We start from the raw sequence: 997,342 nt of genomic DNA, 5'->3' as shown, positions 1-997,342 counted from the left end.
TCCTTCATCCATCCACTTATGTATTTATTTATTCTATTTATTTATTTACTTATTTTTTATTTAGTTACTTATTTGTTTATGTATGTATTTATTTATTTGATTATGTATTCATGTATTTACTTACTCTACTTATTATCTCATTTATTTGTGTATCTATTTATTTATTTAATTATTCATTCATTTATTCCTTCCTTCATCCATCCACTTATGTATGTATTTATTGATTCATTTATTTGATTATTTATTTATTTGATCATGTATTTATTTGATTATGTATTCGTGTATTTACTTACCCTACTTATTTGTTTATTTACTTATTTATTTATTTATTTATTTATTTATTTATTTATTTATTTATCTATTTATTTATCTATTTATTTATCTATTTATTTATTCATGTATTTATTATTATTATCTACTCTTCATTTATATCACGAAGAATAATACGCTTATTATCTACAGAATTTCTAGTAATTTCTGTTTAACTACGTTGTATCAACTACTGTGCTATTTAGCGTCAAAGGAATTGGTGATAGCCAGATGATGTTTGACGCGATGAGGCCGAGGATTCGCCATAGATTACCTGACATTCACTTTACAATCGGAAAATCCAGCAACATAATCATCTCAAGCGGGAATCGAACCCACGTCAGAGCGCAACTCCGGATCAGCAGGCAAACACGTCACCGCCTGAGCTACGCCAGTGGCTCTCTACTAATAATACAATGCATATTTTTTAGGTATACTCTTTCCAACTAGTTCAATGTACTTCTTTATCATTTCAGAATCATTCTATTATTGCAGCTGAACATTCATTACAAAAGCAAATGAATGAATGAATAAATAAATAAATAAACAGAGAGAAGAGGGAAATATATAATTAAATAAATAATAAATAAATAAACAGTGAAATAAATAAGACTTAAAAACATAAATCATGTATAAAAAAATTAATCAATCAATAACAGAATTAATAAATTAATAAATAAGTAAAACAGTCAACATCATTAAGCATCATGAACTACACCTAGACTAGAACAATTTTTCCCTTGAGATTATTCAAGTCAACTTTACAGGGAGGTATACCTGAAAGCTAGATTTGCATAATTACGCGTTACTGTTCCTTACAGATCCCTCTTCGACTGATTCTCTAATTGGAATTTTTCCGAGGTTTTCTCCAACTATAAGAGGAATTACTCGTAAACAGTTATAAGAAACAATAAAGTCTGTTACAATACAATACGAGGTGTGTGTGAAAAGCTCATGGCCTCACACATAGATGGCATTGAAAACGTGTCAACAATGCCACCAATGTTAGCGGCCATTTTACATTAGTTCAAGCACGAAAAATCGTAATTTTCTTTGACTATTTTATGTAGTTTAATTTTTGAAGTTAGTGCGTGGAACAGATTGGCAAAAATGGAAAATGTCGAGCTTCGTGTTGTCATTAAATGTTTCGTAAAAAATGAACGAGTCCAACAGAGATTAAAGGAGACATGAATGCTACACTAGGGGAATCCGCTCCAGCGTTTTCGACTGTGAAAAATGGGCAGCACTATTTAAACATGATTGAGAGAGGATGGACGCCCACCCCCACAGTGGTCGTCCAGTAACAGCACAAGTGAAAATATCCACGTTATGGTATTGAACGACCATCTACTCAAAGTTCGGGAAATTAGCAAGGTTATGCGTATCTCAACTGAACGGGTGCGCCACATCTTAGTCAGTGTCTTGGACATGTTCGCAAGGCGGGTTCCGCGATTGTTAACATCTGAACAAAAGCACGTCCTGTGTCAAATTTCGAGAGATTGGCTCGTTTCGAGAAAAATACGCTCGATTTTTTCAGCGGTTTGTGACCACTAATTAAACTGGATTCACTACTACATACCAGAGACAAAACAGCAGTCGAAACACTGGAAGCACAGTGATTCTTCACCTCCTAAGAAAGCAGACCGATACAAAATACAATCTTAAATAAGATAGAATCTTAAACTTACTTACTGGCTTTTAAGGAACCCGGAGGTTCATTGCCGCCCCCACATAAGCCCGCCATCCGTCCCTATCCTGAGCAAGATTAATCCATTCTCTATCATCATATCCCACTTCCCTCAATCCATTTTAATATTATCTTCCCATCTACGTCTTTGCCTCCCCCTAAAGGTTTTTTTCCCTCCGGCCTCCCAACTAACACTCTATATGCATTTCTGGATTCGCCCATACGTGCTACATGCCCTGCCCATCTCAATGTCTGGATTTAATGTTCCTAATTATGTCAGGTGAAGAATACAATGCGTGCAGTTCTGTGTTGTGTAACTTTCTCCATTCTCCTGTAACTTCATCCCTCTTAGCCCCAAATATTTTCCTAAGCACCTTATTCTCAAACACCCTTAACCTATGTGCCTCTCTCAATGTGAGAGTCCAAGTTTCACAACCATAAAGAACAACCGGTAATATAACTGTTTTATAAATTCTAACTTTCAGATTTTTTGATAGCAGACTAGATGATAAAAGCTTCTCAACCGAATAATAACAGGCATTTCCCATATTTATTGTGTTTAAATTCCTCCCAAGTATCATTTATATTTGTTGCTATTCCTCCAAGATATTTGAACTTCTCCACCTCTTCAAAAGATACATTTTCAATTTTTATATTTCCATTTCGTACAATATTCTTGTCACGAGACATAATCATATACTTTGTCTTTTCGGGATTTACTTCCAAACCTTTCTCTTTACTTGCTTCCAGTAAAATTGAAAACGAAATTTATCTAGCTATTATTACAAAATAAAACAGCATAAGATAATAAATTGGAACTGCAATAAATTGACGAATGGCTTCCACTTCAAGCTATGCAAAACCAAAAGCTACCATGATCCAAACTCTACGTGTATATGTGATCTTTGCGAGTGTTTCTGTGACAGATACCATGTACTTACGTGCAAACAAAGGAAAGGATCACTAACACAATTCTGTAGTGAGTGAACGGCAAGACCAATGTGTCAGATTAAGTAATTTGTGCTACAGTGACATCTATACACATTTGTGAGCAATTTCTCTTTATTAATAATTGACGAGGCTAGGGAACTCTGCATGGACTTGAGCCGCTGTTGCACTGCCGCTACCGGAGGGTACAGTCGCTTTTCCCACTGTCAATCAGCACTCAACCGGTTTTCAATACTCCTTACTATGCCTGGCCAGCCGGCGCTTTTTAACACGGCCTCGGTCCTTGTTTCGCGCCTCACCTGTGACCCCTACACTTGGGAGGAGGAAGTTCACATTCCTCTTTTAAATTTCACACAACGAACACTTGGAAGGGGGCAGCCTGGGGAATGGGTGGAACACCACTGACAAGTATTGCGTGTCGTGGGTCAAATACGTCGTAATAGACAATGTAGGGCTAGGTCCACCAACCTTTGGTTGCGGACAGAAAGAATGACAGTTCTGGTATTGCAGTTGTAACCCCAGGTAGGACAAACGCATAGGTGGCCCAGGTTTACAGCTTCTGTTAAATGAATGACATTCACCAGTGCATTATTACGTAGCATGAAATATTATTTTTGTTATTTTATTGTTATTGTTGTTGTTATTATTATTATTATTATTATTATTATTATTATTATTATTATTATTATTATTATTATTATAATCATCAATATTATTAACATCCGTTTTAATTACTGTGTAACCAGACATGGTATTTTGAATCTATCGTACCACGATAACCGTTTCTATTCTACCTTATGTGATAACTTGATAGGTACAGACCCAGAAACCAAATTTGGGGCCCCTGAATTTTCCAAGTTCCAGTTATAACATAAAGCTTACTTAAATTTTCCAAGTTCCAGTTATAACATAAAGCTTACATAAATTTTTCAAGTTCCAGTTATAACCTAAAGCTTACTTAAATTTTCCACGTTCCAGGTATAACATAAAGCTTACATAAATTTTTCAAGTTCCAGTTATAACATAAAGCTTAATTAAATTTTCCAAGTTCCAGTTATAACATAAAGCTTACTTAAATTTTCCAAGTTCCAGTTAAAGCATAAAGCTTAATTAAATTTTCCAAGTTCCAGTTATAACATAAATCTTACTTAAATTTTCCAGTTCCAGTTATAACATAAAGCTTAGATAAATTTCCAAGTTCCAGTTATAACACTAAGCTTATTTAAATTTTCCAAGTTCCAGTTATAACTGGAACTTGGAAAATTTAATTAAGCTTTATGATATAACATAAAGCTTACTTAAAGTTTCCAAGTTCCAGTTATAGCATAAAGCTTACTTAAATTTTCCAAGTTCCAGTTATAACATAAAGCTTACTTAAATTTTTCAAGTTCCAGTTATAACATAAAGCTTACTTAAATTTTCCAAGTTCCAGTTATAACATAAAGCTTACTTAAATTTTCCAAGTTCCAGTTATAACATAAAGCTTACTTAAATTTTCCAAGTTCCAATTATAGCATAAAGCTTACTTAAATTTTCCAAATTCCAGTTATAACATAAAGCTTACTTAAATTTTCCAAGTTCCAGTTATAACATAAAGCATACTTAAATTTTCCAAGTTCCAGTTATAACATAAAGCTTACTTAAATTTTCCAAGTTCCAGTTATAACATAAAGCTTACTTAAATTTTCCAAGTTCCAGTTATAGCATAAAGCTTACTTAAATTTTCCAAGTTCCAGTTATAACATACTGCGCACGCTCAAGAAACTTACTTAAAAGTAAGCACTATGCATGCGCAGTATGTTATAACTGGAACTTTGAAAATTAAGGTGGCCCAAATTTTGTTTCTGAGTCTGTACTAGATTAATTTTCATATCAATTACAAAATCTTCTTAAGAAAATGACAACAGCAACAAACGACTGTGAAAACAATAAACGTATATTATTTCTGTTATAGTTCTAAAAAGATAGATATGTATAATCTGAATGTTTTAATGCGTACATTATTCTTATATTAAAGGAAAATGCCAAGGCTTAGATGGGAGGATAATATTAAAATAGATTTGAGGAAAGTGGGATTTTATGGTAGGGACTTCATATTTTATAGACTTTATCCCCTTCCTATAAGTAGTATTCTTGCATATAAGGTTAATTATGGTAAGACGAATAGTTTTTGAGTTATTAAAATTTAAAAATCTACCTCTTCTTACAAAATTTAAGTTTCATGCATGACTTTTTGTTCACGGCATTTCTGATATGGTTAGAAAACAATCAAGTATTGAGAATTTTAAATTTACATATATGAAAACTTCAAAATGTAAATTTTTAGCGTCCACTAAATATATTTTACTTTTTAATTTTAAAAGTATTTATTTTTTAAAAAGTGTTATTGAGTTTTGTTAACCACAATATATAGAACATACAGTAAATTTCATGTCTCTAGCATAAAAAATGTGACTTTACTCTTTGAACAATGACGAAACAAAGTGTGAGAAAACAGCGTGTAAAGTTTGGATGGAATTCAAATCAAAGAGTACAGCCAATTAAATATATGGCATAACTTTTATGCTTCCAAGCGCCGAAGAGTACTAAAATGTGATCAACATATAAATAGGGAATCCTGATTTATTAAAAAAAAAAGCTGTTTTTTTTTAATTGAAAATGACCAAAATTTCACCACTTAAGTTTTTCGAATATGAGGTAAACACTTCCATAGCAACCAAAGTTGAAAAAAATATATACACACGTACATAGGCCTATAGGTCGAATATGGACGTTACATGTCAAAAGCATGTAGCGTAAATTCATAAGCGTCGTTTTAGAGCAGATTTCTGCTCAGTAGGTTTAGTAATAGCTATGAGAAGCTTTGTGTTCTATAAAATGTAGCACTTTACATACGCAACGACATTATCTGGATGCTCTTGTTCCTCTCCAGTGTTTTTAAAGCAGATATAAACAGCGGATAGCTTCTTAGCAGTTGAGGCTTACGTGCTCCAGTTAAAGGCACGAGGAGTAGTAACATTTCCACACTAAAGATTCAAAATCTCCTTCCCGGTGTTCAGATGTGTCAAAACCACAAACTTATGTTACAGTAAAGATCCCTTTATTGAAGTATTATAGATTAAAATAACTGAACAGTTAATTTAATTATTATGTTTTATATCATTAGGAATCCTTGTTCAAAACTCGTTATTTGTTGCATACAATTAGCATGGCTATTACACTTTACTTTATCCGTTTGATACAGACCAATCATAAGCAACAAGTGTTAGATATCAACCAATCATGACCCTCAACATCGCTAATTCTGGATTATACCACATTATTGCTCAGCAATTAGCTATTTCATGTTACCTAGGTGTAAGACATACTAAACGTGTGCGTAGAGAGGTCAAGCACTATCTTCTAAATGTAATTTCACTGAGGGAAAGTGATCAGAATCCTGAATATGTGGGGTAGAAATTTGAATCCAAATGGAAGAATGATCCAAGTTCTTGAATTGTATGGAAGAATGTTAAAAGTCCAATAATTTTAGTGAGACAAAATAAGAACATGGTTTATTGGCATGTTTGAATGAACCTAATACATAATGTTGTTTTTTATTTTTTTTTATTTTAGTAGGTTATTTTACGACGCTTTATCAACATCTTAGGTTATTTAGCGTCTGAATGAGATGAAGGTGATAGAGCCGGTGAAATGAGTCCGGGATCCAACACCGAAAGTTACCCAGCATTTCCTCATACTGGGTTGAGGTGAAAACCCCGGAAAGAACCTCAATCAGGTAACTTGCCCCGAACGGGAATCGAACCCGGGCCACCTGGTTTCACGGCCAGACTTGCTAACCGTTACTCCACAGGTGTGGACCATAATGTTGTTAGGTTGACCAAATTGTATTGGTGTTCAATTAAATATTGTTACCATTGCTGTTAGTGTTTAATCTATTTCTGCAAATATCTCAATTTTTTTCAAATTGTCGGTTGGTCTATTATTGCATAACAGTCCAATTCAAGTCACACAGTAAGTGTGCACTCAATGCTGCTTTCTGACATTGTGTAAACCGACTTGAGGTATGTGGATATAAGGGGAATAATTGAGCCGGGACCTGGTACAGTTCCTGGCTAGCTCAGTCGATAGAGCGTTGGCACGCTCAGTCAAGTTCGATACCCGGCCCTGATACAAGTTTTCTCTTGAAATTATTCAAGTCACTTTACCTAAAAGCCAGATTTGTAAAATTGTACATGGTTCAGAGAACCTGTCAAGAAATGTTCATGCAAATAGGCCTCTGCAGTCAGCTGTTTCGGACCGCTATTCATAGAAGGATGCAGCTATGAATGGCCCTTTAAACGTCTGCTCCTCTCTAAATGCTGCAGTCCATCTTTCTTACATATTGCTTTACTTCTTCTCCAAATTTTGTATTATGTGCATGACTTTTTATTTGTTTTCTTAGAAGTGTGGTTAACAAAACTTGATGTCAAGAATTGCTTCGAGTCTCAATTTTTTTTTTGTAGACATAGTAATTTTTACTAGTGTATTTAACTATATAAAATAAAGCTCTTAAGGAACAATCAGTAAAAAGTAAATGTCAAGTAATGAATATTTCAGGGAATTTGAAAGTTGTGTGGAGCAAATTGCAGGTAAAAATGTTGAAACTTGGAGAAGTAGTAGTGATTTTTCAAAATTAAATTTAAATTTACAAAAAAATTTAATAATCCATACAATTTTGGACCAAATTAGCTGAAACTTTATATTATGAAGATTATTTATACGCAGTATGATATCAGTAGAGGGCGGAGTTCAGCATATTTGCATGTTTTATTCCTTAGTTCCAAATCATATGCTACCATTATATAAATGCATTTCAAGTTATGCGTAACTAAAGATCAAGATTTTATAGTGCATACATATGCACATTTAAAGGGTCAATGCATATTTCAGCTTTTAGCGCATATATAAGCATATTTCGTTTTAGCAAATTCATGCTTAAACCAAGATTAAGAATAAGGAAAATCGCATTAATAGAATGCAGAAGAGACTCAGGAGTTTTATTTTATTTATTTGCAATCTGACAACATGCAAACAGTGCTTGTTGTAGGCGAACACTTAGGACAAATCCTTGGCAATCAACAAAGCACTCAATTGATGAAGTACATTGCTATAGTCCCGTCGCTCTAATTTCCGGCAGCCAATCACGTTGCAGATCGGCTACATTTAAACGTGTGCGTCTTGCGATTCGCTGATGAAGACATCATGCATTTCCTAAGGCTCGATAAGTACTTAATATAATCGCCCGCCATTTTGGCTCTTTCGTTGGCATTTGCAGAAAGCACACGAGGACGTTATTTACCGCTCAATTATTTGCTGAATTACAGTGCGTTTGATTTATTATCATTGGAGCTACATGATAATGTTTAACGGTTTGGCAAATAGATCCCTCGTCTGGTAGCTCGGCAATGAAAGAACAAAAATGGCGAACGATACTACCTACCTAGACTTTATAGAGCCTTCACTTCCTAAGACGTAAGCAAAGAGGAGGAGTCACGCCGGGAATAACAGCGTCGCGACTATAACTCTGTGCAAATTTACAATATTGGGATTTTATGATGGATGAAAGATGTGATTAAAAGAACAGTTATTCAAAACAAGAAGCACCTTATTGTCTATGCACATGCATAAGATTTTGACACTAGAACGGTGCAATATGACTGAAGCAAACGTTACAGGATCCTTAATCTATGAAATGTACGTTGTTAAAATAAGGTCCGAACACACTTTAATCTAATATTGCTTTTTAATGTATTATTCCTGTAAGTACCTCCCGCTCCACTTCTACCATTATTCGAAAGAGTACTATTCAGGTATCTCTCAACACCCACCGAACTTAAGTCATTATGAATTAAAATGTGCGACTTAAGTAAATCGTACAGTTCCACAACGTAAACTTCAATGTACTCTAATCTAGGATACTACTTGGTATGTCATGAAACAGGAAAATGTGCCGGGAGTATAAATCATACGCACTCTTGACATAAATACTAACCTAATCGAATCTAGAATAATAGGCATACTTTGTTTGCCTTTCTCATTACGTAATAAAATATATAGTTCATGCAAAGATTAAACATTCATGACATAAACTCTAAACTAAACTGATCTAACGTAATACTTCCTGTATCACTATGCAATAAATTGTGAGATTGGATTTTATCGTAAACGATATTAACATAATTAATGTTATTCTAATTTATCATACTACTTTCTTTGTATTATATGCAATGTCGTTCAAAGATCCTTGCTTTCGTTTCGACGTCGTTACAGATGCCTAAAGTTCGCGCTAAAAAGTTCCTCCATACTGTTTACAGGTGTTCACACTTCCTACAAGATCTTAGAAGAAAAATTAGTCGAGGTCTGGAAAACGTGGCAGCCAAGTAATAGGACCTTCTTTTCAGATCCATCTTCCAGGATAACGTAGTGCGTTTTAAGTAAATCATAAGCATACATGACATAGGTTGTAACCTAACTTTACTTAATACAATCTAAGATACTGATTCTTATCTCATTGTGCAATATAATGTGGTTTAAAATAAATTGTGTCAATATTACAAGCGCTCACCTAACATACTCTAATCTATTCTAAATAAATCTTAAATGATCATAATCTAAAATCTACTTGATCCAAGTTAGTGTAATACTTCATATCGATATGCGAGACATTTCGATGCAAAAATAAATAATAGACATTGACTAGATGTGCATTAATCACATTAACGGCTGAAGATAGAGAATATTCGTGTCTTACACTGAATTCGATAAATCCACATAGACTATATTAATCATGTTCATCACATGACTCAGTAATTCTCCATAGTCTCCTGTAATTTTCCCCCAATCAACAAGCGCGTAATGCTGATAAAATTGTCAATTTCGTTGCAAGGAGGTTAAACATATGGAACAAACTTAAGGCTATAGAAGTTGCCTTATTCCGTTAGAGAATTTCTTTCATGCTGACAAGCAATTAAAGTATGGCAGAAGGTTATAAAAATTACATTTATTTTAATTTACTATATTATGGTGATTGTTATCTCTGGGTTTGAGCGGCATGGGTCGTCAGCATGACCTTATTAACTGGAAAATTAATACTGTTTCAAGCAGCATCAAAGCGACGAATTTGCATACATGAGTTACTTAACATGTAGACTGCAATAAATTTAGTAAACAGCCTCGCATAAACGCATTTACGACCTCTGCGTGACGGCTCCAATATGCATCGACGTTTAAATGTTTTCTCATTAACTACTGGAATTAGCAGAGCACGTGAATATGCATGTTGATTGCAACTTGTTCGTAGCATGTACGAAGATTTAGGGCATTCTGGAATAATTGTGTGTCTATGACATGTTGCTTTTGACTAGGCTATCTTATATTTTGCCAATAATAATAATAATAATAATAATAATAATAATAATAATAATAATAATAATAATATTATTATTATTATTATTATTAAAATTATTATTATTATTAATATTAATATTATTATTATTATTAATAGTATTATTATTAATATTATTATTACTAATATTACTATTATTATTAATTTAATTACACTCTTAATAATATCAACATAATAAGGAAAGACTGTATTAGAGACCTGGGAGTTCTACTCGATACCAAATTACACCTTCATAATCATGTCCAACATATTTATAATCATTCCATTAGAATGCTCGGACTTATAAGGTCTGTAACTTATTCTTTTTCTACTCCAGCTACTCTTGTAATTCTATACTATACATTAATCAGATCTAAACTAGAATATGCATCTGTCGCCTGGAATTCTATTACTTCTAATGATTCGGGTAAATTGGAAATCATCCAAAGAAAATTTATGTCTCTATGTGCTTTTAGGTTTTTACCAAATTCGTCTGTTTTCAATTATGAGCGTAGTTGTAAATATTTTAACTTTTTTAGCCTTCATGCTAGACGTCTTGAACTTGACTACTTATTATTTTGTAAGGCCTTAAAGGGTAATATTGATTGTGAATCCTTCATAAGCAATATCTACCTTCGGGCCCCTAAGAATGGTTTAAGATTTCAAAAAAAATGTTTATACCTATAAGCCTAAATCTCTCTCTCCAGTCGTCAGATGCATGAAAGCTGTCAATTTACATTATATTAATTCAGATCCGTTTAATGCAGCCGCGGCGAAAATGCGACTCACGAGCACATTGTGGCTCTCAGTGCTTTTCTCTCGCTTCCTACCTACAACCCCCACCCTCTTACTCACTGGAGTCAAACTCCATTCTATTTGTATTTGTCTCGGACCTGCGAGTGGCGTATCGTCGCAATATCTCTCTCGAAACCATGTACCTCTATAAAAACGAAAGTTTCAAGTAGGATGGGAGGATGCATTCTTTTGCTTACAATATGATGAAAATATTAAATGTATGATTTGTTCACAAGTATTACTAGGAAAACGGCTGTATAACATAAAACGGCATTATAAGTTACTACATGTTACTGATGAAACATTAAAAGGTTAAGTGTTATTATTGTTATTATTATTATTATTATTATTATTATTATTATTATTATTATTATTATTATTGTTATTATTATTATTATTATCATCTCTGTACGTCGATTCTTTTACAGCATATGTACGAATAATGCGGTTAGATTTTCAATTTAAACTCACAGATTTACAATGTGACGTTAAATGAAAGCTAGATGTAAGGACTTGACAGATATTGAACTTTTCAAATCTTTGGAAAAAAATAAATATTTGAAGCTTCGTTCTTTCGCTTGCTCTGTTGAAGCCATGTTCGCTGTAACTTACGTTTGTGAAAAATTATTTTCAACAATGAAAATAGTAAAAATCAAATTTAGATCACGACTGACAGACAAATACCTTCGTGATCAACTACGATTGGCAGTAAGTGACATAATTCCTGATTTTGAAACTTTGTCGCAGAGACATTCTGAAGACAGTTAATTTTAGGTTGTGATAATGTGTCCTATGTTTTCTTGTTCATTTCTTTCTTCGTTACACGTCCTAAACATTAACTTCCCCTTCGGTTGTCCGCCTCCCTCCATAGGTGCTATGCACGTTGCAGCTTACACAGTGGCTCGGCGCACCATGGCCTTTTCGCCACGGCTGGTTTAATGTATAGTTTGTTGTTTGGCTATTCTTATATTAAGCATATTCATTTCAACTCCATTCGTTTGTGTTGTTTTTAGCTTTTCTGTATCATGTACGAGTATTTTTGTAATTATCTATTCATTTTCTCATTATTGTTTATTTGTATTTGTCTGTAATTTTAATAATTATTTGTATGCACTGTTTGGTTATTCCTTGTACACTGTAAATCTTGTGCTAACTCTTATCTTGTGCTGAACTATTATTGGCCCCAGGCTGTTGTACAGCACAATAAATATTAATAAATAAATAAATTAATTAATATTATTATTATTATCATTAATAATATTATTATTATTATACATTGTCAAACTGGACCAAGAAATGTTCAGCAATGGGAATACCTGTTGCAGGTGAATCAATAAATATGTTGTATATATTATTGTTTGCAGATGATCAGGCGGTAATTGCACAAGAATATGAAGACATGGAAATTATGTTCCGCAAATTGTTAGAAGAATGTGATAAATGGAGTTTGAAAGTAAATCTAGAAAAAAACATTTTATCCATGACCATAACGAAAAACATGCCTTTACTAAGTACTTTTGCGTATGTAAAGTAGGCTATTATTAAACATTACTTTATTTCACTAGTGAGATAAAGACTTTACCTCACAGTTCATTAGTATTTTCCTAGTACCCGGGTACACACGTATACTTTTCCATTGAACTATTACTCAAGGAGTTAATATATTAGTTACTAGATGTCACTACCTCTACTTCTTTATTACCATTTCTTAAATATACATACACTCAATCTCCTTCTCTTTTCTCTATCTGCTACGTCGTAATTTGTACATTACATCCATATCTAATATGCATCTTTTTAAAATGTTGTAATAATTTACTTTTTGGGATGCGAGGAGACCTGCGAAGTTGGGTTTATAGGATTTTAAAACAACACGCGTTAGTCAGCTGAGCTAAACAGACACGATGATTAATTAAGTTTTAATATTCCTCTTAAGTTTACAGAAGTAAAATGTGAAATTATTTTAATCACAATAGTCCCGTGAAAACTTCTAAATAATCCCTGAAACTTCAAAAAGACGAAAATACACGTTTAAAATGAAAAAAATATATATATTAAAATTATATAATTAATTATAATTTGTTATTTATCCAACGCCTTAGATACCATTCTTTACTAATCATGGCCTCCTACATCATGGCCTACCTAGTACACGTATTGATTCTAAAATCCATGCCATGGTATGTGATTACATGAGGACTTATTTTCAACATATTTTCTTTTATAAAACATAATTTTTCGTTATGGTCATGGATAAAATTACGTATGGTACTTGTGAGCGTGATCTTTATTGCACTCGTGTAATTCAAGCACTCGGCTGACGCCTCGTGCTTAAATCTTTCCACTCGTGCAATAAAGATGCACTTACCTCACAAGTACCATAAATAACTATTATATTATAGAATGGGAATAAAAACTGAGGATTTATTATTGGAAGATCAGAAAGGTGATATTAGGAAAAGAATTACTAAAGGCAGAATAGTAACAGCAATGTTGAATGGTATTCTATGGGAAATTGCAAATATATAATTCAGTAGTCAAAAGTACTGTTGTTACATGTGATGTTGAACATGGAAATTTAATAGGTCTAAAAAGTTACCATCAAAACTCATGATAATGGAAATGGATTTTTTAAGAACAGCGAGACTTTCGAAATTAGAAAAAAAGTAAGAAATACAGTTATACGTGATGAAATGAACATTCAACATTCTGTTTTGGATTATGTGAGATGTGTGGGCATGTGAGAAGAATGCCAGAAGGAAGGTTACCTAAAATGGTGCTGGAATGGTGTCCGCCTGAGAGAAGAAAGAAAGGGAGACCTCGAAATTCATGGTTACAAGAGATCAGAACAGGGGTGAGAGTGTGCAGACTGAACGACATGGATTGGATGGACAGAGAAGAGTGGAGAACAAGGATAAGAGTTTAAGAGTTCAGGCACAGAAAGATGTGCAAACATTAGAAATACTGTAAGTATATAAACAAAAATTATTATTATTATTATTATTATTATTATTATTATTATTATTATTATTATTATTATCATCATCATTATCATCATCATCATCATCATCATCACCATCGTCTTCATCATCATCCTGGGGTGGCTCAGTCGGTACAGCATTCGTGCGCTAAGCGAAGGGCCCCGGGATCGATACCCGGCCCCGGAATAATTTTTCCCTTGAAATTATTCAAGACTGCTTCACAGGGAGCTTCTACCTGAAAGCAAGATTTGCATATTATTATTATTATTATTATTATTATTATTATTATTATTATTATTATTATTATTATTATTATTATTGTTATTATTATTATTGTTATTATTATTATTATTATTATTATTATTATTATTATTATTATTATTATTATTATTATTATTATTATTTATCATAATCCACAGTATTATTACTATTATTTCAGATGTTATTTACTTACTTCTAACCACTTGACCAGGGTTTGCCAAACTACGGCCCGCGAGCTACTTTTGTTCGGCCCATTTACTATAGTCCCGTCGCTCTAATTTCCGGCAGCCAATCGCGTTGCAGATCGGCTACATTTAAGCGTGTGCGTCTTGTGATTTGCTGATTCATTTTTTAAGGCTCGATAAATACTTAATATAATCGGCCGTCATTTTAGCTCTTTCGTTGGCGTTCGCAGAAAGCACACGAAGATGTTATTTGCCGCTGTTATTTGCTGAATTACATTGCGTTTGATTTATTATCATAGGAGCTACGACATGATAATGTTTAACGGTGTGGCAAACAGATTCCTCGTATGGTAGCTCGGCAACGTAAGAACAAAAATGGCGAACGATACTACCTACCTAGACTTTATAGAGCCTTCATTTTCTAAGACGTAAGCAAAGAGGCGGAGTCACGCCGGAAATAACAGCGTCGGGACTATAACTTGAAAAAAAAAATTAAAAGACAATAAAAGAAGATTAATTCATTCACGAATTTCGATCGATGAAATCAAATTAGAGGCCCAGATTCTTAAACAAATTGCTCATATAATCTGGTAACAATGATGTTGCTACAGTATAGGCTACTGGTCGCAATCGTTCAGCCGACAGGCGACCGTGGGTTGTTCAGCCCGAGCGCGAAGTGTGACAACAGAGCAACCAGAGATTGCACCGCTGTAAGCTGACAACAGCGCCTTCTTTCGGTACACGCTCACACATAGTAGAGCAGTGGAAATGTGAAGTGGTAAATATTATCCAGTTAAAAATAGTATTAGCACTTCGAGTTAATCCAGAAGCATTTAATAGTAGTTCTTACAGCGTAACTTAACTTCAATTATGGAAGGGAAAGAAAAATAGAGAAAATGGACAGTGAATGTTCTGTGTTTAAACAACAATGTAGTTTGGACTATTTTATGATTAAAACTGGAAATAAATTAATTATGCTTGATTTGTCAGTTGTTGTCTTTAAAGTATGTATTATAATATCCGCAGGTATTATGAAATCAAAATTTTTTCAAAATTTTCACAATTTACGGGAAAGTAACGGGATGATAAATTTGAAGCAATGAAAAGTGGACTATCATCTCAACAGAATATTTTCAAGAAACAGAGATCAGACAATGAAGCAGCAACAGTGGCTAGTTTCGTATGAACTGGCGAAAAGGGCGAAATCTTTTAGTGATGGTGAACTTATTAAATCGTGAATGATAATGGCGGCAAAGGAGATTTGTCCTGAGAAAGTAGATTTATTTAAGAATATTAGTCTTTCAGTACATACAGCTGTTCGTAGAGTGGAAGATATTGCAAAAAACATAACTTACCAGTTGAATGAAAAAAAGAAAGCAGTTTGAAAGTGTAGATTTTAGGTCAATAAAACACAAAGTTTGAATACTAATTTTATTTATGTGCTTTGTTTATTGGACATAATTTAAACTTACGTGACTTGGTCCGTGATTCTTTCTCGGATGGTTAATGTGGCCCTCGCTATGAAAAGTTTGGCAAGCCCTGCACTTGACTCCAGGCGTCAGCGCCACTTCCAACTTGCAATGATTCCGACGATAAGCTTCACGATATAAAGAGGGGAAGTAATATAACTGCATAGTTTAACAGCTTATTTCTTGGGTAGAGTATAACAAAAAATTCTAACACCATATTAGTTCCAAATGAGTACATTTCTCAGAATTTTTTTTTCTCCTAAACTTTAACACTGCTTTACTTGATAAGTAGGCCTACTATCTATACGATTCTGATTTTTACTCTTATCATTAAAGAAACTGGTAAGGAAAGATTTATTCCTTCGAAGTTTTTTTTCTATAAAAATTACGGTTTTCTTGTAAATTAAATAAAAGACTAAGGCGTATCATTATTTCCTGTCATTAGGAAGTCTGGCAACCCTACTGGCGTGACTAAGGGACGGAACTCAGCTGTTCAGACCGAGTGCGTGTGTGCTTTTCTACGTGAGTTGGATTATCGCATCGATGCTTGTCGCATCACACATGGCGCTCATACCGAATTTCACTAATGAAACAAAACCTGGGTACCTTCTGGATCATATGAACCATCAAACATTGCCTGAGGTAAGACAGTATTTGAATAAAAGAATTATTAAAGTGAGATTTACTTCAGAGATACTAGAGTCGACGGCAATTGGGAAGGCGGTAGACTGCTAGCGTTTGCGTCGAGAGAGACAGATAGAGAGAGCAAGGTAGCGTACAGCATTGCCACATCGTACTTCACCCGCACGTGTAATACAAATAGCGCAGGAGAGAATTTTATTTCGACACTGGTGGTATTTTTCAGCGTCTGTGGCTCAAGGGCTAGCGTGCTGTTCTATCCAAGCGGTCCTGATTCGATCCCCGGCTAGGTTGGGATAGAATTTTTTTTGACAAAGACGTTGCAGGTTTTTTCTCCTCGGTATATTCCCGTTTCTCGTTATCATTCCACCAACACAATCCATTTTCCTCTCATTTCATCTGTCACCTGCTGTACTTAAAAATAGACAGGGGTTATGTCTTCGGGATAGTAGGCCTACAGGTTTCCAATGCTGATATGAGAAGGATTTGAGGTTCCGAATCCTGTGGCTTTTCTGGGGATGGGACCTGGCTCTGTCCTTTTACCTTCAGTGGTTGTTCAGTGTCCGGAGGGTAGCTGTGAATATATTGAATAAGCAGTCGCGGACAGCCGATGAGGGGTGGTCCTCCAGCTTGGGGGTTGGGCGAAGGGCTAACAACCCATCACCGTAAAAAACAGCTCGTTACGAATCCTTCAAATAAACCTCGGAATGGGACTGATTCTCTGGCACGACCACAGCAAAGGAATAAGGTTTTGAAACTTGGTACTTGGAATGTTACAAGTCTATATAGAACAGGAGGGGTAACATTAGTAGCAAAAGAACCAGCTAGATATAGAATAGACTTTGTGGGAGTACAGGAGGTTAGGTTAGATGGGAACGGCATAACACAAATAGGAGATTATTTGTTGTATTATGGGGAAGGAAACGATAATCACCAATTATTCATAAAAGAATAAAATCAGCAGTAAAAAAGATCGAATTTATCAGTCATAGGTTATCGTATTTAGTACTAAAGGGTAGATGGTGCGATATCGTAGTTATAAATGCTCATGCCCCTACAGAAGAGAAAGACGACCATATAAAGGATAGCAGCATTGTATTCTTCACCTGACATAATTAGGAACATTAAATCCAGACGTTTGAGATGGTCAGGGTATGTAGCACGTATGGGCGAATCCAGAAATGCATATAGAGTGTTAGTTGGGAGGCCGGAGGGAAAAAGACCTTCGGGGAGGCCGAGACGTAGATGGGAAGATAATATCAAAATGGATTTGAGGGAGGTGGGATATGATGATAGAGAATGGATTAATCTTGCTCGGGATAGGGAGCAATGGAGGGCTTATGTGAGGGCGGCAATGAACCTCCGGGTTCCTTAAAAGCCAGTAAGTAAGTAAGTAAGTAAGTAAGTAAGTAAGTAAGTAAGGTTGTTCAGTGTCCAGATTCAACGTAAACGAGAAGTGGCCGATAAATTTTGCCTGGAGCCCTCTATCAGAGACAGGATTATTTTTCGTGCCGCAAATCTACGACACGGGATCCACAGCTTTATTCTCTCTTCCACATAATTTTATCGTCCAGTCGTGTTCGAACCCGCGGAAATCAGGTACAACGGTTAGTATGGTAACCACTAGATCACCGAGGATCACAGTACAGTATTCATAAACTGGGCAGTCATTATATTTTAAAAAATATCAAATCCACTCTGCTTCGGCATGTGAACGTGTGGCCAGCAGCCGGGAGGTCGGTCATGTTCGTTCATGGGCTGTCTGTCGTGCCTGGGATTATTATTATTATTATTATTATTATTATTATTATTATTATTATTATTATTATTATTATTACTCAGTTTCTGTCAGATGCGTTTGCAATTCACTGTGGGCTAAAGCAAGGAGATGCACTATCACCTTTACTTTCTAACTTTGCTCTAGCGTATGCCATTAGGAAAGTCCAGGATAACAGAGAGGCTTTGGAATTGAACGGGTTACATAAGCTGCTTGTCTATGCGGATGACGAATATGTTAGGAGAAAATCCACAAACGATTAGGAAAACACGGGAATTTTACTGGAAGCATGTAAAGAGATAGGTTTGGAAGTAAATCCCGAAAAGACAAAGTATGTGATTATGTCTCGTGACGAGAATATTGTACGAAATGGAAATATAAAAATTGGAAATTTATCTTTTGGAGAGGTGGAGAAGTTCAAATATCTTGGAGCAACAGTAACAAATATAAATGATACTCGGGAGGAAATTAAACACAGAATAAATATGGAAAATGCCTGTTATTATTCGGTTGAGAAGCTTTTATCATCTAGTCTGCTGTCAAAAAATCTGAAAGTTAGAATTTATAAAACAGTTATATTACCGGTTGCTCGTTACGGTTGTGAAACTTGGACTCTCACTTTGAGAGAGGAACATAGGTTAAGGGTATTTGAGAATAAGGTGCTTAGGAAAATATTTGGGGCTAAGAGGGATGAAGTTAGAGGAGAGTGGAGAGGGGTGCAGAACACAGAACTGCACGCATTGTTTTCTTCACCTGACATAATTAGAAACATTAAATCCAGACGTTTGAGATGGGCAAGGCATGTAGCACGTATGGGCGAATCCAGAAATGCATATAGTGTTAGTTGGGAGGCCGGAGGGAAAAAGACCTTTAGGGAGGCCGAGACGTAGATGGGAAGACAATATTAAAAGGGATTTGGGGGAGGTGGGATATGATGATAGAGAATGGATTAATCTTGCTCAGGATAGGGACCAATGGCGGGCTTATGTGAGGGCGGCGATGAACCTCCGGGTTCCTTAAAAGCCAGTAAGTAAGTAAATTATTTTTATTATTATTATTATTATTATTTTTATTATTATTATTATTATTATTATTATTATTATTATTATTATTAATTTATTTTAATGAGATGAAAGGACTTCGAACTCACTTTAGTGTAATAAAATTCAAAGCATTGCGATAATCACGAAACGAATGCTCTTTTTTCTGTTCAAAAAATCGCAATAATGAATATTCAGAAGCAGTTTCGACATTGTCGAATTAGGACGCTCAACGTGCTGTTTTGTGTTCATTAATCTATTTCTTTAGCGTTATAAGTTATAACTTCATTAATTTTATAGTGCAACGTTTTGGATTTTTATTTATTTTGAAACAATATGTCATCTTGGAATTACAGTCATGTTTATAACAATAGCATTAATATTAATAATACTGCGATCGATAAAAAGACAAGTGAATGATAACTGCAGAACATAAATATTAGTCTGTATACATAATAACCTTATGCATTCTCTTCACTATCTTCTTATCAGAAGTGGGCATTTTATAATCGATTATACGATTACAGTCACAATTGCTAAAGCTATTATCAGAAGTGCGAAATAGGTAAGAATAAGAGTTTCAACATTGTTTTAATGTCCTCTAATTGTTTACGATTAATGATCAACTTTATAAAAATTAGCATTTAACATAATATTTAAAAAATATTTATTTCAAATAAACTAACTTTTTTTTTAATAATTAAATTTTGCTCATTAATCAGCCCGTTCGAAGTTTCGATCTGAAAGCCTGTTGGCTTGTGGGCTATTTAGGCTATCATTGTGGCGAAAACGGTTTTAAGCCAGTTGATTGTATAGCATAGGTAATCCTCCCATCACAATTGCCGGTAAGAATTGTCATGAAAATTACATCTCTACGGGTCTATTGTGCTGCTTTCTGAGTTTGGTTTTTTTTTTTTTTTTTTTTTTTGTAAATGAATGAAGGCAAACTTTGCTTAATACCCTCTCATCAATGGCAGGGTATTTCTGCTTGCCATAAAACTACGTGTTACGAGCCTCCCAATTTCACTTCACTTCTGAGGAAGCCATGCTAATGAAGTTTATCGCCCTTAAAAATAAATCGCGAGAAGCGGAATTGAATCATATGGTAGTGTTGTTAAATGTATTAGAAAATACTGTAGTATGTGATAATAATATATTGCGATACATTTCCGAGTTTCTGTAACACTTAACACTTGCTGGGTAACTTTCGGCGCTGGACCCCGGACTCATTTCGCTGGCATTATCACCTTCGTATCATTCAGACGCTAGATGATCACAGCAATTGATAAAGTGTCGTAAAATAAACCACTAAAAATCTCTGATTTATAGTAGTACCGTAACCCACTGCAGGATAACCCATCATGAAACTTACTATTATCAAGGCCAATATGTCTTTAGAATTAAGGGAAAAGACAATAACGAATTTATAAACAGATCTATGAAAACTTGTAGGAGAGATTTTGCTTTATACAGTAGGCTATAGATGTTGTGGATAATGTATCGGTAACTATTATATTCACATAATATGTACGTGTATCCTTTTATGATTAATGTTCTTCAAAAGTGAGATGCTTTGTCTTATTGTTTGATAATTTAATTCCTTAATAAAGTAGATGTGTGTTTGTTTCCCATAATTTGTTATGTATTGATTTTAATGCAACATGAAGTATTCAGTTAGGCGTACTTTAATATCAGAAGGCACTCTTAAGTTCTTAAAAATCAAGTTATATTCGTTTCAAATTCCGGTAGGGAAAGTAAACATTCCAGTTACTGTCCAAGAGCCTCGAAGTAAACCCCTGTGTAAAAGGGGCTGCAAGGGTTTCTGTAACAACTACGCATCAGTATTGTGGTTTAGTGCGACAAAAAAAAATTCTTTCTTCTTCAAACTTGTTTATTGTTGTACTCGGTTGACGATTGTTCAACAGAGCTTCTTGATGTTGAGATAGTATTTCATTAATTTAATTTTTTTTACGTAGGCCTACTTCAAATAAAATATATGCTGGTTAATTGATACAGTAATTGACTAATACCGGTACGTTTATCTTTTCTCTAATTATATGTGGTCCATTTAGCCACTTTCTACTTAACACACAACTGACTATAGTACATCGATCTGGAAAGGATAGTCTTTTTAATAAAATATGACACTCATGTTTGAACGAAATGGATGCTGTTGTATTATTCAGTAGATTACATCAAAAACTTTTTTCATACTTATTTTTACTTGACTGTGCTTCATCAAAAAGAGAAAACCCTTCGCAACGAAGTTTCTTTATCTTTTTCATAAATATTTTAAGTTTGAATACTTTTTAAGTCTGTCACTAAGGTGCTGATATAACAACAATAATAATATAAACTTAAATGTCAAAACTCGTTATATGGCTTATACGCCATTTTTGTTTGCTGTAAATAAAGTAATAAAGCTGAGTTTGAAACTATGCTGTGAAATTACATTTTTTTAAATCTCAGTACATTTAATTACATGAATTATATATTTATAATTGTGTGATTTCTTTGCTCTTAATAATAGGTTATTATAAAACTACAGTTTGTAATAAAATAATACGTGAGATTAAAGATTTTAAATGTTTATTTATATTTATAAATGAATGTGTGTTAAAACACATTTTAACTTCACAGCTCACCTATGAAATTTTTATGCTACATGTAAGCTGAAAATCACTTCCTTCACTATTAAAAATTTATAGTGCTATCAGCTGTTCGAAATGGGTCTCTTAAAGTAAGTATGTGACCATATAATACTGTCATTTAAACTACTAATTGATCTCGTAATATTGTAAAGGAATGTCAAACAACGAAATTTATTCGCTTATACGTAAAGGAAACGTAAACTCACATCTATAGTAGCCGTTCAGCATGCCTCCAGCTGATGGCTCTGAACCGATGTCATAGTCACCAAACACTACCATATGTTAAATTCCCCCAGAAAATTCGCTTCCATTAAAACACCAATACTGGCGTAGTGAGGGCGTGCCAAAGTTGCTAACGTTGCAATCACTTGATTTATTGTGATTTGAATATAAAAATGCCTTAATGTATGATACGTTGTTCATTATGGTGTGAAATATAATTAACGTTCAGGGCAACAGTAAGGATTTTACTTAACGAAGGTTTCATTAGAAATAATATACAAAATAGAAATGCACGTATTATATTAGACTAATTGAGAAGTAAATAAACAAATTATATAAACAATGTAGAAACTATATTTGGTGTAGCAGCCGAAAGTTGTATTATTACCATTTTGTTTTGATTCCTGAACTCTTGTTCCGACGAATCCTAGACAATTTTATTTATGATGGACAAAGACTACGTTGACGTAGATTTTCTCCTCACTCTCTTCTTTACACAAATAGTGTAATAATACCATTTTTATTTTTGTGTTTATTATTAATCATTACCCATCTAACATCGAAGAAATGTTTCCAGTTTTGGAAAAAAAATTTTCACATCTTTATTCTTCTTCTTTGTCGCTGATGTCTTTTTTTCTTTTTCTTTCGATTCAAAATAGTTTCGGAATAGATGTGACCATTTAGTTGATCATTTATTCTTGTCTTCAGAAATATATACTTTTAATTCGTTAAAGACATAATAATAATAATAATAATAATAATAATAATAATAATAATAATAATAATAATAATAATAATAATAACAGTAATAATATAATAATAGTTCGAATGTTTTTTCATCTACTCATTGATAATTCTGTATTGTCTCTTAAGCCATACAGGTAATATTGTTTCGTTCTACTGTTATTATTCACGGTTCTTCTAATACCAGAACGGATAGAAGTACGAGCTCATAAAATTTAAATATTATTATGGCTTTACATATTTTTATTGCTTTATGCCTTGTTTAGTCATAGACACTGACTTTTCATTGTTAAATATCTCTCATGTAGCTTATCTTATGAAAAAAATGGCCGTTTTCTTTAAATTTCGGTTAGTCATTTACCTCCTTTATGTAAATAAAGTGGTAAAGTACAGTATTTTAATATTAAACACTATTGTTCCTTTAATTTTCTTAAAATAATGAAAAAATGTTATCTGTTGATAGTTCTTTGCGTAATTTCCAGTGATTTGATATCAGTACATGTACGAGAATTTTTATGTTAATAATGATTAGTTTAATAATAATTATTAATATTATTAATTTCAGTAATACAATGTATTTTCCATTCAAGAATAAAAATGGAAATATTTTTTTAAACTGTAAACCACACATAAAAACCGTCGAAATTAATTATTAATTATATGAAATAAAAAATTTACTTCCAAAGATAAGAAAGAACAGAAAAGTGTCTACATTTCACATTCTACACAAATGATAATTGAGCAGACATTTGATGACATTAAATATTTATTCTCGTGGAAGGAAATAATATTTCTCCATCAAAACTTGAACGTGATACTGTAATGTATCCATATACTTCTGCTGTTTTTCACTTAATACAATAGTGTAAAGTTGCTTAGAAGTAGTGGTAAAAGTCTTCATTCCTTATAATACACTTAATAACTGCTAGATTTCTTATTTATATCAATGTACAATTTTCTTTATTAAGTTAAGTATAAAAAGATACATTCATAATAAGAATGCAAACATACAGCTTCTAATGCATTATAGGGCACACTCTGATCGCACCTTCCGAGGAGAAATATTGACAGAAAATTCCTCTATTTCTGAACAACCCTGTAATCTATAATAAGAATTATGATTTATATGTACATTCGTATGTTCATGTCTTAAAGTTTAAAATGATACACTTGCAATTACTGGTTTTCTTATTTTGTGTTAATTAATGTAGGTCTATTATTATTGTAATGTTGGTTCCGCAGTACTGGTATTTTTAATTCATGGATTGCAAATATTCTTGTATGTTCTTTCCATGTAAATAAAAAGTAGACATTTTAAACATATTCTCCTTCCTTATTCTGTTATTCTCATCATATAACATGTTTCGAATTATAAAATCGTTGGTTATTACTTGTGTTAGTGAATTTCTCTCTCGTCCGGTGGCTACCCTGCTGAACTGCTGCCACAGCCTTGTTCGTTTTCATACTATGACATCGTGCAGTAGTATTGTATTGACTGGTGTTGAAAACTGAGCAATAATGTGGTAAATTGTGTGGTATTATTACTCGGACTTTTGTACATTTTAGAATGGTAGTAATGTGGTGAGTGATGTGTTGATGATTTTACGAGAAGAATGTAAAGACTAGGTTGCGGCCGGCGGATGGATACGCGGCCATTTTAGGAGGCGATGCGGCAACCGTGTATATTCCGCCATTCGAAACAATCAAAGTGTTTTTCTCCAGGTGCAAGTCCTGGAATTTTGGCGAATAGTTTGTGCTATTTATGAAGTTTGTGATATGTGATACGTTCGGATCAATCTGGAGGTTTTAAGGATTACAGTGAAGTGAGAATTTTGTTTGTATGTGGTATACAGGATGAGGTAGGGCGATGGAAAACGAAGTGAAGCAGCGGAATCAAAGAAATCGTCGACGTGAACGGGCGCAGCGCATGCAAGCTCAGAGAGAAAGCAAAGCGAAGGATGGAGATAGTGCAGAGGACGAATCTCCAGCCCGTGAAAAACCTCAGAGACCCCCTAATAGAAGAAAAAAATCGAAAGAGCCAGCGTTCGAAGAGGACATCATTGATGGATTTGCCATTTTAGCCTTCCGCACGTACGAGGATCTCGAGGTAAGACTGGCCATTGTTTGGGTGGCCCGATTTGCTGTCATGTCATGAATTTTCCGATATATTTAATATATGCGAATATTTGAATTTTATTGAATGCTATAATATTATCAGACAGCAACAGATCTGTACTGTAAACGTATAATGGGTCTAAACGTAATTCTGGTATGGAAGTGTGGATTTGTGTGACATACGGTTAGGAATATATTTTTAATGATTACATTTATTCACTAGTGAAGTTAAGAAGCTGTGTTTTCTAAAGTGAACGAAATTCGCATTTAATTGTTCAGCTGCATGGACTGAATCTTCAAGACAAAAGTTTATTTTGATACTGAAAATTATATTTCAGTCACAAGTTATGTTGCTTTGAATATTGAGTTTATTAAATTGAAGTAAACGGGTTTTCTGAGTGTTTTATAGAATATAAACAAGAGCTTTAGAATAAGCTACTATGTGAATAGAGTTTTCTAAATTATAGGCTATATAATAAATTATGGCATGACCTTTCAAGATAGGCATTGTTGTTATGATACTGCCACATTGATTGATTTTACTTCTAATCCTCTTTCACAGTGCAAGTGAAATTAATGAAATGGAATACATTCAGGCAAAATGAAGACTAAGTAAAATGCTCCCTTTAAATGACTATACTTAGTTGTTTATGTTTTAAATCTAGTGATATAACTAAGGCGTAATTATAGGCCTATGAAATCCAACTTTTGTTCATAGAGGTTAGAATTAAAATGTTGGGCCTAATAGAAAATATTCATATTGATACAGACATTGATGAAATAAATAAAACAATTTCTGTACCAAAAAAAAGTTACAAAAATTTATCATCGTCACAGAATTAGGCCTAATTAGGACTATAGGCTAATAAAAGAAACGTATAGATAGAGCATCTTATGGAGTATTCCTGATTGGGTAATAAGGCTTACAATACAGATCCTTTGTACTTAAGTGCAAGACGTTAAAAGACTAATTTTCGAACATGTAGGAAAGAAAGAGTTTCATTTTTCGCTGGAAATATTTGTAAGTAAGTCTATTGTAATCGGAAAAGTATCTCAGATAATAGAATGTGAGTTCGATATATTTCTGGAAATTATTTATGCATGCATTTTAATATTTGTCAATGTAGGCCTACAAATATTGAGGAAATCTGGTGAGTCTGTAGGCTGTTTTTGTTTTTATTCCTTACGAAGCAAGGAATTAAAATGATTGGGTTATTACGCCTACGAATTACATGTTAAATGCCATTAATGTGTAAGATTTATGTAAAATATTGAAATATTTTGCTATCATTCTGTTGAAGACTAGAATGTTTATGCGAAAAGATTTAGGCAGGCCATTTATTATTATTTCATACCAAAAGCGAATTTTTAAGTTACCATCCTTTTTATGTTAATGAAATGCGAAAGCATAGCCTTATTATCTTGAGGAGGGGTGAGATGAGGACATGCTATTAAGCAATTTATGCTATTAGAATTCTACCCATATCTTTAAGTCAATTTTACCATTCATTATTGAATGATTTAAGTTGGTGATTGTCCTTGAAAGATAAGAAGACAGCGAGTTCATATTAATTACCGTTTAGAAGCATACATTAAATTTGCATGATGTAAGCTTTATGCTACGTTAATATAGGCTACTAATAGTATTATATAAACACAACACTCAGCACTGTGGCAATATATAGTTTTTTTTTGGGATAAGTTAATTACTGCTGAAAGGCATTTTATTGTATTGATTGCGGCATCTGAATTTATCACATTTATAATTTGTTAGAGAAATTATGTAACATATGATTGAATATGTGTTGTTGGAAGAGTTTCAGTTGGCGATCTGGTGTAATATTCTGTAATTGCAGCTCTTGTTTACTTAACTGTGTGATGTTGAATCTACTGCTCTTACTGCGATACTGGTACGTAAGAATAAGCCTCCCCTTGTTCTTGATCTTGACGTGATATTGATTGAGGTGAGTGGTCAGCTTGACGCTGTGGCAGCTTTTCTCCTCCTGTGGAAGGAAGGTTTCCTCTTTTACTGACTTGAAGGAAGTTCTGTTTTGGAGAAGCAGACGAAGAGGATGATTTCAAGTGTCATAATTCTTTGAATGCATTATTTATTATTATTATTTTCCTCTGCTCGTCTCTTTACATACCTTGAGCATTGAGTGTAAACAAAATATTGTGAAAGATATGGCCTCCATGCAGTGTGAGAATATCTTTGTCTTGAACTGTATTCAAACACAGTACGTAATAGGCCTATATGTGCGTGTGTGTGTGTGTGTGTGTGTGTGTGTGTGTGTGTGTATATATATATATATATATGTAATGCTTGTGTATGTATGTGTAAGTCTATAATGTCTGTGTGTAGGCTGTGTATGTAAGTATGTGTGTGTGTGTTTTTTTTTTTTGTATATTATTTGAGTACATGAGTAATATCGGTACATGTATGATTTACAATTATTATATACATTATTATGGATCATATGCGGAGACTAGGAGGGAGATAGAAAGAAGGAAAGTTTGGAGAATGCTGGGTTTGTAGTGAAAGACGTATCCTTGGGCAGAACACTATGAATGAATGAATATACATACATTATTCTGCAAGTGTGTGTATGTATATGTGTATAGCCTAAATGAGGTGTGTGTGTGTGTGTGTGTGTGTGTATATATATATATATATATATATATATATATATGGAGCCTAAGTGAGTTTTGTGTGTGTGCGTGTGCGTGTGCGTGTGCGTGTGCGTGCGTGTAATCGTAGTGTGTGGTTGTAACATGTTCTCTGCATCTTAAACTGCCTGTATTGGATTCGACAGTTTTACATAATATAGATAGGCTATGTACAGGTGTGTAATATTTGTTTTAAAAATAAAATGTAACGATGATAAAAAAATTGTTGTATTTTATGACAACATGAAATGAAAGAGAAAATATACTTTGCCTAATGATAATTGTGATGTGTCTTGTAAAGTTGTCGGACCTATTTTATAGGCCTAATTAAATTACCATATTTGTGGACTGCGAGGTTTTGGGAAAGGACAATGTAAACATGAGCAAGCAAACGAAAAAGTTTAGCCTATAGTTTCTTTTACAGTTAGGCCTAGTACTATACATACATATCTGCAGACTCATTGAAAATTATTGGCGTTATTGAGCAGTTGTTAGTAGGAGTATTAATATTGAAAATTAATGTTCATGTACTGTATAAGGACAGGTCATAATTTAAATAAGCAGGCCTAATTATGTACAGTGATTGGTTAGGATTTGAGATTTACAGTCAGTTCTCTAGTTTTCAATTCATCTTTGAGAAGTAGGCCTGCGCAAATATTGCCTTATTGTGTTCTAATATATTTTCATCTTTCTCGCTTATGGTTACTCGTAAAATAAATTATTGTACTCTTTGGGAACCACTGAAAAGATTTCTTCTCGTATCATCAGTTTAGAACTATTTCGCACCTGTGCAACGTTTTTCTATTGGAAGTTTAGTGTGTAAATTATTTACAAATAATCTCTGACCTTTGGTAAGGAAGAAATTGTTATAAGAATGTGTTTTCTGGTCAGTTAATCTGCAGTTCATAGGTGGAGAACAATGTAGTTAAATTAGATGTATGGAAGCGTTGAAGTCATTGATTGCTGAGTTGTGTCTGAGAGTTTCAGCTGCTTGGAATACGGTTATCTTTTGCCAATTGGCAAGCTGTTCTGGGAGCGCTTGAGTCCAAGCACAGAATGTATATGTAAACAACTTGTCACATATATCTAGTAGGTAGGTCTTTGCTCCTTCTTGAAACTGTAAGCTTAAAGGAATTTAGGAAGAAATGTTTTTGTTATTTGTAGGAGCTAGCGTTGAGATCAAGTTGTGTAGCTTCAGATTCAAAGATTTAAAAAGCTTGTCTGTGCTGATTAATATAAATATAAAACGGCCGTAATCTTTCTTGTAGTAATAGAAGCATTGTAGAGCGCCATAAAATGTGTATACAAAAAGACTACGTGTCATAAAATGTCTTTCTTTTTAATGCATTACAATGGAATATAACGATACAATAGGCTTAACGGCTTAAGAGATGAAAAATAGAAGAATTATAGAGCATAACCTTCTTGACTATAAGAGAAACAAAGGAATTTTACATCACTTACTGATACTAAAGTAATTATAGAAAACACCAACCTGCCACTGTAATTAATGTCACAATAACGTTTCACGTTAGATTATGAAATATAGTACGATTCCCCATGACATAAATGTCTCTCTTGAAAAAAGTTTGGAAAGGAGGAAGATTATATTTAACCCTTAAATACACAAAGTATCCTATAGGATACAACAAGTTAATAGGCTATATGCTATAATTTTAATAGAACAATAGAAAAAAAAATGGTAGGAAAATTAAATTTAACCGAAATTTCACAATACTATAATATTGTACAACATATAAAATATGGACATCGCGATAGTTGTTCTCTTTACAGTCAGACACGGTTTAATAAACTAACTTAGTGTGAGAAATGAAGTTTTGCCAATGTAAGGGTTAAACTTCGTGTTAAAATATTGTTTCTTGAGAAAAGAGATGCAATTATTTCTATTTTTCTTGACTCAAAGTCAGTTTAGAGAGACTGCTTCAAGTGAACAGTTTTATTCAGGGTTGCCTAACATTTTAAGAGTACAACATGGAGGTTTCTTCGTTTTCCAAATAACAGAAATACCTACTGAGTAAACTGAAAGTATGAGGATAAATGTAATTATAACTTTGTTACTAGTTGTATATTACATTTAGTAACCATTATAAAAGTTAGTTTTCTTTTCCTTTCCGTTAATTCATTTAGTTTGAAACTTTCCTACAGGATATTGATTAGTCTTAACATAGGACTACTTACAGCATGAATGGTTTGTGGTATTCCAGTCGTACGTACATTCCTTAAGCGTTTTCGGAAAGAAGTTTTTGTAAATATTGAACACATGGATTAATGTGTGTCAAATGTAACACATGAGTTGAGGAATAATGTAATTTTAAAGGCAGTTTCTCAACCGATGACCCACGGACCTTTACAATCCATAGAAGGAATAAAGACGGACGAGAGTATTTCGCCTTGCTCTATTTCAACCCACGTTTTATCCCTAGCTTTCTTCTGTAGTACGTTTGCAGAATTGCAACCAAAACAACTTACGGTACTGAAAATTAATGTTTGAATACATAGGCACTAAAAATAATTCGAAGGACCACTCTTACCTGCAAAGAATCTCTTTAAACAACTGACTTTGGGAAACGAAATTTATTATTTCTGGAGGTTTATGGCTGGTCATAATGCTTGGGTGGAGGTAATACGTGCAAAACTGTACTATAAAGGCCTGCGATCTCTTATATTCTGTTTGTAGACTGCAGTGTTCTTTGATGTGTAGAGTGCCATACCACAATGCAAAGCAGTTACTTTATAGTAGTAGTATTAATTTATATGAATAATACATTCAATAATTTTAGCGTAATAGATGCAATTTTTAATAAAATAATTGTAAGAATAAGTATGTTTATAAGAACTTAATCATAATCATTTATTATATCCACTGATCATATACATGATATGGGACATGTCATATTTACAAACTAATAATTAATTACATAATATACATAAAAGTAATAACTATAATTAAATAAAACACAAATACAAATATAAAAAACTTGGAACTTGATTGAAGAAAACTACAGGTCAGTCTATTTCGGCTATAAGTCTCGTTTGCACTATATCTTGAAGTCAGGAGTCAATTTCAACCATCGCGTCTTTCATGAGAAGACATCCTTCTCGAAGTCAGGATCTGGAAAAGAGGAAGTAAAATTTTTTGAAGTAAGGGGTTCTTTTTCTATTCAGTTATGACAGTTTTCAATAAATTCGTTCATACTGTAAAAGCAGTTTTTGATTAAAATTTTACAAAGAGCTTTCTTAAATTTCTGATGTGCAGATATTTCTTTAAGATAATTTGGTAGACTATTGTACATAAGAAGACCAGCATGAATGAAACTGTTTTTATATAGAGTTGTGTTAAAACTTTCAATAAAAATATTATCTTTATTTCTTGTATTGTACTGGTGTGTGTGTCTGAATTTGTAGGAAAGCTATGCAAATTATATTTGATAAAATTTAAGGTTTCATAAATATAAATACAGGGTAATGGCAAGATATGTAATTTTTTGAAGAATGATCTGCAGCTGGTAGTTTGAGACACTTGAACTATATCTCTAATAGCTCTCTTTTGTAGTTTAAATATTTGGCTTGCATTGGGTGAATTACCCGAAAAGGTTACACCATACGTTAGGATAGAGTGAAAGTATGCAAAGTACAATGTTCAGGATAATATAGCCTATGCGTAGAATTTAAAAAAAAAACTCTTTAAATAGTCTCCAATTTTAAAAAAGAGTGAGAAACTTTGGCTTTTGTATTTGAAATTACGGGTTCCGTATTCCTTAAAGGACAACAGAAAAGTAATTATTTGTAGGATATTAACCTCATAACCCAAGGTGTGAACCAAGAACTTCCTAAATACATTTTTGAATAAAAAAATTACAGTCAGATGTACAGTTTGTGTTTGGTTTAATGAAAACTCTGGATTTGTTGAAATACGTGTTTGCAAATAAAGGGTGATTGCCCAGAAGGTCATTAACCTCTGGACAACAGTCTTATGGAACCTTGAAGATAGCCTTCGAATTGAATGGATTATTTGGCATGACATAAGCAATATTCAACAGAGACATCAGTAATTGTTACAATAGAAGCAACTTTTCTAGCCAGGCCATTTCGAATAATTGCTTGTGATATTCAGAAATACTTAGTAATTGGTGACATATTGTGCCATTCTAAAGGCAATTGATAAGAACCCCTGTATATTATTTCTTACGATCAGATAACTGCTTTCATAACTGGAGAATGTATTTTTATGTTGCGAGTAAGGCAATAAATTATTGATTTATAGGCCATAATAGTTCTCTGAAACAGGCAGTCTAATGATAATTTAAGTACTAATGAAATATAAATTGAAAACATGAAGTTACGGTAGTGTTTATTATGAAGTAAAGACCTCATTAAATAAGTCAGTTAGATTTAAGTAACTGATATTTTAATTAATGCTATTGTACAAGGCTAGTGAATGAGGAATTTTGATTACACAGGAATTTCAATACATCATTCTTTTTATTTAAGTGTAAGTACAGCAAGGGCAATTACTATGCATATCAGGTGTACATTTCTGCAGCAGAGATTCGATGGGATATCTGGTTTTGGGAGGAAGGACGAACTTTGAGGTTATGAGACTGGTTTGTTTATTGCTTAGGTTAATTTATAGTAGCATTATGTGATTCTGCTTAATATTGTGAAGATGGGGGAAGGTAAGATGGAGGAGAAGAAATTATTTTTGTGGTGATTTTGGTGCTTATGATGATGGGACAGAAGAATAATACGAGTAAGATGTAGAACGAGAACACCATGATGATGTGGTAGTTAAAAAAATGAAAATAAGGTGGATGAGGACAAATAGTTTACACACATTGTATTTAGAAGCAGAGTCCAGGTTTTATTTTTAGGAAGACCTTAATTTATTTCCCGAAATTTATTATTCTAGTTGTTTATGACAGTCCATATTTTCCTTCATATAAATGTTTGGATAGATTATGATTATTAACTCATTTGTTGGTTTATACAGTGGATTATGCGAAAGAAATACGTAAAAAAAGTATTATTATAGGCCTACTTATTAAAATTCATTTTGACAAGTTTATAATTTGTGCTCATGATTGAATTTCTAATTAGCTGCTTTGACAATTGAATTGATTCTGTTTTAATTGATGAGAGAAGGCACTTCAGTTTGCTGTCTAATTCCAAGACAGACTGATGCCTGAATTGACCACTGTTTGTTAGCAGGATGAAGGGAAAGACTTTCTGTATACAATAGACAGAGTAAATATTTAATAAGGAGAAATCTTCAAATATAGAGTGAAGTGTTTGTCCAGATGTACATGTGCGCATGCTTCGGTATTTCAGCTTGGAATTGAAGAATGGCTAGTTTTATGTGATTTGGAATGTGTTGACATTCGTCAAATACGAGGTAGAGTTCGACTGGCATGTACTGAGATGTTCTGGATTTAGCTTATGTCCAATACTTCTCTGAGAGTTAAAGTACTAGTGTGTAGTACCTTATTTAGTAGTTTACTGTTTTTTAAATTCTTAATTTAGTGCTGAGTATTTATTTATCTTCTTACCAGGCTGCGAAAGCTCACTTCTACATCTTGGAAATAATTTAAGTTTCAGATGTTCATTGTTTTGGATTACACCTGTAAACAAACTTTTTGACAATAATTAAGCTTGTATTTTTGAGAGGGGGAGGTAACTATAAATGTGTTAAATGTACAGGCACCTTGTTTGTTTCTTATGAAGTTGTTGCAAGGTACAATGTTTTGTTTGGAATATTGAAAAATTTAATTACAGTTTTGAAATTAATCTCTGAAAAAAATATGTAATTGAATGAAAGTTCTAATAATGAAATCAATCGTTGAGCATGATTAGGCTACTTGTTTTTGTAACTTTCAACCGAAAACTTTGCATTTGTCCTTGTAATGTGTACTAAATTCATTTCTACCCATCTATTTCAGTTTGGAAATTAAAGTGTAACATTAATGAAAAAAAAAGAGAATATGCATTGCCAGATTGAAGTTTTGAGAGAGATTGTAATACTGATAACAATAAACTATTTTTACCCCTAATCATCTTAGTACGAATTTGAAAACATGCCTTGAAGTTTTATGTGTGATAGTCTGTGGACTAGAAGACTGCAGGCTTGATTCTGGATGAAGACAAAGAATTCGTCTTCTCACTATAATTTTCAAGATGAACCAGTTAAATTCTTGTTACATGATTATCAAAGGGTATTAATTATTCCTAGAAGTAAAATGGATAGAGTATGACAGTAGCTGTGCTTCTTTGGTGTTAAGGTTATGAAAAATGTAGAATCTCTGCTTCCTTGCACTCCATTAGCCTTTTTATGGTTTACGTACTCTGGTAAACTTGGACATGATTTTGTGTGTGTGTGTTTTTTTTTTCCTTCTTCCCTCTCTTCCGCTCCATTTCATGAAGTATTAATGGTTTACAATTTTAAATTTCTTTTCAAAATGTTCGATTTATTTTAACCAAGATGAACTAAAATTGTACAAATTGGAGACCAGACCTTCAAAAAAGCGTTAGAGTCGATACTTAAAGAAAAGTTTGTCTTATACCTGTAAACAAAAATTAAAAAAAAAAAAAAAATTAGTTTTGGTTGGAAAATTCATGTCCTGGTTGTTTAATATAAACTAAATATTTACTTAAATAAGTTAATTAAACTCAGTATAATGGTTAAATAGTTTAAGTTGCAGAGAGCATGTTGAGTGAACATTGGTGATAACATTTGGATGTCATTGGTTTACAGTGATGTAAATGTATTGGTGTGATGTGTAATGTTACAGCAGCAAATGTGACATTTATTGAGCTTAATTTTGCTTCAGGATTACTAGTAGTAATGACCGGGAGCAATTTTATACAATTCAAGCTTCATCATCTTTATTATCAGCCTACGAACTCCATGGTAAGTGGAGATACAGGCAATGAATTTTTCTCTCTGTTGTGGGTGTTTGGAACCCTTGCAGCAGCCAGAGCGTGATGCTAACCACTGCACCTCGTCTTGTGCTGTGTCTTCTTGTCTTAATGTAGGCCTATTTCGAAAAAATTGGGTTAATTGCATGTATCAATCTCTTATCCACTCTTCATAACCTGAAAGTTGTATGATGCATACGTTTTCGCTGGTTTCATAAAGTTCTATTTAATACTAGGCCTATCTAAAATAGGCTGCTTAAAGGAGCTAATCTGGCTCTGTGAAACACAAAATGGTCAATGTAGAGTATCCACCGGCCACTGAACGAATATTGCATACTTCTGTCACTGCCAATGTGGCGCTATAAACCAATTTTCAATACTTTTATCACAACCACAACATATTTCAATTCTTATATATATATAATTATTACTACATTAACACATTTAGTAGGCTATATCACGAAACATGTAAAATGTAATTATTATGAAAGTCGCCATGCTTCTTCTTCAAATTAGTAGTGTTAGTATGATCCACTTCCACTAGATGGAAACCGACACGATTGGCAAAGCCGGCAATACATGAAAATGAAATGATACTAAGTGTGAGGAATGTTACTATAGGTTGGGTTAGGTTTTTAGTAGGCGTGTATTATGTGACAGGTTAGGTTAGGTTTGATTAGGTGTGTAGTATTATGAGAAAGGTTAGGTAAGGTTTGATTAGGTGTGTATATTATTACAATGTTGGCAACAGTGAAACTCACTGTTACATTAAAGAAATATGGCGGTATTCTTCAGGTCTCCCAGTAATTACATCAGTTATCTATTACTCAATACTTTAAATCCAAGGCATTATGAAGGTATTTTATTAAGTTCCTGTAGTGGCTGGGACATAAGTAACATTCACCTACACATTAAAGGGAGTAATTAACACATTGTATACACACTAATACTTCTTGGCATATATTTCAAACATTGTTACCATTAACAGTTCTACCATAGTAGATCTTATAGTAAACTAGCAGATATTTTTATTAAGTTGTCGACTAAAATATTGTAAAGTTATGTTGCTGAGGCCTGAGAACGAAGGTTCAGCAAGTACTGATGTTATTGTACAGTATTTCAGATTAGGCAGTGGAGTTTTACCTTTAAGCTAGTTTCAATATGTCAGCTGCTGAACGAAGATTCTTCAGTCCTGTGTTCTTCTTTAAAACTTTGTCCAATTTTGTTTTCTCTTTTTCTCCAACTTCTTCAGGCGCTTGAGATATTTCCCGTATGGCTGTATTGAGAAGCTCTGTTCATACATTAGTTTTTTTCTCAACCCTCGAGAACCGTAATAATTCCAGAAAGCAAAGTGTAGTTGCACCTTAAGTACAGTCAATTTAGGAAATTGTCACGATTGCCGAAATAAAACGAATTTAATTGCATATAAATGCTTGCTAGATTTAAATTCAATAATAAAAGTATGCAGAAATATGTCCTAATGTTAAAATCGGTACTTTAGGTCTTATAAAACCTACATACTATTTGGGCTTAATTTACCATAAAAAGAATGTGTACAATTTCTGCTTAAGTACCTACTCATGGAAAAGAGCTTTTTACGTGAAATCCGTTGTCTGATGATACACAGGTTTATATGAAACTTTGTCTAATACTGAGAAGATTGATAATAAAATGACCCTAATTGAAATAATCGTATTGTTTTTATGAAATTGCGGTTCAGTCATACATATAGCTCTGTTCACTTTGGACTTTTAGATGCTTGTTACAATACTGTACAAGGTTTTGAAACTTGAGATCATGATTGTATGCTGTATGCTGTATGCTTGTATAATGAATATAATGGGAGAGTTTTTGTCATTAACGCTGTCTTCGGTGGTAGACTGTAATGTTGTAATAGCAAGTAAATTAACGTTGCTTCAAATAACATAATTAAGTAAACAAGTGTTAAAAAAATATCAGCTCATTGCAGAGCTGCGAGGACACTGAGAATTACTCAAGTTTTTCCTCCAATTTGTTTTCTTCTTCCATTACCTTCTTTACCTATCCCCCTTTTTTTCCTACTATTTTCTTGTCATCATCTTAAATATTTTCCCCTTCCCTTCTGTCATTTACCTTTGCACATTTTTGTTCTATTTTTCTGTCACATTTACTTCGTTTTCTCCTAGCCCTGTTTCTTTCTTATTTCTCTCTGTTGCTCATTTCTTCATTTTGATCATTCTTTTTCTATTACTTCTGTTTTTCTTCTTAATGTCTTCTTTTTTCACCTTTTTTCTACTACTCTTAGTCTACATATGTTTATTTCCTTTTCTTATTTTCTTCTCGTTATTTTTGGATTTTCTCCTTTTGTTGTAATTTTTTCGCCTCTTTCTTTTCTCCATTCTTTTTCTTTTCTGCTCCAGTTGCCCTTTATCTTATCACAATCACCAACCTCTTACCCTCTACTTTCTTTCACCTCCACGTCTTTCTCTGTATAAACTTCTCTGTTTTTGTTTTAATCTTTCCATTTTGTTTGCTTCGTTCCCCCCCCCCCCTGTTTTCTGTTCCTTTTCTCTTCATGTGTTCAATCTTAGTTTAGTGAATTAGGTTTCACACCCCAAACATATCAGTGTCATTAAATACGTTGAATTGCTTGCGTATTATCTATCAAAGCTCGTGTGAGATATATTGGATGACGTACTGGGTGAAGTTATTCTGAATCATAACGCAGGGAAGAACAAAGTACACCCGAAACTAAATACCGATCTTCAGTAAGAGATAAACTGGACCATGACCCAACATTAATGAAGGCCTCGATAAATATAGCAGTTAAGTAGTTAGTATTTAGTATTGATAACGATTGTGATATCAGTTTTGCTTCTGAGAAAGTTATATGTTCCATTCTGATGCATACAATACAAAATTTGTGTACCCCTGTTTGCTTGTAATATGGTCGTAGTGGTAACATGATATAGTCTGTTAATCTTTGTGTAGCAACGTGTAAAAGATCTTCTTTGATGTCTGTTGTTGATGTGTACTTGTCATGAGGCTTGCTAGTCGCCAAGAGACAAACAATTATATACAGTACTTCCTTACTACGTATAATTTTTAAGCATTGCTTTTCCGCAGTTATATTTGATATGGAAATAACTGCCGTGTAATGTCTTATAGAGCTAATGCACACTTCATGAATGTATGTATGGATGGGTATCTTAGTTGCCTCCTTGAAGTCGGTGACCGACAATGTTGCCATGTGTTAGCATTTAACTTATAATTTGTTTTTATTGCATTGAAACAGCCAATGCTACTTTTACTTAGTTGAACTGCTGAGCTTTAGCATTGCTTTTTATGGGCTATTAATTCTATCTGCGTTCTTGTATAATTTATTCTGTATCGGTGGAATAGAGCGAGTTGGCAAGAGACAAAGAGTTTCCAACCTGGTAGTTAATTTTTTTCTACAACTAGTTTCAACAATAATAATTTAAGACGTGTTTTTTGTTCGTTTCCCTATTTATAAATCAGAAAAACACTTTATACATACATACTATGAATATAATTTGAATAGCCTGAGAAGTTCAATTGTATTAATTTATTCCCAAAAATTAGTACACATCATCATCATCGTCATCATCATCATCATCATCATCATCATCGCTCAATATTACGATTCGAGTCTTCAGCGTCCTACCCTTCTGGTTTGTAGTTCGTGTTACTTTTGGTAATCACTTTCAGTCTTGTAATGTTTGATTAATTTACGAATGCATCGAGTGTTTTAATTTAAATTAGTACTCATAAAATGATACTATTAATAAACCGTAGTAAGAAATAAAGATTCGATTTCCTTTTGAAACCAATTATGAGTTCGAATATCATTTAGAACCTTATACTTTCTGTATTTTTTTATAACAGCTAATCAGAAACTTATAAAATAGGCCTACGTGGAAATTAATTTCAGACTTGGAACAAAAGTACTGTAATAATTTTAAGTAGTTTGTTTGACCACTATTACGTCACTCCGTGACATTGTGTAGCACTGGTATATTATATTTCTTGGATCACTCAGTGCTTGTTTGAATAAATGAGAAGTTCCAAATAAAAGAGGATTATCTCAGTTTTTGTGTGTTAATCATTTGCTGGTGTTGAACATAATTTATTACGTGTTTTATAATGAGGTATTTAACAGTAAACGTCTAATTAAGTTGTATTAGCTGCATCTATGATGTCATAGTTCTCAGAAGTTGTAGTAAGCTATGTGGGATAACGGGATAGTAGCATAATACCGTCTCCCTGTTTTTGAACGTCATACAGTGTTGGAATGCTAAAATGTTTTAAGATAATATTTAGAATCAAAACAAAACATAGCCACAGGAAGTTTATCCATGCTTTGTTAAGGCATGACCCAACATATTTTTTTATTTATCGTTTCATATAGCTTACTTTGACGTGTATTTATATTGTTGTAAGGCATAACCTTCAAGTTTCCGCCTACATTGACCATTGATGGATATTTATAGCAACTTCATGCTTGCTAAATTACGTGTATTGTATGACTGGGGTTAACGTGTAAAAAACTTTCAGGCACTTTCACCTGCCAGGTTTCTGTTTCAGCAAAATACTAGAAATTATTTTCAAAAGAGTCACATCGGGAAAATTGAATTAAAAATTGTATAATTTCATTACTTCACACATATGGATTAAATTTAATTATATAATTGTTTTTATTATGTACACGTAGGCTATTAATATTTAGGCTATTACGTATCATGTAACTCATGAAGCACAACCGGTGTAGCTCATGCAATAGGGCGTTTGTTTGCTGATTCGAGGCTGCGCTTGGACCTGGGTTCGAATCCCTCTTGGGCTGCTTACGTGTTTTTTCAGAGGCTTTCCTCAGCTGCAATCCTCGGGACTCATCTCGCTAAATACTATATTGCGATCAACAATTCCATCGACATTATATAACCTATAGGCCCTAATGCTTTTCACTCTATTCAGTTCGTACGTCTCGACTTCTTCGTGGCTATAATATTTTGTCTAGGCGCATGTAATATTTAACTTACCATAACTAACTGAGATTGAGTCTTAACATTAGTTTGGCAATGTTGCTTAAAAGAGTGACTGGCTTGTGCTGTTCTGAGCGGCTAAACAGCCACGATCTCCATGAACGAAGTCGCATGAAAAGGGGTATAGTAGTTGATTCAGCGTAGTTAAATAACCGATAAACTAAAGATTTTTATAATAATGAAAGAAAATCATACTGATACAGTATCTACACTATTATTTTCTGACAGCGAAACTGATGTTGACAAGTTTGAGAACGACCTTGTGTAAAGATAACGTCAAACTTGTCATTTGGTAATGTATCAACCTACACTACATATGTTGGTATGTTCAATAGAATTCATCCTCTCGGCTATCGAGCGCGTGTGACAGCTCTTTGTTCTTGGGGTGTGTTATTTAGTTTTATTTTGAGAAATTCCATTATCGAAATACCCTAGTAACAGTCTTTATATTTTTTCTGTTCTGTCTATTAAATAAAATGTAACTTACCCAGTTCTCTTTCACATACATAAACGTCATTATTTGTCTAAAAGTAGGTACCTCTTTACCGAATGTAAGCACTTCATTTCGATTGACTCGATATTTGATGTGCGTGTCGGTGTACATATCTAACATGGTATTTTATTTGAATAAACTTTTTAGGTTATGTTCTTTAGAAGAGAGTATTTCTTAATGTCGCATAGAAGAAGATCATCTTTCCAATATTACTTTCTTGTGCGATACTTTTCGCACTCATTTCTCTTGGAGCTTTGCAGCAATTAAACAACTACTGTAAGTTGCCATAATAATCTGTTTAATTTCTGTAATTGCCAAATTAATTTCTTTTATTTATTTTGCTCCCAATACGAGAATAAAAGCAGTCCTAATCCTATTTTATTTTGTTGTATCGTTTGCAATTGTACCACAGTCTAGTGTATACAGTCACGAAGCTTGAGTTGTGAGGGTGCTAGGAACAATAGACTGTGCAGGTACTATTTCGCATTGTCTGTAATGAGGCGATATTAGCGATCCTAGTGGTTAGCAACTGTTTATGGATGCATATTTACTACGTATTGAGCTTCGTGACTGTATATACTAGACTGTGTTTGTACCTTGCAAAAGCTAAAATGCGAATTGCAGTTTCTAGTAGAGAAGTTAGATTCTTAGTTTTTTCACAAGGTTAAATTGTTTGTCTCCCTTACGTGTGTTTTTTTCAAAAGCGGTCTTGAACTACATGACCAGAAAATTCAGCTGTTCGTGAATATTTAGTATTGTCCACCGCTGTGGAGTAACGATTAGCACGTCTGACCGTGAAACTAGCGGGCCCGGGTTCAAATCCTGGTTGGGACAAGTTACTGGTTGAGGTTTTTTCCTCAACACATTGAGAACAAATTTATTTATTTATTTTGCTAATAATTGTAACATAAAATATAATATATACAGAAAAACTTTAGCTCGGGTAACTTTCGGCGGTGGACCCTAGACTCATCTCACTCAGACGCTAGATAATCGTAGAAGTTGATAGCATCGTAAAATATCCAATTAAAAAATATTAGTCTTGGTTCATGTTCCTGAGTGAAGTGAGGACGGAATGGTCTAATCTTTGAAGGTAGATTGTGGTTATGATGTTGGGATTTATAATTATAAAATAAATTCCAGTTTTGTGTGTCTTTCTTGTAATACAGCATCGCATTTTACAGAAGCTTTGTAAAATATTAGTCCACACAATTGTGGAATAGACTGAAGTTTTATTGTGTTTACGTTGGTTGTTACTTGTGTTACTACTATAAATATTTTTAAGACTATGGATCAGTTAAAATAACGAAAAAAAAAAAAACGTTAAAAAATGGAAATTTTGTTTTTAACTCTAAAAAATAAATGTTTCAGTTTTCTAAATCTATGCTTATTTTGGCCCTATGGCAATTTAAAGTCTCTCATAACGAATTTATGGGGACCAGAGCGTGCTTGGGGCTGCAGTGCTTTAAACTGACACTCAGCAGTTATTCTGACAGACTTTGTTCTTCATTCTAACTAATTTTACTTTTTAGTCAGTTCATATTTCGCGCTGTTACGTGGGAGAAAAATGTGATTGACCTGTAATGGAAGGAAGGATGTCGATAGTAGCCTATATTATATATATGCTGTACTTTGATATTAATTTTCTCGATTTTCCAATTTTCAACATTTTGTAACATTCAAAATGCTCTAATAATTGCAGTTTTCTCCAATCTCAGTCAAATTTTGCACAGAAGTCCACATAAGCATGTGAAGTAAAGTGACACATGTGTTTTCTTCTGCTATTGAAAGTATTCAAATCACCATGTGTTGAGGATGTGATTAGTTTAAAAAAAAAATTGAAAAATTAACTAAAATGGCAAATATTTTTTTCCTCAAAAGTAATTGCAAAGATATGAAAAGTATGTGTCATATTTTACATACATCTATCAAGAATAAATTAAATATAGGTAAATTTAAAGAAAAATTATGTAAACTTTGAAAATTTGGACAGTTATAATTTAGTATCAAAAGAACAAGAATAACAAATATAAGTAAACTAATTGAAATATGAAAGTGAAAATTTGTATATTACATGTCCACGTTGTAACACATATGTGGCAAAAGTTTCAGATTAACTGGTGTAAAAATGTAGAAGTTAGAAATTTCATAGATCCGTAGCCTTAAATAGTTTTTAATTTTAAGTAGACACGTCAATTGGGAAAACTTGACTTTCGGAATGGGTAAATCAGGGGAAATTTTCGACTAGTGTGTCATTTCCACTTCGTGCTCTCACATTAATTCTCCAGTCTCGTTCCCTTATAATGGTGGTTCTTCCTCAGATGTGAAGTGGCCCATGTTGACACTTCTTCCTCCTCGTGTTAGAGAGTAGGAAGCATCAAGCATTGCCTCCCTTCTCTTCTTTACCCGTACTAGCTTCTTTTAATGTTATAAGATACCCTGTATCTTCTTTTGTACAATTAGCTCTTCTCTTTGTTGTATGTGTTTCTCGATTGTATTAACTTCTTTCTTGCAGAGTCATCACTTTGTACTTCTTCCATAATTAGTTGAGTGGAAAGTGTTTTAACAAGTGAAAAGACAATATTGGAGATTGTTTTCTTACAAGCTTGGTGATTCAAGACTTTTTTCTTATGTTCAAATAGAAAACAATTCTTTAATGCTCTTAGAACAGCTCTTATTCTAAGGCTGTGCTACCATCACACATTTTCATTGTTTGAAGTTATGATAAACGTAATTGATGTTTATGAAACAGTAAATGGAGTAATTAAATTTCCAGTATTGAAAACAAAGAATAATGTTAATTGAATAAACATAACAGTGGACTGCGAGATAAAAATTGTTTACATTTACACGTTTTTTATGGTCCTTTCATTAACTAGTTTGGTCGTCTTTGCATGTAGCACCTACCTAAACATCATTAGTGTCTTTTATTGTAGAGTTGGTGTAATTACGTGTGAATCTTCGAGAATTTTCTAGTTACTGCTTAATCATTTAGAGTACGCTTACTTATATAATTCAGCTCGAATTTATTGTCACATAATTAAGAGGAGAATAAATACATGATTGATCTTAGAACCTGATAGCTTCTCATCATCATCATCATCATCATCATCATCATCATCATCATCCTTCACGAATTAGGCCTCTGTAGACCTGTTTCGGCCCCATCTAGCAGTCTTCTAAATGGTCTTCCTGGTCGACGATGTGCTCTAGGTTTATACTGCATCATAATTTTTGGGATTCTTGAATTTTCCATTCTTCCTACATGATCTAGCCAATTGAATATTTGTATCTGTTGGTTTGTATCTGACTTACTTCTAATTGTTCTAAAATTTCTTCATTCCTTTTTCGGTCTAAAAGAGTATATACTGCTGTGCTCCTGAAAAATTTCATTCTGCTTTGATTCTGTTCATGTCTTTTTTTCTTTAATGTCCAAATCTCGCTTCCGTATAAAAGGGAGGGTAATGCTAGTGTATTATATATTTTTATTCTTGTAGATTTTTGTACTAATTTAGCTTTTAATGTATTGTTTATTATTCCTAGAATTTGTGTACATTTGGTAATTTTCTTGTTCACATCTTTTTCATTTTGATAAGATATTTCACAACCCAGATAACTGAAATTTTGTACTTGTTCGAGGCATTGGTTATTGTGTATTATCTTACTTCTGACTGGGTCTTGTTCTAAAAATGCCATTACTTTTGATTTTTGTGCTGAAATTTCCATCCCTAAATCTTTTAATATTTTATTTAATGTATATAATCCTCTTTGTAAATTATCCTCTGAATTGGAAATTATGACTTGATCATCGGCATAGAGTGAGGTATTTAATGTTAGAGCACTGGTTATTTTGATTCCTGATGTGTAGATTTGGTTCCATTTTAAAATAATTTCATTTATATAAATAGCTTCTAGGTTTCTTTATTCCATACTTCAGTTCTGTTATACCGCAGATGTACATTTTTCAAGCTTTAGAATTAAATTGATGATCCGGCCGATTGATTTACTCCTAAAACTAAAACATTTTAATACATATTAAAAAGTTTTGTGCTTTATGCAAAGTTGTGAAAAACTGGTTTTTATAAGCCCAACTGATGGCTTTTATAGAGTTTTAATTTGGAGTTTCCATTTTCAAAGTTGTTTTTTATTATTTTATGCAGTTCTGTTTCTTATTGATTTTCTTCTGAAGTGTAATTTTGTGTGTATGTGCATTGTTACATTGTGTGTTCTGCAATTACAAGTAAAATGTGAATTGTTTTGTCCTACAGTGAACAACGACCCGTTTAATTTACTTCAGTAATTATTGCTTAATCACACTTCTCTGGTAGTTTTGGTTGGCAAGTGGAAGATTAGGTATTGAAATACTTTTATTTTCAGTTGTTCAGCCTATAACATTGAACTCGAAGTTTTTCTACATTACAAAGTAGGTTTTTATGTGTTTTTGTCACTGGTTTTTTAAACCTGAACGAGTTTTATTGGTTCAGGTTAAATTGCAACAACCCTGGAATTACATTTATTTGCAGCAATATTAAATCATTTAAATGGACAGTTTTTTTGAAACTGCTACAGATATTAAATAATTTTCTCTTCTTTCATATCTGTGTCTCTCTTTGTATTTCTGTCTTATTTCAACCATCTCTTTGTGACGACCTCATTCAGCACAAACTATCCACTTCGACAGAAAATTAGTGTGTCAGTGTAATTTCGTTGGCTTGTCTGTGGTTTGTTCATCTACATTGCAACACTTCGTTCTCAAAGTTATCATCTCAGATGTAGTCATAGTATTTGCATTTGGGTACCTTAAAGGCTTCGTTTTGGTAGTTGTTTTGGTAGTTGATAAGGCTGAGTTATAATAGTAATTTCAAGTTGTGAATTGAACATGTCATTAGAGATGTATTGCTATTAGCTGTGAAATAATTGTTTGTTGATCATTGTAGGTAATTCTTGAAGTGTGTTAAGGCTAGCTTTTTATTGAATGGTGTTCTGAAGGAATGAAATATCCACACACACAAAAAAACACTAGGGTCTGTAACTTTTTCCCTCTGTATTTATCACTTTTTTGCCTATTTCGATATTGAATAGTTTTTTTTTTTTCATAAGTTTTAGCGACCTCACAGTTAACCGACATTTTTTTTCTGATTGTAGTATTAACACGGTAACAGTCTCACAGATCCTGCAGAGATATCTGTCCACAAAGCAGGGGACCTGAGCAAGGTAATGGGGTCATAATTTTTCCTGGAGATCTCTTATTTAGGGACGCATTTTGTGCTCTAAAACTAGAACTCGATCCTTCTAGCTTCACTTCCCCTCCAAAGAAAACCTTAAAAGTATTGATATCCGATCGCAAGTATGGTAATCACTTAACATCGAGGACTTAAAAACTTCTGTTGTCGTTACTTCGGAAGGCGGCCTGTTTTAGAACGTTTCTGCGCATGTGGTCACTTCATGTCGTTTGTACCAATCAGTTTACATCAGATTCTAGCTTCATTACATATAGACCTGGTGAAATTATAATTGCTCACAAATTGATTTTGTATTAAAATCATTGTTTACTGTTGATTATTAAATTTTGTCATGGAAATTGAACGAAAGAGGCATTATGTTCTTCACTGAAAACTGATTTTCTGTTATCACTTTTTGTAACATGAAACAGACAGTGGGCTGTTAAAATCCATCGTCTTGGGGTGCAGAAACTGTACTGCTGCAGCATGTGGAGTGTGTCTTGAGTTTCACTGTTCTATAATCTCATTCAGACTCTTGCTCTCTCTGCCGACTGAAGTGGCAACTCAGCATTTGTACTGGATCTCCATCCTTTTCCTGTGCACTATCCGCCGCCATCTCATATGACGCGGACTCCTAAAGCCTCGTTCACACTTTTCAAGTAACTTCAATTCAAGTCACGTGATTTCAAGTAACCGGAATTCAAGTCGCAATTCAGACATATTCAAATTATTTTGTTTTCAAGTAGGATAAAATGGCGTTGATGGAAATTGTGCAGTTAGGAATTTCTATAGTAGCAAGCCTCCGTGCCAGGGAAATGATAAATATATTGAAGAAATGGAAGACGCGTTGTTCAGTATGGGTTAGGAGTTTGGATTAGTAAAAGAAATACACGTCCATTGACCATTACAAATAGAATAAGTGAAATCTTCAAGCAGATTTAATAATTCTGAATGTAAATGTAATAAAATACAAGCAGGTCTGATTTATCATAATTGAAAATGTTTATCTTAACACTGTTACAGTTCTCACCCCCCCCCCCCAAATCAATTGACCACACTGAACTACGCCAGTTTCGGCCGATAAATGTCATCCCTTCAAGCAACACTCTTCTTAATCCCTCCTATCTTCCTCACTTCTTCTCCATCTACAGTTTAATGGTTTTTAATTCTCTTTCATATCTCATCTGTGTCCACGTTAAAATCTGTGCTGTTCAATTCTTCAATGAACTCTTCCTTCCTTGACAGCTTCCTTTGCATTTATTATAATCCACAGGCCTTCGTGAGTTTTATACAACTTCAGAAACTCAAATATTTGGTCATTATTTCACCTACTGTTGTTTCCTATTATTTTTATGTTCCTAGTAGAACAGAAAAACAATCAGCTGTTAATTTAACGATCGTAAAACAGCTGTTCCGCGTTTTCCCCTTGAATTCAAGTTACCAAGTGACGTTCACACTCTTCAAGTTATTTCAAGCGTCCTTTCAAGTCAAAAAGTAGAAAGGGATTAAACTTCACTTGAAACTTGAAATCAAGCCGTTACTTGACTTGAAGTCAACTTGGAACATACATCACACTTTTCAAGTTCGTCGAATCAAGTGACTTGAATTCAAGTTACTTGAAAAGTGTGAACAGGCTTAACTGTGAAAAATTATCTTTATTAACTTGTTTTTTTCAGTCCACTATCGTGTGAGTTCGTTCTTGGAAAGTATCATCCACCTGTACATTAAGTTTGCTTGAAGTTTTCAGTAACGTGTATTAATTTAATCGAAGGCTGTATTGATTTTCAGAACCCGATTCAGTTCATGTGAAATCATCGTCGCAGTTATCATGATGTTTGGGGTTTCCTGTGGTTGGCTAATATATCCCCTCTTCTCTTTGATGTCCCAAACTAACGTGCTACAGGCAATATTGATTAGTGTCCTTACATTTATCATTGCTGTTATCAGCTAGATTATCTTACTGCTGTAATATTTGGTTTGTGGCTGCAGTGTAATGCCCTATATGTTGTACTAGGTATTGATTTGTTTAACTGTACTATAATCACTGTTAATTGTCTACCGATATGCGATATCGGTGTGCATGTGACATGCTGTTAATTATGATGTATGGTTCGTGAATTAATAATGTCCTTTTATGAGAATCACTACAAGAATTAACTTCTGGCCAGCATACAGCCATGGGGAGTTGAGTGTGTTCTGTCGAGCGACGGCCTATATATTAAAGGAGTCCTGGTTCAGTTTATGGCCAGAACGGCCCCAAGATTTACCCAGTATCATGTAATATTGACGACAAATTTTTTTGTGCGAGATCGTGCGTATTTGCTTGGTTTCTACACAAAACCAATCCGCGGAAAGTCTAAAATTCCACATTCAGTATTCCCAACCTAACACACATAACAATTTCCCTCTTCTTACCGCTTAAGTGACATATTGATTTTACTGCTTTAGGCTTTTAACATATTATTTTTAGAGACGTTCAATGTAGTAATAATTATAAATTGGAAACTTACCACTGCAATTTCACCTAAATTGCACTGTTAATTATTGTTTTTAAATATTTGCAAAAATTAAGTAAACTCTACAACTTCACTAAAGTTACTGCATTCGTGATGCAAGTAACATTAAGGAAGCCGTGAAAAAATCAACAAGATTCCAGACTCATCATAGGCTGGGGGAAAAAAAGGACAGACGTATATCACGGCCTGCTGGAGTATAGTAAACACAGAAAACATTTTAAAGCAACAATGTTGAAGATAGATATTTTTGTTTTGCAAATTTTCCGTCATTGAACAGAAACCAAGATGGAGATATCATTGCAACTAATTAGAAATTCCTCTTTCAGGTATGTAATAAACGATATTCGCACAAAATAATGTACGATACACGAGCGGTATGTTTTCTTTAAATTCTCAGAAATTAAAAAAGCTCAACTACGTTTCGCTTTTTCAAACTTTTCCTTGAACATGAAAACTTCAACATACCGCTCTTGTAACGCATATTACTATTCCGGTGTGGGGGTGGGGGAGGGGAGTAAAACACAAGGGTGTAATTTTATTATTTATGTAAGTAGCCTATTTCTCCGTAATAATGAAATTAGGGAATATAATTTCAATACCATTTCACATTATTTTATGCAAGTCATAGATAAAAAGGACAGTCGGCGTAGATGTTCACTATACCTCCTATTGCCGAGGTTCACATAGCACGGGAACTCTACCGCCCTCTCTTCTACGCTTCAATGACGTGTATATGGGTGCATTATATTCACTTCTAAAACAAATTAAATTGTTTTCACATATATTCTGAAGAAATAAACGTGACATTTTAATATATAATTTTATTTTCTTTATCCTTCAACTAAGTTGTACGCATAAGGAGTTTGGCTTGACTTTTTCCATTGCTAGTGTAGTATATGACATCGCAACATTTGGAGTGCTGGATTTATCTTCGAAGCGTTGTGATTCTTTATAGGGTAAACCTTGGTAATTTCGTGGCAGTGGTTATTTCGTGATATTTTTTCCTGGCTCTTTCGTGAACTATTGTAGTTGCTTCACAAAGTGTAGCTATATGTTTCAGGAAACCGGACAACATATGCAATCTCTTGGTGGAAATTTGAATCTAAGACCATTGGTTAGTTCACGAAAGAGCCAGGGAAAAATTACGAAATGACTACTGCAACGAATTTACCAAGATTACCCTACTCTACTGGGAATTGAAATAGTCCCAAATATTCCGAATAATTCAGTATTAGTTTCTCAAGTCGAAATAAGCATGTAATGTTCTCTGTGAAACACAACGTCCACAGAAATCAATAATTTTAAAAACAATTCCTGCTATTTTTCGCCTGTATAGATCGCGGGAGACCTTAACCTTACTCACAATTTACCTATTTTTTTTTTCAACTTATGTGGCTCTCAGATCTTTATATAATTCTCATACCCATCTTTTCCTCGGTCTTCTACGCTTTATTTTTTGTTCCATTTCACCATGCAACAGGCTTTTGAAATATTGGAAGTACATTTTTTTTTATCGTTTTCATTTTATTTCTGTATTATCACGCTTCCCTTTGTTACACTTTAAAGTGAGGTACAGAATAAATAAGTTATAAAATTTAATAATACATACATCGTTAAAAATAAAATTAATATTAATCTAATCACATTAAAGTTATCGGTTGAGTATAGAATAATACGTAGTAAGTCATTTTATCTCGGCAGGGTGTTGTAACACATCTCATCGCATATTGTTCTTAAAGAGAACCCTGACCTTGTAAAATAGTGAAAATTATGTACTACTTCTGAAGAGCTATATGCAGCTAGGAGGTACCAAAAGTTTTGAAGGTCACTTTGAAAAATAGTGTAAATGTTAATTTCTTTTTTACTGCATTATATTCTCTGAAGTTTCCTCTTTGTAGTAATTAGTACCGAAACGCACAGGCCTACACTGCTCACTTCTAAAGAGCTATTTTTTTTTGTAATAATCCGCCATATGCAGTTGGGACGTACTGTCATTTTCCGCAAGTTTATATTTTGTGTACAAAATGCACATTTTCTCAGTCACAGTTACTTCAAACTTTCAGGGAACATTCATTATAGCTTAATGCATGACTTAATGTAGGCATTCTATGAAATTTGAATTTACAAAGGAGTTAACCCTAAAATGTAGCAAAAATAATATGAAACTTTGCATTACATGAAAAAAAATTCATGACTTTGAGATTAAATTAATTTTTCCAAAACCACCTGTTAAATTAACGCTAAGAGTGCTAGGAATAAGCTGTTAAAATTTAATCACTGCATTCCCAATAGTTCCTGCGAAAAGAACCATTAATTTAACATAGAAGGATTTGGGTTCTCTTAATTTGCTTTTGGTCGTCCGATAACTTCTATGTGAAATTCAGTTGATAAAATCAATCGACATCTGGAACTTCGTATATCTCACGTTTTTGAAAATGTTGCGACACATTGAAAGATTAATTTTTTTTTTTTAAGTAGAGTAGGCTGTCCTCAGTACATAATTCGGTATTCTTGAAAGCAGGAACTTAGTCTTTTTAAATATTTTAGAATTTTTGGCGCACATGGTAAAGGTTTTCTGTATCATTGCGAAATTAACATATTAGTGAAATAGAATGTTGATATAACTGAAGTAACGTCTGCACTTTGTTTATGGCAGTCGATACTTATAAAAGCTGTAACTTTTGTGGTGTAAAGTGAACATCGATTTCATATGCACTTAGTCACACATCAGTGATACATGCTTATTTCTATAGAAATGAATGCCATTTAACGGCTATTTTATAGCTCTAATCATTACTACATCAGTTGTATAAACGTGCGTTACAGAAGTATATAATTGCTGCTTCGAGAAGTAAATAAAATTCAAGGTTTTACGATAATTACAGTTAATAAGAATCACATATTGCCAACTTCTCTTTCAAATAAGCACTATAAGAATACAGATTTAAATATTTGTTTTTCTCTCCTCTAAAGCTCTATGAAATATTTTCGTACTACATCTCAGTCGTCATTGTCATCATCAAATGCAGCGGTTACATTTCAGTCTATTTCAATTTCAGTTAGTTTAGAGTTCGTTTGTCCAACTGCTCTTTTTTGCCATCCCATTTATTTCCTGTCATTTGGATTTAGTTAATTGCAAATTGTGGTCAAAGTTTAAAATGTACTACGTCAATTTTGGTCTGTATTGCTATATTTTAATGTTTAACTTTTCAACCGAATGTACCGTTTGATCTATTTGGGAAGACGTAAAATAAAATCGCTGTAAAAATTACATCAGGAGTGACGAAAGGTTTGGAAGTGCTTTTCACAAAACCGAGAAAAAGTTTGTAAAACCAGCTCTTATCTCGATATTTCCCGAAGCAAACTTAATGTTAATGGAAATTTTGGAAAATACAATTGTTTTGAAATTGGAGTATTAACTCTGTTTGAATATTACTTTCCAAATAATTAACATTAAAGGTTCGTTGGATTCTGGTAAAGGTGCGATATGGCCAATAGACAATATTTGTTGGATTGAGACTGTATTTAACACACATTCATTAAAAAAAAACTTACAGCCCTCAAATTAACACTTTATAATTATTAGTGAAATGTTGAATTCTCACGTCTTTTGAGTTCACTAATGTAATCAGAATACCTGGAATATGTAATGTAGCCTATTTGGATGTATAGCAAATTCAAATGAAAAAAAAAAAAGATCCGAAAAAAAAAACTTATGAAATTCGCTATAAAGCGACGCAATAGTAATAATTCGCGAATGTGTTCATATTTCGCTATCAGAACTCTATTTCGCGATTTGTCGTGATTGTTTTATCCGCATATTATTATTAATCAGAATCACTTAATTCGTAAAGATTAGTAAAAATCTAATGTATACCTATTATGTTGTGAGTTTCGCGATATCTCCATAAATACCCGGTCCTGACAATAAGTCTCAGGCTGCACTGCAAGCCTTCGGGTCCCTCCTCCTTACAAGAGGGAGAGAGAAAAAAAAGATCACACATGGGAGGGATTAACTTCACGATGCGAATTGTGTTCCGTGGGTACGTTGGGGTTTAATGTGGTCAAACTCCCATTCTTTCGTTATTTTGTCTTCCCAAACTGATCACACTTTACTTTCCGTATATCTAGCTTATGATTAGGAGGCGAATGTTGATGAAAAGTCATCTTATTTTTCGCATTAGGACAATGCCTATTAATATAGAAATCCTTTCTGTGTCAATATCAACGTGAAAAAGTAATTTCTTATATTGCATTTTTTTTACATTTTTGAACTAATAGGTAATTTTTTTATATTGTTTCGGCATTTTTGGTCATTTTTAATACTTTGAACAACTTTTAGATAATTTGGAATGCATTTCACTTTCTTCTTTACCGATAGGTCTGTTAAATCATTTTATAACCAAATAGATCATTAGTAATTACCTATTGAATACGCGAATAACAGTGAAGTTTGAGTTTTATAGTTTGGAACAGACTCTGAAGTCCATCCCTCATTCCACTGAAGGCTTCACTTCACATAACGTAGGTAATATAAAATGCTTGACAGCAGCTTAGTTTAAGTGAGGACTTTGACCGCTACTGTTCTTTTGTTAGTAAGAGGGTGTCTTTAGAATTTATGTTTGGAAGGGGGGAAACTTTCACCATGTCCTGGACAGGACGTTGTGTCCTCAACATGGTTCGGAAGGGATGTCTGCTGTAGTGGACAGTATTTTTAACACACTCCCTCATCTGGAAGATCTGGTAACAAAAGTGAAGCGCGGGAGGAGGAGACGGAGAATGAAGGCACTGATATGGACCATCCCTGATTGAAACACATTGTAAATCCTCATTAAAATCTGTAGTTTTCCCTTAAAACCGTCATTTTGTTGCATGTTCTGTCCCTTTATCTTAGCCAAATTCCATGAAGTTGTCTCCTCTCCAAGATTTGCAGGGCAGCCATTGAAACAACGTGACTAATTTTTAAGAAATTGCGGTGCGAGTACGGTGAATAATATTTAAATGTCATTTTATTTTAATTTTATGTCATTTTTCCATTAATTTAAGGGCATTTTAATCGTCATTTTAAGTAGATTTTTAGGTCATCAACATCCGCCCACTAATGTTATTCTCTGTTGCATTTTTTGTGACCTTTGGTTTTCTTATTCTAATCGTAAATGCTTATGCTAAGAGCCTTTTAAAGGAAAGCCGCTGTTTATTATTAATGTAGACAGTATGATAGGTTTGTTGCTGACGTTTATAATAGGTTTGTTCAGTCTCTCTCCACCCTCAAAGTATTATCGAAATGATATCTAGAAAACCGTGATCGTATCTTTACGCGTGACTTCTCGCTTATTCCTAATCTTATCATTTCATCTGGCACTACACAATTAGAACTGTTACTACAATATTGTTAAAGGAACCAACAAATGACTAGCGAGGTTTGTTATTGCCATATAACTTCCAGTTTTATGAGTGTATGAAGGTTTTGTTTTTCATATAATTCCTTTCATTACTTACACTGCATATAACATTTTATGTACAGCCACATGATATATGTTGCACATAACATGCTGTTCAGTCATTAAGTGTTATTTATACTGTGCTGGGGGAAAACTGTTCACCAAAGCACGATTTCATTACCCTGGTTTCTGACTGTTTAAATGATCAAGTCCCATAACTATTTTATAGTAAATAGATATTCCGCAATTTAAGTTGCTTTTAACTTACTGTAAGATTTAGTAATCACGTTGAAAGAGAAACTATGAACGATAACAATGTTATTAAACATTTTTAAACCTAGTCAGTGGTCCAGACCAATGGCGTACACAGAATTTTATCGAGAAGGCGGTCATTATTAAAATTGTTTACAATTTACATTATCAATATTTTAAATTTTGTGTATTATTATAACATTATTATGTTACGGTATAGTTATTAATATTATTGTATACTATTTATGTTAAAAATATGAACTGTCAAATCCACAAAACGTTAAACAAACATTTCATAATAAAGTCAAAACTCAAACTAATGAACGGGTGAATACTGCTCTTAAAATGAGTTTAAGATCGATAAATTATCTCTTGGGATAGTTTTCTTCTTTTGGAGGTTTTCACCAGCCTTAAGGCGAAAGTCGGATAAACCCATGACGAATGTTCGGCCTCATCTTGTTAAATACCGTCTCGCTATCACCAGTTCCATCGACGCTAGTTAACTTCGCAATTGATACATTGTCGTTAAATAACAGATAAAAACAAGAATAGTAGAAAAGAAACTTTTTTTTTTAAGGTAACACAGGATTGCAACAATTACGGAGGCAAAGCCTAAAGGATGTTACTTGCAGAATTAATGTAATTTGAGAGTACATTTTGAAATAAAAACAATAGGCCTATGACTTTAGGGGAAAAAAAGTTTTGACTTTAGGAAAAAAAAAAGTTTTGATTGTATATTTACACTGTAACAGCTTATTGAAAAATAAAGTAAATATAATTTACCAGCACTAATATCTTCTTTAGATTACGAAAAGGTGTCTGATAAGTTATCCACGAACAAATTATGAATAACAATGAGAAATACAGGATTTTTCCAACACATTGTGTCTGCATTACAAAGCATGTATGAAAATATTGCTAGAAGTATCTATTGACAATGCAGCCCGTTGCTATTATTGATCAAGATGTTAAAAGAAGGGTGTCCTTTTTACCTAGTTACATTTCCCATCTTATGTGATATTACAAAAGTGATACAAAATTGTTAAAGATTGGAAATAAATTATACGTTACCTTCTGTCCTGCGTTTAATTTCTTGTTATATACGTCGCGCGTAGAAGCAAGATAGCAAGCGTTCCGGTATTACGTCATAGCGAATACGTCATTGGTTTTATTGGCTATAATAAGCCGATTACGAACGATATTGGATGTAGTAACAACCTGTTTATAATGCTAGCATGGCATAAATTAGCAGTATGTCCAATGCTGACGTCTGCATTCCATGGTTTCCGAATACAAGAGAATAGAATGTTTTTTTTTTTTTTTTTTTTTTTTCGCTGGCAGAGTTAAGACTAAGGCCTTCTTTTCCATTCAACCAGTCTTAATCAATATAATAGTGACATACATATTTAAATTATGAATATTTACAATACACTAAAGATTCTCCAGCAATAATCTTCAGTTAAATTTTAACGACTAGGAAGTCGCTGTGGGCTAATGTGCCCTTTTATTTGTTTTTTTTTTCTGGATTACAATCGCGCGCCTGATTGTGAGTTGCGTGCTAGTGATCTCTAATTAATGTCTCATAATTTTAGTTTATTTTACTCGCACTACAATCACTCACACAAACGTACGTATTCATACAGCGATTTTCATGTCTTTTTTGAGCAAAGTACAAACATTGTTCGCTAAAAAAAGATAAACAAGGGAACGTAGAGGCCGAAGGAACCGTGGACCCAAAAAGGCTGATATTCACCTCACGTAAATGGTTCAGAACGTACTTTATGATACGCTGAATTTGAAATCCAACCTTGATGACTGTGTGAATATGCCTGCAATATATAGATGACTGTTACATGTATTATGCAAGTAACGTACTAGAATTTGCTGCGTTTGAAGAATCTCTGTCTCCGTTAAAGACTCTTATAAAATGTTGGCGGTAACATTTTCACATGTTAATACTAGTTCATATTTATTGTAGAAAAGGAAACGACATTAAGAAATGGACCCAGTAGTATTTGAGGGAAGGGCGTGTGAGCTTTGCAGCTGTGTGGTCGAATTTTTCTTACTCAACGACTCGCGCGAGACATGAGCGAGTGGCTCTCCAAGTCGCTTGAGAAGTGGCCGAGAACGTGGCGTGGTGGGGGTAACCGCTCCTTGTCAGTCATCGCTTCTCAAACGTTTCTTGTTATAGTCATGTTTCCTTTTTATTATCGACCTGAATGTTGCGTTCACTTCGCTTATTGATTTTCATACACAGGGTGTTCCGCATTTATTGGGTGCTTTGTTATGGACGTGCCTATTATTTACTTCAAGGCATTATCTTCGAGATGTACTATATGCTTGAAAATGTTATCAAGAGCACAACCTGCAATAATCACGCTTATCGAAACTGTGAGAATATAATCCCGCTAGAAATGTATGCAATACGATCAACAGCAAGTGTGATAACTAGTAATTTATAACTAGATGGCGATTTTTAGTACAAAAAATAAAGTTTCAGGTGCCAAAAGTAGTTTACTTCGTATCATAGGCTCAGTAAAACTAAATATGGGCCTTAAAACTTGTTAAGCAAACTCTAAAAATGATTAATTACTGAAGTCAGCGACGAATCAAAGATATAACTTACATATTAGACACATTATTATTGTTGTCATTACACTTTACACCTCGAATAGAAGAGAACGCATAAATTGTGGTTTAGAATGTTTTAGGATTTCTAAAGTTAGCGGTAAGGTAGGGATGTCAAGGTCAGAGCACGTGAAAAACTGTACGTGCTACCAAGCGCGCACGGGTTCCAATGAATCTATTCTGCAGGCAGTAGCGGTGAAAAAAAAGGGGTGAGCAAAATTAATTCTATTGGCCTACTACTGCAAGATGAATTAAATTGCTCTTCAGTAATAGATAATTTGTTACGCTCATACAAGAAAACAAGAAATAAAAGCATGTTTTGCAACATGTACCTCTCTAATAAATGCATTTAATTATAAAATAGTAAGGATGTAACAAATAATAAACATAGCTTCTTTTTAACTTTAGCAGTTTTACATATTGAGGCCTATAAGTAGCCTAATTATTGTTATTAACTGTTACATAATTATAATCTGGACATTTATAATCGCAACTCGTAACTGACATGTAACGCCATTAGCAGCACACACTTTGTTTGTACTTTATTCTGTAAACATAAATACAGTGCTGTGAGGAAGAAGCTCTACAATACATCTTCACATATATTTACTACTATTTAATGTCAATAAAAACAAACTAATTTGAATATTATATCAATCTGTAGATGAACTAATAATTTCAGGTGTTCGACACTGCTTGTCTTAGTAACTAAATAATTTCCACAAACCTACAAAGAGCATCTCTTCGTCTTTCACTTACATAAGAAGTCAAGAGTCTTGTCAGCCTGAAACTTACTGAACGACTTCTTCGTCAATGTGTAATGTACAACCCTTGTGTTCATCAGTGACTTGTACCTGCTTGCTCTGATCAGCGCGCTGCGGTAAGGAGTGGGCAAAGGTTCCTTTAGTAGATTATCGTCACTATAGGACAAAGTATTTGACAATTTCTTGGAAATACCGAAGTGGAATGGAAAGGAGTTGCTACTTGCAAGTTGTAAATTGCTACATTTCTTGTTCGCGAAGTTTAACGAGGGTAAAATTTTGTCACTAAATAGACACTATATAAGGTCCTCATATTATTAGGGCCTACTGCCCTAAAAGAAATGGGCCACGGACCACTTCCCTTCCCCCACTCTTTCTCTTCTACTATCACAAAGAACGTGCTAATTTCTTAGATAACCTGTACTATGATGATAGGGGAAAATAAATATAGGTACTGTAAGTTCACAGGGCTAACGGCTTCGAAGCTGGGTACCTGGTTCTAATGAAGTGCACTGGAAGCAATTTAAAACATGGAGGCATGAGATAGTTACTCTGCCTGCCATAAAAATCCACTTAAAAAAAAAGCCTACTGTTTGTTGCCAGCGTGCATGCATAGTGTAAAGTGTGGAAATGACAAACAAATGTAAACAAATGTTACTTAAACATGAAGTACGACGAAGAGCAACAACTGGCATGGCGATATACGCTTATTGATACGGAGTTGCGCTCGGGAGTGGGTTCGATTCCCGCTTGGGTTGATTACCTGGTTGGGTTTTTTTGTCGAGGTTTTCCCCAACCGTAGTGCGAATATTAGGTAATCCCATGTCGAATCCTTGGTCTCATATTGCCAATTATGTCTATATCACAAATCCATTCTATTAGTTGATACAGCGTTGTTAAATAAGAGATTAAAATTAAAAAAAACGACAAAAAGCTAGTGCATCCGTTATCAGAGATATAAACGTTGTAAACATATAATTTTTTGTGTATATTTTTCTGCACTTTTTCTCCCATTAACGTCGGATTAATTATGCCCGTTTAACCTTGTTTCTGTAGGCGAAAATAAACATTGTGTCATTAATATAAAAGTGTTTGTGGGAATGTCTCGCTCAACGGGAAAAAATCAGAATATGTTTTTACATGGAAATGAGATTACAAGTAGGTTATACATATACTCGTATTTTGCTTTTTTGTTTTACTATTGAGCTCTTTGCCTAACATCGTTGCCACAGTTCTGACCATTTACTCTTAGCGGGCAGGCTCACGGTAATCTCGGTGCATGGACACTCTTCAGACAACTCAGAGAAAATAAAATATAGAGAACGATTACTCATTCCTCTGGGGTGTATGATGAAACTTCACTTCTTTCTGCAGTGCTCGAGTTGAGGCAATGTGAAGTAAAATAATGAAGTTCTGTTTTATTTTAGTCAGTTATTTAGTAACAATGGAATTGGTGATATCGAGATGAGGTCGAGAATTCACCATGGAATTACAGGACATTTGCCTTAGCAGATGGTAAAAACCTCTGAAAGACCCAACTAGATAATATACCCAGCGGGAATCGAACCCACTCCCGTACTCGGCCTTGGATCAGCAGGCAACCCGTGAAGCTACGCCGGCAGCTTACTTCTTCTATCTAAAGCAGCAGTTTTTTTTGTAGCTGATGTAGATCACTGTTTAATTTCTTAAGTAATAATCCATTGTCTGTTTTAACGTGTTAGTGTGAAATTGCAGTCAATTGCAGTGGTTATAGTATTCAGTATTGTTGAGAAATAATGAATCGCGAAGTATGTAAAATTAACTGTTTTGGTAGCGGTCAGAATTCAGATAATATTCCCATCCCTCCTGCATTAAACTAATCAGGAAAACCACCGTTTTTAGTTATAGTAGTGATTTATCTGTTCATATACATAATTTATGAATACTGTTGAGCCGTCTTTTACAAAGAAGTCTTGGTCCAGAAGTAAATACTTCAGACAGGGAAAGAAAACAGTATCCAGAGTCGCATTTGAGTAAAGGATTAACTCGCTTGGCTGTGAAAGTTTAATTCAGAGAATTTACGCTAAAGGGAATTTTAATCCGACGGTCAATTATTTAAAGTGTAATTTTGGGCTGTGTCTGTTTCTGTGAAAGACACGTCAGTTGAAATGATTTACTATGTGTCGCCCGATTTAATACTGCCGTGTAATAGTTACGTAAGCGTAACAATTTCACTCGAGTTAAAAAAATGCGTTTTGAAAGAGAAGAGATTGTTTTTCTTTTATTTTCGTGCTTTTTAAAAGTCCAGAATATTACACTTCATATGCATTTACGAGTACTTCAGTGTGTTTGATGAATATATTTTTTGTAAGACAATATAAATATGATTTGTGATTGCACAAAGCTTTCTATTTAAACTGTATATATCAGATTTAGTTACATTAATGGGATTTTGTATATAAGCTCGTTGAGTATTACGTTCTTTGCCTTCGACTTATTACACATTTCCATTTCATCATCAGTTCAGAAGGATAATGACGCCCTTTTTACATTACAGCTTCTTTCGTTACTTCCTCCTCGTCACACAACAATAATAATAATAATAATAATAATAATAATAATAATGGGTAGCTCAGTTGGTAGAGCAGCTGGCTACGGACTGGAAGGTCTGGGGTTCGATCCCAGGTGGTGAGGGATTTTTTCTCTTGCCCCGAGGTTCACTCAGCCTCCTATAAAATTGAGAACCGGGTCTTTCCCGGGGGTAAAAGGCGGTCAGAGCGTGGTGCCGACCACACCACCTCATTCTAGTGCCGAGGTCATGGAAAGCATGCCCCCCAAATGCCTTCATGACATGTTACGGGGATACCTTTACCTTTTTTATCTTTTGTTATTATTATTATTATTATTATTATTATTATTATTATTATTATTATTAAAGTTAGAATTTATAAAACAGTTATATTACCGGTTCTTCTGTATGGTTGTGAAACTTGGACTCTCACTCTGAGAGAGGAACATAGGTTCAGGGTGTTTGAGAATAAGGTGCTAAGGAAAATATTTGGGGCTAAGCGGGATGAAGTTACAGGAGAATGGAGAAAGTTACACAACACAGAACTGCACGCATTGTATTCTTCACCTGACATAATTAGGAACATTAAATCCAGACGTTTGAGATGGGCAGGGCATGTAGCACGTATGGGCGAATCCAGAAATGCATATAGAGTGTTAGTTGGGAGACCGGAGGGAAAAAGACCTTTAGGGAGGCCGAGACGTAGATGGGAGGATAATATTAAAATGGATTTAAGGGAGGTGGGGTATGATGATAGAGACTGGATGAATCTTGCACAGGATAGGGACCGCTGGCGGGCTTATGTGAGGGCGGCAATGAACCTTCGGGTTCCTTAAAAGCCATTTGTAAGTAAGTAAGTAAGTATTATTATTATTATTAGTATTATTATAATAGTCACCACCACGTCACGAATACTAGATCGGGTAATCAGTTTTGACTAGCGCATTAACATAGAGATTATATTAATTTACTGTTTCCTGTGGGTCTGTAGTTCAAAATTTCTACAAAAATTATTACTCATCTAGAAGAAGAATTTTAGGCACCCAGTCATACGTTAACGACTTAATATATCCCAAATTTATTGCAGTGAACGAAGGTATGCGCGATTTAAGTTAAATGGTCCAAATTACAAAGTTACAATTCTTCAGAAGTATAGCTCTAATACGCTTTTCTGGGTAGGGGAAGCCCGTGTAGAGCTTAATCGTGATAATTCCTCTTTCCGAAGTGTCAAAAATACAAAGTTTCAGAACTGCCAGTTGCCGTTTACTTTAAAGTTTCTGTCTGTCTTTGTGTGAAAATCTATTTTCCACATCCATATGATACTGGTGCATTTCCTTGGTCTAATATTTTATTGCATCCACCCTTGTTTCCTATGAATTGACTGGAAAAGAGCTCTTTTTATTTGTAGCTTATGAAATATATTTTCGTACCTAACATGTGTAAATTTTATCTAGAAGAAATATTCATGTTCGTAAATTATGCAGTGAGATAGAGGTGATTACATTATCGTCGACATGTAATAAATTATTTCAGGGTGTCAACCGGTAACGAAAGCAACAAAAATTAAAGTAATTAAAGTACTTGGTAACGAAAATAACAAATTTAAAATAGACTCGGATGATAGTGGGTAACGAAAGTACGCATGTTCTGCCTCATTTCTTTAATCTTGGCTAAGGTGGAGCTGAAACAGCAACAGTTGCAAAAGTAAACGTTATTGGAAGAAAACGCTGAGGAGTTGAAGTCAATTGAAATGATCAGAGAACTTAAGAAACAAGTCTGATAATAGATCTTAAGATGACTGAATGTATTTGCTTATGAGTTTAACTATTAAGTTGTGGTAACTAAAAAGTAACTAATTTTTGTTTCACATTATCGGTAAACACCCTGAATAATGAATATTTTAGTGTTATATGAAGTTTTTTTTTCTGTTAGTTTTACAATAAAAAGTGTTGTTTGGGTACAAATGCTATTGAAGAGGAGGACCGTATTCAGCCTGCGATCTCTACTTGAGTCATGTTTTAGATTTAATTTGGATTGAAAGCCCTGGTCTCACAGTACGCTGTGACGTCACTCACAACGCTCGAGGGAATCCAAGAACGTCAATAACTGCAGGACCGAGATAAGACACGTGTTGTAAAGGACAGTGCGTAGACTTCCGGCAACATTGGTGCAGATGTAATGTTCATGTGACAACTGTAAATTGTTGTTTATTTGACCAAAAGGAATTACACGACAGTAAAAGGGATGTCTAGAACTTCTACATACGAAAAATAAAAACATTTTCCTGTTTCTTGCTTCTAGAATGACTGTGAGTAGATCGAGAGTTCCAAATCATAATTTTAATGCTCTCCCACGTTGGAAATAACATTTACCAAAATCAGGTGTTCTTGAAAATTGAAACGAATAAAATATTGCAAAAACAGTCATAATTTGCAGATGGATTAAACAATAAATTCTGAAGTCGGGTTAGTGTAATATGTAGCTAATTAGCGAAATATGCAGTGGAGGGGGAAAGAAACTAACCACCCTACCCTATTATCTCCTGGCTTAGTTGCCTCATAAGTGGTGCTTTGTTGGTATCACTTATGAGGTTCAGACCTGTCTTCGGACAGTTGATTAAACAGAAAAAACAAACATTTAATTTCAGAATTAAACGTTTACATTATGTTTAATTTTTCTGGAAAATTGCAGGATAAGCTGGAAAGTAACAGAATTAGGTGGTTTGGACATGATTTGAGGATGAATGTTGTAAGATTACCAAAGAAGATATTACCATTAAAAGTTAGTGTACAGAGAGCTTTCGCAAGACCTTGGACAAGATGGATATGTAAATTATTATTGACTATTACACTTTTACTACGCCATGCCACTTTTGACCAATAAAACGATACGGAACGATGTGTTTCAACCAATCATGGCTGCTTATCCTACAATGTTTATCACTTCCCTAGCATATGTTTGTTTTTAACACTCCCTGGCATTTATTTCTTTGTTTGCCAACATTGTACTTTCAATAACTGTACTTTTTAAATGATTCATGTTTATTTCATCATTAATTAAAACTTTTGTATCATTTATCTGTTTATATTATTTAGGTTGTGTTATAGCTTCTGCTGTATGAGATTCTAGACAGTCACATATCAGATATTGTTTAATACGAGTATATACCTATTGATAAATTGAAGTGGAATGTAACTGATTTAATAAAAATGAAACTGAATCAACAAAGTCTTCTTGACAAATAGTAATAATCCGTAGAGTTCAATGAAGATTGTATAGTTGGTTGGCACGACTGGTAATGAGAGAACAGCCGATCGTAACACATTACTGCCATGTAGCGGAATATTTGTAATGATGAGATGGTACAATAATACATTTTCGAGACAGTTTAGTATTTTGATAAATCAATTAATTTTTTGTTGTTTTAGAGTACTTTAATTTAATAATCTATCCCAATATTTTGGGTTTGCCTTGTGACACAGAATAGCTCACAATAAAATTTAAAATGAAAAATTATATAAGCAGGATTCAAACAACAGAGATTAAGACACATAAGGAAAAAAAAAACCTAGTGCAATTTAAATTGTGTGTGCACTATAAAGATGGCAAAATATCGCTACAGAAAATTGTGTTATGGTGGTGACGATGACATCTTGAAGATCTCTCTTCAGCCTGTATTTCTTCTAATGTTTATATACTATCTTCTAATCGTGTAATAGTCAATTAAACCTCACTAAATTTTTGATTTTCTCTAGATAAATCAAAACCTCTAGTGAGATTACTGTAGATAAACCGATTGAGCAAAGTAAGTCAGCTGAATTCTTATATTTCCGTCTAGCATGCAAAGGAGATATAGTCCACAATCTACCCTCACAATGATTGTGTATGACCTTTCTTATGCGAGAAATAATATTTCATAACATATTCACATCAAAATTATCTGAAAGAAATTCCAGGATTTCACAGAAACACAATAAGCACAACTTACTTTTCTTGAAACAATCTACACACTAAGGAAGTGTCTAATGTCAAGAATAATTTCTATTATTTACCAGTATGTAGGATACGGCCTATATAATGTATTTGTGACCTCAAAGCAAGTCTAAATATATGGAAATATTTTCAATGCTACGGACAATAATAATAATAATAATAATAATAATAATAATAATAATAATAATAATAATAATAATAATAATAATAATAGTGAAATGGTGCAGACCCATTGTGATGTGCCTGAGGGTCTGATGGTCGATTTCAGACGCAGCTACTGGGGGGATACATGACTTGGTGTAATATGTCGAGGGGATAGGCCAAACAAAAGCATCTTACTTCTCTTTCGCTCCTTCTCCCTCTCCCATACTTGCAACTCATAGGGAAAACAGTGAGTGTTGATGTACGTATGTCTGGATGTGGATGTTTGTAAATGTTCATGTACATTAGAAGTTTCAGAATGTACTACTCTCATGAAATATGTGTTGCACATAGAATAACGTTTACAGAATAACGTAATATGTTATGCATGCATTGGAGTGAGATTAGCAAACCAATTTCATATTTTTTCCTTACATATTGCGTCCTTCAAATACAAAACCACAAAACGTAATATTGTATGTTTTTTGAACATAGACAAACGGAAAAAAAAAAAAATAGAACTGCATGTTTTTGTGTAACACATGCTTTTACAAATTTCGCTTTCTCCCTGTGAAACTGACTTGAATAATTTCAAGCGAAAAATTGTCCCGGAGCGGGTATCGGACCCGGGACCTTTGGCTGAGCGCGCCAACGCTCTACCGACTGAGTTACCCAGGAACTGTACCAGACACCGGCTCAACTTTTCTATTTATATCCTCATATATATCATACAAGTGACAAGACCCAACATTGTGCGTTAACAGAAAACCACAATTCAAGTCACACAAAGTTTGTGTACCCAGAGACGTAATTATGCAAATCTGTGAAGTTGATTTGAATAATTTAAAGGGAAAAATTGTTCCGGAGCGGGTATCAAATCCGGCTGTATATGCTTTATATTTTACTTTCCTCCGGTCTGGTGAAAATTGTAGGGTTTAATGACAAAATAACATCTGTGTTGGGGTGATTTAAACATGTAGCACTCAATATTACTTAGGAACGGTCACGATTTTATTGCAGTAATACATCTAAAATACGAAAAGATTCAAGCGACTTGAAAGCTGTGTGCCACTTGTAAACGAACTCTACCCATGTAATCAAATGGATTATATTACTTATTTATTCACAATCTTCCGCATATTTTGTATCACTCTAATGTGAATCAAGTATCTACATTGAGATGTTCGAGCGTGTTTTCAAATAATCGCGATTTCTGTGAGCTGATGCGCCGAAGGTCTTCTGGAGATAAATGAAAAGCCGATAGTTCTCCTTGAATTTAACAGCATAATATGTAGCAGATTTTTTTTATCTTGCTTTGACATAATTTAGTCCCAGCAGGTTGGCGACACCGACGACGACGACCTTCCTGTTTATTTAATAAAATTCTTTTTACTAGTCCTATTCGATCCATACGATGTTTATGTTATCGTATTCTCATGTTGGAATTCTGAAAAAAAAAATGTTATTTAATTTAAAAGCAGATCGTTGCAATTATAGCTTGTTACAACAACTGATGTGAAATATTTTATGTTTCTCACAGACATGTCACTCGCGAACGCACTAATAAAGCATTTGATTGTTGTTTTTCTCCTTTATAATAAGACGTGGGGAGGTTGCAGCTTGCGTCAGGGGTTTTGTATGTAGGTCTGTGTCCTGCGGAGAGTAGTGCTTGCTAGCCAATATCCCTTCACGTCCATACGGCACGTTGCCCCGTATGTTTAGCTTGGAGGGGAGGGTGTCGGGGGCAGGGGAGGTTTGCCATTGGGTCGGGTTTGGGGTTAGGGGAAGCTTTGCTTGTATGGGGTGTGTAGGCCAGGTTGGCTAAGCTATCGATCAGCTCGTACTACGAGTCTTTTCGTAAATATTGGTTCCCTCCCCCGGAAGAGATTGGCCGGTTTGCAAAAGGATTTCTTCTTATGCTGTAGGAAAGAAAGAGGGGAACAGAAACGAGGAAAACGAAAATAAAATTCCTACTTCTACATCACGTGCCAAATAAATGTCATCGCATTTCCTCACGGAGCATATTTTGGAATAAATTGCAATGCTAGCACTTCCCTGTTGTGTGAAATGAAATTCGAGAGTTTTGATGAAAAGTCATGTTATTATACTAGCAGTTTTTTATATAGGCTAATTACATGTCCTTTTGTATTCATTATTATCCACAGATAGAAAGTCGCCTTCGGTGGCCTAGTGGATACCATTTTGGATAGCATTATCATTAGTGGATAGCATTTCACTCCAATCATACTGACTTAAACTATCACTGTCTACATTGTTACTCCTTCCTTTAGACATGCATCCTGATAGTGTCTCAAAATTGTCTCATAATAATCTCTTTCTATTATCTAACATTATTTGAAATATATTAACACTCTATGTATTTTAGCTTAATTCTGCTACATAGTTTGTAATTCAGTGTTTAATTAATAGTTCATAATATTTTGTTGTTTAATTCGTAAATAACTCTTATATACATGTAGCACTTATCTAAATCAAATTGTTGAATTCTTTGTAAGTTCATACATATGTATGTATACTTTCTGCTGGTTGAGTGGAAGAGAAGGCCTTACGGCCTTAACTCTGCCAGCTAAAATAAATAATAATAATAATAATAATAATTTATTATTATTATTATTATTATTATTATTATTATTATTATTTTAGCTGATGGATCCGATGTTGGTGGGTTCAAATCCTGCCGAGGGCAGTGGGTTTTAAAAAGCGATAATGCTTAGTATGGAGGGAAGTAAAGCTGGAAGTTCGTGTCGTAGGTTTACGGCATGTAAAAAATCATATCCTCATAGAGGGCTACAAACAAACGTTTTTGGTTATTTTTTGCCCACGTAGAATTTCGACGCTGAATGACCTGTGTAGTTGAAAGCAACGTTAAACAAAATCTGCTACTGCTCCTCTTCCCTCTCCTCCTATTTTTTACCACTACCACTGCATATAGAAATCATAAATATATATGCTATTTGAGATAATATTTTCATACATTAAAATGCAGTGTTATAAAATTGACATACTGGACTCAAATTACACATCTCAATGCGAATTTACATAAAACTATTTTTAGGCTGTATTACTAAAATGATCCAGCTTTTTTTTAGAAGAACCAATAGGCTTCTTCAAGAAATGAGAATTGCGACTAACACATTCAGGCTGCATTTATTATTCTGCAGAGGCTATTATTTTATTGTTGCTCTCACTTCTCTCGAATCAAAATTATTGTACGGCACTTAAAGAATTATTGAAATACGTTTGGGATTTATTAACATTTGCAATTGCACTTTGGAAGATATTACCTACACGTGACAGAAGAAAATGGAATGCTAAACTTTTTTTCGGAAAAGTAACCTTTTTGCCAATTGCGATTTTTGAAGGGTTCTACAGCTGTGAAATATCAGTATTAAGATAACCGAGAAATCAGGGTCAACAGTCGCAATAAAGATAATTTAAATTGCTGTAAAATGAGGTTTTCCTTAATTTTTGTGGGCGATTAAATAGAAAGTTAACAGTTTAAGTAAATTTCTATTTTTCTTTCAGACACATAGCTAAATAAATTCTATTACTTTAACGTGAATATTCATGTTCCCTTTCTATTCTCTCCTATTGTTTTTTAAAATTCGCCAGCGCCAGGATCTTAATCTTTTAAAATAATTGGTATCTAGATTTGATTAGAAATGTGAGGTTATAATTTTCGGAATATGTATGATCAGACTTTCTTGTGTTAAAATCTTGTGTACCTTGTTTACATGTTTCAACCTATTTATGGGTAATCCTCAGAACAGGTCTTTGTTGGTCTTGGCGCTCTTGTTTTGTTTCCTGTGAGGGTGTGTTCGTATGGTATAATGTAGAGTCAAAGAGTGTGTGTGTTCTGAAATTGAGTTGTGTGTTGAGAATTTCGTTGGGGTGTGTTTTCACATGTCTGCATATTTCATACTGCTCTAGTGTGTTTAGTGCTAATTACACCCACAGAGACATCAACACAGACATGGAAATACTACACATCCAACCAAAAAGCCAGAAACTAAACACACTAGAACAATATGAAATATACAGACACACGAAAACACACCCCAACGAATTTCTCAACACACAACTCAATTTCAGAACACACACAGTCTTTGACTCTACATTATACCACACGAACACACCCTCACAGGAAACAAAACAAGAGCGCCAAGACCAACAACGACCAGTTCTGAGGATGAGCCATAAATAGGTCGAAACATGTAAACAAGGTGCGTTAGAATTTAACACAAGAAAGTCTTATCATACATATTCCGAAGTGATACAGTGTTGAAAGTTGTGTAATCAAGATGTATTATAATTTTCTTATTAGGTGCAGTACTACGTCAACGTTTTTGCTACATTTTTTAGAGAGTTTGCTACATGTTTATGTATGTTATAAATTATAATCCAGAAAGAATCCGGACTGTAATGCACGGTATTTGCTTTCGTCCGAGAACATAGCTTTGTTCATATGCAGAAGGCGACGAACTTTTTGTTAATTGGAGAAGTCACGCATCCTGCTATCTTCGAATGCCTTTACGATGTTACAACGTCCTGGTTTGTGAAAGTGGGCGTGTTGTTTGAAATCACAACTATGTATATTGACACACGACGCTATATTCTCCCCTCATAAATGTTGGTAATAATCGCAAGAAAATACATCCTGTTCTAGAACAGCTTGTTCTACAAATTTAATGAATTTCGTGAGAATATCGTTTCATGGTCTGAAATCCCGCGCCCGAGCCCTAGTTACTAAAATTTTAATTCCAGGAGTATACGTCTGTTAGTTAGAACCAATACGGAAAGTTTGTCCATTACGCGTACTCAGGATATCCTGTTAGCGAGCCTTCTTATGCTTTCCTGTGCAGTTTTTAGTTTTGAAACTAAGATACTCATAGTAAATAATAATTCATGGTCTTCGTTTTATTCAATAAATCGGAGTTTAACACAATTCGAAAGAACAATTTATGTATAAGCACCTGGAATATATGACTTTTCATAACATTTTTAAATATCACTTTATTGTCAGATCTGTAATGCGTGTCGTGGATTGTCTGACACGTACAGTAATTTATTTTTTTTACATTGCTACCAACAAACAGCGGTCTGTTTCATTAAACATCACTCCATTAAATAGCAGTAATTCCCTGGTGAAAGCTAGAGTTATTTACCAGGCTTGATTTCAAATTACAAGAGTGTAGAAAAAAACATTTAGGCCTAACTCGTAAAATATTATTTAGCTTACTATTTATTACTTTTTACTACAAACCTGCTCGTACATGTGGATTTTCTTTTCCCTTGGTGTTATACTGGGTTATTAATTAAGAGTTGTTTGATACAAGTAGGGCATATTTTTTCACTTACGTATGATATTCCCGTAATTTAAATGGCGTGGTACAGTTACAATGACAGTATTTTACTGAACTGAAAATAAGGAAAAGTTAGATGTTTCACTTTGATTATATCTTAAAAATCGAAACTAATTTAAGGGAGGAGGTCACCATTGGCCTGCAAAAATTTAGCGAAATTCATTTTTTTTATATCCCAGCTACTATAGAAGCTAAATGAACACAACTTATCATGCTTAATATGCATACATTACACTTTATAAAACACTATTCAGAATATTAAAATAGCTTAATAATTACCTGTGAAAATAATATCAAATTTGCATATTTTTTTACAACTGTAAAGCATTTACATAATAAAATATAGGTACAGTTCATTAAATATCTGCAGGATTATTTTACTGGAATGTTTTAAAGACCTACAACAACATATTCTAGGATCTTTTACATATTCCTTCACGAAATATTTTTGTAATTGTTACCTTCAGTATTAAATTTTCTAAAATTTTTTATTAAGAAAAAAATATTTACTGAAAGAATAGATAAAAGACCCTAGACTATGCTGTTGATGTAGATCTTTGGAATATCTCTGTAAAAGAATCGTGAAGATATTTAAATTAATTGTACGAGTAAATTTTATTATGTAAATATTTTACGGTTGGAAAACAAAATTATGCAAATTTGATATAATTTTTACAGGTAATTATTAGCTATTTTAGTATTCTGGAAGGTGTTCTATAAAGTGTAGTGTATGTAGCCTCTATTAAGCATGAAAAGTTTTGTTCATTTAGCTTATAGTAGCTGAGATATATATATATATATATATATATATATATATATATAATAATTTCATTAAATTTTTGCAGGCCAATGGTGTACTTCCCCCCTTAAGTGATTTGACATTAATGTGGTCCCATGTATTTTATCTAAAAAAAAAACCTGTATAATTTTAATCAGTTTTTTATCCACCGTAATGCAGCTGCATAGTTGCTTATTGCATTACATTTGTTTTGTGCTTCGTGTAATTTCGTTAGAAAATTTCCCAAATAGGCCTATTTATTTTTTTCCTTCAGTCAATTATGAAGGAAACAGGTTTAATTTCTTTTTCAGTTAGTGTTTGAAAATACACTCTTTATTTATCATGTAGGCCTACAAATAAAGCGGACAGGTAAGGTTGCACTCGTATATCGCCGTATGCACTTTACTGTATTCTGTAGGTGTATATTAGGTTTAACAGCAGTGATAAAACACTATGACCGACAGCTGTAGTAAACATAGCTGTATGAAATAATGAAATATACTCACAAACCTACGAGTTAATGTGGCTCAGTAAGTTACTGAATCAGTTTACTGAGGTATGTTTATGGAATAATAAAATTTATGTAGTTAGATTGATCTAGCACGGTAAACGATTGAGATAATTACCGGAGTTACGAAATTGGTCCCAGAACATTCTTTCGTGCAATAGCATTTGGCCTGTTAGACAAATACGAATTTAAAACAACATAGCGTGTTAATTTCGTTCTTATTTTTTTAGACAACCAGTGCTAAAAGTAGATATTTCAACACTAGGCTAACTATTGACTATTATGCGGTAGCGTGCGAAAAGTACTTTTAACGCTAATGCGAAAAGTATTTTTAACACTGATTTTCTACTGTTTGCGCGGATTGTCAGTTTCCCACCAGCAGTCAAGGCAGCAACCGATCAATAAAACAGTTCAAACAATGGTAGGCCTACTTAAAATGGCTGTTTTTGGTTAAGAAAGATACAAAGTAAATTGCTTGCTAACTATAAGAAACAGTTTAAAAACAGGCAGAGGACACTCGGGTTTCAGCCGGGGATCTTCCATTTGTAGTCGATTGCTCTACCATTGAGTTATACCGCCGTTTGCTTTTAATGTGATAAAGTTTCAACATTACAAGGAGAAGGAATACAGAAGTGGAGAAGACGAGAGAATTGTCTCTATGCGAGCAGGGACGAACAGCTTCTAAAAATTAGTGTAGGGCACACATGTTGAAAGTGATTGTTTCACTCTGCCTGCGGTCTTGTTTTGCAAATATCCCTAGTCACAAAATAAAATGCCATTTTTAACACTTTTATCGTAAATAACTATTCATTTACAGTTATGCAGAGGGTAATTTGTAAATGAGGTGTTCTTTTAATAATAATAATGATGATGATGATAATAATAATAATAATAATAATAATAATAATAGTAATAAATACAATTTTTGCGTCTTCTTGAAACGAAAACAGTTCATTTATTCTAGGGAGGTAATGATATTGAAATTAAGAATCCAGAATACCCTGTTACCTACAAATTTCTATACATTAACCGAAATTAGTTGTTACCATTAGTGAAGTTCTGTAATTTTAAAAGCGATAAAACAAAAGACAAATGCATGTTATAATGATGTAAATTATGTACCTCATTTACGTAAACAACTTTAACGAAAACGAAACAGATTCGATAATCCCACGCGAAATTTTCTCAGCCAATAGACGAGCTCTTTGACGCGAGAATGAGAATCGAATTATACTGATAGTTAAAAGTATGTTGCTCAAAATTAAAAAGTGATAGTCTCCTTCTACGTTCATTTGTTTTATTGGTATCGTCTCTATTTGGATGTATCAGCAATCAAGCGATAACGTGAAACTCGCAGACTCAACATGCAATAGTAATTAATTATAGTAATTGCAGAATTAATTACTGTGAACAAAAATGTTTACAAGAAAATTAAACATGTTGAAAATTATAGATAAGCAATGATAAGCAAAATGAAGTGTTGTTATAACCTCATGTTCAATTGTTTTTATTCCAAGGAGCCTTTTATTCTTATCATCTCTGCTTCGATTCGATTGTTTTTCTGGCTTTTATTTTATAACCTCGAATGTTTAGATGTTTAGTTGTTTAGAATTACAGTTGTTTGCATTGGGATTATCTTGCCGAATACAATTCGTGATAATAGTTATCCTCAGGTAATTTAATTTCGCTTTTTAAATTAATGTTTGCTGTCATTAGATAATCATTTCTCGACCTCCGGTCTTGTAATAATTATCATGATAACAAACATTCTTTAAGCTCAAATTACCGGAAAACTATCAGCACTCGTATTATAGAAGATAGTGAATTTTAGCTACCGATATGTATTCGGTAGTACACAACACTTAATTCAAACTTTGTGTCATTGTACTGCGAGTAAGTTAATGCTACTATATTTTGAAATTGTATATTACTGTATCTACCGCAATCGTTTGCTTCTGCTGAACTATTGCAAAATTCGGACGAAAGATGGTTTTAGGAGGCAACTTGTTTTATTGCCATCTCTTATCCTACAGACGAACCATAGTCATGAATTAGGAAGCTTTTATTGAACATAGGGGAACTGAAGAACGTTGTTATCCATTATCTCTACGGTGCGACAACGAATTGTACTTATAGTCACATTTCCTATCTTGTTAAAGCGCGCTGTTTAAATGTCACACATTGAAGTGTGAATTTGATAGAATGTTGAGAGAAGTTTGACTTGAAGCCAGTTGCTATTGTAGTTAGCCCTGTGTCTTGGATGAAATCCTCATTGTTCTCTTGCGCTCTATCTTGTTCTTGCTAGATCGTCGCAGACGTTACTCGGCTCTGCATTTGAATAACCCCACTAACGGGTAGGCGTTATTCCCCCCGGACGTGTAAGTAGGTTAAATGACCGCCCTGGTAATGTGCATTGCATGCTAAGGGACTTTAAACAAGTAGATCGGATGGGACTCGTCCCAATACGGGCCTGTTTGCTTTCCTGCGGAAACATTACCGCAGAGGATGCCACCAAATCTATGCCGATACACGATACAGTAATACATGCATGTGAATTATAACTCGTCCCTCGTGGAGGTGCATTGGGACACATTTTTAATGCCGGTCTTATACATATAGTATGTAACCAGATTCATTGCTACCAGCTGGTTTTATAGGAAGACACTTTTACATTTCGAAATTATTAGTTTTGATGGAATTGTAAGATGTTTCAAATATATGGTGCAAATTTATGCTGAGTTTGAATTCTGTAGCGGCCTTTATTTTCGTTAATACCTTTCTTCTCTTACTTTTTTTTTTTTAATTTTTGTTTGTTTTCTCTATCGTTATCTATTTTCTGTGTATTTTTTCTTTATTTATAAGTGTCGAAGGGCGAAAATTTTAACTAATACTATCCTCATTGTTAAAAAGGAAAAGGTGTGCAAAAAATTCCCAAAACTATTACCATGCTATTATAGTACATTATGCAACGAGCCTATAATGATAGTAATTAAGACGCGAGTATTTTCATACGCGCGTCTTAATTACCATTATAGGCAAGTTTAATACGACTTTTTATGCTCGACCATATATCTAACTTGAAATTATTCAGAAGTATTAATTTTATTTGTATCTCACTGAAGATCGGAAGTGACCTTGTGCATAGCTCGTATATTGTGAGATGTGCGCAGACGCGAAAGTATTGATTTTTTCCGAGGAACAATAATGTCATTGACCTTGACGTAATGTAAAGAATAACATGAGCTAATTTTGATATAACCTGGAAATTGGTTTAGAATTGAAAAACGAGATGACAAATTGAAGTTATTTGAATATTATTTACAATTAACGCTAATTATTAGGGCTATAGTAACAGAACATAACCTTCTGGGACAGTATTGTATTTCCAGCCTCCGTGACGTTTCCCTCGACTTTCGATTGCATATCCGAGAATAATCGAAAACCTGAACTTTAATGAATAGGTGTACTTTAATGACATGCATTAAAGGACTGCTACCAGGTGTATAATTACTACATTTCGGCATGGTCGAGCATAAAATAATTTATAAACTTCAGTAATCCGGGGGCACTGTACAGTAGCGGCAAAAAAAAGACCGGACCGACGGAATAATCAAAGTCCCCGAAATGAGCCACTGCGCATGCCACGCCCGCATTCACAAGATAGCGAGTAATCTATTGAAATTGTTGTAGTTTCGACTGCTGACGTAGCCCATTTCGAAAGCCATTAAAAAATAAGCTGGTAAAATTCATGTTCTGGGAATAATAAGTTAATTAAGTAGTAAAATATCGCTACAATCAAAAAGTATTGGGAATAAATTTGAATAAGGAACAAAAAAGAGTTTCCTTCCCAGGCAGGATTCGAACCACGAAAGTCTTAGTTACCAGTCTATCGTTGCTCTGGAGTGAACAAGGCTCTGAAATCAGCTACAAGGGTCGGTACGGTTTTTTTGACACCACTGTACACATATGGAGAATTAGTGTTAATTTTGTTACGTAGCAAGTTCTGGTCTTTTTTCTTATTGGTTATTTTACGTCGCTTTTTCAACTGCTTCGTTTTATAACGTCTGAATGAGATAAAAATGATAATGCCAGCGCAGTGAGTCCAGGGTCCAGCACCGAAAGTTACCTAGCATTTGCTCTTAATGGGTTGAGGGAAAACTCCAGAAAAAACCTCAACTAGGTAACTTGTCCCAACCAGGATTTGAACTCGAGTCCGCTCGTTTCACGATCAAGAATGTTAACCGTTACTCCACAGCGGTGGACAAGTTCTGGTCTTGACAGAAACTTTTTGAATCACTTTAATCTTAGGTACAGATTATGCTTAACTTTACTCCGTATTCGTTCATTTAATCCTTTTACTTTATCTCTTTCTGTCCTTTGAAATGATAGTCTGACCTGTAATACCGTAGAAAATTTTAAGTTAGGTATTGAAAGACTTGAAACTCACGTTATTGAGGCAAGGATTGTCGAGCGTAGTTAGTAATTAATAAGACAGGGAGTTAAACTCCCCTTTTACTCAGCGAGAAGCGACTTCTTGCCATTGGAAAAAGAAATTATTTCTTAATGATCTACAGTTTCCTTCCCTTATAAAGAAACAATAAGCGGCGGCCTTTAAAAAGAGTCAGTACGCAGCTGTAATACACAAATGGTACCTCGTATTTCCTTTACGGATTAAAATAATAGCTCATGGTCTGTACATTGCTGTTTTAGGATTGTGTAACGACCTTAGATTTTTAATCATTCTTGTCATATCCGGGTTTTGTAAAAAGCTTTATGAATATGGTGTACGTTGTGTGTTACGAGTAGTTTGTACTCTACATGGATTATGCGATCTTGGACTCGAACCCTGGTTGAGTGGTGGATATATTTTATGTCATTAATCTGATATACTGTCCCGCATTGTGGCGTCGTGGCCTTAAAGCATCCTGCCTACAATACGCGTTATGGAATGCGTGCTGGTTCGAGTTCACATAGGGGAAGAATTTATCTCATGAAATTTCTGCTAGTGTATGGGACCGTTGTCCACCCAGCATCGTGATGCACTTGGGGAGCTACGATAAATAGCAAAATTCGGTTACGAAAGCCAACTATAACGGCTGGGGGGATCATATAATTATATATAATTTATTTATTTATTTAATCTGGCAGAGCTAAGGCCAGTAGGCCTTCTCTTCCGCCCAGCCAGACTCTAATTCTAATTGAATACAATTGGTTACATAGTTATTACATTAATATCTAGACCATAAAACAACATGAAAATAAATAATGAAAGTTGGATAAGTAATGTTAGTATGACAGTAATAAACATGGGTAAGAAAAAGTGATAATAATAATAATAATAATAATAATAATAATAATAATAATAATAATAATAGAGATAATTTAAATATTTATTTATTAGCTATATATATATATATATATATATATATAACCATTAAACATTGAGAAACCTGAAACAGCTATTACTGTTAACAAGAATTGTTAGAAAAATATTTCATTAGTCTATTCTTAAATTGGTTTGATGTCTGACAGTCCCTGACATCATCGTGGTAACCACACGATACCTCTATTCTGGTTAGATGATCGTCCACCTCTCCTACGGCATGTGGACGTGAGGCCAGGAGCCGGCTGGTCGGTCTGGACCTTTAAAGGGCTGTAGCGCCACGGATTATTATTAATGTGATATAACTGTGTTGCTTCAAGTTATGTATCGATCAACGTACTGTTGTGATCAAACGCTTCTTTCTCAATCTGCGAATATAGTTTTCTCATGTTTTGCGGTTATTTGAAAAGAGATCCGAATTGACTCCATTCTCTTTCCGTGCTCATGTCGTTTTCATTACGGAATTCTGTAATATATCTAGCATGTTTGTTCCTTGAATCGTAACATTTTATTTGAGCATCAAAGACCTGAAATACGATATGAATTAAATATTACAAAGTAATTTAATTTTGTCCGCATATATTTGTTAGCGACAGTTAAATTTATGACCTTGGTTCAGCACTGCAACGACTAAAACTACATACAATTTTTATTTTATGTCCCTGCGTACTTTTTAAAAAATTTGGATCCATTTAATCGTGCACATTGTGTTTTTGTTAATTTTATTGCCAGTGTTATGAAAAAAGAAGATAATGCAAGGTTCATTTATGTTTTACTTTATTGCGCAAGATACCTGCATTTTTACATACGAATCTCATGGTGTATTTCCGAATGTTGGTGGACCGCGTTCCTAAATGTGTGGCGATTGTGAACAGTTAAAATTGTTTTCCAGGTATCCCGAATTCACGGCGACCGCACTCTGTCGGTTCGTTTGTCTGTGGAGTGCATTCACTTTTCATCGTCAAAAGAATTTCCTGTAGCTTCAATATGGTGAGAGGGAGGGGAGCTTCATCCCACAGAAATTTGTTCAAGGTCACGACCGTCATGAACCACGAGTAATCTTATTTCGCCAGTTGCAAGAAGTAGCAGCATCGCCAAGGTTACCGTGTAGGAATTGGGCTAGAAGAAATATTCAACGCTTAAGGAATTGCAATATAAGTGTTATAATGTTTCACATTAATGCTTTTCTACACCTTTTCCAGTTGTATTTCAGAAAATATCAATTTAATTTCAGATAATATAATTTGTATTTCAGATTAGTCAACTCAGTTTCAGATAGTATCAATTGTATTTCAGAAAACATCAAATTGTATTTCAGATTTGTCAATTGTATTTCAGAAACTGTCATTTATATTTCAGAAGTTAGTGGTGATTGTGCTCGTGGAGTACAACACAGTACAATTCATCATGCTGCAGGTTTATACTGTAGCTATGGAGAATATGCCTGTCGGACACTAAAATGCAATAAAGTTGAGGATTTTTTTTAAATCCATTTTCCATTTCTTTAAATATATGTTAAAATCTCAAGTAGACCCACATTTGTTATTTTGTGAAATAAAAGTGACTACCTGTATGTAATCTTAAATGCATTGCTTATTTTTAAAATTAAATTGACTATGTACAGTATTGTAGGCTACTGAACAGTAATACATCTGTCAAATTATATTGTTCGGATGTATATAATAATTCGATAAATAACTTTGGAATTTATTACTGCATTAAGAAATACAGTACTTCACAATACAATACAGTATATTTTTACGTAAAAATCCTTATATGAAACCCAATATACTTTAAAAGAATAAAAATAAAACAAAAAATTGAAGCTACAAAATCTGAAATACATTTAATACCATCTGAAATACAATTGACAAATCTGAAATACATTTGATACCATCTGAAATACAACTGATACTATCTGAAATTGAATTGACAAATCTGAAATACAATTGATAATATCTGAAATTCAATTGACTAATCTGAAATACATTTGATAATTTCTGAAATTAAATTGATTTTTTCTGAAATATAACTGGAAAAGGTGTAGGCTGATCTGGACTTCAAAAGTAGCTAAGAAATCTAAATCTTTTGAGTGACGTGTTTCAGCAAATAGCCCTAATATATTGCCTTACGGAATATGTAACCGCACGATTGTACAATATAAATTATACGTCATTTGTAGGGCTAGAATTTCTATATGTAATATTTTTATCCTGGTGTTTCTTTACACACATTTGTAGCTTTTCTGAATACGATGACACGATTCTTTTATTGGTCATATAAATGCAGATTTTGCCATATCTTAACATAAGTCATATTTGACCGAAAATTATGTAACACTAGTGATACTCATATTACAATAATATTATTTTAACAGTTCTCAAAGTATTATTCACACATTTTGTGTCAATAATAGCAAGAGATTTTGAGCTTGGTGATTTATTTTGGCGTTTCTCCTCCTCCTCCTCCTTCTTCTTCTTCTTCTTCTTCTTCTTCTTCTTCAGTACGGATCAACAAACCTAATCGTTGATGGTTTTTTATAGAAACTGTACTATCTCAATCTCATTTGGGATTTTCCGACACTTCTTCGTCCAGATGGAATGTACTGTAGTACTGTATATATTTGGGTATTCTGTTATCCGTCGTCCTTAGAAGGTGTGAGTGCCAATATTCTTGAGGGATGTACTGTAGTACTGTATATATTTGGGTATTCTGTTATCCGTCGTCCTTAGAAGGTGTGAGTGCCAATATTCTTGAGGGATGTTTAGTTCTTCTCCAATTACCTGGTTATATTTTTTATCAATTCTTCCATTCCCTGAAACTGGTCTTAAGAACGTCATTTCAGCTACACGTATCTCTGATTTTTTTTTTGTTCGCTTTCGTTAGTATCCAATAATAAAGAAGGTTTGGCTAGTACTTCATAAAATTTTAATATCGTTTCAGTTCTTACTTTTCCTAGCAATGACCGTTTTATTTTTTCGCAAAGCAGCTGAAATTTATTCCGTTGTATCCAAATTTTGATTGTTGTGCTAATCTTATATCCAAGATAGTTTAAATCTTTCAATTTTGTACTAATACTAGTTTTGCTCTTATTAGTTCTTTCCCTTTAAATGCCAGTGTTCTTGTTTTGCATGGGAAATATTCATATTGTACTTCATGGCGATTTTATTGAGCTTATAAATACATCTCTGTAAGCCATCTTCCGTTGCCGCAATAACAACCTGATTATCGGCGAAAAAGCATAGTGTTTAATTGCATATCTCCAGCATTGAATTGTGGTATTTCTTTTAACCAGGTTTGGACATTGAATATTATGAATGACAGTGGATACCCTTATCTAATTTCTTAGTTAATTTTGTATTGAGGTTTTACTTCTCTTACCATTGTTGTCTAGTCGCCCTGGTTGGCAAGTTGGTATAGCGCTGGCCTTCTATGCCCAAGGTTGCGGGTTCGATCCCGGGCCAGGTCGATGGTATTTAAGTGTGCTTAAATGCGACAGGCTCATGTCAGTAGATTTACTGGCATGTAAAAGAACTCCTGCGGGACAAAATTCCGGCACATCCGGCGACGCTGATATAACCTCTGCAGTTGCGAGCGTCGTTAAATAAAACATAATATTTAATATCCATTGTTGTCTATAATTTTCGTTTCTGTTTAACAACTTTGAATCGCACAAATCAAATGTTCAGGTAATCTAATTTCAAATCAAATGTAGCAGAGCATGTCTCTGTTTATTTTGTCAAATGCGTTGACATAATCAATAAAAGATATAAATATTGGTGAGTTATTCTCTTTCCATTTCTCTATCAGCTGCATTATTATGAAAATGCAATCTCTACAGGATCGCCCCTTTCTGAATCCACATTGAGCTTCGTGTAATTTGGTCGTTATGAATGGTATCAATCGGTTGTTTAATATTTTAGCATAGATTTTATAACTCGTATTGACTAGGTTAATTCCTCTGTAGTTTGTGCAGTCATTTCTATTACCTTTTTTAAAGATCGGTATTGCCATTGGCAATTTCCATTCGTCTGGTATATATCTCGTTCTAGAATTTTACCTCCATGCCCCCCAAGTGCCTTCATGGCATGTTACGGGGATACCTTTACCTTTACCTTTTACACTAAATACTATATTCACGTATTACAGGGGGCTGTGGTCATGTGGTCAATATGGGGTGTTATTACAGGAAAAGCACGAGACAAACTGATACACCAGATCTTTGTTCAAAGGAGATAGATCTGTATTTCGCTGCCGGGAGGATAATCCTGGTACTTAGGAATTACTGTTGGAAGAAAAGTTAACCAGTTGGTACAAAGTATGGCATCGAATTTTCACTTTAAATTGGAAAGTAGCTACTGCAAGGAACCCCAGTGCCAAGGTCATAACGTCATAACTAACAGAATGGAACGCCATAGAAAAAAGCGTTGAGCTGTGAACCCAGAGCACAGAAAAATGTGAAACGTTCTAGGTTAGAGTGGGAAGATCATTGAATTCGCGTGTGAGCGGAAGATATTTAATGGACCTTGACTGTTATTATTGGAGTTAAGTTTAAATTACCATCAGATAGACTAATCTAGAACTGTGGCGAAAGTAAATTAGTTTTGGATGAAGAAAATTTATTACATAATTATATTGGAGATGATTAATAAATAATATAATAATATTAAATAATTGTTTTGAAACTATTCTCATGTATTTTTTAACTATAGACTTGCAAACTTTGGACATATCTGAACTTTTTTTTTACCTCAAACAGACGATCACATCAACTCCAGTGGCGTAAGGTTAGCAGGATGTCATATCCCCACGTAACATACATTTCTTTGGCAGCGAATAAACTGTTAAGCCCAATGCGAAATACGAAGCATGGATTTCCTTGCAGTTCTCATTCTAATGTTTATCCATTAATTTTTCGTGACTTTATATCTGAATAGACTTTGTAGTTTTCTTTTTAATGAATTTTTGCCAGCACCACTGTCTTTGTGGTTTAAGGATTGTATTACAGCAGACAAACTGGTTTAATATTGATTACAATGTCATGGAAGTAGTATATATGGACGTCTAGTACGAGTAGGAACTGTGTTTTGATTAATGTTTTCTGGACGTTTATGAATTCTTTCAATATGACCTATAAATTATCTTTGAAAACGGAATAGATGATCACGAAACCATAGAACTGACATGCTTTTACGACCACTCTCCAAACGGTTTCTTATCATAGTTTAAACAGCTATTTTGCTGTTTCAAAGTAATGAAATCGTTTGGATTACCAGTATTCCAGATCAGTCAGAATTATAATTTGTCAGCGAACGGATGACTTACCCTTTTCGGTCTTTGTGAAAAAGCATGCATGTTTGTCTGGGAAGAGTTAAGTAGTTGAATGGAAGATTTGGGTTGCATTAGAAATTATTTGATTATTCGTTCTGTTCTAATTCGATATAGTAATGTTAGTTTAACGATGTAATATGAAACTTTCTTGTTTCTTGGAAGTTCTATTAAAATAATTCATGAATTGCAAGATGTACGATGTCCTAGTCTGTAGAAGGTCATGGAAGCCCACATGATAATTATATGACATACGGGCTGAAAGACAAGTCACCAAGCCGAAGTACCGCAGTATTTGGAATAAAATACGATTACAAATACGGCACTCCGTCAGCTGATAGTTTTCAAAGCCCATTATCATCATCAGTCTTGTGTTCTCGTGGAATGTATGTATTTACCCTTCGACCCACGATAATTTCATGTTAATGCGTCCGTTTTGAAATAGCTCTTTGACCAGCATACGTAATATCTTCTGAAACTACGTACGTTAGGTTTAATGTTACCGAAGTTTGCGCCGTACCGAAGAAGCTAACACGGTTTTTGTCAGTCACTACCAGATGTAAAAACTCTGTTGTTAGCGACGCACACTACGAATTATTTCTGTTACTTGCTGTATGGAATGAGACGCAGTTTTTCTCGTGGCATAAGAAGTGTAGTAATTTTTCCGTTACTTTCTGTATCAGTGAGACAGACTATTAAGCATTTTTTTTTTTAGAAACTGTAGGATTGTGTGAAAACAGATAGTGTACTCTTAGAAAATTTGCTATTTAATGCTTTTGCCTGAGTCAAAGTAAACCAGTAAATTTTTGTGACAGGAAATATTATTGAAACGTTTCCAAATTTCCAACAAACTAAATATTGGGTGCCCAAAAGTCACGTCGATTAGAATTTGTTGATTGTTCTCTTATTACAAAGTGTGTCGCATTTAAAAGGAATGTTACATTTTGTTATACAAGGTGATTTAGGACCTCTGCAACAAACTCTGGGGATCGATAAATCCTGCGATAAGAATCATTTTTCGTAAAACATTCTATGTCTCCGATGCCTAGTGTAGGAGGTACGCGACATTGAAAAAAAAAATACAGGTTTAGTGACATTTACAGTTAATTATGAAATTAATTATTCCTTTATTTCTTCAAGTATCCTTGCGGATAGGTTACAAATGTCCTGTCATTTTGCTGCCCCGTTTGAATGGAGCGATCTTCGGAACACGCTTCCTCTGCTCATCGAGGATGTACGCTTCACAATGTGAGGGGACATGTGATTCAGCTTGGTTGCACGAGCACATCTGAACAACATCTACGGGGAGCAATGGTTAGGGAAAGCCGGACCTGTTGAGTGTCCAGCGTGATCACCCGATTTCACGCCCTTATTTTTTTTCTTTTGGGATATGTGAAGCAATACACCACTCGAATTGACACCAGAGAGGAACCGACTATGCGAGCATTAGCTGCTTTTGATCAAATTCGACACAGCCATGTAATCAGGTTCAGGGTAGACACTTTGAAACCTGTAACTTGTCAGCAAACATACTTGAAAAATAATTCATTTCATAATTTTATTGTTAATGTCACCGAAAATCTATCTTTATTTCGATGTCGCTTAGCTCCTAAACGAGACATCGGAGAAAATGGGTTGTTTTAAGAAAAATGATCCTCGATCTATCGATCCACAAAGTTTGTTGCAGAGGTCCTGAATCACCCTGTGTAATAGAAAAATGATGTGATCATAAAAATGTCCTTCTATCCTTCATCACCCTGTGGGAATGCTTGACCTGACACGACCAATATCAACATGAAAGAAGCCTCACAATTTTGATAAGAAGGTGTTGAAGTGACCATGTGATTGAAATTGGAAATGGGTTCTGCCAAATTGAGTAATGAGAATGTAGTGATACAGACTAAGAAGTTACGACATGTAAGCCTAACATTGACTTCGCGCAATAGAAAACGGAATACTGAGTTTTAATTAGTTGCCATTGTAGCCATAACAAAAGTGCTTCTATGTAAAACAAAGCAACTTCTGCATAGCGATACAAAAATTTAGAAAGGAATAAGTTTATTATTTTCATGGTAACAAAATATTTTTGAGAGAAAATTTTTAAATGGCATCCTATAGTTTTTCTATCATCATCTCAAAGAGCAAAATTTAAGGTTTGGAATGTCTGAGTTTTTTTGTGCAAAATCTCCTCATTCAAATTTAATAGCAATTCATTATTTTTTAATAAACCCTGTATAGGTATTGTTTTGAATATGACCTCTTATATCATGCTCTGAAGAATGCATTTTTTTGACATCTTTTCCATTGCTGATGATGAAATTATTTGTTAACGCTTCGAAGGGGTTTTTTTATACTTTTGTCTACACGTGAATTAAAAGGAAGGGATAACAATCATATTCTACTCGTTAGTGTCGTTACAAATACTAATTCCACTAGACTGGTTACGCTCCCACCTTTCGCACACTCTTGCATTTTTACATTGAAATGTTGAGTTGCTGGTATCACCATAGACATATCTTTCAGAATTCATGCAACTTTGAAATTAGTGGTTTCATATTTATGTTATTGCTGACATTATCTGAAATATGTCTAAACACCCTTTCTTTAAAATAACTCCGGAGGAAGTAATCGTAAACACGTCAGGCGAATTTACAGGCCAGGGAAAATCAATTTCGAAACGAGATTGCATAAGTGAATTCATTTTCAACGTAGTGAAGGTATGCTGTAAACAATAGGACACTCAGTGGACTTAACTGCATAATAAATTCACTTCATTGTAAATTTACACTGTTAAAATTTCCTCTGTCGCATTCTCTGTAAGGTCTTGAGGCATTTATAACTACTTTGTCCATTACTTTTAACTATGCATGTGGTCACGTGATTGCGAATGAAACCAGCTTTAATTAGTAACTTCGTTGCTATATACATCGCTTTAAAAAAATTGTTGTTACAGTGTTCTGAATTCTGAATTTTACTCATGAACTAGTTTTTTATTACAGATATATATATATATATATATATATATATATATATATAATTTGAACTGGTAATGGAAATTACGGGAAAACGGCTGAATGGATTTTAATAAATGGCCCCTCATTTTTTAGCTTGGAACCCAAAGTTTTTCGAAAAAATAGTAGTTTTCAGTGAAATGTCAATTTTCCTATATAATTTTCCTATTTTCCAAAATCCATTTGTCGTCAGTTTTGAGAACTAGCTAATTGCATTCAGGAGAAGTGAAGCGAGCATCAAGTCGGCCGTGTTGCATTTCAGAATAAAACATAACACACACTACAGTAAACAATATTATACGAAGGCCATGATCTGCAAGAATGCTGACATATTTAGAGCTAAAATTAAATTGGTTATTAAAAACTAAGCTTATTAAAATAATTTACAGGTTCGATTCCGTGGTGTGTAATTTTCTGGGTACAGCTGTGTATTGGATATTAAAAACTATAAAACTTTAGGTGGTTTGATGACATTATTACCATTAGAAATGAAATATTATTTGTAGTTAATGCCATGATGTGACTATTTTTCATTAATTATACATACTGTATTAATGCTATATTGATGATATGAAAGTGAAACATTTTGGGGTTATATAAGTAGATGTAGAGAATAACTTAAATTAGATTTTGATTTCTCTATTTTACTGAATGGCGGCTATATAGTATATGTTACTGAAAGCTATAAAACTTACGTAAGATAATAATATTATTAAAAATCAAATATTTTTATAGTTATTAATCAAGTGGGGTTAGGTCTTTTTCATATATTTAATGGCGGTGTGGTGTAAATATTTATATGCGTGGTTCTCTTCAGTATTGGCTCGAGAGAGAGTATCTTTCATTATTATGGAAGCAAATAACTTTCAGAATGTCTGGTATTCTTGATTGAAAATAAATCTGAAAAATGTTTATTTGAACATCTAATGAACTTAGTTTGCAGCATTTGCTGCACAAGCCACTAGTATTACTATAATTTATTACATTTTGCTATAGAAAATGTAATGAACTTCAGATTTAATAGATGGACAAGATAATTGGTTTCCTCTTTTTATCGCTTCCTTCAGAAGGAAACATATTGTTAGATATTCCTATTCATAATTACTGAATTCTGATATGTACTGTTGAAGTTGTAAAATGGATCAAGAGTCTATACAGAGAGAGAGAGAGAGAGAGAGAGAGAGAGAGAGAGAGAGAGAGAGAGAGAGAAATTGTAACTTCTTGCATTAAAGGTTTACTTTCACGTCACCCTTACTACCATAAGAGTAAGATGAACTTCGTGCCTGTTGGTTGTCCACACGATACGTCTCGCTTCAGCCTCTTCAGTGTGCTTCAAGGTTTTTTCGTACAGTCATCTCCCTTATATGATAGCTATTAGATTACGTCCGTTTTCGACTTTTCACTTTCAAAATTCTCTTACATTCCTTCGAAGAAATAGTAAAAAAACGGAATGAGATAAGTGGCCAACAAGCTTGGAGCTCGCGTAAGTATATCCTTTTTCACAACTCAAAATTCCCTTGCAAGAATCACGTACTTTTTAATTATTTGGCTTCCCATTTCCCCTCCCTTCATTGCGTCATTCCACACGGTCCGTCTGGCCTAATTATCAAATTATTGGAAAGAGTGTATTACTCATCCTGTCTGTAGTAGTATTTATCTAATACTTAAATCTATCCTTACCTAACTTAAAAATTATATATAAAAACAATATAAGCCGTTTCATGCAATCCAAGGGATTTCATATCCCATGTTCCTTTTTTCTTTCTGTTGTCGGAAGTGACAACATCGCATTTTGTATCTCCATAGTTTTTCTGTACGTCGTCTGTTTTATAATATTTAAATATAAGTATTACTCTTATCTGTACAATGTGATCATTCATGCTTTTGTGAAATGTTTGTTTTGTTAGTTATTATTTTCGGGTAATTTCCGTAATGTTCATTGTTGTTTCCTAATTGGTTCCGTGTTAGATTCGTCACTCTTATCAATAGTGTGTAAAGATTCCACCGTTAAACGGTCTGAGCACATACTGCATTATGCTAAAACAAAATATCTTATGGAATGGACTTTTTTTGTCGAATATTGTCAAATACCTTACTACAGTGCGAGCGATAAGTTTCTCCGCAGTGCTTCTGTAACCACGGTGCAGCCGAGAATCCACTAGGCAGAAAATTCAAGTGGCAGCACTGACCGCTAAGCATATGATTGACTGAGGATGTGAGGTTGTCAAACCGGAATTAATGGGGAAGTGTCAACTTTCTACAAGATTACGTACCAGCTGTCTACAGGATTACTATAACTAACGGAGCTGCGGAGGGACTTTTGGATCGCACTGTATAATAATAACGGAGAGCTGTATACTAGCAGCATTGGCGTGAGTGCGAAATATCGCGGACCTGACATCTAGCGGAGCGGGATGGAATTACGTCCACATATACAAATATTAACATACCGGGATTCTGACTATGTTTAAAACGTGAGTTACTAATATGGAGTAATATATGAAACACTTAAGAAATGTTGATTAATATTTAATGTAAAATTATTATCTTATATCAAAGCTGCATATTATGAGAAATATTGCATACTTCATATTACTTTCCGTAATTAATTGTTACATATTTTTTCTTTGGTTTAGTGAGACAAAATCAATTCTGGTATTAGGAATTAATTTACAATAATGCTTTATATACGCATTGCTGACAACTGCAAAGATAAAATTGATAGTAATCTGATGCTTGTAATAATTAGTAAAGGCATGTGGACAACAATAAAACTTAATTTAATAAAACCTTAAAATGTCCGATACATTTTAACTTCTATTCATTTATTAGGTCTAGATAAAAAAGCCAATTTGTATTTTTCTATCAACACAAAGACGAAGGAATTAGGCCTACTAAAGAATTTTGTTGACTCACGTTTTATGATCCCTCGGGAATCGAAAGTACGATTTGGAGCAATTTGTAATGCTGTAATTTTGTAGCAATTATAAAAGCACATAATATACTCGTACACCCTGACATTTTAACACATCACTAATTAATAAAACTATTAACTAGCCCAGCAACAATATACATTGCAGTTGATTACAGCTTGTTTCACGAGTATCACCACACCGGCCGCCTAGGTAGCAGCACCAGCGTCGTTCGCACGTAAAATTGCTAGCTGCCCGGTATTATTATATTGAGGTATTTGATATTGTGACTGAGTAAGAAATGAGAACCATTTGAAAATCTTGTGTTGTTTTTGAAACCTTAAAACTGTGTATTGTAAGTTTTATTCTTGAACTGTCGTTATAGCAACTGCATGCTTCTGATGGCGTTTTGAATGGTTGGCTTGGAAATATCTTTTTTTTTTTTAATAATATAGGCTGTACTTACATACGTTTATAACGAAGGATCACTAAAGAAATTCAGGAGACGTCTCGAGTAACGGAATCTCATAGTGCTGGATATTATAGTACCTTTTCCTAGTTTCATATTGAAGTATTAAGAAATTTAGTAGCTATAATATCATCTTATGATGTGTCGTTAACATTTTGAGTGTAAAACGTCGTATAACATGCAAACTTGACATGGAATACCGTGTGGGAAGCTCTAATGTTATACATGACTTTTGGTGAATACAAAGACAAAATTGCATCCTTTTGTTACAAAATTTCCCCCTAAAATACTCGGCAAGGCATACATAATTAGAGGTATAATGTTAGTGATTTTGTAAACTGCACAACCACAAGAGTACAGGACTGTACAAAAAAGACTGCAGCTGTTCGTGAAGCTTGCGAGTTGTACAGCGACACGCCACGCTGAATATAAATTTCATTATCTCCCGTGCTAGATGTATGTGGGTGTTAAAACGCCTAGCTATTGCGGCAGAAATAAAGTTCTTTGCTATTTATGGAGTAGTTATCGGGGAACTTTCAGAACTCGTGAAGGTACGATAAAGAGTGGCTGTGACATATGCTACTGTGTTAAGGCGCAGCTCGTGGTAAACATGGTCGTGGGTTCGAATCGCACTTAGATGATGCGTGTTTTTTTTGTATGTAATGTTCAGATTATGTTTACAGTGCCGTAACTTTGGAGAGACGTATAACATTGTCTAAAGTACAAACATTACCGTGTTGGTAATTATAAATGGCAATTGAAGAGTTCAGAGCCATAGTGGGCCAAGCGCCATTTATTAAAAACTGAGAAAGCAAAGGTTAAAGTTAAGTGAATACCATAGTTTAATTAAGATTGACATATCATTTAGTTTGAATGTGTATACTTTATATTACTTGCTGTATGTTTCCATTAATTATGGTAATAACTTCATTTTAACCCTTGTTTTCTACGGTTTTAGTAAATGGCGCTTGGCCCACTGTGGTTCTGAACCCTTCAATTATTGTGGTATAAATGGCAGTTGTGGTAGTAGTAGTGGTGGTGGTAGGGGTAGTACATTATGTCTAGTTATGGTGGAGTTTGAAAACGATTAATTATTTTGTTGGATTGAAACGAAGGAGACAAATGAAAGACCAACTCGCCTAATTTTCCTGTGAATGATATTGAAAACTAGAGACAGACAACAAATTGAACAAATGCAATGAATATCCATTCCATTGTAACGATTGTACTCAAGATGAATGTTCAAAGAAATGTGTTTTGTGGCTAGAAAAATTTGAAACTCTGACTCATGAGTACCTATCGTCGTGTGTTTAACGAAGAATTACCACACGAAAATAACGTCCATCGTTGGTATAGACGGGAAGAGATTGGTAACTTATTGTACAAAAAGTGTTCAGGAAGCTCATCCACTAGTGATGACAATATCTCAGCAAGATGACACTCTTTCACATTATGTCTACATTGTTAAGGAATTACTTGGTGGGACATTTCAGTGGCGCTCAGTTGAAAGGTGCGAATTGAAGCGATGGCCCTCACGCTTTCCGGACATGAAACCTTTGAATTTTTATTTTTAGAGGTATGTGAAGAAAAACGTTTACGGTGTTCGTATTAACTACATTCAACACATGAAACAGCGGATCGGGGAAGCGTTTAATCTGTCACTCATATTGTTCGAGCGTGGCAGGTAGTTGAACACCGTTCAGACATTTGCAGATCAACCAGTGGGGCTGATATGGAACTTCGATAAACATGTGAGGAAAACTGTTTGAGTTGTATTTAAATGGAGTTCATGAATTATGTGTGTACTAGAGATGAACAAAACTAACTGCCGCTCTCGCTCGCTGTGTTCTCTGCATATTTTTTCTTTCGAGTCTCGTCTCGTCATTCTAGATATAGCATTTGGTCGGCGTGGAAAGATTTCGTAACTTTGAATAACATACATCATTGAAATAAATAACATAAATGTTTAAATGAAACAAAAAGACAAAACAGAACAGTATTTTAGTTATCCAAATATTCTGGTTCTATTATATCTGCAGTGCCTGGGAAAAGTGACATAAATCAGTTTCCACAAACCTTTTTTGATAATTTATTGACAACTGGTTTATGTCGGTTTGATTTTTTTCTGTATGAATTATTGTAATGGGAGAAATACTTATGTGTCTTTTTTTCCAAGCGAGCAAATGTTCCGTAAGTTGTCATAAATTATCAAAAGAGGTTTATGGAAATTGACTTATGTCTCTTTTCCCAGGAAATGCAGATATATTACCTATGGTTATATAAATAAATAAAAAATCTCAAATAAATTTGCATTTCTAAGAAACATAAAACATTACATAAATATCTCTCAAATAAATTTGCATTTCTAAGAAACATAAAACATGACATAAAGATCTTTTTTACTTGAGATTGCACACTTGATCTTAAACATATGAAAAGAAATTTTCTAGCCTTTTAATAAGGGCCTAGTAATTAAATAAAGACTGGGGAACGGATTATTATACACTGAAAGGTAGAGATGATGTTTCAGATAGGCTTCTTGATTGTTTATACATATATAACAGTTGCCAAAGTAGATAAAAGTTCAGTCAGGTATAAACAACTGCTGACTTCGGGACTTCATCAATATCGAGTCTCGGAAGACTCACAACCAGTCTTTACGTCAAGGACGCGACGTAATACGACATTGCCTGCTGGTTTTCGGCTTTGCGGGCGCTGTTAGTCTCGTTTTCTCGATCGTTGTTCATCTCTAGTGTGTACCATATTCCGTTTAATAGATAAAGTCTTTCGAAATCCTACCATGACTTTTGAGATACAATGTACTTTTGACAGTTATTTGATTACAGAGGCTGTTCAAAAGGGAGTTGATAATATAGCGATAATAAAGATGTGAAACAGTCTTAGCTGGTTTTGTAATAACTAACATTTAACGTCTATTAAAAGTTACATATTTTATTATTGTTTTTATTATTGAGTAACTGTTGTGTATACATGGTGCGAAATATTTAGCATTTTGCATCGTGTTATAATGTCAAAACAGCCAATGTTACAGAGTTATATATCGGCTACATCATTAGAAAACGCAAGAGAAGGGGAACGTGTCGGATCGTTACCAAGAGGTATTCTGTAGACTGGATCTATCAGACAGGTTCCCCTTTCCAAGCCATCCTTGAAGATGGAACCTTTTCAAGCCATCCTTGAAGATGGAACCGATACGTAGTGTCGGAACATTGGATGGTTCTAGATCCAATATTCTAAGATATCGAACCTCTGTGAACGCTGTAAAAATTTTAATCCTGCTTTATTGGTTGTTCATTCGTTAGATCACTAAACTTGTAGGGGTAATTTGTATTCTCGTAACATTTTATAGCCAATTTCCATTTCCTGTAGAACCTCGAAATTTCTTTAGACTACCGGTCGTGAAGGCAAGACCACCAGGACAGTCTATGAAACAGACGGCATTAATTTGTTAAATCTATTGCATTCAGTCTTGTTAGACAAAGGATCAAATTAAAATCAATCTGGTTCACTCTGGCAACACAACTCTTGTAGATGATGTTCCGAAAATGTGAGAGGGAATGTTATTAGAAAGAGAGAAAACTTAAAATTAAAAAGTATTGATTTTATGTTTATTGAGTCATTGAACTAAACTAGTGTGGAAACAATAAATTTAATGTATTGTTCTGCATATTCGTAATGGTAACAAAAATTATGTTGAACGTCGGAGGGTTTACTTTCGGTACAAATAACTTGCAAGGACAACTCAGTAGCTTCAAGCAGTTGCGGATGTTCCTAATATGTTGAAGTGCTACAGCGCATGAGCGGTTTTGTTCGGATAACACGTATTTTCTGTTCGGAATTTACAGCTTTCCCCGATTGATATGAATACAAATTATTGACTGCTTTGCTCTCTAATCAGTTTTTAGAAACATTGCTGTTTATTTCTTTCTAGCACACACAAAAGCTAACATTCGGTTTTTGCCATGCCTTTTCCTCATTCTCTAATGCATGACCTTCGTACGCATTAAACTGTTGTGCTATAATACAAGATTTGCAGTTACGAGTTGACAGGCTAGGACAGTTATTCTATGCTTTCGTGACGTCATTCTTTTATTTAAAGGCTCTGTTATCAACTGCTATGTTATTTAATGTCAGTGGAATTGGTGATGGCGCCTTGGTATTTAGTGAGATGAGACCGGGCATTCGTAATAGGTTACCTGGCTCTCACCTTACGGTTTGTGAAAATCACGGGAAACGTCCAATCAGGTAATCAGCCCAAGCGGGAATCGAACCCACGCCCGAGCGCAACTTCGGATCAGCAGGTAAACGCGCTATTCCGGACATCATTATTCTACAAATTCTTTGTGTACGTAGTTCTTATTATTTTTTTTTTTACTAAGGTCGTCGGAGCATGAAAGAAGAAATTATTTTAACTTTGAAATACAGTAATAGTTTTATCGACACAATTTTCGAAAAAAAAAAAAAAACTGTTAATAGGGCATTTTAATACAGCATTATTGTTCTTAATTTCAATAAAATTATATAAGTTGTGGTTGATCGTTTCTGATGTAGATCACCTGACAGTCACGTTTTTGGCTTTGTTTAACTGTAGAGATTTCACGTTAAGAAAAAAAGTATTTGTTTTATGGGTCTTATTATGGATCCACGTTCTCTCTCTCCACTTTTTTTCCGCCAGAGGTCTTTGCAATCTCATCGAGATGAAATCTGTTATCAAGAGTTGAACGGAGTTATGGCTGGGATGAACATAAAATATTATCTTAATCTTCTATATGCAGTAATTCTCCTGTTAGGAGGAAAGCACAGTAAAACTATATCACTGAAGAGGCTGGTATAAACTATAAAGTGTAGCCGCCACTGCTTATTATTCACGAGGCGCCACTGGATATAATTAACATTGTCAAAGGATTATAGTGGTGTTGATGTTGATTAAATGTTATTTGTTGGAATATCAGTACGAAGTTTTTTTTTTTTTTTTATTTAATTTAGGATGGGAGAAAGAGTTTAGTTCAGATATTCTGAAATGAGAATTGAAGGAGAAAACGTCCTCTGTGTTGATCACGAATCTCACAGGATTCATCCTGGTTCAAACTTCGGTCGTCTTCGGTCAGAAACTGTCGGTTTGGTGGGAAGTCTGGGGCGCCGAGATTGTCAGCTCTGAAATTGTGAACATCAATGACGACCATAGTCACAGAAATAACTCGTGCTGCCAATGTGTGTAATTAGAAACAATCTGGAAGAGTTAGCTGGCAACGGACCATTGATAAACAGATCGTGACCCTTTAATGACCGTAAGTTCACTGCATTCAATCCGTCTGTCGTCACACGATGTGGACCGTAGCCATTGCAAAGGCGTGTGTGTTTGTATTGGCTGCTGTCAGTTTGTAACAGAATTTATTAATCTTAAATCTGCTGCACCAAAGTAGCGTTTGTGTGGAATGAATCCGTTTAGTAGAAATTCAGTACCGTCATTGTTTATTATTTACGGTATCCCCTGACTGGGGAAATGGCTTTGAAACGAGAACGCAAATTACGTTTTAAAAGATTTGTCGGATTATTTCTTGGTACCGTAGTGTTTAATTTGTAATGAATCGTTTCTGTGCAGTTCGTGATACTCTAACATAAAAATAATTACATTGCTGATATCTCTGTTTGCCTTGTGTCTCTCTCTCTTCTAAAGAGTTAGCACCTCGTTTCTCCAATTAGTATTCAGTATTCATACTGTAAGAATGTTTGCTGGCTATGTACTGTACACCTACTAAAATATGTTACTAATTAAATTAACTGTTTACAATTGAAATTGTTTGTACTGTATTGGTTTCTGAATTTGTGGAAATGAGCTTATATAAACTTAAGAATAGTGCTTCACCAACTATTTATTTCCGAGATCTGCTCTTGTAATGATGTTATAATTATATTATTATGTATTGAGGTAGGAACTGAGGTTAAGGATGTTTGAGATTAAGGTGCTTAGGAAAATACTTGGGGCTAAGAGGGATGAAGTTACAAGAGAATGGGGAAAGTTACACAAAGTAGAACTGCACGCATTGTATTCTTCACGTGACATAATTAGGAACATTAAATCGAGACGTTTGAGATGGGCAGGTCATGTAGCACGTATGGGCGATTCCAGAAATGCATATAGAGTGTTAATTGAGAGGCCAGAGGGAAAAAGACCTTTGGGGAGACCGAGACGTAGATGGGAGGATAATATTAAAATGGATTTGAGGGAGGTGGGATATGATGGTAGAGACTGAATTAATCTTGCTCAGGCTAAGGACCGATGGCGGGCATGAATGGCCAGTATGTAGTGAAAAAGTGACTATGGTGTGATGTTTCTCGTAGAGCGATCATTGGTTCCTAAATTTTTCAAGATTAAAATGAGAGCGTAGAGAGTTATTACAGTGAATAATGAAAGGTATCAGCAAATGTTACAGAATTTGGTCTCAGCAAGATGGGGCTATGACCCATACTGCCGGAGATATACTGCGGTTGTTGAAGAATCTTTTCTCTGGATGCTTAATGTCTCGGTTTGGCAGTATCAACTGTCCAGCTCGATCGCCAGACCTTACAGCTACTGATTTTTTTTCTGTGAGAATACTTGTAATAAAGGGTGTTTTCAGATCAGACCACGCTGTATACAGAACCTAGAGAATAGGATACAGGCAGAAGTGTCATGAATAGTTTCCGTGAGAGATTCCAATAAACCATCAGATACCGAGAGGGTCGTTTGAAATGTGTCATTTTCAAAAAAATAATGAGTTAATAAATTGCACTGTTCAAGCCATATCTTATGCTATTTTGATATTATTTCTAAACTTTATGGTCACTTTAGAACAGCATGCTAGAGTTCGTCAGAACTTGAAACTAAGAAATAAAGACAATTTAATGAATCTGAATCTTGCATTTCATTGCGAGTTATGGTGTTAGGACGACACTGTATTGCATTGTAAACATCTCGATTTTGGTCGTCCTCAGAAATTCTAAGAAAGAGATAATTTGTTTTCAGTAGATGGGTGCGACGTGCACACGAATTGCGAAATTTGAGTTACACTCTATTTTGCCGTATTAGCGAATGTCACAACATTGAAAGAAGTTACCGTTTTGTTGTGCTTACAGTGAAATCAGATTATTTTAAAATGCCAACTCTGAATCATTTATTACCAGTAGGTAATTCGTGCGAACACTTACTTCAGAACCAAACTTGAAATGGAAATTATCTTTCTTTTGAAATATTATCTATGTGTAGGGAACAAAGGAAAACTCACTTTTTATTTTGGTAGAGTTTGATTTACAATATGACACACATTGCGCAATATTTAGAAATTTGCATAAAGCTTATTTAAATAATTACACTTAACTTGAAAAATATAATGGCATGCTTCTGTTCGCTGTGTTAAAATACTGGTATTTTTTTTAACGCTGCATGTAGTTTGATATGACATGTCACATCTGGCAGGGATACAAAGAACCCTGTAGAGAATGCATTAGCTGAAAACTACCGTATCTTTCCGACAAGCAACGGTATATCTCACAGGCAATAGTATGATGCAGTGAGATGAAATTAATCAACCAGCAGACAATATTTCAACATAAATTTCAGCTGATTAATTTTGAAGTAAAGATTGAATGAGGTGTGAGGGGGGGGGGAAATTGAGAGGAAAATGGGACTGTAGATGTATGTGTCGTCTCGTATTCTTGGCAAGGGGTTCGGCTCTGTTAGAATATCTACAAGAGCTCGAAGCCTGTTGGCCGCGTCTCGCTCCGAAGTACAGTTCCCACAAAGAGAAATTATGTCATTTTGGAAGGGAAAAGCGGAGAAGAGAACGTAACGTACTGGAATACTTGACCGGAGGAGGGGCAGCTTATCGCCAAGCACCGAGCCACGAAACACACTCTTCAGCCGCAGGGCTGGGCCACTCCACTCCACAGTTTGTGGGTGTGCAGCGCAAACACTCACAGTGAGTACCGTCCATTACAAGTCAGGATTCAAACAGAGGCTATTGTGAACTTTTGATTTGTTGTATCAAGGTCAAAGGCCAAAAAAGTTAACACTTGAATTTGAAATGAGTTTAAGTAATTTCTACGTTATTTTTATGTTTTATTAATGGCACGGAATCTGTTAATGAGTTCATATCGAAACTCTCCTCAAATTGCGCATACGTACACATTTTCACAGCAGATGTGCAAATGTAGAAAATTAGCAGCCCATACTACAGTGAGGTTATTTGGGGACGCTCGAGTTTTCGTACTTAATGGACTCGTTTGACCTAGGCGCACATTATCGGCGACTGTCAGGACTAAATAATCGTACTGTACATGCCTTTTTCCGTGAGAGAAATCAAGCTGCCTATATCGTGTCGTAGATTTACGGCATGCAATAGGTCCAACTAGCGGTTGAGTTCCCAACCGCGCACAGATCACGAATGTTGTGTAAAGTTGTGACAGGGAATCCCGGAGCAATCAACAGCCTAGTTCGGTGAGTGTGTATGTGTTGATCGCGTGTTGTGTTCATTGTTACAATATTTGAGAGTGTTACTATTTGGCAAATAAATGGAAATGGCTATCACTACAGTACAGAGAATATTTATTGTGAAACATTTAGTGAGGGAGGGAGGTTAGAAGAAGAAAGTGAAGCGATGTTATAGACGAGAATAGCCTACTCAAAAAACGAGTTCTTTCACATTCACACTCTTACAAACTTCTTCATAAGTGGATATCTACGGGATCTGTGTGTAATAAAAAGGGACTGTTTGAGGCCTTAAAAACACGAGTCTCGAAAAAATCTTTAAGACGTTTGTCCCCAGAGAAACCTTGTTATCTAACGTCAAGTAGGTCTTAATGTCATGCTTTATTTATTATTTGAGGAGTGGACTTCCCAAAACGCAGTTTAAAAAAATTGCTTCAATGTAATTTTCAAAAATATGTAAGCTTCCATATTAAATGCATGATTTTCCCGTCAAAATGCAGCATTTTCCGCTGTTATATAGGTGTGAAGTTGATTTGGACATTTGTTCATTTGCTATAAAGCTTTTTTTTCCTGAAAAAGAAAACTTGTACAGTAGTGGCAAAAAAAACCGGACCGACCCTTGTAGCTGATTTCAGAGCCTTGTTCACTTTAGAGCACGATAGACTGGTAATTAAGACATTCGTGGTTCGAATCCTGCCTGGGAAGGAAACTAATTTTTGTTCGTTATTCAAATTTATTCCCATTACTTTTCGATTGCTGGTAAAATTCATAGTCTGGGAATAACATGTTAATTAAATAATAAAATATCGCTGCAATCGAAAAGTATTGGGAATAAATTTGAATAAGGAACAAAAAAAAGTTTCCTTCCCAGGCAGGATTCAAACCACGAAAGTCTTAGTTACCAGTCTATCGTGCTCTGGAGTGAACAAGGTTCTGAAATCAGCTACATGGGTCGGTCCGATTTTTTTTGCCACTACTGTACAAAACTACGTCTTGGAAGTCACACCTCATTTATTCATTTGGTATAATTCATATTATTCATTAATTTATTGTCTATGTATTTATTTATTTAATAAAATATTTTGTATATTATATAGGACGAGCAGTGCCGAAGTCTGACGGCTGACTGCAGACCATTGCTGCTGCTGCTGCTACTACTACTACTACTACTACTACTACTCCTACTACTACTACTACTACTACTACTACTACTACTACTACTACTACTACTACTACTGCTCGTCTTGTAAAATTATCATCAATCATTAATTTCAACGACGCTGATAACACAGTTGATACAGCATCGTTAAATACCCGATTAAAATAAAAGTAGCGATGTTTTTATAGTTTAAGAGTGACGTTTATTTGCTCTCCTCTTTTTGTTGTTTGATATAGGTAGCATAGTGTAATATTGATGAGTTTGGGGCTGAGAGGTAGACAGTCGTGGTCTGTTGAAACTGCCATCCTCAGTCATGTCTGAAAAGGCTTGAAAAAACTGGTAAGCTCCTGTCAGAACAGCCAGTTACAGAGAACGTGGTGTAGTAACTTATCCTTAGACTTTAATATGTTATCACCTGCCGCCCGCAGAGGATGCCAAAGCGTTGGCATTGTACAGGTTGTCGTATAATCCGCTCTAATCGCAGTACTTGGACTAATGGGTGTTTAGCGTGTTACAGGCCGGCATATCCATTGCAATACTTCGCTCATATAGGTACAGTATGTACCTCTCTGTACATTCGTTGTCCTTTCTGAACATGCAGTTTTTAGATACTGAATCAGTATTCTAGGACTGCAGTTCAGTTATGTATATGTGCCGAGTAGAATTTGATACTCCTGTACACTATATTATTTCAAAGGAGAATAAGAGGCCGCATTGTAACTAATAGTAGCTTCAACTATAACATGTCGAAAATTAATTCTTATCTGCTACGTTACAGGTCTATTAATTTTCTATGCTCGATTATTATAAATAACAAAGCCTCGAACACATATTTAAATAGCTTTTCTAAAGTTGTTTCGACATCTGTTCAGAAAAGAACGCTTACGTTTTATTATTACACATATGTTTTGACATTAAAGAATCGTTTTTTTAGGCTCGTAAAGATGCAGTTGCAGTGCACAGAGTTAACAGTAAGTCATGCCATTAATTTAAGGCGGAGGAGGTTAATCTTTAGGATGTCTCAAATAGAAAAGATTAATAGTTTTTGGCGTTTTTGCTTACATTTCGAGATAAAAAAAGTTTTAAATGAAACGTGTTGTGTATGTCTAATGCCTACCCACTTCACTTGGCGTGATTTGGGTTCCGCATATTGCGGATAGATGGCAGAACTGTGACCCATTTTCAAATTAGACACCACTTCGGCGGGCCACGTTATGCATGATATGTATCTGTGTAGAGTTATGTCGTGTACTAGAGTGAGTGTATCTTAAGTGTTCGTGTAAGTGTAGGGAATGGGTGAGGATGATGATGGAGAGGAAGGGAGAAGGAGAAACCCGATGCCGGCACTTAGCCTACTCCTGTCGAATAGCACCAAGGGAGCCGTCAGGCTTAACGTTCCCATCCGAAAGTGTACGCCGGAGTTGCGCTGTAATCTAGTTTTTTTTTGTCGTAAAATAAAATTATGAGAGCACTGTATAAGTACAGCACGTCGCACCTTGAACTGAACCCGGCTATAGTATGGATGATATGTGAATTTATTATGGAGAAATGAGTCCGAGGTCCAACGCCGAAAGTTACCCAGCAATTCTGCTTCAATTGGTTGAGGGAAAATCCCGGAAAAACCCCCAATCAGGTAACTTGTTCCAACCCGGATTTGAACCGCTCGTTTCACGGTCAGACGTGCTAATCGTTACTCCACAGCGGTGGACATGTTTTGTTTATTATTTTTGTACAGTATTCGAACGATGAACAAGTGTGAATTGTATAATTAGTAGGCCTATAGGTTATATTAATGTTTTGTTCTTCAATTAAATTAGAAACAAGTGATAAATTTAAAATCATTATGACCAAAATTGAAAAATGTTATTTGCCTTTTGACATTAATTGAATTACTGTTTTTAAGTACTTTCTAAAAGAGGAAGTATAAGTGATGTATAGTCACCATACTCTGTTGGATCCGTAAGTCCATTTCGTTTCATTTTTCAATCTACCATTGCTTCATTATTGCCGTATCATTTTGTTTCTGAATAGACTAGTTGAAGAGGAAAGTTTTTTCTATTAGTATGTTACAGTTGTGTTGCAGCGCAGGCTACTTAAATAACCGATTAAAAAAATAGAATAGGAATAGTCCCCGTGGTGCTAGACGCAGTTCATGTGCTTTACAGAGATCTGGCAACGTGTTGATCACATGTCACGGAAGTCTGACTGCATGCGACAGTATAGATCGTTCGTGTTTTTTGTACAGTTTGTTAGGATGTAGTTTACGATAACCAATAACCACTGAAATAGCACTAATGTTTAATTAATTTTATGGTACCCTAGAGGAGATGTTCAAAGCCACTGCCGATGCCGTCAATTTCACTGCCATGTCCTCTAATGACTGCTGCTGCTTTTGCATTACGAGCAGCAAGATTAATCTCGTCCTCCACTTGTGTATCGTAAATTGTTTTTCATGAATACAGATAAGCGGCAATCCGACGGTGCCAGATCGGTGACCTCGGAGACTAGGACAGAGGTCTAATTTGACGATCTGTAGTGTCGGAAGGAAGCACTTCCTACTTAAGGTCACTCATCAAAATATGCTTGTTTTGATTTCTTCCATCACTCTAGAACAGGCCTGCAGAACTGTAGCTCTTGAGAGCGACTGCTTTCCTCCCCTCTTTTACCCCACCCACCTTTTCTACCTGTGCGGTCACGGCGTTCTAGTTACGCTCGTCTGCATCAACATTCATTCTCGGGGCGGAAGTCGATCATCCCCAATAGAAGTGGAGTGAGGCTGACGTCATAGTTCCCCTACTTTGCAAGTTCTGCAGGCCTGCTCTAGAAAGTTTGTCCAGACACTTCTTCTGAACGCTGCATAACGAGTTATATATTATTTTCATAGTATTTCATAACATTTCGTTGTTCCTGCAATAACTCCTATGTGATATATTTATCGATTTTCAGATTTTTGTTCTATTAAATAACTGAAATAGTGATACAGCAAATAATAAAATCTCCTATATGTAATTATATATCTTTGTTTCGAAAATGTAAGAATTCACAGTCTCCTATGTACGGCTGCCATAGGATGAATAAATATGTTTTTCCTTCCTCCTGAAAGATTTTATATTTTGCACATAGGAGTTATTGTAGGAACAACGATGATTTGCTGGCTGCCGAGTAGCTCATTGGTAGAACAGCTGGCTACGGACTGGAAGATCCGGGATTCGATCGCGGGTAGTGACGGTATTTTCTCGTTACCAAACTTCCAAAACTGCCCCGAGGTTCACTCATCCTCCTATCGTACCGCGTCTTTTCCGGAGGTAAAAGGCTGTCTGAGTGTAGTGTCGACCACACCACCTCATTTTAGTGCCACGGTCAAGAAAGCATGGGGCTCTACGTCCATGTCTCCCAAATGTCTTCATGGCTTGTGAAGGAGCTAATTTTTACCTCTATGAGAAGTACCAACCGTGTTAAATGGTAATATTTAGAATTTCTAGTAATACTCTGATGTTAGGTGTATCCGCAGCGGTCACGTGATCCCTCATAAGGCTGATTCAGAATAAATCGGGCACGGAAACGAGAACAGATTTTTTTTTAAATAAATTTATTTAAATATGAGCATTCACAATTAACGAGAAGCTTGTCGAAACCCGGGAACGGAAACGGAGAGAGTTGGCCAAGTTTTAACTTTGCCGTTCTCGTTTCCGATCACATCCTACTAGATTCATTCTGTTGTCATCAAAAAGCTATTTGGTCGTATATTTTGTAACAAGGAGGCCGTGGCATAATATCTTGTCCATTCATTGTTTGTAACTAATGCAGAAATTCAGTGGAATCACTTTCCAAATATGCTATGTGAATTAATTTTTTTAATATTCCGTGTCTTAAATTTCGAAGTTAGTTAACCTGTGTTTATGTAGGCTGGCATGTACCTATGAGAGAATGCCATTGGTCGAGTATATAGTCTACAAATAACATCAATATGCGTAATATCGACTTTACATGTCGTTATTGACATACATATCGATATGCATAGCAGTTTCCGTTCTCGGTTTATTGCGTATAAAAAATCTTCACGTTCACGTTCTTCGCTTCCCGTTCCTGTTCTCGTTCCAGATCTTTCGTGGACCAGCCTTTACTCTTTCTCGGGTTTTGACGTAAAGCGTCTTACAATTTGGTATCTATAGCTACAAGCATGTAAAAATGTTGTTCCAATAATTACATGTAATCATTGGAATTCTGTTGCAATACTTCTTGCTAATGGTGAATATACTGTTCAACCAGCCACCGGCGTAGCTCAGTTAGCTAAGGCGCTTGCATGCCGATCAGGAGTTGTGCTCGGGCGTGGGTTGGATTTCCGCTTGGGCTTATTACCGAGTTTGGTTTTTTCAGAGATTTTCTCGGCCTCATCTCGCCAAATACCATTTCGCTATCTCAATCCCATCGACGCTAAATAACCTAGTAGGCCTAGTTGATACAGCGTCGCTAAATAACCAAGTAAAAAAAAACTGTTCATTACCTGCTTCTGTTTCTACTGCACTTTCATTTATTATTTCAGAAGTATTTTTCTTCCCATTCTTTCGGAAATTTTTTCATAGATGTTTATAAATCACGGCGCTCGCCTTTGACTTCTACGACTTCGCAGTTTAACACGTGCTTCGCGCCTGCTTCGACTAGAATAGTAAACGATAAATCGTTTGTAAGACAAGGAATATATGCACAAGCTATTAAAAAAAGGAGTAATCGAATAATCTTGAAAACTGTCGAAATCGCAACCGTGTCAAAATCACCTATGATTTTACACTTACCATCTAAAACATTTCATATCTTGTGAACTACTTACCACACACAAAGGAACAAATATTGTTTAGAAAGCTTTCATGGTGCCTAACAACATGCAGAAATGAAATTTAAGAAAAAAAACTTAAAAAAATATTTCATAAAATTTTATCTTCGAGTTTCAATATATCGAGCCTGACGCACAATAGTTCTCAGTCTCTCTCTCTCTCTCTCTCTCTCTCTCTCTCTCTCTCTCTCTCTCTCTCTCACCCTACCCTTTCTCAAACAGCGGAAACATTTTAACACCCGCAGAAAAGATTAGACCCTACCAACTTGTCGGAGTTACGTTTTACGTAAAATTCTCTGTTCAGTCATAGTTTGAACCCTGGCGGCTTTGTTCTTACTGTATTTTAAACTCGGCCATGAACAGTTCGAGCTGAAGAGACATGATTTTGTGTTTATTATGTCGTTAGCTCATAAAAAATGAAAGGGTTTTCTTACAGCTCCAGCTGGTTGTATTAACATAAAACGGGTGATAAATATAATAAAATTTTGGGTTATAAATCTCATGGAGGTTACACATTATACTTCAGTAGTTTATTAGGTTATAACTCTTTGGGAAGGAATTGTATTGACATGTTAACAGCTCTTACTTTACATGTTGATCCATAAGCCAGGATTAGAATGCTTGTCTTTCCTCACGGAATTCCAGTTCCGAACATTTTCTGAGTAAAAGATTCGAATTATTGATGAAGCTAGTTTATCCTTTCACTACACTCACGTTGTTATGTTAACAAATGACTCTCTTAATGACTGCAAAAACACAACTATAGTTATCCTTGTAAGGCAAACACACATTAAACACAAGTTTTAACTGCTCGTTTAACAGATGATCAACTCTGTAGTATCCTTGAAGCGACATAATTTTACTCGCCGAAGAATGTGGCTGGTGCAGATAATTTTAGTTTAATGCGGCGTAATTTGGTGGCTAATTAATTGGCAGGATTTAAGGAAGGAATCGATGAGTTCATCAGTAGTAGGCTTATTCTAAACAATATTAACTCAAATTGAAACTTAATACTTGAATAACTTCTGTCTTCACTGTCGTGTTCCAGTGATCATTTCTTCTTGGAATTTTCAATCAAAACATGTGTTGGCCATTATGCGTACTTTAGTTTAATTAGTGCAATTATGCGTCCCGAGATCTCTGTCCCTGCTCTCCAGACATGTTAGCAGAAATTGTGTGAATTCAATGCGTTTATAGCTTTATTTCTGCGTTGAGTACCTTGCCAGAAAGAAGTTGAAGTTGCCGTTGTAGCAGAGAAAAATAAACTGTCAAAGTAATAATGTACTATATTGGATTTTACCAATAAAATACGAGTAGTTTCAATCACGGTTGTTATTTTGATATTTTAAGTTATTTCTTTTTCAGTTATATTTATCATAATATAATTATCAGGGAGATTGACTTTAGCCACACGAATTATAAAAATGATTGCAAGTGGACATTATTTTTAAACGTTTTTCTTCGTACCTTAGAACACGACCAAATACTTCGATACGCCAAATTGGGACAAATATATCTGTAGTGCTCTGGAAAAGGAACAAAAGTCAAAAATGTTAATGTTACAGGAGAAGAAAAAAAAACTGTCTTCACGCTGGTTTATATTGATTTGATTTTCTTCTGTATGAATTATTGTAATGGGAGAAATACTTATGTCTATTTTCCCAAGCGAGCAGATGCTCCATAAGTTGTTAATAAATTAATAAAAAATGTTTGTGGAAACTGACTTACGACACTTTTCCCCAGCATTGCAGATATTATAGCGACGCTAGAATAAGGTGCTTAGGAAAATATTTAGGGCTGAAAGGGATAAAGTTACAGGAGAATGGAGAAAGTTACATAACGCAGAACTGCACGCATTGTATTCTTCACCTGACATAATTAGGAATAATAAATCCAGACGTTTGGGATGGGCAGGGCACGTAGCACATATGGACGAACCCAGAAATGCATTTAGAGGCCGGAGAGAATAAGACCTTTGGGGGAGACCGAGAGAATAATATTAAAATGGATTTGAGAGAGGTGGGATATGATGGTAGAGATTGGATCAATCTTGCTCAGGATAAGGATCGATGACGGGCTTATATGAGGGCGACAATGAACCTCCGGGTTCCTTAAAAGCCATTGTATGTAAGTTAGTTGTAAGTGTATAGTAAATACTAGAAAATAAATTTCAGTTCTCGTATATAATCGAGTGAAAATTCTAACGCAGATTAGTTCACCGCTATAGGAAAGTTAGAGCTTTCCTTTTATCAGGAGATCTTTGCCTTTTACGGGACACAATAGGCTACCTTTTGTTATGGAATTGGAACAGTTTCAGCTGCCTTTCATTTCCTACTACTTTATCTTGTTTTCCTCCTTTCTGCTATTCATTATCTTACTCTCTGTTACTTCTCTTCTTTTTCCTCGGTGCCCTTTCCTTCTACCCTTTTCTCCCTTATTATAATTTCCTTTTGATCGCCCTCTTCTCTTTCAGTCATATCTAATATCATTTTCTCTTCTTCATTCTGGCATTTCCTCCGTATCCAACTCCACTGACGCTAGGTAATCCCACAGTTGATGCAACGTCGTTAAATAATCTAGCTAAAATTTCTCTACTTCTCTTTGTCTTCCTCTTTCCCCCCTCTTCTCTTGCTCTTTTTCACTCGCTTCTATTGCTCTTTTCTCTCGCTTCTCTGCCTCTTTCCTTCCGCTTCTCTTGCTCTTTTCCTTCTGCTTCTCTGCCTCTTTCCTTCCGCTTCTCTTGCTCTTTTCCTTCTGCTTCTCTTGCTCTTTTCCTTCTGCTTCTCTTGCTCTTTTCCTCCCGATTCTCGTGCTGCTGATTCTCTAGCTCTTTTTTTCACCATGGTTCTCTTGGTGTTTCCTTTCTGATTCTCATGCTCTTTCCTCCCATTTCTCTTGCTGCTTCCTTTCCGATTCTTTCACTTTTTCTCTCCTGTTGATTCTCTTGCTCTTTTGCTGCTGATTCTTTTGCTCTTTTCTTCCTCAGTCTCTCGCTCTTTTCATCATGGTTCTCTTTGTGTTTCCTTTCTGATTCTCTTGCTCTTTCCTCCCAATTCTCTTGCTCTTTCCTCCCAATTCTCTTGCTCTTTCCCTCCCGATTCTTTTACTTTTTCTCTCCTGTTGATTCTTTTGCTCTTTTCCTGCCGATTCTTTTGCTCTTTTCTTCCTGATTCTCTCGCTCTTTTCATCATGGTTCTCTTGGTGTTTCCTTTCTGATTCTCTTGCTCTTTCCTCCCAGTTCTTTTGATCTTTTCCTACCGATTCTTTTACTTTTTCTCTCCTGTTAATTCTCTTGCTCTTTTCTTCCTGATTCTCTCGCTCTTTTCATCATGGTTCTTTTGGTGTTTCCTTTCTGATTCTCTTCCTCTTTCCTCCCAATTCTCTTGCTTTTTCCCTCCCGATTCTTTTACTTTTTTCCTCCTGTTGATTCTCTTGCTCTTTTCCTGCTGATTCTCTTGCTCTTTTCCTCCTGATTCTCTTATCTTTTCCTCCAGAGACGATGAGATATGCTGCGGTAATAGAGATATCGGAATGAAAATGACAGTGAGAAACCGAAGTACTCGGAGGCCTGGTTTATCTACGAAAAGTATCTCTGTCTACCTCCCATTATCTTTAAGATGCTGTTTACCGACTGTGGTATAGTTGGGGCTCTAAGTGGAGCATTGCGACCACTGTGTCAATTGTAACTTACAACAGTGATTATTGAGTAGTCCGTTGTAAAATACGGTCTTTTCAATCTCTTCATTGGCTGTTATGTTGGCAGTTTTGTTAACTTCGAGTGAGTTCCTTGCTCTGGCCTCGCAGCCGAGAGCCATTACTTAGAATGTTCTGAATATTCATCGGATTTGGTAAACTTTTCCATGTAAGCTCGGGTGTACAGTAGTGGGATTACACCGTGTGCTGGTGATCTTGTGTTCGTTACAGGTGGTTACCTGCCCGCCTGACTGTCCCCAAGGTGATCCGGCTGGATCTGCAGTCTGACCTCTCTTTCTTGTGGTCTCTGTCATTGGACCTTCCGTGCCTTGCCTTTCCAAGCGGACTGGGTTCTCTCTCTCTCGTGGAGATTCTAGCGGAAATAGCGTCCCCGTACGAACACTTTGACTTGACTGTACTCCGTAAGTATAGGGCGTGGCGTCAGAAGGCATTGAATATCTTATGTTTATATCGGACATGGGTGGCCAACGTTAAGTTCCCCAGGAGTTGGTGTTCCAAGCAACCACTGTACGCACATGCAATATACTAAAAATCTGAAAATCAGTTCCGCAGGAAACGTAGGGGAGAGTAGAAATGATTGATGTATAACAAAGTTTGTTAATTTACATATATTCACATAGCATATTGTTCCGTCTGGAGAAAATTTTAATGAACGTTTCACGAAACAGAATGGTTTTGACTCACTGTATCAAATAGGCTAGCTAAGGAAACGGATGAAGTAGTTAAATTGTTCTACATTAAAGTGCTACGTACTTTGGAGCTAGTGCTTCCAGCTACAAATCCAACTATTCAGGGTTCATTTTCCGGTACAAAAGTAGAGATTTACCTTTTGTCCATAGGGGCTGAGCATATCCCTGGCTTATGTTTGACCTGTGCAGTCTTAACTTTCGTCGTCCAACCACGTGATTAACAAGTCCCTCTATTTATTTCTAAGGTTTAGCAGACGGATCGCTTGAATTAATGAGTATCTGCTGTTAGGAAAATTATAGATTCTTATAACTTGATAAGTGCTTTGTAATTAATCATAATATGATCATATACGGTACACGGTGTAATTTTAATTGTCATTGCTTATTTTTAATCAGTTGAAATGATTGCTTCATTTATTTTTTGTGTCTAATTTTTAAACGTGGGTCTATTTGAAAGATGCATATCAGTGAATTCTGTAGATTGTGCATATTATTTATTCTTAAATAAAAAATAAAATTTGGTGATAATAATAATAATAATAATAATAATAATAATAATAATAATAATACTTGCTTACAAATGACTTTTAAGGAACTCGGAGGTTCATTGCCGCTTCATATAAGCCCGCCATCGCTTCCTATCCTGAGCAAGATTAATCCAGTCTCTACCATCATATCCCACCTCCCTCAAATCCATTTTTATATTATCTTTTCATCCAGGTCTCGGCCTCCCCGAAGGTCTTTTTCCCTCCGGCCTTCCAACTAACGTTCTATATTATAGAATCTATAGTAATAATAATAATAATAATAATAATAATAATAATAATAATAATAATAATAATAATGGTAATAATCTGGCAGAGTTATTGTCATAAGGCGTGGCACAGTTTTGGCCATAGGGCCTAACACTTAACATGAGTGAAACCTCGTTAGGAAGAACATTATAAGTTAATCTATGAAGTACAGTATACAAAAATAATGCGATGTAAACAGCAAGTTATTAGAAATGAGACGCATATAACATACTGTCATAGAAGGAAAGAAAGAAAGGACGAAAGAAACAAAGAATACATAATAAAGTGTAAACAGTAAGTCAAAATGAGTGAGCTGTATACAGTGTACAGAAATACGATACTATTATAGTAATAATAATAATTACAGAGCATACAATAAACACAATTTTTAGGTCACACATACACAGTAGCACGAGTTCTGACATGATAGATATAACATGATGGGCATATGAAAAAAATTAATGAAACAAAAAAACAAATGAAAAATAAAATATCTCTAGAATATCTAAATGTGAGGATATGTTGTAACAGTAAGACAATTTGGCAACTTGTCACGAAATAATTTTGCAACTTGAATGTAAAAGATTTCAAGGATCGGCAGCCCTTAACTTAAAGCGACAGAGTTTTGCAGTGACGAGACGTAGCAATTGTGAAGGATGACGAATACAGATGATGTGCGGAGTGGAATTTCTAGCGTGTTATAGTTTGTGAACGAGTGTTGTTGATATGATAGCGAGAGAGAGAGAATGGAAACGGGCGAATAAATAAGATTGGATATAGTCATAGTAAAAGAAAATGAAAACGTACATGTTCCGCGGTTGCAATAGGCCTATATTATGTCTTTTTGACGCTTGGTAAATTTTTGGAAAAAAAAAATCAATGATCTATCACCACCATCATCACCGTAGCCCACTCCGTTGAGTACATTGTGCCTGGTTAGTCGCACAAGAAGTTCACCAGTTGCATTACCTTCCATTTCTCAGTTTACCATTGCTCCATTTTCTTACAAATTACTTCTAAATAGATTTTAGTTTATTATTATTATTATTATTGTTGTTGTTATTATTGTTGTTATTATTATTATTATTATTATTATTATTATTATTATTATTATTATTATAGCTATCACGCAGTGCGACCTCCATGACATGTGGTCAACACATTATCAGACTTTCATATTACACTAGTGCGAGCAACTCACAAATATCAATGCCATAGGCGGGATTGCAATTCACTGTCGTGGTCCATTAGTAGTCTGAAAGCTGTTCTTAATATGTAGTAGGGTATACCACGGTAGTAGTTCTTTCTTCCTTTTTTAAGTCTGTTTTTTTAAGGATGCTGCAGTAGCTGCGCAGTTATTTAGCGTCGATAGATTTTGTCGATGACGAAATTATATTTTGACGAGATGAGTCCAAGATTTTGCCTTAGGATTACCCGACGTTCGCCATAAACTTGGAGAAAACCTCGGATAAAAGCCAAGCAGGTAATCAACCCAAGAGCAACTCGAATGCACACCCTTGCGCAATTTCGGAGCACGATTCCCGCTTGCTCTATACCGAGCCAGTAGCGCAGCGTTTTTCAACTTTTTTCAACTTGAGGCACACTTACATAATCTTAAGGTAGCGGTTGGAAGTTTCTTTCCAACCTTAAGAAATGTGTAAATGATGCAAGCAAGAAATAAATCAAGTGGTTAACACCCATTACTGATAGTTCAGTTAAAGGAATTTGTTTTATTACTATGAACACTGGGTACAAGATTTGCCCTTCCCCTCCCGAAATGAATTACTACGAAGGAGATTGAACTGCCGGTTGCTTGAGGTTGCGGAGCAGGTTAACTGTGGAACGCGCCCGGGTATTTCAGGGGTGACCGTTTGCAGTTTCTGCCGTGCACTTCATTTGTCGAGACTCGTTAGCTTGTGTGCATATAGTGCCGTTGACTTACGAATAAATAACGAGTTTGTGCGTTCGACCGCGAACGCTCTGACAGTTGAAAAGTAATGTAATTTTTATCTCCCATACGATCATTACAAAGCACCGAGTGTTGTGCTGTGTAGCAACTAGTTCTCCCGCAATTTGCGCGACAATTAATACTTCATTGCTTCATTAATAATTTTGGTTTCACGAAGGCTGCTGCTATTATTTTTATTATTATTATTCCGCGTCTATAGCCCAACGAAGCGCGCTGGCCCTCATCCGGGCGGCCCTAGTTTGATACTCGGCCAGATCGTGATGGAATTTGTGACGAACAAAGCAGATTATTGTAGAGGGTTTTCTTGAGGTACTCCCGTTTTCCTTTCATTCTACCAGCACATTCCACTTCCTCCATTTCATCTATCACTTGCAATAGTTAAAAATTAGCTGGGGTATAAAGTCCTGGAGTAGTACTGCGTTGAAAGGAAAGACTTGACACAGGTATACGTTCTGTCGGGCAGGATACCTCATATGTCAGCATCGGATTCATGAATGCCACACAGGTACCTTTCAGACTAATGTAAGCCTAAATGCAAGAATCAGTCCTGAGTCCTGCCGTTGATAAGGCGATCCAACTATATTATTATTATTATTATTATTATTATTATTATTATTATTATTATTATTATTAAATACTTACTTAGGGCTTTTAAGGAACCCGGAGGTTCATTGCCGCTCTTACATAAGTCCACCATCGATCCCTGTCCTGTGCAAGATTAATCCAGTCTCTATAATCAAATCCCACCTCCCTCAAATCCATTGTACCGTTATCCCCCATCTACGTCTCGGCCTCCCCAAAGGTCTTTTTCCCTCTGATCTCCCAACATGCATTTCTGATTTCGTCCATATGTGCTACATGCTCTGCCCATCTCAAACGTCTGGCTGTTCTGCGTTGTGTAACTTTCTCCAGTCTCCTGTAACTTCATCCCTCTTATCCCCAAATGATTTATTATTATTGTTATTATTATTATTATTATTATTATTATTATTATTATTATTATTATTATTATTATTAGGCCTACTACTATTACTCTATTGTACTACCATCAGTATCATCCTCACTGGAACTTTTAATTTCTGATATTACTGTTGTTCGTTAAAATTGAATGGGAACGCTTTCAAAGGTATTTACATGTTTAGAGCTGGTTACAAATCAGAATAAACCGGAGACGATGGGAATGCAGTTTTATTTACTTTCTGTAGACACTCAATGTGTTTGTCTGAAAGTATTGTCCTTTCATTATACTGACCTTATAGTAAAAAGATCTTCAATTGTTATTGGCTGCCTGGTATCGATTCAAAATAACTTATTTCAACGATATATGTGCCAATAGTTACCATGCCGAAAGATGCTAATTTTGTTGTGACTACTGTTCTCTCAGAAGGCAGGAGGAAGTATAAGTCCAAAGTATCCATTTTCAGATATTGTGAGATGAATGTTCCACTTTGTACACAGCTTTATGATTTAAGTGGAATGCCCCTGAGCACGAGTAACTTACTCTTTCTGAGGGTGCTAGAGAGTTCTTATACACTGGTCAAAAAAAGTTAAGCATAATTAGGCATATAACGGTTTTTATTAATTAAAATAAAATAGATAAATTATAATTGGGTTTCTTGGTTCCACAGAATAAACTTAAAAGTAGAACTACACTATTTGTTAACAATGGACTCAATATGAAATATAGATATCAATATATTGATTTATTTTTATACACTGGTCAAAAAAAGTTGCATTGTTTGGAAACAACGAAAAAGATAAGGGAAGTATATGTATCTTTTTCTGGCAATAAAGTATTATTATTATTATTATTATTATTATTATTATTATTATTATTATTATTATTATTATTATTATTATTTCCTTTGAATATCGAAACATAAGTTATGCGTAATTATCCGTCCCGCAATTCGGGAATACTAACTTCAAAACAAGTATCAACCATAACCTAAAACTCCATCTTGGCTGTTACTTTCTTTTGCCTTCCTACGCAAGTACTAATATGTTTGAATGGTCAAGTTATTTATTGTAAGGACTGTATTGGAAGGGACATTATGTTACTACAATAATAATAATAATAATAATAATAATAATAATAATAATAATAGATGAATATTTTATGAGAAATTACATAATTTTGTTGCTTACGTCTCTGGTAAAGCCAGGTGTAAATTTAGTATCTTTCAGAATAAGTGATTACCCAGAAGAGATTTGTAGTGAACTTTCCATTGCCGATGGGGGAGGGAAAAAAAAAAAAACTTTGATGTTGTGAAGGTCAGTCACATCGATTTAGCCATGTACTACAAAGTTTTTGACAAGTAGAATACGTTATTCTCTCACCCCGTTTCCTTTAATTGAGGACGAATGTAAGTAAATCAGCCATCCAGATGACCATTTCATAACTCTCTGTAGCCTACAGCTCCAGGTTTTGCGTCATAACTCGGTAAGTTGTTAGAAGAAAGTTTTGGAGTCTAATAGTCTTTGCCCTGTGAATATTAAATATTTTTCTTTTTGTGTATATTTTTAAACATGTGGTCTAAGTACTATTTTCTTCAATTTCTGTGTTCGTTTTTTTCTAAACTTGTACATTTGTAAAGAAGATAATAATAATAATAATAATAATGATAATAATAATAATAATAATAATAATAATAATAATAATGTATTAATACATCCTTACTGGTTTTTTAGTTTTCAATTTGCTGTTCACGTAGTACATTCATTGGAAACATCAAATGATTTTATTACGAAATATCTGATGAAGGACATTGCGTTGTAGTGGAGTTATAATGAGGTACGAACCTTCATTACTGATAAAGAAAACGGATATGTTGTAAGTTACGTTTTGAGGTCATTATTTTAAACAAGCGACTCGTTCAAGCATGCATATGAGCTTTTGTTAGCTAAAGTCAGTGGAGTTTCATTGTAGGGTGATTATTTTTCGTAGAGAGGTGAATATTATTCAGTATGCTACTTATTCATAAGGGAAAATTTCCAAGTTACTTGTATATAGTAAAATGACAAAGTATTGCCTAATATTCGTTCTTATTTTCCTCACGGAACTGTAACGTTATGTAGGTTATTCCGAAGTTTGTTTCGAACTTCCCTATCCATTAATCTACTGGCACCATCAGATTTGATTCAGTTTACGAAGTCTTGTCAGCTTTACGCCTAAATGAGTACAGAGCAAATACGAAACAATGACGACTCACTCATTTGCCTGTAAAATATAAATAAATTTCCACTGCGTGCCGGGAATTGAAACCGGATTCGTTGATTTTGTAGACAAACGTTACGATTACGTAAACATAAATCGATGAAACATTTATTAATTGATAGCGTACACAAGAGTTCGGATCGATTCTTGTAATATAATTATTAATTGAGATTATTACAATCGATATTGATTTGAAGAGCAAAACCTGAAGAGTGTTTCAGAGCGGAGCAAAAAATATCTAGCATTATTGTTATATATTTTTGTTAGAGCCATTTTTTTTTGTTATTATAAAGTACGCTAGAGGTCAGTAACAGATGAAATATTTTTTTTGAATATTTAATGTTCTTCAGAAGTTATTCGTCGTTAAATTTATTATGTGAATTTGATCAATATCTGTGAATTGTGTCACTGATGAAGTATTAAATTTAATTAAATACGCAAATAACGATTATTTTATGAGAATTTGTGCGGAATTATCATAATATTATACAACATTAATTTGGATTAAGCGTAAATTAAAAAAAAGAGAGGTTACATTACTTTAGGTGAGATGTATTTACTTACCCTGACGAGTTATTTCTTTGGTTTGACTTGTAACTTATTTTAAAATAGCTTGTAAGAGAGTCTTAGTCTACAGATGTTCAGTTTAATGTAGTTCTGTTTATAAGTATGAATAAGGGTGCAATTGTTTTCTTATTTGAACTTTTGTATCAGTGAAGCGTAGTGAGTCAGTGTAGTTATGGTTTACAGTGGCAGTGAATAGTTTCAGTCAGTGATAATTTGTAGTGTGTTCTGTAGTATCAGTGAAATGTGTTATATAGTGTCAGTGAAATGTGTCTTAGTGCCAGTGCAGTGAGTGAGATGTGCTATAATGCCAGTGCATTTAGTGAGATGACTTGTGGAAAGGTTATTAGTATCAATGTGAAACTTATGTAGGGCCTGTACATATATGTGGGTTGTAATAGAAAACTGATGTGTAATGTCTTAAATGTTTGTGTTGTATCGGAGGTGGCCCTGGCATTGAGCTTATCCCTCATCCGGGGAGGCCCTCCATGTCCTTGTGTGGTCAAAAAGGTATGTATGTGATCCATAGCTTTATACCTCTCCCGACAGGTCGCGGCCCTGTAAGGCCCGGGTGGCGTGGGTCGTGTAAATGCACCTAGAAGGGAGAGGTTAAACTGAGAGAAAGAAAGAAAGAAAGTAATAGCAAACTAGGTTGACTTATTAATTAGGTTAGTTTATGTATTATTATTAATGTAATTATTGTGTATTATTTGTATTGTGTATTTTAATTGCATTGTGTATTATTCTTATTGTGTGTAATTAAATTACAACTGCCACCGGGTGTTTGCCCACTTGCAGTGTGTAAATACATACATACATACATACATACATACATACATACATACATACATACATACATACATACATACATCACCATTTTTTATATAAAATGTCTTTACGAGCTATCCAGAAAACGAAATTTTAACGTCTTATTTGTGCCTACAATTAACTATTTAATTACATTTGTCTTTAAAATAATAATCCAAAGAAATGGATTATGAAAGGGAATTTAATTCGAAACATGATGGAAGAACTGAATTGTTATGAAACGCATTTTAGATTGTAGTGAGAAAATGTCATCTTCGTAACACCTTTTATTTTTGAACCGTGATTTACACCACAAATTGCTTCCAGGACCACAGTTGTCAACGAATATAATTTTTATGCACTTCAGAATGTTATATCGGATATAAATGTACAAGGACAACATTTTATTTTTACTAACATTTTTAATATTAACCTGGGTATACCTTTGCATTAAAGGTTCACAAACGTGAACACAGTTTGCCACCCCTTCCACGACTGGGGTTCGATGATACTGACATAAAATACAAACAGATCACTTTACTAGGTAGTCTATAGGAGGGAAGAAAAGTAGTTCATTTACGTAAACTAGAAAATATCGCGATTTTGAGTTTGATAATTTTCATTAGGTTTTTGTTTAAACAAAATACAGTACTGTATTAACAATACATGTTTTACTCACGAACTGAGCTATCCATTCGGACGTATTCATTATGTAGTGTATATTATACTGTCTATAGCACATTAGCGTACAATATAGAGAATGAAGTTAAATTGAAAAATAATCATAATATGGATATTTAAACACATTTTTGAAAATGGTGGCCGTTCATTTCGATACAGACTTCAGTTCTTTTTTGCATATTATCGCACTATAGACTATTGTACCAGTTCCAATTACCAGTTTCGGCATTCGTACTAGTAACTCATGTTGAAATAATTCTGTACCTACTCTATAAAAGAGTACCTTACGTACTATAAATTCACTCTTCACTTCTGCCCGATCCGAAAAGATCTGTCCGTCCAAGTGGTTAATAACAGGGTCGTAGAAAGAGGGGAAATCACGTGACAGTTAATTACTTAATGAGGCCCTTTTATTTAAGTTATTTTAAACAGTTGTATAATATTACGTAAACGTCCAATTCCTAACAGAAATTAATGTTTTCGGCAAAGAGCTATGACAGCCTAGCCACTAGCCTTTACAGAAAAGCGAGAAGAAGCGGGTGGGGGAAACAGGGATGCGACGTAAGTAAACGGATGACAGTACCTGTGCGAAAATATGATTCAATATTGAAAGTTCTTTCGTCACTGGAAAACGCGAATATATTTCTGGAACGTACTATACTCTCTAACTCAATACTGCTTAATATGACCGCATACGCGGCCTTGGTTTTGTGTGGTTGGAAGTTTACTAGTAGAGGGGGTGGGAGTGAAGTACATTAAAAAACTCAGGTACAATAAAAATTGAAGTAAAAATAAAATGATGTCCCTGTATAAACCTGACCTTGACTTGTGGAATCAGTGTTGTCTATCACAATTACTGTACTACTACTTCCTAAGAATTTGTTTGTAGACGGATGCTTTATTGTTGGGATTGATTTGCTACTCCTTCTGCTGGAAACGTTTCCTCCCTACCCCCACTCTGACATTCATTCGTCGCAAGAAAGAGAGATGAAGAGGAGTTGGGAAACATGAACTCCTTTTAGTAAACCATTCGTTTCTAGGGAAAAGGTCATAGTTCAACTTGTTTTATCTTAAAAATAAAGGGAATATCACTGGAAATCTTGAGGTAGTCTGGAGAGATTCGAGTGAACCTGATAGATTGCCACGTACGGGAAGAGAGAAAACTGTGTGCCGTGTTATTTATTACAGTAGCGCTCGAGGCTGAGAACAGTAGACGGAGCGAGGTTGTTGCGGACTGTACTGACCCATGAAGATGGCGTGTGGTCACAGTTGAATGCATTGCCATTATAGTAATCACCTTGTTACACGATTAGACTCCAGTTTTCTCGTAATTGGTTAGAATTTAGATTCCTTTGTTGTATAAATCAAGGCACCGAGGCGGCGAAGTATGAAAGCTGTGAGGCAGTTCACGCAACGTCTTCACCCAGTTTCTTATCGACGGCTTCGAGTAAAATTTGCATCGATATTTTTAAAGAATCTGTTTTCCTTGTAACTTCAAGATTATCTTAGTAACGCATACTACAGACCAGGGTGCAATTTTTAGATTGGATAAGGGAGATTCTTCCCCACTACCAAAAGCAACCCCTCCTCTACTCATTCAACATTGATCCTTCTCATTGCAGTTTCTGTATTTTTTTAATTATACAGGGTGGAAGTAAAATAATTCAGCAGATTGAAAGGGACTATAGGGTAAACTTAAATGAAAAGAAAACCTATATTACGTTTTGTGATTAAATTTACGGTTAAATAGAAAATTAAGTTGGAAGTTTCACCATCTGGCAACAACGCCGCTAACATACTGTTCTTTCTTCTCGTAATACAGATGTATAAGAGGTCAACGAACACAGGTCTCTCTTCCTAGGTGGACAACCTCCCACTTTCCTCTCTGACTACAACGTTGCAATCTGTTCGTATCGTTCACTTTCTTGAAATTAGTGGTTTTTAAATTAAATTTGCACGACAACCGTCCACGCTATTGAAATATGTCTTACTTATTGGCTCTTAAGGAACCCGGAGGTTCAATGCCGCCCTCACATAAGCCCGCCATTGGTCACTATCCTGAGCAAGATTAATCCATTCTTTATCATCCATTTTAATATTATCTTCCCATCTACGTCTCGGCCTCCCTAAAGGTCTTTTTTCCCCTCCGGCCTCCCAACTAACACACTATATGCATTTCTGGATTTTTATTGGGTTATTTTACGACGCTGTATCAACATCTATGTTATTTAGCGTCTGAATGATATGAAGGTGATAATGCCGGTGAAATGAGTCCGGGGTCCAGCACCGAAAGTTACCCAGCATTTGCTCGTATTGGGTTGAGGGAAAACCCCGGAAAAAACCTCAACCAGGTAACTTGCCCCGATCGGGAATCAAACCCGGGCCACCTGGTTTCGCAGTCAGACGCGCTGACCGTTACTTCACAGGTGTGGACGCATTTCTGTATTCGCCCATACGTGCTACATGCCCTGCCATCTCAAACGTCTGGATTTAATGTTCCTAATTATGTCAGGTGAAGAATAAAATGCGTGCAGTTCTGTTTTGTGTAACTTTCTCCATTATCCTGTCACTTCATCCCACTTAGCCCCAAATATTTATCTAAGCACCTTATTCTCAAACACCCTTAGGCCCTAACCTATGTTCCTCTCTCAAAGTGAGAGTCCAAGTTTCACAACCATAAAGAACAACCGGTAATATAACTGTTTTATAAATTCCAACTGTCACATTTTTTGACAGCAGACTGGATGATAAAAGCTTCTCAACCGAATAATAACAGGCATTTCCCATATTTATTCTGTGTTTAATTTCCTCCCGAGTATCATTTATATTTGTTACTGTTGCTTCAAGATATTTGAACTTCTCCACCTCTTCAAAAGATAAATTTCCAATTTTTATATTTCCATTTCGTACAATATTCTCGTCACGAGACATAATCATATACTTTATCTTTTCGGGATTTACTTTTAAACCTATCTCTTTACTTGCTTCGAGTAAAATTCCCGTGTTTTCCCTAATCGTTTGTGGATTTTCTCCTAACATATTCACGTCATCCGCATAGACAAGCAGCTGATGTAACCCGTTAAATTCCAAACCCTCTCTGTTATCCTGGACTTTCCTAATGGCATATTCTAGAGCAAAGTTAAAAAGTAAAGGTGATAGTGCATCTCCTTGCTTTAGCCCACAGTGAATTGGAAACGCATCTGACAGAAACTGGCCTATACGAACTCTGCTGTACTTTTCACTGAGAGACATTTTAATTAATCACATTGAAATATGTCGGTATGTTAAATTATTCTTTATTGAATTTTCTATCGGTATGGACAAAAAATGACGATTCTACTCGCAATAGTTACCGAACAAGAGGGTGTTAAACATTTGGGGAGGGGAACATTTTTTTCTGAGAAAACTGTGAACTTTCCACCAATATGTTATTAAACTTTTTTGTTATATGCAACATGAGCTCTTTGCTCTGAAAATCTACAGAGTTATTTCATTTCCACTCTGTATTTTAAGACTACAAATGTTCGGTGTTCACACATTTTTTTTTTTTTTTGCAGCATAAGAGAGGTCGGTAAGCCACTGGCATATAGCCTGCTACTACTTGCAGTATAGCTCGTACAACTTTCTCGTGTGCATTAGTTCGGTGACTTCTTTGAACGCCGTACTCAAACAACTCTGACCACCCCCATTTTTTTTAACGATCGTCGACCGCTCAGTGATTGCTACTTATGTTTATTCATAAATATGACAACTCTCCCTCCACATGGCGATGAAGAGAAGGTGTCAGTTTTTTTCTAAACGAGGATTGTGATTACCTATTAACAGGCAAAGAGAAAATTTCTGTCGCAGTAAGAAAGGCATTTATTACAACCAATTAGTAGGGGGCGCTGGACTCGTGAGTCGGTGAAGTCTTTTCTGCGAAATTGCCCTCGAGGAAGTTGAAAAGACTTTATAGTGATATCGACCACTCTTTTCTGATGCTTCTTTTAGGAGCATAATATCCTAGAGTGCTGTTCAGTTGAATGGTTATAATTTTGGCAAACATTTTATTTTATGTTAATATTAAAAAAGTGCATTATACTTAAGAGTTCAGAACGTACTTGAATTTTATGTAGGTCTACATTTGAAGTACGTTTTAGTGCCATCGAAGGTACGAAAGAATTGACGTCGCAATAAACTTGTGTTGCTAGAAGAAAAAATAAATATAGTTCATAAAATCCAAATAAGGAATACATTCACAATATTGAATATATTGTGTACACTAGATTAGATTTATATATCTTCTCACCATTCGTGAGCTGCCACAAGGGACAAAGAGTAGTTGACCATAGAAATTTTTACAAGTTCATGAAAAACCATTAATTTTGTTTTAACAATGAAATTCTTACAAGTACAGAGCTGCAAATAATTTTTTTTGAGATTAGTGGAAAACTCTACACCGTTCTTGATTATTTTGAAAAATGAAGATACTATACTGGATTGTATAAAAACAGTGAAATCCGGTGTAAAATGAATGAAAACTTAAAAATTATAAGTAAAAGAACGCAATTTAAATTTGAAAGAAAAGAAAGGAATTAACCAAAATTTTGTTTCTACAGCCAGAACTTATCATTCATCCAAACGCCATTGCCAGAGTCTTATACTTCCTGAAAGAATGGTTTGTGTTATCTTATTCTCATTTTTTGTCCAGTTCTCCACATTTCTTAGAAAAATGTAAAAGATTTGGAATTTAAGTAAATAGAATAAAGTGTTGTAATATTTGCCAAAGAAACGCATGGTGAAGTGCTTTGTTCGACAATTTTATACTTAATTCTATGTATGTTTGCTCTGCATATGCATTTTTTTCATTCATTCATAGTGTTCTGCCCAAAGGGCAGGTCTTTCACTGCAAACCCAGCATTCTCCAATCGTTTCTATTTTCTGTCTTCCTCTTTGTCTCATGTGATCCATATATCTTAATGTAGTCTGTCATCTGATATCTTCTTCTACCCCGAACTCTTCTCCTGTTCATCATTCCTTCCAGTGCATCCTTCAGAAGGCAGTTTCTCCTCAGCCAGTGACCCAGCCAATTCCTTTTTCTCTTTCTGATTGGTTTCAGCATCATTCTTTCTTCATCCACTCTTTCCAACACAGCTTCGTTTCTTATTCTCTCTGTCCACTTCACAGTCTCCATTTTCCTCCATATCCACATTTCAAATGCTTCTAATCGCTTCTCTTCTGCCCCATGCAATGCTACACTCCACACAAAGCACTATACATGGTTATTTTGTGCGCTGTTCTTAAACACTTTTTTGTGTTAGAATTTGAAATTTAATTTTGGCATCTGGAGATTTTCTTATGAATTTGAAATATATCATTGAACATTTGTGTTTCTCTTTATCAATTTGAAATATAAATTTTCGCATAGAAAGGTCAGGGACAGGGATAGAGGAATGTGACAAAGAGAGACAGCCAAGGACTTGGAACGGTACATATTTTTCTAGAGGGTGGAAGACGCTCTTTCTCTCTATCTCTCTATGAAAGTGGTGGTGGTAATGCTGATGATTACGCTGTTAAATTAAAAATGAATTGGTTTCACGAAGATAATACACGTTCGTATGCACAGCTCTTTCCAACACTTTAATTCTTTTATCTGATAGTTAATGATATTTCTGTTCATAGTACATCTTTTATCTTACAGGGAATATTATTGTTCATAGTCCAACAGTTTTCGGTATGCTACTCTAAACCATGACGTGAAAGTTAATCGCAAATCTTCTGTAGTCCTCTTGTTCCTTTTGTACAGTACAGTACACATTGCTTTTAATAGCATGTCACATTAAATATTGATCCGAGGACAGAGGGAGAGAAAAAAGATGAAGTAGTTTCGTGTTTTATATATAGAAATCCCAAGCCTGCTGAGAAGCATGCAAGTTTAGTCATTTTAAATGCCTTGAGAAATGAAGGCCGTAAATAAATAGGATAAAAATATAACAACTTGTGTGTCACATGACAGCGATTGCCATATTCACGCAGAACGCTCTTGAATTGGTATGCTTGCAGTGTAATGTTCATGTTTGATGTAATAGGGACAAGGCTGTTACTTCTTAATTTTATTCTGCGTGTTGAGATTTGTTTCAGGCTTCGTCGGGAAGGGCTAAGTAACTTTACGTAATGGGTTTTCTTTCCCCTTTTTTGTTCGCTACACTTCGGGATATTTCGGCGGAATTCGGTTTTCGATTCATGTTGCTAGGGAATCGCGAGGTAGTCTCCGATGTAGCAGTGGCTGCAAGACTTGGGGAGAATTGGGTTTTTATTTCATGGTCAGAGACGGTTTTCACATTACGTAAAAATGATAAAAATATTTAGTTTATTTAATTTCTTGTAATGAATATTTGATGAATGTTGAGAGATGATGGAGGTATAGATAGTTTTTTATACTTAGTATCCATTAAAGCCTTAGTTCTTCTTTAACATTTTGTTACATTCATTAATTCATTCGTTTCCTGCCACAAGGGCAGGTCTTTCACTGCAAACCCAGTATTCTCCCAGCTTTCCTATTTTCTGACTTCCTCTTAGTCTCCACATAGGCCTGTAGGATCCAGAGTTGTTGTTTAGTCAACTATTCGAAGACAGGTCTGAACCTCACAAGTGATATCAACCACTTATGAAGCAACTAGGCCAGGAGATAATGGGGTAGAATGCCAGTCCCTTTCCTCCTCCATTGCATACATCGCCGATTAGTTACATAGTACACTAATCAAACTTTAGATGCATACAAACAGTTATTGTTCTTCCTCTGACACATATCGTCAAGTGAGATGTACTGCCTGATAATATAATTATGTATATATCAGCCAGAACCTCACTCGGAGGCAATGATCCGTAGGTATATCTTAATGTCGTTTATGCTCGACCATGCCGAAATGTAGTAATATACACCTGGTAGTAGCCCTTTAATGCACCTCATTAAAGTACACCTATTCATTATAGTTCAGTTGTTCAGCCAATGAGAAATCACCATTGTAGCATTATAAAACCGCAAGTATCGATTATTCTCGGATGTGCAATCGAAAGACAACTAGCGAAACTTCACGGAGGCTGGAAATCCAATACTGTCGCAGAAGGTTATGTTCTGTTACTATAATAATTAGCGTTAATTGTAAATAATATTCAAATAAATTCAGTTTGTCATCTCGTTTTTCAATTCTAAATCAATTTCCAGGTTATATCAAGATTAATGTTCATGTTATTTTCTAGATTATATCAAGGTCAATGACATTCGTGCCTCGGAAAAAAATCAATACTTTCGCGTCTGCGCACATCTCACAATTTAGGTCAGTTCCGCTCCTCACTTAGATAACCATAACATGAATACTTACGAATAATTTCAAGTTAGAAATATGGTCGAGCATAAAAAGTCGTATGAAACTTGCCTATAATTGTAATTAAGACGCTCGTATGAAAATTATGAAACTCGCGCTCGTTTCATGGACAAACATACTCGCGTCTTAATTACTACCATTATAGGCTCGTTGCATAATGTACTATTATCATCTGATACATTCTTCTGCCCTGAACTTTTCTTATTTCGTTACAAATATGTGTAATTTTCTTCTTAAAGACAACTGACTCAGGAAGTCTATACGCCTATGCTTTGTAAAGCGATTTTTTTCTCAACTGTTGCACGGATTTTGTTCATATTCAGTAGGCCTATCTGCAAGTCAATTTATTTGGGAATGAATCAAATGAAATATCTCTTTACTGCACTACTACTACTACTACTACTACTTATTATTATTATTATTATTATTATTATTATTATTATTATTATTATTATTATATCATGTCTTGGCAGCCGGGTAGCTCAGTTGGTAGAGCAGCTGGCTACGGACTGGAAGGTCCGGGATTCGATCCGAGGTTCACTCAGCTTCGTACAAAATTGAGTACCGGGTCTTTCCCGGGGTAAATGACGGTCAGAGCGTGGTGCCGACTACCACCTCATTAAGTCTACACCTGTGGAGTAACGGTCAGCGCGTCTGGCTGCGAAATCAGGTGGTCCGGGTTCGAATCCCGGTCGGGGCAAGTTACCTGGTTGAGGTTTTTTCCGGGGTTTTCCCTCAACCCAATACGAGCAAATGCTGGGTAACTTTCGGTGCTGGACCCCGGACTCATTTCACCGGCATTATCACCTTCATATCATTCCGACGCTAAATAACCTAGATGTTGATACAGCGTCGTAAAATAACCCAATAAAATTAAAATTAAAACCACCTCATTCTAGTGCCGAGGTTATGGAAAGCATGGGGCTCTACCTCCATGCCCCCCAAGTGCCTTCATGGCATGTTACGGGGATACCTCTACCTTTATATCATGTCTTTATTGAATAGGAAGTGTACAGGTAATTGTTTCTTATTTGTATAAAATTATAATACTAATGAAATGGATGTAGAATACGTTGCTATCGAACACGTCATAACATAGCAATTACTGCATCTACTTGCTTTGAACGTTTTTATGTCCGTAGAGACATATTGAATCAATACTTTGAGTGTTACTCTCTGCCACTGTATTTAAATCTCCAGATCTATTCAGTATATTGATTTTGATGTAATCTTCCTACATATGTATGTTCCTGCGATTTTTGTTCTTGTTTCATTCGGACTTTTTGCATTGATTTAATTGAATGGATTTTCTCCCCCAACCTCCATCTCCCTCGTTCACATGGATCCCCACGCTGCTTCACTGTTTTAACGTTTTCGCACATCGTTTCTGTTGGAGTGGGTTTAATAATTTGTTACGATAACTTTACCTTTGTTATTTTTTATTTCATTTTATCCGTTTTCCGTTCTCCGTTCAGAGGTCATATAATAAATAGGGAATATCTACAAACTTTTTTCCCCCCGTAGTGTTAACATCTGTATATGTGGTCCCCTTGTTTAACGTTTCTTTGTACTTCTCATTTTCCATTTGCAATATCGTTTCTAATTCAAATAAAAATAAAGCTTGCTGCTGCTCTTGAATTCTTTTGTGATCCGTCAATTTTATAGAGAATTCCATCTCTTTCCACTCTTACGCACTTCACTTCCACCCTCTCCCCCGAGACTTCTTTCCTCTCTATTCTAAGCCCCATTATTTTCAGGCGCTGCTGTAACCCAACGAGGGGCACTTTGAACGAGCTGGAAATCTCGATAAGTTCTCAACTACCCTTACTATAATAGAACATAGCCTACCTCTCATTGTCTCAGGTGATATAATGTACTCGTATATGTACAGTCCCATGTTTAACTCTTATTGGTATAATATATTCACTGTTCAGCTTCGATGTTATTGGAAAAAGTTTCATTCGATATATGATGAAGGATGGATATAACAGAGAAAAATTCTCTCTGGCACCGGGACTCGAACCCGGGTTTTCAGTTTACGTGCTGACCCTTTATCCACTAAGCCACACCGGATTCCATTTCCGATGTCGGATCGAATGCCCTCAGTTTAAGTTCTGTCTCTCAGTTTTCCCTTTGGTGGCCTGCCCTCATGTACTGTGTCACAGAATATGTGATAGTGGCACTGTCCAACGCACTATGTACAGAGTGGCACTCATTACGAGTGACTAAGTGGCCGGGATCCTCTACGGGATGAGCGCCGTCTTGAATCGCTAAGTGATTAATTACACAAATATTATTATGATGTACCGAAGTACCGAAGTACATAAGCAGTAGCACGTAGAGCTGAAAACCCGGGTTCTAGTCCCGGTGCCGGAGAGAATTTTTTTCTCTGTTGTATGCATCCTTCATCATATGATAACGCAGAATTCCTGCGCGGAAATATCATGTGTACTTCTGTACATCATAATAATTCATTTTATATGCCAAAAATTTGGGAAATTATGATATCAGACTTTCACAGTGTCCAACGCAGTGATAGATTTCAGGGTTTTAGCACCGTCAAAACTTCTTCTTTCCCTCTCTTCTCTGATAACGGAGCCATTATGCAGTTCCGAAACGTTACCCTTGTTCTGCTTGTGTACCCCTTGTTCTCATTGTATTCCCTTTATTTTATTATATTTATCTTGTTTTCCTTGTTATTCCCCTTGTTCTCCTTTTGTTTCTCTTATATTTTTCTTGTTCTCCTTGTATTTCTCTTGTTTTCCTTGTATTCCCACATTTTCCTTGTGTTACCCTTGTTCTTGTATTTCCCTTTTTATCCTTGTAGTCCTCTTATGCCTTGTTCTCCTTGTATTCCCCATTTCTGCTTATATTCCCTTTGTGTTCTTCATATATCCCTTGTTTTCCTGATTATTTCCCTTGCTCTCCTTGTGTTTCTCTTATATTTTGCTTGTTCTCTTTGTATTTCTCTTGTTTTCCTTGTTACCCTTGTTATTGTATTTCTCTTGTTAGCCTTGTGTTCCTCTTACCCCTTGTTCTCCTTGTGTTATCCTTGTTCTCCTTGTATTCCCCATTTTCTGCTTGTTTTTTTCTTGATATTTCTCTTATTTTCCTTGTATTTCGCTTGTCTTCCCTGCATTTCCCACGTTTTCCTTTTGTTAACCTTGTTCTTGTATATCCTTTATTATCCTTTTATCCCTTGTTCTTGTGTTACCCTTGTTCTTCTTGTGTCGCCCTCGTTGTTATATTCCCCTTGTTCTGTTTGTATTTCCTTGTTATTGTATTTCCCTTGTATACGCCTAGCTATACTAAGGTCCAGGGTTGCCATATGTACAACTATAGTCGTACGCATACGAATATATATTGATTAATTGTACGAGGTACAATCGAACTTTATGTTGTACACAATTTTGTATGACTTTTTCACTGAAGGGAAAAAATTATTTTGGAACTTACAATATTGGTTTATAATTGAAATAAAATTGATGGTTAATTAGTCCCTTTTACACAAGTTTTCTTCATTCAGTATATCCTTGATTAATGTGAAAGAAACACGCTTTTTAAGGGAAGAAAAATGGTTTGAAACTCGTTCTGGTAACTATGGTTGCCATGCAAGTCATAATTTGTCATCTTGAGCTGTAGGTTTCACGTATACAGCGCGGTTATATCAAAGTAATACATGTTGAATTTTATTAACTTTTTTGTTTGTTCGACAAAGGAAGTCTTTTGTCAATGAAATAGTACCGCAGTAACATTAACGCGCCGACATTATAGAGGTGTCGGGTTTGAGTCGACTGTAGATGAATTAATTTGATATGATTTTCAGCCGCCTCATTAATTGATATTAAAATATCTGCCGCCGCGCCGGTCAAAGATCAAATTTCTGCTGACTTTAAATATAACAAAGTTGTTTCTAACTGTCATTGTACACGCTTTATTGAGATAATAATAATAATAATAATAATAATAATAATAATAATAATAATAATAATAATAATAATAATAATAATAATGTTTAGATGAAGAAATGGGTGGTGATTTGTTTCAGCCTTGAATGTCATTGTGGATGTGAACAATAATTAGTAGTAAATTCTTAAAATTTGGAACTGAAATTGAAAAATATTTTCAAGGTATGTAGGTATGGACGAAACCTTTCATTACCAAATGAGATAGAGAAACCTATTAAAATGCAAATATATTTAGTTGTACATACATAAGAGTTGAAAAAGAACAACTCGGGTAATTCCGCAACAGTGCGGATAAATCCGCAATAGAACTTGGCTAATTCCGCCGTAGTAAATAATTATGAAATACATTATGAAAGTAACATAAAAGGAACAATTTATATGTAACAATGCTCACTTTCTTCACAGCTGTGTAGCAAAACACGAAAAACAGCCAACTTTCGATGTTTCACTGTATTGTCGACAGAGGTGTCGACCAATATCCTTGATTTTTTTCTACAGCACTGCAGAGGACATGCTTCCTGTTGACAGCCTCTCAAAACTTACGTTCACGCTATTGTAAAGCCGCAGTAAAATCATATATGCACTACTGCGGAATTAGCCGAGTTTCCCCTATGTATGTATTAGGAAGCTGAGAAATGTACGACAATTTTATGCTGAAGTACGACAATTTTGATAAGGTGGTACGACAGTTGGGATTCCTTTATCTGGCAACCCTGGTAAGGTGTCTCACTCGACAGGGAAGTGTACACGATAGTAGACTTAATATTAATAATATTAATAATAATAATAATAATAATAATAATAATAATAATAATAATAATAATAATAATAATCCGTGGCGCTACAGCCCGTGGAGGGCCTAGACCGACCAGCCGGCTGCTGGCCTCACGTCCACATGCCGAAGCAGAGGTGGACGATCATCCAACCAGAATGGAGGTATCGTGTGGTTAGCACAATGATCCCCCCAGCCGTTATAGCTGGCATTCGCAACCGGATTTCGCTACCTATCGCAGCTACCCAAGTGCATCACGATGCTGGATGAGCACCGGTCCCATACACTGGCCGAAATTTCATGAGAAAATTTCTTCCCCCATGATAACTCGAACCAGCGCGCATTCCGTAACGCGAGTCCTAGGCAGGATGTCTTAGACCACGACGCCACGGCGCGGGACCGATAGTAGACTTAAGTTTCAGATTTGTTTATCTCATATTCACTTTTTTTTATTTTTAATCCTCTCTCCAGTGTAGACTGTAAACGCCTTATCCGTTTGATTAAAAGTGCGCGCAGAACATCGCCTTACATTTGCTTTGAAAAGAGTGTGCTTGAGTTTCGTTTTGATGAACTTACCTCATTCCGCTAATAACACCTGTTCGACACTACATCCGTACAGTATGAAATCCACCACTCACGTAGGGTGCGCCAGTCATTAGAAAGTATAATGGTAGTTAAAGAATGAGTTGCCACTTTTTATGTGTGCTTTTTTTTTTTTTCACCCCATTCTGTTTCGTCTCTTCGTGACGTCCCCTCTTCTTTTTCCTTTTTCGGTGCGTAAAGAAAACATGCCATGTGGGAAAGGTCGAGACCTAGTCAGTTGCGAGTTTAGAAGTGGATTTTGTTGACACTGTTCGGTTAAATCGTAACTTTAATCCCTAAGATGGGACCGTAGTTGGAATCGTTTTGCTGCTCGTGAAGGAAACATGAATACTTAATGTATTTTTTAACATGTAGAGAAAGAAGAGGCATTTTTGAGGTTCATATTTTAATTTCGATAAATGTTTGTTCATTTTTCTTCATGTTGCGTCCACTTGAAAAAGTGAGAAAGCGGCGTGGAAACCAGACGATTTGGTTAAGATAATGTTCTTTTTTTTATAGAACTGTCACCAGAATCGTCTAGATTATATAGCCTGATTTAATCGTTGCCCCATCCTCCATTCTTTGTCTTGCTTTCATCATTATATTTTAAACAGATTTAACGGAACATTTAAAATGTTGTTTCAGTTTCGAATCAATTTTCATCTATTTATTTGTCTTTTCTTGTCTAATATCTTTATTTTTCATGATATTACTCATATTGCACCTGTTATCGCTATTTCAGTATTAGGCCTAATCCTTATTGAATACATTTCTTTGTGCCATCCTAGCATTATAAACTGGTTGTTATTATATTCAATATCGTGCGTAATAGGCTTATAGCACGCGTGCCAATGAAAGTAATGACATTCGCGATGACGTAATACCGGAACGCTTGCTATCTTGCTTACCGCTTCTACGCGCGACGTAACAAGAAATTAAATGCAGTACAAAAGGTAACATATTATTCATTTCCTTTAAACAATTTTGTATCACTTTTGTAATATCACATAAAACTATTTTGTTAATATAGTTTATCTGAACCACAGAACTAAGTATCATTTGTAACATAACCTGCAAGGTCATCAATTTATCTTTATTCATTGTCAATGTCAAGTGCAACTAATCGATACTAACATATGAAGACTCTGTCAGCAATGGATCCCGAATTTATTTTATAATTTATTTCCTACAATTTATGATGCTAAGATGCCATAAAGTGTTGTATCCAACTCGTGGATAATCTTATTATGACACTCGTGAAAATTGTCGCACGAACGATAGTGCGACATCCACTCATCAGGATTATCCACTTGTTGCATAAATAACTATTGTGCAGTATTTCGCCAGCATTGAATTATTGCTGATAAAATTTTGTATGGAATGACCCAGTACATATTAAGTATATGCCAGCGATGTCATGAATTTTTTGGGGCTTTTAATATAATAATGTTATTATGAAAATAAATTAAACTGCCAACTATGACTGCCAGATCATTAATACGAGTACTTTAGTCATACGGATGACTGAAAAATGGGTGGTAGTTACATGTTATCCATAATATAAAATATTCTATACAGCCTATATGAAGTGTCATCGAAACTAAACAGACGCCATTATAAACCTGAATAAGCATATTTTAATACCTTAAAGACTGATCCTAATAATATTAAGGCATGCTCATAAAACACCTTATTGAAAAAAAAATAGTTTTATATTCGAATGCAACAAATTAAATTCATGCGAATTTCATTCGCATTAAAGAAAATCTTATTCTTAATCCATCTCCCAAGTTTTATGGCTTTATCTAAAAAAGCTTGTGAATAATTAAATTAATAAAATTATTAATTTTATTTCCGACGGTTGAAAATCGCTTGCTATGTGTGGCGGTCGCAGCGTTCGCGAGACTTCATAACGATGAGTAATCTCAAACGTCCGTCTCCCTAACCTTGATCGCGCAACATCCTGTACGACGGGAGAGCCTACCTGCTAGCTCCTTTCTTCAGGTGAGTTATTTTTATTAAAAACTGACACGATATTAAGTCAACTTTCTGAAATTTTCACAGTGAAATCAATATAGCCTAAAGAATTAAATACAATGCATTTTGTGTTCCATATTTTTTAAAATTATTTTACGATGGGTAACTATTTAAAAATATATATTTCTTTCATTTTAAGGCATTAAAAGTTCAATGAGACTTTTGTACCACCCGGTATATTAGAATTAAAATGTATTAGTAGTAATATCAATTTAATTCTGCAATTTATTCTAAGTGAAGTTATAAAATACGTGTACATTTTGCTACAGATTAGAATAAGAATATTAATGTAAATGGCCAACGAAGGTATTTGCTGCGACTTTGTAGATTCGCGGGATCAGTAACGTCGAGAAGGTAATACAAGGTAGACTGAAGTAGTAGCGCTTCTCTGCATTTTGTTAATCTCGACAAGAGGGGCGAGGGAGCAGTTAGCGTTACGACCTGACCTCTTCGCCTCAAAGACAGGAGTTGCTGTGAGTTAGTCCTCCTCTCCTCTTTCATTTAAACATTCTCTCTCGGTTGTAATTGAAATTAGAAATATATTTAAGGTATGTTACAAGGAAGTTCTCCGCTGTGATTCCAATTGCAGATACTCCGAACACAAATGCATGGAATGGATTTAAATTCCGGCAGGAAATTAAAGGAAGTAGAGAAGTACCGGTAGGCATTTTATTTAAAACTTAAATTCAGTTATGTAATTAATAAGCTTAGACATATTTTTCTACTGGTCTTGTGCTTGTTTTGAATTAAGTGTAGCTTCGTGTTATTTCAGTGATATATAGGGTGATTCAGGAGGACTAGAAAGTATTTTATGGGGTAGTAATATGGACTATTCTGAGTGAAAAACTTCATATAAATACGTATGTGTCCAGTTTTCAATGGATGTAGAGATAGGCTACGACTGTTTGGATGTTGCTCATAAAAGCCTTACAAGTGGCAAGAAGAAAATACAAATCGCCTAATGATTGCATTTATTGCTTATTCACATGGTATCAGTACGTTTCAACAGTTCAGTGCGCTTTTCCGATCTGTTGATAACAGTAGGCCTAAATGTTCTTCTGAGATCGTCTTGACCTTTTATGAAGGCTTAGGCTAATGCGAGCGACCAATTCGTCCCTTGTATTTACTTTGTTTTCGTACACTTCGCCTTTCATCCATCTTCACAGACAAAAATCGACAGGAGTAAGGTCTCAATACTTTGGTGGCAAAAGCTTGTGACCACCACGGCCGATCCATCGTTTTTGTACACTTCATCTTTCATTACCTCCCCCCACAGACAAATATCGACAGGAATAAGGTCTGGAGACCTTGGTGGCCAGTGCACTTGGCCAACGCGGCCGATCCATCGTTCGGGGAATGTGAGATTTAGATGATGTGTTACCTGACGGCTCCGTCATGCTAAAAAGCATGCCCATCCTTGTAGCCAAGGGGACTTAAAACGGCTGTTTCTCTACACCCGTTGTGAACAGTACTGCTTTCACACGATCTCTGAAGAGCGACGTATTCTATTCCTTTGCATGTAATCATTTATCATTCCTTCATACCATTTATTGTTTTGCATAACATTCAAACAGCTGTATCTTCACACCCATTGAAAATTGGACACATGTTTATATGAACTTCTTTTACTCCACAGTCCATACAACCTCCTAACACATTTACTATTCCTCCTTCATCACTCTGTATAAGAGTGTCTCGCTACTGTGTTTGTAAATGTCTACGCTTGGTTAAGAATTTAAGCAAAAACTTTCAACAAGGAGTAAACTTCTTCGCCTCATAAGGGGTAATAAATGATAATAATAATAATAATAATAATAATAATAATAATAATAAAGGCTGGAATAATAATAATAATAAGTAATAACCATAACTATAAGAATCGATCATCTTAGAGGCTGCCCTGACTTCATATGTGTTTCTCTTGTGTTTGTATTCTGAAGCTTCGTAAACAGTAGAATTTACTAGGGTATACATTACAGGAGAGGTTTTCTTCATATTTGTCAGTTCCTACAAGTCACTTTGTCAGGACATGTTGCACATGAAATATGTTTGCATAATTTAGGTGCAGATAAATATAATTCTGAGTGGGAAAGCAGTGGTAGCTTATGCAGAAGTATAGGTTGAAATTTTTCCGTTGCTGATTAAGTGTAGAATAAATGTCAACGGTTACTGAAAAAAGAATGATGAGAAAAGTGCCCTGCTTATTGGATCTTTAATTAATAAAACCATAGAAAATTATACAATTTAATTAAAATCGTTTTGTGCTTTATTCTCGAATTTTCTTTTTATATTATATAGGAAGTTCCAAAATTCACACTCACGGGAATCCCGGATAAAATGGAGACGAAAATGTTAGTGATAAAATTTCGGCCGTAGAATTTTCAATTGCACAATATGGCAACATTGTATTTTGCAAATAAATATTACTATTTTGATCATGGCGTGAACTATCCGTACTCCACTTTAAATATTCATATTCCGAACAATCTTCCTCAGTGTTTAATCATCATGAGGTGCAATATGCCTGTTCCGAGATCAAGCATTTTACAGATGATCACGCCATTTTTACATTGTTCATTATATTATATAATTATTTTTCTGTAATGTAGGAATTATTTTTGTGTTACATTATATTCTTTCATAACTTAGTAATAAATTGTCTATCCATTACTTAGGATTTCATTGCTTACTGGTTACAGTGACAAATATAGCAAACATTACATTGTAATAAACTACTGAGACATTCTTTGTTGTGCAGTGTTGCTCTCTTGTGCAGTTAAAAATTCTTTGGGAAAAATATTGTCACCAATATTTTCGTGTGTACGAATTTCGGAACACTCGGAATATGAGGTTGTTGTTTTTAGTCAACTGACCGAAGACAGATTTGAATCTCATAAGTAGCAACAATAAGGCATCACTCATGAGGCAACTAGGCTAGGAGATAATGGGGTAGGGTGGCCAGTTCCATTCCCCCTCCAATGCATACATCGCCGATTAGCTACATATTCCACTAACCAGATTTCAGATGCATACAAACAATATTGTTCTTCCTCTGACACATATCGTTAAGTGAGATGTACTGCTTGATAATAGATGTACATATCAGCCAGAACCTCGGTCAGAGGTAGGATATGAGGTGATGTAATAAAAAAAAATTGTGTCAGGCATGTTAATTATTATTATATGCTTGGAAAATAACGCAAGAAGTAGTCTTTGTAGATTTATGTCACGTGTGTTACTATGATTTTTTTTTCTGTTGCCGTTGGTGTCCGAAAGGCTGCCCGTAAGGTTGCGACAGAATTTGAATGTTAACGTTATTGTATGATGTAAATTTCTGTCACAGTAGTTGCAGTAGTGGATGTATTGAATTTCGGAAATTAAAGAGATTGTAAGAAGTTGATAGAGCTCTTCTTATTTCTGTAGTGATGATTTTAATAAATTCTGTCATGTATAATGCGAAATTGTCATTTAGTGTCACTCATTTTTTTTCTTCCAGTATGCAGGGTATGAAATAATTTGTGTGTTATGCTTTGGGTTAACGTTTTTGGTAAGCTGGCGGCAGCGTTTTTGGCGTGTCCTAGATATATAGTGCCCAGTTTGTGAGCATGTTGCTAGTCCAGCTGAGAATGGTACCACTTCCTATACACGTCACATCAGCCATTTGCCAAACACAGTTGTCAGACTGACTGCGACAAATGTAAAACACTCGCACTTAACGTTCCCATTACTTTTCTCACACTCCAAAAACGGTGACGCGGACACGTGTTGTATCGAATGAAAAATACGTTGAAAACTGACAGGGAATTGTTATTCATCGGAGTTGTAATGTAAGAGAAATATCTATGTCTTTTCCAGTAGTCGTAGTCGTGTCCCTTGAATAGCTTTCCTACGTTCTTCCTTTAGGTCAAGAATCCGCCTTCATTAAAGTTTGATAATTTCTTCGATTTCTTTCCTTCCGTGTAGAGACTGAGGATTCCGTGACGTGATGAAAGATAACTTTGTCGACGAAACGCTCTCTTTGCTTCTATTTAACTTATTAAGTGGAAGATCGGATTTGAATAGCCTATAAGCTCGTGAACTACGCGACTGAAGTTTTTCTCCTCCTGGTAACCGTTTAAATTCGAGTAGTCTATGAACTTTGTATTGTAAATTTAGATATGACGTATGTAACCTGAATTTTGTTATTCCTGAAGTGTCTTCCACGTTTTCCTTTAATCGAGATGTCTTGTTAATTGACTGGCTTTAGTGCTGCCGATGTGGAAAGAAGGCGAGTCATAAATACCTATTACGGCAATTATTCGTAAAACTGATACGACATCTCTTGAATTGTCGGGTTGTCCTTGTGCTACGATATTCTACGGGTTGCAAAACACGCTATGTAACTCGACGTTGGTATCAACTATAGACTTAAATGAGATTCTTGCAGCACTGCCAGTTATGGAACAGTAATTGGAAATTATTTAACGTATCATTTCATTGATAACGATTACTGACCTGCTGCCAAATAAACATCTGAGTAAGGATTTTATTTAGCCTATAAAATTTGTTATCTGAAATGTATTATTGCAAGTGAAAGTTGACAAGTTGAAAAAAAAAGTCTAGAAGCCACAGAAATGTGGATCTGATGTAGGATGCAAAAAAATCAGTTGGAGAGGAGAAATGTCAAATATTGATGTTCTACAGAGCATAAATAAATAGAACATTAATAAAAAATTAGAGTAAGGAAAATGAAATACGTTGGCCATACAATCGGGGAGCGCTATATTGGCGTGGCGCCACAAACCAGAAGGACGCGGGTTCCATTCCGATAAAGTTTATGGATTTTTGCCAGTAATATAATCGTTTCGGTCGCACTATGACTCTGGGATTCACACAGCGTGTAGGAAGAATGAATATGAAGGGTGGAAAACCGTTAACACGTAACACTAAGTTCAGATTTTTTCTTGAGGTGAAAGCCATTACATACCGCCTACCTAAGGATTTTTAGTGGGTTATTTTACGACGCTGTATCAACATCTCATGTTATTTAGCGTCTGAAATGAAGGTAATAATACCATTGAAATGAGTCCGGGGTCCAGCAGCGATAGTTACCCAGCATTTTTTCATATTGGATTGAGAGAAAGCCCAAAATCTCAACCAGGTAACTTTCCCCAACCGGGATTCGGACCCCGGCCACCAAGTTTCCGCGGTCAGACGCACTAACCGTTACTCCACAGGTGTGGACCCGAATGATGTTTTGGGGCTTGTAATGAAAGAGCGTTTTGTCATACAGTGACATTGTTGTTTAGTCAAATGTTCGAAGACAGATCTGAACCTCACAAGTGATATTATCAGTATTTTTACAGTGACAGGTGCAGACGGCTGTTATACACTGGTTCTAATCCCAGGCGGCAGACTTCTACGACACAGGGATACAAAATTTGATCCCACGATATGATAAATATCTCAGTTCCGGTGGGGAATATGTTGAAAAATAGCTCAACAATTGCTGTATCATTTCCAATAAATATTTCTATGAAATTGTGTTTTGTTTCTCTAAACGGCCCCAGAGGAACTTATTTTCTGGACGGGCCTCGTACATATGTATTGTTCGTAATTTTTTTTCAAATCACATATCTGCACCATTTTAATCAAAATATACTCTAGCAAATATTCTGCCAAAAATGTAGAGCGTACTGCTAATATAGAAAAGAGTTATGAAGTACACGCTTAGTAGCACTTCCATTACTCCTGCTATCGGCTGATTCGTTTAAACGACTGTATTGCTTTAGAGTTCAGAACCTGGTAAATTTACGGCTTTGAGTTTATGTTTACGTCGAGCCATTGAGAATGGTCACGTTTGATAACATGATTGTGTGTTTACGTTACGATTACTCTTACGTTTGCTATGTGAATGGCCCATAACTCCATTAAAACCAATAAGGAGGACAAATGTTATCAGTAATGCTATTTAATACTTGGCATTGTGCAGTGTGTACGCACAGCAGGAAACAATAAAAATCCATAGATTACATACAGTAGAGCTCAGTCAGCTGCGACTTATTACCACGCTGGAATTCGACGGGAATACAAATACTAGTATCTGGGCTAAACATAGGATTTTTTTATTTTATGCAAAAACTACTCGTCGTACGATTGCAATTTTAGTGTTTGTAGAACATTACGGAGACATACGTGGTAAAGTGGTTTCACTGGCTGCCTCTGGACTCAAGTATCGCACATTCAAAGCCCACCTATGGCAAAAAATTCGAAGTACGGCTTTCTTCGAAAGTAACATACATCAAATCTGTTATACTAAATAATAGTATTTCATCAGCGACTACAAATATTTAAATCGGAGAAGTTATTCAGCGTAGAAATTCCACGTGGGGGAGAAATGACCGACAAATTTTACCTAGAGCCCTCTATCAGGAACAGATTTCTTACGTGCCGTAATGGAAATTAGATTGTTAAGGCCCTTAGTAGCAATTACACTCAGAGATCGGGTCAGAAACACCGTTAGTCTTTTAAGGGACCAGCTAAAAATATTTAATTATACAGAGTGTTTCAGAATTCAACCGAAGAAATGTAAGGGGTTGTGTAGGGGTCCTACGTAAGTATTTTGAGATAGGGAGGGTCTGCGAGTTCAAACTTGTACGTAATGTCATAAAATAAAATATTTTCCTATTTTCAGACTTTCTCTTTGTCTCCGTATATGACCTATATACTTATCTTAATGTCGTCTATCATCTGATATCTTCCTCTGCCCCGAACTCTTCTCCCGTTCATCATTCCTTCCAGTGCATATTTCAGTAGGCAGTTTCTTCTCAGCAGTGACTCAACCAATTTATTTTTCTCTTCCTGATCAGCTTCAGCATCATTCCTTCTTCACCCACTCTATCTAACACACCTTCATTTCTTATTCTGTATGTCCACTTCCGCGTTCCATTCTTCTCCATATCCACATTTCAAATGCTTCTATTTGCTTCTCTTCACTTCATCGTAATGTCCAAGTTTCTGCTCCATACAATGACATATTTTCCTCTTTAGTTCTTTTTCCAGAGATTCTAAGAAGATGCTCCTTTTTCTATTAAAAGCTTCCTTTGCCATTGTTATTCTCCTTTTGACTTACTGGCAGCAGCTCATGTTACTGCTTATAGTATATCCTAAGTATTTGAAGCTGTCCACTTGCTCTACTGCCTCGTTTAGAATTATCAATTACATTATATTACATTATACTACATTATATTATATTATGTTATGTTATATTATATTATATTATATTATATTATATTATATTATATTATATATTACATTACATTACATTATATTATATTATATTATATTATATTATATTATATTGAGTAGTTATTTCGTCCACTCATTCCCAATCTTTTAATGTCCTTTTATGTTTTCCAAACCTTCAAGCTCGATGTCAGTTTTATACACGTTTCATGGGACTGTACAAGAAAATGTCGCTACACGCTTCATTCTTCTTTTGATGTAACCATCGCCACTATGTATTACGGCGTTTGCATTTTTTATTTTATTTTATAGATTTTTATGAACTCATTTCCCACAAGAAGGATGATTTCATTCGTTTTGCTGATGGCTTCTCTTTTTTTACACATGAAGTTCTATCAACTTTTATTCCTCTGAGAAGCGGATCTCCTTGTTACGCAATGGCGGGCAGGATCTGAACTCTTGCTTCGGAAACAATAAAACCAGCATAAAAGAGGCGCACTGTCCTGCTTTCTTGCCTGAGGTTGTAAAAACAGGAATCTACCAACCGGACCGTTTACAGCCCTCTTCATGTAATATTACAGTTCCATTTAATACTGTAATTTATTTCAAAGCAAAGTGTTGTGGTTATTTATTATTGAAATTACTTCTGAAACCCTTGATTAAAAGATTTAATATGGACACACTGCCTCAAACTCTTTTGTCTTCATCCTTGCGAGAGATCTTATCGAAACGTATGTGGAAACACTAAAATTAAACTGTCTTAATTCATAATTTCCGGAACAAGAACATTAATCGCTGTCTGCTTTTTTAATTAAGTTTATACATTTTATACACGCGGTCAGTAGTGTGTCAAGTCTTATGCTGATTTCTGTATGCTAAGAAGCTTTTTCCCTTTGTGCTTGCAAAATATAACTTAATTTTATGGTTATGGATGGTGGCACTCACTGTAGTGTATCTTGGATTCCCTAATTTATGAACTGGCTTTCAGACGACTATGTTTTTTAATGTAGGGATAGGTAGGTGTTTCGCCCAAAAATTTTACGGCAGTTTCATGTTTTGTGGAAATCTTTTGAATCAGAAGCTTGTACAAAATAAATACCCTTTAATGTTTTTCTATTTCTTTAACAGTTATGTTATGAGTAGAGTTCGAAGTATCTCTTAAGTTATATGCACACAGAATAGAACAGTGTTTACAAAGCAACTGGCAAGGTAATGCTCTGCCCTCGTACACATACCATGTCAGTCGAATGGAGCTGTTGTAATACAGGCCCAGCAAGGGGGGGGAGATAAATCTTCACTTGAAGGGCAAACGTAAATAATATGTTGGATAGAATACAATGTATTATCGTTTCTCAGTTTTCTTAGGTCTACAGACAGTTATTTAGACCAACACTATTTACAAAATATTTCGTAATAATAATAATAATAATAATAATAATAATAATAATAATAATAATAATAATAATAATAATAATTTATTATCAGAATATCAGAACATGCATTTGTAAATGTACATGAATTTCAGTATAAGGAAAAGAAACGACATAAATACAGTAATTATAAAGTGTAAGTCACGGAAATAAACTTGTCTTTTTTTTAATTGGGTTATTTTACCATGCTTTATCAACTGCTAGGTTTTCTAGCATGTGAATGAGATGGTGATAATGCCAGCGAAATGAGTCAGGGTTCAACGCCGAAAGTTGCCAGCATTTACTCTTATTGGATTGAGGGAAAAATTGTCTTGAAATAATACGATTAATATTAAAGAAACAACTTTTAGATCAATATGTTCTATTTAATATAAATCTAACCCCCGTACGAGTAAAACTAGTGTGCGGAAAAAGCGAAAAAAATTCTTCCCAATGATACCGAAGCAATGAATACATATTTAATCTAGCAATATTTGCCATGCTGATTTGTTTAGGGAGAACTACATCCTTCCGATTCATCACATTTCTACTTCTGCTCACGTGCTCAACAAAATCAGACACCTTCCAGGAATTTCTTCATTCCTACAACCGAACTATTACAGGATATTTTGAACTATACCCACCTCATGACATTCAAAACTTTAACTTTCACGCTACACGAAAATTAAAGAAATATATACCGGTACGTAACAAATACAGTGCGTTTGTAGCCCGGCCGGACCGTTCCGCGGCTGCCTTGGATATAGGGAATGTGTTCGAGTTGAAGATCATCACTTTCAACATCTGTTGTGATGCAGGTAAGCCTAATGTTAGTAGAGTAGTTACTGTTCCGTACCCATGACTTGCCTGTCTTTTACGTGTAACTCTGGCGCCAGGCGCACCAATCTTCACCCAGTCCGGCCGAGCTACGAAGCACCATAGAAATAGACTATTTTAGTGTCTAAAACCTTACAAATAGGTCTCAATAAGCAAAATAGGCATTTTAGGCAACATAAAACAGCATTAAAACGTCCATACATATTTTATATAAAATATGAAAGTATTTAACTAGTTTTAGTTTATCCCTACAAAAAACATTGCCATTAAACTAAAATTCGAGCTTAGTGATTAGCAGGGAACGGATTTATATGGACTAAAAATATATGAAATATGTAAATATATATGTAGTTATTTTTACCAAAATATGGAATTAAATATGGATTTTTACCAAAATATGGAATTAAATATGGACTTAAAATTATAAAAAAATGACTATGTACGTTAAATATTGGTACATTTTAATCAAACTAAACAAAAAATATAATGGACGTACCTTATCTTCCAATGTAGTTTCAACAAAACACAATTTTTATTGTCTGTTACCATAACAATAGGTTACAAACATTTCTTTCAAGTGCTGAAAAGTGAATCTTCTTCTATTGTCTCTGAGGATAGATTTATACTGACTAAAAGAGCGTTCGACGTCACAAGAAGTAACTGGTACACAATTCAATTTCACAATGTCTGCTGGGGATAAGTCCAAGTTAATCTTCACTGTTGATTCACCACTCATCACAGCAACAACCTTTTGTAGTTCTTCATATTCAGGGTTTTTTGAAAGTACAGTGTCCACCTTAGCTCTTACTGCATCTGCAACTTTACCTCTACCACGATTCAGTTGTTCCACAGTACTATTTATAATTTCAAAACTTTCAGATAGTGAAAGGTGCCTATTTTGGAGACTTTTGAGCGTTTTTATGATGCATGAAAATGTATGCTGAATGTGAGCTAAGTCATTCTTCACACTTATGTCACAGGTAACTGTTTTCGCAGTATCAATTGAGACTGCATCTTCAGAGTCCAATGCAAGGAGAACATTGTTAATAGAGTCTATATGTTCGGCATAATATTCAACTGCTTCTAGCCATGTACCCCATCTAGTTAAAATTGGCTTTGGTGGCAATGGAATTTCAGGGTACATTTCTTTCAACACGTTAACTCTACTGGGAGCTTTGAGAAATACTTTTTTCACTGATGAAATCAACAAATCTACTTTAGGGAAATTGTCTCTGACCACTTCTGCCACACGATGAAATGCATGCGCCACACAAGTAAAATGAGTCAATTTAGGATATACAACAGATAATGCTTGTCCAGCTTTGACCATATAAGGGGCAGCATCGCTAATAAAGAATAACACATTATCGTACATAATACCCTTTGGCCACAGGATACCCATAGCTTCGTTGAACAGTTTAACTATAGTTTTGTTATTGCACTTTTCTAGAACATCACAATGTAAAAGAATTCGTTCAGAATATTGTTCACTTAACAAACCGATAACTACATTACCAACAAGTCTACCTTCTTTGTCGGGAGTCTCATCAATGGAAACCCAAATTGAACTATCTTTAATTTCATCTCTTATCTTCTGTATTGTCTCATCGTAGATGGATGGAGCATACGTCTTCCTAAGTGTTGACTCATCCGGGATTGTATGTTGAGTATATTTTTCAAGGAATTCCCTGAAGACCTTATTCTTTAGTTTGTAGAGAGGAATATCAGCAGAGATGAGAGAACGGCACAGGTCGATGTTAAACTCAGATCTTACATTCGATGTTGTTGGTTGTGTTAAAAACAATTGTCTCTGCTTGGAATTTAGTTGTTTGTTGGCCTGATGTTTACTAGTTGTAATGTGTTGTTGCACCAGGAACTTTTGTGTAGATGATACTGCACACTGACACAAATTACAAAATAATATTTTATTGTCAGTTGATAAACCATCTTCTTTAAATTCTGAAATGTAACTTGTTAGTTTTGATTTTAAATTGACTGAATGACGTACTTTTGGCATATTTACCGTCTTTATAGTATGATTTACAAAACTGAACCTATGTGTACTCTGACTGGCATTTAACTGTTGAGCTGCACAACTGAAGTCTGTTAAAAATTTTAAATTAAATTAATACAGTTTTGTAACTTACTTTCCCATTGTTGATAGGACTGCTAATTTTCAAATAACTCTGATGTTAAAGGGATTACTGAACATGTGTTTAAATCTCTATTGTTGAAATGTATTTTTAAAAGTTAATGGAATTTTGTTTTGTTTTATTGTTAAACCTAATATAATATGGACTGTTTTATATGAAATATGGAAAATATATGGAAATTAACGAAAATATGTACTAAACTCTAAAATATGGAAAATAAAAGTAGGATTTTTCAACCCTACACATTGTGAAACATAAAGATAATGCAAAATATAAATTATATTAGCTTTATAAGTAAATATGTATTTACATATAAATCCTTTCCCTGGTGATTAGTAAGATTCCATATCAGCTCCGCTAATTAGGTGTCCTGTGATAATATATTGTATTTTAGATTTATCATGGCTTTTGCAGTGTGCAGTTAACATTAGTATTTACAGATATGTAACGTTGCGATGGTAACCCATGGGACTACGGTGGACGATGTAATAGGAGCGAAATTGGCTCCTGGTTTAATATACACAATTTTCATTCTGCCGAGCACTTCGCTCCAGAGCGATAGAGGTCTCTCTCACGTCATAACTCGCTGCCGTCAAGTTCCTTGTGAACGTGGGAGCTCACGGCAAAAGAAGAGCTGACTTGGTGTTTTGGAACGCAGATTGCGCTTGGGCAGAGCCTTTAAATTTTCCTGGAGGTGAAGTTTAGAAGCCGCGGCAAGACTCAGTCAGCAGCCCTATAAAGAGAAATGCGTCAGTACGCTACATCGCCGAAGGCGAACGCATTTTCTTCTATGAAATTTCGTGTAAAAGTCTGACATTCTTCTGTGGCTTTGCGAAATGTGTTAGTCATAAGAAGTTTTTGTGTGAACTCGTGTTCTGGTTCGTTGACAGATAGCTGTTTTGAGTCGGGGACCCCCCCCCCTTTCAGAGTGAACTTTTAGAATGATGGATCTCAGTCAGCTTCTTATCAGTTAATATCAGGACATTTTTCAAAGATGTAGAAATGTTCAAGTGTAATTCTAGTCTAAGAAGTTTTCAAATTTCTTTGTAGCTCAACTTCCTTACAATTGCTTTAGTCACAGTCACAGTCTCGTGCCATATTGAAGTGAAAAATTGAGTTTCTATCTCATGGATGTCCAAACGCCTGTAGAACCAGGAGGTATTGCACGTCAAGCATGCTCTGCTAAGGTCAATAACTTTTCATATAAAATAGGGAAAACGACCTTAAAGAATATGCGCTGCGGGTTGCTTACGCCAGGAGTTACCTCGTACGAGTTACAATTGGACGTCTATGCTCTATCGTATCACGTTCCGTGAGGGTATATAAACACAATTCAAACAGCGGAATTCTATATTGTGGTTAGAATTAAGCAGATCGGTAGAATAATATAATAGACTAGAGACGAATTAGTCCTCAGCATTTCAATTCGAATGTTACCTTTTTAAAGTCGGATATCAGTATATTGTTGTTAATATTGTTGTCCTTTGCCACTAGTTTTGACAACTCCTTAGAAGTTTTCACAATCTTGGAAGTAGTACTGGGAAGTAATGTTCTCTTACACCAATCGATGGGAATTAGCAGTTATAGCAGTTACTTCAAATTGGAGAGAATTTGTTTAAATGTAACATTTTTTCAAAATAAAAAATATTTTTCTGTTGCTCATATAACACGACTTGAATCTTATATGAATAACACTAAGAAAGAGCTACATGTTCAAACTCTAGTAAGGACTTATATGCGAAGCAATGTAAAACAAAGAGCAAGGGTCGGTAGTGTCATTTTCCGCGACACAAAAGTTTGGCGAGAAAATTACTGGTAATTTATCTGTAACTCTCTTACTTGTATTCCTAACTATAGTTACTGATTTTTGTTTCGTAAGTAATGGAAAAATCGACTACACTTTATTTCTGAAGGAAGCCGTACTAAGGATTTTCTCTTCTAAAATCCATCGCTGTGAACCGCATTTGAACCTCGGACCAGGTTTATAAAAGCCAGTGTTTTAAAAGGAGACTATTGAGAAATGGGTTTACGTATGTTCCTATAATAATGCGACATAAATTCCTGTAACGATAATATCGCTTGTGAGTGATAAAACATGTCATTACTAGACCTCGGATTTTTTGGCTCGAATAGGATAGGTTGCAACTGTTTTATGTAAAAAAAAAAAAACCTAAATGTATGCAAAACGAGAAACTCTCGAGCGATGACATTGCCTAAAACTAGGTGCATTAAAGAACGTATGTTTCAGTCTACGCTAAACGAGTCTAAAAATCCGAGGTCTATCATTACTCTTGAAGTATCCATCGTACTAGACTAAAATGGTCAGCAGTTGATCACTTTTTAGGCGGTTATTTAACAATGATGTATCAACCTACTCGTAGGATAGCGAGGATAGAATTTGTGACGAGCTGGTAACTTACTTGGCGAGATGTGGCCGAGGATTCTCCATGAATTATCTGATATTCGCTTTAGTTGGGAAAACAGGGATTCGAACCCATGCTCGAGCGCAACTTCGGAACAGCAGGCAAGCGCGCTATTGTCTAGGCAATGTTGCTGGCTTGAGCAGGATCTCTTTTTGAAATGAGGACTGCATACTTACACCTCTTGTACACCTCTTGGTCGCTATGGAGGGGAAATATATTTGATCTTTCAAGAATTGTAAAAGAAAAGAGGTAAGCAGGCGGTAGATGTTCAAATTTTACGAAGGAAATTGAAAAGGATTGGCCACTGTTTAAGGAAAGAGAAGTCTATTTAGAATATAAGCTTTGAGGCTAAAGCGACAAAGCAGTAACAATCTGGGAAACGGAATAACGCATGGAGAAATGTGGGAAATACGATGATAAAGCTGGGAAATAGTGTTGCTTTTTTTTTTACCGCTCTTACTCTTATAGGAAGCCTGGGATGTAATTGAAGTGGGGGTTGAACTGGATCCTCTTCGTCTTTATAGGTATGATGATAAACAAGACATTTGGAATCTTGACATATTTTGAAGGAGATATTTTCGCAACGCGTCGTGTTGACCACAAAGACAAATAAAGCAGAGGTAGACATAATTATAAATACACCCTTCTTGCCACAGCACTAGGAGGTGCACAGAGTGGAGGCTTTTTGAAATAATGCCAACTTTAATGGGAGTTACAGTTCCATTAATAATTTTTTCTTCCTTTCTCTTTCGTTCTCTCTCTCTCTCTCTCTCTCTCTCTCTCTCTCTTAAATATATCTTCAGCCGAAATGGATCGTTAAATTTGAAGACCTTGCAATATGCCGAGAGGTTGTTACAGTCTTGATTGGTGAGATCGGACATCACCTGATGGTGCCATGGGGACTTGATACATTGATGAAGGGGAACGGATATGCTCAGAAAAAACTCCTTCAGAATGAATATTAATACCAACCGAATACTACCTGTATTATCTCTAACTTGAATCAGAATCTTCTGCGTTAAAGGCGACGGTATTGTCATTCGGCTAGCAGTACGTCGACAGAAATGAAATAAATTAATCTCCTACCTACCACAAATAATAATTTCTGTAGTTCACTTAATTACATCGATACACAGAGTGTGAACTATGTGGAATGTTTAAGAAATAATTACAGATTCCCCGCCCCCCCCCCCCCGCAGGGAGGATTGGTTGGGTTTAGTAATCATATTCCAAGTAAGGAAACATGGATCCCCGACACGTAATGTCGGCACTGTGCAATGTATTGCCGTCTATCTGTCCCTGAAGATTAGGCAGCTGGCAGGTCTACTTCTGTTTGTACCAGCTTTCGAAGACGTGTTGCTGTGCAGTTTATCAGCTGACTGCTTATTTCATGATGTATTACTCGTCTCTACGGATGTGTCCTGGACTTTTCTTTTCCTTAATCGACTATCGTCGGAGGTTTGTATGATCTCACGCACTTTGAGGGGAGGTTTCGACACGAGCTCACTGGCAGTTCCTTCGTAAGTTTACAGTCCCATGCATCGTTTCTAATAAACAGGAACCTGTAACGTCTTATGATGTAAAAGCATAGTCTAGTATGTACAGTCACGAAGCTTTAGTTTATGAGGGTACTAGAAACAATAGACTGTGCAGGTACTATTTCGCATTGTCTGTAATGAGGTGATAGTAGCAATCCTAGTGGTTAGAAACTATGGATGCATATTTAGTACGTATTGAGCTTCGTGACTAGGTATATATACTAGACTGTGGTAAAAGTACATTTTCGCCCAAAAATATCTGTGACAGGCAGAGCAGTTTTTATCAGGAGAAACACTGCAGTGACTTCTGTTACGTACTGCAACAATAGAGAATAGAGTAAATTCATTGACATGATAGGTATAGGCCTACATTTGATTATACAACAAATTCAACGGCGGAAGAAATCGAATAGACTGTTTTATAGCATGTACATTTGCTGTACATTTTAGAAGTTACTTTATGCTTGTGTAATGGACTGTAATGCGAGGCTTTTTTCTGTTTAAAGACTAGCCTACTTCATGTCTACATTTAATATTTTCCAGGAAAAGTTACCGTTTTAAACATTTCCGAAGTCGTTTTTTCATGAACAAAATGCAATCGAAATAACTCTACTAATAAATACCATGAGGTACCAGAACTAAAATTATATATTTTAAACATGTTTTAATGTCTGATTAGCATCTTATCTTCATATTTTTTCATATGATTCATTAACTTGTTTAAGTAAGTTTAAAATTCCTTCGTCAGTGATATTGAGGGTGGCAATGAACCTCCGGGTTCCTTAAAAGCCAGTAAATAAGTATTTCTACCTACCTTAAACGTACATTAAATTTCCAATTTTTACTCATTTCCTTTTATTCAGTAACACTCTAACTAAAACTCCCGTTGCATCGTAAATGCGTCATTCATATATCTAAAATGAAATTTACAAAAATATTGGAATTTGAAAACCACGCTTAACAGCAGAGTCCTCGTAATCGCTTAGTCTTAGTTGTTTCAATACCAACTTAGTTCTCTGAGGATTTTGAACCATAACTAGACATCCAGAAGTGGCAGGAATTCCTGGCTATGTCAGCAGGACTCAAGGTCATCCCTTAAGACAGCGCAGCACAAACAGAAAACAAAGGACACGCACTCAGTCTCTGACTACAGACTTGACAAACCCGTTGTTTGCTCTAAACCAGTTGTTTGGTTTAGTCAGGCATAACGGAACAAAGGCTTCCCTTTAGATGCTGATGATGGAACCTGAAAGTTTCTTCCGAAATGTTGGAGGTGTAATGTGTGTTACTACATGGTTGAAAATCTCTTCTTCTGAACATAATCGCCGCGAAAGCCTAAAATCTCGTATCAATGAACTCATTCAACTATATAGGAGTAGTGGCAGAGATAATGTCTTGAGGATGCCGGACAACAGACATACTGTACAAAGGTTTGTTTGGAATCAGAATTATGAAAGATTTGCTATAATTTAACAATAGCAATGGAAAAATTAAACAACACACGAACTAATTCTTGGTCAACAAAGATGCTTTTAACTGACTTGATGTGCGAAGGTAAGTTTTGTCATACTTTCTGTAAGAACATGTCGCCTCTTTATCGCTAGTAGACGGCATTTTGAACGAAGAATCCCAGGGAGTTGTTCCAACGTTGTGCTTGTTACCTCTATATCCTCACTTGCCGAAAGAGAAAAACAATATTATTTTGAAATTACAGAATAAGGATCACGACCAGGACCATGATAGGGATCACGACATGGACAGTGGTGCTTGTCGTGATCCTTGTTGTGACCCTTGTTATGGTTCTTGTCGTTGACTTTATTCTGTAGTTCTTGTTGTCTTTGTCATGGTCCTTATCCTGAATGTTGTTGTCTTTGTCATGGTCTTTTTCCTAGTCTGGTCCTTGTGTTCACATCGTGGTCCTTGTTCTTGTCTTTATCCTTGTCGCGGTATTTGCCTTTCTTGTAGTTCTTAATAGTGGTCATTGTCTTTGTCATGGCCCTACATTTGTTGTTTCAAAATAATAAAATAATATTGTTTCCCCCATTTGGTAACTCTTGGTCACACGGTACCTTTCATACTTTCATAAAGATAAAAGATAAAGGATCATGCACGTAAACCGTAGCAACTGATAACATTTTGCATTGGTGTGAACTTTTGGATAGATTTGCGACTGTAGTGGGGGGGGGGTGAAAATACAAATGCTCTGGCAGACGTCTTCTTGCAGAGTGGTTCAAAGAAAAGGTCAAGCGACAAAGAGGTGGAACAGATTAGATGTATAGGTTAGAAAAAAAAATGTTTTTATTATATTTTATTTCAACAGTTATAGTAGATCAAATATTTAATTCACAGTTAAGGTGATTTATTTGTTTACGATTATAATAATATTAGTAATAATACCAATTTATCCTCTGTTCCTTCTATTGGAGCAAATGCTCAAAATGTTCTCTTCTTGCACGCAAGCGTGTCTGAGCGCGTTCTCTAATAACGATGTGCATAGTATTCATCAGTCAGTTTTGTTGTCCGATGTATCAAGTTGTTGCAGCAGAACATCTCTGTATGTAACCTCTATAACGTACATCTTTTCATTCATACAGGCCCATAAAAAGAAGGTATATGCGTTAAGTCAGGGTACCGTGCTGGCCAAGCCACAGGACCTCCTCTCCCTATTCATCGACCTGGATAGTGTTCATTCAACCACCGACGAACAGGAAAGCGTGAAATGTACCGGTGCTCCATCCAATTGATATCACGTGTGCTGACATATATTGACAGAACATCGTCCAGCAATTGTGCAGTGTTTCCTGAAGGAAATGGAGGTAATGTGCCCCACCTATTATTCTGTATGCCAGCACGTATGGACCAAATTTAGCTGCCATCAACTATTCAAGCCCAGGCGTTGACATTAGATTCCCTTAATTGTGAATAGGATGTTTGACCTGTTACAACTGTGAAATAGTTGTTCTAAATATCATTGTGATCCACCTTCTCGCCTGTTAATCTCACCTTTTCAATCATCCTGTATACCTACGCTGCGATCTATGAATTAAGTTGTCAGCAGGCAGGTGACCACAGTTCAGCTACCGGTAAGAGCACCGTACATTGAGTGCAATAAACTGTTATGAAACAAAGTCGCCAGGGTCTTATGTTTCATGGCGGCAGGATCGGTCTTACGCCTGCGAGGCGTGGTGTTCAGTCGCTAGGCTAGAGGAATGATTTAATCGAGTGTAATGGTTCCCTCCGACGGAGAGCCGGAGCGAATCCAGCTTAGAACCTCACGCTCCAGCGGTCACGACGCAAGGCACGGTAGCTTCTACAACGACCACCATCGTATTTACGAATCGTCAGCTCGGAAAAGAAACTTGTTACTTCGTATTAGCACCGTTTTTATCCAGCTTGAGTTAATTAGTGAAAAAAGATGAGAATCCGTAACGTAACTTGGATTAGATACAGTGACGATTACTGAATACAGCTGAAAGAGGTGTGAACGGAAAATGTGAACTAAGGAATCGTGACGTCGTCGTCATCATGTGCTGCCAGGATTAGCCTTCTCGACCTGTTACTGCTAAAAAAGAAAATCATCCATCTTGCCATTGCCCAGTAGTTCTGCTTCAATTGGATTTAAGGGAAAATCCCGGAAAAGAAACCCAACTAGGTAACTTGTACCAAGCAGGATTTGAACCCGGGCCCGTTCGTTCCACGGTCAGACGTGCCAACCGCTAGTACTCACAAAAAATAATATGTTCTATTAATTCTATTCCTCCATATCCTTAAGCCCCGTTCTGATGAAATTGTGTGTTTAAGTATGAAAATTTATTTTCGATCTAACAGCAAAAATACTTGTCTACGTAAAACGTTTTTGGGTTTGTGAATTTTCAAATTTTTCATTTTGCGATTTGTGTCAAATTGCTACTTAAAAATTATTCCCAAGATTTTAAAATGTTTTTAGTAATTCTACAGTGCCTGGGGAAAAGTGACATAAGTCAGTTTCCACAAACCTTTTTTGATAATTTGACAACTTACGGAACATCTGCTCGCTTGGAAAAAGATACATAAGTATTTCTCCCATTACAATAATTCATATAGAAAAAAAAAATCAAATCGACATAAACCAGTGTAAGTTGTCAATGAATTATCAAAAAAGGTTTGTGGAAGCTGACTTATGTCACTTTTCCCAGGCACTGCAGAATTATTTGTTGCCTTAAAGATAGCGATCATATTAACAAGCCTATGTCAATGTTTAGAATATCTGTACTGCAAGAGGAAGAAATTTGTTTTCTTCACATATTTAAATTTAATAAATTTTTCATTGATTTTTTTGTTTTGTTTTCTGTTTCTGTCAAAGATAGGTTAAAAACGTAGCTACAGTTTATTGCATCTTACTAAGAAAAAGAGCCACGCAGAATGTCATATCTTTCGAAATGGTTTATATACTGTAATTACATGATCTAAACAGTTTTGAAAAGTACTGTTTTGATGAAATGAGCGATGCAATTACATATTGCTGAATGGTGTTGTGTTTGCAGGAAATTTTAAAGCATAACTTGATCAATTTATATATAGGATTTTTTTTTCGCAGATATAAAGCTAAAAGTTTATATAAAATGATATAGGAGAAGTTAAAAAAAATTGCTGGTTGGAATTGTTTGCACGGGAAGACATTTTAATGCATAATTTCATCAATTTTGTAGATAACTTAAAATAATAATAATAATAATAATAATAATAATAATAATAATAATAATAGTCTAATAATAATAATAATAATAATAATAATAATAATAATCCTGAATTTCAAAAACAGTTGGACGTTATCTTTTCCCAAAAAAAATTTAGATAAACTCCTTTCTTCTTTCAAATCCGAACAAGACATTGCACGTCTCCTAGCTCTTCAAGAGAGTGGGTCTGGAGCTTGGTTACACGCATTACCTTCTCCTCACATCGGCACCCTAATAGATAGTACATCCTTTAAAATCGCAATGGCTTTACGCCTTGGTTGTAAACTCTGCCAGCCACACCAATGTATTTGCGGAGGAATTGCTGATATTTACGGCCATCATTCACTCAGCTGTGCGAGGAGCAAGGGTCGCATTCCCAGACATACATCACTCAATGATATCATTAAAAGATCTCTGACTTCTTGTGGCATCCCGTCTCTTTTGGAACCACCAGGTATTAGTCGCGCGGATGGTAAACGACCGATGGTCTCACCTTAATTCCATGGTCTGTAGGAAAATCTTTAATTTGGGACTCCACTTGCGTTGACACTATAGCTCCATCTCACCGAATACCTCCAGACGCTCAGCATCTACTGCTGAATTAGCCGTGAAAAAAAAAGTCAATAAGTATGCTCATCTTTTAGACGATTATATCTTTGTCCCATTTGTTGTGGAAACCTTCGGTCCTTGGAGTCATGACGCTAAAGTTTTGGTATCTCAAATCGGCCAAATTTTGATCTCCATTACTGGTGATCGCCGTTGCACTACTTATTTGCGTCAATGCTGAAGTATTGCTATTCAACGCGGAAATGCAATGAGCATTTTGGGTACTCTTCCAGAGTCCAGCCCTTTGGACGAACTTTTTCTCCTGTAAAATTTATTATCTCTATGTAAATGTTCATATTTACTTTTTATATATGTGTAATTGTAACGGTGAAATATTGTTTATCAAATATATATTTTTTCATAAGTGTATATTATTTTTGGGAGTATTTTTGTATACGCAAACTCATTATTAATTTGGTTATAACTTTTATATCACCTTTATAAAGGTAAACACGCTTTGAAATATTTAAGTGGTTATATACAGACAACAATAATAATAATAATAATAATAATAATAATAATAATAATAATAATAATAATAATAATAATTTTTAAGGATGAGAGAATAAACATTTGAAGAATACAAGTCGCCATACTCTGGTATGTCTTGTAATTGGAATTCCGCTTGTTTAAAGGTAGTTATTCCCGAGTTCAAAACCCGTCTGGCACACACTTGAAGGCGTCGTATACGAGGTATCTTAATTTTGTGCTGGCGCCTGAGCACTTAGCCTCTGTCTGGGAAGAAATTACAGGATTCACACCCTCTTGATAAAAAGAGAGCGGAAAGGAAGTACAGTGGTCTTGTCTGTGCTTGTGGCTAATTACATACAAGCTTCGCAATAAAATATTAAAACGGCGCCTGCTTTGCATAAATTTATGTAATAATTTGCAAGAGCTCTGCGGAGTACTCCTTCATGCAGAAATTAGTTTTCTGCTTTGAACTTTAATTAAATTAAAATTTGTATGCGATGGAGTTACTAGTGCAGTGTTATGAACGAGATTTTTTTCTGATCACAAAATCCTTTTATTAGATTTTTATGTCAATATCAATTAAACTCCACAATTATTGGCATCGTTTTTCATGTCGACTCGTATTTCCTTACCTTTACTGGAGGAAAATACTGAGTTGCTATGGAAACGCAAAGGCAAAAAATCAATGTTTTGCACTGAAGAGGTTAATGGAATGTTTAAAGAGATATGAATTTGCTTTATGTGTAGTTCAGTGAGTGAAAGTAAACAGAATTTGCTATTAGAATATTTAAGTCTGATACTTTGTTTGAAGGTACGTCGCTGCGGAATATGACAAGAAGGGGAATGGGAAAACTTACCAATTCAACATACTTTTCTTGTATCTTCTGTATTATATCAATAGAGACTTTGTGTCATGCTGAATTCATAGTTAAAGATTAATGTACTCTATGTATGTTTAGTATTTGTAAGGAAAAGGAGAAATGATCTCTTGCAGCCATATGGTTATAATAATTATAGTGAAGTGTTTTCGTAAAGTTCCTAAAGTAATTTAGTTTTTTATTTTAAAAATTCTGCATATGAACTATGTAGTTTGCTGTTGTGCAAGTAACAGTCTCTCTTCAATGCATACAGGAGCTCTGAGTTCATGTTCTGAAATATCTACCATAGTGTGTGTGAAGTCGTAATATTTTCGTACAACCAATAATCTGCTGAATTAATGTCTGGTGATCTTGCAGGCCAAGTTACAGAAAAGTGCCTACCGATAATAAAACCAGCAGAGCAATCAGAAAGAAACTACCACGTTGCCATTGTGATAAAAAAATTCCATTTCTTATGTAATAAGCCAGTTCACAATTTTTAAGATTGTGTTGAAAATGACAAAGTTACCTCTTATTTTGAAAACTCCTGTATTTCTTTGCAGTTACATATTAAACATTTTTGTTTTCCTTGTTACTAATTAGGCAAACAGATAGGCCTATAGGAAAAAGATTGTGTTCTCAGTTAATGCTCATCTGTTTCCTGTTACAAGTCTATGGATCTTGTGTTCTATTTACGGCCGGATAGCGGAAATTTATTATATTCCTCTACTAGGGACTGGTTGTGTTTAATATTACTGCTGCTGCTGCTGCTATAGCAATTGAGTGTATTTTTTTCAAACGAAGTTGAACTTAATTTTTGGCTGACAGAAGGAATCTTATAACGGAGTGTTATTGTAGTAAGATCTGTTTACTGAACTCTTAACTTATTTTCCGTCCATTTTATGTCCTTATCGCAGTGCGTAAATCATCCCTTACAACGAAGCATTAATAAAATTGTCCTAGACGTTAGATCGATTCGCAATGCAGCTCTCGTTTACTTGCAATTAGGTAAACACTCTCTTCTGTTTGATTTTTCTGTAGAGCCACCTGTGTAATTAATGGCATAGATGGAAGTGGAAAACAGAACAAACATAGACAGGAAGGAAAAGATGTATTCAAAGCTTTGTTCGTTTGTATCTTAGACCTTCGTGATGCTATTCAAAATACTTTCAATTACGAAAATAATTTAGATTTAGGAAATTATGTGAATTTCATCTCTAAGCATCAGTTCTATCTTTCTTAGTTTTATTACGTCAAGCTGTAGTAGGGGTGAATAGGTTTGGCGGAATGCATTCAATTTTGATTATAGACATCCGATACGGCATAATTGACAGTCAGAAAACAAAATAAATTTTCACCCTGGTTCTTTGGAAATTGTCTTATTACCATATTTTGCTCAACGCAACGTTTATTTAGTTCCTTCAGTAAACATCTGTCAACACTTCTTAAAAATTTCATCAGCTAACATTAAATTCTCTCTATAGATATTTCTTAAATTATTAGTTTCATTTTAATAGTACAGACATTGATATCGCCAGAAAACACGAGACTTTGTCAGTTGGCTGCCATTTATGTTCTTTAATGAAATACGCCTCACTCTCCCATTCTATTCCAAAAAGAGGTTACCGTTATAATCTAAAGCCATCATTACCTACTGTATGTTACACTCGTCTTCTTTCTCAGTAAACGGTAATATGTTATACATTTTTTGTTGCTTTGTTCAATTTTACTACGGATCCAGGTTCGATTCCCGGTGGGGAGATTTATCCCGCACAGGTACTGCATGTGTTCCTTGTCTTTTGTTTGCCTTGTTTTTGGTGATATGCTAACTACAAGACGAAATTCCTGTGTTTGTGAATATCCGACGTTTGTTGACAATCCATACAAGAGTGAGAAAAAAGAAGATCAAAGGGACCATTGCTTAAAAATGAGTAAGAAAATAATGGTGGCGATGATTATGATTAGAGACCGGATTCTTATGTAATTACATATTGCATTCCTTTACTTGTAGACTAGTTAAAATGACAAATGTCGGCGATTTGTGGTTCTGATATGGTTGTAGTTGAGTTTCATTTTACATATTTTTACATATTCGTAATAATATTACATATTTTACATATTATGTAAAGAATGTAACATATCTAGGCAATTATTAAGTTTTATTTTTTTTTTTGCTAAATTCTTTTTATTTTTCAGAGTAAATTATTGAATTTTTTTTTCATAAACTTGGACACATATCTTAACGTCCTTGTCCCATTACTCCGATTGGAGGGCCGCTTTTTGTTCTCACTATAGTACATGATACTGATTAAGAGGGAAGGCTCCGAAACTGACGTCGTTATGTTTTGTTCACAACTATAGAAAATACTTCAATTTCTAAAGCTGGCTTAAGACAATGGTTCTTTTATAAATAAAAAAACAAACAAAACTAGGGATTTCAACTCTTTGTCTGTAAAACATAATAGTTCGGAGTGCCTCAACTCTATACATTTGCCCTAAGGCTTTCTCAGAATCTGGGATGGTCAGGTGCGCTGGTAATCCAACTATGTTACAAATTGAAAGTAGGCTATTAATAATAATATGAAAATTGCGCACAAATGTGCAATTACGAGAAGGGTGTCACTGTTCACTAGCGTAAAGTAGGCTATTAGCGAGGGGTTTGGGTCGGGTGTCAGGCAAAACAAAATACCATTTTGTGTGTCACAGAAAAATATTTTTCTAGGAAATCTTAAGGCCAAAGAAAAGAAAAAAAGCATAAATTATGGCAGAGACAGTTGTATTTGCAAACTATACAATGAGGTGAAAATGGAAAGTCATTTTCCAGGCTATATCCTCCCACTTCAACTGACCAGTTAAATTGTGACGACATTTTTGTGAATTTAATGTATTAATAAATAGTAATTTTAAAGTACATATTTTATTAATACTACATATTTAATTACACATTTCCCCGATATTTACTACATTTTTATGTACATATTTCGCACTTTGATGTTACATAAAAATCCGGGGCCTAATTATGATGGTGGTGAAGCAGGAGAAATTGGAACTTAATTAAAACAGCCTGTTTTAAAGTTCGATTCAACGTTATTGGCCTCTGTCCTTGGTTGTGTGGCTAGTGAGCGAGCTGTGTGTTGCGTCATAAGAAAGAAATTTAATCATAAATGTGCATAGGAGGGGAAGAGTAAATATCTTATTCTAAGTGTAATAAATTTGATGGATAAATCTGTTTCTATGCGAAAGAAATACAACGTCTTTTAGTTGAATAAGCAAAGAAAACGGGCAGACAGGCAGAATGTAAGGAGCATGTGCCAAGAAGTTGTAGGACTGTAAGTTGTTGCCATGTCAGTAAATGTGTCTGGGTCCTGCGGAGTAGATTATACAAACTCTCGGCAGGCAGCGAAGTCCTCTTTCTTCCCCAACTCCGAGTTTACTTACTGCTCGTTCCTTGTTCCTCGTACTCGACCTCTCTCCAGCTGCTAGTTCGCTGAACTGCTTCTCCATGACTGGAAGCAGGCAAGATCTCTCACGTGACTTAAGTTGCTGGACCCTTCATCATGCATCACCGCCACCAGGTGCTTCGAAACTTACTCAACACTTTCAGTTTTACACGGCGACCGGTTTCTCCTTAGCCTTTGAACGGATGACCGCCGAAAGGGATTCGATAATTATTTTATTCTTTGAAGAACGTTTGCATAAGTGATCTCATCTGAGTGAATATCATAACTCAGTCATAACAGATCGCAATTTATTAATAATCGGATGTCAAATGTGTATTGTATGGAGAAACACATACTGAAGTACGGATCGCATGGAGACAACACTTTACTAAAATGTAGACAGTGAATCTACAATTAAATTACATTTTAAAACGATTTCTATGTGTTACATTGTTCAACGTAATAGAACATTTTAAGGTCTTCGCGCGGTGTCACATACATAGAGATCCAACGTTTCAGAGCTACGTACTGGCTTCATAATGAGAGAATGCAGGTTAAGGAAAGTATGCAAAAAAGTAAATATATGTTGTATCCGTTATCAAAAGCTATTCTGCACGACTGGACGTCTCTGCACGTATGACACGGTGCGAAGACTCTTAAACATCCCACTGTTATATATTTAATAGTATTTTAATATCAGCGTCTACAGAAATAGTTGAAGAGAACTGTGTAGAAACGAGGACATCGAAGTCGATACACGAAACTTTGGACACTAACTTTCTTAAAGGCACAATACATGTTAAAACACATTGCATTGGTAAGGTGTCCCGCGCCGTAGCGTCGTGGTCTAATATATCGGTACTGTTATTGGGGAAGATAGGGAAAGGGGACGTACCGTACCTAAATGAAGTGGTGGATTCCAAACTGGCCTAAGTCCAAATGACAGTTCTGAGAAAATTGACAAAAACTGATAAAATAAATTTGACACACTTAGATCCGTTTATAAAAACATTTGCAGACTCTTTAAGTCAAGACTTAGGAGAGTCTCTTAATTAACTTGCACAGTTACATATAGGGTTGAAAAGGATAAATTAAAACGTGAATAATGCAAGTTAAAATCTTTAAAATGGAACTTAGGACACTTTGGAATTCACCTCTTTAATTGTAACTTGAATACGTCTTTATTTGAGGTACAATTAATGAGAAAATCGGACAGTTCGAGAAGTCTCTGCTAATAGATGTTGCACATGGCATAGCTTCCGCCCACTGCTCTCTGAAGAGTGTTGCATAATTCCTGATCATATATATAGCAGATAGACCATCCCCATGTTAAAAACAGTAACATGTGGAAGAGAACAACCACCACAATCGCCACTGTCGATTAGTAACGACCGCTAGATGGAAGTACAGTTGCTCCATGGAATTGAAATGAGAGTTATGACGTGACTTCTTTTGCAGTCGCTAGATGACAGCATAGTGAATATGTTGTCTTCAAAGTCAATAAGGCTGATCAATCTGTTATATGTGATCTGGGGCGTAATCTACTTGCAATAAATAAACGACGAGAGTTATCTTATAAACAACTAGCATTATCTGCATGTAACCGGATATTGCCACGGAAGGTATGACCAGACAGAAGATTTTCGGTCTCGATACTGAACGTTAAGTGCACGTCAGTTGTAGGGAAATCATGGAACTCGTTGCTACGCTCCTTTTGTACGCCAAGAGACTTGACGTCTTGTCGCTGTGTAGTGACCGAAAATCCGCTGTCTGGTTTTGACGTCACTGAACGTGTGCGTGTAATGGAAGAGATTAAACTGAAAATGGAAGAGTTTATTATTATGTGCAAGGAGTTAGACTAAAAGAATCAATAATGACATATTTCTTATACAAAAGTTTGTGTATTGGTAACATATTTGGTTACATAAAATAATATGTTATATCTTCATAATTTATATTTTATTTGCAAACTAATACTTTGATCATATCTTAATAATAATAATAATAATAATAATAATAATAATAATAATAATAATAATAATAATAATAATAACCAAAAATAGAGTGCAGTAAAATATTAAACAATAAAAAACAATATCCCTAATAAAAATAAAGTATAGAACAATAAAGAGACCTGTTCACAGAATCCGTGTTCAGCAAATCCTCTCTTACTTTTAAATCAGTTATTTAATAACTTTTTTTTCTGCTGCTGAGTCGGTAGAATTGGTGATATTTGGGCAAGATGAGACCAAGGATTACCTGAAATTTGCCTTGCAGTTGGGGAGAACTCGGGAACTCATGAAATCAAGATGGAATGTAGAAATATTGATGGAATAATGTCGATGTCTACGTATACTAAGGAAACGGGTGAATCCCTAGAAGTCAATTGCGATCTTGTACGCTAAATTGTAGCATAAATCAAGAAAATCCCAGGCCTGACAGGGGCTTGAACCCTCAACGCCTGAGTGATAGGCAGGTGGTCTAAACTACGCAGGGGTAAGCATCAAGTATTGAAATTATTTAATATTTCCTCCAGTATCCATCTTTGTTGCGAACCTATCAGTTCACCTCCCGTTTTCTTACCTTCCCTGACGATGGAAGAGGCATAAAGCTCCGAAACTTTGGATGGTACATCTGTAACACGGGTCTAAAACCCTAAGCCACGTAGCACTTGAAAATTTAAAACACACTTTGAATTTAAAAAAAATATGTTCTTAAACTTGCTGAAATATGAACTGTGATACCCAAGCCTCGATTAATGTAGTTTAAGAGATCTGCGTGAAAAAGGATACGCTTACGCAGTGGTCAAACGGACTAAGAACTTCCTATTTACGTTACCTTTACAGCACAGTAATTTGTGAAATCCTTGTCGTTTCATCTACCAACGAACGTGGTTTGTAGTGTTACTAGCTTTTGGTGCCTACGTTACACGCCTTTGAAGCGGAGTTATTCTTCTCTGGAACAGCTTTTTAACAAAGGCATACTGTATTTGTGCTTCTGATTACCAAGGCCTCTCGGAAAGTGTTTATTACCTGTTTCAGTTACATTCATTGAGCATCATCTTTTCAAATCATGTCCTCGTTAACTGTTATACCTGAGAGGGTACGATAGGGTTTTCGTTTCGTAGTAGACACGGCATAGTCTTCACCTGAAGACGGATTGAGAACAACTCTAATTTTGAAATACATTTTCTTACTGTGTCCTAGAACCAATGATTGGGGATATTATTATTATTATTATTATTATTATTATTATTATTATTATTATTATTATTATTATTATTATTATTATTATTATTATTATTATTATTATTTAAAACTATTAAGACTTTGTGTTTATATTTTCGAATTTTTAACTAAGATTAGACATTAAAAGTAGTATGACAGTCATCTAGTGTGGCACTCGTTAAGACTTTACAGACAACTACAGAGCAAACTTTCTTATAGTCTAGGGAAGGAATTTAGGCGAGCAAGGTTATTTGACTTTGCGTTTTTTTTCGGAGAAGAAACCGTAGGCAACCTTAGGCTTATCACCTTACAGTGAGATGATTTTTTTAACTCCTTGTAGGATCGCTTTTCAAGCACGTGATTCACTGCTTGGTGCCATCGTATCGATTCAGTCACAGCATCCAGTTCTGACTGGAGACCGTTCCTGGTCTGTCTGTGATATTATTCTGCAGTCTCCTCAGATCGATGGCATCTGTTCACAATTCATGTTCCTCAGTCTGCTGCATCCTTAACCCAGATATGCCTACTGTCCTATTAAAAGGACGGTTGTCAATGTTTCAAATTGCCCTCCCTACAGTTAACACATTTGATTTTTCACAGGTGTCACTATTACTGGTCTTAATTAGAGGCTTGCTAGGTGTGTTAAGACTGGTAATGAGAGTTCTGGTCATCGTTGAGTTTGAGATGTGGACGTGAGAATTGTTCGTTTATTCCAGCTATGGCATCCGAGACGCAAATCAGATAAGAATGTTAAATATTTTTACAGTTCGGAATTATTTTACAAATTGTTGCAGATCAAATGACTCCTAATAAACGTAAATATAACGTGAAACCACAATGCGTTCGAAATATCTATTCATTGCGACATGACAATGACGAAAACTTATGTGTCCTTTTAAAAGGACAGTAGGCATATCCCCATATATTTTGAAATTCTTTCGCTATTTCAATTTTAGTGGATTTTCCCTGCATGAAATGCTATCTACATTTGAAAATTATGCTACGGGAGAAATTACATCTCAAATACAGACATATCACTATAATGCAGCCTACAAATGCCACACAGAGTTCGTGTGCACTCAAAATTGGGTTTCTGGCGTCTTGTCAGCCCACTGAGGTGTGTGGATATGAATGGAAAAGTTGAGACAGTTTCGGGTGTAGTTGCTGGGTAGCTAGTCGGCGGAGCGTTAGTTCGCTAAGCCAAAGGTCCCGGGATCGATACCCGGCTCCGGAACAATGTTTCCTTTGAAATTATTCAAGTCTGCTTCACAGGGAGATATACCTGAAAGCCAGATTTGCACAGCAAGATCTGTTTACAAGTGGAGGACTGGTGACGTTCTGGAGGGAGGTATTGAACGGACATAAGTTTCTATTGTTTTTCATTTAGTATTTTTGGAAGAGGTCTTATTTTCTATCTAAATTGTCATTGTCATAACAATGTAGATTTTAGAAAATGAACTGAAACCTGTCTTTCGACATCGCCACAGCAACTGCTTCATTATATGTATCGCCACTTCTCTCCCAATATAACCTCCTCCTCAAAACTTCAACACTCTTTTCGCCTATTACTTATTTTTACGTATCAATAGCAATACGATACTATTTAATGACGAAAGCATTCTAGAGTTAAAACGAATTTAGCCACAATGCATCATTCTTCAGAATCATATTAGTAGTAATAATAAAGAAACTATGATAAAATAGTAACGCAATAATTTGTTAATAATAATAACAATAATAATACTTATAAATTACAACAATTACATTGTTTCCTTCCATGTAAGCATAGTAGGCTATACAATTATTCCTCAAAATGTATGCTCATATGCCTACTGTCCTTTTAAAAGGACACCTGTTTCTAGCTCAACCAGTTACAACTAGAATGTTTCGACATCATACAAATACTTCAGTTATATACTGCATTAAATGAGATTTGAAAAATACACAAAAATTGCAAAAAAATATTTCAGGCATATCTGGGTTAACCAGAAGTTCTTGCCACCGTCGAATCCACGACTCACCAAGACGTCATCTATTCGAGCGAGCTACACTCTTCCAGTCAATCTCAGTCCGCTTATTGAAGCCCCTGCGGCTTCACTGGGGGATGTGCAGCTCCCGCAGACAGATGCCGCCTGTAGGCGAATCCTGGAACCACGTCCGCCATGTCTTCTAGTCAACCTGTAACTGTTAAAGATGATGATAATGAAGGCGAAATGAGCAATTCTGCTTCAAGCGGTTGAGGGAAAACCTCGGAAAAAACCCCAACCAGATAACTTGTCCCAACCGGGATTTGAACCCGGGCTCACTAGTTTTACGGTCACGCAGGCTAATCGTTACTTTACAGCGGTGGACTTCACTTTGCGTTACATCAATCTGTCTCACTGTATCGAATTTAATGTTTCTTCACAGGGTTCCATCTGAAAACTTGTGTGCTGAAGTATACTGTTCATATACGTAAAACGCACTGAAAATAACCAAAATAATAGTTCAGAGTGCAAGTAATCTCAGTAAACAAATTACTTCGCTACACAACAAGAATTCATGTTCTCATTTATTATCGTTTGTAGCTAAGTTCATATATGTACAATCGGCCAGTATTCCTTCTCTGGATCATCGTTTCTATGAATGGCAGAAAAACTCGCTTTTCTCGAGAGAATATAATTCTGTTGGCTGATTTTATATGGCTGGACATTTTATTTTTCCACGTAGACCACATGAAGGAATCTGTGATACAAACTAAAACAAAATAAAATAAAGTAATGTAGTTACGTGCATTTCTATATGTGATAATTTGGGCACCAATGCTTTCACTAATGTTCATACTTTGTTAGTGTTTTAAAACGTAGATGTTGATAGGCTTACTGAACGCTGTAACGTATCGTCGTCATGGTCATGGATTAGGCCACTAAGGTCTGGTTCGGTTCCTAAAATTATGCCCGTGTACTTTTCTAGAGTAAAATCTTGCCGGGTGGACGCAACGACTTACGAAATAATAATGACAAGGGCGTGATATTTTGTAACAATATTTTATATCCTGTTCATCACATCTGTGTACCTACCTCGAAACAAAATTTGGGCCACCTAGATTTTGTAAGTGCCATACTGCGGATACTCAGTAAGCATGGGTCTGTACATGTTTCTGTAAGTGAATCGGGCACTGCAGAAACAGCACATGTCATGAAAACTAAATTTTTCATTAGACATAAAAAGCTATTACTGGTGATAGACCACATCATTGGTTATAGTAATGGCGTCTTCAGACAGAAGCCTAATAGATGTGTTGTTTTATACCAAATTTATTGCAATCTAATGAATTGTTAATGAAATAAATCAATATATATTAGCTTGACATATGCTGTTTCTTCAAGGAATCAAAATTGTAGTATAACTTCGGTGCAAATAAATTTTGTCAAATTAGGGATATAATATATGCCTAGACCTACTGTGTACTTAATATGTAAGTTCAGAATATAAATAAACCTATTTTTCCACAATAGGCCACTGAAGAATATTCTTGATATTCATATGGTATGTAACGCATTAGTTTGTGTATATCGTCAAGATTCTCTCTTTGAATTGGCACGATTTTCACTGGATATGCCATTGAAGGAGATAAATATGGTATTCTCCTTTCTACTTGTTTTAATCCATGGCACTACAGCCTATGAAGGGCCAAGACCGACCAGCCAGCTGCTGGCTTCACGTCCACATGCCGAAGCAGAGGTGGACAATCATTCAACCAGTATGGAGGTATCTTGTGGTTAGCACGATGATCCTCCCAGTCGTTATAGCTGGATTGCGAAACCGGATTTTCACTACCAAGTGCATCACGATGCTGGATGGGCAACCGGTCCCATACACTGGCCGAAATTTCATGAGAAAATTTCTTCCTCCATGAGAACTCGAACGAGCGCGCATTCCGTAACGTGAGTCCTAGGCAGAATGCCTTAGATCGCGACGCGGGACCTCCTTTCTACTTACAAGGAAACATTCTCATGGGGGCAGATTAAAAAATCAATCCTTTTGCTTCCATCATTTTAAGAAGTGCTTACACAAATTTTGATCACTCAAGCGCAATTACGAAGGCAGTAAAAATAAGTTTCCCTGGGGCCGTTTACAGAAAGAGAACAAAATTTCATGGAAAGTTTTATTGGAACAGATAGCAATTGTTGAGTTATTTTTCAACATTCCCCACCAGAACTGAGACATTTATCATTCAGTGGGATCAATTTTTGTATCCTTGTGTCGTAGATGTCTGCCGTCTGGAATCGGAACCAATGTGTCGGCACATGTCTTTGACATGAGTTGTTTCTGCGCGCTTCCAGGATTTCACAGGTCTCCAAATGTGAGACGGCTATACTGACATATGTGGTTTCTGCATGGAATGATAGCCCTATATCAACAGTCCATGAAACTCGAATAAACTCATTTCGCCACAAATAGTGAATGAGCTGTTTCTGCAATCCCTAATTCAAGTGTATTCTAGCTTTATAAGGTTTGATTTGAACAATACTTAAATCGCTTACGGTTTTTTAAATGTTCATAATTATTATTGCAGTTTATGCTGTTGAAATAAACCATAGGCTAAATATTACTGTATAAATATTATTGTATTAAAAAGGTTTGTTATTTGATTTGTAAAAATCAATTACTACTGCTGCGATGCTAAAAAAGTAATTTATTTCCATTAACTTAACTGATATAATTATTTTATATTTCTGGGATTATTTAATTTTTTTAACATAAAATGTCGGTACCTAGTCTTCACGACGAAACAGTTGATTCCAACTTCATGATCTCTATCTTCAGCCACAAAGGAGGGGGCAGAAATCAACCATGATTTTTGCCACATTTTATGAGTTTTCTGCTTATGCTCTTGTGATTCGTCTTTGTACATCAATACGTGCAATAGAATTACGTGTACTGCTTCCTTCCAGAAACTTTCAGTAGGCTTTTGCCTGGTCAAAGCGTATACATAATACATGAAACAACAATCAGTTCTTCAAGATCATGCCACACAAACTTTCTGCGCTGCTCGTGAAATGTAAATAACCGTAGCGGCAGAGTATTTGAAGCGACCTATACCTTTGATCTCGCTTTCATAGCCTTGTGATCATGATTCATGTGGCCTCTTTGCTTTGAACGGTTTATTTATTGTTTCATAGCTAGCTAATTTACCCATGTTTGATCAGTTTAACTTGTTAAGAGGGACTGGCGCTCTAGTGGAAACCGTTTATATGCCTATCCTTCCATTCATTATTCTAGAAAATACTGTGACTTATGCTAGCAACTTTGTTAAAGAGCATTACTGGTATTTAAATCACTATTTCCACAAGCACTAAAGTATCCATTTCATAATTACAATTTTTGTCATATTTTGAGAGTTGGCTACCTCTTCCGGAGGAAGAAACCTTGCGGGTTGGTAAGTTGAGCGAATATTTATATGGGTCTGATTTAAGATATTATGTAAGTTAAACAAAACAGATGTATTAATTTACGCAACATAATTTATAAATTAAAATATTATTATGTACATTTCTCAAACGCCGTCAGATATTCCGCAAGGAAATAAAAGAACAAAACTTCTCTTCCCATTTTGACAGTACATATTTTGGGAACATTTTCATTTGTTAATATTAATATTATGTTTTATTTAACGACGCTCGCAACTGCCGAGGTTATATCAGCGTCGCCGGTGTGCTGGAATTTTGTCCCTCAGAATTACTTTTACATACCAGTAAATCTGCTGACATGAATCTGTCGCATTTAAGCACACTTAAATGTCATCGACCTGAGCCGGGATCGAACCCGCAACCTCGGGTACAAAAGGCCAGCGCTATACCAACTGCGCCACCCAGGCGGGCTTTTCATTTGTTGAAAATTACATCCAGCAGTACATCTCACTTGACGATATGTGTCAGAGGAAGAACAAGACGTGTTTGTATACATCTGAAGTCTAATTAGTGAAATATGTTAGTAATCAGCGATGTATGCAATAGAAAGGGAAATAAATTAACTACCCTACCCCATTAGCTCCTTCTTTAGTTGTCTGATGAGCAGGGAACGAATTTCTAGTTCCGTACCTATTTTGTTTGCTGCGTCCTAGACGTATTTTATTCATTATATATGTTTCTTGTACACAGGATCCCCCTGTTAAAATTATACAGGACCTAAAACTCCTACATGAACCATAAACTCCTATGCCTAAATTAATATTTGAGGAGAAAAATTCTCTCCCGCGCCGGGAATCGAACTCGGGTCCTTGGTTCTACGTACCAAGCGCTCTGATCACTGAGCTACGCCGAATTCAGTCCACAGCACCGGATCGAACTCTCCTCCTACAGTGTTTCCCTTTTGTGGCCTGAAATATAAACGTCAACGCAGGCCTATATGCCCAACTTGGAGTCAGGCCACAAAAGGGAAACACTGTAGGAGGAGAGTTCGATCCGGTGCTGTGGATTGAATTCGGAGTAGCTCAGTGGTCAGAGCGCTTGGTACGTAGAACCGGAGCGAATTTTTCTCCTCAAATATTAATTGTCATTATAACAGATATTATTCTGTTGGACCAATTAATAACATATTTAGTAAAATCCTATGCCTAAAGCTATGTTTGTGCCTGAAAAGCGTCTTTTTAGTATTTTGCGTATATTTGCATGGTACTGAGCAACGCAGTTTTAAGATTGTCATTGTAGAAGGCGTAGGCCTACTTGTTAGATACTGGCGTGAAAGGTAATGTACAAGCTTGATTCAGGGATTCTGGTCCTTGCAAAAAGTAAGTAGATAGACTAAGAAAGAGTTACACTTCCTTCTTAACATATCGCGATAACTCCGTCTTAAAAACACAATCTCCTTCCACGTGTCTAGTTACTAACCACTACGTCTGTTGACTAAGCAATGTCACGATGACTTATATTTTCTTGACATGGAGTGTCCCTCAGCTACGAGCATAGGTATTGTTTTCATTCTTCCTCTTCTTTCTTCCCTTCCTATGCACGTGTGTGATTAAATTTCTTTATTATGACGCAACACACAGCTAGCTCACTAGCCAAACAAGCAGGCATAAGGGCCAAGATCGTTGAATCGAACTTATACATTATGTAATTGTTAGTATCAAGACAAACCTGTAGAAATGAAAAATTAGGAGGTTCATCTTGAATGGATTAATGTTGTTGAAATAAATATTTCCCATAGGCCTACTGTATTTCCATACATGCGTTGACATGGTTAGAATGGGATGATCGATTGCCTAAACTGAAATAATTTAACCCAAACAACCGAATTAATCTTAACAACACAAAAATAAACTTATTAATCTAATCTTATCCTAGCTTTGTCTAGTATTCTTGACCTGTCGACCGCAAATATAGTCCAGGTCAGCTTACTTCATACCCTAAGGGTGAAACCTAACCATTTTTCCCCCATTACTACATATGCTAGTGCATTGTGGTGATTTTATAGCTTGCAGGTTGAATTTTCTTTTGCCAACTTCGTTTCGAATTTCGATACTACAAATGATAGTGATTTTTTTAATTAGTATGTTGGCAGCTGAGACAAATATCGACAATATTTGTCGGTACTGGAGTTCCATGAAATTAAAATTGCACTAGATTTCTGAGCCGGTTACTGGAAGCTAATGAAATTTGAACATACTAATAATTAATTAATATCAGTATTAATAATAATACATAATAGTTACTTTATGTGTTGCGTTGTGCTTATAATTAAAGACTATAGTCAGGTAAGTTTTTGGGGTTAGTACTAATAATTTCATGTGGTCAAACAAAATACATTTTTAGGTTAGGTCTCGTGAGTCGATTGTTTAGTCGAAGCAATGAATTTCGTATTGCCAGACAAAATACTTGACATGTTGATCCCTTTCTTGTATAGTTTGCCTACGAAAATATGTTACAAATTATTGAATTATTTAGAATAACCTTCCAACATAAAGTACGGTAAGTAAATAAGTCATTTAGTAGGCTACGTAGGATCTTGTGATATCTGGAAACAATTGGCAACAGTGACAAGACGGCAATATTTGCTGTTTAGGAACTGTTCTTATGTGACACTCACTATAATTTGAAGCTAATTGTAAGATCTCTGGTGTACGGAGTGGCGTCCATCAGACCACAACCTTTGGCATAAAGAATAGTTGCATTCTGCCAACTGTTACGTAGTGACCCGATAAAGATAATATGTACTGGAACTGGACCCCTTCTGCGTCCACAGTCGAGATGGTATGAAATTTACAATGGCGTATTGCTTAAATTAGAAGCAGACAGATGGTCCGTTGTAACGGGGTGTCAACATGTGCAGCCGTACGAAGCTCGCGCCTCCGGATTGTAAGCATAGCTGACTGCTTTGTTTTACAGCCCTTTAGAATGTTAGCAAACTGCCAGTTGCATTTCTCTTAGCATTGATGTTCTGCGCATATGTACGCGCCGCGCGCGCCGCATGCATTGAATAGGTTTTGCAGTGCTGAGTCTGCCACAAATCTCTTCCAAAATTGCAGGGTCACTCTCAAAGCGCTTTAGTATATCATCCCATAAAACGAGCCTTAAAACAAGTCAGCTCAGTGAAAGAGTGAACTGAATCGTGAGTAGTTTATAATGTGGTTGTATCACTTGTAAACTTAACTACTGGGTGTTCATTTCAAAATGTGTCATGGCTCGCTGTATGCCGTCACGTGGCTAGCCGATGAGCCTAGAAAATTCAATCTTCCTACACTTCCGCAGATGCGTATTACCTATATGCCAGAGAAGTTGCCTAGCAAGTACGGCGTTCATTCTGAAGAGTATTTACCGATACGTACGGTAACGCCGGTAGTGGCAGGAATGTGAACTGTTTGGAAGCATGTACTGAGGTGAGTTTTTTCTTACTGTCGGGATATGGGGAGAGCGTTAAGACGATTACTTACGTACAGTATTTGTTGACATTAATTTCGACGGTCAACATGGACACGGAGCATTTGATTTGTATTGTGGAATGTTGCCGTACGCAACCTATGATAACAAATACCCTGCGACGACTTGCCCGCGCAAAACACAGTCGAAAGAGGTTATGGTAGCACACAGACAGTACAGACCGCCATCTGTTGCTACGACGTTCAAGTTATACCGTACACGTTCTCAAGTTCAGATTGAACGCCTTGATTAATAGGCAACTTCTCTGACATAAAAGCTGAAACTCGTTTCAAATCGCTGACTCACAACAGTGACGTCATGACACACTTTGAAATGAACACCCAGTATAGTTGAATCTGACGGCTTCCCATCAAAAGGAAGAAACGGGGTTCGATCCAGGACAGATTCTGTAAGGTTTGTGGTGAACAGAGCTGCTGTAGAGCAGTCTTTCTTTCATAACCCGGTTTCTTTTGTTGTTCTCGGGAAAAACCAGGACTGATGAGTCGATATATGAAACTTCGATTTCGACTGGTTATTAAAAACTCACATACCAACCCGTCCTGAATAGCAGCGTTCCGTCTCTTAAGCTTTGATTTTTCTGAATCGACGCATGCCAGTTGCGAGGTGCGTGGCCCGCCTGGCACAAATCCGGACTACACGAGAGATAGGTCTGCGCACCTCGCAGCCATAGAAACCACTCACTATCTCTCTCGTAGTCCGGATTTGTGTGAGGCGGGCCTTACACCTCGCACGTCGCATACGTCGGTTCAGAAAAACCAAGGTTTTTACACTGCAGTAAGACTGCCAGACTTCCCAATGGTACGAAATAACGATAAATGCTAGTCTTTTTGTATAATTTGTAAGAAAACAATTCATTTTATTTAAAACACTAGCCGTACCCGTGCGCTCCGCTGTACCTGTTAGAAATAAATATAAAGTAATCACATAATTAAAATAGGACGTTTGATCCATGGAACATTCGTGTTTGATAGAAGGATAAATCGTTTAATATGTTACTTAATTTAAATTGTATTTAAATAATTAAAATGCGATCATTTTGGTCCAGAGAGCACTCAGAAGTTACTGTAATAACATTATAGCATTATGTCCATCTAGAGAAACTACACTTTCCAATGGTGAAATAATAATTAATTATACAAATCGGTTAGCTTTCGATATTACTTTATACAAACACAGAAACATTCTCTGTAGGCTATGTTTCATAGCTTTCGATTGTTGTTGTCCAAGGCCCCTTGTAGACGTAATCATTTTTCATTTCATTACACCGCCTTAGATGGCATTGTATTTTAATTTTAAAACTCATTTATTTCATTAAATATCAGTCCTATCAAAATTTTGCAAATAATAAAACTTATCGGAAATCATTTTTAAAGAAACTTTTGTTATGTAACATATTTCACAAAAATCAGCGAGATATTTCGATTTCTTTAATTCAGGCCCCCTTATAACCCCCCTTTTAAATAACGTATTTTGAATATCATATAGCCTAAAATCTAAGTTACAGCGAACTTAATTTATATTCCAATTTTCATATAAATCGGTTCAGCCATTATCGCGTGAAAAGGTAACAAACATCCAGGCAGACAGACAGACAAAAATTTCAAAAAAGCGATTTTCGGTTTCAGGGTGGTTAATTATGTATGTTAACACCAATTATTTTTGGAAAATCGAAAATTACCAGAAAAATTTCGGTTACAGTTTTAAGTTATTATTAGTATAGATATGAGCCGTTGAGAGCAGAAGTGATGAGACGAAAATGGGTAATGTGAGTTCAACTAAACATTCTGTAAAATACAGGGCAAAGTAGCAATTAATCTTCAATTTATTTAAACTATTAGTAGTCAGTGGATAGCACAAAGAACATTAATTGCTACTTTGTGCTATATTTTACACATATAAAGGGATAAATCATTCCTTACCAGCTTTCTTCTGGTGATAAGAGTAAACATACGTACGGATAGTCTAAACACGGTTAACATTTAGGGGGAAATAATTTTTTTTTTCTGAAAAAAAAAAAAGTATTCATTTGGGACTAATTGGTATTAGAATTTTATATTGTACTTTAACCAAGGAATAATTTCATTTATGGCTTTTAAGGAACCTGGAGGTTCATTGCCGCCCTCGCATATGCCCGCCATCGGTTCCTATCCTGAGCAAGATTAATCCAGTCCCTACCATCATATCCCTCAAATCCATTTTAATATTAAGTTATCCTGCCATCTACGTCTCGGTCTCACCAAAGGTCTTATTCCCTCCGGCCTCCCGACTAACACTTTATATGCATTTCTGGGTTCGCTCATACGTGCTACATGCCCTGCCCATCTCAAACGTCTGGATTTATTGTTCCTAATTATGTCAGGTGAAGAATAAAATACATGGAGTTCTGCGTTGTGTAACTTTCTCCATTCTCCTGTAACTTCATCCCTCTTAGCCCCAAGGAATAAGCTATTAAAATCCTCATAGTTACATCACTTCCATCCTGTAGATCTCGAAGAAAAAAGAACCGAAGCTGCATCTTACTGAAAAAGACTTCAATTCTGTAACAATAAATGTATCTACTGTTTGCTTCATTTCATTTCCCATGTGACGATGCTGTTCAGCTTTCAAACTGCATTCGGTAGCTACGAATGGGAAATGAATGTAGATTAATTTCATGAGATACGAGAGCTGTAATTACGCCAAAGCAACTGCGGGCGGATCTCGATGATCCCCCCCCCTTCCACTTCAATAGCATTGTCAGTCTTCTGGTGATTTGATGTGCTGGTGTCAGTTGGTAGTTTAATTACGAGCTTCTGGTGCCCGCCCGCATCTCCGCACACAGATCGTCTGTTCTTGAGGTTGGATCCTGTGGGATATCGCGTACTTTGGCGGATTATTATTGTCTGCAGGGAGAGCCCCCGCTCAAGTTCACCCTCGTCCCGTCTCTTCCCGACGACGTTAAGAAGTAGTGAGACTACGTCAATATCAAAGGAGTTCTACATCTCAAAGACGTTAGGTAACATTGCTTGCATTTGTAAATTGGTATAGTCTAGCTATATATTTACTGTGGCAGAAATGTTGTCGCCTCTTAATCTAGCCGATCCGGTTCGATTTCAGATGGGAAAATGTATTTTTACCTTACTCACGGTCTCGGCATCTGATCCTTCTCTAGTGTGTGGGATGGAACAGTATGAATTAGAGTTGGACAAAGATAGAGAAAGCAAGACTAACAACGCCCTCAAAGCCGAAAACCCGCACGACAGTATTGACTACATCGCTTCGTTGACGTAAAGACTGCCTGTGAGCGTTTCAAGACTTCGGGAATTGTCGAGTCTCGAACGTCAAGCAGCCTTGAATAGTCACAGTTGTTTATACTCGCAGACCAGACTGAACTTTTAGCTGTTTTGGCAACTGTTATATGTATAAATAATCAATTAACCTATTTGAAACATCATCTCTACCTTTCAGTGTATAATAATCCGTTCCCCAATCTTTATGTAATTAGTAGGCTCTTATTAAAAGGCTAGGATTTTTCTTGTGTGTTTGAGATCAAGTGTACAATCTCAAGTAAAAAAAAAAAATATTAACGCTTTATTTAGCGTTATATTTTATGTTTCTTAGAAATGCAAATTTAGACGTAGATGGGAAGATAATATTAAAATTGATTTGAGGGAGATGGGATATGATGATAGAGACTGTATTAATCTTGCTCAGGATAGGGACCAATGGCGGGCTTATGTGAGGGCGGCAATGAACCTCCGGGTTCTTTAAAAACTAGTAAACAAGTAATACACTGATCCCTTACATCAATGGGTGCCAAACATCATGAAATTGTGACGTTATAGAAATGCAACCCGCACACCACTATCGCAGGGGGAGGGGTGGAGTGGGTATCTCCTCAGGTAATGCAGTGAATAACAGTACAGAGACGGACTGTGATAAAAAAACAAAAGCGATATAATATTCTTCTACTTATTAACTATACACACTCTTTCCATGTTAATTTTTTATCCTCCTATTCATTATGTTTGTATTATTAATAAAATAAAATAAATAATTGATTAAATGGCGATCTTACTCGTGTTAATTGTGTAACCATGTGCGGCTCCCTTTCTCAACATGAAGCGAGAATAAATGTATTTTCTTATTTACCATAGAAAGAACGTGTACTTTACATCAGCAGATATTTGAAATTAGAAAAACGTACCAGGCTGGTCACGAAGTTTTAAATTACACTACATACTTTAAAAAAAGTCGAAGTGTTTTACTCCTATTAAAACATAGAAGCCGATACTTTTTATTGTTTTTATTAATTAAATATTCAAATTACACTATATACGTCGAAAAAACGTGAAAGTATTTTATACCGATTAAGACATAGAAGCCGATACTTTTTATTGTTCGCTTATTAATGAAATATTCAAGTTACAGGTAAGGGCGTGGTAGTCTTCATAACAAGAAGAATAATGACGACGTGCATTGTTCTTTTATATTTCATTTAAAATTTTACAACAAATTAAGTATCTCATATTTTTGCCATCTGCACAAAATAAATACTGTTCCTCCCATGCTCCTTAAAATTAAGTTTTTCTTATTATCTGTTTTTGAAACGACACCGAAACATATTATCCTACACACTTGTAACATTACATGTGTACGTCCGCTGCTGATAAATGTCTTTAGGCCTGCTTATATCGAAGTGATGGCTGTAAACAGAAGATGGGGTATGATGCCATGGTTACGCTTGAGTGGAGGCAGGGGCATGTGTTGCGACACAGCTTTTGGCGATCACTGTCTTAAATTTACTGAGCATATGGGAAATTAATTCAATCACGCTTTGAAATGTTTCATGTAAAACAATTTCTATCTTGAAAATGAAGTAAAAACGAGCAAAATTGTATTTAACTTTTTTGTTTGAAATATTTCAAAGAATAAACTCTCGAAATTAATGACATTACTTACGATTCACTCAGTACACCGTGCTGTGAAACTCTTGTCTACCTGGTTGTGGCACCATTTGGCAGCACACAGAATGTAAGTAGCTATAGAAGGTCTTGTCATGTTCTATAGGAGCATTTTCACATGAATAATCACAGTCACATCCATGATGCCGATCTTCGGACCTTCAACGTCAGTTACTGGTGATTGGTAAGCAGTGAGCTTGACGTAATCTCCACATGAAGTGGTGTTACGTCTGGATAATTACGAGCGAAAAGACTTGAACCTTCACTGCCGAGATCTATCTCTTAGAAATTTCACGCTCAGCAAGCCCGTGCTGTCTGCAACTCTATTTGCTGCTCGGCAAAGAATTTAAGATGTAAGCCCTTCCGCTTAACTATTGGATGGGTAAAACGAAGCTTCTGCCACTCTGCTAATAATATTGAGAACAATTCGGTGGGAAGTTTTTATACTGTTTTTATAACAACGAAGGGTCACTGAGCTAATAAATCTTTTTGACAGGCGCTACAGATATGATAGTATAGCTTTGCCTTTTTTCCAACACCGGCTTCAAAAATCACAGCCGCACTTGAAACTACTTATATTAAAGAAAATATATATGTATGCACTTCCAGATTCGTGATGGTTGGAATCTTTTTCAACTAAACTCAATTTGAACACCACCACGGTTAACCACCAGCTGACTGACTGAAGCGGCACGGCAGCTAGGAAGGTGTGACAACAAACAGCGTTCAGTTCTTCCGGAAAAAATTCTGATCCTTAATGAGAGTTTAGCATTGTGATTCAGTATGGGTGGAAGTAGGTCGTTTGTGGGGGGGGGGGCAACATAGACCAAAAGAAGTATAGAACTCCATGACAGAATGATAGTCGAGACCAGGGCTGGGTACCAAGAGCGGATTCTACTCTCTCACGGGGAGCCATGTGACTTCTCTTCAACGCCTTTCTTCCCCGCCGAATACCGCGCAATGTTGATACCGTGACGGATGAATATTAAGCGTCCTCGTTTAGAGCTGGATTCGCTCCCGGTGCTCAGCCCTAGTCTAGACCATTGATTCTCAACTAGGGCACAGCGGCCCTCTGAGGGTCAGGGGAGCCGCGAAAATAGTAGTAGTAGTAGTAAATAATAATAATAATAATAATAATAATAATAATAATAATAATAATAATAATAATTAATAATAATTTTTAAAAGTCATTCTATGAGAATATAAACATTCGACTGTTGTGCGTAATTGTTTTGATACTAAATTTCACATTATATATTCTACATTCTACTGTGCACCTTAGGCCATGCCACCGAGGTGACTCGGCGGTAGCGTGTTTGTCTGCTGATTCGGGATTGCGATCGGGCGTGAGTTCGATTCCAGTTTGAGCTGATTACCTGGTTTGGTTTTGTCCAAGGTTACCCCAACCGTAAGGCGAATGTCAGATAATCTATGGCGGATCCTCGGCCCCATCTCGACAAATACTATCTCGCTATATCACCAGTTCCATCTACACTAAATAACCCAATAGGCTAGTTGATACTGGTCGTTAAGTAACCAATTAAGAAACCTAGGCCTGGGGCCCGCACTAAAGTAATATGAGGAAAACAGGGCCTCATCATCAAAATGTTTGAGAAACACTGGTCTAGACCAGCGTTTCTCAAACTTTTTTGAAGTGGGGACCACTTTTTTAAGTCAGAACAGTTCCACGGACCACCTTACTCTTGTTCCCTTCGAAAACAAATTTATCATTTTCGTAGCATATTTTAATACCAGTATACTTATATTTTAAAATTTAATTAAGGTTCGGTACTTCGGTCCTCTGTTACGAATTCGGGTGATCCCTGGCTGGATTACAGGCGCGGCGCCAGATGTGCAGGGAAAAGATGTCGAGAAACATCACGTATATGGTGCTTTAAATCCCTCTTTTGTTGCTGAGAGTAGAGTGGGAAGTCGATAGACTGGTAGGGTAATAAATTTCATAAAATGTCTGTACTAGGAGAAAAAGTGAAATTCGATTGCCATGTGTCATTTCCAAACTCTGAGATTTTAAGCTATAATGTGATACGCAGTTTGTTCGAATTTTATTTTTTCTTATGTCTTTTTTGAAGGACCATAAGGGCAGATCTCGAGGACCACATGTGGTCCGCGGACCATAGTTTGAGAAACGCTGGTCTAGACCATGCAGCCTCACGTGACTTGTTTTCCTTCTGCCCCTCACTTCATGAGCCGCCGATGTTGACTCTAAGTATTTAATGAAGATATGACGTCCTGTGGTAGTCCGGAAGATAATTGCGTAAACTGTCAAGAATTATGTGAATTTTTGAACAGAGCTCTTTCTTTCTACGTTTTTGTTTGGTTCCGGAAATATGTCAAAGTGTTGTTTTTTGTGATAACATTGTCAGTGCTTTACAATCGTACTGTTATTGCTGAAATGAGAAATACGTGCATTTTTAGTGGAAATTGAAGCTATCAAACGTATCCATAATTGAAAACAGGTAGAGTATGGAAAGCAATTTGGCAACACATGTTATCTGAACAGAGTGGTTAAATTGTAGTGTATATACCGCCCAGAGCCCTGAAGTTACAACTCTTTGTTACGGAGCAGAAATCATTATGGTTGCATTTGTGGTCATTCCGCGCACAATGAAGGAGAGTCTGGAGGCAGGTATTTACAGAAAAGAGGAGCGTGTCTAATATGGCCGCTCCATAGAGCATGCACAAAGGGAAGAGCTAATGGTGTCTTCTGTGAAGAGCTGTAATTACATGGTTCTCCTCTACGTGTTTTTATAGAAGCGTTACATAATTCGAACTCTTGTACCACTGCTAGCTGCGACTTGTCAGCTGGCAAGCTGTATACACCTGTTTGTCGGTTGTCGAGAAAATGAAACTACGTTATGTAGTGGCTTTCTTTGCTTTTATTGTACGCCCCTCTGAACAATAGCAATTGCCCTTAGTCCATTGCCACACAATGCAGGTAGTTCAGCATAAATAGCTATTTTATTACTTCTTTAATAGTGGGATCAAGCCAGTGATTCTAGATCACTTACTGCTCGAACTGAGTTTCGTGATCTATATAGGACCTGTGCATTCGATCAGTGTTATTGAAATATTATAAACTGCAACAGTACAGTCTGTGTCAGAAAAATTGTATCATAGGTAAGGCAGATATCGAACCGGATTAATTAGACTTCAGTCTGTGTATTGCCATCAAGGAGACAATATTGTTATTAGTAGGCCTATACGTTGTTACATTAAAGCGACGACGTAAATAAAATAATATTATTTCTTTCTATGGTGCGATATTTTGGATTTTTAGACCGTGGTATGGATTTAGAGTCCTGTTCCGTGGCGTCGTGGTCTTCTAATGCATCCTGCCTAGGACTCGAGTTACGGAATGCGCACTGGTTCGAGTCCTCATGGGGAAGAAATTTTCTTATGAAATTTCGGCTAGTGTAAGGGACCGGTGCCCACCCAGCATCGTGATGCACTTCGGGAGCTACGATAGGTAGCGAAATTCGGTTGTGAAAGCCAGCTATAACGGCTGGAGTATCATCGTGCTAAACAAACGATACATCCATTCTGGTTGGATGATCGTCCACCTCTGCTTCGGCATGTGAACGTGAGGCCAGCAGCCGGCTGATCGGTCTGGGCTCTTAAGGACTGTGGCGCCACGGATTATTATGGATTTAGAAATATTCGTTTTCATATCGGATACATTGTTAAGGGAGATATATGTATGTAATGTATGTATGTATGTATTAACACTACAATTGGGTATACACCCGGTGGCAGTGATATATAATATAGAATAATACCATTACAATTATACAATAATTACAGAAATAAAAGAAAAATAAAATAAAATAAACCTAAATTTACAGCAATAAAATAAAAATAAAATAAAATAAAATAAAATAAACCTAAATTTGATTTCTAACTATAAATAAATAGATGCAATAAACATAGGACTATAAATAAAAACTATTCTATAATAGCGCCTACAGTAAGCAAAAGTAAACCTAACTTATAAGTACTTCTATTTCACCCAACTATTACCAATTTAAGTAATTACATATCACCTTAATTTATTTACATATCAACTAAATTACATCTCATCTTAATTAATTACATATCAGGTAAGAAAGGGAAAACGTGTCTGTAGGATCTGTTGCTGAAATCTATTTTACAGTGCTTGTAACTGACTCAGTCAGTAGGTTCCCCCTTTCTAGTCTTACCTGGTAACTCCGAAACGTTGTATGTTTCTACACCTATGACGCGAGGAAAAATTCTCATAATGTCCGCAATATATGGGACATCTTGAAAATTTTAAATTACTACTATTTCTAATAAAGATGTAAATTCTCCTTAAAAATCGTACCTTAGTAAATGAAAGTTTCAAATTCCTCAACTGAAAAACGGCTTTCTAGACTATTTTAAAATCTGCACTTGAATAACCTTTTGGTCAGGCTGTTGAATACACGCGCTTGATAGACTTTCCGTAATCCGTCAGTTGTCATTAGCTAGACAATAGATGAGTCTGCTTTTTGTTAAATAACTCCTTATTTCGGTGCTATACATACTTCTTTTTCGATAAGTATTCCATGAAATAAATAGTCACTGTAAAATATTAAATAGGAAAGACTGGAGAATGCTGGGTTTGCAGTGAAAAACCTGCCCTTGGGCAGAACACTAATGAATGAATGAATAAATAAATGAATAAAATATTATTTAAGATGCCTAGTTGCTTAAAATTTTACACATACAAACACAAATACACCCGTAAAAATACACATCTAATATATTTTTTAACATATCTGCACGAAGTGTTGTGCAACAGTTTGTAAACATTTCAATGTATGTAGGTTGCAAAATGAAAATGTCAAACACAGAGAAAGCCAAGAGATATGAATGCTACCTGGCTGTCGAAAAATTAACTACCATAGCAGCCCGTGAATGAAAGTTTTAAACAAAGCATCTAGGTAGGGGGGCAAAAAATATAAATAAAGGCTAGATTCGCACTGAATCATGTTTTTGGGGTATATTTCGTAACTTTTTTTATACAGGGGTCTTATTTCGCAGAAACCGACACATTTTGCTCAAGCGAACAAATTTCGCAGATTCATTTCGTTTAATTATATATAGATACATGTAAAGGCGAAATACCGCTAAAATGACATTTACATGTAATGCTTTCGCGTTTATCGTTGTTATCAAAAGGCCGCTATACGAGTATATAGACCAAAGCAATCTATGTTCGTTCATAGTGTAAGATTTGAAGCATCTCGCATGTCTCCGTAAGAAGTATAAAATGTACTTTTTCCCCACTTGGAAGTCATACACTAACAAACTTATATTTCTCTGCATGCGACCACGAAACTTTTGATGGATGTGTGCAGACACTCGAATTTAACATTTTTTAAAGAAATTAGAAAAATCCGATGGGAATTGTAATTTTTATTCATGTTTATAAAGCTTAAAATCTCGCAAAAACTAATTTTTTTTACAAACTTTTTGTTTCAGTCGAAAATCGAAACCGGTGTAGACACGCCTATTAAACATTTTCTGAAAGAATTAGCACAGTCTGTTAGAATTTATATATTTTATTAACGTTTATACAAATCGCGTTTTTAGCTCGAGAAACAAGTAGAGAAGAACATTTCATGCTGTGTGTTAAACCCATTTTGTGTGTTAGAAAATTCATATTGAAAGTTACATTTTTGCTGGCCAATTTTTACAGTATTTACCCATACACAAACATCCAGAGAGGACATTGCCCTCTGGTATGGAAGGCTCCTTATGAGTTAAAAAAAAAAAGACCAAAGTGGTATTTTGTTGATGTGTAGTCAACATTTGAAACAACAGAAGATGATGGACACACATTCTTACCATATTCGGGATTTGAACCCTTGTTCATAAATTCCACGCGGCGTTAAAGCTGCACCACTACCTTTGTCTAAAGACTGAAAGTCCGTAATAAATTAATTGTGTAAGTTGTTATTATTTTGTTGCGATTGAAGTTTAGTTTTTTATCCTCTAGAGCTGTCACTGCGGGACAAGGAAAACGTTGTTAAGATACATGTATAGATAATAACCCGCATGAAATTTAACTTAATGGATAATTACAAACACTGTATTGTCATTCAGTTGTGTATCACAGTACCACCCATCATCAGAACGGAACCATGACGTACGAGAGGGGAAGGGGAGGGCTGGCACGTCATTGGAGCTGTGTAGTGGGCCGGAACACGCCAGTGTTTGTACTGTTCGAGATTAAGAAAACGCGATGTCAGTGGGTTACTTTTCAAGAGGGAAATGACCGATTCCTATGTGAAGCGGCGTTGTATTTGTGTTGGCACAGCGATTTTCTACGTTATATGAGTTCAAACCCCGGGTAGTTCCACTGACATTAAATTTGTTGTAGTAAATGAGGGTTATTGACCGTGACTTCTTGGAGTATTGTTGTTTGGTCTTTACTATTCTGTCAGTTTTCCGTCACTGTGAAACTTGAAACGCAGCGTTCAGATTAAATCCATACCATCACTTTGATGTGCATGTTGGTTGAATGGCAGATGGAGCTGTTATCGATCTGTAAGGAGTTCTAATGGGTTGTCACTTAAGTTTGACGAAACCAAGTACGGCATCATTTAATGCTATCACCCTTTTCTCCTGTGCTCCTCCATTCTGTCTGCTTCTTTTCTTGCCCATCTTCCTCTCTTCTCTTTTCGCTACTTACCCTATTCTGCCTATATTCTCTTTTCCTTTCTCATTGTATCTTTCTCCATATCTCATCCTTCCTTCTCTCCTGTCTTTTGTCCCCTGATATATTATTTAATATATCATTTTCTGTTACTCTTATGTCTCCATTCATTCTGTCCACAGCTTTGGATTAACGGTTAGCGCGTCTGGCCGCGAAACCAGGTGGCCCGGGTTCGATTCCCGGTAGGGTCAAGTTACTTGGTTGAGATTTTTTCGGGAGTATTCCCTCAATCCAATATGAGCAAATGCTGGGTAACTTTCGGTGCTGGACCCCGGACTCACTTCACCGGTATTATCATCTTCATCTCATTCAGATGCTAAATAACCTAAGATGTTGATAAAGCGTCGTAAAATAACCTACTAAAATAAAATAAAAATATGTCTCCATTCTGTTCTTAATTTTGTTCCCTTCCTCTTCTCGCTCCTTTGTTATCATTTTCGTTGTAATCTTTCTACTCCTCCCTTTCCCCTTTCATTTCTGTTTTAATATTTTATTTCTACTTTTCTCACCCTCTTCCTTCCAATCTACTTTCTCCTTTCCGTTTATATTTCATATAGTTATCACCTTTTCTTTCTCCTGCTCTTGTGCTCATTGTGTCCTTCTAATAAATCCTCATCTACTTTCGTCTTTTCCTGTTTCTTCAACCCCCATAGTACTTCTCGCCTTTTCTTACGTTGTTTTCCTTCCGTTCTTTTGTTTCTTTCTTACGTTCCCATTTCCTTGTTTCTCCTACACCTTACTGATTAGTTCTCACCTTTCCTTCCATTGTCTTCCTTCTGTTCTTGCCTTTCTTCAGCTCTTCTCTTTCTTTTGTTCTTATCATCCTTTTGCTCTTATATGACTTCCTACTTTCCTTGTTTCTTCTACGCCTTGATCTCTACTCGCCACTTTTTCTTCCGTTTTCTTTCTGCTCTTTTAATACTTCCCCATAAATTTTATTCTTTCTCTGTTTTTTCTACGCTTTCCTACTCACTACTTCTCACCTTTTTCTCTCACTGTCTTCCTTTTGCACTTTTTCTTTTTATCTTTTCCTTCTGCTCTCCCGTTTCTTCAGCTCTTTTCCTTTGCTCTTCTTATCCTTCTGCTCTTGTATTACTTTCCAATTTACTTTCTCCTTTTCCTGTTTCCTCTACACTTTAGTCTACCTTTTCTTCTGGTTTCCTTCTGCTCATATTTCTTATGTTCTCTTCCTCCTGCTCTTCTATTACTTCCCGTCAGTTTTCTCCTTTTCTGTTCCTTCAATTCTTTGATCTCTACTTTTTACATTTTCTTCCGTTGTCTCCCTCCTGCTCTTCTCTTCTTTTCATTTTCTTCTTGTGTTGTCCTGTCTTCTATTCTCTTTCTTCTGCTCTTCTGTTACACGTTGCAACCCCCATCTACTTTCTCATGTTCTTTCTTCAACAACTTCATATGAGTCATTTTTCGGTATTTAATGATTAATGAGCACTACATATAAACTGACTTTTTACGCGTAGGTGAATATCCCACAAACATTTATTGTTGCAGAGTTCTTTCGGGATTATAAGGGATTCTTGTTCTGTTGTATACAAAATAATTTCATCTGTGCATGTATATTGAATTATTTATTATCTTAAACTACAGTATAAATAGTAGCATCATTCGTATCATGATAAATGATCTGAAATGTTGCGAAACTCGTAAAATGTATAATAAGAATGTTCATGTTCTGCTTGAGATAGTTGTTTCTTTCCAATTAATTAGTAAACTGTCTCTCTACAGAGTCGAGAAACTTCTTTGCTTTGTGTATGTACCTACCAAGTATTCGTCTAAAATTATTTCAGCACTAAAATTAGATTGTAGCAAATTCTATGTTGAAACAGCCTATTGATGGCAACCACACCGTATGTTAGAGTTCCCATACGCTGTAGAAAGGCTGTGTATACTGCATTACCATTGTAAATGTGATGGATGCAAAGTTGCCCCTGGTTAATAAGGTAAACATAAAGGAGGCAGAGCCCCAGTGTGTTCATAATCTGAGTGCTATCGTCCGCTCGCTTCAAGAACACACGAGGCAGTGTTATCGGATCTGTTTCCTCTTTCCTTTGACTACGGCTGGCGAGAGTTGTCAACGTTAACAACTCCACATTCAGCTCTCAGATTGAGCAATGCACAAGAGACTCGATGTTGTTTGCCGGTAAGAGTCGTTGAGGTGTAACAGTGTTCACTCAACGCGCATGCGCTACTTACACAGCTGATCTATACTATTATCTACACAGGAAATATCGCTCACCGTAACGGCCAGGCCTTGTTGATTCGTTGTGTTCACGTATTTACTGTGTCATTTGTATTGCAAGTAGTAATTTGTTTATTTAACGTACTTTTTGAAACCACAGACTGATAGAGGCTCTAAAAGTTGAGCTCTTGTAAAGAGGATGGTTCTAAGGCTGTTGACGTCTTCGTGTAGCTAGTGCTCTGCTCCGAGCTTCCTGAAAATAAGTTCAGTTTTTCAACACCGATTATTTAACTATTTTCTATATGAAGTCCCCCCCCCCTCCCCTTCGATATTCATAACGGATATCATTATACTAGCTTTCAAAAGTAGTTGGTGTAATATTAAAGCCTTGATATAGGCTATATTTATGTAGAAGTTTTCAGCTTAGAGACATTTTGATCATTTTACAAAAATTATTCTCTTTGTTGCACGTTCCTACAACGTCTGGATATAACGTCAGTTTTTTTTAATGCGATCGTAAATGAAGGACGCTTTGTATATTCAAGCACTAGCGTTTTTATCTAAAGAATTTTTAAACTGTAGGCATAATTCTATTGTGCAGACTAATTCACTAAGAGCCGTACAGGATAACGCAAAATTATCACAATATACAAATCATCGTGCCTAACTGGCAGTTTTTTTTTTTTTTGTCGGTGGAATCCAATACTATCGAAAGCTAAGTCACAATAGAAATCAAATGGCTTACCAATCGTGCAAAGATATATAAAATTATTAGGAGCGCAAAGCCTTGTCAATTTAAGTTATTCCTTGATTATTTTGAATGGCTTTTAAATGCTTTGTTCTACATTTATTAATAATCTTCCAACAGTTGTGTTTCAATAGCTTCTTTATATGAAGTAGGGCTAAGAATAAGAAGTTCGTATCAAAATATAGCTTTTAAGTTGACTGCAGTACGCATATAGATCACTGTCTTCTGTCTATACTATACTATACTTTACTCAAAAGTATATCGGCATATCCGCAAGTGTAGATGGATGATTTTTGTAACTACGTGCAGTAGAAAACAGTTTCATTTCTCGGTGTCAGGGAGTCTGAGAACACTTCCTGATACGAATTTTTCGAAATGTATTTTATTCAGCTTTACGGTACGTTCTATTTTTATTTCGTATGGTGGGAAAATAAAATGTTATTTTGAGATTTCTGTTGAAATGCACGTTCTAAGTGTTCCTGAACACGTATTGGATATCGATTTATGACGGAAAGAAATAGTAGTTACTTATTGATGAGAAGTAGTTTAGAGTTTCTTTTCGCATCGGTGGTGGGAGTGGTTGTAAAATTACGGGAAGCGGTAGAAATAGACAAGAAAAACTACAGTAACTCGAGAAAACGTACTTAATATTACTATGGTATACCAAACGCTCAGGATTAGAACATAGGTTTCCGGTGTGGTCACCACACCGTTCGGCTATGTACTATTGTGACCTGTATGTGTGCTTATTTGTAAATTTATTGTTATTACCTTGAAGGGAGAACGTGAACTTCTAGCGCCACGTCCATCGTTGTATAGAATTACGCCAGCCCCCGGCTATGTACAGTAGTGGCAAAAAAAAACATAACCGACCCTTGTAGCTGATTTCAGAGCCTTGTTCACTCCAGAGCACGATAGACTGGTAACTAAGACTTTCGTAGTTCGAATCCTGCCTGGGAAGGAAACTTTTTTTTTGTTCCTTATTCAAATTTATTCCCAAATACTTGCTGGTAAAATTCATGTTCTGGGAATAATAAGTCAATTTAGTAGTAAAATATCGCTGCAATCGAAAAGTATTGGGAATAAATTTGAATTAGGAACGAAAAGAAGTTTCCTTCCCAGGCAGGATTCGAACCACGAAAGTCTTAGTTACCAGTCTATCGTGCTATGGAGTGAACAAGGCTCTGAAATCAGCTACAAGGGTCGGTCCTGTTTTTTTTTTTTGTGCCACTACTGTACATTCTCACTTGACTTGACTGTTTTAAGGTTCGCTACGTATAGGGTTACAATGAGAAGAAATTCTATAGGAGGACATTGTCGAAAAACAAGGACTTTTTAAAAATTGGTATGAACAAAATTAAAGACAGAACAATGGCTTACCTTAGTCAGTTTTCTCATTAAGTTAGTTGCTGGATCAGTATTACATCTGTACCCTACTTAATCGGTGGAGCCCACTTTGTGCACAAGAGCCTGAAGGGACCAACTTATATCTTGTAACAAATAACTATGGAACTGTTCACAGGACATGTCCTTGAAATTATATTTCACCATGATGATACCTCTGACTGTCTTCTTTAGCATGCGAATTCGTTTTGTCCATGCAACAGATATTAGGGAAAATATTCTCGCAGCACTTCCATTGTGACTTGGGATAAATAAATAGAATTGATATATTTTTAAGAGTTCTGAGGAAGTTTCAGTGCTCGCAGAACTATTAGAATTGAAGAATTTGCACCATTGTTTATCTAAAATTAAATCTTTTTCCAAATTAACTTGATCGATACATTTTTGTACATTGCAGAATAAAATTGATAAAATAGCTTAGAATCATGAATAGTGACATTTTAAGTGTGTAAGAATTCAATGCATGTCAATAGGTCATCATATTTTATGTTTTTTTTTATGTCCTCCAGCTTCAACCATTGAAAACAGTTAAATTCTTTAATAGGCTTTCACCATTTGTTTAGATATTCTATGTATCATCATCATCATCATCATCATCATCTTCAAGGTTTAGGCCTGATGGCCTGTTCCTTCCTCTTGGAAAGTGTCCTCCCATCTGTTGCGGGGTCTTCCGACATTCCTCTTTCCTTCCGGTGTGTAGTTCAGTATTTTTTTTTGGGAATCTGTCTTCATTCATCTTAAAATATGTTCTTTTCAGTTTTTCTTTTGTCTTACTGATCTGTCGTTTAAGTTGAAAATTCTCAGTTCCGTCCTTATGTCTGTGCTTCTTTTCTGGTCCAATAGAGTGTAACATGCCACTGATTTCAAAAATCTGATCTCTGCAGCCTCTATCCTTCTTCTTTCTGATCGAGTCAGTGCCCAGTTTTCGCTGCCATACATAAGAACAGGGACTGCCATTACTTTATAGCATTTTAGTCGGGTCTCATTCTATGTATAATATCGCATATTATTCATTATTAATATTAATTCTAGTTGAAATGCGAAATGCCGGACATTTCAAATTTTTTTTAAATGCCTGCCGGACAGGATAAAATGATTAAAAAAGAGAACATGTCCTCCTTTTGTCGGACGGATGGTAACCCTAGCTACGTATCTAGGGTTCATGCAGGCATCTTCACGTGTCCCTAGATCAGCCTTCCCCGCATATCACCAACCAGTGATCGAAGAAATGCTGTGCATATGAGAACTGAATGGAGATCGGCCGGATTGAGGCCAATGCCCATTATGCGGAAACGAGAGAAACCCGAGAAAACCTCTATTGCAGCCTTATCCGCTTTAATGGAAAACCTCAGGTTAGACCGGAAGTCGAACCCAGACGTCTGCATGACAGGCTGGCGGTTTAGACCACGTGCTCATCGTAGGGACTGTTATAATAATTATATTGATTAAAATTTTTTTTTGAAATGAAACTATGATCCCAAGCTTTAAAATGAAGGATAATACAGAATAAAGAAATACTGAGAAGCAGATGCCTAGCTCGCGTGGATAGGTTGGAAGACAAAAGAGTGCGAGAACAGTTTTTAGAATAATGACCTCACGGAAGAAAGATCCTGGACGACTCAAAAAAGATGGCGAGACAGACTGTTTCTCAGCACGCATTGGATGCCTGAAGCTTGGAAGAAGTTAAGTCGTGGCTCTTTCTCTGTGAAGGATAAAACTTGGACTGTCCGAGAAGAATCCATATTTGTATTCAGGAGATTCATGTTGTATTCAACACATACGAAAGATATATCTTTCAACAATTATTATGTACCTTCAAACACGATTTAGCATGTATTTGATTACATTTTTATTTTCTCCTATACTTCACGAATTGAACGAACCACTTTCCTGATTGTTTATGAAAGTGAGTAGATTAAAATTGTACTTCTTCAATTCAGATTCCTTTCAATTATAAGCCCTTTTCTCTGCGATAATTTTGTAATATATATATATATATATATATATATATATATATATATATATATATGTATATGTATTTTATTTTCCTTTTCCTATTTCTTCGTTCTCTTGATCAATTGATTTTATTATCATACCCCTTTTTATTGTGAATTTAATTTAAATTTCGTATTTTTTCTTTTTTATAATTATTTTATTACATTCCATTTGTTGTACTCTTCCTTACGTTTTCTCTGTTAACTATTTGTACTGAGTTGCTTTTATTATATTCCAGTCTTTAGATCTGTATTTTACTTTCTTTTTCTATTATGGTATTATTTTCATGTTGTTTAGTGTCAATTTTGTTATGCTATTTTTTGTAATAATATGTTGGTATTCTGTTCTTTAACTTTTTGTTAAAATTTCACTGCTTGTATACTTTGTAACCTGGTAGAGTGTAAGAGAAGGCCCTATGGCCCTAACTCTGCCAGTATAAATAATAATAATAATAATAATAACTTACGGCTTTTAAGAAACCCGAAGGTTCATTGCCGCCCTCACATAAGCCCGCCATCGGTCCCTATCCTGAGCAAGATAAATCCAGTCTCTATCATCATATCCCAATAATAATAATAATAATAATAATAATAATAATAATAATAATAATAATGATAATAATAATTTATTATTATTATTATTATTATTATTATTATTATTATTATTATTATTATTATTATTATTATAAGTATGTAGTCTGGTAATTACTTTGAGTTTGTTTAATTATTATGCTTAAGTCCAGTAATTGTAGGGTTTTAATAAGACGAAGTGTGAAATATGTCCCTTTCGACTTAAGCGACATCATCCAAGAGCATTAAAGCACCAAACCTGTCGATAAATCACGAACGTCAAGAAGCCGTCCACACTGAAAGGGAAACGTCAGCGACGAAATTAAACGCTCGATTTACGACGGTGTTAATGTCCATTGCATAGGAGTCTCTGCATGAGATCGCTATGCGCGCCGGCCGCGGCCTTGCGCCATGCACTCGAGGAATGAGGCCTGGAGCTACATGATCAGTACCGAGGTCATTGTTCTCCTTCGCGGTGCGCTTCGAACCAGACTCTGAACTCTCAAGGTCTTTCTTCCTTCACTCGCAATTAGGCGCTATCCCAACACTTCATTGTTTCCTATGAATGAAATGATTCATCCATTGTATCCGGAGTAATAATACAATTTGATAAATTAAATGTGAATATACTTTGTGTCCTTCGTTGTGCCTCAAGGGGTAGTTTTTCAAGTAGTAAATCCAGCGTGCCCAGTTTCGTTTCCCAGGAAAGATGTATGTGTTTATTTTCCATAGACTGATTGGTCAGCCTCTTGGATTAGTGTTTAGTGGTTAGCAATGCTGGCTCCTAAGTGGGTTTCAGGTTCGATTCCTGACTCTGCCAAGGGATTGTTCTTTGGTTGGGAATTTTTCTTTCGTATGTATGGCCTGGGTGTTTGTATTGTTCTTAGGTTTAAGTTAGATTTGTGTTAAGAGGGGACTGGCGCGCCCTACCAAAAATCCGCTTCGAATACCCCCATAATACTCTTTCGAATTCTGCACACCTCAACACCAAATTACTTTCGTCTCGTTTCTCTTATCTATACTCTAACCACGACGTAAATACCAGATCACTTATCTGTGGCACGCTAAGTATACCTCTTCATAGAACATCTTGTTATCCATCATCTTTTACAGTATCCACCTCGCGTCAATGGAATTCCTTGTCACAAAGTATTAGGGGCTGCAAGACAATAAACACCTTTAAAAACAAGCTTAAAAGATAACCATATTAGCATTTCACTCCAGTCATACTGATTTAAACTATCTCTGACTACATTGTTACTTCTTTCTTTAAACATCATCCTGATAGTGCTGTATTTTCAAAATTGTCTCATAATAATCTCTTTCTATTATCTAATATTATTTGAAATATATTAACATTCTATGTATTTTAGCTTAATTCTGCTACACAGTTTATTTCAGTGTTTAATTAATAGTTCATAGTATTTTGTTTAATTCGTAAATAACTCTTGTATATACATGTAACTCTCATCTAAATCAAATTGTTGAATTCTTTGTAAGTTCATGCATATGTATATATACTTTTTGCTGGTTGAGTGGAAGAGAAGGCCTTACGGCCTTAACTCTGCTAGCTAAAATAAATTATTATTATTATTATTATTATTATTATTATTATTATTATTATTATTATTATTATTATTAGGCAGCTGTTCCCAACCTGTTGTCCGCGGACCATTCGAAGAAGGTCCGCTGAACAAAGATGTGCTTTCAAAAGTATTTCAATTAAGATTAACTTAATCGCATTCTATGATATTTATCAGCTTATTTTCATGTTGAAGGTAGTCTTGGCCGATAAGCAGGGATAACTTTAAGTTTTGGTATATAAGGCCGTCTTATTGCTTATCAAAATGGTAAATAGTGCTAATAATTATATTACATATTTATTGTTATGATAAACGTTTTCGGCATGATATGCCATCATCAGATCATTCATTGATTCAATTAAACATGCTTAATACTAGAACAACATGGCATGAATGCGGTATTACAAAGTGACAATCATGGTTACATTATTAGTTGTTTGAGAGTGATCATTAATGTTGGTTGTATCCTGATATACACAATATTAAATTGGAGTGGATGTCAAATAGTACAATAGCTTAACATGTTAAAATTTAAGTTAAAAAATAATAAAATATTTAAAATGAATAAAATCGACGTGAAGTACAAAGTTGGTAGTATAAATTATCCAAAAGGAAGATGTCACTTCTCGAGGTTCAATCTGCCGAGCGTACTGTAAACACGCGAGAATAAAAATGAATCAATTTTCAAAATTTTTAATCTGTCTCGGGTTAGATGGTTATAAGAATATTGACTTACGTGAAGGTGTAGCTTATTAAAGTTGATGTGTACTTGTCGGCTGCTCGGCTGTGACTGAGACCCGGGATGTGCTCACATGTTATAAGCTTATGCTGACGTACACTAGCATAAGCTTATAACATCCCTCTAATTACCTCTGAAATTGAAAGCGTACTTAAATAAAATACTACTATCACAGTCTAGTATATACAGTCACGAAGCTTTAGTTTTGAGGGTGCTATGAATAATTGACTGTGCCAGTACTATTTCACATTGTCTGTAATAAGGCGATATTAGCGATCCTTGTGGTTAGAAACTATCTATGTATGCATATTTACTACGTATTGAGCTTCGTGACTGTATATACTAGACTGTGCAACTATTATGACTACTACCACCACCACATATAAAATCTGAAATATCTCAAAACACTTACGTACGTGATACAGCAATTCCGAAGGCCGTTTCTGATTCTACAAGAAAAAATTGATATGAATTAATATATCGCAAATAGCTGTTAAAAGTGAATTACAGTATATTATCAGATTCCTAAGCGCTTGTCTATTGTATTTGTGTGAAAAGACGGTATCACGGCATGATCAGGGAGCCTCTGTTTTTGTTAATAGTCTTATCTGTTCTAAGAGCATATAACGTAGTACGCATAGAGGAAACCTTTCCCAATATCGTCTTAGTTTATAAATTGCTCTTAGTCTCGCCGGATTTTGAACTTGGTTCTCCAGAGCGGAAAGTCGGCTGGGTAGCTATTTGAGTAACGGTGCTCCTTGCTCAGGGTATCGATGCGATACAGAGTGTACCAACTGGTTATTGACAGGCTCTCCGGTCAGGTTATTAGTATTTGGAATTATTTGTTACATGTAGAACCCAAATACAGACTGTAGGCTATACCTTCCTCCGAAAGCTCTTCGCACTTACATAATATAACCAGTCCACCATTCATTTCTGCCGGACAGATGTAGTTCATTAAAAGCGAATTTACGAACAGGTTTTACTAAAAACAAATGGTATTCCCTTGTCAATATGAGCCATATGATTAATGGATCACTACATTTATTTTAATACTCTTTACATATTACTTTTGTCACGATGCATTTTGTGTGACGTTGCTGTGTGATTCTGACATTTTGATTTTGTTAATCGTGATTAATTTTTAAAATTAATTAAGCCATTTAATTGATTTATAATTAGCAACTTGATTTGTTTACGTACAATAAGGCATTGACGTCGCATTTCTAAATAATTATGGTTACTACTGGAAAAATCTGAGTGCGGCAGGACTAGTGATAAGATAAGCCAGCGGATCTTATTACATTTTAATTTGCTTGTTATTCTTTTCTAAAGTGATTAATCCTTGTGGCATCACTGGCAACTAGTTCACTGCTGCGAAGTAATGATCAGCTTGTGGCTACAAAACCATTATAGCTGGTTGTTGTTTAGTCACTCACAAGTGATACCAAGAAGGTGCCACTTATGAGGCAAGTAGACCAGGAGATAATGGGGTAGGGTAGCCGGTTCCTTTCTCCCTCCGTTGCATACTTCGCTGACTAGCTACATATTACAATAATCGGACTTCAGATAGCTAGTAAAGGTTTATATTTCAATTAATACCTTACAAGTAGGCTAGTTGAGATTTTTCCGTCGATTTTTCTCAAACCTTGTATATTCTGGACTGTGGATCTTCAGATTCATTTCACTGTCACATTGGCTGTCATCTCAAATAAATGGGACACAATAGGTCCACTGCATTGGGATTAGTGCCTGTTGGATCCGTTACTTACGGTCCGTCCCAGGAATCTGTGGTATGACTTCGCGCATATGGGGGCGGAGTCTATCGTGCCGGAGTGTATTGCGGCTAGTATCAGCTCGAGTACGCTAAGGGGTAAGATGCTCGTGATAGAAGGTAGAGTAGAGTTCAGATAGAAATTATCCCTTCCTGCAAGCGGTTGCTAGCTTCGTTCAAGCAATGCCTCCCCCAAAGCAGTGTCATTGGTCCTATCCCTCCCATATATCACTCGCTCAGAGGTCTTGTTTCGTCTTTCTACTTCACAGATTCCTGGGATAGACCATAAAGCTATTCGCTGGTTACAGGCTTTCCTCGTCTTCCCTGATGGAACCGATACATGACTCAGACACGTTGGATATTTCTTCATCTGTGACATGTGAACCAAACCAATTTCGCTGCGCAAACTATAGAGGACAAAGGCCTAACATGCTTCATCAGAGGTGAACGATCAACCAACATTACGGAATAACGTGTGGTTATCACGATAATAGATCCTTCTAGCTGTCACAGCTGGTTTACGAAACCGGATTCGCTGCCTACTGTACTGCCACGATGTGGGGTGGACACTAGAGATGAACAAATCTAACTGCCGCTCTCGCTCGCTATGTTCGTTGCATTTATCTTTCGAGTCTCGTCTCGTCTGGTAACTCTCGTGCGCTTCGAGTCTCGCTCATCATTCTCGAAATAGCATTTGGTCCGGGTGGAAAGATTTCGTATGTTTAAATAACATACATCATTTTAATAAATAACATTAGATGTGTTTAATTGACACAAAAAGACAAAAAAACAGCATCATAGTTATCAAAATGTTCTTATTCTATTGTCAGATATTAACTATGGTGTCATAAATAGAAAAAAAGTTCTCAAATAAATGTGCATTTCTAAGAAACATAAAACATAACGTTAATATATTTTTTTTTACTAGAGATTATACACTTGATCTGGAACATTCGAAAAAAAATCCTAACCTTTTAATAAGGGCCTAGTAATTAAATAAAGATTGGGAAACGGATATTATACACTGAAAGGTAGAGATGATGTTTCGAATAGGCTACTTGATTGTTTATACATATATAACAGTTTCCAAAATAGATAAAAGTTCAGTCTGGTGTAAACAACTGTGGCGATTCAAGGTTGCTTGACGTTCGAGATGTGATCACTCCCGATGTCTTAAAAGTTCACTTAAGCAGTCAACGACGTACACAATACTTCGTGCGGGTTTTCGGCTTTGCGGGTGCTGTTACTCTTGCTTTCACGATCGTTGTTCAACTCTGGTGGACGCTGATCCCACACTGACTGAAGTTCTATGAGTAACTTTCTTGTTCCAAGAAGACTCACATCAGTCCTTATTCCTTAACTTAGTCCAAGGCATGCCGCCTTGGCTGATAATGTGGGTGAGCCCGCATATTTGCCACCATAGCGATTAATTTGTGAAACAAATTCTTGTACAGTCTTTCGTCATAAATGGATGGTATTGTAAAGCCATATATACCTACTTGGAGGCCTATAAAAGTGTTCAGGAATTGATTCAAGGCCAGGAAAAAAAATTAAAGCTCATATACAAGATGTTTCAGTAGAATTTGACGGTTTTCATAGCCTTATTGTGGGACAGTCAGATTGAATTAACCGAGAACACTTTTACTGGAAACATTGTTGTAGAATGCAATTTATTAATCTGTACTTATTTTTTAAAATTACATTTTTAAGTGACCTCCACGATAACGAAGACATTCTTGCAATCTGCTCTGAAAGCTCACCATTACTCTCTGCAATAAATCATGATCATTGACTCTAATTTCATTATTTATGTTTTCTTTTAACTGCATTATGATGCGTGGTCTGTTACAGTACACTTTACTTTTCAAATATCCCCATAAGAAGAAATTGGTTGCCGTAAAATCAGGAGACCGTGGCGGCCAAATCATAAAATTATGCGCCCAGGTAACAAGATTCGCCGACAGTTCATTGATTCACGTGCAGTGTGTGCTGTCACCCCATCCTTTTGTAACCAAAACTCATTATGGTGATCCATCTCAGGCAGTTCCACTGTTCCCAACATTCCACTGTTCTTCAAAGAAGTATGGGGCGATAATTCCAGAGGCAGAAACGCCACTATTACCTTCTCACTATGTAGTGATTGTTCGGGTTGATCTTCTCTCCAGTACCGGAAATTTTGTCTTATGTCGGATGAGGCACACTTGCACCTATCCGGGTTCGTTAGAGTTTGGTCAGAATATTCGGATTTAGACTCTGTTACTGCAAATACACGTTCTGCCACCGTTCAGTTAGCCATAATATCATTTCCTGCAATCACAGGAGAAATGACATGTTTTGAAGGTCGCTAGCAACCAATATTTCCTCCAACGCACAAAATTGCTAGAAACGGCAGTGTTCTGAAAACCGTAACATTCTACTGGAACACTTTGTAGAATTAGTCTATACCTGAAATAGCTCTTAACATACGTTCTCGTTGTTTTTGTGTTGAAGCAACAATATTCTCAAAGGAAATGTTTCTTGAATTTTGATTTAAGGATACACTAAAGTGAAATTTGAATTTTCTTTACCATTTGAGCTAGATCTTTGAAAATCTGTACACATATGAGTAGCCTCTGTACAAAATATTATCCTGTTGGTCCAAAATGAATTACTAAAATTTTTGTAAATTTAAATTGTATTTTTAAAAATCAGTACTCGTATATATTTGATTTTTTTGCCTGAAATTTACTGCACATGCCTTTTCAAACTCCCTGAAACATAACTTGCTATTCACTTACCGGTATTCTTCAAGAGCTAAGAAAAAAAAATATTTTATACTCGTATAGTCAAATATAAAAGCAGATAAAAATTGTAATGTCTAGCAGAAAAAAAATAGTATTTTCCTTAAGCTTCAACATTCTTGGAGGAAATATGATTGCAAGTTTTGTTAAACACATCTTTAAGAAGACATACAGAAAATCATGCACATAGTACAACATTTTGGAAGAGTACTCGTAACATTTGTAATAAAGTAATAATGTCACAGTCTAGTATATACAGTCACGAAGCTTGAGGTGATGAGAGTACTAGGAACAATAGACTGTGCCAGTACTTTTTCGCATTGTCTGTGATGAGGCGATAGTAGCGATCCTAGTGGTTAGCAACTATTTATGGATGCATATTCCCTACGTATTGAGCTTCGTGACTGTATATACTAGACTGTGGTATTACTCGACCAAGGTGAGTGGAGCCGCGGGCGTAATGTGAACTATCGCGATGCGGTATTACGAACGCAGGAGCAGTAGTGCCACAGCTCCGGGCTGCAGGACTCCACTGGCCTTGGTCAAGTAATAATATGTAAGAATGCAAATGGAGAAAATAGATTTTTAAAAGTTTAAAAGCCATCCAGAATATACAGTCTTTCAATTAAATGTCGGACGAAACAGGTGATTGAAGGGGCCTCTCTGTATGAAAATTTGTAAAGAGGTTCTCTGAATCATATATAATTTTTAATATTCATTAAAAATATTGTTTTTCAATAAAATTTACAAAATTTCACCTCAGGGTATCCGTAAGTGCTGTCAACAAAAAAACTTTTGTGCGAGATCGTGCGTATTTGCTTGGTTTCCGCACAAAACCAATCCGCGGTAAGTCTAAAATTTCACATTCAGTATTCCCAACCTAACACACATAACAATTTTCCTCTTCTTACCGCTTAAGTTACATATTGATTTTACTGCTTTAGGCTTTTAACATATTATTTTTAGAGACGTTCAATATAGTAATAATTATAAATTGGAAACTTACCACTGCAATTTCACCTACATTGCACTGTTAATTATTGTTTTTAAATATTTGCAAAAATTAAGTAAACTCTACAACTCCACTAAAGTTACTGCATTCGTGATGCAAGTAACATTAAGGAAGCCGTGAAAAAATCAACAAGATTCCAGATGCCGATGTTATTACTGCAATATGTTATATAAATAATATTGTTAAAATATTAAAATGAAAAATAAATCATTACATAACCTTACCGTTTGTTTTAAGTTCGCATTTATAGACTGGGGGGAGGGGGGAAAAGACAGACGTATATCACAGCCTGCTGGAGTATAGTAAACACAGAAAACATTTTAAAGCAACAATGTTGAAGATAGATATTTTTGTTTTGCAAATTTGCCGACATTGAACAGAAACCAAGATGGAAATTTCATTGCAACTAATTAGAAATTCCTCTTTCAGGCATGTAATAAACTATCTTCGCACAAAATAATGTACGATACACGAGCTGTATGTTTTCTTTCAATTCTCGGAAATTAAAAAAGCTCAACTACGTTTCGCTTTTTCATACTTTTCCTCGAACATGAAAACTTCAACATAGCGCTCTTGTAACGCATATTACTATTATACGCTATTTCTGTAGATCGGTCGGTGCTCGTGGTGTGCATTTCGTGACCTTTGTATTTTCTATACACACGAAGTCGCATTCACTGGAAATGGTGTGCTGAATTTTCATAACACCTTTCTCCATGTTAATATATCAACAACAATTAAATATTGATATATGTGCAGGAATTTGACGATAATGTAATAGGACTTAATTTGTGAATGGGACATTGACAGGAGAATTCTGTTGCAATTGAAGAATTACTTCATGTAATCTCTCGAATATCATTTAAGCACGGGGATGTTCCACGTGGTTTAACTTGTAGTTGCTGGAAATTTCATTTAATGTAAGCATAGGCCTAGTGTTGAAACACAAAAACGACTTTCTTCGAAACAATATGATTTTAGATGTAGATTTATGTCCGTACATGAAGTGTCTTCAACATGTTACGAAACATTCTCTAAATACTCTTTATACGAATTTTGTTTATTTCTATGGCACCATATTTTAACTTATGTAGGACCTATACATAATTATGTAGGTTGTGTTGTAAAATTAGGTGTTTTATTTTATGTTTTATTATTATTTTGTTAAATTGTATTGTGTATTCTTATTGTATTGTGTATAAAATTGTATATGTGTTGTAAATTGTATTATGTATTGTAAATTTTATTGTGTATTGCTGATCATTTTAACTGTGTATTGTTAATATTGTATATACCACTGCCACCGGGTGCTTGCCCGCTTGCAGTGTAAATAAAAAAATACATACATATTCAAATGTTTAGTTGTGGCATTAAGTCTTGAAATACCCGTGGTTATTTATTTCGCAAACGTTCGCTGCAGGAATTCTTTAGTTTTCTATTGCCGATGAAGACACGATAATGGCGGAATAATCGATTGTAGCTACTCCAAAACAGCTTGTCGTACATTCTTTCGCACGAGAAATTTTACTTGGACTAGGCGGGATTTGAACATAGTATGCGACCTATTCATTTGTGTAATTAACAATTCACCTTGTTACACCCGTTTGGAATGTAAGAAGTAACTAAAACCCTAGAATTCCGAAAACATTACAGAAAAAGAAGAACACAATTGGGAGTCAAAATATTAATAACTTTGATGTGTTTCGTGATTAAAGTAAGTTTCGCGAAAGTTCTCCCATGCCTTGCGTGTGATGTGATGGGAATTAATAGGGCAAGTCAAAACATTAATTTTATAATGTAATTTATTCGTGGTTTGCGAAAAGTTGGAAGGAAGTCGCTTTCAGAGCTAAGGTGGTGCTAGTAGATTGATCACTTGTTGTAATTAGTGAAGTCTGTTATCCATTATTTGGTACCGAAAAGTGGAATCCATCATCGTCGACGAGAAACAACAAGGTTTTTAATTTATCACTACGCAAAGCGCACATGTCTTCAGTCTCTTTGTCACGCACACACTCTTCTGACTTATATACAAAAGGTGTTCTTTTGCAACTTTTAGACTCTGTTACAGTAGGGATTGTTTTTGTCTTGAAAACAGAGTATCTAGATGTGACAACTGTACTTTGCATAATGCTTTGTTTATTTATTTTTTCCTTTATCTTTAAGTGTTGTGCGTTGTTTGTCCTGTAATCCTCTACGTTTAATTAATGTAAAGGACGGCACGTTGGCTGTGTAGGCTGTGAAATGTGGTTACTAAGAGTAATGAATTTCAAGTAGTAGAACTTTACTTTGTTAGACTTGTTTGTAAGCTGGGGATAGCGTTGTTTGTGAAGTAGATAAAGATGCGGGAATGCTTTACATATACTAAAAACATTGTTGAACTTTAATTAGCACAAGAGGTGATGTATAATCATCATAATCATCCACGTCTAGGCCTTTTAGTTCTATGCTGGCCTCCTGAAGTTTTCAGAGTTAAAATTGTTAAAAATATAATGTTTAGACAGCCATTTCTTAAAGTAATCTTGTAACGCTAGGCAAGCATGTTAAAATTGACTATTATACGGTAGCGTTAAAAAACTGTACTTTTTTTTTGTACTCAGTCAGTAAAGGTGTTGCTTTAGAGACAGATAACACTCCGTAAAATGAACTTTTGTAGGAATCAATCCTATAAAGTCTTCATGACGACACTTTAGGGATTGAATTTGTCGTAACTATGACAACGCATTATTCAAGTGATCACGATAACGCATTATTCAAGTGACCGCCTTTGTAAAATTAATGTCGGAAGTAGGCTACATTGTAATAAATAGAAGGCCGTGTGTTGTGCCAATATGAATAAATGTATGTGTATGTATTTATTTACGCTGGAAGTGGGCAAATACCTGGTGGCAGTGGTAACTAATTACATACAATAAAATAATACACAATACAATTAAAATACACAATACAATTAATACACAATAATTATGTTAATAATAATATAATAATACATAAAATAACCTAATTAATAGTCTAAGTGAACTTAATTTTCTATTACAACCTACATATGTACAGGTCCTACTTATTTCACATTGATACTGATAATCTTTCACTTCACTCTCATCTCACTCACTGCACTGGCACTATGACACATTTCACTGACACTAGGATATATAACACATTTCACTGACACTATAGAACACACTATAAACTAACACTGATCGAAACTATTCACTGCCATTGTAAACCATAACTTCACTGACTCATCATGCTTCACCGATACAACAGTTCAAATAAGAAAAACAATTACGCTCTTATTCATACTTATAAACAGAACTACATTAAACTGAATATTTGTAGTCTAAGACCCTCTTCTAAGCTATTTTAAAATACGTTACAAGTCGAACCAAGGGAATAACTCATCAGGCTAAGTAAATACATGTCACCTTAAGTAATGTAATCTCGCTTTTTTAATTTACACTTAATACACAACTTTTTAATTAATTTTTAATTTCCTTAAGGAAGGACAGCCCTCAAAGACCGTTGCAGGTAGGTCATTCAAATCATTGGGATGCAGTTGAATATCAGAAGACATAAAAAAGCAGGATGTAAAGTTGTAAATTATTTAGTAAAGCCTTTTCAGAGGGGGAATGAAGCGAACATTCAATATCATAGATTGATGGCACGTAAAATAATCTTGTCCCAGAATGAGAGGTCTTTCCGCGGACACCAAAAATATAGAACCTATGCGGGGATGTTCTAAGGAGCGAATAAATACAAAAATTTGTGGAATAGATTCCGATACCGAGAGTATTCGGGTACAGGACCATTCTAGCTAAGAAGGAGTTGTAAATGTGAAGAAGAGGACCCGAGGAAAACTCAACACGTCTCACATGCCGGTCATATGCCATTCTGATTTTGATGCAATGTAACAAAGCGGAAGTGACATAGACTGCCTTAGCCAATGAGCGTAAATCAGTTTGTGTGTGCGTGTGTGTGTGTGTGTGTGTGTGAGAGAGAGAGAGGTGAGGGAGAGAGGAGAAAGAGAGAGATAGTCTATTTTGAGTGTTCCATATTTTTTTTTATTTTGAAACAGTGTTTCCATATGCAACTGAGAGTCATAAACGTGTAATAAAACAGAAACGAGCCCGGTAATTTCTGCAGTAAATGTAACAGTTCTTCAAAACACCATCTCGCTCCAAGTGGAAAATGTTCTCGGCTGCTGTTTCAGTATGTCTTTAGCGCATACGTTCTGCTTGTTGACCGAGCTTCGCATGGTATAGAAAATTGCAAGAGAAGCTATGTAGAGCTTCCTTTAAAGACATTAGATAGCTTTTTTTTTAAAGGTCACCTCAGGAAACCGCAGTCGGCGTAAAGAAATATTTTATTTCTATCGGTCATGACTAGTTAATATGGTAAGTCTTTTTGACGAAATTTCCCACTTTCTTCACTTCGTATTTCTTTTTAGAGCGCAGATTTTCTCTCAGCTTTATGTCGGTCAAGAACAATAACCAAGATAATCAAAATTGGGAACGACAACTCCAACATGTAGACTAGGTATTAGAGATGAACAACAATCGAGAAAGCAAGACATACAGCGACCGCAAAGCCGAAAACCCGCACGACAATGTTGTGTACATCGCGTCGTTGACGGAGAGACTGCTTGTGAATGTTTCGAGACGTCGAAATTGATCACTTCCGAAGTCCCGAACGTCAAGTAGCCTTGAATCGCCACAGTTGTTTATACCTGACTGAACTTTATCTACTTTGACAACTGTTATATATGTATAAACAATCAAGTAGCCTATTTGAAACATCATCTCTACCTTTCATTATATAACAAGCCATTCCCCAGTTATTTAATTACTAGGCCCTTATTAAAAGGCTAGGAATTTTCTTTTCATATGTTTGAGATCAAGTGTGCAATCTCTAGTAAAAAGATATTAACGTTATGCTTTATGTTTCTTAGAAATACAAATTTATTTGAGAATTGTTTTTTTTTTCTATTTATATAACCGTAAGTAGTATCATATCATAGAACCAGAAAATTTTGATAACTGTTTTGGTTTTTTGGCTTTTTGTCTAATTTAAACATTTATAATGTTATTTATTTCAATGACGTATGTTATTCAGAGTTACGAAATCTTTCCACGCCGACCAAATGCTATTTCGAGAATGATGAGCAAGACTCGAAGCGCAAGAGAATGCCGAGACGAGACTCGAAAGACAAATGCAACGAACACAGCGAGCGAGAGCGGTAGGTAGTCTGTATAGTTATGAATCAGATATGTAGCCCTCAAATGTTGGATGTTCCTCAATCTATAACAGGTTGGAACAACCAAAAAAATGTGGTATTTCTGGATCGTTATCATCGACGACAGTTGAGGTAAAAATTGCCGGCGAAATACAGTGATTAAATCTTGACCGTTCGAAAACAATGTGGTCGGCGCGGAAGAAGTTAAGGTCTATCGCTGTTCTTTGCGATAATTTACAGTATTTAAAATTGCACACTGTTTTGAAAGCATAAGAAAGAAGTTAAAATCTTCTATTAACTTTACTTAAATTAATACACTTAAACCAACAATAAAAATAAGTAAATCCTGGAAAGCAGTGTGATCGTCGCGGGAGAAGTTACAGACCTGTCGGTCTTTTCGCTGATGTTAGTTACGCGATAATACCACCGTTTTATAAACATTTTCACATTTTGACCGAAATTGAATGGATGTCTTTTTGACTATCGTTCAACTTCTTTCTCAGTTCTTCACATTCAAATTTCAAGAAAATGTAGTTCAAAGTAATTGTTAGTGGCATTCAGAAGTTATAGTATCTTACACAACTGGTTAAATAATATTTTTTAAACATTAAAGAATCTGTTGTTGAATTATTTGTTTTATTTTGTCAGAGACGTCTAGTTCATGTTATATAAATAAATATTTTGCTTCCTTCAAAACTCGTAGATTTCCCAGAAATACAGACAGCATAATCAACATTTCCCTATTTCCATTTTTAAAATTGTTAACTCTATATTTCTCCGAAAAAGTAAAATTTCCCTCGACTTATCACTGAAGTAGATCATCGTAAATATAGCGTTGTCTTACTCATGCGCGAACAACATTTGTTTACCTGCAAAAGCGTGCTTTACGTACCCTACCTACCCTTCTTGTCATTATCGTATGTGAGGTTAATAATTTCAGTAATTAAGAATCCCCATCATGTATGTAGGCGTGTCTGCATGCATGCCTAGTGCACAATATAGATTCCTTGTGCGCGTCCTAATTTTCTATTAATAATGTAGATGGCACGTCCTAATTATATATTAATGATAATGGAGATAGAATGAAACATTGAATATTGAGAAACCCTGACGCAACATCACTTTCTCCATTAATTCCTCTCTCTCTCTGGGTCTTGAACTCTGATCTCCAGATTAGTTAGTACAGACGATTAGCATTTAGCGTATAATAATAATCTTGAAGTTCTGTCGCCTCTGAATAGTTACTAGGCCAGGCATGGGCATTAATAACTCAGTCGAGTCAATGCAGACAAGCCCTTAACTTTCCACTCCACCTTCCCGGCAGAGACAGGTAGTTTCGAGGGCAGAGCATAGTTGCGCCCCACGGTCAGATAAAATGCAGCAGATAAAAAAGGGTTCCTGTTTTGTGGGCATAGTTGCGACCCGTTCCCATCAGGTAGAGAAAAGGGGATGGCATAGTTGCCCCCCGATGAAATAGGTAGAGAAAAAGACACTTTGGAAACTCGAGCCTCGTAATCAACCAACCTTATTGATTTCTTATGCGATTTAATATTCATTATCGATACCGTTAAAATGAACACCGTGAAGTTGGCAGTATTTTATTAACTGTTTTTCTACTGTTTATGCAGTGATTATCGTTAGCCTACCGTTAAAATGAACACCATGAAGTTGGCAGTACTTTATTAACTGTTTTTCTACGTTTATGCAGTGATTATCAATAGCCTACCGTTAAAATGAACACCATGAAGTTGGCAGTACTTTATTAACTGACATATTCCAATGAGTGAGCCGTTGAAATATGGGGGCTTAGCAGTCTTTGACATTTTATTAATGATTTTCACACTGTCTATGGCGTATAGTGAGGTTAATTTAAAATTAATGTTAAGTTTAGTGAAAAGGGTGAAGAGTTAATAATTCACAATGGTTCTAAGTTTCAATTTTCGAAACCCTGTACCGTAGGGTTAAGATATCGATGTACAAACAAAAAATGCAGTTCATTTATTGTGTGTGAGCGATAAAAAAGTGTTATTTTAAATAGTAAAATTGATCATATGCTAGCCTACCTGATTTCAATGCAGCTATCATTGTAATATTTGTAAGTAATTTTTTTATATTATGACAGTCACTTTCGTGTGTACTATGCCTATCGGGGCGCAACTATCCCATGTCCATTCTGCTACCTGATTTCTTCGGGCCGCAACTATGCCATGTCCCTTCTGCTACCTGATTTCTTCAGGGCGCAATTATGCCATGCCTAGGTCTCCCAATTGACCGCGGGGCGCAACTGTGCCATACTGAGTTTCGAACCGATACGAGTAGACAGGTAGGCATACATTGCTCAGTGACGGATTGCATAAGGCAGACATAGCTTTCGGAACTCGCTGGTCGCCTAAAAATCCACCACTGATGCACATGCCTTACTGTGTGTTTGTTTCTAAAGCGGAATAAGCGAAAAGGATATGGGCGGGAGTATCTCTTTCTTTGTTCCTTCCCCTTAATGCCCAGGGATAGGTGAAAATGAATGATTTCAAAATACAAGTTAGCCGTATATCACCGGCACATATTGTATTCAATCAATCTTCATTAAGTCGAGAACCTCAAGTTAGAGGGCATGGACTTCGTTAAAATATAGTACATATAGTACAATAAAATAATTACTGCAAACACGTTAAAAGGCTGTGTTTACAATGGATTCTAAATATTCATGAATACTATAAAAAGGATTTATAATTAACCAGCAATAAAGGATAACTTTGAATCTTTGGAAGGTTAGATAGTTGGCCGCCTGGAGTAATTTATTGTGTAACTCATTAGCTGTAGAGTGTAACCATCTGTTAATATTTGATAATTCCACTCGAGGTGATATAAGCGAGTAATTTTACATCGTTGAATAATTATCTCTTACAAAATTATTACTGTATAAATTAAGAATTTTTTCATCTTGATGAAACATGACTCATTTATAATTCGCAACACCTTTTAATTTTAATGGAACTACCCCAAATAAATATACCATAATATCAACTGTGAAACAAATTTTCTTCTAATACTCCATTTTATTCTGTTCTTATGATTCTATCATTACTCCATTATCGGCGTATCACCCCATCATATCAAGTAGCACCAGCAGTTTAAAGTAGACAAATTAATAGGCTTATTTGTAAATTACGAGTCGATTGCAAGCAGATCCTGTGAATGATGAGCAAGACTCGAAGCGCAAGAGAATGCCGAGACGAGACTCGAAAGACAAATGCAACGAACACAGCGAGCGAGAGCGGTAGGTAGTCTGTATAGTTATGAATCAGATATGTAGCCCTCAAATGTTGGATGTTCCTCAATCTATAACAGGTTGGAACAACCAAAAAAATGTGGTATTTCTGGATCGTTATCATCGACGACAGTTGAGGTAAAAATTGCCGGCGAAATACAGTGATTAAATCTTGACCGTTCGAAAACAATGTGGTCGGCGCGGAAGAAGTTAAGGTCTATCGCTGTTCTTTGCGATAATTTACAGTATTTAAAATTGCACACTGTTTTGAAAGCATAAGAAAGAAGTTAAAATCTTCTATTAACTTTACTTAAATTAATACACTTAAACCAACAATAAAAATAAGTAAATCCTGGAAAGCAGTGTGATCGTCGCGGGAGAAGTTACAGACCTGTCGGTCTTTTCGCTGATGTTAGTTACGCGATAATACCACCGTTTTATAAACATTTTCACATTTTGACCGAAATTGAATGGATGTCTTTTTGACTATCGTTCAACTTCTTTCTCAGTTCTTCACATTCAAATTTCAAGAAAATGTAGTTCAAAGTAATTGTTAGTGGCATTCAGAAGTTATAGTATCTTACACAACTGGTTAAATAATATTTTTTAAACATTAAAGAATCTGTTGTTGAATTATTTGTTTTATTTTGTCAGAGACGTCTAGTTCATGTTATATAAATAAATATTTTGCTTCCTTCAAAACTCGTAGATTTCCCAGAAATACAGACAGCATAATCAACATTTCCCTATTTCCATTTTTAAAATTGTTAACTCTATATTTCTCCGAAAAAGTAAAATTTCCCTCGACTTATCACTGAAGTAGATCATCGTAAATATAGCGTTGTCTTACTCATGCGCGAACAACATTTGTTTACCTGCAAAAGCGTGCTTTACGTACCCTACCTACCCTTCTTGTCATTATCGTATGTGAGGTTAATAATTTCAGTAATTAAGAATCCCCATCATGTATGTAGGCGTGTCTGCATGCATGCCTAGTGCACAATATAGATTCCTTGTGCGCGTCCTAATTTTCTATTAATAATGTAGATGGCACGTCCTAATTATATATTAATGATAATGGAGATAGAATGAAACATTGAATATTGAGAAACCCTGACGCAACATCACTTTCTCCATTAATTCCTCTCTCTCTCTGGGTCTTGAACTCTGATCTCCAGATTAGTTAGTACAGACGATTAGCATTTAGCGTATAATAATAATCTTGAAGTTCTGTCGCCTCTGAATAGTTACTAGGCCAGGCATGGGCATTAATAACTCAGTCGAGTCAATGCAGACAAGCCCTTAACTTTCCACTCCACCTTCCCGGCAGAGACAGGTAGTTTCGAGGGCAGAGCATAGTTGCGCCCCACGGTCAGATAAAATGCAGCAGATAAAAAAGGGTTCCTGTTTTGTGGGCATAGTTGCGACCCGTTCCCATCAGGTAGAGAAAAGGGGATGGCATAGTTGCCCCCCGATGAAATAGGTAGAGAAAAAGACACTTTGGAAACTCGAGCCTCGTAATCAACCAACCTTATTGATTTCTTATGCGATTTAATATTCATTATCGATACCGTTAAAATGAACACCGTGAAGTTGGCAGTATTTTATTAACTGTTTTTCTACTGTTTATGCAGTGATTATCGTTAGCCTACCGTTAAAATGAACACCATGAAGTTGGCAGTACTTTATTAACTGTTTTTCTACGTTTATGCAGTGATTATCAATAGCCTACCGTTAAAATGAACACCATGAAGTTGGCAGTACTTTATTAACTGACATATTCCAATGAGTGAGCCGTTGAAATATGGGGGCTTAGCAGTCTTTGACATTTTATTAATGATTTTCACACTGTCTATGGCGTATAGTGAGGTTAATTTAAAATTAATGTTAAGTTTAGTGAAAAGGGTGAAGAGTTAATAATTCACAATGGTTCTAAGTTTCAATTTTCGAAACCCTGTACCGTAGGGTTAAGATATCGATGTACAAACAAAAAATGCAGTTCATTTATTGTGTGTGAGCGATAAAAAAGTGTTATTTTAAATAGTAAAATTGATCATATGCTAGCCTACCTGATTTCAATGCAGCTATCATTGTAATATTTGTAAGTAATTTTTTTATATTATGACAGTCACTTTCGTGTGTACTATGCCTATCGGGGCGCAACTATCCCATGTCCATTCTGCTACCTGATTTCTTCGGGCCGCAACTATGCCATGTCCCTTCTGCTACCTGATTTCTTCAGGGCGCAATTATGCCATGCCTAGGTCTCCCAATTGACCGCGGGGCGCAACTGTGCCATACTGAGTTTCGAACCGATACGAGTAGACAGGTAGGCATACATTGCTCAGTGACGGATTGCATAAGGCAGACATAGCTTTCGGAACTCGCTGGTCGCCTAAAAATCCACCACTGATGCACATGCCTTACTGTGTGTTTGTTTCTAAAGCGGAATAAGCGAAAAGGATATGGGCGGGAGTATCTCTTTCTTTGTTCCTTCCCCTTAATGCCCAGGGATAGGTGAAAATGAATGATTTCAAAATACAAGTTAGCCGTATATCACCGGCACATATTGTATTCAATCAATCTTCATTAAGTCGAGAACCTCAAGTTAGAGGGCATGGACTTCGTTAAAATATAGTACATATAGTACAATAAAATAATTACTGCAAACACGTTAAAAGGCTGTGTTTACAATGGATTCTAAATATTCATGAATACTATAAAAAGGATTTATAATTAACCAGCAATAAAGGATAACTTTGAATCTTTGGAAGGTTAGATAGTTGGCCGCCTGGAGTAATTTATTGTGTAACTCATTAGCTGTAGAGTGTAACCATCTGTTAATATTTGATAATTCCACTCGAGGTGATATAAGCGAGTAATTTTACATCGTTGAATAATTATCTCTTACAAAATTATTACTGTATAAATTAAGAATTTTTTCATCTTGATGAAACATGACTCATTTATAATTCGCAACACCTTTTAATTTTAATGGAACTACCCCAAATAAATATACCATAATATCAACTGTGAAACAAATTTTCTTCTAATACTCCATTTTATTCTGTTCTTATGATTCTATCATTACTCCATTATCGGCGTATCACCCCATCATATCAAGTAGCACCAGCAGTTTAAAGTAGACAAATTAATAGGCTTATTTGTAAATTACGAGTCGATTGCAAGCAGATCCTGTGAAATTCGTGGTGGACGGTGAGACTTTTGAGATACTCGCAGGTTTTCGAGCACTAACAAGCAAACATTCTGATGAGGGCAGATGAAAAGTTAATTTTTTTTTCTTTCACCACGTTAATAATGTCAAAAGAAGTGCTTATACAAATTTTGGCCACTCAACTGCAATTACGAGGCCGTCCAGGAAGTGATTTTTCCTGGGGCCGTTTACAGACAAAAAGCACAATTGCATGGAAAGATTTATTGAAACAGATACCGTAAACTGGGGTTACATTGAACACAGAGGAAACTTTGACAATTTTTTCAGAAAATCATATTTAGGTTTCTACATGCTGTATTTGTTATAGATGGAGGTAAATTATCATAAAATCATTCTCATACCAAATTTACCTCCATCTATAACAAGTGCAGCATGTAGAAACCTAAATATGATTTTCTGAAAAAATGGTCAAAGTTTCCTCTGTGTTCAAAGTAACCCCAGTTTACGGTACAGCAATCGTTGCGCTATTTTCAACATATCCCCCACTGAAATTGAGACATTTGTCATACCATGGGATTAAATTTTGCATCCTTGTGTTGTAGAAGTCCTACGTCTGGGATCTGTGTGCACCTCTCTGTCATTGACAAAATAATGGCTCAATTCTGGTGTGGAATGTATTGAAAAATAGCTCAAAAATTGCTGTGTCTGTTCCAATAAATTTTCTAATGAAATTGTGTTTTCTCTCTGTTAACGGCCCCTGGCGAATTAATTTTTTATAGCTCTCGTAATTGCGGTCGAGTGGTCAAAATTTGTTTAAGCACTTCTTTTGACATTATTAACATGGGGAACGAAAAAAAATAACTTTATCTGCCCCCGTCACAATGTTTGCCTGTAAGATTTACTCCACCATTAACATAGAATAGTCGCGTAGGCCTATAAATATTGTCGTCCTCATCTTGAGAATGGAAACCTTTACGTTACAGAGGCAGTTGATATTGAAATGTCTTCCATAAAGCAGTTATTTGTGACAAAGAAATAAAAGAAAACATTATTTATCTGCCTTTCTGCAAGAAGCTTCTTTTAAATACCCCAAACAAGGATTGCTTTGTGTCCGTCATCATCTGTTTGCGAAGAAAACCACGGGATTTTACCTCGTGTAAGTTTATATTGTGTGATAGCATTGCTGCTGCATTTCTTGTTTGCAGCTATTATTCAAACTTCAACAAGAATTGTTATAGATTTATCCTGAATTCTTTTATTAAGCCTGTACGTCAGATTTTTAATTTGCCCCGATGAAAGAGGTTTTAAAGTGGATAATACTTTCTGCACTAAGGCACGAAGGCGTGTAGACGGCAGTGACGTGGTTACACGCATTCTGAAACCGGAACGAGATGAAGGTGATTAAAATTGTTATCAGCTGAAGAAATCTTAGTAAAAGAGAAGCAGGCGGATTGGATGTTTCAAAACAAGTTCCTATTCTGTATTTTAACACGATGTTAACATACGTATTTAAGGTCTTTTAGTTTGTGCTTAGCATTAAGAATAAGTGTGGAGAAGCGAGTGTCAAGACGCCAATAAATCATTGTTACTTGAAACCCGTATCATATCTTTGTATGCTGATCTAATACCAATGATATGTTGCACGTCATTTATTACCCTTGTCTTTTCATGTACTATTAATGGCGCTAGAAAAAAAAAAGATGTTGGCTTGTATGAGCCGTTACTCAGTGAAGTTTTGTAATGATGTATAAGCTGATTCTTGAAAATAGTTTGAACGTTATCATAGTCAATCAGTTCCCAAACTGTGGGACGCGAACTGAGGAGGAGGCATGTGTTCCTAGGGGTAGCAGGGAAGAGAGTGCGGTAAAACGAGCTTGAAAGGAATAATTAAAATATCTTCAGTAAATTTAGCAGTCTTCGTACTATAATTACAGTAAAATGGGGACCAAACATTACAGAAGAATAGGCCTAATAGAGAAATATCCCAAGGTATCAGGCAGATGCCAATTGACTTTAATTTTAATTTTTGTTTTATAGTATTTATTTAACACTTCCTAGCATTGTAGACTGCCTACCCGTACAAAGACAAAGTATAAACAAGGAATACAATTTTATAACACATACAGGTATTCTAATGATACATTTTGATGACAAGGAAAACAAATAATAGCTATAAATCAATTTGGGTACTATTCATAGACATTTCGCAGCACGCGCTACGAGCGTATTAAGCTAGCCCCGGCTATCCACTGGTTACTAGTACAGAATTAAAATCATATCCTATCGCTAACACTGGTTTATGAATACGAAAAACGCTGATAATCCACCGAAAGCCCGCGCTATAAAGTCTATGAATACGGTCCTTTATCTTTAAAAATTTGAAATTAAACCTTACAAATTACTAACTCAAAGATTCGACAGTTAAAAGAAATGCTCAAACAGTGGTGAAAAAGGGAAAATTTTAAATTTTAAAACATTGATTCTTATAAATTTGAAGCGGCCCCTTTATGGCTAACAGAACTACAGTTTTCAGGTTCTGGAGTTCTGGGTGGCAAATTTTCAAATTCTGACCAGGTGTTACAAATACGTATTACTATTAAGATAATGACAGATGAATTTGGGGTTTAACAATTCTATTTATTTAGTCCTGACAACTCAGCGACGCGAAAAAGGGGAAGTAATAGGAGGAGTGGAGAAAGTTCCGGAGTAGAGATAAGGGTGAGCGGTCGGTAAAGGAATGCAGTACAGCTTAATTGTACTGAAAACAGACCGCTCTACCGCACGCATGACATCCGATCGCTCCGAAGGCAAGCGAGTGAATAACCCAAACACCCCATGCCGTAACTAAGTGGACTCGCCTGACTCAGGCGCACATCTCCGGCGACTGTCAGGACTAAATAATCGTAATGTAAGTAGTAGGTACTTGCTGAAAGTGAAGGCGGGTGACAGACAACGCTCTCCATACTTATTCTTAATGCCAAGCACAAACTAAAAGACCTTAAATACGTATGTTAACATCGTGTTAAAATACAGAATAAGAACTTGTTTTGAAACATCTAATGCGTCTGCTTCTCTTTTACTAAGATTTCTTCAGCTGATAACAATTTTAATCACCTCCATCTCGTTCCGGTTTAAGAATGTATGTAACCACCTGAGTGCCGTCTACATGCCTTCGTAAGACCATAACATCTAAATATCAACACAGAAAACAAAAGTAATGAATGTCAAGGCAAATATCGTAATTTAGGACAAGTGAATAGACCTACTTGGAATGTAATCTTTAATATATTTTCCATATTGATATCGGTATTAAATAAATTATGGAAGTATCTGAAGCTTGTCGGTAGAATTAGACACATCTCGCCGAGGAAAGTGAGAAAGAAATAATAAGTAAGGTTTTAAGAACAGTGACATTTACCAATTCTCTTACGTGGATCAGAAATGTGAAAGTTAATTAAACAACATGCAATAATTCAAACAACGGAAATGGAACTATTTAGACCTATGGTGCATGTTTTTCAATCTTTTCGATGATGAGGCTTCCATTTTTCTTCGCATTACTTTATTGCAGTGCGTGGCCAAAGCTCTACAGTGGAATGTAGAATATACTATAATACGAATAATGTAAAATTTGGTATCAATTTAAATAAAATATTGAAATTTTGTTTTTATTTTACGCAAAATAGTTGGATGTTTAAATTTTCATAGAACTTAAATTATTATTATTATTATTATTATTATTATTATTATTATTATTATTATTATTATTATTATTATTATTATTTTGTTCGAGGCCCTTCGGTTGAGAATCACTGCTTGTATGCATTTCACTTCTGTAATGGCACAATACCTTTAATTTTACACTGAACTATAAATATTGTATTTTATTAAGAGTCAATTATCACAGTGCACGCTCTGACTTTTAGAGAACATTAAAAGAAGTGTGTGTTTCTTACCCTTATCTCAAACCTACCTAGTACCTATACTAATGTACTTCTGACTGTCGGTAAATTAGTCTGCACAACTGACTTCATATGGGTAAATGACGAACATCGAAGCACCCGCCAGCAGTTAAAAAAAAAATCTGTCTTTTTGCGCGTGCTAAGTCCGTAATTCAATTGACTCTATCGATAGAATAATATTAATGATGAACAATTTTTATGCAACGTGTAGACATGACGATATTTATAACTTCATTGAAATAAAAAATGAGATCATGTCAATTGCAACCATTCTTCAGGACCCGCAGAGTTGGAAATATATGTGCTTTCCAAAAATTGTAGGCCGTATAATTCAAGGAGTGGGAGATGGTCCAAAGCCACACTTTTAAGAGAAATAATTTTTTGTGCGAGTTCATTTCTTACATATATGGGAAAGCTACTAGTAAAACGTTATAATATTCACTCAAGAAATAACATGAGTAGATGGTGAAGAAATTACTATACGGCACCGAATAACATTGGACTCTGAACTTTTAATACGCTCTCCCGTGAAACTTTGTCTTTGTGGCCTAGGATTATATAATTTTCAACCCTTCACTTGTTTCTAATTTGTTAGTAAATTGGATATTTAATTTATGTGGCCTATTCTTTTTAATAAATATTTAGTTAACATGTGATATGTATTTTTTTTAAATTGTACGATAGTTCTTCACGAAACTTTTTACACTAGTATTTAATATCTGACACATTGTTAGGATTTTACAGTGATTTTGTATTTTATCACATCAATTTTAATAAATTTTCAGGCACTTAAAAAACACGCATTTTATGTAATTATCCAAATCTTAACGGCACCACACTTTGTGATTATATATCAGATTATGTGATTGCTGTAGAATTTGGAATTTATTTTGTCTTTGGTTAGATCAATTTAATACTACTTCGGGACTATGAAAACGTGCTTATTATAATTATTTACAAAAGATCAGTTAAGTTACTGTTGTACGACACTTAACACAATGACATTTTACATGATTCTTAATTATTTAAGTCGTATTTATTTCTCGGTCGATTGAAGTGAAGACAATGTCTAAAACTTTTTAACGTGAATTCATTTCCTCACATTCTCAAACAAAATTAATTCACATCCATTAATTATTTTGAACGTTTATTGAAGTCGATTTTTACTACTTCCGCAAAAGTCATTAAATAATAAATCAGGCAGTCACTTCACAGTCTCTCACTCATTCACAGCAGACAAATGAATGCACTAAGCGGTGTCGTCAAGATCGTGACCAAAACCGAGTATTCTGTGAGGCCTGTTGGTTAATGAAGTAGCTACTAATAAGGATGCAAGGTCTGGAGCGCGAGACTGCATGAAGAAGTCCACTCCCTTCTGCACGATCAACAGCACTGAGTGCGAACCTGCGTTCCCTATCTACAAGGGTCGCGATGGAGACGTCCTCTGGCGAGATGGAGCAGAAGCTCTATAGTAACGTAGAAGTCTTTTGTTCGCTTGAATGTATCGACGCAGGCAAGCACGAGAGTTCTCTGAACCCCATCGATTCTCTGTTCTCTGAGGCATCAAAATGGTGTGCAAGGAATGCAAGACGTAGGTTTGGAGTCGTTTCTGGATTTTATTGTAATAGCTTTGAATCTCGTATACGTTGTGAGTGTCTGAATCGTCTTGAGTATGATGGGTGTCGTGCTGATGTTTGTACAGGAGACCCACCAGGTGTGGACACTGTGTAAAGTTATAGATCATACTACTTCGTGGGTGGTAAATGAAATCAAACGAAATTAAATTGAAATTGGTGGGAAGAGGTGTAGTTTCAGTGGAAAACCTACATTTTTAATCGGTTATTTGTCGACGCTATATTAGGCCCTATTGTACGTTTACTTAGCGTCGATAAAAAAGACGACATCTCGGATGTCTGGATGGATAGTTTCTTTCTGCTGGAAATGTTGCTATGCACATGGACTCTGTTCTTAGCTATGACCTTATTTTCATTCCACGATTTCCCCACTTGTTTAAATTCTCTGTCGACTGTTCCTTGCGTCTTATTTTTGGTCTTCCTATTCTTCGTTCTTCTTGTGGATTCCAGTTCAGTACTCGTCTAGTTATATTTTCTGGTTCTCTTCTCATGTAGGTCCTAAAGTCCTATCCAGTTCAATTTCCTTTTGTTGGTCTATTGGAGACAGATTTCTTTCCCAGAGTATTTCGTTACTAATAGTTTTGGGCGTCCATATTTTTAGTATACGTTGGATTGTAGAATTACAAGTACGTAAACCTAATTGAACCAATTTACGGAAATAAGAAATTTCAGAATTTCTTTAGACTTGTTTTCAGTGCTCTATTTCTTGCGTCTATCAGTTAATCTACAGATTTTTCTCATGAATGTTGAGAAGGATTTTGACCGTAAGATTTGCGATTCAATTTATCCCGGAAGTATACACCTCAAGTACTAGAATTGTTTGCTACTTAAATCAGTACAGAGTAAATAGTATTGTAAAATCTGCTTTTTCGCTTATGACGTAAATAGACCTATATGATCATTTTTGTGTTCTTAAAGAAATTGAAACAACAGAAATTAATCCAACTTTGTTGTTATAAGACTGATTTAAATTGTCTACAGTCCGTCCCAGGAATCTGTAAAGTACAAAGACGAAACAAGATCTCTGCGCGAGTGGTATGTGGAAGGGCTAGGGCCAATGATCGCTCTGGGGGAGGTGTTGAATGAAGCTACCGGTCGCTTGCAGGAAGGGGATCATTTCTATCCAAATTCTATTCTACCTTTTAGCACGAGCATCTTACCCCGTAGCGGCTTCGAACTGATGCTACCCGCAATACACACCGGTATAAATGGACTCCGCCCTCATATGCGTGAAGTTACTTTACAGATTCCTGGGACGGACTATAGATGATCAGTTTTTATAACAGTCCATTCGGAAGGCTATTTGATCAAGGACGTAGAGATTTTGAGCACAAAAATTTACGTCACTTGAATTACATTTTTGCGGGTTTCATAACTTAAATGTGCCACTGGCGTAGTTCAGCCGGCTAAGGCGCTTGCCTGCCCATCTGGAGTTGCGTTCGGGCGTGGGTTCGAATCCCGCTTGGGCTTATTACTTGGTTGGATTTTTTCCGAGGTTTTCCCCAACCATAAGGCGAATGTCAGGTAATATATGGCGAATCCTCGGCCTCATCTCGCCAAATACCATCTCGCTATCATCAATCCCATCGACGCTAAATAAGCAAGTAGTTGATAAAGCGTCGTCAAATAATCAAGTAAAAAATAACTTAAATTCTAGTGAATCATAATTCTTAAAACTCACTGTGCAGACTATTAACAAAACGATGTCGTGCAGACCTGTTTATATTCTGGTATATTTAGAAAACGTCTGGAAGGCCTGACTAGATGAACTTTAAGCTGGAATAATTTAGGATGTACAAATTGTTAAGTAACTGAAGGGGAAAAAAATAATACAAAATAAATTCTGCCGTACATGATTGAACTTCAGGACGTTATGTACAGCAATTTAATTCGCTAGCTGAATGTGTGTGTAAATTGCATGTATATTTCATCACATCTGTAGTTTATGGCTCCAGTATAATGAGCTCATGAGGTTGAGTTTAATTCATATTGCCCATTAAAACCCGACTGCGTTGAAACTGTATAACGCTAAATAGGCGTAAACTGATAACATCTCAGGATCAATAATTATTGTTTCCATTCGTAATTACAATTTTTACTTCAGAGTCAGTTATCCCATGCCGCATTATTGCAGTCTTTTAATAATTATAGCCTAGTTGTTAGAATGATATTAAACATCTCAGTCATTTTATATCAGGAAGTTACAGTGAAGTTAAGGCTAAAAGCGGCGTTTGATCTTGTGAATAGTGATGTTTCCAGAATAATATCATTCTTAACATGTGTCATACACGATTTTTTTTTTATCGTTTGTCCAGAGAATTCTTCCGATATCTCGACTGATGTATTCCCTCTCATTCTAATAGTGCTGTATTCCCTCTCATTCTAATAATGAAAATTGTTAAAACCAAGAGGTGGCACACCTCAATGATAGAGCATTCGCCTGCAGATCGAGAGATTTCCGGTTCGAACAGGGTGCCCCTAATTTGTTATAACTGCACTGCCTTCAAAAAAAAAAAAGAGTAATGCCTTGAAATCTATTAATATATTCTTTGTTGTCCACACCTGTGGAGTAACGGTCAGCGCGTCTGGCTGCGAAACCAGGTGGCCCGGTTTCGAATCCCGGTCGGGCCAAGTTACCTGGTTGAGGTTTTTTCCGGGGTTTTCCCTCAACCCAACACGAGCAAATGCTGGGTAACTTTCGGTGCTGGACCCCGGACTCATTTCACCGGCATTATCACCTTCATATCATTCAGACGCTAAATAACCTAGATGTTGATACAGCGTCGTAAAATAACCCAATAAAATAAAATGAAAAATATTCTTTGTTTGCTGTCTTAAAAATTGTTGAATGACGTGTTGAAATAAAAAAATCAACAATGGATTTTATAAATGCATGTTTGAAATTGTTGAAAATCTCTCTTCCGTCGGATAACTGAGTTTCCTGTTCGTATGAATTAAAACAACCTACATGTTACGCTCTTTTTTTAAGGGCAGTGTGTATTTAATTCTAAAGTTATCAATAAAGTAGTTTTTGAAGCAATTTATTTTAATTTGTGTACTTGTTTTTAAGGAAAAACAGTCCTCAAAATGGCCTACCATTGTGGCATTGTTTGCACCTCTTTATTGATCGGTTGCGATTGTTGCCGTACGATATGTGGAGAAAAACAATTGAGAATCGGCGCAAACATTTGAAAAACAGTGTTAAATAGTAAGCTAATTTATATTAAAAAAAACACACAAGGCGACTCATTTTTGTACGTGTGAGAGTTTATTAACAAGCCGTCAGGTGAGGTGAAAAAACTCAGTAATGTTGTTTTGTTGTATAGGTACGGTAAATGATTTTTTAATAAACAGTAGGTCTGAAATTTTTAGTTCCTGTAAAACTTACAAATACCAGTAGGCCTATTGAAGTATGAATTAACGAGAAACAATTGCGTTAAGATTGACTTTGCCAAGGTAACAAATAATCTTCAGTTGTCATTGTTTGTTGGAAGAAACAGTTAACGCCATAAATCTGTGGATATATTTATTGTAATTATCTTCAGTTATGAGTTAAGTATTTGTGTTTATCTTAAACTGCATATGGTGCGGGTATAAATTTCAGTAACGTCACCACAATAACCAATAACATTATATTCCTTAAAATTGAGTTTGTGACACACTTTGGACACTCAAAGCAGCGTAAAAAATACTTTTCGCACGCTATTGTATAATAGTGTTAACACGCATTCCTCGCGTTAATACATGTACGAGTAGTTTTAGGACAATAAGTAGAGTTATCGCGAAGGGGAATAGCCTTTCCAGCCTACACTGTATTTCTTCTCTGGAGTCAGCCACGATAGCGTACTTGGTATAGCGCTGCTGGCCTTGTATGCTCGATGTTGCGGGTTCGATCCCGGACCAGGTCGATGGCATTTAAGTATGTTTAAATGCGACAGGCTCATCTCAGTGGATTTACTGGCATGTAAAAGAACTGCGGGACAAAATTCCGGCACACCGGCGACGCTGATATAACTTCTGCAGTTGCGAGTGTCGTTAAATAAACCATAATTTATTTATTATCTTCTCTGGACTTTAGAATAGAAAATGGCTATTGGAAAGATCACGACTTTGTTGAAGACACCAGGTGCTTCAATATTTACAGGAAGTTAGGAGTTAGGAGGGTGTGGAAACTGCTAGTGGTCGAGCCAAAAAAGGAAAAAAAGTTCGTAGGTTTTTTTTAATAGCATAGGTGCGATGCAAATACCGTAGATGGTATTTACTGTATAACGTATATAGGAAAATAATGTAATTTAATTATCAACCTTAAAAGACTGGAAACTTTACGCCAGTATAACGAAAGCAACTGCATAAAACACAGGTGGCCAAAACTCGCGATGACACTTTATTCGCAGCAACTGGTCGGCTTTTGTTACCTGCAGCACATATAATCTATCCTTTTCATCGCTTCTCCTACACAACCCTGCTTTGCGAGAGTAGCAGGTCTATAAGTGTGTCTCTCTGAAGACATTCTTAGAAGAAAAGTAAGTTGCTTATGAATTGAAAATATTTTTCTGTAGGGGAGTGTGTTACAGTAACAACTGTACCTATGTTAGTTATATTTAATCACAATGACATCAGCCGAAGAAAATTGGTGACCATAGAGATCCTGAATTACAGAAAACTATTTACAAAGTAGGCCTAAGTGATTAAAAAAATTATACGAATAACATATAATTAAATAATATGGATTTGTACTAAATAATTTTCACTGGGATTATAAAGTCTGAAGAAATAGAATTATTAATAATTCAATTATTGTTAGGTTGGTTGAAATATAAATGATGGTGAAGAATCTTCAAGGAGTCCTTAATTATTGAAACGGAAGTTTCATACAGCCAGTTGAGAGGAACTTTAAGATTTTTTATCTTCTGTAGTTTCACTTGGTAAAAAAAATAATTTCCTCATTTTGTAAAAATATTACAGAGAATTGTTTAGTCAGGCTGGAAACTCTTACGTAACACCAATAAGATGATAAGACTCATGAGATAAGGTAGGATGGCCAGTTCCTTTCTTCCAGTGCATAGATTTCTGACTTGTAACATATTTTACTAATACTAAAATATGTGCAAACAGTTGTTCTTCCTCTGACACATCGTCAAGAGATGTACGGCCTGATAATTGAATTAATGCGTTCTCTGGAACAAGAACGTGACTACAAAATCTTGAATTTGAGATGCAGAGCATCAAACGTTTTTAGATCTGATATAACAGCATTGCACAGAACGACATCCAAATGTTTCTAAAGGGCGGTGTGTTTGTTGCAGGGAAATAATATTTTGTCAGGAGGAAGATACGTTATTAAAGGAATCAATATTTGCTGGGAACGAAAACACGGCGTAACGTACGTTAAGTTATTCCAGGAAACGTTCCATTTAAGACTGGTTCACAATAAACCGGGAACGGAAACGACACCGAGAATGGAAATATTGTTGAAATGAAAATGTATTTAAATGTGAGCATTCACAGTTAAAGAGAAGCTTGCCGAAGGTAATTTATTTTAACAATATTTCCGTTCTCGTTCTCGTCGTTTCCGTTCCCGGTTTATTGTGGACCAGCCTTAACAGGGGATATATTGTATAATATTATTATGTATAATTTCGCTCTACTGTATTATGATATGAGTATCTAGGTGGGGTATGATGTTAGAGACTGGATTAATCTTGCACAGGATAGGGACCGCTGGTGGGGTTATGTGAGGGCGGCAATGAACCTTCGGATTCCTTAAAAGCCATTTGTAAGTAAGTATCTAGTTAATATTTGATAGAATATGAAATAACATAATGGCGTCCCTCTGCTAGTGTGATTAACAATAGTTAAGGCTGGTTCACAATAAACCGGGAACGGAAACGACAACGAAAACGAGAACGGAAATATTGTTAAATAAATGTATTTAAATGTGAGCATTCACAACTAACTATTGTGAATGCTCGTATCTAATTGCATTTATTTTAACATTATTTCCGTTACCGTTGTCGTTATCGTTTCCATTCTCAGTTTATTGTGAACTAGCCTTTACTGTTTTTATTACCTGCTCCTTCGATCTTCCTTTCCGCACTGTGACGATAAACGGGTTGCATTTTGAATAGACTCTGAGTTCATTTTAGTTTTGGACATCTCCATTTTGTAACAAAACATAAAACAGACGCAAATGGAAGGGAGATTTTCCACTCTCCTGACGGGAGTCAAACCCGGATTCGCGGCATTTGTGGCCGGAAATTCTGCCTTTTGAATTATGCGAAACGGTAGAAAATTAAGCATATTATTTGAGGTAAAACTTGCGTGCATTCTGGTGTGGGTGAACTGGCTTTAAGTAGGACATCCTGAGCATGCCTCTGGATGTTACGTTGCTATGTTTAAGGTTTGTTTTGGTGTGAGATTTATTTTAAGATACTGTTCACGTAAAGCTGAGGCGATCCATGGAAAGGCTCGGAATAGCTCCCCCCGTAGACATTCCTAATATGAGGCAGACTCATTTTTACTCGGTGTGTATGTATATATTTTTTATTCCGTCGGAACTGGGTTCATTCGTGTGTGATAGTCGGACTTAATTGTGCATGAACTGCGCGGTCTAGCACGCCCATAAGTAATTAATCACAAGCTGGCGTGCTGCGGAGTAATATTTCAAGGCGCCGTGATGAGCTCTTGATAAGTTAATAAAATATCATCCCCGCGCGCCTCATGCTATGTTTATTATTAGCAGCTCTCGATTGTACTGGCTTTTAGCTCAATTTCCGTATTCATGAAGTAACGTGTAATATAAATCTTAATCATGTAGTAGTCATATTCGAAGTAAATTACCTTCATTTCATTGCAACACTTCTGCGACTCTGTGCACCGTTACACCAGTGGTTAGTTCATCGGGGCCTGCGGTCGGTTGCTCGGACTGTTTCTTTTGAGGTTAGATTATGTTTGATTTTATACACAGGGTGTTCACGAAGTTCGATCCGTAATAAGAGTTCATGAAATATTTCACGTGAAGATGGGGTCCAGTTTCCAGTAGTGCTCAGAAGAGGCGTGGATTGAAGTTATTTCAATTGCTAGCATTGTGAACTTATCATTGAGTCTACTTGCCTCTTAAATGTTTCCTTTTTTCATTTTCTTTCCCTATTTTCGCATTATAGAAAATATTCTGATGTTGCAAAATGTCTGTTTCGAGATTTTCACCTAAACACACGATTTCAGCATCTTTGATATAAAAAAATTAGTTTTGGCCATCCATTTTTGTCTTTCGTGCACAGAATCATTTTTGTCTTTCGTGAACAGAATTTGAGTGAATTCTACAATTATTTTCTGTCTGGCTCCAAAAAAAAAAAATTATTGGCATTTAAATGTTCTATAAATTTGTCAGCGCTAGTGATTCTAAACTTTTGATAGGATTTCATTCATATTCAGTGTCTTTGACTCAGTTTATTACAGGGATGAGTGGAATGATTAGGTCTTTATTAAAAAAATGGTAATGAACTTGAAATTGGTTAAAACGCTTTTTTAAATCTATTTCTAGCGTAAGATGAACTGCAGATCCCAGTGTTTCAGAGGAATTTATTATTATAGGTAGAATAATATCTAGTTTTCGTTGCGAATTTATTTAAAAATTTTTAATTACGGTTTTTAACGACGCTTGCAACTGGAGAGGTTATATCAGCGTCGCCGGTGTTCCGGAATTTTGTCCCGCAGGAGTTCTTTTACATGTCAGTAAATCTATTGACATGAGCCTGTCGCATTTAAACACACTTAAATGCCATCGACCTGGGCCGGGATCGAACCCGCAATCTCGAGCAAAGAAGGCCAGCGTTATACAAACTACGCTACCCAGGCCGACGAATTTATTTATAGATGAAGTCAAATGTATTTGGAATTTACAGAGAGTGTCTTTTGTGCCTAATTCATAAAACGAAGCGCTAACTTAATTTGGGTATATACTAAATTATTTAATTTAGCCGTGACTTTCATCAGTTATTCATGGAAAAGAAATATAAACGGGTAGGTCTGGGTAGGACAGTCGGTATGACGCTGGTCTTTTGTGCTCGAGGTTGCGGGTTCGATCCCTGCCCAGGTTGATGGCATTTAAGTGTGCTTAAATGCGACGGGCTCAAGTCAGTAGATTTACTGGCATATAAAAGAACTCCTGCGGGACAAAATTCCGGCACACCGGCGACGCTGATATAACCTCGGCAATTGCGATTGTCGTTAAATGAACCTTTTTTTAATATAAAACGGCAGTATCATTTGCATCATGATAAAGGAACTGAATTGTTGCGTAACACATACAACGCATAATGAGAAAATTTGTAACACCTTCATGACACTGGTTTCATTTTTATTGACCTTAAAACTAAGACGTAGCCTCCGAAAAGTTGACAAGTTACATGTTTTTCTGTCAGCAATGGAAAAAGTCTGATTCAAACTCCGCTTTTATTCTTCCTCTAATTTAGGATTGCTGAAATATGAAGAAGGTATCAATTACGAAACATAGAATATGTTATGTGGACATATACTTTTTGTTTATACATTTTAAAGGTTATCTATTAGATTCCGAAGTTTGTCAGTGTAGTTTAGAGACACCATATAGTGTGTGGTATTTCCACATACAGTAGAATCCCGATTATCCGTCACCCCATTAACCGATCGGTGGATTAACCGTCTTTTCTTTCTCTCGTTTTTTTCTGCTGCAGAAATATATGAAGTACTGTACATTGTATTAGCGCGTTATTTTATTCTAGAGAGTGTTATTACAAGCCTTTTCCCTTACATAGTATAGTCTATTGTTCGAAATGTCGTACTATATAACTTCTATATGAAATGTTTTCTACGAGTGTATCAAATATCTTATAAGATTCATAACCAAGGACAAACGAGTACTTGATATTCCATAAGTAGGAATCTCATTGTGCTAAGAATCGAAGAAAAAAAGTCTAAATATTTGAGTGGTCTGGGGAAAGAGATTTGAGTGTATAAACAACAACACGAGACCTCCACTACGCATACCTTTCCACAGACAGCCATTGCAAGGAGTTTCCGTGGCCCTTAAAAACCCGTCATTGACAACCAGACTTAAATTAATGAACTTCTGATCCATTATCTAGCATGTTAAACATAACACCACGAAGAGAATTACGAAAGTGTAAATATTATTCATTAAATTTACGCAAATATTTCATGGTACGGATTATCCGATTTTTTCGATTAACCGTTCAGCCCACCCCTTTCATTACCACGGATAATAGAGGTTCTACTGTATATGGCATTCAGTGACAGATGAGAATTTTACCTTCTGTGAACATTATCATGAACTAAACTCTCAATAAGTAGGCCTATTAAAGAAATGGCGGTGGAGGTGGAATGTTGATAGTTGCTGTGGTAGTAGTAATACCCTACTATTTGAATAATAAAATTAAGATTCGGATAAAGTAGCTGTATAGTTGTATAGGAAAGGGTCTTGACTTGTTTCAGACTAAGTAAAGACTACCCCTTTTTCACTAGCTAAAACTCTACCTGCTGGGAATAGCGCTCCCCACCCCTAGCTAAAACACCAGTGAATGGACAATACAGCCGATTGGAACTGAATATACGTCGCTACTACTGTCGGCTGGGGAACATGCGACTAGTCAATGTTTGTAAACAAAACGCAAGGACCAAGGATGCCTATCCCGATACAGCTACTTTATCTGAGCCTTAGTAATAATTCTTCAAAAACGTGCTTTTTGAACCGTTTCGATCTCTCTCTCTCTCTCGTGATGATTTTTAATCAAAACTAGGCATCCGAAACTAGTGGCAAGGCTTAAGACAACCGCTCTTACAACATGGGACAGAAGATAATTAAGGGACACACACCCAGTCCTATGAATGGGAGATAAATTTTGTTTTCGCGACCGGAATCGAATTCGGGCCTCTGGATTTGCACAACTTATGATGATTATTAGGGCTCGGAAGTTGATGACCAAAAAATCACAGAAAAGTGACGTATAAAATGACCTTAAATTTCTGAAAATATAACATTAAAATTTAAAAAAAGACTTATTTTAACAGTAAAATACAAACAGAATAGTGTACTTCCATCAATGGAAAATACGTTGCCACCAAACTCTATTATCACAAAAAAACTTTGTCTGCTTTGTTTTACTTTTGGCATTTTTACGTCTTCAGTTGTGTGATACAGTATGCTGACTGCGGGCACTGCGATCCTGGGCCAGGTCGATGGCATTTAAGTGTGCTTAAATGTGACAGGCTCATGTCAGTAAATTTACTGGCATGCAAAAGAACTCCTGCGGGACAAAATTCCGGCACATCCGGCGACGCTGATGTAACCTCTGCAGTTGCGAGCGTCGTTAAATAAAATATAACATTTTAACATTTAAGATTCAATCGAATTGCATAAGCAATCTGCAATAGGTTCTCGAATTTAGGCTGAGACTACACCTTAAAAAAAAGACCGTTCATAAGCAGAAAAGGGGTATATGCAACAAAAAGTAAACACGTCCTAAAAATGACTAATTGACAACAACAGATCGAAAAATGCAAGATAAAAAGTTTGTATTGCAGGTTGCATTGTCTGTGATATCTCAGAAAAAAGGTATGTCATCAACTTCCAAGTCCTAGGGATTATTAATATTATGCAACTACTTCGAGCAGATTTACATGAAATACTGTCATTCAGTCATTTCTCCACCGTAATTACAACTGTAACAACTGCCATCTGCCGGTATGAAAATAGACACTCTGGCATATATCTGACGAGTTTGCAATTATAAAATAGACGTAAACTGGTTGTTAATAGACACTGAAAAGCAGCTTACAACAGGCTATGCGAACATAGACCTACCTAGAATAAACCATTTATGTCGCTCAAGAGTTGAAAATCTCAATGTCCACCTAAAGTGACATGCAGTGGTGGTTTTCACGCTGCCTGCATACCGGTAGTGCACGTTAGAACAGTTTCCAGGCCACGTGTCCTTCGTACTGTACATGCGCATGAGTTGGAGTTTGGCTTGTGCGAGAGCGTTACGAAAGATCACTGAAGTAAATGTTATGAGCTTATTTCTATTAGTACTGAAAGATTTCCGGAAGTTTTGGGAACGAATTAGTTGGACATCACTTGTAGAATAACTCAAGTTGTGAGTTGTCAGTTTTAATGGCAAACACATGTAACGCCATACGTACAGACCGTCTTGTTTGTGATGTCTGTCTCGAGTTACATGGAAGACAAGCGGTCTTAATAATGAACACTGGAAATGAAACTCTTGTGTGTTGTGCTTTCTTTCTCTTCTTGAATTCTGGCACGTGATTGCTCATCAAACGGTCCTTGTTTTTTTTTACTCATTTGCTGTACATCGCCGTTCCTGTTTTGATGACGTGCTGCTGTTGTAAATTGGGCGTGAAAGAAGAGAAGTAGAGTTAATTCATAGTCTACTGTACTTTCGCGCAGGCCATTGCGATGTGATTTCTTAAACACTTTTGTTTATAAGGCGTTCGGTGACCAGCGGCGTAATTAGGGGTAGCGAACGGGACTCGTGCTCCAAAGTTGCTCTCGGGCGTGGACTATTTTTTTTTACTTGGTTATTTTACGACGCTATATCAACTACGAGGTTATTTAGCGTCGATGGGATTGGTGATAGCGAGATGGTATTTGGCGAGATGAGGCCGAGGATTCGCCATAGATTACCTGACATTTACGGTTGGGTAAAACCTCGGAAAAAACCCAACCAGGTAATCAGCCCAAGCGGGAATCGAACCCGCGCCCGAACCCAACTCCGGATCGGCAGGCAAGAGCCTTAGCCCAGAGAGCTACGCCGGTGGCTTTGGACTAGTTATGTGGTCGGATTTTCTTCCCGAGGATTTTGCTAACTTGGCTTATACAGTAAGAATCGTGAAAAAATCTGATTTTTTTTTATTGTCTTAATCGATAAAGTATAATCTTCTGTATGTATTTCCAAATTTTCAGGTATATGTTGACAGGGAGGGTGTAACATATGCAGCAAGTGCTTTTTAGTGCAGGATGTAAGTATAAGTGTGTCCTAACTTTAGACTAATTTTCCCGATAATTACATTTTTCGGTACAGAAAACGTGATATCTCAAGAACAGTTTGATTTCATTCAAATTTTGTACAATTGTCCTTTATAATAACCTCTAGGGATTCTATTATAATGATTAAATGTGAATGAAAAATGAGCAATTCTCTAGTAAAAATACATTGAAAAAAAAAAACAATTTTTAATGCAAATTTAAAAATCTATAAATTTAATATTAAGTCAGCTGTAATGCTCATTGAGGACCAATCTTTAGACTATATCAGATTTAAGGAAAAATAGTAAATGCCTATTATTTTTTCAGCTTAGATTAAATCATGTTTTTAAGGCAATTTTTTTACTTGAAAAATTCAAACTTTCAAACATATTCATGATTACTAGATGTATTATATATCAAATTGAAGCTAAAATCATGTAGAAAAAGTGTGCAAAATGGGAAGAATATAGATGAAGTGGTAGTCAAATTATTTAATATTCTGTAGAAAGTGCAACCGCTATTGTATGAAACTCCGTAAGGCGAATATTTGATAATACCATGACGAATCTTCCGTCTCGTCTCGCCTAAACAATATCCCTCTAGTTAGTCCCATCGACGCTAGATAACGGTGCAAATTATAACAACTTTAAGTAATAGTTTTTAAAAAGTTATTATAAGCCTGTTGAATGATTTGGAAGATATCTGCTGATGGCTTCTCAGCAAGGATTAGAGATGGTAAATTTTAGCTACTTAATATTAAAAATTTACCACTTTAAAAATCAAATTTAGAATTTTGGAGTACTTTAAATGTAAATTACAATGTAGCATTTTGTAGCGTTTGGGATGAAATATTTTTATGGAACGTTTGGTGATTTAAATTCAATGTCATTTATATGTTAACACGCACATTTTCTAGATTTCCCAGTTAAAATGCTTGAAAATAATAAATAAGCAAAGAAACATTATAGTGAAATAATATTGTGAACATTAAAAGAAAATCATGCCAAAATCTATTTTGTGATTTTATCCCGATCTATCTTATTACTCAGTCACAGTCATCAGTCATCACTACCACATACAATTTGTTTGTAAATGATGGGCCTAAAGAGATCGCATAGGTGGGCAATATTTCACCACTAACACCAGAATAGTTAAAAACGCGAAAGAATGGTACAGATAATGACAAAGAGGGTATCAGGTAGGTCACACACCTGTCTGTGGTATTCATACTGTAAACGCCAACATAAAGGAGTGACCAAACTATTAAAAGAAATGTAAAAACTTCTATGTGGCGGGGCTTTTAGATAGATGCGGATTTTTATTTACAAAAAAAACAAAAATCTCATAAATTGTAATTTCGTTCTTGTTTCGCAAAAACACTTATATTTCGAATTAAAAAACTAAACTACAGTAATAGTAGTAGAGTCAGAAAGTACCGGAACTTCGGGTGGCAACGCCATGCTCTGTAGACAACTTCTCTGCCTTGTCCGTGTGGTATGTGACCTACTCTCCAGGCGTATAGACTCAGTGCGACTGCGCATGAGAATGGGGAAGACAATCGAAATACAGAGCAGCTCTCAGCTTCGTTTAGTGAAGTCGTGTAATACAGTGCAGCTTTCCGCTTCGTTTAGTGAAGACGTGTAGGTAGGCTACATGTGGTGAAATGAGCTTGAAAGAGCAGAGAAGTAACATTAAATTTTGTGTTAAACTCGGTAAAACATTTACTGAGACTTTGGCACACATGCGCCAAACGTATGGAGAAGCAGCAATGTCTCGGACCCGAGTGTATGAGTGGCACAAGCGCTTCACAAGTGGCCGTCTTGCAACGGATGATGATCCTCGTTCAGGAAGACCCAGATCGGCAAGAACGGAAGAAATGATAGCTCGAGTTGCACAAGGAATCAGACGACCGCAGACAGTCAATAGATGATGTGGCTACTTTGTTAGGCATTTCGCATGGTTCTGTGCAGTCCGTTCTTCACAATGGAGAACTTTCTGACTGCTTAAATATAAAATGATTTATTTTAACAGCATTTTGATACATTTTGCATTAATCAGGTTTTCTGCATGTACAGTCATATATCGATAATAACGAACACCACTTTAATGAAGTTTTCAGTTCAACGAAAAAATTCACAATCACCATCAGTGCCTCCATAAGGCGCAATGTAATTATTCCATATATATAATCTTAAGACAGAAATGACCGACTTTCATATGCAAAGTTCCCTACAGAAGACTTCGATTATTTCCGTGACACCTTAGGTTTACACGTAAACGAATTTCTTACGCACGACTCCGCTGTTTTTCCTTTGTTGTGTTTGTTGCTTTTCTGTGTTGTGACTGTTTTATATCAAGTGTTATAGTTATAACTAATCTATAACAAAGATAAGAAACAACGAGTGAAAGTCAGGATAGGAGAAGAAATGTCTGAAGGAAGTAAAATAGTGGGAGGAGTACGACAAGGATGCCCTTTATCATCTACTTTGTTCAGCATTTCCTTGGAGGATTTGGTGAAGAACTGTTTTCAGAACATGGGAGGGGTAAAAATAGGAGAAAGATGAATAAAGTGCTGATGATATGGCGTTGTAAGTAGAAGAGGAGATGATACAAAGGGGTATGCTACTGGAGCTAAATGACAGCTGTTAATAGTATGAGATGAAGATAAATGCAAACAAGACGAAGACCGTGATTGTCGTAGGAAAAATAAAGAACGTAAACTTGCGAATTATAAATGAGGCAGTAGAGCAAGTGAACAGGTTCAAGTACTTGGGATGTACTGTAAGCAGTAACATGAGCTGCAACCAGGAAGTCAAAAGGAGAATAGCAATGGCAAAGGAAACATTTAATAGAAAAAAGCATCTTTTCCAGACTTCTGGAAAAAGAACTAAGGAAGATACTAGTGAAGTGCTTTTGTGTGGAGTATTGCATTGTATGGGGCAGAAACATGGACTTTACGACGAAGTGAAGAGAAGCGACTAGAAAGATTTGAAATGTGGATATGGAGAAGAATGGAGCGTGTGAAGTGGACAGACAGAATAAGAAATGAAGCTGTTTTGGAAAGAGTGGGTGAATAAAGAATGATGCTGAAACTGATCAGGAAGAGGAAAAGGAATTGGTTGGATCACTGGCTGGGAAGAAACTGCCTTCTGAAGAATGCACTGGAAGGAATGGTGAACGGAAGAAGAGTTCGGGGCAGAATAAGATATCAAATGATAGACGAGAGTAAGATATGTGGATCATATGGAGAGACTAAGAGGAAGGCAGAAAATAGGGAAGATTGGAGAATGCTGGGTTTGCAGTGAAAGACCTGCCCATGGGTAGAACACTGATGTATTATAGAGGTAAATAGACGGCAAATGAACATCTTTTCCCTAGTCGTGAACAAGGCGCTCTCCGAAGTGCACTTACATAAGACTGTAATTTTTTGTGTCTAAGGCTGTACGAAGCAAGTACGAAAATTTCATATATTACTCTTTTTTGTAACACTCAATTTCAATGATTTTGTACAGCATTGTCTCTCTCTCTAACATGTTATAGTTTAGAGGTTGTGAGAAATATCTGTCTCATACATCTAGATGTCCTGATGAATAATGTATTTTGTGATGATGTAACAGACATTCGAGGAGAAGATGTTTTACATTTTGTCTGGGATGCTGACAGCTGAGTATCGTACTGGCGTTCATTTCCAAATAGCTTTTAAATTTTCCGTGTTGAGTCGTGAATATCAGGCATTAACAATTCACCTTTGCTCCATTACTCACTTTCCATTATTTAGTTGTCTTTGCAAATGCTGTGTTTGAAAGGGGACTTTAAATATTTACCATTACTATTATTGGGTGTACGTTAGTTCAAGTTGCGGACGAACGAAAAGCTTAAAATGAGCGCTGCTACAAAGTCGCGGGAATGCCGTGTAGAAAGTCTATTAAGGAAAAATTTAATTTTATGACGTGTCACATAACGGGACTGGAACAATAGTTAATAAATATTTTTTAAAATATGTTAAAATTGATGCCTTTGAGGATAATAATAACCAATAAATACGAGGTTTATGATGAGTTTATGACGAATACATAAAACGCTTGTTGATGTTCAGATTAAATTTATCGAAATATACGTGTTAAGATTTTTTTTTTAAGAACATCGACTCCCGTTATTTTGACTGGCTAATGATGTGAGAGAGGCCGTAGCTTTGTTTTGTGTTTGCATAGCAACAATAACGAAGTATGAAGTATGGTGCATGCAAAACTGCACGGCAATGTTTTCGTGATCTGTATCCCTCATTCTTTCGAAGCCAGTATTCCTGGAGATGGGGCAATAAAGCTGGCTGTAACAATAAAATGTAGCGCTGTATTGAAGCATGTTTGGTTTTGCGCCCTTAGGTTTTATGCAGACATAACCTCATTATTTATATTTAATTGCCTACCCTGTTAACAACTTGAGAGATTCTGTTTTGTGTAATTTCAGATTACTCGCACAAGTCGACAGATTGTTTTAATTTCATTTTAACGTAACTGTTGTTATTAGCTTCGTTAGAAGTTCAATTTGTTTGGTTAAAAATAAGCCGAATCGGGTTGAATTCCCTGCAAGAGAGTGGGGATTTGTTTGAATTTGTAGAGGCTGCGTATATGTTCCTCGTTTATTCTCTGCTGTTTGAAGCTTGTGGCCTCAAGAGAGTCTTTCCACTTGCTAATTTTAGTGTTCGTTCGTGATCCTCATGACAGAATAGTCCCAAGATCTTTGAAATTAGGTGTTGAATAATACACCACCACAACCACCACCACGCACATCTTCGCCATCGTTGTTATCTTTGCAGTACTGAATACTTTCTCTCTCTGTGTTTTTACAGTAATATTTCGGGCTTCATTATCCTACTAGTGTTAACTGCGCAGCAAGCATATCTAAATTTGAAAGAAATATAAACAAAACACATTGGAAACCAGTTTCTGAGATACTGTTCGCTTCCCTACATGTACAGTCAGTCTATTAGTTCTGCCTTAATTATTAAGTCAATGTATTCATCCCTCTGTCTTTGTATAGGCCTACATTATTTTTTCTTGGTTATAAATTGTTCCTTGGCATGTATACCCTGGATGTTTGTTTATTCTTAGGTTTAAATTTGATTTAAGTGTGTTAGATGGGGCCAGGAGTACACTACCAGAAATCCGCTGAGAATGTCCCCGTAAAGAATCGCCAGGGAAGCGATCCTCCGGACTTGTTCATATATTGCTCTCATTTTACGGGAAACTAGATTACAGAGGAAGACCGGCGTACACTTTCCTGTGTGTCGTGCTTGCACCGACGGTCAGCGTGTTCCGTTACTACCGGCAACTACAGTATAAAATAAGTCCACGAATTTAAATTATTATTAAAAATACATGTGGCGGCCGGGTAGCTCAGTTGGTAGAGCAGCTGGCTACGGACTGGAAGGTCCGGGGTTCGATCCCAGGTGGTGACAGGATTTTTTCTCGTTGCCAAACTTTCAGAACGGCCCCGAAGTTCACTCAGCCTCCTATAAAATTGAGTACCGGGTCTTTCCCGGGGTAAAAGGCGGTCAGAGCGTGGTGCCGACCACATCACCTCATTCTAGTGCCGAGGTCAAGGAAGGCATGGGGCTCTACCTCCATGCCCCCCAGATGCCTTCATGGCATGTTACAGGGATACCTTTTTTAAAAAATACATGTATACAGGTTTATTACTCACCATTTATTTCAGATACTGTTGAAAATGATCTCCTACCGCAGTAAGACATGCCTCACATCGTTAAAAAAATTATTTGCCACTTTCTGTAATTCCGCTTCCGTAATAGGCTGTATTGCACGTGTTATTTCGGCTTTATGTTCTTCTATAGTAGCCTATGGGGATTATTTCGGTAAACTAAATTTTCCAATCGATTACTTAATACACAAGCAACAGTCACACACACGTTCCGGTACAATTATCAGAAGCAGCTAACTGCTGGGATGTTTTGTAGAACTGGCTTCCCACGTTGCGGTCGGGAGAGCAGGAAGTCGGGCGGCTGCGGACTGATACGAAGTTTCCTAGTAAAATGAAAGCACTATACTTGCTCGTATATTAGAATTTCCTAGGTGTTCTTCTGTACATAGAAGTTTATAATAAATTTTCCATTCGTTTTTTTTCTGTTTTAGTGCCTCAATTATTTTGACAGTGATGTGTTTTATGTTTTTCAATTCTAAATTTATGTATTTAATTTGGCATTAGTTTGAGTGTTCCATTATTCGTTGACCTAAGTTTCTTTCTCCTTTATAGGTTTGTTTAATACAAAGTTTTATGAGGAAATAAATACAAATATTTGAAGTAATGAATCAGTCATTCAGAAGAGAATGTTGTCCCGTGCAGCACGACATAATATTAAAAGCTTTTGTGTAAGCTTCTAATTTCTGACTTAATTTAGAACATAGGAAGGAACTTGCTAATAGCAAAATTGCGAGTTCAGTACTTTCATAAAAACTGCAGTTGAGGATCTTTTAATTGAAAACTGAAATGAATAAAGTGTTGTACGCCTGGAAAACCTGAATGTCGAGAACTTTTTCACCAAGTGTGTTATAAACTCAGGTGGAACTAGTCAATCCGTTAACTGACCGTCCTGAACATTTATTCCAGTACCGTGACAACTTCTCCATGGTTTGCGAACGTCGAGTTTTTTTCTCTGGGCTGATCCATTTTCATTATTGTATGTTAGTCTGTCTTGATTTTCCGGTTTTGTCCACCTGGGGGAACATCGGTCTCTCAGGTTTGTGTCGTTGCATGCACGTCTGACCTTCCCATGTTCTGGAATTGATCCACGGACAGACGTTGAAAGCACTGCAATGTTAGCGAGTTGGAACACGTTTCTTGGTCAGAGCGCAGAAGTACACTAGCTTGTTTCTTTAATTTGAGAAGCTCAATTACATTCCAATCCTGGACGGGTTAGGAAGTTTGTTTTTCAACGCAGTTCCCGAAAGCCCCTTTAAGACCATTCAGCTCCCTTTAAATTAGTTCGGAATGTGGCCTATTCACTCATCCTTTCGTGCCGGGATTAAGAATGCATTGTGGTCTTTGTTCAGAAGTGTGACCTTACCATTCCACGTAAGTAAGCTGATGTCTTCTTACAAAAGACGAAGGAGAAATAAACCCAGGGAATGCCCTGTGAAATTCTTAGACAGGTTTTCTTCGAGTACTTTCATTCATTCATTCCAAATGTAAGGTATATTAACAGAAGACAAAGCTTTATCTACTTGTACTACATTTTGTTCTCTCTATTGACTGCCACTTTCTTCTGGTTTTTATATAGTAGCCTATAAATGTTATGAAGGATTAGTGGAACAGAGAAAAATTCTCTCCTTAACCGTGATTTGAACCCAGGTTTTCAGCTCTACGTGCTGACGCTCTATCCACTAAGCCACACCGGATTCCCATTCCGATGTCGGATTGAATCCTCTCAGTTTAAGTTACATCTCTTGGGTTCCCTCTAGTGGTCTACCCTCATGCACTGCGTCATAGATATATGACGGTGGCACAATGTCCATACATGTGCAGAGGTGCACTCGTTATGAGTGACTAACTGGCCGGGATTCGACGGAGTAAGCGCTGTCTTAAATCACAAAGTGATTATTTTTCGCATATCATATATTATTACGATGTACCGAAGTACATATGATATTTCCGTGCAGAAATTCTGCGTCATCATATGATGAAGGATGAGTGGAACAGAGAAAAATTCTCTCAGACATCGGGATTTGAACCCGGGTTTTCAGCTCTACGTGCTGACACTCTACCGACTCATCCTTAATCATATGATGGCGCAGAATTTCTGTACGGAAATATCATATGTACTTCGGTACATCGTAATAATCTATAAATGTTATGTTTTATTTAACGACGCTCACAACTACCGAGGTTATATCAGCGTAGCCGGTGTGCCAGAATTTTGTCCCGCAGGAGTGCTTTTACATGCCAGTAAATTACTGATATGTGCCTGTCGCATTTAAGCACACTTACATGTCATCGACCTGTGCCAGGATCGAACCCGCAACCTCGGGCACAGAAGGCCAGCGGTAGCCTATATGAGATATCCAAGTGGTAATCCAATGTAACTATAATTATAGTTTTAACAGATTTTCTTTGATCATTATTATTATTGGTGACGGTAATGGTACATAACACTTTGGCCATGTGATCGACGTGGTGAATAGAATTGCCAACTATTTTGAAAGAGGAGTCAATGGAATAAAAAAAAATAGACTATTATTGACATGTAGTAATTGACACGAGAATTGTTTATAGTAACAGATAATATAAATAGAGATAGACCAAAAGTCACTACCCATTGTTTTTCAAATTGTTTTCCTGCTGTGTTGATACATACAGTAGCTAAAGACGGTTAGGAACATTACTTGTACTTTTCCGAACAGTATCGGATACGAGTCGATCATCAAAAGCCTTTTCAATGGCTGCTTTCAAGTCCTGAGTTGTTGTTGAAATGGGCACATTTTTGACCCATTCTGTATAAAGAAGTCATTTTGTTAGTAGAAAATTTGTCTGACACATGTTTGCAAAGTCCTATGGGGGAAGTCGTGTGAAATATAGCTTATTTGCCTAATATTGCACTGTTGCGCCGGGTTAGACTATACTCTTGAGATAAGTGAAACTTGTGCCTCTTGTAGACCTACAAGCAAGACACTTCAATTATGCCCGAGTGTCTGCGGGAGAAGAGCTATTAGCCGTTTTACAGTTCATGAGTATGTGGTATATTCGGCGAGCTGTGTTGCGAGAGCTGTATCAGCTGTAGGCCTAATATAAGTACTGTTTTCATGAACGACCCGGTACTACACTCTTGCGTTAAGTGCGTAACAGAATCTCGACTTCGCCTCGTTTTTTCAAACTCTTCGCTCGGTTTTGTTACGAGGTACTTTGTATCGCAATATAATTACTATTCCTAATCAAATATTCAAGCTCATTTTCACTGTAAACTTACCTTTGATCGGTGTTTGTATTAATGAGATGGAAAGATATCTTGTGTACTGCATTAAGGGAATATGTACGTGAACGACCACAAATATTATAAAAAAATGCAGTCTCTAAATTACTAAAATTTTATAAGGAAATGAACTCACAATTGGACAAAAATTACAAGGTACCACAACAAGACTTATTAGAACTTAAATATCTGATAAAAGTATAAAAAATGTTACTAATAATATTTTTTAGAATTCACTTTTTACTTTAAATTAAATTTTCCAAAATTTGAAAATTTTCACAACTCTACATATCTGAGAGTAGTCTGCTTTTCAGAAATAAATGTTTATTACATGCAGGAAAAATATTAAAGATGTCAGAGACCATAACAATGTTATGGTTACCAAATTATGTAAGTGCAGATATTTTTTTTCATACTTTGTTAAAACTGGTTTGAAAAATATTATTAGTAAACTTTTTAATATTTTTATCAGATATTTAAGTTCTAATAAGTCTTGTTGTGGTACCTTGTAATTTTTGTCCAATTGTAAGTTCATTTTCTTATAAAATATTAAAAATTAGAGCCTGCATTTTCCGATAATATTTGTGGTTGTTTACGTACATATAGCATTAATTGTGAGCGAAGTACTGTTCATTCTCTCATTCATAGTTTTCTGCTCAAGGGCAGTTCCTTCACTGTAAACCCAGCATTCTCCAATTTTTCCTATTTCCGCCTTCCTGTCAGTTTACACATAAGTTATATGATCCATTACATATCTAATCGTCTGATATCTTTATCTGACCCGAACTTTTCTTCCGTTCACCATCCCTTCCAGTGCATCCTTCAGTAAGCCAGTGACCCAGCCAATTTATTTTTCTCTTCCTGATCATTTTTAGCATTGTTCTTTCTGACACAACTTTATTTCGTATTTCTGTCCTCCATTTGACACGCTCTGTACCTCTTCAAATCCACATTTCAAATGCTTCCATTCGTTTCTCTTCTCTTCGTTGTAATACCCGTGCTTCTGCCCCATACAGTGCCACATTCAACACAAAGCACTTCATTACTCTCTTCCTTGTTTTTTTTCCAAATGTCCTCAGAAGATGCTCCTTTTTCTTTTAAAATCTTCCTTTGTTATTGCTATTCTTTGTTTATAATTCCAGAATGATTCTTAATATTTCGTTTGTTTAAAAAATGCCGATGTATTATATTAGAAACACATTTTTCAAATAGACATATCCTGTTTTTTAACTTGAAAATTTCTACTCTGGTATCATGAAGAGAAGTCGGAAAATTTGACAGAGTTTCTTTATGCAGTCTATTTATGTATCTGTCACTTTCGTCTATAAATTTATTAGCGTTTTTTCATCATTTCATTCGTAAATTACGAAATTAATAAAACATGGTCGTTACAATAAATTAAAAATTTTTAACGAAATATTTACGAAGCCAAGCTTCTGATAGAAAAAAAAAGTTACTTTACACAGTACAGTAGCTTAAATACGAGAGAAAGCCAGAGAAATACGGGAGACGTGAGGTGAAATACAATAATATGAAATGTGGTAGTTGGGAAGCCCATTAGCGTAGATCTGCAGTGTAATACAGCTCATAACAAAGCAAGAAAGAGACATACTCTTGGGATAGAGTTTTCTTCCAACCCATAATACACTTTATTGATATGAGTTCGCTTTGCATGGAACATTCTTTGTGCAGAACACCGTCTTAATACAGAATTTAATATGATCGCATTAGACTTCACATATAAGGACATGTGTTTTCGTAATTGGGACTGGAATTCAGTCGTCAAAGAAAGAACAAATTCCACTGACTAGTACTACTATTGGTGAAAACATTTTTGTCATGCAGACGAGCTGGTAATAAATATAAGCTCCCATTTACAAAACTTGTTTTGTAACTGACGTGTTCAAGAACATTAGTCACAGTGACCGAGAGAGTTAATGATATTGCCAGTGATTTAAAAGACCAATTAAGCACTGTCACAAAAGGTTTCTGAAGCCGTCTTCCAATAGCGGGAGGTGCCAACAGATTTTATTAAATCACTTCTCACTTTGCCTGCGCAGTCGTAACTCCGGGGTTCAGATCGCCTGTAATTTTCATAATGGCGCGTGGGAGGAGCGGTGATTATCTTGTATGACTTCACTTCATTGATAGAGGTTAACCAGCTCTAATGTCCGTCTTATTAAGTCATTAAGTCAAATATAAAGAAATCTGTATGCATCGACGCCCTCTAGCGTCTTGTAATGGATTCTTAGTCTGCGGTCGGAGGAACGCGTCTTTGTCTCTGTTACAGTGAACCTAAAACGTATTTTTTTCGGATGTTGTACTGTAAAGTTTGTCATCAAATTAATTGAAACACTGCGCAGAAAAATTAATTAATTAATTTATTTATTTATTTATTTATTTATTCGAATGACAGGTACATAGATAACTTATCTTTTACCTAAACACAACCTCAAGATTAAGACAATTAACTTAACTTAATACAACTTAAAATTAAATCTAATGAAGGAACTAAACAAAATCCTTAAAGAACTAAAAACTAAATTGTATTATGAAAATATAGTTCGTACTATCTTGAGGAGTCATTATTATTATTATTATTATTATTAGTATTATTATTTATTTGATTGGAGACCAATTAATGCTAGAGTTCGCCAAGGTTGTGGTTTATCACCTCTGTTAGGCTAGTTGTAATATACAGAGTGTTAAAAAAAAGTACCCAATATTTTAAGAGGTGATAGTATGCATCAAGACAAGAAAATAATGTCAAACAAGCATGGATCCTACGACATACTTTCTGAGATCTGAACACTTGTTCATAGGAGGTGCTCAGTGTGACGTCCATTCATGGCAATGCGTTTTTTTTTTTTTTTGCCCTATAATACAGCAGACTACCAGGTAATCATACTGTAGTTAACATCCCTGGCATGGAATACTGATACGTCGCAAGGAGTACTGAAAAGAAAAGTCTGGTTGCGGATATGAGCAGGGTTGTGAATTTTCGTAATCAGCATGTGTAGGCTGATGAATATCCCCATCAGTTGTAGAAACAAGGCATCAGCACCGATTCTCAATCAACTTCTGGGCAGGCGTTCTTGGTGATAGATTAATAGGGCCATACGTGCTACCTCAGAGATTAGCTGGGGATCGTTATCAGGACTTTATCATTAACGTATTAAAACAAATTTCAAAGAGTGCGTGATTCCTTACGCCGAAGGGCAGAGGAATGCATTGCCATGAATGGTCGTCACATTGAGCACCTCCTATGAACAAGTGTTCAGATCTCAGAGAGTGTGTGTTGTAGGACCCATGTTTATTAGAAATTATTTTCTTGTTTTGATGCATACTAACACCTCCTAAAATATTGGGTACTTTTTTAACACTCTGTATATAAATGCAATTATGGAAGAATGGAAACCGAGGCCTTACTGAAAAAAACAATGAAGAGAAATTTGCAAATCAGTTCTATACTTGTCTCTGATGATCTGGTACTACTAACTTCTTCAGAAGATGATTTACAAAGATCGCTTCATATTTCTGGTTAATACAACATGGAAGTTTCATCTGATAAAACAAAAATTATGTCATCTTCTGGCAAAGACCCAATTCGAAGTAAATTATGTTTGGAAAACAAAATTGTGGGAAGGGTGAATGAATTCAGTTACTTGGGCTATAATCTATATTTTCAATCTGAAAGCGATATCTCGCAGAAAATCAACAAATTATACTAAAACTATGAGCATAATCAGTAATTTCATAATAATGATGGTTGGCCGATAAGGAGAAATGAATTATAAATATAATATGTATTATTATATAAGGGCCGTCTATTTGCTTTAAATACAATATAGTGTTAAGTAATATAGTACATTTATTAAAGTATGCTTAACGTTTTCGGCATTATAATGCCATCTTCAGATCCGTAGTACTTAACACTATATTGTACTTAGATAAGCAAATAGACGGTCCTTATATAATAATACATATGTTTATAATAATCAGTAATGTTTAAAGCCTGCATTTGTTCAGTGATATACCTGCTTACGCCTGTATAATATTCTCGCAAGACTAGTTTTCTCTTATGGAAGTGAGGCATGGACCTTAAGAGCTCATGATATTAGCAGAATCACAGCATGTGAGATGAGATTCATGAGGAGGACTGCGGGATGCACTAAATTCGACCACAAGCGGAATGAGGATATCCTGGAGGACCTCAAAAGAGAAAACAAGATCGTAACAGGCCATCCAGTCTAATACTTGTCAGGATGATGATGATGATGTATTTTTTGTTATTTGTTTTTTCCCCCGTATAAGACTTACAAAACAGCATATGCTTAACTCAAGTACTATGTTATTTTTTATGCCTTGCTTTTACAATATGATGCAATTACTATATTCTATTTTATATCTTCGGAAATCTATGTCCTCATACATATAATGTGCATGCAAAAGTTTTCTTTCTATAGTAGGTGTATTTATTGTGACTGCTTTCTGTATATTACGGTGCTAGTTGCCATTTGTTTTAAGGTCCCATAATTTTTGCTTAGTATCCATTGTCTAAAGCTGTACTTAACGCAATGCAACGTGACATGACTTGACGGAAAGAAATGCAGTAATATCGGGTGTTTACGATGCACTTAACGTAACGTTATTCGACGAACTCTGATTTGTGGTCGTGCTAGACTCGGCTGGAATAAACATGTCTGACACGCAGAGAGAAAGAGAGAGAGAGAGTGTATAGGTATATACTGTATAAGCTATTGCTGCTTTCTGGACATCTTTATTTAAAAATGAAAAGAAAAAGTGACTAGGGATTCATAGGATCCCTGTAATTACGTGATATGTTTATGCTGTGCGTTAGGTGTTACTATGATGTTTAGATTTCAGGAATTGGTTCTTATTTGTAAAGATTTTGAATATGAACGGGAGTGGAATAAATATAATGCAATAATTTATCTCTTGTATTATTAACGATTAGACTTCGGATACTCATGCATTAAAGAGTGAAAATATGTTGGTATGTACTATAAATTATGCATTAACAACCCAGAAAATATGTAGGTACTATCCGAAACCTCCAGAAAATTATGAAATAATGAAAGAATCAGAATTACGCTCTTTTGTTATCCATTATTTTTGTCATTGAAGGTCAGTCGATTTCTGTTTGCTGCCAACCTATTTAATTTACCTCTTAACTTAAACATGTTACTAACAATAACATGTTATTATTGGTTATTACTTAGTAATACGGTAAATTGGTAATTAATATAGGTACAATTAATTAAATATTAAGTAGTATTTTTCTTTAATTTTTTCTGTGAAAGTCGAAATGGTGCAACTTAACGCTACAAATTTTCTCACTGTTGCCTACCTATCTGTTACTGATTTAATAACATTTTTTGTAGCATTTTTCTATGAAAATTGCAAACTATGTTTATTGCAACCATATCCTTTAAATATTATGTAATTTAAAAAAAATCAATAATATACAAAAATGCAGTATAAAAATTGTATTTTCTGAATGAGAAAAGATTGTCTAGTGCACACATTACAATTGCATATCGTCGGCTTACTTCTAAAACCCCGTAAGTCCAATTTTCCCCGAATGTCTAAATCTGTATGTACTCTATTTTTAAAATTTGTCTGCTGATAACACCTCGTAAGTATGCAAATGTTTCTGTATTTTATATATAAAAATACATAACAGTTATTAACTGGGGTATAAAAAGAATAAGTTATTTTGCTCTTTTGCGCAATTTCCTCAAATGTAGTTAACGAGGTTTTAAAAGTAAGCCAACGATATGTTTTAATAGAGGAGCAAAAAGTATTACATAACTGCCCCAGCCCCATTAATAATTATTTTAATAGGTTTATTTTACAACGCTTTATAAACTTCGGTTGTTATCTTGCGGCTGAGTGAAATGAAAGTGATAATACTAGCGAAATGAGTCCAGGATCCAACGCCGAAAGTTACCGAGCATTTGCTCTTAACCTTTCCATACCCAAAAAGGTTTTGTTGATAGAAAAAAAATCACTTTTTATTAACATCGGATAGTAAGAAATATTTCTGACAGCGTATATCTTGCTGTGCAGTCAGCAGTGTATTATGTGTACGTTCACATTTTAGGAAAGAGTATAGAACTCTTGTCTTTGCGCGTAGCTTTTATCTTCATTGGAATACAGAGCAGTTGTAAGAAACAATTAAGTCGTAATGCGAAATGACTTACAACTGTCTGTCGGCCCATTCACAGAGAGGCGTAGGCGGAATGCGAAGGCCACAACTGCGATAGCTTTTAATCTGTTCTTGAGGTCTTCGTAGCGTAGCGCCCCCTTGTTGCTTTGGTTGAGTTGGCTTTCTCGTTCGGGTATCTTGCTTTTCGATTAGTGCAGATATTATCGGTACCACAATCAAGTACTGTTACGACCTAACGTGGGTGATTGGCAATTATCTACACGAGATTTTTCATTTGTTGAGCAAATTAATGTTATAAAAAACGTGTTCTTTTTGAGCGGAGATAGATCATAATTATTGCTTTGCATCATCTGTACATTGTTTCTACATCCACGACTAATGAAATTTCTCAATCGAGTTTAGGGGCGTCCAGTCCTTTCTTACCATGGCTTTTCAAGCAAATAAAATGCTGTTTACATCTCTTTATAACTAACTGCATTGTATGGTTGTCGGTTGGCAGCCTTTGTAATTCAGTTGGCAGAGCATCGGCTTACGATATCTGCGGACCCGGGTTCGAATCTCAGTGATTTGTCGTGTACAAGGTTAAGGTTTCTGAGGTTTTCTTCGATTTCTCCCTTTCCCCTTCATTATTTTACCATTACTCTACATTTCAATATTCGATATCATGAATTAGTTGAAAGAAATGAGATATTTGCACAAATCTGTTGATGGCAGGCAAATTTAACTCTGAAAAAATCAAGAATGCAATATCTGAATTTTGTTGCTATTTATAAGCAAAAATTCGTTTATTGCATAAAATTCATTTATTTATTTTGCTTTGAAATATTAATTCAACTGCTGATCTCTTATTCAAAATCGGTTAGATTTTTTTTGGTATTATTTGTGCTAGTTTTTGTAATAGTATGAATGTCATAGTACTTCTTGCATAAAATGTTTTATAAAAAAAAAACAGATTTATTGCAATGGCTAATATCTCAAAACAGGTTTTTGGCGCTTGGATCACTGTTGCTTATCACCGTCCAATTATAACGACATCAAGTTAAACGGTGTCAGCGTGATGTATTGTGACTGGCGTACAAATGGAATCTGTCTGAAGAGGTTTAGTACGCTTTCTGGAGGAGGAGGGGGGGTTGTGAAAGAATACTCTAATGCAGCGGTCTCAAGGTTAAAACTGCACTGGGCAAAGCATCGTTAGTCATCGCGAAACCGAAGGAACCCGATCGTAGAAAGATGTAACCTTGAGAGCGCTGACTGACTTCATCTGAAACTTAGGTCTTCGTGGCTAAATCGACAGATAGCACCACATTAGCTGAGTTACGATATCCATAAACAAAGCAGCTGTTCGGAACTAACAAAACATTCTAAGGAAAGAAGTGGTAAGGCACACTAAATCCATTCGAGGCCGCGGTACTAGCCTTCGGGTTTCTTTTCCGTACAAAGGTGGGGGGTACAATTACGTACAGAGTGATTCAGGAGCAGTAGTAAATATTTTAGGGGTGATAGGATGTGAGTAAAAAAAGTTCATATAAAGACGTGTCCAATTTTCAGTGGGTGTGGAAATACAGCTGTTTGAATGTTACGCATAGCAATCCTTAGAAAGGTATGATGGAACGCCAAACGACTACTTACAAGGGAATAGTACAAGAGTCGTTCTGAAAGTAATGTCTCCTATTTATTTCCATGGAAATTCCAGCATATACAGGGAACATAATAACAGAGTTACATAGAGCAAGGTTTCAGCTACATACAGGTATTTTCCCACATGCCACCATCATTCGTTTTGCACTTTTTCCAGCAATGAAAAAAAGCCTCGTAAAAATCCGAACCCGCAGAGGCACTCCTTTTTTCTTACAGCTGCGACGACAGCTGGAAACTTTTGCCCACGTAGTCCATCTTTCGAAGGCCCAAAGAGACGGAAGTCTGAAGTCTCCAAATCCAAACTACACGGTGGATGTGGTAGGATAGTCCAGCCAAATTTTTCAACGTCTTCGGTTGGTCGCGAAACTGGTCTTACGGTGTTTCTAGTGAAAGTTTTTCTTCTCTGGTCTGACTCTGGAAGTTCAGACTTTCAGTAGCCAGCGTCTTCTTGTAGCGTTGAGAATTGGCAGTTTCTCCACGCTCCTAGGATCCAAAGGAATCACACCCCGCCTGTCCCAAAAAACTGTCATTTCCGCCACTGTTGAAACGCACTACCCATGGCCTCATTGTGCTCGCATCCACTGTATGGTCTCCGTACGCCTTCAGCAAGCGTCAATGGGTGTCAATGGCTGCAATTTGTTCGGCAGTGAGGAATTCAATAACATACCTCTGTTTCTTATGAACCTCTGTGCACCTCTATGTCAGATGCCATTTTTGTAGACTGCCCTGCTGCCACTATTTCTCGCATGACAACCAAACTAACAGGACATTAGAGTGAAGGTTCAACCTTTACTACAACACCACTAACATCCGGCTCAGACGTTACAGATCAACACAAAAAAATAGGAGGTATTAGTTTCGGAACGACCCTCGTACGACCAAGATCGTCTGAGGGCAGCATTGTTCATAATGAGTGTTGAGAAACTGCTCTTTGCACGCAATAAAGCCGGTAGTGGAATTTTTTAACCATTACGTTACTTTTAGCTGTTGAAATGTATTGATACCATATAAATAAGCAATAAATGTAATCATAAGTCACTTATACTTCCGTTTTGCCATTTGTAACGCGTTTTATAGCCCACGTAAAATTCAAACAGCTGCATCCGCAACCATTGAAAGTTGAACACATGTTCATAATATGAACTTGTTTACTGAGAATAGTCTATACTACCACCCCCTAAAATATTTACTGTCTCTCGTGATCAACTCTGTATATTTTAATTCTTTGTTAATAGTAATCTCTATTCAAGTGATATTTAGAATAATTACAGTTCATTGAAGTGAAAATTTATTTTCGTCGAGTAAGAAATGTGCTTCGAGCGATTTCATTGCGTTAGCTGGCTGTGTGATCCAACAGCTTCTGAAAGCATATTACTAGTTGAAAACTCTTACAAGGATGAGAGTGGAGTTGTGTAAAAGATCTAATTAACTTTTTTCTGATAATCAAATTGTTGCAACGACGAAGGAGATCTGAGAAAGTGGAAGTTTAGTATTTGAGGAAAGTAAATCAGTGAAAGCAATAAGTTAGGGACTGTAAAATATGACAACAAACGAATAAAAAAATGGAATAAAATTCAAATTTATAACAATGTCTTATTGAATTTCGTACACAAAAACCGTAATAATAGGTTATATTCAATTCGTATTCGTGTAAAATAAAACTAAAATATCAGACAACATATGCTTGACAGAATCTAAATGTACCGCAACTGTAGCATATAATCACAATAATAACTCCGGTCCAAGGCTTTACAACAAGATAATAGCTACATTGCCAAACATTCAATTTGCTAATGCTTCTTATTTTACAAACAAAATCAATTAAAACTATCATTGTTTAGGGAAGCAATATAAAATTTCAATTACTGTAATATCTGTGTTTTTTTCTTTTTCTCTCTCTCCTTTTTATTTTGTTTTAAAATTGTGTGTAATGTCCCTGAGTACGAGTATGTATTCCTTCTGGAGGTGCTAGAGTGATTTTATGTAAACAATAATATGTATCTTTATTCTAGCAATAATAATAATAATAATAATAATAATAATAATAATAATATAAAAATAATAATTATTATTATTAATATTATTATTAAATAAATAAATAAATTCCTACTTATTTGCGATATATTATAATAAATCGTACATTAAAAATTCTTTCTCTCCAACATTTTATAAACTCACTACAATATGTTTGTTAGTGAATGTGAAAAATGTTGGACACTGATCTTGAAAACCTGTGGAAGGATACAGAACAATAGATGAAGGACGAAATCGGACAAGAAGAGACAAATCAGAAATACTACCAGTTTGATCTAAAATGGAACTTTATTAGGGAATATAGGCCTATTTTTAGCAACTTAGAATTAGAGATAAGAGAATAACAAAAATATTATACACCACATTCTACAAGGGCTGCAGTAACAAAGGGAAACTTACAATGAGATGGGAATAGCAGTTTAATAAGTTAAACAGACCAACACGATCTAATCATTGAAGATAATAATAGGCCTAGTAGTGGTGCTTTTGCAATAATAATAATAATAATAATAATAATAATGTATTTCTGCTAGACCTATTATTATTATTATTATTATTATTATTATTATTATTATTATTGTTGTTGTTTCAGTAGGATATTACAGTTCTAATTTTATCAGGATTGCAAACTCATCGAAATAAATTTTAAATTTTTAAGCAAATTTTAGGCATATGGTTTTAACATTCGTGTTTAACTTTAACTTTATTTATGACACTGGGCGCTGACCACATATGTGCGTCAAAGTACAGACAAATAATTGTACCCTACTCCGTCTGTACAGTGAATTGTATTCGTACAGTATTGATGAATTGGGAATTTCCTCTCTGAAATATGGATTTCTGTTTGTTACAGAGTGCGATGAAGCATGTCGGCAAGAACAACCTTAAGAGTGTCAATTCCTTGACATTAGGTGATGAAAAGCCGAAAATCGACACTGGCCAGAAGATTATTACCAACCATCACATCGGTCCGAATCCGGCGCAGGTAAGAAGCACGAAATTGCTACTCGAGTATGTTTTGTGCCTCCTTTATCGATAATTGCACATGTTTTTATTTACAGTAGAATGACAAGCATGCCGGTACTAATGTTGATTGTCGAGCCGTAACCTCCCTATTCCTTGCAGGCTACCATGACCTGTAACATTTACGTTTTCATTCAGAATAGACTGTGTCTTTGAAACATTTTTGACGACGAACCCCCTCCCCCCCCCCCCTTTTCATCACATTGCTGTAGTGCGATTTGAGGTGTAATGTAAAACAAAATGTAGAACGTAGCAATGTGAGGTTTGCTATTAATTTAAAAAGAAAACTATTTAATTGTGTTTTTATTTAACGCTTAAACGCAAAATAGTCGGATGTTTAAATGTTCACTGAACAACTTTATAATGATGATGGTGATAAAATAATAATAATAATAATAATAATAATAATAATAAATAATACCGTATATCGGTTGTTATATTGTTAATCACATCTTCTGATACCCCGGTCTCCATTCTTTTTTGTGGTTTTACTGAGCCTCCTCTAGATGTAGTTTTAGCATAGCGCGCCTTATTTCACCCCTCTACGTTGTTCTTGGTCTTCCTTTCTTGCGTTTACATTGAGATATCTATTCTATTGTGCTTCTCTATAGTTGTTTCTCTTCCATTCATTTACGTGATGATGATGATGATGATGATGATGATACTTACTTACAAATGGCTTTAAGGAAATGCGCAAGTTCATTGCCCCCTCACATAAGCCCGCCATCGGTCCCTATCCTGTGCAAGATTAATCCAGTCCCCATCATATTCCACCTCCCTCAAATCCATTTTAATATTATCCTCCCATCATGTCTCGGCCTCCCCAAAGGTCTTCTTATCTCCGGTTATTGTAAGGTTTCGTAACAAGCTGTTTTACGGTGATGGGTTGTTAGCTCTTCTCCCAACCCCCAAGCTGGAGGACCACCCCTAATCGGCTGTCCACGACTGCTTATTCAATATATTCGCAGTTACCCTGCATATCTGAAGGCAGTCTCCTCCATGCCGTGGTGATAGGGACCCACAATACATGGAATAATAATAATAATAATAATAATAATAATAATAATAATAATAATTACTACTGTTATTAGCAGTCCACCAGTAACTGCTCGTCGAATCTCCAGAGATTGGATTCGCGCCCCCCGGTTGAGCATCACTGTCCTAGAGGACTTGCAGAAATGCCAATTTAAAGTTATCTTCTGTCTCTAGCCATCTTTCTCCGTTTTCGCTTATTCGTATGCTTCTACATATTTCCTTCTTAACAAATGCTTTTCTTGTTTTACTTCCGCTTTCCACTCACTTTCACTTTTTCTTCTGTTTCTTTTTATCTTATTTCCTCTGTTTTTCATCGTCTTCTGTACTTTCTTTGCATTGTCTTTTCTGCGTTGTTGCCAATATCAGCACTCTCCCGTTTTCTTGACTTTCCTCTTTTCATACTTTTTCTTTCCCACTTTTCTTCTCTACTGTGCTCTTTCCATGATCTTTTATAATATATTTATATGTTGTCTTCGTTTCTTCGTTATTTTCTGGTTTGTTTGTTTTCTTTCTTCCTCAGTTTTCTTAAATTCCTTGAGTTGACTTTCATTTGTTTTTAGTATTCCCTTCATTTCCCACTTACTCCTCTTTCTCTCCGTCTCTTATCCTTATATTGTCTTTACTTCGTTATGTTTGTCTCATTTTTTCCCCCTCAAATTCTTCCTTTCATTATCTCTTTTTTCTCCATTTTTTTCTTTTAGTTTACATTTTTTTCCTTTCCTTCTCCCCTCTTCCGTTCCTTTCTTACAGTCGTAGGTTTTCTTTCTTCCGTTATCGATTTTATATATATATATATATATTTTTTCCTGTTATGTTACTCTTTTTGTAGTCCTGTGCCTAGGGTTGTCAGATTTTAAAAATATCGAATCAAATAGTGTAGCCTATGTATGTATAGGATAATTATAGTCCCGTCGCAGCCAATCACGTTGCAGGTCGGCTACATTTAAACGTGTACGTCATGTAATTCGCTGCTGATTACGTAATTCACTTCCTAAGGCTCGATAAATATTTAACATATCCGCCCGCCATTTTTGCTCTTTCGTTGGCGTTTGCAGAAAGCACACGAGGACGTTATTTGCCGTTCAATTATTTGCTCAATTACAATGCGTTTGATTTATTATCATAGGAGCTACGACATTATAATGTTTAACGATGTGGCGGTGTGGCAAATAGATTCCTCGTCTGGTAGTTCGGCAACGAAAGAACAAAACAGGCGAACGATACTACCTACCTAGACTTTATAGAGCCTTCACTTCCTAAGGAGTAAGCAAAGAGGAGGAGTCACGCCGGAAATAACAGCGACGTGACTATAAATACTTTTCAACATTTTAGTGAATATCATTGCATTAAATTGTAATTTATAATATTATATTATTTAATGTGACAATTTAATAGGCCCTATAAAAAATAAAAAAAAAAACATTTTCGTTAAGTAAAATTTACATTAACATATAAACATCAAAATACAAACTTTAAAATGGTAGGAGAGTATTCTCTTAAATCTGCATGCCCCTCAAGTCTGAACACGATGCTTGGTTCATTTATTCCTCGTCGTCCGCGAATTTCAATTCTGCTTAGTAATGGATAATATATTTAAAAGCGGGACATTCTGCGTACCGCGACGGGTATGAGCGGGACACGGGAAAATTTCCTGAAAATCGGGACAACCCTATCTGTGCCCCATCTCATGTGTTTTTGAATTCGTGGTTTGATGTTTATTTAACATAGTGCATGGAGATATAATTCTGTTCAAGCGCTTATATCATTTGTAGCTCTTCTAAGTGAAGTAGCAAAATGCACAACAAACATTCTTAACAGATACATTCAATTAATTGAATGTCACGTGAAGAATAGCTGAATCGAACAGTATCCGTGGCAAGTAATTAAAAGTTTATAAATTGGTGCCATCGCATATTATTTCTTGCCTTTTTGTTCCATCACAACTCGTTTCTTCATATAATTTAATGTTTGTATAAATTAGCTCGTAAATAGACGTGAATAGAGAAGACCGCAATTAAGAATACAATCGTGTGAGAGTGTCTGTAATTTGGAACACTTCGTCTTCTATCAAAACAAATTAGCGTTCTCATTGTTGGGAATGTTGCCGGCAGATGGCAGACCAATACAGGATCAAGTTACACCAAGTACTCGATTCCTCCGACAGATGGCAGGTCTGTCAGTTGAAGAGGGGTGGGAGATTTGTGTGAATTGATTCCGGAGTGAGTAGCATCATGCATGGAAACTACTCCATTACATTAGTTCTTGTAGTACCAGAGCGGTGGTTTGTTTGCATGGTTTACTTTTGAACTATTTATTGAAGCCGCTTTCGATATTATACCGCCATTCAATGAAAATGAATCCACAGAAAAACTTTAATGTTCTTTCCCAAAGGATGTGGTTTTAATTACCACTTAAATTAATTGGTTGTCCAGTTTATGGTGATGAAACATTGATTGGATTGTACAGATTGCCTTTTTTATGTCGTTGAATTACATTTTTTTTTTGCTTTCGTTTGTTTAAAGAAAAAATAATCTATCCATAGTTTTCGAAACGCTGTTCGAGATTACGTTGGCGTTTTTTTTTTATTATTTTACAAATGTACATAAAATGATGCTGCAAAATATATTATTTCGAGTTTTCGGCATCCATTAAACCGAAAAAGTGGTTTTGGGTTTTTGTACTGATACGGAATTAAAAAATGGGCCTAGTCTTGGTACCGGCCCTCCTCTTTGTATGCAACAAGCTTCGTAATACTGACCACAAGTACCATACATTTAGGCGTCCATGTTTACTGCACATGCGCAATGCTTTGTATCCGGAACTTAGTAAAATTAGGTGGCCCAAATTTTGTTTCTGGATCTGTACAACAGTTCATCCTAACCTACGAGATGAATTTTGTTCATATTCAATATTTAGAAGTTAACTTACGTAGGAATAATGAACATGAATTATAATAAATTGTTAGAAAAAAAATAGTCGTATTTTTAAATAACTTATTTTTTATTTAATATTTATTTAATACACTAGCAGTCTTACTAATAAACCGTGTATAGTTTTTATACGAGACTTATGCAGAGTTGATACAGACAACGTTACTAATACACCGTGAATAAGCTGTGGACGTATAAACAGGCTGTAACTATACAATGGGAATTGCTTTGAAGTAGTTATATACACGAAACCCCATGTTTAAGCATTGTATATAGGGAAAAAATGGCCGCCCCTTTAACAGCTGTCGTATCGACTGTCATTTTATGATGATGTTTACCTTGTAACCACAGAAGAACAAACCAAAGATCATAGAATTATTAGAATAATATTGCTGTAGCTTGTACTCTTTGACCAAAATGTAGTGTGGTAATCGATTAGAGCCAGTTGTACTATCGATATTTAACACGCCACACTAGAGCGCTCTACCGGATGAAATAGAGAACGTCAGATATTCTATTACCTTTCGTAACGAAGTAATGACGAAACTATGACGTAGCTGTGTAACAGTTGTACTGTTATACACGACGTATGTAGTGATTATTAGTAAGGAATTTACACACGATTTATAAACGAGCTACTCATTGTATAAGTATAAGACAGTTAAACGTCTGTATATAGAGTTTTTATTAGTAAGACCGTAGGTTTACACTACATTAGGCATTGCAGCAGAAGCTCGTGCTCGGGCACAGTTCAGTTTAGTTATACAAAATTGAAGAGTGTTCATTCAACACAGTAATATAGTAAAATACAAACCATGTAATACATACAAATATAAAAAATACAAAAGTACACGAGTATTAGATTACAAAAATAAATGCCAATGGTTTCCTTAGTCATTTCTTTTTGTTGCGTACACTAATCTGGCAACTTAAATAGTATAATTGATATCAAAGGGAAAATGATTTTTTTCAGAGAAATTCGTTATCTACAGAATTATTTATACTTTTCAGTTGGGATTTCCAAGTTGTACTGCACTCATTCATCACAATAGAACACGTGACCTGTCTGTAACCAAAGAGTCACTTTTCCATGAAGTTACTAAAATTTGATATCTCCTGTTGCATGGGAGAATGTCTAAAAATAAAATCAGTGTTGCAACGATCATTTCAGTGACGTATAAAACACTTAGGTACATGATCTTTGAATAGTCGTATCGCTTTTGAAAGTGAAAATAATATCACAAATAAAATTATAGAAGCTAGTTTATCAGTTGGTTATTTAACGACCGATTGTCACCGTATTTACAAGAAAAAGGAACTTAAATGGTAGAAATTAATCATTCTATAACCTAATTAATGTAAAATAATCATCATCAGCAGCATTAGAGCCCTGTTCCTCGGAATATTTCAAGATATTCTTCTAGGACTGTCTATTCCTGGCAGCCATCCTCCAAATATAATCATTAATCATATATGGTTCTAAAAATATATAGGTCTATATATGTATTTTTTTAATTTAACAACTTTATTCCACGCAAAAGCAAAACGCGTTCATAGTATCATCATCATCATGGTTTCTGTCCTTTGGATTCGTCAGACTTTTTAGGTACTTTAAAACATTAGAGGTCTGTAAATAGTGGGACTCCGTCTCCATATATCACGCAAAATTACCGCCTGAGACAATGTACAGTAAGTCGTCACTTTCTGTGTTCCGTGTGTGCTCGTTTCACCGATATAGTCTAACCCGCTTTTTGTCATCTACAGGTTCGTACTTAGCTGCTTTTCACCGCCATTGGCAGTAGAGTAAAAAGCATTTCAAGTGTTATCTTTACACGTTTTCAACGTTAAAGGAATTTTATTTCGTAACAGCGTAAATGTTTTCAATGTTTAGGGGATTTTGAAATAATGCTAGCGCGCGTGTGCATGCATGTTGATGTGTGTGTGTGTGTGTGTGAATGATTAAACAGGTAGTTACAATGTGAGTAAATGGCATAAATGTATATGCAGATACATACTAAAAGACTGTACAGTGTACATATTGTATTATTAGACCTACAAAACCGCATATAAAATAATTTAACAAACTCGGAATATAATGAGTAAGCTGTTATTTATAATAAACAGAATTCATGCGGATGGTGACAACGTAGGTACCAAAGTATATGCGGTGAAGCACATTTGCGAAATTTAACTAGAAACTCAGCCTGGTTGCGAAAAAATAAACGACCCACTTGCTAATCGGTTTTGCAATTTTTGTGAGTCCGTTTGCGAAAGGCCGGAACGGGATTTTCTTTCTCAGTTTTAAATGGCTGAGGAATGTACGCGGAATTGTTTATATGTCACTTTCTTGGGACGTGTAATATCAGCTGTTTGTTCCTGCACACATTTCACATAAGCCTAACACGAAGATCGTAGTCAGTTTTCCTTTTTCTCGCAGTTATAACAATTTCTAAAAGGAATTTGTAATCATTCAAAAGAGGATTACCGTATTATGTGGGAAATTTTTAATTTCTAATACTTTACTCACGAATTTATTTATTTACGAGGGTGTTTCAAAAAGTAAGGTTACAAGAGCTCTCGTGAATAAACTCTATACACAGTAGTAGGGCACTGGTACGCATTACTTTTCAACATAGTCACCATGCTTGCCCAAACACTTGTTTCAACGGTAGACCAAGGCATCGGTGTCGGCATAGTAAACATTTACTTTAAGTCCCGAAGCCACGTCATGACGGCTTGCTGAACGGCCGTATCGATATTGAATCTCTTATCATCCAAGTGCTTCTTAAACGGTCGGCATAGATGGAAATCACTGGTCCAGGTCGGGGCTGTAGGGACATTGGTCCAGTACCTCCCACCGGAAGCACCAAACCCATACCTGTGTCCGTGACATCACATTCGCACCGTACACCTCAACAAGTTGACTATGGATTTTTGCTGGTGAGGTGGCCTTCAATCGCAAAAAAACCGAATCACATTACTCCCATCTTTGACCACGTTTCCTTTCGCGTAGCCATCTTACAACTGATATTGCGAGTGCCCGACGCAACATACGCGTCATTTAATGGCTGCGTGATAAAGTTGTGGTCTCCTCTGCTGCCGTGGTAGAAAATTCGAACAGGAGGGAGAATATGTTACCCGTGAGAGCTGTTGTTACCCTACTTTTGTAATCACCCCCGTGCATCACAGAAGCTTGACAACACTTAGTAGTGTAATAAAAATGTGTAGGTTACACCATTTTTTTTTTAACTATGCACATTTTTAAATTTGTAGTTTTCAACAATTCGTATTTTTTTAAATTGTCATTTGTTTTAAAATCCATGTTGACTAAGTGTATGGTATACTGTGCATTGGTTCCGTATGTCCTCCGACGAATATAATAATAATAATAATAATAATAATAATAATAATAATAACAATAATAGCTTTATTTAACCTGGCAGAGTTAAGGCCGTTAGGCCTTCTCTTACACTTAACCAGGATTAAAGCTTGCTTACACAGTTAAACATAAAACTGGATCGGAATTAAGTAATTACATACTGATACAATTTAGGTACATAATGAGATCAAAAGAAGTAGTTACATAAAATTTACCTCATAAAATAAAAATAAACTTAGTGAAATACATATTAATGTTGTTAGAATCAAATACGAATCACATAAAAACAGAAGCCGATAATTCAATAACAAAATGTACACAGTAAAATAAAAATAAACACATTAGTATACATATTAGTATTAGATTACAATTAAGTAGGATTTACATAATTAAACCAGAAACCGACAATTGAATAAAATGTACACAGATTAATAATACAAAAACAACACAGTGGGATACATATTGGCGTTAAGTGATAAATAAACACGATTTAGATAATAAAAATAAGAAACAAAAAAACAATGGAACACATTCCATTAAATATTTGCAACGCGTTAGGTCTGGCAACTCACCATAAGATATTTTTCTAATTTACATTTAAAGGAAATTAAAGTTTGGCAGCCCTTGACTTCAGGCGGCAGAGAATTCCAGTGACGAGAAGTAGCAACAGTGAAAGATGAAGAATAAAGAGATGATGTGTGCAGTGGTATTTCTAGCGTGTTATCATATTGTGACCGAGTATTTAAGTTATGATACCGAGAAAGACTGTGGAATCGGACAGATAATCGGAATATACATCTTGCGTAAAGGAAACTGAAACTCGTGTATCTATATTTGCATACCTAGATAGGCCATACACAGACATTCATAAATCTTATATTGTACCGGTAATTTACAAGAAATATGATTATTTCTTTGTACACTCTTGAAGCATTTTAGGTCCTGAAGGTAATTTTCACAGTTTCGCAAAAGAGTCGTGCACTTCTTTCGCAAACGTAACATGCATTAATCAGTAGGATCAATTGACATTTCGCAGACGTGCCAAGTGTTATTGCGTACAGACTTCAAGAGAATCGTAACCTCCCTATTTCCTCTAGCGTCAGTTGTTCCATATTAGAGCTTTTCGTATTCACGATGTTTCATGGGAATCTAACCCCCGCCAGTAATGAGAATAATTGGCTGTAGTAGAAGAAACGAAACATGTTTCAAGGATCGGCTGTCGGACCATTTTTGTTTTTAGTCATGGTTAACGACCTATCTTTAAATATTAGTGGCAACTCCATCCTATTGTCGGCCTGGTTGGCGCAGTTGGTATAGTGCGGCCTTCGATGCCCGAGGTTGCGGGTTCGATCCCGGGCAAGGTCGATGGCATTTAAGTGTGCTTAAATGCGACAGGCTCATGTCAGTAGGTTTACTGGCATGTAAAAGAACTGCGCGACAAAATTCTGGCACACCGGCGACGCTCATATAATCTCGGCAGTTGCGAGCGTCGTTATATAGAACATAACATTCCAATCCTATTTACTGTTGACATTACTCTATTTGTTCGGATAATAACGTTACAGAATTCAAAGGAATCTATGACCGGACCATTGAATGAAGCATGTAGGTCACAGCACTCGCTGAAATGGGTAAAGGGTGTTCAGAGCAACGTAATATGCCCCGTCGTGCAGTAGCCAGAGAGGGAAAGAGCATACCCGCCAGCAGCCACGGATGCACCATAGTGCAGTCTCTTATCCGCGGATAAGAGGCGCTAGCCCGAGGGTGCAGTGTGCTGATGACCGCTGATCTAGATGATTCGAGGCTAATAGTTTTTGTTTCAATGCAAATGAAACACAAAATATTTTCTTTAAGTAAACTTGATTCTCACTGTCAGGTGAAACTTTTAGAAATAATTTTATATCATAAAATGGCATGGCTGAATCAAAATCTGTCAAGAGTTCTCAACTAGTAGCTCTTAAAATGTTTTAAAACTTTCGAACCAAATATGTATTTAAAAAACGCCTATTTTGTTTTTCTTACAAATAGCTTGTTAATCGTTCCTTTTATAATAGTAGGGAATATCTTGATGGTAGTGTAAATATTTTTCACTATTTTATTTATTTTATTTGCTTTTACATTTTTTATGTGTTATTGAATAAATTTTAATTACTATTTTCTTGTTTTATTACACTGTGTATTTTATTGTATTTTAACCATGTCTATAGCATATCGACGACGTAATTCCAGTAGCCTACCACGTATGTAAAAAAAAAAGGTTTTAGGAGAAAGAAAAGTAATCTGTATTTATTTCGTTTCCTAATATTAACTAAATTGCGATTTGAGTTTCACAAAGAAGTTAAGAAAATGATTATCTTAATTATTGAATACAAAATTGAGTTAATAATAATTTCCAATCTTCCTGAACTAGGTGAGGTTGCCAAAGGCAAAGAATGTTAAACAGTAACGTTTAAGGTGTGACATTAAAAACGTCTTACAAGAAATTGGTTTACAATAAACTGAAATTTACAGTAGATTATGTTTTACAATTTAAGATAATGAAAATTTGTAGTAAATAAAAAATACAGATAAAAATAAAATAGACTGAGGAAATTCAACTGTAATTTGAATTGAAGTGCAAGTGTCGCCGTAAAATCTGCAGAGAACCCTTCAAAGCTATCATAGATATTTCCTTAATTTTTATTGCTGGGACTCCAAATTTGTGACAGAATGACACGAATTATTTTGTTATGGTCCCTGTAGTGAGAAACATGGAATATTAAACCAAAAATACCACATAATGAATTTTGTGTAATAATTCAGATTAAGTGGTATTGGAATTAGAACGACGTTATGTTCATGTTCTTGACAATAAAGATTGATTGATTGATTACACACACCCCTTATTAGAGAGAGAGAGAGACTGACAGAGAACGATCACTGCAACTCATTTCCTACACCTCTTATCCGGATATATGTATGTGTTGCAGCCTAATAATTGAAAATGACAATTATGTAGTCGCATATTCTGTAAGCGTTGAGTGTGAACTCTGACGCGCCTGTTCTGTCCAGCGCGCTAGGTTGATTCCCCATCTTTCAGATCTCATGAACGTTTCCACGTTTTATTTATAGGGAACATAGTTTGCCAAAGTTGCACTTGACGCTTGATGTAGCATCAAATCTAAATTTGTCGGACACGTTCTCCGGCCTAGTTCTGCTGCTGCTGCTGCTGCTGCTGCTGCTGCTGCTGGTAGCTCGTTAATTAAAACTGTTTGAATCGTTTTGTGCCACGTCGGAAATCTGTAGTTCCGTTTTATTTCAGTCTTTCGCCCGAAAGTAAATTTTAGTAACTACCACGATTTATCGTAGACATGAGTGTTTTATTTGTTACTGGATAGAAGTAACTCGTATCTCCACTCTCCAGTCCCCAGGCTTTTCACGTCACTTCCAGCAAGGACACATGCTTTCCTTGTTACGAACTGAACCGCAATTTCATGCTGTAATCTCTTAAACTTCTCAATAGTTTTGAACTCCCATACTATTTTCTTATTTTCTGTTAGTGTTATTTTAACTTATTCATTTATTATTATTATTATTATTATTATTATTATTATTATTATTACTGCATCAACCTTTGTATGTATTGTAATCGCCATTATAATGCGTACCGTACCCTCGTCATAATTACACTCCATAACTAATCCTTATTTAATACAAAAAGACTTCGCATATCGACAAACAATGCAAAATCCTTCTGCGCCTCAACCCCTGATTAGTTTAGTTTTGAACTTCCATACTATTTTCTTATTTTCTGTTAGTGTTATTTTAACTTTATTATTATTATTATTATTATTATTATTATTATTATTACTGCATCAACCTCTGTATGTTCTGTAATCGCCATTATAATGCGTACCGTACCCTCGTCATAATTACACTCCATAACTAATCCTTATTTAATACAAGAAGACTTCGCATATCAACAAACAATGCAAAATCCTTCCGCGCCTCAACCCCTGATTGGTTCTGCGTCGTAAAATGGGACATGCATCGACACGTGTGGAGCAATGACAGATGACGTGACATAACAGACAAATTTTAGACTAACAACCTAACGTAAATGATTGGATATAATGTGAGATTTTTACAAGAATGTTCTTACATTATGAAGCTTCACGAACTACTTCTAAAGGATTTCCCCTTACGATGTTTGAGTCCTGAATTACTGACAATTAGCTCAACCATTATAGCCTGCACTATCACGTGTGTTACAAGGACTTAATAGTCCACAATTTTAAAACAGCACAGCACTGATACCGTATTCTGCATAGTACACGGACATACAGAAACTGACTGATCGACCGCGGTTCCCATCTCCATGCTTGTGTTATGTTGTGAGTTGTGGTGTAGCCATATGTAAATTACGCAACCTACCTTCTTTGTCCTGCAGCCATCAGGGACGGATGTTTAGGCATTTATTTTGGTTAAAATATGTCGGCATATAGACACTAAAATAGTAAAAATAGGCAATGAAATAGGCATTTATTGTATATGGAAACAGATAAAAAATAGACAAATACTTGATAAACTATCCCATGCGGTACTCACTTTCCTTGGTTACATGTCACAACAAGATGCTTTTTAAGTTGTCAGCTGCCATAGTGAGCCGTCTATCAGAGAGAACGTTTTTCATCGTGGAAAAAGATATTTCTACTTCTACTGAAGTGATTGGAGCAAACTTAAAATAACTTATTTCAGAAGGATTGTCTCTACTTTCTTTCAGAGATCGGGTAAAACCGACTGTGTATTGTCTCAAAAAGAGGGGTGTGAGACTTCAAAGTACGCGTTACTTGGGCGTGCAAGCACAGTATAGAGAACATACAGTAAAGACACCTAAGCCATTTCGTGGGAACAAATTCTGAGTGCGCATGTCACGAAACCGGGTGTATTATCTGGAACCTCCACCAGACGGATCTGCATCTACGCAGGGCTGGCATAATTTAATATTAACTAAAACATTCATTACTCATCTTTTAATAATTTTAAAGACATGAGGCAAAGGAATGGTAATATAACCATAATAATAATTACTTCCGTATGCAATCATCATGAAAATATTCACTAGTTGACGCTAACGTTCAAGTCACTGTTTGAGGCTTATGTTGGTAAAATTGATCCAAGTACAACATAATACATCATGGCGTCCGTTGCGGTGAAGTGCGAACATGAACGTCAACAATGGATATAAGTATTTTGAATCCTAGCGACATAATATTAATGATAGATAATATACATACAAGATTATTCGTATTACTTATCAATAAAATAAATAAATAAATATTTGACTAATATTTTGATAGTGGTTTGATACTAGCGACATAGTTGGATTCATTGAGAACTAGACCTTACTGAGCTTGAATTTAGTACCAACAACATCAAAGGTGCCGACAAGAGTTGTCCCTACTGATTCTTCTTATACTGTGGTGCAAGTGACAACAGTAACGGGACCTGGAGACTTGCTTTTAATATTTCCCTCATCCCCTTTCTTTCCCTGGTAATCCCCGAAATGACCTGAGCACTGAGGGTTATACTGTTCAAACATCTTTGATAAGTGACAAAAAAAAAAAAAAAAGGAATCGGTAGGGGAGAAAAGTTTACGGCTTCTTGGAAACATAATGTGTATTGTTGGAGAATAGGATTCTCAGCAAATATTTGTAATTTTTAATTTGTACAACCGTTCTTTTTTGTTTTATATAATTTATGTGCGGTTTATTTTAAATGCATTAAAAATATAGAAAATGTACAATAACGACGTAAAAAAAGGCTAAAAAAAGGCATTTAACCTTAAAATAGGCAACGGGAGCTAAAATAAGCAAAAAAAGGCAAAATAAAAATTGGGCCTATCGTCCCCATATGTATGGAAACTTGTTTATCTCTAATAGATCTTTCATTCATACACTCAGTTTACAAAAGGCATTTTGCCTAACATCCGGGCTCTACTTATAACCTACATATCGGAAGGTCCTGAATTTTATTCAGCTGTATAAACCAGTTCTGTAGTAGCTGATGTAATGCTCTGAGCTCTTTATCCCGGTTTGACCTTATTAGACTACATTTTATTGTGTCTGCAAGAGACGCGTTTGTTTCTATATGCATCTTTGACATATGCAGCTGGGCGTGCGCAATCCGTTGCCACAAAACAAGATTGATTCGGTCCATTCACTCTGACATATGGCAGGACAAATGGACGAGGGCATGGAATCATATTATTCCTTACTCGATACAAGAAATCCATAACAGCTCTGTTGTGTAGTCACGCTCTTAATTAAGACTAATTGCAGCAGCAGCAGCGAGGGGGGGGGGAATATTCATGCACCAGGGGTGCACAGTATCGTGCGTGTTTTGTTTTAGTTTGATTCTCGACGTTGTCATGGTACCGACCTATGGTTTGTTGTCATGACTTTAATTTGTTGTCAAGACTACCTACTTTAATTTACTTCGAGATACAACGATAAGCACTAATGAAGCCTGTCATCAGGCCAGACTTTGGCTTATTTGACCTACAAGGTAAATTATACCCGTGTCATTAACAGTCTCTGCTGCTGTATACGGGTGTACAACAAACACGTACATTTCGAATTAGGGGAGGAAATATTACAAATCAGTCGTCCTCTATAGTCGAGTGCTTTTCGTGTTCGCCCTTAAGCCTCTAGGTTCGCGCGTTCAAACCCGGTGAAAGGTCATGGCTTGTAAGGGGGGGGGGTTGACTTAGCATGATGTCTTAGCTCTGTTCCACAAAGATTGTAGGTTCAATAATACACAAGTTTAAAAAATGTTCTTACATATGGCGAGAATAGAATAGTGAAGATTAGGTATTTGGAAGCTCAAGAATAAAGCGGTCCACGTACGCTCTCTCGTGAGTTAACTTTTGAATGCACACTCCAGGCGTTTCAATCTATAATCTTTTCACTGTAAGAAAAATCCTAATGTAAACAATAACACGTGATTGAAGTGAGACTTCATTGGCCGCTGTTTGGCGCCATAGATTTTCAGTACATGATCCCGCCATTGTTGTACATTCTGTTTCATGTTAAACATTTCCCGTTACTCGTCAAGTAGGCCTAACCTCACTACTATGCATTAATTTCCTTAGGTAACTTTTACTTTATAATTACTGTATTTAAATTATTTTAAACTTACGTGTAAGGTCAATCGCTGCCGGACAAAGGAGTTATTCTTTCCAGAATGCAGAAGCCATACTACAGTACCACGTGCTTACGTGAACAACTACAAGCTCAAGTGACGCCAGCTTGTTGCAAGAACAGACTACCTCAGTATTACTCTTGGTATTCATCCGCGTTCATAATAAATAACAAAATATAAAAGTAACTTTTTTTTTTTTACATAGTGTTTTACTTACAATTGAAGTTATATGTTTCATCGTATTTAAGAACCAGAATTCAAATGTTTATTTTCAAATAATATAAGATTATGGTTTCCAAAAAGGGAACTATATTTTCCTGCGTCGTTTGAGTGTTTCGAATGGGAGCCAATCAAGAGTGTGATAGCAACGTGCTTGTGTTTACATTAGGATTTTTCTTACAGCGAAAACATTATAAAGTGTGCGTTGGAGATTAACAAAACTGCCTCTCTCGCTCGCTGTGTTCGTTGCATCCTAAATCATATATACCCAGATTGCTCGACGTTATAGATTTGACAGTAACAACTTTTGGCAGTTTACTATGCTGCCATCTAGTTGTTACATAAGGAGTCACGTCATAACTCTCATTTGAATTGCATTAGCGACTGTATTGCCATCACGTTTACGGCGGACGGGCGGCGATCTTGACAGTTGTTCTCTTCAAAGTGCTACCGATTTTAACATAGGAATGAGCAATCTATATATTATGATTTGGGGTTGCATTTGTCTTTCGAGTCTCGTCCAGTCGTTCTCGTGCGCTTCGAGTCTCGCTCATCATTCTCGAAATAGCATTTGATCGGCGTAGAAAGATTTCGTAACTTTGAATAATATACATAATTGAAAATATAAAATGATAAATGTTTAAATGAGACAAAAAGACAAAACATAACAGTATCTAAATTATCAAAATGTTCCGGTTCTAATATATGAGAGGTTCACAACAAAAGTGGACCAAGTCCATCTGGAGCAGTTCTGAGATACTGAGTCTTAAAGTTCCTGGCTCACGCTTAGCAACCTTCACCTTCCATAGGAAATGCAGTCCTCTGTGGAGTAACAAATGAGGTATGGACTTTGTTTGTTACGGCAATGAATAAAGTTAAGTTTTCTTCATCCGAGATTGTATTAATCCACAAACTGACCATAGGTGGACTTGGTCCACTCTGGTTGTGAGCCCCTCATGTATTACCTATGATTATATAAATATAAAAAAAATCTCAAATAAATTTGCATTTCTAAGAAACATAAAACATAACGTTAATACCTTTTTACTTGAGATTGCACACTTGATCTCAAACACATGAAAAGAAAATTCATAGCCTTTTAATAAGGGCCTAGTAATTAAATAAAGACTGGGGAACGGATTATTATATACTGAAAGGTAGAGATGATGTTTCCAATAGGCTACTTGATTGTTTATACATATATAACAGTTGCCAAAGTAGATAAAAGTTCAGTCAGGTATAGACAACTGTGGCGATTCAAGGCTGCTTGACTTTCGGGACTTCGGGAGTATTCAGTCTCGACGTCTCGAAACACTCACAAGCAGTCTTTACGTCAACGACGCGACGTATACAACATTGTCCTGCGAGTTTTCGGCTTTGCGGGCGCTGTTAATCTTGCTTTCTCGATCGTTGTTCATCTCTAATGTGCGTGTATGGACGATATCGGGCAGTGTGGTGTGGAGTGAAGTGTGGAGTTGAAACCTGCTGGAATTCTTGAGGGCACATTCCTGGAGTAAACATGGCAGTAAATCGGCAAATACCCAATGAGTTGATGCGTGACTATAAAACTCCAACAACACGAATCTTTGTGGAAAGTAAAATCTCCAGCTTATGCTAATAAGAAGAGTTGTAGAAAATGAGTTCTAACATGGAAATAAAGCGTTTGCGGAACCATGTTCATATAACATACTTTCTTCTTCTAGGTGTGAGGAATGTTTTCTGAATGTTTGGCTGTACCGTCTTGTTACACCCTGTATATGCGTGCCATCTTTTGCTGCAATAAAGATACTGTACCATCAGGGTGCACAACATATCGCAAAATCTAATTTTCGCCAAAAATTTACATTATTACCTTTTGTCTTGGAACCATAGTATAGGCGTTGTACAGATGAAATATGGCTGCAATCGACTACGTCTGCCTGCCTATTGCGGTTTCGGGCATCGCGAAATAGAATTTTCGACTGGTATCGAAGTCATGTTCCGTTACGAGAGCAGCTGTCCGCCTTAAATTCCTGGGAAAGTAGATTGCTGAGAAGGCCCCGTTATGTCAAGTTAGTCTCGGTTGCTAGGCATGTTTATGTGAGGTGTACAGATGCAGTATGGGTCCAGTGATTGAAGAGAAATAAAAATCGAAAAGCCCCGGCCTAGGCGTGTGTGCCGAGTTCGTTTGGAACCAATTTAGACGTGTGACAGTTACAGGGACACAGGCTTAACGCGAACCCGATTTAATGACCGTCTCCTATTGTTTTATATCTTTCTGAAACCCGTCTGGACGTGAACGTGCTGTGGAATGTTGAACCCCTCTTATGTTACGGGCCGTTAATATTGGTTTCATGTTGACCGGATGCAAGCGGTGCAAGACAGCAAGTGTAGCGTGATCTGCGTTATTGTGCAGGAACTATGAGAAACTCGTTCCTTCACAGCGGTTATGTTTACTGTACAGAAGTTTAATTTTTTTAGTAGGTTATTTTACGACGCTGTGTCAACATCTTAGGTTATTTAGCGTCTGAATGAGATGGTGATAATGTCGGTGAAATGAGTCCGGGCTCCAGCACCGAAAGTTACCCAGCATTTGCTCAAATTGGATTGAGGAAAAACCCCGGTAACCAGGTAACTTGCCCCTACCGGGATTCGAACCCAGGCCATCTGGTTTCGCGGTCAGACGCGCTAACTGTTACTCCACAGGTGTGGACTAGAAATTTAATGGCCAGCTACATATATATATATATATATATATATATATATACTAGTAATTGGGGACAAATTTCACGTTCTGTGTGACACTGAGTCATTAAAATGAATACATTTTACTGCCTTAATGAAGTATTTGGTCGCATGAATTGAGGAACGGAGAAGTGCTGAAACGACTTAATTTCTGCTGTAACTGGATGGTAACTTCTGCACCAAAATGGAACTGGTAATAGATCATTAGGAGAGATTTTAAAAAATCTAAATAAATTTTTTCTCTAACATTCACTGTTTTGGAGGAAATCGTTATGTTTCTATGAACCATTTGGCAACATCACGGCTATTGCAATAACTCTAGTTAGTGTTGCTTGCACTCCTTACCTTCCTTTCCCCTCTGCTGTACTCAGTCGGTGACACGCGACAGTGCCTGCCCTGCGTTGCAAAAAAAAAAACATTTAAGACGTTAATTGTTCACATTATTTTTTACCCCACTGCTCGTATAGCAATCAACCATTTCTCTCGAGCCATTACCGCAATAGAGCACTGCAAACATTGGACCAAGACTGTTCTTTCCCTCCTTAACGATGCTTCATCGAAGGAAAAGTGTAATAAAAGTTTTGTTATATTTAACATGTAGAATCACCTCTTAAATTCTGGTGCGTGGGCCCCCTTCCACTCTGTATACAGTGCGTACTTACGTTCGGGCATCGGCACAAACTGCAAGGATCCTGGTGATTACTTTCTCCGTAGATGTTCGTCTTAAATTGCTTTTAATAGACTTTTAAACAATTTATGTACGTACCAGTCCTATAATACAAGGATTAAAGTCCAGACTCGTTCTTTTATGGATTTTAGGCCTATAGGCGTGTGTGTTCCAATAGCTTTAACCTGTACGTATTAGGACTCGTTTTCCTTCGAAGTTTGACATGTTGAAGTTGTAACATGTTTATATAGGCCTATTTTTAATGTTATTTCTTACATAAAATTACGTGACCATGAAATTGTATAAACAGTACGTTTCTAAAAACGTTTATGTCACAAAAATTAAATATTAACACACAACTACGCGTCCAATTGAAAACTTGTACAGAGAAAAACATAAGCAAACCTATCATCACGAATTACTTTTATAGAGTAACATATTTGTTGTTACAAAAGTAAAGCAAGGCTAAGATTTTGTATTTTCAAACTAAGATAACATGTCACAACACCGTCTCTTTCAACAACGCATTCCATTTTAGTTATGCTAGTGTGTAAATGTGACGCTGGAGCCGTTAAACTTTCCTGCTATAGTTTAAAAATGATTTGGAACTAGTAGACCTATATTTGTAATTTATGCATAGCTTGCTCAATAAATAACGTATAATTCATTCATTCATTTGGTTTGAAGGAACGCAGAAGTAATCTGACTTTGGATTAACTTCTCTCTTCTTTCCGTCCTGTGCAAACGTCAGTGACGTCTTATCTTCAAAAGGATTTACGCCTCTAAGCTATTGGAATACATTCCCTCACACTTCTTAACCTTGTTCAAATATATTTTCCTTTACAGAATGTGTTAGGTGCATCCTAAATACACTCTGTGAGATATTTGCTTTTACTCCACGAAGCGTTGGTACCGCTTCTTAAGGACATCCTTCTACCACTAGAATACTTAAGTATTCGTCGGACGGATTGACCATATTGAGCAGGCCGAGAAATCGTTTGAATATTGAGTTTTGAAAGGGTATTATAGTTAATTCTAATAGGAGAAATGGACAAAGGAAATAAAAAAACGAACATTAGAGAAAAAGAGGAACGCTATTAAGGAAGAGGAGTAGAAAAAGGAATATGAAGGAATGAAAGAAAATCATAGCAAGACAGAAGAAAAGCTGAAGTAGCAAGAGAAAGCAAAGAGAATGGTGAAGGAAGAAGACATGAAGAAATGGAGAAAGAAATAGGTAAAATAAAATATAACATAGAAAATAATGTAGGTACATAAAAGAAGATGAGCAGAATAAATAAAAGTTATAGGAAGGCAGAAGTCTAGGAAGAAGGGAAGAAATGATGAAGGAGTGTTGCAGGAAGAAAAGGAATAGTTGGGGGGAAAAAGGAAGAGTCTGAGGAAGGAAAGGAAGAATTGTAGGGAAAAAGGAAAAGTTTGAGAAAAGAAAGGAAGAATTGGAGCAAAAAAAGGAAGAGTTGGAAGAAAGAAAGGAAGAGTTGTAGAAAGAAAAGGAAGTGTTGGAGGAAAGAAAGGAAGAGTTGTAGAAAGAAAAGGAAGTGTTGGAGGAAAGAAAGGAAGAGTTGTAGAAAGAAAAGGAAGTGTTGGAGGAAAGAAAGTAAGAGTTATAGAAAGAAAAGGAAGAGTTGTAGAAAGAAAAGGAAGTGTTGGAGGAAAGAAAGGAAGAGTTGTAAAAGGAAAAGGAAGTGCTGGAGGAACGAATGGAAGAGTTGTGAAAAGAAGAAGGAATGGTTGAAGGAGCTAGAGGAGGAAGAGGAGGAGGAGAAGCTGGAGAAGGAAAGGATGAGTCGGAAAAGGGAAAGTAGGATGTGGATTGTGAAACATGGAAAAGAAGATATCGAGGAGGGAATAAAAGGGAGACAGAAATATTAGACATGAAAATAGAAAAAAGTCAGAAGGAAATTTAATAGATTCAAGAGAAGAAATAAAAAAGAGGTAGAAGGAAAAAAATGATTAAAGAAAAGAAATAGAAAAGATAATGAAGGAAGGGAATATAAATTAACAGAAGTAATATTTGTACAAGAAGAAGAAAAGGACAAAAAAGATGTAGGAGTATACAGCAAAAAAGAACAAGAAATGAATAGATGATGATGATGATGAGTAAGGGTCGAGAACGATAACGATAACGACTTACGTGCAGTACATTTAAATTATATTTGTGGCATTGTTTTTAAGACGAGACTTATTTGTATTTTCTATTAATACAGTATTTCAACTATTAAAAAAATAATACTTTCTGATTTGCATAGAAGGATTTTCAACATTCTCTGACATTCTATTTCATGTTAATTGTGCAAATTTGTAATAGTTTGATCAGAATCTCTGGGTTTTTATGCACGTGGTAACTTAATTCCACTTCCTCTAGCTCTAGGTCGAACTGGCTACATAGAATGTTGGTAATGGGGTAATTCTTTAAAAGTGTAGTTTTTGTAAACGTGTCGAGCTCCAGACCCCTGAATTTACTCCACTTCTCGCTGTCACCTTGAAAATGGGTCGAGGGTGGGAATTTCCATTTGCAACCACGGAGAAAGAATGGAGTCGGAATTGAGAGAAGGTTGCAATAAATTGCAGTTTATTGCGCGAGCAAACGGGAGCCGTGCGCGGAGGGGATTCAAAGCACACGTGCCCAGCAGCTGCGAGGAGACCAGACAGGTGGAGTGGAGTGGAGTGGAGTTCATCCTTCTGCCTGCCTAATTCGGACTCTCCAAACACGTTGTAAACATTATTCATTGTCCTACAATTTACCACTCAGGAAATGGACGCAAATGTTTTAAATTCGCTTTGAAGACTAATGTAATAGCAACTATGTGCGAGGCGGTATTGGTAAGTTGTGAGACTAACATGGGAAATTAATCACTGAAGCCACATTTAACACGAACACAATGTGGACAAAGGCGGAATGTGCGTCTGGGTACTTTGATATCTCTTATGTGCCATATAAGATGCAGGTACAGTATAGTCCTTTGACACAATAAATTGTATACAATTGAATAGCTAAGCGCAAGAGACACATTAAAATTTTAGAGGAACAGAAAAAGAAATACTTGATGCCTAGCATTGTAATGTTTTTCCACAACTTCCTGCGTTTTACAGCCTATATTGAAGATTCTACTTACATTTTCAACCAAGAGAGTTCACTACAATATAAAACAGAGTACGTAAAACGTGTTTGTATTAAAACAATGCAATAGGAACAATTAATATTACTTACTTACTTACTGCCTTTTAAGGCACCCGGAAGTTCATTGCCGCCCTCACATAAGCCCGCCATTGGTCCCTATCCTGAGCAAGATTAATCCATTCTCTATCATCATATCCCACCTCCCTTAAATCCATTTTAATATTATCTTCCCATCTACGTCTCGGCCTCCCTAAAGGTCTTTTTCCCTCCGGCCTCCCAACTAACACTCTATATACATTTCTGGATTCGCCCATGCGTGCTACATCCCCTGCCCATCTCAAACGTCTGGATTTAATGTTCCTAATTATGTCAGGTGAAGAATACAATGTGTGCAGTTCTGTATTGTGTAATTTTCTCCATTCTCCTGTAACTTCATCCCTCTTAGCCCCAAATATTTTCCTAAGCACCTTACTCTCAAACACCCTTAACCTATGTTCCTCTCTCAAAGTGAGAGTCCAAGTTTCACAACCATAAAGAACAACCGGTAATATAACTGTTTTATAAATTCTAACTTTCAGATTTTTCGACAGCAGACTGGATGATAAAAGTTTCTCAACCGAATAATAACAATTAATATTAGAGGAGAAAGATTCGTTCCGGCGCCGGGGATCCAACCCGGGTCCTTGGTTCTACGTACCAAGCGCTCTAACCATTGAGCTACGCCGAAGTCCAATCCACGGCACCGGATCGAACCCATCTCCTCCAGTGTTTTTTCCTTTGTGCCCGACTCCCAGTTGGACATGTATGTTGACATTTTATATTAAGTCAACTGCCATTTGCAAGTTTCTTGTTTGTGTTAGTTAATTAGTTAGGATACAATTAATTATGATACTTAATCACTCATTTAAAGTTTGTGTGACTGCAACCTGTGTATATTTTTGTCCGGCTTTACTTTGTTTATAGTGTTTTTTTCTCTCTCTTTATTTCTTGTGTAGCTTTACTTTGTATATAGTGTATTTTTTTTCTGTTTATTTCTGTTATTGTATTTGTATTCCTGGTGTTGTGGAAGAGAAGGCCCGATGGCCTTAACTACACCAGAATAAATAAATAAATTATACAAGGAGCGCACTCAGTTGAGTGACTTGGTGGCCGGGATTTCACAATAATATGACATTAATATGTACTGTTGCTCGAAGAATCTACGTAAAGATTATTATGTTTTTGTTGCTACAGAATACATCTGTTATGGTAACAATTAATATTAGAGGAGAAAAATTCGCTCCGGCGCCGGGGATCGAACCCGGATTCTTGGTTCTACGTACCAAGCGCTCTAACCATTGAGCTACTCCGAATTGAACTACCTGTTAGTTTTTGGATCTGTGTTTAACCTGTTATTCTGAAGGGGGAGTGCGAACAGTAGCGTTACGTCCATCTGAGAGAACTTTTACGCCAACCTCAGGTAGGTCCAGTCCCCTCCCTGCGTTACTGTCCGGAAATTTGAAAATACTAATGAATTGAAGATAGGGCAGAATGATGCTGATGCTTAACGTGGGAAAGGAACCAGGTCTATGTTTACTAGAGTTTATAAAAAAATATTTTGGCGAGTACTAACAGCATGAAAGTTTGTAATCCTTTTCTGGACACTGTGTAGCTTTAGTATTTTGCAAATGTCCATTTTTATTTTTTGTATAATGCCATTAGCACACTGTGCTGTCATCTGTTTATTAACTTTGTAAATTAATGTTAATATTGTAAGTACTGTTTTAATCATACAATATGTCGTTATTTGTCGCGTATAAAAGCAGTGCATGTATTGTTTCTATTATGCAAATTTTAATTAATGCCTTGTTTATTATTGCGCCAAAATTATTATTGTTAGACATATACATTTTTAATTTTACTGTGAACATTGGAATTAAAAATTTGATGACAAATTGCCAACGCAATTAAGCATTCTCTACTTTTTGACAAAGAATAATTATGTAAGTGCGATCAATGCGTGAATGAATGCATTATTTAGCTCAGCTTTTCATATTCCACGAGTGCTGAATATTTAAACTATAGAATCTAAAAGAGAATTACTTGTTGGATGCTGCATCAATAACAGTGCAGTCGTAATGTTATCTCCACTAACACGTCGCTGCTTTGAGGTTTAATCGTTACAGCAGTAAATGTACCTCAGTTACATGCAAGAGTTATTTGTGCAATGAATCAAACTGAAAATGTGCTATAAAATGTATATTAGCCTAATTTATACAGGGTGTCCCAAAAATCTCCATACATTGGGAAATATACATAAATTCAAAATAAAAATGTCACATAGTGTGCACAATGTGGCCAACCTCCTCCGCAAATCTCACATTCCTTGATTTTTACCGCTGGGGTCATTTTAAGTCGTAGGTCTGCCAGAAGAAAACCCGAGACTCTTAACACCTGAAAGGTGTCGGGAGAAAACAGGGAATGTCATGACACATCATTAACGAGAAAAATAAGTTTTAACACCCGAACATTCCTTGTTTTTAATCAGTGTACCAAATGTCTAACGTTACCTTACACGAACATTTCCACTTTTGATTATTTTTCTGTGATTGGATAGTTCTATAGTTCCAGTTGCCACCTGTAGAATGCGCTATTACCATAAAATCGCTAAAAATGGACATTTCTTGAAGTTCCCCAACACCCTTCATCTGCAAGCCCTTATCTTCGACGAACCTGTTACAGCTTTTGCATCGGAACAGGTTGAAACGGTATTCACCGACCTGTGCCTGAACTCGGAAAGTCGTTATATTGGTCACATTATACAACATTTCTATTTTGAACTGATATTCCATATGTATGGAACACTCTGTATAATACACCGTATAATTGGGATCAGTAACAATATTTGATACAGTTATTGTATCAGATATCTTTAGACACAAGCATTAGAAATATGTTAAGAAAGAAATTAATGTTACGAAGTAATGTACGTAGCCTACGTATGTACAAGGGGTACTCGATAGTTACCGGACTGCCCTGAATGTAGGCAATACACAGGGCATAGAAAGCTGAAAAGTTATCTAGAACCGTGGAAACACGTGGAATTTATACAAAATGCCTCAGTTGAAAGGTAGGAAGACGACTAGCTGTAAGACGTGTATGGAGAGATTCCATGGAAAAATCGCATTAGGTTCTTGACATGTTTTCGCAAAATCACATGTAGATGCTCAGTTCTTAAAGACAGTCTGACGCTGTTTGATACTGATGGCCGGTTTCACTAAGCTTCAATAAATCAATTCAAATGAAACATTAATTAGTGAACATTAAAATATTTAACAGTTCACTAAAATGCGAGCTGTTCACCAACCAAATTTTCTTAATATTTAATGAACAGTAAGTAATGCTTCATTACGGATAAATGTGTTCAATGATTTTTTCATAACTATATCACAAAATTTTTATGAATCACAGCCTACTATATCGCAAATCGTGTACCCGCTGTATCATTTGCATGCGATCCCACAATGAAGCAACGCGGTTACAAAATATAGTAAATGGTGGGAAAAATACTGTTGTTATTATTATTGTTATTATTATTATTATTATTATTATTATTATTATTATTATTATTATTATTATTATTATTATTATTATTATTATAGCCATAATTATAGCTGTTGTAATTACTGCATTCCTGATTCCAGTGTCACCTCGTTTGAAGGAGGATGATATATGCAATAACTGCAATTTAGGTATAGGTAACATTATTGAAACATATTAGGCCTATACAAAATTTAAAAAAAATTAAAGACTTATGAATTTATTGTACTGTGAAGTATAGTTGCAGAGCTGAAAGAAATAGAAACTTGATCCCTAACACGCTGTGTTAAATAACTATTTTCAAGGTAGACGCTCAATGTGTGCGTAAATTTAATTTTCATAAATGGAAGTTAATATAGCCCTACCAATTAAGTTTTGTTATATTCGAATGTACGTTGTGTATTAATTACTAATATTTCTTAGGTATATAGTTATAATAACCGATTTCATGTTTTAAAATAAAATTAAGTTGTTGGCCTATAGTACCTAGTTGACTAGTTTCAGCTTTGTCTCAGCCATTCTGACCTGTCGTATGATCAGTTTCTTCCAAAATTTTGAGTACCACGATTTTCGTGACGCGGTATCTTTCGTGAAATTTTGTGTCATTCAAATTTTCCAAATGATCGTTTATAAATGGTTAACAGTATCTCCTTCTGGCTCTTGATTTTATAGCAGTAACAGATGTAACAATTCTGCGTCGAAACGTTCCGCCATTTTGTATTGCAACTAAAAATTTAAAGACGGAAATTCGTATCACTAAACTAATGATAGCTTTACTGGTTCGTTAGGGCAAAAGATGCTTGGTGAGCTATAAAAATAATTTAATGAACCAGTAAGTAAATTAAAGAATCATTAAACATGGTGAAGCTTGTGAAACCGGCTATGACTCAACAGGCATGGAAGCAGTGATGTTTAATTACACGTGCATGTATGTTTAATAGTACAATAAATACAAGTGGAGTTTAGAAATATGTTGATTGCACCTTGTATGTATGTTTCCACTGCATATGCGTGCATGCAGTGAGTTCTTTCCTACTTTATTGCTGTGTTCTTCTGTATTAATATCTTATTAGGCGTGATTTTCTCTGCCTCGAAAATAGATCTCCTGTCGTTATAATGTCCCGACTTATTTTTAACAGTGCACTTTTACAAGCAATCCATTCGCTGTCTGAAGCTGAACTTATTTCAGAATTGAGAGTCAGATCGATCAATGCCGTCAATCGGTCGACAAGTGTGAAAGCTCCCATTTGAAATGCTGCTTCGTCACAAATCTGTCTTACATCAGTCTCGCCAATTCTTTACGATAGTAAGAAACTGCAGGCAACTGTTAGCGATCTAATCGACTGCATTCCACTCGTGTGAAAACCCCTGTGTAAAAGAATACCTCATGAGAAGTTTCATCAATCATTATCGATGACCTATTGTGAAAGGATTCTTAATCTGCATTCAGGGTTTTAATCTGTGTACAAAGTGCCGCTTTATTAAAGGCTATACATTAGAGGAGATCTATGTGCATCATATTAAACCAGTTCGTTTCAATACACACATAACACCATCGTAATTATGAAAGCACTAAGCGTTCAGAAAACATGTCATGTACATAGACGATGGATTTTTTTTTTATTTTGTGAATCATTTCAACCCCCTCCCCTTCCATAATTGTTTGTTGGGATGTTTGGCTCTCTGGATAAGTGTTGTTGAACAGTAACGTAACTGACGGTGTTGCAGAATACATAATTCCGTGGAACTTGAATCAGCTGTGCAAATTCACAAGAGGCTTGTAGAGCACTCTTCAATTTTAGAGCTGAAAGGTGTTAGTGGCAGTCAATCCCACGGAATTGGATTTGTATGCGAAGTGTTGGTTTTGGAGACTGGATTTTAGCACGGCTGCAGTCTATTTACCATTTACAGGCTCATGTAGACTACAACAAAGGTTTAGTTGAGAAAATTAAATCTGGAGAGAAACGTGCTATTCTGTTTTAGTAGTACAATTTTGAAAGGGAGGATATTTGTAATTTTTTGGAGCGGGGAAATACCTTCTTTGTCATGCAGTACAGCGGCGAAACTATGCATATTACAGTTCATCCGCTGAAGATAGGGGACACGATTCTGAAACAGCCATACGGCATAATCAGGTATAATGTAGGCCTATTAACTTTTTAAAACTTATTTTTAACAGATTTTAGTACTGTGATGTTTCTTTTTATTTTATGCTCGACCGTGCCGAAATGTAGTAATTATACACCTGGTAGCAGCCCTTTAATGGACCTCATTAAAGTACACCTATTCATTAAAGTTCAGGTGTTTCATCAATCAGAAAATACCATTGTAGCAATATGAAAGCGCAAGTATCGATTATTCTCGGATATGCAATCGAAAGACAACAGTAAATAAATAAATCACCTATATTTGAAATAAAGTCAGTTCTGTTACTATAATAATTAGCGTTAATTGTAAATAATATTCAAATAAATTCAATTTGTCATCTCGTTTTTCAATGTCAAGGTCAATGTCGATATCTGTTTCTCGGAAAACATCAATACTTTCGCGTCTGCGCACATCTCACAATTTACGAGGTATTGCACAAGGTCAGTTCCGTTCCTCACATAAGAATAACATGAATACTTATGAATAATTTCAGTTAGAAATATGGTCGAGCATAAAAAGTCGTATGAAACTTAACTATAATGGTAATTAAGACGCTCGTATGAAAATGATGAAACTCGCTTTCGCTCGTTTCACAAACATACTCGCGTCTTAATTACTACCATTATAGACTCATTGCATAATGTACTATTAAAGTTCTTAAACGTTATTATAATTAAATATTAAGTGAAAGTGAATTGATAACGTAATAATAATAATAATAATAATATACTTATGATAATAATAATGTTTATTTATTAAGTTATTGATATTTATGTGCTGGACAACAGCCATTGGCCAATAAAAGTCCAGCACAGTGATACAATTAATACAATAAAATGAACAACAAAGATACATCTTAAAAGTATTTATTTCAGTCACTGACTTCACAGCATATGTTTAAGGTGCTACACCTTTACATTACGTATTTAAAGACGTATGAACGTTTTCGTTGGTCTACGCCAACATCATCAGATACGAAGTACATTTCAGCAATATCAGTGCTCTCTACATAATATCTACAAATACAAAACATATTTAGTGGCATGCAAAATGAGACATATTAAAAACCAACATGCCAGTCAGGCAAAAACGTATAGGCAATATATGAATCTCAATGTAAAACTACAATATAGACTTCTCTGAAAATTAAAAATGAATTGCAAAACAAAGATACAGATTAATTATATAATTGTCACAGTAACAACAAAATGAAGAACATGGATTACAATGGTTAATTTAAAACAATCAATACTATTAATTTTTTTAGAGAGGAGTTAATTCTTATAGAAATTATCAGTTTATGTGGAAAAATTGTGCAAATAATATAAAACAAACGACGTTGTCATGTTTTAATACTTCTATATATTGAATGGATCGAAATCACATACATACCAAGTTAGCATTTGTAATGCATCTGGAGAATGGAGAGAAAGATTTAAAATTTTTAATATAGAAAAGTTTGTGATGTCTCATGTTCTTCATCGGAATACGGAAGCTGACACTGTTTAAGAAAGATTCACAATTAATATCACATTTAAGGACCTTACATAAGAATAAGTAATCGAGATCATGACGTCTAGCATACAAGCTTCGACATTTAAAGTGCTCTCATTTTTGATCATAGTTATACTCGGAGTTATTAGGCAGAAATCTGTACGAACATAATGATATAAAAGTTATTTGAATATTTTCCAGTTTTGTCGAATCGGTAATTGCAATAGAGTTCCAAACTACAGATGCATATTCGAGTTTCGATCTCACTAATGTATAGTATGGTATTAAAAGAGAAATCAGGCGTTGAAAAAGGATAAGTAATTGACCATATTATTCCTAACATTCTTATTGCATGGTTATAAATGTAATGAATGTGGCTGTGAAAATATAATTTGTCTATTAATACACTGAGGTCTTTAATACAATCTTTTCTGTTAATTAATATATTAATATTTAATATTAGAGAGAAAAATTCGCTCCGGCGCCGGGGATCGAACCCGGGTCCTTGGTTCTATGTACCAAGTGCTCTAACCATTGAGCTACCCCGAAGTTCAATCCACAGTACCGGATCGAATCCCTCTCCTCCATTGTTTTTTCCTTTGTAGCCTGACTCCAAGTTCGAATGTGTATTGACATTTTATATTAAGTCAACTGCCATTATGCATGCCAACATGTAGAACTTGGAGTCAGGCCGCAAAGGAAAAAACACTGGAGGAAAGGATTCGATTCGGTGCTTTGGATTGAACTTCGGCGTAGCTCAGTGGTTAGAGCACTTGGTACGTAGAACCAAAAACTCTGGTTCGATCCCCGGCGCCGCAGCGAATTTTTCTCCTCTAATATTAATTGTTACCGTAACAGGTGTATTCTGTAGGACCAAAAATTAATCTTTACGTAGAATTAATATATTGTTTAGATGATAGTTATATTTTAGTGTAGAGTTTTTCTGTGAAAATTATATTACGTAAGTTTTGGATTCATTAATCATTCCGTTATCGACTGACCAATTGACAATTGAATTAATGCCATCTTGAAGAAATTGACAGTCAGCATTACTTTTGATTTTACGAAAAATTTTAAGATCGTCAGCTGTGATGATGATGATGATGATAATAATAATAATAATAATAATAATAATAATAATAATAATAATAATGAAGATGAACACAATACTTCTTATAGGCTATTCACGCTATCTTTAGTACTTATCTGGAAAAAGTAATTATAGATTATAACTTAATATCAGATAAATAACAATAGTAAGTACGAGTACTTGCCTTTACCGGAAAAAAATGAATCGTGCAAGATAAAAATAAACAAGATAATACAACATGTGTAAATTTTGATTTTGTCTTAATATGGTTTACAAACAGGAGACAAAGTTCAAGCCTATAAATTCCAGAGAATATACGTCAGTACAAGAAGAACATTGCGACAAAAAGTGATAAGCACCCAGCTTAAACCATGAAGTGATGAAAATAACTGTATTGGCATTGAATGTAAAAACTAAACTCTAAGAGGAAGTTTAGAAAAGTCATGGTGGGTTCACAGGATCCCTTTAAATGCGTGAACCGTTTTATGTCCTCGATTGATGTTAATGTGATATTTAGATTTTCAACGAATTGGTCCTTATTTAAAAGGATTGAGAATATGAGAGTAAAATAAATTTAATGCAATTTAAGTTTGCAGTAAAGTTTCAATGTTGCAGTAAAGATTCGATTATTCTACCTTCCGTTTAATCCACTACGGAAACAATATGATATGAATAAAAATGTAGACCTACCGGTATTATTACTAATATTAAGTGAGTTTATTACTGTAGGCTTAAAACATTTTGTATTCTACAGTACAATAATAACTTAATATTGTATCTGCCTTTTATTAGTGATGGAAATTATCAGGAAAGTTTTCCTGAAAAATTTTCTATTAAGCTTCTTCTCCAAATATAAATGTACTATTTTCGCTTTCAAAATCACCTATATATTAACTGTAGCTGAATACAAATATCAGTATTTTAATATAGCCTACACACCACTACGAAATTAGAAATACAACATTTAGCGCGCTCGTTTTGCAAGCATGATTTCAAGTTTACTGTCTCCGTGTGATAATAAATATGGCTTCAAGTTTAGAGGATTCAAGTACTTGACTCCTGTAAACTATCTCTGTGTGAATCAGGCCTTAGAGTAGTATGTAGTTCCCATGTATAAAGTGGTCTCAGTGCAATGGATTCCCCCTCCACCTCGCCTAGGAGAAAGGAAATATATTCCAAGGCTCAAGACTGAAAACTACTGATTCACAGTCATAACCATCGATGAACATAAACAGTAAATATTTTTCAGGTGTATACTAATGTAATTGGGCTTAAATTCATGAATATACAACTTGTCGAAAAACGCTTATTTTTCAGCCCAACCCACTTCCCTCGTTTAACGTTTGAGAAATGCAATCTCAAAATCGTTTACTTTTAATCTCTGTGTATTGTGTAATTAAAATGTGAAGTGCAATATGTACAGTACGTCTGTTGGCGTATGAAATTCAACATACAAATGGATAGTGGTGCAGTTGTGAAATATGAAGGGGATGTACTCTTGTTAGTCTTTTTCAGTCATACAATTTCCGATAATGTATTTTGTAAGGTCTGCTATGAGGATTTAATTAAATTGAGGCACTTACGCGATTTAAAAAGAAAAATCTAAACAGTAGCCCATTAACCAATACTTAATCAATTTAATATTAGCTTTGTATAGTCTATTTCCATTACTTTCATTATTTAAACCTTAGTCTCATAGCTGCGAGTACAACACTTCCATTGGTACTTACATGTATGAAGAACATTATATACTGTGTGTATGTATGTATGTATATATGTGTGTATATGTATATATATATATATATATATATATATATATATATATGAAGAAGATGAACGAATAATGCTGAAACTGGTGAGGAAGAGAAAAAGGAAATGGCTAAGAAGGAACAGCGTACTAAAGAATGCAGTGGAAAGAGTGGTGAACGGAAGAAAACTATGTTTATATTAGAGGAACGCGAGAAAAATCCAAGATATATGGCGCTGCTTAAAATTTGCCGAAGGGATAAGAGTGAAGGTAATTTTCAAAATGCGAACTTCGGATGAATAAGCTGAGAGTTCACATTGATGGAATAAACAAAGTTTTACGATTTATATGGTCATATAACCTCATTACAGCTGTATGAATGTGGAATGTAATGCGATTAAAAAAAACAGCTTAACAAAATACAGTATGTTAATTTTTATTCTGCATTTTAAGCTTTTGAGGAATATTAGGCTTATATTGAAACCGAATACTTTCAGTCAAAATGTGAAATGTGCCATTTTATTGGCATCAGAAGGTTAGAATAAATACGCTGCAGGCGACAGAATTGTTTAAATTCGGTGCAGCCCATGAGCTTTCTGCTTGACGCAAAGAAAAATGTACCTTGTCGTAGCCAACACTTGGGTTATTCGTTCTGCTCGGGGAATGTCATGATCGGCACGTGACCCCGCGCAACCCAGGAGAGCGAATGCGACGAAAGTCATTTGGCCTGCAGCCTAAATATTTATTTATGGAATGTAACACAGCAAGAGGAACGATCAGATGATTTAATCCGCCGCAGGCGTGTATGTAAATGCTGCGGCAGTGACATATTCAGTACTTGCGTGTTGATTAACTGCACACTTTTATAAACTTCCTTGTTGGCCGCTGGATGTTTTGCTTGGAGATAGAGTCGAGAGTCCGTGTATCATCGCACTTATTTATCGAACCTCTTCCCTTTCCTAGACCGACCGTTTAAATATTTTTATCCTGCATTTAATTGAACTTTACTATGCGATGAGAGGAAGCACTGTGGTGTTACAAAATTTATTTCGTCATTTTCACGGAAATATGCGGTTTTATTATTCTGGGTAGGTACCGAAAAAGTGGTTTTTAGCATGTCATCTGTCCTGTCTGTGTAGTCGTTTTTCCTCAAAAGTTGGACGGACTGTCAATTGAACAGGAAGTAATTTACTGGATGAGCAAATTATCTCCCGTCCGAATAGCGGTAAGGTTGGTTATCGGCGGGCGTGCTCCCAAACGCTGTTTATGGACACAGCGCAATATCAGTGATTCGAAAAATCACTCAATCCCCTGACCAACAACCAGTGACTTTTATCTCTGGAAAAAAACTAAAGGAGAAAGTGCACAAAAATAATACAGTTATTGTGGAGGAACTGTAAAATATCATCCCGGAAAACATCGCTTCTATGTAAAAAAAAAAAAGTACTATTCATTCATTCATTCATTCATTCATTCATTTTATTCCATAGATCTTACATGAGCAATGAAGCTTTAAGATGTGGAACATGTCAACATTTTACAATATTACAATTACAATTTTTACAAATTTTTATAGTTTTACAATTTAGTAATTTTCTACAATTTTTACAATTTTGTACAATTTTTTTACATTTTTTTTTTTTTTACATTTTGGCGAGATGTAGTGAGATGAGATGAGGTCCGAGGATTCGCCAAAATATTACCCGGCATTTGCCTTTTCGGTGGGGGAAACCTCGGAAAAACCCAACCAGGTAATCAAATCAAAGGGGTTGATGCCAAGGACTCGCCATAGACCATCCGGCTTCAGTCCCACGGCTGGGGAAAACCTCCGAAGAAACCAAAGTCCAAAGGGGGATCCAACCCAAGCCCGAACGCAGCTCCGGATCAGCAGCCCAGCGAGTCTGTCGACTGAGCAACATCGATGGCTCTACTAAAAGTATACAATACATAGCCAATCAGATTATTAAATTTACAAACGCAAACGATCATTCATAAGTTGAGCTATATTATAATACAAAACAATTTAATTAAATTTAAGGCATAAACAATTCAACCAGTTGTGATATACAGAAATTGATAATACATATCATGCAAACTACTTCAAATTACAAACACAAACAATTTATCAGTAGAGCTATATAGATTACTATTCAATTTAAAGCATATACAATTCATCGGCCAAATCTATACAAATATATACAATACAAAGTAGCATACTTTCATTAAGCTATACAAATTTGTGCAATTAATATCAAGTAGATTAATTCAATTTATAATCATAAACAATTCATCAGTTGAGCTATACATATTACCATTCAATTTACAGTAGGTCTATATACAATACATCAGTAGAGCTACACAGACTAGTAATCATTTTAAGAACATATACAATTCATCAGCCAAACTATACAAACATATACAATCAAATTAGTATTTTCGTTAAGCTATACAATTCATATGAAGTAGATTATTTCAAAATATAAGCTTAAACAATTCATCAGTAGACCTATACAGTATACTATTCAATTTACATTTATTAAGAAATGCCAAGAAATTTATAATAAGAAGGAAGACAGCTTCAGTTCATCATTCATAATTTTGAGCTAGCAAATAATGTTTCAAATGTTTGCTTTTAATAATATTTTACATTAACTGTTTTTGCTGCACTGCCTCTGAAACCATCGTGTAGGAGCACGCCCGCCAATAGTCACAGTTGATGTTTTTTCGGGTAGTAATTTGGTTTGTATTACTAAGCTATAAATACTTTTTTTTTAGAAATTATTATTTACATAATTATGTTTCTAGTCGAGATCTTCGTCTTTAAAATAATTAAGATCCTTAAGCGCTACGTAAATAAAGACAACCGCAATAATTTTTTCTGTAAAGAAGTAAACGTCTGCAGAATTTTGCGTGCAGTTGGCACTTTTTTTTTAGATAATTGTCGATCTTATTTTTCTTAGATAAAACTATATCCTTTAGAAGCCATTAATGTGCATAGAGGGCATGAGGATAGAGGTCATATTTTCATTACCTCTGCACTGGAATGAGGTGATATGTTCAGTACCACGCTGAGTCCCTATTTACCCCTTGGAAAAGACTAAATTTGATAGATGACTGACACGAATTATTCTGTAAATCTAATATAATCACAGTCGTTACGGAAATAACTTTTTTTCTTTTTTTTCTGAATGCTGTACTTTGCTGTTGCTGCAGTTGAAGTTTATTCTCAGTATGTGCATTTATTTCATGCTAGAAGTGGCAAAAAAAAAAAACTAGAAGCTAGGACTGGTATTTAACCCCTTTACTCCCACTGTTCCCAAATAGGAACATGCATTATTTACGACGTAAATGATTTGAGAGGACCAATAATCATCTTATTTTGTTTATTATGTGTCAATAAGTAGGAATATATAAGAAACATCATTTTTAATAAAAAATAATTTGGGCATAAATGGATTAATATCAATTCTGAAATATTTATATTCCAACCATTGAAAGTGTCTTGGGACCAAATGGATTAAAAAGGCTTGTTTTTATTTCATAGGACTACTGTTGCTACATCGGGTCATTGTAATATCTTCGAAAGAAAGAAAGAAAGAAAGAAAGGTTATGAATGCTAATTCATTACAGGCATACTGTTGTGTATTTTCCAAATATATATATTGGAATGTGATTATAAACAAGTGATACTTTTGTTGTTATTATGTAGATTTATCCTAAATGTAATTATTAAAATTCCCAAGAGTAGTGCCTTCTACGTAAACATTTCTTGAAAAGAAAAATGGAACGCGGATGCGTTTTCAAAGACTAGATTAAGATCATCGCGGAAGACTGCGAAAGTATGTTGCAAGTTCTGTTCAGCGCTTTTTTTTTCAATATGAAGATTTAATTTATTATGATTCGTATATCAAGGGACATGTATCACTTTCTTATATAATTAACTTTGTTTCTTTCGCACGTTTGAAATAACTAGAGGAACCTGGTGGTTCCGAGGTTAATCTGATGACTTTAAGACATGTCTACGGCGACTTCAGAAACGTTAAGTTGGCGTCACTTGCTACTAATAGCTTTCTCACAGGTAAAAAAACTATCAAGGCAATAAACTTGAAGTGTTGCTCAAATAGTCATTCGTTAATAAGGCTTACATTTTGCGTTATGGAGATTCATTTTTCTCCGTAAAGCTCCGTTTTTTTTCTTACATTTCTCGTTATTGTTTATAAAATGTTTTATTTTGCTTTTTCAAAACATTCACACAGTATCAGAAACATCTAAGGTATCTTTGAATAAAGTTACTAGAAAAGGTCGGTTTTATTGTTTACGCGAAGTTCCTGATGATGATACTTCAAGTACTCGAGAGGTGTAGTAATAACAATCCCCAAAATCGGGCGATAAAGAACGTATAATTGACATGTATTTTGCTTGCTTGTTCGAAGTCAGTGGCGTGGAAGGCAATCTGTTCCTCGCATGCTCTTATCTGGAACCCGTGGCAACTCTGCACTCGCACGGTATCGCGAAGGTTGTCAGACAACATTCCCTGGTAGAGGACGTCGTCTGCAAACATGAAACTAGTTTGAAGATATTACATCCGTGACATGTGGTGGATCTGACAACACCGCAGGTCTTGTTTCTTTATCGTGATATCATCGAGGTTGCACCACATTCGTGGAGTCCTTTTTTAAATTCCGAGCCGCTGCTTATACCTCTCTTACGCATATAGGCTAGTTGTCTGTTTTATGTATGTAATTTCTTCCGCCGTGGTTCAGTAGTAGCACAGACAATTGTACCTGGATACGATTTCCTTCTTAGTAATTCTATGGCTTAATTCAGGAACAATCAATCTCAATTTTTCATCATATTGATATAAGTTGTGCAATCAGCTGAAACTACTGTGTGCTTTTATATGCAAGAATAACCAAAGTTGGTAAAATCTTGAAAGAATGCTTAAGTGCTATATAGGTAGTTTAAATAATTACAGAATTAACTGTATTTATAATCAACAGTAATAGTGCAAAGTGTCGGCTTTCAGAGAATGACATTGTTCGTTACTGCATCAAGCCCCAGAATTACATCAATGTAGCTCTGAAATATTTCTATATCTGTCATTGTTGCAGAACTTAAGAAATTCCGCTCCAAATAATTTTTCGCTTCTTATGTTGTATGATACTTTATTATTATTATTGTTATTATTATTATTATTATTATTATCATTATTATTGCAGAATAAATATGGGAAATGCCTGTTATTATTCGGTTGAGAAGCTTTTGTCACCTAGTCTGCTGTCAAAAAATCTGAAAGTTAGAATTTATAAAACAGTTATATTACCGGTTGTTCTGTATGGTTGTGGAACTTGGACTCTCACTTTGAGAGAGGAACAGAGATTAAGGGTGTTTAAGAATAAGGTTCGTAGGAAAATATTTGGGGCTAAGAGGAATGAAGTTACAGGAGAATGGAGAAAGTTACACAACGCACAGCTGCACGCATTGTATTCTTCACCTGACATAATTAGGAACATTAAATCCAGTCGTTTGAGATGGGCAGGACATGTAGCACGTATGGGCGAATCCAGAAATTCATGTAGAGTGTTAGTTGGGAGGCCGGAGGAAAAAAGACCTTTGGAGAGGCCGAGACGTAGATGGGAAGATAATATTAAAATGGATTTGAGGGAGGTGGGATATGATGGTAGAGAATGGATTAATCTTGCTCAGGATAGGGACCAATGGCGGGCTTATGTGAGGGCGGCAGTGAACCTCCGGATTCCTTAAAAGCCAGTAAGTAAGTAATGGGTGTAATATTTAAACCCATTATATAATTTTGCAGCTGTAGAATTCAAGTTCATTAAAACATTGAGACCAATATTGGGTTGTTAGTTTCCGGGTTCGTGCCGCGTTAGCTCTAGCAACTGAGACAACGCGGTACAAGCCCGAAATCTCACGAGACCAATTATTTTAATGAGTCTGTCGATTAATTATTGCTGTTACAGTCCCTTTTGAATCATGCCGTCTCTCAGGAAACGTCTTAATTCTTTAGCGATTTTGATCTTTTCCCCATGAGCTTCGCATTCCTAAAATCATTTATTATAATAGCCCTGAACGACATGGAAAACATTTCAGCATGAATTAGAACTAATAATTCCACAGCTCTCTTGTTCGAAAATAGTAATATGCGTTACAAGAGCGGTATGTTGAAGTTTTCATGTTCGAGGAAAAGTTTGAAAAAGCGAAACGTAGTTGAGCCTTTTTAATTTCCGAGAATTGAAAGAAAACATACCGCTCGTGTATCGTACATTATTTTGTGCGAAGATCGTTTATTACATAGATGAAAGAGGAATTTCTAATTACTTGCAATGAAATCTCCATTTTGGTTTCTGTTCAATGACGGCAGATTTGCAAAACAAAAATATCTATCTTCAACATTGTTGCTTTAAAATGTTTTCTGTGTTTACTATACTCCACCAGGCCGTGATATACGTCTGTCCCCCCCCCCAAGTCTATAAATGCGAACTTAAAACAAAGGATAAGGTTATGTAATGATTTATTTTTCATTTTAATATTTTAACAATATTATTTATATAACATATTGCAGTAATAACATCGGCATCTGGAATCTTGTTGACTTTTTCACGGCTTCCTTAATGTTACTTGCATCACGAATGCAGTAACTTTAGTGGAGTTGTAGAGTTTACTTAATGTTTGCAAATATTTAAAAACAATAATTAACAGTGCAATTTAGGTGAAATTGCAGTGGTAAGTTTCCAATTTATAATTATTACTATATTGAACGTCTCTAAGAATAATATGTTAAAAGCCTAAAGCAGTAAAATCAATATGTTACTTAAGCGGTAAGAAGAGGGAAATTGTTATGTGTGTTAGGTTGCGAATACTGAGTGTGGAATTTTAGACTTTTCGCGGATTGGTTTTATGCGGAAACCAAGCAAATACGCACGATCTCGCACAAATGAATATTTCGTGTTTTGTTTGTAAAAAAAAATGTACAAAATAGAAAAGCAATCTGGTTTTGTACCTGTATGTAACTTTCAAATTCAATCTTTTTTAACTATGAAACTCTTGTAATTTGTCCACCAGAACGTGAAACAAAGTGAGATGGAAATTTCGGGATTAGCGATATAAGAATAGAACGGGTTGGAATGTAGGAATCGGAGCCCTAAAGTTGACCAGAAGGAGAGCACGGCATGGAATACGAAGGTGGGTGCAATTTTGTTGGAGCTCCGACTGCCCCGCGCCTTCGTTAAGCTGTGATGAGCTTTTAATCTGGAAAACTAATGCCATGAGTTGATGAGCGAGCTGCTGCAAAACACATGAATAAATGAAGGCTGTACCTAGTTAAGCGTGTTTTGAGCCGAGGTTTAGCGATAATAATTGATGCACAATTTAAACCTTCTTTAAATATCAATGACTGATGCACAGTAATCGCCGTCACTTCGGTAGCTTTACTGGAGCGCAGAGGCAGGATTGAGCCGGGGAGAGTTTTGATGAAATGCGTTTAATTGATCGTGCAGTGCACACGACATAATCTCGGATATTTATCCAACTTGTGGAGGAGACATGTTTGAAATGCGTTGTGCAAATTGTTAATTTTGTTCTACCTCGCGCCCCTAATGTATGGAACGATACGGCCTATAATTTAACCGTACAGCGTGCATGCCTGCCACCGATTGGTCGGTTAAAATAGCGACCGCCATATTTTCAATGGGTTTGTTTCATTAACGGAGTGCGGGTCGCATGATTTTTAACCTTTCAATGTTTACTGCTTCTTTAGTTCCTCAAATTCCATACAACAGTAATACGTAGGCCTATATGGAGGAAAAATATGTTTTAAATACAGAGGGTGCGAAAAAAATGTATACACTCTTTCAATGACTACAACGTTAAGAATTATTATGATACAGAAAAGTTTCAAAATTAAAAATAATGTGAACCAATGTAGAAACCAGTCATTTATTGAAAGTGTTCAAATTGTTGGCCATTTTGGTCCAGGCACAGCTGATAACGCTGACCGATGAAATACAAAACATTCCTAATCATTTCGATTGGTATTTGGGCACATTCTCTTTCAATGGCCGCTCTCAACTCATCGATTGTAGCTAGTTTTGTGCTATAAACATTGTGCTTGACATGTCCCCACAGAAAAAATCCATCGGTGTCAAATCCGGTAAGCGAGGGAAGTACTCGGTACTACCTCTTCGTCCTATCCATCTGTTCTGCAGATGGCCGTTAAGATAGGTCCTCACGTCGCTTGGTAGTGGGGAGGTGCTCCAGCATGCTGAAAGTACCATTCTTCATTCCTAAACATCTCTTCGATGCATGGCATCGCGGATTCCTTTAGCAAGTTGAGATAAATTGTACCAGTCACGGTACCATCAAAAAAGAAAGGTCCAATTGAACCCAATGCTGACAAACCACACCACACTGTAACTCCTGGTAAGTTCACATGGTGTTCCACTGTCACATGAGGATTGTTAGATTCCCAGTAGGTGCAATTATGACGATTAATTGAGCCATTTAACTTAAACGTGGCCTCATCACTCCAAACGATCTTGTATGGAAATTGATTGTCCTACGCACATTTTACTTGGTACCACTCACAAAATTCAATTCTCCGGTCATGATCATCTTCATTGAGAGCGTGGACTAATCTAGGAATAAAACTTTTCCATTGAGCACGCTTCAAAACGCGATGGACACTCGATTTTGAAAGTCCTGTCTCACGAGCCGCTTGCCGAACAGATTTTCTAGGATATTGCTGAAACCTTTCGATGACTTCTCTTTCTCTTGTGGAATTGGTAGCTGTTCGTGGTCTTTCGGAATTGTTCTTTGGATATTCTGAACAGTTCCTTTATCTTCAAACCTATCTCGCAAACGAGCAATTGTCAGTCGCGTTGGTGAATCTCATTGAAACTCCATTCTAAACCGTCTTCCAGTAGCACTTTAGAATGAATTTTCTTTCCTCAAAGTTTAGTCTGACTTCAGCCATTATTGTAAACGGTCAGACTTGAAAAAATGTTAAAAAGTGAGTTATTTTTTGGCACCCTCTGTATTTACCTGTATCATAATCATCATGATCATTTCCGTGAACCTTCAGCGCTCATGGTTGATTTGAAGTATCTACGTACATAAATTGAGGAGGTGGATGCAAAAAGGTTGTGAGAGGGCTATGGATGGTTTAGAGCAGGGGTTCTCAACCTTTTGAAGATTGTGAGCACAACCCTCGTGTAATCATAGTGAGTGAGCACCATGAAGTCGAATAGGTTCAATAGGCCTATATGAATACATAAATAAACAAATTTATTTTAATAGTAATATACGTTAACAAGAGCGGTATGTTGACGTTTTCATGTTCGAGGAAAAGATTGAAAAAGCGAAACGTAGTTGAGCTTTTTTAATTTCCGAGAACATGAAAACAAACATACCGCTCGTGTATCGTACATTATTTTGTGCGAAGATCGTTAATTACATACCTGAAAGATGAATTTCTAATTAGTTGCAATAAAATCTCAATCTTGGTTTCTGTTTAATGACGGCAACTTTTAAAAACTAAAATATCTATCTTCAACATTGTTGCTATAAAATGTTTTCTGTGTTTACTATACTCCAGCAGGCCGTGATATACGTCTGTCTTTTTTTTCCCCAGTCTATAAATGCGAACTTAAAACAAACGGTAAGGTTATGTAATGATTTATTTTTCATTTTAATATTTTAACAATATTTATATAACATATTGCAGCAATAACATAGGGATCTGGAATCTTGTTGATTTTTTCACGGCTTCCTTAATGTTACTTGTATCAGGAATGCAATAAGTTTCGTGGAGTAGTAGACTTTACTTAATTTTTGCAAATATTTAAAAACAATAGTTAACATTGCAATTTAGGTGAAATTGCAGTGTTAAGTTGCCAATTTATAATTATTACTATGTTAAACGTCTCTAAAAATAATATGTTAAAAGCCTAAAACAGTAAAATGAATGTCGCGCTTAAGCGGTAAGAAGAGGGAAATTGTTATGTGTATTACGTTAGGAATACTGAATGTGGTATTTCACACTTACCGCGTATTGGTTCTGTGCGAAAAACAAGGAAATACGCACGATCTCGCACAAAACACTTTTAAATTAGCCAGTACAAACTATGAAATAGTCATATTAGCAAGAATGAACAGAGCCCAGTAGTTCCAACATCGGTTCTCAACACCTACGCGTAGTGAGTTTCCAAGGCTCGGCCACTCTTCTTTTTTCCTTACCCCGATGAAACGCCATCACGCGACTTGCACTTTGCAGAGGATCCAGTTGACTTTAATTATCATGTTTCATCACGTGATGAACATAGGCGAGCTTCGAGGTGGGAATAACTCACTCATCCACCAACACGCTACCAGCTGGGTGGTCGGGTTTATTTCTCGGAGGGAGCAATGTATTGTTGCGTCATCATCTACACCACGCAACCACGTGACATTGCTGGTTCGTACAACGGATCTGCTCATGGAGATGTAAAGGACGCTGTAGTGTAGTAATAACCCATCCTATTCCTTCCCGAATCTCGCTTATAATATAATTTTTCTGTTACTGATACGATTATAATACTCGTTTAAAAGTAGGTTCACTTTAGTATGTGTAGAGAGTATAGGACTGCAAAATTGTTCTTCCAGTGGCTGGTATTTGCGAGTATGGCGTAAGATTGTGGTGGAACAGCCACTCTTTTGTATGCGGGTAGTGAACATATTTTTACTTTTCCTGTTATACGAAGTATGAGACAATATTGAGTAAGGTGTCAGTAAATTTTGCTGACAACAGTGGTAATAATAATAATAATAATAATAATAATATAATAATAATAATAATAATAATAATAATAATAATAATAATAATACACTGCTCCGTCGATATAAGAGAAAGCCAATGTCTACCTACTTATAACAAGCGAAGCAAGTCCCTTGCAATCTGCGAGCTCGTGTATAGGTACAACATGAGAATCCAGGAATGTTATGAACATAAAAAGTCGACCATATGGGAATTGGTATTTAAGAATTGTTAATTCATTAAAAAAAGTGAATATGATACAACATTAATGTAAATTACTTTATTACCTAGAATATAATCTATAAAACACAATAATAAATAAATAAATAAATATTACCTTAAACTGTCCAGCAATATCTTTAATATTTGCGCCGTTTTCAAGGTGTTGAATAATATTTAATTTGTGAGAAATACTCAGACGTGAACGTGTTTGTGACATGATGTCTTACCGGTATGCTCAGATTTGGATTTCCGTCACAAGAGACGACGTTGTACTTATTTTGCTGTTTTATTTAGACTGAAACGCATTTTGCTACGTCGGCGAAGCAGTGTAATAATAATAATAATAATAATAATAATAATAATAATAATAATAGTAATAGTATCGATTCGTAATGCCAGATCTGTGAGAATCCGGTGATAAAATTTGTATAGAAGATTCAGCCTATGTAGGCCTATGTAGAATTAATTTTAACATTATAGTTAAGCTCTCTTGCATGGCCTGAGTAAAATCATGTACAAGAATAAAACCATGTACAAGTGTTTTATATTTTCTGAAACTCGGCGATCAATAAATTTCAATTATAATGTATGGTTCTTTTGTCACTAAGGTTACCCATTATTTACAATACATTATTGTTATTATGGACAGTAATCCCTTCGTTGGTCCGTAACGTGCAGAAACTTGCAAGGAAACACTTTATATGATAATCTGATCGTAGGTAGGGATTCGAACTAAGAACTAATAGAACTAAGAATATTCTTCTGTTACTTGATTTTCTGGGTTCAAAGACCTTGTGCTAGACGCTGTCTTTCTTTTCCTGCTGCAACCAGAAAACCTTGAACATTTTACTGCGACAGTAATAGAGCTCAAGAAGCTCATGCATATCGTTACACAATTTTATTTTTTCTTTCTTATTGAACGAATTACATGATGAAAATGTTGCAATTCTGTAAAAAATCCTTTAAGAACCAAAGAGAAAGAGCCTAAATCCCAGAAACAAAATTTTAGAAAAATTACAAAAATCTGATTTTCTGATTAATAAATTTACGAAATTATCTGAAACCAGTGTGACTAGTTAGTAAAAGTTGTAAGCTTTCTGTTGGCTAAGTTATTTTTTAAGTCCGTTTGTACCATTTGAGAGAGTTGAAATAAATTCTGGACTTGGAAACCTTTTCCTTCGTTTTCAGTAAAGAGAATTTTCACTGAATATTAAATTAACCAGTTAAAATGCACAATAAACTGAAAAGCAAATAGAAATAGCCGCAGGATGGTTTACACCACGACCTTCTACGCAATAATAGCGTTCAACTTGGGGTCTTCCTCTCCATTTTATAATCTGACATGCCACGTCCCAGGATCTAGAACCTATCTCTTTGGAACAGAGACACAGGCAGGTTCACATCGCCATTAATGCTAGGAGCACCTAGGCCCTTTCAATGTGGTAGATATTGTGTCTATCAAGAATGATCATTTTTACCCATTTTCGCATTTAGGCTCTTTTTTTTTTTCGATGTATTAGTACAGTGAAACCTCTCCTTACGGACACCCCGAAGATATAACACTCATCATATATGGACAGATTTCTTTGTCCGAACTGAAATAATATAGAAATAATTATAAATTAAACTCTCGTTTACGGACACTCTCAGACACGGACACGGACAGCTGTTTGACAATCCTAAAGCTTGCTTTACCTCCTGATTGCGGACAGAACTTGGATTTCAAGGGCTAATGTGTTACAAAAATAAAAAAAAAAATAGTTTTGAGAACTGTACAGAAATTCCTTAACATGAAAAAAGACTGTAAAGATCTCGTAGGCTACCACTAGCCAAGCCGGCTACCCCTTGTTAGCTGGAAGCGGGTGGATAAACAAAGTCGTTAAATTTAACCTGTCTGATGGGTCCAAGGTTTCCACGATCGTGAAATTGTATTCGACACAGGATAGGGTTAGTAGGATTATTCTCTTCACTTCAATCAGTTCTGTTTCGAGAGACATGGCACCTGGACGTAAATGTTAAATTGAAAACTCTAAATTACAGTGCTACATAACTGTATACCTACGGTCTTACTAATAAACCGTTTATAGTTTTCATACGAGACTTATGCAGCGTTGAGACAGAAAACGTTACTAATAAACCATGCATAAGCGATGGATGTATAAACAATCTGTAACTATACATGGGAATTGCTTTGCAGTAGTTAGATATACGAAACCCCTTGTTTAAGCGTTGTATATAGAGAAAAAAATGGCCGCCCCTCTAACAGCTGTTCGTATCGACTGTCATTTTATGATGATGGATGCCTTGTAACCACAGAAGAACACACCAAAGAGCACAGAATAAGTTGAATATTATTCCTGTAGCTTGTACTGTTTGACCAAAATATAGTGTGGTAATCGATCAGAGCCAGTTGTACTATCGATACTTAACACGGCACACTAGACCGCTCTACCGGATGCAATAGAGAACCTCAGATATTCTATTACCTTTCGTAATGAAGTAATGACGAAACTATGACGTAGCTGTGTAACAGTTATACTGTTATACACGACGTATGTAGTGATTATTAGTAAGGAATTTATACACGACTTATAAACGAGTTACTCATTGTATAAGTATAAGAGAGTTAAACGTCTGTATATAGAGTTTTTATTAGTAAGACCGCTAGAATAAAACTGCATGGCACAGTACTGTATTTTCCTTTTTCGGTCTTATCTACTGCAGTTCAAAGTTGCAAAGAATGTACTGTAGTAACTTATACTGTATTTACAATTAAACTATAGTAATACATTTTATTTAAAGCGTGAAGGGATACATAATGCATATTAAAAAATTTATTGTTAGATTGGGGAGCCTTCCTTCCAGATGCGGACAGATCGTTACATCTCTTCGATGTCCTTAAATGAGAGGTTTCACTGTATAGTTTTACTGAAATTTTCATCAAATTGCATGAGGGCTGTTTTGCATTTAAATATTTTTAGTTAGGTTAAGCCATGCCTCTAATCTTGTAGACGCACTATTCAGTCAGTTAAAGTTACTCGTAATTAATAGGAATGTGTAAATGTATTATTTCAGTGTATATAAACAGAAACTCAAGGAGGTTATGCACATCTCAATATACGTCTTGTTAACTTCCGGATTAAAGCTGAATCCTCGTAAATGCATCCTACTTCGTGACACAAATATTCACCCCAGCAGTACGATCACACTCAACTGAATTGTATACTCGTATTCTCCTTCTTCTTTCATAGTCGTGTTTGAATTTACTCCTAGTTTGCGAACTTTGCTTTATTTTCTGCTTTTTATACATTCAAAACTACTTTTATTCGTCTCCTCTTACATGAAACAACGTATAGCTTGTAATCCATCTTTTATTTATGGATTCAAATTTAGTTGCGAGTCTTACGATTTTTATGATGCGGTATTTTATTGACTACATTTTATGTTAACGTTTGTAAATTCTCTTATTTTACGATACGTTTATCACCTATTCCCAATACGTAGAGAAGCACAGTTCGCTGCATTTCACGAAGTTTGAGTGTTATGCCCGTCAAGCAGGAGTACAAATTCTTCGGCTGAAGTGCTGGATGCATTGGCAATGACTGCGAGCAACTCTGTTTTTATGTGCAACGCTGTTATTCTGAATGCAGCGAACTTCTGAAATTTCTTCAATAGCATACGATATTCTACCCTTCAGGGACTCCATGTCTGTGACATAACTCTTAAAAAATATACTCTTGAATATTTGGTGCACTTGTGTTTTATGTAACAGCTTCTGTCAGCTTCGATACTTGAGCGTATAAAAAGAACAAGAGCAAAAGGAAAGAGACGTGCAAAATGTATACTTTGTATTGGGAATGATGAAACCTTACTTCTGTAATACTTCCAAAGTGCTTCTCCAATATACAGTGTGTCCGCAGAAACATTCCGGGGATATAAACTGATATAGCGTCGCTGTCAGTTGCCGGATTTATACGAAACTGGTATCATTAGAAAGAGAAACATTCAAAACGTTCACTGTGCAGTGATGAAGCGTTTCCCTCATAACTTATAAACTTGTTAACTTTTTCATGTTCTCTCTCTTTTATTTTATTGCTGAAACTCATGTTTACGATATCATGCTCTTTGAAATACATTTCTTAATAAATTATATATATATATATATATATATATATATATATATATATTACTTTGTGTTAAAGAAAATACTGATATTTGACGATTATTTTAAATGAATTTATTTTTTGTCAGACAGTCTATTAAAGGTAGAGAAGTGGTTTTGCGTCATATTGTAGATATGACATGCATACATACACACACAAAATTTCATCACAGAATGTTGGATAGTTTTTGAGTTATGAGGGAAACGCTTCATCACTGCACAGTGAACTGCCACCATTTTGAATTTTGGAAAAAAAAATATGTATATAGGTATATGTATAATTTTTTTAAATCGTAAAAATATTTTTATCATGTAGCGCAGGCCTGCACAAACAGCCTTCAACGAGCGCGCGCGCTCCTTTGGAGCGGGAGAGCGGCGTTTACCGCTCGCCGAAACGGAGAGGAAGATACGTCAGAATGACATAGACTTGCTATAGGTAGAGGAGAGGAAAACGACCACTCAGTTATCTAGTGGAGTGCAGTGTGTAGGCCTATTCTCAGTAACTGTTTCACGTTGCTTACCTACTGCTACAGTACAGTATGGAGGAATCTAAAAGACGGAACATAACATTTAACGATTTACAACTCGAACTTATTGATCTTCATTGTGACCTAAGGGCTGAAGATCGTTTGAATAATACTACTAGCCTGGTTGAGTTTTACAAGACTAAACATTAGCAATAATATCCACGACTATAAAGGCTGGCTGTGAAAATGATTGCTATGTTTTTCTCAACATTTATATTTGTGAGCAACTGTTCTCTATAATCAACTTTAATAAAGGCAGGCATAGAACATCTAACTGATGTTTCATTATGATCATTAGGCTACTGTTCCTTTCAGGTGCCAACAGGTTAAAACCCCGTTTTGATGTACCGGTACTGACAAATAAAAATATAACAAAATGATATTGTACATTTAAGTAGCTATAGAATTTCTATTATTTCTATGAAATAAATATCTCTTTATTAATTAATAATAGTGCAAGATAGTTTTGTAAATACTGAACGGGAATTCATTTCATGAACACCTTGTGTACATTTTGTACGAGATCACCCCTTCTTCTAGTCCACCCTTATACAGAGCGCAGCTAATACCTGGATTCCACTCATGAGCTGTGAGCCGGCTCGGAGAGCGCAAACCTTGTGCAGCCTGAAGTAACAGAAGTACAGTGTTTTACACATACTAATTTTCATTATTGTACAAGATACAGTAATGGAGGAAAAAATGTTGAATATTTCCAAATTTTACTGCTGTAAGCTATATCTAACTCCTTAAGTGTCTTATTTTTTAAATAATATAACATGAAATCGAAGCCTTGTCTTTCTGCTAGCCTATATAAGCTAATATAATAAGCATTTATCCAAGCACTTCTATGTACGGTTCTTACTATTGAGATATAAAAGTATATTTTCAGTTTTGCAACATCGACATTTATTTTTTTTACTCTGTGAAAAATACACAAGAATGGATATTTATGTAAATAGAAAAGTATCTTAATTTTCACCAAAGAATCGCCTGGTGGGAGTGCGTGTCCTGTAATTTTTTGCACTTGCTTCATGTAGATTTACGCTGTAGCTAGAATCAATCAAATTATAGGAAATTATAAGCAACCAGAGCGGACTATCGGATTTGTATTATGAATTTAAATTGAAAATTAATATGCATCGTTTCCTGTTTTTGTCAATTATCCGATCATGTGAGGCATAAACTGTATGATACGCTATATATTCATAATAATTTTAAACAGACTGATGCTATAAGGGAGGGAGGAGAATGAAAAGCTCTAAATTCGAGACATTTTAAGTAATTTGGGCAGTAAGTTACTGCAGTGTCTTGTATTCGGCGGAAGTTGACGAGAGGCTGCGGTGCAGGATGATGTTTTATGACGCTACAGCCGGTTGTCAGATACGCACACATAACAGGGTCACAAAGTCGAGATGATTGTGTTGACTGGCGAAATTGAAAATACATTGAGAAAGTTTAGCAAACAAAATTTTGCTTGGAATAATGGTGAATAATAAAATATATGTATCGTCTTTTATTAATAGTATAAACAATAATGAATAGGAGGAGGGGGGGAGTTTACACGGACAGTGTATATGTAGCTAACAAGTAGAAGCATATTATATTGTTTTCGTTTTCCGGTCACAGTTCGTCTCTGCACTGTCATTCACTGCATTACCCGAGAAAATACCCACTCCACCCTCTCTTTGGGATAGTGGTGTGCGGGTTGCATTTTTATTACGTCACAATCTCGTGGCGTTTGGCAACAATATTAAGATATAAGAAGAGTGTCACGAAGGTTTATTAGTTATTGCCTTAAAACAGGGCTCGGCACCGAGAGCGAATCCAAACTCTAAACGGGGACGCTTAATATTAATCCGTTACGGCATCAACGCTGCGCGGTGTTCGGCGGGGAAGAAAGCGGTTGAAGAGAAGTCATATGGCTCCCCGTGAGAGAGTAGATATCGCTCTTGGTGCCCAGTCCTGCCTTAAAACCTAGGCCTACATATAGTAAGAAAGTATTCCTATTTACATGGGAATGGTTTTGTGTTGAAGTCTGCAATTTTTGTAGACATTTTTATGAATAATTTTGGTGTAAGCCAGTGCGACTTCCTTCTTTTTAAAACTCGAAACACACAACAAAATCTGAAATGAGTTTTACGGTGTAATATACCGACGATGGAAGGTTTTTATCCTCTCACAAATGTGTTTCGTCCAACAAAATGAGGACAATTAAATTAATCGCTTCAAAAATCTCCGGCAGTGTTAGTGTATGAGTGTTTGAACTCCATAATATTAGTATTTCTTTCTTCTCCATTTTAATAGTGTCAGTGTAATTTAGATACTGAATCCTTATCTTTGATTGGCTGGACATTCTGTAAGTGCTTCTCATATAATAATGGATTTAGACATTTGTAATGACCCCAACGAGTAGGAAATCCTTATCTCCTTCTTCTTATCTGTTAATTTGAAGACTAAGATAGAACCAACCTTCGAAACGGCTTGTGGGATCTTTTCTTCACTATCTATGGAAAATGTATTCATATTGCGAAATGTCTGTAAAATTGTCACTTGCTATTAATGCTTAAAACGATACGCCACTGGCTGTTATTCCCCTAACGTTGTGTCAAATAAGGCAGTAAACTAGTTCCACGGAATTACTGCAGCAGTAAAGTGGACGTTATGTCCGTAACATCCTCGTTTGTTGCTTATTGAGTTTTTAAAAGGCGTACGCGTTGTTTTTATTTGCTTCGGGATATTAAGTTTTTCATCACGGTTTGCCTTTATCGATACAAGCTGTCAAATGTGGTATTTCATTCAGAAGTTACCGCTCGTCATGCAGCGCTTCGTATTGTAAAGCAGGGATTTGATGACAGCGTAGTCATTTGTATCTTATGATCTCAGATTGCATGACGAATACTATAGACTGCCACTTATTTTAAGGCTTGGATTATGAAACATGACGCTAGAACAGCTTCCAAACCATCGGTGTGGCTCAGGCGGTAGCGTGTTTGCCTGCTAATCCAGAGTTTCGGTCGGGCGTGGGTTCGGTTCCAACTTGAGCTGATTACCTGGTTGAGTTTTTCCGAGATTTTCTCCAACCGTAAAGCGAATGTGAGGTAACCTTTAGCGAATCCTCGTCCTCATCTCGCTCTCACCCATTCCATCGATGCTATATAACCTAGTAGTTGATGCAACATAGTTAAATAACCAAGTAAAAAACATGTTCCAAATGTATGAACTGTTCATCTATGATCAGCTGTCAGTTTATAATCTTCAAAGCGCTACCGCCTGAGCTACGCCGGTGGAAGTGTGTGTTTTGTAAATGCACGAGAGCCTAGATCAGGGACGAGAGGCGAATCATTCAGTTGATATAATTGTCGTTTCAATTTGTAAGTGATTGAAGTCTCACGAAGTATGGATAAGATTAAATTTTGGTAATTTCCTTTCAATTTAATCTTCATGCAATTTGAACGTCTTTTAATATAATTCGAGACAGTATTTTATTTAATATCAATATAGACTTTTTTCATTAAAGAAAACAAGGGTTCATTTTACCTTTCCATTTCTATCATACATCCATTAAATATAAAAACTGCTGCTAAATACAGCCCTAACAAAACTGTTTTCTTCCTTGATAGTTTTTACTAATACAGACGTGGACAAAGTATTAGAAAAATTGACGATTTTTATTATTTATTTTTTACAAAATGTGACTTTTCAGTTTAGACTACAGTTGACATTTTTGCACATTTCTACCATTATAATAGATAGAAATATGCAAAAATGTCAACCGTAGTTTAAATTGAAGAGCCAATTTTTGTAGAAATATATAATAAAAATCTTCAATTTTGCTAATAATTTGTCCACGTCTGTAATTTGAGAATCGTATTCTTTTAACACAATATGTAGCGGGACTCCTATCATGTGATTGCTAGCATGGAAAAATATCCTGTCAAAAATTTCAGAACGTAATAGTCAATCCGTAGAGAAGGGAGACACATCAACTCTTCGTTTGTAGGAATCGAACATAGGTTCACCGGATTTACAGTCTGACGATTCAAGTAGATGAGTGTTTGAGAGACAGTAATACAATTAAATCTCGCTACAGAATCGGAAACGTTGCTGTCAGCATAACGTCTGAAAGACCTCTTTCATCTCGACCATTTCTTTTCATTACTGCTAAGTAGGCTCTAACAAGCCGTGTGGTCACTGATGATGAAAGGGTTCCGTTGCGGTGATGGCCTCTATTGTCCACTAGTTAGCGACTGTTGTTCGTTTCTTCCTTTTTGGATCTCTTCCAGATTGAGATTAAACCTCATATACGCTCAGAATCCCAACAGTTTTATATGAATCGTTTCCATTAGCACTAATACAGGAGCGGCTTGTTTCATGCATCGCGTGATTAGACCTCCCACCCCCCCCCCACACCATCACCCGCACATACACTCCGTCGTCGTCCCGCCCCATAAAAGCGACTAATACACAACAAGACTATTAAAATACTTGGGTCTAGTACGTATAGCTGTCTTGCAGAAACTAGTGTTGCAGCTGTACTCCTCCTTCCTCATCTTTCATGTTAAATTTTTATTTTCTCCTACGATCATTATCTTCATTTCTCTTGGACGTAAGCAATGAATGCTATACTTCGGCCGCTGAAAGGACAGCTCTTGATAGCACACTGTGTATCCTCGTAGGCTACCATGGTAACCACCCAGCGCTGTTACATTTCTGTGAAATAGAAACAGCAGTGGCTCATTATTGAAGTGAGTCGGAGAGTTTATGGACGTAGAACTACGTTTGTCAGCGAGGGCCTGTCATTCCGCAACCGGTCTATGTGTCTTTGGTCTCCACGGTTCCGGTTCAGATGGTGTCAATGCTGCCACATGCTGCTCCGATTGTTTAACGATATAAGATGTATGTGCAGAGACCTGAAGTATAGTGTAATATACTTGCATTAGTAACCTACAGAATTTGTTCACCATTTTTCCTCATTTCAATGACTTTTTTAAAGTGTAGAATTGTATTGAACTTTAAAAATAAAACAACAAATGTCTTAGGACTCAGGAGGGTATAGTACCCGGATTCACCGTTTGAGATTATGTAGACACGTCTCACCGTTCTACAGCCACACGCCTCCCGCTCTTATTGCGCTCTCTCTTCTGTCTCTTATATTCCAGCAGCGGTGGTCTTGGGCTTGTTAGATTTGTCTTGTGATGGCCGTTTTTGTTTTTGTTTTTGTGCTCGTCTCCACTTTGTATTCTCTCAAACGTTTGAATTTCGAGGCGTTTTGGAAGTTTTCCTTACAGTTATGGAAAATCTCGGGGAAAGGTTTCCAGAGCGTACCTGTGCTATGCTGCAAACTTTTAAACGTGGGACTGCAATGTGCTACTAAAAGTAATGACATGAATTGAGTTTCCCATTTAATTCCCCTATTGCTTACGATGAAAACAAATAAAAAACTACAGAAAACTGAATCACAGAAACATAAGAGTGAGAATGATATAGTCCTAAGCCACACAGACAAAATTTTACAGGAGAGCGTGCTAAGGTTTAGAGTCCAGTGCTAGTAGGTGCGGTGTCACAATTTCTTCAACGTATACTTAGGCCTGCGACATTTGTTGAATAATACATTGTATGATTAATTACTAGTAGTTTCCCCATTTGTATAAGAAATGAACTCGCACAAAAAAAAAAAAAACATTTTTGTTAAAAGCGTGACTTTGGGTAATATGTATCTAGTCAGCGATGTATGCAGTGGAGGGGGAAAGGAACTGACCACCCTACACCATTATCTCCTGGCCTAGTTGCCTTATTGGTATCACTTATGAGGTTCAGATGTCTTGTGATAATTGATTAAACAACAATACAGACTCGCTGCTTCTCAGTGCCGGTTGTTTGCAAGGGTTGGACCTTTAGCCTCTTGCTATCTTCTGAGCTTCCAGATCCTGTAGGCCAGCGGTGGCGAAAATGTGATCGTGCGCCGAGCCACTGTGTAACCTGCAACGTGCATAGCACCTATGGAGGGAGACGGACACCCGAAGGGGAAGTGAAGCAACTGTCTGACTTATTAACGGATTTTCATTTTCCTTACGTCAATCACTTTAATATAATTTTATACAGTAGAAGGCTACAAACTATGCTTAGTACGTGTAACGAAGAAAGAAATGAACAATATCACAACCTGAAAGTAACTGTTTTCAGAATGTCTCTGCGACAAAGTTTCAAAATCAGGAATTACGTCACTTACTGCCAGTCGTAGTTGATCACAAAGGTATTTGTCTGTCAGTCGTGATCTAAATTTGGTTTTCACTATTTTAATTGTTGAAAATAATTTTTCACAAACGTAAGTTGTAGCGAACATGGCTTCAACAGAGCAAGCGAAAGAACGAAGCTTCGGATATTTATTTTTTGGCAAAGATTTGAGAGTTCAACATTTGTCAAGTCCTTACATCTAGCTTTCATTTGACATCACATAGTAAATCAGTGAGTTTAAATTGAAGAGGTAACCGCATTATTCGTACATCTGCTGAAAAAGGTTCGACGTACAGAGATGATGATGATTATGTTATACAATCGTTTTCCTCATAATACTTGTGAACAAATCATACATTTAATATTCTCATCATATTGACTGCAAAAAAATGCGTCCTCCCATCCTACTTGGAACTTTCGTACATTGTTTCGAGAGAGACATATGCCACTCGCAGGTCAGAGACAAATACAAATGGAACGGAGTTTGACTCAAGTGAGTGAGAGGGTGGGGGTTGGCGGAGGTTAGAAGCAAGCGAACTGCATAGCTATCACTGCGAGCCACAATGTCTCGCGAATCACGTTCTCGCCACGGCTGCTGCAGGCTAATAGGAATAAGTTTACCTTTACCTTTAAAGGGGGATTTATTGAGAGACCTACACTAAGATTACATCGGTGACCTTTAGACACATACTTTCCCACAGGTTCATTAAAATGCTTGTAAGGACAAGTGATACGTTTCAGATTATGGCTCATAGAGGATAGCTGGGTTTTAGTGGTGGGCGTTTTGAACTGTCTGTTCTGTTTCCGCGGAGTTGGCATTTTCGTTAAAATCAGAATCCTGACATTAATTACCACGGCCGGAAACTTTGTTTTCATCAGTGCGCTTTCGCTTTGACTTTTTTTTTTCCCCATACCCCTTCGTCCCTTTTTTAAAAAAGGTTTCTTTGTGAACATGTCTAAACCTTCTCCCTGCTCAAAACACAGGCACACTCACTTTTACCACTCTAATTCTCCCTAATTCCCTGCATTTAAATTATTTCCATGGAGGGAAAACCTTTATCATCTGTCCACGATGGACTGTATGGGTTTGTGTTAGATAATGCGAGATTGTAATTGGCGACCCGTTTTTGATTGGCTTAACTGGTTGATTGTGGGGGTAATTGCATCGGGCTTGTAGTGAGCAGCCTCATCCGCCCTCCCCCGCCGCCCCTCGCCCCTTCCCAGGCCCGGCTCTCCCTTTCACTTTAAGCCCGGCATTTGCTGGTTATATATTTTCAATCAAACTTCCAACTTGCAGTGTACTGTCAAAGCTGTGGAATAATTTATAATCTGGTATAGCGTGTCCGTCGGTGGGGAGATGAGAGAGAGATACTCGTTAATAGCAGACTACACGCCAAGTTACGCCGCTCGCACGCAACACAAAGCATTGAATAAAAATAGTCTATGTTGCCCATATTTATTTATTCAAATCCAATCTGGAGAAGATTAACATATTTTGGCTACACGACAAGAATGATAAATTTGACGTGTGGATTAAAGCTTTTTGTTCGCAAATTTTTGTTTAGTTTTTTTGTCAGTTTGAGTTCGACCATAAATACAGTTTTAAATTCAAAACATTCTACACACATATGATATATTTTATTTGGAGGTAATTCTGCTTTTCACAGTCTGTGGTTTGGGAACATTGCGGCGGTATATTCGTGACAGTGATCTGTAAAAACGAGAATATGGAATCTCTGCCGGCGAGCCATCGTATTGTAAACCTCAGTAAAGCGCATATTGAATTATAGCTGTAATATTTTGTTGTACCGTTCATAGCTTAACATTAGACTATTATTTATTTTAAATCTCCAGAGTTACATAATTGGGTCGTTTAAAAGTTAAAACACTTCGAAAGCACACTTACTTAATTGAAAATAAGTTTTGCATAAAAATGGAAGCACAATTTAATTTACTACTGAATGGGTTTTAACGTCATGACACTCGTTTTATTTCGGCTGCATTGGCAATATTTATTTCAAAATGTAACAAATCAAAGCTATTCAAGATAGAGTTGATCTACTGCGGGATTTTCTCACAAATTTATTAATGGAAATAATGGTTTTTCCCTTCGTAGACTTGAATTGATGTTTTTCGTTCTGTAAATGAAGTTTTCAATGTTACATTTGTTCGGATCTAATTTCTGCACATTCAAACAACAAAACTAAAATTATTTCAATAATTTATTATCATAATATACTGCTTTCTTAAATTGACCGAGCATATTGGGAATTCAGTTAATGATTTTCCCAGGATACGTTATGAAATGTTTCAATTAAAACAATTTTTATCTTGAGAAAAATTCTCTTGAACTTTTTATTTTGAAATATCTCAAAGAATAGCCCCCTGAAATTAATAACATTACTTACGGTTCACTCTGTATGTCCGACTATTATCCAGGGTGGAATTAATATAACTGCAGATTTTAACAGCTTATACACTGCGATCGAAAAGTCCCTCCTCAGCTCCATTAGTTCTAGCAGCCTTGTAGAAAGTTGGCACTCACTCATTCCGGTTTGACAACCTCACACCCCCAGTCCATCATATGCTTAGCAGCCAGTGCTGCCACTTGAATTATCTGCGTAGCGGATTCTCGGCTACACAAGCACTGCGGAGAGATTTCTTGATCGCACTGTACCTTGGATAGAGTGAACAGGGTACAACAAAAATTATAGTGCCATATTAGTCCCAAAATAAATGCTTTTCTCAGAAATAAATAACTTTCCTCTAAATGTTAACATTGTTTTGTTCGATAAGTACTATCCGTACGATTCTGAATTTTATTCTCATCATTAGAGAAATATCCTCTGGCTGATAGGTGCATCTGTTATCACACAGTACATTTCAGTTGACGATATGAATTACAGAAAGAACGATAAAATTGTTTGTATATAGCCGAAATCTGATTAGTGTAATATGTTACAGTCAGAGATGTATGCAATGCAGAGGAAAAGGAACTAGCTATCGTATCCCATTATCTTCTGATTATTAGTTGCCTCAAGAGTGATGCCTTATTGGTGTCACTTATGGGGTTAAAATATGTCTTCGGACAATTGACTAAACACCACTACCATCATTAGAGAAACTGGTAAGGAAATGATTTATATTTTTGCAATTTTAAAATAAAATGCACAGTTTTCTTGCAAATTAAATAACAGGATTAACAGATATCGTTATTTTCTGCCATTAGAAATTCAGATAATTCTACTGTAGTGACTAAGGGACGGAATGCTGCTATTCAGACCTGAGTTCGTGTATGTATTTGTAGGTGAGCCGACGATGCGTTATTACCAAACTACGCAGACTTTCAGCCTAATTTTATAATTAGTCATACGCTTAATTACAAAACGTATGGCTTTTTTATTTATTTTAATGTATTCTATTACTCTTTTCAGTTTGCACAGTTATATTACGTTCACTCTGTATTTGCATTTATATTTGCATTGTGAATGTAGCCTAACTGCATTATCGACACGAGTAAGGTGTGCGCTCTTTATCTCCTGAATTCTTTGCTTTTGCCGGACTGTTCTCGGGTCTTATTTGGTTTAGTCTTTTATAATAACTTGCTTCATCTACCATATCAGCCACCGGCATAGCTCAGTCGGCCAAGGCGCTTGCCTGCCGATCTGGAGTTGTGTTCGGGCACGGGTTCGATTCCCGCCTGGGCTGATTACTTGATTGTGTTTTTTCCGAGGTTTTCCTCAACCGTAAGCTGAATGTCAGGTAATCTGTGCCGAATCCTAGGCCTCATCTCACTAAATACTATCTCAATATCACTAATTCCATCGACGCTAAATAACCCCGCAGTTGATACAGCGTCGTCTTTTGTCATCCATTCTACTCTCAAAAAAAGCTGAAAGAATTTGTAAAACAGTTATATTACCGCTTGTTCTGCATGGTTGTAAAACTTGGACTCTCACTTTGAGAGAGCGACAGTTAAGGGCGTTTGAGAATAAGGTGTTTAGGAAAATGTTTGGGTCTAAGTTACAGGAAAATGGAGAAAGTTACACAACGCAGAACTGCACGCATTATATTCTTCACCTGGGAAAATTGGGAACATTAAATTCAGTCTTTGAGATAGGCATGGCATATAGCAGGTATGGCCGAATTCAGAAATGCATCTAGATTGTTAGTTGGGAGGCCAGAGGGAAAAAAGACCTTTGGGAAGATGGGAGGATAATATAAAAATGGATTTGAGGGAGGTGGATTAATCTTACTCAGGATAGGTACCGATGACGGGCTTATGTGAGGGCGGCAATGAACCTCCGGATTCCTTAAAAACCGTAAGTAAATAAATTGATACAGCGGCGTTAAATAACTATTTAAAAATGCCATATCCGGTCACCTGGACGTTGGCTGCCAATTCAGGGATTTTCTACCACCACAGTCATATCCTGAAATTGTAAGTAATTTTGGCGTTGGTTTCGTAGGGTAAGTAGTATGATGATACATTGAGAAATTATGGAGTGCCGTTAGGGGAAACGGTAGTAACTGTGAGAATTTATTACCATTTGAAGAGTCCACTGCAAGAATGATGGATGTCATTTGGAATACATTTTGCAGCAGAAGCAATTGAAAGTTTGAAATGCTTAGCGCTCAAAGCTTAACTGAGATTTTCCGACCATTACTGGACAAGGACTATCAGTGTTAATGCTATATAACTATGTATGTACATTCTATATGTCTTAAGCTATGCATTGCCAGTCTTGGTTCATTTTCGACAAGAAAGTGACATCCATCATTCTTGCCGTGGACTCTTTATATGTGTCCACCAAAATTCCACTTGGACTCATCGGGATTTGAACCACAGTCTCCAGCGTAGAAAAGCCGACTTTCTAGGCATTTGGCTAACGATGCGTCCGAACAATGGACTGCTGCATTTCGTGACTTTAAGGCAAACATAGGCCACACACACGTGTGTGTGATGACTGCCTTCCGTTGAAATCGATACTCCTAATTACTACTTGACACCGTAGTGCGGTCGAAGCAAAATGAACTCAAGCCGAGTACTAATGTGAAACGTGCGTTTTGAGTGGGAACTGTTCAGAGCTTTAGCTATATGAATAGTTCAAGTTCATATTGTTACGAGCTCAGCGCATATAAGTTTTCTGCGGACAGAGACGAATTCCACACTGGCAAGGCCACATGCAGAAAATTCCACGTGCGTCTTTGCGTATGGTTAGGGAATAGCTTCGTGACGTGTTATACAGGGACATCATTTTATTTTTACTAACATTTTTAATATTAACCTGGCTATACCTTTCTATTAACGATTGAAACAGGAAACACCGTTTGCTACTCCTTCCACGACGGAGTTCGATGATACTGGCGTAAAATACAAATCACTTTACTAGGTATAGGAGGGAAGAAAAGTAGTTCATCCATTTATGTAAACTAGGAAATATCGCAATTTTGAGTTTGATAATTTTCATTAGGTTTTTGTTTAATCAAAATACAGTACTGTATTAACACTTAGTGTTTTTACACACGAATTCAGCTATCCATTCGGAAGTATTAATTATGCAGTGTACTGTATATTGTACTGTTACAGCAAATTAGCGTACAATATAGAGAATGAAGTTAAATTGAAAAATAATCATAATATGGATATTTAAACACAATTTTGAAAATGGTGGCCGTTCATTTCGATACAGGCTTCAGTTCTTTTGTGCATATTATCGCACTATAGACTATTGTACCTAATTCCAATTACCAGTTTCGTCCTTCGTACGAGTAACTCATGTTGAAATAATTCTGTACCTACTCTATAACAGAGTACCTTACGTACTGTAAATTCATTCTTCACTTCTGCCCGATCCGAAAAGATAAAATCACTCAGAAATGCTATCTACTGTCCGTTCAAGTGGTTTTGTCGCAGGTTTGTAGAAAGGGGGGGGGGATCACGTGACAGTTAATTACTTAACGAGGCCCTTTTATTTAAGTTATTTTAAACAGTTGTATAATATTACGTAGACGTCCAATTCCTAACAGAAATTAATGTTTTCAGAAAAGAGCTAAGATAGCCCAGCTACTAGACTTAACAGAGGGGCGAACAGAAGCAGGTGGGGGAAACCGGGATGCGACATAGGGAAACGGACGACAGTACCCGTACGAAAATATGATTCAATATTGAAAGCTCTTTCGTCACTGGAAAACACGAACATATTTCTGAAACGTACTATACTCAGTAACTCAGTACTGCTTACGCGGCCTCGGCTCTGTGTCGTGAAGGGTTGGAAGTTTACTAGTAGAGGGGGTGGGAGTGAAGTACATTCCAAAACTCAGGTACAATAAAAATTGAAGTAAAAATAAAATGATGTCCCTGTACAAGAGTGAAATATTAGCATTAATATGTTATGCTCATTCACTACGTCAGTGCTGTCACGCGGGATTATTCCACCAACTTGAGTTCGATCCCCGATTTTGATTGGATGACGAGGGTTTCCGCCGGGAGTTTTCCAGTTTCTCTATGCAGCATATTTAATTAAACAACACTCCATTTAATTCTGCTTTTCATTTCATGTTATTGCATTTTATGGTAATGTGTATGAGCTTCGGTGATGCCGTGTGGCGATAACCAGCCGGTTTAGCTTACTGTTTTTTTTTTACGGCTGTGCTCAGGTGCCGGAGGTGATCTTAAACCCCCCCCCCCCCCACACACACACACACACACTACGGAGTATATTCCTGATTCTGGACGAACTACATCTTGCTACAACTCTTGGGAAGGTCGTATCAATCGGATACCGAAGTTGCATTCTGCTGGTGTTCGGAGAGGAACTGTGTTATAGTGGCCGTTAGGGAGTCATTTCTGCTGTATATCCTGGTTGAAAAGTCACTCGCAGGATATCCCATTCACCTCATCCTTGTCTCCTTGAGGTTGTATGCATAATGGGCCTGCCAGAGCGGTCTACATTCAGGACATATTATTATTATTATTATTATTATTATTATTATTATTATTATTATTATTATTATTATTATTTGTCTTTCTAGTATAGGCCAGCCATTTTCAACCGATGTGCCGCCGCGAAAGATCCGCTGGTGTGCCGCGAGGAAATGAAAATAGTAAAGGTTGTCGTAGCAAAAATTGGGAAAGTAAAAGTGAAAAGAATAGTAAAAAAGTGAATCTATAAGAGTCAGCTTTCAGCGAAGTTAGCATTCAGTAAACACAGTGTAATGTGCGATCGGCAGAGAAGAGAAAGACTGACGCGCAACCAGAATTGCCAGGGTTTCCAGGTCAGTAAAGTTATTAAGATAACGTCAAATCTTGAACTGAATTGAATTTGAATTTAAGGGAGAGGGTACTATGACCTATCTCTGCGACCTTATTAGAACTATTGCGCTGACCCTCAAGCTAGGCGCATTCCCAACCTACACCGGCTGACTTCACTAAGGTTCGCTGTATACCAAAGTTTCTTCGTGCGTCGTCAGCTGGCGTTCGGGGAATGCTGTGGAATGATGACGAAATGGAGAAATATTAACAGAATGATGTAGATGTCTAATACGTAGAAACGTGAGAGCCCTGAGAAAAAACCCCCAACTGCGACCTTGTCCGCCACAAGTATCACTATGTATCAACCTTTAAGAATATCGTATTTACATGTTTTTTTATGAATAAATTACTCCTACCTGGAAACAACTGGTTTAGATTATTATAATTTTAGTGTGCCACATGTTGAAAAAAGGTTGAACGCTGTATAGACTAATGCCTTTTCCGGCTTCAAAGGTCTTTTTATCTTTTCATTGGTCGTCCCCAACTTCGTTCTTGCTTGGTACAGTAGTCTTTTGTACTTGGTTATTTAACGAAGCTATATCAACTATTTAGCGTCGATGGAATTAATGATAGCGAGAAGACGCCGGGATTCGCCATAGATTACTTGACATTCGCCTTACGGATGGGGAACACGTCGAAAAAAAAAAACAACCAGATAATCAGTCCAAGCGAGAATCGAACCCACGCCCGAGCGTAACTCGGATCAGCAGGCAAACACGGTACCGTCAGAGTGCAGTACATTTTTTTTTTTTTGAAAGTATAGAGTCATTCTTTCTGTACACATGCTCCCTCCAATCCAGTCTTTAGTCTTCTATTTTATTATCGAGGGAACATATTTTGTACTTCTAGTTTAAGTCTTCCTTTAGAATTTCACTCATTCTTGCACATCCTTTTACATTGCGCAGAATTCTCACCTCAGCAGGTTTTATTTTATTATTACGGTTTTTGTATAGCAACTAATTTTTGACATCGATACGATTATTAAAAGGTGGTGTTATAAAATTTTAGTCTATACTTCGTTCCATAATGTCTGACAGGAGAAGTAAACGTTGCCGGCAAAGGAGGAGAGAAGTATAATTGCTATCCAACCAATGGCAGAGGTCTCATTCCTTATTTATCTTGAAGTTGTACTGGGGTAGAATACTTCAGACCATCCAACTTCAAGACAAGCGTGGAATGAGACCTCTGCCATTGAATAGCAATAGGCCTACATCTCTCCTCTGCCAGCAATGTTTGCATCTCCTGTCAGACATTTTGGAACGAAGTATAGCGAAGTATAGTACCTAATCTAGTTTAATTTTATGGTTCTGTTGTACCGCATGTTGTCTGGAATGTCCGTAATTTTTCATTAATGCAAATTTAATTATTTGAAAATAAGTGTGCACTAGTATATATGGAAATACCTTTTATATATGCAATGTTACTTTGTGTAAGTAAAGGAAAAGGGAATATTGCGTCAAAATCTGCAATGACGTACATGTAAAAGTAAAGTATTTCCCTGCCCGCAGGCATATCTTGTTTCTTACGCAACATGTGCTGATATTTTTAATGTGCTGAAATTACTTGAAATGATGGGGAAAAGATGGGTTAGACGGAGAATGTCGGTGTAATGAAATTTGTGAAGTTCGGGTAGACCGAGTAACCCCGGAACCGGATTTCACACAATAATGAGCATTGAACTATCGGAAGACAGGTCTTACAGTTTGGTATTGTTTGACATCGCTGTTATGTTTAAATCTGTCATTGAGTACTGAGTTCACTGTTATAGCAGTGTTTATTTTGCATTGTTTAGTGTGTCATAAAATGTATCGAATGTGATTATTTTCTTGTTACGATTTACCTGTTTCCATTATGTACTTGCCCTGCGGTTATTTACAACATTTTAATTAAAGCTTTAGCAGACTCGTTAAATACGGTATCTCGAAAATAGGCGATGTATTTTAATTGATGGCATTGTTTAGCATTACTTTTCATTGAATCATTTTTCATTTTAAATATAATGCTTGTAGATATACGTACAGTTGCTGGGCTGTTATAATCCATGATGTTTATATTGTATTCCATAGTGCTGTTTCTGAAATGGGTGGGAAATGTTGCATCACAATTTTTCACATCTCTTATTCTGGGGAAAATCTTGTATTTTGCTTTAATTCCTACATCAACTTCTTAATTAAAGCATGCTGACTCCTCCGTGAATTTTATTTTTATTTTATTGGGTTATTTTACGACGCTTTATCAACATCTAGGTTATTTAGCGTTTGAATGAAATGAAGGTGATAATGCCGATGAAATGAGTCCGGGGTCCAGCACCGAAAGTTACCCAGCATTTGCTCGTATTTGGTTGAGGGAAAACCCCGGATAAAACCTCAACCAGGTAACTTGCCCCGACCGGGATTCGTCCTTCGTGAAGTTATGGTCTGCAGGAAAGTAGTGTTTTTTCAGAAGTAATATTTTATATTTGTTCATTAAACAATATTTATCTAGCTGTGTAAGAATAGCCACGCAAAACTGATCCCAAATTGAGTGAAGTCTCTATTACAACCTCTACTTGTAATTTTATTGCTCATATATGCGAGGGGAAAGTAGGTAGGCCTCTGCAGTTAGATATAAGATATTAAACACTCTCAAAACTGCTTTTCTGACGTTTTTGAAGTCCTGAAGACACGAAACACATCATTTCTGTCTTTGGTATAGGGAATTGGAGACAACTTCAGTAGTCGTTGGCATATGCTGTGTACACTGAATTTAAAAAGAAGAAAGATACATTTAAACAAGATATTTATATTGCGAGAAACATAGAATAATTTGGGAAAACCTCTACAATTGAGGGTTGGCGGGGAGAACGATTTGTGTCCAAATAACAAACTTTAGAGAAAAATGAATTTTAAACTTTAAGGGCCGTATTCATAGACATTTTTAGCGCGGGCTTCCGGTGGATGATCAGCGTTTTTCGTATTCATAAACCAGTGTTATCGATAGGATATGATTTGAATTCTGTACTAGTAACCAGTGGATAGCCGAGGCTAGCTTAGCACGCTCGTAGCGCGTGCTGCGAAATGTCTATGAATAGCACCCTAAAACACTCTGCTTTAATTCGTATGTGTAACGTCACTACTGGAGATTTATATTGCACCTGGAGATTTTGTAATAACCATGTACGCCTCTATTAGTTCTCAACCAAATCCAATAGATGGCACCTCTAACTAAAAAATTTCGTTTTATGGACCCTCTATCTTCAGAAACTACAAACACATCCTAATCCACTTATTAAACCATAATTACACATAGCATTCAGTGAACAATCAAGTAATGTTAACTTTTCTGCAAAAATCATTGACTCTGAAAGTTTACCTACATATCCAGCTTACCAGTCTCCGTTTCTGATGGAGAAGATGGTCACACTTCATTTACGTAGGTACTCATGTTATACTAAGCAGTGTTCTTGTTAAGGCAAGGGTCCACATGACCTGGAACTTGTAATGACATGTGTCTTTATTGACACCACCAAATAAATAAATAAAAAATGGACCCTCATCGTTCTTGTTGCCAACTCTTCAATTTTATAATTAATCACCTTTGCAATTTTCCGATGAGGAGAATCGAAACATTTTAGTATGTCAAAAAGGGGGAAACCAGGATCAAGTTTCAAGTGATGAATGGAAAATTACGCCACTGATGCTGCCTGTTTGGTTGAAGTTTTACCCTTGTTATCATAATGAGGGTTTCGAAGTGGGTAATATTGCTATCTCTCTCTTGAAACTGCACAAATGAAACCTCGCGGACTATAATATTTTCCTTTGAAGTAGGAGAGGAAAAGATAAAAGGATCCATCCAGTCCCAGGAGACAGATGGTGATTTTCTAAGTTTTACAGCAGCGTGTATCAAGCTGGTTCCGGGGCAAATGCCCCGATAGCCTCGCGTCGTGGTTCTGCGCAAGAAGCAGCTTCTGTACAGCACGCATGAGATCTGGTTACTCGCGTAAGCCTCATTATCGTCCGCTCGATCTGCGCGGTGCGCAGTCCGGTCGTCGCCTGCATACCGAAGCGCTGCGGCAGTGACGAGGCCTCTGCTAATTTTGTTAGCGAACAAACAACACTGAAACGTTAGCTCCATAATTGGATATTAACTTCGAAGGTGTACGATGAGATGAAAGTTTTCTGCTTTCTTTGCGTCGGACGCAGCAGTAAAAAGGCAGCATATACCGCTCTTCTTCTGTGCTTTATTGCTTTAGCATCAACTGCCTAACAATTTTACTGAAGGTCAGAGGTACCGAAGAGAGCATTCTGCATGTACGATTGGTATGCAAATGGGAAACGCATTGATGTGCATTACAGTATTGTAGAATTCTCACCTTTATTACCAAATAACACGTTACGAGAACTAATGATAATGAAGTTACTATTATGATTCATTTAATTTGAAATTGGAGTTAACGCTTGTTCGTAATTGTAATCTTCTATTTTTTGCCATAATACCCTAATGTAATAAGTAATAATAATAATAATAATAATAATAATAATAATAATAATAATAATAATAATCTCTCTCTGTACCTTAGTTTAACCTCTCCATTTTAGGTTCATTTACACGACCCACGCCACCCGGGCCTTACAGGGCCGCCACCTGCCGGGAGAGGAATTAAGCTAGTGGATCACATACATACTTTTTTGACCACACAAGGACATGGAGGGCCTCCCTGGTTGAGGGATCAGCTCTATGCCAGGGCCACCTCCGATACAACACAAACATTTAAGTCAGTACACAGCATTCACTCACACATATGAAAGGATTAAGGGAAGGATCGCCGTCCATGGCCGGACTTTCAAGAGGTACAATCCCGGCATTTGCCTGGAAATAACAGAGGAAACCATGAAAAACCTCAGTTAGGATTGCCGGCTCCTGGGATCGAACCCCAGACCTCCCGAATACAAGGTCAGCCCTCTACCACGCCGCTAGCCCGCTATAATAATAATAATAATAATAATAATAATAATAATAATAATAATAATAATAATAATAATAATAATAATCTCTTTACTCATTCTTAATCGATTCTGAGAAGGTATTCGACCAAATCAATATATCATAATTATTGAAAATGCAGAATAATAATTATAAACAACAAAATTGTACAACATAAACATTTTCCGAAGAGTTTCAACGTGCGACAGAAATGACAGGTAAATTCAGGAACAAGGCAAAATACAAAGTCTCTCTTAAACCGGTTTTGATGCTGCGTTAGACGAAGTGAAGGAATGTTTCTCGTGAATTGGCAATTTTGTGTTTCCTCGGTCGATAATGAGTTCCGTTAGCACATAACAGACAGTACGCCTTTGCTATCAGTTTAATCAATGAAAAATCTCAGAGGAACAGGAGTACTGTACCCCGAAAGCAATTGCCATAATACCGTTTTTGTCAACCATAAATTTCACTTGAAGTCGCGTCTCTTACTTGGAAAGACTACTTTACAGACGTTTGATAGCAGTATGCCACGGACTAGGATACTAATATACCTAACTACAACACTAACAATGTGGTTCATTCCTTGTATGTCATCACGGTCATGTTATTACAATCATGAAGGATCGTCTATTTTCTTGGTTTATTGGAATCCTTGAGTCTCCGAAACGTCGGAAATTAAGTTTGAGAGGCCGGCACAGTGTGGATGTCTCAGTTCGCTTGCCGTCTCTAGTTTCTGTCATGGCAAGCTGACGGTAGGCCTACCCATTCTCTTTCGCCTTTTTGTTTCCTAATCTTTTCACATTTTTACGTCCAAATGTCAGCCTCTCATAGGTTATTCTCAAGGCTTTCTGTGTTATAGAAGTGTAGTGTCTGTAGTGTAGAAGAACTATGTTGTACAGTTGTCTGATTTTGGATTTTTTTTTGTTTCAGTGTCTGGTGACGCTGAACCACGACGCCGCTGGTACCAGCGACGACAGTGGAAGGGCGTCTGAGCGGCTAAACGGGCCCATCTCGTCCCGAGACCGGGATAGTTCGCACGACAGACTTAGTGATGTAAGTTGCTGCTTAAATTATAAACAAACTTCCATTTCATTTCTTAACTATGCAGGATGTTTTACTCACCATGTTACATACTTGTAGGGTTGGTGAAGGTCATAAGCAGGAAGCGAAACTTGTTGCCCGATGAAACAGGTTTTCTTTGCTTTACTATAGGTACGAGTTTGTTTACTTTCGCGTGAGTAGGGTCATGGTCAGCGATGGAGAGTGATAGGTAGAGGCCACAGATTTTCGCATAATGACCTGAGGTATTGAATTAATATAGTAATTTCTGGTAATGTAGGAGAATCGGTAGGCAAATTAATTAACAATTTCAGTTTGTGAACATGTCGGTAAACTACTGATTCAGAAAATTGAAAAATACAACTTACAGGATTCGTATTCTTTGTTTGTAAATTTAAATGAATTATTCAACCAAGCAAATATTGTATAGATAAATGTAGATAATGTTAATGCACTCACTGAAAGAGAGAGCAATGAGTTACTGCAGGAATATAAAAAGTACTGACTGCAGTGTAGTATTTCTTACTGTGAAAGAAATAGTTTGAAACAGTCATCCAACACTTCCAATGTTAAAATTGACGTAATTGAGACATTACGAGCCCTCATGTTGAATTATCCTGAATTTAAATTTGCTGTGTTGAAATGAGTTTGGAGTTCCTTGTGCATCTGTTGACGAGGAAAGATTTTTCTCAAAGTACAATTTAACTGGTACTGACCATAGCGCAGAATGAAAGAAAATAATTATTATGACTTCTACTATGCTTTCATTTCACAAATAAAAATAGAATATAATACATAATACAAAGAATGTTTTTTCTCGTTATAAAGTTGTGTTTAATTATAATAATATCACAGTTTAGTATATAGTCACGAAGCTCAATACGTAGTAAATTTGCATCCATAGATAGTTGCTAACCACTAGGATCGCTACTATTGCCTCATTACAGACAATGCGTAGGGAGTGGAAATTATGATCAATGCTGTGCTTGGGCAGGAATTGCAATATCACTTGGGCTGATTACTTTGTTGTTGTTTTTTTTTTTTTTTTGCGAAATTTTCCTCAATTATGGGACGAATGCAATATAGCCCTTTGACGGCAAATTCTCGGACTAATTGCTTCAAAATGCTATCTCACTATCACAGTTGAAACTAGATAACATCGTAGTTGATATAGTATCATTAAACAACTGGTTAGGAAGCGCTTTAGTCACAATTTATAATTCGTAATAGCTGAAACTAATACTAGATAGATAGATAGTTGAAACCTGTTGCAATCATGCACATTGGGTTGCCTATCGCAAGGCGAACTTAATGAGCAGGTTGATAATAATAACTACTAACACTTTCAATATCCGCAAGAATATACTGGCGACAGAGTGATGTCCATTTTTCACGGAACTAGTGCTTGTAAATTCTCTCTTCAGTGGTCAGTGCAGTTTTTCGATTATTGGAAGAATTATTGTTACCTGTCTAATGGAAGAGTTTCATTGTGGGACCTCAGAAGCCAGAAGGAAGCAAGTTCAAAGCCTCCATTTTGAGACATGGTGTGATGAATGTTCCACTTTGCATACAGCTTTATGACTTACTTCCTTTGAATATGAAATATATACGCAACTATTCAACCCTGGAATTCGGGAGTACCAACATAAAACGAACTTAAATTAGTCTATTATTTATGAATCAATCATAACCTAAAAACTCATGCTTTGACACTTAGGGGAGAGTTGGGTAGTATCAGACATCGGGTAATATCGAACAGTGATGTTTCTTTCATCTACCACCAGATGGTAGTAGCAGTGCTCAGATGTCACATACAGATTTATTTATTTCTTTATTTATTTGACGGTGTCAATAAAGAAACGTCATTACAAGTTCCAGGTCACGTGGACCCTTGCCTTAACAAGAATATTGCTTTGTATAACATGAGTACGTAAATGAAGTGTGACCATCTTTTCCATCAGAAATGGAGACTGGTAAGCTGGATATGTAGGTAAACTTTCAGAGTTAATGATTTTTGCAGAAAAGTTAACATTACTTGATTTTTCACTGAATGTTATGTGTAATTATGGTTTAATAAGTGGATTAGAGTGTGTGTGTAGTTTCTGAAGATAATTTTTACGTAAGAGCTGCACATAGTCACTGAATAAAATGATTTCCAAGTCACTGTACAATTGTGCGTTAGTAATGTAAAAATCAGCTCCTGCGATGGTTCTGCATACAGAAACGTAACCATGTCACTTAGGTACTACCATCTGGTGGTAGATGAAAGAAACATCACTGTCCGATATTACCCGATGTCCGATACTACCCAACTCTCCCCTAATTCTTTTTGCCATCTGACTCAAGATCTCTACATCCATGCAACAAGTAATATATTAGTGAGAATTGTTAACAAGTTGAATAAAACTCACGGTTCAGGCGTTTTCGAACATTGGTACTCGTTCTCAGATTGCTCCTTACGACCCTCTGTCAGCCCTACAAATTTGTATCGTGGTCACTGATAACAGAAAGAGAAAATATATAAGATTAGGGGAGAGTTGGGTAGTATCGGACATTGGGTAATATCGGACAGTGATGTTTCTTTCATCTACCACCAGATGGTAGTAGCAGTGTTCAGATGTCGCATACAGAAACGTAACCATGTCACTTAGGTACTACCATCTGGTGGTAGATGAAAGAAACATCACTGTCCGATACTACCCAACTCTCCCCTAACTTTTGATATTTACATTGAGAATATTTTGGATATCGCAAATAGTGAGACAGGCTGACTTGAGCACTACAGCGCCTGTGGTGCGAACACACACTTTACTTTATCTTCTAATTTGCCAGTGATACTATTCCGAGGAAGGAACGTGTAGTCCTGAAACGTTGGAGGAATTAAACCTTACACGGTTACAAAGCCTGAAGTTTTTTTTTTTTTTTTACTTCCGTAATTACAGGCTGATTCAAGGGCTTGGTCAGAATTTCGGAAGCGTGCACAGGAATCAAAGTAGAACAGCCTGATTCAACCTGCGGTCATTGGCGGCGCCAGGATTTCTCATGTGGAAGGGCTTTCGAGTTGGCAGAACTAAATCAATGAGGGCAATACTCCTTCCTTTGCCCCATGCATACAAATGCCTATTGGATCAGATTCTTGTCATTTTTAGTCGGTTATTTAACAACGTTATGTCAACTACTAGGTTATTTAGCGTCGATGGAATTGGTGATAATGAGGTGGTATGTGGCGTGGAATTGCTTGACATTCGCCTTACATTTGGGGAAATCGTAAAAATAGAAACAAGAACTGAGTAATCAGCCCGAAGTATTTGCAGTTTGTACTTCACCTACACATGGAATAAAAGAAAATAAGTTGAAAATGAACATTTAATGAAGATTTAATAATAATTACAAACATAGACATTGTTCGTGCACAGCGGTAAGCTCTGAAGTAACTGATAAAGAAAACTTGTGAACTGTTTATAAAATATTGAATCTTACGAATAAATTGAGATGAAAGTTTAGTGAAGCAAGATGTAATAGTATTTTGAATAATTATGAGGAGTGAACAGGAAAAAAAAAAAAAACTGAGCATGGGCTAACTTTTGTTAGTTTGTAATCTCGAAGCGCCTGCCATATCTCATTAGTTGAATCTGAATGAATAAGTTTCCGTTGTATATAAGAAAAATATAGATTATTTGACATACTTCCTAAATGCCAGGCTTTGCTCTTGTCACACAAAAAGTTAACGATGTACCGCATATCACCTCTAGCCTCTTATTCATTTGTTAATGTTGGCAAAGATATAATTTGAGGTTTCAAACTGCGTCTGGAAGGTCGTGCACACTCATCTCCTCCCCCCCCCTCCTCCTCAAAGGATTAGAGTTATTTCTAGATTTAAAACGTTACCAGATTCACTCAGTATCCAGATATTGTCAACTAACCTCCAAATTTTAGAATGCAAATCTCAAAGTAGTTTCTTTTTCGATGTTTGTTATATAACTTTATAAAGCTCCCAAAAACACCAACGTAAACTTGTAACTGCCAATTTCGGCTTTGCCCCTACACCAAAATTAGTTATTTTTAGTTTCTGTTGTGTTTTGTACACGAATACAAATTGAATACAAATTATAAATTAACAATTTGCAAATGACATGTAGAAGATAACATTTAAAAATGCTTGTAAACTTTGTTTCACAATACAAGTTTATTAATATTTGTAAAGTTTGATAAAATCAGTTAAATGTACAAACGCGATTATTTATTAGTCTACACAATGTCGCAAACGACGTTTACGAAATATCTACGAGGAGCAGATCTAAAGTAGCTGCACTATCAATGGAGTGTTTATATTTTATCCTAAAATGGATTATATAAACTCGTTAAATCATATTTCCACAATAAAAAATATCTCCAAGAAACATTTACAAATCTATAGATTCCGCTATATTGGCGATCCTGGAATTTCATGATGTAATTGGTCGATTATACCAGTGAATTGAGTGGTTTACCATTTAAATGACATTAGGGGAACCTCCAAATTCAACAGATTCAGAATCGTTCAACATGAATCCTTTCCAGGTTACTAATGACAATAAAATTGCAGTTTTGACAGAGATAAGGAAGAAAAAGGATATCTGCGCACTGAAGGCTTAGAAACTCCATGAATATATGAGTTTTTGGACTTTCACAGAGACTGTGACCAGAAATACGTTATTGGGTGTTCCACCGTGTTCTGAAACTTCACATTTCCAACTTTTCGGAACTACTTACAGGTTCCGTCATCAGGTAAGACCAGAGGGATCGCCTACTCTATATGGCTCGTTACGCCAGGCTATTCCGGACGACTGTATATTTATTTGCCCTGATGATGGAACCTGTAAGTAGTTCCGAAACATGGAGATGTCAAGTTCCAGGACACGGCGGAATACCCAAAAGCCTAATTATGAAATTTATGAATGTCTGCTATTGCATGGAACTAACACCCAGTACGCATCCAATGAAAAACAATACGAAGTTGTTTTAAGGTTAGGCTACACTTTTCGTTGTCACTATAACCACGTCATTGTTACCACCCTACATTATCGTCACCATAACTATCACATCCTCGCCACTGAAACCAACACCGTATCGCCACCATAACTACTACAATTAGTCACAATCTCCAGATATTTGTCATCACATCATTGTCACTATAAACGCGTCGTCATCGTCATCACATTACTGTCACAATAACTACCACCAGTGATCGTTACCAAAACCAACTATATCATCTTCACTATATCCAGATATTTGTCATCACATCATTGTCACATTGTCATAACCTTACCGTCTTCACATCACCATAACCGTCGCCACTTCATTGTCATAATCTCCAGATATTTGTCATCATATTATTGCCATTATAATCTTATTATCGCCACCATTACAACATGTAATCGTCACCATAACCACCACTATCATAGTTACAATCTCAAGATGTGTCATCACACCATTGTCACTATAACCACTATATCATCTTCACCATAACTATTGTATCATCGTTACCATAATCACCATATTGTCACAATCTCCAGATATTTGTCGTCACATCATTGACACCCTACTCATTTCATCATCACCACATCATCCTCACTATGATTACCATAACCACATCGTCATCATAACCACTACCATATCATCGTCACTACCTATATACAAATATTTGTTATCGCCGCTATAACTACAGTCTTGTCACAATCGATATATCTTCGTCACAATTACAGAATCGTGGCCATGTAATTATCATCGACATCATTACTTCATTCTATTCATAAGCTTTGACGTCATCATTACATTACCGGCATCGTTTATCAGATCTTTACTACTTCTGCTGCTATTATCATCTGTAAGGCTGGAATAAAGTAGCTGTAACAGGATAGGCTATATAGCTGTATAGGATAGGGCCTCGACTTGCTTCAGACTAAGTAACCATTACCCCCTTCCACTAGCTAAAACTCTATCTGCTGGGAAGAGCGCTCCCCACCCCCTAACTAATACATCAGCGATTGGACAGCACAGCCGATAGGAACTGAATATTTGTCGTCACTACTGTCGGCTGGGGAACACGCGACAACTACGAGTAGTTAATGTTTGTAAACAAAACGCACGGACCAGGAATGCCTATCCTGATACAGCTATTCGAACCTTAATCATCACTACCATAATATTACCATCACAATAGTCCCGTCGCTCTTATTTCCGGCAGCCAATCACAAGTCGGCTGCATTTAAATGTGTGCGGCTTGTCATTCGCTGCTGATAACGTTATGCACTTCTTAAGGCTCAATAAGTACTTAATATAATCGCCTGCTATTTTGGTTCTTTCGTTGGCGTTCACAGAAAGCACATGACATTATTTGCCGCTTAATTATTTGCTCAATTATAGTGCGTTTGATTTATTATCATAGGAGCTACGACATGATAATTTTTAACGGTGCAGCAAATAGATTCCTCGCCTGGTAGCTCGGCAACAAAAGAACAAAAAATGGCGAACGATGCTACCTACCTAGACTTTATAGAGTCTTCACTTCCTAAGGCGTAAGCAAAGAGGAGGAGTCACGCCGGAAATAACAGCGACGCGACAATAGCAACCTCATTGTTACTTATCATCACCAACTATATTATCGACACCTCTAGTATGGTGATAGCCATGACACCATCATCGTCGTATTATCTGAATTTCCACGATTATCACTCATCACCATCAATATTATTACCAGCACATTTTTATTCACCACCGTTATCATAATCGTTTGTAACGATAACACTGGCCAACAAAAAATTTTTTTTGGAATGTTGCCTGCACTTTATGAGTCAATTCTTACTAATTTTGGGTTGAAAAAAACGAATATGACAAATCTTTCTTAGCTCTAGTTTCTGTGATACACAATAGGTGGAAGTATTTCAATTTAACGGATTAAGAGAAAACGATACATTTTAATTACATACGCCAACAACATTGAAAGTGCATTTAATTTTTTTTTAAATGGCAGTTACATTCTAAACGTTCTAAATTTATGTAACAATACCTGCCAGATGGTTGAGTCTGAAGAGATTCATGTGTGGCTTCATGAGATCGTCGTCTTTTAGCTTGCCTCGTGTGAGTTTGCTTCCGGAGCATCCCTACGCAAAGACCAGCAGTAATCCGCAAACATTGTTTCATTCCAACGGCCCTCATATCTTCGTTCCATAACAGAAATATCGTGATGGAATCTTTCTCCGTGTTCATCACTGAAACCTCCACAACTAGGAGGGAAAAAGTCTAGGTGGGAATGGAGAAAATGGATTTTAAGGGACACATAATCATAAAAATCTTTACCACTGTAATAAAATTATTACTATTATCACGGCTAGCACTGTCATCATCATAATCGGCACTGCCACTACCACATCCACGCGGTCACCGATCGCGTCGACAATGTCAGCATAGTCGTTGACATCTTTCGGTAGTGAGTACGGTCAAGTTTGTAAGAGTTGAATAATAACTACAGATTTATAATTTTTGCTTGGTACGGTGTATTTATCATATTTGATGTGACTATAATTGTTATGAATGTTGGAAATAAATTTAGCATGCATTACTGATACACGTACACCAGCCACTGTTATGTATTCAATGTCTCGTTCTCTTCTGTTACAGGCCAGCAGTCATTGTAGCTCAGGAAAAGGCTATATCGTAAGTAATTATATCACTTTATTTCCATATTTAACGATATGCGACTACAGATGTAAAAGCATTTTCATTTAATGGTGGTTTTGACTGAAATAGCAATCATTAAAATAATTTCTTGATTGCTGAAGTTGTCGGAGCAATAAAGTAGGAACATTAGAAGGCTCCATATCCGTCGCTATTAGGCCAGTTACCTACCAGGTTGTGGGTTTGTTATCTTTGTAAGTTAACGACGGGCGATGGAGTTATCTTTGAGCGATATTGCGAGAGCTTTAATGGCGACCAAGTTTCCAGCGCTTGCTCATATAGCGGCCCGAGCCCCAACTTGGCTATCACCAGATTAACTGCGGAGTAAATTTTATCACCTCGCTGAAGGAACATAATCCATATCCGCTAAGAGTAATTAATGGATGGATAATTGGCAATTTTGGCTGGAAATCAACCCTGAGATTTAATAGCTACAGCTTTAAGTTCGGTATTATCGTACGTGGTTAGCTTTTAAGAAGGTGATTTGCAGACTTTAGCTTTAATTTTTGTGCGCTTCAAAGTAACAGGGGTATATCTACCCTCTTTCGGTCAAGCGGCGGTTCACAGGCGAGCGAGCATTTAGCTATGCAGATACTGTATACGGATCAGTATCTTCCGAGTCCAGGTTCCTGTTTCATAGAGAATCTGGATTGACATTTCTACACCGGGGACAGAACAACTAGAGACTTCAGTGACGTCAGTACGGAAGAACCCACACACAGCAGAATTGTTCGTTGCACTACAAACTGAAAACGTTGACCATCTACTTTCACTGATCCAGCTGCGCTCTCACAATACAATAACGTCTGTTCAGAAAATGTTTTGCAGATGAATGGTACCGTATACCTGCTTGTGCGGGAGGAGGGGACGGTCGGTCAGTAAAAGTAGTCGTCTCCAAGCTTCTAGATGTTCTGTTCCCAGTATACGAATGATAGGGAACGACAGAAGGGGTATGAGACGACATTTCGCAAGATAGTCCCGTTTTACCTTAAAATATTCCATTAGTTTATCATAATTATGATACAGTTTACTTTCGTCTTCCATGTTGAACTATAGGAAATGCCTTTAACGGGAAAAAAAAAATTATTTTCGGTATTTCTTTCGTAGAAGAAATGCTTGGGTCAGTGGTAAGAATGTAAGTATCTTTGGGTTGTATTCATTATTGACTTGAATACACTGTTGCAAATATATTACTGCTCCACTACTGCGTGAAACAACTACTATTATGTTTACCCGCACAGATATGTAATTTTATTTTCTCGTTTATCTCAGATTATGTAGCCTTTGTGGTTTTTATTTTCTAAGATACATTATTCGGAGCTTATTTTGTTACTTATAAATATGAAATTAATATAACTTTTCTGTCAACTTTTAATCCTACTACATTTGAGTAATTTTGACTAATAATCTTCCATTCGTTGGAATAATTATCATTTTAAAATAGTCCTATATACGAAGAAGAATAAAAATAGTATAAATCATCTTAAAGGTATTATTTGTGGAATAGAAAATTATTCAATCGAATAATTTTATCTTGACAAGATAATGTTATTATTTTAACTAGAGACTGTAGAATCGCAGATCCTGCCTAGGACTCGCGTTACGAAATGCGCGCTGGTTCGAATCCTCATGGGGGAAGAAATTTTCTAATGAAATTTCGGCCAGTGTATGGGACCGGTGCCCACCCAGCATCGTGATGCACTTGGGGAGATACGAAGGTAGCGAAATCCGGTTGCGAATGCCAGCTATAACGGCTGGAGGGATTATCGTACTAACCACACGATACCTCCATTCTGGTTGGATGATCGTCCACCTCTGCTTCGGCATGGCGTGAGGCCAGCAGTCGGCTGGTCCGTCTAGGCCCTTCACGGGCTGTAGCTCCTCGGATCATCATAGAATCGTAGAGCGACTTTTCATAGCTGAAACTGCACGCATATAAATAATGCCTCGTAACATAGTATTTGGGCAAATTAAACATATTGATGAAGTTATTAAAAGAATGATTCTGAATTTATGTATTTGTAGAACAGTTTCCGCGTTTGAGTGAAACAAAAATAAAGAGTTTTTCTCGGACCACACATAAGAAAAATTATGTATAACAATATATCCGATTCGACTTCGATTGATTGATTCGGGTAGCAATGGAAGATGTATGTAGAAGGTTTCTTGGGAGAATGTAAATCAGGCATTCGCCACTTACTAGGAAAACGTGGAACTTAGAAGAGCGTTTTGAAAAATAATACCTCTTAACTTTTTATGTTATTGTTAACAAATTTCGGAGTACTAGCTGTTATACATTCTATTCAGTTAACTTTCCTGCTTCCCTGACGCAAGTTTCGTACCTCTACCGCTAGAGAGCTCAGAATTATAGTGTGAAACATGGCGGCATGTAACAGCACTATGTCGGTGCGTCTGAATAGTTTGCTGTGATAAAGTTTTTGACGACAGAAAATGCGTTGTTTGAAATTCATCGGGAGAATGAAGGCTGTTTATGGAGATGAATGTGTAAACATCAGTATTGTGCGACGTTTGTCTGTTCATGCTTGTAATGAACCTGGTGCGACTCTCAGCTTGTATGACAAGAGACGGAGTGTGTACAGGCAATAATCGCAGAACTGGGATTCCGAAAATTTTGTGCACTGCGGAACTTGATTTCACTGTATTTGATTGCATTCCATACAGTCCCGATCTCGCGGCATCAGATTTTCATCTGTTCTCAAAACTTAAATAACACCTGGGAGGACTACACCTTGATTCTGACAATGCAACGCAGACACTTGGTTTCACTGTCTTTGATCATCCTCCGTACATTCTCGACTTGTTGCCATAAGATTTTCATCTGTTCCCAAAACTTAAATAATAGTGAGAGAACCGTCCCTTTATTCTGTCGATGCATTGTAGACAGAAGTGAGGCAGTGATTCTGTCGTCAAAGTGAAATATTCAACAGTGACGGTATCAAAACACTGGTCTCTCGTCGGGAGAGGTGTGTTGATCGCCAGAGCAACTATGTGGAGAAATAATTATATGGATATTAAGAATAAAGTTGTAGTAAGTTACCACTTTTTGTTTTACTCTAATTATAGTTATTTTCAAATTAGAAAAGTATATTAAATTGTGAAATAAAAAAAATACGATGTTATTTCAGAAGTTCATTATTAAAAAACATTCACGTGTACACAGAAGGAGATATTTTGTTCAACATTTTGTGTATCAGTGTATGAAAACATTAAGTAATGTGCAAACTGCGAACAATGTAGTGAGTGAGGCGATTAGGTACAGTAGTGGCAAAAAAAAAAACCGGACCGACTCTTGTAGTTGATTTCAGAGCCTTGTTCACAGTGACAGCACAATAGACTGGTAACTAAGACTTTCGTGGTTCGAATCCTGCCTGGGAAGGAAACTTTTTTTTTTTGTTCCTTATTCAAATTTATTCCCAGAACATGAATTTTACCAGCTTATTTTCTAATGGCTTTCGAAATGGGTTATATCAGCAGTCGAAACTACAGCAATTTCAATAGATTACTCGCTATCTTGTGAATGCGGGCGTGGCATGCGCAGTGGCACATTTCGGAGACCTTGATTATTGCGTCGGTCCGGTTTTTTTTTTTTGCCACTACTGTACATTCTGTTTTAGTTGTTGGGCTTTGTAACTGATATGAAAGATCTAGCTGTGATTTCAGTAGTTTGTCTTTCAATAAATGAACTAGTGATGAAGAAACAATAAATTCTTGCACTCCCGTGATTTATGACTGAGTTTAGAAAGCTAGAATATTTTTGGTTCATATCCCATCCCCTCGTTACTTTAATTAACTTTTCTTGCGACCTAGAATATAATACCACACTGTTATACAGAGTAAAGCCTTCGAGAATTAAATTAGGTGATAGATTTTACATTGTTTTTGTAGACCATAAAACTAGTCTCGTAACTACAATTGTGAAATGTCTTTTAACATCTCGAAAGGAAGCACTAAAAACAAAGTTGGTTAGAATTCCGCAGTATTTCTTCATTCGCACTTGTTCAGAAGTTTGAAAACGATATTTTAATACAGTCGAGAGAAAAATGGAAATTCAACTGGGCACGATGCTGGGGGTTGATAACAGTATCCGTGTCCTCCCACTCCTCTCGCACATATTGCTCACTTCACTTCTGGTACAAGGTTGGCATGATCTCTGTGTGAAGCAAATCGTCACGTCTTGCAGCCATTCTGTATTTCTTCATATCTGCGGAATTGCCTAACCATTCATGCTTGGAATTAAATAGCAATATTATGCAACACGATGTTGAATTGTGGTCGTTACAGTTTATATACTTGTATACTTAAGTGTGTGTCAGGTTATAAATTAGTATTACAGGTATTGTATGCAGTTTTTCTTGAGATAGTATGTAGACTACCGTATGATCGAAAGAAAGGTATTTGCAGTCTTCTTTGCCGACTTGCGTGCGTTGAGTGGAAATATATCTTAAATTGGACGGAGTTATGTAACAAGAGACCAACCGACAAAGTTAAAAAAAATTGAGATATTTGCATAATCTGTTGTTGGCTGAATTATTTAACTCAGAATAAATGAAGAATACGATATCTGCAGTTTGCTGATATTTATAAGCAAAATTCGTTTATTGCATAAAATTCATTTATTTCTTTTGCTTTGCAATATTAAATCAACTGCTGGTCTGTTATTTAAATTTTAATAGTACATTATGCAACGAGCCTATAATGATAGTAATTAAGGCGAGAGTATGTTTGTTTATGAAACGAGCGCAAGCGAGTTTCATAGTTTTCATACGAGCGACTTAATTACCATTATAGGCAAGTTTCATACGACTTTTTATGCTCGACCATATTTCTAACTTGAAATTATTCAGAAGTATTCATTTTATTCGTATCTGACTGGAGATCGGAAGTGATCTTGTGCATAGCTCGTAAATTGTGAGATGTGCGCAGACGCGAAAGTATTGATTTTTTCCGAGGAACAGTAATGTCATTGACCTTGATTTAATCTAGAGAATAACATGAACTAATTTTGATATAACCTGGAAATTGATTTAGAATTGAAAAACGAGATGACAAATTGAATTTATTTGAATATTATTTACAATTAACGCTAATTATTATAGTAACAAAACATAACCTTCTGCGACAGTATTGGATTTCCAGCCTCCGTGACGTTTCCCTCATTGTCTTTCGATTGCATATCCAAGAATAATCGAAAAATGAATAGGTGTACTTTAATGACATGCATTACAGGACTGCTACCAGGTGTATAATTACTACATTTCGGCATGGTAGAGCATAAAATATTTTTAAGTATTACGAGTATTTGTGATATTTTTTGTAATAGTAGAAATGTTACAATATTTGTTGCATAAAATGTTTAATAAAAAAAAAAACAGATTTATTTCAATAGTCAGTATCTCGAAGGCAGTTTATTGACCGTTGGTCTCTTATTACGTAGCTCCGTCCAATTTGTACTCTACTTGAGGCCAGAGAGCAACTTAATATAAGTGCAAAAGCTATACCGTAGTCAATTATCTGACCTAAGTAAAATGAAGAATTCTGTTCGAATTAAATTCAAATAACATAACTAGGGATTCTATTTTACCGTAATAAAATCTTAAATTTCATTTAGCTTTTATAATAGCTGAGATATAAAAAAAATGAATTTCATTAAATTTTTGAAGGCCTGTGGTGTACCTTCCCTCTTTTACTCGTACTTATTTTTTAAATGTCTCGTGCAGTTATGCAGATTGTATGAATCCCCCGCCATATATATAATATATTGTTGATGTTGAAAATAAGTACATCTCGAAATCTAAGTTTTACAATAGCGAAATACATTTTGATTGAAGTTCTTAATATAAGAAAGTCAAACATGCTTACTGTTTTGTATTCGACATTTAAAGCCTTTCGAGATGTAAAATGTAATAACCATAAAGCAGCTAATAACAGTTCCTAACTTCTGGTTGTTACTTTTAGTGACCATGTAACTGCCTACCTTAAGAAAATTAATGTTGCTGCTTTACAATGCCTACTGCACAAAACCCATCTTTCATACATTGTTGCCTAATTTATTGTCGTAACATGTCGGAATGGTACCATCTTGTATCTCATGCTATGTTCTAAATGTCATATTACAAGTTTGGAGCAAACTTACGAAATAGTCTGTTAACTAAAATGTCATGTCTAGAAGTTTACACAGCAGTATCCGATGTTGTACTAATTTATTGATGTGATCAATATAAGATTTCCGTGCACGATCATCAGAATCCCACGACAACCGTATCTAGCTAATAGTTACACAATCAAAGCACGAAGGTAATACCATGTTTTATTACGAACTTTATGACTATCACATCTGCCTTGAATAAATTACACTACCTCCGTTTATTATTAAGACGTACACATAGAAGCAGACCATTTTCCCTTCTGCTTACATGATTTACAGTTCAACTAAATATAAATCAAGCCTGAGGAGTTTAAACGTTGCGTGGAAAGAACAGTCATATGTTCGAATCCCTCTTAGAGATTGTATACTTACTCGTTCTCAGTATGATGTATGCTGTGTTAAGTGGAGGCAGAACGCCGCCTTGCCGATCCCACGTCCAGTGTTGCCACGACCTACTCACGAAAATCAGGAGAAAATCATCGAAAAAAAAAAACAGGAGATTACAGTAGATTAATTAAACATGAATTTCCTCTTTATATTATAATATTAATTACAAAACAGTGTACTGTAAGAAAGATGATACTGTTGTATTACTATATAGGACATCCCTAACCAATGAAATAGAACAACTTTGCTATAATCTTTTCGCTGTAAGAAAAATCCTAATATAAACAATAGCACGTGACTGAAGTGAGGCTTCATTGGCCACTGTTTGGCGCCATGGATTCTCAATACGTGTTCCCGCCTACTGTTGTACATTCTGTTTCATGTTAAACATTTCCCGTTACTCGTCAAGTAGGCCTAACCTCACTACTATGCATTCGTTTGTTTAGGAAATATTTACTTTATAATTACTGTAATTAAAACTCACATAACTTATTGTATACATTTAAGACTATTTGAGAGGGTTTCCACTCTTACGATTAATAACCACACACACCGAGGATGCAGAAGCCATACTTCAGTATCACGTGCTAACGTGAACGACACGCTCAAGGGACGCCAACTTGTTACAAGAAGAGACTACCTCGGTATTACTGTTTGTATTCATCCGCGTTCATAGTACATAACAAAATATAAAAGTAGCTTTTCTTTTACATATCGTTTTACATATGAGTGAAGTTATATGTTTCATTGTATTTAACAACTAGAATTCAATTTTTTATTTTTAAATAATACAAGATGATAGTTTCCAAATACGGACTATATTTTCCTGCGTCGTGTGAGTGTTTCGACTGGGAGCTAATCACGGGTATGACAGCCACGTGCTTGTGTTTACATTAGGATTTTTCTTACAGCGAAAACAGTATAAATATAATTACTGTCATCTCTACTCAGCGTACGTAACTAAGTCATGCAATTTTGTTTTTACACAGTAATGTCTTATTGGCAATGTTTCGCATTAAAATGTATTAATCAGGAATTTTTCGTGTATTCACAAAAGATTTTCAATACAACGAGATTTGTTTTAAAGGTGATATTAAATACAGTAGGCATACTTCATTAGCTGCAATTATAACAAACGAAAAAATTATCCCCTTTCTTGCCTTTACATTACTATCCTTTAAATTGTTCATCTTTTCCCACTCCGATTTATAATATTCTGGGAGTATTTACTTTTCTTTCTAGCTGGGACACTTTCACTTATTTTAAAAGATCGCTGTGCAAGATATGTAACACAGTAGTAATATACGTTACAAGAGCGGTATGTTGACGTTTTCATGTTCTCGGAAATTAAAAAAGCTCAACTACGTTTCGCTTTTTCAATCTTTTCCTCGAACATGAAAACAAACATACCGCTCGTGTGTCGTACATTATTTTGTGCGAAGATCGTTTATTACATATCCGAAAGACGAATTTCTAATTAGTTGCAATGAAGTCTTCATGTTGGTTTCTGTTTAATGACGCCAACTTCGGAACACCAAAATATCTTTCTTCGACATTGTTGCCATAAAATATTTTCTGTGTTTACTATACTCCAGCAGGCCGTGATATACGTCTGTCTTCCCCCCCCCCCAAGTCTATAAATGCGAACTTAAAACAAACGGTAAGATTATGTAATGATTTATTTTTCATTTTAATATTTTAACAATATTATTTATATAACATATTGCAGTAATAACATCGGCATCTGGAATCTCGTTGATTTTTTCACGGCTTCCTTAATGTTACTTGTATCAGGAATGCAATAAGTTTCGTGGAGTAGTAGACTTTACTTAATTTTTGCAAATATTTAAAAACAATAATTAACATTGCAATTTAGGTGAAATTGCAGTGGTAAGTCTCCAATTTATAATTATTACTATGTTAAACGTCTCTAAAAATAATATGTTAAAAGCCTAAAGCAGTAAAATGAATGTCGCGCTTAAGCGGTAAGAAGAGGGAAATTGTTATGTGTGTTACGTTGGGAATATTGAATGTGGTATTTCAAACTTACCGCGTATTGGTTCTGTGAGGAAAACAAGCAAATACGCACGATCTCGCACAAAAATGCCATTACCTACACCTCACTCTCTCACTGTTTCACGTGCACACAATCAGAAAAAATTTTACTACTGAATAAGTTTCATTCTTCCTCTGTTCCCCGAGTCCCCAAAACAATAATGAAATGACTTAATTCTGTCGTCGATTTGCAAAAGTGGATATGTCCAAAATAACAAAGTGTTGGAAAACCGCAACAACAAAAAAATCATAACAGACTTAAAATATTAAAATGTTCATGGATTCTGAATGTATGTAACTATAGTGATCTAATTAGAAGAAAAATATATGAACATTTTAATTTAACTTCTAGTTTTCGCAATTTTCCAACACTTTGTTATTTTCGACATGTCTCCTTTTGCAAATTGACGATAGTTATCACATGCTTACGTTGCATGAAGATTATATACTTTTATGTGTGTGTGAGGAAGAGGGTGTGCATCCTTTCGAGGCGACTCCTTGCTTCTTGTAAGCATCATTGTGGCGACGCGTTATGAGCAGGGAGACAAATGAAAACATTGACTTATGTATAAGATACAAAAATAAGACATGATGACATAATATATGTGTACTAAAGTAATGAGTTGAAAATCCTGGCATAGAACTAGGTGACTGCAGCATGTCAAAAAGGCAGGAGAAATTCGGACTTTTGACAAAAAAATCAGTAGAGCAGTAGATCCAATGGAAAAACAGGAAATCTCCTGCTAAATCAGTAGGTATGGCAACACTGCCCACATCACGTGGCTCCTAATATGTAGTCCGTAGTACAGTCGTTTTATTTCTACAGTGAATCACAGAACAGTTCTGGTCGGCTGGCAGATGGACATTGGTTATCGATGACGCTGAGCCCGTGACAAATGTTTCCTCGTTGGCAGGTCCACTCATCTGTTGTGATCAACTGTTTACGAAGTATGCGCTGCCTTGTGAGCCGATAGTTTTTTACTCCTCTGGCATTTCATGAATCAAAATCCAGCACTTTGTCAGTTTACATACGAATGTGGGGCAGTGTACATCGGTCAAACGGGTCATAGTATTGAAACACATAGGAAAGAACGCTCACATATTGCATTAGGTTATGACAAGCTGTTAAGTCTGCTATACCGGAACAAAGCATCAATCTGGGAACTGCAGATTTTGTTTGTTCGGAATGCGTAATTAGAAAGGTCATTTAAATCACTGTATGTCCCAAAACAATTTACAGATGGAGTAGTTTGATATTGAGAGAGATGTGGAAACAGATTTTTCTTATTCTTAAACAAATACATCACTCAGTTTCGGGAATGAAAGTACAGTTGTGTTGTTTTCAATGTTTTATTTTTGTTTCGGTTTACAAATGGTGAGTATGGGTGTGTGATAAATAGAGAGCGGAATTTTATGTTCTAAAAAGTGGAATTTTAGGCGCCTAAAATAGGCTCTTAAACTCCCTTATTTAGGCTCTATGAAATAAAAATGGGCTTTTTATTTTTTGTTAAAGAATGTTACTAGTATAAGAGTGTTTTTCATTCACCAATCACATTTCTATAGTTTTGTTCACAGTAGATGATCAGTACCTATTGCGACTATTGTGTCGCTCACTGCTGTACTTAAAAATGGTGAGAAGAAAGGAAGAGGTTGTTATCTGTCTTGGAATGTAAGAGAATGCTTAATCGGGTACAACCCAGCGAGTTTGTGTTAAATTGCTGACAGACAGAGGAAGATATAATAATAATAATAATAATAATAATAATAATTTGTCCCCCAGGAGTTTTTACATGCCAGTAAAGCTACTGACATGAGCCTGTCGCATTTAAGGACACTTAATTGCCATTGACCTGGGCCGGGATCGAACCCGCAACCTCGAGCACAGAAGGCCAGCGCTATACCGACTACGCTACTGAGGCCGACTGAAAGTTGGAATTTTAGGATTGAAAGATTGTAAGAATGAGAAGGGGTGGCCCGGAGGTACTTCTCTATTGTGTTGTTCACTGCTAGGAAGGAGTTGTTGTTATCCGTCTTGGAATGTAAACGGTACAGGATGTTAAGAAAAACAGTAAACAGTTACGAAAAATGATGCAAAAAAAACTTAAAAATAGGCACTAACTTCGAAATAGGCATTTTTAGATATTATAAAACCCCTTTATTTATACCTATATTTCCATGAAAAATGTAAAAATTAAATTTCAAGCCTGTATGCATCAAGGAAAAAAATAGGGTTGTGCCTAAATTCCTCTGTCTAGTGATAAGAGAAGTAAATAATGCATGGTATGAAATATGTTTTCTATCCATATGAATCGACATACCGAAATTAGTCCCAGCTCACAATATATTTTTTGCTATGGTTTGCTTGAAGTGAATCGTACGTACCTAGTATCGTTTTAATATTGCAGAGTTCGCGATTAAAAATGAAGCGAGTGGTCGCACAAGCCTGTAGCTGCTGTTGATGCTGAGATATTACTGAGAGAGATCTCGCGACATGGCTAAAGTTCTATCAGAAATTAGGTAAAACCGCTATAACCGATCATAACTGGAGACAAAACATGGTGTTTCCTTTACGATCCGCAACTGAAGCGACAATGCTCCACTTGGAAAATACCATTATCGTCAGGACAGAAAAAACCGCGACAAGACAGGTGAAAAGGCAAGGTGATGCTTGATCTGTTTTTGATTCAAATGGAATTGTTCATATGGAAATCACCCCACAAGGTGCAAACAAAATCCGCTACAAGGAGATTCTTGGCCGTTTACGCGATGCAATTCTTCGTATGCGTCCTGAACTTTGACGGAAGAATTGGCTTTTGCTACACGGCAACACCCCTGCACATCGCTCTGTCCTTGTCCAATAGGAACTTGCAAGACAACAGGTCGCCGTTTTGCGACACTCTCCGTACTCACCCGATCTCGCACCATGCGATTTTTTTCTCTCTCCCGCATGAAAGCAATCCTACGTGGGCGTAGATTTCATTCGCCCGAAGAGGTCATGACTGCCACAAGAGAAGCCATAAGGACCTTTCTGCCAACATCTTTCAGCGTTGCTTCCAGCAGATATACCAACGTTGGCAGACGTGCATAGCGGCCAACGGCGACTATTTTGAGAGAGGATGTTGATCTGTTTAAATGCACGCCGTGGTACGCGGCATCTTGTGAGACATCCAGATTCTTGTGGGTGCCTACTCTCCAGGCGTGTCTCAGAACTTAATGATTGTGTCACGTAGTATTCTACCTTACAAGAGTTTGACTTCCAGTACGAGTAGTGAGGCCGTGAATTGGCTAACAAGAGAATCACCATCACCACTAGATTAAACGTTATCTGCAAACATTTATTTGACAAATAAGAGTTGCAAGATACACAATGTAGGTTTCAAAGTAACGGAATGTTAACGTTTTGCCAGTACTACAACATGTCACGTGATGCTATTACAGGGACGTTACAGCGTTATTCATTTGCTGATTTTCTTGTGTGCACATACTGGTGAAGTTGTGATTATTTTATTAACACTTCATAAACTATTCAATTTCGTCAGGATAAATGATCGTAGAAGACGTCAGGTTGTTTCTTCATAGAGAAGCCTGAGTGTTTGTTTGCTTTGTGTATCGTTTATTACAGCGAGGAAACAGAGAACTATTCATATTCACATTCGAGCTACCAGCGTGCAAATACGTACTGCTTGAATGCTGTTGAGTCTTGTAGTTTTATTTCTGTATATATTTATTTGCGCCGATCGCCTAATATGACTGGGAACATATCTGATGCTGTTGTGTAAGAGAAATAAAGAATTGTTACTAATGCTTAACGGGGTAAACTCCTTATTTATGTAGTTTTTGTTATTTGTATGAAACACATTTGATTATTTAATTTTAACTCTGTGTGAAGGACACATTTATAAATTCGAATCTCTGATAGAGCATGTTTTTTGTGTTGTCAAGTGTGCCTATCTTTGTTACTAAAAAAAAAAAAAAAAAAAAAAAAGATACGGCTTTACCCTAGGTTCCTACAGGACGACTAACAAGCATATAGGTTAACTTTTTTTTAGGGAAATAGACCGATATCTGATAACTGCGAAGAGCCGTATTTCCGTTGGCGGCGATACAAAATGTAGGCCTATTTAATTTCTTCACATTTTAGGATTGAATAGAAATAATCGCGTAATACGTCGCCTGTAATATTGACGGCCCTGTTACTTGCCTTACTCCTGTGTTTGAGAAGTTGCCGCAACTGCAAGGGGTTTGAGACTACTTAATGTGCATATCTTACGAAACATGATAGTATATGCAATATTATTTCATTTTTGTGTTACTTTACAAAGCATTGTTAGCTCCACTACAACAACACAAATCACATAGTGAACGGCAAAGCTATTTTAAACGGAGGTGGAATTGATTGTCGTCATTGGCGGCAAGTTTAGTTAAGGTATATACATACAAAAAATTTTGTTTTGTATAATGTATACAATTGAGAATGGTACCAGAAAGAGAATGAAGTGAACAGATCCCTTGAAATTATGTCTAAATTGTTTTTAAAAATTATTTTGTTTATAATTTTGACATGCAACTTGAAACATGATACCTCATGCAGTTTTTAAGATAGAGCCACAGTTTTTTCACTGTTTTATAGCTAAAACTATTCTTTAGTGCCTGACATAGAGCTATTTTTTTATTTTTATTTACATCAATTAAATATTACTATATATGTAACTTACAATAATATTTTATGTTGCATAAATCATGTAAAAATCCATAGATAATTATTAATTATATTAATGTTATTTTACTCATTGTCAGGCACTGGGGGACATTTCAAGCTTCAAAATGACACCAATATCTTCTTGGTATCACCATATTTGACTGAGATATCATGTTTGAAAGAATTAAATATTCTAAAATTACTATTTACAGGAAATGAGCCACAAACTTTGAGAGCCTAGAAGACTCCATCATCATATGTCACCCCTTAAGCAGCTTCATGTCGGTCCAGTTTCAGCTTCTTTCTGCCTCTCAAATACCTCCGCCTTGTTTTAACTTCAGGTGTTGAACGTTTTTTTTTTTTTGGCATTTTTGTCCCTATTTCCATTGATGCAACAGATCCTACGATGGTGTTTGTCCCAGGGTTTATGCCCATCCTCCTCAGAATTGTAATTTCTTCTTTTGGACTCTTATTAAAATAACGTACAACATCTTTGACACACAAATTTACAGTTTTATGACTAACAGTAAAAGATTATAAATTACTTCAGTATGTAAAAAAGTTTTTTCAATCTAATGATCACGCCCAGATATCTATGCATCTATTTCGGAACTAGAAAGAAGTTTGTTTTACAAGCATTGCTGGACGAGGGGATTGACTGCTACGAAGATCACTCCAAAAGTAAGTGACCGTGGCTGATGACGGAACATTTTGGAAAATGGGACTTATCTGAAAAACCATAAGGCATAAATGGAAAATTTTTATATCAAATTAAAGAGGAGAAAATTCTCTATTCAAATAGTTATATTTTGAAAATTCTAATTTTTCATAATTTTTTGCTTCTTGTGGGTGTACATATACCTTAAAGAAGACATTCGTAAGCTCGTTATTTGCTACGACAAATTTGTCATGATAGCCTACATAGAGAAATAATAGTTTCCATTCATAAGTCATATATATTTTACCCTTTGATGGACGACCATTTCTTACTTTCTAAACGGCCTTTACATATTCCTATTTTGAGATTTGTAAATTAATAAAGCGTGGGTTGTATTTTGAAGAATTTTGAACTATGAATTTGGACTGAGAATGTTTCATAGACAACTGAAAGTAAATATTTCACCAGAGAAATTTGTTCGGTTAAAATAGTTGAAGTAATGATCCTGCTGATTAGGACCGTATTCTACCGTAGGGTAAATTATTTTGATCCTTTTGATTGATGTATAATTTTTAAACACTTTAAAATATATAATATCTTAAAACATTGGCCTTTCTCAATATATGCATCACTTACTTACAAATGGCTTTTAAGGAACCCGAAGGTTCATTGCCGCCCTCACATAAGCCCTCCAGCGGTACCTATCCTGTGCAAGATTAATCCATTCTCTATCATCATACCCCACCTCCCTCAAATCCATTTTAATATTATCTTCCCATCTACGTCTCGGCCTCCCTAAAGGTCTTTTTCCCTCCTGTCTCCCAACTAACACTCTATATGCATTTCTGGTTTCGCCCATACGTGCTACATGCCCTGCCCATCTCAAACGTCTGGATTTAATGTTCCTAATTATGTCAGGTGAAGAATACAATGCGTGCAGTTCTATGTTGTGTAACTTTCTCCATTCTCCTGTAACTTCATCCCGCTTAGCCCCAAATATTTTCCTAAGCACCTTATTCTCAAACACCCTTAACCTATGTTCCTCTCTCAGAGTGAGAGTCCAAGTTTCACAACCATACAGAAGAACCGGTAATATAACTGTTTTATAAATTCTAACTTTCAGATTTTTGGACAGCAGACTGGATGATAAGAGCTTCTCAACCGAATAATAACACGCATTTCCCATATTTATTCTGCGTTTAATTTCCTCCCGAGTGTCATTTATATTTGTTACTGTTGCTCCAAGATATTTGAATTTTTCCACCTCTTCGAAGGATGAATCTCCAATTTTTATATTTCCATTTCGTACAATATTCTGGTCACGAGACATAATCATATACTTTGTCTTTTCGGGATTTACTTCCAAACCGATCGCTCTACTTGCTTCAAGTAAAATTTCCGTGTTTTCCCTAATCGTTTGTGTATTTTCTCCTAACATATTCACGTCATCCGCATAGACAAGAAGCTGATGTAACCCGTTCAATTCCAAACACTGCCTGTTATCCTGAACTTTCCTAATGGCATATTCTAGCGCGAAGTTAAAAAGTAAAGGTGATAGTGCATCTCTCTGCTTTAGCCCGCAGTGAATTGGAAAAGCATCAGATAGAAACTGACCTATACGGACTCTGCTGTATGTTTCACTGAGACACATTTTAATTAATCGAACTAGTTTCTTGGGAATACCAAATTCAATAAGAATATCATATAATACTTCCCTCTTAACCGAGTCATATGCCTCACTACAAAAAATAAAAACTAATTGAAATGGAAGATTCACATAATATTCGTAGTGGAACTACTGTGGCAATTATTGGCCGACCCTTGCTATCATCAGCCCAACAGCACTGTTGTCTTCAGCTTACAAAGCTTTGTAGTCATTCATACAAAGCGGGCAGTGAAATTAAAGAGTCGTGCTGTTTGCTTAGAGCCGGTAATCAGCGCCACTGGGAAGCGCTGGTAAATGACTGAGAAACGGCACTTCGATTGTTTAATATCACGTTATTGTCACAATTCTTTCAATTGTAAAATATATGCTTAGCGGTAATATTGGTTTTAGTTAGCATTGGCGTAGCAGAATTTAGCCTTTACGCAGCGAGTGTTAAATGTGTAAAACTCTGTTTTGAGAGGGTTAATATCTGTTAAGTGAAATCTGATTAATCTCGAGCCAGACGAGTGTAATTCGCTTTCTCAAAGAGTGATGTGTTATACTGTGGATGTAATATTAAAGCCAATTACTCGCTGGATTTCTATTATGCAGTCCTCTCTTGTGTGGCGTTACGGCGTGCAGGCCGGCCTCTCACTCCGGCGCTTTTCTGCGGTCGATGTAGAAACAAAAGCCCCTCCTTCCCCTCTTTCCTCTTGACAGAGGGCATTCAGAGAGAATATTGAAACTTTTATACACCGTAAATTCTTGATAACTTGCTATGAAGTGGGATGCGTTTTAGATGCCATTTTCTTCTCTTCTCGTTTTCTCTACATCTAATGCTCTCACTACGTACTCCGTCCGCATGGTATAACTCGTAAAAGTTTAAAGCCGGTGATTATGCTGTTTGTTAGGAATTTTTATAGGTGTTCCCATTTCTAGAGTCATGCATATTTCATCTCGCAGTTTCTGCTCGCCGTAGTGTTTTGTTTTGTGCTTGCTTCGCCGTGTCGTCAGGTTTACACATTGCTTAGGATGCTGTTGCAGTACACACTGTAGCACACTCGCAGCAATATTAAAATCGTTCGTCCGTGATTAAAAAGCTAACAAACTTGTTTATTACGAGTTTTATTCAAAACTGCGGGAAATGTTGAAAGAAAGGTTATTTCGCGCAAGATAAAGCAATGCGGAAATCTTTTGTGCTAATATGAGTGTCTACAAAACCTTGGACTCCGTTGTAATGAATGTCGTTCGAGAAACTGCTGCTGAATTAAATTATTCCGGAGCTCCACTTTTAATTTGTGAAAGCCATCATAACGCTCGCAGCGATGTATACAGAATAAGTGTAGATATTGTGAGTTCGAAATTGCTGAAGGCTTCATTGTCTGTAGCTGATATAATGACCTATATAAAACATTGGGGACGGATGCATTTTGTACCCGTGCTCGGTGGTCTAGTGGTTACCGTGCTAGCCGTTGGATCTGAGTTTCCGAGTTCAAACCCAGCCGGGGGTGATGAATTCTAAGGGACTATAAAATCTTTCTCTGGATCCGAGATTTTCGGAATCAAAAAGGGCTCTATCTATATGTATAGGAGGAGTTCAGGGAAAATATCGTGCGAAGACAGCTGGGAAATGGATCTGAGTAGTATTTTTAGTAGATTATTTTATGACGTTTTATCAACATCTTAGGTTATTTAGCGTCTGAATGAGCTGAAGGTGATAATGCCGGTGAAATGAGTCCGGAGTCCAACACCGAAAGTTATCCAGCATTTGCTCATATTGGGTTGAGGGAAAACCCCTGAAAAACCCCAAACAGATAACTTGCCCCGACCGGAAATCGAACCCGGGCCACCTCGTTTCGCGGCTAGACACGCTATTACTCCACAGGTGTGAACTGGATCTGAGAAGTGCCAACTTCTTGGCCTCTGAAGTCTCCAGACTTGTAATCTCTAAATTACTTTTTCGAGGTGAGAGATGGGGATACATGAGGGATTGATTCTGAAGTTCCTTCTTGGCATTTCTATCTTCACAAATCATGAAGCATCCCTGGAATTTTCGAGCGAACACTGCAGTCTCTTTTTCGCAGTTGTGAGGTTTGTCTGCAGTTTCAAGATAAAAATATTGAGACTTTTTTGTAGATTTTGTATTCTAAAAGTAAATATTCTTACGCAGAATACTTTTTTTTTATTATTTTGCTGTAACATATCAACACAGCATGCATTCATTCATAGTGTTCTGCCTTCCTCTTTGTCTCCGCATATGATCCCATAGCATGTATATATACCTTATCATTTATTTTATTAATATTTCTTGTCAATATAAATTTTATCATTCGATAACGTAGTTTATTTTTACTTTTATACGAATCATAAACAGAAAATAATGTGATATTAAAAAAAAAACAAGAACTTTGCGGAAATACGTGTTTACAATACGCCTTTTAGTTTTGACCTTTAAATGTCCAGGAATGTAACTTTCCGGTCTGAAAAAAAAAATTAAATGTTACATATGTTAGGATCGAATTTCTATACATTTGAAGAAAAAAACTGAAATTATTTCAATCATTCATTATCATAATACACGGCTCTCTTAAATTTACTGAGCACATTGGGAATTAAATCAAGGCTTTCCTAAAACACGCTATGAAATGTTTAATATAAAACAATTTTTATCTCGAAAAGGAAGCAAGCACAAACGACCAAAATTGTATTAAACTTTTTAGTTTGAAATGTCTCAAAGAATAACCCCCTGAAATTAATGACATTACTTACGGTTCATCCTGCTTACTGCTTTTGGGCCCTTTTTATATTCTTAAAATTCTAACAGTTTCCTGTGTCCTTTCTTCCGCTGCCCAGCTCTGTAATATATTTCTCTATACCACTGTGCAAATCTTCTGTTGGTAATGCGATGGAGCTACAGGATACAGCTCGACCAAGCTAAGTCTGCGAGCCGAGAGGGGAAGTTGGATACAGTTCTGTAGTGAAAGGAGGCGGTAACGAGAGGAGACCAGTACAGTCTCATATGACAGCAAAGTTTTCCTACTGCGCTTCAGTTCATAGAGCGGTAACAATTTAAGACGCTTTGAAATAGACTGTACTTCTACTTCTGCTTGACAGTGAGGTTTGGCGTTCTGATTGGCAATCGTGGAGAAAGTTGCATGAGGGGGAGGCTAGGAGACAGCGTAACTGTTGCCTTTATCGGAAGACAAGGACAAAAAATGCGTGCGCTCCGTAGTGTATTTTAAACGATGTGCACACGTTGAAATCTGAGCGTCAAGTGACCTATGTGGCAACTGTGTTTTGCCTCTACATTCCATCCCGATATCCCCACTCGCAGACTTGACTTGAGCAAGCTGTAGTATAAGCCATAGATAAAATATGTAGGTCTAGTGGAAAGTGTTCCTTCAGATCCGTTCTGTTAATGGATTTATTTATCGTTTGAGAATTTTGATTATTATTAGTCTGTGAAAATTTTGCTTTTGTCTTACGCCAGTTATTTGGACAATTTTTATACAGTTTGCACGGATTGCGTTATTGCAGTAATTAGTGATCAGTTGTTTAAAATAGCGACCAAAGAGAATAGGTGTCCCGAGAGCGAGGTCTTGCTATATTGCTGTGAAAAGAGACCAGTATACATTTCCGAAGCATTGGAGATAAGTTACGTCCCAGCACATGGTGGATACCCAAAGGTCTGCTTCTGAATTTGAAAATGCTCGTTCCCCCCCAAAAAAGACTATTAAGATACAATTCAATGAAAATAACTGTTACAAGATTACCCAAGAGAGAAAATGTTTGCGTGTATGTACCTGCAGTGTTAAGGTCATGTCTGAAACAACTCTATACCCCATTAGCCCTTTCAGTGTTACATGGTACTGCAGTCAGTGCATCGTTAAACTTTCCTACTGTTCTAATCTTGTAGTGATCACCTATCACTCCTAATGGATAAAGTACCATATTAAGCTTAGTTTCCAGGAAGTCATTAGCCAAGGATAGACTCAAACAAGTATATTTCACAGCAGTTTCATGTGTAAAAGACGTTAAAGTGTATGTCTTGAACGGACATAAATTTGTGTTGAATGAACCGGAATTGTTATAGGAACTAAACACGCTTAAGTATCTTAATATAATCTTTCGTAACACGAGGCATGACTTATCAATAGTCTAACGTCTCGTACAAAACAGCAATGCGTAAGTTCTTAGCCTAGTTAGAAAAAAAAGTTACCGTCTCTCAAAAACAAATTTATATTTATTCAGCTTAATCATAATTTTCTTTAACTCTATACTTAGCACAAGGTCAGATATTCAAATTGTTTGCTTTGGTCTGGAAAGCACTCCTCCACAGTAGCTTACTTATTTTATTGCTTCATTCGATGAAGACTTTTATATATTTTTTTATTTATTTTTTAGTTTCGCACATAAGTGACGCAGTTTTGTTAATTGGAATTAAAGTTTCTCCATCAATAAATTTGTATATGTTTTTTTTGTTCATACCTACGTTGTATTAATAGCAAGTGCTTATAAATTGCAGATCGTATGAGTCAAATAAGAAGTTAAAAGTAGACCTGTGGAAACTGGAAATATACTGCAAAGTGGGATGAACTTGACCATAAAACAAAAGCGTCAGTAAATAAATCATGACATAAGTGCTATTTGTGAGTTAAAATAATTAAAAGGGGCTCAAGAAATGAAGAAAAGATAATTAGTTTTAAAAATATGTTCAGTGCATCTGATGTGGTTTAAATCTTTTTTATGGTGAAGTTCATCCCAGTTTATGGAAAGGAAAATAATTCATTTCAGAGGAAATAAGAAGGGGGTACACCCCACGATATATATCCTATACGAATTTACCTAAAAATCTTGTCCATCTCTCCAAAGAAATCGAAATCGGAATGATGCCTCTGATTAGGCCTAAGTACTGTGTCATGGTGAAAGCAACGTTGCTTGAATTATGGATATTTAATTAATCGTAATATTTCTTTACTTCAGCAATGGCTAAAGTATCAAAGTTGACTAATAAGAACTTCATAGTAAAATAATATTTTAAATATTTATACGTGTACAGTAGTGGCAAAAAAAAAAACCGGACCGACCCTTGTAGCTGATTTCAGAGCTTTATTCACTCCAGAGCACGATAGGCTGGTAACTAAGACTTTCGTGGTTCGAATCCTGCCTGGGAAGGAAACTTTTTTTGTTCCATATTCAAATTTATTCCCAATACTTTTCGATTGCTGGTAAAATTTATTTTCTGGGAATAATAATTAAGTAGTAAAATATCGCTGCAATCGAAAAGTATTGGGAATAAATTCGAATGAGGAACAAAAAAAAAAGTTTCCTTCCCAGGCAGGATTCGAACCACGAAAGACTTAGTTACCAGTCTATGTGCTCTGGAGTGAACAAGGCTCTGAAATCACCTACTGTCCGTTACTCAGGAGAAGACGAGCGGAAAGAATGTGACCTTCTTGACTATCGCTGTTGATTATTATAAACATCGCTCAGATAAGCATGCCAGTAGCCAGGTTATTACTCGTGCAGGAAACATGAGTAACAATGCGTATGGAAATTAAAGCTAAGTTGAACACAAGGAGACCTAATGATTCCGCTTACTGAATTACAAATATTGGACGTGTTGTACGTTATCTGTTCATATCCCTTCCTCCTCAGTCCGCTCTCGTCTTCTCTTGAGTCACCGACAGTACAAGGGTCTGTCCGGTTTTTTTGCCACTACTGTACATCAACACGGGCAGCAAGGATGTCACACACCAGACTAAGAAATAAGATCAGTAATGACGAGGACGAATATTTTTATAAACGGCAATGACTTTATAATTACGGAACGTGTTTCGTTGTGCGATGACTAGAACAAACTATTTTAGTATTTTTAGGGCTTTTCATTGTTGATTGCTTGTTCCTACTTTGCCACAAAACTTTCGATTACGAGCGTGAGACAAAAGGGGCTAACTTCTCAAAATTATCCTTGAAATTTAGGGGAGAGTCGGGTAATATCGGACATCGGGTAATATCGGACAGTGGGTTTCTTTCATCTACCACCATATGGTAGTACCTGAATGACATGGTTATGTTTCTCTATGCGACATCACAGAAACGTAACCATGTCAATCAGGTACTATCATCGTGTGGTAGATGAAAGAAACTCACTGTCCGATATTACCCGATGTCCGATACTACCCGACTCTCCCCTATGTTCAAGTGATTGAGATTTCGTATAATGTACTCACGGGAATTGTTATCTAATCTAATCTGTCGGGTGTTCATAGACCACGAAGCTAAAGACGTTACACACAAATTATTCTTGAAGCGGAGTGAAGCGTCTGTTATAGAACTTGGTAATTTCTAGATGGCCCTAATGCAAAGAAGCAGTCCGCCTGTAGACACACACGAGTCAGTGATTTGCCTTCACAGCTGTTGGGTAATATAATGAAGATAATTAAACCTTTGTCATGTTTAATTGGATTAATCATAGCGCATCTGTGTGGGGAAGGAGCACTTTGTGAGCTCTTGTAGTGGGACGCAACCATTAGTCAAGGACTGTGTTCGGTGTATCTTTTCTTTTTTCCGCATAGTACGTGCTTCACCTCTTCAGCGCTTTGTCTTACATCCATGATGACTATTTACTCTTCCTATTTGACCGCCTTTTAGCCCACAGTTCTTTGCTTCTTCCTTTACTACTTCATCTATTCTTCTCTCCCCTAAGCAGACTTTCCTTTGTTGTTTTTCCGCTGGGAATAATGGCCGGGCCTCGGGATTGTTGAGTGGAGGGGTACGGCGAGTGCCCACGATCAATAGCTAGAAAGTAATAGGTTGTTTTTACTGCGGTAGCCGTGTTCTTTTGTGTCATGGCCGGAACAAATTGTTTGCCAGTGTAATACATAGATGGCAGCAATGCAGTAGGAGACCTTTCTCTCATCCCCTCCACACCCTTTTTTACCCTCCTTTGGTGATGAATGGATAAAAGACACGACAGCTCACGAAATGGAGTATTGATTACCATTTACTTTGGATGTTCTCTCTCTTTTTTATCGATAAAACGTCTTGAAGTGTGGTCTTTTATTTTTTAGCTACCTACCCTTTGAGGAATGTAGCAGGAGCTGTTTTATGATGTTAGTGAAGTTTGATGTAGGAAAACTTGGCTCTTTTCCAAGCAAGCTGGCAATCCGGGAGGCAGTCATCCAGAAAAAAAGAGACTAGAGAGAGAAAAAAGTTGACAATAATAAACACAACCAAAATGCTACGTTTTATGTGATAATAACTTTAACGAAATGGCGCCAGCGAGTAGTTAAACAATTGAACACTGTCAGAGATGATGTCAAAATCCTGCTGCAGCTTTTATTGTAGCGTGCAAAAATGTATACACAGAATATTAGATCGAAACAGTGTGCGTATATTGGATGTGAGGCCATTCTTCATGCGGGATTTTAATGTTTGACGTGTTTATTCCGGTGTAGTTGCTGAACAAACAGTGCTCGCTGTTGTCTCCACAAAGAAGTTACCAGCGGCTTCTGATTATATCAGTGCGGCGATTGATCCAGCTAAGGTTTGTCATGGAATTATTAGAAATCGCTGCGAGGGACTTCAAAGTGAGGCTCAACAAATTGTGTGCACATTTCATATATTGTTTGTCTCGTGTTGATAATGTTTACCTTCAGTCTCTTCTCTTCCCTCCGATCACATTGTCATGCACTGGGCTAGCTGACGAATATCCATCCTCTGTACTGCTGTACTTCAAACTGCCAACTAAAAAAAACCTCTTCTCACCACCCCTAACATTTTTTTCTCGGATTACATTAATTTATTTAATCCTCTTCATCATTTTAAAAGTGTTGGGATTTTATGGTTCTGCTCACAATAATCAGAGAAAAAAATTAAAAGAAATTAATGTTTTACAATATTTGATTTAGGCCTATTAGTTTTCATTGTTTAACATTTTCACAATTCACTTTTCCGCTTTAAAAAAAGATAACAATTGTAAGTGACAGTAGGAGGAAGAAGAATAAAGTGTATAAGATTTGCTAATGATATGGCGTTGTTAGCAGAAGAGGAAATGATACTAAAGGATATCGTAGTTGTTCCTGCAATAACTCCTATGTGCAAAATATAAAATTTTTCAGTAGGAAGAAAAAACACATTTATTCATTTTATGGCAATGGTACATAGGAGATTGTGAATTCTTACATTTTCGAAAGAAAGAAATATAATTACATATAGGAGATTTTATTATTTGCTGTATTTAATAGAGCAAATATCTGAAAATCATTAAATGTCACTTAGGAGTTATTGCAGGAACAACGTCGATATGCTACTGAAGCTAAATGACAGCTGTGAGCAGTATAGGATGAAGATGAATGCAAATAAGACGAAAAGCATGGTCATAAGAAGAAAAATACAGAAGATAAACTTGCGAATTCGAAATGAGGCATTAGAGCAAGTGGACAGCTTGGGGGGTGCTATAAGTGGTAATATGAGCTGTTGCCAGGAAGTCAAAAGGAGGATGGCAATGGTCAAGGAAGCTTTTAATAGGAAAAGGAGCACCTTCTGCGGACCTCTGGAAAAAGAACTGAAGAAGAGACTAGTGAAGTGCCTTATATGGAGTGTGGCATTGTATGGGGCAGGAACACGGACATTACGACGAAGTGAAGAGAAGCGAATAGAAGCATTTGAAATGTGGGTATGGGCACGAATGAAACTTGTGAAGTGGACAGACAGAATAAGAAATGAAGCTGTGTTGGAAAGAGTGGGTAAAGAAAGAATGATGCTGAAACTGATCAGGAAGAGGAAAAGGAATTGGTTGGGTCACTGGGTGAGAAGAAACTGCCTACTGAAGGATGTACTGGAAGGAATGGTGGACGAGAGAAGAGTTCGGGGTAGAAGAAGATATCAGATGATAGACGACATTAAGATATGTGAATCATTTGCGGAGACAAAGAGGAAGGCAGAAAATAAAAGCCTGGAGAAAGCTGGGTTTGCAATGAAAGACCTGCCCTTGGGTAGAACGCTAAATGAATGAATGAATGAATGTACTTATTGATGTCCACGTTTTTCTTCAATGAGATGGTACACCGCAGCATAGAATAATGATTCCATAGAGAACTTGATTTCTCCTTTTCACTTTTCATTGAAAAATATGCCAGCATAACCTTTTCAGAAACATTTTCTATCTTTTTTTTTCTTACACCAGTGTCCAAACTTCTGATATTCCTCTTCATACGTTGTTGGAATTAATAATCAATGCCAGCATTTGCTGCTAATTCAATATCATTAATACTAATATTTGTAATATTTATATTGACTAGTCACGGTAACAATATCGACAATAATAGCATTCTTCAGATGTTTCTTGTACAAGGCTCAGCTACAAAAGCAAATGTATATAGCCGGCCATAAAAATTTTACATTTAGACAATATTCAATTTTACATTAATTTATTTTATCAAAACGGATAAACATTTGTATGATACACATGTCGTAACTTCATATTACAATACTCGACTGACCACCTCTGTGGTGTAGGGGTCAGCATGCTGATCTCTTACACACAGGGCCCGGGTTCGATTCCCGGTCGGGTTGAATTTCCTAGTTGAAGTTTTTCAGGGTTTTTCCTCAACCGTAAGGCAAATGCCAGGAAATTCGGGCCACAACATCCCTGAAAATCACCGGCCTCATTCATCACCGAAATCATATTCATAACAAATCAGTAATATATATATATATATATACAGTCGCCATCTAGTTCACAATAATAGAACCAGTCTCAACAATAGTACACAGGCCTCCGGATTTCAACCAAAGATTGACTCGCGATATGACCAAAGATGTTAAAGTGAGTATAAATAGCAGCGAGAAAAAAATACTCGACTGGTTAGCAAACCCGGCCTGCGGTCTCGTTTGACAAATATCCAATCTCGTGTTGTGAAATTAAACGTTACGACAGTAGTATCGTAAGTAACTATTATTATACTTCAGTTGTAGTTGATAAGTTTCAGCGCAATCATTGAAATTTCCTTAAATATCCTATCACTGTTTTTTTGTGTGTGTGTGTGTGTGTGTGTGTGTGTGTGTATTTTGCTGCAAAATTCGAAGGCAGGTTTTGACATTACTCATTAACAGTTCCCTTTTCTGACTAGTAATTGTAGTATTTATTCATGTCAAAGCCACAAGATAAACGAGTATCTAAAGTTATGTGGATTAGAAGAGAGCACACAAATTGTCTCACAAAACTTTTAAGCCCCATGGATTATGTAAAGTCAAAAGATCAATGGTGTAAAAGGCTTGCATTAACAATAGTTACACGTGTCTCTTTCAGATCGTCTGTGTCGTGAAGTCTCCTCCCGTACTAACTTTTTCATCAATTCTCCGCAACCAAACAAGCCAGATATTATTGACATGTCACGTCAGTAAAGGGACTGAAACTTTCACATGACTGCCATCCGACAACTTGGTTGTCGGCGTTGTAGGAAAAAAGCAAAAAAGGACGTTCCGATCGGTCTCGATCGATTTCATCTGTAGCGACGCGATTTTGGCCGGCAGCTGTCAGGAAATATTTACCTTCTCTGTGGTTTTAGATTTCGAGAGCTTGTAGAATTAGTAGATACAGTACATCCATTCGTTCGTTTGAAGATGTGCACCACCATACATATTTTTTTTCTACCTACTGTATATAAATTAAATGTTTACATTTCATAGTTACCGTATTTTCGTAGAATCAGTTTAAATGACGGGGAATATTTGGACTTCTCTTTTTACGCTCATTGCACCTGAAATACTGAGAATAAATATTGGCACACCAAAATTGTAGACTTTCAAAAGTAAAATCATCACTCTTGAAAATATATACTGTAGCATATGAAAGGACATGTCTCCTTTCTTTCTTTCTTTCTTTCTTTCTTTCTTTCTTTCTTTCTTTCTTTCTTTCTATCTATCTATCTATCTATCTATCTATCTATCTATCTATCTATCTATCTATCTATCTATCTATCTATCTATCTATCTATCTATCTATCTATCTATCTATCTATCTATCTATCTATCTATCTATCTATCTATCTATCTATCTATCTATCTATCTATCTATCTATCTATCTATCTATCTACCTACCTACCTACCTACCTACCTACCTACCTACCTACCTACCTACCTACCTACCTACCTACCTACCTACCTACCTATCTATCTATCTATCTATCTATCTATCTATCTATCTATCTACCTACCTACCTACCTACCTACCTAACTACCTTCCCACCCACCTACCCACCTATCCATCCATCCATCCATCGATCCATCGATCCATCCTTCCTTCCTTCCTTCCTTCCTTCCTTCTTTCGTGCTCTCATTTCTTGTAAAATGTTAACCTAAATTCATGTTGGACTTCTTGACATTCTATGTACATTTTAGACAGGTATGTGTTCGATAAAAAATGTTATTCTAACATAAATTCTCAATTTGAAATGGCTGTATCTTCTGTATTCATATTAACAATTTGGTTCCATATACAGGGTGTTTCCGGGCTGGTGTTACAAACTTTCAGGGACGATGGGAAGGGCACATGTATCAATTTGAGATAAGGAACCATGGTCCGGAAATGACTGAGTCGAACGTTATAAGCAAAAATAGTTGTGTGGAAATGGAATTGTAATTTGGCACCACGTGCCCTCCTTCCCTTAACCTTTGGAACAGTCGTGGAAAGATGGTATGGGCCGGATGTCTTCTACGTAGGTACTTAGCCCGATACAATCTGTGAGCTTGTGTACTGTTCCCATTGGCTCATCCGTATTCGAAAATCAGGTCTGCATATTCCGCTCTCGTGTATTTCTCCATTTCACTAGGACTGATCGACTGGACACTGCACCTTGTACACATACACTGCTGTCTACAAATGTGCATATCAGGGCCGCCCATGTCCATTACACATTATGCTATCTGCATTGCTTTAGTGTAGTTTCTTGTCCCCACCTCTTAAGACAGCTCACTGAATGGAATACTGTAAGTATACAACGTAAACAACGTCAGATGAATACAGTATGTGTAAGATGTACAGATAAATACACATAAATAAGGTTTCCAGACGAATAAAATTATTTCATTTCCACACAACTATTTTTGCTTGTAACTTTCGACTCAGTCATTTCCGGACCAGGGTTCCTTATCTCAAATTGATACATGTGCCCTTCCCCATCATCCCTGAAAGTTTTTAACACTAGTCCGGAAACATTCTGTAGATACCATTATGCTTTAGAGTTCCCCCCCCCCCCCCGGTATGCATTTTGTTGCTTTGGTAACTGTCACACTATAAACAGTTGTGATTAAGAATACAGACAGCAATAATTTTTACAATGATTTTGCCTTTATGAGTTCGTATTGGCCTCGTTCAGTGTATTAAGAATGCAATGTACAATATCTCAATGCATTGACAAGATTTCGAACTTCACATGGATTGAGAAATGGATCGTGCTCCTTAAAATCATTTCGTAAGCTGCTGAATAAATTTGAGAAAATGTGCAGAACGGGTGTTTCTTATTAAACAACACGATGGTGGTAATATTTAACTTCTTTGTTTCTTGTTTCTTCTTCTTGTAATAAACTCCTATTTCTTTACGAACAAATTCATGTTTTTATTTTTGTGGAATCTAAACATTTGCCAAGTTATGGCCATTTGAAACTGAAACTTACTTTAGAAAAGAGAGAGGGAGGGAGAGAGAGAGTGGGTTGGGATGTGTACTCGTATGTGCGTGTGTGCGTGCGTGCGTGCGTGTGTGAACCTATTACATTAATTCACAAAGATAAATAGATAAATTCAGTACGAAAACTCAAATTGTTTGAGTTTCTTCTCTTACTTTATTTATTCGTCATCCGTTTTTCCCAAGTATAGGCATACATTTTTTTTACCACTGGATTTTATTTCATACAACTTTATCATGTAATACAACACAATGACCCTTCATCATGTGTCCCGATCTTCGAGTTCAGAAGTTGTTTCAACATCTTTGTACCCCTGCTGTAAGATTCTCTGCACATATCTCGAATCGGAGGGCGTGACAGCTCGATGTCGGTATCCGAATTTTTGGGATGCGGGAGTGTCGGTTTCATCCCCATTGCTGACGCAAGGAAAGACACATTTGTTCGTTTCGCCTTTTTGTGTAGTTGAGGAAGCAGAGAGCATGACAGACGGCCTGCACTTGTGACACGCATTATCTGTGTCGACAGACGTGCCACGCATAAACCACCGAGGAAAGAATGTGAAGAAGATGTATGAGGTCGGCGGGTTATACCTAGCTTCAGGGCTGCCTAGGAAGCTTCAGCAGTTTTATTGTGAAGTGATAACGACATTGTAGACTTTTGATGGTTTCAGAATTGCAATTAAGAATACAGGTTTATTTTTCTATCTAATTAATCGGTGTATGTCAAATGGTAAATGATTTTGGCTGCGATCACGGCGGGCGCGCGTTCGATTTCGGGCTAAGTATGGAAGGTTTTTCGAAAATAACCGGTTAACCGGTTATTTTAATATTAGATTAACCTGAAGGAAGTTATTCGATCAAAAATAACCGGTTATTTTCCGGTTAAACGGTTATTTCAATATTAAGTTAACCTGAAGGAATTTAGTCGATCAAAAATAACCGGTTATTTTCCGGTTAACGGTTATTTTAATATTAAGTTAACCTGAAGGAAGTTAGTCATTCAAAAATAACCGGTTATTTTCCGGTTATTATTTTTTTTACTATTTAAAGTCAGCAAATTAGTCAGGTAAACAAAATGAGAGGTTATTTGCAATAAAAATCAAAGAACAGTTTGCAACTGTAAACCAACCACAAGATAGCTAAAGTAACACCATTAGATGCTGAAGAGAGTAAAATTAATAATTAGAGTTACCATTTGTTTGTTTGTTTGTTTGTTTATTTATTTATTTATTTCATCAATCTTTGCTCACGTCATGGCGGGTTAGATGTATTCCAGTTCTTAATCCGCCATCAATCTCTGTACAAATATAACAAAAACTTAATACATATTGAACCTATAAGTATACTCTATTTACAATACTACTACTACTACTACTACTACTACTACTAAATAATAATAATAATAATAATAATATAATAAACTAATAAGTATAGCTCTTGTATTTAAAACTCCTACTTTAGCTTTTTTTTATGCTCAATCTCTTAGGAATTCTGTTAACTTCATTGACTACTCTTCGTAGTTTCTTATCGTGTGACTACTCAACATTTATAATTCCATCTCCGTTAGAGCTTTGACTTTCTCTTCCCATCTAATTTTAACTCTAAAAAGAAATTTTCCTAATTTATGCAGATTGCTGGCGTTTAGGTGACCATTTTTTATAAGCTGCTATAGCGTTTAACCATTTGTTATGTATAATCTCTGCATAAATAATAAGGCCATGAAATTGCATCTACTTGATTATTTCACTCACATTGGGATTATAGGTAAGATAAATAAAAATTAACACAAATTGCATAATTGTTACGATTATAATCTTGATTATGATGCTTTTCGACGGACTGTCTATTCTCCTATAACCAATAAATAATAATAATAATAATAATAATAATAATAATAATAATAATAATAATAATAATCCGTGGCGCCACAGCCTGTGAAGGGCCCAGACCGACCAGCCGGCTGCTGGCCTCACGCCCACATTCCGAAGCAGAGGTGGACTATCATCCAACCAGAATGGAGGTATTGTGTGGTTAGCACGATGATCCCTCCAGCCGTTATAGCTGGCTTTCGCAACCGGTTTTGGCTACGTATCGTATCTCCCCAAGTGCATCACGATGCTGGGTGGGCACCTTCCCATACACTGACGGAAATTTCATGAGAAAATTTCTTCCTCCATGAGGACTCGATCCAGCGTGCATTCCGTACGCGAGTCCTAGGCAGAAAGCCTTAGACCACGACGCACGGCGCATAAAGTCGAAGTTTCTCACCTTATGGACAGAGAACATCTAAGACAAAGTTTATCCCTGAAGTCCACTGTGAAAGTGATCGCTATTGGGAAGCTAGAGACCTAATGAGACAATGAAATAAAAATATAAAAGAGTTTCTCGCCGTTTGAAATGGTCCAATTCCCGCAGAAAGCCTATATGTTACAAGCCAATGAGATAAAGTCAGCGATTAAGATAGGCATATGTTATTGACATTGATTCGATGACTTTAAGTTCAGATAGGCAGAATGCTTTTTTTCCTACACAAAAACGCTAGAAACAGCTGTGTTGTGAAGGCGTCAAATTCCATTGCCGCATCCGGTATAATGTTATAGTGCGTGTAATGGAGAAATATCTATTTTAGGCATTTTTCATTACAGAAACATCTGTTACAACAGGTGTAACGTTGCTGGTGAAGTACAGAAAATCTCTGTGTTGTGACAGGGGAATGAAAGTGGAGAGTATCCTACTCGTTGGGGTTCTTACGAACGGTTAAATTCACGTGACTGACCTTCTTGTTTACAGGGCCCTCATGAGTAGGATTCTATTGTCATCTATTTGTTTACCCGAATTTTAAGGTAGATCCAAGTTCCAACTTTCGAAACGTTGTGAGTTTCGTATACGTCAGGAATTGAAAGAATACGAGCTGCATCTCTTCTAATTATGCTACCATTACTTTTCTCCACATTTATATCGGAAAAAAATATTTTGCATATTTCCATAAAATTAAGTTGAAATCAAAATAAAGAAGAATATATATTATCTAAATCCATCTTGTTTAGGTAAAACTAGAGGAGGACATAATATTACTGCTTTTATCTTTAGGGGTCTAATTTTTAGTTTAATACCTATTGTCAACGAAAGTAACAAAAAATGAATATTTGTAAGATTATACTAACCATGTCAACTTAGGTTTTTGACCTTTGATGTCTATACGAACATAGTGGGTGAATCGAAACATCTCCACTTACATAGCTGTAACTTATTTTTTAGTATTTATCTAGCCAGAAGAGAGGAAACGTTTCCTTCTGTAGATCTCTCGTACGTGGAATAATAAAATTTAATATGCAAGTGACAGCGTAATATGATTTTGTCGGTACGCTTTATCTCAAGTTTCAAAATCTTATATAGTCTGACAACTCGTCTGCTATGTGTGTAGAGTTTCCAATTCACGAAGGCTCGTTTAGAACACAGAGAAAGACGAACTGTATCTAATTTAGCTTGTCGAAGTCGACTTTTTCTCTGTTCTCTTCATTCATTTTTCTGTTTCCATATTTCTTTCTCTCTCTGCAATGTCATCATTTTTATTCTCCCACTTACCTCGTTCAATTCTCCTTGCACTTGTCATCATTCTTGTTTTCGTTTGTCTCTCGTAAGTATGAGCAACATAGTTTGGAAACTTAGGAAATTTTATAGCATTGTTTTCATCAGTAAAGTTGTGAAAAGTTGGTAATGCTCCGCACAGTGTCTTCCTTTCTCAATCGACTGTGTTATAAATTCTCGTCCACTAACTAGATCTTTGCGGATAACAAAACTCTCACGTTTTATGCGTATGACCATAGAAGTCTGAAGTGAAGTTGGAGTAAAATAATTAAGAAAATATTACCAAAAAATTGAGTGAATTCTGAAATAATAATAATAATAGTAATTATTATTATTATTATTATTATTATTATTATTATTATTCGTTACATAAATCGGTCAGTACTGTTCTGAACAATATCCTGTCTAAATCATATAATATAGAAAAATCTTTCGTTCAGTAGGTGTTTGCAGGTAACAGAACTCTAATTTTTTAAATTTATCTTCATCCAAGTGTGCAGAAAATTTGGAGTAAATTAGTTAAGGAAATATCATCAGACAATATTTAATGGATTCTGAAGATTGAGAAATGAAAGTGATACTCACGTGAAAGTTTTATCACTAAAGAAAGTGAATCAGCTGTTTTTTTCCCCCCCTTTTATTTTGAAACCGCCTTAATAGTAAAAGTATTAGCTTATATAAGCTTGCAGTATAAATGATAAATAAATTATCCGTGGCGCATAGCCTATAAAGGGCCTAGGCCGACTAGCCGTCCACATGCCTTAGCAGAGGTGAACGTTCATCCAACCAGAACAGAGGTATCGTGTGGTTAGCACAATAATGATTCTTCCAACTATTAGGATAGTAGGTTTTCGTAACCAGTTAATGCTGCAATGGTAGATCACCAAATTCATCACGATGGTGGGTAGGCACCGGTTCCTTACACTGGCCGAAATTTCATGAAAATATTCTCTTTCCTTGAGAACTCTAACTACGTAGTGTGAATTCCGTAGCACTACGCCTAGGTGTGATGCCTTCGATGTTATTCGTAGAAATTGTCTTAACGGAAGATTTGGATACTAATGAATTTGTCGTGGTGGTCCTGTTACACGCCAGCCATGTCACCTGACCTTAGACAGATGAAATTAATTTCTTTGTGAGGGCAATTAAAAAGCTTTGTGTACAAGACTTCTATTGAAATTGAGCTGGCCCTTGTTACTTGTACACTATTCTCGCTACAGGATGTTTATTTCGGTATTCAGTATTGGCTTAACTGGTTCAAGCGTGAAGTATCCTGTAATAAAATGGCTTACATATCTCTGAAGGAATCCGCCATTAAAGAAGGCTTGTCTGTTTACGTTTAAAATACAAGAATTGTCGGCGTCTCAGACTCTGAGTACATCTGTAGTTGATAGTCAGTGCGGTATTTGAGTTTGTGCAAAATGCACGTCCAACTTAATCGTAAACATTTGCTACAGTGATCGACGTTTTTGTGTCCATTACGCATTACTGCGATAACACTTGAACCTCACTTCTTTATTTATTTACTTACTTACTTATTTATTTATTTTTTTATTTATTTATTTATTTGTTTATTCTGGTGGAGCTAAGGCCATGAGGCCTTCTCTTCCACACCACTAGAAATGCAATATAACAACAAGAGAAATTATACACTTAAGGGGATATGTCAATGAATTTATTTATTCACCCATACTTTTCTGCTAGAGTCAGGTCTTTTAATGGAAACCCAGCATTCTCATATGTTTCCTATTTTCTGCCTTCCTCTTAGTCTCTGCATATGAATCATGCATCTTAATGTTGGCTATTATCATGTGAAATGATCGAAAAAAAAAATTTTCTGTAATGTTTAAAGATTAGATTGCAAAATTTTATTATGAAATTGCATCAGGAAGTGGCTCAAAATAATTATTCAATGTCATGGTGCCACACCACTCATCTTTATAATCCTAAACTTTACATTTATTTGTTGGAAAGTTACAATTTTCTGTAAGTAAGAAACGTTTTCTCAAAAACGATTTGAGATAAAGTAATGGAATTTTGCACATCTCTTTATTATGCAATAATATAAATTTCCCTATTGGGAGATTTTGTGTGTCAATTTAAAGTACTTTACTTTTAGATAAGTTGTAATATTTTATATATTTTAATTACCTTTAAATAAGTAGTAATATTTTATATATTTTTATTATTTTTATTTAAGTAGTAATATTTGTTATATTTTTTAATAATACATATTAAAAATTACATAAAAATCAAATTATATTTTAAAATTTTGTGTACAGGAATGTGTTATATATATGGGGAAAATGTGTGCAGAGTTTTACATACATGTCTGTAACAGGTCTTGAGAAATTGTTCGTTATTTTCTGTAATATCATATTAGGTTAGGTCGGTTCATAGCTGGACTTTCTGTAATGCTACGAAATTGTAATAAGACCCACAATACATAAATTCACTTTAAATAATCATACCAAATTTCAAATCGTTTGCTCAAAAACTGTGGTATCTGTGATCAGTTAAATACTTATAACAATACATTTGGACAGACGTCTCCTCTTAGTCGGGTAAGAGGCCATTCGTGTCTATAAATTTCTAGTGGTACTTTGGAAATGAAGTGTCTAATTACACACGTCAACCACAAAATATTGTTCTATATGCAAAGCCGCATGGCAACTGTAGATACTACGCAATGCAGGTGGTATTTCGACAGCGAATATATTCTTTAAAATCTTAGAGCAGCACACGTGTCACGTTCCCTTACTTCTCACGTCTTCGTCGCTCCCCGTAAACCGAGTGAAATATTCAGCACGCCTCACTTGCGTGTCATACTCCACTTCCCGGCCGTCACTGTGTTTATCTCTTCCATTTTTCAATCTACTTTTGTAAGACAAGAGTCAACATCGAAATGCTGTCAAGTCAGAGCTGTCGACAATCTACCAGAGGTTCCAAATATTTTATATTCATAGCCGATGTTCAGCTTTACTTAATAAAAGCGCGTTTTTCATCGGCCGATGACAAATTAGCTGTTTATATCCATGCAATTTGTAGAGAAATTCTCCGATATTCGACCTCCAAATAGAGGTACAGTTCGAAACCTTGTCATTAGATTAAGAGAAACGGGATCGCTGAATTCTAAAATTCGTATATGCCAAAACGAATGGTTCTAACAGAAGCAAAACTTGATGATCACTTGAACGTTCTCATAATAAATCTTTACGTCGTGTTGCACAAGAAATAGGCGTATCTAAAACTTCAGCCCATGCGGCTACTAAACTTTTAAAATTGAAGCCTTACAGAGTTACCGTAGTCCAAGAATTATGGCCGCATGACAACGAAAGTCGAGTGAATTTCGGTAATGTCTGAATGATAATGGTTACCGCTTTCAGCAACTACTATAACACAGGTTAGTGAAATAAAATGATGATGGTGTGGATGCCATTAATTAATGAAAGTTATATGAGTGCAATACGCCGGAGATCTAAAACGCCGCGTGTTACCTTTCGCTCTACAGGCTTGCTCCCAACCGCGTTCTTCGGATCAAGCGTGACGCGACCGCAATGTACAGTGTGTAACGAAAATAGTAGGCAAAACTTCAGGTAATGCCGGAAATGCCTGGTTACCGCGCTACAGGGGTTACAAGGAGGATCATTGTGCATTACAAAACTTAGATATTAGTTGATTAATGTTTTAGTCTATGTACATTTGTTTTCAGGAACTGTTAAAAATATCCACCTCTTGCCTGAATACAGGCCGCAGTCGCATTGACGTCCGGACCTGCTCCCAAATTTCTGGCGTAGCACGTATTGTTGCTCAATTCGCACACATTTCAGTCTGGATGTACGTAGACATCTTAATGCAACATTCCCTGGCCGATGGATAAGGCGAGGTGGAACAACTGCTTGGTCTCCACGCTCACCAGACCTCAACCCACTGGACTTCTACTTGTGGGGGGGCACTTGAAGTCGCTTGTGTATTCGACTCCTGTGAACGATGTGGAAACTCTCCGCCTACGAATTTAGCGACACTCTCGGACAATATGTGCTACGCCAGGAATTTGGGAACAAGTCCGGATGCCAACGCGACGAACTGCAGTCTGTATTCAGGCAGGAGGACATTTTGAACAGTTCCTGTAAACAAATGTACATAGACTGAAACATTAATCAAGTAATACCTAAGTTTTGTAGTGCACAATGTTCCTCCTTGTAACCCCTACAACGCAGCAACCAGGCATTTTCGGACCCATGTTCATATAATCGTTTTTTTCTTCTTCTCTATATATATGACGAATCCATACCTGAAGTTTTGTTCACTATTTTCGTTACACTCTGTATATACAGAATAAATAACTTTTGCGTTTTGACGCGTCATTAAATAAAATGCCACTACTAATGTTGGCAGTAGATTGCAGAAGTCTTATTACAATCAATTCGTAAGCACTTGTAAGTATTGGGAGTCATGTTATATCTCCGAAAAGGAATCTAGGATACTTGTACTTTAGAACATGATGTTACATGGTTAATTCGTAAGCACTTAGGTTTGGATTAGTGTTATTTCTTATAATTAAAACTAGAAAACTTGGTCTTTTTTATCGTTGCGTTACACAATCAATTCGCAAGCACTTTAAAGTTTAGGATCCATGTTAACTTTCTGAAATAGAATATAGAATTTCGCGGATCGTTGCGACATGTAAATTGTAACTTGTAGAAAATTTCGCAATTGGATCGGATGTAGGCGAATGTCTCCCGCATGGACGCTGTTGCAGAACTCGACTAAATAGAATTATGGGCAGTGAGTGTAACGCGCTGTTGACGAGGCGGCTGTTGGTAGACAACTCCCGGGGCCTGCCGAGAGGCTTACCTCGCGACAAGAGGGGAGACATGCGGTCGATATTAATCGCCCTACAAGGGGAGGAACATCTAAAGCAAAGAATATTAAGATGTAACCTGATTTACACTGCAGAAATTCATGTAATGAAGGTTTTAGAATTTATGTTCTGCATATCACAATGAAAACTTGTAATTGCGTAATATATTAGCCAAACACTTGCAACGCCTTACTATGGTTCGAGTATGAATGTATTCGGCTTCAATTTAGTGGTTGAAATATTGTAATTTGTAGCTGGAGTCTGAATTTTACGTGAAATTACCCTAGTAGTATAATGCGATACGAGTATGGTAAGTGCATTATAACTAGGGGGCAGATGTTGATGAAAAGGCATCTCATTTTTCACATTAGGACGATGCCTATTAATATAGAAATCATTTCTATGTTAATATCAACGTAAAAATTAATTTTTTATATTGCAGTTTTGACGTTTTTGAACTAAAGGTCATTTTCTACATTTTTTTTCTGACTTTTTTTTTGTTATTTTTAATATTTTGAAGAACTTTTAGATCATTTTGAATGAATTTTACTTCTTCCTTTACATATAGGCCTCTTTAATCTTTTTCCAAGCAAACAGATGGGTACTAGGCCCTGCTAGTAATTACCTACTCAATAACAGTGAAGTTTGAATTTTATAGTTCGGAACAAACTCTAAAATCCATCCCTCATTTCACTCAAGACTTCACCTCACACAACACAACAGAAGTAACATAAAATTATTGAAAACAAGCTTAGTTTAAGTGAGGGCTACTGTTCTTTTTTCCTGCACGAGGGTGTCTTTATAATTTATGTTTGGAATGGGGGGAAACTTTGACCATTTCCTGAACAATAGGACGTTGTGTCCCCAATATGGTTCGGAATGGATGTACTGCGGTAGACAGTATTTTTAACACAAGGACTTCAAGAATGCACGCTGCGCCCGCAATTTGTTTTGTCATTTACACTCCTCATCTGGAAGGTCTGGTAACAAAAGTGAAGAACGGAGGAGAATGAAGGCACTGACATGGACCACCCCTGATTGAAACACATTGCAAATCCTCATTAAAATTTATGGTTTGCCCTTAAAACTTTCATTTTGTTGCATGCTTTTTTCCTTTATCTTAATCAAATTCCAGGAGTTGCCTCCTCTCTCCGACATTTGCAGGGCAGTCATTGAAACAAGGTGACTAATTTTTAAGAAGTTGTGGTGCGAGTACGGTGAATAATATTTAAATGCCATTTTCTTTTAATTTCATATCATTTTTTCATTATTTTAAGGGCATTTTATTCATCATTTTAAGTAGATTTTTAGGTCATCAACATCCGCCCCCTAATTATAACAGAGTCGAGGAAACTGTTTGAAAAAACGAGGCAAAACCGAATGTTTTCAGTTTCCGAGATATTACGTGAAATTGTTGCCCACATACAGGTGGACTCCCATCAAGACTCGCTTCAAATTTTAATATCGTATCTGTACATCGGCTCTGCAGGATTGGTTTCAATCTCCGTAATAATCTATTTCGCTTCATACACATACGCAATCAAGGGAGTGACCTTTATAGTTGGTGTCATAGATCTTGAAGCCGCTTTGTTCAAATGCGTTGTTTTGTGGTAGAGTTATTCTCGTCTGTTTTCACTCCAGAGTTAACCCCACGGGCAGGGGGCGTGCCTCACCGCTCTTTAAGAGTCATTGGTCTGTGTAATGCCCTTAATTGTCGTAGGTGTAAACCAGGCGTCCTCACGACGCCATGTTACGTGAACCCCGTCCCACGTCAGTCTAGCGAAGGTTTATATAAAAAAAACTAGAAAGTTAACCCTGTTGACCATTGGCAGGATCTAAAAATGGTTCTACGTCGTTACAACTGAAATGGTGGCGTTCTGGACACAGACGTCGTTTGCAGCAAAATACACGTTAGCAAATTTTAGTCTTGGATAAATTCAGATTGTAAGTACGTAAGATTTTAATCAGAAACTTCGAAGTTCCACGTTCAGAATAACATTTAAAATAATTATGAGTCGCTGGTATATTTTCAACCCTCCAAAAGTCGAAAGACGCACAAAATAAGACTTCAACTTGATATTTTCTAAATTAATGTTGTAATAACTGCAAGTGAAGTAGCCTTTTTTATTGCATATTCATACTTCCCGTGACTGAGATATTCGGTCCTGTGAAGGATATTGTGTGGTTACATAAAGCATACTTATATAGAGGTTTTCGAAGGTAAGAGGTAACTGTAATTGCTCATATTTTCTTCATTTTATACATAATCTTAAAAATTCTGGCACTGGTATATTACACAAAAAATTGGATTTTTTTTTGCATCACCAACCATTGCCGTAACTTTATAGTAGATGTATATGTCCACCATTTTGTTTTTGTACATAAGTAAAAGCCTCTTGCTCTATACAATGCTGTGTTCTGGAAAAATCTGCCACGGTGCTCGCGATGGAGTCCTTCAACTCATCAATTTTGTAGATTTGCTTAAGAACTTTCCTTCAGCTAGCCCCCCAACCAATAATATGCTGGCCAAGTTACACGAAAGTGCCTACTGATAACACGGCCACCAGAACAATCAGAAACAAAGAAAAATTGTTGTCATGGCGATACAAGACTTCCATTTTTGTAATAATAATTTTTAAGATTGTGTAGAAAATAGGCTATGGCAATTAAAGTTACAGCTTACTGTTGGAAAAACCTTATAATAATCTGAAGAATCACTATCATTGCAAGACATATATAAACAACTGACTTGGGACTCAGAGAGAACCCAATTTGGCATTTTATAGGTAATTATTTATATTAATGGTAATTTAATGGAGTAACACGTGCAAGAATGCCCTAAGTGAAAATAATCGGTGAGGTTCTTTCTTGTTAAGAAATGAACTTAATATACCTGATAATAGTTTGTAGTCTGATAGTGATTCGTCCGTCGGATGGGGACGTTAAGCCTGACGGCCCCCTTGGTGCTATTCGACAGGAGAGGCTACGAGCCGGCACCAGGTTTCCCCTTCTCCCTTCTTCATCTTCATCATCATCACTCATTCCAGATACTACACTTACACGTACACGACATAACTCTCCACAGATACTACACATGTATAGTGTGACCCGCCGAAGTGATGTACAACTATAAAATGGGTCACGGTTCTGCCATCTATCCGCAATATGCGGAACCCGAATCACGCAAGTGAAGTGGGTAGGCATTGTACGTACACACACACACACCCACACCCACACACACAGTTTGTTGTCTGTCTCGTTATACCACGCGGTGTTTAGATTTTCATATGCCAGCCACCGGCATAGCTCAGTCGACTAAGGCGCTTTGCCTGCCGATCCGGAGTTGCGCTCGGGCGCGTGTTCGATTCCCACTTGGGCTGATTACCAGGTTGGGTTTTTTTCCAAGATTTTCCCCATCCGTAAGGCGGTTGTCAGGTTTTCTTTCGCGAAATTCTCGGCCTCATCTCGCCATATACCATCTCGCTATCACCAATCCCATCGAAGCTAAAAAGTGAAAGAGTTAAGAGGGTCTACTACATAGTGAAGAGATATGGGGGGGTCCTGCTAAGGGTCGTGTATCACGTCATGATAGTATTGTAAAATAAAAGCTCAGTGGAAACAGCTGTGAGAGATCATTTTAATGAATGTAAAGCTGTGGGTATGTCTTCTTCTGAAAGGACGTTTCGTATAGTTCCATGTACTAGGGTGCTGTCCCTCACTGTGACTCGTGTAATAGTACATACGGTTACGAAGCCAGTGGTTCGGGTTCAATCCCCGGCAAGAAAGTGGAGTTCGTATAGTTTTGTTTTCCTTCCACGTGGATTGGGTATAGCCTATGTGTGCGCTCTTTATCTTGAGCTTGTTCTGTATTGCCTTAAATGGTGACCAAGCAATGCTAATCTCCGAATCAAGAGGTTTGCTAGGTGCAACTTGCTTGTGAGAACAATAATTTTGAACATCATCCTTGTATTTAATAAATATCAATTACGTAAATTATTAAGATATAAATGTTTGAGTGTCTTGAAATATAGAATAAGTTGGGAATTAAGGTCTCCGGCGCGGTCTAGGAGTAGAGAATGTGACTCGTACCTCGAGGCTGCGGTAGATCGTAGGTTCGATTGCCCCTTTTGCTGATCACATGGTCGGGTCTTTCCGAGGCAAATGTCATGTAATATCATAATGTCGAATCTTGGGAATTCTCCTCACAATCACTAATTCCACCGACTCTAAGTAACCTAGCAGTTGATACAGGGTAGTTAAATAATTAGAGATTAACGTTGAATACGTTTTCTTTCGTCGTGCGTTATTAATGGACGAGAAAAAGATCTCGCCCGGGATCGAACTCCGCTGATGTTGCTGAAGAAGTTATCTTATCTCGGCTCTGAATGCTTACAACAATGGTAGGATAATTAATGGTTCTGCGGAGAGAGATTAGGCATGGAGAAAAGTCGAGGAAGTGAAGATGGGTGGGAACACATTAGGTCTGTAAAAACGAGAAGTAAAGTCGGATATCCGACACACAGCCGTCCAGTCTTAAGACGAAAGTGGTACAACTAAAGAAAGAGATATAGCAAAAAAAGGGACTAGCAAACGGCGGGGATAAGAGAGGGGAAAGAAATAAAATAAAAAAGCCGATTCTGGATAATGGGATTGTTGGGAAATAAAGTGGAAAAACTCGTCGGAAGTTAGGAGGAGAAGTGAGAGGAAGTGTAACTAGAAAGGGAAGGCGTAAGACATTGACAGATTGCAACAGTCAAGCCCTTTTCGTGGCCTTGGTGTGATACGGATCTCACAAGAGCAATACGGATTCTATGAGGACTCCCCTCAGCCATCTTTATTGAAACTGGACAGCAAGAAACTTGCCTTACCGCAGCTTCGTAACTGGTAGACGGAGAAGCAGTCTTCGGCAAAGCAAAACGGCTGCGTGGATGCTTTTCTGAGTACTGTATTTTCGTTGTCGTTGTAGGTTCTTTGTTTCATTATTTTCAACATATAATTGACGTTGAATGAAGCAATCAATAAGTGTGGTATTGCTCGTGGCAAGTGATTGGTTTATGTAGCTTACAAGCAAACGTTCTGATGGGGGCAGATAAAAAAAGTTAATTTTTTCTCTTCCACCATGTTAATAATGTCAAAGGAAGTGCTTATACAAATTTTGGCCACTCGACCGCAATTACGAGGCCGTCCAGAAAGTGATCTTCCCTGGGGCCGTTTATAGAAAAAAGCACAATTGCATGGAAATATTTATTGAAATAGATACAGCAATTATTGCGCTATTTGTCAACATATCCCACACTGGAATTGAGACATTTGTTATACAATGGGATCAATTTTTTGTGTCGTAGAAATCAGCCGCCTTAGGTCGGAACCGCGTTTAACTGCGTCTGCATCTCTCTCTCTCTGTCGAGCCCATGATATGGGAAATGTCTCTATTCCGATGGAAAATATGTTCAAAAAAAGCTCAACAATTGCTGTGTCCCAATAAATTTTTCCAACGAAATTGTTTTTTTTTCTGTTAACGGCCTCTGGCGAACATATTTTTTACGGCCCTCGTAACTGCGGTCGAGTGGCCAAAATTTGTATAAGCACTTCTTTTGACATTATTAAGATGGTGGAAGAAAAAAAATTAACATTTCTATCTGCCCCCATCAAAACGTTTGCTTGTTAGAGGTGACTAGGGCTAGGATTCTTAGGTAAATAAATATTTTATTTGCACTGTAATAGAAACTCGTAATTGAGTTTTAAATGTCGGACAAGGTCACCTGAGCATATATTTTAAACTTTATTTCACATAAAAACACATACTTTGACTTTTTTATGTAAATACATATTTTCAAATATTTACATAATACATAAAACACATAAAAATAAAGTTCTCATCAAATTATTTTCGACAAAAGACCCATTTCAGATTAATAATCACTTGAATGTTCAATGCAGTTGCTTAGACGTGACAGCTGGCAACTGTATCTCAGAATTGTCTGTGGAACTGCAGTCTGCTTTCTCATCAAAAGCGGTAAGAGTTGGCACCACTAAAAAATTGTATTGTAACTTACACACACAAACATTGATATGTCATTTAGTATTGCCGTATAAATTTATCATAACTCTGATTCAGAAGCAATTATAATTTCATAAACATCTGCTGCCTCTGTTTTCGTTTCCAATCATAAACATGTCTCTGGAGAGTGTATATTGTTTCTCAGTGGCCAGGGCGCTCTTTTTTCCCAGTACAAGGCAGTGTTCCGCGATAATCGTCAGTCATTTGTGAAGGACAACTTGAGGATGAATCTCATTGTGTACTGTAAATCTTTAGAAGTTGCCGAGACAGCATAATTTATACTGGTGTCTACTACATATTATTTATATTCATATAAAATAATTGAAACATAATTATTTTTTCCTTTCTTGTCACATATTTTCCCGATTTTTAGCACCTAAAAATCCGAGCACTAATCATGACATTCGGACATCCCATGAACATGTGAATAAAAGACTTTATAAAGTAGTAGTATTAGTGTATTTAACGACGTTTTTGACTGCATAGGGTATTCAGCATCCAAAATCAAGGTGGGTTAGAAATGTCTGACATATTTCTCTCGGAGCACTGTGTCACAGATAAGCTTCATTTACCTGTTGTAAATATACGACACAGACTGACAGCTTTACTTTCCTTTATGAGGAAGCCATGCGAAGAATTTTATTGCCCTCGAATCGGGTTTGAATCCGCGAACTTTATATCGAGGGGCAAGGAACCACCGAGGAAAACTAAACATAAATGGGAAAGGAGTTTAAATAAATTACACTTTGTGTTTAGGAAGCTTTGTAACAAAAAATATGACATACATTATTAAAATACATTAATTCGATTCAAGGACACTTGGCAAAGTCTGCTATCTCTTCCGTGTGCTTTACCGTACCTGTAAATAACTTAAAATTTTTCCAGAACTATAGCAGATAGTTGAACAAAAACTTTCATCGAACGTCGAGTTGATTGATACAATTAGTAGGATCATTTTCTTTCAATTAATGATAATTAAACACTGGTTTGAAAATTTCTATTTTTTTCATCTCCATTTTTTCAGAACTTAATGAAAAAACAATTTTATAGACCTTGTTTATTAGTAATTTGATAATGCATCCATAGATAATTGCTAACCACTAGGATCGCTAATATTGCCTCATTACAGACAATGAGAAATAGTACCGTCACACACTATTGTTCCTAGCACCCTCACAACTCAAGCTTCGTAACTACTGTATATACTAGACTGTGCTATTACTATTATTGCTACCACCGCCGCCGCCGCTGACTTTCAAAACATAGTATTTATACTCCAGTAGAAATGAAAACTGTAAAGCTCGATTCAGATTATACGGAACATCAACGTCATTGACCGTCACCGTCACCGTCACGTCCAATGCAAACTCATTCACGTTTAACGGCAAGTGACCGTCAATTTGCCGGCGTCATCAAGAATAGAGAAGTAGTCTATGCTCTCAAACAATGTCGTAGCTACTATGTGAGACAATCAATTGCACTGTAATTTTTTAGGATTCATTATATAAATGTCTAAGGAAAGCATAGAAAAAATTTGCAATCAAAATCTTTTTTTGGACAGTGAGAAAAAAAATACTAACTTCGAAATCACCCGTTCAAAATAGACATTGACATATCAAAAGTTAATAAGCGACAAACTTTTATATTTTTCACGTTAGATGGGGTCAAAGCGAGAGAAATGTTTAGAAAGAATGGAAGTTACTTTGAGAAGTGGCTGATATTCAAAACCTGTAACGGTTTGCGAGTTTAATGGAGGGGTTTGCGTGGCGAACTTTCTTATGCAGAGAGACAAATTTTGTCTCTTAGAACTGCGGATTCTCATAGAAATCATCGCTCTGAGTGTAGCTGTCTAGCAGAAAAAAATCGTCAACGTATAGGTTCCGTCACGTCAAAACATTCTCCTCGATAATCCCAGACGGTCCGTGCCGTTGACGGTCCGTGAAGTTGCCTGTATATGAAGAGTCCACTGCAAGAACGATGGATGTCATTTGGAACACATTTTGCAGGAGACGCAATTGAAAGCTTGAAATGCTTAGCGCTCAAAGCTTAACTGAGATTTTCCGATCATTACTGGACAATGACTATCAGTGTTAATGCCATATAACTCTCTATATACATTCTATATGTCTTAAGCTATGCATTGACAGTCTTGGTTCATTTTCGACAAGAAAGTGACATCCATCATTCTTGCAGTGGACTCTTCATATGTGAACGTTACCATACAAAACGCGTTGTACAATGTTTTGCTGTAACGCTGCTGGTCCGTGACGTGACATTGATGTGACGTAGGTTATAATGTGAATCGAGCTTAACAGTGAAACATTTTCAACCTACGTAAACCTCTTATCGACACCAGACATTCCCAGTAGCGAAATGCCCCCTTCTAATCTGCCCCCGAGTACGAGCTTCTGCTCTTTCGGGCTGCAATGCCTAATGTAATGTAAACATAGTGTATTAGATAAATAAATTTGAAATTGGAAAAAAAAAAAATCAGGATGGCTGAAGGTCACGGCACGGAATTATGAAGTTTTCATTGGCATTGTGCGAGGTTTTCATAGTCGGCGTCGTTATCACATCTACCATCGCCTTTGCATTTTTATTTATCATTCATCAGGCAGCCGTTGTGTTCCTTTTCATCAGTAATGACACTTTTGTAATGAAATGAATGTAATGCTTCCTGCGCAGTATGAGGTAGCATGTTATGTCTTGGATCGAGCCATTAATTCCATCGTGAATTTCAAGTCTCAAAGCCCTGTGTTTCTGCACGCAAAGTGCTTTTTCTCTATCGCTTGAAACAGTACGTATCGGAAATAAAAGGTTACACCACGCGTGGGAAAAACATTGGCTTGTGTAGCACAAACAAGGCAAGAAATTAATTAATATTTCACATGCTAGTCGCAGATATCGAATAGGAAATAATACTGTGTTGACCTTATTTCCTTCTATGTGTTCTGATATAATTACGATGTTTATCTTTTCCTTTTGTCTTTTATTTCATTGGTAAAGTTCCTAGAAAAGGAAATGTTAAAACTACTGGTTACAGTATTTTTTTTAATCAATACTTGGTACTTTGAGTAGAAGACAAATTTCGTCTAATGTAAATGTCGCTATGATTGTATACTCATTGATGTGTGTGAATCTGAGGCTATTTACTGGCTGATTTCAGTCTCGTCCTAAATGCTAACAAGAAACCTGTTTTGCAATAGAAAACAAATTGTGCTGGTTATAATACTTTTATTATCTTCCCTATTTTGTCATGAATACTTCTTTACCGAAGGCACAAAGAGGTAAAATGTCACATTTTGTGTGTAACTGGAAGCAATGATGTCATGCAATGATAACAGTGCATCCGGAGTAGTATTACAAAACGTTAACATTGAAACAAATAATGGTTATAATACTTTTATTATCTTTCCTATTTTGTCATGAATACTTCTTTACCGAAGGCACAAAGAGGAAAAATGTCACATTTTGTGTGTAACTGGAAGCATTGATGTCATGCAATGATAACAGCGCATCTGCAGTAGTATTACTGTCGGTTTATGTAATGGTAGTAACATCAAGGCGCCATGTACTGCACAAACACAAATGTAGGACGAGATCGCATCGTACTAAAGGAAAACAAATTAAACAATTGGACGAATTATTTCATACGAAAGGATAAGGTTCACTAACTAAAATATGTATAATTAACCCAACATAATTAATGCACTAATATAATATGTTCCCCGTGTCAAATTCCACCGTTACTCCATTACTCATACGGTGCTATGTAGCTCAGCTCTAATGGCGCATCAAGGGCAACGCCTACTCGCGACTAGAAGAAGTACAGCAGTGATGTCAAAGCAAGCGCATTTTTCTGATCTTGACGTCGTGCGCGGGCATTAAGCGCTAGGTATGCTAGGAGGAATAAGCAACCTGAGTTGGATTAAGAAAACAGTGGTGCACAAACTTCAAACGGAAAGTGAAATTTTATGTAATTTTTATATGCCTTCTTTCTATTTTTTATTTTCTATATTGTCTGTAAAACAAAAGTACTAACACCTATTTCTTAGCCTAATATTACAGTTGCGTTTTAAACGTTAATAACATAATAAAGAGTAAAGACGGAATATTCACACAAATTTCATAATAACTACAACTATACTGTACTAAGTGAATTAAACACATCATTCATAAAGAAAGTGTTATCCCAAAGAAGACACTGAATATGACATGATAAGTTGAAATTGATATTGATGGTATCTTTAGCTTTATAAAAGTAATCAAAATGATATTATAGTACAAAGCAAAGTTGTCTAGGTATATGTTTTAACTGTAACTAATATTACATAATAAAACTCTTATCGCATTATGCTTTCAGGTGGTATTGGTGCGCAACTTTCTGTTATCAGAATATCGAAATTTGCTGAAGCTATAGAGCTGACGTTTTACCAACACATAAGCACATAGCCTATATTTTGTTTGTGATATAACAGTATTTGGTTTGTTAATTCATTTCCTTACAAGCATTTTCCATGCGAATATTTTCAAACATTTTGATACACTATCTTCATTAATACGTATTTACGATATATTAGATTTACGAAAACATTGTTTTAATATCTGTAAGGCTACTAAACAAACATATCTGAAAATTTCACTTTTCTGTAAAAAAGTTGAGAGAATATTCCTTTTGAATAAAAAGCAAACTTGTGAAAAATGAGCATTAAAATAAAATTTACATTATTATAATGCACTTATACTTCTCAGACAAATCTAAAAATTAACATAGATACAGTTTTAAAAAGTTCTCTTCCCTTTATCCATTGAATCAGTGCTGGCCGCCCCTATATATAGCTCGACCAAGTGGCATAATATACTACCTCTTTCGTCTGTCTCTTTCATTTCCGCTGTAAAGCGCTCAGGATCTCCTGGGCTCTAAAGCGCGCACTTGCTCCTATGGGCATCAGTTGACATCACTGAACTACAGCTTCGGTGCGTCGCCTACGAAGTGGACACTTGGTTGAATGAAGACAGCGGCAATTTTGACCTGTAACCTCCCGTAGTCTCGCAGCACGCGGCATAGACAGCGGCATTTTCGATCTGTAACCTCCTGTTAGTTTCCGCGATGCACTGCATAGACAGCGCCAGTTTCTCTCTGTAACCTCCGGTGGCTATTTTGACTGTAACCTCTCGTTAGTTTCGCCGCGCGCGGAGTAGACAGCAGCGATTTCGATTTGTAACATCCCGCGTAGTTCAACGCAAATAACTTGTATTAATAATAGTATGCCCATTGGACAATTTATTATTATATTTTTATTTCATAATGAGTAGGCCTACTAACGAGTGTTACAGAAATTGTGGAAAGTTGCACTCTGTAAGATTTCAATCTTAAAAGCCTAATAGACGTATGGTCTTGAGGTTTTTGAAGCACCTACTTTCTATGAAACACGACTTGGAGATTTTTTTAAAGAATGTTCCAGTGATACACCAATTTCACCAAGATTTTGTTCTGTTAAAATCTCTCTTTTTAGGCTAGTAATTCTAGCGTTTAGCGGATCCCTTTCCCTTAATCCCTTAATCTAAGTACAAGTCTGTTTCTCTACTTGGAACTGGAACGCCAGGAAATTTCGGCTAGCATTCAATGGTCTAACAATCTAATTAAATGCATACACTCTGGAATTACAATTGAAAGAACACTAAAAATGACGACACGTCTTAATTTTTAAGAGACTTATCAATAGAATGTAGTATACGGAACTGAGCCAACGGCGAGGCTCAGAAGGTTAAGGCACTTGCCTGTCGGTCTGAAGTTGCGTCCGGCGTGGGTTCGATCCCCGCTTGGCTGATTACCTAGTTAGGTTTTTTCCGAGGTTTTCCGCAACCGTAAGGTGAATGCCAGGTAATCTATTGCGAATCCTCGGCTTCATCTCGCCAAATACCATTTCGCTATCACCAATCTCATCGACGCTAAATAACCTCGTAGTTGATACAGCGTCGTTAAATAACCAACTTTAAAAAAACTACGAAACTGAACTGTGCAACATTGATACGCATTACGTGCCCTTGAGTTGGCTTGGCATTAGCCGACTGTGATTCAACCCGCTCTTTCGGCCAGGACCTGAAGCGAACGCTTCGTGTATTTCCTTTCATAAACCGAAGTAGTTGCAGAGATCCTGTCTTGTAATCGTATTGCCTGTCTCAAACGCCACACAATCAGTGCTACAACCGCTTTAGTGAGCTGCTCTCAACGGGCTGAATTATAGCTTGACTGCGTTGGCTGTATTTTCCTAATTTCCCTTTTCTTTAGTCATTATAGCAGCCTGTTGTGTTCCTTACAAGCGTTGCTGGAATGTGTTGGGACGATGTCTTATTGCATGTCAGCACGCCTGCAGATGCTGAAAGATCAAATTAACCTCTGAGTAAAGGAGGTTAGACTTAAATGGATACATCAAATCTTTATTAGAAAGATTTCCCAGCTAATAGATACCGCGGCTGCAATCAGCGAGAAGGTTTCGCTGCTTGCTGCTTGCTAATTAATACATATAGAGGAAGGAATCTCGGGTGATTGATAAATAATGAAGGTAGTTATAACTAGGAACGTCGTTTATGGGATCCTTCTCGTGGAGTTTCTTGTTGATTGATTTAGCTAGGAGCTTCAAGTACCAATTCGTGTTCTCATTGCTCTGATAATTTGACTGCTAGTGATGAAACTTAGAAATTTCATTAACTGCTCGTGACTAATATCTCTGGAGAGCCGCATTACGCAGGGGAGTGGATTTGTAGCCGCGGAGGGGTTATTTCCCGAGACTCTTGTACCGCCGCATCTGTCAAGAGTCTAAGAAGTTGTTGATACTGCAGTGCAGTAGCGACCTAAGTGGTCTGAAAGAAAGAATGACAGGTTAATATGCCCGTTAAATGATCTATTGAATTCGAGTAATTTACCCTTCATGCTCTTCATTACTCTGCCTTTACTATATTTACCGTCACACCTTTTTTGGTCCGACTTGTGCTTCTTTTCACAATTGAGTTCTTATCCCTTATTATTACGATTCTATTTTCCATACGATCTAGGCCTATATGATAATCTCTCTGTCTCTCTCTCTCCTTTTCGAATCATATTAAGATATTTGACTTTAAAAAATCTGTCTTATTTTTTTACTTCTGACTTTATTTCTTAACCCTTTATTACTGTTGTTCTTAAAACTCATTTCACTTCTATCTGGCTTAGTTTCTGTTGTGTATGAAATAATTGATCAAACGACTGATCTGAATATTCTTACTTTTGCATTAAACCTATCAAACCTTAAACCTTTATTTTAACCGAGCGAGTTGGCTCATGCCTTCCGCGCGGGACTCGCATTCGGCAGGTCCGCGGTTCAAATCCCCTGACCGATCAACCTGACTGTGGGTTTTCCGTAGTTTTCCACAGTTACTTAGACAAATGCCGGATTGGAAATTTTCATTGTCACAGTCCATTTCCCTTCCTCTTTTCTATAGAAAAAGAATTTAGATTTCATATCATATATGTCATTCATCTTCATATCTCATTCCATAGGCATATTCAGGTCATGATACATGTCTTCATCTGCACACGGGAAGGGCATCTTCTCCGAAACCGTCTCTGGGTTCCAAGCCTTTCGCAATATCTCTGCCAGGATTCATTCCTTAAGAGCACTTCCAAGAGCGCTTTGAAACCTTGGAAGGACCGTTGAAATGGATTCTGTGCTGCTTGGTTACCTTGTCGGTATGAACTTAGGGAGAAGTGAGACGTAGAGGGCACATTGGGTGAGCGTGTGAGGAGTCTCATGCAGCCGGTGGGCTGGTACATCTCATTTTCATTCATCTCATAATTCGAGGTGCACAATGGGCTTCAGTCTGGCCGAAGTGCTGAAGTTTAGTTCCTGATGATACAAGGAAACTGATTATTGAAGTACCTAATTAAGATTTTAAAATTTTATGGAAATAATTAAAATATATTACATACATCAGTACACAATTTATGGTCTCGTGCCTAGGATTGGCGTTACGTAATGCGCCTTGGTTCGAATCCTCATATGGGAAGAAATTTTTTCATGAAATTTCGGCCATTTTATGGGGCCGCTGCCCACCCAACATCGTAATGAATTTGGAGCTACGCTATTGTTAGGTAGCGAAATCAGTTTTGGAAAACCAGCTATAATGACTGAGGGGCTCATGCTGACTACATGTTACTCCCATATTGGTTGGATGATCGTTCACATCTGCTGAGGCATGTGGACGTGAAGCTAGAACACGGCTGGTCGGCTTTGGTCCTTCATGGGCTGTCTCGCAAAGAATTAATTTTACTCAACTTAATGTAATAGACAGGAGAAATTACCTAAATAACTCTTTCGGTATCAGATGTCCTGAAAACCTGTATTTCCGAGAAAACCTCGAAATGATTTTCTTCTGCAGCATCAGAATACTGTGGCTTTATGGTCTGTATTTGTGAGGAAAAGAAAAGAATGAGAAATGGAAGTACGGACAACCCGCAAACCGTTTAATTAGTGTCCAGATACTTCGTTTGCAAAGTCATTATTTTGCTGCTGACTCATACAGACGTGGACAAATTATTAACAAAATTGACGATTTTTATGATAATTCTATTTACAAAATTTGACTTTTCAATTTAGACTACAGTTGACAATTTTGCATATTTCTATCATTACAGTAGATAGAAATATGCAAAATGTCAAATGTAGGCTATTCTAAATTGAAGAGTCAAATTTTGTAAAATATATATAATGAAAACTTCAATTTTGCTAATAATTTGTAATTATGCAAAAATGTCAACTGCAGTCTAAAGTGAAGGGTCAAATTTTGTAAAAATATATAATAAAATATCTCCAGTTTTGCTAATAATTTGGAACTATCCAAAGTGTCACCTGTAGTTCAAATTGAAGAGTCGAATTTTGTAAAAATATACAAAAAAAATCTTCACTTTTGCTAATAATTTGTAAATATGCAAAAATATCAATTGTAGTCTAAATTGAAGAGTGTAATTTTGTAAAAATATACATACAAATCTTCGATTTTTCTAATAATTTGGAAATACGCAAAGAAGTCAACTGTAGTCTAAATTGAAGAATCATACTTTCTAAAAATATATAATAAAAATCTCCAATTTTGCTAATAACTTGTCCACGTCTGTAGAATGGCTAAACCATTAGGAAGTAGTAACATTATTTAATTTTCGCTTTAAGGTTTTATTATTATTAAAATGACAGAGAGGACCGTCAATCTTATCTGCTGCAAGGCTACATTACCGGATGCACGCTTCTAAATTTATATTCTGTACACGAAATATTAAAGATATCTGTAAAAGCTCGTAATGTTGTAGAGACCTAGAATTAACCTCCCAAAAATTAATCGTTCTTGGCTAAGATTGAACCATCATATTTCGGATCACCTGGATCACTGAGGGCAACTGCTATCAGATATTCACTTGTGCAAATTTAACAAATTGCTGTATGGTGTTATAAAAATAGTTTCCATATACTGACAAGTGTTGCTCATTATCTTATCAAAATGAGAGACTAACGATGTTTTATTTGTTTCATTTCAGTGTGATAGTGAAGGTGAAGACGATAAGGTAAGTGCTAGAACTGAATGCTGCTGGGTGCTATTAACGGTAAGTGGGCTTAGTCACGGCTTTGTGTTTTGAGGAAATGTCATTGAAATATCTCTCAAGTGCTGCATTTATTTTCTGATAAATTTCTCCTGTTTACTACCGCAATGATAAAACACTTAAGAAGTACTTGAACATAGTTGTTGATCAGTTGCTAATCTTATCTCCAACTAGACGTTCAAATTCTAACAAATACTGCACGACCCATTTTAAGCTCTGATTGAAGGCCGAAATAAATTACAAAGCGACGTGTAATCGATTATTTTGGAGTGCGATTTATCTCGCTTTTTATTTATAGGGTGGAAGGTATTCAGTGACGGTCCGTTTAAGAGACGAACTCTTAACATAGTATGAATGGAAAAGTTATCGACCATTTTGTTTCTTTACGCTTGGATTTCCCAGAAATAACTATTATGCGTGGCAGTTTTTGATCCCATTATCTTGTAAACACATTTAGAAATACATATTTTAGAAACGTGTATACATTAGAGTTGTCAGTTTCAACAAATATTTTGTACATTTCTGTTAAGTTTACGGTTTAATAGTATTTCAATACTTTAATTTTATTAATAAATCACTTTAAGTAATGGATGTTTGTCAACGCTGTTACTGAAATTTACACACGTGCTTCATTCTAAGGCCAGAGTTCCGCAGGACGCAGTAACTTAGGTCGTAGAGCATTCTGCATAGCAGAGCGTGCAGCAGACAGTGCTTGCTAATATCTTTGCCCCTTATTGCTGGGAAGAAGGGGTGCCAGTGCTACTGAATTTACTGCAATGTTGCTATAGTGGGCGTTCCACTGAATGAAAAGAAATAACTCAAACTGATAAAAGGAAATTTCTGTTTCTTTTATCTTACAGATTCACTGTATGACGTTACTGCCACTAAACATCTTCCACTCGGTATATAGAGGCACACAATTTTGATTAAAAAATTGAGAATTGTGACGTTCTATATTAAGAATAGTTGTTTAATGATACCAGTTCGTAAAGGTTCTCTTTTTGACACGAGTTTAAAGTTTGTGAAACGAGGCGAAACCTAGTTTCACAAACACAGGAGGGCCAAAAATATAACTTTGCGAATGTATATCATACAATTTTTTCTATGATATCAGAAATTTACATTAAATAAATATTTCAAGTTGGAGAGATTAAAAGATCGCGATTTCACGGCCGTCTAAACTCAGAACCATAAAGAAATACAGTAGGCCTAAGTGTCCATGGAATTATAACCTGTTTTGTTTATGATCAAGATTTCATTGTCATCTAAGCCGGCTATAATCAACAAAGCGGTTAGGAAAATCTGATTGCTACATCTTTTACAGTGAGTACTACAAATGTAACTACAGAATAATACGGGTTAAAATGTAAATATGAATGTTAAATTTGTAACTCATTTGTGTTACTTGTAATATTTACTCATGAAAGATCGATTCAATGCATTAATTTCTTACTGAATGAAGTTTGTACATTGAATATTGCACTTTCTTTGGCAGTGCGCAAAATAAATAATAGTGCGTAAAGTGATTACTTACTTTTTAGGCACTGGTGTTTTAAAGACGTTACGCGCTGATAACAGTAGGTAAAAATGTAACTTTTTTTTACCTTGTACGGAAGAGGGACCCGAAGGCTTACACTGCAGCCTCAGGCTTATTGTGCTTACCACTATTCTGTGAATGATTGGGTAGCCGAACGGCGCGCTCTTGTACAAGTACAGCATGCCGCACCGTGAACGTAAAACCTGGACTTTTGTATGGATGATGATATGTGAATTAATGATGGCGAAATGAGTCTGAGTCCAACGTCAGAAGTTACCCAGCAATTCTGCTTGATTGGTTGAGGGAAAACCCCGGAAAAAATACCCCAACCAGGTAACTTGTCCCAACCAGGATTCGAACTTCACGCACTATCATAGAAAAAAAGGAGTAATTTGAGATTTTAATTTAAGGGTAGTTGGGGTGTAGTGTAGTAGCTCGTTGACGTACAACCACGTGGTAAAGATCTTTCAGTTCTTCTTATGTATTCTCTCTTCAGGAACAGCACATCATATTCACAGAGTTCTTCGTAACGCTTTTAATTCATTTTAGAGATGAATTCAGGGCCTAGAACTAACGCGAATTCATCTTAACTTATATCCGAAAAGATTTTGATTCCAAGTTTGTTTTTGTGTTTCGACAACATTATACCTGAAAGTGCCAAAGTTGAGTGTGTTGTGCCTCGGTAGAATCCTTGCAGTGCTCGGAGGTCTAGCGGCTAGCAAGCCGCGAGGTTCGCGAGTTCAAACCCTGCCGAGAACAATTGATTTTTAAGTGCGATAAATTTCTTAGTATGGTTTCCTACAGGAGGGAAGTAAAGCTTTATTTCCCGTATCGTAATTTACTGCATGGAACATAACTCTGTCCCAGATGGAGGGCTTCATGCAAAATTTTACGTCCATTTCTAATTTAATGTCAACGCTGATTAACCTCTTTAGTTAAAAACGTCATTAAATAAAATACGATTACTATTTACTGCTGGTGTACTACTACTATTACTACTACCACAACCACCACCCCTGGAACGCTTGACCACAAACCTCACCCGATAAAAATTGCAGGTGTTGGTAGTTTCAATTCCCTGATAACCTTGTTCAACACGTTGCAGACGCATTTCAACGTATCAATTGTGTTGAGTAAACAATGAGCTTAAAATGACCCCACGAGTGGAATGGAAGGGAATGGGGGGATTCAGGTTCTGGGAGCGTGCAGGTCAGACAATGGGTTCTTCGCGACCATTACATTTATTTGGAAATCTATTATCCACATTTCTAACACGACTAAAATGTGGCGGAGCACCAATGTGTACAAACCATACGTGGCAAAATAAATGAACCGGCATTTTTTTTTCTTTGAGTATCTTGTTCAGATTCCCTCTTGGAAAAGTTGCATTAGAATTTTATTCATCCCCTAACCAGAACAGGCCCGATTAAATTATCGATCATTATTCCTGCCTATAGATTAATACTGAATTTTATGAATATTCTAATATCAGAATATCAACGGACTCAGGACAGGCTATCTAATCCAGGTCGATATACGTTTGCAATATATATGACTTGCCAGTGTTAGGTATGTCCATCAAGATAGAATCAGTAACCAGTTACGAATTTTCCAATTCACTGTTATGGAAAACACAAAAAGTACAAACGTAGTACCTACACATGAGTGTATTTTCTTTTATGTGTAGTCCTGATACTAGACTAGTTGGACTCCGGCGCCCTTCAGCTTATCTGGATACTTGTCTGTGAAAGGAACCTGCTTCTGTCTGGGGAAGAGGTAGAATGGCCCGCCTGTCATTGACGGATACACATATTCCGCCCACCTAGGCCACCTGTCGGACTCGGGACAATCATCGCATATACAGGTTGGAAATGAAATAGCTTGCAGATTATCAGAGCGAATAACTCCAGTTGTATGTAACATAAACTATAATATCATATTGGTGGGAAGTTAATAGTTTTTTTTTTTTCTCCCAGAAACAAATATTTTCTCTCAAATGTTTAACAACTTCATATTCGATAACTATTGCGAGTAGGATCGCGATTTTTGTCCATATCGATAGGAAAACCAATAAAGAATAAATTATCTCCCTGGCTTATTTCAATAGTATGAAGGATTTTCGTGTAAATTTAATTTTAAAAACCTCTAAAGGCAGGCCACTGCACGGTGCGAGTTGGTTGCAACATAGCGCCAGAGAACAGCTCATCTATAGGCATCCAACAAGGAAAACTCAGTGCGCAGAAACCAGCGGGCGTGACTATCTCGCACAGATGACGTATGCTCCCGTTCCCAGCAGGCTGTCACGCTTACTGCAGGGGAGGTTAGAGGGGTATAGCATGCGCGCCACGAGGATTCCGAGCTGAGTTTTGCTTGTAGGAAACCCTAGATCATATATGTGATCTGGGAGGATATCTATAGTGAGACACACCGAATTCGTTGGCCTCTTACATCTGTATCACGAGAAAAGAGTGTTAGCGGCGATGTTGCCGAACTGCTCGAACTTTAAACTCAATTGTCTAATTAAGTGTGCATTTAATCACAAAACGTAATATAGGTTTTCTATTCATTTCAGAGTACTCTATCGTCCCTTTCAATCTGGAAGGTTATTTCACTGCCACTCTGTATAGGGCGCACAATGGGCCAAAGCAAGCCTATGTGTAGCCACGTGGTCTAAAGTGCTTTGCCTTAGGCTAGCGATATGCACTGAGCGCTGGTTCCAGTCCTCATAAGTGAGAAATTTTATAATACAATTTCGGCCAGTGTATGGGACCTATAACCTCCCAGCATCGTAATCAATTTGGGGAGTTACATTCGAGATAGTGAAATCCGATTTGAAAGTTAATTATAACGGCTGAGGGGATCATCGTGCTAACCACACGTTGGGTCTACCCCTTTATTGCGTATTATTGGATGACCTTTCACCTCTGTTAAGGCAAACCGTTGTTAAGTCAGTAATAGATTGGTCGGCCTTTGCCCTGTATGGGCTGTTGCGCCATGCTTTATTTTTTATTATGAATATTTTATTTATTTGTGCTTTAACGGTCTTACTAATAAACCGTGTATAGTTTTTATACGAGACTTATGTAGCGTTGAGACAGAAAACGTTACTAATAAACCATGCATAAGCGATGGATGTATAAACAATCAGTAACTATACAATGGGAATTGCTTTGCAGTAGTTATATATACGAAACCCCTTGTTTAAGCGTTGTATATAGAGAAAAAATGGCCGCCCCTCTAACAGCTGTTCGTATCGACTGTAATTTTATGATGATGGATGCCTTGTAACCACAGAAGAAAACACCAAAGAATAAGTAGAATATTATTGCTGTAGCTTGTTCTCTTTGACCAGAATATAGTCTGGTAATTGATCAGAGCCAGTTGTACTATCGATTCTTAACACGGCACACTAGAGCGCTCTACCGGATGCAATAGAGAACCTCAGATATTCTATTACCTTTCGTAATGAAGTAATGACGGGACTATGACGTAGCTGTGTAAAAGTTATACTGTTATACACGACGTATATAGTGATTATTAGTAACGAATTTACACACGACTTATAAACGAGCTACTCATTGTATAAGTATAAGAGAGTTAAACGTCTGTATATAGAGTTTTTATTAGTAAGACCGTAAGTGTATTAATTCCAGTGTAAGTTAATAAAATATTCAAACTCCCCCGTTTCAAGGAAGTTATAGTATTTTGTGCACTTGTATTCAGATTCATTTGGGGTTGTTAGTGACCGGTCGCACGAACATTTTTACATCTGCATGTCAGTCCTTCTGTCACGTGATGTGTTGCCCACTACCACAGCGCGATCGATCAAACATTTCGTCATCCGGCGCATAGTGCAAATCGTATGTGGTGTTTACTTTGTCATAGAACACCAAATGTCATTTTGTTTTTGCGTCTCAGTGCACAGCCCTTCATTTCGTTACCATGAATAACAAAGGTCGTCTGTGTGTGTCACTGGGTGAGCTGCTGGTTTTCAGCGAATACCAGTAAGTTGAACACATTTAGGAATTTAGTGCAGTTCCAATTGGTTTTACGAAATACGTTTCACACGTTTGAACGCATAGGATATATCTAAAGAAATGAACTAACAAGGGAATCTTCTTCAACTTTAAATCGAAAGCCCGCTTGAATGTGTGCTTAGAGTAAAATTAGCGTTGTAATAGTAATATGCGTTACAAGAGCGGTATGTTGAAGTTTTCATGTTCGAGGAAAAGTTTGAAAAAGCGAAACGTAGTTCAGCTTTTTTAATTTCCGAGAATTGAAAGAAAACATACCGCTCGTGTATCGTACATTATTTTGTGCGAAGATCGTTTATTACATACCTGAAAGAGGAATGTCTAATTAGTTGCAATGAAATCTCCATCTTGGTTTGTGTTCAATGACGGCAAATTTGCAAAACAAAAATATCTATCTTCAACATTGTTGCTTTAAAATATTTTCTGTGTTTACTATACTCCAGCAGGCCGTGAAATACGTCTGTCTTTTTTTTCCACCAGTCTGTAAATGCGAACTTAAAACAAACGGCTTCCTTAATGTTACATGCATCACGAATGCAGTAACTTTAGTGGAGTTGTAGAGTTTACTTAATTTTTGCAAATATTTAAAAACAATAATTAACAGTGCAATTTAGGTGAAATTGCAGTGGTAAGTTTCCAATTTATAATTATTACTATATTGAACGTCTCTAAAAATAATATGTTAAAAACGTAAAGCAGTAAAATCAATATGTCACTTAAACGGTAAGAAGAGGGAAATTGTTATGTGTGTTAGGTTGGGAATACTGAATGTGGAATTTTAGACTTACCGCGGATTGGTTTTGTGCGGAAACCAAGCAAATGCGCACGATCTCGCACAAAAGAAAAATGATGTACAGTAGTTAAGAGAAAAGGCTAGACATACATGTCGAAATTCTGAACATTATTTCTATTCCTCCTAGCTATGTGACGTGCTTTTTACTTCGTAAATAGAAAGCATGTACGAAAATAAAATTACGTTCTTTAAGAAGTAATTCATTTGGTGGTGACAGCTGCTGGCACTGTTAGATAAACAAACATATATTTCTTGCTTTGAATTTTGTCCAGCGAAATTGAACATTGACAAATTGAATTGCGTACAACTATATTGTTGTTTATACTAGCATATAAAAGAATTAGTCTTTGCGACAGACACAAGCACTTAATTCGGAAATCAACAAATTGCTCTGCCTTCTTTGTCTCAGAAATGTATACGTAAAGTGTTTTTATGTGTGCTGTGTTAAAAAAAAAGTTCTATGGTGTGATTTTAAATTTTAATGCCTCTGTTACTTCTTTTGGTTTCATATGTCTGATCACATCGCTCTTGACTTTATTTTCCTGATTATGGATTTATTAATTTGTCCTACAGAATAATCTCTGTAATGTTGACAATTAATATTTGAGAAGAAAAATTCGCTCCGGCGCCGGCGATCGAACCCGGGTCCTTAGTTCTACGTACCAAGCGCTCTGACCACTGAGCTACGCCGAATTCAATCCACAGCACCGGATCGAACCATTCTCCTCAAGTGTTTCCCTTTGTGGCCTGACTCCAAGTTAGGCATATATGTTGTCAACATTAGAGATTATTCTGTAGGATAAATTAATAAATCCATAATATTCTCATAGCTAGCAATGCATCATAACTGCGGAATCCCGGCCAATTAAGTCACTCAACTGAATGCGCTCCTAGTGTAATGGCAGTTGACACTAGACATACGTCAACATATATGCCTAACTTGGAGTCAGGCCACAAAGGGAAACACTGGAGGAGAAGGGTTCGATCCGGTGCTGTGGATTGAATTCGGCGTAGCTCAGTGGTCAGAGCGCTTGGTACGTAGAACCAAGGACCCGGGTTCGATCCCCGGCGCCGGAGCGAATTTTTCTCCTCAAATATTAATTTATTCTCCTTGTTTTTTTAATATTTTCATTATTCACTCGTCATAGGTCTCTCTGATCTATTCTAGATTGACTATTAAGCAAATATTCATTAAATACTTAATATATTCACCATACGTAAATGTGACGAACACCGAATCACTGCCAGTGAAATTAAGTTTTTAAGAACTGCTGGCTATACTAGATTAGGCAAGAAGAAAAATTTGGATATTTTAAAAGAATTAAATATTGACCCAATTTTAGAGAAAATTCAAAATTATAGACAGAAATGGAAATCTCATACACTCAGGATGCCTAGAACAAGCATTAAATTACCGCCCTTTAGGAACAATATCTTTGGGCTGTCCGCTGAAACGATGGAGTGAGACCGTAACAAGCCACCAGGCTTAATACGTGATAGAAAGAAGAAGAAGAAGAAGAAGAAGGAAATATTCCTGTGTAAAAGTTATAATCTTATTGTATTGCTGATGTTGGCAGAGTTCCCTTACGGAACTATCAGCTGCAGACTGTTAAAACCCGGATTCTATTCCGGATAAAAGCAATGAATTTGTGTTTTCATCACACCTGCAAACGACGCTGGACATGGAGTCTGCTCTGTGTTGATTTATGATCCTGGTGGGACAGAGGACTTAATAAGAAAAAAGGGCCCAATTCTTGAAGTTATCATCCTCACCTCATCCTTTTCCTTCTCCTCCTCCTGCTATAAAACAAGATTGGTTTGATCCATCTTCAAATGTCTTGGTTCTCCATCTCTTCTTCGCTGTACCCACATTTCTTCATCCTCTTCGTCTGTGCTTTTTCATAACTTTTAGATCTTTTGTTTCTGTCATTCTTTCTACGTGTTATTTTCATCTTCTCGTATAATTTCTTATATCTTTGACCAGGTTTGTTATACCAAATTCTTCTCTAACTTTAGTATTTCGTTTTTGATCTCAAAGTATAATCTTTTGCTGATGTCAGAAATATCATTTCAGATCAACAATTCTTTTATCTTAATCTTTTGTAAATGCCGAACTTTCACATAGGCATAACAGCGTTGAAATTTCCAGCCCATCACTTTATAGAACTTCAGTGTAGTTTCTCTGTTTGCATTTTTAAAGCATCGCTTAATCGTATCACAAATGCTGAAATTTTTGCAGCTTTTTGGTAACATAATACTACTGCTACTGCTGCTGCTTTATTGCTAGAACAAAGAGACATATTTGTATATAATATAATATAATAATAATAATAATAATAATAATAATAATAATAATTACTTTAGCACCCCCAGAAAGAGTAAGATCTTCCATAATACTAGTACACTATGCAACGAGCCTATAATGATAGTAATTAAGAAGCGAGTATGGATGTTTATGAAACGAGCGCAAGCGAGTTCCATAATTTTCATACGAACTTCTTAATTACCATTATAGGCGAGTTTTATACGACTTTTTATGCTCGACCATATTTCTTACTTGAAATTATTCATATGTATACATTTTATTTGTATCTGACAAGATCAAAAGTGACCTTGTTCTAGGTCGTGAATTGTGAGATGCGCGCAGACGCGAAAGTATTGATTTTTTCTGAGGAACAATAATGTCATTGACCTTGATGTAATCCCGTTAAACTTGATATAACCTTGATTATTGAATTCAACATTGAAAAACGAGATGACAAATTGAATTTATTTGAATATTATTTACAGTTAACGCTAATTATTATAGTAACAGAACATAACCTTCTGCGACAGTATTGGATTTCCAGCCTCCGTGACTTTTCGCTAATTCTCTTTCGATTGCATATCCGAGAATAATCGATACTTGCGGTTTTATAACGGTACAAAGCTGACTTGTCATTGGCTGAGCACCTGTAAGCTGAGTTGTCATTGGCTGAACACCTGTACTTTAATGACATGCATTAAAGGACTGCTACCAGGTGTATAATTACTACATTTCGGCATGGTCGAGCATAAAAAAATTATGTAACTGAGATACAGAAATATGTTCATTTGCACGTTATTTTATTCTTAATAATAATTTTGCCTTCGGCGGTTGGTATCTTTGAAAGTCATAACTTTAGTTTTGTTTGTGGAGATCTTAAGATTATATTCTCTTGCAATAAATATATTCCTTTGTAAATTGTTTTCCGACGATGGTAATATAATTTAGTCGTCTGCATAAAGCACGGTATCGGATAAATTTTATAGTAATCTTGATTAATGTGTTACTTTCTTCCTTTCTTGATCTGCTTATCTTCTTATGTCAGTCTTAACAATCCATTGCGGGTCGGGGAGAGGTTCATTTGACCGTGCACTAGACATTTCACAATTTCTGGTTTCTCGCTCATGGGGTCGGTATGACGCAAGGCCACTGAGTTTGTTATATGAATCGTTATCATCATGTGGTTTATAAGTGAAAACTCGTTTACATGTTGTGTTTATACATTTGTGGAAACTTTCGTTTATAGTTCATATGATATATGTAATGTGCATATAATCTGTAATTTATTGTGTGTGATGGTTAAATTGGTGATGCTTTTAGAACATTTGTGTGTGTTGGTTTAAATTGTTTAAAGTTAAATTATTTATTTACATAATCTCTTATTATTTGTGAAATAAATATTTTTTTTTTATTCTTGCACGATTACTTGTTGAGATTATGGAATTTTATCTAAAACGGAGAGAATGATTATATGTATGTTAGGTTCGATTATTATAGAGATATCTCTTGATAAGCTAATTGTGCGGTTAAACTTACGTGGTTGTTTATGAGCAACTTTATAGTGGTGTTATCATGTATGTAAGTTGTAAGTAGATTCGGTTTTATCTAGAGTGAACAGAAAAATGTTTTATTGATATATTACTGAAGGTATTGAATGCAGATGAATGATGAGTTTGACATAATAGGCGATGGTATTTCCACATATATATGGAGTGAGAAGCAGAGGTCAATTTTATCTAAAGAAAGTGAAGGTATTAGTTAGATTGTGTTCTTTATATCGTTGTTATTATATGATACTTACGTATTATCTGCTTCGTGTTCGTGTGTTTTTGTCTGATAAGTCATTGACGGGAATCTAACAAAACATTTATTTAAATATTATCTATAGACTTATCTGAACATCTCCAATATAAATTGCAAATATGTATTTATAAAGCTTGTTCAAGTAGAATAACTAACGACGAAATCACAGATAATTTAAGCGAGTCTCGAAATCATGCACATGAACATGAAGGTATTGACTGGATAGCCATGGATACGAAATACAGAGCGTTCGCTTATATCATGTAGGTCGACCAGCTGGCGCGCGACTTGCACGAAGACCATGCAACACGCGGCAAATTGTACTGCGCACTTTCGGTAATCCAGTTGTCTCTCTGTAGGAGTGGTTGTATTGACGTTAGAGTGCGTGTTATTCTCCTAATTGTGTTAGTATACATCTATTTTTTCTTTCGAAACTATACCGTACAGTACAATCGTTTCATTGTAGATCATGTTTATCAACAGTAATCTCACTAGAATAGACGTTTTGATTTTATCGATAAATATGCGAGTGGAACACGAGCAGATTTTTCTAGAGAAAATCAAAACTCGAGTGGGATTTAATTGACTATTACACGATTAGAAGAAAGTATAAGTACTCCAGTACAATAAAATATTAATTGACTTACGAAAATACAACTGTCTTCAAATGTATTATTGTACCATCTCAACATTACAAATATTACGCTAGATGCATGCGAGATGGCAGTAGTGAGCAATGCCTTCTCGTCGAGAAGTTCCCGATCTACTGTATACACGATGGCAATGTTACTAGTCAAGAAGGCTTTGTTGATTCAGTTTCATTTTTATTATTAAAACAGTTGCATTCCACTTCAATTATCCGAATCCCAGTAATCAACGTCACTTGACAGATGATTTTCAATAAATCTTAATATTAAACAATTTCTGATACGTGACTATCCATAATATCATTTAGCAGAAGCTATAACATAACCTAACTAATATACTGTACACAAGTGTTAGAAAAGTTTTAATTAACGACGATGACATAAAAAATAAACATGAATAATTTTAAAAGGAATAATTATTGAATGTACAATTTTCAAATTTGAATGTGGTTGGTGGTTCAATTGATGTTATATTGGACGTGTGCGTAATAGAAGTGGAACTCGTTGATTTAGGCCTACATGGTGTATTCAACTTATTCAGGATTTCCGAATGGTGCTCTTCATTTATTTGTAAATCGGATTTCAGAAGATGCATAGGTATGATCAGTGATTTTTATTAATTCTTGTTCTTGAATGCCAATGCGATTCATATTTGAAACTGCTGTGCATCGACTGGAGTGGTTTGTAATTTTATATATATTTTTGACGTCCAGATCAGCGCAGTTTCAAATGTTGGCAAACAAAGAAACAAATGCTAGGGACGCGATAAAATTAAACAAATGCTAGGGACGCGATAAAATTGTGCGATAAGCAGCCATGATTGGTTGAAATACGTCCTTTCGTACCGTTTTATTGGTCAAAAGTAGTATGACGTAGTAAGAGTGTAATAGTCATACTAATCGATATGTGAGTAGAATTAGCTTATTTCCGCACCTATGTTGCCGAATTTGCATTTCTGTGTTTTTACATGTGCTTTACTGTGGCACGTAAGTACGTTGATGTTAGCGCTTTTTAATACGGTCATTGGCTCTTATGCAATCTTTTCTCCCATAAATTGACGCTAATGATCGATAGCCAGTACGACGTGTTTACATTCTCTAACTATCCATTGCACTGGCTGTATAACTTATGGTTGATAAATGAATATATGTTAATGGTTAATGATGCGTCGATCGATTTCTGAACGCACAGGATTCACGCAGCTAGCCCACATGCTTCTTCCTTATGTGGCGATTGTAATAACAGTAGCAGAGCATGCCTCTGCTTCCAGTCTCCTGAGCTCACATCAGTACTGTGTACTATGGCTGTAGATTACGAAGTCGAATATATTTTCTAAACGTGCAAACAAGCTTCGTTCTCTCGCACGGATATGCCTTTCGTATTCTACTATAGTTTTCGGTGTACGATTTGGAGTCGACCTGGTTGGCGAGTTGGTATAGCGCTGGCCTTCTATGCCCAAGGTTACGGGTTCGATCCCGGGCCAGGTCGATGGCATTTAAGTGTGCTTAAATACGACAGGCTCATGTCAGTACCTAGATTTACTGTCATGTAAAAGAACTCCTGTGGGACAAAATTCCGGCACATCCGGCGACGCTGATATAACCTCTGCAGTTGCGAGCGTCGTTAAATAAAACATTAAAACATAACATTTAACGATTTGGAATATAAGCCTAATTTTATAATAATAGTAAAAGAACATTTTTTCATTTTAAAATTTATTTCTCTTATGTCCAGAACTAATTAAATCCACCCTCTTTCTTTTCATGGGTATTTCAAGCCGCTTTTTTCCGGCTTTTTCATTTCGCAACATCTTCACGCAAATGTGCTCCCATAAATCCACTCCTAAATATTTCGCGTCCATTGCGTTCACATGCTAAATACAATTAATTGACAATTCAGAAGAAAAAAAAGCTGAAATCTTGAAATACATCCTTTACAACGGGATTTTTTTTTTTTACCTTCACGGCGCTTGAGAATGACAAAAATGCATCGACATGATAGAAGCAACAACTGAATAAGAGTAAACTATAAACGCGTTTTCGTGCATATTAAAGACTTCACTTTATCGCGTTGTCGATTCCACACCAGTCATTCTGCAATATACGTAGGTAATATATGAAGTGTGTTGTATCACACAATCCCATTTACACGCCAGTCATTCTATAAATATTCAGTGTAGCCGTGTTTGCAGAGACAAAGGACCCGGTAGATAGTGCGAATGGTTATTTAACGGCTTTCTGCAAGCAAATACGCATTTTCATTTAGTCCATTTTACGTCCCTACAATATCCAGGGTATAAATAAAATAGGCCCTCAAATACCAGGCTTTATTTGATGCTTGTAATTTTACGATCTATACCTACTGTCATATCGCAGGAGGAATTCCGAGTAGAAATGTTTTGAGACTGGAAAATTATAGCTTGTGGTCAAAAGGCTGTTTTCATTTTGTTACCAACTTACGTTTCAAGATGCACATTTGCCTCGTTTTATAGCTATCTTAGGTCATTTCATCATGGTCTATAAATATGTATGAATAAATCTAAACTTTCTTGATTGTTCTGGTTTCCAGATGGCGTGTAGTAAAATGAAGGCACATAATTATAGTTGGGCAAGATACATTGCTGATGATTACGATGACGATAACAAATGACAATTGTTATACGATGTTCAGACTCCAGTTTTAATATCATTTTGCATTTGGTGTTATATAGACAACCTTTTATAAACGCGGATTATACGATATGCGGCAAAACAAACGACGCTGAAATTATTGCTCATCTGCTGTTCACATTTCTCTAGCAACGAATATTTGTTATAGGCTATCTGAAGTCTGACTAGTGTAATGTATAGCTAGTCGGCGATGTATGCAATGGAGGGAGAAAGGAACTGGCCACCCTACCCCATTATCTCCTGGCCTAGTTGCTTCATAAGTGGTGCCTTCTTGGTGTTGCTTGTGAGGTTCAGACCTGTCTTCGGATAGTTGACTAAACAACAACAACTATATAATATAATTTCGTCCCTTATGTAAAATTTTGAGAAAACTACAGCACCTATCACGATGGGAAATGTCTAATTCGATTCGTTATTTAGATCTATTAACTCTAGAGATTTGCAAAAACACTAAAGACTTGAAATATTTGTTTATAAATGTTATAATTTGACAAATATAACAAGAAATGCGTATAAAGAAGGGTTATGTTTCGTTCGTAAGGCTTCAGTTTTCTTCGTTCATCATGAGGTATACGTACAAGGAAGACTTTGGTTTCGTTTATTCAACGCCATCTTATGTGACGCGAGATTCTAAAATGTTGTAGCAGTCTAGTTATTGCGGCTAAATCACAGTGTTCTTTACAACCAAGTTTACAATCTGAAGTGAAAAGATTTTGTTACTTTGATTTCAATAACTGCAACTTTTATTTGAAGCGTTTTTTTTTTACTTATAAACCTCAATAAATTAAGTTTATATAGGCTAAACCAGAGAGATGAAGAAGGCCAAGATTGTGATATATCATATACAGAAATATTGTTTACTAATAAATATTATTGTAATATGTCTCATTCTAATTGTATCAAGTTATGTTTTTCAATCAGTGTGGTGTTTGACTCAGTTGTTCGCATATGCAGTATGTAAAGTTAGATTTTATACAAGGAATTGTGTTTGGATCAAATTGCTGCCTTCAGTGACATTGTATAAAGCTATTGTGTTTCTCATTGCTTTACTTTTTAGTATAATTGTATATTACTTATTTTTAAATAGTCATTCAATATTATGCAAGCAGCTATTGTTGATTCAGGCCACTAGAGTCGACGGCAATTCGGAAGGCGGTAGTTTGCGTCGAGAGAGACAGGTAGAGAGAGCAAGGCAGCGTACAACATTGCCACATCGTACTTCACGCGCAAGTGAAATACAAAGAGCGCAGGAGAGAATTTAAATTATCAAAAGACAATAATGACCTTAGCCGTTGATTACTGTAAGCATGACACCAAACAAACCCTTTTTCCTTCACTAACAATATTCTTTGAACGTTCCTCAATCCCACACCACATGCTTCTGAAGTAATTTCTTGCGCGTTGGCAACGTTGCAGTCAGCATCAAGATGGACGGCACCGTTCTGCTCGTCAGCGTTTTTAAAATAATTATACACCTTAAACACTATTTTCCGCGCCTACCTGTGCAGTACTTGTCTTTGTACAATCTCTTCTTCCATTTATTTATCTTACATACACAGTAAATGTTGTTCTCCAACCAGGATATAAACCGTGAAAGGAATGTGCTTACTATTGCGTCATCTATTGGAGCGAAGTAGATAGATAATATTAGAGTTATAACGTCAGTTTAAAAATAATGCGCTCTCCTGCATATGTTATTTCCTGTATGGAGGGATTAAAAGACCAGGAGATTAACCGTGATCTAATTTTGTAACTAGGGTAGTATAAAAATGTGTATATCAGTGTTATTGTTTGTGCTGTGAGAGCTAGCCAATAGAGATACGAATACCCACGTGTGTGACCTTATGACATCAACATTCATTCACAGCATCACCCCGCTCCGTTTCATTCTCTGGAGACTTTCTCGTGGTTGGAGTACGGGTAGTTTTACTTATTCAATTCATTGAAACACTCACACGTGAACAAACGAACTCTTGGAAGTACTTGTTACAGACTGATTCTCATTGGTTCTACTGTACAAGTTTGTGACGTCGCATACCAGAAATGCTACGGCGCATGTAGCAGCTGACCGTCTTCCAAAATGGCGTCTAGTCTAGTTGTATATAATTGTTCGACATATTGTGAATTCAGGGTTGTGTTGATTTCTGAAATTATGGTTCTCACAACAGAGGAGAAGGTGTTTATCGTCGAGCATTATTTCCAGTCGTGCGGAGCGGGGCGTCGGAATGAACCGAGCTTGTAATATCACCTATGATGCGGGATTTATGGGACATTCTGTACAACTCAAGTGACCTCCACTACGTCCTGGCATGCTTTTGTATTTTATCAAACATTTTTAAGCGTAAATAATATGCAGTAATATTGCAGCGGTATTAGTCACCTCTCAGAATCTCATACTGTATTTGGTTCCTGCCTTACGAGCCAGATACTAGTTAAATATCCATCTACTTCATAGACTGGGCGTGGTTGCAGAACAGCGGGAATAATGTAAAGGCGGCAGCGTTGAAATAAGTGGCATATCCTATACTCCATTAGCGGTGAGCAGCGTGTAACTACCCTGTTAACACAGCTCGTATTGATTCGTCTCATTGAAGAAACACCGTGAAGTACGGCCGAAATTATATATATATATATATATATATATATATATATATATATATATATATATATATATATTGTATTCTGCACCACAGTTTATTCCGTACAGTACCGATCAAAAAACGATTCCAGTACCTTCACGGAATGCACGATATTTTCGTCGTGAAGTTTGGTATTTTTATTTCATGGCGCTTAAAAGTGCTGAAGTTATTCCGAGTCGAAACTCAGCATGGACTAGAAATGGCCGATATATTTTGTCTGGAGCCCTCTATCAGGGACAGAGTTCTTTCAAGCGCGATAAATCTACGGCAAAAGCCTTCTAGCTTTACTTACTTCTCTAATGAAGCCATGATAAAAATTTTATCGTCCTTCGAATCCAACGTACCCGGCAGGGTGTGAACCCGCGAAGCTCTTATGCAACAGCTAAGCTGGGCCACTGGAAACACCTGTTTTCCTGGTGAAGGAATATTGGCACATTATTGGGAATATTGCTTATATATCATTATTTTAAAACAAATAAGTTAGTAAAATATACAAATTAAGGAACTTAGAACTTTTAAAAGATACTAAAATTGTACCAAGAAAGGTAATATATAAATTTTAAATTTAAACATCAGACCAATAACATTGGCAGACCACAAGGGTTTTGAATTCGAGAAAACAGAAATTTCTGAGTGTTTGAAGAACAATAAGCGGTATATTAATTTTGAGAAAATTGATAGCAAACTTCTAATTAAAACTGAACATTTTGAATCATGTCCATAAAAATATTAATCAGATACACTAGATATTATTATAACAATGAGACATACATACATACATACATACATACATACATACATACATACACATACATGCATACATACATACACACATACATACATACAAACATACGTCGACCTGGTTGGCTAGTTGGTATAGCGCTTGCCTTCCATGCCCAAGGTTGCGGGTTCGATCCCGGGCCAGGTCGATGGCATTTAAGTGTGCTTAAATGCGACAGGCTCATGTCAGTAGATTTACTGGCATGTAAAAGAACTCCTGCGGGACAAAATTCCGGCACATCCTGCGACGCTGATATAACCTCTGTAGTTGCGAGCATCGTTAAATAAAACATAACATAACATAACATACATACACACATACATACATACACACATACACACATACATACATACATACATACATACATACATACATACATACATACATACATACATACATACATACATACATACATACATACATACAACAATTAAAATGTATATCAGATTAAATTATTGGGATTTAAAATAAAGGTGATAGCCTAATTCAAAATGTTCAAGGCATCTTTGACGATGTCTATAATAATTTTTTCCACAGTTTGGTTTTGAACACAAAACGTTTTTTGCATGTCCCCTGTAAATTTAGATATACTACCCGCACTACCGAAATGTAGTAGTAGTAGTAGTAGTAGAAGATTACCTGATATTCGCCTTACGGCTGGGGAAAACCTCGAAAAAACCCAATCAGGTAATCAGTCCAAATGGGAATCGAACCCGCGCCCGAGAGCAACTCCGAACCGACAGGCAAACGCTTTAGCCGACTGAGTTACGCCGGTGGCTTGAGAAGTTATTAACTTTAAACGTCTATGATGGATGTTATTTTAAAAGAAGAGCGAGATGGCTTTTCTAGATAGCACATGCCGTATTTTGTAGCGAAGATACAATGTAAGCAATCGCTGAAAGAAAAGGGGTGTCATATGCACTAATACTATTCATCCCTTGAGAGGAAGGGGGATTTCTCGTATGGTTTGCCAAAACAGGGACGTCGTTTTATATACGACTGCGGAATACTGCAGGGGGTATATGTGTAAGATGGGCTACAGATTTTATGAGTGTCAGGAATAAATTTATTCGCCTTATAAATGTACATTGTAGTCCAAATCGAAAGAGATGGGAGGGCGGGGGAAGAAGATGAAATAAAAAGAAGGCAAAGAACAACATGATATAGGTTTATCGTGTCGTTAAAACGATTTTCTTTACACGCCAAGGACCGAAACTTTTTAACGTAGTTTTTATGTTATTTCTCTGCCTTTTAGCGCTATCAGCGTTCGCCCGTACATAAAACGTTCCTCGGAGACGCTGGCACGACATTGTGATAAAGTATCGAAACGTGAACGTAAAAAAGTCGTCCCTCGTAATAAAAAACAACTAATAAAACATCAACATCGGCTAAACAAAAAAGTGCAGTGACAGGCTGTGGAGGAGGAGCTGGAGACGGATCGCATGCAGACGCCAATTCCCGGAGTGTATTGTCACATCCTGTGGTGGGCGAGTAATTGTTTCTGACTAGGAATTATCTCTGCTTGAGGTACCGGTGTTTCCCCGGCTGCGAGACAGGCTTGTCCTTCGAGCGTGTAGGCCTGGTCACAGCTCAGGATCTCGTAAGGGTCTCCACTAGGGTGAATTTTATCAAAATATTTCGATTTCCTCTTCTTTTTTTCTACAATTTCTCCATCATCAACGTGTTTATATCTAACCAAGTTGAAACAGAATGGCTGAAAAGCCTTACACCAAACAGTAGTGTGTAGGCTTATGTACAGCTGAGCCCGCGCAAGCAGGGTACAGACCAGGAGTCGTCATCTCGGTGTACTATCACAGTCTACTATATACAGTCACGAAGCTTGAGTTTTGAGGGTGCTAGAAACAATAGACTGTGACGGTTCTATTTTGTATTGCCTGTAATGAGGCGATATTAGCGATCCTAGTGGTGAGCAACTATCTAATGTTGCATGTTTACTACGTATTGAGCTTCGCGACTGTATATACTAGACTGTGGTACTATGGTACAGGCACCGTTTGCTCTCTAGCTCAGTTTTATCCCTTAGACATCAGCTGTGCAGCAGGAGTTGGGGGGAAGGATTCAAGTGATGGCAGTGGCGTCCGTTCACTTGTTCAACCCTTTTAATCAGTCTCTAATAATTATAATGAAAATAAAGACGGTAGAAGCATGTACTTAATTTATTTTAACAGTAACTGTGTAATAAGTACATCACTTTTCAGTTTAAGACAAGAAACAAATTGTATTTTTCCGTTATGGATTGTAACGGTTTTGAAAGTAAATAGTTCTTTTTTCATATTAAAGTAATTGAAGAGTCCACTGCGCCGACGTCTTTGAAATATTGGGGGTGGGAGGCAGAACACTGCACAAAAGCTCGAGAAAACTTTATTGAAGCGTTCGGCCGAATAACGGTCTGTTACAATCTGCTAACTTTGCAGGAGGAACAAAAATGTACATCGTAATCCCGCTTATAAATTTAGCCTACTATCGGACTGGTAACATAGATCGTTATTCCATCAATATGTTTTGTACACTCTGCGGCGAAGTATACGTGTGCATGTTATTGAAAGTCATATTAAGCATGAGTTTGTAACATTTTTAACTCCACAGAAATGCTACCGGGGAATACAGACAATAAACAGTTGTATACAATGAGAATATTATGAAATATACAAAATCAATAAAGAGGTTAAATTATAAACAAAATGATATGACATTCATTTTTAAATGCTATAGATCAGTGGTCGTGAACATACCCGCTAGCAGCTACGGAGTGCACCCTAGTGCACTGCGTTTTCCGCGGGTAAGAGAGGCTAGCCCCAGCGTGCTCTGTGCTGACGACCACTGCTATAGATTAATATAAATTAACTTACTTACTTACAGATGGCTTTTAAGGAACCCGAAGGTTCATTGCCGCCCTCACATAAGCCCGCCAGCGGTCCCTATCCCGTGCAACATTAATCCAGTCTCTATCATCATACCCCACCTCCCTCAAATCCATTTTAATATTATCCTCCCATCTACGCCTCGGCCTCCCTAAAGGTCTTTTTCCCTCCGGTCTCCCAACTAACACTCTACATGCATTTCTGGATTCGCCCATACGTGCTACATGTCCTGCCCATCTCAAACGTCTGGATTTAATGTTCCTAATTATGTCAGGTGAAGAATACAATGCGTGTAGTTCTGTGTTGTGTAACTTTCTCCATTCTCCTGTAACTTCATCCCGCTTAGCCCCAAATATTTTCCTAAGCACCTTATTCTCAAACACCCTTAACCTTTGTTCCTCTCTCAGAGTGAGAGTCCAAGTTTCACAACCATACAGAAGAACCGGTAATATAACTGTTTTATAAATTCTAACTTTCAGATTTTTGGACAGCAGACTGGATGATAAGAGCTTCTCAACCGAATAATAACAGGCATTTCCCATATTTATTCTGCGTTTAATTTCCTCCCGAGCGTCATTTATATTTGTTACTGTTGCTCCAAGGTATTTGAATTTTTCCACCTCTTCAAAGGATAAATCTCCAATTTTTATATAAATTAACACCATGTAATTTATTGAAGTTATACTCATTGTCATTATGAATAAACATATAATATTAACCAAATAATAACACTATTATTAGAAAATAACTGCAGCATTGTGATGTAGAGACACCATTCAATTAATCAGACACAACGAAACAAAATTACTTCAACTACTCCTCTTGTGAACCAGATCGCACGTTCTCTGATTGCGCACTGCCTCCTTTCTGGGGTTTATAAAGTGTCTGTGCGACAAAACTTTTTTCTAAGACTGTACATACTGGTACAGCTGCCGTAAAGATCAAGGAAAAAATGCCGATCTTCATTAAATAGCACATCATCTTTCATACACAAAAAATGTTACGATGAGGAAGACAGTGGCTGCGTCTAAAATGAACTTCAAACATATGGAGCGTGCCTAATGCGTAAGGATGTAATTAAACATTTAATGCTCCACGCCTTTTCTTCCACTTCTTTGTGGAGATTTCTCGTATGTGGCGATGAATTTTGTCGAGGTTTCTTTTTCCTTCCCTTTCTTTAAATGTTTCTTTTCCTTTCCTTAGTCATTGTCAAGCTTATGTTGCCTGTACAAAAGTACAAAAGTAGAAAAGTAGAGGCCCAAACCTTTTGTCAAAATTGTTACTTATTTACAGATCATCTCCTTCATTCATATGTTCTACCCAAGATCAGGTCTTTCACTGCAAATACAACATTCTCCAATCTTTCCTCTTTCACGCTTTTCTCATAGGCTACGCATATGATATATATGTCTTATGTCGTCTATCATCTGATATCTTATTCTGCTCCCAAATCTTCTTCCGCTCACTATTCCTTCCAGGCAGTTTATTCTTAGTCAGTCAATCAGTCAATTTCTCCTCCTGATTAGTTTCAACATTATTTTATTTTCACCCACTCTTTTTATAGTCCCGTCGCTATAATTTCCGTCAGCCAATCGCGTTGCAGGTCAGCTACATTTAAACGTGTGCGTCTTGTGATTCGCTTATGAAGACGTTATTCATTTCGTAAGGCTCGATAAATACTTAATATAATCGCCCGCCATTTTGGCTCTTTCGTTGGCGTTCGCAGAAAGCACACGAAGACGTTATTTGCCGCTTAATTATTTGTTGAATTACAGTGCGTTTGATTTATTATCTTAGGAGCTACGACATGATCATGTTTAACGGTGTGGCAAATAGATTCCTCGTATGGTAGCTCGGGAACGATAGAACAAAAATGGCGAACGATACTACCTATCTAGACTTTATAGAGCCTTCACTTCCTAAGACGTAAGCAAAGAGCCGGAGTCACGCCGGAAATAACAGCGTCGCGACTATAGCATAGTATATTTACAGATCATCAAGAAAATTTGTACACAAATACATTGAATAATTGTGTAAAATAAGATACTACATGCTCTCTCACACAGGTTTGAACTCTTCTTGTGGCCTTAATTAATTCTGAACACAGCAGCAGCAGCAATGGTAGGTTCCTCGTTCGTAAAATTTGGTAAATGGATTTCTTTAAAGCGTTTTAAAGGACATTTCGGACTACGTTTGGTGTAAGAAGAAATTTAATGGAATAATGCTATATATAGTCTTACACAGCTGTCACATTTTTTTTTTTTAATATCCGTATCAGAGGAGCTTCTACACGAGTTACAACCATGAATTTCTTGGCTGGAACAACAGTCTGTGTCACTAGTCACTTCTAACGTATCCAGTTGTTTACATCGTATCGGGAGTTATTGCACGGGAGTTCGTTCTCTTTACGAATACTGGGTACTTGAACTCTGTGCATCAGGTTTCGGTTGATCTATTACGTAAAATGGACGACTGCAAGACAGTGACGATTTCTGCGGCAGATATTGACCGGCTAAATAAATCTAAAATAAAAAAGGGATCCAGAAAAATTAATATTAATAAGTGGAAAGATGTGTAAGTCGTTGAGAGATAGTGGTCTCGAGTATACAAGGAAGACGAAGTCGCAAATTTGTGCGAAAGATTCCCCTAGTAATGTAAGTTCTTGTCTGTTATTTTTGTAGTATTTCATTAGTTGTATTTTAATTTACACTTTACCTAGTGTTAGTTGGTCTATGTTGTGTTTTGTCACTACAGTTTATCTTAGAATTTTATCAAGATATTTCGTTTCAGTAACAGATTTGTGGAAATTCTTGTACGATGTGCTCACAGCTTGCTTTTGATGTGAGAAAGGAGCTGTTTAAAATGTATTACTCTCTTACAGTCAGCATTTAAAAACTGTGATTGTTATTGTCTTCATTGTTAATAAAATTTATACTTAACAGATAAGCCATCTGTTGATATGGGTAGCCTACTTCATATTCGGGACAGGAGTTCGAATTCCATCCCCCAACAATTTCCCAACTAAGCTTGTACAGAAACATTTTGAACTGTATTTCTTTTCTTCTATTCCTTCTTTATCGAGTGCATTTTCAAATCAGTATAAGGTAATTCGGGGGAAGACGCCACACTTAAGGTATTTCTTGGCTATAGAACTCAAACCTGAAGTGATAAGGCAATACAAACAAATTTATCGTATTTTTTCAATTATAATTGGCTCTGTATAATGATTCGTTCCTTTCCAAGTACGTGTATTATTAACAATTTTTCATGTTAAAAGAACTCATGTCAGGGTGGCATCTTCCCCCGGGGAAGATGCCAATTGGTATGGGGTAAGATGCAACAACACAGTAAATGGCATACATAAAATAAAAATTGAAATATTATGTATATTTTATTACAACTATGGAGAAACATCTATGAAATTAATTACATATTTGTTTCATGAAAACATTCATTAATAAAATTAGGACACAATTCTGAATGTTAGTACGAGCCCGCACCACTTTTCATACAGTGCAAATTATCACCACTGCAATCTTCGTGCAACCATTTCTTGCATGCGATGCACTGAATCCAGTCACACTTGGGACACTTCTTAACGTAAAAGTGTCCATTACAAACAATACAAAAATCACCATCATCATCCTTATCAAAACTATTGTCATTTCATCGTGACTAATATCATCACCAGAGGAAGAAGATGAACTTCCACATCTCTTTTTCTTCCTTGGTTGGGAAGGTTTCTTTTTATTTCTGGCCTTTATCCGCTTAGTTTCTCTTCTCTGTGCTGTAGTTAAGACCTACGCTGTTTGTTTTTTACGTCCAGAGGGTTTAGATTTTCTTACTTGAGGAATAGGGCTGACTGTTTTCACAGTTGAAATTCCATTATCCGTTCTGATAGGAGCAACTGTTGATGTAGGTCTACCGCCACATGCTCCGCTAGTGGAAGGACGTGGTGAACCTTTAGTAAGGTTTGAAGATTCCATCCGTCGTTTCAGAGTTCTGTATAGAATGCCATACATCCTCACTGTAGCCCATAACGTTTTTCGTCCATAGTTTACATCTTCAGCAGCTCGAATTAAATTTTATTCTGACCAAGATGTCTGATCTGTTTTTCTTTTGTAGTCTCGAATCATCGTCTGTATAGAAATGAAATGTGAATTACATTTTTAATCACTGACACCTTTTGTAAAGTATCAAGAATATGTAAAATAATATAATGTAAAATGTTATGAAATAATAACCTTTCCACAACAAAATCTAGGGTTAAATAATATATTTCTTAACCATGTTGCGTCTTCCCCCAGTTGCAAGGGGAAGACGCCACTCTCACTTACTTGCCTACTGCCGCAAGGTTGCTGCCGTAGCTGCATGCCTCGTGTGCGTAACAGAATGCACAACTCACGTATAAGGCAGATATTCCATTTAAAATAAAATATCAGTCTATGAACCTTAACTATAAACAATGAAATATTACAAAGTATGTACTCACCGGGCTATATGCTCACAAGATCCAAAATAACGGCGATGAAAATCGATAAAGTAAGACAAATGCACACGCTACGTGTCCACCCCGTCAACACTCTTCGAACTAGAAGGTCCGCGTTGACCACTCATGACACACAAAAGAACTACAAACAAAGTTGCATCTTCCCCCGAATTACCTTACACATCATACAGGCATTATAATTTTCATTTTTTTTTAATTACACTGGATTTATAAATATAATGAGAGGGGAAATTGGAGTGCCTCATGTGAAACTTTTCGTCTCTGTGGCCATCATAAATTTATCTTGAAATCGGCTCTCTAGCATGAAAAGGCCACGCTCTAGCCGGTGCGCCGTGCAGGTTTATTCTGTATTCGCAGTAAATTTGAGTTATTCTCTCGGGTCCAAATGCTGTAGTGTTGTGATATTCGGATGTGCCTTGGGACAGAAAACTTGGCGCAGCACTGCAGTTCACAATCGCATCCCAATTTCATTACATCTCACACAGGACTTGGAAATGACAGTCGACGTACAAAAGAGAGGAAATTAGTATGTGGATGAGATCCTTCTGCTAACTCCGCATTGCTGGTTGTACTACTGCGATAATGCCTTTTTATTTCTTTTGTTGCAAGTGACGGCTGTTTCTTCAAGTCATTTTCTAAATCTTTATTCGCTCTCTCTTCTCGTTCTCTCGTTTCTTTTTTTATTTACTCTCTTGAATGTTGCGGTTTCCATGGTAACCTCCCCTCCACACGGTTCCTATATCACATTAAATCAAATTCGCCCCCGAGGCTCTCGTCTCAGATTTGCCTTGCTTGACATTCAAAAGGCGATGATGCCTTATTTCTCACCCTCTCCGCGCCTTTCTTTACCCGTCAGCTTAGTGCTCCTAATGCGCTTCCCCTTTTATTCACCAACACCCTCGTCTGGTCCCCGCTAGTCTCCTGATGATAGTGGTGGTATGTTCTCGTTTTGTTTTTACCCGACGTTGTGCTGCTGCTTGAACGTGCGATGCAGCTGAATTGAAAAAAGATGAACACCCTCCCTCCTCCCCGGGACGGGACGGGACGGGACGGGACGACGCGTGCTCGGATTATTTGCTTGGCTTTTATTTCGTTTGTACATGGCAAGCAGCCAACTTTTATAGCTGAACTGAGGAATAATTGAACCGTACTACTGGGTTTCTGTGAAAACGTTTTCTGTGGTTTAATCCATCCAAGTAGCTACTTTGCTTGCAAACTCCAGGAATTAAGCGGTGTTAAGGTTCTCGCTAGTCCATCACCCCGTGTTTTCGATTGTGGTTAGCGGTCGTCATTGAAAATTCCTGAATGCCAAGTTTGAGTGTTACTTCACCAGACACTGTGTTTTGTGCCGGTCGAAGTATGTTTTACTTCATTGATGATGAGCGAGAATTTTTCACCTTTCAAAGTTTTGCAGCAACTTCTGATTAAAAAAAAATAGACCGGAGATCTGAACAGAGCCACAGTAGTAAATACAGACAGACAAGTTTTTTGAAATGCAATCCTAACCGGTTATTGTGTAGGCCTAATAGTTTTTGTAACTCAGAATAGTCTTCTCTACTATCCATTTCAGTGGAATATACATTTAAACTATGGATAAATTGTAAGAATTTTATAAAGTTAAATAAGCACATAATTTATTAATATTCTTGCGGTATGTGTGTGGAAATTCCCCACATGTGACGAAGAAAATGAATGGGGAAAAAAATCTAACTACTTGTGGCAGCAGTGAGTGGGAAAATAATTCCAGTGGCAATTAAATTTGACGTCAGTTTAAACAATCACGTCATGCGTTTAATTTTTTTGGTTTATAGTAACAATTTTAACTTTTTTTTGACAAATATTGAGTGTGTGTGTGTGTCTAATGCCTACCCACTTCACTTACGTGATTCGGGTTCCGTATACTGCAGATAGATGGCAGGACTGTGACCCATTTTCAAGTTGTAACCACTTCGGCGGACCACGTTATGCATGATGTGTATCTGTGAAGAGTTATGTAGGGTGAGTATGTGTTAGTGTTCATGTAGGTGTAGTGTAGGGAATGGATGAGGATGATGATGATGAGGAAGGGAGATGGGCAAACCCGGTGCTGGCACGTAGCTTACTCCTGTCGAATAGCACCAAGGAGGCTGCCAGGCTTAACGTCACCATCCGACGGACGAATCGCTATCAACAGTGACTTCTTTTCATAACAGATTTACCATTTTCTTGCGATTTGAAAAAGAACATTTATATTGTTTCTTGATGAAAATTGAGTCGATTTTTACATTTTTATGTTAGAGATTTAATATACATATACAACAATGAGTTCTAATTTATTATTATTTAAAAAATCAGTAAGTAGTCTTATTGCTTGGGCCTGAAAATTAAGAATTTTTTGTTTGTTATTTGTTTTATTTCGCCGCAATTTTAGACAATGTTCAAAGCAGTGTATTCAGATAAATATAAGCACTAGAAAATTACAGCTATCAATTAAATGTATTATTATTATATTATTTTAGTGTTGTATCCCTGATTGATAGATTGATTAGCCTAATGCACTTTCAGGACAAGTACTTTAATTTCACTATGCTGCCATCTAGCGACTGCAAAAGATGTCACTTTCTAACCCTGATGAAATTGCATGGATTAATAGCTTGCAGCTGTACTTCCATCTAGCGGTCGTTAACAAAAAATTCAATTTCTACAGTGGAGATCCCAGTGGTTGTTTTCTTTTCTATGTCGCCATATTTTTATTAAAGATATTCCACATATTTATATAGCCTACGTACTTCACAATACACTATTATGTAGATAAAGGTTCTTGACATCACATTGACAGAAAAACGAGAGTGCTCGAGATGTGATTCGAACCAGCAATATTAGCCCTGCTTTCAACGTCAGAACTGGATTTAAATTGGTGAGAGTGGTGATTAAATCTTATGATAAAAATTTTGGTGCAATTTATTATTTATTTTCTTCTTCGCCACTATTTTCGTAAGTGCTGTTGAGACCTGATTATCACAATTCCCAAACATGGTGGTGATTATATCAGGTTAAAATGACCGCTAGTGAACGAAATGGCGTGCTGGGCTCCCAACGGAATAGTATGTTGAATTCGATTCTGGACGCCGACTGGCGTGACAGACCGTCATTGTCTGTCTCTGTGACTCTCACTCTTTATCCTTCCCTGCAGGAAAATTCCGGTATCGTACTTCATCGTCGATCAATACCGCTCATTTTATCACAACCGTGCTATCATCTCATTAAAGCTCAGTAACCTGTGGAATTGAAAGCGTTGTTAAATCACAAAAATGATGGAGCGATCGAAGCGTGAAGCTCAACAAATCTCAGTCTCGATCTCCTGCATGGTGATTATCGCTCACTTTCTTTCTGTTATACTTTCATGCCCCTGAGGATCGACCTAGAACATACGTGCTGTAATTATTGCGTTGGAATTCATTATATAGGCTAATGTTTCATTTAGATACAAAGACTATTCAGAGACGGTAACATGGTCGAGTTGTACAGAGTGATTCTTATAAAATCGAATCCATTGTCTTGCGTACTGTTCATAAATGAATGAAAAATGGTATACTGCGTAGAAGATTTTCCTTGGATCATGTTAAACGCGGGCATCACATCAAGTGTTTAAGTGATCGCCGTTCTTCACTAGGTACATTTCGACGCGGCGCTTCTTGTTTTCTTTAGCGTTTGCCAACATCATAAAATCAGTGTTGCTAATTTCCCTAAAAAATGTTGTCCTCCGGCTGTGTTAGGATTGGGACTTATCATGAAAACCCCTATCTTTAAGGTAGCCCCACAAAAAGAAATCGCTTGTCGGTCTGAAGTTGCGCTCGGGCGCGGGTTCGACCCCCGCTTGAGTTCATTACCTGGTTGGATTTTTTACGAGGTTTTTCCCAACCGTAAGGTAAATGCCAGGCGGCCACATCTCGCCAAATAAGTTACCATCTCGCAATCACCAAGCTCATCGACGTCAAATAACGTCGTAGTTGATACAGCGTCGTTAAATAACCAATTTTTAAAAAATAAATCACAGCTATTAAAATCGGACGAACGTGGTGGCCACAGATCAGGAGGGATGTTACGGTTCTCGAAATAACTGGTTATTGTTTCCTTTAATTCTTCGGACGTATAACAGGTCGCCCCGCCCTATTTTCTGAGATAATTGATGTAAAGACTTCTTATGTTAGGTAATTTTACAACCTATGACCCACACAGTATCTGCTGACATTCATACAGAAAAAAACATCTTTCGACTTTTCGGGTCAAATCATGTAGGTGTCGACTTAGTGGGACTTCCGCCATCGAAATTTGCCTTGAACTATCATTGGGTTTATGGAAAAGATCCTTTGACTCAGTAAAATCCCACAATAATCATACGTTCTATAATGGAATACTATGGTATCTTTATTGTCCTTGATTTTTCAGTTTTTAACGGACTGTAATTGTCATCTCTTGATAATGTAGGTGGGCTTGTTTTGAAAATAATCTGTGTTGTAGTTTCCATTTTGTAATATTTATCGGATTAGGTTCTATAAGAATCACCTTATAGTAAAATAATGCTGAAGTTAAAATGGAAAGAAGAATTGAAATACCACCACTCTTTGCGGGATCAAGCCCCAAACGTGCCTTTCCGGCCGGCTAACATTGCATCCAATGTCTTTAATGTGGCAAAGGAACTACGATACATGTAAGATACAGAATGTAGACTAAGGAAAATGCGATCCAAGAAGCATAAAACATGAGAAAAAGGATTATGGAATAAAATCAGAATAGGATCTTACCCCTAACTCGAACATTGCACTTTTGAAGGTTAACGTCTAACGTCTTAAGCTGCGGTCGAAATATCGCTTTGAATAGCTCGGAGCCGATTACGCTTTATGAAGCCCAATCAGTGATATAAATGACTATTTAAAAGTTATGTAGAAAGAATAGGCAACTAATGGTGCACGCACTACAGTATATGAACCAGCACAACAATAGGAAACACAATGTGTTTTACTAAAGCGCAACGAATGAAGACATGTATGAACTGAAGGCTGGCAGGCAGGTAAAACATTGCCCAGCAGTGGTATTAAAAAGTATTTGCGTTTGTAGATGCAGGTTCATTCAAGAACATTAACATCGTGATGGAATGCAGTGTAACAGAGTACTGCGATATGCATGTTGAAGCCCGGTCATTAGCTCGAATCCTGACTATTGACTTTGTACATTTGATACTCTGTATTGTTTGAAGGGTCAGTACTGACTGTAACGCACAAAAAGAGTTTAAAACCCGCATTTGAATAGCCTGTTTGTTAATCTGTTGGAGCACAGTGTTTGACACGGCTCTCCGTCATCCTTTATTCTCTGCTTGGGCTGAGGATCAAGTATAAACATTTTGTGTGCGCTTTTATTTGAAAATAGTTTTAGCAGACAGTGTGGGATAGTCTTTACAATTATTTAAACGAGAATGGATCAAATTATGTAAAATAGACGCTGATGTAGTTAAATTACCGTGTACAGTGTAGGCAAAATACTTCCGAGCCTGGCCTACGTAACAGAGAAAGGAAGGTGAGATAAGGAGAAGCGAACAAATAATAAATGATTCTGTAATGCGGATTGTTATGCGTGTATGTTAAAACTGAAAACATCTACTATTCACCGCTGTGTGTTGCTTCCCTATCCCAGTGAAGTAATTGAGTCTGACAGTGAGAGTGAGCGGATGGTTTTAATTTAAGCAATGTGAAGGATTTGTTTTTAAACAGATAATATCACTTCACCCGTTTCTTCCTCCCGCAAGTCCGCTTCTAACAATAGAAATCGTTATCGTAACGGTCTTCAGACTTTGAGATATCCTATGGCCACTATATAAGCTACACGAGTTTGCTGTAGCGTCCGTTGTGACTCATCTGGCTTGCCTTTGCTAACTATAAGTAACTTGTACACCGGAACATTTTACATGAGGTATATTTCAAGCCTGTTTTATTTATTAACAGCCATAACTTTTATTTTTTAATCAGTTTAGTTACTTTTTAACGGTATTCTTTTTATTCTGTATATATTTTACGTTACAACAGCTTACGGCATCGGAATTTCCGTCTTTATACAGTGTCTATCAGTCTTATTCGTACATATCTAATTTAAACCAATAATAACCTTATGTACAAAATAAAGATATTCATATACTAATAGTAGTGTGTCATACTTTAAAATCCATTTCTTAGAAGGTTAATTTACAACCAGTTTTCATTTTAAGCCCTAACTAACAAAAATATTAATAAAAACATTACTTTGAAAGTAAAACTGTATGTCATTTATATTCGTACACTTGAGTAATGTTGACATATTCGGGGGTGCCGAGCCTTAATGGTAACAGCGAGTGTGCATTACCGCGTGCTCTAGGGTTTGTTTTGCTTCAGCAGTCAGTTCTGTTCAAAATGGGCAAGTCGAAGGAACTAAGTGGCGAGCTGAAGGAGGCGATAGTTAGACTGGCTCTTAAAGGTTATTCTTTAAGGAAAATAGGCAATATAGTAAACAAAAGTCATTCCACGATACAATACGTGGTTAATAAATTCAAATACCGTGGATCTACTGCAAATCAGAAGAGGAAACCAAAAGGAAAAATACTAAATAAGAGGGAAGAACGTTTTATAATAAGACAGGTAAAATCAAATCCACGGTTAAGTGTGCCGAAACTACGTCCTCTCGTAACAAAAACCACAAGGAAGACTGTTAGTGAATCAACGGTGCGACGTATCCTATATAAATATGGATTTCATGGTAGAAGGATAAGAAAAAGGCCCTTTGTAAGTAGGAAAAATCGAGCTTTAAGAATTAAATTTGCTAAAGCTCATGTAAATAAGGAACAAGAATTTTGGGACAGTATTATTTGGTCGGATGAGACCAAGATTAATCTTTTCGGATCCGATGGTGCCCATAGAGTGTGGAGAAAGAAGAATGAGGCCGACAAAGTGGATAACATTCTTCCCACTGTGAAATATGGAGGTGGCTCCATAATGATTTGGGGCTGTATGTCCTCGAAAAGCGTGGGTAACATCGACTTCATTGATGGAATTATGGACAAAGTGGTCTACAACAATATCTTGAAAAATAACGTCAAGGAAAGTGCAATAAGAATGGGTTTGCCGCCTGTCTACATTTTCCAACAAGACAACGACAGCAAACATACGGCCGAAATGAACAAACACTGGTTGATATGGAACGTCCCGAAAAAACTCCATACTCCTCCTCAATCACCCGATCTGAATCCTATCGAGCATTTGTGGTCCAGACTTAAGGAAAATGTACATAAAAATACAGTTTCTTCCAACGAACACCTCAAAACTGTTGTGCTTGAAGAATGGCGACAGTTCACTCGCAGCAACGTAAAACATTGGTAAATTCATGCAGAGAAGGTGCCAGGCAGTGATCAAAGCCAGAGGATATGCAACCAGTTATTAGAACGTAATTGTTCATGTTATTTCTGTATAGTTATTTAATTTTGTTACTAAGTGTACGAATATAAATGACAGGTAGAGAAATTATATATTTTGTTACATTTTGTTTATTTACATGTTTACGGTACATATGGAGTTAATTTTTTTGTTTTATTTGTATTCATAATGCTACTGAACAGAATTTTCAAAGAGAAATGTAATACTTTCATTTCATGTGTATTTTATCATCAAAGTTGTTACATATTTTCACCTGTACGAATAAGACTGATAGACACTGTATCTCGCACCGACCTGACGATCGTCGATCAGTCAGACAGGCTACCTGTTTGTAACGATCTTCACAGTAGTTTTTTTTCACCTGAAGACGAAGAGAAATTCGTTCTTCGAAACGTTGTGTGTTTATATTTTTGACGACTTACCTACTTACTTATGGCTTTTAAGAAACCCGGAGGTTCATTGCCGCTCTCACATCAGCCCGCCATCGGTCCCTATCCTGAACAAGATTAATCCTGTCTCTACAATCATATCCCACTTCCCTCAAATTCATTTTAATATTATCCTCCCATCTACGTCTCGGCATCCCCATCCCCAAAGGTCTTTTTCTCTCCGGCCTCCCAACTAACATACTACCGGTATATGCATTTTTGGATTCGCCCATACTTGCTTGCATTCCCTGCCCATCTCAAACGTCTGGATTTAATGTTACTAATTATGTCAGGTGAAGAATACAAAGCATGCAGTTCTGTATTGTGTACTTTTTATTTTATTTTAATAGGTTATTTTACGACGCTTTATCAACATCGTAGGTTATTTAGCATCTGAATGAGATGAAGGTGATAATGCCGGTGAAATGAGTCCGGGGTCCAACACCGAAAGTTACCCAGCATTTGCTCATATTGGGTTGAGGGAAAACCCCGGTAAAGACCTCAATCAGGTAACTTATCCCGAGCGGGAATCGAACCCCGGGCCATCTGGTTTCGCGGCTAGACGCGCTAACCGTTACTGCGTTGTGTAACTTTCTCCATTTTCCTGTAACTTCATCCCTCTTAGCCCCAAATATTTTCCTAAGAACCTTATTCTCAAACACCCTTAACTTCTGTTCCTCTGTCAAAGTGAGAGTCCAAGTTTCACAACCATACAGAACAACCGGTAATATAACTTTTCTATAAATTCTAAATGGAACTAGGAATGGAAAAAATCCAAACTGCTCAACTATTAAACATCTAATATATATAATTTGAACTGGTAATGGAAATTACGGGAAAACGGCTGGACGGATTTTAATAAATAACCCCTCATTTTGAAGCTTGGAACTCGAAGTTTTTCGGAAAAATAGTAGTTTTCAGTGAAATGTCAATTTTTAAACATAATTTTCCAAAATCCATCTGTCGTCAGTTTTGAGAACTAGCTAATAGCATTTATGGCCGACTTGATATTCCCTTCGCTTTTTTGTAAAGGAGAAGCGAAGCGAGCATCAAGTCGGCCTTGTTGCATTTCAGAATAAAACAAAACACATAGTACAGTAAACAATATTACACGAATGCTGACTATATTAGAGCTCAAATTAAATTGGTTATTAAAAACTTTAACACTTAATAAAAATAATTTACAGGTCTGATTCTGTGGTGTGTAATTTTCTGAGTACAGCTGTGTATTGGATATTAAAAACTACAAACCTTGAGGTGGTTTGATGACATTATTACCATTAGAAATGAAATATTATTGTAGTTAATGCCATGATGTGACTATTTTTCATTAATTATACATATTAATGCTATATTGATATGAAAGTGAAACGTTTTGAGGTTATATAAGTAGATGTAGAGAATAACTTAAATTAGATTTTGATTTCTATATTTTACTGAGTGGCGGCTATATAGTATATATAGTATAATATGTTACTGAAAGCTATAAAACTTATGTAAGATAATAATATTATTAAAAATAAAATATTTTTATAATTATTAATCAAGTCTTTTCATATATTTAATGGCGGTGTGGTATAGATACTTATATGCGTGGTTCTCTTCAGTATTGGCTCGAGAGAGAGAGTATCTTTCATTGTTATGGAAGCAAATAACTTTCCGAATGTCTAGTATTCTTCATTGAAAATAAATCTGAAAAATGTTTATTTGAACGTCTAATGAACTTAGTTTGCAGCATTTGCTGCACAAGCCACTAGTATCTTTTAAGTCGATCCGACTTGTTGTGTTGTAAATGTGGGCATTTGATTAAGGGCATCTTGGTAAAATGAAACTTGTACTAATTAATTGATTAATTAATTTTATTGTAATTAAAAGTGAAAAAATGTTTGGATAATGTGTTTATATACCTAGTCTTTTTTGTGTGCGTTAATTTTGAACAAGGTTAGAGCGATTTTTTGCGGCTGTCATTAGCACCCAGCGGAAACGAACCGTGACCGTCCGGCCCGCCCGCCACTAGGTTGCCCGTGTAGCGCGGGTGTGAACGTATGACACAAGTCTCACAACTTGGCAGGTTCTTTGACACATTTCTTGAAGCCTTCACAGAGTTCGGTGACTAACCGCATCTAGGCGCCACTTGTCGAGGCGAGTTGTACTCTCCCGTGAATGCTAAAAGGCTTCGAATGAGCCTTTTGTGTGGGTTTTTGGCGGAGAGCGTTTGCCGCGGGGGGAGGAGCGGGAGGCCGAAGGGAGGAATTTGGAATGCGAACCGTGTGTAAAAAAGACGGGATGAGCGAGCTAGCGGGCGATCTCTCTGGGGAAGATAGAGAATGTGCAAAAGAGACTGAGTATGAATTCTGTGCTCGTGAGAGCCATCTCCGCGCGAGTCGGACGACTTGTGGAAACGACCCTCCCCCACCCTGCGCCAAGACGTCTTATCGACCTACGGTACAGACGCAAACAAATACAATTTCCACAGTGCTGGGATTACAAGCCGGCATAGTGACGGAATTGTTTGCCTCTATCTTGTTGGATGTACTTTTCTGAGCGGCTCACACCTTAACTCCTTAGTTCACTGACATTTCCTAGTCTAGTTTTCGTTGCTTACTGTATTATTCGTTCAGTATGCTTAAGGTTCACTTACCTTTCTGTCAAAAGTAAATGTGCTTTTTGTCGACCAGTATTCTGTCCATGTTAATTGCCCATTGACGCTTGCAGCCAGTGTATGCTAGTTCTTCTTTTGACCACTGTACAACCTTCCTGTCTACTAATGTGTGTTTAATAATTATTAGTTCATCCAAATAGTATAAATTTGATTCATAAAGATAAAGCTAATGTTAATGTTAATTAAATCAGCATTATTGGAAAGTTACAGTGTGTGTGTGTGTATGTGTGTGTGTGTGTGCGTGCGCGCGCGCAGTAACATGAAATATATAATCATTTTTCGTTAATTTTACATGGTGTCATTCGGAAATTAGTTGCAGTAACGTGACGAGCACCATCGCCAAGCACAGTGGGATGTGTAGTCAAGAGATTTTGGCGCTTCCAACGCATTACTGGTCGTAAATAATGTTCCAGACAGTGACTAAAGGCTGGTCCACAACAAACCGGGAACGAAAACGACAACGAGAACTTAAAAATTGTTAAAATACGTGTATTTCAATGTGAGCATTCACAATTAACGAGAAGCTTTAACGGGAACGAGAACGTGAGAGTTGGCCAACTCTTAAATATGCCATTTTCGTTTCCGATCACAGCCTACTAGATTCATTCTTTTGTCATCAAAAAAGCTATTTGGTCGTCGTGTATTTTGTAACAAGGAGGCCGTGACATAATTTCTTTTTCATCAATTGCTTGTAACTAACCCAGAAATTCAGTAGACTCACTTTCAATATATGTTACGCGTATATGTGAACAGACTACCACGTGTATTACATTCTTAAATATTCCGTGCCATAAATTTTGAAGTTGGTTAACCTGTGTTAATGTTGGCTGGCTTGTACTGATTAGAAAACGCCATTGGTAAATGATACACAAAAACATCAGAAGCATAATATCGGCTTTATTTATCGTTATTGACATAATACATATCGATATGCATAGCCGTTCCCGTTTTCGATTTATTGTGAATAAAAAATCTCCAGGTTCACGTCTTCCGCTTCCCGTTCTCGTTCTGGTTCCCGTTCCCGTTTATTTTGGACCAGCCTTATACATGCATTCCAATTAGAACAGAATGAGTTATTGATACACCTTCGTAATTATAAACATTTAATTCAACATTTTGATAGAGAAATGTGGAAATAACATTGTGTTTAATGTGCTAAGTCATAGCTTTGAAATTAAAGATGAAAGAGAATGTGAGTATAGAGTTGAAAAAATGTTTCAGCGATCCTACATATGTCGTCAAAATGTTTTTTTTTTTTTTTTTTTTTTTTTGCAGTTATTTCAAAACTTAGTTTTGTTGACATCCCCTTTTCTCGGCGCACCCACGAATTATTTGTATACATCCGAAGTCTGATTAGTGTAATATGTAGCTAGTCGGCGATGTATGCAATGGAGGGGGAAAGGAACTGTCCACCCTACCCCATTATCTCCTGGCATAGTTGCTTCATAATGGTGCCCTATCGGCATCACTTATGAGGTTCAGATCTGTCTTCGGACAGTTGACTAAACAACACAGATAACACTTGTCAGGCACCATTCCATCTCATACTACCAGGTTACATTAGTCACAGCTCAGTAGTAACAGTGTTGCCACTAATTTTCGAATGATCTATGTATTATTTACTTAAATTGACGTCTTTTAATTCTCTTCAAATAGACCTACTTTTAGTTCCTCTACTCATATTCCCTTTAGCCTGAGATGTCCTAAAATTAATTTAATTTACCCGTAAGCTTAATATGTTATAGGCCTAGTCTACTTTTGTGTCTGCTAGTAAACACCATTTTTTAAGTTATATATCGATGGCCCAGAACCAGACTGTTCCAAGTCCATTTTACTATTTTTTTTTTTTCAGGAGAGCTATTTTAAGCTCCTGACATTCAAAGTTTAATGAAACAATTTGGAATAGCTTCAGAGCAACCTTATGGAGAGGAATATTTACAATTTTGTTCGATTCATATAACTTATGCAGGCAAGAACTGGAACACAATGAAACACAGATTTCTTTCTTATAAAAAGTTTGGCTTACAACAATCTGGTTCTCAGCCATCGATATGTTAAAGTGTTAGAGGAAAACTACGTAAGAGTGAGGAAGCTTTATGAAACCATGAATATACTTTAGTGATTATTTCACAGAATTTTTCTCGAGTGTGAAAAAATGAAATACGTTAGTTACTGAGCCCATATGTTATCTTTTATATAATATTTATTTGCGCTGTTATTATTATTATTATTATTATTATTATTATTATTATTATTATTATTATTATTATTATTATTTGCTTACGAGCGTGATGAATGTCGTACTTTGCCAAAATAGACTATTTTAGAACTACGTTTAAAGTAAAACCTGTAAGTAGAATAATTATATATAATATATATACATATATATATATATATATATAATACTTTTAATGTAGATTACCTCACATACCCGAAGGAAAAATTTTCCTCTGGTAATGGTCACAGATCCCAATTCGGTTGTATGAAAGCGAACGAATGTGATTATTTGTACGAATTAAGTTGAAATGTTGCATACATTTAATTTCTAGTCAAAGGGTGTCGCTGAATATCTGTAGCGGAACATTTACAATAGTGTTCTGGAATTTAAAGTGTGGAGGATATAACTTTGTTTTGTTAGCGATTGTACTTTCCATTGCCTCTCATTTCCTAACGGCGACGTAGACCTGTAGCCGTAGTATTTACGTTTCTGGTCACGTGTTTTCCAACAATTTCCCCCCGAGGATTGTATTAGGCGGTTTTGAGTCCCTATGATTGCAAGCCTGGGCCGTGCTCTATCTGGTGGCGCACAAAGCGCGAGATCGGATTCGAGAGTGCAAAACTGGATGCCGCAGAAGTGGGTATTTGCATGGAAGGAAGCAAACACGAGACAGTTTCTTATTTGGAAAAATGCCGCGTCTTCCCACATCGCCACGTTATGGCTTTCTGATAAGAAACCACTCTTAAGATGTCTCAAGTGTAAAAGGATGTAAGGAGTCCTCTCATCAGTGGAAGGTTGCGTTTCTGTTAGTCTTGGAAAAGGTCGTGAAAGATTTTGTTTGCTCTCTGGCCCGTTCATTTCTCTCCAGTAACATTAGACCTAAAATAATAATCGGTCTTTAGAGTAAAGGCTGGTTCACAATAAACCGGGAAAGAAAACGACAACGAGAACGGAAATAATGTTAAAATGTTTTTAAATGTGAGCATTCACAATAGTTAATTGTGAATTCTCACATTTAAATACATTTATTTTAATATTATTTACGTTCTCGCTCTCGTTGTCGTTTCCGTTCCCGGTTGATTGTGAAACACCCTTAAGTTAGGTGCAGTCCACACCTGTGGAGTAACGGTTAGCGCGTCGGTCCGCGAAACCATGTGGCCCGGATTCGATTCCCGGTCGGGGCAAGTTACCTGGTTGAGGTTTTTTCCCGGGGTTTTCCCTCAACCCAATATGAGCAAATGATGGGTAACTTTCGGTGTTGGACCCCGGACTCATCTCACCGGCATTATCACCTTCATCTCATTCACACGCTAAATAACCTAGATGTTGATAAAGCGTTGTAAAATCTAAAATAAATAAATAAAAAAAAAGTTAGGCTATCAGTAAACTTATACATACTTTTTAAATGTTATTAATTATTACTCCTTCCTGATTGAGTGCTAGGGCGTGGATTTGGCATTTCGTGGAAACGGGTTCCATCACCAACATTTACTGGAATCGTGTCTGATGAACAAGATCGAATGGGAAGGGTATTTCCCGTAGTTCCCCTGATTCTCTCAGCCTTATAAATTTAACCCCATCAGTACTGTTCATTTAACCTTACCGTTATTCGTCATCAATGGTCTAGGGTTTACTTCGCTAGCCGTTAGGTCCGAGGTTTGAGGGTTCACTTCCGGTTTGAGGATCATGGATTTTAAAGGGCAATGAAATCTTTAACAGTCACGCGCCGGGCGTCGCGGTCTAAGGCATCCCGCCTAGGACTCGCGTTACGGAATGCGAGCTGGTTCGAGTCCTCATGGAGGAAGAAATTTTCTCGTGAAATTTCGGCCAGTGTATGAGACCGGTGCCCACCCAGCATCGTGATGCACTTGGGGAGCTACGATAGGTAGCGAAATCCGGTTGCAAAAGCCAGCTATAACGGCTGGGGGATCATCGTGCTAACCACACAATACCTCCATTCTGGTTGAATGATTGTCCACCTCTGCTTCGGCATGTGGATGTGAGGCCAGCAGCCGGCTTGTCGGTCTTGACCCTCCAGGCCTGTAGCGCCATGGATTTTGGAAATCTTTAACATAGCTTCTTCCGGAAGGCAATTAACCTGTGCACCCAATTCGTAGATTTACGTCACATACGAAAATTCCGTCCATAATAAAACGCCATTTCTCGCCGTCGTTGAATTTTCACTCTGAAGAAATAGCCTCTAGAGTTAAAAGCGTCGTTAAATGCGATAAGCCTACTACTACCAGGACCACCAATACCACTATCACGATCACCAGTATCACTATCACTATTACTGTCACTGCTGCTACTGTACTGCTACAGTACTACTACTTACTATCACAACGATCACCACCACCACTACTACTACTGCTGCTGCTAGCGGCCGGTGATCGAAATCCTCGGTGAGGCCTTATGTAACTATAGGTTCACAACTAGGAAAACTCCGTTGTAGATTACTAAACCTGACCTTTGTTCTGGGGGCGGAGTCTGGAGTTTCCCTCCATTAATCTGAACCATTGTCGCTACTGATTGACAAGTCATCTGATGCATCACTGCTATCACTACGCGCTACTGCTGGCTGATAATTAGGAAGGAGGAGGTGAATAGTATATTATGTCATTCTTTAAGATTGACGCATGCTCAGAACAACGAAGTTTTTCAAGTTGTTCCCCTATAGTTTAAGTACTTCTCATAGAGAATATTTATTAGTCATGATATTTTTTATTATTATAAGTATTTTATTAGGCGGCCGGGTAGCTCAGTTGGTAGAGCAGCTGGCTATGGACTTGGAAGGTCAGGGGTTCGATCCCAGGTGGTGACAGGATTTTTTCTCGTTGCCAAACTTTCAGAACGGCCCCGAGGTTCACTCAGCCTCCTATAAAATTGAGTACCGGGTCTTTCCCGGGGGTACAAGGCGGTCAGAGCGTGGTGCCGACCACACCACCTCATTCTAGTGCCGAGGTCATGGAAAGCATGGGGCTCTACCTCCATGCCCCCCAAGTGCCTTCATGGCATGTTACGGGGATACCTTTACCTTTACCTAAGTATTTTATTACTATAGCCTATTGTTGCTGCGCGCGCCCGTGTGTGTGTGCGTGCGTGCGTGTGGCGGAAGAGACGTGATACATGCAAATAATGTAATGCTTCTGACTTTTTATTGAGATGGCTTAGAAATTTGTTAATAAAATGACACTGTGACTTGATTTCAACAAATTTCGGTAGTATTCGTCTGTTAAGGGCATTCTGTAGGCGTACACCGAAATTTGAGAAAAAATGAAATTTTGGTTTTTATCGTTTTTCGGTAGCCTAGTTTAATACGTGTAAAATGATAATATGCTTTTATTTCTTCTAATTGTCAGCTTTTAGCTCTATCTTCACCAAAATACTGTACTAATTTTAATGCAAAAAAAGTTACCAATGAAAAATTTTTCTTGCCAACCGCTCAGTGGAATTTTAAATTTATTTAGTTGGTTGTATAGATAATAGTGTGTTACATATACGCAATTTTTTCTACATTTGTATCTTTCATCACTTCTGAGGACAGTGCACCCAAAATTGAGGAATTTAACATTGCAAGATATGGAAACTTTGACAACATTTTTCTGCACTTTCTTATTTTTGTGACATTGGTGAACTTTCCTCAAAGTATTGCAGCCAGAAGGCTGAAATTAATATACAATATCAATGTGATGGTATTTTACATAGTATGTTAAAAAAATTATTTCTATCTTCAGCAAAAATAAAAAATAATTTGCAGTAGTCTAATTCTTAAGGCAAAAATGTTATGAATATATATATATATTTTTTGCCAACCGCTCAGCGGAATTTTAAATTTATTTAACCGGTTGTATACATAAACATATGTTACATAGCCCTATTTTTTTCTGCATTGGTATCTTTTATAACTTCTGAGAGAAGTGCAGACAAAATTGAGGAAATTTAACATTGTAAGATATGGAAGTACACACGCCCCTTAATTTAAGTGACCATCGGAGATAATAATAGTATATAATGATAATAATGAAGGCATTTGGTCGGAGAGTTGAAATTTGTATTAACCACATTTTTACGTAGTATATCGCAATGAATAACACTCATGAAACCGAATCTTGCATTTTTGTATACCATAACATTATGTCTGTACACAAATTTCACCTGCAAATTGGCTGCGATGAAAACTTCCTAACATACACACTTTCCATTTCATTTGTGTCAACATGGATTTGAATGCCTTGGTCTATAGGCAACTCTTCGGCTGCGCAAGGCAAGCGGGTTGCGTATCTGCTTTTATACTGGGGAACAGTGTGCGAGATACGATTGTGAAGCCTGTACTAGAGAACGCTGTGTGAGATATGTGAAGCATGCATCTTTACGCGTTATTTGATGTTATTACCGACACCGATTAGCATGCCCCATTGACAGAGTAGTGAGTCGGAAAAAATTGTCGCTGTTCTCGTCAGATGAAATCTCACAACGCTATCCTTTCTGTACCTATAATACTTTCGTATAGACAGACTCTTTCCTCTGTTTCGCTTAGCGCCTGTAAAGCAATGAAATTTGAAGTAGAAAATGTAGCATAGGCCATATGCGATTGTTAATCTATCGTTTTGAGATGTGTAGGCTTAATACAGAGAACGTCAAAATGATGGTTCCTGCTTCAATAATTTATTACCCAAGTTTAATATAAGGCAAGGAAATGAAATTAGTGTAAATGGAAAGGTAAGCTCATCCAGTTTCCCCCCCCCCCCCAGAAATGTTCGATTTGCCCTTTATGCGTAACGTCACAGCATCAAGCCTGTAATCAGTCTCCTCCCAAACTCTTTGCAGAATGTTGGGTTCAATCTCTGTGATGGTAGCTCTGATGCGCGCGCATATCAGCCAACGTCGTTGCAAGTAGTGGTACATAAACCCGGTCCTTCATGAAACCCCATAAGAAGAAATGGCATTGAACGCTTATGACTTTTTTGTATGATATTCAGTTACACAGAACGCTTTATGTTCTCCACACATAGCCACTCTTCTTAGTTGTTCCTGGCAGCCGACAGCGAAACCAAAGTAGGAAATTAAAACTAAGAGAGTTTCCCTTCCGAAGCCCACATCTCAGAACACGATACCATGATTAGATTTCACGCAATAAATTATTGAAATCGGAACTATTATTCTGACTTACCCTGCATAGCAAATAATTATATTAGAATTTTTCATATAGGAGTACAAAAAAAAAAAGATGAAACTGAAGAATTTTTCTCATGTTAATGATAATAGTGGTTATCGTAATTGTTACTATCATCTACGTCATCAGAGTCATAATTATGTTTTTAGTACTTTGCTTTCAATTCTTCGATTCCAGACTCTGCCAACGGATTTTTCCGTGGCTAGGATTGATTCCTTGTTATGTAAGATGTTTTGGATGTTTGTGTTAGCCTATCTTTAGGTTTAAGCTAGATTTAAGTATTAGGAGGGACTGGCGCATGCTGTCAAAACCCCGCTGTGAATATCCCCTAATGGGTCATCAGGAGAGACCTGATGGTCTTGCATCATCATCAATTTTCTTAGGTCTTGGGTCCCTTCCGCTTCGAGACCACAGCCTTTCCACAGTTTTTAGATTCGTATATTATTCATTCATTCATAGTCTTCTGCCTAAGAGCAGGTCTTTCACTGCGAACCCAGCATTCTCCAGACTTTCCTATTTTTTGCCTTCCTCTTAGTCTCCGCATATGATCCATAGGCCTATATCTTAATGTCGTCTATTATCTGATATCTTCTTCTGCCCCGAACTATTCTCCCGTTCACCATTCCATCCAGGCAGTTTCTTCTCAACCAGTGACCCAACCAATTTTCTTCCTCTTCCTGATCAGTTTCAGCATAATTCTTTCTTCACCCACTCTGTCCGACACAGCTTCGTTTCTTATTCTCTCTGTCCATTTCACACGCTCCATTCTGCTCCATAGCTACAATTCAAATGCTTCTATTAGCTTCTCTTCACTTGGTCGTAATGTTCATGTTTCTACCAACATACAATGTTACACTCCACACAAAGCACTTGACTAGTCTCTTCCCAAGTTCTTTCTCCAGAGATCCTCAGAAGATGCTCCTTCTTATATTAAATGCTTGCTTTGCCATTGCTATTATTATTATTATTATTATTATTATTATTATTATTATTATTATTATTATTATTATTATTAAACGAGTGTTGTTTCCATCAACCTAAAGCATATTTTTATCTTAAGATTCTCGATTTATACTCTTCAGTTAAGCCCTGCGTTTAATTTTTTCAGTATAATCAGTCTTTTGCAGTTCTATGAGGCTGTGGAACATCTGTCATAACTCTGTAAATATGATATATCTCTACTTGAACAAGTCTTTAGTGATTTGATCCACGACAGCATGATGGTTGAGCTAGTATTCTGATTAGTCTCTGATGTCGAACGTGGGCTAAACGGAGTGGGCCTATTTTTTTTACCGTTATTTTTTCCCAATTAAGGCGCAAGTCAAATACCTAATCAGTAGCGAATCCTTGATCTTTCCTTGTGAGAATATCGTCTTGCTATCATAAATTCCACCTAAGCTTGTTAATCGAGCAGCTGGTATAGCGTCATTAAATATCCTATAAAGAACTCATGGCGTGATTTTTGTTTTCATGTTCGTTTTGCGTTGCACTTCAGTCATCAGATTCTTATTTTTCAAAATATTTCCAGCATTTTTCTTAATGACGTTGCTATAATAACCTAGTAGTAGGAGTAGGTGCACTAGCAGAAGCAATAGCAGTAGCAGCAGCAGCAGTAGAAATAGTAGTAGTAGCAGCAGCAGCAGGAATACATTATTATTAGGCATATTATTATTTTTACCGTAACACAAATCCTACTTTGTTTGTTTTTTTTTTTCACAGATCAACCATGCGTCTTATACCTTGTGGAAGGTCATTGTGGCAGTCGCAGTATATGCGATGTTTCCAGAAGAAATAATAATCAAATGGTTGTTACTTATTGTTCTGTTTGAGTATTTTTACCAAACCACCTGTAATTAGTGTTAGCAGCTTTTAAATGTAAATATAAATATCTGTCGTGATATGACATTATTATTATTATCATTATTATTCCAAAATAATACAGCGTTTGTTATCACTCTGTGAATAATACATCGATATTATGTGTCGTTTATCCCACTGAGAAACAGATATGAAGTAAAGCGGATCTCTGAAGAAATGGATTGAAGCTGTTTAGATCTTGTCTCCTCTGGGGCGAGGCCCTATCACGTTGTTATTGGAGAAAGTTGTTCAATCTCCCTGTGATCTAGTCTTTGTGAGATACAAAGCTGTAAGCTAACTGCCGTAGTAGAGATAAGTGCTGATGAAAGTGTACATTGAATTGGCAATACACCAAGCAAATATGTGTCATTATTGTTTGGACCCGGATGTTTTAACTTCATGGGCTTCTTGCGGTTCTAGTTCCAGCACACACTCATGCAGCCCTTGATTCGATAACCAGAACTACGAAGGATTTGCCATGCTCATTACTGACTACATTATCCAGATGGTCCCGCACTGTTGCTGTCAAATACCACCTTTGATAGTGTTCGAATACTTTGCTTCTGTGTTTCCTATTAGGGAACGTCCATTTTGGAACTTTTTCTTAAAATATTTTGCGTTTCTTCACTGGAACAATGAGACACAAAGTGAGACAAGTGGATAGCTGGTTTAGAGCTTACATAGCTTCTTACCCACAAACCCAACGCTCTTTGCAAGGACGCATTCTCCTATATCCTGTTAGATTATTTTTATTCCAGTAGACGGGTATTACACTATCAAAGTTCTTTGAACAAAGAAATTTGAGGATCTTTGATACAAGAACTTGGATGAAAACTATTTCGGACCATTCTTTGACGACTTTATGCATGTTGTTTCATTTGGCCAAAGTTACCATGGAAACGGCTTGAAAATGGCGGGTAAACTTCAGCTGTTATGGTGGGAATTAACGATTTGTATAGCGAGGGTCACATAAGAACAGTTCCTAAATAGCAAATATTGCCGTCTTGTCAGTGTTGCCAACTGTTACCAGATATCACACGATCCTACATACTAAATTACTTATTTACCTACCGTACTTTGTTGGAAGGTTATTCTAAATTGTTCAGTAATTTGTAACATGTTTTCGTAGGCAAACTATACGAGAAAGGGATCAACATGTCAAGTATTTTGTCTGGCATTACGAAATTCATTGGTTTGACTAAACAATTGACTCACGAGACCTATCCTAAAAATGTATTTTGATTGACCACATGAAATTATTAGTACTAACTCCGAAAACTTACCTGACTATAGTCTTGAATTATAACCACAACGCAACACATAAAATAACTATTATGTATTAATATTGATACTGATATTAATTATTAGTATGTTCAAATTTCACTAGCTTCCAGTAACAGGCTCAGAAATCTAGTAAAATTTCAATTTCATGGAACTCCAGTACCGACAAATATTGTCGATATTTGTCTCAGTTGCCAACATACTAGTTACGTCACTACCCTTTGTAGTATTTGTCAGTATCGAAATTCGAAACGAAGTTGACAAAAGAAAATTTAACCTGATAACTAGAAAATCACAATCCACTAGCGTATGTAGTAATGGGGGAAAAATGGTTAGGTTTCACCCTTAGGGTATGAAGTAAGCTGACCCAGACTATAGGTAGGAAAGTGAAATGACATTTACCGGTAGACCGGTATGATACAAAATAAATCTAACTGAAATATACCATAGAAGGCACTAAACCAACAGTTGAAAATAAAGAGTGAAAATGGCGGAAAAATTTAATTATAATGTTGGAGTCGTTAAAATACAAATTTATATCAGTAGAACGAGTTTCTTTAGAGCCTGTAACTCGAAATGCCGAATTACAAAAAACCGGGAACTAGGAATGCAGATACTTAGTGAAATTAAGGATCCAACGAAAACTGGATTTGGTCAAAGATTTTTATGTAGTGTAATAATATATCTTTGATTCAAACTTTACGTCAAAACCTGGCGTTTACAAACTAAAATGCAATAGTTGTCCACTTTTTATATAGAACAGACAGAAAGAACCTTTCAAACAAGATATAGCCTAATGAACACATTAAGCTATAACCAAATCTTACATCACATCAAATTACGTAGAACATATTATCAATAATAATCATGACCACCCCCACCATAGGTGCAACACACCGCCACCCCTACAACTGACGAATGCAAATGGCAGAATGCAAGTTCAACAAGAACATCAGTAGTTCGTAGGACGCTAAAGATGACGCAGCACCGGCGTCGAAACGGGCCGTCTGTCTAAGGTACATAACCTTTTTTAAAATGTTAACACTTTTAACGTGTCGTTAAACAATTTTAAGGTTTTTAAAGAAAGTGTCAACGTGAACCAGAATCAATCAAATTCTTTGGTCAAAATTTAATCAAAGAACTTTGGAAGTGTAATACCGGCCTTATACCTGTTGATAGTGTCACGCTGTAGCGTCATAGCGTCTTGGTTTAAAAGGCTGCGATTACGATGAACTTTCGTTTGAGTTACGTTACTTTGCCTTCGTCCGTACGTTGAACTTCTACCGAACGTTCAGAGGTTGTGTATTATGATCGACGTTCGTGACAACTACACTCTGCCGGCCATAATGAGTACAGAAATGCACTGCCCGAACAATCAGCTGATTATGATAAACATTGAATTTTATGGCAACTTTATTTGAGACAAAATAAATAAAATATCGGTATTATAAAAATGTTACGACGCAATAATATATGACGATAATAATAAAGTAATAATAATAATAATAATAATAATAATAATAATAATATAAGCATAGACTACTAAATAGCTGGACTAGTGCGAATTACGGATATAACTTCTTATGTAGTAAAACCCTCTTTATTTTGGGAAAAAATAAAATAACGTATTTAAAATAATGTAAATACATTATCAAAAAATTAAAATTAATTGATCTCAGGTTCGAACCTGTATTCGATTACACCATGGCCTTTAACTTGGTCACTACACTACAGATAGCTACGTAGTAAATTGGTTGAATTACATGCTATTAATGCGTTTATATTTGCTGTCTGTTATATTTAATTTTGAATTCTGTTGAACAGAAATGTATATATTCATGCGATCTGTCACATTCAATCAAGAGATAGTCCCTCATTTGCGAAATTTTAAATTGATATTATTTTATTAATATTTCATTAGCAATATGGCCGCATTTACTAGAAAGAAGAGGTAAAAACAAATGAAGCGCGTAGCTGCGCTTCTTATTCGTGATTAGATGACGTTCTTTGCGTTTGTGGAAGCTAGACCTTGGCAATGTTGAATCAGCGCCGTCTTGTGTTCGTTCATTCTAACGTTGACCGTAATCAAATACATGGAGCTTGTATTTGTCAAACTTCAACGAATTTCACCGTAACGAAACTCAACGCAAACGTAGTGTTCTTTAAATATTAGCCTGTAAAATTATATCAGCTTCTTTTGTTTCTGGCTAAGTGGAAGAGAAGGCCTTATGGCCTTAACTTAGCCAGAATAAATAAATAGATATTATTATTTAAAAAAAAGTTGATCGTAATCCCGGCCTAGAACATCATGTTAAGAACTCGCGTTACGTAAAGAGCGCTGGTTCGAGTCCTCAGGGGAAGGAATTTTCTCATGAAATTTCGGTCACGATGCCCACCCAGCATCGTGATGAATTTGGGAAATTACGATAGATTTCCGGTTTCGAAAACCTGCTATAATTGAGTGAATCATCGTGCTCACCACACGTTACCACTATTCTGGTTGGATGATCGTTTATTTCTGCTGAGGCATGTGGACGTACGGCCAGCGGCCTCGGACCTTTATGGGCTGTCGCATCATGGATTGCATACATATACCTGTTCAGAGTGCGAGTATGGACAACAGACGCCTCAACTATTTCTTGTGTGAATGTGCACTTGTACATAGCTACGTACATACATACATATATTTCTCAGTCGTTTAACGATTGTGTCAATTGCAATGTTACCTAGCGTTGTTGGCATTGGTGGTAGGTAGTATTTTGGCGTTTTGAGTCTGAGGACTCGGCATGGGATTACTCGACATTGGCCTTACAGAAACCTCTGGAAAAAAAAAAAAACATTCCATTAATGAGGCCCAAATGAGGGTTGCAGACCATACCCGAGCGCGCTTACAGGCACATGCATTAATATGCAGTATACATAAACATAATACATATAATTTCGTCTTTTCGTCGTTGTAGAAATCGCTATTTTGCTACATATGATTTTCTGTGTGGAAATTCTACATCAAGCAACTATTGTAGTTTGCGTGCAAGCCTTGTGTTGAGATACGGCACAATGGTGGTGAAATACTCGTATGTCTGGAAAACACAACGATTCGAAAGTTGAATTTGTCTTCATTATCATCTAAACGGGCGTGTACCTTCTAGTTGCTATTACAACGGAATATGTACTTTCGAAACATGTTGGGGTTTTTACACGTAAGTTATTTAAGTCTATAGCCATGAAACTAGTACGAAAAACAAGGCACCATTGCTTCCCTCCCATTAAAACTATGCAATTAATTTAGCAGATGTAAGTGCATTGTGCTGCTGTGTATGTATGTTCTGCAGTAGTACCTAACAGTAGTGATTATGGCTTGTAATAAAGTTAAGTACAGCGTCTTTGCTTTAAGTATGTTGTTGGAAGCGAAGGGGAGACAGCAGAGAAGATTATAGACAAGAACTTCTCTCAAACGGCTTTGTTAATTATTGGTTTGTAATAACATTATTAAATCTTAATAACACACTCTAGAAATAACGAGCTCTATGCGCGAGGTTCTCTGCAGAACTACGTAAAGAATACCATCTGTTATAGACTTGTCCTACGGTACTCCCTGTCTTAAAGGCAACATGTGGAACATCATCGTAGCATCGGAGAAAGTTCAATAAGAATGAGAATGAGTATATCTTGGTGCGGAATCTAAGCCGGCTCCAAGCCTTTTGGCCACTTTCCTCACTGGGATCGCTGTTCCGCTGATGAAGGGGAAAATTTGAAAAGATGACGTATTCTACAGTGGCGAATACTTTGCATGAGCGACTCGCAGAAGCTGTTGTTTTCTTGGTCGCTATAAGCGTTACCCTGGGTTTACCATGAGAGGTGAATTATATAGCACCGCATGGTGATTATTAGGGCAGTGGTGGAATGCCAGTAGAGGAAATGGGAGTATCCTGCGAAAACTTACCACCAAGCATCGTCTTTGTCCACCACAAATTTAACTTGGACGTACCGGGATTCGAGTCCGGGTTACAAGCGTGATGTAGGGTTTGGTTATAGCTTTAATGGGTTCATTATATCTTGTTTGAAAGGATCTTCCTGTCTGTCCTACGTAAAAATGTGGGAGCTATTGCATAATACTGGGTGTTCATTTCAAAGTGTGTCATGACGTCACTGTTTTGAGTCAGCGATTTGAAGCGAGTTTCAGCTTTTATGTCAGAGAAGTTGCCTATTAATCAAGGCGTTCAATCTGATCTTGAGAACGTGTACGGTATAACTTGAACGTCATAGCAACAGATGGCGGTCTGTACGGTCTGTGTGCTACCATAACCTCTTTCGAACTGTGTTTTGCGTGGACAAGTCGTACGCAGGGTATTTGTTATCATCGGTTGCGTACAGCAACATTCCACAATACAAATCAAATACTCCGTGTCCATGTTGACCGTCGTGTCAACAAATACGTAAGTAATCGTCTTAACCCTCTCCCCATATCCCGACAGTAAGAAAAAAAACTCACTTCAGTACGTGTTTCCAAACACACATTCCTGCCACTACTGGCGTTACCGTACGTATCGGTAAGTAATCTTCAGAATGAACGCCGTACTTATCAGGCAACTTCTCTGGCACACAGGTAATACACCTCTGCGGAAGTGTAGGAAAATTGAATTTTCTAGGCTCATCGGCTAGCCACATGGCGGCATACAGCGAGCCATGACACACTTTGAACTGAACACCCAGTAGTTTGTAAACGCCAAATCAAATTACGAAGAACATATTATCGACAATAATCATGACTACAATAATATAGAAACAGATATGGAAATTCTACATATCATACAAAGACGTCCACAGTTAAACATGTTAGAACAATCCGAAATATACAAACATACAATAACACACCCACAACATATGCTTAATACACAATTACAACATGTATTATTCGATATCATAATACATAACAAACAAACAGCCACCCCCCCCCACAATAATGCAACACACCCCACCCCTACAACGGACGAATGCAAATGGCAGAATTCAAGATCAGCAGGAACAACAGTAGTTCGTAGAACACTGAAGATGACGCAGCACCGGCGTCGAAACGGGCCGTCTTTCTAAGGTACATAACCTATTTTAAATTTTAACACTTTTAACGGTCGACTAATACATTTTTAAGTTTTAAACAAAGTGTTAACGTGAACTAGAATCAATGATCATAAATAACACTGGCCAACAAAAAAAAAAAAAAATTATGTTTCTTGCACTTCATGAGTCAATTCTTACTAATTTGGGGTTGAGAAAAACGAATATAACAATGAAAAATTTTTCTTAGCTCTAGTTTCTGTGATATACAATAGGTGGAAGTATTTCAGTTTAACGGATTAAGAGAAAACGATACATTTGAATTACATATGCCAACAACATTGAAAGTGCATTTAATTTTTTTTAAATGGCAGTTACATTCTAAGAGTTCTAAATTTATGGAAGAATACCTGGCAGATGGTTGGGTCTGAAGAGAATCATGTGTGGCTTCATGAGATCGTCTTCTTTTAGCTTGCCTCTTGTAAGTGAGTTCCGGAGCATCCCTACGCAAAGACAGCAGTAATCCGCAAGCATTGTTTCATTCCAACGGCCCTGATATATTTGTTCCATAACAGAAATATCGTGATGGAACCTTCCTCCGTGTGCATCACTGAAAGCTTCACAACTAGGAGGGAAAAAGTCTAGTTGGGAGTGGAGAAAATGGATTTTAAGGGACATTTTGCATCCGAGTTGATGGTATTTTTGCAGGAGCACTGTCACCAACTGAGTGTAGTTATCATCTCTTTTGTTGCCTAAAAATCCACGAATAACTCCCTTGAAGGCTTCCAAAACTTCCTTTCCTTTCCCCGCCAAAACTTGGTCCTTTACAAGTTCTCGAATTTGTTGCCCGACAAAAATACCTTCCTTGACTTTGGCATCACTTAATTTCGGAAATTTCTCTCTTACGTACTTAAAGGCTTGTCCTTCTTGGTTCATACCTATGACAAAATATTTTATCAAACCCAGCTTAATATGCAGGGGCGGAAGAAGAACATCTTTTGGGTCCACGAGAGCCTCGGCAACAACATTTTTCTCGCTAGGGTTATGATTTCTTGCAGGCTAGTCTGCCTGAATATAATGTGATTTCCTATCCCTGCTGTCCTACATACATAAAAAGCAGCAATATTTTGTGTACCCCAGTTGCATTCCTAAGAGTACAGCAATGAGTTTTAGATAACCACAGATTTTCCACTTGTGTTCATGATATTCGATTGAGTCGAAGAGGGCTGTCATATTTGAATAAATCTCCTTCATGTGAATTCCATGATCAACAGGAATAGAAGGAAGACGGTTGCCATTGTGAAGTAATACAGCTTTCAAACTAAGCTTGGGGGAGTCTTTGAATAGCCTCCATTTAATTGAATCATGGTTCAAATTCAAACATTTCATCAAGCCATTAATGTCGCAGCAAACAAGATTGTTTTTCTTCTAAATAAAAGGGAAGCAGATCCCTGTGACGTTGTCTGTACTGTGAGACCCTGACATCAGGTTCGAGAAGATTCCATTGCTGTAGTCTAGACCCTAGAATTTCTGCCTTCTCCTTTGACAGGTCAAGGTCTCTAATGAGATCATTCAATTCCGCTTGACTCAGTCTGTGCTGTTTATCATCTTTTTTCCTCAAAATCAGGGTCCTGGGATGTGGAAGGCTTGTTGGATTCTTCTTCTTGTTCCACACTGTCTTCATTTTCTACTTCAAACACACAATTTTCGTGGCATTTTTACAAATTTTACGCTTTAAAAACACTTCCAAACCAGAAATTCTGCATTAATTACAGCAGAAACAATATGAAATTCACAGTGACAGCAATAATACCTATGTTTGTAACTTACAAACAGCTGAAGAACATTTCTGTTTTGTTATTTGACAGGTGTGCCAACACACAAAACAAAATTTCCCCCAAATTTCCCCCAAACTGAAAATATTGACTCTAAAAATGAAATGTCACTTTATCTACAAAGCAAGAGCTAATGTCATTTTTATGGTGATTTTTGAATTCAGCAGGTGGAAATACGTAAGAATTAGCTATTTTTGAGCAAGAAACATTTTCATTGTTGAACAGTGTAATCAAGACTCAATTACAATTAAATGCTATGTCTGAATCGCATTTGTACTATAATACCTCGTGCTTCACATGCGGGATGAACTATATTATAATATACGCTTCTATTTATGTTTGTTATTGTACAACATTTCAACGTAACTGAATAGCTCTGTTAACTGGAAAAGAACGCCAAACAAAGAATTGCGAGTTGTGTTTTAAGTCGTTCTTGATCTAACGTGTACGTATGTTGAATTCACCGAAGATAATACATTGACCACGATAACAATAGAGGTTTGTGAAAACTGTTTAAAATTCAATTACCATAGTTGAGTGTGTAATGATAGGTAAGAAACGTACGCGCAAGAGAAGAAAATTTCATGCCGCATGCATGTTTCTTTTTTTTATACAGATTGTGACTTGAGAAACGTTTATTTTACTTTATTCTCTCTTCCGACACTTTTTATAAAGAAAGAACATCTAAACGTCGTCGCTGTTTTTAAGTCGTAAAAATAATGTGCTTGAGTTGTGTTTTTAAATCTTCAGTCTGGTCTTTTGTAAGTTCTCTCTTTCCCCTCCGTCTTACCCGCAGCACATCGGTTCATTTTCTCTCTCTGGCGAGTGTTTAGTTTTCTTTGTTGCCACCCGCGGTTCTGAACACAGTGGCTTGCTTTTCTCTCATTCTTTCCAGGAGGTAAAGTTAGTTGGATCGTTGTGGAGGGTATCTTCTTCTTTTCGTTGTTCCTTTTATGTCTTGCTGTAACAGTGATCATTCACATGCGGTGCTGGTGGGAATGGGGTGGAAACGAAAAACACATCAACCCTGTTTATTGCTACCACTAAAGTGTTACCCATCGGGTGTTGGGGGAGGATTTCTGAGCGAGGGTGGGGACTTTTGATGGGCGCCAAGAAAAAAATATATATTATTAGACACTCGATATGGTTTTATTACGAGTTGTCGGCGGCCACTCTCCCCAGACTGCTGTTTGATAATGTCGAGAAAATGTATTACATGCACTTACACAGGCGTTAGAATTGTAATGGACATCTTAAATTCCTGTCGATTTAGCTCATGGACCCCGTTAACGACGACTACGTGATCGTTTAATACAGGAAGGGATTTGGAAGGAATCCGCTGTGACTCTTGAAATATTTGGATTTGTATTATCACCGTCATATATTCATGTTCTGGACTTGGTGATTCTTTATTTATTTATTTATTTATTTATTTATTGCAGTGCATTACAATGTTGAATGACAGCATTGACCTCCGGTAATATTACTTAGGTATATAACTCACACTCACTTATCAACATACAATTTATATATATATATATATATATATATATATATATATATATATATATAAATCTTAGAATTTACCGGTATAATCTAACATTTACCATTACAGTGCTGTAAAACCCCGAAATATCTTATTAGATGTATACATTTTGAACTTTTACCAAGATATGTTGGTAAATCTCAGGACTTATCGATCAGCTGTGGTTAAACCGTATTAAAGAAGTAAAAAGAATCTTTACTAAGATTTGCCGTTCTTCGCACTTCTACATATCTATTTCCAATTCATCTTTCATTGTTGTTTTAGGATCTATTTAAAAACATAGTTAAAAATCACCTCAGCAATGACTGAAATAATTTGTATTTATTTTTAATTTAAGTCATTTAAATATTCATACTTTCTAATGTGAGTATAATAAACATTATTCTATATTAGAAATAGTGAAAAATATTATAATTTTAACCACTGTCTGTTATAGTAGGCTATTTCATATAAAAATTAACATCTTTCCATCTCCTCAAACAGTCTAAGTCCACAAATAAAGTAAAACAAACATTATGAAGCACTTTTTTTAAACACTTTTTGAACCCTTGTCCTCCAACGATAGATAATTGGCCAACCACTTCCCGTACACTAATTCCTTCTTTTCCTAATTCTTCAATGCTGATAAAATTTTCTTTACACAATATAAATTGGTTCCTAGAGTACAATGACTTCAGTTTGCCAGCTTTGGTACCAAGTTGATAAAACTCATCTTAAATATTTATGATCACTGCTGTTATAGATTTTGCGTCAATTTTTGCATCCGGTACTTTGATTCTCACATTCTAGCCAACTAAAAATTTTGGAATTTTGTTACAAGTAGCTGCTTTCATTTTCTTCGCTTGTATTTCAAGACCTTCTTTGGCAGCCTCTCGGAACCGCTTCATCCCTGCAAACATGTGTGAATCTGCACAACGAAGGCGGGATTCTTCGTTCTGGATTCTTAGATCTAGCTTTTACCAGCTCGCATCGGTAAATCCTGAGATTTACCAACATTTCTTGGTAAAAGTTCAAAATGTATGCATCTAATAAGATATTTTGGGGTTTTACCGCACTATAACGGTAAATGTTAGGTTATACCGGTAAATTCTAAGATTTACTGGTCTTCGTACATTTACAGTAACATATACAAAGGTAGATCTTCTTACATTATATGCACCGTACATGTGATTCGTTATGCTGTATCCTGCCAATAATTTAAGAGTCTAGCCAGTGATCTTCTTGTCCTAGGTTTATAATTAATGAGCTGTCAAAGTAGACATCCTCGGAGGAATTGCTGCCATTTGAGTCTGTACTTATCGATATGATAACGTAATTGGTTCTATATTGAATTATAATATACCATTCATCTCGTCTGAATTTGTATGTAATTAAAATGTTAATAGCTATCATTAGTCATGTTTCCTTTTCTGTCGCCTTACTACATAACTTCACTTGCATTTGGTAGAATTTACTTTATTATGGTAAATGCTTATTAATTTTATGTATTTATAAATGATAGAAGTTTTAAATATTTAGTTAGTAATTCCTCGAATAGGGAGAGAAGTACAACAAAGATGTCGTTTATCACTTACCCTGCACAGCATCCACTTGGAGGATTTAGTGAAGAACTGTTTTTAGAATATGGCAGAGATAATAGGAGTAAAAAGAATAAAGTGTGTAGTATTTTCTGAGAATTATGGCGTTGTTAGCAGAAAAGATGGTGATTCTAAGGGATATGCTACTGTTCAACAGATTATCGGGTAAGGAGTTGATACTTACTGGGTTTTAAATGGAAATGTATTTACTGAAGTTGTAAATATAAATAGGCTACAACATAACGAGAATAATTATTGATACGCTTCAAGCAAACAAATGCGAAAGAATTAAATACGTAATACGTGTATGCTCAAATAGAAGGAATCCGGACTTGGCATTCTGTCCACTTTCCGAACTATGTTGAGAGGCATGCGTTATTGTTTACTTAATGTATTTCTTTAAATTACTTCCGTCTTCGGACCTACAGAGAGTAATACAACCGTGGTTTTTTATAGGCGAATCTAACATTGAAACATACGATTAGATGTGTATCTCTTAATATCGCAATATTCAGACAAACTGTATCGGTACACATGTTTCATGTTAATAAACAGGAAAAGGTTTTTATTTAAAATCGTGGACATCATATTATGTAGTAATTTAATTGAGCCCAGACAACCTGGTACACAGCATATTCTGGCCGTAGTTTTCTGTAACATGCTGGAATAATAGAAAACATTGTCGTGATGTTTCTTACATCCCTAATCAATAACACATATTATGTATTTAATTCTTTTGCATTTGTTTTCTTGCAGCTCATCAATCATTTCACCTTACAATAAGCTCAGTGATAGTATGTGAAAATTACATCACAATAATTCTCGTTATGTTTAATATGGTATATATAATTTCATTAAATACATTTTCATTTAGCATAATCAGCAGTACTTGCTTGCTTGCTTACTTACTTACTTACTTACTTACTTACTTACTTACTTACTTACTTGCTTGCTTACTTACTGGCTTTTAAGGAACCCGGAGGTTCATTGCCGCCCTCACATAACCCCGCCATTGGTCCCTATCCTGAGCAAGATTAATCCAGTCTCTATCATCATATCTCACCTCCCTCAAATCCATTTTAATATTATCTTCCCAACTACGTCTCGGCCTCCCCAAAGGTCTTCTTCCCTCCGGCCTCCCAACTAACACTCTATATGCATTTCTGGATTCTCCCGTACGTGCTATATGCCCTGCCCATCTCAAACGTCTGGATTCTCGTCACGAGACATAATCATATACTTAGTCTTTTCGGGATTTACTTTCAAACCTATCTCTTTACTTGCTTCAAGTAAAATTCACGTGTTTTCCCTAATCGTTTGTGGATTTTCTCCTAATATATTCACCTCATCCGCATAGACAAGCAGCTGATGTAACCCGTTCAGTTCCAAACCCTCTCTGTTATCCTGAACTTTCCTAATGGCATATTCTAGAGCAAAGTTAAAAAGTAAAGGAGATAGTGCATCTCCTTGCTTTAGCCCACAGTGAATTGGAAACGCATCTCACTGAAATTGACCTATACGGACTCTATTGTACGTTTCACTGAGCAGTAAGTATATATTAACTGCTTACCTGATATTTCGTTAAATAGAATAAAAGAACACGTATAACACACATTAACAAAAGAGTAAATGGTATATTCTACTGGTACTGTGGTCAGTGAACTCGAACGTTCATGGCACGGAGTCATCACTTCGGACTTCTAGCCTAAATACGACATGAAACGTCACATTGGCCAGAGACAAAACATTCTTGCACCAGGTGACATTCGATCCGATGGCCTTTGCGTTGTGTGCAACGCGAGTCGCTGGCCTACTTTTAAGTCAGTGTATAACTGAAGTCAGTCACTGATGAGAAATTATTATTTGCACGAGAAATTGTGACTATTACTGCTCTTAACTATTATACAAACTATTGGAATTGGAGTAGAATGCTGAAATGTCGGAGAAATTAGACTTTAACACATATGCGAAAAACCTAAAATCTTCATAATAATTAGTAATGACATAGTGGTATAGTAAATAATTTTATTGCAGATTATTATGTCAGTCGAGGTAGAAAGTAGAGTGATCGATATTATGTGTGCCGCCATCATATTCGGAAGAGGAGGTTTAGCGACCGAATACCCTTTCGTTTTTGCGTTGGGAGGGAAAAGCTGCTGTGAGCATTGAGCAGAGAAAGAATTGCCCCCAAGCCCCGGAATGCAGTCCCTGTCGCCCACTCAGCGCTCAGGTGCAATTACTATTAATTGAATACACGTTTTCGCGTTACAATATGTTCGTCAGAGCGAACAAGCGGGAGCATTAATTCACTTTTTAACACAATGTTCGCGCGATTTCTAATCGGCTTCGTTATCAGTTGAATGGGATTTAAATTGACGTATCATATGGAAATCGCGAATGCAAATCATTAATTAAATGCACTCTAATTTTACGTATCGTATAATTTAGTAGCATTAAAAATTTCACATTCCCTCTACATAAACACAATACTGGAATTACACATTTAATCTTCAATTTTACGGCTACTAAAAAAAAACTAAAAAGCATACCCAAATTAGATTGTATAAATTGATGCCAAATTAGTGATTCTCTTTGGCAATGAAATCTGGGCACAATATAGATCTATGGAAAAGCGAAATCTAAATATCATATACCCGTTTCCGGCCAATTTTCTTCGAATTCAAAACTCCGAGTAGGCATAGTCAGTATCCCCAAATCTTTTTTCCATAGTTCATTTTCCCAAATGTCCAACAATCTGAATGCATGAAATATTTTTCCTGAAATTTGTCGAATTAATATTGCTAGAGTGAAAGAATATTAAATCCAGACGTTTGAGATGGACAGGACATGTAGCATGTATGGGCGAATCCATAAATGCATATAGAATGTTAGTTGGGAAAATAAATTTTCAATTAAACAAAAAGTCAGGCCTCTTCCCCCGATCCACTCTATATGCTGCAAAAGTCAAAACGGACCTGGAAGTCAGGTTTATTAGGATTTTAACAGAGTGTAAGGCTGTGCGATTACGGAAGGACGCTGGGATATTGTTGTCATGAAAGTCGATACTCATTCGCAACACTCAAGTGCGCCGAACAGAGAAACAACTCAAGTTGAGATTGATAAAGCTAAGAGTTAATCTTACAAAGATAATTCATGAATATCGAGAACTAAATCTGAGTCAGTTGCTAAGAAATTAGTTCTAACTTACGCTCTCGTTACTAAAGCTCCACTTTTGTAACTACGAGGGTATGCTGAAAAGTAATGCCTCCTATTTTTTTGCCGCTGTGAATGTAGTTAAAAATATTAGTGATAGTGCATTGTATTCCGTGAACTTTCTGCTTTCCGTGACACAAGTTTCGTATCTCTGCCAGTAGAGAGTTCTGAGTTATAGCCTGAAATATGGCGGTGTTTACCAGCACTATGTCGGTGCGTCTGAAGCAGCGTGCTGTGACCGAGTTTTTAGCAGCAGAAAATGTGCCCCTGATGTGTTGACATCAGTGCTGTGCGACATTGGTCTGCTCGTGCTCGTAATGAACCACAGCCTCACTTCTGTCTGTACTGCATCGTCAGAATCAAAGAGATGTTCTCTCAGGTGTTATTTAAGTTTTGGGAACAGATGAAAATCTGGTGGCGCCAGGTCGGGACTATATGGAGGATGATCAACAACAGCGAAACCAAGACGCTGAATGTGTTCTGTTGTCATTGCACTAGTGTGCGGATGAGAATTGTCATGCTGTAGGAGGGGCTGCTCCATATCTGGACGAACCCTTTCAGTTTTTTTTAGAGTTTCACAATACCTTACAGAATGGTAGTGCCTTTAGGCATGAATTCTATATGCACCAGACCTTGAATATCCCAAAAGACTGTAATCTTGAGTTTGCCTTTAAACTTAAACTTTTTGGGTGCAGATGATTCTTTGTGGCGGAACTGCATTGATGAACTCTTGTTTCCGGGTGCTTTCGTCACCTGTGACAATGTTTTTTTAAGAATTCATCGCCTTCCCGTTCGTAGCGCGGAAGAAATTATTGGCAAATGTCCAATCTCTTCTGTTTCATGCGAGGAAGGACCATTCGAGGCACCCATCGTGCGCAAATTTTCCGGAATCTCAGTTTCTGCAATTATCGCCTGCACACGCTCCCTTGATAGCCACGCTGGATTGAGGGGTGTTCGTGCGTTATGCGACGATTCACTATAATGAATTAATTGACACGATTCCGATGAGCGTCATCAGTTGCAGTACGTGGTCTTTCACTGCGTCCTTTGTCACACAAGTTGAGATTTGCACCAGGTTCATTACGAGCACGAACAGACCAACGTCGCACAGTACTGATGTCGTCACACTCATCACGATAAACAGCCTTCAATCTCCGATGAATGTCTATCGGGGGCACATTTTTCTTCTGTTAAAAACTCGATCACAGCACGCTGCTTCAGACGTACCGACACAGTGCTGGTACACGCCGCCATGTTTCAGGCTATAACTCAGAGCTCTCTACTGGCAGAGATATGAAACTTGCGTCACTGAAAACAGAAAGTTCACTGAATACTATGTACTATCACTAATATTTTTAACTACATTCACAGCTACAAAAAAAAATAGGAGGCATTACTTTTCAGCACGCCCTCGTAGTTGTCTAAATAACTATTACAGCGCGGCAAATTGTTTCATAATACGAGTACTAACTTTATGGCACAAGTTATGCCATCACCCATCATAATAGAAGTTATGACGTTTTACGGCACTAGTCTAGTAATGTTAGGGAAAACACGGGAATTTTACTGGAAGCAAGTAAAGAGATAGGTTTGGAAGTAAATCCCGAAAGGACAAAGTATATGATTATGTCTCGGGACGAGAATATTGTACGAAATGGAAATATAAAAATTGGAAATTTATCTTTTGAAGAGGTGGAGAAATTCAAATATCTTGGAGCAACAGTAACAAATATAAATGATACTTGGGAGGAAATTAAACACAGAATAAATATGGGAAATGCCTGTTATTATTCGGTTGAGAAGCTTCTATCATCCAGTCTGCTGTCAAAAAATCTGAAAGTTAGAATTTATAAAACAGTTATATTACCGGTTATTATTTATGATTGTGAAACTTGGACTCTCACTTTGAGAGAGGAACATAGGTCAAGGGTGTTTGAGAATAAGGTGCTTAGGAAAATATTTGGGGCTAAGAGGGTTGAAGTTACAGGAGAATGGAGAAAGTTACACAACACAGAACTGCACGCATTGTATTCTTTACCTGACATAATTAGAAACATTAAATCCAGACGTTTGAGATGGGCAGGGCATGTAGCACGTATGGGCGAATCCAGAAATGCATATAGAGTGTTAGTTGGGAGTCCGGAGGGAAAAAGACCTTTAGGGAGGCCGAGACGTAGATGAGAAGATAATATTAAAATGGATTTGAGGGAGGTGGGATATGATGATAGAGAATGGATTAATCTTGCTCAGGATAGGGACCAATGGCGGGCTTAGGCCTATGTGAGGGCGGAAATGAACCTTCGGGTTCCTTAAAAGCCAGTAAGTATAGTAATGTGGCATATTATGAACGGTTTATATTAACGATGAAGACTGTTTATAATGTTGGATTACAAACAGCTAGTGCAGTCTCCCTCCCAATAAAGGACACTTCCATATGCGGACAGATTGTTTCGTCCCTTCAACATCCGTAAATAGAGTTTCACTGTATAACACTGACAGTATACAAACATATGGATACACACAACTCAACGTCTGTGGTTTCCATCCCTCTTAACTCTTGCATATACTCGGCAGTCTGTTTTATAATACTGTACATCATTCCTCTCACTACACGCCGTATTTTATGAGACCGACAACGCAGCATCAACTCTACGATCCACCGGCATAGCTCAGGCAGTGGCGCGTTTGTCTGCTTATACGGAGTTGCACTCGAGCGTGGGTTCGATTCCCGCTTGGGCCGATTACCTGGCTGGATTTTTCCGAGGTTTTCCCCAACGTAAAGACCAAATACTATCTCGCTATCACCGTTCTATCGACGCTAAATAACCCAGTAGAGTCGACGGCAATTCGGAAGACGGTAGTCTGCTAGCGTTTGCGTCGAGAGAGAGAGACAGATAGAGAGAGCAAGGCAGCGGACTACATTGCCACATCGTACTTCACGCGCAATACAAATAGCGCAGGAGAGAATTTAAATTATCAAAAGACAATAATGACCTTAGTCGTTGATTATTGTAAGCATGCCACCAAACAAATCCTCATTCCTTCAGTAACAATATTCTTTGCACGCTTCTCAATCCCACACCACATGCTTCTGCAGTCATTTCTTGCGCGTTGGCAACGTTGCAGCCACCATCAAGATTGCCTGCAACGTTCTGCTCGTCAACGTTTTTAAAATAATTATACACCTTAAACACTGTTTTCCGCTCCTGCCGGTGCAATACTTGTCTTTTTACATTCTCTTCTTCCATTTATTTATCTTAAACACACATAGTAAATATTAGTTTTACTTATTCAATGTATTGAAACACTCACACGTGAACAAACGAACTCGGGAAGTACTTGTTATAGACTGATTCCGATTCGTTCCACTGTACAAGCTTGTGACGTCACATACCAGAAATGCTACGGCGCATATACAGCTGACCGCCTTCCGAAATGCCGTCTAGTCTAGTTGATACAGCGTCGTTAAGTAATCAAGTAAAATAATCAACTCTATGGTTGTATAGCATCTATGGAATATGAGTCCTTGGATTCGCTATGCAGTTATCTGATTTTCGCCTTCCAGTTGAGAAAATATTTGGAAAAAACCAAGTAATTGGGCCAAGTGGGATTCGAACCCACTCCCTACCGTAGTTTCTGAGTCCAACCGTAGACTACGCTGGTGGCTATATTATCGTATATCGTAACAACACCGCCGCCGTCGTCATTAAGTTCGAGTGGGAAGTTAAAATTGCAGTTTAGTTCTCAGTGTTTCCTCTGCCTCAGAATTATTTGCTGTTTACTATTAACCCAGCCCGTGATTTATTTTAGTGGCGTTAAGGTTTGTGTGCGTGTTGAGGACTTTATAAACCCCTAATATTGTGCTCGTCTTCGGCTGTGCTTGGTTTTTTATGGGAAGTGGCTATAAAATCCGTTTCGCTCTTGAACTTGGTCCGCCTTGGTTTTTCTGCTGGAATTCATGTCTCACTGCAGTTCTCGTATTGCCGTCCGCCTCCTCCTCCTCCCCTTCCTCCACAGTCGATGATTACCTGTTTATGAACGCAGTGACCTGTTTTTTAGAAGCTGCAGCAAAAAGTGTTTAGGAACGTTGATGAAAGAGGGACGGTTTATCTTAAAATAAGTTTCAGAAAGGTTGGAGTAGGAGGGAAATCTAGAACGTCGGTGCTGCCGCCATCGCTGCCTTCGTCGTCGTTTTGCACTTGAAAATTGAGACAAGTGAAGCGTCCTCCACTTTGAAATATCGCGGTGGTAGCTTTTGTTCGTCAGGTGCGCTCGTTTCAAGAACGTGCCACCCGAAGAAGTGGCTCTGTGATGAAATAAACGGTGCATGAATTTTATAACGAGGAAAGGAAGCTTTGATAGTTACTGCCGTGCAACTCTTTGTAATGTTTTTCTTCGCGAAATTGGTCTTTGTTTACAAATAGATTTATTCGCCTTCTTTTTCATATGTAGTATTAATATAAATTTATGATCATAGCTATACTATCAGTACAGAGTGTTTCATCTCTTTATTTTATATATCCTTTGATTCTTAGAAATTGAACTATCATTTTATATACATTAGACGGCAGTATTGCTGTAGTCTTTCTTGTGAAGAATGGTCTTTCATATAGAGGCTGCTACTGGGTGAGCAAATTATCTTCCGACCAGAAAGCGGCCGATTTATTTATCGGCAGACGCGTTTCCACGCGTTAGTTACTGAGACAGCGCAGTATCGGTGATTCGAAAGAACAGAAATCATTGGTATACCCGGTGCATAAACCAGGGGTCGGTATCCTAAAACACGCGGTTCGATACCCGGCCCCGGAACAATTTTTCCTTCGAAATTATTCAAATTAACTTTACAGGGAGTTATACCTGAAAGCTTGATTTGCTTCTTACCATAATGTTAAGTTAATTTTTTTTTCTCATTATACGAAGGATAATACGTTCTTAACTTTCCTGATAAACACCGAAAAAGTGGTTTTGAGGCATATTGTCTGTCTGTCCGTCCTTCAGTGCACAGCGATCGTGGGTTCGATTCCCATTTGGGCTGATTCCTGGTTGGATTATTTCCGAGGTTTTCCCCAGCCGTAAGGCGAATGCTAGGTAATCTATGGCGAATCCTCGGCCTCATCTCGCCAAATCCCATCTCGCTATTACCAATCTCATCAACGCTAAATAATGGAGTAGTTGATACATTGTCGTTAAATAGCCAACTAAAATATTTTATTTATTTATTTATTTATTTATTTATTTATTTATTTATTTATTTATTTCTTTTCTTGCATAAGATGAAGGGATGGCGTGTAGCTGTTTTCGCGCCTTTGCCTTTTTTCTTTTTGCGATTATGACGAATCCTGTTCTGAGGAGTATTAGGTCGAGTATAAATTAATTATGACATTGAATTATTTCTAGTCAAGTTATCTAAAACAAAATTTTGCAATATAGGCTACTCGTGCGTCCTTGTCTAGTTTGTTAAATTTATTGACATTGTGAACATGGAAATCAATTCACTAGGAGATTTAGAAGAATCTTATAAAGCAGAATTGGGTTAAATTCTAAAAAAAAATAAATAAAATAAAAAAAAAATAAAAAAAAGGCTCGTGAAAGCTATGGAAGAGAATACGAGAATTTTTTTAAATGGCTGGAGACAATAAAATGATTCTCGCATCTATCGGAACACGTCATTTAATTAAATTTTATTTTTTATTATTCTATCATATCTACCGGAAACGGTACATAATTTGGTGGGTAGTTTCATTTTGTCATTTCGGAACAGGTCAATTGAATAAATTTTACATTTCATTTTTACGTATTATTTTAATATTAAGGAGTAAGATTGCGGTGGGGGGAAGGAACTGGCCATCCTACCGCATTATCTCCCGACTTAGTTGCCTCATAAGTGGTTCATGTTGGTATCGCTTGTGAGGTTCAGACCTGTCTTCGGACAGTTGACTAAAAAAAAAGATTGCATTATTGGTTAATATATATATATATATATTAGAAATTATTTCTTTAATTAACCGATATTGATAGGCTATTATAGCATGCCATTATTATAAATATAAATATTATTATAAATACATGACTTAGTTCATGGAAGTCGCTTCTTTTTAGCAGCTCAGAATAACACGAGCCATTCGCGCTTAAGCAACGTTGCCCAGTTGTGAAGTTAAGACTCCGTCGCTGTTAGTTATGGTAAATTAAATATTACACGCATCCAGACAAAATACTGTAGCCATGAAGAAGATGAAATTTGTGAACTAAGTCATGTGAAAAGAATTTTAGTTAATAGCGTAATTGTTACTATATGCTTTACAACTTACTTACAAATGGATTTTAAGGACCCCGGAGGTTCATTGCCGCCTTCACATAAGCCCGCCATCGGTCCCTATCCTGAGCAAGATTAATTCAGTCTCTACTATCATATCCCACTTCCCTCAAATCCATTTTAATATTATCCTCCTATCTATGTCTCAGTCTTCCCAAAGGTCTTTTTCTCTCTGGCCTTCCAATTAACACACTACATGCTTTGCTGTGGGTTACTATATGCTGGTGTACAAAAAATATTTTTTGAGCGTGAGTGAATAATTTTTAAGTGCTAAATTTAATAAATATAAAAATATTGGAAATGATTACAATGCAATCTGTTTAATCTTTATAGTCATGTGACGGAATTTTATCTGTAATTTCAATAACATTATTTTATTGACATAACAGTAAGAGGTGAGAACTCTGGACACTCAAACCAGAGAAGAGAACAAACTGAATGTTGCTTACAGTACGATTGCAAAATTCACCTTTCTTTTGCAATATCGTCCGGCCTGTGAAAATAACTTGAAATTCCAGTGCGGTGTCTTGCCTATTGTTACAAGGGCAGTGAGAGGCGGAAGCGATCGGGCATGTTTCGTACGTGGCTCTTGCCGAACTTATCTCTATCTCCGTTCACACGTCGCCTCTTAATCGCCTCCTAAATGCCCGATAATTGGAGTAACCGGTCACAAACCGGTCCATCCATTTCGAATGCATTGGGTGACCTAGACTGCATTATGAACAGCTTTTTGCACTCAACCGGTTCGACCAGCACGAGGAAGAGATATTGTAACATTGTTCTAAGCTCGTGACAACGTTTGTCAGCCACGTTCCGAGGCTTCTGACATCGCATCCATGTATTTGTGGAGCCCTTGCGTGCCGACGGCTGGATCATAATCATAACACTGTCATAAGTTGTCTTGCATGAACTTTCCTGCTTCGGGAGTCTAGCTGTAGTGTAATGTAGTGATGTCAAAGACTATACAAGGCTGCATTTTGCTCTGAGAAAATACAGGGTGTGCCTAAATTCCCGTTACAGACTTTGAGGGCTTGTAGTGGAGACGAAGACGGTTAAGTTTTGCATAGGAACTCATCCGCTACAAACAAAACACCACCATATCACATGTTGAACTCTGACTTATGCTGCTTACTGTACGTTGTTTTTCTTCTGGGTCCACTTACAAGAAGGGCTCGATGTGACGACCAGTGACTTCAACACACACACGGTACCAAAGTACCATGTTTTGGTAAATACGATCACCAATACCTGGTAGTCCAACATTCTCGGCAGCCATAACCCTCGCCAGCAAGTTTTCCTCTGACTCCACAGAGGTCTCATAAATCACTCTCTTCATGTGGCTCCACAGGAATTAGTCTAGCGGAGTCAAGTTGGGCGAACGTGCAGGACAAGCAATCGGGCCACCACGACCTATCCACTGTTGCCCAAGTTGACCTCGAACCGCAAGAGCAAAATGAGGTGTTGCGCCATCGTGCTGAAAGCACATTGCACCGAGCTTCGCCGTACAATAACATCATATCGGCGTATTCCCTAAATGTATAGTTAACCATGTTCAACGGCGACACACTGTCAATGAATTACAGCTCGACTTCAAGTGAAGGATTATAAACAAATGACCACAAGCATTACAGTAGGTACGAACGTCAACTGATAGGCGCTCCTTCGGGCAGTTCACAAGATCAACTGAATGGCATGTCAACAAACCTGTAGCGGACACGGGACATCGGGTGATCGTTTAATACGTACGTAATACCCTAATCATTGGTGCCGAAAATGCGGGAGATTTACGTTTCCGGACACGAGTTCCTTTCCAAAACTTAACCGTCTTGGTCCACACTACAAGCTCTCAAAGCCTGCAATGGGAATTTGGACACTCTATATATTGTTTAATTATCTTACTAGATGATATACGAAACATGATTTATTATAACACTGTAAAACATTTTGTGTAGCAGCCTTCATTTTCTATAACCACAAAGTGACTTTGTTTTGAAGTGGATAGTTACTTGAACTGGAAAACACACATAGAATTGTATATTACTCCTTAATTGATCTCTGCCCGTTATACTTGAAGATTTTTATGTTCTGTTGGCGATATTATCACTCTTAAAATGACATCAACCGTACTTTGTACTTTGTTCTTCACTGGACTGATTCATCTGGAGCTAAACAAACTTTTGTTTTACAAAATAAAGCCATAAGTATAAAGAAACGTATCTATACTGTACATAAAAAAATCTCGATGTAAAAAGATTTTCCAAAACTTAGAAATCTTGACTTACCTTCTAAGGATATTCTTTTTGTGTTGATTTTTTAGTGTTAAAAATCAAGATACTTTCAGTAGGCCTACTAATCAGAACAGTCATAATTTTAATTAAAAAACACACATCAGATAGGCCTATCCATTTACCGTCTGTCTCTAAACTTTGAAGGGCGAAGAGAAAGAGTTCTGAACACAATTAACAAAATTTCTCCATATTCATATCTGATACTCAACTAATGAACTGTTATTTTTGTTTGTAAGTTCAGTTATTAAACTTAGTTGTACTACGCTTTATACAGTACATGGTTCTGTCCCACATCTCCAAGCTGCAATAGACCTACTTATGTACTGTAACATCTATGGAATACAATAAATGAAATGCAAAGTGAAATGTTTACCTCGGTTCACTTTCGACTCGCGTCTTAAAGTGATACGAGGTGCAAATCCATAACAATTTGTGACGGACATCGACCGGATGGAATAGTTTTCCTCTTTGTCTATGACAAGGGTTCTTAACTTATGGGTCGCGACTGAAACATGCCCTTCCCCGTGGCTTTCGAGATGGATCGCCCTAGATTCCTGGGGGGGGGGGGGGAATGGAAAATGTTAATTGAAGTGTTGTACTTCATTTAAAGTTGTAAACTTTTTCAGAATTATGTCTTTACAAACAATAATGAAAAATACGAAAATGTCTATAGGTTGAAGAGTAGGCCTGCTGGTAGCAATTGGTTGTAGTAGTATAGGCCTATAATAATAATAATAATAATAATAATAATAATAATAATAATAATAATAATAATAATAATAATAATAATAATAGCAATACTCCTTTATACAATGTTATTACATTAGCACTGTTTAGCTTCAAAATAGACCTATGGATCGCGTAAGTTAATCGCCTGTTTGATTTGGGACTTAGGCCAAAAAAAGTTAAGAAGCCTATAGTTTATGGTTTTTCGTCTTTACAATTCCATAGATCATTTTACTACAGCCACATATCATAGACTCTGAATAGCCTCTTATTAAGTTAAAAGGAGGCCACCAACTAAGAAACTACCTCCTAACGAAACATTTAATCAGTCATACTTACACCAGTTTTTTTTTGTGTGTGCAGTTCTTTTTATCGGTATTGCCTAAAGTGTTTCACTCAATATTTTAATAACAGGAAAATCTTTTCGTGATAAACCGTGGCGAAACAAGACCTATCATCAGACTGCTAATCTCACGTCCACATTTCTCAGCAGAGGCGAACGATCATCCAACCAGTAAGAGGGTAACGTGTGGTTAGCACAATGTTTTTCCTCCCCCGCTAACCCTTAGAGCTGCTTGCGAAACCGGATTTCACTGCTAACTGTAGCTCTTCAAATTCCCCACGATTCTTGGTGGGCACCGGTCCCATACACTGATCGAAATTTCATGACATAGACCTATATTCTTAACAGTGAAAACGCAAACGAGCGCTCATTCCGCATCATTAGTGCAAGGTATGACGACTTCACCACTCAGCTATGACGCGGGACACAATTTAATACACGTTTTTTCTTCTCCTTCGTATCTCTCCTACTTGTCCTATTTCAGTTATATCTTTCTGTCTACACTTATCCTATATCCGTAATATATTTTTCTTCCTATTTCCTTTATCCTCACTCCTTTTTCCTGTCCTCTTTCTGCTTCTTCCTTAGTTCACTTCCTGCTTCGTATTTTTTCTCTTATTCTTTACCTCATTCTCCCTAGTTGTCCTAATGTTTGAAATATATATTTTCATTCCTCCATCATCTGCTTCTTACCTTACTTCTCAAGTACCTCTTCTTTTTTTTTTCGCATGCTATTTAAGTCATGTCAACAGAATATGAAGTATTTAGCTCGGGATTATGTAAGTGTGAAGCGCGTCCCCATCGTGGAGCGTTATAAAATTAACCTAAAAGCAAGGGTGAAGAGGGAGCTTTGAAATACACGATCCCAACAAAAGGGCAGGGGATGGCGACAAAAACTTAATAGCCCCAGTGTAAACTGAGGTCATAACATACGGCAGCAGTGAAAAGATCTGAAAGTGGTCGTATTATGTTTGAAGACAGGTTCAGTTCAGAGTAAACCTGCCTGCATTTGCAAACTCGCATCCTAGCAAGATTAAGAATTTAAGGGAAGGGTAGCATTCGAATGTGTGTAATGTAGTGTAGAATCAGTAATCGAAGAGGGGAAACTACTAAGATCATTTTATTACTTTCGCCGGTAATCATAACATTAAATCTTTAGTCCTATGTTTAGTCAACTGTCCGAAGATAGATCTGGATCCCACAAGTGACACCAACAAGGCATCACTCATGAGGCAACTAGGTCAGAAGATAATGGGGCAGGGTGGCCAGTTTTTTTCCTCCTCCATTGCGTGCATCCCTGACTAGATACGTATTACACTAGTCAGACTTCCGATGTATACAAGCAATAAACTGTTCTTTCTCCGACACATATTGTTAAGTGAGATGTACTGGCTGGTAATAAATGTAGGGGAAACTCGGCTAATTCCGAAGTACGGGTAATTCCGCAATAGTGCATATATGATTTTACTGCGGCTTTACAATAGCGTGAACGTAAGTTTTGAGAGGCTGTCAACAGGAGGCATGTCCTCTGCAGTACTATAGAAAAAAAAATCAAGGACATCGGTCGACACCTCTGTCGGCAATACAGTGAAAGTTACTTACGTCATTTGTTTAATAATTCTTATAACTTAATATTTTAATACTAGCCTGGTAGCTACTTCATATGTGTAGGAAATGAACTCTCACACAAAACCATTTTTGTTAAAAGTATGACTTTGAACTTTCTCATTCTCGCCCTACAGTTATCTAAATTATCCGAAGTCTAGGCCTCTTGATCGTTTGATCATAATTCTGTATTATCAACTTATATTTTCCGATTTATCAGTAAACTTAGTATTGGCAGCCCTTGGTTCATAAAGGACTTAGGTCTTTTACTTTAGCCATCTACAACGCACTCCAAAATAAAAACTTTATACTTAATCGTATATTCAGATATTGACACAACTACAAATAAAATATAATAAAACGTGCCAAATAGTAAACAGTATTTTATTTGTAACTAAATTTTGAATTTATATTTTCACCGATATTTTAATAGTTCATTCTTTGTAATTCAATTTACTATCCATAATTTTCACAAGTTAGACTGAAAGTCATAAAAGACGAAAAGACAATGTTTTGATCTGTTTGAATGTCTGTCTTGATTTATCCTATCCTATCCTATCCTATCCTATCCTATCCTATCCTATCCTATCCTATCCTATCCTATCCTATCCTATCCTATCCTATCCTATCCTATCCTATCGTATTTTATCTTCACCTTACCTTATCGATATGTCGATCTATCCTTAGACTTCACAGTCCAATTTCGCAACACACTTTTTACCCAAAATGTACCTTATCGTAAATTTCATACTTTTTTTACTTGACACCAGAGAGATTCTCATTGGCTCTCCCGTGGAATGAGATCTCTACTTCACCGAAGACTACTACACTTACACTCGGCAACACTCCATGTCCGTGGTTTCGCGCAGATATAGTTCGGATCAGCTTACTCAATACCCTAAGGGTGAAACCTAACCATTTTTCCACTATTACTAAATATGCTAGTGGATTATAGTGATTTTCTAGCTCTCAGGTTGAAGTTTCTTTTACCAACTTCGTTTCGAATTTCGGATACTGACAAATACTACAACTGGCAGTTATTTTCTGTTATGTTGGCAGCAGTGATTTTGGTTTACAGTAAAGCAAACTGATGAAAATGCAAGTAAGTAAATACATTTTTAGGTTAGGTCTCATGAATCGTAAACTCTTTAGTCAAAGCAATAAATTTCCTGTTGCCTGACGAAATAAATTGTAATATTAGATAATACTAATCCTAATTACCAACATAATATGCGAGAAGTCCAGGAGAAAAATATACTGCTTCATAAATAAATTATTGAACCATTTAGGAAACACCTCGCAACATAAAGATGGGATGTGGTAAATAAGTAAGACATTGTTATTGCTAACACTATATTATTATTATTATTATTATTATTATTATTATTATTATTATTATTATTATTATTATTATTATTATTATTATTATTATTATTATTATTATTATTATAGGGTTTGGAATTGAACGGGTTACATCAGCTTCTTGTCTGTGCGGATGACGTGAATATGTTAAGAGAAAATCCACAAACGATTAGGGAAAACACGGGAATTTTACTGGAAGCAAGTAAAGCGATCGGTTTGGAAGTAAATCCCGAAAAGACAAAGTATATGATTATGTCTCGTGACCAGAATATTGTACGAAATGGAAATATAAAAATTGGAGATTTATCCTTCGAAGGGGTGGAAAAATTAAAATATCTTGGGGCAACAGTAACAAATATAAATGACACTCGGGAGGAAATTAAACGCAGAATAAATATGGGAAATGCGTGTTATTATTCGGTTGAGAAGCTTTTATCATCTAGTCTGCTGTCAAAAAATCTGAAAGTTAGAATTTATAAAACAGTTATATTACCGGTTGTTCTTTATGGTTGTGAAACTTGGACTCTCACTCTGAGAGAGGAACATACGTTAAGGGTCTTTGAGAATAAGGTTCTTAGGAAAATATTTGGGGCTAAGGCGGGATGAAGTTACAGGAGAATGAGAAAGTTACACAACGCAGAACTGCACGCATTGTATTCTTCACCTGACATAAGTAGGAACATTAAATCCAGACGTTTGAGATGGGCAGGGCATGTAGCACGTATGGGCGAATCCAGAAATGCATATAGAGTGTTAGTTGGGAGACCGGAGGGAAAAAGACCTTTGGGGAGGCCGAGACGTAGATGGGAGGATAATATTAAAATGGATTTGAGGGAGATAGGATATGATGATAGAGACTGGATTAATCTTGCACAGGATAGGGACCGATGGCGGGCTTATGTGAGGGCGGCAATGAACCTTCGGGTTCCTTAAAATCCATTTGTAAGTATTATTATTATTATTATTATTATTATTATTATTATTATTATTATTATTATTATTATTATTATTATTTCAGTGCGTAGCATTGTGATTTGACCCTCTTTGATGATATCTGGTATTGGTTGGCAACAGAGGAGACTGTCAAATTAGGCTTTCAGGAACTACTCCTACGTGATCCTCACTATATGGCTAGGTGTGAAACTGCGCCTGAATCGTTGCACACAATGCGGCCGGCGGACTAGTGACGTTAAACTATCACTAAAACGTCGTAATGAGTCTTATGTATGTATTGTTCCCTTTGCTTGCATATTAAGACAAGGCACGAGGTGTAAACATGACTTCGTTAAAAGTAGTGTTTACGTCCCTGTCTGGTCGTTAGGATTGACGAATTGGATATGTGTAATCACAGTGCCAAATGTACGGAAAATAGAGGAAAAGGAGTGAAGGGGGGCGGGCGAGGAGGAGGAAATAATAGCCGCGCAACCCGAGTGAAGGTGCGGTAGTACAGTAGCTTGTTCACTTAGGCCATTACTGCATATCACCATTAATGTGATAACATCACATAGTCGTGCTAGCGTGTTGTATACGTCGGTGCGGCTGTAAAACATGGCGCTAGCGAGCCGGCGAGATGGGAGCATTAAAACTTATATGGCACGTAATGGATGTGCCATTACGTTTTTATCGCTTAGCCTCATAAAATGGTGGCAATAAAAGAGAGCTTATTATAAGATTATACGACGGAATAACTTCATCGTAAATAAATACATAAAATATATTTTTTCTCTAATGTTATGGTGATGTAGATAATTCATATACGGGCTTATACACATAGTTGCTATGAACTCATTTATTTGGACTCTTAAAATGATAATTAAAAAGTCGTTATACAAACGGGATTTTTTTATGTTTCCTGTGTGATATAAAAACAGAATGTAAAATCTTCAGAAAAATATTGCATCTTATACGACGAGAGTATTCTGTGTTGTCATGTATCTTTATTGCACGAGGCTATCAATACGATTTATGTTCTTGTGGTCAATTAAAATTATTTTGTATAAATAAAAATCTGTTGTATTTTGAGGGAATTTGCTCGAAGCTTTAATGGCTCGAGAGCTATAATGTAAGTTTTAGGACATGTCAGGACTAATTTATGCCTTGCAGGCTTGTGTTTTCTCGCAATGTGTGGTTGTAAACATTGATCGAGGAATTATAAAACGAGTCTATCTTTCGCGAATTTGTCTGAACCTTCTCTCTCGCCTTTGTGAGACGAGCCAAGAGGAAATCCCGAAGCAGAGCTTGTCGCAGATGAAATTATATTTGTAAACACTGAAATGGAGTCGCTGACGAGTTCTGTCGTAAATTTGGATCTGTGAGGCGGCGTGTGATAAATCACGATTACTTATATTACAAACACTTCATTCTAAAGGAACTTTTCTGAATTTTTTTATTGCTTGTTTTGAAAATATTAATGTACGCAAGTATGTTCAGTCACAGTCTTTCATTTGTCAGTAGTTTTTAGGCACAGTGACGTTTTTAACGGCGAAGGAAATCCTTTGACCTATTTAAAAGAACTGATCCAGTAAATTGCCAGAATGAACTGACGAAAGCTTATGAACATTTCTGAGACAGTATTGATCTCGCGAGCTTACCAGAATTAGCAAATGTTTCACTTTTTCCTCTCATATTGAGTAGAAAAGCGGAGTTCTAGGACAAATTTTTTAGGCACAAAATCGTCCAAATTTAATAGTTGTGTGTTGTCTTTAAAAGTTAAAAGATCTTCCCTTTACACGCCATGAAGGCGCATTGGGAGCTTGAAGGCAGATTTCCATTTTTTCCGTGACCTTGGCACTAAAAAAATATATATTTATTTGATCTTAAATATACTCAAAGTTTTTATTGTGAAGACCGTCAAACCTATCAATTCACAAATGTAATGTGATAAACACAAAGATGTTATTTACATAAGAGATTAACGTTTTCGGTTCCAGTGAATCATCATCAGATTAATACATAATCCACTTCCGTTCGTTTAACGGTAGAATAAATACAAGTGCAGTTCGGAAATATGTTTGCACCTTTTAGATACCGTATGTTAAAATCACCACACGAAATATAATAAAAGAAACGAATAAAACAGTTAGGCCAGTAGGAAAAAAAAATAAACCAAAATAATTTATATGCCTTAAAGATACCGTTTCCAGAATTAAATCCTTACTAGATTGGCTGAATGGATTCTTAGGCTAGTGGATGGATTCATTTATGGATAGGTGGGATGAATTTATTTGTATCATTAGGTGAGTTGATGGTAGGATGGTATGGCTTATTTTAGTTGGTTATTTAACGACGCTGTACCACCTACTGGATTAGTTAATGTCGATGATATTGGTGATAGCGAGATGACATTTGGCAACATGGGGCCGAGGATTCGCCATAGATTACCTGACATTCGCCTTATAGTTGGGGGAAAAGCTCGGAAAAAACTAACCAGGTAATCAGCTCAAGCGGAATCGAACCTACGCCCGAACGGATATTTGCTTAATAGGTTGGTGAGTGAATTGTTAGATCAGTGGCTGAATAGATTGATGGATGGATAGGATTGATTGATGGGTAAATGCAACTGTTGGATGGGTGAATGAAAGAAGTGTTATCTCTGATGGAGAGATGAATAGGTGGATTTGCTGGCAGTTTTGACGTTACATAGTTGGGAGGGTACATACCCTGCGTCGTAGGAGTCTCATCTTGTTCTGTAAAGATTTATCCACAATAAACCGGGAACGAGAACTAGAACGAGAATTGTAAACGGAGGACGAGAAAGTGAAGATTTTTTATTCACAATAAACCGAGGACGGAAACGACTATGCATATCGATATGTATGTTAATAACGATATGCAAAGTCGATATTACGCATTGTGATGTTGTATGTGTATAATTGACCAATGTCGTTCTCTCATGAGAACAAGTCAGCCAACATTTACACGTGAACCAACTTCAGAATTTGACATAGTATTTAAGAATTCGATTCACGTGGTAATCTGCTCACATATACACGTAGTATATTATATTGAAAGTGATTCTACTGAATTTCATAGTTAGAAACGATGCATGAAGAAGAAATTATGTCATAGCTCCTTGCTTCAAAATATACGACGATCAGATAGCTTTATCATGGCAGCAGAATGAATGTAGTAGGCTGTGATCGGAAACGAGAACGGCAAAGTTGAAAAGGATGGTCTACATTAAACCGGGAACGGAAACGAGAACGAGAACGGAAATATTTAAAAAATGTAGTCAAATGTGAATATTCAGAATTAACTTTCACGTTCCCATTCCCAGGCTCCGGCAAGCTTCTTGTTAATTGTGAATGATCACATTTAAATACATACTTTTGAAATGTTTTTCCGTTCTCGTCCTTGTTTCCGGTTTATTGTGAACTAGCCTTAAGTCTGTGCTTGTGATCTGCTGAATATTGTGATAACTAGAGACGAGAATTTCATGCACTATAAAATCCCAAAATATGCATGCATTCATGCACTATCAAGCGAAAAAATACATTAAAACATGCACTTTCATTCTTGTTCCAAATTTTTTATTTCAATTCACTTTTTTTCCACAGTTAACAACTAACAGCATTTCTAAATTGGTTTCTTTGAGACTCCCGCGCTTGTCAGTCAATAAGTTTTTGTAGGCAGAGAATGACCTCTCTACATGCAAGAAGTAATGGGTGCAAATTTGAATGAACCTTTTTCCGTTAGTTATGTTTTTTTCTTTTCCTTTTTCAATCCTGATTCCTGAACGTCAAAATGAGTGTCTCTAAAAATCGAGAAACTGAGTTGTCCACTCAAAACCATTAAAACATGAATTCAATCTGAATATAATGTAGGCCTATATTATATGCATTATTAAGCTAAAAATTGCTTAAAATATGCATTATGCATGTTTTTTATCCCCCAAAAAAATTTAAAAGGCATGATGAGACCGATAAGCTGATTTATTAATAATAACAATCAAAGTTTTATTTCATATACCATCTATGCTTATCCTTTTAACAAAATTATTGGGTTTTCAAATACTTTGTTACATATATTTTGAATTGAACGTTTTCGGCTCTATTGAGCCATCATCAGAACCATTTTTGCCCATATGCATGATAAAGGTACATATATAATGCAACACAAATAAACCCATTCTCTCCTTGTTTTTTGATATTACATTTGATATTTTCTTCCCCCACAGTTGTCGCATCTAACCACTATCAGATTTGGAATTCCACATAGACATCAACCCGATAACTACAATTGTTTTACAGTTTTTAAAACTTATTATGTAATAATTTTAACATCAATATTTTAACACCTGAATATGGCTCATATAGCCAGTTTTATATAATAATGTAATATCGTCATATATTTAATGTTTTACATCGAGTCATGCTATTTGATATTATTTGGGTTTATTTTTTTTTTATTTTTAAGTAGGTTGTTTTACGACGCTTTATCAACAGCTCAGGTTATTTAGCGTATGAATGAAATGAAGGTGATAATGCCGGTGAAATGAGTCCGGGGTCCAGCACCGAAAGTTATCCAGCATTTGTTCATATTGGTTTGAGGGAAAACCCCGGAAAAAACCTCAACCAGGTAACTTGCCCCGACCGGGAATCGAACCCGGGCCACCTGGTTTCGCAGCCAGACGTGCTGACCGTTACTCCACAGGTGTGGACGGTTTATTTGTGTTGCATTATATATGTACCTTTATCATGCAAATGGGCAAAAATGGTTCTGATGATGGCTCAGTAGAGCCGAAAACGTTCAATTCAAAATATATGTAACAAAGTATTTGAAAAACCAATAATTTTGTTAAAAGGATAAGCATAGACGGTATATGAAATAAAACTTTGATTGTTATTATTTCCAAAAAAAAAAAAAAAAAAAAGCACGGAAAAAGTACACATATTTGAAACCGGAAAGTAATGAAATAGATAAATTCTAAGTTTGAGCTACAGACGTGGACAAATTATTAGACTAAAACTTTTCCTTGGAAACATAATATAATTCGTCATATCAACTATCAGTATAATTCACAGAGTCTCTATTGTTGTAAATATGATTGTTTACATCTTCTAGTATACTTTTCCAATGGTTATAAGTGTATTTTTTTGGCTATGTTGGTACTACTGGTGTTTTAATTATATACTGCAGAAGATATTCTCCCATGGCCTGCAAGAAGACCGGACATGAAAGAACTTGAAAATCTGTGATCTATACTGAAGAAGAAAGTGAACAAAAAGAGACTTACAACAAAACATGGACTCATTTAAGCACTGTCTGATATCTGCTTAAATGATGTTGATATTCAAAGAAAGTGTCAAACTTTGGTTTTCAGCATCCCTGACAAAATCAACGTGTTAATAAAGAATAAGGGAATGTTCACAAAATATTAGTAACCTCCAGACTCAAGTTTCTGTTCATTATATCTGTGCAAAATAAATTTTTGTCCATTATTTCTACCGATAAATACATCTTCGTTGCACATATAATTAATTTTGTCTAATAATTTGTCCACGTCTGTATGCCCTATCTTCCTATAAAACATGCATTTGCATGGAATTCTCGTCTCTAGTGATAACAGTTGTTCCGTCTTGATAAAGAACGCGATTGTACAAGGCGGTGTGTTAAAGTTAAAGCAACACAGACACTAAAAATCCACTATCATATTCCACGCTACACGACCAATGCATAGATAAACGTCGTTAAATAAAGCAAGCAAAAACCGGGGAATCCCATGATATTGTTCTCAGGGTCAGGTTATAGCTGCAAGCAAGCGGGTCTTCTCTGCAGCAGTGCCTGCTCTTAGCGTCTTCACTAACTAATAATGTTCTTCCCCGTTCCTTAATTAGAAGTCAGGAAGGCAAACAAGCATCGCCGCAGACTAGACGAAGCGGGGCTGCGCAGTGCCATTACCATACCCTCTTCTTCTGCTTCCCCTCTCTCTGTTTCAGTAGTTTGACTGCCTGCCGGATTATTGCCTGTTAAGTCGATTATCCGGTTAATCTAGCTCGCGCCTCATTACGGAGTGAGATGTAGATAGTAAGATAGGACTCATTATACTTCTCGTGGGAGGAGGGAATTGTACACACCGAGAAGAAAGGCGCAGAACGAGCCGTGTAATCCTGGTCGTCACCCGCGTCCCGAATCGTCTAAACTTCCGGCTCTGAGAGTACGAGGAGGGCATTATGGTATTAGCAATTGGATTGTGATCACCCGATCCTGACCTATTAGGGTTATTATATGAATCTTGGGACGGGATTCTAAGCCAATTGTTCTCTTACTAGCGCGATGGAAACATTGTAATACATACGGCTCTAGATTATAGTAATTATGCTACGTACAAGCTGCTTGTTGCCATAGAGACGGCTCTGTACATATTGCAAGCTCCAGGCCATTACAGTTTGTTTGTGCTGACACTTCTCTTCTCGGGATAAACTGTAGGCTATGTATCGTTGTGTGTGTCATAATCAGAAATGTACTACGCAAAGATCTGGAGGCTCGCCTGTTCTGTTTTCTCCGCTATCTTTGGGTCTAATTGTTTACACTAGTTAGATGTAATTTTCTTCTTCTTTCTCTCGACCTCAAAAACGGTGCATTAGTGTTATGACATGAAAGTGCAAAAATGGCGTAGAATTGACAAAGGAACCAAAAGTAATTTACAGAATTTCTACAGCCGATTCTTCCCCTTCGCAGAATCTCTTAAAGGTCTAATACTATTTATCAAATTTAAAGCTTATCTCACTGGGCCGTGATTGAGTTACAGTAGAACTCCGATTATCCGTGGTAATGAAGGAGGTTGGCTGAATGATTAATCGCAAAAATCGGGTAATCCGTACCATAAAGTATTTTCGGAAATTAATTGAATAACACTGAACTTTCGTCATTTTCTCCGTGGTATTGTGTTTAATACGCTTGGTAGGAATCGGATGTTCATTAAGTTCGGTTGTCGACAATGTGTTTTTAAGGGGTAAGAAAACTCCTTTTATGGGCTGTGAACGGAAAGATAGGAATAATAATAGTAATATGCGTTACAAGAGCGGTATGTTGAAGTTTTCATGTTCGAGGAAAAGTTTGAAAAAGCGAAACGTAGTTGAGCTTTTTTAATTTCCGAGAATTGAAAGAAAACATACCGCTCGTGTATCGTACATTATTTTGTACGAAGATCGTTTATTACATACCTGAAAGAGGAATTTCTAATTAGTTGCAATGAAATCTCCATCTTGGTTTCTGTTCAATGACGGCAAATTTGCAAAACAAAAATATCTATCTTCAACATTGTTGCTAAAAAATGTTTTCTGTGTTTACTATACTCCAGCAGGCCGTGATATACGTCTGTATTTTTTTCCCCCAGTCTATGTTGAGTCTTGAATCTTGTTGATTTTTTCACGGCTTCCTTAATGTCATGAATGCAGTAACTTTAGTGGAGTTATAAGGGTTTACTTAATTTTTGCAAATATTTAAAAACAATACTTAACAGTGCAATTTAGGTGAAATTGCAATGGTAAGTTTCCAATTTATAATTATTACTATATTGAACGTCTCTAAAAATAATATGTTAAAAGCCTAAAGCAGTAAAATCAATATGTCACTTAAGCGGTAAGAAGAGGGAAATTGTTATGTGTGTTAGGTTGGGAATACTGAATGTGGAATTTTAGACTTTCCGCGGATTGGTTTTGTGCGGAAACCAAGCCAATACGCACGATCTCGCACAAAGTAATTTACAGAATTGCTACAGCCGATTCTTCCGCTTCGCAGAATCTTTTAAAGATATAATACGATTTATCAATTTAAAGCTTATCTCACTGGGCCGTGATTGAGTTACGTGCATTTCTTGTTGTCCATAAATATTAATATTTTTGTATACAATGAACAGAAGAAAGGATAGACGTAGATATGGGGGGGGGGTTTAGGGAGAAATGTCCCCTCTCCAGGTCAAAGTGTTACTTGCTGTCTCTCTCTTCAGCATTATGTATGAAGAAAGCATAATTCTGAGGGGTCGTAATAGGTTTATTTGCAAACTAATGTAGCCTAGACTACAAATCAAGGTTTGCTTAAATGTTGTGTTTCTAAGTTTCTGAATTCTCTCTCTCTCCTTTTACGGAGCAGGAACCGAAGGCTTACGCGTCAACCTGAGGCTTATTGTGCTTACACTCCCTTTCTGTGAATGATAGTTGTAGCTGAACGGCCGTGCTCTTGTACAAGTACAGCACGCGGGGTAAGAAGGAATTGGGCAAGTCTTGAACATTTTCTAGAGGGAGAGAGTTCACTTCACGTGGCAGTGAGCTCGCGGGATAGACCTTTTCGTTCCCTTTTTGTAAGTATAGAACAAAGTAGAAGTAAACGTTTTAATAATAGTGAAGAAACTGCTAATACTATAACGAATAATGATGTAGGTAAGTGTTGGTGCCACTGCTATTATTGCGACTGCTGACATTCGACCTATAACTAGTGACCATAGAAATGATAACAAATGGCGAAGTGGACAAATATGAACCATTCTTGAGAATCAGTGATGGCACAGCTCTTTAGTTCACACAAGGATCTTAGCATCTTGTCAGTGAAAATCGACAATATTTATTTTATTTAATATAGTTGACATTTTGCTGCACTTAGCTAAGCAAGACATAGGTTTTAGAGAGCATAATGAATGTTTATTATTTCATTGTGTATGCAAATGTATGTATTTGTCCTTTTTTTACGTGTTGGCGTATTTATGTGCTAATGATAAGAAGATATGTTAATTGTGAATTAGCTTATTTCGTCATGCCATTGTGCCCCCCCCCCCCACCTTTTCTCCAAGGAAATCGTTGTAGCTTCGCCTATGGAAGGAAGCGAAAAAAATAAAACAGCCATATTTATTTATCGGCGAGGCGTGAATGAATGATTATTTATTAACTACGAGTGGGTTTCCACTCGGTAGCAGTTACAGATAACAAAAAAGATAAATGTAAGAATAAAAATAGGCTACAAATCTAAACACTTATGAGTACAGTACATACTTTTAAGTATTGAAGCGATAATAATTTGTTGTAACTTTAAGCACCAGAAGTCTGTACGGGAAATTAAATTAATAATAATAATAATAATAATAATAATAATAATAATAAACGAAACCAGAAATCGTTGCACTTAAGAAGAGATGGTGATGAAGTTGATTATTAAATCCACGAAAACAAATGAAAACAATATTATGACGATGAAGATGATAAGATAACAATATTAAACTTTTTGTAGTGAGACAGCTCCTCAAGTTATTAATCTTTGTTTGGTGATACAGCTCGTTTGGAAGCGTGTTTTAAGCCCATATTGCCAGTGAAGGAAAAAATCAGGTATTCCAGCCTTGTTTTGAGATATGATATCTTCGATGTTTCGAAATATTTACGAGTTACACAATCATAACCCAAGATCTGAAGGATTCAGCTGTATACCAGTTATAACCGGCCATCAGAATATAAACCCTTCAGATTTTGAGTAATGATGAATTGGGAGTAGTAATAATAATGTTTTATTTTTTTCTGGCAGAGTTAAGGCCATGAGGCCTTCTCTTCCACTCGACCAAAGGATAAAAGGAAATACATGATAATATAATGTTAATACAAAAGAAAGTTATAGGTGCGAGTATACCTAAGACAAAATCGAAACAGAAAAATATGCATAAGCCAGAGGATTATCGAACTTAAATACTTAAACTACGTGACAAATGAAATTATATTATTACTTTATATACTACTAACAATTGTCAATTCTGATATATACCCTAGGACACTGTAGGCCTACGTTCTAAAATAAGATGTATGACTTTGAACTTGAAAGCGTTTAAGGTCTGGCAGCCCCTAACATATCTGTAGGTAATGAATTCCAAGAATATATAATGTCTATTGTAAAAGACAAAGAATACGCGGAAGTTCTGTGGTGAGGGACTGAAAATAGTGTGTCTTGTTGTGGCCGGGTATACAGATTATGACGACGTGTGGATAGATTATGAAATCGTAATGTAAAGTTGAAAAGCCAAATTATTTGCAGCACTCTCATCGTGAAAATTTATGATATTCATGTTTAGTAATTCCTCTGGTAATATGTAAACTACATGCATATATATGATGGATTTCGTGGCGTGGGTTCCACCTAAGACAGATTATTGTCACATCGAAAGCATTTAATAACTTAAGTGAAATTGAAACTGGAAACTGAATCTTCCACACAACGTTAAATTTTTACATGTAAAAATGAACCTACCCCAGAATCAGGTTGCATCTCTTTTTTGAAAGTTTATGCAAGTAAATTGGTAATTAACTAATTACATAGAAAATAAGCGACGTGAGAAACTATAGGTGCCAGTAGCTACTAGGGCTAACTTTAGCTAGCCTTAAGTAGGAGTGGGAGTGTGGAATCTTCCACTACTTTAGTAACCTTGCTATTTTGTCGTCAGCGAAACAAGCCAGATCCATCACGCCTTGCACTACAGTGAAGACAAATTTGTGTAACTTACAAACCATAGTTAGACTAGATCAATGTCTACTATGAGCTGTGTGTTGTAATATCTCGCAATAGTAATCCAGTATGGTAAGAAAGGCCAAAGAAAATTTATAGTTTTGATCTGCATATCTTGTGAGAACGAAAAGTCATGTCATACATGTTTACTCCAACAGTTCAACATTATGGTTTAACTACAGATCTTACTCTATTCGACAGATGGTTCCCCGTCTTTCCAAACTCTGTCTTGGCTAAGGCTAAGCGATCGACGAGCCCTGCATTCTCTTGTTCTCTTATTTCAAATTCTGCGCACCGCTACCCCAATCTATTTGGCGTCTCGTTTTCAAAATTTATCCGCATATCATAAGCAAAGTACAAGATCTCATCATAACAATTTACTCATTATACCCTACCACAAGACACCTTTATAGGCCTATTCTTCATCTTATACAGTTTCAGTTGCTAGAAATTGGAACTCGCTACCGTGTGATATAAGGGGTTGTTGGACAATAACTTCATTTAAATCCAAATTACATAAATTCTCACTTAACAAATTAATTGCTGATATATTTATTACGTATAATGAAACTAACATCTGTCCATTCTTATTATTATCATTAATTTCTCTAAATAGATTTACAAAACCTCTAATGGCAATTACATTAATATTCTCATTATAAAAATATATTTTAGATTTAAATATATATAATTTTTTTCTCCCTGCAACATAGTTCTAGTAAGCTTATATTAAATTCATTTTCATCATTTTACTAGCTATCTCAAATCTCAAATTAATTATAATTGATTGAATTAAATTAGCTCATAAATTAAGTTACTACTTTACCTTATAGGTTTATCTAAATTTAAATAAATATGTAGTCTACTAGTCGTTAAAACTTAACTGAAGAATATTGCTGGAGAACCTTTTAAGTGTAGTGTAAATATTCGTAATTTAAATATGTATTGTATTGATTAAGGCTGGTTGAGTGGAAGAGAAGGCCTTATGGCCTTAACTCTGCCAGCGAAAATAAAACATTATTATTATTATTATTATTATTATTATTATTATTATTATTATAATTATTATTATAATTATTATTATTATTATTATTATTATTATTATTATTATTATTATTATTATTATTATTATTATTATTATTCACTTGTTAGATGTTATACAGGTCTATATTACGTTGTGTTGTTTGTTTCACTGCCGGAAAATCAAAGTGGAATTTATGGGCACTTGTTTTCTCCTGCAATTCCATCATTTTTCATAAGCAGAATTTGTCTTTATTATCAGAACTGTACCTTCGGGAAACTACTCTACTACACTGTCATCTCCAGAAGATCAACTTCTGGTCCCTCCGGTGTGTGTTCGACAGAGGAAGTGACTCATGAATTCCTGTAGTTATAGCTCGTGTGATATTCAGGAACAGCGCTTTACCGAATAGCAAACAATACGGGGAATGTTCTCATTTTTACGTGAGCAATATAATTTCACATATTTAACATAGGTATGGTCAGCGGTTGTGGTTTACATTTTTGTGTCACCGCTTACACTCCCGCGTAAAATATTGATTTTAATATTTGTTTCAGGTTCGACGAAACATTGCCTTTGAAAGTATGTGCTAATACAGTGTCTCTGAAGTATCCATACATTTTGCGAAATAGCTGAATTGCGATAAAACAGGTTGTATGTTGAAACAAATTGACAAGGAATTTGAAGTACGTTTTTGAATCTACGAGTATACAGTTCATAACTTTCATGTTATTACACTCTATACCATGTCTTTGTAGCAGACCATAACAAGAGTCTCGATGCATCTCATGTTATCGCTGTGCTCCCATTGGTTGGCGAGTCATTACTTAGCTGAGAGCGTTGTAGACACTAGTGCGTTCATATCCTAGTTACGAGACGGTATTCAGAGACGCGTCCACTACTGCAGTTCTATTGCGTCTAGCATCTGTGCGGTGTATGAGCAGACGACAGCAGTACAACTAGTGACTGATGCAAGAAGGAATCTCCAAAGATACATTACTTTAATTTTCACTTTTCGTTATATGAACGTACTCGGCCACTTAATTCATACACAGACATTTAGTATCGTGTGAACCGCGCTCTCTTGCATTTCGTTCCGTTGTTTATATCTGGTCCAAAGACATCGGAATAGAGTGTAGCTTCTATATGTCTCAACAGATTTCAAACCCATGAGCTTCATCATTAAAGATAGAGTAATCACATCTCTTATTCCTGTACTATAAATCTCAAACTTACGGAATCCTCAACCGGTGGGAGATCAAGGAATAAATCGGGAGATCGTGCCGCCCAAGATGGAAATCTCCAACGTCTAATTCACAGACCTGGAAAAGGATTCATGCATGTCCCTATCCTGTTCTGGCGCAATTGCGCAGTGATTCATCCTTTGAAAATATTATTTGAATAATATCATTGTGACGAATCTGAAATTCACTGAATTGTTGCAGCATGGCAAGGTAGACAGCTACTTAGTTACTTTAATTCTCGCCTGTTTAAAATAGAAAAGCCAGTAAACTTTTCATTTAGTCATGCCAAGCCACACATTTACTTTCGATAGGCCTCTTTCCCATTCAGTAAGTGAAGTTGCTTTTTGACTGATCAGATGCGAGTTACGTCGATAAATCTTTCAACATATGTGATGGAAGCTATATCAGTAAATTTTCAGTTAATACATTCTCATTTTGAATTTGATCAACATGTTCGTCACGCATTTCTGTTCTTCGTTGATAGAATGTTTTATGCAGATGTGGACAACTTGAATTTCGTAAGGCTACTTCAAATCCGAACGTGAAGTATTTGTGAGCTATACTTTCTGGAATGCTTATTCTGCGGGATGCCCTCGGAATAAATGATTGTGGATTCTCTCCTAATGCTTGTTAAAGAGAGCCGATTCTTTCAATAAAATCTTATTGTACGTCCGGATTTCTTCTCGACATTCACAGATCCAATTCTTTTCAAAATTTTCAGCATTACGCTCTTTCAGTAAGTTCAGTTATTTACTAAGAGTTTCTTGGGTGTTCAGAATTCCTCTCGTCATGCACAGATTTAGTTCTTTTAAATATTTTGAACAATACCCTCGCTAGAGAGATTAAGTTCTTCAGTAAGATTTTCTTGGGCGTTCAGATTTTCTCTCGTCATGCACAGATTCAGCCCTTTTAAATTTGTTGCAGCAGCATGCTTGTTGAAGAGATTAAATTTTTTCATTAGAATTCTTGGACTTCCCGATTTTCTATAGTCATGAACAGATTCAGTTGTTATCTTTATTTTTATTTCTTGATGCCTCATATTTTCATTCCTATGTGTTGTATGTAAATCCATTGCTTATCATTCGTCATATGGATGTCAAATTAAAAGAGAAAAACAGGAGAAAGATATTAACAAACAGTAAACCAAACAATTGAAGGGTTCAGAGCCATAGTGAGCCAAGCGCCATTTATTAAAAACTGAGAAAACACGGGTTAAAGTTAAGTGAATACCATAGTTTAATGAAGATTTACATATCATTTAGTTTTAATGTGTATACTTTAGACTGCAACGAGACAGAAACTCTTGGCCACGTGTTGGGCTTTTGTCGGAAAGGAGAGTTATTGCGTAACAACAGGCATCATAGAGTCCGTGGAGCTATCGCCTGTCTTCTTCGGAACAAGGGTTGGGAAGTTCATGAAGAGGTCCACTATATTTCTGAAGACGACTCTCACAGAAGAGCGGATATAATAGCAATAAACAGGCAAGAACAAAAGGCTATTATCATAGATCCAACTATACGCATGGAGAGGGATATAAACCAAGCTCACCAGGTTGATCAGGAAAAGAGGGCCATTTATGAACCTTGTATTCCCTACCTTAATGCCAAGTATAACATCCCTCTCTTCAATTGGTCAGTGACAGGTTTAATTTTTGGTGCTCGGAGTTCTTTACCAAAATTTACATATAATTTTTTTAAACAATTATCAATATCATCTTTTAAAATTCAAAAAATCATCTCACAAATTCTTATAGATTCCCTGCAGATTATACAGTTTCATTTATACCATTCAGAAGGCCTTAATTAAGGATATGCTAATTTTAAATAAAATCTTTTATTTATAAGTATAATTTTATAGTTATCTTCTAAGATTTTATTTTATAATTTATAATCAATGGTGCTTAATTATTACATTTTATTTTTATAACAATATTCATATTTAATTGATTATATTTGTTTCCTATTAATTTCCTGACCCTCGTGGTCATCCTTAATTAAGGGCGGACGAGTTATTTCTCTCTCTCTCTCTCTCTCTCTCTCTCTATGCTATATGTTTCCATTGAATTATGGTAATAACTTCATTTTAACCCTTGTTTTCTACGGTTTCAGTAAATGGCGCTTGGCCCACTATGGTTCTGAACCCTTCAATTGTGTATAATGTAAATATAAAAATATATACAGGGTGACTTGTAATTCATCGTATTTCCTTTAAGCCATGATAGTGGAGGTAAAATGCAGTTTTTACTCTTCAACGGTGCATTCACAAGTTATTAATTTCCCAGATATCTCAGGTTGAAAACATATGAAAAGTGTAATACAACAATAACTAGATATCTAGGCAACTAATAACGTTTGGATATACCCTTGGGGGGTTAAATGTATTGAATTTTACCTCTACTGTTATCCTTTAACAAATGCGTTACGTTTCAAGTCACACGGTATACACAGTATTTGTTTTATTTAATCGTTACATAAAGGAATTTTGTTATAACTCACAGATTCATCTCGTTTTTCAAAATAGGTAGACTAGTTAGAAAGGATACTTTAGGAACACACTGTGTGATAATAATCTATACAAATGTTGGGAAATGCAGATAAGAATCAGTTATGAGCATAGTTTACTTCGTGGACACATTTTGCAAACACATAACATTGTTTTCGCATTTAATGTGACAATTTCAGGTGAATTTGAGGGCAGCAATTGTACCGAGGAATGTTGATATTGGTGAAGTGGATTTATCGCAGATGGCTTTGGGTCTCGTTACATTCCAGCTGTACGAAGTTCCATTCGTTGTATTGGGTAATTATTGATATTCCTGTCATACTTAATATTCAGTACAAAACCAGCGTGCCGGTAGGTATTAATTAAGCGCAAAATAACGCCTAAAACACGAGATTGCGATTTTGACAGACACACCGGATTTGTTCCCTTGCTGCTTCATAATTCTATCCCAAGAGATACATACATATTCCCAAAATAACATGTTTGACGTATATTTCAATGCTTACGGCAAGTGCTGGATGAAATGCGAGCGCTGTGTTTTATAATTCTTTCACTTTGTGTAGGCTGACTGAAACAGTTGTAGGGATTTAATGTGTAATTCAGCACATAGCCTACTTTTTTTTTCACTGACCTAACATAAAACAATGTCGCTACGAAAATAATTAAGTTTTAATTCCCATTGGTTTGCTTTTGCAGATGTTGTGTCTACAACTTTTAAACGTTGTTTGTCACTTAGGTTTTAGGTGAACCTAATTAATTCTAGTACTACATGATTTTTTTTTTCAATTAAGAAATATGGAATAATGCAAGGAGAACAGCGATTTAAATTTCAAATTTCATTGTTTTTTATTATGGAAATATTCTTTAGAAGTCATGTTTATGTATTTTGTAACCTAGTTTATTATTTCACTCACTGTGTAATTCGAATTGTACAACAGTCCGATGGAGTTCCAGCATGAACGGCATTTTTTAGATGAAAAAATACGTATATAATAGGCCTAATACAACAAAAACAACAACGAATTAAATTCAAATTTTCACAGTTTCTATATTGTGGGAACGTTCTTTACATACTGAATTATACCATAACCCGAGATATAGTCGGCTACATTTTTAGCTGAGAAAATACAAAACAACACAAAAACAATTATTATTTGTTTGTCACTGTTTTCTATTGTGAAGGATTTATTTTCCACGTCTTGTAATCAGATTGTATAATTGCACGAGGTATGGCCCGCGTTAGTTAAACTTTAATCTGATATAATTTATTGTCTTTTAATTTCCAGTGTTGTTCTATTGTGAAATTGTTATTGCTGTGGGTTATTCGGGGTTTTAATTGGTTATTTAACAATGTCATAACAACTGTGAGGTTATGCAGTGGAATTAGTGGTAGTAGTAGTATTTATTCCATATTTATAAACCCTATTTTACATGGAGTATATTAGAGTCATAATTTAAACTAAATTAAAACTTGTATACTAATGATGACAAATATACACTTGTAGATATATCATAACATGTAGACGCATATATACATTAATTAAATTAATGTCTTGCATCAGTCCTGCGATTTCTAATCTTCACTCTTAAAATTCTATTCGAAAACAGAGAGAATTTAGCATGGGTACACATATTGCATATCTAGATTACATTAAGGCATTTGATAGAGTTAACAGAAAAAAGTTACTTACAATTCTACATAATGATGGAGTACTGAAACAAATTAACATCGTATCTAACTTATGCAAAAAAGAAAATATCTGTTAAAGTAAACAAAAATCACTCAGTTTGGAACCAATTATCCGAGGAGTCCAATAAAGTGGTCCCGGATGATATTTTGCCGAAATGAGACCGATGATTCGTCGTGGATTGCCTGATATTTGCCTTACAGTTCAAGAGAACCTCGGAAAAATCTCCATTCAGGTAATTAAACCAAGCGGGGTTCGAACTCGCATCCTAGCACAGTCTCTGCTCAGAAGACCATTTCTTTACTTCTGAAATGCGCTTTGCAACCGAATTCTGCTATTAGTCGAATTCTACCATATCCCGAGTTCTGAGATACGGTCAACAGAACATCAGATTTTCAGGTGATAAAATACAGAGAATTACAAGGACAGCTGGAAATTATCAGTGACATACGCAGAATTTTGTCAAGGGGGGGGGTTGTTAATTAAAATTGTTTACAATTTACTTTGTCGCTATGTTAATTAATATACTATGCTCTAATGGAACATATTCATGAATATCCTTATAAAATCTTTGAAACGTAACTTTTTCACAGTCATTCAAATTTTAACTTCTATTTAATTTTATACAAAAAAAAATGTTTGTGTCATTGTTACACTTACATAATAATCATACATATAGGCCTATTTAGTCAACTGTTATTTGTATATGATAGCTAAGACACTTCACATAACAGGAAAATTCATGGAAACAATCAAATATATTGAAATAAATTTAATTAAATACAGTAATGGAACATGGAACTCAGCAAGGATAAATAATGAAACTGGCATGATGCTTTATGTCGATGTAGGTTTTGTTACTCTGACAGTGAAAAATTAGGGAAGGGAAAACGATTATGGATAGAAAAAATATTCAAATCTAAATATGTCATTTTTTTTAGTTCAAAGGGGAGGAGGTTCAAGCCCGGTAAGCACCCCCCCTTCTTGCGTATGCCCCTGGAAATTATTGTACTAATTTTTAGTTAGGCCTATATTTGAGCCTCGCGTAGGGTTGGGACTACTACTGCTACTGCTACAGTAGAGCATCGATTAACCGAATACCGATCAACCGAAACATCGGTTAACCGAAAGCTTTCCAGTCGGCAAATTTGAATTTGCGCGCGCGCCATGTAGAAGTTTCGCTAGCTCTGTTTTCGAGATTTAGCGGCAAAAAAAAAAACTAAAAACTAAACTCCTTTTCCTAAACTTTAGGCTACTTTAATGACCATTTTGAACTTGTCAACCTAGGCTAGTCAGTTCTCTGTGTTATTTGAAAGACGTGTGATACAAGATATATACTGTAGGTACAGTTTTGTGTTTAATGTCAGCGTTTCTTTGTTTCATACTGCTCCTATGACACCGGTACAAATTGAGGGGTTACGTGGACTAACAGCTTAAGTGCAAGATCATACTTTTTAGTAAACTGAAGTTGAAAATTACGATATTACTTTTTATGTGTTCCTATGATATTCCATCAAACTTTTAAAATATACATTATCAACATAGCATTCCTTAAACACAAAAATGTAACAAAGTAATGGCTATTATTGAACTACAATATTTAAAAAAAATATTAATAGCGACTTCCTTTTAAGTAGTTAGTCCACAGAACACCAATAAATGGTTTCTATCGTAGAATATTATGTAACATAAGAATACAAACACTTCTATTAACTTTGTACTTTACTGCACAATAACACAAATGCATAAATAAACTCCATTCTTTGTACTATACTCTGAAAATAATATGTACAAAATTAATTAATGATTTCATTATATAAGTTAAATTAAAGACATACTAATATTTGAACTATGTTTACCTTTGTTCATACATCTTTATGATATTAAATAAAAAGTTTTGGGGTTTTAAGCCTGAAATTTAATGTTCAAAACAAATATGGTTTTCATTCATCTTCATCGGTGACTTCAGATCCAACATTGCTTATAGAACTGCGCCGTTACATTAAGCCTCGGAATAGCCAAATTTTGACTAAAATCAAATTCTAGTACAAGAGTATCAATATCTTCATTCGCAAAATTCTTCACTTTTTCAAGATATTCTCTTTAAGACTGTTGTACTTCTGAACATTTCTAAGATGAATCCCATAGTCGATCATTGGGATTCACGTTTAACATAAGTTCAGTTTCCCTACAGTAGTCACAAATATCGGATCTTGGTTTTCTGAAACTGTAACAGCGGTTTTCTCTGAAGAATTGATGATAAGTTTGATATTGCATTGACAAATTTTTTCCTTTTTGTTCAAAATAATATTGCTGGAAGGACTCAAAGTGACAACATTTAGAGTGGGATCATCGAAGTACCGTCTAGCAGAACTGCGTCTTGCATAATGCGACGTCTTAGAAGGGAATAAACTCCAGTGTACGTTTACTATATCCCATATTTCTTGATGAGTCGTCCTTGGTCGATCTGTGTGTTTTCCACGATTTTCAGTTGTAGCAACAGTCACCACTTTCAAAGCTTGCTGACATGTTTACATACGGGCTTCTGTATTTGCAACACTTTTAGTAAAATTCCTTTACATGCAGTGACATTAGTGCCCTCTAATTTCACTTCGTATACAAATGAATACTGACTATTTTTTTCCAGATGTAGGTTTCTTTGTGTTACGGAAAGGTTTTTTTCAACGTAACCTAACAACATTGTGTCCTGGAGTTGTTTTTCTCCAATACTCCAAAATCCACTAAAAAGTCTCTGCTGATCAAGATGACTGAATTCACCTGGATAATTCAATTTACAACATGTTTTCACAACAGCAAATCGTTTAGCGGGTATTGTTTTACCATTCGTTGATAGGTAACTTCTGCCGGAATTAGCCTACGTTTATTCTTTGCACTTTCTTTTTTCCAACTAAGTTACTTTTCCTTATTTTTCTTTTCACACCTCTCGTGGATATAGTACTTCCATACGCAGCACCACTTTCATTGTCAGAATCAGTCTCCATTTATGTTTACACTAAACAGACACAACGCAGTCGGGCCGCTAGACACTCTGTAAGAAAAAGCTTCTGTTTCTGCTGCCCTCTAGGAATAAGGTAGGGAAACAATATTTTGTTACAATATAAAGCACACAAGAGGGTGTCGGAAAATGTCATCTGTGAAATAACGACTTAAAGTCACTTAGGTTGTTAGTCCACGTAACCCCTCAATTGTTTTCGCAAATGATCGGTTATTCGAAAGATCAGTTATCCGAACACCCCCTGTTCCCAATTGTTTCGGATATGCTCTAACTACTACTACTATTTGAAATGCCCTCACATTCGTCTTTAAACGTAGTCTTTTGTAAACCCTGTTCAACAGAGACTCGAAATGAAAATAGGGGAGAGTTGCCTGGGAGATAGGGGAGAGGTACCTGTAAGATTTTATTAATTTTTAGCTTTACTTTAGGACTTCGAGTAAAATTCCAGTCGAATGGTCTCGTGTCCAAAAGAGGGAAAAGAACTTTGAGAGACTTTCTCTCTTCCCCTTATCTATCCCGATTTAATAATAATAGGAGCGAGCGTGTAGAGGTAGACTGTGGAGAGCGGAGATGGGTAGGAAATGAATGAGGGATGCTGGGAGCGAGTGTCGGCGTGTGCGCGGGTGCTGGCGGGGCTCGCCGACCGGCCGCCCGGCTGCCCGTGTCGCCGCACAGCTTCAGTGCGAGTGTGGCAAGTGGACGGTGCTGGTGTGTCTAGAGCGGCGTGTGTCATGGATGTACCTCTTAGCACTGTCGCTAATTTGCCTAGCAGCGCGATAAAGTCGAGTGCACACGTCACATACTTAGGGGGGTAAAGAGTTTGGCGAGGAGCGCAAACACGGTCCTCGCTAATAAATGTTCCCTTGCTCCACGTTCACAAAAATCAATACGTAACTTTTTTTCTCGCTCATCCGCGGGTGGCAGTGAATGCTGAAAAGAACGAGACCTGGATTCCGCTACTGCAGTGCGCCCGCCAGTCTCTGGACCTTATGAAACTCACTGCGATGCATTGATCTGTGTGGTAGTGCTGTGGTTTTATTGTGGTGCGTTGTGCTTTGTTCTGTGTGCTGTGAAGATTGGTTCCTTTGAGCGCTAATCTGCCGTTGTTCCAGAAGAAATAATCCCTTGTGCTCGGGACGTATTTGCGTATAAAAAATTCGCAATACTGAGGCTACAGGAGTTATCTAAAATTGGTGTGGCTGGGGGAGGGGTGAAGAGGGAGGTGAAGAAATCAAAGAAGAGAGAGGTATCACTAAAACCAATCATCACGACGGAGAATCAGGTATTCCCCAAGGCTGTCCTGCATGTTCTCTTGCCAAATACCTTGTGCTTGTAAGTGTGGGCGGTGTGTAAACAGCTGTTCGTACGGATGCGGGCCATCTCTCAGGAAAAAAAAAAAATGTTTATTTCCGTGCTCAACATTGAGACAATTTGGCCGTGTGTGTTAGCGTTTGGCCCTTTCACTTTCGCCGTTACTGAAAACTCCGTCATTTATCACTTGTCTGTGAAACGCATATTGCAATCTGGATTGATTTCAGGCTTTGTCTCATACAATTTGGAATACTTTTGCAACATTACAGAAGTTGGAAGAGATTTCCCTGAATCTACCCAGAGCTGCTCTTTACTGTAGACGATTATTACTTGAAGTGAATTACTACTTAGTCATTAATATTGTTGACTGTCATAATATAATAACATATAATTTAGTTCTTATGGATATGACCGGAATTGTAGCCTATAGAGAGACCTGAGGTGGGAGGGAAGCAGCATTACTGTCATTGTTTATCAGTGCATCGTATGAACAGAGGTACCGACATTCATTTTCATTGTTTATCGATGCATCATATGAATAGAGGTACCGACATTGTTCCTTTGTTTATCGGTGTATCATATGAACAGAGGTACCGACATTCAGTTTCATTGTCTATCGGTGCATCATATGAACAGAAATACCAACATTGTTCCTTTGTTTATCGGTGCATCATATGAACAGAGGTACCGACATTCAGTTGCATTGTTTATCGGTGCGTCATATGAACAGAGATACCGACATTGTTTCATTGTTTATCGGTGAATCATATGAACAGAGGTACCGACATTGTTTATCGGTGCATCATATGAATAGCGATACCGACATTTTTCTTTGTTTATCGGTGCATCATATGAACAGAGGTACCGACATTCAGTTTTATTGTTTGTCGGTGCATCATATGAACAGAGGTACCGACATTGTTTAATTGTTTCTCGGTGCATCGTATGAACAGAGGTACCGACATTCATTTTCATTGTTTATCGATGCATGATATGAACAGAGGTACCGACATTGTTCCTTTGTTTATCGGTGCATCATATGAACAGAGGTACTGACATTCAGTTTCATTGTTTATCGGTGCGTCATATGAACAGAGGTACTGACATTCAGTATCATTGTTTATCGGTACGTCATATGAACAGAGGTACCGATAATGTTTTATTGTTTATCGGTGCATCATGTGAACAGAGATACCGAATTTTTCTTGTTTATCGGTGCATCATATGAACAGAGGTACCGACATTGTTTCATTGTTTATCGGTGCATCATATGAATAGCGATACCGACATTTTTCTTTGTTTATCGGTGCATCATATGAACAGAAGTGCCGACATTGTTTAATTGTTTGTCGGTGCATCATATGAACAAAGGTACCGACATTCAGTTTCATTGTTTGTCGGTGCATTATATGAACAGAGGTACCGACATTGTTTCGTCGTTTATCGATGCATCATATGAACAGAGGTGCCGACATTCAGTTTCGTTGTTTATCGGTGCATCATATGAACAGAGGTACCGACATTGTTTAATTGTTTGTCGGTGCATCATATGAACAAAGGTACCGACATTCAGTTTCATTGTTTGTCGGTGCATTATATGAACAGAGGTACCGACATTGTTTCGTCGTTTATCGATGCATCATATGAACAGAGGTACCGACATTCAGTTTCGTTGTTTATCGGTGCATCATATGAACAGAGGTACCGACATTCAGTTTCGTTGTTTATCGGTGCATCATATGAACAGAGATACCGACATTCAGTTTCGTTGTTTATCGGTGCATCATATGAACAGAGGTACCGACATTCAGTATCATTGTTTATCGGTACGTCATATGAACAGAGGTACCTACATTCAGTTTTAACATGATACAATGGCCTAATTGTAAACATATTTATGTTTTTATTAATGGCCGTCGCTAAGCATGCAACTGTTCAGAAACAGGTTTGTTACGCTGTTCATGGTTTCGAACCCCGATACGGTCATGGATGTTAATTCGCTGAGAGTGTGATTTCCACTGTTTTTACCACGTTACGGAAGTTTCGTAAAGTGACTTTAAAGTATCAGGTCGAAATAAATTAATTTATGGGCACAAAGGCACACAGATTTCGAGGGGGTTATTATTATCATAATTTTATTATCATTGTTGTTACCAAAAATGTTTAGACTTTTAGTAAAGACCGATCAGTCTAGCGTAGTCCTCAATAGGCTCTATTTCTGCCGTATGATAAAAAAAAATTGCATTTCGATACATAAATATATTCCGTTAGAGTTTCATATTGTGGGAAATTTTATCTCCGCGATTGGAATTCTAATAATGAACTCCAAAACACTGTATTTCCCACTGGATTGATAAGAACTCGCGTCAGTTTCATGGTTGGTCACATATTTTTGTCCTCGGGAAGCCCTGACCGATGTACCAAGGGTTATTCGAGTGCCCATTCCCGGAAGCAGGTCAGAGGTTAAGCCCACATCCACACCGACGTTGTGGAAATTGTTCCCGCCTCTTTCTGCAACCTTTTGTACGCATCATTCATTACCTCGTTACCATTTAACCACTGAATTTGATTGTGCGATTCTCGCTTTAATGGTTAAATTCGTGGTTTTGTTGGGGACCAGATGTTGGTCAGAATCCGAGGGTGGCGTTATTACGTGTATAATGACCGTGTTTCTATCTGTCCGCTTCACTTTTAGGGAAGTCCGTAGGTAACTAAATGTATAAATACAAATGTTACGTTTTTGTGGACTGTGTTGGGATTGTTGTTATTATTATTTTTTTTGACCTGAACATTTTGCTTCTATAAAAGTTACTCACCGTAGAAATATCGGGACAACCGAACCACAGTTATCGGATAGAGCTCCAGGAAAATATTTGGATTTACTGTCCCTCTCAGAAAATCGTAAGGAAAGGTGACAGGGAAAAATAAACGTTACGAAAGCCAAAGGGAAAAGTTGTTTCTTTGTATAGCTACTATTTGTTTCGCAGAATAGCCGTGTTTAATAAGAATATATAATTGTGATTTTTATGTAATTTTTATTTCAAAGCATTATTATTATTATTATTATTATTATTATTATTATTATTATTATTATTTCAGAGTATATTTCCTAATTATCTTTCTAATGACATTTACCGAGTTTATAGAATAACTCCTCTGTAATCGCGAAATTATTTCGGCGTGAATGATAACGCCGAGTGCAACGGCAACTTCTCCTACACCAGTGTTAGAAAATAGTCTAATTATGTAATTGCAGGCGCCGTTAAAAAAATTTTAGATAGTGTAGCTTTTAATGTATTTGTGTACAGGTTTTGTTCTCTGTAGTAAAATTTGTGGATTACAAGGAAGACTTGGGGGGGGGGAGGGAGTTTACGCAATAATGGGAAAGAAGAGACATGGAAACATCGTAGAACACATGAAAATACAAACATTTCGTTTAAATATTACAAAAGTATGAAGAAAATTAACGGGTAGAAATAACATAAATATCGTAGGTTGACAAGCAAAACACATCAAGTGAAAAATATTACTTCTGAGAAAAAGTCGTATATGTTGTACATAATGTATGCGAATAAATTTAGAATTTGAAAATGAAATACACATAAAGAGACGCAACTTAATAAAAATAATATTTTGAGGATTCAGTTTTGCCAGTAGTCTAACTTTAAGACGCATTTTTCTCAGAAGTAATATTTTCGATTTAATGTGTTTTGGTTGTAAACAGACGACATAGTAAAAATGGAAAATAACAAGAATTGGAAAGATCGGTGAAAGATTCAAGAAAAAGTTGGCGTAATCAATGTTTAAATTTATAGCCACTGAACACGTAGGAAAGCCAACATTATTATTATTATTATTATTATTATTATTATTATTATTATTATTATTATTATTTAATGCATGTGAGGTATATGAAGTTGCTTATTTGTTGTTGAATTTACTTGCGAAAAAGTCCTGCACCGTAACGCCGAGTCTAAAGCAACATACCTAGGCCTCGCGTTACGGAATGTGCGCTAGTTCGAGTCGTCATAAGGAAGAAATTTTGTCACGAAATTTTAACCTGTGTATAGAACCTGTGCCCACCCAACATCGTGATTAGTTTGGGGAACTACAATAGCGAAATCCGGTTTCGAAAATAATGTATAATGGCTGGGGGGGATAATCGTGCTGACCACACGATATCTCTATTCTGGTTGGATGATCGTTCACCTCTGCTGAGTATATGAACATGAGGCCAGCAGTCGAGTTGCTCTATCACGTACCATTTTTCCGAAAGTGTATTGGCACTTTTAGCAATATGAACATAGCGTTATTGAATTTAATATGGAAAAGTGATGAAGCGAAAAAGTCTTGTTAAAGGAATGTTTTACATAAACTCTTAGATTGTCATAATTAACAACTAACATGCTTTATACCGCCTTTTTGTCTTCACGGAGAAGTTGCGTTTGTTCCTTTTCCTCTTGTCTGAGGTTCAAGAGATGTTCTTTGTGGCTAGTGTTTTTGTTCCCAATGACTGCTTCTTGCTCTGTTGTCCCATTCACAGAGGAACTGTGGGAACTTAGTATATCCAACCTGCTGACCAAGAAGCATGCACAACTCTCTCAAGTCTCCAGTTTTGACCTGTAATTATATTTTATCTTTGTAAGAATCAGTTCAAGATTCTCATAAGTTCATTCAAGGTGTACCGAATGACCAACAGGTAACGAAGCATACTTGTTGTCATTGTGCAAAATCACTGATCATTGCCTTCAGACTTATCTTGGAGGAATCTATAAAAGTTTCCATTCATCCACTTCATACTGAACATTGAACTTTTGTATCAAACCAGGAATATCACTGCAGTATTCTAAGGCACACTCTTATGAAGAGTAGGGGGTGAATTACTCTTCTGTACGCCTGTACCAATGAAGAAATTTTCCTGGTGTCAGAAAATGTATTTCTTTTAATATGGAGCGTAAGAGCTCAGCTTTTTCCTTGGGTAATCCTAAATCTCTTATTAAACAATTGAGTTCAAACTGGTAAACTCTTCAGGACTTTCGTTCTCTACATCATACAGCCTTCTAGATTATGTTTCTGATCGTCATCGACAGGTTAGTACAAAATTTTACTTTAGAGCACTGGGTTAAGGATGCAGAAAAATCACTGATATACTCTCAAATACTAACATGGTAACTCTGTCTTTTATGGTTTTGAGTTATGCTAGTTAATATGGTCTTAAATTGTTTCTTTTTCTTTCAGTGCTATCTTGTACTCTAAACCTTCCCAATCGTATGTAAAATCTTATTGTTACTATCTGTATACACTGATTTACACGGACATTTTAAAACTTCATTTGCTTCTCCTGAAAAATGGAAGAAAGTGAGTTACAATATTAATATTTGTGCTGGTCGAAATTATAGTCTTGTGTAAAAACGGTGCTTGATATGTCATTTTTGATATCATTTCTGGCTTCAGCACACAAAAATACATAAAAAGAGCTTTTTTTTTTTTGATCGCAGGCTGTGTAATGCACGCGGAATGGAAAGCAAGTGATGTATTCAGTCACTATGCGACAGACTTAATGGCTATGATTACGGCGATGATTATGATTGATTATAATGTTGATAGTGGTGGTTGATGATGATGCAGCTATAATGTATGGGAAGTGGAAATGTGAGTGACTTATTCAATTATTGTGGAAATTTCATAGATAAAGGGAAAAATGACTGTAGCCCTATGTGGATAGTTGGTCCCGAGGGGTCAGACTTCCGATATCCCAGAAGCGGAACTAGCAGTCCCTAGAGAAGCTGTCTGTTTCGTCGGGCGTGGAATAGGTTAATCTGATTGGCAGAGGTAGGGGAGCGAGTAATTGCCGGGAAGCTGCTTAGCTTGGAACAAGAATTAGAAGTGTGCGTGGCGCGACTAACAGAAGCTTATGGGGAGAGATAATGTGGCCTCTCTTATCGTCGGTTTGAAATCCTTAGAAATCCACATAGTTTCACGGCAGCCTGTTTCATGCCGCTCCACAAGATACATGGTAAAGCTTCGTTTTCTCTTAAATAATCTATAACTTTGCGCTATAGATGAACAGCAATAGCAAAAATTTGTAGTATAACCACAGTCTAAAGGCTGTGTGATGTATCTTGTCTCACTGTGAAAAGAGAGAGAAAAGAGATATGTCTTACTTCGTCTGTGTTATGGCGATGGGGGAGTGGAGCGATGCCGTCCATCCATCCAGTGGCGGAAGGGACTAGTTGATACATTCTGTAGCGCAAAATAAAATAACAAAATATCTCTCTTCGTACTGTGTAGTTCCGTCACTGAGCTTGTCTTTCAAGAAACTAAGTTCCGGCAGCCTGTACAATAACAAGATTTTGAAAGGAATCCTGAAAATTTACAACCCTCGTATAATCTCCACCCTCATTTGAAGGGACTTGGTTTTATTGCTGCTGAGACATAAACCTTACCAGGTATAGTATGTACAGTCACGAAGCTTGAGTTGTGAGGGTGCCAGGAACAATAGACCGTGCCGATACTATTTCGCATTGTCTGTAATGAGGCGATATTAGCGATCCTAGTGGTCGGCAGCTATCTATGAATGCATATTTACTACGTATTGAGCTTCGTGACTGTATATACTAGACTGTGGTATAACACTGTGACATGTTTTCCTGCAAGGCGAAAAGCTTTAGGAATAAAAATATGAGTGTTATGTCAAATTTATTTACACTGTTAACACTTCATGAAATAGAAATACACCTGAAAGCCAAATTATTGTGAAGATTATGGTTTGAACAAAATATTCTCAGTTACTGTCGAAACTTTGAACAAATGTTCGGTTCGATAGTACTGCCACTTGGAAAAGTACGATGTGTGAATATTTGTGCAGTACGATGCAAATCTTTAAATAATTATTGGAGTTGGATGTATTTATTAATTTATTATAAAGTAGTTTTGGAGACAAACTATTTCAGAGTTCGTAACATAGTTTGTATTTTAAATTATAAGCTACGTTGAGGCATATTACACTGCTGAATTTGCCCATGTTAAATTTCTATGATTATTAAGACATTATTATTATTATTATTATTATTATTATTATTATTATTATTATTATTATTATTGCTTATCTGTGCGGATGACGTGAATATGTTAGGAGAAAATCCACAAACGATTAGGGAAAACACGGGAATTTTACTGGATGCAAGTAAAGAGATCGGTTTGGAAGTAAATCCCGAAAAGACAAAGTATATGATTGTATCTCGTGACGAGAATATTGTACGAAATGGAAATATAAAAATTGGAAATTTATCTTTTGAAGAGGTGAAGAAGTTCAAATATCTTGGAGCAACAGTAACAAACACAAATGATACTCGGGAGGAAATTAAACACAGAATAAATATGGGAAATGTCTGTTATTATTCGGTTGAGAAGATTTTATCATCCAGTCTGCTGTCAAAAAATCTGAAAGTTAGAATTTATAAAACAGTTATATTACCGGTTGTTCTTTATGGTTGTGAAACTTGGACTCTCACTTTGGGAGAGGAACATAGGTTAAGGGTGTTTGAGAATAAGGTGCTTAGGAAAATATTTGGGGCTAAGAGGGATGAATTTACAGGAGAATGGAGAAAGTTACGCAAGACAACTGCACGCATTGTATTCTTCACCTGACATAATTAGGAACATTAAATCCAGACGTTTGAGATGGGCAGGGCATGTAGCACGTATGGGCGAATCCAGAAAGGCATATAGTGTGTTAGTTGGGAGGCCGGAGGGAAAAAGACCTTTAGGAAGGCCGAGACGTAGATGGGAAGATAATATTAAAATGGATTTGAGGGAGGTAGGATATGATGATAGAGACTGGATTAATCTTGCTCAGGATAGGGACCAATGGCGGGCTTATATGAGGGCGGCAATGAACCTCTGGGTTCCTTAAAAGCCAGTATTATTATTATTATTATTATTATTATTATTATTATTATTATTATTATTATTATTATTATTATTAGAGAATATTGAGGTTTTTTTGCTATTTGAAAATACTTTTTCCAAATTCATAAGAAACGCTGGACGTCCAGATGTAGGACTCGCTTGCTGTACGAGTGTACATACTACAGTGGAACACAGACTTCTGAAGCAGACTATTCAAGGTCGTACGTAGTTTCGGTCACTTACCCACCCTCCTGACGAACTTTTCCCTTTGCAAGTTACACTGAAAAAAGTAATCTCGTCAGTCTCCTTGTGCTTTTCTCGTCAATTCATTCTTGATCGTCTCAGTTCCATTTTATTTCTATTTCTATTTATTTATTTTTCTGATAATTGTAACATAAAATATAATATATACAGAAAAACTTTAGCTCGCCCCTGAAAGAGAATTTAGGTCTATAGTTCGTTTATACATCATATTCATTTTGTATGAGGTCTCGCCCACCTCATTGAATATTACGCCGCTACTATGAAGTAGCCAATATGTATTATTACTATTTAATACGAGAAAAATTCGTACCGTCACCGGGAATCGAACCCAGGACCTCTCAGCTCTGCGCGCTGAGCGCTCTTTCCAACTGAGCTATGCTGGGACACGATCCACGGCGCCGGCCGAACCCCTCTCGTAATGCTTTTTACGGCCTTACTACCTGCATTTGAGACGATACAAGTCCCGGCATAGCTCAATTGGAAAGAGCACTCAGCGCGCAGAGCTGAGGTCCTAGGTTCGATTCCCGGTGCCGGTACGAATTTTTCTCGTATTAAGTAGTAATAATACATATTGGCTACTTCATAGTAGCCGTGTTAATATTCAATGAGGTTGGCGAGACCTCATACAAAATGAATATGTGATGTATTAACTGTTAGCAGTTGTCACAAACTGATGTTGAATATGGCCACAAAGTCATTTAAATATGCGCTCCTGCATATATGACTTATATAGTCTCAAATGCAGGTAGTAAGGCCGTAAAAAAGCATTACGAGAGGGGTTCGGCCGGCGCCGTGGATCGTGTCCCGGCATAGCTCAGCTGGAAAGAGCGCTCAGCGCGCAGAGCTGAGAGGTCCTGGGTTCGATTCCCGGTGCCGGTACGAATTTTTCTCGTATTAAATAGTAATAAGATCGTTTATAATTTACTAGCGAGCGTCTTTATAGTAGATAGCTAGCATGGTGTAAGCCCTTCGTTTATGACAACGCAAACATAAGACGAGGTTCACGAACGTCTGCAGTCCCTTCAGCAGGAAAATAGATGTCTGCTTCTGTGTAAGGTATGAAACTACGATCCTCTGGATTTATAGCTGCTAACGCTACAGCTTAAGTACGTACTTTCTCTATACTTATTATAATGATAAAGTGAAAGGTGACACAGCCTCGCGGCGTACATTCTGAAGCAGACGTGTAATTTGAAGTGCATGCAGCTTGCTGTGCTTTTCATAAATATAGGTAGTTATAAACACACGAGGCTATTTCATTCCAAGAAAACTAATTCCACATTATTACGCTGTAAATGAGGAGTAACAACTTTCAGGAACAAGTGTGTTACACAGCTATAAAAATGAAATGTCAGAGTTGCCTGTAAACTTTTAGAGTGTCGCAGTTTCAAGTTCTTTTCACGGAATTAAGCTTTAAGAGAGTTGTCACACCTCTATTTATCTTGCTTTAGGGCTTTATTTTTTATTTAATGTTGTTTGGGATTAGAAACAAGACATATATTGTGGTGTAAAGATATTAAGTTACATACATAATGAATCAGCTAAAAGGTTTAGGCTACGTATGGTCGTTCCAGTCCTTTCGAAACCTGTATTTGCCGTGTGCTGCACGTGTTAAATAATTTATCATTATCAACTGTGGTTCAAATGGAAGCGCATTTGCTTACAAGTCTAGTAGGCTTGCCTTCGATTCTCTGCAAGGAAGTAAACATATCGCCTTTCCGCAGTATATTGTTGGTCTAATGTTTGCATTGCGATGTCGTAAGCGTTGGCCCTTGCGCTATACTGACGACATTTGTCCTAAATATTTGATAAAAATCAAAAAGTTATTAAGTATTATGTCAAATATTTGTTAGAAATCTTCCTAATAATAACTATTATTATTATTATTATTATTATTATTATTATTATTATTATTATTATTATTATATTTACCAGTCTTCTTCCATAAAGGTATACATATGCGTATCTGATGGGACATGGACCATCCTTAAATACTTCAAACCTAATAAACTTTCTGTGCATCCGTGATGGAATGAGTTGAGTGCCGATTGTGCTTGAAGGCTAAGCCGGTTCCACTGTTTGTCACATTACGCATTCCTCTTCAATCCGTATTCCGTCTGCCTTCCGTCACAGATTTATATGAGTGGTCATGTCTTCGGCAGAAAGTATTCTAGCTGTTGATGATATGTCTTAACTTTTGTTATTAAAGTAAGACGGTCATTTTAGCTTAAATCCTGTAATTATCGGAAATTATATAGTAATTATGAATAAATTTCAAGTTGAAACTGTGTTATTATATGATTTTAGTCAGTTGTGAGAAATTTTACGTTCAATGTGACACGTATCCATAGTAAGTGGCTTTTCTATGTTAGGATAAATAATGTTGTTTTTCAATTGGGTTTTCAGAGTTTGCTATTATGTATGGTCTTTTCCACATTTATTTGGCAAATTATATTATTTTTAAGATATTATACAAATGAATTTATATGTATTTTTATGTTAACACCATCTGAGTTAATTTTCCCAATGATTTTCACTTTCTCGACAACTTGTTTAAATTTCTTAAGGAACTTCGGATATCTTGGCGAACCGGTGAAATGTTTTGAGGGCAGAGATACACCTTTCACTAGAATAATTTTACTGGTAGGCTATTTTCAACATTTTTTCCTCAGAATCTATAGGTCCTTTAGAAATAAAAATTGGCACGCGTAATATACACTATCTATACATCACTAAGCAATTTCAGTGTTTTGAAAACGTGATAGTTATTTATTGTAATTATGAAAGTTTCAACCGGACAGCGTTTACATGATTATTAAAAAAGTTCTTAAGATATTTTAATAAAATTTTGCATGCATGTATAGTTCTCCCATGTAAACAACATAACTCTACAATATTTAATGTAGAATATGTTTTTTTAATAACAATGATCTATTAATTAAATTACATAAGTTAGGTCAGATGCAACAGTGTTCATGAGTAGGATAGTTATATACAATAAAAGTGATTTAATACAGTTATATGAACACTTTTTAAAAAGTGTTCATATAACTGTATTAAATCACTTTTATTGTATATAATAATGATCTATTTTTTCAATTTAGTATGAAATAAATCTTGATAAAAAATTATCTGGTAAAAGAGCTCCGATTAAAAATATACCCACATATTTTTATAGTTAAAAAATAACTATTAGGTTTTCAGTTACATTAAAATTGCTTAGTAATGTAGAGATAATGTGTATTAACTTTGCCAATTTTAATTTCTAAGGGATCTATAGATTCTGATGAAAAAAATGTTTAAATATAGGCCTAAAAGAATATTAGGGGAGAGTTGCGTAGTATCGGACATCGGGTAATATCGGACAGTGAGTTTCTTTCATCTACCACCGGATGATAGTACCTGAATTACATGGTTTCGTTTCTATGATGTCGCATACAGAGACGTAACCATGTCATTCAGGTACTACCATCTGGTAGTAGATGAAAGAAACGCACTGTCCGATATTACCCGATGTCCGATACTTCCCAACTCTCCCCTACTAGCGGTAAGTGTACAACCTCCTTTGTTTTAATTTTGTTATTGTCAAATCTTGAACGATAAATAGTTTTATCTGCCAACTTCGTGACAATCTATAGGCTTATAGGCAAGTAGATGCACGCTTACATACATAGACTATAATATGTATAGGCCTATGTGTGTCTAGATTCAAAGGCTCTCTTATCCATCTGACGTAGTTTTAAGTAAATAGCAAGAGGTATTTGTAAAACCTGATTCAATCTTTGAGTAAACTGAAAATTCTCGTTGAAATTTAATAGGGATTAAAATTTATTTTTCTACTCAAAGCTTAACAGAAGAGTGCATGAGTACCAACAGAATATAAATGAATTTACATCTCAATTTGGAATTTTTTGGGATAAAAATGTCTTCGAAACTACACACAGACACACACACAGATATATATATATATATATATATATATATATATATATATATATATATATTCCTTATCGAACTGTAGCAAGGTTCGATACGTAGGCGGTTTCACCTTGAAAATAATACGTAGAAAGCAAGTGCTCTACATTGCATTATCACTCCACTCACGTTCAGATTTTGTACATAGTTTACGTTTCAGTTATCTTGTGATTTTTTTTTTATTTGACATTCCTTTTAAGTTTTACTATTCGAGATAAGTTGAGAACTCGTATATATTTAATGAAGAAATATTGGAATAACCGTTGGGCAATAGGGATTGCATAAGTACCTTGTTATTTTTATGGAACTGTTGCACCTGTTCCGGCTCACCTGCACTACCATATCCCAAATAACAATTCCGATGTAACAGCTTGATGTGTGAACTCACAGCTGGGACTTTGCTACTAATATGTCGTCTGGGAAGAAGTTAAAAGACGCCGTTGAAATGAACTGAATGAACTGCGTACACGACATAAAAACTAAACTAGGCCTACTGCTTTCATGTGAGTGAATTCTTGTTCCGAGTTCTTAAATGCGTCTTGAAAGGCGTACCAAACATGTGATTTAGGTTTTCTGTGACCATTTCTACGGTGCTGTCGCTGGTGGCTTTCTGACAGAGGTCAGGAAACCTAAAATAAATACACAACCGCATGCGACGCATTGATCTTAGGTCGTATAAATTGTGTCATAACTAAAGGCTGTGTGATGTATCTTGTCTCACTGTGAAAAGAGAGAGAAAGGAGATATGTCTTACTTCGTCTGTGTTGTTATGGGGATGGGAGGAGTGGAGCGATGCCGTCCATCCATCCATTGGCGGAAGGGACTAGTTGATACATTCTGTAGCACAAAATAAAATAACAAAATATCTCTCTTCGTACTGTGTAGTTCCGTCACTGAGCTTGTCTTTCAAGAAACTGAGTTCCGGTAGCCTGTACAATAACAAGGTTTTGAAAGGAATTCTGAAAATTTACAACCCTCCTATAATCTCCACCCTCATTTGAAGGGACTTGGTTTTATTGCTACTGAGACAAGTTAAACCTTACCAGGTTATAGGGACCGGTTTTTTTAGTTTTTAAGAAGTCCATTTTAGGTTACTGGAATAGGTGAAATAGTTTTTTTTTTTAGTTTTTTTTTTTGTCCTAACTGTGAAAGATGTCGCAAAAATTGCCTCATTGTTACAAATGTACTCTTACAAACAATTTTAAATAACTTTCCCTTCCGTGATAAAGATGGAATCATTTCCAATCCACTGTCGTAATAAATGTGATTTCATTTGTTTTGGCATAGCTTAACAAAACACAAAATATAAAAATTCAATGCTAACGCCAGAATAAGACAGACTGTACAAAGACTTCAGGAAACTTCACAGCTCATACCCGCACACGCAAGATTACATCTTCTGTCAGGGAACATGCCCGAAAACTTCACGAATTTCAACAATGCGACTTTTTCGCAGTTCATTCACCTCAAGAGAAAGTTCAGTCACTTCATACCCTTCTACTGGCATGTCATATCTGTGATCAGTGGAAATTCCAAAATACATACAGTCCCAATCAGTGCCCTTGAGAGGGTGAAGCCTCTGAAGGATGGCCCGCTTTGTCAAGAAAGACGGAATTCAGATTTAACCATTTTATCCAAAACAACAAAAGTCTGACCGCAGATTGGGTCGCTTTCTCCAATGCAGATGGGAATAAAAATTATAAGATTAATTAAAATTTCTTAATTTATTTATATAAAACGCAGTAAATATAGAAGAATACACATTAATTATAATTTAGGATTTTTTAGTTCTTAAAGTCCAATTTAGGTTTTTCTAGATTCAGCAGAATTTACATATATGATTCCTATGACCATGATTCGACAAAATTATCTAAAAAATTATTCTATGAGTTTAGAAATAAGGAAAAAAAAAATAGGTAAAAACCTATAATTCCAGTCCCTAGGCATAATCATATTCTACAAAGGTAATATACATAGAGTTTTTGAAAATAAAGAGGTTACTTTGTCGCTCATATTTCCTTTATTTTCAACAGAATCTTAAAAATTCTGGCACTGGATTATTACACACAAAAAAAAATGGGATTCTTTACATCACCATGATAACGAGTTTTTTCCCGATTGTTCTGGTGGTCGTATTATTACCTGTAACTTGGCTGCAAGATCGCCAGATTTTAACCCACTAGATTATTATTTGAGGGGCTGTCTGAAAGTAATATTGTTTTTGAGTAAATATACGCTAGTTCATGAATTGAAGGATTTCATCGCACATACTGTGGCAGAAATTCCGTAACACAAACTCAGGACTGCTGCATTTCTTGTGTAATTTGTCAATACCAGATTTTTTAAGCTTTTATAGAAAATATGAGCAATTAAAATTGGCTCTTACTTTTGAAAACACAATATTATTAGTGACGGAATACTGCAAAAGAGATAATACATACCGGAATCATGCACTAGCAAGAAAATGCGTTTTTTTTTTTTTGTTCTGTAGAGCCTAATGGATTGCGTGGAACTGTGATCGAGGAAAAGTCTGACTTTATTGATAACCTTCCTTCTTCTCAACACAAGTATTATATTTAGAATAGTGTTCTGATCATCTGTTCTCCGAAATTGTTTTGCTGAACAGTTTGGAAATGCCTGCCCCAAACTAGTGAAAAAAACCAAAACGCTCTTGAAAACTTCCCCCAGTCTGTTGATCCACCCTAAAAACTCTCAGAATTTGTTGACTAATCAAGTCTCGGTGTCTTTCTTTGAAATCGGTCTTGTAATGTCCGGACTTTGGTAATTTTTTTTTTTTAACACAATGCGTTCCTTTGCTCGAACGGGAAATTTCTAGGACTATTATGTCATGCCTATCCATGTCGTGGCAGTTGCGGTTTACGGGCGACAAATGCAGTCCCATGTTTTCAAGACTTCTCCCTTCCTCTTGAGATGAATTCTTCCACCTACTTGAGCGAGGCTTTGAATTTCAACTATCTGCGCTGTAGTACTTGAGAAGCTGTGTCACCATCTGCTGGACAGCCGTTTCACTCTTGACGAATGTGGCCTCTGCAAGCAGGTACGACAGGTTTTCCGCTGAATTTGGTTTACAGTTTGCAGCGTGGAGGGAAAAAAAGTTTGAATGATTGTTTATTGTGTAAACTTCGAGTTTCATATGTTTCAAGGGCAATCTCTTTTCTTCAGCGCTTATTTATAGATAAGCACAGTATCTAGTATAATATAACTCAGTTACTTTACTTCGGACAGTTGACTAAACAAAAAATAGGCTTAGCCTATTACCAAAATATATGAAGTGACATAAGAGAGGAAACATATGACTTTTCTTCGACAATGATCATTACCGGTATAAGTAATATGCAGGCTTCGAGACTTTGGACCCGATACAATAAGTTTACTGTGCATGCACTATAGGTTGTTGACTCGCTGCAGGTAGATAGAGATGTGTTGAGGTAACAACGTTGCTATTTAGAGTAGAGTACGGCAGTATGGGGAGACACACAACATATGTACATTCTGAAAGTAAATATACATTACACAATGATAATGTCAATAGAATGTGAAAAGCATTTATTTTCCTGTCTTTTATAAGCATTTGTGTTTAATTATACACAGTGTTGATGGTGGAAATAAGCATGCAGCAATTTTAATTTTTTCATTTATCCTATTGGTCGTCTTTAGGAAGTGCAGTTACAGTACCGAATTGCAATGCACCTACTACAAGATACATTCTCAGTGTCTCAAACGTAAATCTTTTTCGGTTATCTGTCGAAGTTTGTACTGTAGAAAGCTGCGCTCTACGTCGCATGACGTGATAGGAGCAAAACGAAAAAACCTAACATCATTGCAGTCTCTAAGAGACAATCCTTTATTCTTGGGTGACTCTATGTCTACTAATTTGCTGTTTATGTTACACAATGTTCCATATCCGTTATTTTTACATAACATTGATTTCCACTTCTGTTTTAGACGTTCAGTAACCGGTGTACTTAACTCTCTGTGTCATTTTCTAAATTAATTTGAGGGCTTCCGGCATCTCTTGCTCTAACTTCTCTAACCGTGTAATAGTTTCAGACACGGTTTGTATGAAAACCAAAAGATTCGTCAGAACCTTCAAATCCAGAGCGTTTTCCTTTGCGTATTTGTTGGCATTCATTCTACAGTATCCCCACCCAATGTACGCTTTACCACTATACTCAGTACGCCGTTATGCGGATTTCCCACTGAACTGCTCTATCGGGTCCGAAGTCTCGAAGCCTGGTAATATGACACGATAAGTACTGTAAATTGGAAGTACATATCAGTAAGAACCTCAATCAGAAGCCTATATGTTTCACAGACTCGTGTAGACAAAAGTAGTGATAGCCATAATTATTATTTTACCTTGACAAGTAAGTATATACAGGGTGAAAGTGAAATAAACTTGCAAATTGAAAGGGACGATAGAGTACACGTAAATGAATAGAAAATCTATATTACGTTTTGTGATTAAATGTACGGTTAATTAGAAAATTAAGTTTGAAGTTTGAGCAGTCCGGCAACATCGTCGCTAATACACTCTACTCGTGATACAGATGTAAGAGGTCAACGAACTCGCTGAGTTTCCTGTCAATCTGTCAAGACGTTGCCACTCGCTCGCTTCCTGCAATGGCTTGAATTTAGGGGTTTTTAAAATTAAATTTACACGAAAACAGTGCACGTATTGAAATACGCTAGAAGGATTAATTATTCTTTATTAGATTTCCTATCGATATGGACAAAAATCACGATTCTACTCGTAATAGTTACCGAATAAGAAGAGATAGTTAAACATTTGATTTTTTTTCTTCAGAAAAAGAAACTGAACTTTTCACTAATATACTTTTTTGTTGCATACAACATGAGCTATTCGCACTGGATATCTGCAAGGCTATTTAACTTCCTCTCTGTATATATTAAGTAGCCATTATTAGACGGTCGTGGATGCTATGTATATAATCATAATGGCTACTTATGCACGCTTACTTCACCATAGTAAATACATTGATTACTGCACTCATTTCAGCAATAATATATTATGAAACATGTTTATAGTGTTATATTCTATTGAATGAGTCAGTGTTCAGGAAACGAGCGGGTGCAATAACTGTATATCATTATAAACGAATTCAATATTAATGTTTTTGTACAACATTATAAAACAATTAGTAAATAAATAACATCGGATTTGTAATTATGAGTAATTTAATATCATGGTCTATGAAGAAGGGGTTGCTATGACAAACATTATTAAACGATCGTGGGGTATGTGTCCGAAGAAGAACAATAATTGTTTGTATGCATCTGAAGTCTGATTAATATAATATGTAGCTAATCGGCGATGTATGCAATGGAGAGGGAAAGAACTGGCCACCCTACCCCATTATCTCCTGGCTTAGTTGTTTCATAAATGGTGCCTTCTTAGTATCACTTGGGAGGTTCAAACCTGTCTTCAGACAGTTGACTAAACAACGACAAACGATCGTGTATATAATATTAATTGAACTACAGTAGTGGGATGTGCATTAGCTACTTAATTATCGATCTCATGTAATCTACTGGGCTAACGTCTCGTTCTTCAAAAAAGAATACTTCAACTATAATAATGCACAACTTAGGAAACTCCATTGGTCTGCGCATGCGTCAATCTTGAAGAGTGACACAATATACTATTCACCTTCTCCTTTGTAATAGTCAGCCAGTAAGATGTCTAACTGGTAGCAGTGATGCATCAGATGACTTGTCAGTCAGTAGCGACAATTGTTCAGATTAATGGAGGGAAACTCCGCCTCCAGCGCAGCGGTAAGGTTTAGTAACCTCCTTCAGCGGAGTTTTGCCAGTTGTTAACCTATAGTTTCATAGTTCATAATGTTATACTTCATGGCATGAGTAAATTTTTAGGGAAGTAACGAAGCATTATAAAACAATTACTAAAGAAATAACATCAGATTTGTAATGATGGTAGTTTGATATCATGGTCTATGAAGAAAGTGGTTGCTATGACAACAATGATGGATTAAATATTATAGAATGACAGAGCGTTTCATAATGTTAACTTTGGCGTTTTAGTTGGCATGGTTACGGCTCTAGTTTAATAATACATTCTAAATTAAGCATAGTAAAAGGAAATCTTATTAACATCTACTTTTCACATAAAAGTATGGCAGTCTCTGTAAGTGATTTAGATGTAGAAGGCATTTAGCAGGTGTGTTAGAGGAACACTGTGAAATATCTCGGATAATTTTGTTCAACATCGGAGATTGAAGTACACACCCCACAATTACAAAGCCAACACGCCGATACATTTGTCTGCTGGGAATAGTGACGGACACTGAGATGCGAGGTCATTCGGAGAATGGGACTCGCTTTGTCTCCATGTATTTATTAGATGTCAACTTGAAAATTTGTCACAGTTATGCATTGTGAAGTGTACGCCACCCTCCACAATGCATGGAGCACTCCTCTTGATTCTCGTTACCACATTTTACAACATAAACACCGATGTTCATTACATGTAAGTATGAATATATGAATAATTTGATATTAATTTAAAATGAGAAGAGGGTGATAGAAGAGGAGAAATTGGATTCAGAGATTTGAAAATGACTCTCTGCTGGTTTTTAATGGCCCTGACAGCATCAGCTTACATTGCCACCCGTTTTTAAATTAATAATGTTATTCTAAACGCAGCCTCTCGTTTGCACTTAACGTCTTACTAAACAGAATCAAGTATTAGCATAATAATTACTGGAGTAATTTTTCACTATCTCAGCCGCTTTGAGAAGCTGCCGCCGTCCAGATTCCTTCGGAGGCGGAGTCAGTTCTAGCGGGGGGCATTGACGCAGCTCCGGATCAATTACGTTAATTTGTTTCAATCAGAATCTTAGGAAGAATTTCTCTAGAGTGGACGTAGCAGTATGTAAGCAACGCTGATGAAGTCCTGCAGATTTTGAGAGCAGCTAGACGTGAAGCTTGACCCTGTTCAAGGAATGATAGGATTGTTGAGATTTTGATAGCTTCTGAACAATACACTTTTGTTTATTTCTTCATTCAAGCCAAGACACTACTTTTACATAAAAGTATTTCTTAAAAGATTTGCAATTGATGCAGGAGTCATTCTGATACAGTTTTATTGTTTTCAGTAGTCTTAGTAGTTCAAATCGTCGTTTAATATAGATTGTTTGTTTTCCTTGAACTACATTGTAATACCATGATTGTTATGCTTATTAGACGAAACATTTTTGGAGACTGATTAATCTGTAAAACGAAAATGTATGTTAATAGTAATTTATAGTATAAGAGAGTAAAATTGAATTTTATGCGCGAGGAGGAAGTTCAGCGCCCTAGGCGAAGCCGAGAGTGATAATTTCCACGAGCGCATAAAATCTGTTCACTTTCGTGTGCTGTACAATATTTTATTCGTTATGAATGAATGTATGGATTTTATGGTTGCTAATTTGTTGGTTATCATGGAAAAAGATTTTAATTCCCAGTCATTGTTTAGGTTGCTAAGGACGATGAAATAAAGATCAGTTTACGTACCAGTTATGGATAAACAATATTATAGAAAAAAGAAAAGATAAAAATCTGTTAAAGATGTTAATCTTGCTGACTAAATCACTTTCATGGCCTCATCTGAGCTGACCGGACGGATTAACTGACGAGATTTGACCAATCGACCTGCTGACTGACCTGACTCCCGACCGATTGACCTGACCTGACCTGACCTGACCTGACCCGACCGACTGGCCTAGCCTGACTCGAACGATTAATTTGGCTTGTCTCGACCGGACTCGATCGACTGACTTGACCTGACGCGACCGACTGATTTGACATGACTCGATCGGAATCGATTGACTTGGCCTAGCCTGACTCGAACGATTGATTTGGCTTGTCTAGACCGGACTCGATCGACTGACTTGGCCTCACGCTACCGACTGACTTGGCCTGACGCGATCGATTTTACATGACTCGATCGGAATAGATTGACTTGGCCTGACTCGACCGACAGACTTTGCCTGACTCGACCGACAGACTTTGCCTGACTCGACCGACAGACTTTGCCTGACTCGACCAACAGACTTTGCCTGACTCCACCAGACTCGACCGACTTGGCCTGACTTAGCCTGACTCGACCGACTGATTTGGCCTGACTCGACCGACTGACCTGGCCTGCCTCGACCGACTGACTTGATCTGACTCGACTGACTTGGCCTGATTCGGCCAACTGACTGACCTAATTCTACCGACTGACTCACTGGATTTGATTTGACTTGACTGGTTTGCGTTCACTCAAGAGTTGCTCTATGATCATTACTTCATTTTCGTCCACCATTTCTCATGATACCTGTACTCTGTAGTCGATGTAAACAGTTTTTTTTAATTTAAAAGTGCTGTTGAAAAGCTACTTCTGTATTAAATATACTCAGAGGTTTTCATGTAGAGCTGCAGTGGTAGTTATAATATAGGCACAAAGGTGAGAGCGACCCATGCGTTGAAGGTGGCGGTAATGCTAGTAATGCAAACCAGTGGGTTAAATCTATTAACATTTTGTTTGGTTATATCGTTACGGCCTGGAATTAGTTGGCTGTGATAGTGTGCACTGCGTCCGAGCTCCCAGGGAGCTGTTAATTATGCCACTGATTGCATACTGCCAGGTTTGTTTGAAGGCACTGCAACCGTCGAGGAAGAACCGAGTAATAACGACGTACTGATTTGGTTACTAAATTAGAGTCCCTAACCCTCTGCGCATTCGTCCGGGTTTATGTGTTGTGGTTTCATATGGGGAATGATACTCTGTGGGCATACGTTACAGAAGCAAAATAAACGAAAAGTGGACCTAGGTCTATCAGATCAAAGCATTTTTTCCTTCGTAGTGAAGTGGAGTTTCATTCCTCTTTTGAAGACTGAAGACGGCACTATTAATGAGTTCATGTCGAAATCTCCCCTTAAAGTTAGCATACTTAAGTAGTATCTACAGCACGTACACAAATAAAAATAATAGCTGTTCATATTTATTGTGATGGTGTGAAAATTTACTTTGAACGTTGTATTAGCAAGCAACGACGCATACTTTGAGTTGTCATCGCCGTGAAAGCCCCCCTGGTGCAGTGACGTGTCTTACATGAAAGGCAAGGGAAGCGTTGCTTTCCCTGTTCATAAATCGAGAAAGAAGAAATATCTGTTCATATTTAGAGTGAATCTGGGGGAAATGACTATCGGGGGAAGATGTGTATTTCTTTGTAGTTTCACATTCTTCCAAGACAGAACGCCACGCTCATGTGTTCATGATCACTGAGACAGTTGAATGTCTGTAGAGTGGAAGCTAACTCATTTTGCCACGTGTTCTTGTGAAAAGAAGAAAAGCAAGAAAACCGCTCATTTTTCTGCTATAAAATAATTGCAAAAGTATGTTAAAATTTTAATACATCCTTGAATTCGTAATAACTGTCAAACATTTGTAATGGATATTGTAGTAAAGGTTCTAAAGTTTGTATTGTTAACAACCAACGATCTTGTTCCATCATCTTAAGTACCGTCACAGCACTAGGCGTCTTGGGGAAGATGCTTAATTTTTTTCGGGGTAAGATGGCAGTGTTTCAGTTTTTGATTTCTTGCAGGAATGCGTAAACTTTACTTAAGGTCTCCTGATAGAAGTCAATGGATTCAGGACAGTCTTCAACTTGCGATAGAACATGTTATAACAGGGAATATGAACTGTTTTAGAGCATCACAAGCATACGAGATTCTTTACAGTGCCCTTAAACGCCGCCTAAAAACGAATGATAAAAAATGTATTGGAATGAATTCATTGTGTGCAAGAAGTGATTTCACGAGTCTTGCACATGGCTATAAAATATGTGCAATGACTGTGTTGCTAAGTAGTGATAAACGAGTGAGAAAGTGCCCACGAGCTTCAGATTGTCATTTTTCTTATATACATGTATCAAACCAAGTTCAGGTAAAATTCATACATCGGAAAATGTTTTAATTGCTTTTGCCATCTTACTCGACTATCGGGGAAAGATGCCTACAGTGCAGGTAAGAAGAAAACCTGTATCTATAAACAAGGTAATTAATGTGTTCTGTTTTGTACCAAAAATATGGTTTCAAAATACCTTCCAGATTTTGATATTTGAATATGAAATTCAAAACTAAATGAGCAGTATCTTAAATTTTTAATGAAAGAAAAAGTAAGGCATCTTCCCCCGATCCACTCTATTGTAATGATGTGAAAATTTACTTTGAACATTGCATTAGCAAGCAACGGCGCATACTTGGAGTGAATAGTTGAGTTGCCATCGCCGTGAAAGTTCCCCTGGTGCAGTGGTGTGTCGTACATGAAAGGCAAGGAAAGCATTGCTTTCCCTGTTCATAAATCGAAAAAGAAGAAATTTATTGCAGAAATTATATTTTAATCGTGAAAACTATGAATTCTCTAATCTTAAAATATCACAAAATTCTTTCTCTGAGCGCCTGTCCTGATCGAGGCAGATTCGTTATTCATATTCTATATAGAAGTAGTTACTGGAAACCATTCACAGTAACGAGGACTCTATGCACAGATCATTGATGATTTTGCTGTTAAAGAGAGGAGAATTGCTTTGGTCTTCAAATATTTCAGTTTTGCACTATACATACTAGGTTCAAAAAGTTCCCGGAATTTGCTAGCATCATAGAAACAACGTACCTTAAACACTATTCTACAGCATTCCCTTCAAAATAGTTACCTTCCGCAACAACACACTTTTGCCAACGCGTGTAGAGTTCCTGGAAGCAGGCCTGGAAGCCATTTTGTGAAACCCGTCTTAGTGCTCTCGTCGCGTTTGCGATAACCTCTTCAGCATTGAATCTCCGTCCTTTCAGATGACTTTTCAGACGGGGAAACAGAAAGTAATCAGGTGGTGAGAGATCAGGAGAGTATGGTGGGTGATCCAAAGCAGTTATGTTGTGCCTGGCAAGAAAATTCTTTACAATAATTGCGGGATGAGCAGGTGCATTGTCACATGCATAAGGAACCAGTTTTTTTCTACCCACTTTTCTGGACGTTTCCTTCTCACTGCGTCCCAGAGGCGACGGAGGGTTTCTACGTACAATTCTTTCGTTACAGTACGACCTTATGGAATGAACTCATGGTGCATGAGACCCTGAGAGTCGAAGAAAACTTCCAACATAACTTTGCTTTAAGTGAGCTTAAATGCGACAGGCTCATGTTAGTAGATTTACTGGCATGAAAAAGAACTCCTGCGGGACAAAATTCCGGCACATCCGGCGATGCTGATATAACCTCTGCAGTTGCGAGCGTCGTTAAATAAAACATAACATTTAAAATAACTTTGCCTTTGGAAGTGTGCCTAGGAAATTTTTGCTTCCGAGGAGATGTTTTCGATTTCCACTCAGATGACTGTCGTTTAGGGACTGGGTCGTACAAGTAGCACCAGTTTCATTTTGTTTAAGAAATCACCATCTTCATCAGCCATACTGATCATGTCCCCAGCAAAACACAGAACTTGATGTTTGTACTTTGCTCTGTGGACATAATTACAAAATGCGACGAACAAACGAAACACTATGATAAACAATTGCCTACAACTCAAAACCAATAATTGCAATTATCAACAAACTTTAAGGAAATGACATCATGAATGTTACCAACAAAACAAATGTATAATATCCCTTGTTATATATTAATACGAAAAATGGTAGTAAAATTCCGGGAACTTTTTGAACCTAGTAGTATATACATGCTCTTATAAATATTTGTATTCTTGCTTTCCTCACATAAAATTGCACCGCACGCCACTGACCCGATCACATGACGCCAGCTAGCGCAGTCGATTTAGGACTAGCTAATCAAGACATGCGGCTACTCTGTTTTTCTTCTATATAGTCTTATAGGGCCTATTCGTCCGTCGTAGCCGCGTGGTCTGAGGCATCATCATGCCTTGGATTACTTTTTGGGATATTTATGTCAAACTATGTAATAATAATTGTTTCTGAAAATTGTGGAAATTATTTTAGTTCAATTTTTCCCTCTTGGTTTAACTGTAATTTGTTTCGAGCATTATGTTCTCCCCCCGTTACATAAAAAAGACAGAAAATATTGTATAGGGAGGTGCGCAAGTTCTGCTTATTGGAATGTTGAATCCAAGAAACGTTTACCGGAAACATTCGGTGGGGTATGACTTTAGCGGTCTTTCGATGCTGGACCCCGGACTCAGTTCACCTGCATTATCACCTTCATTTCATTCAGACACCAAATAACCTGAGATGTTGATAAAGCGTCGTAAAATGACTTTAGCGTTAAAGCCTACTATATTACGAAGATTATGTTGGAATAAAATATTCGTAATTGAACATAACTTCTAGACTTTCTTGAATGACAGATAATATAAGCTATATTTTTGTGATTTTATACATGTAAGTGAAATCGGATCATAAATATAATGTTGCTTATACTAATAAAGTGCGGAGGTGGAGGGGGGGCTTTAAGTCAACTAAGACTCAATCTACATATGCAGTAGTATCCATCATTCTGACATGCCGAGTCATATACATGTGTCGGAAATACTCTGGCACTCGTGTGTAATGCAGTTGGCATCTATTTATTATGTTCATTTATTCAGTTGTAAAATACAGCTCTTTTAATATATATCTCTTTTTCTGGGCGATACAGATGCATGACAACTGGCACATTGTAATTCATAAGACGCAATTGCACACGTGTTAAATTTATTGGTTTGTTAAACTACGGTTTTGACGGCTGCATTTTCCGTTAAGTTATATGAACTACATATCTACACAGCTGGATTCGTTGCTTCGAAGAGTATTTTGTTCTCTTGAGGGCGGCCGGGTAGCTCAGTTGGTAGAGCAGGTGGCTACGGACTAGAAGGTCCTGAGTTAGATCCCAAGTGATGACGGGATTTTTCTCGTTGCCAAACTTTAAGAACGGCTCCGAGGTTCACTCAGCCTCCTATAAAATTGAGTACCGGGTCTTACCCGGGGGTAAAAGACGGTCAGAGCGTGCTACCGACCACACCACCTCATTCTAGTGCCGAGGTCATGGAAAGCATGGGGCTCTACCTCCATGCCCCCCCCCCCAAGTGCCTTCAAGGCATGTGACGGGGACACCTTTTTTTACCATCTTTAGATAGTAGCCAGTTAGTTATTTTTAGTTCCTTGCCATCTAAAGATGAAATTGTAGTCCTAATGTTAGAAACTGTAACTTAGTCCCCTATGTCATAAGTGCGCCTGTTAGCTTCGGCTTTTCACGTTGGTAATTCTGGTTCGAATTCTTATGGGGGTCAAATAAAAATGTATGGTGAAAAAACAAGCACCAGTTCACTAGTGAAGTGAGCCGGAGAGCGTATCGATGTAGAACTACGTTTGTCAACGATGGAGATTCTGGACAAAATTGGCGAAAGATTTGTTTCGTTTGTTGAATGGAACAATGATTGGTTTATAGAGTACAACGTATGCTTACACAGAACAGTTCCCACTTTCACTGTTCGACCCGTTTAAGCCTTGATTTTTCTGGGCCTTGCACCTCACATACGTCGGTGCAGAAAAACCAAGGCTTCAGACGGCTGCGGGACACGTCTCGCCGTTCTACAGCCACGGAACTCGCGTGCGCACTCTGTCGACCTTCTCTTCTACTCCGCAGCGGCGATCTTGGGCTTATTTCATTCTTCTTGGGATGTTAAATAAAAAAAGTATCTCCAAACACAAACTGTAAGGCAAACTAAGCAGTTTCCATAAATACAGGGCGGAAGTGAAATAGCCTTGCAGATTTCCAGAGCGAATAACTGATGTTGTATGTAACAAAAATAATATAATATCATACTGGTTGAAAGTTTTTTTTTTCCCAGAAAAAAAAATTCCCAAATGTTTAACAATCTCTTATTCGGTAACTATTGCGAGTAGCGTTATGTTTTTAATCCATATCGATAGGAAATCTAATGAAGAATAATTTATCCCTCTGGCGTATTTCAATAGGGTGCACTGTTTTCGTGTAATTTTAATTTTAAAAACCTCTAAATTTAAGCCATTGCACGAAGCGAATAAGTGACAAGGTCTTGACAGAGAGCAGGTCACCTACTGGCACTACTCAGGTTCGGAAGGGATGTCTACTTTCATTTTGTTGCATGTTCTTTTCCTTTATCTTAGCCAAATTCCAGGAAGTTGCCTCCTCTCTCCGAGATTTGCAAGGCAGTCATTAAAACAAGGTGACTAATTTTTAATAAGCTGTGGTGCGAGTATGGTGAATAATATTTAATTGTCATTTTCTTTTAATTCCAAGTCATTTTTCTATTATTTTAAGTGTAGATTTTTAGGTCATCAACATCCGCCCACTAGTAATGACAGTACCTATAATAATAAAAAAAAAATTGTTATAATTAGAAAAATATAGTAACATGACTACATATAAAGTGTTGAATTCTCATCTTATCGATTGCTGCTATTTCAGACAGAAAACTTATTCACGAATTATGCATACATTGGAGCATATAACGTTTCTGTATATCATGGAAGAATAGTCTACAAGTGTTTACACTTGTTCTGTGTATATCTGCAAGAACGGATGTGAGTATCTCTTAGCAGGAAGGTTGGCTAAGAGCCCTTCGTCTGATCTTTAAATAGAAATGCCGGAACGCTTGTATCTGAAGCCAGGAAATGCCGGAACAACGTTCCGGTCTATTTCGATCACATATTCAGTCTGGATCACGACTCGCTGACAGAATCGTCAACGTCGCATGAACTAGTATCGCAATTCTCATCGTGTATGAAGACAATTTCGTGATCTCTACACCCGTCATTATTGTTTTACGATTGCTGCATTCTTAAAAAACATTTCTTGAGTTATTGAGAGTTCACACTGCTCAACATTGATTCCTACGAGTTGAAACCGGTAAACGACGATGCGTTTTGAGAGACGGGAGGAATAGAGTTCCTTTCGAAAGAGAAGTAACTTCCGGAATTAAGTGTAATCTATTTACCTAACCGCCACAGTGGCTCAATGCTAGAGCGCTGGACTTCTAAACCAGGTGGCCTGTGTTAATAATAATAATAATAATAATAATAATAATAATAATATTCAATCAGAAGTAAGATAATACACAATAACCAATGCCTAGAAAAAGATGTGAACAAGAAAATCACGAAATTTACACAAATTTTAGGAATAATAAATAATGCATTAAAAGCTAAATTAGTACAAAAATCCACAAGAATAAAAATATATAATACTCTAGCATTACTCTCCTTTTTATACGGAAGTGAGATTTGGACATTAAGGAAAAGAGATATGAGCAGAATCAAAGCAACAGAAATGAAATTTCTCAGACGGACAGCAGGATATACGCTTTTAGATCGAAAAAGAAATGAAGAAATATTGGAACAATTAGAAGTAGAGTCAGTAGAAGGAAAAATAAACAGATACAAAGAAAATTGGCTACACCATGTAAAACGAATGGACAATTCAAGAATCCCCAAAATGATGATGCAATATCAACCCAGAGGACATTGACGGTAAGGAAGACCCTTTTGAAGACCGCTAGATGGGGCCGAGACAGGTCTACACAGGCCTAATTCGTGACGGATGATGATGATGATGATGATGATGATAATAACAATAATAATAATAATAATATACTACTAACATTTTGACAGGGATATCGGCCACCCGCATGGTCTAGTGGTAGCGAATAAGGGCCGTATTCATAGACATTTTTAGCGCGGGCTTCCGGTGGATGATCAGCGTTTTTCGTATTCATAAACCAGTGTTAGCGATAGGATATGATTTGAATTCTGTACTAGTAAACCAGTGGATAGCCGGGGCTAGCTTAGTACGCTCGTAGCGCGTGCTGCGAAATGTCTGTGAATAGCACCCTATGTGTCGTATTTTGAGACTACTCGAACGCATGTGTTCGAATTCCGCTGAGTCAGATTATCTGGTTGAGTCTTTTCCTATAGGCTAGCTTTTCTCCCCAACTGCAACGAAAATCTCAGATAATCCCATGGCGAATCCTTTTATCATCTCGTCACACTATATTGACGGTAGATAACCGTGCAGTTGATTCATCGTCGTTAAATAACAGATAGAATTGTTGGTATTCTTAGTATGATAATTGCAGTTGTTGTGATATTTATATCGGTGTAATGGAAGTGTGTCTAGTAAATAATAACTTCAGGCCTAATACAAATTAGACCGTGCATTACGCGAGAATGAGTATAAATTAATCCATGTATACATAGGTTATTTTGAGCCTGCTGTCATGTCCTGCATATTTGGAAGTATTATTTGAATTCCGAGCACTGTGTGCTTGACATGGGGAGGAGCGGTTTAATGATCACACAGCGCTCTGCGGTCAATACACACGTCACACACAAGCGCGTCGCGCTGTTTTTGAATTATTCCCGGGGACCGTATAATTACTTAGTTTGATTTGGGCGCTGTCATTACTCCGCTGACGCCGCTTTGTGATTAATGATTGCGAGGCAAGCGTCCGGAAGCACTTATTTCTTTGATGTGCCCAGTGCACTGATTTTCGGTCCCTTTCTCGCGCAGCCATTCTTCCGTGAGTTGCGCCTTGCAAGTAAGATAATGGAAATTCCTCTGGCAGACCGCTCTCTCTCCCGCTCTCCGTCTCTTTCTCTCTCGGTCTCTGTATGATACTTCCTCCAAGTGAGCCAATTTGCGGCTTTCTCTCTTCCTTCCCTCTATCACCCCTCGATCTCCTTTTGCGGTGACTCAGCACCTCATAAAGACTCCCCTTCCATCCCTTAAACTCCCACATTACATCCCTCTAGCGTCCAGAGACTTACACACTACATCCAATTAATTGACAGGGGAGACAAAGGAAGTTGCAGAAGTGTCATCTATGACGGGATAGCCCGTCGGTTTCCTTCCGTACCCCGGTGAGAGCTTCAGTGCTTCCCATGCTAATACATTTGTTAATATTTATGTCGCCTCTTCCCTACGCCCTTTGAATTTCCCAAGATAGTTTCCCGGGTTAAGCGTATTTGGAGAGATGTGATGTCAGCGCAAATAGAGCGTTTCATAATACAAGTAGGCTACATAAATGTAGTCGCATTATTCATTATACAGGAAATTTCACGACCGAGGAAATCGACTGACTTCACTACCGATTGCTTCCTTTCCTTCCGCCAGGAAGGAAACCTTGTCCTTGCCGTCAAATGTTCAGTTGGATAAAAAAAAGTGCTCTACTACTACTATAATCGATTTTCCTTTAATGTTCGTAGAGTGGTAGTTGACAAATAAGTTGGAATGTTTTACTTAATCAATTTTCTTTACTACTTTCTTTCTTTTAGTGTCCGTAGAGTGGTAGTTGACAAATAAGTTGGAATGTTTTACTTAATCAATTTTCTTTACTACTTTCTTTCTTTTAGTGTCCGTAGAGTGGTAGTTGACAAATAAGCTGGAATGTTTTAATCAGTTTTCTTTACTACTTTCTTTCTTTTAGTGTTCGTAGAGTGGTAGTTGACAAATAAGCTGGAATGTTTTACTTAATCAGTTTTCTTTACTACTTTCTTTCTTTTAGTGTCCGTAGAGTGGTAGTTGACAAATAAGTTGGAATGTTTTACTTAATCAGTTTTCTTTACTACTTTCTTTCTTTTAATGTCCGTAGAGTGGTAGTTGACAAATAAGTTGGAATGTTTTACTTAATCAGTTTTCTTTACTACTTTCTTTCTTTTAGTGTCCGTAGAGTGGTAGTTGACAAATAAGCTGGAATGTTTTACTTAATCAGTTTTCTTTACTACTTTCTTTCTTTTAGTGTCCGTAGAGTGGTAGTTGACAAATAAGCTGAAATGTTTTACTTAATCAGTTTTCTTTACTACTTTCTTTCTTTTAGTGTCCGTAGAGTGGTAGTTGACAAATAAGTTGGAATGTTTTACTTAATCAGTTTTCTTTACTACTTTCTTTCTTTTCGTGTCCGTAGAGTGGTAGTTGACAAATAAGTTGGAATGTTTTACTTAATCAGTTTTCTTTACTACTTTCTTTCTTTTAGTGTCCGTAGAGTGGTAGTTGACAAATAAGTTGGAATGTTTTACTTAATCAGTTTTCTTTACTACTTTCTTTCTTTTCGTGTCCGTAGAGTGGTAGTTGACAAATAAGCTGGAATGTTTTACTTTCTTTCCTTCCTGGCAGAAGGAAACCTTGTCCTTGCCGTCAAATATCCAGTTGAACTCGTCGTAAAAAAAAACTCTACTACTAGGCCTATATTGCAATAGATTTTCTTTTAATGTCCGCAGAGTGGTAGTTGACAAATAAGTTGGAATATTTTACTTAATCAGTTTTCTTTACTAGGTCTACTATAGTTGGACTCCCAATTAAAAAAAAATCTCTACTACTATAATGAAATCGTTTTCCTTTAATAATCCGCAGAGTGGTAGTTAACAAATAAGCTGGAATGTTTTATTTAATCAGTTTTCTTGTAGTGCTATAGCCGAGAAATAAGCTCTAATTCTTTTTGTAGTTTTCTTGTAATACTCTAGCCCGCAATTAAGCTCTAACCTTATAGCTTACCTATCTCAGTTTTCTTGTACTGCTCTCGCTAGCAGACTTGTCATAAGCTGTAATGCTTATCTAAATCAGTTGTCTCCCAATGATGTAGTCGACAGATAAGCTCGAGTGCCTTAATAAGTAACTTCTATTAAAAAAATATAAAAAATTTAACATATTCCTCAAATGTTAAACTTTAGCAATTATTACATAGTGCAGTCTGGCCGAATTCTTCGGTCGATGAACCCTAATATTTCTTGCATACATTCGTAGTAATATTGCGTTTTAAATACGTAACCACATTTGGTAACACAATAAAATAATTTTAGCCATTTTATGTTTTTTTTTTTCCGAATGACCCAATTTCATATTCATTGAATGTGGACAAAACCCATCCATTGCTTTTAAAAGAAATTATTCAGTAGTCTACTAACACAACGTTGCAAAACCCTAAATTTTCTTCTGAATTTATCTCCAAGGTGAATTCTGGAACAGTATCATCCATTGACAACATTAGAAAAGCTAGAGTTGTGGCAATCAGTGCTTCAAAACTTGTCATCATTTCTACCGGGCCCTTGCGTTTTTCTTCATGGTAGATATCTGCGATTTTCTACCATTACCATTATACAATGAATTCGTGAAATATGCCAGTAGGGTCCCCACATTGCCTTAATTTTCCTGTATCCATTTATTTCCGGATCTTGATGTTGATTTTTTTCAACCTGTAACTTACGGATCCGAATCGGACTTTTTAAATTGCATTCTGTGAGAAACCTTTTACTTCTCCAAGCGAAAATATTCTAACTAGAGCACATTGGTATATCACACGTAGTTACTCGATGCACGGCGGATATCTTTACAAATTATCAGCCGTCCGATAAATGTGACTGGAAATTGAGGTAAATTAGTTTTATCTGAAGGCCATAGTTAACCGTGCGTTTGTCGTTTTTCTTTTGACAAAAGATAGGAAAATTGTAGCGCACAGGAATAATAATTTGCGATAAGGTGAAGTAAATAGTAAAACTGTCCAAACAAATGGAGTCACATGCAGTAAATTAGTATGTATGTTTAAAATATGTTTTTGACGATATTTCTTTGCTAATTTATAAGGACAATTGCGATATTTAACTCTTCAGTAGATAATTTGTGATAGTGGACTGTTGTTTTCCATATCGTAGGAGTTTCGTAAACAGCCGTAGTTGGTGTAACGTAACTTCGAGAGTTGAGAATTTTACCGTTATTAATGTTTCAAGTAGGACCTATTTAACATTGTAGACTGGATTTCATATGAGATCTCCGCAACTGCTCGTAATGAAATGAGTCAAAATTACATGCGATGAAGAAACATCCATAACGTAATTTATGACACGGGATCTCTTATTTCAACTTCTATTCGAGATTCGATAGTGGTTATGATAGAGAGTTCGATTTTAAACCACGATACTCTAAAGACTTGTACCATAATCACTAGACCATCGAGAATAATAATAATAATAATAATAATAATAATAATAATAAAACTTATGTCTGAAATGTTATAATGACGCTAGTATAATGAAATATTCAGTAGAATACTATGAAGTTATTTTCTGTTCCCTGTCTTTTTCCCATTATAACTGAGGTTTTGGAATTAAACGGGTTACATCAGCTGCTTGTCTATGCGGATGACGTGAATATGTTAGGAGACAATCCACAAATGATTAGGGAAAATACGGGAATTTTACTTGAAGCAAGTAAAGAAATAGGTTTGGAAGTAAATCCCGAAAAGACAAAGTATATGATTATGTCTCGTGACGAGAATATTGTACGAAATGGAAATATAAAATCTGGAAATTTATCCTTTGAAGAGGTGGAAAAATTCAAATACCTGGAAGCAACAGTAACAAATATAAATGATACTCGGGAGGAAATTAAACACAGAATAAATATGGGAAATGCCTGTTATTATTCGGTTGAGAAGCTTTTATCATCCAGTCTGTTGTCAAAAAATCTGAAAGTTAGAATTTATAAAACAGTTATATTACCGGTTGTTCTGTATGGTTATGAAACTTGGACTCTCACTTTGAGAGAGCAACAGAGATTAAGGGTGTTTGAGAATAAGGTTCTTAGGAAAATATTTGGGGCTAAGAGGGATGAAGTTACAGGAGAATGGAGAAAGTTACACAACGCAGAACTGCACGCATTGTATTCTTCACCTGACATAATTAGGAACATTAAATCCAGACGTTTGAGATGGGCAGGGCATGTAGCACGTATGGACGAATCCAGAAATGGATATAGAGTGTTAGTTGGGAGACCGGAGGGAAAAAGACATTTGGGGAGGCCGAGACGTAGGGGAGGATAATATTAAAATAGATTTGAGGGAGATAGTATATGATAGAGATAGGATTAATCTTGTTCAGGATAGGGATCAATGGCGGGCTTATGTGAGGGCGGCAATGAACCTCTGGGTTCCTTAAAAGCCAGTAAGTAAGTATGGATAAATTTTTCAAGCTGATATGAATGGGATATTTGTAGATGCTGCCATCGTCCTTGATAATGACTATGTTCATAAAAAAAGTCTTTGGACTATGGTTGTTTTATGAAAACCACTGAAAATTTCCAGTCCTATAACACAAATAACTAATTCCGTAGGTGGCCGCTACATTACGCTCACCACATGCTTAATATCTCAAATTTGCATTTTTTGGACTGTGATTTTTTTAACCTTCAATTCATTAGCAATTAGGAACATATTTTAATACTAGCAGAGTACCCGCCCGCTTCGCTGCACTTGTTATAAATAAATATCGTTGACTTAAGGATATCTCCCAGATATAGAAACATGCAAAATATGCGGAATTTATGGCGTAATTGAAAGTAAATGGACAAGTGTATAATTTTTTCTTTACAAAAATAATGCATTTCAATATAATGAAATTTCACCAAAACGAATTAATTTCAGAGATTCTTAGGGTTTTTTATACAACCATATCGCAGTGTAACTAATACGTACCTAATTATAGAACTAAAAGTAGCAGTGTAGCGGCACTGGAATAAAACAATTGAAGAATAGTGCTGCAAAGTAACTTTGCGACACTCCCATTATTACACCAAGCTTTATATTATGCATCAGGAGCTACTACAAAAAATTCACTTATCCCCTCTCTTGTGAAAACACTCGACTTTTTTGCTATATATCCAACTGATTTTCTTTGCAAGAACTCTATCAAATTCCAAACATATATATATATATATATATATATATATATATATATATATCAACACTATGACTCAAATATAACGAAGACTTTAACATGGAATAAGTAGACCATAATGTTGAAGATTTCATTACCTTCGATTTCTCCAGAAAATACGCCAACATCACATTCTCACAAATTTTCCTGACTTTTTTATTTTTGCACCAAGCTGTTCTCGCTCATACTGTTTTTTAGATTTCTCAGGCAGCAAATCATTCCTTACACTAGTCGCCGCTTCAACCACGTCGGGTGGAGTTCCTCCAAAATCTTAATCAATTTCGTCAAATTCCATTATAATTTTCAATTATCATTCATATCATCGACCTTCTAAACGTTTTAATAAAATCAACAATAAGTAACAACACACTAACGCGTAACTATACAAATATATGAACAACTACTAATCGATTAGATATTTCTAGTTCTAGTTATTTTCAACTTTCCAAATTAAAATAATAAATAAAAAATTATACGGTTGTATAAAAAATAGTATTATTATTAATTGTATCTCCAATGGGGGGGTAGCCCTATTTTAAATATATATGCTAGGGCTATGGTTTTACACACAAAAAAATAAGCATAAGGACAAATGGAAAAGAAAAATAAATTAGCATACACAATGTAAACAAAACATAAACAATTCGTAATTTAGACATTGCGATTCCAAAGCAAACATCAGGCATCAATTTGAGACATATAAAAAAACAGTTACAACACACATACGTAACACTTCTTAAAAGCCGTTCTCTGTAACACAAATATGCAGCTTTCCGTACCACACATCATAAATTAATACACAATTGTCACACAAACACAATCAAACTAAAATTAAGACATTGCGACGACATCAAGCTTTCCATAACTATGACTCGCATAACAAATCAAGCATGCGCTACAACACATACACTTCAACATAGTAACCACCTAAAAGTTACAAAGATGACTCCAAGAAGAATAAATAGGACACTGTTAATAAATACTGTTATTTTCTACAAGGTCTTAAACACATCTGTAATAAATCTGTGAAATTCCTTTAGGCAACATTGCTTCAGAAGAACTTTTGTTTGTATAAAAATAGTATGTAACATACGTCTTGAAAGGCTCATTGCGATCCACGGTAAACCTCTGGTTGAATGGCTTTCAATACTTATATTACAGTATACTATTGTAATACTGGTAATACTGATATTTTACTGCAGTGACTGTAGACTATAGTGCTGTCTACGCTACATATTACAGTAGGGGAAGTTGTGCACTGCATAATTGCAAAGTATGAGTTTTATGTTCAGCAGCAACTTCACTGGTATTATAAAGTCCATCTTTCAGACAGCGTTTAAAGGCAAGCTGCCAAAGAATGAGTGGAATACTCCAGAGTGAATTTCATATCGTCACGTTTGTGTTTGTTACTGTCATTTCCAGTAAATGTAGACATAAGAACTTTACACACGAGTGCCAAATGTCCGCACTGTTTTATTTTTCGAATGGGGATTAACTTGACTGTGTTCAGCTTTTCCATGCTGCAAGCTTAAAATCTTGTTACTCCAATGATCCGTGATGGAGTTAATATATCAGATTCCAGTGACATTTATCATCCACAAATTTCGAGTCCCTGTGGCTCGTTTATATGGCTTAACAGACCTACTCAGCAGTGGTGTGGAATCGGAATTGGTTAAATAAAATATGTCTACTCCGACCTCGGTATAAATCTTAAAAAAAAAAAAAAAGAAAGAAAAAAAGAAAATCTCTTTTATCACTTTCGTCACCATGTAAGTTTTGTTGGCATCACGCTTAGGCAAGTCTGTGACGCATTGGGGCATATTGTATGGGAATAAAGCCTTTGTGCGAGATCGTGCGTATTTGCTTGTTTTCCGCACAGAACCAATACGCGGTAAGTGTGAAATACCACATTCAGTATTCCCAACGTAACACACATAACAATTTCCCTCTTCTTACCGCTTAAGCGCGACATTCATTTTACTGCTTTAGGCTTTTAACATATTATTTTTAGAGACGTTTAACATAGTAATAATTATAAATTGGAAACTTACCACTACAATTTCACTTAAATTACAATGTTAATTATTGTTTTTAAATATTGCAAAAATTAAGTAAAGTCTACTACTCCACGAAACTTATTGCATTCCTGATACAAGTAACATTAAGGAAGCCGTGAAAAAATCAACGAGATTCCAGATGCCGATGTTATTACTGCAATATGTTATATAAATAATATTGTTAAAATATTAAAATGGAAAATAAATCATTACATAACCTTACCGTTTGTTTTAAGTTCGCATTTATAGAACTGGGGGGGAAAAAAGACAGACGTATATCACGGTCTGCTGGAGTATAGATATTTTTGTTTTCTAAAGTTGCCGTCATTAAACAGAAACCAAGATGGAGATTTCATTGCAACTAATTAGAAATTCGTCTTTCAGGTACGTAATAAACGATCTTCGCACAAAATAATGTACGATACACGAGCGGTATGTTTGTTTTCATGTTCTCGGAAATTAAAAAAGCTCAACTACGTTTCGCTTTTTCAATTTTTTCCTCGAACATGAAAACGTCAACATACCGCTCTTGTAACGTATATTACTATTTCAACTTTGTTTCCTGTACTTTAAAACCTTTTTTTGCAGTAGCTTGCCATAACCATTAGATTTATTATGAGACTGATCACTGACCCGACTATTCAATGTGAGCTCTGGACTGCTTCAGCAACTTTCGTCATATGACACACTAGATCCAAAGTGCAATCAATATATTTCCGAATTGCACTTCTACTTATTGTACCGTTAAACATACAAACGCGTGTCACGGAAGATCATCGCTTCCATGCCTGTTGAGTCAATCTATGAAACAGCATCAGTTTGTTTTCAGACGTGATTTTGTGCAAAACATATCAAGGACCAAATGCGAGTTTTCCTGGAATCTCTCCATATGCACCTTATGGCTAGTCTTCTTCTCTGCCTTTGAAGTGATGCACTTAGTATGATTCCAGGCGTTTCTCTGGTTCTAGACGTCTTCTTCACACGTGTCCTTTGTGTTGCCTACATTCAGGGTAGTCCGGAAATTTATTGAATGCCCCTTGTATATAGACACGGAAGGACTCCCAAGACGTCGGATCAACACAACTGACATAGCTATGCGCTAGGAATATACGTATCTATGAGCTTTAATGAAAGAGAAGGAACGCAGATGACACTATGGAAAGAGTTAAATCCGGAGTCAGATTTATGTATGGACTTCGTAGTTCCGTTACGCATCGGGGCCACCGGCGTAGCTTAAACTGCAGCGTGTTTGCCTGCTCATCCGGAACAGCGCTTGGGTTTGGATTCGATTCCCGCTTGGGCCGATTATCTGGTTGGTTTTTTCCCCCCGAGGTTTTCTCCAACTGTAAGGCGAATGTGAAGTAGTCCCTAGCAAATCCTCGGTGAAAGAGAGGTGGTATTTGGCAAGATGAGGCAGACTTTCCCTAAGCGTGATGCCAACAAAACTTACGTGGTGACGAAAGTAATAAAACAGATTTTTTAAAACGATTTATATCTAGACGAGAATTGGAAGTAACTCGAGAAAAGAGATAACTTGCTCCAACACGACCTTTAGCCCTCCAAATGCAACTTAGACTAGTCAGGATTCAATATTTCCCTATTACTAAGTTTATAAAACTTGAAAGACTGCGGAAAGCCGGACACATCCAACGAATGGAAAATTGAACGTGGGAAAAACGGAACCCCGTGAAAAACCCCAACTGCGACCGTGTCCTCCATAAGTGTCACTGTGGATTTTTCAGTGGCAAATCTCAGACCTGACCGGGACTCGAACTCGGACCGATTGAATGACAGACTGAAGGTCTGACCACTCGGCCACCGTAGGGGACAAAACAGTGTACAGTATTAAGTTATTAGTAAGTGGCGAGAAACAGGTTTCGTTCTAGATAAAAAGAAACGTCCGAAGCAAATACAACTTTTACGTATAATTTCAAGGGAAAAATTGTTTTGGGGCCTGGTATCGATCCCGGGACCTTTGTCTGAGCGCACCAACGCTCTCCCGACTGAGCTATCCAGGAACTTCATCCGACAGTCTCAATTTTTCCCTTTATATCCACATACCTCGAGAAGGCTGATAAGACGCCAGAAACCCACATCGAGAACACACAAAGTCTGTGTGACTTGAAACGTATCTACAGTAACGTATATATTATACAAATCTAGCTTTCAGGTAAAGCTCCCTGTGAAGCAGACTGAATAATTTTAAAAGAAAATTGTTCCGTGGCGGATATCCGTCCCGGGACCTTTGGTAGAGCGTTAGTGCGCTCAGCCATAGGTTCCGGGATCGATACCCGGCCCCGGAGCAGTTTTTCCCTTGAAATTATTCAAGTTTGCTTCACAGGGAACTTTACCTTAAATCTAGATTTGCACAACTCTTGCGGCTCGTTCAGTAGATATGTATCAACGAAGAAAATGGTTGTTGTAGGCCTACTCTGTACCTAACTATAGTTGAAAAAACCTCATTCTCTATATAGTTAGACAACTAACTAACGAAGGTTGATTACGCAGTGTCTCCTGTAGAATTATCGGCTTGGTGCAAAGAATTAACAAGGAAAACTCAATGCGCCGGCCGTGTAAAGCAACCTCGTTGCTCGGTAAGAATGCCGGTAAATTAGGTTTACAGATCTTCCATTTGAGGGGTTAGGGAGTAAAACATGGTAAGTGATGTTTTAGTGTTTTGAAGTTATTAGGTATGCAAACATTTATACATGCAACAGTTTGTATATTTACCAGGAAAGTAAAAAACTGTATACTTCTGCCATCTACTGAGACGTTGGAAAACTTAACTACTGAATTAGACGCAGAATGTACAGTAAGATATCATGTTATACGCTACATATCATTTTTGACCAAAATGTCAGTTACCATGTTTTACGCCCGAACCTCTCATTTTATCTCTGTCGGTCAGTAACCGTTAAATTTCAATTGGCATATTTTAGCCGTGGGCATCAGCGTATTAAAAACAGCGTATCTTCTCCTTGCCTCCCCACCGCAAGTGTGACGCACAGAGGCAGAGATAAAATATAAGATCTGTGACTTGCTTTCTATAACATTAATTTACGTAATATTGACACACATCACTATAGACACTGCTGTAAGATAGGTAAGTATAATTTAAGAGCTTACTCATTACTTCATTTACACTTGCTTATCACTATAAACTAGCCACGCGACCCGCATTTCTGACGGGTGGACAGTTCAGTCCTCTTGTCATGTTACGAGTGATATATTCCTGTTTGCAATTTATTTTCATGCACTGTAATTCAGAAGATATACATAAGTCAAATAATTTAGCTACTGTTCAAATATGGAGAGACCCATTACGAGTAATTTTCTTACTGAAAATGGTCACATTTCATGTCATGAATGTTGAAAACATGTGCATATGTCCCCAAAAAATATATTGTGGGATCACAATTTTTTCTCTTTGTGCACTGTATAAAGACAAATAGAAAAGTTATTACCGAAGTAGATTCATTATGCATAAGTAGTTGGATTAGGACTCTACAGTTGTGTTTAGTTCTAGTGGCTGTACATAATTATGTAGCAGCAACGCCTCTATTTTAAATGCTCAACATTGTAGGCCTACGTACCTCGTCTGTATACACAGAAACTGTAATGTAACTTGGATTCTATTCTGTGCCACTATTTCATTGTTCCAACCAGACGTTGAAAGCCATAACATTAGTTTCCACCCATTCTTCAGTAAACATTTCTTATCCAGAGTCTGTCTGAAAAGTTTAAAACTCTCATGTTTGTGTTCAAAAACAGTAGAGTTAGATTCCAATATTGAATATCTGAAATGGTTGTTTGACTTAGATTTCCTTTGTATGTTGTGGGAAATCTAAGATTGACCCCCAGGGTACGTATCATTTCAGAATGTTTGCTGGCCAGAATCGATTTTCTGGCACAGACCGTTGTTTCTCATGCAACACTTTGGTGTGAAGCGAATACATGCATCGAAGTCGATATAAATGTGCTGTAATAACAAACATTAGAAACGCGTTTATATGTGGCGTGACCCACTTTGTGACTCAAACGGAATATATAATAGTGAGTGTATGTTTTTCTTTTCCTGTGTGTATTAACCTCTATATAATTCTGTAAAGACGATACCTTAAAGTGCACTTCATGGTTTTTTTTTCTTTTCCATAATGATCACTATCTCTTTGATTCATAGACCATTAGACTGTGTGTCCTCTTTTTGACGTTTAGCGTGTACTGTTTTTCGCGTATAATGAAAGCAAATATATTCAAATAAATGTTGAAGAATTTATTAAATGATTACTTACTGGCTTTTAAGGAACCCGGAGGTTCATTGCCGCCCTCACATAAGCCCCGCCATTGGTCCCTATCCTGAGCAAGATTAATAATAATAATAATAATAATAATAATAATAATAATAATAATAATAATAATAATTATTATTATTATTTATTTAACCTGGCAGAGTTAAGGCCATACGGCCTTCTCTAACGCTCAACCAAGAGTAAAACTGCGTTACAAAAAACACTACAAATTTACAAAGTACACTACAATTTTACATACAAAACTGAATAAGATAATAATAATATAATGTAAACAACAAGTAAGTAGAAATCAGACACAATATATAACATGCAGAAAGAAAGGAAAAAGCATAATAAAATGTGAACAGCAGGTCAAAATAAATGAGACATAGAAAGTATAAAAAAATAAAACAATTATTGATGATAATATAATAATAATAATAATAATAATAATAGTGATGATAATAATAATAGTGATGATAATAATAATAATAATAATAATAATAATAATAATAATAATAATAATAGTAATAGTAATAAAATAGTGCAGTACAAAGCATACAATGAATACAATATTTTAGGTACACACACAGTAAGGAAAATTATGATTATATGTAGCTCAACTTATCACATTATAGATATACCATTATCGGGAAATATGAAAACAAAAAGACAAAGTAAGTTAAATATCACTAGAACATAAAAATATGTGAATATGTGGAAACATGCAATACAACACTTGTCATAATAGTAAGTTAGTTTGGCAACTCGTCATAAGATAATTTTCTAACTTGGATTTGAAAGATTTCAATGTTCGGCAGCCCATAACTTCAGGCGGCAGAGAGTTCCAGTGACGAGAGGTAGCAACAGTGAAAGATGAGGCCTCATCTATCATCATATCCCACCTCCCTCAAATCATTTTAACATTATCTTCCCTAGGAAAAATAATTACTCGTAATTCAACTAAGAAATACTATTTTTAGGATCATAAATAATAAACCTAATACATTCATATGTATATTTATCTTCATGCAGGCTCTGTTTACATCTGATTGATATATCAAGTGGCAGTACATCTCACTTGACGATATGTGTGGGAGGAAGAACATTATTTTATGCCATACCATCTTAAGTTTGATTAGTGAATTATGTTACTAGTTGGCGATATAGGCCTATGCATTGGAGGGGAAAAAGGAACTGGCCACTCTATCCCATTAAACTCAGCTTAGTTGCCTCTTTCGTATCTTATTTTGTGCCCTGTGCTTTTACTATGTTTTGACGTCTTAGGCAGTGTGCCTTCTTATTCTTTCACATTTGTAACTCTCCGTTCTTATTCTTTGTCAAACTTACGTCCTTTTGTTCGGCTAAGCTATAGTGATCCACAGTAGTCCTATAAATTAGTGAATAAATGACAGTGTTTTCGTAGAACACAAGTATTTCATCTGGACCAAAAATACAATGCAAATGGAAAATTCTCTGGATCAAAAATGCAATACAAATAGAAAAATAATTAGCTTTGTCCGTGTTAAATGGCTTAAGTAGGGTGCGCATTACTTTGGATTACTACAGCCACAGCTCTTCCTTTGCTCCTGTTGGGTATATCTTCGGACGAGCAGCTTAGGCTTGGCTTTTCGAGGACTGTACCTAGTCTTTACACTTACTGTTCTCCAACCAGGAGATTAACTGTCAAAGGAATGTGCTTACTATTGCGTCATCTATTGGAGCGAAGTAGATAGATAATAGTACCATTACAATGTCAAAAACATGCGCTCTCCTGCATAAGTTATTTCCTGTATGGAGGGATTAAAATACCAAGAAATTAACCGTGATCTAATTTTGTAACTGGGGTAGAATAAATATGTATATCAGTGTTATCGTTTGTGCTTTGAGAGTTAGCCAATGGAGGGAGATGCGTGTACCCACGTGTGTGACCTTATGATTTCAACATTCATTCATAGCATTACCCTGCTGCGTCTCATTCCCCTGAGTCCACACCTGTGGAGTAACGGTCAGCGCGTCTGGCTGTGAAACCAGGTGGTCCGGGTTCGAATCCCGGTCGGGGCAAGTTATCTGGTTGAGGTTTTTTCCGGGGTTTTCCCTCAACCCAATACGAGCAAATGCTGGATAACTTTCGGTGTTGGACCCCGGACTCATTTCACCGGCATTATCACCTTCATATCATTCAGACGCTAAATAACCTGAGATGTTGATACAGCGTCGTAAAATAACCCAATAAAATTAAAAATCATTCCCCTGAGACTTTCTCCTGATTGGCGTACAGTAGGCACGCTTTGATTCATTGTGCACCCTACATATGGGATGATTGTCCAAGTCCAGCAGGTGGCTCGGGTAGCATTCGTGATTCCGATGCTGACAGGTGGGCAATACTGCCATAGCCCTGATAGAGCCAAGCTACATTCACAGACGAGTAGACTGGAAAGCTACTCATCCTATATCAGCGTCGAAAATCCGTACTATTCCAAGACTTTACCCCGGCCTATTTTTTAAATATCGGAGATGATAGATAAAATGAGGGGAAGATGAAGATTGTTGGCGGTATGAGAGGGGGGAACAGGAATATCCCGAGAAAAAAAAAAAACTTTAATATCTGCTTTGTCTACCACAAATTCCATCACGACCTGGCCAGGGATCGAATTTGGGTCGCCTGAATGGAAGACCAACGTACTAACGCGAGCTACACTAATTAGTCCTATCACAATTTATTTCTCCTTCTTGCAGGAAAATATTGGCCAGAATGTGCGAGCGAAATAATACTGTATTTTCGATATTGAAATGTAGTAAGCCAAAGTAATAGAACAATGTAAGTACTGATTATTTTACAGTCCTCGTCACCGTTTTTGGCGTGTGAAATAAGTATTGGAACGTTAAGTGCGAGTGTTTTACATTTGCCGCAGTCAGTCTGACAACTGTGTTTGACAAATGGCTGATGTGACATGTATAGGAAGTGGCACCATTCTCAGCTGCACTAGCAACATGCTCAAAAACTGGGCACCATATATCTAGGACACACGCCAAAAACGCTGGCGCCAGCAATACTGCAGATCACATACTGTGTGCTGGCGCCAGTTATACTGCAGATCACATACTGGGTTCTAGATCAAGTTACTCCACAAGATAGAGCGAATTGTACAGACACATAAAAATTATAGAAAAGGTGTTCTGGGAATATGATTGAGTTCTGGACGTAAAAGGCAACAGCTATAAACAGGGGTTCTGAATGTGCTCGTGAGAAGAGGTGTGCAGTGCTGGCTCTTCAGGCGAAGAGTAATTGTAATCGGTAAAAGTGGCGTGAATTTATCTCATTAGTAGTATCTGTAAAAGCACCCTTTGTCATCGCCTACTCTTCATTAACAAGTGACGTCATGTTGACAAAGGATGCAGAATTCAGAACGGACTGTATTGCAGTTATGTCTGCAATTTCCACTGTATCATACCGTTGTTATTGCCGTATCATCATCTCATCCTACTTGAAAAGCCGCTGTAGTTTATAAATGGTCGTTAAAGTAAAATAATGACATTAGTTATCGTTTTAGACAGGCTTCACTGTGGGGACAAGTGATGAAGCAGTTCTGTGTGAGTTGCGTGTCTCCCAGGGGCGATCGTTTGCTGCAATTCCTAATGCGGTTAGGTTTTTGTACAATACGGTGAGCTCTCAAAATACAAGTCAGACAGGTGGTAGAGTTGGAAGGCCGACCTTGTACAGATTAATTGGCTTTTGGCGGTTCGTAAAAAAAAGGGCAATTTGGACAAGCGGTAACTTTACTGGTTTTACTGTTGCTCATTAAATTCGAAATGCCGAACGGTAATAAACGACATAACGTAATAAGATTTTTCTTCCCCTTCTACACGTAGAAACGCACGAAATATATTTTGTCCTAAACTTTTTTTGTTCTTTCAGAAGGTCATTGAATAGTGGAGGAGCATATTTTATTATTTTGTATTTTTCTGTATCGAATTTCCATGCCGAATTTCTTGCTTACGATGACCAGAGAGTAGAATATTTGCCAGTTTATCATCAGTACCATCACCAACGCCATCGTTATGGTCATTACGAAAATATTAAATACTAACAAAAACCATGCGAACATACAGACAAATGACATGAAGGAAGTAACTTTTTTTGGAGTGAAGTGTTCAGAAAATATTTACAGGTTTTTGCACCATCAGAATATTATTTTATAATACTTTCTGGAATGGAAACATGGCCGGAAAAATGTTATTTTTTGGAGACTCAACGCATCTGAGCATATAAAATCTTACCTTCTTTCTCGCGTTTTAATTCCACTGTTTTCTTGTTTTTCTGGCTGAAGAGCCAGTCTTCATTGCTCATTCTAAAATAAAGAAATGGTTTCATTGCCGTTTTTCTGTTCTCTCAACCTCTCTTTCGCTTCCTCACCAGAGATAGCCGAAGGAAATGACAGGCAGGCTATTCGAATTCGAGTACCGATAGTGACACTTTGCATTTAAGGTTTTTCTATGGAATTTCCAGTTTTCGCTGTATAGACATAGGGATTTCGCCAACTTCTCTTCATTGCAGTCATATTCATCAGTATTTCTCAGATGACCGGAGGACGCTGGTCCAGGAGCACGTGGGGTTGCCTATCGGAATACACAGCAAGCTTTAGTACAGTTGACCGGTGCGGGTGAGAATTCGTCTACGCTGGATCATCATGATCACCACCATGACCAAATATTTTGATCAAAAGGAAATATCTTTACTGCGCATTTTAAGTGAAAGTATAGGGTGATGGAGAAATCAGGTTACATGCGAGTAAGAACATTTGCAGTAGACCTATATATGTCCAGTATGAAAATCATCTGCTTAGTGTGATGGGGGATGATTTGTGATAAGAATTCTGTGATCATTTGTTTCAGGTGCTGTTAAATTTCTTAGCGTACACGATGACCTTTTGCCCCAACAGGTGTAAAAATCCAGGGGTGTTAGGTCTGGCGTCCGTGGTGGTCATTCAACAGGACCTCGACGACCTGTCCTCCTTCCTGGAAAACGTTAGTCAAAGCACGAACTAACTTGGTGACTGCAATGTGATGAAGCACCGTCTTGCTGAAACATTTCGGGAAAATCCTTTTTTCATTCAGAATGCTTGGGAAAACTCTCTTTTCAAGCATCTCCTTGTACTTTTAAGAGTGAGATTACCTTTGATCAACTTTGATGCCATATGAAACTGTCATCCATATGTCATATGAAACCATCAACTTTCCTGTCTCTTGCATTTGAGTTTGGTGGTATCAATCCAGTACCACCAATTTTGCTTACCTTAATGTAAAACTTGGCTTTATCACTGAATAGAATGGAAGAAATAAATCGGACAATTTTCATTGTAATCTGACCTCACGTGTACAACGCTGACACACTAGCATTTGTCCTGACTGTAACCAAACTTTGGCCGATATATATCTGATGATGTAAATTCGCGTTGTGGGAGTCGTTTCTGTGCCTATAGTCATGAAAGAAGACACATGACAGCTGTTAAACGTCGCGCATGTTGAAGACGCGTTGTTGTCGCTGTGCATCTATTTGCCTTAGTATTAATTCTGTTTGTCTCTTGTTACACATTCGTCAACAAAGGACTGAATGTTATTGACAGAGGTTAATATTACACCCTGTTTGTTATTAATTTAAAGCGTAGTATTTCCATTCCATAGTGATAATTAAATATCGTTGCATGCAGTGACTTTATAATACAATCCCGTTTTCAGCAGTAAAGTGATGTTATCCTTATACAGTATTTTAAGTTGAACGTGGAAATGTCTAGTTATGTTCCCTTAGTAAGTTCTTTTACACTTTACTACTCTACCCCGCTGATACTTGTAATGAGTGTTCTTTCGTAATAATAGTGTAGCGTATAAGATCGAAAAAAACTCCAGATATGCACTGCTGTATATCTTAACAATGGACAATGTGCTTTCTTCGTAATTTACATTTTAATTAAGTTATGCGTGGCGGGGTCTGTTTCCGTAGCAACTAACAACTTGATGTCCACTGTGCATCTCTAATCCTCTTGCTTGAGAGCTATAATAAATTTCTCTTCTTTTATAAGACAAAGCATAATCTATAAGATCGAAGAGAGTCTAGTTGTGCACTTGTGCACTAATCAGCAATGAACAGTATGTTATTTTTGAAAGTAAGCGCTTGGGGGACATGGAGGTAGAACTTTATGCTGTCATGATCTCGGCACTAGAATGGCGTGGTGTGGTTGTCGCCAGGCTTTAGCATTTTACCCCTGGGAAAGATCCGGTACTCAGTTTGATAGAAGGCTGAACGGAGCTCTAAGTTGAACTTAGAAATGTCTAGTTATGTTCCCATAGTAGGTTATTTTCCACCTTGCGTCTCTATTCCTCTGTTAGACAGCAGCAATGTAGCTTGCAAGGTCGAGGAAAACTCCAGATATGCATTGCTGTACATCTTAACAATGGACAATGCATTTTTTATTCAAGTCTAGTTTTTCAGGTAAAGCCCCCTGTGAAGCAGACTTGAATAATTTCAAGGGAAAAATTGTTTCGGGGCTGGGTATCGATCCCGGGACCTCTGGTTGAACGTACCAGTGCTGTACCAGCTGAGCTACCCAAGAACTGCATCCGACACCGTCTCAATCTTTCCCCTTATATCCACACAACTCGAGTGGGCTGACAAGACGCCAGAGACCCACATCTAGTGCACACAATCTCTGTCTGACTTGGAATTGTGGTTTTCTATTAACGTTGAAAGATTGAGACGTCGGGTGCAGTTCCTGGGTAGCTCAGTTGGTAGAGTGCTGATACAGAGGTCTCAGGATCGATACCAGGCTCCGGCAGAATTTTTCTCTTGAAATTATTCAATGTGTTTTTTTCCTAATTTATATTTTGATTGAACTAAATGTGGCAACGTCTTTTATGTTCCCATAGCAACTCCTGTCCCATTTGTGTATCATGTAGAGAAGATATGACAGTTCGGCTACAGTTTTCAAGGTCTGTAGCAAAAAAAATAAAAAAAGAACGAGCTATTTGGAGATGTTTATTCATCTAGCGCGAAGTCATTTCGAGTTTCTGGACAATAGCTTTCCTGTCTATATGAACCTCTCGTATTTCGGTTCACGAAACATTGTTCAGGTTGGCGGACGTGATTGTCATCAAGTTGAGCTCATAGTGAATGTGACTTCATAGAATATATAAATGTTTCTTATTATACATGATGATTATACGTGTGTTTAGCATTTTTCATGGCACGTCATAAACAGGCAGTGTTACGGAACAAGATATGTAGCGTTTGCGCATTAGACCGTGATGGCAATAACCCGTGCCAAACCATTCGTTCCGTCGTTTTGAATGGTCGTTAAATGTCTATACGTGCACCATCAGGGAATGGGGCATATACATAAAATCCTGAGCAATTTGAGACCGTTTTATGTGGATGGTGATGCAGGACGGTTAAAACGAAAGCCATTCCATTCCCTTCCCGAGTGAGATGCGTGATGCGATGTGAAGAAGGGGAATTTTATGGTTCTTTGCGTTTCGCAGACAATCTGCTAAGGGTGTAGCATTGCTTCATAATGACGAGATAAAACCTTTATTGTGAGTGGGAGACAGTGCGCTGGCTATCCACGACAGCCCACGCATAAAAACTAGAAGATCGTGTGTTCGATCCCTGGAGGAAGACAGGTGTCTCTTGTAGCTATTACTTTCATCCCAGATGCGTGTTCTGCCCTCTCGCTACAACTTCAGCGGAGCCATTATTATTTCTCGGCCAGAGGTGCTGCTTTCTCTCCATGTTGCGTGTTCGTGCGTGTCCCTTTGAACTTTTTTTTTTTATCAAGATGAGGATGACGAAGGATTCCCTCTTCTTTACCGAAAAGCTTTAATATCTTAGGAATAATAATAACAACAAAAAAGTGGGCTCTTTCATCCTATATATTTCAACGTGGAAAGTTTTTCTGTGTACCTCTCGAGAAAAATTATAACAAAAATAGCAGCAACTCGCAAGCATGCGTTATCTAAAGAATTTTATGTGTTCATTCATGGCAAAGGCTAAATGCTTCAGCTACAACATTAATCACACTGAATGTGCAATGCAGCATTCCCTGAAAGAAACCAATGAGCCATCCGAGATGTCTCTTTATATAGGCAGTTGCAACAATAACGATGATATATTAATTATTAAATGAATAATCTTATTCTTAATATTTGTGATTTATATCGTATAAGAGGGGTACCATGTTGTAAACAGATGTAGATATGCGATTTCGGTGTGAGATGGACTCGGAAAAGATTCAGGTAAAACGTTTTTAACTTGTAAAAAGTTAATTAAACACTAAGTTAAATGTAATTAATTTGGTATAAATAAATATCAAATAAATAAAATAAATATAATAATTATGCGTACACAGATGATGTGATTATTAAATGCGGTGAGTATAAAAACAAATTATTAGTTTATTTGTATTTTTTATTTTAGTACGTAGTAGGAACGAGATGAAGGTGGTAATGCCGGTGAAATGAGTCCGGGGTCCAGCACAGAAAGTTACCCAGCATTTGCTCATACTGAGTTGAGGGAAAACTCCGGAGAAAACCTCAACCAGGTAACTTGCCCCGACCGGGAATCGAATCCGGACCACCTGGTTTTGCGACCAGACGTGCTAACCGTTACTCCACAGGTGTGGACAGATTATTAGTTTAACATAGTTTAATTTTAAAGTACTTCAATGTGGCGTTAATTTACAAATGAATCCAGTGCTCTTTATTGAAGTGATTAATGACATCAGGTTATTTATTATTCATTACAATTTCAAACAACTCTTTAGCATCATATTAATGTTTTGACTATCAAATTGTAATGTTGTCTTGAGACTAGCCCTCATGGAATGAGGAAGCGATCATGAAGTAGCCTAATTAACGAGAAGGCTCCGCCTTGTTAAATTCAAATGCGAGAACACAAAGATAAATAATATCAAAATGTTATTTCTTCCCAAACATCCTTTTACAAGCCCAACATGCTGACAATAAGTTACGAACATCATAAACGTTTGACGCAATTACGGGATTTGATTAATCCTCTTTCACCCTTTTTTTCTGATTTTCTTTTTTCCCCCTACACAAAATGGAGACATGGCAGGACTGGCGTGGCATATGGTCTGCACAATTCCTAACGATTGAGGCATTTGGGCCATTTCTTAGTTTTCCCTTGTTTGAAAATTTTAAACCGTACTATATCGTCTCAAGTAGTGGGACTCTTTCGTTATGTAATCGCATGACGTAAAATCACCGTTTTTAAGGCAACACAGGAAAACACTGGATGCTGAGCTTACGAGAGGGAGATATACAGGGTGAAAGTAAGATAATCTTGCAGATTGAAAGGGACGATAGAGGGCGCTCAAATGAATAGAAAATCTATGTTATGTTTTGTGATTAAATGCACGGTTAATTAGAAAATTAAGTTCGAAGTTCCAGCAGTCTGGCAACCTCGCCGCTAAAAGTCTCCTTTCTTATCGCAGTACAGATGTAAGAGGTCAACGAACTCAACGTACATGCACTGCCTCGCGCTCCCTTCTCTAGCTACAACGTTGCGATGTGGATTACATCGTTCAGTGGTTTGAAATTAGTGGTTTTTAAATTAAATTTACACGAAAATCGACCACATTATTGAAATACGACAGAGGGATAAATGATATTAGATTTTCTGTCGATATGGATGAAAATAACGATCCAATTCGCAATAGTTACCGAATAAGAGGGTTTAAACATTTGGGAAAAGAAAACTTTTTTTTTTTTTGCTAGAAAAAATATGATCTTTCCACCAATATATTACAGTTTTTGTTACATACAATATGAGCTATTCGCTCTAAAAATCTGCAGGCTTATTTCACTTCCACCCTGTACATCTGCTTCCCAGCTTAGAATGGAACATATTTAGCAAGAATTGTAGTTAGGAAATGTGTACAAGAATAGTCTAGTAATATTCTTAGGCATACTTTATATTTTTGAATTGGTTATTTTACGACGCTTTATCAACTGCCCTGGTTATGTAGCGTCTGAATAATATGAAGGTAATAATGCCAGCCAAATGAGCCCAAGATCCAGCGCCGAAAGTCACCTAGCATGTGATTTTAATGGCTTTAGAGAAAACCCCGGGAAAAGCTTCAACCAGATAACTTGTCCCAACCAGGATTTGAACTCGGGCCCGCTCGTTTCACGGTCAGGCATGCTCTTACTCAGCGGTGGGTGGATCCATGCTGTATGTCATTATTGTTATTATTGTGTTCAGGGAGTAGAGTCCATCCCAGTCTCCGATCCCCCTCCTCAAGGAGGAATCGTCAATTAATAGTGCATGACTGTGCGATAGACCCACCCCTATGAGTCATGTCGCCGCGGCCCAGAAATCGGTGTCACAACATCGCAGCGAGCCCTCTACCACCCCTGCTATTAATATTGGATATGCTGTGATCAGATTACAGCAGAACCCGCTCCCTAATTCTCCCCCTCCCACCCTCCAATAAGCGTGTCGGCTTTTTATTGACGTCGTTCGTACGTTTGCGTGCGCATCTGCATATACATCGCTGCGGCTGACACTGTCTGGGTGGAGACATTTTCGCAATAGCGGTGTGATAATGTCAATTCCCGATGCTCCCTCTATCTGACATTAAAACTTCAAGTCTTTTTTTTTTTTCGTGTGTGAAATTCAAAGAGTTTCATTATACTACACTTTTCATTTTTCATTCAAGAAGTTCTAATCTTTTTCCTTGGCCGTATTATTTATTTATTTCTCATAGGTACCGGGTGTATCTTCCTTGTTTCTTTAGGATCCAAGTCCTGCAAGTAATTATTATTATTATTATTATTATTATTATTATTATTACTATTATTATTATTATTGTTATTACCATCATATTTGTTTCCAGACACTGTTCTGCTATAAACAAGAAGATATTTCATTGTATTTCTCGTGGAATATTGAAGAGCTGATATAATATGAAGAAATAATGTGTGTATGTGAGATGTTGTAGCTTCAGTTTTATTTTGTATTGTCTGATAACGGGTATTTCTTTGTGAGATACTATTAGAGTGTCCCAATATGTTATTTTGTATTTCGATATTTATAGATCTTCTCCATAACAGTATTGTTGTACGGTTATATTAAGTGGCATTTATACTTGCAGGCTAATATTAATAATAATAATAATTATTATTATTATTATTATTATTATTATTAATTATTATTATTACTATTACTACTGATATGCATATCATTTGCACACTTGTGATTACAAAAGTTGGTACGACGCAAAAAAAATACAGTATATGTTACTGCATTGAAAAATTTAAAAGATGCATTTGTTATTACACTAACATTTACAAGATACATTTATTGTTTTATTTAACATTTAGCCTACAAGATACATTTGTTGCTGGCTAAACATTGGAATAATAATATGTATTATTGTGCAAAATATTTCCAACGTACACTTTTTATTGCTTTAAATTAATGTTGTATATCATCTGATATCTTCTTCCGCCCAGAACTTTTCTCCCTTTCAGCTTATCCTTTAGTAGACAGTTTCTTCTCAGCCTGTGATTCAGCAAGTTCATTTTTCTCTTCCTGATCAGTTTCAGTATTATTCTTTCTTCACACACTCTTTCTAGCACAGCTTCATTTCGTATTTTACCTTTTCATTTTACACCTTCCATTCTCCATATCCACATTTCAGATCCTTTTAGTCGTTTCTCTTCAGTTCTCCGTTAACGTCCATGTTTCTGCCCCATTATAGTGCCACTCCACACCAAGCACTCATAAGTCTCTTCCTTATTTCTTTTCCAGAGGTCCGTAGATGATGTTTCTTTTTTTATTAAAAGCTTTCTTTGTCATTGCTAACCTTCCCATACTGCTCACAGCTGTCATGTAGCTTCAGTAGCATATCCCTTAGTATCGTTTCCTCTTCTGCTAGCAACGCCATATCATCATCAAATCTTGAACACTATATTGTTCTTCCTCCTATTATCACTCCCCCCATGATCTGAAAAACAGTTATTCACTAAATCTTCCAAGTAGATGTTGAACAGAGTAGGTGGTAAATGACATCCTTGTCGTACTCCTCTCCCTATTGGACTTCTCTTTGACATTTTTTTCTACTATCTCGTCTGTAATTCGTTTCATATAGAGATTATTGAATATCCTTATCTCTTTTCAATCCACATCAATTTCATTTTCGATTACCATACGTTTATTCCAATTCACTCTTTCTAAAGCCTTTTCCAAATCCACTAATACTGGAAAATTTACAGGATTCGTAACCACTTACGTAAAAGTCCAACGTGCTTAAACATTACTTACTACTACTACTATTACACGTGCTCTGTCGAGTGTTGTCATTTGCCTTTTAAAAAGTCATCTTTTGGCCGGTCCCATCCTCTTCTTCTTGTGAGAATATAAACATAACACTAACAGTGAATCTTCATAACTGTGTGATTACTACGGGCGAAGGTGTACATGTCCAGCTTCTGTGAGACAGAATAAATTCCCTCTTCTCTTCAGGATACGAACCTGATTTATAACTAGAAACACCACAGCAGTGTACACTAGGAGAGAATTCACATACAAATTTGTGCGTAGTTTGTTTCGCATTAGATTCCTCCTATGTTTAAGTCTAGAGTTAGATTTTTCACAAAATTCCTAGAGTATCCTTTTTTCACGTAGTTTGAGGTGATAATATCCCCGCTCGTCTCTAATTAAGAACGCTTCATTAGTTCTTATATGCCAGCACGGCTCACTGCTTACTCAGTTCAGATCCTGTGTGGAGGTATTTAAATGCGTTAATTTGTAGACGAAGTACTTCTCAATCGCCAAAGTACTTCCAGAGTCATGTGTGAAAGCTCAGGAGTCGACAGCGGTTCTAAAAATACCATCCATCGCTCTCATCATGCGCCAAGGTGTACGCTTCTTGGTCACAACTCCTGCACCTCTGCCAAGATAAATAAGCCGTGAAAAGACACGTCATTTGAGGCATCTAAATAATGCCATTGTGCATACACCGGGGTCGATATCTCGGTAGAAATAGGCGGGCGACTGGCGGGGGGCCAGACCCCGGTACATGCCGAGACGAGAATTGAAATGTCCTCTCTCTCTCTCTCTCTCTCTCTCTCTGTTCTCTTTTTTTCTGCTAGTTTGTCCAAATTACTCCAAGCGGCGGATCGTTGGAAAGCGGTTTGTACTATACACACATACACACGCCATTTGGGATGCTGACATACATACAACAACGGAGGGGCTTGTACTCTCGCCACAGCATCACAGATGTTACTTTGTTAGAGGGAGATTCTTCAGCGAGTTGATCACATAGGATTCTTGCTAACCAAACAAGATGCTTTGGCATTGGCTTCCCGAAAGTTTACGCAATCAAACAACTTGAATTTGCAGTCACTTGTGTTTGCCCCATAACATAAATTACGATCTGAGATATTGTTACTGCATACAATAGACGCCATTATACGGGGTGCGGGGGGCGGTAGTTGTAAAATACAAGGCTACTGTTGGATTGAAATTCAAAAGATCAGTTACAATACCTTACTCAAATTTACTTTTTCATTAATAGATTAATTCACACCCAACAGTATGGTTTTAAATGCTATAGAATAATTAGTAATACTTCGTTTAGAAGGGAAGTGTATGTAATCTGGATTTCGTGTCTTAAATTTGCGACACATAGAGGAATGTTACTTTGGATGGGAGGGTAGCAGACAATATTTACCGTCCATTTGTCTCCAAAGAAGCTGTTTTACGGACAGAAGTCTCAACAGCCCTGAGATATCTGATATGCGAATTAAAAAATAAGTTACAAAATAGATGAAGTTCAGAAGTCTAACATAATGTAGCCTATCTGAAATTTACTTAATCCGAAATAACATGGGAACGGTCCAAAATCAGTTAATAGAAACTTTCCTTGAAAAGTCCTATACAGATTGAGACTGCAAGAGAAGTTTAACCTATTTTAAAAATTGTCAATACGAATTCTGAAACACAAAGAAACAACTTTAAATGCAACTTAAAAATTGAATTTGTGTAGTTATTTTTTTCCTTGTGATGAAATAAACGTGCTTGGCTCTGTTCTTTGTGATTCTTAACTTCTTCCGGTCGAGTAGGTCTGCGAAACAAATATAGACATTCTTTCTTACGTTTTTTTGTCCTACTGAATTTCTGTTGGCAAGGATAGTACAGAATTCATCACAACTGTTTCAGTTGAATTGTGCCTTGTAAGTTATACTAATCTGCGTGTACTCTAATGTAAGATGCATCTGTCCACACCTGTGGAGTAACGGTTAGCGCGTCTGGCCGCGAAACCAGGTGGCCCGGGTTCGATTCCCGGTCGGGGCAAGTTACCTGGTTAAGGTAACTTTCAGTGCTGGACCCCGGACTCATTTCACCGTCATTATCACCTTCATCTTATTCAGACGCTAAATAACCTAAGATGTTGATAAAGCTTCGTAAAATAACCTACAAAAAAAAAAAAAAAAGATGCATCTGTCTCGCCTTCACTAGCGGTAAGATTACCAATAAAATTAAACATTTTATTCTGTGTTTTGAAAGAAAGTTCTGTTACTATAGCTGATGGATGTATGCAGCTCATTCTTATAGGTATCTTTTTTCTGAATACTCGTATTACAAACTTTCAGAGAGAGTTTTGACCTATGTTGTGGGAGGTTGAATTTGATACATTGATTGTGGATTGGATTATTAACTCCCTGAAAATGAAGCATAAAACCTGAGTTACCATTATTATTATTATTATTATTATTATTATTATTATTATTATTATTATTATTATTATTATTAATTTCATTTTTGTTTTGTTGCCGATCAGCTACTATGAATTAATGTATAACACTTTTATTGAACCACCAATGCTTATCTACTAGTAATTAATAGTCATTTACATGAATTAGTTTTTCACATGAACGTTTTCGATACCATTTTTTGTATCATCTTCAGATGCATATGCATTATACTTATAAATAACAATTAAAGTTTACAATTGATTGAAAACCTAGCCCATTGGTGTGTGTGTCATTATTATTATTATTATTATTATTATTATTATTATTATTATTATTATTATTATTATTATTATTAATGATAGGTAATAGCCTAGTAAAAATTGTTGTTTCCATTAAACTAGCGTGTTTGGTAGAATCTGTTAAACAGGCTCATTTTGTCTTTAGGCTCAGGCCTTTAGTCTTCAAAGAGATCTTGTATTCATTGCGTTGCATAGCGCTTGAGCAATGGAGGAACGATCAGGAAGAGAATGATGGAGAGAAGGAAAAGGAAGGATAGTTGGTAGGAGGAAAGGAGAAATGTAGAGCAACTAATCAAAACGTAAATTGTCACACAGAACATAATTTTTAGGAGAGAAGAAAAATGCGTATTTTCTAAACTATTTTTTAGTAGAAAGATAAATAAAACCTTGTTTAAATCTGTGATTGAAGGTGAAACAACCACATAGACTATCTCGATAAAAAAAAAGAAATTCAAAAGTAATTATAGCAGTTGTAACGCTAAGTATTTACCTTGGTCAGTTTATGTTTTGATGCGATTTTGTGGCCATTTAACGATACAGTTGTGACAGTCTTATTTTAACAAGGAAATGTATGTGAATTTCTGCGCATTTTATGTTGTGTTGGCGATTAATTTTTGTTGTATTGTCTGTCTAGTAGGTTCGCCGCAATGTGTTACCTGTTTTGATAATTTGTAAACATATTATTATACTGATTTTTTGTGGAAATTTCTTGGTAAGACTCCTTCAAAATAAACTGATAAAACCTTGAGGAAGGATAGACGTACATTCGCAATGTCTACTGTAAGTCGAATGTTGGTATAACTGTGTAAAAATAGATGGAACAGGTTGCGATTTGGAGAATACTACTTGCACACATATGTAGATAACATTGTTATCTATCGGAAACCATTCCAAGCTCAATTTTGACCGGAGGAGGATAATTTACGTTTTGATTAGTTGCTCCTCAAATGAAGGAATATATAGATCGTGGAAGATAGAAACAGAAGAGAAAGGAAAATATAAGAAGAGGAAGGACGATATGAAGAACAGAGAATAGGACGTGGGGGGAGGAGGCATAGATGGATTTAAGGAGTGGAGAAAGGGAAGGAAGAAAAGAAGACATAAGGCAACTGATGGAAAGTGGGGAAGAAAGGAAAGAAAGCGGAGGAAAAAATAAAGGATAAAAGATAAGAAGGAAGTAGACTAGAAAAAGAAAGAAAGTGATGGAGAAAGGTATGGTGAAAGTGTGGAATAAAAAAGAAAGATGGAGAAAGAGTAAAAGACAGAGATGTACAAAGGGTAGAAGAAAAAGAAAGAAAGAAGTAGAAAGGGTAAGAGAGGTAGACAACGTGAAAAAGATACAGATTTGCCATTTGATAGGGCATGTATATTTAGGCCTAAGATATACATAATTATATAGCTGTCTCTTATTGTATGTGCCAGTGGTAGGGGCCTACTAATATTAGGAAGACAAATATTTACTTTGCATAATCCATTGCAATTGCTACATGAAGGAAAGGGTGGAAGAGAGAGAGAAATTGTGAAAGGGTAGAAATAAAAAATGGAAAGGTGGAGAAAGGAAGGAAGGAGCGACAGAAGGTGAAGGTAAGCGTCGCGGTCTATTCGGCCAGAGAACACTGTATTAACATTTCACCATCCTCAGCATTAAACTAGATCTCGTCGTATTCATCGTCTGACATAATGCATGAGGAGCTCTCGGATTTATCGTCCATGTCATCTAAAATGACGCGAATTGTATATCAAAATTTCAGTGAGCTCGGTCAAACAAAGAGATGCCCATTTGTCAGAAGCTGAAGTATTAGTGCAGGATTTTGTCGGTACGAAAAGTTTTATGCGTACACATCTACGACTGCAGACATTTTGAAATTGCTCCGAACGAATTTAAAAAGGTCCCTGCACGGTGCCATGAGTCGAGATCTAGTCACATAATTGGATGGCCTCCCAAGTCGGCTTTCTATATCATTCTCGATCCGCTTACTATATTTGGAATCTGCTCCATCTGAAAGCAAAGAACGTGATACAATTCTTTAGGAAGTTTTTCTTTGGTTCTCCTGACTTTCATTAAATTGTGATTCCTCTGATGGTGCAGAGCTTTGGTAAGTTTATGCTTTATATAAGTTAGTTTTTCGTCATATCGCAACTTCATTACAAAAAATCGCTCACAATGTTTCTTGTAATTTCGTTATTGCTATCGACTCTAGTTCTTTCCTCTTACTTTACCTGTCTGTCTTCAAGTCATCTACCATTTTCTTGGATGCGTAGTTAAACAGCTTCACTTTGCATACCCGTTTCTGTTTACCGTTGATTCTGGTCCTGATAGAGGGCTTCAGTCGAAGTTCTTCGGCCATATCTCTGCCACAGTGAATTTCGACGCTTACTAAGCTCTCCAGTTCAAAGCAACGTTAGATAAAATATTACTGCTACTTCCACTACTACTGCTGCATTCTTAAACTCACCTCAAAAATGTATTTATCTTCAGAATAATTATGTGTCTGTTGCAAATGCAATAATGCTATGCAAATCTAGCATTCAGGTAAAGCTCCCTGTGAGACGGTGTGTGTCGGGTGAAGTTTCTGGGTAGCTCAGTTGGTAAGAGCGTTGGTAGGTTCAGCCAAAGGTCCAGGGATCGATACCCGGCCCCGGAACAATTATTCCCTTGAAATTGTTCACAGTAATGTTATCCGGTTATTTGAGGGCTCAATAAAACAAGTTACGACGTATTTTAAAATGTTATAATATAGTTTTCCATGCATACTGTTAACTTCAGATTCACAATTGGAGGATGAGAGTGGGACGTCCAAAGAAATACTGATATGATAGGCCTACACTAATCAGTAAATTGAAGGGGTGAGAATGATATAGTTACACAGACAGAATTTTACAGGCGAGAGTGTTAAAGATTTAGAGTGCAATGCTATTAGGTGCGGTATCATAATTTCTTCGGCGTATACTTACGTCATCTGTTCAGTAATGTTTATAAAATTGTAATAGTAGCTTCCCAATATCTGTATTTGTTAAAAGTGTGGCTTTGGACTAACTCATTCTTACTAGACTAGACATAAAAAGAACAAGTAAAGTAAGATTCAGAAATATAAACAGGGAATCATTAAATAATTTTGAAATAAATCTTAAAAATGAAACATGGGAATCAGTATATAGTTAAAGTGATATGAACAGTAAATTCAACGACAGAAGCATTTGAAATGTTAATATAGAGACGAATGCAACGTGTGAAATGGACAAACAGAATAAGAAAAGAAGCTGTGCTGGAAAGAGTGGGCGGAGAAAGAATGATGCTGAAATTGATCAGGAAGAGAAAAAGGAGTTGGTTGGCTCAGCGGTTGAGAATAAATTGTCCACTGAAGGATACACTGGAAGGAATGTTGAACGCAAGAAAAGTTCGTGGCAGAAGAAGATATCAAATGATAGACAACATTAAGATATATGGCTCATATGCGGAGACTCTGGAGGAAATTAAACGCAGAATAAATAAGGGGCATGCCTGTTACTATTCGGTTGAGAAGCTTTTATCATCCAGTCTGCTCTCGAAAAAGCTAAAAGTTAGAATTTATAAAACAGTCACACTACCGGTTGTTCTGTATGGTTGTGAAATTTGGGCTCTACTTTGAGAGAGGAACAGAGATTAAGGGTGTTGAGAGTAAGGTGCTTAGGAAAATATTTGGGGCTAAGAGGGATGAAATTACAGGAGAATGGAGAAAGTTACACAGCGCAGAACTGCACACATTGTATTCTTTAGCTAACATAATATTAGGAACATCGTCTTGGCATCCTTCCATCAGCATCCTGCATTTTGTGCCATCAACAGGAAGACATGGATAGACATCTTGCAAAATGCCCTGCTCTGAAATCCTCCAAGGAAGTCGAACGCTACTGGGAAGCCAGAGCCCGAATGTTTTTAATTACTTAATCCATAGTTTTGTTCACCACTTTCTTGTTTTTCCTTCAGTCAATGATAGTAAATATCGTGTACTAGCCATTAGACAAATAAATAAAATATTAGGAACATTAAATCCAGACGTTTGAGATGCGCAGGACATGTAGCACGTACGGGCGAATCTATGGGTAAAAAAGCATATAGAGTGTTAGTTGGAAGATCTGATAGGAAAACGATCTTTGAGGTGGCTCAAGCGTAGATGAGAGGATAATATTAAAATTGATTTGAAAGAGGTGGGATATGATGGTAGAGACTGGATTAATCTTGCTCAGGATAGGGACCAATGGCGAGCTTATGTGAGGGCAGCAATGAACCTCTGGGTTCCTTAAAAGCCATTTGTAAGTAAGTAAGTAATGCGGAGACTAAAAGGAAGGCAGAAAATAGGGAAGATTGTCGAATTCTGGGTTTGCAGTGATATACCGCTCTTTGACAGAAAACTATGAATGAATGAATGAATGAATCCCTTGAACATTATTTTTACTTTTTGCATTCACCTTTCACGTCTTATGTCTAAGAACCCGTTATAATTCGCTATTCAGGTATGGCTGGCGTAGATTCGTTAAAACAGAACTAACTGCGTGAAGTGGTTGCGTCAGTGCTGTATAACACAGTCAGCCCCTCCCACTCCATTGTCACCGCTCCTGTGCTTATCATTATTAGCGGTAAAGTCGGGGTTACAGCAGATACCAGGATAATTGACATTGCATTTGCATAAGGTGGAATATATTTTAATTTTAATTCTGAATAACTTAAGAGTATGAATGTGGAGTCCGGATTATTGTAATTAAAAAGCAGACGCAAGTTGTATTTTAATGCAAACGAAGGCATAAATACGGACATCATTAAAAGGGTGATGATGAAGAGGGGAGGGATGATATCGTGATAACGTTCTAGACGGGTTTCACTCACTCACTTTTATTACTTAAGTTTCTGTTGTGTGTAAGAATCTTGGTTATGGATCGAGCGTTGATGGTTATGAATACATATGTAGTGAACCCTTGGTCGATCCCCGGTATGGAAATGGAGATTTATTTTCTATCCAAAGGGATGTTGGTTAATTAGAGCTGTATTTATTGCCATGTTTTTACTATTTAAAAAGAAAAGGAAAAAGAGAAGATGCTAGTGTCCATTTTTTTAAGAAAAGAAATACTCAAAATGCTTGAACGAATTGAGATTTGAATCAAAAGATGGACGATTTCAGAATTTCTAGAGATTTAACAAGGAAGATTTAGAGTAATTACTGAAATTAGTGCAATGTAAAAATAATTAAGGAAGAAAAACATCAACTATCCTTATCCGCAACGAAAATTAACTGTTATTCCGCATTGTCTGTGATCCGTCCCAGGCATCAGTTGAGTAACTTCGTGCATATGGGGGCGGAGTCTATCTGTGCCGGAGTGTATTGCGGGCAGCATCAGCTCGAATCCGCTAAGGGGTAAAATGCTCGTGGTAGAAGGTAGATTAGAGTTCACATAGAAATTATCCCTTCTTGCGAACGATTGGTCGCTTCGTTCAAGCAATGCATCCCTCCAGAACAGTCATTGGCCCTAGCCCTCCCACATACCACTTGCGCAGAGGTCTTGTTTCGTCTTTCTATTCCACAGATTCTTGGACGGACCATAGCAAACAAGTTTAAATGCTATTTTGATGTACCTATTTAGGATTTACAAAGCAGCGAAATTGAAGATAATACCAAAAGTACGTCAGGTTCTATATTCATTTTTAGGGGATTATGTACACTTATTCGGGTCCAGACACTATTTTTATGGATAACTTCTTGTATTCAGGATGCTGTGGATCCCACAAACAAGTATTCTCCTATATATGCCGATTAATTGCAATGTTTTCTCTTGGGTCCGTTCCATGTTGATCATCGGAATTTGCCAAAAGATCGGACGACAACCTAGCGAACGTACCGAGATAAAACTGTCCGCACACTCCCGACTCCCGACTGCTATCCCGTTTACATTGACAGGCAAACGAAGATTCGCTCGCTCACAAGCAAACATTCTGATGGGGCAGATAAAAAAAATAATTTTTTGTCTTTCACTATGTTAATAATGTCAAAAGAAGTGCTTATACAAATTTTGGCCACTCGACCGGAATTACTAGGGCCGTAATAAAATAATTCGCCAGGGGCCGTCAACAGAAAGAAAACACAGTTTGATTGGAAAAATGTGTTGGAACAGACACAGCAATTGCTGAGCTTTTTTTTTTTTTTTTTTTTTATTATACATATTCCCCACAGGAACTGAGACATTTGTCATATCATGGGGTCGACAGAGAGGTACAGACGGCTGTCAAACGCCGGTTCCGATCCCAGGAGGCTGATTTCTACGACAGATGGATACAAAAATTGATCCCATGGTATGACAAATGTCTCTCAATTGCAGTGGGGATATGTTAACAAATAGCGCAACAATTGCTGTAGACTACAAAAATTGATCCCATGGTATGACATGTCTCAGTTCCAGTGGGGATATGTTAACAAACAGCCCAACAATTCCTGTAGACTATCTGTTTCAATAAATCTTTCCATGCAATTGTGATTTTTTTCCTGTAAATGGGCCCAGGAAAAATCACTTTTTGGACGGCTTCGTAATTGTGGTCGACTGACGAAAATTTGTATAAGCACTTCTTTTGGCTTTATTAACATGGTGGAAGAAAAAAATTTAACTTTTTAATCTGCCCCCGTCAGAATGTTTGCTTGTCAGTGTAAACGCTGATTCTTCTCTAGCGCGTGTCCCTGTGAGTATCATACTAAAAGTTCGTACATCGTAATCTTGAACTCATTTCTATTTGTTAAACGTCCGTAGATCTTACCTTGAAACTATTATTTGTATAGCCTATGAAATAAAGATAATTACACGATCCGCATAATTGAATTAAATTTGAAATATTGACATAGTAAAATCCACACTCTCCGATCTTGTCTTGCTAGGATGTTCACCGATGTCTCAAAAGTAGGTGAAAGATGCACTCTTTCGAGAATGATGTCTGACGCTATGGTCGAACGGCAAAGCTTTGACTGACATTCAATTACAAAAACTATCAAGGGATTAGGAGTATCACGGAATTAGGGAATTTTACCCTACCAATGTCACTCTGTCAGCATAGGGATCGAAACCAATTTCACGGAATAATAAATCCGCGCTAGAGCTTTGAGCTAGTAATACAGCACAGGTCAAAAGATCTCCGGGGTTTTAAAAAATCATTTCACAATGATCATTGATAGCATCTTCGTCAGACTTGCAAACGAGCATGAAACTTCAAAAATGTAGTTTTGTATTATCCGCGGAAAACAGTTCGATACGTCGGCCACCATATGGTGTTTAATAAAAATGACATTCATGGCAGGTGAGAAGGCATTTTCTGTACTCGAATTTCATGTTAGCAAGTCAGTTACCACTGTTCAACGTCGCTTCCGAACGGAGAATCCACCGAGAAATGAGTCCATTCATGCGTGGTACAAACAATTTAAAGAAACAGGTTGCATGTGCAAGAAAAATTCGAGCATGCGTCAGAGTTATTGCCGTGGCCTCTGCGGTCACCAGACCTAACTCCTTGCAACTCTTTTTGTGGGGGTACATTAAACACGCTGTCTTTGTACCATCCCCTTCTCTTGACAAGAACGATCTGAGAATGCACATCACCAACGCCATCAATACCATCGATGACGCCTTCTGAGCGAAGTTGAGTACTACATTGATGTTTATCGTGTGTCACGTGGTGCACACATGGAAGATCTGTAAGAACCAAAACATATTTATACAGTTGCTGTTTCTGTTGAAATTTACTGAATTTAAGTCGGTTCATTAGTGAGGACGTAGTGATGTTCAAAAACCCTGCAGACCGTTTTTGACTTGACCTGTAGATTGCATGCGCTTCGTTCAAATGAAGTAGCAATAACAGATTAAAATGACAGATTGTCAAGCCTGTAATTCATTGAATAGCATTCAGCGAATGCAAATGTTGGTTAGTAGAGGCAAGTATCCTTCATATCCGGTGTTGGTTTCAGTTCTGAATCAACATGCTGTTATTATATGCTAATCTATGCGCTATTACAATCTCGACAAGTTGCAGTACTTCTTTTGAAGCATTAATTACCCAAGTATCTAGCACATCTAGCAACTCATTCATTTATTCAAGACCAATTAAGTTTTCTTTGACCATTACAAAACCTTACTAATTATCATGTTTATCACCGAACGATCCATCCATATTAGCGCGCTGACTTAATACTCGAGATGCTTTAGTGGTTTTCCTGTCGGTGTAGTAACCGGCAGCCCGTCACGTCGTTTCTTTCCAAGTTATTATTACAGCTCTACCGATCAACTAACTACTTCATCTCCATCACAAAATTAGATCTGTGTGATCTGCTTCGGTCTGCAAATAAATTTTATTTGTTGATATCTTCAGGCGTCGGCCAGCTCTTCTGTAGTGTCATATGTCCACCGCTGTGAAGTAGCGGTTCGCACGTCTGACCGTAAAACAAGTGGGCTCGGGTTCAAATCCTGGTTGGGGAAAGTTACCTGGCTCAGGTTTTTCCGAGGTTTTCCCTCAACCAATCGTAGCAGAATTGGACGCAGCTACGCAATAAGAGACCAACCCACAAAAACGTGTTTTCGAGATATTCACCATTGAAGTAAATTTGATTACTCATTAAGTTTTATTCAAGGAGTATTGTAACATGCATACTGTTGCAAAAAAATAGCACAAATAATATTTTTATTTACACTATCTGACCTTTCAAGGCTTGCCTGTAGACACAGAACAACGCACAATTTATAATAATGAACACATTTTTAACCATTAAATTGGCAAAACTTCATTTCTCACACTAGTTTATTAAACCGTGTCGGACTGTAAAGAAAACAACTATCGCAATGTCCATGTTTTATATGTTGTACAATATTATATTATTGTGAAATTTTAATTTTCCTACCAATTTTTTTGTATTGTTCTATTAAAATTGCAGCATTATAGCCTATTAAACTGTTGTATCCTATAGGTTACTTTGCGAATTTAAGGGTTAATAACAGACCAGCAATTGAGTTAATATTGCAAAGCGAAGTAAATAAATTAATTTTATTCAGTAAACTAATTTTGCTTATAAATGACAGTAGAGTGCAGGTATAACATTCTTGATTTTTTCTGAATTAAATAATCCATACAACAACAGATTTGTGCAAATAACTCAATTTTTTCAAAATGTCAGTTGGTCTATTGTTACGTAGGCAAATCCATCTAATTGCTGGGTAACGTTCGGCGTTGGACCTCGGACTCATTTTGTCATCATAATTACACTTCCCCTCTTTCATCATCATCATCATCATCATCATCATCTCCATTTCTTTCCTATATTTTCGGGCTTCCTCCGATGCAGAGGCTGCTGCGGGCCTCAACCTAACTCGGACCCATGAGTGTGGTCATTCGTAGTTGGTGGTAGCGCTGTGTACCGTGTGCTCTCCATTGGGCCCATGGTAACTTGTGGGACCGGCTTGAGGGACCGCAGTGAGACCTACGTGGAAAGATAAACGGATCATGTTTGCTGTAGGGGAGTTCGGAGGCGGTACGCTGGGGGATCTGTAGGGCGGGAGGCTTTAGGGCATGCATACCATTCCATCCCGGGTAGTACAATGGGCCCACCCGAGCGGCCTGCGTGCGAGAACAGTCCCAGTCCGTGCCCTCCTCTGAAGGGGGTTCTAATAGAATAGTCTTATACCACAGTCTACTATATACAGTACAGTCACGAAGCTTGAGTTGTTGAGGGTACTAGGAACAATAGACTGTGCAGGTACTATTTCGCACTGTCTGTAATGAGGCGATAGTAGCGAACCTAGTGGTTAGCAACTTTCTGTGGATACATATTTACTACGTATTGAGCTTCGTGACTGTATATACTAGACTGTGCTTATACGGTATAATTTGCCTAACGTACACAAGTAATCTAGCACCGTCCAGTGAACGAAAAGTTTAAAATTGTTCTAACGATAAATGTTTTGCAAGTCTTACGTTCTTATGAAGTGAATAACAGGGCAAAGTTGAGAAACTCATCTGAGACGTCTTTGTGGTGGCTGCGTAGTGGTTAACGCGCTACGCTCCAAAGCTGAATGTCATGGGCTCGGTTCCCGAGTTTCCCCAATTGACCTCGACTGCACTGTGGTCATGAGACGACTTAGGTTCTAAGTGAAATGAGTACCAGGAAGTTTTCCTTGGGTATAAAGACGGAAAGCATGTAGAAGTGATAGGAGTGACATCGCTACTGCTACTAATTCCGATTGTCTGCGTAGGTCGGAACCTTAATCTTCCGCTAACCTATGGGCCTGTATGGTCTGTAATGACAACATTAATCTTTGTGCGAGATCGTGCGTATTTGCTTGGTTTCCGCACAAAACCAATCCGCGGAAAGTCTAAAATTCCACATTCAGTATTCCCAACATAACACGTAACAATTCCCCTCTTCTTACCGCTTAAGTGACATATTGATTTTACTGCTTTAGGCTTTTAACATATTATTTTTAGAGACGTTCAATATAGTAACAATTATAAATTGGAAACTTACCACTGCAATTTCACCTAAATTGCACTGTTAATTATTGTTTTTAAATATTTGCAAAAATTAAGTAAACTCTACAACTCCACTAAAGTTACTGCATTCGTGATGCAAGTAACATTAAGGAAGCCGCGAAAAAATCAACAAGATTCCAGACTCATCGTAGACTGGGGGGAAAAAAAGACAGACGTATATCACGGCTTGCTGGAGTATAGTAAACACAGAAAACATTTTAAAGCAACACTGTTGAAGATAGATATTTTTGTTTTGCAAATTTGCCGTCATTAAACAGAAACCAAGATGGAGATTTCATAGAAATTCCTCTTTCAGGTATGTAATAAACGATCTTCGCACAAAATAATGTACGATACACGAGCGGTATGTTTTTTTTTTTTTTTTTTCAATTCTCGGAAATTAAAAAAGCTGAACTACGTTTCGCTTTTTCAAACTTTTCCTCGAACATGAAAACTTCAACATACCGCTCTTGTAACGCATATTACTATTACCTACGTACTCTTCAGTTACAATTTACTTCTTACTCAATGTTGTGCTAGAAATAGGCCTACCATTAATTTGAGTCCGTGAGTCTGTGTGGTATCTCCTGGTTGAAAATTCATGCATAGAAATTCCTCTCCTTTCGCTTCTAGCATGCATAATAGATTAATTAATGGTCGTAGCGGAGAAAGTTCTTCCGTCCACCCCTCCTCCGTTGCCAAATAAAAAACTGAAATAGATGACAAGTACAAGTTAAAATTGTGTGGCTTTTTATATAGATGTATTTTGAGATAGGCTGTGCAAACTCAGTCCCACTGTGTTAGCTTGGTCTGGTCACAAGCGGGCCATCGCTCCGTGGACTACAATCAATGGACACGCCTGGCATAAAGGTTGATTTTACTGCCCTGTAATTATGTGTTGAGATAAGGTTCTTTGGTTATAAAATTGATTAGTTCAACTAAGTGGTGTTGTGCATGTAATTTTAATAACTGTTGTTCATGATATATTTTATACAGTAATCGCTTTAGCACCGCGAGGCACTATTACATCGAAGTAGCGTTTATCTCAATACCAGACCGACAATTACTCGGATAAATGCGTTCCATGTAGGTCAGCTCTGTGCCTGTTCTTACATGTTATTGCTGGTGCGTGTGTAGTTGGTTATTTCTCCCCACTTTTACTTCAATTAAATCTGGACTTTATTGTGGCTAGATTTGTTTCTGGGTCGAAACGAAAGAACGAAAATCATGCGAGGAAACTTGTGATTCTTGTTCTTTCTGTCCTTTTTCTTCTGTGTACAACTGGCTTTCTCTTCTTACTATCGTATCTGTTTTCTATTTTGTTTCTTGCAAATATTCTTCGTATTCCATTCGCCTTCCTATGTTCTTTCTTCTAACTTTATTTGTATTTTGTTTCCATATTTCACTCATTCTTATATTTTATTTCATTCCTTTCTTTCCTCTTTTCATTCTTTCTTCTTCCGCGTTTCATCTTTGCTTATATTTATTTCTTCCTTCCTTTGACTTTTTCTCTCTATATTACATTAATTTTTTTCTTTTATTTCTTTCCCATTTTTTCTTTATGTTTGTTTGTTTTTTCTTTTCCTTACCCTTATCTTTCAACTTACTTTCATTATCTCTTTTTTGTTCGTATTTCTTCGTGTCTTCTTTTTGTTCAGCCTTTTTTCTCTTTGATTTTTGCCTTAATTCTTTCTTTCATCATTTATATTTGCTGCTTGTCCTTTGTTTCTATCTTTTTAATGTTATTACTTTTGCTCTATTTTCAGTTTGTTGTTTGCCCTTCGTTTGTGTCGCTCCTTTCGTCCCTTTCTTCTTAGACCATTTTATATTCCCATTTAATGGATGAATGACGCAGAAGCAAGTAGCCTAGTCGCTGTTCAAAAATATATATTGTATCCCAGAAACTCCGGACGAATAGGCTACCTAATCACATCAGGAATAGGTAACATGCTGGTTTAACGACTTTTAATACAAAAGAAATGAAAACCTTGTTTGAATATAAATTTCATCACCACTGGTACTCTAAAATGCATCCAACATGACACGTGAACCATGCGAGAATACTACAGTATAATTTGAAATGGACGGATTTTTTTAGATATGCTGTATATTCTCATTTCATTTGTCCTATTTGCTTTCTTTCGTTCATCCTAATTTCCCTTTCTACTTTCGATCTTCCCCCCCCCCTTTCTTCTTCCTTTGTTTCTTGCTTTCACAGTTGTTCATAAAATATCATGATTCATGAAGAGTGTTCGCTGTAATTCCCTGAAGTGTGTTGTGCCGTAGATTCAATGCTTCAGATGTTTTACGACTTTATAATCGGAGAATGATGCGGCCAGTAGCCGTATAGTGCAGCGCTAGCTTTAATGTGCTCCGTAAAGTTCGGTTTTTACAGATTTAGGTATTACATCACAATATACGCTCGTTTTTCTTATGTCACAATAGCAAGTTAAATATTGAACAGATACCGACAGTAAAAAATGTAAAAAAAAAAAAAGAAAAAGATTTGCCGCCTATATGAACTGTAAGGATGTGAAAACTTACTTTGAATTTCACTGTCGTATGATACACAGATGACCTTGTGTACTCAACACTCTTCGCCAGCTGAGTGAGCACTACCTACACACGGTCGGAACTTACTTAATTTTTCGATAATCATTTATTCAAACTTTTATTAACAATCTGCTGTGAAGATTTTACAATGTGCGCAGTTAGAGGGTGTGTTTCGACATGAGCTCATTAACAGTGTGGAAAATAATGTAAAATGAAACGGTTGCTAAGATTCTGTAGAAAATGAGTAAATCTAAAATTACTGTAAATTAATAAGTGGCCTATTTCTAAATATATATAGCTAATATAACTACAACCCCGCTTAACGGAAACAAGGGGAAAAATACATATATCTTTTTTTTTTTTTTTTCGGATCATAAAACTCATTTTTATTAAAGAAAAAGTAGTCTAAAATATTATGTCTTATGTTCGGAAAGTCTGTCAATGCATGCGAAATAGACAGCCACCGTCTTGTCTTCACCCCACAGTAAGACTATAATCTTTTCGCTGTAAGAAAAATCCTAATGTAAACAATAGCACGTGACTGAAGTGAGGCTTCATTGGCCGCTGTTTGGCGCCATAGATTCTCAGTACGGTTCCCGCCTACTGTTGTACATTCTGTTTCATGTTAAACATTTCCTGTTACTCGTCAAGTAGGCCCAACCTCACTACTATGGACTCGTTTTCTTAGGAGACATTTACTTTATAATTACTGTGATTAAACTATTTTTAAGTCTTATGTCTTCACAATGGACAGTTCAAGATGCAGAAGCCATATTTCAGTACCACGTACAACTACGAGCTCAAGTGACGCCAGCTTGTTACAAGAACAGATTACCTCGGTATTATTGTCGGTATTCATCCGCGTTCATAGTACATAACAAAATATAAAAGTAGCTTTTCTTTTACATATCGTTTTACATATGAGTGAAGTTATATGTTTCATCGTATTTAACAACTAGAATTCAATTTTTTATTTTCAAATAATATAAGATTGTGGTTTCCAAATACGAACTATATTTTCCTGCGCCATGTAAGTGTTTCGACTGGGAGCCAATCACGGGTTTGACAGCAACGTGCTTATGTTTACATTAGGATTTTTCTTACAGCGAAAACAGTATACAGATAAAGTTGAGTGGCCTTTAAGGAATGCAGTAGATGGAGGAATCTGCTCTCCACACCTTCATTTCACTTGTTTTGTGTTCGGTAGCGGCCAGCGGGTGTACTGTGAACCCCGTCAAATTTATTCACTTCTGTAGGTGTTTAAGCAGTTGTTATAGCCCAACAACATAAATTTCAATGTGCGCAGAAACCAAATGCTCCTACCGATCAATCTGGAGTGGGAATTAAGTAATTTGTCTCTTTAAGAATACAGATCTGCTCGTGTGAAGTACGCTTTACTTTAGATAGTGTAATATACCAGTGTTCTATTCTACATCAGCGTATTTCAGGCCAATCTTCAAGTGTAAAATGGCCTTCCTATCATGTCTCTCGTTATAAATTATTATTTGGTGTAGAACAATGACGTCATGCGATACTCGAGTACGGAAGCGCTATGTTTTGAATGTTGCCTAACTATAGTGCCAGAAATAGGACTCACGGATTATTCGGAAAAAAGAACATGTTATCTGAAGCGGCTCCCTCCGCCTTTAGTTCGGATAAACGGAGTTCTACTATAGTTCTTGTTTAATTTTGTTCGGAATTCTTGGCCACGGGTCCACATCTGTGAAGTAACGGTTAGCGCGCCTGACCGCGAAACCAGATGGCCCGGGTTTGCTTCCCGGTGGGGGAAGTTACCTGGTTGAGTTTTTTTCCGGAGTTTTCCCTCAACCCAATATGACCAAATGCTGAGTAACTTTCGGTGCTGGACCCCGGCCTCATTTCACCGGCATTATCACCTTCATCTCATTCAGACGCTAAATAACCTAAGATGTTGATAAAACGTCGTAAAATAACCTACTAAAATAAAAATAAATTCTTGCCACGGCTTGTTTTGAAAGAGGAGCTCGTTATGTATATTTGTAATTACGCAGCGTCTATTACCCCCATTTATTTCTGGTTAGGAATATTGAGGTCATACATTTCTTAAGACACTCTAGGTAGAACAGGTGAATACCAAATTTTCTGCCATTTTACTAAAAAGATATCAATTTCTATAATAGGATAGGGAACTATCTTTAGTTTTTATGTCGATTATTTAAGGGCGATGTATCAATTGCAAAGTTACCAAGCGTCGGAGAAATTGGTGATAACGTGATGGTATTCAGCGAGATAAGTTCGAGAATTTGCCATGGGATCTAAATCCTTGGTAACGTCCGCAATCAAAGGGTATGTCAACAGGTTGCCTGAAGCACGCCTCTTACGTTAGCCTTACACCCCGTATTGGGTTGGTCGATAGCCCTTGTCTGGAGAGGGTGTATCTGCAGCTGTCGTAGGTCCAATCATATGTAGGCTAAGCTATAAAAACGAACTTGTGCAGTCCGCATGGAATCATTTGAACTCATTGGAAGGTTGTGTCTGGTGAGGATGTGTCTTCCAGTGTCTTTCATCCAATCTAATTAGGCTGTCTTCAACCAATACAAACGCTTGTTTATTCTATGACATTTACCTGTCTTCCTCCGACGAGTTTAGCGCTGGGACCTGAGGTATTCTTGCCATCGGTGCGGGGGGGTTGCAGGTAGATTCTTTTGTTGCTACAGCCAAGCCGAGCCGAGCGGAGTGGGAAGTATTAATCGCCCAAAAATATGCAGTCTTCAGTTTATAGTAGTGTATGAATATTTCATATACATATTGTTTACCTAGGCCTATATGGTTTTGTTATTAATATATTAAATATATTGTTGCAATTTTTGCTCAAACATCTTCCTGATGTTAGCTATGTTAATATTATATGAATTACTCATATTAAATATTTCACCGTTACAAGTCATTTTTAAGAAAACATGCTGTGGAAAAGTTTTTGGTTTTATTCTATTGGAATTTTAGAATATGTGTGATTGGTATCGTGAAAAACAGATTATTATAATGTCATGCGAAAATCATTTGTTAGTGATATCTTAAAATGCAAATCAAGTAGTTTTACTTCTCAAGTGAGTTCAGCAGTACAGTATATTTAAATTGGTTACTTTACAAATTTAATTCAATTCTACTAATCATTAAATTTTATAGTATGATTCTTCTTTTCATGAATATTATTGTAGTTGTATTATGATTTTTCTTTTTATTTATTTTGTTGTATTTATATTTCTGGTGGTGTGATGGCCATAACTTCACCAGAATAAATAAAATTTTCTACAATACTTTCCTTCTCTGAACACATAAGTACGAATGGTTGTATCTCTATCTCGCTAAAAATACGTTAGAAAACTAATAGGCATACTGCTCTCGTAAATTGGCGAATGTTTTCAGTATGATTGTACTTCCTTCCAGATTGCAGCTGTCACTGTTCCCTCCCACTCCAGTACCGCGCTAGACTAGTCGGAACCGCATTCCTCTCAGCACTAAACTCCTCAGAGGATGACAGTACGTTCACCTGGATCGACTCGTGTGTAGGCTGCTCACAAAGCTAGGCGCTCGTTAACAGGCTTTAGATCTAATTTATATCTATCGTTCACCTTGTAGTTGCGGAAAACCTCGTAAGAAACCCAAACAGATAACCGACTCAAATTAAATTCGAACTCAGCTCGATAGCGTGTGAGCTATGCGAGTAGCTCTTTTCACTTTCTTTCAGCATATTAAGAATGCCCAACTGTGTTCTATTTCGACTCACTCGACGCTCCGATATGTCGTCTTCGTATTTGACGATAGATTTATCCAATGTTAGAATACGAACGCTGTTGAAACGAAAATAAATTGAAATTCAGAGGCTTCCAGAATTGCTCTAAAGTCTTGCTTAGCACTCACATCGTTTGACAGAACTCGAGAGCAGACTTTCCTGCAGAAATATATTCCCCTCGTATGTCTTTTTTTTTTGTTATGACTTTTGAATGGTTGCCGACACTAACACGTAGATGGAGATGATAAAAAAATCAACCCTCCAGTCGCTTGTGACATCCCTGTTTCAGGAGGGTAGAAGTATTGATTTCAGCTTGCAAGGTGGGTTCTTTTTCGTATTCTCCCATATTTCCGCCTTTTCGTCGATCCCTCCTCGGCGCTTACATGTTAGACTACTGTTTCCTGGATACGCTCTTCTTTTTTATATGAAGACGAATGAATACTCGGTCTCTCTTATTCCCAGCCCCCTCCCTTTTCTTTGTTGGTTCTTTCCAATCCCCAGACGTTTCCTCCTCGCTCCTGGCAGCAACAATCTTGAGAATGCTTCATCGTCTGTAACGATGCGCTGCACTTGTCGAGTATTAGTGGAGCAGCGTGCTCGGTTGACTTTGATGCCGCTGTAGTGGAACGACAGTGCGTTCCTCCATACGTTTAATCTTAAGTCAAGTGTAGAAATGATCATTCTTTATTTGACAGTGACTAAGTTGTACAACTATTTACGCCTACACTCCGATATTGGTGGTGGTGGTGGTGGTGGTGGTGGTGGTGGTAGTGGAAAAGGGAAAGTGGGACGCATGGCAAAGCGCAACAAAACTACATTTGAATTCACCTCCACCTTATGTGGGGGCTATTCCATATGAAATCGATCAGTAAAAAACCTCGCATTTTTTATACTGTAATTTTTTCCCTATTTATACAGGGACATCATTTTATTTTTACTTGCATTTCTATTGTACCTACATTTCTGAATGTACTTCACTCCCACCCCTTCACTAATGTCCTTGCTCCCGTCAGACACACAAACTTACGGCCGCTGTTTCATTCAAAGTCTTCAAGCAGTGAAGTAAACACTGCAGTGTATAGTATGTTTCAGAAATATGGTTGCGTTTTCTATAGAAGAAAGGACCTATATTAATAATATCGTACTAAAAAATTATATTGAAGAAACGATAAATTCAATTTCAGAGCATATGCTTCAAAATGTTTTTAATAATATGCGTAAAGAATTGAAGCCTGCATTTTAATGAACAGCAACCATTTTCAGCAACTTGTTTAAAAATTCAGATTACCTTATTTTGAATTGAGGTGGCTAGAAGCAAAGGAATGCTAGTGACATTTGTAATAACATGAGTTAATTGCATCCAGTGTAAGCTAAAGTATCTAAAATTTTAGTGGCAAAGGGATATTTTAATCTCATCACACATTAAAATTTAAATAAAAATGTCACCGATTTTACGAAAGCTTAAATATTTAAACCCCATTTTCTCAAAAGTAACTTAAGTGCACTTACAGTCCTTTACTTATGACCCCCTCAATTTAAATGCACTCTCTATATTGTATGTTAACATCAATAATTAATATGGTAAATAAAGTAGACATTACATAATGAACATAGCCGCCTGAAAAGTTGAGTTAAAAAAAAATGTTACTACTCTACTGTATTTTGATAAATTCCATAAAAGTGATGATCAAACTGAAAATCGTAATATCGTATTTCCCTACAACATAAATGGATACACTACTTTTCTCTCCTCCTATACCTAGTAAAATGATTTGTTTACGTATTGCACTAGCAACATCAAACTCCTGTAATGGAAGGGGGCAACAGTGTTTCCGAGTATAGCCAGGTTAATGTTAAAAATGTTGGTAAAAATAAAGTGATGTCCCTGTACAAGGTGCTGAGGAGAGTGTATTTTCAAAAATATACTATCGAAAGTCAAACGGTTTTCGTATTATTGAGCGACAAATTTAGCGTATTTTATAAAAAAAAAAAAATCTCTTTCAGCGCTCAGAACTCTGGAACCATTTACTGCAGAACATTGAATAGGAGCTCATTTTGAAGGTGACATTTGGTAGGTTATGTTAAGAAGTAATCCTTATTTTTATTGTACACAGAGAGACAGATAATTTGATTTTACTTACTTTTAGGTTTTTTGCTTATTTGTAAAAATGTAAAAAATATTGAGAAAAAACCTTGCATTATTAAGAGGGATTCGGCATTGTTTGCTTAGTGGTATGGCAATAAGTTTCGAGGGTATTAAATAGATTATTGTCACACGCCTGGACTTGAACGACGCAGTACCGCATGCACTGGCCGAAAGCTGAAGATAAGCGAGCGTTGGGCGTCAAGTTAAGGTGCGGCGTGCTGTACTTGCATAGATACGGAATTAAAAAATGGGCCGAGTTTTGCAGCAGTCCTCTATGTAGGCAACAAGCTTCGCAAGACTGTCCACAAGTAGCATAAATTTAGGCACCCTTGTTTACTGCATATGGCAATGCTTTGTATCTGAAACTTAGTAAAATTATGTGACTCAAATTTTGTTGCTGGTCTGTACAAGAGCACGGCCGTTCGACTACCCGATCATTCACAGAACAGAAGTGGTAAGCACAATAAGCCTTAGACTACAGTGTAAGCAGTTCTAGGGGAGGTTTCCACATCATCTTATTACCAGTTCCTTGCCGTGTTGTGCAGTAAAAAGTAAAATCCACCGTAATCCGAGAACAAATTTACCTTCAGTGCAAGACATCTTGGAAAGAAATGGCCGGGAACTTTACAAGGCTGTTGAGGAAGGCCATTGCAGGGAGATAAAATTATCGTTATCGTCGAACATGAATTATACTCGTGTTACCACATCTTAACTGTGTTGTGTCTAACCACACGCGATACTCCGCTTCTAAAGTCAGTAAAGAGCTGATATCTTGTTGCTGAGGTCGATGCATATGTTTGCATTTCTCTACTATCAACATGTACTTGTTTCTCGACCCCTTGAACTATTATTATGTCTTGAAATGCCAGTACGTGTCTGAGCGGAGTATCTTACAGTCATAACCAAACTCTAAGATCGAGACGTCTTTTATACGGATTTTTAAAAGTAACGCATAATTGCAATTAAAATTGAATGAGGGGATCTTGAACAAAAAGCTCAGACACGTCAAACCTTGTACAGTAGAACCTCTATTATCCGTGGTAATGAAGGGGTGGAGTGAACGGTTAATTGAAAAAATCGGATAATCCGTACCATAAAAAATTTTCATAAACTAAGTACATAATATTTTTGTAATTTCCTCCACTTTCTTTTCTTTTAACATTAAATAGTGGATCAGAAGTTCATTAATTTAAGTCTGTTTTTTTACCATACATTATTTATTGTGCTTAAGTCTGATATTCAAAGACTGGTTTTTAATGGCCAAGGAAACTCCTTATGACGACTGTCTGTGGAAAGATAGGAATAATACAGGTCTTATGTTGTAGATTTACAAATTTTATACAATTTATATTTTGTTTTTCATTAGCCTAAATCGAGTACAGTTGTAATTCCTATTTCGTATTGTGATGTGACATGAACTACATTTTCTCTTTTCCCAAACCACTCAATTACTTGCACTTTTTTCCGTAGTACAACATGTTTTCTTTCGACACTTGTAGAAGACATTTTGCATGGAAGTTAAACAGTACGGCCACTCAAAGAGTAGGCCATAATGCGTAAGGGTAAAGGTTTATAAAAAAAACACTCTGTAGAAAAAATTCTTACTAATATAGGCTAATGTACAGTACTTCATTTTTTTTCTGCGAGAGAGTAAGACAGTCGGATAATCCACCAATCGGTTAACAGGGTGACGGATAATCGGGGTTTTACTGTATTTAGGAAGAAATAATTTATATGAAAAATATTTTGCTGCTTTTCTTTGCGAGTTATGACATCGCCGAAAACATTTTAAAATGACACCCTGTAGCATTTAATATCCTTTGAAAGAGCGTAATTTTGTATAATAGCCTACTTAATTTGTTTTATACAAAAGTACAATGGTTATCGTGACTATGATAACTTAATTGTTGATACATTTTGTTAGTCCTTGTTTTATGAAAGCAGTTTAATTGATGAAATCAACATAAAACAAGATGATGATGGAAGAGTGGAACAGAGAAAAATTCTTTCCGGCACCGGGTTTTCAGCTCTACGTGCTGACGCTCTATCCACTAAGCCACACCGGATTCCCATCCCGATGTCGGATCGAATCCTCTCAGTTTAAGTTCCACCTCTTGGGTTCCCTCTAGTGGCCTACCCTCATGCACTGCGTCATAGATGTATGACAGTGGCACCATGTCCACACGTGCAGAGGTGCAGTGCATATGATGACGCAGAATTTCTACACTTCAGTACATCGTAATATATGAAACAAGATGTTATTAACAGAAAATGAGAGCATTGAGATGCTGACGTTCATAGGGTTTAGTGACGTACGATGTACACAAGAGGTATGGACATTTTGTAACGAAAGTCATCCAAGACTGCCATCTATTTCTCAGTAAACAATGAGCGAAATTCAGAGAACATGAATTGCAACCTTCTACCAAAGTCGTCTTTCTTTAACACCTGCAACGGTTGAACTTTATAAGGGTGATATTTAGTACTGTGCAATATTCTTCAGGCAGTTGCTTTCTAAATATTTCTAATGTAGATTCTATTTCACGGAGAGAAGAATGTGATTTCTCTTTGATCATTAGCAAAACGTCAAATCGTTAGTGACGTAGGTGACGTGAATATTAAGTTTTGTACGTGGAGTTACTTATTATAAAACATTACTTACTTTTTTCATGTTTTTAATACGTTTTGTGCAAATTTCAGGTTTCTAACTGCATTTTCTTTTTTGTTTCAGGTAAGTTGCGAAGGCCATCTTGCTGTTTACTGTCGGATAAGTATTCATTTCTTTCGTTTATCGGTTACAAAATAATGTTATATAATCATGGCTTCTCTTCCACACTACCAGAAATACAAATACAATAATAGAAAAAAAGTCACACTATAAACAAAGTAAAGCCACACAAAAATAAACACAGGTCACAGCCATAGAAACTTTAAATGAGAGATTAAGTAGCATATATTAATTATATCCTAATTAATTAACGAACATAAACCAGAAACTCGCAATTTTAATTTAGAGTAAAAAAAATATAAGTGAACACTTGTCTTTTCTTCAGATAACCCCATAACCGGTAACTGCTACTTTAATATCTGGCGATCTTGAAGGCCAAGTTACGGGAAAGAAACTATTGATTAAACGATCGACAGAACAATCAGAAACAAATAAATTCGTTGTGATAGTGGTGCATAAGTTCCATTTCTTGTGTAATAAGCCAGTGCCAAAATTTTTAAGATTGTGTAGAAAATATGACCAATTAAATACTTATTTTTTAAAGACCTTACACAATTTAACTAACAGACTACTCCTGTTTGTATCAGTAATATGTAGAGACGAGAATTTCATACACTATATAATCCCAAAATATGCATGCATTCATGCACTATCAAACTATGATACATGCACAATCAAGCGAAAAATACATTAAAATATACAGTTTCATTTTTGTTCCAAATTTCTTATTTCACTTCACTTTTCTTTCTGCACATTTAACAACTAACAACATTTCTAAATTGTTTTCTGTGAGGTTCCTGCGCTTGTATCCAACATGTTTTTGTAGTCAGAGAATGACGTCTCTGCATCGCGAGAAGTTATGGGTGCAAATTTGAATGAACCTTTTTGTTATTTAGTTTCTTTTTCCTTCAGTCCTGATTCCTTGAGCTAAAAATAAGGGAAATAAAAACCGAGAAAACTGAGATGTCCACTCAAAACCATTAAAACATGCATTTAAACTGAATAAATTAAAAAAATGTATATTGTATGCATGATTAAGCTAGAAATTGCTTAAATATTCGTTATTCATATTTTTATCCTCAAAAAGACCAAAACATGCAAACATGCACGGAAAAGGTACACATATTTGGAATCGGAAACTAATGATCTACTAAGTTTGATCTATGTCCTATGTTCCTATAAAACATGCATTTGCATGGAATTCTCGTCTGTAGTAATATGTAATAGGTCGTAGTATCTATTCCAACTCAGTTTATCTGCATGTACTCGCTGAAAACACTGCTATTCCGCTTTTTAACTTATGATAGACAAATGGGAACTTTCACTGATATAAACATTGGAAAGTGTATTCCTCTAGTAATCTGATTTCGATAATTACTCCGTATATTCTATAGGAAGGAAATAATATGCTAATATAGTTTTTCTGGTTTAACCTGCACCTTGGGCACATGTATACCATTCTAAATGAGAGAGGAAGCAATGCTGGGTTATTCAAAATAGGTGTAGTTAGGACTTCTGTCTCCGTTGGTAGTTTCGCTCTACTTTCGTCTTCAGGTGAACAAGAAAAAAGGGAGGAACTACAAGGGTGCCCTTGCTCATAGGGGTCGTTACAATTGAATAGATATACTTGACTGACCCTTCTGAATTCCTAAGTTCGTCACAAGCAATGGACAAAGTCCGGGCTACACCTTTTTTTCGGAATTATATATCATCGGTGCTCATGTAATATTCCCTCTAAATTCCCTTTCATCCTGAATTGTAATATATTTTTCCTTATAATGACCTTCAATTAACCATTTCACCCATTCATTCCCATTCCACAAGACAGAAATTCACTTCAGCTTTATTTGTATAGCCACGTCAGCACTTAGATTCTCATCAAAACCACCTCATTGTACTTGCTCATGATTGCGTACATGAGGATTGTATTTAAAAGTTCAGTGCGTAAACCATATTGCAGGCTGTGAATCAGCGCAAGCGCGCTGGTCTTCCATCCAGACCGACTGGGTTCGATTCTTTGATTGTTACAGAATTTGAATTGGGAAAAGTGGACGTCGCAGAGAGTTTTTCTCTTGGTACTGTTTTTTCCCCTCCAACCCACAATACATTCTACCTACCCTTCATTTCGTATGCAATAATTAAAAATAGATTGGAGTGAAGTCTTCGGGCTAATGGTTCTCGTATGGGGATGAAACTTGGCTCTGTCAGAACTGAGGCAGGATAGCCAGCTTGTCAGCATCAGATTCATGAATGGCATTAAAGCACCCGTCAAACATGAATAATCATCGCCTATAGTATATAGGGCGCACAGTAGACCACTGATTGCTTAGGAGCATGGATCCATGCCGGTTCCGTCCTCGAAAAGCTAAGCCAAAGCCAGACGGCAGATAGTGTGAATAATTCCCTTCCTTAACTGTTTAATGATATCCAACGTTACGCAACATTGTTTCTTTCGTGTCTGAAGCAATATTGCGTACTAAATACTTATGCATAATATGAGTATGTTGTTATTTTGTATCTCTGTCGGCTTTCTTCTCTCCCAAAATTTTACGCCCCTGTTTGAACGGATTTAATGTAATCCTTAAGGGAAGACTTAAAAGATTTTTAAAACTTTCTTAATGGTGTCACTTATGAGGTGTCTTGACTAAACAAGTGTAGCACAACTTACTTATATTTTGTATTTTATAAATACAGTAGGCTACATAGTATAATTTCGTTAACACGACTTACAGTTTCGGTTAAACCGGTTTTCAGTTTATGTATGTATGTATGTATGTATGTATGTATGCATGCATGCATGTACAGTATGTATGTATTTATTTATTTACACTGCAAGTGGGCAAGCACCCGGTGGCAGTGATATACGCAATATAAACAATACACAATAAAATTGCAATACACAATACAATTTAACACAATAATTACTAATAAAACATAAAATACCTTATTTTACAATACAACCTACATATGTATAGGCCCTACATAAGTTTCAATAGTCTTTCACTTTACTCTCATCTCACTCACTGTAGTGGCACTATGACGCATTTCACTGACACTTTAGGACACATTTCACTGACACTATAGAACACATTTCATTGGCGCTATAAATTATCACTGATCGGAACTATTCACTGCACTTTAAAACCATAACTTCACTGATAAACAGTTAAAATAAGTCAAATAATTACACCCTTATGCATGCTTATAAACAGAACTACATTTAAGCTAAAAATTTCTAGTCTAAGACCCTCTTACACGCTATTTTTAAATAATTTACAATTCAAACCAAGGAAGTAACTCGTCAGGCTAAATAAATACATGTCACCTTAAAAAATTAAATGTTAAATGTCACCTTAATTTTAATTTGCACTTTATACACAACTTTTTAAGTTGACAGAGGTTCGGTTAACTGAGGTTTTACTGTAATAATTATAAATATTGAGAAAGTGGCTGATTCACTTCCGAGCATTTCAGTGAGTATGGCTGGTTTACTTTCTCATACAAGGCAAAATGCAACCAGTTGGGGCCTTCGCTTAAGTCGTGTCTGGACCGTTGGTTCCAGGCGTTCTTTTCAGTGCACATGACTCTCCTTATTTGATGGTACTTGCGTCCCCTCGTCATAGGACACCACCGTGTGAACGCTCAGTGCCCAGCCTCTGTCACTCAGCCACATTCCTTTCTGGTCGAAGTCGTAAAACATGGTTCACTGAATTCATCATACCTTTGCCATTAGTGCGATTGTGTCCCCTGCCCGCGGCGCATGTATCGCTTTAAATGAGATCGCTATTGTTTTACGACCCTCGTTCGGAGTGACCATTTAGCCTCAGTAGTTCTCAAACGGTCAGATGGAGCGACTGAACATAACCATCGGGATTATTGGTGGTGGAGGCGGAGTTCAGTCCGTGACCATGACTGCGCGCTGGCTGTTTCCCATGCTACATTTTTTCTAGAGAGATCATGTTACTCGAGGCCCAGACAAGTTTTATTTCTTTAGTCCTGTAGGATCATGTTGTAACATTTCCGAAACGTAAATAATATTTTATGTTTCATTTAATGACTCTTTCTGTTACAAGAAGTTATTCAGGGTCAGCGAGATAACACAATACAATTTCGGCAAACGAGAAAGGGGCTGGAAGGCAACGGTCAATGCTTGTCTTGATATAATCTCGGGATTGGCCAGGAGGAAATAAAGAAAATGCTATAAACCTGAGAATAGCGGGCCTTGGCGACAGACGCCTTCTTTTTATTTTTGTTTTTTAAGGTTAGCTCCCGCACGGCAGGTTAGCTAGCATGCTTTTGAAGTTTCCCCATCAGAAACAGTACTGTTATTTTATAAAGCGACTCTAGTTTTACTCCTACGTGGTTATTATACTGATACCGCACGTTCTCTCGTGCATTTTCATTAAAATGGCTTGCACTCGATCCAAGGTCCGTCCCGGAGGTATGAGATGGGTTTTGTTCGACTACTTCTATCTTCTTTGCAGTAATTACACCATGAGTTAGATTTTCCATTATAGCGATGTACCTTCATCATACATTTTTCATTGTTTTTATGTTTTACACCAAAGCAATTGGGACTCCTGTGAGATTTGAGACATTGGTGAAGTAGGCTTTCTTCTGTCGTGTTTGCAGTTATTGCATTATTGATTCATTATTGTCGTTTTGAGATTTTACACCAAAGTAATTTGGGCTCAATCTAGATTAGGTCCTGTGAGATTTGTAATGGACTAGACTTTTCTTCATGTCTATGTTAAAGATTAATTTTTCGGTCGTACAGAATTATATGTGATGGTTACCATATGTTAATATTAATGGAGGAAAATTCGCTCCGGCGCCGAGGATCGAACCCGGGTGGGTTGAACTTCGGCGTAGCTCAGTGATCAGAGCACCCAGTGCGTAGAACATAACCATTGGATAAATAAAAAACTGTTTTATAACCTACATTTTTGTTTCAGATAGCATCCATTATAACACTTTAGCGTAAATAGATTCCTTGACAGACTATAGCCACCGACGTGGCTCAGTCGGTTAAGGCGCCGGCCTGCTGGTCTGAAGTTGCGCTCGGGCCTCGGGCACGGGTTCGATCCCCGCTTGGGCTGATTACCTGGTTGGGTTTTTTCCAACCGTAAGGTGAATGCCAGGTAATCTATGGCGAATCCTCGGCCTCATCTCGCCAATCTCATCGACGCTAAATAACCTAGTAGTTGATACAGCGTCGTTAAATAACCAACTAAAAAAACAGACTATGTGTGTGCTTATCGTCATACTGTACTAATAAATGAGATAAGTATCTTTACATATCGACAATAATAAGATGCATCTGGGACACAACAATAAGAGTTTATTGGTTTATGAAAAACACAGCTGGGAGAGTAAGACCTGAACATAACGTTGGTATGCGCAGTAGACCATGATGTCTTTGTAGCGACCGGCGGAAGGGATGAAGTGCCTTCCCCTATGCGCGTGTTTGGTACGACCTGAGTCAAACATTGTTATGCGCAGTAGACCATATCATCTCTGTAGCGACCGGCGAAAGAGAGGAAGTTTCTTTCCTTATGCGCGTGTTTGGCTCAGATGTGTGTGTGCGTGCGTGCGTTCGTGGGTGTGTGTGAGACTAGAATCTCATCGTTGCATGGATAGTCTCGAAGGTATATTCCATATCTCGTTGCTGAATTTTTAGGTAACATGATTCTGTATTTTCAGAAACGTTTGTAAGTCCTACCACATGGCTTCTTCCATAGCTTATTTTGTACCTGTGTTTACATGTACATTTTAGATTTCATTTGTTTTGTGTTATTCATACTTAGAATCTATACGAAATATGGAAAAGCATTGCAACTAAAGTTTCTCTAATGATTTTTAATGTCTCAAGTTTGATAACATAGCATATTTAACTTATGAACAAGTGAACTTAAAAACGCTTGCAAACCCTATTTTTGGTAGCAGTGTCCTCTTAGAAATGCATCACCCTTTATGAGGTTTGAAGTAGAAATGTGATTATAGTTATACTGTACTAATAAATAAGATAAGTATCTATAAGTTCATGTCATAATAATAAGATACACCTGGGGCACAATAATAAGAATTTATGGCTTTATGAAAGACAATGGAGAAAAAAAATTCAAAATGCTATCAAAACTAAACTTTCATGAGAGAATGTTTACATTCACTCCGTAATCTCAATACATCTCATTAAATATGTCTGTTCTTATTTATTCATACTTTATGAGAGTATATTGGCATGTTTCGGCTTTAACTGCGAACGACGTGCAGACAAAAGTTTCCCTGTTAAAAAAGAAAAACAGCATTTCGGTAGGCGCTGAGGTTGTTGGAACCGCAAAGGACTTAAGGGCTAAAGGGGAAAAACTGTCCTCTCTTTTCCACCATTTCACGGATGACTGTCCCTTGGAATTACTGGCCCTTAAATAGCTTTCTTGTTATGCTGACGAACTATTACTGATGCCAATCAGCGTATTCCGAATCTCACCGGACCGGTGGACAACAATGACGTCACGTTGCAGCGAAATAGGAACAAAACTGCTGGAAGGATCGATGGCTGTCATGGCGACTGTATAAGTTGTTGTCTGTGCTACGCTAGCAAAATTTTTCGAAATTCCATACTGCCATCTCGTTCAAAGAAAAGCGAGCATAAACAATTTATTTCTTGAACCGGTAGTAATAACTGGTCCGTTGATATGTTCGCTCGTAAGCCATTAAAATATTTTTTTTACGTTGTGCTCATTACAAACAATACAGCAGAACCAAAGCAGAACACACCGCCATGACACAACAGTGCACGATGTCATTCGTCTGCTAATTCCCGCCCTATACAAGAACCAATCAGAGTCACTGATGGAGACTGCCACCACCTCTGCAAGCTGATGGCACCGGTGCAACACCGGTGGAGCATCAGTGAAGCCATCGGTGAAATTCGGAACACCGTGATGCCATCAGATTGCTCAGCGCTGAGATTCGGAATACGCTCAATAATAGCAGCGAGTTCCTAGCTTTCTGCTCGAATGAAGACCACAATCATTTTCCTCTTCATGTTAAAAGCGTATAACCAAGCGTTGACAAAGGAAATGTCATATCATAAATTGGTATAATGGTATATCGATATTATACTTATTATAAAAATACAGTATCGATCTTTATATTGGTTTGCAAATCGGTAGGCAAACCTGTAGTTTGAACCGCCAAGCTTCGTATATAATTAGTTAATTGCTGTGTTACAATACACAACTAGAACATCGAAGAAAACGACGTAATTTGAAATAAACCCTATTGCATTTGACAGGATTAAAATGAAATATTTAGTTTCATTAAAATTATGAAAGCAATCCATTACGTTTATAGTCAGTTTCTGACATCTTGACAAGAGAATCTCAACTATTAGAATATTCATATCAAATGTGACATTTACACACTGTGGATTTGGTATGTTTTACATATTTTTTTTTTCGAATTGTGAGGTTATCTCATAAAATATAAAAAATAATGTATTTAACAAAATTTCCGCTAGGGATATGGTTGTGTGTGTGCTTTTTTTGTAAACGTCATTAACAAGTAGTGCGAGGGAATTCTCATCCCCACGAGTTTTCGTGTGTATAAATGAATCCCATGTGTGACACGTAACTTAGAGGGGATTTTTTTTGTTTATTTTATTGCGATTCGGCATTACATTAATGGCATGGGAATTAGGATCACGATGATTGATGGCCCGCTGGGAAAGAAAACCAAAAATTCGAGCTGAAATATTAGTTTATTTTACAACGGCATATCTCTCGGTTGAAATAATGCACAGTCCGACCAGTTTTATAAAGAGGTTTAAATTGACGCATTTGTTCCAGTGATCATCCATTTGTTTACTTTCTCGTTATACGAAGTGTATCATATAGCTAATGAGAAAGAAATGTAACGCTTCGAAAAAACCTATTGAAGATGGTTCAATAACATACGCGTTTTTAACGTTGCTGATACCAAAAAAGTACTTTTTAGACAACCTATGCTAAACGTAAATCTTTTAACATAAAACACTTCAACTAAAAATTGCGTACCATAGTACTCAATTTATATATATTTCTTTGGCCGGGAGGAAAAAGATGTTAAGTAAAAATTTTATACTTTTCAGGAGAGCTGCAGAAATATTGAAATTGGTGTCAATTATAGAGTTTTTTAATTAAGAGGTTTTTCTGGATATTATTTGTTTATATTTCTTCTAAAATAGGTAATGTTGCTCATTTAACAATTTTCTTGATTATTTCCAAAAATAGCCGAACTTAAGCCCTTTTAACACTAGAACCCAAACTGAATAGAAGGGACTATTTAAACATAAGACCTCTTTTATGTCAAAATAAATGAGAAATATAAATTATTAGGAATGCAAAATGGGTCATAGGACTGTTTACCCTGGTGCTTAAAGTTTTAAAAGGAAAGGGCATCAGTATGTGATAAAATGGCTAAAATACAAGTCAGACCTTTTTAATAGGGAAGCATGAAAAGTAAACATGTGATGGTTTGTAAGGAATAAAGTATTAAATATACTTAAGCCCTTTATTCTGTGTGTGCTCGATTCAAAAAGTACTTAGGACGTTTGGTAACGCTCTATAAATCCAGTCAGGAGTCTTATTTGACTTTAACCGTTTTACCAGATTGTAGAGAATTGTTTCCGCTTTCAGAATATATAAAAATCTCATTTTAACAAAAAAATTGACTTAAGACCTTTTTCCTCCGAGCCACAGATTTGTACTCCAGCATTATAAACAGTCTCTCGTTATTGAAATAAAAAATATTATCATGCCAACTAAAAGTAATGATTTCTATTATGATGGCATAACTTGTGCCATAAAGTTAATAGGCTGTATTGTGTGCCGAAACGGACAATCTTATCTAAAATCATGAATTATTATTACTAGTAGTAGTACTACTACTATACTACTATTACTACTACCGAATGATTTGAGTATGGTTATTTGAGCCTTATAATCCAAAATTATAGCTTTTTTAGTGTTAGGTCAAGGAACTTAGGAAGTAAAAGTTACAGGAGAATTAACGTTACTTTAGATGTTTGACGCTAGTCTTACGCTAACCACGTAGGTTACGGATCGTTGTCACGGCAACCAAGGTTCACCTTGGAAGTAGCTAATCAGTAATCACAGTTTCATGCCCCTTGCTCTCTTCGACCAAGTTTGCAGGCAATGCTGCCACATTACTGGACATAACGCGCTTGAAAGACTGACCGATTCCTAGTAGTAGCAGCAAGTTGTCAACGTTGCTATGATCCATAAGCCACGCTCCTAGCGAGTTGTCTGAAGTCTAAAGTAACGTTAATTCTACTATAATACACAATACAATATTAGAACCGGTAGTCCCTAATTCATTTAACTGCCAAGGGTGTCTAATATATGAAGGTGAAAAAGCTTTCCGAACAAATTTAAAAGACATGTTGGTTCAGAAAAGTGTGAATACAATTAATAATTATATATAATATAATAATAATAATAATATTATTATTATTATTATTATTATTATTATATATAATTATTAATTTCCGAACAAACCTAATTAAATACAAACAAATATTGAGGGGAAACAGCTGATTACACTTTGTTAGACCGCAAGAGAAATTAAATGTCACAATAATTTGTAATTAATTACATCTATTTTAGAAGGAATTAGACATTACAAGCAAAACTGGATACAACATTTACTAAGAAAGGACGCAACAGAATCCTACAAATTTTGAATTACCGACACGAAGGAAAGAGATCATGGGAAAGATCTTTGAAATGTCTGACGATTTCTTTAATTTTGTGTGCCAAGACTGGCCACCTGGTCTAGAATCGTGGATTATTATTGTTGCTATTATTTCCATCGCTACCAGTAGGCTATTACTTTGTAATCATAACCACCAGACATAAGCTAATTACTATATTAATCTCTATTAAGCCATTGAGATTGAACAGTTTCGTTCAGAATCATAACAAAAGATATACAGTCAACTGGATATAGTGAACATTCGGCTACAGTAACCTAAATCGTTGGTCCCGACCCGAATACATAAAAAATACATTAATATTTCCGTTTATAGTGAACCCTCGCTTCGGTTATACTGAATATAGTGAACCTTAAGAATTGAAGTTACAAGAGTAAGACCTTTGGAGAGGCCCAGACGTAGATGGGAGGATAATATTAAAATGGATTTGAGGGAGGCGGGATATGATGGTAGAGACTGGATTAATCTTGCACAAGATAGGGACTTATGGCGGGCTTATGCGAGGGCGGCAATGAACCTCCCGGTTCCTTAAAAGCCATAAGTACAAGAGTTGTATCCTAACAAGTCTTATTTGAAATCAGATCTTGTATAAAATTGAAAGAATGTATTGAGAACAATATTCTAAGTTTTTTACTCATTTAGTCAAAGGACAAAAGTAGGATCAGTGATTCCTAGACAATGAGCTGTATTGTAAATCCAGGCAACGCGTGACGACCTTGCCTCACTCTACCGTCGAAGGGTTGCCATTCTGTTCTCAGGCACACTACTCTACTGTTATTTCTAATCCTCTACCGTCAAAGGGTTGCCTTTTGTTCTCAGAAACATTTTCTTTATGAGGGATAGCATCGAAACAACGGAAAATGCAATTGCCTTCTTTTATTAAAAGGAAACGGACATTATGTCCAGAGCATAAATGAGGGTACGATTTCGATGGCTTTCAAACTCCATTAACTCTCTACCAGTTTCCATTAAGTGACCCGGGAAATTCCAAGGCTGAGTATACAGTTACACCATAACAGCGTTTGACATTTCTACCTGATCAGTCTGTTTCTAGTGTTCGAACAGGGAATGTACTGTATAAAAATGTCGAAGCGTAAAGTGTTTTCTTTGGAATCTAAGGGGAATATTATAATTTATAAGCGACATTGAACGTTGTCTTTCGCAAGCGGACGTGGGTCGACAGCATAGTTTAAGTAAATCAATTGTTTTAATTACTGTATAGTATTTTATTTTCTTGTTCACAATTTCATTCATTCCTGTCATTTGAGGTTAGGGGAGAAACACTTCGGATTTAGTGAACCTCGGATATAGTGAACGAAATACAGTAGAACTTGGTTATAGCGACTTCGTTTTGTGCGAGACCTCGCCTATAACGTCAAATATTCTGTGGTCCCAACTAATTCCCCATAAGACATATGCTTTTCTACCTTGCTTAATACGACAAACGTAAATGCGTCTACCTCGCATATAACGTCATTTTCAACCTCAGTTTGGAATACAATTTTCTAACTAAGAACCAAAGTATTTTAAGAAATATTTTGCTGAAATATGGCAAATCCTTTACTGTTCCCTTCTATCATAGACCCCTGGAATGCAGGCAGATTCCCCATCCCATTGTAACCTGCCCAAATTCATGGGGTATTAATGGTACCTGCATGCGGTCTGTTTCGACAGGAAGTTTTCACTAAGTGCACGCATTTTCACGCAATATGGCCACTAAAAGAAGTGAGTGACACTTTAGAAGCCATTAGAATTGTGAACATTTCTATGAAGCTAGAGGAGGGAGTATGAAACTAGGAGAGGGAGCAGTGAAATTCCAACTGAAATAATGAACATAGAAAGTAATTTAGGAACTGTACTCTATTGGGCAAGTAGGAGACAATAGAGTAAAATGACTGATTACTTCACTCCTCAGTAAAGAAGTTTGGTGAGTAATGAACAAACTGTTTTAATACAGAATACTGTATTTATAATTGTACGTGTATTTTATTGTGTTCAAGGTATGCTTAAAAGTGAATACATAAATCTGAAATAAGGCTAATTATATTTATTATTTTTCATTTTCCACCTCACTAGACTGATAATGTGAATCTGGGTTACTACGACGCTCCTTTATAACAACATAATTTTCAAGATCCCTTGGATGTCGTTATAACCAAGTTCTACATTATGTAAGTCCGCATAGGTTCACTATATCCAGAGTTGACTGTACTTACATTGTGGTTTAATACTGGACAAAACCACCACTTGATAGAGGACACAACTATTTCCCGAATATGGAAGATAAATATTCAGTATCATACGGGTTATGGAACTCCATTTACTCTGAGTATGCAGCCAGACACGCCACCACTCGATCTACGATGAATAATGAATTAATGTGTTGACATAGTTTACTCACCCCTGTCTTGTTGCTACAGCCGAGGTTTACTGCATATTAAATCGTAGTGGAGATGAAGGTCTTGTTCTTACCCTGCCGCTGTAAATGCTGCACCTCATTTTGCTCCTTTATAATTTGCATGCAGTCTGTAATATCCCCAACATTATTGTTATTACCTGCTATCGACGTCGTGTATTGAATACCTTAATCTTTCAGTTTTGCTTCTTTAAGAGCGGGGCTTTAATAAACTACTAATCGCAGTAAGCGTGTGTGTATATATGCGTGTAACATAATATTTATGTTGTGGCTATGCACGCAAAAGCGTGTGATAACTTTATCAAGATATGTGGGACATAAATCGGTACACTATTCTTTACCGTAGTACTTGACGTCCTACTTACGTTTGGGTTATGAGTCACACATGTGCAGCTTTCAATTAATTCTAGCCGTGTTAAGGTATATGTACACCTTTACATACAAAAAATTTTGTTTTGCATAATTTTGCTCTGTAAAATTTTTATACAATTGAGAATGGTACCAGAGAGAGAATGAAGTGAACAAATCCCTTGAAATTATGTCTAAATTGTTTATAAAAATTACTTTGTTTATAATTTTGACATACAACTTGAAACATGATAGCTCATGCAGGTTTTAAGATAGAGCCACATTTTTTTTTCACTGTTTTATAGCTAAAACTATTATTTAGTGCCTGACATAGCTATTTTTTTTATTTTCATTGACATTAATTAATATTACCATATATGTAACTTATACTAATATTTTATGTTGCATATATCATTTAAAAAATCCATAGATCATTATTAACTAGATTAATGTTATTTTACTCATTGTCAGGCACTAGGGGACATTTCAAGCTTCAAAATGACACCAATATCTTCTTGGTTACACCATATTTGACTGAGATATCATGTTTAAAAGAATTAAATATTCTAAAATTACTATTTACAGGAAATGAGCCACAAACTTTCAGAGCCTAGAAGACTCAATCATCATATGTCACCCCTTAAGCAGCTTCATGTCGGTCCTGTTTCAGCTTCTTTCTGCCTCTCAAATACCTCCTCCTTGTTTTAACTTCAGGTGTTGAATGTTCTTTGGCATTTTTTCCCTTATTTTCCATTGATGCAACAAATCCTGCGATGGTGCTTGTCCTAGGGTTTATGCTCATCCTCCTCAGAATTTTAATTTCTCCTTTTGGACTCTTATTAAAATGACGTACATCACTGACATACAAATTTACAGTTTTGTGACTAACAGTAAAAGATTATAAATTACTTCATTATGTAAAAACGTGTTTTCAATCTAATGATCATGCCTTGATATCTATAGGCTACATCTATTTTGGGACTAGAAAGAAGTTTATTTTACAAGCAATGCTGGACGAGGGGATTGACTGCTACGAGGATCACTTCAAAAGTAATCCACAATATTTATTTAAAAATTACATTTTTAGCCTACAGCTTTGCTATTTTCATAGAATATAGATACATCCTTCAGGAACAATACGTCACTTTTCCACATAATCTCCGCACCTTTCAACTGCCTTACGCCACCTTGGAATGAGGGCCCATATACCTGCACGATAAAAGCCTGAACTAACACGGCTGAGCTACTCTCTGGCGCTACTCACGGGAACGACTTAAATTAAATTTGAATACAAGGGGGAAGGATGTATCTATGACCTCCATAAATAAAAATGTTGTGCATTACTTTTGGAGTGATCTTCCTAGAAGTGACCGTGACTGATGACGCAGAATTTTGGAAAATGGGACTTAACTGAAAAACTATAAGGCATAAATCGAAAATTCTTATATCAAATTAAAGGGTAGAAAATTCTCTATTAAAATATTATATTTTGAAAATTCTAATTTTTCATTAAAATATACCAAATATACGAGACAAAATATGTGACAATAAAATAGCATTAAAACATTGAATAAAACAGCGTGAGTGAAGGAAAGAACATGAATATCTGCAGGGAATATCCAATACCATGTAGACAGAACAAGTTTCATTATTATTAGGTCGAAAGCTGGAAAGTAGATAGCTACAAGATCGTGGTTTTGTTGTAAGTGGAAGTGCAGAAGATGAAGACTTGAAGGGAAGAATTGAGAATTGCCTAGAAATCACTGGGAATATATTAGTTTGATGCTTAAAGGGCTCTTTACACTCAAAGACTTACGGCTGGTTCGCAATAAACCGGGAACGGAAACGATAGTGAGAACGGAAATAATGTTAAAATAAATGTATTTAAATGTGAGCATTCACAATAGTTAATTATGAATGTTCACATTTAAATACATTTATTTTAACAATATTTCCGTTCTCGTTCTTGTCGTTTCCGTTCCCGATTTATTATGAATCAGCCTTTACTTGGAGATAACCCTGTGCGAACCTAAATCCACAGGAAAATCTCCTCGTGTTTGAGCGAAAAGTATTAAGACTTTGGGCCTTGAGATAAGTTTCCAGACTTCTGCGACTGCTTGGAATTTCCGAATGCAGCGCTCTCCAAATTAAACGGCAGAAAAAATATACATAGAAACAAACGTTACTGCGAGCATGTAGTCGAGATTTCATCGCATTTCTCCGCTGAGAATTATTGATTTTAACGACTTCTTCGTGAAGTGTTAAGTGTAGGAAGTAAGTCTGAGCGTGTATGAACAATCTTTCAATTCAAACATTCCTCTCTGAGGTAAATCTGTACAGATAAGTCTCCGATAAGTCCTTGTGTGTATGGGGCCCTTACCTATGTAGCGTTTTTGTTTGTCATCACAACACTGCGTTGTTAGGAGATTGTTTTATCGTTTGTTAATTGTCATTTGTAATGTTGTGCATGTAAATACGCCTTCAATTTTGCGGATTTGGAGAAAGGTTATGCTATTTGTGGGATGGCGAAGATGGAGTGTCAAGTGGAAGAAAACGAATACTTCAGACACACTCTTCCGGGTTTTTTTTTATAGAGGAGCAAAGACAGCGGAAGCGGGAATAAATTTGAATAAGGAACAAAAAAAATTTCCTTCCCAGGCAGGATTCAAACCACGAAAGTCTTAGTTACCAGTCTATCGTGCTCTGGAGTGAACAAGGCTCTGAAATCAGCTACAAGGTTCGGTCTGATTTTTTTTGCCACTACTGTAGGCCTACATTGATATTTTTAAAAAGATTTTTAAAATTATCGAAAACATAATTACCAAAAAATAATACAACCTGAACTATTAAATAAAATATTTTTGTGATCTTATTCAAACAAACCACTTAATGTACGTATCTTACACGATTTGTAAACCGAATATATCACAATATACTAATTTATACAGTTCCCCCCCGCCCCATGACGGATGTTTCATAATAGCGAACATTCTTAAATTGCCGAAACGTGATCATTGTTGATATTTTCACTGTACCATAACTGATATACATCCGCTCTTAACATAGGTCGTGGCAAGATGGTAGAGAATCGGCATATTCTTTCTCTTAGTGATTTGTTATCAAACCCAGGACTGTGTGCTCTATCACACCAAAAAAAAAAAATAACGAAAGAAGAGTTATGTGCGTTTGAAATTTAGTAATATCACAGTGTAATATTATACAGTCGCGAAGCTTGAGATGATTTTTTGCATTTCTCGCGATACAGCGCTCCACGCGGTTAGCAACTGAGAGTGCTAGGAATAGACTGTGCCGGTACTATTTCGCATTGTCTGTGATGAGGCGATAGTAGCGATCCTAATGGCTAGTAGCTAAAGTTCAACTGTCATTGGATGCATATTCCCTACGTATTGAGTTTCGTGACTGTATGTACTATGGTAAAACATTATTGTATATAGGCCTAATTCAGAGAAAGAAATCAGAGGGCATTTGAGCTTTGACTTTATATTAATCACTGCTTTTACGGAGGTTAAAGTTTACTTATTACTTATCTTTTAAGTTCACATGACAAAGTTATTGATAATCCTTCATGTTCAAGCTATTATTGAGCTGCTTGTAACGTGGCCAAATCACTATCATAGTTCGAATTTGCTCATATATATGTCCAAACCTGTGGAGTAATGGTTAGCGCGTCTGGCCGCGAAACCAGGTGGCCCGGGTTCGATTCCCGATAGGGGCAAGTTACCTGATTGAGGTTTTTTCCGGGGTTTTCCCTCAACCCAATATGAGCAAATGCTGGATAACTTTCGGTGCTGGACCCCGGACTCGTTTCACTGGCATTATCACATTCATCTCATTCAGACGCTAAATAACCTAAGATGTTGATAAAGCGTCGTAATATATATATATATATATATATATATATATATATATATATATATATATATATATATATAACTTTTTCACACGAAATATAAAGAGAAAGAATTGAGATGTTGCAAAAGAATTCATTTCGAGGTTTTTACGGAAATCCAAGTTTTCAGCATCCATCATATCGAAAAAATGGTCATTGGCAGTCTGGCATTATGACCGTCCGCCTGCGTAGAGCAGTTCCTCGTAAAATTTTGCGCGAATTTCGTTCATATTCAGTATCTACTATCAACCGAAAATTATGCAAAAGGATATGCACATTGTTGTTAGAAAATTATTTTATTTTATTTTATTTATTTATTTATTTATTTATTTATTTATTTATTTATTTATTTATTTATTTATTTATTTATTTATTCATTTATTTATTTAATCTGTTAAAGATAAGACCATCAGGCCTTCTCTTCCCCTCTACAGAGTTATTATTCGAAAACAAAAGAAAATGGCGATCTCCTACAACCAATTTTCCTGGGATTGTGTTGAAGTACATGAGATAAATGTAATGGTATAAATAGTACCACTCCAGAAGCTATATGATCAAAGAAACTATTTTTATTTGCATGTGCGTAATCGTTATTGCTTCCAGTCGAAAAATTCTTCAGACAAAAATATTAGAATATGCATCTATCAATGGAAATTGCCTTTGAAGATTCGCAATAATCGAGAACGGAAAGGACTGTGTGTATCGATATGTAGGTATGTCGATAGGTAAAGTCAATATTACGCATTCTCTTGTTATTTGTGTATAATTGATCAATGGCATTCCCTCATGAGTACAAGCCAGCCAATATCAACATAGGTTAACCAGCTTCAAAATTTATTGGCACGGAATATTGTTTTAAAAATCTGATTCACGTCGTAGTCTGATCACATATACACGTAACACATATTGGAAGTGGTTCTACTGAATTTCTGGGTTAGTTACAAGCAATGGTTAAAGAAGAAATTATATCACGGCCTCCTTTCTATCTACAAAATATAGCATTTTTATGGCAACAGAATGAATCTAGTAGGCTGTGATCGGAAACGAGAACGACAAAGTTAAAACTTGGCCAACTCTCACATTCTCGTTCCCGAGCGCCGGCAAGCTTCTCATTAATTGTGAATGTTCATATTTAAATATATTATTTTAACAAATTTTTCGTTTTCGTTGTCGTTTCCGTTCCCGGTTTATTGTGGACCAGCCTTAAGTGGGACGAAACGGGAGGGTAAAGCAAAGAAAGAAAGAAGGAATTTTAGAACTGATTACTATATACGAATTTCTTTTGTGTGGATTTGTTAGACTTCGTTGATAGGTAGTCTACTGGTATATTACAGATTTATTTAATGAAAATGAAGCAAAATCCCTACCGAAGGGAGTTAGAGAAAAACGTATTCATTGGCAGCGACAAAAGAAATTGAATATGTAAATTGCTCTATTTAAAGGCTGGTTCACAATAAACCGGGAAGGAGAACCAGAATGAAAACGAGAAGCAGAGGACGTGAATATGAAAATTTTTGATTCACAATAAACCTAGAACGTAGACGACTATGCATATCGATATACATGTCAATAACGATATATAACGCATTCTGATGTTATTTGTGTATAATTGACCAATGGCGTTCTCTCATGAGTACAAGGCAGCCAACATAAGCACAGGTTAACCAACTTCGAAATTTCAACTGAAACATTTCATTAGGTACGGTCTTATAAATATGCCCATGCATCTTTATTATCACAACCTATTTTAAGTCTACCATAACGTAAAATAATTAGAGAAGAAACATTTGTAATAGAACAAAAATGAACACAACAATAATTATTGAATTGAAGCATGAATATGTAGTGTGTAATACAACCAATACAATAATAAAATATGATTCACTTACGATCGGTGTTCAAAGATGCAGCTATTGAAAGCCACGTATTCTTCTTCTTTTCTCATCTTTATACGAGGGACGCCGTTTATCGTAAACGTGAGGATTTTCCTCAACACTCAATATTAGAATCTCATCAAATAAAAGTTGCTCCATGATGCACAGCACAGAACAAAATAATGCATAGGTTATGTCACGATCTTCTTGCTACAAAATATACGACGACAAAATAGCTTTTAGATGGCAATAGAATGAATCTAGTGGGCTGTGATCGGAAACGTGAACGCCAAAGTTGAAACTTGGCCAACTCTCCGTTCCCGATCCCGGGCTCCGGCAAGCTTTTCGTTAATTGTGAATGCTTACATTTAAATGTACACATTTTAACAATTTTTTCGTTTTCGTTCCGATTTTCGTTTCCGGTTTATTGTGAACCAGCCTTTAGTGTTCGAGTAAACGGTATCGATTCATTGCAGTAGCTGAAATTTGAAGAAGAAAAAGTCTTAAATTTGACTACAGCTAATATAAATATTTTCATGACACATACACTCCACTCAGGTATGAACCCAGACACTCGATTTGTAAGTAGAAGAGGTACCGTTTGAGCTATAGCGGGGGAACGGGGCGGACTAAACTGTTTAATATAAGAGCTTCGTTGATTAAAGTGATAAGTCGTGCTCAGAATTCTGGAGTTTGGACAGCAGCGGGTGCCTACTGAAACTTCCGCCCGGAAGTTCGTTTCATGATGACGAGGAAGTCTAGCTCCGCGTGTGGTGTGTCTTCCGACTGTGAATCTGCGGGTCATTAGGGTGTCCGACTGCACTGCGGTTAACATGGATCTCGAAACTTGCGGGGCTCTTAACCGCGTGTTTGAGGCAGGTTTACCCTCGTCACCGAGATCCGATAACTTAACTCAGAGTCAGGGGATGTCAAGCCGCGCTCCTCTAGCATTTAAACAGATGTCTTCCTTCAATTTTGCTTCGCCTCACGATATCAAAACGTCCTGCGCACTGACTCAAGTAATAGCCATTCCTTCTACAAATCCTCTAGATACCTACTCGATTCCCTGTAGGGAAGTAGGGATTATTTCGCTTCCATAGCGGCTGACGAGAGAAGATCATCAAGAGAAAACATGACATAGTATAAAACCCAAACCAAACTGTTGGGTTTAAAGAGTGCCTATGGCCACGACACAGCTAGGTTAAAGGCGTAGACCAGTCATGTCAATTGATGCCCATAGGAGCAAGCGCGCGCTTTATAACTCAGGAGAGCCTGAGCGCTTACAGCGGAAAGGAAAGAGACAGACGAAAGAGGTAGTATATGCCGCTTGGTCGAGTTATATTCAGGGATGGCCAGCACTGATTCAATGGATAAAGGGAAGAGAACGTATTAAAACTGTAACCATGTTAATTTTTAGATTTGTCTGAGAAGTATATGTGCATTATAAGAAGGTGAGTTTTAATTTTAATGTTAATTTTTCACAGGCTTGATTGTTTTGTTCATAAAAAAATATTTTCTCAACTTTTTTATAGAAAAGTGAATTTTCCAGATATATGCCTATTTAATTAGTAGCCTTACAGAATGTTTTCGTAAATCTAATATACCTTAAATACGTATTACTGAATATAGTGTATTGAAATTATTTGCATGGAAATTGTCTGTAAGGAAATGAATTAACAAAGCAACTACTGTTACATCATAAGCAAAATATACGTGCCCATGTGTTGGAAAATATCAGTTCTATAGCTTCAGCAGATTTCGAGAAATTTAATATTCTGATGATAGGAAGTTGGTCACTAATATCACCTTAAAAGCATAATGCGATAAGAATTTTGTTATGGAATATTAGTTACACTTAAAATATATACAGCACCTAGGTAACTTTGCTTTGTACTGTAATATTGTTTTGATTAGTTTATTGATTGATTTATAAGGCTAAAGATACTATCAATATCAATTCCAACTTATCATGTCATACTCAATCTCTCTCTCTTTTTTTTTTTTTTTTTTTTTTTTTTTTTTTTTTTTTTTTTTGGGGATATCACTTTCTTTATGAATGATGTGTTTCATCCGTTTAGTACAGTATAGTTGTACTACTATGGAATTTATGTAAGTATTCCTTCTTAACTCTTTATTATGTTATTAGCATTTAAAACACAACTGCAATGTTAAGAAATTGGTATTAGTACATTTGTTTTACAGACAATATAGATAATATCAAACAGAAAGAAGCCATATAAAAATAAGGACATAAAATTTCACGTTCCATTTGAAGTTTGTGCACCACTGTTTTCTTAATCCAAGAGGCTGCTTATTCGTATACACAACCCTTCCTCTTTCCATACTTAGCGCTTGATGCCCGCGCACGACGTCAAGGCCAGAAAAATGCGCATGCTTTGACATCACTGACGTAGACTGTAGACCATTTCTGTAAAATACATCAATATATATAAACAAGAAAGTTATAAAAATTATTTTGTGTTCAGATTTTTTGACTGCTTAACACTCCAGCGCGTTTAGCAAGAGTCAGGATAGCCGAACAGATAGCGATTACAGACTAGTATACGTGAATGACTTGGTTCTAGTAACGATAATGACACTCCTTTACTGAATTCACTTCGTTTTCTCGCATATACTGGACTATGAACTTGTAGGTTAATACAAACAAGAAACCTAACTTAAAATTTCTGTCATGAAGCTGTTTAATAGAGCCTTTGTTCGTCCACATTTGCAAATTGTGAAATATGCAGTGTCAGACCTAAATTACCGGCATTCTTACCGAACTGCGAGGTTCCCGTGTGGCAGGCAATGCTTTGGGCCTCCCTGTCATCTTGTCTGCCAGAGAGCTGCAGAATAGCGCTTACAACCGGTTTAGATTCGACCGGTTAGAAAACATCCGTCAAGGTCGGGCAACCGACCGAATATTCGATTTCCAACCGGTTACAATACCCTTTATGTTTTGCAGGTAGACAGAACACCAGGCGGACTTCATCATACATGAAACCGACATTTTCTGAGTGCACAAACGGAGTAACATTTGAAGGAAATTTACTTTGTCTTATTAAAAAATGTGTTTACTTGATATATGTCTACAATTATTGATTGTACACTTTAATAATTTATCTTTCATGGTTATCGTTATGGCCTGTTTCAGGTAGTCATGATGTTGAAACAAATATTTATTGCCTTTAAAATCGGGCATAATTTTTATACACCCGGTATATTATTGTACATTACATAGGCTACTTCGAAAAAGTATCAATATCACAGAGCTCTGGAGATGTCAAAATTATGGACGAAAATTTTAGGAACAGAAACTGATACAAGCAATTTTATTAAGAATGAATGCTTGTAGAGTAGATAATCCAGCTGTCTCTATTATAGAACCATCAAGACAAAGAAGTGTATAAGTCCAATGAGATAGATAAATAGTTCGATTAATTAAAATGTGTCTCGGTGAAACGTACAGTAGAGTTCGTATAGAAGTTTCTGTCGGATGCGTTTCCAATTCACTGCAGGCTAAAGCAAAGAGATGCAATATCGCCTTTACGTTTGAACTTTGCCCTAGAATATGCTATTAGGAAAGTCCAGAATAACAGAAGGGTTTGGGATTGAACGGGTTAAATCAGCTGCTTGTTTATGCGAATGACGTGAATGTGTTGGGAGAAAATCCACAAACGATTTGCGAAAACACGGGAATGTTACTTGAAGCAAGTAAGGAGGTAGGTTTGGAAGTAAATCCCGAAAAGACAAATTATATGATTATGTCTCGTGACCAGAACATAGTACGAAATGAAAATATAAAAATTGGAAATTTGTCCTTTGAAGAGGTGGAAAAATTGGAATATCTTGGAACAACAGTAACAACTTATAAATAACACTCGGGAGGAAATTAAACGCTGAATAAATATGAGAAATGTTTGTTATTATTCGGTTGAGAAGTTTTATCATCCAGTCTGCTCTCAAAAAAGCTGAAAGTTAGAATTTATAAAACAGTTATACGTGTATTATTATTGGTATTTGTGTATGGTTGTGAAACTTGCACTCTCACTTTGAGAGAGGAGCAGAGGTTAAGGGTGTTTGAGAATAAAGTGCTTAGGACAATATTTGGGGCTAAGAGAGATGAAGTTACAGGATAATAGAGAAAGTTACACAACGCAAGACTGGGTGAATCCAGAAATGCGTATAGAGTGTTAGTTGGGAAGTAGGAGGCAAAAAGACGTTTGGGGAGGTCGAGATGTAGATGGAAGGATATTATTATAATGAATTTGAGGGAGGTAGGATATGAGGGTGGATTAATCTTGCTCAGGATAGGGACCCATTGTGGGCTTATATGAGGGCGGCAATGAACCTCCGTGTTCTCTAAAAGCCATAAGTAAGTAGGCTATTATTTTTGTCTAGTTTTTAAACTAATGAAAAGAGTGATTTAACAGTACCAAAAATAAATAAATAATTGGATGAATGACTTGGCCATTATTGGGTTCAGTCAGAAAGCTATAAATCAAAATTACTAGTAAAATTGGATGAATAATCTATATAAGACACCTCCGCTGTTCGTTTGAAGGTTATTTGCGTCGGATAATTGGGTGATGCAGAGTATATTTACGCATTTTAACCCTGTCATATTGTTATTTATCCCTCCATTTCAAATTTCTCGCTCTACGGCTCGTCGATTCCTGTCATGAATGGATTGTAATTCGCATAGCAGAGAATTCAGCACACATGAGGGCATATGGGAAGTGTCATCCCAACGACGACAGCCGAAAGTATCGACATTATGTTTGCAAAATTAATTTGTCCCGCCCGGCGCACTTCTTTAAATCCGCAGATAATGAGATCGGTGGAGATTTTTGTGTGCCTCGCAATAATATTGTTACAGATAGCTAAATCACTGCGCAAACCAATTTGGTTCGTCCCAGGAGTGCAGCAGTGTAATTTCATCTGCGCGAAGTGCAGCAGCAGCAGCAGCGTCGGCGATGGCGGGGAGGGAGCTGGCATGTAACATGCACGAGTCGGAGAGAGAGAAATAGTTGCTCACCGCCAGTCTATTTACTCGATTACTGCTCTGCTAATGGGGAACATTTATGAGAACAATAACTCTGGGGCAGACCAGCCAGCCGACCGCTGTCGCCGACGCGGCTGCTGCTGTTGCACTGCCACATCAGCAGAATTGATTGCGCGTTCCCTTTATTATTATTACATGTTACTTGGGACTAGTTTTAATAAAACATGAACCGAGCCGGGAGCTATATATCTATGTGCGACTGGAGCCGAGGGACGTAATGAAAACTAATGAAGCAACCACAAAGGCGAGGCGAGGCTCCGCAACAAAAAGCATCCTGCCGGGCCGAGTCCTGCGTTACCAACCTCCACTCATACTCTTTCCCCAGCCGACTGTTTTTCATGGGATATTTGATAAAAAAGAAAACTGTGCACTACATATGAGATTTCTAGCTTTTGCGGCGAGCTGCGGCTTGGACTTTTTTATCCATTGCTAGTGGAGTATAAAAAAATCAACGTTTCCAAGGTTGGAGCTACTTTTGTCTTTAGGTAAACAAAAGGGCACTCGAGTCGTTACAAACCACTCTGACTGTCTGAAGACTCAGAAAAGGGTACGAAGTGGTAGTATAGTAGTGAGTATTGTAGTACACTGCTCCGTCGACTTAGTAGAATGCGTTTGAGTCTAAAGAAAGCGGGAAAACAGTACAACGTGGTCTGTAGTTGCAACGAGAATCAAAGCCCCTGCATATCGGTAAGGCATCATTTCACAAACATGTTCACGTCTGAGTATTCCCCACAAAGTAAATATTATTCAAGTCCTTGAAAACGGCTCAAATACTAAGAATATTACTGGAGACTTTAATGTAATATTTACTTATTTATTTTTACTAGTATTTTATGTACATAACAAAATAAAATTGTTTGTTTTTATTTTATTGGGTTATTTTTACGACGCTTTATCAATATCTAGTTTATTTAGCGTCTGAATGAAATGAAGGTCATAATGCCGGTGAAATGAGTCCGGGGTCCAGCACCGAAAGTTACCCAGCATTTGCTCGTATTGGGTTGAGGGAATATCCCGGAAAAAACCTCAACCAGGTAACTTGTCCCAACCGGGATTCGAACCCGGGCCACCTGGTTTCGCGGCCAGACGCGCTGACCGTTACTCCAAAGGTGTGGACAATTGTTTGTTAACGTTGTAGAAAATTCTCTTTCTATAATGAATTAACAACTCTCTTAAAATATCCATATTACATTCGTAATATTCCTTGACTTTCATGCTCTACCTAAACATGATGCTTCTCGATTGTTGGGTACTTGCTTCGCATGTTATATCTAAGTAGGTAAACATTGAATTTCTCCTATATCTACGGAGCATTTTATTTACGATGCATTCAACTGACAATTGTATTATATCAATCAATAAAGCTGGAGGACTAGAAATTCACTATATGAGATTGAAGGTCATGGGAATGTGCTTCGCAATGCTAGTACCAAATTGGGTCCGGGTACAGAAGGCAATGGATAAGGAAACTGAAAGATGCGTAAATAAAAATCTTTGTTTTATTATGCACAAAAGGAAACAAAGTACATTACTCACAGCTAACACCCTTCAAAATAACCCCCAAGGCTACTTTGCCAAGGATGATGCAGGTGTTGAATACCATCGGCTGAGTGCGGTTCGTCTATGTGTACCACCTCTAGTCGAAACGCTGTTAAGATGTCCTCCCTGTTTGCAAACCGCTTCCCACGCAGCGGCTACTTTATTTGCGGAATGAGATCAAATTCGCATGGACTGAGATAGATCAGGCGAGTAGGGAAGATGTTCCAACGCACTATCACTCAATGCTCAGAATGGTACTGACGAGCATTTTTACCACGAAGAATTGCAATTTTCACGTATGACCGCTGTTCAACTTTACTTACATCCGTCTTGGAGCACAGCCTCTAGCATACTAACCTTTGCGTGTGCTGTCAACTAGTTACCATTGCACACAGACGCAATCTGGCGATGGCATCCCGTAGTGTACAGCAGTGTCAAAAAAAAAACTGGACCGACCCTTGATTTCAAAGCCTTGTTCATAGTGACAGCACGATAGACTGATAGCTAAGACTTTCGTGGTTCGAATCCTGCCTGGAAAGGAAACTTTTTTTTGTTCCTTATTCAAATGTATTCCCAATACATTTCGATTGCATCGATATTTTACTACTTATTTAACTTATTATTTCCAGAACATGAATTTTACCAGCTTATTTTCTAATGGCTTTCGAAATGGGCTACGTCAGCAGTCGAAACTAAAACAGTTTCAATAGATTACTCGCTATCTTGTGAATGCGGGCGTGGCATGCGCAGTGGCTCATTTCGGGGACTTTGAGTATTCCGTCGGTCCGGTTTTTTTTTTGCCACTACTGTACAACAGGTTTTCAAACATATATACTCAACTAACCACATTTTCGGTTATTCGGAAGATACAACATACTGTTCTCCAACCAGGAGATCAACCGTGAAAGAAATATGCTTACTATAGCGTCATCTATTGGAACGAAGTAGATAGATAATATTACCGTTATAACGTCAGTTTAAAAACCATGCGCTCTCCTGCATATGTTATTTCCTGTATGGAGGGATTAAAAGACCAGAAGATTAACAGTGATCTAATTTTGTAACTAGGGTAGTATTAATATGTGTGTATCAATGTTGTTTGTGCTGTGAGAGCTAGCCAATAGAGATACGAGTACCCACGTGTGTGACCTTATGACATCAACAGTCATTCACAGCATTACCCCGCTTCGTCTCATTCCCCAGAGACTTTCTCGTGGTTGGAGTACAGTAGTTGCTATGACTTATGTAATGATCCTCGTATCTGTAGGTTATGCTCCGGTTTCTTCAACCTTTGTTAAAAAGCGTTAATTAACTGTAAGTTAAAAGTATGAATTGCTGTTAAAAATATTGCGTTTCTTCAACTTTATATTTCACATTTTAACATTCTGTTTGTTAGCTCTCTGTTAGGACCAGAGATTCTAGAGTTTAACCATAACCTATAACCAACTATAGGCTCACTTCTGTTTTCTGAACTCTGACAATTGTGATTCTCGCTTGTTTCCGTTGTTTGATTCAGAGAGGATAGAAGTCTTTCTGTTCTCTCAGGTTTGATTTCTGCTTCTTTCCTCGTCTGTATCACAATAGCGTGGAGTGCCATATTGGTATTGCTGTTATGAAATGGAAAACACTGGAACAAATAGAAATCATGGGACTAATTTCTCTTCGTTCTAGAGAAGTCTTCTGCTGGAAATTATTTCGCAGTATAAACCAATTAATGAGAATAAACAAACAAACGGATCTAAGTTGAAGCGAAAAGTGAGGCTTGGCAGAAAATAGCCTTTACCTTTGTATGAACTTCTGGTCTGTCAAATCACAGAAATCATCCCCTCTGGTTATGTATTAATGGATATAATTTTCTAAATAATCCAGATATATAAGTTCAGCATCTAACGCACCAGCTATATTGGATACTTCTATGCTAACAGAGAGTTAAACGATTTAACTGCATGAAATTGGGCAGTTAAATTAACATAGGTTTTAACAGCCTGTTACTACTAACAATAGTTGAAGAAATGCTTCAACTGTTAAGTTTACAGTTAAAATGGAATAACACACTGTTATAATTTAACAAAGGTTGAAGAAACCGGGCCTATAAGTAATACAGTATAACAAATGGCACCGATGCAAATTTCCCAGAAAACTATTACAGTGGAAGTGATAGGAAGTAGGCTACACTAGAAGGAGGCCGGATTAGCGAGAGTGTAGTGTATTTTGTAAGTTTCCCTAATTCCAGTAAAATATCCCAGGGGTTGGCAGCTATGTCGTGAGCTGCATTGGTTGCGTGTGTTGCGATGATGTGGTAGTAATCCAATAACAGAGTGGCACGTCAGTGCCAGTGCCACTCCGCTTCACGGCGACAATATTAACATACCCCCGGCCCCGCCTCCGTCCCTGCCATATCCCTTTTTCATATCTCTGCCCCAGCCCACATGACAAACTGTAATAAAAGCCACATCATAAACCACTTATCGGTTATTCAGCTAGGAAAACATTCCATGTCTGTAGACTTGTGTTTATGTGGGGAAGGGGGAGGAGGCGGCGGTGGAGGTTATGTAATGAATGGTGAATCGATGCTAAACCACAAAGCAAACATGTATGTTATTGTTCTTGTTTCGTCCTTTTTTATAAAGATTTTATCGGTTTTTAAGTCAAATAATGGCTTTATTCGGTTGGGGAAACATTCCATCAATCACACTACCCCGAAGGTTCGTGAATGCGGCGCTCCGATTCCAAAGATACACTCCGGGAGTGTATGGGAAATAAGCGAACCGTGAATAATATCCGTCTGGGGGAGGAACTGAGGGAGTGGATGCCTCGTCTGAGATTCCATTACTCTCCTTGTGCTGCTAGAGCTACATCGTAACAGCCTGCTTCACTTTGTATCTAGATTTTATTTTTAAATCTGTTTTTAACGACGCTATATTTATTAATTGCGTCCATGAAATTGGGCTGGCAAGATAAATTCTTAGATTCTCCATAAGATTACCTGACATTCAACTTACGATAGGGAAAAACTTGAAAAAAAAAAAAAAACAACCAGACAATCAGTCCTTGTGGGATTTAGGCCCATGTCTGAACGCAACCTTGCGTTAGACTCCCGCTTATTTTCCTGTACACAACGCTTTTTAAACTTTAGATCAGTGATTCTCAATCGATGGACCGCGGCTCTCTGGGGGGTATGCAGAGGAGTTAATGGGGGCCGCGAACAAAATAATAATAATAATAATAATAATAATAATAATACCGTCGACCGGGTATACTTTTACACGGGGGGGGGGTAACTTTACACATTTCTAGAAAAATGTTTAGAGGGCAGCACATTACAGACAATGTGTAACAACTCCGTGGAACTGATTCTATGTGACAACAGCACATATGTGTAGTAGACTGAAGTGTGTGCCATTATTAAAGCTGTTATACACCATTTTTCTAGAAATGTGTAAAGTTACCCCCCTTGTGTAAAGTATACCCGGTCGACGGTAATAATAATAATAATAATAATAATAATAATAATAATAATAATAATAATAATAATAATAATGCACTTTCGACTCAGCAATGCGACCTTTGAAGATTTATTGCACTAAAATCCAAGCTAAGTGCATTCCCAAACCCACACCGACTGATCACTAGGAACCGTATTCTGTCCCAGGGCTTACGGAGATAAGGTTAGTTGTTCATAGACTATATTCGTGGCTAACGAGAAAGACAGGCTTCGGCACGAATCGGAGTCATGTGGTTATCATGGTTGTAGTCATGGCGATCTTGACAATCGCCTAATACAAATACATGTTCAAAGTTCTAAAAAAACAAAGGAATTCCTATATTCAACTCATGTTAAACGTGCATTTATATATAAACTTGTTCAACGTTGGTCATATTATGACTAAGAATGTGACGTCGCCTGTCTTTCTCGTTAGCCACGAACTACAGTATATTGACATGACGTCATGTTTCGCGGCGCGACATAGATACTACAAGGCAACATTTGCAGCTTGTTTGTGTGCAGATGACGTTCTATTCATGTTTCAAAACTAGATCCCGCAGATTGTTCACGATGCATTTCAGTGATAAAAATTGACACCACGATGATCTTTCCTACAATTTAAATTCTTTATTAATTTATTTGATGTATTTTTACTGGCAGTTGTCTTACACTCAATCAGTAAATACGCAGAAAATATTATAAATGACAGCAATACAGAAAACAATGGAATGATAACAATAACAATAATAGTAAGAACAAAATGTAAATGTGTTTAGATACTGTACATGCAACTCTAAGAGTTAAAGAATTACAATTTAGAGTTAAATAAGATAATTTGGACCAAAAGAATGATTAACATATTGAAGAAAAATTGATATATTAAAAATAAAATCATATTGTACCAAAGTTACACCTACAGATATTAACTATTTGAAGAAACATTATATTCCAGGGACGAAAAACAGTCTTTTTGACAATCGGCTATTGAAAGCAGCCAATGTCTGACAGCCTTTTACATTATGTACACTAGAATAAATTCATTAAAGCTATAACAATTATGTACGCTGATGACACTACATTCTTATGTTCTAGCTCTACTCTGAATTACATGCTCTAACCAATGATATTCTATCACAGATGGCTTTATGGTTTGAATCTAATGGTTTTTTGCTTAATCAAGAAAAGACTATCAACATAACTTTTACCCTAAATCATGTAATAAAAAGGACAACATACAAAACTATACCAAATTTCTAGGACTTTTCATAGACTCCAGTTTACATGGGAAAAACATATCGAATATATATATGCACAAAATTATCAAGAGTTATATATTTATTAAAGCAATTAGTGACTTGTGTTTCTCAAAATTATTTAAGATGTGTCTACTTTTCATTCTTTCGGTCGATAATTTTCTGGGGAAATGGTAGCAAAAGAAAACCATTAGAATTCTATGTCAATCAAACTATCTTGAACATTGTCGACCTCTTTTCAAACAATCACAGATATTAACTGTCATAAATATATATATATATATATATATATATATATATATATATATATATACACACACACACACGACCTAGTCCTTTAAACTCGACAAAATATAGACAATTACTCATTAATAGCCAATATACATGATCATGAAATTAGAAATAGTGAACAAATTAATATTCCATACTGTAGATTACATAAAACTAGTACAAATTTTTCTGTCATTGGGATGAAATTATATAATAAGCTTCCCAGTCAATATTATAAGTTACAAGCCAATAGTTTCAAAGCTAGATTTTATAATTGGCTTTTAATTAATCCTTTCTACTCTGTAGATGAGTTTCTTAACATAAATTCATACGAAATTGTTTTTTAATAAATAAAGTTATTTAGATTAATTTGCAATTCATTTTTGTGTTCAGATAAGTCTAATAATATAATGAAAAATATGTAAGTTCAATCGTAAGACTTATAAGTCTTATGATTGAGCTTACATATTTTTCATTATTTAGATTAGTTACAATTATTACATAAGAGTGAAGTGTTTTCATTCTAATTACTGCTTTCAATTATATGTGTATTTTCAAATGTATATTTTTTTTGTGACGAAGCCTATCACTGTATGTTTAATGGCTTAATAAATTGAATTGAATTGAATAAGCTATTTTTCCAACTGTATCATAAAGAATGGAGATTTACTTTGATCAAACATATTTAAACTATTATACACTATTTAAAAAATAGTAAATAAATAAAATACCTTGCATTACAATACAAAGGGGAAAGGAACTGGCCACCGTACCTCATTATCTCCTGGCCTAGTTGCCTCATGAGTGATGCCTTATTGGTGTTATAAGGTTCAAACCTGTCTTCGGACAGTTGACTAAACAACAACAATACACAACACTATACATAATAGTGTAAATGATGTTTGATCAATGTAGGCCTAAATTCTTTACGATAATTTAAATAGTAAAACTAGCGTATTCTACTGTACATCGTGTAATTTAAATTCTAAATATTAATATAATTGTTAAAGTGGTCCATGTTTTGCTCTGCCCAACTTGACCAAACAAGAGTCGCGTACGCTGTCAGTCAAGTACATCGCTTGCTAGATGCATGTGCGTAGTCGACTTGAAAACGTCAGTAATACTTAACCTTATAACTCGTGAGACAACGTACGGTCCCTACTGATTACAGTAAAGTTTTCTGCATACTCAGGTTTCGAGCAGGCAGCGCCACTTGTCCCTAGGCCAGGTCCTTTCCGCGCGTCTCCAGATGACGAAATGATGTAGATACCTAATGTGGGGAAACGAGAGAACCCCGAGAAAAACCCCGACTGCGACTTTGTCCGCCATTCATAAGACAAATGACTATAACTATTGACTATGTACAAAGGAATAATATTGTCGCTCTTCTGAGACCATCTTAGGGCAGCAATCTTCATAATGTGTGTAGAGAAATAGCTATTTGTAATTCTGTTGGCTGCAAGAATGGGCATGTTCTTCCAGCATGACGGAGCTCCTGTACATTTTATCAGTCAGGTGACGCATGATGGAAATTTGACATTCCCCGAACGATAGATCGGCCGCGATGATCACGAGCATTGGCTACCAAAGTCTCCAGATCTTACTCCTGTCGATTTTTGTCTGGCGGGAGGTGCATGAAAGGCGTAATATACGAAACAAAGTAAACACAAAGGTAGAATTGGTCGCTTGCATTACGAATAGTGCTGCCCTCATAAAAAAAGACAAGATGACTTCAGAAGACAGCGGAAAAGTCATGGAACTGTTGAAATGTATTGATACCATGTAAATAAGCAATAAACGTAATCATAAGTCATTTATCTTTCTTCCTTGCCTCTATAACGCTGTTATGCTTAACATTCAAGCAGCTGTATCCTTTAAAATTGGACACATGCTCATAAATATGAAGTTCTTATCCTATCACCTCCTAAAATATTTACTGTTCCTCCTGAATCACGCTGCGTATGGTTATTTCATCTCGTTGTCACAACTTCTTTCCTCTAATCTTAATGCAATAGATCTTCGTGTTTTAAGAGACCGTGGTAATGTTTCTTTCAATAATCTGAAAATTACTCTTCTTGGAAGCTGCTAGCTACATAAAGAAACGTCTAAAAACAAGAAACTTTCAGTTTTGAGACATCAACACTAATAAAATTGTTTTTATGTCGGTTGTCCCAACAAACCTTCTTCTGTTTATGGAGTCTTCAAGCTATTAATTATATGGCCGAGACATTTATCTTCTCCTGTAAAAGCGCGAAGGCTGTTGGATGAAATTACAACTCTAAATGACTTCGGCATATTGCTAAAAAGACATAAAGGAAATTAAATTTGTTGTCGGGCGATAAATGGAATACACGTTCACATTAAACATCGGAAAATGATTTTACCTGTAAAGAAGATATTGTCATTACTATTTTGTCATCTACATTTACCATGTCGATGGTGAGTTGATGACCTGTGTATTCTTACTTCTTCTATAGTGTGCAACATCTCGAAATCATGTTGGTTTGCATCACTCAATTTAAACAAAAGTAACGGATTTTTACGGTAAACATCAACAAAGATAGAAGATTGTTTCTTGCAAATAGCAAAATTATTGAGCAGGTATAGGGTTTTTAATATTTTTGATGTGTCGTACATGTACGTGATCGAGATTTAACACAGAAAATTTGTTTACTTTTCTAAACATTCGTAGCATCTTACAGAGATCCTTAAAAATAAGACAATAAAAGATGCAAAGTTTAAATTTTATATAAAAATGTTATGCTGTCCTGTTGTGATATACAAATTTGACAACTAGACAAAAACTGGGATTAACAAGGGATTTTTCATCTTTCGAATGTGAACGTCGTGCGACCGACATTTTAATAAAACAAGTATCAGATTGGTAAGATTTGAAGAGTGAATTCGAACCCAGTCTATACTTGTAACCTATCAATAATTCTTAAAAAAAAAAGGGTACCGTATTTTAAAACGGTTAAGCTTCTTCACTATCAAGAGCTGTACCGCGTACTTAATTAAATTGTAGTAGGTCTAGTCGAGTGGTTATCGGTAGAGACAAGACAGTGTGCATCAGGTCTTAGGATCCCTCACATTTTATGTATTTTTAAATTTAGCTCCTTGATGTAACTTATTTCACCACTGTATTTATATTTTTTTTAAATTGGATTTCGTATATTTATTGGGAGATGTCAATTAAATTGATCGTAGACCGTTGATACAAAACTAGCTCAATCCTTTCATAAAAATAGACTTAACGCGTTTTGGGATCACACTTTTAAATTATTGCCTAGAATAAAAATAATATCTTTAGAAATCCCGTGATAAGGACTATGGCTTCGTGTATCGAACTACAAGTCTTGTCTCGAATTTACTTCATTTGGTGAGCCACTTCAAATTGTATTAATTTCTTTCCAATTTTCTCCAGTTGTCACGATTTTTTGCTATCTGTATCATGGTACTCATGTATTTTCCGTGAATTAGAACGTCCTCTTCTTAGTCTGCCCTGGCCTTTCTTCTGTTTTTGGATCCTTTATCATCGATGCGTCAGTTCAACTTACTGATCAAGTCTCAGAACATGTCCACCCTAGTTCCATGTAACGTCCTTCGTGGCTCTCCGTTTCATTACTTCTGATTTTGTCCCTCATTTCCTCCACAACTTAGATTGACTTGTATTAGGCCTATCTTCCTTTTATTATAGATTTATTTTAGATAGCTGAGTGCGCTCCTAATATAATGGCAGTTGGCATTGGACATATACGTCAACATATATGCCTAACTTGGAGTCAGGCCACAAAGGGAAACATTGAAGGAGGAAGATTCGATCACGTGCTGTGGATTGAATTCGGCGTAGCTCAGTGGTCAGAGCGCTTGGTACGTAGAACCAAGGACCAGGCGCCGGGGTGAATTTTTTCTCCTCAAATATTCAATATTAACTATCTTCCTTTGTTAAAGAACAAATTTCCTGACATAGGCTACTAATAATATTATCATCAAAGCTCGGAACTTGGGGACTTGTGTCTTTGCACGTGGCTAAGCGACCGGACTTCAATGTCAACAAACTCCCGCTCCCAGCACGGAGGTACTGTCAGGTCTGCTATAAAAGTGGTTTCTGGCTGGAACAATATATTAGTAGTATTATGGTAGGTTGAAATACGTAATTTTGTAGCATATATAAAATAAAAATAAACATGAGCAATATATCAAATTTATTGTTCTGCTCTGCACATTTTATTACAGTGTATGACTACGTACATTTGAAGATTTTCGAACCCATAACTTCTTCGCCTGTTAGTTAAATATGATTTGAAACGAAAAAAAAACTTACTTCCACGTCACATGAAGTGACGGAAGCAAACTTAAAATAGGTACTGAATGTTTTCACTGTCACTGTTCTCTGTTCGATTTTCAGCAGTTGCTAGCTGATTTCGTATCTGAGAAAGATAAGTATATCCTACATTTTTCTCGAAAATAGTTTTCAATTTGTATGTCACTACTGGGGCAGGTTTTCTACGACTTGAGCCATGGCTACGGACAAGTTTCCCACCAATTTAACCTTTCAATGAATGCCCGTTTCCAGCGTCTAGTTTTGTGTCGCACAATTTACAAAATATAAACTCTCCATTCGAAGAAAATAATGTATCTCCTCCGAATTCCTCCAAGAAATTTTATACCTAAAATTTAAAGAAATGTATTTTCTAACTTCTGTAATATACCCATTCGAATAACACGTATTTTCCAATTCCTCGAACAGGCCGTTTACCTGTAATTCTCTCAATATCATTGGCTTTGGCATGACACAGTTTCTTCGTCCGTCTTCCTGTCATTCGATGTGACCACTTTCTTAGTACATATGACTGTCCCTGAGAGCTTGCAGCGTGAGCTTTGTGTACGTTGTACCTGTAACCTTACTCATGTACACGACACACAAGTCCCCAAGTTCCGAGCTTTGAATATTATCTAGGTATTGGCATTTGCACGTAGAGTTAAGTTGTTCGAATGACCCAGAAACACCAGAATTCTAGCTATTACGTAATATGTCGTTATTGTTTTAAAATATTCCTGTAATGGCTGATAGCAGCCTATGTCTATGACCATTTTTTAACCTGCTTATATAATGGCATTTTATCAACAATAAGGTAAAGGAGGGTAAGTGTACGCACCTAGTGTACCTTTGGAGTCTATTGCATTATAGATGAAATATTGAACAATTGTTTAATGAATGACAGTATTATATGGATTATAAATTCAGCAGATGGACTTTAGGAGAAGACAGTAAACAAAAGAAATTTGATTTTTTTAGACGCACAGCCGGGTAAGAGTAAGCATAAGGAGTTTGCAGTGATTAAGTTATGAAACAACTTTTGAATTCACGCCAAAACGATTTGTTTTATATAAGAAGACTTTTGAGCCAGACATAGAAATTGTCAGGCTTTTTAATACACTTATAAATGAGTTTTCCACACTATTCTACAGTAAAGTCTGAACCTCCCCTTATTTTTATGTTGATATGCAGCCATTTTAAACATGTCATAGCAGGTGTGTGACAATGGTTGCCTTACGTTTCATACATCGCTTCACAGCTAGAATATGGAATATGTCAAAGGGGAAAAAAAATCTTAATATGTTATAATACTACAAAGTCTTAATTAGGCCTGTAGTTACAGTCTAGTTGAAATACATACAGAAGAGTGTTACAATATAGTATGCTAGTACACAACAAAATTTTAGTAACAATACTTAATAGAACACAGAAATATTCATGAAGTGTTGTTGAATGTCATAAATTCAGCTACAGAATAGAAGGCGTCAGAAATTAGGTACTTCTTTAATTTGGCCCTAAATAACCTTATGTTTTGAGTTTTACTTTTTTATATCTGTAGGAAGGCTATTAAAAATGTTTACTGCCATATAACGCACTTCTTTTTGATAGCACGATATTCTTACCAATGGAGTCCACACCTGTGGACACCTGTGCACGTCTGGCCGTGAAACCAGGTGGCCCGGGTTCGAATCCTGGTCGGAGCAAGTTACCTGGGTGAGATTTTTTCCGAGGTTTTCCCTCAACCCAATACGAGCAAATGCTGGGTAACTTTCGGTGCTGGACCCCGGGCTCATTTCATCGGCATTATCACCATCACTTCATTCAGACGCTAAATAACCTAGGTGTTGATAAAGCGTCGTAAAATAACCCAATAAAATAAAATAAACCTTACCAATGGAGTATGAAAGTAAGGTTTTTGAAAATATTCCTACACGATTCCCTAGATTTGGCACCCACTATTATGCTAATTACTCTTTTTTGTAGTAGGAATGTACTGTTACTAGTAGGCCTATAGAGATGTATCCAAGTGGACGAATTGCTTCTGTAGAATTAATTTTTTTTTCTCTCTTTCGATTTAGATGTAAACTGCAACGCATTGTGGAATGGGTTTAGTGGGCACTACTTCACTGACAGTACAATATAAAACATGGTGTTTTGATTGCTAATAAATAATGATAATAATATAAAGGGCGGGAATAATTAGAATTAGGTGGAGGGCTAGATTGCGCTCATAAATCATAAGGCTTGTGGACGTGATTAATCGCTGCAAGTTGGCCGCTTTCCACATTCCGCGCCGCGCCGCACAGCAGTTCAACAACGTCATGGCAGTCGTACAAACCGGATGACGTTTGTTTGCAGTTCGTTTCCCGCCGATATAATTGCGTTTCGACCATTTATTATCAGCCGGCTTCAGATATGCAAATTAATATTATATTGGCTGATTTAGCAACATGCTACCATGAAATTGTTATTCAGAATTAATAATTGCAGACCATTCAGGACTCGACATATAATGCGGTCTATGTTTATAATTAATTTAAAACAGATGAGTAGCTTTGATGCTCTATTTAAGGACGCCTATGAACTGCAGCAGTTTTTCTGTACTAGAATACATTACTGGGTATTGGTTGAATGAGATTGCAAAGTCACATCGAAGAGAGAACGTTTTCATTGGTGAGTGGGATTTGATGAGATATCGTATATAAATTGTACAAAATCATCAGATAAATTAAAAATTTGAGTTTTCTATAGCACGCGACACTGAAGGTTCTTTTTACGAAAAAAGTGGGAAAATGGACTAATTTTCAGGGTGAAGGTAGTTTGGAATGTGGAGAATTTATATAGGACGTCAGTTGTCTTGAAAACATATTATAAAAATAGCTAAAAATTGTAAAATTGATCATTGTAGGTAACCTAAAAGCGATTATTTAACACGTGAAATAAAGAGGTAGAACACTTCAAAATGATAGTGAAACGCACTTTACGTTTCGCTTAATACATGCAAGGTATATCAAAAGCCTAAACTAACCCAACCTAACCTGTTACAGATCCATATATGCAAGGCATACTGAAAGTCTAAACTAACAACCTAACCTGTCAAGATTCCCGCACGGTAGAACTGAGAAAAATTGAAGGATTTAGAACCATAGTGGGCCAAGCGCCATTTACTAAAACCGTAGAAAACAAGGGTTAAAATGAAGTTATTACCATAATTCAATGGAAACATACAGCAAGTAATATAAAGTATACACATTAAAACTAAATGATATGTCAATCTTCATTAAACTATGGTATTCACTTAACTTTAACCCTTGCTTTCTCCGTTTTTAATAAATGGCGCTTGGCCCACTATGGCTCTGAACTCTTCGAATGCAAGTTGAAAGTTTCAGTGTCACGTGCTGTAGAACAGCCAAAAATGTTATCGAATGATGGACGGAAAGTCATTTACACATCATCGAAGGAAGACCAAAACGTTTATTTTTATTTTGAAGCTATCCAAACTCTGATTCACTCACTGCAGCCTATAAGCTAGATCCGTTGTATCCCCTTCATATGCTATGTTTTCCTCCTTTGTCAGTCAAAGATCTCTGATGTGTCCGATTATTCTCATCCGAATATATTGACCTGCAGAGACATCCGACCGGAAAACGGGGCGTTTTGTCGGATGAAAGAGAGCTAGCCGGGTAATTCTTATATAAAGCTCTCTCTTCAGGGTTCAAGGTTCTTTTGCGTCCAAAGTTAACATAGAACACCTGGCTGTTTAATGTCTTGGGAAGATGTACAGCTTTGGACACAAAAAATGACCGATCTCCTGTAGCGTGAATTTGTTGAAGTCCAGGACTAGGAAAAGTATTTTGCACTTACTTTATCCCATGAATATATCTCTGTTATTAGTTATGTTATATCACTTGATCTGTAAACAGAAGAAGAAAATAAAGAACATGAAAAACAGAACGGAATCATGCATAATAAATTCGTTCTCGTGTGTATATATAATTATATCCTATATATAGTGTGTAAACGACATAAACTGCCAAAAAATACCGGTGGTAAAGCGTAAATAACTGAAGAAAAAAAAGTCAAATGTTATTTCTCTGTAACTGTTACGGTTTTTTTTTTCCAGGAAAAAAAATGTTTTGAGAGTCTAACGTTTTTGGAAAAGAGAATATACAGTCACATTCGTTTGTTACTCTGTTGTGCATTGGTATGGCTGACTTCACGTTTTTCATAGTCTACCCTTTCCATCATTGTTGCATTATCGCCGTATTATCATCCCAACTGGCACTGTCGCTATAGTTAAACCACAGTTTAGTATTTTCGGTCACGAAGTCCAATACGTAAGGAATATGCATCCAATAACAGTTGAACTTTAGTTGCTAACCATTAGGATCGCTACTATCGCCTCATCACAGACATTGCGAAATAGTATCGGCACAGTCTATTGTTCCTAGTACTCTCAGTTGCTAACCGCTTGGAGTGCTGTATCGCGAGAAATGCAAAAAATTATCTCAAGCTTCGTGACTGTATGATATTAGGCTGTGGTTAAACGGTACCGTTAATAAAGAATTACATTGTTTAGTCTCTTCGTAATAGATGATCTTCTGCAAAGGCGTTCGAATAAATAATGCGAAGTTTGAGTCTATATGATTATTTTCTTGTTTTGAAACACAGGGACATCATTTTATTTTTACTAACATTTTTAATATTAACCTGGCTATACCTTTGAACTAACGGATCGAGAACCGGAAACACCGTTTGCTACCCCCTTCCACGACTGGAGTTCGATGATACTGGCGTAAAATACAAACAAATCACTTTACTAGGCACAGGAGGGAAGAAAAGTAGTTCATCCATTTACGTAAACTAGGAAATATCGCAATTTTGAGTTTGATAATTTTCATTAGGTTTTTGTTTAATCAAAATACAGTACTGTATTAACAATACGTGTTTTTACTCTCGAACTGAGCTATCCATGCGAATATATTCATTATGCAGTGTATATTATACTGTCTACAGCACATTAGCTACGATATAGAGAATGAAGTTAAATTGAAAAATAATCATAATATGGATATTTAAACACATTTTTGAAACTGGTGACCGTTCATTTGGATACAGGCTTCAGTTCTTTTGTGCATATTATCGCACGATAGACTATTAGACTATATCTAATTCCAATTATTACCTGTTTCGTTCTCCGTATTAGTAACTCATGTTGAAATAATTCTGTACCTACTCTATAAAAGAGTACCTTACGTACTGTAAATTCAATCTTCACTTCTGCCCGACCCGCACAGATAAAATTATTTAGACATGCTATCTACTGTCCTCCAAGTGGTTATGTCGCAGGATCGTAGAAAGGGGGAAAAGCACGTGACAGTTAATTACTCAACAAGGCCCTTTTATTTAAGTTATTTTAAACAGTTCTATAATATTAAGTAGACGTCCAATTCCTAACTGAAATTATTGTTTTCAGAAAAGATCTAAGACGGCCCAGCCACTAGTCCTTACAGAGGGGCGAGCAGAAGCAAGTGGGGGAAATCGGGATGCGACGTAGGCAAACGGACGACAGTACCTGTGCGAAAATATGATTCAATATTGAAAACTCTTTCGTCGCTGGAAAACGCGAACATATTTCTGAAACATACTATACTCACTAACTCACTGCGGTCTTGGTTCTGTGTGCAGGAAGTTGGAACGTCATTAGTAGAAGGGATGGGAGTGAAGTACATTCAAAAACTCAGGTACAATAAAAATTGAAGTAAAAATAAAATGATGTCCCTGTACAAAATGTATTTGTGTTTAAAAATGTTATTTTTCTTGGAAAATATATACTGTTATCAAATGCACTTTTGTCATCTTATTATTAATTTCCGGAGGTTTTAATGAATTTTGCTCAGGATGATAATTTTCTTACACGCAGTGAAACACTTATCTGTTCTAATGCTATTTACATATTAGCATTAGTAATTTTATTGTGTAACATTAATCTGTGAAACTTCTAGAGATTGTGTAGAATTATAAGCTCTAAATAAATAAACTTAGAGACCTAAAATTACATAGGCCTATTGCTTATAGGGTAGTTACATAAGAATTTCGTGATATATATTTGAACCTTTTTGTAAATAATTTATATGAGTAAGCAGGAAGTGTTGTGGGAGATAGCGAGACATATTGTATTGCAGCTATTACTGCAAAAAGAAAACTACGTAAAAACTAACATAAAGCGCCAGCGGAAAATTTCTGCGAAGCTTTTCGCTCGATTAATGTACTGTATATAGGAAATATCTTTCTAGCAGTACATTTACTGTGTAGACTGAAGCGTAAACAACACTCCGTTCCCTTCACATTACTGTCGTATTTTCCATGAATACGTTTTACCTGCTAAGATGCATTAAGGTGGCAGAAAAAGATTGATATTGCAGTTCATGTTTTGTTTGCACGTCTGAGTCGTATGCTCGCAATTTTTATATAAAAACCCGCGTCTGTGACGGTTTGATATGTACGATACTGGTCTCTTTTACTACATATCGTCTTTACTTGTAATATGAATTTCCTATGTCACAATTGAAGACATTACAAAAACAACCTTTGTCAAAATTGCTATTTTTGAGGGGAAAAAAATAACAATAAATAGAACAACACGTCAGCTGTTTCCGTACAACTGGTGTTTATCCCTGTGGCTATTGCACCTGACATGGATCATTTTTGGAGTCTATAAACATTTGAAATAGTAGCAAATGTGTCCTTAACTCAATTTCATTAAAATGACTAGGGCTCTTTTTGTAATAATGTCTTCAATTGTCTTACCATTGAATGAATGTCACGTAAAGAGATATGTCATAAATTCCTGACCTGATTTCAACCTAGAAAAGGATGGTGGCCTTCCGTATCTTCCATCTGATGTAAATCCACAAATCCAATCCAGCGATAATGATTGTTGAAAAATTAACATTAATGTTATAATGAAAGATGAGTGGAAAGGAGAAACATTCTCTCCGGCACCGGGATTTGAGCCCCGGTTTTCAGCTCTACGTGCTGATGCTCTATTCACTAACAAGGAGAGGACACGCTCTGTATATCATCGAACTAAATAAGATTATGTGAGATGAAAGTACAAGACGTACCGTTTAAAGTCATACCTGGTATGAGCGGCCAATGAACCCTCGTTTTGGAAATATTGGCTATTGTTTGTGACATATTTCCGTTATGTTCCTAATACGAAAGCATTAGACTGTGTAACGGCGTAGCTTACATGGTTGGATGCTGAGTTGTCATCCAGAAACCTGAGTTCGAATCCTAATGCCTTCTCATTTTTTAAAGCCTGATATTATTATTATTATTATTATTATTATTATTATTATTATTATTTTATTATTATTACTATTATTATTACTATTATTATTATTATTTGCTCTTTTGCAATTCAATATTTGTATGTGCATAGAGACCAATGCGCTTACTAGGAGGTGATTTATCATATACAAACAAAACCGGAACTATTGCAACATGAATCAAAATAATAATAATAATAATAATAATAATAATAATAATAATAATAATAATAATAATAATAATAATAATAATCAACCTTTAAAAAAATTAGAAGGCATTAGGATTCGAACACATGTTGCCTGGATAACAACTCAGCATCCAACCATATGAGCTACGCTGTTACACAGGCTAATGCTTCCCTCTTAGGCACCTAACAGAAGTATGTCACAAACAATAGCCAATATTTTCAAAACGAGGGGTCATTGGCCACCCATACCAGATATGACTTTCAACAGTACGTCTTGTACTTTCATCTCACACAATCTTATTTCATTCGGTGATATACAGAGCGTGTCCTCTCTTTGTAAGCCACACCGGATTCCCTCGAGTGCACCTGTGCACATGTATGGACATTGTGCCACTGTCATACATCTATGACGCAGTGCATGAGGGTAGGCCACTAGAGGGAACCCAAGAGGTGGAACTTAAACTGAGAGGATTCGATCCGGCATCGGGATGAGAATCCGTTGTGGCTTAGTGAATAGAGCGTCAGCACGTAGAGCTGAAAACCCGGGTTCAAATCCCTGTGCCGGAGAGAATTTTTTTCTCCGTTCCACTCATATTTCATCATATGATGACGCCGAATATCTGCACGGAAATATTATATGTACTTCGGTGCATCATAATAATATATGATATGCGAAAAATACTTAGTGATTTAAAAGACGGCGCTTATTCCGTCGGATCCCGGCCACTTAGTCACTCATAACGCGTGCACCTGTGCACATGTATGGACATTGTGCCACTGTCATACATCTATGACGCAGTGCATGAGGGTAGGCCACTAGAGGGAACCCAAGAGGTGGAACTTAAACTGAGAGGATTCGATCCGGCTTCGGGATGGGAATGCGGTGTGGTTTAGTGGCTAGAGAGTCAGCACGTAGAGTTGAAAACCCGGGTTCAAATCCCTGTGCCGGAGAGAATTTTTTTCTCCGTTCCACTCATCTTTCATCGTATGATGACGCAGAGTATCTGCACGGAAATATCATATGTACTTCGGTACATCTTAATAATTAATGCTAGAAGCTGAAACTCCACTGCAGTATAGTAAATAAAACGTAATAACTGAAACCGTGGACGAACTTATCTGCAATTAGCGGAGTTCAGAAGTGTTCAGGCAGAGGCAGGCACGCCACTAGACACGGGCGTGTAATGAGAATGTCTCTCATCGCACGAACATCCTCGCGTGACATTCTGATAGCGGCTGGCATCTCGATGGATTTAGCGATTACTGTGTGGAAGCAGACAAAATAATCAGCCTGCCCATCTGAAAAATACTCGTATACTAGTATTGCTGCATCGTGAAAAGGCGACAAAAACCACAACTGTAGATTTTTCCTTATTCATCATAAACGCACTATACACCTCGTCTTTGTCAGTGGTATAACCCACCCAGTTACAGTATTCCGTGGTGTGTTTGTTCATCATGCGAGAGAGACTTCTAGAGGCAACACGGCATGGCACAGATTACGAATGTCTTCAAAACTAAGGTACAGTTGACGTACTCTGGGAGAGCAGGAAAGTTGGGTCTCTCTTCGTACATTGGTGGCAGATAAAAGAATCCTTTATCTGATGAGGGTTCCAGGCAAAATTTTGTTGGCCATATCTCGCCCGCGTTGAATTTTGACGCTGAATATCTATAGCTGAGAGCTTAATTAAATAAAATACTGCTGCTGCTTCTACTGCTGTTTTTACTACTATTACTGGTCTGACTAGTGTAATATGTAGCTAATCGGCGATGTATGCAATGGAGGGGGAAAGGAATTGACCACTCTACTCCATTATCTCCTGTCCTAGTTGCCTCATAAGTGGTGCCATTTTGGGTTATCACTTGTGAGGTTCAGACCTGTTTTCGGACAGTTGACTAAGCAACAACTGGTACTATTACTTCTGTACCGTCCTCGATAGACGTTCAAGGGAAAAAAGAGCCAATCCTCCCAGAAATATATTTTAAGTCATATATTTGAATATGTCATGGTAAATTTTTTCTTGATCATATGCCCCACCCCATTACATTTCACCATTGAACTGTACCTATATTTTACTCTCTTCTGTCTGTCCTGACGATCGTTTAATGCATGTTTTTATGTTTTTTTTATTTTAGTAGGTTTTTTACGACGCTTTATCAACATCTTTGGTTATTTAGCGTCTGAATGAGATGAAAGTGATAATGCCGGTGAAATGAGTCCGGGGTCCAGCACCGAAAGTTACCCAGCATTTGCTCATATTGGGTTGAGGGAAAACCCCGGAAAAAACCTCAACCAGGTAACTTGCCCCGACCGGGAATCGAACCCGGGCCACCTGGTTTCGCGGCCAGACGCGCTGACCGTTACTCTACAGGTGTGGACATGTTTTTATGTTAAAGAAGTAAAGAAATTGTTTTGTTTTAGGTTTTAATTGTAAAACAAGTTTCAGTGAAGCTCTCAGAGTACAGCCACGCTTTTCTTTATGAATCCTCGTGCTTGTGTCTGCAACACTACGAGTTTTTCAACCATTCTCTTTGGTAATTCTCCAGAAAAACTACACCAAAGAAAGCAAGCGCGCGCGCACACACACACACACACACACACACATATATATATATATATATATATATATATATATATATATATATACACTTGGTTTTAGCCCTGATCACGTATAACAGATTGATCAGCCATATGAGGTTTCAAGGCAGCCACTTTGATCAGTCTCGCTATGCTGCCATCTAGTGACTGCAAAAGAAGTCACGTTATAACCCTTATGGAATTGCAAGGAGTAACTATACTTCCATCTAGCGATAGTTACCAAAAACTACCTTTTCGACGGTGGAGGCTCTGGTGGTGGTTCTTATTTTACGTTGCCATTTATAACATGGGAATGACCAATCTGAGATATGTGTGTGATCGGGTGTTAGTTTACAGACACAAGTACTTTCGACGTAAAGATCGTTTAATATACTTACCTGTACGTTATATTCTAATGCATTGTTGTAGCCTATCCACCCCCTCCCCCAACTTGTTACAAATAAGACACTCGAGAGGGCCAGGACGTAATACTAGGGAAACAGACCTTTTCTCTAGTAATCCGTCCTGGACCTTCCACGTGTTATTTTGGTAATTAGTAACAAGTAGAGGGGTTACAACAGTGCATTAAAATATACCGTACGGGTAAGTATCAAACGATTTTTATGTTAAAAGTATTGACTGCAAGCTAAAAACCATGGCTCACGTCCCACAGAAACCAATGAAGCAAAAGAAAATTGTTGGTGTGGCTTTTCTGGAAAAACACCATTCTTTTGTTTATGCTTCTGGAATACAGCACTGTAGAAGTGGACAGTTTATGGTTATGAACATAAAAGAAGATATATTAGGAACAGCAAGAGATGATCTAAGATCAGTACAGATCTCTGCGTAAAAATAAAGATCTCTATGTACAAAACTTATGAACCCATACACTGTGTGGCTCCATATGGGCAAAAGTTTTAGATCCCAATGCGCCGTATGACCTTCATTATAGGACTAAATATACAGGGTGTATCAAAAAGGATGACGCAAACTTACACGATTGAAAGTACACGATAATAAAAGCAAAAAAGTCCTAGTAAATATAGGTTCGCGAATGTTTTTTGTAACATCGTATTGTTTACTCCTCGCGAACTAGAAGCGGTCCTATGCTCTTTGTTTACAAAACTGAACATTGCCGAGAGGTGGAGTTGTAATCAAACCATACATGCATAACTTAGAGGACGAATACAGTACACAGTCTCGAAAGGTATCAGTCACGTTTTGCGTGTATGGTTTGTTTACAACTCCACCTCTCGGCTATGTTCAGTTTTGTACACAAAGAGCATAGGACCACTTCTAGTGCGCAAGGAGTAAACCATACGATGTTACAAACAATGAAGTCAGCGGCGGCTTGTAACCATACATTCGTAATTTTCTCGCAAATGTCTCGTTTGCGGACCCGAGTATACTGGGACTTTTTTGCTTTTACTATCATGTACTTTCAACAGTGTAAGTTTGCGCTACCGTATTCTTTTTTATACACTCTGTATAGTATAATTGTATTTGACACAGTAAAAACGTGACCACTTGTACAACGGAATTTAATATTGAGTTTATGATACGGAATTTAATCAGATCCCATCAATAGGATGCAGTAAATGTGAAGAAACTGGCATGAACGCAACTACCCGGACCGGATAAACTGGATTTGCACAGAGAGAAAAAAAGAAACAGCAATTTGCTGAAGTGACACACATAGACCGAAGTATCGGACTCCACCGTCAAATTACAGCCATTAGGAAATAAATTATAATTACAGCTCGCAGGATGGAGTGCTTGTTAATTGGGACTTAATGAGCCCTTACAAAGACGCCCTCCCGACTTTCCTTTCTTCACCTTGTAAACCACCCGGCGCAGCAACGGATACTTATCCGAGCTCTAATTATAATTCTAGGGAACATTTTCATTAACTCTGAGGCCTGTGCATAAACAGGCGCTGTTTCTTTTATTCTTGTCTTTAAATTACATAGCCGACTTTTTCTTTTCTTCTCGGAACACGCCACACTGTTATAATTATAATTTTCTTTCAATAACTATTCAAGTACCGGTACTTATTTTCAAGAGTTTGTAAGTTTTATAATTGCAGTGTTTGTTTAAAAGATTTTTTTTCTGTTCATCGTCTATTTCAGAATTCGTCTCTTCATTCGGACAAGAAAGACTCTTCTCCAGTCGCTGAATGTTGGCGATTTATCTCGATATCATATTTATTATTATTATAGCAACAGAAAGAAGAAACCTTGTTCTTTTCTATCAAAGGTCATAGCCTTTAAACCTATCCCGACTTCTAATTCGCTCTGTTCCACTTCTCAAAGAAATTCGCGTTAAAAACCAGTAGATAAGTTCATCGCATTATTTTTTTTTTATTTATTTTTTTTTTTTTCGTATATTGTATTCCATTCGTATATTGTATTCTTATATTAGCAATGAAGCTTTAAGATGTGGAACGAGTCAACATTTTACAAGATTAAAATTTTTTTGGCGAGATGTAGTGAGATGAGGCCGAGGATTCGCCAACAGATTACTTGGCATTTGCCTTATGGTTCGAGAAAACCTCGGAAAAATCCCAATCAGGTAATCATACCAAACGGGGATGAAGTGAGGTGAGACCGAGGATTCACCATAGACCACTCGGCATCCGCCCCACGGCTGGGGAAGACCTCTGAATAAACCAACCAATCAGACCAAACGGGGGATCCAACCCAAGCTCGCGCGCTTCTCCAAACGAATAATTATGATAGACTATTTTGAACGAGGTAAAAAGTTTATGATTGCGTTGCAGTCTTAGACTCCGTCAGACTGTCACTTATTTCCGAAAAAAAAAAAAATGAAAAGCAATAAGTAGGGGTTTGATTTTATGGTGATTATTTTACCCAGTTTTCGGTGATTAAAATCGTTTAATTTCGCTGAATATTTCGTAAAGAGGCAATTTCGCACCTTAAAGAATATAAAATAACGTTTTTAAAAATTATTATTGATTTTTTTAGTTGGTTATTTTACGACGCTTTATCAACTGCTCTGGTTATCTAGAGTCCGAGTGAGATGAAGGTGATAATGCTAGCGAGATGAGTCCGGGGTCCAGCGCCGAAAGTTACCCAGCATTTGCTCTTAATGGGTTGAAGGAAAACACCGGAAAAAAAACCTCAACCAAGTAACTTGTCCCAACCAGGATTTGAGCCCGGATCCGCTCTATTATTATTATTATTATTATTATTATTATTGTAGAGACTGGATTAATCTTGCGGGACCAATGGCGGGCTTATGTGAGGGCGGCAATGAATCTCCGGGTTCCTTAAAAGCCATAAGTAAGGTATATTAAAAAAAAATCTCTCCATATGTACATGTAAATTTAGAATTCTTTATAGCTTACTTAGTTCTTTTCTAACCATATCAGAGATTATGTAAAAAAAGTCATACATGAAACTTAAATTTTGTAAGAGGAAATAGATTTTGAAAATACGACTTTTTTTTAATTTTAATAACTCAAAAACCATTCATCTGATCATAATGAAAGCTATATGCATTGCAAGCTTACTTATACGAAGGGGATAAAGTCTACAAAATATGAAATCTCTGTGATAAAAATTATAGAAAATTGAATCTCACCCATCACCCCCTTAATGGGGTACGTAAACCGGTATTACTAAATAATGATGATGATGATAATAATAATAATAATAATAATAATGTTTGTATATTTAAAAGGAGTCAACGTCCTTTCAAAATCTTGCTTCAAAAGAACTACAAATGAAGAATGATATGAGGCAACGCAGTTCCAAAAAAGATGCCTGGGAGGCAGCTGCGTAAAATATACATCCATTCGGTGTCAACTGTTTTTCAAGTCGACAGCTCACACATAGCTATTTAATGAAAGGTAAGAAAAATTTAACATGATAAATAGCGTCCGGTGAAAGAACTGGCAGATCCAGTGTGTCATCTTGTACAAAACCGAGGCACAGAGCGCGTGATTAATTATCGCCTCTTGTGACAGATTGAAGTTCACCAAACATGTTGCCTCTGTTACTGAATCTGTAAACAGAAACAGGAAAGCTCTTTGAGAGGGCTTCTCGCGTTGTGAACCAGTGGTAGCCTTTTTATTACAAAAATAGCAATAGGAGCTGAGTTCGTTGTGTCAGAGCGACGGACTACGAACTGGGAAAGTTCGGATTCAAGCTCAAGCTAAGGCGGGATTTTCCATTTTGTCGTAACTTTCAGAAGTTCTTGTATTCAGCTTCTTCTGACATTAAAAAAAGTTACGGACCTTTGGCCTATTGACCGTTTGCCAATAGTCTATAACAAAATCGTAGCCAAAGAGGATCAGTTTTTGCTAAAATACTGAATATTTAATTAACTTACCTCTTCGCATGCATTGCAAGCTTACATAGGAGCTTTCGGGCGCGGGTTCGATTCCCGCTTGGGCTGATTACCTGGTTGGGTTTTTTTCCGAGGTTTTCCCCAAGCATAAAGCAAATGTCAGATAATCTATGGCGAATCCTCGGCCTCATCTCGCCAAATATCTCGCTATCACCAATCCCATCGACGCTAAATAACCTCATAGTTGATACAGCGTCGTTAAATGAGTAAAATAAAAAAAGTACATATGAACATTCTAAAATCATCAGTTCGAAATCCTCTTGATAATTCGTGCTCGTCGAAGCACTGTAAATGGATGTTAAATGCAAAGAAGTAGTTGTCAGTACGAACCATAATATAAATATATATATATATATATATATATATATATATATATATAAGTACCTGTTGCTTATACGCTCGGTCCCATTTCCGCTGTATATGTCAAGACACTGTGAATTTTCTCTCTTCACTCAGCTTCACTTGTGAATTTTTCCAAGTTAAGTTGTCGACTGCTGATAGTTGCTCAATTTAGAATTTTAGATTGTAACCTGTTCGTTACGAATTGACACCACTGTGAATGTTCTGTCGCTCCGCATTTACACTGCCTCGGCTGTAGCTCGACTTCCATTTCGTGCCTCAACTTCCCGTGTATCGCCGTGGCTAACGAGAAAGACAGGTTTAAGCAAGAATCGGAGTCACGTGGTTATCATGGTCTAGTCATGGCCATCTTGCCATTCGCCTAATAGAAATACATGTTGAAAGTTCTTAAAAAAAAAAGCAAAAAAAAAAAACAAACAAAGGAATTGCTATATTAAACTCATGTTAAACGTGCATTTATATATAAACTTGTTCAATGTTGGCCATGTTATGACTAAGAATGTGACGTCGCGCCGTATCCTGTCGCTAGATGACGTCACCCGCTGCAACTCAAGGTCACGTTGGTCACGACTACATTGATCCTTCGTCTGTCGATCGCCATTTACTTCATTGGAATATGTCTTGTAGTCTAGAGATTATAGGCGCAACAAAACTGGTCTGAAAATAAGTCGGTCGACTTTCTGTGATGACACTCTAGTACTCAACGGAACTTATTAACGGCAAAAATGGTTAAAAAATGTTCTTCATTGAAGTAGTCTTGAAAAACACGTGCCCTTTAAATAGCTCTCGGTTATCCGCCTCTTTCATCATTATCTGCGCTTGTTGGTAGGATATAAATATTATGTGTTCAACTTTCTGTATCATAGACACTAGATTCTTACTGTAAGTTAGGTTAGTGGGTTTCAATCAAATATTCAACGAGACCAAAATACACAGTTCTTTAATACTTCAGTCCAAGTAGGCTTAAACAAGCCACACCACGAATTCCTCTTCAGCCATCAAATCCGTATACCATAACCTACTTATGTCGGTAGCCTGGCGTACCTTATAAATCCACTGTCAAGTCATGTCCCTCTCAAGATGAGGGAAGAACCTGTGGGACTTCGGTGCCTCTTTTGCAGGTAGAATTCACCACCACCGTCTATCAGTCTGTGGCCAAACTGCGAGGAACGCCCACTACGACGAATGGTCGATTCAGCATCATACGAACACAAGTTTTGCGCTATTTTTCCAAACGAAAATGATAATAGAAGAGATTGTGTAGAGTATTCTTGGAAAGACGAGGGGAAAACTGGAGAAACCCGATAAAATCTTGGCTTGACTTGGCTTTGTCCACCACTGATTTATACAACTCCACCATCGCTGGTATTTGAACCCGGGTCGTAAGCCTGGCTCTTCGTTTTTAATGCTGAGTTTTTTTTTTTTTTTTCCATCCGCTGTGGTTGCCAACTCCCTGCGGTTCAGTAACGAAGAGTTACGGCGTTTTTATTTTTGTCATATTGATACGCAGACAAAAGGAAGTCGTTTCCAGAAAAGAGAATAGTGTCCATAATTTACTAACTATTGTCATGTTTTTGTGTGCCTTTAAACACTGCTGTTGTGTTCATTCCACTATATTTAGTGGTGAATATGTATGCAGTACACGAAAAACGATATAACGAGGTTGTAACAAGGTATATAAAATTTTTAAGCGTTGATGTTTGTTTCGGGCTCAGGGCAGTACTTTTTTTGTTAGCGTGTGCCCACCTCCATTGTTATTAATACATCGGGTTTTCAACTCTGCATTGTGGTCGTGTTTGTGGCTTTATTGTCTCAGGAGATACGTGATTTGTGGTCTTCGTTATGGTTTTGGGGTTCGGTATCGGAATGATCCTCTGATATTTGTGGTCAACAGCGAATGTGAGAAGGTTTTCTCTGAACAGTTTGATTTCCTTGGCTATTCTAATCCTGATATTGTTATATTATCACTATATATGTGATTCTCTTCTAGTAGCATTTTATTCTATTATTATTATTATTATTATTATTATTATTATTATTATTATTATTATTATTAATAGAAAAATCATCAGATGACAACTTTGTTGGCTTTTCAAGAAAAGAAATACATACAATGTAATCATCGCCGTGGTCTACCGATTACCATGTTACCCGCTGGATCTCATGTTCGAGGGTTCAAACCCGGACGAGGGCATTGAATTTTAAAGGACAATAAAGTACATCTTCGATGAAAGTTTCGCTGAAAGTCCTTTGTCGTATACATTTAGAGCATTTAAAAGAGTCCTACTTCTGATAGAAGACTCCAGATAAAATTTGCCGGTCATATATCTCTTCTCGCAATGAATTTCGATGCAGAAGAAGCTGTACAGTTGAAATCGTCTTTAAGGCAATACTATTCCATCCAAAGCAAGAGTCTTTTAGATTATTATATATCAGTTGAACGAGTTCTTTAAATTCCTGGGATTCTATGTCTTCTTTTGGCATGATGATAATCATAATCATCATCTGTACGTGACTACCCTAGAGGGCCAAGCCCTACCAGCTGGCTGCGTTTGCCTCACGTCCACATGCTTCAGCATAGGTGAACGATCATCCAACCAGAACGAGCGTGACGTATGGTTAGCACGATGATCCCTCAACTGTTTTAGCCAGCTAACTGAATCGGATTCCCCTCCCTACTGTAGCGTTCCAAATTGTTAACGATTCAGGGTGGACACCACTCTCATAAACTGATCGAAATTTTATGAGACAGTTTTTCAATACTTAGGGAAAGGAAACAAAATCTCTAATTCTGCCGGAAATTTTGCCACATCCTCTGAATACGTAGCCGAATAAAACTATTTAAGCTACTGAGGAAGGCGGAATACCGACTTCCTATTACAATTTACATCACAGATTATTCCATTTTGTCCACACCTGTGGAGTAACGGCTAGCGCGTCTGGCCGCGAAACCAGGTGGACGGGTTCGAATCCCGGTCGGAGCAAGTTACCTGGTTGAGATTTTTCCGGGGTTTTCCCTCAACCTAGTATGAGCAAATGCTGGGTAACTTTCGGTGCTGGACCCCGGACTCATTTCACCGGCATTATCACCTTCATCTCATTCAGACGCAAAATAACGTGAGATGTTGAAAAAGCGTCTTAAAATAACCTACTAAACAACAATAACACCACCAATTATTCCATCTTTTTCATGATCACGTCTGCCAATAGGTTTATATTTCTGAGCAATTTTAGGCATCTATCTTCCGTCATTAATAAAATTATAAGTGAAATCTCCAAATTGTTTCTGTACGCTTGTTTTTTTTTTCTCCACTTAATGAATACAGGTTGAATTATTTCCTCTTCATTTTTAGTCCTGTCTTTAGTATAGTCTTTTCTGCTTCTCAAGAATTCACATTTCTGCAGGTTGTGTTTTGGAGACGACATTTACAGTCTTTCGTCCACACCTGTGGAGTAACGGTTAGCGCGTCTGGCCGCGAAGCCAGGTGGCCAGGGTTCGATTGCCGGTCGGGACAAGTTACCTGGTTGAGGTTTTTTCCGGGGTTTTCCCTCAATCCAATATGAGCAAATGCTGGGTAACTATCGGTGTTGGACCCCGGACTCATTTCACCGGCATTATCACCTTCATCTCATTCAGACGCTAAATAACCTAAGATGTTGATAAAGCGTCGTAAAGTAATATACTAAAATAAAAAAATACAGTCTTTCTAGAGTATTGATTGTGGATCACGTGAATACGTAGCTTCACATATGCATGCATTTTCGTTAAAATGCGCACCCATATTGAGTAATTGTCGGCGAGAAATAGTTTTACCTTGTGAACTGTGCTTGTCACTTTGTAGTAGTCTAATAGATTGCAGGAAAATAATATTCAAGCATGTCACGAAAACAGCTCACTACCACATCTTGTTGAACGAACTATGGATCTCTATCAGCATATCAAACATAGCCACACTTAGAATAAAAGTGTATTTACTGGTATTACTGTTCAGTTTGGAGGCAAAATAATTCACAGAATTCATAGAGTGGTTTGGTTAGGAAGCACTGTCGTAAGGGGACGATTATGTTCACATGCGAGATGCCTTATAAGCTTTGGGTAGATTGGAACGTTTCCAAATGGCTTGCTGTTCCAGTTTTAGAGAAACTGAGTGTGACATGTGTCGCTTTATTTGTTTCACCCGAACTCTGTAATGTAAGTGTATTGTTTATGGCCCGTCTCGTGGAAATCAATGCGCCATGTTGAACCTTGTCACCTACTCCTTCCGTGAGTCTTTATTTTTAAAAGGTTTTCCTTCACGTGCTTTGTAAATGGCTCGCGTCGTCATGTTTCCTTTGCTGTTGTTGGGGTCATTCCTGTCCTCCAGCAATGTGGAAACCTCCACGACGATACCATCATGCGAGATGGCGATCATAGATCGTATCACACTTTGTCACGCAAGCCTGCGAACACATTTCAACAATAAAAGAATCATTCCATTGTGTGTGTGAAAGAGAGAATATATTTAGAATGATTGTAAGTGCCTGGATGACCTTTCCTCTCCCTTCCTTCTTCCTTTCTTTCGTTCCTTCCGGGCTCTACACTTACTTACTTACTTACAAATGGCTTATAAGGAACCCGAAGGTTCATTGCCGCCCTCACATAAGCCCGCCATCGGTCTCTAACCTGTGTAAGATTAGTCCAGTCTGTATCATCATATCCCACCTCCCTCAAATCCATTTTAATATTATCCTCTCATCTACGTCTCGGTCTCCCGAAAGGTCTTTTTCCCTCCGGCCTCCCAACTAACACACTATAGAGTGGATCGGGGGAAGATGCCTGACTTTTTCTTTGATTGAAAATTTAAGTTACTCTTCATTTAGTTGTGAATTTCATATTGAAATATCAAAGTCTGGAGGGTATTTTGAAACCATATTTTTGGTACAGAAGAGAAAACATTAATTACCTTGTTTATAGATGCAGGTTTTCTTCATACCTGCACTGTAGGCATCTTTCCCTGATAGTTGGGTAAGATGGCAAATGCAGTTAACACATTTACTGACCGGCCTATATGTATTTTACCTGCGCTTGGTTTGATGCAAGTATATAACAAAATTGACTTAATCTAAAGCCCATGGACACTTTCTCACTCGTTTATCAATCCTTAGAAACGCAGTCATTGCACATATTTTATTGCCATGTGCAAGACTCGTGAAATCACGTCTTGCACACAGTGAATTCAATCCAGTACATTTTTTTTGTCATCGTTCTTTTTTAGGAGGCGTTTAAGGATACGGTAAGAAATCCCGTATGCTTACGATGCTTTAAAACAGTTCATACCGTCTGTTATAATATGTCCCATCGCAAGTTGAAGACTGTCCTCAATCCACTGACTTCTATCAGAGGATCTTACGTAATGTTTACACATTCCCTGCAATAAAACAAGATGCCATCTTACCCCGAAAAAATGTGATCATCTTCCCCAAGTACCTGGGTAAGATGCCTTGGGCTGTGACGCAACCTAAGATGGCGGAAAAGGTCATTGGTTGTTAAAAATACAAACTTTAGAATCTTTACTACAATATCCATTACAAAGGTTTGAGGTTTGACAGTTATTACTAATTCAAGGATGTATTAAAATTTTAACATACCTTTGCAATTATTTTATAGCAGAAAAATGAGCGGTTTTCTTGCTTTCCTTCTTCTCACAAGAAGAACACGTGGCAAAATGAGTTAGTTTCCACTCTATAGACGTTCAACTGTCTCAGTGATCATGAAGACATGCGCGTGGCGTTCTCTTGGAAGAAGTGAAACTACAAAGCAATAAGCATTTTCCCCCGATAGTCATCTCCCCCCAATTCACTCTATGCATTTCTGGATTCACCCATATGTGCTACATGCCCTATCCATCTCAAACGTATGGATTTAATGAAAATTACACGCAATAAAGAAAAATCCATAGTAGGCCTAACCATGTGAGCATTATATTGAAGATGATGCAGTAACATATAAATAGCACTGAATTAACGTATAGATTATTAGTATTGTTTATCTCATGACCCAAATACCATCGAATGAGAAAATAGAATAGAACTAAACTAGTGTCTGTTGAACTGAGTCAAGTCGCAGTTAGAATTTTTGTGTGCTGACTGTACCAAACTCGTTTATCCGAGTTACTTGCGGAATTGTTTTAAAAATATCTACCGTATTGTCTCCTAATCTTTGTAGTAATAATAAACAAATACACAAACAAGACGGAAGGTTTCACAACAAAAGCCATGAAAACATATACGTTTCTCCTTGAAAACAAGCAGAAATTTGTGCTCTAACATAAAGGCGGAATGTATGTGGATAAATATTTACCATACGCTCTGTGCTGTCTATTAGCATGTTGCACGAATGCAAACTGTGCTCGTCCTCAATTCGTTTCTTGTAGATTTTACAACGTAGGACGATATAGTTAAGTTTTCGTCATGGAACATTTCAAGGTGGATCCTTTTTTCGCCATGAATACGTACAGAATGTAGGGCAGTATATACAGGGTCAACAGTAAGTATGGAATATTCCTAATAACTTCTTAAATTTTAATTTTACCAAAAAAAAAAAAAAGTTTTAAACAAAAGCTGTTGGAGATAAATCATACAATATGATACCACTGTTCGATAAAAAAAAAAAGTTATTCAGACATACAGAATGTGACTATTATTTTTAAATGGCACTCTTTCAAAATTTTATGTATGAATGTGTAGAAATTTTACTCGTCTCATATCTACAATAGGATGTTTTCATGATAGATTGAAACATTGTTTGCCTGTGAATGGTTCTCATTTTGAGCATCTGTGGTAAAGTTTGGTTAGTCATAATGTTTTGTTTACTTCTATGGCCTACTCAACATGATTTTACATACCTGTCTCAAGTTGAAGTCTACGAAACAAGCCTAATTAATAAATACAGTAGTTAAAAAACATAAAAATAAATGGGTACAATTTCTACACATTCATACCTAAGATTTAATGGAGATTCGGAATATGTAAATTTGTGGGACTGAAGGCGGATGGTCTATGGCGAGTCCTCGGGATCACTTCATTTCACCTCTTTGATTTGATTACCTGGTTGGGTTTTTCCGAGGTTTTCCCCAAACAAAAGGCAAATGCCGGGTAATTTTGGCGAATTCTCGGACCTCACCTCATCTCACTACATCTCGCCAAAATATTGTAAAAATTGTACAAAATTAGTAAATTGTAAAACTGTAAAAATTGTAAAATATTGTAAAAATTGTAATTGTAATATTGTAAAATTTTGCCTTGTTCCACATCTTAACAGCTTCATTGCTCATGTAAGATCTATGGAATATAATAAATGAATGGAAAATGAATGAATAAATGAATGAATGAATGAATGCCATTTAGAGAGATTAAGTATACTGTCACACTCTATTTTTGAACACTGGTATCATATTGTATGGTTTATCTCCAACAGCTTTTGTATGAAATCTTTTTTTTTATTATTATTAAATTTAAGAAGTTATGAGTAATATGCCATACTTTTTTAACACTCTGTATAATACAGGAGCCTATATATACCGGGTGGTCAAGTAAAAGCGGGCAAAAACCAAGCAGGATATACAGAAAAGAGTAACCGATGTCGATAGAAATTTGTAAGCTGATATCTCCTTAATAATCTGGCTTCGCATACCCTTAGTTAAAAAAGTGTTATGTTTTATTTAACGACGTTCGCAACTGCCTAGGTTATATGAGCGTCGCTGGTGTGCCGGAATTTTGCCCCACAGGAGTTCTTTTACATGCCAGTAAATCTACTGACATGAGCCTGTCGCATTTAAGCACACTTAAATGTCATCGACCTGGCCCGGGATCAAACCCGCAACCTCGGGCGTAGAAGGCCAGCGCTATATCAACTGCGCCAACCAGGCCGACGCACACCCGTAGTTCCCTTTCGGTGTAGATTTCCCTATTTCCTTTTTTAATTTTTTTCACACTTTTTTTAATCAGCCTGTGTATGTAACTTACACTGTATATGCATATACACGAAAATACTTTTAGTTCGGTTTATTGTTAAATTAAGGCGTTGTCTTCAATTCGAAATATAATTCCTTTAAAGTGTCTTAATTTTATTGAATACCGAGCACGTAGACTGACAAGAGAGCTTTTCAGATTCACCAGGTCGGATCTCCTGAAAACATCAAACGCACAATCTGCAATGGAAAGATAAAAAATTAGCTGTCAGTACGAACTGGAAGGCACAAAAGCAGCTTCCAATAATTGTTTAAAACCTGCAGTTGAGTACCATTTTGGTAGTTTGATGCTTAACACAGCTCTTCATCAAATATAGACCTTTAGACCAAATATAAAACACTCTGTCTTCGATCTTCTATGTTACAGGCCTACTGAATTTTTATCGGCAGAAGAGGAGGGGTACGCCGCTCTGTTTTTATGACTAGCGTACGCACTTTACATCCTTGGTTCGATTCTCTGTGTCGGCATTGAAGATTTATATTCCTACGACGGGACTGGGTTGTTGCCCTTCCCGCCTATATTTTGTTGACAATATGGCCATGGAGGCCCACATTATGGATATATTATCTAGTTTGATTCAAGTCTATACTCTTCCTACACCGCTTTTGACTTGTAATTCAGTATGAGGAGAAGAGTTAAGACTAAAAAAAGAACTAGTGAATTACAAGCACTTAACTAGAGCACGACACATCTAGTTTAAGTGTAATTTAAAAGTTACATCATTCTGCGTATATTTTAGCGTAAAGTGTACATTTGCCATCGACAGGTAGTGGAGAGCTTTTCCAAGTAACGTACTAGTAGGATGGAACACTTTACGCTGTTTTTTATATTTTGGCAGCTAGGTTTTTATAGGCGACATGTCCTCTTAGATGTTTTATTTTCTCTTGCGTTTCGGCCATTTTAGCGCTCTGCTTACCGGCTGGCTTCGAAAGATGACTGATGATTCGTCAGTCGGGTTTTACTTTCAATTGGGTAGCTGCCACGGAACTTCCTGATCCATTTATTCTATGTAGTATATCTGGGGTTGCATGTTCATCCGTAGCAGTTCACCTACCTCATCTTTCCCTCAAATGGTGTCAGTACAGTACAGTGCAGTCTTTGTGTAAAATAAGTTCCACTTTAATAATTTTTTTTTATCCAAATACTGCCTTATCTTAGCAAAGTTTGATGGTTCATATGATACACAAGATATCCAGATTTTGTTTCATTAGAGTCACTCGATATGAACTCCTTGTGTGATGCGACAAACATCGATGTGAGAATCCATCTCCCGCCAGACTCTGGGTAACATGTCAGGTCAGGTGTCCCCGTGGCTGCGGCTTCTTCAACCCTCAGGTCCCGTAGTATCTCCAGTCCTCAAGTCCCGTTGTAGAAGCGGCATATAAATTCTGTCCTTTACATAACCCCACAAAAATTCGCATTTGGTTAAGTCAGGGGATCGTGGAGGTCATTTCATGCAAGTATTGTTTCTCACTCGTCCAATACAACGTTCTGGAAGCGCGCGATTGAGATGGTCACGAACTTCACACTGATAAGTGGAGAGGTGCATCATCTTGTTGGTACAGGTAATCATTAGTATCGTCATTCAGTTGAGGCATTAACTGCGATTGGAGCATGTTGAGATAGGATGTAACAGCGTGACTGATCTCGATGGGGAAGGGGGCAAAGAAAACGGCCGTACAATATTGTCGATATGACATGACACAAAAGACATTCAACTTTAGCGAATCATGTTGATAGATAATGCGTGGATTCTTAATACCGTAAATTCGGGAATTGTGACTATTCATCTTTCCACTTACGTGGAAACATCTCTATCGAATTGCAGGACACGGCAATATTTTTCTGCACCATTAAAACGCTTTGTCATATTGTTGTTAACTAGGAAAACTAAAATGAAAGCGAAAGGAAACTGGAAGGGCTATTCTTACATATCGTCGGTTTCTTGGTAAAAGTGACCTAGTCACATTTCAAGGCTTCCAAACATTATCAAAATTTAAGACATAATTTTATAATAAAAACTAATAATATAGTACATTTACCTTCAAAATAACTTATTAGCAACATCTAAAGAAGTACAGTTATTTTTGGATGGTTCATTAAACCTTTAAATGCCTTTTCCCAACAATTTTGTATTTTGGACTTGGTCACTTTTACCAAGAAACCGACGATATCGTCGGCTTAGAGAGTAAACCTGCTAACCGCCAAACAGAACATTTTACAAGGGAAGCAAAAAAACTAAGTTTAAATTAACTCTGAAACTTTAGGACCAAATCCAAAGTACAGGTACAAATGTCATCTGTACTTTGGATTTGGTCCTAAAGTTTCAGAGTTAATTTAAACTTATTTTTTGCTTCCTTTGTAACATTTTCTGCTTGGCGGTTAGCAGGTTTACACTCTAAGCCGACGATATGTCACCTGATGCATCATAGATTATTCGCGAGGCTATGCACTATAAATTACTGAAATTGAAACTTCCTTTAGAAACACGGTGTATATATTCAGGTCATAGTGCGGAAGGACATTAATTCGCTTAGACTTAAGTGCTAGCATATCCGAAAGTAAGTCTAGCGGAAAGGCATTCACTTATATTTAGCGAAATTTCTATTTATTTTTCTTATTTTATGAAAGTATGTGTGTGTGCACGCGTATGTTTTTGTATGTTGTTTTATCAGGGGGGGTCTTGCTCCATTTTAAATATTTGATGAGTGGTATCAAATTCAACAAGAAAGCTCCGATATTTTTTTAGATATATAAAAGAGGCGAACGATCATCCAGCCAGTCCACACCTATGGAGTAACGGCTAGCGCGTCTGGCCGCGAAACCAGGTGGCCCGGGTTCGATTCCCGGTCGGGGCAAGTTACCTAGTTGAGGTTTTTTCCGGGGTTTTCCCTCAACCCAATATGAGCAAATGCTGGGTAACTTTCGGTGCTGGACCCCGGACTCATTTCACCGGCGTTATCACCTTCATCTCATTCAGACGCTAAATAACCTAAGCTGTTGATAAAGCGTCGTAAAATAACCTACTACTACTACTCATCCAGCCAGTATGGTAGTATCATGTGGTTAGAATAATGATCCCTCCAGCCATGATAGCTGGTTAAGAAAAGCTATTTTATTAGCAAAAGAAAATTACTACAGCGCATTATTTTTCCAGAAGACCAGCTTCATGAAATTCTTTGCCGAACGACCTGCAAAGTAACCACCACGAGGATTTCAGAAGTTAACAGAAACGCCTGTGTGTTCTGGTATGGAACTCTACAAAAAGAAATAAGAGCAGATTGATTTTTCTATCGCACTTAACATGAATAGAGGTCGTGTTGTATTCATATTTTTTTGCAGCTGAACTTTTGTGACAGAAAACTTTGTGTTATCGGTTCGATCAGCATATTGCGGCTGCGGCGTTGGGACATGTAGAAAGCGAAACAAGCAAATACATTCGTAATTAAAGCGATAGCGATCGTCGAAATGTCAGCAGCCCCGAGTTTTTGTTTCTCGTCGCATGGAACTTAGGTCACGAACCGGAACTTCGATTTCATGATAACTTATTAAAAAGAAAAATAATCAAGGTTGTGTGTGTTTTATATGGTTGCACAATGGCATTTGTTTACGAGAATATGCGGTCTATAACTCTCATCGTCTCCGAACCGAATTTCTCGCATTCGAGAACATGGGCCAATAATCCTAAATAGAACAACGTCTTGTGAAAACGCAAAGAACTTAAAAGACGTAAGGGTAAGCAAACTGATTCATTAGGTTCCATTGTATTCTGATCCTCCAGTTACATTAAGATACGAGGTCCGTTTAAAAAGTTCGTATTCTGACATATAGATGGCGTTGAAAACGTGCCAATAATGCCGCCATTGTCAGCGGCCATTTTACGTTAGTTCAAGCACGAAAAATCGTAATTTTCTGTTGACTACATTTTATGTAGTTTAATTTTGACTATATACGCCGAACAGATTGGCAAAATGGAAAATATTGAGCTTCATGCTGTCATTAAATATTTCGTAAAAAAAAAAAAAAAGGAGTGAGTCCAACATAAATTGAAGCAGACATGGCGAAATGAGGCCAGGGGTTCGGCGTGAATTACCTGATATTCGCCTTGCAATCGTGGAAAAAAAAAGCCAGGTAAACACCCAAAGCGGGAATCAAACCTGCGCCCGAGCGAAACTCTGGGACAGCGGGAAACCGCTCTACCGCCTCAGCTACGAAAGCAGTTTCATCGTGTGTAGAAGTTTTATAAACATATCTATAAGGTGAATTGGGGTAAGTGTAAATTTGGAGCAGGAGTAACCCATGCCATTTAAACGCAAAGAGGAGAGTTTGTAAGGTGACGCCAAATATCGAATGTTAATGCTACTGGAGTGCTCTGATTGAGGTTCTGGCTGATACAGTCCGCGTCACCGTTTTTGGCGTGTGAAATAAGTAATGGGAACGTTAAGTGCGAGTGTTTTACATTTGTCGCAGTCAGTCTGACAACTGTGTTTGGCAAATGGCTGATGTGACGTGTATAGGAAGTGATACCATTCTCAGCTGCACAGCAACATGCTCACAAACTGGGCACTATATATCAAGGACACACGCCAAAAACGCTAGCGCCAGCTGTATGTAGGGTCTATCTATGTTCGCAATTTCAGGGGAGTTTTTGACATAAGGTCATTAGCAGTTCCCTTGTTACAACTCCAGCCATGTATAAGCTAGCTGCCCATATTTATTGTAACAGAGTGAAAACTTGCTTGAAGTTTTGCATTAAGAAGCAATGATGCTTACTACGGACGATTAGTTGCCATCCTTAAATTTCTACCGTCACGTGACATGCAAGGCCATGTACTCAAAGCGCTAAGTCAACTAAGTGAGCACTATATATCCAAGGTTGGGGGCAGCTAGAACTTCTCGTTAATATTTTATTCATGCTTTAATTTCGCAACCTTACAGTTAGTATGGGAAGCTAATTTTTTATTTTTGTCTTTGATACTGAGCTCTAAGGTGGAGCGCAATTACAGGGGAGGTTTCGATATGAGCTCATTAACAGTTTCCTTGTAAGTCATTAGTAGACTTCGTTGAATTGCCACACGCAGCGTGCAATCAGGTTGGCGATGTACGGTAGTATAGAGGAGGTGAGAGACCGCCCGGTCTCGTAGTATAAGCAGTTCATGTTAAGAGTTGTGACCGGTCCAAATAGATAGAGCAGCTACAACTATTGTATACCTATGTAAGAACTTGTTTTTGCATTACTGTGGTCGGAATAGTCAAAGCTTAACATTTGTAAAGTGCAGACAAGAATTCAATCAAACATACTACAATGAGATTGTTGCTGTTCCAAACAATTGCCTCTGGAATACCCTTACCCCCGCAGCCAGTCTTGACCCGTTGGAAAACGTGATTGGATGCTGTTAGTTATTCAGAATATTACGGCAAAATAATGGAGGTAATTGATCCATTAGATAGCACAGACAGTTCCGCTGTTGCAGCTGTAAAATTATTACCTTCTGAACAGCTATTGGAAGATATTCTGTTCATTGATTCTAATTTCAAAACCGTGTCCAAAAGCATCACCCTGTTAGAATCGTCTAAACTACAACTCTCAAAAGCCCTTAATATAGTGGATAAAGTATCACAAATCGTTATCCAAAATATCACTAATTTCAGAAAAAGTGAAATGTAAGTTGAGAAACATAATTGCTAAAAATTCTGCCTATTCACAACTTCGTACTATAAATGATGTACTATCACGTCACGACAAGACGTGTGAAGTTGGTGTGCTAAAAAGTAGTGACTTCCCGTTCTTCAAATGTGCACCTATTACATCGTGTGATGTTGAACGTACATTTTCCCAAAATAAAAACTGTTTAAGTGACCATCGGAGGAGGTTACTTTGCAGTCGCTCAAAATGTACGTAACTCTTCACTGCAATGCACATATTCAAGGATGATGTGAATATATATTACATTAAATATTAAGAGTTAATATATCTCACTACAAAATAATTGTGTATTTACATGTTTAGACATTTTCTACTTCAATGATCATTCATTATATTTCTTGAATGCCAGGATACAAGTTTTATTGTAACCGCAGAATACTGCTCAGTGTTTACATCAGAGGCATACTCGATCCGTTGCACGTCCCCTTCTCATACAGTCTAAACCGCGAGCGTAGTAAACCTTACGATTCTCGTGGCAATTCCACGAAGTCTAGTCATTAGGCTGCCCTTACTGTGGACTTGAAACCCCGTAACAATTGCCTGTTCATTACTAATAGAGCATTCTATGGCCTGACAGCATTCCCCTTTTGCATCCATTATTCATTTCGGCTGTGTGTACCGTTTAGCGAGCTGCATGCAGTGTTGTTCATTTTACGGCATATCTAGAAATCTGAGCCACATAGATAGTATTGGGACTATCATGTCACTGCAGTGCCCCGTGCTTATGGGGCCACCTCACAAAACTGTGCGTGCGTAAGAGCACTCCACAGCAATTTTATAACATCGGGAAACTCAATACGTTGGCGTCCGTCGCGCTGGCGTTGTCATCACGACCGCTCGATTTTCACGTTCCCCACGCACGATAGAAAGTTTTGTGAAAAGCACTTCTAGATATCAGTAGATTGAAATATTCCGTGGATATGTAGAGGGATCTCATTTTTATTTTATTATACTGTTTAGAAATACAAAATTATGAAATGGCGTTTCACTGTTTGCATGCATCTGCTACTCTGTTCATCAATAATTCAGTTCTGTTGTGGTTGTACTCAAGTCATCGTCATCACTGTCGCCATCAATATGACTAGAGCTCGGAGTTTTAGATGCTAAAAATCGAGAAAATATTTTTTGTATGCTAAAAGTTGGGAAAATATGTGACAAAATAGGAAAAATATTTAATTATATATACCCTTAAATTATTTTATGTGAATATGATGATGTCAACATTTACATCCATGTAATGTGGACCTCACAATTTATGCATCCGGTGCCACAATTACATTCATTACAGATATACCTTTTGTAGAATATAATAATCCATGGCGCTACAGCCCGTGAAGGGCCTAGACCGACCAGCAGGCTGCTTGCCTCACGCCCACATGCCGAAGCAGAGGTGGACGATCATCCAACCAGAATGGAGGTATCGTGTGGTTAGCACGATGATCCCCCCAGCCGTTATAGCAGGTATTCGCAACCGGATTTCGCTACCTATCGTAGCTCCCCAAGTACGTCACGATGCTGGGTGGGCACCGGTCCCATACACTGGCCGAAATTTCATGAGAAAATTTCTTCCCCCATGAGGACTCGAACCAGCGCGCATTCCATAACGCGAGTCCTAGGTGGGATGCCTTAGACCGCAACGCCACGGCGCGGGACATACCTTTTGTAGACGCTCTTATAATTTAACTTTCGACCCCATTTAAATTGATCAGAATTCCCACCTTTAGAACCTAACAACTTAATTTAGATCATTAAATAATTGCCACTTTTACGACTCTGTTCTTGATTTTCAGTACACTTATATCGTATCGTACCCACACTGTTTTTAATAATACTTGTTACTAAAACATACTACACAATTGTCGAATATGTTCGTTGTTATGTCTGTTTCTTGTGTACATTTCATTTTCAGATCTCACTAATTTTCTAGATATTATACTTTGCTATACTAGCTAGCCTTCTCCACCATACTCCTTACCTATTTTCATTATCTCTATCGTTTTACTTAACTTCCTATTACACTTCTCTAATTCATTCAAAAGTCGACCTGGTTGGCGGGTTGGTATAGCGCTGGCCTTCTATGCCCAAGGTTGCGGGTTCGATCCCGGGCCAGGTCGATGGCATTTAAGTGTGCTTAAATGCGAGAGGCTCATGTCAGTAGATTTACTGGCATGTAAAAGAACTCCTGCAGGACAAAATTCCGGCACATCCGGCGACGCTGATATAACCTCTACAGTTGCGAGCGTCGTTAAATAAAACATAACCTTTAACCTTTCATTCAAAATTGACACTTTTATCACTCCGTTCTTGATTTTCAGTTCACTTGCACTATATCGAACACACATTGTTTCTAATAATACTTGTTACTAAAACATATTACACCATTGCCGAATATTATATGAATATAAACAATACGCAATAGTCACCATTATAAATTATGCTATCTCGCCAACTGCTGAAGAATTTCAGTACACGGTGAGATTAATCCTCAAGTAGTTCATCATAAATGACTGACGATTTTCGCGGAACTGGAAAGGGGGGGGGGGGAAAGCGCCCTGGCCTTTGAGAAACAACACGCACTCCCTAGAGACATGTTTATGATTGGAAACGAAAATAGACGCAGCTGATGTTTATGAAATTATAATAATTGCTTCCTGAGTCAGCGTTATGATAACTTACAAGGCACTCCTAAATGACACATCAGTATTTATGTGTTAGTTACAGTACAATTTTTAGTGGTGACATCTGCTATCGCTTGTGGTGAGAGAGATGACTGCAGTTCCACAGGTCCACAGATAAGCAATTCCGAGGAACAGTTGCCAACTGATGATTAATCTGAAATGGGGCTTTTGATAAAATCTTAATTTTTATGTGAATATTTGAAAATTATGTGTTTTATGTGAATAAAATTTAAATTATACGCTCAGATGACCATGTCCGAAACTTAAAAGACAATTACGAGTTTCTATTACAGTGCAAATAAAATACGTATTTACCTAAGAATCATAACTCTGTGACTTCAGAAATTCGCTCTTCAGAATAAAATACGGGGCGAATTAATTTTCCTTCACGTTCTATAGAGTTTCGAAATTCTGTCGGGCCCTCACACATCAAAAAGAATAAAGAACAAATAGCCTTTCGATGGTGGAATCAGTTCTTTGCTATAGTGGTGAAATGTGGGTGGTGAAGGAAGGTTAAGAGCTTTGAAAATAGATTATCAACGGAGGCTTTCCCTATTAGAATAAATTACAAACGAAAAAAAAAATAGTGCAACTTAAAAAAAGTGTTTTGTGATTAAAATTGAGAAAAGAGGACAAATGATATGGACATCATTTGAGATTGAACAATGACTATTGCTCCCCTCCAACTATCATCACCAGTTCCACGTAAAAGGAGCAGACTACGAAAATTTTGGAATGAAGACATCCTAAAAGCCATGTAACGGCTGATACAAAATAAAGCGGGAACGAAAACCAGAACAAGAACGGGAAGCGAAGAACGTGAGCTTGAAGGTTTTTGGTTCACCATAAACCGAGAACGGAAACGGCTATTTATATCGATATGTAGGTATGTTAATAACGATATGTAAAGTCGATATTACGCATTGTCATGTTATTTGTGTATACTTGACCAATGGCATTCTCTCATGAGTCGGCTACAAGTCAGCCAACATTATCACAGGTTAACCAACTTCGAAATTTAAGGCATGGAATATTTATGAATTCAATTCACGTGGTAGTCTGGTCACATATACACGTATCACATGTTGAAAGTGATTCTACTGAATTTCTAGGTTAGTTATAAGCAATGAATGAAGAATAAATTCTGTCACGGCCTCCTTCCTACAAAATATACGACCAAAAAGCTTTTTGATAACGACAGAATGAATCTAGAAGGCTGTGATCGAAAACGAGATCGCAAGTAGCTTCTAGTAGCATGTTGTTGTTGTTGTTGTTTTTGTTGTTTAATCAACTGTCCGAAGACAGGTCTGAACTCCCACAAGTGATACAAAGAAGGCACCACTTATGAAGCAACTAGGCCAGGAGATAATGGGGTAGGATGGCCAGTTCCTTCCCCTTCCATTGCCGACTAGCTACATATAATACTCAGACTTGATGTATACAAACAATTGTTCTTCCTCTGACACACATCGTCAAGTAAGGTGTACTGCCTCGTAATAGATGTCGCCAGCGTTTTTGGCGTGTGTCCTTGATATACAGTATAGTGTCCAGTTAGTGAGCATGTTGCTGTGCAGCTGAGAATGGTATCACTTCCTATACACGTCACATCAGCCATTTGCCAAACACAGTTGTCAGACTGACTGCGACAAATGTAAAACACTCGCACTTAACGTTCCCATTACTTATTTCACACGCCAAAACGGTGACGCAGACTGTATCAGCCAGAACCTCAATCAGAGCACTCCAGTAGCATTAACATTCGATATTTGGCGTCACTTTACGAACTCGCCTCTTTGCGTTTAAATGGCATGGGTTACTCCTGCTCCAAATTTACACTTACCCCAGTTCACCTTGTAGATATGTTTATAAAACTTCTACACACGATGAAACTGCTTTCGTAGCTGAGGCGGTAGCGCGTTTTCCCGCTGTCTGAGAGTTGCGCTCGGGCGTGGGTTTGATTCCCGCTTGGGCTGTTTGCCTGGCTGTGTTTCCCCCCCCCCCCACGTTTGCAAGGTGAATATCAGGTAATTCATACCGAACTCCCGACCTCATTTCGCCGAATGTCGTTATTACAAATCTCGTCGACTCTAAATAACCTAGTAGTTGATACAACGTCTTTAAATAACGAACTTAAACTGCATTCAGAGTTCCACACAGTAGATAGCCCTAAACGTTAAGCAACAAGGTTTGTTGTCTGGTGAAAACGTTTGAAGGACGCAAACTTGAGATAAACATAAAAACAGTGCAATTGTTCTAATTTATGCAAACCTGTTCACATTGCTGCACAGCATATTTACGCCACGTTTTCACGTGTAGGCCAATACATGTACTGTAACTTATTTTCTGTTGCTGACTACCCTTGAGATTTCGACTGAATTTGGAATGGATGATGTTCTTGTGTATGGCAAAGTCCTGTTGAAGGCGGTAGGAAGTTTCGGCAGTGCGTATTTGGTGCTTTGGAAGACAGATCTGTAACAATACGACCACGTACCGGTACGCGCGAGAAAGCTTTACATAATACAGTGCTTGTACTAATTGCCTCGTGATATACGTAACGAGGATGTACCTGTGTCATTAATGACAGCCATTTTTTATTACTACGACCTTCGTGATAATAATGACATTAAATATGATGTATTTTAAACATCTTGAAGCTATTTTGTAGTCAGTAATTAGTTTAATGTTCTTAATTGCGTATGTTTAATTGGTGTGATTAATATACAGGATGTACAGTAACGTGTGATATCCACTTCATATAACGTATGCCAGGTCCAGGAACAGTAAGCTTTAGCTCTAAGGAAAGTGTCCAAAAGGGACTTCAGGACCTCGATACAAGCCCTGCAACGCGTCATATCCCTGAACACCTATAACTACTCAATTTGCAGGGCGGCCCACACGAGTGGGGAGTCCCGAGCTCCACGAGAGTCCCGGCCCGATTTTTAGATTTTTTAGGTAGAGGAAGAGACAAAATATTCACAAAACGTTTTTTCACGTGAAAGAATAGTAGTGTTAAATTACGTATCACTGAAATAGTAATTATGTTTTTAACAAGTTGTAAGAAGTAGGTTACTATTGAAGGATTATTTTCTTCTTTGTGGGGACTTTATAATACAATTTCCTTAGTTTGTTGTCTTAGTAATACTGCGTTTAAATTTATAAATTTAACATTCATTATGCCTCTCATGGAGGTTCTGGCTGATATGAACATCTGTTATCAGCCACCCCGTACCCCCATCTCCGTGCTCACAGTTGCCACATTCAATGCTATTCTCGTGCAAACTGACGGAATTCTTGGAATTCGGTAAATATGTGGCAACTCCCCTCCACGTGGATATGAAAGAAGCCTGTCAATTTTTCTAAATTAGGGTTCTGATTTGTTACTAATAGGCGAAGACAAGATTTCCGTCACAGTAATGAAGATATTTATTTATGATAATCGATTAGTTGGGAGCAGTAGAAGGTCTGTTAGCAAAGTCCTTTCTGTGAAACAGCATTCCATGATTTAAAATGAACTTTTAGTCGGCGATGTATACAATGGTGGTGTGAAAGGAACTGGCCCATTATCTCTTGGCTTAGTTGCCTCATGAGTGATGCCTTATTGGTTTCACTTTTGGGGGTTCAAACCTGTCTTCGGACAGTTGACTAAACAAAAACTTTCATTAAAAAATTGACGAGGAGGGAGGGCCCTAATAAATATTTGTGGAGGAGGTGTAGAAAGCACAATTCCTATGGGCGGTTCTGATACTTGTGTAGACAAAAATAATACAATTGACGGTACGAATATTTTAATCGGACCTGTTCTCCTGGTTGGGAAATCAAGAAAATTCTAATGTACGTAATGTTTTATAGAAAATCTGAATTACTGGATAGAGTAGGCCTATCTCTTGATGTATTTCGTCGCATGTGGTTTGTGAGTGATGTTGCTCCCCTAATTTCAATCGAGTTGCTAGAAAATGTTTGTACATATTTCTAAATAAATCATAGAAAACCAATTGCTATGTCTACACCAGTGGTCGTCAGCACTCGCTGAAATGTGCAAAGGGTACGAGGTGCTGTCCCGTGTGCACTGTCGTGCAACAGGGAGAGATAGAGATCATACCCGCTAGCAGCTACGGAGTGCACCCTAGTGCACTGCGTTTTCCGCGGGTAAGAGAGACTAGCCCCAGCGTGCTCTGTGCTGACGACCCCTGGTCTACACACTTCCGGATTTGAGTCCTCTGGACTTTACTTCCGAGACAAGCTTAAAGTTTGTTTGCTGAACACGAACTAAGAAGTATCAAAACAAAATACTAACAATGTTTTTGAGGATCTTAACTGCCACTAATTCGTCAGCGCGCGATTTACTCGAGGCATTCGTTATTCCATTTGACTCTTTTCTCTATCATCTATTGTTAGATTTCGTAGTCTTGTGAACTCCCGACAGACACCATATATTAATTATCCACACTAGTAGACCTACACTTTATGGCGTTCATAACATTTAGTGCATATAAATCCGATGTCTTCCTATGAAACATTCTATACGTATAGCCTACATATTTTTAATCAATGATCTAAACGAAAGGATTGTACAATTAAGATATAATGTTATGGCTGTTGTGACCACCTAGTATATACACTGTTGTACTTCTTCCTTACAAGCCCTTAACATAAGCAATACTTGCTGTACTGTAACGCGTGTAGAAGTGTACATCTGATAATTCTTTTTTTCTTTTTTTCAGGGGTCCGATGCGGGATCAGATCTCTTCACAACCACTCGAAAACGTAAGTTTCCATTATTCATTATGTATAAACTGCTGTCACGTAGGCCTACACCAGGAATTTCCAGCCATTATGTCGTGGAATTTTGTATACAGCGAAATTTCATGAAATATTCAAGTCACATCTGTCCCAGGCGTCATGATGGATTCATCAGATTGACAGCTAGTTTCATTGATTGATTTACTTATTTGTTTATTTATCCACGTATTTATTCATTCATTCAATCAATCATTCGTTTATTTGTTTACTGGCTGACTGATTTAAGGACGATAATGAACATAAGATAATAAGTATATTTATGTTTGTAAATATCTTACGATTCTGAGTCCTCATACAACAAACTGTCCTATCCGGTGCATTACAAATGCCACACTTCTTAAATGATTTAACAGCGTCTCAGCTTTTACAGCATCCCATTCATAAACTCAATATCGCCTTATACAGTATAAGAATACCCTGTTTTTTTACACTTTCAGTACACCGTGTCCCGGTTAGAGGGATCGAGAAATAAATGCTCACCATTTAAAATCAGATAAAGATATTATTGTGATTTACCTCTGACAAAATGCAGAAATTGTCCAAGTTTATGCAACGATGGTTTAAAAACAGCTACAAGTTCATGCGCATGCGCACTAATATTTAACTCGGAAACAAGCCTGACACCATTAACTAGATGCGTAGAGCATTTCGTCACTGGACCATTCTTCTTCATCGATGCGACAGTAACAGAGAATGTTTATCTGGACATGTTGCAGTTGTTGACCAACTCCCCCCAGGATCAGTTTTTCAGCATTGCTATGAAGCAGTGCATCACTTCTTGGATGCAAACTTTCCCGATAGGTCGATCGGAAGATGAGTTCCCCTTGTCTGGCCAAGTGGCTACATAGGTCACCCGACGTGACCGCACTTACTCTTTTTTCTGGGGATTTGTGAAGGGTATTGTGTACCATCGAGGTAGAGTTGACACTCTGGAAGACCTGAGACAACGCATTACAAACGCAGCTGCGCTAGTCACTCCACAATATTACACAACACTTGGCAGGAGATTGAGTACCGTTTAGATCATACCTGCACGAACAGCGCTCAACGAGCGCGCGCGCGCGCTCCTTCGGAGCGGGAGAGCGGTTTTTACCGCTCGCCGAAACGGAGAGGAAGATACGTCAGAATGACATAGACTTGCTATAGGTAGAGGAGAGGGAAACGACCACACAGTTATCTAGTGGAGTGCAGTGTTTAGGCCTATTCTCAGTAACTGTTTCACGTTGCTTACCTACTGCTACAGTACAGTATGGAGTAATCTAAAAGACGGAACATAACATTTAACATTTAACGATTTACAGCTCGAACTTATTGATCTTCAGTGTGACCTAAGGGCTAAAGATCTTTCGAATAATACTACTAGCCCGGTTGAGTTTTACAAGACTAAACATTAGCAATAATATCCACGACTACACAGGCTGGCTGTGAAAATGATTGCTATGTTTGGCTCAACATTTATATTTTTGAGCGACTGTTTTCTATAATCAACTTTAATAAAGGCAGACATCGAACATTTGTAACATGTTTCATTACGATCAGTAGGCTACTGTTCCTTTCAGCTGCCAACAGCATAAAACCTCGTTTTGATGTACTGATAAATAAAATGTAACAAAATGATATTGTACATTTAAGTAGCTATAGAATTTCTATTACTTCTGTAAAATAAATATTTCTTTATTAATTAATAATAGTCCAAGATAGTTTTGCAAACACTGAACGGGAATTAATTTCATAACCATTCGTAATAGTACTTCCTTTTGTGTATATTTTGTACGAGATCACCACTTCTTCCAGTCCACCCTATACAGAGCGCAGCTAATATCTGCATTCCGCTCATGAGCTATGAGTCGGCTCGGAGAGTGCAAACCTTGTGCAGGCCTGGTTTAGATGTCTGCCGGGTAACTCGAGGCGCACACGTCGAGTTGCATTGACCATTCTCCGAAATTCGGAGAGGTTTTACATCAAGTTATGTTATAAAAACATTATTTACACTTTAAATTATCACTTATTTTTCGGTACCTCTAAGTGGGACACGATGTATTTTCAAAGGAAAAAGTGCACTGGAAAATACGGTAACTTTTTTTTGTACCTTAATAATAATAAGATTATAATACTTTTTTTTTCAGACGAGTTACCAGGCAACCCACCGCCACCGATCAACAACGGAACAGGGTCGCCTGGTGGGGGCAGCGGCGGCACCAGTCCTGCCCCCAGTCCTCCACCTCCCGCCCCTCCTCCACCACCTCGAATCCCGACTCCACCACCACCGCCCCCCCAGCCACACAACCCGACACCCATTCCGAACCCATCCTCATCGCCTTCACACTCGTCGCAACCCGGCGTGGTATCGAACGGGCCGGTACCACGAGTCATCCCCCCGCCGTCGGCGGCTTCATCTCCGCCGCCAGCGCCCCCTCCGCCACTCGTTCCTCTGCCACTGCCGCTGTCCATCCCACCTCAGCCCCAGCCCCAAGTGCAGCCGCCGTCGACAGCAGCGGTGGCGGCGACGCCCCACGCCCCCCAGCAGCACTGCCCCAACAGCAACAGCACCAACAGCAACAGTCGAACCAGTAGTCCGGCCGTAGCGACTGCGGCGCAGCCGGCGCCCAACAACTATGCACCCCTACCTCTAGCTGCGTACCCGAACCCGCACCCCCACCCGCACCCTGCGTACCCGCCCCTGTACGCGCCTTACTCAGCAACCCTGCAACACAGTCCATACCTTCCACAAGCAGCTGCCTCGCCGCTACCGTCTCCACGCAATGACACGGTAAGTTTATAAAGCGGTCAACATATTATTTTGTTAGGAGTATACGGCATTTTTATTTGAGAGAACTGCATTGAAGTAGCAGTCGTTGAAATTAGTTTTCCGCTGGTAATAAGAGAGTCTACTTCGATATAAATATATAATTTATTTCCAAGAAATAGTCTGCCCAGGCATCCTGGGTTGCCAAAACACAGAATAACACACATATAAGAATAGTAACGATCACAGTAAGATAGATGAGTCAAATTGAAATGTGAACTAGGAGCTTAAATTTAAGAAATAATAAATTTGTACATATATATGTAACAATCACACACTAACGAATAGAAAGGGGGGAGGGATTATGATATTGCGTATAAATGATTTTTCAGAATTGCCACAGACCCTTTAATGGCTGAAGTAATTATTTTTGGAATGATGTCATGGACTCCAAATGTTTTGTTAGTGTTTACAGTTGATCATGGGATGGTGCCCCTCGCTCCGATCATTAAACCATATACTTCCCAGGTGCTTCCATCTGATATTTTTCTCGAAAATACGGAATAGTAGGCTCATAAATTTGTTGTTTTTCTTTGTTGACCTCGGATGGTTGGGTCTGGCTCATCTCAAATCTAACAGTTGGGTCAAGTATAAAGCCTTTACTATTAGTCTTGTCTAGAGCCACGATGTCCGCTCTTCTAATTCCGCCGCCTTCAGACGCAACGCAGTGCACCTCTTCATGGACCTCGAAGGATTTGTTTCTAGGGGCTTGTGCTATTAGTTTTCGGATGTTATGATGGCGTGAATTTCTCAGGAGTTCTCCATGCTGACAGGATCCTAGGACGTGTGACAACTGATGGTATGCAGTATAGCAGTATAACGATAAATAAAAATGTAATTTTATAGTTCCAGTATATCATAAACACATGAAAATGCTGGAAGCTTTGTAAGAAAAAATGACTGACGGCCGCGGTTTTTTTTTTTTTTTTTTTTTTTTGGCATGATAACGCACGTTAAATTATATGGTTATTAGTGTTCAAGATAAATTATAAGTAGAGCTAGGATTTTGATGACCTATAAATCATTAAAAAATGTCCTAAAACAATGCATTTATGACCTAAAAATCTTTAAAAAATGCCCTTAAAATGCCCTAAAAATTGATCTTACATAATTGGCTTAGAAGGAAAAGAGGTTTTGTACTACTTAATATTTAGACCAGTAATTAAATTAAATTCTAGTACTAACATTTAAGTTTATTTAATTTTACACAATTTTTTCTAAGTAGTACACTTTATTTATGTTACCAGACGTAGTTTCCATATAGTCCACCACAAGGCCACTCTTATCCGGAATTAGCAGGCATGGAGGAGTCTATATTGAAGGGGTGGTTGGACTGATCCATTACTTGGGGTGTACTACGTTAAAATGACAATATTTGTGTAGAAAAACGATTAAAATATTATACAAAATAATGGGTATTAATGGACAAAATATGTAGAGAAAATATCAAAGGAAATAAACATTATTTTACATTAATAATGGGGATTTATGACCAAAATTAAATGAAAATGCCTCAAAAATGACCGAATAAAGCAAAAAATGCTCTTATGAGTTAAAATAGGCAAAAAAATGCCCCAACAAATGTGTCTTAAAACATTCAGTTTATCACATAACATATAAATACTAAAGCAGCTATGTTTCTGGCTTAGGCCTACTAGAAAAAAGATGCAATTTCATCAACATCCTAGCTCTAATTACAAGTTAAATGAAACAATTATTTCGAAAGCAGCGCTAGTACCCGGCTTAGCAGCCTCCGCGCGCTCGGCTTTCTGGCGTTTCCTACACTTTTTGGTACGTTCAGCCCCATAGCGGTCTTTTCTGGGTTTCTTAATCCGTTCTATTGGTTCGGATACGTTTCCTCAATTTGGACCCGGGTGAATCGGCCATTGTAACACGATGTTACTCTAATTTTCCACAAAAATTTGTTCACACGCTCACAACATCCACACCGAAATTTCTAATTAAATATACTATTCGTCTGAGAAAATATGTTTCATTTAGCAAACGAATGCTCTTTATTGCATCTACCAGCAAGCGTGTAATCACAGGGCCTTCTCGAAGTTGACTGTGCATCCGAAATTGTACTCCAACTATCCGCACACCCTCTCCACCGCGACCGCTACATCTCACCCATCCAGCACACCTAGTCTTTTAGTGGGGGTTATGTCCCACATATTAATACTAAATGAACGAAATTCATCTGAAACTTTCTATCGTACAAATGCTTCAAACTATTATCAAATTTCGTTACGCCAACTTTTTTAGCCCTACCGACAGACCGAATTATAAGACGTTATTATGTCAAAATGCAAATTAGATTTACGAACCTGTATTTAACTTTCATATACAAGACTTTCACAAAAAGACGCAACACTTAATGGTGTAATACCGCACACAATAAATGCAGTTTTTGATTTCTTGGGTGAGCATTTACATGGTAGAGTAATCTCTAATCGGTATCAGGAACGATGGCCTCCCTGTTCACCGGACTTAAATTCTTGTGGTTTTTATTTATAGAAATTACTGAAAGACTAGATCTACTAGAACAACCACACACAATTGAGGAATTTTAAGGCCAACATTCAAACTGCTGTATAGGGAATTCGTGACTAAATTTTCGAAGAAGTAGTAGTTTTCATTATCAATTGAATATGGTTGTGGCTGCTGGAGGGTCTCATATTGAAAATCTTTTTGCATAGCATCAAATTTCGAGCTTTCTATGTTGCTTTAATACCAAAACCACCAATGTATCTAATGTAACGGCCAACTTTCTGCGGTGCTATAATGCCAAAACCACCGGTGCATCTAATGTAACGGCCAACTTTCTGCGGTGCTTTAATACCAAAACCACCTGTGTATCTAATGTAACGGTCAACTTTCTGCAGTGCTTTAATACCAAAACCACCGATGTATGTAATGTAACGGCCAACTTTCTGCAGTGCTTTAATACAAAACCACCGATGTATCTAATGTAACGGCAAACTTTCTGCGGTGTTTTAATACCTAAACCACCGATGTATCTAATGTAACGGCCAACTTTCTGCGGTGCTTTAATACAAAAACCACCGATGTATCTAATGTAACGGCCAACTTTCTGCGGTGCTTTAATACCAAAACCACCGGTGTATCTAATGTAACGGCCAACTTTCTGCGGTGTTTTAATACCAAAACCACCTATGTATCTAATGTAACGGTCATTTTAAAAGTGTTGCGTCTTTTTGTGAAGATCCTGTATAATAATAAGGTATATTAATAGCCTTTTCTTAAAGTGTAGGTATATGAAGTTAGGATTCTCTTTTTCGGTGTGAAATCTGAACTAGAGTAAATGGCTTCTTTATTTACTTGTTTCACGTCTTTTTTTTTTCAGAAATTAATTGAATTTTAAAAATTTACGTTTGCTGTTAATTCAGCGATAAGTTCCAGCTTATCAGTATGTTGATACTTCCGTATTATTCGTCGCGAAATACCTTGAAATATCCTTTAATGCTGCTTCTCTTGCAAACATTCTTTCTGCACATCACTAACTGAGATTAACACGAATTGGTGCTAATAAATATTCATATTATGTAGAAATGTCTTAATATTATTGGAAAACGAGAGAGCCCCGAGAAAAAATAGTGTCCAAAAATAAAGGTTAATGGTGCATCTTCATAAGATGGAACCATCCACAAATGACCAGTTGAGAAATTTCCTGATTTTATTTGTAAACCAAAAAAAGTCCAGTGAAATCAATGTGATGCGCTATTGAATAAAACGAAATAAATTTATACTTCGTTTACAATCTTGTGAGTGAACGTAATACATTTCGACCGGAATTGTTAATACGGTGGCAAATTGTAAATGTAGTGAACAGTAAAGTATAAGACATTAAGGTTAATCTACCTAAGGGAACAGCCTGTTCTCTCTGCTATGTGAAAATTCGTCATTGAGTAAAACATTCATAATACTCTGATCACTCCAGCCAGCTAATTTAATTAAACAACTTTTAGTGACAGTTCTCGAAAGATGACATCATTTGTTATAGGCCTACAATGGTTTGTACATGAATTATTAAATTTTTCAGGAACGTGTGGGTGAGCAATAAAACATTGGTTTGCAAGGTAATATAATTCTTAAGTTAATTAAAGATATATATAGTTTAGAATTTCTTTATTAATAAAAATGGAGTTGTGTGTATGACGGTTATAATTTAGTTAATGACATCGAGGTTGTATACGTATAGGCCAAATGTAAACGCGTTTCTGAGAACTAGAAACATTAATTTCTTTTTGTGTCCCAATTGGATGGTCATATATTTCCAGTTATTAAACACTGCTGACATCGACAAATGAGCACAAAAAATGAAATGGACGGACATTAAGGATAACATTATGGGTCTTCTTAGATCATAACTGTAGATGGCCTTGAGGTTCTTGGAACTAAACATTATGAATATGCACGCAGGAAAAATTCCTCCCACAGTGGAACTAAATATCTGTAATTAAATAAATATGTTTTAATTATAATTACAAAACTTCATGACATTTACTTTGGTTACTAATCATCGGTTTGATGACAGACTTAACAAAAATAACAAATGTTTCATTTTAACAATCAAATAATAGAACTTATTTAATTCAAATTTACAGGTTAAGTTATAAAATCAACATTTTTATTTATTTTTTTATTTTATTTATTTTATTTAAATTTAAATATACAGAATAAAGAATATAATTACAAAACAAACAAGAGAAATAGAAATAAAATAATACAAGCAATATAAAAAGAAGATACAGTAGTATTAACAAAATTTGAGACCGAATGAACAGCGCTCGTGCTCGGTCGCAGTTCAGATATAATATTAAAATAAAAAAATAATAATAATAATAAAAATAAATAAGTAAAATAAAATAGGAACTAAAATATAATTACAGCGGCAATTTCTATTACAAAAAAGAGTAATTAGAATAATAGTAGGTGCCAAATCTAGGGAATCGTGTAGCACTATTTTCAAAAAACTACAAATAATGCCCATGGCTTGTCAGTATATCTTTTCATTAATAGTCTTCCTCGTATGTAATCGTGAAAACTTTGTAACTAATTCAACAGTTCATAGCATAAATACACGTCAAAAAATGACTTTCATACTCCATCGGCAAGTCTATCATGCTATCAAAAAGGAGTGCGTTATATGGCAGTAAAAATTTTTAATAGCCTCTCTATCGATATAAAAAATGAAACTCAAAACATAAAATTATTTAGGGCCAAATTAAAGAAGTACCTAATTTCTCACGCCTTCTATTCTGTAGGTGAATTCATGACATTCAATAACACTTCATGAAATTGATGCTAAAGCTATGTGTTGTACTAGTAGACTATATTGTAAATCTCGTCTGTATATATTTCATCTAGACTGTGACTATAAATTAAGATTTTATAATAGTATTAAGTTTTTTGACTTGTTCCACATTCTAGCTGTAAGCATGTATGAATACCATGGAATGTTAATAAATACAATACAATACAATTATATAATATAATATTAACACTAGAGAAGAATAATATCGCACGTGAAAAGTAGGACTAATATATATTTCAAAATTATAGAATACAAATATAATATAAGTTGATTAATTCATACACATAGGCTATAAAATCGTCAATTTTTAATCGCAAAGAAAATGTATTTTTTTTTTTTTGTGCACGATAGTGTGTTTCTTCGTCGTTACAGCAAACGACCGCCACGATTGAAAGTTTATTTTACTGAATTCAGAATTGTCAACCTAGATTAGTATGTTGATATATTACAAATAACTGCTCTAGAGTTGTAATGAAAACCACTGCCTTCTATGTATGCTACAATCATACAATGCATGTAAAATTCATATGTACAAGACAGTGTTAATTGATATACTGTTCATTATACGAAACAAATCACTGCATTTTAACTGTACTGAACTTCATTTAAACAATTCAGACTTCACTTAACAAAAAGAAGTACAAATTATTCCAATTGAATACGAAATATTCCTGAATCATTTTTACTCCTTTACATTGAATTTGATGGTGAAGTTAGTACGTTGCCCAGACTGCTAACCTTCAGTCAGCTGTTCATAGTGTACTGTACGTAGTGTTTATTAAGATTTTTAAAAATATTATTTTCAAAATATACGTACTTTCGTGCAAAAAAATACTGTACAATACACATTTGTGAAGTGCATTATAAAATATCGGGAATTGAAAAACTCACTCTGCTCGTTTTTTTTTCTCCAAATTTTTCCTCGATTTTATGAAAAACACTTTCCAACCTTGTATCGCAACTGACTATTTTAATATGATTGTTACTACTAAAATAATTCCAAGTTACTTTACCGCTGAAAGTTTAGAACTCCCAAATCCCTCACAACAAATGTAACTATGACGTTTTCTTCTCGATACTCGTATTCCATTTTATTTGTAACGTGTGAGAAAACAGTCCCAATAAACCGAAATTATTCATTACCTCTTTTTAGTCTCTAAACTTGTCCATAGATGTATATTTTAGTAAAAATTACGTTAGAGAACGATGCTAAATTTATTTCCCCCTCTATTTATATTATGAAAGAGGCCGTGTTTATTTGTGAAAAGTTAGACTGTCTCACAGGTGTGTGTCACTCCAAGCCCTCTGGAATATATTTTGAATAACAGATCTTCTTAGAATAAAGTATACCGCATAATAAGACAAACAAAATTAGAGATTTCTATGATGAAGTGTGTTGTATGGAACCAGGAAAGTACGCAAGAGGGGGGTTTACCGGGTTTGAATCCCCCCCCCCCCTTGAACTAAAACAAAATGAGATATTTAGATTTGAGTTTTTTTTTATCCATAATCGTTCTCCCTTCTCCATTTGTTCACTGTCAGAGTAACAAAATCTACATCGATATAAGGCATAGTCCTCCTACCCCTCCTTCTTGCCAGTTTCATTCTTCGTCCTTGGCCATTAGGCTACCCAATCATTCACAAGAATAGGAGTGATAAGCACAATAAGCCTCAGACTGTAGTGTAAGCCTTCGGGTCCCTTCCCCGTAAAAGGATGTAATTATTATACAAAAGTAAACAGAAATTAAAATTTGAAACAAATTGGATGGCTGTGAAAAAAATACGTTTCAAAGATTTTATAAGGATATTCATGATTATGTTCTATTAGAACACAGTGTAATATTAATAAATATATCGTAACATAATAATATTTGCTTACGGCTTTTAAGGAACACGGAGGTTCATTGCCGCCCTCACATAACCCCGCATCGGTTCCTAGCCTGAGCAAGATTAATCCAGTATCTACAATCATATCCCACCTCCCTCAAATCCATTTTAATACTATCCTCCCATCTACCTCTCGGCCTCCCCAAAGATCTTTTTCCCCTTTGGCCTCCCAACTTACACTCTAGATGCATTTCTGGATTCGCCCATACGTGCTACGTGCCCTGTCCATCTCAAACGTCTGGATTTAATGTTCGTAATTATAGCATGTGAAGAATACAATGCGTGCAGTTCTGCGTTGTGTAACTTTCTCCATTCTCCTGTAACTTCATCCCTCTTAGCCCCTAATAATAATAATAATAATAATAATAATAATAATAATAATAATAATACACAAATTTTAAAATAGGGCCTACCGATAATGTAAATTGTAAACAATTTAATAATCCCCTCCTTGACAAAATTCTGCGCACGCTACTGTATGGGACTTACTTGACACTTGACAGATAGGACAGCCATTTTGCCTTTCATGTAAATTCTCGTATGTGTTTGGCTTCAAGTGTCATTGTTGCTGATTGTCGTGAAGATGGAGGTTATAAAACGTGCATTGGAAACATAAGCGCATCCCTCCTGGTCGAGAATTTGTCTCCCAGAGCTATTACAGTTCACCTGCTATATTTATTTTCATCGCGTTTCTAAAGACTCCGTAATTGGAGTTCAGTATAGAGGGAATAAGGGCTCAGGATCTTTCATAATTTGTTCCCAGCTGTGCTTAAGTCCCCATTCATTTTATCGCAATATTATTCCAAGAACTGGCCTTTGTAACTTGCCATCATAATAAAAGTTGTTCATCTCGCCCAAAGAATCCAATTAGTGAAGATTTTTGTATTATTTATGAAGGCAAGTAGCGAGTACACTACTTGCTAATCTTGAAAGAAGAAGGTACAGGAAGAGAGCGAGAGCACTTGTTTTAAGACTTGGTGCAAAGTAATTAATTTTAATCGTGTGCTCCTAGAATGAGGCGAAGCAAGCAGACTGGTCCGTAATTAGTGAGATCTCTTGTTAGAGGGTGAGGGAGCCAGCTACTTGCAAACTCATGAAAGCTGTTAATTATGCATGAGAGTGTGTTTTTCCTTCTTCCTCTTCTTCTTCTTTTGCTGCTGCTGCTCCTCTCTCCAGGACTACGATTGTTCAGGGTCCTGGAATTCCTCCTGTAAGTTTTAAACAGACCATTTCAATAGCCCCATTAAAATTAGTTAACGTATCCAAAAGTCAGTTTAATACTTGAAAGGATGGTTAAACTTCGGAGTGCTGTTTACATATTTGCTGTAACAAGTAAACGCTTCATTACGTACTGATTATGATATTACAGTGTACTGGGTGCGTAAAGATAAAATTTCGCAATTTCTTGATAGTTAAAAAAAAATCAGTTCTATAAAAACACTCAGAATGTCCCATATTTATTTCTCACTAAAATATGGCCGACTATATCACCTAAGGAAATGTATACCTTTTAACGTACCAAATGTCTGTAAAAGTCGCCCAACCTTAAATCATGATTTGCATAAAGCTCCAGCTTTGATGGTTAAATTGAAGATCCATTGACATCGGAGGAAGATACGAGTACTTATACTTACAGATTCTCTGCAAAATTAACTGAAACCTGGTGAATTCTGACATAAACAACTTAAATTGCCATCGGCCTGTGCTGGGATCGAACCCGCAACTTCGGGCACAGAAGGCCAGCGCTATACCGCCTGTGCCAGCCAAGGCGACTATGTATGTATGTATGTATGTATGTATGTATGTATGTATGTATATGTATCTGGTGAACGAAATATTAAAATTTTAAGTAATTGTAAAAACCTCTTCGGCGTTGTGAATTAAAGAAATCGCTATCCAGTGTTTCGAATATGTGGGATCCGTTTACTTACTTTTATTTTATTTTAGAGAGGAGCTATTGATTGCAGAAATCAAGTAATCAAGTTTCCCACCCTCGCACGACGCAATTTTTACTGAAGAAGGAGGGTTTATTCCTGAAGAACTCTTCCAGCATTTCATTGAGCAGTGTAATTCACAAAGTTGGAAATAATTACTTTAAGGAATGTGAAACTCGTCGTTCTGAACATAATGGCAAGATTTGCATTCTTATCAAAGAACTTATAAAATCACAGCACACTTCGTAAAGAAACCAAATTTGAAATGTTTAGTTCCTAAACCGACTCATAGATAAATGACGGCAGTGTTTCAAATAGAAAATTGCTTAAATTATGGTAGGAAAAACCAGAGTATCTCGAAAAAACACATTATGAAACTACTTTCTCTCATCACAAATTCCACTCGGACTTTCTAAGGTTCAAAACTTGAATACCAACAATGCTACGCCATTATACAGCAAAACAAATTTAATAGTTAATTTGATTTCATTAATCAGAGCAGATAATCCGCATGTTAACATGATGAGACAGATGTCGAACTCAAATCATCGTGTAAGTCCCTCTGCCTTTCTTTTCCCGAAGACTTTACTAATGCTACAATTCGAAATTTTCGAGAAGAATTGCGAGATCGTGAATATGAATCATGGAAGACCCTTTTAGGACAGGGAAAAGGTGTTGAGATGTATAGCGAAGTAACAGCCGCCAACAGTTGATTGCAAACAAGAAAGGACTTTCGACTAGCGAATGGATATGTAGCCTGAAAATGACAGCAAATTTAGCAGCTGTTCGTTCCGTTCCCGGCAGATCTCTCGACGGTACCCGGTGCAGACATGGCTACCTGGAGATTGAAACTTTAGCACACGTCTTGGGATTCTGTGATCTTAAGGAACTCTAGACATCATCTTGTAAGATCCAAAATTGCTGCCGCATTAAGAGCTGGATAGTAGAAGAAGAAATCTCCTGTCTAGCTGAAAATGGGTCAACGAGACGAGTAGATATTTTAGCGTACAATGCTGACACTAAACAGGGCATCATTGTGGACCCCACGATACGTTTTTAAGTAGAATGGCATCAGTCAGCCGAGGTCCACCTTGAGAAGAAGTCGATCTATGAGCCTACAGTCAGTATTTCAAGCTGAAATATGCCTTAATTCACGTTGAGGTATTCGGCTTGCTCATAGGTGCTCGAGGGACTATACCGGCTTTTTTCGAAGAATTTCGACGGCAGTTTGCTCTGCCAACATCTCTGAGGGATGACATTGTGATAATTATATTAAAAGAATCCTGCCAAATCCTAATTAATCACATGGTGCCACATTAATAGCAATTGTACTTTTCCACGCCTTTTCTTTGTTTCCCTTCTCTAAAATTTAGTATCTTTGTTTACATATGTGTAATAATTTTTTTTTTTTTTTTTTTTTTTTTTTTTTTTTTTTTTTTTTTTTTTTTTTTTTTTTGGAGGATATACTGAGTCCGTAAGGGCTACCCTCAATGGGGGGCAGTTTATATATAAGTATTTAAGCAAACTACAGTTTAATATTGAATGTTATACATGGCATATTTGTTACAATGTAAATGAATAGATATTGCATTGAATCAAGAGTAAAGTCGGTACTTTTCGATTGTTTCAGAGGTCAACAAGATCACCATGCCCTATCGTTGCCAAGCAGCCACAGCATTCTGGTGGCTCTGCCGCCATTCCCTCAGCAACCACCCCTGCCACTGCAGGTGAGTGCCTCCCTGGAAAAAAGCAGCTGCTGTTACGTAGATGATAGGTTTCTAAGTAATAATTGTAGTGGATGAATTTTTTAAATCTGTGATAATAACTGTCATGATCCCACCGAAAGGGAACGTTGCAGAATACCTGGTTATAGTTAACATTGTTTACAAAGAAATAGTAGTTTAAAGGATGTTAAGAAGAGTAAAATACACTATTATAAAATTAACTAGCTGTTTCATTGTGTCAGTCTGTTTGGGATTTCACGGATGTATTTTTTACAGGGTGGCTTGGTTGTGCATATGAAATCTCTCTCCATTGTTCATTTACTTCTGACATGACAATTTGCTTCTATGGGACAACTGTAGGGTTCATTTTTTGTTGTATACATAATAAATTAAAATCCGTATTATTTAATTAGACGATATAATCCGTCACCTGAAAAAATTGATAACACATATTCTGAAGTCGACCTGGTTGGCGAGTTGGTATAGCGCTGGCCTTCTATGCCCAAAGTTTCGGGTTCGATCCCGGGCCAGGTCGATGGCATTTAAGTGTGCTTAAATGCGACAGGCTTATGTCAGTAGATTTACTGGCATGTAAAAGAACTCCTGCGGGACAAAATTCTGGCACATCCGGCGACGCTGATATAACCTCTGCAGTTGCGAGCGTCGTTAAATAAAACATGACATTAAACATATTCTGAATTTTTATGGGCTTAAATCTGATGCTATTTAAGATGCATAGCCTAAATAGTCTGTTATGTTTTCTGCACTTTCTTACAATTAATTTTGTTTATCATGTCCATTATAAACTAAATTACTAAGAAATATTCCAGCAAATGAATACGAAGTGAATTTTACTATGATAATCCAAAGGGAGTGAATTAATTAACTGAACGAAAATTATGAATGTTGTGAAGTCACGCAATTGTGGTTGGTACAATTCAGAAAATAGAAGAGAGCGATTATAACACATTACTGTACAGCATTTAAAATTTGCGTTTCCATTTTAGGCGATCAATTATCCGCAGAACAGTTAATTGAGGGTCTGCTGTATATTAAAAAGTAAAAAAGTATGACTTCTTTGAAAGAGCCGTTGACTCCCCTTGTGGGTGTCCATATTCAGAATAGTTTCGTGTTTTCCACTGTTGTATGATATCCATGCAGTGTTTGGCACAGAACCATTGGTTTCAATTAAATTTGACTTGAGACTAATAGGGTACATATTTTACTCCAGGAAAGACCTTACAGAGATACTAATGTAAACAAAAAATTTTCACTGTACACGAAGTTCAAACCAACATGGTTACTTATAGTATATTATTTAACATTTAGTTATTTACTCATGCAATACATAGGGTGGATGGTAACTTCTGCACCAAACTTTAAGAGATGATTCTATATATTAAATATAACAAAACTTTTATTACACTTTTCCTTCAATGAAAAACTGTTAAGCAGGAAATAAATAGTATTTGCCCAATGTTTGTAGCAAGTCTGAGAGAAATAGCTAATTGCTATACAAGCAGATAGGTAAAATTAATCTGAACAGTTAATATATTTTTTTGCAAATTTAACTATTTAGCCATGAATTTAAATTTAATAATAACGAAAATCGTTGAAATAAATCTTGCAACGCAGCATATGTCACGTGTTACCGACTGAGTACAGCAGAGGGGCAGGGGATGGTAAGGAGTGCAGGCGTGCTTGCTTAGAGCTTTTGCAGCAGCCATGCTTTCAAAGGGGAGTACGTTACATGGCGATAAAAATGTTCAATAGTCTTCCTGAAGACATTAAGAATCATAGCCAAAACCCTGCATTATTTAAGGTAAAACTAAAAAATTACTTAATATCTCACACTTTCTATTCTGTAGATGAATTCTTGACATTTTACAGTATTGTGTAAATATTATAATACTATTAAATGGTAAACATATTACATTGTATAAAATATTATTGTTATTAAGGTATTAATTCTGTACATATTTCATATTTGCATTTTATATGTATTGCATTTTATTGTTAAACATAAGAATTGGACATGTTCTTTATTCTATGCTATAAAGCAAATGTAAGAATCAATCTATCTGTCTGTGTGTCTATCTATCTATCTATCTATCTATCTATCTATCTATCTATCTATCTATCTATCTATCTATCTATCTATCTATCTATCTATCTATCTATCTATCTACCTACCTATCTATATCTATCTATCTATCTATCTGTCTGTCTGTCTGTCTGTCTGTCTGTCTGTCTGTCTGTCTGTCTGTCTGTCTGTCTATCTATCTATCTATCTATCTATCTATCTATCTATCTATCTATCTATCTATCTATCTATCTATGTGTTGCCAAATGATTCATAGAAACACAACAATTTCCTCTAAAACGGTAAATGTTAGAGAAAAAACTTATTTAGATTTTTAAAATCTCTCCTCATGGTCTATTACCAATTTCATTTTGGTGCAGAGGTTACCTTCCACCCTGTATATACAAATAATGGAAACAAATTTATGAAGAATGTACGATTAGGTAAACATAATATACTTATGTAAGATAGATATTTAGTTAAATTTGTGTTAAAATGTTTAGTGGATCATCTTTTCTGTGAAGCCACTGTGTATATTGATACCTACAGTATATGCTCCTTTCCTTGTGACGTCTTATATTAGTATATTGACAAGTATAATGTAAAAATTTGTGTCAGACATACGCCTAATCAAGTTTGCCTCGTAAACAAAACGTGGAGACACACATGATGCGTAATGTTATGTATTTTCTCTTCCCAGTTAAATGAGAAAAGCAATGTTTATAAAACCTATTAGATTAATGTAATGTCAAATACTGAAGTTCTTAGTAATCCTAACTGTACGAAGTCTTTATTTAAACATCTTCACATGTAACTTTCCCCACAAAGCAACTCCGACTAAATTATATATGCAAAGCATGCAAGGCAGTTTGTTCTGCGATTCTAGTTGACACAGACTTCATATCAACATGTATAACACATGCGAAGGAGAATGTGAACATGCAATGGTGCTATGGTCAATCCTTGACATTTCTGAACTCTTATTTTACAATATGAATTTAAGCATTTGTCATAAATTGTGGCTACAATACATGCATTATACAAGTACCGGTATACATAATCTAACATTTGCACATTCGTTAGCTAGGATAGGCAAGAGACACTTCACAATTGGTAATTCATTATCTTCAATCTTTCCTTTTACGGTAGAGCAAAAGAAATGTTATAATATGTATAATTTTAAATTGAAAGTTTGCTTATTCAGTAGTACATTTATGTTTAGAAGGAAGAAAACTATTCCTGTTTAGAAGTAAAAATTAAATTAAATTTAAACAGTGTTTTGTCTTATAAACTTTGACCGAAATTTCTGAATAAATAATGCACACATAATGGAAAGTTTCTTCCGTTAGTGATAGTATTTGTGTGCAGTTGAAAAATAGTGTTATCTCTGACCTGGTCCATTTATTGCTTATTGCAGATGAATATTAAATTTCCGACGTTCATTGCAAATTTAGTACACATATGACTTAAAACGTTAATGAAGCCAAATATAATAAAATAGAATTGAAACTAATATAGCCCTGCCTCACATGACACTGACTCTGTTGTCTGGTTTGCGTTATTTTATGGTCAAATGAAACTGGGAGATGGAATAGCCTTACAAATATACACGTAGCACAAATTAAGTATACACCCACATACACACGCGAGCACACAGAGATTCATTACTACATTTCTACAATTCCACTTGAGAAACATTTCACATAAAATTGTCCGTTAAAATATTTCAACATTGTGACTATATCCAGCAGTGGAGTCGATCTGGTTGGCGAGTTGGTATAGCGCTGGCCTTCTATGCCCAAGGTTGCGGGTTCGATCCCAGGCCAGGTCGATGGCATTTAAGTATGCTTAAATGCGACAGGCTCATGTCAGTAGATTTACTGGCATGTAAAAAAAACTCCTGCGGGACAAAATTCCGGCACATTCGGCAACGCTGATATAACCTCTGCAGTTGTGAGCGTAGTTAAAAAAAAATACAGCTGTGGATTCTTAAAATGCATCCAGTGCTGTCGCCAGTACAGTAGAACCTCTATTATTCGTGGTAATGAAGAGGGTGGACTGAACGGTTAATCGAAAAAATCGGTTAATCAGCACTATAAAATATTTTCACAAATTATATGCATAATACATACAGTTTCCTCATTTTCTCCATGGTGTTCTGTTTAACAAGCTAGATAGTGGATCAAAAGTTCACTAATTTAAGTCTGGTTATCAACGACTGATTTTTAGGAGCCAAAGAAACTCTTTGTTATGTATATCTGTGGAAAGATAGGAATAGTAGAGATCTCGAGTTTTTTTATTCAATTGCGCATAGCTGTAACGCCAATCTCGTATTCTGATGCGAGATGAGCCACATTTTTCATTTACCAAACTTCTCAATTATTTGCACTTTGTGTTTCGATACTTCGTACAAGTATAGTTTTCATTTTTACATTCGTGGAAGATATCTTGTATAAAATTATACAGTACGGCCACTCGAACAATAGAACAATATAGAATGGTGCAGGGGTTTGCAATTGTGTGGAATTTCCTGGGGCCATTTCTTTGAAAACAGGCAGGTAACTGTTTCTGTTGCAAGCAGCATTCCTTCTACATATTTTGTAATGGTAAAGCCTTTAATAAGCCTCTGCAGAAAAATTACGTACAACAGTCCTGTACTTCATATTTTTTTCTGCAGCAAAAATAAAGAAGAGTGATAGAAAAAGTCGAATAATCTGCTGATCGGTAATTAGAGTGGTGGATAATTGAGATCGTACTATATCTGGAAAGATAAATAAGCGAATTTTTGTAAGGTTCAGGATCAGTGATAGTGTACATGCTTTTGGTATGCCTTGCATATTTGGAAAAATAAATAAAGAGTTCTTGTAAGGTCGAGAATCACTGACAAATTAGGTTTGGTTTGTTCATGCTTTTGGTATGCTTTGTATATACGCTTTTTATTTTTACTGATTAAATAAGAGGTCACAACAAATAATAACTGTTTTGTATTCCATATGATGATGTATTCAGATATCAACTCTTATTGACCCACTTTAGTGGAGTTCGTGTAAATAATGTTCGATTTGAAAAGCAGTACCATTTTATGTGTTTTTTTCTTTGTATTACAGCTTCAGCACCCATTGCCACTACAACGACAGCACCAACAGTGACAACAGCTACAGCTGTGGTTATGACTACCACAACTACAAGCCACAGAGACATTGTGACGACACCTGTAGTTGGGCGGAGTCATTCACCCAGGGGCCATAGTCCAAATAGAGAACGGGACAGCTATAGGTAAGACCTGCAATTACTGGTGTGTCCACGTTTCGCTTTTCAGAGATACATAAGAATAAATAATTAGTCATATTTGTATGTTCTTCATTCACTTGAAACAGAAGAGATATCAGACTTAGTAATGGCAGAATTCTAGGCCAAGGTCAGCTGTTTTTCTTACTCAAATCATAAGAGATTGTGGAGGCGTCTTGCAGAAGAACAAGGACGTCATATATTGTTGTTCCATAACAGTCTGTATGTTGCAATACAGGGGCGATTTCTCAGGCATGCTATGCTTGCTGCGCAAGCTCAATATTTTCGTAGAATGTGTATTTCTCAAAATGGGATTACGTACATTAAAATTTATTTTGATTTTTGGAATATTGTATAGGCGTAATACCATCCGCAGGTTGCACACCGCAAGTATCGCAACGCTTGCTCGTTTTTCGGAGCTACAGGAAAGACGTAGAAATAGCGAGAATATGATGCGCGCACAAGTGCCTTCCTCCTTAGATCGTCCTAGGCGCACATGCTTCTGTTATGTGTTGTTTGAAGCTCTGGTCCGAGAGCTACACCAACGAGTATTTAACGTTACACAGAGCAGTATTGACAGCGGGAATGTGCTGTTATTTGCGAGTGCAATGTAATTGTGTTAGCTGCTGCATGTATTATTAATTCTTAAACATTAATTTGAAGTATTGCAATGAGTTCGGAATTGTGTGTTAATGAAACTGTATTATTAAAAATCCATTTTCCCGAAGGACTATTCAAGAGAAGACAGACATTATAGAGAATATGTGCGCTCGTTCAGTGCAGCTAAATACAACAATATGCATTGGTTGGCAGGGTCGAAAAAACTAATTAAACTGTTTTGTTGGCCATGTTTGTTATATTATATCGAACTTCTACATCTGATAAGCGAATATGATCCATGACTCATAATGATTTCATAATTATAAAATAAATTATTTATGTGGGTCTGATTATTTTTATTAATTATGAATTATTATATCCTCCCATCTTCCCCTATGAATATAAGAGCAAGCCTAACTTTCGTGACTAGCATTCGCCCCTGTTGCAATATCTGCTAATGTACCAGCAGAGCTGTTATCAGTTTAGTTTACTCACTCAATTGACACTCAGCTATAGGTCACATAGCTGTTGGCTTGTCATAAAGGAAGATCCGGGTTTCATCGTCATAAGACCATAAGATCATTTGAGAAGTTCATTCCACGTTTTCTTTCTTTGAATCGTACTATCAAATCATCATTGAATTAGAAAAAATATGTTGCATAAAGGACAACCAGTTACTGTTAGCTGTCAATTCTATTATTGTGAGGTATACATACAGACAGATTGATGTTTATTTAATTGAAGGCTACAGTGTGAATGTGAGATGCTTAATGTGGTGTTTGCGACGCTTTGTATTTTATAGCAGTAACGTGAGCAGCCTAAGCCGAAGCAGCATCACTCCTGTGAGTGCAGCCACATTGTCTAGTAGTTGTGTGATCACCTGTAACTCATCGCCCTTCAGTTCGGCCCCAGCACCAACCCCGGCCGTTGTGTCTTCTAGTCTTGCCTTCACCAAAACACCAGCATGGGGCAGGTCAGTATGGTTAAGCTGCTGTAACAGTGTAATTCAAATAACTGGTAATTTCAAAACAAAGCACTTTTGCATAAAAATGAAAATACGAAGGAAGTCAGCAAGTTACAAATTGAAGTATACTTTGCTCCAAAACATGACGACCTCTCTTCCTGAAATTGGTGAACCCTTATAAACCTCCATTCTCTCCTCAACCCTTAGGCGTGTGGCAGAAATATAATATGACAATGACTTCAAGAATTGGCAACTCAGCTAAGTGTTTATCCCTTGCACATTCCTACAGTTAAGTGGTGAAGGGTGTGAAGGAAAACTGTCATGTTTTGGAGCAAAGTATAGCAACCTATATTTTTAATGAGGTGCCTGAAGCTGTTATGACTAGATAGCAGTACTATCATCAAAGTGCATACAAGCGAAACGAAACAGCAATTACAAGATGGAGGCATCTCTGCACGATGTATTCTTTGAATAACCTATAGAACTATTTTCGAATTTAAGGTGATGAGCTACTGAAATTTCTAAAATCCACAATTTTTGAGCTAGAGAGTTGAAATTTTTACTGAATATGAACATTAATAAAAAAAGAATACTGCTTCACGTATAATTCTTTAGCAATAAAACTATGCTGAATACAGCTGATCAAATACTCCATTTCATAACAAAGATATTAATGAATAAGTATGCCAAGTTTCATCACTCTAGCTTTAATTATTGAAAAATAAAATGAATACTTGCCATTGAAAACACAGGAAGTTTCTTTTTTAGATAATTAAATTTAAAGTTTTGTTGCACATAACTCGTACATTAACACTACTATTATATAAAAAAATATACTTATAATCACGATATTGACATAAAATGTTCATGAAATCGTACATTTTAGCGCAAAAAAAAAAAAAAAAAGATACAATTTGTCAAAATTCAACTATTTTGAGTAGTGCATCGCCATAACCAGATAAATCAATTTTACTCTCCTCATTTTTCTGTTCCTTCTCTGCCTTTTTTTACTCTTTAAGATTTAAGTCCTATTTCTATTTCACTCTCTTTCGTTCAACAGAGAATCTCTTGTGTATGTAATCTTTGGTCTTGCATTGTCACTGTTTTTATTTCGTTTATAATTTGAAAATAGTTTAATAGACACATCATCTTTCATAACTCTCATTCCCACATCTTTCACTTGCAAGGGAATTATTAATGACCTCATGTCGAAACTACACAGATCTCCACAGCAGAGATAGACACATGTAGAAATGTAGCTGTCTGTATTAATAATATAACTTGAAATGTTGCATTAACGAACATCAGCACATACGTGGCATGGAGAGTGGTTGAGTTGCCTTCCTCTTTGAATTCCTATCCTGTCTGTTGACTTGCAAAAGTAGATCATGCTCATACCTTGCTGTGCCAGCTGCCAGTCCCTTGGCCATGAGTAGGTGGTGCCAGGGGATAATCTCCATTCAAGCTTCATTTTCGCAACCATACAGTTAGTATGGGTAACTAATTTTTTTTATATAATATATTATATTTATTTATTTATATCCTGTAGAGCTCTAATGGTGTGTGTGGCTTGGGAGGAAATTTCTACATGAGGTCCTCATTAACAGGTCCTTGTTAGATACAAACTATTTAGTGGATACAAAGGGAAAAATTGAGACGGTGTCGGGCGAAGTTCCTGGGTAGCTCAGTCAGTTAGAGCATTGGTGCATTCAGCCAAAGGTCCCGGGATCGATTTCACGGGGAGCTTTACCTGAAAGCTAGATTTGCAACTAAGACATTACCTTTCTATCTGCTATCTTACGTTTTTTTTAACACACACTTTAACATCTGTGGTCATATCACTTGTTTAGGATCTATGAGTATACCAGTAGGCCGTTTTTACTATTGTGGAGTTCCTGTTTCTGTTGTGTGTTGTAGATGGCTTGTGTTCATGTAACTGATCACAGATTTTGATTAATGTTTATGATATATATTGATGATTGAAGCGGTAATGAATCATGGCATGTAAATTTTCAATCTGCCATTTGCCTTTGTGACTGAGGGAAACTATGAAAAACTCCAGTTAGATTAGTCGGCCACGGGGTTTGAACCCAGAACCTTTCGAATGCGAGTCTCAAATGCTACCGTCTGAGCTAACTCGGTTATCTTAGTTTGGTCGTCGCAGTGAAGCTTACATTCTATGTTATAATACTGTCTTATTAAAAACTTTACTGATTATTTGCGCTTCTTATCTACCGTCATTTATCATGCTCATTCTGTCCCCTACATTTCAATTATGTTAAATAGTAGAATATCTGAATATAGACAAAGTATTTAACTGTTTCAAAAGTTGTTGCGTTTTCTTTTTTTTTCCAGTACAAGTGGGCCGCAGTTATCGCCTGCAGCATCTGTGCCACGGCCAACGCCCCCTCCTGTGCCCCTTCCAGCCACACATCCCCTGCACCCCTCGACGCATCCCTTTCCTCCGCCAATGTTCGCTCCTCCTCCTCTCCCCCCTCCTGCTGCAACGGCCAGTCCGTTGAGCCTGCCCCCGACTGCCAACCCCAACCCCTTCTCAGCAGAGTCTCTCTTCCAGTCAAGTAAGTAAGAATGAATAAATTGGAATGACATTTTCTTCAGTCTTTTGTCAGGGGTGAGCAAAATACTGACATCCCAGTATTTTAAATACATATACAAAATACTTTCAGGAAATTCACCTGAATACATTGTATTTCATTTACTCAAAATACAATTCTTGTATTTCAAATACTTGATAAGATTTATCAAGAAATATGAACACACAGGTTCAGAGCCTAAATGTTTAATTTATTAATATTGTTTTTAACTGCGTGTCATAAATCATAAATATATTTCTGCTGTTATCAGGAATTTTACAAAAGAACATTATACAATGGCCACCAAGCAATGCTGTACATTCTGATTTAATTGGTTCATGTTTGAAATACAGTAGAACCCCTATTATCCGTGGTAATGAAGGGGGTTGACGGAACGGTTAATCGAAAAAATCGGATAATCCATATCATAAAATATTTTCTTAAATTGAGTGAACAACATTGAACTTGGTAGTGAGTCAGAAGTTCATTAATTTAAGTTCGGTTGTCAACGACGTGTTTTTAAGGGTTAAGAAAACTCCTTTTAATGGTTGTCAGCAGATAGGGATAGTAAAGGTCTCATCTTGTAGATTTACATACTGTATACACTTTATCCTTGATTTTTATTAAATCGCGCACAGCTGTAAGATCAGTCTCATATCGTGATGCGAGATGACCCACAATTTCTCTTTCCCCAAACCACTTAATTATTTGCATTTTGTTCGATACTTAGCACAACACGTTTCTTTTGACATTCATGGAATACATTTTATGTAGAAGTTGTAGAGTACGGCAACTCGAACAGTAGACCAAAACTGTTTAAATGCTTGTAATAACACTCTCTAGAAAAAATATATATACTAATATAACCTACAATAGTATATACTTCATACATTTCTGTAAGAAATAAAAAAAAAAGGGGGTGAGAGAAAGACAGTTGAATAATCGGCCAGTCGGATAATAGGGTGACGGGTAATCGAGGTTCTACTGTAGTGAGAACTCAGCGATTCTTTTATAACAGACACCTCATACTAAAACAATAAAAATAAAATTATTTACCTCAGCGTGAAAATAATGTGTAGTAAAAAATGCCTGAATATTTCATAGCCAAATGTGTTTACAGAATATTTGTGAAGCATTAATTTTCAGTGTGAAATAAAGTAAAAACATATGTTACGTGTTAATTGCCACATCCGTTACAAATCAATGTCACATCTGCTACAGAAAATTAAAATAAACAATCATGGCACTTAGTCAACATGGATAGTTAATGTCATCCTTTAGGTACTAGTAAATAATTTTTAAAATATAATTGAATAACTCTTCTCGGGTTCTCAGCCAGGTGAGTTGGAGATTAGATTCCAAGCCATCAATACGCTTTGATCACCAGCACATGGCAGACAGTCGGGACCAACAAGTAGCTCCTGATTGGCTGCCGCGTCCACCAACCACAATGCGCCTGGCGGTCGGGACTAGGAACTAGCTCCTGATTGGCCCATAGTGGGAAGCTCTACTTTTGCATATATACCGGCTAGACATGGTCCCACGTCACTTCATCCCTGAAGAAGATGGCAGAGCTAGCCATCGAAAGCTTGGAATCTAATCTCCAACTCACCTGACTGAAAACCCGAGAAGAGTTAGCAAACGCCGGGAAAGCCTCAAGTCATACATAAAATATAATATAAAATGAAGCATTCAGGTGTATGAAATTTTTGTCATAACCGTTACAGTGTAAAAAACGATGATAAAATGAAAATTCACATGAATCTAAGAAAGACCGGAAGATGACGAGGTGAGACTGCAGCATATAAAACTATTTCATTTTAAACATTTTACTTCTAAAACTGTGTACATGTCACATCCATTACAAAAGAATGGCTGAACTATTATCACAATTTTTATATAAATATGGCTAATGAAAACTCTAATTATATACATATTGCAATTGTACATTATTGTAGAACAGGTAAAATAAAATGTTTTCTTTTTAAAAAACAATAATTATCTGGTTTAAGATCATTTAATTGCTGATTAGAAGAAAGGTTCATCAGATAAAGATAATTTTTTCGCTAAAGTCAGCTTTGTACTTGAACAATTTGGTTGTGACATTGCAGACCAAGCGGACCTGTTACGTCGGGAGTTGGACAGCAGGTTTCTGGCATCGCAAGACCGTACATTGAATGTAGGACCGCCGCCATACCTGCGGACTGAGATGCATCACCATCAACATCAGCACACACACGTGCACCAGCACACAACACCGATACTGCCACCTCCACCCGCACCTTCTCTCTTTCCACCGCCACTGGTGAGTCGGCTTGAAGTATTGCTCTTGATAAATAAAATTCTTTCTTATCCTTTACTTCCTTTTTCTTCTTCTTTTCTTAATTCTTCCCATCATTTTAAAACTCTTTTTGCTACTGTTGTTTCTCCTCTTTTTTTCCTCTTCTCTTCCTCTTCATACTTGTTCCTCTTTCTGCTGCTGTTTTTTCTTCATTTGTTTCCTTAACTTTCTCCTCCTCATTCTTTTGTCTTTTTCATGCTCTTCCTGTTCATTCTCCTCTGTGATGAATTGAAAGTAACAGGAATTTCTCAGTAGGAACTTTTAACTTGTAGTAAGTACTAATTATGTTATGGTACTTGCAGATTTCTTTATTTTTCGTTCAAACCAAGTATAGTTTTATAATAAAATTAAGATGCTTCTTTGTAATGTTTTGTAAATTGTATATATTTATTGTTTTCATTATTTATTACTAGAGACTGGCACAACATGAAGAAAATTTTGTCAAAACATGAAATTTATTTTGTCAGATTATGAAAATATGGTCCCGCACTGTGGCTTCATGGTCTAAGGCATCTGCCTAGGACTCGTGTTACGGAATGCGCACTGGTTCGAATCCTCATGGGGGGAAGTAATTTTCTCATGAAATTTCGGCCAGTGTATGGGATAGGTGCCCACCCAGCATCATGATTCACTTGGGGAGCTGCAATAGGTAGTGAAATCCGGTTGTAAATGCCAGCTATAACGGCTGGGGGATCATCGTGCTAACCACACGATACCTCCATTCTGGTTGGATGATCGTCCACCTCTGCTTCGGCATGTGGGCGTGAAGCCAGCAGCCAGCTGGTCGGTCTAGGCCCTTCACGGGCTGTAGCACCATGGATTCTTATTATGAAAATAGGACATAAATATTTCAATGCTAAAATGTCTTCGTTCCTAAACCATTTGGAGCAAGTATACATTATTTACAAAGAAACCTTCAGAGATTAAAGTTTTGTCTATATTTAATATTCTAACAAATAAAATACAATAAATATACATAATTAAACAGTTTGTTACCTGAATTCAAGAACTAGGTAACTGAAGAGAACAAAAAAAAAAAAAGTTCTTAGTTCTTACATAGGGTGGACTCAATACTGGTTACTATACAACACAAATGATTTTTCTACATTTTCTGCCAAAGGAGTATACCTTCTGTCAGTTAATATTGTTTTATACAATGAAGAACCCATGAAGTTGCAAAAGGAGGAGACAGTAAAATTGATAGTTGAAACCCATTTAAAATCAGGCATGGCAACACTGAAAAGACTTTTGCTGGATTCGAAAGAATGAGCAAATGTGGAATAGGAACCATTTACTTTCTTTTGGCTTTTTAGAATTCATAGACTCTACGACTTCAATGACTCTACAGGGGAAATTGGAGATTTCGCATGTCCTTGGCAGTTTCAGAATGTTTGTGAAATGGGTAGCTTGAGTTTTAAAGTGTTTCTGGAAAACATCTCTATTGTCTCCTGAAAGCCCTGCTCAGTGGTAGTGAAAATAAAAAAGAACCTTGCAAAATATGAAAACATTTGAAGACTTTTATAGAATACGAAAATTTTATCAAAACATTATGAAATATGAAACTTTTTGTGATTAATTGCAATCTACACATCATGAATCGTGAAAATTCTTGTTGCCATACAGCTAGCAGGAATGATTTAGAATATGAAATTTCATATTTTGCCTGTCTGTATTTATTATTAATTGCCTCAAATCTATTGTAGAACTTCATGTTAAAATTTATGTTTTGGTTAGACTATAACTAAATAATGTTATCACTTACTTGTTTTCAGTTTAAGGACATCCCGAAGCTAGGTGGTGTGGATTCCCCATTCTATAGGCAGAATCTTGGACTCACGAGTTACCCTGGATTTTCACCAGGTTTATTGCATCCTAGTCTAGGGGGCTCTACTCCCTTTGCTCCACCCAATCATCTCCCTACTTTTACACCAAAGGTAATAAACACATTGATATGCAGTGTTCTCTTGTGTGATAGTGGGTGCATGTTTCCAACCATTCTTCCCCTCGTTGTGTTTTATATTTACCATTTTAAAGCAGATTTGTTTCCATCCTTTTATCTCAATTACTGATGAGCACTTAAGGTTGAAAATTGCTTTTGACAGCCTTATGTTTATTTCTTGACAATTTAGTTGTGTCATTATCTCAGGCAAATCGTCAGTGCTTCATTTTTTCACGCCAAGAAATCTGGATTCAAATCCTGAGTTAAAATTGAATTATTTGATTTCATAATTTTATATCTTAATAATATTAACATTATGATGTTGGGAAGTCTCTTAATAAATTTCTAAATTATAGACATCAGCTCAAAGAATTTGAGTGACCACAAGGGTCCTGAATACAATAAACATGGATTTGATACATTAAAGAAAAAAGAAAGTTAATTGTTGAAGGCAAATATAAGTTGATTAATTGAAATAGAGATGATGATGTAATATTTGAAGAGAATTAGTTAGTTAGTTAGTTAGTGGGGTTTAAAAAGGGCGCGTCAGCATCTATGGCTATTTGCGCCCTTATCTAAAATTCTTTACAGAACAGAGACAATACAATAATCAGAATGCTTAAAAGAACTAAAAACCGTTGTCACGATTTTGAAGAGAATCCTTGATAATATTTATAAGAATAGACATTACATAATCAAAAGGAATGTGAAGTTCCTTGAGATAATTCCATGTGAATTTTGTAATTGAATCTCTACTGCCAAACAGCAAACCAATGACAGACCATTGTTTAAGAGGGACGTTGTACTTTTGAGAAAGATATGGCAGACAAGGTTCATATTATAGACTTCTTCTCAATATCAACTTCGGTGGCCTGATTTAGGTTTCTTTCGAAACGGATAGTAGAGTCAAGAACAAGAGCCCGTTTTAAGCATCCGTTGATAGCAATAATGTCTGCCCGTCTAAAAGAACAATCTGATGATACACAATGTACTTCCTCATGAATCTCCCAATTTAAAGTTTTTAACGATATCGCCAAAGCATGTCGTACACGATGATGTCTAGCATTGATCAGCAGCTCGCCTTTGGGGCATTGTCCATTGTCTAATTTTTAATACGTCTGCTAAACTACAAATTAATTTGTATTAGGAAAACCTTTTTGTGGATAGTGTAAGTGGCAAAGGCAATGTCCACTTCTTTTCCAAGATTTTAATTTTTTTGTGTAGCAATGCATAACTTCTAGATACTTTTTGTGGAGTAATCATTACAAACCTACTTTTTTTTTAACTCGAACTATAATTGAAATCTTTCTCTTCTTGGTTATGGAAATATTAATTGCTTGTAGTTTATTTAAATGTAAGAACTAACTGGTACAAAGCAGATGGAGAAAAATTTTGAAATATTTTATCTCTAGTTGGTTGCAGTGTATATAACCAGGAGGACACTTTAAATCAAATTGTAATGTGAAAGGAATAATTGACTTCATAATACATAATACTTTTAGAAGCCTTACATTCAGTTGAAATAATCATGGTCTTAAAATGATTGCATATAAAACTGCTGTGTATGGGAGAGTTGGGTAGTATCAGACAACGGGTAATATTGGACACTGCGTTTCTTTCATATACCACCAGATGATAGTACCTGAATGATATGGTTATGTTTCTGTTATGATGCATACAGAAACGTAACCATGTTATCCAGGTACTACCATCTGGTGATAGATGAAAGAAACGCACTGTTTGATATTACCCGATGGTCGATACAACCTAACTCTCCCCTATATATTTGTAATGTCTTACAGTTTAAAAATGAGGCCTAATGATACAGGGATGTTCAAAAAGAATATACCAATTTCTAACGTTAATAACAATAACACTTGCATAGATAGAAGTAATGGATTTGTATTAGTTGTAGGGTAACTCAAAATTTCATCTCCTATAACATGAATTTAATATGCATAGTTGTGTATATACATGTCCATTACATAAAAAAAGTGTTAGTCGATGAAATAATGAAAAAATATATATTTCATTACCTAATTTTCTTGACTAGTGATTTTATATTCATTCCATAGTAATGATTTTCAGTGATTTTTAGTTGTTGTATGCAATTCTTATTGTAATTGTATCTCCCATCACCAATGTAAATACAGTATCTTACATTTGAAAGGTAAGATTTTTCCATAGCTAAGCCACATGTTAATAGTTTTTCACAAGAGGGATCTGTGTTCAATCCTAGGGGAATTTTGAGAGTCTTCTAGTGAACAAAGTGGCAATGGGACAAGCTTCCTATGAAAACTTTGAATTCATTCATCATTGTTCTAATATTAAATTAATTCCACTATCACATTGACCCTGAATAACCATAAAGAATTGCATAAGTATTGTTCAGTATACAAAATATTAATTACATGTGTGATTTAATGATGATATATAGAATGTGGATGGTTGAGTTATAGGAGGAAGGGGATATAAATTCATACACACTTAGGCGATATACATAATTGGATATTAACGTGGGATAATAGATAATTTTCGTGATCCTTCCCTTCTCCATCTTTGTTGTGTATGAATATATGACCTTGTTTCGTATAAAATCAGGTACTCTGGTCTAAGATGTAAGAATGTGTATTTGAAATAGCAAACACATAGTAACTATTCTTGACTGTTTTTTAATTTACGTAATCATGAAATTTTTAGTTGAAAATAGTCTCAGAGAAATTTTCTGTAGGTAGTATTAGTGGTGAATATTTGACATAGATATTAAATATTTCATGGCTTTTATTTACAAGAAATTTTATTCCTCGAACAAATTAGGAGCAATTCTGTGTTAACATAATGTTTTCATTATACAGTTAATAGTTTTGTATTTGTCTTGAATTAAATTTTATAATTATTATTAGAATTCCACTTTCCACTGTCTTAGATATAACAACTACATGTATTTTTATATCATAGGTGCTGAGGTTAGGGTCTTTGCATGGTTCAGTTTCGTGCTGCATTCTACATGATTTTGATTTTGCATGAAGATTGGTGATAAAAAATTTTGTCATGTTTACTAATTCCTGCCTCGACCCCAAGTCATAATGCTTGAATGTGTACCTAGTTTGTTGGCGCCCTGCTTTTACCCTGTGAGTAACGCTTTGTTTTCTTTGTTTTTCCACAGCAGATGGGTGATCCCTCGAAACCTAAACCAGTGGTAGGTGTCTTCTTCCTAAGTGGCTGCATTTTACACCTAATTAATGTTTATTTTGTTACATTCAATTTGGGGTTTCTTTCCCATTGAATTTTCCATAAAGAGACTGCATGTTTATAGATACGCCATATTTACACAACACCCATAGTGACATTTGTGGCTATATTGTGTTAGATTTAAGAATGTAAAATTGTGATTGTCGCAGAGTGGAATATGATTTGTGATTCTGATACGAAGAGTGCTCTGAGTATTGAAATACTGACTTAATGTTCATTATTTTGTACGTGATTTTTTTTTTTAATTCTTCATGTATAGCATTAATATATTCTTAGTTACTTTTGTTCCATCCTATTAATCAGATACATAGCATCTACTTACTTACTTACTTACAAATGGCTTTTAAGGAACCCGAAGGTTCATTGCCGCCCCCACACAAGCCTGCCAGCGGTCCCTATCCTGTGCAAGTTTAATCTAGTCTCTATCATCATACCCCACCTCCCTCAAATCCATTTTAATATTATCCTCCCATCTACGTCTCGGCCTCCCCAAAGGTCTTTTTCCCTCCGGTCTCCCAACTAACACTCTATATGCATTTCTGGATTCGCCCATACGTGATACATGTCCTGCCCATCTCAAACGTCTGAATTTAATGTTCCTAATTATGTCAGGTGAAGAATACAATGTGTGCAGTTCTGTGTTGTGTAACTTTCTCCATTCTCCTGTAACTTCATCCCGCTTAGCCCCAAGTATTTTCCTAAGCACCTTATTCTCAAACACCCTTAACCTATGTTCCTCTCTCAGAGTGAGAGTCCAAGTTTCACAACCATACAGAAGAGCCGGTAATATAACCGTTTTATAAATTCTAACTTTCAGATTTTTGGACAGCAGACTGGATGATAAGAGCTTCTCAACCGAATAATAACAGGCATTTCCCATATTTATTCTGCGTTTAATTTCCTCCCGAGTGTATTTATATTTGTTATTGTTGCTCCAAGATATTTGAATTTTTCCACCTCTTCGAAGGATAAATCTCCAATTTTTATATTTCCATTTCGTACAATATTCTGGTCACGAGACATAATCATATACTTAGTCTTTTCGGGATTTACTTCCAAACCGATCGCTTTACTTGCTTCAAGTAAAATTTCCGTGTTTTCCCTAATCGTTTGTGGATTTTTTCCTAACATATTCACGTCATCCGCATAGACAAGAAGCTGATGTAACCCGTTCAATTCCAAACCCAGCCTGTTATCCTGAACTTTCCTAATGGCATATTCTAGAGCGAAGTTAAAAAGTAAAGGTGATAGTGCATCTCCCTGCTTTAGCCCGCAGTGAATTGGACAGTGACATAGCATCTACAGTTCTTTTATTATATCTCTGCTGGTGAGTGACTGTTACACTTAAAATGGCTTATCTTAGTCTTGAGCGTCAGAACATCTAAAAGCATTGCAAATTTTTGTTATCTCGTTTTCCCCCCTACTGCAAACATGACATTGCACAGAAGCAGAGATGTAATACAAAATCTGTACAGAAAGATTTGTGGAACTGTATCTCACTACATTTATGATATCAAGGTATAGACAGGAGAATTATCACATGACCCTACTAGGTACCAGAAGGCAGACCCACCTGCAGCTGTACATAGGAACTGTAGGCTAGCAATACGGTTTCTGTTTTGAGAATATTAATTTTAATATTACAGTAAAAGTCCTATATGACGCAAAAAATCAGACGCATATGTGAGCATGGGTGTAGCTGGGAGAGAGGGAATGTGGAACCAAGAGCAAAAGAAATAATTCGGATCTTACGTAACAATAGAGGCAGTCTGTGTAAAAGGAAACATAGAAAAATGGAGACAATTTAAGAAATAGAGCTTTCCTTCGTTTATGTTTGTTTTAAATACTACTACTATATATTAATATTCCAGAAATGTCTATAGAGTGTTAGTTGGGAGGCGGGAGGGGAAAAGACCTTTGGGGAGGCTGAGACGTAGATGGGAGGATAATATTAAAATGGATTTGAAAGAGGTGAGATATGACTGTAGAGACTGGATTAATCTTGCTTAGGGTAGAGACTGATGGTGGGCTTATGTGAGGGTGACAATGAACCTCCGGGTTCCTTAAAAACCATAAGTAAGTACTATATGTTGATATAGATATTAACTTAAAAACGTTAATATTTTTATGTAAAACATGGTGAAAATGAACTACAGTATCTTTCTATGTAAAATTGTCCCATAAAATCAGCATTAAGTATTCTTTAGACATAAACCACTAAATTTAGTAGGCCTATGAATTAAACAAATGCGTCTTTCAGTAGCTTTTCTGAAGTTTTAAAGGGCACTGATATGAATGTCCTATCTGTTTTTTAAAAGCTTCCATGTCATTTTTAAATGCATTGCACACTGCTTACAAAATGCATCACCCCAAGTATGATCAAAATACAACCAATCTTATTTAGTTTCCCATCGTTTTTGATAATTTGATTTCACGTCCAACCTATTCTTTCATTGACTCACCACTAACAGCACTAGATGAAGGTAACACAGATGGAATTACTGGTTCATAGATTTCACTTTCACTTTAAAACAATTGGGAATTTTCTTAATTAAATGCAGTGTATGCACTTTGTATTGACTCTTCAATGCGTCTTTTCTTTCTAAGAAAACTCAACATTACTTCCTTAATAAAGAAATTATTACATTTGCTAAGCAAAACACTGAAAACTACACCAATAAAATCGCAGCATATGACTTCTTAACTGTAACAATCAAGATTGAAAATTCAGATGGTTTAAATTTCAACCAATCTAGATCGGTCAGCAGACCACCAAACTTCAAGGAAACAACTACCTGAAAACTGATATCAAATTGAATTGTAATATTGTATTATTTTTTTGGTAAAAAAAATCTAAAGGATACACTATTGTGAAATTTTGTGAGTTAAAAAAAATCGAATATTTTTTTTTTGTTTTTAACATTAAAAAATTATATATAATTCAGAGAACCTCTCTACAAACTTTTCAACCCAGATTTTTTTCATTTGCAGTTTTCTTACATGTTACTTTACTAAAAATGCTACTCCAAATTTTGTATTATGTGCTTGTTTTTTTATAGGTTTTCTTAAAGATATGCTTAAGAAAACTTGCTTTCATAATTTTACTTTAAACCTCAAAATATTTGGGTTTTTTTTTTTTTTTCCTAGATACAAGGAGTATTCAAAAAGTAAGTTACATATGTCGTCTGATACTAAGAGCATTGCGCAACAAGAGCGGCACATTGTCAGAATAGAGTTCATGTGCACGGCTTCCCGCAGAGACAGTTGTGCTATGGTAGTGAAAAGAGGTGCATCGTAGTGCGAGAGTGAAATGGCGCGTCAACTGGAAACACTCCAAAGTTGAAGTACGCGGAACAGTACAATTCTTATAGGCAAAACTTCTAAATTGCGCAGAGATTCACCTTGAAATTGTGGCGGTGTATGGACCCAATGTAATGTCGCATCCAGCTATTGTGAAATGGTGCCAACAATTTGAGCAAGGCTGACAGACGTGGATGATGCTGATCGAGAAGGAAGGCCTTCAACATTGACCACAGAAGACTATCCAGAAAGTCGATGAAATGATCCGCAGCAATCACAGAGTGAATATAGCAGAAATTGCACAGGAGTTCAGTATCTCAATAGGCAGTGCTCATTTCATCGTCCGAGACCATCTGCAGTATCAGAAATTGTGCTCACGTTGGGTTCCACGATCACTGACACCCGCACACAAAGAAGCAAAGTTTATGGCTTCTTTGGACTTCCTTCAGCGTTACTCTGTTGAAGGCAATGATTTTCTAAGCCGCATCATTACGGGCAATGAGACATGGGTGCATCATTTACACCTGAAACAAAGAGGGCGTCTATGTAATGGAGACACACATCCTTGCCAGTGCGGAAAAAATTCAAAGTTGCGCCATCAGCAAGGAAGGTCATGGCCACTGTTGTCTTCGACTGTGAAGGAGTTGTTTATACAGAGTTTATGCAAAAAGACACAACCGTTAATGTTGATTCTTACTATCGAGCATTGACGTCACTGCGCAACGCCATAAAGCACAAGAGGCGTAGAAAGTTGAGCAAAGGCATTGTTGACAATGCTACACCACACACAATATGCACAACACATGCTTTCCTTCAGCATTTTCGATGGGAGGTATTGAAGCACCCAACATACAGTCCGGATCTTGCACCATGCGATTTCCATCTGTTCGGCAAGCTGAAAAAACAACTGAGTGGAAACAGATTTGCCAAAGATGAACAAGTTCAAATAGCGGTTCTGCGATGGCTCCATGACAAGGAGCGGATTTCTATCATCAAGGAATTGAACAATTAATAGAACGTTCAGACCGTTGTTTACAGAGACTTGGTGACTATGTTGAAAAATAATGTGATGTATCTGTGTCACTTCGCATTGTAGTGCGTCACTCAATAAAAGTTACTTGGTCTGCCATAATCATGTGTAACTTAATTTTGTAATTTCCTTCATATCATATATTTTTACCTGTTTTTATATTTGACTATACTCTACTTTACTATACTATACTCTCTGCATCAAAATCCACAGTTAATTCCCGATGATTTACCACGAAAATCGTCTGTAGCTGCATTTAGATTGGCAACAGGCCATGATTGTTTGGCCAAACACCTGCATAGAATTGGAATATATCAGTCCCCTAACTGCCCATTGTGCAACTCAAACCAAGAAATGGATTCGGAACACCTCAAATCTGTGCTTCATTGGCTGGCCATGATAATATCTTTGAAAAATATTGGAGTGCAAGAGGTCAAATGACTTTATTGTCAAATGCCTGGCATTAGAAAACAACAACAACATATTTTACTATACAAAATAATGGTTTCTTAGCTCTTGAAGAATAATCTGAAAAGAGTAAATAGCAAGTTATGTTTCAGGGAGTTTGAAAGGTGTGTGGAGAAAGCGGTGTAGTGATTTTTCAAAATAAAATTTAAATTTACAAAAATGATAATAATTCAAACAATTTTGGATCAAATGAGTTGAAATTTTGTACAGAGGCATATTTATATGCAGTATGACGTGTACAAAATTTTAAAGATCTAGTTCAGATAGTTAAGAAAATTCAAATTTCACCTGAGTGTGTTCTTAAATGCTGTCATATGGTGGTCTGTGCAGGTAAGTGTCCTATAAAATTGGGAAGTTCGGAAGTCGCTTGTTTGATAAACTCACAAAATAATTAGTTGCATATTGTAGAAAGTAGTTGCTTGTTATACATAAGACACATGTTGATGTTTGTTAATTATTAAAATTAAATGGAAATATATCTGATTGCAGAAATCGGGTCGTTGGAATGCGATGCATGTGCGCATTGCTTGGGAGATCTACCATCACCAACAGAAGCAGCAGCAAGAGGCGAAAGCAGGGGCGGGGAAAGCAGAACTGCTAAGGCCGCCCAACCACCTGTTTCCCACTGGTCTGGCTGCTCCCCCCCGCCCTCATGAGCTGCCTTCATTCGCCCCGTCTCTGGCAGCACATAGAGGGCCACCTTTCGAAGCAGCGCCTCACCCAAGCACCTTTCTCAATACGCCTGCCGGCCATCTTGGTAATTGTCATAAAAGTTTTCATATGAGATTTGCTGAATGCTCTACTATAATTGAAGACACTCTTTCGAAAAAAGAGTGTAACAACAAATTAATGAAACAGAGAAAACCCTCTAACCTTCGAACCAATTAACATTCAACTAGATTTAGAAGAACCAGTTACAAAATCTGAAACTTCCAAACCTGTACTAAAAGCGCTGGCATTAGAAGCTGTGAACAATAGATACCCACCACAAGAATGGTTACATATCTACACAGATAAATTTACCTGTCGGGGCAGAATTTACTTCTATTGTGACAGGTCATGGCTTCACAAGATCGTACCTTCACAGATTCGAGATCATCCCAACTCCAACCTGCCCTTGCAGACTAAAAGAAGAGCAGACAGTCAACCATATAATATTAAGATGTGCCACACTGATAAAAGAAAGAAGAATCCTACGAGCTAGTATAATACGCACAGGTCAAACCTGGCCTCCACCTTTTGATCAGTTCACAACAGCATACCTCAAAAGCTTCAGAAAATTTATAAAATCCATGGAATTTGGCAAAATGTAACAGTAATTGAAATTAGAAATAATATTAACAATGATGGTAACCTAAAATATAAGAAGTACAATTAGGCAACACTTGTATCTATAAGAATTTCAAGATCACAATCAAAATTGTAAATATCTTGTTCTCATGTCATAAATTATGTAACTAATTATTGTAATATTTTATGTAAAGCATGTAGTATTACTCCAATGTAATGGAGCATGCTGATAAAAAAAAAATCTACACAGATGGGTCTACTATCGATAACAACTGAGGATCAGGAATTACTTGTGCTTTATTCTCATTTTATCAACCAGCAGGACATCATACAACAAATTTTGATGCGGAAATAATGGCTATTCATATCTCACTCCAACACCTACTATACAGAATAGATAAATTTCAAAATGATGTCAATCCAAATTAAAGAATGTCACAAAATGATCCAACAACTTCAAAAACTACAGAAAAGAATTCAATTGCAATGGATACCTGCACATTGCGGAATTGCTGGAAATGAAACTGCTGACTTTCTTGCCAAAAAAGGATCTAATTTAATTCAGAATACAAATACAAGCCTACCTTTTACATCCATCAAAAGACTAATTAAAAATAGATATAAAATCAAGCAAAACCAAGCACTATGTACCAAAGCCAAAGATAAAAAATGGAGCATTTTAATAAAAAAAACAGAAATTATTCCAGAAATCCCACGTAAATCTGCAGTAGCAAAATTCAGACTGCTTACAGAACACGATTATTTGGCCAAACATTTGAATAAAATAGGAATTTACACAAATCCAAATTGCCCTCTATGCAACAAAGAAGAAGAAATGACTGAAGATCATCTCATAACCTGTGAAGTTCTACCTGATGGATCCACCACAGAGAAATATTGGAGAGCAAGAACGCTAATGGCTTCATTGCCAAAGCCCGGCATTAGATAATAACAACAAATTAATGAAATATGTCACTTCGGTGGAAAAAGTATTTTTGAAGCATTCATTTATAACAGTAAATAAATGTATCCAATAGCTCAGAAAACTTGTATCCTCGACTAATGAAATTGCGTATGTGCGTGTATGTGTGAAGAGTTATGTCATGTACTAGGGTAAGTGTATATGTAAGTATAGTGTAGGGAGTGGGTGAGGATGACGATGAAGGTTAGGAAGAGAGAAGGGGAAACCCAGTGCCTACTCCTGTCCTGCTGATAGATATAGGCCTAACGAAATGTGTCCCTGAAATTATTTTATTTTCAGCTGAAACGTGTGTTATAGGTTTCTTGGTTACACCCATATTCGAGGGAGGTCTTCAATTATAAATTAATTTTGTATTGTTAAACATTGAAATACTGAAACAATTGTCTTTAGAGACAATTAATATTAGGTACCCTCCACAAAACTGGCTTCATTTATACACCGACGGATCCTTGATCTCCAGAGAACAAGGTGCCGATGCAGGTGTTACATGCTGTCTCTTCTCACTTTATACATCACTTAGATATGGAACAACAAGTTTTGATGGTGAAATCATTGCAATAAATGAATGTCTCAGGAATCTTCTATGCCACATCAATAAATTTAGGAATGCAGTTATATTGTCAGACTCCAAAGCAGTTATTCTATCAATTGTCTCTAAACACACACCTTCATCTCAAACAGCAGAAATAACTAAAATGCTCTCTCAATTAATATCACTCAATAAAAGAATTGTATTCCAATGGATACCATCCCATTGTGGAATCCTGGGAAACGAGAATGCGGATGCTTTAGCAAAGAAGGGCAGCACTGCTACTTACAGACCTGTTACTAAATCTGTGTATTACTCTGTGAAGAGATTTATTAAATCTACATACTTAGACTTCAACAAACAAAATTTGATAACTCAATCCCAAGGGAAAAAATGGAACTCTCTGCATCAAAATCCACAGTTAATTCCCGATTTACCACGAAAATCGTCTGTAGCTGCATTTAGATTGGCAACAGGCCATGATTGTTTGGCAAAACATCTGCATAGAATTGAAATATATCAGTCCCCTAACTGTCCATTGTGCAACTCAAACCAAGAAATGGATTCGGAACACCTCCATGATAATATCTTTGAAAAATATTGAGTGCAAGAGGTCAAATGACTTTATTGTCAAACGCCTGGCATTAGAAAACAACAACAACATTTTGTATTGTTGTATACGAGAATGTTGAGTGAATTTGATACTTAAAGAAGTTATGGAGAAATATACTCACTAGGGTTGCCAGATACTCATGAGTGAAAAATACAGTATAACCACGATTTTAGATGGCCGCAAGTTTTCCTCATTCAACGCGAAATTTTCAAGTTCCCAATAATTATGACATATCGACGGTGTTCAGGTAAAAGGGCTTATCCCACAAAAAAAAACATTTTTCAGAAATAGCTGTACAGTAATTAAATGTTAACACATTATTATTAGTTACTTTATATGAAGGAATGTAAACATAATTGTCAAAAAACATAATCTTCACGTTTTGTAATAAATTTTAACTAGTTACACTAATTACAGCAGTAAAAAGTCACATTTAAAAGAAATTGGGCTTAAGCCCTTTTACTTAAACACCTGTCAATATGATTAATATAATTCAATTTAGCGTTATTCTCAAACCCGTATTTTACTTTAAAAAAAAAACACGTTCGTAAATGGATTTTTTGAAGAGTGAATGACTTGACAACACTACTGCTTGCCACCACATGCTAATGGTGTGGACAGTATGATCTGAGGTTACTGTCTAACCAGTGTTTATTATTATTATTATTATTATTATTATTATTATTATTATTATTTCTTGTTCACTTCTTCTAGAAATGATAAATTCTCGTACATTGTTGCAGGAAGTGGAGTATCTCCATTTGGACGCTACCCTGCTACTTTTGCGGGTCCAAATTCTGCATTTCCCGGCCTTGGAGCATCAGTGTTCCCTCCACCAAGAGACCTTCCTCCTCTCCCAGCCCTTGGTCCTGTTCATGATCCATGGAGCCGGTAAGTGTGTATCTGAGCAAATTCAAATTCATGTCAGAGCTATAGGAATAAAAAATTTCAGAGAGAAAGATACTTGAAATTCTTAGCTACATTATTAACAATAAGTAATAAATTTTCTTTGGTGTGGATACAGTAACAGGAGAATCCTATTTCCAAACGAAAATAACTCCAAAGAATTTGATGTTGATGAAAAGAACATGTGTGTTATTAAGATATATTTTGATTAAATTCACACAACACAGATCTCCAAGACAAAATTCATTACTTTTATCCAATACGATGTTTTTAACACTTTGTTTTGGAGAAAACCCACAGTATAGACATATCTATAACAAACACAAAAATCTAGAAATATACAGGAAACTTTCTGAAATCATTTTCGCCTTCGGAAATGGAAACACATAGAAAGAAATAAGGAAATATCACGGCATAGGAAACTTTCCAATTTAACCATTGATAATCATTAGTATCATCATTCAAGCATCATAGATGAAGCATGTGCCATTCCACTATTACCAGTAATTCTAAAATTGCAAAAAAAAAAAAAAAAAAAAAAAAAAAAAGTTAACAAATTATGAAAAGAGGAACAACTGGATAATATCCACGGCAGAGCAATGTCGATAGTTGACGTTACTCGCTGGCCACTAGTCACCGGGCCGTACCGAGCCATGCCAAACAAAACACAATCGAAATGGTGGTAGTAAAATTCGCGACTATATTCTTAAATAATTCACTGCATTAGTCAAGTGCAAGACTTCTGGCTTCTGTTGCATTCAAACAATTATAAAATACGATAATTTGGTCCAGGGAGCATCCGTTTTTGTTGCAAAGATAATTTGTTTGGCTTGTTTCTTAAATAAAATTACGAAATGGCGTTCCTGTGCTTAACATTTAATAAAAAAAGAAATATAGCAAAACTGTTTTGTCTCGAGACTCTCATCTAAGTCACGTAATAGGTCACGTAATCTACTTCAATATATTTGCGCAAATATATCTTGTAGCTAACAGTGGTGCTATCTCTCAGTAATGTTCAGAACGAAGGAGGTAAAGAGAGAAAAGAAACAAATTTCTCCCTCCAACGACGCCACACACCAACGTCGTGTTCTTATGTTGGCAAGATTGTGTATTTACTTAAATCTGGTGCTAAACGTAACGGCACGGTTCAAAGATACCGTGGGAATTCTCCAGTTTAGCTTGAAAAGAAATTAATAAACGCAATTAATTTATGTCAATACATAGTTCAGAAAGTAGAGAGATTCCTATGTGTAGAAGGTACCCAATATTTGTTAGAGTTATCTGTGTATTATTGAAAACAAGAGATTCGTTAGGTTTCAATTCAATTCTTTTAAGCTGAATTTGTTTTAAATAGTTTAAAGTTAAATTAGAATAGACTAGATGCTCCTGGAATTCCCGGGAGAGACATTTTTAGTTCAAAATGAAAAATTTTGCTTTTCAGCCAGTTCCTGAGCTCATCACAGTATGGGAGATATGAGATATGTTGCTTACTGTATGGTGATTTCAGACTGCAACGAACCGCGGGCGGTTTTCCAACGTCGGCCACGAGTCCATGGGGTCTGAAACCTGAGCCCAATCCACTGGAGAGGAGAGAGATGGAGGAGCGGGAACGGGAGCGCGAGAGAGAGCGGGAAAGAGAACGGGAACGTTGCCGCAGAGAGCGTGAGAGAGAAGAGCAGCGGGAGAGAGAGAGACGAGAAAGAGAGAGGGAGGAGAAGCAGCGGAAGTTGGAGGCAGAACGGGAGAGAGAACGCGAGCGCGAGAGAGAGAGGGAGCGAGAAAGGGAAAGGGAAAGAAGGGAGAAAGAGAGGAGGGAGCTGGAGAGACGGGAACTGGAGCGTGAGCGCGAGCGGGAACGCCTGCTCCACCAGCAGCGTGTGGAGAACAGCAGCAAGATGATATCTAGGGACAGGTCGCCTCTCCGCAACGGCACAACACCGGATGGTGACGGAGTGCGGGTGAAGGAGGAACCCCGGACTGGCAAAGAGGATGAAGTGGTATTGTTGAACCGGCCCGGAGCGACAACCGACGCCCGTTTCCACCCTCACCATTACTTATCCCGCCATCCTCACGGCATTCCTCCTCCTCCAACACTATCCAGGGTTGTCCCGCCAACATTGGGTGGACCACCCCTACCCCCTCATTTTCCAGCTGCTCCTGGTTCGACTTGGCCTGGAGCAGACCCTTTCCGAGACAACCCATATAGGTTCGACCCTCTCCAGCAGTTACGTTTCAACCCTCTGATGGCCGCTGCTTTTAGGGCTGAGGAAGAAGAGCGTGCCAAGTTGTTCCAACCCTACCCGCCACCCCCAGGACCCCATTTACGGGGAAAGGCCCCTAGTCCCTCTGGAGCGATGCAGAATAACCATCATCTCCACCATCGGGCAGGGCCTGGACCGGGACCGGGTCCTGGACCGGGGCCGGTAGGACACAAGTTGGCTTGTCCGACGCCTCCTTCGACCAGACCGCTGGACGGCACTCAAGTGGTGGACTTACACAAGAAGGAGGAGAGTTCGCAGTCACGATGATAGCCGCTCTTGCCCCGTGTGAATGTGTGGCCACACAAGACCAGGGAGGAACCAGGGAGCCGTCTTCTCTGCCCCTTCCCGCCCTTCCTTCAGTGCTGTAGCGAGATTGAGTTTAGCTTATCCTCTTGTTTCCTCCTGCTGGTCTTAACAGAGATGTGATGTGTGCTAACCAAGTCATTGTGTGATTTTTGACTTGCAAAAAGGAAACTCTTGTCTGTCTGTGTGCTAATTTATTTTATTACGAGAAGAGAGAATGTAATTTAAATACCGACAGTGGACCGACCTGAGTTCTGCTCCTATGTGTATGTGCACTTCTGGCCAAATTGTGAAATTGTAATGACAATTTTTCATTGAGTATTTCTCGACCAACCACACCAAATGAGAAAGAAGCTGATTCGTGGCATATTAGACCCAGCAGTTTTTTTATACATAAAATGAGTGGAATGCTTTTTTACATTGAATGAGCAATCTGTCATATTTTTGCGTGAAAAATTTATTATTTCTCTTTTTTTATGTAAATTGTCTTTCAGAATGAAATAACAAAGCAATTTTAAAAAGTATTCATTCCTACAGGTATAGCATTAATCTTAAAACTTCACTTTGGGTCTCTATAAAATAAATGAACTATGAAATAATTTATTAGTTGCTTTAATAGGTGCTACCATCTGTTGTGATGTTCTGCTATGGCCATAATATCATGAGATGTTGAACTAAAAGTTTGAAGGAAGAGAAGCATTTAAGTGGCTGTGGTCCAGATGCTTAACTGCAGAATTGTGACAGTCCAGCCAAATAGACTTGTTCCCTCTCTAGGTTGTTTCAAACTGCCACACTTGGAATGGGAGGTTTGCTTCATTTATATTAAAATGATATTTGGAGATAATTTTGTTCAATATAGTTTGGCTACCCATAGGACTGCACAAATATGAAAACGGTTTTATGTGGGATGTAGTAGAATTCCCTTCACTTTTAAATGCTTCTTTCATCATTATGATGTAAAATATACAAATCTTTGATTGTAAGAACAGGGGTTGCTGCAGCCTGTAATGATGAAGCATATTGATTGTCATTGGTTGGTTGTGTTTTATTTTTCTCTTGCTTTTATTCCTGTGCACATTGTAAACATGTCACTCACCTCATGAAGATGCTACTTGAGGAGACTGAATTCTATCATTATTTCATACTTTTTAAGCAAGTTTGTCTTAAACATAGTAAGTTGTTATAACTCTCTTTGGGTTGCTACCTTGTTTTTTTGTAAAAGCAAGAAAGTTTAAGGAATTGACTTAATTTTACATTATAATTATAACTTCACAGTATAATAATTTTCAATATAAAAATTTCACATTTTTTTTACCATTAACTGAATGGCTAGAGTACTGACTTTCCAGACTGGTAACCTGTGTTCGAAGCTCAGCAGGTTCAAGTGAAATTTTTAGTGGTAGTAGGTTTCCAAGTGGTACTCCCATTTCCTCCGAGGGCAATGCCTCTACTGGCAAAATGGACTACAATTTCAGCACATTGCTCAGAGATGGGGATGCTTAGGTGAATAACGCAAATTCAAGTACCCCATTTTATATATATTTCATTTTCCTATTTTCCACCTTCCGTTTAGTCTCCACATATGATCCATCTATCTTAATTTCTATCATCTTATATCTTCTTCTACCCTTACTTTTCTTCCATTCACCATTCCTTCTAGAGCATCCTTCAGTAGTCTGTGGCCCAGTCAATTCTTTTTTCTCATCCTGACCAGTTTCAACATTATTCCTTCTAGCACAGCTTCATTTCTTATTCTCACAGTCCATTTCACACACTCCATTCTTCTCCATATCCACATGCCAATGGTTCTGTTCATTTCTCTTCACTTCGTCGTAATGTACGTGGTTCTGCCCCATACAATGCCACACTTCACACAAAGCATTTAACTAATCTCTTCCTTAGTTCTTTTTCCAGAGGTCTGCAGAAGATGCTCCTTTTTCTATTAAAAGCTTCTTTTGCAATTGTCATATATATTGTTATCAATCAACTAGCGTCCATCTCTTAATCTGTTGAAAGAAAAATGTCTCATCTCATTGATAGGTTACCAAAATAATAATTAATGTAGGTTAAAATATCGTGAATTTTTTTTTGACCTAGTTCTAATACAAAATATATTTCAGGTTAAAACCTATTAATTGCTATTTTACATGACGTTAGAGAAACTCAACGAAATGTGGAAAACAACAGATTGCAATGAAATAAAGTGAAATATGGGAGATAACAGAAGATAGGCAAGAGTTGATAACTCTAATACTACATGATGTTGGTTACAAATTGTGTACCAGACTTCAGCATTCAGCTTTAAAATAAGCAATATCGATATAATAATTACTAGTCTAATCCTGAAGTTACGGATTGCCAATCAAAATTTGGAATTAAAAAAGAAAGGACTATCTTGGTGCAGAAGTCACAAATTCCTTTTAATGGTATACATACAGTAGACCCTCGATTTAACGGACCTCGATTCAACAGACATATTTTAAAATCTCTATTTCTAGACTATTTTAGACAGTTTCGATCTTAAATAATAAAGAAACAACATGCAATTGGAAAGCAACTGAAGATTGATGCTTCTTCATTCAGCCTACTAGTTCACAGCAACCTTATATCAGTAAATGAGTGCTTGCATATTCTTTTGAACTAACAGAAAGGTTTTTTTTTTTATCACTAAAATGGTCTGTAAAGTATTTATTATTACTATACTATATTTATAATTGGACCCCTAATACTATATAGTGTTTCATATTAAAATAGTAATAGATTGTACTGTACTGTTAAAAATTTCAGAGTTGTATTATAAAATATTACCCGACTAAACAACAACAACCTTTAAAAAAATTCGCGATTTAACAGACACCCCATAGCCCCTATTAGTCCGTTAAATTGAGGTTCTACTGTATTTGTCTTAATAGGAATTTAAATTTGTTTTTCATTTTGGTACTCATCATAAAGAAATTATGATTAAGAGCATTTTATACTGTAGTAACAAAAACGAATTTATTATCAGTAACAAGGTCATATTCATATATAATTTAAATACCGTAGAACCTCTATTATCCGTGCTAATGAAGGGGATGAACTGAACGGTTAATCGGAAAAATTGGATAATCCGTACTATAAAAGATTTTCGTGAATTAAGACAATAATACTTACATTTTCGTAATTTCCTCCGTGGTCTTGTATTTAACACACTAGTTAGTAGACCAGAAGTTCTTCAAAGTAAATCTGATTGTCAACGACGGGTTGTCAAAGGCCAGACAAACTCCTTGTTATGGTTGTTTGTGGTAAGATAGGAATAGTGGAGGTCTCATATTGTGAATTTATATACTTTGAACACTTTATTCTTGATTATTCTCGAGCACAGAATAACTCTAATCTCATATTCTGATGCAGAATGAGCCACAGTTTCTCTTTCCAAATCACTCAGTTATTTGCACTTTTTTCAATACTTACCACAACATGTTTTGTTTTAACATCCGTGGAAGACATTTTATATAGAAGTTGTACAGTATGGCAACAGTACACCATACTGTGTAAGGGTCAAGACTTGTAATGACTAATAAATTAATAATACCCTCTACAAAAAAATACGTACTAATATAAAATGTCATAGTACTTCATATACTGTATTTCTGTAGAAAAAAAAAGAAGCGAAAGACAGTCGGACAATCCCCTAATCAGTTAATGGAGTGACGGATAATCGGGGTTCTACTGTACTGAATAATAAGTTTTAATGTGTTCGGCCATATAATAATAATAATAATAATAATAATAATAATAATAATAATAATAATTCCACATAGGGCTAAGGCCAACCAGCTGAATGTTGGGTCTCATGTCCACATCCTCAGCAGAGGTGAACGATCATCTAATCAAAATGGGGATAACTTGTGGTCAGCACAGTGATTCTCCCCGGCCATTATAACTAGTTTACGAAACTGGATTTCTCTACTATCGTAGCTCCCCAAATTCATTTTGATGCTATGTGGGCACTGTTCTCATACATTGGCCGAAATTTCATGAGAAAATTCCTTCCCCATTAGGACTCAAACCAGCACAGACTTGCTCCATGAGTCCAGACACGCCCTCAGTTTGGTGTGATTTCCATTATATCATTGACATTCAGTCTCCTCAGTGTGTCGTCTTGTTCTTTTGTGAAATGCTATGTGATCACTCAGGATTCTCATAAATTGTATATTCTGACTTCCTAATAACGCAATATGTAATTTTAATTCAGCTATGAAGGTTAATAGTATGGAATTGACACATATTTTGTGTTTAGTGATATTTATTCTTTCATAGTTCTCATATTACAAAGATTATTGCACTTGGATGTATTACCCCAGACTACCTTTTCTGATGAAATAGTTTCAGCCCAACAAATGTTACGGGTCATAGAAAAATGTGATACAGAATTTTAATGTAAAAAAAAAAAAGCGCTGTTCAAATGTAAATGCATCAGTAGTGTGTAATATATGGAACATTTAATCCAAACTTTGTATATTATTTTAATTATGTACTTATACGAGAGAAATAGATATAACTTAAAGCGAATTCTTCTAATATCTAAACTTGGTGAGTCCCAAGAATATAGAAGATTTAAAATGAAATAACTGTTTTATCTATATAACAATACAGAAAATTGCCCCATTTTCTGTGTAGTTTCAAGAAAAAAGAATAAATATTATTCTCTTTATGTTGAGATCGAAGTTTCTGAGAATTATGAGAAGGTAAACTACTCTACAAGAGGGCACAATGTAAAGATCGTCTTTTGTGAAATTGACCAGTAATATAATTTTATGACTCTGACATATGGAATTATTAGTGTATTCAAAGTGTCTTAGCACTCTTTATCATGTTCTTCTTCTTCTTCTTTCTCAGTAAGAGCGTAGACTACTACAAAAGCACTTAGGCACGAATGGCCCATAGTGCACCTCGTACACTAAAATCAACCCAGGAGACCACATTTGGTGACCAACTTCACAATGCTCCAGGGTTATACGTATCATGACAAAGGGATCTGTTTTGTTGTCACATATTTATCATCAAGCCATACGAGTAACATAATCATGTCTACAACACACTTGTAGATAATTTTCGCTGTCACAATCTGTGTAATCCTCTTTTAAGTTAAGCACAAATATTCAAAGTGATAGACTGGAAGCTCAGAGTTTCACAGCAAGTTTCATGGCCTGTGAAGTCCAATTCCTTTCTTTTTTTTTTATCATCTACAAGAGAGGGGTTACTATATACATTTTATGAAGGATCCGTTTAAGAGTAAAAAGCATAGTGCTATGTTACTCGTTTTTAAATTTGTTTTGTTGTGTAAAGTGAGCACTCTAATTTTATTTTATTGCATTGGTTTTCTTGTTTTATTTCCTTGTCATTATTATGTCTTTTAAAGAATGATTTGTCATTGTTTTTTTTTATAAAAACGTAATTATAATTTGTACATTGAAAAGAAAAAATGAAATGATGGACAGTAGACCTGTTCAGCTAATTCAAACATTTGATTGTTATCGTAATTGGCACTTTTTAAATTGTATAATAAAATTACAATGTTAAAAACAGTCTCTTTTCATATCTTGCTCTGTGCAAAGAAACCATTTAATTTTTGTCTACATCATCAAATATTTTTACCCTCTTAATAAAGTGATAATATATATTATACATGTATGTCTCTCAGTATTAAAAGAACCTGCTGTTTTGTTGTTTATGTTATTTTATATTACCCCTAATTTCTTGCGCACGAGTTGAAGTTTTTAAAATTTGTATTAAAATTCTGCACAGTATTCTGCTGGAAAGAATATTTTATTTTCCAGAAATGACATATTGCAGCCTTCATATATGAGGGGAAGGACAGCTAGACTCAGATTGGGTTAACACGCCAATACAGTGCTTGGAATGTATTTTAAATCAAGATAGACTTTGCTAGTAATTTCTTCCAATAATATTTCAATAGAAATGCCTTTTAACAGAAATTTATGAAGCATACAAAATAATCACTTGTAAGTTAATTTGGCTTCCCTATAATTCCCCCCCCCCCTTTTCCTTTCTTCTTTCTTTTATGTAGAAGTTTCAGATTTAATTAGTACCATTAATCTTTAAATCTGAATACAACATAGAATATTGATACCGGTATATTAGAGTCTGTATATGTAACATGTTACAATGGTGCCAAAAAGGCTTTCTGTCCATATTCAGACTTTTCAGATATCGTAGGTCTTCATATTTTCCTGGATAGAAATGATTTGAGCTGTTCCATTCTGTTCCCAGTTTGTTTCTCTTTTAAGTTTAATGTAGAGAAATTAGACAGTGTGACCAAAACTTCAACATGCGACTAGATTGTAAATCCTATTTGAGGCATTCAGACATACTTGTCACCATATTAAAATTCGTCGTGTCAAAACTGAGAAGGAACTAATCAGATCTTATAATGGAAACATAATTTTTAACGTTTCATTTTGTAGTACTATTTCAAATCAGGCAGTGCTAACTTATGAGATCATACAGAGCATGAATATACATACAAAATAATTTCACATCATATTTCTCATTTCGTCAAAACAAAGGAGTAGATATGATTTATTTGTTGCATTGCAGTACCTAACTCTGATTAGTCTAATAATGTAATCGGAAATTATTAGACAATTATATTTCAATGTAATTAGAAAAGCAGTTCTGATCATTTACTATTTATGCAATGACACCAGATGAGTACCGGTAACTTTTAGGTATGCTCATATCAGATTAAAATAGTTTTATAACTGTTGGGTTTATGAAAAGTTATTTAAGTTTCTAGATATGTAGCTCAAGAAGTATACATCTCCGTGCTGCCTCTGTTGTTTAAATACCACAAAATGTATCTTGGATAGTATGAAAACTCACCAGAGACATACACATTCTCTTCTTTCTCCTCTCCATTACGTAAGGTATTTTAACATTTCAGAAGCTAAGATTAAACTTCATTTAACTTTGATTGCATAAAACAAATATATTTATAGGATAAATTATGAAAGATAACAATATAAGGAGAACTAAACATCTATAGAAACTTATCTCATTTTCATACTTTTATTTTCCCACAGCTAGACAGAAACTTGGTGTAGAGAGGTTATGATATGGAGTGACTAAATGGGGTAATCCATTCATTATTATGAATATTATTCATCGGCCCCTTCTTCACAAAAGAGTGTGTTGTAGTATATTCTGCAAGTTACCTAGAACAAACCTGTCTGCCAAACATTCCCTCTTGCTATGATATAGCATTTCATGGCTAAATTTATACTTGTAATATAGTGCAAGTCAATATATATATATTTATGCTGGGACCCCATTTTGTATCATATATATGTACATACGTAATGTATTTTATTAACCATGTCTAATATATGTATATTAATATTGGGAAGTTCCATCATTTCATGACTTGTTTATATGCACTAATTATCTCGCATTCAAGGAAAATATGTTAAAGTGATTGAAAGAGATTTTCTCTTCTTAATGTTTTAAGACATTTTTAACTGCCTATGTAAAAAAATTAAGTGAAATTGGATTGTAATTCCTCATTCCCTTTTCAGAAGGAAGAAATAGTACTTGCACCATATTACTTGGAAATGTTTGTGCTAAACCATATGGCAACTTCTTATTATAGCTCAGAATTTTCTTGTATAAGTGGGAGTTGTTTGAGAACACTGTTGCTTTGTTCAGTGCTTGCAGATATACTCGTCATGCAGAAATATATCATGTAGGAAATAATATTAGAAGTTCCGATAGGAAATAATTTGTATTAGAGATTTCTATGTCAATTTTTATAAACACTTTTCAAAGTTGTATATCATTATTCTAGTGTAAGTACTCAGAACCAAAGCTTTGATGTCTCTGATTGTCTTTCAGATCAGAAGGGGCTGTTGAATGACTTAAGTATGTGTTTGGTTCTGATGAAATTGTACTGTACCGAGTAAGTACAAACTGAATGTATTTTATACACTAATGAGTAGCACAGGCCTGTCCCAGCAACCTCCTGTTCAGTCGTAGAGGATTTTTCAATAACTTGTAACTATTTACTTGAGATTGTATATTTTAAAATGTACCAGACATAATTAGTGCCTATATCTTCACAAAGGTTTGCCGCAATTTAAAATGAAAGGGAATTCCAAAACATTCACTGAAGAACAGAGAGATCACACATTTATACAAAATGATTCTTAGTAAGGACCTCTATTTTCAGGGATGAAGGAGGAATTAATCTTATATAAAATGTCTAGTCAACCTTATTAGAGGAGTTATATTGGCAGAGCAAAGTCCATTCTATTGTCTTCGAGGGGTTTCCAGTTCAAGTGTAATCTATTGAGAACAGTTAATGTGGGGCATTACAGTAGTGCGTTTTTGAAAGTGAAACTAGATGTACCAGTATTGCTGAGGAATCTATTTTGAGACAGTTCATACGCGTACTTTGTAATCAAAGTCAGTTTTTTTTTTTTTTTTTTTTTTTTAAACAAGGATGCCTAGAAATTCATTTTTTATGAACGACAGTAACTGCTCTCAATATTTGAACATTTCAGCTTTAATGAACTCTCAGAATTTGCGTTTTGAGAAAAGGCTCGTCTTATAGCCTTCATAGATTTTCACATTATTAAAAAAAATAGTTGTCTCTGGCAACATGAAGGAAAGTAGATTCCTTCGTTTGGGGATAGGAAGCATAAGGGAAGCAGAGTGAACGGGCCATGTCTTTACGTTAATAATATGGTGTATAGTCAAATGAAACTCCCGACAAATGAAGTTTAGCACATAGACTAATAACAATCACGTGTGCCTTCAATGGGAACATCAGGTACAAATAACGCATGTATTTTAATGGAAAATGAATATAGATTTTCTTTCTTTAAATATGTGCAATAACAGTCAACATGTTTAAAATCTGACCAATTAGAAGCAAATGTCAGTAGAATATTTTTCAATCGGTGCTCACATTGCAGATTTATGAATTTCGAGTACTTTAGCTACATTAACATTAGTTCTTAAATATTTTGAAAGATGGCAGTCTTGTGGCTCCCTCTGATATCAAGATTGTAAGTGTAAGAAATATAAAGTAAATGTCAATCATTGGACAGATTAGACTTTTTTTTTATTATTATTTTTATTTGTTGTGAATTGTGGTGCATGTGTTCTTATACGCGCAGTGGTGTAAAATAATCTTAGTGCTGGTCAGAATTGCGCTGGCTATCGTATTTACTTGGTAAGAATTCGCCTTTTCATACATTTTTTATCGTATTTTATTACGTAAACAGTCATTTTGATATATTTATTTGTCATAGTTCGCAAGAGTTTTTGTCAGTTCTGAAAGCTGCAGTGTTACGAGATTAGTCTTGTAGGGAACATGTTATGCACATATTTTAAAAGTGGGTGAGAAAACATACGACACAGAACGGTAATTTTACTTAAGCTTTAACATTTAATTATTTGTATGTTTAATATAGAAGTCTTACAAAGAACAGTTTCATAGTACCTAATGTTTTGAAGGTTAGAATTATCAAAATGTACAACATTTCAGTCTTGCTGAAACTGGTGGTACAAGCATGTTTACCGGTGCATTTTTAACCCTCCTGCTATCAAATGTTTTTACAACTTGCTATTTCCAAGGAGGATAATGCAATTACCCCAGACAAAATTATGTCTGTCTTTATTAAACATTTTGGTGAAACTTCGATACCTCCCCACACTACACAGAGAACGAACTTATGTCATTGAAACCTTTTCGCATTTCTGGGCCTGACGTCACTTAGATAACCCCTCAACTACCCCATTAACTTTGTCAGTTGTCACATACCTCGGTCTTACGTTACTTAGTTATCCCCTCGCGTAACCCATAAACTAAACTCGAATCAAGCATCAATCCTGCGTGTGGTGTGGGGAGATATCGAAAATAGGCCTTAAATTTCAACAATAAACTGAAATTATTTCCAATTTATCTTATAGTATACTGTGACATTCATAGCTTATATCCTGTTTTGTCAAAACTAATAGGGTTGAGGAGTTTTGACTTCAAATGGAAAGGAGCGAGTTTATTGTACTACCGATAGGCCTACATGTTATCTTGTAGTGCCAGCAATAGCATATATACAAAATTCAAATTCATTAATTTTGGTACACATTTCCAACAAAATGGATAGGGACTTTTGAACCACTCTGTGTTTTTAAAAAGATCAAAATTATTTTACAATTTTTACGTTGTCTGTAGATACACAATAATACATACATTATTGAATACCTATTCACCAAATTTAAATATTTGAATACCATCTCTGTTCCCCTTTGGTGGCCTACCTTCATGTACTGTGTCACAGAATATGTGACAGTGGTATACTATGTACAGAGGTGCACTCATTACGAATGACTAAGTGGCCGGGAGAGGTAGAACTTAAGCTGAGAAAGATTCAATTCAGCATCAGAATTTGAATCCGGTGTGGCTTAATGGATAAAGCATCAGCACATAGAGCTGAAAACCCGGGTTCGAATCCCTGTGCTGGAGAGAATTTTTGTCCGTTCTACTCATTCTTCACCATATAGTAATGCAGAATTCCCGCACGGAAATATCATATATATTCCGGTACATCATAGTAATCTCCAAAAAAGTTGGAAATCATTTCACTTCATTCTTGAAATTCAAATACTCGGACACCAACTACACAACAATGAACATTTCCAAAAAGGCTTCACTAATAATTTCTAAGAAAATAATCTCCTTTAGAATAACTGTAAGATGAAAAAATAAATATAATGAAGACTGGAAACTAAAGGTCATAACATAAGTAATAATATGAATAATTATATAAATAACACAAAATCAAATAATTTGAAATTGGACCAACTCAAAAAAGAAGGAAAAGAAAGAAAATTAAGCTACAAATTGAATTTCATATTTGGGATTTTTCATGGCACAGACAACCAAAGGGAGTAACAAGATCATCCTACATGAATAAAGCGAATTACTTCTTAAAGTGGATTAATTATTTGTGTCATTCTTATTTCAAAATTTTATCAGTCATTATAACAGACATAACTTATATTGAATTAAAAAAAAATATATGTATGGAGAAAAATGAAAATAATATTGGAAAACCATCAGTGCGGTAATCCTATTCCCCCCCCCCCCCCCCAATGTTAAACCAACATTGTGAACACTACCAGTTACATCAAAATCAGATAGCAGTAGGAAATTAAGTTATGATGTGATAAAATTGGTTTTATAACAAATTCTGTCGTGAAGTAATTTTTAAAATGTTAACGTAATTGGGGTCAGTATTGCACGGTTTCCTTTAACATGGAAGTGTTTGTAATAAAATTAAGATAGTTGCTATGAACATTATCACTAGTTACACTTTTTTCCTAGTTCAAAGCTTTCTACATTTTAAAATATTCAACACGAGGCAAGGGATAAAGTTTTCATATTAAATTTTGACACACGAAAGTAGAGACTTTAATGAATATGTTAATATTTCTGATAACAATTAGATTATCTTTTAAATGAATATCATTTATCAGTGGCGTATACTGGTTAAAGGGTTTGGGCTACCGCTGACCCTATTATTACACAAAATATATCTAACAATTACTTTAATTTTAATTACTATGGTAAAACTAATAATACAAAATTATTACATTATGTTATATTATAAACTTTTTCTTTTGTAATTTCCTTGGGCTACCGCCGGTAGCCCGCAAAATATGCCCCTGTCATTTATGATGTTTTAACAAATCAAACAGCACAGTTACAAAACAACAACAAAAATACAAAATTATAACAATTCCTACAGTAATACAAATACAAAAACACAACATAAATCACCCTTAGCACTAAGCTGAAAAATGTACTCAACTCTTATGTGTTGCAGTGCTTATACACACATGGTACATCTTACTCAGAAATATTATGTAGGGTCACCTTGATAAAATTCAATAAGTTCTGGATTGATTTTCAAAAGCCAGCCATATTTATGGTGAGGACATAATTGCAAAGAATATATTTCTTGATTGTCACGAATATATAAGTTTTTAGCATCACTGCGGTACCAAAAAAACATTTTTGACATGCTGTGTGGCCGTCTATCTGTAACAGTTTCTCCAAACGAACGGATTTTATTCATATCCAGTACGCCTACGTATTTATAAGTCATTTTAATTCGGAATTAAGTACTGGTACACGTAATCATTTTACTAAAAATGAACTAATTACGGTTTTTTTTTTAATACCGCTAAGTAGTGATTTACTCAAAACTATTCATATACGACTTCTTCACTTCTTTTTGTACAAGATAAAGTGATAAATGATATGTTGTATACTTTATATTCCCAGAGACTTTGTCAGTGAAATTAGTTATTACATAATAATTATACTTCCAATCGAAAACTGTTTTGGCCAAAGATTTTAGGGCTTAAAGATGTCTATAGAAGTCATTTTTCTCCAAATTAACGTATCCATGGCTAGTACAGAAATGGAGCATGAAAGGTAGTTTAGACCTATCTTACTGTAATTGTGATCCCATGGTGAATTAGTTTAAATAACATGGCTGGCGTAAAGCCGGGTACCTTGGCAACAAACCTTATAAATTCGTAACTCTTGTAGAATTCTGTTTTCACGTTGATGTACGGAACTGCTCTAAAGCTGACTGCGAGAAACTTACTTTTCTGAAATGTTCTGTGAAAAAATAACACTTTTATGTAGACGAAATCCCAAATGTGCTTTCAGAACCTGTGCTCCTCCTTGTCAATATTGTAACAGTCTGATAGGGCTACATGGAATCGGTCTATTTTAACGAAAGGATTTGCTCCTTTTGAAGTCTATTCTTCAGTTGTGTGTGGGCGAATGTCCACAATAAAACTATGTTCCCTTTGAATGGTTTACATCCGCAGTACTATTGGTTGCTTGACATGTAGTTAATATAATTAGAAGCTCCTTAATAAACTAATAATAACTTTCAGTACCAATACCCATAAATTTTGGCTTCGAACATTCTGTCCTTATGCAGCAATTCAGGTGCTGGATTCAATAACAGCATTAATATAAAAAATCGCTTTTGAGAAAAATTATATAGAAAATTTAAAATTGTTAGGGACAAAATCTTAACTTTAGTTAATTAATCTTATGTTAAGGTATTATATACAGTGAAACCTGTCTAAAGCGGCCATCTGAAGTTACCTCGTAAAATGGCCGTTTTATCAGGTGGCCGCTTGATTAAGGTTGCGGTTTTTATGAATCAGCATGAAAGTACTGAATTTCATTGACATTTTAGTACTGTGCACGTACAACAATCGTGCATATTAATGTCAGCCTCTTCCATTCTTGCAACTAGCCTTTTCAAAACTCAATTTCTTCACCCTCGCACACTTGAATCATTCGTAAACGAAATCATTCACATTACGAAACACAGATTCTCTCTTCTTTTTGGCCACCATGCATATTTTCCTCCCATTCTTTTAATATTTCATCTTAATTATACAGTGTATTTGTGTCCTTCCACATTTGAATATTTCTGCAATTTTTTTCGCAGATGTTCCCTTCTCACTTTCTTCAATCATTTTTCGTCTCACCTCTAAACTTAATACCACTCTAGATTTATTGTTAGACATGATTTCTCTCTCAAACTAACGTCACAGTTCCTCTGAATCAACTGAATGAAAAGAAGAAAAATTCGTAAAAGCTGGTCCAAATAGAAAAAGATGGAAAGAGGAGAAAAAAATTCGAATGGTTAACTACTGACTTAAAACATACTGTGACATTTTCGATAGAAAACGTCCGGTGTTTCAGTCCTTTAAAAACGAGTAAGAATTTATAGCTGTGCAGGGTCGGAGTGGAAAGTGACAAAAGAGTCATAAAACAGTAACCAACTAACCCCAAGATATGGAGGGTGTACTTTTGTACACTTAGCTATTGTACTCGTGATAATGCTCTCAGTCCTCTAACCATCGAAAAAATAGGTCAGACAGTATCCGTGAAACAATTTTTTGTTGGACAGTAACTGTTATAGTCAGGTTCCAATCCAAACAGACACCGGCCGCTGGCCGAAGCATGAGGTGGCCGCTAAATAAAGAGACAATTTGTATTGATCTTACGGCAAATCCAATTGGTTCCAGAGAAAATTGGCCTTTTGGCCAGGTGGCCGTTTAAATGAAGTGACCGCAAAGGCAGGTTTCACTGTATTAATAAAATTCAAGACTTAATGCTAATGCTCTTATTGCACCCAGCTGCTCAATTTATCTGGGAATGAGACACATTAAATAGCCTATATTAATTTTTAGCAAAAATATTAATGAGCCTTTAAGTTATTTGAAATAAAAAATGGCAATCCACATAAAGAACTAGCAGATGATTTTCTTGTGAATTTTGGTTTCATGTTGAATAAATTGACAAATGAGATTAGTAATTATCAGCACTAAAAACTTTTTTCTAAGAGAAATTTATTATTATACAGTATAACCACAATCTAGTATATACAGTCACGAAGCTTGAGTTGTGAGGGTGCTAGGAACAATAGACTGTGTCGGTACTATTTTACATTGTCTGTAATGAGGCTATATTAGCGATCCTAATGGTTAGCAACTACCTATGGATGCATATTTACTACGTATTGAGCTTCGTGACTGTATATACTAGACTGTGGTAGAACCTCGATTAACATTCTGCTGATTATCTGTTACCAAAAAAAAGAGCGCGTTTTCTAAGTGATAAACAGTAATAGGTAACTTTTCTACTTTCTGAAATGTGCGTACTATAATCAGCGTATCTTTGCTTATTGCATAACTGTTGTTCGTTTCTGAGTCAAGTTTAAATAAATACTTTCACTCCCTTTGGATTGTAAGAACTTCACTTTGCACCCCTGTGCTCGAATATTTACCATTAATTAGCAAACTTAGAATATATATAAAAAGTAAATTGATTGTGGGAAAGTACAGAAAAAAGAAACTGATTTTTAAAATATCTTAACACTTCTAAATTCGTTAATTTTCGTAAATAGAATAATATTAGTAGTGATTACAATATACATATTGTTGTTTTATGTAAATATGTGCAGAATTAATTACAATGGTATATTTACTTCTACCATACAGAGTATAGATTAAATGTGATGTCTTGGCTTTTCTTTCTGAGACTCAGGATGAGTCCTTGCAGTTAGACTTGCTTTGGCCCATTGTGCAAATACAATGATTGTCCAAGTCTGACAAATGGCGTGGATGTCATTCGTGAATCTGATGCTGACAGGTGGATCACCCTGTATCATCCCTTGTAAAGCCAGGTCCCATCCTCAAGCAAATAGTCTCGTACCCTTCCTACATCAGCATTGAAAACCCATTCGATTCCCATCTGAGTCATGAATGAATTTGTGATGGACAAAGCAGGCACGAGAAGAAGTTTTTCTCGGGGATCTTCCATTTCCCCACACTATTATCATCATTCCACCATACTCCAAAATCGCCCTTACTCTGCGAGGTCCCGAGCAAGGCCTCCAGAATAAACAAAAAAAAAAAATGGCTGAAAATTATACACATTTGTGTGTAATAAAGACTAGCCTATTATTGTAAACCCATACTACCTCCAAGACCTATTCTAGCCTATTTTTAACAATTGAGGACCTAACATTCTAAATGTGCTAAGTGCCAAAAACAACTTTCTGAGATATTGATGAAAAAAACTACGAAATGCATGTTGAGATACCTACAACACCATCTTTTGGCACACAAATGAATCACTTATAGTTGAGCTACAACAAAGACAATTTAGTATGATATTCTCTTATGGATGTTTCTCTCTTAGATTGAATAAAATAAAATTTAAAAAAATTGGCACTTAACACATAATTAGAATGTTAGGTCTTCAGTTGCAGATGATAGATGAACTGAGGAGAAGGTGAAGAGTGTTGATGGAATGATAGAGGGAAACGGAAGTACTCCAAGAAAAATCCTCTGCAACATCTGCTTTGTCCACCATAAATACATCACAACCTGACCAGGGATCAAACCCGAACCACCTGGATGGAAGACCAGGGTGCTAGTTCTTGAGTTACAGATGCAGAAAGTCAAATGTCTTACTTTTGGGAACATTAAAGGATGAGTATAGTGTGCAATGCTGAAAACGAAAGTTCATCTTATTTTGATGCATATAAAATTATTTGTTATATATGGCTTTTAAATACTAGTTACAAGCAATAATATAATTCGTAACCTCTTTTTAATTATTTACAAGAATTATGCAGCCCACATGTGCTTCTGACTCTGTTTCTGCTAAAGGTTAAAGATCTTTGGTTTAGAACATACAGACTAAAATTAGTACTGCTGTTCATGGACACACAAAGAAAAATAGATGATACAGCACTCTATCCTATTGGCCTTGATACTGACTTGGCTTTGCTAAGGCATTCATAGACAAGACATACATCACTGTGTGGAAAACGTGGCTAATGGGAAAGACAGGCTATGGCGTGATGTTACATTCTTAGTCATAACATGGCCATCTTTGAACAATTTTATAAATAAGTGCACGTTTAACATGAGTTTAATATAGCAATTCCTTTGTTTTTTAGCACTTCGAACATGTATTTATATTAGGGGATCGTCACAATGCCCATGACTAGACTGAGATACTCATGTGGCTGATTCGCGCCGTAGCCTCTCTTTCTTATTCTCAGCTATTAACTCTGTGTTTGACACCTCTCGAACTAAAATTCCCCTCCACCAGGTCGTTTGATGTTAATGGATAACCTTCGAGATTGGTGATGTGGCATTTTCCTTACTCCTTGCAAAGTGCTGCATTTTCAAAGCCTACAAATTGGATTTTAAAATGTTGAGTGTAATTTGTGTGAAGTATAAGTTTTTATGGATTTGAATATCTTTTAATATAGACTCTTTAAATTTGTATGGACATGCTCATCGTTAATAAAGTAGTGTTCCCCCCCCCCCCCCCAAAATAAACACAAAATGTCAATATTATCATCATCATCATTTCTATTGTTATCTGCCTCTCTTACATGTGTGAGGCCATGTACCCTGATTTCATTTCATTTTAACAGTTTTTATGCTCGACCATGCCGAAATGTAGTAATTATACACCTGGTAGCAGTCCTTTAATGCATGTCATTAAAGCACATATTCATTAAAGTTCAGGTTTTCGATTATTCTCGGATATGCAATCGAAAGATAACGGGGGAAACGTCACGGAGGCTGGAAATCCAATACTGTCGCAGAAGGTTATGTTCTGTTACTGTAATAATTAGCGTTAATTGTAAATAATATTCAAATAAATTAAATTTGTCATCTCGTTTTTCAATTCTAAATCAATTTCCAGGTTATACCAAAATTAGTTCATGTTATTCTCTACATCAGGGCGGCCGGGTAGCTCAGTTGGTAGAGCAGCTGGCTACGGACTGGAAGGTCCGGGGTTCGATCCGAGGTGGTGACAGGATTTTTTCTCGTTGCCAAACTTTCAGAACGGCCCCAAGGTTCACTCAGCCTCCTATAAAATTGAGTACTGGTTCTTTCCTGGGGGTAAAAGGCGGTCAGAGCGTGGTGCCGACCACACCTTCTCATTCTAGTGCCGAGGTCATGGAAAGCATGGGGCTCTACCTCCATGCCCCCCAAGTGTCTTCATGGCATGTTACGGGGATATCTTTACCTTTTTTTTTATTCTCTACATCAAGGTCAATGACATTATTTTTCCTCGGAAAAAATCAATTCTTTCGCGTCTGCGCACATCTCACACGAGCTATGCACAAGGTCACTTCCGATCTTGAGTCAGATACAAATAAAATGATACTTCTGAATAATTTCAAGTTAGAAATATGGTCGAGCATAAAAAGTCGTATGAAACTTGCCTATAATGGTAATTAAGACGCTCGTATGAAAATTATGAAACTCGCTTGCGCTCGTTTCATAAACAAACATACTTGCGTCTTAATTACTATCATTATAGGCTCGTTGCATAATGTACTATTCTTGGTTTCTGTATTTTGGTTGATATTTTTTTTGAGGAGTGGGGGAGGAAGGATTCTGTGGTTTCATTCTACCAGTGTTTTTTTTTTTTTTTTCCAGTTAGTCCTATAAGTTAATTCTGAATCTATTTTTAAAATTAGTTTTACTTCTCCGTTTTTTGAGATTTTAAATTTATTTTCTGATTCAAAAGCTTAAACTGAGCAGTATCCTTGTTAAATTGTATTGATTTCCGCTAATTCAAATCCTTTCATCTGCTTTCATAATAAATTAAACAGCAGTATTTAAATCAATACTGTAAATGTACGTAATTATGTAGATTTTGTCTCATGTATTTACTTATTTTTTCATTCCAAAGTTAGACTTGACCACTGTCCTTTAAAATTAATTTAATACATATCTCTCACTCTTTATCCATCGCTATACGTTTAAGTCACATTTGCCTTTGTGTAGTCACACTCATGATTGAGCTCGTCAACAGCACATTGTTTTTTCTGGGCCGAATTATAACTTTTCAGGTGTACGGTAGTTTACAGAAAATCAAAATACAGTAGGCCTACAGTTACTTCTTTTCAATGTAGGCATTACTAGGAAATTTAAACAATGGGCAATTATAATTGAACATCGAGGAATATGAATCCTGATAAAGAAGTCTTTTACTTAGAAGAGTAACTCATTTTCTTTCTCATACTATTTTTATGAAGCTAAGATACCTATCTCAGAGAATTTTATACATTAATATTGTATTTAATATTTGCAACTGAATGTTTGTTGTAAATAAGTTTTCAAGATTGCTGGCCTACAAGCTAAGATACATCTGCTAACAAAATTAACACCAATACTTTTTACAGTAATGTGTTATGTGTGACAACATAATATGGAAAGAGGAACACTTTTTGAATTGGTTATTTGCAGAACTTGTGATGTTGGTATTAATATTAATATTTAAACTTCATTAATTCGGATGATTTTTTTGTCGTGCAATGACATACCCTGCAGAACGTTCCACAGTAAGCTTTTGGTAAATTGATAGGAGACGTGCCCTTGTATTCAAATGTCAGTTTTGCTGTGAGTAGTACAGAATATTCTATTGATTTTTGTTCTTTGATTCAGGACGCAAATTAAAGAAATAACGTAATCTTCATTGCATTCAAATTAAATTGCCCTGGACCCGAAACTTTAGAATTTCATAGTGTTTTCGATTATTTGGTCCAGGGTGCATGCATTCTTTGTTGAGAATCAGTCTACAATGTGTGGTACAAATTTAAGTTAAATACTAGTAACTTACCTTTAATGCAGTCAAGTACCAGTACATTGCCCTGGATCAAGTAACAAAAACAACAGAATTTTCTATAGTATTTAGCCTAAACCAAACCGACATAATTGCATGAACACGTTTCCTATCAATTTATCAAACTTTTTTCTGGTAGAATACCCTGTGATTGAAATTTAAAAGGAAGTGCCTATCCCTTAATAGGCTGTAACATTTTCTGTCGATTTCTGCATAAGAGTAGAAGCCTAATTTTTGTGGTGTGGCATGGAATTATATACGTTGCTATATACAAAACAACTGTTTATTAACAGTAATTTTAGTTGTTTTATTATCATTTATCATAAAGTAATGTTTCACATTTCACACCCAAACATGGTAGTTTCCGCCTGAATATGTGGATTCTACTGTAATTTAGTTCTGTTGTAGAGGATTTATTTGGGATTACGAATTGTAATGTAATTTATTCTGAATACTTGACTGTCTTCCCTCACTCTCTTCACTACTCAACTATAGGAACCAGCAAGGGATAAACACTTAGCTGAGTTGCCAATTCTTGAAGTCATTGTCATATTGTATTTTTGCCACGCGCCTAAGAGTTGAGGAGAAGGTTAGGGTTTATGAGGCTTTACCAATTCCAGGAAGGAAGGCCGTCATGTTTTGGAGCAAGGTATATTTAAAATACTGGAAAGTTTTTGGGCAGAATGTATGATTTCAAAAAAGCATTACCGACGTTAATCAGGGAATGTCTGTATGCGAAAACTTTTGTATTTTAGGCCTACCTACCACATGATTAGTATGTGTCTACAGTAATTTTTGAATGACAAGTTTATTTATATTGAATTTTACATCATTCTTGCTTCGCAATATTTTACAATGAGACTTATTAGTTACTTACAAAATGATCTCACAATTGAGTGTACTGGTAGCAAATATCTAATGGAAGGATGATGATTTTCGCAATAATAATAAAAAAACAGGTTGATGTGTATGAAATTTTGTAGTTTTCAGTCGAATTTACAAGAATTTTTGGATATTTGTATTGCTTTTTTAGGAAAACTCGTGCCGCCTTGACTAGACATATTATATCAAGAGTTGTTCCCATAGATCTCCTCAGCCACAACAGATCTTACTTTTATTATGCACTTTTCTAACTCATAACCTGGTTCGAAGGAAGAAAAAGGCATCATAACATTTTAGCCAACTGCTAGTCACATAGGAAATATGTCTAGAATCATTATGTATATACACACATGCTTGCGTACATCGTGTGCATGTGTGTGCGTGTGATTTGGTTATTTGAGGAATAAAATTCCTGATGTCTGGTCATAAGTTGCATTATCTAGAGATAAAATGTACTTTCTTTCCGTTTTCGTATGTTCTTTCTTTCTGAAGTACTTTCATTTGAGTGTATAATACCATGTGACATTGATTTGGAAATCAAAAATTATTCTGCGATTTTAATTCTGTTACTTGAAGAAAGCAACAAACTTACTTGTCTTATAGTAAGGACGAAGGAGCCAGGAAAAGTGAAACTACTCATAATTGAATGATGCTTGTAAAAAGACTTAGTATCGATGTGAACATTCTTGTACCTATTTTTTTTTATTTGAAAACACATTTGTAGATAATTTTAATCTGTTGTAAAGTTTTCTTTTCATTCCCTGTCTTTGTTACATATTATTTTTCATTCTGTTTTCGTAGAGGAATCGCAGTGACTCGGTGGTTTCAAGTGAGGCAATTTTCAATGTGATCCTTTGTAAAGGGGTCAAATGATGTATAGTGTTTCTAAAAGTAGAAACAAAAAGGATGTTTCAAAAGTACTGTGTGATGTATTTAATTTTATAAACCCTCATATCAAGTGAAATCCTCTATTCTTTCAGTGCACCATTTGGTCTCTATCTTCATGTGTGGAGAGTCCTTCCTTAATTCCTTCACCTGTATCAATATAGGCTAGACAAGGTTTAAAATCAATAAATTATTTATATTAGGTAGACAGTTTCTTTTTTTGTTGAACGCCATCAGGTTAATAGCAGAATAATATGTTAAGGGGAGAGGATGGTATTTTTTTAAACTTTTTTCCTATTTGGTGTAAAATATTAATTTTTTGTATGTAGAGAGTTCATAGCTGTAGCAACTCAACCAAATATAAATATTTTGAAAAGAAAAATTTGGGGACCCAGATTTGAAAATATGAAGGATTTTAGTAAAACCGATATATCTGAACCATTTTTAAAGACAGATTCAAACAGTTTTTTGCAATGTACTTGCATGCTCTACAAACTGCCTGTAACAGAATTTTGATATTAATCCCTACGTTTGTAAAATAAACAATTAAAATTTAATAACACTTTTTTTGATTTCCTTATTCGCAAACAGACATATTTTAAAAATGAAATCAATTAACAAAATTCTGTTACAGAGGAAAGTTTCCTAATAGTCTAAAGAATGTGTATTCTAAATTTCATGCATGTATCTTTAATAGTTCAGAAATTGTATCCATTTTTGTCTGGCAGTGTAGCAAAAAAATGAAGTTATCGGAAACAACAATAAAAGGGGACTGTGATTTAAAAATCCATACTGCAGGAAATTTAAAAATGGCGTCTCAACATCCGCTAAGGACAAAAATACCCACAAAATGTTATGCAATGCATTCCACAGACATACAGTATCACAGGGTATTCTAAAGAAAACAAAATTTTCGAAAATTTACTCATTTTTCACCAAAAAATATCGTCCTCTCCCCTTAAATGGCTTGAAATAGAAGATTAAAATTAACACCTTTCACGCTCTGAGTCAAATGACTCGAATGTTAGTTTCGATGGCGAAGATCTGAGTTCTAATCCTAAGATACCAAGTGAAGTTTATGAACAGAGATGTTGGGGCATATTTATCTCGACATACTTGTATTTTCTCTATCACTGTTTCACCATTTTGTTGTCGCCCTATGAGAATGTGCCCAGTCTTACCAGCAAGCATTGAAAATATTCCTCCTGCACATAGTAGGGGCTTTATATCTGACCAGTTGTTTCGAGCTGAAAAGAAATTAAGAAAAAAAAAATAACTTAAATAAATAAACTAAATATGATCATAACGAGGTGTGGGATTATTCAAAAGCTTGGAAATTTTTAAAAGTGCTGAAACTTTTTTAATTTAGTAAGTTTTATATTAGAATTCATTTGTATAATAAGTTAATATAAACTACAAATATGACTGCCATTTTATTCTTCAGTTATTAATAGTTTCTCTCCCAAGGTCTGTGCAGCGTACAGAAGAAAATCTGTGAAATGTTGACAATTTTTCGCAGTATTTGGTAAATTATGTATTGAAATCATAGTAATACAAACTGAGATTAATTCGCGTCCACAGAAAACACAATAACTAGAGTATTAATAATTCTATTAATTTTGATTTGTTACATTTTGAAATAAACATTGCTAAAATAACGGAAATTAAACTATTCAAACCAAGAACTACAGTGATAAACATTAGACTGCTTTTTTTTTTATTAATGAAGGGTTTATACTTTTTCTTTTACTTAAGTTTCATTTATATCAAAGTAGTGGCAATTTCAAACGTGTCCAGGCTTTCGAGTGATTTCTATTCATTGTCTTAAAAGCATCTTGAGAATACAATTTTCTGTGTGTATTATTTAAAAACGTCAACTGAATTAAAAAAATAGCAATAACTAAATTAAAGAACAGTTTTGTTTTGTTAGTTACAACTAAATAGCCTATATCATGATTTTTCATTCTTGATTATACTCTTTTAATATTTATATAATCTTCACTGTTCTATATAAATTACACTTTTAACACTTACACTATAATTACTGATTACTATGGAGTTATTTAAATTAAATAAAATAAATAAAAGCTTCACTGTGTTAAGACTTGAATTACAGTGTTAATTTACCTGATTGACTAGTTTCGAATTCTAAAATTTCTAGGATTCAGAGGATGATGGATATAACTTAGAAACTATTCAGGTAAAATAACACCATAATTTAAATATTAACATAGTGGAGTTATTTATTTAATTTAAATAACTTAATAGTTCACCAGTAAATATGTCAGTTTCTTCATTAAAAAAGAAATTCCCACATTACATGTATGTACTGTATGAATATGATTGTCTAGCACTTATATTCTGCATTTTTCTTATCTTAAATAGGTTTGCTTTCTAACTTGTCTGTAAATTAAATAATTTCTTTGTTAATTTTGTGTCCAAACTGTAATTATAAAACAATAGTATGTTTTTAATTCTTGCGAAGGATTTAGAAGAAGAAAAACATTGCATATTGGTATTTAATTTCAATGCTTTAATAAACCTAACATGTAAATCAGTGGCGGTTCCTCGGGGGAGGGAAGGGAGGAACGTCCTCCTCACAATTTTCTTCTTCTGAAAGTAAATACCAAATAAAATATGTGCCTTAAAATTCGAGGAAGATTCCATAATTTTTAAGTTCACAGCTATAAGTAAACCTTGGTTGATCGAGTTTTAAACGACTCGCTCATGTGCTGTAGAAAACTGTGAGAAGGATGCGAGATTGTTTGTGTGGAGGAAAGCCAATCCTTTCCTCCTTTACTGCAGTTAACACACATAGACAACAGCGCACTATCGGCCAGGGAAAGAAGCAGAGTTTTAAAGCAAGTAAATGAACGGAGAGGGAGGAGATCCTCCTCTGAATCAGCGCATGGGCGGGAAATAGAAACGGGCTGGTCGTGCAGCAAACTCGCTATCGCTGCTTTCTAACGATGTTGCATTCAACCAGACTAACACATCTTGGAGGAGGCACAATAAAAACAGTTTTAACGCAAAGTTACAAGACACCATATAAACTTTGTTTAAATTATAAATGAAAATATATTCCATGTTGAATCTTTCGTACACTACTTTTGACACTTGAATATAAATAATTGATTAAATGGCGATCTTACTCGTGTTAATTATGTAAGCATGTGCGGCTTACAGCTGTTTCGGTTCTACTTGACACCATCCTCAGAGCCTTCTTTGTCTCGGCGTCATCTCAACTTCGCTGATTCTCAACCGAAAATATATTATTCATTGCACTTTATATGTATAGGGTACTATTCATGATTTGAAACTTTCGAGGATATTTGAAAGTTAAAGTCGGGTTTGTATAAAACAAAGAGGAAGTAGTTCTACGTTAGTATCGTAGATCATTTTGGACACTGAAATTCACTTCCATTCGTTGTCTACTAGACAGGACAACATCCAAGTTGTGAGTTTTGTACAAATATATTTGAAATTGAAAGTACTCAGAACTACATTATTTTTAACATAAAAAAAATTAATCGGCCAAGGGCAGCTTTGAAAAATAATGGTAGTATGACTTTACAAGAACTGACATTCTTCAAAAGTATGTGATACTGAACATGTAAACTGTACATGTGGCAGCACAGACCACGTGGGTGGGTGCAGTGTTCTCGCTTTCCTAACAGATTATTTTCCATTCCCACTTCCGTAAAACGGTTCTGATTACGTGTTAGTAGCTGGTCTCTTCCAACACGTGTGATGCTGTAATGTACGGGAAAATGCTGCGAGGTTGTGAATTTCCTTGTAATGGTTAATTTATGCAATTATTCAACAATAAATGGAAGTGAAAACATATTATATTTTGGACAATTATTTAGGAAACTCAGTTTACAAGAACAGATTATTGCTATACAAAAGGGAAGCCAATCCGAACACTATCTTGTCTTACATGTATGCCTTTAGGCTAATTTGTAGCAGGTGTCATTTTGTGCAGTTAACTTCTTTCCTCCTCTTAAGAAATATGCGGGAGCCGCCACTGATGTAAATCCTAAATGGTTTGGTTGATAGTCGATAGGATGTTTATGATGTGTGCGCTCTTGTAAGTTGATGTGACATAGGCAGGACTGGAACATGATGATAATAATTGCATTACCTCGGTAGTAATGGCGAAGCATGAAATCAAGACTAAGGCATGCACTATGCAACTACTTTAATTTATCTCAAGAAAGTGGTCGTTATCACATAATATTCCTTATTTATTATTATTATTATTATTATTATTATTATTATTATTATTATTATTATTATTATACAGAATAAAGTTGTATTCTTTAATATGCAAAATGTAATTTTGTCGACTTAGCGGGTACCAATATATTTATAGGCTGTGTGAAATCCAGTTGCTTTTAATTTAGACACTGGTCTGTACCGAAAAAATAAGCTGTAATTTGCTTTTCCTCATAGCTCGTATGTCGAAAAGGTTTTAATTTAAGTTTTCCAACGTCACACTGACACACACCTCGTTACAGTCACCCATTTTCACATTAAATAAAACAACAAAACACAACTTTATCTTCTCACTGATCTGAAAGAAACTTGAGCACTTCACATATCACGAAATCATGATTCAATGAAAAGTAAATTAAGAAATGTACGCGTTTTGAATGGTGGATAAACAGTGTCCATTTCCTGTTGTGATGAAAAATATCATTGTCGGAATAACTATAAAAAATAAACGCTCAAGCTGGCAGAAAACTGTGCGTCAGTCCACCACTGCCATATAGCATGCAGAGTTACCTTCTGCTTTTATGGTACCCGAACTGACTAGTATTTCAACCTAACAAACCCTTCCTCTGCTCGGCGCTTTCCTGAGATCTGTGAACAGTAATACACTCTGAGGCTTCAGAAGACATTTTTGTCGAACACTGCATAGAGGGCATATAATTACATGCAATTTAACCTGGTTATATTTAAACTATTTAACATTTGCGCGGAAAGTAAAACAAGAAAAATAAATATAAATAAAATAATGTAGTAATAATAATAACAATAAAAATATTTGAACTATAGAGAGTGTGTTTTTTTTAAATTATAGGGTATGCAGTACAAGCATAGCATGCTCTGAATATTCGCCATTGCTCAGTAGTGTGTGTACAATACTTTCTCGCTGCAATCATTTTAGAAAAATTTAGGAACAAATATAGCCACTGCATAATTGGTAAATGTTCATCATTTCAACTCCACTTCGTATCAGCGCCAAATTTTAATTTTGGTCCAGGGAAAATATTGATATTTTATGAAAATATTTTTTGTGAGTTTTTGTAAAATACCAGTATTTCCCCTAGACAAAAAAAACAATATGGCTTTACTACAAAGTGGCAGTGATGTGCTGAATATTTAGTTAATCTTTTTATTAAATATCGGTAAATGTCATTGCTAGAGGGATAATTTAATACGTATAAAATCCTCGATAAATAGTTTTCCTCTCCACCACCTACACACATTTCAGTTGATATAACCAGGTGTGGGCACCGACGTTATGAATAAGGATTATCAATTAACAATTGTTATTTATAATTGCAATAAAAAAGAAGTTTTAATTAATTCCTTTTATTCAATAAAGCGTGTAACCATCATCGATTGTGATTTATCAGTGATGAATTATACTGTTATTCTTATTTAGTGTGCAAGACTTATTTTGTGTTAGAGTTCTGAAAACTCGTGATGAATTCTCTGAATCGTAAGACAAAAGTGCAGTCGAATATAAGTATCATGCAGTACAGTTGTGGACCATTGTTATACCAGAAAATAAAGAAAATTGAATTTTCTTTCAGAATTATGGAAAGAAGTTGGCAGTCGACCATTTTAAGAATAGCAGGAAAGAAATCCAAGGTAAGGTGCTTCATAATTACAAAGAACATTTTCCTTCTCTGACTTCCATCCCTGCATTTAGAGTCTGATATTGAAATGTTTTCGCACATGACTATTGTTGCATTTCTGATTAGATTAAAGATAAAAGTTCAGGTTTTCACAATCCACAAGCCGTCACTCAAATGCTTTTAAAGTCAGTTCAGAAATGAATACAAAATATATGAGTAAAATGAATGTGAAAGGATAGTTACACAGAGTGAAACGTAAATACTGTCATTAATTTCAGGGGGTTATTCTTCGAAATATTTCAAACAAAAAGTTTAATACGATTTTGTTCTTTTCTGCTTCCTTTCCGAAATAAGAATTGTTTTATGTGAAACATTTCATAGCTTGTTTTGGTAAAGCCATTGATTTAATTTCCTATATGCTCAGTTAATTTAAGAGAGCAGTAAATGTAAACGAAAAGTTACATTTGTCCACATCTAATTTCTGCGCATTTAAAGGAAGAAACTAATATTCTTTCAACAATTTATTATCATAATATATAATAATAATCGGAGGATTAATATTATTCATAGCTTATTTCATTCTGTTGATTAGACATAAATCTTACAGAAAATTGTGTTTATTTAATTATTTATTCTAATTCCTGTATAGACATTACATGCGTCACTTTTTCCGAGGTTTGTCTCAACTGTAAGGCGAATATCAGATCATTCCATTGCAAATCCTCGAACTCACCTCGCTAAATAACATTTCGCTATCACCAATCCCATCGATATTAGATAATGGCGTGGCTAATGTAAAGATAAAGATAAGTCTACAAGTTCCATTAGGGCAAGGGTCTTCGGCGCAGGGCTAGCTTTCTTTGTTACTTGCTATGGGCGCTACTCCTGGCAAGGATTAGACATATTCACTTTTCTTTTTACTAAGTCTGTAAGTCTTCACAGTATTGTTCGTAGCCCCTAGCATATTTTAAACTGTCTTTCTTTCTTCCAGATGTCTCCAGGATGCCCTGCATTTTTCCGACCCGGTCCACTGTCCACCTGCCTCCTTCCGTCCAACCCACGAGTGGTCTGCCGTTGTTCCTGTTTCCTATCCTTAGGTCCCACGTTGTTAGCGCCCATCTCGTTGGATTAATGTGCACACGTGTAGTTCTGTGTGTTGAAGCTCCGGACCTCCTTAAAGCGAACATTCTCATGGCGCAGACAAAAAAAGTTAATATTTTTTTCTTCAATGTTACTAATATCAAAATAAATGCTTATACAAATTTTGGCCACTCGAGTACAATTACGAGGGTCTTCCAGAAGGTAAGCTTCCTTGGGGCGTTTACAGAAAGAAAACACAATTTCATAAAACGATTTTTAAAAACAGATACAGCAATTATTGAGCTATTTTTTAACATATTCCCCACCGAAATTGAGACATTTTTCATACCGTGGGATCAACTTTTGTATCTCTGTGTCGTAGAAGTCTACCACCTGGGATCGGAACCAGTGTGTGACAGTCGTCTGCACTTCTCTGTTGATCCCATGGTATGACAAATGTCTCGGGTCTGGTGAGGAATATAATGAAAAATAGCTCAACAATTATTACTGTATCGGTTCGAATAAAACTTTCCATGAAATTGAGCGTTCTTTCTATAAACGGCCCCAGAGAAACGTACTTTCTAAGGGCCCTCGTAATTGCGCTCGAGAGGCCAAAAGTTGTATAAGCACTTATTTTGACATTGTTAAAATGGCGGAAGAAAAAAAAACTTTATCTGTCCTCATGAGACTGTTTGCTGTTAGTAGTAATTCCCATCTCTTGTAACAAGATGTCATAACTAGTTTGCAACAGGAGTGGCACTGCTGTTTTTCACGGTAAACTTTGAATAAGTTATAATATTATGTGGTTTACTTTCTTAGAGATTAGCATTTTTTGTTTACTAGCTATTTGTTATTGATTAAGGCTGATTCACAATAAACCGGTAACGGAAACTACAACGAGAACGAGAACGGAAATAATGTTAAAATAAATGTTTGTGAACAAGCCTTTATTTTATTGAATTGTGCCTTTTCTGATATTTGTCTCCTTTCTCATTGTAAAGTGCATAAAAAGTATTGTGATGCTGTGAACAAGTAGATTTCGAGATTTTAACGGCATCACATGTAAGCAACCTTACAACGAAAAAAGTAGGATTTTGACATGCCGTATGTCTGTGTCCAGCGATTTCTACTAGAAAATTGGACGAATTTAGCTCCGTATTTTTGAAGTAGTTTGTCTGAGAATGATGCACGTAGGGTAATATAGTTAGTCGATTCTCGCGATCAGGATAAATGCGAAATAAGTCCAAAATATGCTGTCAAAATAAGTAATTTTATGTTTAAAAAACTTGTTAAGTAGTAGGTCTACATCACTGTAGTTTTTTTATCCACGATAAAATGCGAAATTGAGTACAAAATGCGAAATATATGTGTTTCTGCGAAATAGGGCAAAATTGCATTTTACGAGAATTTTTTATTTTTGTAAAAACCGTAGGTCTATCTATCTAAAAGGCACGCTACATAAAGGTACTTACATTTCTTTTCATCACTCAATGAAAGAATTGTATTCCAATGGATGCCATCCCATTGTGGAATCCTGGGAAACGAGAATGCGGATGCTTTAGCAAAGAAGGGCAGCACTGCTACTTACAAACCTGTTACTAAATCTACGTATTACTCTGTGAAAAGATTTATTAAATCTACATACTTAGACTTCAACAAACAAAATTTAATAACACAATCTTAAGGGAAAAAATGGCACTCTCTGCATCATAAACCACAGTTAATTCCCGATTTACCACGAAAATAGTCTGTGGCTGCATTTAGATTGGCAACAGGCCATGACTGTTTGGCCAAGCACCTGCATAGAATTGGAATATATCAGTCCCCTAACTGCTCATTGTGCAACTCAAACCAAGAAATCAGTGGCGGCTGATTGACTGAGGCAAGTGAGGCCGGGCCTCAGTCACTTGGCTTAACTGAAATCAAATTTTGTGTTTTTATATAATGTATTAGTTATTTGAATGAAGCATATATCGCTGTAGAAGCATTTGAAAACTGTGATGTATATAGACCTGTTTTGCAGTAAAATTTGTTCCTGAGGCCAGGATTGCTCGTGCCGGATCTGGCTTGTGATGTATATAGACCTGTTTTGCAGTAAAATTTGTTCCTGAGGCTAGAATCGTTCGTGCCGGGTCTGGCTGAATGCATTTTTCATATCCTTTCGCGGGCTTTGAGTTTACGCTTAAAACGTTGTAGCTGAGGCACAATTCGTCTGGCCTGGTCAGGTTTCACTCGTCCCATCCATGGGCCGACCTCAAGGGTAGAGTGGGGTGGGAATAGCAGTGGTCACTTGTCTTCCTAACTAGGCCATAAATAACAAAATTCCAGCTCTTTGGCAGGCAGAGACCCACTCGATTCTCTCCCCTTATGTCTCAGTTTATGACATAAGCGAGGGTGTTCTACTATTGTACTTCGTAGTACAGTAGTGAATCTGGGCCAATGTTATGTATTTCGGGAAAATATAAACAGAAACAAATGAGAGAAATAATGCTGGTGCAGTTGATTCATTGTTAGAGTGTCCTTTATCGAGAAGAAATAATACTGAAAGAAAGGAAGTTTTAAATAAAGAGAGATACCTACGACATCGCTGATAATTTTTCTGACACATAATCTTAAAACGCGAGTTTCTATTGCATCCTGGTATGGGCAACATAAATGGGTAAGTGGTAATGTGATGGAAAATAAACTTCTCTTGGCCTTGTTTGTTGCTGTCAAAGAAAAAAAATAAAAAGAAAAGAAAGAAAGGGGAATTTCAACACATAATATGGGATGCTTCATCACACTGAAACAATCACTGAAACTCAGAACATAACAGCTTATTTGGTGAGTGAAATTATTATTTTTCATTGATACTAATAAGAATAGACTAATAATAATAGTAGTAGTAATAATAATAATAATAATACAGTAATAATGATATTAATAATATAATAACAATAATAATTAATATCATAAATAAACATTTCCTATCGGAGGCACTTAAACTAGTTGCATCTGGCCTCACCGAGGATTTCGATCACCGGCCGCTACTGCAAGAAATGGATTCGGAACACCTCAAAATCTGTGCTTCAGTGGCTGACCATGATAATATCTTTGAAAAATATTGGAGTGCAAGAGGTCAAATGGCTTTATTGTCAAACGCCTGGCATTAGAAAACAACAACAACATTTCTTTTCAGGTAGTTTGATCACACCTTCATCTTGGTTTTTTCAGACCGAATAGCACACAGGAATCTAACCTACCTGACACTCAATTTGTTGTTATTTGTACCGTTATCTCGAGTTTTCAACTAATCTATCCGGTGCTGCTGCTAGAATATTGGCTGCCTATGCGATCTGTTTAATTCCTCTGTTCACTCACAAATAGGGTTGCCAACTTTTTTTGAAGAAAATACGGGAGATTAAGGAATCGACAAAATTTCACATAGAAAATTGGCAAATTGTTTCGATCAATTACTGAAAAGACAGCTTTGTTCTACACCTCGCCAGCCAGGATTAAATTAAGTGTATTTTGAGACAGATTTTGTCTCGCGTAATAGTTACAGTTTGCAGCTCTGATTTCATTAGATGTGTCGTGCTCCTGTTTTGAACATTTATCCAATTATTGTTCCAGAGATAAAACATCCTCCTTGTATGAGCATTACTACTTGGTGTGCTTAGAACAAAACTAGCCGGTTTTTATTTGTTTATAAATCCCATTTCTGGCAAGCATTACTTTCTAAAAAGGATGCATATTTTAATGCATTTCTTGAACAACTAAACTCATCATATAAACAATCATAATTCACGACAAAATCAAATGTTTAGAATATTTTTACATTATGCAAAAAATAAGAGAGAAAAATGCTCGAAGAGAAGAAAAGTAAGGGAGCCGGAGACTGTTAAAAATTAGGGGCAAATACAGGAGATCCAGGGAAATTCGGGAGGGTTGGCAACCCTGCTCACAAACAAGTTATATGTGGTAGCGAGTGATTGTGACTGAGTAACAAGATGGGTCTGGATAAAATCACACCGTATCTTTCAGCATGGTCTAGGATTTAAAACCTTCCTGTAAACAACCTGTTGGCAGTCACCTGGCCAAAGCGCCCCCACTTTTCAAGAAACAATCCATCATTGGCTTTGCAAGTGCAGCACATAAAGAAAAATATTGTTTGTTTCTACCGACAATTACAAACATTTAGACTAACAAATCTTTAGACCAACAGTGACCAAAGCGGGTGTCGTAATTACATCGTGTAATCACAGACATTCAAACGGGTACGAGGAGTTTCTGTACATTGCTGTTTTTTTTTCATTCACGTATTGAAGGCAAGCAGTGGCGGTATCATGGCGCTCTACAAACTGTCTCTACAAGCAGTGAGAGGTGGTTTCGTAAAGAATGAGAAGAAGAACGTTTTTGTTGTTCTGTCGGACAAAATGTAATGTGTTTACTTTGCTCAACGGTTCAATTAGGAGTATATAGAAACATTAATTGCCACGCTGAATAATTTATTATTATTATTATTATTATTATTATTATTATTATTATTATCATTATTATTATTATTACTTACTTACAAATGGCTTTTAAGGAACCCGAAGGTTCATTGCCGCCCTCACATAAGCCCGCCATCGGTCCCTATCCTGTGCAAGATTAATCCAATCCCTATCATCATATCCCACCTCCCTCAAATCCATTTTAATATTATCCTCCCATCTACGTCTCGGCCTCCCCAAAGATCTTTTTCCCTCCGGTCTCCCAACTAACATTCTATATGCATTCCTGGATTCGCTCATACGTGTTACATGCCCTGCCCATCGCAAACGTCTGGATTTAATGTTCCTAATTATGTCAGGTGAAGAATACAATGCGTGCAGTTCTGAATTGTGTAACTTTCTCCATTCTCCTGTAACTTCATCCCTCTTAGCCCCCTTATTATTACTATTATTATTATTATTATTATTATTATTATTATTATTATTACTGCTGCTGCTACTACTACTACTACTACTACTACTACTACTACTACTACTACTGCTACTGCTGCTGCTGCTGCTGCTGCTGCTGCTGCTACTGCTACTGCTACTGCTACTGTTACTGTTACTGTTACTGCGACTGCTACTGCTACCGACCACTAAGTATGTGTTTCTATAATTCTGTACGTGCATGAATATTGATATTTTTAGATCTCCTCCCTAGAAGGATAAAATTATTAAGTTTTACCTCAATTTTAATCTTCTTAACCTTCAGATGAGGGTAACTATTTATTACTTATTCATTTACTAATAATAATATTGTAGAAAAACTGATTCAATATTATGTGCCAAGGAACTGTTAAACGTCAGGAATTGACATGTCTTAAATCATAGCCAGGAAGAGAAAGATGAGATAAATAAATGTAAGGAAGTCAGCTACCTAATGGGGTTTGAAATATCTCCTGCTCTAAAGCCTTTTAATAGAACAGAATTTCTCAAAAGAGTAATGATTAAAATAGCTTAAATAACTTGGCCATAAGAAGTTTTTAATTTTGAAAAACTACGAATTTCTCGACCAAGTATCGAGAGAAGAATTTAGAAAATTCCTGATTATATTCAAGAGGAAGGTTAAAAAAAAAGCAAGAAAAATCGTATATTATTCACTGGCTCTTGATGACAGCAGTGACATTACTGATACAGCAAAGCTTGAGGATTTTGTTCGCGGGATTGATCAAGGTGTTAAAACAGGAACCACCACTGGTTGTAGTTTTCATGCCAAGTACCTTTCCTCCGTCTCCTTACTTCATAGGCTGTCTGTCGCATGTAATCACTGCAGCTCGAGTTTTGGTCACCGCTGCTTTAGACTATATTTCTGCTGACAAGTTGTTTTAAATTATCCGATGATATCCAAAGAAATTATAAATCTATCATTCTCAACAAAATAACTAGATTAAGTAATTTAGGGTCGCTGTCTGTCGATTTACTTGGCAACAATGGAGAATGGATTTTGCTTAAAACAATTTTGGAGGAGTCTAAATTGATTTAAAATGTCATAGTACAGTATTAAACAATAGTAATTTTTATTGCATTTTAAATATGTTGCATGTAAGTTAAGGGTAAATTTGCCAAGTAATTTTCCAAAAACTTGCTCCCCCCCCCCCTCCAGTCTTAAATTTCTGGCTACGCCACTGCCTGCTGGGATAGGTTGATATGGTTTGGTTTAGAATAAATAGAACTTCATTTCATAGTCTTTTATCTCAATCCAAAAAGGTTAATTAAAAAGTATCATCTATTTTTATAAAGTATACATTTATTATAACGTTACAAGAAGCCTGTTATACAAAATATAAAATAAAGTTTCTTTCTAAGCGCGGCACTATGTTGAAAACACTAGATTTAAAGCTCAATATGTTCTTGTGAGCGACCTTCCGCTTCCATTGCTTGATCGACTTCTGAAAACCACTTGCTGTACACTTTGATAGGGTCGATCATCCAGTGCTTGTGGAAAGAAACAGGGAGCTGCAAGTCCAAATACTCTGGAGCGTAGTCCAAGGGCCGTGCCTGAATAACACAGAGAAAAACATCACTATAAATTAATTGCAATACATTTAAAATAATTATGTGAACATGTGCTTACGCCAATCTTGGACCATTCTCCTCAATTAAAGTAACCGTTATTAACATTCAATTTAAGTGATTGCGATGTAATTATTGATAATAGATAAGTTCTTAATCAAGGAAATTATCCAAAATAAAACTGCAATGGAACAGAATGAAAAATTGGGTTGTAGTAACGACAATGAAACAATAGTTAAAGTCCATCATCCCTGCAAGGGTGAACAAAGCAGTGAAAGAGAAGAGGTTGTAGTGCATAAGGGCCGTAGTTATCAACCATATTGCGTTGATCAGTTTCCATGAGTATTATACGAAAATCAGACGAAATTATTTTCTGTAAAATGTGTAAGGGAATTTTTGAGAAACAGCAGTCCTGCCTCCACAATATTTCAAAGAAGTAGAATACGAGGAAGATAAAAAAAAAATCGAGGTGGGCTGCTCCCATTTGCGCTGCATATGCCTCGATATTGTGGATTTTTTTCTCTTTACCCAACTTCATTCGCGAATTTTTACAATTTAACTTGTCGACTGTTGATTGTTGCTCAATTGATATTGTAGCCTGGTTCGTTACGAATTGTTTGACACCACTGGGAACGTTCTATCGCTTCGCATTCTCGAGTTACACTGCCTCGGTTGCCACGCAACCAGCCAATTCGTGTTTTAACTTCCCTCTCCCGCATAACTTTAGATGACGTCACACGCCCCAACTAAAGGTCGTGTTGGATACATAGATCTTTTGTCTGTCGATCGCCGTTTACTTCATTGGAGTATGTTATGTAGTTTAGAAATTATAGGCGCTGCAAAATTGGCAATTCTCTTTCACTTTTTTTTCGTAATATTTCCCTGGGTTTGTACATGTCACAGCGACTCCTAATTTAGTATATTTCGTTCCACAATGTCTGACGTAAACACTGCTGGCCCAGAGAGAGAGAGAGAAGGATAATTATTACTATTGGACCAATGGTAAGAGATCTCATTCCACGCTTATCTTCAAGTTGGGCAGTCTGAAGCGTTCTACCTCCTCCCAACGTCAAGACAAGCGTGGAATAAGACCTCTGCCATTGGCTGAATAGCAATCATCTCCTTCCTCTCTCTGCCGGTAATGTTTACGTCGCCTGTCAGACGTTCTGGAACGAAGTATAGATGTTGTTAACAATTGTACTGTGAATGGATGTCACCTCATTATAAGAATACTGCAGAACCTCGGCAGAATGCCAGATGATGCTGTGAATCATATATTGATATAAATAGAGGTACGTCAGTGGGAAGAAGTAAGGGACAGGAAAGATGTAACTTAAGAGGTTGGTGCATGAGTGACAAAACATAGAAAGTGATAAAGTGAAAATAGTACGCATGAGTGACAAAACTTAGGAACGTGATAAAGTGAAAATAGTACGCATGAGTGACAAAACATAGAAAAGTGATAAAGTGAAAATAGTACGCATGAGTGACAAAACTTAGGAAAGTGATAAAGTGAAAATGGTACGCATGAGTGACAAAACATAGAAAAGTGATAAAGTGAAAATAGTACGCATGAGTGACAAAACTTAGGAAAGTGATAAAGTGAAAATAGTACGCATGAGTGACAAAACTTAGGAACGTGATAAAGTGAAAATAGTACGCATGAGTGACAAAACATAGAAAAGTGATAAAGTGAAAATAGTACGCATGAGTGACAAAACTTAGGAAAGTGATAAAGTGAAAATGGTACGCATGAGTGACAAAACATAGAAAAGTGATAAAGTGAAAATAGTACGCATGAGTGACAAAACTTAGGAAAGTGATAAAGTGAAAATAGTACGCATGAGTGACAAAACTTAGGAACGTGATAAAGTGAAAATAGTACGCATGAGTGACAAAACATAGAAAAGTGATAAAGTGAAAATAGTACGCATGAGTGACAAAACTTAGGAAAGTGATAAAGTGAAAATGGTAATGGTGACAAAAGACGGTAAGGCAAGGGAATAATAGTGAGATAAGATACAGTACAAGTAATAACCAGGAAGTGATAATAAGTAAGTAGTGATACAAATATAATAGAGAAAGTGGGAATGGAAATGTAATGAAAGTGTAGAAACTAGTTCGTCTGAAAATATACAGATTAGATTAATGGGAATAAGTGGTCAATGAACGTTAGTGATTCAAGTGAATAAATAAGATGACAACTATGGAAGAGTTCAACTTAATGTAAACAATGTTGGGAACAATTAATAAGGAAGTGAGCCACCAAGCGTGACTCAGTCGGTTAAGGCGCTTGCCTGCCGGTCTGAAGTTGCGCTCGGGCCCGGGTTCGATCCCCGCTTGGACTGATTACCTGGTTGGGTTTTTTCCGAGGTTTTCTCCAACCGTAAAGTGAACGTCAGGTATTCTAAGGCGAATCCTCGGCCTCATCTCGCCAAATACCATCTCACTATCACCAATCTCATCGACGCTAAATAACCTAGTAGTTGATACAGCGATTATGTCTCGTGGCGAGAATATTGTACGAAATGGAAATATAAAAATTGGAAATTTATCCTTTGAAGAGGTGGAAAAATTCAAATACCTGGGAGCAACAGTAACAAATATAAATGATACTCGGGAGGAAATTAAACACAGAATAAATATGGGAAATGCGTGTTATTATTCGGTTGAGAAGCTTTTATCATCCAGTCTGCTGTCAAAAAATCTGAAAGTTAGAATTTATAAAACAGTTATATTACTGATTGTTCTTTATGGTTGTGAAACTTAGACTCTCACTTTGAGAGAGGAACATAGGTTAAGGGTGTTTGAGAATAAGATGCTTAGGAAAATATTTGGGGCTAAAAGGAATGAAGTTACAGGAGAATGGAGAAAGTTACACAACACAGAACTGCACGCAATATATTCTTCACCTGACATAATTAGGAACATTAAATCCAGACGTTTGAGACGGGCAGGGCATGTAGCACGTATGGGCGAATCCATAAATGCATATAGAGTATTAGTTGGAAGGCCGGAGGGAAAAAGACCTTTGGGGAGGCCGAGACGTAGATGGGAAGATAATATTAAAATGGATTTGAGGGAGGTGGGATATGATGATAGAGACTGGATTAATCTTGCTCAGGATAGGGACCAATGGCGGGCTTATGTGAGGGCGGCAATGAACCTCCGGGTTCCTTAAAAGCCAGTAAGTAAGTAAGCAGAATATGTATCCAAGAGACTGATGGCACTGTATGCAGAAATGTGAAGGGCCATCACGACCGATGTAAGCTGGTGGAATAAATATATCATATCATATTGCTGTAAGTGCTATTCCTAAATAATTGTGACACACAATGAGACAAACCTGGTGAAAGAGCGGCGAATGCGTTATAGGAATGCCGAGTCTGGCCAGACAGATGCCAAGGAACATGTCGTCAGGCGTGGAGTTTGACGGGCACTGGCAGTAGGCAGAAGTCGCTATCCGATGGACCGCCGCAATGGAGAACACCATTCCACCACCTCCTGTGATGTAGTTGTAGCCTTGAGGTGCCTGCTGTACGTTGTAGCCGTACCTCTCACCGATGGCTACGGTCTTACTGGAGTCAAAGCAGCTCAGTAATTGCTGAAGTCTGGCAACACTGAGAAGAAGAATTCAATTACTGTAAAATATATTCAAATCCAGGACTTGAAATTTTAAATTAGATTTTATAGAACTGTATTTCAGTTTTTTTATAGCTTTTAAAATGCCATTTTGGATTTTATATACAGGGTGATAAAAAAAGTGACACAATATACTATTCACCTCCTTCCTAATTGTCAACCAATAATGGGAGAAGGCGTTACTTAAGTAGACTTTCAAAGAAGGAGAATATTTTTGCATTTTTTATACTTAATAATAACTCAAAAAGTAGTAGTCAGATTCTAATAAGGAAAAAAGCATGTTGAAAAGTAGCCTATTGTTTGCAGATTTCTAAGATGTTTCGTAAGTTGTTCCCCTATAATTTATTGTATTCATCTATTTGCTATGGATGTCTAGCAATACGCGCAGTTTGAGTGGAAATGTCGACATGAGTTCATTAACAGTTCCCTTATTATTTATTCTTTTCTTGTAATGCTGGTGGTTTAACTACGCTTTGAAACGTAGAGGTTATTCAGCATTCATATTCGACTTGTGCAAGAAAGGCGTATACATTTTGCATGGGGCACTCTATTACGCTTAGGCTTCTTACAAAATGAATAAATCTACGAAACAGCTTCCACAATATTACTTCCCTTTCGGAGGAATCCATGTTAAGGATTTTATCTCCTTTTAAAATTATCGCCATCGGCTGGTTTTGAACCCGCGAACCTCGGATCCAAGGTAACTATAAGACTGATTAGATTAGTGATCATTAAACATTACGTCATGTAAAATACAGCTCGCAATACACAGCAAAGGGGAAGGTAGAAAGGAGAGGATACCCAAACTGCTTAACGTTGAATGAACAAGTGATGGCTAAGGGAAGGAAGATCATACCTTACCCTTCCGCTCTACTTGTGTATTAAGGGATTGACTCGCGAGTCAAGAAATGCTTACCACTGGACTCGACTAATGAGGACGATTTGTTTTCTTGTTAAAGGTACACATATGAATAAAAGAAACATAGGTAAGTTAATAAAATATGATAATCTTTTAAGTACTGCAGAAACACTGCATTTAATCTTTGAAGGCTATAACTATCCGAGGAAATGGTAGGCTTAAAAGTATTTCAGTAATTTATTTGGAATGTTAAAATAGTATTAGAAAGCGAGAGGAAAAATGCTTAAGCTACGTATATCTTGTTAGTTACCATTAGAGAAAAATAACGTAATTTATGAACAGTTCAATGAATTATACAATGAAGAACTGGATTTCTACCTTAAAATCGTATCATCATCTGCAATCACAACCCATTTAATATCTGGTGCGGTCGGGGCAAACGTTGCGACGTATCTCAAAATGGCCATGGTTTTCCCACAGTGACCATGCTCTGTGTTAGGGATACCCAAATCAATGGTTGGGATTGATTTATCTGCAAGAAAGAGAAGCAACGTTAACAAGATAGTAATTGGCCTGCTTGTAATGGTGGCTACTCTTAATGTGGCCAGGTGGTGTTTTTGTATTAACGCAATTTTCGGAAGACCCATAGTCTAATTCTAAAACAATTTTAATAATCTGGAAACAACATTTTAACATTATTACATTCGATTTTAATGTTATAAATTATAATATGCACTGCATTTTTATACACGAATGCCACTAGCTACAAACAGATACGCCGATATCGTGAATCTTACCTTCTTCTTCACTGAAGAATCCGATGTGGACTGCGTATTTAGCCCACGTGTTTTTCACAATTGGAATTCTGTCTTGGTGGTACTTACTGCACGTCTTAACACCAAAATACATGGACTCCTTTGCTACTGGGTCAGCCTAAAAAATGAATTATTGTGTTTACAAGTTATTTACAAAATAACATCGAATATAAGAATTATTGCTTATAGTATGATAGGTTGAAGATATGTACAGTAGTGGCAAAAAAAAAAAAAAAAACCGGACCGACCCTTGTAGCTGATTTCAGAGCCTTGTTCACTCAGAGCACGATAGACTGGTAACTAAGACTTTCGTGGTTCGAATCCTTCCTGAGAAGAAACTTTTTTTTGTTCCTCATTCATATTTATTCCCAATACTTTTTGATTGCTGGTAAAATTCATGTTCTGAAAATAATAAGGTAATTAAGTAATAAAATATCGCTGCAATCGAAAAGTATTGGGTATCAATTTGAATAAGGAACAAAAAAAAAGTTTCCGTGGCTCAGTCGGGTAAGGCGCTTGCCTGCCGCTCTGAAGTTGCGCTCGGGCGCGGGTTCGATCCCCGCTTGGGCTGATCACCTGGTTGGGTTTTTTCCGAGGTTTTTCCCAACCGTAAGGTTAATGCCAGGTAATCTATGGCGAATCATTAATTGCTGATTAATATTTGTTACTTATAATGAAACTAACATCTGTCCATTCTTATTATCATCATTAATTTCTCTAAATAGATTTACAAAACCTCTAACGGCAATTACATTAATATTCTCATTATAAAAATATATTTTTAGATTTATATATATATTTTTTTTTTCTCCCTGTAACATAATTCTAGTAAGCTTATATTAAATTAATTTTCATCATTTTACTAGCTATCAAAAATATTAAATTAATTATAATTGATTGAATTAAATTAGCTCATAAATTAAGTTACTACTTTACCTGATAGGTTTATCTAAATTTAAATAAATATGTAGTCTACGAATCGTTAAAATTGAAGAATATTTCTGAAGAACCTTTTAAGTGTAGTTTATAATTTAAATATGTATTGTATTGATTAAGGCTGGTTGAGTGGAAGAGAAGGCCTTATGGCCTTAACTCTGCCAGCGAAAATAAAACATTATTATTATTATTATTATTATTATTATTATTATTATTATTATTATTATAATCCTCGGCCTCATCTCGCCAAATACCATCTCACTATCACCAATCTCATCGACGCTAAATAACCTCGTATTTGATACAGCGTCGTTAAATAACCAACTAAAAAAACAAACAAGCTGTAAACAACAATGATTACGCATAGAAATGCTCCAAATGTCACGTGACATAATTATGCACAATAAATATCGTCATTTGATATGAATAATATACAGGGCGACCCATATTATATCCAACATTTTATTGCAATGTAGTAGCGTAAACAGCCAGGTTAAGTGACCTATTCCACTGCTGAAATGTATTGTGTTCCGTACCATTGAAATGAAGTGATAGCGAGATAAGGCCGAGGATTCATCATAGATTACCTGACATTCGCCTTGCGGTTGGAGAAAGCCTCGGAAAACCCAACAAAGTAATCATCCCAAGCCGGAATCGAACCCGCGTCCGAGCGCAACTCCGGATCGACAGGCAGGCGCCTTAGCCGACTGAGCCGGTGGCGTATGTCTATGTTTCTCGCCGTTAACCTGGTAATCAAGGCACAGGATACGTACACAAGGCTGAACCTCGAGGACATATGAGGCACATTGCGGCTGGTTCCTAAGGCACAAACGGGAGGAGTGAGTGAGAGCCGGACCTTTTCCGCTGTCCCAAATGTACAGAGCCAGCTCATGGGACGGGTCGATGGAGAAGTCTACGTCAGGGCGATTGCCGTGGTTCATCTGGAGAGCAATTCTGCAATCAAACAAAGAACACCTATGGATCTAGATAAACAAGATAGTTAAGTGGGTATATTCGAAGTTTCAGCATTCAAATTCAGCCAAGAACGACGGAATTTGAAGGGTTGTACAAATCTGAGATTTTAGGCTTTCATGTTGATTAAGTGATGTAATCTTTGGGTTTCGCAATCTTGCGTTGAACTTCTCCTTGTTTGCAACTTGCAACTTTGTCTTGATATGATCTTCCTCCATTTTGTGAGCTCTTCAGACATGTCGAACCGACCAAGCAGGCGAACCTCAAAGTCTCACAAGGGAAGATTGCAATTGGGAAATATGATTTTTAATTAAAGCAGTATCAGGCTTTTCCGACTTGAAGAGTAGACGACATTACACCAAGATTATAGGCGTAAATGGTCGCCATTTTTTAAAATCAGTTGTAAAATGGTAATGTCATTCTCATTAGTTTATTAACAAAGCATCAATTGCACCTTGTACACCATCAGCAAACTAGCACGTCACGGGTTGTAGTAGGCCTGTAGGCGAACTATTCCCAATCCTTTGAATATCTCGGACCTCTTGTAGCTCATGTTTCATTTTCGCGGACCACCTAAGATATTTTGCATAATTTAGGCCCATGATATGCATTGATATATTATACTCATTAAATATCTGGATAATGTAGTGAATTAAGAGCCTTAATAAATTTATAGCGATATCCTATAGCATTTTAGTTTCAGTTTTGAATATTATCTAAAAATACGTAAGTACACAGTTGTTTCATATGAGGGGTTCGGGAGTAAAACATGGTAAGTGACATTTTAGTATTTTGAAGTTATTAGGAGGTAAACATTTATATATGCAATTGTTTGTATAGTTACCAGGAAAGTGAAATCTATATAGCTACTTTTTCTTCTGTTGAGTTGTTGGAAAACTAACTACTGCATTAGACGCAGAATGTAAGATACCATATTATACGCTACATATCTTATTTTTGACCAAAATGTCAGTTACCGTATTTTACGCCCGAGCCCCTCATATTGTCACAGCATGTGTTCGATGTAAAAATGCAACCAATATTACTATAAGGTTGTCAATGGAATGGTACATGTTGTCTTGCAGCTGTCAGTTTTGTGAAGTCTGGCTCAATTGCAGAGACTCGAAGTTCCAAGTCTTAACTTCACATTAAGTTTACTTCCATAATTTTTCTTCAAGAAAACCAAAGCAGGAATTGTATGCTTACATAAGTATGCTGATGCAAATGACATTGAATATTATACAGAGTATACACTGTTTGTTCAACAATAACTTTGGAATAAAGTGAGATAAAATTTTATTCTCGTTTTTGGGGAAATTGTAGCTTAATGTAGGTGTTCGAAGTGTCCACCATCAGCATCTAAACACTGTCAATGCTGCCGAAATGCTCCACGAACTACGTTCTATAAGTGTCCACTATAGCTGCATATGACATTTCGATTTATTCTCGTAGCGCATCCAGTGTAGCTGGCTTTTCCCGATAAACAGCATTCTTTAGAGTCCCCCATAGGTAGAAATCGAGAGGTGTTAGGTCTGGCGACCGTGCTGGGTACTCAACAGCATCGTCTGGGTAGAGTTTAATCCAGTTACCCCTGACATCTCAATGGTAGTGGACTGGGGCGCCATCTGGTTGCAGATAAAACCTCTCGTCCCCATACAGCTCTCGGATGGTTCGAATCCCGGTACCGGAGATAATTTTTCTCCGCTCCACCGATCCTTCGTCATATGATAACGCAGAATTCCTGAACGGAAATATATGTACTTCGGTACATCATAGTAATATGTTACGCGTAATTAATCACTTTGTGATTCAAGACGGCGCTTGTTCCGTCGGATCCCGGCCACTTAGTCACTCGTAATGAGTGCACCTTTGCACATTAGTATGTTGCACATTGTGCCACTGTCACACATCTGTGACACAGTGCATGAGGGTTGGCCACTAAAGGGAAACTAAGAGGTGGAGCTTAAACTGAGAGGATTCAATCCAGCATCGGAATTGGAATCCGGTGTAGCTTAGTGGAGAGAGCGTCAGCACGTAGAGCTGTAAACCCGAGTTCGAACCCCGGTGCCGGAGAGAATTTTTCTCCGCTCCACCGATCCTTCATCAAATTAGTAGAGGTTCGCGGACCACAGGTTGGTAACCGCTGCTGTAATGGTCGTAAGTCTACCTCAAAATTAAGTTTACTTCTGTATCTGTCCATCAAGAAGACCAGAGCAGAAAATGTACTCTTACACAGGTATGCTAGTGTAAATGGTACGTATTAACTATTGTATTGCAGTTCCGGAAATATCAGGATAAATGGGAGGTGCATGCATCCACGATTTCTAAGCCTGAACCAGAAGATAATTCTAATAATTCTATTTTGACAGGAAAACCATTACTAATTTTGTTAACTTACTTCTTTAATAATGCTTGACTCATGGCAAATCCTGATGCAAAGTGAGGGTATTTAAATCGCTCTGGATCATCTGAGAAGGCAAAATGGTGGATGATTGTGGCTTCTCTGTCATGTAGCGCATGACCTATGAACATTTCCTGTAACAGAATAAAATAAATATTATATCTAAACTATTAAAATACTACATTTAAATATCGGGGAAACTAAATTGAATAATGAATATACTGTAGTAATAAAATTATATACAGTGCGTACTTTTATCTTTCCACGCTCGCATGAGTGCAGCTGCGCTGTGCACTGCCGCGTCCGCTCTACATCCGTGAGCGTGGAAAGATAAAATGTATGCATTATACAATGCCCGCCTCTGTAGCTCAGTGGATAACGCTAGTGTTTCCCACTCAAGCTGTTCGTAGTTTCCACGTGGGCGGATATTTATCTTCATTTCACGGGCTAGCTGTTTGTCCCTTGTCTTGTAGAATACTTATCCTGAGATGTTTCCGCGGTTGCCCTATATCGTGCTGACCATACGGTCAGGGAGCCCGCAATGTGAGATTGTTCAGTCCTCCATTAAACCGCATTGGCTTGTAAGTTAGAAAGTAAAACAAGACAAAGAAAGAAACAAGACTAGTTACATTCTTTGAACAAATAGAATACCGGTTATAGCATTCACATTTAAATTATTGCTCCGTGTCGAACTAACAACAAATAACTTCACATCAAGATTTACTCGTATCTTCAGAACACTTCACATATTAATAGCATTTCTGACGACTACAAAGAAAATTATGTCGCAAACATTATTGTTGAAAGGTGAACATCCACACGCGACTGAGTCACTGGCGTAGTAAGGTAGACTGGTTTTCCGAAGCTGCGGTTAGGCGCGGATTCGAGTTCCGGAAGAGTTGATTACTTGATCACAAGAGCACAATTTTTGTCTTACCAGGAAATTTGAGATGAAAACCATCCTTATTTTAGCTCTAGCCAGAAATGCCATCCTAGCATTATAAACTGGCTGTTATTATATTCAATATCGTGCGTAATCGGCTTATTATAGCACGCGTGCCAATGAAAGAACTGACGTATTCGCGATGACGTAATATCGGAACGCTTGCTATCTTGCTTACCGTTTCAACGCGCGACGTAACAAATTAAATGCAGGACAGAAGGTAACGTATCATTTATTTCCTATCTTTAACAATTTTGTATCACTTTTATAATATCACATAAAACAGTTGTGTGTTTCAGAGACACTATGTTAACAAAATAAAGGAACATTTGTAACATAACCTGCAAGGTCATCCATTTCTCTTTATTCATTGTCAATGTCAGGCACAACTAATCGGTACGAACAAATGAAGACTCTGTCAGCTATGGATCCCGAATTTCTTTCATAATTTATTTCCTACAATTTATAATGGTAAGATGCCATAAAGTGTTGTATCCAACTCGTGGATAATCTTATTATGACACTATTATCACTATTCACTCAAGCCATAATCATCAAGATTATCCACTTGTTGCATAAATAGTTCTATTACCTCATTGGCACTGAAGTTATTGAAAAGCTCCAGCATCTGATTTAAGTTGAATCTTGTGTGACTTTCACAGAAGATGATCCAAGAACTGTTGGCTCCGTGCAGTGCGTACAGTCTGCAACAAATAACAGTTCAAGATCAAATATGTTATCAAAGAAACTAGTAGATCGGAAGTATGGGCATCAATTTAGCATCATTCACTTGAACAAACCTAGATGTTGATACAGCGTCGTAAAATAACCCAATAAAATAAAAAAAAATAAAATAAAATTCACTTGAACATGTTTATACAATGATGGTGACACTATTTGTTGACTAGGCATTACCTTAGCCGATTTTAACAGCAAATGAGACCAAGTATCATGATGTGAATGGCTTTTAATCGTTCCACGCAATTACGGGAATTCTACCACTTGCACCAACATTTACACTAGATATAAATTAAAATAACTAGACCTACTCTAAATCTCACAAATAATAATGATAATAATAACACGACAAATTATTGGGTGGGCTCAGGGCTTATGAGCTTATATAAGTTAGTTCACTGGATTTTACGAATCTCTTGCTTTCTTTTTGTAGAGACCGTTATTTTTATTTATGTAAGAGATACAGGGGGAATTGTAGATTTTAAATTTTATGTATTATTACCATATCGTCAGCACAAGCTGAAATATTAAAATTTGCTTCTTGATTCAATATTGCATGCCATAACTAACATTTTTTTTTTCATGTTTGAATGATATTAATACGAGTATAAATATTGAAAAGAGTAGGTGAAATGCTACTTACCGGGACAAAATAGGAAACACCGTCCAGGCTCCAGGATGGGGAAAGTCTTCATGTGTTAGATGAACGATGGGGATAACCTATGCAGACAAAGAGGAACTGTCAAGTATTCAGCACAAAAATTCCTCACGGGCATAATATAGTGGCTTCTGGATATTACAAGGGCAGAAGTATTCATTTAAGAGTATAAGATCATTCAAAAGTCACTTCAAACTTTAAAGCGTTACGTTGTAAATACTGTATTATAATATTTGAAGTAGAGAAAAATCTCTGTGTTCGACAAAAATGAAGTTTTTCATTTGTTACTTTTTGTATTTTCATAATATTATATTTTTGTTCATTAAAACATTAACGAAGACGAAAGAAGAAAATTTTCAAGAGAAACCACCACATTAGAATCCACACCTAAGAATAATAATGAGTATTGGACTCATTTAAATGCTGTTTACAGACAACAGCAGAAGAAACAATAGGATACACAGAAGGTATTACAATTAAGAAACCTTGGGTCACAGGGAAAATGTTGGAGAAGATGGAGGAAAGGAGAAAGTGGAAAACATCAACACAGAAGGAGGTAGAAGAAACTACAGGAAACTAAAAAACGAACTAAGAAGAGAAATTGATAAAGCAAAGGAAGACTGGATAAAAGAGAAATGTGAAGAAATAGAGAATCTAGAGAGGAAAGGAGTATATGATTTAATGTACCACGAAGTAAAATGTTTGGATTTACAAATAATAAAAGGAAATCCATGAAATTGATATAGGGCGACATCGGAAATGAAATAACAGACAAACAAGGACTATTAAGCAGATGGACGAAATATGTAGAAGAGTTACATGAGACAAGGAATCGTCCAGATGACTTGGCTATAGAAGATGAAGAAGCCGTATCAAAAGATGAAAAAGGATTTTCTATTTTAAAGGAAGAAGTTGAACTATCGCTTAAGAAAATGGGAAAATGTAAAGCAACAGGAGTTGATGGAATCCCCATTGAATCAGTGAAATGCTTGGGTGAAAACAAGAAAGAAATTCTATCATTATGCAACGAAATATATGAGAAAGGCGACTGGCCTGAAGATTTTACGGAGACAGTGTTGCTTCCAATGCCGAAGAAAAATAATGCCAAGAAATGTAACGAGTTCAGGACTATCAACCTGATTATCACACTCGGCGAAGATTCTCTTGCGAATACTGAATCGATGTTTACATTCTAAGATGAAAGAACAGTTGGAAGAAGAGCATTTTGGCTTCAGGAAGGTAAAAATTCTAAATAGAAGAGGCAGTGAATGTATTGTTCTTCGTTCCTTCAGACGCACCCATGAAAGTAATTGGAGGGAAGGCGTTACATGGTTAAATTTATGAGTATTGCAGAGGGATCGTTTGCACGCATTATGAACACGTTGTAGTCTCTCAGCTACATTCATTAACAAGGAATCACAATAATCGAAATGGGGCATTACAAGCGTCTGAATAAGATTCTTTTTTAGACTAACAAGTGGTAGGAATTATTTCATATGAAACAAGGAATGGAGCAGAGAAAAATTTTTTTGCAAGCATGGGTTACCTGAGTGTTACAATTTAGGTCACTATCCATAAAAATGCCTAGGTTTTTAACTAGTTCACCGTATTTAGCAATAATCCCATTTAATATTATGTGTGGTATAGTATTACTATCAAGAGTGATACGTAAACGATTATGTTCCATTACGATTTCTCTGGATTTAACCTTAATCCAAATTTGTGCGCTCACAGTAATATCGAATTTAAGTCTTCGTTTATTTTATTACTGCTTTACCAGTCTCGTCAGGATGAAAATACATATAAATTTTGAAGTCGTCAGCATGTACGAGTATATTATGGTATCTGTAGTGCTTTATCATTGTAGTCACGTCATTAATATAATTATGAAGAGTAAAGGTTCGAGCACCGATCCCTGGGAAAGTCCAGACTTCGAAGAATAACCGCTTGCAATGACACATTGTTGACGTTCGTGAAGATATGATTCGAAAGTTAAAAAAATAACAATAAATTACACAATAGAAGGTCCGTGTTTACTTATCAAATGCTTATAGAATAACTCTTCTCGGGTTCCGAGAAGAGTTATTCTATATCAAACGCCGGGAAAGCCTCAAGTCATACGTTATCAAATGCTTTATTGCAAGTAATGTCAGTAATGTTAATTTACGTTGATCCGAAGCTTCACGTATATCCTCATTGACTTTCAATAGTGCTGAAGTCGTAGGCCTACTAAGCTTATGTCCATTTCTGATCGGTATCCGTCAAGTGAGATGTTCGATTAGGTAGTTCATTAGTTATTTGTGAACAATACGTTCCAGAGCTTTGATAGAGCAGATAGGATACTAGTTTTTCGCACCTCATTTCATGGGTGCAGAGATTACCATTTTCTTTTTATTTTATCCAGTATCGGACCACTTTCCTAAGCCAAATCTTTTGAATATTCTGTTCTTTTTTTGGTCTGTGTCTATAATCCTTCTGGGTAACATTGTAAAGAGCCGGTTAGGTTTCAGTCTTGTAAAGAAGGCTGACATTTAAGACTGACATTTCCTTCTTTTGTCCAAACTGCGTCCAGTTTTATTTTCTTTGTGTCAAGTCCGTTGCAACCATCTCCGCTACTTGGTCTATATCGAGTGTCGGACACTTATACCCGATCTCCCGGAAATTCATGCAGCAGTGTCCGACACTACCCAAGACACGTCTTGACGCGAACAGAACTTGCATGTACACTGCTCTAGTGCAATTCCCTTGTAATGTAGCGACAATGCTCTACTGGTCGCCTTAACACAGAAACTTGGCGTCTGACGTCTAGTGTCAGACATTTCGCTCTCCCGTTAAGACCATTAAGAATGGAAATTTTGTTTTTAACTCTAGAAAATAAAATAGGCCTAATGTTTCAGTTTTCTAAATCTGTGCTTATTTTCGCCCTATGGCACTTCAAAGCCCCTCAGGACTAATTTAAAGGGACCAGCATCTGCTTGGAGCTGCAGCCCTTTAAACTGACACTCAGCTGTCATTCTGACAGACTTTGTTCTTCATTATAACTAATTTTACTTTCCATTCAGTTCATATTTCGCCGCGCTGGTATGTAGAAGAAAAATGTGTGTGATAGATCTGTATACGAAGGAAGGATATATATGTTACCGTTAAAACCCAAAATCCGTCAAAACTAGTTTCAACTAGTAAAAACTAAGTTAAATAAATATAGGCAAAATGAAAGAGAGTTTTAGTAAGATCTACAATCAGTGACAGGTTAGGTTTACTTTGTTTAGGTTTTATAGTCGCGACGCTGTTATTCCCGGCGTGACTCCTCCTCTTTGCTTACGTCTTAGGAAGTCAAGGCTCTATAAAGTCTAGGTAGGTAGTATCGTTCGCCATTTTTGTTCTTTCGTTGCCGAGCTACCAGACGAGGGATCTATTTGCCACACCGTTAAACATTATCATGTCGTAGCTCCTATGATAATAAATCAAACGCACTGTAATTGAGCAAATAATTGAGCGGCAAATAACGTCCTCGTGTGCTTTCTGCGAACGCCAACGAAAGAGCCAAAATGGCGGGCGATTATATATTAAGTATTTATCCAGCCTTAGGCAATGCTTTACATCTTCATCAGCGAATCACAAGACGCACACGTTTAAATGTAGCCGACCTGCAACGTGATTGGCTGCCAGAAATTAGAGCGACGGGACTATAGTTTGGTAAAAGTATAAAAGACAAATCGAGGAAATAAAGCTAGACTGCAAAGAAAGTGTGTTTTATGTCCCAAACATTGGAAAAAAAGAAGAAAACTTTTTTTCTGCCCTATTTATGATGTTGATCAGTGTTGAAGAATGCTTTGAAGGATATCGCACGAAGAAAAACTAAAAGGTAATGTGGACTTCACAGTATCATTTATGAAGCTTACTTAATATTACATTATATTTTAGAAAGTCGGTATTTTTTTTTCAAGCGAGATGCTGCAATTTTCGTAAACTAGTGCAATTATCTCGTGCACACATTTTTCACTGTATCGCGAAGTTGAAATGCAACATATGACACAAATATTTCTTCATTCTAATTATCGAAGCTTGTCTTGTATGGAAAAGGTTTCCGAAGAGGTGTTTGGATCCTTGAAAAAGATTGACATAGCAGCTACTTCACAGTTAGTGTATTCAGTATGGGGTCTGAAGTAAGTGTAACAGTGAAGGAAGGTTGACTGGTCTGGACATAATTGAGTGTGCTATGAAATTAAGCCAGACAAGAGACAAGTGTCGAATTCAACGCTGCGAGTTCTCCAACAAAGCGGCACGTAAGTCAGCACGTAACGAGACTCAGACTGAACAAAATATCTGCAGTGGAACAAAAGAAGAAGGAAGAAGATCCAACATTTGGTGGTGGGCAGTTTTAACAAACATCTTCTGTCTATACATGTTGTAATTTGACACTCGTTTTCTCCATTTTCCAATTTTCAACATTTTGTAACATTCAAAATGCTCTATTGAGTGGAATTTCTCTTCAAGCTCAGTGAAATTTTGCACAGAGGTCCACAAAAGCATGTAAAGTAAACTGACACATATGTTTCCTTCTGTTATTGAAAGTATTGAAATCACCATGTGTTGAGGATATGATAAGTTTTACAAAAAAATTGAAAAATTAACAACTAGAACGGTAAATATTTTTTCTCAAAAAGTTTTTTTTTTATTTAACACATGCTACATTTACAATCTGTCTACAAGAGACAATAAGTAAATATTATAAAAGAATATGACATGAGTGGAGATGTTATCCCATGACAACACTCCAAAAGAAAAAAAAAACAATGTTTCAAATAGCTGTATTAAAAATGAATGGAAGGTCAAGAGCATTGGTCCTTTTAAGTCTTCTTATTGTGTGACTATTATCCAGCAAATTTAATTCATAATGATTGGGATGTTGATTTAATCGGTGCAGATATTTTTTTACTGAATTTAGAGATTTCTTCTTTCACAGTTGAAATGTTGAGGTCACGATGAATGACATCATTACGGACATACCATGGTGCAGTGACAATGGAACGTAAAGTTTTAGACTGATACCTCTGCAGTATTTCAATATTTGAGTTGCTAGCAGTTCCCCACAGATTTCTCAAAAAGTAATAGGAAAAATATGAAAAGCATGTGTCACATTATATATACATCTACCCGGAATAACTTAAATATAAATTTAAAGAAAAATTATGTAAACTTTGAAAGTTGAGACAATTATAATTTAGTATTAAAAAATTACAAAAATGTATTATAAGTAAACTAATTGGAATATCAAAGTGAAAATGTATGTATTGAATGTCCTCATTGTAATAAATGTGTGGTAAAAGTTTCAGATTAATTGGTGTAAAAATATAAGTTAGAAATTTTCACAGCTGCATAGCCTTAACGAAACACATTTCTATCTCAGCGGTAGTCACTTAAAAAGGACGTCATTTTCAAGAAATAAGTGGTAGCTATGTACTTTATGATCTCACGTGTGTCACTTTGAAGAAAAAAAATATTGAGTCAGTAACCAACTGTTTGTAATCGCCTGTTCCTCTGCTGGACCCTCAACAACAAAATTATAATCTGTAGATAATTCCGAAGAGGAGTTAGGAGTTCAAGTAAGAGCGTAATATTCTGATGTCAATATCTTTTCTCACCTGACTGGCTTGCAGAGCTTGCTCCTGGATGTCGTTTCTAAGCTCTTGTGCCAAAGATGAATGGTACGAATCTCCCTGACTCAGTACCACTATCACCATGTCACGAGGAACTGCAACACACAGTAATATATTCACGTTAATTGCACGCTCCCACCGAGGATAATTTTGGTGAATTCCAAACACATAGGATGAGTCAGGAGGAACGGTACATGCCTTCAGAGGTGATAATATTGGTGAATCTGAAGAAGAAAGTTTATATAAAAATATGCTCTGTTCTTAACAATATCTAACATACAGCTGTTTGAAAATCACGGGCGTCAGTCTCCTGTCCTTCATAAGCACTCACATGCGGACGCAACCAAACCGACATCAGGTTGTAGTGGGATCAATTAAACGTATCCTGGACGTCGGATCGGTCGCGTTGGAGTAATTTTTTGGCCACCGAGGTCACCCGATCTTACGCCATTGGATTACTGTGTGTGGGGTTGGCTTAAGAACGAAGTGTACAAGCGCAAAGTGGAAACAAGGGAGGAACTTCTCGCTCGCATTTTACATGCTTGTGCTCAAGTAAAGGAATGTCCGAATCAGCTCAGATCAGCGACACAGCAACTGCCTAAAGAGCTGCGAAGTGCATTGAAGTTGACGGTGGACTTTTTGAACTTGTTCTGTAAAGAACTTAAGGTAACAATGTTTTAATTTACTATCACCTGCACTTTTCCCGTTCCTTATTGTTTTCATTAGTTAGTAGGAATTCTTCAGGGTTTATCTGGACTCATATCATATCAATAGCAAAACAAAGAATTGTCCTACGGTTACACTATAGCTTAAATGGGGTTCCGCTGAATGGAAGGAAGTTGATAGCAACATTTACAACTACCGCTTAGATACTAAGCAGTGATGTCACATCCGGTAGTCACGCATTATTCGTAAACTGAAATATTAAAGGGTGATGTATAAGTGAACAAGACTTATGAACCACGACTGAAGATGACAACTGGGTAATAGCAGATGTCGATGTGAGAGAGGCGTATAAATGCCAATAAAGACTTGTTCGTGTAATCTCTAGCGTAACATAAGGTTAAAACGGTTTCGTTAACTCGTACTAATCTCAGTTGCCAAGTAATAGAGATGTTTCGAGAAGAGTTTGCAAGGAAAATGCCGACACGTGACCCAATGCATAATTTTAACTTGCGCCCACAATTCATTTAACACCTGAGAATGGGGCCCGACTGTCAGGGCTGAAGCAGGATAGCTCACCTGTCAGCATCGGATTCACGAATGCCATTCATGCCATCTGCAAGACTTGGACAGTCATCGCATATATAGGACACACATTGAGTCAAAGCAAGCCTGAATGCGCAAGAATCCATCCCGGGTGGAATTCAGAGTAGAATTTAATTAATCAGTGTATAGTTGAGCTGTTACTGGATTATACAAGGGTCGCACTGAAAGTCTTGAGCAACCCATTATTATAAATCTTAATTTTTATTTTTTAGACAAAGCAGAGTACACTATCTTAATCTACAGACTTTTCTGTCACTTTTCAGCATAGCCTCCATTTTTGTGCACACACTTTACCCACCGTTCTGTAAGTTTGAAAATTCGATGGTAGTCTGAGGGTGCCAAATCGGGACTGTATGGAGGATGCGGAAGGGTTTCCCACTCAATGTCCTCATTGTCTCCATGGTGACACGAGCAATGTGAGACAATTCTGTAAATTTGAAAATTCGATGGTAGTCTGAGGGTGCCAAATCGGGACTGTATGGAGGATGCGGAAGGGTTTCCCACTCAATGTCCTCATTTTCTCCATGGTGACACGAGCAATGTGAGGCCGCGCGTTATTATTTATTTAGTATTTATTTATTTAACCTGGTAGAGATTAGGCCATCAGACATTCTCTGCCCCTCTACCAGGGATGATTTTTCCAGGTCGTTTCTCGCGCAATGCAGAACGGAGCTTCAAAACTGTCTGAATATAGCGGACAGCATTTATGGTCTGTCCAGGCTCAAGAAATTCAACCAAAATGCATCCCAGAACGCATCAACTCTTTCCTTGTTGCGTTCCGTGGAGGCAGTTCGAGGGCGACCGCTACGAGGATCATCTTGGATGCTCGTGTTCCCATCTTTGAAATGTTTCACTCATCTCCTAACAGCGCCAGTGCCCATGCTCGCTGAAGTCTGAGATAAATTTTAGCAGCAGATATTTCCTCTTTAACTGTAAATTCAATGACAGCACGCTGTCGAAACGAACCGTCGTTGTCGGCCATCTTGCAAATATTGCCTGTGGTCACGTATTAGAAACTAATGACGTCATAACATGTCAATACATAGTCTGTAGATAGTCTCTTTTGTTACACTGTTGAAATTGAAATTATAGCAATGGGTTGCTCATGACTTTCAGTACGACTTTCTGTACAGACGACATACTGGAAAGAAAATTTATTATAGAGTAAGTTAGACCTGACATTGTTAAATGTTAACAAACTTATTTAATTACACTTTAAACGTAAGTTATGGGCTCATGGAGATAAAGTTCAGTGCATGACATGTTTGTTGCCTCCTTCACGGCTGACGTCTTAACTTTAAAATCTTATTGCAAAATAAAGTTGTAGTTAAAACTATAATGTACCGACTGTTCGTGTGCTATCCCCAAGGGAGAAGTTGAGAAAAATATTCTGTATAATAAAGATTTGTGAGGCGATGCTCTACTAAAATTTCTAAAATCCAAAATCTTTTAGCTAGAGATTTAAAATTTTTACTGAATATGCATATCAAGATCATAATCAAACATTGTAAATTTCAGTCTTTTCTTATAAACTCTTTTTTTTTTTTTAATTTTAACTTATTTTGTTTTCTTTTAAATGTTCTTAGTGAAAGTCTTATTTCTAAAAAAAGTTATTATTTTTTCTTAAAAAAGTAACGCTGCATATTGTGCAATGGAGCGTTAGTAATGCCCTACTCTAATTTGTTCTTTTGTTTAATTATATAGCATATATATTCAATATTCAAACATTATTAAAAATACTGCCTTACGTATAATTCTCTAGCAATAAAACTATGCTGAATACAGCCAAGAAAATGCTCCATTTCACAACAGAGATATTAATGAATAAGTTTCATCACTCTAGCTTTAACCACGGAGAAATAAAATGAATACTTGTCACTGTGAACGTATAAAATTTATTTTTTTAGATAATTTAATTTAAAGATATGGTTACACATAACGCGTGCATTAACACAAATTCTACCAATTATATGAAAGTAGGCCTATACTTATAATTAAGATATTGAGATGACATTTTCTTGAAACCGTACATTTTTAGCGCGAAAATAAAAAAAATGATCAAATTTGTCAAAATTCAACTATTTTCAGCAGCACATTGCTTAAAAATGTATCCTTATATAGCCTAAAGACAATAAGTAATTTAAATTAATGATAAAATACACCTTTTTGGTCAATTTTATAACAGCGTTTATTAAAATTAATAAAATATAATCAAATTGAAGAAAATATATAACAGTTGTATAAGCACTATGCCCCTTCGCCTTACAAATCTCTTGACATAGTGCTCATACAACTGTTATATATTTTCTTCAATTTTATTGTATTTTATTAATTTAAATTAACTTGTAGTAAAAATGTTTAATTATAAATAGTGATGTTTGATATTAAAGCAAATACGTCTCTTACATCAGTGACATATCAAGCCCTATGTATCCTACTGCATTTTCCACCGTCACCAGATTGTACTATTAACAGCAGAAGATAACGCAGCACATTGACGTCGTTGTTTACATTCGCAGTATGTCTGTCTACTATGTCCAAGGAACTCTAGGCTTATAGTCAAGTAGTGCGTATATTGCTTCCTAAAGTGTCCCGGATCCTAAGCCTGTTTGATTGTCCTTAAATAAATTCTATGTGTTTTATTTTTATTTTTATACTTTAACAATAATGAATCGTAATGAGATTTGAATGCAGAAGAGGGATTTTTTTTATCGCTACGTTGCGGTCCGCATGACGGTAACCTCTATCTCAGCTGCGGTTAACTAACCCTTGTTAGCTGTAAGGTTATAATTCGTTTACAGTACACTGTATAATACAATTATTATTACGAACCCATTTGCATTGCAAGACATTTTTCAGTTTTTGTAACGAGAAAAAAGAGCTCCATCGCTAAGCTATAAGACAATGGTCGTCAGCACTCGCTGAAATAGGTAACGGGTAAGCGGTGCAACGAAATATGCACCCTCGTGCAGAAGAGATAGGGAGACAGCATACCCGCCAGCAGCCACGGATGCTCGCTGGTGCTGTGACAGACCTGCGGGTAAGAGACGAGCGCCCGAGAGTGCAGTATGCTGATGACCGCTGCTATAAAGGCTTTGTAGGGAATATGTCGTTTCATGACAAATAAATACAGTATGTCGCTGCTACGACTTGACTTCATTCTCGGACCTCGATGCTTATATTTATCAGTTTGAGTCTCGCGTTAATCTTGGACAAATTCACGCTACAGGAGAGCAATCATTCTCCGTGTCAAAGGGCGTATAGTGATGGAAGTGGGTGGAAATCAATAGCGTTGTATTCACAAAAATTTCGCAAAGACACGACGTACAGTCTAAGAAAATGTTTTGTCGCACAGATACTTCACAAGTCCCAGAAAGGAGGCAATGCGCATGATCAGACATAACTTATAGCGAAACAAATTAATTTTATTACTTCAACTATGGTCAGTCCCAGGAATCTGTGGAGTAACTCCACTCATATGGGGGCGGAGTCTATCTGTGCCGGAGTGTATTGCAGGCAGCATCAGCTCGAGGCCGCTAAGGGGTAAGATGCTTATGGTACAGGGATATAATTTTATTTTTACTTCAATTTTTATTGTACCTGAGTTTTTGAATGTACTTCACTCCCACCCCTTCTACTAATGAAGTTCAACCGTCCTCCACACAGATCCAAGACCGCATATACACTCATAGTAGCTTTACGGTCATAGTAAACAGTACGTTCCAAAAATATGTTCGCGTTTTCCAGTGACGAAAGAGCTTTCAATATTGAATCATTTTCCCACAGGTACTGTCGTCCATTTGCCTGCATCATATCCCGGTTTTCCCCATCTGCTTTTATTCGCCAGCTAGTGGCTGGGTTGTCGTCTTAGCTCTTTTGTGAGAACATTAATTTCTGTTAGGAATTGGACGTCTACGTAATATTATACAACTGTTTAAAACAACTTAAATAAAAGGGCCTCGTTAAGTAATTAACTGTCACGTGATTTCCTCCCTTTCTACAACCCTACGATATAACCACTTTGACGGACAGTAGATATTATGTCTGAGTAATTTTATCTTTTCGGATCGGGCAGAAGTGAAGATTGAATTTACAGTACGTAAGGTACTCTTTTATAGAGTAGGTACAGAATTATTTCAACATGAGTTACTAGTTACGAAGGACGAAACTGGTAATTGGGATTAGATATAATGGTCTATAGTGCGATGATATGCACATTAGAACTGAAGCCTATATCGAAATGAACGGCCACCATTAAAAAAAATGTGTTTAAATAGGCCTATCCATATTATGATTATTTTTCAATTTAACTTTATAATATGTATTGTACGCTAACGTGCTGTAGACAGTATAATATACACTGCATAAGGAATACGTCCACATGGACAGCTCAGTTCGTGATAAAAGCACTCATTTTTAATACTATACTGTATTTTGATTAAACAAAAACCTAATGAAAATGATCAAACTCAAAAGCGCGATATTTTCTAGTTTACGTAAATGGATGAACTACTTTTCTTCCCTCCTATACCTAGTAAAGTGATTTGTTTGTATATTACGCCAGTATCATCGAACTCCAGTCGTGGAAGGGGGTAGCAAACGGCGTTGATAGAAAGGTATAGCCAAGTTAATATTAAAAATGTTAGTAAAAATAAAATGATGTCCCTGTAGAAAGTAGAGTAGAGTTCAGATAGAAAAATCCCCTCCTACAAGCGATTGCTCGCTTCGTTCAAGCAATGCCTCCCCCCAGAGCAGTCATTGGTTCTAGCCCTCCCACATATCATTTGCGCAGAGGTCTTGTTTAGTCTTTCTACTCCACAGATTCCTGAAACGGACCATAGTCCTTCTCTTGTGACCCAGCCTCTGATCATGCGCAATGCCTCCTTTTTGGGACTTTTAAAGTATCTTTGCGACAAAGCTTTTTTTTACTGTACATTTTGTGAGTGAATGAGTGAGTGTGTACGGCGGAGAATGAAAGCTCTTGTGCAATTACTATTTACATAGATTGGATACTTTACCCCTACCCTGAAGGATTGTGATTCGGGCAGGCCTATAACGGCCACCAGATATCACACACATTTCCAAATGCCAGAGGAACGCCACTTAACGCGGCTCCGATTGGCAAGTATGCTAGCAAGTCTCGAAGCAAGACGCTTCTTGTAGCGTTGGAAACACTCTGGGATGACAGAAAATACCGTCCATAGATTGTTTCAGTCAAGCAACGGTACACACGAAAGCAGTAGTCTGTCAAAACATATCCATCCTATTTCATCAAACTTTACACATTATCTTGAAACATTTATAACATGGACTGAAATGAAGCGCTGAGGATCGAACCCAAATTCGCGAAATAAGCTCGGGCTCCAATACCGAGCTACCGGCGAAACATTGACGTCCCTATTCTCAAACAACTTTGTGGCACCAGTTGTGGTATGCATATTGCTTCTAAAAAAACTTCATGTGTTGCAGAATAGCGCACACTGCCCTACTTTAAACACTAATTGTCCTAAACTCGTTGGCTGGTTGCGAACACTTACAAATATAGCCAATATAGGGCGTCTGTAAGACAGAATTCAGTACCTTGTTTGTAATGCTGATGCATAAAAGTCTTTAGGTCTATAGTCAAAATCGTATGCCACATTATTGCACTTGTGCCGTAAGATATTGCCATGCCAATTAAAACGTAAATTGTACCATAATAGTAATTTCTGCACGATCGTGTTTCTTGTTGTATTTACAGCTATTGTTGTTAGGCTTTAAAAGTTAGAATTCCCACACAGAAACTTGTTGCTAGGGAAATCATTCTTCATAACATAAAACTATACTGAAATTGACCCATTACAGTGCATTTATTGTTACTTAGTTACCATTACAGTATAGTTTTGCGAAAGCTTTGGAATAATATTGCTCTAAATTTGAAATACTGAATACTGTATATTATATTTGCAATTTTAAAAATAGGATCGTGCAGAAAATGTTGTACAGTACACGTTTGTAAAACGCACATCTTTTATTTTTATTATCTTGATAGTTTATTTAATCGTTTGTATCTGTACCTATGCTATACAGGGTGATTAAGTCACTATGTTACAAAATTTTAGGGATGATAGAGGTCATCAATATGAACAACTTTCATATAGGAACCTTTGTCCGGAAACGTTCCGTTTCGTAGTTACAAGCGTAGATATGTTAGTCAGTGTAGCAAGCTAGAATCGAACTCAGGTCATTCTTTTGAAGTATGGTTGCAGACGACCTGTTCCTGCAAACGTTGGTGATTTCTCATAAACATGATATAAGATAGTCGACATAGTAAATTATATTTTGACTGTTGAAACCTTGCACATTTCCATTTCCCTTTGCTCTTCCATAAATTAAATGCATATTAACAAGTTTCAAGGTTTAATCAGTCAAAATATCATTTACGATGCCAGCTAGCTTATACCATGTTTATGAGAAATCACCAACGTATGCAGGAACCAGTCGTCTACAACCAAACTTCAAAAGGTTGGTCTTCAGTTCGAATCTGGCTGGTTATATTGACTAACATATCTTGGCTTTTTACTACCAAACGAAACCTTTCCGGACATACCTAGGTTCCTATATGAAAATTGTTCATAAATGTCTCCTCTATCATTCTTAAAAGTTTGTAACATAGTCAGCGAATCACCCTGTATTTGCTATTCAACTTTTTATGTCTTGTAACCCACATCGAGTTTATATCGAGCAGTATATGTCTTGTAAATTGTATATTCCCCTTATGCTATGTAACTGATTTTGATTATATGTAATTTTCTACTTTATTTTACATTCTCCTTATATTATCTAACTGATCTTTACTATTTGTAATTTTCTATTATATTTTATGTAAACTCTAAAGTATCTTATTTTGTGTTGTTTTGTATTATATTACATAATTATGTACTATTTCATGTATATTATTCATACCTCGGTTAGCGCGTCTGGCCGCGAAACCAGGTGGCCCGTGTTCGATTCCCGGTCGGAACAAGTTACCTGGTTGAGGTTCTTTTCCGGGATTTTCCCTCAACCCAATATGAGCAAATGCTGGGTAACTTTCGGTGCTGGACCCCGGACTCATTTCACCGGCATTATCAGCACCTCATTCAGACGCTAAATAACCTAAGATGTTGATAAAGCGCCGTAAAATAACCTACTAAAATAAAAAAAAAAATATTCAAACATGGTTGAGTAGAGTAGAAGGCCTTATGGCGTAACTCTGCCAGGCAAACCACCACTACCAACTTCCCAATCTTGTATCGTAATGTGTTATATTTTATCACAGTACGAAGATTCTTTTATATTTGCAAAATGATTAGAAAGAAACAAGTAGGCCTTACTGATTTTTATAGAATGTTTCTCTAATTCATTTTTATGTGTATTCTTTACTTATTATATTATTAATTATTATTAAATGGCTCTACTTTGTTTTTACTATATTTAGTTATCTTTACTAATTATAATGTCCTCTGATTGAGGTTCCGGCTGATATGTACATCCATTATCAAGCAGAACATCTCACTTGACGATATGTGTCAGAGGAAGAACAATTGTTTGTATGCATCTGAAGTCTGATTAGTGTAATATGTAGCTAGTCGACAATGTATGCAATGGAGGGGGGGAAAGGAACTGGCCATCCTTCCCCATTATCTCCTGGCCTAGTTTCCTCATAAGTGGTACCTTCTTGATATGACTTGAGAGGTTCAGATCTGTCTTCGTACAGTTAACTAAACAACGAACAACAACTAATTATAACTAATAATCACTAAATGCTTTTACTTTTTTATTATCTGCTAATTACAGTTATTAATAACTACTAAATAGTTCCATATTTTGTTTTCTCCGCATTTTGTATGTCGTCACCAGGGGCGGCCCGTCCTTATGTGTTACAGTGCTACAGCACAATGATAATTTTTGCTCAAATAATGTATTTGCAATACCACCATAGTATCTGATCTGCCATTTGACAATTTCCCGTGATTATGTTCATGACGCGTTATAGAGTGTTTAGTTCTTCGCTCTTAGCTCTTTGGTGCCTCATGTGGTACAATGTGCTACTCAAAACTCTACATGAGAATGTAGACAATTAATGCGCATGTGCGAAGCTGAAATCACTGCCCTGATTGGCTATTTTTACGCGGGGAAGTGCTGTCATGGATAAATTATATATTTATCCATGGTGCTGTAGTCAGTTTCAGCACAACACAGCTTGGAGATTGCAAAAGTAAAGCGTAACGAAAGAATGCTTGTTTGTGGAAGAACTCGGAACTATTTACAATGTAGGTCTATTTGGTAATTCAAGTGTCCGACTGCTGCTGCCGTCTACCTGGTTTTTGAGGTTCCTCCTGAACCAGTCAGCAAGCGACGGAGAATGGAATCCCAGAAAACTGAAGCCAAGGAAGTATGTGACCGTATAATTCAGAAAACTACTCACCGTTTCCAGTCTTTAAGCTATCTAGACGCAACAAAATTGTAAAACAGAAAATTTTCTGGCAATTTTTCGCATAGCCTAATTTTCCTGAACGCGAACTTGAAGTTGCTGTCAACAGCTATACTGTACTGAACAAAAGAGTGTTAAAGACACAACTTTGAGTTTTATACGGAACACCTGCCTTCCGAAATATAGATGGCTGTTCAATTGTTACAATACCTAGTCTCCAACAATTCACAGGATCCATTCTGTGAAGTAACGAAGGTGTTAAATATTTTGGTTACAACACCAATGGCCACTGCTGAGCCAGAAAGATGTTTTTCTTGCTTGAAACGCATAAAAACGTTTTTAAGGAACACTATGTCCCAGGATCGTCTCACTGCTCTTGCAACACTGTCAATAGAAAAGAGTATGATGTCCAAGATGAAGGGTTTAACACCAGGGTAATTGACAGGTTCTGCAGTAGGAAGGAACTCCATATTTCGTCACTAGGCGAGTCTCAAATTAAGATAAATACATATAAGTGTATACAGTAGGCCAATATAGGAATTGTAGCACACTCATTATTTTGACCATCAGCCGCTACTGATCGTCACAGCGCCTCCAAATTCCGCTATGGACATTTTTCATGTGATGATGAAACTATACCGCAAGTAGCTTTGAAAATCAAGTGATGCCTCTTTATTCCTCCTGAAAAAAATCTCCTTAAATGCACATAGCGGATTTTGGAGACGCAGGGACGATATTATTTTTATTCTTTACTAATCATTATTAATAATTACTAGATGCCTCTACATTTTGTCTTTACTACATCTTGTTTTTGTTTTTTTGTTTTTTTTTTTGTTTTTGTTTTTGTTTTTTAAAGAGAAAATCATTGATTTTTGTAGTCTTCGTAAATGTTTACTTCTACTGACTCCCGAATACGAACAACGCTCTTCCGGGAGCCATTGTATGTGTGCGTGCTTGCGTGCGTATTTTTATTTGAATGAATTATTAATAATTATGCTCAGAATCCTTCATTCTCGCCTCGAGTAGTATTTAGTAGTACAGCGGACGGACTTGCTAGTTTCGTACCGTTCTGTACTGGAACTGACTGCCTGCAGTTGTAGAATATTACAACAGTTGTTTTCGATACGCTTATCTTCTCCCCCGCCCCTCCTCTTTAAATGAATTCGGTATTGCCACTCTGTAAGTAGGGAGGCCTGCAGTTGCTGTGCTTCTGCTGGCCTGGTGCGGTGCGGCGTGACGTGGTGAGTACAGTTCTGTCTTCTCTCTCCATTACGTACGTAGTTCAAATATTACTTTGTTTACATTATGTTATGAGGAGAATGAAATATTATAACTCACATAATATTCCACGTACATTTAACCTTATTTTCAGCCACGAAAGCAGTAGCCATTCTTAAATACCCAAAGTAATTGACACGCTTTCTACACAAAATCAAATTTAAGATCTTGAATTAATTTGCGCGTAATGTGTACAAATTTTTAAAGATCATATTATATTGAGGCTCCTCTAAAATTTGGGTCTGTTGATACAGGAACGGTCAGCAGGTCTGGCCGCGAAACCAGGTGGCCCGGGTTCGATTCCCGGTCGGGGCAAGTTACCTGGTTGAGGTTTTTTTCGGGGTTTTCCCTCAACCCAATATGAGGAAATGCTGGGTAACTTTCGGTGCTGGACCCCGGACTCATTTTACCGGCATTAACACCTTCATCTCATTCAGACGCTAAATAACCTAAGCTGTTGATAAAGCGTCGTAAAATAACATACTAAAATTGATACAGGAAGTATATTTAGCATCGGAATTATCTTTATACAACTGTAAGCTGGAATGAGCCATATTCCTATAGTTATAAAATAGAATTAGATGTACTGGCCAAGCGTCTTATGAATAACGTAAGTAGTGTTTGAAATAGTAATCTATAATACTTTCAAGGTTAGTGCTGCAGGAATGGTAGAAAGATGTTAAGACTTCAGAGAACGTCTTCATATAATACGTACAATCTTGTACAGTACCACTGAACAGTGAAATGGAAGTACGTTACACTTATGGCCAGTTTGTCCAAGTAATGTTTAGTTTTCCTTAACGAATGTTAAATTAACAGTCTGTTTATTTTTAACGCTTTGTTAATGTATTTTCCATTTGTTCAACATAATTTTCTTTAAGATAACCAACACTTAACTATAACGTCTGTTAGCACTATTTTAACTACTCAACAGCAGTTGGTAATGATTCTGCACATGTAAGACAATTTTTGATTGGCTAAAATTAATCTTTAAATTCTATATTATAGAGTGAATCCTGAAACTTACATAAAATGACAACTTGTTATAGTAGGCCACGTTCCATAAACAAGGAGTTGACAAATGAAAGTTGTATGTGACGTGCTGAATAATAATTACAAAGTGAAGTTATATTTCCTCATTGGTATTATGGATACGAAATACGAAAGAAATAAAATAACACTGATGTATTTAAACAGTCCAAAGTATTTTTTAAACGTTGTATTACCAGTCATATGCTAAACATTCCCTACAGAGAGACACAAAATATTAATTTCGCGACAGCTGTGGAGACATCGGCCATATTTAACTAACTGTTAAACGAGTTAACTGGCGGAAATCCTACATTTAAAATTAACAAACTGTTGACAATCTGTTAAACCAAACTGGTGTTGAAAGCATACAATTTTATTAATTAACAAACTGTTTAGAGTTTAACAGTCGTTACATTTTCTAACTATACTTGGAAAAACCTGCCATTAGTCCCTTATGTTGCAAGTTATTTCAAGATCAACATACTTCAGCAGTTTTTCAGCTTCCTCTTTTATTAAATTTCTATCAGCTTGGATAGCTACGTACAGTCTTCGACAAGTTTTGTTCCACAGATACTTCAGAAGTCCGAGAAAGGAGGCAGTGAGCCTGATCAGACATACAACAGAACAAAATACATTTTACGTAAAGGTTAATTTTTGGTTCTACAAAATATACCTGTTATGGTAACAATGATTATTAGAGGAGAAAAATTCGCTCCGGCGCCGGGGATCGAATCCGGGTCCTTGGTTCTACGTACCAAGTGCTCTAAATACTGAGCTACTCCGAAGTTCAATCCACCGCACCGGATCGAATCCCTCTCTAGTGTTTTTCCCCTTTGTGGCCTGACTCCAAGTTCGACATTTTGTGGGACCAAAAATTAATCTTTATGTAGATTCTTCGCCCAACAGTGCATATTACTGTGGAATCCCGGCCACCAAGTCACTCAATTGAGTGCGCCCCTTGTATAATAGCAGTTGACTTAATATATGTCAACATATATGTCGAGCTTGGAGTCAGGCCATAAAGGGAAAAACACTAGAGGAGAGGGATTAGATCCGGTACTGTGGATTGAACTTCGGCGTAGCTCAGTGGTTAGAGCAATTGGTCCGTAGAACCAAGAACTCGGGTTCGATCCCCGGCGCGGGAGCAAATTTTTTTTCCTCTAATAATCAAAACAAATTTTATTACCTCAACTAGTCCTTCTCTTGTGAACCAGGTCGCTCATCCTCTGATCATGCGCATTGCCTCCTTTCTGGGAATTATAAAGTGTCTGTGCGACAAAACTTTTTTTATGACTGTGCATCAATAATTTGGCGAAACATGGTTATTCCTAGAGTCCTGCGTTTAGACACCTGGAGTAGCCAAGCAAACCACAACAGCGTAGGCATTTATGGAGTATAGCTCTGCTGCCTGAGCACAACGGGGAAGTTGAACAGAACTCTAAAACCCCTGCTCATGTCCTTTCCGCACTGCCTTATAAACAAACGCACAGTAGGCACGGTGCATCAGTGATGGATTTCAGGCGATCAAGGAGAGCCGTAAGTTCGTAAAAGTTACGATGGTTACCTTATACAATCCGTCACTGAACAGTGCTTACCTACCTGTCTACTCGTCTCAGCAGGGGAAGGTGGAGTGGGGAGTTAAGGGGAAATCTGCAGTGGCTCGATTGAGTTATTAATGACTTACACAGTTCAGCTCTGCTGTTCAGTGAACATGCGAAAACAAAACAAAGCTAGACGTGTGGAGATCTGTTCTTTAAAAGAAGAATTTGGTAGCGAGCATTTAATGAGGAAAGAAGAAAATATATTTTCTTTTCCACAACCGGGAGTAGGACTAAATTTCGGTTTCTAGGTTACCAAAATCGGGAGAGAAATATAGCATTTTCTCCGTAGGAAGAGAGAGTAGTGTTTCTCTCTGTAAAGGAGAGAACTATAACCAGGGCGCGAAACTTGTTGCCAGATGAAACAGGTTTTCTGTTCATTGACTATAGGTACGGGTTTGTTTACTTGCGCACGAGTAGTCATGGTCAGCGATGGAGAGTAGAGACCACAGATTTCCACATAATGACATGAAGCGTAGAATGAAAATTCCGGTAGTAATTTCTAATAATGTAGCGGAGTCGGTAGGCAAATTAATTAACCATTTAATTTTGGACTTCAAGACTGAAATACAAGAATTATTTAAGGATGTCAGTAAACTAGTGATTCAGAGAATTGAAAAATACGAGTAACATGATTCATATCCATTTTCTGTAAATTTAAATGACTTATTCAACCCAGCAAATATTGTGCAGATAAATGTTGATAATGTTAATCCACTCACTGAAAGGGCTAAAACAATGGGTTATTTCAAGGATATAAAAAGTACTGATTGCAGTGTAGGATTTCTTACTTTAAAAGAAATAGTTTTGAAACAATCATCCAACACTTTCAATGTTAAAGTTGACGTGATTGAGGCATTACGAGCTCTTGAATTTACACCTGCTGTATTGAAATGTGTCTGGGTTTCTTGTGCATCTGTTGAGTAAATTAATACATGAAACATTTTTTATCATTATTTTGACGCCTGTTGCGTAATATAGGATAATTTCTTCACGTAAAAATCTCTTTCCAATTTATACGAAATTACTGCGATTACCCTACAACTAATTAGCGATAAAACTCGAAATATAACGTTTTTATCACGATGTTTTTCGAAATTAATAGGGAATTCTGTGGTCTCCAGTCCATGATGTAAAGTACTCGTCGCAGTTAATAATAATAATAATAATAATAATAATAATAATAATAATTTTATTTTCCCTGGCAGAGTTAAGGCCATCAGGCCTTCTCTTCCACTCAACCAGAATCAAATCACATATAGAAAAATACATACCGGTATACAATTATTAGCTTAAAAATAATAATAAACATAATAAAGTACAAAAGAGAGATTGAATACATATACACAATCAGTATTAACTTTAAAATAATAATAACAAAAAATATATATAATAAAAAAGAGACTGAATACATAATCACAGACAGGAAAATACATTCTAGTATACAAGTATTAACTTAAAAAAAAAAGAATTAATACATATGAATATAATCTCACAACTAAAGGAATAGTACAATTAGTATGATCAGCACAGCACGTGTTACATTGAGACAATGACAATTACCTAGATATTAGTGTTAATGGAAAAATAAAGCAATGACTGTGTAAAATAATAATAATAATAATAATAATAATAATAATAGGCCTAATAATAATAATAAATAAAAATTATACCAAAAAACTAATTCTGTGCATTTAACATATTTCTAAACAACCTAATTTTAAACAACTGAGGATTAAGACTACCCCTGATTTCCAGCGGCAGCGAATTCCATGAGCGGGCCATGACTAAGCGGGCCAGGCAGTTGATAAAGAATCGTAAAATAACCAATTAAAAATGTTATTCGTCTACTGCAACACAAAGCAAGTAAACAGCGAACAACTAAGGCACAGTAGTTAAACGGGACAGGACCCACGCCGCCTTCTATTGTACCAGTAGAGGAACTCTAGAGTTAATCTGAAACCACTTGCCTCTCTCCCATCGGGCAGCAAGTTTCGCTCCCCGAATATATCGTAACAATGAAACATGGCTATCCTGTACGACATTTACTATGCATCTGCGCAATGAAATAGCTCCAGCGAGCTTTTCAGTAATAAGAATTTCAGAAATAAAATGCGGCAATTTACTGCCGGTCCTCGAAAAAATAATAGAAGAATCGAAACACAATTTTTCCCTCGGTACATTTTTATACAATCATGTACCTCGGAAGAAATCATATGTTTCTCTTCCTTAATGTATAATACACTATTATGAGGAAGAAGGGGACATTTTTCTTTTGAAAGATTTAAAATGTTTACAATCATTCATTGTAATGTGTAGAGATTTGTAAAGTACACAGTCAATATATATATATATATATATATATATATAGTTGGTTATTTAACGACGCTGTATCAACTACGAGTTTATTTAGCTTCGATGGGATTGGTGATAGCGAGATGGTATTTGGCGAGATGAGGCCGAGGATTCCCCACAGATTACCTGGTATTCACCTTACGGTTGAGGAAAACCTCGGAAAAAACCCAACCAGATAATCAGCCCAAACAGGAATCGAACCCGCGCCCGAGCGCAGCTTCAGATCTGTAGGCCGGTGGCTCAGTCAATATATAATTTGTTTTATTCTAAGTATGTATTCATATATTTTTTTTTAATTATCAATTCCAATCTTTAAATCTAATTAAAGTATCTAGATACGTTTTACTTATTGTAAAAATCATATGATCAGGGAGGTTCGAAATGTGAGTTTGTCTTCACTGTCGTTCCAAAGATAGACTATAAAGGCTGGTTCACAATAAACCGGGAACGGAAACGACAACGAGAACGAGAACGGAAATAAGGTTAAAATAAATGTATTTAAATGTGAGCATTCACAATAGGTAATTGTGAATGCTCACATTTGAATACATTTTAACAATATTTCCATTCTCGTTCTCGTTGTCGTTTCCATTCCCGGTTTATTGTGAACCAGCCCTAATGCCTCTACCAGGGACTGGAACCAGGTAGCCATGACCACTAAAAATGTTTGTGGCACCTAATTTTTTTTATCGCGTACAAATTTTTTTAAGACTTCGATTTATTTTACGTCACTACGACTAACACAATACTGTTAAGAAATCCGGTTGTAGGAAGAAATTCGAATGTGCTGTTTAGATTGACTCAAGATAGTCACTACAATAGCTCCTTCACTAATTCACCTTCTCCAAACTAGCGCTGAACCGGTGTCAGTACACATACACGCGCTGTATAGTTGACAGGCGACGGCTGAGGTTGGTGCGTTTGTTTTAATGTGTCTTGTATGCAAAGAGTTGTGTTGTATTAATGAGCAGTTCTGTCATTTTCTCTTGTGCTATCATGGAGGCGGATACATTAGTGTTAGTGTCTGATTGTGGATATCGTGTTGCATTCTGTTTTACCCTCCATCAGCATTCATTCATTCAATGTTTTCTGCCCAAGAGCAGGTCTTTTACTGCAAACCCAGCATTCTCAAATAGTTCCTATTTTCTGCCTTCCTCTTAGTCTCCGCATATGCTCCATATAACTTAATGTCTATCATCTGACATCTGCTCCGAACTCTTCTCCCGTTCACCACTCCTTCCAGTCTATCCTTCATAGCCAGTTTCATCTCAGCCGGTGACCCAAGCAATTCCTTTTCCTCTTTCTGATCAGTTTCCTTTTTCATCCAATATTTTCAACTCACTTCGTTTCTTACTCTGTCCATTTCACACGCTTCATCCTTCTCCATATCCACATTTAAAATGCTTCTATTCACTTCTCTTCACTTCGTCGTAATGCCCATGTTTCTACCCCGCACAATGCCACACTCCACACAAAGCACTTCACTAGTCTCTTCCTTGGTTCTTTTTCTAGTGGTCCGCGGAACAGCTTCTTTTTCTATTAAAAGCTTCCTTGTCCATTCAGCGTATTCCGAATCTCACCGGACCGGTGGACATCAATGACGTCACGCTGCAGCGAAATAGGAACAAAACTGCTGGAAGGTTCAATGGCTGTCATGGCGACTGTATAAGTTGTTGTCTGTGCTACGCTAGCAAAATTTTGCGAAATTTCCGTACTGCCATCTTGTTCAAAGAAAAGAGAGCATAAACAATTTATTTCTTGAACCGGTAGTAATAACTGGTCCGTTGACATGTTCGCTCATAAGCCATTAACATATTGTTTTTGCGTTGTTCTCATTACAAACAATACAACAGAACACACCGCCATGACACAACAGTGCACGATGTCATTCGTCTGCTAATTCCCGCCCTGTACAAGAACCAATCAGATTCACTGATGGCGGCTGATGGAGACTGCCACCACCCCTGCAAGCTGATGGCACCGGTGCAGTGACTTCATCGGTGAAATTCGGAACACCGTGATGCCATCAGATTGCTCAGCGCTGAGATTCGGAATACGCTCATTGCTATTCTGCTTTCGACTTCCTGGCAGCAGGTCATGTTACTGCTTATAGTACACCCAAGTATTTGAAGCTGTTCACTTGTTCCACTGCCTCATTTCGAATTCGCACGTTTACTTTCTCTATTTTTCTTCCGATAACAATGGTCTTTGTCTTGTTTGCATTTATCTTCATTCCATACTGCTCACAGCTGTCATTTAGCTCCAGTAGCATCCCTTAGTATCGTCTCCTCTTCTGTTTACAACGTCATATTATTAGCAAATCTTATGCACTTTATTCTTCTTCCTCCTCCTACTATCACCCGCCCCAATTCCTCACAATCCTCCAAGTAGATGTTGAACAGTGTAGGTGATATTGCGAGTTAAAGGTTAAGTTAGGTTAGATGAGGGGACATGACAAGGTTAGAGTGGGTTAGATGGTGGATCAGGTAAGTGACAGGAGACCGAGGACTCTGGCAAGGTTAGAGTTATTTATTATTGCTTTCCGCTCAATGTTAGTCGTTTGTACGTATTTCCCAAGTCAAATCAAGGAATCTGAAATAAATTTTGTTGAGAGAACGCGCCGTCAGCTAAAGTAAATAATTACCTTTTCGTTCTTTCGTTTTTTTTTTCTTTTTTTATTTATTTCGTTCTTTCTTTTTCGCCTCCTCCCTCCCTTTCAATACACTGACAATGCAATGCGGTGTAGAGGAGGATACAGTATAGGCCACGGGTGGGAAACTCTTATTGTAAACAGAGCAGTCAGCATGAGTATCTACGCACAACAGCAACTGTAGCGGAAGAAACTGAGCTCTCTCAGAGTGGCTGTTTCCAGTCCCTGGTAGAGGCATTAGGGCTGGTTCACAATAAACCGGGAATGGAAACGACAACGAGAACGAGAATGGAAATATTGTTAAAATGTATTCAAATGTGAGCATTCACAATTACCTATTGTGAATGCTCACATTTAAATACATTTATTTTAACCTTATTTCCGTTCTTGTTCTCGTTATCGTTTCCGTTCCCGGTTTATTGTGAACCAGCCTTTATAGTCTATCTTTGGAACGACAGTGAAGACAAACTCACATTTCGAACCTCCCTGATCATATGATCAGGACCACCTCTGAGACAATACAGAACACCACAAGACAAACACCCAGTTCCAAGGACTGAAGATGAACTCTCCTCTATTGCCAGGGTCACTTGGATAAGAAGTGTGTAGTCTCGTATACTAGTTGTATTGTATTTATTAACATTCCATGGTATTCATACATTGCTTACAGCAGGGATGTTAAATCGCCTGTATTACGTGCTCATACTACAGGGACATCATTTTATTTTTACTATCATTTTTAATATTAACTTGCCTATACCTCTGGATCAACGCCGTTTGTTGCCCCCTTCCACCACTGGAGTTCGATGATACTGGCGTAAAATAAGCTTACAAACAAATAACTTTACTAGGTATAGGAGGGAAGAAAAGTAGTTCATCCATTTACTTAAACTAGGAAATATTGCGCTTGTGAGTTTGATCATTTTCATTAGGTTTTTGTTTAATTAAAATACAGTACAGTATTAACACTGAGTGTTTTTACTCACGAACTGAGCTGTCCATGTGGACGTATTCATTATGCAGTGTATATTATACTGTCTACAGCACATTAGCGTACAATATAGAGAATGAAGTTAAATTGAAAAATAATCATAATATGGATATTAAAACACATTTTTTTAAATGCTGGCCGTTCATTTCGATACAGCCTTCAGTTCTAATGTGCATATTATCGCACTATTAGACTATTGTACCTAATTCCAATTACCTGTTTCGTTCTTCGTACTAGTAACTCATGTTGAAATAATTCTGTACCTACTCTATAAAAGAGTATCTTACGTATTGTAAATTCAATCTTCACTTCTGCCCGATCCGAAAAGATAAAATTACTCAGACATAATATCTACTGTCCGTCCAAGTAGTTATGTCGTAGGGTCGTAGAAAGGGAGGAAATCACGTGACAGTTAATTACTTAACGAGGCCTTTTTATTTAAGTTATTTTAAACAGTTGTATAATATTACGTAGACGTCCAATTCCTAACAGAAATTAATGTTCTCAGAAATGAGCCACTAGCTGGCGAATAAAAGCTGGTGAGGGAAACCGGTATACGACGTAGGCAAATGGACGACAATACCTGTGCGAAAATAATTCAATATTGAAAGCTCTTTCGTCACTGGAAAACGCGAACATATTTTTGGAACGTACTGTTTACTATGAACGTAAGGCTACTATGACTCTATATGCGGTCTTGGTTCTGTGTGGAGGGCGGTTGAACTTCATTAGTAGAAGGGGTGGGAGTGAAGTACATTAAAAAACTCGGGTACAATAAAAATTGAAGTAAAAATAAAATGATGTCCTTGTACAAGCAATACAAATCCAAAAAGATTCACTTTTCAGCAAGATAAAGTGCAATCATCGCTCTTAAGGAAATGTTGTGCGGGTTCTTGAGAGCACGCAGTAAAGGCTCTTTGACATCCCTGGCTTATAGCTAGAATATGGAACAAGTCAAAAAACTTAATACTGTTATAAAGTCTTAATTTATAGTCACAGCCTAGATGAAATATATACAGACGAGATTTGCAATATAGTTTACTAGTACAATACAAAATTTTTGTATCAATTTCATGAAGTGTTATTGAATGTCATGAATTCACCTACAGAATAGAAGGCGTGAGAAATTAGGTACTTCTTTAATTTGGCCCTAAATAATCTTATGTTTTGAGTTTCATTTTTTATATCGATAGGGAGGTTATTAAAAATTTGTATTGCCATATAACGCACTCCTTTTTGGTAGCACTGTAGACTTGCAGATGGAGTATGAAAGTGATATTTTGACGTGTGTTTATGCTATGAATTGTTGAATTAGTTACAAAGTTTTCACGATTATATACGTGGAAGATTATTAATGATTATTATTATTAGAAGATGGTGGGGGAAAGGAAAAGCTACAATTTATAAATATAAGTTATGGTCACTTGCCGGCTTAAAACATGCGTATTGAACAAGGTCTTAAAGTTTCTAGAAGTCTACTTTGGGTGATAAGTTTGTGATAGTGTTTTCAACCTGAGGATAAGGACTTGTTTCGTATTCTCTATCACCATTTGTTAAATAACGTGAGGGCTATAATTACGTGACACATACTGATATAGGCTACAGAGCACTTCGCCCGCCCCGGTGCTTTACGTGGAAGGCGTTCTACATACACAATATACTGCTGTAGATAAACATATCACTTAACTTTGTTCCTGTGTAAACTCAGTAACAATTTGAAATACAAGCCGTTCGTAAATATAACAATTCTATCACCTGACAAAGCTTAATCTGTAACTCTCATTAGTTTTCAGGGTCACTCATATTGTTCGCATATGTCTAAATTTATTTTGAGATTAGTTCCGTCGTTCGACATGGGGAACTATTAATAATGAAATTCCTCAAGGATCAATATTAGGTCCCCTACTTTTTCTAGTGTTTATAAATGATCTTGCCCCCCCTAATAAAAGATGTAGGTCATCCCATATTATTTGCAGATGACACAAGTATAGGAATTAAGCCAATAACTCCAACACATTCCAATCTTCAACAGAGGAAATTCTCTTCAAAATATCTGACTGGTTCTCAGTCAATAAATTGGTATTAAATTGTAACAAAACTAACATAATTCAATTTAAATCCTGTCCAAATTCAACCTCGCAAATTTCCAGCGCAATAATTAATAATAGATCCCTATTAGAAACAACAACAACCAAATTTCTTGGCTTAAAAATCGATAATGTGTTAAATTGGAAAAATCATATTAAAGAAATTACCCCCAAACTAAATTCAGCTTGTTTTGCTATTAGATCTATGCAAAAGATAGTCAATACCTTAAAAACAATATACTTTGCATACTTCCACTCGGTAATGAGTTTTGGAATAATATTCCACAGATAGTAACAATATATTTCTATTACAAAAAAGAGTAATTAGAATAATAATAGTAGGTGCCAAATCTAGGGAATCGTGTAGCACTATTTTCAAAAAACTACAAATAATGTCCATGGCTTGTGAGTATATCTTTTCATTAGTAATCTTCCTCGTATGTAATCGTGAAAACTTTGTAACTAATTCAACAGTCCATAGCATAAATACACGTCAAAAAATGACTTTCATACTCCATCGGCAAGTCTATCATGCTATCAAAAAGGAGTGCGTTATATGGCAATAAAATTTTTAACAGCCTCCCTATCGATATAAAAAATGAAACTCAAAACATAAAATTATTTAGAGCCAAATTGAAGAAGTACCTAATTTCTCTCGCCTTCTATTCTGTAGGTGAATTCATGACATTCAATAACACTGCATGAAAATGATACTAAAACTTTGTGTTGTACTAGTAGACTATATTGTAAAGCTCATCTGCATATATTTAATCTAGACTGTGACTATAAATTAAGATTTTATAATAGTATTAAGTTTTTTGACTTGTTCCATATTCTAGCTGTAAGCAATGTATGAATACCATGGAATGTTAATAAATACAATACAATACAATAACCTTAGATATAAAAGCCTAAGAAAAAGGGTAAAGCCGTCCCTGTTACAGCCCATGGAGGCCTACAGTTAGCGGGAGGCTAAGACTCCCGCCTTTACAGACAGTCGGCATTAGTAGCAGTAGGGTTTTAAATCCAACGTGCTTTCCGCCTATACACCTAAGGAAATAAGTTGAGTGAACTCAGGACTGTAGTGTGCCCGTAAGGATTAGATCAATGGGAAAAAATCCATGACTACTTTGGGAATCGAAACCGTTACCTTTGGGTTGCAGAGTAGCACATAAACCGCAAAGCTACCTTGTGCCTCCTATAAAAGCCTAAGTAATTAAAATGTATATCAGTGTAGTTGCAATGGAATTTTAGAACTACGCAGTATATTTTGCGGGAAAATTCATTAAAACAATATTTGTGGAATATTTTTTAGAATTAAATTGTTAAACATTTCTGAAGTTGATAATGTAATATAATATATCACCTGTGTTTAACTTGCAGGTTGATGTTACGACTGACGGATATTCTCGACATCCTATCGAGAAGTTTCAGTGCCGAATCTCTGCACGGAAAGTTGGCCTTGTTTGTGCGGGAGACTTGTATAGAGGTAAGGAAGATTACGTTTGAAACTTGTATACTTTTTAATACGTACAATTCAGAATTAATTTGTGTGTATTTACCTGGCTTCAGATTATTAGGCACTAAAAACTTCAGATTTAAGCGCCTGAAATAGTCTCAATATTTAATAAATTAGGCTCTAATTCAGTAAAATTAGTCATTTTAGGCATGAATTTTTCCTGAAGTGCTACCGGTACACTAAAATACAAACTTTTTAGGCGGATACAAAAAAATAAAGAATTAAATAATTTCACTTTTTCATCTTACTGACATTCAGTTGCATAGTCATTTTGTTTATAATTAGCTACAATATTACCACAATGTCATCAAAGTGAAATTTCCAACAATAAGTCTTACTATACATCTATTTATAACCTGGAGTTTCATTTAGGAGACAAACTATACATGTAAGAATCATCTACATCATCTGGAATGTATGAGACAGTTTATAATCGTAATTAGTATCTCTATTTTTTTTCTTAAGGTAGATTCAGAGAACATGTTTGTGAAAATCATTTAAATCTGAATTTTCAGTCTTATTCCACGGAATGTTGGCAGCAACAATTGCTCTGGTTTAGTCTGTATACAATTGCTGTTGAGGTTGAAAGTAGGCTGTGTTAATGGAATCTGTTCTATTTGATTTTTCTGCTGAACTTTTCCTGTAGGTATGTCCTGCGCCTTGCTGCCTTAAGGCCCGCTCCCACTTAGCGGAACCGAATCGAACAGAATTTCTCTTCACAATGTATTTAAATGGAAGATAGCAGAAAGCGGGGCTTCGAATCGAAGCGAATCGAACAGAATTTCTCTTCACAATGTATTTAAACGGAAGATAGTAGAAAGCGGGGCTTCGAATCGAAGCGAATCGAACAGAATTTCTCTTCACAATGTATTTAAATGGAAGATAGCAGAAAGCGGGGCTTCGAATCGAATCGAACAGAATTTCTCTTCACAATGTATTTAAATGGAAGATAGCAGAAAGCGGGGCTTCGAATCGAATCGAAGCGAATCGAACAGAATTTCTCTTCACAATGTATTTAAATGGAAGATAGCAGAAAGCTGGGCTTCGAATCGAATCGAAGCAAATCGAACAGAATTTCTCTTCACAATGTATTTAAATGGAAGATAGCAGAAAGCGGGGCTTCGAATCGAATCGAGGCGAATCGAACAGAACAGAATTCATGGGCTAGAATATTTATTCCACTGCCGGAACAGAATTTCTTAGCCACCGACGTGGCTCAGTCGGTTAAGGCGCTTGCCTGCCGGTCTTAACTTGCGCTTGGCCGCGGGTTCGATCCCTGCTTGGGCTGATTGCCTGGTTGGGTTTTTTCCGAGGTTTTCCCCAACCGTAAGGTGAATGCCAGGTAATCAATGGCGAATCCTCGGCCTCATTTCGCCAAATACCATCTCGCTATCACCAATCCTATCGACGCTAAATAACGTAGTAGTTGATAAAGCGTCGTTAAATAACCAACTAAAAAATTTTTTCTTGTTTCGGGTATGACCGTAAGTTCTCGTGAAGCCTTCGTGAAAAAACAAATGAACCATATCCATTCTTGGCGGCTTAATTTGTTTACTATTGAAAGTTATTGCTGAAATAGTACGTATACAAAAATCACAGTGTAATATGAACGAAGAAAAATTAATAGATCTTGTGCAGAATTATTCTCTTTTGTATGACAAAACACAAAAGCACTGTTCGGTTCGATTCCACTAGATGTGAGTGACAGCAGACTTTTCGTTTCAGTTCGATTCCGCTAAGTGGGAGCGGACCTTTAGGTGGCAATTCTTTTTTTGCGAAATCTAAAACCGTCAGTTTTTTATAGGCATGTTGTATGGTTTCCGATAAGCTATAATACAGGAATTAAATAAATAACTAATGTATTTGCCGTCTTAGATAGCTCATCAATTTGCTAGGTGATTATTTATTCACATAAAACCATCAGTATTACCAACATGTATGGGGAAGTGAATAAAATCAAGATGAATAGAAACAGTTAAACTTTAGATTGATTTAAGCATTTTTAGAAGTAATATCGAGCATTTAGGCCCTAACAATGATTTTAGGACATTTAAAATCCTATGAATAGCTTTCAATTTCCATGAAACGTAAAAATACAGTAGTGGCAAAAAAAACCAGACCGACCCTTGTAGCTGATTTCAGAGCCTTGTTCACTCCAGAGCACGATAGACTGGTAACTAAGACTTTCGTGGTTCGAATCCTTCCTGGAAAGTAACTTTTTTTTTGTTCCTTATTCAAATTTATTCACAATACGTTTTGATTGCAGCGATATTTTACTACTTAATTAACTTACTGCGAATTGACAGACATAACACAGTCAGCTCAATAATTGCTAACAGATTGAGGGAACATGGTGAATACGAAGTATATGAGGAAGTTCAATGTCATTCTACGGAAGGATCTACGCGGCGTGCTGACATCATAATAACTGACCGAGATAAAAAAAAAACTGGCCTCATTCTTGACCCCACTATAAGGTTCGAAATGAATGAAGATCAACCAAAGCAGGTACATGAAGAGAAACGCGCTATTTACCTTCCATGCTGTGATGACCTCAGTCATAAATATAATATTCAACATTGGAATGTCACTGGACTTATGTTTGGTGCGCGAGGAACAATTCCCAAATTTACATTGGAGATCCTCAGAAAATTAAAGGTTCCTGAAAAGACTCTTCAGACAGTTGCATCAACCATTTTAAAATCTTCATTGAACATCATCAATCACCATCTCTATTCATCTTTATAATATTCAATGTATATTATTTATTTTCAATAAATTTTTATCGTTTTAATCGCTACCACATCTTGTCGCAGAATATTATTTTTTAAAATTTCATTATGTATTTTTTAAAACATTAATTTACATTTTCTTTTTTGTTCATTTGAATTGGTTAGGATGCCGATATTTTAAGTCCAAGATTTGGACGGCTATCATTTCGATCATGTTATGTTCCGAGAACATGAATTTTACCAGCAGTCGAAAAGTATTGGGAATAAATTTGAATAAGGAACAAAAAAAAAGTTTCCTTCGCAGGCAGGATTCGAACCACGAAAGTCTTAGTTACCAGTCTATCGTGCTCTGGAGTGAACAAGGCTCTGAAATCAGCTACAAGGGACGGTCCGGTTTTTTTCCACTACTGTACATAATAATCTTTTGCTCTTTCCCATAGAAACAAAATAGGCATTTTCCCTCAAATCAGATGTCTAGTAATTAGCTAAATGTAATTTTTCCATGACCTGTGTATAATGACGTACAAACCAGGACTACTATAATTGGGTTGCGTATAACCATGATCTAGGGCAGTCATGTCAATTGATGCCCATAGGCGCAAGCGCGCGCTTTAGGGCTCAGGAGAGCCTGAGCGCTTTACAGCGGAAAGAAAAGAGACAGACGAAAGAGGCAGTATATGCCGGTTGATCGAGCTATATACAGGGATGACCAGCTCTGATTCAATAGATAAAGGGAAGGGAACTTATTAAAACTGTATCCATGTTAATGTTTAGATTTGTCTGAGAAGTATAAGTGTATTATAAGAATGAGAGTTTTAATTTTAATGCTCATTTTTCTCAATTTTTTTTTTTGTTCAAAAGGAATAATTTCTCAACTTCTTTTTATAGAAAAGTCAAATTTTCAGATATAGGCCTATTTATTTAGTAGCTTTACAGGTACTGAAACAGTGTTTTCTTAAATCTAATATACCGTAAATACGTATTACTGAAGATAGTGTATTACAAATTTTAAAAACATTCGCATGGAAAATGTTTTTAAGGAAATGAATTAACAAAGCAACTATTGTTACATCATAAGCAAAATATATGTGCCGAAGTGTTGTAAAAATGTACTTTTGTTTTACAGACAATATAGATAATATCATACAGAAAGAATCCATATAAAAATTATGACATAAAATTTCACGTTCCGTTTGAAGTTTGTGCACCACTGTTTTCTTAATCCAACAGGCTGCTCATTTCTTCTTCCATACCTAGCGCATGATGCCCGCGCACGACGTCAAGGTCAGAAAAATGCGCTTGTTTTGACGTCACTGATCTAGGATATAACCCGGGTTCTGCTGTACAGTGTATGACGAAAGAAATGGTGCGCTTTAATTGGCTAGAAGAAGTTTTATCCTATTGCGTAACGGTTTGCATGCGCTTGTGGTACCTTGTTTTGTATTTCGAGTCAGCGAAAATGCACAAGTAGGCTATAACTAATGTTACGCGTAGTGCGAAATATTTTTAGTTTTGCATCTTGCCACAGATGCAAAAATACGAAATGTTCCGGAGTTAAGTATCGGCTGCACCGTCAAGGAAGTCTAGGAAGGGGGAACCTATCTGATTGTGACTCACGGCATGCACTATGCTTGGCTCTTGACCCTTGCGGTAGTACTTGAAATTACACTTCATTCTCTCCAATTTACACTGACCACGCTTCAATGCTGCGTGCCTGCGTGCTGTTCCAGAATGTCATATCTCATATGTACGTATTAGTGTACTGCAATGTTCGAACATGAGAGGGGATGTCAAGATACTATAAACTTCGCCCTACTCCAGTGATGTCAAGGCAAGCGCATTTTTCTTACCTTGACGTCGTGCGCGGGCATTAAGCGCTAAGTATGGAAGGAGAAAGAAATGTATATGAATAAGCAGCCTGTTGAATTAAAAACAGTGGTGTACAAACTTGAAACGGAACGTGAAATTTTATGTCATTATTTTTATATGCCTTCTTTCTATTTGATATTATCTATATTGTCTGTAAAACTAAAGTACTAACACCAATTTATTAATATTGCAGTTGTGTTTTAAACGTTAATAACATAATAAAGAGTTAAGAAGGAATATTAGTAGCAGAACTATACTATATTAAGTGAATGAAAGACATCATTCATAAAGAAAGTGATATCCGAAAGAAAGGGATTGAATATGACATGAAAAGTTGGAATTGATATTGACGGTATCTTAAGTCTTGTAAAAGTAATGAATAAAATAATTAAAACAATATTATAGTACAAAGCGAAGTTACCTAGGTACTGTAAATGTTTGAACTGTAACTAATATTACGTAACAAAACTTTTATCGCATTATGCTTTTAAGTTGATTTTGGTGCGCAACTTCCTATCATGAGAATATTAAATTATTTTCTCGAAATCTGCTGAAGCTATAGAGCTGTCGTTTTTACAACACATGGGCACATACAATATCTTTTGTTTATGATGTAACAGTAGTTGATTTGTTAATTCATTTCCTTACAAACATCTTTCATGCGAATATTTTCAGAATTTTCAATACCCTATCTTCACTAATACGTATTTACGATATATTAGATTTACGAAAACATTGTTTCAGTACCTGTAAGGCTACTAAATAAACATATCTTAAAATTTCACTTTTCTGTAAAACAAAGTTAATAAATTATTGCTTTTGAATAAAAAAGCAAACTTGTGAAAAATGAGCATTAAAATTAAAATTTACATTCTTATAATGCACTTATACTTCTCAGACAAATCTAAAAATTAACATGGATACAGTTTTAATAACTTCTCTTCCCTTTATCCATTGAATCAGTGCTGGCCATCCCTGTATATAGCTCGACCAAGCGCCATATACTACCTCTTTCGTCTGTCTCTTTCCTTTCCGCTGTAAAGCGCTCAGGCTCTCCTGAGCTCTAAAGTGCGCGCTTGCACCTATGGGCATCAGTTGACATGACTGCCCTACTCCATAGACATCCCAACAGTACGTGGAAGTGAAGCAGGTAAACAAAAATAACCAAGTCCGTTGGAAATTGGTAAGTGGCCATATGTTCGGTTCATGTTCGCAGAGTCTCTGTAGAACATCCGAAGTACGCTTTGCGTTTCTTCCTCACATATTTTATTTATTTATGTATTTATTTATTTATTTTCCTAATAATTGTAACATAAAATATAATATATACAGAAAAACTTTAGCTCGCCCCTGAAAGAGTAGAACTCGAGCTCAGGGGCGGATTCCTGAATTGAAATTAAGAAGTATATAATACAATTTGTCTTATGTCTACTATGCAATAAGAATATATAAATTTAAATTTTTCAATTTTTATAAAATCCATACATAACTTTCTAAATTTAATACTAGAACTATTAGAATTGACAAGATTAGGATATTTAAATATAGATTTGTTATATATTTTTGGGCCTAAATTACTACTATGATTAAATACTATAGCAGTGTTGCATTTTGGTTCAAACAATCTTAAAGAATTCATACCTTTTGTTTCATAACCATAAGAATACAATTCAAAATTATTTCGATTTTTATGTGTGCATTTTATTAATACAATATAATAAATGTGTCTTATGTTAAGAACATTAAAGTCTAAAAATAATTTTTGAAATGGAAAATCAATAGGTTTATGAAGACATATTTTAATTATTTTCTTCTGTAATAAATAAAGTGGATTAAAATTAGATTTAAATAAGCTACCCATCCTATAATTCCATACATAATTACCGATTGAAATAAAGTTAAGAATATTGTGCGTAATAAACTTATTGACAAGTAATTCCTCAATAAAACAAAATATTACATTATTTTACGTAATTTATTACAAAGGTAATTAATGTGTTGGTTCCATTTTAAATGATTGTCGAAAATTATGCCTAAATACTTTAGATGACTTCTTAATAATTGGAAATTTACAGTGTATAAGACAACGATCAAAATTGTGTAATTTAATACTTAATATAGATGTAGGAGGTTTGTTAAGTTTTTCAGATAATGAGAATGGAATAATTATGGTTTAATTTTCGTTGATATGTTCGGTAACTTTTTGTTTAGTTCCTCCTCTCCCTGTGCCTTTATGCTTTAGCTGCATAAGGATATCAGGCATATATCTTGTGAAGTTATGTACAGTAATGAGTATAGGTAATTATTCTTATTATTAATATGACTAAACATTCTCTCTGAACTTTCTCTCTCTCTCTCTCTCTCTCTCTCTTTTTCACTGTCTCTCAACTTTTCTTTCGCTGTCTCTCGACTTCTCTCTCTCTCTCTCTCTCTCTCTCTCTCTCTCTCGACTTTCCTCTATCTCTCCAACTTTCCTCTCTATCTCTCTCAATTTTCGTATTTCTCTCAACTATTCTTTCGCACTCTCTCAACTTTTCTTTCGCTCTCTCAACTTTCTCTCTCTCTCTTCTCTTTCTCTTTCTCTCTCAAGTTTTCTCTAACTCTCTGAACTTTTCTTTCTTTCTCCGTCTCTATCTCTCAATTTTCTTTATCTTTCTGTCTCATCTTTACTTTACCTCTCCCTCCATTCTTTATCTCTCACTGCTTTTCTTTCTCTCTATCTTCACCTTCTTTCTCTCTATCTTCATTTTCTTTTTCTTGCTCTCTCTCCACACTTCATCTCTCTCTTTTTCTTTTCTTTATCTCTCTCATTCTCTGGTTATCTCTCTCTATCGCTGTATTGGTGACTAGCCGTACCCGTGCGCTCCGCTGCACCCGTTAGAAATAAATATAAAGTAATTACATAATTAAAATAGGACATTTGATCCAGGGAACATTCGTGTTTGATAGAAGGATAAATCGTTTAATATGTTACAACACCTGTGGAGTAACGGTTAGCACGTCTAGCCGCGAAACCAGGTGGCCCGGGTTCGATTCCCGGTCGGGGCAAGTTACCTGGTTGAGGTTTTTTCCGGGGTTTTCCCTCAACCCAATATGAGCAAATGCTGGGTAACTTTCGGTGTTGGACCCCGGACTCATTTCACCGGCATTATCACCTTCATATCATTCAGACGCTAAATAACCTAAAATGTTGATAAAGCGTCGTAAAATAACCTACTAAAATAAATAAAAAAAATATATATGTTACTTAATTTAAATTGCATCCAAATAATTAAAATGCAATCATTTTGGTCCAGAGACCACTCATTGGTGCAATGACAATTCCTTTAACATGTTTCTAATTTTTATTACATGCAACCATAGTTTAATGAACATTGACATCATTTAGATTTAATGTGTATATTTTATTTTACTTGTTATAGGTTTCCATTTAATTATGGTAATAACTTAATTTATAACCTTGTTTTCTACGTATTCAGTAAATGGCGCTTGGCCCACTATGGTTCTGAACCCTTCAAATAACTTAAATTATATAATATTACATATATTATATTATATCAGAAGTTACTGTAATAACATTATAGTATTATGTCCATCTAGAGAAACTAGACTTTCCAATGGTGAAATAATAATTAATTATACAAATCGGTTAATTTAGCTTCCGATATTACTTCATACAAACACAGAAACATTCTCTGTAGGCTATTCTTTCATAGCTTTCGATTGTGACTGTCCAAGGCCCCTTACAGACGAAGTCATTTGTTTTTTATTTCATTATACGGCCTTAGATGGCAGTTTAATTTTAAAACTCATTTATCTCATTAAATATCAGTCCTATCAAAATTTTTCAAGGAATAAAATTTATCGCAAATTATTTTTAAAGAAACTTTTGTTATGTAACATTTTTCACAAAAAACAATAATAAGCGAGATATTTCGATTTATTTAATTCAGGCCCCCTTATAATCCCCCTTTTAAATAATGTATTTTGAATGCCATATAGCCTAAAATCTAAGTTACAACGAACTTAATTTATATTCCAATTTTCATCGAAATCCCTTCAGCCATTATCGTGTGAAAAGGTAACAAACATACAGATAGACAGACAGACATACAAACAAAAATTTCAAAAAAGCTATTTTCGGTTTCAGGATGGTTAATTATACATGTTAACACCAATTATTTTTGGAAAATCGAAAATTACCAAAAAAATTTTGACTACAGATTTATTATTAGTATAGATGAACGGATCCGATAGCATAGCAGTGCACTATTTTGAGGACAGTTCCCGGAATTTCTCTGGCCAACTGCTGTACTAGTAGGCTACTTTGCTGTATGAGATGGAGTACCTACTCATTATTCGTGCACTGCATGTGGCCTCCACGGTAATCAATGAGGATCTGGTTTCTGCCGTGAATAATGCAGGCATATTGACATGTAGGCCGGCCTGATAAATTATGATGAACAGCTGAAGCTTCTCGCGGGACTCATTTCCTCGCATGCATATGACCTCCACCTGTTGCACGGGGCCTGCGGGACGGGACGGGACGGGACGGGACGGGACGGGACGGGACGGCGCGCGTGTTCGAGCCTGTGCTGTGGGACAGATGCGTCCATCTATATACCACAGTCTACTATATACAGTCACGAAGCTTGAGTTTTGAGGGTACTAGAAACAATAGACTGTGCCGGTACTATTTTGCATTGCCTGTAATGAGGCGATATTAGCGATCCTAGTGGTGAGCAACTATCTAATGTTTGCATATTTACTGCGTATTGAGCTTCGTGACTGTATATACTAGACTGTGTATATACTTCGTCTCCTCTCTCACCTTCCTTCTCACTACCCGTGTTCTTCTTTGTTCTCTTCCATTTCAGGGTTAGTTTTTTTTAGTATCTTTCATTTAATGGTGCTGTATCAACTACTAAGATATTTAGCGTAGATGGGATTGGTGATAGCGAGATAAAGGCGAAGATTCGCCATGAATTACCTGACAATTACCTTACAGTTCGGAAGAAATATATGGAAAAAAAAATCAATATAATCGAACGCACTCCCGAGCGCAGATTCGTAACAGCAGGAAAACACTCTACCACCTGAGCTACGCCGGTAGCTTTCATCGTTAGTATTTTGTCCACATTTTCATCACACTCTTTAACTTCTCCATCTTTAACTTAACCTTCGTCACCTCCGACTTCACCCTTACTTACTCACTTACAAATGCCTTTTACGAAACCCGCAGGTTCATTGCCGCCCTCACATAAGCACGCCATCGGTCCCTATCCTGAGCAAGACTAATCTCTATCATCATATCCCACCTCCCTCAAATCCATTTTAATATTATCCTCCCATCTACGTCTCGGCCTCCCCAAAAGTATTTTTTTCCTCCGGTCTCCCAATTAACACTCTATATGCATTTCTGGATTCCCCCATACGTGCTACATGTCCTGCCCATCTCAAACGTCTGGATTTAATGTTCCTAATTATGTCGGGTGAAGAGTAAAATGCGTGCAGTTCTGCGTTGTGTAACTTTCTCCATTCTCCTGTAACTTCATTCCTCTTAGCCCTAAATATTTTCCTAAGAACTTATTCTCAAACACCCTCAATCTCTGTTCCTCTCTCAAAGTGAGAGTCGAAGTTTCACAACCATACAGAACAACCGGTACTATAACTGTTTTATAAATTCTAACTTTTAGATTTTTTGACAGCAGACTGGATGATAAAAGCTTCTCAACCGAATAATAACAGGCATTTCCCATATTTATTCAGCGTTTAATTTCCTTCCGAGTGTCATTTATATTTGTTACTGTTGCTCCAAGATATTTGAATTTTTCAACCTCTTCGAAGGGTAAATCTCCAATTTTTATGTTTCCATTTCGTACAACATCTTGGTCACGAGAAATAATCATATACTTTGTCTTTTCGGGATTTACTTCCAAACCTATTGCTTTACTTGCTTCAAGTAAAATTTCCGTGTTTTTCTTAACATATTCACGTCATCCGCATAGACAAGAAGCTGATGTAACCCGCTTAATTCCAAACCCTCTCTGTTATCCTGAACTTTCCTAATGGCATATTCTAGAGCGAAGTTAAAAAGTAAAGGTGTTAGTGCATCTCCTTGCTTTGGCCCATAGTGAATTGGAAAAGCATAAGATAGAAAATGACCTATACGGACTCTGCTGTACGTTTCATTGAGACACATTTTAATTAATCGAACTAGTTTCTTGGGAATGCCAACACAATTTTTACATTTGCCACTCTGTTTCATTTTTGTCATTCTTAGTTTTGGCTCTCGTCGCCTCCACCATCGCCTTATACATACTCATTTGTTTTCACTTTCAGTTTTATCCTTTCTTTATCATCTTCTTTGTCATCTTTGTCCTCTTATGTGTGTACTTCATCCCGTCTTCTGTACCATCCTCATCTACACCTTTTTTTGTCATTCTCATTGTCACCTTATTCTTCAGCTTCATTCTATTTGTCATCTTCAAGTCGCAGCACGCGGGCGTGGGTTCGAATCGCGCTTCAGTTGATTACATAGTTGGGTTTTTACCGAGGCTTTCCCGAACTGTAAGGCGTATGACAGGTAATCTCATGGCGAATCCTCGGACACTCTTCACAAATAGCATTTCGCTGCTACCAATTCCATCGACGCTACATAGCTACTACTTAATAAAGCGTCGTTGTTTAACAAACTAAAAAAAGTCGCTGTATTCTTCCTTATTTTTATACTGATATTCGTAATCTTTATTATTATTTTTTGTTAATGGAACGTAACTAGCCTTTATAGAACAGGAGGGGTAACATTAGTAGCAAAAGAACTAGCTAGATATAGAATAGACTTCGTGGGAGTACAAGAGGTTAGGTTAGATGGGAACGGCATAACATAAACTTGAATTATGGGGAAGGAAACGATAATCACCAGTTAGGAACAGGATTCTTTGTTCATAAAAGAATAAAATCAGCAGTGAAAAAGGTCGAATTTATCAGTGACAGGTTATCATATTTAGTACTTAAGGGTAGATGGTGCGACATCATAGTTATAAATGCTCATGCCCCTACAGAAGAGAAAGACGACCATATAAAGGATAGCTTCTATGAGGAATTGGAACATATTTTGATCAGTTACCTAGGTATCACATGAAAATTTTATTGGGGGATTTCAACGCTAAAGTAGGACAGGTAGTACGTATGGGCGAATCCAGAAATGCATATAGAGTGTTAGTTGAAAGACCGGAGGGAAAAAGACCTTTGGGGAGGCCGAGACGTAGATGGGAGGATAATATTAAAATGGATTTGAGGGAGGTGGGATATGATGGTAGGGACTGGTTTAATCTTGCTCAGGATAGGGACCGATGGCGGGCTTATGTGAGGGCGGCAATGAACCTCCGGATTCCTTAAAAGTCATTTGTAAGTAAGTAAGTATTCACAATTCTAATAATCGTCTCATGAAATTTTGCGCACAGAAAAAATGAAGATAAAACATACACGAGGCAGGCCTTCTGTATTTCCAAGCACATCTACTCTCTAGCAGGAAATTACTTGCGACGCCAATATTCCAAACAAATTGAGAGATTTATAAAACATTAATTTCCTCTCGCTAAGTCTCTTGTTTTTCTCATAGAATACGAACATGACGAAGTTAAAAGATTATAATAAACAGCGGTTTAAATCACAATTATAAAACAAATATTTGCTGTTAACACATGACTTATGTACAGACTGCAACAGTGGGCAGCCGCATAGAAATGCAGCGGACAGGGACGTGTAAATTCAATACTTGATAGTACATTATGCAACGAGCCTATAATGGTAGTAATTAAGACGCGAGTATGTTTATGAAACGAGCGCAAGCGAGTTTCATAATTTTCATACGAGCGTCTTAATTACCATTATAGTCAAGTTTCATACGACTTTTTATGCTCTACCATATTTCTACCTTGAAATTATTCATAAGTATTCATGTTATTCTTATCTGACTGAGGAGCGGAACTGATCTTGTGCAATACCTCGTAAATTGTGAGACGTGCGCAGACGCGAAAGTATTGATTTTTTCCGAGAAACAAATGTCTCGCGCTAGTTGTCTTTCGATTGGATATCCGAGAATAATCGATACTTGCGCTTTCATATTGCTACAATGATATTTTCTGATTGGTGGAACACCTGAACTTTAATGAATAGGTGTATTTTAATGGGGTCCATTAAAGGGCTGCTACCAGGTGTATAATTACTACATTTCGGCATAGTCGAGCATAAAAAATTAAAATGATGAGTTTTAATTTTGTGGACAACACATTGAGAAGACTGACATTGGACTTCTCTTCAAATAATGGACGAATTTTGTTCATATTCAGTATATAGCCTACAAGTAAAGTGTCAGAAAATGATGCAGATGAAATAAAATACTTCTGCTGAAAGATAATTTGATTTTATTTGGAAAGATAAATGAAGCGGAATAAATGGACAAAGCTATCTGCTGAAATATCTAGCATTAAAGAGAGTAGGAAGCAACGTGTACTGGGAAGCGAGAAGTATATTTGCATCGTAACTGTTAAATTTCTGTCATTTAAAATAAATTGATATTAAAAAATGAAATAATAGCGATTTGATCAGAATCATCAGTAGTAATGTCACGAGAGGTCTGAGATTTATCTGGGAAATCTCAGACCTCGAGTGGCATTTAATAGGACTATTTCGTGAATAAAATAAAAATGTAAATACTATATCTCTAAAATTCGATCACAAAATGTTAATAATTGTTTATTAACGAATACTTAACCTATTCAGACATTGTGAAGTTGAAATACTCGTAGATGAATATAGATTACTGTAATAAAGAAATTCGATGTTATTATTCAGTAATGCCAACTGCGAAATACAGGTTTAACATTGTTAATTACATGTACTGCACTTTTCTCTTATTATTATAACATAAATACATTTTTATTATCTGCTGAAATCATAATTGAATTTAACAGTAACATTTGGGACAGCTATATACCAATGCTTATGTATTCACAGCGAGACATGTTGCTACACAGTGAAGCCATCTCTGTATAGATAGGCTAATTAAAACACGAATTTTATTACCCCATACGGAAGGCATTTGATGAAAAGACCTTATTATTACTATGTTTGATATGTTACATAAATTTAAACGTCTGACTTTTTATTAATTGTTTCATTTCATTCACAAAATACAAATTTTATAGGCTACTTATACAGTAGGTTATGTTACCTGTGGGAGCAGGACCAATGTCAGCTGTGTTTTATTTCGACCGTTACAATCAGTGCTACACGAAAGCATTTTCATAGCTCGACAAACGCATTCTCGCTGTAGTGTGTAACGGAACTAAAGTTGCATTTACACAGTTCAATATTCCAATCGCGTATGAAAGAATCAAGTCTAAAAGGTACGTTCAATTAAGATGCATGAAGATTTTGTGTCTTCATGGTGCGCCGTTTTGAATGTCGTCTTCACTGGGTAAATATATTAATTAATATTAAATATCAATCTTGCATTCATTGCTTTAAAGTTGAAAGAAAATTTTAACCGTGTAGCTGCATCTTAATGTATTCATGATCATCAATTCACGGGGAAATAGTTGGCGACAACGACTAAACAAAAGAACGACCAAGCGATAAATTGATAGCGATAAATCTAGCTGAAAAAATTATCGCAAAGTCTGACTGTGTTTGGTCGGAATTCAAAATTTCATTACACTTCATTTGTCGAAAATGGAATGACGTCACATAAACGAAATAGTAATTAAAAATTTGTTTCTTACATATTGGGTTGTTTAAACGAAACCCGTCCATCGCTAATATAAAGAAATTAAACTAATTTCTTAATTTGAAGGAAATATAATTTCTTAAGGGATTAGGTACAGCTTACAGCAGTAACATTTTGGAAATGTTCAACATTTTTTTTTTCAAAATTCAAAATGTGCAGTTCACTGTGCAGTGATGAAGCATTTCCCTCATAACTCATAAACTTGTCAACTTTTTCATATTCTCTCTCTTTTATTTTATTGCTGAAACTCATGTTTACAATATCATACTCTTTCAACTACATTCCTTAATAAATAATATATATTTTTTTATTTTGTGTTTGAAGAAAATTCTTATATTTGACCATTCCGTAAAATGATTTTTTTTTACCAGGCAATCTATCAAAGATAGACAAGTGATCTTGCATCATATTGTAGATATGACATGCATAAATACACACAAAAAATTTCATCACAGAATGATGGATACTTTTTGAGTTATGTGGGAAACGCTTCATCACTGCACAGTGAACTGAATTTAAAAAAAAAATGTAAATATATTTTTTTTTATTGTAAAAATATTTGTTTCATATAATAGAAGGACAGTGATTTATACCTACTAATTTTAATTATTTTACAAGGTACAGAAATGGAGAAAAAAATTACCTGACCCCTTAAATAAATGCAGTGATTTGTTTCGTATAATGTATGTCAATTTAATACTGCGTTTTGCGTATGAATTTTACATGCATTGTAGGATTATAGCATTCATAGAAGGCAGTGGTTTTCATTATAACTCTAGAGCAGTTATTTGTAATATTTCAACATACTTATCTAGGTTGGTAACTCTGAATTCAGTAAAATCAACTTTCAATCGTGACGGCCGTTTGCTATAATAACAAGAAAACACACTATCGTGCGAAAACTATTCTTATTTTGCTCACAGAAAATTATTCCTTGTAAGTTTAAGAAAGTTGCATTGTCACCTCTACTTTTTGACTTCGCTCTAGAATATGCCATTAGGAAAGTTCAGGATAACACAGAGGGTTTGGAATTGAACGGGTTACATCAGCTTCTTGTCTATGCGGATGACGTGAGAAAATCCACAAACGATTAGGGAAAACACGGAAATTCTACTTGAAGCAAGTAAAGCGATAGGGTTGGAAGTAAATCCCGAAAAGTCTAAGTATATGGTTATGTCTCATGACCAGAATATTGTACGAAATGGAAATATGAAAATTGGAGATTTATCCTTCGAAGAGGTGGAAAAATTCAAATATCTTGGAGCAACAGTAACAAATATAAATGACACTCGGGAGGAAATTAAACGCAGAATAAATATGGGAAATGCCTGTTATTATTCGGTTGAGAAGCTTTTATCATCCAGTCTGCTGTCAAAAAATCTAAAAGTTAGAATTTATAAAACAGTTATATTCCCGGTTGTTCTGTATGGTTGTGAAACTTGGACTCTCACTTTGAGAGAGCAACAGAGATTAAGGGTGTTTGAGAATAAGGTTCTTAGGAAAATATTTGGGGCTAAGAGGGATGAAGTTACAGGAGAATGGAGAAAGTTACACAACGCAGAGCTGCACGCATTGTATTCTTCACCTGACATAATTAGGAACATTAAATCCAGACGTTTGAGATGGACAAGGCATGTAGCACGTATGGGCGAATCCAGAAATGCATGTAGAGTGTTAGTTGGGAGACCGGAGGGAAAAAGACCTTTGGGGAGGCCGAGACGTAGATGGGAAGATGATATTAAAATGGATTTGAGGGTGGTGGGATATGATGATAGAGACTGGATTAATCTTGCTCATGATAGGGATCAATGGCGGGCTTATGTGAGGGCGGCAATGAACCTCCGGGTTCCTTAAAAGCCAATAAGTAAGTAAGTTTAAGAAAGTTAATTCCGAGATATAAGTACAGTTGGTAACATGATAGAGAAATTATTTGTAAACGCATAATGAGGAAGTACGTACCGCCTTCATGGCATCGATGTTTTATTAATAAAGTGCGATTACCAGTTGGCATAGTTACTCGTCGTAAAAGAAACATGATGACTGTAGCAGTGCTCAATATCAGCGCTGTTGCACATGCGAGTAATGTTCATATACGTATTCGTTGCTAGCCCTCCTCTCTTTTGTGCTGGCGTATGTGCCTACTACGAACTGTGTAAGCAGATGCCTGCAGGAATAATTTAGGCTACACTGCACAGAGAGTCGGAATCGAAATGGAAAAATGTTATACACACAGGAAAACTTGCGCAACGCTGCTCTATTTCAGGCTTGTTTCAAGATACGAGAACCTCGTGGAATATTGACGTGTGTGGTGGAAGAGGTAAATGGGCCTAACGTCGGAGCAAATAAATTAATATAAAGCCGGTTTCAGTTCCTACTAGTCATTGTGTAAATGGTATTCTTCGGCAAGGGATTTCACGTTATACAAAAAAGATAAATAAATAAATAAATAAATAAATAAATAAATAAATAAATAAATAAATAAATAAGTAAATAAGTAAATAAGTAAGTAAATAAGTAAGTAAGTAAATAAGTAAGTAAATAAGTAAGTAAATAAGTATGTAAGTAAATAAGTAAGTAAGTAAATAAGTAAGTAAGTAAATAAGTAAGTAAGTAAATAAGTAAGTAAGTAAATAAGTAAGTAAATAAGTAAGTAAGTAAATAAATAAGTAAATAAATAAGTAAATAAGTAAGTAAGTAAGTAAATAAATAAGTAAATAAATAAAGAAAGAAATAAATCAATAAATAAAGAAATAAAGAAATAAATAAAGAAATAAATAAATAAATAATTGGGTAAGTCAGTAAATAAAAAAATAAATAGATACGAGTAAATAAATAAATAAATGCCACGAAAATGATAGATAGAATGGTGGACGAAAAGATTGCCCGCGTTGAAATAAGTCCAAACGTGAGATGTATATGGGCTACGGCAAATTGCATCTCAGATGACGATAGTTCAACTTTTGTCTTATTTATAACTACAGCATTTCATCACCGCCATAAGATAGGACCTATATACGTAAATATTAGCCGTGAAAAGTGGGCCCGGGTTCAAATTCTGGTTTTGACAAGTTACCTCGTTCAGGTTTTTTCCGGGGTTTTCCCATAACCCGGGGTTTGAGCTAGGAAATAAATAATTGTCGCAAAAATTCACAAATGAAAAATTATATTTGTGCAAATTGCGAAATGCTTGTGCAATACTATAAATAATTGTGCAAAAAGATAAAATTAATAAAGTATGCAAAAACAAAAAGTTATGTAATTTGTTTCTTCGAGTTTTATTACTTTCAATCAATCTTGTCACACACTAGAATATGTATGTAAGTAAATCATTACACGTAGGTATTTTTAGAATAAATTACTGCTGAATTTACATCACATTAAAATACTTTATTTTATGGGTATTCTAAACATTGAAATTCTTTACGAGTAGGTCCTTCAAGATTTATTGTTAACAGAGTGCTAACTCTTCTTACTGAAAGGCGGTTTCTATTTCCAGTTTTTACAGGATTCATTCAAATAAATTATGGCTCATAATGACGTATGCGATGGAATTATATAAATCAATTAGAAGAAATTGTTCACTTAACTTACATGAATTGCAGCAACCTTTTTGAAATCCATTCCTGAACATCTATTGTTCAATACATTTTTTAACATTGCCCATGCCATTAGCATTTCATTTAAATTCAGATTAGTTCAAACACATCTCTGATTTCATTTTCTCTCTTACCATCTTTTTTTTTTGAAGTCCAATGTGGTTGTCGCATTTTTGCAATTTACATTCAGAGTTTGTTGCATTTTTAGAAGTCGACAAATGCGACTGTGGCTTAACCCTTTAAGAGCAAATACTGGGTAACTTTGGGCTCTGGATCCTGGATTCATTCGCTGGCATTATCACCTTCATTTCATTTAGACGCTAGATAACCATAGCAGTTGATGAAGCGTCGTAAAAGTAGTAAGAATACAACAATGATATATTACATATCTACAGTAAACCGTATTTTCTAGAATAAACCTTACTTCACAGGAACAGACCTTGGAGAGTCTTATTAGAAACGATTTAATCCCCACTCTAGTATGACTGGTAGGAGCACTTGGTTTCTGTGCACTTTGAAATATTTGTTGTCCAGCTATACCAGGAGTCGTCATCTCAGTGCACTATGGCGCAGGGACAGTTTGCTCGCTGCTCAGTTTTATCCCTTAGACATCAACTGTGCAGCAGGAGTTGAGGGGAAGGAATCGGGTGATGGCAGTGGCGTCCGTTCACTTGTTCAACCCTTTTAAAAATAAAGACGGAAGAAGCATGTACTTAATTTATTTTAAGTAAATCACTTTTCAGTTTAAGACAAGTATTTTTCCATTATGTATTGTAACGGGTTTGAAAGCAAATAGTTTTTTTTTTTTTCATTTTAAAGTAATTGAGAATTACAAATCCATAATGCATTTTCACTGTTACAAAATATTAAACAAATCGAATACATTAGTAATATTAAAATCATGTCATCCTATTCCTTGTTCAAGTGTCGCCAATAAAATCAAATTAATTATCCATTTTTTATCTGACATATCACAAAACCAATTATTTGTTATTATATATAACATATGAAACATATTGTCGTTTCTGTTAAAAGAATGAAGTAGGCCTAAATTATTTTATTACAATGTAAATAACAAATGATAAAAATTATTTTCTCTTATCATTAGCATTGGTTTTCCTGGATTTTTGAATTCGTTTCTCCCTCACTAATTGGTCAATGTTAGGTGTCAATGCTCATGCAGAACACAATCGAAGAAGACATTGTAAATTATTGCCAGAAAGTTGCACCCAGCACAGTACTACCTCCTCAGCCAGCGTCTCAGCGCGCTCCGAACTAGCATGCAGTCCAGTTGACGATGGCTGAGCTATACCATATTATTTTCTGCAATAAATAGAGATTTTAATCAAACCATGCAGGCTAGTCTATCTTCGGCCCGAAATTAAGAATTTGGGTTTGTACATATTCTATAAAACTGTTTACTGTATGGAATGTTTCCTATTCTGCATTTTAGATCGAAAGATCGTCCTTAAAGTTCTTATGTAAATATCGCAATGTTCACCTTCCACTTGAAGTTTCTAACCTCTGGAGGTTCTTAGAAGCGCTGTACACTGCAAGTACAAATAAAGATCCACACAGTCTTCCGCTATGGAACCCAAACGATAGCAGTATATGGGCGAGATACTTGGTCTTCAAACACGGGGAGAGTCATTACTGGCATGTTCTTTAACCGTCTGAAAATTTACATTACGCATTAACTGCTTGGGCACACGAAACAAACTTGTTCCTTTTCATTTATACTTTTACCACGCACAAAAGCGGATTAAGAGCGGTTTTGCCACAATGAGGTTGCCCATAGCAACGTGGTCGAGGGAACTGAGAGTAGCGGGAGGTTGGGGAGGCAGAGTGAGGCATACCATACGGAGGTAGATGAAGCTTTTCAGCGGCCACCGCAGAGCGCTAAAATATTCATGGCACTTCCTTCAACCGAGCGACATCCAATCCGTCGTGCACAGTTCCACAGATCGGTTCGCAGGGCAGGTTACTTATTAACTCGATGTTTGCCGTTATGGGCACGTTTCAACAGGCGCTCCACCGGGGATTAGCGAGGCCCGTTCCTGTGATGAATTATGAAACTTCCTTCCTGCCTCTAATATAGTGGAATCTTTTTAATTCGAACTCCAAGGGGAATCTGAAAAAAATTGAATTACCGGTAACCAAAATCTGATTTTCAGCAAAATCATTCTTATAATTTTATTAATAGGCCTAAGAGATCAATCATAGCGCTTGGCACATGAACTTCATAACTTCTTTATTTGAATCTGGGATTGCAGAAACAGCACATGTCATGAAAACTAAATTTTTCAGTATACACAAACAACATATGTTGTCTCGTGACGACAATATTGTACGAAATGGAAATATAAAAATTGGAAATTTATCTTTTGAAGAGGTGGAGAAGTTCAAATATCTTGGAGCAACAGTAACAAATATAAATGATACTCGAGAGGAAATTAAACACAAAATAAATATGGGAAATGCCTGTTGTTATTATTCGGTTGAGAAGCTTTTATCATCCAGTCTGCTGTCAAAAAATATGAAAGTTAGAATTTATAAAACAGTTATATTACCGGTTGTTCTTTATGGTTGTGAAACCTGGACTCTCACTTTGAGAGAGGAACATAGGTTAAGGGAGTTTGAGAATAGGTGCTTAGGAAAATATTTGGGGCTAAAAGGGATGAAGTTACATGAGAATGGAGAAAGTTACAGAACACAGAACTGCACGCTTTTTATTCTTCACCTGACATAATTAGGAACATTAAATCCAGAAATGCATATAGAGTTTTAGTTGGGAGGCCGGAGGGGAAAAGACCTTTAGGGAGGCCGAGACGTAGATGGGAATATAATATTAAAATGGATTTGAGGGAGGTGGGATATGATGATAGAGAATGAATTAATCTTGCTCAGGATAGGGACCAATGGCCGGCTTATGTGAGGGCGGCAATGAACCTCCGGATTGCTTAAAAGCCAGTAAGTAAGTAAGTAAGTATGTCAGTGAAGAAGGTAAATATGGTATTCTCCTTTGTACTTACAAGCAAACATTCTCATGGAGGCAGATAAAAAAATTAATCTTTTTTCTTCCATCATTTTAATAATGTCAAAAAAAGTGCTTACACAAATTTTGGCCACTCGAGCGCAGTTACGAGGGCCGTAAAAAAATAAGTTTCCCTGGGGCCGTTTACAGAAAGAAAACAAAACTTCATGGAAAGTTTTATTGGAACAGATATAGCAATTGTTGAGTTATTTTTCAACGTATTCCCCATCAGAACTGAGACATGTCATTCAGTGGGATCAATTTTTGTATCCTTGTGTCGTAGATGTCTGCCGTCTGGAATCGGAACCAATGTGTCGGCACATGTCTTTGACATGAGTTGTTTCTGCGCCCTTCCAGGATTTCACAGGTCTCAAAATGTGAGACGGCAATCCTGACATATGTGGTTTCTGCACGGAATGATAGCCCTATATCATCAGTCTATGAAACTCGAATGAACTCATTTCGCCACAAATAGTGACATGTGCTGTTTCTGCAGTCCCTGATTCATTTGTTTTACATTATGCTTCAGCTTTATTTTTTGAAGGACGGACTCCGGATGAGTCCCTGCACTTATACTCACCATGGCTCATTGTGGGTGATTATTATTGTCCCAAGTTCGATGGATGGCTTAGTTGGCATTCCTGAATCAGATGCCGACGATGGACATTCTGCCCCAGCCCTGAATAGGGTTGTCAACTTTTTGAAGAAAATAAGTGAGACTAAGGAATCGACAAAATTTCACATAGAAAATGGACAAATTATCAAGTTACGTTACTAAAACAACAACTTTATTTGACATTTTGGCAGTTAGACTTAAATTAAGAGTATTTTGAGACGGATTTTGTCTCGCGTAATAGTATCGAATATCTGTCCAATTATTGTTCATAAGATGAAACAACCTCTTTGTATGAGCATTAGGCCTACTATGGACAGTCTCAGGATTCTGTGGAGTAGAAACACGAAACAAGACGTCTGCATAAGTAGTATGTGGGAGGGCTAGGGCCAATAACTGCTCTAGAGGGATGCATTGCTTGAACGAAGCGAGCAATCGCTTGCAAGAGGGGATAATTTCTATCTGAACTCTACTGTTCTCCAACCAGGAGATCAACCGTGAAAGGAATGTGCTTACTATTGCGTCATCTATTGGAGCGAAGTAGATAGATAATATTACCGTTATAACGGCAGTTTAAAAACCATGCGCTCTCCTGCATATGTTATTTCCTTTATGGAGAGATTAAAAGACCAGGAGATTCACAGTGATCTAATTTTGTAACTAGGGTAGTATCAATATGTGTGTATCAATGTTATTGTTTGTGCTATGAGAGCTAGCCAATACAGATACGAGTACCCACGTGTGTGACCTTATGATATCTTATGACATCAACATTCATTCACAGCATTATCCCACTTCGTCTCAGTCCCCAAAGACTTTCTCGTGGTTGGAGTACAGTACTCTACCTTCTACCACGAGCATCTTACCCCTTAGCGGACCCGAGCTGATACTGCCTGCAATACACTCCGGCACAGATAGACTCCGCCCCCATATGCGCGTAGTTACTCCACAGAATCCTGGGACGGACCATAACTACTTGGTACGTTTAGAATAAAACTCGTCAGTTTTTCCAAATTTATAACATTAAAATGATTTGATTTTAAACGAGTGAGCTCTAAAATTCATTTCTGGTGAGCGTTAACTTCTACAAAGACTGAACATTTTAGTGAATCTCAAAATTCATCATATAAATCATAATTTACGGCAAAATCAAATGTTTCGAATAAAAATTTTTATATTTTGAAAAAATAAGGAAGAAAAATGCTCGAAGAGAAAAAAATACGGGAGTCTGTTAAAAATTAAGGCCAAATACTGGAGATCCCGGGAAATACGGTAAGTTGGTAACCTTAGTCCTGAAAGAACCACGCACAGTTACACACATTGCACAGTTACCGTTAAATCGGCCGTCATTTCTGCGGTAGTAACTTCAGTTTCCAAAATCTGTTTAGCAAGAAAATATTTATAAACAATTTAAGAATGAATGCAAGTGCATCTTGCCTGTTTCGCAAGAAATGTCTAACGTGTCCTCCTGATTCAATGTTTTGTAACACCGCATTTTAGTTTATAGAATAACGGCCCAACCATTTATAGCAGCCCCTTTTTCTGCCAGCTTCTATTGTTCTCAATTAATCTCTGCTTGCGCAGTGTTCGAAATGACTTATCAGATATTTTCTTCCAATTTATTGCATAACTCAAAACTACAGAAGCTCGCTGCAATACTCTATACACAATTTTCAAATAATTAGAAAAAAAAACACACTAGTTCGCACTACGTTACTCACGAATGAGTAATCACTTCAGCGTTCAGTATAATAGTTTGCAGTATTTTACGCACTGACTAACCCCTTCAGTAGCTCATAATTGAAGATAGGAATTTACCCACAGGGACTACAAGATTAGGTATGCATTGTCTTCGTTGTTGAAAGAGAGACTGAGCATAGCTAGCAATGCAGGTGCATGTTAGGGAACTCTGCCGTGGTATAAGCAGGGTGAAACTGTAGCTTTATGTGGTTAACCAATCAACGAATCGCAGTGCAATGTAAACAAACCAATTGCCGGAGCACAACACTGAACCCTATGTCCGAGAAACGTTTTCCCATTCAATTGCTGCGATACACGACACATTTTAGTTGTAACCTGGTCATACTCAGGCTTCACGTCATTCATGACGTAACGACAGTGTAAGCACAACTAACCTAATATCCTCATGTAGTATAAATTCCTACCTTTATTCATAACAGATTGAGGCGAACAGCACGCGTGCAACGCCCGACAAAGATTCTTGAACGTAAGCGCGTATGACAGGCGCACTGCGGTCTGTTGTGTCATATCGTGGGCTTAGTCTCATTGCTTTTCCATGTAGTTACCAACCTTTTCCAGTAAACACACAATATAAGGAGTACTACGACATTAAGATATGTGGATCATATGCGGAGACTAAGAGGAAGGTAGAAAATAGGAAAGATTGGAGAATGTTGAATTTGCAGTGAAAGACCTGCCCATGGGCAAAATACGTAGGCTATGTATGTATGCATAGTTCACGTAGTCATGAAAGATAAACTTTTTTTAACTTGTCTCCGATAACACGTTGCCAATTTATCATTAGCAGACGATATTTTGCACGAGAAGTCCTGTCAACTTCTTCCGTTCTGTTTGTGCCAACGGTGTGCTCCCTATATATGCAGCCTGTACTTCATATCGTCCATTAACAACTTCGTTTCGGCAATGGGAAATAGGAATATGTAGAAATTAAACAAGTAAGCAGATACAATGTTAAAATTGAAATATACCGTCTATACTTATCATGTATTATATGAAAATGGCACATTAGTGCCGAAAACGTTTATGTTATAATTAATCATATAATACATGATAAGTATAGACGCTATATTTCAATTTTAACATTGTATTACAACCTGCTTATCGGATAAATCATACAACATGAAATTAAGTAAGCAGATGTTTTACCCTGCCCTTCTCTACTCCAGTCAAGACTAAGATGTATCAAAGGACGGAGGCAGACAGTAGGATTCGATGGTCGCATGTCAATATACGGGTACAGTAATGCCATTCGTGAGGATAAAACGAGATCAAGAAAAGGGTTAGGCTCTGTTCTTACGTAAAGAAGAAATGACTTCGTTCTCTCAGAATCGAACACGATCGATTGCATTCCTAGCCGCACACTCCAGACCAGAACCACAGCGAAGGGTACTTAACTACGAGGTCAAAATGTTCGACAGTTGCCTTGTTATCGAGTTGGGGGAGTCCCCGTAGTTATGCAACCAATCTTGCTCAAACCTGTCAGCATGTGCCGTCCCTCGCGACTTCATTAGTGCATGCCACTGATATTGAGGGTTAAGTAATACTAGGTTGCCATATCTTGAAACAGGACATCGTAACATTCTCGAAAGAAGGTGAGATATGATTATAGTATCGAGCATTACAAATGAAGAGGACTCACGCGTTATGAATACGCTGCAGAAGGGAGAAATCAATCCTGAAATCACTGAACAAAACGTCACAATAATCAAAGTGAGGTAGAAAGAGTCCTTTGTACAAGAGTCTGTTTTAATTTAGATAGATAATGAAACAATCTTTTTAGTGAATGTAAAATGCCTTCTTACGTGTATATTCAGTATGTGTAGGCTACACCAATTAAGATTTGATTCGAAATTAACTCCGAGGTTTTTTTACGATAGATGTGAAGTGGTATTTTATATCATGATCCTCATTTGTCATAGTTTATATACTAATAATAATAATAATAATAATAATAATAATAATAATAATAATAATAATAATAATAATAACAAATTAAGCTTCCTTTATGAAAAGGTTGCCAAGTTTGACAAAGCGCAATACATAATTTGGAAAACACATCTAAAAGGTAAAATGATTTACATTTGAAATGGTTAGGGAATCGAATATACAAAACATCAGAAAAATGTACACCTAAGTAGCGTATATGCTCATTTGCAGTAAGCAATGGATAGTAGTATCATCAGAAATGTTAGAATGATTTGAATGTATTATACCTCGAGAAAAATAATAGTTACGGATTTATTGGCATTGATATCCAAACCAGTCAATAGCCATCGGTTAAGATAACTTGAAATTTCCATTATCACTCCCATACAAATTATTTCTCAATATCTGAACCGATCCTTTCAAGACACTAATGGCTATTTCCTTCACAATGCTGTGTGTTAGGCGTAGGTTTTTACATTCGTTGGCAAAGAAGTAGGGTATGGTACCTCGTGCTCCCACCATCAGACCTATTACATCAATGTGGGACAGGCTATATTTATCTTCATAGAACGGGATTGTTGGTTCATAGATGCGTTCCTTTTCACTGTCCACCTCATGCGGTTGATCTGCATGTGTCTCAAATCTGATGGTGGGATCGAGAATGTATGCCGAGTTGTTCTTAATGGCAATGATATCAATTCGCCGAACACTTCCTTGTGTGGCTAGTCCCTGCACCTCTTGATAGACTCTAACCCTACCTCCTTCAGTGCCTCAGCCAGCATAGAACGGACAGCATGGTGACGGATGTTGCGAAAGGCCTCGCTATAGGGCAGAAGCCAAGGATATGGGTAAGGGTTTCCATCTCGCTGAGGCAGCGCCTACAGCGGGTACCATCACAACTTCTACCCGGTACAGCTCGAACCGGAGCGACATAGCCTACCATTTTAAGGGCGACTATCCATTCCGAGAGGGTTAGACCTTTACGATTTCTTATCCAGCTTTTTGCTGGGGGGGGGGGGGGAATTCTATGTTAAGAATCACTCCTTTACCTTTTTGTTGCAATGTACACCAATTTTCAAATTCTTTTTCTCTTAAAGCGTGTCTGACTTTTCGAGAGTCCACAAAATTTTCCGGATTATTTAAAAAAGATTTGGCAGGAGTTAATTTAAGGCTATTTAAACATGTTTTACTCTCCTCAATAAGGTCCCTAATGTAAGTAATGTAAAGATCATTAGTTTTGTGTAATACCCTTAATACTTATAAAACCTTTGCCTAAAATTAACAGGGGAGAGCATTTTAGAAAAACTGATTGCCCATGTTACATCATTACGTCCAGCACTTCTACTTCCATAGAGTATAAATAAATATGTGTATTATCCAATGAGCAGTTACTTGCTTCACTGTAATTGGCTCTATTACTGCAATCGCTGTATATCAGAATAATATTCATGTTTCAGTTTATCACTTAAAAAGAGAATTGTGAAATCTATTACAACTTTCCTGAACTGAACTATTCAGGGAGTCGAGCGTGGAATAAAGAGGCACACTTAAATGATTCTTGTAATAAAGAAGAAAAGAAGCGTCTCATTTGCATACACTTTATGTTTCAATTTTCTGCAGCACAGGGGCTTAAATATTTATAGAGCACGTCGCCTGCCGTTCTCAAGGGATCGTCTCGAGGACGATTCTCCATAAACTTGAATGTTTAAGTGTAATTTCAGCAAAATATGAACAATAAAATACAATGTAGTAGGTACGTCATTAAAGGACGCAAGGCACGGCGCTTGTAATTTCTAACTACAGACGTATGGATGTTAAAATATTAATTTAAGTCTCTATGGTATTTAGGCCCGTCTGTCTTGAGATGCAACTTCCTGAACTGCTTATAAGCGGCAGGTCTTTCACTGCAAACCCAGCTTTCTCCAATCTTTTCTCTTTCTATCTTCCTCTTTGTTTCCTCATATGATCCATATAATGTCGTTTATCATCTGATATCTTCTTCTATCCCTAACTCTTCTCCCGTTCACCATTCCTTCCAGTACATCCTTCAGTAGGCAGTTTCTTCTCACCCAGCCACTCAACTAATTCCTTCTCCTCTTCCTGATCAGTTTCACCATAATTCTTTCTTCACCCACTCTATCCGACACAGCTTCGTTTCTTATTCTGTCTGTCCATTTCACATGCTCCATTCTTCTCCACATCCACATTTCAAATGCTTCTGTTCGCTTCTCTTCACTTCGTCGTAATGTCCATGTTTCTGCACCATACATTGCCACACTCCACACAAAGCACTTCACTAGTCTCTTCCTAAGTTCTTTCCCCAGAGGTCCGCAGAAGATGCTCCTTTTTCTATTAAAAGCTTCATTTGTCATTGCTATCCTCCTTTTGACTTCCTGGCAGCAGCTCATGTTACTGCTTATAGTACACCCCAAGTATTTGAAGCTGTCCAGTTGCTCTAATGCCTCATTTATAATTTGCAAGTTTGCCTTCTGTATTTTTCTTCCTACGATCATGGTCTTCGTCTTATTTGCGTTTATCTTCATCCCATACTGTTCATAGCTGTCATTTAGCTCCAGTAGCATATCCTTTAGTATCATTTCCTCTTCTGTTAACAGCGCCATATCATCAGCAAATCTTATGCACTTTATTCTTCTTCCTCCTACTATCGCTCCTCCCATGTTCTGAAAACAGTAGGCCTATGTATGTGTATGAATATATCTCTTATTAATTAATTTTATTTGTTTATTTATTTAATCTGACAGAGTTAAGGTCATTAGGCCGTCTCTACCACACCACCAGAATACAACACACACGAATTTCATTCATGTTTCGCGATGTTGCCACATACTTCACTGCAAATATCAGTTAGTACTATACTTAGTTCGCATGTTCATAAGTTAATTTTATACAACATACATAGAAACTAACCTTGGGTTATTTACTTACGTTCAGTTAAAAATAACCTATAGGCCAAGTTAGTGACTTTTATCCCAGATCACATATATAACAGATTGCTCACTTTATAGGCTTTGATGGTAATAACTTTTGTCCGGTTTACTATGTTAAATGGTATGTTTTATTTAACGACGCTCGCAACTGCAGAGGTTATATCAGCGTCGCCGGATGTGCCGGAATTTTGTTCCGCAGGAGTTCTTTTACATGCCAGTAAATCTACTGACTTCAGCCTGTCGCATTTAAGCACACTTAAATGCCATCAACCTGGCCCGGGATCGAACCCGCAACCTTGGGCATAGAAGGCCAACTCGCCAACCAGGTCGACGGTTTACTACGCTGCTATCTAGTTGTTACATAAGGAGTCACGTCATAACTCCCATTTGAATTGCATTAGCGACTGTACTGCCATCTCGTGTTCATTTACGGCGGACGGTTGGCGATCCTGGCGGTTGTTCTCAAAGTGCTACCGATTTTAACATAGGGATAAGCAATCTGTTATATATGTGATCAGGGATTTTATACAACTAGGCCTAAGGACGAATTTTCTAGTTGGTTATTTAACGACGCTGTATCAACTACTTGGTTATTTAGTGACGAGTCCACACCTGTGGACTAACGGTTAGCACGTCTAGCCGCGAAACCAGGTGGCCCGGGTTCGATTCCCTGTCGGGGCAAGTTACCTGGTTGAGGTTTTTTCCGGGGTTTTCCCCTCAACCCAATATGAGCAAATGCTGGGTAACTTTCGGTGTTGGACCCCGGACTCATTTCACCGGCATTATCACTTTTATCTCATTCAGACGCTAAATAACCTAAGCTGTTGATAAAGCGTCATAAAGTAACCTACTAAAATAAAAAAAGTTTAGTGTCGATAGAATTGGTAATAGCGAGATGAGGCCAAGGATTCACCGTATTATATTACCTGACATTCGCCTTACTGTTGGGGAAAACCTCGGAAAAACCCAATCAGGTAATCAGACCAAGCGGGAATCGAATCCACGCCCGATCGCAACTCTGAATCGGCAGGTAAAAGCCTTAGCCGACTGAGCTACGCCGGTGGCTCCTAAGGACGATAATGAAAAAAGAGTAAATGAGGAACTAATTCACACTCGTCACGATGATTAAGTCACATTAAAATGAAATGTTTCGTCCGCTCCTGGTGTGTGAAACAAGTTGCGGAGCACGGGTTGATGTTTCTTGAGGCCCCAGCTTTTTGACTTCATAAATTCCGCATGCTATCTCGTTGGCGCAGGAGGGTGGCGTCATACACTCCTTTCAGAGAGCAATTTATGGGATCTCCGCAGCTGTAACTCTTTCAGTAATACACTCGCCGGCAAGAACAATATGTTAGCATCTTCCCTACACATGTTGTTCCGAATTCAACAAGGTCCTTGGAAATGCGGTTTGTAAGATGTTAATTTGAGAACCGTAAATTGTGAGGTGGCACGCCTCCCCGTGACAGAATGAGTTCGTTTACAGGCGCTTTGTCAACCGCAGCGTTAGATAAGAAGAGTGAGTTACGAGTGCTGGCAGGTGGTGATGCCTTTATTAACCTGCTCTCATTCTTGTGAACACGTGATCCTTCTCCCCGCAGTCTGCGAACGGATAAATCTGTTCTGATCATGATTGTGGTCTAACCGTATCTTAAATAGGCGTAAATATCATTCGATAAACTTACCGACATCACTGCTAGAAACCGGACGTTGATGCCCTAACAATCCACATTGTTACCTTAATAAGTTAAAAATATGTCAATATATGCAAGATGATTCACGAGGATTTACCGTCACTAACGGATCTTATTTCCGAAGACATTTTTAGCAAAAAAGTCATATAAACAGGTGTTCTAATCTCAATATTTTCAGAGTTACACTAATTTGTCTTTAGTTTTAAGGGCAAAAAAAAATATTACAAATAGAGAATGAAATATTCAGAAGTGTCATTTCTTTAATTGGCTGGTGTTCTGAAGCTAAAAATGTGTTTATACAGATTTTGTATTTTCAATTTTTAACTAAAAATGGACATCATTCTTACGTACTTATCACAAAAGTTGTTACAAATCATACGACTTTAGGAACTTGATTCTTTACAGTTTAATTATGCATCCTAATGTACAGTCTTAAAGAATAAATTTACAAGAGTGGCGTGATTTCTAACAATTGTTGTGATAAATGCGTAAGAAAAATGCAGTTTTATGGTTTAAAAAAGCCTGTACGAAGAAACTATGGAATTCACAGCACATTTTTAGCTTCAGAATACTAGCTAATTAAAGAAATGATACTCCTAAATAGTTCATTATTTATCTTTAATATTCCTTTACTCTTAAAACACAAGAATAATGGTGTTTTACAAACAACTTCAAATTAGTGTAGCTAGGCCTAATTCTGAAAATATTGAAATTAGGACAAATGTTTATATGACATTTTTTGCTCAGAATGTCTTCGGAAATAAGCTCCGTAAGGGACTATAAATCATCATGAATTACCCAGTATAATCGACAAAATTACATTTTCAGAGTATTAACTTTTACTTTTTTTACTTACAGTAACACCTCTGTTAATAGAAATGAAGGGACTGACCGCATTTCGGATAATGAATGTTTTTGATCGTCTTTAGAGTTAAAAGATTAGAAACTGAATCATGAGTTGTGTGCATGAAAGTATTACGTATATAAAAAAAAAGTCGATACAATCCATGCAGAAGGCACAATATTACCAAATCTGAACACTGATTCTTCACTGTTTCTTTAAGAAAAATTTCCGAAATTTTCTTTGGGTTTTCTGTTCACATTTTTTTTTTCTGGCAGCATTGTCACGCCTGTTTAGTGCTAGGGGTGGGTTTCGCGTAAACAGTTTGAAGTGTTGTTGAGTCCTCTGACCTGGTTAGTGACAACTACTTTTCTTCGGATCTGCTTCTACTTTGCCCTTATATTTGAAATTAAAAATGAATATAACTTAATATTATGAGTGTACCGTAAATTGTGTGTTTCATAAATACAGTACATAGCATAACTTTTAAATTTCTTTATAAATATTCAGTTACATGACTTACACGTTTCGGTTAAACCGGTTTTCGGTTGATAGAGGTTCGGATAACGGAGGGTTTTCTGTATTAGAAACTGGAACAGAAGTAGGCCTACTTTCTTTTCCTAAACCAGTGATACCGTAAATTGCAGTCGATGATAAAGAAGAAGTTGAAACATTGCTGTCTCAGAACTACTAATTTACTTCCAAAATAAGATAGGTGTCCCAGTATTCTCTCTCATATTCCCAGGGTCTCCAGCCTCAAAAAAAAAAAAAGTCAATTTTTCGAATTTTCTGTATTTACAAAAGGGCATTTCCCTTGATCTAGAATCTCAGGGCTTTTTGGGTATGTACAAAAAAACTAAAATAAATGCGCCTCGACGATTCCGCTAATACAACTTAGGGGACACTCCAGTAAAAATGACCTTTTTTTCCTGATCTTTTTTCAGCCAAATTTTTAGAGTATGTTTACTATGTAAAACAGTAACAAAATAAAAATTTTGAACTCACAAATGTTTCTGGGCTTTGATTTTTTAATTTTTCTTTCTTTTTAGAAATATTTTCAAACCCAAGTACTCAGTAAATCTCAAATTTTAAACTACTTTTTTTTTTTGGTCACATTCACAAGACATAGATAAACAATTTCTATGCATTCATTTTATGAATTATCTCATTTATTCACTTTGAAAAAATTGTTTGAATTTTTTAAAATGTTATTTTTCCTATAATTCACGAAAAAAAAACAATAAAATAAACCAGCAGCATTTCTCAAAAATAAATCTATAGAAACAAGCAGCTACTTCATAAATACTTTCAATAAAAATTTCATCCAGATTGATTAGTATGTGGCATAAAAAAGTTGGTAATAAATCGAGAAAAATATACTTAAAGAAAAATGGATTTGAAAGTAAAATTAATATTTATGTAAATTAAAATTATCTAGTAACTTCAGAGAGCTAACTTGAGAACAAAAAGTTACTATGATCTGTAATAAGAAATTTGTAAAGAAAGAATTATTTGATGAAAAAATATTTTTGGCAGCTCTTCAAATGACCACCTAACAGCTATAATTAAAAAAATTAAACATATTTGTAATCAGAATTGATGTAAATCCATTTGGGGTATGAAAATGTGCATTCTAAAAAAGTGAAATTGCCAATAAAATTGTTGTTTTTTTTTTTTTTTTTTTTTTTTTTTAATTTTCACGATTTTCAATGGAGTCTCTCCTTTAAACAAAGTCGTAATCTGCCTTCAACCATGCACACAGATCTCCACAGCTTATAGACAATTATATAAATTAGTTGCGAACACTAACTGTAAGAACGTGAAAACTTGCTTGGAATAAGCGTATTGTTTTAAGGGAACTGGGTAGTGATACTGCGCGATTAAAAAATGTCAATACAAAAGTTTAGTTGAATATTTCTAGGTTTCTAGTGCTCCGAATGGAATAAAAATTTCCAGGCTTATACAATCAATCATTCTGAATTCAGTGGTATGAAAGACAACTAATTATTTGTTTCGTATCCAAGTGCAAAAGAAAGGCCCTAACTGATAATCTGTTTTCCCACTTTGCTAGGTGTATCTCATTCTTCAAGTGTACATTACCTGCTACAATCTTCACTCATATACCTTGTATTTTTTTAAGTTATTTAGTAATGTGTATTGTAAATTCCAAAGCAAAATTTAGTTAAATATTTCACCCCTAGTGAAACAGAAAAAATATTGAACTTTGTTTACAATTTTTTTACAATTTTTTCCATGCATATATATTTTTTTCTCGTGTTGTGTGTGTGATATTCTTAAACGCGTAGGTCTGCTATGTAGAACACAGGCTGCAGAAAACGGTATAAAAATGTCATGTAAATTGATTCAGCAATTTCAGAGAAAAATGCACTTAAGTTTGAAAAATATCAACTTATGGAAAACTGTAAAAAAAAAAAACAAAACAAAAAAGAAGAATGAATTACATGCACTGCCAAATTTAAAGAGATCATTTAAAAGGCTTATCTGCAGAAATATCCCCAACAATATTTATATTGTTTTAAAGAGCCATTTTGTACTTTATTTTAAAACACAAAAGAAAAAATCGGATTTTTCACCCCTAATCACTACCTGGTTCCCTTAAGAAACAAGGACGAATCCTCAGTGAATGTATATCCCGTCACGAGACGCGTGATAAATTCACAGTCTGCACACAATGTTGAACGTTGACTGCATTCTAGCTAGAAACATTGTGGAAATGTGAGGTATGGAATCTTTCTGAACGCACTATACTCACAGCCTGTTGATGGCTGAAGCTTACTAGTCTAATGTACTCAATCCAATTTACGATCATACATTATTTTGACGCGTAATTGCGTACTAAGCTTACTGTACTACTTACACTATAGTAGTAGTTTCATAATATATTGTGATAACTCATCACCGAGAGCTCTTTAAACAAATAATTTTGCTTTTTGTGAAGTGTACATGTTGCTGTGGATAACTACCCAAAGCTTAGTTGTTTTTGCCTGCTATAAAAATGTTTCTGAACTTGTTAATTAATCAACCCTAGATATTGATTGCTTTTTTGGCTCCAATTGTCCCTGCTGAATCAGAATGCTTATAGATATTCGTGTAAGTGCTAATCTACAAGCACTGAAATATGATCTTTTAAGAAATTCTTAACGGTTTGAAGCATCAGCAGTGAAGCAGGATATATTCCTCATTAAGAGATGACGGTCAGCATTCACTCAATCATTTCTATCACTAAACAAGAGTACTATCCAAATTTCACGAGAGAATCCCTGCGAGAGGAGTATGATCTTTGCTAGGAGAGGGTAAGCTAGTAACTCAGCGTCCTTGAAGGAGCAGGCGGATTGGGGTGGTGTCATTGGCCGACTGGGACAAACAAGGCTCAGTCAATGGCCGGTTGGTACAAATACTGCCCAGTCATTGGCCTGCTGGTTCCGTGTTGGAGGTCGTTATAAGTGTGGTGGGGGGGAAACTCCGATTTCTTGCTCGGATGGTCTCCTGAAATGCGATTAGTAAATGTGCATGGTGACATGAATAGTGTTAAGTCGCTGTTGCTTGAAAAATCCCTACAAATAATCAGAATCAGTACGATTCCATATATACAGGGTGTTAAAAAAAGTATCCAATATTTTAGGAGGTGCTAGTATGCATCAAAACAAGGAAAAAATCTCTAATAAACATGGATCCTACAACACATACTTTCTGAGATCTGAACACTTGTTCATAGGAATGCTGAATGTGACGTTCATTCATGGCGATGCATTTCTCTGCCCTTCGGCATAAGGAATCATGCACTCTTTGAAATTGACCTCGTTTTTCTTGATAATCAAAAGTCTAGGGAGTTTAGATTCGAGGAACGAGCAGGCCAAGGTGTGGGGCCTCCCCAATCAACCCAGCGGTCCTGAAATATATATATATATATATATATATATATATATATATATTGTTGAGTAGGGTTTAAGAAGGGCGCGTCAGCTACTATGGCTATTTGCGCCCTTATCTAAAATTCTTAATATAACAAATACATAAATAATATAATAATCAGAGTGCTAAAAGAACTAAAAAGCGTTGTCACTATAAAACGAGGCACACAAATGCCGTATACATAAGGTGATTTCTACAGAATCATAAAAGTGAGCAATTCTACCACACTAGGTGGTATTCAAAACGAACAAATAAAACACTAAAACTAAGGCCACTAGAGATAACTTGTGAATCATATTTTAAAACCATAAAATTTTATAAAATATTCGGATGTATAAAGTCCGAAATGTCAACAATGTAAAATCAAATATAAAACAAATGTAACCTCCGGATGTAAAGGGTCCGGAGGATAAGTAAAACGGATCAATAAAAACTAAATCACCTTATCCAAACCTGTATTTGATAAAAAATCTCAGAACTGCATTTGTACAATTGAAATCATTTCCAAGAGCGTCACGTAATGTCGGCCGAATTCCATAGTGCCTCCGTGCATGGTCATATTTCGTGCAACGCAATAAAAAGTGTTCCACCGTAAGTGGAACATGGCACATATCGCACTCCGGCTGAGGTTCGCCACGTAGGAGATGGCCGTGTGTCAGATGACAATGACCAATCCTCAACCGGGTGAGTAAAACCTCCTCGTGTCGCGACGCTCTTGTAGACGAATCCCAAACTCGAACAGTATTCTTTATATTTTGTAATTTGTTTCCCTCTTGTGCAGACCATTCTCCTTCCCATTGCCACCATATTTTATATTTCAAGTAATTTCGAATGTCCTGCCACCTCTCGCGCCAATATACCAGAGAGCCATTCAGTGCGCCAGCCCTGGCTGCAGCATCCGCGGCCTCATTTCCTGGAATCCCTACATGACCAGGAATCCACACTACTCCAATCTCATAATCAGAGCAAAGGAGAGTATGGAACAGCTGCTGAGTTCTTAAGACAAGCGGATCATCACAATTAAAAGACTGCAAGGACTGGATGGCACTTAAAGAGTCGGAACAGATAAGGAATCTGCCCCGAGGTTGCCTAATTAAAAACAATAAAACTTGGTAAAAAGCATACAGTTCAGCAGTAAAAACACTAGTATATTGGCTTAGTCTGTATTTAAATATCTCTCCATTTGTAACGAAGGAACAACCAACACAATCATTTATCCGGGATCTGTCAGTAAAAACTAATGAATAATTTGGATATCGGGATAAAAGTTCACTAAAACGAAGTCTATAAACAAAAGCTGGTGTAAAATTCTTAAAACAACGGCTCAGACTTATATCAAACATGGGACGTCGCATAATCCACGGTGGAGTGGTGGTATACTCCAGTGTGCGAACTGACTGTGTCCTGAAATATCAGCGTCGAGTGTTCACGCACATTGCGGAAAAATGTGCTGGTGTGCCATCATGCATAAACCACATCTGTAGTCTTTACTGACATGGCACATACTCCAGCAAGGTAGGCAATACGTTAATAAGAAAGTTCTGATAACGAGACCCAGTTAATCTCTGTTGTAGCAAGTATGGCCCTTAATCTATCGCCAATATCGCCTACCCATAAGCTGATTGAGAACCAGTGGTGATGCCTTGTTTCTTCAACTGCATGGGAATTTTTATCAGCCCGCACATGTTGATTACGAAAATTCACACCATCTTTGCTGAACCCCGCTCATATCCGCAACCAAACTTTTGTTTTCAGTATTCCTTGCGACGTATCATTATTCCATGCCAGAGGTGTTAACTACGGTATGATTATCTGGTAGCCTACTGTATTCTACAGCAGAAAAATGCATTGCCATAAATGGACGTCACATTGAGCACCTCCTATGAACAAGTGTTCAGATCTCAGAAAGTATGTGTTGTAGGATCCAGGTTTATTATACATTTTTTCTTGTTTTTATGCATACTATCACCTCCTAAAATATTGGATACTTTTTTTTTAACACTCTGTATAGGTCACTCGTTATCTCGTGGAACCAAATGGATGCGTGAACCGTAGTTCAAGCAAGAACTTTATGATGGGGTAAGTGAGCTAGCTAGCTGCAAGTAGAAGCAGAGCGAGGGAGGGAACCTCCTCAGTCCACTTCTTCCCCTGCAAGTAGGTTTCACGAGATAACGAATGATCTATACGCGATATCGCACGGAATAAGAAACTCCTTCGCACATCCTGCACCAAGGTCCTGATCAGAATGGGACCAGACCTTGACAACAGCTTCTTGATTCCTGAGAGGAAGGAGAATGGTTCTACGCAATCCTAAAACCGCGGATCCGCGAAGCGAGGCTGCCTCATGATGCTTGCTTCGCTCAGTGGATACCTTGCCTCGTCAATTTCAATCAATTTTTGGATGCGATCAAAGGTGCCTCGCAGTGGTTAACCTTCATCGTGTGGACTGTTCACTGGTAAAGGTACCATCACGCAACCCGATGTTAGCAGCCTCAATAGCCACGGTACCAAAAGAACAAAACCGCGAGGCAAACGGCAAGCGAGGCTGCCGCGAAAGACAACAGCACGGCAGTCTCGCTTCGTGGATACATGGCTTAAGGTTGGAGATAATAGCGCTGGCACACTAAACGTTTGAAGCAGATTGCACTTCTGTTCTCATAAATCGGGGAGGACAGAGTCGGAAAGCAATCGTTGATATGGTCATAGGAAGACTGCCAGATTTTTACGTCTATATTGATACAGAGGCGAAACTCTTCTGTTTTCAAGATTAATTCTGCAATGCTTGGGAAAAGTGACATAAGTCAGTTTCCACAAACATTTTCTATTAATTCACTGACAACTTACAAAACATCTGCTCGCTAGGGAAAAGAGACATAAGTATTTCTCCCATTACAGTAATTCATACAGAAGAAAATGAAATCGACATAAACCAGTGTGAAAACAGTTTTTTTTTTTTCCTTTTCCTGTAAAATTAACATTGTGCCACTTTTCCCGAGCACTACAGAATTTTAACAGTGGGAATTTCTATATTGGAGCACATACGTGGTGGATTTCAGCCTTCAAGGTAGGTCTAGTACGGTTAGTTTCGAGGCAGTGGGTACTGCGAAGATTTGAGCGATTCTATTTATCTGAGTTAGCATATCAACGCGAAAAAAGTGTGCGTCGGTAAGCAGGCGATGTTTGAAATGGAAATCGTCTTACCTGTGCTATTGATCACACCGAGGTGGAGGGCGAAGAGAAAGAATACCAACTTTAACTTACACGAGAGGCGATATTGACTTGTTCGATAGGGGAAAATCCAGTCCCTCAAGAAAGATGTCCCTCGTACAGAATTGCGACCGCTCTAGCTCTCTATCAACCGGCTTGTTCTACAATAACGGGGAGGATGTCACAAGAGGTATTATAAAATATGAAAAGCACAAATCTGTAATGATGCGGGATAGACCATTGTAACTGAATTGATAATTTTAACTTCTTGTTGTTATTATTGTTATTATTATTATTATTATTATTATTATTATTATTATTATTATTATTATTATTATTATTATTATTATTCATCAGCCACATGGTTTAAGCTTTGTTTGGCTCGTTCCGGTCTCATGAAGTATATAAATTTTAAAATTGTTGAAGTCATCTTTTCCTGGGTCTACCTATGTTTCGTTTACCAGTTGGTCTGTAGTCGAATATTAATAGGAATACGGTCTTGAGTCATTCTTTCAACGTATTGCTTCCATTTATTCCTATATTCTATGAGTTTTTCAATTAAATTGAATATATTCAGTTCTAGTCTGATGTCTTCATTGCGTTTCTTGTCTAAGAGAGTATAACCTGCTATACTCCACAAAAATCTCATTTCTATCACCTCGATTCTTTTTTTCTTCGGATTTAGTAAGAGTCCAGAATTCAGAGCCGTATAGCAACATAGGGACTGCCATAACTTTATACAATTTTAATCTTGTTTCTTTGCTAGTGTATTTTAAAGTTATTTATGCTCGACCATGCCGAAATGTAGTAATTATACACCTGGTAGCAGTCCTTTAATGCATGTCATTAAAGTACACCTACTCATTAAAGTACAGGTGTTCAGTCAATGACAACTCAGCTTACAGGTGTTCAGCTTTGTACTGTTATAAAACCGCAAGTATCGATTATTCTCGGATATGCAATCGAAAGAGAATTAACGAAAAGTCACGGAGGCTGGAAATCCAATACTGTCGCAGAAGGTTATGTTCTGTTACTATAATAATTAGCGTTAATTGTAAATAATATTCAAATAAATTCAATTTGTCATCTCGTTTTTCAATGTCGAATTCAATAATCAAGGTTATATCAAGTTTAACGGGATTACATCAAGGTCAATGACATTATTGTTCCTCGGAAAAAATCAATACTTTCGCGTCTGAGCACATCTCACAATTAACGACCTAGAACAGGGTCACTTCCGATCTTGTCAGATACAAATAAAATGTATACATCTGAATAATTTCAAGTTAGAAATATGGTCAAGAATAAAAAGTCGTATGAAACTCGCCTATAATGGTAATTAAGAAGCTCATATGAAAATTATGAAACGAGCGCAAGCGAGTTTCATAAACATCCATACTCGCTTCTTAATTACTATCATTATAGGCTCGTTGCATAATGTACTATTTTATTATCCCACAGAAATAATTAAATTTGTTTATTTTATTTGTAAAATCTTCTTTTCTTGCATATGAGATATTGCAGCCCAGATGATTAAAAGTATTAATTTGTTCTATTATTCTTCCATTCAACACGATTTTGGCTCTAATTGTTTCTAATCCTCTAAAGGCTAACACTTTTGTTTTAGTAGCCGATATAGTTAAGCTTATTATTATTATTATTATTATTATTATTATTATTATTATTATTATTATTATTAATATTATTATTATTATTCGATTGGTTTAGACCAGGGCTGGGCACAAAGAGCGGATTCTGTTCTCTCACGGGAGACATATGACTTTTCTTTAACCCCTTTCCCTCTCGTCGAACACCGCACAGCGTTGAAAAATTCCCGATGCCGGAGAGAATTTTTCTCCGTTCTACCCATCCTTCATCATAAAGCAACGCAGAATTCCTGCACGGAAATATGATAATGTACATCATAGTAATGTGATACGCGTAAGTAATTACTTAGTGATTCAAAACGGCGCTTATTCCGTCAGATCCCGGCCACTTAGTCACTCGTAATGAGTGCACCTCTGTACATAGTGTTTTGGACATTGTGCCATTGTCACATATTCTGTGACACAGTAAATGAGGATAGGCCACCAAAGGAAAAACTGAGCGGTAGAACTTAAACTGAGAAGGATTTAATCCGGCATCGGAACTAGAATCCGGTGTGGCTTGTTGGATAAAGCGTCAGCACGTAGAGCTGAAAACATGGGTTCGAGTTCAGGTGCCAGAGAGAATTTTTCTCTGTTCTATCCATCCTTCATTATATTTTTAGCTTCAGAACACTAGCCAATTAAAGAAATGATACTTCTGGATAGTTCATTTTCTATTTGTAATATTCTTTTACTCTTAAAACTAAAAAAGAGGTACTTTACTAACAACTTCAAATTAGTGTAACTCTGAAAATATTGAGATTAGGACACATGTTTATGTGACATTTTTTGTTCAGAATGTCTTCGGAAACAAGATTCATGAGTGGTGATAAATCGTCGTGAATCATGCTGTATAAAATGCAGTAAATATATAAAATTACGTTATTTTAGTTTTTAGGTCCAATTTAGGTTTTTTTCAGGTTGAACAGTATTGACATAAATGACTCTTATGACCATGATTCGGAAAATTATCTAAGAAACTATGGGTGCTAGGGGAGACTGTTGTACCTTTGAACACTTTTCACATTTTATTTTTTTTTAATTTTGGGTAATGACATTTTTAAAATGAAAAAATATTTCAAATAACTATTGAAGATTCCTTTACAACTTCCTTTATGTATTTTCCTCTCTTACACATCTATTAAGGATGGAAAAAATAAAATAAAGGGACATGTAATGTGTTCAAAGGTACAACAGGATCATGTACCTTGGAACATACCCTCTTGTAAGTTGGAACACATGGAATATAGGGGGGAATATAGCTGTAAAAACTGACAATCATATTTAAAATGTATTTGCCATCATAAACCAGAGCAGGCTTCTCTGATTGAGATTTTATTTCCTGGAGGAACAGTAACTGCTTCAACAGCTTTCTTCAAGCCATCCGGATAAATTGGGGGCTTCTTAACTTCAGATTTACTTCGTGACATATTCTTAAAATAAAACAAAAACAAAAACCGATAGTATCGTGTATCTTGCAACATGTTCCATGGTACAAAATATTTTGTGTTCAAAGGTACAAGAAGGTGCACGTTTAAACAAATATGGCTCCCAAAACTAGAGATTCGAATAAATCACGGAAATTAAAATATGTTATTACTCACCAGATGATAGGGAACACACTGTACTTGATAGGTAGTAACAAATACAATCTAGTTTTGAGTTAGAAAACATATATCAATGGACGAAATGTTTACTTTTGGTACTAAAAAGAATTTTTTGTCCACAGAACTCACACTTTGCAGTAAATCAAACCGAAACTATTATACGATCAGAGCTACGTAGTGGCTTTCTCTTTCAGTTTGAGTCCTCTAGGTAGCAGCAATAATTAAAAAACAAAAAATGTTTAAAGGTACACTATGCTAAAGGTACAACAGTGTCCCCTATTCATAGACATTTCGCTAGCCCGCGCTACGAACGTGCTAAACTAGCCCCGGCTTTCGATTGGTTACTTTTAAGGGATTCATATCATATCACATATCGCTAACACTGGTTTATGAATACGAGAAACGTTAGTTCGCTGATCATCCACTGGAAGCCCACGCTAAGAATGTCTGTGAATACTGCCCTATAAATTTAGAAGTAAGGAAAAAAAATAGGTAAAAACCTATAAATCCGCTCCCTACTTAACAAACTTCACCTTTATTCTGACACATCTAGGCTACGCTAATCCAAACGCCATTTAACAATGTTAACAATTGAAATACCGGCGCGGGAAGATAAATGGCTACCTTAGGAATTGCGCAGGAGGATAATCAGGCAATATTCCCAACTTCATTTCGAATAAGCCGCGCATCCTATTTTTTTTATTTACCTGTATATTTCGGAAAAAAAAAGTACGCCGGGTATTCTAGAAAATACGGTAATACCTTGTATTCTATAGACCTTTTCTTCTGTGCACTTCATTTATTTCTATTACTATCATCATCATCATCATCATCAAACATTCAATATTTACAAGATACTGAGGCTTATGGGATAGCGATACAAATGTTTCGTCACTAATGGAAACTCAATGTACGAAAATAAAATAAAACTTAATAATTTTACGTTTTAGTGACAGAGAGGAAGATTAAAACTTTTCACGACAAAAAGTGTTTGTTTGTATACTGCGAAATATTAGCTGTGACCAAAAATATATATATATATATATATATATATATATATATATATATATTGCTTTCATGCGAAATATAACAAATTTGCTCATAATTTTAAAAATAAATCAAATTTCTGCTATCTGCATGAAAGACTTTTACCTCTCAAATGTCCAAGCCGCTGGTGGAAATAAAACATTAGATCTCTTTGTTGCAGTACACACCAAATGCATAATTAATGTATTTGCATTAGAATATCCTCTCAGTTTTTCGTTAAATGTGCAAAACCATCTAGCGGTAATGAGGTACAATGGATGTTGTCCATCAAGTCTCATCGACGAATATTAAAATAGTACAAAAAAAGTCGCTTCGCTCTCTTTGAAGTGTACTCGTATATATTTTCATTTGTAATAAAAAAAACGTTAACTCCGAGAGAGCATTCTGCACTTATTCGGATATTTTGACGAACTAACAACGTTGCCAGAAAATACTAAAATTACGGTGTGTTTATATCGGAGAATACTGATACAGTAATATAGTATAATATAATATAATATAACTATTTTTTTTATTTCATGTACTCTGAAAATTGGTTTATGAAAAGAAAATATTACAAAAGATACCTGGATTTCTACACTTGTATTTTGACTACACCTTTTCCACATGTATTTCAGAAAGGGCAGGGCATAGTTTCGCCTCACGGTCAGGTAAGATACAGCAGATAAAAAAGGCTCCCTGTTTTGTGGGCATAGTTGCGCCCCGTTCCCATCAGGTAGAAAAAAAGGGGCATGGCATAGTTGCGCCCCGATAAAATAGGTAGAGAAAAATACACTATGGAAACTCGAGCCTCGTAATCAACCAACCTTATTGATTTCTGATTCGACTTAATATTTATTAAAATGAACACCATGAAGTTGGCAGTATTTTATTAACTGTTTTTCTACTGTCTATGCAGCGATTATCGATAGCCTACCGTAAAAATGAACTCTATAAAATTGGCAGTACTTTATTAACTGTTTTTCTACTGTTTATGCAGCGATTATCGATAGCCTACCGTAAAAATGAACACCATGAAGTTGGCAGTACTTTATTAACTGTTTTTCTACTGTTTATGCAGCGATTATCAATAGCCTACCGTAAAAATGAACACCATGAAGTTGGCAGTACTTTACTAACTGACATATTCAAATGGTGAGCGTTGGAATATGGGGCCTTAGCAGTCTTGACATTTTGTTAGTGATTTTCACACCGTCTGTGGCGTATAGTGAGATTAATTTAAAATGAATATTAAGTTTAGTGAAAAGGGTAATAGAGTTAACAATTCACAATGGCTCCAAGTTTCAATTTTCGAAACCTGTACCGTAGGGTTAAGATATCGATGTACAAACAAAAAATGCAGTTCATTTATTGTGTGTGATCGATAAAAAAAGTGTTCTTTTAAATAGCAAAATTGGTCATATGCTAGGCCTACCTCATTTCAATGCAGCTACCATTACAATATTTTTAAGTAATTTATTTATTGTGTGTACTATGTCCATCGGGGCGCAACTATGCCATGTTCATTCTGCTACCGGGTTTCTTCGGGGCACAACTATGCCATGTCCATTCTGCTACCGGATTTCTTCGGGGCACAACTATGCCATGTCCATTCTGCTACCGGATTTCTTCGGGGCACAACTATGCCATGTCCATTCTGCTACCGGATTTCTTCGGGGCACAACTATGCCATGTCCATTCTGCTACCGGGTTTCTTCAAGGCACAACTATGCCATGTCCATTCTGCTACCGGATTTCTTCGGGGCACAACTATGCCATGTCCATTCTGCTACCGGATTTCTTCGGGGCGCGACTATGCCATGTCCATTCTGCTACCGGATTTCTTCGGGGCGCGACTATGCCATGTCCATTCTGCTACCGGATTTCTTCGGGCACAACTATGCCATGTCCATTCTGCTACCGGATTTCTTCGGGGCGCGACTATGCCATGTCCATTCTGCTACCGGATTTCTTCAGGGCACAACTATGCCAATGTCCATTCTGCTACCGGATTTCTTCGTGGCGCGACTATGACATGTCCATTCTGCTACCGGATTTCTTCGGGGCGCGACTATGCCATGTCCATTCTGCTACCGGATTTCTTCGGGGCGCGACTATGCCATGTCCATTCTGCTACCGGATTTCTTCGGGGCACAACTATGCCATGTCCATTCTGCTACCGGATTACTTCGGGGCGCGACTATGCCACGTCCATTCTGCTACCGGATTTCTTCGGGCACAACTATGCCATGTCCATTCTGCTACCGGATTTCTTCGGGGCACAACTATGCCATGTCCATTCTGCTACCGGATTTCTTCGGGGCGCGACTATGCCATGTCCATTCTGCTACCGGATTTCTTCGGGCACAACTATGCCATGTCCATTCTGCTACCGGATTTCTTCGGGGCGCGACTATGCCATGTCCATTCTGCTACCGGATTTCTTCAAGGCACAACTATGCCAATGTCCATTCTGCTACCGGATTTCTTCGGGGCACAACTATGCCATGTCCATTCTGCTACCGGATTTCTTCGGGGCACAACTATGCCATGTCCATTCTGCTACCGGATTTCTTTGGGGCACAACTATGCCATGTCCATTCTGCTACCGGATTTCTTCGGGGTGCGACTATGCCACGTCCATTCTGCTACCGGATTTCTTCGGGGCGCGACTATGCCATGTCCATTCTGCTACCGGATTTCTTCGGGGCACAACTATGCCACGTCCATTCTGCTACCGGATATTTTCGGGGCACAACTATGCCATGTCCATTCTGCTACCGGATTTCATCGGGGCACAACTATGCCATGTCCATTCTGCTACCGGATTTCTTCGGGGCGCGACTATGCCACGTCCATTCTGCTACCGGATTTCTTCGGGGCGCGACTATGCCATGTCCATTCTGCTACCGGATTTCTTCGGGGCACAACTATGCCATGTCCATTCTGCTACCGGATTTCTTCGGGGCGCGACTATGCCATGTCCATTCTGCTACCGGATTTCTTCGGGGCACAACTATGCCATGTCCATTCTGCTACCGGATTTCTTCGGGGCGCGACTATGCCACGTCCATTCTGCTACCGGATTTCTTCGGGCACAACTATGCCATGTCCATTCTGCTACCGGATTTCTTCGGGGCACAACTATGCCATGTCCATTCTGCTACCGGATTTCTTCGGGGCGCGACTATGCCATGTCCATTCTGCTACCGGATTTCTTCGGGCACAACTATGCCATGTCCATTCTGCTACCGGATTTCTTCGGGGCGCGACTATGCCATGTCCATTCTGCTACCGGATTTCTTCAGGGCACAACTATGCCAATGTCCATTCTGCTACCGGATTTCTTCGGGGCACAACTATGCCATGTCCATTCTGCTACCGGATTTCTTCGGGGCACAACTATGCCATGTCCATTCTGCTACCGGATTTCTTCGTGGCGCGACTATGACATGTCCATTCTGCTACCGGATTTCTTCGGGGCGCGACTATGCCATGTCCATTCTGCTACCGGATTTCTTCGGGGCACAACTATGCCATGTCCATTCTGCTACCGGATTTCTTCGGGGCACAACTATGCCATGTCCATTCTGCTACCGGATTTCTTCGGGGCGCGACTATGCCATGTCCATTCTGCTACCGGATTTCTTCGGGGCACAACTATGCCATGTCCATTCTGCTACCGGATTTCTTCGGGGCGCGACTATGCCACGTCCATTCTGCTACCGAATTTCTTCGGGCACAACTATGCCATGTCCATTCTGCTACCGGATTTCTTCGGGGCACAACTATGCCATGTCCATTCTGCTACCGGATTTCTTCGGGGCGCGACTATGCCATGTCCATTCTGCTACCGGATTTCTTCGGGCACAACTATGCCATGTCCATTCTGCTACCGGATTTCTTCGGGGCGCGACTATGCCATGTCCATTCTGCTACCGGATTTCTTCAAGGCACAACTATGCCAATGTCCATTCTGCTACCGGATTTCTTCGGGGCACAACTATGCCATGTCCATTCTGCTACCGGATTTCTTCGGGGCACAACTATGCCATGTCCATTCTGCTACCGGATTTCTTTGGGGCACAACTATGCCATGTCCATTCTGCTACCGGATTTCTTCGGGGCGCGACTATGCCACGTCCATTCTGCTACCGGATTTCTTCGGGGCGCGACTATGCCATGTCCATTCTGCTACCGGATTTCTTCGGGGCACAACTATGCCACGTCCATTCTGCTACCGGATATTTTCGGGGCACAACTATGCCATGTCCATTCTGCTACCGGATTTCATCGGGGCACAACTATGCCATGTCCATTCTGCTACCGGATTTCTTCGGGGCGCGACTATGCCACGTCCATTCTGCTACCGGATTTCTTCGGGGCGCGACTATGCCATGTCCATTCTGCTACCGGATTTCTTCGGGGCACAACTATGCCATGTCCATTCTGCTACCGGATTTCTTCGGGGCGCGACTATGCCATGTCCATTCTGCTACCGGATTTCTTCGGGGCACAACTATGCCATGTCCATTCTGCTACCGGATTTCTTCGGGGCACAACTATGCCATGTCCATTCTGCTACCGGATTTCTTCGGGGCGCGACTATGCCATGTCCATTCTGCTACCGGATTTCTTCGGGGCGCGACTATGCCATGTCCATTCTGCTACCGGATTTCTTCGGGGCACAATCATGCCATGTCCATTCTGCTACCGGATTTCTTCGGGGCGCGACTATGCCATGTCCATTCTGCTACCGGATTTCTTCGGGGCGCGAATATGCCATGTCCATTCTGCTACCGGATTTCTTCGGGGCGCGACTATGCCATGTCCATTCTGCTACCGGATTTCTTCGGGGCACAACTATGCCATGTCCATTCTGCTACCGGATTTCTTCGGGGCACAACTATGCCATGTCCATTCTGCTACCGGATTTCTTCGGGGCACAACTATGCCATGTCCATTCTGCTACCGGATTTCTTCGGGGCACAACTATGCCATGTCCATTCTGCTACCGGATTTCTTCGGGGCACAACTATGCCATGTCCATTTTACTACCTGATTTCTTCGGGGCGCAACTATGCCATGCCTAGGCCTCCCAATTGACAGCGGGGCGCAACTATGCCATACCGTTCAGAACTGTCAATTTAATTTCAGAAAGCGTCATTTGTATTTCAGATTAATCAACTTAATTTCAGAAAGCTCATTTTTATTTCAATTTAATCAACTTAATTTCAGAAAGCGTAATTTGTATTTCAGATTAATCAACTTAATTTCAGAAAGCTCATTTTTATTTCAATTTAACCACCTTAATTTCAGAAAGCGTGATTTGTATTTCAGATTAATCAATTTAATGTCTGAAAGCGTGATTTTATTTCAGATTAATGAACTTAATTTCAGAAAAGTCATTTGTATTTCAGATTAATCAATTTAATTTCAGAAAGCGTAATTTGTATTTCAGATTAATCAATTTAATTTCAGAAAGCGTAAATTGTATTTCAGAATAATCAATTTAATTAAAGAAAGCTTAATTTTATTTCAGATTAATCAACGTAATTTCAGAAAGCGTGATTTGTATTTCAGATTAATCAATTTAATTTCAGAAAGCGTAATTTGTATTTCAGATTAATCAATTTAATTTCAGAAAGCGTAATTTGTATTTCAGATTAATCAATTTAATTTCAGAAAGCGTAAATTGTATTTCAGAATAATTCAATTTAATTAAAGAAAGCTTAATTTTATTTCAGATTAATGAACTTAATTTCAGAAAAGTCATTTGTATTTCAGATTAATCAATTTAATTTCAGAAGGCGTAATTTGTATTTCAGATTAATCATTTTAACTTCAGAAAGCGTAAATTGTATTTCAGAATAATCAATTTAATTAAAGAAAGCTTAATTTTATTTCAGATTAATCAACGTAATTTCAGAAAGCGTGATTTGTATTACAGATTAATCAATTTAATTTGAAAAAGCATGATCTGTATTTCTGATTCATCAATTTAATTTCAGAAAGCGTAATTTGTATTTCAGATTAATCAATTTAATATCAGAAAGCGTAAATTGTATTTCAGAATAATCAATTTAATTAAAGAAAGCTTAATTTTATTTCAGATTAATCAACGTAATTTCAGAAAGCGTGATTTATATTTCAGATTAATCAATTTAATTTGAAAAAGCATGATCTGTATTTCTGATTCATCAATTTAATTTCAGAAAGCATAATTTGTTTTTCAGATTAATCAATTTAATTTCAGAAAGCGTAAATTGTATTTCAGAATAATCAATTTAATTAAAGAAAGCTTAATTTTATTTCAGATTAATCAACGTAATTTCAGAAAGCGTGATTTATATTTCAGATTAATCAATTTAATTTGAAAAAGCATGATCTGTATTTCTGATTCATCAATTTAATTTCAGATAGCGTAATTTGTATTTCAGATTAATCAATTTAATTTCAGAAAGCGTAAATTGTATTTCAGAATAATCAATTTAATTAAAGAAAGCTTAATTTTATTTCAGATTAATCAACGTAATTTCAGAAAGCGTGATTTATATTTCAGATTAATCAATTTAATTTGAAAAAGCATGATCTGTGTTTCTGATTCATCAATTTAATTTCAGAAAGCGTAATTTGTATTTCAGACTAATCAATTTAATTTCAGAAAGCGTCATTTATATTTCAGAATTAGTACATTGCATTTTAGAAAACATCGGTTGTATTTCAGAATAAAAGTAAACAGTATTTCAGAAAGCGTCATTTGTATTTGAGAAAAGGTAAATTGCATTTCACTAATATGAACCCACAATTTGTTATTTTCAAAACGTTTTCGTCGATTATTTAACGGCGCTGATCAACTACCAGGATATTAAGAGTTGATTGGATTGATGATAATTCGCTATAGATTACCTGACATTCCCCTTACGGTTGGGGAAAACCTCAGAAAAAAACTAACCTCGCATTATTTACTCATGTTCAGTTAAAAATAACTTATAGTTAGTTGCTTTCATACAACTGGACCCCGATGTTGCTTATCGGAGACCAGTAAGATATAAATAGTGATGTATTTCAACTCAAATGAGGCTATTTGCATTATCTTGTTTATTACGTAAAATAGACCGACGAATAAAATGGTACAGTTTACATCAAAGGAAAAATTTCTTCTCCGGAGAAATAATTTATTTTCTACAGAATTATTTCCATTCTTGTTTGTCAGTTCATGTCTAAATCTCGTCGCGTCCGAGGAAAAAAGCACAGGTGTTACCGGCACAGCACAGTCTAGTATATTCAGTCACGAAGCTCAATACGTAGTAAATATGCATCCATAGATAGTTGCTAACCACTAGCATCGCTACTATCGCCTCATTACAGACAATGCGAAATAGGACCTGCACAGTCTATTGTTCCTAGTACCCTCAACAACTCGAGCTTCGGGACTGTATATACTAGACTGTGGGCACAGTTCAGTTGTAAGGAGCTGGTCTGATGTAGGCAGCGCTCCACATGTTGTGGATTCAAACTCCGATTGGCCTGATTACCTGGTTTGGTTCTTTCCGGCAGTTTTCTCTATTGTACGGCGAATGTTAAGTAATCCATGGCGAATCCTAAAATATCATTTCGCGAAAACGTTATCTCGCTATGACTAATTTCACCGACGCTAGATAATATCGCAGTTCATAAAACATCGTTAGATAACAATAAACACAACTTGAAATATCCTACATATCCTGCCTGACCAAGTAGTAACTCTTCTTTAGAGGATTACCGGCACTGGTTATACGCCCTCTTTATGTCTGGGCGAATATCCCCAGAAGTAGTTACATTTTCTAACTCTTCCTTTTGCTGATTATTTCAAAAGACAGGAAGCTACTTATTATTACGATACAAACGATCGATATATTTTAATATTTGTATCACTTTTGAAACTATACTCCAAGAAAATATATTATTATAATTAGAGCTGGCGGTTTCCGTCTATGCAGTTCATAATAATAATAATAATAATAATAATAATAATAATAATAATAATAATAATAATAATAATAATAATAATTTATTAGTATTGATGGGAGTTATTAATAATAGCGGGGAGTATAAAGATAGAAATAGTTAATTTAACATAGTCTGATTCTAAAGCTCTTAACTGTGGTATTAATTTCCAAATGAAATATTATTATTATTATTATTATTATTATTATTATTATTATTATTATTATTATTATTATTATTATTATTGGGGTTTATTAATAAAAGCGGAGAGTATAAAGATAGAAATAGTTAATTTAACATAGTCTGATTCTAAAGCTCTTAACTGTGGTATTAATTTCCAAATGAAATATTATTATTATTATTATTATTATTATTATTATTATTATTATTATTATTGGAGGTTATTAATAAAAGCGGAGAGTATAAAGATAGAAATAGTTAATTTAACATAGTCTGATTCTAAAGCTCTTAACTGTGGTATTAATTTCCAAATGAAATATTATTATTATTATTATTATTATTATTATTATTATTATTATTTTTAGTCCACACCTGTGGAGTAACGGTCAGCGCGTCTGGCTGCGAAACCAGGTGGCCCGGATTCGATTCCTGGTCGGGGAAGTTACCTGGTTGAGGTTTTTTCCGGGGTTTTCCCTCAACCCAATATGAGCAAATGCTGGGTAACTTTCGGTGCTGGACCCCGGACTCATTTCATCAGCATTATCACCTTCATCTCGTTCAGACGCTAAATAACATGAGATGTTGATAAAGCGTCGTAAAATAACCTACTAAAATAAAAAAAAATATTATTTTTATATTACGTGGTTATTTAACGACGCTGTATCAACTACGAGGTTATTTAGCGTCGATGGAATTGATGATAGCGAGATGATATTTGGTGAGATGATGCCGAGGATTCGCCATAGATTACCTGACATTTGCCTTATAGTTGGGGAAAACCTCGGAAAAAATCTCAACCAGGTACTCAGCCCAAGCGGGAATCGAACCTGCGCCCGAGCGTAACTCCGGAACGGCAGGCAAGCGCCTTATCCGCCTAAGCTACGCCGATGGCTTTATTATTATTATTATTATTATTATTATTATTATTATTATTATTATTATTGTGAGCATGGTTGAGATTGTAAGGACATTTTCAATTTGAAATAAAATTGATACTTTTTTAGTTTCTGTTTTTATATTGTCAGCATTTAAATTTAATAAGGCTAAGCTTTCTAGTTAATTACATCACAATTATTTCTTTCTCATTCCATGATTGATAGTCGAAAGGATTCGCACATCAATAATGGCACCATTGAGTCATTTGAAATTGTAATGAATAATAATAATAATAATAATAATAATAATAATAATAATAATAATACATGTCATTATAGAACATTGGATTCATTTGGAAATTAATACCACAGTTAAGTGCTTTAGAATTAGACTGTGTTAAATCAACTATTTCTATCTTTATACCCCCGCTTTTATTAATCACTCCCATTTGTGTACGAATAATAATGAATTAATTATTGTGTGACATTCATTTGTTTCCCCCTCATAATTTGTCATAGATAGTTGGATTCGAAACTACTATATTTTAAACGTATAATTTATTGTATTTATCCAAAACCTACTCTAATGAATGAGATAATGACGTCATCATATTAACACAAATTGCGACCAGATTTTTCGAATGTCGAGCGCACAAACGTTTCATGTTAAAAATGAACTGTAAACGGGAAAGTCATGCTCAACGTAGAAAAACTCCTGAATAGTTGCAAAGCATGTACTGTGTAACGAGATTATTTCATGATACGGATTATTTTTGACATGGATACGTCTTTGTTCGACGTACAACTGACGAGAAAATCAAACATTTTTATGAGGAAATGAAACATTTTTGTAGTAACACGAAGTTCAAAAGGTTCACGCTAGATGCTGCATATACTAAAGCGTAAGCGTGCTGCTATCTATCGAATGTCGCGTAATCTAATTGCAAGTGAATAAACGAGCGTTATCTAATAAGCAATAATATGCATAGAAGTAGGCTACAATAATCTATTTTACATACAAATGTTTATGTATCGGAAACATCTTTGGATATGTAAAATAAAAATATATATGCGCTCGGGCATGGGTTCGATTTCCGCTTGGGCTGATTATGTGGTTGGGTTTTTTCGAGGTTAATTATGATAATCTAATATTTTTTTTATAAAATATAGGCCTACCTTTAATATTTGCCACAGGACATGTTTCACTTCATCACTTTTCTATATTAAATTCAATAACGCTACATTCACATTGCTATTCATTCATTCATTCATTCATTCATTCATTTTATTCCATAGATTTTACATGAGCATTGAAGCTTTAAGATGTGGAACAAGTCAAAATTTTACAATATTACAATTACAATTTTTACAAATTTTTATAGTTTTACAATTTAGTAATTTTCTACTATTTTTACAATTTTGTGCAATTTTTTACAATATTTTGGCGAGATGTAGTGAGATGAGGTGAGGTCCAAGGATTTGCCAAAATATTACACGGCATTTACCTTTTGGTTGGGGAAACCTCGGAAAAACCAAACCAGGTAATCAAATCAAAGGGGGGTAATCAAATCAAAGGGGTTGATGCAAGGACTGCTAAAAGTGCCAATGCATGTTGTGGAAAAATGGTACGTGATAGAGAAAATCTGAGCTCAGTTTTGAATTCAGCACTTCAAGAAACTATAAATGTACCGGTAGCATAAATTTTTAGTAAAGTTTTTATGGCCTTTAATTTTGCAGGCCTGTGAATTGATTGAGGAAACCACGAAAAATAACCCAATCAGATTAGTGGCCTCAAGGATTTGAACTCGGGACCTCCAGAATACGAGTCTCAAAGGCAAGCGTCTGAGCTGCCACGCTCGGTAATGTGATATTAAACAAAAAATAATATCCTTTGACAGAATTTCATCTCAATGAATGAGGCAATAATCCTATCCCTATTCCATTAATCATAGCCTAACTATACACATTATACAAGTGACTTAGCTGATCTCAATAAGCATGCAAAAGTTTGAACGGAATATGATTAAAATGGACCAAGCGGGTCTTGGCGAGAGTGTGCTGGCTGCAATTTGGATAACTCTAAGCGCCTTCAACGTCTCGTTCCTGCCAACTACACCCCTGGCCGCGCATTTCTCACCACGTCTTCGGGAGTGCAGTTTCGGCTTCCTCGGCTCTAAACCATTGATAAATCACTTCACTCCGTCACAATTGAATCACTGCCTTTAGCACCCGTTACGCAACTCTGAGACAAATGTCGAGTAGTGGTTCTCAAACAGAGACTCTGTGTACAGAGACGGCACGCAGATTTTAACAATGAATTTGAATTTCAGTTCTGGGTTCACTGTATTCTTTGCTATAATCATTAGAGATAGGCAGAATATGAAATTTTATAGTCTAAACCATTTCTTATAGCACATGGATGGTTATAACCAGGCTTCGAGACTTTGGACCCAATACAATAAGTTTACTGCGCATGCACTATAGGTTGTTGATTCGCTGCAGGTAGATAGAGATGTGTTGAGGTAACAACGTTGCTATTTAGAGTAGAGTACGGTTGTATGGGGAAACACACATATGTACATTCTGAAAGTAAATATACATTACACAATGATAATGTCAAAAGAATGTGAAAAGCATTTATTCTCCTGTCTTTTATAAGCATTTATGTTTAATTATACACAGTGTTAATGGTGGAAATAAGCATGAAGCAATTTTAATTTCTTCATTTATCCCATTGGTCGTCTTTAGGAAGTGCAGTTACAGTACCGAATTGCAGTGTACCTACTATAAGATACATTCTCAGTGTCTCAAAACGTAAATCTTTTTCGATTATCTGCCAAACTCAGTTTGTACAGTGAAAAGCTGCGCTCTACGTCGCATGACGTGATAGGAGCAAAACGAAAAAAACCTAACATCATTGCAGTCTCTAAGAGACAGTCCTTTATTCTCTGGTGAATCTATGTCCACTAATTTGCTGTTTATGTTACACAATATTCCATATCCGTTATTTTTACTTAAACTTGATTTCCACTTCTGTTTTACACATTCAGTAACCGGTGTACTTGATGTCTCATTAAGTCTCTGCATCATTTTCTAAATTAATTTGAGGGCTTCCGGCATCTCTTGTTCTGACTTTTCTAACCGTGTAATAGTTTGAGACACAGTTTGTATGAAAACCAAATTATTCGTCAGAAACTTCAAATCCAGAGCGTTTTCCTTTGCGTATTTGTTGGCATCCATTCTACAGTACCCCAACCCACTGTACGCTTTACCACTATACTCAGTACTCCGTTATGCGGATTTCCCACTGAACTGCTCTATCGGGTCCGAAGTCTCGAAGTCTGGTTATAACGGAGGGGAGGTAAATGTGATTCAGTTCACCCCTTCCACAATATTCTGGACGTGTTTACATCACATCAACTTGACTTCTCTTCCACTTAGGGATGTACAAAATCAAATGTGGCATGCAATTACATTAAACATTTGAAGGGTTCAGAACCATAGTGGGCCAAGCGCCATTTACTAAAACCGTAGGAAACAATGGTTAAAATGAAGTTATTACCATAATTCATTGCAAACATACTGTATATCAAGTAATATAAAGTATACACATTAAAACTAAATTATATGTCAATATTCATTAAACTATGGCATTCACTTAACTTTAACCCTTGCTTTCTCCGTTTTTAATAAATGGCGCTTGGCCCACTATGGCTCTGAACCCTTCATTTCAGATCAAAATAAAATAAGTAATAGGCATACATATGGTAACTATGGCTTACAAGCAAACATTCTGATGGGGGCAGACAAAAAAGTTAATTTTTTTCTTTTACCATGTATATAGTGTCAAAAGAAGTGCTTATACAGGGACATCACTTTATTTTTACCAACATTTTTAACATTAACCTGGCTATACTCGGAAACACTGTTTCACCCTTCCATTACAGGAGTTTGGTGTTACTAGTGCAATATGTAAACAAATCATTTTACTAGGTATAGGAGGAGAGAAAAGTAGTATATCCATTTATGTTGTAGGGAAATACGATATTACGATTTTCATTTTGATCATCACTTTTACGGAATTTATCAAAATACAGTAGAGTAGTAACATTTTTTTTCCAAAAACTCAACTTTTCAGGCGGCTATGTTCGTTATGTAATGTCTACTTTATTTAGCATATTAATTATTGATGTTATCATACAATATAGAGAGTGCATTTAAATTGAGGGGGTCATAAGTAAAGGGCTGTAAGTGCACTTAAGTTACTTTTGAGAAAATGGGGTTTAAATATTTAAGCTTTCGTAAAATCGGTGAAATTTTTTATTTAAATTTTAATGTGTGATGCGATTAAAATATCCCTTTGCTACTAAAATTTTAAATACTTTTGCTTATACTGGATGCACTTAACTCATGTTATTACAAATGTCACTAGCATTCCTTTGCTTCTAGCCATCTCAATTCAAAATAAGGTAATCTGAATTTTTAAACAAGTTGCTGAAAATGGTTGCCGTTCATTACAATGCAGGCTTCAATTCAGTACGCATATTATTAAAAACATTTTGAAGCATATTCTCTGAAATTGAATTTATCGTTTCTTGAATATAATTTTTAGTACGATATTATTAATATAGGTTCTTTCTTCTATAGAAAACGCAATCATATTTATGAAACACACTATACACTGCAGTGTTTACTTCACTGCTTGAAGACTTCGAATGCAACAGCGGCCGTAAGTTTGTGTGTCTGACTGGAGCAAGGACATTAGTGAAGGGGTGAGAGTGAAGTACATTCAGAAATGCAGGTACAATAAAAATGCAAGTAAAAATAAAATGTATCACTGTACAAATTTTGGCTACTCGACTGCAATTACGAGGGCCGTAAAAAATAAATTCCCCAGGAGCCGTTAATAGAAAGAAAACACAATTTCATTGGAAAAATTTATTGGACCAGTCACAGTAATTGTTGAGCTATTTTTCAACACATTCCCTGTAACTGTAGCAATATAGAAAAACAATACTGTTGTGATATTTTCCCGCACGCCGTGCGGGAAGTAAAATCATACATACATTATAGGCCTATTATGCTTCTTCATACCTTCGTTTCGATTTCTCCTGTATTAGTGTAGCACAACCTACTTTCCACGCCTCTTCTATATCGCTACATTCCACTCCATCAGCAGAATCGTTATCTACGATCATTTGTGATAAATTCTAAGATTAATATAAAAACTGGCAGAAAATTACAATTTAATGAAATTATATGTACCTACATAACAATAGTACTATCACCAAATACCTTACTATAATAATACCGGACAGCTAGCAGTTCTGCGCGCGAACGACCCTGGTGCTGCTACCTAGGCGGCCGGTGTGGCGATACTCGCGAAACAAACTGTAATCAACTTCAATGTATATTGTTGCTGGGCTAGTTAATAATTTTATTAATTAGTGCTGTGTTAAAATGTCAGGGTGTATTATGTGCTGTTTATAATTGCTACAATTACAGCATTACAAATTGCTCCAAATCGTACTTTCGTAAAACATGAGTCAACAAAATTCTTTATTAGCCTAATGCCTTTGTCTTTGTGTTGATAGAACAATAAAAATTAGCTTTTTTATTTAGTCCTAATAAATGAATAGCAGTTAAAATATATTGGCAATTTTAAGGTTTCAGCAAATTAAGTTTTATTGTTATCCAAATGCCTTTACTAATTATTACAAGCATAAGATTACTATCATTTTTATCTTTGCAATTGTCAGCAGTGGGTATATAAAGCATTATTGTAAATTCATTCTTAATGTCAGAAATTAATTTTGTCTCACTAAACCAAAGAATAAAATACGCAACAATTAATTACGGAAAATAATACGAAGTATGCAATATTTCTCATAATATGCAGCCTTGATATAAAATAATGTTACATTAAATACGGTACTATTCAACATTTCTTAAGTGTCTCATATATTATTTCACATTAGTACCTCACGTTTTAAACAATAGTCCGATTCCCGCTATGTTAATATTTGTATTTGTGGACGTAATTCCACACTGCTCCGCTAGGTGTCAAGTCCTCGATATTTCGCACTCAGTCAATGCTGCTAGTATACAGCTGTCCGGTATTATTATAGTAAGGTATTTGCTATCACAGCAATAGAATCCAAAGCCACGTTAAAATATAAATCCAAAAGAAACCAAATATATATTTCTCTCTCTCTCCCTCTCTCGCTGTTATTTATACTCGCTTTAACATCTTTGGTCATATCGCGAGTTAATCTTTGGTTGAAATCCGAAGGCCTGTGTACTATTGTTGTGAACTAGATGGCGACTGTATATGTATTACTGATTTGTTATGAATTTGATTTCGGTGATGAATGAGGCCGGTGAAAGTCAATATTTATCTAAAATCAATATAACATTAAAAATTTATCAATTAATTAATGTATTTATTTGAATTTAACGATCTTTCAAAAGTAGTCAGGTCTATGCAATACATGCTGTGAAGTGTATAACAGAATCTCGAGGGAAAAAACGAGCGGATTCGATTGTTACGAGTACAATGCACTTTCCACACTTGTATCGCAGTACCCTGTTTTACGTTTTACGAGGTGTTATTACGTAATGTCAGAGTAAATTCCCTTCCGTTATTTCGCTCTACGATAAAATTTCCAACATTTCAACCTTGAGATATCAGAGTGATGAGCTTTCCTTGACATTGAATAATTGTCCGCTAGAAAAATTGCTGCAAAGACATACGACGCACTTCAGCAATGAAGGTTTATTAATTTGCTTGCTGTGGTGTTGGGGTTCTGTTGCTTAACCTGCTTCTGGCCTTGAGTCGTATATCTCTGTCACGTGAGACATAGGATGATAACATGTTGAATATTGTGGAAGTAGTTGTGATATGAACACAACGAAATATTGGCTCACTTGTTGCTGTTCCACTTCGGATTTTCTAATATTTACTACGTTTTCATGGAGTATTCAAATCGATTTGAATACGTTCACCGTACTGAATACGAAGCCCCAGGTCCCTGTTTTCATGCAATTTTCGATACGTATTGAAAATAAGCTGAAGTTTCGAAAGTACTACGCGACCAAGGCAGGAACCGTTTTGTTTGGTGGCGCTGCGATTCGCTTCCCAACACAGGCCGTGTTGTAAAGTCCGCATCAGATGCAAAATGAAGCACATGCTGAACTGCGCTCTTGTTTCATTATTATGAACACGCTCTATGTTATATGTTCGTATACATAGTTAGCTTTATTGTTTGGTTTTATTTTATCATATGCTTACACACATAGGAATATATTCAGAAAACACATCACAACATCGTGTTCGTAAAGGAGGGAACATGAACCGAAAGTAACTTAAACTAAAGTAGGTACTGAATTTTATACAATATTGCATTTGATATACATTTCTTACCTTAACATTTTAAAGTGGCCGGACTCCGGACATCATATATAAGAAAAACACCCAGTATAAAACCATCACTACCACCACCATGGGCTACTATAAGTCGTTGACCTGCACTGCTATTTGTATTAGCTCCTGACACGTTTACGTCTTGCCAACGTTTGTGGACATTGTAATGGATATGGAACTATGTTTCGTCCAGGTAAATAACAGGCTACTATATCAGAGCGTTCTATTAGATATTTCCTTTTATCTTTACATTTTTTAATGCAAACCCCATGGATAGTATGAGTTTTAGTAAAGTTTCCTTGCACGCTTTAAAACCTATCTCTCTTTTAAAAAAATTATGCGACTTTCCTATTGTTAGAAGCTCTTTGTAGAGACTATAATATTTATGAACTTCTCTTCTTATGATATTTTTTCCCATGTCATCTAATTAAACCTTATTTGCAGGAGGTCGTCTAGCTTTGTTTGGTGTCGATATTTCTACACCCTTGTCCTCACATTCTTTACCTTCCTTTCTAATCCTCCTGTTTCCTTATTTACCTTCACAATAGCTGTAGCACGCTCTGTTGTCTTCGGTAGAGGTAGGAATGAACCAGTTTTCTTTCTTAATCAGAAAACTTTATGACATTATAAATAATGCTTGGCGCTTGGCTACGAAACATACGTCTTCCTACAAAGCGGCATTGCGACCAGATTGAACCGCTAGGCATTGGATGTGACGACACTCCAGCAGTAAACATACGCAGCGAGCACGGAGTTCCTCATTCTGCCACGACGGGTCCCGCCTTGGTCGCGTAGTAGTTATGGTGGTTAACATGTCATTGAAATGTTAGCATGTTGGTCACCCTGTAGGCCTTAGCTATAAACAATGTTGCGTTCTCTTGGCGAGGTGCATGAAAATTTAATGTTCTGGCTATTAATGAAGAATGGTAATAATGACTTTCAGGAAATACAAAATATTATGCGTTACAACACGCCGTTTCAACATACATAATTGCGTTCGCTGTTGGTAAAACAGCTGTCACATCAAACAAATTACGTTCGTTCACTCGCTTAGCGTATTGAGATCGTTTTTAATACGATACACGTTTCCATGTGCTATAATAATTGGACATAAGAGACTACTGAACACAATGAACGACAGACATATCCCAATTATTACAGTAAATAATGCCACTATTCCGTACCATTCCGTCGTCAGAAACCTCCGCATTTTCTTGGACGAAAATTTAAATTGGGAATGCCAAATAAAGGAAATATCCAAGAGAGTGTGCTATACCATGCATTCTCTTAACTCATTCAGAAACTTCCTCCCGCCAGAATTAAAACAGATGTTAGTGCAAACCCTCGTACTACCACTGTTTGACTATTGCGACGTAATACTTACAGACTTGACAACTGAACTTTCGAATAAGCTGCAGCGTGTGCACAATATGTGTGTCAGATGCATCAGCAATGCTCACAAATTTGACCACATTACACCCTCGTTCAAATCTTTATCCTGGCTGCAACTTAGTAACCATAGAATTCGCTCTCTCTTCTGTTTCGAGTTCTCCACACTTCTACTCCAAATTATCTTCGTTCCCGGTTTAACTACTTATTCTCCAATCACAATCTAAACACTAGGTCACAGGAAAGCCAAATCCTAGCAATTCCTGCCCATAGAACATCCCACTATTCATCCTCTTTCACTGTCTCAGTCCCCCGTGAATGGAATTCTCTACCTCAGAAGATTAGGGGCTGCCAGACAATAACCACTTTCAAGAAAAGGCTAAGCGATTTCTTACGGTCGCAGTCAAATTGAAATTATAATTGTGATCGGTTTAATAATTGAATTTAATTTAGATATGACTATTATTATTATTACTATAATTATTATTACTTAATTATTATTTTGGTGTTGTGAAGATAAAAAGAATTCATTGTATTATATTAATTATGTATTATATTGTTTGTATTGTAGTATTGTATTGCTTTGAATTGTATTGTATCGTATTGTATTAATTATTTTATATTCATAGCAATGTAGTAATTTTCTATCATACTGGTTGAGTGGAAGAGAAGCCCGAACGGCCTTAACTCTGCCAGTTAAAATAAACCATTATTATTATATTGAACACGATCCGAACCCACTTTTTAGGTGTATCGAACATGAGACTCAGATCGTTTTGAATCCACGTTTTCATAAAAGCTATAATACGGTAAACGTATTAAACGTATTCAAATCGATTGGAACACTCCATGAAAACGTAGTAATAATATCTAGTAATTATCTTACACGATATCGTCGTCAAATTCAGTATTGGCATAGTCTTCTTACAAGCAAATATTCTCATGGGCGCAGATAAAAAAGTTATTTTTTTCTTCCACCATGTTAATAATGTCAGTGCTTATCCTCTTCAGCCCCGAGACAAATTTAAAGTAAAAAAATGTTAAAATATTATTTATTGGATAATTAGCGGTACAAAGAAAAACAATAACCAATCAAAATTTTTGTGACGACCTCAATTCTTGTTGTATGCTAGGTATCATATATGATACCTTGGGATTGGGACTCTATGGAGACTTGATTTGGTATCTGTTCAGTTTTATTTATTTTATAAAAATGCATACAATTGCTTACAAATAATGAAATGAAAGTATCTGTATTCCAGCAGCAACACTACGTTTAGAAATCATGACAAATATAATACTTTCGTTAAATATATATATTATATAGAAAATATAATTCCTTCGTGGAAAAAATGATGATCTGTACCAAGAACTACACTAGCGGTAAAAAAAACATCTGAAGAATAACAACAGAATAACAGCAACAACGCTACGTGACCCAGGTAATTCGCAAAATATTGCAAAATGTTCCCTGTGGCTATACAGACGAACCCCGTCCTGTTTCGAGGTACCTAATCCATCTCGACCGTAGTTCGCTCCAGGTGCGGGTACAGTGATCAAATTTGATTGACAGTTTCACACAGTCCCTATTCCAGGTATTGACTTTAGTATACGAATTGTTTCTGCCCACAATTTTTTACTAAACTGTCCATCTATTGGAGTATTATACAATACACGGGTACAGTGATCAAATCTGATTGGTAGTTTGACACACTTCCTATTTCTGGCATTGACTTAGTATACGAATTGTTTCTGCCCACAATTTTTTACTAAACTGTCCATCTATTGGAGTATTATACAATACACGGGTACAGTGATCAAATATGATTGGTAGTTTGACACACTCCCTATTTCTGGCATTGACTTGGTATACGAATTGTTTCTGCCCACAATTTTTTACTAAACTGTCCATCTATTGGAGTATTATACGATACACGGGTACAGTGATCAAATCTGATTGGTAGTTTGACACACTCTCTATTTCTGGCATTGACTTAGTATACGAATTCTTTGCCCACAATTTTTTACTAAACTGTCCATCTATTGGTATATTATACAATATACGGGTACAGTGATCAAATCTGATTGGTAGTTTGACACAATCCCTATTTCTGGCATTGACTTAGTATACGAATTGTTTCTGCTCACAATTTTTTACTAAAGTGTCCATCTATTGGAGTATTATACAATACACGGGTACAGTGATCAATCTGATTGGTAGTTTGACTCACTCCCTATTTCTGGCATTGACTTAGTATACGAATTCTTTGCTCACAATTTTTTACTAAACTGTCCATCTATTGGAGTATTATACAATATATGGGTACAGTGATCAAATCTGATTGGTAGTTTGACACACTCTCTATTTCTGGCATTGACTTAGTATACGAATTCTTTGCCCACAATTTTTTACTAAACTCTCCATCTATTGGTATATTATACAATACACGGGTACAGTGATCAAATCTGATTGGTAGTTTGACACAATCCCTATTTCTGGCATTGACTTAGTATACGAATTGTTTCTGCTCACAATTTTTTACTAAAGTGTCCATCTATTGGAGTATTATACAATACACGGGTACAGTGATCAATCTGATTGGTAGTTTGACTCACTCCCTATTTCTGGCATTGACTTAGTATACGAATTCTTTGCTCACAATTTTTTACTAAACTGTCCATCTATTGGAGTATTATACAATATATGGGTACAGTGATCAAATCTGATTGGTAGTTTGACACACTTCCTATTTCTGGCATTGACTTAGTATACGAATTCTTTGCCCACAATTTTTTACTAAACTGTCCATCTATTGGAGTATTATACAATACATGGGTACAGTGATCAAATCTGATTGGTAGTTTGACACACTCCCTATTTCTGGCATTGACTTAGTATACGAATTGTTTCTGCTCACAATTTTTTACTAAACTGTCCATCTATTGGAGTTTTATACAATACATGGGTACAGTGATCAAATCTGATTGGTAGTTTGACACACTCCCTATTTTTGGCATTGACTTGGTATACGAATTGTTTCTGCCCACAATTTTTTACTAAACTGTCTATCTATTGGAGTATTATACAATACATGGGTACAGTGATCAAATCTGATTGGTAGTTTGACACACTCCCTATTTTTGGCATTGACTTGGTATACGAATTGTTTCTGCCCACAATTTTTTACTAAACTGTCCATCTATTGTAGTATTATACAATACATGGGTACAGTGATCAAATCTGATTGGTAGTTTGACACACTCCCTATTTCTGGCATTGACTTGGTATACGAATTGTTTCTACCCACAATTTTTTACTAAACTGTCCATCTATTGGAGTATTATACAATATACGGGCACAGTATCCTTTTTTTGACCAGCACTTGCAGTCTTCTACTAGTTCCACACCGAATTCAGTTGATGCCATAAAATGGACGTATTATCAAGCTACTTTAGTAGAACTAGTTTGTCGTCATTTCTCACCACTTGCTCATTACTACCCCTACCTTCTTTCTTCATATTAGTGTCACTTTTTAGTGAAGCATATTATATTGTAAAGAATATTTTGATTATATGAATATGATCTTCCTCTCGCTTAGTAAAATTGTAATAAATTTTCAAAAAGAACTGTCACAATATTACTCTATCACAATTCACCAATCTTAACCCAATATTGGAGAGATGCCTCTCTCGCTCCTGACTTGCCACTAGAAGCCCGCCAAACAGTTGTATTAATGATATTACATGTACACTTCCAAGTACTGGCCCTTTTGTTTACTCTGTTGTCACGTTTGTGGAAGAATAGTAAATTTCCACCTTATGCTGAAGTAGGCCTATATACATCAATATCACTCACACTGCGAATACTGTTTACCAGGGGCGGCCCGTCCTTATGTGCTACAGTGCAATGATATTTTTTGGTCAAATAAAGTGTTTGCAATACCATAGTATTTGATCTGCCATTTGACAATTTCCCGTTGTTATGTTCATGACGCGTTATAGAGTGTTTAGTCTTCGCTCTTCGCTCTTCGCTCTTCGCTCTTCGCTCTTTGGTGCCTCAGGGAGTTCGTTGTGCTACTCAAAACTTACATGAGAATGTAGACAGTTAATGCGCATGCGCGAAGCTGAAATGCTCTGATTGGCTATTTTTACGCGGGGAAGTGCTGTAATAAGCTTGAGCACAACACAGCTTGGAGATTGCAAAAGTAAAGCGTAAGGAAAGAATGATTGTTTGTGGAGGAACTCGGAACTATGTACAATGTATTTGGTAATTCAAATGTTCGACTGCTGCTGTCATCTAACAGTTTTTTGAAGTACCTCCTGAATCAATCAGCAAGCGACGGAAAATTTAATCCCAGAAAATTGATGCCAAGGAGGTATGTAACCGTATAATTCAGGAAACTACTCATCTTTCCCAGTCTTTAAGCTACCTAGACGCAACAAAATTGTTAAACAGCGAATTTTTTTTTGACAATTTTTTGCATAATTTTCCTGAACGCGAACTTGAAGTTGTTGTCAACAGCTATACTGTACTGAACAAAAGAATGTTAAAGACACAACTTGGAGTTCTATACGGAAGATCTGACTTCCGACATATAGATGGCTGTTCAATTGTTACAAAACATAGTCTCCAACAATTGACGGGATCCATTCTGTGAAGTAACGAAGTTGTTAAATATTTTGGTTACAACACCAATGACCACTGCTGAGCCAGAAAGATGTTTTTCTTGCTTGAAACGCATAAAAATGTTTTTAAGGAACACTATGTCCCAGGATCACCTCACTGCTCTTGCAATACTGTCAATAGGAACTGGTAGGAACGATCATGATTTTAAAATCAAATGTAGGAAACAGAAAACGGATGTAGGTAAATTCTCATTTTTAAATAGAACTATAAATGATTGGAATGACCTACCTGCAGCGGTCTTTGAGGGCTGTCCTTCCTTAAGGAGATTCAAGAATAACTTAAAAAGTTGTGTATAAAGTGCAAATTAAAATTAAGGTGACATTCAACATTTAATTTTTTAAGGTGACACGTATTTATCTAGCCTGACGAGTTTACTTCCTTGGTTTGAATTGTAAATTATTTAAAAATAGCGTGTAAGAGGGCCTTAGACTAGAAATGTTTAGTTTAAATGTAGTTCTGTTTATAAGTATGCATAAGGATGTAATTATTTGACTTATTTGAACTGTTGTATCAGTGAAGCGAGGTGAGTCAGTGAAGTTATGGTTTTACAGTGCAGTGAACAGTTCCGATCAGTGATAATTTATAGCGTCAATGAAATGTGTTCGATAGTGTCAGTGAAATGTGTTACAGAGTGTCAGTGAAATGTGTGCTAAAGTGTCAGTGAAATGCGTCATAGTGCCACTACAGGGAATGAGATGAGAGTAAAGTGAAAGACTATTGAAACTTATGTAGGACCTATACATAATTATGTAGGTTGTGTTGTAAAATTAGGTGTTTTATTTTATGTTTTATTATTATTGTGTTAAATTGTATTGTGTATTCTTATTGTATTGTGTATAAAATTGTATATGTGTTGTAAATTGTATTATGTATTGTAAATTTTATTGTGTATTGCTTATCATTTTATTGTGTATTGTTAATATTGTATATACCACTGCCACCGGGTGCTTGCCCACTTGCAGTGTAAATAAATACATACAATAGAAAAGAGTATAATGTCCAGGATGGAGGGATTTAACGTTTAACACCAGGGTAATTGACAAGTTCTGCAGTAGGAAGGAACTCCATATTTCGTCACTAGGCGAGTCTCAAATTAAGATAAATGCATATAAGTGTATATGGGTACAGTAGGCCGATATAGAGATTGTAGCACACTCATTATTTTGACCACCAGCCGCTACTGCTGTTTACCACAAAAGAGTAAATAGTGTGTGACCCCTGATTGTAAAATATTTTACAGATCCGCTCGGAAAACATTGTATGTACGTATAACACATTAGTGCTTGGCCGATCGGACGCATTTTATTGCCATTCAGAATGCATTGATAGCCTTATCAGCGGTAGTGAACCGTGATTATGGCTATCCCAACTAGAACATTGATAACGACAACTTTATATGGAAAACGTTCCGACATTTTCATTAATTTCGACTCTTTTTTTTTATTATTATGCGACCCAAATAATACTTTATAAAGTAACACGATGCTGTATTTATTTAATTATAATAATGTTGTTATAGTGCATTGCAATGCGAGCATGGTAAGCGCATTGGAACAGAATCGAGGAAAAGTTAGAGAAGACGAAATGAAGTCGAATCTTCTCTATTTCCGAGATTCTGTTACGCACTTAACACATGTATTTCGTACTATATTTTGACCGATCTTAATAAAAAAATAAATTATTATAAATCATTTTTAATTGAAATAAATCTGTGGTCGGGAGGAAAAAGCTCTTAAGTCAATTTTTTGTGAAAATGAGATCTTTAGATATTCTGAAAGCGGAAACATTTCTCTACAATCTGGTAAAACGGCTAAAGTCAAATAAGACTCCTGACTGGATTTATAGAGCGTTACCAAATGTCCTAAGTACTTTTTGAATCGAGCACACACAGAATAAAGGGCTTAAGAATATTTAATAATTTATTCCTTACAGACAATCACATGTTTACTTTCCATGCTTCCCTATTAAAAAGGTGTGAATTGTATTTTAGCCATTTTATCACATACTGATGCCCTTTTCTTTTAATACTTTAAGCACAAGGGTAAACAGTCCTATAATTGTTTAAGACCCATTTTGCATTCCTAATAATTTATACTTCTCATTTATTTTGACATGATGTTTAAATAGTCCCTTTTACTCAGTTTGGGTTCTAGTCTTAAAAGGGCTTAAGTGCGGCTATTTTTGGAAATAACCAAGAAAATTGTTAAATGAGCAACATTACCTATTTTAGAAGAAATATAAACAAATCCAGGAAAAACCTCTTAATTAAAAAACTCTATAATTCATACCAATTTCAATCTTTCTACAGCTCTCCTGAAAAGTATAAAATTTTTACTTAAGACCTTTTTCCTCCCGGCCACAGAAATAGTTTCTCTTTGGACGCTAACATTTTCCTGTGTGAGCGCCGTTTATTTGTCGATAGATGTCATTCACTTGTTATTATTCGTATTTGCTGATGGGCGTTATTAATTTGTTATTATTCGGCGGCGATTTTGAAAATGTTGTAATAAAATAAATTATAGAAAGTTTAATTTTGTCTTCAAAGAAGTAGGTAGGTGACACATTAATTATACATCAGTGTAAATAAATTTCATACCGGTATAGGTTAATGCTTGAATACGTATTTTACTTCATTAATGTTTTCGCATTCAGCCACGACCCCACAAGTGGCGCTCAGTGCAACAAGCAGAAGTCGTCAAAATTATTTTCGCGCTTACGTCTTATCTACATTAATTACTGTTTTCTTACAAATCCCCACTACAAAAATGAATTTAGAAAGAGTACAGGTATAATAAGGCCTTTAGTTATTTCCTCATATCACATAGTGGTGCGCGACACTGATAGTTCGTTACTTTTAAGTAAATAAATAACAATTTATTTCATTTATTTACTTACTGCACGTGTGTTGTAAGTTTAACTTACAAGGCTTACAAATAACATTGGTAAGGTTGTTAAAAAACACGATCGGCCAAAAAATAATTATCAAACGTAATAGCGAAGCACACGAGAGAATATTACTCCATTTCAGACGTGAATAAAACAGCAAAAATCATACTCTGTAATTTGTAATTTGAATCCTGACAGCAGAATTTGTTTAAATTCAGAAACAATTAATATATAGGGTGGAAGGTGCTCTATGGCAGTGATCAGTTTTTTTTTCCTTCGGAGGAGTGCCCGCAGGCAAGCACCGCAGCTTCAGGCTTATTGTGCAACCCCCTTATGTTGGAGTGATTGTTGAAGTTTAGGATCGCTCTTCAAGCGCATGGTTCACTGCATGGTGCCAACGTATCGATTCAACCACAGTATCCAGTTCTGACTGGAGACCTGATCCTTCGCCTGCCTGTATGTTATTCTGCAGCCTCCTCAGTTCGTAATTCATGTATCTGAAACTGCTGCATCCTCAACCTCAGAAGAACATGCCGCAGTCGATTCCACGGCTCACTAAGGCGCCATCTATCCAAGGGAGCTACACTCCTCCGGTCACCCGCAATCCGCTTATTAAAGCTCCTGCGTCCTTGCTGGATATGTGCAGCTCCCACAGACAGATGCCGCCTATAGACATCTCGGAACCACGTCCGCCATGCCCTCCTGCTCGACCTATAAACTATTAAGATGATTAATTAAGGCGAAATGAGTCCGAGAACCAATGCCGAAAGTTACCCAGCAATTCTGCTTCTAGTGGTTCAGGGAAAACCTCAGAAAAAACTTAACCAGGTAACTTTGAACCCGGGCCCGCTCGTTTCACGCTCAAGAAGTCTAACCATTACTCCACAGCGATGGACTAATCCTTAGTATAGTTTTGTTCCTCTACGTTTAGATTTCCCAGAAATAATTATTTTGTATTATAATTTTGATCCCATTACCTTTTAAACACTTTTAGAAATATTCAATATTTTATAAACGTCTTGAAATTAGTGTTCTGTTCTAACAAATTATTTTGCATAATGTGCCTGTCACATATACAGTTCAAGATTATTTAACCTGTTGATAAATCACTTCAATTAGTGGACGTTTGGCAATGCTGTTATCGAAATGTAGACGCGTACTTCTCCCTAAGACCTGAGTACCGCGAGGCGTACAGATGTTATATTTTATCTGTGCCTCTGTGCAACATCACAATTGCGGTGGAGAGGCAAGGAGATGAAAGAAGGGTTGCAATGCTTTTTTATACGCTGACGTCCAGGGCTAAGATAAGCCATTTGAAATTTAACGGTCACTGACCGGCAGAGATAAAACGTAAGATCTGTAGAACGTTTTGCAGAAAGGAGCGTGCAGCAGACATTGTTTACATCGCTTCCTCTGACTACTGGAAAAAAAAAAAAAACAAAAGACTTTCCATGCGTTGACAAGTGCGTTGCTGAATTTAATGCGATGTTGCAATTATTTCTAGAAACAAAGTCGATTTCCCACTAAACTAAAATAAATAACGCAAAAAGACAAAGAAAAATTATCGTCCTTTTACCTTAAGAATTTACTCTGTGACATTACTTACTTACAGCTTTTAAGGAACCCGGAGGTTCATTGCCCGCCATCGGTCCCTATCCTGAGCAAGATTAATCCAGTCTCCATCATCATATCCCACCTCCCTCAAATCCACTCCAATATTATCCTTTCATCTACGTCTCGGCCTCCCCAAAGGTTTTATTCCCTCCGGCCTCCCAACTAACACTCTATATGCATTTCTGGATTCGCCCATACGTGCTACATGCCCTGCCCATCTCAAACGTCGGGATTTAATGTTTCTAATTATGTCAGGTGAAGAATACAATGCGTGCAGTTCTGCGTTGTGTAACTTTCTCCATTCTCCTGTAACGTCATCCCTTTTAGCCACAAATATTTTCCTAAGAACCTTATTCTCAAACACCCTCAATCTCTGTTCCTCTCTCAAAGTGAGAGTCCAAGCTTCACAACCATACAGAACAACCGGTAGTATAATTGTTTTATAAATTCTAACCTTCAAATTTTTTGACAGCAGACCAGATGACAAAAGCTTCTCAACCGAATAATAGCAGGCATTTCCCATATTTATTCTGCGTTTAATTTCCTCCCGAGTATCATTTATATTTGTTACTGTTGCTCCAAGGTACTTTGAATTTTTCCACCTCTTCGAAGGATAAGTCTCCAATTGTTATAGTTCCATTTTGTCCAATATTCTGGTCACGAGTTAGTCTTTTCGGGATTTACTTCCAAACCTATCGCTTTACTTGCTTCAAGTAGAATTTCCATGTTTTCCCTAATCGTTTGTGGATTTTCTCCTAACATATTCATGTCATCCGCATAGACAAGAAGCTGATGTAACCCGTTTAATTCCAAACCCTCTCTGTTATCCTGAACTTTCCTAATGGCCTATTCTACATATGAATTTCTTTCGTGGAAAATTCCAACTTTCGTGATTAATATGATCCCATTAATATGATAACGCTGCACAATTTTCTTAGCATATTTCATGAAATCCTAGGGCTCTAGACGTAATTTTGCTAGATTTTGTTCCCTCTGCAATTTTCATTAAACAAAGATTTTCACGACGACACGAAGCCTAGTGCGTGCCTTGTCGGCCGTCCTGTAATATATCCTTTCCTCGCATAGTAAGGAACTAGGGTGCTCTCGTTGTACACTAATACGAGTAATAAATCGCATCGCACTAGTGCAGAAAGCTACAACGCGCGTGATGGCTATTAGTCTCTCAGCCTGATTGATTGATTGCAGTGCGCCGTGTTCGGACTCGCTGATGACAGTCTGCACATCATTACTGGAGCCGGACCGACGCGACGCAATCAGCAGTCGATGCTCGACTGACTGCCGATAGTCACGTACTCAAGCTTCGGGATCCGGCTGATTTATCTCTAACAAACGAAATTAGAAAAGACTTTTGTTGTAGCAGGACTTTATAAATAAACAATTTACAGTTCATCACATCATTTCCTTCCTCTACATTTTCTATAATTTCTCTATTTGTCAATGTCTTCATACTCCTCCATGTCACTCCTCAGCTCCTCTTTCATCTTATTTCTCATCTCCTCCATTATATTTCTCACCATCATTCAGCTCCTCAATCTTACTCCCCAACTTCATCTCCTCCGTCTCTCTCGTCAGCTAACTGACATTTTACTCCTCACCTCCGGCTCCGTCTCACTCAGCTACAACTACGTCTGACTTCTCAGCTCCTGCTCCATCTCACTCCCAAACTCCTCCATATTACTTCTCAGCTCAAGCTCCGTCTTACTTCTCAGCTCCTGCTCCATCTCACTCAACTCCAGCTCCGTCTCACTTCTCAGCTCCTGCTCCGTCTTACTTCTTAGCTCCTGCTCCATCTCACTTCTTAACTCCAGCTCCGTCTCACTCCTCAGTTCTTGCTCCGTCTCACTCATCAGCTCCTGCTGCTCCTCAATCCTCAGCTCCTGCTCCGTCTCATTCCTCAGCTCCTGCTCCATTTCACTCCACAGTTCCTGCTCCGTCTCACTTCTCGGCTCCTGCTCCTCCACAATCCTCAGCTCAGGCTCCGTCTCGCTCCTCAGTTCCTGCTCCGTCTTACTCCTCAGATTCTGCTCCGTCTTACCCCTCAGATTCTGCTCCGTCTCACTCAACTTCAGCTCCTGCTCCGTCTCACTCAACTTCAGCTCCTGCTCCGTCTCATTCCTCAGCTCCTGCTCCATTTCACTCCCCAGCTCCTGCTCCGTCTCATTCCTCAGCTTCTGCTCCATTTCACTCCCCAGCTCCTGCTCCGTCTCACTCCCTAGCTCCTGCTCCGTCTCATTCCTCAGCTCCTGCTCCATTTCACTCCCCAGCTCCTGCTCCGTCTCATTCCTCAGCTCCTGCTCCATTTCACTCCCAGCTCCTGCTCCGTCTCACTCCCCAGCTCCTGCTCCGTCTCATTCCTCAGCTCCTGCTCCGTCTCACTCCCCAGCTCCTGCTCCGTCTCATTCCTCAGCTCTGCTCCGTCTCAGCCCCCAGACCCAGCTCCTGCTCTGTCTCTTTCCTCAGCTCTGCTCCGTCTCAGCCCCCAGCCCCAGTTCCTGCTCCGTCTCTCTCCTCAGCTCTGCTCCGTCTCAGCCCCCAGCCCCAGCTCCTGCTCCGTCTCTCTCCTCAGCTCTGCTCCGTCTCAGCCCCAGCTCCTGCTCCGTCTCTCTCCTCAGCTCTGCTCCGTCTCAGCCCCCAGCCCCAGCTCCTGCTCCGTCTCTCTCCTCAGCTCTGCTCCGTCTCAGCCCCCAGCCCCAGCTCCTGCTCCGTCTCTCTCCTCAGCTCTGCTCCGTCTCAGCCCCCAGCTCCTGCTCCGTCTCTCTCCTCAGCTCTGCTCCGTCTCAGCCCCCAGCTCCTGCTCCGTCTCTCTCCTCAGCTCTGCTCCGTCTCAGCCCCCAGTCCCAGCTTCTGCTCAGTCTCTCTCCTCAGCTCTGCTCCGTCTCAGCCCCCAGCCCCAGCTCCTGCTCCGTCTCTCTTCTCAGCTCTGCTCCGTTTCAGCCCCCAGCCCCAGCTTCTGCTCCGTCTCTCTCCTCAGGTCTGCTCCGTCTCAGTCCCAGCTCCTGCTCCGTCTCAGTCCTCAGCTCTTGCTCCGTACATCTACTATTAGGCAGTAGGCCCTACATGTCACATGACGTGTATCAGAGGAAGAACAATAATAATTATTGTTGTATACATCTTAACTCTGATTAGTGAACTATGCTACTATTGATAGCTGGATGCAAAGGAGGGGGAAAGAATCTGGCCAATTAACCCAATATCTTCTGGCTTAGTTACCCATGAGTGATGCCTTATTGGTATCACTTATGAGGTTCTTCCAACTAGTCTTCGGACAATTGAATAAATATAGAAATATACATTTTTTCATACCTAATGTACTGAGATAATAGAGTGATGATGCAAAAAAAAACAGGCTTTATTCTTTCTCGAGGAAACATTTTCAGATCCTTCATACTGAAAAAACTACTTTTAAATAAATTAGTTTACAAATGAAAATTTCATTTCCAGCACTATAGAAAACGGAATTGTTGCGAACTCGTGAAACTTGTGAGAAAGTGTGCATCATCATGACAAAAACTTTTCCCTTTATAATATTTTATATAGTCGTGCAATCCGCGGATTTTGTTCTTCATATTTTCAAATAAAAGATGATATGAAAGCATTCCCAAATAAAAGCAAGTCCCATATGCATGCAAATACCAGTCTGCCGGGACATTTAAGTCTAGCTTCAGTGCTGAGCCAGATAGCTTGCGGGGTTAACAGTGGGGCACGCTTCTGTGCGGGATTGTATGAATTCCGCAGCGTGATAAGAAGTGATACAAACTCCATGAAAATAACTTGTCTCGTCTAGTTTAATGACTTCAGATATCTATATTACCCCAGTATTGCCAACCTTTTTGAAAGACAATTCCTACAAAAGTATCTCAATTTTCTCATTTTTCCATAAAACATAAAACTTAATCTTTACATTTCCTCCAACATTATATAATGTATACTATCTTCAAATCCTCTACACCCAAGTCGCGTAGAAAGAGTTTCTGGCGTATAAAATTGAGTTCTTGTGGATACATTTAAAACCGTCACTTTCATTGCCTCTAAGCTGAAGAAAAGGACTACTGGCCTTAGCTCTGCCGGATTAAATAAATATATAAATAATAATCTATACTAATAATAAATCTGTAGCCGAAATTTTTCTGGTAATTTTCGATTTTCCAAAAATAATTGGTCCTAACATATATAATTAACCACCCTGAAACCGAAAATCGCATTTTTGAAATTTTTGTTTGTATGTCTGTCTGTATGTTTGTTACCTTTTCACGCGATAATGGCTGAACGCATTTCGATGAAAATTGGAATATAAATTAAGTTCGTTGTAACTTAGATTGTAGGCTATATGACATTCAAAATACTTTATTTAAAAGGGGGGTTATAAGGGGGCCTGAATTAAATAAATCGAAATATCTCGCTTATTAATGATTTTTGTGAAAAATGTTACATAACAAAAGTTTCTTTAAAAATGATTTCCGATAAGTTTTATTCTTTACAAAATTTTGATAGGACTGATATTTAATGAGATAAATAAGTTTTAAAATTAAAATAACTGCCATCTAAGGCCGTGTAATGAATTAAAAAACAAATGACTTCGTCTATAAGGGGCCTTGGACAGCAACAATCGAAATCTATGAAAGATAGCCTACAGATAATGTTTCTGCGTTTCTATGAAGTAATATCGGAAGCTAAATTAACCGATTTGTATAATTAATTATTAATTCACCATTGGAAAGTGTAGTTTCTCTAGATGGACATAATGCTATAATGTTATCACAGTAACTTCTGAGTGAATCGAGGACAGGTAAGATTAAAATAGATTCTTATGCACAGAAAACTTGATAGGCTATTCTGTATATTCGTTTCCTGTATTTCCTAAACTAATTTTTATGACCAAATGAGTGGTCTCTGGATCAAAATGATCGCATTTTAATTTTTTAATTCAATTTAAATTAAGTAACATAATAAACGATTTATCCTTCTATCAAACACGAATGTTCCCTGGATCAAATGTCCTATTTTAATTATGTAATTACTTTATATTTATTTCTAACGGGTGCAGCGGAGCGCACGGGTACGGCTAATAATAATAATAATAATAATAATAATAATAATAATAATAATAATAATAATAGTGATAGTAATAATAATAATAATAATAATAATAATAATAATAATAATAATAGAGGCCAATTACAGTTCAGCACAAGAAAATAAAAAAAAACATTAAAATAATATATACATTACAATAAAAGTACATTTGACTAACTATTATTAAAATAATGACAATTAAATAAGATGATAATTGCAAATGAAACAATGGAATTACATAATTGAAGAATGGAATTATATAAATAGTATTACAAAGATATAAAAGATGACGAGAATAATATTATAATACATATCTAAACAAGAACATAAATTATTAACAACTGACATAATACTCCAAAAAGTATATACTACACATTAAATGGATCCAAGTTCAATCCATGCAAATTAGCATATTTTATACATCTGCAGACCGGAGAGAGAGATTTAGAATTTCTATTATAAAACATTTTATGAAATCTTAAACCCTTGATAATAATAATAATAATAATAATAATAATAATAATAATAATAATAATAATAATAATAATAATTCTTTACTTAACAGTAGAACGTTAAATGTTAGCTTCATTAATTTGCACGTAACATTGTGATCGATAGGGCTAGGATTCTTAGGTAAATAAATATTTTATTTGCACTGTAATAAAAATTTGCAATTGTGTTTTAAGTTCCGAACAAGATCACCTGAGCATATATTTTAAATTTCATTTCACATAAAAATCCACATAAAATTAAGTTTTCATCAAATAATTTTCGACAAAAGCCCCATTTCAGATTAATCATCACCCGAATGTTCAGTGCAGTTGCTTGGACGTGACAGCTGGCAACTGTTTCTCGGGATTGCCTGCCTGTGGAACTGCAGTCTACTCTCTCACCACAAGCGATAAGGGCTCTCACCACTAAAACATTGTATTGTAACTAACACACATAAACATTGATGTGTCATTTAGGACTACCTTGTTAGTTATCATTAGGGCCCGGATTTTGATGACCTAAAGAATACTAAAAAATGACTTTAAAATGATGACTTTATGACTTTAAAATCAATTAAAAATGACCTAAAAATAAAAAAGAATGACTTAAAAATTACCTTTATTTTTCGACCTCCTTGCGCAATATGGCAATATCACTTATACTTTATCACTCAACACTGCTTTACAATAATTAACAAACACCTTTTGCAAGTTTTCAAATTTGAAGGACCGTCGACTATCAACTAATAAGGACTTATACATGGAAAAGGTTCTTTCCACATCGACTGAAGATACAGGAGCATACTTAAAGCTGCAAATATCGCCGGCTTCCAGCTCTTCTTCAACGAATGAATACTTCTTGCCTGACAGTACATCAGAACTCTTGTACATTGTGTCATATCCACTGTTCTTGTTCAACACATTTTCCATTTTAGCAAAGGCAAGTTTGCCCACTTCACCTTTCACACGACTTAAATCACTTACAACTGATTTCACCAATTCTATTTGAGTTGACATAGGACATCCACGTTGTTCCAGGGAAGTGATAATTCGTGGCAGAAATCCAAAATTAGATCTTATGTAGGCCAATTTCCCTTGAATTTCTGAGTGAGAGAGAAGGTCCTGGGATATTTTTATGGATGCTACACTGTCACTATCAAAAGAATCTACGACTTTTTTCACAATTTCAAAATGTTCACAGTAATAATTACAGGCATCTAACCAGGTTCCCCACCTAGTGAGTATTAGAGCTGGTGGAAGCGGTATTCCATGGGCTTCACTTTGGAATATAGTCACACGAGATGGTGATTTCAGAAATACTTTTTTCACATTTCCGATTAATTTATCCACGTCTGGAAAATTACCCCTTATTTCTTCTGAAACTCTGTGGTAAGCATGCGCCAAGCAGGTTACATGTACCATCTTTGAATACAGCGCCTTAAGGGAGTTTGCGGCCTTAACCATATATGGCGCTGCGTCCGTAAGAAAGAGAAGCACAGAATTATGTTGAACACCGCTAGGCCACAGATAGTTCATTGATTTGTCAAATAATTTGGCTATGGTGGAGAAGTTTGCTTTCTCCAAGACTTCACAATTTAAAAGGAAAATGTCACCACTGTTTTCTTCATTAATTTCCCCAACAATTACATTTACAACATAGCGACCCATGCAATCTGTGGTCTCATCAATTGAGACCCAGATTTTTTTCCCGTCCAGTTTTGCTCGTATGGCATCAATAGTTTTGTTGTAACATGATTCAATATAATTTTTTCTAATTGTCGACTCATCTGGGATGGATTTTCCAGTGTATTTCTGCAGGAAATCTCGGAAGACATTATTATTGAGTTTGTGGAATGGGATGTTTGCCGAGACAAAAGCTTGACATAGCTCTTCGTGAAACACTGAATTCGCTGAGTTTGCACTAGTGCACTGCCCGAGAATCATCTGTTGTTTTTTTTCTTTCTCCTGCTTGAAGACCGCGTTTATGTTTCTCTCTGTTCACATGTTGGTGCACGGTGAATCTCCTCTCTGCTGAAACCTTCACTTCACAAATTTTACAGTACAATATGTATGTATGTATTTATTCACACTGCAATGGGTATATACCCGGTGGCAGTGGTAACTAATTACACTCAATAATGACAATAATAAACTTATTAATTAAAAATACAATTAATAATTGTACTAATAATTAATACTAAAACTAATAATAATAATAATAATAATAATAACAACAACAACAGCAACAGGGAATATACTAAATTAAATGAAACGATCACTTAAAATAACATTTGAAATATTCTAATTTGTATCTTAAAACTAAGATCGAACTAAAACCCACGAGTATGATATGTTCATATCTGCACAAGTACCTTTCAACATTACACTCATTTCGCTGTCAACTCACTCACTGCACTGGAACTACGACACATTTCGCTGATTCTATCCTGATTTCACTAACACTTCAAAAACATTTCACTGTCAAATTCTTTGCACTGCCACTATAAACTATAAAGCTTCACTGACAGGAACACGTTTCACTTACACAGCACACTTCACTGACACGACATACTTCTTCACTGATACAACACACTTCACTGACACAACATAATTCTTCACTGATACAACACTTCAGTAACAACATATCATTTACACCCTTTAAATACTGCGTATAATTACCGTCTATTAGTAAGGTCCTTAAGCCTATTTTTAAATGCATTTTTGGTTGTTGGTAAAGCCTTTAGTAAGTCTGCAGGTAAAGCATTCCAGTCCCTGATAGTACGATTGAGAAAAGAAAACTTTCCAGTGTCCGTCCTCTGCCTTCTTTCCCTCAATTTATATGAGTGGTCGTTCCTTGAAGAGTAATTTGGCGGCTGCAACCTATTTTTTATTTCTCTCCAGGCAGGCTCACCTCTGTATGTTTTGAACAGTGCGCATAATCGAATTCGCGTTCTCCTGTCCTTGAGTGTGTCCCATTTTAATGGTGAATTTTTCCGACAACATTTAAGAGCCCGTTTTTTAATCTTTTCCAGTGTCTTAATATGTTCTAATCTGTAAGGATCCCAACATGCAGCACCATATTCAATTACTGGACGTACTAGTGATTTATATGCAATCTATTTGGATTTATCAGAACCTTTTCTTAGTACCCTCATCACAAAGTGTAACGTTCTCCATGCCTTTCCCGCTGTGTCTGTAACGTGTTCCCCCCAGCCGAGATCGCTGCTAAATGCCGAGATCGCTGCTATATAGTACCATTAATAGGAAATACAGTGTCGCCATACTCCGATACAAACTGTTTTAATTTCGCGGAATTGCTTGTTTTTAATTTCGGCATGGCAAAATAGAAATATTACTTCAATACCTCTAAACGACTACCTTCCGCTCTGTGAATGACTGAAGTGTAACCAGTACACAAGAACCCGTGACAGTGCGAACCTCAAGCAGGTAATTTCACCCCCACATTCCTTTAGAGGGCAAAGTCTGTCTTAAAATAGACATGATCGGTTAGTTGGACGAGTCCAAATGTTTAACAGAACATGAATAGGGGAGGCCACAATGCAACAGATTTCCAAGAATTCATAGATTTCGTGCTTCAGAAACATAATTTTAGTAATATTAACAATAATGCAATCAAAATCGCTAAAAATGACAAAAACCTGGATTTGTTCTTAAAATATGACTAATATAGAAAGTAATAATGCGTAAAAAATGCCCCATCAGAGAAAAGTGTCCAAAAATGCATAAAAAATGACCCATCAAATTGGTTTAATTTCACTGAAGATGATATGAGCTACATTTATCTTCCATAGAGCATTGTCCTAGCATCATCAGAAAAAAGATGCAAAGTCATCGAAATCCGGGCCCTAGTTATCATAACGCTGATTCAAGAAGTAATTATAATTTCGACTATAATTATGTGTGTGTGTTCCGCCTTTGCTTATCATACAATTAAATGGAGAAACTAATATGATTTATTAGTTTCTCCATTTAATTGTATGATAAGCAAAGGCGGAACACACACACATAATTATAGTCAAATTGTGATAGCTTATCGGTATACCTTCAGTATGAAATTATAATTTCATAAACATCTCCTGCCTCTGTTTTCGTTTCCGATCACAAACATATCTCTAGGGAGTGCGTGTTGTTCCTCAATGGCCAGGCGCTCTTTTTCCAGTACAAGACAGTGTTCCGTGATAATCGTCAGCCATTTGTAATGGACAACTTGAGGATGAATCTCATTGTGTACTGTAAATCTTCAGCAGTTGGCGAGACAGCATAATTTATACTGGTGCATATTGTTTATGTTCACATAAAATAATTGAAACATAATTAAATATTTTTCCTTTTTTTGTCACATTTTCTCGATTTTTAGCACAAAAAACAACATATTTTCCCGATTAGCACCTAAAAATCCGAGCCCTGATGATCAATAACTTTTTGGACTAATATCAATGAACGAAATATAGATTCTACACAAAAGAATATTGGAGTGGTTTGTATGACTATGTAAGCAACAATAGGCGTTTGTATCCAACATGTATAATGAAGTAGCAGCTGTGGATTTTCTTTTTTTAATTCTACTGCAGGATACATTACAGAGCATCGTTTGGCAGTAAAATGGTTCACCCCTCACTTTCTTAACGAAGTGCGGGAATGACTGAATGAAATTTTTACCCATCGTTGGATCGGTCGTCACGATTAGAACATGGCTTTACTCATGTGGTCTCTAAGGTCCCCTGACTTCACCCCATGTGACTTCTTTCTCTAGGGATATGTCGAAGATCGAGTTATGTGCTATCACTACCTGCCATCGTACCTGGCTTGAGACGCGATATTTTTCCGGCTGTTGCAGCCATTACACGAGATATGTTAATTAGTTGTTGTTCAGTCAACTGTACAAAGACAGGTTTGAACCTCTCAAGTGATACCAAGAAGGCACCACTTATGAGATAACTAGGCCAGGAGTTAATGAGGTAGAATGGCTAGTTTCTTAGAGTGTGGGAAAAACTCGACTACCGGTTGGATATGTGCCACGCAACATTGAGAACTTATAGTGTGTGTTCTAAAAACTCGAAGACTTACTCTTTTACCCAAGGTATGGTTTATTATTTTATAACGCAGGTGAAAAAAATGACACAACCTTAACCCTTTACGGCACAAATTAATGTTTTATGTTTTTCATATCATGGATCATAACAAAGTTTCGATCAATTTTTTTTTCAATATTTTAACTCTGCACACAGTGTCAAAACATAGATGGCACCTCTATGCATATTCAAGAAGTGGTTTCTTGGTGGAATATCTGTGCCATAAAATTTAGGAAGAAAGAAAAATGTGGTTCTTCTGAAAAACCACTATGCTGCAAAGGGTTATAACTGCAATATTCATTTATGTACACCCGGTACAATGATTGTACTCGCACTCTATTCTTATTTGACATAACAATATGAAAAGTATTCATGTACTGGTATTCGAATTGTTCATTTTAAAAGATAATGCTTCTCCTTACTGGATATAATTTCAAATGTGCAGCTTTTACCTCATAACAAATGCAATAAAATAATTATTCTTACTGTTTTGCAGTGTTCTGTTGACACATATTGCGTTGAGAGATTGTGCTCCAAGCCCGTTTATTCTTTGATCTTCACGTCAATGATACTGAAAAAAATGATAATCTTTGCTTTTGCATTGAAATGAGACATTACCATTCCAAATTAGCTACTTTAACAACATTTTCAAAGGCCAAGCTTTCATTTTCCCTATCACCCACGTCACCTCAACAATTGGCAACTTAGGAATATTACTATAGGCCTAAATCACCTTCATCTTGCTCCACTCAATTTCAAAGTAGTCCTCTCCTACTTAAATTCACTTGTTATAGTGTTTTTTCCACTCCTCGAACACATGGTGCAGGCCATTCTTTGTCAGGTCCTCGAGAATCGCCTCATATTTCTGGACTCAGTTATCACCGGTGATGAGTCATGGCTGCATCATTATGATCCTGAAGGCAAACAAGCCAGCACAGTGTGGAAATCGCCAGGTTCGCCAACACCAAAAAAAAATGTTAAAGTTGTTTCATCTGCAGGGAAGTTGATGGTGATGAAGCCTTTTGACTGTAAGAGAGCATAATACACGTCACTGAGGAAGCACATTGCAAAGAAACGACCAGAACTTCATCGGAATGGATGGAGACTGCATTATGACAACGCACAACCTCACATCGCGAATCAAGTTATGCAATTTCTTGCTAAATTCAACATAACCTGTGTATCACATCTGCCTTTTATCTCCGATTTAGCTCCCTGTGACTTTTTTTATTCCCGTTACTAAAGGCAAATCTCTGGGGCATTCGATTTGAGAACTCCGAAGCAGTGCTCAAGAAATGCGAGGCGATTCTCAAGGACCTGACAAAGAATGGCCTGCGTCATGTGTTCGAGAACTGGAAGAAACGCTATAACTAGTGCATTTAAGTAGGAAGTGACTACTTTTTAAATTATCATGTAATGTAATATATTTGTCATTAAGAATTTCTTTCGGCGAGATGGTACTTCATAGATTTTGCCTACAGTGCAATCCTCCATATTACATCGCAATTTACGCTCGACATGTCGCACTTAAATCGTTCTTCCACTCATGTTCTCTTAAGTGTATCTTTGTCACCTCTCACTCCTCGCACTGTCTACAGTATTAAGATATTTGGTATAACTCAATAAACAACACCTAGAACTTTACCGCAACAAGAACGAGCCTTGCTTGTCTGTCAGATGTTAACTGTAATACTGCTTGTAACATAAATACGGCTCATTAGAATTTATATTGAGTGACAATATGACGTAATTTTACATTCATTATTAGGTAATGGACAATTTATTTATTTAGTGAGTAGTGAGTACAAAATAAATTTATAAAACAAAAATGTTTCTAGCCACTACCATAAGAGCCAGGCTCGTGTACGCTGTGGTCTTAGCCAATAATACAACATAAAATTTACAAGGACAGTTTACTAAATACAGTAAGTAACTTAATTCAAACCGATAAATACAACACAAGAGCAAGAATAAAGAAGAAAGAGAAAAAGAGAGAAAAATACACATTTAATATAAATTGACAATCCGACAGAAGCCAGTGATATTCAATAAAAACATGAATATACTACTTACTTACTGGCTTTATTGAATTTGGTATTCCCAAGAAACTAGTTCGATTGATTAAAATGTGTCTTAGTGAAACTTACAGCAGAGTCCGTATAGGCCGGTTTCTATCTGATGCTTTTCCAATTCACTGCGGGCTAAAGCAGGGAGATGCACTATCACCTTTACTTTTTAACTTCGCTCTGGAATATGCTACTAGGAAAGTTCAGGATAACACAGAGTTTGGAATTGAACGGGTTACATCAGCTTCTTGTCTATGCGGATGACGTGAATATGTTAGGAGAAAATCCACAAACGATTAGGGAAAACGCGGAAATTCTACTTGAAGCAAGTAAAGCGATAGGGTTGGAAGTAAATCCCGAAAAGACTAAGTATATGATTATGTCGCGTGATCAGAATATTGTACGAAATGGAACTATAAAAGTTGGAGATTTATCCTTCGAAGAGGTGGAAAAATCAAATATCTTGGAGCAACAGTAACAAATATAAATGACACTCGGGAGGAAATTAAACGCAGAATAAATATGGGAAATGCCTGTTATTATTCGGTTGAGAAGCTTTTGTCATCTAGTCTGCTGCCAAAAATATGAATATAGTCGACAGAAATAAAAGGCAAAAAAAAATACATTTGTTAATATTATATATCATGGATAATTTTACAAATTTCCTTTTTAAAAGCTTCAATTTTAAAATATTTCAAATTTGGAAAATGGTTTGTAATTTTATTATAATGTATTCGGCCGAAACTAGCACCATATATTTATAAATTTTATATTTCAAGAAAGTATACATTTATTCCTTCCCCACTTCTCGTACTATTGATGATCCACTACTGGCACCCACACTTATTTCGACCCCTCACTTCACCTCACTTCACTTCACTTGTCATTGACATATTTGCCACTCTTCTACTATCTACTTTTTCTTCCTTTTTTTCGCACTACTTCCCCACCACACCAACTTCTTAAATCATATTGCTTCTTCTTGTTATTATCATCTCTTCCTTCACCACTGCCCCCTGGTTCTGTTTCACCCCTCCTCGATTGCCTCGCCGTTGCTTTCTCCTCACGCTGTAATTCTCTTATCTTCTTCGGCATAGCCCCCATTTGCTGACCGCTAATCTTCTCCGGTTTCTATGTGATCAAATTGTTGCGTTTGCAAAAAGATCACGTAAAAATTGAAGTAGAATAATAAACATCTGTAGAAAGAATCAGTCTCAGTCCTTCTTGATCAGCCCTCTTGCATAATTACGTATAAACCAAATTTACGTATAACCCAGGTTCTACTGTACAGTTATGCGACGATACTGTTTGGAGGAGGTACGAAGTAGTTCTGTTGGTCGGCGTTAAGCATAATTCCTGTACGATATGGCGCACGTACCTGACCACCGCGAAAGCTTCGAGCTTGTGTTAAAGGTAGTAAAAAATAATGCATTAACTACGTGACTTGTTAAGTTAAGCGACCGAGGCCGAAGTGTAGTGTGCCTGTGCTTGCATCATATTTGGAATGTGGGAAGTTTTGTCCTCAGTTCTTACTGCTCCTACTTTGTTTTAACGACTTTTCAGAACTCCACAAGTCGGCAAAATGAACACTGAGGAAGCAATATTCGAATAAATTCAAACTTACAACCGCTTAGCAATCACATCTGGGTTATACGTATATAATAATAATAATAATAATAATAATAATAATAATAATAATATTAATGATAACATAATGTATCACAGTTATCTCGTGGTCATAACAGTGAAAAGAAGGTTATATTGAACTGAAATATGCTTTCAGAAACCTATTTCGAATCGATTTGTGTAATAATAATAATAATAATAATAATAATAACAACAATATAATGTATCACAGTTATCTCGTGGTCATAACAGTGAAAAGAAGGTTATATTGAACTGAAATATGCTTTGAGAAACCTACTTCGAATCGATTTGTATAATAATAATAATAATAATAATAATATAATGTATCACAGTTATCTCGTGGGTTTTTTTTATTTTATTGGGTTATTTTACGACGCTGTATCAACATCTAGGTTATTTAGCGTCTGAATGATATGAAGGTGATAATGCCGGTGAAATGAGTCCGGGGTCCAGCACCGAAAGTTACCCAGCATTTGCTCGTATTGGGTTGAGGGAAAACCCCGGAAAAAACCTCAACCAGGTAACTTGCCCCGACCGGGATTCGAACCCGGGCCACCTGGTTTCACGGCCAGACGCGCTGACCGTTACTCCACAGGTGTGGACATCTCGTGGTCATAACAGTGAAAAGAAGGTTATATTGAACTGAAATATGCTTTGAGAAACCTACTTCGAATCGATTTATGTAATAATAATAATAATAATAATAATAATAATAATATAATGTATCACAGTTATCTCGTGGTCATAACAGTGAAAAGAAGGTTATATTGAACTGAAATATGCTTTGAGAAGCCTACTTCGAATCGATTTGTATAATAATAATAATAATAATAATAATAATAATAATAATAATAATAATAATAATAATAATAATAATATAATGTATCACAGTTATCTCGTGGTTTTTTTTTATTTTATTGGGTTATTTTACGACGCTGTATCAACATCTAGGTTATTTAGCGTCTGAATGATATGAAGGTGATAATGCCGGTGAAATGAGTCCGGGGTCCAGCACCGAAAGTTACCCAGCATTTGCTCGTATTGGGTTGAGGGAAAACCCCGGAAAAAACCTCAACCAGGTAACTTGCCCCGACCGGGATTCGAACCCGGGCCACCTGGTTTCACGGCCAGACGCGCTGACCGTTACTCCACAGGTGTGGACATCTCGTGGTCATAACAGTGAAAAGAAGGTTATATTGAACTGAAATATGCTTTGAGAAACCTACTTCGAATCGATTTATGTAATAATAATAATAATAATAATAATAATAATAATAATAATAATATATCACAGTTATCTCGTGGTCATAACAGTGAAAAGAAGGGTTATATTGAACTGAAATATGCTTTGAGAAACCTACTTCGAATCGATTTGTATAATAATAATAATAATAATAATAATAATAATAATAATAATAGTATAATGTATCACAGTTATCTCATGGTCATAACAGTGAAAAGAAGGTTATATTCAGGGAACGGATTTATATGGACTAAAAATATATGAAATATGTAAATATATATGTAGTTATTTTTACCAAAATATGGAATTAAATATGGATTTTTACCAAAATATGGAATTAAATATGGACTTAAAATTATAAAAAAATGACTATGTACGTTAAATATTGGTACATTTTAATCAAACTAAACAAAAAATATAATGGACGTACCTTATCTTCCAATGTAGTTTCAACAAAACACAATTTTTATTGTCTGTTACAATAACAATAGGTTACAAACATTTCTTTCAAGTGCTGAAAAGTGAATCTTCTTCTATTGTCTCTGAGGATAGATTTATACTGACTAAAAGAGCGTTCGACGTCACAAGAAGTAACTGGTACATAATTCAATTTCACAATGTCTGCTGGGGATAAGTCCAAGTTAATCTTCACTGTTGATTCACCACTCATCACAGCAACAACCTTTTGTAGTTCTTCATATCCAGGGTTTTTTGAAAGTACAGTGTCCACCTTAGCTCTTACTGCATCTGCAACTTTACCTCTACCACGATTCAGTTGTTCCACAGTACTATTTATAATTTCAAAACTTTCAGATAGTGAAAGGTGCCTATTTTGGAGACTTTTGAGCGTTTTTATGATGCATGAAAATGTATGCTGAATGTGAGCTAAGTCATTCTTCACACTTATGTCACAGGTAACTGTTTTCGCAGTATCAATTGAGACTGCATCTTCAGAGTCCAATGCAAGGAGAACATTGTTAATAGAGTCTATATGTTCGGCATAATATTCAACTGCTTCTAGCCATGTACCCCATCTAGTTAAAATTGGCTTTGGTGGCAATGGAATTTCAGGGTACATTTCTTTCAACACGTTAACTCTACTGGGAGCTTTGAGAAATACTTTTTTCACTGATGAAATCAACAAATCTACTTTAGGGAAATTGTCTCTGACCACTTCTGCCACACGATGAAATGCATGCGCCACACAAGTAAAATGAGTCAATTTAGGATATACAACAGATAATGCTTGTCCAGCTTTGACCATATAAGGGGCAGCATCGCTAATAAAGAATAACACATTATCGTACATAATACCCTTTGGCCACAGGATACCCATAGCTTCGTTGAACAGTTTAACTATAGTTTTGTTATTGCACTTTTCTAGAACATCACAATGTAAAAGAATTCGTTCAGAATATTGTTCACTTAACAAACCGATAACTACATTACCAACAAGTCTACCTTCTTTGTCGGGAGTCTCATCAATGGAAACCCAAATTGAACTATCTTTAATTTCATCTCTTATCTTCTGTATTGTCTCATCGTAGATGGATGGAGCATACGTCTTCCTAAGTGTTGACTCATCCGGGATTGTATGCTGAGTATATTTTTCAAGGAATTCCCTGAAGACCTTATTCTTTAGTTTGTAGAGAGGAATATCAGCAGAGATGAGAGAACGGCACAGGTCGATGTTAAACTCAGATCTTACATTCGATGTTGTTGGTTGTGTTAAAAACAATTGTCTCTGCTTGGAATTTAGTTGTTTGTTGGCCTGATGTTTACTAGTTGTAATGTGTTGTTGCACCAGGAACTTTTGTGTAGATGATACTGCACACTGACACAAATTACAAAATAATATTTTATTGTCAGTTGATAAACCATCTTCTTTAAATTCTGAAATGTAACTTGTTAGTTTTGATTTTAAATTGACTGAATGACGTACTTTTGGCATATTTACCGTCTTTATAGTATGATTTACAAAACTGAACCTATGTGTACTCTGACTGGCATTTAACTGTTGAGCTGCACAACTGAAGTCTGTTAAAAATTTTAAATTAAATTAATACAGTTTTGTAACTTACTTTCCCATTGTTGATAGGACTGCTAATTTTCAAATAACTCTGATGTTAAAGGGATTACTGAACATGTGTTTAAATCTCTATTGTTGAAATGTATTTTTAAAAGTTAATGGAATTTTGTTTTGTTTTATTGTTAAACCTAATATAATATGGACTGTTTTATATGAAATATGGAAAATATATGGAAATTAACGAAAATATGTACTAAACTCTAAAATATGGAAAAATATGGAAAATAAAAGTAGGATTTTTCAACCCTACACATTGTGAAACATAAAGATAATGCAAAATATAAATTATATTAGCTTTATAAGTAAATATGTATTTACATATAAATCCTTTCCCTGGTTATATTGAACTGAAATATGCTTTGAGAAACCTACTTCGAATCGATTTGTGTAATAATAATAATAATAATAATAATAATAATAATAATAATATAATGTATCACAGTTATCTCGTGGTCATAACAGTGAAAAGAAGGTTATATTGAACTGAAATATGCTTTGAGAAACTTACTTCGAATCGATTTGTGTAATAATAATAATAATAATAATTATAATAATAATAATAATAATAATAATATAATGTATCACAGTTATCTCGTGGTCATAACAGTGAAAAGAAGTTTATATTGAACTGAAATATGCTTTGAGAAACCTACTTCGAATCGATTTGTGTAATAATAATAATAATAATAATAATAATAATAATAATAATAATAATAATAATATAATGTATCACAGTTATCTCGTGGTCATAACAGTGAAAAGAAGGTTATATTGAACTGAAATATGCTTTGAGAAACCTACTTCGAATCGATTTGTGTAATAATAATAATAATAATAATAATAATAATATAATGTATCACAGTTATCTCGTGGTCATAACAGTGAAAAGAAGGTTATATTGAACTGAAATATGCTTTGAGAAACCTACTTCGAATCGATTTGTGTAATAATAATAATAATAATAATAATAATAATTTATTATTTATTTATTATTAGTTACTTATTATTAATATTTGTGTGCTGAACAACAGCCAGAGTCCAATTATAGTTTAGCACAATACACAAACAGAAGATACAAAGGTGCAAAACAAAAATGAATAATATCTTAAATAACAAACACATACATGAATACAATTGAGTACAAACAGTAAAAACTAATAATCAAAACGAAACTAAACCTTAAAAGGATCTAAATTGTGCCCATGCAAATTGGCATATTTTATGCATCTACAGACTGGAGAAAGTGATTTTGAATTTCGGTTATAAAAAATTTTTTGAAATCTTAAACCTTTTATAGGAATACGAAGGCTGATATTGTTTATGATAGACTCACAATCAATATCACCCTTGATAACTTTGCAAAAATAATAATAATAATAATAATAATAATAATAATAATAATAATAATAATAATAATAATAATAATAATAATAATAATAATATAATGTATCACAGTTATCTCGTTGTCATAACAGTGAAAAGAAGGTTATATTGAACTGAAATATGCTTTGAGAAACCTATTTCGAATCGATTTGTGTAATAATAATAATAATAATAATAATAATAATAATAATATAATGTATCACAGTTATCTCGTTGTCATAACAGTGAAAAGAAGGTTATATTGAACTGAAATATGCTTTGAGAAACCTATTTCGAATCGATTTGTGTAATAATAATAATAATAATAATAATAATAATAATAATAATATATGTATCACAGTTATCTCGTGGTCATAACAGTGAAAAGAAGGTTATATTGAACTGAAATATGCTTTGAGAAACCTACTTCGAATCGATTTGTATAATATTAATAATAATAATAATAATAATAATAATAATAATAATAATAATAACAATAATAATAGTATAATGTATCACAGTTATCTCGTGGTCATAACAGTGAAAAGAAGGTTATATTGAACTGAAATATGCTTTGAGAAACCTATTTCGAATCGATTTGTGTAGTAATAATAATAATAATAATAATAATAATAATAATAATAATAATAATAATAATTCGCGCTCTTTTACATAGAATTTAAAATTACCTAGTTTGTAATTGGCTTACTCGTAAGAAAAGCCAAACCTTGTGTGTGTTTAGGAGTGTTTTTGCCATTCTTGGAAACACAGAAGTAAAAAATTATATACTGGACCTACATGAAGCATATTCATGGTATGTCAGAGGAAGAACAATTGTTTGTATGCATCTGAAGTCTGACTAGTGTAATATGCAGCTAGTGGACGATGTATGCAATTGAGGGGGAAAGGAACTGGTCACTCTACCCCATTATCTCCTGGCCTAGTCGCCTCATAAGTGGTACCTTGTTGGCATCATTTGTGAGGTTCAGACCTGTCTTCGGACAGTTGACTAAACAACGACAAGCATATTCATGTCCGATATTAAAGAGTCCTCTGAAGTTAAGTATTTAGGCATAATTTTCGATAATCATTTAAAATGGAACCAACACATTAATTACCTTTGTAATAAATTACGTAAAATAGTATATTATTTTGTTTTATTGCGGAATTACTTGTCAATAAGTTTATTACGCACAATATATTTAACTTTATTTCAATTGGTAATTATTTAAATCCAATTTTAATCCACTTTATTTATTACTGAAGAAAATAATTAAAATATGTCTTCATAAACCTATTGATTTTACATCTCAAAATTTGTTTTTAGACTTTAATGTACTTAACGTAAAACAAATTTATTATATTGTATTAATAAAATTCATACATAAAAATCGAAATAATTTTGAACTGTATTCTCATAGTTATGAAACAAAAGGTATGAATTCTTTAAGATTGTTTGAACCAAAATGCAACACTGTTACAGTATTTAATCATAGTAGTAACTTAGGCCCAAGAATATATAACAAATTTATATTTAAATATCCTAATCTTGTCAATTCGAATAGTTCTAGTATTAAATTTAAAAAGTTATGTATGGATTTTATAAAAATTGAAAAATTGTAAATTTAAATTTATATACTATAATTGCATAGTAGACATAAGACAAATTGTATTGTATAATTATTAATTTCAATTCAGGACTCCGCCCCTGAGCACGAGTTCTACTCTTTCAGGGGCGAGCTAAAGATTTTCTGTATATATTATATTTTATGCTACAATTATTAGCAAAATAATAAATAAATAGTACATTATGCAACGAGCCTATAATGATAGTAATTAAGAAGCGAATATGGATGTTTATGAAACGAGTCCACACCTGTGGAGTAACGGTTAGAGCGTCTAGCCGCGAAACCAGGTGGCCCGGGTTCGATTCCCGGTCGGGGCAAGTTACTTGGTTGAGGTTTTTCCGGGGTTTTCCCTCAGCCCAATATGAGCAAATGCTGGGTAACTTTCGGTGCTGGACCCCGGACTCATTTAACCGGCATTATCACCTTCATCTCATTCAGACGCTAAATAACCAAAGATGTTGATAAAGCGTCGTAAAATAACCTACTAAAAAAATTTATGAAACGAGCGCAAGCGAGTTTCATAATTTTCATACGAGCTTCTTAATTACCTTTATAGGCGAGTTTCATACGACATTTATGCTCGACCATATTTCTAACTTGAAATTATTCATTTTATTTGTATCTAACTGACCTTGAGCAATACCTCGTAAATTGTGAGATGTGCGCAGACGCGAAAGTATTGATTTTTTCCGAGGAACAGTTGTCCAAATTGACCTTGATAGCCTATAAGAACCTACAGAGTAAACTAAATATTAACTTTGATATAACATTGAAATTAAATTAGACATTGAAAAACGAGATGACAAATTGAATTTATTTGAATATTATTTACAATTAACGCTAATTATTATAGTAACAGAACATAACCTTCTGCGACAGTATTGGATTTCCAGCCTCCGTGACTTTTCGCTAATTCTCTTTCAATTGCATATCCGAGAATAATCGATACTTGCGGTTTTATAACAGTACAAAGCTGACTTGTCATTGGCTGAAGTTTTATAACGGTACAAAGCTGACTTGTCATTGGCTGAACACCTGTACTTTAATGAGTAGGTGTACTTTAATGACATGCATTAAAGGACTGCTACCAGGTGTATAATTACTACATTTCGGCATTGTCGAGCATAATATATATATATACAAATGTAAAACAGAGTTTATTACAAAGTGAAACACGATTGAATTTTGGGTCCGTCGGTAGAATATGCCCAACTATTTTAAGCATCGTTATGTGAAGTACCGAGGACCTATTATAAGGAACGTGCGCGGTTTAGTTCATTTTATCATTGGTTTTTCCTACAAGCCAATTTTACTCAAGTCATTCAGATGGAGTGGCGGAGTGGGGGGCCTATATCACATTTATTTTTCCATCTTATTTTCTTGAGCTACACGGAACAGATCATTATCGATGGTGAAGTGCTTTTTTCCATTCCCAGATATCTTGAAAAGCTTCCATTCCTTAGAACACCTTGATGGCATCCTTACTCCCTCCAGTGTCGTGATCCATCCATCTCGCTTACCCCTTGTGTTTGCTCTCTGCCTTAAATTCTGTGTTCACGCTTGCCTGGTACGCTTGTGTACGAGATTTGGATGCAGTCAACTACCGCCATATTCCCCAGGGCGTAGACCCTTCTAGCCTCGTCGCTGGTCTTCCGTTTTCAGGGGGAGAGCATGCGAAGTGATGATTCCAATTCTAGTGCTGTTCTTGTTTGTTTTCGGAACTTTCTGCGTTTTCATTTCATCGTGTCATGTCATTTCACAATCAGAAAAATAATGGGAAACATGCGTGAGCTCACCTTTCAGTTGAAAGAGGGTTCTTTGGAGGAAAGTTTGTCTTATAATTAGATACTGGATTTATATGCATTAATATCTTGGAGCAACAGTAACAAATATAAATGACACTCGGGAGGAAATTAAACGCAGAATAAATATGGGAAATGCGTGTTATTATTCGGTTGAGAAGCTCTTATCATCCAGTCTGCTGCCCAAAAATCTGAAAGTTAGAATTTATAAAACAGTTATATTACCGGTTGTTCTGTATGGTTGTGAAACTTGGACTCTCACTCTGAGAGAGGAACATAGGTTAAGGGTGTTTGAGAATAAGGTTCTTAGGAAAATATTTGGGGCTAAGAGGGATGAAATAACAGGAGAATGGAGAAAGTTACACAACGCAGAGCTGCACGCATTGTATTCTTCACCTGACATAATTAGAAACATTAAATCCAGACGCTTGGGTCGACCTGGTTTGCGAGTTGGTATAGCGCTGGCCTTCTATGCCCAAGGTTGCGGGTTCGATCCCAGGCCAGGTCGATGGCATTTAAGTGTGCTTAAATGCGACAGGCTCATGTCAGTAGATTTACTGGCATGTAAAAGAACTCCTGCGGGACAAAATTCCGGCACATCCGGCGACGCTGATATAACCTCTGCAGTTGCGAGCGTCGTTAAATAAAACATAACATTTAACAGACGCTTGAGATGGGCAGGGCATGTAGCACGTATGGGCGAATCCAGAAATACATATAGAGTGTTAGTTGGGAGGCCGGCGGGAAAAAGACCTTTGGGGAGGCCGAGACGTAGATGGGAAGATAATATTAAAATGGATTTGAGGGAGGTGGGAAATGGTGGTAGAGACTGGATTAATCTTGCTCAGGATAGGGATCAATGGCGGGCTTATGTGAGGGCGGCAATGAACCTCCGGGTTCCTTAAAAGCCAATAAGTAAGTAAGTATATGCCAAAATGTGCATGCAGCTATTCATGAACAACCTTAGAAATACGTATTTAAATATGTACTAAATTAAAAAAAACGAGGTGACTTTGAAACGCATTAATGCACTTATAATGAGAGATTAGGCTGTTAACTTCCAACCAAATTTTTAATTTCTAAAAATTTATAATAAAATACAGTAAAACCTCGTTAATCCGGACCCCGATAAGCCGGACTTCGCTTAATCCGGAGAAGCAAACAAAAACGATGGGTTTGGAAAAATTAAAGAATTTTGTTTTAAGACTTATTTTTATATATTAGAACAGTGATGTCAAAGCAAGCGCATTTTTCTGACCTTGACGTCGTGTGCGGGGATCAAGCGCTAGGTATGGAAGGAGAAATAAGCAGCCTGCTGGATTAAGAAAACAGTGGTGCACAAACTTCAAACAGAACGTGAAATTTTATGCCGTTATTTTTATATGGCTTCTTTCTGTACTATCTATATGTCTGTAAAACAAAAGTACTAACACCAATTTTTTTATATTGCAGTTGTATTTTAACTGTTAGTAACATAATAAAGAGTTAAGAAGGAATATTAACATAAATTCCATAGTAGTACAACTATACTGTACTAAGTGGAAGAAACACATCATTCATAAAGAAAGTGATATCCCAAAGAAAGAGACTGAGTATGACATAAGTTGGAATTGATATTGATGGTATCTTTAGCCTTATAAAACTAACTAATCAAAACAGTACCTGGATACTGTATATGTTTTAAGTGTAACTAATATTTCATAACGACCATAACAAAACTCTTATCGCATTATGCTTTTTAGGTGATATTGATGAGCAACTTCCTATCATCAGGATATTAAATGATTTTCTCGAAAACTGCTGAAGCTATAGAACTGACAGTTTTTACAACACATGAGCACATATCTTTTGCTTATGATCAGGGAAAGGATTTATATGTAAATACATATTTACTTATAAAGCTAATATAATTTATATTTTGCATTATCTTTATGTTTCACAATGTGTAGGGCTGAAAAATCCTACTTTTATTTTCCATATTTTTCCATATTTTAGAGTTTAGTACATATTTTCGTTAATTTCCATATATTTTCCATATTTCATATAAAACAGTCCATATTATATTAGGTTTAACAATAAAACAAAACAAAATTCCATTAACTTTTAAAAATACATTTCAACAATAGAGATTTAAACACATGTTCAGTAATCCCTTTAACATCAGAGTTATTTGAAAATTAGCAGTCCTATCAACAATGGGAAAGTAAGTTACAAAACTGTATTAATTTAATTTAAAATTTTTAACAGACTTCAGTTGTGCAGCTCAACAGTTAAATGCCAGTCAGAGTACACATAGGTTCAGTTTTGTAAATCATACTATAAAGACGGTAAATATGCCAAAAGTACGTCATTCAGTCAATTTAAAATCAAAACTAACAAGTTACATTTCAGAATTTAAAGAAGATGGTTTATCAACTGACAATAAAATATTATTTTGTAATTTGTGTCAGTGTGCAGTATCATCTACACAAAAGTTCCTGGTGCAACAACACATTACAACTAGTAAACATCAGGCCAACAAACAACTAAATTCCAAGCAGAGACAATTGTTTTTAACACAACCAACAACATCGAATGTAAGATCTGAGTTTAACATCGACCTGTGCCGTTCTCTCATCTCTGCTGATATTCCTCTCTACAAACTAAAGAATAAGGTCTTCAGGGAATTCCTTGAAAAATATACTCAACATACAATCCCGGATGAGTCAACACTTAGGAAGACGTATGCTCCATCCATCTACGATGAGACAATACAGAAGATAAGAGATGAAATTAAAGATAGTTCAATTTGGGTTTCCATTGATGAGACTCCCGACAAAGAAGGTAGACTTGTTGGTAATGTAGTTATCGGTTTGTTAAGTGAACAATATTCTGAACGAATTCTTTTACATTGTGATGTTCTAGAAAAGTGCAATAACAAAACTATAGTTAAACTGTTCAACGAAGCTATGGGTATCCTGTGGCCAAAGGGTATTATGTACGATAATGTGTTATTCTTTATTAGCGATGCTGCCCCTTATATGGTCAAAGCTGGACAAGCATTATCTGTTGTATATCCTAAATTGACTCATTTTACTTGTGTGGCGCATGCATTTCATCGTGTGGCAGAAGTGGTCAGAGACAATTTCCCTAAAGTAGATTTGTTGATTTCATCAGTGAAAAAAGTATTTCTCAAAGCTCCCAGTAGAGTTAACGTGTTGAAAGAAATGTACCCTGAAATTCCATTGCCACCAAAGCCAATTTTAACTAGATGGGGTACATGGCTAGAAGCAGTTGAATATTATGCCGAACATATAGACTCTATTAACAATGTTCTCCTTGCATTGGACTCTGAAGATGCAGTCTCAATTGATACTGCGAAAACAGTTACCTGTGACATAAGTGTGAAGAATGACTTAGCTCACATTCAGCATGCATTTTCATGCATCATAAAAACGCTCAAAAGTCTCCAAAATAGGCACCTTTCACTATCTGAAAGTTTTGAAATTATAAATAGTACTGTGGAACAACTGAATCGTGGTAGAGGTAAAGTTGCAGATGCAGTAAGAGCTAAGGTGGACACTGTACTTTCAAAAAACCCTGGATATGAAGAACTACAAAAGGTTGTTGCTGTGATGAGTGGTGAATCAACAGTGAAGATTAACTTGGACTTATCCCCAGCAGACATTGTGAAATTGAATTATGTACCAGTTACTTCTTGTGACGTCGAACGCTCTTTTAGTCAGTATAAATCTATCCTCAGAGACAATAGAAGAAGATTCACTTTTCAGCACTTGAAAGAAATGTTTGTAACCTATTGTCATGGTAACAGACAATAAAAATTGTGTTTTGTTGAAACTACATTGGAAGATAAGGTACGTCCATTATATTTTTTGTTTAGTTTGATTAAAATGTACCAATATTTAACGTACATAGTCATTTTTTTATAATTTTAAGTCCATATTTAATTCCATATTTTGGTAAAAATCCATATTTAATTCCATATTTTGGTAAAAATAACTACATATATATTTACATATTTCATATATTTTTAGTCCATATAAATCCGTTCCCTGCTTATGATGTAACAGCAATTGCTTTGTTAATTCATTTCCTTACAAACATTTTCCATGCGAATATTTTCAAAATTTCTAATACACTATCTTCAGTAGGCTTAATACGTATTTACGGTATATTATATTTACGAAAACATTGTTTCAGTACCTGTAAGGCTACTAATTAAATAGGCCAATATCTGAAAATTTCATTTTTCTATAGAAAAATTTGAGAAAATATTCCTTTTTAATAAAAAAACAAACTTGTGAAAAATGTGCATTAAAATTAAAACTTACATTCTTATAATGCACTTATACTTCTCAGACAAATCTAAAAATTAACATGGATACAGTTTTAATAAGTTTTCTTCCCTCCATCTATTGAATCAGTGCTGGCCATCCCTGTATATAGCTCGAACAAACGGCATCACTACCTTATCGTCTGTCTCTTTCCTTTCCGCTGTAACGCGCTCAGGCTCTCCTGAGTTCTAAAGCGCGCTTGCGCCTATGGGCATGAATTGACATGACTGCATTAGAACTATGAAATTACAATAATTACAATATTACACTATAGTATTAAAAATAAATAAAATCCTTCAAGTTTGCATTAAAGTGATTAAACTATATAAACAAATATTATTATTGATTACACAAACAAAGGTTTAAATATAAGAGGCAAAACGAGAATGCAAGGATTTAAGTAGAAAGTGCTAGAAGTCAACAATCGCATTCGTCATATAGCTCCGTAACGGCTAATCAGAATCAGATGAGATATGTCTGCGTTTCAGTTGTCATTCAAACTTCTAAAGTGGTTATATCCCACGTAGGTAATTGGTAGTTCTTTGACCACTAGAAAAGCTAGAAAGTTTATAATTCTGCCCTAATTCAATAAATTAATTAAGACGGTATACGGAAAAAAGGACACATAGTCCAACATGGCATTCTGAGAAAAATGCTTTTAAAGTTTTCAATACGTTATATTTATTGTACTAATTTTTGTATCACTGTCTCTTTTACAAAAAAAAATCCGTTTTATTTAGCCTCATCCAAAATATTGCATATGTTTATATTAGAAAATTATATAGTGTATGTGCCCTTTTTCCGAAGCACATATTTATTATAATTTCAAATGCAGTTTTTTTCACGAGTACTTATAATTTATTAAGCTCAGTAATAACTAGTAAAAGTGAATTTAATCTTTACTAGGTATCCAATTTTTGTCTTCTTCTTTTAGGAAACACTTCTGATGCTTGGTATGATTGCTCACTTTCATACTACTAGCATAATCTAATATATACAGTCACGAAGCTTGAGTTTATGAGGGTACTAGGAACAATAGACTGTGCAGGTACTATTTCGCATTGTCTGTTATGAGGCGATAGTAGCGATCCTAGTGGTTAGCAACTATCTATGGATCCATATTTACTACATATTGAGCTTCGTGACTGTATATACTAGACTGTGCTACTATAGTATAACGGTCTTACTAATAAAAACTCTGTATACAGACGTTTAACTGTCTTATACTTATACAATGAGTAGCTCGTTTATAAGTCGTGTGTAAATTCCTTACCAATAATCACTACATACGTCGCGTATAACAGTACAACTGTTACACAGCTACGTCATAGTTTCGTCATTACTTCGTTACGAAAGATAATAGAATATCTGAGGTTCTCTATTGCATCCGGTAGAGCGCTCTAGTGTGGCGTGTTAAGTATCGATAGTACAACTGGCTCTAATCGATTACCATACTATATTTAGGTCAAAGAGTACAAGCTACAGCAATATTATTCTAATTATTCTGTGCTCTTTGGTTTGTTCCTCTTTGGTTACTAGGCAACCATCATCATAAAATGACAGTCGATACGAACAGCTGTTACAGGGGCGGCCATTTTTTCTTTATATACAACGCTTAAACAAGGGGTTTCGTGTATATAACTACTCCCATTGTATAGTTACATGCTGTTTATACGTCCATCGCTTCTGCATGGTTTATTAGTAAAGTTTTCTGTCTCAACTCTGCATAAGTCCAGTATAAAAACTATACACTGTTTATTAGTAAGACTGGAAGTATATAAGTATATATATATGTATATATATATATATATATAGTATAAGGGAATTTAACCTTCGTTCAACATGTTTTCTATCCAAGTCTTGTTTTGTTAGAAATCTGTGATAAGCTCTATCATTCACTTTAGATGTGTTAAGTTCAGGGTATAACATTGTTGAAATATGTAAACTTCTGATTCCTAGCCACTGAAATTGATGACACCAATTACGGTATCACAATCGGCTTAAGATACAAAAAGTTGTCAGGGACGTGCTCAAAACCATGTTTTCTAAGTATCTTCCGAAACTAATGTAAATTAAAACAACAGATTAGTTGTAAGAAGGTCATAAATGATTTCAACATTATGAGTCTCGTTATTATCGACTTCGCCATTAGTGACAGCATGAAGATTACCACTGTACGGTAAAATATCGAAGTATACAGCGATAACAAAGTCCGGTTTGTGAGCAAAACCCTTCCGTATTCTTACCTATTTTTCAGATGTGGTGTGGTCAGTGATTGGTGTGCACTCTGTCATTATCCAGGTAATAATATCCACCGTTCGTCTTTGGTGAAGGATATTCAGATTCTATATTTTTAGACACTCCAGTACACCACTTAGTTTGTTGTCTGTCATTTTATTAATACTATTACTGAAATTTGCGTACTATGCAATAATAAAGGTAAAGGTATCCCCGTAACATGCCATGAAGGCACTTGGAGGGGCATGGAGGTAGAGCCCCATGCTTTCCATGACCTGGGCACTAGAATGACACCAAGCGTAAATGTTGACGCAAAAAGAATGGTGCATGGCGAAAATGAAATTAAAGGTAGTAGATAATAAGGTCGTAAATTAACAAAGTTGTGTGGGTTAAGTCGGTTAAGATTATGTGCTGAGTGTGTTCGATCATAGTTCAGAATTTTAAAGACAACAGCAACCAGCTTCTTAATATTCATTCATTCATTCATTCATTCATTCATTCATTCATTTAGTGTTCTGTCCAAGGTCAGGTCTTTCACTGCAAACCCATCTTTCTCCAATCTTTCCTATTTTCTGCCTTTTTGTTTCCTCATATGATCCATATACGAGTATCTTAATGTCATCTATCATCTGATATCTTCTTCTACCCCGAACTCTTCTCCCTTTCACCATTCCTTCCAGTGCATCCTTCAGTAGGCAGTTTCTTCTCAGCCAGTGACTCAACCAATTCCTTTTTATCTTCTTGTTCAGTTTCAGCATCGTTCTTTCTTCACCCACTCTTTCCAACACAGCTTCATTCCACTTCACACGTTCCATTCTTCTCCAAATCCACATTTCAAATGCTACTAGTCGCTTCTCTTCACTTCGCCGAAATGTCCACGTTTCTGCCTCATACGATGCCACATTCCATAAAAAAGCACTTCACTAGTGTCTTCCTTAGTACTTTCTTTAGAGATCCGCAGAAGCTTCCTTTGTCATTGCTATTCTCCTTTTGACTTCCTGGCTGCAGCTCATGTTACTGCTTATAGTACACCCCAAGTATATGAAGCTGTCCACTTGCTCTACTATCTCATTTATAATTCGCAAGTTTACCTTTATTTTTCTTCCTATGACCATGGTCTTCATCTTGTTGGCATTTATCTGCATTTCATATTGCTCATAGCTGTCATTTAGCTCCTGTAGCATATCCCTTAGTATCATCCTCTTCTTCTAACAAAGCCATATCATCAGCAAATCTTATGCACTTTATTTTTATTCCTCCTACTATCACTCCTCCCATGTTCTGATACATTTTAAGTAAAGCCATTAACCTCAGTGTATGTGTTAAATGTTTTCATCTGACATTTAATCAGCTGGATTTATGCCCGTAAGTAGATAAAGAAGACAAGTACAGATACCCGTGAAGTGCTACATACAGCCCTGTACAGTTTTAATACAAAGATTGATGAACAAAAAAATTGGTACGAACATGTAGGCCTATTAAGAATTGAAGGAGACCGTCTGCCAAAAATACTACTGAACTACAGACCTAACATTAGAGGTTAGAGAAATGTAGGTAGACCAAGATCAAACTGGCAAGTTAAGCGTAATATGCCATGGCGGACAGGCATTCACGCTAGAGCATCGGATTTGCCCTATAACCAGAAAACAAAGCTTTTTGACAACCATAAAACAATTGACAATAATCAGTTTGTTTTTAACGGGTTATTATCGGCACTGTATTAACTACGCAGTTATGTAGTGTCGGTGGAATTTGTGATAAGGAAATTGCATTTTGCGAAATTACTCCAAGAATTCGTCATGGGGTTACTTGACATTCGCTTTACATGAGAAGAAAATTTCGGAAAAATCTCGTGTCTGGTGGATCGGTGTCCGGTAAAGTTCTCGGGTAGCTCAGTTGGTAGAGCGTTCGTACGTTTAACCAAAGGTCCCGGGTTCGATACCCGGCCCCGGAATAATTTTTCCCCCGAAATAATTCAAATCAACTTTACAGGGAGTTATACCTGAAAGCTTGATTTGCATAATACACGTCACTGTTCGTTAACAGAAAGCCATAATTTAAGTCACACAGTTAGTGTGCACTCAATGTTGGTTGCTTGACGGTTGTCAGCCCACTTTGAGGTCTGTGGATATAGAGGGAAAAATTGGATCGGTGTCTGGTAGAGTTCCCGGGTAGCTGAGTTGGTAGAGCGTTGGTACGTTTAACCAAAAGGTCCCGGATTCGATACCCGGCCCCGGAACAATTTTTCCCTCGAAATTATTCAAATCAACTTTACAGGGAGTTATACCTGAAAGCTTGATTTGCATAATACACGTCACTGTTCGTTAACAGAAAGCCATAATTTAAGTCACACAGTTAGTGTGCACTCAATGTTGGTTGCTTGACGGTTGTTAGCCCACTTTGAGGTCTGTGGATATAGAGGGAAAATTTGGATCGGTGTCTGGTAGAGTTCCCGGGTAGCTCAGTTGGTAGAGCGTTGGTACGTTTAACCAAAAGGTCCCGGGTTCGATACCCGGCCCCGGAACAATTTTTCCCTCGAAATTATTCAAATCAACTTTACAGGGAGTTATACCTGAAAGCTTGATTTGCATAATACACGTCACTGTTCGTTAACAGAAAACCATAATTTAAGTCACACAGTTAGTGTGCACTCAGTGTTGGTTGCTTGACGGTTGTCAGCCCACTTTGAGGTCTGTGGATATAGAGGGGAAAAATTGGATCGGTGTCTGGTAGAGTTCCCGGATAGCTCAGTTGGTAGAGCGTTGATACGTTTAACCAAAAGGTCCCGGGTTCGATACCCGGCCCCGGAACAATTTTTCCCTCGAAATTATTCAAATCAACTTCACAGGGAGTTATACCTGAAAGCTTGATTTGCATAATACACGTCACTGTTCGTTAACAGAAAACCATAACTTAAGTCACACAGAGTTAGTCTGCACTCAATGTTGGTTGCTTGACGGTTGTCAGTTCACTTTCAGGTCTGTGGAAATAGAGGGAAAAATTAGATCGGTGTCTGGTAGCTCAGTTGGTAGAGCGTTGGTACGTTTAGCCAAAGGTCCCGGGTTCGATACCCGGCCTCGGAACAATTTTTCCCTCGAAATTATTCAAATCTCGTGTAATTTCCCTAAACGGGATTCGAAACCACGCCCGAGTGCAAGCTCTGATCTCAAGCCCTTTACTCCGAGATTATTCCAGTGTCTAAGTAGTCCTGACCGTGGTTGATGAAATCGGTCGTAAATCATTGTAATAGAATCATCGCTCTTGGCAAATGAAAATGAGCCGCTACTCGCTTGATTGGCCGTGAACGTAGGCCTACTGTGCAGTAAAATTCTGCTTCTCCCGTTGACGCTATATAGCAATGATTGAGAGGCATATACTGAGGGCTTTAAATCGGTTATGCAGCAGCGTTTGCGGTTAAGGCGCTTAACTCATAAACGAAAGAGGCTTCGTTCAGCAGAAGTCCCCAGTGACTAATCACTGCGCATATAGGCCTACAACCTCACTCAGTGCACTCAGCTTCGCGTTCTAGGCGCTTAACCTTGATGGACGAGGGCAAATACACAGAATTCGGAAGTCATCCGTCATTTTACATGACGAGAGTTATAGGGAGAAGTTAAGTTTTTCGGACCACTGATTTTGATGATTAATAGCCAAGTCATATTCTAGAAATGTTAAATGTTATGTTTTATTTAACGACGCTCGCAACTGCAGAGGTTATATCAGCGTCGCCGGATGTGCCGGAATTTTGTCCCGCAGTAAATCTACTGACATGAGCCTGTCGCATTCAAGCACACTTAAATGCCATCGACCTGACCCGGGATCGAACCCGCAACCTTGGGCATAGAAGGCCAGCGCTACACCAACTCGCCAACCAGGTCGACAACAAATTCTAGATGTTTGCAATGTAAACCGATGTCGCCCTATATTTATCAATATAAGGAGTTACTACAAAAGATAGAATAGAATGTTTTATTTTCGCTGGCAGAGTTAAGGCCATAAGACCTTCTCTTCCACTCAATCAGTCTTAATCAATACAATAGTGACATACATATTTAAATTATGAATATTTTCAATACACTTAAAAGATTCTCCAGCAATATTCTTCAGTTAAGGGGACACTCAACTTAAAAATTGGAGAAAAAGTGTCATTTTGTATATAAGTTTTGCAATATTACCTTTTTGAAGCTATGTATGATTTTTAGTCATTAAAAAATTTAAAACTTAATTTCATAGAAATGAAAAAAAAAACATTTTTTACACTAATTTACGTGATAGATCTAAATTCCCCTCTTCATTGAGAAGGCACAGTCAAATGCACAAAGCCAAAAAAATAAAAAATGATAATTAATGATTGATTAAAAATTGAAATATTTTTTATTTTAAAAGTAATGGATCTAATGAGATGAGGTCTTGCATGTTACTTCCCATGTGTAATAGGAAAAAAGTTCGAAAATATAGTTGAGTGTCCCCTTAAGTTTCAACGACTAGTACATGTTTATTTAAATTGAGGTAAAACCTATAAGAAAAAGTAATAACTTAATTTATGAGCTAATGTAATTCGATTCAATCTATACGTAATATGTAAAGAATTATAATTAAGTTTAGATAGCTAGTTGGTTAAAATGATGAGAATTAATTTAATAGAAGTTTATTAGTACTATGTTATAGGGAGCAAAATATAACTTCAAAATATATTGATATAATGAGAATATTAATGTAATGAGATTTTGCCATTAGAGGTTTTGAATTCTGGTTAGAGAAATTAATGATAGACATAATACGAATGGACATATGTTAGTTTCATTATAAGTAACAAATATTAATCAATAATTAATCTGTTAAACAAGAATTAATGCAATTTTGACCTAAATGAAGTTGCTATCCAACAACCCCTTACATCACTCGGAAACGAGTTCCAATTTCTAGCAACTGAAACTGTATAGGATGAAGAATATAAAGATGTCTTATGGTCGGGTATAATGAGTAGATAGTTATGATGAGACCTGGTACTTAGCTGATGATATGCGGATAAATTTTGAAAACTAGAAGCCAAATAGATTGGGGTAGCGGTGCGCAGAATTTGAAATAAGAGAACAAGAGAATGCAGGGCTCGTCGATCGCTTAGCCTTAGCTAAGACAGAGTTTGGAAAGACGTGGAAACATAGATCATACTTACGAATATTGCAAATATAACGGACGCACGCATTATGCACACGTTGTAACCTGCTGCTCAAATTTGCATTTAGGTTACTTAATATAATATCGCAGTAGTCGAAGTGTGGCATCACGAGTGTTTGTACAAGGATTAATTTTAGTTTATCAGGAAGAAAGTGCTTCAGTCGCTTTAATGAGTGAATAATGGAAAATAATCGAAAATAGACTAATCGAAAGATACATACATTTTAACGTTATATAAATATAAAAATAGTGCATTCTTAAATGAGGTGTAGACCTACTTCAATTTCTGGTGAACAATGTTTTGTGTTGTCTATTCTATGCAAAAAACAAAATGGCAAATTGCAATCAATTGTAGAGTGTAATCATTAGAAGACAAGGTACACGTTAGAATATTTTTTACATAAGATGCTAATGTGAAAACTGAGAAGTCATTAGGGACCACAGTTTTAACATTCTTTCTGCCATAGCAGAATGCCTAAATGACAAAGAATACTTACTTACTTACTTACTGGCTTTTAAGGAACCCGGAGGTTCATTGCCGCCCTCACATAAGTCCGCCATTGGTCCCTATCCTGAGCAAGATTAATCCAGTCTCTACCATCATATCCTATCTCCCTCAAATCCATTTTAATATTATCTTCCCATCTACGTCTCGGCCTCCCCAAAAGTCTTTTGCCCTCCGGCCTCCCAACTAACACTCTATATGCATTTCTAGATTCACCCATACGTGCTACATGTCCTGCCCATCTCAAACGTCTGGATTTTATGGTCCTAATTATGTCAGGTGAAGTATACAATGCGTGCAGCTCTGTGTTGTGTAACTTTCTCCATTCTCCTATAACTTCATCCCTCTTAGCCCCAAATATTTTCCTAAGAACCTTGTTCTCAAACACCCTTAATCTTTGTTACTCTCTCAAAGTGAGAGTCCAAGTTTCACAACCATACAGAAGAACCGGTAATATAACTGTTTTATAAATTCTAACTTTCAGATTTTTTGACAGAAGACTAGATGACAAAAGCTTCTCAACCGAATAATAACAGACATTTCCCATATTTATTCTGCGTTTAATTTCCTCCCGAGTGTCATTTATATTTGTTACTGTAGCTCCAAGATATTTGAATTTTTCCACCTCTTCGAAGGATAAATCTCCAATTTTTATAGTTCCATTTCGTACTATATTCTGGTACGAGACATAATCATATACCTTAGTATTTTCGGGGTTTACTTCCAACCCAAACGCTTTACTTGCTTCAACTAGAATTTCTGCGTTTCTCCTAATCGTTTGTGGATCAAATGACAAAGAATACTGCATAAATTTAAATTCCTTGATACAATAGTTGTAACAGAAACAAAAGTTCAATTTGCTAATGAGAAAAATTATGACAGTAACATTACATAATTTGTTCTACAGTTTATATTGTACAAATGATTATTTAATATTTTAATAGAACCTTTCAGAGCAAGAAGGGCTACATCGAAACAAATTTGCTTTGTAATGGCGAAAATTTTTACTGAAATTTAAAAACTGTCTTGGAATGATGTCACAGCTTTCAATATTAAACCCCGAAAGATCCCTGATATCGCAATACACAGCAGGGCCAGAATTGGAAGCGAAACAAAGGGTAGCGAGCGAGTCCATTTCAGACAAGAAATCGGAAACTGTTACATACTGTGCTAACAGAAGAGAAGTTTAATGAAATTGGAAATCCCTCTCCCGATCTCACGTAGTACGATTCGCACTTACGTACTTCAGAAGAATTGCAGAACAGTATTAGAAGAGAAACTTATCTCATCTCTCAAGAACTCCTTTGTGCAAATTCGAAGTTAAAAAATATTTTCCAGTTATACTTAAGAGAACGTTTACAGCATCATGCTTCTGAAATTGGTCAGCGTTGTTGAATCAAGAAGAAGAAACCGAAAACAAGCGCAGGACTTGTAGCACCTATGTGCGAATCCAAAAAATGCATATATAGTGTTGGTTGGTAGGCCGGAGGGAAAAAGACTTTTCGGACGGCCGAGACGTAGGTGGGAGGATAATATTAAAATGGATTTGAGAGAGGTGGGATATAATGGTAGATACTGGATTAATCTTGCTCAGGATAGGGACCAATGGCGAGCTTACTTAAGGGCGGCAATGAACCTCTGGGTTCATCAACAGCCATAAATAAATAAGTGTATTATGATAATAAGTGATTGAAAGAATTGCAGTTTTGTTCTTTAAATGTGCAGAAATTTGATCCGAACAAATGTAACATTTTAAAATTCCTTTTCGAACGAAAAGTTGCATTTGTTCGGATCAAACTTCTGCACATTAATGACAAAACTAAAATTCCTTCAGTCATTTATTACCATAATACAATGCTCTCTAAAACTGACTGAGCATATCGGAAATTAAATCAATGGCTTTCTCAGAACACGCTATGAAATGTTTCACATAAAACAATTTTTGTCTCGAAAAGGAAGCAAAGACGAGCAAAATTGTATTACACTTTTTTGTTTGAAGTATTTCAAAGAATAACCCCCTGAAATTAATTACATTACTTACGGTTCACATATTTGCTATGCAAAGGTTTTCCTGCATACGATGTATGGTCCTCAACTTTTATTTTTAATACAAGATCTTACTAACTTCAAAATCACTGATTATGCTGTGAACTGAATTTGATTATGTCATTCCATCCTTTTAAAATTTCTAGACTATTACATCACAATATGGTCACGAACAATTTAGAAGTGTATTGTAAAATTCAAAGGTGACACGTGTAGGAAAATGTCCACAAGGAGTTTTCAAAAAGGAAACAAATTTTGTGCTTTCTCCTATAATACTGGCCTCAGTGAACAGGACTTCTTCGGTCAGCGGACAAAGAAAAATAAACGAAGTCAGCATTAAGAAAAAAAGACATTTTTCAGGATAAATCGCAATATAGCGAACGTCAGTAGGGGAAGTTATCCCCACCTACATGAAATGTGCATTCGACAGAACACTCGCCTATCACGTAGAGTGTCTGTTGAGCTAGTAGGGGAAAAGTGGAAGGGGTCGTGGGCGGAGCTTCTACGTTCGCTATATTGCGATTTGCCCATTTTCCATTATCAAAATGATATAAAGAGTTCGTAAAAATATATAAGAACAAAATATGTCTATGGGAACCATGGGAAACACAATGACAAAATAATTAAAACCGCCGACAACCTTCGATGACCAGTAAACTCTGGGAGCTGTGTCGGTGCAGCGACTAGCTAAGCAATACGCGGAAACACTGTGGTGTCAGCTTATCGTTTCATAGGACAGAAGAAATGAAGACTTTATATGAAGAGTTCGAATGAATTACCACGAGTAGGGGAGAGTTGGGTAGTATCGGACATCGGGTAATATCGACAGTGTTTCTTTCATCTACCACCAGATGACAGTACCTGAATGACATGGTTACGTTTCTGTGATGTCGCATACAGAAACGTAATCATGTCATTCAGATACTGCCATCTGATGGTAGTTGAAAGAAACGCACTGTCCGATATTACCCGATGTCCGATACTACCCAACTCTCCCCTAATGCATGCTGGTAGCCTGGGAAGTCGAGTAACAATTTAATACTTTGTTTATCTTGTATTTATTACATTTTTTTTTTACATTTATAACAAATTACGCATTTTACTCGCCGTGTAGAAATTATTTTTTTTGCACGTAACTTCCCTACGCAGGCAATATGACACAGATAAATAAATACAAACAAACCTAAATAAAAAACTACTCGTCATACTATGTAGGCCTACTATGAAACAACACAAATCCATGGACACAGCCCATCTCTACTGATGTGAAATGAATTTCACTTTCCTGCGGAGAATTTAACACTGTTCAGCTGGATCAGCAGCCTTCACAACCACAAGATAAAAGTACAGCTGCTTTAGAATTCGGAGTCATGTTCATTCTGTATTTTTCCAGCCTGTTCCTGAAATCAAAATGAATAATTTAAACAAGGGATCATATATTTTTAACAGGTTTGAGGGCTCGGATGCTGTCGAGATTGACACATGGTTTGGAACCTTGTCAGTCAATCCCGTCTGGAAGTAAGTAAATATTTATCGGATCCGGAAACGCAACCCCTCAACATCAGCGCTCATTCAAGAGTCCGTAGAAGTCGAAAAGTAACTGACAGACAGCAGGAAGGCAAATAAGAGATCGCTACAACACGGCACTGCCATTAATATCCAACCAGTCTTAGCACTCCATTAAAAAGTTGAGAACTGAAATCAGAAACCCAAGTTCTGCAGTAGAAAACAAAGTGCGGCAAAGGGAGCTGCGATGAGCGTACGTGAGGGAAATAAATGTCCCTGCTCAGCCGCGTGTGACCGGTCGGACGGACAGAGCTGGCGTCTTACTTCGCCACGGACACAACTGGGGCGTCCGTCTGCAGTTGGTAGGCCTACACACGTTAAAATTAATATCCCTATATCCACACGTCTGGTTTTTGTTTACTTATTTACTTATTTATTTATTTATGTATTTATTTATGTATTTATTTACTTACTTATGTATTTATTTATTTATGTATTTATTTACTTATTTATTTATTTATGTATTTATTTATTGATTTATGTATTTATTTACTTATTTACTTATTTATTTATTTATTTATGTATTTATGTATTTACTTATTTATTTATGTATTTATTTACTTATTTTTTACTTATTTATTTCTTTTTTACTTATTTATTTATTTATTTATTTACCTATTTATTTATTTACTTATTTATTTATGTATTTTTTACTTATTTATTTATTTATCTATGTATTTATTTATTTATGTATGTATTTATTTATTTATGTATTTATTTATTTACTTATTTATTTATGTATTTATTTTTTTACTTATTTATTTATTTACTTACTTATTTATTTATTTATTTATCTACTTATTTATTTATTTACTTATTTATTTATTTATTTATTTATTTATTTATTTATTTTTTTTTTACTTATTTATTTATATATTTATTTACTTATTTATTTATTTATGTATTTATTTATTTACTTATTTATTTATTTACTTATTTATGTATTTATTTTTTTACTTTATTTAATTATTTATTCATTTATTTTTTATTTATTTATTTATTTATTGGTTATTTTATGACGCTTTTTTAACTGCTATAGTTATCTAGCGTCTGAATGAGACGAAGGTGGTAATGCCAGCTATCTTCTGCGGACCTCTGGAAGAGACTAGTGAAGTGCTTTGTATGGAGTGTGACATTATATGGGGAAGAAACATAGACATTACGACGAAGTGAAGAAAAGCGAATAGAAGAATTTTAAATGTGAATATGGAGAAGAATGGAACGTGTGAAGTGGACAGACAGAATAACAAATGAAGCTGTGTCGGAAAGAGTGGGTGAAGAAAGAATGATGCTGAAACTGATCAGGAAGAGGAAAAGGCATTGGTTGGATCGCTGGCTGAGAAGAAACTGCCTACTGAAGGATGCACTGGAAGGAATGGTGAACGGGAGAAGAGTTCGGGGCAGAAGAGGATATCAGATGATAGATGACATTAAGATATATGGATCATATATTTCACAACACAGACAGCTTTTAGCTATTGTACCTACTTTGGTCCAAGGTTATATAATGAAATAATTGAAAAATACCCAAATTTGGAAAATTTTAGTATCAGAAATTTCAAAAATAGCGTTAGGAATTTAATTTTTAAAGAATATATATTGATTTAATATGTGTATGTATTTGTATGATTTAAATTGTTAAAATTTAAATTGTATTTTTAAAGTTAATTTATTCCTATAATTTTTTTTTCTTGACCCACTTTGTGTCAAATAATTATCTTTGTTTGTGTTAAGTATGTGTTTAGATAACTCCCTGAGCACGAGTTTTTACTTCTTCAGGGAAGAATTAAGACTATTTTTGTACATGTTATTTTACTAACAATAAACAATATGAGGAGAGAAAAAGAAAGACAGAAAATAGGAAAGATTGGAGAAAACTGGGTTTGCAGTGAAAGACCTGTCCTTGTGCAAAACACTAAATGAATGAATGAATTAATGCCGGCGAAATGAGTCCAGGGTCCAGCGCCGAAAGTTACCGAGAATTTACTCTTTTTTAATATGCCAAATCAATACATGCAATTACATAAAGTTCCGCGGTCTATTAATGACCACTTACCACGAGGTCCGAGTTCGATAGCGATCCACAGCCGACTTTTCATCGGTCGCGAGCCTGAAATGGGGGAAAAGAAACTGAGTTGATGAAAAGAGGGGGAATGTAAGTGAAGTGGAGTGTGTTGGTGTAATAATAGAGGGGGACGGAATTACCCCGAGAAAAAGTCCTCTCCAAAGTCTGCTTTACCCATTACAAAATCCATCACGACCTGGTCGGGCATCGAAACCAGACCGCCTGGATGGAAGACCAACCCGCAATCATTTGAGCTACAGACGCTCGTTTCCCGCCATAGTAATGTCCCTGTTTTACGAACACATACCCATGCGATATAATGTGTCAATACATAATGTAGCTTATATTTCGAGAGAGAGAGAGAGAGAGAGAGAGAGAGAGAGAGAGGACTTGAAAACATATAGACCTATTATAAGTCTATAAGGGCTATTCCATCTCAAATCGACAGAAATATAGAGAAAATTGACCTTGCAATTTTTAAATACAATGAAACTTTTTCTGTCCGTAGACAACTGTGATACAATGCTTTGTGCAAAGTTTGAGGCATCAGAACTTCATAGTGTTTAAATTAAAAATATTTAAATTTATCGTATTTTCAAAAAATTAGCTACTTTAAACTGTTGTGGCTCCGAAACCCTTTCACCCAATGATCAAAATCATGGTTTATTTTGATGCTGAAAAGTTAAAGTTTATATTGACATATAAACAGTTTTTCTTATTTTTTATGGAAATGGAGAAATTTAGATTTTTCTTCATTAAGACGCCTTTGCCCACGAAAAAATATTTTTAAAATATATGGTTAGATTCCGCATTGAAAGTACAAATAAACACATATTTTTTACTGGTGCGACGTTGATAAGAAAGTATTGAAAATATCGAATAGAGAAAATAAATAGTACGCGCGTGAGCTAACCAGCTGACTGTGAGGCGGGAGCTAGCCGAGGGATGCAAGCCCCGGAGACATAAACACGTGATGTTTCGTCTAGTAGCGCATAGCTGGGCTAGCTTTGTCACAGGTTTTCATAAACACAGGAGTAAAATGACCCCCAACGCTCGCTTATCTTCATCTCTCGGCCAGTACGAGCGGTATTGTGCCGTTCAAATCCAGGCGTGTGAAAATAATTCATTTAATACCCTCGAAACTTATAGCCGTGACACTAAGCCAACAATGTCGAATCCCTCTTAATAATGCAAGGTTTTTTCTCACTATTTTTTTTACATTTTTACAAATGGGCAAAAAGCCTAAAAGTAAGTAAAATCAGATTATCTGTCTCTCTGTATACAATAAAAATAAGGATTACTGCTTATCATAACCTACCAAATGTCAGCTTCAAAATGAGCTCTCATTCAATGTTCTGCAGTAAATGGTTCCAGAGTTCTGAGCGCTGAAAGAGGCTTGTTTTTCTAAAATACGCTAAATTTGTCGCTCAACAATACGAAAACCGTTTGACTTTCGATAGTATATTTTTGCAAATGCACTCTTCTCAGCACCTTGTATAAATAGGGAAAAAATTAGAATATAAAAAATGCGAGGTTTTTTACTGATCGATTTCAGATGGAATAGCCCATAAGCTTCAGTGTGTCTGCACTGAATATCGGAAGGGTTAACTAAATATAAGAAACCCTCTGCAGTTCAAAGAATCATTACACAAAACAGCAAGGCAGTCCACAACAGTAGAAACTCGGAGAATTGGGGGGGGGGGCGACAGAGTGCCAAGCAACGCAATTATTGAGTGATGTTATCGCATTAGTCAGCTTGTAGCTGGAAAGAAGTAGAGAACGACAAGGAACAGAAAAGCTGAAAGCAAGGAAAGACAGACTTAATCTCGCGCTGTAATAGACAAGGTCTGTATGTGTGTAACGCTAACGACAATAAAGTTTCTACTCTACAGGTTCACGTATCAGACTCTCCCCCTTTCACCCTCTCCATCCCTTCCCACCTTTGCTACGACGTTGTCGAGAGAAAGACACCTCCAAAATCTCATTTCATTTCCCAAAACTTTTCCTTCTGCACGGCTCAGTCTTCAGGGATGTCAAACAGTATGAACTTTCGTCACCCTCTACAAAGAGGCACACTTTATTTCGTTCTAATTTGAAATCTCATATTATACAAGCGTATTATGAACAGGAATTAGATGTGATACCTGTCTGATAGGTTTAACGATGTAACAAACAATATATTAGGGCCGTATTCATAGACATTCTTAGCGCGGGCTTCCGGTGGATGATCAACGAACTAACGTTTTTTGTATTCATAAACCAGTGTTAGCGATATGATATGAATCCTGTACAAGTAATCACTCGATAGCCGGGGCTAGTTTAGCACGCTCGTAGCGCGGGCTAGCGAAATGTCTATGAATAGCACCCTTAATGAGTTTAGTAGTAGTAGTAGTAGTAGTAGTAGTAGTAGTAGTAGTAGTAGTAGTAGTAGTAGTAGTAGGTTATTTTACGACACTTTATCAACATCTTACGTTATTTAGCGTCTGAATGAGATGAAGGTGATAATGCCGGTGAAATGAGTCAGGGGTCCAGCACCGAAAGTTACCTAGAATATGCTCATATTGGGTTGAGAGAAAATCCCGGAAAAAACCTCAACCAGGTAACCTGCCCCGACTGGGAATCGAAACTGGGTCACCTGGTTTCGCAGCCAGACGCGCTAGCCGTTACTCCACAGGTGTGGACGTTAATGATTTTATAACGGAAAAAATATAAGTTAGGGATGATATAAAATTGATTTCGCCTTTAACTTACCGAGCGAGCAAAGTTCGAATATACTGTATGCAAAATAAATGTTACAATATATATGCACTGATCAGGAAGAGGAAAAGGAATTGGTTGAGTCACTGGCTGAGAAGAAACTGCCTACTAAAGGATGCAGGCCACCGGTGTAGCTCAGTCGGCTAAGGCGCTTGTCTACCGATCCAGAGTTACGCTCGGGAGCGGGTTCGATTCCCGCTTGGGCTGATTATCTGGTTGGATTTTTTCCGAGGTTTTCCCCAATCGTAAGGCAAATGTCAGGTAATCTATGGCGAATCCTCGGCCTCATCTCGCCACATACCATCTCACTATCACCAATTTCATCGACGCTAAATAACCTCGTAGTTGATACAGCGTCGTTAAATAACCTAGTTAAAGGATATACTGGAAGGAATGGTGAGCGGGAGAAGAGTTCGGGGTAGAAGAAGATATCAGAATATGATAGACGACATTAAGATATATGGATCATACGAGGAAACAAAGAGGAAGGCAGAAAATAGGAAATACTGGAAAAAGCTGAGTTTGCAGTGAAAGACCTGCCCTAGGGTAGAACACTAAATGAATGAATGAATATATATGCAAATATGCACAAATGTGACTGAGAAGAGTATCTCCCTCCCACATGGACTAAAAATGCGTTCGTTCTAATATTAGTATTTACTCGCATATTGGACCCCTTTCTTCCCTCTTTTTAATGCAAAAATATATGGAGATTTCATACGCGCATATGTAAAAAGAAGTAAGGAAATAAACTTTTTAAAGTTCGGTAACAGTAGGCCTAAATATAGAGATTAGTTTAAAAATACCAATATATTTTCTCCACGAAGTCAATCACTTCAATTTAAATGACACAGAATACCTCGCTCGCTTGTTGCTCATTAATACATTCATATCTGACACTTATCTCTTTCTCTGAATGATTGATTTCGGAAGTATTCGAAAACCGATACCATCAATAGATGAAGAAATGGAATTTGTTTATCTGCTGTGACAGTGGAACTAACGGGCAGAGAGTATAGTAGGTAATTTGAAGTTAAACAAAGAGAGATGTTGTTCTTCTTTTTTGTGCAGAGACTAATATTGGAGAAGTATCAGGACAAGACAGAAGATGGTTTCAGAAGCGGGTTTTACCTTGCAATCTTCCCGTGAGCATTTATGATTGCTAATGTACAGTTGTCAAAAGAAAAAGTGGCCGCTCTCCCGAAACAAAGATCCCCTTCGGGTATCTTCGCTACAATTCGGAAACAGGCGATGTTACATGTTGTTGGACCACGTTGCCTGATATCTACAGTTATAATTGAAGTATTCTGTGTGTTATTCAATAGCGTAATGGTAACGTTCCGACCTCTTATTCCTGAGATCCTGCTTTGACTCCAACCTCGTGCTTTTTATGTTCTTTTTTGTTCTGTTTTTGAGAGAGACAAACTGTACATAATGGCTCCTTTCTCTTTTACGATTATTTTAGTAATTAACATCAGGTTCATCAATATATTATGCCATGACTTTATCATTATGATATTGTGGCTGCAAATGGAAAGAAAAAAGATTTGATTCTCAATAAAAATATCGTCCACAAATGTGGAGTAACGGCTAGCGCATCTGGCCGCGAAACCAGGTGGCCCGAGTTCGATTCCCGGTCGGGGCAAGTTACCTGGTTGAGGTTTTTTCCAGGGTTTTCCCTCAACCGAATATGAGCAAATGCTGGGTAACTTTCGGTGCTGGACCCCGGACTCATTTCACCGGCATTATCACCTTCATCTCATTCAGACGCTAAATAACCTAAGCTGTTGATAAAGCGTCATAAAATAACATACTAAAAATAAAAATTAAAATATCTTTCGTGGTATAAACAAAACAAATTTACTGGCGTCGGCCTTAGAACATTCAAACAATTAAGCGTTCGAAAAACGAAACAAAAAGTCACAATTCAATATTTAGTCTATCTTCCTCTTATCTCGATCATCTTGCAGTCGAGTGGGCATGGAATCGACTAATCTTTGCAAATAGCGACTGTTCTTAGACACGATATTCCAGGCATTCTGAACATACATAAGTGTTCTGCCCATGGGCAGGTCTTTCATTGCAAACCCAGCAATCTCCAATCTTTCCGATTTTCTGCCTTCCTCTTAGTCTCCGCATATGATCCACATATCCTAATGTCGTCTAATATTCTTTTCAACCAGAGACCCAACCAATTCCTTTTTCTCTTTCTAATCAGTTTCAGCATCATTCTTTCTTCACTCACTTTTTCAAACACAATTTTATTTCTTATTCTGTCTGTCCACTTCACACGCACCGTTCTTCTCCACATCCACATTTCAAATGCTTCAATTCGTTTCTCTTCATTTCTTCGTAATGTCCATGTTCCTTACCCATACAATACCACACTCCACACAAAGCACTTCACTAGTCTCTGCCTTAGTTCTTTTTCCAGAGGTCCGCAGAAGATCCTTCTTCTTCTATTAAAAGCTTCCTTTGTTCATGTTTGCATTTTTTCTTGGGAAGGATAGGCCTAAATGCGGTAACATCCCGTTGCTTTCCACACACCACTATCTCTTTTGCATCTTATTAAATTCCAGGGGGCCCAAGCGTGAAGAGGAGGAGAGTGGATTTGACTAATTGGGCCCTCCGGACTTCACCGAAAGTCACGGCAAGGGTTAAATATTAGTTCTATCAGGATGTTTGACCCGATCAGAGACCGGGAAACCCCAATTAGCCTTTGCCCCCCGCATCCTGGACTAGCTTCTACGAATTATCAGAAAATCTTAGAGTGTGATTGGGCCAATTTTTCCGAAAATGTTTCCACACTTTTGTCCTCGTAGCTCAGCGGACGAACGTCGGAATTTAGATGTCAACGTCCCAGGTTCAATTCCTCGTTACTCCTTTTCATCTTATTGTGGTTCAAGATAGTATAATGTAATAATACAAAAAGAAAAACTAATAGGCCTACCATTATTATGCAACTGGATTTTTCCAAACCTAATATTAAATTTATGTTATTTATATCGCTAAAGAATGATTACAATATAAATAACTTGAATATTATTTATACAGTATCACTAAAGAACGATAACAGAATATAAATGATAAATATCGGTTTGTTTAATTAATATAAGATATTATATAATACGTATTCAATTATCTAAATAAAATAACCTATTTTACAAAGAAAAATGGTTATTTGTGTTATAATAATTACTTACATAAAATACAGATTATTTATATTGCGAAAGAACAATAACAATATAAATAACTTGAATAGCCTATTATTTTATAATGCTAATGAAGGAAAACAGAATATAAATGATAACATGAATATTATTTATATCGCTAAAGAACGATAACAGAATATAAAAAACGTGAATATTATTCATATCGGAATTTCACAGATTTATTACAGATGTATTTAAGAAATTGTAGAAGAATAGTAATTAGTGACAGTGCCCTATTTATTCTTGTTGGAGCCAAATTTGTAACTTTTAAAAGTGTGGTTAAAGTGTTACGTATGTGTGTTGTTAATGTTTTTGTATGTTTCAAATTGATACCTGATATTTGTTTTGCAATCGCAATGCCTAATTTACGGATTGTTTATGTATTGTTTACATCGCGTAAGTTAATTTAATTTTCTTTTCCATTTCTCTTTATGCTTATCTTTTTTTGTGTATAAAACTATAGCCCTAACATACATATGTAAAATAGGGGTAACCCCCATTGGAGATACAATAATAATTATTATTATTCATATCGTTATAAAACGATAACAGAATACAAATGATGACTGGAATATTATTCATATCTCTAAAGAATGATAACAAAATAAAATAACGTGATATCCATAAAGATCGATAACAGAATATAAATGATAATTTGAATACCATTTACATCGCTAAAGAACGATTAAAAAATAAAATGAAAACTTGAAGAAGGCCCGAACCAACAACCTTTGAATCATTAAACAAGCACTCTACCGCTGGTCTACGAGGCGCAGACATGGAACACTTTCATAGTTCCGGAACTCCTTGTACAAGCACATGCATCGTGTAACATCGCCGCGACCCGAAGTGGACTTTGAAAATATTCGCTGTTCACGAGTGCGGCCACTTTTTTTTTTGACAACTGTACATTAGGCCTACTGTGCAAAAGTCTTAGCCAATAATTGAGAACCTATAACCTTGTGTACTCATTTCAGTTAGAGACTGAGTAAACCCCAGAGCCATAGTAGAACCGGAAGGATAAGAGCAATAGAGAAAACCAATGAACCCAAGATCTTCCGGATTTAAACGCAACACCTTACGCTACGCTACGCTGGTGTCATAAAAATAATACGATAGTGTGTTAAAAAATACTGTTGTCCGCCAAAGTTACATATTGACTCCAGTACTTCAGAAATGCTGTGTCTCACTTTTATTGTGTGTTAACTCAAGCGGTTAACCTTAATGTCTGATGTTTGGTCCTCTTCTTCATATCAAAATTAGAACCAACTCGATTGTCTACACTCTACTTCATAGTTAAAAAGTAACGATCATAGACAAACTACCTACTAAACAAGAGGCTTTCAATAATGTACGCGCATATTTAGTAGGCCTATTTGACGTGATTTATTATGAAGTACTTCTTCATCGTGATAAAGATGTTTGACCTGTACTTCATCATAACTGTTGTCTTTAACAGCGACAACATCATAGATATTATCATCAAAAGCAGTTTGCTTGTTTCAACAACAATAACCAATGTACGTATACGGCTTTGAAATGTTTAACTGTTTCCAAGGATTTATTTCATTTTTATCACCAACGTTTCTAATCTTCCATATATGTCAAAACCTCAGTCGCATTTAAAGGAAAGATTTCGATTCACCAATTCATTTGCTGATATGAAACATTTTTCTCAAGGACATGGCCATTGGGATTCTACACATGAATGAAAAAGATTGGTCATCCCCATGTTAAAAACGGTAACATATGGAAGAGAACAACTACCAGGATCTCCAACGTCGATTGGGAACGACCGCTAGATGGAAGTACAGTTGCTCCATGTAATTCAAATGAGACTTGTAACGTGACTTCTTATGCAGAAGCTAGATGGCAGCATAGAGGAAATTCATAAAAGTTGTTGCCGTCAAATCTGTAAGGTTGACACATCTGTTATATATGTGATCAGGGATGAAAAGTAACTACATTTCAAACTTCTATAATGACTAAAATTGTAAAAAAAATCTGAAAGTTAGAATTTATAAAACAGTTATATTACCGGCTGTTCTGTATGGCTGTGAAACTTGGACTCTCACTTTGAGAGAGGAACAGAGAGTGAGGGTTTTTGAGAATAAGGTTCTTAGGAAAATATTTGGGGCTAAGAGGGATGAAGTTACAGGAGAATGGAGAAAGTTACACAACGCAGAGCTGCACGAACTGTATCCATCACCTGACATAATTAGGAACATTAAATCCAGACGCTTGAGATGGGCAGGGCATGTAGCACGTATGGGCGAATCCAGAAATGCATATAGAGTGTTAGTTGGGAGGACAGAGGGGAAAAGACCTTTGGGGAGGCCGAGACATAGATGGGAAGATAATATAAAAATGGATTTGAAGGAGGTGGGATATGATGGTAGAGACTGGATTGATCTTGCTCAGGATAGGGACCAATGGCGGGCTTATGTGAGGGCGGCAATGAACCTCCGGGTTCCTTAAAAGCCAGTAAGTAAGTATAATGACTAAGATAGCATAATATTAATACATCATGTACAGCAAGTGCACAGCGACCCTTCAAAAATTAATCAGTGTCGCAGGAATCGAGGTAGGTATTGCATTTCGGCAGCTGATGTGATTGTAAGAATGTGCCCTCTGTGGTAATGAAGGAGACGCGTAGCTCGTATGTGCAAGGCTCATATTCAATATGACAAACCTTCACTTAAAGTGACGGTCTAATTGCATCGTGATATGTGTAGTGAGGAAGTACGTGTCAGTTTGGTTGATACTCATCTCTTTGTCAGTGTCTTTCAAACAAGTGATTTCCGCTGAAACGAGAGAACGTTAACAATCGTCAACTGAACATGTCAGACGAAACCTGACAGACACTGGTGAAAGGGCCGTTAAACTTGCATATGTCCTCAATGTCAACATCTCGAACGCAAAAATACCACGTTTATAAAATGAGTGAATTACCGGTATATGTGTGTTCTACTGTTCTACAACACGTGGCAAGATTAATCCTTTATTGGATGATGGAAAGTGCTCATTCTCGCACGCCGTATCACTAACTCATTTTACTGGTGTGTATTTTATTACAGAGGGCCTACACTGAAAGCAAAATATTGAATTACACAATGTCTGTACACCGAATTTTGACAAAAAAATGAAGTTTTAATTTTTATGGTTTTTCGGTAGTTTAATATGTGTATGATTTTATTTCTTCTAATTGTCAGCTTTTAGCCCTATCTTCAGCAAAAAATATTGTTGTAATTCTTAATACAACAAAATTTATCAATGAAAAATTTTTCTTGCCAACCGCTCAGTGAAATTTTAACTTTATTCAGCCGGTTGTATACATAAAAGCGCGTTACATAATGCCTCATTTTTTCTACATTTGTATCTTTTATTACTTCTGAGAAAAGTACACCCAAAATTGAGGAATTTAACATTGCAAGATATAGAAACTTTGACACCATTTTTCTGCATTTCCTTATTTTTTTTGGATAGTGGCACACGCAAAAGGCTGAAATTAGTACAAAGTATCAAATTCTACACGGTAGGTTAAAAAAATTAAATTTATTTCTATCTTCAGCAAAAATAAAAAATAATTTGCAGTCATTCTTAATGTAAAAGAATGTTATCAATAGGCCTGTGACATTGGAGCATGTGTACAGTGAAAGAAAGTCAACTCACTCCAGGATATACACAGAGTACGTAGCACCGCTCCGTCTTGTACAGTACAGTCTGCAGAAGAGAATAATACACACATTCCTCTGAATTACTTTCTATCTTTATTTAACTTCATTTCAACTATTAGAAAATTCCATTCAACACTTGTTGCGTTAGATTTATTGTATATTGCGTGTTTAGTTTGTAATTACAGTGAACAACAAGGTGCATTCTCAAAGTTTCGAAAGCGAATGAGTGTCTACTACTGTCTAGTATGGATTTGAATGCAGAAAACTGCGAAACGACAGTTGCATATGTGAAATATTTGACATCTAAATTATCTGCAGTGTGTTTGTCATCCGCTAGAATATGCCATTACGAAAGTTCAGGATAACAGGCAGGGTTTGGAATTGAACGGGTTAGATCAGCTTCTTGTCTATGCAGATGACGTGAATATGTTAGGAGAAAATACACAAACGATTAGGGAAAACACGGAAATTTTACTTGAAGCAAGTAAAGCGATCGGTCTGGAAGTAAATCCCGAAAAGACAAAGTATATGATTATGTCTCGTGACCAGAATATTGTACGAAATGGAAATATAAAAATTGGAGATTTATCCTTTGAAGAGGTGGAAAAATTCAAATATCTTGGAGCAACAGTAACAAATATAAATGACACTCGGAAGGAAATTAAACGCAGAATAAATATGGGAAATGCGTGTTACTATTCGGTTGAGAAGCTCTTATCATCCAGTCTGCTGTCCAAAAATCTGAAAGTTAGAATTTATAAAACAGTTACATTACCGGTTCTTCTGTATGGTTGTGAAACTTGGACTCTCACTCTGAGAGAGGAACATAGGTTAAGGGTGTTTGAGAATAAGGTGCTTAGGAAAATATTTGGGGCTAAGCGGGATGAAGTTACAGGAGAATGGAGAAAGTTACACAACTCAGAACTGCACGCATTGTATTCTTCACCTAACATAATTAGGAACTTAAAATCCAGACGTTTGAGATGGGCAGGGCATGTAGCACGTATGGGCGAATCCAGAAATGCATATAGAGTGTTAGTTGGGAGACCGGAGGGAAAAAGACCTTTGGGGAGGCCGAGACGTAGATGGGAGGATAATATTAAAATGGCTTTGAGAGAGGTGGGGTGTGATGATAGAGACTGGATTAATCTTGCACAGGATAGGGACCGATGGCGGGCTTATGTGAGGGCGGCAATGAACCTTCGGGTTCCTTAAAAGCCATTTGTAAGTAAGTAAGTGTTTGTCATCCGGCAGAATATTAGCTACCTGACAGGGTAAAAACTTTCTACATGTTGTTTTCAACGTAGTTACTGTCTTTAACACATAGGATGCTGCAACGATAACAATCAGAAGTCCTCTATACCTACCTGATGGCCACAATAATTGGATTGCATATTGAAAAACCCCCACATATTGTAGAATTGTTAGTTTATCTCTGACCTCAGTAATGCATGTGTTGTAAATTTTCTCGACATACTACTTCCGTAACGTAGTCTGATGTGGAATTTCTCTTCTAGTGTATTTCTATAAAAACTCGTGGAACGCCGCATTTGCGAGTTTATTAAATAGTGTGTCGGCAGGTATAAATGCCTTAAACAATATGTCTTCATAAAATGTTGAATTTGACATAGGGTCCTTCTGCACATTTCCTTGTTCCAGCCGTTTATGTTTCATTGTATTTAGGTGCCTTTGAACATTATATTCTTTGTTTTTAGCACACGTAATTCTGACATTGCAAAGTTTACAATACAGATTGCTATTTAGAATGCACCATACTGTGAAACTAAATATTCTAGTTTCCAAAACGTGTTTCTTTCCTTCTGAGCCATACTGCGGAGCGCACTACACTTCACGACATTTTGTATTACACTTGAATGAACTGTACCGCGGCGGTTGTGTCGTCTCCGTACACACATACACTTGCGTACTCTGTGTATATCTTGTAGTGAATTGGTTTCCTTTCACTGTAAACATGCTCCAATGTCACAGGCCTAGTTATCAATGATTTTTTTGCCAACCGCTCAGCGGAATTTTAAATTTATTTAATTGGTTGTATACATAAAGGTATGTTATATATGCCCTATTTTTTTTCTACATTTGTATCTTTCATAACTTCTGAGAAAAGTGTACCCAAAATTGAGGAATTTAACGTTGTAAGATATGAAAGTACAGACTCCCGTTAAAAAGGATAGTGCAAAATAAACCTGATTTATTCATGACTGAACAAACATAACACAACTGTATTAACATGAAAAGACGCATTAGCTTAAACATTTTACCTATCCACTACAAAAGCCCGATTTGAGCCTCGTTGGTGACACGACAGATTTCGAGACGGTACTCTAGTTCTGTCCAGACTCGTGCCAGCATGTCCTCTGATATTGACTCCACTGCTTTGTGATGCGTCGCCTCAGGTCGTTTAGGTTCTTTGACATGGAGGTGACACACGAATTCTTTGGTATACCCTCACAGAAAAAAAAGTCGTGGGTTAAGCCTGGCGATCGCGGGGGCCAGAGTGACATTGGTGAGTCGCTGTGGCCGATCCAACGTTCTGGAAGAGTATTATTACGCTTCCATAAGATACGCCGTACTGTGGATTATGGTACCTGTAGTTCCCTACTAGTCCGCCTTGTTGACTTGCTAGGACTACGGCTCATATCCTGTTTACTGTACTTCCGAAGTCCCTGGTGGTGATAACATGAACTAGCATATAAGCACACAGTAACTTGGGATCTGCCCCTTCATTGTTTTGAATAATTGATATTTTACCATTGTTGTTACTCTCGCTAGAGGTCTTTACATTTGGACCGTCCTTTCTGAATCACCCTGTATTTTTACACAATAGTGAAAGGATGAGGAAAATTGCCTATGAAACTGTTTAGTAAAAACGGTTGCTGACTTTATTGACTTTGGTGTGAATTCTTAAAACAAGCTTAGTATTCTGTGTTTTTTAAAAATGTCCATGAGCTTCGTGGATTGGACTCCCTGATTCGTTTCGGTTCCTAGATTTATAGCTACTCTCGCTAACGCAATGCAAGTTTTCTAATGTTTACTTTGTCGTTCATTTTCTTGAAATTAGAAGCTCACAACGTAATTATGTACACAGCCTTTTCTCAGAAACTGAGATAGCTAGAAAATATTTACAGTTTATCTACAGTATTACTAAGGTCTAGTTTCATGTCATTTGGATAAAAACTTTGTTCTGCATGAATATTAATTACATAATTTCATTTTTCTTAAAAAATAGTGAGTTACAAAGAAAATCGAAGCACTTTCAAGATGATAAAGAATCAGCAGTAAAAGTTCCATAAATATATCTATAATAATTTCAGAGATAACGGTATTTAAAGTACTTAAATATGATTAATTTAGCATTGGTAATATAGGGCCTCTGATCTCGCATTAATTGTTTTGAATCTGACAAGGCAATGCTTCCATCACTACACCTGACAGTACGTTACTGTGAAGACCTGTTAAAATGAAACGTTGTTGCAGTATCTCTTCTTACATCTAGCTGATTCGCCAATAGCTTACAAAGGTGAAAAGAGAAAACAAAGAAAATTCGATGTCAGTTACTGCCGACTTCAGAAGTCCTCCACAGAATAAATGTAACATAGAAGAAACAGAAGAAGCAAATTCAGGACTTGGTTGAAAGTTACGTGATCAAGGCTAGCAACAACCCTGAACAAATTCTCTCTTCATAATTGTACTGACATTCGCTAAGCTATCCTAAGAGGTATTCCAAAGTAATTACTATTATTATTATTATTATTATTATTATTATTATTATTATTATTATTATTATTAAAGGTGTTTGAGAATAAGGTGCTTAGGAAGATATTTAGGGCTAAGAGGGATGAAGTTACAGGAGAATGGAGAAAGTTACACAACACAGAACTGCACGCATTGTATTCTTCACCTGACATAATTAGGAACATTAAATCCAGACGTTTGAGATGGGCAGGGCATGGAGCACATATGGGCGAATCCAAAAATGCATATTGAGTGTTAGTTGGAGGATAATATCAAAATGGATTTGAGGAAGGTGGGATATGATGGTAGAGACTGGATTAATCTTGCTCAGGATTGGGACCAATGGTGGGCTTATGTGAGAGCGGCAATGAACCTCCGGGTTCCTTAAAAGCCAGTAAATATTATTATTATTATTATTATTATTATTATTATTATTATTATTATTATTATTAGTATTATTATTATTATTATTATTCCCGGGTATCTCAGATGGTAGAACAATTGGATACGGATTGGAAGGTCCCAGGTTCAGTTCCAGGTTGTGGCGGGATTTTTCTCACGATCGAAGCATAGTGTCGACCATAATACCTCATTGTAATGCCGAGTTAACGGAAGCATAAGATTCTAGCTTCATGCCCCCCATGCATCTTTATAATTTGTAAAGGGGATATCTATCTACTTGGATGTATCACAGTTTAGTATATACAGTCACGAAGCTTGAGTTGTTGAGGGTACTAGAAACAATAGACTGTGCCGGTACTATTTTGCATTGTCTGTTATGGAGCGATAGTAATGATCAGGGAACGGATTTATATGGACTAAAAATATATGAAATATGTAAATATATATGTAGTTATTTTTACCAAAATATGGAATTAAATATGGATTTTTACCAAAATATGGAATTAAATATGGACTTAAAATTATAAAAAAATGACTATGTACGTTAAATATTGGTACATTTTAATCAAACTAAACAAAAAATATAATGGACGTACCTTATCTTCCAATGTAGTTTCAACAAAACACAATTTTTATTGTCTGTTACCATAACAATAGGTTACAAACATTTCTTTCAAGTGCTGAAAAGTGAATCTTCTTCTATTGTCTCTGAGGATAGATTTATACTGACTAAAAGAGCGTTCGACGTCACAAGAAGTAACTGGTACATAATTCAATTTCACAATGTCTGCTGGGGATAAGTCCAAGTTAATCTTCACTGTTGATTCACCACTCATCACAGCAACAACCTTTTGTAGTTCTTCATATCCAGGGTTTTTTGAAAGTACAGTGTCCACCTTAGCTCTTACTGCATCTGCAACTTTACCTCTACCACGATTCAGTTGTTCCACAGTACTATTTATAATTTCAAAACTTTCAGATAGTGAAAGGTGCCTATTTTGGAGACTTTTGAGCGTTTTTATGATGCATGAAAATGTATGCTGAATGTGAGCTAAGTCATTCTTCACACTTATGTCACAGGTAACTGTTTTCGCAGTATCAATTGAGACTGCATCTTCAGAGTCCAATGCAAGGAGAACATTGTTAATAGAGTCTATATGTTCGGAATAATATTCAACTGCTTCTAGCCATGTACCCCATCTAGTTAAAATTGGCTTTGGTGGCAATGGAATTTCAGGGTACATTTCTTTCAACACGTTAACTCTACTGGGAGCTTTGAGAAATACTTTTTTCACTGATGAAATCAACAAATCTACTTTAGGGAAATTGTCTCTGACCACTTCTGCCACACGATGAAATGCATGCGCCACACAAGTAAAATGAGTCAATTTAGGATATACAACAGATAATGCTTGTCCAGCTTTGACCATATAAGGGGCAGCATCGCTAATAAAGAATAACACATTATCGTACATAATACCCTTTGGCCACAGGATACCCATAGCTTCGTTGAACAGTTTAACTATAGTTTTGTTATTGCACTTTTCTAGAACATCACAATGTAAAAGAATTCGTTCAGAATATTGTTCACTTAACAAACCGATAACTACATTACCATCAAGTCTACCTTCTTTGTCGGGAGTCTCATCAATGGAAACCCAAATTGAACTATCTTTAATTTCATCTCTTATCTTCTGTATTGTCTCATCGTAGATGGATGGAGCATACGTCTTCCTAAGTGTTGACTCATCCGGGATTGTATGTTGAGTATATTTTTCAAGGAATTCCCTGAAGACCTTATTCTTTAGTTTGTAGAGAGGAATATCAGCAGAGATGAGAGAACGGCACAGGTCGATGTTAAACTCAGATCTTACATTCGATGTTGTTGGTTGTGTTAAAAACAATTGTCTCTGCTTGGAATTTAGTTGTTTGTTGGCCTGATGTTTACTAGTTGTAATGTGTTGTTGCACCAGGAACTTTTGTGTAGATGATACTGCACACTGACACAAATTACAAAATAATATTTTATTGTCAGTTGATAAACCATCTTCTTTAAATTCTGAAATGTAACTTGTTAGTTTTGATTTTAAATTGACTGAATGACGTACTTTTGGCATATTTACCGTCTTTATAGTATGATTTACAAAACTGAACCTATGTGTACTCTGACTGGCATTTAACTGTTGAGCTGCACAACTGAAGTCTGTTAAAAATTTTAAATTAAATTAATACAGTTTTGTAACTTACTTTCCCATTGTTGATAGGACTGCTAATTTTCAAATAACTCTGATGTTAAAGGGATTACTGAACATGTGTTTAAATCTCTATTGTTGAAATGTATTTTTAAAAGTTAATGGAATTTTGTTTTGTTTTATTGTTAAACCTAATATAATATGGACTGTTTTATATGAAATATGGAAAATATATGGAAATTAACGAAAATATGTACTAAACTCTAAAATATGGAAAAATATGGAAAATAAAAGTAGGATTTTTCAACCCTACACATTGTGAAACATAAAGATAATGCAAAATATAAATTATATTAGCTTTATAAGTAAATATGTATTTACATATAAATCCTTTCCCTGGTAATGATCCTAGTGATTAGCAACTATCTGTGAATGCATATTTCCTACATATTGAGCTTCGTGACTGTAGGCCTATACTAGACTGTATACTAGACTGTGGATGTGAAATGAAATGATATGAAATGATTAGCCTAAAAAGTCCCGTGAAGAGCAAAGGCCTCCTCCTATAGAGGGAGAGCTCTATTTGTCTCACGCGGTGAGCTACTCCGCGTAAGAGATACAATTCCAAGGTTATAAACATCTCTTACTGTGGATGTATCTACAAGTAATTCCATTTGAAATGAAAGACGTGAAATGTAATCACTTTATACAAAAATTAACGAGTCTCTACTTGAAATTGAAAGCACATAGTAGAGATTCAGTGGAAATTAGCTCTGATGATTTTCGTTTTAATCTTCCCTCTTACATAAGATGGAATTACGAATTAAATTACATAGCCACTATGTCCCCCAAAATGTTCATGTCAGAGTAACTAATTATCACTTATTTTATCTCCAGTCTAAAATTCTTCAGAAATAATTGTTTTTTAATTGGGTTATTTTACGACGCTTTATCAACATCTAGGTTATTTAGCGTCTGAATGAAATGAAGGTGATAATGCCGGTGAAATGAGTCCGGGATCCAGCACCGAAAGTTACCCAGCATCTGCTCGTATTGGGTTGAGGGAAAACCCCGGAAAAAACCTCAACCAGGTAACTTGCCCCGACCGGGATTCGAACCCGGACCACCTGGTTTCTCGGCCAGACGCGCTGACCGTTACTCCACAGGTGTGGACTTCAGAAATAAATTCGGGTTTAAAAACATTTATCCGTATTGTTCTCTAAAATTAAGAAATAGAACTTTATTCAGTTTTCTCTCCAAATTCATTTAATATTGCCATACTCCTCCCGTCGAAGAGCCTTCATGGCGTGTAAAGGGGATTCCATCACACTTAGAAGACCATCATTTTAATTGAAAGTATGTATATCTCACGTGCATTATGCCGTGATAAATTGGTTCCTATATAGATACAGAACATCAGATATAACAATCAAGAATTGCAGAAAGTAGAGAACTACCAATACCTGGGAACAATAATAAGTAGCGATGGAAAAATAGATCAAGAAATACTAAACCGAACTAAGAAACCAGTAAACGCATATTACGGAATAAATAATACAATAGTGGGAAAGAAGGAGATTAATAACAAGACAAAATTGCAAGTATTTCAATCAATAATAGTTCCAATATTACAATATGGAACAGAAAGCTTACCTTTACAGGATAAACATCGAACTAGAATAACAGCAGTCGAAATGAAATATTTAAGAAGAATGATGGGAAAGACTAAGAAAGCTAGGATCAGGAACGAACAAATAAGAGAAGAGGCAAAACAGGACAAACCATTAATAAATAAAATAGAAGAAAAACAACTAAAATGGTTTGGACATGCAAACAGGATGACGGAAGAAAGGAAGGTTAAGCAAGTAATGGAAATGAGAGTGGAGTTAAGAAGAGGTAGGGGACGGCCAAGGATAAATTGGGAAGATGCAGTGGTAAGAATAGGGAGAAAGAGAGGCAAGACATTGGCAGAAATGAAGAAAATGAGCAGGGTCCGGGAATCCTGGAGAGTCTGGACGGAGCGAGGTGAACCCAACGCCTAACGGCAAAATGGGGCGGAATAGGAAGAAGAATGTAGATACAGAATAGGAAAGAAATTCGTCCAATAGTTCAGAAGAAAATGCACTACACAAACACGGCATGTCCGAAACAATTTCTCGGTACCTATGATTATGAAAACATCAGTGGCGTAGCGTCAGTGTAAGCTAAAAAGCTCAGCTTCCCCAGTTAATAATAATTTCATAACAAACCTGCAGTTTATGAACAAAATTATTTATTAATTTTAATACAATTTATATTTACGCGTTAAATATTGTGATGCGGCAGCTTAGGATAATTTGTGATGCAGCAGTAAACATGAAGCCTACACACACCAGCTTCCAATCCCCTCATTCTTCTGTGTAAACCATCCCGCAGATTTTCCATCTCTTTCTAACAAAACTACCCTGGTCGCAAGAAGCTAGCTTTAACATTGAAAATAATTTAGTTTCCAAGTTATCCCTTTCGTGAGTTGTGTTTAGTTGAAGTGTTAGTGTGCATTGTGGCTGATATAATAAATAATGAGTGAAATAACAGTTTCTGACACTAATTTACTTGAATGTTTAAGACAATTACATTTTCAAGACTGACTTACGAACAAAAGTTAATTTAAAAAACGACCGACTCCCTTGCTATCAGTGAAGGACACAACCAAGACTGACGCATACTTACGTAATTAATTACTAATACTGTATTTATTGACCGTTAATATTGTGCTTTCTCTAAAATATATGACAGGGAGTAAGCTAATGTTAAATTATACGTATACGTGTCTATTTGTTAGAGATATGTGTAAACCATGAAATCATAATTTACTACGTACTATTTGAGGCCATGTCTTATCGGTGTTACTTACGAGGTTCCAACCAATCTTCGGACTGCTGACATTGACTACTATTTATTTTAAGACTATATTTTTGCAATACGTTTTCTCATATGTACAGTAGTGGCAAAAAAAACTGGACAAACCCTTGTAGCTGATTTCAGAGCCTTGTTCACTCCAGAGCACGATAGACTGGTAACTAAGACTTTCGTGGTTCGAATCCTGCCTGGGAAGGAAACTTCTTTTTTTCCTTATTCAAATTTATTCCCAATACTTTTCGATTGCTCGTAAAATTCATGTTCTGGGAATAATAAGTTAATTAAGTAGTAAAATATCGCTGCAATCGAAAAATATTGGGAATAAATTTGAATAAGGAACAAAAAGAAAAGTTCCCTTCCCAGGCAGGATTCGAACCACGAAAGTCTTAGTTACCAGTCTATCGTGCTCTGAGTGAACAAGGCTCTGAAATCAGTTACAAGGGTCGGTCCGGTTTTTTTTGCCACTACTGTACATGGAAGACAATTTCAGTTAGCTTCTCCTGCTCAAAATTTCATGCTACGCCACTGGAAAACATGTAGGCTATTGCGGGAAAATTTCGATTGCTTTATACAGCATCACAATTTTTTTTGTACTTCGTGCAGTGAAAAATTAAAACGGTTATATATATACAAAAAAAAAATGAGGGAGCGAAAGAGAAGGGAAACAAAGACGATGAAGCTGATGTGAAGACGGAATTATCACGATCTTCTAGAAGACAGATTCTAGACCATGGTGATGGTAACAATAGTCGATGGAAACTAAGTCCTTAAAAGGCGTCGAATTACGTATTCCCACAAAAAGGAAAGACTGGTTGTAATAATTACTCCAAGACTAGGAATAAGCTTCCATCAGAAGGAAATTGCCCTCTTTATATCCCCCGTTAATTCAAACACTGACCCCTAACACAATAAACTACCAAACCACGAATACACTCGTACGCGAGGATTATAAAGGCGTTTTATGTGGGTGTTAGTAACGAGAGAGCCGTGTGGTTTCCTCAAACCCTCGAGGAGACGTACTTCGCGTGCTCATCCTTCCATATCATTACCGTACCAGAATCGCAAACATGGCATCATATCTGCATAACTACGAATTTTGACATAAATCGAGAATGGAAAGCGATGAGATTTGCACGGATCTGCCTTTTTCACTTAACGACACTTTCATTCTGAAACGACATTTATTTATTTATTTATTTATTTATTTATTTATTTATTTATTTATTTATTTATTTATTTATTTATTTATTTATTTATTGATTTATTTATTTATTGATTTATTGATTGATTCATTCATTCATTTATTCACTTATTTATTCGCTCACTCACTCATTCATTCACTCACTCATTCACTCACTCACTCACTCACTCATTTATTCAAGCTGGTAGAGATAAGGCCATCAGGCCTTCTCTTCCACTCTACCAAGGGATTACAACTACAATATTAAGAATACAATTACAATTATAATTACAATTAATATTAAATTTACAAATACAATAAAAATCAAAGCACTAAAAGATTAACTGATTAATAATAGCTAGACAGTTTATTGTAAAAGTTAATAAGAGAGAAATTTTTTTTTATTAATTAAGTAAAAAGTAAACCTACTCTACGCAGTAAGAAAATGCTTAATAAGTTTGCTTTTGAACGCTACTAAATTCCGACAGTTTCTGATGTCACTCGGTACGGTATTCGACAAGCGCGAGAGCGAGCTTGTGTATGATGATGAATACGATGATGTCTTATGTGTCGGTATGGCTAGTATGCGGCTATTTTGCGTGCGAGTGAAGAGATTATGATATGATGACAGGTAACTGAAACGGGAGGCAAGGTAGGTAGGTGTAGAGGTGTGAAGGAAAAGGAGAACAAGAGAATGAAAACTTCTCCGTTCGTTAAGCCGTAGCCAGTTTAGAGTTTGGAAGGATGGGGTAATGTGGTCAGCGCGACGGACATCGCAGACGAAGCGAACACAAGAATTATGAACACGTTGTAATCTTTGCGACTGGTTGACATTAAGTTGTCAGTAGAAAATCACAATAATCGAAGTGGGGCATTACTAGTGTTTCCACTAGTTTTTTTCTTGAGTGATAGCGGGAGAAATTTTCGAATGCTGTTTAAGGAATGTAGTATGGAAAGCACTTTTTTGATAATATGGGTTACTTGGTTATTTAGTGTAGGATCGCTACATACAGAGAATTCCACGGCCGAGGAAATCGAACTTCTATCGCTGTCGGCTGGAACACAAAAAGAATAATGATTTTAGTACATGACAGACCTTATTTGCTGGGACTTTTGACAGCAAGACTAGGATAGAAAGCGTTAACTGCTAGCCAAGTCATGCGATTTCCAGAGTCAAATTTCCTGTACTAGTACGCTGACAAGATTGGAAAGTTATCTTGCTCGATTGCTGAGATCTGTAATCCTGATTTGGGATTACGCTATGTGCAATTCGCTGTTAAACTTTCTGTACGCCTCGGATAACTAATATTGGCCACCTACTTTTCCTTCCACAGGTACTGTAGGCCTATCTAGAATCTTGTGCAACCGTTCTACAACTGTTTTTCGACGTAAAACTACGTCCTTCTCCTCACTAGGAATGGAAGGGTAATTTGGAAATTAACCATTGCATAAAACTGCAATCCGATCACTTGTTCTGCCTATTTTCCCCTTCTTCTGCTTGTCTTTCCCTTGTTCTGCTTGTCTTCCCCCTGTCCTCCTTGTTTTTCACCAGTTCTCCTTTTTACTCGTTCTCCTTGTCTTTTCACCATTTCTCCTTATCTTTTCACCAGTTCTCCTTATCTTTTCACCAGTTCTCCTTGTCTTTTCATCAGTTCTCATCTTTTAACCAGTTCTCCTCGTCTTTTCATCAGTTCTCCTCGTCTTTTCATCAGTTCTTGTCTTTTCACCAATTCTCCTTATCTTTTCAACAGTTCTCCTTATCTTTCCATCATTCTCCTTGTCTTTTCACCAGTTCTCCTTATCTCTTCACCAGTTCTCCTTGTCTTTTCACCAGTTCTCCTTATCTTTTCACCAGTTCTCCTTATCTTTTCATCACTTCTCCTTGTCTTTTTACCATTTCTCTTTGTCTTTTCATCAGTTCTCCTTATCTTTTCATCAGTTCTCCTTATCTTTTCATCAGTTCTCCTTATCTTTTCATCAGTTCTCCTTATCTTTTCATCAGTTCTCCTTATCTTTTCATCAGTTCTCCTTATCTTTTCATCAGTTCTCCTTATCTTTTCAACAGTTCTCCTCGTCTTTTCACCAGTTCTCCTTGTCTTTTCATCAGTTCTCCTTGTCTTTTCATCAGTTCTCCTTGTCTTTTCATCAATTCTCCTTGTCTTTTCACCAGTTCTCCTTGTCTTTTCACCAGTTCTCCTTGTCTTTTCACCAGTTCTCCTTGCCTTTTCACCAGTTCTCCTTGTCTTTTCATCAGTTCTCCTTATCTTTTCACCAGTTCTCCTTATCTTTTCATCAGTTCTCCTTGTCTTTTCACCATTTCTCTTTGTCTTTTCATCAGTTTTCCTTATCTTTTCATCAGTTCTCCTTATCTTTTCATCAGTTCTCCTTATCTTTTCATCAGTTCTCCTTATCTTTTCATCAGTTCTCCTTATCTTTTCAACAGTTCTCCTTGTCTTTTCACCAGTTCTCCTTGTCTTTTCACCAGTTCTCCTTGTCTTTTCATCAGTTCTCCTTGTCTTTTCACCAGTTCTCCTTGTCTTTTCACCAGTTCTCCTTGTCTTTTCATCAGTTCTCCTTGTCTTTTCACCAGTTCTCCTTATCTTTTCATCAGTTCTCCTTATCTTTTCATCAGTCCTCCTTATCTTTTCACCAGTTCTCCTTGTATTTTCACCAGTTTTCCTTGTCTTTTCACCAGTTCTCCTTGTCTTTTCATCAGTTCTCCTTGTCCTCCCACCTGTTCTCCTCGTCTTCCACTTGCATACCTCTTGTCTTCAGAAAGCTACCTAAGTCAACCAAGTATGAACATTTTTTGCGCTAAATTATTTCAGTTACGAGCATTTGCCTAAACAGAATCTATTTCTCATAATCAGAAAATTATGCAGTAGTTTTTTTTTTTCGTTACTGTACATTCTCAGTTATTGTGGTAGACAGTTTTCTTTCATTTCCCACAACTTTGTTTCAAGTAACTTGAGTGCCTTTCTGCAATGACTCATTCAATAAATACTTCGTTGCTAGGGAAACGTAGACAGCAGATGAGCGAAAATTTCAGTACTGTTTGTTTTGGCGTATACTGTACTACGTTTCAAACCTTACAACAGGTATGCTCAAAATTGTAAAAGCGCCGATTACACGGATGATGCTGCACTGCATAACACACACTGTGTACGGACTGGGCTCCGCAACTACATTGCAGCACCGCCCGTGGCATAGTTCTTACACCCTTATAAATATGGATAACAAACTGAATTTGAAAAAGGAAAGAGTATACACTGCAATATACAGTTATTACATTATTTATTATATTTAATATAGTTATGATATAATAATATCATAGATAATATTTTCATATTCCACCATATAGTCTACATTGCGGTCTATTCAACATCTGCATTCTTTTCTGCAAGTAATCGGGAATCTATTTCCAACGAATTTACTGCAATGCGCAAAGATGCACATCTGTTAATCGGACCTATGTTTGGATTTAGCAACCTTCATTCTCGAAAATAATTATAAATGACAATTTATTACATGTGCCGTCTATGCTTATCCTTATTTAACAAATATATTGGTTATACAATATTTTGTTACATAATATATTGTATAACCAATATAACAAGCGATTCTAGAACATAGCTGTGCTATCCTGTAAGGCAGGTATGCTCATTCTCTGACTCCCGATTACGTTCTGTAATCACAACCTTCCAATGTAGAGCGTGCTGTTCCTCGTTCGAAGCTCGACGGATGACTGTGGAAGGCAGTTCAAGTACTTGGTAAACGTATGAACAGTGCGGGACAATGACACAGTCAAAACCTTCTGTAAGCAAACAATCATTCCGTACAGTGTGGGAGGTAGAATATTTTTGTTGTCCGTTCGGTGAAAACATAAAGTGTTTACTATGTTGTAAGGTACTGTCAGGAATACTACTGAGCAACATAAAACGACATTATAGGCTCTGCCACTCAGAACATGCCGATGTGACAGAGAAGCTGTTTTCTGTAATATAGCCTATTTTCATATACCAACGTTACTATTATTATTATTATTATTATTATTATTATTATTATTATTACTATTATTATTGCTATTGTGGTGATTTTATTCCAACAGAAATAGATATTTTGATAAAATAACTTTTCAGGGGTGCAACGTGCACTACAGCTTCAATAATTGAAAGCACTTCATGAAAGGCCAAACATTGAAGAGAGTCGAACAATTCGGAGTCTATGTTTTGGAGCAAGTTAGCCTATGTAGTATGTTGGGAATTGGCTAAGACACTAAACCCCTTCACGGATGGTGAACTTGTAAAGAGATGTATGGTGCCTGAACAAAATATAGTTAATTGTGTCTCTGTACTGCAACAGCTCAAATGTCAATTCACAGAACATAGATTTAGTGATTTTAGACGTATGTAAAGTGATATTAGTATTTTTGTAATCTTTTCATAGTAAATTTAGTACAATCCGTGAGAGTGCAGTTCCAGGACGAGTTAATTGATTTACTAAGTAACGTAGAATTCAGAACTAAATGCAGAGAATATGACTTGACAAGCATAGAAATATTTAAAAAATGAGCAAAACGAAATATTTCAAGATGAGCTTATGCGCTGCCACTATGTTAGCTACCTTCTCCTTGACATATGTAAGCAAACAATTATTTTCGAATTTTAAGAGGCATGATGGGGCCGATAAGCTAATTACTATAAATGACAATTTATTACATGTGCCGTCTATGCTTATCCTTATTTAATAAATATATTGGTTATACAATATATTATGTAACAAAATATTGTATAACCAATATATTTGTTAAATAAGGATAAGCATAGACGGCACATGTAATAAATTGTCATTTATAGTAATTAGCTTATCGGCCCCATCATGCCTCTTAAAATTCGAAAATAATTGTTTGCTTACATATGTCAAGGAGAAGGTAGCTAACATAGTGGCAGCGCATAAGCTCATCTTGAAATATTTCGTTTTGCTCATTTTTTAAATATTTCTATGCTTGTCAAGTCATATTCTCTGCATTTAGTTCTGAATTCTACGTTACTTAGTAAATCAATTAACTCGTCCTGGAACTGCACTCTCACGGATTGTACTAAATTTACTATGAAAAGATTACAAAAATACTAATATCACTTTACATACGTCTAAAATCACTAAATCTATGTTCTGTGAATTGACATTTGAGCTGTTGCAGTACAGAGACACAATTAACTATATTTTGTTCAGGCACCATACATCTCTTTACAAGTTCACCATCCGTGAAGGGGTTTAGTGTCTTAGCCAATTCCCAACATACTACATAGGCTAACTTGCTCCAAAACATAGACTCCGAATTGTTCGACTCTCTTCAATGTTTGGCCTTTCATGAAGTGCTTTCAATTATTGAAGCTGTAGTGCACGTTGCACCCCTGAAAAGTTATTTTATCAAAATATCTATTTCTGTTGGAATAAAATCACCACAATAGCAATAATAATAGTAATAATAATAATAATAATAATAATAATAATAATAATAATAATAATAATAATAGTAACGTTGGTATATGAAAATAGGCTATATTACAGAAAACAGCTTCTCTGTCACATCGGCATGTTCTGAGTGGCAGAGCCTATAATGTCGTTTTATGTTGCTCAGTAGTATTCCTGACAGTACCTTACAACATAGTAAACACTTTATGTTTTCACCGAACGGACAACAAAAATATTCTACCTCCCACACTGTACGGAATGATTGTTTGCTTACAGAAGGTTTTGACTGTGTCATTGTCCCGCACTGTTCATACGTTTACCAAGTACTTGAACTGCCTTCCACAGTCATCCGTCGAGCTTCGAACGAGGAACAGCACGCTCTACATTGGAAGGTTGTGATTACAGAACGTAATCGGGAGTCAGAGAATGAGCATACCTGCCTTACAGGATAGCACAGCTATGTTCTAGAATCGCTTGTCGGTAAAGTTCTAAGGCCCGATTGTATAAACCATTTAATCTTAGATCAGAGGTTAAATTGATCCTTGTTTCAGCTGAACTTGGAATTTTGTGTTGTATAAAGTCTAATCTGAGATTAATTTGTCTTAAACTAAAGTCAACTTTGACTGAAGAAATTTCTCCGATTAAGTTAGATGATCCAAGTTCAGTTATTTCTTTTCTGTTTGAAATATACGAGTGACAGATTGTGAAAATAAAATATCCATTATTATTAATATTAATAGGTATGTTAGGTACACTTATATATATTTCTTTCAATTTCTTGCCTTAATACACAAACAATCTTATAAGGCTCTATCGTGTTCAGCAGTATCAAATAACATAACCTATAATTATATTATGTTTATAACAACCATTAATTATTGAGGGATATGATAGGTACGTTCATAAATGTACAATTAACTGTATTACTAAACGAAAATTGTCGTTTTATAAAGCTTTATTATGTTTAGCAGTATCAAACACCATAACATGATAACAACTCGGAGAACAGTCAACCTTCTTCTTATTGTCCGCCATTATTTACATTGCACAAAAAACCAATGTCTCCAACAGAGTGTACGGAAAGTCGCCAAAAAGTAGTTGTAAAGTTGCTAGATTTCTCATTATCAACAAAGAAAGATCAAATTTTGTCACTATGGGGTGCTAGAAAGGTCACTAAATCCCTATTTAAGCAATATAAAAGTTAAAAGAAATTGTTGTTGAAAAAGAGTTAAAGTCGTTAGATTGGCAACACTGAACAAACCTGTCCGCGCATCACGTATTTCACTTGTTTATGCGATGTTGCCAAATCCTTTTCACGTGAACTTATATTGCATTGGAACCAAGCTAATTTGATCGCAGAAAAGTTTTATACAATAGAAGAAGTGTCTGAACTCGGTTCACTTTTCGATCTTCGATCAAAGTTGATCTTTAGTCAGGGAGTTTTATACAATTGGGCCTAAATGTGGCGTACTGTGTATGATGTACGATGTGGCATCAAGATGGTCAAAATATTGCAAAATGAAAGTAACTTCGTGGTGGCAGAAAATCTCCATAAAATTAACAGCCGATTTACACTTCTCATTCTCTCTGCGCCCGCAATATCTGAAATTTGCATGCCAGTCTATGATTGAATCGTTTTTCTCGTGAATAAGATGTTGCATTCTATCACGCCTCTCATGAACTTAATCTGCGCAGATCAAGCACGCAGGAAGTGCATGAGACCTTTATGTGAGGCAACATAACACCGCCACGTCGAATGTGATGGAGCGGGGCTGATTTAAACAATGTGACAGCGTGCCGTCATGCCGCGCGGCTGGCAAGGTGTAGCGTGCTATAGAGCTGCGTCAAATATTCATCTGCTCACCGTTACATTCAATGTATCTGATTACATAATTTTATTACGATGCTTAACTCCTGTCAGATTTTTTTTGCATATCGGAATGCATTTGAAGCGGTGAGATCAATAACCATTCAAGTCCACTTCTGGCCATTCATTTTTTGCAAATTTTAAATTAAATTTTGGATATTTCCACAAGTGTTACGACTTTAAAAGTTGGTATACTACTTTGTCTTGAACTCTAAAACAACCAGAAATATTACGTGCAAAAAAATAATAATTAGGTACGAAATAAGAAAAAGTTTTTTGCATTTTTCTCGAAACTTATATAAATGGACTTGAATGGTTGTTGATCTCACCGCTTCAATTTGTAAAGGTGCTAGCGGTAGAGCACAATATGAAACTAAATAATTTCGAGGGAAAAATTGTTCCGGAGCCGGGTATCGAACCCGGGACCTTTGGTTTAACGTACCAACGCTCTACCACTGAGCTACTCGGGAACTCTAACCGACACCGATCCAATTTTTCCCTCTATATCCACAGACCTCAAAGTGGGCTGACAACCGTCAAGCAACCAACTTCGAGTGCACACTAACTCCGTGTGACTTAAATTGTGGTTTTCTGTTAACGACGAACAGTGACGTGTATTATGCAAATCAAGATTTTCAGGTATAACTCCCTGTAAAGTTGATTTGAATAATTTCGAGGGAAAAATTGTTCCGGAGCCGGGTATCGAACCCGGGACCTTTGGTTTAACGTACCAAATTATTCAAATCAACTTTACAGGGAGTTATACCTGAAAATCTTGATTTGCATAATATGAAACTAGCTAGAGTAGTAGGCAGTGTATTACGAACGAGTAGGCCGTTCCCACATTCAGTCTCGAGTTGTACTGGTTTCTTACCTGGAGTTGTCAAAAAGTTCCTCATCTATTCAAAGAATGTGCTTAAAAGTAGGCGCTCACTTGCCGAAACGGATTCGTTCCGCGCGTTCGTATTTTTATTATAGTATTGCTCACTTGTCTGCAATTTCGAATTGATCATCTTATTAGATTATATTTACCGATAGAGCGAGAACATTGCCTACTTGTGTTCTGGATTAAGGGGGTCCGGAAAAGTTCTATCTTACCAATTTTTAAAAATGCACACATGTAATTTTCTTTTTCTCAGAGACTGTTAGGATTACAATCTTGAAAAAAAAAAAAAAAAAATGAGTTTTATAATGTACAGTAGTGGCAAAAAAAACCGGACCGACCCTTGCAGCTGATTTCAGAGTCACAGATTCAAATTTTGCTAGTCACAAAACATCCATATTGTATAATTAATTGTAAGAATGAAATTTATTGCATTTGTTCGATTCTTACCGTCTTTTGTTTTCTTCAGTGCCTCAAACTTACAGACGAAAAAACTTTGAGAGTTTTATTTTCATCTGGCATCAATATTACATTTCTACCTCTATTCGGCAAAGATAACTGCGTATTTTTTACATTAAATAGCAGTACATACCTCTGCTTCACTATCCATATTGAAATTACCACAGTTTGACACAATACACAGCACAGGATTCTTTTGTATCAGCTACAAGGATCGGTCCGGGTTTTTTGCCACTACTGTACCTTTCTGATTGCTTTAACACGGGCATTTTTAAAATATCAATTATTTTCATTACGATTTGTCACACAAAGTCAATGACATCAGTTGTTTTCTGTTCAGAATGTGTGTCTATGAGTATGGATTCCGAAATTTGTAAAATCTATGTTTCCCACAAAAAGTGACTTGATACCTTTCTTTAACGACACATTTATTGTATATAATAGTTTGACATATTGTTAATTCAGTGTTGTGTTGATTTCTGCAATTATAGTTCTCACAACAGAGGAGAAGGTGTTTATTGTCGAGCATTATTTCCGGTCATACGGAGTACTGAAATTACAAACATACTCCGAAAATCAAGATAAGTCATTATAACATGCAAGGCGACATAAAACTGATCCCGTACGAACACATTCTTAGCTTCACAATACTTACTTACAAATGTCTTTTAAGGAACCCGAAGGTTCATTGCCGCCCTCACATAAGCCCGCCATCGGTCCCTATCCTGTGCAAGATTAATCCAGTCTCTATCATCATATCCTTCCTCCCCCTAATCCATTTTAATATTATCCTCCCATCTACGTCTCGGCCTTCCCAAAGGTCTTTTTCCCTCCGGTGTCCAAAATAACACTCTAATGAATTTCTGGATTCACCCATACGTGCTACATGCCCTGCCCATCTCAAACGTCTGGATTTAATGTTCCTAATTATGTCAAGTGAAGAATACAATGCGTGCAGTTCTGTGTTGTGTAACTTTCTCCATTCTCCTGTAACTTCATCCCTCTTAGCCCCAAATATTTTCCTAAGAACCTTATTCTCAAACACCCTTGATCTTTGTTCCTCTCTCAAAGTGACAGTCCAAGTTTCACAACCATACAGAACAACGGGTAATATAACTGTTTTATAAATTCTAACTTTCAGATTTTTTGACAGCAGACTAGATGACAAAAGCTTCTCAACCGAGTAACAGGCATTTCCCATATTTATTCTGCGTTTAATTTCCTCCCGAGTGTCATTTATATTTGTTACTGTTGCTCCAAGATATTTGGATATTTCCACCTCTTCGAAGTATAAATCTCCAGCAACAACAACAACAACAATAATAATAATAATAATAATAATAATAATAATAATAAATTTTAAAACATGAGGAGGCATTAGGTTTCGAACTAGGGTTTCCTGGATGATAACTCAGCATCCAACCATATGAGCTACACTGTTACGTAGTCTAATGCTTCCCTATTAGGCACGTAACGGAAGTATGTCATAAACAATAGCCAATATTTCCAAAACGAGGGGTCATTGGCCACCGATACCAGGTATGACTTTAAACAGTGTGTCTTGTACTTTCATGTCACAAAATCTGATTTAATTCGGTGATATACAGAGCGTGTCCTCTCCTTGTAAGCCAATTATGTAAGCTCAATTTTTAGGGCATTTTAAAAAGATTTTTAGTTCATAAATGCATTGTTTTAGGACATTTTTTTCATGGTTTATAGGTCATCAAAATCCTAGCCCTAGTGATTACCGCGTCGCAACATTGTAGGGTCGGTGGACATCTAGCTTAAAATCGGGACGCGTGGCAACGCTGCTGTATTGCTAAAAAAAATAAGTGAAGCTGCCTTAGTTGTTACCGATATTATCGATCTCAAACTTGGAAAGTGTACACCCCTGCAGCGAAGTTTCTTTTCCTGAGTGATCAGTTTCCGCGAATAGTGAGGCAGGCATGAGGCAGGGGCCCGACGCCTAACAATCCAACGCAGCTCGTCATTTATTTCTCGTCACTTCCAATAGCTTCGCCGTAGTTAGAAGGATGGAAAAGTTGGTGAAGAGTTGCAGTACCATCCAGTGAATAAATAAGCAAAGTTTCTTATTTGGTTTGCATGTTCTCAGGCGTCTCGAAAGAACTCTTCGTGCAGAAACTATCTTCCATGAATACTGAGTAACATGTCTCGGCGGTAATCGAAATTCTCGGCTCTTGAAATATAGAAGAGAATGGCCGCAAACATCGCCATCTACATTCAAATGGTTTTATGGCCCGATTCGGACCGCTTATGAGTCATTCATGGGCGTTTGGTTTTATAGATGCAAGGCGGAAAAACTTGGATGAGTGGTCACTCTGTTCCGAGGGCGATGGGACAGAGGAAAACGGTCACAGATAATTTAAAATGTTATGAAATAGCTTCAATTTCCTTATTTTATTGGTTTAACTCTTCTTATAAAGTGCAATTTCATCGTATGAGGGTCAATAAATGATGTAAGCAGCTTTTTGGAAGTGCCGTTGTTTCTTCTGTAACGCTATATATGTTTAAAAAATCACCATGTTGTAAATATAAAATACAGCTTATGGCAAAAATTGAGATATTGGGAAGAACATCCAAAACATACAAAGTAGCGTAAATAGGAAAACAATGAAGTGATGGAGAATTCACAGAATTCCAACGATTGCGTGAACACGTCCTTGTTTGTTTGTTTGTTTTACTTAGTTATTTACTTACTTAATAACCTGTTCACTTAGTTACCTGTTTATTTAGTTACCTCTACACTTAATTATCTGTCCAGTTTGCTACTTACTTCGTTACTTAATTAGGCTACTTGTTCACTTAGTTACTTATCTACATGTTCACGTAATTACTTACCCACTTGTTCACTTAGTTACTCATCTACTTGTTCACTTAGTTACCTACTTGTCCACTTAGTTTCTTCCCTACTTGTTCACTTAGTTACTTACCTATTTGTTCATTAGTTACTCGTTCATTTATTCACTCAATTACTTAGTAACTCATCAATTATTTCATTGATCTATTTGTTTACTTATTTACTTTCTCATTTAGTTACTTATTCGATTAATTACCTACTCAGTTACTTCGTTACTTAGATACTTACTCAGTTACTCGTTTATTTGTTTACTTGTTCATCTATTTATTTATTTATCTATTTATTTATTTGTTTGTTTGTTTGTAGTATACTCGAGTATGATTTCAAGCACGTTATTGAGGAATAATTAATGTCCTTTATATAATTGCAGTGAGTTGGGAAATTATACGATCAGTATTTTCTGAACGCTTGATAGTGACACTGCTCGCCATTAGTGTTCATATAACTTGCTTCACTTGATCCAATGACAAATACATTTTCATTTTTCATGTTCCAGCGGTAGTGAATTCGTATTGGTGATATCACCACATCTAAATCTTCACTAAGCTTTTAAATTCTCAAGAAAGAAATATATTTTCTGTTACAACTATTAATTGTTTCTCTCCTTGACGATAGACCCATCAATAAAATATCTTCCTTCTACTATTAATCTTCATCCAATCGCTGAGACCTCAATTAGGCCTAATCTTCCGCTGCCTGGTGCTCAACTATTTTTCACGGTATCAGATCTCTTGCTACTTTCCCATCAGACATTTCATTCGCGTCATTCCTTCCCACTTCACTGTTATTTATTATCCTGAAGGAGAAGAGCGTACTCTAGCGCTACGTCCATCTGAGAGAACTTTTACGGTGGCCCCCAGCTAGGCTCATTCCCATGGATGGGCAACTCATGCTCACAAAGTGCTAAAAGAACTTTGAAAGAGAGAAAGACAGATGGAGCCAGTCGCAGCAGTTACAAGTTGTTTGTAGTTTCGCTGCAAAAGCAGTTCACTGCCACGGTGCGCTCTGGCGGCTCATGCAGGTGGTCGTGATATTTACTCCATGATTTGAATTTCAGAATGACGCATGGTACAATTGTAATTTTAGACAGACTGCACCTAAACACATACTAACAAAATTATATTATTTCCTAGCTTTGTAAATTAGTTTAGTATGGAAACACAAACTGAATACAACCTTTTAAAGATATAACAAACATAGCTGCAACACTTATTTATTATTACACTATTTGTTAATATTTCTTCTTATATGTCTTATTTGTAACATAGAACTCGAGAATTTACATTAAAGAGTATCCTCTGTTCTCAGAAAAGTAGGCCTAATAGTCTGTGATCACAAACAATCACAAATTCAAGGAAGTATTTTTTACATGTCATGACAAATGAAATAAACTTACTTCTGAGCTCTTTCTGTACATTGAAAGCTTTTACACTTCTTTCTTATATTAAAATCTGCCTCAAGCACATACAGTAAACAGGGTGTTTCCGAGGTGGTGTTACAAACTTTCAGGGATGATGGCGAAGGGCACATGTATCAATTTGAGATAAGGAACCATGGTCCGGAAATGACTGAGTCGAAAGTTATAAGCAAAAATAGTTGTGTGGAAATGGAATTTTTTAATTTGGCACCACGTGCCCTCCTTCCCTTAACCTTTGGAACAGTCGTGGAAAGATGGTATGGGCCGGATGTCTCCTACGTGGGTACTTGCCCCGATACAATCTGTGAGCTTGTCTACTGTTCCCATTGGCTCATCCGTATTCGAAAATCAGGTCTGCATATTCCGCTCTCGTGTACTCCTCCATTTCACTAGGACTGATCGACTGGACACTGCAACTTGTACACATACACTGCTGTCTACAGACGTGCATATCAGGACCGACCATGTCCGTTACACATTACGCTATCTGCATTGCTCTAGTGTAGTTTCCTGTCCCCATCCCTCAGACAGCGCACTGAATGGAATACTGTAAGTAGACAACGTAAACAACGTCAGATGAATACAGTATGTGTAAGATGTACAGAGAAATATACATAAATAAAGTGTACAGAGGAATAAAATTATATAATTTCCACACAACTATTTTTGCTTGTAACTTTCGACTCGGTCATTTCCGGACCATGGTTCCTTATCTCAAATTGATACATGTGCCCTTCGCCATCATCCCTGAAAGTTTGTAACACCACCTCGGAAACATCCTGTATATGGAAGCAAAGATTATATTTGGAAATTCCGACTTAGGCAGCATTACGAACAATTTGATTCCTGATTTCGCTGGAATCTGAGTGGCGTGTTGTTCTGTAGACTATACCTGAATGTAGAGTTGAATTTGAATCCCAACGCAGTAGAACTGAATTGTGTATTAATATTAATATTAATGCCAGTATTACTAATTAATTATTAATTTTCAAGCCTAGGTAATTGCATTTTCATCAGTTTCCTTTACTGAAAACCGAAATTATTGCTATCGACGTAACAGAAAATAACTGCCAGTTGTAGTATATATTGTTAGTACCCGAAATTCGAAACGAAGCTGGTAAAAGAAAATTCAACCTGAGAAGTAGAAAATCACCATATCCACTAGCGTATGTAGTAATATGGGAAAAATGGTTAGGTTTGACCCTTCGGACATTAAGTAAGCTGATCCGAACTATAGATAAGATCGCTGATGACAGCAGCTATGGTGAGGATGAAATTAAGCAAATACATGAATTGTTAAAATCCGAATGTGTTAATGGAGTAGTCACTCTCCGAAAAAGTACTTAAAAGCCGATGTCAGAACTTGAATTTTAAAGAGCTTTTGCAATTTAGGTATATCAATAAACTAGGGGAACAATTCCCACTGATGGAACAATGATAAATAATTAAATACAGAATGTTGCAATAGTTCCTGTGTAAACAGTAGCCTATACTGAGGAAAAAGGGTTTAGTTGTGTGAATGCGATGAAAACAGAACTTAGAAAATCGTTTTACTGTTAGAAATGTTAATGCTTTCAATATTAAAGGCCCAGATCATAAAGACTTGGATTTTCAAGGTGCATATCAGATATGGTGTGTTAAAACAGATGAATTCTCATATAGTCCTAATTAACCATAACAGGGTTGCCAAATTTTCTCATCAGGAATCCAGGACAGGTGATGATACTGCGTTCCTGCCTTATCGTGACAACACATTTCAATTAAATGATTAAAAAATATAATAAAATAATAATTCACTCTTCCTCAACTTGGTGAGGTTGACAAAGAATGTTAAACATAATATTTAAAATGACATTAAAAATGTCTTACAAGAAATTTGTTTACAAGAAACTAAAATTTGCAGTAGATAATATTTCACAGAATTAAAATTTATAAAAATAATATAAATACAAATAAAAAAAATGGAATGAGAAAATTCAACTGTAATTTGAATTGAAATACAAATGTCGCCGTAAAATCTGCAGAAAACTCTTCAAAGCTATAATAGAAATTTCCTTAATTGTTGTTGTTGGGACTCCAAATTTATGACAGAATGACACAAAATGTTTTGTTATGGTCCCTCTAGTGCCCACCATTAATCCAATGACTTCTATATCCCTGAGTTTATATATTGTTTTGCAATAAGGGGTAGTGGGTTTATAAATTGTCCTTTTCTCTAGATTAACCTCTTCAGGTTGATTCTGTTGCGTCTCGAATCTGATGGTCGGATCAAGAATATAACCTTTTGTCTCTCCAGGTTTAAATGTTATAAGATCAATACGCCGATGACTTCCAGTATCCGCTATTCCATGGACTTCTTCATAGGTAGTGTAGCCATTGGACTGAAGGCATGTTGCGATTACAGACCTGATTTTGTGATGTCTGCTGTTACGAAGAGTTTCGCCAAATGGACATGAACCCCAAGACATGAGCCAAAGTTTCAACCTCGCTGTGGCATCGTCTACTGAATTTAATAAATACTTTTCTAATATAGGTGCAGAAATTGTTTATCCTACTAAAATAATAATAATAACAATAATAATATTAATAATAATAGTTTCTATAATAAAATTAATTTATCAAATAACATTCATTAAAACAAATTAATGTATGCAACTTAACCCTGTTACAATAGAAGAATTAATTAAAATGAGTCCAAACTTGAAGGACAATACATCATGTGGTTTTGATATGTTTAATGCTAAGTTAATAAAATTATTAATAATTTATACTGCTAAACATCTTGTACAATAGGTCTATATATTTAATTTGTATATTTGCATAGAAAATTTCCCGACAAATTAAAAATTACTGTCGTAAAACCAATTTTTAAATATGGTGATAAAATGAATATGAATAATTATAGACCTATATCTTTGCTTTCTTATTTTTCTAAATTATTTAAAAAATGCATTAAAATAGCATCATGAATCATTTAAATAAGCAGAATATATTAAATGAAACAATTTGGATTTTGAAAAAATTGTAGTACAGAGAATGTTTTCAATGTTACTCAAAAAATTATTAAGGTACTTAAGGTGAGTTGGTATATTTTTGGACATAAGAAAACCTTTTGATACTGTAAGTCATCATTTATTATTAGATAAATTAAATTGTGTTGGAATTAAAAATAATGCTTTTAATGTATTAAAATCTTATTTAAATGATAGATTTGAAGACTTCTTATTATCATATCCACAGTTCTACTGTTGCAGGTACTATGCCTAGAGTAACCAACATTTTTCTTAAGGTTTCAAATTGTACAGTAATCTTAAATAGCCTAGGTAAAAGCAATGCATTTATGATCAGCTGTAGCTTATTTTTTCGAACAGTGAAACTTCAAGGTACTCTATAGACCGCATATCTGCTTTTCAGGCTGACGATTTTATCTTTTTATTAACACAGACGAACTTCGACTCTAATTTTGAAAGCAACTCCCTCTAAAAGAATAAAGAATAATGTTGAGGATATCTTAACGTCCTTCCCTTCACTGCAATGGTCGATCCCATTGTCTATCCTGCAGTTATTTTACTCCTACCTAACTGTATTAAAAACAGAAATGGGATTCCTGGAGGAGGGGCAGACATTAAGTTCTGTCCCCAGCGTACAGTATAGAAAAATTGGTATTGTTCACCTCTTGAGGACTTTTGTATTGAAAGGAAAGCCGTAAGGTCTACTTAACAGCGCTCGCTAAAGTAACGGTAATTAATCCCTTTCGTTTTATTGCACAGTATTGAACATTTTCACCCGAACTTCGAGTTAAAGGTAAATGTTTTAATAATAATAGGAAATGCGCACAAGTGTGCAGAGTAGTTAGTCTATACTGAGTTCAGTCACGGTTTTGGCATTCTTCTTGCAGTTCAGAACGTGGTATTTGCCACATTTTTCACCACACAGTTTGCATATGCATTTTTCAGACACTTTATGGAAGCTGTCTATGCCGCACACTTTATGGTGGAATCCCTGTACCGCCAGTCTGGTAACAACGTTCCTCATTTGCTGATTAGCTCCTTCCCAGCTTCTGTCGGTCATGGCACTGGTGGTGTAAAATTCCTCTTCTACTTCCTTCCTCTTCTGCAGGATCTCGATCAGTAGATTCTCGTAGGCCTCCGTAGTTGGCAGCAGCAGCAGCGAGTGTCGTAGGTCTTCAATCAGGTAGGGTTCTCTGGTAAGCAGGTATGTGAGTCTGGACGGTGTGTATTTCGACACACCGAGCGCCTTCTTTAAGTAGGTTGCCTTGACGTTTTCCCAGATTTTGAGGTCTCTCTTTTTCAGGCGCTCCCATATTATATGTATTCCATACGTCAGTATGGGGACTATTTTTGCCTTAAATATTTTCATCGCCGTGTCAAGGGTGAGTGACTGTATGTGGTTTACGTTATTCATTGCTCTAATTGCCGAGATCGCCTTTTGTTTCACGTGCATGTTGAACGTTGTTCCAGAAGTTTGGAAAGTCACCCCAAGGTACTTGTACGAGTTAACGACTTGTAACCTCCCGTTTCCAATCTGCATTATGTCTTTCTCTGATACTCGGCTACCTTTTCTGAAAGGTAAATGTTTTACGACTGGGGAATGAAATATCCTTCGCGTAATGGAACTTCGAGTTACGGAATAAATTTTACACAAACTGTATACGATGCTGTCGGGAAATTAAAATTACCTCGAGATATCGAAAATTCGAGATACAGAAGTTCGACTGTAATTTTGTTACCTACATTTTTCCGGGTTATGAAATTTCCTTTGAATTACTGATAAAATCTGGAAAAATAATGCCATATTACACCCGTCTATTCAGAAGAGAAGCATAATACATTGTTTAAATTCTATATATAATAAATAACTTCCAAAGAGACTGAAGAATTGAGACACTGTATAATACCTAGTACATACTATGGTATTATCGTTTTTTTTTTTCAAGACAACTGGTTAGAAGTCGCCAGGTGGTATTGATGACGTTGAACATAGGATGGACAGGGTCTTGAAGAAATGAAGGAATTTTAAAAATAATTTACAGAAATGAGCAGATTTTTTTTTTACATTCCGGGACAAATATACTCAATCCAGGACACAGAATACAACATTAAAATCCAGAACAATCCTGGGAAATCCTGGACGTCTGGCAATCCTGGTAGGGACTCGTAATAATGTTCTAGTCTTTTGTGTTGTAAGACATAACATTAATACAAATGATGTCTCATTTATTAAAAGTTCCAATAATATTATAACATTTTGCACAAATGAAAATTCTCGTTTGTGCTTTTTGCTACAATTTTCAATTTTGCAGCTTAAATTCTGAATTTACAAATAGAGACATTTTTTCCCTGTGTGAGACGACTTCTGTAAAATTTTACGGACTAATTCAGCTGGGATTTTTCTTTAAAGGGAACCGTGGTTCGAGCCCAGAAGACTCTCCTGAGATTTGTGGTAGACATAGGGGCTGTGAAGGAGGTTCTTCGTAAGGTAAGTTTAAAAATTATCATTCGCTTTACCGCAACTGAAATATTGTACTTAATTACTAAAGCTCTTAATTTATCCTACAATTTAAATTAATCATTGTTCTGTTTACATTGTACATAATCTCGTATTTCATAAATGGCCTCTGAAGTGGAAAAATAATCGGTGGTTTTATTGCAATTCAAATGTTTTACTTAATTACTAAGAATTTTAATTTCTCCTACCATTTCAATTAAATAACTGCTCTGTTTACACTGTACCAAAATCTGGTCGTCTCTGAATAGCCTTTAAACTTAAAAAGGGACGTTGACGTTACATAAAAGGAATCAACATTGATACTCGAAAACCTAAGACTTGATAAAGTAAAGCTCAACCGAATGAAGTAGTAACCAGTGGCGGAGGTTTTAAGAGGCTTATCCTATCCAAAAATGTTGAGTTATTATTTCTAGTAACAGTAGGCCTACAAGTTCGTACGATGTATCGTAACACTTGGTTGCACTCCTATTCTTCCATATATTAAGTTCATTGTTGGCAATCATTCCAGTATGGAGAGAGCAGTGCGGTCAGGCATGGGTTCGATTCCCGCTTAGGACGTTTACGTATGGTTGTTTCCCGAGGGTTTTCCCTACTGTAAGACGTATGTCATGTACAGTAATCGTATGGCAAATCCTGGGCATAATCTCGCTAAACAGGATCTCAATATCACCAATTTCATCAGTATTAAATAAATTAGTAATTGACATAGCGTTGTTAAATAAACGATCTAAAACACCACGACAACGAAGAAACATAAGTAGAAAGCGGAATTTAGGAAAAAAAAAAACTATTTTTTTTCCTTGATACATACAGGCTTGAGATTTAATATTTACATTTTTCATGGAAATATAGGTATAAATAAAGGGGTTTTTATAGTGCCTAAAATACCTATTTCGACGTTAGTGCCTATTTTTAATTTTTGCATCATTTTTCGTAACTGTTTACTATTTTTCTTAACATCCTGTATCGTTTACATTGAATGAATGAATGAATGAATGAATGAATGAATGAATGAATGAATGCATGTAGCCATGATGTCCCATGTTGGGCACAGGCCTCCTGTGATGGGGTTAGAACCCCCTCGACAGGGATGGCTCAAGTGTACTCGCTTGGTGAGCCAATCCAGGCGAGCTTGTCGTGTATACTACTTTTGTGACATTGTTAATAACCCTGTTCAACTTTTACTAGTCTCAGCACTGTTCTTTGTTCATTTTTTTCTTGCACTACACACATTATACTGACACTGACACTTTGACAGACACTGATTGCTATTTACACTATTTACCTGGCACTTTCTCAACACTGACTTTACTATTTACAAAACTTATCTTACACTTTCGTTAATACTGATTTTACTATTTACAATATCTTAACACTGATTACGTTATCTATTTACAATGACTTTCCCTAGTTCTTTCCACAAAACTCTGTTCTTTGCTGTCCTCGACCATTGTTTCCCCGCCTCTTTGGTAAACATGTCAGACTATCTGAGCCGTGGTCTTCCCTGTCCTCTCTTTCCAACGTAGGGGTCCCACATCGTAACTGCATGGGTCCATCTTGCCTGATGTAGTCTCGCCACATGTCCTCCCCAGGTCCACTTCGTTGCCGTGGCTCGTTCTGCTGCGTCAGTAGTGTTCGTCAGTATTTGCAGTGTTTCGTTTGTCATTCTGTCTCGTAGCGTGATGCCCAGTATTTTTCTTTGCATCTTCCTCTGGCATGTTTGTATACTTGAGCGTTGTCTCTAGGACAATGTCCAAGTTTGGCAGCCGTATAGCAAAACTGGGATTACACATATCTCTAGTGCCTCGAACTTGAGATTGCGGTTTATTGTCTTGTCCGTCCATATGAACTTCAGGCTCCAGAACGCCTTCCATGTCGATGAAATTCTTCTATTGATACGGATACGGATAACAACTCTTTCCTAACAGTGAACAACACAATAGAGAAGTACCTCCGGGCCACCCCTTCTTATTCTTATAATCTTTCAATCCTAAAATCCCAACTTTCAGTCGACCTGGGTAGCGCAGTCGGTATAGCGCTGGCCTTCTGTGCTCGAGGTTGCGGGTTCGAAATCGGACCAGGTTAATGGCATTTTAAGTGTGTTTAAATGCGACAGGCTCGTGTCAGTAGATTTACTGGCATGTAAAAGAATTCCTGCGGGACAAATTATTATTATTATTATTATTATTATTATTATTATTATTATTATTATTATTATTATTATATCTTCCTCTGTCCGTCAGCAATTTAACACAAACTCGCTGGGTTGTACTCAAATAAGCATTCTCTTACATACCAAGACAGATAACAACCCCTTCCTTTTTTCTCACCATTTGTAAGTACAGCAGTGAGCGACACAATAGCCACAGTAGGTGCTGATCATCTACTGTGAAGAAAACTATGGAAATGTGATTGGTGAATGAAAAACGCTAACTTAAAGACAGAATGTCTTCATTTTGTGTATGCATGTGTGCCCTTGTAAAATGTGAAATGTATGGACGTTTCTTTTAATCCTAGAATTTTGCATTAAATAAATGTTGAATCTTATATTAGTGACATTCTTTAATAAAAATAAAGCCTATTTTCTATTTTACAGAGCCTAAATAAAGAAGTTTATGCTCGACCATGCCGAAATGTAGTAATTATACTCCTGGTAGCAGTCCTTTAATGCATGTCATTAAAGTACACCTATTCATTAAAGTTCAGGTTTTCGATTATTCTCGGATATGCAACCGAAAGACAACTAGGGAAAGGTCACGGAGACTGGAAATCCAATACTTTCGCAGTAGGTTATGTTCTGTTACTATGCTAATTAGCGTTAATTGTAAATCATATTCAAATAAATTCAATTTGTCATCTCGTTTTTCAATGTCGAATTCAATTTCAAGGTTATATCAAGATTAATTTTTATCTTACTCTCTAGATTATATCAAGGTCGTCGACATTCGTTTCCCGGAAAAAATAAATACTTTCGCGTCTGCGCACATCTCACAATTTATGAGGTAGGCTATTGCACTCACATAACAATAACATGAATACTTATGAATAATTTCAAGTTAGAAATATGGTCGAGCATAAAAAGTCGTATGAAACTTGCCCATAATGGTAATTAAGACGCTCGTATGAAAGTTATGAAACTCGCTTGCGCTCGTTTCATAAACATCCTCGCGTCTTAATTACTACCATTATAGGCTCGTTGCATAATGTACTATTAAGAGCCTATTTTACACGCCTAAAATGTCACTTTTTGAGGCCTAAAATTCCGCTCTCTAAGCATTTGAACCCACGACCGTGAGTTAATTCAAGCTGCACGTCTTAGTTGATGAGCACACCGCTTCCGGCCGCAAAACAAATGAAGTAGTAAATAAGTAAATGGCTCCATTTAGATATACCGTACCAACACAAATGTCGAAGCTCAGTTCACACACTGGCCTGTAATCTGTTACTTTCGAGAGAGAGCCAAGCGAAGTGAGGTAATTTTGCATCGCTAAGTAGCAGCTGAAAGCGATGTGTGGTGCTCTGCGGGCCGGGCCGTCAGGATCGCGTCAATAAACAAGCGAAGAAAGGGCAGCTCCATGCCATGGCGTGATGCTTCCTTTGAGTGAAACCTCCCCTGTAAACACACAGCTGCTATATGAGAGTAGCGATAACGTGTTGCCGGTTATCGGGGAATTTGAAACTGACAGTTCGCACTACGCTGGAGTCTGCCTGACCAGTAACTCATTCGCGTATTTTTCTAATTGCACATTTTCAGCATTTCACATGCCAAAAATTTTTATAAAAGTTAAAAATAATGCTGTGAAAATGCAGTTGAATTTAAATGATATTTGCCTATACCCATATTTCACATCTAATTAGATTTAATTTTTTGTTTCGGATTTCTTTATTTGTGAACATTATATAAAATAGTTGCCTCCTATTCAGGTTCTGGCTGTTATGAAGCCTACATCTGTTATTAGCAAAGACCGTTTTCTTAGTCCCACAACAATGGAATAAGTATAAGCGTGCACGGAGTATAAATTACGTCACGTGTCCTTCAGTAGAACCCTGCTCACAAACACAAGTAACGCGCACTACAGGGTCACTCTACAACAGATTCCTTACTCCTAAACAAGTACAGTATGCTTCAGTTTAGCAATGTTTATGAAGAGGGAAGATTGGAGCAGAGAAAAATTCTCTCCGGCACCGGGATTTGAGCTTTACGTGCTGACGCTCTATTCACTAAGCCACACCGGATTCCCATCCCGATGTCGGATCGAATCCTCTCAATTCCACCTCTTGGGATCCCTCTAGTAGCCTACCCTAATGCACTGATGTATGACAGTGGCACAATGGCCATATATGTGTAGAGGTGCACTCGTTATGAGTGACTGAGTGGCCGGGATCCGACGGAATAAGCGCCGTCTTAAATCACAAAGTGATTATTTTTCGCATATCATTTATTATGATGTACTGAAGTACATATGATATTTCAGTGCAGAAATTCTGCGTCATCATAATTATGATGATGGAAGTTCAACCTCTTGGGTTCCCTCTAATGGCCTACCCTCATGCACTGCGTCATACTCCATCCATCATCATATGATGACGCAGAATTTCTGCACCGAAATATCATATGTACTTCGGTACATCGTAATAAATGTTTATGAAGTTAAATTTTACAGCAAATATTATTGTAATATAGGCTTATACATTCCATTCAGGGCAGTACCTGTGTTATAGTTGTACCAGCGTTTTAAGTTAAAATTTTACAAAAAAGAGTATAGTAATATTACGGGCTTAAACATTGCATTAAGAGTGGTATCTATGAAACAGTAATATTTTAAGTTAAAATTTTATACCAAAGATTATTGTAATATAGCTTTAAACATGTTAAGCATAGTGCCTCTGATACAGTAATATTTTAAGTTGAAAGTTTACAGCAAGGGCTATGTTTATTCGTTAGTAATACACAACAGAGCTCCGCCCTTGATGAGGGAGTAGTCTGTTTTAATCGTACAGCACCACGCGCCACTCTTCTTCATCAAGTCATTTCACTCATTGCACAAACTCCGTACTCACTTAACTTCCGAGAGTAGTGGCTATGATTCCTGTCTCTAATTATCAGGCATTACATCTCACTTGACGATATGTGTCAGAGGAAGAACAATTGTTTGTGTACATCTGAAGTTTGACTTGTGAAATATGTATGCAATGAAGGGAGAAAGGAACTGGTCACCCTACCCCATTATCTCCTGGCTTAGTTGTCTCATGAATTGTGCCTTATTGAATTTACTTGAGGTTCCAATCAGTCTTCGGAAAGCTGACTAAACAAAACAGTACAAAGATTCAAAGCCTCATTATTTCTGAAAAATAGTTCCACAGCTTATCAACAATTTCTTACTGAGACGTTCTTTATTTGGTTCATTTTGAAATCATTTCCACATTTCTTTTATCTCAGGCCCTTCGTTGTAATGTTTTGCCTCCTAAGCTTTTCTTCAGCAGTCCAAGCAGATGTGACAGCACTTCTCAGTAATAAAAGTTAAGTGAAGGTACTACATCTAGTGGAACTTTTGCACAGTGGAAATGGGCGTTGTCATGAAGGAAAACGATGCCTTCAGCCAATTTTGTATGTCTTATTTCAAAACACACCTGCTATGATATAATATGCTGTATTTATTATTCGTTGAGCTAAGACAAAATCGGTAAATTAATATCGACCTTTCCATGTCCCAAAAATCATAGTCATTGTCTTTACTTCAGGCAATATCATTTTAATCTTTTCTTTTCGGTGATGGCGAATACCGATACATTTCTTGCTAGCAATCGCTTTTCAGGGGCGTATTAGCAGTCCAGAGTGTCATCAGTTATTACAATTCAATTCAGGAATCATCTTGTATTTTTTCTTAATAGTCACTGACGAAATCGTGTCCATAGACGAGAATTCAGAAAGGGATATTGTCTGCCACCTGATCAAGGTGGAAAGTCTTAATAATCTTGATTGTGCCGATGATATAGTTCTGCTATTCTGGAAACGTGGACACATGCAAAGCAAAGCTGAGGAGTTACAATTATTATACGCGGAAATTGAAGATAGATGTGAATAAAACAAAGACTATGAAGATAAATATTGAACGTCCAACAGATTTTACTATAGGCAGACAGCTTGAAGTAGAGGCCTACTTACCTTGGCAGGAAGTAACACCTGAGGGTGGAGACCAGAGGTCTGCATCGGACGTTTTCGCTCGAGCGCCAAGTAGTCCATAGCATAATCCGATAGGTAGCGCACATGCATGATGGGTAAAATTGTCACGAGCGATAAATCCTCGAACGGTATAAGCCGAGCGTTAGACATTCGTTCTTGTTACAGTGATGAACTGTGTAGTAACATCATAGATGTTTATCATTTCAAAACTTTGCAGTGCTTAACTAACCTCTCCATAGTACAACTACAAAACTTGCTTTAAAATGTAATATAAATGTTGTAGGTAAATGTTTCTTTTTTCTTCCCCACACAGGAGTGATATTGTTTTTGCCACATCTGATAGATGTTATTGGATGTAAATGTAATTATTATAAACGGAGAACACGATCCGATAGGTAGCGCACATGCATGATGGGTAAAATTGTCACGAGCGATAAATCCTCGAACGGTATAAGCCGAGCGTTAGACATTCGTTCTTGTTACAGTGATGAACTGTGTAGTAATATCATAGATGTTTATCATTTCAAAACTTTGCAGTGTTTAACTAACCTCTCCATAGTACAACTACAAAACTTGCTTTAAAATGTAATATAAATGTTGTAGGTAAATGTTTTTTTTTCTTCCCCACACAGGAGTGATTTTGTTTTTGCCACATCTGATAGATCTTATTGGATGTAAATGTAATTATTATAAACGGAGAACACAATCCGATAGGTAGCGCACATGCATGATGGGTAAAATTGTCACGAGCGATAAATCCTCGAACGGTATAAGCCGAGCGTTAGACATTCGTTCTTGTTACAGTGATGAACTGTGTAGTAATATCATAGATGTTTATCATTTCAAAACTTTGCAGTGTTTAACTAACCTCTCCATAGTACAACTACAAAACTTGCTTTAAAATGTAATATAAATGTTGTAGGTAAATGTTTTTTTTTTCTTCCCCACACAGGAGTGATTTTGTTTTTGCCACATCTGATTGATGTTATTGGATGTAAATGTAATTATTATAAACGGAGAACACAATCACGATAATGCAAGAAATGTATCAAGTTTTCTAATAATAATGATGATGATGATGATAATAATAATAATAATAATAATAATAATAATAATAATAATAATAATAATAATAATAATATTTAATAATTAGTGTATCAATCTTTGCGTCTGTAACAGTTGTGCAGCATGATTATTCGTTTTATTATATTTTCTGTGACGTTATTTCTGTACTAATATTGTTATTAATCTACTGCTATATCAATAATATTTTGTAAAACGTTTCTACATTGTCGCAGTATATAGGCGGAACACTATGTATGGACCTATCATATTATATATGTGGTAAATCAAATATTGAATAATTATTAATTAGGAATAATAATTGTATATCGAAGTTTTTCATACTATTTTATTTATAACTTCATGTTACTGTCTTGGTACGTCCCATTAGACGTATGTCATAAACGCAGAAAATAAAGCCTTATTTTTACCGTGTGAGCAAAACATATGTGTATCTTATCTGTCGCCTTCCATACAAGATAAGACATGTCGGTGAGATGACCTTGTACTGTGCTTCTATTTATTACGAGCGTATCACGACCGATCTTATCTCGCTCGAGCGTGCGACATTCGACAGAGTTCAAGCGAGCGATTTAACTCCAATGCAGCACTCTGGTGGACACCAAATAGATACAGCCGCAAGAATAAATAAGACAAGAGGTTGTATTGCATGTCTTCGTCTGATATGGCGCTTAAATCAGTTGAGATTGACGGAACTAGGAGCATCTAAAATAATTTAACATGGGATTGATTTTTCAGAGGTTTGGATATTCCGTTCGTTGATGCAAGTCGCGAGACGTGCTGTGTGTGGCTTGTTAGAAACTGTAGTGCATCCATCTTTAAATAATTTGCACCACTTCAAGACTACCGAACGAGACAAACAGTTTTCCTCGAACTGTGCTGGAAGTCTTCTCTAAATTTCAGCACTATCGATTCCTTTTCGCAATTGAAGACAATTCGCTCTGCAGTAGCATTCGAGAGACATATTTCATGTTCCTTTTCTTTTGTTACTGTTAACAGAAATAATAATAATAATGATTTATTTAACCTGGCAGAGTTAAGGCCATACGGCCTTCTCTAACACTTAACCAGGAGTAAAACTGCATTACAAAAAAATACTACAAATTTACAAAGTACACTACAGTTTTACACACAAAACTGAATAAGATAATAATAATAAAATGTAAACAACAAGTAAGTAGAAATCAAACAATATATAACATACAGAAAGAAAGGAAAATGTATAATAAAATGTGAACAGAAGGTCAAAATAAATGAGACATACAAAGTATAAAAAAATAAGACAATTATTGATGATAATAATAATAATAATGATAAAAATATTAATAATAATACTAATAGTAGCCTAGTAATAAAATAGTGCAGTACAAAGCATACAATAAATACAATATTTTTAGGTACACACAGTAAGGAAAATTATGATTATATATAGCTCAAGTTATCACATTATAGATATACCATTATCGGAAAATATGAAAACAAAAATATAAAATAAGTTAAATATCACTAGAATATAAAAAAATGTGAATACGTGAAAACATGCGATAGCTACAATACTTGTCATAATGGTAAGTTAATTTGGCAACTCGTCATAAGATAATCTTCTAACTTGGATTTGAAAGATTTCAATGTTCGGCAGCCCTTGACTTCAGGCGACAGAGAGTTCCAGTGACGAGAGGTAGCAACAGTGAAAGATGAGGAATACAGAGATGATGTGTGAAGTGGCATTTCTAGCGTGTTATCGCGTTGTGGTCGAGTATTAATATTATGATAGAAATGAATGACGAGTAATGAAAAAATAAAAGCTCGTATAGCAGAAAGTCTATTATTATAATTAACTTTAAGTACTTTATCCAAAGTTCCAATCTGAGACTAGGAAACAACACCACTCTTCACATTAGCAATTTGAAGGTATTTTTTTTATAATTATGCATGTAATTACTTAAAAAAATACACGCAGTTTATAAATATTATTGCATGTTTATGAACTCGTGGCTATGAATAGTAATTAATGTAGTTGTAGACATATTGTCGAAGTTAAATACGTACAGAATATAAATATTAATCTAGCTATTAAATTAAATTTAATTTGAGGATGAAGGATGGATAGAACAGAGAAAAATTCTCTACGGCACCGGGACTCGAACCCCGGTTTTCAGCTCTACGTGCTGACGCTTTATCCACTAAGCCACACCGGATTCCAGTTCCGATGCGGGATCGAATTCCCTCAGTTTAAGTTCTATCTCTCAGTTTTCCCTTTAGTGGCCTATCCTCACGTATAGTGAGGATCACGTAAGAGCAGTTCCTAAAAGGCTAATTTGGCCGTCTCTTCAGTGTTGCCAACGAATACCAGATATCACCAAAGGGGGTAAAATCACAATGCTATGCACTGAAATAATAATATAATAACACTAACAATGTCTTGCTTATTTGCCACATCTCATCTTTATGTTGCGAGGTGTTTCCTAAATGGTTCAATAATTTATTTATGAAATATATTTTCCTCCTGGACTTCTCGCATATTATGTTGGTAATTAGGATTAGTATGATCTAATATTAAAATTTATTTTATCAGGCAACATGAAATTCATTGCTTTGACTAAAGAGTTTACGATACATGAGACCTAACCTAAAAATGTATTTACTTACTTGCATTTTCATCAGTTTGCTTTACTGTAAACCGAAATCATTGTTGCCAACATAACAGTTAGAAAATAACTGCCAGTTGTAGTATTTGTCAGTACCCGAAATTCGAAACGAAGTTGGTAAAAGAAAATTCAACCTGAGAGCTAGAAAATCACTATAATTCACTAGCATATTTAGTAATAATGGAAAAATGGTTAGGTTTCACCCTTAGGATATTAAATAAGTTAATCCGGACTTTACTGTGTACAGAATATGTGACAGTGGCACAATGTCTAACGCACTATGTACAGAGGTGCACTCATTACGAGTGACTAAGTGGTCGGGATCCGACGGGATGAGCGCCGTCTTGAATCACTAAGTGATTACTTACGCATATCATATTATTATGATGTACCGAAGTACATATGATATTTCCGTGCAGAAATTCTGCGTTATATGATCAAGGATGGATAGAACATAGATGTAATTCGGTACATCATAATAATATAAACAATATTAATTTGGGGATCCGTGAATATTTTTAGAGTCAAAAGGGATCCGCGATCAAAAAAGTTTGGGAACCATGTTGTAAAGTATTAGTTTCACCACAAACACATTCTCAAAATAATTTAAATGGCAATCGAAACATTCTTCACTGAATATCAACCTCTCTCCATAACAGCATCTAACTCACAGACGCCTCTTGGTTAATACATGACGTCATGATCGATGCCACGAACCCCCAAGTTACGTGACGGATACTAGTAGGGATGTCGAACTGGTCTCATGAACCGACGCTGCTCTCGGACGTGAGTTCGAATACTACTTGGGCCGAGTATGTCGTTAAGTTCCCTTCCGAAAGTTTTCTCAAACTTCAAGGCGAATATCGGGTAATCTCAGAGCGAATCCTCGATTTCATCTCTCCAAAATTCCATCTCAGTATCACCAATTCTACTGACGCTAGATAATATCGTCCACACCTGTGGAGCGGGGGAGGTAAACTGCATACACGTTTCTGGTATATGACCTAAAAGAAGGTAATTTCCACACACCGATTTTGGATATGTAATCTGCACACTCAAACAACCCATGTAATGAAAACAGGATGTAAATGGCTACAATGGCATATATTTACTTTCAACATACTCACTATTACAATAGTAACATATTAACCAATAATTTATATTGGTAGGTGGTATTTTGCTCTCTTAAGGGGAGGCAGAGATGAAATTTTCGAACAAAACTGAAGAAAATATGAAAATTTGGTTTTTTCAATCTTTATTATCTTTATTTTGATATTCCGATGTTAGTTTTTGATTTTGTGCCCTTAAAAGTATGAAATTAAAACCAAGATAACTTTATTACTATATTATTCCCATAATAAACTAATATTTATCATTATTTATATACCTTCTCTGAACATATAAATAAAAATAAATATTGAAAATTTCTTACAATATGGTGCATGGAGCATTTTATATCAAACGATATAAAGTTTTATAAAATTATTAATATTTACAGAACTATTGTACTTAGAAAGTTGAAACTTGGTATGTCCATTACTAATAACATACTTAGTATCCATGATCAATTTCAAACAAATCGGATAAATTTTGTGGATTTTGAAATATTCACCTCTGCCTCCCCTTAATGAATTCCAGTGGGGATATATGCCCCTCATTAAAATCTTTTATATTTCTCTCCATAATTTCTTTCCTCCTTAAGGAGCACTTATTTTTAATTTTTGCAGCAGTAGATATCTCATGAATGTTCACGCATGTGTCTATTTGAAATCCAATTAACCCATTCGTAAAAGTATAAATATCTGGATGAGCAGAGTAAAATGTCTTGTTGAATCTAATATGAAAACACGTACAGGCATTAATTAGTTATACGCTGCAAGCTTTCTGTTTTAGCTGCCCAGATTGAAGGAGGAAAGGTAGCGTCATCGTCTACATACTGTCTACTAAATAGTCACAAAAGTTATCTAGTCTTTCATCTTGTGGCTTAATGACCACTAAATCAGATACAAAACAGTCGGCAACCTCATGAGGGTTTAAAAATGGTAGACTGGATACAAGTTTTAATCATCTGCCTATTTGAGAATCACGTTTATATATTTTGTTTATGAAAGCATATTTTTTAATCCGACGAAGCCAGAATTGACTTCGGTGGAATCTACATCCAATGACATTGGTCTCACTCCATACAACGTTCATTGCAGCATGGATACCACTTATAAACAACTGCGTTCAAAGGTCAATACTTTGTTGACTGTCCAAGACAGTCTAACTCATACAGTACCTCTCTCCTTCCATTACAAGCTGCGTAAGTCAATTGTGCTTGTCATCCGTAACATTGGTTGACATTGCGTTCGATTTATATGTCGTTTATTAAAAAGTAACTCGAGCCATGCTGGGTGAGTAATTTACATACGATCCCTACCACCTAGGTTTTGTTGCGTGTGCAGATTACGTACCACGTGCCCCTGTGGAGTAACGGTGAGCGCGTCTGGCCGCGAAACCAGGTGGCCCGGGTTCGATTCCCGTTTGGGGCAAGTTATCTGGTTGAGGTTTTTTCCTGGGTTTTCCCTCAACCCAATATGAGCAAATGTTGGGTAACTATCGGTGCTGGAACTCGGATTCATTTCACCGGCATTATCACCTTCATCTCATTCAGACGCTAAATAACCTAAGATGTTGATGAAGCGTCGTAAAATAACCTACTAAAATAAAAAATAAAAATAGATAATATCGTAGTTGATACAGCATCATTAAATAACACATGAAAATGGCACGATAAAATAACTTAATTCATTGCGAAATTCGTAAAACGTATGAAAACAAAGTATGTGCTACCTTCATGTCGTGCATTTTTCTCTATAATTTATAGTTTCCCTTCCAAAGTTTTCTCAAACTTTAAGGCGAATGTCAGGTAATCTCAGAGTGAATCCTCGATTTCATCTCTCCAAAATTCCATCTCAGCAACATCAATTCTACTGATGCCAGATAATCTCGTAGTTGATACAGCATCGTTAAATAACACAAAAATGGCATGATAAAATAACTTAATTCATTGCGAAATTCGTAAAATGTATGAAAAGAAAGTATGTGCTACCTTCATGTCGTGAATTTTTCTCTATAATTTATAGTTTCCCTTCCAAAGTTTTCTCAAACTTTAAGGCGAATGTCAGGTAATCTCAGAGTGAATCCTCGATTTCATCTCTCCAAAATTCCATCTCAGCAACATCAATTCTACTGATGCCAGATAATCTCGTAGTTGATACAGCATCGTTAAATAACACATAAAAATGGCATGATAAAATAACTTAATTCATTGCGAAATTCGTAAAATGTATGAAAAGAAAGTATGTGCTACCTTCATGTCGTGAATTTTTCTCTATAATTTATAGTTTCCCTTCCAAAGTTTTCTCAAACTTTAAGGCGAATGTCAGGTAATCTCAGAGCGAATCCTCGATTCATCTCTCCAAAATTCCATCTCAGTATCATCAATTCTACTGACGCTAGATAATCTCGTAGTTGATACAGCATCGTTAAATAACACATAAAAATGGCTTGATAAAATAACTTAATTCATTGCGAAATTCTTAAAAAGTATGAAAACAAAGTATGTGCTGCCTTCATGTCGTGAATTTTTCTCTAAAATTTATAGATTCTGTAGGAATAAATGCAATCAATCTTCTTATCCAGCAGATGTTCTGCTTATACCGACGCGGAAATCAAGGCTTACACAGCTCGATCACGTCTCAGAACGCGGACCAAGCCCGACTGATACGGATTTGATAAAGTGACGCATGCAGGCGTTTATTTGCCGTTGGGAATAAAAGTTTGTAGAGTCGCGAGGACAAAATGCTGACCTCGTCGGACCGAACGAACAAACTAGGCCGTTTGTTTCTTCCGTCCGCGTCGGCCCCGGCCAGCAAATGAAGGAGCGCTCAGGGAAAGTTCTTGCAAGATCCCGTGGATTCCACGGCTGTGTAATGCAGTTCGGAGGAAGAGATTGAAACTATCGCAATTTGAGCTTGCTGTGTTTGTCAATGGTCGTCAACCGGAATAATAGAGTTTGTTGTAACTTCGGCGCTCTCCAGAAACTGTAGCTTTAACGCCATCACAGCCAGACTGCGCCATCGAGTAATTGGCACATTCTCTGCCCCAAACAACAGTGAATAAACGATAATGGGACTGTGAATCTCGTTCCAAATACGATTATCTCTCCACTGTAGCTATAACCTACTTTAACTTATTTAGACTCTGCTTCAGCTTCAAGAATAACTGGGGCTATGTGTACGAGTATAGCTTTATGGAGATCATCCTTATCACCACCATTACAAAAACAAAATCATTTTCGTTGTTTTCGCCATCACAGTCATAATCATAATTCCTTCCTTCCTTCCTTTCTCTCCATCTTCATATTCTTCCATCTTTTGCTTCTCTGCCTCCCTTCCTCCTCCCTCATTCTCATCTCTCTCTTCAGCCATATCTTTTATCTTCCTCTTTCTATACTTTTCATTCGTTTTCTTCTCTTTCTACTTGCACTTTTCCTCTGATTACTTTTCTCTTTCCTGAATTCCTTCTTTCTCCTTTACTGTTCTCATTCTATTCTTGTTTCGTTCTCTGCTTCTACCCCTTCAGCTTCTCCTACTTCTGCTTTGTCTCCTATTTTGAGCTGCCATTTTTCTTTCTTCTATTTTCTCCTAATCCTGTTACTCTCTTATCTTCTCCTACCTCTGCTACTCTATCTTTCATTACTCCTGGTTTCCTCTTCTATTCCTCCTGCTTTTTCTCCCACTCCAGTCCTGATTCTTCTCCTACTCCACTCTTACTTCCCCCACTCCTAATCCTGCTTCTTCTTTCACTCCTCCTAATCCTGCTTCTTCCCCCACTCCTAATCCTGCTACTTTCCCCACTCTAAACTTGCTCCTTCCCCACTCCTAATCCCGCTTCTTCCCCACTCCTAATCCTGCTTCTTCTCCCATTCCAACTCCTGTTTCTTCTTCTCCACTTCTACTTCTGCTTCTCTCGCTACTAATCCTGCTTCTTCCCCACTCCTAATCCTGCTTCTTCCCCACATCTAATCCTGTTTCTCCCGCTCATAATCCTGCTTCTTCTCCACTCCTAATCCTGCTTCTTCCGTTCATAATCCTGCTTCTTCCCCTCTCCTAATCCTGTTTCTCCCGCTCATAATCCATATTCTTCCCCACATCTAATCTTGTTTCTCCCGCTCATAATCCTGCTTCTTCCCCACATCTAATCCTGTTTTTCCCGCTCATAATCCTGCTTCTTCCCCTCTCCTAATCTTGCTTCTTCCCCTCTCCTAATCCTGTTTCTCCCGCTCATAATCCTGTTTCTTCCCCTCTCCTAATCCTGTTTCTCCCGCTCATAATCCTGCTTCTTCCCCACATCTAATCCTGTTTCTCCCGCTCATAATCCTGCTTCTTCCCTCTCCTAATCCTGCTTCTTCCGTTCATAATCTTCCTTCTCCCATTCCAACTCCTGTTTCTTCATTTCCACTTCTTCTACTCCTCCTTCTCCCATTCCAACTCCTGTTTCTTCTTCTCCACTTCTTCTACCTCTCCTTCTCCCATTCCAACTCCTGTTTCTTCTTCTCCACTTCTTCCACTCCTCCTTCTCCCGCTCATAATAGTCCTCCCATTCCAACTCCTGTTTCTTCTTCTCCACTTCTTCTACTCCTCCTTCTCCCATTCCAACTCCTGTTTCTTCTTCTCCACTTCTTCTACTCCTGCTTTTCCCGCTTCTAATCCTGCTTCTTCCCCACTCCTAATTCTGCTTCTCCCGCTCATAATGCTGGTTCTTCCCTACTCCTAATCCTGCTTCTTCCGCTCATAATCCTGCTTCTCCCATTCCAACTCCTGTTTCTTCTTCTCCACTTCTTCTACTTTTCCTTTTCCCACTCCTAATCCTGCTTCTTCTTCCACTCCTCCTAATTCTGCTGCTTCTCTTACTCCAACTCCTTCTTCTTCCTTCATTTCTTCTACTCTTGCTTCTTCTCCCACTTCTCCTACTTGTTCTTCTATCTGTTCTTATCTTACTTTGCTCTCCCTCTCACTGTTCCTACTCCAGCTTCTTCTTCCACTCCTCCTACCCGTTTTTCTCCTCTTCCTACACTTCCTAATCCTGGTCTCCTTCCCACTGCTCCCACTCCTGCTCCTGTTTCTTCTTCTCCCACTCCTACTCGTGCTTACTTTCCTACACCTTCCTCTCCTACTTCTCCTACTCCAGCTTCTTCCCTCCTACTTCTACTTTGTCTCCTACTTCTGCTTCTGATACTTATTGACCTAACCCCTCTTTTCTCCACTCTTGCTACACCTACGCTTTCTGCTTCTTCTCATATGCCTTCTGCTTCTTTTACTCTGCATTTTATTCTCCGCTTCCTGCTACTCCTTTTCTTATTAATCCTTTTCACATTTATGCTTCTTCTCGCATGCCTGCTCCTTCTTTTACTGTGCATTTTATCCTACGTTTCCTGTTACTCCTTTTCATTCTGCTCCTTGTTCCATTTATGCTTCGTCTCCATTTCGTTTATTCTGACTCTACGCTTCCTACTACTTTCTACTCCTCGTCCTCCTACTCCTGCTTCTTCTATGCCTCCTGCTTTTTTACTCCTATTCCTCCCACTATTTCTTTTCTTACGCCTCTTGCTTATTCTAACTCCTTCTCAGTCTCCCACTCCTGCTTCTTTTACTGCTGTTACTCCTCCTACTCTTGCTTCATCTCCCACTCGCCTCACATCTCCTGTTTTCTCTACTCTTTCTCATACTCCTGCTTCTCCCAGTCCTTCTCTTTTCTCTTTCTACTTCCTCTTTTTCTTCTCCTACATCTTCTCCTGATCCTTCGTCCTCTCCCGTCTTTTCATCTGCTCCTACTTCTCTGCATTATACTTATCCTACTGCATAAGTGAAGTAGTATCCTAATATGCTCTGCTGTTTTTCGGAAACGTTGCTGTCCTGTTGAAGGTACGCTTTTTTTAAACGGATTGTAAGAACTGATTACTTTTTGAACTGTAACCGGCATACAATCACATGTGCATCTGTATCCAGTAAATATAGGTCACATTTCGCATCATCTTAGACGAAGAACAGATCGCATTTCTTAATAATATTGACAAGTTGGAAACTCTTAGAACGGAATATTTCGAGAGCAGAAGATGCAAAACAAATAACTTTGGATAAAGTTACCGTTGAGCTGGACATCCGCAGTACAAAAGAGTAGGAATGTAGAGTATGTTTAAAAAATATGGTCACGTAATAAAACAACATCGTTGCAAAGAAGTCACACAAAGTTATCATTTTGTTTAAATACCAAACACAACTTCGTAGAAATGAAGAAAAGCGCATATGTCGTTTAGTTGATGTCATCCAACATGCTATTTTGCATAAATGCAGTAAGTGTCATGATGAAAAGGGATATGTAAATGAAACCCCTCAGAATGACTTATCGAAAAATATTATCAATGTTATTAAATTTTTTGTTCGTTGTTACTTACTTACTTACAAATGGCTTTTAAGGAACCCGAAGGTTCATTGCCACCCTCACATAAGCCCGCCATCGGTCCCTATCCTGTGCAAGATTAATCCAATCCCTATCATCATATCCCACCTCCCTCAAATCCATTTTAATATTATCTTCCCATCTACGTCTCGGCCTCCCCAAAGGTCTTTTTCCCTCCGGTCTCCCGACTAACAATCTATATGCATTCCTGGATTCGCCCATACGTGCTACATGCCCTGTCCATCGCAAACATCTGGATTTAATGTTCCTAATTATGTCAGGTGAAGAATACAATGCATGCACTTCTGCGTTGTATAACTTTCTCCATTCTCCTGTAACTTCATCCCTCTTAGCCCCAAATATTTTCCTAAGCGCCTTATTCTCAAACACCCTTAACCTATGTTCCTCTCTCAGAGTGAGAGTCCAAGTTTCACAACCATACAGAACAACCGGCAATATAATTGTTTTATAAATTCTAACTTTCAGATTTTTTGACAGCAGACTGGATGATAAAAGCTTCTCAAGCGAATAATAACACGCATTTCCCATATTTATTCTGTGTTTAATTTCCTCCCGAGTGTCATTTATATTTGTTACTGTTGCTCCAAAATATTTGAATTTTTCCACCCCTTCGAAGGATAAATCTCCAATTTTTATATTTCCATTTTACAATATTTTGGTCACGAGACATAATCATATACTTAGTCGTTTCGGGATTTACTTCCAAACCGATCGCTTTACTTGCTTCAAGTAAAATTTCAGTGTTTTCCCTAATCGTTTGTGGATTTTCTCCTAACATATTCACGTCATCCGCATAGACAAGAAGCTGATGTAACCCGTGCAATTCCAAACCCTGCCTGTTATCCTGAACTTTCCTAATGGCATATTCTAAAGCGAAGTTAAAAAGTAAAGGTGATAGTGCATCTCCCTGCTTTAGCCCGCAGTGAATTGGAAAAGCATCAGATAGAAACTGACCTATACGGACTCTGCTGTACGTTTCACTGAGACACATTTTAATTAATCAAACTAGTTTCTTGGGAATACCAAATTCAATAAGAATATCATATAATACTTCCCTCTTAACCGAGTCATATGCCTTTGTTCGTTGTTACGAATTTATAATGACGAAAGAGAATGTTAGCTGTGATTAGCTATACATAACACCAGTTTCTAATACCACTGGTTACACGTGCTTCTTCCGCTAGTATTTTATTTTTTCTTTCGTTCTGAAAAGGAATTTATAATGTTACATTTGTTCGGATCAAATTTTTACATATTTAAAGGGCAAAACTAAAATTATTTCTATCATTTATTATCATTAGGGCTAAGAATTGTATGCCGTTACATTGCGCTTCATGCTCCTCTGACTTTAGGTACCGGTACATAATTGCGTTGGGGTGGGGGATTTCAGTGTGTTTCGTTCAGCAGTGAACTTCAGTTGATCGGTTACATTACGACCGAATACTGCTATTCGTAACAAGCAACATTCAACGTCTTGTAAGGAAGAATAATAGCAAGATACCGAGGGGGAAATTTGCGACTTAATTTCAAATGAGGAAATTTATAACAATGATACAGATTTTGAGATAAATAATGCTTGTGTAAAATATTTCAAATATGTCTCCATTGTTTCTGCAGAAGTGGAACGAAGTTTTTCTAGATGTAAGGTTGTTTTCTAGCAACGTGTAATCATTCTCCTTTGAAAATTTGAAAATGTGGTTTGTTATTCACTGCAATAATGTATGATATGAAAAATTATGTAAAACAAAAACGTAATACATCATTATACAGGGACATCATTTTATTTTTACTTTAATTTTTATTGTACCTGCGTTTCTGAATGTACTTGACCCCCACCCCTTGCTAACGTCAGTCACACAAACTTACGGCTGTGTTGCTAGCAATGAAATAAACCGTACAGAGTACAGTGTGTTTCAGAAATATGTTGCATTTTCTATAGAAGAAAGTGCTTATATTATTGAAGTTTATTTTCACACAGGTATCGTGTGTAGCATAACTGAATTTATCTGTGTGGACTGAGCACAAGTGAAGATTAGAGTTACCGAAAGTACGGCACCCTATAATATGGTAGGTACTTAACATCATTATTTAAACAAGAGTTTTGTTTTACTGTTTGTAGGTATGAAGGACGATGATGGAAACTGGAATTACAATATAACCGAATGTGAACAACAGTTTTTTTTACAATTTCCTGATTATATCATTACGGAGTATTTTCGTAGAAATGTCATTAATATGGTAGATACATTTAGAGCAACAGAGTGTAAAGAAAGGAAGAAAAGTGTATGATGGCCAGCAAAGGTCAATGTTCTGAAATTTGTGGGGCAAATTATAGATTTATTCCTATCGTAATCGAAAGTATTTCAACAAATGGTTTTATTAACTGTGACAGAAGATGCTGTAGAAGATGCTAGAGAAAAGATGCAGCGAGGTCCTAATAAGTCGGTCAAGAAGTTAGCTGTAGAAATTGGGGTTTCTTATGGAAGTGCTCACAAAATTCTCAGGAATAAATTAGGTTAGTAATATGCTGAATAAAGTAGACATTACATAATGAATATAACCGCCTGAAGAGTTGAGTTTGTGAAAAAAAATTACTATTCTACTGTTTTTTTCATAAAATACTGTAAAAGTAATGATCAAACTGAAAATCGTAATACTGTATTTCCCTGTAACATAAATGGATACACTGCTTTTCTCTCCTCCTATAGCTAGTAAAATGATTTGTTTATATATTGTACTAATAACACCAAACTCCTGTAATGGAAGGGGGTAACAGTGTTTCGGAGTAGCCAGATTAATGTTAAAAACGTTGGTAAAAATAAAGTGATGTCCCTGTATTAACAGAGTGAAATAATAAGGCTGATATTTGTCAATGTTATATTTGGTGTATTTTCTACAGAGAGAAAATAAATGTATTTAATTTTTCTTTAACAAAGAAAATAATGTCTTTAAATTTTTCTTTAGCAGATAGTTATGTTTCGAAGTCAAAGCAGTGGCTTTCAACCACCCAAATACTGAGGACTAACTTACCGTGATGATAAGTGTGAGTTCAAACGAACGAAAAACACTGCGTTATCTCAGCCCAACTCTGACAAGGGAAGGGTTTCGGCTCGAACAGGAATTTCGTATCCAAAATTTGTATACAGGCCCATCTTTACATCTCTCTAAAGCTCCCAAAAGCATTCGTTTGTGTAATGTGTAGTCTATTAGAGCACTGTGCAAGTTGAGGGGTGGGGAGAGCACTGCACAAATTAAGGGGATGGGACACCTTACCCGTAAGCCTAGCCTAGCCTAGAAGCTAGTGCGAGTGGTAAAATGTCTAAAGCCCATTTAAGAACATTTTTCTTCAACGTTCTGTCTGAAAATATTGCAGCTAATCAAAAGTGTACATTGTTGTGCGAGTCATTGAATACGCACAAGGACGCAACCTTAATAAATGAATCATTCCAAGGCTAGGACATAGAATGTATGATCATTCCACCTAAAAAAAACTAAATATATCCAGCCTCTGAATATCTATTTCCTTAGACAATACAAAATGTATGCTCGGAGGATAACATTTTACATAAGGACTCTTGCTGAGAATCCAGAACTTAAATTGGGAAATCGAGTGTTTATAATGAAAATGCACTCTGTTATTCATAACCAGTTGTCTGCTCCAGTGTACTGCCCTATGCTTCAGTATTCGTGGCAGTCAGCTTGTTACGTGAATTGTGAACAAGTCTTGGACTTCCAAAATGTAATTCAGCTGGCATTTGATTTTTCAGCACTGGAGTGTGGTTCAGAAGATTGTTCAGGTGTTGTTTCTGTGTGTTGTGCTTATTGCTTTGCTCCATGCTGTTTCATGCATTTTGTAGAGAATCCTCATGTAGGCTACATTTTTAAAGAAGTGTATTGACCAATACCAACCAAACGGAGAGTTACACAAATGAATGCTTTTACGGTCTTCATTACTATTGTGAGGTAAGCGTCTGTACAAATGTTTAATAAAAAATTCCTGTTCGAGCCGAAACCCTTCCCTTGTGACACGTACTCAGTCAGAGGCGCACGAAGCGCGCTGGTAGTATAACCGCATATATTTCTCAGGCCTAATTATCACAATACACTTACTTACTTATTGGCTTTTAAGGAACCCGGAGGTTCATTGCCGCCCTCACATAAGCCCGCCATTGATCCCTATCCTGAGCAAGATTAATCCAGTCTCTACCATCATATCCCACCTCCCTCAAATCCATTTTAATATTATCTTCCCATCTACGTCTCGGCCTCCCCAAAGGTCTTTTTCCCGCCGGCCTCCCAACTAACACTCTATATGCATTTCTGGATTCGCCCATACGTGCTACATGCCCTGACCATCTCAAACGTCTGGATTTTATGTTCCTAATTATGTCAGGTGAAGAATACAATGCGTGCAGGTCTGCGTTGTGTAACTTTCTCCATTCTCCTGTAACTTCATCCCTCTTAGCCCCAAATATTTTCCTAAGATCCTTATTCTCAAACACCCTTTATCTTTGTTCCTCTCTGAAAGTGAGAGTCCAAGCTTCACAACCATATTATAGAACAACCGGTAATATAACTGTTTTATAAATTCTACTTTCAGATTTTTTGACAGCAGACTAGATGACAAAATCTTCTCAACTGAATAATAACACGCATTTCCCATATTTATTCTCCGTTTAATTTCCTCCTGAGTGTCATTTATATTTGTTACTGTTGCTCCAAGATATTTGAATTTTTCCACATCTTCGAAGGATAAACCTCCAATTTTTATATTTCCATTTCGTACAATATTCTTGTCACGAGACATAATCATATACTTAGTCTTTTCGGGATTTACTTCCAACCCTATCGCTTTACTTGCTTCAAGTAGAATTTACGTGTTTTCCCTAATCATTTGTGGATTTTCTCCTAACATATTCACGTCAACCGCATAGACAGAAGCTGATGTAACCCGTTCAATTCCAAACCCTCTGTGTTATCCTGAACTTTCCTAATGGCATATTCTAGAACAAAGTCAAAAAGTAGAGGTGACAATGGATCTCCCTGCTTTAGCCCGCAGTGAATTGGAAAAGCATCAGATAGAAACTGGCCTATACGGACTCTGCTGTAAGTTTCACTAAGACACATTTTAATTAATCGAACTAGTTTCTTGGGAATACCAAATTCAATAAGAATATCATATAAAACTTCTCTCTTAACCGAGTCATACGCCTTTTTTGAAATCTATGAATAACTGATGTACTGTACCATTATACTCCCATTTTCTCTCCAATATCTGTCGAATACAAAAATTCTGATCAATAGTCGATCTATTACGCCTAAAACCACGCTGATGATCCCCAATAATTTCTTCTACATACGAAGTTAATATCACATTACACTGCTGATTTAAATTGACTGAGTATATTGGGAATTAAATCAATAGATTTCCCAAAACACGCTATTTGAAATGTTTTATATAAAATAATTTTTATCTCGGAAAGGAAGCAAAAACGAGCAACATTGTATTAAACACTTTTCTTTGAAATATTTCAAAGAATAACGCCTTGAAATTAATGACGTTACGTACGGTTCGTCGTGTATATAAAGACATGACTACTGCATCAAATTAGTTTTTTTTTCCTCCCCTTCTGTTCAGAAATAAGCCTAACACTAATTTAGAAAACAGTAGGCTACTCCGTCACATTACTGAAATTCATTACTGGCGCGTTCTCAGCTCTAATGAACGAACTTCGGCGTTGCAAGGAAGGTGTAATAATTTGTTTCGGTACTGGAACAGATCCAAGCTTTCAAAAAATCATTACAGCTGTGGCAAGTGCGACTTGAAAGTAATTGCCCAAGCTACGTGTTCCTCCCCTCATGCACGACAGCGGCGTCAATCAACAACGGAAAAAAGAATATGACTACGTCTCTCTGCTGTGCCCGCCAGTGTTAATCACAGAGTGGCAAAACAAATAGACGGGCGTGAGATAGCTAATTCACTGTTTTTCAGCAGCATACTGTCTGATCCGACCGGGAAGACATAAAATAGAAAAGTTGTAAAAATTATATCAGGAGTGAAACAAAAGTTACTAATTTAGTTCCAATATAGCGTTAAAACGCTGGAGGGAGTTTTGTATCATTTTTTCTACAAAAGAAGTCAGATTGTCACTTAGCAGTGACTGAATACACAAAATGCCATTTACTGCAAAGCAACTAGCGAAATGTGTGTTGCGGTTTGCAAAATGTGAAAGTCAACGTCGTTTAATTCACTTCATTTATTAAGCCATTAAACATACAGTGACACTTGGGAGGAAATTAAACGCAGAATAAATATGGGAAATGCGTGTTATTATTCGGTTGAGAAGCTCTTATCATCCAGTCTGCTGTCCAAAAATCTGAAAGTTAGAATTTATGAAACAGTTATATTACCGGTTCTTCTGTATGGTTGTGAAACTTGGACTCTCACTCTGAGAGAGGAACATAGGTTAAGGATGTTTGAGAATAAGGTGCTTAGGAAAATATTTGGGGCTAAGCGGGATGAAGTTACAGGAGAATGGAGAAAGTTACACAACACAGAACTGCACGCATTGTATTCTTCACCTGACATAATTAGGAACATTAAATCCAGACTTTTGAGATAGGCAGGGCATGCAGCACGTATGGGCGAATCCAGAAATGCATATAGAGTGTTAGTTGGGAGACCGGAGGGGAAAAAGACCTTTAGGGAGGCCGAGACGTAGATGGGAGGATAATATTAAAATGGATTTGAGGGAGGTGGGGTATGATGATAGAGACTGGATTAATCTCGCACAGGATAGGGACCGCTGGCGGGCTTATGTGAGGGCGGCAATGAACCTTCGGGTTCCTTAAAAGCCATTTGTAAGTATGTAAGTAAGATAGGCAAATCTAGTCTTTCAGGTGAAGCTCCCTGTAAAGCACGTCACTGTGTACGTTAACAGAAAAACCACAATTCTAAGTCACACAGAGATTGTGTGCAGTCGATGTGGGTCTCTGGCGTTTCGTTAGCCCACTTGAGTTGTGTGGATATAAAAGGAAGAGTTGAGACGGTGTCGGGTGGAGTTCCCGGGTAGCTCAGTTGGCAGAGTGCTGGTACGTTCAATCAGAGGTCCCGGGATAGATACCCGGCCCCGGAACAATTTTTCCCTTGAAATTATTCAAATCTGCTTTACAGGGAGCTTCACCTGAAAGACTATATTTGCATAATATATACGTCACTGTGTACGTTAACATAAAAACCACAATTCTAAGTCACACAGAGATTGTGTGCACTCGATGTGGGTCTCTGGCGTTTCGTTAGCCCACGCGAGTTGTGTGGATATAAAGGGAAGAGTTGAGACGGTGACGGATGGAGTTCCCGGGTAGCTTCAGTTGGCAGAGCGCTGGTACGTTCAATCAGAGGTCCCGGGATCGTTACCCGGCCCGGAACAATTTTTCTCTTTAATTTATTCATACAGTGATAGGCTTCGTCACAATACAGTAGGGCAGCGTTTCTCAAACTATGGTCCACGGACCACCTGTGGTCCTCGAGGTCTGCCCTTGTGGTCCTTCAAAAAATGCAGAAGAAAAAAATAAAATTCAAACGAATTGCGTATCACTCTATAGCGGAAAATCTCGGAGTTTGGAAATGACACATGGCAATCGTCTTTCACTTTTTCTCCCATTACTGACATTTTATGAAATTTATTAAACCTACCCTATCCGTCTACCGACTTCCCACTCTACTCTCAACAACAAAAGAGGGATTTAAACCACTATGAATGTGGTATTTCCCTGCATATCTGGCGCCGCGCCTGTAACTCGGCCAGGAGCCACCCAAATTCATAACAGAGGACCGAACCTTTTGATGTATTGACGACTTTCTTAATAATTTTGCCGACACCCAGTCTGCACATTGAAATGGTCACGTACTGTTCGTCGTACACCAATAATACAACTCTGAGGTCACACTTTGAAACTTATTTTCCAAGTAAATTTGACGAATTATCATGGGTTCTTGATCACTTTCAATGCGATATTGAAACTAACAAACTCTCATTGAGTGAAAGAGAACAGTTAGTTGAACTCTCGAATGAGATCGGACTTAAATGAAAATCCAAGCGGAAGGTATGGTTAATTTCTGGACCTCATCACAAGTGAAAAGAGAATATTGTGAACTGTACAATGGTGCTGTACAGATTATAATTCAGTTTGCTTCTACGTATTTGTGTTCGAAAGAGTTTTCATCACTAACTCTAATAAAAACAAAGTAGGCTACCGAAATCGACTCGATGTATTTTACGATCTCCGATTTAAGCTTAGCAGTATACGTCCAAATATAGAATAACTGTGCAAGAATGGACAGGCTCATTCATCTCATTAATGTGAGAACCAACATTTATTTTGCAAATCTAGTCTTTCAGGTAAAGCTCCCTGTAAAGCAGATTTGAATAATTTCAAGGGAAAAATTGTTCCGGGGCCGAGTATCGATCCCGGGACCTCTGGTTGAACGTACCAGCGCTCTACCAACTGAGCTACCCGGGAACTCCACCCGACACCGTCTCAACTTTTCCCTTTATATCCACATAACTCGCGTGGGCTGACAAAACGCCAGAGACCCACATCGAGTGCACACAATCTCTGTGTGACTTGGAATTGTGGTTTTCTGTTAACGTACACAGTGACGTAATATATACGTCACTGTGTACGTTAACAGAAAACCACAATGCCAAGTCACACAGAGATTGTGTGCACTCGATGTGGGTCTCTGGCGTTTTGTCAGCCCACGCGAGTTATGTGGATATAAAGGAAAAGTTGAGACAACATTTATTTATTTATTTATTTATTTACTTATTTATTTATTTATTTATTTACTTATTTATTTATTTATTTATTTAGTTATTTATTTATTTATTTATTTATTTAGTTATTTAGTTATTTACTTATTTACTTAGTTACTTAGTTATTTATTTATTTAATTATTTAATTAGTTAAAGATTATCCAAACTCTAATAGCCTTGAATTATTAAAGAAACAAAATGAATTTTCTTCTACTAATATTAGCTTAATACTAATATTTAATTTTAAAGTATGAGTATACTAATATTAAAATATGCTAAAAAAAATTATAAATTTGCTTTCGAAGGAAACAAGAGTGAGGTGGTCTGCGGAACTGTTTCGACTTGAAAAAAGTGGTCCCCACTTCAGAAAATTTTGAGAAACGCTGCAGTAGGGGGGGGGGGGAAATACATATGAAAATACACATATAATTGAAAACAGTAAAGTTTAATGAGAATGAAAACACAAAACATTTTGAAACTCTAAAAATTAATGAAAACACTTGACTCTTAATGTAATATTTGTAACTAAATGTAAACAACTTTATTTATTAAAAACCAATTTCATATTAATTTCTGTTAAGAAACTCATCTACAGAGTAGAAAGGATTAATTAAAAGCCAATTATAAAAATCTAGTTCTGAAACTATTGGTTGGTAACTTATAATATTGACTGGGAAGCTTATTATTAGAGCATTCATTTTTAGCCCCTTACTTTTTAATTGTGTGCACATTGAGTTCACGTCGTTGTTGTTGACATTAGATCGAAGGGCTGGAGTACCCGCTGGGACACACTGGACACGTACACTCGCATTAATATAAAGGTAAAATTCCGAGACCTTAACCTGATTGTCAGGAGAGATGGACGATTGTTCATTGCCTACCTTGGTGAACAAATTTACGTGGTAAATATGTTTATTCGAATTACAATGTTGTTTCAAGTACTTACTTTTACTTCCCCTTATTTACGTCTTACACAGAACACATATTATAGTGTCGGCATGTGACTTTATATGTTCATTTCCAAAGTCCTTCACAATCTTATTCAAACGATCCTGTAGAACGTTTTGCTTTCGGCATTGTAAATGCACTGATCTTGTACAACCAAAGATAATTGACACGATACGTTCGCTGTGTGCTCCACGTGGACGGTCTGTCTTACAACTAGTGCTGCTCATCGGAGTGACTACTACCGCGGAGGAATCGGAGATTACGAATAAAGCTCTCCACCGGTGATCTCCGGTACTACCGTAGGTGGAACAGGGGACATACGGAGCGATGCGGTGGTTCGGAGCGAAGCGACAGTTAGCTCAAGGACGACCGAAGCGTACGGACTGACGGTAGTTGTGAGTGGAATAAAATGGCACCAAAACGGATATCCGTCGCATGGAAATTCTTTAATTTAGTTGAAGATAATAATAAAGTCGTACGCTGTAAACACTGTGGGCGAATTTACTCTAAGGGTGGTGGAACTTCGAATTTGTTAGACCATTTGAAGCGATCGCACAGTCGCGAACTTGATGAAAGCGCCGACAAAACAATTACGCAAAACATTTGATAAGATTTCTAGTTAAACTTTTTTAGTAGCCTACTATTGTTTCCAAAGGCCCACAGTATAGAACAAATCTTGAAATATCTCTAAAACGTAACTTTCGAGGTAATAAAAATATATGAAATATTTAAAAGACAGCTTGAGTTATATTTTACTGTTTAGATTAAAATATTGAGTTTCTGAATAACACTAAAGAAACGTGTGATAATAATATAATTACAATTATCCTTAAGTTGATATCCGCTTATATTCTTATTACAGGGAAAGAGTGGCGCGTTTCAGAAGAGGCAGTTCAAATACTGACATCCTTTAACACAATGATCACAATCCTGTCCGGTGAAGAATCTGAATAAATTATTTCACTTTAACTTTAACCCACTGATATCAAACGTTTCTTTTGTTCCATTCTTAAACTCCCTTAATATTTTTACGTTAAACTAAACCGATTACAATAATAATTGACAGAAACTGTTTGCGAATAATCTAGTGTCTCCAGGAGAACTACAGTATAAATGTTTACATTAGCTACTGAAAAGCTTTACTTCTGCGTTAGTTTTGCAATTAGATTTAATGTTATTAATTTGATCAATGACATAAAACTAATACGTCTTTCCACATATACTATGAATTTCAAAACTAGAAAAAAAAATCTGTCAGCTAACGCAGCACTTCAAGCTAAACAAAAAAAAAAAAGATCCGATTAAAGGAATGCTCAGCGGAAAGTGTATGTCTACGCCACGACACATATACAACCTGCGCTGCATCAATCGGAGGTAACCGGAGGACTCCGAATGAAAGCGCGCAAACAACTGCTCCGGAGAAAACCTAATCAAACGCAGCACTACTTACAACTCCGCAACTATTTTATATGTGATCCGTACGTACGCAAGGTCGAATGACATCATCCATACTCCGTACAGCTAACTTAACATTCGCTCTCTGTCGTGTTATGGGGCTAAAAATGAATGCTCTACTTATTATATAATTTCATCCCCATGACAGAAATACCGTAATGCAAATGTCAGGTAATCTATAGCGAATCCTCGGCCTCATCTCGCCAAATATCATCTCGCTATCACCAATTCCATCGACGCTAAATAACCTCGTAGTTGATACAGCATCGTTAAATAACCAAGTAAAAAAATAAATCTCCAATCTCCGCCGACACAATATTAAAAAACACAAATGTTAAAATTAATCTTCATAAATACCTGTCCCTGCATATGAGGTTACATTACTACTGGGTGTTCAGTTCAAAATGTGTCATGGCTCGCTGTATGCCGTCATGTGGCTAGCCGATGAGCATAGAGAATTCAATCTTCCTACACTTCCGCAGAGGTGTATAACCTGTGAGGCAGAGAAGTTGCCTAGCAAGTACGGCGTTCATTCTGAAGAGTACGTACCGATACGTACGGTAACGCCGGTAGTGGCAGGAATGTGAACTGTTTGGAAATACGTACTGTCGGGATATGGGGAGAGGGTTAAGACGATTACTTACGTATTTGTTGACATTAACTTCGACGGTCAACATGGACACGGAGCATTTGATTTGTGTTGTGGAATGTTACCGTACGCAACCGATGATAACAAATAAACTGCGTACGACTTGCCGGCGCAAAACACAGTTCGAAAGAGGTTATGGTAGCACACAGACCGTACAGACAGCCATCTGTTGCTACGACGTTCAAGTTATACCGTACTCGTTCTCAAGTTCAGATTGAAGAACGCCTTAAATAATAGGCAACTTCTCTGACATATAAGCTGAAACTCGCTTCAAATCGGTGACCCAACAACAGTAACGTCATGACACACTTTGAAATGAACACCCAGTAGTTGCACAAGAAAGTCGGTTTTCTACGGTTTGTCTCTTTGGCATTTACAGCCTTTTTTATGTCCAATCTTCAGTTTTATTGTAACCATCACGAACCATAGCCACCTTTACGACGATCATGAACCACCACGACTAGGTCACACTAATTGTCATTATTTTCTAAGAAATGTGTCTTTCACTACGCAACTAGGAATGACTAATAGACGTCGACGTGACTCAGGATTCTTCGGTCAGCACTATTTACAGTCTGTACAAATTATTACATGCGATGACTGTGAGGCCTTAAAACTCCTGTATTGAATCGACTAAATGGCACGCAGCACATAGTGACAAGTTATTGATCCCTTCAGAGCGACTACATACATAATGTATAATGTACAAATTAAAACTGGCATATTATACTGTCAAATAATGCATGAACTAATCTACTTGACGTATATGGTATTACAAATCGAATCAATGTAATAAATCAACGAATACAATTACAGTAATTTCACATTACGTCATCAGGCGTGAGAACACTGACATAATAAAATAATGCTTTGGTTGCGTGTGCCTAAGGCATAGGTAGGCAACAACTTTTTCAACACCTAAATCAATGGCTAGGTATTACACTTCAAGTGTGACAGTTCCTTGCCATAATTCTGTAATAATGGTCAGAAAATAAATAAATAAATAAAAATGTCTAAAAGACCAATACTACAACGTAGTTAAACACAGATTCCATTGAATTTTACATACAGTGTTGTATTGTATTTTAAAAAAAAGACTACAATATAACAGCGAGTTTCAGAAGAAAGGCCTCTTTGTCAATTCTGGTTAAGAATAGTGTTAAAAATACAATTTGAAAAAAAAGTCATTATCAGATATACATCAAAAGAGTTATGGCTAATATACTGTAAATGATGACTAATGAGTCAGTGAAGATTTAATTCAGAAACATTTGCATCATAGTAGGCATACTACATTAGTTAGATATTTAATGACCACGTGATCACTGTGCAATTGCAACATTATTACAATATACAGTGTTCAAAGAAATTGCTGCATATTATTTTATTGCAAACTTGTGAAGAAATATGCAAATTTATTTTGTGTTCAGAAAAATACTGCACATTTCTTCGTAAGTCTATAATAAACCAATCTGCCACAATTTTTTACAAAACAATATATATATATATATATATATATATATATATATATATCATCACATATTTCATAAATTTGCAAAAATATAATATGCAACAATTTTTAACCAAAATAATATATACAACATATTTTATAAATTTGCAATAATATAATATGCAATGATTTTGTACCAAAAAATATATAATATATAATATATTATATATAATATATTATAAATTTTGCAATAATATAATACAAAATGATTTTTTACAAAAAAATATATATAACATATTTCATCAATTTTCAGTAATATAATATGCAACAATTTTTAACCAAAAATATATATAACATATTTTATAAATTTGCAATAATATAATATGCAATGATTTTTACAAAAAAAAATATATATGACATATTTCATCAATTTTCAGTAATATAAATGCGACAATTTTTTACAAAAAAATATATATCTTAACATATTTTACAAATTTGCAATAATATAATATGCAACAATTTTTTACAAATATATATATAACTTAACATATTTAATAAATTTGCAATAATATAATATGCAACAATTTTTAACCAAAAAAAAATATAACATATTTTATAAATTTGCAGTGATATAATATGAAATGATTTTTTACCAAAAAATATATTTCATCAATTTACAATAATATAAATGCAGTAATTTTGTATCAAAAAAGATATATATATATATTATATATAACATATTTAATAAATTTGCAGTAATATAATATGCAATAATTTTTACCAAAAAACATATATATATATATATATATATCATATTTAATAAATGTGCAATAATAGCCTATAATATGCAATATTTTTTTTACAAAAAATGTTAATATTTCATAAATTTGCAATAATATAATAGGCCTATGTAACAATTTCTTTGATCACTGTAAAATATGCTGCTACTTGCTAACGAATAGTACCTTGCATTTAAAAAAATATTTTTCGTTAGAAAGGTGGATTTTTTCGGCGAGGGAGTGAAATTTCATTTGTTATACCGATTTTGTTTCGTGAAAACGAAATTCGTTAAACTGAAATAAGCATTTTAACAAATTATATTGGAAAAAAGCAGGAGACAGAAAATAATTTCATAGTACAGAATATTTCGTTATACTGGCATTCGTTAAAATGTAATTTTACTGTAACAGCAGGTATTCAGTTTTGTTGGAGCCCCTGGTCGTATCGCATGGCACAAGATAATGGCTTAAGACAAATCAAGGCAAATGCAAGAGACATATTCTCAGCCCCTACAGAAGAGAGAAACATTTTCTCCTGTCTTCGCGATATCGAACTCGGGTCCAGAAGCAGAAACTTTACCAATGCGACCGAAGCGAAGGACTGGCATAAGGTGAACTGTTGAGTACATCCGGCAGAAATGTGCACATGATGAAATAATTCAGGTCTGAATTTAGAAGCTCTGTGTCGTTACGTATTTATTATTTATTTAGTTAGTTTATTATTTACAGCATTTTACCAAACGCCAATCAGGGTCACTGATTTATTTACAATTTTATCGACAGAATTTCGAAAAAGATAAAGTTCATTTGACATCGATTGCAAAATTTCCACGGGATTATTAATAACAGAATTTCATTAATAGAGAATAATTATATCACATGCTACTGTGCATGATTAAATCGAAACAAAAACTTGCATCATTATGAAATTTACGATTACATTCTTAAGTAGGAGGAGCGGCGACATCCAAATTGCATTATTTGACGAATTTCTTTCTCTACTGCATTTGTAGGCCTAGAACAAACATTGCACAAGTTCGTGTTTTGCTCCTCCTCCAGTTCAATGCTAGAATTAAGGGCCGAGGGTTACGAACGCATACAAAAAATTATGGCAAAATGTTCAGTAACACTTTTGACAATATATACCACAAGATTTATGATAGCTATACATAAATTTTTCCACTGAATCTTGAAAGACTGCTGAATTGAATGGCTTGTAGTTCACTCCTGTACGCGCTATTCCAGGCAGAACTCAAGACAATAACCACTGTCGGCGATGCCACAGTGATGTTGAAACTTTGGCTCATGTCTTGGGTTCATGCCCATTTGGCGAAACTCTTCGTAACAGCAGACATCACAAAATCAGGTCTGTAATCGCAACATGCCTTCAGTAAAATGGCTACACTACCTATGAAGAAGTCCACGAGTCATCGGCGTATTGATATTATAACATTTAAACCTGGAGAGACAAAAGGTTACATTCTGGATCCGACCATCAGATTCGAGAGGCATCAGAATCAACCTGAGGAGGTTAATCTTGAGAAAAGGACAATTTATGAACCAACTATCCCCTATTATAAAACATCATATAAACTCAGGGATATAGAAGCCATCGGATTAATGGTGAGCGCTAGAGGGACCATAACAAAACAATTCGTATCATTCTGTCATAAATTTGGAGTCACAACAAAAACAATTAAGGAAATTTCTATGATAGCTTTGAAGGGTTCACTGCAGATTTTACGGCGACAATTGCATTTCAATTCAAATTATAGTTGAACTTTCTTATTCTATTTTTATATGTATTTTTTATAACTTTTAACTATGTGAAATATTATCTACTGCAAATTTTAGTTTCTTGTAAACAAATTCCTTGTAAGACATTTTTAATGTCATCTTAAATGTTACTGTTTAACATTCTTTGTCTTTGGCAACCTCACCAAGTTGAGGTAGATTAAATTCTTATTATTATATTCTCTTCTGGATCATTAATTTGTCTTTTACAATTTGTTTAATTGTTGCAACAAATCGAAAATATACTTAACACATAAGATCACATAGGCACATTTTCTTGGTAAACTAATGATGCTATTGGTCCCAAATTTTTACCAGATCTTGCATATTGCCTTGCGATAGTGAAACTCAGTTTTTATTTTTAAAACTTAAAAATTAAGTTAGTTTTATAATTTTATACATACTGTGAAATTATTTTTTGCAAACTCTAATGCTTTAAAATATCACAAAACCGACAGATCTTTCTCAAGTTAAGTAAAAGGTGAGTTTCTTATAGCTGTGTGTATATATAAGATCTGATAAAAAAAATCAGGACCAGGGGATCATTAGTTTACCAGGAATGTGATCTTATGTTTCAGTGTATTTTCGATTTGTTGCAACAATTAAACAAAATTATTTACGACAGATGAATAATTTAAATTAAGTGAACTGTAAGTCATTCAATTCAGCTTTCTTTCGATGTTCAGTGATAAAATTCATGTCTGGCTATCATAAATATTGTGGTACATATTGTCAAACGTGTTGCTGCATGTTCCTTCTGCAGATTCAGATGTGATCCTCGAGTTCTGAGGAATAAGATACTTGAGATGGATAAGATGGCAGGGTAAGGGTTTACCCAGGAGATTTCCTCTTTCAACTGAACAAATTAAATTCCGTCAATATTTTCCACTTCAATAAATTTACCTTTACCCTCATTTAATACCATTAAAGAAGATAAATGCAAACAAGACGAAGAGGATGGTCGTAGGAAGAAAAATACAGAAGATAAACTTGCGAATTCTAAATGAGGCAGTAGAGCAAGTGGACAGCTTCAAATACTTGGGGTTTACTATAAGCAGTAACATGACCTGCTGCCAGAAAGTCAAAAAAGGAGGATAGCAATGGCCGAGGAAACATTTAATAGAAAAAGGAGCATCTTCTGCGGACCTCTGAAGAAAGAACTAAGGAAGAGACTAATGAAGTGCTTTGTGTGGGGTGTATTATTTTATAGGGCAGAAACATGGACGAAGTGAAAAGAAGCGAATAGAAGCATTTGAAATGTGGATATGGTGAAGAATGGAACGTGTAAAGTGGACAGACAGAATAAGAAATGAAGCTGTGTTGGAAAGAGTGAGTGAAGAAAGAATGATGCTGAAACTGATCAGGAAGAGGAAAAGGAATTGGTTGGGTCAATGCTGAGAAGAAACTGCCTACTGAAGGATGCACTGGAAGGAATGGTAAACGGGAGAAGATTTCGAGATAGAAGAAGATATCAGATCATTGGATCATTTGAGGAAACGAAGAGGAAGGCAGAAAATAGGAAAGATTTGAGAAAACTGGGTTTGCCGTGAAAGACTGCCCTTGAGCAGAACACTAAATGAATGAACATCGTTAAGCTTTCAAGGATACAGACCTCAGTTGACCTGTTCCAGCCTTAGAATAATTCATCCGTCAATTTCTTCATTGGTGGACCCTACCCTCTACTTCTATTTTGAGTATATTTCATTACAAATTTTAGTAACCCTGACCTAGACATTTGGTTTACATGTTCAGTCCAATTCGTTTTGTATGTTTTTTTTTTTTTTTTTTTTTTTTTTAATGGATGTTACTTTTAGTTCTTACAGAATTTCGTCGTTTGGTTTGAAAAATCTGATAACCTCACTTCACAAAAGTATAATATGCATAATTGATCATCACGACATGTAAGGATAGGAATACGTTTGTAATAAGACCATTCAACAGTTATCTATACGCCTATTTAAATACTGTTGCTAGTATATTGGATATGAGAAAGAATTTGGCAAACCAGCAAAAATTCCTAATTATAACAAATCATGATGATGGTATGATGCAATCTTCACTTTCACGATGCGTCATGGATATCAATGATAGCTGCATGATCTACAAGATTGGACGCGCGTTTTTCCTACAAGAAATCAGGTTAATTAATAAGAATCGAAGTAACCGCAAAAAAAGATATGTACAGAAACAGAAAAAAATGAGCCGCCTAATTTTACTAGACCAGAAAAAAAGAGGCCGCCTAATTTTACTAGACCCAGGAACAAAATAAACCGTATAATTTTACTAGACGCACAAAAAAAAAAATACGCCGCATAATTTTACTAGACCCGGAAAAAAATAGGCCGCCTAATTTTACTAGACCCGAAAAAAATAGGCCGCCTAATTTTACTAGACCCAGAAAAAATTAGGCCTCATAATTTTACTAGACCCAGAAAAAAATAGGCTGCGTAATTTTACTAGACCCAAAAAATAAGCCGCCTAATTTTACTAGATCCAGAAAAAAATAGGCCGCCTAATTTTACTGGATCTAGAAAAAAAATAAGCCGGATAATTTTAATAGACCCAGAAAAAAATAGGCCGCCTAATTTTACTGGATCCAGAAAAAAATATAAGCCACATAATTTTAATAGACCCAGAAAAAATAGGCCGCCTAATTTTACTAGACCCAAAAAAATAGCCGCCTAATTTTACTGGATCCAGAAAAAAAATAAGCCGCATAATTTTAATAGACTCAGAAATAAAATAAGCCGCCTAATTTTAATAGACCCAAAAAAATAGGCCGCCTAATTTTACTGGATCCAGAAAAAAATAAGCCGCCTAATTTTACTGGATCCAGAAAAAAATAGGCCGCCTAATTTTACTGGACCAGAAAAAATAAGCTGCCTAATTTTACTAGATCCGCAAAAAAAAAAATAGGCCGCCTAATGTTACTAGACCCAGAAAAGAATAGGCCGCCTAATTTTACTGGATCCAGAAAAAGATAAGCCGCCTAATTTTACTAGATCCAGAAAAAAAATAGGCCGCCTAATTTTACTGGACCCAGAAAAAAATAAGCTGCCTAATTTTACTAGAGCCGCAAAAAAAATAGGCCGCCTAATTTTACTAGACCCAGAAAAGAATAGGCCGTCTAATTTTACTGGACCCAAAAAAAAATAGGCCGCATAATTTTACTTGAACCAGAAAAAAATAAGCCGCCTAATATTATTAGACCCAGAAAAAATAGGCCGCCTAATTTTACTAGACCCGGAAAAAAATAGGTCGCCTAATTTTACTAGACCCCAAAAAATAGGCCGCCTAATTTTACTGGACCCAGAAAAAAATAAGCCGCCTAATTTTACTAGACCCAGAAAAAAAATAGGCCGCCTAATTTTAATAGACCCGGAAAAAGTAGGTCGCCTAATTTTACTAGACCCAGAAAAAAAGGCCGCCTAATTTTACTAGACTGAGAAAAAAATAGGCCGCCTAATTTTACTGAACCCAGAAAAAAATAAGCCGCCTAATTTTACTAGATCCAGAACAAAATAGGCCACCTAATTTTACTAGTCCCGGAAAAAAATAGGTCGCCTAATTTTACTAGACCCAGAAAAAAATAGGCCGCCTAATTTTACTAGACCCCCAAAAAAATGGCCTCCTAATTTTACTGGACGCAGAAAAAAAATGCCACACAATTTTAATAGACCCAGAAAAAAATAGGTCGCCTAATTTTGCTTTCACATACAACGTATTGCGCACGTGCAGTAAACAAGAGCGCTAAATGTATGCTACTCCGGACAGTCTTGCGAATCTTGTTGCCTACAAGAAGGCACTTAGGATAATGTTCAACAGAAACTACAGAGAGAGACTTGTAGACCTTTATTTATTCAAACAAAAATTATGACCGTGTATAATATATATAAACATATATATTCATCTTTAATTTATATTCATAATAATTTACAAGGTTATAAAATAAGGTCACAAATACATACAATGAATACAACAAATAATTCAAATGTCTATATATACCATATTGTAGGCTCAACCCAAGTTTGAATGCATGTTTTATTAAGGGAATTAAATTGTTTAATAAGTTGCCTGTATCAGAAATCTCCCAGACGTAATTTTTAAAATGAATATAAATGAATGCCTAATTGTAAGACCTTCCTTTAATATCAATGAATTTAGTGAGTGTGAGATGGATGCTTCTTTTTAATGAATACATAACTGACATTCATTTTCAGTTTCTTATGTACCGGTACTGATCTCTGGTAAATGAAGTATTATTATTATTATTATTGTTATTACATTTATTATTGTTATTATTACAATTATTATTGTTATTATTGCAATTATTATTATTATTATTATTATTATTATTATTATTATTATTATTATTATTATTATTATTATTATTATTATTTAAGAGACCTGCTACAGAGACTCTGCCCACATTTTATTTCCGTATCTGTACAAAGTATTTCATAATATTTAGGATTCACTGCAAGCACAAATTAAAAAAATAATAAAACACAGTTTTAAAACTTAAAGTGTGAAACCGTTTCCATTTCAAGTGATAATTCTTTGCGTTTCACCAACAATAAGCTAACCTTTAGAGGAAGTGCTCAGACTAATCTCTTTCAGCTTCGACGAGAGTCCTGTAATGCATCAATAGAAATCATTTCAACCGTTAAAAATTCCAACTGTATGCAAATTCTGTGGCAACCTTGTCCAACACGATGTCGAAACGTTTCGATGTCAAAACTGGTATCGAGTGAACAACGTATTTAAGATGGTTCCACAAATAAAAAGCAAGTATATTTAGTTTTGAGGAGCTTACACGCCATATAATAGATACTCCATGGCGTGATTATTTATTTTTAATTAATTATTCCAAAAGTTCTTAACAACCAGACTAAAATGTGGTGGTGCACTACTGTGCAGAAACCACTTGAGAAGAATTAAGAGTTAAATGGCATTTCATATAGCAACTCGTGTAAATTTTCTCTTAAATTGCGGCAGATTTTCCTGTGGTTCTCCAAGCCAGAATTTATAGCCGCTCTTTGCTGCCCATACATTAATACTAATTTTTGTGTTTGATACAGTAGCATGGGAATATTTTCAAACCACTGTAGTGTAAAAACTTTTCCTAGTGAATACTACCAAATCTGAAAACAATTCAGAGGACAAGAAATACTTAATACAAACACATATCTCCAAGAAGAATTAATCTTCTAGCACAGTGATGTCAAAGCAAGCGCATTTTTCTGATCTTGACGTCGTGCGCGGGCATCAAGCGCTAGGTATGGAAGAAGGAATAAGCAGCCTGTTGGATTAAGAAAACAGTGGTGTACAAACTTCAAACGGAACGTTAAATTTTATGTCGCTATTTTTTTTTTTTGCCTTCTTTATGTTTTATATTACCTGTATTGTCTGTAAAAACAAAAGTACTAACACCATTTCTTAATATTGCAGTTGTGTTTTAAATGTTAATAACATAATAAAGAGTTAAGAAGTAATATTCACATAAACTCTATAGTAGTACAACTATACTGTACTAAGTGGATGAAACACATCATTCATAAAGAAAGTGATGTCCCAAAAAATGAGACTGAGTATGACATAATAAGTTGGAATTGATATTTATGGTATCTTTAGCCTTATAAAAGTAATTAATGAACCAATCAAAACAATATTATAGTACAAAGCAAAGTTACCTAGGTACTGTATATATTTTAAGTGTAACTAATATTCCATAACAAAACTCTTATCGCATTATGCTTTTAAGGTGATATTGGTGAGCAACTTCCTATCATCAGAATATTAAATTATTTTCTCGAAACCTGCTGAAGCTATAGAGCTGACGATTTTACAACACATCAACACACGTCTTTTGCTTATGACGTAACAGTAGTTACTTTGTTAATTTATTTCCTTACAAACATTTTCCATGCGAATATTTTCAAAATTTGTAATACACTATCTTCAGTAATACGTATTTACGGTATATTAGATTTACGAAAACATTGTTTCAGTATCTGTAAGGCTACTAAATAAATAGATCTATATCTGAAAATTTCACTTTTCTATTTAAAAAATTGAAAAAAATATTCCTTTCGAATTAAAAAACAACAAACTTGTGAAAAATGAGCATTAAAATTAAAGCTTAGATTCTTACAATGCACTTGCGCAAACAAATCTAAAAATTAAAATGGATACAGTTTTAATAAGTTCTCTTCCCTTTATCTATTGAATCAGTGCTGGCTATTCCTGTATATAGCTCGACCAAGCGGCATATACTACCTCTTTCGTCTGTCTCTTTCCTTTCCGCTGTAAAGCGCTCAGGCTTGCGCCTATGGGCATCAATTGACATGATTATTCTAGCATATTGTTACTGAAATGTATAAAAACAGCTGTAACTTGGAATGGAAGCTATTTCGGATATAAATCTATATCAGGGTTATTTCACTACTTTTTTACCCTCAACTTGTACTTGAAGGGGATCGTATGTGCTGCGAAATACTGTGTATACAGGGTGGAAGTTAAATAATCCTGCAGATTGATATAGACGATAGGATACACTTAAATGAATAGAAAACTTATATTACGTTTTGTGATTAAATGCACTATTAATTAAAAAATTAAGGTGAAAGTTTCAGAAGTCTGGCAACATCGCCTCCTTTTTCTTCTCGTAATACAGATGCAAGAAGTTAACGAAATCAGGTATGTCTGCCTTAGTGAACTACTCCCGTCTCCCTTTCTCGCTACAATGTTGCAAGCTGGTCGCATCGGTCAGTGACTCAAATGAGTGGTTTTTAAATTTAAAATACACGAAAACCGTCCACACTATTGAAATACGCCAGAGGGATAAATGATTCTTTATTAGATTTTATATCGATGTAGATAAAAATTACGATCCTACTCCCAATAGTTAACAGAATAAGAGGGTGATATTAAAATTTGGGGAAAAATATTTTTCTAAGAAAACTGTGGACTTTATTATGGCATTAGGCCTACACTCTACAACATGAGTTATTAGTTCTGAAAATCTGCAGGGTTATTTCACTTCCACTCTGTCTATAAATTTGTATAGTAAAAATTGGGGTAATAAATTTGATAATGCTACATCGAGAAAATATCACGTAATTGTTAGAATTACTCTTACAATATTAATTCTCTTTAACGGACTACAAGAAAATTTGTATTGTAATATCTAAAAAAAAAATGCTAGAGATAATTACCAAAAACATAACGCTGGTGATTATAGTGTTGCTTCATATAGGCGCCTCATAAATACAGAGTGGATTTTTAATCGTCAGACGGGACGCATAAAGTTCTCCTTCGGCAGAATGTCTCGCATATCCGGTCATAAAGACGGATTAGAGCCGTGGTTTCCAATCTCTTTTACGTCATATTCTCGTCTCCATGATTTTCCAACATTTCACCACCCTTACATTCTACCACATAATACAGAGTCTTTCATAAGTAACGAGCCTATCGAAAAATCAAATATTTTGGATACATTTTTGAAATGTTGTTCATCCTCACGAGAAAGAAAACTTCCCGGTGCCGTACAATCGACTTAGAAACAAACATCCCCTACCCCGCAGCCAGAGGAAGCTGCGTATCCATGTGCAATGTACATTTCATGTCAACTTAAAATGACCTGGAGCATGGCGTTCTATACGCTAAAGACTTAAAATGACCTGGAGCATGGCGTTCTATATGCCAAGGACTTAAAATGACCTGGAGCATGGCGTTCTATACGCTAAGGACTTAAAATGACCTGGAGCATGGCGTTCTATACGCTAAGGACTTAAAATGACCTGGAGCATGGCGTTCTATACGCCAAGGACTTAAAATGACCTGGAGCATGGCCTTCTATACGCTAAGGACTTAAAATGACCCGGAGCATGGCGTTCTATACGCCAAGGACTTAAAATGACGTGGAGCATGGCGTTCTATACGCCAAGGACTTAAAATGACCTGGAGCATGGCGTTCTATACGCTAAGGACTTAAAATGACCTGGAGCATGGCGTTCTATACGCCAAGGACTTAAAATGACCTGGAGCATGGCGTTCTATACGCCAAGGACTTAAAATGACCTGGAGCATGGCGTTCTATACGCTAAGGACTTAAAATGACCTGAAGCATGGCCTTATATACGCCAGTGACTTAAAATGACCTGGAGCATGACGTTCTATACGCCAAGGACTTAAAATGACCTGGAGCATGGCGTTCTATACGCCAAGGACTTAAAATGACCTGGAGCATGGCCTTCTATACGCCAAGGACTTAAAATGACCTGGAACATGGCCTTCTATACGCCAGTGACTTAAAATGACCTGGAGCATGGCTTCTATACGCCAAGGACTTAAAATGACCTGGAGCATGGCCTTCTATACGCCAAGGACTTAAAATGACCTGGAGCATGGCCTTCTATACGCCAAGGACTTAAAATGACCTGGAACATGGCCTTCTATACGCTAGTGACTTAAAATGACCTGGAGCATGGCGTTCTATACGCCAAGGACTTAAAATGACCTGGAGCATGGCCTTCTATACGCCAAGGACTTAAAATGACCTGGAGCATGGCCTTCTATACGCTAAGGACTTAAAATGACCTGGAGCATGGCGTTCTATACGCCAAGGACTTAAAATGACCTGGAACATGGCCTTCTATACGCCGAGGACTTAAAATGACCTGGAGCATGGTCTTCTATACGCCAAGGACTTAAAATGACCTGGAGCATGGCCTTCTATACGCCAAGGACTTAAAATGACCTGGAGCATGGCGTTCTATACGCCAAGGACTTAAAATGAACTGGAGCATGGCCTTCTGTACGCCAAGGACTTAAAATGACCTGCAGCATAGTCTTCTATACGCCAAGGACTTAAAATGACCTGGAGCATGGTCTTCTGTACGCCAAGGACTTAAAATGACCTGGAGCATGGCCTTCTATACGCCAAGGACTTAAAATGACCTGGAGCATGGCCTTCTATACGCCATGGACTTAAAATGACCTGGAGCATGGCATTCTATACGCCAAGGACTTAAAATGACCTGGAGCATGGTCTTCTGTACGCCAAGGACTTAAAATGACCTGGAGCATGGTCTTCTATACGCCAAAGACTTAAAATGACCAGGAGCATGGCCTTCTATACGCCAAGGACTTAAAATGACCTGGAGCATGGCGTTCTATACGCCAAGGACTTAAAATGACCTGGAGCATGGCCTTCTATACGCCAAGGACTTAAAATGACCTGGAACAAGGCCTTCTATACGCCAGTCACTTAAAATGACCTGGAGCATGGCTTCTATACGCCAAGGACTTAAAATGACCTGGAGCATGGCCTTCTATACGCCAAGGACTTAAAATGACCTGGAGCATGGCCTTCTATACGCCAAGGACTTAAAATGACCTGGAACATGGCCTTCTATACGCTAGTGACTTAAAATGACCTGGAGCATGGCGTTCTATACGCCAAGGACTTAAAATGACCTGGAGCATGGCCTTCTATACGACAAGGACTTCAAATGACCTGGAGCATGGCCTTCTACACGCTAAGGACTTAAAATGACCTGGAGCATGGCCTTCTATACGCCAAGGACTTAAAATGACCTGGAGCATGGCCTTCTATACGCTGAGGACTTAAAATGACCTGGAGCATGGCGTTCTATACGCCAAGGACTTAAAATGACCTGGAACATGGCCTTCTATACGCCAAGGACTTAAAATGACCTGCAGCATGGCCTTCTATACGCCAAGGACTTAAAATGACCTGAAACATGGCCTTCTACACGCCAAGGACTTAAAATGACCTGCAGCATGGCCTTCTACACGCCGAGGACTTAAAATGACCTGGTGCATGGTCTTCTATACGCCAAGGACTTAAAATGACCTGGAGCATGGCCTTCTATACGCCAAGGACTTAAAATGACCTGGAGCATGGCGTTCTATACGCCAAGGACTTAAAATGAACTGGAGCATGGCCCTCTGTACGCCAAGGACTTAAAATGACCTGCAGCATAGTCTTCTATACGCCAAGGACTTAAAATGACCTGGAGCATGGTCTTCTGTACGCCAAGGACTTAAAATGACCTGGAGCATGGCCTTCTATACGCCAAGGACTTAAAATGACCTGGAGCATGGCCTTCTATACGCCAAGGACTTAAAATGACCTGGAGCATGGCATTCTACACGCCAATGACTTAAAATGACCTGGAGCATGGCCTTCCATACGCCAGTGACTTAAAATGACCTGGAGCATGGCTTCTATACGCCAGTGACTTATAATGACCTGGAGCATGGAGTTCTATGCGCCAAGGACTTAAAATGACCTGGAGCATGGCCTTCTATACGCTAAGGACTTAAAATGACCTGGAGCATGGCCTTCTACACGCTAAGGACTTAAAATGACCTGGATCATGGCCTTCTATACGCCAAGGACTTAAAATGACATGGAGCATGGCCTTCTATACGCCAAGGACTTAAAATGACCTGGAGCATGGCCTTCTATACGCTAAGGACTTAAAATGACGTTGAGCATGGCGTTCTATACGCCAAGGACTTAAAATGACCTGAAACATGGCGTTCTATACGCCAAGGACTTAAAATGACCTGGAGCATGGCCTTCTATACGCCAAGGACTTAAAATAACCTGCAACATGGCCTTCTACACGCCGAGGACTTAAAATGACCTGGAGCATGGCCTTCTATACGCTAAGGACTTAAAATGACCTGGAGCATGGCGTTCTATACGCCAAGAACTTAAAATGACCTGGAGCATTGCCTTCTATACGCCAAGGACTTAAAATGACCTGGAGCATGGTCTTCTGTACGCCAAGGACTTAAAATGACCTGGAGCATGGCTATCTATACGCCAAGGACTTACAATGACCTGGAGCATGGCCTTCTATACGCCAAGGACTTAAAATGACCTGGAGCATGGCCTTCTATACGCCAAGGACATAAAATGACCTGGAGCATGGTCTTCTGTACGCGTAGGACTTAAAATGACCTGGAGCATGGCCTTCTATACGCCAAGGACTTAAAATGACCTGGAGCATGGCCTTCTATACGCTAAGGACTTAAAATGACGTGGAGCATGGCCTTCTATTCGCCAAGGACTTAAAATGACCTGCAGCATGGCGTTCTATACGCCAAGGACTTAAAATGACCTGGAGCATGGTCTTCTGTACGCCAAGGACTTAAAATGACCTGGAGCATGGCCTTCTATACGCCATGGACTTAAAATGACCTGGAGCATGGTCTTCTGTACGCCAAGGACTTAAAATGACCTGGAGCATGGCCTTCTATACGCCAAGGACTTAAAATGACGTGGAGCATGGCCTTCTATAAGCTAAGGACTTATATAATAATAATAATAATGATTTATTTTAGCTGGCAGAGTTAAGGCCGTAAGGCCTTCTCTTCCACACAACCAGCAAAAAGTGTATATACATATGCATGAACTTACAAAGAATTCAACAATTTGATTTAGATGAGAGTTACATGTATACAAGAGTTATTTACGAATTAAACAACAAAATACTATGAACTATTAATTAAACACTGAAATAAACTGGGTAGCAGAATTAAACTAAAATACATAGAATGTTAATATATTTCAAATTATGTTAGATAATAGAAAGAGATTATTATGAGACAGTTTTGAAAATGCAGCACAATCAGGATGATGTCTAAAGAAAAAAAGCAACAGTGTAGTCAGTAATATTTTAAATCAGTATGATTGGAGTGAAATGCTAATAAGGTTATCTTTTAAGCTGTTCTTAAAGGTGTTTGTTGTCTTGCAGCCCCTAATACTTTGTGACAAGGAATTCCATTGACGCGAGGTGGATATTGTAAAAGATGAGGAATAACAAGATGTTCTATGAAGAGGTATATTTAGCGTGCCACAGATAAGTGATCTGGTATTTACGTCGTGGTTAGAGTATAGATAAGAGAAACGAGACGAAAGGTAATTTGGTGTTGAGGTGTGCAGAATTCGAAAGAGTAAAGACAAAGAGTGTAAAGTTCTGCGTTCTTTAAGTCGGAGCCACGAGAGACTTGCGAAGGACGGTGATATGTGATCATATCGTCGGATGTTGCACACGTATCTGATGCACATATTCTGAGCTCGCTGTAACTTGACTGACAGTTCAGAACTTAGATCACTTAACAAAACGTCACAATAATCGAAGTGCGGCATTACTAGGGTTTGTACTAGGGTAAGTTTTAGTTGCTGGGGCAAGAAGTTTCTCAAGCGACTCAAAGAGTGAAAGGAGGAACAGATTTTCTTTATCGTTTCTTTAACTTGAAAATTCCAACTTAGATTATTATCAAAAAAGAAGCCAAGATTTTTTACGACAGATGAATAAGGGATTAGCGTGTTGTTAAGGGTAACAACTGAAAGATTACTGTTATTAAGGGAGTTAACTACACGCTTATGTCCAATAATTATGGCTTGAGTCTTACTTGGGTTAAGTGCGAGTCCGAAATTGGCCGCCCAAGTGGAGACAGTGGCTAGGTCACAATTTAACTTGTCAATCGATTCATTGATCGTATTGGGTCTGGAATGTATGTAAAGTTGTAGGTCGTCGGCATAGAGGTGATATCGGCAATACTGTAAGTTCTTTGATACGTCATTAATGTAGATAGAGAAAAGTAGTGGTCCTAATACGGAGCCCTGCGGCACTCCCGCCTTTGTGTATCGCCATTGGGAGAATTGATTATCAAGTGAAACACACTGTTGGCGGTCCCGTAGGTAGGAGTCCATCCAGCTCAAGGTATTGTCTGATAGGTGCAAAGTTTTCATCTTTGCAAGAAGCAAGTCGATATCAACAGAACCAAAGGCATTGCTGAAATCGAGAAGAGTTAGTGCCGTTACTTCACCCCTATCCATAGCTTCACGGATGTCCTCGGTCACTTTAAGTAGGGCTGTAGTAGTGCTGTGTCCATGCCTAAAACCCGATTGATAGTCATCGAGGAGTTTGTGTTCGTCGAGATAGTTCGTAAGTTGTCCGTGTACAATATGTTCTAATGCTTTTGAAAGAGTGGGAAGAATTGATATCGGTCTGTATTGGTTTACTGTAGAAGGTGTGTTAGATTTAGGTAAAGGTTTCACTAATGCCATTTTCCAGAGTGAGGGGTAGGACCCAGTCATAATAGATGCATTGAATATATGGGTGACGGTCGGCAGAATCACATCTATTATTTTATACAGGAGAGTGATATTTATATTGTCTACACCTTGGGCTTTAGATTTCATACATCGCAGCGTCTTCATTACGTCAGTCGGGTTAATGTATTTAAAGAAGAATTTATCCCATACAGGTTGGGGGCAAGATCTGAGAAATTCAAGAGTCTCTTTTTTATGTAATGGTTCAGGTGGAGCAGTGACGAAATATTCATTTAGGCTATTGAGTGACAAGTTGATGTTATCTACCCGAGGCTTTGCTTTTGTTAGACCCAGGTTATTAAGGTTACGCCACAATTCTTTCGCACTGACCGAAGGTATAATAAGGGAATGTGCATGGCGTAATTTAGCATTTCTTACTGCTTGATTACATTTATTTCTTAAAACTTTGTAAGTATTAAAATCTAATTCGTCCTTGCTCCGTCTGTATTTACGATAAGCAGTGTCTCTGTCTGTCATGAGTAATTTTATGGCATCGCACATCCAAGGCGCAGGGCGTCTACCAACTCGTCTGGTTTTCAAGGGTGCGTGTTTATCGTATAACTGGATTACTAGGTCGTTAAATTTTTCGATTTTGTCGTCAATGTCTGGTAAATTCCACACTTCAGTCCAAGGCAGGCTAAATGCATCGTTGATTAATTTATCATGCTCAATATGCTTCAAGTCACGGTATGATGTGATGTGAGGTTTATATTTTGGACAATACAAGGAATATTCTAGAAAGATTATGTCGTGTGCTGAGATACCCGGCGCTGGTAGTTGTCCATTCGTTAATGCTAACTGAGGATTAGTCGTGGCAATAATGTCAATGACGTGGAGCATGGCCTTCTATACGCCAAGGACTTAAAATGACCTGGATCATGGTCTTCTGTACGCCAAGGACTTAAAATGACCTGGAGCATGGCCTTCTATACGCCAAGGACTTAAAATGACCTGCAGCATGGCCATCTATACGCCAAGGACTTAAAATGACCTGGAGCATGGTCTTCTGTACGCCAAGGACTTAAAATGATCTGGAGCATGGCCTTCTATACGCTAAGGACTTAAAATGACCTGGAGCATGGCCTTCTATACGCCAAGGACTTAAAATGACCTGGAGCATGGTCTTCAGTACGCCAAGGAGTTAAAATGACTTGGAGCATGGCCTTCTATACGCCAAGGACTTAAAATGACCTGGAGCATGGCCTTCTATACGCCAAGGACTTAAAATGACCTGGAGCATGGCCTTCTATACGCCAAGGACTTAAAATGACCTGGAGCATGGTCTTCTATACGCCAAGGACTTAAAATGACCTGGAGCATGGCCTTCTATACGCCAAGGACTTAAAATGACCTGGAGCATGGTCTTCTATACGCCAAGGACTTAAAATGACCTGGAGCATGGCCTTCTACACGCTAAGGACTTAAAATGACCTGGATCATGGCCTTCTATACGCCAAGGACTTAAAATGACATGGAGCATGGCCTTCTATACGCCAAGGACTTAAAATGACCTGGAGCATGGCCTTCTATACGCTAAGGACTTAAAATGACGTGGAGCATGGCGTTCTATACGCCAAGGACTTAAAATGACCTGAAACATGGCGTTCTATACGCCAAGGACTTAAAATGACCTGGAGCATGGCCTTCTATACGCCAAGGACTTAAAATAACCTGCAACATGGCCTTCTACACGCCGAGGACTTAAAATGACCTGGAGCATGGCCTTCTATACGCTAAGGACTTAAAATGACCTGGAGCATGGCGTTCTATACGCCAAGAACTTAAAATGACCTGGAGCATTGCCTTCTATACGCCAAGGACTTAAAATGACCTGGAGCATGGTCTTCTGTACGCCAAGGACTTAAAATGACCTGGAGCATGGCTATCTATACGCCAAGGACTTACAATGACCTGGAGCATGGCCTTCTATACGCCAAGGACTTAAAATGACCTGGAGCATGGCCTTCTATACGCCAAGGACATAAAATGACCTGGAGCATGGTCTTCTGTACGCGTAGGACTTAAAATGACCTGGAGCATGGCCTTCTATACGCCAAGGACTTAAAATGACCTGGAGCATGGCCTTCTATACGCTAAGGACTTAAAATGACGTGGAGCATGGCCTTCTATACGCCAAGGACTTAAAATGACCTGCAGCATGGCCTTCTATACGCCAAGGACTTAAAATGACCTGGAGCATGGTCTTCTGTACGCCAAGGACTTAAAATGACCTGGAGCATGGCCTTCTATACGCCATGGACTTAAAATGACCTGGAGCATGGTCTTCTGTACGCCAAGGACTTAAAATGACCTGGAGCATGGTCTTCTATACGCCAAGGACTTAAAATGACGTGGAGCATGGCCTTCTATAAGCCAAGGACTTATATAATAATAATAATAATGATTTATTTTAGCTGGCAGAGTTAAGGCCGTAAGGCCTTCTCTTCCACACAACCAGCAAAAAGTGTATATACATATGCATGAACTTACAAAGAATTCAACAATTTGATTTAGATGAGAGTTACATGTATACAAGAGTTATTTACGAATTAAACAACAAAATACTATGAACTATTAATTAAACACTGAAATAAACTGGGTAGCAGAATTAAACTAAAATACATAGAATGTTAATATATTTCAAATTATGTTAGATAATAGAAAGAGATTATTATGAGACAGTTTTGAAAATGCAGCACAATCAGGATGATGTCTAAAGAAAAAAAGCAACAGTGTAGTCAGTAATATTTTAAATCAGTATGATTGGAGTGAAATGCTAATAAGGTTATCTTTTAAGCTGTTCTTAAAGGTGTTTGTTGTCTTGCAGCTCCTAATACTTTGTGACAAGGAATTCCATTGACGCGAGGTGGATATTGTAAAAGATGAGGAATAACAAGATGTTCTATGAAGAGGTATATTTAGCGTGCCACAGATAAGTGATCTGGTATTTACGTCGTGGTTAGAGTATAGATAAGAGAAACGAGACGAAAGGTAATTTGGTGTTGAGGTGTGCAGAATTCGAAAGAGTAAAGACAAAGAGTGTAAAGTTCTGCGTTCTTTAAGTCGGAGCCACGAGAGACTTGCGAAGGACGGTGATATGTGATCATATCGTCGGATGTTGCACACGTATCTGATGCACATATTCTGAGCTCGCTGTAACTTGACTGACAGTTCAGAACTTAGATCACTTAACAAAACGTCACAATAATCGAAGTGCGGCATTACTAGGGTTTGTACTAGGGTAAGTTTTAGTTGCTGGGGCAAGAAGTTTCTCAAGCGACTCAAAGAGTGAAAGGAGGAACAGATTTTCTTTATCGTTTCTTTAACTTGAAAATTCCAACTTAGATTATTATCAAAAAAGAAGCCAAGATTTTTTACGACAGATGAATAAGGGATTAGCGTGTTGTTAAGGGTAACAACTGAAAGATTACTGTTATTAAGGGAGTTAACTACACGCTTATGTCCAATAATTATGGCTTGAGTCTTACTTGGGTTAAGTGCGAGTCCGAAATTGGCCGCTCAAGTGGAGACAGTGGCTAGGTCACAATTTAACTTGTCAATCGATTCATTGATCGTATTGGGTCTGGAATGTATGTAAAGTTGTAGGTCGTCGGCATAGAGGTGATATCGGCAATACTGTAAGTTCTTTGATACGTCATTAATGTAGATAGAGAAAAGTAGTGGTCCTAATACGGAGCCCTGCGGCACTCCCGCCTTTGTGTATCGCCATTGGGAGAATTGATTATCAAGTGAAACACACTGTTGGCGGTCCCGTAGGTAGGAGTCCATCCAGCTCAAGGTATTGTCTGATAGGTGCAAAGTTTTCATCTTTGCAAGAAGCAAGTCGATATCAACAGAACCAAAGGCATTGCTGAAATCGAGAAGAGTTAGTGCCGTTACTTCACCCCTATCCATAGCTTCACGGATGTCCTCGGTCACTTTAAGTAGGGCTGTAGTAGTGCTGTGTCCATGCCTAAAACCCGATTGATAGTCATCGAGGAGTTTGTGTTCGTCGAGATAGTTCGTAAGTTGTCCGTGTACAATATGTTCTAATGCTTTTGAAAGAGTGGGAAGAATTGATATCGGTCTGTATTGGTTTACTGTAGAAGGTGTGTTAGATTTAGGTAAAGGTTTCACTAATGCCATTTTCCAGAGTGAGGGGTAGGACCCAGTCATAATAGATGCATTGAATATATGGGTGACGGTCGGCAGAATCACATCTATTATTTTATACAGGAGAGTGATATTTATATTGTCTACACCTTGGGCTTTAGATTTCATACATCGCAGCGTCTTCATTACGTCAGTCGGGTTAATGTATTTAAAGAAGAATTTATCCCATACAGGTTGGGGGCAAGATCTGAGAAATTCAAGAGTCTCTTTTTTATGTAATGGTTCAGGTGGAGCAGTGACGAAATATTCATTTAGGCTATTGAGTGACAAGTTGATGTTATCTACCCGAGGCTTTGCTTTTGTTAGACCCAGGTTATTAAGGTTACGCCACAATTCTTTCGCACTGACCGAAGGTATAATAAGGGAATGTGCATGGCGTAATTTAGCATTTCTTACTGCTTGATTACATTTATTTCTTAAAACTTTGTAAGTATTAAAATCTAATTCGTCCTTGCTCCGTCTGTATTTACGATAAGCAGTGTCTCTGTCTGTCATGAGTAATTTTATGGCATCGCACATCCAAGGCGCAGGGCGTCTACCAACTCGTCTGGTTTTCAAGGGTGCGTGTTTATCGTATAACTGGATTACTAGGTCGTTAAATTTTTCGATTTTGTCGTCAATGTCTGGTAAATTCCACACTTCAGTCCAAGGCAGGCTAAATGCATCGTTGATTAATTTATCATGCTCAATATGCTTCAAGTCACGGTATGATGTGATGTGAGGTTTATATTTTGGACAATACAAGGAATATTCTAGAAAGATTATGTCGTGTGCTGAGATACCCGGCGCTGGTAGTTGTCCATTCGTTAATGCTAACTGAGGATTAGTCGTGGCAATAATGTCAATGACGTGGAGCATGGCCTTCTATACGCCAAGGACTTAAAATGACCTGGATCATGGTCTTCTGTACGCCAAGGACTTAAAATGACCTGGAGCATGGCCTTCTATACGCCAAGGACTTAAAATGACCTGCAGCATGGCCATCTATACGCCAAGGACTTAAAATGACCTGGAGCATGGTCTTCTGTACGCCAAGGACTTAAAATGATCTGGAGCATGGCCTTCTATACGCTAAGGACTTAAAATGACCTAGAGCATGGCCTTCTATACGCCAAGGACTTAAAATGACCTGGAGCATGGTCTTCAGTACGCCAAGGAGTTAAAATGACTTGGAGCATGGCCTTCTATACGCCAAGGACTTAAAATGACCTGGAGCATGGCCTTCTATACGCCAAGGACTTAAAATGACCTGGAGCATGGCCTTCTATACGCCAAGGACTTAAAATGACCTGGAGCATGGTCTTCTATACGCCAAGGACTTAAAATGACCTGGAGCATGGCCTTCTATACGCCAAGGACTTAAAATGACCTGGAGCATGGCCTTCTATACATTGTTGTGATAGACTGCAATGATAACATGCAACGCAGCTGACTTAGAATCTATGAAGAGTTGATACGTCACTTACATTTGTGTATTCAGAAGAACGAAAGACATTTTGAAAATTATACACCATAATTTGTCAACAATTGAAAATGTTTTTACATTTATATATTTTAATAAAGGTTTTAAACGCCAACAGTTCTTTCCTTTAATAGCTCTGCCGGCGAGGGGAGGGGGTGTTTGTTTCCAAATCGACTGTACGGCACCGGGAAGCCGTTTCTCGTGAGGATGAACATCATTTCAAAAAATTATCCAAAATAGTTAATTTTTCAATAGACCCCTTTCTTATGAAAGACACTGTATTTGTTCAACAAATCTACTGTAACATATAGTCTATGTAATAAATATACATAAAGTATTTTCCGTAAACTTGTCTTTACGTTAGACAAAATGTTGTGATGTTGCAAAAAAAATCTACTTTGACCTTTTTTCGGAAATGCACGCTGTCAGCATCCCTGACATCGATGACCACAGAGGTTCTGAAATACAAAAATGTAGTTAAAAAGCATGGCGAATAATATAATTATTATACATTGAATTTTATATTAAATCTTAAATTGATCTTTTGGCATGATGGAGTATTTGTCTTCCAGAATGTTTCGTATTTTTCACATTTGTTGGTATAGCCTATAGGCTGTTTAATTATATTATTTATCCACTTTGATTATGCAATATGGACTTTACATCTTAATAAAAATGTTGTAAACACATTCATTACGCAACTAGTTAGGTAATGATACTTCTATTACGCAACTAATAGGTAATGATATGTCTATTATGCAACTAGTTAGATAATGATACTCACTAAAGTATGGCTGCATTACCTTCTTCGACACACTTTCTACATTTTTCTTGGAACATGAATCTTCAATTTTTTATATTTCACTTCATATTTTAAGAGGGATTTCGATTGTACTAAACACTCAATTGCAGAATTTTCAACATTTTCAGTATTTGAATTCTCATTTGAACTCATTTTAACAATGTTTGTTTATTTCTCCTACTACTGCTGTTCTTCTGTTATAAACAAAACCCTATCGTGTTCAAAACTAATAAAAACAAACATAAGCGAATCGTCTCTCGCAGGAAGAAACTAATAATAATACACTCGCTTCCCCACAAAAGGCATGTTTAAAAACTAATAATACAATTATTTTTATAAAAAATATTTTTTATCAAAGTGGATAAAACGTTGTACGATATACTTATCGTAACTTCGTATTACAATACTCGACTGGTTATCAAACGAGGCCTAAACATGCGGCGTCGTTTGACAACTTTCCAATTTTGTAATGTACTGTACGTACGTAATATCAAACGATATGATACTCATATCATAAATAACTATTACTTTGGACTTCGGAAGACGTTAACCAATTTGCCAATAAATTAAAAAAACTAAAGCGAGTTACCAGCTCGACCTTACGTGCAGTGTGCGAGTTTTGGTTTCATGATTAAAGCAGGGATTCGCATAATTATTCCATGTCCTTTTCAGCTGCCTCTTCCTTATCTTTAGGTGATGATATCAAAGCTAAGATCGAAGTATAGAATAAAACTTGTACTTTTTGTGTGCAGTATAGGCGTGAAACAATTCAAATATGCATTTTTAAGAAATGAAAAAATATTCAGCTATATGCACCCCTTAATTAATTTAAGAATTCCGATGCATCTTATTGATAATTTAGCATAATTTAAGCCTATTTATTGCCATTGAAAAAATGCAAACCTAAGAACTATATGCTGCTACTTTCTACGAAGCAACGTAGTGGTGCAGGTTTCTTTTAAACCTCGAAACACTCAAACATGGAAGATATAATGGATTCACCATCATGACGTATACGTCGTCATATATTCCGAACTTGAAATTGCTCCATTCAAATAACGTATTTAACAAATTTCACACCTTGATTTATTATCTGTGCTCAGTGTTAAAAATTCAACTCATAGGCGTATCCAAACATACAATTACTGTTATTACATTCTGTAGTACAAGTTAAAGTTACTCGGGCATGCATATGTCGAATATTACATGCATACTATGAGAACATAATACCATTACACGACGGCATGTTATTTTACAACTGACGCCGAAGTTTTACGACTATGTATTACTGAAAATACACACAAATATATAGGGTGATTCGCTCATTGCGTTAGCCTATATTGAAATTCTGGGATCTACTCTCTTACATGTAACGGATGAAAATGTGTCTTGGCTCGCTGTATGCCTTCATGTGGCTAGCTGATGAGCCTAGAGAATTCAATCTTCCTACACTTCCGCAGCTCAGGTGTATAATCTAAGAGGCAGAGAAGTTGCCTAGCAAGTACGGCGTTCATTCTGAAGAGTACGTGCCGATACGTACGGTAACGCCAGTAGTGGCAGGAATGTGAACTGTTTGGAAATACGTACTGTCGGGATATGGGGAGAGGGTTAAGACGATTACTTACGTATTTGTTGACATTAACTTCGACGGTCAACATGGACACGGAGCATTTGATTTGTGTTGTGGAATGTTACCGTACGCAACCGATGATAAATACCCTGCGTACGACTTGCCGGCGCAAAACACAGTTCGAAAGAGGTTATGGTAGCACACAGACCGTACAGACCGCCATCTGTTGCTACGACGTTCAAGTTATACCGTACACGTTCTCAAGTTCAGATTGAAGAACGCCTTAAATAATAGGCAACTTCTCTAACATTTAAGCTGAAACTCGCTTCAAATCGGTGACCCAACAACAGTGACGTCATGACACACTTTGAAATGAACACCCAGTAGTAGGTTTTCATTGTTAATTTTTATCTTCCGTGATATCATACCACTATATCATGCTACTAATCCTGATGAGATGTAAGAGTGAATCATTCTGTATAATACTTAGGCCTACTTACTTACTTACTTACAAATGACTTTTAAGGAACCCGCAGTTTCATTGCCACCCTCACATAAGCCTGCCATCAGTCCCTATCCTGTGCAAGATTAATCCAGTCCCTATCATCATATCCCACCTACGTCAAATCCATAGTAATATTATCCTCCCATCTACGTCTCGGCCTCCCCAAGGGTCTTTTTCCCTCCTGTCTCCCAACTAACATACTATATGCACTAAGAGAGATGAAGTTACAGGAGAATGGAGAAACGCAAAACTGCGCGCGTTTTATTCCTCACCTGACATAATTAGGAACATTAAATCCAGACGTTTGAGGTGGATACGTCATGCATATGGGTGAATCCAGAAATACATATAGAGTGTTAGTTAGGAGATCTGAGGGGGGAAGACCTTTGGAGAGGCCGAGACGTAGATGGGAGGATAATATTAAAATGGATTTGAGGGAGGTAGGATATGATGCTAGGGACTGGATTAATCTTGCTCTGGATAGGGACCGATGGCGGCCTTACGTGAGGGCGGCAATGAAGCTTCGGGTTCTCTAAAACCCATTTGTAAGTACATTGATCACTGTTTGCTGTGAGAAGAATTGTGCTGTTTCTTTGTCATTAGATGTGGAATGTCTAGTTCAGTGTTTGAAACAAGCATGCATAAATCTGATTTGACATATAATCGATTTCCATACTTATTTTTCATGTAAGCAAGGCTAACAAAAGTATTTGTGGACAAATAATATGCTGTTCAGCGGAGAAGTAATAGTCTGATAGATTTTTCTATCACTTGTGGCATATTATTTCTCACGTACGACTAAAAGTCACAAAGGTTACTTTGCTTGAAAGCAAGTTTCATGGAAACATCGGATGCTAATTCAGCCAGTGATGCTGTTATGAAGAAGTCAAGGTTTTTACTTTTTGAATATCTTTACAGTGAACTGGATCCTTGTCCAGTCAGTTGAATCTAATGAAATATTAAATGGGATTGCACGATATATTTATAATATTTTTCATAAGGAAATAACAAATCAAATTTTAGTCTGAACTCAATTGCGGACTACCGACTATTAACTCTCGGACCCCAGCGGTCTGCGGACTATAATGTAAGAGTACATGTACGTGAACGACCACAAATATTATCAGAAAATGCAGGCTCTAAATTTCTAAAATTTTATAAGGAAATGGCCTCACAATTGGACACAAATTACAAGGTACCACAGCAAGACTTATTAGAACTTAAATATCTGATAGAAGTATAAAAAGGTTACATAATAATATTTTTAAGAATTCACTTTTTACTTTAACTTAAATTTTCCAAAATTTGAAAATTTTCATACATATTATTTCATAACTCCACAACCAGTAGAGATAGAATTCTGAAATTCTGTACACTGATTTAACATGCATTTATGTAAAAGGTAGACTACAATAATGCTCATTTCTTTGAAAATAGAAAAATTAGGTCACAAAACATTATGTAAATTTTAATATATTTTATATAGGACAAATTAGAAATTAATTGTATTAAAACAAACAACTCTACATGTCTGGGAGTAGTCTACTTTTCAGAAATAAGTGTTTATTACATGCAGGAAAAATATTAAAAATGTCAGAGAGACCATAACAATGTTATGGTTACCAAATGACGTAACTGCAGAAATCTTTTGTTTTGTTCTTTTTTTCATAAACTGATAAAACTGGTTTGAAAAAATATTGTTAGTAATATTTTTTTATAATTTTATCGGATATTTAAGTTCTAATAAGTCTTGTTGTGTACCTTATAATTTTTGTCCAATTGTGAGTTCATTTTCTTATAAATGTTTATAAATATAGAGCCTGCATTTTCTGATAATATTTGTGGTCGTTCACGTGCATATACCCTTAAGAATTGCTGTTTTAGATGGGGTTTTCTCGAGGTATTCCCGTTTTCTTCTTTCACTGCGCCAACACTTTCCGCTTCTCTCTCATTTTATCTATCATATGCAATAATTAAAGATTAGCTGGTTGAAGACTAGTAATACGAGTCTCCGATACTGATATAGAATTTAAGGGAGGGGGAAGCGGGGCCCTAGGGTTTATGACATACCTGTCTGACATGGATCCAGCCTTCGGAAAGCAAGCAAACCAACCACCCAGCTAGTTTTGTGACGTAAGTACTTTAAGCATCGTGGTTAAGTTTAAGCATCTACTGTGAAACCTTATCGGTCTTAATTTCAATGTCAAAATCGGCTTATGACGTCCCATTGAAGGACGGGGATAAATGTTACCGAGTTTAACAGCATTTAGTAACCTTTAAAAGTCCTATAAAGGTAAAGGTATCCCCGTCACACGCCATGAAGGCACTTGGGGTAGAGAGGTAGAGCCCCATGCTTTCCATGACCTCGCCACTAGAATGAGGTGGTGTGGTCGGCACCACGCTCTGACCGCCTTTTACCCCCGGGAAAGACCCGGTACTCAATTTTATAGAAGGCTGAGTGAACCTGGGGGCCGTTCTGGAAGTTTGGCAACGAGAAAAATCCCGTCATCACTTGGAATCGAACCCCGGACCTTCCAGTCCGTAGCCAGCTGCTCTACCAACTGAGCTACTCGGCCGCCCCCTATTAAAATCCTATAACGCTAAAATTGATTTAATCACGTTTATGAAATTAAATCAATGTGATAGTGTTAAGGCAGGAATGTATAAGAAACAGCGTGTGAATGATCTTCACTGCAGCTGCAGGTTGAGAGGAAATTGTAAATTTTTACTCCAAGAATCGATGCATACCTTAAGGGATGAGATTTCTTTAAAAACATAATTCTGTTCACGTAAAGGAAGTGTGTACTTATGTAGGTACCTAGGATTTATCTTTGAAACTAATTTTCGCTTAAAGGATTCGATTATTGTCTTTTTGATAAATGTCGCCGTTTTGCGAAACGAATGAATGACGATTAGCGAAGCTCTAAAGCAGCGTTTCTCAAACCTTTTTGAAGTGGGGATCGCTTTTTTAAGTCGGAACAATTCCGAGGATCACCTAACTCTTGTTCCCTTCGAAAGGAAATTTATCATTTTTGTAGCATATTTTAACACCAGTACATTTATATTTTAAAACAATTAATTTATTAAAATTAATTTAATTCATTTAACTTTATATTAGTATTAACTAATTAAGCTAATGTTAATAGAAAAAATTCATTTTCGTATTTAAATAAATCAAGGCTATTAGAGTTTGGATAATCTTCAACTTGCAAATCAAGATTTCAGGTATAACTCCCTGTAAAGTTGATTTGAATAATTTCGAGGGAAAAATTGTTCCGGAGCCGGGTATCGAACCCGGGACCTTTGGTTTAACGTACCAACGCTCTACCACTGAGCCGGCTCCGGAACAATTTTTCCCTCGAAATTATTCAAATCAACTTTACAGGGAGTTATACCTGAAATCTTGATTTGCATAATACACGACACTGTTCGTTAACAGAAAACCACAATTTAAAGTCACACGGAGTTAGTGTGCACTCGAAGTTGGTTGCTTGACGGTTGTCAGCCCACTTTGAGGTCTGTGGATGTAGAGGGAAAAATTGGATCGGTGTCGGTTAGAGTTCCCGGGTAGCTCAGTGGTAGAGCGTTGGTACGTTAAACCAAAGGTCCCGGGTTCGATACCCGGCTCCGGAACAATTTTTCCCACGAAATTATTCAAATCAACTTTACAGGGAGTTATACCTGAAATCTTGATTTGCATAATACACGACACTGTTCGTTAACAGAAAACCACAATTTAAAGTCACACGGAGTTAGTGTGCACTCGAAGTTGGTTGCTTGACGGTTGTCAGCCCACTTTGAGGTCTATGGATGTAGAGGGAAAAATTGGATCGGTGTCGGTTAGAGTTCCCGGGTAGCTCAGTGGTAGAGCGTTGGTACGTTAAACCAAAGGTCTCGGGTTCGATACCCGGCTCCGGAACAGTTTTCCCCTCGAAATTATTCAATCTTCAACTTATTAACTAAGCAAAATAAATGTTGGTACTCACATTAATGAGATGGATAAGCCTGCCGATTCTTGCACAGTTGTTCTATAAGTATTTGGATGTATGCTGGTAAGCTTAAGTCGGAGATCGTCACATACATCGAGTCGATTTCGGTATTTTGTTTTTATTAGAGTTAGTGATGAAAACCCTTTCTCACACGGATACTGAATTATAATCTCTAAAGCACCATTGTACAGTTCACTATATTCTCTTTTCATTTGTGATGGGGTCCAGAAATTAACCATACCTTCCGCTTGGAATTTCATTTTAAGTCCGGTCTCATTCGAGAGTTCAATTAACTGTTCTCTTGAAAGTTTGTCATTTTCAATATCGCAATGAAAGGGATCACGAACCCATGAAAATTCGTCGTATTTACTTGGAAAATAAGTTCGAAATTGTGGCCTCAGAGTTTCGAAATGCGAACATATGTCATTGCACAATTCTTTTCCAATAACGAAATCATTTTCAACCAAAAAATACTCTAGGGTTGGAAATAGTGAAAAAATCCTCTGTTTTACGGAACCGACCCACAAACCAAGTTTATTTTCTCATGCGCATTGAGAACAGTCAAAGAATTATCTTGTAGAGAGAGATTTAGTTCGTTTAGTTTTGAGAATACATCTGGAAGATATGCCAATGTACTTAGCCACATGTCATCAGCTGATGTGCAGGGAAAATATGGCGAGAAACACCACGTTCATAGTGCTTTAAACCCCTCTTTTGTTGCTGAGAGTAGAGTGGGAAGTCGGTAAAGAGGTAGGGTAATAAATTTCATAAAATGTCAGTACTGGGAGAAAAAGTGAAAGGTGATTGCCATGTGTCATTTCCTAACTCGGAGATTTTCAGCTATAGTGTGATACGCAATTCGTTTGAATTTTATTTTTTCTTCTGTACTTTTTGAAGGACCGCAAGAGCAGACCTCGGGGACCACAGGTGGTCCGCGAACCATAGTTTGAGAAACATGCTCTACATCTTTTTAAGAGCCATGTCTAAGTCCATGCCTGGACTTCCAGGCGGCTATGGGGTGGAACTCACAGAGCATGGGGTCAGCATGGCATCGGACGGTAATAGAAGCAGTTCTACGACAGACGAACATCAATGTCCTGGAACAGATTCGAACCGATGACAGTATCTTCCCTGCAGCGATTAAACTTCGTCTTAGCCGTGGCGTAAAATACGACCGGTAAATTCCAGCTTGTTCTCTTACGGAAGTTGCACTTGTGCCGTCGGTACGAAGCTCACAATCAGAGGACTACCTCGGCGTGAATTTGATGTTCAGCGCGCTATAATTTTTAATGAACAAGGGGAGGACTTCAACCCGACCCCTCCTCTAATTTCATCCCTCGCTCGCTGTAGTACATGTTTGCGTCCTAATCTTGACATACGATACACCAGTGTTTTCTCTCACACTACAGTATTACCTCCGTAGTGAATTTGCTTGATGGAAACCGGTACTGTAAAAATAATTCAAATAGTTTTTTTATTATATTGAGGATTCGATTTCGAACCGACTGATACATGGGGGGGGGGGGGTAATTTGGGTATAGTGTGATAATTTGGATATGTTACAATTTATTGAATAAAACTTTACCTAATATTCAAACAAATGCCAATTTAATATAATTCAAAGCAATATTGTTTGGGAACCAGCCGAGATACAGTAACCAAATACACGCATGTGTCCATTACACATGTTTTAATAAATTTATTAATATAAAAATTGGAGATTTATCCTTTGAAGAGGTGGAGAAGTTCAAATATCTTGGAGCAACAGTAACAAATATAAATGATACTCGGGAGGAAATTAAACACAGAATAAATATGGGAAATGCCTGTTGTTATTCGGTTGAGAAGCTTTTATCATCCAGTCTGCTGTCAAAATATCTGAAAGTTAGAATTTATAAAACAGTTATATTATCGGTTGTTCTTTATGGTTGTGAAACTTGGAGAGCAACATAGGTTGAGGGTGTTTGAGAATAAGGTGCTTAGGAAAATATTTGGGGCTAAGAGGGTTGAAGTTATAGAAGAATGGAGAAAGTTACACAACGCAGAACTGCACGCATTGTATCCTTCACCTGACATAATTAGGAACATTAAATCCAGACGTTTGAGATGGGCAGGGCATGTAGCACGTATGGGGAATCCAGAAATGCATATAGAGTGTTAGTTGGCAGGCCGGAGGGAAAAAGACCTTTAGGGAGGCCGAGACGTAGATGGGAAGATAATATTAAAATGGATTTGAGGAAGGTGGGATATGATGATAGAGAACGGATTAATCTTGCTCAGGATAGGGACCAATTGCGGGCTTATGTGAGGGCGGCAATGAACCTCCGGGTTCCTTAAAAGCCAGTAAGTAATACTAGTAGTCAGAAAGTACCGGAACTTCGGGTGGCAACGCCAAGCTCTATAGGCAACTTCTCTGCCTTGTCCGTGTGGTATGTGACCTACTCTCCAGGCGTATAGACTCAGTGCGAACATGTGTAATTATAGTCGTGTCGCTGTTATTTCCGGCTTAGGCTTTAGGAAATGAAGGCTCTATAAAGTCTAGGTAGGCAGTATCGTTCGCCATTTTTGTTCTTTCGTTGCCGAACTACCAGACGAGGAATCTATTTGTCGCACCGTTAAACATGATCATATCGTAGCTCCTATGATGATAAATCAAACGCACTGTAATTGAGCAAATATAATTAAGCAGCAAATAACGTCCTCGTTTGCTTTTGCGAACGCCAACGAAAGAGCCAAAATGGCAGGTGATTATTTTAAGTATTTATCGAGCCTTAGGAAGTGTATAACGTCATCAGAAGCGAATCACAAGACTCACACGTTTAAATTTAGCCGATCTGCAACGTGATTGGCTGCCAGAAATAAGAGCGACGGGACTATGCCTTTGTTGCAGATGACATATAACCATTTACACAACACCGCCTTCAAAGTACGCCCCCTGGGCAGTGATGCACTTTTGCCAGCGTCCATACCTCTTCTCGAAACATTTCTGCATCCCATCTTTGGTCACTTCCCGCAGAGCGCTTGTCGCATGAATTTTTACCTCTTCGGCTGACGCAAACCGCCGTCCATTGAGTAGGGATTTGACTTTTGGAAATCTGACTGGGATTTTTCATGGTTTCCCTCAGTCACAAAGGCAAATGCCAGATTCTAAATTTACACACCATGATTCATCACCGCCTCATTCACCAATATCATAAACATCTATCAAAATCTAAATCAGTTACATGAACACAAGCCATGTACAACACACAATAGAAACAGGAACTCAACAATAGTGACAACGGCCTACTGGTATATCCACAGATCCTAAACACGCGATATGACCACAGATGTTAAAGCGTGTATAAATATACTTAGCAAAAAAATATATAATACATCATTGTTGCCATAGCAACCCCGTTCTTCATAGACTATTTCAAACTACTAATCATTACAAATTTGGTGTTACTTCTGTTTTATAATGCTGTCGTACAAACAAATAGAACATAAAATTCGTTTATAATATTAAACAGTTGTTGCACTCATAAAAGTTAGGAAACTCGTTTCGCTCGTTCCCTAAACATTGACTCGTGCTATAACAATGTAGGCTATAACATCATAAACTTGTTTCTTAATATACTAATTATTTAATATTATTTTTTACCCTGAATATGTTATACATCGTTAGAGATCTTTCTTAAAAAATCTTATTTTATTTTCCAGAGAAACATTCCTTTTTTATGTTATTTTTAAGTGTTCTGACATTTTTTGTACAGTTGAGATATGAAAAATACTCATAGTATAATAGTTTCATTGTTTAAACCATTAAAGCGACTTATTATAAAAGTGATTTCACTTTTCACCATCGAAACAAGACGCTAATCTTTAACTCATCCTCATGTATTATTATGATGTACCGAAGTACATATGATATTTCCGTGCAGAAATTCTGCGTCATCATATGATGAAAAATGAGTGGAACAGAGAAAAATTCTGTCCGGCACTGGGATTTGAACCTCTGCACATGTATGGACATTGTGCCACTGTCATACATCTATGACGCAGTGCATGAGGGTAGGCCACTAGAGGGAACCCAAGATGTGGAACTTAAACTGAGAGGATTCAATCCGACATCGGGATGGGAATCCGGTGTGGCTTAGTGGATAGAGCGTCAGCACGTAGAGCTGAAAACCCGGGTTCAAATCCCGGTGCCGGAGAGAATTTTTCTCTGTTCCACTCATTCTTCGTCATCCTCATGTGTTATATACAGCTTCGATTGACAACCAGTTCCGCGCACATGAAATATGCATGCTATTTCAGTCTTACACAGTGCATGCACGTAGTGCAGGAACCTGCCAATTACTGACCTAAGTGGAGCGTGTAGCAGCACAGTATTCGTCACAAGCTTTTACTTCGTCTCCATTAAAGCCTTGCAGGTGTTGTAAATGTAGAACAGGGTACAATGTGCGCCGGGTTGTCTGTCTCCGTTGCAGAATTCGACGCTTCACAATAATTAATTGTGAACATTTCCGGACGTGAGTTTGTCAAGAAATTCCTACCCTGGAAGTTTGTAGGTCGAATTTTCATACACACTGTATAGAGTCTACTCAGTCTAACACTAAGAACGTAATTTTTAATATTTGCATTATTAATGCATGTAAATTTGATTTGCGTGTCACTTTAAATATTAGAACGAGACCTTTTCCTTGCAAATTGATATACTGCAGATATGTTATACTGCTACTGTGATGCATGTAAGAGTCTCTTATTATGGGTAAATACTTCCTCTTAGATAAACCGGTTTAATGCACTGTATGTATTTATTTATTTACACTGCAAATAGGTATATAACCGGTGGCAGTGGTAACTAATTACCAGGCTTCGAGACTTTGGACCCGATACAATAAGTTTACTGTGCATGCACTATAGGTTGTTGACTCGCTGCAGGTAGCGAAAGGTAGAGATGTGTTGAGGTAACAACGTTGCTATTTAGAGTAGAGTGCGGTAGTAAGGGGAAACACACACATATGTACATTCTGAAAGTAAATATACATTACACAATGACATTGTCAAAAGAATATGAAAAGCATTTATTCTCCTGTCTTTTATAAGCATTTGTGTTTAATTATACACAGTATTAATGGTGGAAATAAGCATGTAGCAATTTTAATTTTTTCATTTATCCTATTGGTCGTCTTTAGGAAGTGCAGTTACAGTACCGAATTGCAATGTACCTACTATAAGATACATTCTCAGTGTTTCAAACGTAGGCCTAAATCTTTTTCGGTTATCTGCCGAAGTTTGTACTGTAGAAAGCTGCGCTCTACGTCTCATGACGTGATAGGAGCAAAACGAAAAAACCTAACATCATTGCAGTCTCTAAGAGACAGTCCTTTATTCTCGGGTGACTCTATGTCCACTAATTTGCTGCTTATATTACACAGTGAACCATATCCGTTATTTTTACATAAAATTGATTTCCACTTGTGTTTTACACGTTCAGTAACCGGTGTACTTGGTGTCTCATTAATTCTCTGCATCATTTTCTAAATTAATTTGAGGGCTTCCAGCACCTCTTGCTCTGACTTTTCTAACCGTGTAATAGTTTCAGACACAGTTTGAAAATAGGTTTGTATGAAAACCAAATTATTCGTCAGAACCTTCAAATCCAGAGCGTTTTCCTTTGCGTATTTGTTGGCATCCATTCTACAGTACCCCCACCCACTGTACGCTTCACCACTATACTCAGTACGCCGTTATGCGGATTTCCCACTGAACTGCTCTATCGGGTCCGAAGTCTCGAAGCCTGCTAATTACACTCAATAATGACAATAATAAACACAATTAATAATAAATTAATAATAATAATAATAATAATAATAACAGGGAGCTTCCTAAATTAAATGAAGCATGATCACTTAAAATAACATTTAAAGTGAATCTAATTTGTATCTTAACCCTAAGTTCAAACTAAAACCCACGAGTATGATATATTCATACCTGCACAAGCACCTTTCAGCACTACACTGATTTCGCTGACAACTCACTCACTGCACTGGAACTACGACACATTTCACTGATTCTATCCTGATTTCAGTAACACTTCAAAAACATTTCATTGTTCAAATACTTTGCACTGCCACTATAAACTGTAAAGCTTCACTGACAGAAACACACTTCACTTACACAACACACTTCACTGACACAACACACTTCTTCACTGATACAACACTTCAGTAACAAATATCAATTACACCCTTTAAAGTGCAAGTTCTTATAAAGGTTTAAGATAATTTTATCGTGCGTCAAAACTTGGGATTAATTATCTATTCGCTTCTGTATTGTCACGACAAACAGAGAGCGTTCTAGTATATTACTAGCTGCAGGTCTGACTGTACTTTCATCCTGTGTGCAGTCTCATTACCTTAATTGGACGTATTTTACACCGGCGTAGCTCAGTCGGATAAGGCACTTGTCTGCCGATCTGCAGTTGGGCTCGGGCGCGGGTTCGATTCCCGCTTGGACTAATTACCTGATTTGGGTTTTTCCGAGGTTTTCCCCAACCGTAAGGCGAATTTCAGGTAATCTGTGGCGAATCCTCGGCCTCATCTCGCCAAATACCATCTCACTATCACCAATTTCATTGAAAATGACCTAGTAGTTGATACAGCATCGTTAAGTAACCAAGTAAATAAAATAATAAAAAATAAAAATAGTAAACATATTATACGAGGTAAAGTAAAAAAATAAAAATAATAAACGTATTATACGAGGGAAAGTAAAAAAAAAATAAAAATGATAAACGTACTATACGAGGTAAAGTCAAAAAAATTACAAACGTATTATACGAGGGAAAGTCAAACAATAAAAATAATAAACGTATTACACGAGGGAAAGTAAAAAAATAAAAATAATAAACGTATTATACCAGGAAAAGTCAGAAAATAAAAATAATAAACGTATTATACGAGGGAAAGTCAAAAAATAAAAGTAATAAACTTATTATACCAGGGAAAGTCAAAAAATAAAAATAATAAACGTATTATACGAGGGAAAGTCAAAAAATAAAAATAATAAACGTATTGTACCAGGGAAAGTCAAGAAATAAAAATAATAAACTTATTATACCAGGGAAAGTAAAAAAATAAAAATAATAAACGTATTATACGAGGGAAAGTCAAAAATAAAAATAATAAACGTATTATAAGAGGGAAAGTAAAAAAATAAAAATAATAAACGTATTATACCAGGGAAAGTCAAAAAATAAAAATAATAAAAGTATTATACGAGGGAAAATCAAAAAATAAAAATAATAAACGTATTATACCAGGGAAAGTCAAAAAATAAAAATAATAAACGTATTATACAAAGGAAAATCAAAAAATAAAAAATAATAAACATATTATACGAGGGAAAGTCAAAAAATAAAAATAATAAACGTATTATAACAGGGAAAGCCAAAAAATAAAAATAATAAATGTATTATACGAGGGAAAGTCAAAAAATAAAATTAATAAATATATTATACGAGGCAAAGTCGGAAGTAAGGTTCCTGTACCAATAAAAATATGCAAAGTAATGAACAAACTTAGATATTATTATTTTTTTAGTTGGTTTTTTAATGACTACTATGTCGATGGGATTGGTGATAGCGAGATGAGTTTGAGGATTCGCCATAGATTACCTGATATTCGCCTTACGGTTGGAGGAAAACCTCGGAAAAAACCCAATCAGCCCAAGCGAGAATGGAACCTACGCCCAAGCGAAACTCCGTATCAGCAGGCGAGCGCTTCAGCCGACTGAGCCGGTGGTCTAGTATATTATTATTATTATTATTATTATTATTATTATTATTATTCCATGTATTGTGGGTCCCTATCACCACGGCATGGCGCGTCCTCAGGTTGCGGATAGAGGAGACTGCCTCCAGATATGGAGGGTAGCTGCGAATATATTGAATAAGCAGTCGTGGACAGCCGATAAGGGGTGGTCCTCCAGCTTGGGGGTTGGGCGAAGGGCTAACAACCCATCACCGTAAAAAAACAGCTTGTTACGAATCCCTACAATAAGCCTCGGAATAGGACTGATTCTCTGGCACGACCACAGCAAAGGAATAAAACGCAGAGATGGGCAGGGCATGTAGCACGTATGGGCGAAACTTGGACTCTCACTATGAGAGAGGAACATAGGTTAAGGGTGTTTGAGAATATAGAGACTGGATTAACCTTGTACAGGATAGGGACCGATGGCGGGCTTATGTGAGGGCGGCAATGAACCTTCGGGTTCCTTAAAAGCCATTTGTAAGTAAGTATTATTAATTTTATTATTATTATTATTATTATTATTATTATTATTATTATTATTATTATTATTATTATTATTATAAAAATGGTTAACAGAAATGATTTCTAGTTATAAGTACCTTGCGTCAATTCGCACGAATTTAAAATGAAACCAAGAGTGAAAAATGGTTAATTTTAGAATGTGTTAAATTCGCAATACCTGATAGTCCTTCTTTCCTGCATAATGGACGAGTTGAGAAATTGCCGCCTCAATAAGGCAAACTGAATTAGCGCTTTGCAGAAGTGCAACGAGTAAGTCGCAGGAGGTGCCGCCTTTGTAAGGCAAACTGAATTAGCGCCTTGCTTTACCGGCAACCAGCAAAGCGAAATTGTCAGTGAAGTGGTCTCCGTAGCAAGGCGATTTTTAATTTGGCAACTCCTCACTTACCTTATACATCGTTCTACTTTTTTCGGTCTCATATATATATATATATATATATATATATATATATATATATATATATATATATACGATAATTATTCACAATCCTGTAACCTACATAACAGACGAATGGAAGAAGTTGTCGCTCCAGTGATTGGATCAGCGCCTTGCAGAATCAGCAACCAGTGAAAGGAATCGTGGTGTGTTTCGTAGTTCGGTGATTTGGAATCATATTTTCTGATTTCCTCGTGCTTTCATCTATTGTTATCATTCGACCATGTAGGAAATACATTTATATATACTTTATTAGACTAATTATATAACGATAAACTATTATAAAACTGGCCAAAAATTATACAACTCTTTTGTTAATAATTATTCGCACCCACCGTTAATGAATAATTTCGGTTTTAAAAAGAATGTGTATAAATTATTTTTCTAACTATTCTCCAACACAAAAAGAACTCTTAATAATACTGCCTTCATTTTTATACTATAATTAATTTTATCCGCTCTGGTAACGTAAAGTGAAACATAACAACATTGAAACGAGTATTCTTATGACCAACTTTACCGCACTGTGTGTCGGAAAGTGAACTTTACCGCACTGAGTGTCGGATAGTGAACTTTACCGCACTGAATGTCGGAAAGTGAACTTTACCGCACTGAGTGTCGTAAAGTAAAATTTTTATTTGTTATATACATTAATGGTAACATTTTCACAATTCGCTTTTCCGCTTTAAAAAGAAAAAGCTAACAATTTTGTGTACTTACAGATGTCCACGTTTTTCTTCAATGAGATCGTACACGTCAGCTTAGAATAGTCATAAAGAACTTGATTTTTTTTTCACATTTCATTGAAACATATGCCAGCATAACCCTTTCAGAAACATTCTCCTCTTTTTTTTTAACACTACTGTACAAACTTCTCGTATTTTTCTTCATAACCTCTGTCGCGATTTTGTTGGAATTAATAAATCCATAGCAGCATTTGCTGCTAATTCAATATCAATAACACTCATATTTTTAATATTTATATTGACTAGTCACGGTAACAATACCGACAATAACATTCTTCAAATGTTTCTCCTTCAAGGTCCAGCTACAAAAGCAATTAATGTATATAGCCGGCCATAAAAATTTTACATGTAGACAATATTCAGCTTTACATTTTTTTTTCAAAGCGGATAAAACTTTGTACGATACACATGTTTTAACTTCATATTACAATACTCGACTGGTTATCAAAGTCGGCCTGTGGCCTCGTTTGACAAATTTCTAATCTCACATTGTAAAATGAAACGTTACGAAATTAGTAACGTAAATAAATAGGCCTATTACTTTATTTTGTGATGTGCATTATTTATATTTTTATATTATCTTATGTATATTTTTACTTTCGCATTTTCAAGAACACTTTATATGATCTTATTTTTTGTAAAGTAGCTAAATAAATAAATTATTATTATTATTATTATTATTATTATTATTATTATTATTATTATTATTATTATTATGCGTGCGTTGAATAAAAATCGTGCATAAGAACAATTGAGGACAGTTTTTGCAAAACTTGCTAACTGCAAAATTGAGAATTTGATCCATTCGTTAACATAAGGCAGGCCTCTACATGATGTTCAAAGCGTCTTAGTAAAATTGGGTTATTTCTCTTCATTTTAGTGTGTCAAAGTATGATCGTTTTTTTTTCAAAACTTGCTTTCTGCTATAAGTGAGGGATACAGCAAAACTTGCTTACTATAGTGTTTTGTCTCTCCTGTAAAATTTAGTTTTTTTCAGTTAGCAAGTTTTGCAAAAACGGTCCTCAATTTAAAATGGAGACATGACTCACCTAATGCCTGGGTAGATACACCGGTTAACAACCAAGCAAGAATCAGTACACCACTCCATGTCCTTCCTGTAAAAATTAATACAGCATTCGATAACACCCGCGAAAAAGAGTACGCAAATGACAGGAGAAATTGAGGTGTTACGGTTGAAAGATGCGCTTCTACCCGCTATCTAGGATCGTACCTGTTGGCATGGCTAATTCGGTGGTGCCGCTACAACAGACGCACCACGAAACCATGCAGTGGAAACACATGACACTGCCGCCAGTCCCCCTTGCTTGGTAGGCCACCCAACTTACACTCGAGTTCCGCACCGAGACTCTCGCGCATGAGCATCCGATACCATCAGACACAAGCACGGACTCCCACTACAGACCAACTTCTTAACGGAGATGACAGTTTCGTTGTGAACGTGACTGATTAACTAGGACCCTGCCGAAAATCCTGGAGAAAGGGGCGATCACGAACATTAGCACCGGTCTTAATGAGTCGAGGGTTCGATAGAGTCTTTCCTTCGCGCTTACGACAGTTTTTGCAGCACTGAAATTAACAACTGAGCGTTCAGCAGAACGATTGTCTTAAATATGAAACGGAAGAATTTCGTATCTATAACAATAATAAATCTGTAGCCGAAATTTTTCTGGTAATTTTCGATTTTACAAAAATAATTGGTCCTAACATATATAATTAACCGCCCTGAAACCGAAAATCGCTTTTTTGACATTTTTGTTTGTATGTCTGTCTGTATGTTTGTTACCTTTTCACGCGATAATGGATGAACGGATTTCGATGAAAATTGGAATATAAATTAAGTTCGTTGTGACTTAGATTTTAGGCTATATGGCATTCAAAATACATTATTTAAAAGGGGGGTTATAAGGGGGCCTGAATTAAATAAATCGAAATATCTCGCTTATTATTGATTTTTGTGAAAAATGTTACATAACAAAAGTTTCTTTAAAAATGATTTGCGATAAGTTTTATTCCTTGAAAAAATTTGATAGGCCTGATATTTAATAAGATAAATTAGTTTTAAAATTAAAATAACTGCCATCTAAGGCCGTGTAATGAATTCAAAAACAAATGACTTCGTCTATAAGGGGCCTTGGACAGCAACAATCGAAAGCTATGAAAGATAGCCTACAGAGAATTTTTCTGTGTTTCTATGAAGTAATATCGGAAGCTATATTAACCGATTTGTATAATTAATTATTATTTCACCATTGGAAAGTGTAGTTTCTCTAGATGGACATAATGCTATAATGTTATTAAAGTAACTTCTGATGTAATCTAATATAATATAATATAATATGTAATATATCATATAATTTATTTGAAGGGTTCAGAACCATAGTGGGCCAAGCGCCATTTACTGAATACGTAGAAAACAAGGGTTAAAATTAAGTTATTACCATAATTCAATGGAAACCTATAACAAGTAAAATAATATATACACATTAAATCTAAATCATGTCAATCTTCATTAAACTATGGTTGCATGTAATAAAAATTAAGCAACATGTTAAAGGAATTGTCATTGCACCAAATGAGTGTCTCTGGACCAAAATGATCGCATTTTAATTATTTGGATGCAATTTAAATTAAGTAACATATTAAACGATTTATCCTTCTATCAAACACGAATGTTCCCTGGATCAAATGTCCTATTTTAATTATGTAATTACTTTATATTTATTTCTAACGGGTGCAGCGAAGCGCACGGTTACGGCTAGTTTTATCTATACTAATGATAAATCTGTAGCCGAAATTTTCCTGGTAACTTCGATTTTCCAAAAATAATTAGTCCTAACATATATAATTAACCGCCCTGAAACCGAAAATCGCTTTTTGAAATTTTTATTTGTATGTCTGTCTGTCTGGATGTTTATCTTTTCACGCGATAATGGTTGAACCGATTTATATGAAAATTGGATAAATTAAGTTCGTTTTAACTTAGAATTTAGGCTATATGGCATTCAAAATATTTTATTTAAAAGGGGGGTTATAAGGGGGCTTGATTAAATAAATCGAAATATATCCCTTATTATTAATTTTAATGAAAAATATTACATAGCAAAAGTTTCTTTAAAAATAATTTCCGATAAGTTTTATTCTGTACAAAATTTTGATAGGACTGATATTTAATGAGATAAATGAGTTTCAAAATTACAATAACAACGCCATCTAAGGCGGTAGGTGTAATGAAATAAAAACAACAATCGAAAGCTATGAAACATACGGCAGCTTACAGAGAATGTTTCTGTGTTTGTATGAAGTAATATCGGAAGCTACATTAACCGATTTGTATAATTAATTATTAATTCACCATTGGAAAGTGTAGTTTCTCTAGATGGACATAATGCTATAATGTTATTACAGTAACTTCTGAGTGAATCGAGGACAGGTAAGATTAAAATAGCTTCTTATGCACAGAAAACTTGATAGGCTATTCTGTACATTCGTTTCCTGTATTTCATAAAATAATTTTTATGACCAAATGAATGGTCTCTGGATCAAAATGATCGCATTTTAATTTTTTTGATACAATTAAATTAAGTAACATAATAAACGATTTATCCTTCTATCAAACATGAATGTTCCCTGGATCAAATGTCCAATTTTAATTATGTAATTACTTTATATTTATTTCTAACGGGTGCAGCGGAGCGCACGGGTACGGCTAGTATTACAATAAACCTTAAATTCGTGGACTTCATCTCCATGTCCTCTGCGTGCTTTCGTAGCGTCCGAGGTAAACTCTACTTGAAGCAATCTCGTATACAGCAGTTTTTCGTGCACTGTTGGTCGGATTTTGTTCATGTTCAGTTTTTACGGGAATAATTCACGTGAAATATAATAATGGCCACCGGTGCACTTGCGTACTTATATAGAACTGAACTCGGGCGTGGGTTCGATTTCCGCATGGAATGATTACCGGTCTGAGTTTTTCCGAGGTTTTCCCCAACTGTAAGGCGAATGTTAGGTAATACCATGGCAAATTCTTGGCCTTGTCTCGCCAAATACCATCTTGCTTTCACCATTCCATCGATTATAAATAATTTTGTATATGATACAGCTTTAACATAAAGGATCGAATTCTGATATATGAGTAATTAGTAATTAATGAGCAGATGACTGCAAGCAAGCAATGGTCTCTGAACTTATAATAGGCCTATACATAAACTATTTGGGTTCCGTCTGTAACTTATCCAACATTAATTTATTAAAATACAAGATATTGTCACATATTATAAAAGTATGAACGTTTTCAACTTATATAAAAGACATTTTCAGGTCGAATAATAATAATAATAATAATAATAATAATAATAATAATAATAATAATAATAATAAGGCTTTATTTAACCTGGCAGAGAATAGAATCACTTAAGAACGTAATGTTATGGCAGGCTATAGTATTTTACATTTTGCATGTAAACTTACATAACCAACATACAAAATGTAAAATAGTATGGCCTGCCATAGTCCGCCGAGTTAGCTATGTGGTAGCGTACCTGCCTCCAGACTAACCGGCCCGGGTTCGATTTCCGACGGGGTCAGAAAGTTTCATGTAAAATTTCTACCTCGGGACTAGGAGAGATGGTGCATAACCTCTAATCACTAGATTGTGCACCAATATGCCTGGGTTAAATCCCAAATCTCTCCGCAGTACATATGAAGAGAAGACATACGTCACTGTTGATAGTGATTCGTCCGTCGGATGGGGACGTTAAGCCTGGCGGCCTCCTTGGTGCTATTCGACAGGAGTAGGCTACGTGCCGGCACCGGGTTTCCCCTTCTCCCTTCCTCATCATCACTCATCTCCATACACTACACGTACACATACACTCACCCTAGTACACATAACTCTCCACAGATACTCATCATGTACAGCGTGACCCGCCGAAGTGGTGTACATCTAGAAAATGGGTCAGTTCTGCCATCTATCCGCAATATGCGGAACCCGAATCACGCAAGTGAAGTGGGTGGGTATTGGATACACACATATAAACTGCCATAACATTGCGTTCTTAAGTGATTCTACTCGACCTGAAGATTACTTTTATATAGGCTAAGTCGAAAATGTTCATTCTTTTATAATACACGACAGTATCTTGTATTTAATAAATTCATCATCATCATCACCTTTGTATGTTTTGGACCGAGGGATCCTTTATGGTCTCTATTCAACGTTTGAAGGGTCAACCCAAGGATCTCTTGCCCGCTGGTTTGTAATTTAGAATCTGACGAGGTATTCTGGTACGGTTCATTCTTCTTACAGGAGATTTCTAATGTTTTCTATAGTTTTGTATGTAATCTATGATTGGTTAATTTTTTAGTTCTTCTATGATACCAAAGTTTCTCTTATATCTGTTCTGGAGTAGCGTGCTGTAGGCTACGTCTCATAAATTTTATTTCTGTCGCGGTCAATCTTTGTATATCCACACTGCGGACTGCCCAGGCCTTACTGCCCTAGCATAGTATAGATCTGGCTAATGTTTTGTAGATTTATAGTGCGTGTGTGTTTCTGTACTATGGTTGGTTTAAAAATGTTACTATAGGTATCCTACAAACAAAACTCAGCTTGGACTCCTCGCGGCGCGCATGCTATACCCCTCTTACTCCCCTGCAGTAGGCTTGAGAGTATACTGGAAACGGGACCATACGTCATCTGCGCGAGACAGTCATGCCCGCTGGTTTCTGCCCACCGAGTTTTCCTTGTTGGATGCCTACAATACAGAGCGTTCGAGCCAAGATGGCCACTCAGCACCGGTGGCCGCGCGGCCTCCGCATGCTATACGGGTCATCCGTCTCCCGCCAAACGGTGACTGTAATTTGCGGCAAAATGAAACTCATAATACTGACATAAAAGGCTTACCTTATTGTAGTAATTGCTGGAAATGGTGATCTTCGGCATTCAAGCATGCTTGCCATCGCTTCAGCACATTTCCGGACACTCTCTGTAGTTGATTTTCACTTACGCGATGCACTACACAAGTTTTGTACGGTTTTAACTTCAACAATTTAGTTGTGGCGTGTTGAACTGAGGTTTTTGACACCCTTACTTCCTGGGTTAATCTGCGCAAAGATTTCTGAGGGCTTCGTTCTAATCGAAAACATTTTTCATCTAGAGTCGACGGCAATTCGAAAGGCGGTAGTCTGCTAGCGTTTGCGTCGAGACAGACAGAGAGTGCAAGGCAGCGTACAACATTGCCACATCGTACTTCACGAGCACGTGTAATACAAATAGCGCAGGAGAGAATTTAAATTATCAAAAGACAATAATGACCTTAGCCGTTGATTACTGTAAGCATGACATCAAACATAAACTATTTTCTTCACTAATAATATTCTTTGCACGGTTCTCAATCCCACACCACATGCTTCTGCAGTCGTTTCTTGCGCATTGGCAACGTTGCAGCCAGCATCAAGATGGCCGACAGCGTTCTGCTCGTCAACGTTTTTAAAATAATTATACACCTTAAACACTATTTTCCGCGCCTGCCTGTGCAATACTCGTCTTTTTACAGTCTCTTCTTCCATTTATTTATCTTACACACACACACACACACACACACACACACACACACACACACACAGTAAATGTTAGTTTTACTTATTCAATATACTGAAACGCTCACACGTGAACAAACGAACTCTGGAAGTACATGTTATAGACTGATTCTGATTGGTTCTACTGTACAAGCTTGTGACGTCACATATCAGAAATGCTACGGCGCATGTAGGAGCCGACCGTCTTCCGAACTGCCGTCTAGTCTAATGTTTCTTCAGTTAAGATCCGTTTATTCGCTCGACGCTTCTTATTTTGAACCGAATCTGTCTCGTTAAATTTTTTTACGAGTCTGTGTATTGTTCTCTTTTTTGGCGCAGGACCGTCAGGGAAATGACGTCTGAATTTACGGTAACACGTACTCCACGTATATTTCACGAAAATCTTACATATAAAAAGGCATTGTTCTATACTGTGCATCACAAAACAACAACGCCGTATTAGTGAGAATCATAACGCCGGGACTCGCATCATTCCCGCCCGCCAACCAGTTTCCATGGTAGTGGGGGACGTCTTGGCTCGAACGCTCTGTAGTTCCCATTGATTTGTGTTGAATTTAATGCTTTTTGATTGAGATCTTTTTCTTCTTAATATGCAGTTTCATACCTGAGGTAATTAAATTGCTTAATTTGTTATACTATTTTATTATTAATGATAATTTTACTACGAACTGGATCTTTTCTCTAAAAAGGCCAGAACTTTAGATGTTGCTGTTGAAATTTCCATATTGTAATTTTCTGCAGTTTCGTGGAAAGAGTGGACCGAATGTTGAAGATCATCTTCTGAGATCGTTACAAACACTACATCGTCTACAAATAAATAATGTGTCTAGATGGTATAATCGATTGAGTGGTTTTAGCTTCCATTCCTTTAAAACAGAGTTCATGTATGTTACGAAAAGAAGAGGTGAAAGGCCACAACCTTGTTGGACTCCTTGATTTATAAACTTCCATTCCGAAAGTTTGTTTTCAATCCTAACTTGTAAGGCCTATGTAGTTATCGTTGTAAATATCGTATAAGCTTTTATGCCATCCTATAATTATTATTATCAGGTTGTTACTACATCTAATATCGTGCGTAATCGGCTTATTATAGCACGCGTGCCTATAAAAGCAATGACATATCCGCTATGACGTAATACCGGAACGCTTGCTATCTTGCTTACCGCTCCTACGCGCGACGTTAACACGAAATGAAATGCAGGACACAAGATAACGTATCATTTATTTCCAATCTTTAACAATTTTGTATCACTTTTTTAATATCACATAAAACAGTTCTGTGGTTCAGAGAAACTATATTAACAAAATAAAGGAACATTTGTAACATAACCTGCAAACACGTCCATTTCTCTTTATTCATTGTCAATGTCAGGCGCAACTAATCGGTACGAACATATGAAGACTCTGTCAGCTATGGATCCCGAATTTCTTTCATAATTTATATCATACAATTTATAATGCTAAGATGCCATAAAGTGTTGTATCCAACTCGTGGATAATCTTATTATAACACTCATAAAAATTGTCGCACGAACGATATTCACTCATGCTATAATCATCAAGATTATCAACTTGTTCCATAAATAACTATTATTAATTGATTGGAATACCATCATGTTTTAGAATCTCTAATTTATTTCTGTTTACTCTGTCGAAGGCTTTAAAGTTTAAATTAATGTTAGATAAGTTACAGACGCAACTCAAATAATGTATGTATATTATTTACTAACTTATCGGAATAGTACATTATGCAACGAGCCTATAATGATAGTAATTAAGAATCGAGTATGGATATTTATGAAACGAGCGCAAGCGAGTTTCATAATTTTCATACGAGCTTCTTAATTACCATTATAGGCGAGTTTCATACGACTTTTTATGCTCGACCATATTTCTAACTTGAAATTACCGGTATTCAGATGTATACATTTTATTTGTAACTGACAAGATCGGAAGTGACCTTGTTCTAGGTCATGAATTCTGAGATGTGCGCAGACGCGAAAGTATTAATTTTTTCCGAGGAACAATAATGTCATTGACCTTGACGTAGTCCCGTTAAACTTGATAATATTATAACCTTGATTATTGAATTCGACATTGAAAAACGAGATGACAAATTGAATTTATTTGAATATTATTTACAATTAACGCTAATTATTATAGTAACAGAACATAATCTTCTGCGACAGTATTGGATTTCCAGCCTCCGTGACTTTTCGCTAATTCTCTTTCGATTGCATATCCGAGAATAATCGATACTTGCGGTTTTATAACGGTAGAAAGCTGACCTGTCATTGGCTGAACAGTTGTAACCTGAGTCGTCATTGGCTGAAAGACCTGACCTTTAATGAGTAGGTGTACTTTAATGACATGCATTAAAGGTCTGCTACCAGGTGTATAATTACTACATTTCGGCATGGTCGAGCATAAACAATATTATATTACATTGTATTATATTATATTATATTGTATTGTATTGTATTATATTATATTATATTATATTATATTATATTATATTATATTATATTATATTATATTATATTATATTATATTATATTGTTCCAAAGACCGTACAATGCAACGTAGGAAAATGTCATGTTAAAAAACACTTAAATACTAGTGTTAGAAAAATAAATGTACAATTAGGCAATAAGACACATAAGATTCATAAGTTGCATACAAGGAAATAATCACATTTTATAATAGGTACACAGCTACATAGAATTAAAATACTCTCTAATATTATGGACAAGTCTATTAATTTATTTTTAATTTCTTTCTTAAAAAGCCTCAACCTTAAATGTCTAATATTATCTGGTAAAACATTATATAACATTTTACAAATCTCTACAAAGCTGCTATTAGTAGTAGTGTAGTTACATTGTCCTTTTCTTAAATCATTTTTATGCCTAGTTGAATAGTTATGCACTGAGCTATTTGTAATTAAATTATTTATATTTGTTTGTACTTACATTAAACAACTTAAAATATACAAAGATGGTACAGTTAAAATTTCAAGTCTCCGAAATAATATGTCAACAGTGATTCTCATTAGAACGGCCTGCAACCAGTTCCGTGTAGTAGGATCATATTTGTGTTTTACGAGTATTTATGTTTATATTTTGACAGTTACTTATTAAATATTTGCAAGCTCGTTTAATCTGTTATGCATATTTTATTAACAAACATCTGCCTTCAAGGATTGAACTTTTTACCTCACTCGTATGAGATTCCCGATTCTACATTACACTAAAAAATTATTTGTGATATGGTTTACATCGCACACGAAAAGCACAATCTGCTGCAGAAGGGAGGTACGCCAGATATGCTGCATTTGTAGTCAAAACTCTACCACTTAATTGTTTCCTTACTTTTTGCATACTTCTTTATTACGTAAAATAAAATGGGAGTCACGGTATTCATATTCATTAGTAGGATGGAACGTTGTAATTTGAAATGGAAATTCAGATACAAAAAAAGTTACATTCCTATGGGCAAATAAATCACATAACCACGTAGTCAAATTAACTGTACTAATTGGTGCAATTATATAATCAATGATTTAGCAGTCTCCTGTCCCAAATAACAAACCCTCCAATATTATAGTAAAAGGCAAAAGCTGGAATTGCCTGCAGTGCAATGGAGCTTTTACTTTCCTGATGACTACCACTATACTGGTTGCGGCCATGTTGGTGACGATAGTGTTGAACTTAGAAAGATCACGATGGTGACGATAATTATAATACTAAGGACATTATTACTCTTGGTGATCACGGCGATCGTGGTGGTGATGTTTACGATTTTGTCGAGCATGTTGATAATTATGTTTATGATTTTGACGAACACGACTATGCAAACTATGACCAGGATTTTGACGAACACGATGGTGATACCGTTCATGATTTTGATAATCGTAACTGTGACACTACTAAAAATTTTGACGATAATAAAGGTGACGATCTTCATCATTTTGACGAGAACAGTGGTGACGATGTTCATCACTTTTGACGATAACAGTGCTGACGATGTTCATCATTTTGACGATAACTGCTGACGATGTTCATCATTTTGACGATAACTGCTGACGATGTTCACTTTGACGATAACTATGATGACGATGTTCATCATTTTGATAGTAACAATGGTGACAATGTTCATAATTTTGACGATAACAATGGTGACGATGTTCATCATTTTGACGATAGCAGTGCTGACGATGTTCATCATTTTGATGATAACAGTGCTGACGATGTTCATCATTTTGACGATAACTGCTGACGATGTTCATCATTTTGACGATAACTGCTGACGATGTACATCATTTTGATAGTAACAATGGTGACAATGTTCATCATTTTGACGATAACAATGGTGACGATGTTCATTTTGACGATAGCAGTGCTGACGATGTTCATCATTTTGACGATACCAGTGCTGACGATGTTCATCATTTTGATGATAACAGTGCTGACGATGTTCATCATTTTGACGATAACTGCTGACGATGTTCATCATTTTGACGATAACTGCTGACGATGTTCATCATTTTGATAGTAACAATGGTGACAATGTTCATCATTTTGACGATAACAATGGTGACGATGTTCATTTTGACGATAGCAGTGCTGACGATGTTCATCATTTTGACGATAGCAGTGCTGACGATGTTCATCATTTTGACGATACCAGTGCTGACGATGTTCATCATTTTGACGATAACAGTGCTGACGATGTTCATCATTTTGATGATAACAGTGCTGACGATGTTCATCATTTTGACGATAACTGCTGACGATGTTCATCATTTTGACGACAACTGCTGACGATGTTCATCATTTTGATAGTAACAATGGTGACGATGTTCATTTTGACGATAACAGTGCTGACGATGTTCATCATTTTGACGATAACAGTGCTGACGATGATCATCATTTTGACGATAGCAGTGCTGACGATGTTCATCATTTTGACGATAACTGCTGACGATGTTCATCATTTTGACGATAACTGCTGACGATGTTCATCATTTTGATAGTAACAATGGTGACGATGTTCATCATTTTGATGATAACAGTGCTGACGATGTTCATCATTTTGACGATAACTGCTGACGATGTTCATCATTTTGACGATAACTGCTGACGATGTTCATCATTTTGACGATAACTGCTGACGATGTTCATCATTTTGATAGTAACAATGGTGACGATGTTCATTTTGACGATAGCAGTGCTGACGATGTTCATCATTTTGACGATAACAGTGCTGACGATGATCATCATTTTGACGATAGCAGTGCTGACGATGTTCATCATTTTGATGATAACAGTGCTGACGATTTTCATCATTTTGACGATAACTGCTGACGATGTTCATCATTTTGACGATAACTGCTGACGATGTTCATCATTTTGATAGTAACAATGGTGACAATGTTCATCATTTTGACGATAACAATGGTGACGATGTTCATTTTGACGATAGCAGTGCTGACGATGTTCATCATTTTGACGATAACAGTGCTGACGATGTTCATCATTTTGACGATACCAGTGCTGACGATGTTCATCATTTTGACGATAACAGTGCTGACGATGATCATCATTTTGACGATAACAGTGCTGACGATGTTCATCATTTTGATGATAACAGTGCTGACGATGTTCATCATTTTGACGATAACTGCTGACGATGTTCATCATTTTGACGATAACTGCTGACGATGTTCATCATTTTGATAGTAACAATGGTGACAATATTCATCATTTTGACGATAACAATGGTGACGATGTTCATTTTGACGATAGCAGTGCTGACGATGTTCATCATTTTGACGATAACAGTGCTGACGATGTTCATCATTTTGACGATACCAGTGCTGACGATGTTCATCATTTTGACGATAACAGTGCTGACGATGATCATCATTTTGACGATACCAGTGCTGACGATGTTCATCATTTTGACGATAACAGTGCTGACGATGATCATCATTTTGACGATACCAGTGCTGACGATGTTCATCATTTTGACGATAGCAGTGCTGACGATGTTCATCATTTTGATGATAACAGTGCTGACGATGTTCATCATTTTGACGATAACTGCTGACGATGTTCATCATTTTGACGATAACTGCTGACGATGTTCATCATTTTGATAGTAACAATGGTGACAATGTTCATCATTTTGACGATAACAATGGTGACGATGTTCATTTTGACGATAGCAGTGCTGACGATGTTCATCATTTTGACGATACCAGTGCTGACGATGTTCATCATTTTGACGATAACAGTGCTGACGATGATCATCATTTTGACGATAACAGTGCTGACGATGTTCATCATTTTGATGATAACAGTGCTGACGATGTTCATCATTTTGACGATAACTGCTGACGATGTTCATCATTTTGACGATAACTGCTGACGATGTTCATCATTTTGATGACAATGTTCATCATTTTGACGATAACAATGGTGACGATGTTCATTTTGACGATAGCAGTGCTGACGAAGTTCATCATTTTGACGATAACAGTGCTGACGATGTTCATCATTTTGACGATACCAGTGCTGACGATGTTCATCATTTTGACGATAACAGTGCTGACGATGATCATCATTTTGACGATAACAGTGCTGACGATGTTCATCATCTTGATGATAACAGTGCTGACGATGTTCATCATTTTGACGATAACTGCTGACGATGTTCATCATTTTGACGATAACTGCTGACGATGTTCATCATTTTGATAGTAACAATGGTGACAATGTTCATCATTTTGACGATAACAATGGTGACGATGTTCATCATTTTGACGATAACAGTGCTGACGATGTTCATCATTTTGACGATAACAGTGCTGACGATGTTCATCATTTTGACGATACCAGTGCTGACGATGTTCATCATTTTGACGATAACAGTGCTGACGATGTTCATCATTTTGACGATAACAGTGCTGACGATGTTCATCATTTTGATGATAACAGTGCTGACGATGTTCATCATTTTGACGATAACTGCTGACGATGTTCATCATTTTGACGATAACTGCTGACGATGTTCATCATTTTGATAGTAACAATGGTGACGATGTTCATTTTGACGATAACAGTGCTGACGATGTTCATCATTTTGACGATACCAGTGCTGACGATGTTCATCATTTTGCCGATAACAGTGCTGACGATGATCATCATTTTGACGATAGCAGTGCTGACGATGTTCATCATTTTGATGATAACAGTGCTGACGATGTTCATCATTTTGACGATAACTGCTGACGATGTTCATCATTTTGACGATAACTGCTGACGATGTTCATCATTTTGATAGTAACAATGGTGACAATGTTCATCATTTTGACGATAACAATGGTGACGATGTTCATTTTGACGATAGCAGTGCTGACGATGTTCATCATTTTGACGATAACAGTGCTGACGATGTTCATCATTTTGACGATACCAGTGCTGACGATGTTCATCATTTTGACGATAACAGTGCTGACGATGATCATCATTTTGACGATAACAGTGCTGACGATGTTCATCATTTTGATGATAACAGTGCTGACGATGTTCATCATTTTGACTATAACTGCTGACGATGTTCATCATTTTGACGATAACTGCTGACGATGTTCATCATTTTGATAGTAACAATGGTGACAATGTTCATCATTTTGACGATAACAATGGTGACGATGTTCATTTTGACGATAGCAGTGCTGACGATGTTCATCATTTTGACGATAACAGTGCTGACGATGTTCATCATTTTGACGATACCAGTGCTGACGATGTTCATCATTTTGACGATAACAGTGCTGACGATGATCATCATTTTGACGATAACAATGCTGACGATGTTCATCATTTTGATGATAACAGTGCTGACGATGTTCATCATTTTGACGATAACTGCTGACGATGTTCATCATTTTGACGATAACTGCTGACGATGTTCATCATTTTGATAGTAACAATGGTGACAATGTTCATCATTTTGACGATAACAATGGTGACGATGTTCATTTTGACGATAGCAGTGCTGACGATGTTCATCATTTTGACGATAACAGTGCTGACGATGTTCATCATTTTGACGATACCAGTGCTGACGATGTTCATCATTTTGACGATAACAGTGCTGACGATGATCATCATTTTGACGATACCAGTGCTGACGATGTTCATCATTTTGACGATAACAGTGCTGACGGTGATCATCATTTTGACGATACCAGTGCTGACGATGTTCATCATTTTGACGATAACAGTGCTGACGATGATCATCATTTTGACGATAACAGTGCTGACGATGTTCATCATTTTGACGATAACAGTCCTGACGATGTTCATCATTTTGACGATACCAGTGCTGACGATGTTCATCATTTTGACGATAACAGTGCTGACGATGATCATCATTTTGACGATAACAATGGTGACGATGTTCATCATTTTGACGATAACAGTGCTGACGATGTTCATCATTTTGACGATACCAGTGCTGACGATGTTCATCATTTTGACGATAACAGTGCTGACGATGATCATCATTTTGACGATAACAATGGTGACGATGTTCATCATTTTGACGATAACAGTGCTGACGATGTTCATCATTTTGACGATAACAGTGCTGACGATGTTCATTTTGACGATACCAGTGCTGACGATGTTCATCATTTTGACGATAACAGTGCTGACGATGTTCATCATTTTGACGATAACAGTGCTGACGATGTTCATCATTTTGACGATAACAGTGCTGACGATGTTCATTTTGACGATAACAGTGCTGACGATGTTCATCATTTTGACGATACCAGGGCTGACGATGTTCATCATTTTGACGATAGCAGTGCTGACGATGTTCATTTTGACGATAGCAGTGCTGACGATGTTCATCATTTTGACGATACCAGTGCTGACGATGTTCATCATTTTGACGATAACAGTGCTGACGATGTTCATCATTTTGACGATACCAGTGCTGACGATGTTCATCATTTTGACGATAACAGTGCTGACGATGTTCATCATTTTGACGATACCAGTGCTGACGATGTTCATCATTTTGACGATAACAGTGCTGACGATGATCATCATTTTGACGATAACAATGGTGACGATGTTCATCATTTTGACGATAACAGTGCTGACGATGTTCACTTTGACGATAACTATGATGACTATGTTCATCATTTTGATGATAACAGTGCTGACGATGTTCATCATTTTGACGATAACTGCTGACGATGTTCATCATTTTGACGATAACTGCTGACGATGTTCATCATTTTGATGATAACAGTGCTGACGATGTTCATCATTTTGATGATAACAGTGCTGATGATGTTCACTTTGACGATAACTATGATGACGATGTTCATCATTTTGACAGTAACAATGGTGACAATGTTCGTTTTGACGATAACTATAATGACGATGCTAATAATTTTGACAATAACAATGGTGACAGTGTTCATCATTTTGACGATAACAGTGGTGACAGTGTTCATCATTTTGACGATAACTATATGACGATACTCGTAATTTTGTCAATAACAATGGTGACGAAGTTCATCATTTTGACTATAACTACACTGACGATGCTAATAATTTTGACAATAACAATGGTGACAATGTTCATCATTTTGACGATAACAATGGTGACGATATTCATCATTTTGACGATAGCAGTACTGACGTTGTTCATCATTTTGACGGTAACAATGCTGACAATGTTCATCATTTTGATGATAACAGTGCTGACGATGTTCACTTTGATGATAACTATGATGACGATGTTCATCATTTTGACAGTAACAATGGTGACAATGTTCATCATTTTGACGATAACTACTGTATAATGACGATGCTAATAATTCTGACAATAACAATGGTGACGATGTCCATCATTTTCACGATAACAGTGGTGACAATGTTCATCATTTTGACGATATCTATAATGACGATGCTCATAATTTTGACGATAACAGTGCTGACGATGATCATCATTTTGACGATAACAGTGCTGACGATGTTCATCATTTTGATGATAACAGTGCTGACGATGTTCATCATTTTGACGATAACTGCTGACGATGTTCATCATTTTGACGATAACTGCTGACGATGTTCATCATTTTGATAGTAACAATGGTGACAATGTTCATCATTTTGACGATAACAATGGTGACGATGTTCATTTTGACGATAGCAGTGCTGACGATGTTCATCATTTTGACGATAACAGTGCTGACGATGTTCATCATTTTGACGATACCAGTGCTGACGATGTTCATCATTTTGACGATAACACTGCTGACGATGTTCATCATTTTGATGATAACAGTGCTGACGATGTTCATCATTTTGACGATAACTGCTGACGATGTTCATCATTTTGACGATAACTGCTGACGATGTTCATCATTTTGATAGTAACAATGGTGACGATGTTCATTTTGACGATAACAGTGCTGACGATGTTCATCATTTTGACGATACCAGTGCTGACGATGTTCATCATTTTGACGATAACAGTGCTGACGATGATCATCATTTTGACGATAGCAGTGCTGACGATGTTCATCATTTTGATGATAACAGTGCTGACGATGTTCATCATTTTGACGATAACTGCTGACGATGTTCATCATTTTGACGATAACTGCTGACGATGTTCATCATTTTGATAGTAACAATGGTGACAATGTTCATCATTTTGACGATAACAATGGTGACGATGTTCATTTTGACGATAGCAGTGCTGACGATGTTCATCATTTTGACGATAACAGTGCTGACGATGTTCATCATTTTGACGATACCAGTGCTGACGATGTTCATCATTTTGACGATAACAGTGCTGACGATGATCATCATTTTGACGATAACAGTGCTGACGATGTTCATCATTTTGATGATAACAGTGCTGACGATGTTCATCATTTTGACTATAACTGCTGACGATGTTCATCATTTTGACGATAACTGCTGACGATGTTCATCATTTTGATAGTAACAATGGTGACAATGTTCATCATTTTGACGATAACAGTGGTGACGATGTTCATTTTGACGATAGCAGTGCTGACGATGTTCATCATTTTGACGATAACAGTGCTGACGATGTTCATCATTTTGACGATACCAGTGCTGACGATGTTCATCATTTTGACGATAACAGTGCTGACGATGATCATCATTTTGACGATACCAGTGCTGACGATGTTCATCATTTTGACGATAACAGTGCTGACAATGATCATCATTTTGACGATACCAGTGCTGACGATGTTCATCATTTTGACGATAGCAGTGCTGACGATGTTCATCATTTTGATGATAACAGTGCTGACGATGTTCATTTTGACGATAACTGCTGACGATGTTAATCATTTTGACGATAACTGCTGACGATGTTCATCATTTTGATAGTAACAATGGTGACAATGTTCATCATTTTGACGATAACAATGGTGACGATGTTCATTTTGACGATAGCAGTGCTGACGATGTTCATCATTTTGACGATAACAGTGCTGACGATGTTCATCATTTTGACGATACCAGTGCTGACGATGTTCATCATTTTGACGATAACAGTGCTGACGATGATCATCATTTTGACGATAACAGTGCTGACGATGTTCATCATTTTGATGATAACAGTGCTGACGATGTTCATCATTTTGACGATAACTGCTGACGATGTTCATCATTTTGACGATAACTGCTGACGATGTTCATCATTTTGATAGTAACAATGGTGACAATGTTCATCATTTTGACGATAACAATGGTGACGATGTTCATTTTGACGATAGCAGTGCTGACGATGTTCATCATTTTGACGATACCAGTGCTGACGATGTTCATCATTTTGACGATAACAGTGCTGACGATGATCATCATTTTGACGATACCAGTGCTGACGATGTTCATCATTTTGACGATAACAGTGCTGACGGTGATCATCATTTTGACGATACCAGTGCTGACGATGTTCATCATTTTGACGATAACAGTGCTGACGATGATCATCATTTTGACGATAACAGTGCTAACGATGTTCATCATTTTGACGATAACAGTGCTGACGATGTTCATCATTTTGACGATACCAGTGCTGACGATGTTCATCATTTTGACGATAACAGTGCTGACGATGATCATCATTTTGACGATAACAATGGTGACGATGTTCATCATTTTGACGATAACAGTGCTGACGATGTTCATCATTTTGACGATACCAGTGCTGACGATGTTCATCATTTTGACGATAACAGTGCTGACGATGATCATCATTTTGACGATAACAATGGTGACGATGTTCATCATTTTGACGATAACAGTGCTGACGATGTTCATCATTTTGACGATAACAGTGCTGACGATGTTCATCATTTTGACGATAACAGTGCTGACGATGTTCATTTTGACGATACCAGTGCTGACGATGTTCATCATTTTGACGATAACAGTGCTGACGATGTTCATCATTTTGACGATAACAGTGCTGACGATGTTCATCATTTTGACGATAACAGTGCTGACGATGTTCATTTTGACGATAACAGTGCTGACGATGTTCATCATTTTGACGATACCAGTGCTGACGATGTTCATCATTTTGACGATAGCAGTGCTGACGATGTTCATTTTGACGATAGCAGTGCTGACGATGTTCATCATTTTGACGATACCAGTGCTGACGATGTTCATCATTTTGACGATAACAGTGCTGACGATGTTCATCATTTTGACGATACCAGTGCTGACGATGTTCATCATTTTGACGATAACAGTGCTGACGATGATCATCATTTTGACGATAACAATGGTGACGATGTTCATCATTTTGACGATAACAGTGCTGACGATGTTCACTTTGACGATAACTATGATGACTATGTTCATCATTTTGATGATAACAGTGCTGACGATGTTCATCATTTTGACGATAACTGCTGACGATGTTCATCATTTTGACGATAACTGCTGACGATGTTCATCATTTTGATGATAACAGTGCTGACGATGTTCATCATTTTGATGATAACAGTGCTGATGATGTTCACTTTGACGATAACTATGATGACGATGTTCATCATTTTGACAGTAACAATGGTGACAATGTTCGTTTTGACGATAACTATAATGACGATGCTAATAATTTTGACAATAACAATGGTGACAGTGTTCATCATTTTGACGATAACAGTGGTGACAGTGTTCATCATTTTGACGATAACTATATGACGATACTCGTAATTTTGTCAATAACAATGGTGACGAAGTTCATCATTTTGACTATAACTACACTGACGATGCTAATAATTTTGACAATAACAATGGTGACAATGTTCATCATTTTGACGATAACAATGGTGACGATATTCATCATTTTGACGATAGCAGTACTGACGTTGTTCATCATTTTGACGGTAACAATGCTGACAATGTTCATCATTTTGATGATAACAGTGCTGACGATGTTCACTTTGATGATAACTATGATGACGATGTTCATCATTTTGACAGTAACAATGGTGACAATGTTCATCATTTTGACGATAACTACTGTATAATGACGATGCTAATAATTCTGACAATAACAATGGTGACGATGTCCATCATTTTCACGATAACAGTGGTGACAATGTTCATCATTTTGACGATATCTATAATGACGATGCTCATAATTTTGACAATAACAATGGTGACGATGTTCATCATTTTGACGATAACAGTGCTGACGATGTTCACTTTGACGATAACTATGACGTTCATCATTTTGACAGTAACAATGGTGACAATGTTCATCATTGTGATGATAACAGTGCTGATGATGTTCACTTTGACGATAACTATGATGACGATGTTCATAATTTTGACAATAACAATCATTTTTGACAAGCATGTGGTTGATGATGTTTTTATTTCGACGTTAGGAATTCAGGCGATATCCATAACTTTGACGAGCATGATGGTGACAATGTTTGTTTCTCACTACCATGACTGACTATGCTTTCAATTTTGATAAGCACGATGTTGATGTTTATGATTTTGATAATCATGACGGTGACAATGTTAATGATGTTGATAGTCATGATTTTGACAATTAAAATGATGCCTATTGTGATCACAATGATGATGGTAGGAGCTACGAAGCTCATGATGGCAATGGAGATCATGATAGGCCTACTCTGTCATGACGGAGACCAAGATCATGATACAAAATCACAATGGCGACAAAGAGCATTATACACAATCACGATGGCGGCGAAGATCATGATGGCATGGTTACAATGAAGACGAAGATCATGACTACACCGCGGAACTTTATACAATTGCTTGTTTCTTTATTGATTTGGCATATTGAAAAATTAAAAGTAAATCTTTGCCGATCATGATTTTTATGTTCGAATTAAGCCAACTTTATTTTGCCCAAGTGCATATTTCGAAGATTATTTTTATTTTGCATGTTTAAGTGCATATATTAACATCTTTCCTTGTTTTTCTCGATTTATTACTAATTTCAAAATTTCTCTGTGATAAAACTGAGAATAAGAAGGAGTATGTGAAAAATAAAACCAATAATTCGTTAATTACTGTTGAGGACATAAAACTGCTGTGACGACAATCGATACTTCTCCCTAATGCATAGGTGGGCAAAATGTGTATTGCAACACAAAACAAACTCTGTGATCGCCGTGAAGTCAGGCTACCTGCCAAAGGAAAACAAAACCAACCGTAGATATCAGTGCTGTATTTCTTGCTCTCCCCACCTTGTCATTTTGTTGTAATGCAGGCTGCATCAATTTTCTTACATTTTGTCCGCCTCTGCCCTAATGTATAGATTGAGTCGTTTTTCACTTTAACATGAATCTGTGTACAGATACGGAATTAAATTTTGGAGCTAGTCTTGATGGGAGTCCAACTGTATGTAGACAACAATTTCACACGACTGTCCACAAGTAGCATATATACAGGGGCTCCTGTTTACTGCACATGCGCAGTGTGTTATAAGTGAAACTTTTACGAGGAGAGTCAAAAAGTAACTTTAATAATTGTTTTATTAATTCAATATGTACAATTAGATTACAAATACTTCATTACTTCTCAACATAGTCCCCACTACGTTCAATGCAAGTATTCCTGTTATACTATGTTGAAAAGTGATTGTTTTTAATCTTAGTGTACATTTTCAATTAATAAAACAATTATGAAGGTTACTTTTTGACTCTTCTTCGTACAATAAGGGAGCTCCACATTTTATTTTCGTATCTGTACGTACATTTTAGCCGTGTAAGTTTAATGTTTCAGAAGCCAGGGCGAAAGTACGCGTCGCCTAGATATCATTCAGACTGTTACAGACCGATTATTTAGTCCTGACAGCTCAGTGACGCGAAAGAGGAGTAGTGGGGAGAGCTCCGAGCAGAGATAAGGGCGAGCGGTCGGTAAAGGAATGCAGTTACAGCTTAATTGTACTAGAAACATACCGCTCTCCTGCACAAATGACATCCAATCGCTCCAAAGGCAAGCGAGTAACTAACCCAAACACCCCTTGGCATAACTAAATGGACTCGCCTGACCCAGGCGCACATCTCCGGCGACTGTCAGGACTAAATAATCGTAGGCTACTGTACTCTCATTTCGTAGAACCAAAAATGAATATGTTCAGACACCTGCGACAATAAAGCCACATGTTGTTGAGATCATGAAATTGCTGCGACGACAATGTTGCTAGTGCGCTAATAGAAACAAAACTGAATCTAGCTATTTAAACATCTACGAAAATGAAGACAGCGAAGTGTAAATTTTCACTTAAAGTTTTACTGCATAACCAAGCGAAGAACCAGTGCATGATTGATCTGCTTACAAATTTAACGGCCGACATCCCGAAAGAAAAAAGTAGCAGAAAAGATTTATTGGAGACAAATTAGATTTAATAAAAATGATAACATGATGGCATTTATTACTTTAAATTATTATCCCACATCCTGGGATTCTGCCAACATGTAACTCTCATCCGGAATACTAGACACCATGCAATACGAGAACTTATTGCTAAAAGTCTCCCTTCCTTCTTCGAGGTTCACCAAGAAGTCCACTGCCTTGCAAAAGATGGAAGTTCTCGGCGAGTTGACATCATTGCCATTGATAGAGAAAATGACAGAGCAATTATCATCGATCCCACCGTGCGCTTTGAAACTGTAGTTGAACAACCCATAGCAGTACATGAAGAAAAGAAGACCATCTATGAGCCTACGATTTGAATACTTTAGGGATTATTATCATATGAAGGGTTCAGAACCATAGTGGGCCAAGCGCCATTTACTAAAACCGTAGAAAACATGGGTTAAAATGAAGTTTTTACCATAATTCAATGGGAACATACAGCAAGTAATATAAAGTGTACACATTAAAACTAAATGATATGTCAGTCTTCATTAAACTATGGTATTCACTTAACTTTAACCCTTGCTTTCTCCGTTTTTAATAAATGGCGCTTGGTCCACTATGGCTCTGAGCCCTTCATATACAAGGACAGCTTGAAGTATTTGGATTATTGTTCGGAGCAAGGGCAACAATTCCAAAATTCTCAGTTGAATGTTTTAAGCCTTTTGGAATTCCTTTAAATTTTTTTTTTAATTATTGCTGTAGGCGTAATGAAATATTTTGTTCAGATTTTACGTAATCACCTGTACACCTAGCTTAAATTTCTTTATATTCTATCTGATTACTAATAATTATTGAATAAACGTACTTTCCCAAGGGTAGCTTCCATTTGAAAATAATTTGTTTAGTAGGCCTATGCTGTGTATTTTGGCAACCCTTACTGAAGGGCAACTACCCTTGTGGGATTTATATATATATACAGGGTGTTTAAAAAATACGGGGCATAATTTCAGGTATGTATTTCCCACATGTAGACAATCAAATTAGTTCATTACAACATGTGTCTGGAAATGCTTCATTTCCGAGTTATGGCCTTCACAACGTTGAAATTCACCGGAACGTTTTCTTTCCGCAGGTCGTTGTAATTACAGAAGATGTTCAAAATGTCCACCTCCTGCTTGAATACAGACCTCACATCGATGTCTCATTGACCTGCGAACACGATCCCAAACTCCAGGAGTATTGCGTATGTCCTCAGAACAAGCCACAATTCGATTCCGAAGGGATTCCAAATCAGGCACCGGAGACGAATAAACCAATGATTTTAAATGGCCCCACAAGTAGAAATCGAGAGGGTTCAGATCAGGTGAGCGTGGAGGCCAAGCAATTGGGCCACCTCTACCTATCCATCGATCAGGAAACCTTCGATCCAAGTATCTACACAACACTGAATGTAACCTTCGCCTCGGAATGAACTGTCAGAGTGCCCTCTTAATGTCTCCTTTGACGGCAACGACCTGCGGAAAGAAAAAACGTTCCGGTGAATTTCAATGTTGTGAAGGCCATAGCTCGGAAATAAAGCATTTCCGGACACATGTTGTAATGAACTATTTTGATTGTCTGTATGTGGGAAATACATACCTGAAGTTATGCCCCGTATTTTTGAAACACCCTGTATATATATATATATATATATATATATATATATATATATATAAGAAACTTCTAAAGTGTACTTTTTACTGCATATATATATTTCAATTTTTAGCGCATATTTAAACACGTTTTACTGCATAGTTGCATGGATATTTTCAGGTTCTTTAGTGTATAAAGTTCCGTGGTGTAATCACGACTATTACTAATGCGATGACAAAAGCTATCACATTGAATATGACCACGATGGTGAAGATAATCATAGTGACCGCGATCACGATAGCAGCGACGATCAATCACAGCATAGCAATAGAAGAAAAATAAAAATTACTAAGTAAAATTGCAATTCCTATACTTACCAAACTCTAAAACCACAACGCTCTTTGTTTCGATGACCCAGAATTCCGACTTATCCGAGGCTTGAGCGTTTAATTTGCATTTTGCATTATTTACTGCTGAAATTGACAAAGGCGGTGGTATATCAGGATTGTCTGTGCTCCATAGCGAGCTTGCCTGTGTTTACTTCCTTACGTACCGTATCGAAAAACAGACTGACGATAGAACATGCTTTTCAAGTGTGCGGGTACACGGGAAAGCCATTTGGCTTGATTAATTCGAGCGATGAATCTAACGTTTAATGCATTGACAAACCCTTTGCCCAAACAGGAGCATATAGAACTATCACCTGTAACTGTCTCAGAAATACTGTCGCGGCACGTGAACAGACAAAAGAATGGAACTACTGTTACGTCACTCCATGCTAAAAATATGACCATAGTACACCTTTATCTTAATAATTTCTTAATTTTATTTGCATAAATACAAATGGTATGATGCAGAGTAAAGTAGTCCAGTAGAGCAAGAGTTAGGAATTAATAAATTTTATACGATAATAATTAGATAACAATATTAGAATAATAATTACGAAAAATAATACCAATAAAAATAGTAATAGCAATTTTATTATTACAGTATTATTATTATTATTATTATTATTATTATTATTATTATTATTATTATTAATTCCGGGTATAGTTATGAGAGAAAATGCGAATACTTTAATTGTGGAAACCTATATGCTATCCGCCATGTCCTCGATTATCTATTCTTTTGCGAGGTCCGCCTGTGATTCTTTATTAAAATTTAATAATTACGTATTCCGACGAAGATATGAGAGCTCAAACACTTTTCTATAATAGAAATTCAAAATTTCTTTCACTAGTCTCCAAATGCATTAATAATGCCAATATGCATGGCTGCGAATTCGATGCTTTCAATGTATAGACCTAATTTGCTTTTGACAATTACTTATCATTTATGTATTCTTGTAAAAAAATTTACTTAATTTTCATTGTGTCGTCTCTAGTATTCTCATAGTATAATATATCATAGATTAGAAAAGAATTCTTCGTTTAATTATTAGTGTTACACTTCACGTTTCCGACGGCAATATCTGACTGTTCTCTTTATCTTCTGTATTTTTAAACAAATATGAATTGCGAATAATTTCTTAACAATACTGGTTACATATCGCAGTTCAAGGTATGAGAAGTATAATCCATAATCTCAAAATCTCTTTTCTCTGTGTTAAGATGTATCCATATCACAAATTTATGTTACAGTAATAGTGATGGTGATGATGGTAGTAATACTGTTGGTGGTGATGGTGGTGGTAATGGTAATAGTAGTAGTAATATTAGTGGTGGTGGTGGTCCGCGTCACCGTTTTTGGCGTGCGAAATAAGTAATGGGAACGTTACATTTGTGGTTTACATTTTCCGCAGTCAGTCTGACAACTGTGTTTGCCAAATGGCTGATGTGACGTGTATAGGAAGTGGTACCATTCTCAGCTGCACTAGCAACATGCTCACAAACTGGACACTATATATCTAGAACACACGCCAAAAACGCTGGCGCCAGCTGTAGTAGTAATGGTAATGGTGATCGTAATATTAGTGGTGTTGGTGATGGTATTGTTGTTGGTAGTAGGAGCAGCTGCTTACACTTTGTGATAATACATACTTAATACATAATAATAATGTATACTTTATGCTAAACTACTATTGGATACATGCTGTTGGTTAGCACATAAATGAAATAGACTATAATAATAATAATAATAATCATCATCATCATCATCATCATCATAATCATCCTTCATAAAAGGCATTGAGGCACTTCACTTCAGGAAAATTTTATGCCATATATTTCTGTCATCACAAAAGTTTTTATTCATTTTAAATTTCCTAAGAAATCATTCGTGTGTCTAGACCAACTTTTTCAGCCTTTTTCAACATGTGGCACACTAAAGGTGTAATTTAAAATCCCGCGACACACTCATATAATCTAAACCAGTGGTTCCCAGCTAGGGGGAAATTTTGAGGGTTTTAGGAGAGTATAAGGACTATAAAATAAAAATAAATCAGATAAATGTATATGCATTAATATATAAATAAAATATTTTAAATTTTATTTGTATTGTTTTTAGTCAACATAGGGGGAATGATATTGAGATGAATGGTGAAAGGGTACATGGGGCAAGAAAGGTTGAGAAACACCGAAACAAAATACACATTATTCACAAGTAGAACTAATATATGAATCGCTTCATAAAGAAAGGGCATCAGTCCAGTTGTGGGAAATGAAGAAAAACTGTCCGGACCGATGCCCCTTCCTTTACAAAACATTCACATTCCGAACACAATATCACGATGAAAGAAATGTTGGACTGGTTTCTTTTCTTGATAAAATGATGTGTTGAACATCCAAGATGGGAAATTCAATGTTAACTCAATTTCGAAAAAAAATGTGACTGATGCCCTTTCTTTATGAAGCGATTCATATATTTTTTGTACTTTTATTTCGAGTTTATTATATAAATGTAAAATTTAATGACAGAAAATTATTACAATGCAATATTAGTGCGATATATTGTATTATGTATATTTTCTTAATTTGTTATTTAGGCAATATGAAAACATACAATATTATTGCACGTCTTGTCGAGATACGAATATTTAATATACGATTTTTTTTTCACAAAGAGGAGTAAAATTCTATATTTTTAAGGTTGGTATGATATTCTAACTTACTGATCTGGCAACCCTAGCTGCGCATCAGTCATTCTCTTTTCTGCCACACGCACACCTACACTGAGTTGACTGACTGTGAATTTGTGCCTCGTTTGCTGAAAGTTGACTCTTGTAGACTCACTTTTTACTACTGTTTTCACTTTTATTTTTTCTAATTTATAACAAGAACCTTTACTTTACTTAAATTTGAATTTTGAATTCATTTTTATGTGTATTTCAATACGTCATATAATGATAATACAAAAATGTGAAGTTTTGATACTTCAGTCTTTGACGTATTTATTATAGCAAAATATCAAAAAAGCTATTTTTGCTAATACATATTAGTGAACGTTTTCGCCATTATTATGGGCATCATGAGACTAATAAGTAGATATCTATATAACGTAAGTAAATCCATATTAAACATAATCAATGAACAAGTTAAAAAAATTAAAAACAACCATCAAATTGAAAAATAAATGATTAAAATAATTGACAAGGATTACGTGTAAAATTTATTTGAAATTATGCATGTTTTATAAAAACGTACTAAAAACAGTCTATATGAGAAGAATACGTTTTTATTAAATATGCATAATTTAAAATACTTTTACATCCAATCCTGGTCAATTATTTTAATCATTTATTTTTTTAATTTGATGGTTGTTTTTAATTTTTTTAACTTGTTCATTGCAATATGTTTAATATAGATTTACTTACTTTAGATAGATATCTACTTATTAGTCTGATGATGCCCATAATAAGAGAGAAAACGTTCACTAATATGTATAGCAAAAATAACTTTTTTGATATTTTGCTATAATAAATAAGTCAAAGACTGAACTATCAAAACTTCCCATTTTTATATTATCTTTATTTTATTGTTTTCATTTTCTCATGCAACACCAGCGGATCATTCGTGGCACACTACTGTGCTGCAGCACACAGATTGAAAATGGCTGGTCTAGGCAAAGGCCTTATTTTAACTCCTACTCATTCATTGATATATTGCAAACAGATTATACAAGTGTGATTACCTGAAGGAAACAATATGATTACTTATGTTAACTTATGCGGAGTTCTTGGCAATAAAGCCATTAACTCTCTTTTGATTTCCAATATACAATAGTGATGTAGCAAAAAACAACCATTTAAATATAGACACCATGTTTTTATGTTACATGACGGTTATCCTACATGCAACCCCCAAACTGTTTGGAGGACCACACCTGCGTTTGGTTAGCGTGTTCATATGACCTAGCCAGGAAGATTATTATCGGACAACTCCACTGACCATATCCCTCATTCACCACTTAGGGGACGCTTATGCATGCCATGACAGGTTAGCATACTGAAAAGGTACTTTCTTCATTTTTGATGAAACTGTTATACCACTGTGACTTGGTCAGGTTGCACCATGGGAAGGTGAGGATGGGATTTGAGTAGGAGAGATTATGGAATGCACTTCACTACTCCTTGCAACCCATATGATTACTTATTAGCACTTCTAATACAGCATTAAAGCTAATGAATGATTTAATGCAAATAAAGTAGCTCTAATTAACCAGTGACAATGACAGATGTGCATAAAAGGACATTCCGTGAAAAGATAATCGAAAATTTAGAAATCCTGAACTTATGTTGTGAGTACATTCTTTCCCTGATGATGTCTTATGTTAAAAATCAATATATTTTTAGTGCTAATCAGAACATAAATAATTTCAATACAAGGCATTCAAGACACAAATTAAATATCCATCTATCCTCTATTAATCTCAGCTGTTATAAAAGGAGCTCACTATTTATGTATTACAGTCTTATGTAATGTCTAATTATTTAAAGCTTCGAAGGGCCAAGAGAAAAAGTTTGTAACAGAACAAACAAAATTTTTCCATATTCATAAATTTTACTCAACAGATGAACTGTTTATGCTTGTAAATTGAATCACTCTACTTGCTATATAGAAATCATATATATTTTTGTGCAATTTTTTCCTTATATTAACACAGTAAAGAGTTATGAAGTCAATCAGTGAGTATATAAGTGTTAAAATTGTATATAGAACAATGAAGAAGGAATTACAACTTTGGTTCTCTAGTTACATGCATAGTAGACAGATCGAGTGCAGTCAGAAAGGGTAAACAGTAGGCTATTTAGAGAGACTGGGGAAAATAAAAGACAATCTTATAGTGATGGAAGTATTGTAGAAGAACTCCCATTGGTATTCATAATTTTTCATTCAGCATATAAATTAAACACTCCATAATAACTGTGAATATGAAAAGTTTTGTAGTTTTAAAAAGAAGATAAAGAGATTCCAGATTTTTCCTTTAAACTTTTCTAGCTACTTGTACAATCTTTGTGACTGCATATACTATTTTTATACCACTTTATCTTTAATATTTTCAGTTTAACCCTACTTCAACTTATCTAATATTTACACATTAATGTTAAAATTGTCTGTCAAAATTTTATTTCGTGCAAAAATAAGCTACATTTTTGTAAAAAAAAAACCATGTTTGACATACTATAGGCTATATAAAAATGGCTGCACTCCTATTTCTACTTCTCACTCAGTAATGAAGATAGAATGCTGTTGTTTATGTACAGTAGTGGAAAAAAAAAAATTTTGAATAAGGAACAAAAAAAAGTTTCCTTCCCAGGCAGGATTCGAACGACGAAAGTCTTAGTTACCAGTCTATCGTGCTTTGGAGTGAACAAGGCTCTGAAATCACCTACAAGGGTCGGTCCGGTTTTTTTTTGCCACTACTGTACATAACTGGCTTCTTTTTACTTTCTTTTCAAAGGTAAAAGGAGACAGTGTTTTAATTTTCTTATGAAGATCTAGTTTATGCAAATCTGACTTTCAGGTAGAAGCTCCCTGCGAAGCAGGCTTGAAATTATTGAAGCTCTATTTGTTATGTAGACTAGTAGAACTACTTGCAAATCACTTTCATCTTGGAATTTGGTTTCATTTTCATCGATTAGCATAATTATTGCTTCCTTGTTTATACTCCAAAAAATATTAATTTAACTTATTTCTGTTGTTTTAAAATCTCATGACTCTAATAATATCACCCAATTTACTTGAGATAAAATAAGATCAATTTTTGCAAATAACATTCTGATTATGGTAGACTTTTTAAGAATTACCACAGATACACAAAATGAGGAGGAATATATTATGTAACAGGGTGGAGTGATTTAAATCATGATTTTAAACACTTGATTTTTATTATATAAATCACTGATTTAAAAAAATTATTTTTATTATAAAAATCAGTTAATTATTTTTTAAAGTTATGTTTGTTATTACTTTTTGAAAAGTAATAATTTACAGATACATCCTATATATTGACAATGACATACCAAGTGGGTAAATAATTAAAATCAGTTCGCTTTCTTATAGAGCTGTCTAATGCTGTAGTCCATTGATGTTCAAATTCAAAGTGCTGTTATTCTTTTCAGTTTGTTTTATGTCATTTTTGAGTTAACATCTCGTAGTAACTTGTTATGCTAAGAGAAGAGTCACTTTATTGAGTGTATTAAGTTTTTTGTTTGCAAAAGTGTAGCAAGAACTTTGCTGTTAATTTAAAATAAATAATCCAGGCCGAAAACCTGATCCAGTTTGGAGAGAATTAAAAATTGTTTAGTTTTTCCCACTTCAAGTGGAAAAGGCATAAAAGCTAAATGCAAATCATATTGTTTAGAAATGCAAGCATTAGTTGCTACAATGAAGTTACATATTCAAAAATGTAACAGCATAAAATATAAAAAAAGAAAAAAATTAGGATAGGCCTACTCCAATACCTGACAATGAAGACCAAAATTTATAGATAGGCCCAGTAGTTGCACCTTCAGTATCAAAACAAGAGAGATCATTAGTTACGGATCACCTGTCCACTGAGAGACCATATCTAAAAATTAAGTAAAGTCAGTTTAATCCCTTTGTCAACCGAACAAATAAAAAACAGAAAGAAGACTTAGATAAACAACAAACAGTTCCTTCTGCTGCATTCAGCTGTAAGACAGAAGAACTGGTTCAAAAATATGTTATAATGTATCATATCCCAATTCAAATTATTATTAAAACACAGCATGTAGATTGATTCTTCATTATTCATCCTAGGTACTTCATAAACACTGAAGCATACATCAATCTGAGAATAATTTCAAATGATTTACATAAGCGAAATTTATTTTTAAAAAAATTCGATTTAAATCAAATAAATCTGATTATTTTTTTACATCCTGGTGCATTCTAAGTTACGCAACAGGCTTGGTATAGATAAAGCATCAAAACTTGTGTTCCTATACAAACATTTTAATAAGCAGACACAATCCAAGATGAAGAAAATAATTTGCTGCGTTTTCATCTATTTGTGGGTTGTGATGTGTTGTTGTCTTTTAACATATGTTCTAGTATTTTTATTGTTTCACGTATGGGTATGTTAGTGAGTGTATAGATTGGTGATGTCAAACGATGCTAGTGTTGAATTATGGGGTATGTGTTCGTCCTTGATGTGGTTGACTAAGTCTGGGTTGTTCTTGACTGCAGTGTGATTGGTGAATTGTATGTTGCTCCTGATTATGCTTTCCATGTATTTAGCTAGCGGTAGCTTGTATGCTGGTGCAGACATGTAATTAAGTAGGAGTCTGATTGGTATATTAGGCTTGTGTATTTGAGATTGACTATTCAGTTGTGGAGCTTCTGGTTTTATTTGTTTCGAGTATGTTTTTTTTTTATTTAAAACTGGAAAAACTCGAACTCCTGTTTGGTCATTGGTATGATTAGTATTAACAGTACCTTGTTTACTTAAATCAATCCAAGTAAAACAATTTTACCGAAATAAAAAAAACTGATTTAAATTTAAAAAATCATGATTTTTCTCCACCCTGTTAATAAGTGCATTAGTCTCGATACTTCAAATATATTTCTTCAATAAAAGTCGGAGAACATAATCTATCTATTTTCATACTTAATTAGGCTTACTCATAGTTTCTCTTCTCGCTAGCAATTGTAATATAGCGGCTTATACAGCAAAATATCATGGGACTGCAAGTAAAGTAAATTTCTTATTTAGATTTGTGTGCCAATTTTCAATTTCATTTGTCATTTTGAGTCAATCTGACCACCGTTGAACAAATGAAGACTCAGTGATATAGGCCTACTTATAACATGATCTTAAAATAACAATTTTAAACAAGGAAAGTAGGCCTATCTAATCTCCAAATATTAAACATAAGAAAAATTGTCGTTTGGCTTTGGATTGTAGTCTTCGTTTTCTCATATATTATACAGAAGTAATAAATAAAAAAAAAAATTAAGAGGAAGATACATGTCAAGATGACATAAAATAAGGTATTTGTGTTTAAGCTTTTAATGCTACCTTGCACTCAAATTTTCTGTGGATGGTTTCTGACAAACTTATGCGAAATTTAACGGTTTTTTGGTCATACAGCACATAGGTAACGAGGAGTAGGCCTTGTGTGATTATGTTTTATTAACTGAGGAATGACTCTATTAAATAGGATACTGTAATTATATGGTTATGTTAAAATAAACAAATATCCACTGTCAAGTCAGGACCCCATCAGGAAGGTTAATATCTAGAACTGTGTAACTGTTTAAAAACTTTAAAACTTTATAAATACAGCATTTCAGTGTAATGAAAATATTGTGCTATGTTCACAGAACATTTAGCTAAACTGAACTGGTGTGTACAGCCAAAAACAGAAAAATTCGTCCTTTATACACATACATAAGCCTGAACAAAATCAGCATTCCAGTAATGTTAGTATAGGCTACATACACAATATGAAATAATAGGTTTTATTTTGCATGTCACATTTACTGCACACTCAAATGTGATTAATTAAACTAAAATACAACATGCGTATTGAATGTATCATGCTTAAGTCTTCATCTTCACTTCAATCTTCATGTTATATGAATATATATTGCTTGTCAGCATTTCCATTACAATTTATATGTTAAGGCACTTTATTAAATAAATTTACACAAATTACCTTGACTTGACACTTCCATAATGACTTCGAAAACACAAAATTATCATCACTAAAAATAATTAAGCCGATCTTATAGGTTAACTGTCTATAAAAGCGAGAACATGATTATATTCACACGACGGCAACCATGTTGTTTATTTACATCTGCCGTCAGCTGTTTCCGGTAGCCAATCATGATGCAACGCGGGAATTGAGAGTTTTTTTTATCCACGTGGCCTTATTGACGGAACGGATCATTGAGTAGTAAGCGTTTGTTTCTTGCGTACGAATCTTTTCTATTTTGAAGCAGATATTCTATGATTATAACTAAATTACAGTGGTCTATACGCGCTCCCAAACTAAAAATAAATAAATAAAAAACACAAATGAATAGATGTTGAACATAAATGTTGTAGTTAACTCCGGAAATAACCAAGAAAAAAAATTCGTAAAGAGATCTTTATAAAAAAAATACCAAAAATACACAAGCTATGGCTAATGTCTTTGTCGTATGGAAATGGAACTTGGATTTTGGAACAGAGATATGGAGAAATGCAAATTCATTGATATTTCCGACGTGAACTACATGCAGCAGACTAGCCTAATGAGCAAGAGGAAAAATGAAGGTAGGCTCTATTGCATACTCTTTTTTTCGTTGATGTTTAACCTGCCCTGTTACAGGTCTTAAACACCTATGTCTGTAGGGAAGGGAGCAATTCTATGAGCACACACACACCATACACATGGCCTCTCCTAGTTTGCGTCCAACAGAGCGTAAGGGGTCTCCTGTGAGACACACACATGGCAGAACATTAACAAGAGACACCCATCCATGTTTGAGACGGGATTCGAACCGACGAACCTTCGGACCGCGCTGCCTAAGGGAAGCGTTTAGCCACCTGACATCACAAATTATACTGTATATGTATTATAATATGTAATGTAACGAATGTATGTTTTTTATTACCATAGGCAGGCGGAGCAAAGCTTTCTTTGGATTATGTTAAATATGAGTCAGCTGACATTAATTGTAAGTGTCTCTTTCTAAAATTGGGTATTGTCATTATTTTTTTATAATGGCAAGGTCCTTAACTTGCCGAAGTCATGAAAATGTATTATCCTTGTACAGCCACAAAGAAATACCTGAATATACCTAGTTGATTTTTCTTAATTTAGCTGTTAAGGTGAAATTGTTACCCCAATTTAAATTGTACAGTGTTCTATTACCTGTACTGCGTTCCTAATTATGTTTTCAACTTCTTTTTCTTTCCTACTACGTCATTAGAAAAGAAAATGCCTTGGTAAATCGGCCATTGTTATATTTAATAAAGTAATTATAAGTCTGCAGACAAAACTTTCTGATTAACTTAAAATGACCGCAAACGTCATAAAAAAGATCAAATGGAACTGCTGTTGAAACAAGAGTAGGTGAAATTTGAATACTGGTAAATAAACCACTAAACCACTATGCACTGTAAATTATTTTCTGAGCACGATCTTCTAGATGTTTCACAGTCAATCAAAACAGGATAGAAAAGTAATCCAAGCCTCTTTTGTTATGGTTTCTATTATTATAAGCATTGAATTCAAACAAGCAAGTTTTCGTATTACACATTTATACAGATTTGATATAATCAAAAATTCTGCTATTTTTATGGGAACAATCACTGAATTGCAACCTTAGTACATGTTTCTGATGCATTCTTTTCATAATATGTTCATTTGCAAAATTGTAAATATATTAATGACATAATAAAGTTTTATATAAAGTATAAAATGGAACACATTCTTACAAAATTTGCAGATTTATGGGACAACACAAAATTTCTTCAGATGGGCAAATGGGTGGACTAGACTACTTTTGGATGAGCCAAAGTCTACAGAGGTCCATCTTTGATGCAATCACTTTTATCCATCATATACAATGGCAATTTGTGGATATAAACAGTGTGCATTACAATAAATTTATATGATTAAAATGAATCGCAATACTACTCGTATTTCCTTTTTTATATTTAGATTTGACATATTATGGCGCCAATAATAATAAATTATCGTATAGCTGACAGATTGCCCATGCTGCAGCAATCGTGATGAGAAAATTAAGAACTGCGTGAAGAAGGTCGTAGAATAATTCGTAAGCTAAGTGTCATAATCAGTCGCAGATTTGTGGCTGTAAATTTTGTACCGGTAGCGCATCAACGTCTGACGAACAAAATGTAATTTAGTCTACAAGTGCAGCATAATTGCTAGATCAAAATTGCAGTGAATAGGCACAATGAAAAATAACCATTTTTATACGAGAAGAATATTCGTTGTCTTCGGGGAAGAAATTCTGGAACTGCATTCATTCCGTCTGGGGCAGGGAGAATAATCTTCATAATTTTCATATATTCGTTATTCACTTGTAATTTTTTTCACTTCAAAATATTTGTAGTACCGGATAACTTTGAATAAAAAAAACATGTTTCGTATTACCACAGTCTAGTATATAGTCTCGAAGCTCAATACATAGTAAATATGCATCCATAGATAGTTGCTAACCACTAGGATCGCTAATATTGTCTCATTACAGACAATGCGAAATAGAACCTGCACAGTCTATTGTTCCTAGTACCCTCACAACTCAAGTTTCATGACTGTATATACTACACTGTGGTATTCCTACGGAAGTGACTTTTGGGGGGAGGGGATCAGCGATTTTGATGACACTGTTTCGAATGAAAAATTAATTATATAAAACGAAGTATAGCAAAAATAAAATTATACAGCATTCAAAGATTGCCTAGTTATAGGCAGCAGTCTCCCACCTCCGAGTGACTGAATTGGACTGAGCGACTGATGAATTAGACTGAATGGCCTGGCTGACCGAATTAGACTGAATAACCTGACTGATTGGATGACTAATCGAAATTAATAACGATAGTGGGCAGTGGCTGAACTGAGTCGATCGACGATATGGTAAGGTGCATCTACACGGTTCAACTTTTGTTTCATCTTTAAGAAGCAATACATGCAAGAGTGAACGAATTGCATTTAATTGTGTATGTTTTTTTTTTTTCCTCCACTAAAATGAGAGCGCATGTGGCAATTGAAAGCTATCCGTGGTCGGTGGTATCTTGTGCTTATTACGTCCAACAGTAGCATGTAGCGAGCAGCTGATTGTTTTAGGTGGCCGTGAATAAACTGAAAATTCTTTTGTTTGGTGATAGAGGTGAACTTTTAAGCTGAAAATGGCGGCAAGTACGATTACCTTTATTGAAGATCATCGCAAATACGAATGTCGATGGAGTGTTCAACCACAATTTTGCGAATCAAGTAGGCCTAAGTATTGAATTTATATTTAATATTCGAATATATGAGGGGAAGGTGACGTTCAACACTGTGTAGACACAAAATCTGCATGCATATTAATTGAACGTTTGTCTTCAACTTGATTATTTCAATATCCTCTCCAGATTGCACGCGTAAACGTACGGAAAATTGAACCGTGTGGATGCACCTTTACTCTCTTGAACTAAACAATTTGAATAGTTACCATGTTACTGTTCTGCATGCATTTTTTGGTCACGTTCCGTACTTATCTTCTACTTCCCTTTAATGTTTAGGTTGCATAAAAACTAAATACAACTTCCTTTATAAAAATAATGTGTAAAAAAGAAACCAGTATTTTTTGTGGCAGTTCAAAACAGTTTCGCGTATGGCGCTGTAGACAGTTGGCTTCAAGGACAAGTTTAGATCTCAACGTCCGCTCAAGCCTCTACGCCCTCAACGTTGCAGTCAGCTTTCGGTATTGTTCCCCTCCGTGCCTGCATGGCAGACGGTTCGGCGGAGTGAAAGTTTCATCGCGGTTACTCTTGACTGGTGAATGAAACAAATGTAACCTATGGTGTAGTGTGATGTACCGTTACTGTGGCTCGAGCAATAACACACGATATTTTCATCGGAGACTTCATCAGCAACCAGACACGATACCATCGACAATCCAGCGGTGAGCTATACAGATATTCAAATTCGTAATTTTGGAGATCGAATCTCGTCTTCAAATAATGTTATTGTACTACATTTTAAAGTATTTATGTTAAAACATACACGTGATTTACAATTATCATATCAGAATAAAATATGAAAGCCGTGCACGTGTCATAATTATGACAGTTGCTTACGTTGATGTATACTTTATTTCATTTTTTTAGTATTAAGGAGGAGGTGACTTCATAGTCACGGCCGAAAAGACTATTCGCCTGTATCTCAGACTCCTTCCGATCCACGTACTGCATTATTGATATGAAATTTGAGAGCGTTGTGTAAATACATTAACACTAAACGAATATCTTCACATTTTGAATTTCAGATTTACATTAAAATGCGTTGCTTGTAACGTATTAATTATGTGCAAAATTTATATTCTTTCAAAATTAGTATGCGCTGACAAGCATTTGTTCATGCATTTATTGCAAATGCACATTTCCAGAGGCTTACGCAAGCGGGGTTACCGGGTTTGAACCCCCCTTTTTGAACTTAAAAAATGACATATTTAGATTCGAGTATTTTTTTTTATCCATAATCGTTTACCTATCATATACAAATAACTGTTGACTATATGAACCGTTGAGAGCAGAAGTGGTGTAAGTAAAAAATGAGTAAAGAGGGTTAAAGTAAATATTCTGTAAAATACAGCGCAAAGTAGCAATTAATATTGAATTTATTTAAACTATTAGTAGTCAGTGGATAGCACGAAGGACATATTAATTGCTACTTTTACGCTGTATTTTACAAAATTTTTACTTTAAACCTCATTATCCAATTTTGACTTCCCTACACCACTTCTGCTCTGAACGGCTCATATATAATTATTGTGTAGTCCTAAGTATAATTATACAAGCATTTTTTAAATATACAATATTAAACAGAAGGTAAAATTTGTTAAAAATTCAATGGCTGTGAAAAGATTACGTTTCAAAAATGTTATAAGGATGCTCATGAATATATTCTATTCGAACATAGTACGCCTATGATATTAACAAATATGCCGTAACATATTATTATTATTATTATTATTATTATTATTATTATTATTATTATTGGTCAATGTTACTTATGTCCCGCCCACTATAGAGACATAGGCCAATTTTACACACATTTAGTATAACTTGCTTCTTTGACAGGTTAGGTTTGGTTAGTTCAGGTTTTTGTTATAGCTTACCTTGCATATACGATTATAGCGCAACATTGGCAGTGATAAAAGTGAAATATTCGTTCAGTGGGCGTTGGATACTCTACATTCGCCCAAAATTCTGCATACGCTACTGCACATTTGAATAGAATAATATTTTATACGTGTATCTTGCGGTGTATATTCTTCCTCGTAAAGGCTAGGTAATGTTAGTCGAACCGGCAATTAATTCCTGCTGTGAAATCGGCTTATCTAGTTACTATGTGAATAAAATATCCGGAATTAATATTGTCACTGTAGCCAGCAAAGACAGTTTCGAAAATACAGGGAATAAATAGGCCTATATATCTACTTATTTGTCTATTTACCTGTTTATTTATCTGTCTATAACAGGGCAAAGCCAGAATTGCAATAGACGGCACAAAATTACAATTAATTACGTTTGCATAAAAATGGAAAAAAAGTGGAAATACAGATACAAAATATATAAATATATTGTAAAACCGAAGTTTAAAATAATAATAATAAATAATAATAACAATAATAATAATAATATTAGTAGTAGTAACTATATTATTATTATTATTATTATTATTATTATTATTATTATTATTATTATTATTATTATTGACATCGCAGTCACAACATGCTGAAGAGAAGAACATTAAAATTGTTTCCAAGAATGGTATCATAACTAGGACCCGACTTTGTAGGTTTTAACCAATTTTTTCCTTAATTCGTAATTGGGAAATTTCAACGTACTTTTCAGTTTCATACCTACGGGACCCGAATATGTGAATCTTATAGGTCCTAAAAATGGATAAAAGGAGTTAATAGCCTAAAAGAGGCTAAATTGTACTTTTCAGAGAGAGAGAAAACAAAGTTGGCATTACAAAATAAATTTATTCATTATAATGCTACACAGCGAAAACTGTAAGAAGGGATTTGAACCGGAGACCAATTCAATAATGGTACAAAATGAAAGTAGAACCTAACACTTTAAAATCTCTCTTTTATATCGTAAAATATTCAATTAAAACAGATACTTAGCACATGATTTATTTACCTCTTTAAAGGTAGTTTAATTGATTTTATTGACATAACATTTCACGTTGATTTTAGTGAATTCTTTCAAATACATAATTGCAACAATACTTGTAGCTGTATGCTTGTTCCTAACAATTAATTAAATTTTCCCATTCTCAATATAAATGTTCTTTCCTCTAGCGGCCTAGCCTTTACTCTTCGATGACGAAACAGTGTTAATTTCCTAGTATCGGTGATCGGATATATGACGTCATGTAGGCCTGTTATTTCCAAGCCTTGGTATGTGACAAGGTTAGTGTAATAGTTGAAGGGATTATTTAAGTGATACGGGGTCGAAAAATTGTGTAGTGTGGAGAGATACCGAAGTTTCACCAAACTTATTTACATATCCGATCACCGGTAGCTACTAGGAAATTACCGAAACGGCTTGCGAAAAATTACGTTTTTTCTGTGATAAGAACAGTGCGGTTAAAGTTTAGTATAGAGAGAAAGTTTTCAGAGCTGCTAGTTCAAGATTTTGTTCCTTCAGTAATATAATTTTAGTATATGTGATATACGATTTTAAAGAGGAAAAATAAAATAATAAATTGGAAAATAAAAAAAACATAGTTTTCGCCCAAAAATCGTAAATGTATTAAGAATGAGCGTTAAAATTAAAACTGGCATAACCCTTCTGAGAAAATCGAGAAATTAAAATGGATGCAATATGGATATAATGATATTATGTGCTATACACAGGCCTACTATTTTAAAGGGAGAAAACCAAATAATATATTGGAAAAATAAACATAAAATCAAAATTTTAACCCAAAATTCAATTTCGTTCCCCCTTAACGACGCTGTATCATCTACGAGTACAGGGTTATTTAGAGTCGATGGAATTGGTGATAGCGAGATTAGGTCAAGGATATGCTATGTGATTATTTACATTTGCATTACAGTTCGGGAAAGCCTTGGAAAAACTCGGCCAGGTAATCAGCCCAAGCAGGAGTCGAACCCACGCTGACTTGTAGTTCCGGGTTGGCAGGCAAACGCGAAACTTTATCACCATTGCATACAGTCTAGATTTATTTTTAATACCCGCAGCCTAGTTTTATTTTTAATACCCGTTTTTCTACTCCATATGTTTCCAGGAATAACATTAATATATTATTCTTTCAGGATAACAACTGAACATACTCGTAGGCTAGAAAATCATTGCTTGTTAGTTCGTTCCGGTCCTGCTGCGTCACAGTGTTATCTTTTCTGTTTTCTAGATTCGTATTATAATGGCCTTCATAGTTCGTTGGTTAAGTACATAATTATTACACGCCTTTTTTTAGTAGGCATTTAATCCTTGTTAGAGTTTGGCCTTAATGTTTCTGGCAATTTCATCCTTACAGGCACGCGGCATTTATCTCCTTGTATGAGTTCAGTGCAACGTAAGCAACGGAATCACTTGAACCCGAATTTATATGCGAAAACAAACGTTGAAATAATTATGTAAATAATGCACAAAATTATACTACTACTAATAATAATAATAATAATAATAATAATAATAATAATAATAATAATAATAATAAACAAGCAGTACAGACGGATTATTTAGTCCTGACAGCTCAGCGACGCGAAAGAGGGGAAGTAATAGGAGGAGTGGGGAGAGTTCCGGAGTAGAGACAAGGGCGAGCGGTCGGTAAAGGAATACAGTACAGCTTAATTGTACTGGAAACATACCGCTCTACCGCACGCATGACATCCGATCACTCCGAAGGCAAGCGAGTGAATAACCCAAACATCCCTTGGCGTAACTAAATGGACTCGCCTGACCCAGGCGCACATCTCCGGCGACTGTCAGGACTAAATAATCGTACTGTACTCGTTGACAAATCAACAGGACATTGAACGTTAGAACTCTTTTATGAAATTAAAGCATAGGGCTCAGGGAATTTTCCCATTAAAGCTCAAAAGCGTTCGTAGCGTTTTTTGTTCGTCTTTACAACACTGCGTTGTTAGGACATTGTTTATCATTTGTCATTTGAATCCTATAGATTCAAAATTCCCTATATCTTCTTTCACAAATTAAAAGATTTTGACAGTAACTGGTAGAAAATTAGGAAATTTTCAACCTAACAGTGACTTTTAACAAACTTTTTGCTTCAAATTTAGTGGCTTTTTGAATTCAAACTATAAAAATCATTAGAATTCATTCTTAGCAAGCAATATGTGGGCATAACTCAATTATTCTGAACAAAATGGTCTTTAGGGGGTTTTGAATTTAGAAGATTCATATGCCATTTGGAGTGTTGTGCTTTTAAATACGCCTTGAATTTTGTGGATTTGAAGAAAGTTTGTGTTACCCTATTTGTGGCTTATAGAAGATGGATGTCAAGTGGAAAAAAAAAATTCCGACATATTCTTCTGTTTGAATTTAATAGAAGAGGAAAGGCAGCGGAGGCGGCTCGAAACATTGAGCGTATTCCGAATCTCAGCGCTGAGCAATCCGATGGCATCACGATGTTCCGAATTTCAACGATGACGTCACTGATGCTCCACCGATGCCATCAGCTTGCAGAGGTGGTGGCAGTCTCCATCAGTCGCCATCAGTGAATCTGATTGGTTCTTGCATAGGGCGGGAATTAGCAGACGAATGACATCGTGCACTGTTGTGTCATGGCGGTGTGTTCTGCTGTATTGTTTGTAATGAGCACAACGTAAGAACAATACGTTAATGGCTTATGAGCGAAGATGTCAACGAACCAGTTATTACTACTGGTTCAAGAAATAAATTGTTTATGCTCTCTTTTCTTTGAACAAGGTGACAGTACGGAAATTTCGCAAAATCTTGCTAGCATAGCACAGACAACTTGTACAGCCGCCATGATAGCCATAGAAGTCCACACCTGTGGAGTAACGGTCAGCGCGTCTGGCCGCGAAACTAGGTGGCCCGGGTTCGAGTCCCGGTCGGGGCAAGTTACCTGGTTGAGGTTTTTTCCGAGGTTTTCCCTCAACCCAATACGAGCAAATGCTGGGTAACTTTCGGTGCTTTACCCAGAACTCATTTCACCGGAATTATCACCTTCATATCATTCACACGCTAAATAACCTAGATGTTGATAAAGCGTCGTAAAATAACCCATAAAATAAAAAAAATAAATAGCCATCGAACCTTCCATCAGTTTTGTTCCTATTTCGCTGCAGCGTGACGTCATTGTTGTCTTCCGGTCCGGTGAGATTCGGAATACGCTGATTGTGCCGAGTACGGGGATAATGCTGTCAGAAAAAGCACTGCAAGAAAATAGTTCTGTCGTTTCAACACACAACACTCCATACAAAAGTAGTGTCCATCCACAAAAGATGATGTGCGTTTGGTGGATAAAGAAGGCGTCGCGTCGTGTACCACGAATTGCTTCCCAGGAATGTAATCATGCTGATATTTATTACAAAAACTTTGCGGCTGCAATTGAAGAAAAACAACCGGGAAGACTGCATCAAGTTCTATTGCAACACGATAATACACTCTCACACTCCACTAACGAAAGTGGCTGTCCAGGAACATGGTTAGAAGGTGATTCAGCCTACATTCCCCAGATTCTCCCGGTCTTACGCTCTAGAGCCCTAGAGTTCACCATTTCCATTCTCTATTCAACAGTCTTCAAGGGAACACCTTTTATAACGAAGATGCTTTACAAACTTGGCTTGACGACTTCTTTAACTCCAAACCAACAGATTTCTTCAGACGCGAAATCGAAAAACTATTCCAGCGTTGGCAAGGAGTCATGACTCATGGTGTAGGGGAATGTAATTATTACTGATTAATTTCTGTCTTCTATCTCAAATAACTTTTTGTCACAACGAAAAAACCCTACGAGCTTTTATATCAACGCAATATATTGCGTATTGCACACCTGGACAGAAGGGAGAACTTTTAAACGATAGTATGGGCATACATATTCACGCACAGCCATTTACTGCTTTCCGGTGCGTTCGAGTCCAACTAAACTACTGCTCATAAGGTCACAATATGAAGGCAGTTCCTTATATTGCCGGTATGTCACTGTTTTAAATCTTACATTCCACAAATTCTACTTCTCCAACGTAGAGCACTTTAGGGTACACCATATTCGAAGTCAAAATTCCTTTGTGATGCTTCATCGATGTTCTTATATCTACATAATATAGTAAGGTCACAGTGTAGTGTATACAGTCACGAAGCTCAATACGTAGGGAATATATAGATAATTACTAACCACTAGGATCGCTACTATCGCCTCATCACAGACAATGCGAAATAGTACCGGCACAGTCTATTGTTCCTAGTACTCTCATCACCTCAAGCTTCGTGACTGTATATACTAGACTGTGGTAAGGTTGGAATTACATTTCATTAAACAAAATGAAGCCTCCAAAGGATAAAGACATGAGAATTCGAAAAGGTACACAAACTTCGCGTGAGTATTCAAATAAGTCACTGAAACGAAGATTCCAGAACATTATTTAACCATTCATAACTGCTAACGTCGTTGTTCCTGCAATAACTCCTATGTGCAAAATATAAAATTTTTCAGTACAAAGAAAAACACATTAATTATTCATTCTATGGCAGTGATACATAGGAGATTGTGAATTCTTACATTTTAGAAAGAAATAAATATAATTATACAGGTATAAGAGATTTTATTATTTGCTATATCATTATTTAAGATATTTAATAGAGCAAACATCTGAAAATCGATAAATATGTCACATAGGAATTATTGCAGGAACAACGACGACGATATGCTCAGTGATGATGCATCAGTTAATGTACGACAATTGAAATCAAACAAATGATACAATAATATACGTAATGCGGGAAACATTTGGAGACGTCGCATCTATATTCATAGCGACGAGATCTAGTAGGCTCTGAGGATGGTGTCAAGTAGCACCGAAACAGCTGTAAGCCACACATGCTTACATAATTAACACGAGTAAGATCGCCATTTAATCAGTTATTAATAATAATAAGTTTAACTGGGTCCTTTTGTCCCATTCCGATAGTTTTGTGAGAATTTATGTACTAAAATATGAGCATGCATTTTCCAAATAAATTATCGTGACCTACGTATACTCGTTATTGCAAGGCCATCGTTATGTTGTACAGCCCGGAATGATAAGTTTCGTGATGTCACACACTTCGACTGAAACGCATCCATATCTGTACACGAACACAATAGACGAACACATGGTATTAATGATGATTTATCGCGACAGAACTTCGCTGCATTCTAAAACTATGTTATTTACTAGAGGAAAGACTGTCGATTGACAAGGAATGAATACACCGGGCGGCCTTCTCGAACTTCCTTGATTTCAACTGCCACTTAAAAGAAACAAGAAAATGTGAATTTGAAACTCATAGTATATTTATCCTTATGAGAACACTTTGATGCGGATATTTTTTATTTGATTTCAATACCGGTTACTTTAATTTTGTATAATTTGACTCAGACGCCCCCTGTAGAAGTAATGGCCGGTTCACAATAAACCGGGAACGAGAAGCAGAGAACGTGAATATGAAAATTTTTGATTCACAATAAACCGAGAACGTAGACAATGCATATCGATATGCATGTCAATAACGATATGTAAAGTCGATATTACGCATTCTGATGTTATTTGTGTATAATTGACCAATGGCGTTATCTCATGAGTACAAGGCAGCCAACATAAACACAGGTTAACCAACTTCAAAATTTCAACGGTACTATAAATATGCCCATGCATCTTTATTATCACAACCTAATTTTATTTAGGAGTCTACCATAACGTAAAATAATCAGAGAAGAAACGTTTGTAATAGAACAAAAATGAACACAACAGTAGTTATTGAATTGAAGCATGAATATGTAATGTGCAATACAACCAATGCAGTAATAAAATTTGGTTCACTTACGATCGATGTTCAAAAATTGAAAGCCACGTATTCTCCTTCATTTTCTCATCTTTATGCGAGGCGCGCCGCTTATCGTAAACGTGAGGATTTTCCTCAACACTCAATATTAGAATCTCATCAAATAAAACTTGCTCCATGATGCATAGCACAGAACAAAATAATGCATAGGTTATGTCACGGTCTTGCTACAAAATATACAACGACAAAATATCTTTTAGATGGCACTAGAATTAATCTAGTGGGCTGTGATCGGAAACGTGAACGCCAAAGTTGAAACTTGGCCAACTCTCCGTTCCCGATCCCGGACTCCGGCAAGCTTTTCGTTAATTGTGAATGCTCACATTTAAATGTACACATTTTAACAATTTTACCGTTTCCGTTTTCGTTCCGATTCTCGTTTCCGGTTTATTGTGAACCAGCCATAACGCTCCAAAACTACAGTTCAGTCTCTGTTACACCTGGATGGTTCTGAGCAAGTTGTGGAATTAAGACGGAAAAAAGGGCGTATTCTTAGTATCACGCTTCAAACATCATATTTATCCATCAAAAATAATTTCATTTCGACTATTCTGAGATTTGAACCCGCATTTCTAGTGTGGAAGGTCAATGTTGTGGCCAGGCATGGCAAATCATGCACAGCATGAGTGCATGTGACCACGTCTGTGCGCTACACTACAAAATACTTCAGCCGTACCTGCTAGTTAGTGGAGAAGTAAACAGCGAGTCAGGGGTAGGGAATCTTTGTCTGGATTTGTATCATCACTTTTGTACAATGTCTGGCTCATGGGGACGGTAAACTAAGAGTCTAGTGTAAATTCGATGCCAAATGGTAGACAAAATTTATTTGCCGTGAGCATAAAAGTGAGGCCCAATGCCTTATTTGCAAACACATGACTGGCTTTTAAAAAAGACGAAAAGTTTTTCAGATCTTAAAGTTTTATTTTGCATATTCAAATCTATTCCTAATCATTCAGTCCACACGTTTGAAAGAATTAGCTTTTTTAAATAAAGGATTGCACTTATTTTTAAAAGACGAAAGAAATGGCAAATATCTATTGCAATCCTTTTTATTATTCCCATATACAATTCAGACTTCCGAGGCATAAAATTTTATCCTATTAATCAAATTATATTTTGCGACTTATGCAAAAAGGACGCCAAACGACTTGTAATGTGTATCGTTCAGCGAAGTAGGGGAGAATTGGCTAAAACAAGATGGTACGCCAAAACAGGATACCACATTGATTTCGTAGGAAAATGCTGCCACCTCTCAAATGAGATTAATCCCTTCCTATACGCAAGCTCTTCACTGGGGAGCCATTGCTTTGTGAGAATTCCCTCGTGTGTGTATGTTGTGTGAATCAGAATTTAGAAATCGCCGTGTTTCCTAAAATATTTCCTTCATTTTAAGGTGTTTATAACGAGGCATTTAACTTCAACAGCCAATAGGTAAGTGTTTGAAATAATTGTAGGCCTATAGTTATTAGTCTTCAATAATTGTAGTTTAGTTAAATTCGATATCTTTCTTCGTAACTATCGGTGCTTTAAATTTTAAATTTCAACGCGTGGTATGACAAAACGAGATACCATACGGTTGGCCAAAATGGGATAGTGTCTTGTTATTATGAAAATTCCCCAAGCTCGGTATAAGGTAGGACCAACAAATGATAGAAGACGAGGCAAGGCAGCAATATTAACCTCTTCATCTTACAAGAATGAGCTTGTAGCTTTGGAAACAAGGCAAGAAAATGGTAAAGAAATTAAACTCTAAGGGTGCTATTAATAGACATTTCGCTAGCCCGCACTACGAGCGTGCTGAACTAGCTCCGGCTATCGACTGGTTGCTTGTACAGAATTCAAATCATATCATATCGCTAACACTGGTTTATGAATACGGAAGCCCACCGGAAGCCCGCGCTAAAAATGTCTGTGAATACGGCCCTAAGAAATCGATAGTAGGCCTAAGTGTGGCAATAAGTTTTCTGTGGAAAACAAAAAGTAGAAAAGCAATTCAAGAAAAGTTACGTCCACTAATCCCTTAAACAGCTCTGAGGAGGAAGAAAACTAGGACAAAGATGAGGCATGTATTTATTGCAACGACCTCTATCCAAATTCAAAATCGGAAGAGGGGTGAATCCTGTGTGCCCAGTGCCAAAAGTGGACTCACGAGGAGTGTAGTCGCAAAGATCCAGAAGATTTTGTAAATGGACATTTCTCAATTTGAATAATTATAATATTTATAATAATTAATAACAATATAATGTATAAATTGACATAGAAAGGATTTCTTTTGTTCATACTCATGTTTTGTATGCAACTTTTGTGACATTCATTAATATTACAACAATTTCAATCGATTTATGTCACTATCCCGTTTTATCCAACCAGTTTGGCAAAACGGGACACTTGAAAAACTTTCAATAAACATTGATTTCCTCTTAAGCATTGTGGTACAGAGCACATTTTCAAATCACTTATTAAAATACATTCCTTAAGGCAGCGTTTCTCAAACTATGGTCAGCGGATCACCTGTGGTCCTCGAGGTCTGTCCTTGTGATCCTTCAAAAAAGACAGAAGAAAAAATAAAATTCAAACTAATTTCGTATCACACTATAGCTTAAAATCTCAGAGTTTGGAAATGACACATGGCAATCGAATTTCACTTTTTCTCCCAGTACTGCATTTTATGAAATTTATTACCCTACCCGTCTATCGACTTCCCACTCTACTCTCAGCAACAAAAGAGGGATTTAAAGCACTATATACGTGGTGTTTCTCGACATCTTTTCCCTGCACATCTGGTGCCGCGCCTGTAACCCAGCCCAGGGACCACCCGAATTCATACGAGAGGACCAAAGTGCCGAACCTTAATTGAATTTTAAAATATAAATATAGGCCTATTGATATTAAAATATGCTGCGAAAATTATAAATTTGCTTTCAAAGGAAACAAGAGTAAGGTGGTCCCGCGGAATTGTTTTGACTTTAAAAAGTGGTCCCCACTTTAAAAAAGTTTGAGAAACGCTGCCTTAAAGGACTCATAATCAATAATTGTTTCTTATTCCTCTCAGTGATCTCGAAGATATTAGCTATTTCGCGCTAAGCATCTTGTTTTAGTCAACTCTCCCCTACGGTTTTATCTAAATCGATGAAATAAATAAATAAATAAATAAATAGACTAATTTACTGAATTGAACAGAAACGCCATTTCAACAGTAAGTAGACCCTATAGTAGTGGAAATCATTTCAAGAATGGCCGAACTGTTAATTTTTTCTATACAAGATATTCCAGTAGAATGTAACGGTTTTCACAGCCTTATTGTGGGACAATCAAATTGAATTAACCGTGGTATGACGTCACATGCCGGCCACTGCTCTAGACAGACTATACAAAATACAGACCGTAACTTGTAGCAGCTACAGGTGGCGGTGACTAGTGGCTCCATTTGCGCCCGACCTTAGGGCCATACAACCCTTATCATAGGTTTTCCCGTCGGTTTGTATCTCGATTCATGCTTATAATGTGAATGGTTTAATGCCAAAGCTAAATGTTATGCAGAATGTTCAACACTGGCATTTATAATGTCGTTAAAGGAATCTCTCTCTGATAGAGGGCTCCGAGCAATGTCTGTCGGCTATTTCTCTCCCACGTTGAATTTCGACGCTCAATGACCTTTGCAGTTGAAAGCGTCGTTAAATACCGGCCCTATCGTAATCCATATGCCTTCCTGTTTTGCTCTGGCTGGAGTAATGATTTTTAGCTTTAACGCACATGTAAACATCATCTCTGTTTTATTTAGTCTGCTGCGTATCTCCATCATGACTGCTTTTTTATTCAGCGTTTTACGACTTCGTGGCTGTTTCACTTCAAAAAAGTGAGATGTGATGTCATAACCACCGAAAAGCATTATAGATTAAAATTGTAAATGACAGATGGTGTCTGGCTAAACATTTTATCCGCCTGACATCAGAATTTCACTGAAAAGGGTTGAATGAATAAAGGCTATCTAAATGCACTTTTCCAAAAGGTAGCATTTCCAGCTAGAAATGCAGCAAGCGCGGTTTCGATTCATAGAAGGGAAGTGGAAATTTCCCTCTATTCCACGGTATCTGCGTATTTTATTTGTCCTATCTTTACATTGTGTTTTCTAGTAGCGGCTTTGCACCAATTCTCGCTTCTTGTGAAATTGTGCTGTTGGCTAAGGATATGAAAAATCATGTCTCAAACTACTACAAAAAATAAAATATTAATAGTAGCAGTACCAGCAGCAGTAGATAATAATAATAATATTATTATTATTATTATTATTATTATTATTATTATTATTATTATTATTATTATTATTATTATTATTATGACGTGAATATGTTAAGAGAAAATCCAGAAACGATGAGGGAAAACACGGGAATTTTACATGAAGCAAGTAAAGAGATAGATTTGGAAGTAAATACCGAAAAGACAAAATATATGATTATATCTCGTGACGAGAATATTATGCGAAATGGAAATATAAAAATTGTAAATAGGTGAAAAAATTCAAATATCTTGGAGCAACAGTAACAAATATAAATGATACTCGGGAGGAAATGAAACACAGAATAAATATGGGAAATGCCTGTTATTATTCGGTTGAGAAGCTTTTATCATCCAGTATGCTGTCAAGAAAGCTGAAAGTTAGAATTTATAAAAGTCATATTACCGGTTGTTCTTTATGGTTGTGAAACTTGGACTCTCGCTTTGAGAGAGGAACATAGGTTAAGGGTGTTTGAGAATAAGGTGCTTAGGAAAATATTTGGGGCTAAGAGGGATGAAGTTACAGGAGAATGGAGAAAGTTACACAACACAGAACTGCACGCATTGTATTCTTCACCTGACATAATTAGGAACATTTAATCCAGACGTTTGAGATGGGCAGGGCATGTAGCATGTATGGGCGAATCGAGAAATGCATATAGAGTATTAGTTGGGAGGCCGGAGGGAAAAAAATACCTTTGGGAAGGCCGAGACGTAGATGGGAAGATAATATTAAAATGGATTTGAGGGAGGTGGAATATGATGATAGAAACTGGATTAATCTTGCTCAGGATAGGGACCAATGGCGGGCTTATGTGAGGGCGGCAATGAACCTCCGGGTTCTTTAAAAGCCAGTAAATATTGTTGTTGTTTGATTGATTCATTCATAGTTTTCTTCCCAAGGGAAGGTCTTTCACTGCAAATCCAGCATTCTCCAATCTTTAATATTTTCCGCCTTTTTCTTAGTCTCCGCATCCGATCCAAGTAGCCTAATTTTGTATCAGATTATACATCATCATTCGACAGCTTTTTTCCGTAACGTAAACTATGTCACGTGACCGTATACGGTAAGTACAATAGCGGGCTTCGCCATAAAATTAGTTTTTGCCCAGCCATCTGTCACTGAATACGATAAAGATAAAGAAAACTGAAGAAACCCATACATTTCGAATTTTGTATTCAATTTATTTCACTTTTTATCGCGGATATTTAAGTAATATATTTAACATGCTTTAAAACATCGAATTACTTACTTAGGCAGCATTTGGGCACACTTCACATTTATTGTGATTGCAAAAATCTACCACCTCTCATAAAAGTAATGCTTGTTTATTCACGTCATAATATGACATATTAATATTATTAATATATTTAATTAAACGAAATATACATAATGTGATGAGCGAAGATCATTGTTGAATTGTTGTGAAGCTGTTTTGTTTCTTGCTTTGTAAATTTTATGTCTACGAAGGAAATATTTTGATTTTATGTTATATTATATACTTTCGTAAATTTGCAGTGTAAGATTTTTGCCATAACTTGATAAGATGATCCATATGCTCTTTTATGGCTCGCAGGGAGAAAGGTTTTCCAGTTGCAGTCACTGTTTCTATCATGAATATCTTTCTACTGATTTAAGTTTCCATAGGGATTATTTGCAATTACTTCACAGAGTAATACTAAGTCAGCAGTATTGTTAAAATGTAGCCTTTCCTGCGTCATTCTGTTCACGATAAACGAATGGCATTGTCGTGTCGCCGTATCAGGATTGATGGTAACGATAGGCTTCGGCACGAATAGGAGTCACGTGGTTATCGTGGTCTAGTCATGGCCATCTTGACAATCGCCTAATATAAATACATATTCAAAGTTCTAAAAAAATAACTCATGTTAAACGAGCATTTATAAATAAACTTGTTCATTGTTGGCCATGTTATGATTAAGAATGTGACATCGCGTCTAGCCTTAACGATAATGTGACGCTTGAGTAGAATATCGATCATGTAACCAGCTGATGTAACTTTACAATTTACCCACTGTCTACTGGATCACATCCTATGGCTGCGTAAACTGCCTGTTCAATCAAAGCTATTTTGCCACTAGGTGGCGGATAGTGGACACCGCTATTACTGGTAACCAGGCTAAGGATCCGAGACAACTTAAGAATGAAGTTACAGTGCAACGGAGTACAGATGGAGTGAGGTGGCGCGTTGAGTTTTGTTTACCTGTGCTTTGTTTCGTTGTCAGAGGTACAGTATTCTTCCGTCTCTTCCTACGAAACTAACTCAGGCCATCACAGTGCATTTTCAATTCATAGTGAACAGGTTTTT

The 997,342-nt window shown here is 36.5% G+C and overlaps 3 protein-coding genes across 5 annotated transcripts in view; 2 read left to right on the top strand and 1 right to left on the bottom strand.

Annotated features, from left to right (window-relative positions):
* Window positions 1-24,601: 24,601 nt before the first annotated feature.
* On the top strand, window positions 24,602-658,692 carry LOC138714842 (autism susceptibility gene 2 protein homolog). Of its 2 annotated transcripts, XM_069847029.1 has the most exons (17): window positions 24,602-25,241; window positions 242,604-242,735; window positions 309,269-309,391; window positions 317,057-317,092; window positions 369,495-369,521; window positions 610,612-610,654; window positions 612,817-613,460; window positions 624,286-624,382; window positions 629,570-629,738; window positions 631,153-631,323; window positions 633,670-633,893; window positions 636,020-636,213; window positions 638,022-638,183; window positions 641,355-641,387; window positions 646,728-646,995; window positions 650,396-650,543; window positions 652,066-658,692. In XM_069847029.1, exons 1-17 carry the CDS (start codon window positions 25,002-25,004, stop codon window positions 653,084-653,086), a joined length of 3,732 nt encoding a protein of 1,243 aa, XP_069703130.1. In that variant the 5' UTR covers window positions 24,602-25,001; the 3' UTR covers window positions 653,087-658,692. The 2 variants fall into 2 exon arrangements, with proteins under 2 accessions (XP_069703130.1, XP_069703131.1); XM_069847030.1 differs by lacking the exon at window positions 641,355-641,387 and having other exon boundaries at window positions 24,603-25,241.
* A 28,661-nt stretch (window positions 658,693-687,353) lies between these two features.
* LOC138714846 (beta-1,3-glucosyltransferase) lies at window positions 687,354-978,756 on the bottom strand. Of its 2 annotated transcripts, none has more exons than XM_069847042.1 (11): window positions 978,601-978,756; window positions 946,338-946,403; window positions 705,249-705,358; window positions 699,589-699,665; window positions 698,800-698,911; window positions 697,262-697,398; window positions 694,665-694,845; window positions 692,938-693,073; window positions 692,519-692,672; window positions 690,986-691,259; window positions 687,354-687,624 (listed from the first exon to the last, which is right to left on the bottom strand). In XM_069847042.1, exons 1-11 carry the CDS (start codon window positions 978,617-978,619, stop codon window positions 687,460-687,462), a joined length of 1,431 nt encoding a protein of 476 aa, XP_069703143.1. In that variant the 5' UTR covers window positions 978,620-978,756; the 3' UTR covers window positions 687,354-687,459. The 2 variants fall into 2 exon arrangements, with proteins under 2 accessions (XP_069703143.1, XP_069703142.1); XM_069847041.1 differs by lacking the exon at window positions 978,601-978,756 and adding an exon at window positions 946,520-946,635.
* A 3,586-nt stretch (window positions 978,757-982,342) lies between these two features.
* Window positions 982,343-997,342, top strand: part of LOC138715710 (uncharacterized) — a 111,979-nt gene continuing 96,979 nt past the window's right edge. The window contains exon 1 of the mRNA XM_069848766.1: window positions 982,343-982,570. The gene's annotated coding sequence lies outside the window, so the exon portion shown is untranslated. The remainder of the gene's footprint in view (window positions 982,571-997,342) is intronic.

Source organism: Periplaneta americana, chromosome 15 (assembly GCF_040183065.1).
Source record: "Periplaneta americana isolate PAMFEO1 chromosome 15, P.americana_PAMFEO1_priV1, whole genome shotgun sequence".
In the NCBI taxonomy this organism is placed as follows: Eukaryota; Metazoa; Arthropoda; class Insecta; order Blattodea; family Blattidae; genus Periplaneta; species Periplaneta americana.
The sequence above is the reverse complement of the archived record's forward strand: the minus strand, read 5'-3'. Positions and strand labels throughout refer to the sequence as shown.

Excerpts from the sequence above, each read along its gene's own strand:
- LOC138714842 (XM_069847029.1), top strand. The coding sequence starts at position 25,002 with ATGGAAAACGAAGTGAAGCAGCGGAATCAAAGAAATCGTCGACGTGAA. Across the intron at positions 624,383-629,569 it reads AACCACCCCTGCCACTGCAG|CTTCAGCACCCATTGCCACT; the intron begins GTGAGTGCCTCC and ends TTTGTATTACAG. Across the intron at positions 650,544-652,065 it reads GTTCATGATCCATGGAGCCG|ACTGCAACGAACCGCGGGCG; the intron begins GTAAGTGTGTAT and ends TGGTGATTTCAG.
- LOC138714846 (XM_069847041.1), bottom strand. The coding sequence starts at position 946,589 with ATGTGTTTCCACTGCATGGTTTCGTGGTGCGTCTGTTGTAGCGGCACC. Across the intron at positions 694,846-697,261 it reads AGTCAAGCATTATTAAAGAA|AATTGCTCTCCAGATGAACC; the intron begins GTAAGTTAACAA and ends GTTTGATTGCAG. Across the intron at positions 691,260-692,518 it reads GATGATGATACGATTTTAAG|TGTTGCCAGACTTCAGCAAT; the intron begins GTAGAAATCCAG and ends TCTTCTTCTCAG.